This window comes from Tenrec ecaudatus, chromosome 6 (genome assembly GCF_050624435.1).
Source record: "Tenrec ecaudatus isolate mTenEca1 chromosome 6, mTenEca1.hap1, whole genome shotgun sequence".
In the NCBI taxonomy this organism is placed as follows: domain Eukaryota; kingdom Metazoa; phylum Chordata; class Mammalia; order Afrosoricida; family Tenrecidae; genus Tenrec; species Tenrec ecaudatus.
In genome coordinates this window covers 17,612,095-18,765,527 of record NC_134535.1, presented here as the reverse complement: position 1 = coordinate 18,765,527, position 1,153,433 = coordinate 17,612,095, and the positions used below count along the sequence as shown (strand labels likewise).

At 50.7% G+C, this 1,153,433-nt stretch overlaps 8 protein-coding genes, 1 long non-coding RNA gene, 1 other non-coding gene and 1 pseudogene across 13 annotated transcripts; 6 read left to right on the top strand and 5 right to left on the bottom strand.

Annotated features, from left to right (window-relative positions):
* Positions 1-63,950: 63,950 nt before the first annotated feature.
* Positions 63,951-385,516, top strand: ABTB3 (ankyrin repeat and BTB domain containing 3). Its single transcript, XM_075551027.1, has 17 exons — positions 63,951-65,572; positions 249,939-250,088; positions 265,671-265,875; positions 301,214-301,366; positions 338,950-339,115; positions 342,210-342,299; positions 344,457-344,558; positions 346,402-346,495; positions 346,631-346,766; positions 347,467-347,687; positions 349,797-349,975; positions 365,673-365,778; positions 368,770-368,872; positions 371,863-371,944; positions 380,232-380,300; positions 381,413-381,526; positions 383,390-385,516. Exons 1-17 carry the CDS (start codon positions 64,429-64,431, stop codon positions 383,597-383,599), a joined length of 3,324 nt encoding a protein of 1,107 aa, XP_075407142.1. The 5' UTR covers positions 63,951-64,428; the 3' UTR covers positions 383,600-385,516.
* A 30,610-nt stretch (positions 385,517-416,126) lies between these two features.
* Positions 416,127-430,990, top strand: PWP1 (PWP1 homolog, endonuclein). Its single transcript, XM_075551026.1, has 15 exons — positions 416,127-416,323; positions 417,380-417,438; positions 417,732-417,916; positions 419,123-419,208; positions 420,665-420,761; positions 421,899-422,009; positions 423,480-423,607; positions 424,439-424,500; positions 425,067-425,163; positions 425,955-426,016; positions 426,608-426,719; positions 428,197-428,287; positions 428,371-428,492; positions 429,699-429,804; positions 430,628-430,990. The coding sequence occupies exons 1-15, from the start codon at positions 416,252-416,254 to the stop codon at positions 430,735-430,737; spliced, it is 1,500 nt and encodes a 499-aa protein (XP_075407141.1). The 5' UTR covers positions 416,127-416,251; the 3' UTR covers positions 430,738-430,990.
* A 9,753-nt stretch (positions 430,991-440,743) lies between these two features.
* PRDM4 (PR/SET domain 4) lies at positions 440,744-471,677 on the bottom strand. The gene is made up of 12 exons (XM_075551024.1): positions 471,546-471,677; positions 471,152-471,418; positions 465,069-465,202; positions 459,531-459,716; positions 457,474-458,268; positions 449,586-449,735; positions 448,108-448,226; positions 447,158-447,243; positions 446,295-446,422; positions 445,278-445,592; positions 444,265-444,433; positions 440,744-441,555 (listed from the first exon to the last, which is right to left on the bottom strand). The coding sequence occupies exons 2-12, from the start codon at positions 471,160-471,162 to the stop codon at positions 441,231-441,233; spliced, it is 2,418 nt and encodes an 805-aa protein (XP_075407139.1). The 5' UTR covers positions 471,163-471,418; positions 471,546-471,677; the 3' UTR covers positions 440,744-441,230.
* Positions 471,678-501,941: 30,264 nt separating this feature from the next.
* RTCB (RNA 2',3'-cyclic phosphate and 5'-OH ligase) lies at positions 501,942-523,742 on the bottom strand. The gene is made up of 12 exons (XM_075551023.1): positions 523,561-523,742; positions 518,123-518,201; positions 516,494-516,561; positions 515,286-515,385; positions 513,206-513,362; positions 511,389-511,545; positions 509,600-509,759; positions 508,325-508,500; positions 507,644-507,832; positions 506,029-506,139; positions 504,842-504,961; positions 501,942-502,917 (listed from the first exon to the last, which is right to left on the bottom strand). The coding sequence occupies exons 1-12, from the start codon at positions 523,651-523,653 to the stop codon at positions 502,810-502,812; spliced, it is 1,518 nt and encodes a 505-aa protein (XP_075407138.1). The 5' UTR covers positions 523,654-523,742; the 3' UTR covers positions 501,942-502,809.
* Positions 514,014-514,149, bottom strand: LOC142452213 (small nucleolar RNA SNORA21). Its single transcript, XR_012785242.1, has one exon. It is a non-coding gene; the product is annotated as a small nucleolar RNA SNORA21 (small nucleolar RNA).
* Positions 523,743-526,627: 2,885 nt separating the features above from the next.
* On the bottom strand, positions 526,628-562,337 carry BPIFC (BPI fold containing family C). Its single transcript, XM_075552699.1, has 15 exons — positions 562,214-562,337; positions 559,455-559,575; positions 554,140-554,268; positions 552,705-552,860; positions 552,518-552,581; positions 550,170-550,230; positions 546,758-546,849; positions 545,138-545,314; positions 542,425-542,478; positions 540,985-541,155; positions 539,815-539,882; positions 530,819-530,861; positions 529,549-529,612; positions 528,197-528,273; positions 526,628-527,162 (listed from the first exon to the last, which is right to left on the bottom strand). Exons 1-15 carry the CDS (start codon positions 562,335-562,337, stop codon positions 527,043-527,045), a joined length of 1,521 nt encoding a protein of 506 aa, XP_075408814.1. The 3' UTR covers positions 526,628-527,042.
* A 45,732-nt stretch (positions 562,338-608,069) lies between these two features.
* FBXO7 (F-box protein 7) lies at positions 608,070-635,686 on the top strand. Of its 2 annotated transcripts, none has more exons than XM_075551021.1 (9): positions 608,070-608,368; positions 611,621-611,915; positions 614,479-614,706; positions 617,051-617,192; positions 623,984-624,067; positions 626,968-627,063; positions 629,984-630,160; positions 632,039-632,079; positions 633,107-635,684. In XM_075551021.1, exons 1-9 carry the CDS (start codon positions 608,247-608,249, stop codon positions 633,470-633,472), a joined length of 1,551 nt encoding a protein of 516 aa, XP_075407136.1. In that variant the 5' UTR covers positions 608,070-608,246; the 3' UTR covers positions 633,473-635,684. The 2 variants fall into 2 exon arrangements, with proteins under 2 accessions (XP_075407136.1, XP_075407137.1); XM_075551022.1 differs by lacking the exon at positions 608,070-608,368 and adding an exon at positions 608,598-608,723 and having other exon boundaries at positions 611,773-611,915; positions 633,107-635,686.
* A 6,259-nt stretch (positions 635,687-641,945) lies between these two features.
* On the bottom strand, positions 641,946-1,152,988 carry SYN3 (synapsin III). 2 transcript variants are annotated; one of them, XM_075552697.1, is made up of 14 exons: positions 1,152,652-1,152,959; positions 1,125,196-1,125,253; positions 1,078,012-1,078,103; positions 1,076,321-1,076,323; positions 1,011,162-1,011,318; positions 1,007,454-1,007,543; positions 730,987-731,049; positions 674,955-675,097; positions 667,161-667,235; positions 664,460-664,562; positions 655,434-655,568; positions 654,205-654,292; positions 649,165-649,447; positions 641,946-642,078 (listed from the first exon to the last, which is right to left on the bottom strand). In XM_075552697.1, the coding sequence occupies exons 1-14, from the start codon at positions 1,152,957-1,152,959 to the stop codon at positions 641,946-641,948; spliced, it is 1,731 nt and encodes a 576-aa protein (XP_075408812.1). The 2 variants fall into 2 exon arrangements, with proteins under 2 accessions (XP_075408812.1, XP_075408813.1); XM_075552698.1 differs by lacking the exon at positions 1,076,321-1,076,323 and having other exon boundaries at positions 1,152,652-1,152,988.
* Positions 749,489-749,588, top strand: LOC142452093 (U6 spliceosomal RNA; annotated as a pseudogene).
* On the top strand, positions 934,221-944,335 carry LOC142450727 (uncharacterized). 2 transcript variants are annotated; one of them, XR_012784953.1, is made up of 3 exons: positions 934,221-934,336; positions 942,824-942,903; positions 943,535-944,335. It is a non-coding gene; the product is annotated as an uncharacterized LOC142450727 (long non-coding RNA). The 2 variants fall into 2 exon arrangements; XR_012784954.1 differs by having other exon boundaries at positions 943,532-944,335.
* On the top strand, positions 950,732-1,006,148 carry TIMP3 (TIMP metallopeptidase inhibitor 3). Its single transcript, XM_075551020.1, has 5 exons — positions 950,732-951,087; positions 995,297-995,379; positions 999,135-999,246; positions 1,000,095-1,000,216; positions 1,002,226-1,006,148. The coding sequence occupies exons 1-5, from the start codon at positions 950,967-950,969 to the stop codon at positions 1,002,421-1,002,423; spliced, it is 636 nt and encodes a 211-aa protein (XP_075407135.1). The 5' UTR covers positions 950,732-950,966; the 3' UTR covers positions 1,002,424-1,006,148.
* Positions 1,152,989-1,153,433: the final 445 nt, after the last annotated feature.

The following is a 1,153,433-nucleotide window of genomic DNA, read 5'->3' as shown; positions in this document are numbered from 1 at the left end:
AAATGTCTTTGAATATTTATTTCAAAGAAAAACAGTAAACTATCTCTGTAACTGGAAAAGAGGGTCAACAAAAACAATATGGTATCAACAATATCTTTAAAAGTACAAAAAGCTTAGCTCGATCAGCAACCAAGCTAAAACACAAGAGTTAAAGTCCTTCAAAACCGGTGCCTCCTCATCGTCTGCATGTCCAAACAGAGCTTCAGCTTTAGCTGGTGTGAGATTATCCACATAGACATTGTCATCATCACTGAGATCGCCGTCATCACCATCACTGCTGTCATTCTCATACAGAGCGCTGCCTTCACTGCCATCCACACCATTACTCATGCCACCTTTCTTGAAGGCACGTTGCACCATGTCCTCTGGAATCTCATCCCATGCATCACGAACCCACTTTGCTGTCAATTCTGTGTCGGGCTTCATCAGATTTCCAACTTTTGTCAGTCAGGCTTGACCGGATGACATCCATTCATGCCACATCTTTCACACACTCTTTGAAAGATTTATTTAAACACACATCTAGGGGCTGAATCCAGATGTAAGCCCACCTTACTTCTGTATGGTGGATAATGTATGGAATAATGGCCAAAGTCATAAGCATACAAACACTGGGTCCAGATAGGAGTTAATAAGAAAATAAAATATAGCAGACTAGTACTGTAAATAAATGTATTGTATCCAAGACCAGAGATATACAAGTGCTTGTATTCATCAATGCTTGGGCAGAGCAAGGGGGCATGGCCAAGCATGGGTAAGACTGTAAAGGCTACGTCATTGGTCACAGCCCTGGAGCAGAGTAGAAGAGCAGCCACATCGACATTCATCTGACAAGGATATGGTGCGCCCAGGTGCCAGCACACAGAAGCGGGCAGGTTCTTGCCCAGTATGGCATGAACAACACAGAGGCTGCAGGTGCCTGCCATTGAGCGAGAGAGACCAGAGAACACCCACACTGTACTGGAGAACAGGTATGTGGGACCCTCACTCGAGTATAAGCTAAGGGGGGCTTTTACAGCATAAAAAAGTGTTGAAAAAACTTGGCTTATACACAAGCATATACAGTATATTTTAAAAACATAGGTATAAATCAAATGAAGAAGTGCAAGACTTCTACACTGAAAAGTTTAAGTCATTATTAAAAGTAAAGAATGCTCCAAAAAAAGAGGGATGTAGAATCTTCATGGATTAGAAAACTTGATACCATGAATATGTCAGTTTTCCCAAAATTGATCTATGGGATCAATGCAATCCAACCCAAGTCTCAGTAGTTTCTCCCTCCATCCCCCTAGAATTAGACAGGCCAATTCTGAAGTTTATGTTAAACTATAAAGCATGGAACGGAGCCAAATGCTAAGCAGAGCCAAGACAATCTTGAAGTAGAACAAAATTGATCTTAAGACTTGCTGTAAAGTTACAGTAATTAAGACAGTGTAATATTGACACAAGGATAGACAAATGCATGGGAAAAGAAGGGTCCAGAAAGAGATCTACAGCCATGCGGATTTATGCTCCAGGAGGCACTCAAGTCAGGCTGGATGTATGATTAAGGGGGAAGGAAGGTCTTGTTAATAAAGGCGCTGTATCAAATAATTACACATAGAAAAAAATCTTGGCTTCCCTCTCATCCAACAATCAATTACACATGGATTATGGATCTCAATCTAAAATATAAGACAATAAAGCTTCAAAGAGATAACTTAGGAGGGTATCTTCACAGTATCTAGACCTTCATCATCCTCATGGGCAAAGATCTCTTAATCAGGATATGAAAAGCACAGCTCATGCAATAAAATGGACACTGTGATAGTTGGGTTTATTGTGCCAACTAGGTCAATGGGAACATGTGGGCAGATTTTAGTCCTGCCACAGTCTGATTGGAGGATGACCAAAATAAAAGACAGCCGGCATCCCAGCTCCCTCTTGCTCCCTGGTGATCAGACCAGCATGCTGCTGCTTTAGCTAGTTCTCTGCCTCAACCTGTGTGCTGCACTACCTGTGGGTCAAGCCAACCTGTGGATCTTGTCACTAGAGCTCGAGGCTCCTTTGAGACCTGCTTCACCACCTGCTGGTGTGTACATTGATAGAGCTTGAGGCTGGTGGATCCTGTCACCATTCGAGATCCATTTGGGGGTCTGCTTCCAATGAGCTCCCAGAGTACTGACTGTTGCTGACCCACCCTGCTGTTTGCTGCCTGTGGGCAGACTCTGCCTGCCTTGCCTGAGGGAAGACTCCTCTGTCTGCTCCCTTGACCTTGGACCCATATGCCCATGTGTGTTAAAGGACTTCCCATATATTAACTCTTCCACAAAAGTGAGTTGAACTGAGCCCTCTGTACTGCTGTGTGGACTAATTAGTTATTATATTCCATCTTGCTGTGTAACTCTATCCTCTTATATCTATATAATCAAAAGTGTCCTGGTTTTGTTTCTCTAGGGAACCGTGCCCAACACAGACACTTTACAAAAGGATATTCAAATGACTAATGAATATGTGAAAAGATGTTAAACATTGTTATTCACATACATACATACAAATTAAAACCACATGTAAAAGCAAAACCTGTTGTCTCAGAGTTGATACCAACTCATGGCCATCTCACGTGTTTCTGAGTACAGATGGACTGCATAGGATTTTCAATGGATGAGTTGGACTGCTAATGTAAGGTGACCAGACGTCCTGCTTTTGGCGGGACAGTCCAGATTTTTAACAATTTTTCCCGCGTCCCGCAGCATTTTTTAAAAGTCCTGCCATGTGGCTATTTCACCAAGATATGAGTTTTATATTATTGTTGTTAATTTTATAATGTTAAACTTTAATAATAAGTAATTGTTGAGAACTGTTTATGGTAAATAAAGTGTGAACATCAGAAAAATCACAATTAAGTGTTGAGACTTTAAGAAATTAAGAAATCTATATTATAATACTATTTTTGTGTTCTATGAAAATTTTTGTTTCTCCATATAGACCAAATTTTAAATCAAGAACCACCTCCCTCCCCGCCCACCGTCAATGGTGTCCTGCTTTACCAATGTTAAAATCTGGTCCCCTTATGCTAATGGCAAGGTCTAAAGTTCGAAACCACCACCCTCTCTGCAGTAGAAGATAGGGCTTTCTACTCCCTTAAAGAGTGACAGTTTCAGGAACTCACAGGGACAGTTCTACCCTGTCCTACAGGGTCCCTATGAGTTGGCATTGACTCAATGGCAGTGAGTACAGTGACAGAAGAGTCCCTAGATGACATACGTGGTTACACCTTCAATTACTAGCTGAAAGGTTACAGTTTCAAACTCACCCAGAGGCCGTCTACTTTCAAAAGGTCTTGAACCCACGGAGAAGAGTTTCACTCTGACATACACGGGGCCACTGAGCATCTGCATGGACTTGGCAGCAACTGACAACCACAACCTTAAGGAAACAAGTGGACAACCTTTTCTCCAACGCACCACTCCATAGATTCAGGCATCCACCTTCCCGTTCATAGTTGACCACAAACCATTTGATTCACCGAAGGACTTAGATCTCCCAAACGCTGCGCCTTGGCTCTCTTGATCTAGTATTCTGACTGTCAGAGTCTAGAGTTTATGTACTAAAGAAAAAATACCTGGTGACTAGGAAGGTCTCAGGTGTCTAGAGAAGATAGGAAGTGGTTCCTGACACATGCAATTCCAGTGACTAGTGGAATGTAGCCTGTCTTAGTGATCTAGTTGCTGCTGCAACCCAAAGACCACAAGGGTGTGACTTTAAAGAACAGAAATTATTTTGTCACAGTTTAGGGAGTTCAACAGCCAAACCCAGGCCTCTGTCATGCTAATTGCCTTGATGTTCCTTGGCTTGTGGGAGATCCTAAATCATAGACAGTTTTCTGGTGTGTGTATTTCCACATGTACGCTAGTCTTTTTATGACTGAGAATGACTTGGTTTAGGATCCACCTTTCATTGAAAGGACCTCATTAACATAAAAGAAATGTCTTGTTTTCAATAGGACCACACCCACAGGTACAAGACTTGAACACTGATTTTTGGAGGAAGCAATTAATCTTTCTAGAAGCTAATAGCCACATCTTTCTTCTGAGGAGGAGCTAGTAGGTTCGACCCCCTGACCTTGGGGGTTGCAGCTCAGTGCTTTAACCACTGTGTTACCTAGGTGCCTTAGGTAATCCAGATCATGGCCTAATCTTAGGTTCATCAGACTAGCCATTACTTTTTCATTCAGTGAGAGGCGGGCTAGAGTGGGGAGGAGAAGGGGAGAAAGAAAGAAAGGAGAGAGGATAGTGGACTGACGTGGGAGGGAGAAGGACATCTCACTTCAACAGCAAAGAGAAACTGCAGTTTAGAGGGATGGAGAAGCAGCTGGGCAGAGAGAAGTTAATGTGAACATCTCTTTAGGGCAGTAATGACAAAGCATTACCACCTCGGGGGCTTGAAACAACCCACATCTACGTCTCACAGTTCGGAAGGCTAGTTGTCCAAATTCAAGGGGTCAGCAGGGTCCTGCTCTCTCATTAGCCTGAGGTGGAGACTCCTTCCCAGTGTCCTCTAGTTTCTCGAGGATTCTGGAAATCCTTAGTGTCTTTGCTTATGGATGCACTCTGTAATCTCTGCCTCTGTCTTCACACAGCTTCCCTGGTGTGTCTCTTCTTAGAAGGACAGCAGTCATATTAGATTTAGACTCACCCTAAATCCTCATGGCATTGAGGGTTACGGGTTGGCTGCTAACTTAAGGCCAACAGTTCAAACCCACCAACTGTTATGGCCAAGACAGATGAGACTGCCTGGTTTTAAGAAGATTTGCAGTCTCAAAAATAATTATAAAATATCAAGGGTTCGTGAGGGAGGGAGGATGAGGGAGGGGGTAAAGGAGCTGATACCAAGGGTTCAAGTAGAAAGGAAATGTTTTGAAACCGATGATGGCAACAAATGTACAAATGTGATTGACACAATGGATGGATGGATGGATTGTGATAAGAGCTGTACGAGCCCCCAGTAAAATTATTTTTTAAATTTACTGTCTTGGAAACCCAGAGGGGCAGTTCTACTACGCCTTATTGGGTCGCCGTGGTAGTGAGTTTGGAGTGGGTTGGGTTTTTTTTTTGAGAATTTAATGAAATATTACATAAACTTAGCTTAACTAATCACACCTGTAAAGGCTCTATTTCCAACTACTGCCACCTTCACAAGTACCAGGGATAGGAAGTCAACGTCATCTTTGAGGGGCAAATTCAGCTTTGAGGCCACAGTGGTCAAGAGCAGCTGTAGGAAGGAGGTGGCTTGTCAGCTAGATTCCAAAGGAAGAAGGGGGGTTTTGCAGAAGGATGCAGGGAGGGAGATGAATTCTCACACATGCCACAGCAGAGGTGTTCAATGATGTTGCATTCGGGGGGATTATAAGAGTTGAGTGTGACTAGATTGCAGATTGCATGGAGGAGGTATTTGCATTGGGTTATTAAAATATAAGAATTAGGCATGGCAACCAGTCAATAAACAGTCCTTAGGATGAATGGATTATTTAACTCGCCCCTAAATTAAAGGAATTCTTAATCTTCTTAAGAATGTGTGTGTGGGGAAAATTCCACTGATTTTAACCAACTCCATTTTATTTTGAGTTTCTGGAAATTTTCTGAGGACAAAATCGCTTTGAAATTTTCACTCAATAAGAATCAGAAATCCGGCGTCTGACTTTGCAAAAATTCTGCATGATTATTATCTGTATTTTAAATAAGCTTTCTGTAGGCCTGAGACTCCATAGGAAAATCTCAGAATAACCACGAGTTATTGAATTGGCCTGTGAATACACCCAGTATAATCCTCAGAGTGGAGATGCCTTGCAAGGGTGACACAGAAAGTGTCCTTGGCATCAGCTGTGGCTTCAGTCACTGACGAAACTCCCTCAGGGTGATGGGTGATGAAGTGGAAGGTCTTTGTAGCCTGATAGACCTGGGTTTGAATCCCAGGTCAACCACCCACAGGAAGTATCGGGCAGGTCATATTGCCTCTCTATGCCTTGGCTTCCATATTACTAAGGTGGAAATACTATGTATTTTCGTGCTGTGAGGATTAGCAGAGGTAATGTCTCCATGAATGAAATGCCCTGAGCAAGTCTCCCTTTATGGTAAGAATCCAGTAACCATGATGCCTTGCTGATGTTGTCCAGTGGTGCTGCCTACTTGCTTCTGATTCATAGTGACCCTCTTTATGCACAACAGAATGAGACACTGCCCAGTCCTGCACCAGCCTCACCATCACTGTGTCTGAGTCCATTGTTGCAGCCACCGTGTTAACCCTTCTCATTGAGGGTCTTCCCCTATTTGACTGGCCTTCTACTTTACCAAGGGTGATGTCCTCGACTGATCTCCTGATAACATGTCCAAAGTTCATGAGTCAAAGTCTTGTCATCCTCCTCCTTGCTTCTAAGGAGCTGTCCAGCTGTAGTCTGTGATAGACTAAATATTTTTCACCAACATCATCATTCCCTCGTGCAAATGCATCCATCCTTCTCCAATTTTCTTACTCGCTGTCCAGCTTCCACGTGCAGTGGAGGCCATTGACGATATCAAGGTTGGGTCAGGCGAACCTTAGACCGCAAAGCGGTAGCTTTGCTCTTTAACACTTTAAGGAGGTCTTGTGCAGTCCAGTCGAAAACATTATATGGTTTCTTGATTACTTCTTCCAGGAGCATTGATTGTGGACCTAAGCAAAATAAAATGTTTGACAACTTCCATCTTTGCCCTTTTGATCATGATGTTATTGATTGGGCCCACTGTGAGGATTGTTGTTTCCTTGATGTTCAATCTAAAGCCATACTGACATTTGTAGTCTTTGATCTTCTTGAGCAAATACTTCAAATACTCTTGACTTTCAGCAAGCAAGGTGTGTCAGCGGCACGTTACAGATTAATAAGCCTTTCTCCATCTTTTCTTTTGTATGACTGACTACCTTCTCACCTCTTTGCTTTCTGTGGCCTAGTCTTCTTACCTTTCCTCAGTTCCTTATCACCTTGTCTGGCCTTCCCCTCTCTAGACCTTGCTACTATCCAGGTTTCCCACTGTAAGTCTTCCTACTCGGTGTTTCTTTGACTCAATGCCATATTTCTGAAAGGACTAGATGGATAGAGCTTCTGTCCAAATTCTACCCCAGGCCCAATCATCTGCGACAGTGTGGGATAGAGCACTCATTATGAACTTCACCACTAGGTCTACTTCATTCACCCCTCATAAGATAGTGATAGGGTGCTGGTTCTAGATTTCATGTCAACTTGGATTGGCTGGGGCTCTCTCGGGATATGATGTCGCATGGTGTGGTCAAGTCCATGATGGGATCTTCTGTGAAGCTGCCAAGGAGTGATGGAAAGAATGAGATGGACGTCCACCTCCTTAATCTGGTCACAGTCTTGATACAATTAAGAGACGTTTCATCCTGGGTGGGGCCTACTTTTGGTATGGAAGGACAGTGAGTGGAACCTAGTTCCATTCTACTGCTGGATCTGAATCCTGCATCTGGTTGGTCCACTTCCTATTCTAATTCTATCACCTGCCAATCAATCCCAAGAGCCACCAGAGACCTGCTCTTTTCTGATTTCATTCGGCTTATCATCCACTAGCCTGTGGTCTGACTGCTTCATTTCCCTGCTTCCTGTTCATCAGCCCCTGCAGCTACATGCATCAGGAGAAGTCCCTTGCTTATACCTGGCCCATGGACTTGAACTGGACTGGAATTGCCCACTTCTAGAACTATGTAAGCCATTGTTAATATGAATCTCTTTCTATAGACACACACATACAAGCATCGCTGGTTTTGCTTCTCTGGAGAACCCAGCCTGACACAGATGGTTATTAAAGGGAGGGCCTGCAAGAAGTCTACCTCAAAAAACCTCAAACTCACTGCTACAGAGCCAATTCTGAACCAAATGACTGGAATGGACAGGCAAGTGATAGCAACTGAATATGGATATAATATATTCAGAGGGGGTGTGAGGGGTGGGGCAGTAATTAAGCAACCCCTCAAAGGATAGGAGGGAAAGTAAAGTGCCTTAAAGATGATTTACAGTATACAGGAGGATGTGTATAGGTTATTTGTATTTTATGTAGATAAACCACTACACCACCAGGTCTCCTAAAGAATGTCTTTAAAGTTTTTGTTCTACTTCCTGATTTGTTGGGCAGCTCCCAAGTTCTTAAAAGGTCGCCAGTGGTCATTCAAGATGCAATTGATCTCCACTTGTCATAAGCAATAAAAATCCCACAATCAGAGAAGGATAGGGACTGATTGCATTTACATTAATTGAAAATGCGTTTAAGAATTATTGTCTCCTCTGTCATGAGAGCAGTAGAACTGCATGGTTTATTAATCATTTTGATAACAGTCATGATAAATAAATATTGATAAAATGGAAAAAAAGATGTAAGAGATGTCAAATTCTTAAAAACACTGGTGCCACTGAGATTGGATGAATCCACTAAACTATTGATTTAAGAGATTTTAAAAACTATTTCCTTGAGTTATCTTTGGGCTAAACTCCATTTGTAAGGAATGCATGCCTTGAAAATCAGGCTCTCTTAAAAGTGTAGGTGCCTGAGAACAAACTGACAATAGCAGATCTGTGAGATCTACTATGAGCAGACTGCCAAGCAATGAGTCTAACTCAAAAGGTGGGACACCAATTTGAGCAGAAAGAGTGAGACTGTTGACCCAAAGTGAAGAAGCTAACTGAAGTTGAACTGAACATGTAGAAATAGGTACACTTTTTGTCTTATATATTTTCACCAATGTTTAAAAATCTATTTTTAAAAAGAATATCTTACTGTATCTCTCCATCCATCAGTCCATCCTCCCCCCAAACTCATCCTTCTCTATCTTGTTTTCCTTTCAGTCTATCTACATTCTGTTCACCTTTGCAGATCAACTTCCATCAGAAAATTGTTGCTTATATCTCTTTTAAAAATCATTTTATTGGGGTCTCGTACAGCTCTTACCACAATCCATCCATCCATCCATTGTGTCAAGCACATTTTACATAGGTTACCATCATCCTTTTCAAAACATTTTCTTTCAACTTGAGCCCTTGGTATCAGCTCCTCATTTTCCCCCTCCTTCCTTAACCCTTCCTCTGTCCTTATATTTTCAGTTCCTCTCAGCCTCACTCATTCTCTCAATTATTTATAGTCTACAGCACATGATGTAGCAGTGAATTATACAATGACATGGATTTTCTCTCAATCATTTGGATGGTTTTAGTCTTGTTTAACTAGATGATCTATTCAGGCCAGACAACGTCCCTGTGCCAAGCACAGAGAGGAACAAAGAGTAGGTGGTGCGCGGCAAACCGAGAACATCAGAACAAAATGAATACTTTCTAGCTGGAAGGGATCTCAAAAATAACTTACTGTAATGTCTTTCATTTCAGGAGAAGAACTGAGGTCAATATAGAGGAAGTCATGTTGATTGACAGGCTATAAAGAATAACATGGAGACTAAATATTATTCAGATAGCAGAATAACTTATGATTTATATAACAGAAGAATGCTTCCTGATGGTACTGCAGAATAGCCGTGGAAGCATCATGCAGAGCTGAAAAGAAACTTAGAAGTGATCTAGGGCATATTAAGGTTTGGAGGTGCAAACGTCTCCAAGAAAAAGAAATGGACTTGCCCAAGTACCCCTCAAGTCTTCAATGACTGACCTAGGACCAGGGTGCATAATCATACCAGTGATTTCCCCCTGCACCCCTTGTCACTAACATCTCCCATCTTGCCTGAAGCCTTAAACATCATCCCTCCACTGGATTCTGCTCCGAGCGCCGTAATAGATGAGCCCCAGAGCATATCCATAAGGCTTTTTTTTTTGTGACCAATTCCTCAGAAATAGACAGCCTATTTCTTCTTTGTAGTCAGTTCTTAGGCTGGAAGCTCTGCTGAAACATGTCCACTCTGGATGAACCTGCTAGTATTTGAAATACCTGAGAGTAGCTGCGACACAGCTGTCAGCATCAGCGCAACATAGAAGCCACCAGAGTACAACAAAGTGGCAGACAGGTGTTGCATTTGAGTTGTGGTGAGGCTGAAGGATATTGAGAGGACTGTGGGCTTCCCAAAGAACAAACACATCTGTCTGGGAAGAAGTACAACCAGAAGGCTCCTTAGAGGCAAGGATGGCGAGACTTCATCTCCCATACTTTGGACATGCTGTCAGGAGAGACAAGTCCCCGGAGAAGGACCTCACGCTTGGTAAAGTAGTAGGGCACCATAAGAAACGAAGACCTTCGCCAAGATGGATGGGCACCGTGGCTGCATTGATGGACTCAGATATAAGAACAAAAGGCACAGAGCCAGGGGGTGTTTCATGCTCTTGTATATACGGCCACCGATTCAATAGCACTTAACAACAACACAGAGCTTATCCACTACTCATTTGTCAGTTTGTTGGTCTGTGAGAGCTTTCTTGTGGCTTTAGTGCTAGAAGCTACGCCTCCATCTAATGCCACTACCAGAAGTGTCTCCCATGATGAAGAGCTGAAAGCCCAAGGCAGACTGGGAAAAAAGGCCTACCATCTACTTCTGTCAGCCAATAAACCCCCAGTGGATCACAATAGAATGTTGTCCAATAGGGCGTTGCAAGGTACGCCCTCTAGATGGGTAGTAAAATACACAGGACTGCAACCCTGGACTTAGGCACACCAAATGATTTTGAAAACGGTGCTCTATAGACAGAGTAGAAATGCGTCTTCTGGTTTCTGAGACGGTGACTCTTCTCAGGGACGGACAGCCTCATTTTTCTCCTGTGAAGAAGCAGGGGGGGTTAAACCACTGACCTTGTGGCAGAGGACCGGGCGATGTTTCGTTCTGTTGTACATAAGGTCATCGTGAGGATAAAGAGAGGGGCAGAGGGGACTGGGGGTGAGGCTGGAGAGGAGAGTGAATCCAGTTTCTTATCAAGGCCTCATCCGCGAGTAAAGTAATAATAGGTACCATTCCTATTCTCTGCTTCATCCTAATTAACTGCGGGAAGCCCCAAGGGATCCGCCAGAGGGAGAGAAAGACACCGGCTTCCCTACTGATGAAACAGTAAGCGCGGCTTAGATCTTGCCAAACGGCTTGCGAGCACGTTCGGTCATTGAATGTGATTCCCCAACTCAGTCCTGTTCTACAGGGAGAGATCTGCTTGGAACCGATGAACATGCTCTGTGGGCATCTGGCCCCCCAAAGGGAGAGGGAAAGCACTGAGCATGCTCATCTCCTTCTCTTACATTTCCTCTGCAGATATGACACTTCTCCTCTGGGGAGGGAAGGCACAGGTGTTACTCGATGGTGGGTCCTCCACACAGAAACATGAGGGGCGAAGAAAGAAGGTTCCTATGTAATAAATAGGCAGCCAGTTTTCTGAGCACTGACTGTGTCTCCAGGCAGACAGAAGCTGGCATCAGAAAGAATAACAATTTGGTTGGGAAGATTGCCAACTGAGTAGATAGAAGGACATGGACACCTCACCTTTGGCACCCACTGCCTCCTGTTTTGGGGGGCGGGGGGAGGTTGCATCCTTCACGAAGGGAATTTTCAGAAATAGCATTGCATATCGCAGCGACCCTTAGGGCAGAGTAGACTGCCCTGTGAGTTTCTGAGACAGTAACTGTTGACAGGCATAAAAGGACACATCTTTCTCCTTGGAGCTGCTGGTGGTTTCGAACTGCTGACCTTGTGGATGGCAGCCCAATTTGCAACCAGTGTGCCACCAGGGCTAGCACTTTGAGTTGGCATCAACTTGATAGCACTGAGTTGGTTTTTTGTTTGTTTGTTGGGCATTGTATTTGCCAGAACTTCTGAGACTGTCTCAATTCTGACACCACCCTGACTCCGTTCTTTTATCCCAAAGACCTTTGGCTTATTGCTCATGCTGGCTAAGAGCCTTTACCATCTGCCTCTCCTCGCTAGATGTGTAAGGTGAGGACAAGAAAAGACTTGCCGTGGCTGGTAATGACAGAGGGCATGCTGCTGCTGGGACAAGTTCCTCTCTTGGGCAAAGAGCACCAGCAGGGGATTACTGCTAAGCAGATGTTGACATTAAGAGCCTGAAAAGGGTGTCTTCCTCGCTTTTCTTCTATCTTAGCATCTCCTCAAACGTTTCCTGCCTCCCTCTGTAGAACTTAGAATATTAGCACCATCGCCCTTCTGTCAGCATGTCCGACACTGCGGGCTTGAGTGCTAGAAGCTGTGCCTACAGTACCTCGACTATCAACAGGGTCGCTATAGGGAACGGGCTTCAGCAAAGCTTCTAGACTGAAATGAGGAAGAAAGGCCTGGCTACCTACCTTTGAAAAGTAGCCAATGACCGTTTAATGGATCACAACATAGAACTGTCCAGTAAAGCACGGGGAGATGAGTTCCCCAGGTTGAAAGACCCTCACAATACAGGGAACTGGACCCTGAGATGTCAACAAGGGGATAAGATGAGCGTGAAGGTGGTGCAGAGCTAAGCAGCTCTGCTGCACGTAAGGGTATCAGGAGACAGAGCTGACTCAATGGCAACTCATCACAATAATCTATCAGGACTGGAATCCAAACCAAACCCACTGCCAGGTAGTCAATTCTAACTCATAGTGGTCCTCTCTGGAGCACTCAAGACTGTAAATCTTTCTGGGTGAAGACAGCCTCCTCTTTCTCCCACTGAGCATCCGGTGGGCTTGCATCGCCAACCTGGTAGTTAGCACCCCCAGGGCTCAGGATTGGAGGGATTCTTTCCCCCTAAAGTCACAGGATCAGATTGTCCAACAGCTACGTAATCTGTTTAATCAATGCTTAACAATACCTGCAATATCAATCAATGCTTAGTGATATCTGCAGCATCTTCTCTCTGCCAGGTGACCACCCACCTTCTGTGTGGACATGCCATTGACCAGGAACTCGCTGTCTTACAGGCAAAGCAGAGACAATATCTGGCCTTCATTTAGGTGGATGGCTGTGTTCAAGCAACACTACTTCCACATTTCCAAAGCCTTCCCCTCTCTCTTCTACTGCCAAGGCTTTTTCAAGCTTTCCTCATTTTCACTTGGAATTTTGCTTTTTTCACTTAAATATATTCTCTACCTATCTCTGAACCATTAACCTATTCTCCACCAAGCCACCAAAGTCCTGTTTGCATATAAAACTATGACTGCCTCTTCATTGTCTACAAGACATAGCCAGATTCTTACTAAATGCTGCTTCCTTCCAGAACCTTCCACACTTAGTCATTTTCACCACTAAAATCTCTTATCTAGACACGGCTGCCATCTCCCTCATAACCCAAAACTCTTCCACGGCAACCTTTTTTGGCTTTTTGGCTGCTTGTATATCTTCTCTTTTAAAATTCATTTTATTGGGGGCACTTACAGCTCTTATCACAATCCATCCATCCATCCATTGTGTCAAGCACATTTGTACATATGTTGCCATCATCATTTTCCAAACAGTTTCTTTCTACTTGAGCCCTTCGTGTCAGCTCATTGCCCACTGCCCCCTCCTCATGAAGCCTTGATAATTTATACATTTTTTCCCCCATGTATTACACCGACCGCTTCTCTTCATCCACTTTTCTATGTGACTGACATACACCACACCCTAGAGTTTCAAAAGGCTGCCCTCTTGTCCTCGAAGACCGCTTCTCTCCCTTCCCTGCTTAGCAAGCGCCTACAGTGCAGAGATGGCTAGCTGGCCAACAGGACTGGCACGATGCTTTCAGATTCCAGAGCTGTTGCCTAGTCAGGGAACCCATTTCCCAGTACCCGCTGCATCGATGTGGGACCATACATCCCCAATAGCATGTGAACAGAAATGTCACATGACACTCGCAAGCAGAAGTGGTTCCGGGTGGGGTTCGCAAGTCTCCGCATGCTCTTTTATCACTTGCTGGACCCATAGAACCTGAAGAGGTCGCTCAGGGAAGTCCCTGCATGGAAGAGCCCGGTGTCCCCTGATGTTGGAGCAGCACTCAGAGAGCCTCCTTCCTGTCCGCATTCATCTGCATTCAAACACAGCCACTTCTGTTCTGAGAGTCCCCTGAGATCTGGGGAGGTGTTTGCTGCCACAGCGCAGCCTGCCTTGACTAACATATTTATTTACTCACTCTTGAAGGCCAGGCCAAGGTCAACTCCTCAGACACTCCCCCTGACTTGCTTGTGCAGGCGGCCTTAATGACTGTTCCCTGGACAACACTCCAATTAATCTCGGAGCTGACATCTAATACCCTGTCCATCATTTTTCTGTGATAATAATTGTTTTTTTATTTATATTCTTCATTAGCGTGAAAGTTCCTTCAGGGCAGAATCCATGCCTTATTAGTTCTGGGACCTCACATTGCTTAGCCCTGAGCCTGCTAATTTGTTGAAAGAAAAAAATAACGAAGGAGCTATTTCATTAATATTTGTCTGGAGTAGTTCCTGGATGGAGTAAAGGGTGTAGAACCCACTCACCTGATAACGGAAAGGCTAAGGGTTTGAGTGGATACCCTGGAAGAAAATCCCATGGTCTATTTGTGAAAATGACCTATTGGAAACGCTCTGAAACGGAGTTCTGCTCAGGGGTTACCATGGATTGGAATGGACCCCTGGATGTGGGTTTGATGGTTTTGTGTTTGCTCTTTTTTGGGGTGGAGTTCACCCAAAACTGTGACAAGAATGATAGAAGTTGACCCATAATTGTCACAAGCTCGCCATTAAATCAAAAGCATCCAAAACAGGAGAAATTGGCCCTCTCAGGGCCCATCCTGTGTGGTGGTGACAGTCTAAGAGGCTGATTAACTCCTTGACTTCCTTATTTTGTAATATCGACTGCCATAGCTGGACAAAACTCAGAGTCAAAATTCACTATTAAAGAGTTTACTAAGGAGGTCAACAAATGTAAAACCAGTGAGATACGCTCAGGGTAGAGTTGTTGGCCAGGACATGTTACGAAGTTCTGTCGAGTCTGCTAACAAATGCCCTAAGGGCATGCCATTCTGCTATAAGCCTTAACCCAAAGGCATTTAGATCAAGCTCTGTGGGTCAGTAAGCTCAGCTTCCTGAATTCAGTGCTCAGAGGCCCTTCAGGGACTTCTGCCAAAGAGTGGTCCCCAAGAGAGGAGAGAAATGACAGTGAAAGAGAGGCAAGGAGACTGAAGATGAAAAAGACGGTCCCCATGAGATGTCCACCTCAGCACTAGAGCGCAGTCCAGCCTCCAGTGTCTAAGCGTCCCTGTTCTAAGCCTGGGAACTCCTCCCTGGTGCCGAGGCTACGGTCCAGGAAAAACAAAGTGACTCATTCTTTGTAAGAGCCGAGTGAACACAATGCATCAGATACGAGCTCCGAGAAGAGAGATTGGAGCCTGGTTCATCGGTGGAAAATTCTGATGCAGAGCAAGAGCTGAGTCAGTCTTCACAAAGAGCCTCAGGAAAACACCAGAGGGAAGGCAATGAACCTGTTCAGGAAAAGGGCAGGAAGACCTGCCAGACCTCACTGGGCTCTCGTGGGGAATCAGCTCATGCACAGGCTGGGCTCAGTAGAGGTGGCTCTTGAGTTTATGCGAGGCTTAAGTCCTCCCTCCCTCGAGGAAGTCACCAAGCATGTTTCAAAGGTAATTTCACCAGAAGCCGAGGAAGCTGGACACTGAGCCCAGGGCCACTTGGGAGATGCCGTTCATGTAAACTCTTCAAATAATTGAGGTTAACAGAAGGAGGTTCTAACCTGTGCAATGCCGCCCCCCAGGAACCTTTAGCAATGTCAGGAAGCACTTTTGGTTCTCATAAGTGTGTGTGTGTGTGTGTAACAAGAATGGTAGACAATGACCCATGACCCATTCAGTTTAGATCACAGGCTCACCATTAAGTCAATATCATCTGAAGCAAGGGATCTTGCATAAGATGTGAGGGATCTAGAAGCAAGGGCTGCCCCTCAACCATCTACCCTGCACAGGGCAGTCCCCTGCAGCAAAGAGTTATCCAGCTCAGAAGGTCCAGTGTCCAAGTTGAAGACCTTGGGCTAAACCAGCTGCCTCTAAGAGAATCTTCTTGTTAGGAGCAGGAGGTATTAAGAGAGGCACATCATGTTCAAGCTGGAAGGGGACTCAGAGGTCCGTCCGCAGGACAGAAATGGAGGTCCTCAATAGAGAAGAGCCTCCCCAGGGTCACAGAACAGGTTGGCAGCCAAGCCAAGCCACTGTCTGGATCTCGCTGATGACCCCGAGTCCTTTCAGAGCACAGCACCTCATAGCCAAGATCATTTCTCTGGAACGTACCCTGTGCCTAGCACCCTGCGGTGGCTTCCGTTGTGCTTAAGATGTGGTCTCCTCTCTTTACCAACAGAGTGTGAAGGCTCACCCCCTGGATTCCCCCATCAATGAAGGTATTGCAAGCTCCTGGTGACAAAGCCATCTTTCCCAGGGAGTCCACATGCAAATACAGACCTAAGCAAAGGTTACCAGAGGAATATCATCTTGGCCTAACTTGGAATAGTTCGGACACGATTCTAGACATAGGAGCAGCCAAGGCTATGGTTGGGTCTGGTAGGAGCTCGTGAGTGATTTGTCCCTTTGTCCCATCCTGTTATTCTCCCTCCCGATTCTCAAAGATGTTCCAGAGTTCATCCTTAATAACCACCCACCCTAGTACCTGCTTCCCAAGGGGCCCAGCCTGCCACACACTGTCGACCAACCCAGATCCTGTGCCTCTCTCCCGCTCTGATGCCTCAGCTCCTTATCACCTAGTCCACCTGGGGCCCGCTGGCCGCCCATCGATGCCCATAGATCTTTGTCTCTTGCGGCTGCTTTTGTCTGGGAAGCGTTTCTCCTCTTCCTTCAGGGTGCGTTGATATCACACACATCTAGAGAGACTTGGAGTCAAGGAATCCATTCTGCTCCATCCAAATAAAGATTAGGTTCCCTTGGAGACCGTTCCTCTTGTCCTTCTTGGCACTTCTCAGAGGTGCCAAGGTCAGTTCAAATGCTTAGGGTTGTGATGAACAGGAGCCCTGTCTGAAAGTAAGTGCAGTCAGAGCAGTGGGTCAGTCTCACAGAAGGAGAGGATTGAAGGCAATTCCAGGGCTGGGGGAGGGGCTCTGCTAAGTGGTTGAGGGGAGGGAGGGCACACTGTGTATATGCTTGGTTGTTAACTTCCCTCCCAGGAAGAAACCTCAGCCTCCAGTAGACGAGGCCTATCAGGCTGCAGTCCAGGAGATCAGCAGTTTGAAACCACCAGCCCCTCTTTGGGAGGAAGACGTTCTACTTTGGGAGGAAGATGTTCTACTTTGGGAGGAAGGGCTTTCTACTCACAGAAGAGTGACCGTCTCAGACACCTGCGGGGGGCAGTTCTCCCCTGTGCTGTAGGGTCACGATGAGTCGGCATCCACTCATAGCTGTGAGTTTGCATGTGTGCGCAGAATTCCTTCTTAGCTGTTCTGGTGCCTGTAAGTGTGCAGTAAGCCAGTTTCCAAGAAGCCCGTTTCGCTCACGACAACCCCATGTGTGTCTGGGTCGAGCTGTGCTCCATGGGGTTTTCAGTGGCTGCTTTTCTTTAAAAACGTAGATTGCCAGACCTTTCTTCTGCAAGCCTCCAGCTTTTTTATGAGAAGTCATGTGTATTGAGCATTTGCATGCCCCAGGGTCTCCAACTGACACTTGCTTAATTCAGCAGTTTAGACTCTGCGGGACCCTGCCAATAAGCTGCATCCCCATAATGACCTCTCACTGCCACTGAGTGCAGACTGACTCATGATGACCCTATAGGACAAGGTAGAACTGCCCCTGTGGGCTTCCGAGACTAGAACTCTTTATGGAAGCAGAAAGCCTCATCTTTCTCCCTTGGAGTGGCTGGTGGTTTTAGAACTGCTGAGCTTGTGATTAGCAGTCCAATGCATAACCAGAACGCCACCGGGGTTCCTCACAACTACCTAGTGTTTATTTAATGAAGATGGTGCTTTTGCCTTTGCCTCCTTCTCCTTTTAGTCTCGATTTATTCCAAGCTCAGGAAAGAAGAAGGCAGCCACTCGCTGGGCTTCTTTAGAGACTCTACCCACCCGCAGGGGCCCAGATGTGCTCTGATTTCCATAGACTTCTGGTGTTGCCATGAGCCAACACCACGAACCCTTCATGTTACAAGATGTCCCACAGCATGGCGTTATCACAGGGCTGCATCCCAGGCAGGAAGGCCAAAGGACACCTGCCCATACGCTGCTCTCTCTTTTGATCAGAGAGGAGCATATTATTGCTTGGAAACCTCACTCCACACAGCCCCTTCCACCTCCAGCTGACTCCCTCTTCTGGCCCACTGGACAGAACGGGGTCACATGTCCATCTGAGGCCAGTGCCTGGCAAAGGGAAATAGGCTATCATGACAATTTAGTTCAATTATGGCGAATTGGTTGGAATTGGGATGTTCTGTGAGAAAATGGAGGTGGGATGGTGCTCGCTGCAGGTCCGGTTACAACCTGGGGTTTGGTTTCCTTTGGCATGAGGGAGGGTTCCTGAATGGTCTCTGCTTCCTTTCCTATGGCGCCCTGCTGGGTAAAGCCCTCCGCTGCTCACGGAGAGTTGGCACCCACCAGCAGCAGTCTGCTCCCATAAAGAATGGGGCCCTGGAAACCCAGAGGGGGCAGTTCTGGCCACCTTATGGGATGACTGTCAGGCAGGCAGGACCAGGCAGCAGTATTTGGCCTCCTTACCAGTGTGGCATCTGTGTTTTGCCAGGCAGGCCTGGGCCTGTGCTGGTCAGTGCTGGGCCGTCAGCACAGGGGAGGTGGGTGGGTGGGTGGGGGCCGGGGAGGCCTCCATGACTATCCACAGAACTATCTGTACAGGTGTCTCAGATCCAGAAACACAGGAGTAAGTGCTATACACCTCAGCAAGTCTCAGGTGGGGTGGTGGTGAGACAGCACCTTTAAATAGATAGCTTCCTGTCCCTGTAAGACAAAGCCCTGGTGACATGGTGGTGACAGTGGCTGGCTGCTAACTGAAAGTTCTGTTAGAACCTCCCAGCAGTCTGTGGGGGAAAGGACAGACAGTCCACTTCCATAGAGACACACAGCCTGGCAAACCCCAAGGGAAGTTCTACTCTGTGCTCCGGGGTTAGAAAAGGGTTGGAATCAACTTGACAGCAGTGGGTTGCTTGGTTAATTAGTACCCGAAAGAGATAGTTAAAGTTTATTGTGCCAACCTGGCTGATAAACACATGTGGGGCTAATTGAAGGGTGGGAGGGATAAATGGCTCAGTACGCCTTGCCTTTCTAGTTCTCGGGTCTCTTGCTTTGTGATGGTCGGACCAGGGTGCAGCTGCCTTAGCCAGTTCCCTGCTTCAGCTGGCAAGGCTGACTTCCTGCAAGACATCCCCAAGAAGAAGCCACATGGACCTACCCCGATGCAGCCCAGGGTGCTGGAGCAGCCGTGTGGAGATCCCTGCCGGTGCTGAGATGCTGACATGTTCACTGACTCGGCTTTTCTCCTGCAGTCGGCAGCATTGTGTGTGTTTTGTGTGATGGAGGAGGACTTTGTGGCTTGGTGTCAGACATATGGACTAATGGTAGACTTGTGGGCTTGGGCAGCACTGGGTTGGGATGTTTTCTTCATGTGCACTTAACCATTATATAAAACTCTCTCTGTTATACATGAGTTTCTATGGATTTGTTCCTCTAAAGTACCCAGACTAACACAATGTTACTAAGATAGATGGCCCTGCTGCTTAGATTCAAGGTTTGTAACCAAGTGCAAATCACTTTTGCCACCATAAATCTGAGGATCATTCCCTGGTCTGGGCTAGCGTCTCCGCACACCGGGCATGCACACAAAACACCATTCTCTCACATCTTTTCTGTGTGTGTGTCTGTTGTGGAGGGCAGGGGCGGGGTGGTCCCTGCTGCACGGAAGAACCCCAGCCAGCCCCCACTGCGAGGTGCAAATGGTTAACTAGCACGATTGTACCAAGAGGTTCAAAGTTCACTCCGTCTTGAGGAAGAAAGGGCTGGGATGGACTTGTGAAAATCCCCGAGATGGCACTAGCCCAGGGGCAGCGCGGGACCAAGGTCCCCAGGAGTCAGGGGCCAACTGGACAACAGCTAACAGCAACATGGTAGGTCCACCTTGCTGATCAGCAAACTGAGGCCCAACGAAGTTCACTGACCCTTGTGATGCCCCACAGATCCTGCAGCGAGACGCAAAATGACCAAGAGCCCCATTCTGCTGCTGTTGGCTGACTCCTTGTCCCTCCTCCATTCGACCTCCCGCGGATGAGGTAACTGCTGACATCAGTCTCCAAAGTCACTGCCACCGAGTCAGTGCTGACCCTAAGGGACCGAGGACAACTGCCCCTGTGGGTTTCCCAGGCTGCAATTCTTCAATGAGCTGAAAGCCTTTCTCCTGCAGAACGCCTGGTTTTAAACTGTTACCCTGGGGGTTAGCAGTCCAATACGTAACCCACTATACCACCCTGGCTCCGCATGTAAGTCTGGGGCTTGGGGACTGTCCTGTGTCCAGAGTCCTCTTTTAACCACGCACATCTAATCCATCTTCTCTCGGGGGGGGGGGCGTGGAAGCCAGCAGACATCCCCACCCTTCAGCTAACCACCCCCCAAGAAGGAATGGATGCCCAGTGCGAGGAGACCAAGGCCTAAATAGGCAAGATTCAGTTGTCCCCTTTTCTTTGAATGACACCAGCTCTTTTGCACTTAACCACTAACGGTAATTAGTCACCTCCTAGAAAGGATGCAAACATCTCCGCTCAGCTGGGAGTCTGCCTCATTTCACTGCTAATTTAACGTCACCATCTGAGATTGTCTGGCTTTTACAAAAGAGCCTTGCCAGCCTAGAAGCGGAGCCAGAAGGCCCTTCATTTTATCACGGGCACCTCTCCTTTGGTGCACGGTGCAGGCGCCGGTATGAGCTTGCAAGGTTTCCCATGAAATATGAACAAATGTTCTCAAAACATTTCCATCTGACATTCTTTTGACATGCTGTCAGAAGAGACCAGTCCCTGGAGAAGGGCATCGTGCTTGGCACAGTGGAGGGGCGGAGAAATAGAGGAGGGAGGCGCTCGACAAGACAGACTGACGCAGTGGCTGCGATGATGTGCTAGCATAGGGGCCGCTGTGAGGACAGCCCAGGACCGAGCAGAGTCTCGTTCTGTTGTGTGGAGGATTGATGTGGCTCGGATGTGACCTGGTAGCATCTAAAGACAGCACTGCCTGACGCTCTCAAGAGCCTTGGCCCACCAGTTCCCAGCTGCCCTTTGGAAAGGTTGGTGAGTGTGCACAGCTGCTCCACAGCCAGGTATACAAGAAATGGCATTTTCCCTGTCTCCTTCCCTCCATCAACTTGAGCATAACCCTTGGTCCTTATCCTGCTGGGTGGTGGGAGATGGACTCTCAAATGTGACTAGGGTCTTCTTCTAGGTGCAGGGTCTTCACAGGGTCTGGACGGCCTACGAGTCTGAGCATTCTCATTGGCCAATGGCAAGAAACTCAGGCTACCCAGCAGTCTCTGCTTCTGAGCCGTGCCTAGCACCCATCGCTGTTGAATCGTTTCCAACTCACAGAGGCCTCACTGCACCCTATAGAGTGCTTTGTCACCCAGTGTGGGTCTGGGAACTATTCCCCGGAATGAACTAGGGTCTCCCCACGCCAGGCATCCAAAATAGCATGCGCTTATATCTTCTCAGTGGGCGGGGGGAGGGGTGTGTGTGTGGGGGGGGGGGCTGCATGGAGAATTTGTGGCCAGTTCTCTCTTCTGGTTGGGCAAGGCATACACTTCCACAGCCTCACTGCCCTCCCTTCCCTGTCAGGGACCAGAGACACGAATAAAAGGCGGGAGGAGCTCCTGGCCCCTGGATACCTCTGCTCGCTCATCCTGCCAGTCAGTACTTAACCCCCTCTACCTCCCTGTTTAAACTGCAATGAAGGAAAGACTTGGGGAGAATAAACACAAATTACCTTTAATATACCATCAGATTGCACTCGTTAATCTCTCCAAACAATGCTTTTTCTTTTGTTCCAGCCCAGAAAGATGAGTGTAGTTAGAGTGCACGAAATATTTGTTCAGCCAATATTTGTTTAGCAGCTCCCCTATACCAGGCAGGATGCTGGCTACTGGCGATACAGCCAAGCGAGCCTTGCCTCATCGCTCCTACCGTGACACTCCGCCTGCGACTTTGCAGTTCCTCCGCTGAGGCTGGGCGTGGTCATGGGTCCCCCGTCAGCCAATGGAGCGAGCGAGGGCAGAAGTGGCTGTGTGGTCAGGTCCAAGATGAGGTCTGAATAGGTCTTGCTCACTTTCGCTGCCTCCGACACTGTTGACGCTGTGATGAAAACCACACGCTGGCTGGTTTCAGAAGACGGGCATGCTCCCAAGCTTCGAGTCCAGTTGAGCTTGGCCTAGGGCAGTCAAACTCCAGTCAAGCTGTGGGACTGAACGTGAGAATGCGTCAGTATTGATGTAAGCTACTGAGGTTGGGTGTGTTTTTATGGGTTGCTTTGTGTTCTCTCAAAAGAGACCTCCCCGTTAGCAGCCACGCATTGAACCTCAGTGCCACCAGGACGCTTCAGCTTACCTAGAACCAACGTCCTCACAAGTGGACCAACAGGCAACATCCTGGTGAATGGAGAAAAGAGGGAAGGTGTCAAGGATTTCAACCTTGATCCATAATCAATGCTCACGGAAGCAGCAGTCAAGAGATCAAACAATGCATCGCATTGGACAAATCTTCTGCTCAAGACTTCTTTCAAGGGTTGGAAAGCAAGGATGTCATGGACGTGTGACAGTCGGACACTGGATAAGAAAGACTGAAGAACAATCGCTGAATTTAAATCACGGTGCTGGTGAAGAATATTGAATATACCGTGTGTGCAACCCAGGATGAGTAAATCTATAGAGACAATAACTGGACTAGCGGTCTCTTGGGGGCATATAGTGGGAGGGGGGCGGGTAGCGGGGAAATGTGGAGAGAATAGCAATGCATACAAGAAAGAAGATCATGTAAAATTGATTGACTATGCAACTCTTCTTGGTATGATCGAACTCTTTAACTGTATGATATGTGGATTATGTGCCAATAAAACAGTTTTAAAAATGATATTGAAAGTACCTTGGTGGGTTAGGTCGGGTTGAGCCGAGAAACAAATCCAGTGGCAGTCATATATGTGTAAGAGAGAGCTTTATGTTAAGAAATGATGGTCCAGCAGGAAATGATCCCAGCCCAGTCCAACTTGAGTCCATAAGTCCAGTACAAGTCCATGAGTCCCACTTCAGACTCACGCAGCCTCATGCAATGAGGCAGATCGCAGGAACCTCAGGGCTGTGGGTGCTCTGGCAGGTCTCTGAGTGAGTTGCCAGCAGAAAGGAGAAAGCAGAGGGACAGAGGGAAGTTCCCGGGGCCTTCTTTCTGAGAAAGGCCCATACAGAGGGACCATCAGACTGCGACCTGATTGACAGGTTGAGTACCACCTCAACACCGTTATCTTCAAGTTGACATGAAATTATGTAGCTACCACACTTGGACTGCCCAAAGAACCAACAACTCTGTCTAGAAAGAAGTACAGACAGAATGGTGAGACTTTGTGGTAGTTATATAATCATGTGTCAAGTTGAGGATGAAGACTGTAGGGGTGGAGTCTAGCCTGTCAATCAGATCATAGCCAACGAGGCCTCTGTGTGGGCATGGCCTTCTCCTGAGAATTCTGGGAAATCTGGTACTTCCTCCTTGGGGAGACACTGTCTCTCTGCCACTCCCTGGGAGACACTGCAGCTGACAAGACACATGGAACTACCTCAGTGCCCTAAGTTGGAGACGCTACATGGACCTACCCTGATGTAACCAGACAGACCTCTGAAGCCAAAGAAGCCACGCGGAGACCTGTGCCAGCTCTGAGACGCTTACAACAGCACTGGATCCAAAGACTTGCTACCCACTTGTCTGTGATTGTCCTGCATTCGGTGTCATTGCATGTATTTACTGAGTCTGAAGAGGACTTTATAGACTGATATCGAACATATGGGCTCATATCAGACTTATGGCCTTGGACTGGGATGCTTTCTCAATGTTCAATTCCATATATATATATATATATATATATATATATATATATATATATATATATATATATATATATATATATATATATATATATATATATAACACTCTTTCTTATACATATGCATTTATATGAATTTGTTTCTCTAGTCTAGCCAGACTAACACAGACTTTATCTCACCTTCTTTGGACATGCTATTAGGAGAGACCAGCCCCTGGAGAAGGACCTCATGCTTGGGAAAGCAGTCAGGCAGTACAAAGGAGGAAGACTTGGACAGATGGATCTACACAGTGGCTGCATCCCTGGACTCAAATATAAAACCAGTTATGAGACCGGCTTGGGACTGGGCAATGCTTTGTTCTGCACACAGAGTCCGCACGCGTCAGAACTGGTGTGACAGCAGCTAACAACCATAACACAGCTAATGAGCTGTATCTTCAAATTCTTCTGCATTATTATATTTTAATGGCTTTTTCGAGCCACCTTAGCATAAAGAAATGAATCAATGGAAAGACACTGAGAGGTCCTTAAGCTATCCACAGGTCTGTGGTGGGGTGCTGGAGAACATAGAACAGAGGGGAAGCATCGTGCTCTTCAGCTACTGGGTGGAGAGGAAGCAAGACGCAGGTGCATAGAGTGGCCTGATGACATTGAGAGGAGCAGACTGTGTGGGAGCCCATGGGCAAACCTTGATGGATGGCTGGGCCGTGCATCACCTGTGACCTCTTCTTTTCCTTCCTGTCTCTGAGAAGGCCGTAAGAGTGAAGAACTCCCCCAGGCAAAGACCCACTGGGATACACCAACATTCTCCAGATAGATGTGGGCCCCCCGATTTGTGCTGAAAGTACAAGATGGGAGGAACGACACACCAAAAAGCCATCAAGTTGAGTGGTGAGGAACCAATGGATATCAGTGGCAGATGGTCAAGGTTGAGGTCTAGCCCAACCACTTAGTGGTTAGTGACCTTGGGCAAGTGAGCCTGGGTTTCATCTGAGAAGTGGGGGAAAGCATTGTGGTGAAAGACTGCAAGGGCTTGGGAATGGCTAGGTCTCTGTTTTCCCTGAGAGACACAGCCTGACTAGTTAGGGAGGGCCACCATGACGGAGTCCTCAGAGACAGGTGAGTGAAAATGAGCTGAGCCTCTTAGAGCCTGACGGAAAAGTCTCCCATACGCAACCTTAGTCTCGTCTCCCATCCATCAGCAGAGCCGAGAAAGCCTTTGAAGACCGAGAAGAGGTTGGAGCCACAAGATGGAAGGATCCTGGGTCCCCGAGTGACTGCGTAGAACCAAGCTTCCCCTCCAAAGCCAAATCACACTGAACTGCGATGCGAGCAAGAAGTGCTCTTTCTTTTTTTTTTTAAAGCTCATTTTATTGGGGCTCTTACAGCTCTTATAACAATCCATACATAAATTGTATCAAGCATATTTGTACAGATTTTTCCATCATCATTTTCTAGACGTTTATTTCTATTTGAGCCCTGGATATCAGCTCCTTTCTTTCCCCTCCCTCCTCCCTCCCCGCCTCATGACCCTTTGATAAATTATAAATTATTATTATTTTCATTTTTCAAACTGACTGCTGTCTCGCTTCAGGGGGTGGGGTGGGGTGTTATGTGTTGATCCCTGGGATCAGTTTCCCCTTCTTCCCCTTTATTAAAGTAAACTACTAGGATTTGAGACTTGTCTGGAGTCGTCATTAACATATCCTGAGTCGCACAGTGATTGCTTCTGAGATTACTGTGAGAATTTAACAAACTTGCGAGAGAATGACTAGCTGTAGGATCTCCTCACACCGCCACTGTTACCATAAAGATTCGGGCTCTGGGTGGCACAGTGAAGTGCTTGACTATTAACTGAAAGGTTGATATTTCGAACCCACCCAAAGGCACCTGGGCAGAAAGGTCACAGCCATTAACATCCCAAGGAGCTCTTTGACTCTGCACACCTGGTCAGAATGGGCTCAACCACACCAACACCCGTTTGTTTGGTTTTATTTTCTACCATACAGGTGGCTAGCAAGCACTGTTAGTTGGGTATTAAACAAACGATCTGGAGTATATTGTTTTTGGGTGGGGGGAGTGGTTTCCTGGCTGGCCCTCAGCCACTGAGATCACATGGAGATTAAGGTCGAGGAGAAGTCGCCTTCCAGCTCTGACTGTGGCCCAGAGGCCAGGGGAGAGGTTGCTTATGCAGGAGGCTGGGAAAAGGGCGGCAGCCTTGGAAGTTGGAGCAATCAGGAGAAAGCAAGGCAGCTCTCTCCAGACACAGACAAGCGGAAGTTCCAGTTGCCAGAGGGCACATCCCTGTTTTCCCGGATGATGATTGATGCTGGAAATGAGCAGCTTAGACATGGTACAGGGACCACGCTCGTCAGAAGCCACCGGAGACCCTGTAATTACGAGCACCCCAGGCTGCGTGAATGCTCCGAGCACCAGCCGTCTCTGTCCAGGTGGACTGTGCAGGTACACTTCGTCTTATAGAGCTTCACTTTACGGCACCACTTGGCAGACACTGCATTTTTCTCAAGTTGAAGGTTTGTGGCCACCCTGCCAGGAGCAAGCCTGAGAGTGCCTTTCTCAACCGCATGTGTTCACTTCATTCTTCTGGGTCACAGGTTGGCAATCTTTGCCCCATTTTCAACTGTTTGATAATGCTGCCACACCCTTAATAGATTATCATGTAAATACAACTTTTAGATGCACAAGGGGTGGGGGGGGGGAACCAAAATCGCGTGACTCACTTAATGGCGGTGGCCAGGAACCGAACCAACGTTACCCCTCAGGTTTTCTTGTACCGGTTCGGGCACTTAACAAGCACCTCTATTTGAACAGATGACCACGTCCTCCAAAGTCCAAGCTTGAAAACTGGTGATCCACTGGTAAAAAGTGTGTCGGTTGACAATATTTTAAAACCAGAAGATTTTATTTAAATGTTGTTTAATACATGATCAACTTGGGCCCCCAATTTCAACTGGCAACAATGGACACTGCTCAGATACGGCAGGCACTTCACATTTGCCACACAACTTTCCCCGGTGATGAACATGCATAACATGTTCACTGTGAACCTAAGGGTGGGGAGGTTTGAGACTACACCAAGTTGCCTCAGAAGAAAGGCCTGGTGACCACTTCTGGGAAATCAGGCATTGAAAGCCCTATAGGAGCTCAAACAAACGAACAAACTCCCTGTGATCAAGGCAATTCTACCTCATCGTGACCTCATAGGGCAGAATACTCATAGAACTGCTCCCAGGGGGTCTTGAGATTATAAATCATTACAGGAACAAAAAGGAATCATCTTTCTTCCACTGAGCAGCTGGTGAATTCAAACTGTTCACCTTGTGACTAGTAGGTCGCACACTGTATAACACACGGCACCTCTAGCGCCCCACCTCGGTTCTGTGTCAATACACACGGGGTCACCAGGAGTCAGAATCGACTGATGACCATTGGTACTGAGAGATTATCTAGAATGAAATAAATCGGACTTTTCTATAGGTGGTAAAGTTGCTAGTGATTCTGACGTATGGCTACCTTCTTTAAGCCAATGATATTTTGAGATCTATACATGTATGTCTCCCAGAAACATTACCAGGACAGCTGGCACCTGCAGTGCACTGTGCTGAATATTATTGTGACCCAAACATGAGGAGCCTGAGTGGTGTAAGTGGTTTCCAATTGGCTCCTAGCCTTAGGGTTGGCGGTTCAAACCACCTGGTGGCTCCAAGGAGAAAGGCCAGGCACACTGCTTCTCAAAAGATGACCACTGAGAAAACCCTATGGAGCAGACATTTGTGGTACCACACAGGATCACCAGGAACCAGGGGTCACCTTGACAGCAGCTAATAAGGACACCTTGCATGAAGTTTGGAGTTCAGTGAGAGAGATAACATAGGTACAATATCTAGGGAAGGAGAAGGAAAAGGTTCGTTTCTGCTGAGAAGAGAAAATACAGCTTTAAGGAAGAGGACCTAGTTATGGTTTTATCCTTAACTTTGTAATGTGATTTGGAGGAAGGCAAACTGGGTTTCCATTCAATGATTCACATATACCTTGTGTTGTGACATTGATTACAACCCCAGGATAGAACAGCACTCTTCCCACTTCCTCGCAGTGTCTGCTGGTTCCATTTATCCTCCTTTCTGCCATGGGAACTTTATTCCCGGTCAATGGCTCTGGTTTTCATCCCACATGGCCGCTGGTTCCCAGGAGTATCTAAGCCCCCAGGGTCATTGTTCTCCTCATGGCTGGGTTTGCTGTGATTTAGATGTATAGAAATTACAGCGACAGATCGCCAAGCAGGAGAACATGAGCAAAGCGACTAAGTACATAAGAGATACATGGGGTAAAGAATATTTAGTTTGATGGGAACACTGGATTAGTGAAGGAAAGTGAACAACAACAACAAAAACACAACCCTGAACATTGCAGAAAGCATCAAAAGACGGTGGAAGAAATACACAGAGTCGTTGTACCCAAAAGAATCAGCCAACATTGATCCATTTCAGGAGGAAGGATGTGATTAAGAACTGATAGTATCAGGGGAAGGAGTCCAAGCGGCACTGAAGGCACTGGCGAAAAGCAAGGCTCCAGGAATTGGCAGGATATCGATTGAGACATGTCAACAAACGGATGCAACACTGAAAGTATTCGCTTGCCGAGACAGGAAGTTTGGAAGACGCGACATGGCCAACTGGCTGGAAGATCCAGAGATCTTTGGCCAATTCCAAAGAAAGGTGATCCAAGGGAATGCAGAAGTTATCAAACAATATCATTACTATCACGAGCTAAAGATTTGCTTCAGATCATTTAGTAATGGTTGCAGCAGTACGCCAACAGGGAACTGCTGAAACTCCAAGGTGGGCTTAGAAGGGAACGTGAAATAAGGGGTATCATTACTGATATCTAGTGACTCTTACGTGAAAACAGAGAAATACCAGAAAGATTTCAACCTGTGTTTTATTGACTGTGCAAAGGTATTCGACAGTGGAGATCATAAAAAAAAATTATGGACAACATTGTGAGGAATGGGAATTCCAGAACACTTGGTTGTGCTCATACAGAACCTGTACATGGATAAGAGACAGTCAATCGAACAGAACAAGAATACACTGTGGTTTAAAACCAGGAAAAGTGATCATCCGTGTTGTATCCTTGTACCATACTTACGCAATCTGCTGAGAGAATAATCCGGGAAGCTGGACTGTATGGAGAATACAGCATCAGGATCAAAGAAAGACTCCCCGACAACTTGCAAGATGCAGATGGCACAGCCTTGCTTGCTGAAAGTGAAGAGGGCTTGAAGCCCTTACTGTTGAAGATCAAAGACTCCATCCAGCCTTCAGGGAGGATTCTACCTCAATACAAAATAAAAATCCTTACAACTGGGCCAATGAGAAATATCATGATAAATAGAAGACTGAAATTTTCAAGGATCCTCCTCAATGCCCACAGAAGCAGCAGCCAAGAAATGCCGTAGTGTATTGGCTTGGGCAAATCTGCGGCATAGGACCTCAACAGTGGTAAAAGCAAGGTTATCACCTTGAAGCCCAACGTGTACCTGACCCAATCCATATTTTCCAATGGTCTTATATGCAAAGAAATGGACAATGAAAAAGGAAGATTCAAGAAGAATTGATCACCATAACCCAGTTCTACCTTACAAATCTGGCTAGACCGAAGAAAACACATCGGTACAGATAAGAGCACTCAACACATGGAACTCAGGAGAGGGAACCCCCTCAGGAACAGTAGTGGGAGTCGCGGTAACCTGAGGAAAGGGGATGATAGGGGAGGGGGAGAAAGGGGGAACCCATCACAAAGTTGGATATATAGCCCCCCTCTGAAGGGAACAAATAGCAGAAATGTGGGTGAAGGGAAATAATGGGCAGTGTAAGATATGAAATAATAATAACAATAGATAATTGATCAAGGACTCATGAGGGTGGGAGGGTGAAGGAAAGAGGGGGACAAAGGGGAGCTGATACCAAGGACTCAAGTAGACAATGTTTTGGAAATGGTGATGGCAACTTATGTACAAATATGCTTGATACAATTGATGTATGGAATGTTGTAAGAGCTGTAAGAACCCCCCAGTAAAATGATTTTTTTTAAAAGACGAATTGATATGTTGAGTGACAGTGTTTGTGAAGAATATTGAATATACCATGGGCGTCCAGAAGAGCAAGCAAATCTGCCCTGGAAGAAGTACAGCCAGAATGCCCTCTTAGAACTGAGGATGGTGAGACTTTGTCACTTTAGACAAGAGGGACCAGTCTAGAAAGTCCTGGAGAAGGACATTGTGTTATTCTGGGTAAACTAGGAAAACAAATCCACAGAAACTCATATATATCTATATATCTATATTTATATATAAGCTTTATATAAAGGGTAAGTGTACATTAAGAAAGCATCCCAACCCAGTGCTGTCCAAGTCCATAAGTCCAACATTAGCCCATATGTCTGACACCAATCCACAAAGTCCTCCTCCATCTCACAAAACACACACTATGATGCCGCCTGTAGGAGGAAAGCTGAATCAGTGAATGTGTAAGCATCTTAGCGCTGGCAGGGGGCTCCACACGGCTGCTCCAGCACCCAGGGCTGCATTGGGGTAGGGCCATGTGGCTTCTCCTCAGGGATGTCTTGCAGGAAGCGAGCCTTGCCAGCTGAAGCAGGGAACTGGCTAAGGCAGCTACACCCTGGTCTGACCATCAGAGAGCAAGAGACCCGAGAACCATTTATCCCTCCACCCTTCAATGAGCTCCTCATGTGTTTATCAGCCAGCTTGGCACAATACACCTGAACTATCTCAGACATCACGCTTGGTAAAGTAGAGGGACACGAGGAAAGAGGAAGGCCCTCTACAGGATGGATTGACACGATGACTATAGTGATGGGCTGAAGCCTCGTAAGAGTTGAAGGGATGGCAGTGTTTGGTTCTGTTGTACACAGGGACTCTAAGAGTCAGAGCCCACAACAAGAAGAAACCAAGGGTCAAAGGAATGGAATGTCTTATGCAGGAGGAGACAGATGACAAGCAGAAGAGCGGGGTTCTGAATCAAACACAGGGAGGATGCTCGAAGGAGATAAAGCCTCCACACACTTGACTCTTCAACTTGGAAGTTTCAGGGGTTTGTTTTAAGCCGTCTGAGTCTGAGGTGAGTATCAATTACCTATTGCCATGATAGTGCTGCATAAGAAGCCTGAATGACATGCAATAATAAGCATGTATGTAGGTCAGAGGTGTGCATAGTTCAGCTCTTCTGACGGGCCTGGATTCGGCTCATTCATGGGTTGGTGGTCAGTTGGGTTTCATTAGTCCCCTCTGCCGACGTGGCTGTGTTTGCTCATCACTCGCATGATACGTTTGGTTGGCGAGGACTAAAGCCAATCATAAAATCCAGGTTGCCATGAAGTGAATGTCCAAATGGAGACTTCATTATTCTTGCAGATTTGCTCTGCCACGAAGATAATACAGCTAGACGTCAATGCTTTTCAAGATCATTGCATCCTGTCTCATTCAGAGCAAAATCCCTGCTCTAAACCACAACTACAAGACTCATCATTAGCTCCAACCAGTCTCACCACCCCTGCCTCGGCCGCAGTCACCCTGGCCTCCTGAGTTCTCCACACAGGCTAGACTGTCCCATCTCAGATTTGGCACGCCTGGTTCCTTTCCCCTCTCCTCTTACCCTTTCTTCTTTTTAATTTCTCTTTAGAACTCAGCTTAAATATCAGCACCTGACACCAGCAGGCCTAATTTTTAGACTCTGGAACCCCGGTGGAATTATGGTTATGTGTTGGCAGAACCCCCAAAGGTTAGCAGTACCAACCAACTAGCTGATCCAAGTGGGAAAGACAAGGCCTTCGACTCCAACACACAGTTACAGTCTCAGAAACTCACAGGTCCTGTTCTACCCTGTCCTGTAAGGTCCTGTAAGGTCACTAGGAGTTGGCATCAACTTGATGGCAGTAAGTTTTTTTAATTTTTGCTTTTTGCTGGTTTTTTTCCAGCTTCCTTATATCTTCATCACTATGTGCAGTAACACATTTTTTTCATGATTTTATTGGCACTTCATCCACATATCAGACCATTCAATCATTCAATCAGATCAAGAAGAGTTGTACAATCTTCACCACAATCTATTTTACATTATCTTTTTCCTTGTACTCACTGTTAGTCGTGTAATTTTTTTCAATTGTGGCAAAAAACGTACACAACGAAGCAGTCTCTAGTTCCACAACCTCCACATGTGCAATGCAATGCCCTTGATGATGCTCTTCATGTTGCACTACCATGATTGATAGCCGTTGACTCTTTCTTCCACCACCGTTAACATGAACTCAGTGTCAGCTAAGCAAAAACCCGTCCTGTTTCACCAGTGGTCAAATTTTCTTTTATTTTTAGTACTTTTCTTGATATAATCTTCACATATCTTTCACTTCCACAGTTAAATCACTTTTAAAAAGAGGTGTCTATACATCATCATGATCCTGCTCCCTCCCCACTCGCATTCATTGTTGGCCCCCCAGTTCCCTTTACCCTCTTGCCCACCCCCCGCCCCAGCCAAATAAACTCCCTCCCTCTGTGCTTCATAGACGGGAAAACCGAACAGAAACACTAAAAAACAAAAACAGATGAAACAGAAGAAAATAATAATATGCACTAAAAATAAAAACAAAGAGTAAGAAAGAAAAGACCACCAACAACATTTTTAAAAGCCAGAGAAGAAATATCTCTTGTGGAAGAAGCAAGGAATAGAGTAAATTCAGGTTGGGTCACAAGGGAGTCAACTGACCAAGGATCATCTTATGCCATGGTTTGATCCGCCATAGTCAAGTTTTCAAGCATCTCTGCCTCACAGTAAAACTTTTTGAGTCTCTCACCTGTGGCTAGAGGGGATCTGCCAGAGGCTCAATCTAATGAGACACTTGACAAATTGCCCTCCACAGCCGTCTACAAATTGGGTGTCCCCAATTTAAGCTCTGATACTTTTTCCTTCATCATATTTGGATTTTGTTATCATGGTCTTTGGCTCACACAGGTGGTGTGCTTCTTCCGTGTGGACTCAGGTGAAATGCGCAGTAACATTTTAAACTTGCGTTTACTTTTGATTTGTCCACCTGTGGTTTTATCTGTCCTCCGCACCAGCATGCGTGATTCAGTAGCCTCAGAAGGGCGATCAATACATGATAGAATGAACAAAAGAGCAAACGAAGGAGGGAAGAGCTGGGGCTAAGTGATTTCTCCCAGATACCTTGTTTAAAATGGCATATCAACCTTTCTGGACTTAGAATCCAAGGCCGTGCCACCCCAGAGTCATTCTCCTGGCCGCCAGCAAAAGGACCTTCCCTCAGAGCCAACAGAGAGAAGCTGAGATTGGGTACTCTGAATTTGACCCTCTAAATTCCTCTAAACTGTGTGAAAACGAATTGCTGTTAGTGAAAGCCACCTAAGACACTAAGCTATTCCAGCAGAAAGCAGCTTAAGACACTAAGCTATTCCAGCAGAGAGGCTGGCTGGGGAAGAGTAATTTAAGGTACTCCACCAGGGCCCGGAGGATGCTCTATAAACCCACCCGTTGTTTGGAAGGAGAAAGATGGAGCTGTCGACTTCCATAAGATTTACCATCTTGGAATCCTTATCTTGGGTCACAATGAGTTGGAATCACCTTGACGATTCCCATTACGAGTGGAGCTGGGAGTACCTGCAAACAGACCTCCTCTCCGCTGAGCAATTTCACAAACATCTTCAAACAGAACAAAACATTGAGTCAATACTGACTCTTAATGACCCAAAAGGCAAGGTCATTTCTGAGACTGTCACTATGTATGGGAGTAAAAAGCCCCTCCTCTTTCCTGTGGAATGACTGGTTGTTCCCAACTTCCTACCTTCAGGTCCATGCATAACCACTTCATAACCACGCATAACCTACTTCATAACCATGCATAACCTACTTCAGGTCCATGCATAACCACTACAGGTCCATGGATAACCATCAGGGCTCCAAAGCATCTCCAAGGGGCCTCAGAATAATTCTGTGACCATTATCCCCATTTTACAGACCAAGAAACTGAGGCTCAAGGAGACCAGGTGACCTTGGCCAGTGCTCAGCTTCTGTGCAAGCCAGCTACCGAACATGAACACGACAGCCAGGCGTTACAAGAGGTGACGGGAGACGTCCTCTTCGTTACAAGAACACTATGGCATTACTCCGTATTCTCGGAGACACGGCTCCTCCACGTGGCATGTATTCTTTCCATTTCCTCCTTTCCCTCTCAGAGGAATACAGGCTGGCCTGCTCACATCAGATAGTGACAACTGGAAGCTAGATATTCCCAGGTTTTATCTACTTAACATACTCCTCCTTGGTTCTTAGTGGCCGTAGGTCTCCGAGGCCTGTTTCTTATACTGTTATCTGTGCGATGAGCTTAGTATTTCCACTCATTTTTATAAAACAAGGAAAATAAACTAAATGAAGGCAAATAGCTGCCATTCATTAAACACCTTACTGTTTTCTACCATGCCCAGAAAAAAATGCAAAGTGCATTCACAATTGTGTATGCTCTACTGTCAGGCATTTTCCAGAAAGATGAGAAGTTCTGTTTCACTTAGGCCTGCATGGGAACCCCATCCTGCAAGAAGCATTTTATATGCCTAAAAACTAGAAGTTTCCACCCAACATGATTCTGCCTTTGAGGATTTCAATCTTGTCTCTTTCCATCGATGTAGAGGTAACCCTTTCATGGCACCAAACAATCTCTGACCCTACTCCTTTGGGTGACAGTGGCGAGTGAGTGGCCCAGGAGGTGGGAGAAGTGCGCCCAGCAGCCTTTCCGACACTGAGCACTGGACACCAAGGCTAACCGGAGACTGTGAATTGACTGTGAACGGCACCGACCGTTGCCCTTTATTAACCTCAAGGTCAGCAGTTTGAACCCATCCAGTGTCACCCCAGGAGAATGGTGAACTACTCCCATCCTAACGATGACAACACACACACACACACACACACACACACACCACTGCCACTGAGTCGATGTTGACTCAGCGACTCCATATCGGGTTCTCGAGGCTATACATTTTTCTGGGAGCAGACAGCTCCATCTATCTTCCTCAGAGCAGCTGCTGGGGAGACCCACCAACCAGGCCGCTAGCAGCCAACCCTTACTGAACAGCTCCACCAGGGCTCCAGTCCATAAAGATTTCCCAAGTCAATCCGACTCACAGGCACCCCGTCGTGCAAAGGAGAAATGCCGCTGTGGGTTCCTGAGGCTGCAAATCTTTATGGGAGTAGAAAGTCTCGTCTTTCTCCACAGAGGGCCGATGGGTGTGAGCTGCTAACCTTGCAGTCCAATGCATCCACCACTAAAGATTCTTACGCACTGCTGTCTGGTCAGTGCTGACTTGCAGTGACCCCTGTGGGTCTCTGAGACCATAACTGTTTAGAGGAGTAGAAAAAAAGCCAAGTCTTTCTCCCAAGCTGCTCCTGGTGGTTTCAAACTGCTGACCATGCTGCTCACAGCCCAACAAGTAACTATGACTCCACCAGGGCAATCCCACTGAAGATTCAAGCCCCTCAGACTCTAAGGAGACATTCTACTCTGTGACGTCAGGGGTCCCCATGAACTAGAGGTCAACTTAGCCACAAGAAGTTGGATTTTTCTATTTTGTCTTAATTTCCTTTTGCCTGGCAAGGACAGTGTAGAGTAGCTGTGTCAGAAACTCTAACTTATGAAATATAAAATATTTAATACTTGGTCCTTCATCTATATGTAAAAAAAAAAGTTGCTTCTGGGAAAAAATAGTAAGAATCCTGAAGAAGAGGCAGCAGCCGAGGCAAGAAAAAGCAAACACTGGACTCAACCTATGGGGGGTTGATGCTGGTTCCGTCCATAGCTGTGTGTCTTTGGGCAAGTTACTCAACCATTCTGAGCCTGAGCACCTTCTACTGTCAGTGAGGATACAGGTTCTTCGATGATAAATTGACTCCGAGGAGTAAGGGAAACCTTCCGGGTAAAGTACTAGCACAGTGCCTAACCTGGCCTAGCCTGGCCTAGCCTGGTGTGACAGTCACTCCAATGCTAGTCTATGGCTAAGACATCCCGTTAACTCAGATAGAAGCTAAGCGTTTAAGTGTGCCTTGAAGCCCTGCGGTCCCATGTAACTCTTTGTCCCCATCTCATCGTTGTCGTCTATGGCAACTGCAGCCAGGACAGCCCAGAACAGTTTCGACAAGATTAAGTACTGGAGAATTCTCCCCAAGGCCACTTCCCTTCTACAACCAAAGTCCAGATCATTTTCCAACGCTTCAAGTCCTTCACAATCTGCCCAGGGGTCAATGAATTATCAGTGATTCATTCACCCCCGTCTTGGAGAATTTCTGGTTTTTCTACAGAAACACAAGCGATGGCGGAGCCGCTCCATAAAGAGATGCCCGATCGGCTTCTCTGCCTCTCCTCTCCTCTCTGACCCCTGGCTCCCCTTGCTCCTCACTGCAGAGCCGAGTGTGGGGTGGGCCACAGTGACGCTCCTCAGAAATGGATCGGTATTTGTTTAAAATGCCTTGGCTTCAAATCAAAGAGAACACAACTGAAACTGGCACAAGCCCTAAGGATATATATCCTCTCTCATCACCCGAAATCCAGAGGTTGTAAATGGATTCCAGGGTTGGGTAATTAAGTGGTCCTGTAAATTCAACAAGGACAGGTTTCTTCTATGGTGTGCGACCCGACCTCTTGGGTGACTCTGTTTCTGAACAGGGTGGCTGCCCAGCTTCAGCCAATGCCTACTGATGGAAACCTACTGAGCCGAGGTACGTTTACGTGACACTAATGAAATTTACAGAAGCGTGGGAGTATAGTTGCTAAGCAGTTGGCTGCTAACCGAAAGGTTGGCAGTTCAAATCCGCCCAGACGCTCTGTAGGGAAAAGACCAGGTGATCTGTTCCCCTGAAGATGACAGGCCAGGAAACCCTACAGGGACGTTCTACTCTGTCCTGTTAGAGTTGACTAGATGGCACATACCAGCAAGGCCACTTCCGTAGGCTCCTTTAAGGCCCAGCACTCCCTACATGGTGATGGGTTTTTGTGACATGTATCAAAAAAACAGAAGTGCACTCAGTTGCTTAAAGGTGGTGCCTGAGTTATATAAACAGATTCCCACAAAATCTGGACCCACCCCTTAGCTTGAAGCAGAAAGAAGAAAAGCATTTCCCTGCCTCGGGCCCCTAGTCTAAGAAGAGACTGCGGTTTGCATCTCTCCGGCTGAAACCATACCATGTTCCTATCCTCTCTTTCATTTTACCCCGGGTGCTTGTCTGGGTCCTCAGAGAAGCAGACACCGAGAAAGGATTTAGCACACCTGCAATTCATTAGGATCCGGCGCGGTACAGATTTTATTATTTTAAATGAGGAGCACCTCTGAAAGAAGGTGGGCAGAATCCGGGAAGAGCCCTCTGCCAGCCTTGCTGGTCTGACACTGAGAGAAGAGAGAAGAGGCATCACATTTGAGGAAGTGTAGACGGTGGCAGTTCTAAGCAAACGTCAGCAAGACCATCATGGAATCCTTGAGTCAAAGGCCCCTGTCTGAGGAGGCTCACGTATCCCAAGATCCAGCCTGCCTCGGTCTCCTTGCTGGGCTTACTCATGGGCAGGGAACAGCCAACATGAAACGCAGACTCACCAGCAAATACCGAGACAGGACAAATGCCCACTTGCCCTCCCGGTGGTAAAGACAGGATCCAAGAGGCACCTTCTCATGACTGCTAGGCTTAGCAAGGGACTGAGAACCTCGTGATTGGCATAGCTCGACAGAGATGCATTCCTCAGGACCGGGGAGAGTCCAGTGTGCCTAGAGGACATGGCCACTTGGAGCAGGGAGAGCACAGGTACGGGTTCCCTTTGTGGAAGCAGGAGAGGAATCGTTGGCAAGCAGGTAGCAACACCATCCGCTGACCTCTTCCCCTGCCCATCCTGAAAAACGGCTCGTGTACCAAGAGGTGCTCTTGTACCATTGAGCATGGCCATTTCAGCCAGACCTGACAAGCGCTTGACCATGAGAAGCAGGAGTGCTCCCTGGCCCCAGGCCAGCGGAACGTTTGCAGCAGCGGGAAGACGCTGACTCCACAGCTGCCATTCAGATCTCAGGACTCGTGTGAACCTGTCCTGTCACATGGTCAACACAAGGTCCTGGTCCCACATCTTGTGTCTCTCCAGACCCCCCGAGCTCAGGGCTGGGTTGCTTTTGTGTTTTGATCTGTGTGTGTTGGGGGGTGGGGAGTGTTGTGGAGCTTCAGTGTCCTGGATGCTTTCTAATTTGCCTAATTGCATGTCGCCTATTTAAAATCTCCCCCCACTGTTTCAATTAGATGAAGAACTCTCCGCGTTCTGCTTGGCAAATCAGGCTGCGGAGCACTTGGGGTCTTCCTGGCTTGGAGGGGAGCTGTGTATCATGAATGATGCAGGAACTGTGCTGGGCTGAATACATCATTTGGGTGACACTGTCAGACTCGTTTTGATGCTTTGGAAATCAAAGAAATAGTCTGTGTGGCAGGAGCCTGGGCCTGTCTCCTTACTGGCCTTCCAGGTTTCAGCCACGCCCACCACCCCTCTCTTTAGGTTGTCCTTTGAATCCTGTCACCCGTATGCTCCAAACCCCTACAACAACTTCCCAAATGACTCGTAGGCCAAAGACCGGCAGCTGATCCAAAGGCAAGGTCAGCAAACTATGGCCCTCAGGTCTGTTTCTGGAAATAAAGTTTTAGAACATAGCCCCACCTCCAAGCAGTATCCGCCTGCTTCAATGACTGGGCAGAGTTGAGCATTCACAGCGAGATTGAGTGCCTGTGATCTCTACCCCTATCTTGCATCCTTCACCCTGGCCCCCCACCCCCATCGCTGTCCCCACAGGGACCCCATCATCTCCAACTCCCTCCCTCCTGGTGCACACTTGACTCCATCCACAACCGGCTCCTTGCTGCTTCTCCAACTCCTTCCCCCACTTCCACCTCTGGACTCTAGTCTCTGCCTGGAATGTTCTTTCCTGGGAATCCTCATGATTTGTGCCCTTGTTTCCCTCAAGTCTTGATTCATTCAATGCTAAGGTCTTACCTGGTCATTCCAATTGTATTGACCTTTTCCACCATCGCCACCATCCTCCTCTCCCCTCCCTTGGCACTTTCTCTCTGCTTCTCAGGCTTTCTTTTCTCCATAGAACTTTTCAGGATCCAGCACAGAATATCTTTTACTCCTCTGGTTGAACCCTAAACAGCAAGCTCCTTACAGACAGGTATCCTTTTAGTTTTCCGTCCTCTCCCTAGAACCGTGTATGGCCGCTGTTTGGCCGATGGATGTCTATGACAATGTTAGAGGCGCCTAACTTTGATGCCCTCAAACAATAATGGCATTTCCAGGTCAGAAGGGCAGCTTCAGTGTCTCTAGGGGGTGCAAAAAGTTGGAGGCTTGAATCTGCCTGGAGGCTTCTTGGAAGAAAGCCTGGCAGTCTAGTCCAACCCCCATCCCCACCCCCAAACCCTCCAAAAAAGCCAGCCACTGAAAACTCAATGGAGCAGAGTTCTACTCAGAAACACCTGGGCTCACCAGGAGTCCAATTTGACTTGGTAGCAACTAGCACTGGTACCAAGATGAGTTCATCGTGCCACCAAACCGCCAGCTCCTTCCAGCTTTCCTCTCTGACATGCTTGGCAGGTGGCTTCCTTTCACCCCATGGGATCCCCCTGAGCACAGGTGTCCACCTCACCTCTGCTATCCCCTTCATTTTGCAGGCAGGTAAAAGCGAAAGGAACGGATTAGAGAAAGAGGATTCCACCTGCAACAAGGAAGCCATCCGTGCCTAGCTCTCCCCAGCACACTTCCGCTTGCATCTCTGGTTAGAACTGTGCCACGCGGTCCATTCCAACTTCGGTATTCTAGTAGGATGGGAGAAAGGGAAGGGACATTGGAGAGCTCGCTCTGCATCTGTGCCATGGACCCTTTGAGCTTTCGTTTCATCTGGGAAACGAGTAGAGGGTGGAGCTTGGGAACGTGCCTAGACTTAGACAAAGTGCAAGAACGCAATGACGAGGAGAACTGCTGACATTTGCTAGAGGGAACAACGAGGCAACCTCCGTAATACAGTCTCCCAACGCCCCGGTCTTCTGTCGTCATCACCCTGACCACCAGGCGCCCACCACACTCCCCACTGACTCTCCGTCCCCAGCACTGTGTTCCCACAACAGGTGCACGGGGACTGATTCTAGATGAACGCACGAGTAACGTGAAATGAATGAAACGAACGCATGTCTACACACACGGGTACAGCCACGGGAGGCTCCACATGCCTATGTTCCACGTATTACCTGTTCCTCAGCTGCTGGTCAGGCAGGCTCTAGTCCCTCCGCAGCCACCTGATGAAGCCCGTGGTAACGTGGCGGTGTGCTTGCTGTTCTTAGGCGCACTCGAGCGGATGTTGAACCCCTAGCATTGATCTGGCCTGTGGAGCGTCCAGGGCATCAGCCTCACCGGAGCAGAGTGTCAGGCTCTTTCTCCCCTGGAGCCATGTGGTTGGCTCACACTGCCACCGGATGGGTCCAAATGGCCAACCTTCAGTTAGCAGCATAACCCCTGGGCTCCCGGGCCTGGAAGTGGAGAACAGCATCTCTATGGCGCAGCAAGGGTGACGGAATTCTCTGCTTAGAAGCTCAGTAGCCTTAAGAAACCTGTGCAGGAGCCCCCAGAGGATAAGTGGTATCTCCCTAGGCCAACCGGCTCTCCAGTCTAGGCACCCATGATCACTTTGGTATTCACTCGGTCAGTCAACAAACACGCACTTCCTGCTCAGGGTGGCCAACGCTCATCTAATAACCACCTTTCCTGTGTGGAGACACCACGGCTCCAAACAAGTTTATCTGTTGGTAAGTGAAGGGTTGAGCGAAGACATTTAAAAGTCCGTGGCCTATCTGCTTGTTGTCTGGGTGTTCCTCATGAATATTTCTGAGCAAAGAGAACTTATCCATCAGACTTCGTTGTCATATGACTGATTTTAAAATGCTCAGCCAGTTTTGTTTATGTGAACATGGTGCGTTCAATGAAATCGAGAATTCATGGCTCACAGGGGATGCATCTTATCCGTGATCAAGTTCCAGTCTCAACCTTGCATGGCCACACAGTCAGGACAGGGGCGGGCATTCTGGGCCCAATAGATGCATGTCGGATGAGACAGGATTGGTGGTTAGCAGGGTTTGTTGGCTGAAGTGAGTGATTGATCTGAGCAGGAAAGAGATGTGGTGAGAGGATATTGATAGCTCACAGAGCCAGCTTCACCAGCACAGGGAAGCGGGAGGGAGGTCAGGCCTCCAACGCACAGCCAACTTCAGCTGCTTGAGGGTCAACTAGTAAACAGCGAAAAGCAACCCCAGCTGGCCTGGCCATGGGTGCAGATTCCGTCTACCCTTGCAGGACACTGAGCACTGGTGTGTACCTCTTCGAGGCGACAGCGTCAGCTGTGTATGCCGCAGTGGTAAACAACCACACCCTCGCAGTGGATTAAATGCACAAAAGTTGGTTTCTCTTTTTTGGTTTGTTTGCTTGTTTGAGATGAACTTGTTTGTCACTAAAGACGCCAAGTCCTTTTCAATTTTACTTTTCTTTCTCTCTTTTTCCTGTAAGCCACTCAAATCTTTATTTAGGTGTGAGGGATAGGAATCTGAAGGTATGCTTTAAAATAAACATACTATATATGTATTGATGCAGCCCATCTCAAGAAATGAAATAAATAAACAATAGCCTACTAAACCCTCCATATATGTGGGGGTTTTTGGTCCCCATCCCCACATCCTTCCCCTCTCCCTGTTCCTGCCCCTGGCCCTGGCCTTCACGTAGTCATCAAAACCTTGTCTAGTGGTGTATAAACCACATTTCTGCTTCTTTTTTTTTCTTTATAACAATGGTGTGTCCAGCCGGATTGCCTAGGGAAACAAATCCATATAGGTGTAAGAAAGAGCTTTGAGACAAGAAGTAATTGTCCATCAGGAAAGCATCCCAGCCCAGTCCAATTCAAGTCTGTAAGTCCCATACTGGCCCATAAGTCCCTCTTCAGACTCACAAAGCCATATGCAGTGATGCAGAATGTGGGATGATCGCTAACCAGTGGGTGAGAGTCCTGTGGATCCATCCTTGGATGCATCTCCAAGCCTCTGGCAGGTCTCAGAGTGCCTTCCCAGCAGGAAGGTAAAGGGAGAGAGAGATGGGGAGGTTCCCAGGGCCCCCACTTATGAGAAGGTCACTCCCACAGAGAGATACCATGAGGCTGGGACCTGATTGACAAGCTAGCTTCGACCCCTGCACTTTTATATAGTCAGGTCACATGAAATTATGTGACTACCACCAAGGGTGGTATTAAATATATACCTTTGTAAGACTGACTGAGTTTGCTAAGCATACTGTTCTCCAGTCTTGTCCGTGTCCCATGGTGTTTAAGAGAGTTGTCATTACTTTTTAGGGATGTATAAGACTCCATAGCATGAATGTACCAGAGCTTGTTTATCCATTCCTCTATGATTGGGGTTTGGGATTGTTTCCATGATTTTGCTCTATGGTTGGCTTTTCATTAGCATTTTTGTGGACCACGGTTGGCAGGGAGATGAGCATCAGAGTCAATGACTTGTTAAATGGAGACTCCATCTCAGTTTGTGGTTCCATGGCCCCAGAGGCTGAGAAAGAGAAGAGCTGGAAGCCAATTATAGCCCAACTCTGGAGGCATCTCCCTCAATACCAGACACACTAATTCTCCTCCCATTTCTTAAACAAAGAAAGTTCCAGGACTATGCATAATGCCATGTTGTTGTTGTCTGCTGTCTTCTAGTTGGCCCCCATCCCACAGGGACCTCACAGGACAGAGTAGAGCTGACTCATGATGTTCCCTTGACTGTAATCTTTGTGGGAACCGATGACTGTCCCTTTCTTCCATGGAGTTGCTGGGTGGGTTCAAACCACTAACCTTTAGACGAGTAGTAAACCTCAAACCTTTGCACCATCCAGGCACATGGGGGGGTGGAGAAAGGACAATTCTTCTAGTTGCCTCAAAGATGACTTTTATGTTTGTGACCAGCCACGATGACTCTACCTCCTTGAATCCCACTTCCAATTTGTGTCAATCACTGAAAACTCCAAGCCCTGGTGGAGCATCCCCACTCCGAACCCCTCCCTCAAGGTTTGGTCCTGTCCATCAGGAGGGCACCAAAGGAGAGGTATAAGCTAGGCATTCAGGAGGTCACAAACAACGATGACAGAATTATTTCCCCTCATGGTGCGTTCAGTGTTGGGCTGCTCACCCCAAGGTGGATAGTTTGAGCCCACCACCTACTCCATGGGGGAAAGAAGAGGCTTTCTCCTCCCATCAAGGTTTGCAATCTCAGAAACCCAAAAGAGCAGTTCCATTCTGTGCTATAGTGTCACTCTGAGTCAGAATGGACCCAATAGCCGTGGGGTTAAGGTTTGGGCTTTATGGGTTGAGATCCACATAGCTGATCGTGTCAGTCTGTTGCTAGGAAGTTGACTCTGACCCCATGTATACTAGAGCAGAACTGTGCTCCTTGCAGTTTTCACTCTTGGTTTTGTTTTTCAATTGCCAGGCCTTTCTTCTGACGTCCCTTGGGATAGATCTGAGTAGCCATTTTTTTGTTAGTGGTGGAGGGCGTTAACCAGTGACAGTCTCCCTGGTCAAGGGCACGCATTCTAAAAGGGATTCCACAGTTTTGCAGCTAAGCTCTGAGATCCTCCTGGAGATGGTGACAGGTCCTCCAAAGCTGTTTGTTAGTTTGTTTTCAGAGGTCCATCTGTGGACAACTGGACATCCCCTTGCAGAATGGTCTTGGGGAGGAGATGCGCCAGTTAGATTGCAGTGTAGCAACGATGAAACACACAACTTTCCTCTAGTTCGTAAATGCTCCCTCCCTACCCACTATCATGATCCCAATTCTACCTTACAAATCTGGGTAGACCAGAGGATGTACACTGGTACAGATAGGAACTGGAAACACAGGGAATCCAGGACAGATGATCCCTTCAGGACCAGTGGTGTGAGTGGCGATACCTGGAGAGTGGAGGGAAGGTGAGGGAGAGAAGGGGAACAGATTACAAGGATCTCCATATCACCTCCTCCCTGGGGGACGGACCACAGAAAAGTGGGTGAAGGGAGACATCAGACAGCATAAGATATGACAAAATAATAATAATTTATAAATGATCAAGAGTTCATGGGGGAGGGCTATCAGGGAGGGGGGGGAACGAGGAACTGATATCAAGGGCTCAAGTAGAAAGCAAATGTTTTGAGAATGATGAGGAAAACAAATGCACAAAAGTGCTTGACACAATGAATGTATGTGTGGATTGTGATATAAGAGTTGTACAAGCCCACAAAATATGATTTAATTTTTTTAAAAAAAGAATAGACTAAGGGGATGATCTCTTATTTATTTTTATGACCCAGGACCAAGCACTCAATGCATACTAGAGCTACTGGCATGCTTTTCTAGGCTCAATTGAAGGTGAACCCCTCAGGTAGAAGACACTCAGGACACACCATGACTGAAGCAATGAACTCAGAACAGCGCAGCGCAGCCGTGACGATGGTACAGGACTGAGCGGTGTTTCCTTCCATCATACATGGAGCTGACATGAGCCAGAGCCAGCTTGAGGCCAACTATCACTAATACTCCCATATCCCAAAGGAAAGTGACCCAGTAGAGTGCAGAAACTATCTAACAATATCTGTAATATCACACGCAAGACAATTTTACTGAAAATAATTTTTTAACTATTAAAGCAGCACATTGATCAGAAGTTGCCAGAGACTCGAGCTGGATTCAAAAGATGTGGAACAAGGCATATCATTGCTAACATCAAATGGATCATGGCTGAAAGCAGAGGATATCAGAGAGATGTTTGCTTGTGTTTTATTGACAAAGCAGTGGCATTTGACCGCCATAAACGATGGACAGCATTTTGAAGAATAAGAATTCCAAAATACTCAAGTGTGTGCAATGGGAACCTGTCCACAGGCTGTCTTTGGAACAGAATGAGGGAACACGGCATGATTTAAAATCAGGAAAGTTGCACATCAGGGCTGTATCCTCTCATCATACTTATTTAATCGGTATGCTGAACAAAGACAATCGAGGAAACTAGTTGATCCGAAGAAGAACGAGGAATCAGGATTGGAGGAAGGCTTCGTAAGAACCTGTGATACACAGATGGCACACCGTGCTTGCTGAAAGCCAAGGAGACTTGAAGCGCTTACTGACAAGAGACCAAAGTCCACAGCCTTCAGTAAGGATTGCAACTCAAGGCAACGAAAACACAAATGGTCACATCTAGACCAACAGACAACCTCAAGATAAATGGAGAAAACACTGAAGCTGCCCAGGATTTTGTTTTCTTGGGTCCATGGTCTACATCCCCGGCAAGCTGCACTCAATCAAACAGCACCGCAGAGCAGGATTCTTCTGCCAACAGCCTCTTTTAAGCACGGAAAGGAAAGTTGTCACTGTGAGGAACACCATACCCAAACCATGGCATTTTCAGTGGATTCAGATCCATGTGAAAACTGGATAATGAGTAAGGAAGACCGAAGAAGAAGAGATGTCCTTTAATTATGGTGCTGCGGAAGAATATTGAAGAGATCACGGACTGCCAGAAGAACAAACCATCTGTCTTGGAAGAAGTAACAGCCGGAATGCTCCTTAGAAGCGAGGAAAGTGAGGCTTTGTTTCATGTACTTTGGATATGTAATCAGAAGACACCAATCCCTCGAAGACCACATGATCCTTGGTTAGGCAGAGGGTGAAAGAAGACTCTCCAGAGGATGGCTTGACACCGGCTGCAATTGTGAGGATGGCACAAGAATGGGCGGTGCTCCATCTGTTGTCCATTGAATTGCTATGACGAGGAGCCAACTCAGTGGCTCTCGGCAATCACTTGGAGAAAAATGTTCGTTGGTCAAGTCAGTGCGGGGAAAAAGTCAGGTTCACTGGGCCCTTCTTTGTCTGAGTCTGATCCCCATCTGCTGGTCTTCCCTGGAGTAATTCCTTCCCGTTGAATGTGAGTCCAACTTACTGACTCACTTCTCGCAGAGGAAGTATGGCAGCCATGAGGGGTTAGCTCTTCTGAGATGAGGTCGCCCAACGACTTGGCTTCCATCTTGGAAACCAATGCTCACTGACTCTCTTGCTCGGAGGGAAGCCAGCCGCCACGCTGTACCACCTCCCTTGTACAAGAAACAGAAGCCTCCTGCCAACAGTGGGCCAGGACCCGAAACCCACCAACACCCCCACATTGATCTGGAAAGTGGGTTCCCCTCCAGTTGAGAAAGGCTGTAGCCCAGCAAGTGGCTTGTGAAAGTCTCCGAAACAGAGGACCTATTGAAGCTCTGTCTAGATTCCTGACCCCACAGGAATGGTGAGATCACACATGCTAAATTTGGAGGGGGGGGCAATTCTTTACATCACAATAGGTGTTTGTTGAATAAATAGCTAATAAGCACTAGGCAGGCCTCATGGGACACATTAGTGAGTACAATAGACCCGACTGAGTTTAAATTCTGCCCTGAGTTTAAATTCATTGAAATAAATATGTTTCTATGCTACAAGAACCAGCAGAGACTTTAATATGCAAATGTTCCTCATGAATCTCTAAGAGAGGGAGAAAGTGTTCAGTGGGTCTCAAACTTTCTCTCTCTCTCCCTCTCTCTCTCTCTCTGCATCTCACAGGGCTAATGTTTTATGGAGCATATATTGGAAAAGTCCCTATTAGGTAAATGACTAAATGAAGTAAAGTGGTAATTTTAAATGCTTAAGCTCTACTGCAAAAAATGTCAGTGTACGCACCCCCTCCCCTGGTTCATTACAGGCTTAATAGCTACTCCTCTTTTCATTAAACAACCTCCGCCCTTACACACACACACACACACACACACACACACACACACGCACGCACTGTAATTTATTTAGCAAACATTGATTGTGTATCTGCCACGTCCGCCTGCCCTGCCCTGCCCTGCCTCGATCTTTGCTGGGGTGATGGGCCGGCTGTTGGTTCTTCTGAAGTGTATTTGGAAATTCACTAGTTGTTTCATTTTTGTGAGTCATGGTTTCAGCTACAATATTTGGGCAGAGAGCAGAGGCGCGATAGAATGGAGTTGGCTCCGGGTACAATTCAAGTCTTGCTGGAAATCGTAAACCAAGAGAGGCACCATCGGAATTGAAATGGTGCCCGAACCACTTCACGGGCCGTATTTAACAGCTGTTAAACACCTCTTGGAACACAGAAAGCCCAGAGAAGGTCTTTCACATTGAAATGAGCTCCTGGCACGCTTTCCCCTCAACAACCCTGCTCTCTCCCACAGCATCCCCCCTCGGAGAAGGGTCTGGGCCCGCTTTTGTCTTCAGTGTCTGACACAGGCACATGTTTCTAGTGTCTGAGATGGAAGGCAGGGGGAGGCAGGGCCTCGGTCATGAAGACGGTTGAAATGGGAACCCCGTGCTGCCTTTGGAGTTCTGCTGCTCAGGAATGCAAGCGTCACCCCCAGATTTAATGAAGTCGTGGATGTCCGGGGACCGATCTCTCTCCAAATGATGTCCCATTTCTGCCCCTGGAAAGCAGTTCTAGTCTGCCCCCAACGTTAGGAAATGAGCCCTGGCGGCCCAGCATTTGCACACTGGGCTGAGAACCGCAAGGTTCGCGGTTCAAAGCCGCCAGTCTTTCTGTGCGGGAATGATGGGGCTTTCTATTTTCTCAAAGAGTTACCGTCCAGGAAACTCCCACAGGCCCTTCTGCCCTGTCCTGTAGCATTGTTACGAGTCTGCTTGGACTTGATGGCAGTGAGCTTGGTTTTCGGTTTGGCACGGGCAAAGGTACCAGGAGCTGGGCCGGATTGATGTGAAAGTTCACTGTGAAGAGATAGAGTAAGACGATAGCATGTTAGATAATGTTTCTCTTCTTAAGAGGAGGGCAGGGCTTTCTAATCTGGGAACCGGAATGTGAGGCACGGCCAACATTCACTTTGAAAACACTGCTGGCTTTAGGATAAATCCGTCGCTTTTGAGTCAATTCCAACACCGAGCGCCCCTAGAATTCACATGCCAGGGAGAATTCACTCCAATATCTGTGGCCCAGAAAGTTAGTGCTTTAATTCTATTTAAGGGAAAAGGGGGGAAAAGAAAAAGCACATGTTACTGTCAAGTTGATTCAGAGCCATGGGGGCCCCATGTGGCAAGCTGATTCGGACTCCTGGGACCCGTGTGTCACAGGGGAGACTGCTCCTCAGGTTCTCCTTGGCTGTGCTGTCTACAAGGGCTGGTTGCCTGGCCTTCCTCCTGTGGTCATACCGAGTCACCCGAACTGCCCATCTTTAGATTAGTAGTTGAAGGGCAATTCCTTTGTGCCACCCAGGAATCTTGTCATCTGTAGAAGGGATTCTTTAAAGGCTAAGTAGTCAAATAAGGACACAATCATCTTAATACCAACAGAAGAAGGAGAAGGAGGAGGAGAAGATCTAAGCAGAAAAGTCTCACCAGCAAAAATATGCTAGACAACATGCAAAACACATTTAACTTCAGGAGGTATCGAGTAAACAATAGATGTTAATGAAAACGAGTTCCCGTTTTTCAAAGTATAGAGAACAGGAGAGACCAGTCACCGGAGAAGGAGGGCACGCTTGGTAAAGTGGAGGGGCAATGAACAAGAGGAAGCCCTTTGACACAATGGATTGACACCATGGCTGCTTCGAGGGGCTCAGATAGAAGAACCGCTGAGAGGCTGGCACAGGGCCGAGCATGACGTGGTCCTGCTGTGCCCGGGCCGCTCTGCGCTATAACTGACCCAGTGGCACCTGATGACAAACAACAACGCGTTGAAAAGTAGGGCCATCACATGGATCATGGCACCATCTCTAGACGCAGACCCCTATCAGAACCCCAGCCGGCTCCTTCCTCCTCCTGTGACCTGGGGCCGGCTGCTGGATTTTTCTGTGCCTCGGTTTCCTAGTCTGGGTGAGATGAAAGCCAGAGGGTTATTGTAAGCATGAAGCATATGGATCTGTATCATATTATTGTCATTTTTAGGCGTCATCAAGTCAGTGCCAACGTGGCCCCGTTCTGCACCATCCTCTCAATAAGGGTGATAGTTGAACCGGTTTGATATAGTTAAAGTTTACTGTGCCAAGCTGGCCTATAAACACATGTGGGATTAATTGAAGGGCGGAGGGATAAATGGCTCGGTGAGCCTCGCCTTTCTAGTTCTCGGGTTTTCTTGCTTTCTGATGGTCGGGCCAGGGTGCAGTTGCCTTAGCCAGTTCCCTGCTTCAGCTGGCAAGGCTCACTTCCTGCAAGACATCCCTGAGGAGAAGCCACATGGACCTACCCCGATACAGCCCTGGGTGCTGGAGCACCCGTGTGGAGACCCCTGCCAGCGCTGAGATGCTTACATGTTCACTGGCTCAGCTTTCCTCCTGCAGTTGGCATCATTACGTGTGTTTTGTGAGATAGAGGAGGACTTTGTGGATTGGTGTCGGACAGATGGGTTAATGTTGGACTTGTGAGCTTGGGCAGCAACTGGGTTGGGATGTTTTCTTGATGTGCACTTAACCTTTATATAAAACTCTCTCTCATACATGAGTTTGTGTGGATTTGTTTCTCTAAAGTACCCAGACTAACACACCATTGGCATAGTTACTGTGTCCATCCATCTCTGGGAGAGGCTTCTCCTTTTAAGTGACCCTCTGCCAAACAGAATGACCTTCTCCACAGACGGGTTCCTTCTGATAACCTGGCCAACGTACACAAGACCAAGTCTGGCCATCCTCGATTCTAAGGAGCATTCTGGCTCTACTTTTCCCAAGATGTATGTGCCTGTTTTGATAGACCACGGTATTTTGCATATTCTTTGCCCACACCATAATTTAAATGCATCATTTCTTCTTTGCTCTTCCTGAGTCATTGTCCACTGTTCACCTGCCTCGGAGACCATCGAAACTCCTGTGGCTTGGGTCAGATACACTGAGTCCTCCAAGGGCCAACATTGTTTTTTAACACGTTGAAGAGGTCTTTGGCAGCAGAAATGCCCAGGAGAGTTCACTGTTTGTTTCTTTGACTGCTACTTCCATGGGGGTTGATTGTGGATCCAAATGAAATGAAATCCTGGACAGTTTGGGCCTTGTCTCCATTTATCGTGATGTTGTCTATTGGTCTAGTTGTGGTCATCTGGGTTTTTTTTTTCCCCCTGGAGTTGTAATCTATACCGAAGGCTGTAGTCTTTAATCTCCATCTGTAAATTCTTCAAGTCCTCTGGCGTTCAGTGAGCCAAGTCGCGTCATCTGCATATCACGGGTTGTTACTGAGCCTTGTTCCAACACTGAAGTCTCATTCTTGTAGTCTAGTTTCATGGATTATCTACTCAGCATATAGACTGAAAAAGTATGGTGAGAGGGTACAGCTCTGAGGTTCACCTTGCCTGATTTTAAGCCATCTAGCATTTCCTTGGTCTGTTCTGATGACTATTGATTGATTGATGTGCAGGTTCTACACTAAATTGTACTAGAATTCCCATTCTTTCCAATGTTACCCACAGTTTGTTATGACCCGGTACAGGTATGAATGCCTTTGCCCAGTCAATAAAGCACAAACAGATATCTTTGTGGTGTTCTCTGCTATTGGACAAGATCCAACTGATGTCAGTGATGATATCTCTCATCCCATGTGCTCTTCTGGATCCTACTTGAATTTTGGCAGCTCACTATCTATGGGCTGTTGCAACTACTTCTGGATTCATGTTAGTTAAGTAACTTATATATGATATTAATGATATGGCGCCATCATTTCCACATTCCTCTGGGTTACTTGTCTTTGGTGCGAGCACCGATCCGAGTCTCTTCTAGTCGGTTGATCTGGCAGCTTTGTTCCAAATTTCTCAGCATTGCCTAGTGAGCGGTTTCCATGCCGCATCAACTTGTTGAAACATTCCAATTGGTAATTCGGTAATTCTTAGAGTCCTGCTTGTCACTAACAACATCAGTGGAACTTGGACTTCTCTCTTCAATACCATTGGTCTTTGATCTTATGCTAACTCTTTTTTTTCTTTGTATATATAAACTTGTTTCATTCTTTTTTAAAAATCACTTTATTGGGGGCTCTTACAACTCTCATCACAATCCATCCATCCATCCATTGTGTCAAGCACATTTGTACATTTGTTGCCATCATCATTCTCAAAATATTTTCTTTCTACTTGAGTCCTTAGTATCAGCTCCTCGTTTTCCCCCTCCCTCTCCTACGAACCCTTGATAATTTATAAATTATTATTTTTTTCATGTCTTACACTGACCAATGTCTACCTTTACCCAATTTTCTGTTAAGCGCCTACCAGGGAAGGGGTTCTATGTAGATCCTTGTGATCGATTCCCCCTTTCTCCTCCCACCCCCCACCTTTCCCTTCCCCTTCTGGTATCGCTACTCTCAATATTGGTACTGAGGGGTTTATCTGTCCTGGATTCCCTGTGTTTCCAAATCTTATCTGTACCAGTGTACATGCTCTGGTCTAGCTGCATTTATAATGTAGAAGTGGGATCATGATATTGGGAGGGAGAAAGCATTAAAGAACTAGAGGAAAGTTTTATGTTTCTTTGGTGCTATACTGCACCCTGACTGGCTCGTCTCCTCCCATGACCCTTCTGTAAGGGGATGTCCAATTGCTTACAGATGGGCTTTGGGTCTCCACTCCACACTCCTCCTCATTCACAATGATATGAGTTTTTGTTCTTTGATGCCTGATACCTGATCCTACTGACACCTTGTGATCACACAGGCTGGTGTGCTTCTTCCATGTGGGCTTTGTTGCTTCTGAGCTAGATAGTCAATTGTTTATCTTCAAGCCCTTAAGACCCCAGATGCTCTATCATTTGATAGCTGGGCACCATCAACTTTATTCACCACATTTGCTTATGCACCCACTTTTTCTTCAGTGATTATGTCAGGAAGGTGAGCATCATGGAATGCCAGATTAATAGAGCAAAATGTTCTCGTGTTGAGGGAGTACTTGAGTATAGGCTCAATTTCCATCTGCTACCTTAATACTTAACATATAAATATATTACATAGTTCTATTTCCCTATTGTTACATATAAATATATTTTCATATGTACATGGCTATATTTAGACCTCTATAAATGCCCTTCACTTCTTAGTTCTTTCCTCTATTTCCTTTGATTTTCCTCTTGTCCCACTGTCATGCTCAGCCTTCATTTGGGCTTCAGTATTTCCTCTCGGTTATATTACCCTTGATCAAGCCCTATCAGGCCTCCTACACCCTCCTTGCCATCAATTTTAGATCACTTGTTGTTTCCTTGTCCCTGGGCTTGTTAACACCCACTTCCTTTCCCTCCCCTCCCCTTCTCCTATGTCCCCTGGGAACCGTCAGTCCCTTGTTTTCTCCTCCAGGTTGTTTATGTTGCCTATGTTATCTAGAAAGACCTGCAGAGATAATATGTGCAAAAATCAAGACAGAGCAAAACAAAGCAACAACAGAAAACAAAATAACAAGAAAAACCAACAACCCCCCCCCCAAAAAAAAAAGCCTGTAAATAGTTCAAGGTCTGTTTGTTGACCTTTAGGAGTGTTTTCCAGTTGAGTCTGATGGGGTGTCATGCCTTTGTCCGTTGCTCTGCTCCCCTTGCTGTTCTGTTGCACCCCCTTAGTGTTTCCCCTGTGTGGTGGGGTCATATCATGCAAAATTCCTGAACTGTGTCTCTATTGTAGTCCACCATAGTTCTATGGGTCAGTGAGGGGCATAGTGTATTGTAGTGGGGCCGGCCCTATGGACATCTCTGTGCATTGGTTGCTCTGAGCAGGACTATCATCCTCAAGGCTTGGTGGACTAGGATGTACTCCACTCTCTCTTCCTCCCCCTTCACTTGCTCCTGTGTGCTCTGATCAGACATGTCCCTCTCCCCGAGCTGTAGCTTCAGTGCTGTCCTCTAACGTGAATTCCGCGGGGAGGGGGGCCATCCATGTAGTTGGGGTCTGCCCCTTATGCCAACTCTTCCTATGGTTGAACATCGATCAATTTGGGGTGTTTTTTTTTTGTACAGTGACTTTGTGTCTTCCATCCATCTTCTTTCGATGCTTCCTGCATTGTTCAGGATTTTGCCTGTAGAATCCTTCAACATTGCACTCTGAGGATTTCATCTTTTCTTCTGTTCTTTCAACTTGAGCAAGGCCCAGGGTGCACTTATCTTTGGTTGAAATCTCCTGTTCAGTCTGTCTATGTCACTATTTCGTCCAGTTACCTGACACCTTCAAGACAGTCTCCTCAACCTGACATCCAGTTTCTTCTTCTCTTTCTCTCAGCCCCACTCACTTCTATCGAGTTGATTCCAACTCATGGTGACCTTGCGGTACAGAATAGAACTGCGCTTGTGGGTCTCTGACACTGCTACTCTTTAGAGCCTCGTCTTTCATCCGGTGGTTTCGAACTGCTCACCTCCTAGTTAGCAGTCCGACATGTAGTCACCACCCCACCGGGGCTCCCCCCTTTCATCACACACTTAGAATAACCCTACCCATAAGCACAAGGCAAGTGGTACATAAGTGGACATTGTTATTATTTCTCTTGCTAACTAAGGAGCCTGGTGACAGAGTCTTCAAGTACTTATCTGCTAACTGAAAGGTTAGCTTGAACCCATGAGCTGCTCCACGGGAGAAAGATGTGATAATCTGCTTTCTTAACGATTACCGTTTTAGAAATCATATCATACAGTATTACTTTGTCCTCTAGGGTCACTATGAGTTAGAATTGACTGGATGGTTTGGGGCTATTATTAAATATAAAAATATTAAAGATGATATGGCAACTGGAGCCAAAGGAATAGAAATGCAGGCACTCTTGTACACTCACTGCTGGGGGCTCAATGTCCTTGGAGAACAATTTAGCATCGGACATCCAGCTCTTAGAATACTGCAGTGCAGTGCTGTGGACCAAGGACCACAGCTGGAACCATTCCCAAAGAAGTTAGTGCCACATACAGAGGAATAGGTGTAAAGGTATTCTTTTCAAGGTTGTGTGCAAGTGTGAACTAGTGGAAGGAAGCTACGTGTTCACTAGTAAGAGATTACGCATCGCAGTTGAGTTGAGCCTTAGAGAAGTGGACTGTGACGTCTTTCTCATTCAAATAAGCGATTAGTTCCGCGAGTTATTGCCAACGCGCTCAGTGGACCTCTGTGCCGTCTTTGTAGATGATTAAAGTACAACCTACTACAAAGGACATTTTGTGGACAATTAAGGAAATTGGACTATGCATTGTATAGTTAGATAATAGTATTGCATCAATATCATTTCTTGGGAATTGATCATGGGCTTATGGTTCCGGGTAGGAGAGCGTCCTCGTTCTTAGGGGACACATGCTAAGTGTCATGATATCTTCAGACGACGTTCAAGTGGCTCGGGAGAGAAGCTACACCTATTATCTATCTCTGTGTCCATTGTTGGGCGTCTCTGACCCCCGGTGGCCTGATTGTCCCGTCTTGTACCACCTTCACGCTTGTCGGTGTGTCTGCTTTCATGGTTTTGGTGATTGCATCTCATTAAGGATTTTCTTCTTTTCCACTGTATCTATATTCATATTCATGGCTGCTCACTGCAAAGTCTGCATTAGCTGAACCAAGGGAAAGACACGAACGAGACTGTCTGCTTCCACAAAGATTTACAGTCTCAGAAACTCTAAGGAGTAGTCTCTTCTATCCCATAGGGTTGCTATGAGGTAGAACCGACTCCAGGTCAGTGGGCTTGCGTTGGGGCTTTATATGCATGTGCATATCTGGTAGCTCTGCTGGTATCGTGATTCACACTGGGCTGGTTACTGGAAGGTAGGTGGTTTGAACCCACCACTGCTCCCTAGGAGGAAAATGTGGTATCTCCCGTGAGTCAGAGTCACTCAACAGCACTGGATGTTTCCACCTGCACTTCTGCTGTTCTCTCGCTCTCATCTCTGTTTATGGAGAAGCTGAAGTGCTTATTTGGTTATTCTCTCACCTTTTCCGTCAGCTTGAAAATAGTCATAATAAAAAACTGGAATGATGATACAAGGAAATCACTAAGATGAGGAAAAAGTTATATATAAATCGAAAAAGGAGATTACAAATAATTATGCATCGCATGATCCCGATTTTTGCAATGGCTGGTACTTTAGGAGCGCACGTGCTAAGCTTTTATACTGATCCCCTGTGCCATTGCAACCCTATAAGGTGGGCATTGTGGTTTTCACCACATAACAAAATATTAGAGTGTCCGGTCTCTGGCCCTCCAGGGACAGCAGGTGTCAGTGCAGACGTGGCCATGTCCAGGTGGAGGTGTTGTCGTGTCAGTATGGATAAAGTTGGTCGACGGCCAGTGCCTGGTCCATTTTTTCTACAAGCTGGAAATCAGAGTGATGATTGTATTCCTGGGCCATCAGGAAATCCAGGGTGAGATAGTTAGTTTATTGTGCCAACCTGGCCGATAAACACAGGTGGGGTTAATTGAAGGGCAGAGGGATAAATGGCTCGATGAGCCTTGCCTTTCTAGTTCTCAGGACTCTTGCTTTCTGATGGTCGGACCAGGGTGCAGCTGCCTTAGCCAGTTCCCTGCTTCAGCTGGCAAGGCTCACTTCCTGAGGAGAAGCCACATGAACCTACCCCGATGCAGCCCTGGGTGCTGGAGCAGCTGTGTGGAGACCCCTGCCAGGGCTGAGATGTTTACACAGTCACTGATTCGACTTTCCTCCTGCCGTTGGCATCATAGTGTGTGTTTTGTGAGATGGATGAAGACTTTGTAGATTGGTGTCAGACAGTTGGGTTAATGTTGGACTTGTGGGCTTGGGTAGCAATGGGTTGGAATGTTTTCTTGATGTGCACTTAACCTTTATATAAAACTCTCTCTTATGCATATGAGTTTCTGCGGATTTGTTTCTCCATGGTACCCAAACTGACACACGGGGGTAGAATCGAAGGGTCAGTGAATGCCAGATACCCTACACAGACTGTATCTATGTGCATATGTGCACTTTTTCTAGGGAAATCATTGTGCCTTTTGCCCTTCACCCATTTGCCTAGAGATACAAGGTCCCCAAGACAAGAAAAGTCCCTGCTGTGAGGGCCCCGGTCCCAAACCCCCTTTAATGTTAGCAGGTGTGACCGCGCCTCTGGACTGACCAAGCTGCCCTGGTCAAAGCTCGAGGAGCTGTGTACAGGAGTTCTGGTGGCGCAGTGGCTGCACCGTGGGCTGCGATTTACCAAGGTCAGCCGTTGGAAACCACCAGCCACTCCTTGGGAGAAGGATGGTCCTTTCTAGTCCCATAAGGAGTTACTGAACCTCACGGGGGGCAGTTCTACCCTGTGGTGTCGGTGGCTGTGGGTCAGCCTCGACTCCATGGCAGTGAGTTTGAGGTGAGCAGCGTGGCCCCCCAGCTCTGCAAAGGAGGAAGCAGAGTAGGTCGACTCTGCTGCGTTTTTTCCCAGGAGACAGTTCAAAAGAAGTGGGTCCCCATATCCCTTTCTTTCTTTCTGTAGCACAAACACACTCACTTATTAACCAAGGGGTGATCCTAATTAAATGAACACTTGGAAACCGTTGTAGGTAAAATGGTTGCGATGGAATTGAATACAATAATGGGAAAAAGAGAGAAGAAAAATACTGAACTGAGCTGGTTGGGTTGGCTTGTTTTTTTCTGAGAGTGAGTTCCTGCCCAAGTGGACGATGGGATCTTTATTCTATTTTTTCACAGGTCTGTGCACAGATGACTCTGTAACACAACCCCCACTAACCTTCCACCTTCATCCTCTTCTTCACGCTCTTGGCCACCCCCCTCCTGGGGTTGGACCAAAGCACCAACCATGGAGTTGCCGGCAGCCTGAGTGTTTCTGCCGTCAGTTGTAGCTTCTTCCAACCATTCACCCAGGGTACAAGGAAAGTGTGTTGTTTCCAAAGTGCTCTCGGGTTTCCACGGTGAGGGGTTTGGGAAGGTCCTTACACAACCAGGCGTGACCACTGCACCCATCTTTCCCAGGGCCATTCCCACGTCTAGTTCTTTTCCGATTTCATCAGAGCCTGTGCTGCCTACCAGGCGCCATCTTCCTACCAACTGCTGATTGATGGCCAGGGTGGGCCAGCCCAGTGGAGCTGCAAAGTGGGCGGGAGGGGGAAAGTCCCGCGAGAGAGCCCAGCCCTTTCTGATTTGAAGCAGACTGAAATTATGGTAAACTCATTCATAATCTTTGATGTAGTAAAAGAGCCCGGTATCCACAAACACACTTGCTCTACAGCCAACGGATCATGGCTGAGTTTTTCGGGTATCCAGGATACACTCAGGAGACAGCTGATACGTACAAAGGGCCAAGGTTTTGTAAGTGTGGCGTGAGACATACACACTCTGTTACCTGTGGAAATAGTCCAACTTCCCCCTTCCTGAGCCTCATCACACCTGTATCTCTTACTAACACCGGGTTTCCAGAATAAAAGCTCATCAAGGGAAAGACCCAGAAAGGAAGTTGAGCCCTATTCCCCCTGCCCCCAACCAGCACTGTGGTTGACCTGAAATGTAAAGGCTGTTTCCAGGTGCCCTCAAGTCAATTCTGACTCGAGACACTGTCCCCCAAACTTGACTGCTATTGATTTGGCTCCATCTCGTTGCACCCCTGTGTAGGGTTTCTGAGACTGTAGGAGTTTACAGGAGCAGAGAGCCTCATCTTTCTCCAGAGGAGCAGCTGATGGATTTCAATCAACACTTAACCCACAGCACCATCAGGGCTTCTTATAAAACAGAAGTCAAATGGACTCACAGTGATCCTCTAATGGGTTTCCAAGACAGTACATCTGCAGCGGCAGCAGACAGCCTCATCTCTCTTATAGAGCAACCAGTGGGTTGGTGTGTTAGTCTGAGTAGACTAGAGAAACTAATTCATAGACACTCATGTGTATAAGAGAGAGTTTTATATAAAGGGTAAGTGTACATTAAGAAAACATCCCAACCCAGTCCAGTCCAAGACCATAAGTCTGATATTAGCCCATATCTCTGACACGAATCTAAGAAGTCTTCTTCAGACACACGAAGCAAATGCAATGACGCCAAATTCGGGAAAATCCCAGGTCAGTCGGTAGAAAGCCTTTGGATCCAGTGGCGGGGTAAGCATCTCAGAGCTGGCAGGGGTCTCCAGGTGGCTTTGCCCGCTCAGGGCACTAGTGTTGTTCCATGTGTCTTCTTGTCAGTAGAGTGTCTCCCAGGGAGTGAGTACAAGAGAGAGTATGTCTTCTGCCACCAAGGACGAAATCCCAGAGTTTTCCCAGACTCCGCAGCAGAAGGCCAGGCCTACATAGAGGCCTCATTGGTTATATCTTGATTGACAGGCCAGATACCACCCCTTCACTCATAATCCTCTCAAATTGACACCAGATTATGTAACTGCCCCAGCTGAACACCAGCCTTAGGGCTAGCAGTGCAATTCTTACCCAGGAGTGTCACTAGGACTCCTTATAGAGAACCTATATAGGACGAGTGAAGCTGCCCCATAGGAGTTCCTAGACCAGCGGTTCTCAACCTGTGGGTCGCGACCCCTTTGGGGTCAAACGACCCTTTTGCAGGGACAGTAGCAAAATTACAGTGGTGAAATAACAACAAAAATAATTTTATGGTTGGGGGGGGGGCACCGCAACACGAGGAACTGTGTTAAAGGGTCGCAGCATGAGGAAGGTTGAGAACCACTGTCCTAGACTGTGATGAGTGGGTACGCATTGGGCTGCGATCCTCATGATGGCAGGTCGAAACCACCAGCAGCAAGCAGGGAGAGACCAGGCTTTCTACCACAGTCTTGGAAACCCACAGGGCGTCATTCTGAGTTAGCATCCACTCCCGTGGCAGTGAGGTGGTTTGGTTTTGTTTTGAATCAGCCTGGGGCTTTTGTCCCATGCTGAATGGTCCGTTAGCAGTCTAATACGTATTTAACCATTGCCTCACCGGTGCATCTTGCAATAAAAGTGACCAATATTTACCAAGCATTTACAGTGCCTTCCTAATGATCTCCTTTCATCCCCACAGCCACCTCTCTGGGGCCTGTGGCATTATGGTTAACAATTAAAAGTGAAGAAACGGAGGCATAAGGAGGTTAAGGAACTGACTCAAGGTTGTAAAGCTAGGTAAGTGGGGCCAGGCTTCAGACTTGCAGGGCAGAGCTGCTCCCACATGGGGGGTGGGGTGGGGGCTGAGGGTTTAGGGGAGCAGGAGGAGGTTCAGAAGCACCCAAAAGTGTGAGTCTAGCTTCACGGCTGGTTTGTATTGTGGTCGTTGGGCTAGCGGCTCTGCTTGCTCTTTGGTTTCTAGAATGGTGATGGAGGAAGTGTGATACTGATACAGCTGCAAGAGGGGAGATTAGAAACCCCAGCAGCTCTGCCTCGGTAAAGATGAGGGCTGTCTGCAGCCCTCTGCAGAAGGCCTACTGGGGCCTGTGAGGCAGTAGCTACTGGAGGGCAATGAGCTTGGGTTCTTTCCTTTTTGGTTGTGAATGACAGGGAGACTTCAGGATAGCAGCTAAAGAAGAATTTTATCTTATTTTGGGGAATAACTTTGTGACTTGCAAAATCCTGATATCTATTTATTACAAAAAGTTCAGGATAATGAAGATGTCAGAAGAAAGGATTTTTTAAATCACCAGAAAACAAACAAACAAATAAACAAACCCCTAGGTCTGGGGATAGAATGGAAATAAACAAACTTTCCTTAAAAAAAACCAAAACAACACCACCAGAAATCCAGCCAACCATCTATAGCTGCTATGTCCATCCTTCGGATAATTTCACACAATTATATTTAGGAGCCCCGGTGGGGTAGCGGTGAGGCATTGGGCTGCTAGCCACAAGGTCAGTAGTCTAAAACCACCAGCCACTCCTCTGAGAAAGATGAGATTGTCTGCTCCCGTAGAGAGAGTCTCTCTCACACACACAGGGCCGGTTCTACCCTATCCTATAGGGTTGCCATGAAGTCGCCATCTACTTGATGGTGGTAAGTTTTTTGTTTTATTTCTGCTTTGGTTTTTATTAGTGTTTTTTTTTTCAAAATCATTTTATTGGGACCCAATACAGATATCATATCATTCCATAGTTCAATCACATCAAGCGGTAGTGTGCAATTGCAACCACAATCAGTTTGAAAAGCTGCTCTTTCTTCTTGACCTCCTAGATCTCAGTTCCCCTTTGTGCTTCCTCCCCACTGTACCCCACCGAACCATTATTCCACTTACTGTCTCTATAATTTTTTTTGTTTTATATAATTAATTCTCTATAAATTCTACATCGGAGCCTTGGTGGCAAGAGCAGCAGTTCAACTCTACCAGCCGCTCCGTGGGAGAAAGATGCGGCTTTCTGCTCCAGTAAATATTTACAGCCTCGGAAACCCAGAGAGGTAGCTCTACTCTGTCTGAGTCAGAATCGATAGATGGCAGGGGGGTTACATAGTCCAGTCTACTCTACATAAATGCTTTATATAAGTGGGATCATATTATATGGGCTCTTCTGAGGCCTGCTTTTAAGACTTTATTCTAAAAAAAAAAAAGACTATACTCACCCATATATTGTATAAATAAAGATCACCATTGTTATTCTTAATATTGAATAATAATTTATCTTTGTGATTCCCAGAAACGGTGACCTCTGGTCCTTGATCAAAGAATAGTCCTTGTAGGGAAATACTGTAATTCATCACACGAGGCCTGAGGGAAAGATATTTACATTGTTTCCCGAAGTCCTACATTAAAAACAACACTGTCAAGAACACCCTGTAAACTATGGGGAAATGGGTCGTGATCCTCCTTGTATAAATATCAGAAGGTACGGTTTCTGGGAAGTTCAAAAGAAATGCGCCTTGACAATCTGATACATATTGGTAAACTACCACGATGAGCAAAAGATGAAATTCTAGAGAAAGTATCAAAAAATATGGGAGGAACATGCAGAGAAGCTGCTTCAAGAAGAGTCGGCTGATGTCGAATCATTCTGATATTGTTGCTGGCAGGCGCCATCCAGTCCATTCCCACCCAGAGTGACAGGTACACAGCAGAATGCAACACCGGGTGTTTGACCCACTTTTACCATCGTTCGCACCACAGAGTTCATTGTTGTGGTCAATCCATATCCTTGAGGGCCTTCCTCGTTTTTTGTTTTTGCTGCTCCAGGAGGTATCACACCATCACAAGGTCATTGCAACGAAGGAAGGAGTCCAAGCTGCACTGAAGACCATGGTGGAAAGCAGGGATCTGGGAAACGATGGCGTCCCCATAAAGATGTTTCAGCCAACAGTTGCAATGCTGAAAATGCGTACTCTTCAACGCCAAGAAGTTATAAAAGTCGCTCCCTGGCCACCTGACGAAGAGGTTCATTCATATCATGCCCATTCCAAAGAAAAGTGTTGCCATGAAAGGCAGAAAGAGATAGTATCATTGATATTATGTGCAAGCAAACCCACGATTAAACTATGACGGCAGCAGTACATTGAGAATGAACTGCCAGAAATCCAAGCTAGAGTCCAAAGAAGACACGGCACCATTGCTGAGGTCAGGGAGACGTTGGCTGAAAGCAGCGCATACTTGCGTCTTATTGACTATGCAACAGTACGTAACGGTGTGGATCCTAATACATTATGGAGCACATCATCAAGAATGGGAATTGTAGAATAATTAATTGTGCTATGGGGCCCCTGTACATAGACCAAGAGGGGAAACGGAAGAAGGGGCCTTCTGCATGGTTTGAAATAAGGAAAGGGGTGCAGGAGGGCTTTATAGTCTATCTTCATCCTCCTCCTTCAGTGTGTGTGCTGAGTGCAGAGCCGGGGACGCTTGACTCTCTGAAGAAGACCTGGCTTCAGGACGGGGGAAAGGCTCATGAATGACCTTTGCTATGCCAGTAATACAGCCTTGTTTGAGGAAAGTGAAGAGCGCTCGAAGCATTTACTGCTGAGATACAAGTGCAGCCTCGAGTGCAGATTATACATCAGCATATAAAATTTAAAAAAATTGTGCACGTGAGGCAGGCCTGGGCAGTGTTTTTTCCTGGGGTACACAGGGTGGCTGCATGGCACCTAACAATAACAACAACCAAGTACAGGGCATGTGTCATGTCTGTAAGTTAGTGTATGTATGTGAGACAGTGTTTATACGTGGGTCTGTGTCTGAACATGTGCATCTGTTGACATATATGCATCTACATATGTGATTATGTGTACAAAGGTGGTGGGAGAGGGGCTAGAAGGGAGCAGGGGGGTCAGATCACTGCAGGCCACAGATCCCTTGTAAAAAGTTTTGAATATGATAGAATGGGAGTGTGAGCAAATAGAGAGGTCCTTGAGGGCCAGCGAACCTGTCTAAACCATCTGGAGGACAAGGGGAGCTTTTGGATGTTTTCAAGGGAGGAACAATAGCTGGGCTGTGGAGAGATTCTTGGACTAGGTGGTTTGGAGAAGGAAGAGGCAGAAGAAGGGATCAGTGAGTGGACTACTGTGGGCATCAAGGTGAGAGGTCATGAGCTTGTGCATCAGTAATAAGTAGTGTGATGGTGGATTTGTAGCAGGCACCTATGGGATATCTGGGAAAGCATGTTCTTCCTTCCTTTCTTTGTCCGTCCCTCCGTCCCTCCATCCATCCATCCATCCATCCATCCATCCATCCATCCATCCATCCATCCATCCATCCATCCATCTATCCATCCTTCTCTGAGCCAGGGGACCGCCCCCCTCAACCACCCACTGTGAGGGCCAGGAGTCAGCAACAATGGATGAACGCAGGGGTGGAGGTAGTGGAAGTACTGAAGCCAGTCTTGGGGGTCTGGGTGGGCTACCTGTCCCAGGGAATGTCTCAGCTGAGAATTGCAGTCAGAGGAAGAAGATCCCTAGGAGTCAGGCCCAGACACTCTATGGGTGACTAGGAGTCCCTAGGTGAATGAAAGATGGATGCTGCCAGGTGGGCGGGACGGTCAGGTAGACAGGGCAACGCCTTTGACCCAGACGTGCAGTTATGTCATCCCTACGTGTTGTTGTTAACACTTTCTCTAATCAAAAAGCAAACCCTGCCCTGTGTAGATTTCCCCTTAAGGCTGAGCCTTCTGGAACAACGCCCTCCAACACTGACTAAGTGGGGCGGGGAGGCCTCCGCAGCTGCACATCCTCAAGCCTCTGAAGGGCAGACCGACACTGGGGGAGGGTCAGAGCCCCTTGAGGAGGGACAGCGGTTCCATCCCAGGCTCCCTCCCTGGCCTGGTTTCGAATTTTCCCCCTCCCCCTTTTGTTTGGAGACCCAGCTGGGTAGGGATAGGGTGGGGAGAGAGAGGGGTGTAGGTAGGGGCCTGAGCATGCCCCTGATGTGAGAAAATTCTTAAAAAGGAAAGCGACAATGGAAAGGCTGGGGCGCCAGGGGGTCTTGGGCTGACACTTGGTGAACCGCTTGGGGGAGCACCTGGGTCTGAGGGGGGCGGGAGGGGGGTTGTCACCAAACAAGCTATTATTACCTTCTCTTCATACCAAAGCCAGAAGTCCCAAAGCCAGAAGGTAGGGATAACAGCAGCGGGGCATGGGGGCATGCCTTCTCTGAGTTTCCACTCTCCTAAGGGTCCCCCAACTCCCAGGCCACTGCGCCCCACTTCCTGCAGCCTCGGCCCGGTCGGGGGCGTGGGTGAGAGGCGGGGCCGCTTGCGGTGGTGAAGAATTTAAAGAGAGAAGAAAAAAACCAAAACCCCAAAAACAAAAAAGGAGAGGTAATTAGCATCCTGTGATCCAATTGGCTCTCCGCCTGCCCTGCTTTGCATACGCCCGCCCCGCTGGCTGCTTCGGGTTTGCAGGGGCTAGTCCAGGTTTGCAGCCGCCGCGGCCGCCGCCGAGCTTCACCGCGGGCCGGGCGGGCAGGCACCGAGCGAGCCGGGGCTGTAAGCCGGGAGCCGGGAGCCCGGAGCCCGGAGCCAGCTGCCCGGGGAGCTGCGGTGGGGGCCGCGCCGGGGTCCTGCGAACACTGTGGCCGACTGGCCCCGCGGCTTCTGCGCACAGCGGAGCCCAGAAAGGAGTGGGTCATACACTTTGTATTTCAGAGGAAGGGGGCGAGTCCCGGCGGGAGCTGCCCACCGGCCTGGCTCGCCTCTCCGTGCCCTCCAGCCCCCCGCTCCGGTCCAGACGGGCTCTCGAGGATGATTCCGGAGTCCGCCCGGTGTGCTCGCGCGGCGGCGGCGGCTCCCGGAGGCAGCCGAAAGTAGTAGCTCTTGGTAGGAGCGGCTGGCGGAAAAGTGAGCCTCGGCGCCGCGGCCCCCGGCTCTCCCCGCGCCTCCCGGGCCCCGGCTGGCCCTCCTACAGCATGAAGTGGCGCAGCGATGGCCAGGAGAGGTAAGAAACCCGTGGTGCGAACGCTGGAGGATCTGACGCTGGACTCGGGTTATGGTGGCGCGGCGGACTCGGTGCGCTCCTCCAACTTGTCCCTGTGCTGTTCCGACTCGCACCCGGCGTCCCCGTATGGCGGGAGCTGCTGGCCGCCTCTAGCTGACTCCATGCACAGCCGGCACAACAGCTTTGACACCGTCAACACTGCCCTGGTGGAAGACTCCGAGGGGCTGGACTGCGCCGGCCAGCACTGCTCGCGGTTGCTGCCGGACCTCGACGAGGTCCCCTGGACCCTCCAGGAGCTGGAGGCGCTGCTGCTGCGCTCGCGGGAGCCCCGGGCAGGCCTGGCGGCCCCCAGCAGCCTCCCCAAGGACGCGCTGGCCAAGCTCTCCACGCTGGTGAGCCGGGCGCTGGTGCGCATCGCCAAAGAGGCGCAACGCCTGAGCCTGCGCTTCGCCAAGTGCACCAAGTACGAGATCCAGAGCGCCATGGAGATCGTGCTGTCCTGGGGCCTGGCAGCGCACTGCACGGCGGCCGCGCTGGCCGCGCTGTCCCTGTACAACATGAGCAGCGCCGGCGGCGACCGCCTGGGCCGCGGCAAGTCGGCGCGCTGCGGCCTCACCTTCTCCGTGGGCCGCGTGTACCGCTGGATGGTGGACAGCCGCGTGGCGCTGCGCATCCACGAGCACGCCGCCATCTACCTGACGGCCTGCATGGAGAGCCTCTTCCGGGACGTCTACGCGCGGGTCGTGGCCTCCGGGCTGCCCCGGAGCTGCAGCGGCCCCAGCTCGGGCCCAAGCTCCATCTCAGGCCCGGGCTCCGGGCCCGGCGCGGCCCCCGCGGTGGACAAGGAGCGAGAGGCTCCGGGCGGGGGAACGGCGAGCGGCGGCGCCTGCAGCGCAGCCAGCAGCGCCAGCGGGAGCAGCAGCTGTTGCGCCCAGCCAGCCGCCGCCGCCGCCGCCGCCGCAGCCCCGCCGGCTGCCACGGCCACCAACCACCACCATCACCACCACCACGCGCTCCACGAGGCGCCCAAGTTCACGGTGGAGACGCTGGAGCACACGGTCAACAACGACTCGGAGATCTGGGGGCTCCTGCAGCCCTACCAGCACCTCATCTGCGGGAAGAACGCCAGCGGTAAGTGACCGCGCGGGCGCCGCCCCCTGCCACCAAGCCCGCCAACACCCCGCACAAGTTAGCCTCGCGCCCCCTCCCACGTCGCTCTGGTCACCCGCTGCTGCCCCACGCCTCTGTCGCGGACCGCTGGGGTGGAAACCTAGCCTCTCCCTCCCCTGCGCCCCGGAGCCGCGCTCTTTACTGGGCTCCGAGGGGCAGCGTGCGGGCTCCGCGCTCCGGAGCCGAGCGCCGAGACTTGGGGGCGGAGGCCCCGGCCTGGCTGTGGGCGGAACCACCGTTCGGTGAGCGGGAGGTTGGCGAGCACTTGCGCCTACTACCTATTTTCCGCCAGCTGTTTGTTTTGACCTTGAAGATGCCAAATTCCTGGGAGCAGGAGTTTGGCCCAAGAGTGGGCGTATCCCCCACCCCACCCCGCCACCAGTTTTCTGACTTCTCTGCGCCCTTTGGGGCCACTGTGGCGGGGCCCTGGGGGTCAGAACACGGCCTGGAGACAGTCACGGTGGAGTGTGTGTGTGTGCGTGCGTGTGTGTGTGTGTGTGTGTGTGTGTGTGTGTGTGTGTGTGTGTGTGTGTGTGTTGAGAAAGGGGAACGGGCGGGAAGACTGCTGTGGGTGTGGGTTCCAAGTTTTTCCAGGGCAGCTTTTAGAGGGTGCTGCGCAAAGCAGTGAGTCCCCAAGTGCCACCTTTCCGCGCTCTCCCTCTGCGTTCCCTTTAGCAGGGAGCTGCAGCTGTCACCAGCAGGCTGGAGGAGAGGCACTAGCGACCCTGGGAAGGCGGGGGTGGGGCGGGAGTTCTGGAGGGGGTTGTGTGCGGAGGGCGTGGTTTCCAGCAGGTTCTGTCGCCGCCGCCGAGCCGAGTGGGTTTGAACCCGCAGTTCTGCGGGCAGAGGGCGCTTGTTTTCCAGAGCTCGAGCTGGCGGTCCTGCCTGTCTGCGAAAGCCTGAGCTAGACACTTCAAAGCTTCAATTTTCCACAGGAAATGGTAGAAGCGTAACTGGAGACTCTGAAAGCGAAATAAAACTTTGTTACATATTCGGCGGTTTGGCTGGAGGTTGCTTGGTTGGAGCTGAAAATGCAGTCTTTCTGGGCCGATTTCATTCCTGTTGCTGCCTGCCTGCTTCCTGGCGCGGGCGCGGCCTGGCCTCCCGGGGTGCCAAGAGGGCGCAGGCTAGTTTTAGAGTGCGTGCCAGTCTGTACGTGTGCGTGCAAGGGTGCCTGCGTGTGCGCAGGAGCGAGCAGGCGCGGCACCCACCGACCGACCCCTGGGAAACCAACTGGGCCCAGGTCTCTTCACCTGGGCTTGAGGCTCCGTGGGGGAGAAGCAGGAGGGTGGAGGGTGTGGAATCAGGATTTAGGTCTTGATCCCGATGGGGTGTCTCTTCCCACAGAGAGGGTTGTCTTCGAGGACACACACACACACACACACACACACACACACACACACACACACACGGGAAATCCTAGCAGACAGGCAATGGGGTGGGAGGGGAGCCTACCTCTTTGTAAGTGCCTCTTCAGAAGGGCAAAGTCACCTGCAAGGCCTGGGGTGGGCTGGACTGTTGTGTGCAGTCTCGATTCAACCAAAAAGGGCCTCGATCTCTCCTTGGCGTTCCCACGTGGGCGCTCTGCTCTCCTTCTCAGCACTGTCGTCGTTAGCTCCTTCCACCCTCTTCCTTGCAAAGCACCCTGCTCAGGCCTGGGGCCCCTCTTTCTCTGTGGCCCTCAGTGCTCTGGTTGGAAAAAGCAGCGGGTCTCAAGGGGTGCCGTTCTTTCTGCTACCCTCTTAAAGTTGTGATGATGGGCAAGCACCTTCCTTCAGCTTGCCTCAGTGTCCTCAGCTGCAAACGAAGGGGCTCGATATATAGTGCACCCACTACATCTTTTTGAGGAGTCCCAGTGTTGCTTGGCTGCTAACTAGAAGGTTGGCAGTTCAAACCCACCCAGCAGCTCTCACCCAGCTATGCTGCAGAAAGCCCTGGTGATTACAGCCTAGAAACCATGTGGGCAAGTCCTACTAAGTCACACTGGGTTCCGTGCGACTAATATTAGTGGGACAACACCAAACCACCACAACCAAGATCCTTGTCAGCTGTGTCCATGTTGTTGGGCGCTGTCTACTGGGACTCAGGACAACCCTGTAGGACAGAGTAGAATTGCTCCATCAGGTTTCCTAGGCTGTGATTCTGATGGCGGCAGATGGACAGGTCTTTTCTCCAAGGAACTGCTTGTAGGTTTGAACTACTGGTCTTGCAATTCACCGCTAGGTGCTTAACCATTTGACTACCAGGGCCTCTTCTACCTCTGTTAATAGTGTTAAGAGTTTTCGAATCCACTTTGAAGGCCCTCTGTCTAGTTTAAAGGCAGTTTAAGTGTTTCCTTTTTGGAGTTAGTGTAATTCAAGGCAAGAGACTGCCTAAGTTGGTTGGGGACATGGGGAGGGATAGCCGGGGTTTGTTTGTGGCCCTTGCAGCTGTTCCCATACCACAGAGCTTAACTCCTGGGTCTAGGGGTTGGGGGAGCCCTTTCAGTCATCCGTGGTTAGAGCTGCCCTGTGATCTCATTGTGAGTTCTTCATCCTGTCTACCCCGGCTTCGCTTCACATGGTAGGCCATTCATCCAGAAATGTTGAAGAGTGAGTGATTAATTTCTTAGGTATCTGAGACATAGATGAAACATCAAAACTGTTTTTGAAATGATCTTGGATGACAATCTTTCTGATCTGCAAGCCAATTAAAGAGAACATAGTCTGGTTTGACTAGAGAAACAAATTCATAGATAGTCATTTGTGTATAAGAAAGAGCTTTTTATACAAGAGCAATTGAATATTGAGAAAACAACCCAGCCCAGTCCAGATCAAGTCCATAAGTCCGATATTAGCCCATATGTCTGATACTAATCGATAAAGTCCTCTTCAGACTCACGAAACACATGCAGTGATGCTGAATGCAGGATCACTGGCCAGTGCGTGGAAAGTCTTGTGGATCCAGTGGTGTTGTAAGCATCTTAGCGCTGGCAGGGTCTCCATGTGGCTTCTCCAGCTCTGTGGCTTTGGCTCCCATCAGCTTGTCTCCATGTGGCTTGTCAAGAATGTCTCACAGGGATTAAGCATGTGTTCCCGCCTCCAGCGAGCCATTTATCTCCTTAATGCCTCCAAATGAGGTCATCAAGCTCTGATCCGATTGACAGGCTACACTCACCCTCTTAATTCTTAAGTCTGACATTGACAACAGATTCTGTAACTACCACACTTAACAAATTGATCTTTCCCCTTCCCCTAACTCAGTAGCATTACTCATTCACTTGTGAAACCATCTTTTTGTCACGACTTATTGAGCCATTATTAAGTACCCTGCACGGCGACAGAGTAATGGCAGCTACCATTCGCTTTGCACCGCCATGTATGTTGACCCTGCTTTGATCTTCAACATGACCCTGGAAAAGGTACCGCTATTATCCCCATTATATGGGTGTGCAAACAGAGGCTCAGGGAACCCAAGTGCCTTGCTTATTTGCAGCCAGGCAGTCTGGTCCAGGGTCAGTAGTCTTACTCACTGTCCGTATGACTTTCTAGTGCAGCGGTTCTCAACCTGTGAGTTGCGACCCCTTTGGGGTCGAAGGACCCTTTCACAGGGGTCGCCTAATTCATAACAGTAGCAAAATTACAGTGATGCAGTAGCAACAAAATAAATTTATGGTTGGGGGGTCACCACCACATGAGGAACAATATGAAAGGGTCTCGGTATTCGGAAGGTGGAGAACCACTGCTCTAGAGAGAGGCAGATGCGTTCTCTACCCTCAGGCTAACCTACCTGGTCCCTCATTAGCAAATCCTTTCACAGGCTGGGCATCCTCTCAGGAAGATGAATTTGTCTGTTCCTATGAAGATTTACAGCCACGGAAACCTACGGAGCAGGTCTCCTGTAACTTGAAATCAACTCAGAGGTCGTAGGTTTGGTTTAGTTTGGGCATTTCTCATTCTATTGGAGTCCCTTGACTGGTACAAAGGGTTAAGTCATTCAACTGTAACCCCAGAGTTTGGAGATTCAAGACCACCCAGAGGCCCCTCCAAAGAGATGCTGGGCCACCGACTTCTGAAAAACCAGTAATTGCAAACGTCACGGATCACAGGGCGACTCTGACACATCTTAGGTCGCCATAAGTTGGAGTTGGCTCAACAGCTGATGGTTCTATTGTTCTTACCGAGCTGGACTTGGCAGATCCTGAATTTCCATGTTTCTTTTCTTTCTGTATTGAATGTACATGTTTCTATATCCTTTGCCATGTCTCAGAAAGGACCTGGTACACAGCTGGCACTGTTGGGTTGAACACACTATTGTACTAAATTACAGAGTGCAGCATGCTCTGAAAGAAATTATTATTATCATTTGAGTCTCTTGAATCCACTTTTCAAATTTTGCTATCCGGGTTGGTTAGTTAGTTAGTTAGTTAGTTAGTTAGTTAGTTAGTTAGTTAGTTAGTTAGTTACTGTCATCTCTGCGCTTGCCCACCAGGTAATTTTCTACCACTAAAGAGGCAGAGCCCAATGAACCACGAAACCAATCAGAGTAGTCTTGACTCAGATGAGAACAAAGATTGTTGTGGTTGTTGTTAAGTGCCAATCAGTTGGTTCTGACCCATAGGGACCCTCTGTGCCACAGAAGAAACACTGCCCAGTCAGTCCTGTGTCACCCGCACAATTGTTTGTGTGCTTGAGACCAACATTGCATCTACCGTGTCGGTCCATCTTGTTGAAGGCCTTCCTCTTTTTCAATGCCCTCCCACTTCACCAAGCATAATGGCCTTCTCCCAGGACTGGTCTCTCCTGACAACATGCCCAAGGTATGTGAGGTAAAGTCTGGCCATCCTTGCCTCTAAGGAGCCTTCTGGCTCTGTTTCTTTCAGAACAGATCTCTTTGTTCTTTTGGCAGTACACGGAACTTTCAGTATTCTTTGCCAGCACCATAATGCAAACGCATTGATTCTTCTCATTCATTGTTCACTTTTCACATGCATATGAGACTATTGCAAACACCATGGCTTGAGTCAGGCATGTACCTTAGCCCTCAAAGTAACCTCTTTGCTTTTCAACGCTGTAAAGCAGTGGTTTTCAACCTTCTTCATGCCGTGGCCCTTTCATACCGTTTCTCATGTGGTGGTGACCCCCAACTCTAAAATGATGTTCGTTGTCATTTTGCTACTGTTATGAATCGGACGACCTCTGTGAAAGGGTCATTCGACCCCAAGGGGGTCGCGACCCACAGATTGAGAACCGTTGCTTTAAAGAGCCTACGTCCCACAGATTGGCCCAATTGACTTCTTGACCTCTGCTTCCATGAGCATTGACTGCGATCGAAGCACGATGAAATCCTTGACAACTTCCGTCTTTTTCTCCGTCTATCATGAGGCTGCCTTCTGGTCCAGGTGTGAGGAGTTTGGTCTTCTTCACATTGTCATAATCCATACTGAAGGCTGCAGTCCTTGATCTTCATCAGCCAGGGCTTCAAGTTCTCCTCACTTTCAGCAAGCAAATGTGTCATCTGCATACCAAAGGTTTTAGTAAGCCTTCCTCCAAGCCTGATGCCACATTCATCTTCATATAAAACCCACAGATTGGTGGTTCCGCAAAATCCAGGGCAGTGGCTTTAGGGCAGGAACCTTGTAGTGACTTTGACCCCGAGTGTTGGCTTTTTGACTTTTGTTGATTTTCAGCTGTTTAGAAGATTTGGAGCTATAGGAAGGAGGCCCCTGTTAGTGGGGCCGTGTCTCTGTGGGCTTGATTGATCTTGCTAAGACTAAATAAGCTGTGTTCACCATGCCTTTGGATGTGATAAGCACTTTACCCACAACCCCTCCAGAACTGACCTGTTTCCACCCATCCTTGGAGACCTGGCTCGAGAGTAATCCTCTGTAACCCTGGGAAGGGACCGACCTTGGATACATTACCCACTCCTCAAAGCAAGATCTTACATAACTCTGTCCACAGCCACCCTTTTATTCTGGATTACATTGTATCGCCCAAAATATGCCTTGCCCCTTTACCTATGAGTGGAATCCAAATTGAAAGTAAGGTTTTCTTTGTTATGTTACTCAGAGCCTATGTGAGTAGGGTGGGTTCTAAATCTAATCACCTCTGAATTATTTAAAAAAATAGATACAGTGATAAGGATTTGTGAGGATGGCCCAGGAAGTAAGGAACGACCGGGGCCATTGATGAGGAAACAATTGACCAGGTTGGGCCCCTGATCTGAACAGTGAGAAAAAGAAATGTCCGTTCTTTAAAGCCATCTAGTTATGACATTCCTGTTGGGGCAGCACCGGTTCACTAAGACACCTCATTTCAACATCTGTCTTCCCTTCATGGTGGGGGCGCTGCCCATGCAGGTTCCATTCCTTGTTCATCTTCGTGTTTCCCTCCAGGCCCCCCAGCACCGATGCCTGGCTCACAGGAGGTTTTCAGAACTATTGGCTGGATAAAGATAATTGACCCTTTTTTCGATCTCTCAGATGCAGATGTCACCCATCAGCCACTGCAGATGCAGTCTGTAAGAGAATAAACTTCTGAAGTCTGTTCTCTTGGCTGTGAACCTCCAGGCTGCCACTTTCTAGCTGTGTGCTGTTAGGTATGTAACCTGACCTCTCTGAGCCCAAGTTGGCTCAGCTGTGGGGGTAACAGTTGCAGGACTTCCGCGAGATTATGTGTATGGAGGGACTGCAGGGGGGCGCCTAACACAAGTGATGATGGCGGTTGTGGTGATCCTTCAGTACCATTGCTTCTTGATGATAGTGTCCGTCCTGAGACGGTGGACTACGCACCAATGCTCCTTGTAAAGTGACTCTGTGGAGTCATCTTCCTTTAAGGCTTCCTGCCTTGGTCAGTATTGGACCCATCGAGCCCGCCAATATTATAATCTGAGATGAATAGTTTCCTTTGAAGGCACAGATGAAAAATGGGCTCCAGGAAATGACAGAATACTGATCGGGACGTCTCACACCATGGATGCAAGGCGGGAAGCGCTCACTCGTTCATAACCAAGAAATTTGCAAGAAAAATTCCGAACAAGCAACTGGAAGAGACCGTGTTTGTGCCCGTTCCAAAGAAAGGTGATCCCACTGAATGGGAGATTATCAGATAGCATCATGCACATCGCATGAAACTAAATTTTGACTGAAGATAATTTACAAATGGTTTCAGCCATTTATCAACAGGGGGGCTCCCAGAAATTCAGACCAGATTCAGAAGAGAACATGGAATAAGGGAAATCATTGCTGAAGTTAGATGGATCTTGGCTGAAAGCAGAGAATACCAGAAAGATAGTTTCCTGTGTTTTATTGACTATGTAAAGGCATTTAATTGTGTGGATCGTAACAAACTATGGACATCTGTGTTAAGAATGGTGAGATAGTTAAAGTTTATTGTGCCAACTTGGCCGACAAACACATGGGGGGTTAATTAAAGGGCAGAGAGATAAATGGCTCAGTGAGCCTTGCCTTTCTAGTTCTCAGGTCTCTTTGATTTCTGATGATTGGACCAGTGTGCAGCTGCGTTAGCCAGTTCCCTGATTCAGCTGGCAAGGCTCACTCTTTGCAAGATATCCCCAAAGAGAAGCCACACGGACGTACCCCGATGCAGCCCTGGGTGCTGGTGCAACTGTGTGGAGACCCCTGCCAGTGCTGAGATGCTTACATGTTCACTGATTCTGCTTTCCTCCTGTAGTTGGTGTCATTGTGTGTGTTTTGTGAGATGGAGGAGGACTTTGTGGATTGGTGTTGGACATATGGGCTAATGTTGGACTTGTGGGCTTGGAGAGCACTGGCTTGGGATGTTTTCTTGATGTGCACTTACCCTTTATATAAAACTCTCTCTTCTACATATGAGTTTCTGTGGATTCGTTTCTCTAATGTACCTAGACTGATACAAATGGGGATCGCAGAACATTTAATTGCGCTCATGTGGAAGCTGTGCAGAGTTCAAGAGTCAGCTGTTTCAACAGGACAAAGGGATACTGCAAGGTTTAGCATCGGGAAAGTTGTGTGTTATGGTGGCAACTTCATTCTATGGGAAAACTAGACTGGGAATAAGGAAGATCAAAGAAGAATGGATGTTTTTGAATTAGGGTGTTGACAGAGAATATGGAAAATCCCATGGACTGCCAGAAGAGCAAATGCATCTGTGTTGCAAAAAGTACAGATAGGCGTCTCTTAGAAGTGAGGGTGGTGAAACTTCAACTCACATGCTTTGGACATGTTATCAGGAGAGGCCAGTCTCTGGAGAAGGACGGCATGCTTGGCACAGTAGAGAGGCCACACAAAGAGGAAGAGGCGGATGAGATGGATTGAGCTAATGCTTGTCACCATGGGTTGAAACACAAGTCAGGTGGTGACCATGGCATAGGACCGGGCCGTGCTGCATTCTGTTCCACATCGAGGCGGTTGTGAATTGGAACCCACCTGGATGGGACCTAACAAGAACCGTTGTGACAGTCCACACACACACGAGTATCTCTCCTCGTCATCTCATGCAGGTTCATCCATCCCTGTGCGCGCACCGTGAGTGCTGCAGGGAGAACCTAGGATTTTAGCTTGGTGTCTCCTTGATATTCTCCAGTGGTAAATAATTCAGTGCGCTTGTATCAGGGCTTGACCCTGCGGGTACGGCTCCACAGAAAGGTTTATTTTGGTGCAAGGCCACTCGCTCATTTTATTGGCTGTATATTTAAAAGGCTTATTGTTATTGTTTTACTTTTGAAAGACATCCTTAGCAAAGGGCACCAGAGAACTTTCTGGGAGGATAGAAATGTTCAAGATGTCAATAGGTGGGTGTGGCTCGGGGGCATCTGCATTTGTTCAAAGCAGTTAAGATTTGTAGGGGTCACTGTGTGCAAAATTTGTGGTTGATGTTGTTAGGTGCTGCCCAGTGGGTTCCTAGTTAGCGCCAACCCTGCGACTACAGAACAAAACATGGCTTAGTTCTGCACCTTCCGCACTAGAGGTACCACTGCCACGAGTCAATGCAAAGCAACCCCACAGGACAGCGTAGAACTGCCCCTGGGGGCTTCCAAGACTGTTACTGTTTTAAGGGAGTAGAAAGATGAGACTGGTGGTTTTGAACTGTGGATCTTGTGGGTTTCAGCCTAATATGTATAACCCACCAACCACACCACCAAAGCTCACTTGTATTCTCTCGATAGATAGATAGATAGATAGATAGATAGATAGATAGATAGATAGTGATTTTATATAGAGTCTCTCTCTCTCTCTCTCTCTCTCTCTCTCTCTCTCTCTCTCTCTCTCTCTCTCTCTCTGTGTGTGGAGAGAGAGAGAGAGAGAGAGAGAGAGAGAGAGAGAGAGAGAGAGAGAGAGAGAGAGATTGGTTGAAGTCTGTAGGTCAAATGTTAATCTGAGGCTTTTCCTAGCTCGTGTAACTGCTGAGGCTGGTGAACCAGGAAGCAAGAAGTTGAGCCGGGGATTGCTCCTGCTGGTCAAGGCAGTGGCAGCTAAATCCAAGGTCAGTAGGTTGGACTGGTGGCTGCAGGGTCCAAGGAAACCCAGGTCGCAGGCAATATGGCAGGCTGCTGACAGCAGCTAGGATTGGTAGGTGATATCAGGCCCTTGGCTCAAGTCCCCCAAACAAGGTGTTGAGGAGACACATGCAAGATTTAGATGCAGCAAGAAGAAAGAAGCCTTCCTACCAAGTCAGCTTAAATAGGAATAAGACACACACACCCACACCACACATCACACACACACACCCGGAGTAAAACACACACACACACACACACCCGGAGTAAGACACACACACACACACCACACACACACACCCAGAGTAAGACACACACACATCACACACCACACACACACACACACCCGGAGTAAGACACACACACACACACCCGGAGTAAGACACACACACACACACACACACACACCTGGAGTAAGACACACACACACCACACACACATCTGGAGTAAGACACACACACACACATCACACCACACACACACACACCCGGAGTAAGACACACACACATGTGGAGTAAGACACACACACACACACACACCTGGAGTAAGACAAACACACACACACACACCCGGAGTAAGACACACACACACACATCACACACCACGCACACACACCCAGAGTAAGACACACATACACACACACCTGGAGTAAGACACACACACACACACCCGGAGTAAGACACACACACACACATACACCCGGAGTAAGACACACACACCCGGAGTAAGACACACACACCCAGAGTAAGACACACAGACACACACACACACACACACACACACACCCGGAGTAAGACACACACACACACACCCGGAGTAAGACACACACACACACACATACACCCGGAGTAAGACACACACACACACACACACACACCCAGAGTAAGACACACACACACACCCGGAGTAAGACACACACACACACACCCGGAGTAAGACACACACACATACACCCGGAGTAAGACACACACACACACACACACCCGGAGTAAGACACACACACACACACACACACACCCGGAGTAAGACACACACACCCAGAGTAAGACACACACACACACACACACACACACACCCGGAGTAAGACACACACACACACACCCGGAGTAAGACACACACACACACACATACACCCGGAGTAAGACACACACACACACACACACCCAGAGTAAGACACACACACACACACACCCGGAGTAAGACACACACACACACACCCGGAGTAAGACACACACACATACACCCGGAGTAAGACACACACACACACACCCGGAGTAAGACACACACACACACATACACCCGGAGTAAGACACACACACACACACACCCGGAGTAAGACACACACACACACACCCGGAGTAAGACACACACACACACACACACACACCCGGAGTAAGACACACACACACACACACACACCCAGAGTAAGACACACACACACACACACACACACCCGGAGTAAGACACACACACACACACACACACACCCCGGGGAAACATCCTGTCACTTGTATCAAGGCTGCGAATTGATTAAGGCGGTGGCATTCCAGCCTAATCTTCCTACAACTGCTCGCTGCTTACAGAAGATCCACCACGGAGCTGATCACATTAGGTTAGATGACATCATAGGGACATCTGGACCCAGCAACGTGTTGACCGAAACCATACTGTCGTAAAGGTCTTCCTCTGTTTTGGTAATCTACTTCTCCAAGCATGATGTACTTCCCTGGGGACTGGTCCTTCCAGATAGCCATGTCTGGAAGTCTCACCATCTTGTTTCTAGAGAACATTCTGGTTGCACATCTTCTGAGACAAGGTTGCTGCTTCCTCTCTCAGTCCACGTGGTACTCAGTGTTCGTCACCGACACCATCATTTAAGTGTATCAGTTCTTCTTTGGCCTTCCTTATTCATTGTACAGGATTCACATGGATATGAGACAACATTGCAAATATCATGGTTCGGGCCAGATGCCCTTTTGTCCTCAGCATCTTTGCCTTTTTAATGTCTTTTGCAGCAGAATGGCTCAGTGTAATAAATTATTTTGTTTCTTGACTACTGCTTCCATGCACATGTATTGAGAATGCCAAAAACCCAAACCAAAACCAAACCAGGCCCAGCCTTTCCCCCCAGCCACAGACATCCTCGAATAAGATTTCGTTTTAATGCACAAGGAGTGGTAAGGTAGACTGGATGAGGCAGTGCGGCATGGCCATAGGGGGGAGGACTCTGCCCTTCGAAAGACGTGCCCTTGAACTTGAGCTCAGTCACTTTCCAGCAAGTGGCTTCATTCTGCTGAACTTGGCCTTCTCATTTGTACAGCCAGGTTAAAGAAAGAAAAAAAGACACAGAAAACAAAATATCCACACCTAGCACTCTGGGTGATGAAAAGGACTGAATCAGAAAAAATCACGCATATGTGCACATATATACACCTGCCACATAGCAGATATTCTGTGAGTGATGATGCCCTTAAAATGGATTATTTTGGCAGCTGCTCATAATAATACTCTGGGCATCTTGAAGAGTCTCTTTCATTTCTGGGATCTCAAGTCACTTTGTAAACGTTAATGAACAAGAGCTGTTGCCTCTGCCCACGGCGGCTTGGAGGGCAGGCTGGTTTTCAGGGGGTCTGTTTTTCTGTTGCCCCCTTGACTGCAGTCCTGCACCAGACATTTGTTCAGCCCTTTTCCTGCCCTAGAGCCAGCGGTGCTGTTTCGTGGGACCAAAATGTCACCACGGACATCCTGCTTCATCGGAAGAACAGCAGAAAGCGTTCTCTGGAGCCGGCCTCCGCAGTGTTCCCCGGGCACGTTTTTAATTAACTGGCTTAGTGGAAATTAAAGTTCTGAGTTTGGGTCAGCGGAGAGTTCTTTGGATTTTTTTTTTCCCAAGTAGACTCACCAGTTCTGTGCTGGGATGTTTGTGAAATGAGGCGTTTCCTGAGAAAGAAAAATACATCAAACTAACAAAATAAAACAATGACCTAATAACCCAGAAATTAGCGGTCAGGTGGTGATAGCCTTTGACTGGAAGGGAGGGAGGCCTCTAATACCAAGGCCTTTATTTGTGTCCTTGAGGCAGGCACTGAATTCACGTATAAGAAGGGGTTGAACATCATCTGCTGTCGGTGATCTTCAGGAGGCCTGGTGGCATAGTGGACTGCTTGTTTGCGGGGCTGCTAACCACGGGGTCAGCTGATGGAAACCACTAGCCACTCCGTGGGAGAAAGATGAGGCTTTCTACTCCCCGTAGAGACTCAATGTCTCTTATGCATTAAAAGTTGGATATTGAATAAGGAAGACCAAAGAAGAATCGATGCATTTGAATGATGGTGCCGGGGAAGACTGTTGAAAGTACTATTGGCTGCCCAAAGAATGAACAGCTCTGTCTTGGAAGAAGTACAGAATGCTTCCTCTTCGAGGCAAGCTTGATCAGACTGCATCTCACATACGTTGAGCATGTTGTCCGGAGAGACCGGTCTCTGGAGACGAACAGGATGCTTAGTTAAGTAGCAGGGCAGTGACAAAGCAGAAGATCTTTGACAAGTTGGATGGTCACATCGGTGTGCTCAAACATAAGAGCAATTGTCAGGACGGCAGAAGCGGTACTGAGGGTCACTATAGGTGGGACCTGACTCAGTGGCACCTAGCAAAGATTTACAGCCTCAGCCCCCTTAGGGAGCAGCTCTGCGCTAGGAGTCTGAGTTGACTCGATGGCAGCTGGGCTGGTTTTGGCTGGGTGTTGTGGCGGTAGTCTGGTAGGGTTGCGCTTCGTGCAAGTTCTGACTCATGGAGAACTTCTAGGTTGTAAGTCTTCATGGAAACCGACCGCCCCATCTTTCTCCCCAGGAGCTGGCCCTTCCTGGTTAGCCGCCCAGTGTTAACCCCTGCACCGCTCACCCCACTGTCATCGACTCCACTCCCGCTCGGAGTGACTCCGTAGACAGAGGGAAAGGCCCTCAAGGACCTTGTACTTACCAAAGGCACTTAGCACCCACGGGACAGAGTCGAACTGCCTCGTTTGCTTCTGAGACAGGACGTCTTTACAGGGGAAGACAGCCTCATCTCTCTCCCTCCGACCAGCTGGGGGGTTTGTACCACCTGGCTGCTTCATTTTCATCTACCGAGAGGGAGGTAGAAAAGGATTCCTGATGAGGCACTGGTTAAAGACGAATCAAAGGTGGGTGGTTCGAACACACAGGTAGCTCCTTGGGAAAAAGACGGGCAGTCTGATTCTATGAAGTGTCGACCCTTGAAAACCCCGTGGCACCGTTCTACTCTGTCCTACAGGGTCGTTATGGGTGGACATCCACTCGGTGGGTCTGTGTGTGCTGGACGAGAACAGCGACACTTGTGAGTGCTTCTGGGGGACCAGGCCCAGTTGGCAGAGCTTTCCCTTCCTAATTGTTAGAGCCACGTTAGCCTGCGAAGCTCAGGAGGTTGCCGTCAGAGGCCGTTTCTTTCTTACTAAAGTCCGACGGAGGAGCCCTGCGGGCACAGTGGCCGCTCACGGGACCGTTCCTGGTTCGAAACCAGCTTCTTTGAAGGAGAATGATGGCACAGTCTCTTTCGGCCAAGATGTACAGCGTTGTGAACCCCCTGGGGGCCGCTCTGCTGCCTTGTCGGGTCACTGTGAGTTAGAATCCAGGTAATGAGTACAAGCTGATTGGGAGAGGTGAGCAGCGGGCTGTGGGTGTGCCCATTCACAGCAGAGTGGGCAAGTTTTGCCTCTTGAGCTTCAGACGGAGGCTTCCAGGGCCACCTCTGGGCATCCAGCCAGCCAGCAGAAGGACAAGGAGTGTGGATATTCTTTAGCAAGTTGCCTGGGCTCAGACTGGAAGGCATTTATGTCCCTTGATGCTCCTTGGTCAGCGCTCAGCCCCATGGCCCCACCTAGATTCAGGGACATGGGTGGACAGTCACTGTCTAGCAAGAGCTACGTGGGTGGGAGACAGACAGATCCCTGCCAGGGAGTCTATTCCAATTCATAGCAACCCTACAGGCCAGAGTAAACTGCCCCTGTGGGTTTCCAAGACGGTGGCTTTATAAGGGCGTAGAAAGAAAGACTCGTCTTCCTCCCCTGGGTCAGCCGCTGGTTCTGAAAGACTCATCTTGCAGTTTGCCAGCCCTGCAGCCCACTGTACCACGTGGCTCCTGGTCGATGGAAGAACAGTCACTGCCATCGAGTTGGCACTGACTTACAGGGACCCTCTAGGACGGGCAGAAGCATCCCTGTGAGTTTCTGAGACTGTGACCCTTGACCAGAATAAAAAACCCCGTGGTTTTGAACTGCCAACCTTGTAGGCCGATGCATCACTGCCACGCCACCAGGCCAGGTGGGAGAAGTACTGTGTATTTGAGGGATAGCTTTCCGTCTTGGCTATGGTCTGCCCCTCTGGCTGCAATATATCTGTACCCCCTTCTTCTCACACACAAGACATGTTCCCTTTTCCCCAGGATGGGAACCGTCCCATCATGGCTTCCAGGTGGAAGCGCAGGACTTTTGAGTGGCAGTCATGCTACTGGTCCCTGTGTGCGTTAGACTGGGTTGACTAGAGAAATAATTCAACAAGGCTATGTGTAAGAGAGAACTTCATATCAAGAAGTAATTATGCATCAATAAAATATCCCAGCCCAGTCCAGATCAAGTCCATAAATTCGCTATTAGCCTGTAAGTCCGATATTAGCCCATGCATTTCTTCTCACACTCATGCAGCATGTGCAGTGATGCCGGATGCAGGAAGATCACCAGCCAGTGGGTAGAAAGTCGTGTGGATCCAGTGGCGGTGGGAGCCTCTCAGCACTGGTGTGAGTCTCCATGTGGCTCCTCCAGCTTCAGGGCTCTGGCTGCCATCAGCCGGGCTCCATGTGGCTTGTCAACCGAATGTGAAGCAGAGAGTGTGTGTGAGTCACCTCCAGGGAGGAAGACCTGAGTTCCCAGAATCCTCAGAAGAAGGTCATGCCCACACAGAGGCGTCATTGGCTATGGCCTGATTGACAGGCTAGACTCCACCCCTTTGCTCAAGTTGACAGATTATGTAACTGCCATCAGGTCAGCCCCCCACTCGTGGTGAACCAATCCAAAATGACAAGGATTTCCTTGCCACCTGGTCCTGCCCCCACCCCCACCTCCATGACTGCTTACAGATCAAATAGTTCAGGCAGGTTTTCCTTGGTGGATTTTTGGAAAGTGGATCACCAGGCAGCCTTTTGTGGAAATTCCGCTGCACCCTGTCTGACACCCTAACAGCACACAATCCCATGAGGTGCACTGGCTGGGAATCCAACCTGGCATCCTTAAGAGTCAGGAGAGCTTTCCCAATAATCCAGCCTATCTTATTTAGACAGCCTATCTTATTTAGACAGGTTCATCCAGCCTATCTTATTTAGACAGACCTGCAGAGATAATAGCACGCACAAACACAAGACAGAGCAAAACCATGCAACAATATACAACAAACCACTGACAAAGAACAAAACACAAGAAAGAAAAGCTTGTAGTTAGTTCAAGGATCATTTGTTGGCCTTTAGGCATGTTTTCCAGTCTAGTCTGTTGGGGCACCACGCCCTGGCCCCAAAGTCCACTTTCAGCATTCCCTGGGGACCTCGTCACTCCATTCCCTTGCTGTTCTGCTGCACTCCCCCAGTGCTTTGCCTCGGTGTGGTGGGATCAGGTCGGGCGCAATTCCCACACTGTGTCTCCGGTGCTGTCCCCCGCAGGACCATGGGTCAGTGAGGGACGTCATGTCTCATAGTGGGGCTGGCCCTGTGGTCCTCTCTGTGGACTGACTGCTCTAATTGGGGTCATCGTCCTCAAGGCCTGGTGGGCCAGGCTGTGCTCCACTCTCTTCTACTCCCCCTTCATCTGCTCCCGTGTGCTCCGATCAGATATGTCCCTCTCCCGGAGCTGCAGAGTCAATGCCGTCCTTTTTCTTATCTCCTCTCTCTCTAAATGACCACTAGCTGCTTAGATGCCACCAGGGCTAGGGGAGAAATGCAAAGTCACAACCCCATCTTTATTTCCCTTGAGCCTCTCCGTTCTTCCTCATGGTGGGTACGTGGGGTCTAGAGGTCGTTACCGTCACCACGCTACTAGTCCCCTCTGTTGTGCTTGCAAGCAGGTTGACTCATGGCCGAGCTCCTCTCTTTTCGAATACCTGATGGACTTGGTGGATAATACCGGCACACTTTGTTAACCGCCTTCTGTTGACCCTCTTCTCTAGGTCTACTCTGTGTGTGTTACCATCCCCAAGGCTCTGCCACTGAGTCAATGCTGGCTCATAGTGACCCCATGAGGACAGGGTGGGACTGCTCTTTGGGTTTCCAAGACTAAATCTTTACAGGAGTAGACAGTCTCATCCCCCCCATCCCCCGTGGCTGGTGTGTTCACGCTGTTGGCTGTAAGCAGTGTACAGCCTGGTATATAACCCGCTGCCCCACTGGGGCTGCTTCAGGATAGCGTAGATGACAGTTTCACCAGCAATCTTACCGCTGCCTATCATGGACCTCCATTTCCCCAACCTCTAAGACTACTCACTCCTGATGTGTAAGCCAAGGTCCTGTGTTTGAAGCACCCCGCTTCTGGTACCAAGTCCTTCTTCGTTAGGGTCATTGAGGTAGTTAGTTTATTGTGCCAACTCGGCCAATAAACACATGTGGGGTTAATTGAAGGGCAGACGGATAAATGGCTCCGTGAGCCTCGCCTTTGTAGTTCTCAGGTCTCTTGCTTTCTGATGGTCAGACCAGGGTGCAGCTGCCTTAGCCAGGTCCCTGCTTTAGCTGGCAAGACTCACTTCCTGCAAGACATCCCTAACGAGAAGCCACATGGACCTACCCCGATGCAGCCCTGGATGCTGGAGCAGCTGTGTGGAGACCCCTGCCAGCGCTGAGATGTTTACATATTCACTGACACGGCTTTCCTCCTGCAGTTGGCGTCATTGCATCTGTTTTGTGAGATGGAGGAGGACTTTGTGGATTGGTGTTGGACATATGGGTTAATATTGGACTTGTGGGCTTGGGCAGCACTGGGTTGGGATGTTTTCTTGATGCACATTTAATCTTTATGTAAAACTCTCTTATACGTGAGTTTCTGTGGATTTGTTTCTCCAAAGTACCCAGACTGACACAGTCATGCTAGGGGATGTAGTAAATAAACCCTAAGCGCACCCTACGGAGCTTCCTCATTCACATTGAGGTCAGTCCCGAGCAAGAAAAGGAGGTGCTCTGGCCCACAGAGGCTGGTGGAGGCCCTGGCTCCTGGAATATGGGACTACTAGGAACTTCCTGACTGAGGACACAGCACGGGGGGCATTTCTGGATGTGGGCAGATCAATATCTTCCACGTTCCACGGACCCACAGCTCAATCTCATGGTCTCATCTACATGCGAATGAGCAGGGCCACAGTTCTCCAATGTTAGTGGGGGCTATAGTTGAAGTAGAGAGCTAGCCATCGCTGCCACCACACAGCCACCGGTTTAATACTCAAGCTCGCTCACAGACTGGTGCCATCATTCCCATTTCACAGATTGGGAAACTGAGGAGCTGACCGTTCAAAGCGTTTGCCTTCAGGGCGGATGCGACTAGCAGGTCCTTGGGCCAGACTTGGATCCAGATGATCCTGGCTCTGGGTTCCCCCTGGGATTTTTGTGAGAATGAAACGATCCTGGGGCCTCTGACATAATTAACACGCACCTGTTATCGTTTCCTTTTGTTAATGTTGTCAGCATTCGCTTACACTGGAAGCTGGCGGCTAAGAGTTCCTATAGATGGGAAGCTCAGGAAAAGGGTAGATGGTGGAGCCAAAAGACTGAGCCTGAGGGTTCCAGGAAAATGGTGTCACCTGCTTGTTCTCCTCTCATCACCACCAGCATTGTATCCATGGGGGGTGGGGGGGATTGAACAGGTACTGTGCCCGACACTGTGCTGGGCTTTGCATACATTCTCTCATTTCCTCTTCACTCCGTTCCTGTCAACTGGGTGCTTCTTTTCTTGTGTGTGTGTGTGTGTGTGTGTGTGTGTGTGTGTGTGTGTGTGTGTGTGTAGCATTTTACTGTGAATGGGGCAACATTTTAGAGATCAGTTTTACATTCAGCACTTCAATATACAGTTTGTTTCAGCTCATCCATTGCCGTCCTTTCAATGTTACACTACTGAGCTTACTTCCTCCCTGAGCTTCCTGTCTCCACTCCTCTTCCTTTCCTAACACTTCTGAATGGTGTCCTTGGGTCAATGCTCCCCTTTTGATCTCAAATGGTTGATTATTCTAGGGTGTGCATACTACCCCAGGGAGGGACGGGTGGGGTGGAGGGTGGGGTTGGCCTGGGTGTTTGCTGGTGGTTCTGGCCCACGATTGTACCTGTGCATAATATGTGATCTTAGGGCTTTGGTTCCACCCTCACTGAGGGTCTTCACCCCAGCTGTCAGGTCCCAGGCCTGTGGTCCATGGTTCTAGGTCTTGCTGGCCTTGTCAGGTCCAGGGCCGGCTCTGTCCATGCCTTGCCAAGCTGGGTAGACACAGCATCCTAAGGAACACAGGTTTCCTTGAGAGTACAACAGCCACAACCCCCCTCGCTTTGACTCTGCTTTTGTGGTGACCCCAGCCTGGTCTTCCCTGACAGCCGCGGAGCTGGTGTCTCCCCAGATGCTGCAGGCAGGTGAACTAGGACTCAGATTCCACCAAGTGACCCAGGCCAGCTGATGGATCTGACCATCCGTGTCCTCATCTGTGCACTAGGGGAACAAGCTATCTCCCTTTAGCTCACGGGGATACAACCAGTTAATTCGTACACAGTCCTTAGCTCAGTGCTGGACACATTATAAACCACCCACTGGTAGCAAGCATTCTTATTATAAACACACCCAGTGGTATACACATTATAAACCCAGCGGTAACACTGTAACAAGTATGCGTGTATTATTATTACTACTACTGAGTGGTTTTGAAGTGCTACTCTCCTTGCTTCAAAATACGTTCCCTAAACCTTATATCACAGCCACCTATGGGGTTCGACACAGAGTGGCCCTAGTAGACAGAGGAGAATCGGCCCTTTGGGTTTCTGAAGCTGCAAATATTTATGGGAGCAGACAGCCTCATCTTTCTCCCTGGGGTGGATTTGAACTGTCGGCCATGTGGTTAACAGCCCAACACTGCACCACCAGGTCCCTGTGAGTCAGAATCCACTCAGGGCAGTGGTGTTTTTTGTATGCCCTGCGCCATCTATTGAGTGGATGGACAACCATAAACTAGTGTGTAGGTTTTTGGCGTTGGTGAGTTCTCTCAGTTCCCCGTGACTCTGATTTCTGTTGAACTAATCCCACCCACCCCCTCACCCTGGACTAATAACTACCTAACTCCTAGCGTGATGGGAAGTGCATGGCAGGTAGTTCAGTGTTTAGGAAGGGTTATTCCTGCAGACACTGTGGGCACATGTGACCCTGTGCTCACAGAGCTCTCAGGATGGTGGGGGATGCAGTAATTTATTGGTCCAGTAATCAGATAGGCGTAGCTTTGTGTCTGTGGCCGTTGCTCCAGTTGAAAGCTGTTAGAGGCTTCAGGGGTGTTTACTGAGACCCTTAATGTGGGTGGGGAGAAGGGCAGGCTTCCCTAAGGAAGATAACACAGCATATGCAAAGGGCCTGTGGCAGAGAGAGCAGGGTGACAAGTGTGGCTAGAGTGGGAGAGGGGAGCAGGGCAGGGGTTGGACCAAGCAAGGCTCTATATGGCAGGAGTCTGTGTTTCCCCAAGGGCATGAAAGAGTTCGAGGAGTTTTAAGGAGGGTGATGCCGTGAACAGATTTGTGTTCCCAAAGGCTTGGTGGGCTGCAGTACCAAACTGGAGGGAGTAGCTAAGTGGGCATAGAGTGGCAGTCAGATAGTACCACCACCCCTCATGTCACCCCAGTGGTAAGAACACTTAGTCATTTGCTCAAAGCCACTGAGACAGTAATGGTAGAGATTTAAACTCCAGTCCAAGGGACCGGAATTCTACCTTCTACCCACCTGGGCCTCCTCCCAGTGGGCATCTGGTCCAAACACTTATCCCCAGAGAAGGACACTGTCAAGTGCAGCAGTTCTCAACCTGTGGGTCGGGACCCCTTTGGGGGTCAAATGACCCTTTTACAGGGGCTGCCCAATTCATAACAGTAGCAAAATAACAGTGATGAAGTAGCAGCAAAAATAATGTTATGGTTGGGGGTCACCACAGCACGAGGAACTGTATGAAAGGGTCACGACATAAGGAAGGTTGAGAACCACTGCTCTAGTGTGCGGTCACACAGCACAGCTGGAAGCAGAGTCCCAGGTTTTCTGGGTTCTGTATGTGTGATGCATTGGCTTGTCCACAGCAGGTCGCTTCTGGGAAGCAGCGCAGGTGAGAGACTGTCCTGGCGACAGCACGTTGGAATGTCCTTTATGACCCGACTGTACCACCTCTGGTCTTATTCGGTACAGCTCCCACTCAACCTCGGAGGTCTTCATTTGCCAATGACCAGCCAGGGCGCTCAGGTGTGCTAAACACAGACCCACGGAGCATCCCCTGTGAGTTACAACCTGGAAGCGCAGCAGGTCGGCAGCTTGAGCAGAGACATACAAGGGCCAGCCTCAGAGGTGGAGGCTGCATGGCCTCACCCCATATTTGTGATTTTTTTTTTTGGAGTGGGGAGAGTCTTTGTCCTAGTTTCTTCCTGGCTGATGAATGGATGTATGCCAGGCGGCTGCAGAGGTAAACCCCATCCCTTCCCGCCCTCTGCACGCCCTTGGGACTGTCCGCAGTGGGGAGGGGAGCGGAGCAGCCTTCCCCGCCTCCCTTGGGCCTGGCCACTGGCAGCCCTTTCCTTTCTGACTTGTTCTGGGTCCACCCTCCCCAGCATAGCCGGGCCTGATCTCAGACCCGGGGCTTATGGAATCGGGGTGGGTTTCATTTTGATGCACAAAGAACCCCACAGGTGCACAGTGATCCCTCTGATGGTAGCAGCTTATAAAAGAGACACAGACCAGTGCAGACGAGGTCCCTCTGAACGGGGAAGGTCCTTCGTGCTCTGAAAGGTGACTGACTGACTCTGTGACCCGCTACAGAGCATCTGGGGGTCATGGCAGTTCCGAAGGTTCTGGGGCTGGCCGTGGGGCACGGGTGGGCTTATAGCAAGGGTGTGTCTCCCACCCCCACTGCAGGGAGAGGAGAGCAGGGGGCCCTCCACGTCAGCACCTCTGAACTTCACACCAGTTCTTCCTTGCTAGGAGTCCTGCTTCCACCCACCTCAATCCTCCCAGCCTCCTTCTGCAGCAAAGCTTTCTCTGTGGCTCCAGGAAGAGTCCGGAAGCCTTTTTTGCATACCACTGGGGCAGGCCAGCGATAGGAGAGAGGCCAATGGCCATGCTCCCAATGGCTAAGGGTGTCCCCCGACCCCCACCCGTGGTTCCCTGCTGTAGCTCCCTGCCCCCACTTCCCATCTGGCTCCGCTGCTGGAGCCCATATTGCTTGCGGCTGCATGTCTTCTTTGATCCCAGCACAAGAGGAAGCAGCCACCAGCAAACATGCCTTTTCCCCAGCCAGGCCTCCGGCCGCGTAGCCTGTCATGGAACTTTCTGGAAAGCGTGGTGATGACCCTGGGAGGCAGTGAGCACAGGCCCAGCAGGCTGTCTCCCTGTGCTGTGTGACGCTGGACCAGCAACCTTGGAGTTGGCTGACTCCTGGGGCCCCTCGTGTGAGAGAGAGAGCCTGGCTCCCCGGGGATTCATGGCTCAGCTTTGTGAGTTCGATCCCCAGGCCTTTCTCCCGAGGCCCCTCTCAGCTCTCTCAGATAGGAATTGGAGATGAGATAAGATCGGGCTCTGTGCCTCCCATCCCACCCTACCCCACGGAGTCTTAAGAGACCACACTTTGGAGAACCATGGGCCCCAGAAATTCATCGTTGAGTTAGTCTGGATAGACTAGAGAAATGAAATTCATAAACACTCATATTTTATAAGAGAGTTTTATATAAAGGGTCAGTGTACATTCAGAAAGCATCCCAACCCAGTGCTGTCCAAGCACATAAGTCTGGCATTGGCTCACATGTCTGACACAGATCTAGAAAGCCCTCCTCAATCTCACAAAACACACGCAATGATGCTGACTGCAGGAGGAAAGCCGAATCAGTGAATGTGTCAGCATCTCAGCATTGCCAGGAATCTCCACACAGCTGCTCCAGCACCCAGGGCTGCATTGGGGTAGGTCCATGAGGCTTCTCCTCAGAGATGTCTCACAGGAAGTGAGTCTTGCCAGCTGAAGCAGGGACCTGGCTGAGGCAGCTGCACCCTGGTCCAACCATCAGAGAATGAGACCAGACAGGTGAGGCTAACCAAACCATTTGTCTCTCTGCCCTTCAATGAATCCCACATGTGTTCATTGGCCAGGTTGGCACAATAAACCTTAACGATCACAGTCGTTGCTGTCAGGTGCTGTCAAGTCAGTTCTGACACACAGCGACCTCAAGTACAAGAGTGCAGCACCGCAGGTCCTGTGTCACTCTACAACTGTACTTAGATTGGAGTCCATTGTTGCCGCCACGGAGTCAGTCCGTCTCGCCGAGGGCCTTCCTCTCTTTCACTGACCCTCTCTTTTACCAAGCATGGTGTCTTCTCTAGGGACAGGTCTCTCCTGACAGCATGTCCCAAGTACATGAGATGAAGGCTCCTTATCCCTGCCTCTAAGGAGCATTCCGGCTATACATCTTCCAAGACAGATTTGTTAGTTCTTTTACATTAGACATTTGTGTAAGAAGTGTTTGCAAAAGGGATTCTGTAGCCAGAAAAATCACTGACTCGGACAATCCCAAGGCTCTTCAGGCTCTAGGGCCCTAAGGCTGATGGAGGGGTCCCTCAGCATCCCTCTGCTTTGGCCAGTGAGGCAAGACGTGAGGTGTGCCCTCGGAGGAGGCTCAGGGTAACACCGAGTGAGGTGGGGTGGGGTGGGGAATGAGGACAAAGGCCAGGGCTATGTTTGGAAACTCGCCAGAATTCAGGGAGGAAGAGAGGCGAAAAGGAACAAGCAAAACCAGCATTGGAAGTGAGCCCAACTGGAGAGAGGAGCCCTGGTGCTGTCACGGTTACGTATTGGGCTGCTAGCTACAAGGTGAGCAGTTCAAGCGCACCAGCCACGTCTTGGCAGAAAGATGAGGCTTTCTACTCCTGTAAAGAATTAGTCTCGGGAACCCACCGGGACAGTTCTACTCTGAGTCAGAACCCACTCGGTGGCAGTGACGGGCGAGTGGCCAAGTCCAAGATGACCCTCTTCTTGGCCTGCCCACAATGGTTTGTAAGTCTGCTTCTTTCCTGATGCCCAGCTCCTTCTGTCCGCCTTTCTCTGCTACCCCCTCAGGTGGCCCTTCTGATATAAAGAAGCAGGGGTGGGCCTCATCAAAGCCGCCTCTGAACCAAAATTAGCCGAGGTCAGCCAGACCCGGTTCCCCGACCTACCCACCAAGTCACAGGCTGTCACTTGTCAGAGCGGCATGCTCGCCCCACCCCCACCCCCTGGGAGGCTTAGCGCCCATGTTTGAAACTGACTGGCCTCAGGGCCTAAAGCAATTTGCTTTCCCCTTACATTTCCAGCGAAGTCGTTTTTACATACACCAACGGCATCGTTTCTGAACATCTGACCCCCATCCATGAGCAAATGATGATTTTGGTTCCTTGGACTCCCGATGTGATTTATGTACTTCTTACCATGTCGGATATGTTTGATTTTATAGGGGATGGATCACAGCATGGTAGTTGCAAATCAGGGACCAAGACCAGACAACCTGGGTTCAAATCCCAGCATCGCCACTTTGGGACAAGATCTCTGTGAGCTTCCGTTGTCTGTGCTGCGAGAGTGGCCTGCCTCCCAGGAACGTTCAGGGGATTTATAATGAGATTTATAAGCCCGTTAGGATTGGTAGTGTGGGGTTAGGCTGTGCTAGCTCTTTTGTTGAAAATTATCATTGCAATAATCTAACAAAACCTTTTATGATCGCATTCATCATGTTATAGTGGTTCTCAACTTTCCTAATGCCGCGACTCTTTAATACAGTTCCTCAGTTTGGGGTGACTGTCCCCCCACCATAAAATGATTGTGTTCCTACTTCACCACTGTCATTTGACTACTGTTATGAATCGGGCGACCCCTGTGAAAGGGTCATTTGACCCCCCCAAAGGGGTCCCAACCCACAGGTTGAGAACCACTGTTAAAGTGGGTTGTCCACAAGCTGTCAATCTTGTCACTGCTCTGGATTCAACTTTTGTATCTCCAGTCCAACTTCTGGCCTAGGGTAGGCACTTCCACATATTTGAGCAACTAATGAGGCCACTAGAATATAAGCTTGGTGAGGGCAGTGATTTGTGGCGTAGTGGTCATGTGTTGGGTTCCTGATTTCGTGGTTAACAGTTCAAAACCACCAGTCATCCCTCGTGGGAAAGATGAGGCTTTTCACTCCCATAAAGAATTGTCGTTTCAGAAACCCACAGAGGGAGTTCTACCCTGCCCGACAGGGTCAGCTTGAGTCAGAGCTGACTTGGTGGCAGTGAGTTTGGTTTGGGGTGGTTCCCTGCTGCCATCAGCGCTGTAGCATCCGTGACCTGCTCGGTGAACCATGGGCGCAGCTGCGGTCTGTTCTCACCTTCTGTGTTGGATTTCAGCCAGTGCACATCCTGCAAGGCCACCCCCGACTGTCCGTGGAGGTGTGTGTTGCCGTGAGTGGGACGGGTTTCAGCAGAGTGTCCCCCTGCAATGGATGAACAATCTGGACTCCCGAATAGCGCCAGTAAAAGCCCGGTGGATTACAACGGTTCCCTCAGCAGCCACTCATGAGGAGGACTCAGGAGCGGGCAGCATTGCGTTGAGTCCCTGGGGCCACTATGCTTCGGGGGACAACTTCACAGCAACTCTTTTCAGAAAGAGATGGCTAGTCGGAGCCCTGGTAGCATCGTGGTGATGTGTTGTGCTGCTGACTGCAAAGTCAACAGTTCAAAACCACCGGCTGCTTCCCAGGAGGAAAAAATGATGCTTTGTACTTCCACAAAGAGTTACAGTCTTAGAAATCTACAGGGGCGATCCGACCCTGTCCTATAGGGCCACTGTGAGCCGGGAGTCCAAGGAGCTGCACTAACAGGCAAACCTATAGCCTGGAGCTGTCCATTGGCTAAGTGGCCGGAGTCTTTGGTATTTCCAGTTTCTCTGCCCTGGAAATCATTCTCCCTACCCGCCGCCACCCCTGCTAGCTTGCTTGTCTTTGAAGAACAGAGAGGATACGATCGCTCATTGTTGTGTCTCTCTACCGGCCAGTCTCCAAGCCACATTTGCTGCCACCAAGTCAATTCTGATGGAATTGCCCCTGTCGGTTTCCGAGACTAGCTTTTTACAGGAGTAGAAAGCCTCATATGTCTCCCTTGGAGCGACTGGTGGAGTCAAACTTCTGACCTTGCAGTGAGCAGCCCAACACGTAACCTACGATGCCAGCTGCAGCTCAAGCTCTCCACTGAGAGCGGTGTCTGCCTGGCCTCTCACATCTTAGAGCGGCAAGAAGCCTTCACAGGTCTCCTGAGGCCTGCAGTCCGCTGCAGTATCAGCTGGACTCTGAAAACCAGGCACGTGAGAACTAGACGACTAGACTTGGGGTTGCATTGCTGCCAGCAGATGGGTAACTGGGGGGACTGAGAGCTGATGCTGTTTTTTTGAGGTGCAAAGTCCTCCTTCAGGGCTGGGGCTGGACCACCAAAGCAGGCTCTGGGCCAACTGGGCCAACTCACAGCACCACCACCGGTGCCAGTGTGGCGCTGTGCTCCTCCGGGTTTCCATGGCTGACCCTTCAGAACTAGGTGGCCAGGCCTTTCTTCCGAGGGCACAGGGCCACAGCCAGGCTGGTGTCCCTCTCTATGAGATCACGCTGCTCCAGGCGAGAACACGCCAGACTTTGTTCCTTTTCCTTCTCATAGTTGCCAGCCTCAGGCTCCTGGCGACCCAGGGGCGACTGAAGGAGATGCTTCTGGTCCCGCCATCCCCACGATGGGTTTCCGATCGAGAGGCTCATAAGCAATAGAATTTCTACCAGATGCTTTTTCAGAACTAGACCACCAAGCCCTTTCCCCCAGTCCACCTTAGTCTGGAGGCTCAGCTGGAAGCGGTTCAGTCCTCATAACAACAGAGATCCTCAGGGGACAGGAGAGTGAGTGGCCTAGCAGGAGGCACCTTGTCTGGAGAGCCAACTCTGTTCTTCTGCATGGAAGGCATGATTCCACTTCTGAATGTCAGCTCTCCCAAGAATCTCCATCCTTTGTTGTCCTATAGGGGCGCTGTGAGTCGGCATCAGCTTGATGGCAGTGACTTTGAGTTTTGTTTTTATATGCTCATAATATTTGTTTATTCATTTCTTTTAAAAGATTTTTATTTATAAAAAATTTACTTTTAGTATTATACTAAAAATCAGAAAATGGTTTCAGTAAAATCATGAATCATATGGGGATATCTATTTTTTAAATCATTTTACTGGGGTGCTCGTGCAACTCATCACAATCAATCCCATTCATCCATCCATCCATCCATCCATCCATCCATCCATCCATCCATCCATCCATTGTGTCAAACACACTTGCGCATTTGTCGCCATCCTCATTTTTGAAACATTTTCTTTGAGTTTTTTTCCAGGGTGTCCATGAGTTGGAACCACCTGGACAATAGTGGGTTTGGGGGTTTCTTTAGGGGGTGGGGTGTTGGTCTCTCTCCATCTTTCCAGGGAGCTACGAAGTACCAGGCGTTGATCTAACAGGAAACCGTGTGCCAGTGCCCCTCGTTAGGCCTCGGATGAAAACATTTTCCTCCCGAGACGGTGTGGCACCTATCAATTCAGATTCTTTACCTGCGTGACTTTCACCTGATGCTCCTCTTGACTGACTCAGCCCCCGTGCGCTTCTTTCTCCCAACGCTCAGGGAGCAAATTTACCTGCCAATTGAGTGGAACCCAGGAAAGACACTCGTGGGAGACAGGGGGAAGGAAAGAGCCTGCTCGGAACATATCAGGCGATCCTGACAGTAAATGTGAACCTGGCCTGGGTTGCTGTGGATTCCACAGGTGTGCACGGTATAGAAAGTCCTCTCAGCTATTTCTAGAAATCACACAACCGCTCTATGGAGTGGGGTCTCACTGAAACTCACTGCCATCGAGTCAATGCCAACTCATAATGGCCCTATAGGACAGGGTAGAACAGCCTCTAAGTTCCCGAGACAGTAACTTTTTATGGAAGAAGAGCGCCCCATCTTTTTGGCCTGCTGACCTTACAGGTAGAAGCCCGCCCTGTAGCTCACTGCCGCCGAGGTGGTTCTGACACATGGTGATGCTCTAGGACAGAGCGGAACTGCACCTGTGGTTAAAGTCGCAAGACTTTGACTCTTTAAGGAGCAGTTGGTTGTATCTTCTTCCTATGGAGTGACTCTTGAGTTCGAGCTGACCTTAAGCTCCTGGTCACTAAGTGAGTGACAGCATTGGGCGTCTGTTGGCTTCTACCCGAGGGCTCTTTCGTTGGCCCCCAGTCTCAGTTAAAGGTCCTTAAGTGACACAGATAGTTTGTGCTTGGCTGTTAAGTCATCCTAAAGGTTGATGGCTCAAACCTACCCAGCAGCACCGCAGAAGGAAGACCTGGCAAACCACTTCTGGAAAGTGCACAGCCCAGCAAACGCCATGGAGCAGTTCAGTTCTGGAACACACAGTGTTGCCTTGTATCAGAAGTGACCCTGTGACAGCGGGCTTGCAGGTTGGTTGAGCTTCGTCAGTGACCTAGTGCTGCCATCACAAGAGATCCCCGAGTATTTATTTTCTCTCACAGTTCAGGAAACTGGATGTCTGAATTAAGGACGTGGCTCTAGGTGGTGGCTTCTCTGAGTCTGTTGAAGCTTCTAGTAGCTCCCAGCTACTATTTCTTGACATTTCTATCAGTTTTCCTAGGGTGTCTTCCTTCTGTGACTGTCTCTTGTGTCTGTTCAGCTCTTGATCTGACCTCAGGAGTGATTGGATTCAGGGCTCATGCGACTGTGCCATGCCCAGTGAACATAACAAAGGAGGCCTGCTCTTTCCACAGATATAGGGGCCGGGACCTCAACACAGATTGGTGGGTGGTACTCAATTGGACCCATAATGCCTCTCCAAGGTGCTCCAGTAAGCTGCAACTTTGGGTTCAATCTCTATCTCAATGGGTGGGGATCGGAGTGAGGATGGAGGATCAGAAGCCAAATCAGGACATGGGTGTCACCCAGATTTTAGCTTCCCAAATCTTGGGACCACAAAACCCAAACTAAACTCACAGCCATTGAGTTGATGCCAACTCATAGTGATCCCACAGGGCAGGGTAGAACTGTCCCTGTGAGTTTCTGAGACTCTTAATTCTTAGAGGGAATAGAAAACCCTGCCTCCCCACCCCCCACCCCCCCCAGGGAGCAACTGGCAGTTTCGAACTGCAGACCTTGGGGTTAGTAGGCCAACACATAACCACTACACTACCAGGGCTCCTCAGTCTCTGGCATTCTTTCATCCCTCTCCCGCAGGAGGGAGCTTGCTCTGACCCAGACCCCCTGAAACTTTTTGTTTCGGGCTCAGAAGCTGCGAGGGGAAGATCAGGGGGTTGGGTTGGTGGGGTGTTCACTGAGAAAGGAAAGGAAGGGTGGTGGGAAGAGGGGGGCCCTGGATCATCTGAACCTCTTCACCAACTAAAGTGGGCCGGCCATCCTGGGCTCCCTCACCATCCACAGAGTGGGCTTTTCTGGAGGAGCTGGTACGTAGCTCTATTCTGCTCTTTGCAAAGAAAGTCACAAGTACAGAGCATGCAAAGCAGGGTGCCCCTCCACTGGACCATACAGTCTGTCTGGCTCCCCAGCACCTCCCTAAAAAAAGTACCAACCATGTTGTGCTAGATATCTGTTCCTAGATGGCTTCCGTCATTTGGGGCATATTTTGCCAAAAGTTTGCGGTCCAGAGGACTGCCACAACCACCCACAGGGGCTGTCTGAGGGGTCTTCGTCTTGCCTCGTGCTTTCCTTAAAGTGAGAGGAACATTCTGTGGCAGGAAAGCCATCGAGCTGATTCTGACTCAGAGCGAACCCCAGATAGGGGTCCCCATGGCTCTGGGAGCAGTCCAACCATTGCCTGACATCATCACCAGCGTTCTTCTAAACGGAGACGTGCCAGAGGTTAGGGACTGCAATGCCTATCGAGGTCTGCTGCTGTTGCTGCTGCTGCTCCTTGGTCGGTCTGTCTGTCTGTCTCTCTCTCTCTCTCTCTCTCTCTCTCTCTCTCTCTCTCTCTCTCTCTCTGTCTACTGTTCACCAAATTCTGTTTGCGCATAACCCTGTGTGCACATGCACACATGCACCTACATTGGCTCAGCAAAGCTGTCAGAAACCAGACATCTGTCATGGTTTCTGCGTTTGTTTTGATTTTGTTTTTTCATCGGTTAATCATTGAACATTTAATGAAAACCAGACAAGCTACTGCCAAGTGCCCAAGTCGGCAGCTCAATCAACCAGAAGCCAGTTGCCATCCACTAATCCAATCTCAAACGCAGCTCACATGCTTTCAGTGCATCACAAGGAATTCTATCCTACTCGCATGATGTCGCCAAGGTAGACAAGAGAATTCGCTTTAACAGTGTGCGGGGCTGAGGGCTGGTTTGTCTCAGAGGGACAGCCCCCATCGCTCTGCCGCTGCTGGATAGAGGCATTGACCCACATCTGGATAGTCAGGGCACAGGAAGGTCTCCACGTCACTTGCATCCACCTGCTTCTGGCCTACTGTGTGATCAGGTTGGATAACTAAGTGTGGCAGTTACATCATCGCCTGTCAGCTTGAGTGAAGGGGTGGAGTCCAGACTGTCAATCAGGTCATAGCCAATGAGTTTTCTGTGTGATCATGGCCTTCTCCTAAGGATTCAGGGAGTTCCTGTCTTCCTCCCTGGAGGCGGGACACACACTCTGTCTCTGCTTTGTCTTCCTGTTGATAAGACACATGGAGACAGGCTGATGGCAGCCAGAGTCCTGGAGCTGGAGAAGCCATGTGGAGACCCATGCCAGCGCTGAGAGGCTTCCACCACCACTGGATCCACAAGACTTTCCACCCACTGGCCTGTGATCTTCCTGCATTCGGCATCATTGCATGGTTAGATGAGTCTAAAGAGGAATTTATGGACTGGTATCAGACACATGGGCTAATATCAGACTATGGACTTGATCTGGACTGGGCTGGAATGTTTCTTGATATACAATTGCTCTTTGATATAAAGTTCTCTCTTACACATATATGAGTGTCAATGAATTTGTTTTTCTAGTCAACCCGGACTAGCACACTAAATCTCCACTGTCTACCTACTACATCACCAGAAATATTTCCAGCAAATTCATCAGCAAAATCAAAGGAGGTGCTGTCAGCTATCCAAACAGATGAATTTAAAAAATGTTTCTAAGAATGGAATTGCAGATTTGACAAGTGTATTAAGTGTAATGGAGAGTAGTTTGAAGGTGATAAGGTTGTTGGTTTTTTAAAAATTAAATACATAGCTTTTTTGGGTGGGAATCCATTTTATGGGGGTATCCCCTCGCTTATATTCCTGAGATGATGCGCAGGCTCTCTGGAGGGTGCTTCCTGAGCTAAGTCTCTGTAAAACCTGGATGTGTCCAAGCGTGCTCTCAATGATTTGCCAACTACTGGGAACGGGATGAGGAATTGTGTGAGAAGATGCTCCCGTTCCCTCCAGTCTGGGTGTCCAGCTCCAATAAGGAGTGTGACTTTGAAGTCCCTGGACAGGGTAGAGCTGCCCTGTGGGTTTCTGAGGCCATAACTTTTTGGGAGAGTAGAAAGTCCCATCTTTCCCCCACGAAACAGCTGCTGTTTTTGAACCCCTGACCTTGCAGCCAGCAGCCCAACTCAGCCACTATGCCACCATATCTCCTACTGGATAACAAGGCTGAATCAGGAACCAGGCAGTGGGGGTTGGAGGACAGGGTGGGGATCAGGGGGTGTTGAAGGACATTGTGTACTGGACCAACCAGGGTTAGAAGAGGAAAGCCATCTTCCCCTAACTGTGAAGGAGTGGGAGATGTTAGGGGCCTTGGTGCCATAGTTGTTGCACATTGGGTCAAACACAAGGCCAGCAGTTCAAAACCACCAGCCCCTCTGCAGGAGAAAGAGGAGGCTTTCTACAGCTATAAAGACTTACAGTGTCGGAAACCCACAGGGACACTTCCACCCTGTTCTATAGGGTCACTGTGGGTTGGAATGAGCTTGATGGCAGTGAGTTTGGTTTGGGATGACGGGGGCAGGTGTTGCAGGGGGCCAAGCCCAGGGTCTAAGAGGGATGGCGGGGAAGGATGAGCTAGTGGACTAGAGGCCCCTGCACTACCCGCCCAGCCCTGGTCTCGGCTGTCCATGCGGCCTGGCAGACAGAGCTTTGTTACCACAGAGATTCTGTTCTCAGCGTTTCGTGAGCCATTGCTCTATTCGGTCTGCACGGTCATCCCACGGGGTGTGAGCTGCTATTGGTCCCATTGTACAGCTGAGGACACAGGCCCAGAGAGGCTGGGTGAGTAGCCTGAGGTTCCACAGTCAGTAAGCGGCACAAGCGGGACTCAGTCCGGGAGCTGTTGGAGCTTATGCTTTCACCTACCGTGCTGCCCTTCCATGCAGGACATTCTGTTGAGCAAGGCACGTGCTCACGACCAGGGTCATGATGGAGGAACTTAACAGGGCTGACCTAGGCGGCCCTGAGCTGATTTAGGGGACGAGGGGTGCGCTCTGGACCTGGGTGGGGTTTAAACAGGCTCCCTCTTCTTTGTATGTGGACGTCAAGTGCACACTCGCTTGTTCTCTTTGGGACGGACGGACGGGTGTCAATGTTGCAACTGCATTCGGGAGAGCCACCGCCACAGTGTGGTGTGGAGAGGAAGTGTGTGCACGCGAGTGAGCTTACCTGAGTCCGTGGAGTCCCTGGGTGATGTAAGTGGTTAACACATTCTCCTGCTGATGGCAAGGTTGGTGGTTTGTGGTCACCCAGAAGGGCCTTGGAAGAACCGCCTGGCCATCTCCTTCCCAACGGTCAGCCCCGGAGAAGCTGTGAAGTCCAAATCTGAAACACATGGGGTTGCCGGGAGCCTGTGTCAGCCTCAAAGCAACAGGCTTCTTGACTTTGGGGAGCCCCCGGGGAGAGGCAGGGCAGGCCACCATTGACATTGACCCAAAGGACATGGCCTGGGGCCAAACCTGTGCTCCGAGCGATATCACCTAACAGGAAGTCCTTCCAATGGAGGCCATGCTTGATTTCTGCCCAACCAAGAGGGAGTGCTATTCCTCATGGAGACGTGACTCTGGCTTGTTGAAGTATGTGGATGACATGCCTGGGGTCATAAGGAGAGTCACGTGTGCATTCTGACCCTGCAGAGAAGGAAGCACGATGCCTGGGCTCCCTGGGTTTGAGCACAGAAGTGGGGTCTTTGTAGGCGAGACTTGCATGGGGACTGTTCATCCCTTTACAAGTCTTTCATCTACAGCAGTATGTAAATTCCTATAAACCTCCCTATAAGCTGCACCCATCCAGTTCCCACAGGGGCCAGGGAGTCCTTTCAGCTGATGGCTGAGGCATGTTGACTTCATGTTCTGAAGCTGCCCATCTCACTCGGGAAAAATGTCCTTCGGTCCCAGCTGGTTCCATCCCGCAGGATTTTGTGGAGTCAATGACGACCCCCCTCCCCCATTGTGCTCGGGAAAAGATGTGAAGTTATGGGAGTTACATTTTTTTTTAAAAAAAGGACCTGTTAGTGCTCTATGACTGCACAACAAACTGCCCTAAAACCTAGTGTCTTAAAATCGCCCTTTTAGCTTGCTCCCGAGTTTGTGCGTCTGAATCTGGGAAGGGCTCCGCTGGGCAGTTCATCTGTGGTGCAAGGTAGTGGCAACTGGGGTGGTCCTCGATGCTTTGGAGCCCCTCTCTGTGAGGGGTAGCTGCCTCAGAGTCCACATCCTCTCCATGGGGCTTGGGCTTCTGGAGCCCGCTTCTAAAGGTAAGAAGTGGAAATGGCCAGCTCAAGGCTTATGGCCAATGCTGGTGCAGTATCACTTTCACCATAGCCTATTGGCCAAAGCAGTTGCAAGGCCTCCTTACTGTCAAGGGCATAGGGAGAATCCCATCCTCTGGAGGCATTGTCCTGCTAACTGCCAGGTTGGGGGTTCAAACCCACCAGCGATGCCACGGGAGACAGAGGAGGCTGTCTGCTCTGGTCCACATGTATAGTCTCGGCCACCCTAGGGAGCAGTTCTGTTCTGTCCTGCAGGTTGCTGTGAGTGGGAATCGACTCCAGGGCAGTGAGTTCAGTTTTCTTTGAATGGGGAAGCGTCAAGCTCATGCGGTGGAAGAGCAGCCCTCTTCCTACAGCTCTGGAATGTTCTCTGAGGAGGAGACTTCCCCCCACGCCTGCTGTTCGGCAGCAAAGGACTTCAAGCGATGCAGTTCAGTCAGTGACGATGTAGCCCAATCACAGGCAGGGACGCAACATCCCCTTGAAGAAGGAGCCCAGGGCCAGAGGGACAGGCTCTCTGATGGGGTGGCTGTGGGAGGAGGGCCACTGAAGGCTTCCAGGGCAAAGAGGCCACAGAGCTGGGTGTAGAAAGAGGAGCCGTGTGTACATTCCAGGCACAGGGAGCAGTATGCCTAAAGGCTCAATGGCGACTTTTGTGTGAGGTTCAGCTCATTACTTGGGTTTAATTTTAGTTAGATTCAAGTGTGGGTGTGTGTGCGTATATATGTATGCATATATATGTATATACACCCATACATATGCATATACCTGTTGCCGTCAAGCCAGCTGGATTCATAGCAATCCCATATCCTTTACAGAAGCAGACAGCTAGGTCTTTTCATCTATGGTGTTGATAGGTAGACTTGAACCAAAGACCTTGTCCAGTGCAAACCATTTGTACCCTGAAGGACATACATACATATCTGTATATTCCCGTACTTCATCGAATTATGCACTACTTAATGGCAATGTCTGATTGCATCTGCTTCCCTGGTCCCATCCCCCATAAAGTCTATTAGACTAAAGCTTTAAGGTAGATACAATGGTTTATCATAAAAACCGGGTGCTAATTTACATCGTGCATTAAAACATTATAATTATAATTACCACTGCCCTGCTTTGTTCAAGATATTTTCGTGTATCTGACAGGTGTTTACCTAATCTTGCTATGCATAGAAAAGTGCACTGTATACCGAGGCAAACCTCTGACTTGCTGGCAGTGTCTTTTAGCTGTACCGAACGGCGCCACCGCAAACAGCCCGCTCTTCACCTGCTCTGCATGGCCGCCTGCCTCCCAATTTGACTTCAAGCAGCCTTAAGAATGGAACCTGTTTGTCATCCTGCCTATGTGTAAAAGGTTGTTTGCACAACATCCAACTCGCACAGCGTCCTCTTCACAGAACATTTCATGATGTTATTACATGACTGTCTGTCTGTCTATCCATCCATCTATCACCAATATCTTTTAAACGGAGACCTCTACCCATTCTTTCATTCAGCAAGCACACCCTGAGCTACTAATGTGTGCTAGGCAGGGGCAGGGGCGGCAGGCGTGGAGAAAACAAAAGCAGGAAACAGGCACGAGCTTCGGTTGTATGATGGAGACCAACAACAGTGAGATGAGCTGGTAAACGTGTGAGGTGACTTGGGGTGGTGCCTGAGGTAAGGCGTGGGGTGCAGACCCGTGAGGATGCTGCTTTGGCAGGGAAGCTGGGAAGGCCCTCTCAGGCAGTGAACATTTGGTCACCCATTGGGCTACAAACTGCAAGGTCAGCAGTTCGAGACCACCTGTTGCACCGCAGAAGAAAGATGAGGCTTTTCTACTCCCATAAAAAAAGTCACAATCTTGGAACTCACAGTGACAGTTCTACCCTGTCCTATCGGCTTGCTGTGCATCAACGTTGACTCGATGGCAGTAAGTTGAAGGACATGAGGGCTGGTGTTGGGCAGAGGGTCCCAGGGGAAGAGCCGAGGTGAGGGCTGTGGGGCACGAACGAGTCTGTGGAGCTGCTTTGGCCCTGGTCTTCCCCCTAGCCCTGTGGTTCTCCCACTTGATGCAAGGCCCCCTGGCCACACGTCCGGTTTCCCGAGGTCTCCAGGTTAGGGGTAGGGTGGGATGCCCTCACCTGATCCTCATCTGCGCCTCATGGCCGCCTGCCTCCCAAGCTTCTGGAGGCGAGCGGCTGCAGGCCGGGTCTGGCAGCCTTCATCTTGCCCGATGCCTTCCTTTGCCGATGTTCTCAGCCCCCAGGATTCTGATTTCCAGTAGGGAGACCCTGACTGGCCTTCCATGCACTGTGGTTCCTGGGAAGCTGGGCCTGTCTTCTGATGGGGGGGCTGTCGGGCAGCTTCAATGAAGGGAGTAATTTCACTCATGAAAGACTGGGGCTAGGATTTGAGCAGGGACGGGAAACTCAGAGTAAGATGCAGAGCATGTTTCCTGGCTACACATCTTATCCCTCCCTCATTAGAGATACAAAGTGACCATGCAGATGGAGAGATCGAGGTTCAAATTCAGCTCTACCGTCTATTAGCCGGGCATCCCTGGGTGTTTGAAATGTTCAAACCAACTGTTACGTGCTCAACAGCTGCCCACAGGTTGATGGTTTGAATCCACCCAGAGGTACCCTGGAAGAAAGGCCTGGCAATCTATTTCAGAATCATGGGCCACTGAAACCCATGTGGGGCACAGTTCTTCTCTGGCACGTGTGGGACAGACCAGATTGGGACTTGGCAGCCCAGGGGTTACCAGTGTGGGCATACTCGCGAACTTCTTTCTTAGCAGCTCGCTGGACCATCCTGAGCCTTGGTTTCTTTACCCAAAAATGAGGACCAGGACCTAGCGAGGTTGTGGGGATTCCACACGATGAAGCTCTGGGGATGGGGTTTCCAGCTTCAGCAAATAACAAGGCAGGTCCATAACAACAAAGTGCTGGTCTAACCACCACCACCACCCAGAACTTAAACCCTTTGCCGCAGAGCAGACTTCAGCTCATAGCAGCCCCACGGGACCGTGGAGAAGTGCCGCGTAGGGTTTCCAACACTGCTGCAGATCCGTACGGGAGCAGGCAGCCACATTGGCCTCCCGAGGATCTGCTGGTGGGTTCGAACAGCTGACCTTGTGGTTAGCAGTCCGAGGTCTGATCCACTGTGACACCAGGGCTCCGGGCGTTCGTATACTCGGTCTCAAATACTGCATGTGTGCCTGGCATGTAGCCTGCAGCCAGACGTGGGGATAAAGGTGAATCAGGAAAATGTCCACGTCGGACAAGCATGTCCCAGCGGAAGAGACACGGGGAGAGTAATTGAGTGCGGGCCCCTTGGGGACAGGGATGGAGTGACTGGGAATAGAGGTCATCCCCTGGAGCTGTAAAGAAAAGAAATGCGAACTCGCTCTTGCCTGGTGTGGGAGTTGGCTGGCTTGTCAGTGTCCCCGGTGGCTGAGGCCTTGAAGTGAGACAGACGTTCGAGGTTGTTTTTCCACCAAGTCTTCCGGGAAGGTGAACCCTTTCGCCTTCCCTCTCAAAGCAGATGGCTGCCAAACAAGAAACGGACAACCCGGGATGCCTCCTCCTTTCCCACAGGCCGTTTGCGATGAAAATGAACCTAAGTGGGGGTAAAGAAAATATCACACTGCCCCTGACTCAGTAGAATATGCATTTCTCAGATGAAATGAGAATCCTTCCTTATTCTGCTTCTCCCAGAGGCCTGGAGGTAAATTTGCCACATGCCACTTGGGGATCAACTGGGTGACCCACAGTTGCTGTCTCTGGCTCTAAACTAAAACGGACCCCCAAGTGCCTGTGAAGGAGCATACGTCAAATTGTAACAGGAGAACGGGCTGAGAAGCTCTGTTCTTAGAAGTGACGTCCATCAGCCATGCTCCCATTGACTCTTGCAAATGAATTGTCCTGCATTGAACCTGGTCTTCATCCATGTTGAATCCTTGGTGGAGCAGGAAATTCATGTATTGGCTGCTGGCGGACAGGTTGGAGACTTGTGTGTGCCCAGGGGCCCCTCAGAAGAAAGGCCTGGTGATCTTCTTCCCCCAAAACCAGCCATTGAAAACTCTGTGGGACACTTCTGCTCTGACACCCATGTGTCTTCAGGACCTGGTCATGGTTTGATGATGAATGGTTTGGTTGATTGGTGTTAGTAAAGGCTGCCTCTTGATTCTCTGATTAGATCGGCAGAAGAGGTAGTGGGGTTCCTACAAGGAAAAGCACTACAGAAAAGGCGGGCATTTTTCTCAGGCCATGTAATCTTCTAATCCAGTCTCCCAGACAATGAGGTGGTATGTCTTCCTAGTGTCCATGGACCGTTATTTGTACATCTTAAAAAACCCTTCTCCACAACAGTTTCTCGTGATGGGCAGAGAGGGAGAAGACCAGTCAGTCTTTGCCGTTTGACATTGTCCCATGGTCACCCCAAATCAACAGACACGCTTACAAAAGTGTGGAGTGGACTTTCCTGGAAACTCAAGTTAAAGGCTGAGCGGGCAGGTGGGGGGTGGGTGTGGGGGGACGTGTCTGTTTCAGAGAAAGAACTTATACTTCTGTTGGTGGGTAACCTAGGTGGGACTACCTCCAATTGGGTAAAAAACAACATTTTTTATATAGACCCCACGGGGAAACCATGTCCGGTATATGATCCTTCTGAATTAAATACCTTTGACTTAGTGTCTACCCAGTTCCTGGTGACACAGGCTGACTGCTGTAGACAAGTGGGACTTTAGACTCTGTCCTTTCGAGATTTGCTCGGCCACACCAAAAGGATTCCACCTGGAAACCCGCTCAATTAACTTGACTGTAGCAGGTTTGAGGAGTGGAAATACCCTTGGACTTGAGGCTGAAATGCCCTAGTGTGAGAGTGGATGACTGCTATCTCAAGGTTATGCAGTGGGTGGTCGTTGGGCTTTGGTCTCTTGCTTTAAGGATGCCCAGTGAACGGTGGCCAGGGACTACCATCTGTTTACTGTTTTCATGCTCTCTTTGCTTTTTATGACATGCGTTGGTCTAGCCGGCATGATTTCGCTTTTGTGAATGAGTGCTATTGAAAGTTTCCCCTATCTCCAACCCTCATTGCTTGTGTAAATATAAGCTTTTAATCTGTACAAGTCAACAATTCATGTATTTTGATCTAAAACACTGTCTCATACATGTATATTTTCCTTTACTCAACAATGTTTTAAATTCTATATCATTGGCTAAATTAACGATACTATCAGTAGAATTACCTTATATCCTATATGGATGATTTATAAGATTTATGAGGATAACGATGTATCTAAAGTGAACCAGGGACATATTTAAGCCATAGATACATGATTAAGCACACACTAAATCTTAGCCCTAATTTGAGAATGATTAGTTCTTATAACATGGCTCTACTTAATGCTCGCACTCATGAAGAGATCCCTGAAGATATGAGTGCTATAGCAAAATGTGGTGAAGAAAGCAGATGGTGCCCAGATCCCAGAAAGAACAGTGCCGGGGGTTAAAGCCTTGTCTTAAACTAAGCAGCATTCTAAGTGAGGTGTCAATTAAGTCCACATGAAAGAAGCACACCAGTCTGTGTGATCCAAGAACTGTAAATAATAAAATCTGAATCCAGAGGAAGGAATGATATTAGAGCATAAATTCGGAACACAGGGTTTACAGAAGACTATGATGATTTGGAAGCCCAAAATCCATTGCAACATCCCCATGTGCATTACTTACTGCCATAGAGTCGATGCTGACTCATAGGGACCCCCTGCGGGTTTCTGAGACTGTAACTATTTAGAATAGAAAGCTCAGTCTTCCTGTGAGAAGCTTCTAGTGATTTTGAACTGTGTGTTAGTCTGAGTTGACTAGATAAACAAATCCAGTGACACTTATATGTATGTAAAGTAAGAGAGAGCTTATCTAGAACAGCAATTACATATTGAGAAAACATCCCAGCCTCGTCCAGATCAAGTCCATAAGTCCGATATTAGCCCATATGTCTGATACTAGTCTATAATTCCTCTTTAGACTCACATAGCACATGCAGTCATGCCCAATGAAGGAAGGTCCCAGGCCAGTGGTGGATCCAATGGTGGTGGAAGCATCTCAGCCCTGGTGTGGGTCTCCACATGGCTCCTCCAGCCCAGGGCTCTGGCTCCGTCAGCATAGCTTCATGTGGCCAGTTGACAGAATGAAGCAGAGAGAGTAGCCTCCTCCATAGAGGAAAGCAGGAGTTCCCAGAATCCTCAGGAGAAGGCCATGTCCACACAGAGGAATCATTGGCTGTGACCTGATTGACAGGCTAGACTCCACCTCTTCACTCAAGTTGACAGGAGATTATGTAACTGCTACAGACCACCCCTTGTCAACTTGACACTTTTATACAACTCTGTAGCCATATATAATTTTTAAACAAAACAATAATGCAATCACGTTTGTACCTAACGGGATAAAACTAAAATGCATGCAACTCAAAAAGCACCAGCCTCATTTAAATATAATATTCTATAAGTGAACAAAACAACAGTATTCTATGCCTAACATTTGCAGTTACGTGAACACCTTCACCATAATCTTATAGTCCTGTGAACATATTCCCCCAGCTATGAAAGTTTGTAAGCCAGCCACTTCATGCCTTTATCCTCCCCATTTTGGGTATCCAATTTTTATATTGCCTACTTACATCAACCCAGTGCTCTGAGGAGACAATCATAATCTTTGATGTGAAGAATCTTCATTCCAGTTTGAACCTTATGAGTCTCCAACTGTAAGCAAAGTAAAACCAGGACAGGCAGCAGCAATATGCACCAATTCACAGGATCAAAAATCTTCTCTTCATCTGGTCAGGTTCTAGTCAACTCATTGTGGGCCACCTCACTTAGCCTCACCTGAATGCCTCACCTTTAGACCATAGGCAGCATCACAAATTCTCAAGAACCCCTGCCCCCTTGGGGTAGGTCATGAACCAGACCAGCCAACCAGCTCTCATCTTCTCCCTCTGAACCAGGTCCATGGGTGTCAGTGGCCCAACTCAACCCATCCCTTTACTGTTGCATTTCTCCCACTTCCACTAGACTAGTGGATCCAGGTGGTCACCTAGCAAGCATTTTAGGCTGTCTGCAGGCCCCCTTTAACATTCAGTCCTAGAGAGAAGAGTTTCTTCATGGCTCCAAAAATTTTCCAGCTTCTGGCACAAACTACTAGTTCAAAATTATAAAAAGCAACAACAAAAACCCAAAGGGTTCCTTTGTTCCCTTAAATCTGTCATGGTCCCTTTGATGGTCACCCCTACCTCACACAGACCCTTAGACAAGTCTCTTCACCTTCGAATATCCTGAGCACTCAAGACAATGAGTGGAGCTTAGCTTTTCAGAGTCTTCTTTGCAGCCCTGTCCTACATCTACTTAAAGATTCAAATTGGTGGTTTACTCTCTATACTTCCCAATAATCATTTATATCAACAACAATAGTTAGAAGAAGACAGTATCAACCTAGTACAGCCAGATCCTAAACTCAATTCTTAAAGCAGCCAAGTTCAATCCTTATCTATCTCATCTTAATTCTTATCTAAAGTATTCCACAGATAAGAAATATGGCCTTAGGCGTCTGACTGCACCAAGCCGGGGCCTTCTGTCAGTCAATTTGACCTCCTGTCAGCTGTTTTCACCAAACGGCATGGTCTCTGAGAAATTCATGGGGTGATTTGGCCCCCTGAGCTCAAAATATCCATTAATCACATTCGTTTTCACCATTTCAAGCAGGAATAACCAAAGACAACCACCAAAGAAAATAATAAAAAACACTTTAACTTCTCATGTTCTTTCTAGAAAACAACCAAGTAAACCACATGATCATATCAGACCTCTGGCTAGCCCAAGACAAAAACTACCCTGAGGCAGAGGTCAAACAAATCTCCATCTTCACATTTTGTTTCTCTAGTCCCTCCCCCACCCCCAAGGTACCATAATGTTTTAGTTCGGGCCGACTGGAGAAACAAATCCAGTGACACTCATATGTATGTAAAGAGAACTTTATATCAAGGAGCAATTGTGTATTGAGAAAACATCCCAGCCCAGCCCAGATCAAGTCCATATGTCCCATACTAGCCCATAAGTTCCTCTTTAGACTCAGCAGCATGTAACCACTCTGCCACTCCAGTAAATCCCCTCTGACCAGGGGGGCGAGCAGCCTTGCTATCAGACAGAGAGCCTTGTGGAGTGGATGATGGCAGATGCGGTCAGGTTAACATGTAACGCCTTATCATTTGGTCTCTCTTTTGACCCATGTTAAATTTGTTCCAGTTTTTAAATATTTTCTACTTTGTTTTGATTAAGGTTCTTCTCTGTTTTATTTTGTCTTTGTTTTGTATGACTTTCTATATGTGAAATCCAGGATAGGTAAATCTATATGAACAATAACTGGATTAATAATCTCCTAGGGGCTTGGCATGGGGAGCGTGGAGGGGGGCTATGGAGAGTCAATAGCAAGGAGTACAAGAAGAACAGAATGTTCTAAAGTGGATCGTGGTGATGATTTCACAACTCTTCTTCATGTGATTGAACTTTTGAATTGTATGATATGGGAACTACATGCCAATAAAATTATTTTTTAAGAGGTAGTGTAGGATTAGGGGGAGCTGAGCGGGAAGGTGGCTGCGCCATGAGGTGTTTTGAGAACACCAGGTCACTCACAAACCTTGCAAGTTTCCATTGATCACTGCGCTCAGTGCTTCCCATCCAGCATCCCTTTGATGGTCACCCCACCTCACACAGTCAGGGCCTGGGTGCCAATTTTGCAGACCTGAGACCCAGCATAGTTGAACTACTCCTTGGGTCTGGCCCAGAGAAGCCACACAGCTAGCTGGGGTCTCCTGATGGCAAAGCTTCACCACCCTGTCTTCCTGTGTCTTGGCATCGGACTTTCTCCTGAGGTCCTGTTTGCCACAGGTGGATCTGCTCACGCTGCCTGCCCAGGTGGAGAGAGGACATGCTGGCTTCTGATCCCTCCTCCAGGATCATTATGTGCCCGGCCCTTTGAAAGTCACGAGGCCTCTCAGGGAGCAAAATGAGGAGCAGGCAAAGTTGGCACTTGGCCCAGGTGGTCCTATCTTACATCTTGTGGTTCCTGCAAAGAACAAGGTGGGTTTTATTTCATGCACTTACTTCTTCATTAATGGACCATTCAGTCATTCAGTAGCTATCTCCTTGGTGCCAACTATGGACCTGGGAGCCATGGGAGTTGGGCAGGCAGTTGCTATCCTTGCAGAGCTTAGAGCCAGTCCAGGACACAGGCTGAGGGCTGAAAAGGGAACCCACACCCCCATTCCCCATCTAGGGTGGGATGGGGTCAGGGAAGGCTCTGTGGAAGGGAGAGATCTACAGTAAGAGATAGAGAATCTACTTGAGCTGGCCAGGCTTGGAGGGAACAGTCTATGCAAGGGGAGGGGAGTAGATGCAGGGAGCATTTTTGTGTTAGGTTGTGTTGACTACAGAAACAAATCCAGATACTCACATGTGCGTAAGAGAGAGCTTTATACCAAAGAGCAATTGTATATTGAGAAAAAAATCCGAGCCCAGTCCAGGTCAGGCCCCTAAGTCCAATATTAGCCTGTATGTCCGATACTAGTCTATAACATCCTCTTCAGACTCACGCTGCTCATGCAATGGTGCTGGATGCAGGAAGATCACAGGCTGGTGGGTGGAAAGTCCTGCGGATCCAGTGGTGGCGGCAGCATCTTAGCGCTGACATGGGTCTCCAAGTAGCTCCTCCAGCTCTTGGAGTTTCGCTCCTCCACGTGGCTTCATGTGGCTTGTGAAGCAGAGAGAGAGTGTGGTCTGCCTCTTCTGATCGCATAATGGAGAGAGAGAGAGAGAGAGAGAGAGAGAGAGAGAGAGAGAGAGAGAGATCCCATAATCCTCATGAGAAGGCCATGCGCACCAGAGGCATCCATCAGGCTGTGACCTGATTGACAGGCTAACCTCCACCCCTATACAACCTATTTATCACAGTTGGCATGAAACTATGTATCTACCACAATTGAAGAATCTGCTCTGCTCAGTGTCCCAAGAAGCATTGGAGTGTGGTGGGAAGAAGACGGACAGATAGAGGGGACACACCATGCAGGCTCTCAGAGACCAAGAGGAGTTTGGTGTTTGTTCTAGGGCTGGCACAGGTGGTTGCTCAGGTTGTGCACTGCACAAGAACGTCCAACTAAGAGGGAGGCTCCTCCACCTACCAAAGCTTGGACCTGAGTGTGCAGGCTATGTGTACCTGGAGGAGGGCGCCTAGTTCTAGTCTGAAAAGGGTGGGTGCTCTTCTGGATGCCAGGCATGGGGCCTGGTCAGATGTGTGATTGGGGGCCATTGTTCTAATTGGAGGGTTTCTTGGGGAGGATGGGGCAGGGGTGGGGAGTGGGAGTGTACAGGCCTCTGGCAAGTGCATGGGGAGGGAGAGCCATGAATGGATTCAACAGATACTCAGGAGGCCTGTGGCCCCTGAGAACCACTGATTGGACAGCCTCCTGGGAGTTAGAGAAGGCAGGAAATTCTGCCGGCAGTAGAGGTCCCCAGGGAGAAGGACAACTACTTGGACCCTGGCTCAGGCTCTGCAGCTCTCCCTCAGCCAGTTGTTCCAACAGTGGGAGGCCCAGGGGAGGCTGCGTGACCAGCAGGAAGTCTAGAACCCACTCCTCCGAGGGCTGAACACCATGCCTCCTGCCTGCTGCCTTAATACTCCAATCCTCAAACACTAACGGAATGTCTGCCAAGTACCTGACTCCATGGCCAGCCTAGCCGGGGCTTCCGAACCCGACGACCCAGTCTTGACCCTCAGGGAATTCACCCAGGGACAGGAAGGACACTCCAGTTAGTCTTGGGCAGCTTCTCCTTGGGGCCATTGTGACTCTTCACTGCTGAGTTCATGCCGCCTCGTAGAGAGACTCTGGCACAGGGTAGAGCTGCCCCCATGGGTTTCGAAGACTGCCATCTTTACAGGAGCAGACAGCCCCGTCTTTCTCCCACAGAGTGGCGGGTGGTTTCCAACTGCTGCCTGCAGATCACAGCCCAGTGCATCACTGCTGTGTTCCCCGGAGTATGGTTGTTTCATTAACATTCATGGATGAGTTCAAGGTTATGTTTTCATGTATGAGTTTTTGTTTGAACACCTGATTCAATTCTTTTGGGATTGCACCTAGGAAAGGCGTTGCTGGGTCATGGTAATTTGAAGTGTGGTTGTTTGAGGAACCCTAAGCCAGGGTCCTGGTGGCGTAGTGGGCAACATGTTGGGCTGTGAACCGCAAGGTCAGCAGTTCAAAGCCACCAGCCCCTCCATGAGTGAGAAATGAGGCTTTCTACTCCCACAGAGAGTTACAGTCTTGGAAACTCACAGTGGCAAGCTTAAGCTGCCCGATGAGTCAGCACTGACTCGATGGCTGAGAGTTTGGTTTTTTTATTTTAAACTGTTTTCTGAAGCAGCCAAGTCTGTTTACATTTCCATCAGCAATGTGCAAGGGTTTTCATATTTCCATGCCTTTCCTGGTGCTTTTTACTGTTGGCCCTTTTGATGTGGTGGCGCTGGCAGTAAGCGTTCACCTGCCGACCTCAAAGTCCGTAGTGCGAATCCACCAGTGGCGCCATAGGAGAAAGACGAGGCTGGCTACTCCTGTGAAGATGTACAGCCCTCCAAACCCTGGATGGGCCACGCTGTGAGTCGCGATTGACTTGATGGCAGTGGGTCTTGGGGGGCTTTGTGGGTGTGAGAAGGAACCCTGATGGCACTGTGGGTTAGGCTGTGTGCCAGCTGCTCCCTGAGAGGTGACTGGTTCAAACCCACCAGCTGTGCTTTTCAAGAAAGACGAGACTGCCTTCTGCCATGAAGATTTACCGTCTCAGGGAGCCTACGTTTGCGGTGAGCTGTAATCTCCTTGAAAGACGACAGTGGGTTACGCTTGGTTTAGCAGGTGTGGGGAGTCCCTGAGTGGAATAAAGGGTTAAAGTGCATGGCTGCTGACCGCAAGGATAGAGGCCTAGGTCCATCTGAGGTGCCTCCGAAGAAAGGCCTGGTCTCCTAGGTCTGAAAACTCAGCTGCGGAGCGCCCTGTGCCACAGAGTGGGAGTTAGCTTGACGGCATTGGGGGTCAGTGGATGGGAAGTTGTCTCTCACGGGAGGCTCCTCATACATGACCATGGCTCCTGACAATCCTGGACGTACTCTCTGCCCTACAGCCCGGCCTTTCCCAGGAAGTCAGGCAACTGCAGTCTTGGACTCAGCCTCTCCCGCCCAGCCTGATGCTGCACACAGGCTCAGGCGGCGTCCCTTTGTGTTGCTCTGTCATTGTCCACTGCTTGGTGCTCCTTGTACACCCCGTGAAGTCCGTCCGGCCCAGGGAATCAAAGCCATGGGCTTTTACAGTTTAGGGGACACCTGACTTCAGCCCCTTGGGCTCTGAGCCTACTCCCCTGGCAGGATCCTCTGAGCAACAGAGCTGGGCCTAGGAGCTGGAGGCCCCGCGGGTGGAGTGGGGACCCAGCCTGGACTGGAATATTTGTGTGCATGGCCCCCTCCATGTGGGGCAGCAGCCCAGCAAGGCAGATGGGGCCTGAGCTGCCCTGGGCAGCTGGTGCTTGGCTCCCGGGCCCCGCTGCCCTGCTGTCTCCGGTGCCCCAGCAGGGAGTGCCTGGGGCTGGTGAACAAAGCCGTTTTCTTATACTGGTATCTCTGCTTTCATCTCGCCCTGGGAGGCCTGCAGCCTGGGGCTTTGAAAACTACAATCAGCTCCATGTCCTCTATCCCCCACTCCCACCCCCCGGCCCCCATCCATCCATCCATCCGCACTCTCTAGTTCAGGGACTATGATGGAATGATGAAAGTATAGCCATGAATTTGTATGTACCAGGTACATCATGGACATCGGAAGCCACGAGACAGACAGGATCCGCAGTCCCTGGGGTCCAGAGCAACACTACTGGTGAGCAGCATGGCTGGGATTGAACTACTCTTTGGGCCTTGGGACTCCCTGAGAGGTGCAGACATCTAACGAACTTGCCTGCTAACTGAGAAGTGGAAGGTTTGAATACATCCAGAGGCACCTGGTAATCTAGTTTAAAAAACAAAAAAACAGCCATTACAAACTTAAAATGGAGCCCCGTTCGACTCAGATATGTGTGGGGTTGCCTCTTCTGCGCTTTTATCCACTACTGAGCCAGGCAGGCATTAGACTGCTAACCTTAGGGTTAGTGGTTCAAGCCCACCAGATGCTCCTGGAGAGCAAGTAGAGGCTTTCTGCTCCGGTGAAGATTTCCAGCTTCAGAAAAGAGGGTTGTTATGAGTCAGAATTGACTTGATGGTGATGGGCTTTGGCTTTTGGTTTTTTTCATTTGTGTGCGTGTGTCCCAAACTTGAATCATTTGTAGTCTGCCTTCCTGAGCGATTTCTACCACCTTGACTCTTACTTGTTTAATCTTTTTATTAACACGGGTTTCAAGTGAACTTTTCTTTTTAGTTCAGCAGAAGCACATCTCGTGCAAACATATGTAAGTACATACACACTCTGTTAGTCTGGGTAGACTCTAGAGACAAATTCATAGACACGCATATGTGTATAGGAAAGAGCAACTGTACATTAAGAAAACATCCCAGTTCAGTCCAGATCAAGTCCGTAAGTCCAATATTAGCCCAAATGTCCAATACTAGTCCATAAATTCCTCTTTAGATACACGCAGCCATGCAATGACGCTGAATGCAGGAAGGTCATAGACGAGTGGGTGGAAAGTCTTGTGGATCCAGTGGTGGTAGAAGCATCTCAGCGCTGGCAGGGCCCCCTTGTGGCTGCTCCAGCTTCCAGGACTGGCTTATCAGCATAGCTCCATCAGGCTCGTTGTCTGTAATGTCTTGCCCAGAAGTCAAAGTGTGTCCCGCCTCTAGCGAGCTATTTATCTCCTTAGTGCCTCCTAATGAGGTCATCAGACTGCGGCCTGATTGACAGGCTAAAACCCCACCCCTTCACTCTTAAGTCTCAAGTTGACAACAGATTATGTAACTACTACGCACACTTTTGTGTATACATATCTATGTCACACATGTACACAATAAATATCTCATACATGGACCACTCAAGTCGGTGGCGGTGCCCTCCAGGGCCCTGGGAACTCCAGCTGGGGAGGGAACCGATGAGGAGGGCCGTGGCTTGCTCAGGCTTCTTCCTTTTTCCTTGGAGATGAGTTTTCACCACCTGAGTTTGCGCTGCGCCACCAGAAGAGCCACGCTGCAGGCACTGGCAGGATGTAGCCGGAACAGAAGGCAGGACAAGTGGAGGGGACAAGGAGGTGAGGGGGGCCACGTAGTGTGCCCCCCTTCCCCACGGAGAGTCCTGGCAAGCAGCCTCGCTCCCTGACGGTCCGTGGAGCAGGAGGTTGGTGAGGAGCTGGGACACTAGCAGCAGGGGAAGCTGCACCGACCACCGCAATGGCTGTGGCCACCGTGGAGATGCTGGCAGGCTGGCGTTCTCCGTGTGAGGTCTCAGGCTCTTGGTTTGAGGGGTTGGGGACCCTGTCATCTTCCAGGCACTTTGGTCCTGAATGTGGATAAGTCAGCCTGGCTTCTGATCAATCTTCCGATCGATTGTTTTTTCTCGCTAAGAGTTTCTGCACCACGTGCCCCTTGCTGCACCCTGCCCTCCTCTAGGTCGTGTGGCCAGATGCCCTCTGCATCATCTCCTCTAGGGGTAGGAGCTGCCGCAGTGGGGCCCACCGAGCCCTGGCTGGGATTTGGGTGACTCAGAACATCTGGGGTTCAGCCAGCCAGCTCGCTGTTAGTGCAGACCTGTCTGCCAGTGTGTGGCTGGATGCTCTCATCTCTGGGAGTTGCACTGTCAGGGCATCTGTGCTGAAGCCAGACCTTCAAAGGCATCACTCAGCTCAGCAAGGATTGACTGCAGGCCAACTGAATGAAAGGATACGGTCAACCCTGAGATGGCCAAGAGCTCAGAGGAGCCGGCTGCTGCATTAGACAGAACCCTGAAGTACCCATGCTCTAGTCCCATTCGATGGCCAGTGCATGACGTGGACAGGCAGAAGCACTCAGGAAGCCAGCCTACATTCATGGGGGGACAGCAAGTGTCCAGCATGCGTGTGTCACCTCCTCCCAGGGACTTGCTCCACAGCAGCACGATGGTCAATTTCATGAGTCAACTTGGCTAATGAGCTACCTCTGACTCATGCCAACCTTGTACATAGCAGGTCCCAAAGGTTGCCAGTTCTGCTCCTCCTTCAAGAGCATCAATATGTCTGTCTGACCTCATGATCGCAGCTAGGTCCGTCAGTCTGTTTCATGAAGGGGAGGCCTCGTTTCCACTGACCCTCCTCATGACCGCCCATGATGCCCTGTTCTGGCGACTGGTCTTTGCTGATGGTGTGTCTAGAGTGGGCCCGCCAAAGCCGCGCCATCTTCCCTTTCAGGAGCGTTCTAATAGACAGGAACGGAGGTCCCGCAGTGCAGGTGCTTTGTAGATGTGGTTGCCTTCAGCAGTCGTGATCAAGTGCGTGGCCTCCTCCCATCCACTGAAAGGTGTTAAGAGCAGAATTGGGGTTTCTCTGAGGAGAGAGAGGTTCCACCTGTCAACTTGGTGTCTGCTCCTATCCCAAGTCCAGCCTGCCAGCCTACTCTGTGCAGGCCTGGGCTTCCCTCTGTGATTGCTTGAAATCAACCTCTCTCTCTCTCACACACACACACACAAACACACACACACACTCTCAATCTCTCTCTCATACACTCTCTCACACACACTCTCTCTCACACACACTCTCTCACACATACACACACACACACACACTCACACACACACTGTCACACACACACTCTCTCTCTCATACACTCTCTCACACACACTCTCTCTCACACACACTCTCTCACACACACTCTCTCACACACACACTCTCTCACACACACACACTCACACACACATGGGGCTTTACAAAGTTCATGGAAAGTTTGCATTATCTTTTAGCTTTGCTTTCAATGAACTCAAAATAAATCTTTTTACAACCTTCATATAAAAAATGATCAATCCGTGTGTGGCATAATACAGATGAAACACATAACTACCCTCCAGTTCTTGAATATTTCCTCCCCTTACTATTCTGGTTTCTATTCATTTTACTTCGTTAATCATGTTCATTTGTATGTGTAAGATCGCTCGGTACAATGACAGCCAAGATAGAGAACCCTTCAGAAACAGTAGCATGGCTCTCACATGTTCTGGTTAACAGTAACATAAATGGTTCCCTGAAAGTACAGGAAGAGACAGGATCAAGCAACAGGATTACACAAGAATGGACATAGTGGATGGTGTAAGATATAACAAAAAAAAACCCAAACCAAAATATGATGGGGGGAAGGGTGCCTGTGGGATAAGGTGGGGGAGGGAGAGGATAAAGGGAGCTGATATCAAAGAGTTCAAGAAGAAAGAAGATGTTTAGAAATGGATGGTGGGAGCAATTATGCAATACTGCTTAATGCGATTGAACTATGGAATGTTATGCTATGGATAAGAGCTCCCAATAAAATGATTTTTTTTTAAAGAAGGGAAAAAATTGTCCTGAATGAAGTATAGCCAGAATGCTCCTGAGAGGCAACTTGAGAGGCCAGTCCCTGGAGAAGGGCATCGTGGTTGGTAGAGTGGAGGGGCAGCCAGGAAGAGGCGGGCCCTCACCGAGATGGATTTACACAGCGACTACAATGGGCTCAGGATGGGGACAATTGTGAGGATGGAGGAGCACCGCTCTGTGGTTCTGAGAGCCACTTTATGTTGAACCAACTCAATGGACCCTGAGAACAATGTGTATTCATATAAAATCTAGTGTGTATACATTTGCTTTTATATAGTTACATATTTCTGGCTCTGGGTCTTTAGTGGAACCCAAACTGAACAATGGGAATCCCAGAGGCAGTCCCCAGAATCTTTCTTCACCCGAGGGGCCCCATTCAGAGTTGGTCTTTGGAAGGGACTTACCGCCCCTCCTTGGCTACTGGGAAGGCCCTCGGGCTTCAAGACTGCTGGTCTTCACAGGACCCCAGAGTCCCAGACCAGCTGCCCTTGTCCATCTTCAAGGTCACAATTCACCTGTCTACCCTGAACGCTGTGGTCTCTAGTTGGATGGGACAGGCGATGATGGGTGATGTTTCTGGGCCTTTAAAGCCCTTCCTTGGCTTTGCCCCATGCTAATGCCCTGCTGCTGCTCTTTCCAGTGGCTGTGGGGTCAAGCCCTGACTCGTGGTGACCATGCCCACATGGAATGAGGCAATGCCCAGTCCTGCACTGTCCTTATGATGGCCTGGGAGATGGAACCGCCGTGGTCCATAGGAAGTAGAGTGCCATGTCTTTCTTCCTGGTCTGCGTGAGTCTGGACACAGCTGCTGTCTATGCAGCCTCCTCTGACAGATGCATGGGCCGGGAATCTAGCCCAGGCCTCCTACAACCCTGGATGATATTGTCTATTAAATTCATTCTTCCCTCCCATCCCCCTCCCTCCTTCCCTCCCTTCCTCCTTCTCAGCTTCTCTTCTCACTCTCAGGAATATGAAATTGCCCGCACTGTACCAGGTACATTCTGGATACAGCAATCAAGAAGACAGGGCCCCCACCAAGTTCGTAGTGGGGAAAAGAGAAACAAAAAGAATCCTGAAAGAAAACGGTTACCATCTGATAGGTGGGTGGGGACCAGGGCCCGGAGACAAATGCAGGGACTGGGGACAGAGTGTTAGAAGGTCGTGATTGTGGGGACAAAGTGAGAGTTTATAAAGACCTTCAGAGGGGCTAGGAAATGAACTGAACCGATTACTGGGGAGGAACATTCTAGGCAGGTGGGGCAGGGCACAGGGGTGGGGGTTGCAAAGAGCTTAAGGACAGAGGCTGCCTGGCATGTGTGAGTACCAGGGTGGAGGGACAGTGGAGATGAGAGACGACTTCAGCTGGCAACAGGGCTGAGTGTGGGTTGGGGGCCAGACCTGGGAGGGGTCCCCACGCCCTCTCTCTATTGGTGGTTCTCTAAGTATGGGGCCTGAGCCACCCCCACAGTTCCTGAGTCAGAAACTGGACTGGTGGGATCCCAGGGTTCTGTGTTCTGACACGCCCTCCCAGGGGCATCTGATGCCCACTCCTGGCTGTGCCTGCAGAGTCTGCTCCGGCCGTGTGCAGCAGCAGGTGTGGTTCCAGACAGAAAGGTCTTTGTTGTCATTGTTGGCCTGACCCCTTGGTCCCAAGAGATGTCGTCATCTTACTGTCTGGGCATTGACATTCAGACGGAAAGAAGCAGCCAGACAATGCCCTCCCAGGTGACTGGGGGGTCACAGAACTGGGAGGCGGGGCTGCCGTGGGCATGGGCAGATGCTCTGGGATGGGATCCTGGCTGGAGGGTGAAGAGACCACCGGGGCATCTGGCTCAGGTCACTCTGTGGTTGAGGGAAAGACGGGGGCCCAGACAGGAGATCTCAGTGGGCACTGGCTCCTTCTCCAGCAGGGCCCCCCCACCGCACAGAGAGGACCACCGCTGGCCTTACATGGGAAACCCGACAGCAGGGGTTACAGCTGCCGCTTCAGTGATGTCATGTGAACATCAATGCTTACAGGAGTTGTGGGGCACTGCAGACCTGGAGCCCTTCCGTATAGCCCATGTCCTTGCTGGAATACTGTTGTGGCCTTGTGCTGCCAAGCACATTCCAATGCACAGCAACCCCATAGCACAGAGGAGCACTGCCCCATAGACTTTCCTAGGCTGCCGTCCTGGTGGGAGTCCATGTATGGCTTGCCTCCCTCAGAGCGGCTAGTGGATTCGAACCGCAGACCTTGCAGTTAGCAGCCGAGTGCTCAACCACGGCACACCAGAGAGCACTCTCAGGGGCTGACTCCGGACCTCACTTCTAGGCTTGCCAGGTGGGTTTATCAGCCCCATTTTAGGGATGAGGAAGCCAAGGCCCAGAAAGATGAACCCTTCCACAACCAAACCGCTTTCTCTCTTCCCGCGTGTTTTCTGTTGTTCTTCTCCCTGGAGAGGGGTGTCTGGCTATGTGTCGATTATTGCAATCAGTTCCCCTTTCTCCCTTCCTCCCCCACCCCCACCTTATCCCTATTCTTCTATTATCACTACTCCCACTCCTGTTCCTGGATTCCGTGGGTTGTGAGCCCCCATTCTCTCCTTATTTTAAGGCGCTCTGGTGGTGATGTGGGCCAAACATCAGACTGTTAACTGCAAGGACTGTAGTTCAAATCCACCATCCACTCCAAAAGAGAAAATTGAGGCTGGCTCTTCGTTTGGCTACTCCTGTAAATGTGTACAGTCTCAAAACCCCTGTCTAGGATTTTGCTCTGAGTTGGAATCAGCCTGGTGGCAGCGGGTTTTCTGATTTCAGAGGGAGCATGCTTGTCAGTAGATCGAGAGCAGGAGCTTGCACCTAGTAGAAAAGGAACCGGTTTAAAGGATGACCCACCCACCAAGCATGCCAACGGTGTTAAGACTTGGATGTCTGTCTTTCCCAAAGGTTTCTGTGCATGGTGGGTTTCGCTTCAACAGATGGCACCACATGGCACGGGCTCTTCTGAGCCTGCTTTCCGCATCCGTCAGACTGTGGGCACCTTAGCTGCCGTCACCTCCACTTTGACAGAATCGCTCACAATGAGGGCACCGGGCGTTCCCTTACGGTCCGTTTCCTAATACGGGGCTTTGGACGCTGTTTTCCACTCGTCAGTCCTGTACACGGGCTGTAACTCTCCATGGATAGCGGATTTCTGTCTCAGGAAACATTTGTAAACGTGGACTTGCTGAAGCAGAGCAGGCAGCTCAGGAACGGTCTCAACGGCCCTGTGGAAAGCCGGTGCTGAGGGCTAAGTAGCGCCTCCATTCCCTGTTTCACGGAGCCCCGGTGGAGATGTGGGTCAAGTTTTCGCTGTCTCACCACTAGGAAGGGACCAGCCCTTACTGCCCACCCAAGTCACGCTCTCCAAACTAGCCTTCAGTATTCATGAAAGTGGTGTTTTCATCTCCCTCTGCCCGTCCCGCCCGCAGAAAGTTCCTGGACAAGTGGAATGAAAAGATACTGGAATGTTGACAAGCCCCGTTAGTGTCGTGGTTACACATTGGGCTGCTAACTGCAAGGCCAGCAGTTCGAAACCGCCGGTCTTTCTGTGGGAGAAAGAGGAGGCTTTCTACTTCCCTGAAGAGTTACAGTCTTGGAAACTCACAGGGGCAGTTCTGTCCTGTCCTGCAGGGTCAGTATGAGGTCAGCATCGACTTCACAGGATGAATAGTTTTCCTTTGTCCATTTGTTTCAACCACAAGGTAGCCTGTTTAAGCACACCAGCCACCCTGGGGGGCAAGATGAGGCTGTCTGTTTCCGTAGAGAGTTACAGCCTCAGAAGCCCTGTGCAAGGACCTCTGGGAGCTGCGTAGACTTGATGGCAGTGGATTTGGGTTGATTCGGGCAGGGTTTTCCCTTTTCCTGCACTAAGGCGCCCTCGTGTCACTTTGGGTTAAATATTTAGGCAGGAGAAAGATGAAGCCATCTGCTTCCTTAACAATGATTTCCCCCCTCCCTGCATGCCCCCTCATCCTTCATGACCTTGAGACCCCGCTCCCGTAAAGGGTTACAGTCTTGGAAACACCATGGGGCAGTTTGACTCTGCCCTATGGGGTCGCTTGACCCCACGCAGTGGGGTAGCCTCTGCTTTGGATTCCCTGCACTAAGTTCTCTGCGTGGTGCCATTGGTTTGTGCTTGGCTCCTAACTGCAAGGTGGGCAGTTCAAACCCACCCCATGCTGCTGTTGAAGAAAGGCTTGGATTTGCCTCTGTAAAGCTTATGCCCTCTGGAGCTCAGTTCTACTCTGTAACCTGTGAAGTCACCGTAAGTCGGGATCCACTGGATAGCAACTGCATGTTGTATTCTTCAACAAACAAACAAACTCAATGCCACCGAATCATTTCTGACTCATGGCGACCCTACAGGACAGGGTAGAACTCCCCCAGTGGATTTCCGAGCCTGTAATTTCTTTCCAGGGGAAGACGGCCTCATCTTTCTCCCTCGGAGCAACTGCTGGTTTCCAACTGCTGACCTTGTGTTTAGCAGCTTCAATGTGTAACCACTATGCCGCCATGGCTCCTTAGTTCTAATACAAGGTGGGGTGGCGGTGGCTCTCTGGTGGCATAATGGCTTTTGCATTGAGCTTATACACCACATCAGGAGTTCAAACTCACGAGTTGCCCTAGGGCAGGGAGAAAGATGAGGTGTCCTACTTCCATGAAGAATTATAACCTCTGAGACCCCTAGGGGCAGGTCTACGTTGTCCTATGGGGTTTCTATGAGTCGGGATTAACCCGATGGCAGTGAGTTTGGTTTTTTGGATTTCGAAGTCTGTGGGCACATTCCAAAACAAAAGCAAAACCCGAAAATCATACTCTCTTCCACCAAGTCGATCCCCACCCACAGTAACCCCAAAGGACAGGGTAGGACTGTCCCTGCAGGCTCCCAGGACTGGACTTCTTCCTGGGAGTAGAAAGCCTCAACTTCCTGTGGTGGAGCGGCTGGTGGTTTCCAACTATGGTCCTTGTGGGTAGCGGCCTACTGCGTAACCCACCACTCCGCCAAGGCTGGGAAACATCCAATATCTGGTATGCCACTTTTTCAGGAACTGTCTGAGGGTAGGACGGGCAGAAAGAGATGAAAACACTGCTTTCATGAATACTAAAGACTAGTTTGGAGAGCCTGACTTGGGTGTGCAGCCACTGGCTGGCGTCAAAAGGTTGGGTCCTGCACAGTTAACAGAGATATTAGAGCTAATTAGAGCTCATTTGTCCTGGGCACTGTGCTAGCTGTTTTCCACCCTCTTCTCCTTTGATCCTTCTAGCAATGAGATGCAGATTCTGGCCACACCGCACCCTTTGTGTAGATGAGAAAACTGAGGCTTGGAGAATTCAGGACGTGGTTGTAGGTCATAGGTCCTAGTATGTGGAGGTTCTAGGATTTTAAGTCCAAAGCATGTTAAATACCACCCCCAGGTCCCCCCAAACCATCCGGTGTCAGGTGACTTCTGAGAGGGTGAGGACAGCAGATGCCTGTTGATCAGGTTGCCCAGGTTGGAATGGCCAAGCTCCTGGAAAAGTTGGGAGTCCCCAGGCTCTGTCCCCATGGGCGTTGCTAACTGAAGGATCCCATCACGTCACCTGGGCTCCTGAATTAGCCAGTGCGGTGAGCCCGGTGCAGTGCCCGGAGAAGCTTCAGAAGGTGGCCTCCCTTCAAAGAAGCCTGGAAGAGAAACGCCCAAGTTCACGGTGGGAGGTTCCTGGTGGTTCCACTTGGACCTCAGAAGCTCAGCAACCCCTTAAGGATTTGCTCTAATTTAGGAGAAAACAATGACTCCATTAAGGAAATAATTTTTGATGTGAAAGAAAACCTGTAATTTGAGAGGGCAGGTGGAGAACGCTAATTATACTTTCCATTGTGTGGCCTGCCCTTGAGAGCACCCCCACCACCACCCTCTGAGGAACTGGGTGAAGAGGGAGCCACTGAGTACCTACCGCTCCTTGTGGCTTTCCATCTGCCCAGGCAATTCTCCAAAGAAAAGTCCCCTCCGCTGTAACCCACTTGCAATTTGAATTGCCTTCTAAGCTGAAGCTAAGCTCGGTCTTATCTTATTTTCAATTATTTCTTTTTGGTGTGTGGGCACTTTGGGTGTCTCTTTAATTGTATGTTGTTCAAATGTGCTTATCCTTTAAACACGGACTGCAGTACACCGGGAAATTCATAGACCTTGACGCTTAGGTATCCGTAAACCGGCTGCCAGCAGTGTCGGCCAGGGTAAACCGGGAAGAGCCTGGATTCTGAAGACTCAAGTCTTGAGGTTCAGCGTTTGCTCCTCCCCTTGCTAGCTGGGTGGTCTTTGGCAAACTGGTCCAGTCACTCTCAGATACTGTTTCTTGTCTGAAAAACAGTGCCACCAGTATAGTGTTGATAAAAGGAGTCGATGGCTATTTGGGAGCCCTGGTAGCACCGTAGGGTACATGTTGGATTGCAAACTGCAAGGTCAGCAGTTCGAAACCACCAACGGTTGTATGGGAGAACGAGGAGGATTTCTACTCCCATAAATAGTTGTCATCTTGGAAACCTGCCAGGGCAATTCTACCCAGTCCTGTAGGATCGCTGAGTCGGAATCAGCGTGATGGCGGTGAGTGGGTGAGTGGTGAGTTGCAGTAACAGACAGCTCCAAATTCTCAGCAGCTTCGTGCAAACAGAATTCCGTGGGCAGAGCCGCCTGTGGCTCCTCGAGCAGCTGGCCTCCGGAGCCTGGGGCTTGACACACTTCTTGGAACAAATCAAAGGCCTCCAGTCCGGATTAGAACTCAACAGAAAGAAAAACAAAACCCCCATGCTTGGCCAGATACCATGACAAACAGAGAAAAGGCTGAAGTTGTTGAGGGTTTCATTTTTCCGCATTCACAATCCAGGCTGGGGAAGCAGCAGTCAGTGGTACAAATGCCACCGTGCCTGAGGCCACTCCGCTGCCAGAGACCTCTGACAGCTTCCTAAAGCAAGCACATCACTCTGAAGGCTACGGTGGGCCTGACCCAAATCCTCCTGGTATTCTCAGCCCCTTTGTATGCATGTGAAAGCTGGACAATGAATAAGGAAGAATGAAGTCAAATTGACGCATTTGAATTATGGTGCTGGTACCGAATATTGATTAGTGCACGGACTGTCGGAAGAATAGAGGACCTGTCTTGGAAAAAGTCCAGCCAGAATCCTCTTTAATTTGATATTGTTCAACTTTTTATTGTGAATCTGGTGGGGAAGTATGTTTCTGATCATCGCTTTTTATATTTAACAACTTAAATAACTTGTTGAATCTCTCTGCCTTGTTTTGGCTCTCCTCCCGCTTGTGGGACATTCTATTCTTCACCCAAGTGAACTCCTGTCTACCCTCGAGCTTGTTGCTTCCCCTGCCGTCTCCTTTTCCTCCTCAGAATGCTCTGTGGAAGCAGGGATAGCGAGCCTTTATCTCACGTTCGTTGGACATGGTATCTCCAGGCGGGACCAGCCCCTGGAGAAGAACGCCGTGCTTGGTAATGCAGAGAATCAGCAAAAAAGAGAAAGAGCCTCAATGGCATGGTTTGTCCAAACCCTGGGCTCCAGGGGACAATCAGTGTGAGGATGGCACTGTTTCATCCTCTTGGACACAGGGCCACCAGGAGTGCGGTCCGACTCGATGGCCCCCAACAACCACAACCAATCCCCTTACACTCAGACTTGCCGCAGCAGGGTACAAGTCCATGGGATGTTCCAGTAGCCTTTGCCATCATCGAAAGGCATCGTTTGTTCCTTGGTCTTCCTTATTCACCATCCAGCTTCCACGTGCATGTGAGGTGACTGAACAAACCTACCGTGGCTTGGGTTCGTGGCACCTTAGTCCTCAAAGTGACGTGCTTCTTTTCAACTCGTGAAAGTGGTCTTGTGCTGCAGATTTCCCCAATGCACTGTGTCGCTTGATCTTCTTGGCTGCTGCTCCCATGAGCGTTGCTTGTGGATCCAAGCAAGAGGAAATCCTTGATAACTTGACAATCGTTTCCCACTATTATGTTACCGACTGCTCCAGTTGTGAGAAACCACAACAGCAAAGGTCCTTGGAAGGTGGTGGGTGTTTCTTACTGTCCCCTCGGTGACTAGTAGGTGGCGCACATTTGGGAGGTATCATTAACAGCGTTTGAGAACAGAGCCAGATAGGCTTGGCTGTGGGTGCCCGGGTATACTTACTGAAGCCAGAATCGAGAGGATGAGAATACAACACACATCATGTTGTTGCTGCCATACTCGCTCTTCTAGAAGTTTCTGAGGATGCTCCACTCTCATCTTCAAGCCTTTCTCTCTCTTCGCCGTGGTGTAGGCCACACCTGCCCATGGGTTATTCTGGCTTGGCTAGAGTAACAAATCCAAAGACCCTCGTGTGTGTGTAAGAGAGAGCTTCATATCAATGAACAATTGTATATTGAGAACACAGCCCAGCCCAGCCCAGATCAAATCCATCAGTCTGACATTAGTCTATAAACGCCTCTTTAGACACATGCAGCGCATGCAATGATGCCAAACGCTGGGAGATCATAGGCTGGTGGGTAGAAAGTCTTGTGGATCCAGTGGCAGTGGGAGCATCTCCGCGCTGGCGTGGGTCTCCACGTGGCTCCTCCAGCTCCAGGGCTCTGGCTGTCGTGACTCTATGTGGCTTGTCAACAGAAATGTGAAGCAGAGAGAGTGTGACCCTCCTCCCCGGGAAAGAGAAGAAGTTCCCATAAGGAGACATCATCAGGTTGTGACCTGATTGACAGGCTAGACTCCACCCCTTCACTCTTGCTATCCTTAAGTTGACCCAAGATTATATAACTACCACACCAGGTGTCCTCACTCCCTGTGTCCACGCCCATCAAGAGGACCCTAAGAGTAGAACTGGGGCCCCTCCATCTTGGTGCACCGGGCACCAGCACACAGTGTGCAGCCGAGAATTGTTGAATGAATAATGAGGGGGGACCGGGGTCCTTGGACACAGCTGGTCGCCAGAGAGAGCATCTGACATAAGCTCTTTGGCTGTAATGAATCTCCTAGGAACAGAAGAATGAGCCTTTCTTGTAATACCTGGAGGGGTGGAAGGCATGGGGGGTGGGGGAAAGGAAAGGAAAAATTCCTGACACCGGAAACAACTCTGCAGGGTAGGATTTGCAGCCACAGGGGAGGTTCTGGCTTAGGGGGAGAGCACAGGGTGATTGATTGGCCATGCCTGACTGGGGAGCGGGTGGGGAGGGAGCCACTGTTCTGGCTGCCAATTGCCATCTCTCTTACACCCTTAACTGGAGACCAAATGAGAGGGAATGCAGCGCTGGGGGTGAAGGATGGCCTTTTCCCTAGCCTTTAATTGGGATATTTAGTAAATGCGTTTTACTATTAAAATGAAAATGGGGTGGAAAATAGACTTCATCGTATCATCCATATTGGGCGTATGGATTGGGAGGCTGTCAACAGAACGTGTTTTTTTGTCATGAGTGAGAGGAAAAGCAGGTGAGAGGAAAAGCAGCCGTCCGCATCTGAGTCACTGCTCATGGTGATAGCTCTAGGGGGCTCTGCTGGCAGCCGTGGGGCACTTCTGGGGTCTGGGCATGGATTTCACACCAAGGCTTCTTCCTGTACACTGTGGCTGCGCAGTCCTCGGCCTGAGAGTCTGCGCACGTCCCCCACGCCCCAGGGGTTGTTGACATTGAACCCACATTCCCTGGTTCCCTTACCTTTGCTCTCTCGTTACACACACACACACACACACACACACACACACCCTTTACGTTTTGCTTTTTCCTAACTCATTTCAAAATACGTTTCAGACACTTCATCGCTCATCTTCCTCCCTAAATACCTTAGCTGCCTCTCCTCAGACGAAGACATTCTCCCATCGCCGCAGGAGATAATTAATAGTGATACAAGATTAGCACCCCTAAGAATAATATTACCCTGCTCGCCCCAGCTCCCTGTCAGGTTCCTTCAATTTCCCCAAATGCCTGCTCGATCTTTCCGTGTGTCTGTTTGAGGAGTACCTGTTCGTCCCTAAAGTCTCCAAGTCCGTTTCAAGGTTTACCTTCCCTCCTTGTGCTTGTTTAAGCCTCGCAGACCCCTCTAGGTTTCCGGGTAAGGAATCTGGAGGGTTTGGGTTTTTCAAGAAACACCCTGATGTATCTCTTCAGGCGGAAATCGAGCAACTAACGCGTTCATTGGGTTGTACATCTCTGTCACCAAACTCCATGTGTCAGGATGGGCCTGGGCCCTGGTGGCTGGTCTTTTGGAAACAGATCACTGGGCCTGCCTTCCGGAGCCCCTCCCTCTGGACGGACGGGAAGAGCCCGTCTCTCAATAAGCGGTCAAGTGCATTCGCAGTTTGCGTTGGCCTGGCCCTCCCTATCTTTTTTACTCTGCTTTCCCGAAGCCCATTCTGACTCATCAAACCCAGAAGAGCTTCCAACGCCCAGCCTTAGCGCACGTGCTGACTCAGCGCCCTGTGCCTTTCAGAGACAGTTAGTCTTTAAGGGAGTAGAAAGCCCTGGCCTGCATTCCGTGCAGAGGCTGGTGATTCTGAACTGCTGGCCTTGTGGATCACAGCCCAATGAGTAACCACTATGTCACGAGGGCTCCCTCCCCACCTGGAGATGCCCGGTCTGATCTGTTGGTGTCTGCCGGAGTTTGCCATGATCCAGGCTCATTCCCCCTTGAAACCAGTACATCGTCTCTGAGCAACAAGTGGCGTTTGTGTGAAGATCCTGTTTGGCCACCGTCTTTCCCCCGGGCTTTCAGCTTCCGTGGTGATCCTTGCCTGAATCAAGGATTACGGGAGCATTGTGAAATGAGCTTCCCGATTCTCTTGTTCTTCCTGTCTCACCCCAGAAAACCCTGGATCAGCTACTTACCCTCTTTGAGCTTCATCCTGTTTATCTATGCAGAGAGCTTAGTAAGGAAGGATTTATTTGGGGCCAATCTTGATAGTGCATGTGAAAGAACCTTATAATACTGGGCCCCATGTTTGATACATGGCAGGAATAGCTTTTGTTGATGTTCTAGGGGGTGGGGGACCGCCAGTAAGATGTGTCTTTATCTTTGAGCTGGCTGCTTCTGCAAGGAAATGGATAAATAGATAAATCAGAAGTTCAACATGTCACTCCGAACCACCGAGTACCTGCGTGGTGGTAGGGATGGAGAGAAATAGTTGAAGGCTTAGAGAGACCGACAAATGGAAATCATTGGAACAACAACAACAAAATAATGAATGACTCCATTTGTTTACTTAAAAACTGTCTGATGATGTGCTTGAGACACCAAGCCAAACATTCTCTGGTCCTTGCCCCCACAGAAAGAGCTCAGTGGCACTGTGGGTTAGGCATTGGACCCCTAACCACAAGATTTGTGGTTCAAATCTACTTGTGGCTCTCGGGGAGTAAGATGAAGCTGTCGGCTCCCTTACAGATTTCCAATCTCAGAAACCCAACACTAAACCCAAGGTCACTAAAAGCTATCTTGGAAGAAGTACAGCCAGAATGCTCCTTAGAAGTGAGGACAGTGAGACTGGGTCTCACGTTATTGGGACATGTTGTCAGGAGAGAGGCCAGCATGCTTGGGCAGAGAAAAAGAGGGAGCCGTACAATGCGATGGACAGATGCAGTGGCTTTGGCAGTGGTCCCAAACACAGCAGTGACGAGGGTCGCACAGGACTTGGTGTATGAGTGGGAATCAGCCAAGTGGCACCTAACAACAACAACAATAGAAGTTGGAACTGACACGATGGCAGTGGTTGGGTACGCTCATTCCAGTACCAGTGGTTGGGTAGGTGTTTGGAATGCTAAGTTTAAGTTTGGTGGTTCAAACCTACCAAATGGCCCATAGGATAAAGAAGAGGCTGTCTGCTCCCATGAGACTTATAGAGAAGACTTATAAAGACGAGGCCATCTGCTTCAGTAAAGTTGATCACCTTGAGAGCCCTATGGGGAAGTCCTGCTTTGTCCTGTAAGGCCATTGTGAGTTGGAATTGAGTCTACACGGTGTTATTGTGTTGTCTTGTTCACTGTGTCTAGGACAGTCTGGGTGGTGGATTCCCAAGCCTTACAGCAAATCAAAAACTCAGCAGAGAGCCCTGCATAGCCTCCTGCAGGCCTGAGCCTGGGTCTGGGCCTGGGCCTAGGGAGCTCTGCAGGCTTGGTCACTTGGCCATTCTGGCTGGCTGCTGGTTCTCTATGGAGAATTCCTTCAGACAGCCAAGACACAGTCCCTGAGATTCCCCACGTATGCGGAAACAGCAGAGCTGATTGGTGCCCACAGGCAGCTTGAATCTTTTGTGCCAGTCAGCCTTCCACAGGCACAGCGAGCCCTTCTTGTAACCAAGGTTTAGGTGATCAGGATGGCCTTCCACCTCATGTCCTCCCAGGTTAGCACACCTGCTTGGTATGAAGGGAGAGGCCACAGTCACTGTCGGTCAGTTGTTGTCGATTCGATCACAGCACCTAGCGGCCCTATGTGTCAGAGAACAACTGATTTTTCTTGTCTTTTTTTGAACTACAACCAATCTTTAATTTAAGACTGTTCAAACAAAACATTCTTCTCAGTCATTCATGATTTGTCTTCTGATGTAAGAGATCAATTTAAATACAGTACATGTTTAAAAAACAAGTCCCAAGACATTGCTATTTTATAATAAATAAGGCAGGGGCCAACTATTGCCCTTTGTTAACTTTCTTGAGAAACGCTATCAAGTCTGCCTTCTCTCCCTTCTTAATGGCGGCAAAGACCAGGGTGTCCTTCTTGGGATTCTCCAAATACTCCATTCATGTGTCCTCTCCTCAGTGATGACCTTGGCTCTTACTGGCAATCGTGTGAGTGCATCCAAGGGCTTGACGGTCTTCAGCCCCAACAAACCATGTAGATTTGGCCCAGTCTTGTGTTTGCCCCTCACCCCCCTTTCCACAGTGTGGCACTGGGCACACTCCTGAGCAAAAGTCTTGCCTTCCTCTATCACCCATCATCAATTCACACTCGTGGCACGCCACATGACCATAACCATCCCGAGGACAGATGTCCCGCTCTTTCAACAACTGATTATTTTTTCCCCAACGACTGATTTTGGGGGTAAGCAAATCCCCTGATCCTTCTTTGAAGGCAGCTCTGGGTAGACTCAAACCACCCACCTTCTGGGAAGCAGCCAAGAGGGTTAACCATGGGCAGCCCCCAGAGGGCCTCCCCAGCCACAGCAATGACCATCCACCTTCCACTTCACTGGGAGCCCCGGGGCGGGCGCTTCCCATAAGGCAGCCTTTGGATGACATCAAATCTGTCCACGTTCTTGCCTCATGCTGTGTCACTTGTGGTCGTATTTAGAAGGTCCTCCCGTCCCTGTAGGGAGCCCTGGGGGGCACCATGGGTTAGACGTGGCCTATAACCACAGGTCCGTGGTTCAAACGCACCAGTGGCTCCACGGGAGAAAGAGGAGGCTGTGTGCTCCTGTAGACCGAGAGTCTCTCGGGAACCCTGCGTGGAGTTGCTGTGAGTCACACTCGACTCGGTGGCGGCGGATTCCCTACCCTCTGTTCCCAGCGACCGTCATCATTGGTGTCCTCTTCCGTTCGCTTTCTCGCTTTCACCTTCACATTGAGGTGTTCGTCCCCGTGCTGGCTCCCTGTGTGTATGGTTGGCAAGGAGGGACCCCAATTCATTCTGTGGCCCGGTGTTCTCCACGTGACTAAACAACACCTCCTTTCCTGTATTGTACATAAAGTCTCTCCTCTTACACTGGTTGGCTCTGAGCTTTCTGACCCTCACCAGTCACCATGTGTCACGGAGCCAGTCCCCACTCGGCTGTCCCAGAGGAGCACTGCGCCACGGGCTTTTCAGTGGCCGAGTTTCCCAGAATCAATGGCGGGCCTTGCGGACCCCTCCCCCTTCCGTTTGCAGCTGAGCTCGTTAGCTGGGTGTAGCACCCAAGGCTTGTGCCTGAGCCGTACTGTTTCTGAAACGGGCTGTGTACAGATGTTTGTGCCGTGGGCTCCGACTGTGGCAGCTCGGGTGGTCTCTGCAGACGCTGGAGGGGCTGCTGCATCATGAAACTAAGAGGCCTCGTGAACAAACCCAAGCTGTGGGGTCAGCTGGACCTGGACTGCTTGGTGGTGCCACCACTTTCAGCTGTGTGACCTGAGCAATGTCCTCACCCCCTGCTGTAATGACTACTTGTTGGGTCTGTGCAGGAGGGTGTCTTCGTGTGACCGCTAAGAGGACCACCAGGACGACATTGAGGCCAGGCTCCACGTGGGGTCTGGCATCTCCCTTCTTGGCCCTAACACTCCCGCCTGAATCAAACGGGGAAGCCAACGGGCAATGAAGCAAATAATTGCCGAGAACACATTGAAGCCCACATCCTGCCCCAGAACCAGAACAAAGCCGGGACAGTATGTCTCGATGTGAATTTGATCATCCAGCAAACATCCTCCAAGGAGCCAAAAGACAATTCAATTTGGCATCTTCCTGAGTTTATTTCCAGCCAGGACGGGACACTGAGTGGCTGGTCACAGGGACGTGGCCTGTGTCCTCCAGGCTATCTCTCCGCTAGTGGGGACACAGGGTGCTGCACAGCACACCCAATTGTTGGGGACCTCTCTGCCTGAGCTGCCCACCCCCTGGCCCTGTTCTCACTGTAATCCTTCTCCCATCTGTGAATGCCGGCTTTGACCCCTGCCTAGGGCCTTGGCCCCTCACCTCCGGTAGCTGTGGTCTCACCCCTGCTCTGTCCTTCCCTGCCAGTCTCTGTCCTCCTGTCCCTCCTTTCACCTTCTTCTTAGCCCTCACCACCATCCAACGTCTATCTATACCTTCCCACATGCTTTGCTCATTCCCTGTCTCCCGTCCTGCACTGCAGCTCCTGGAGGGCAGGGCATTGGCTGTGTGCGCCCCGAGTGCCCACAACTGGCCTTCTCAACCTTGGCACGGTTGCCTAGAACACCCCCTTTTTGTAAGGAGCTGCCGTTCATGTTTGACGACTTCTGCTTGTCCTCGATTCATATTTCATATGAGAATTTCTACTCTGGAAGCCAGAGGCTGGTGTTCGGGGTGCAGGCAGGGCCACGCTCTATGTGGGCTCTGGTGGAAGAGTCCCCTTTCTTGGCCACCCCGGGCGTCTCATGGCATCCCTTGGCTTGTAGCTGAATCCTGGCATGGTGTCTATTCCTACAGGTCCCTGTTTCTCTCCCCCTCCCCCCTTTTAAATAAGATGCCTCTCAGAAGGGATTGGGACTAGGACCCACCCTATGACAGGATAACCTTGCTGACCTTTCTTTGTAAGGAAAGAAAATCCCTGTTTTCAAACAAGGCCACGTTCACCAATGCCGGGGCTGGGGGGTGAGCTTCTATATACCTTGTGGGGAACACAATTCAATCCCTAGCAGTCACTGCAGGAGGGGGCCCCAGCACCACCTCTCCTCTGCCAGCCTCTCCGGCCCTCTCACTGTGCTTCATCCACAAGATTCTGCTTTCTCCTTGCGCCTTTCCCCCCAGGAGAGGCTGGGCCTCTGCCTTTTCAACTTCCTATGGCTCCTAGCCGCTGCCAGACCTTCTCCACCGACGCCGGCCGCTCGGGTGTTGGACTTCAGAACTGCCCTAGATGTCTAACCCACATTCTCTGCTCCCCTGCTGCTGGCGCTCACTGGCCTGGCCTCTCCCTGGGCTGTGACACAGTCCCCGTCTGCCCCTGCAGGGATGGGCCCAGAGACCTGGCCCGTGTCCTCTCTCCCACTGGCCCTTCCAGACTGGGGTCCCTGACACGTGAAGCACAAAGGTTGGGTGGGCTTGGGGGAAAGCACCTTTCCTGAGGATCCTCCTTCTTCATGATGCTTCCAGAAGGAGCTGCCTTCTCCCCTACAGTCCGGCTCCCCTCAACCTGGTGGGACCAGGACTCATGGCCGCCTCCCTCTGAGGTGATGCTTCGAGAGCTGACAGCAAACCTCAGGGACCTTCTGCTCCGTAGGCCACTCAGGGAGATGGCTGGCTGGCGTGAATGGCTTCTTTGCTGATGGCCCCCAAGTCTCCCCAGGTTGTTTTTCTGTGAGCCCCCCCCCCCAAATAAACACACACACACACACACTCAGTTGTGTTGCCTTTCTCCCACAGCGAATTACTTGACTGTTCGTCACTTTCTGGGATCCAGCTGGGACAGCCTTTTCTCTTGGGTCCCGAGAGAGACCTTTGGGATGGAACAAGTCCTTGGAGGGAAAGTGGAGTCTTGCTGGTCTTTTCTGGAGCTTGGAGTAGAGAGAGGGTTTGGCCCTAGAACCCACAGAGAAATCGTTTCACAGCCGAATCCCACAACTTCCTGGACTGAGGAACTGGCCTGGAAGCATTTCTGTGTACAGCCGTGGCTTCCCTGCCCTGTCCTCTGGGGGAAGCCTCTTCCAGGGGAGGCACTGGGCTCCCGGGGGAAGGAACCCCCACAGGCCACTGATGCTCCCGGGCTCAGATTCTTCACCCAAGCTCCGTGTGTGTCAGTGCCCGTGCGAGGGCCACTTTTTCAGAAGCAGGTCTTTCGTGGTGCCTGGGGGTGGAGCCCAGTCCTCCCAGTCCGGGGCTGTCGGTTTCCCTGTTACCATTCTCGATTGGGGTACCACGTTTGCCAAACGCAACTTCATCCCAGTGTCACTCTGTCGGCCACGTTTGGATGTGTTTGAAAACCTGGTTCAAAGCCACCCAGCCACCCTGTGGGGGTCAGCCCCGGCAGTGACCCTCTGCAGAGGTGACAGTCGATAAAACTCTGTCATGGTGAGTCAGGGCTGACAGAGCACACACGGTAATAGCCAGGGAGAGCCAGATGGAGGGGTCCCCTCGGGTGGACCACGCTTTCTCGCTGTGGTTCACAGTGGCGAGAACCACCGCTTAGGACGAGAGCTCTGCGTGGCACTGCCAGTGATGTGGTTGATGACTGACCGACAGAGTGGGGGCTCGGAGCCCACCCAGAGGCTCCTAGGAAGCCACACCTGGCGATCTGCTTCCAAAGGTCATAGCCTTGAGGACCCGATGCTCTGCCTGCAGATGCGGAGTCTCCCTGAATCAGAGGTGACCCCGTGGCCCTGCTAACACATCAGCGAGGCTGCTCGAAGCCCATGTGCTGACCCTGTTGAGAGCTGGGTGAGTGGAGCCGAGGAGACTGGGAGGGATGGGATTGCCCATGCCGGTTTCACAGGGCTCTGGGGCAGGCAGGCCTGGCGCTGGCGAGGTAGTCTGGCGTGGCCGAGGGGAAGAACAACTCAGTGTCTGGTTGCTCAGTGCGTATGTCTGGTGGTTTCTATGACAGCCCTGCCCGTCCCAGTCTTCTGGGTTTCCACAAAGACCATGGAACTCCCTAGATGCTGAGTTCATGGGAGTGTGGAATGAGGGTAAAGGAACCAGTAGGGAGGGAGGTAAAGGGGACTTTGGAAGAGAGAGAGAGAGAGAGCAGGGGACATAATCCCATTGGGACTGACTTCTTTGCAACACCAGCATTAGGGGAGATCCACATTGTGCAAAGTGGAGGCCAGGGACCGGGTACCAGACGATTCGGCCCCAGCCCAGCTCGGGGTCAGCCTCGGGCACTTCTCTGAGTGACTTTCTTGGCTTGGCTGTGCTCCGATGTGGTCTACTACCCTCTTGGTCCATGATGACGAGGTCAGGCTGTGATTTTGTTCTCCCGTACCTCACATCCTCTTACCACTGCACCCCCAGGACCCCACACTTTCGTTAGCTTGGCTGTGCCAACGCCCAGGAGCCCTGGCTGCACATTGGGCTGCTAACTGCTGAGGCTTTCTGCTCCTGTGAACATTTATAGCCTAGGAAACCCCAAGGGGGCAGTTCTACTGTGTCCTTCAGGGTCACTAAGCGTTGGAATGGACTCAGTGGCAGTGTTCTATGTGTTGTGTGTGTATGTGTATTTGTGTGTGCCAGTGCCTGAGTGCTTAACTGCTGCACCACCAGGGTTTCTAACTACCTTACCCTCAAACCAGAACCAAACCTAGAGCCAGCGAGTCAAATCTGTCTGACTCAAAGCAACCTATATGGTGTTCCTGACCTTATACATCTTTAGAGGACCGAAAAGTCTCATCTTCAGACTTTAGGGATCAGCAATTCACCAATTATAGGACAGCACCACCCCAAACCAAACTCACTGCCACTGAGTCCATTCCGACTCATAGCATCCCTCTGGGTTTCTGAGACTGTAACGCTTCACGGAAGTAGAAAGCCTCCTCTTTCTCCTGAGGAGTGGCTGGTGGTCTTGAACTGCTGACCTTTGAGTTGGCAGACCATTTCCACCGGGGCTCCTGACAGTCTCAACACAAACCAGACTCACTGCCTTCAAGTCCACTCCAACTCCTAGCAACCGGTCAGACAGGGTGGAACTGCTCCTGAGGATTTCCAAGACCTTACTCTATACAGAAGCAGAAAGGCTCATCTGTCTGCCTCAGAGGGGTTGGCGGTTTAGATCCACGGACCTTGTGGTTAGTAGCCCAAGGTGTAACCCACTGTGCCTCAGGGGCTCCTGAACCTCCCCACAGTGGGACAGAAGTCACGGGCCTTCTATGGAATGCTCAGTCATCTGCACACGCGTGCCTCTCATTCCTGGGGTGCGCAGCAACACGGGCGCTCCGACTGGAGCTCCACACCGGCCTGCTATTGATGAGTGGGTGTCACTGGCCTGCTGTTTCTCAGCTCATCACTGAGGATTATGGAAGATTGGGAGATCTTATTTCAGTGCATGCTTGATGGCTTACATTGCTCCCCTGAATCTCTGCATAATTCGCAGGACTAGGGATGAAGTGCCTTTGTCTCTTTGTTTCAGCTCTTTCCTGATGTATCAACTTGTAAAACTTAACTACAGACAAGGCCCAGCCCTGCCCTGCCTGATCTTGGCTGTGTGTCCCAGCAGGCCCCAGTCCCCTGCCTCCTTGGCCAGAGAACAATGGTGTGGCTCAGGGCAAAGGAACTTGAACCTGTCCTTCCAGACAATACATGGAAGGCCTCTGAGGATTCAGACCACACCTTGTATTTACAGGTGGGGAAATAAAAGAGGGACTGTGACTAGGAAGTGACCTGTCTGAAGGGGACTTACTTGGAATTTACTGAACCCCATGGCCTGAGTCATTTAGCAAATCACCTGTTCTTGAGGGCTTGCTGCGTGCACCTAGCTAGGGGCAGGGAGAGGCCTTGTTTCTTTGTTTGCCTCCCCCCGCCCCCCCTTTAACCCTGAGCGGAGCTGACAATCTGGCATTCAGTCTCTGCCATCCTGTCGATTCTGACTTTCTGAGGTTGTAAAGCTCCGTCCATGGGGCAGCTGGCAGGTCTGAATTGCCGACCTTGCGCTTAGCAGCCCAATGCATAACCACGGTGCCACTTGGGCACTCCATTCTGGCGCCGTTACCTCCCAAACTGGGTGCAAGCACGAGCGTTCAGGATGATGTACTGGGTGCGAAGAAAGTTCTAGAACAGATATCCCCATGCGCTGTCGCTCGTCCTTTCAGTGATTCTTTGTTTTGTGCGATTGTTTAAAATCAGCTGTATCGTGTGGGTGGAAAACATTGAAAACACCTAGAACATCGAAAGTCCCACGGACGGACGGCCCCACGGACAATCATGCGCCTAGGAAGAAGTGCAGCCAACGCCCAGCCCTCCTTAGAGCCAAGGATGGCGACATGGTTAGCTCACAGATTTTAGACATGTTGCCAGGAGGCACCAGATTCTGGAAGGGTGTCACGCTTGGCAAAGTAGAGGGGCTGCGAAGAAGAGGAAGGCTCTCAACAAGAGGGATGGACGCCGTGGCTGTAGGCATGAGCTCAGGCATAGAAGCGACTGTGCGGATGGCGCAGGACCGGCAGTGTTTTATTCTCCTGTGCACAGAGGCTCTGTGAGTCAGAGTCAAGTTGACAGTACCTAACAACAACAACATACAGTGTCCCTTTAAGGGCTAAGGTGAGCCTGATCCAAGCCATGGTATTTGCAATCACCTCCCATGCATGTGAACGTTGTGTATTGAATCAGCAAAACTGAAGACAGATGGAAACAGTTTAATTGTGGTGCTGGTGATGAATCTTAGAAGTGCCGTGGACTTCCAGAAGAGTAAGTCGAGCCGTGTTGGAAGAAGTAGAGCCAGAGACGAAGATGGTGAGACTTGGTTTCATGTAATTTGGACATGTTTTTCAAAAAGACCAGTCCCCAGAGAAGGACACCATCATGCTCGGTTGAGTGGAAGAGCAGTGGCATGGAGGAAGACCATCAAGGAGATGGACAGACACACAGTGGTTGCAACCGTGGGCTCAGAACAAGTATGAGGTGATACAGGACTGGGCCGTGTTTCAGTCTATTATGAGTAGGGCCTCTGGGAGTCAGAACCAACTCAACAGCATGTAGTGTAGTGGTACCTCAGTATGTATTTTGTAGTCTCTATTGAACTATATATTCACGCACTGAGGAGTGGTACTCAGGAACTGCAGGGCCGTGGCGCCAATATATGGAGACCAAGGCTTATCAGAGGCTATCAGGAGTGGATATGAGCCCTTGTGGCATAGTGACTAAGTGCTCAACTGCTAACGTGGAAAAGATTGGCCGCTCGTCCTCACCCAGCAGCTCCGAAGGAGAAAGTCCTGGCGATGTGCTCCCATGAAGATGGATGCTTGGAAACCTCATTAGGGCACTTCTGCGCAGTCCCCCGGGGTCGCTGTGGGCTCCAATCCCTCCATGGCACCTACCACCAACCGGCTTCATGTCAAGACCTTCCTGACGTGCGCTGTGGCGTCCGCTCCGACGGCTGTGACTCCTTTACCCTCAAGCAAGAGGCAAAACCAGCCAACCGATGAGGAGTCCCTCATTTGGGGCTTATGGCAAGGGTGTAATCATCTGTCAACTTGCGGAGGGGTGAAGTTGAGCCTGTCAAGCAGGTCACAGCTTGATGACCTCATTTGGAGGTGCTATGGAGATAAATAGCTCATTGGAGGTGGGGCACATAGAGACACGCTGCTTGTTTTCCTGCTGACAAGCCACACAGAGACCACTGATGGAACCAGAGCCCTGGAGCTGAAGGAGCCACGTGGAGACTCAAGCCAGCACTGAGATACTTCCACCGACACTGGATTCACAAGACTTTCCACCCACTGGCCCTTGATCTTCCTGCATTTATTGTCGTTGCATGTGTTGCATGAGTCTGAAGAGGAAATTATAGACTGGTATCGGACATAGGGGCTAATATCTGATTTATGGATGGGGATGTTTTCTTAATGTAACATTGCTCCTTGATCTAAAGTTCTCTCTTATATACACGAGTCTCCCTAGATTTGTTTCTCTAGACTACCCGGACTAACACAGGGCACAAATGCACTCCTGAAGTTGGGGGTGTGGGACTTACCCCTCCCCTGCTACATGCCTGGCCTGTGACCCTCCCCTTGGGTCTTCTATCACAGTCCATCTCCCAAATTTCTCCCCAGGTGTGGGTGTGGTGTCGATGCCTCTGTGTGTGCCCCGAGTCTGGGAGGCATCGGGGAGCAGGGATGAGATGCGCAGCCCCCAAAGCCAGGGGGTACTCTACCCCCTCACCCCTCCAGGCTGGGTGACTGCTGTTGGCAAATTCCTGAACCTCTCCAGGCTCTAGTTCCATTGCCTATCACAGGAGAACAGCAATAGCTACAACCAGATTAAAAAGTGAGCTCATTTCACAAAGCTCTTGGACTGGCATCCAACCTCTCTGCCCCTCAAAAAAACAAAACACCCCACTGCCCTTGAGTTGGTGCCAACTTACAGGGAAGCCACCTGGGTTTCTGAGGCTGGCAGACAGCCTTATCTGTCTCCCTCAGAGCAGCTGGTGGGGTTGAACTGCTAACCTTTGGGTGAGCAGTGCAGTACTCCCCTGACAGGACCACCAGGGCTCCTTGAACTGGCACCTTCTCCCTGCTAGCAAGTCGATGCTGATTCATAGCAACCCTACAGGACAGAGTAGGCCAGCCCCTGTGCGATCCTGTGCCTGTAGCTGCTTATGACAGGAGAGAGCCTCATCTTTCTCCCGAGGAGCTGCTGGGGGTTTCAAACTGCTGGTCTTGTGTTTAGCAGCCCAACACGTAACCCACTAGGCCACTACGGTACTCAAACCAGATCAAACTCCCTGCCATCGGGTCAATGCTGAGTCATGGCGTCCCCCTGTAGGTTTCTGAGCCTCTGTTCACGAGAGTCCAGTCTGTCTCCTGAGGAGCTGCTGGTTGTTTCGAACTGTTGACCGTGAAGATTGCTGCCCAATACCTAACCACTGCTACACTAAATGGTCACCCAGCACCTCGTAAATGGTCAAGAAGTGTTTGTTATGACTATTGCTTTTACTGCTCACCCTCGGTATTCTTATCGCGCTTCTTTGGAGTTGAGGGGCCGTTCCCTGCCTCCCTTCCGGAGCCTGAGCCGGCTGTCGGATGAATGCAATAATGATTATCAACTGTTTGGAGCTTTGCAGAACAAAGGAACCGCATAAATACGAATGATTATTGTTGTCATCTTGGTGCTTTGGCGGGGTGGGCCTATTGTGGTTGGCTGATTTGTGGAAATGGTGCATCCCTCTGTGATCCGAATGAGTGATCAGCAAATTTCAGACAGTTCCGATAATAACAGTGTCTTCCATCTGCTCCCAGTCTTTCACCCTGAAGTGTCTAGTACACCGGATAGAGTGGATCAGGCAGAGCCTCCGTGGAAGCGTCACTCTGGCAGGCAGGCATGCATCCACCCATCTGTCCATCCATGCAGCCGTGAACAGCAGGCCCCAGTTGTGCAGGCACATGGGGTGGGAGGCACCTACACATCTGTGGTCCCTAAAGGAGACACAAGACAAGCTTATACACTGTAGAAACAGCAGTATCTGCAAGGTGATGATGTGTCCAGAGGGTTTGCTGAGAGCCAGGGCACCCACCGGAGCCTTTGTCCCAATGTGTACACTTCTCCATGATGTAGAACATCAAATCCTGTTCTGCAAACAAGCAAGGTCGTCCAGCGAAGGGTGGAGCTGGGGTTCGAACTCAAGCATCCTGGTTCCAGAGCCAAACACATTCTTAACTCCGGTTGTGTCGTTAGGTGCTGTCCAGTTGGCTCTGACCCATAGCGACCCGTGTCTAGCAATGAAACCCTGCCCGGTCCTGCGCCATGCTCATGATGGTTCCTAGGCTTCCGCCCATTGTCACAGCCACTGTGTCCATCCATCTCGTTAAGGGTCTTCCTCTCTTTCGCTGGCCCTCTACTGGACCACATTTGATGTTCTCCAGGGACTGGTCTCTCCTGACAATCTGTCCACAGTGTGTGAGGCCAAGACTCACCATCCTCTCAGGATCTCTCCTAGCACCCCCTCGATGGATTTCTGAGGCTGCAACTGCTTACAAGCGTGGAAAGCCCGTTTTTCTCTGTGGAGCCATTGGTGGTTTTGAACCGGTGACCATGAGGATTGTAGTCCAAGCCGTAACCACAACACCACCATGGCTCCGTTTGCCACTGAGAAGAGAGTATGGCTCTACTTGCAGGAACAGGATGCCCCCAAGTCTCTGTGGGAAGAGAACCAGTGACTGGAAGCTGGTGACACTCACCCAGAAGTGAGATGTCTCGTGGGGTGCCCTGGCCTCCAGAAGCCAGTTTAGGTTGGGCTCTCTGGAACAGAGCCTCTGAGATTTGCCCCCAAGAGCTTTATGGTAGAGTGTCCTTAACCAGCTCCGGGTTGATTGCAGAATTGGGCAGAGACACTGCCTGTGATACACTTACATCAAAGACCTTCGCCCAGCCTGAGGACCACGGCAGCTGGCATGGCCCTTCCCTGGTGGTAGTGGCAGTGAGGGCAGGAGGTGGGAGTGGAGCTTGTGTGGCCAGTCAGTTGATACATTGCTCTGGAGCAGGGGTGGGTGGGGTGACCTTGGGCAAGGCAGCTTCCTTCGATCCTGGGAAGGGGCTCAGCATGCAAAGGAATGCATGGGGTCCAAAGGGTTTGGGTAACTAATCAATGTTTCCTTTTATTTGGAAACCCTGGGGCATGGAGCCCCGTCTGAAACCTCAAAAACCAAGGTGATTGCTGGTCCTCAAGCCCAGCACCCAAGGCACTCTGGCCAGCAGCTTTGTCCTTCTTGCTGGTCTCCGCTTCTCACCTTGCCCAGGCTCAGAGTGGTGCAAGGGAAGTCGCTGTGCCAGGCCAGCTATAGATGCAGTTAGCCACTGTCGAGTGGGTCATTTCTCCTAGCGACCCTGAGCACAACAGAGGGACATGCTGCCAGCCCTGTGCCACCCCCATGATGGGTGGCAGATTGGACCCTTGTGAGCCAGGGGGCTTTCAGTGACTGCTTTTTGGGAGTAGATCACCAGGCCTTTCTTCCTGGATCCCCCTTAGTCTGGAAGTACCGTTGAAATCTGTCCAGCACATTATAGCATCACTGATACATGGGCCGTGGCTGGGCCTGAGGGGCAGTGTCCAGCAGTCGAACAACCTGGATCTCCTGCATGGGAGGGGAGAACTCCCTTAGCAGTCGGGTGAGAAGGCTGGGCTGTCACCATCAGGCCAGGAGCCTACTTTCCCTGCCTGCTGGCAGGGCTGGGGCTCCCAGAAGCCTCTCCAGAGGTGTGGTGCCCGCTGACTCAGCCATGTTCCCGCTGCCAGGGCTGGGACCTTCTTTGCAAAACCTGCTGTCCTGGTGCCTTCCCCGCCCCCAGAGGTGCCCATCAGGATGACAGCTGGCCACACCCGACTGGTTCTGTGAAATCTTGTGAGAATGCCCATTCTCTGGGGATGGGTGCATTTCCTGCTTCCTGGTGGCCTGGAAAAGTCTGTGAGAACAGCCCTGTTCCCACCCTCTGGCCATCCCCACTGGCCTGCCGTGCCTGGACTCTGGGAGAACAGGGAGCCTGGGGACTGAGACTCGAGCTTCAGGGAGCGTGAGTGAGAAATCTTGAATTGTAATTCACATTCTGTTCTGTGACCTTGACTTCGGTGTACAGGGTTTAGTCTCTCATCTATAAAATGCAGGTAATAGGAACATGGTCTTACTGGCTGCCCTGAGCTGTGCTCTTCTGCCTTGGGGTCTCTGCACAGCCTCTTCCCTCCGCTAGAATGCTCTTCTCCACCCCTACCTACTTGGTGGTGGTGGTTGGCAAATGGGTAACAGCACGCAGGATTGTCTGGCCCCTCGTGAACTTCCTTCCCTCTACCTGGTAGGTTTCATTCTACCTGCAGGTCTCAGCCTGTTGTCACAGCTACCTCTGTACCTTCATAGATTACACACCTTCTCTTAGTCACTGGCCACAAGTAGTGGTCAACTGGCATCTGCTTGTGGGATAGTCCATCCTTAGATGATCAGGGAGGGCAGGCACCTGGGTGGTCCGTGGCTGTCTCTCTCCTCAGCGCTTAGCACCGTGCTTGGCAAATTTGCGTTGCTGAATGAGACTGCAAATGGGAAATCCCCTGTGAATGGAAAAACCCCAACACAACTGAGGGCTGGTAATATCAACGCGGGACGCTCTGGTTGGCACAAATGGTCAAGCACGTGACTCCTGGGCAAAAGGTTGGAGGTTCAAGCCACCCAGAGATGCGCCTTGGAAGAAAGATCTGCCAGTCTGCTTCTGAAAACCCTGTGGCACAGCCTACCCACATACCTAAGGTCGCCAGGAGTCAGAATCAACTCCATGGGCAGCTGGTAACTACGGGCACAAGATCATCCATGTGTTACTAACATTGGCCAGTGGAGGCCGTCTCCACATCACCAGGGACCGGGTGGCCTTTCTAGAAGCGAAAAGAGCCTTAGCTGCACACTGTCCCGAGTCAGCTAGCGCTCAGTGACCAGTCACCCGACTACGCCGGTTCATTCCCCAGGGCCCTTGTTGTAGGCTAGGGCGGGCCAGGTGTCCCTGAGCCTCCAACAGGTTGCACTTGCTCAGCCTTTACCAGCCACGTCCTGCTTCATGGAAGGAAGCTGCCTACGCGGTTTCCTATTCGTGCATCCCGGCACAGTCCAGTCCCTGGTAGGTCCCCGCAGCCTGCATCTGGGAAGTGAGGGAGAGCGGGACAGAAAGAGGCTGTGTGCCAATGGGGGAGCACTGCAGCCTTCCCCGTGGCTGTCCCGTGGGGAGGGGGGTACTAACTAGAACTCCAGCTGTGAGGACAACATGGTCATCCGTGTTCCAGGTGATGCAAAGAAGGAAGACAGAGTCAAGGTCCCATTTGGAAGCCCACTCCATTCATTCATTCATTGACAGCTTTTATAAAAGGCTCCTCCCTGGAGCCTTTCAAGACCACTGGTCCAGGGCCACGATGAAGCTCTTTCCTCCAAACAGCCCACAATACCCTTCCCCTCTGGGACGTAGGTCCCTGGGACTTGAGTGTTTTTGAATTACTTCATGCATGTGCACACACACACACACACATTGTCCTAGACCCCATGCTAGATGTGGGGGGAGGTGGCAATAGAGATGAAACTTCTTGCCCTCTGCCATCCTGAATGGGGGGGGCTATTGTGTTTGATTGTTTTGTTTTTTAATGAGTGTCTTTCTTCCGACCAAATAATTTAGAGGATCTTTCCCCCTCTTCCTCCTCCTCCTTTCCACTCCCTCTTCCTCCCACCTCTCCACCCTTGCTCCCTCCCTCTCTGGCTAGAGGCCTGGCCCCAGTGTGCTCTGGAACGGAGAGTCTGCTCTGGGGACCGGGTGACTTCATCTGCTCAGATACAGAAAGGTCCCCTTTGCCAGTGCCTCCCCGTACTCCATCTCCCCGACTGAGCCAAGGCTGAGTTATTGCATGCCAAGGGCCCCCCACACAGTAAGGACGCCCACGGCACAGAACAATGACTTGGTCAGCCAGGCGGTGACGGTCGCTAGCAGCCAAGGTTTCCTCTCTAATTCATCCAGCAACGCCTGGGCGTCACCGAGGACAAAGGGCTTTGCTCATATGTTGTGTTCTGTGTTTCATGGAGACCTTTCGTGTCCCTTTTGGTCCGTGTTAGAGCAAATCAGCCTTCACGATCAGGCCTGGGGGTTTTGATTTCCTTTTTCCAGGGAACGGATATGAGCTGCAGGTAGGTGATTGTGTTCTGTTCTTCAAAGATCACACGCCGGCTAAGGTGATAAGAGTCGGGTTGGAAAATGGATCCAGAGGCGGCATTTGCAAAGATATTTGAGGGGTTTTTTTGTTTGTTTGTTTGTTTTTTCATTACGGAAAGAAGACTAGGTGGGCGTTTGGGGTGTGTTTTCGATTTAAAGGAGCTATGCTATTCGGCCCATCGCCACTCCTTCTGAAACTTTCCTCTCCCATAAAACCAAACCAAAAAACCACTGCCATTAAGTCAACTCCAATCCAAACTCCAGGGTTCGGTGAAGCAGCCTCATCTTTCTCCCACACAGTGGCTGGTGGGTTTGAACCACCCGCCTTGCAGTTACCCGTCCAATTCTCCCCTCAGCATGACCAAAACCCCAAACTAAACTCACTGCCCTTCATTCCAGGGCACCGGTTTGGCTTTGTTTCCGCGCGTTTGGACCAGGCATTTTGCATTGTTTAGCTCCCTTCAACTCACCCGTTTTACTGGTAAGGAAAGTGAGGCAGAAAGAGGAATTCTTGCCTAAGTTCCGCACAGTTTGTAAACACGAAGATTCACACCCAGACCAGATGACTGCCAAGTCCACACACCGTCTGAAAGAGATACAGTTTCCACCACCCCCCGCCCCCCTTCCTCCAACAAGACCATTCCTACTTAGATGGCAGCTTCTGAAATTGGCATCGCACGGAAACTTAGATATCTTGGGTGAGAAATACCTCGGTCCTTGTCTTCTCACGAGTAAGAATTCACGCTGAAGCCTGGCTTGTGACTCAGGGTTTTTTAATAAAGGATAGAAGCCGTTTCAGGCATTACAGTAAACTGAACACAAGCCAGAGACAGAGAGACGGAGAGACCGAGGTCCGGCCATGGAACCTCGGAGAAGCAGCTGGAAAAGGAGTGCGTGGCCTCCTGGTTCAGGCTTTTTTTCAGGGTCTTCCACTGGGAGGTGTGGCCAACGATGTTAGTTGACCCCACTGCCTGAGTTAAGCCCACCTGGCTAGATTGGGGCCCACCCAAGTGTACTGCCCACCTAGGTGTACCACCCCCTTGACTCGGGGCCTCGGGCCCTTTAGCCTTTATTGGCTTCCAACTTCCTGTAGGAGCCCCCAGGCATGGAGAGGATCAACCCCTATCTGGCTCCCTTGTTAACAAAACCAGGCTCACCTGTATTCCTGTCCTGAGTGAATATTCTCCGTTCACAATTGCTACATTAAAATGAACACCCAAAGTGTGTCACTGAAAACGACAATCTCTCAGAGTTCTGGGTGTTGACTGGGCTCAGCTGGGGGCCTCTTCTGCTCCAGCGATGTCAGTTGGGCTTACAGTCATCTGGGGGCTCTATTGGACTGGCATGTCTAAGGTGGCTCACTTATACATTGGGTGCCTTGGTGGAGATGACAGCACTCCAGAGGCCAGGTGGGATATCCCTTCCTTCCTGGTAAAGGACTGCCCCTTTTTTATAAGGTGGCCCTTTTAGGTCTCTCCATGTGGTCGCCCCATTGAACATGATATCTGAACTTCTTTTAACATCAAGGCTCCCAAAGGATTAAAAACAGCAGTTGGCAGCCAATTATTCTGCCACAAAAGGCCCAGTCCAGGTTCAGGGTGGGCATGACCCTGAGGGGGCATGGTTCACTTGGCCCATCTTGAGAGAGCAGCTTCGTCTTCTTCACAGCTCATGGGCAACGCACCTGGGAGGATTGAAGTGCCTACTACGTGGTTGACAGACTTAGCTTAACCAATCGTCCCTCCAATCCTGTGAGGTGGTTATTAGTATCTTCCTTCTGTGAGTGGAAAAGCAAACAGACCTGGAGGTGGAGGAACTTGACCCAAATCACACCTAGCCAGTGTCGGCGGGAGCCTGGACTCAGACTGAGCTCTGCCTGACGCCAGAGCCTGGGAAGGTATCCATATTCTCTCTGTTGCCTGCCATTTTCACTCCTAATGAGCAAAGCTGCAAGCCGCTGCTGGTGATGTGAGTGGCAGTGGTGGGTCCTCCAGTCACGATAATCCTGCTTATCTGTGGGCCAAAGGCCCATAGGTCCCGAGCTGCCCCCACCAGTTACAAGGGGAAAATGAGTCTGGATCATGGCAAACCTTAGCAGACACCGAGGGATCCCATTCAGCATCTCCAAGTGTGGAGGGTGCCCTGGTGGCATAGTTACCCATAGGGCTGCTAACAACAAGGTCACTAGTTCAAGACCACCAGCCTGCTCCGAAGAAGAAAAATGAGGCTTTCTACTCTCGTAATAGCAGTAGAAGTCTTGGAAGCGCACAGGGACAAGTTCTACTTTGTCCTGTCGGGTCGCCATGAGTCGGCATTGACTTGACAGCCTCCAGGGTGGGTTAATTTGGTTCTCTCTCAGGAAGCCCTCTGCTGTTCTCTGTATCTGTCATCTAACGGCCCAAGTCGCAGCCAGCTCCTCTGCAAGACTGGGAGAGCTCTGCAGGCAGAAGTTAGTCCATTGATAAGCCAAGCTCCACGCTGGCACACAGGAGGCACTTCATACTATAATCAAACAAATGGAAGAGGGTAGGCTGTGCTGGTCGAGAAAAGGCCGGTTTTTAAAAGAAGGGTATCCGAATGAGTCAAAAAGTTCTGCTTCCCTTTTGAAGCCCCACCACAGACCTCACGGGTGGGTAGACCGCTAAGAGGCCCCAGGAGGATGCTGGGTGAGAAGCTGTAAGGTGTTTGGTTCCCCCAGGGTGCAGTCTGCAGAGCAAGAACCATTGTTTGATTCTGAAGTGAAAGGTGTGGGGGGGCAGGGAGCAGGTGATTTGCATGCAGGTGACTCCGCAGGAAAGCCCCCCCCCCAACTCACACACTCCTCAGGGGCCCTATGGGGGATCGAGCAGGGATGGGAGCTCCTGCCCTGCACAATGCAATCGCCTCCTCTGGTCTTAAAAATAAACCCTTTGTGGTTCCTAAGGAGGTCACAGAAGACTGGCTCTGTGCTTTTTAGTGGGCACAGGGAGCAGGGCAGGGAGATGGCCTCTGGATGTCATGCCCTGCTTCCAGCCGAGGCACAGTGGGTGGGGTGTGGAGCTTCCTGCTAGATGGGCAAAAGGCAAAGAAGTCCAGGTGCCTGGCAGGTGCACAGAGCGCCAGCATTCATAGCCACTTCAGCAAGGTTGATGGCTCAGACCCACCCAGCAGCTCCCAGGCAGAAAGATCTGGTGGTCTGCTCCCTGAAAGCTTACAGCCCAGAACCTCCCCTAGCCCCCAGGGCAGTGTTACCTTGCCCCAGCTTGTCAGTACCTAATATCCCCAGGGCCATGAAATCGTCTTCACAGAGGTGATGTGAACAGCTTGCTTTCTGGGCATATTTGTAAATCAAAGGAGGAATCACACCTGCAGGTGTAGTAGTGCCGCAGGGGAGCCAAACTCACTGACATTGAGTCTATTCCAACTCATAGAGACCCTTTATAGGGTTTCTAAGACTAAATGTTCACGGAAGCAGACAGCCTCTTCTTTCTCAGCTGGAGCAGTTGGTGGGCTTGAACCATTGACCTTACACTTAGCAGCACACCGATTAACTTACTGCTCCATAGAGGCACCTTACCAAGTTGGTTTCACCCAAGCGTGTTTATTGAGTACCTGCTCTGGGCACTGTCTGCCCTTGCCCCATTGCAAGTGCCTTCCTGCCGGGGTGGGCGGGAGCTACCTGTGCACCCACAGATCGCTCTCTGTACGTCAGTGGACTCCCTGAGTCTGCCTAACTCCAGGGCCTGTCATGTCCAGCCACCACCCCTCCTCCCCCCACTGTCCCCAGAGGTCCCCGTATTTCACAGAGAGGACAAGTCCTTTCCAGAGGCAGCACAGGATCCACGGGTAGAACAAAGGGATGGAGATCAGAGACACTGCTTTCACATGATGTCACATGATGTTGCATCACATGATATGGGGTGCTAGAGGCCAGATGGCTAGCCGGAAAGAACCCTGATGTGCTCTTGTAATGTCTGTCCCATGGTGCCACCCTGCCGAGACCCCTGAGCCCTGAGCCCAGGTTTAGGGGAGAAATTGATCAAGTCTACTGCTGATACTTCAGACCCTTGGCAACCCAACCCACCTTCTTCCCTCTCTCCTCATTGCCATTCCCCCTTCTTCCCTTCCTCCTGCCCTGCAGGTATTGGCGCTGTTTGCAGAATTCGTTCATGAGTTCAAAGGTGGCTAGTTGGACCATGGCGGGGGGTGTGTGGCAATCGTGAGGACCATCGTGAGGACTACATTTCTTTAGCAGCTGTATACAGTGGCCAAGAGCCCCGGTGACATCGTCCGTGATCAAGCACCTGACCATGAACCGCTCGACAGCACCCAAGAACAGTAGCCGGAGCCCATGTGCCATGCAGAGCCCGGTCTGTGCAACACAGAAGGAGGTAGACTAGAGCCGCACTCCTCAAAGGGGGGCGAGCCCAAAGGAAACAGTGACAGAGATGGCTTTGCCCCACAGGATGGATTTTAATTTCATCTGCTTCGGGATGAATGCTCTTCTCGATCGCTAAAAATGCAGAGGATAGAAAACCACCCACAAGCATTCGCCGCAGTTAATATGAATATTTGCCTGCTTTTCTGGAGATCAAAGAAGCAAAACATTTTGACCTAAAACTCAAGTCCTTCTTGTCAGCCACCCCCCGGTCCTTCCCCCTTCCCTTGAGGCAGTCAGAATCTGGAATTTGAGGCACCGGCTTCCTGTCTGTCTGAAGAGCTTGCTTTCTGGGCATATTTGTAAATTACAGAAAGTATTTTGCTATGTACAATTTACACATATGACCTCAAGCTGTGTGTGATATCTTGCAACTCAATAAATATATATATTTTTGTGGTTGGTATCCAGGTGACAGAATTCTGACCATTTCTTCACAAAGTTCATTGACCTACATTCTGTTCACCATGTTGTTTCCCCGTCACCATTAATCATTCCTGAATGCTCCCATCACCCTTCACAGAAGTGCGGTGTCTTCTGTTCTCCCCCTGCCCAACAACGTGGTCTGTAAGCACTGGCCTATTCTAGAGCTTGCTTATCATTGGGACCCTGCAATAGCTGGGTTTTTGTGACAGACTTGTTTCATTCTGCAAAAGATGCAACTTGATTTTTGTCCAGTGGTTCTTTCCCCCCACCCTTTCTTTCCTCAAATAGAGGCATGTTGAGCTCTTTCCTCACTGGCATTGAGTTGAGTCTGACTCATTGCTACTCAGGGAACAGAGTAGAACTGCCCCTGTGAGTTGTGAATCATGATGGGAGCAGAGAGACGCATCTCTCTCCTGTAGAGCGGTTAGTGGGTTTGAACTGCTTACCTTGAGGTCAGTAGCCCAACGAGTAACCACACCACTAGAACTTCTATTGGAACCATTTAGAGACTATTCAGTCATCATAGCAGGCTTCCTACTAGTCGATCAGCTCCTGACCTTCACTCTCACGGGCGAGTCTCTGACCCATCTCGGGAGCCGCTCTTTGACTGAGTTGGGAGCTGGCGCTGACACAGCTGAGTCACAGCCTGGCCAGTGCCAACTTGTTTCTCAAAGTGTTGGCACCCATTTCCAGTAGCACGCAAGAGCTCTTGCTTTCCCGCATTCTCACCAACGCTTGGAATGACTGAGGCTTGTCATTGTTTCCCAGTCTGATTGGGCATTAGTTGTTTTTATCTATCTCTGATCACCAGAGAGTTTGAGCACTTTTCCATGTCTTCTGAGCATTTGGGCCTCCTGTTAGTAGCTTTCCTGATCCAATTCTTAACTCTTTTTGTTGCTGTTGTTTTCTTTTCATTGTTGTTTTCTGTGGTAGGAGCCCTTGATGTAACTTGGGGACCGCTTCTTTTTCTGTTACGCATACTGAAGGTGACTCTCTTCAATGTGTTGCGTGGCATTTAGCTTTGTTCAAGAGGCTCTGTGTCACAACAGAAGCTTGGGATTTGGTTACGGTCAGAGCTATGCAGTGTTCCCTTGATGGCGACAACTTTCTTGATCGTATTAAGATCTAAACTCATAAAGATAATATCCTTCCTTCCCCCCACCCCCCTGCCCCAAACCCTTTTGAAGTTGATTTCAAACTGTCGGTTTGGGGTTTTTAATCGTTTTATTGGGGGCTCATACAACTCTTATTGTAATCCATACATACATCAATTGTATAAAGCACATTTGTACATTTGTTACCCTCATCATTCTTAAAACACTTGCTCTCCACGTAGCCCCTGGCATCAGCTCCATATTTTCCCCCTCCCTCCCCGCTCCTCCTCCCTCATGAACCCTTGATAATTTATAAATTATTATTTTGTCTTATCTTACACTGTCCAGTGTCTCCCTTCACCCACTTTTCTCTTGTCCATCTCCCAAGAAGAAGGTTATATGTAGCTCCTTACTACCCCTCTCTACCCCACCCTCCCTCCACCCTCCCTCCACCCTCCCTCCACCCTCCCTCCACCCTCCCTCCACCCTCCCTCCACCCTCCCTCCACCCTCCCTCCACCCCCCCTCCACCCTCCCTCCACCCCCCCTCCACCCTCCCGGTATCGCCACTCTCAGCACTGGTCCTGAAGGAACCATCCACCCTGGATTCCCTGTGTTTCCAGTTCCTATCTGCACCAGTGTACATCCTCAGGTAAATTTGTAAGGTAGAATCGGGATCATGATAGTGGAGGGTGGGGGGAACAAACTGTCAGTTTTATGTTTGTGTCTTTCATCCATTTACGCCTTGGTTTGTACGGTGTGAGGTCGGGATCTAATATCATTTTTTTGCTATAAGGAGAGCTATTTGTTCCAACACCTCGCTTTGAAGGGGCCACACTGGTGTGTCATGCCATCCCTACCCTATGCTTAATTGTCATCTACATGTATACCTTTTTATTCCCAGACTGTTTTATTCTCTGTATCTCTTCTTGGTATGTGTCGCGGAGTTGATTCTAATCCATAGAGACCCGGCAGGACAGAGCAGAAATGCCTCTTTGGATTGCTGTAATCTTAAAAAAAAAAAACTTTAAAAAAAGACGCTTTGTTTACATATAATTTCTAATGCAACATACCATACAATTGAGCAGTTTAAATCATGGTAGTGCATTCATCTCCACAATCAACTCTAGAACAATGGCTTCCTTCTTGCCCTCATTTCTAGTAGATCCCCTTTTCCTCCCTCCTCCTCAGCCCTAACTGGGCACCAGATGGCCAAGTCTTTGCCCCCGAGGAGCCGTCGGTGGTTTTGAACAGATGGGCATTCAGTTCAGGTCGGGGTGCTTAAGCATTGTGCTCCCACACAATGACTTGGTCGCACAGTGGTAGCTATTAGAGAAGAAGACCCCAGGATGCTCTGAGAGCATCCAGCAAGCGGGGAGGGCGGGCCACAGGCTCTTCACAGTCACTCCTTGGCTCTCTTCTGCTGCCATCCTAGACTCACCATCGATTGCCCACCTTTTCCTTCACTGCCTGGCCACCTGGAGTAGCTTATCTGGTGTGGCATCGGGCTGGGGCAGGAGGTGGATGCCCACGGGAGATGAGAGCCTGCCGAAGTGGCAGATGCCATGTGTGCCATGCCGGGTGGCCATGTCTATGCAACGTCCATGGGTGTCTGCTGAAGCCTGGTGTTGATGCTTGCCACTGCGACAGGGTCATTTGTCTGAGCAAGTTAACCATGGCTGGGGTGGGGTGAGGGGACTCTCCCCACAGAGATCAGAGCACACAGATGCCTTGGAGCACAAGCAGGCTCCCGGAGCAAGAATCCCAATCTCTGAGCTCACAGACAGGCCAGGCAGGCATCTTCCAACGTGAAGGTACTGTAAATTCCCAGATGCTCTCCTCTCTGGCTTGGGCTGGGAGCGGAGCCCATCAGCAGAGAGCCTTGCTTACTGATTGCCTGGCCAACTGGCTGCGTTTGAATTGCCACTGCAAAGCTTGCTTGCACTGCGACGTACTCAGAAAGGTGTCTTCATCCCCAGCTTCCAGGGCGTGCGGTCCAGGGCTCCACATCTGGATGAGGCCTTCGCGTTTAAACCCAGGCCATGAAATTCCTCCGCCCAGAGGCTCAGGAGGCCGCTGGGTCTGCTGTGGAGGGCAGTAAGAAAGTCAAGTGGTTGTTTACATTTCACCCCCAAGGGTCATAAGCACGAACAGCACCACTCTTACTTCATAAGAAGCTTTACGAAGCGGTTGCAAATTACAAGACACACTTCAGTTGGGCTTATAGGCATCATCTGGCAAGCACTAAAGGAGGCCTGATGGCCCAGTGGGTTGTGCATCGGACTGTCAACTGCAAGGTTGAGTCCTGTGTGACTCTGGACAGGCGACCGTGGAGCTCCATCTTGCCTGGGGTGGGGACCTGGTAGAGGTGGAGCGGGGGTTAAGTCTTAACGTCATGCTGCTGCTTGGAGAGTCAAAATCCTCTGAAAGCTCCCTCACGGTGCACATCACATGTAGCAAGTAGGCTTACGTCCTCTAAGCCAGCCCGCCCCAGCTGCCGTGACGTCCATTGCTGGAACTGATGGTCATATCTTGTCTCCAGCACCGGATGAAGTAGGAGGCTCCTGCCATCTGCAGAGCAGAGGGTGGGTTTGAACCGCTGACTATCCCTTTAGCAATCCAACACTTTCCCCGCAGCACCACATGGCCTAGGAACCCCCTGGGGACCATTCTACCCCATCCTGCAGCGTTGCTGTGCAGTGGAATCGACCTGACAGCGCACCGCAACAAAGCCACAAGGTAACGCTTAGAGGTAGGCAGGCAGGCAGGCAGGGGAAGCGCTGCGTCCTTATTGGCCTCTGCCTTTGTGTTTGGTTGAACCCCTTGGGCAATGTAAACTGTTAAGGAGCTCAGCTGCTAACCAAACGGTTGGGAGTTCGATTCCACCCAGCGGTGCTTTGGAAGGGCTGACAATCTGCTACCCAAACCTCAACCCCCTCTGAAGCACAGCCCTCTGACACCCGTGGCCTCGCCCTGAATCCAAATGGCTCCCGAACAATTGGTCCAACGGGTGAATCCCTGCCCCCTTCATGCTTTTGTCTGCCAAGCCTGGACTCTGAAGTCTGTCCGTTTGCAAATGAGACCCCCCCTCCCCCTTAGCCTAACCTTTCTGAGCCTGAGCCTCCCCCTCTCTGTCATGTCAGTTGTATTAAGATCTGCTTTCCCTCGTCTGGGCAGACTCGGGTAGGTGATGCATTCCCTGTTGGTGGCTGGGACATGGCGGGCGGTCAGTATTACTGTGCTCCAGGCCAGTCCTGCTGTTTACGCTGGAGACCTGCACCCCTGCCATCATGCACCTGAGTGGTGTGACCTTCCCCCACTCTACTGCTGCTTCAGGTTCAAGCTCCTCATCACTCACTGGTTCTTACACATAGATCCTGGGCCCGGAGGAAAATGGCTGGGCAGAAAATGGATGACCACCTCCTTCCCAGGTCGCAAAGAGCGGCCAGGCCTCTGGGCAGGGCTGTCCCCCTGCCTGCTGCCTGCATACCCAGCTTCACATGCAGGCCCATGCGACACCAAGCCGCTTCCTTCGGGTCACATGCCGGCTCCCCTGGAATCTGGGCTTTGGGGCTCAGCCCGGAGACAAATGAGGCGCTCTCTGCACCATGCTCCCAGATGCGTCCTCTTTCATGTGCAGTGTTTTCCCTGCCTATTGTAGCAGCTCAACCTCAGACAGCAAAAGCAACCAAAAAGATCACACCAAAAAATAGACCATCCGGCCGAAGAGAAGCCGAGAGGAGATGCTTACGTAACACCGGCAGCCAGGCTGTCTGTGAGCCCTGTGACTTATTTAGCTGCTTGTCTTTGGTGGGATGTCAGACGCCGTCCTTTCCAGCTGGCTTCTCTGCTTCACTGATGACATGAACACTCGGTAATTACAGAAAAGAGATGCCTCTCAAAGCACCAGCATTCCCGAGTGGCAGGATGTGGGGGACACTTAATCCCGGGACCACCCAATCGCAGGGTCGCACACCAGGCTAGACCTTGTTCAAGTCTTCCATAGCCTGTGACCAAAAGAGACAAGACTCCAGGTAGTGTTTCCCAGGATGCTCCCTACCTTCTGTTTAAAGGATGGTACTTCATCCTGTGCTGATGTCTTGGTGTTCAAGTGCTCTTTAAAAAACTCCAGAAAGACGGTGACAGCCATTAGTGGTTGGTTTCTGCCGTGCTGACCCCTAACCTCTATCTCCAAAGCTGGGAGAAATGTTTGATCCTAAACATCCATGAGTCAGAGAGGTGTTGACCTATGAGGACAGCAGAAATAGAAAGTACGGAATCACAAGGAATGGCTGCATCCCGCTCCTTCCTGCCTCTGACTTCACACGGCCTTCTCCCCTCTGTATCGCTTGGCCTCTTGGTAGGCCCGCATCTTCACCGAGAACCTCCTCAAAGACCTTGTTTCCTAAGAAGAAGATCACGCTCACAGGTGATGTTGTTGGTGGTGCTAGGTGCCACTGCGTCTATTCCAACTTCCAGCGATCCCGGGCACAACAGAAGCAAACACTGCCCGGCCCTGGGCCATCCTCACAGCTGGGGTCGTGTCCAAATTCATTGTTGCAGCCGCTGCGCCAGTCCATCTCCTAGAGGCTCTCCCTGACTTCCGCTGACTCGCTACTTTTACTGAACATGATGTCCTCTTTCAGGGACTGGTCTCTCCTGATCGCATATGCAAAGTATGTGAGACGAAGTCTTGCCGTCCTTGCTTCTAATGACCCATCTGGCTGTCCTTCTTCCAAGAAAGATTTACTTGTTCTTTTGGCAGTCTGCAGTATTTTCAATCAAGGTCAACTTTTCTCTCCTGTAAAGAGTTACAGGCTGGGGTACCCACAGGGGCAGTTCTACCCAGCCCTATAGGGTCACTGTGGATCAAAATCAACTCGATGGCAGGGAGGTTTTGCCAGCACTGTAATCCCAAAGCATCGGTTCCTCTCCAGTCTCCTGTATTCAGTGTCTTAACTTTGACTGCATACGAGGTCCTTAAAAACACCGTGGCTTGGGCCTGGGTGCACCTTAGTCCTCAAAATGACATCCTTGTTCTTTAATGCTAGAAAGAGATGCTGAGCAGCAGATGAACCCAATGTAGGGCACTACGGGGTATCTTGACGCTGCTTCCGTGAGCACTGACTGTGGATCCAAGCAGGGTGTCCATTGTGCAGTTAGCGAGGCAGCGAGGATTGAGGGGGCAGCCGATCCAGGATGCTCACCCCGGTTGGGGTGCACCAAGGCTGGGCTGATCCAGCTGCTGCTGTTTGGCTATAGGGCTTTGGATTGACCAGCAGAGCTTGGAGTGATGTAGACAAGGAGCTGGCTGGGCTCACTGGCCTTAGGCAACACTTGAGTGTCCCGTTGGCCAGGTTGAGCATTGCATAACTCTAGCGGATGTCTGTGGACAACAGCCTCTAGGGTAGGGCCAAGCACAAACCACATGACCAAAATAGCCTGGCTGTTTTTAATTGTTCACGTGGTTGGGAGCCCAGGAGAGTGGGTTGATGGGGCCCCAAACTAGTGACCACCACTCCCCACCTCCAACTCCAAGTTATGGGAAACGGTTTGAATCCCTTCGCCCCACATTTCGGGTGGCACCGTGGGTTAAACACTGGGCTGCCGACCACAAGGTGGGTGGTTCAATACCCCTCCTCCCCCAGCTACTCCTGGGGAGAAAACTGAGGCTGTCGTCTCCTGTACAGATTTGCAGTTTGGGGACCAGCAGGGAGCAGCTCTGCCGTGGCCTCACGGGCCATCGAGACGAGCCGGAATCGTCGCGATGGCGGTGGGTTTGGTGTGACCCCTGTGAAGAGAATGGACGCCGGTACTGCAGTCAGACAGCTGGTTCGACCATGCTCTATTTGTGGGCCCTGAAGCAAGTTCCTCCAAAGGGAGTGTCACAGCCTTCTCCAAGGGCTGGTGGGATGTCACGTGTGTGAGGCCATGAACATGCCATGCGTGCCGGCGCTGTGCGTTGGATGTTGCTGTTCCCCCGCCCTCCAGTTCAGCCCCATCACACGCCCGGCCCCACATTCTTGGCCCCACGTGGGGGCACCTGGTGGCGCACAGGCTAAGCATTCGGCTGCTAACAGAAAGGTAGCCATTGAAATCCACCAGCCGCTCTGTGGGAAAAGACGTGGTGGCCTGCCCAGGTGATGACGATAGGCGAGCCAATCCACTGGGGAAGTTCTCCATCCTGTAAGATGGGCATGAGTCAGAATGCTTTCCGTGACACACAGTAAACCCCCCCACCCCACCCCCACCACCACTCCACAGGTCCCTCCTACTTCTTCACCTGGGCACCTCTCTTCATGTGATTTGCCCCTTAGGATGCCAGCCCCATTTTTACCATGCCAGATCGTACCTCCAAGGCCCAGCCAAGGTGTGGCCTCTTCCAGGAAACCTCCCCTGATTCCCTTAGGACAGTGATGCCCGACCTTCTGATGCCACAGCCCTTTAATACAGTTCCTTGTGTGGTGATGGCCCCCCCCCAACCATAAAATTATTTTTGTTGCTACTTCATCACTGTCATTTTGCAACTGTGATGAATCAGGCGACCCTATGAAAGGGTTATTCGATCCCCCAAAGGGCTCACCACCCATTGGTTGAGAACTGCTGCCTTAGGAAAAGGTTATCCCCCAGGTCTGCTCTGACCGCTGGTAGCACCTCACCAGCATCTCCCTGATAACGCCTCTCGCAGTTCATCCCTCCCCACTCTCTCCAGCCACCCCAAGACTTTGGCATCTTGCTTTTGGCTTACCTGGCCAGGAGGCTGCCTGAGTCTGTCTCCGCTGGATTAACCTGCTGTGAGACCTCAGGCAGACCACTCATCCCTCTGAGCCTTCATTTGCTCACCTGTGAAGTGAAGGGCTAGCCCGGAGTGATGGTTTCCACAGTGGGTCCCACAAACCACCAGGATCCACAGAGGGCTCCAGAGGCTGTCTCCAGCTAAGCCCACCACTACCACCAATTACCGCCAGCCATTGCCATTACATCATTTCTGACTCAGTTTTCAAAGCTGGACAAACTGATAGGTGCAGACAACTTCAACTTGCTCTCACAGAGCAGCTGGGGGGTGGGGGAGCTTGAGCCACCAACCTGGAGGTTAGCGGCCCAAACACTAATCCCACAACATAACCAGTGCTCCTTTCCACCAGGGACATGCCCTTCTTGTTTGTTCTGTTTATCGCTTGTCTCTGCGGGTTGTAAATAAGACAAGAAAATAAAGTTAAACCTCCAAACGATGTACTCAGGAGTCTATGCTGAATTCCTAAGATATGAAGTAGTATCACACTTTCCATCAGCAAACCCCAAGAGAGGCTGGCCTGGGCCACTGGACTGTCTGCCTCGCTGCATTGGGATGCGGCTAAGGGTCTCCAAGGGGGTCCTCCTCGGGTAGGCTGGGACAGAACCCTCTCAGGATGACCATCTGGAGGTGGCTTCCCCAAAGGGCCCACGGCATTTCCCGAAGACCAGCGGCTTGAACACCAAGCCAAGGTTGTAGACCAGGCAGTGTAGCTGGATGGTCAGGAAGCAGCTGCCTGGATCTTCTATGAACTACCCACGCCCTCTCTGCGCCTCAGTTTCCTTCTCTGTAAAATGGGGACAATGGTAGAGCCTGCCCCATGGGGTCGCCGTGATTTCATACGTGTAAGAGACAGGTGCTGGTCACTCAAACAGCATGGCTTCGGCTCTGTTGCCTCCGTTGCCACATCTGTTAGATGCGGATAATGGTACCGCCGACCCGTCAGGGTCATTGTGAGGCTCACACCCTACGGAACGCTCAAACTCACTGTCATGGAGTCAATTCCGACGCAGAGTGACCCTCTAGGACAGGGTAGGACTGCCCCCTTTGGTTTCTGAGACTATCACTCTGGATGGGAGCAGCTGGTGAATTGGAACTACTGACCTTAAGTGAGCAGCCCATTAGGCCACCAAGTCCCCTAAAAACTTGACTTTGGGCCATCGAGTCAAGACCAACTCGTAGTGCCTCCATAGGACAGGGTCGTTTTCATGTTAGCAGCCCAGCTTGTGAGCACCAAGGAGAACCACCAGGTGGTGGCCACGCCGTGGTGTGGGTGGTGTGTGCCCTCTACACCTTCTCCTTGGTGCAGTCTTATCTCTCTTGAAGGCAGCCACCATCTGGACCTTGGGGGAAGGCCAGGGGACAGCCCTCTGGCACAGAGCCCGTGGACAAGGAGCTGCAGGAGGCCTGCAGGCACTCGGAAATCCTTGCTTCTGGGCCGGAGCCACGGCAGCGTCTAAGTGCCTGCTTACGAGGGGAAAGGCAGCGGGTCCCTGGAGGGCCAGGCTATAAACAGACGCGCGGTTTGTCATGGGCGCTGGCCAGGAAAGCCGCCCTCCCTGTGGCTGCTGGAGCTGGCCTTCCCTGCTTTCCCAGGACCCAGCGGGCGTCTCATCCCTTCCAGAAGCCCAACGTCCAGTACACTGCGGTTGAGTCGATTCCGACTCCCTGGACTCATGTGTATAATGGACGAAACAGAAATGTCTCACAGGGTGTCCTGCCATGCCTTTCTCCCACATCTCTTCCTCTGTCGGACTCAAACCACCAGCCTTCAGCACGTTCACCATTGTGCCATCAGGGCGCCATCTTTGTTGGCACTTCTCCCATCTCTCACAACCTGCCTGTGTGTCCCTTGAGAGTGGGACCCAGCTGGGCACGGGCCCTGCTCTGCTTTGGGTGTCCTTCAGCCGTCGGTGTGATGCTTCCCCTCTCGGTCCTCATTCTCCCCACCTGCACCTGAGGCCGCTGGACAGGATGACCTTGGGGCCATACCCTTTCCTTCATCTAGTTTGCATGAGGGACAGCACAAGGCAGTGGTGGAGTGGAGTTCCATCCTGGGGTCAAACTCTGGCTCGGCCATGTCTCAGCAGTGGGACAAGTCACTTACTCTGCCTGGGTGTCCGTTTCCTCACTTAACAGATAGAATTAAGGTGAGCTGCCATCTGTCCTGTCCCATAGAGCTATTGCAAGGCTCATGCATCCTGGCCCAGGGAGGTTATCCATCAACTCCCACCATCACTATGGTGACTGCTCAGGCTGTTAAGTTTCTGGTCAGGCACAGGTGTGGACTGGGTATGCTCAGGTCGATTGCAGGTGTTCCAGGTAAGCAGTCCTGGGCATGGAGAGGTGAGGGGCTATGGTCATCCAGCCAGCAGATCCTGCTGGTCCTCAGAATGCCTCGTCCTGTCCCTTAGCTCCCTGGGCCCGTCCACCTCTCATCCCCTCAGGGTCTCAGGGTCTCTCCATCCAGGACCTCAGACCCTCTGCCTCCATCCTCACATAGCTGCCAGGAAGCAACCCCAAACACAGCTTAAGACACGCTGACCACCACCATCAAAGCATCGTGGCTTCCTTAGGAAAGGAGGGCATGTGAACCTTGGGAAGAGCTTTTTGGGGAACCCAAACCCACCCCTGTCTACAGACCCCCCAGTGTTGTTCGGATCTACCTCACCTCACCCTGAGTTGAGGCTTACTCATGTGTGGGTTCTCACCTCTCCCAGCTCCACTCCCAGCCTGTCCCTGGGGACACCACCCCCACCTTTGCCACGCTGCCCTCTCACCTCTTAATCCCCACCGAACTTGGGCTCTGGAGTCTTACCTCCACCCCTCCCACCCCCAGCCCTATCTCCTAGCCCCTAGCCTTGCTTGCTTGACCCTGGACACACCTTCTCACCTCCCAGTTCCTCATCTTTACAATAACCCTGTCTCCCTCATCAGGCCTCGATGAGAGGATTCAGGGTGTTCATATGTGTAAAGGACTCAGGACAGAGCCTGCCCCTGTGTGATGCTGCACAAGTTGCTCTCGCAGCCTCGGTTTGCTTACCTGTGCAATGGGCGGAGCATAGTATCTTCTTCGCCCAGGAAGTTGGAAGGTGTCACATATGCAAGACGCTTGGTCTGGAAGGGGTGTTTTCTCCTTTCCCGTCTGGGTGGGTTAATTATCACTGCCTCACAAGACCAGTTGAACCGGTTATCATGGTAGATGCCCACTCAGGGTGAGCCGTGTGTGCGCGTGAGCATGGCCCTCGGCACCAGAGGGAGGCATTCCTGTGTCTGAGAGTTTTAGGAAAGAAGTCAACGAGCCTCCCTCCAAAGGTGCCTCTGGGTGAATTTCAGCCACCAACCTTTCCAGGCCTAGCAGAGTGCTTAACCATTGCACCACAAGGGACCGAGGCATGACCCAATCACCCCAAAGCTCAGTTCAAACACTGTGATAACCGCTAAACGATCTGTGGGTCACACAGGTGCCCTGGTGGCACAGTGCCTAAGCTCTGGGCTGCTAACTACAAGCAAGGTCAGCAGTTCAAACCCTGCCTCACCGAGGGAGAAAGGTGATGTATTCTCCGCCTGCATAGAGTTACAGTCTCAGAAGCCCACCAGGGGGGTCCTACCCTGTCCCAGAGGGTCTCCGTGTGTCACCGTCGGCTTAAGGGCAGGGAGTTGGGTGAGTGTGAATGGAGTGCAAACCACTGGCAAGACCGAGGCAGCAGTGAAGAAAGAAGTAGGGGCCACGAACGAGCTCGACGGAGCCCTGGGACACAGTGGTTAAAGAGACCGCCTGTTAACCAGCAAGTCAGGGGATCAAACCCACCAGCTGCTCCACAGAGTAAAGAGGAGGCAGTCGGTCTCTGTAAGGACTTCCAGCCATAGGAACACCCTCCAGAGACACCTCTGCTCTGTCCTGGGGGGCCACTGCGACCCCGAGCCCCCTCAGCGGCAGTGGGTTTGGTTTGCTTTGGGGGAACAGGGTTAGCCATGCTTCCAGGCATCTCCCAGAGAGCGCCATGCAGGGATAGCTGTGAGGGCCAGTGACTTGGGGGGGGCGACCCTCCATATGTTCAGTTCTTCCAGAGACCAGAGAGATTCTTGGGTTGCTCCCATTCTGAACCCACCTTGCCTGGGCATCTTGCCTGGGCCTTCCTGCCCCAGAATCTGTGCAAAGATGGAGGATGGGTGTAGGTAGGCCGGACCGGAGAGCTCGGGGATGCCTCCCCGCTTGTCAAACGTGTCCTTGAGAGGAAATAAATAGAACTGTCAGCTGGGAGAATGAGGGGCAAGCCAACTCAACATGATAAACTGTCTCTCGCGGTGCGTGGCGCGCTGCACCCGGGAGCCAAGCACCCGCTGGAAACGCGTGCCGCGCCGCCAGGGGACAGGCGGGCTCACTGGGGCCGAGCCTTTTGGGGACAGGCAATTTTGCTGCAGTGCTCATCAGGAGTGGTAATTTGGTAACAGTACACCAGGTGCTTTCAGAAAATTGATATTGCTGCCGATTTCTCTTTTTATTAAAACCCGGCGCCTGGCAGACCGCTGGCCCCCATCCTGATCGGGTCTCCTTGGAAAAGAGTGTTGACATTTCTAATTTGCAAATGTAAAGATTGTCAGGGACTGGTTTAAACCCTCCGCCTGGTCCCGGAGCTTTAGGACTGCTGGGGACAAGAGATGGCTATTAGATAATAGGGGCTTGAGAGGACCGAAGGGATGGGTTTAGGGATATTTTCAGATAGCTAGTCTATTTACTGAGAGCACTTGAGTGGGAAGTGAGGAGCCCAGGTGGTGCTCTGGGGGGAAACTATAAGGTTGGTGGTTCAACCCCACCCGCTGGCTGATCCCTGGGAATAGACCCAACAACAGAGGGTTGGTGTTGGCATTGGTGGGTGGTGCAGATGACTGATGTGCTCAACTGCTAACTGAAAGGTTGGAGGTTCAAACCCACCCAGAGATGCTGCAGAAGGAAGTCCTGGTCGCTCCACTTCTGTGAACCACCAGCCCTTTGAAGACCCCATGAGGCAGAGTTCTGCTGTGGTATGATACACGTGGGGTTTCCAGGATGAAGTGTCAGCTCCCTGGATGCCCGTATTGCAGATGAGGAAGAAGACACATCAAGAGATTAACCAGTGTGCCCAGGGGCCCCTGGCACTGGAACCTGGGCATCCCGACCTCAGAGCCTTGGGCTTGGAAGCAGTACCTATGCCGCCACGGCTTGGAGGGACTCTCGTGACTATGTGTGTAACCTGCTCGGCACACGGCGTGGCCCAGAGGGTGTGCTCCTCTCCTGTCAGGGTTCATCACTGCTGCGTAACTAATTGCCCCTGAGCATGCAGCTTGGAGACAGATCATTTAGAGTTCAAATCTCCCCTCTGCCAGTTCCAGGAGACTTGGTGTTTCATTCAGTCATCCGCCAAAAAACTCTTAATGGAGGGCACATCATTTACCAGTTTATTTGCTACTTTTTGCCAGTTCCTGAGCCTGGTATCTTGAGCCTTGGTGGTGTTAAGGGGTAAGGATTAGACTGCTGATCAGAAGGTTGGCGGTTCAAACCCACCAGCTACTCCTCTGGAGAAAGATGAGTCTTTTGGTTTGTTGGTTTGTTTGTAAGACACTCTAACAGACTGAAGGATCCTTGGTGGCACTGTGGGCTAAGTGTTGGGCTGTTAACCAGTCCTATCCACCAACTGCTCCAGAGAGGGAGAGAAGGACCTTGGATGCTGGCTTTGTCCTGAGAGCCAAGGGACCAAGTGCGGAGTCATAGAAAGAAAACAGCTACCGATGTGCATTGTGCCAAAGTCACACCGGCCGTTGGGTGGTAGCATCCCGGTGAGAGATGGGTGGTTTAAACAGAGGGGCTGGCACTAGCAATGGAGAATTGGTGTGTGTGTGTGTTTGTGTGTGTGTGTGTGTGTGTGTGTGTGTGTGTGGTGCAATGCACATAACATAAACTTTACCATTTTAAAGTGAATAATTCAGCAGCACTAAGTCCATTATTCGCAATGCTGTATCATCATCATCAGGACCATCGCTGTCGGCTCCCGAGCATTTTCGGCCCCCACATATGAGAACCCCACGCCGATGAGCTCAGTCCCCATCCCCATCTCCATTCCTTAAGTTTTTGACAACCACGAATCTGATTCCGTACTCTATGGGTTTGCCTCTTCTGGATGCAGTACAAGTGGAGCTCTGTAATCCTGCAATCTTGGGCCTTGTGTGTGTTTGACATGCCTCACCTAGCACGGTGCTTGTGAAGGTCAACCACGTTGCAGCAGGTGCTCGCGTCATTTTTGGTGGCTGTAGACTATTCCCCTATAGGGATCTCTACCACGATGTAGCTTCCCGTCCATCCATGGATGGGCATGGGGATATTGCCCGCATTGGCTATCAGGAACAGCGCTGCCATGTTTAGCAGATTTTAAACATGGAATTAACAGCATTTGGTGAAGTCTTGGTATTGGTGGGTGGAGGAGGAGAAGGCGGGGGGCGTATAAGGGGATCTAGCAAGACCTCTTTAAAGTGTTAAAAAGCAAGCATGTTACTTTGAGGACAGAAGTGGCCCTGACCCAAGTTGTGGTCTATTCAGTGGCCTCATGCATGTGCAAGTTGGACATTGAGTAATGAAGACTGGAGAAGAATGGAAGACTCAGGCCGGCATGATTTCCAACAGTGCTGGTGCCCTCTGCCCCAGCAGGCCACCTCTAACAAGGGCGCTGCCTGGCCAGCCAAGGGACAGAAAGCGGTCCCCAGGGACATGCCCTGTGTCTCAGAAGGAGCCGAGGCGTTTCTAGAACTGTATCTACACCTTCGCCCCGCTGGCAGAGCTGAGCCGTTCCTTTTCAGGATGGGGGGGGGTCGTGCAGATAACTGGACACGCCTGAGGTGCTCGCGGGGATGAAAGACAGCTCTGGCAGGCTGTCTTAGAAAGGACCGGGCACGTGGAGTGTCCAGGGCGCACTGTGAGCCCGGCACAGGGTCTCAGCGCAGGCAGCACACACCCAGTCTGTGAGCAGACCTGGCTGAGGGGCCATGAGCTATGCAGCAGCACCAAGAAATGACCCCTGGATTCCCCACAGCCCCTCCAAGAGCTGCGTGGGGCAGCTGAAGACACTGAGGCGCAGAGAGGGTTTGCCTGGCCAGTTGGCGGCAGAACTGGGTCTGATCAACATCAAAGGGTGTGCTTTTACCCCTGCATGAGCGAATGGGTGGGTGGATCGATCGATGGATGAGCAGATCTCACAGAGAAGAGATTCATCAATCTGTTACCGTTGTGGGTGGTGGAAAAGCAAGATCCAGCAGGGGGGAAGTCGATGTTGAAACTTTGTCTCCAGGTGTCAAAGCCAGCCCCGCGCATCTGCCAGCTCAGTTGGGTGGTCTCCTGGGAGGGGGAAAGAGGCCCTGGCAGAAAAACAAGACGCAGAGGCTTGGCGGGGCCAGGCAGCCCATGGCTCTGCGGTTCCCCTAGACATGAGGGGACAGGGGACATGCTGAGGTGGCAACACCCCTCGTCCAGCTCCCTAGACCTCCGAAGGGACTCTGTGCATGGAGGTGGCCCTTCCTGGCAGCTGCCCCACTGGTGGCTGTTTTGAATTATAGGTGAGAACACATCATCAGGAGCCACCAGCCCCTGGGAAGGGGCACCATGCTTGGTACAGTAGAGGGGCAGCGAAAAAGAGGAAGGCCCTCAGGGCGAGGCCCTGGCACAGCCGCTGCAATCTTGGGCTCACACACAGCAAGGTCTGGGGAGGATGGCAGGGGATGGGGACACATGTCCTTCTCTCATCAGCGTGAGTCAGAGCCGACGCCACGGCACCTGGCAACAACAATGTGTAAAGCACCCAGTTGGCAAATGTGCTGCCGAGACTTGCACCACGATGCGCAAACACAGCCACAGGGTCTCAAGAGGACTCCTGGCCCCTCCTGGATCCTCCCCTGGGGCTAAGGGATCCGGGGCCATCCCCTCCCCAGCAGGAATTCAGTTGAGCATCACAGCAGGTTAGGTGGGCTGGCGAACAACCCGTATCCAGGCTCTGTCCGGCGATTGGAACATGCTTGGGAGAGGAAGGTGGGAAGGAGGCCAGGGGGACTTGAGCAGAGACACCTAGATCTGGGTATGCTGGCCCCTGCACCCCCGCACAGAAGTTCCCTGCAGCCCCGGGAATCCTGCTGACACCTGGTGGCGTGTCGCTGGGGCGGTCCACCCCAACTGAGGTTCCTTCTCGTCATGTGCAGCCTGCGTGATTTCAGACTCCAGAATTTTCCCAATCTCCCATTACTGGCTGGCTGGGAAACAGAGCGTAAAATGCCAGTCATTCTTTTTTTTTTTTTTTTCCCTTTCCCTCCTTCTCTAACCCCCTCGTCGCCTGGCTTTCTGACAGATTTCAGACTCACAGTCTGGAGGCAAATGGCTTTCGGTCAGGCTACGCAAGGACAAGAGGCAGCTTAGCGAGAGGCAGAGGACCTGGAACTGGGGGTGGGGGGATAGTCCCACGGGGTGGGGGGATGTCAACCCCAACTTCTCTGTTTCCTGCAGTGTGGCTCAAGCCCATGTTCTAAGCTCTCAAGCCCGTGTTCTGAGCCCAGCCTGCGTGTCCATCCAAGAGAGGGGCGGCGCCCCTTCACGCTGTGGCAGGCGCTGCTCCTCTCTGGTGGAGGAGGCAGACCACAAACTAGAAACACAAGAGGGGTGGGGGGGCCAGTGCGATTCACAGGGAGGGGCAGGGTCGCTGCTCTAGATGGAGCCATCTTAGAAAGCAGTGGCCTGACCGTGGAGGCACCATGGTGAAGTGCTCAGCACCTAACCCCAACCCCGCCCCCCAGGGAAAGATGGCAGCAGTGGAAACCCCAGGGGGAAGTCCTGCTCTGGGCCTCTGGGAGTCAGAATCCTGGCCCGCCCACTCCAGCCCCCAGGATGCTGCAGCCCGACTGTGTGGCTGAGAGAGGTGCCCGTGAGGAGCCTCCATTAGAAATCCAAGGTTGGTTCACAGCGGGCGTTTTCCAACCTTTTAACCAGCAATGGGTCTTTTTTATGAGCTCGCTTGGAACCTGTTGAGTGCTGTCACCAAGAACCCTCAGCCCTCCTCTCTGTGGTAGCCAGGGGCTTCCCGCGAGTTTCTCCGTGTGCCCCCACCTGGCTCCTGTTAGGCTGGCTAGGTGCCTGCATTTTCAGGGTCCCTGCTCCAGATCCAGCACGACCCTCATGCCCAGAGTCTGTATGGACTTCATTGAAAGGGTAGCAGGACGGTGGTGAGAGGCCCGATCATGGCTTAAGCTGGACTGACACCTTCCCCCTTCCCCATTTCCTTCCACACGCACCCTCCTCTAGGCCTTTCTTTCATACAACCTGCCCCCCCCCCTATCTCGGCATGCTACCACCTCTTCTCTCCGTACCCCACCCTTGAGACAGGCCACCGTCTGTGGTGATCCCCTGCACCTAAGGATGAAGTACTGTCCCGTCCCACATGATCCCATGCCCGGGTGCAGGTCGGGCCATTCCAATTTGTGGGATTTCCATTGACTGATTGTTAGAAGATCATTGAGTCTTTCTTTCTAGTCTCGCTTACTCTGGAAGCTCAGCTGAAACCTATTCAGCATTGTAACAACAAGCCAGCCTTTCATTGAGGAGCGCACCTGGACCACCCACCTGGGAGACCAGAATGTCCCACCCCACCCCCAGTATGTGGTTCTCTGTGGTGGGTCTTGCCCCCTGGCCCGGATGTGAGCTCCTTGGAGGTGGGGTGCTGAGACTGTGCCACCCTTGGACCTCTGGATCTTCCCCCATCAAATATTTGAGGAATTCATCTCACACGTATCTCTCCTTCAAGAGACAGCACACAAGTGTTACCTCCCCAACTATGCTTCAGTGTTCCACTTAAGGCAAGACCTTGCCCTCTCCTGAACCTGGGCGCCAACCCCAGTCTGGTGTAGAGCAGCAAGCTGATATGGAAAGCAGGCTGGCCACTTGGCACCGAATCTCTACAGTAGAGCCTGACCCAGGCGCCAGTGTCCACAGTGATTCCCAGGAGCCCCAACCGCCCTCCACACAGCGGGATCACACCAAGGCCTGGGCTGCTGGCTTCCTGCAGACTCCGGAGCCCCAGGGAAGGACTGATACCCATCTGTGTCTTGGGCCCACGCCAAGGGACCCGCATGTTGAACGGATTATGGGTAAATTTGCCTCTGGTCCCTTCCTCCTCTGCCTTGTGAAGCCCAAGCCCCTTGTGGGGACAACCCCACCCCCATCCCCAGGCTGTACCCCTGCACCTCTGTTCCCAAGTAGCAGGTGTCCTGGTGGCTTAATGTAGGGAAAGGAAGGGGCTTACTGGAATGTAATTAAAAGCAAAACACTCTGAGCATGCTTGGTGGGAGAGAAGAATTGGGGGCGACGGGGTTTGGGGGAGCAGGGTTGCTGGCATGTGCCATCCTGGAGAGTTTTACTCACAGCAGAACCCAGGCAAACGGCTCCCTGTGGAGCCTAAGAGGCAAGGCTGTGGGCAGGAGCTTGGGTGGCCTGGGAGAGGGGATTTCCTAGGGTTTTCTTTCCCTTCTCTCACCCGCCCCCCCTCCAGGCCCTGGCATGCCCAGGCTTCCGAATAAGATTGAGCCAGGCTTCTGAGTGCTTTAAATAACCCCCCTGCTGGGAATCGAGCCCCTGCTTTCCTCTTCAGCCCCTTCCAATATTGGCTCCTTCTGTTCTCTATTGTTGCTCTCGAAACATGTGACCAAGCAGAACTGCCCCGTGAGGTTTTCTGAGCTGTTCATGTTAGGGGATCAGATCACCAGGGCTTTCTTCCTCAGAGCCACTGGGTGGATTCGAACTGCCCACCATTCGGTTAGCAGCTAAGCACCTAGCCATTGTGTCAGCAGGCTCCTGTATACTTGAGAGCTTTGTATGTCTGGACACTTCTGTTTTCCCAGTCTGCCGAAGTGAATCCCATTGATCTTTGCTTTGCTTGGATTTGACTCCCAGCAGTTCATGTGACCACCCAACCCTTGCCCGTCAAAGCTCAGCTCAAACTCCCTCTTCTGGGAGCCCAGCCTGGACCACTTTGTATTGGCTGATGACCATGCCAGCCCCACCCCTGCTTCTCTGCCCTTCTGTGCCGAAGCTTGTCACCTGTAATGTAACACCATCATGGATGGCCATGGGGATTGGAGGCGTTTATACACACAGACACACACACACACACACACACACACACACACACGACGAATTCTTAGACCAGGGTCTAGCACAGAAGAAGACATGGAATGAAGGGCATCACTGCCCGTGTCAGATGGATCTTGGTTGAGACCAAAGAAGACCAGTAGGTGTTTACCTGTGTTTTGTTGATACAGGCTGTTCAACAAATTGTGGCCAACATCGAAAATAATAGTGATTTGAGCGCCTTTTACTTCTGCTCCTATGGAACCTGCCCAGAGACCAAGAGGCAGGTACCCCCACAGCCTAAGTGATTCCCACAGACTAACATAGTGCGGGTGTAAAATCAGGACAGGGGAGCCGCAGGGTTCTATCTTGTCACCACGTTTACTCAGTCTGTCTCCTGAGCAGACCATCTGAGAAGCTGGACTACATGTGAAAGAACCCAGCATCAGGGTTGGGGGAAAGCCTCATGAGCAACCTGTGATGTGCAGATGACACCCCATCGCCGGCTGAACGTGAAGAGGACTTGGAGCACCTACTGATGAAGATCAAAGACTCCAACCAGCCTGCAGGCTGGACTATGTGTCAACAGGAAACCGGAACCCTCCCAGCTGGACCCGTCGGCAGCGAGAGGAGGAGAGAGAATAGGGGCGCACAGAGTAGGAGCTGACTAGATGCACATCCTTTCCCTGATCACCGTCGTCATCATTGTCTGCCCAGAGTGGCTACCCCAGACGTGAGGCTTCCTAGACAGTTGTTTAGGAGGTGGGGTGGGGGGGCAGACTCAGTCTGATATTCAGGAAAGAACCAGAGTCAGGAGAAGCATTAAGGCATGGGCACTCCAGGCAGAGGGAGCAGCAGGGACCGAGACCAGGCTTGGCACAGAGAGGAGAGAGGCTGGGCTGAGTGGCATTGATACAGCACAGTGGTGGAAGAGTGGGGGCCGTGCAGGGGTGGGGAGTACGGGGGATAAGTCGCAGGACACCTTGGAGTCAGTTTGCTGGTGGGAAGAAGCCAGTCCGTAAGGTAGTTGAGGTCAACTCTATATCGCCCTGCCCCGTGTCCCCCATGGGGTCGAACCCCAAGGTGGTGGTCGCCATTGCTCCGTTGCAGGCCCTCGCGTTTACTAATCCGACGGTGGGGTCTCAGGTGTGCTGTCCCCTCACTGACATCCAGTCAGTTCCGACTCCCAGTGACCCTAGAGGACCGAGTAGAGCTAACCCTGTGGGTGGCCGAAATGTTAACATCTCTCTGTTGAAATTGTTTTATTGGGGCCTCCTATAGACATTAGTATCTTTATAGGAGTAGAAAGCCTTGTTTTTCTCCTGGGGAGCAGCTGGTGGGTTTGAACTGCCTACTTTGTGTTTAACAACTGAATGTGTAACCCACTCTGCTACCAGAACTCTTTGGTGTGAGTTCTAGCCATAATTCCTTATGGGATAGCTTTGTTGTTGTTGTTGTTGTTGTTTTGTTGTTTTATGGGATATCTTATAATTCTGGGCTTCATATGTCTTTGGCTGTGTTAGTCCGGATTGACTAGAGAAACAAATCCAGAGACACTCCTGTGTGTAAGAGAGAGCTTTATATTAAAGAGCAAGTGTATATTGAGAAAACATTCCAATCCAGTCCAGGTCAAGTCCATAAGTCCTATATTAGCCCATATGTCTGATAGTAGTCCATAAATTCCTCTTTAGACTCACGCAGTACATGCAATGATGCTGAATTCAGGAAGATCACAGACTGGTGGGGGGAAAGTCCCGTGGATCCAGTGACAGCAGAAGCAGCTCAGGCTGCCATGGGTCTCCACAGAGCTCCTCTATCTCCAGAGCTCTGGCTGCCATCAGCGTGGCTCCATGTGGTTTGTCAACAGGAATGTGAAGCAGAGAGAGAAGGAGGGTGTGTCCCACCTCCAGGGAGGAAGAGAGGAAGTTCCTAGAATCTTCATGAGAAGGTCGTGCCTACAAGGAAACATCTTGTGATCTGACTGACAAGCTGTACTCTTAATATCATCAAATTGACATGAGATTATGTAACTACCACAGTGCCTATCATCCCAATTAGGAAAGCATTCTCTACTAATGGACAGGAATAAGTTGTGAATCGAGCCACGCCCTCGGTTTCCTTGAGAATATCTTCAAGACCCTCCCTTAGCAGAAGGGGTGAACCAAGGCACACCTTTGTTTCCCTGGGAGCATCTTTGACTCTAGTTTAGTAGAGTGTGTGAATTAAGACACCTTCCTTTGTTTGGATGTGCAATGGTACCATCATACGGTCACCGCATGTGGCAAGCCAGCCCTGTACGACCTGACTGAGCTGTAGTAGAAGCAAACTTTGGGACATTTTTGGCTTTGGGACATTCTTGGCTTTGGGGAATTCTGGACTCCTGGCTCTCGACCCTGTATTTGACTCACCTTGGCCTGACCCTCGAATTTGCAACTGAACAGCACCCACCACCACGTGAGGCGGTTCCTCAAAATGTTGTGCAGCGAATCACAGCACCCAGGGCCACGAGGGAATAGACTCAAGGAAGGATTGGGGTGGGGGGGGGGTGGCGGGCGGAGGGAGTGGATGGAGCAGAATAGCATTTTGAGAGTTGCACATTTGGGTTGTCTTTCAGCTCCAACTCCTTGGGACTGGCCTGGTATTAATTTTTGTAAACGAAACCACTGCCACAATGTCCATCCTGATCCTCCTGCTGTACTTGATGAGTGCTACCATCCTTCTTCAACTTGGCCGCCTCCTTGCCTTCCTTGGGCAGGAACATCCCCTCGTCCTCCTGGACAGAGGCAGAACCCTGGGGTGGACTCGTGGCCCTCTCACTGGCCCCATTGTGAGACTCAATCCCCACCCCCCCTGGCCTTCAGAATGCTCCTCACTACACTTCATCTTACATACTTTGGACATGTCAGTCCCTAGAGAAGGACATCATGCTTGGTCAAGTGGAGGGGCAGGGAAGGAGGGGCAGGCCTTCAAGGGGATGGATGGACACAGTGGCTAAAACCAGGGGCTCAGGCACAGGAACCGTGGTGAGGATGGAGCTGGACCAGGCAGTGTTTTGTTCTATTGTGCAGAGGGTCGCTAAGGGTCCGAGTGAACTTGATGGCACTTGACAACAACAACAACAGCAACAACAACAATAGCAGCAGCACAGAGGCTTGAAAGATCTGCCCAGAACTGGGCTCGTTTTAATACATAGAAGTTGCTCTCTGACCCCACCTGTTCCTTGCATCTCTCCACCTCACATGTCTTCTCCTATCCCAAATGTAGGTGTCCTCTAAGGGAACTCCCCTGAATCCAGCTTGCTCAGCTTCTCTAAGCCTTGGTTCATAGTTCTTCTGGCCTCTCCTACCAACATCCTAAGCTGCGGTCAGAGAAAGGGAGATTTCAGAGGTCTTTCCTTCTAGAGGGAACCTTTAGGAAAGGCTTATTGTCTGAAACTTATTCTGAGCCTCTTAAATTTTTCTCTTCCACATACAGCTCTCAATATGCTGAGTCTACAGAGAAATTTTGCCTCCAAGACAAGGTTTAAGAATAGGTAGGCTGGCCCACAGAGAAAGCTCTTTAATTAGCCTCCTGTATGGATTGCTCTCCTTTTCTTGCTTACACTTAACATCTCCACACTTTTAGAGAAATTTGCCGATTGTAAGCATGTGGGGTAGAAGTAGAAGAGAGTTGGCTTTTGTTTGGTTTTTCAACCGCGAGGAGGGAGAGGGAAGGGATTTCTGATTAATTACCCAAAGCAGAGGCGCTTCTCTGCTGGATGGCGAGAACTGGTCAGATAATAGGTGGGTGCCGGCAGAGAGTAATCCCTCTGTGAGGGATTTAATGAAGAGAAGAGTCAGCTTGGACTTTCCCAGACTTTTAAACAAAGAGAGAGAGAGAGAGAAGCCCACGCCTCCTCTGCCGAGAGAACGTGTTTTTAAAAAGCGCTGAATGGACTCAGAAAAGGAATTGCAAATCATAGGCCTGGCCCGGAGCCCACCCAGGCAGACCCGTGGAAGCCACCTTCTTCACAGCCAAGAGGGTTATGTCTAAAAAACAAGCAAAGAACAACAAACTCAGACGCTGGAGCAGTGGTTCTCAACCTGTGGGTCGCAACCCCTTTGGTGGGGGGGTCAAACGACCCTTTCACAGGGGCCGCTCGATTCATAACAGAAGCAAAATGGCAGTGAAGAAGGAGCAATGAAAACAATGTTATGGTTGGGGTGTCACCACCACATGAGGCACTGTATTAAAGGGTCACGTTTTGAGGAAGCTTGAGAACCCCTGCTCTAAAGTCTCTGCCATCCAGTCCATTCTGACTCGTGGCAGCCCTGGAGAACAGGGTGGAACTGCCCCCGTGGGCTCCCGAGGCTGCACATCTTCATGAGCGCCAGAGCCTCATCTTCCTCCCGCGGAGCAACCTTGAGAGTGGCACGATTCCGGATCTATTTGGAAGGCACGATGAACAGACTGATCGAAGAGGTCACTCCTTATGAGATCTCCTCTGTGCAACGCTCAGTTGTATGAGTCGGAACCTGTCCGCTCATAAGAGCAGAGACCCCACTCGCACCCACAGTTGGGAAGGCCAGCAGTGTATGGGCTTCAGGCATAGCTGGTTCCAGGGGCACGCATGGGGTCCCCGCGACTTACTCTCTTTTCCAATGTTCTCTGGGCTTTACTTCTCCTTCTCCGTGTGGGCTCCACACACCTCTCATGTTACATGGCCTCTCCAGGTGGGAAGCAATTGCCATGAGAAAAAGGGTCTTCCTCCTCCACAGTTTTCACAGCCTGCAGAGTGGCACCTACTTAAAGTCACCTGCCCGGGCCCGACCCAGTCCTACTGTCCAAGGACGCAGAATATACCACGGGGCAAGCAAGGAACTCAGGTGGTCTAGTGGGTGGTCATGTGTCAGGCTGTTAACTACAGGGTAGGCAGTTCGAACCCGCCAGCTGTTCTATGGGAGAAAGAGGAGGCTTTCTTCTCTCTTCAAGCTTTCTCTCGCTCATGGCAACCCCGCAGGACAGAGAAGAACTGCCACTGTGGGTCTCTGAGACTGTAACTCTTGGTGGGAGCAGACAACCTCGTCTTTTTCTCCCTTGTGGTGGCTGGTGGGTTCAAAATCCTGACCCAGCAGTTAGCAGTCCCGTGTGTTACCCATGAGGCCACCCTCAGAAACACCCAGGGGCAGTTCTAGCTTGCCCTACAACAACGGTTCTCAACCTGTGAGTCGAGACCCCTTTGGGGTTCGAACAACCCTTTCATAGGAGTCACTTAAGACCATCAGAAAACACATATTTCCAATGGTCTTAGGAACCAAGATACCACTCCTCTGTCTCCAGGCGGGTCCGCCCACATGCAGATATGCCCACATGCCAGTACCTAGCATGAAGACACCATGCTTGAAGACAACATTTCATTTATTTGTCATTAGAAATAAATATTTCACAATCTATAATGAAATATTGTTTTCGTGATGAATCACTATGCTTTAATTATGTTCAGTTTGTAACAATGAACATACATCCTGCATATCAGATAGTTACATGATGATTCATAACAGTAGCAAAATGACAGTGATGAAGTAGCAATGAAAATAATGTTATGGTTGGGGGGGGGGGTCACCACCACATGAGGAACTGTGTTAAAGGGTTGTGGCATTAGGAAGGTGGAGAGCCTACCGCCCTACAAAGTTGCTGAGAGTCAGAATCAACTCAATGACAGTGAGGATTGTGTTTACCTGCGTCAAGCGTTTTGGGGTGCCCTCCCTAGAATCAGAGGCTGTGGCAGGGGAGCAGGACACTCCTTCCCCCGCCCAAGTAAGTGTGCATTGTCAGGAAGCAAGGCAATGAGTGCTGAACGGGGCGGGGGGGGTGGGGGGGTGGGGGGGGGTGGAAGACCGCCCAGGCATCATTAAAATATATATATATATTTTAATCAATAGGAATTCTGCCTTATCTTTCTGTGTTCCCAAGTCTGGCTTGTTCCCCCCACCCCACCCCCCACCGAAATCCAAAAAAGAAATTTCAGCCGTAAGAATGACACAGAGCTTGAAATGCTTTTTCACAGGGCTGCCCCACACCCCGTCCGGCTGCAAACATGATCTCCACAAGCTTGAACTTGAAAAGCAGGCCATGACGTGTTCTCTAACCACCTGCGGAGCCCAGAGAGAAGACCGCCTCCCAGAATGGCCTCCACGCAGCCACAAGCGTGCCCTCGGGAGCTGATGTGCCCGGAGTGCAGCTGCTGTGGGGGCTCCGGGCGGCCAGGAGAGGGCTGGCTCTGGCACTGTCAGGGAGCAGGGCCCGGACGCCCAGCCTTGGGGCGAGTGCCGCCTGATGGCTCCTAGGTATTTGGTTTTCTGTTTTTAAAAAAAGGTGCCTGAGTCTTACTGAATTATTCAGCGGAAAGTTCAGGGACAACCTGATCTGGCTCCAAGCCCAAGCTCTCCCCAGCCTGGGTGGCTCTGGGCTGGACGATGCAAGCTGGGCTCGTTTGAAGAAACATTTTCAGGAGATGCTGTTTTAGCTTCATTAAAATAATAGCTCCTCCACTTCCAAGCTCCTGCTTCAAATGCCACCTGATCACGCCTGCGAGCTGTGTGCTTTGGGTCATTAAGGCTCTTGCCTGGCTTTTCTTTGCCTTTGGGGCTGGTTTATTCTTGCCAGTTAGGAAGGTCCCCAAGCCCCTCACCCACCTACCCACCCCAAATGGGTATATGAAAATGCTTAACCTGCATCTCCCTGCCCACCAAGGACGCCATCCGCTGGGCCACGTGACGTGGGAGCACACGGCTAAGCACTTAAGTGGTGAGAGAGAATACTACCATTCAGCTTGCACCACGGGTCCACTGTCGCCCTGGTTACCTTATCTGCTGCTGCTTCCAGGACGCTGGGGTCTAGTCCATGTCCCGCAGTGTCTCTGGTGCCTCCTTGGGAATTTTAAGTGTTTACTTGGAGAATAGCATCTTCCCTAGCCCTTTTCCTTCTCCTGCATCCCCATAGCCTCTTCCCTCCCCACCACACACACACCACAGTTGTTCATCAGGATGACAAGATTGCTGACCAGTGGCACAGTTAAGGACCCAGTGCACTGAGCAGATGCAGAGGGTGGGGCGAGGAGTGGAAGATGTCATGAGAGGATTTGAAAGAGGACTCAGATAAAGGGGGAACCTTCATGATGCTTGCTAAGCACAAGGTCAGCAGTTTGAAACCACCAGCCTCCAGAGAAAGCGCTTTCTACTCCCATGAAGAGGGATCCCGAGGGAGGGAGGGGGAAATTGAGGAGCTGGTACCCAGGGTTCAAGTAGAAAGAAAATGTCTCATAGCCAATCAAACACCACCTGCTTCTGTACCATCCTCACAATTGTTCTTATGTCTGAGCCCGTTCTTGCAGTCACTGTGTCAGTCTGTCTCATCAAAGGCCTTCCTCGTTTGCATTGCCCCTCTAGTTTACCAAGCATGATGTTTTTCTCCAAGGGCTGGTCTCTGCTGACAATGCGTCCAAAATACGTGAGACCAAGTCTTCCCAGCTTTGCCTCTTCCAAAACATAGAACTTCTTTGTCTGTTCTATTGGCAGTCCGTGGGACTTTTAATGTTCTGTGAATAGGGAAGACCTATCCATTTGGCTGCAGCTAATTCACACACCTGGGGGCCAGTCCCTCCTCTGAACCCCATGGTTCCTGCCTTAGGCCTACTCCCCTCAGCTACCAGTATTCACCTACCTGGTCTCCCCACTACATTGGTCCATTTGGTAGGCAACCAGAATGTCTGTTCTAGAATGCAGAGTTTGGCCTGCCATGCCACTGCTAGCCTTCGGGGGCGTCTCATCTCCATGTCTTAAGCCCCCAGCCCCACTAACTCCTTCCAAGCCACTTCTCTCTTTGTTCCTCACCTCCCAGCCATGCTGGCCTCCAGGAGGTCCCCACTGTCTGAGGCTTCCCGGCTCGACCAGTCCATCAGAGCCTTTCCAAAGCCATTTGTCTCCCTGGCTTGTGCGTTTTCCAAGGTCAGCTCAGGAGCCTCCTGCTCTACAAACTTTCCTGAAGCTCCTGTGGCGGGCCTCATCTCCACCATCAGCCCAGGGCTAGCGTCTCCTGCCACTCCTCGCTCTCCACGCCCGGGTCCCACTGAGCTGCTAGTGGACAGGGCCTGGTCCTCTCCCTCCTGCTTTACTGCAGCCAGCTTAAGACCTTCCCTCTAGGCGGCTGTGGCTTCAAAGGCCTGTGGTCTAGGGGAGGGAGAAAGCATCCCAGTACCCTGCTGGACCTGCTCAACCATCACAGGCCTGGAGTCCCCGCCTTCTCTGGGTGCGGAAAGGCATTTGCATTTCTAGTCCAAGCTGTTAGCTGCCAGCCTGTCTTCTCCCGCCACCGGCTCCCAGTGAGGGGGTTCCGCAGCTTGCTGGCCTAGTTGCATAAATGCTGGCATCTCCCTTTCGACGCCTCTGCCGGGAGTTCCCTTGTCATTTACTATTCGCTGCAGTCAACCCCGTGCCATCAGCAGTTTGTAATGGAACCTTGTCTTGGAGTCGTTTCCCGTGATGGAGGATAGAGCAGGGCCTGCTCCGTGGTGGCCTACTGGCCCCATTGTGTCTAGGCGGGCTGGAGGTGGATGGATGGGATGGGAAGGGAAAGGAAAGGAGGGTGGACCCCCAAGCCTACTGAGGAGGCAGCTCTCTGCCTGCCACGAGCTGGCCGCGAGCCGAGCCCATGTGAGGCAGGACGAACCTAGCAGGCAGTCCTCCCCACCGGACAGGATACAGCCTGGCGAGGTTCCCGCCCACCCGGGATGGTGAAGGTAGGGGCCTGGAGGGGACTCTCCACTTTCTGAACCAACCAAGGTGCTGGCCTTTCTTTCTGCCCACCAGCCAGCCTCCCTCCCCTGCCCAGAGGTCAGCAAACAGCACGCAGATACTGTTCCTCTTCCACACCCCAATTCAATCTCTTGGACATCTTGGTGAGGCTGATTGTATTGATGAGCCCACTGGCAGGCACGGGCCCTACTGACTCAGATGGATGGTGAGGAAAGATGCCATTATGGAGAGGAGGGGCCGTTGCCCACTGCCTCACCCCAGAGAAAGAGGTGGCTTGGAACTCTAGTCACCCTCAGGCCCACCTCAGCCCTGCCTCCTCCCCTTCACCCCCATCCGCTCCCACATCAATCTGGAAACCCAGGAATTCCCTCTGGTCCCTCCATCCTCTTCCTCCTCTGCCAAGCCCAGAAGGGTCCATCTCATGGTTCCTGTCCAGTCCATCCACTTCTCCTGTCCCCACTGCTTCTGCATCCTCGGGCCACTACACGGTTCTGCCAGTTTATTGCCCTAAATTTCACTCATTTTCCCTAGCGCCCATGGAGCCCCGGCATCCGTTCCCTTGTGCTGCTCTAACGATCTACCCTGAGTTTCTCAGCCTAAAACAACACACATGTATTCTGCTAGAGTTCTGGAGCCCAGAGTCAGTCAGCCCACTTCTTGTGATAGGTCAGGAGTCTGGCACAAACCGAGCTCTTCTTGTTTGCCAGGAGGTTGACGGAGACTCACTGCAGCCCTTTAGGGCAGAATAGGACTGCTTCCAGGGGGTTTCTTGGCAGTAAGCTCCCCAGGAGTAGATCCCCGGGCCTCTTCTCCTGTAGTGGGGCTGGCGGCTTCAGACAAGATACTGTGTTTTGGTTAGGAGCTGAACATTGACCCATTGCATCACCAAACCAAACTAAACTCACTGCCATCGAGTTAATGCAGATGCATAGCGACCCAATCCATAGGGTAGAACCGCCTCCTGGGAGTTTCAGAGACTGTAACCCTTTAAAGGAGTAGAGAGAGTCCTCTCCCAAGCAGTGGCTGGTGGATTCGAACTGCTGACCTTGCAGGTAGTAATGCACTGCATAAACAGTATGCCACCAGGGTTCCCAGTGTACCAGCAGGACTCCTTGAGATGAATCTGAAAATCCAGGGTTAAAATTAAGGCAGCAGCAGCACTGGGTCATTCTGGAAGATCCAGGGGAGAACCAATTTCTATACTTCTTTCAGCTTCAAAAAGATGCTGCCTGGCCACACCATTCAATCTCTGCTTCCATGGACACCTCACCTTCTCCCTTTTGACCAGGACCACCCTACCTCCTTTTGATAAGGACTCTTCTGACTCCACTGGACCCACTTGGCTCATCTAGACTATTCTCCCTGCACGAAGATCTCAAACTCACACCTGAAAACTCCCTCTTACCGTGTCAGGTAACATAGTTGGCCACGGCTTTCAGCAGTTAGGAGAGCGTGTGGGGGCTATGATCCCACAAACCTACCACAGCCATCTTCCTAAAATGCTCACCACTGCCCTCGCTAGAACTCGGTGATGGCTCCCAGCTGCTTCCATCTAGATCAAAGTCTGCTTGTGATCCTCACCATAGATTGTGTCCGCCATGGTCCCAGAGTGCCCAATCAGGTTGGCGTCTTGGAAGGAGAATTGGAGTGGTCCAGAAGAACCTTACCCTGCATGCCTTCCTTGTCTCCGCCTCCTCCCTTCAGCCACAGGGCACACCAAACCACCCGTCATTGCCTCAGCACCATGCTCCAGCTCTCAGCTCATGCTGGTCTCTCTGCCTAGAACGCCTTCCCCCATCTTCCCTGCCTTCCCGGACCCTTCTCCTCCTTCACTGACTGGCGGCGTCTGGTTCAGCCTCTGGCAGTCAGCAGCCAGTAGATGGATCGATAGATGCCTGTTTGAATGGATTGATGGGAGAAACTGAACAATGGAACAAAGAACGGGCGAGAATGAGGAAGACTTACTTGTTTAGCTAACAGATCCCTCACGCGACTCCCAGGTTCCAGCATGATCACCATCCAGGGATTGCGTTGGCCCCATCGATTCTGCTCTCTGCAGAAGGGCCTATGGGTACCTTGTCCCACTCCAGAGGCCACCTGCAGACAGTTTCTGCATACCTCCTCCATCTATCTGGCCCGACTGTTCTCTGCCCTCTAAGCCATCTCCAGGCTGCATCAAAGCAGGCTACAAGTGTGGTGTGAACCCCCAGGAGGGTCTGGGCAGCCAGAGCATTGTGGCCTGGCTGGGACACTTCTGCGGTGTTGTTTTGAGGGTTTCCAGCAAGGCTGAGCCACAGTTCCCCATGGCAGTGACTGTCTTCATTTCCTAGTAGCTGCATCCCCAAAGCAAGATGACAAAGGAGTGTGCCTTTAAAGGGCAGACATTTATTTTCTCGCAGTCTGGGAGTCTAAAAGTCGAAGCCAGGATTGCAACTAGGGATCCTTCCTGCAGGATCTCCCCTAGTCTCTCGCATCTAGAATGCCAACAGTACTGATGTTTCTCTGCTTTTAGACAGCCCTCATATGAGTCTGTCTTCCCCGGAGGTATATATCGCCTGGGTCTGTTCTGCTCCTTGGAGAAGCCACCACACAAAAGTGATGAGGTTTGAGACCCACCCTATCTGGTCTGACCTCACGATCGCATAAGAAATCACCTTTTTGTCCAAACAAAGGTGATCCTTGCCCTACAGGTGATCGCCTCATGAGAGTGTCCTTAACCAGCTCGCCTTCCTCTCTCTCTGAACTCCCTCATGGCTAAGGTGACCAGACTCCCCTCTTTGGGGACAGTCCCGATTTATAACAATTTGTCCCACATCCCGCAGCATTTTTAAAAAGTCCCGATTTCTGGAAAGAAAGCACGACAAGCTAGGGTATACGGTTTTGGGCTGCCCTGTGGCTACTTCGCCAGGATATGAGTTTTTATCCGTGGTGTCCCGCTTTACCACTATTAACATCTGGTCACCTTACTCATGGTGCGTCTCGCAATCACCTCCCACACAAATCTCTGCCTCAGGCTCTGCCTTTGAGGACACAAAACTAAAGACCTGCACCCTGGGAAGACGCGAAATCAGCCTGAAATCCAGGCCTCCCCGTTCTAAGCAAGATCTTTCCCTAAGTGTGTCTGTAAGACAAACTGGCCTTTAGAACCGTGCTTTTGGCTCTGTGAAATCAAAGGCTCGGTGCCCTTTTGCTGATTCATTGCCGCACCTGCAGCCAGTGAAGGGGATGGCGATGAAGAAGGTGTGGTGGGTGGGGCTTGGGTTAGTCGTTGCCATGCAACGGCAAAGCTACTTGATGAAAGGGCACATGGTCCTTGTCCGTAAATCGGACATTGGAAATAACATCAGGTGCTGGTGAAGACTCTTCAAAGTACACGGACTGCCAAACAAACAAACAAACAAACATCGGTGTTGGGAGGAGTGCAGCCAGAATGCTTCTTAGAGGCCAGGATGGCGGGACTTTGTTTCACGCACTTTGGACACGTTCTCAGGAGAGACCCGTCCCTGGAAAAGGACACCGTGCTGAGTAAAGTAGAGGAAAAAGCCCCAGAGCGGAAGGCCCTTGCTGAGATGGGTTGACCCACTGGCTGCCACAGGGGCCTCAGACACAGAGCAATTGTGAGGACGGTGCAGGACCAAGCAGTCTGGTTGTGGACAGGGATGCTATGGGTTGGAACCGACTCCGTGACACCTGAAGGCGCCTAACAACAGTAGCAACTTGTTGTTCAGTTTCTTACCTGCAGATAATGGTTTGTCTCCTTTCCGATATCTGTCTTCCCTTCTTCCTTTTATCCTTCCTTGTATCCATCCGTCCGTCCAGTCATTATGTTGGCGATCATTTAATGCTCACAGCAACTTTGTAAGGTGGATACTGCCACTGCCCAGACTTGTTGCACGAGTGTGGGCCTTCTTCTCTGGGAAGTAGGAAGATGGAGTAGACTGTGACGCACAGCTGCCCCTCCGCTCACCTGAGCCAAGCATTTCTTCACACTTAAAAGCTGACACTTGTCCTCACTTGCCAGCTCAATGGAAACGTCTGATTTCTTGGAACTAGAAATTTCTACTGTTCTACTTAGCTGCCACCGGGTGAATGGGCACTTATGAGAAATGTGCCAGTGGGTTGTTTTCTCCAGAACTTGGCACATGAGACATTGTGTTCCATGAATATGCAACTATGGTGTCAGTTTAAAGATCATAAGAGTGGCGGGGAGGCAGTCTCTGATCTTGGCGGGGAAGAAGAATCAGACGTAATAACCCAGGGCCAATCCTAGAGTCAGACATGCCTCCACCCTTTACCAATTAAGTCCTTCCCACAGCACTCTCTGCCGGGTCTGATAATCCAGTGCAGTGGGCACACAGAATTCACAATTCATAATTCACAATGGGCACACAGACAGTACTCACAATTACAAGGTTTATTGGAGGACGTTTGCAGTTCAGGATTAGAAACGCTCAGGATGCAGTTCTTCGGTCAGGACAGTCTCTCTCTAGCCATGCCCGCAGGCAGCCTTCTCCCTGACCTCTGCCTTGCAAAGAGCACTATTACAGAGCTGGGTGAGAGCTGTTGCTAAGTGCTCAAGCAACATACCGCCCCGCCATAAGCTCGAGCTGGATGAGGCAGCAAACCTAGTGCCGTCCCTCCCACCGATGGAATGACTGCAGGCACTGCCCTCTGCCCACAAGCTTCCTGCCCAAAGGGAAGGGAAGCCCACTACTCCATCTAATGCTCTGGCTCTTGGCTCTGCTGCTCCTATAGTGTCACACCTTTCTGTCCCCGGACCAAAGAGATTCAATGCACAGGGATCTTAGGCTCCAAAGGATACGCTCTATTCCGAGTTCTTCTTTCTTGATGATACTGAAATCTCTCATCCCTGCTTCTCAGATGGCTCCTTTTATACCCAGCAGGATGGCAAAATGGGTCAATCCCCACAATCAGAGTTTCAAGTTTTTACAATTAACCCTGTTAACAGTCACTCAGAACTTCATCCCACCAGCATCTTCCCCCGCCCTCTCTTTCCCAGGCTCATCAGGGAAAGAGGGAATATACCAATCTGCATGGCTCCACCCGGTCATTTGTGGGAATTACAATGACTGTGGCCAGAAGGCCATATCAAGTGAGTCACTGTCCCACACAAATATACCTGGTCCACGCCAGTCCGGAGGCAGCAGCAGTGTCAGCCTGTCGGTGGTCAGTGGACACACTTTGCCACATTTGGCAGTGTTTCCCCATCCTGGGTATGTGGTTCTGAGATGCAGACCTATCTTTATATAGCATGGCGGACAGAACTTGAGATGGGTTGCACGGTCTGCCTCTAGTAACTCTTTTGTAAATGTGTTTGTTAAGTCGTGGATTTTGATCTTTCATTCCTAATAAGCTCCAAGAAAAGATAACAACAACAATAATGGCAAAAAAAAACCAACCACCAAGATCATCACTTTTCATCTTTGTGTGGGAATCTTTTTCAGCTGTTTTCTATACTTATAATTTGCAAAATGGCTTTTGCTATGTACACACAGTTTGTGGTGTTCCGTGTTCATTTAGTAGCACACCAGAAACTCTTGGTTGTGGTCATTCAGAGTCATCTCAAATATATCTCCAGTTCGGTGTTACAGCCCTTTTGCCTCCTAGAGAAACCATACCTGATGTACCCCGTCCTCTTACATTGGGCATTTCGTTGTTTTGCTTTTGTACTTTTAGAAATGGCAACGTGGGGGTACTACAGATGAGCTTTCCTGAAGACAGATTGCTGAAAGTGCAATTACTAGATTACAAGGTGTGAAGAAGGCTTTTTATTTTTGTTTTTATGGTTTCAATATTCTACTTGAATGTGATGTATAATTTATACTCTAATAATTCGTACTCTAATAATCAGTGTTTATGAGTGTCAAGCTCCCCAAACCCTTGGCTTTATAAATTGACTATCAAAACTCCTGCAAATAATCATAATTTGGGATCCTTATTTCCAGTCTTTTTCCTCCTTCATTTCTTCAGCCTATCTGTCTACCCACCCACCCACCTGCCCACCACCCACCCACCCACCCACCACCCAACCACTCACCCACCCGCCCATCCATCCATTACTTCTTCATTTGATTGGCTAAAACTTCCAAAATAATGTTTTAAAAAGTAATAGTAAAGCCCGACTTTAGTGGGAAAAACCCTTGTGTTTCACCTACATGATGTTATCATTTTGACGTTTCCCATAACATTTAAAAACATTCCTTGCTCTTCGTTTTTCAAATCTGAGGACAAATTAAGAAATTCCCTTTAGCCATCTATAAATAGAATTATTCACTCTGTTTCTTCTTTGATCAACCAATGTGGTTGGACGGTATTATTAAATTCCTAATATTGGGACCTATTTTACTATTCAAGTGAATTCTTCTTAGGCAGGACTTGCTGTTGTCAGGTGTCACCGAGTCATCCATCTCACTGCGGGCCTTCCTCTTTCTCTGCTGCCCCTCTGCGTCACCAAGCATGATGCCCCTCTCCAGGGAAGGCTCCCTCCTGACGACATGACCAAAGTTTATGAGTCCATGAAATCGCGACCTCCTTGCTTCTAAGGAGCATTCTGGTTGTACTTCTTCCAAGACAGATTTTTCTTTTTTTCATTCGTCTGGAAAGTCAGTATTTTCGACAAATACTGTGACTCAAACACATCAATTCTCCTTCGGTCTTCCTCCGTCACGATCCAGCTTTCACATGTATATGAGATGATGGAAAATATCGTGGCTCCAGTCACCCTCACAGTGATATCTTTGCTTTTTAATAACCTTAAAGAGGTGTTTTGTGGCAGATTTGCCCAGGGCGATGGTGCTGTGGTTGTTAGGGGTCATAAAGTTAGTTCTGACTTGTACTTAGTTGACCTTATGTACAACACATACCCTAGAACACCGCGTGGTCCTGCTCCATCCCTGTAGCCTTTCCTATATTGGAGCCCATGTTGCAGCCCATCATTTATTGGGCGCTGCCAAAATGGGCATTGTGGAGCCATGTGAAAGGAAATCCCTGACACCATCAAAGTGTTCTCCATTCATCATTATGTTGGTTATTTGTCCCGTTGTGGAAACTTTTGTTTTCTTGATGTTGACATGTAAGCCATACTGAAGGCTGTAGTCTTTGGTCTTCATCAGTAAGTGCTTCAAGTCATCTTCATTCCAGCAAGCACGGCTGTGCCATCTGAATAGCTTAGGTTGCTATTTCGCCTCCTTCCAATCCTGGTGGCACGTTCTTCTTCTTAAGAGCAATTACTATAACTTTAAAGCTGCAGCACGCCTTACGATTTTAAAATTATGTTACTCAAAAAGCACACTGCCACGGAGCTGATGCCAACTCATAGTGACCCTATAGGGCAGGGTAGAACTGCCCCTATGAGTCTCCAAGACTGCAACTCTTTGTGACAGTAGAAAGCCTCGATTTTCTCCCTTGGAGCGGCTGGTGGGTTTGTACCGCTGACCTTGCAGATTACAGCTCAACCAGCCATCGCTGCCCCCCCAGGACTCCCACGTCTATGTTAGCTATATGATGAATGGAAACACTCTAGTGCTCCACTCTCAGAAACCCTCACTAAACACATGGAAAGGCTAGTGTCCCTCCCAGGTGGATGATAAATGAGTCGGGTCTAATAGCCTGGAGGAGTAGGAGATAAAGTGTGACAGGCGCAGGTGGGGGCAGTGTTCTATGCTGTAAGAAAAATGACTCCCTGGACTAAGTGGGTAGCAAGGCACCAAGGGCTGTGTTCATTCCATTTCAATCCATACGAAGTCATGGCTTCCTCACCTCTGCACTCCCAGGAGCGCTGGGCATGCATTGGGCCACTAATGCCAAGGTCAGCAGCTTGAAACCACCAGCCACTCCCAGGGAGAAAGAGGAGGCTTTCTACTCCTGTTCGTCTCGATATCCCATAGGGGCAGATCTACCCTGTCCCACGTGGTTGCCATGAGTCAGAATCCACTCAACAGCAGTGGATTTGTTTATGGTTGTTGTTTTGGTCACCCTAACCCAACACGTTCCTGGTCACCCTAGTGTCTGGTGTAGTGGCTGAGACAGAGGAGTGGTCCCTTGAGAGATGTTTGACTGGAGGTAAGTCTGGGCCAGCCCACCCAGCGTGAGTAAGGAAGCACCCAGGATGATCCTTGTCCAAGCATATACGCTTGAGCCCCCTGCATCTGAATTCCTTGGGAGGGTTGTTAAAATAAAGGCGGTGGGCTCCCATCCAGATGTCCTGCACCTGAACCTCCGCAGGTGGAGTCCAGGAATAATGCATCCATCACCAGCCCCAGGGAGCCTCTGGTGCCCTCTCCATTGGGCGATCTCTGCTCCAGGTGATCCCTCCTAATGAGATTATGTTGCGAAAAGCTCCATCATTGCCAGCCCACTCATTAACAAGCCCGCCTCTTTCTTCTCAGCAGGGCAGGGTTAAGGCCCAGACTTGAAGAACAGAGTGAGGAAGCCGAGAGGGTGGGCCAGAGCCAGAGCTAGCGGTTTTATCCAAATCCCAAAGATGGGATGCTAAGTCATCACAAGTAGAGATGGTAATGTTATTACAATTAGAGGTTGCAATGAGCGGACCAGCTCTTGGGGGAACAGTAGTGTGTGACCCAGGTGCCCAGCCTGGCTCTTTGGGGCTGGATGGACAAGATAGCCCTCGGAAGAGACGGGATGTGGGGAGGGAAGCAGACGGATTTGCAGAATGAGCACTCCGTGCCATTTGAGGGGAGTGTTCTCTGTTCTCTAATTTGAATCCTCCTTGGAATCAGATTTTAACATGGGAAGCCGTACCATAGGCTGGATTCTCTCAGAAGCAGACTCTAAGTAATGATCCGGGTGCTAGAAACCCACATGAGTGGTATGAGGAGGAGGAAAGAACAGGGAAGGTCTCCCCCAAAAGAGAGAAAGCAATGTGTCAAAGGGCAGGTCTTAAACCAGCGACCGCAAGAGTTCTTCCGGGTGGGGGTGGCCTTTACCTTTCCTCCAAGTCTTGCCAACCTTGAGTACTGGGAGAACGAAATGTTTCACCATTAGCTCTTGGAAGACAACTGCATCATTCTGATGTGTGGGAGCCCCTCGGTGTGGCTCTTGTGCCCCCCACTTTTCGAGAAGGGTCTCCTGGTTTTCACTGATCCTCCACCTTGCCAACGGTGATATCATTTTCTAGCCCTTCCTCTTTCCCGATGCCGTGTCCAAAGTGAGGGAGCCCAAAGTCTATCCCTCCTAGAGACTAGACTGATGGTATGTCTTCTAAGAACGGCTGCGTTGTTCTCCTGGCGGGCCATGGGAGCGTCACTGTTGTTCACCGTCCCCCCAATCTGAAAGGCAACGAGATGGGGAACTACAACTTCTTCCCACTGGGGACACAGGGCCAGTGCCAGGCACGACTCACACTTGCCTGTCTGTGGAGTCAGACAGCTCCACATAGATTCCGGCTTCCCTCTGTCTCCGGTTGAGGGCGGGTCCCTGGATGCTAATCCCCTGGCTCTTCCAGCCTTCCGCACAACGTGGCTCCCCTTGGGACAAGAGCTCCTGTTGGCAAAGACACGCAGGTGCTGGCCCTCGGATGACAGCTGGTGTGTACGGTAGTGATTTGAGCAAGAGGACACCGGCAGATCATCGACAAGGTCTTCTGTGGGCTTTGCTTAGAACCATTGCCTCAGCCATCTCATGCTCCTGGCCAAAGCATTCAAGCCAGGGCTCGGAGGCTAACTGTCATTCATTGTCCAAGGCTAGTGCTGGGCCGGGAATGAAGACCTATAGGGAAGTGGAAGAAGAGGTGACTAAGTCTACCTGGGAGAATAGCTCAGGAGGTGGCAAGTCGGCTGTAGAGTATGACCAGCACCAACCCTCGGCTTCCACCGCGTCCCCAGGTGGTCACTGTTGACCCGACTCTGACTTGATGCCACCTCGTGTGTGTCCACGTGGAACTGTGCACCACGGGGTTCTCAGTGGCTGGTGTTTCAGAGCTTGATCCCCATTCCTTTCTTTCAAGGCACCTCTGGTTGGACTCGAGCCCCTGACCTCCCGCTTCAAAGCTGAGTGTGTTCATGTCAGGCCACCCAGGGACTCCGTGTGCTTGTTGGCCGGGCTCTTACCTTTAGGCGTGCCATGCTTACCTGAACTTCCCTCCACAGCATCCCAAAGGCAAACAACCCCACACCGCGCTTGCCAAACGTTCATTAAACACGGTGCCTCTCAATTCCCATCTGGTCCTGCGCACGCTCGTGTTTTCATGGGAGTCAGTGTGGTGTACCTTGGCCGCTCGTTCTGCTGCTTACACGAAATACCGTGAGCCCACGTCCTAGACCCTGCCTCCTCCAGAAGCCTGCATGCTCAGAGAAGCCCACGCGCCCCCTCAGGTCTAGTTAAGCAAGCACGGAACCCCCTTGTGAATAAGAGTTCTCCCCTCACCCCCAAGTCATTCTCCGTGCTTCCAAGGCAATGCTTCACATATTTGCGTATTCATCTTCTTCAGCCCGCCATTGATTTGTTTAAAATCTGCATCCTCCCTCAGAAATGAGAGCAGGTGCCCAGCAAATGAATGAATGGGCAAACATGTTGCTAGGTGCTGTCGAGCCATCCGTCTCAGGGAGAGCCCACACACAGCGGAACCAAATGCCGCCCGGTCCTGCCCCTTCTTCACCAGCCTTGGGAAGTGGGAGTCTGTTGTTGCCTCCACTGTGTTCTTTGAGTGCTTTCCGACCTAGGGGGCTCATCTTCTATCATTCTACTTGATATATATTTATGAACACTCTATAGAATATGTATAGAACATCCTCCGTTATTTAATATGTGTGTATGTATAGAGGAGCCCTGGTGGAATAATGGTTATGAGTCTGGTTACTAACTGCAAAGTCATCAGTTCAAAACCACCAGCCGCTCCGTGGGAGGAAGACAAGGTTTTCTACTTCTGCAGAGTTACAGTCTCTGAAACTCCCGGGGGCAATTCTACCTTGTCCTATAGGATCACTATCAGTTGGAATTGACTCAGTGTCTGTGAGTTTGGTGGGGTTGGGGTATTTTGTTGTTGTTGCTAGATATGTATACTATATATATACATAATACGCTACATTTTATAATATGTTAATGTAATATGTATAGGCATACTATAATATGTATATAACACTCTATATTATATGCATATTACATGTAACCTATATTTGGTTATGATCCATAGCGTTTCCCTTGGCTGATTTCCTGACGTGGCCCTCTAGGTCCTTTTTCTGAGTGTGTCCACCCTGGCTGACCTTATGGTGTTTGAGATACTGGTGAGTACAGCTCCCAGCATAACAGCTACATGCAAACCACCGCCTGCATGGTCATTGATGTCAGTCCACGGTTGTGTCCTCCATCTCACGGGGGTTGCCTCGCTTTCGTTGACCCTCTACACTGCCAGATGCGATGGATGAACAGATAGGTAGTGGAAGCCCAAATTGGGGTGAGGGGGCTGTTATGATTTTCTCCTCCACATTAATAGGGTTTGCATAACTGGTCTCGGGTGGAGTCCCGTGGGAGCTTTACAGTTTCCCCTGGCTTTCGATGGCAACCCTTTGAGGAGAATACTTTGTTCTGCCTCAATGATTTTTTGAGGAGGCATTCCCGAAGCTGGGTTACAGAGCCAGAGCTGCGTGAGAGAGCCTCCGCTGCCCAGCGGTTCTTCCTGTGCCGATGGAAATGGGCTAGATCAGTGTTGTCCTGGAGGACATTGTTCACGAGCCTCTTGCGGCTCTGACATACTTGGATGTGATTGGGGCCGGGGGTTGGTGGGGTGTGCCATTCAACTCACTACACTGGGCTTGGAGGGTCATTTGGCTTTGACCTTGAGCTAGACCTCAAGAAGTCAGAAGCATGGATTGGATTTTATTCTACCTGCTTCTTCCGGCCCCACCCTGGTGGCACAGGGATGACGAGTTGGGCTTCGATCTGGAAGCTCCGCTTCAAAACCACCAGCTGTGCTGCTCTGGAGAAAGTGGGGTGGGGGCTGTCTACGTCTGTAAACCATTACGGTCTCGGAAACTCCCAGAGGCACGTGGAGCCTGCCCCGTAGGGTGGCTAAGAGTCCACATCGACTCAATGGCTGTGAGTGTGGTTTGGTCTTCTGGCCAGGATGGAGTCTTCGAGGAGTGTTCTCCAGTGGGAAGATTTTTACTAAGGTGGCCCAAAGACACTGAGCGGGCCCTGTGTCACAGAGCCACTCCCCGGTGCCTAACCCAGCCCTGTGTTACCTTTGCTGAAAACACCCTGTGTGAGCTTAGCTTTCAGAAACAAGAAGGGCAGGGCGGTCACAGGTCTCACCTGCCAGCCCCCTTTGTCATTCATGGGCAAGTGGACTGCGCATTACTGTAAATCAGTCCACCCTCCCGAGGGCAGGGCGTCGTCGAGTTGTGCCCTTTTCAGGCCAGAGGAGCAGCCTCGCCATTTGGCAATCGCCTTACGCCAGTGGTGCAGAATCTTGGCCCGGCCTGTTAGGTGGGCTGCAGTGTCTAAGTCAGACAGGGCTGGGGGAGATTACAGCAGGCTCCTGCCCTTTCCTGCTTCCTTTGTGCTCGCTTAGCTTATCAGAAGCCTGCATGCAGAAGCTTTGGGAGGCATTAGAGTCTTCTCTACGTGCTAGCTGCCTGGTCCTCAGGAAATGTGAATATCGGTGCATTCTGGAAACACATCTCCCAATAGATAAAAGGCCATTCGGAAAAGGGCTCCCTCTGTAACCAATCCATTTCTCCCCCTCCCCCCTGTCCCGCCCCGCATTCCTGGAGCCTTCCAATCCAGCGGCTCAAAGTTCCCACCAAAGATGCAGCTCGAGGATGCATTTATTAGGGATCATCTCAATTGGGATGCTAATTTGGGTGGCAGAGGGATACGGCAGCTTGGTCCTGGGCAGGCAAAGAAAGTGTGCCTGCAAAACCACCGCAATGTCATTCAAAAACCACTAGATTTTCACTTCAAACCCAAAGAAAAGGATAACTGGAAACCTGTGTAGCTGAAGAAAACCCCCTCGCTTGTGCCAAGACCAGCGAATTCGCAAAGGGTCGTGTGTTTGGCTAGCGTAAGTTAGCACCTGTTCCTGCTTATATTCTTGTAGTTGTTTGCCACCACGGGAGAGTGTCTAGCATTTTCCCCTTGAAGAACAAGCAGCGCTGTGTGTGGCTCGAACATAGGAAGACTGTCACCCACAGTCATGAGGACGAATGATTGGCCCGCCTTTAATGGTGCTCTAACTCCGCATACTTCGAATGCCTGATTTCTCCTCTTCCAACGATTTAACCTTCGCCAGACATGTCCTGGCTTAATAATAAGGTTAGCTGTCTCTACTTGACATGCAAGGGCTGTGAACTTCAGCTCTGGGGACATTCACAATGTGCAACACTGGACTCAGAGCAATTAGCCCTGCATTTCACCATTTAGGCCTTTGCTCCTGCAGAGACATCTGTAGGTTGCAAATCTCACCTCTACCTGGTTCTCCAGCCCCTGACTGGGAGCCCCAGTGGTCCAGTGGGATGGTGCACCTTGCGCCCTGTAACAGTCTGCTAGGTGGGCTCTCTTGGCCCCCCTCCCCCCCATCCCCCACCACCTACACTGCTCCCACCCCTCCGCCATCGCTCCTGAACCAGCCCCGGCCCCTTCCACCTGCTCCAGCATTCATCTTACGGGATGTCTACACATGGATTGACTCTTTAAAATGTCAGCCTGCTGGAGTTACCTCCCCGTGGCTTTACCCATCAATGGCTTCCTGTTGTGCCTAAAGTCAAATCTAAATGCCTTTTTCTGATGCAATTCATAGCTTGATATTTAGCTGGTGACCATGGATAAGACCATACTGGTTGCTAGAAGTGAGTCAACCAAGCCAAGTTAGATTCTGGTCTGGGTTATTGGCCACAAACCCTACCCCCTCAGAGCTCCATACAATCCAACGGCCCTGGGCTAATAACCCGCATCCCTGTGGCCTCCAGGCTTCTACTTCAGCACCGTGGTCAGCAACCATTCTTTTGAGATGGATGTCCATGCTCTCTATCTATACCTGGCTTATTCTACCCGTCACTCCAGTTTGTAAGACTGATTCTCCATCCTCCACCCGCTCACCCACCCACCTTGACCTTCTTTTTCAGTTCCCCAAACAACCCAAGCTCACTCCTGATTTCAGGCTGATCATCTAATCTCCCAAGCCTTCGTAAAACTGACTCCTTCTCATCGTTCCTGCCTCGCTTTAGCTACAGCTCTGTGATGATTCGATTATAGGTCAAGGCGATGCTCCTGGGTGCAGGTAGGAGTGAGTCCACCCTATCAGTCAGGTCACAGCCTGAGAATACTTCCTTGGGGTGTGGCCTTTTTATGAAAGAGAAATGGAGAATTTCTCTCTCTTATACCTCTTTCCCTGCCTGCTTGCTGGGATTCTGCTCCTGGCTCGGGGCAGCTGATATGGCTTGTGGTAGTTACATAACTTCATGTCAACTGAAAAGATATGTCACAGCCTGATGGTGCCCCCTTGTAGGCGTGGCCTGCTCACCAAGAGGGCCCAGGGAACCTCCCCCCTCTCTCTGCCTGGACTTTTCCTGTTTGCTGACCCTGAGAGAAGCCAGGGCACTGTCATGTCTCCACCAACATCGGATTCACACAACTTTTTACCCACCGGCCTGTGATCTTCCTGTGTTCTGCATCATTGCATATGGCTGCATGAGTCTGAAGATGGATTTACGGACAACTATCAGAATTATGGACCTGAGTTGGACTTGGCTGGGATGTTTTCTTGATGTTGAATAACTTCTTGATAGAAAGCTCTCTCTTATACATATGTGAATGTCACTGGATTTGTTTCCCTAGTCAACCGGCCCTAACACATGGCCTGCGTCTAGGATCAGCACCCTGCCACGTTCCTATAGATCTTGGATCCACAAGATTGCACCCACCAGCTTGTAATCTTCTCACTTCACCTTCCTGGTTCATTCACTGGCAGTGTGTGAGTCTGAGAGTCTCTACGTAGCATCTGACCTACAGACGTGGGTTGACTCAGACTGGGTCGCTTTCTTGATATAAAATTACTCCTTGATATAAAGTTCTTTCTAAACATCGATGAGTTTACTGGCTTTCTCTAGAAAACTCACCTCCACACAAGCTTCCTCAAAGAGCCTTCTTTTCTGGCTCTCCTCATTGTAATTGTTGTTTTGAGGTACCACGGAGTCCACTCTACTTAATGGAACTTTGCCCGGTCCTGAACACCTCCCATGACCTTGGCCATGTTTGAGGCCATTGCTCTGGCTGCTGTGTCATTCTCTCTTGTCGGGAGTTCCTGCATCTCTGTTGCCCCTCTGCTTACCCAAGATGATGGCCTTTTCTAGCTATTGGTCTTACTCCAAAGAAAAGAGCCGCAGTCTCACCTTCCTCACCTCTGGCTGTGCTTCTTTAAGACTAATACGCTGGTGTTTCCTGGCAGACCACGGCACAGTCAATGCTCGTGGAAGGTCACCATTCAAATGCACCTTTTGGTCTTCTGTCTTCATGCGTATATGCACGCAGGGCAGTTGAAAAGGCCTTGCCGCCTAGCTAGGAGCATCCTTTTATTCTCTAGCTCAGCACCTTTTAAAAATGTCTTATGTAGGACTTAGCCCAATCTTGACTGCTTACTTGTCTGTTCACATGTGCTCTTAGACACTCTTGTGATGAGAATGTGCTAGGCCTGGAACCAGGTCTGTGATGGTTACAGCCCTCAAACTGCCTAGTACAGTTGGGACCCAAAGATTCCGGCGGAGATTCTCCCAGGAGTGGAAGGATGAAGGGAAAGGAATGAGAAGGGGAAAGAGGGTACAAGTGAGTGGAAAGGGCGAGGCCCAACTAAAATGATAACAATGAAAATAAAAACTGCATTTGGGAAATGTTTACACTGGAGCCAAGGTCATGGTATATGTCTGCGGTGGTGGTGGTGGTGATGGTTGGGGTCCACTTGGCACCGACTCACAGAGATGCCATGTACAACACAAAGAAACATGACCCAGGGTTCGTCTGTCATCTGTAGTGTTTTCCACCAGCTAATTTCCCAAAGTAGATTCCTCCCCGGGCCTTTCTTCTTACTCTGCGTTCAGAAGCTCCACCGAAACCTGTCTGCCATGGGTGACCTTGCTGCTATTTGAAACACCAGTGACTTAGCTTCCAGCTTTGTAGCAACAGGCAAGCCAATAGCAACAGAGGTGGTGAACGACACACATCATCCTTTGTGCATCCTCACAGTAACATTAACAGACGCATAGGGCAGATCCGTTGTACGGATGGGGGAAAAGAGGCCCTGAACTAGAAATGACGTGGCCAGATCCCCAGCTCGGCAGCATCGAGCATAGGCATCCAGAGACTTCCCAATTGCTTAAAAGCCCTACCACCTGCCACCAGAGCAGGGACGACACAGCCCTGTACCTCTGGGCTGTATCAACTCCAAGGGGCCCTGAGAATCCCCCGGACTGTTGGCTTGGAGGCACCTTTCTGGATGGCAGCCAGAGAGGGTCTCGGATCAGTGGGTCTGAGGGGCCTCGGACCACTGTTGGACAAGCACCACTAGTGTACGCTCCACAAAGCCCTCGTATTTCCCTCCTCTGGAAGGCAGAGAGGACGTATCCTAGCTTGGGGTGTCCAGAGCCAGTGGGTGCTCTGGAAACGGCAACTAAATGGAGAACTGACGGAGGGAGGGAGGCGATGAGTGAATTTGGAATTCTGGTGGTTGTTTCCCGGTGACATCTTCAAAGTGATCCAGACCCCTTAGAATTGATTAGCATATCAGCTGTCATTACTGTCCCTCATGGGCTGTAACCGAACTTTGTGTCTGAGAAGCAGAGAAGACGTAGCTCTCCTCCCTGTGTTTGCCTGTTAGAAGCCAAATGCTTGTGTCTGTGTGTGTATGTATGAGGGGTGTGTGTGTATTTATGACGTATGTGTGTGTATGTGTGAGGGTTGTGGGGGGTTGTGTGTGTATGGGGTGTGTGTGTATTGGGGTGGGTGTGTATGTGTATGTATGAGTGTGTGTGTGTGGTGTATGGAGTATATGTGTATGTATGAGGGGTGTGTGTGTGTATAAGAGGTGTGTGTCTATGTATGGAGTGTGTATGTATGTGTATGTGTATGTAATGGGTGTGTGTGCGTGTATGTATGAGTATGTGGGGGTGTATGTGTTTGTATGAAGGGTGTGTGTGTATATAAGGGGTGTGTGTATGTGTGAGGGGTGTGGGGGGTTGTGTGTGTATGGAGTGTGTGTGTGGTGTATGGAGTGTATGTGTACGTATGAGGGGTGTGTGTATATAAGGGGTGTGTGCGTATGTATGGGGTGTGTGTATGTGTATGTAATGGGTGTGTGTGCATGTATGTATGTGTGTGGGGGTGTATGGAGTGTATGTGTATGTATGAGGGGTGTGTGTGTATGAGGGGTATGTGTATGTGTGAGGGGTGTGAGGGGTGTGTGTGTATGGAGTGTGTGTGTATTAGGGTGGTGTGTATGTGTATGTAATGGGGGTACATGTGTGTGTGTGTACTTGTGCAGTGCTCAAGATAGGAGGTTGATGGTTCTGGAGGCTTGTTTGATATTATTTATTTTGCTGAATGTCCCAACATCTGTTAGCATTCCCTCATCAGGTTCCGAAATGGTAGGAGATGATGTTGTGAATAAAGAGACTTGAGGTGGTTGGTTGGTTTGGGGATTTTTTTGGTTTTTCTCTTCCCCACCCCCACTCCTGCCTGTTCTCCTTATTTCTTTTTCTCCCCACCAGTGACGACTGCAGGATTGGTGATGAGGGACTCACGAGGCCCTTGGTGCCTGTTGATCCTGTTAGATCATAGTGCTTTGTGCAGCCCGGGCATGCTCTTAGGTGAAGAAGCTCTAGGAGTAGGTGGAGGCAGAGGGGGAGGGGGGCATGGCCCACCTGCCACACTGCAATTACCATTCCTGGGAAGTCATGTGACCATTAAACATCTACACGGTACAGGATGGGTTAGGTTGGGAGGAAGTGGAGAAAATTAAGCGGCATGGAAATGGGAAATGAGGCACTGCTGGTCCAGTGGTAGACTTCTCACCATCCATGCCCAAAAGACCTGGGTTCGATTCCAGGCCAGTGCTCCCCCTGCACAGCACAACTTGCCTGTCAGTGGGTGCCTGTGTGTTGCCCTGATACCTCACAGCTTTCAGGGGGAGCTTCCAGCCCAGGAGGACTAGAAAGAAAGGCCTCGTGATTCACCTCTGAATGTCTGCCATTGGAAATCCTCTGGATTGCTATCGTTTGAATGGCGATGGATCCTGGGGATGGTGCAGGACTGGGCAGTATTGCTTAGGGTCGTCGTGAGTCAGGGGTCAACTCTGTAACAGCAGCAGCTAGTCTCCTCCAGGCAGACAGGGCTAAGGGGCCGCCCATCAGGTGAAACAGGCAGTCATGAGCCAATGACTAGAGGACTCGACTAAGGAGTCCCATGGCTGAAAGGACAGGCCTCTCACGCACTCACTGACTCACTCAACAGCTATTTGTTCAGTCCCTATTGTCCCTGCTCTGCTGCTGTGTGCTCAGTTCTCAACGAGATGCACTGACACTGTATGATGTATGGACTCAAGCACAGGACCAGGCAACGGATGTTTCCTTCTGTTGCGCAGGGGGTTGCTATGGGCCGGGGCCGACTCTGCGCCACCTACCAGCAACAACAGCTTAGCTCCTCGTGTGGGAAACAAGAACTCAGTAAAGAAGCGAAATACAGGATGTGTTGAGCGATGACCCACTCTGTGGAGATAAAGCAAGACAGGGAAGGGGCAGCATGGCTGGACAGGAGACGTGAATGGTTCAAATAGCACATCCAGGAAAGGCGACCTGTGAGCAGAGAGCTCGTCAGGGGCTGGGTTTCTTGAGAAATCGACTCTCAGACAGCGACAAGCGTGACACCGTGATTGTTATTGCTATCGGTGTTGTTCGGTGTTGTTAGGTGCCGCGAAGTCCGCTCGGGGCCATACCAAACCTGTGCCCAACAGAAGGGAGCCCTTCCTGATCTTGTGCCGGTGTCACCGTGGCTCTACTGGAGCCTAATGTTGCAGCCACGGGCCAATCCATCTTCCTGCTTGTCATCTTCCTTTCCGCTGCCCCGCTACTTGACAAGTATATGCCCTGCCCTTCTCCAGGGACTGATCTTCCCGATCACATAGCCAAGGTACGTGAGATGACGTCTCATCATCCTCAATTCCATGGAGCTCCCTGGCTGTACGTCTTCGAGACAGATTTGTTTATCCTCCCAGCAGTTCGCAGCGCATTTAATGTTCTTTGGCACCTCCATCATTCAAAGCATCTCTCCTCTCCAGGCTTCCGCAAGGAGGTGCTTCATTAGCATGAGCCCTGGGAGAAGGGAAAGGGTGGACGGAAAGAAGCAGGAGCGGGCTGCCGTGGAAGCCTCCGCTGCCCCTTCGGGGAGATCCTGAGAGGGAAGAAGCATCCTGGGCCACGCTGCCCCTGCATCCATCTCTCAGCAGATGCCGTCTGGGGCTCCGGGAAGTCAGTGAATGGCTCCCTTGGGCTGAAAGAAGGCTGACAGGGAAGGGCAGTCGGGGCAGCGCAGGAGCAGTGGGTTCTTCATCTCGGAAGGCGGGTGTTGGTGACACAGCACACACATTAGGGAGCAAGCTGTGCGGATGCCCCAGGGAAAGGCATTCCAGGCAGAGAGATTGGGTGGGGAGAGGGGGAGTCCATGAGGAGGGGTGTACTGGGCGTGTTTGGAGAACAGCAAGGAAGGTGGAAAAGGGAAGTAAAAGGGCACAGGTCAGAGACGTTTGGGGGGGCTGGAGTGTGGGGTGCTTGGGGGACAGTGGTAGCTAAATGATTTTATGTCAACTAGACACTCCTGGCTAGGGGTGGAGCCAGACTTGTCAGTCAGGTCACAGCTTGATGCTATCTCAGGAGCGTGGCCCTAAGGAAGACCCTTCCAACCTCCTCCTTCCTCTCCCCCTTCACTTCCCTCCCAGCTGACCACCCAGAGAGCTGCCAGAGCACTGCTATGTTTCTACCAACCTTGGATCCACAAGACTATGTACCCACCGGCCTGCCACCTCCCTGTGTTCGGCATCATTGTATGTGGCTGTGTGAGCCTAAAGAGAGACTTCTGGACTGGTATCGGAATTAAGGACTTGAGTTGGGCTGGCCTGGAATCCTTTCTTGATATAAAATTACTCCTTGACATAAAGTTTTATGTTTTTTAAATTAAAAGATCATTTTTATTGGAGGCTCTTACAACAATCCATGCATCAATTGCATCGAGCACATTTGTACATATGTTGCCACCATCATCTTCTAAACATTTACTTTCCACCTGAGTCTTTGGAATCAACTCCTCCCCCTTCCCTCTCTCTCTCTCACCCTTGCGACCCCCTAATAGACCGTAAACCATCATCGTTCTCAAATCTCACCCCGACTGCCGTCTCCCTCCCCCGACGGTTCTGTTGTTTGTCCCCAGTATAAAGCTCTCTTGTGCATCTAGAAACGTCGCTGGATTTGTTTCTCTAGTCAACCAGCCTAACACAGAGACCCTTGGGAAGACTGTGGCTTTTCTGTGAGTCCTATTATTAAGGAAGCTTTTCTGTAAGTCCCATGGGTATTAAGGAAGCAAGGCCCTTGCTCGTTCTCTTGTGAAGCTTCTGGGTGGCTTTGAACTGCCAGCCTTTCCGTTAGCAGCTGAGCGCATAATCATTTCATCACCAGGCCTCCGTTACTCATTTACCGCCACGGCAAAACCCACCACCACAAAAAGCAACCCCACTGCCATGGAGTCCATGTCAGCTCTACCTGGAACGGGGCAGAGGAGAACTACCTCGTGGGGTTCCCATGGCTGCGATCCTGATAGAAGCCGACGGCCTCATCTTGGATTTGAACCACCAGTATTTGGGTTGGCAGCTGAGCAGTCACCACTTGCCCCCAAGGGCTCCTTGGTACGCTTGAGAGCTGGAGATCCCATCGGCTCTAAGCGTACATGTGGGGAGGAAGCCCAAGAATACTTGAGACTCAGAAGGTCCAGGACCGCTTCCTTGCTCAGCAGGGAGGCGAGCCCTCCGCCCCCATGAGCATGCAGAGGTTTGAGTAGCCCCTGGGGCCCCCTGGGGGATGGCAGAGATTCAGCCCGGCCCCCAGCAGTCTCTGCCTTTGTTCCCAGATGACAGTGTTCATCTGCCCTGTGTGACTCCACGCCTCAGTCTCCTCATCCAAAACACATGCATAATAGATTCTAAACCCAAAAAACCCAACTCACTGCCACCTAGTCCATTCCAGCTCATCGTGACCCTGTAGCACAGAGTAGAGCTACCCCTGTGGGTTTCCAAGACCGTACGTTTTTACAGGACTGCAAAGCTTCATCTCTCTCCGTGGCATGGCTGGTGGTTTGAACTGGTGACCTTGAAGTTAGCAGCCCAATGCATAACCCGCCATGCTATCTGAGCTGCACCTTTTCAGCACGAGGGGAAAGTACCTTCTCATTGTTTAGAGGGTGGGGGTTCCTAAAGCGTCTATTTTAATTCCTTGAAATGTGGTTATCCGCTCCCGTGGCTCAATGCTCGGCCAAACCGAGGCCTCTTGCGAACAGTAGCATGGGGAGGTAAACTCGTTTAAGAACAGCCAGCCATGCAGGCTCCAGAGAGCATCACCTGCCCAGGAGGTAAAGCTCAGAGGGCAGCAGGTGAGGATAGAAGGACAGATGTAAATGGAGACACGGAGAGGAAGTGGGGAAAGTGCTGCTTGTTAAACTGTGGGGATGGCCACCACTGTCAAGGCAAAATTTGGATGGAAAACCAATCTGTGACAGAAATTCAATTTGGGACAGAATGGGTGCCACCTCCGGGGGCTGTCCGCTGGAGGCCGCTAGGACTTCGAACCCTTCTCTTCCCCACCATGAGTCCTGCCTGCCTTTTCATGGTGGTGCTTACGTGGTGCCGGGGGTGGGGGCGTGGGGGGAAGGGGGAGGAGTGTTGGGGAGGGGTGTGGCTTTGTGCACTGTGTCGTTTTGAGCAGCTTTGCCACATTTGGCATTCAAATTACTGCAGCGCTTCCCTGCACGCTGTTAGTTCGTGCAGTTACCAGGAAGAAAGGCTCACGGCAGAACCCGCAGGTCAACCATGTCATGGTTTTGTCCCCATGAACGAGAGAGCCTGTCCCGGGTCTCCTCTGGGGGAGAAGGGGCCATCAGCTCAGGGACAGCTCCTTCATCAAGGCCCCCAGCCCGCAAGCTGCAAACCTAATTTTTAAATTGCTTGTTGAAGCCACGAGACCTTGAACATTGGGGCCACCTCCCGGTGGGTGTCCTGCGGCGCTGACCGGGACAGGTGGCGCCCACGAGAACCACGCTCAGCACCATCCCTAGGGAATGTTGAACCTTCCAAAATCAAAACCAAAACCAAATTCACAGCCATCAAGTCAATTCTGACTGTCACTCTTTCCGGGAGCAGTAAGTCTTGTCCTGTGGAGCTGGGGGGTGGTTTTGAACTGCTGGCCTTTCAGTTATCAGCCCAGTGAGGTTCAGTGAGCAACTGCTATGCCACCAGGGCTCCTACTACATTGAACTCCTCACTCCTGGTACCTTGGACATGGCCTTGTTTGGGCACAGGGCCTTTGAAGATGTTATCAGTTAACATGAGGACCTCTCAGAGTAAGGGGGGGGGCGAGGGTGCATCCTGATCGAATCAGCGAGGTGCCCTGCAATAGAGAAGAGGTGCATGGAGATGGGGACACACAGCTCTGGGCAGCTGCATGTACACGCCAGGCATGCTGCGGCAACCAGAAGCTGGGCGAGGCATGGAAGGATGTTTCTGCCGTGAGCCTGGTCCTGCCAACATGCTGAATTCAGATGGCCAGCCTCCCCCAGCCCTGGGCGACAACCCATTTCTGGTTTTATTAGCTAGCCAGTTTGTGGTATTGTGTTATGGCTGGAAATGAATACAGAGCTACGTGGGCCGGAGAGGGCCAGGGCGGGGGTTGGGGGGTCCTGGTGACTCAGCATTGGGTTGCTCCCTGAAAGAATGACATGGCCAGACTGCCTGACGCCATAAAGAGGTACAGTCTCAGAACCCCTCCGGAACAGTGCTCTCGGTCCTGAATAGGGAAGTCCACGAGGAGTCAGAACCGACCCCATGGCAGGGGTAGATGAGCTGCCAGGAGCCCCGGTGGCCCAGGGGTGAAGGGCTGTAAGCCCAGTGATTTAAAGCCGCCAGCCGCCCTGCAGTGAAGACGTGGCCGTCTGCTACCCTAAGATTACAGCAGTGGAACCCCTCCGGGCAGGGTCTGCTCTGTCCTGTAGGGTGGCGTTGAGATAGAATGGACCCCACAGCACTGGATTGGGAGGGGATTAGTGGGGCAGACACTGAAGGCTTTCCCAACATGATCTTAAATGAGCTTCAGCACCTGCTCCAAATGGCCCCAATTATCTCCATTTCAGAGACTGGGAGAACGAGGCCCAGAGGACAGTGGCAGTCAGCTGCGTCTAGGCTGGAAATCCATCCTCAAACTGTTAAGATAAAAACCAAACCGAACTCACTGCCATCGAGTCGATGCCGACTCACAGCGACCCTACAGGACAGGCCCCTGTGAGTTTCCAACACTGGTGACGGGTAGAGAGCACGGTCCCTCAGAGCAGCTGCTGGCTTTGAACTGCTGGCTTTGTGGATCGTAGCCCAACTCATCACCCCCAACGCACTAGATCTCCTGTCAATTGAGATACATTCTCTGCCATCAAGTCGATTCTCACTCCTCCTCACCCTACAGGACAGGCTAGAACCGGCTGCACACATTACTGACCCTGCCTGCTTCCGTGTCCTACCTACAAAAGGGGATCGCATCCTTGGGTTGGGCATTTCCGGGAAGAATAGACAAGTTCCCGTGTGTAATTCTGGTGGGTACTCTGTGAGCAGCAGCTGTGTTACCTTCTGGCTCACCCAAGTCCCACACCAAGGTGACACGCACCTCATTGACCCCTAGTCCCACGCTCTGTCCCCAGGGGGCGCCACCCGGGTCCTCGGCCCACAAAGCCACCGGATCCTGCTATAAGCTTCTACTCTCACGTTCTGCGCACCCAGAACACACAGAGACCAGCTCCCAGAGAAAGGGGAAGAGAAGGACATGTTCTAAAATTATGAAGATAATCATACAACTTTCCTTAATACTATTGAAATGTTAAATTATAAGATGCGAACTATATGCCAATAAAACACATTTTAAAAAGAAAGGAAGAAAGAAAGAAAGAAAGAAAGAAAGAAAGAAAGAAAGAAAGAAAGAAAGAAAGAAAGAAAGAAAGAGGAAGAGGCAGGAGCAAAGTAATTTAAACATAAAGCAAAGTTCCAAACCAAGCCCAAGGCAAGGCCTAAACACCAGCCACACACCCCCTTCGAGGAGAATCAGAGTTGGGGAAAAGCTATGTTATGTTCCTTTGCTGTGTTCCAGGGCCACCCTGCTGGTCCACAAGGGCCGCTTCCTCCGCCATGAAGAAGTCAAACCCCTACTGTGTCTGGAAGAGCATGGGGCCGACCATCGTGGCAGCCAGTGTCCAAGCTGGTGACAGCTGTCCTCGCGGCAGCTCTGCCTCTCAGCAGCCTCTTCTAAAACAGGATGCAGTTGGCCCCACACCCCCTTCCCCTTCACGCATGGGCTGGAATCCAGGGCTGCGGCTGACATGTATTTCCAACCCGGCGGACTCAGCTTCCAGGATTCCTTGGTGGGCTATAGTTTTTATTGCCCAGTGATATAGTTAAAGTTTATCGTGCCAAACTGGCTGATAAACACAGTGGGGTTAATTGAAGGGCAGAGAGATCAATGTCTCAGTGAACCTCACCTTTCTTGTTCTCGGGTCTCTTGCTTTGAGATGGTCAGACCAGGGTGCAGCTGCCTTAGCCAGTTCCCTGCTTCAGCTGGCAAGGCTCACTTCCTGCGAGACATCCCTGAGGAGAAGCCACATGGACCTACCCCGATGCAGCCCTGGGTGCTGGAGCAGCCATGTGAAGCCCCCTGCCAGCGCTGAGATGCTTACACGTTCACTGATCTGGCTTTCCTCCTGCAGTCGGCATCATTGCATGTGTTTTGTGAGATGGAGGAGGACTTTGTGGATTGGTGTTGGACATATGGGTTAATGTTGGACTTGTGGGCTTGGGCAGCGCTGGGTTGGGATGTTTTCCTGATGTGCACTTACCCTTTATATAAAACTCTCTCTTATACATGAGTTTCTGTGGATTGGTTTCTCTAATGTTCCCAGACGAACACACCCAGTTTCCAGAGCTAAATCCCCAGGCCTTACCTGCTGGCTGTCTTGGTTCATCAGCGCCACTGAAACCTGTCCAGGCTGCTGAGATTTGAAATATGAGTGGCCAAGCTGCCAGTCTGAGAAACCAACGGAAGCGTGCTGGGTGGGGCAGACAGAAGCAGACTCTTGGAGAGGCCTTGGGGGTGGGGGGGGGGTGGGAAGCCAGGTGACTCATAGATGGTCTTTTGCCTGCACCGCGGGGACATACTGTTTATTGCATACGTGAGCCAGCACTCTGTCACCTGCCAGGGACAGTTGTGAGCCTTCTCCACTGGACCCTTTGCCATATGAAAACAAACAAACAAAATCCACAGCCATCGCATCAATTCCAACTCACAGCGACCCTATCAGCAGCCTAGAGCGTCCCCTGTGGGTTTAGAGACTTTATAGAGAATTTATAGGAGTCAACAGCCACATCGTTCTCCCACGGAGCAGCTGGTGGGTTCAAACTGCCGACCTTGTGGTTACCAACTCAGTGCAGAGCCCCCTTTGCCACCAGGGCTCTTTTCCTTTGCAATGGTTACTGATGTTTAGGCCTGTTTTATATAGGAACCTGAAGCACAGAGAGGTTATTGAGTTTACCCAAGATCACACAGCTAAGAGGGTTGAATCGGGGGCCACCTCACTCTCTTGTTCCTACAAGGCCTCCCTCCCCAAATTCCACCTGAATCGCTTTGTTCTGGCGTGACCAGGCTTCACGGCGCCCCGTGTGTGCCAGGGGGCGGGTGCGGCGTTTTTGATGGCAGCTGTTGGTTTCGATCTGAGGGTGTGGGACTGAGATATGGCACTCGGCACTTATTTAAAACAAGCGGCTTCAAAGGCGATTCCAAATTTTACTGCCTGGTAGCAGCGCTGGCTTGTCGAAAGACAGGTTTCCAAGTTTTATGAACTGTCACCATGGCAATTTCAAAGACATTGGTTACGCCTAGAGAGAGTACCTGACACTTCTTATTCATAATGGTGCTGGCGGGTCCCAGGCAGACTGATCTATGGCTTTTAATCAACTCATAGATGGGGTCTCTGGGTACAGATTCACAGTGTTCAATCTTGTTGGAACAGAAGGGATTCTATGGGCTCAGAGCTGTCCTGGCTCCCAGCCCTGGAATAGAACCCTCCTGGGCAAACAGTCTCGTGGAAGCAGCGGCAGCCCCTATGACTGGCCAAGTGTCTATCCCTGCTCCCCCATCCTGCAGCTTCCCACTCAGCCGGGTGGGCGGAGGGGTCACACCTTGATGGCATCCAGGACACAAAGAGAGCAATGCTTTAGCGCCCCTGCTCTGGTCCCTGCTCACCGTGTGGCTTTGGGGAGCTTGCAGGCCCTCACTACGCCTCAACTTGTTCCTCAGCAAAACGGGGGTGTTGTTGCCAAGAGTCAACTGATGGGGCGTTGAAGCAGGAGTCCCCGAGTGGTGGAAGGAGGGATCCTCTCAGCGAACCAAAAGGCTGGTAGTTTAGAGCTGCCCGGGGTGCTGTGGAAGAAAGGCCTGTCTAAGCCCAATGATCGCAGTCAGTGAAAACTTCACCGAGCTAAGTTCTACTTGGAAACCCATAGGTTGCCGTGAGTTGGAATGGACCCCCAAAGCCACAGGTTCTGGCTGCTTTAAAGCACTTGGCATAAGGTTGGGTGCAAGTCCTTGACAGCTACTAACTGCCGCCCACGTTCTCAAACTCCTTCCTCTCCGCCTCCCCACTGCCCAGGCAGAGTCATGCCCGGTCCAACCTCCCCGCTCTCCGGACTGGAATGGGACGTACTGAGCCCTCTCTGGGTGCCCAGGCGCTGTTGAGGGTGTTTCCCTTGAGTTCTGTCACCTCCTTGTCTCGGCAAACTGTGGGGGAGAGGGGGTTCCTTGTAACTTGACCTTCGAAGAGGCTCAGAAAAGGGACTTCTGTATGGTGACTCGGCCAGCAAGGGCAGGGCTGGGGCCGGATGGCAGTTGGTTCTCTTGCCCAAGCCCATACCCTCTGGACAGTCAGCAGGACTGGACCCCGAAGAGCAGCCCATTGAGATTTGTTAGCCACCCCCCTATACCCTCCCCCCCGACACACACACTTATTATAACTGCCTCTAATTCAGACCCCAGGCTTAGCAATGACCTAACGTGGAGCACGACACAGACAGTTGTGTGGCGTGAAAGCTTGTTAGCCCTGGACACTCACAGCCCGGAGAGGAGGACACGGTATGCCAGGCAGGGTCACGTGGGTTCCACTCGGGGACAGAGTGAGCAACTCAGAACAGTGGGAGACAGGCCCTGTGATAACAAGAGGACACGGTGCCCCTGGGTCCCCAAGAGAGGACGTGATTATCTTGTTTGAATACCTCCGTGAGCCATCAGGGAACTGACTGAGCCCCACTCTTTGGGGATAAGGAAGGAACTGGGCCTGGTCTCTGGTAAGGAAGGTGGCTCAGCTCCGGGACCTTATCCAGGGCAGGGGAGTTTATGGTTAGGTCATCTGTGGGCCTCCTGATTTCAGCGGAAGTCAGAACAGCCCAAACATTGGCCCTTGATATTAACCCAGAGACCACACGGCTGCATCTGGGCATGTGCATCCGGGCCCCATCCTGCTGCTTCACAAGGACAAGGTCGTGTAGCACCCAGCCTTCCCCTGCTAGGGTCCCTAGGAATGAGGTAGTTTCCCTTTATTCAGCCACTACCCGCTGATTGCCGAACCCTGGACTAGCTCCTAGGCTCAGGCCCGTTTGGACAGGGACCCTGCCTCCCACAGAACTTTTCCCAATGCTCTGCCCCAAATCATAAACCACCTAGTAATCATAGTCATCGCTGCTGAACACACACAGGACTGAGAAGATGTCGGGGACCTTCGGGCTGATCCCCCTATGCAGTCAGCACCGTGACTGTCCCCAGTCTAAACCAAACTCCACAACCAAAGTCACTGCCACTGAGTGGTTGCCAACTCATAGCCACCCTCTGGGATAGAACCGGCTACGCAGGTTTCCAAGACTGTGACTCCTCACGGGATTAGAAAGCCTCATCTTTCTCCTGAGAAGAGGCTGGTGGTTTCGAACTGCTGACCTTGGGGTTAGCAGCCCAACACATAACCACTACACCATTGGACTCCTATTCTATCCTCATTATACAGGTAAGGAAATCGAGGTCCCAAGACCTGACATAACCTGTTCACAGCTGCGTGTTAGCCAGGCAGGGAGGAGTGTGACATTCAATCCTAAACCATCTGAATTCAGAGCCTCCTTGTGCTGCTGCCAAGAAGACCGAGTACACTCACTCACAGATTTTATTCTTTCACTCGCTCACTCACTCATTCAACAAACCTTAACCCACCTGGCAGCGCCAGGGCGTCCACAGTGAAGGACACAGGCAAGCCCCCTGCTCTCGGGGAGCATCTAACCGAGAGGGGTAGACCAGCGCTTTCCAGCATGAGCAGCAGTGCCACGATGCAGGTGAAGGCCCAAGCAGATGCCTGTACTTTATCCTGGATGATGGGCTAGGGGACACAAGCGCTTCAATTGCCAGGGGAGGTGCTAAGAAGTGTTCTTTCTGAAAAGGGGCTGGTAGGCCACACAGTGTAAGCTGGAGGCTGCTTATTGGAAGGTCAGCCATTTGAAACCACCATGAGAAACAGGAAGTTTCGACTCCCATGAAGACGTACAGCCTTGGCAATCCACAGGAGTAGCTCTGCTCTGTCCTTCAGGGTTGGTCAGTGTCACAATTGACTGGATGGCAGTGTGTTAGTCAGGGTTGACTAGAGAAACAAATTCATAGACACTGTGTATAAGAAAGAGCTTTATATACAAGAGCAATTGAATATTGAGAAAACATCCCAGCCCAGTCCAGATCAAGTCCATAAGTCTGATAGTAGCCCATATGTCCAATACTAATCTATAGATTCCTCTTCAGACTCACAAAACACATGCAATGACGCCAAATTCAGGAAGATCACAGGCCAGTGGGTGGGAAGCCTTTGGATCCAGTGGCGTTGCAAACATCTCAGCGCTGGCAGGGGTCTCTGCATGGCTTCTCCAGCACCCATAGCTGTTCTCTCTTAATCCTCAAATTAACAGATGATTACATATCTACCACAACTAATATCAGACATATGGACCTGGTCTGGACTGGACTGGGATGTTTTCTCAATATTCAATTGCTTTTTGATATAAAACTCTCTCTTATACATATAGGAGTGTCAATGATTTTGTTTCTCTAGTCAACCCAGTCTAACACACAACATATGCTCAATGGGGAAAATAACACTATATATATATATATGTGTGTGTGTGTGTGTATATATACATGTATATATACACACACGTGTATACACACACATATGTATACATACACACACATATATATTCTGAGAGGGTAGAGGTGCTCTGGTGGTGTAGTGGTTATACATTGGCTGCTAACTGCAAGGTTAATAGTTCGATACTCAATACCAGCCACTGCTTGAGAAAATAATGAGATTTTCTACTCCTATAAGAAGTCACAATCTGGGAACCCCATGGGGGCAGCTCTAGCCCGTGCCGTAGGGTTGCTATGAGTAGGCATTGACTCGATGGCAGGGGGAGAGAGAATAGGAGGGTGAGTCCCAAAGTGTTGGGACTAGAGTCCCACTGCCACCCATGCCTCTCTTCTGGGCTGGCAGTGCCACCCACCCCTGCTGGGAGCTCCGCCATGGGGCTCAAGGCGACATTCCCATGGTGCCAAACTTGTGTTATTTAGTTTCTTCATGTGAGAGGTTCTGCTCAGGAGTCAAAAGTGTGCCTTCAGATGGTAGATCTGGGAGTGTCCACTCCTGGGTTTCAAATCCCTCCAGAGCTTTCTGCATAAGTCAACTTCCTACTTGGCACTTCTGGTCTGGATTTTCTCTTAAGGAAGGAAGGAAGAAAGGAAGGGAGGGAGGGAGGGATGGAGGGAAGGAAGGAAGGAAAGAAGAAAAGATGATTTTAAGAGTTGGGGGAGGTGGAGGAGAGGACCCAGAGAAATCTGGAGGCAGACTTCCCAAGCCTCCAGAGAAGGAGCTGCAGCCTGGTCAGGAGCCGAGGTGCCACAGCGTGCCCATCTCCTGGCACGATCCAGAGACAGAGGGTTTAAAATGTGCTCATGAACAACTCAGGAGAGCTAGAGGAGACGGAACTTCTCTGGAGAATCCGTCGGATTCTGGGTTGGGGCTTGGGGCTCAGAAGAGAGGGTCCCTGGAAAAGACCGTGAGCTGGAGGGAAGATTTCAGAAGATATCCTGGGTTTGGGCTTCCCTTTGGGGGCCCCCGGGGAGACTCTCCTCCAGGGCCCGGGAATCGTCACCATCTTGACACTGGCTTTTTTTATTTGAAGGGAGATAAAGCCTTACTTTCATTAAGGCCCATGTGAAGAGTGAGATTTTAATGTTCGGTGTAATAGCCAAGGAATTAAACTAACTGGAGCGCTTGTTTTTTCCCCCAGCTTTCCTGTAATTTTCCTTGAATTCAATAAGAGTTTCTCCGGGCTGAGAAACCTTCTAAGTCAGTCTCTGGGGAGAAGCAAGAGCTTCCCAGGGAACCGAGGCTTGGAGATTGGAAAGCCAGTCAGCCAGTGAGTCTGGAGGGCCCTGTGTGGACGTGGCCTGGTGTCAGGCCTCTTGAAAAGGGTAGGATGCTGGTGCTGGTGCTGGTGGCAGTAGGAGGATGGGCTGGTCATGCTCGTGGTGATGCTGATGGTGCCCGTGATGGGAGTGGCCAGGAGGATGACGACGATGGTGGGAACCTTTCATGGGAACCAACTATGTGGCTGGCCACTCCTGCTAAGCACTTTACACACGTGGTCTTGTTGCGGCCTCCCACCCTTCCTATGAGGTGTGCCCTGTGGTTATGCCCATTTTATGGACGAGGAAACTGAAGCATGGAGGAGTTTGTTACCTGGCCTGGAGTCACCTCGCCTGTAAATGAAAGAGCTGGGCTTTGAACTAAGACCATCAGACTCGAAGGCCAGTGGCCGAGCCACCCAGACCTGGGGCAAGACAAATGCTTGCAGTATCAAGAGTGACGGTGAGATCAGTCACAGCCACTGCCCGGTTAGCTCCTCCTTCTCTGCTGTACACACTGGGCGCTACATGTGCCTCCTCCGGGAGCCTGCTCTGCAAGCCCTCAGACAGCGTCGGCCTTCGTTTTCTCCAGTGCCTGGTCGGCCCCTCTTTCCCTGTTTGCGCCCAGAACATCTCACCCCTGCCTGGGGTCAGGAAAGATGGAGGTTCTGCAGTACAGCTGGGACATCTGACCCTGATCCTGGGCCAGAGGAGGTATAGGCTGGTGGCAGGAGGGAACCATGCGTGGGAAAGATGGGTTCTTCCCCTCTGTGGGAAGAAGACAGAAGCTAGGTTGCCCCTAAGACGGTGTCAGAGGACAGGGGGCAGAGGGCAGAGGGCAGAGGTAACGTGAGCAGAAGGGAGATGCCGGTGGGATGATTCAAGGTTTGGGACACCTGGGGCGGGCTGTCCTGCAGAGAAGTGGCTACAGGGCCTCCCAGCTCACATCTACTCAAAGTCAAGAGGGTTAGGAAGGAAGGAGGAACAGAAACAGGAATCGTGGAGCGAGAGTGGAATTGAGGAGGGTGCATTGAGGAGATCCTGCCATGGATGTGCATGAACTGCTGTGTGTGGAACTGACCATCTGCTCCATCGACCTTCACCACACCCACAAGAAAGCATTTTTAAAAGAAGGAGGAGGAGGAGAAGAAGCAGTTCAGTTGGGATGTGAAATGTTCTGTAGCAGAAATATGTGTTCCAAACTCCGTTCCATGCACCCCAACCCCTAGTGCCCACCATAGACTTCTCATTTCACACCAGCTTTGTGGAGGGAGGCCTTGGTGGGCATCCAGGACCATCTGGGTGCTATATAGGGACTGCAGGACCAGGAATAAGGAGCTGGGGGGCTGCTGTGGCTATGGAGCACACACACACACACACACAAAACGGCCGTGGGCTCTGTGACAACCCCAGGGGGACTCTCTCTGGGACCTCCCCAGGTGCAGGGACTAGACCTTCGACCATGCTTATCCAGGTCCCAGAGAGCAGCAGGCAGCATTGCTGTCTCCAGAGAGATTAAACAAGGCAGCAGGGTTACAGTAGGGTGTGTGTGTGTGTGTGTGTGTGTGTGTGTGTGTGTGTGTCTAGGAGAGGGATCCTTGGGTGCACTGAGGCTGTGTGACCCTGGGCCAGAGCCTGTCAGCCTTCATGTGGAGCCAGGTTCAGCCCCTTCCCACTCCCTACGAGACAGGGATTCCTTCTGCTAACCCTTGTCCCCACATGCAGAAGCTCTGGGGATCCTGCATGTTTTTCCTGTAAGTTTGGCACAAGCTTGGCAGGCAGCTCCCTGGACTCTGAGCATGGAAATCCCTCCAGGGCAAGAAGCCCCGGTGGGGCAGTGGTGGTGTGGCGATCCAGAAGGCTGGCGACTCAAGCCTGCCCATCTTTGTGCATGAGAAAGAGGGGGCTGTCTGCTCCCGTACAGATGTATTACAGTCTTGGAAACACCCTGGGGAAGTCCTACTCATTGGGGGGGGTGGTTTCTATGATATGGCACCACCCCCACGGGGCTTCTAGCATCAGTGATGGCAGGAGAGGGGGCTCCCTGGGGACTTTGAAAAATGTCACCCACTATACAGTGTGAGCCCATAGCACCTGCCCAAAAGGAAAAAAAATCTTGATTCTAAAACAATCTGTCCCCACAGCCCTTGGGGAGGGAGCTGTCTATCTGTACTATCTGTTTCATAAGGCTGTTGAGGGGAGTGCATCCCTTTTCCCAAGGGGACCCCTGAAAGTATGCAGGGGCAGCCTGGGGTATAGTGGAAAGAGCAAGCAAACACCCAGGCCCCTGGGTGCTGTCCACGACTCAGCCGAGCTCTGTCGAGTGGGGTGGGATGAGCAGTCAGCTGGGACAGGGAACCCAGCTGTGGGGCTGGCAGAGCCCAGCTTAGTCCAAGGGAAGCGGTCTCATCGCTGTGTTGCCTCTGACTATGCTGTCCCAAAGACCACCCTTCACTGTCCTTCCCCCACAGGGCGGCCATCCCAGGCCCACAGCTAGAAGCCTGGGGGTGACAGACAGGCCCGGGGGCTACTGGCCTCCTGAGGCTGTCTTAACACCTTTGAGGCTGTCTTAACACCTTTGTGTCCCCAGGCCAGCTGGGGACCGCAATTGTTCCCTGGGGGAAAGATGAGCTTTTCCACTCCCAGAAAGCAGGGCAGTTCTCCCCTGTCTTACAGGGTCACTCTGAGTCCACATCCACTGGATGGCAGGGAGGTGGTCTTTTGATAGTGATAAGTGGAAATGAACTCGATGTGAGCTTAGAAAGCAGCTGGGTGATGTGTCCCTCTATTATCTCTCTCTCTCTCTCTCTCTCTCTCTCTCTCTCTCGCTCTCTCTCTCTCTCTCTCACACACACACACACTCACACACAGAGACACATGCAACCACATGTCCACACAGATACATACCCATAAACACATCCACGCTCACACACACATAAGTGCATATGCACACTCGCACGTCAGCACACACCTAAATTCACACACACTGCAAATGTAGGAATGTACTCACACATGCAACTAGATACACATACTGACACACATACATAAATTTACACCTTCCACTGTACCTCACACACACAAATGCAACCACACCCACACATACGCAAATACATACAACACCTAAATATACATACTCACACACACGGACAAACACACAACCCTCACATACCAGTCCACCCAGCCAGCCTCGAGCTTGGCTCACTCCGGGTCTCTGGAAGCGACGCTCGTTTTCCTCCTGCGTTTTCTCCATCAGAGAAGGGATCTTGAGAGAAGGACGAGGAGAAGGGTGCTTTGCATGGGAGCTCGTCCTGCCCCAGGCGCGCCTCCCTTTCCTCCACCTTGAGTTAGCACCCCCCACCCCACCCCTGCCCCAGGGGGTGTGCAGAGTTTGAAAGGGCCCAAGCAAAGACCCCCAGAGCCAACAGGAGGGGGGAGAGGGGATGGCTGAGGGTGAAGGGCCGTGACCTTGACCATAAACACTGCTTATTTGGGAGGTTATGAAGCGGAGGGGCTCTGGGTGGCGGCATTTGACCTGAGGGGTTGAGTCTATCTCTCATGGCTGCAGTCCCCGAGGATCACAAACTGGGCGGCTTCAAATGACCGAAAGTTATTCTCTAGACAGGTCTGGAGGCCAGAAGTCTGAATTTAGGGATTCAGTGGAGCAATGGCCTCTCTGAAGGTTAAGAGCAGCCATTCTCAACCTGTGGGTCAGGACCCCTTTTGGGGTCTAACAACCCTTTCGCAGGGGTCGCCCGATTCATAACAGTAGCAAAATGACAGTGATGAAGTAGCAACAAAAATAATGTTATGGTTGGGGGGAGTCCCCAGAACATAAGGAACTGTATGACAGGGTTGCGGCCTGGGGAAGGTTGAGAACCACTGGTCTAGGGGAAGTACCTGTTCTCCTCCAACGTCTGGTGGCTCCAGGCATGACTTGGCGCATGGCTGTGTAACTGCAGCCTCTGCTTTGTCTTCACATGACTCTCCCTCCCCTCTGTCTCAGCGTGTGTTTCTGCTCTGTGATACAGAGGAGACTCTGGTGGGTCTGGGATCCCTCCTATCCAGTAAGACTTCAGGCTAGCTGATATTTCCCAACAAAGTCGCACTCACAGGTACAGGGGGTTCGGGCGTCTGTGGACTCTTGTTCGCAGGTGCCATCGAGCCAGTTCCAATTCCCAGCGACCGTGTGCACAACGGGACAACGCCGTACCCGGTCCTGCACCCCCCTCAAGACTGTTATGCGTGAGCCCATGTTTCCACACCGTGTTAACCCAACACATTCAGCGTCTTCCTATTGTTGATGGTCCTCTTCACCGGGCATGGTGTCATGATAACACGACCAAAGTGCATGGGACAAAGCCTTGCCACCCTCACCTCTGAGCATGTCCTTCTTCCAAGACAGATGCGCTGTTCTTCTGGGAGTTGATCCGATATTCTGCGCCAGTGCCGGAATCCAGAGGCATGAATTGCCTGTTGGACTTCCTTGTTCATCGTCCATCTTCCCATGCATGTGAGACTATTGAAGGTGCCATGCTTGGGCCAGGTTCTCCTCTCTCCTCAAAGGACGTCCTTAAAGAGATCGTGTGCCCAATTCGACGCGCTGCTTGGTTTCTTGATTGCTGTTTCCAGGAGCATCTATTATGCAAACGAGTGAAAAGAAATCCCCGCCAACATCAGTCTCTTCTCCACTGATTACGATATTGCTCATTGGTCCTTTACATTGAAGTGTCGTACATACGCTAAGGTTGTTTGCCCCGCATACACCGACTGCGTTCGAAGCCCCCCAGGGGACGTCTGAAATCACGGACAGTCCTGCACCCTATTCTTTCATAGGTGTGATCAAGTGTAGTTTATAAGGTGAACGTGGTGGGAGATTCACCGCAATAGCCAGTAACAAAATGAATCATTGTAGCAATGTGCTGTCATTAAAGTTAGGGGAATGTGATCGTAGCGATCTCAACATGTGGTTGTTATTTTTAATTAGGTCGAAGACAGACTTTTCACTTAAAGACACGCTCTGCGGCTCCCCCTTTCTGCCTGCCATTGAGTCAATGCTGACTCATAGCGACCCTATAGGAGAGGGTAGAACTGCCCTTGTGGACACAACAGCACCCAAGCCTGTAACTCCTAAAGGGAGTAGAAAGCCTGTCTTTCTCCCATGGAGCAGCTGATGATTTCGAACTGCCGACCTTATGGTTAGTAGGCCAATGGGCACCCAGTACATCACCAGGACTCCTTGTGGCTGCTCTCAGGCATGTCTGACGTCCCGGCATCCCTGTTCTTGTGCTTTGGGGACATTCTTCAATAAAATGAGGGCTATTTGAGTACAAGCAGGCAATTCTCAGTCAATCCGATCATGGAGACGGCTACTACTGAAGGACGGGTACCGTATGCAGCACGGATCCTGGATACGCTGGACCAAAGGATGACTCATGTCCCAGGTGGAGGTGAGATGGCTGAAGGTTTCACTGCACTCCAGAACACAGTGAAAGGCTTCGGAATTACTTATTTCTGGAATTTTCCATTGGTAGTGAATCACCTCAGAAGTGGAAGCCACCGATCAAGGGGAGACTACTCCATCTACCGACATGATGGATTGGCACGGTGGCTGCCATCGTGAGGATTGTGTGCATGGCGCGGGGCCGGCGGTGTTTACTTCTGTTCTTTGTGGGGTCCCTCTGGGCCGGAACCCGCTCAATGGCCCCTAGCAGCTACTGTCTTAATGGGGTGGGGAAAAGAGGTCCATCCGTGATCGGCGAACTGCTCTGATAGATGACAGCCAAGTGGACCCTCAGGGGCACTTTTGTTCAGAGCTGACACCACAGGGTGGCCAGGGAGGGGCATGGCCTCTGCAGCCCCAGGCCTGACACCATATAGCAGACCCTCCTAACTGCTCACTTCTCCCAAGAAATAGGGCTATGATAATGGGGTTCCAGGGAGTGTGGAGAGCTTTTTTCACCCCCAACTTTCACTCAGCCAAGTCTTCCTTGGGCAGCTGGTTGGAGGGAGCCTTGGCTCTGGGCCTGAGGAGAGACTGGGCAGCCAAGCCACCCGCTGGCACCGACAGGCCCGATCAGCAGCAGGCATGAGAAGTGGACACGCCGCGGCTCAGAAGTGGATGCTCCCAAGCCAATTAATCATGGGAGCCAAGGCAGGCTGCCATCTGTGGGGTCACCCCTGGGTTTCATCGTTGCTAATTAAACTCAAGATTAACTGCCAAAGGCCTGGGACTCCACTCCCAGTCTGGCTCTGACTAGTGGGGCGTCCGCTGGGAGCGCTGCCCTGTGACTGGGGATGGTGGCCAGATAGAGGGAACAACCTTCCACACTAACCCCCGCACCAGGTCCCCAACACAGAGACGCGGGGAAGAAAGCCCTGAGCATCAGGAAGGCTGGGGCCTCCCAACAGCTCACTGGCCACCTGGGTGAAATGGGATCATGGTCTACTGGGATGGTGACGGGGGGAGGGGGGAGGAAAGATGGGGCGTCTTCTTCCCAGCCGTAACCTCCGCACCTCAACACAGCTGCTGGGCGGTGGTCAGAGAGATTAGCTGGGAACCCTCTTGGGTACCAGGTGGAAAAGAGAAACACTTAGCACATGGTCATCCTTGAATGGTTCAATGCACAGGTGGGGGGGCCTCAGTACCCCGTGGGGATTTCAAAGATGTATGCTGAGTCGATTATCATAGTAACGGTCCCTCCCATAGGGTGGAAGCCTGACCTGCTGCGCCATCCAGGCTCCTTCCTGGGTAGATAGAGAAACTCATCTCCCTCACTGTTCAGATGCAGAAGGAGAGGGTTGGGGGTGACCAGAACCCAGGGCTCGGTCTCTGTAAGACATCTCAATACCAGATGACGCTGAACACCCAGGGGCGCTTGAGCACATCTGGGGTGAAAGAGCTCAGAACTCCATGTGTTCCCCCAGCCCCACTGATTCTGCAGCGGGTGGATCTGGCCTGGAGAAGTCCCAGGATCAGGAAGGAGTGGAAGAGCTGCCACGTGTGTGTCCAGAGGAAACCTAGGGGCCTTTAGTCCAGGTCAGGGGCCAGCAACCTTTTGAGTCGGAAGAGCCAGCCCTGTGCCTCAAAACAATGAAAATAATGAAGAATTAAATTAAAATAATGTCAAGCCATTCTCGAGCCATAAATACACGTCCAGGGGGGTCGGCTATGATGAAAACGGATACAAGGACGAGGGGCAAGAGTAGTAGACTGTGCAAACCCAGGACAAGCCACGCCAGCCTTGCCAGGAGCCAGGACAAGCCAGAGGGCAGCCAGCGGGAGGGAGAGGGCTGGAAGCGTCCCCAGGGGAGGAGGACCAGGCTATCTGCAGAAACATCCTGAGAGAGACGTTCTTCTCAGCCCTAGAGGGGCGTTCGGAGTTGGAACAGGCCCTGGGGTTTGGGGTTGGTTTGTGTCTTTTGTGTAACTCACCCCCCTCCAAGGTAAAGAAACCAAGCGTGACCAGCCCCTGAGGAAGACCCACCCACCGTGGTCTAGTCACCACCACCACCACCCCGCAAAGAGTTAACGGTAGCCAGCCCACAGCAGCGGTGGGCACGTGGCTGGTAGAACGTCAGGGAAATGGAAGCAGGCAGATCTGCCTTTGTGTCTGACTCCTGTCCCTCAGGATTACGTCTGTGAGGTGCATTGGTGTGGTCTGGGGCTTTCACTTGGATTCCTATTGTGTGGAGAAGCCATGCTTTACTGATCCACTCTACTGAAGACCACGCATGGTGCTCCCGAACGGCTGTCACCACTTCCCCAAACACACGAAATTGAAAACACACTCCTCCTCCGAGCTGACTCAGTGGCAAGTGGTTGGTTGTTGGTTGGTAGTGGTGAGGGGGCCACTAGGTTCGTTCCAGTTTAGGGCTACCATGCGTAATGCTGTTCTAAACGTTCTAGAACACCTTTTGCACACTGAATTCCTAGCCTCCAGAGGCGCGCTTAGCCACCTGGAGTGAGCACAGGTCTGGCAGTGAGCTGTGTAGGAGGCTTCCCGTGGTGCCAAAACCGAAGGCCACCTCAGCTCACCGCTTCTCTAATGAGGGCTGACCCGAGTCCGACTACCAGGACGCGGAGCCTGGGAGATTTATAACATGATATGGATCCACTTAAGGGAGGACTGCTGAAAACAGCAGGCGCTTTCCACATGATGAGACGCCATGGGAAGCAGGGATTGCTCCCGCAGAGAGGAAGAAATCAGAGCCTGTTTCCTTCGGATGCAGGGCAGCCCTGGGGGCAACAGTCAGGGGCTGTGGTGTTGGGGAGGACAGTGGTTCACCTCATGGGTGAGGTGGGCACTGGAGAGACACCCAGGAAGGGCTTGCCTCCATGGCCATGGCATCTCAGCACAGAGAGTGAGGATAACACAGCCTGCACCTGATGTCATGGTGATGGTGGACATAAGATGCTGAGCCCTGCTGGACTCACCGGTGGCCACTCGGAGCCCCACGGTCTGTCCCCCCAGCCTCTGATCCCAGGGCCCTACTGCCGTCTTGCCTCCCCCAGGCCGCCATGTGGCTACCAGCCCTGTAGAACGCACATCGGGCCCGGATCTTTCCAGGACCACAACCCCACGGGAGCAGGGGAACCAGGACACATCCCAAATTCCTCTCTGTGCCGGTGGTTAGAGTTGGCGTGGGTTATTTTATTTCTAATGTGAAAGTCCCGTGGACGGCCAACAGAACAAACTGATCTGCCTTGGAAGAAGGATGTCCAGAGTGCTCCTCAGAGGGAAGGAGGGCTAGACGTCATCTCATGTGCTTGGGACATGTCAAGAGAGACCCGTCCCTGGAGAAGGCCGTCATGCTTGGTCAAGTGGAGGGGCAGCGACAAAGAGGAAGGCCCTCGAGGAGATGGACGGACACAGCGGCTGCACCAATGAGCTCAGGCACAGGAACAATGGGGAGGAGGGGGCAGGACCCGCAGTGTTTCTTTCTATTAGGCATCGTGTCGCTGTGGGTCAGAAACAACTCACAACATTGTATTCACCACACAGCAAACCTGATGGTATCCTGGTCATCTTCCTTTCAGAAAGGAGGAAACGGGGCCACAGAGAGATCAGCCACAAAGCTGGGTCCTCTGACACCAAAGCCCACAGGTCACCTCAGCACCGGCCTGTTGTCTGCACCCCTAGCCCTCCCCAGGTGACCAAGGTGGCCAAGGTTGGGGAAACTCAGGTTGACGAGGTCAGAGGACAGAAGTCCTATCCTGACTAGCGACCATCTCTAAGGCTTCCAGGACCCAGGGAGCCCACGGTGTGGGTGTCTGAAACCGGTGTCAGAAACTGTGCAGGCAGGTGGGCAGAACAAGGCTGCCCAGCGGGAATGGCGTGGAGGCAACATTCTACAGTCACTGTAGAACTAGTGGATCATGGGAGCCAGCACCACAGGCAAGTGTCTCCCCAACCCCCCTGATGGACTGGGAGCTCCGTGAAGGCAAGGCACATGCAAGGGGGCTTTAAGAAGTTCCTGGGGGACATGGGGAGGCAAGGGGAGTGGAAATGGAATTAAAAGATAATAAACTGGTTCCGTGAACTTTTTGAAACCCCTTCATGCAGGGAGGAGCAATCTGAATTAAGTATGGGTTTACTCGCTTGCTAACTGAGTTATAAGTGCCTGCATAAAAACACATTAAAAACCGCCACTGCTGCCCAGCCCCTCCCAGCTCATGGTGACTCTATGCTTTATAGTGTAGACCTGCCCCAATTGGAATCTTTACGGAAGTCGAGCACCAGGCCCACCAACTTTGCAGTGAGTCCTTCTCAAACCACTTGCCCTTCCCCAAGCCACTGATTTGAACTGATTTCAACTCGTAGCCACCCCTTAGGATGTAGTGGGGGTTCCAAAGCTGTCATCTCTATGGAAGCAGACTGCCACGCCTTCTGCCATGGAGTGGGAGGTGGGCTTGAGCCATCCACCTTTGGGCTGGCAGCCCAGGCCGCTGTAAATATGCATGCAAATTTGCATATGCATGTACTCGTGTCATTCCTGTAGACTTCTTACTCATCCAGTGTTCACAGATGAGTGTTCAATAACTCTTTGTTGAAGTGAACTAAAGAAAACAGCTCGGGGTTCCAGGTGAGGGTCCAGCCATCGAGAGAACTCAGTGGGTGGCCACAGGAAAACAGGGCTCGGTGCTGGTTCACGTGGCATTTAAAGAGATCGCTCTTTCTCTAACTGCCTGTGTGGCTTTCTGAGACTCTACGAGCGGAAGAAGCCTCAACTTTCTCCCGCAGAGTGGCTGGTGGTTTCCAACTGTTGACCTTGCCGTTAGCAGCCACCAGGGCTCCTTTAAAGAGATCAGTGGCCTGTTTTTTCATAGGCTAGGCCTCTGTGCTGAAAAGTCCAGGTACTGGTACTTTAGAAGAATCCAACATTTCCCATAGCAAAGGGGCAGCATTTTCCCAAGGATGAAGTTCAGAAGGGTTAGGGGGGAAAAGGAGGAAGGGAAACCAGGAACAGGGAGGAAGTGGGCCACATGATGTTACAGTGTAGGGATTGCAATCAATGACATGAAGCAAATTGGGTATGAATTGTTGAATGGAAAACTGATCTGCTCTGTATGGCTTCACCCAATGCAAAATCAAAACTTCAAAAAGGATGAAAACGATATCAAAGTGTTGTTGTTCAGGCTTTGGAAGATGACAAAAGTCACTTCCATTTCTCACTTCCAACAGAAGCAAGGTCCAGGGACTCGTGGCCTCACCCCTGCTATTGCTTTTAGCATGGGTCCGTGGCACAGAGTTCCGCAGGCAGGTCAGGGGACAGTGCTGGGCAAAACAAGAGAGGGGACTAGCCAACTGCCTGCTCATGCTTGTGAATGTGCGGGTGACAGACAGCTTTTCTCCTCCGATCAGGAGGGCCATGTGGGTTAGCAGATGTTAACTTTGCCAGTGCCACGCGTACCGGTTGAGATGGGAGTCTTCACCTATCGATGCTGGTTCTTTGGAAAGAAGATGCTAGAACGTTGTCCTAAAAGTTGCTCTCTTGTGTTTTAATGTGGATACCGAAGATGTGTCGGCATGCTGGTTTTTGTTGTTAGGTGCCATTGAGTCAGGAATCAGTTTTAACTGGGAGCGATCGTATGATCCTATGAACGAACAAACAAAACCCTGCCTGGCACAGCGCCATCCTGCAATCATGGTGCTTTGGCCCGTTGTTGCACGCACGGTGTCGGCCCACCTTGTGGGGAGTCTTCCTCTTTTTCGTTGACACTTGACTTTAGGAAGCATTGGTCCCTTTCCAAGGGAATAGCATGTCCAAAGGACGTGGGAATAAGTCTCACCGTCCTCAATGTCTAGGAGCCTTCTGGCTGTACTTCTGAGACAGATTTGTTGTTCTCCCGGCAGTCCGTGATACTTTCCAGTGTTCTTTGTCAAAGCCCTGATTTTCACGCATTGATTCGTCTTCAGTCTTCCTTGTTCATTGTCTCCCTTCCACATGCATACGAAGCTACTGGAGATAGCATGACTTGGGCCAGGGGCATCCTTAGGCCTCGATGTGACATCCTTGCTCTTCGACACATTGAAGCTATCTTGCACAGCAGATTGACCAGGGCAATTGATTGCTTGACTTTGCTGCTTTCATGAGCATTGACTGTGGATCCAAGTCCAATGCAATCCGTGCCGACTTCACTCTTGCCTCCATCGATCGTGCTGGTATCATTTGGCTCACGGGCGAGAGTCTTGGTTTTCTTCACAGTGGGTTGCAGTCCATCCTGAAGGCTGCAGGCCTTGATTTCCATCCACGAGAGCTCCAGTCCTCCTCACTTTCAGTCACCAAGGCTGTGTCACCATCATACGTCATCATAGGTCTTACTCTCACGGCCATCGAGCGGATGCCGACTCATGGTGACCCGAGAGGACAGGGGAGAACTTCCCCTGTGGGTCTCTGAGACTGTCACTCCTTAGGTAGACCTAGTTCAAAGTGAAAACTGAACGTCATTCTCATGTATCCCAGTGCATCACGTCTGGTCCATGTACTAAGATGGTCCAGGAAGGATGGAGGGTTGTCCTCAAGGTTATGTAATATGTGGCCCGAGAAATTCAATATACTTGAATTCAGACACAGAGTGAAAGGAAAACATGCCCGGGGCACGGGAGGAAACCAAAGGTCGGAAGAGTTTTAAAAACGAGGGCTATGCTATTCTCACATACACATGCTTGCCCGGGCGCACCGTGAGTGGGACTCTGGGCTTCCAGGACGGCCTTCTGGAAAGGGAAGCCTGGGCCAAGACACTGTCTCAAACCAAGTCCACTGGCACGGAGTTGCTTCTTACTCATGGCGACCCCATGTGTTAGAGCAGATCTGAGCTCCGCGGGGTTTTCTCGGATAGATGGACGGAGATCGCCTGGCTTTTCTTCTGCGCACTTCTGGGTAGCTTCACACCACTAACCTTTCACGTAGAACTCAGAACTCAAACTCACTGTCATCCAGTCCATTCCGACACATGGACACTGCAGTGCCCAAGACTAAGTCTTCACAGAAGTAGATGACCCCATCTTTTCCCTTAGAGTGACTGGTGGATTCAAACCACTCACCCTGAGGCTTGCATCTCAGTGCGCGTAGCCCACTACACCACCAAGACACCTTGATTTTTCTCACGGCCATCAAGTTGTTTCTGATTCCTTGTGACCCTAGAGGGCAGGGAAGAACTGCCCCTGTGGGTTTCCAAGATGAACTCTTTACCAGGGCAGAGGGCCTCATCGTTCTCACAGGCTGTTTGTCATTGGGGGTCATCGAGCCATCTCTGTCCCATAGCAACCCTGCGCACAACAGAGCAAAGCACCACACCGTCCTGCCCATCCGAGCCCTTTGTAGCGAGGACCCCGTGGGCTGAATATGCTTCCTTAGGGAAATCTTGACCAACTGCCAGCATCCTCAAGGTAAATAGCTCTATCCAGAGTGCTCTTGTGGATGGCAGGCCTCACTCAGAGCATCTGTCAGCGTCTGGATGCAGGAGCCCAGCTGGCCTGCTGCTGTGCACAGTTCACGCCACCATGGACTCATTCTTGACCCGGCCCTGAGACCACAGGAAGTACTTTTTCAACTGGTCTTGAATCATATAAGCAAGCCAGACATCTGTTTAAGGAGACATGCTCTTGTTTTGGTTCCAAGAGATGACGAGGGAGAGAGCTACAAGCCCATCAGACAAAGCCACGTGGTCAGACCTCATGAAGGTGAGACCACGTGATCTAGTGGACGGCTTGCCTCCCAGGCCCAGGCTTGTGGGGCACAACGTAGGTGCCCATAGTAGGTGTTTGTTGAGTGAATGGGCTGCATCATGTGGTCTCGCCAGTGATTAACTGAGACAGGAAAGAATGGCCGTGCAGCCCGGGGGAGCTGGACGTTGGCAGGACTGCCTGTTTGGGGGGTTTGTTTTGTTCTGTTCTGTTTTTTTCAACGATTTCTGGAGTATTCTGCCTCTGACAGGCGACAGCCTAACCACATTTCTGTCACTCGTTTCAGTGGACAACATTTGCATTCTCCGTCTCTAACAAATTTCTGATGAGACGCACTCAAAAATAAAATCACTTCTGGGCGATCGAGGCAATCCTGACTCATAGTCACCTTTCCAAGAGAGTAACTCTTTATGGAAGTGGCAAGCCTCATCTTTCTCCCTCAGGGCGGCTGGTGGTTTCGAACTGCTGGTCTATGATTAGCAGCCCAACTCGTAACCACTATGCCACCAGGGCTCCTTCTTGGATGAGGAAACAGTGTCTTAAATTCAGGAAGGATCAGAGCTCAGATAATGGACTGATTTCAACCTCCCACTGTAGTATATTAGGTAACTAGTGTATTTGGGATTCAGAACCTGAATCCTCTGACCCTTTGGAGAGTGGGCCCTGGTCCTAACATCACCTAGAATTCAGGCACAGATGATTGGTCTATATTCCCACCTTCTCAATCCCTGACCCCTGAGAACAGCTCTGAGGGCCAGCCAGCTTCAGGGCTTCCCTTAATACATGCATTGATCCAGGAGCAGTCTTCAGAGAGACCTAACTGCCAGAGCTTTGAAATTAATTAGGGAAATGGGATTTGTTTGAGATTCTTCCCAAAGACACCTTTCAAACATTGCCACCCACCCATTTCCTCCTTCTTCCCCCAAAGGTATTTAAATGCTTTGAGGACCAGCAGAGTTGTGGAAAAGCGTGCATGTCTTTGGTGCAGTAACGGATGAAGCCAGCTGGGCTCCAGATGATTTCTGGTCCAGCTGAGGCTGTGTGATCCCAGGTGGGTCTCAGGCTGGACACATGACGGTGCAGGCTTGTTGCCAACTGCCAGCACGTGGTGCCCTCCACCACCTTCAAGATCACTGGTCTGCTCATGCCCATTGTTATACATTTTGAGTGCCTTGCAATGCGGAGGGCTTCTCTCCCAACTCCCTATCAGCCAGTACTCTGCGGAGATCCACCATCAGGTTTTCATGAGCCAGGCCTTCCTTCCATCTGGAAGCTCTGCTGAACACAGTCCACCGTGGGAGACGACTGATACTTGAAATACTGGGGCCAGAGCTTCACACCACCTTACATAGAAGCCACTGCAGGGCAACACACCGACAGGTGGGTACCGGAGGGGGCAGACAGCCTCACAGAACAGCACTGACCAAATGCCCACGGTGGCCTCTGCCCAGCCTCCTCCCAGTATAGGATGCCCCTCCGGGCCTCTGTCCCAAGAGGCCCCACAACATCCCCTGTTTGGGCGAGCCGGTCTTCAGTAGCACACAGGGACTAAACCCTGGCTCTCTCAACTTACCAGCTGTGTGACCCCCAAGTGGGTGATGCACCTTCTCCGCGTCTCAGTTTCCTCATCGGCAAAAGAGCACTCACATCCTCCACTTTGCGGGGCCGGTGTAGATTGGTTTGGCTTTGACTATGGTCCTGAGTGTCTGCAAAGGCCATTTTAACATTGTTCTCATGTTAACATTGCATCGTGTGCACTTTATCCAGGGTCGGTATGTTTCTTGTGTGCCAACTTCGTCCTTGACTATTTCCAGGTATTTCCTGCACCCGTCACAAAACCTTGGTGTTCCCTGATTCAGGGTCCCCTCCTTCGTGTCTCCCACTCACACACTCGCCTGTGCAAGGCATGTCAGACCAGCGGGATCGTGCGTTATTTTCCCAGAAGTGTCAGACTCATTTCATGATGCTGTCAGGGTGTTCGCCTGTACCAGGCTGTCACTTCCCTCTCTGGCTGGGGAGTGTCCCACTAGAAGCCCTGGTGGCGTAGTGGTTATAAAATGGGCTGCTAACCTCGAGGTTAGCAGTTCCAAACCACCAGCCGTTTCTTGGGAGAAAGATGAGGCTTTCTACTCCCTTAAAGAGTTAGTCTCAGAAGCCCACAGGTATAGTTCTACCCTGTCCTGAAGAGTCGCCATGAGTCAAGATTGATTGGATGGCAGCAGGTTTGGTTTTTATTTTGGTTCAGGATCCCATTGTACGGCGCAGCACTTTTGTTTATTGATGTGGGTGTGCGCACGCGCACGTGCACGCAGCACATTTTGTTCACTGGTCCATCCGCTGATGGACACTGCTGCCACGCACACGGGTGCGCATGGATCTGCCCCGTTTCGATTCTCCCGGGCGTATATTTAAGAGGGAAACGTTTGAGACGGATAGATTTAAAAAGATAGAGAGAGTGACAGATTCGATGCCTGTCAAACGCCCAGGAAAGCGCCGGCAGGTTGTGAGCTCTGAGTAGGTGTTTACTGTTAGTAGGCCTGCGTCTGCCGTCTCTGGAGACCATTATGGGATGCGAAGTTGGTCCTTGTCGTTTATTTGGTCATTAGCGTTTCACCCATTAGCCCGTGGGGACAGCCTTCGCTCCGAATGTCTCCCCAGGGCCTAATAGTGATGGCAGCGGCGATGGCGGATGGAGACGCACCGAGCTTTTCTTACCTGCCAAGCGCAGGGATAATCCCTGGGCATCTGTGATCTGCGTGAGCGACCTGGGGCTCGGCCCCTTCTCGGCACGTGCAGATCCTCTGCGCTCAGAGCTGAGCAATACGGCGGCACCCGGGGCTTGGCCAGGGACAGCCCGCTCAGATCCCATGCGCTCAGCCCCTGCGATGGCGTGAGAGCAGACCACGTGGTGCCCACAGCGCCAGGGATTTGCAGTGGGGGGAGTCGTGTCTGCCGCTGGAGAAGAGGGTCGGCCAGTCAGGTCTTAAAAGGAGCGGTTCCCTGTAAGGATGGGGAAAGACATCCTGACTCTCTCGGGTTTCTGAGACTCTAAATCTTGATGAGAGCCTTCAGCCTCTCTGTTGTCCTGTGGAGTAGCTGGTGGTCTTGTCGTTAGCAGTTCAGCGCCTAACCCTCAGCACCACCAGGATTCCTTCCAGGGTGAGATCCTAACTAAAAAACTCACTGCCAACTCGTAAGGCAGAATAGAACTGTCCCAGGGGGGTCCGACACCATAAATCCTTTATGGGAGCACAACACCTCATCTTTCTCCTCCGGAGCAGCTGGTGGTTTTGAACTGCCGACCTTGTGGTTAGCAGTCCAACACCTAACCACTACACCACCCAGGGCTGCTAGTGAGGCCTCAACGAGGTCTTAAGAGGTTTGACTCTGAAGGACAGGTCGATTTTTGGCTCTTGCTTCTGCCTCGCCTTCTCAGAGGCGGCCGTGGTGGCAAAAACGGGGATGAGGCACGCGGCTGCATGAGGGCCATGCCGCAGAAACGGGAAACGAGCATTCTGCAGGAACAAGGCCTGGCATTCAAACACGGGGACTAAGCAAAGGAAGGAGAGCGAAAGGGATGGGTTGGTTGGTTGATTGGCTTGATGGAGGGAGGGAGAAAGGAGAGCCACCGCTTGTCCTTGGGCTGCCACGCGTCTCTTGAGCTGCGGTCCTCCACTGTGGCTGGTTTGGTCCCCTGGGGACATGTCTGGCAATACCTGGGGACATTTTGGGTTGTCACAACGGGAGAGGCATCTAACGAGGAGGCGGTTGGGTTTCCTGAAATGCACAGAATAGCCTCGCTGAGAGGAAGGCCCCGTGGAGGCGAGATTGCAGAACCCGCCTGCTGAGGGAAGAGAAAGTCTTGCCCCACCAGTCTGCACCGAGGCTGCGCAGGGCCCTGGGGTTCCTGCGCATGCGCCTGCGCAAGCTTCCAGAGCAGGCTGAGTGCTCACTGGGCCCCTGCAGGGTCGGGCCACCAGCCTATGCATATTGAGTAAGCACCTGGAAGTCTTTTTGTTTTTAATCTATTGTTGTTGGCTGTCTTCCACTCACCCCAGCTCACGGCGCCTCCGGTGCCGTCCCTGTGTTCGGTTACAGATTGGACCATGACAATGGTTTTTCTCTGGAAATGTTTCCCAAGTAGATCGCCAGGCCTTTCTTCCCAGTGTGTTTGGGTCTGTCAGCTTTGTTGAAATCTGCTCGGCATCGGACCCCAAAGCGTGGCTGCCTGTGAGATGAATTGGTCAGAATCAAACCCTGTCTGCCTTACAGAAAGAAGAATTTACCAAGAGTCTCTCTGTGTCCGCAGTAAGGACACTGTGTGAGACTGGCTTTGCCTGGAGCCCTGCCCAGCTGTCTGCTTGGCTTGGCTCCTTCTGGGCACCTAGCTACGAGGGCTGTGATTCTTGGCACAAACTCACAGACCAGTGCTTGTGGAACCCACCTGGCACGTGTTCGGAGACCCCTCATGCTTAGAGAAGGAGACACTGAAACCCCAAACTCAACAAAAGCAAACTCAGTGCCACCAAATGGATTCTGACCCAGAGCGATCCTATAGGACAAGGCAGAACAGCTGCCCTTGTGGAATTCTCTATAGGAGTAACTATAGGAGTAAAGCCCCAAAAGCCTTGGCCTTTTCTCATGAGCCGCTGATGGATATGAACTGCTGACCTAGTGGTTCAAAGCCCAATACGTAACAACTATACTCCAGGGCTCCTGATCCATGGCAGGACGCTTACCTCAGCCCATGGCCTCCTTCCTCCAGTGTCTCAAGAGCTTACAAAGCCTGTGGGAAAGTGGGTGTTCGGGCACTGTCATCCCCAGCACCTGCCTTTCCATGGCGAACCAGCACCTTCGGGGCCTGGGGCCTGGCTGAGGTTTGAACAGGGGTCTCAGCAGGGGGTATGAAGAGCTACCATCCTGGAGTCATCCCAGCAAGAGTCAGCTCCTCTTGGTAAAATTCCATGGCTCCCAAGCTTGGGAATCAGGAGAGGAGGTGTTTTCCCTGGAGTGTTATCTACCTGTACCTCTCCATCTCTCTCTCTCTCTCTCTCTCTCTCTCTCTCTCTCTCTCTCTCTCTCTCTCTCTCTCTCTCTCTCTCTCATACACACACACACACACACACACGCAAGCAAGGGCGATTATATAAAGAGGCTTCACATTTTTGGCAGAAAATTCCATTCTCTTTGCATTCTCTTTGCCCACGAGCTTTTTGGAGCCCTCTCATATATGCATCATCCCTTCTCTGGGTAGTTTTCCCAATTCTTAAATGTTCACAACTCCAGAGGGCAAGGAGAAGCAAAAAAGAAAACAACCCTCAAACTGCCTGCCATGGAGTCATTTCCCACGTAGGGTGACCCTCTAGTACAGAGCAGACCTGCCCCTGGGTTTCCAAGACCGCAACTCTTTACAGAGGAGTCTGCCTCCTAGTTCTCTCCAAGAGCGGCCGGTGGTTTCAAACGGCTGACCTTGCCATTAGCAGCCCTAACATGACTCACTACGCCACCAAGGCAAGGAGTTCTGACAAAAAGAGCTGTTGACCTTCAGGGCCATGGCCAGGCCTATTACTGGGATGAGTCTAACCTTCTAACTCAAGGATTAGCAAACTATGGCGCAAGGGTCTGTTTTTGTAAATAAAGTTTTATTGCAACACAGCTGGACTACTCAACAGTAGCCCTCAGTAGGGGCCACAGAAATCGTATGACACTTCGAAGCTGAAAATATTTACTGCCTGGCCTGTGACAAAAATGTTGTAACACACACACATGACATCCGCATACAAAGTCCATCTAGCAAATTCTTATGCTCCTACCATACCCAACTTGGGTCTTCCCTCTACTGAGACACCTTTTGAGTCACCTAAGGCTGGAGCAAAGTCACCACCCCCTCTCCCTGACTCTCCAGGGGCTTCATAATAGCAAATAACAGCGAATGTTCAGAGACCTGCAGGCATCAGGAACAGTTCTAAGCCCATCATCAAACTAATTCAGGCTTCACGGGGACCTGTAAGACAGGTACTTTTAGGATCGCCATTTGACAGATGAGGAGACCAGGGCAGAGAGACTCAGACTGCTGGTAAATATATAAATAGGCGTTAAACCCAGGGGACCTTCCCTTTGAGGCCAGTCCCTTAGCCGTGTTAACAGTGTTGATGATGTTAGGTGCCATCAAGTCGGTTCCGACCCATAGCAACCCTACGTCCAACACAATGAAGCACTACTGGGTCCCGCACCATCTTGCGTGAGCGCATTGCTGCAGCCACTGTGTCAATCCATCTCCTTCTCTTGTTGCTCTTCTACTTTACCAAGCATGATGTCCTTCTCCAGGGACTGGTCTCTCCTGACAACATGTCCAAAGTATGTGAGATGAAGTCTCGCCATCCTTGTTTCTAAGGAAGCACTCTGGTGTACTTCTTCCAAGACAGATTTGTTTGTCTTTTTGGTAGTCCATGGTACTTCAAATATTCATCACCAGCACCGCAAGGCAAATGTATTGATTCTTCTACAGTCTTCAGTATTCAGGATCCAACTTTCACATGCATGCGAGGCAATGCAGAATACTGTGACTCGGGGCAGGTCCACCTTAGCCCTCAAACTAACACCCTTGCTTTTCAACACTCTAAAGAGTTTTACCCCTGAGTCTTTTGATCTCGTGACTGCTGCTTCCATGAGCATTGACTGTGAATCCAAGCAAGATGGAAATCCTTGACAACTTCAATCTGGTCTCTATGTATCATGATCTAGTCATGAGGATTTTGGTCTTCCTTACATGGAATTGTGAGCTATTTTGTCCTCCCCATTTTACAGATGGAGAAACTTAGACTACCCACAGCACTTAACCCCTTACAGGAAGTTGTCTCCACGGCCGGCTCTTCCCAGCTTTTTCTTTGTTGCTCTCCTTCACCCCAGCACAGAGCAGACACCTAGGGGCTAGAGGGTCAGCCACCGGGATTGCTTTCTCGGCCAGACCTGTGCCTGGTGCCAAGAAGCTGGGCTCAGCAAAACGACGAGGGAGGGATGGATCTTTCTGGAAATCGAAAGTCCTGCTCTGGGGGCTCTGCTCTTCCTTCATGCTAAGTTAATGCCCTGATTTCTCTGAGCTGGTCATTTCTACAAGGTGTCAGCTGCTGGAGACTTCCACTTCCTGGACTCCTGTCAGGGAGGACCCTGCCAAACTTCAGTGCCATATCTGTTTACCTTGTCCGGGAGACCTTCCGGGGGAGGGCGAGGACATTGCCTGCTGCATTCACGGGATTGGGTACTGCTTGGCTGCTTTTACCAAGGGCTCGCTGATGGTACTAATTCTGCAGACACAGGATTGGAGGGATGGGGTAAGGGGTGTAATGCCACCATTGCCATTTGACCCTCTTTCATTCCAGTGGGGTTATCTTTGAAGCAACTCATTTGGTGACAGAGATTCCCAGCCCTGTTTTCTCCCACCCGGGGAGAGCAGGTTGGCCAGGGCAGGGCCAGAAAGGGATGCTGTAGAAGAGAAGACAAAAGCCAAAATGAATCCTGTTCCACACGACCTTGAATGACCTCGGAAGCATCACCCAGAGGAGCTGCGTCGATCCCCAAAGAACAGGGATTGTACATTCTCACTTAGATGAAGCGGCAAGTGTGAGCCAATGTTTAGAGACAAGAGTGGACTAGGGGCTCCCAAGGGTGATGGGAAGGGAGACAGGGAGCCACTGCTTGGGAGCAGGGAGCATCGCTTCATGGCGGTGGGAAAGTTGGCCAGATGCTGGATGCACAGCACAGAGGGGAAGAACTAGTCAAGCCTGGAAGGAGGGGTGGGATTCAGTCAAAGAGGAAGAAGAGAGACAGAAGTGCATTCCTGCTTTGGGGAGCAGGGTTTACAGAGATGAGCCCATTGGAGAGTGGAAGGTAAGGGTTCCAGGATACAGAGTGGCCTCAAGGAGAGAAGGTATAACGGGAGGGGAGTGGAGGTTCAGGGGGTTCCAGCAGGCAGAGTGGTCAAGGATGTGGGTTCCTTGCAGTGATTCTTCTCCCCATCTGGAGGAAAGAGAGGTGAAGGAAACTGAAGATGCATGGAAACAATTTGTCCAATCAACAAATGGACCATATACACATCTGCCTCTTTAACTCTGAGACCAGAAAAACTAGATGGTGCCCAGCTGCCAACTGTTCTGAAAAAAGGATCACATTACAAGGTCCTAGGAGCAAACCAAACTCACTGTCACTGAATCAATTCTGACTTATGGTACACTGCCCCCGTGGGTTTTGGGAAGCTAACTTTTTACAGGAGCGGAAAGCCTCATCTTTCTCCCACGGAGCAACTGGTGGTTTCAAACAGCTAACCTCATGGTTAGCAGCTCAGTACATCGCCACTGTGCCACCAGGCCTCCTTAAAGAAGTCCTTTTGTTCCTTCCTGAGTGGTTGTGCCCATGGCGACCCTCTAGGGCTGGTCCTGATAGATGGGAGAAAAAGGTAGAACAAAAACTCCAGAAATGAGCTCACCCTCCTGGCTCAATTTGCAGCCAAACAAGAGCCTGGTCTGTAAGGAGAACAATGACCCTTGGTAGGCACCCCCTAGAATAACATGTAATAGACGCCTACATATTTCCACCCTAGAGCACAGAGTAGGACAGCTTGCTCCATAGGGCTTCTGAAGTAGACTGCCTCATCTTTCTACCCAGGAGCAGCTGGTGGGTTCAAAGCGTCAACCTTTCGGTTAACACCGCAACACTGGATCTACCATGCCATTGGGGCTCCTTCCTAGTCCCTCCAAAAACCAAACTCAGTGCCATCGTGTCAATGTCAACCCATAGCAATCCTATTGAACAGGGTAGAACTGCCCCAACCCCCGCCCCCGGTGAGTTTACTGCACTGTAACTCTTTATGGGAGTAGAAAGCCCTACTTTCTCTTTCCTAGTGGCTGGTGGTTTTGAACTGCTGAACTTACAAGTAACAGCCCATCGTGTAACCATGACAAGCCATAGTGGTGGTGTAGCTAGGAGTCGGACTGCGATTTGCATGGTCGGCAGTTTGAAAGCAACTGCTCCCTGGGAGAAAGACTGGGCTTTCTATGCCCATAAGCAGATACAGCCTCAGAAACCCACAGGGGTCACTATGAATTAGCAGTGGCTTGATGGCAGCAAGATGGGTTGGTTTGTTGTTTGTTTCGGGGTAACCACTTCCATGCCAGGGCTGCAGGGCACCTCCCCAACCCCTCCAGGGGAGGCCCAATCAACCACACTTCACACAGCCTACTGAAAGCCTGCCTTGTTGACCATAGCTCCATTTTTGGACAGCCTCGGGAGAAGCCCTGGGGCCGAACTCTCTGTGGATTTGTCAGCTCCTGGTGTCTCAGGAGGGAGCCTCTGCCTGAGGCTGCTGTGGCAAAGTGCACTAGCCAAAGAACTTTGTACAGTAAGGTGTGTGCTGGGCACTGTTTACTTGGTGCTAAAACTGAGAGGAAAATATTGTTTGATAAACAGGAAGCACTTAGCCCCTGGCACAGGAGAGATGAGCTCATCTTCCCTGGGGCCCAGGCAGACACAAGGAAAGGAGTCTTCCATCATAGAAAATAGAGGCAGAGGCTAAGCCACAGGCCAAGGAGCCCTCGTGGTGCAGTGGTTGAGAGCTCAGCATCTCTCCAAAAGGTTGGTAGTTCAAACCCACCAGCCACTCTGCAAGAAAAAAGATGAGGCTGGCTACGTCCACAAAAATGGACAGCCTCCGAAAAACCCCATGGGGCAGTTCTGCTTTGCTCTCTGGGGCCGGTATAAATCCACACTGATTGCAGGTCAAGGATGCTCCTGAGAGGCAAGGATGGTGGTGGTAGGTTTCTGGGGTGGTTTCCCCCAGTTCTTGCTTCTCCACACTGAAAGAATTCATGCAGCAGAAGCACTTGTGCAAATCCAAATAACTTATATGAGGGAAGGGAAGGGAAGTCTCAGGTCACAGAGCCTCAGACTGTTCACACTATCTCTGGAAAGTGGAGTCCACAGGCCCAAAAAGAGGAGTCTGGGATTCGAAAAGACAAAAAGAAGAGGTAGCATGGGTGAGCCCTGAGAGGTCGAGTGTGTGCAGCACGCTGCACACGCGGAGAGACCCCACCTCGGACCTGAAAGGAGAGCGCCCAGTGCTGTTTGTCCCCTGCTGTCCCCACCTGAGGGGGTGGGCATGGTCGGGGGTACTGACTGTTCTTAGAGGCTGAGTTCAAGGGCGGTGTGATGTAATGTCTCTGGTCCAGGTTGCCCTTCACCTGCATCTAGATGACCTTGGGCTGAGCATCCCCAGCTTTGGATTGCCCCCATAGGTGTCTAATGGGTGCCTGGTTTCTTTCCAACCCCTTCGTTGGGGCCTGGCCAGCTAAGTTTTGTTGAGCATAGGCCTTCAATGGAAACAGCACCCTCTTGCCCTAACCTTCCGACTTTCAGAAGGACTTGTCTCGCGTACTCTGGACATGTGACCAGTAGAGGCCAGGCCTGCGAGAGGGGCATCGTGCTTGGTAAAGTCAAGGGGCAGCACAGGGAGGAAGGCTTTGATGAGGCAGATTGCCACAGTAAATCATTAGGGGAAGAAAAAGCCTCCTCTTTCTGCTGCAGAGCGGCTGGTGGTATCGAACCACTGAGTTTGAGGCGAGCGGCCCAGCCTGCAACCACTATGCGGCATTGAGGCCGGAGCCTCGTCAAAGCGGATGGCCAGGCCTGCCCTCAGAGGCACTTCGGCGTGGCTTTGAACCACCAAACATTGGCGGTGCAGAGTGCTTATAACTCTGTGCCACCCGGGGATTCCCCCATAAGCACCAGGAGGCCAGCATTGGGATGACAACAGGATGGGCCCTGCTCAACAAGGGCCTGGGAAAGACCAGGGGCTGGAAGGTGGGAGCCAACCAAATGTCCGAGGATAGCCCCAGCAGCTGACCAAAGGCCAGGTGTGGGGCCCCACCTGGCCTGGCGTGGCCGTGGAGCTGAGGGGCACCAGCTGTAAGGCTCAGCCTTGCCAGGTTGGGTGTCTAAGAGATCACTGGAGTGCCCCACAGAGGCCGCAGAAAACCTCCCTCACATTCTAGAATGTTCTTACGCTGTGAATTTCCACCCTGGTTTGCCTCCCCCCTGATTTAGAGTCCTGGAGCATTCCCTAGGCCAGGTCCTACCCCTGGCCCCCTCCCAGGCCCTCAATGTACAGCTCCTCCTTCCCCTCCTGCAGTCAGGCCCTAAGGGCCATTCCTAATCCAGGCACACAGAGGTGGTATCCTACTTCCCTGGAGCCTGCAAAACAGGCTTTCTAAGCTCCATCTCCTGCTGGGGACCATAGGGACCTGAGAGAGCTGTCACTACCCAAGGCAGGGGAAGCAGAAGAGATTTGAGGCAGGCTAGCTGTGGTTTCTTGGCAACCTGGGGGAGACAGGAGGTGGCCAGGGAGCCCCAGCTCCCAAGGGGCCCTCTCTCAGGGCTGTCTGCAGATGGAGGCTCATCCGCACCACCCTCTGTTTGCAGAGACCCCTTCCTCGCTTGGTGGCTCAGGAGGGAACCTGCCATGTTTTGCATGCAGCAGAGCCAGTGTGCAGGTGAGGTATTTGCATCCAACCTCCTGCTGAGCCACTTGGCCAGGGCCTGGCCCCTGGGGGAGCCCAGCCTGCTCATACCACTTCAGCCAGGCTGCCAGGCTCAGCTGAGCCCCCAGTCTGAAGCCCTTAGCCGTGTTGGCGGCTGGAGGCCAGCAGAGGGGACTTATGGCTGCCCTGCTGACGCTCAGGCCCAGCAAACACTGGACCAGATGCAGGCATCGGGATCCCATTGCTGACTGAGACAAGAGAGACACGGGGAGGCCAAGACAGACCCAGCCAGTACCCCACCATCACCAACCAGGGCCCCCTCCTTAGCTGCACCCTGACTTTGGTGATGCCCCTCTTGCTGTGCTCAGCGACCCCTGCGTCTATCTTGGGGCGTCTGTCCCTGGTCTCTAGCTCTCATTCTGTGTGACCTTGAGTGAGTTACTTTCTCTCTCTGGGCCTTTGTTGTCACATCTCTGAGACTAGCTGTTGGCTCCCTGGCAGGAGACCATGCCCCCCCCTTCCGTCCCTTGAACCCAGAGACCCGTGCATAGTAGGCCCGCAGGAGCTGTGGCTGATTGACGAGGGGGAGGCCTCCCCAGCCGCAAGGCCTGTGATCTTATGACTCGCTGATTCTAAATAACGGGACTGGAGCCTTCCCAGTGGGTGAGCACATCTGTCAAGCCGCCCCTTACGGGCAGAACCGGGACGGTACTCCATTCTAGGCACAGAGGGCAACTGTGTGCGCGCATGCCTGTGGAAGGAGTGCCGGCTGTGTGGTGGTGTCGACATGTGGGCGTGTCTAAATGTGCTTGTTGCTGAGGCTGTGTGCATGTGTGTGGGACAGTGGATGTCTACATGTGTGAATCTGTGAGCATAGGCATGCATGGTTGTGTTAAGTGTTGTGAAGAGTTAAGTGTGCCTGTGTAAATGTGTGAGTGTGTGCCCTTGAGAGAGAGAAAGAGAGAGAGAGAGAGAGAGAGAGAGAGAGAGAGAGAGAGAGAGAGAGAGAGAGAGAGAGAGAGAGAGAGAGAGAGTGTGCACGCGCGCAAGAGAAAGAGCAAATCTCGGCTATTAAGGAGAGTCACTTAACCTTCCCCTGCACTTTGGGGAGAAAAGGTTTCTAATCACTCGGCTCCCAGGTTCACCCTGGGAGAACCAAACCAGGTGCCATCACGTCAACTCCAGCTCCGGTGACCCCACGTGCGTCAGGGTAGAACAGTGCTCCCTTGGGCTTCCGTGGATGGTTTTCCAGAAGGAGATCACCAGGCCTTTCTTCTCAGGCACCTCTGGGTGGACTTCAAGGTCGAGACTGTCCATGAACAGTTAACCACCAAGGGAGGGCCATTGATTTGCTGTGGGCCTGTTGTCTCAGGCGGAGTCCTGGCCCTCCACTGAGAACTAAGAATGGCCAAGGGTGAGGTGACCCCTGATGGAGGTGTGGTGTGAGGGGTGCGTGCCCTTTTCCTTCCAGCACCGGATTCCCTTGACCTCTCCTGCGCTTCCCCAAACCCTGTGTGGATTGTAACCAACTGTGACCTACATGGGAAAGAACGGGAATGCAGATTGCTTCGTGGTGCTCATGCAGAACGTGTACAATGGGGAGCCGTTGACGGTTGCTGGGAGGGGGGAGAGGGTGCCCACGTGCTCAGAGCTGCCCCAGGCGCTGAGACAGTTAGAATCTCACAGAGAAGCCACTTAGGGAGTATATTAATTTCTCCAGGTCACCCAATCAAATGGCCACAAATTGGGTGTCTGCAAGCAATAGAAATGTATTCTCACCGTTCCGGAGGCTGAGAGTCTAAAATCTAAGCATGGAGACAGGGTTGGCGCCCTTGGGGACATCATGGGTCTGGTGGCTGCTAGAACCCTGGCTGGCTTCTTGGTTTGTTGACACTTCTTCCTTCCAGTCTCTGCTTCAGCTTCACACCCCATTCTCCTCTGGGCCTCCCGCTGCTGGATCCCACGGCCTTGGATCCACCCGGGTCCCACTCTCTATCCAGGGTGATCTCAACTTACTGACATCAACAAAGATCCCTTTTCCAAAGAAGGTCCCTGTCACAGCGTCTGGGGTTTAGGAGCCTTTGGGAGATGGCCATTCAGCCTGTGTCCAGCCATGTGCCCCAGTGAAAATGCGAGCTTCCAGAGACCAAAGGGCCAGACTCCATGGAGCACTACAACTTTTAGTTTCAGGTGGGGGGGGTGGTGCCTTGGGGTCTGTAAATTGGCATGTGATCTGCCAGGGAGATGGAAGGGGTAGCAACCATGGCCAACTCCAAAGGCCTCAGCCCCAAATGCGCACTTATAATCACCAGGATCGTGCAGAAAACATACCTGGGCCTGGGCCCCACTCCCAAAGATTCTGATCTCATTGCTCTGGGACGTGTGTGTGTGTGTGTGTGTGTGTGAGAGAGAGAGAGAGAGAGAAAGAGAGAGAGAGAGAGAGAGAGAGAGAGAGAGAGAGAGAGAGAGAGAGAGAGAGAGAGAGAGAGAGAGAGAGAGAGAGAGAGAAGTTAGGGCCTGGGCCTCACTCCCAAAGATTCTGATCTCATTGCTCTGGGATGGGACGTGTGTGTGTGTGTGTGTGTGTGTGTGTGTGTGTGTGTGTGTTCCAAATTACTCTAGTGCACAGCTAGGTATGACTAACTCATGCATTCTTCAGGGAGGGCATTGCTCAAACCAGAGCCGCTGCCAACAAGTGGATTCTGAACCATACTGATCCTATAGGGCAGAGTGGGAACCCCTGGGATCTCTGAGCTATAACTCCTCAAGGGAACAGAAAGCCTGACCTTTCTCCAGAGCAGAAGCTGGTGGGTTCGAACGACTGACCTCGCAGTTAGCCACCCAATTCAGAACCCACTGGGCCCCAAGAGGGGAAAACTGGTTGAGGGAGTGCCACCTCTCCACATGACATAACAGAGAGATGGGTCTGTGTAGGCATATCTGTGGTCTCGGTATTTCAGGAATGGGCAGGGTACAGTTAAGGAAAAAAAAATTCTATTTCCCAAAGCCTTCTTTTTTAAAAACTGCATCTGTAAAAATAAATATTTCATAAATTATGTTGAATAATCTTATTTTTTTAAGCCAGCACCTTTGAGTCAAGTCCAAGTTATATGATCCTAGCAGGTAGAGATAAACTACCCTCGAGGCTTTCCACGGCCATACCTGTTACAGAGGCAGACACCCACGCCTTCCTCCCGCTGAGCCGCTGGTGGGTTCCAGCCGTGGCCTTTCAGTTCGCAGTTGCGGGCTTAACCACTGTGCCATGCAGACTCAACTGCAGTTAAGTCGATGCCAGCTCATGGCCACCCTACAGGACAGGGCAAAACGGCCTTTGCGAGTTTCCGAGACTTTAACTCTTTACAGGAGTTCAAAACCCTTTCTCTTGAGGTGCGGCTGGTGGGCTCGAACTGCTGACCTTGCAGTTAGCCACCCAACTCAGGACCACGATGTCACCAAGGGTCCTCTTAGGTGGGGGGCACTCGTGGAAGAACAAGAGCTGAGAAACACTGAATGGTAGCTGGCCTATCTGTTCCGTGGCTTCGCTCCCTGAGCAGGTGTTGGGACCAAGTATCCCTATCACCCCCGCCCCCCAGCACCTCCTGGTTCAGATAGAAAGTGGGATTCCAGCCGCCAGCAGGAATGTAGGGCCCTGCAGAGGCTTGTCTTGCTCTGCACTTGACTGCTGGGTTTGATCTAATAGGATTCTAATGTTTTTAAAAGCCAATTTAACCGGCTTTGTACTTTTGATGGATGGTGAAAGCCCTGTTAGTTATTTATATAAGCGCTCGGCTGCAAATGGCAGATTTATGCTCTCATCTTCCATTAACATCGGCTCCCCGAAAACGGCAGCAAACATCCAGCGCCTCTGCGAATGCCAGCCCATCCTCGGCTGTGCTGGCAGACACGTGCACCTTGCTAGTGTGCGTGGTGAGCCTGGCGAATTCCCATTTAGTACGCATCCCAGGGGCTACTTAGTCATCACTAGGGAGTGATACCCTTACAAGTGTTGACAGTGTTGTTGTTGTTGTTGTTGTTGTTGTTGTCGGGTGCTATGGAGTCTGCTCCCACCACAGAGCCCTTCTGTACAACAGAACGAAGCACCCAGTCCTACACCACCCTCCCCATTGGTCTTATGTGTGAGCCTGTTGTTGTCCAAGTTCTACAAGTAGATGTTGGCCGCTGTTTCTTTTCATTTTGGGTCGTGCCCCATCCACATCATGATGACCGACTCTGCTTTGAGAAGGCAGCTCTTCCTCGGTCGTATTTTGAGTGTCTTTTGCCGATCCGAGGGGCTCATCTTCTGGCACCATCTCTGATAATGTCCCGCTGCTGTCCATGAGGTTTCCAGGCTCTGAACATACTCCGCTGCTGTCCACAGGTTTTCTATGGCAAGTCCTCTCACGTGACCAGCCGATTCCTTCCTTCTAGCCTGTTCTTTGTCTGGAAGCTCTGCTGAAACCTGTTCACTCTGAGTGAAGTGACCCTGCTGGTGACATCGTTTCCAGCACCCCAGCAACACGCAAATGTTGGGTTGGGTTGTTTAATTGAAGAGAGTCCGTCTCGGGAGACTTGAAATGCAAGGACATCTACTTAATGCCAAAGCTTTATGGAACATGATTTACTCTTCTTGGGTGGCTCTGGATGCTGCAGGACTTGGGGATCTTCATGATAAGGATGAATGACCCTCATATTCAACTCAGCCCAGATTCCCATGAACAGGAATTTCCAGGTGGAAGGCTGGATGCCAGGTACTCGGGCTGCCCCCATCCCCACCCCTCCCTTCTACCTGGGAATGGCTCTGACATCCTGGTAAGAGACAGATCTGTGAATATGTGTCCTTGGCATAAAAGACTTCTGACAGCTGGTGTGACATCTCACCATCTCCCAGCCCCCACTGATTTCCCTAATGGGAACAAATCCTCCTCCTCCTGGGGTGCTAATGTGGCATTAACACCTTTCCTTAACACTCCCTAATCTGTCTTTTCCCCAAGGAGGTTGGCCCAGGGCTCATTAATTCAACCTGAGTTTCTTAAGCAAGAGGGAGAGTGGTGAGCCTGCCAGAGAGAAGAGGGTAGCTAAATGTGCTCCAGGGCTCATTAAGGTGTTCACGAGGAAGCACCGAAGACTTCTTAAATGGATATATATACACCTCTGCCCTTCTTTTTCCTTCTCTCTCTCTCCTAGAAAAAAAGATCTTTCTGAAATAGAGAAAGCTTGTGAACAATGGAATTAAAAGGTAGTGGAATAATTCGCTCCCCCATGAACTCTTGGAAGCCCCCTAAGCAGAGCTAGTCCTGGACTCTGAATTCATAGCAAGAAGGCAGATCCTTTCAACTGTGTAGAAGAAAAACCTTGCCATTCTTCTACCATCCTCCATAGCAGTCCTGGCTCCGCCCACCTCACCCCAGCTGTCCTGGCCCCGCCTCCCCCATAGCTGCCCTGGCTCCGCCCTGAGAGTGATTGGAATGTACTCAATTGTGCTCATCCAAGAGCGGCTGTTCCCAGCCCCTCCCCCTTGTGCTGAGTACATGCCTTTGGGTCTCTGCCCTTTCTTGGAATTCCCCTCTATAATAATATAATATCCATAACAATGATGTCTAACATTTATTGAGTCATCCCCACCCCACCCTACTCCCACCCCCAAATACCTGGCACCGGAAGCCCTGGTGGCTTACTGCTTACGCATTGCCCTGATAACCACAAGGTCAGCAGTTGGAAACCACCAGCTGCACTGAGGAAGAAAGAGGCTTGATTTCTATTCCTGTTATGAGTTACAGTCTCAGAAACTCATGACCTTGCCCAATACAGTCTCGCTGAGTCTAAATCAACTCAATGACTCAACTCCAATTCCCCGTATGCATCAGGGTAGAGCTGTGCCCCTTGGGATTTTCCGGAGCAAAGTTTTTGGGAAACACATCACCAAGCCTTTCTTCGGAGGCACTTCTGAGTGGCCTCAAACTGCCAACCTTTCGATTAGATGATGAGTCTCTTAACCGTCTGCCCCACTCAGGGATGAAGATCTGCGTATATTAACTTGCTTGATCTCCCAGTGGCCCTGTGAGGACTCTGCTGGCTGTTTCCATCACTCACAAAGAAACGGAGATCCAGGAGGGCCCAGTAACTTGCTCAAGGTGGCTTGATAGAGCTGTAATTCAAAGCCAAGCCCCGGAATCCACACACAACTCCGTTTTCCACCACCTGTTTGTTTCCTCCAGTCCCAGCTCCAGCAGGCAGCTCCCTGGGGACGCTCCTGGGCAGATCTGGGCTCTTCTTGCTGTGGCCAGGGCATGCCTCCCACAGGCTTTTATTGGTGGGAGGGACACCTCCCGGCCCATCAGAGAGCCTCTTTGGGTAGGCATGTGTTTCATGGTCTCACTGATGACCAGGGGCCATGGCTGAATGAATGAGAGGTTCTTTGAAGCGGCTCCTAGCTGGACTCCGGGCCCCATGTCTGGGCATGTCCTTGAACCCCGTGAACGAAAGCCTTCATCATTGCGTTTTGGGCAGATCATTCCTTCAGATGTTTGTAGGAAACGTCCTCTCTGAATGTGATTCATTGGCGCAAGGAAAGGGCTGTGTGGCCTGGGCTTGTGTCTTGAAGAAGAGTGAGATCACCAAGCCAGCCCTGGGTTTGCTTCTCACTGCCAGGCCTCTGGAAGAAAAGGAAGTGGCCAATCTGATTAGTACACACATACACACACACACACACACACACCTGCTCATTTTTGTCTGTTCCTTAATACGCAGCAGTAATGGAAAGCCTTCTGACACTGTGTGCTTGATATCCTGAATCTTGAGCTTCAAAGAACGTTGACTGGTTTATTAGCAAACGTTTCCCGAGCCCTTCTTTGTGCCAGACTTCTGTGTGCAGTATCCCAGTTCGGTCTCCCAGGCAGACTGTTGTCATCGGGTGTCCTTACATCTGATTCAATTCACAGAGACCATCTGCACAACAGAACCAAGCTCTCTGCCCCGCCCAGCACCACCCGTACACTAGTTGCTGTGTTTGAGCCCAGGGTTGCAGCCACTGTGTTGATCTTCTCATTAGAGGTCTGTATCTCGTTCGCTGACCCTCTATCAGTCATGATGTCTTCCTCTAAGGACCGGACCCTCCGGACAACATGCCCAAAGGACATGAAACCCACCCACCCCACCTTCCTTCCTAAGGCGCATTCTGGATGTGCTTCGCCCCAGACAGATGTGTTTGTTGTTCAGGCAGTCCGCGGTGTGTTTAATATCCCCCAGCAGCAGCATCATTCAAACGTATCAATTCTTCTGTGGTCGCCTTGGTTCGTTGTCCGGCTTTAACCTGCCTATGAGGTGATTGGGAATATCATGACCAGGGTCAAGTGCACCTTAATCCCGGAAAGGACAGCTTTGTTTTTCAGCCGTGTAAAGAACTCGAGCCATGGCATTCTCCGTGGCTTCATATGCATGTGAAAGTTGGACATTGAATGAGGAAAACTGTAGAAGAGCCGATGCGTTTGAGTTGTGGGGCTGGTGAAGAATGTTGAAAGTCCCATGGACTGCTAGGAGGACACACCCATCTGTCCAGGAAGAAGTCCGGCCAGAGTGCTCCTTAGAGGCAAGGATGGCGAGATTGCATCTTACATACTTTGGACGTGTTGTCAGGAGGGACCAGTCCCTGGAGAAGCACGTCATGCTTGGTGAAGTGGAGGGCAGCAAAAGAGAGAAAGGCTCTCAAGGAGATGGATGGACACAGTAGCCACCTCCGTGAGCTCAGGCAGAGGCACGACTGTGCAGGACCGACCGGGCAGTGTTGGGTCCTGCTGTGCAGACAGTCGCTGTGGTTCAAGGCCAACTCGATGCCACCCAACAACAGCAGCTGGCAGCAGATTTGCCTCAAACAACATATTTTTTACATATTCTTGGCAGCTGCCTCCCTGAACATTGATGTAGATCCAAATAAAATGACAATCTTTGGCTTCCACATTGTCTCCACGTAACGTGATGTTTTGTTTCTTGGTCCAGTTGTGAGGATTTGTCTTTTCCTTGAGCCAAGGTATGATCCATACTGAAGTCCGTGGTCTTTGATCTCTTTCCATCGCTGCCTCCAGCCCTCCTCGCTCTCAGCAAGCAAGGGTGTGTGCTCTGTGGATTGTGGGTTGTTGATGAGCCGTCCTCCAATCCTTGTGCTGTATTCCTCTTCCTGTTTCTCAGGTGATTTGCTCAGTGTACAGACTGAACAAGTATGGTCAAAGGACACAACCCTGAGGCACATGTTCTTGAGGGAAACCACACAGTAAGTATCCCCTTGTTGAGTCCAAAGGATGGCCTTTTGGCTCTATGTGCAAGTTCAGCAGAAGCACAAGGAAGTATTCCGGAGTTCCTATTCTTTGAGATGTTATCCATAATTTTTTACGGGCCACACAATCAAGAACCTGGGTGTCGTTAATAAAATCACAGTCACTGTACCAAAAAGTATTAGTCAATGCCCAACCCTTTCAGCAAGAGCATAGGCTCAAGCACCGACGAGACTGGAGGACGAAGTCCCAGCTGCGCTGCCGGCACTGGCACACAAACAAGGCTCCAGGCATGGACAGAATACCAATGGAGATGTTTCCACAAACAAACATCATGCTGGGAACATTCACTCATCGATGCCAAGAAATTTGGAAGACAGATCCCTGGCCAGCCAACTGGAAGAGACCCATCTCGGGGCCTATTCTAAAGAAAGTAATCCAACAGAATGTGAAAATGAAGGAGCGACATCATTAATATCACGTGTAAGTTAAATTTTGCTGAAGACGATTCAAAAACCATTAACAGCTGTACATTGACGGGGAACTGTCAGAAATTCAAGCTGGCCTCAGAAGAGGGCATGGAATGAAAGTTCTCATTGCTGATGCCAGATGGATCTTGGCTGAAAGTGGAGAATCCCAGACAGACATTTACTTGGGTTTAATTGACGATGAGGTTGTGCATCCTAACCAAGTATGGATAAGGCAGGAGATAGGATCAGGCGATTGTGGAGGGAGACGGGAAGGCTCAGAGAAAGTGAGTCCTGGGCCCTTTGCCACCCAGCTGGGAGATGGTGAGCAGGAATTGGAACCCAGGCTGGTCTGTCTGGTGGCTGTTCGGGGACTATTCTCCTACACCCCAGCTGTTCCCTCCTGATTTATTAGAGCTGGGACAGGTGCCAAGGACCTCCACTTTACATCCTGGAGGTAACTTAACAGAAGACAAAATCTAGCTGGCTAGCAGGACTTAGGTGAGTGGCTTCTTCTTGCAACCAGAAAGAGACAAAACTCCAAACTAAACCAACCTCACTGCCAGCCAGTCAATTTGGACTCATAGCGACCCTACAGGACAGGGTAGAACGGCCCCTGTGAGTCTGTGAGACTGTAGTTCTTCATGGGAATAGAAAGCCTCGTCTTTCTTTAGTGGAGTGGCTTGTGGTATGGAACCGCTGACCTTGCCGCTAGCAGTCCAGCACACAGCCGCTGAGCCACCAGGGTGCAGCAGGGCTCAAGTCTGTGTCTAGGAATCATGGCTGACTTAGTCACAAGCAACCCCTGCTCAGTGACTTAACACACCATCTCCAGATCCTAGCTCCTCTCCATTGTGTGTGCGTGCGCACACACACAGGTAGCAGGGCAGATAAACTCCTTTGCTCCTGCTATACTTAGAAGTCCCTTCCCATCTTCTCTACGAGTTCTTCTCATGCATTCATCCATTCATTCATTTATCAAAAATTAATTTTAAAGCCATGTATTGTCCTGCCCCTGGGTATCCCGAACAGTTAAGCACTAAACTACTAGGCAAAAGGTTGATGGTTCAGTCCCACCCAGGGACACTTCAGAAGACAGGCCTAGGAGTCTGCTTCTGAAAGGTCACAGCTTTGCAAACCGTACGGGACAGTTGTACTGTCAGCCCGTGGGGTCCTCCTAAGTCAGTGACGACAACAACACACACTGTGAGCTAGGCGTTGTTCTAGAGCACGGGTAAGCCCGGGCCTACAGTACATCAAGACCCTGACCTCAGAAAGCTTACATTTTAGTGCCAGAGAAAGACAACACACAAACAAACCCATGTCTCTTGTGGTATCGGGTAGTGATCCCCACAGTACGGGGGCTGGGAGAGTGATGAAAATCCCCCCACTGGTTTCAGCGAGGGGTGGGGGGCACTCAGAGAGGTTCACCACTTGCCTGTCTGTTAGCCGGACTGTAGTGACTGTGGTGTGTTACTGGGATGTGGAAGCGATGTTGCTGTGTTTCAAATACCAAGAGAAGTGACCCCAAGATGGTGCCAGAAGATGAGCCCGTGCGGGGATTTGGGGGTGGGGGTTGGCACACAAAATAGGGCTGACAAGATGGACTGGCACAGCGGCTGCAACAATAGGCTCAGCCTCAAGAACGATTGTGAGGATGGCGCCGGGCGGGCCGGGTGGTGTTTCGCTCTGTCGTGCATGGGGTCGCTATGAGTCAGAGCCGGCTGGGTGGCACTGAACAAGTCAGAAAGGTCTCTTAGAGGAAGTGGCCTTGGGAGAGGCCTGAACGAGCTGCACGAATCCATGAGGAAGGTGGCGACAGCAGGTGTGAAGGGCTGAAGGTGGAAGCATGCTGGGAGTGCCCAGGAAACAGCAGGAAGACACTGCTTTAAGCTTCCGGAGCCTGCCCGAGATGCCGGGGCGTCTACTCAATTCTTCTCCAGACCCCAAGGAATGTGCTTAGCAGAAAAAATACCTAGAATGACTAGATGCTGCAAAGCAGCGGGAGGAAAAGTAAAAAGCACTCCAGAGCTAAGAACCGTGAGCACAAAAGAAAAGGCTCTCCAGTTGATTGCGGTGGTTTTTGCCCAAGCTCATTAGGACGGAACGATTACATTGTGTGATAAGTGACGTGTGTGCCAAGACAACTTTCTCTTTTAAATGCGCTCCAAAACACTGGTCCTCCTGATTACATGTTCTCATAAAGCCAATCTTATTAATAAATGTTTAAAAATTGGGTTGAATACCCGTTAGCTATTCAGTGACCACCGCACGGCCAGACAAACAGCACCAGAACTCGCTGTCCTGACCCTGGGAACACTTGCTGCTCGGGGGTCTGCAGGCCAGCAGGGGGCAGTCCCCTGGCCTCGCTGCATCCTCTCCGCGCTCTGTGGTCAGTTGCAGCTGGCTTAGGTGGCTCTGCCGACCTTGGCGGGACCCTTGGCAGGTTGATGGCTGGCCGGTTGCCGGCTGGTCTAGGAGAGCCTTAGCGTTTCGCCGTGTGTCTCTCACATGCCCCTAGGAGGCTAGTCTGGGCTTCTTCCCTCCATGGTTACAGAGTTCTGAAAGAGGAAGCCATTGAAGCCTAAGCCTGGGACTGGCACCCTAGCACTTCCGCCACGTTGTGTTGGGCAGAGCCGGGTCAGAGGGCGAGTGTAAGGGATGGCAAAAGACACCCTCAATAGGAGGAGCTTTAGTTCCATGAGGCATGCACAGAGGAAGGGGTACAACATGGAGGCCATTTTTGCATGGCTGTCTACCACAAGGAGCCAGGTGGCATCATGGTTATGAGTTTGGCTGTGGTTTTCGAGGTCAGCAGTTCAAAACCACCAGCCGCTCCTCAGGATAAAGATGAGGCTTTCTACTCCCATAAAGAGTCACAGTCTTGGAAACCCACAGGGGCAGTTCTACCCTGCCCTACAGGGTCACTATGGGTTGGCCTCAGCTTAATAGCAGGCTGGGGTGGGAGGGGTGTCCTATGTTTTTTCTTGCTTTTTGTCTTTTTTTTTGTAGTTCACCACAATAGATCAGAAATGGAGGTGAGACGGTGTAAGCACTGCTTAGTGATGGTGAGAGCCCTCAGCAGCTCCCCAAAAGGCTGTCTGTTCGAGTTCACCCAGCGACACCTTCATTCCCCTGGTTCATGTCTTAGAATTGCCGATGACCTTGGGCAAGTCAAGAAGCATCTCCAAATTCCCATCTCTTTCTCGGTAAAATGGAGATAAGATTGCATAGCACTTCCTCTGTACCACACACTTTTTAGATGTCCGCCTTACCCATGTTGGCTTACTTAACTCTTACACCGCCTTGTCTAGTGGGCCCTATTATGATTCCTATTTTTATAATTGGGGAAACGGAAGCTAGGCTCACTTGCCAAAGGCTACACCTTAAGAAGTGGTGGATTCAGGATTCAGACCTAGGGGATTGGAAGTCAGACCCTTGGCTAATTGCCCCCTTCTGTGGTCTCACAGTCAGTGTTGGCTTCCTAGAGCGTGGCGGTGCGAATTAAAAATCCATTCAAATCTAAATATGTACAGTGTTGGCACAATGCCGGGGCACGTGTTATTGCTGTTAGATGTCACGGGGGGTTCGAAGCATGAGCTAGAGGAGCGCTGCCTGCGGAGTTCCTGGCTAAGGTCTTGTTTTTTTTCCCCTAACAATTTTCTTGGCAAAGAATCCCATATCGCGTACAGTGAGTGAACAGTGCAGTTGCCTCGAGAGGAGTTGCCCAGTCATCACCGCGATCAGGTTTAAAACATTTCTTTCAATCTTGCACGCATCCTTAGGAGCTCCCCATTTCTCCCCAACCGCCCCTGCCAACCCTTGGGTCAAAGCAGCGCCCTTCGGTTCTCAATGGAGTGCTTAAACATCGCACCACTCGGGACCCCAGGGCTTCACCATTCTTCCCAATTCAGCCATGGCCGCCGATGAAGCCCAACTAGAATGGAGCCAAAGATGTACGACGTGGGTGAGGCCCAGTCATAACCAGAACAGGAAAAATTATGCTGGAAGCCTAGTCTCCGTCTTGGCAAACAAGGGCAGTGTGGGCATTGCCTGGCAACCGACGCTCGGGGAGAGCAGAGTCGGAGGCGGCAATGCCCGGCTCGAAGACGGCAGGCAGCCAGCCGTGCTGCTTTGTCTGTCTGTCTGTCTGTCTGTCTGTCTGTTTACATTGTGGTTTGAGTGGAAGTTGGCTGAGCAAATTAGCTTTCCATTCAACCATTTGGATACGTTTTGTTGAGTAGCATTAGTGCCCTCCCTTCTATGTAACAGCACTCTTGCCACCGCCCCCTCCTTGGGGTCCTTGTTCCCACTGCCCCCCATCCGTGCCTTCCACGCTTTCTTTGGGGCAAGGGCCGCCCTTTGGGTCTCCTATGGATGGCTAACCTGAGAAACCGATTTCTCACCAGTGCCAGCGGTCACTTTATAGGACTGTCTGCCCTTGGGCTGCCAGGTGATCTCTAGGAGTGGATTCAGTTCCAGACTTAGAGGGTGTGTAAGGACCAGTTCTGGGCTTCCTCCTCTCTCTATCAGACCAGTGAATTTGGACACCTTGTTTTAACGATTTTGCGTTTCCTTCTACTTTTTTCTCCTATTCTGGCCAGGGCCTTCTTGGGTCTTGATCAGAGTGGCTGGTATTGGTAGCTGGACGCCATATAGCTTCTGGTCTCAGTGGAGTGGAGGTTGTGCTTTGTGTGGTCCTTTACGCCTTTCCGGAGAAAGATGGAGATTTCTATGGCCATAAAGAGCTACAGTCTCAGAAACTCACAGGGGTAATTCTACCCTGTCTGTTAGTCACTATGAGTCGACATCTGCTCGATGACAGTGAGGTTTTGTTTTGTCTTGTTTTCGTTTTCAGTTCTTTGGACTACTTTAATTGCACCGCTTTGAATGTGTTACTCGCCGCAGTCTTGTCCGTACTCCAGTCTCCCTCATCAGGATCCTGAAAGGATTCTCGTTGTCTCTTTTGTGTCTCCCATTCCAGGTCACTGCGGTGCTTTATCCAAATTTCTAAAACTCCTGTCTGTTTAATGTTGCTTCCTTGGCCATGATTGAACTGGTCTGAGCCAGTCTGAAGTCCCGAGTGGTGCTCCATAAACGTTGGCCACTGTCTGCTGTCTCTTCCTCTTTCTCCATCTTCATCCTCGCCAACATCAAGACCTGTCTGGAGGAATGCGGCTGTTCTAGTTGGTCTTCTTTTTGGGGGTAAAGGTCCAGCAATAGAAGGGAGACCAGAGAACAGTGGAGAGACCGTGGAAGGGTGGCAGGTGGCACGGCAGTTTATTCCCCAAGGGACATCTCCTTCAGGCGGATGCACCCTGACTGCTCCCGTCAGAAGCAGGATGGCAGCCGTGGCTGGCCTGAGCCCCAACCCAGACAAGCTGTCCTCACACTGCAGGTTCTAACTACCTCCCCAGCAGGCTCTCTGCCTCCAGGCACGCACAGTTTTGGCAAGATGATCCATGAGACTGTTGGGATCTACACACGAAATAAATAACCCTGCACATTTGGGAGAACGGGATCGTCGTCAGGTTCTCCTTAAAGGCCAGGGGCTTGAAACATAGTCTGTGTTCCAATCATTGCCAACACCTATGATAAAGTCAATAGTCTAACCCTCTGCACATACAGGAAATGCTTGGGATCTGGGAGTTCTCTGCCCGGGGTGCACCACGAGTAGGGGGTGGGAGGATTGGAACTCAGTCCTGTCTGGGCAGAGGCACCAGTCCAGCCACCCCATCCCCCATCCCTCTGCCCAGCCAGTTCCACGGCAGAGAGGCCAGGGCCTTGCTGACAACGGGGCAACTCAGGTCTCACGGTGGCACCACTTTCTAGCGGCGGCCGTTCTTGGCTCCAGTCATGGCAATGGACGAGTTGTCTAACACATCTGACTTAGAAATAGGATGCTGGGACCTTCTTGACCTCGTTAGTTTCCATGCAAAAACACAAATCACTTCTGTTGACGTGTATCGCCATGGTCCTTGCTGGTAGAGACCCTCCCCCCAGGCTCTGACTCATAGGTGGCCCTATGCATAAGGACTGCCTGGTCCTACACTGTCCTCACAATCAGAGCGACATTGGAGCTCGTGCCTGCCACCACTGTGTCAATCCACTGCTGGGGGGGGGGAGCTTCCTCTTGTTCGTTCCCCGCCCCCCACTCTGCCAAGCATGACATCTTTCCCAGGGGTGGGTCCCTCCTGATGACATGTCCAATGTCCATCAGGTGCAGCCCTGCCAGCCGTGCCTTTAAGGAGCCAGACCATTCTGACTGCACTACTTCCAAGACAGATTTCTTTGTTCTCTTGTCAGTCCACGGGATATTTCATATTCTTTGTCAACACCATCATTCAAAAGCTTCTGATTCTTCTTTGATCTTCCTTAGTCGTTGTCTGGCTTTCGTATGCCTCTGGGGCCCTTGAAAAGGTCATGGTGGTGTGTGCTGCACCGGAGTCCTCCAAGATATGGCCTTGTACACCCCGTAGGGTCTTCCGTAGGGTCTTCCGTTCGGAAAAGAAGGCCCTGGTAGATGATCTTCGCATAATAGACCAATTACAGATTTCCCAAAGCTCTGGAATCGCGCTTTCAAAGGTTCTTTGAATAATTCTGTTTCTACATTTAAATTTCCCAACCCCGTGAATGAAGAAGCAGTAACTCCAAGGGGGAAATGTTTATTCTGATCATCAAGCATAAAAGGATGGATTGGGACACATTAACCGATTCTCACTTCAGTTAGCATCTACCGAGCACCTCCTATTAGCTTAGCACATGTAAATGTGTGCTTTGGAACGCGTGATCTTGTCTCGCTCCCAACGACCCCATGAGGAAGACAAAGCCGTTAGGATGACCTCGGTGCCACGGAAGAGGAAACTGAGGTCCCAAGAGGCACCACGAACCAGGTCGACCCCAGGTAGGAAGTAGCAGAGCCAGTACTCAAGTTCTGGGTTCGAGATCCCACATCCTACTTGCTGGTGCTGACCCACCTGGAGAGCAGAGTTGTAAGACGCGGGCCAGGTGAAGAACTGGTTGCTGATAACGCAAAGAGCAAGAGGAACAATCCTAGGCAGATCCATCACCTCCCTGTCTGTTAACTGACCTTCCCAGCATTCAGGACTCAGCTCCTCTGCTGTGCAGCCCCAGCCACCGCCTCCCCCTAAGCTGAGGGCCTCATTCCCCTGAAGCCTGGCCACTTATCAGGCAGAGTGGGGACCATCTGGTGCCTGTCACAGGGGGGGCTCAGGAGAGGTTGTAAGTCTCCGAATGAAAGCCGGGGGCATCAGGGTATCCAAGGAGGGTTTGACCCAAGGGCTGTTACCATGGCAATGCCTGGCCTCTGACTAACCGGCAGGTGGGAGGAAGCCAGGATGACTCAGGATTTGCTCCTTTCTGGGGTGAACCTGAGCAGGGGGGACGGGGGCGGGGAGATGGAACAAGGAGGCCGGCTGCCTTGGAGGGAACATTTCTGCGAAGGTCTCTCGTCTTCCTTGAAAAGTGAGATTCCTGAAATGCAGGGATGGCTCCGCACATGTCTGGGCGGCCTGTGGGGAGCCGCCCACAGCGTGAGCTATGTCCAGACGGTGGGGGAGCTATTCGCTGTTCGGTCCAGCGCCTGCCCCGTGGGGTGCTGGCCCGGACAGAGGACCTCCCTCCCCCTGCTCCTCACCACCCCGAGCAGGTCTGGAAGTCACGTTCAAAGCCACTGGCCATGGGCCATATGAAGAAAAGAGAGCTAGAAAGGGGGAGGGGTGCATTACACGGAGCGTGTTTTCATGAAACGAGTTTTCTCTTGGGGAACGGCGAGTATGGATGGTGTGGGGGGGGGCCCACTCGCACGTCTCTGTCCACAGTGAATCATAACATAGAATACATGGTATGATCCCCACAGTGGGTCATGATATGAAATAAACAAACCAAGCTCACTGCCATCGAGTAGATGCCGACTCATAGTGACCCCATAGGAGAGGGTAGAAGTGCCCCTGCGGGTAGCTCTGGGCAGCAGGTGGAAAGAGGCCCGTGTCCCCCTTGGAGCGCCTGTGGGTTTCAAAGCGAGGACCCCGCGGTTAGCAGCACGCTGCCCTGCCACGACGGCACACAGTGATTGGGGCGGTTTTTATTTGGTATACATGTGGTTGAAAAGGCGACTCTTAGTTTTGGGTCATGTGCAAAACCCTCTGAAACACAGTGCAGGTGAGAAAACGGGCATGTCCTTGCGGCAGCCCCAGCTCACGGTAACCCCACCCCCACCCACCCCACCCCTCAACAACAGAACCAAGCACTGCCCAGTCCTGGGGCCCCCTGTGATCGGTGGTGACTGGCAGTGTGGAGATCTACATACAGGGTTGTCATTGGCTGATGTTCACCGGGCCTTTCTCTCGAGTTTGTCTTAGTCTGCAAGCCCTGCTGAAATCTGTGATGCACACGGCCCGCAGACAAGTACTGGCTGTGCGGGAGGAGCCTGGGCCAGGATCTGAACCCCCGTCTCAAGGACAGGATTCCACCATGGATCCTCCCCTGCCTCCTTGTCGCCCTCTAAGAGCATTAAAATCTGATGCTCCCTTGTCTCATTCATCTGCTTATTCTTTGATCTACTACAGTTCTACTCTAATTAAAGCAGCTGCTGCTGCTAGCCCGGAGGTGCTGGAATTCAGTTCCCAACCTGCTGGGGGCTGGGGGGGGGGGGGCCGGGAGAGTGAGGGCCATTGTCTTGGCAGTTTCATCCGTCTCTACGTGACCAGGGTGGGTGGGTGGGTGGGTGTGTGTGTGTGTGTGTGTGTGTGTGTGTGTGTGTGTGTGTGTGTGTGTGTGTGAGAGAGAGAGAGAGAGAGATTGATTCTGAGTCCTGTCCCACATGTTTCTCCCACTCTATCACTCTATCCAGGACCTTCTAGTGCAGCAGTTTTCAACCGGTGGGTCGAGACCCCTTTGGGCGTCAAAGATCCTTTCACAGGGGTCTCTTGATTCATCACAGTAGCAAAATGACAGTGATGAAGTAGCAACGGAAATAATTTTATGATTGGGGGGGGGGGTGTCACCACCACATGAGGAACTGTGTGAAAGGGTCGTGGCCTGAGGAAGGTTGAGAACCACTGCTCTAGGGTGATCCCTTTCAGAGCAGTGGGCAGTGGCAGGTGGGCACCATCTAGTTCTTCTGGTCTCGGGGCTGTGGAGACTGAAGTCCGGGTGGTCCATTAGTCCACTGGACTCCTTGTTTCTCCAGGGGTCTCCGACTGTCATCACCCTTCTTTCTGCCCAGTCGTTGCCTCTTACTCACTGTACTCCCGGTGCCCTAACCCCTGTGCCCATTGTTGCTGTGAGTTGCCATCCAGGCAATTCCAGCCCAGGACCAGACAATGCAGGTGTGTGAACTCAGAGCGCAGTCGGCGTTCCAAGGCTGTGATCTTTCAGGAGAAAATCCCCAGGCCTTTCTCCCTAAGTGCCTCTGGCTGGATTTGAACCCTCCAGCCTTCCAGTGAGTGTCTGAGCGCGCATCAGGGCTCACTGTAGTGGGAGGCATGTGGGCTGCCAACTGCAAGGTCAGCAGTTGGAGACCACCAGCCGCTCCTCCGGAGAAAGATGAGGTTTTCTACTCCCGTAAACCGTGACCTCGGGAACCGCACAGGGGCAGCTCTCCTCTGTCTGGCAGGGCCGCTGTGAGTCAGAACGGCCTGGAGGGGAGTCTGGCTGACCTCCAGAGTCCCTGGGTGGTACACACCGTGAACACGGCCTCGTGGACTGAGGAAGGAGGGAGAGAGTCACTGGGTTTCAGAAATTTCCTGTGGGTCTTCAGGGTGCACAAGGACTCCGCTGCCGTCTGATAGACAGCTGCACAGACGAGGCCAGGGGGCTCTCCGTGAGCCGGCCAACCAGCCGGACTTCCAATCAAGGCCCATCCTTGGGAGGCATTTTGAGCAGACTTCTTCCAGGGTGGGTGGTCAGGGATGATGGCAGCTGCCTCTGGGATGGAGAAGGACAGAGACCATGTGGGTGGGGAGGGGGGGGATCAGCAGATGCCTCTCTGGGCCAGTAGACCCCCTGGAGAGCCCCCCAGAGTCATTGTGTGTGTGTTCTTTGGTCACCTGTGTGCACATCGGAGTGCCGTCGTGTTCTCTGAAATCTGCAGGCCAGGACTTTGAAGAGACCCTGCAATTAGCTAGCTAGACTTCCATTTCAGCAGCAAGTCGAGCGTGGTTAGAGGCGGGGCCAAGGCAGGAGGGTCTCCCTTGGTAAACTGGAAGCCAACCATCTGTTTTCCTGTCTGTCTGCAGGGGTGCTGTGCCTGCCCGACAGCCTGAACCTTCACAGAGACCCGCAGCGGGCCAGCAAGCCGGGGGAGCTGCCCATGTTCAGCCAGTCGGAGTTGAGGACCATCGAGCAGTCCTTGCTGGCCACCCGGGTGGGCAGCATCGCGGAACTGAGTAAGTGCCCAGGGTATCTCCAGCCCCCGAGGCTGGGGGCGTGTCCTCTGTGTGCCCAAGGTGGGTCACGCAATCCTACAGGCCTTTTAGGGAGCACCTGCTGTATGCCCAAGATGATGCTAAAGGCCAGGGCTCTGGGGGCAGGGGGGCCTGGTGAAATTTCCTGGCACGGCCACGGAGGTAGGCCAAGTTCTTAACCTTTTGTGAGCCCCATTTCTGTGGCTGTGGGTTCTCTTGGTGCACAGTCAAGGCTACACACCTGTCGGCTGTTCCCAGTCGGTTTCCACAGCATGAAACCTTGGCCCTCTCTTCCACAGGCTCCTCTGTGTTCTCAGGTGGCTGCCTGGGGAGTCGGTCCTGCCCTGGCAATCACCTTCCTGCGGAGTAAAACTGTTCTCCGGGGGGTTTGTGTGGTGGTCTTTAAGAACCAGAGAGCCAGGCCTCTCTCTGGGGTCAGTTCAGGCCACCAAACCTTCCCGTTACTCAAGCACTTTACTATTTTTGCCACCCAGGAATAAGGCTCTTTTTGTCATGATAAGCTCAACCATCGAGTCGATTCTGACTCATAGCGCCCTTGTGAGTTTCCAAGACTGTCATTCCTTGTTTATTTTTAATCATTTTAAAGGGAGCTCGGACAGCTTCATCACAATCCATCCAGGCATCCATTGGGTCAAGCACATTTGTACATATATTGCCTTCATCATTCTCAAAACATTTGCTTTCTACTTGAGCCCTTGGTGTCAGATCCTCATTTTCTCCCCCTCCCTGGCCCCACTCCCTCATGAACCCTTGATAATTTAGATTTTTTTTTCATTTTTCACACTGACTCCTGTCTCCTTTCACCCATTTTTCTGTTGTCCATCTCCCTGAGAGGGGGTTATGAGGATCACTGTGACCAGTTCCCCTTTTCTTCCCCTACCCTCCTGGTATCACTACTCTCATTATTGGTCCTGAGGGGTTTATCTGTCCTGGATTCGCTGTGTTTCCAGCTATTATCTGTACCAGTGTACATGCTGTGGTCTAACCTGATTTGTAAGGTAGAATTGGGGCAAGACTGTAATTCTATATGGGTGTAGAAAACCTTGTCTTTCTCCTGAGGAGCGGCTGGTGGTTTCGAACTGCTGACCTCGTAGTTAGCAGCCTAATCATAACCACGATGCCACCAGTGCTCCCTATTTTTGTTCATTTGTTGTCACTTCACCTACCTTAACTACAATCATTGCATCTTTCCCTTTTTATTGTGAGTGGGTGTAGGTGTACGGCACAGAAGTTTTCCATTCAGTAATTCATACCCATTTTGCTTCATGTCATTGATGGGAATTCCCATGATGTAACATCTCAGATCCCACCTCCTCCCTGGACTTCCCATCTCCATCCCTCCTCCTCTCCTAGCCTTCTGAACTATGCCCTTGGGTAACTGCTGCCCTTTAGATCGCAAATGCTCAGCTTTTCTAAGGAGTGCACACCCCACTAGGGTTATTGTTCTCTTTGTACACCTGTCTCTTGTTGGGCTGAAAACTGAGCCCCGGGGATGAGCTCATTTCCAGACTCCAAGGGTGACTAAAGGTCATAGTCTCTGGGGTCACACCAGTCTCTGTATGACCAGTAAGCCCAGTCTTTTTGTTTTATAAAAAACAAACAAACCCAAGAGGCACCCATTTTACAGATTGTGAAATTCAAGACTGAGGTTGCCAAAATAAATGGCCTGAACGTGCAATGCCACCAGAACAGGCCGAACTTGGATGGAAATCCCTGCAGGCCAGCTCTGAGCCCCATGTGTTCCCGCATCTCCACCACAGCACACACGTGTCAGCCACGCTAAGGCAGGGGTCCTGCGAGGATCTTGGACTCTGCAAAGGAGGACTGAGATCTGAGCTCTTCAGCCAGCACCCCCTGCCGGAACTCCCTGGAAGGTCTAGTTGACAGCTTGAAACCAACCCGATCAAATCTAGAGTCTCCATCCTCCCTGCCCCTTCCTTGGTTGTTCCCGCTTCCCAAAATGGCAGCTCTGCTCTTCGGTTGCTTGGCCAAACATCCTTGGAGTCATTATGGACCCTTCCCTCTCCTTCATGCACCCAGTCCCTCAGCCAGTTCCATCGGGTCTCCTTCAGACACACCCAGACCCCCATTGCTTCCCTTCGTCCCCTGGACACAGCCATCTGCCTCAGCTGGGAAAGTACCGAGCCTCCCAGTGCTCCCCCCGCTCGGCCAGAGGCCCAGTTTTCCTTGTTGGTGGGTGCCATCAAGTTGGTTCTGACGCATAATGTACAACAGAATGAAATGCCGCCCCACCCTGAGCTGTCCTCACCGTGGTTCCGGTGCTTGAGTCCGCAGTTGCAGCCACTGTGTCCATCCGTCTTGTCCAGGGCCCTTCTCTTTCTCACTGCCCCTCTACTTCGCTGCCCTTCTCCAGGGACTGCTCAGCTCCAGGGCTGCCTTTAGAGCAGAGTGTGGGTCGGATCGCACCTCTCCTGCGTTCAGAACCTCCCACTGGCTACCCATATGACCACAGGAGGGCCCTTGCCCTGACTCACTTACAGGAGCCCCGGGGTCTCGAACACCATTTCTTTGGCTTTCCCCATGGCTCACTGAACTCCAGCCATGCTGGCCTCTTTCTGATCTTTGAGCAATGCAGAATGTCTTCCGACCTGTGCCCTTACTATTCCCTCTGCCTGGAACACTCTTCCTCCCGATGTCTATGTCGCCCACTCACTCATTATCTTCAAGTGTCTCTCAAATGCTACCTTCTCACCAAGAACCCAAAACACCACTACCCGTGCCATCATCCCCCACCCCCATCATCATGACCATCACCACAACCATCATTACCACCATCGCCATCATTACCACCACCATCACCATCACCACCACCATCACCACCATCACCATCACCACCACCACCATCACCACCACCTCCACCACCATCACGACCATCACCATCACCACCACCATCACCATCACCACCACCACCATCACCACCACCACCACCACCACCATCACCACCACCATCACCACCACCACCACCACCACCATCACCACCACCATCACCTCCACCATCACCACCACCACCACCATCACCACCACCACCTCCACCATCACCACCACCACCACCACCATCACCACCACCACCACCACCATCACCACCTCCACCTCCACCATCACCACCACCACCACCACCACCACCACCACCACCACCATCACCACCACCACCACCATCACCACCATCACCACCCCCACCACTACCATCACCACCACCACCATCACCACTATCACCACTTCCACCACCACCATCACCACTTCCACCACCACCATCACCACCATCACCACTTCCACCACCACCATCACCACTACCACCACCACCACCTCCACCATCATCACCACCACCACCATCATCACCACCCCATCCCCACCCCCACCATCACCATCACCATGACCACTTCTACCATCAACACCACCGTCATTACCATCACCACCACCACCATCACCTTCACCACTTTCACCACCATCACCACCATTTTGTTTAACACGGTAACATGTTGGGGTGCTCTCAGCCCATTTCGCTACTCTCCTTTTCTCCCCAGCAATGCTCATCCTCTGGCATACTGCCTGTGTCCTTTGTTCTGAAACAATAGCTGGGGGCATCGTTCACACACCCAACAGTGCATTTTGGGAAAGTATGCACACCAGGCGATCTCAGCATGTTGACGCAGGGCGTGGTCATCACATGCTCTGATCGAGGGCATTTTCATCCCCAACAGGACACCCCAGGCCCCGTAGCGCCCTTCCCCACCTCCAGCCACACTCTCCAATTACTCCTTTGTGTGTTTCTATTGTAAGTCTCTTCCTAAAGGAGCCTGGTGGTGCAGTGGTTAAGTGCTGAGCTGCTCCACAAAAGGTGGGTGGCTTGTGGCGGCCAGCCTCCCTGTAGATGAGAGCTGTGGCAGTCTGCTTCTGCGACACTACAGCTAGAATAGGCACTCTCTGAGGGCAAGGGTATTTGTTTGGTTCCCTGGTACAAATCCAGCACCAGTAATGGCAACTGGCACAACGTAACTCCTGGGGAAATGTAAGTGTGCGGAAAGAATGTGTGGGTGGGTGGATGGATGAATGGGTGGATAGGTGGATGATGGATGGATGGATGACTGAGTTGCATAATTAATGGATAGATGGTGCATGGGTGTATGGTAGGTGGGTGGGTGGATGGATGGGTAGTAGATGGGATGATGAATGCATGGGTAAATGGATGGATGGATGGACGGATGGATGGATGGACGGATGGATGGATAGAATATGGGGAGAAGGATGGATGATTGAGTGGATATGGAGATGATTGGTGGACAAGTAGATGAATGAAAGAGGATGGGTCGGTGGATAGATGATGGGTGGCTTGGTGGATGGATGGATGGAATGTGGGGAGATGGATGGATGATTGAGTGGGTATATAGATGATTGTTGCATGAATGAATGAGAGGATGGGTAGGTGGATAGATGATGGGTGGCTTGGTGGATGGATGGATGGTTGGCAGATGGGTGGATGATGAATGGATAGATGGATAAGGAAAAAGATGGAGAAAAGGGAGGGATCATTAGGGTTATAATGTTTTATGATAATCTGTCCTACTTGACCAACCTCTAGTTCGGGCCTGTGCTGTCTGCGTCTGGCTGAGCAGAAGAAAATAGAACTGTATTCACTTAGTGTCCAATTGATTGTCAAATGCCAAGTCGTGTGTTAATTAGTTCCTGGTGCAATTGAGGCATTGATCTCAGAAATATTAGATTATGCTGAACTATGACTTGGTATTGAAATTCCAACAAGGATTCAGGACCCCCATGACAACTGCTCCCCCAAGTAATTCCCTGAGCACCCAGACAAGGCATGGCCCCTGGAAGGGGAATTGATAGCTGATTCAAGAACAAGGAGGTTCTTTTGGCCTCTACACAGGTTGCCACTGCATCAATTCCAACTCAAAATGACCCCGTGAGTCTGAGGAGCCCTGGTCTCCCTGGAATTTTCAATGGAGGATTTCTCAGCAGTAGGTCCCCAGGCCTTTCGTCCACGTCCACGGTGGGTAGACTCAACCCTCGCGCCTTTCAGCCAGGTGCCGAGCTTGTTAACCGTTTGCACATCACAAGTTTTGTCCTCCTGAGAGGGGCTTTCCTGGCTCTGAATTAGGAATTCTCACTTCCATTTTCCTCAAGCCCCAAAGACACGGGATGACCAGTCGCGGGGTCTCCCAGCTACCAGTCTGACGACGGTGGTTCTGAAGCACGTGGGTGCCACCACCCCCTTGGCAGTCGGCACAAAACAACGTTCATCAGACGGCAAAGGAAACCCGTTTCATGTAAATCCACTTGTCCCATCATTTCCCGTCGACCCTGTGGGACAGCGAGGTGCCCGTCTCTTCCTAACACCTGTGGAACCAGATCCAGTAGCCGCCTGCAAGGTCCCACGGTTGTGGCGTGGTGAGAGTGTGGGCGATGTTGAGGGGACTCAGTGACAGGCGGACAGGCCCACGGAGCCTCTGCATCTTAGCCAGCCCCTGGGGCTCCCAGGACGGTGGGTCCAAGCAGCTCTCTTGGGAAACCAGTCTTCTAAGAAGGAAGGCCACACTGTGGGTGACTCGGTTCATGTCCAGGGGTCACCCATGCCCCTGGGTGACTTAAGACCTGGCGGAAACAGAGCGGGAACATGTCTTCTTGGACATGACCAGGGAGTGGCTCCCTCATGAGAGTTCTTAGGGACCCTTCACACACCTGGTACTTCATGGTACAACAGAGCACAAGGCTGGGCTGTCCTGGCCCTTCTCACCATCACGGCTCTGCCCGAACGGACCCCTGTGGCTCTTAGGCCCACCCGTCTCACCACAGGCCTCCAGCTGCCCCCACCGGCACTCCGCTTCACCAACACAGTGCTCTTCTCCAGCCGTCGGTCCCTCCAGATGGCTTGTCCGAAGCAAGCACGTTGGACAGTGTCGTCTTGCGATCCACAAGGTTTTCATGGGCTAATTTTCTCATCCAGGCCTTTCTTCGTAGTCTGTCTCAGTCTAGAACAGCGGTTCTCAACCTGTGGGTCTCGACCCCTTTGGGGGTCGAATGACCCTTTCACTGGGGTCGCCCAGTTCATCACAGTAGCAAAATGACAGTGATGGAGTAGCAACGAAAATAATGTTATGGTTGGGGGTTCACCACTACACGAGGAACTAACTGCCTGAGGAAGGTGGAGAACCACTGCTTTAAGGGAAACTGCTCCCCTACACAAAATGACCCCACTGCCATTGAGTCAACTCCGACTCGTCGAGACCCGATTTGGATTTCTGAGATGATCAATCTAGGTGAGCTCAGACAGCCTCATCTTTTTTCCATGGAGCAGTTGGTGGGTTTGAACCTCCAGCTTGTCAAATAGCAGCCCAATGCCTAACTGGCAGTGCCGCCTCTGCTGAAACGAGTCCACCGTGGGTGACCATGGTGGCATTGAAAAAACCCGTCGTGGCTTTCAGCATCATATCCACACGTAGACACCACGTATTACAGAAGGACAGAGGGGTGACTGCATGGAAGCAACCCAGGGCTGCCCTGACCCACCGAGAGGCCCCGGGCCCGGCCCTCTGCCCAGCATGCTGTGCATAGGGGTGAAAACGCAGCCAAGATTTCTGGAGCACCTGTTGTGGACCACGTGTTTTAAATACAGTGGAGGTAAGATAGGATTATTACCATTTCTCAGATTGGGAAACTGGGGCCTAAAAAGAAGACATGTCCAGCCAGGGCCAGAGAACCGGTGAGAGTGGCAGAGCCCTGCGTCCAAACCCAGAGGTGGGGGTTTCTGTTCCCAGTGGAGCTGCATCATCCGAACACGTCCCCCACGGCTCAGGACAGAATCCGCTACACAGTGAATGAATGAATGAATGAATGAATGAATGGCCCAAAGTAAACTGAGTCTGTGAGCCCAAGCTAAAGCGCCCCCTACAGGTGAGTGGGGCCTTATATGAAGGCCCAGCCACCAGCCAAGTAGGAGCTGTTCAACAGAACTGAATTTTGAGCATAAACAATCTAGAATTAAACTTTTTAAAATCTTCTAGTTAGAGGTTTCATGCCCCCAAAAAGAAAAGCCAAATTCCCTGCCAGCAAGTCAATGGTAACTCATAGTGATCCTCTAGACCAGTGGTTCTCAACCTTACCCATGCCGCGACCCTTTCATACACTTCCTCATGTGGTGGTGACCCCCAACTATAACATTATTTTCATTGCTACTTCATCACTGTCATTTTGTAACTGCTATGAATCGGGCGACCCCTGTGAAAGGGTCGTTCCACCCCCCAAAGGGACTGTGGCCCCCAGGTTGAGAACCGCTGCTGTAGAGACCATAGTAGAACTGCTCTCTGGTTTCTAAGACTGTAAATCTTTATGGGAGCAGACAGCTTCATCTTTCTCCCGTGGGGCAACTAGTGGGTTTGAACTACGGACCTTGCAGTTCGCAAACACATAGCCCACTGCACCAACAGGTCTCCTGAAGGATATAACGTAGGCTGGTAGTTCTTTTATAAAATCACAAAATTTATCAGACAATACCTGGAACTTCACAATCAACTTAGAGTCTGAGGAGGGACCCATTCTTTGTTCCTGAAGCAGCAGATGACCCTGGAGAAGCCAGTCCACCTGTCTTCTCCTCTGAGGCCATGGGGAATGGAAACACCCAGGTTGTCTTATTTTGGGGATCAAATCGACTCTGCAGTGGCCCATATGACCCAGGACTGTGTCCTCTGAGATCTTGCCTCGCCACCTTATCCCTTCAGCCTGTCACACCAGCCTTGTCCTCGTGCCCCCAGTTAACTCCTTTCTGACAGCTGTGAATTATGGGGCTGGCTTTCTGTTACTTAAGGAGGAAAAACACACGAGCTCTATTGTAAAATGCCTCTCCCTGTTGTCCTTTCGAATGGCCTGTGAACTTGCTGTTCCTACTGAGGGAGGCAATCAACACAGGGCATTAATGTACCCTGGTGCACAGAAAGGGATTTGGAGTTCTCTCTCCTCAAGACCACTAGAAAAATTGCCCTTGCTGTTTTCCCAGGGGACAGTCTCTCTGCCTGAAATGCCCAAGGCCCTTTGCAGATGGTCTGCTGCATCTAGCCCCAAGAGCAGACCTCGGACCCTCACAGATGGCAACGCAGCCACTGGCTTCTTGGCAATAATTAGAAAATTACCAGTGTTCCATTTATCACCCTAGCACAGTTTCCTTCGAAAAGGAATTTATTTCTGTGAGAGAACAAGCCAACTTAAAGACAAATATTAAGTAAATAAATTGTACCAGGGATGCCAAGAAACGGAAAATGCATGAAGGTGATTTCCGGGTTGTTGATGTTTGGGAATCATGGTTCGTAGTGAAATCTCAAGGACAAAACTCCCCAGCCGCTGAAACGCAGGTGACGGGTGGCGAGTGGATTGGCTGCGTTGGATCCCTGGGAGCGAGAGGGAAAGGCAGCACGCAGCACAGGTGCAGAACAGGGTTCAAAACACAGCCAGTGCTGCAGGGGCCTTGATGCCAATCCCGCTTCCCTGCCCATCCCTCCTCAGAGATGTCCTGGCATCTCAAGGGCTGATGATGACGGTGGCACTTGTGATGGTGAAGACGGTGATAGTGGTGGCCATGGCGGTGATGATGATGATATTCCTGGTGGTGGTGGTGGTGGTGGTGATTTTCATGGTAACCATGTTGGGAATGGTGGTGTTGATGATGATGGTGAAAGTCACGTTGGTAATGATGGTAGTGATGGTGGTCATGGAGGAGGAGGGTAGTGATTGTCCTGTTGGTGCTGATGGTGGCGGATATGGTGGTGGTGATGTTGATGATGGTGGTGGTGGTGATAGTGTTGATGATTATCGTAACCCTGTTGGTGATGGTGGTGGTGATGATGATGATAGGGGTACCCATGTTGGTGGTGGTGGTGGTCATGGTGGTAGTGATGATGTTGAGGAGGATGATAGGGGTACCCATGTTGGTGGTGGTGGTGGTCATGGTGGTAGTGATGATGTTGAGGAGGATGATAGGGGTACCCATGTTGGTGGTGGTGGTGGTCATGGCGGTAGTGATGATGTTGAGGAGGATGATAGGGGTACCCATGTTGGTGGTGGTGATGATGGTGGTGGTGAAGATAGTGATGATGGTGATAGTGGTCATGGTGTCAATGGTGATGGTGGGAGCGGTAATGGTGGTAATCATAGTAGTAATGATTAGCGGTGATAGGGATGAGGATGAGGATGATGAATGTTGATTTAACGAAGAACACTGCTGAAGTCAAGTGTTTTGTATGCATCACCTCATTCAGTACTATGTATGAGGGAGATAGATACCATTATCCTCCCCCCTGTACAAATGAAGAAACCAAGTTTTTGGTAATTGACATAGATTTTTCATTTAATCCAACAACAAACCCACCAGACCATATAATCACCCCCATTTATAGGGAGTTAAATAACTCACTCCGGGTCGCACAGCTAGCTAGAGAGAAGTTGGAAGGTCCGTCTCCAGCAGGCTGCATCCAGAGAGCGTGCTCTTAACCACCTCACCGCACTGCCCCTCCAAGAGCAGGAGCACAGTGAGACACGCACGGCCTCTCTGCTCCTGAAGCTCAGAGTCGGGTTAAGGGCCGGCAGACTTGTAGACAGGTAACCGAGACACCACAGAATCAAACAAGGAACAGGTACAACTTTATTCACAGATGTTGCAGGCGCACACCGGCAGGGGAGATGGAGTTTGACTGGAGACATCCTGGAGGGCTTCCTGGAAGAGGCAGCATTGTCTCGCAGCCTTGACATTTTTCAGTGATCGGGAGAATGCAGGGCATGACAATTGCAGGCTAGAGGAGAGAACAGCATGAACAAAAGCAAGGAACTTTGGGATGCAAAGGGGCACTGAGGCTCCAGCCCAACCCAGGCAAAAATCCCAACCCAGGCAAAATGAGCTCACTTGTAGGACTCCCTGAGCCTGGGGAAATAGAAGGCGTGGTGTAGGAGCCCATGCCCCTTTGGAGTCCTCTAGTTTTGAATTTTCTAATGGGACTCGTCTAGAATCATGAATGGAAAAAGAGCTTACCCCAGCCTGACCCTCAGTGGCACCCCTAGCAAATCAATCCTGCTCCCTTATTGCCTTTTGTTCCCTGATCCCCTATTGCTGATGCATCCTCTTGCCTGGAATTGCCCTTTCTTGCATCTCCCCAACTAGTGACAAGTTCCATGAGTAGGATCACTTTGAACCTGTTGTCAGGAGGGACCAGTCCCTACAGAAGGACATGATGCTTGGTAAAGAGGGGCAGCAAAAGAGAGTGAGATCCTCGACAAGATGGGCTGACGTGGTGGCTGCAAAAATGGACTGTGAGGATGCACAGGACAGGCGGTGTTCACGCTGTGGTGCACAGGGGCGCTCTGGGTCGGAACCGACCCGATGGCACCTGACGACCAAACCGCAGACTTGGTTTTTCTGAGTCTATGAGTCACACATACTGTCATTCAAATTTTAGAAACCACAGAGAAGTTGGGCGGGGACGTGGCCCACAGTCCCACTCAGCAAAGACGTCCTTGGTCTACACTCCAGTGGCTGTTTTCCCTGGTACTTACTTGATGTATAGTTTTTAATAACCTAATCCTGATCACACCACATCTAATTTCGAATTCTATTTTTCTTCCACTTAGCATTTTAATGCGGGGATGTTTGTCTTTCTTTTTTTTTTCCCCTCCTGGATAGGCCGGCTCTGTAGAAACATGTTTAAATTCTCTCTCACCTGCTGTGGTTGTGCCTGAGTTGATTTAGCCGCTGTCTTTCTTCCTGAACATTTTTTCTCTCTCATTCAATATCGGGTCCTCTGGGTACCGTTGGTGGGGAAATCCTTCAGCATGGAGATTTCTGCTGTGGATTGAATTCAGACACTGGGACAGAGTCCCAGAAACAGAATGACCGGGTCCAGGGGTAGAGACGTCCACCGAGTTGCCAGATTGTCAAGGTGGACGTGGAGCTGGCCGGGCTGCCGCGGGAAGCTGCCGAAGGGCGGGCTGGGCAGAGTGTGAACCAAGAACATGGCCTCAGTACAGACAGACCCACATCAAAATCTTCTCCCTGACTCTGCGGGCTCAGTGTAAAGCAGGGGTTTTCCAGCCGGGTACTGTTAGCACTTGAACTTGGATCATGCCCCCATCTGTGGTGGGGGCTCCCTCCCTGCGGGAGAGCAACTAGCACCCCTGGTCTGTACTCACTACAGGCTAGCAGCAGCCTCTCTAGACGTTGCCAGCTGCTGCCCAGGAGGCACAGACTCCTGGACTGAGAATCCTCCTGGGAACTGGAAATACTATGAATCCATACCTGATAGAGCCGGGCAGGGACTAGCAACAATGGATGTGGAAGTGTTTTCTCACCATGGCTAGTGAAAAAAACAAACCAACAAACAAACCCAAACTCCCTGCCTTCAAGTCAGTGCCGGCTGATAGCCACCCTCCAGGCCAGAGTAGAACTGTCCCCCGTGGGTTTCTGAGATGGTAGCTCTTTACGAGAGTAGAAAATCTTGTCTTTCCATGTGCAGAGCGGCTAGTGGTTTCAAACTGCTGACCTTGAGGTTTGAGACGCTCAACCAGAACCCACTGCACTGTAAAGCCTTTGCAACTGACTCCTCACAGAACCCACCCAGCAGCTCGACAAAGACCCGGGAATCTTTTTCCACAACGGTTCCAGCCAAGGGACACCCCACCACCACCACCCCCGGGAGCAGCCCCACGCTAAGACTCATGGGTTACTGGAGTTGGAATCGGCTCGATGGCAGCAGGTTTGGTTTGGCTTGGGCACAGGCAGGCGCTTCATCATCCCTGGTGACAGTGTGAAGCCATCCAGCACCTCTCTGAGGGTGACAGGCCTGACAACCTGTCTCCTTCAGGGTTACAGCCAGGAAGCCCCCAGGAGGCAGTGTTCTACCCTGTGGTGTGAAGGCTCCGTGAGTCAGAATCAACATTGGGTGCTCTGTGAATGTGACTGGCCCCAGGGACGGTGTTGAATGCTATGGCCGAGAGAACAGGCTGGCCCAGTCAGGGGCCATCCCCCTGCGGGATTCTCTGTGGCTTAGACCCTTTGTCCAAGCCTCCAGCCATTCCCTGACTGCCCCCCACCAGTCAGCCAGCCCCCTGTCTGTGCTCCTGCCTGTGGCCAAGACTGCCTTTGTAGCCCATGATGTCCTCACCTGGGGCAGTGTCTTCAACATTTCTCAGAGCTGCCGGCCATTGGCCTTGCCTCCTGGAACCTCCGTGGCCCTCTCCCCATCCACTGTGTGCCCACAGACAAGTGAGACCCCCGCAGAGGCCATGTGTGTGCACTTAGCACCAAAGAGCAGCGTTCAATGGTAATGGGGTTGGAGCCAAGTTACTTAACCAATTTGTGCCTAAGTTCACTCATTTATAAAAACCAATATGCCACCACGGCCTACCTCACTGGGTTAATGGAGCAGTTCAGGGGGTGTGCTACACACAGGGGGTCTTCAACACGCTCGAGGGAAATGGGATTGGAAGATGAGAGCAGTGTGCACAACCTGTAGAAGCGCCCTTGCATAAAGCTCATAGAACCGCTCTGGGCCCCTGAAGCCAAGCCCCAGACACATGTGACCAGAGTCCAGCAGGTATAGGTGTGGCTGTGCCCTGGGCACCATTGAGCAGTGGTCTGTTTACATTAGCGGTGGGGGGAGAGGGGGAGACCACCAAGCAACCCATCATGAACTGCCAATGGCCTTGCCTTTGTAAATTCACTGCTTGCTCCCCATAGGCTGATGGGGCCTATCAGCCCAGCCTCCTCCTAGCATCCAAGGACAAGCTTTTGGCTCTTGCAGGTGCCTGGCTGGAAGCCCCAGAGACCCAGCTTCCCCTGACATCAGAATCAGCCAGCCAGACACACATCCTTACATCCTTGTTGAGCCCTTCCCAGAGCCACTTGGAGCAAATATGCCATTGACAAACACCAAGAGGCCAGACTGGGAGAATTTCCAGAACCCTGCTCTGTCAGCAGAAGCTGGCCAGTCCCCTAAGCCTGCCCCACGCAGAAACCTGCAACGGTGCAAACGTTGGGAAACTAGGGAGATGTGGGCATGCACATGGGGCAGAATCTACATCTAGACCTCCTTGGAAGCCCTGCAGTAGGGTCCTGAAGAACATCTGTGCTTGAGCCCAGTTGGAGGCAGAGCCTGCCACTTCCAACCTGTACCACATCCTCAATTGCTCTGTCTCAGAAACGGACTTGACCGTGTTGGTCCTCCATGGCGCTGACATCTACTGAATGCAAAGTTGTCTCTGTATCAGGTGGATGCTCCAGGGGGAAGTGAGGGGCCATCACAGCCGGCCCCAGCCCAGCCCTCCCATCTCTGAGTTAGCTCCTCCGTTTTGTCTCAGCATTTGTGGACTGTGAGCGCCTCTTCCAGCCAATCGTTGGAGCTGCCTCTGACAGCATTAGACAAAAGGGAGTGGCTGGGGGCAGTGCCAGATGCCTGGTGGTCTCCCTCCCAGAGAATGAGGTCCCTAAGAAGATGAGGGGGAAGAAGCCATTGAGGGTCTAAATATACCCCCACAGAGTGCTGGAGTGAGGAGGTTGCCAGTGTCGAGTCCAAAGAAAAGTCAGCCCTGGCTACAAAGCCACCGGAGGACCCAGAATTCAGGACACTGGCAGCACTGTACCTCCAGGGCCCTCTTTCCCCAGTGGTTGGGCTCACTCTCTAGAGAAGGAGCAGTCTGGTCAAGAGAACCACTGACTTCTTTAGCGCTGACAACATACACATTAAAGGTAGCCCACATGGCCTCCTCAGAAGTGTGGGTTATCTCCTCATTGGATAAGGTATTGCTGCTTCCATAGGCGGAATCATTGCCTTCCATGTAGGAGACCAGTGTTCAATTCATGGTCAATGTGCCTCAAGCACAGTCACTACCCATCTATTCAGTGGAGGCTTACATGGGGCTGGGATGCCCAGTGGGTTCCCATGGAGCTTCCCGATGCCGAAGAAAGGCCTGGTGAAGACCAGCCAATGAAAACTCTAGGGAGCAAGGAGATGTTCCTCTACCCATGATGGGGTGGTGCAGGACCAGACAGCATGGGGGGCTGTCATGCCCACAACTCGACAGCAACTGACGACAGGAGTGACTCGCTCGCGTTGGGCAAGTGTGAATTGCTTTTGTTGGGAAAACTGACCAGGAAAAGGGTGAATCTCGCAGAGTGCACACCCTAAGCTCTATGAGACAACAGATAAGGAGAGAAAGGGTCCGGGAGGGTTTTCTGGGGCGATTAGTGTACAAACTGATCCCTGGCTGGTTTGAAGAGGCGGGAGAAGGTTCTGGATGGAGGGAATGGAGTACTACACAAAGGCCCTGAGGCAGGCGAGGGCAGCAGAGCTGACGGTTGCAACTGCACGTCAGGCGTCGGGCTGCAGCAACAGGACAGGAGGGCATGCTGAGAGGCGAGGCGGACACAGAGGGCTTCCTCTGCTTGGGTAGAAACAGTGGGTCCGGATGGGCAGTGCTGCACAGATCTGAGCGTGCTCTGTGCTTGGAGAAACCAGTTTCCTTAGAGTCAATGTCAAGTTATGGTGACCCCATGGGTGCTCCACTGGTCTTCCGATGGCTGATTCCCCAGAATTAGATCGCCAGGCCTTTGTTCTTGTGCTTTTGCTTTTTATGAATCATGTCATTGGGAGCGCTTACAGATATTATAGCAATCCATAATTCAGTTAGATCAAGCATAAGCTTGCAATTGCTACCACCATCAGTTTCAAAACATTTTCTTTCTTCCTGAACTCTTTGGTATCAGCTCCCATATATTCCCTCCCTCCCCCACCCTATTTCCCAGGAATCTATTATATTATTATAGATATATTTGCCATATCTTACACCATCCACTGCATCCATTCACCTGCAATCCTATTATTCATTCCCCTCTAGTGCGGTTATCCAATCAATCATTGTGGCTATCAGCTCCCCTTTCCGTCCCTGACCCCCTCGTCTTCCCATACCCACAGGGAATCATTACTCCCATTACTGCTTCTGAAGGGTGATCTGTCTTGCCTTTCATGCATCAAACACTCTTAATTATACAAATGAGCATATGCAGGTCTAACAAGATTAATGAGTTGAAACAAAAACCATAATAGTAAGGGGAGGAAATATTAAAGAACTAGAGGATAAGTACGTGTTTCATCAATGCTATACCACTCCCTTCCATGAACGTCTCATCCCTTCCATGTGGCCCTTCTGAGAGGGATGGTCCAATTATCTTACAGGTGGGTTTGGGGTCTCTACTTTGCCCACGTTCCTTCACATCAAGTTGAACTCAAACCTCCAGTTTTTGGGATCACAGCCAAGCGAGTTCCTGGTTTACACTATCCAGCAAAGTGTGTTCATTCCTGTGAGGGATTGGAGGCGTTCCTCCTGCTTAGTGTGTGAGCTGAAGGTCCCACGAGACCCCTTCTATCCAGCGATGGGGGCTCGGGATCAGAATGTCTGCAGAGATCTCCCTGCATGTCCAGCTTCTCTGCCTGTCTTGACTGCTTGGGGGATCTGAACTCTCGGTTCTGTCCACAGGTGACCTGGTGTCCCGAGCTATGCATCACCTGCAGCCCCTCAATGCCAAGCACCATGGCAACGGCACCCCGCTGCACCACAAGCAAGGGGCGCTCTACTGGGAGCCCGAGGCCCTGTATACCCTCTGCTATTTCATGCACTGCCCACAAATGGAATGGGAGAACCCCAACGTGGAGCCGTCCAAAGTCAACCTCCAGGTGGAAAGGTAAGACAGGCCTGGCCTTAGACGGCCAAAGAGAGGCTCTCCTCTCCATAGCGCCTTGTGCTGGGTGGGTGCTGCCTCCAAGGTGGGGAAAGAGTTGGGGACGGGAGAGATACTGGGTGTAAGAACTGCCCAGATGCCTGAAACTTGCTGGAGGGTCCACATGGGCACCTTGTGCCCGGAGATGCATCTGAGACTGGGATAGAGGCTTTGGAATGGATTTGTATAGGGATGATCCAGTTCGGTACTTTGCCCAGAAGGATCAGAACAGTTTAAAACAAAACTGGACCTCCATTTATTTCTTCATCTGTAAGGAGGGACGCCCATCAGATCCTTTCATGGGCCTGTCTGACGGTGAAATGCATCGGACAGTGCCGGGCACATAGCCAACTGAACTCAAACAAACTCACCGCCATCAAGTCGATGCCGACTCATAGCTACTGACCCCTAGGAGCGGGTGGAACTGCCCCTGCGAGTTTCTGAGACTGTAACTGTTCACGGGAGTGGAAGGCCCCGTCTTTCTCCGGCAGAGCGGCTGGTGGTTTTGAACTGCCGACCTGTGGTAAGCATCCCAATTCATAACCAGTATGCCACCTGGGTCCTAGCACATAGTAAGTGCTCAGTAAATGCTCGCTGTTGTTACTGCTGTTGTACATGCTTTCCGCACGTAGCCAATCAATGCCCAATATGGGCTCGATGCAGCGCTCCTTTCTCCGCTTCTTGGTTCAGGGGCATCTTGAAAAGCTCATTCGATGTTCTGTTTCTGCCAGAGAGGTTTCGGGTGTCATCTGACTCGTAGGCAAAACCACATCTCCTGGCTTCTCCTCAGAGGAGGAGTGTGGGCTAGACAGAGTGCTGGGGGGTTGGTTGTGTCTGGGTTTTTAGAATCTCAATTTGACATCAACGTTTCAATCCAGTCTGGAGCGGGATCAATCTGGGGATGACTCGGGCCTCCTGGTGCCCAAGCCAGGTCAGTGGGTTTGTTACCTACCCCAAATGGGCGGGTGGCAAAAGGCCCATGATCGCTGGGCAAAAAACAAATCCAAAACTGTGATTTCTGTGAGGGTGAATCCTAAGGGTTGAGGGGACGGTGCCCACCAGCCTCGGCCTGCTGATAAAACTTGAGGTGGCACTGAGGGGTCTCTAGCTCGTCCATCCCAAGACAGTCGTGAGATCTGTCTGTCTCATCTTCCTCCACTTTGTCCCCGACTCCCGTCTCTCTGCGGATCAGCCCCCTCTGCATCCCCAACCAGGCCCTCCTCCTCTGAGCTCCTGGATCTTCTCATGGCTCCCAGCTTCCTGCTTTCCACTGCTGAGCTTCACGCTCTCAGGCTGGTCTTCTCGAGTTACCTTATTCCCTGTGCCCAGCATGACCTGAAGCCTGTCGGGGGGCATGGGAGGGGTGGATGTATGCCATTGTGTGTGGCCTATAAGCTTCATGAGGCTGCAGCACCCATCTGTTTGGGTCACCACTCCACACCCAATGCCTAGCTCTCTATTGGAAGCAGAGTGGGAAGTCAACAAGCAGTGGTTGAGAGAAAGAATTAGCAAATGCATTAGTCCCACCATTCTCCCAGCCGAAGCCATCATCCCCCCAGCCTCTAAAAGCCTGTGCAACCCAGCCAGAGCCCGGCCCCACACTCCTCCTCCTCCTCCTCTCTTCCTTTCTACCCCGTCCAAAACCAGTCAGCAGGCGCCTTGCTCCTGAACCTCTGGCCTCTCCGGCCTCTGTGTTCCTCTCTACCCTGCCCGCTGCTCCTGCTGGTGTTCAGGACCCTGTCCCCTCTTATTGCAGCGGGTGCAGTGGATGCAGAATGAACATAACACAATATTTGCCATTCACAAGGGTGGGATTCGAGGTTTTAAGTATACAGGTGTGTGTCTGCTTAAATGATGTCTATTTGAACCATTGTGCTTCCGTAGACTGTATTGTTGTTGCTGTCGTGAAAGGGAGAGCATCTTCTTTGACTTATGTTATCTTCCTGTGGTGGGTTTCACCAGGCCCAGACTCTTGTCGCTGGACCATGGGGGGTGGGGTGGGGGGGACACAAGCAGCAGAAGCAGAGGGCAGGCTCTGGGTGTGGACTCTTGGACTTGGTCCAGAGGGCTGCCAGAGACCATGTGGGCAGTGAGGCCAGGCTGCTTTTGCTGCTCAGGTGGATAGAGCAGTGGGGGGGGGACTCCCTGCTCCCCGCCACCACCAGCCCCCCCACCAACGGCAGCAGCAAAGATGGAGAGCAGAGTAGACTCCCCTAAGGGTTTAGTGTGGTGTCCACGCAACATCGAAATCACACCGCAACCTATCTCCCAGCCTGTAATGGGGGCATTCCCCGACACACTCCTGTCCTCACAAGGGTAGGTCATTATCACCAGCAATTATATCAGAGCATTCCCATCCCCCAAACCTTGTACCCAGTCACCTCCAAATCTCAACTCCCTTGTTCCCCAGGTGTCTCGCATCCTCAAGCTGATTCACCTCGTGGTGACGCCTGTGACAGAGCAGAGCTGCTCTGGGGGGTTGGCGTGGCTATCATGTTCCCAGGAGCACATGGCCAGTCTGTTCTTCTGGGCTGGGGGCTGGCTTCACACTGCCCACCTTGGGTTCTTATCACAAAACCTCCTCATCCCCTGACAATCACCAATCCGCCTCTGGTCTCCACCTATTTGCCAAGTCTGAACATGTCCTATAACGTGCAGCGTTTGTAGCTCAGAGCTGTTTCTCCAGTCACCTCTGTCCATTCTGCTCAGGGCCCTGCATCTGAAACTTGTGGAATGCAAGTCCCCTACAGTGACACCCGCTCCCACCTCCTGCCCAGCACAGTCCATAACTCCTAGCACCTTTAGTGAATGAAATGCCAACATTCAGGGACCCCATGATCCGGCCCCTGCCAGCTTCTCAGACCTCATCCCTCACTCACATTCTCCAGAACACCAGACTCGCTGCCACTGAGTCAATCCAACTTAGAGCAACTGTACAGGACAGGGTGGAACTGCCCCTGCGGGTTTCCCAGACCGTGAGTCTTCATGGGAGTAGCAAGCCTCCTCATTCTCCCACGGACCGGCTGGTGGTTTCAAACTCCTGACCTTGAAGTGAGCAACCTAATGTGTAACCACTATGCCACGAGGGTTCCTCCCATCCAGCACCAGAGGAATGTAAAGGGGCGTGTGCACACACACATAGGGCTCCATGGCTACAAGAGGCTATTTCTCTCCATGTCTTGGCTCTCGCCCGCCCCAGTGTCTGGCTGACATCTCAGCACCTCAGTCAGAGGTGAGATGATTCTCATATCATTCTGTTTGTTCGTTTCAAATTCGTTCCCAGTGGCTTGGAAACACGCTAAAAGCTTCCGTGTTGACAACAGAGCGTGTGGGCGGCATGCTCACCCTGCAGCCCCAGGTAGCAGTGGCATTACGCTGTCCTAGGTACAGTCACTAAGCAGCCTTGGTGCACAGTGAGTTCCATGCCGGGCTACTAACCAACTGCAAGGCAGTGTTTCAAGCCCACCAGCCACTCCACAGAAGAAGAAGGAGGCCATCTTCTAAACGTCTCAGAAACTTATAGTCTCAGAAACCCCAAGGATCGTGGGGCTCTTTTTTTTAATAAATCATTTTATTGGGAAGCTCTTCTAACCATCCGTACATCCACTGAACTCCATCATCAGTGGAGTCATGTGATTGTGTCGTGGGTCACTTTGACTGCAAACAGACTCAGTTGGCAAACTGCTGATGGGTCCCCAAAGACCAGAATTCCATTCCTGTTGCTTTGTTGACTGCACGGTTTCCATGTCCCCCTCTTGAGACTAATTCAGGATCGAGAGTGTCCTTTCAGTGACTGTGAGTGTCAGGAGACTATCCAAGGACTTGGGTCAGAATGCACCTTAGTCCCCAAAGTAACCTCCTTTCTTTTCAACATTTAAAAGAGGTTTTGTGCAACAGAGTTGCCCAATGCGATGCGTCATTTGATCTCTGGACTGCTACTTCCATGAGCATCGGTGGTGGATCCAAGCAAGACAAAACGCTAACATCAGCAATGTCGGGACTCTGAGCTTCCAGGGGCAAGTTTCCCAGAGGCACGGGCCATCAAGCAGAGAGTAGAAAAGAGGACACGGCCCCAAGTCTACTGGCACCTTGCTCCTATTCTTTCCGTTTCACCTTGGCTGGTTTTGTCAGCCATACAAGACTGCAAAGCATCACGTTTATTGAGGCCCTTCCCTTTGGTCCTCAGCAGAGGGTGGGTTTTAGAGACTCACAGACCTCTAGATTTGGGGTCCCAGCTCTGCATCTTCAGAGCTCTGAGGCGTCCCCCAAAGTGTTGCACCTCTTTGAACCTCTTTTATTCATCTGCAAAACAAGAGCAAGGCCGGCCTCCTGGGACAGGTGTGGGAGATGAATTAGGGAGAGTGCGGCCAAGGTGGGAAATTCACCCACTCCGAAATCAGAGCTGATAGTACACATTTCTTTCTTTATTTCTTTTTACTCTGCCATACCATTCTTGGTATCCTTGTAGAGCCGGTATGTGGTTCTTTCTAGAAGAAGCTCTATTCTGGTTCTCTGATGGAAGAGCCTTTGGTCTTTCACATCTGAACACACACATGGAGGGACGTCAGCGGAGCGAGGGCCTCCGGCTGGTTCCCTTCAAGTGTTGACACCAGCTCCCCACCAGAAACTCCAGATAAGACATTTCAGGGGGCTGTGGAGGGCAGGTCTCCAATGTGGAGTCGTCTCTCTCCTTCCCCCCTACCCCAAGCCAAACAACTAACTCCCTTTCTAGCACAGTGCAGTGGAGCCAGGGGACCAGACAGACAGATGTCCAAGAAGAAGGTCTGAACGAGCTTCAGCCGGTTTGTTGGTCCGGTTTCTTTGTACCCACATCCAGCAGAGAGCCTGGGAAGTAACTGTTGGCTGAAATATGGGCTGGATGGCTTCACACTTCAAGCCGCCGCCTCTGGTCAGAGCGGACGATGCCCTTGGCGGGAGGATTTGGAGCGAGGCCCGCCCGCCCTGTCTGATGGTTTCATGTGGACGCAGCTGCAGAGTCCCTGCATTTGTTTTGGATGGTTCTCTTTTTCGCTGTGGGATTGGTACGAAACCTGATGCCAGTGTGAAAATTCTGCAGTTTTAAGTTTTTCCAGAACTTTGGCAAGGGTTTCTTGAGCTTAGAACACATTTCAGGTACATCCTGTTTTTAAGTCAGATTCCATAAGATGGACGGCCATAAATGAAAACTCACTGCCATCGCGTCTGTTCCGACTCAGGGCGACCCTACAGGACAGTGCGGGACTGGCCCAGTGATAGGAGGAACCTGTCACTCTTGACGGGAAGCCAAGTCTTCCTCCCTTAGAGCGGCTGGTCAGTTCTAACTGCTGACCTTGGGGTGAGCAGCCCAACGAGTAGCCATTACGTCACTCTTCTCTTCTAAAGAGAAGCTCAGTGTCACTGAGTCCATTCTAACTCAGAGTGACCCCAGAGGACAGAGTGGAACAGCTCCTCTGGTTTTCCATGACATTTAGATCTTTACACGAGTGCGCATCTGTCTCCCAGGGAGCAGCTGGCGGGTTTGAGCCACTAGCTTGTGATCAGCCGCTAGATATGTAACCTGCCTCACCACCATCGAGTCACTTCCAACTCCTCGTGACCCTATAGGACAGGGCCAGGGGGCAGTGCCCCTGGCAGGTTCCAAGACTGTAACTCTTTATGGGAACAGAAAGCCTCGCCTTTCTCCTGTAGAGCAACTAGGGGTTTCAAACTGCTGACCTTGAGGTTAGCAACCTCACGCATCACCGGACGCCTTTATTTCCTAAACAGTACTGATCAGTGGGAGCACCTTATTCATGTCGATGGTTGTCAGTGTTGGTCTCGGCTGTCAGGTTCACTCTGACTCTTGGCGACGGATCAGAAACGCACCCCAGACTGCAATCTCTACGAGAGCTGGTTCCCCAGCTCTTTTCTCCCATGGGGCTCGGGGGTGGGGGGCTCCAAATGGCCAGCCTTTGGTTTAACAGCTACGTGTTTAGCTGCGTGTTGGCAGTCTGGGTCACACGTGATGGCAGTTTGAACCCCAGTCTACGGCAGCATTTCCCTCCCCTGCGTCATTCCTGGAAATGTCCATGATTTCTAAATGGCCTGGCCACAGATGAGTTCAGTCATGGGCTACCACAAGTGAGAAAAAAAAGTAGTGGGATAAATTGGATTATTTTGTTATTTCAGGCAGCTGGGAGATGTCTGGGAGGGACAGTGAGCAGGCTAGCCAGAAGACAAGCCAATCAGATTTCTCACCATTCCCCAGTGTCACAGAACAAGCCAGAGTGTATGGCGACGTAGTGGCAGCTCTCCCCATTTCTGCAAGCAGACAGTACAACAGACGTGGAACACTGGCGAAGGGAGCAGACAGGAGCACACGACTAACAACCGCCCACTGCCTGGGGAACCCCCGAGCTGGGAGACAAACAGTCCTAGCAAAGGGAGAATTTACACTTGAAGAAACTGGCTTCATACCGTACACCTACCAGAAGGTTAGACGTTGATAGTATTCAAATGCATCTTCCCTGATACTGTCCACACTTGCGTTCCTGAGGCTCTTTGCCTTCCCAGATACTGCCTTGGGCAGCCTTGTCAGCCTGCAAACAACTCTTCCCTGTCCTTGTCCACTGGAGAATGTGAGAGTCCGTGGAGGTGGGGAGAAGTTCCACGATCTTTTCGTTCCACTTGTCCATGAACCGCTTGAAGCCAGGTCGTCTGTCAGAATGAGAATGGAGGCATCGTTGACCCGAGCAGCGGCTCCATCAGGATGCTCAGGAGAGGTGAGCCTACCTTGACTGGTAATGCGGAAGGAAGGCCTCCGGGGAGGGAGAGGCGAACAAAGGATGTGCAAGTCCTTTCTCTTTCGGCATGAGAATCCGACCTTGAGTTATGGTTCCCCTGGAAACCCGATCCACATTGTCACGTCCACTGTGTTACTAAGCAACGTGCTTCCAGGATTGTCGATCTTTCTGGGAGCAAAAGACAGCCTCACCTCCTCATCATTCAAACCCAAGTAGATTTGAACCGCTGACCTTGTGGCTTCTCATCCAACCATGGTGCACCAGGGCTTCTTATTAGCTACACCTCTCACAGTTTCACTGGCTCACCCACACAGGTGAAAATCAAAATACTACTCCAGTGTAGGGACTCCTGGGCCAACACTTGAAACCTCAATGGGAAGGAGGAAGAGACGAGGAATTTTCTGGTTCCCTAAACAAGAGCCCAAAACACCTCTTCCCAGAGGAGGAGGCTCGCCATGGTCTCCACGAGGCAGCAGTCACATCTGATGCATCCTGCAGTCTCTTCGTCTGCCCAGCCTCAGAGGCCATGGGTGAGGGGCACATGGGATGGCCGAGGACCATAGATTACGCTTGTTCTCTTAAGGGACCATGTGCAGGCTTGTTGTGTGGCCTGGCCCGGAAGACTGACCACCGTAGAAATGGTTCTTGGGCAAAACTTCCTGTTGAGCTTTAAAGAGATGGCTTAGGTTGTCCAATACAAGCCGTCTTACTAGCCACCCTTAACGGGTAAGGGTGACGTCGTGAAGCACCTCTTGGCAGGGACGGACTGAAGGACACAATGATGCAAGGCGTAAGTCACATCACACAAGGACATTGTATGAGACCACTGCTGATAAAAAAATAAATAAACCAAGAATAAGGTTTTTGTACAAAAAAAACCCAACGAGCCACAATCCATTTGTAACTTGAGGGTTGTCTGTGAGTTATCACAGTGTTTCTGAACTACAGAGGGGAACTCATTTGTTGTTGTTGTTGTTGTTGTTGTTGTTGTTGTTGGCAGTGAGTGAGGAACCCTGTTGGCCCAGGGTCAAGGGCTAACCCAAAGGTGGGCGGTCGGACCCATCTGTGATAGCTCCTGTCGTCGGGGTAGGCTCCTTGAGCAAGCTGTGGAATTTCCAGCATCACACAGTGTAAGACAGGTTAGCGAGTGGCTCCATCTCCTTCATTTGTCCCATTGAGCATGTCCTGTCAGCAGGCGACTTGTCTGTCACTGTGCCATCCCATGGATTCCGCCTACAGGACAGAGCACAACGGCCCCCATTGGGCTCCCGGGACCGCAATCTTCATGGGTGCAGATCACCAGGCCTTTTCTCCCACAGAGGAATGGCTCAGACTGCCCGCCTTTCTTTTAGCAGCTTCGAGCTTAGCTGTGACACCACCAGGAGTCTGCAAGCAGAAGAATGGCGACAGTTCATTGAATTCTTATTTAAGTGCCAAGCACCTGCCTTTCTGTGCATTAACTCACTCAGGCAGCAGAATAACCCCACGGAGACAGATTATTGCCTTGTAGCCCCGTGGGGAAAGTGAGACATAGCAAGAGAAGGTCATTTGCCCAAGGTCACAGACTTAAAAGTGGCTGCCCAGGAAGCTGGCTCCAGGACTCCATCTCGTCCCTGACACCGAGCCACTGTGTCAGCCACAGAGGAGGAGCTGGGGGCCCTACACATTCCTGCCTTGCTCAGCTCATGAATCGTCAAAGGAAGACAGAAATGCAATGTGTCACAAGAAAGGTGCAGAGACTGCTTGGGAGCCAGGGCAGACAGCACTAGGGTCAGACTTTGAGAGATGGAATCATTGGAGGCTGGGAAGGCTCCCAGGTGAGACATCTCAAACAGGAGAAGAGCCCGGGGTAACCCGCAGCTGGTACACACAGGGTGTGGCTGTTTAACTTGCTGCTGAAGCGGTTGAATAAAGAATCAGAGAATCCGGTGATGTGGAGGGGAATGCAGTATGAGGACCAGAAGGCCGAATGCCTAAGAGATGCAGGTGACACATGCTTTGCTTCTGAACATGAGGAGGATGGGAAGCACTTGCTAATGATCACAGATTGCAGTCTGATTATAACTCAGTGAACAGAAGACTGAAATCCTTACAACTGGACCAATAGGTCTTAAAGGCTTGAAGGTGAACAAGCAGCCATCCAGTCCAGAAGCAATACAGCCCACATGGAAGAAGCACACCAGCCTGTGTGATCACGGCGTGTCGAAGGGATCAGGTATCAGGCGTCAAAGAACAAAAAAAAATTATATCATTGTGAATGAGGGGGGAGTGCAGATTGGGGACTCAAGCTCATCTGTAGACAACTGGACATCCCTTTGCAGTGGGGTAGCAGGGAGGAGATGAGCCAGTCATGGTGCAGTGTAGCAACGATGAAACATGCAACTTTCCTCTAGTTCCTAAATGCTTCTAACCCCCACCCCACACCCCCACTATCATCATCCCAATTCTACCTTACAAATCCGCTAGACCAGAGGATGTACACTGGTACAGATAGGAACTGGAAACACAGGGTATCTAGGACAGATGATCCCTTCAGGACCAGTGATGCGAGTGGCATTACTGGGAAGGTTGAAGGAAGGTGGGGTAGAAAGGGGAAACCGATTACAAGGATCTACATATAACCTCCTCCCTGGGGGATGGACAACAGAAAAGTGGGTGAAGGGAGTTGTCAGGAAGTGTAAGATATGATAAAATATAACAATTTATAAATTATCAAGGATTCATGAGGTAGGGGGAACAGGAAGGGAGAGAAAAAAAATGAGCTGATACCATGGACTCAAGTAGAAAGCAAATGTTTTGAGAATGATGATGGCAACAAATGTACAAATATGCTTGACACGATGGATGGATGTATGGATTGTGATAAGAGTTGTACAAGCCCCTAATAAAATGATTTTTTTTAAATTTTAAATCTGGACCAATAGGTAAACATCACAATAAATGGAGAAAAAGTTAATGTTATCAAGGATTGTGTCTTGCTTGGATCCAGGACCAATGGAAGCCTCAGTCAAGAGATCAAAGGATGCGCTGCATTGGGTCCATCTGCTGCCCAAGACCTCTTTAGAAAGTTGGGAGGGAAAGATGCTTCTGTGAGGACTAAAGTGGGCCTGACCCAAGCCATGGTATTTTTCCATGGCCTCGGCCGCATGTGAAAGTTGGGCATTGCATCAGGAAGACTGAAGGGAGTTGATGCATTTGAATCGTGGTGCTGGCACAGAATATTGGGAGTGCCGTGGTCTGCCAAAAGGACAAACCACTCTGTCTTGGAAGAAATCCGGCCGGAGTGCTGCTTGGAGGGGAGGAGGATGAGACTCCAGAGCGGCCCCTGGACAAGGACATCATGGCCAGTCAAGCAGGGGGGCAGCGAAAGAGAGGAAGGCCCTCCGCTGGCAGCGGAGGGACGGGCAGCCACGTGCTCAAACATAGGAACGTGCTGAAGCTGGTGCAGGACCAGGCAGGGCTTCATTCATTGTGCACAGGTCGCCATTGTGCACAGGACGGACTTGGTGGCACCTAACAACAGCGACAAAGAGTCGAATGCCTAGGTGCTAACATCAGGCTTGGCTCATCAAAGCCACCCCTGGGTCTACAGAAGCAAAGCCTGGCAGTTCACTCTCGTGGAGACCACAGCCTAGAACACTCTCACGGGACAGCTCTACAGTGTCACACGGGCGCTAGCTGTACCTCCACTCAGTGCACCGAGCAACAACAAATGTGAAATGTTTCTCTAGGGTCGGAGCCCTGGTGGCAGAGTGCGACATGCATTGGTTTGCGAACCTAAAGGTCAGCAGTTCAAAACCTCCAGCCTCTCCTCGAGAGAAAGATGAGGCATTCTGCTCTTATGAAGCATGACAGTCTCAGAAATCCTCAGGAGCAGTTCTGTTTTGTCCTGCAGGGTCTTTAAGAGTCAGCATTGACTCGGTAACAGTGAGTTTATTATGGGTAAAGTCGATGCCCCGAGTGGATCTGCCACCTCAAGTCCCCGGCTGCAATCTTTCCCCAATATCCTTGCCTCCCAAAGTCCTGCCCCTAGTGTGCCCCCTTTAGTGTTCAATATTCCTGCCTCCAATATCCCTGCCACCAATATCCTTCTAATGTTCCTGTCCCCCAAAACCGCCACCACCCAGCAACCACAGTTTCACATCTGGTCCTACAGGGACTTCAAGGGTTGGGTATTGACTGGTAGGTAAATGAATCTTTAGACTCTCATCCCTGAGTGGAAGGTGTGTGGGGGACAAATGATGTCCTGCAGGTGTGGCTGGGACCTTTGTCCTTCAACAGCAGGGGTAAAGCAGGAAATCTGGGAAGGGAAGAAGCATACGCAACAGGCAGGAGTTAAGCATCCTCTAAGCCTGCGGCAGCGCCTCACCTCTGCAGTGAGCCCTGGCAAGACCCTCCAACCACACCCCTACCTGGAGTGGGAGATGTCTCTGCCCTCCATGAAGCCCTCTCCTGAGCACCAGCTAGTGCCAGGTCTGACAGGTGCCTTACCCAGATCACCCCACCAGTACCTCACTACCACCATCTTCCAGACGAGAAGAGCCAGCCTTCAAGAAGTTCAAGGATTTGCCCAAAGACACGGAGCCAAGCCAGGAAGTGGCTGAGCTGGAGGCTGAGCCCAAGCCCTGTGGTGCCTGAGCCTATGTGCTTTTGACCCGCCACCCCACTCCCCGGGTGACCCCAGTTCCTGCTCTGCCAGTACTGGCTCCCATGTCTGTCTCCAAGGGGCGGCTTGGGAGCTGCTTACAGGCAAAGGCTGGGCTGGGGTCACCTCTACCCCCCGGGCTCCCAGCCAGGGCCTGGCAATGAGTGCCTGGAGGAGATTGCACCTAGGCGACTGAGCAGCAGCACAAGGATGGGTGGAAGAGAGCCGGGGGCTGTGAGTGGGTGTTAAAGGTCCCAGAGAGAGATGATGAGCACATGGCTTGAGTGGGCAACAGGGGCCAGCGGTCTCCTTCCCTTGATGGAATTGTCCCCAGTGCAGCCACATGGGTCTCCCCGGGTTCCCCGCTCTTCCCCGTCCGCACGTCTTGTGTCTGTGCATGAACACTCTGAGCAGGAGAAACCCACAAGAGAACAGGACCTGCTTGACTCGGTGGTGGAGGGTTTGGTTGTTTGTGTAGCGGGTTTGGTGGTGTTTCAAGAGAACAGGAGTGAGAAGCAGATCAGGAAGCCCACCGGGCACACTGAAGGCTGGCCCAGAATGGCAAGGGGGGCACCATGAACCAGAGACAGAGTCAGCCCTGGAGCTCAGCTGCCCTCTAACCACCCACCCCTGTGCCAAGTTTCCACTCCCTTGTACCCTTCAGAAGCAGTGATGCTGGCTGGCAGCGGGCCCGCTTGCATTGTGGGGAAGCCGGGGCGGGCACCCTGCTCACCTGCCCAGTACACACAGCAGCAACAGCTGAATTTGCCTGCCTCCAGGTCTGACTTACGCCGCGACAGCTACAGTTCCCAGCTCTTACTGCTTTTGTCACCGCTCCCATTTAGTTCTCCATGCACTGCCTCATTTTAGAACCCCAAGATGTTGTGAATTTGAAAATGGTTTGATACTGTCATATTTTAACCGTAAAAGCAGGACATGCCGGTTTAGAAAACATATATGTATTTTACACAAACAACCAAACCCACTCCCACCGAGTCGATTCTGACTCACAGCCACCCTGTCTCGGGTTCTGTGCATCTCAATGGGCACAGACAGCCTCAAGATTCTCCCTTGGAGCAACTGGTGGGCTTGAACCGCCAACCTGGGCGGTTAGCAGTCCAACGCTTACCTGATAACTCCACGAAGGCTCCCTATAGGAAGGAAAATTAAAATGGTCTACCATTCTACTACCCAAAGATAGCCAGAATATTTAGGGGGGAGCATACTTTCATGTCTTTTTAAATATACAAACCTGGCTCACTGCAATCAAGTCAACCCCGACTCATAGAGACCCCATAGAACAGAGTTGAACTGCCCCTGTGAGTTTCCGAGACTGTGTGACTCTTAGTGGGAGTAGAAAGTAATGCACACATGCTAAGATGGACTGGGGATATGTAACTGTACATCTTTCTAGCATTTCACTGCGTAGTCTGCCATCGTGACTTTCCTGGTACTGCCGTAGAACACGCATAAACATCATTGTGAATGGCTGCAGAAGACTCAGTCTTGTGAAGGCAAAATAATTTGTGAAACAGTTCCCAAATCGCGGGTCATTCGGATCCTTTCCAATTCGTGAATGGCTTTTCTGTGAAACCTATGCACAGCAGCGGGAGAGCAACATCGGGGCAGGGAGAGGGGGCCTGAGAAGAGCCGTCTATTAAGGATACAGCAACGGAGAGGTTAATTGTGGGGCCGTGGATAGGTGGTGGCCGTGCCAGCCCATCCCCAGACTGTTGCTTTTTCCCAGGAAGCAAGGCCTTGTGGGAAACATAAGGAGGGGTAGTCATGCCTGTGTGGCCTACGAGGACCTGAGGGCCACAGTAATCATCCAGCCCTGTACACACACGCACACGCACACACACACACAACTGGAACGCTCCAGCCAGGCTGGGAGACAGACAGGAAGAGCAGCCCAGCCTGCATTGCACAGCTCCAGCAACCAAACCTAGAAAAGGCACACGAGTTGCCCCAAAGCCATGCAGCAGAGCGGCCTAACTGCGCCCAGAAGGCTGCTCTGCGGCACTCTGCTAAAGGCCTCTGGCTTCCCGCCTCCTTCAGGAATGGAAGCACCCAGGGCAGTGTCCTTGGTGGGCACACACGTTTGAAGCTTGAAACCGGGTACACGGTTCACTGCATCTCCCCTTAGCCAAGTCCGGGACTAGGAAGATGCCACAATGTCAGGACGGTTTTTGGCTTTGGGTGGGTTGGTTGAGTTTGGCCGGTGTGCGATTCTGGGTTGAGATTTGGGCTCTGTGCGTACGCGTCCTTCCCCACACGCCAGGACCTCCTGTGTTCGATTCTTTTGAGTTGCTACGAGGAATTCAGCCAAGCCTCAGCCAGTCAGGTGCAGACCTGTTCAGGAATGTAGGCTGAGCTCACTGGCAAAAGAAGGTGGAATTTTCCCAGACCTCCCTTTGCCCTGAGAGGTTCAAGCTCAGGACCTACCTCTGGAATGAACTCTTTGCATATAGGAGATAGTATCTATCCAGTTGAGTCCTGCTGAGAGCCTCCTGTGTAACAGAATAGCACAGCTCCCATAGCGTTCTAGCACCCCTGGTGGCGGAGTGGGTGATGCATCAGGCTGCTACCGGCAATGTCAGTAGTTCGAAACCACCAGGGAGAAAGATGAGGCCTTTTATTCCTGGAAAGATGATAGTCTCAGAAACCAGTTCATCTCTGACCGCCAGACCTTTCTTCTGTGGCTCCGCTGAGTGGGTTTGCACCGCTAACGTGTAGGTTAGCAGACAAATGAAAACCACCTTACAACCTAGGGGCCCCTTCAGGGCAGGAGCTGAGCAGTTGCTGACTACACCACCCAGCAGCCAAAGGACCTCTTGTTGGGAATCCTAGAGCCCACCTCAGCAGGCCCATTCCCTCCAAATGTCTTCCCGCAGAACTGCCTCTTCAAGACCCCCGCACGCTATGCCAGCACATGACGCAAAGCAGGCCACGCGGTCTGCCTGGCATTACAACCACCCACCCTTCTCCTTCGATCACCTCGTGCTCCCGTCCACCCATGGAGACGCATGATCTACCAAGTCATGGTCAGGTGCTCACAGGTCCCGACTCCTAGCAACCTTTGGACAACAGAATGGCCCTACGGCATCCTCACTGTCGCTCCTGCGTCTGGGCCCACGGTTGCGGCCACTGCAGTCCATCTCTTGGGGGGTCTTCCTCCTTTCTGCTGCCCCTTTGCGCTTCACCAAGTCAGATGTCCTTCTCCAGGGTCTGGTCTCTCCTGATAAGGTGTCCAAAACACATGATCTAAAAACGTACAAGTATAATTAAAGATGGATGTGTGTGTGTGTGTGTGTGTGTGTGTGTGTGTGTGTTGCAATTGGGTCTGCCTTGGAAAACCAAGGCAGTGTGACCACATTAAAAAGTCCCTTGCGAGATTGGATTCCAGGTCTTAACCAATCTCAGCCCATGACCTTGCTCCAAGGACATAGTTGCTAAGTCGGGGCTGAAGTGAAGTGAGCAGCTGGCCTCCTCTGGAAATGCTCTGCCTCGATGTGTTCATTAGCCCTCAGGCTTATCTCCACCGTGTCCCCTTTCCATGTGGTGTCCTTGTGGTTAGCTCTGGCTCCTAGCAACCCCACGTACCACAGAACAAAACGCTGCCCACGCCTGCGTTTGTCTCTCTGCCACCGAGGGTGGCTGGTTGGGGCTCTCCGCCAGGAAGCATGGTGTCCTCTGCTCGGGCCTCCTTGCCCTTCTAGGCCCATGCCAAGGATGCACCTGCCCCAGGGCCTTTGTACCTACTATATTCTCTGCCCGATGTGGTCTTCCCCCAGATGGCCACATGCCTTGCTGTCTAGCCTCCTTTAGGTCTCTGATCAAACATGACCCGCTCAGAGGAACCGTCTCTGACCACATAAAATAGGACCTTCCCTCACTGTACCCAGTTCAGGCTCCTGAGGGATGAACCTGGAGGACATGTTCAAAGCAGGCATGTCAGGCAGTGTTCTGTGGCATTCCATAAAGTTCCCTGTTGGATAATTTTCCGGGACAGATCCCTAGACTTTTCTTCTGAGTCTGTCTGCATCTGGAGACTCTACTGAAACCTGCCTGCCCAGGGTGACCCCTCTGGGATTTCCATGCTGTGGTTTCGATTCCAGCGTCACGGCAACACAAAGGCCACCACAGCAAGACACACTGATAGATGCCACGTCCCTCAAGCTGGTCCTCCACTTCCTCCCAGTTTCCTCCACCCTGACTCTACTTCCAAGCCCTTCAGCCTTCCCTCCGCAGGCTCGGGACAGTGCTGCCAAACATGGCCCTCTCCTCTTGGCCCTGGCTGGATTGGGTGTTCCTTCCCTGCCCTCCCATAAGGTGCGGGGCATTCCTGGATCGGGACACTTCTCAGAGAGTGCCATAGTGGCCAATTCATGCTTTCTTGTGTGTTTTTTTATTTGTTTGTTTTTACATTCAACTGTGTGTTCTTTGAAGGCTGGGATTTTAACAACATCACAAAATGTCGACACTGATACACAAAGACACCACAAGCAAAAATTTAAAGACCCAATCCATTGCCATCAAGTGGATTCTGACTCAGCTACCCTGTTGGACAGAGTAGAATTATTCCATAGGTTTTGAACAAAAAACAATAAAAATCTTACTGTCATTGAGCCCATGCCGACTCACCACACCCTCATAGGACAGGATGGAACTGCCCCCGGGGGCTCCCCGGACGGCCATGCCAAGGCTATAAATCTAGGGGACCAGAAAGCTTCCTATGTCTCCTTCGGAGCACATGGTGGTTTGAACTGCTAACCGTGCAGTAAGCAACTGAACGCTCAACCCACCTAGTACCGCCACTCCGTAAGAGAATCACTCATCCTTCAACCAACAGTCCTGGAGTAACTTTCCTGTAAAATACCTGCCTCGTGAGGCTCGCGTGCTCCTGGGGACCATGCACCAGAAAGAACTGCGTAAGCAAGCGCAGGTCGGCACTCCGACGGGACCTACCGAGAATAGTCTGGGTGCCAGAACCGGTGCAAGTCAAGGAAGGGGCTGCCTGAGAAGGCTCTCTTGGTGTGGGTGAGCATTCAGGCAGAGACCTAGAGGAAGTGAGGGAGCAGGCTGTGTGCATGCCTGGGGAGACAGTCACATGGACAGGTAGAAAGGTCCTGGAGCAGGCACCCCTTGTGTCTGAAAGAGTTGGACTGTGGGGGAGGTGGGGGAGGGGTGGAGAGGGAAGGAACAGGGAGTGCCACGGAGCCAGGCTCCTCCATCAACGGGCAGGGCCAACAGAGCTGATAAGAAGTTTAGTTTCTACTCTGTGTCTGATGAGAGACGCCGTAAATGTTTGCTAGTCTTCAGGTTGAGTGGAAACAAGCGGACGGAGTTGGGTCTCGTCTTAGTATAGACACTGCAGACCCTCCTCACACCAGCCACTCCCCCCAGGCTGCCCTTTGCCTCCAAACAAAAACACACGGTGGCCAGACTGGCTAGCTGTTTCAAACCCTGCTGGGGTGAGGAGGGCCTGTTCCGGAGCTAGCGTGGAGGTGGCACCCAAAGCTTTGGAGTCATGGGCACTTCTGCCAGCCTCTCCCCTGGACACCAGTGTGGTGGTAGATCTGGTACAAGGGATGTCTGGATCCAGGAGGAGCGTGCTCCTAGCTGGCCCTTCGCCTCTTTCTTCCCGACCTTCCAGAGTCTGGGCCCGTGGAAGGTCCTGGAACATGTACTCTGAGCCCTTGGAGGGCCCCCTGGGCCTGCCTCTAAACATCATGGTAGCCCCAGTCTGGTTCTCATGAAATCTTCCTTCTGTGGCATCCCTGACCTTCATGCAACTGAACATTAGCCGCATCTGGCTCCTTTTACTGGATTGCTTCGTTTTTATGAACCTCTCCAGGGAACTGTCCCCAGAGTAAATGGGAAGCCCCCTGAGAACTAAAGGTGGGCAGGTTCACACGCTCAGTTATAGTCAGGGATGCTTTACCTGTCCATCACCCATTCACCTGACAGGTGTCATTGGGCGGGGGTGAGGTGGGGGTGGTGACTGTGAAGCACCAGGAACTGTGCTCCGCACTGGAGGGACCTCAAGTCCCTGACCTCATGAAGCTTACAGCGTGCTGGAGGAGGTGGGGCACAGCAGGTGGTCATGTGTTGGGCTGCTAAACCACAAGGCCAGCAGTTCGAAACCCACCAGCTGCTCCACAGGAGAAAACTGAGGTCTTTCAGAACCGTTTTCTGCACCCCGCCAGAGCAGGCCTACTCTGTCCTGTCGGGTCGCTCTGAGTTGGCATGGACCCAGTGGCAGTGAGTGGGTGGCCAGTGCTACTCTGTGTAGATGTGGGGAGAATGGAGATAAATCACCCAGGCCCCCCACAGAGCGGTGGAGCAGACCAACATGGTGACAAGCTTGGGCTAGAAATGACCATGACCCAACAGGGTGATGGGCAAAATGCTATAGAAAAAAGTAGGCTGCCTGGAATGCGGGTTGGGGGCCTGCTGGCGAGGGGAATGCTTCCCAGGGGGTGATGCTTGTTCCGTGTCTTACCAGGTGAGTAGGGCCCTCCAGGAGGGAGGAGTTGCAAAGAGAAAGGAAACCAGCAGGAGAAGCAACGGCAGGAAGACGGGAGCATGTGTGCTGGGGCGGGTGGGGGGGGGGCTGGTCGGGACAGGCGAAAAGTGGGGCCCTGAGAGAAGGGAGCCCCCAACTGAGGCCAGCTGATACGTGGCCAGGCGGAAGGGATCATACACTCAGCACAGGCATCCAGGCAACAATGGGGTAGGGTTGGGAAATGAAACCAGAATCACAGAATCGGGACAAAAGTCATCCAATGGTCCAGTTTTTAAAAAGGCTAGAGGAGACGCTAAAAGTCATCTGCTCCAACCACCCATCCAACATTGAATCTCCTTCCCACGGGGCTCACCGAGCTAAGCGCCAGCTTCAAAGAGCCAAGGAGTCTCACCCGGGAAGTCTGAACTCAAATGGAGCTGCGATCTGGTGCCTGGAGCGACCACGATGCCTCCCACTTTTGCTCCTTGGGGGTTGGGTGTCCAGCCTAATTCTTCACATAAATGTAGCCTTTACCTGCTTACAAATAACTGGAAAGCCCGCAACAAGATGCTAGTTCGCATCCTGGTGACTGTCAGAAAGACACACACTAATAAGTGCTGGTGATGAAGGCAAGAAACTGGAACCTCCGAACATTGCTGCTGGGGTGATGAAATGGTGCGCCACTTTGGAAAGGTTTGGCACCTCCTCAGAAAGTTACACATACAGTTATCATACGGCCCCCAGCAATGACACTTCTGGGTGTGTGCTCAGGAGCACTGAAAACGTATGTTCTCCCCAAACCGTGTGCACACAGGCTGATGGCATCGTTCCAGGTTCATGGCACATAAGAACAATGGTGAGCATGGTGCAGGACCAGGCAGTGTCTCATTCTGCTGTGCACAGCGTTGCTATGCGACGGAACCCACTCGACGGCGCCTGCCAACAACAGTATCGTTAGTCATCACAGCCCCAAAGTTGAAACAGTCCAATGTCTGTCAGCTGAAAGAGCAAAATGTGGTATGGTCATTCAATAGAATATCATTTGGCCCTAAAAAAAAGGAATGAAATGCTGATACATGCTATGTGTCATGTGACGCATCTGGAGAATACTATACCAAGGGACAGCAGCTGGACACAAAAGGCTACATATTGTATGATTCCTTTTTAATAGCATGTGCAGAATAAGCGAATATAGCCAGTGAATTCGTGGTTACGAGGTTAATACATGGTTACTAGGGATTCCAGAGGCGCTTCTCCTGACTTGTGGAAGCTGATGAACAGGAAGCAGGATGATGAGGCAGAGGCACCAGGGGGCAGCGACTGGTGTATGCAGATGTTCATAGTCGGCCAAATGAATCCACCCTCGGCAGCGCACTGAGAGCTCCTGGGATCAGAGGGCCATACAACAGGAGATTGAGGACCCAGACCAGGTTGGCAAAGCAGAGACAGCAGGGGCCGTGATGGATGCAGAACTCTTTGAACATATTGAAAACCGGCCACCTGTATGTAGACACTTTAAAGGGACACATTTTCTGGCAGGTGAATGCTCAGGGTTTTTAAAAGCAGCTGTAATTGACTGAGCAATTTCTATGTGCCAAGTAAGCCTGCAGGGAATCTGTGAGCCCTGTTCCCAGATTGGAACCAGGGGCTCGCTGGCCATGTGACTCACAGCGATTTGTTCCCCAGCCGGTTAACTGGCAGCGCCAGGATTAAAGCCCAAAGTCTCCTGGCTCTGGGGCCTGCGCTCTCAGCAGAGCCGTGCATTGCACCTGGCAAACATTTCCCTGTTTCTCCTCTGGCAACTCCTGTCCTGCCTAGGAAGAACAAAGGTAAATACGTACCACTCGGTGCATCCTGAGGATGGCCCGTTGTTCTGGTTTGGATGAGGGACGCAATTCCCAAGCCTGGTAATCGTGTGCCCTTGGCTTTGGCTTGGAGCCTGGCGGTTCCAGAAGAGGCAAGTGGTTTGTGTTAGGCCCAGGCGTGCCTGGCTCCTGCTTTTAAAGCCGGGAAAGCACAGTGCTGGAGCCACCTCGCTGAGTCGGTGCCTATTGGTGTTCCAGAAATGCACCTAGAAAGATGGAGGGCCGTGCAGCCGATCCGCACAATCAGATGTGAGTGGAGTGAAACAGGGAGGAAAACTGGAGCAGCTGGAGGTCAGGAGTGTGAAAGCAGAATGCTAGCTAACCCCAACCAAACGACCTCAACCAAACCGGAGCCCATGCTGCAGTGGTGGCTGGAGTCGGTTATGACTGACTCATAGTGACCATGGCACCGGAGGCTGTCAATCTTGATGGCAGCAAAAAGCCTCATCTTTCTCCAGCGGAACAGCTGGTGGGTTCAAACCACCGACCTTTGGTTAACTTCCCAGCGTCTAATCCGCAGCCCACTGCGCTCCTTGAGTGGACCTGACAAGGGTAATAACCTTTTTGTTTGCCATTTTACCTTCCGACTGTGTCTTAGGTGAAGGAGCCCTGAGGGGTAGTGGGTATGTGTTAAGCCATGGTCAAGAAGATCAGCAGTTCAAAACCACCAGCTGCTCCTCAGAGAAAGATGGGGCTTTCTACTCACATAAATGGGTAGATACACCCCAATCCCCCCTCCTCTTTTTTTAATCATTTTATCGGGGACTCGTACAACATAATCCATAACCATTCCCCTTTCTGTCTCCTGAGATGATCGGCCCTGACATGTCTCACGCGTGTATGCAGAGGGGGCTGCTCCAGGGGCTTGACCTGTACCAGGAGCCTTTGCCCACCACCCAAGCCCACCGTACTGTGTCGATTCTGTCCCAAAGACACCCTAGAGCAACGGTTCTCAACCTTCCTCCTGCCTCAACCCTTTCATACAGTTCCTCGTGTGGTGGTGACCCCCCAACCACATTATCTCTGTTGCTGCTTCATCACTGTCATTTTGCTACTGTGATGCATCAGGTGTCCCCTGTGAAAGGGTCATTCGACAACAAAGGGGTCGTGACCCACAGTTTGAGAACTGCTACCCTAGAGGACTGGGTAAAGTGTCTCGAGAGCTTCTAAGACTGTAAGTCTTTACAGATGCAGAAAGACTCATCAATCTCCGAAAAGGACAGGGTCCAGCCATCTTTTTCCTGCGAGCAGCTGGTGGGTGGGAACCACCTGGCACTTAACCCGCAGCTCCACCAGGGCCCGCTCGTCTGTGGCCACAGCCGCACCAAAGCCAGGCTTAGTAAACAGTCGGGGTTGGTTAAGGGGTGGTCGTGGTATTTTCTTTTATCCAGATAGCAAGCTCGCTTTCCGGTTCCTGCCATCCGTCACTTCCAGATGTAGCCGAATGTGAAATTGGCGGCGTTTAGCGCAAGAAGTAAATTGCATGTGTGTTCCCCTCATGCACGGGGAGACCCCATATATCTGCCGCATGACCCGTCTTTGCCGGCACCGAAGATGCCTCTCCTCCTCCCCTCTGCTCTGCCTTGATCCTGAAGGCGCCTGGAGGATTTCCTATTCTCCCCGCCTTCCTTTCCCTGTGCCCCGACCTTTCCCAAGGAGCCTCCTCATTCCCCGGTAAACCTTCTCTTCCTGGTTCTGCTGATCCCAATGGGCCTCTGGGTCAGATTCTGGTCTGCGTCTCTGCGTCATCAATAACCAATGTCATGCTGAAGGCGCTCGGGCTAGACTTACAGGGTGACTTCGAGGTAACAACCAAGGCGGTGATGTACACGAACAATGTGTGCGTAAGGCCAGGGGAGAACGAGGTCCCAGAAGCTCTCGCTTCGGTGGCTTCTTATTGCCACTGAAGCATCTACCACAGCACCTAGCACTTGAGGTTTCTGGCCAACAAAGCCAAAAAGGGAAGCGGGCATTATGTAGCCAATCATCTCACATGAGCCCATCCGCCGCAGCACCTTCACAAAACGCTGCTTCACCTGAAGGAGTCTTGGCTGTCTGTAGCAAGTGCAGATCAGGGCGGAAAGTCTCAGACCTTTCTGGTCACCAGAATCCCCTAAGGAGTTTGCAAAACCCGTCTATAACCAGGCTGAAGAAAACATCTATGGGTGCCCGGAGCAGTCAGGACCTTTCGGCGCCACAGGTCCCGTTGCTAAAAGAGCGCCCATTAGATCAAAGTGTCCGGGAGCAGGGGGTGAAGCTAGAAAAATATAGACATCATAGCCCCTTTCCGACTCAAGAGGAACTGAGGATCCATCAGGTTACAGAGGAGGGATGCTTTCACATCCCACCGTTCAGTGGCTTCCCTCATCAGTGCCACCGTGGTCTTTGGAGAAGCGACATTCTAATGGAGGAGCCCTTGGGCTCTGGGCATTTTAGGGACTCGGGAAGTAGTCGACACTACAATGTTATGATGATGGTGGTGGTGGTGCTGGTGGTGGCGGTGGCGGCAGCGATTAAGGACATGAGAACGAAGACAGCCAGGGCAAATTTTCAGGTTCTCTCTTGTCTCCAGTAAGGTGTCACAAGGGTAACTAAAGCTCAGAAGGCCAGCAGTTCAAACCCACCAACAGCTCTGTGGGAGAAGAGACCTGGTGATCTGATCTTGTAGAAACTGTGAGTGGTGGGTGCCCTTGAGTGAGGGACTCATGGTAACCACAGGACAGCACGCAGCTGCCCCACAGCATCTCCATGATATAATCTCTTCAGCCTCGGCCCCCCCCACACACACACCCCTGGAACCTCTGGGTGGGATCAAACCCGTGAAGCCTTTTGCTCCCTCACATGGAACCCACGCTGAGTCGAAACAGACTCAACAATCCCCAACAACAAAATACACCGTAGCTCCCTTCCCACCACCCCATTCTACCAGGACCCTGAGCTAAAACTGCGCTGACTCAAAAAGACACCCCTGGGAACTGTGCTCCCTAGCCGGGTTACCCCCATGGAGCAACGACATTGAAATGGAATGGACGTCAACATCTTTGACCCTTGGTCTCGCTAGCCATGGTTCAGAGGTCCCGTCGCCAGGGGCGGCCTGGTGGCTACCAAATCAGAAGGCACCGAGGGCGACCCCTTCATCGGAACAGAATACTCTAACAGTGATGCTGCCTCCTCCTAACTTCCGGTGCCACCGCAGTTTGTCACGTACTTCTTTATGAAAGGAGGGTGCCATTCTTCTCAGAGAAAGTTCCCTGATCTCTCCGCTTAGCCAGTGGGGTATTGAGGCCCAGAGGACAGGTCAGGAGACCATCCAGCTAGTGGGTAGGAGAAGCTGGCCCAGAGCTACCCCCTTCAGACTCAGTGCCTGGATCTTTCTCGTGTGTGTGTGCGTGTATGTGTGTGTCAGTAGGGTTCAGATTGATCAGGGCAGGAGAGTGGGTGGCTTTCACCCATCGTGTCCGGCTGTCAAAGGCACGGTAAAGGGAGCTCAATGGGCTTATTATGACTATCATTCTCTCAAAGCCACAGCCTGTGGGCGAGGACACCGGGGGCAGCAGGAGGGAGCGCTGGAATGCACTCTGGGGCCTCCTGTTCCCTCCAGGCTGGGGTTTGTGGAAGACAGAGATCCCGGGTGCTGTTTCCAGAGGTATCTGTTCACATCCAGTGTCACATTTCTGCTTGCTAAATGTGGTGTCCGCAAGGGTGAAGACAGCCAGGTGCACTTCTTTGTCCAAGACCCTGCCCGTCATTACTTTTTGTTGGTGGGGTTCATTAGGAAAGGCTCAAAGTCATCGCCAAGAAATTGTCACTAGATGGGTGAACAAAATTCCCTCCCCAGACTGTGATTTGGCCTTTCCGCGCACCAACGCTACGTCTTTTAACAAGAAGTTGAGTGAGTGTAGTTGTTGAGGACCGATACATGGAAATATTGTCTCAAGGTTACAAGCTGACAGCCCTTCAGAGAGAACTATGAAAGCCAGACACACGCCTCAAAGTTACAAGAAATATTTACCTCCCCCTTTCTTTGTTTGGTAAACGCACTTAGAAACTCGATTCCATGGTGACAGGTTAAAGGATAAATAGAGATTTAACTTTAATTGTATGGGAAGGCTTATCACTGTCAGGTAGAATTAGATTCCACAATGAGTGACAGATAATCCAAATAGCAGGTGTTTAAACAAGAGAGTCATTTATTTCTGGGATAAACAAAATCTGCAGGTTAAGGATCCCAGGCAGATCTAGCTGCTGTGAAATCGCCAGAGATTTCGGTCCTTCTACCATTGTTGTTCTACCATCATCAATTTGTGACTTCCACCTCATGGACCAGTTTGACTACTTGAGCACCAACCATCTGCCCACGTTCTTGCTGGGAAAGTGAAGGCAGGCCAGGAAAGGTTGGACCTCCTCTCTTTATGGGGCCTTCCTGGAAGATCCACGTGACTCTCTGTATCTGTTTGTAAGAACCAGTGGCCCAGCTGCAAGAGACATGGGAAATAAAGTGTCTCTCAGGCCTGGGTTCTCTAGAGAAGAAAAGGCAGTGAAGCTTACAGGGGTGTTTGTAGAAAAATGTATCTCAACAAAATGTCTCACACGGTTCTAGAGCAGTGGTTCTCAACCTTCCTCATGTAGCAACCCTTTCATACAGTTCCTCATGTGGTGGGGACCCCCAACCATAACATTATTTTCATTGCTACTTCATCACTGTCATTTTGCCACTGTTATGAATTGGCCGGCCCCTGTAAAAGGGTAGTTCAACCCCCAAAGGGGTCACGACCCACAGGTCGAGAACCGCTGCTATAAGAGCTCACACGTGTTCCTTATTAGTGACACATGAGAAGACAGAGAGATGAGAAGACAGTGTGCGGATGGAGGCAGAGAGCAGGGTGAAGCAGCCACAAGCAAAGGGATGCTGGCAGCCTCCAGGCACTTAGAGAGGCGAGGAGCAGACTCTTGCCTGGAGCCACAAGTGGGAACGCAGCCAGGCCTGAGCCTTGATTTTGTACTTCAAGCCTCCAGCACAGTGAGAGAGCAGAGTTCAGTTGTTTGCAGCTGCCAGCTGTGTGAGAACTTGTTATAACAGCCCCAGGAAGCTGATAACCAAGCAGCTGGACCAGGACCCAGGAAGATGCATCGTAACCAGCTCCCTCCATGCTTCAGAGGGCCCTCAAAGATGTAGAGCTGGATGGAGCATCTCGACTGGCATGCCTCAACTGGGGAGCTGTTCTCCTTCACCTTGGACCCCCAGCGCCAGCACGTGGCTGGCATGTAGTCGGCGCTCCAGGGATGGCAATGCCGCGGGGAGATAGATACCTGGTGAGGCCACACACCCCAGGAAGCAGGAGTGGGGTAGAGGAGGAGGATTCCTCTGGAGGATGGGAAGGGAGGAGGAAGACTGTTGTCCTTCAGTGCCATTGAATGGGTCCCGACCCGTAGTGACTTTATGCACAACAGAAGGAGACACTGCCTGGTCCTTCGCCAGCCTTACCCTAGTTCCCCTACCTGAGCCCATTGTTGAGCCCTTGTGGCCATCCATCTCCGGGGGGTGGGGGATGGCTTGCTCTTTCTGCTGCCCCTCCCTCTACTTGAACAAACATAATGTCCTTCTACAGGGACTGGTGTCTCCCAACCCCATGTCCAAAGCCCCACAGACGAAGTCTCGCCACCCTTGCCTCTAAGGAACACTCTGGCCTTACTTCTTCCAAGACGAATCGATTTGCCCCTTTAGCGGCCCAGGTTCAGTGTTCTCCACACCACAAATCAAGCCTGGGGGTGTGCAAATGCCCTTGGAAATGGGGTAGATGTGGTTATTCTTACCTTGGGCTTGCTCTGCCTGCGCCTGTGTAACGTTAGCCCTCTGCTTCCAGCCCTGACCTCCCCCAGTCACCTTCCTTAAAGTGTGTGACAGGCCGGCCAAAGGCCATCTGTGGTCAGTCACACGTGCCTGCTGGCACCATTAGCAGAGATGACCTCCTCACCCAGCTCCCTCTACCCCCACTTCAGAGGATCTCTGTCCCTGGCCTGTAGCTGGGGCGGCCTTACAAGCTACAAAGGGCTTGTCCTTAGGTTGTCGAGTGACTTGCTTCTCCCTAAAAGCATGGATCTTGTCGTTGTTGTTAGTTGCTGTCAAGTGGACCCTGACCCAGGGTGTCCTCATGTGTGACAAGACAGAAGGATGGCCAGCCCTGCCCCATCTCCAAGGTCTTCCATAGATCCGAGCACATTTGGGGGGCTGTTGGGTCTCCATGCCCCAGGGCGGCCGGACTGCAACAGAGTGTGGATTTGGAGAGCAGAAGCCGATCTCTCCCGGGTCTGGGGGCTAGAGGCCACATCAGCATCTGCTGTGACCGCTGGCTCTCCGCTGTACACTGTTGCCACAAGCCTTGGTATCCGTTGGCTGCTTTGGGAAGCCTCCGCCTGCCTCACCATCGCCTGGCTTTTTCTCGTGTGTCCGAAGTCCTCTTGATGAGACTCCATTCACAAGGTGTGACAGTTAGCACCCCCTCCACTCTTATAGGAGCCCTGGTGACGTAGTGGCTAGGCATTGGACTATGACCCACCAGGCCAGCGATTCGAAACCACCCAGCTACTCTGGGAGAAAGATGGGGCTTTCTACTCATGTAAAGAGATACAGACCGAGATATGCCTGCCCGACCCTATGGGGTTGCGATGAGTCAGAATCAACTCAATGGCAGTGAGTCTGTGTTTGTTTTTGTTTGTTTGATCGTTTGGTGGTTCGACCCCAATAGGATGCCATCAATATGGTAAAAGGAAGGCTTCGTTGCCAAACAGAACTGCACGCAGGGCACAGGGGTTAGGGCTTCCCTGAAGTTGTAGTCAAGCAACACGGCCTTCTAGCCACGATCCGTCCTGTGATGTATTGTGCCTTTTGGTCTCATTCCATTTTGGAGACAATTCTCTGCTTTGGTAATGGAGAGGATTGAGGTTAAGGGTGGGAACCAAGCCACCCTCCTTGTCTCCTTGAGGACAGGGTCTGAATCTCAGTGTGGTCCAGAGGCCCCCAGCTGCATTCCCACCTGGGAGCATGTTCAAAATGCACCCTCTCCGGGCCCTGTGTCCAGTCTGCATGGAAGCAAGAGGCTTGGGGGATTCCTGGACGCGGTGATAAAGGTTCGAGAAGCCCTGGCCAGAATTGAGTGTTGGGCTCCTGCCACTCCAGGCCAGCTGCAAGAGCCCCCTCTCATGGCACTCTGCCACACCTGGCCCAGGGGAGCTGTCACCATAGTAACCGGTCTTGGCCTCTGTTACCTCTGACATCTTGCAGATCCAGGAGATAGCAGTGAGGATTGCTATAGAAACCAGCACCGAGGACTGTCTACTACCCATTCTCCTGCTTGTCCCTCATTCCTTGCATCTCTGGGATTTATGAGCTCTCTGCTCCACGGGCCAACATCTGAATTCCTTTCCAGCCTAAGAAAGGGTCGGTGGATCTCCGCCAAGGAAGTCAGAGCCCCGCCTTCAGGAAGGCAAGGCTGTAGCAAGCGCAGAGGTCTGTTTCCATTGGGAAGGGAAGGCCAGAGACGCACCCTGGCTAGGTCTCTGCTTGCAGGCCGTTCCCTCCGTCCAGGAGAGAGAGGGCTGAGTGATGCTGGAAGCGATGTTGGTGCTGATGGTAATCACAGCCAGGCACCGGCACCAGGCTCCTCGCACCATCTCATTTCCATCTCTCTTTCTGGAGCCCTCTCTGTAGGGGTGTCCTGGAGTGGCGGTAACAAATGAACACAAACGCAGTGGTGTAAACAAAGCCGGTGGCTTCGTATGGCTGCTGCAGCCCATTGCTTGGCTTAAGACAGCATGCATACCTCCCCTTCGCAGTGCAGGATGCCAGGAGGCCACCTGCGGGCAGGGCTGGGTCCTTCTGGAATGTGTGAGAGGACAATCCACATCTTTGCTTCTTGCGGCATCTCGGGGCTGCTCTCGCTTCTTGGCTCTCAGGCCTCCCCCTTAGCATCACTGCACCTTCTCGCTTCTCTCGTCACCACTCTCGCTCTCTCTTTCTTTTAACCTTCCTGCTGCCCTCTTCTTAAAAGGACCCTTGTGATTCTATGGAGTCTCTCCCAGCCCCACCCCATCTCCTCCTTGGATGACTCAGGGGAATCTTCCTCATCTCATGGGCCTAAAACTTGATTGGCCAAGAAGGTAGCATCCACGTCCGGGTATCCGGATGTGGACATCTTTGGGGCCATTTTTCAGCCTGTGAAGTAGGTAGTGTGATGCTCCCCTTTTTGTCTGAGGCCTGGTCATTGGAAAATGCGCCCAAGGTCACACAGCTAGAAGGTGGCCTTGGAGTCCAGCTTTTGGTCCCTCTCTCTCCAGAGCATCTGCCCTCCGGCCACTACAGGACTTGAGCCAAATGCCGTCAGGTCTCTGAAGAGTCTGAGCTTCCATTCAAAAGGCCTCCACTGCAGACGGAACCCTGGGACTTCTTACCCTAGGGGACCCTTTGCTCAAGTTTTGTGCAAGACATCCAGCCACAGCCATGGTTTGTGGTCCTCAGAAACAAGGCAGTGTAGGTGTCTGGGTGGAGTTCCAGAGCCCTCCCACAAGTGGAGGCCCATAAGGAGCGGTGGTGGTGGAGTGCTACCCACAAGGCCAGCAGTTCAAAGCCACCAGCCACTCCATGGGGAAAAAGTGAGACTCTCCACTCCCATAGAGTTAGCGTCTTGGAAACCCCCAGGGCAGTTCTGCTCTGTCCTGGAGAGTCACTATGGGTCAGCATGGTCTCAATGGCAGTGAGTTCAAAGAATCCTTCCCCCACCACCACCCACCTACCACCACCCAACCCCGCCTCCCACCCCTACCCCCATCCCGCAAAGACATCCACTGTCCTTGATGGACATCACATCAAAAGGGGGAGGGATTCAAGCCATGTCCTTTGAAGTATTGAGTTGCTGTCTCAAAAGGGACGAGATTGGGGCTGTTGGCTGAGATAGGACAGCCCTGTGACCCTCAAACAATGAGCAGGTGCGTGATGGTGACGGGAACACAGTGAAACACTCCCACAGAATTATCCTACATGTAGTCTCACCCGTGGACTTTTCCACTTTCTGTTTTTTTTTTATCATTTTATTGGGGCTCATACAACTCTTATCACAATCCATACATACATCAATTGTGTAAAGCACACTTATACATCCTTTGCCTTCATCATTCTCAAAATTCGCCTTCCGCTTGGGTTCCTGGAATCAGCTCCTCATTTTCCTTTTTTCCCTCCCCCTCTCTCCCTGCTACCCCTCCCTCATGAACCCTTAATAATTTATAAATTATTATTTTATCTTATTACACTGCCCAGCATCTCCCTTCACCCACTTCTCTGTTACTCATCCCCTAGAGAGGAGGTTATATGTAGATCCCCGTGATCGGTTCCCCTTTTCTACCCCCCTTCCTTCCTGGTATCGCCACTCTCACCGTTGGTCCTGAGGCGTTCATCTGTCCTAGATTCCCTGTGCTTCCAGATCCCATCTGTACCGCTCGCTGTGCATCTTCTGGTCTAACCAGGTTTGCAAGGTAGAATTGGGATCATGATAGTTGGGAGGGATTTTTCCACTTTCTTAAAACGTATGCCCCCAAACTCTGTGACCCTCTTGTGTCCTTCAAGAAATTATTTTGAGATGCCTTCTCTTCAGTCCCCCCCCCAAAAAATAGTTCTGTAGCCTTCTGTGCCTGGAACTGAACTGGCCCGGTAGATTTTCTTGAAAGCCATCGTTTTGATGGACTCTCCGTTTCAAAGGCCCCTCAAGCAGGCCTCACCGAGAGAGCTGGTCTGCAGCCATCCATGGATGGCCAAGACCGGCTCAAACACGTTTTATTTGGAATATGCCCACACACCTATAAACTGGAGCCCCTCTTGGCAGGCCTCCCGGTCGTACATACGCTGGGAGAGAAGGGGCCTGCTGAGCCCTGGGGTCCGTTCTATCCCTGGGCTCCTGCAGGGAGGCCTGGGACGGGGTCACTGCCTGATGAGTGGAGTCGTTCCTTGAACCTTTAGGTCCCCAAACACACTTTCAGGACAAAAGATGACTGGGTGCCCTGCCCCCACCCTTTGGCAAATGAAAAGCATTGGTACTGCAGCCCAAAATCCAGGACAAAGGGCAAGCATCTGCTCTGGAAGCTTCCCTGGGTCATTCTGACGCCCCACTGCACACCTGGGCCAGGACCACCCCCACTTTGGGGAACACTACTTTAGAGGAATAAATGAAGGGAGGAGCCAACCTTTCCACAGCCGGACCCATCCTGCTTCTCTTCGGGCTCAGATTCCCTCACACCAACCACAGCCTCCTTGGGGAGGGGCCCTGTCCAGGTCTCCCCACAAGCGTTAGGCCCCCATCACTCCTTCACCTGCATCTCTATCTCCTCTGCTCCACACACGGGCTCTTCGTGAAGCCACAGGCTAGCCCCATAGGACCCAAATGTTTTATAGACAGAAAGAATCCAATAGAGCAGTCAACAATGTGAGTAGCAAGACCAGGAGGGGAAGGGGAAGGTGGGGGAAAGAAAGGGGGAAATGTTCACAATGATGTACATATAACCCCCTCCCTGGGGGGCGGACAGCAGAAAAGTGGGTGAACGGAGACATCAGTCGGTGTAAGATATAAAAAAATAATAATAATTTATAAATTATCAAGGGTGAGGAAGGGGAGGGGAGGGAGGGGGGAAGTGAGGAGCTGATACCAAGGGCTCAAGTAGAAAGAAAATGTTTTGAAAATGATGATGGCAACAAATGTACAAATGTGCTTGACATAATGGATAGATGTATGGATTGTGATAAGAGCTGTATGAGGCCCCAGTAAAATGATTTAAAAAAAAAATTTTTAAGAATCCAACAGAGTAGGAGTGAGCCACTGTCTGTTTCGGTAAATAAAGTTTTATTGCAACACAGCCAAGCTCATTCATGTACGGATGGTCTCTGGCTGCTTTGTCATACCATGACAGAGTTCAGCAGTTGCCACAAAGACCCAGTGACCCAGTAGCATAGTGGTTACCTGTTGGGCTGCTAACCACAAGGTCAGCAGTTTGAAAACATCAGTGGCTACAAGAGAGAAAGATGAGGCTTTTGACTCCCATCAAGACTGACAGTCTTAGAAACCTAGAGAGGCAGTTCTGCTCTGCCCTAGTGTCTCTAAGAGTTGGCACTGATTTGGTTGCAGTGAGTTTATTTTGTTGTTGTTATTTTGGGTTTTGTTTGTTTGTTTGTTTGGCCCTTTACTTATAAGGTTGTCTGGTCCCTGGAATCAACCACCTGACCCAAACACACCCACTTTACAGTTGAAAATACTGAGAGCCAGCACATGTGTGTCCCAGAGCCCTACAAGGACTGCCTGCAGAGCCAGGACTCAGATTCATGCAGTTCTGGAGAATCCCAAGCCAAACTTTGACCCCAGACTGTACAGTTCCCCGTAACACCCACCTTCCCTGCAGCCAAAAAGCCTCTCTGCCATCCTGGAAGCCCACTCTCTTCTCCAACATTTTCTCTTCCGTCCCAGAGAAAGGCCCACACTTGTATTCTCCATCTCTCCCTGGGCCCTGGGCCCTGGGCCCATCAACTTTCCTGAATTGACTTGCTGGCTTGACCCCGCCTCCTCCCCCACATAGACTTATACAGTCTCAACACACACACACACACACACACACAGTCACATCCAACACCACAGCAAAGGTTGGAACAGCTGCTGCCTGTGTGAGTTCACCACCTCCCCCTCTGGTCCCCTCAGGCCCATTGGCCAGTGGTTGCTAAACCCACCCTGTCCCAGAATGCCCAGGGATGCTTAGGACGCCTTCCCTCACGCCCCACCAGCTGGCATCAAAGTTCTGAGAGGAAAATCCATTTCCAAAGCTCTCCAGGCGCTGCTTATGTTCAGCAAAGTCTCAAAGGCCCTTCAGTAACCATGACCTCCCCAGCTTCCTGTCACTTGAGTTGCCACAAATAACTTCCTCGTCAGTCAGGGAGTCGGCAGAATGGTGATGTCTTTACAAAATCCCATCAGAAGAATGACAGACTGCCTCCTCAGCATTCCCCGCCTTCTCCTTAACTCGGGGCCCTGCAATTCTTCCCCATCTCCAGCTCCTCAAAGAAAATATCACACATATTGCTAGCCCCACCCCTACCCCCACCCCATCTCTGAATAGATGCAACAAGAAGATGCTTTAACTACATCACGTTATCAACTTCCCCAGGCTGGGCTTATGGGGTTCAAGGCTTCTTGTTCTGGCAAAGGTGTTCCCTAAAAGGCTGCTCTTGGGGTCTCACTGGGCACTGGCTCTGTGCCCTAGGCCTGAACTCCGAGCATGAAAGACAGCCTTCGAGAGGCCGTGGTAGGAAGCTCCCCCAGGATGGGGCTGTGGGGGCACTCAATGAAGACAAGGACTTGGCAGGGGCTGGGAGAGGGGGGCGCCTCCTGTGAAAACCTCCAAATAAGGAGCTCTGTGAGCCCTCTGGGATGGTTTCCAACGGAGATGGACACCAGGAACAGAAACAAGCTCTGGCCACAGGAGTCAGTAGAACTCAATTCCATTGCAAGTCAGTGTGCTCATTGAGTGCCTGGTTCACTTTCCATGATAGAGAGGAGGAGAGAATGAGGGCGACAGGCTAAGCAGCCGGCTGACTCGCCAGCAATTCCCTGCCAGTCGGCCCCCCACAGGTCCAGAAACTCAATTTTACCCATTTCGCCCAGTGAACCATCAGCAGCTCTTAGTTGGTCTCTCAGACAGATACTTATTAAGTGCTTACTGCCTGCCCGTGTAGAGTGCTCTGGGGCTGCCACTGGGCAGTGAACCCAGCATCCCTGGGTCCCTGTCCTCCTGGAGTTTACTCTCTGTGGGGGTCACGCTGTAGGGGGGCTCTCAAGGGGAGTGGTCTGTGTGCATCGGGGTTGTCAAGGGAAAGGTTGAGAGATGGTGGGATCTGCGCTGGGGTTGGAAAGGTAGATGAGGGGCTGGATTTGTAAAGGGTTTGGGGCCCTGAGTTGGAACCAATATGATGTGCCGGGGCCGGGGGGCAGTGACCAGCTGCACAGGGGCAGCAGATGCATGCTGGGAAGATGGACAAAGCATCCTGCCCGGGACCATGTGGAGCTCAGTGACATAGACCATGAAGTCAATGAGCTTGAGTCTCACAATTCTAATCCTTTGCCGACCTTGTAGTCCAAGTGGTGTTACTGAACCTCAATTAACATCGTTCTCCCAGAATGCGTTCACTCCTAGCTCACAGGGTGAACCTAAGCTTTTAGAGATTGCGAATGGAATTAGCAGAGATGAAAAGCAAAAAGCTTAGCAATTAGATTTTCATTATGAGCGACGGACAATAGGTTTGACTTTCGGAAAACTCGAGCCTGCCAACAAAAGTTTTCTTGGGAAGCCCATGACATCAACATCACGTTCTCCCTCCTTGAGCCCTGGTGGCATCATGGGTTTCGAGTCGGGCTTCTCGCCACAAGGTCAGTGGTTCAAAATCACAGTTGCTCCACAGGCTTTCTGGCCCCAAACAGATGGACAGCCTCAGAAACCCGCTGTGCCCTGCTCAGTCCTATAGGGTAATCCACGGATCAGAATCAACTTGGTGGCAGTGAGTGTGGTCTGGGTTCCCCCCTCTTGGTAACCAAGTGGAAATGTTTTCCTCTTTTTACCCCAGGAACCTCATTTGACTAACCTGAATCCCTGCCCTGCCACCTGGGAGAAGAATGTTTTTATCTACAGGGCATTTCTCAACGTGTGGTCCTCGGTCCACCAGAGTGAGAATCACAGGAGTGACTTGTTGAAATTGTAGTCTGGGACCCTCTGCCATAAGTGTCTCTGAGGATGTCTCAGTGTCTCAGGAACCTGCATTTTAGTGTCGCTCGCTATACCCTACCCTATTGTTTGGTAGTAGGAGGGCAGCAAAAGGGAAAAAGAGAAAGACCTTGGGCGAGATAGGACACCGCTGCAATGATGGGTTCAAACAGAAGAACCATGGTGAGGATGGTCCCGGGCCAGGTGGTGCTTGGTTCTGTCGCCCATGGGTCACTACGAATTGGAACTGATCCAACAGCCCGTTACAACCACCCTACAATGCCTCAGGCACTCCCGCAATTACTTTTGTCCTTTCATGGTTTGTTGTTGCTGTTTGTGTACTTCCACCAGACCAGCTGCGCCAGCATCACCTGGGCACGAAATGCACATTCTTGGGCCCCTTCCCGGATGTGCTGACTCAGAAATGCTAGGGGTGAGGCCCATCCATGTGTATTTTAACAAACCCACTGGGCAATTCTGATGCCCATTAAATTCACACAGAGGGTCCTGGGGTTAAAAATCGCCCTTGTCCAGCCCCAACCCAAACCGATTAAACGATCCTGTCTGGGCCAGCCCTCTGCTATCCCAATTTTTTCTTAAAGCTGCTCAGGCAATCCTGGTGGCATGGTGGCTACACATTGGTCAGCAGTTAGAAACCACCAGCCAGCGCCAGGGGAAAAAAGACAGGGTTTTCTACTCCTGTAAAGAGTGAGTCTCAGAAACCCAGAGGGGCAGTTCCACCCTGTCCTTTAGGGTCGCTATAAGTCAGCATTGACTCCATAGTGGTGAGTAAAAAGCAAGGGGACAACCTTGTGCTTAGCAGCCCATCCTGTACTTCACTATACCACCAGGTCAGCGGTTCAAACCCATCAGCAACTCTGGGATGCAAATGAGGCTGTCTGGTCCCATAAATACTGACAGCCCCAGACGCCCTATTTAGGGCCCAATAAGTTGGAATCAACTGGGTGACCTTGGGCATTAGCCTTAGCAAGTTTGAGGGCTTACCCTAATATATCCTTGTGGCAAGCTGGACCTCCTGCTGTGGTCCCATTAGCAAAGAAGCAGAAGTCCTCGGGCTTGAAAGGGGCTTGCCAAGGTCTCTAGCGTCAGCTTTGCTGGTCCTTACTGGGTGCCTCAGCCTGGCTTTCAGGGCGGGCTGCCCAGTGGTTTGGCTCTCTTTCTTTGCACCATCTCTTTTGTGCTGAAAGCTGATGGCAGAGTGGAGGCCCGGGAGAGCCCCTACGGATGAGAGGGGAGCCGGCTGAGGGTGAGAAGGGCGAGCTTGTGGACTCTGTTGGCTTGGTCCCCACACCCAGCAACCCCACGTCGCAATCGCGCCTGCCGTTTGTTGGGGTGTCTCCCAAGCCCCCCGTCTGTGTGCTTGGTGCTTTAAGTGAGTCATCTCGTGTGTGTTCACATGATCCCTCAGCGGGGTAATATTCACGGAGGAGTCGCACCGCACCAGCGGGTAGTGACAGCCCTATTTTGCAGATGAGCAAACTGAGGCCCGGGGATCCCAAAGATCCCCCTCCGACGTCTACAGTGGGGTCGGGATGCTTCCGGAGGCTCGTTCACTGCTCGGGAATGCAGAGGCAGGGTCCCCAGGGAAGTGGGGGGCGGGAGGGGGCAGCGCCGCGAGCGGGAGGCGGGACTGAGCCTGCAGCCCCCGCCGCCATGGCCGCCCTGACCGCGCCTCTCCACGCCCCTCTCCCCGCTACAGGCCTTTCCTCGTGCTGCCGCCGCTGATGGAATGGATCCGGGTGGCCGTGGCGCACGCCGGCCACCGCCGCAGCTTCTCCATGGACAGCGACGATGTCCGCCAGGCCGCCCGGCTGCTGCTGCCCGGCGTGGATTGCGAGCCGCGCCAGCTCAGGTAGGGCCCGGGACGGGGCGGGGCGAGGAGGGGGTGTGTCCCACCCAGCCCCCAATCAGAATCCGGGATGGCTCCTGGCGGACCGCCCACGTTCCCAGTGCCTGGACCGCACCCGCGCCCGCGCCCTGGAACTGGCCGGCGCGGGCTGGGCAATGCGCAGCGCCCGGGAGCAAGGCGGTCTGGGAAAACCCGGCGCCGCTCCGCGATGACGGGGCGCATCCGCGTGCTTCCCTCCCCTCCTGCTCGAAATCGGTTCTGTTCCGATCCATTCTCTCCCTACAAGAAGCCAAATCTGGCCTGCCCTTCCATGTTTAAATCAAGCCTCGCCGAGCCCACTGCGGACTTGGTGAGAGCGAGCCCCGCCCCGCCCCGCCGTGGGCGCTCCTGTTTGAGGGTGGCGTCCACCTTGTCCAGGAGTCCCGCCTGCGTCCAGGGCGCCCGTCCACCCCGGCGGGGATGACTCCTGCGCGGCCGCTCAGAGACCCTGAATGCGGACCGGTATTTATCCCATGCAAACCACAGCGCACTCACTCAGGGGAGTTAGAACCTGGGCGTCAGTGCTAACTGTGTGTGTGTGTGTGTGTGTGTGTGTGTGTGTGTGTGTGTGTGTGTGTGTGTGTGTGTGTGTGTGTGTGTGTGTGTGAGAGAGAGAGAGAGAGAGAGAGAGACTGGGTGTGTGTGTGTAGGTGTCAGTGAGTGTGTGGGGGGTGAGTGAGTGTGAGCATGAGTGTGAGTGCACATGTGTGGGTCTGTGAGTGTGTGTGTGTGTGACTGAATGTATGTGCGCGCGCATGCTCTCACCCATGCATGCGTGAGCCATCTTACCACGTTGGGTGCCCAGCATTTTCCAGGTGGTCTCGGCCATCATTCTCAAACCCCACCCTCCTGCCTGGTGAGAAACTCGCCCTCCCTCTGGGTGCCTCTATCCTAGGTGCGTGGCCCAGGTACACGGGTGTGGGCACACCATCAGGAAGTGGTCTCAGTCTGGGTAGATGTAGAGGCCGCCCAGGACAGCCTCACCCTAGGAACAGAGAGACAAGTGCTGGTGTTGATGAAATGTTTGCCGTGCGCTAGGCTTAAGGGGGACTTTACATAGATCCATGTCCCCAAGCCCTTTGAAGTACTACTGTTAAGGTGCCCAGGTTGCAGATGGAGAAACAGGCACAGGTGGCTAGGTGGCATACCCGAGATCTGCGGACCAGTGAGCAGTAGGGCCAGGTTATAGATTTGGGCATCGACAGCAGCATTCACAGAGCCAATGCCTAATAGGAAAGCAGTGCTCTGTCGGGGTGGTGGCAGGTTCTCAGCTCACTGCCCCAAGGGGACACTGTTGTTGGTGGTTAGCACAGAGCTGGGGCCAACTCCTGGTCACCCACCCATGTTACAGAGTAGAGCTGCTCCCCAGGTTTCAAGGCTGCGGCCTCTCGGGAGCAGATCACCGAGCCTGTCTTCTGAGGCGTCTCTGGATGGGTCCCCAAAGGCTTACCTGTTTGCACCACACAGAGGCTCCCCAAACCTCCCCAGAACCTGACAATAATGAGACCTAGCTTTCTCTCACAGTGATGACAGCCCAGAAAACCCCATGGGGCAGCTCTGCCCAGGTGCATGAGGTTGCTATGCACTGGGATGGAGTCCCCAGCACCCACGTTCTCGTGTGCACCTCAAAACAAACCCTGCTAGGACGTAGGAAATCTGTGCTACCCCTGTTACAGAGGAGGAAATGAAGGCCCCAAGGGACTAGCCTCACGCAGATATTCGAGGCAGAATTAGGTGGCAGATAGCAAGGCCATCTGCCACCTAGATAAATGACTGTGGGTAATTCTGTCGCCGAGCGCCCTAGTCCTAGACTCAGCTTCTCTCTCAGGGTGCCGAAACTCTTTCAGGCCGCTCTGTTCACTGGCACCGTTCCAGAGCCTAAACGTGGCCCTGGCTGGTTATCGCCCACCCAGGACTCCAACACAGGGCCCTGGCGTCAAGATCTCATAACCTTCTGACAGTGACCCCGACCATTTGACTTTCCAAGTCTCCTGAGTGTGTGTCCTAGGTTCTGGCATGTGGGGTGTGACTGTTGACCCGTCCAGGCAGGCTTGATGGCGCGTGGAGGGCGGGAAATCTGCTCTGCGGTATATGCCATCTTCCACCTATCAACTCAAGACTGCATGGTCTCGTGGAAAATTAAAAATTCTCCCAAACGGTGATTTATGTGTCGAAAAACATACCAATTGGTTGCTCGTGCTCAGTGTTTATCAAAGTTGAGAAACACTTCCCAAGGATAGGTTTTCCTGAGCTCCTAAGGAATACTTGTAAGACTTGTAACTTCCATGAACTAGATTTACATTGATGGCATGACCGCGTGAGCCAGCTAAAGAAAGGTGTCTATGCTTCATACCCATCAACGCGAAGATAGCTGCCTTTATGCCAAGGGCGGCCTTCAACAAGCAAAGAGGAAAGCTCATGGAATTGTCCCATGGACTTGTGGAAACTCCCTTGTACCTATCGATTTCCCACCTCGTTTCATGGGACATGTCGCCACTTTCTAGGTCACAGAATCCATTGTTTTATTCGACCATATAGCTAATCACTCATTCAGATTGTTCACCTGCACCGTGCACTGGCAAGCCTCCTGGGATTTCAACCTACCACAAACAGCTGGGCCCGGCAGGCTCTACTCTCCCATTCTACAGATGAGAAATCTGAGACCCAGTGCGATTGTTCAGCATCCCACGGCTACTGGGAGACAGAGTGGGGATGTTGTTGTAAAGGTGCTGTCGGGTCAATTCCAATTCATCGCGACCCCACGCACACAATGAAACGCTTCCATTCCTGCACCAGCCTCACGATGGTTACTGTGCTTTGAACCCATTGTAGCCACTGTGTCGACCAGCTTATTGTGGGTCTTGCCCTGCCCCTCAGCGTTACCAAGCATGATGTGTTTTTCCAGGGCCAGGCCTCTGCTGATAACAAGTCCAAAGAATCTGAGGTGATGCCTGGCCATCCTCAATTCTAAGCAGCGTTCTGGCTGTACTTCTTCCAAGACAGGTGTGTTTTCTCTTCGGACAGCCCGTGGTACTTTCAATGTTTTTCAGCCACTCCACACGTGCGCCAATTCTTCGGTCTTCTTTATTCAGTATCCAACTTTCACGTGCGTATGAGACGGATGAAAATGCGTGGGTGTCTCAGGTGGCCCTCAGACCTGGAGCAAGATGAAATCCTTGACAAGGATCTTCTAGTTGTGATGTTTGTTTTCCTTACCTTGAATCGCAATCCATCCTGAAGGCTGCTGTCCCTGATCTTCATCAGCAAATCTTGCAGTTCTTCTCACATTAGAGCAAGCAAGAGTGTGTCATTTGCTTATTGCAGGTTGTTTGTAAGTCTTCCTCCAATCCTGAGGCCACGCTCTCTTCACAGAGGCCAGCTTCTCTGTGTTTGCTCAGCAGACAGATTGAATAAGTATGGTGATGGGCTACAACGCTACCACGTACCTGTCCTGATCTTAAACCACCCAGGATTCCCTTGTTCTGTTTGCACAACTCCCTCTTGACCAATGTATAGGTTCCAAATAAGCACAAAGAAATATCCTGGAATTCCCATTCTTCTCAATGCCGCCCAGAGATGTTTGGGTTTGGTTTGGTTTGGTTTCTTTACCCACCCTGTTGAATGCCTTTACGTAGTCATTAAGACACAAGTATGCATCTTTCCATCAAGACTTTATATTCCTCCCATTCTCGTTTGATGCTTCCTGAATCATTCAATATTCCCATAGAGCAACAGTTCTCAACCTGTGGGTCGCGACCCCTCTGGGGGGGGGCCCAAACAACCCTTTCACAGGGGTCGCCCGATTCATCACAGTAGCAAAATGACAGTGATGAAGTAGCAACGAAAATAATTTTATAGTTGGGAGGTCACCACCACACGAGGAACTGTATGAAAGGGTCACGGCCTGAGGAAGGTGGAGAACCACTGCCTTAGAGTCTTTCAATATTGCAACTCAACGCGTGAGTTTTTTTTTTCTTCGGTTCTTTTTGCTTGAGGCATGTTAGGCATGTTCTTCCATTTTGCACGTTTCATTAATACTTTAATTTGTCTTTTCCAGTTGCCCTTTGAAATTTTCCGTTCAGCTCTTTTACGTCATCATTTCCTCTAATTGCTCTAGCTAGCTTACATTCACAAGGGACTTTCAGAGTCTCTCCTGACATCCACTTTGATCGTTTCTTCCTTTCCTGTCTTTTTATGACCTTTTGCTTCCTTCGTGTATAATGGTTTTTTTAATATTATCTGACAGCTCATAGGATCTTCTGTCCTTAATGTTCAACATACCAAATCTGTTCTTGAAGTGTTCTCCAGGATCAGGTGGGACATAGTCAAGATCAGACATTGGCTCTCACAGACTTATTTTAATTTTCTTCATCTTCAACCTGAACTGACATATGGTCTATTCCAAAGCTGGCCCCTTGTGTTAGTACGGGTTAACTAGAGAAACAAATTCATAGACACTCATGTATCTAAGAAAGAGCTTTATGTACAAGAACAGGTAAATATTGAGAAAACTTTGCAGCCCAGTCCAGATCAAGTTCATAAGTCTGATATTAGCCTGTATGTCCAATACCAATCTATAAATTCCTCTTCAGATTCACGAAACACATGCAATGACACCAAATGCAGTAAGATCACAGGCCAGTGGGTGGAGAGTCTTGTGGATCCAGTGGTGGTAGAAGCATCTCAGTACTGGCAGGGGTCTGCAGGTGCCCCCTCCAGCTCCAGGACTCTGGCTGCATCAGCGCAGCTCCATCAGGCTTATGGTCAGTAATGTCTCCTAGACAGTGTGTGTCTGTGTCTAGCCTTCCAGTGAGCTATTTATCTCCTTAGTGCCCCCAAATGAGGTCATCAAGCTGCGACCTGACTGACAGGCTAAACTCCACCCCTTCACTATTAAGTCTCAAGTTGACACCAGATTATGTAACTACCACATCCCTGGATGCTTATTGATGAAGCTTCTCTATCGTCTCTTCCCACAGATGTAGTCAGTTTGATGACTGTGTATTCCATCTGTGAAGTCCATGGTTAAGTCACCATATATGTTGTTGAAAAACAAAAATATTTGCAATGAAGATGCCGTTGGTCTTGCAAAATCCCATTATGTGATCTCGGGCTTTATTTTTATCACTGAGGTCATAGTTTCCAACTACTGTTCCTTCCTCTTTGTTTCCAACTTTTGAATTCCAATCTCCAATAATTATTAGCATATCTGGATTGCATGTTTGGTCAATTTCACACTGAAAAAGTTAGTAGAACTCTTCAATCTCTCCATCATGAACTGTGGTGGTTGGTGTGTAGTTCTGAATAATAGTTGTATTCGCTGGATTTCTGTGTATGCATATCCTATCACAAGCAGCATTGGACTTTAAGATAGATCTTGAAGTATCTTTTTTGATAGAGGATGGGCCATCGTTCCTCTTGAATGTGTCATCCCAGCATAGTAAACCATATGACTGATTCAAAATGACCAATACAGGTCCATCTCAGCTCACTGAGGGCTCAGACATTGATCTTTATGCATTTTATTTATAATGATGCCCAATATCCTTCAATTCATACTTTGAACTGCCTACGGTGGGATTATTAATAGATGTGTTTGCAGCTGTTCCTTCTCATCTCGAGGCTTGCCCCATGTGCAAACGAAGGTCCTACAGGCGTGGCTCTCTCCACACATCATGATTGATCATGATTGATCTTTGAGGAGGCAGCTCTTCTCCAGTTGAATTCTGAATGCCTTCCAACCCGAGCGGCTCCTCGTCAGGGACCGTACCCGACATTGTTCTGTTGCTATCCATAAGGTTCTCGGTGTATCTGACAATGTTCCACTGCTAGGCATAGGCTTTTCCTTGGTTAATCCCTCTGAAGTGGACCGCCGATTCCTTCTTCCCAGTCTATTCTGAGTCCAGAGGCACCACTGGGACCTGTTCACCATGGGGGACCCTGCTGGTATCTGGAATGCCGGTGACGTAGCCTCCAGCATCACAGCAACACGCAAGCCGCCACAGCACGGCAAACTGACAGATAAGTGATGGAGACCCGGTCCAGAGGGGACGAATGGTGAACTGAGGTTAAAAAAAAAAACCACCTGCTCTGCCTCTCCACTTTCCCAGGTGATGCTCTTAGAGATCGTCAGCGTGGAATCCCTCTGAGTAAGTCAGAGCTGAGCTCTCCTCTCTCCATGAGCAGCCTAGCAAGGCGTGCCTGTCCGGTGTTACAGCAAGCGCAGGAACTTGGGAGGCGATGTTAGAGGCAGGAGTAGCAGGGACAATTAGCACATATAATTACCTACCAGCTGGCCGTGGCTTCCTGGTGGGTGGTAGCCTGGATACCAGCCAAGACTGAGAGGAATAAGAGTCAAGGATTCCTGGGGCTGGCGCTAGAGCTTCTGTGGATTAGAGTGACCTTGTTCAGATGCAGGCAGAGCTCCACTTTTGTCTTTATTCAGCCTTGCCAGGATGCCGGATGCCGTGTGATATGGCCGTGTGATATGGCTGCAGGGGCTGAGCTGACCAGGGTGACCCATTTCAAAACTAAAACAAGCCCACTGCCGGCGTGTCGATTCTGGTGGGCAGCAACCCTACAGGACTGGGGAGAACTGCCCCACACGCTTTCTGAAGTGGTGATCTTCGTGGAAGCTGATGGCCGTGGCGTTCTCTGCAGAGTGGCTGGTGGGTTCGAATCGCTGACCCTTTGGTTAGCATTCAGGCGCTTTCACCATTAGACTGCCAGGATTATCTGTGCCCTGTTTTTCTTCCTCGGTAAGTTTCAGGTCGTGAAAATCTGGGGAACTGGACTTTTTCATTTTCTTTCCTGGCCCTTTGTTGTTGGAGAAGCAGGGACAGACAGTGGGAACAAAGGAAGAACAGAAACAAATCCTATACGCTGTTGATGCTGTTAGGCGCCATCAAGTCGATTGTGACCCACAGGGACCCTGTGTACAATGGGTAGAAACACTGCCCGGCCCTGCGCCGTCCTCAGAATCGTTCCCATGTCCATGTGGCAGCCACTGTGTCCATCCGTCTCCTTGAGGGCCTGCCTCTTTCTCGCTGCCCCTTGACCTTATCAAGCACGATGCCCTTCTCCAAGGACTGCTCTCTCCCAACAACACATCCAAAGTGCACGAGATGAAGTCTCGCCCTCCTTGCCTCTAAGGAGCATTCTGGCTGTGCGTCTTCAAGACAGCTGTCTGTCCTCTTCGCAGCCCATGGGACTTCCAGCATTCTTCTCCGGCGCCGCATTCAAAGGCACCGATTCATCTTTGGTGGTTCTTATTCAATATATCAACTTTCACATGCATATGAGGCCATTGAAAATGCCATGCCTTGGGTCAGAAACTGCTTATTCCTCACAGAGTAACATCCTTGCTTTTCAATACTCTACACGGGGCTTATGCAGCAGATTTACCCAATTTACCCAAAGAGATCTTTTGACTGCTGCTTCCATGAGCATTGATTGTGGGTCCAAGCAAGACAAAATCCTTGACAACTTCAGCCTCTCCATCGACCATGGTGTTGTCTCTGGGTCAAGTTGTGAGGCTTTTGGTCTTCTTTACATTAAGGTATAATGTAGACTGAAGGCTGCAACCCTTGATCTTCCTGAGCAAGTGCCTCATGCCCCCCTCACTTTCAGCAAGGAGTGTTGTGCCATCTGCATATCACAGGTTGTTAGTAAACCTTCCTCCACTCCTGGTGCCCCGTTCTTTCTCCTATAAGCCAGCTTCTCCAACGATTGGCTCAAATAATGCCTCCTGGTAGGGTTTATACGTTTACATCTTAATTACTAATTTTTGAAACACTTCCGAGATGCAGAATAAAGACCATGTTTCCCATGTTGGTGAGAGGCAGTGTTTCTGCCCCGGAAGGGAGGTGTCCTGAGGACAGGAAGGGGACAGCTCAAGTCACTCTGGCTCATAAATGGAAGTCACCAATGGTATTTGAACACGTTGGAGCCATGAGCTAGTGGCAGAGTGGCTAATCTCTTGGCACGACTTTTGTAAATGCTGACCTCTAGTGGGAAGTTCCAGGAGTGGAACAAGGTCAACCTCTTTAAAGTGTTGAAGAGCAAGGCCTGCCCCAAGCCATACGATTTTCTTTCAGCTACCTCCTATGCATGCAGGAGCACATGCAGTGTGGTGCTTATGAGTTGGGCTGCTAACTGCAAGGTCTTCAGTTTGAAACCACCAGCCCTTCTGAGGGAGAAAGATGAGGCTTTCTACTCACACCAAGAGTTACAGCCCCGGAAACCCTTCTGCCCTGTCCTATTGGGCCGCCAGGAGTCAGCATTAACTGGACGGCAGTGAGTTTGAGTCCCTCTGCAGGCAAGAGCTGGACAGTGAAGAAGAAAAACCACAGAAGGATCCATGCCTGTGAATTATGGTGCTGGCAAGGGATACTGGAAATACTATGGACTCCCCAAAGAACTATAGCCGGAAGTGGGAATGGCAAATCTGCTCATTTCATGTCCTCTGGACGTGTTACCAGGAGAGACCAGACTCTAGAAGCGGGCAGCATGCTTCGTGAAGTAGAAGAAGACCCTCGCGGAGATGGATTGACAAAGCGGCTGCATCAATGGATTCAAACACAGGAAGGATCGTGAGGAGGATGGTGCCGGCCTGGGCAGTGTTCCGTTCTGTTGGGTGTGGGGTGGCCATGGGCCTGTCCCGACTCAAGGACACCTAACCAGGGCAAAGACGGCTGTAGCAACGGATGAACTCGAGCACACTAATGATTATGAAAGTGATGAGGGATCAGGCAACATCTGTTTCTTATGCTTAACTAAGGTCACCAGGAGGCTGTGCAGCTAGTGCTGGGGTCCGTGGGTACTCAGAAACTACAGTGAAAGCGTGAAGAACAGCACCCCAAACAGCTCCAACATGGTACAGAGAGTACTCTAACCGGATGCCCGAGACCGGAGTCACCGCCCTCTGCCCCTCGCTCCTGCACTGTGCTTACTGAGCACCAACCAGATCCCATGCTCATGGTGCTCCTCTGGGTCAGCGGCTCTCTAGGGAGTGGCATTGAGCAAATTGCCTTGCCCGTCTCACCTGCCTTGCTCTAAATTGAAAGTGCAGATCCCAGCCACTTCCTGTGGGGTGACCCTCGGTGGATCAGGTATGAATTTAACAAATTTAACTATTTGATCTGCTACTTTGTAAAGACCCTTATCACGTCTCCCGAGCACCTGTGGAGCCTGATAGTTTTGGTGATCTGCCGTGCACCAGCCTGGGTCCTGAATGGAGGTTATGTCACCACAGCGCCTGGCTTAAAATGTTGCTGCCTCCTCCCTAGCCCCATGATGAGAACTGGAGGTTCCGACGTCTTTCTCAAAAAATCATGGAATGTCAATGACCTGCTAGGCCCTATGTGGCAAAGTCAAGGCATGACTGTACCAAGCCAAGCCATTTAGGTACCAAGTCAAGGCATGGAGGTGCCAAGTCAAGGCATGGAGGTACCAAGTCAAGGCATGGAGGTGCCAAGTCAAGGCATGGAGGTGCCAAGTCAAGGTATGGGAATAATCGGTCAAAGCATAAGACTATAAGTCAAGAAGTGGCAGAACCAAGTCAAACCATGTAGGTACCAATTCAAGCCATGTAGGTACCAAGCCAAGGCATAGCAGTGCCAAGGCAAACGAGATAAAGCCAGTGCCCAGAAAGGCTTCACCATTTGGTGATAACCAAGTGGAAATGGCATTGTGCTGCCAGAGCTGGTGGTCCTTGCTTCTATAAGTATGCATGACCCTTCAAGAGAAAGTATCATTCAGATAGATGGAACTCTACTGCCTCATCCTGCTGGTACATGAGGGAATTCTACCCTGGGGCTTTGGGATAGACAGTTCATGACCCCTGACAGTGAGCATCTGAGCGCAACAGCAGAAGTGTATGAGTCTCAGGTACTCAGAGCCTGAGGGAAGAGGATCCCACATAGGTGGCACTTGGAAACAGAGTGAAAATAGCAAGCCCAGATGTCATAGTGAGTTACATGTTGAATTGCTAACCACACGGTCAGCTGTCCAAACCCACCATCCTCTCCTAGGGAGATTGATGAGGCTATCTACTCCCATAAAGATCGGCAGCCTTGGGAATCCAATTGGGCAGTTTGACTCTGTCCTATTGGTTCACTTTGAGTCGGAAATGACTTGGTAATAGAGAGTGAGCATTGAGTGAGTCCAGTAATCAAAGGGTAGGGTGGCCCCTAGGTCCCTCTGAATGATGGGTCTGGCTTGTCTGAATAATTTCCCAGCCTCACTAAGAAGAGAAGCTGGATTCTCAAGGATATGCAGAAGTGTGTCTGGTCCCCTGGGTCAGGGAATTTGTTGCTTGGCCACCTGATCCTCAGGAGCATGGAGAGCATTAAATCCTCGTGATTTCTTTCACCAGATGCCACCACAGCATATACAGGGGGTACAAAAAAAAAACGGGAATAGCTCTGCTAGGAAGAGCTTTCATAGCATGCATTTGATCCACTGGGCACATCCAGCAACTTACTCTGAGTTAGTGCACCCAGTGGTGTCACCTGGGAAGGTTCTCTCTGGTCACAGTGAATTTTTTTCATAAAAGCTGTTTCGCTCAAACCTCTTGTTTGTCTTGGCCAATTGGAGAGAACAGTGTCCAGCTGTGAAATCTTGTTTCCTGATCAGAAAAAATGCCTCAGAAACTGTGTGATGTTGAACACAGCTGACAAGAACATTGCTAAGGGAAAAACTCAAGTGTACGAGTGGTTTTCTCATTTCAAAAGAGGTGAAATGTTTATTGATGACAAACCTCATTCTGGATGTCTGTCAACTTCCTGAATGGATAAAAATGTCAACTCGTAGTGCATTGGGCATTTGTTCCACCAGGTCAGACTGTTCATCAAGTTTTCTATTTAGAGGATCTAAAAAGATTGCATAGCAGGGTGTGACCGAAAAGGCCTGATTTTTGGCAGATGCGGGACTGGTTTTGCCACCACTGCAATGCATCTGCTCACGCAGCCATCTCACCACACCAGTTTTTGGCAAAAAAAAAAAAAAAAAAAAAACAGCATGGTTCTCTTGCCCCACGCACCTTACTCACCTGACCTCGCTCCCTGAGACTTCTTTTTGCTTCTGTGAATGCAGAGGGACATGAAAGGACAGCGATATGATGACATAGAAGAGGTCACCGAAAAACGAGGAAGGTGCTGTCAGCCATCCAAACCAAATGAGTTTGGAAAATGTTGCAAGAATGGAATCACGGATTTGACAAATGTATTAAGCATAATCGAGAGTACTTAGAAGATGATAAGATTGTTTTAAGAAAAAATAAATACATAGCTTTGATCGGGAAAATTGCAGTGTTTTTGAAGGACCCCCGGGCGCCCCCCGCCCTCCCTTCTGTACCATGGAGACTCACAGTTAGAGACTACACCTCACAGCATTTGGTGTCTAAAAGCAGCAGGCGCTCCATGCGTCGCGTCCCCAGGTCTGTGTGGTGACAGGCCTTATTTGGGACTTGGCAGAGGCAGTGTGTACCCCAGTGCCAAAGGGGGCTCCCATCCCTGACTCGCTGCTGCTGGAGGGGCACAGATGATAAGTAGTGGGGATCAAATGAGCATGTCAATTCAGTGAAACAAGTGCTGTCCAGAAAGCATAGCAGGGGTTGGGGTAGAGAAGAGAGCAGGGAGGGGCAAGTGAATGATGGGTCCACATTTGCTCAGGGACTGGCTGGGGGGCAGCAATAGTGAGCACCTGCTTTCGAAGGACTGACCAGTCAGAACCGCAGCCAGGGGCTTTCGGAGGAAACAGGAAGAGGGCACATGAGACCCATCCACTTGAGCCATTTCCTTTGGTGGCGGCCCCCTCGACCTCTAAATTCGGACCTTGGGCCTCTTGGTCTTCTTCCTCTGTAGGCCACTTGCAAAGGCTGGTGACACATGGCCTTGTGGGGCCTGAAAAGCTCCCCAGCCTCTCGGGGTCAGGAAACGCTGCTCTCCACTCGCCTTGAGTGCCCTTGCCCTTCCCCAGCCCTGGACAAATCCTGCGACTCCCCACAGACTCTCTGGCGGGGCTGGCACTCAGCAAGCAGAGAGATGCCAAGCCTTGCTCACCTCCAGTGGACCTTCAACTTCACGCCAGAGACCCACCGTGACCCAGTTAGAGCCTCCACCTCATTCACACTCGTGTCCGTGCATTAGCGCCTCCTGGAAGGCGAGGAAGCTGCCCTCTCCTTGATCCTGTGGGAGTTGCTTTGAGGCTTAGCTGACCTCCCCAAACAGGGTCAGGGACAGGCCATAGAGCTCAAGGAGCCAAGTTGTGAAGACAGCTTTGTGCTCTGCAGACCCGACCCAACCACCTACTGTGTGGCTGAGTCTGCTGGGCTGGTGGGAGGTGAGCAGAGGAGTCCAAGAGTAATCACAGGGAAACGTCGTCAGCCTAGGCCCAGGAGACACCGAGGTCAACTGGCATGGCATCATCAACGAGATGGACTGACGCAGTGGCTGCAATGATGGGCTCAGGCACAGATACCACTGTGAAGATGGCACAGGACCGGGCAGTGTTTCTTGCTGTTTTGCATCGAGTCACAATGCGTCTGAGCAAGACTTCAATGATACCCATCAACAAGAACCCACAAAAACAGCTTACTTTGGTGAGTAGCCAGTGAGATCTTAAGAGCCTGTGAGTGGACAGGTGTCTTCCTGACCAGAGGAAGGAAGAGTGAAGAAGGCTGAGGACATGTGGAAACCATCTGTCCGTGGACCACTGGACTGGGCAAACAGCAATCTCCATACCCTTGGGATGAGGAGAGCTAGACAGGGCCTGGCGATCACTGCCAACTGCACCGAAAGGAATCCCATAGGAAGGTCCTGGAGAGAGTGGGAGGAAAATGTGGACCAAAATCCAAGATCTTGAAAAAGAGCAGGCCTACCGGTCAGATAGGGACTGGTGAAACGCTGAGGACCAGGACCCTTAGCTACCCCTCGGGGCTGGAAAGGAACCCACCCCGTGTCTCAACTTCCAGCCCAGCCATGGTTACTGTTGTTGTTGTTGTTGTTGTTGTTGTTGTTGTTGTTGTCATCATCGTCGTTAGGTGCTGTCCAGTCAGTCCAAACTCATAGCGACCCTGTGTACACCACAAGGGAGCCCTGTCTGTCCTGCAGCACCCTCACAATAGTTGTGATTGTTGAGCCCGTTGTTGCAGCCGCTATGCCAGTCCATCTCACTGAGGGTCTTCCTCCTGCTCAGTGACCCTCTGTTTTTCCAAACACGATGTCCTTTTTCAGGAACGGGTCTCTCCTGATAGCTAATCCAAAGGGTGTGAAGTCTTACCATCCTCACTTCTGAAGCACATTCTGGCTGGACTTCCTCCAGGACCGGTGTGTTCCTTCTCTGGCAATCCGTGGTCCTTCCGATCATCTTCATCAACACCATAATCCAAAACCATCCATTCTTCTCTGGTGCTCCTCACTTCTTGCCCAGCCTTCCCACGCAGATGAGGTGATTGAAAATACCATGGCTTGGGTCAGGCGCACCTTAGTCCTCGAAGGAATGACTTTGCTCTTTAATGCTTTAAAGAGGTCTTCTGCAGCAGGTTGGCCCGAACAGGAGACAGGTCTATAAGGGGAACCACTGAGGCACACGCCTTAGAGTCATCAATCATATGGGATCCAAAGAGCAGCATCTACCCAAGGATGGAGGGCTTGGAAAGGAGGAATGGATACAGGAAGCACAGGGAAGAAATGGGCTGAGATATACAATGTTACATTAAGGGAGAGATACAATGTTACATTTAGGGACCTGCAATTAATGACATGAGACAAAATGGGTATGAATTGCTGATTGGAAAACTGATCTGCTCTGTAAACCTTCGCCCAACTCCCAGTGAAAAGTTAAGAGAGTAAAGGAGAGGCTAGCGGCAATCTAGATCCTGGGGAGCTGGGAATGGCTCCCTACGGAGGGAGCGGGGAGCCCAGGTGGCACCACAATGAAGCACCTGGTTGCTCACAGAAAGACGAAGTTGGAACCCACACAACAGCTCCAGGAGCAACAGGTCTGGTGACCGACTCCCCTCGAGATTACAGCCTGGAGGACCCACCCTATGAGGCAGTTCCACCCTGTCACATGGGGTTGCTATGAATCCAAGATGAACTCAATGGCATCAAACAACTGCACTGTGGACGGAGCGTTTGATGGGGATCCTGACAAGTGAATAGAAGTGGATGGGTGAGCAGGGGAGGCGGGGGTGAGATAGGATATTAGAAGAATAAGTACCTGCAGAGCAGACCACACATGCGCAGGACTTGTGTTGGTGGAAACACAGAACATGCCAACTGAGGGGCATAGGCGTTGCGGACTGAGCTGTGTGTCTCCCCAACCCCTACACAAGCATGTGTGGTACATCCCTCTCCTTACCCTGGTGGGTGTAACCCATCTGAGACTGAGGGGGGTGGGTTCTTTGTTTTGGGGAGGAGGGAGTGTCTGTGTAGGGTGTGTCTTGAACCAGTGACACTGTGAGGGGACAGGAGAAGGCAGGCCCAGCAGCAGGAAGATACATAGATCGATGCCAGGCCACTTGAAGGAATTGAAAAGAGACAAAGACCTTTCTCTGTAGCCCACAGCGAGAGAGAAAATAAGCCTTCCTCCCCAAGAGCTGGTGCCTTGAATTAGGACTTTGAGTTTCCCCGCTGTGAGAAAATAAAGTTCTGTTCATCAGAGCTGCCCATCTATGGCACTTCTGTTCCGGCAGCACTAGAGAACGAAGCAAATGAGGTCCACTGCTTTGAGAAGTTAGTTCCTGTGGGTCCAGCCCTGGACTAGGCAATGGCTGCAGAGCTGAGAGTGGAGATGGAGTCAGCCCCCAAAGGGCCTAATACCAGAACCAATACCAGCTGCCACTGAGACCATTTCTGCTCCTGGCCGACCTGTGTGTGAGAGTATAGCTGTACTCCACGGGGTTTGTGATGACCGGTTCTTCAGAAGTGGATCATCAGACCTTTCGTCTATAGGACAGAGTAGAACTAACTGCCTCAGTGGGTTTCTGAAACAGTAACTGTGTATGGAAGTACAAAGCCTCATCTTTCTCCCGAGCAGCAGGGGGAGGGGGTTCAACTGCTCACCTTGCGATTTGCAGCCCACAGCCCAATCACTACACCCATCGGGGCCCCATGAGTCTTAACTGACTCTAAGGCAGTGAGTTTGTTTTTAATGATGTCCTAAACTATGTGGTCCTAAAGCTAGACCCTAAACTACAAGGAACTTTGCATCCTGCAGGATGTGCGTCCCATCACAGATTTTCAAGCAAGCCAACGACATCCAATTTGCATTCTAGAATGAGGGGTCGGTGACAGTGTGGAACTTGGGCTGAGGTTGGGAGTGGAGCAGTCTGGGAGGCAGGAGCCTGGAGGCAGGAACCTGTTGCAGTAATCCTGGTGCAGGACGCTGATGGCAAGACTAAGGTAGACGCGGCAGCAGCAAGGACCAGGGGATGGGAAAGGAGTCACGAGCCCCAGAGAAAGTGGAACCAACAGGACTGGGTGATGAGTGTGGGGGTTGGGGGAATGGAAGCGTGAAAATGGCCCCGCTGTGTTGTCAGATGCAAAGGGCTGGGCAGAGACCACCCCTTGTGTGGAGCACTCACATGTTCAAGGGTAAGTCTAATAGTATTGTTACAAATCAGAGAAACCTATATTGTCGCTTCTCAACATATCCTCCAGCTCGGTCCAAACACTTCTGAAGGCAGCATCCACCCTGTAGCCCTTCTACAAAGATCGCTGCACTTTTCAGTGCACAGCACATCCGAACAGCAGGGCCGGCGTCCCCGAGAGAGTCAAACTGTGTACCCTTTCAATGTCCTCTGAGTCTTGTCAGCAGAAAGAAGCCCGGAGGGGCAAGACACGGGCTGTTGAGTGGACGTGGTGAGATTTCCCAGTGAAATTCTGACAAGTCAGCCCTTGCTCCCCTCAAAGAACGAGCAGCTCCCCGGTTGCCATAGGAAAATATACTTCCATGCAAACCTCCTGTTGCCATTTTCTGTTTTCCTGAAACTTTGGGGTTGTGCAGTCCCTAGTTTGGGTCAGGCCTCACCCCCTGGGAGGCCATGGTATTGCGTCCAGAGCAGGTCTTGGGAAGCCGTTCTCAGTAATGTCATCCATCACTTGTTATGAGCCACATAGTTCAATGTTATCGCGTCATCCACAAAACCTAGATAAACATCCTCTGGTACTCTCTGCTTTCAGCCAAGACCCATCTGATGTCAGCAAAGATATCCCTCGCCCCACCTCCCCTTCTAAATCCAGCTTAAATTTCTGGCAGTTTCCAGTTGATGTACAGCTGCCACAGTTGTCTTGAGCACAGTTCGATAACATCTGCATTTCCTTGGATCAACCTTCCTGGAATGGACAAGAGATGTGAATCTCTTCCAGCCAGGGAGCTGTTTTCCAAATTTCTCGGCAAAGATTAAAAACAAAAAACATGAGCACTTTTGGCATTGCATTCATTGGTTGAAACATCTTAGTTGATATATGCCCAAGAGAAAATTCTAGTCTCTTCTGACATCCATCCATGTTTGTCTTTGTCTCTTATTTGTTTATTTTGGTAATGACCTTTTCCTTACTTCCTGTATGCTGGCCCTGGTGTCATTCCACAACCATTAAGTCCTCTGTCACGAGCATTCCAGGCATCAACTCTGGTTTTGAGATGGTCTCCAAACTCGGGTGCGATCTCATGGACTCATTTTCATTTTCTTCCGTGACAACTTGAACTTGCATCGGAGCAATGATGGTCTGTTTTGCAATCATTCCTGGCTTTGTTCTGACTAATGATATTGAGCGTCTCCAACATCTCTTTTCAATTCTTGATCCAACTAGGGCGCCTTGTATAGCCATCCTGTATGTCGTTGAAATTAGATAGATAGATAGATAGATAGATAGATAGATAGATAGATAGATAGATAGATAGATAGATAACAGATATTTGTAATGAAGAAGTTGTGGGAATTGCAGAATTCTACCATGCCATCATCTCCAAGGATACATTTTCCAACAGCTGAACCTTCTTTATCTCCAGTTGACACATTGCAATCACCAGTAGTTATCAATGCATCTTGATGATGTGCTTGGTCAATTTCAGACTGCGGACCAGACCAGACTCACTGCCAAATTGACTCCTTGGCAGGGAGTTTGTTTGTTGGGGAGTTTTTTTGTGTGTTTGTTTTTAGTTTTCTTTTTGTCAGTTGATTAGATGAGGCAACCCCAAATTGTAGAAAGGCAATCTGCTGTACTTAAGGACCACTGCTGACATCTCATGTAACTTCTTCATAGTTAAGAGCCCTGGCGGCCCAGTGGTTATGCGTTGGGCTGCGATCTGCAAGGTCGGCCATTGAAAACCACCAGTCACCCCTTGGGAGAATGATGAGACTTTCTACTCCCTCCAAGAGTTACAGTCTGAGAAGCCCGCAGGAGCACTTCTACCCTGCCCTATAGGGTCACTGTGAGTCGGCATTGACTCAATGGCAATGTGTTTGGTTTGGTTTTAACTACTTCATAACAGTGGCTAGACTAGTGTTTGGCCAACTGGGCACCATAGCATTGCCAAGCTGACCCATAAGCTGAGCCAGCATATATATTACCAAGGAATGCAAGTTGTAGACAGACTGAGGCCCAGCATATCTTAGACCTGCCTCTGCTGTGGAGTCCGTCATCCCAGGCTCTAGCATACAAGGTCATCTGTCTTCCTGAAACATCCAGGAAGGAAATCACCCAGGGATGGCTCAGGTAGGGGTCCATGTCCCCGCTCCGGCAACGTTGTCTGACTTGGGTTCTGTTTTCTGAGAAGGATGCAATTGTAAAGGCCATCACTGATTGGCAGCCTGAGGCACCCCCAGAAGAGAACACGCTTCAGCACTGCCTCTGCAGCCTTGGCTGGGTCACTGGTGGGAAGAGATGAAAGGAAGGAGGCGGGCATGTACCAAGGGAACAGAGGTCAAGGGAGATGCCAGCGGAGATGAAATATTCCAGAAGAAAGAGTCGCCACATAGACTTTCTTCCCCGGACACTTGGTTTCCTGCTCTTGTTCAGGTTGAGCAGGAATCTGATACTTTGATGTAATGGGTCCAGCGTAGAGCCTGGCACCAAGTAGGGACCAATGAATGTTGGTGGGATGAATGAATAACACAAAGGACTGATATTCCTACATGTGGCGGTCATACTATAAGTGAAACAACGAAGGCTTTTCCTGCCTGCATTCAGTTGAGATAAGGCTTCAACATGGACATATCTGATCAGCAGGTGAGAATTCAGATGCAGAACTCAGAAGAGAGACACTAACTAAAGCAGCCTCTGGGAAGACTAGCAAACAGGTGGCTCTTCAAGTCATGGGTCTGACCTCGGGAAGGGCCTGAGGAAGAGAAGTCGTCCATGAGATGTAGGAAGAATAGTCAGAGGGTGGAGACCCCCCCCCCAAAAAAAGAAAGAAACTGAGACTGCAGACACTAAAGCATTGTGCAGAGGGGGCTCCCCAGAACCCAGGCTATACCACCATCAGAGAAGACGAGGGCTGTGAAGTGGCCATTGGACACGATCTTCCATCAGGAAGTCACTGGGGCCCTCGGCAGCCCGGTGTGGGCGGAATCCAGATTGCAGGTGGCAGGCAGCTTGCCAGCACTTGGAATCTGTCCTGAGATTCCCAAGTGTTAAAAGCGAAACAGAAACACGGTTGGTGCTTCCATCAACACAGAGAACGCCATCCCAGATGGCAGTTGGGGCTTGCATTCCAAATTGGGGCTTCAGATCTGGTTGGCAGCTGGGGACGATGCCATTTGCCATATGGGATTTGGTTCCCTGGAGAGTAGATTGTGTGGTTGTTTCTCCTCCCTTTTGAGTCCCATTCATTTCTGCCCAAGATTTACTCGTGTGTCAACAAACCTCTCCATGTCTGGTTTAAAAGAGTCATTCCATGGGAGCCCTTAGCAATGAGCCAGGCAACCCGTATGTACTGTGATCCCGCAAGTTCAAGGTACTTTTGGTAACAAAGAGAGATCCAGGCCTGACCTGCAGGGAGCTTCTAGTCTTCACAAGAGTGGTGGCCTTTTCAGTGTCATTTTTCCACAGAGGATTTTCCTTTCATGGGACTATTAAATCATCTTTTTTAAAAAGTTAAGCACCACCAGACAACGTCCTCTCTAGCCCTGAAATGTATTCCTTGTTGTGGTCAGATGTTGTGGATTCAAATCGTAGTGGCACTTGTGCTGTAGGAAGTTAGGGGAGGAGAACCAAGCCATACAGAGGCTGGTCATCATCGGTTTGAGCACCAAGGTGCACCCACTCCAAGCCATGGTCTTTTCAATGGCCTCATACACCCAGGGAATTCGGGCCCTGAATAGGGAAGACCACAGAACAACGGGTGCATTTGAAGCAGGGTGTTGGCAAAGAAGACTGAAAGTGTTGTTGTTGTTGTTGTTGTTGTTGTTGGGTGCCATCCAGTCAGCTCCAACCCATAGCGACCCTGTGCACAACAGAGGCAGCACGGCGCAATCCCGTGCCATCCTAACTGTTCCTGTGCGGTGCCCACTGATGCCGCCATGCTGTCGGTCCCTCACCTGGAGGGTCTTCCTCCTTTTTGCTGCCCCTCCACTTTACCAGACACGATGTCCTTCTTCAGGGACTGCTCCCCCTTGACAACACATCCCAGATCTGCAAGGCGAAGCCTCGCCATCCTTCCCTCAAAGGAGCTCGTGGTCCTTGCACTTGTCTCCAGCACCACAATGCAAATGCCGGAAGCCCTGTGGGGACTGCCAAGCAGAACAAACACATCTGTCTTGGAAGAAGTGTGGCCGGAATGCTCCTTGGAACCAAGGGTGGTGAGACTTTCCTGTCCTGCAGTTTGGGCCTGTGATCAGGAGAGGCTGGTTCCTGAAAGGGGACCTCCTGCTTGGTGAAGCGGACAGCGCAGTGCGAAAGAGGAAGCCCCTCCAAGAGATGGACTGGCACCCCGGCTGAAACAGCGGACGCAACGCAGCCACCGTGGTGATGGGGCCGTAGGACTGGGCGGTGTGCCACTGTTGTACAGGGGTCACGATGAGGTGGCAACCTAGTCAACAGCGCCGAACAGCAGCAGTTCATCTCATTTCCTGGGGCTGCCACGAGAAACGCCACTACATGAGCCGTGTAAATGAGAGAGATCGATCCCCGTGAACCATGGGAGGCCAAAGGTTTAGATGGGGGCGGTTGGGGGATGCCACATTTTCTCTGAAGGCTCTAGATGATGATGCTTCCTTATCACTTGGATGATGGCAGCCAGAGTCCGATATCTGCCTCCATCATCACATGCCTGCCTGTCTTCCCTCGGGGTCTCCAGGGCCCGCTGTGTGTTTTCTCTTCTTGTGAAGACACCATTCTGGATTGGAGCCCAGCCTAGGTTAACCGCATGTTAACTTGATTAATTATATCTCCAAAGACGCTATGTCTCAAAATGGTCACCGTGCTGGGTGGAGGAAGGAGGAAAGTTTAAACATACTTTTGGGGGGTTGGAAGGGCATACACTCAACCCACAAGAAGCTGGGAAGGAAAGAAGAGGAGCTTCCGGCCAAGTCCTCACCAGTACCGTGATGGGTGGAGGAAGGAGGAAAGCTTAAACATACTTTGGGGACGCTGAGGGGACATACACATCAAGCCACAAGAAGCGGGAAGGAAAGAAGAGGAGCTTCCGGCCAAGTCCTCACCAGTATCTCTGCAGGATGATAAAGGAAACTAGCACTAGCGGGCCTGCATGAGCCAGACCTGGTGCTGGTGCGTCCCACATGTTACTCCCCTGACCATTTGGTGGTAGTGGTGGTTACCTCTGGGTCAGCTCTAGCTCACGGTGACCTGAGGCATCTCAGAATGAAATGTTTCCTGGTCTCACACCATCTTCATGATCATTGATATGGTGAGTCCACTGTTATAGCCATTATGTCACTGTCTCTCCCTAAAGATACCCTCCTTTTCAATGGCCCTCTACCACAAAGGGAGTGTATAGAGGTCTACATACAGGCATGTACAGATGTAAATATATTCATATATGAAGATGGGGAAATAGATTTATGTACATATATTTATAGGTTTACTATTAAGGTAGCAGATGGACATTGGGCCTCTGCTCAAATACTCCCTCAATGCAAGAACACTTTGTTCTGTTAAACTGGCATTCCATGACGCTCACGTTCCTGACACGATCGCTGAAGACAAAGTGGGTGCACAAGCAAATGTGGTGAAGAAAGCTGATGGTGCCTGGCTATCAAAAGATATAGTGCCTGGGGTCTTAAAGCCTTGAAGATACATAAATGGCCATCTAGCTGAAAAGCAACAAAGTCCACATTGAAGAAGGACACCAGCCTGTGTGATCACAAGGTGCCAATGGGATCAGGTATCAGGCATCAAAAAAAAAATCATATAATTATGAATGAGGGGAAGTACGGAGTGGAGACCCAAAGCCCATCTGTAGGCAAGGCAACTGGATATTCCTTTACAGAAGGGTTGCCCAGAGGGGACGAGCCAGTCAGAGTGCAGTATAGCAAGCATGAAACATACAATTTTCCTCTAGTTCTTTCATGCTTCCCCACCCCACCCCCCGCCACTACCATGATCCCAATTCTACCTTATAAATCTGGCTAGACCAGAGGATGTACACCGATACAGATAAGAACTGGAAACACAGCCCCAAATACAATTTTTTTTTTAATCAATGGTGCTCTACCAAACACGATGTTTGGTAGAACAAACAGTTTGTTCATTCGGTGGCATGCCAAGTAGCACTGACAATAAATGAGTTAGACCTACATGTGAACATATGGCTACATCCCAAACACAGCGTCCTGTGCAAAGCTAGCAAATCGAAGAAGGATCTGTGTCGTTTGCTCATGGGTCTATAAAATTTAGAGACATGCATAATCACCGATGTTTTAAAAATAGTTTAAGTGTATTGTGTTAGTCTGGGTAGACTAGAGAAACAAATTCATGGAGACACTCGTGTGTATATAAGAGAGAGGTTTATAAACAAGAATAGTTGAATATTGAGAAAACACCCCAGCCCAGTCCAGATCAAGTCCATAAATCCAATGTTAGCCCATATGTCTGATACCAATCTATAAATCCCTCTTCAGATTCACGAAACACATGCAATGATGCCAAATGCAGGAAGATTACAGGCCAGACTGACTTCTGCCTCCAAGGAGGAAAATACTGGAGTTCCCAGAATCCTCAGGAGAAGGCCATGCCCACACAGAGGCCTCATTGGCTATGGCCCGGTTGACAGACTGGACTCCACCCCTTCACTCTTAATCCTCTCAGGTCTCAAATTGACACCAGCTTATGTAACTATTGGGAGTGGATTGTACAAAGCATGCATCAGGACTTGTTAGTTGCGTCTATTCCAACTCAGGGAAGACAACAGAGTAGAACTTCCCCCCTAGTGTTTTCAAGGCTATAACCTTTCAGAATCAGGTCACTAGCCAGGTCCTTTGAGACATGTCTTTGACCGCAGAGCAAGAATCAACAAGCTATTGCTGCCTGTGGCTGTAAATAACTGCCAACCCCCCAACCCCCCACCCCCGCCTCTGGCTGCGTTCACTCTCAAATGATGGAATGAGTAGTTACAACACAGACTGGTTGTAAACAGTTCAGACAACATGGAAAGAGTTACTCTCTGGCCCTTTACAGCAGAAGTTTGCTGACCCTTGTCAGAAAGTATCATTTCATGGGACTGGTGCTACCAGGAAAGCATTTGGGGATGGTAACATTGTAACTGTGTCCCCAGGGCCCAGAAACCAGGTTTCTAGGTGATACGCCTTCGCTTCTGGGATCCCCGCAGAGTGGTGCATGCACGTGCATCTTCAAACCTCCGACAAATGGAGCAGTTACTGGCTTACACTGAGGGTCTCCTGTGTGCTTCCTGGCGTTGATTTAAGTTGCTCCACCATAAGAATAGTGTGACAGTTCAGACACAGGTTGATTAGCTCTAATAGGCAAACAGAATGCCTGTGGTCTGGGCAGCACAGGTGCAGGTGCTGAAAAGTCTCCCTCATAGTGATAGTTCCACCATAAGGAGTCCTGGGCCATTACTGCAACTCCGTGAGGTCACAGAGCCAGCTGGTTATAGATTTTTCAATCCTTGGGAGACACCTCCCTTCGCATGGTTCATGAGAGCGAACCCCTCCACCCAGTCTAAATCTAGCTAATGGGAAGGACAGGTAGGCTGCATATCACTTCCCCTCACTTCCTATTGGCTAGTGCTGAGTCCAGTGCCCATACCTGGCTGCAAGGGAATATGGGAAATGTAGTCTTTATCTGGGCAAACGTGTATACCCCGCTAAAAATTCAGATCCCACCACAGTTTCAGAAGAAAAAGGATTGTGTTGTGGGCTTGCCCAAATCAGTGAGGACTCCTTTCTGTAGGGCGGGGTCTCACTTCCTGACTTCCTCAGCCCACGTCTTGCGGCTGAAGGGGGAGAGCACCCCCGTGTTGCTTCGATCTGTTCTACTGGAAACAATGGCAATGACACGATGCCACGCGAGCACACTGGCGTCCTCTCGGGTGTTTGTGGCGTTCCTCGCTTTGGAGAGGAATCTCGCTTTCGCATGCTTACAGCAGACGCACCAGGTCTGTGTGGCAGGGAGGCAAAGACAGGATCTCATCTCACCGTTAGCTGGGCACGTCCTCAAAGGAGGAGACGCGCACCCAGCCCGCTGGCATCTCTCACAAGACAGAAGGGCTGGGCAGGGAGGCAGCCGTGCCTGCCTTTCAGCCGAGGCCGGCTTAATGAGCTGGCTCTTTTCTGTACTTTAGCAGCGGCATTTAAATAGCAAGTGGGCACCATTTGGGGACATAGATCTCTCCGCGGGACTCAGCAAAACATTCCATGTGCCATTTGCGGCAATAATGTGATGCTTCCTTTCTTTCTGGGAACTGAGAAAAAAAGATGGGCCGAGCAATCTGGCTGAGACCGACTTCCACACAGAATAATTCGTTTCTGGCCCTCAAGGCGGGGGGAGGGGGTGTGTGTGTGTGTGACAAATACACATCGTGGGAGTTGAAGCCTAGGAAGGGGAATTTGGCCCAGGCTTTCTTGGGAAGATGTATTGAGGAAGAGGGCGCTTGGCCAGGATCCGATTAGGCCCCTAGTCCCCTGATTGGCCATTTCACGATTCATTTCTGCCGGCGCTTAGTGTCCTGAAGCGAGGAGACAGGGCTTCCTGTCACCCGGTTCTTCAGCTGCAGCACCTCTGGCCTTTAAGGCGGGATCATTCTGGGTTCATTCTGGGTTCTTTAAGACGGGATCATTCTGGGTTCATTCTGGGTTCTTTAAGGCAGGATCATTCTGGGTTCGGTGCGGGTGGGGCTGGGCTTTGCAGGGTCGCTGTGAGCGTGGACCCCCGCACTAATATGGCTGGTCACCGCAGCAAAGAAGCCCTCTTTCCAAGCAGGATTACATCCACAGGTAAGGGCTCAGGAGGCCAACACAGATTTGAAGGGTGCACACAATTCAATCCATAGCCTAACTGCGCATGTCTGGAAGCTGAATGCCCCGGCACATAATAAATGCCAGGTGTGTGTGTGTGTGTGTGTGTGTGTGCAATTGTTATTCTTACTTTGTCATTATTATTTCAGAATCAAGGTGTTTTTAGTATGGGAAGTCCCCGTGTGCCAAGCTCACTGCTGAACCTGTAGCAGAGGTCAGCAAGAAGTAGTGACGGCTTCTGAAAATAAGAGTTCCTGAATATCCATTTGAGGGGCCCTGTTGGCCCTCCTGCCAGCTCTGACACCCTCCATGGGGTTGCTATGAGGCAGAATCGAGGTGAAGACAGTGGGGTGGGGGCTTAGGTGGTTAGATGCTCAGAAGGTCGGGTGTTCAAATCCACCCAATGGAGCCATGACGCCATGTCAGAAAGACCAAGGGATCCGCCTCCCTAAGGATCACAGCCTGGAAAGTTCCCTGGGTGCAGTTCTGCCCGGTCTCCTGGGGTCTCTGTGAGTCAGTGTCAACTCCCCCCACGGCACCTGACGATAATACCCCTTTACGATACCAGAGTGTATCCTCCCATTTCACCCTTTTCTAGTGCAGAGACCCAACTTGGATGTCCCCAGAGTAGCTGCCCAGGCCTGACGTCAGGCCGCCAAGCATCCCAGTTTGCCAGTCCAAGCCACCCGCAAGGGCCTTGCCACACACGGGAGTCCAACCTGTGTCTCAAATGGACACGGGTCACCTGCACCCTCGCGTGTCCCCTCTCTGCCAGAGCCCCCACCAGACTGCCCCATCCTTAAGGCAGACCAGGAAGAGAACTTGGCTTTCTGCATGCCTCCTCATGGTGCTCTGGGAGGCTTTCCAATAGAAATCTTAATATCACCCAGATGCCCACTAAGATGAGAAGCATGATCCCAGCCAGCAGCAGGCACCCTCACAGCCCCCACGATTCCCTGGGCATCCTCCCAGGCCACCTGGCTGCTGTGACCACGGGATGCTCGGGCTGTGCCTTGTCGTGCTTTGTTTTAAAAAAAAAATCCTGTGGGTCTTTCTGGTACTTTAAGAAAACGTTTGCTGATCTTGCCCTTCAAACATTGGGCTCACTTCCATGGTCAAAGCCCAGCTATTGTGGCTCTCAGCTGCTGGGACAGAAGGACCAGTTAAGTAAGTGCATCCTATATAGGATTTCAGGGCATCGGCGTGCTGGCAAACACTTGCCACCTGGCTGCCTTGGAAAGACATCAGCGCATTTGCCAATTCCCGCGGTGGAAATACTCCCCACCGTGGTTCATTCCAAGCGACCAAGAAGATGCCACTGAACCCAGAGTGGCCGAGAGGTGTACACAGGAGCCCCCACCAGCTGCTAAAAGCCAGCTCCAGCACTGCACTGGGCGAGAAGTCATCTGCGTCGCTTGTGTTGAGAATGGGTCTCCTGGCAGAGTGGCACTGTGGTCGTTCTTAGAGCAGCCTGCGCTCATGACGGCAGGAATGTTGGAGGAGGAAGAGGTGGAAGTCGGATGCAGCACATTTCCTACCCCTGAGGTCAAGGGTGTGACTGACAGGAGCCACCGTATTTTCTAGAACCTCGTATGCCGGTGTAAGTTGGGCGTTGACTAAAGAGGGACTGGGGCCTTTGAATGGTGGTGCTGGAGAAGAAGGTTGAAGGTCCTCCTTAAAGGACCGGCCCATCTCTCTTGGGAGAAGTCTGGCCAGAGTGCTCCTGAGAGGCAAGGGGGGTGAGATTCCTCTCACGGACTCTGGACCTGTGGTCAGGAGAGACCAGTCCCTGGAGAAGGACATCATGCTTGGTGAGGTGGAGGGACAATGAAAAGAGGAAGGCCCTCGAGGAGATGGACAGACACAGTGGCTGCAACAGTGGGCTCAGGCACGGGGACCGTGGTGAGGACGGTGCAGGACCAGGCAGTGTTTCGTTCTGTAGTGCGTACGTTTGCTCTGGGTCGGAACTGACTCCGTGACCCCTAATCGCAGCAGCATGGGAGCATCCATGTCTACACCTGCCAGGTGCATGTCCATGGTCACACAGCCCCCAGGTACACACTCCCAGGCACCATCTCACTCTAGGACCCCAAAGCCTTGGCACGGGTGTCCTGTCCACCGTAGGAAGTGGACTCCCAGGGGAGACGACAGGGCACCGTGCCCAAGGTTAATCCGACAGCTGGGCTGCCTGCTGGGTCAGCACCAACCCCAGCAAATGAGGTGCTTCCTGCCGCCCTGAGTGCCTGAATTTCCAGAGAAATGCAGTCAGCATGACTGTCTATTCCTGGGAATTGTAGCTCCCCTGTGACGCCCACAGAGAAATAGGAAACCCTGTCAACTTGATCCTTAATTATTATTTTAAGTCCATGCTGTCCTCCCATTTTCCTCTCTGAGCGCAGACACACACGCAGGCACTCCCTCTCGCTCTCTGCTGTTGAGTCAATTCCATCTGTGGCCGCTGTCTAGGTTAGAGCAGAACTGCCCCACGGGGTTTCCAAGGCTGGGACTCGCTACAGCAGCAGACTGCTTCAACTCTCTCCCTCCGAGCGGCTGGTGGGTTGGAACCTCTGGCCTTTCAGTTAGCAGCCAAGCCCTTAACCAGTACACCACCAGGGCTCCCAAGGAGAGGGGAGAGGGGGCAATCAAACAAATAAACCCACTTCTACTGAGCCCATTCTGACTCAAACCAAAACCCAAACTCACTGCCATTGAGTCAATACTGACCTTGGGGGACCGGGGGCAGGGGGTGTACAGAAACCTGTCCTGGATTTTGATGGGCTGTGTGGCTGGATAAATAGGGTGTGGGTGTGTGTGGTGGGGTGCCTCCAGCTGGTCTGATCAAATTCCTGTAAAGAGGAACTATGATTACAAATAATACTAATGATCATGCCTTCCTACTATTGAGGCAGTTATTGACACACTCTGTACAGAGTAGGATTGCCTATAGTCCTCATCAGGGTAAAGGCAGTGAGTGCTATAACCATCACCCCCCAAAAAAAATCACAGATGGAGAAACTGAGGTTCAGGGAGAAGCTGTCCAAGGTTCCGGTGGAACCCTGATCGTGGGCACTTGGCTGTCTGCCTCCACGAGGACACGGGCTTTAGAGCCTGTGACTCCGAGCAGAGACTGGGCATCCTCGTTGGTAGAATGGGGCCAAAAACAAGAGCAACAAGGAGACGGCCTCTACAGGACCGGGGAGGGGAGAAGTGGGCACTCAGCACCTAATAAGCACGTCCACCAGGAAAGAAGGAATGTGTGATGTAGGGGTGTGGTTCCAGAGTCTCCCCTGGGTGTGAAGGTCCCTTTGGAGGCCCATCACTAAGGACTGGGCCGTACACTGAGGGGCAGGCCTCCAGGGCTGGGTGGGTGCTTAGCCCCGGCCACTGCACATGGCAACGTAGGAGACCCAGACGCCGGACACTGGTGAGAGTAAAGTCAGGGCAAGGCCTGGGAAGCAGGGTCCAGGGTGGAGTCTGGAGCTGAGGTCTGGGACCAGAAGACTGCAGAGGACTTTTGTGGGGGGTCAGGAACTCCTGCAGCTACTCTGCTTGTGTTGGCTTCATTCCTGATCGCACTCCCCGATGCTTGGTGCAGGGCAGAGGAACTAACTCTGCCCAAGGTGAGAACTTTCTGACTGGAAAGTGGAGTGGTGAGGGGGACCGATTCTGGAGCCAGACAGCCCAGCCCAGGTGTGAAGTGCGCCTCCTGCTTAGGAGGATGACCTGGGTCACAACGCCGCATCCCTCCCTCGTTGGCTTATCAGAAGAGTTGTCAGCGGCCATCCATTGGGCTGCGATCCTTGACGATCTTATGCACAACAACATGAAAGGTTGTCAGTCGGTGCCATCCTGCTGAGCGTGATGTGTGAGAATCCACGGTGAGCGCTGTCGGGTCAGCCCATCGCATTGCGCTCCTGGGCCTCCACTTGCCCAAACACACGTTTCTTTTCTATTTTAACGATTCTGAGAATTAAACAAGTTGACATCTTTTTAAATTTTGCAACACCTTAGCATCTCTAATCAGCCCATTAGATAAGGAGCCCTGGAGGTGTTGCCTGATTAATGCTGGGCTGCTACCCACAAGGTTGCCAGTTCACAGCCACCAGCCGCCCTGCTGGAGAAAGATGAGGCTGTCCGCCTCCATGGAGACTGACAGCCTCGGGAACCCTAGATGGCATTGCTCGGCTGCAATTCCACTTGATGACAGCGGCTTGGGCCCAGCACATAGTAAGGACGGCATGACGATTTGTTCAATAAGTAAGACAGAGCACTGTGCGTGCCCCGTTGGAGAGATGAGAACACTCAATGGGCTATTAGTCCACCGTGTGGAGACACTAGCCAGGGAAGAAACCTATAGTCCAGCTTTCAACCCACGCCCTCAGGGATGCGCTTTCGTTCCAGAATTACACTGGAGTCAGATACTCAGGTGGGCTGGGAGCTGCCTGCTACCTCCTGGCCCCATGAAGTCAAGCTCTGGTCCTTGGGGGGCAGTGAGAGAGGAGTGAGACTGGGGTCTGGCTGCACAGACCCCAGTACCCTAAAAAGCAAGGCTGGTTCCTATGTGCTAAACTTCTGGAAAGTGGACTCCCCTCTCTAGCTTACTCCCATCCCCCACCCTCTGTCACCATTTATAATGTACTTTTAGACCATGGAACCAGGCTCCCCCATCCCTGGGGGTGGGGGGCAGTGTGCATCCTACGTGGAGTTGCATATGAGCCCCTCCAAGCCCTTGGACTGGAATGTTCCTTAGTCTCGCATTTCTGTTGTCACTTCTTCTAAATAGGGGCTGGTTTTTCCAAAGAGCCTGCCTCCCTTGGCCTTGGCCTTGGCCTTGGCCTTAGGAGACAGCTGGTATGTAATGAGGGCCTTGTGCCAGGCGGATCTCCCTTCATCCCCACCCAGAGTCCCAGGAGGAAAGCTGCTTGTCACTAAGCTCTTTTGGCAGAGGAGCACATGGGGCCCGACCACACACAGTCACCAAGGGGCGGAGCTGGGGCTGGAGCTGGAACCCAGGCCTTACAGGACCAGCATTCCTGTTCAAAGCTTTTTAAAAAAATCAAGGTTGTAGGTGAGCGTGCTCAGCATTCAGCCCGGAGATGTCGGGAGAGCTGAGCAGAGAGCGTCCACAGGGCGGAAAGGCCACGGCAGCCCGTGGGCTCCCTTCGGCATCTTTCTGAAGTCACATCTTGGAGTGGCAGCAGGATTGAACCAGTCTGTCGGGCCCGAGGCTCTGGAGAAGTCAGAAAAATTGACCAGCTCGGTGGCTGACCGCTTACCTAAATTGATCAGAATGGAAAGGCAGGGCATTTCTCCCCTGCTGGTGAAGTCCCAGGGGACCAGTATTCCAGAAAGAAGCCAGAGGGCCTGAGAGGGGCATGCTTATTTGTCCAGCCTCCCTGTGGACTCTTCTAAGGAGGTCCAGAAAGAGTGGGTGGATTAAAAAACTATGTCTCATAGTGGGGCTGGCCATGTGGTCCTCTCTGTCGACTGGCTGCTCTAGTTGGGAACATCGTCCTCATGGCCTGGTGGGACAGGATGTGCTCCACTCTGTCCTCCTCCCCCTTCATCTGCTCCCATGTTCTCCGATCAGATATGTCCCTCTCCCAGAGCTGCAGATTCAATGCCGTCCTTTGAAATAAATTCTTCTGGGAGGAGGGGCAGGTGTCCACGTAGTAGCTGTGATTGGGGCCGGCCCCACCAGACCTCTCCATTGGTTCCCTACTCCACGCCGGCATGTTACATTCACATCTTGGTGCACTGGGTTGAAGTCTGGCCCCTCTTTCCCTGTGGAGATATAAACAATACCCTTCCCTTGGGTGGGTTAGTGCCCTGTGCCCCCTCTACCCATTTCTTTTTTATTATTTTTTTCCTTTACCCACCTCCTTTTTAGTTGTCTACCATGTATATCCCTGTATTTGGTCTGGACCCTGCCATATTACCTGGTCCTCACCCCAGGAATATTTGTATACTGTAGCTTTTACACTATGCCCCCTTTGCCTTTTTTAAAACAAAAAAACTTACCTCAGCAGACTCATGTTGTACTTGTCCTTTTGTGCTTGACTTACTTCGCTTTGCATGATTTCCTCTAGTTCTTCCCATGCAGCGATATGCCTCGTACGTTCATCACTGCTTTTTAGCGATGAGTAGTACTTCATTGTATGTATATACCACAGTTTTTTAATCCACTCGTCTTTGTTGCCCTCTGGGTGAGGTTGTTCTATGTGGTGGTCTCTTATTTATGCTTGGTGAGTGTTGTTCTTCTGGCCATACTGGGTCGACAACGATCTTTTGTAGGGCTGGGTTTCTTCTAATGTATTCCTTGAGTTTTTCCTCGTCTGAGGGCATGGTGGGAGCTATTGCTTCTGGGTCCCAAGCTTCTCTTTCGCGGGAAGGAAAGGGTAGAGGAGCGAACAGTGGTGACAGCACCCAGCACCGTGAGGATGACTCGTGCCATCGGATGGTACATTTGGACATGGTTGAAATGGGCATGTGTAGGTGGTGTGTCTTTTGCCACAAGTGAAAACTAAATAAGTGACTTTTTTTTTTCATATGGAGGTTCTTGAGACACCAAGAGATTCCTTCAAGTGTGCCATTGTAGCGGGGGGGGGGGGTGGCGGGAGGGGAAAGTCAGCGGGGATGGGGGATGACTGGTGCCCCTGAATGTGAGCAGGCTGGAGCTCTTGCCACCCTCCCCCACGTTCCAGCTCCATGACTCCAGGGTCACTTCACCTCTGTTTCCTCATCTTTGGCCTGGGGCTCATGATAGCTCCACTTGGGGAGGTTGTCAGGCTGCGTGAATTAAAACACAGAGTGAGCTACGATGTCAGGAGAACACGTTAAAAAAAACACACAGTATTGTTGTCAGGTCCCGTCCACTTGGCTCAACGCATAGCAACCCCGTGTACAAGAGAACCAACCACCGCCCAGCCCTGCGCCATCCTCACCATTGCTGTTAGACCTGAGCCCCTTGTTGCAGCCACTGTGTCAGCCCATCTGCCTCACGGGTGTGCTATTTTTCCACTGCCCCTCCACTTTACCAGTTCTGGTCCCCTTCCCCAGGGACTGAGCGCTCCTGATGACAGGCCCAACGTGCACAAGACACAGCCTCTCCATTTTTACATCTAAGGAGCATTCTGGCTGTAATTCTTCCACGACAGATGTGTTTATTCTACTGGCTATCCATAGGATCCCAAGTAGCCAACGATTCTTGCCCAATACCATGATTTAGAGGTGTCCATTTTCTTCGTTGTCCTCCTCATTCATTGTCCGGCTTCCTATGCCTCGGAGCCCACTGAAAATACCATGGGTTTGGTCAGGGGCACCTTGGTCTTCAAAGTGACATCTTACTTAGCCTTTTAACACGTGAAAGAGGTCTTTTTGCCACGGACTCGACAACTTGCCTAATGCAATGCTTCACTTGACTTCTTGACCATCGCTTCCGTGGGTCAATAAACATTAGCTCCCTATGATAACAATGATTAGTATTATCATCTTAGCTGTCACCATTTTCTCATCACTTATTCCTAAATAAAATCAGGGACCTCTGTAGCTGTGAGACACTTCTCTGATCTCCTTTGGATTTTACGTTTCCTAGTCTGTGAGTTCTGGACTGTGTGGCTCCTGTGGACTCAGGGCTCATGTTTCCCTCCTCTCGGGACCTCCGTCCTGGTACCTGACACCACACAGACATACTCGGTGATATGTACCCAATCAATTGGAACTTAGCTTGATTGTAAAAGAAACAAAATGCTTTCTGGGCTGAGAGAACCAGCCAATCACGGAGACAATCAGAACAGATTTATATATAGATTGGGCAGGGGGCGAGGGAGGAGAGAATATGGCCGTGTCTGTTTTTCAGTGATTAGCTTTGGTGGTATAGTGGGTTGTAGTGGGGCTGCTAACCACAAGATCAGCGGTTCGAAACCGCCATCTACTCCATGGAAAAAAGGTGAGGCTTTCTGTTTCTGTAAAGAGTTACAGTCTCAGAAACCCACAGGGCAGTTCTGCTTTGTCCTCAAGCGTCGCTATGCTTGGGAAGAGACCCGGTGGCAGTGAGTTTGATTTTTTGGTGTGATCCCAAGAAGGGGCCCTTGACTTCACGGAGCTGTTTCTTCCTGCATTGGATCACTGCGTGGTAAATATTTTCCTGGTGTCCCTGGGGGTTGCAAATAGTTAAGCACTTGACTAGTAGCCAATGGGTTGATGGTTCAAACCCCTCCCAAACCACCTTGGAAGACAGGCCTGATGATCAGCTTCTGAAAGGTCACCACCTTGAAACCGAAATGGAGCAGTCCTTCCCAGCATTCATGGGGTCAGGCTGAATCAGATCCAGCTTGTTGGCAGTTAACAAGAACAGGCCCATGTCTACTTTACAAGATGAACAACACGAGTCTTGCGCCCTCCTCCTAATGCCATCGTCGCAGCCATTGTGGCCACCCATCTGCACGAGGGCCTTCCTCTTTATCACCACCCCTCTGCTTGGCCGAGGACTGGTCTCTCCTGACAACATGTTCGAAGGATGTACGATGAAGTCTCATCATCCAGGCCACTGAGGAGCACGCTGGCTGTACTTCTTCCAAACAGATGGGTTTGCCTTTGGACAGCCCATGGTACGTTCAACATTCTTCTCCAGCACCAGTTCAAAGGCATCCATTCTCCTGCGGTCTTCCTTACTCATTGTCCAAGTTTGACAAGCATAGGAGGCCATGGAAAATACCATAGCTTAGGTCAGGCACGCCTCAGTCCTTAAAGTAACACCCTTGCTTTTCAACACTCTAAAGAGGTCTTGTGCAGCAGATTTGCCCAATTCTTGAGTGCTGCTTGCAGGAGCATTGATTATGGGTCAAAGTAAGACAAAATCCTTGACAACCTCAACCTTTTCTCTGTTTATCATGATGTAACTTACTGGTCCCGTAGTGAGGATTTGGGTGTTCTTTACATTGAGATGAGATCCGCACTGCAGGCTGCCATCCTTGATCTTCATCAGAACACACCAAATTTTATCATCATCACATTGAATCCAAAGTGAAAACATAACTGAAAGAGGCAAGAGTCAAGGAATCCCTACCCTGAATCAAATCCAATACCTCCCTGAAACATACACCCCTTCCAACAAGACTGCACTCTCTTCCACCTGACCATGCAGACCCCACTTTTACCTCTTCTGGAACTTTCTGTGAGTTATGCCCTGGGTTGTTAGTCCATCTCTCTGACCCCCTTCTCTCAAGCTATTCATGTTCTGGAAGCTGCTGCTCAAGGCACTGGTCCCTTGGATGAAGTCCACCGCCACACCAGGGGCTGCTCTCTTCCCCTCAAGGGGGATCTGCCCTTTCCCCGATACAGACGGAGCATCCAGGTCAATCTGAATTTCAGATAAGGCAGGAATGATGTTTTGGTGGAAGTATGACCTGTGCAATATTTACGGTCATCTTTTTATTTGTGAAACCTGACAACTCTACTGAGGAGATCCCTCTCAAAAACCCATGAGCTGGGTCCTTAGTCCACTCTCTGGTCTTCCCCAGAGAGACTTCCAACAGTGTGGGGATGGCCTGGGTGTGGGTCAACTGTGGGCCCCTAAGTCCCTTTCATAGTAGACCTTCCTATAAATTGAAGTCAGCTCCTGAAATATGGATGCCGGTTGGACTTCATCTTGACACCAAGCCAACCCCAAACCACACTCCCTGCCATGGAGTCACTGCTGACCCATAGTGGTCGTATAAGACAAACAAGAACAGCCCCTGTGAATTCCCAAGACTGTAACTCAGGAAGAGCCCAGATGGTGGAGCAACCCTGTAGGACAGAGCGGAGCAGCCTCCTAGAGTTTCCAAGCCCAACTCTTCATGGGAAGCATGCCGCTGGGTCTTTCTCCCTCGGAGCAGCTGGTGGAGCAGGTGCTTAACCACTGCTCCACCAGGGTCACCCGTACTTCCTCCAGGGATTTTGAAAGACCTTCTCTCACAAAGGTCACCCTTCCTTCGGCCACAGTGAGCGCATGAGCGGTGGGCATGGAACCAGGACACCTGACAGCATCTCCTCTCCCTAGTCCTGTCCCTCTGGATTAGCGAACACCAGGACTGTGAAGAGCCTGGGGCAGCACAACCTGGAACTGAGGCCAGGATGGGGGCCACAGAGCCAGGAGCCAGGGCCATACCCCGAGGAATGGTCCCATGACAGGGGAGACCCTGCTCTGTTCCAATAAGCGTTGCCTTAAACCAGCCTGTTGGCACTTTGCACTTGGGAAGTAGCACCTGTCCATTCAGCTCATTCAACTAGCTCCCGTCATATGCTACGAGTAGATGCCAACTTGTCCCCGTCTCTATGATTGGCTCCAGGCAAACCCATCTTCCTCTCTCTCCCCCAGAGGGTTTCCTCCAACCCTATCACCGCCTTCAATCTTAAAGAAAAAGGACTAGTGGATACAGATTGGGCTGCTAATCTCAAGGGCAGCAGTTGAAAACCACAAGATTCCCAAGGGGTTTCTACTCCCATGAAGAGTCACAGTCTCTGAAACCCACGGGGACAGTTCTACCCTGTCCTATAGGGCACGTGTCAGAATCAACCTGCTGGCAGTGAATTGTGGAGTCGCCCTAGCCCCTGCCCACCTCTGGTCCCCTTCCTAGAAGCTTAGGCTGTAGAACACTCCTACATAGAGTTACCCTCGTATACTTGGCCGTGATCCATTTCCCTACTGTTGCTTAGACTGCCCTGCTCGCTCGCCCACTCAAAGGCCTTGTCTTCCCCTGTGTCCTATTGGTGGGGGTGGTGGTGGTCCATGTCAGAGAGCCGGCCCCAGCTCCTCTCAAACGCACGCACAACAAACGCAGCATTGCCCAACCCTGTGCCATCCCCATCAGTGTGAGTGCGTCGCTGGGGGGGTCACTGCGTCAATTCATCTCTCATCTCATTGAGGGGCTTCCTCTGTTTCACTGACTCGACTTTTCCAAGCATGGTGTCCTTCTCCAGGGTCCAGTCGCTCCTGACAACCTGTAAAAAAGCGCACGAGACCAAGTCTCCTCATTGCTTGCCTCTAGGACTATCCTGGCTAGACTTCTTCCAAGACAGCTCGGTTTGTTCTGAGAGCGATGGGACTTTTGGTAGTCTTCACCTGCACCGTCATTTAAATGCATCAGTTCTTCGGTCTACCTTGTTCCTTAGCTAAGTCTCACCTGTATGTGAGGCCGTGGAGAAAGCTGATTCCTTCCTTATTTAAGACTCCACTCGGGGCAGCTTGCCCGTCCTCCCAGGCTCTGTTGCCTCAGCTCCCTTCTCCTCCCCCAGTGCATTTGTTCTGTAACAAAGCATGCCTCTGATGCCTCCACCATGGCATTGCCACAGTGAATTCTAATGACCTGAGTCGGTGGCCTCTCCCCTGACAGGAGGTACCCACACAACCGCCAGAGCTGGAGAGTGACGTGTTGACTTGTGTGTGTTTCCCCGTTTAAAGTAGAGCACAAGCAGAGGCCCCATAAAGATTTGGTGATTTGGTTTGACGATTGATGAGCGACTGGTTCATGAGAAAGAAATAAGATCCTTCGCCCTCGGAGTTGGTGTCACCTCCTTGGTACTGTTAGTTCTCTTCCCCTCTGCACCTCCACGTCTTCCTTGCTGGGCCCGGGCTGGTCGAGTCCCAGCATCCCCGGTCCCTTGCCACTCACATCCTCATCTCCCCCAGGCCTGTCCTATGCTCTGCTTCTGCTTTGATTGTAGAGAAGCCGCCAGCCTGTGTGACTTCAGCTAGCGTGGCCTGTGACACTCCCATGTTCTGCACGCAAGGGAAGAGACTCCCCAGACAGGGTCCCTGTCTTGGAAGTCCCCAGCCCCTGGGGGAGTCCGCTGAGTCCAACAGAGAGTGCGCCCTGGACTGTGGGGATCAATGTTACAGCCATGACCTAGGCAGCTCCCCACGCAGACTGCCCCGGTTCATACCCCACTCTCACCGCTGGCAAGGCCTTGGACAAGTCACTTACTGACGTTGTTGTTGTTGCTCATGTTGCTGGTAGATGCCGTCCAATCGTTTCTGACCCATCGCACCCCTACGCACAACAGAACGAAACGGTGCCCGGTCCTGCACCATCCTCCCAAGCGTTCCTCTGTGGGATCCCCTTGTTACAGCCAATTCATTTCCCTGGGGTTACAAGAGGGCAGTTGTTACTGTTAGGGGGACACAGAGCTGGCCCACGGTGGCCCCAGGCACGTAGGTGGCCCTGCTGCATAGGGTCTAGGGAGCAGGTTGGCAGGCCTGTCTTCTGAGACCCTCCTGGGTGCCTTCAAGCCTCCAACCTTTTGACTAGTCGTGGAACTTCAGACATTTGCACCCAGGGACCCCAAAGTGGGGGCATGACAGGAATTCCTCTTGGGACTGTGTGTGAGGGGAGCGAATGTACAGAGTTTAACCGTGGCTGAGGTTGTTAGTTGCCATCAAGTTGGCCGTGACCCTTGATGACTTCACGCACCACAAAACAAAACTTGCCCAGGCCTGCGCCCTCTTCACAGTCGCCCATCCGTTCAAGTCTATCTGTTGCAGCCATTGTGTATTTTAAGTGCTCTGGTAGAGTAGTGGTTATGCTTTGAGCTGCTTACCACAAGGTCCATAGTTCAAAACCACCAGCTACTCCATGGGAGTAAGACAGGGTTTTCTAGCCCCATAAATGGTTACCGTCTCAGGAACTCACAGGGGCAGTTCTACCCTGTCCTAAAGGGTCCCTATGAGTCAGTAGCTGCCTGATAGCAGTGACTTTGATGGGCTTTTTCCTGACCTAAAGGATTGGAGGCCTATATCCCACCACTGAATCAAACCTTATTCTGTATCCATCCTTAGGGTTTTCATTATCCAAGCCTTTCTTCCTAGTCTGTCTTAGTCCTAGTAAGCTACACAGACACCTATCCATCATGGTTGACCCAACCAGTATGTGGAATACCAGCCTCATCGCAAAAATGCAAGCCAACAGACAGAGACAGGGGTGGCATTGGAGCCCGGGGATAAAGTGCCATGCAAAGCCAATATCAAGTGGTATTGCCTTGGGTCTGCCTCGTGAGTTAGCTCCTGTGGCCCCCGGGGACCTGCCCCAGGGGCCGCCACACCCCGTGACCCTCTTTGCCTCCTCAGGGCCGACGACTGCTTTTGTGCCTCTCGAAAACTGGACGCGGTGGCCATCGAGGCCAAGTTTAAGCAGGACCTGGGCTTCCGGATGCTGAACTGCGGGCGGACGGACCTGGTGAAGCAGGCCGTGTCCCTGCTGGGCCCCGATGGGATCAATTCCATGAGTGAACAGGTACAGTCTGAGCGTCTGAACCAACCGGCAGCCGGACAGCCTCCCCGAGCACGGGGTAGGAGCCCACAGCTGGGGAATGTTCCAGGGGGCTCTGGGGGTAGGCACCCCCATGCTGGTGATGTGGGCTGATTTTCTGGGGGTTGGTTTCTGAGTTTTTTCAATGAAAAATATTATTTTTCATCTTTGTGGTAGTAACACATGGTCACTGCAGAAGTGCAAAGAACAAGATATTCCTGCTTCAGAAAGGGAGTAAAAACACCACCCCCAGACATCCATCATGAGTCTGTAGGATGCTGTCATTGATAACCATCATGACTCTGTAGGATGATGTCATTCGAGTCCCTTTCCTGGGTGGCTAACATCAGAACCTCGGCCTACCTGCAGGTTCCTGCATCACACAACAGGTTCGGACAGACAGGTTGCCCCCCAAATGCTGAGGGTATGTTTAATATACACTGAGTCACTCTGGGGGTTGGGGGCCCTCAGGGGGCCTCAGATACAGGCAGCCAGCACTCAAGACCCTGGGACTGAAGGACAGTATCCACCCACCAAGGGGTTGCCACGTGGGTGAGGATGTCAGGGACAGAAAGCAAAGAGCGATTTTAAATAAGGGTCCCAGGCAGAAAGTCGCAAGGGACGGATAAGACCGCCTCTTACGTTGGGTAGCTCATGCATGAACCCAGGGAGGGCCTAGCAAGGACTTACTGAATTTCTTAAGCAACAGCAAGGAGATCGAATACATATACACACACTCCCGCACACACTCACACACACACACACACGCACACACACACACACACACACGACGGAACAGCACTTTGCCCTTTCGATATTTTGTGTTAAAGGAACTTTTCAATCTCATGGAGTATTCTTTTTAATAGTAATTTTTAAAATCCCTTTCATGGCTACCTGAAATGGTCCTATTGTGTATTCGGGTAGGCAAAGCCCACCTGTTGAATAGTGAGGTTGCTTTTAACTACTTCATCAATAATGCTGGGTTAAAGGTACTTACCCAAGTCCTCTCACAAGCTCTGCTTTAGCTGACCACCAGGGTTTCTTAAAGTGAAATGACTGCTACAAGCCCGTCAACCTTTCTCAAAGTTCTCGGTCTCAAATGAGTTCGAATCATTTACACACACACACACACACACACACACGCACACACACACGCTGCAAGAATATGCCTTTCTTGTTCGCCTGCAGCGTGACACTCCCCTACTTTCATCAGGGCATCTTCACTTGAAGGAGCCTTGGTGGCATTGTGGGTTATGGCTTGGGCTGCCAACCCAGTTGGCAGTCTAAGCCCACCAGCTGCTCCTCAGGAGACTGGTGAAGCTACTGGCTCCCATCGAGATGTACGGCCACGGAAGCCCTAGGGAGCAGTTCTACTCCGTCCTATAGGTGGCTGAGTCAAGATTGACTCGATGGCCGTGAATTTGGTTTGGGGAGTTTGGTGGCATAGTGGCTAGCCTTGTGGCTAGCCGCAAGGTTGGAAGTTCAAGCCCTCCAGTTACTCCTCAAAAGACAGACGAGGCTGTCTGCTCCCATAAAGAGTTACAGCCCTGGATGCCCTGGAGAGCAGTCCTGCTCTGTCTTATAGGGTCCCTGTGAGTCGGAATTGCCTCCATAGCAGTTGGTTCTTCACTGATAAGAGATATAAGCCGTTCTCTGTTACTTACCTTTAACTTTTATGTCTAAAATGTTTAAGCTTATGTCATCAAAGTAGTGACATTGGAGCCAATGACCGTTTAGAGAACGTCTACTCTATATGTTTTGCTTTTTCTTCTTCCCCTAATCAGACTAGAAATGATGCTGGTGTTTGGTGGGAGGGAAGGCTCAGGTAGCAGCCCCGCAGCACTGTCAATTGGCACACTCCCTTTCCCTGGTTATGGTTTCTTCCGTCACAAGCAGGAAGCGTGAGCAGATACGATGTTTGCAAGGGTCCTTTCTTGTCCGTGTGCCATTTGCTTATAAACAATCATGTCCAGCCAGGTGCGTGACCAGGGACCCCACGTACTCAGAAGCATCCGAAGTCCCTTGACGCTGACCAAGTAGCAGATGAAAGAGCCAAGATGACACTTGTAATATTGTGGTAAAGCAGAGTTACACTGAGACAGAAAGTCATGCTTAGCGTGGACAGCCTCAGACCAACAGTGCAGAATCCAGGCTACACGTTGGGCTGCTAACCACATGGTCAGCAGTTCGACTCCCCCAGCTGCTCTGAGGGAGAAAGATGAGGCTGCCTGCTCCCAGGAAGGTTGACAGCCCCAGAAATCCTTAGGGACAGTTGTCCTCCATCCTATCGGGTCTCTGTGAGTCAGAATCGACTCGTTGGCAGTGATCTGAAACCACTGCTTGTTTTGGCAAGCCCCCCTTTGGCCTCCTTCACCTCCCAAAATGGGAACAATAGAGCCCCTCAGCTCAGGTGCATGACGGGAAAGCAAGGAACCCTCCCCTTCTCTCGTATTTGCAAAACGCAAATGCGCGTTGTCTGAGGGGACTGTGCTTTGTTGCTTCTTGTTTTGTTTTTTATTTTATTTTTTGTCCTTTTTGTCTTTACTGCTCCTTTGGGTTCCCAAGGCTACACGGTTTTGAGCGGTTCCATTGGCCTATAATGCACACATCATACCAATCCAGACACTCAGCCCTCTTGAGAAGGGTTGAGAGTCATCACCACGATCCATCTTGGAACATTTTCTAATCTCTCGTACTCAGCATTCACTCCCCGTCCCACCCCCATTAAACCAGTCGCTGTCTCTGTCAATCGACTTGTCCTGGGTTTTGCAGGCAAGCCTTGCCTCCTCTACACAAGGAAGCTGGGCCTTCAGCTGCCACAGCTGAATGGGAGAAAGATGAGACTTTCAGCCTGGGAACCCCCCAGGGAAAGTTCTACTCCGTCCTAGAGAGCCGCTATGAGCTGGCATTGACTGTGACAGTCAGTGAGTGAGTGAGTGAGTGAGTGAGTGAGTGAGTGAGTGAGTGGGTGAGTGAGTGAGTGAGTGAGTGAGTGAGTGAATGAGCAAGCATGTATCACCAACTGGCCACAGCCACCTTGTCAATCTTTTTCGTTCTCTGGTCTTTCAACTCACCTCAGGGCATGACCCCCCTGATGTACGCCTGCGTCCGTGGGGACGAGGCCATGGTCCAGATGCTGCTGGATGCCGGAGCTGACCTGAATGTGGAGGTGAGAGTGCAGAGGGTGGCAGTCCCCAGGGGAAGGCAAACAAGGAGTGAGGGCTTCCTCGTACACAGGTCACCCCGTTGACCCTGGTGTGGCTGTGTCCAACGTGAGACCCGCCAAGGCCCCAGCCCGGGCAGCCCCCCAGGAGCTGCCCCCAGCCATGTTGTGTGTCAATAGGATGGCTGTAGCTGGGGGGAGCCAGGCTTTGCCCCGGCGCGGCAGTAGAACCCCTGGTTCTCACTGCTGACCCGTTCCTGCTGGAAGCAGGGTAGGAAGAGCGCCTGAACCATCAGCCTTTCCACTGGGCCTCATCCCAAGCAGAGGAAGTGCTGAGTCTGGGCTGAGGTCCACCACCCAACGTGGAGGCCGCATGTGGTGACGTGACCAGCACACAGCCACGGGCTTTAGAATGTAACCGTCTTACTCTCAAATTCTGAAACCACCGCTGGCCTTGGTGACTTGCTTTTGAGCATGGGCAAGTGGCTTCCCCTCTCCCAGCCCCCGAGGGCCCCCATCTGGAAAATGGGGGTGGGGGGAATCACATCCATGTCAGAGAGCTGCGGGAAGAGATTAGTGTCCAGAGGACCTAACATATGTTCTCGGCTAAAATCGTTTGCCCCTGGCCCAGCCTAGTCAGGGGTGAATCCCACCTGCCTGCCCTGTTCTGTTCTGTTCTGTCTTGAGACCCGCTTGCCCTGGCATGCAGATATTGGCAGCCTCTGAGGCTGGGAACGTGGCCCTCTTGCCATCCTAATTCAGGGACCACGGGCAACCTTCTAGCTTCAGAATCCAGGGCCTGGCCATCTACAGATGAAGGGCTTGTTGTTGCTGTGAGTCAGAGAGCTTGATGTTCCTGGTGGCGCAGTGGGGCAGGCGTTGTGCTGCTAACTTCAAGGCTGGCGGTTCAAACCCACCAGCCGCTCCGTGAGAGAAAGATGTGGCTAGTTTCCGTGAAGGTCTTGGTGATCCTAGGCAGGATCGCTGTGGTTCACATCAACCTGATAGCAGCGGGTTTGGTTTGGGGTTTATTCCTCTGAAGAAAGCAGGCAGGAGACGGTTTAGATCAGAACCATGGTGGATCATGTATGTTTCAAGTATGGGAGCATACTTTTAATTACCCCCTGAGCTTTGGATCCCCAAGAGACGAGCTGTGAAGACACCCCCCACCTGTGCCCCAAGGACTGCGGAGACCCCTGCAAGGACTGCTTAGTGTTGGGTTATGGTGGTGGGGTGTTCTCTGGTCTACCCCTTCCCTGGCAGAACTCAATTCCCAAATGAGGTGGATTTGGTGGTCACATGACCGTTGGGTAGGAAAGCCATGGATGGATGCCGACCATGCAGGACCCCAACTTTCTGCTGTTCTGGCTCCTCACTCTTGGTCTGGGGTTTTTAGACATCCTCCCCACACCGAAAAACCAGCACTGGATGGCTCATCCATGATGGATCCACTGAGCCCAACAGCATGTGGGTCCCTGTCCTCTGGGAGGTCAGCAGGACCTGACACTGCCTCCAGGGCAGTATGGGAGGAGCTGAGATCCAACGATGGTGATGGCATCTCTCCATCAGCTGGTGTTGTCTTTCTGGCCAGAAGGCGTGAAGCAGATCTCATCTGGCTGGGGGTGGACTTCAAGGTGTGGACTGTGAGGGACATAGCATTGGGCGCTCTTTCACACCCCCACCTCTCAGAACCTCCAACGCCCCATAAATGCAAAGAGGTAACTGGAGGAAAGTGGGGGCGTGGCTCCCTTTAGCTTCTCCAGGGCCACTTAGAAGCGATCCAAACTGGTCCACTGAGCTCCTGGCAGGTGAGGAGCAAGAGAGGCGTTAGCAGGCACCATGTCCCTGAAAACTTTCCCTACTGCCCCCGTGGAGAAAGTCCCCCGAGCCCCACCTTTCAGCGGCCGCCTTTGGAGGTTGACTTCCCTGGTCTGCTCTTCCCAACACAAGCAGCACAGGTAGCCCGTTCTGGTGAGAGGTGTTTGGGGCATCCAACCGGGAGAGGGAAAGTCCCCACCCCGTGTCGCCAGCGGGTCCCCAAGCACCTCTCGGACTGGCCTTTTCTACACCTCCAGCCAACATACCTCACCACAGAGAGGCCCGATTCCTGAGTGCCAGTGTTGTCAAGGTCACGTTTCAAAAATAACTTCGATTTGTTTGTAGGTTGGCAGTGCTCCTCATAAATATCCATCTGTCCACCCCGAGACCCGCCACTGGACGGCTCTGACCTTGGCTGTGCTGCATGGGCACATTCCTGTAGTTCAGGTATTAACGCATTTCCACGCGCACCCACCCTGCTGCGCGCTTTCCCTCTCGCTCTCTCTCCCGGCATGCAAATCCCCCTCCGAGACTCCTATTGGTTAACCGCATGGAACTGGAGCGCATTCATATCATAGGAAGAAGGATGTCCTATGGAATGCTCTTTGTGGCCTGGCTTTAACCAATATGCAGTCACATGGACCCACAGGCAGCCTCACACATGAGTGCCAAACCTAGGACAGTCTTCCCGGTTGCTCCAGGGGGAGGTCTGGCCCGCTGTTTGGACTTGGTCCTTGTACTGGCTGCAAGGTGACCAGAACACTTGGCTTGTGTCAAGACCTTGGAACCTTGCCTTAGGTTTGACCCCAGTGGCTCCCAACCAGTGCGTGACCCAGAGAACACTGCCATGACACCAGCTCAGAGCCCACTTCTTGAGATTCTGACCCGGGGGGACTAGAACAGGCACTGTCTTCTGTAAAGCGAGCTTCGCAGGTTTGGTGAAATGTCTTCCTAAGAGGTCCTTTGGGCAGGTCACTCTAGAAGATGTGCACCTTTTTTTCAGGCTTGTGTGGAGGGGGGTGTTCGAAGAGTACCACGCAGGACATGCCAGGTCTTCAGCTTGGCCTTCGGTTTATCAGAGAAGCAGCATCTACACCCAGGCTCATGACCTGATGTGGCCCCAAAGTGAGCCCCGAGCTGGAGGTGCATCAGGAATGCGCCTCCTTTGATCGGGTCCAGCCTCGGAGGATTATAGCGAGCAGGAGCGAGGGTACAGAAAGACATCTCTGCCAAGCTGGGGCCTTGTGGGGCTCTCTTTGGTTGTCTCCCGGGTCCTGGGGATCCTGAAGACAGACTCAAAGCAGCAGCTCATGCCCAGTCCATTTCTAGAAGAGCAATAGCAAGTGGAGGTCGGATGGTGGCCTTGGTGGGGAGGGGACACAGATGGCACTTCTGAACATGCAGTGGCATCCCTGGAGTTTCCATCAGGAACGGGAGCTCTGGGCAGTCATACCCAACAGGTGTCAAGTCACCTCCCTGAGCAGGTGCAGCTAGCATCCTGGCATGCCCAGTCAGCAGCCCCCTCTTGGACATGCCTCTTGATCGGCGGCGGCAGCCCTGCAGACACAGTAACGATGGCAGCGCCCGTGCCTTTTTACATCAGTGCTGTTGGCAGCAGTTCCCTGAGCAAGTGCCAACCGAGATGGACTCTCTGCCTTGAAGAAGCGCAGATGTCTTGGGGACTGCACAGAATGGAGTCGTTCCAGGCAAACTTCGGCACTCCATTCCGCTGCTTTGTGGCCTGATATTCCTGGCCAGGACACTTGGCCCTTGCTAGGCTGTCCTTGGAGCCATGCAGGGTGTTCTAGAAGAGATTCTTGCCCGGGGTAGCTTGACCAGGTGGTTCTCTGAGTCCTTGGAACTTTCCCAATTCTAAGCAATCACGCCGATGTCCTCTGTGACATGAGGGGACCAGCCCAAGAAGGGCATCGCCCAGAACTGTAGTGCCAGCTGCTTTTCACTCACTGCTTCTAGAAAATTCGATGTGCTGTGCAGCCACGCAGGCACTTGTTAAAATGCAGACTCCCCCTCAGTGAGGTCTGGCTGGGGAGCCTAGGAGATGGCATTGCTAACAAGCTCCTCCAGGGGGGATGCTGGGGCTGTCGGCTGCGGACCACTAAGATACAATTGCCACCCAGGGCTGGGCACGAGGGCGCTGACCTCCAGGGCAGGATGGAGCAAGGCATCCAATTTCCCCCAGTGTTAGTGCACTGCCACCCTTACTGACGGCTCCTGGGCGTGGAGGGCGTGTGGGCCTTTTAACCGTCTCACCACTGTTCTTTCTCCGCAGCTCCTGCTAGATGCTGGGGCCAAGGTGGAGGGCTCTGTGGAACACGGGGAGGAGAACTATTCCGAAACGCCCCTCCAGCTGGCAGCCGCTGTAGGTGAGGATCGCTGAGTCTCCCCACAAGCCGGGGAAGGGGGAGGAGGACTTCACCACGCTGGCCCCGGATGTGACTATGCGGGTTCTTTACTCTCTCATAAAGCAAAACAAAACCAAACCTTCTCTGGGCTTGCAGGAAATTTTGAGCTGGTTAGTTTGCTGCTGGAGCGTGGCGCGGATCCCCTGATAGGAACCATGTACAGGAATGGAATTTCCACCACCCCCCAGGGGGATATGAACTCTTTCAGCCAGGCCGCAGCCCACGGACACAGGTAGGCTAGGATGGGACAGAGGCACAAGGTCCCGGCGGTGCTTGTTAAAGATGCAGATTCCCAGGCTTAGCCCAGACCCACCTGCCTCGCTGGATTCGGGCCAAGAGGCAGTGAGAGTGGTCCAGGCCTGGCGGGAGGGGCCCAGAGTTCTGCCAGCTCCCTGCCGAGGGCCCACCGTGGGCCGTGGACAGCTGGCAGGCAGAAGGACTTGCTGTGCCCCCTCTCAGCCGGCTGCACCCTCGCAATGGGACGGGGCCAGGCTTGACCGGAGTCCAGCACGTCCGTCAGCTGTCATCGAGAGAGAAGGAGCCATTACACAATCACAAAGTCCCTAACGCTGGTTACTTCCTTTCTACGCGTCCCTCCAGCCAGCCTCGGTGACACGTGACCCCAGAGCAATCACACAGCCACTCTGCCGGGTTCTTGGGTCCAGGGGTACAGGTCAGGGGGCGGGGCCTTGCTCTGCCGCCTTCAAGGACATTGATCGACTCCATAAAGACATCGCCTCCAACGCCCCCCATCTCCACATGGAACCCCCATCGGGGTCAGGCCTCCGAGACACCCCCACACCCTGTCCCAAGTGCCCTCCACAGCCCCACCCTGCTTGCACACCAGCCCCGCCCGGCCCGTGCCCCGCCCCCACGGCAGCGCCGCCGCTTGCGTCTCTGAGTGTCTTCCTCTCTGGGTTTGTGATTGACAGGAATGTGTTCCGCAAACTGCTCGCGCAGCCAGAGAAGGAGAAGAGTGATATCCTGTCCCTGGAGGAGATTCTGGCCGAGGGGACTGACCTGGCCGAGACCGCCCCGCCCCCCCTGTGCGCCAGCCGCAACAGCAAGGCCAAACTGAGAGCCCTGAGGGAGGCCATGTATCACAGCGCTGAGCATGGTTACGTGGATGTCACAATTGATATCAGGAGCATAGGTCAGTTGGGCGCACTCCACCGCCGGGCAGGCGCCGCTGCCCCGGACCTAGGGCATATGCCCAGCCACATATAAACACACGCACAGATGTGCATGCCTATATAGATACATGCACAGCCTGTGTGCAGACATGCATGCATGTACGTGCGCGCGCAGATGCATGCATACATGTATGTACAGGTATACCTGCACAGACACATTCGGAGACAGCATGCTGTATACACATACACACATACGAATATCCACACCTGTATACACAGACACGTGTGTTTGCACATGTGTGCACATACATATGTACACCTGTGTACAGAGGTGAATATATATGCTCGTGGACATGCATGTGCATACATGTAAACACAAATGCCTAGACATACACACACATACATGCACACACCTTTATACACAAGCACCTCCACATGCACATTCACACCAGTGCAGATGCACAAATATGACATGCACACACCTTTATACACCAAAACAAGCTCACTGCCATGGAGTTGATTCCAACTCATAGCATCTCTGTAGGACAGGGCAGAGCTGCCCCTGTGATTTTGCTCAGACTAAATCTTTATAGAAGTAGAAAGCATCTTTCTCTGCAGAATGACTGGCAGTTTCAAACTGCTGACCATGCAGTTAGCAGCCCAACTGGTAACCCACTATGTCACCAGGGCTCGCATATATATGTGTAAACATAACACACACAAACATGCATGCACATGCATACACATGCATGTGTGCATACACATATCTGTATACATGCATATACATGCTCACAAATTCATGTAACACAAACAGGTACATACATGCACTTATATACACAGGTACAGGTATGCATACATACTCCAACATAAATGTGCATATCCACACATACATACATGTACCCACCACTCATACACACACATACATGTGTGCAAGCGCACGTACCCCACCAGGGCCCATTGACAGGTTGGAACCATTTCAGGCTATAGCACCCACATGATTCCAGAGGCAGCAGCCAGCCCCCTGACAGCCCCCAAAATCAGCCCTCCCTGACTCCCACACTCAAGACCCCCGGGGTCATGAGAGCCCGAGTCACCCAGGGAGCTCTTGTGGAATGCAGATTGCCAGGCCCTGCCTCCAGAGGCTCTGCTGTTGCGGGTCTGGCTGGCTACAGGCTGGAAATCTTTATATTTAACAATCATCCTGGGGGATCACCCCACCCTGTGGAGCGTGGCCATGCCCTGGGGCCCAGAGCTTCTCTTGGGTGTGCTGGGGGCCCGGGGCTAATGAAGTTAGCACAGAACCTAGCCTCAGCCCCAACCAGGGATCAGGGGTTGGGAGGGAGCCCTCGGCCGGGGGTCTTGGGAGAGCAGCCTGCAGACACTGCTCCGGCATCCAGCTGCTCTGGGAGGTGGCTCTTTCACATCCGGCATTTTCGCCGCCGCCAGTGGTGTCTCCTTGTTTGAACGGGCAGGAGATGGGTGCTCTCTCCCTGGGTCTCGCCTGGAGAGGAGAGAAGTTCTCTCCCTGGGTCTCGCCTGGAGAGGTGGCTCTCACAGAGGAAGACCCACCTGGTGTAGTGCCTGCAGGCGGACGTTTGTTTCCACTGCGAGAAGCCACGACAGTCTGCAGTGGCATCTCCCTCCGATGTCAATATCCGTGGGAGCAGAGCAGACGACTGGGGTGTCCGTGGAGGGGCCTCCCCAGCGGGAAACCCTCATCTGGCAGGGATGAGCCGCTGTGTCTGGGGCAGGGCCCTTCCATTCGCTGAGCTCCTGTCTTCCCAGAAAGTAAAGGAAACAAAGGAACCAAGTCACTCCCCAGGAGGGTGTGCCCTGCAGATGACCGCGTTGGAGTCCCGGCTCAATCTTAGGGTGCAAAACGCCATCCCTCATCCGTCCTAACGGCCGTGGGATTACAGCCTTGCATTTGAACTGGTCCAAGTCTGGCGGTGGGCGGGGGACCCCTACATTGGTGCCATCGGTGCACAACCAGCCCCTTTGAGCAACTTCATTTGGCCATGTCCTGGAACACAACCAAGTTTCTGATAAAAACCACAACTTCCTTTCTGGCTGTTCCCCCTGCCCTTCCCCTCCCTACCCCTTTCCCGGTCTCCTGCGCCCCTTTCCAGGTGTCCCGTGGACTCTGCACACGTGGCTGGAGTCCCTGCGGGTCGCCTTCCAGCAGCACCGGCGGCCCCTCATCCAGTGTTTGCTGAAAGAATTTAAGACCATCCAGGAGGAGGAGTACACGGAGGAGCTCATCACCCAAGGCTTGCCCCTGATGTTCGAGATCTTGAAAGCCAGCAAGGTACGAGGGGCCAGGTGCCCTTGAGGTTGTAGGCAGAGAGCAAGGCTGGACAAAGACAAAGCTGGTCTGATTTGGCCCTGTGCCCGCGGTGAAATCCACGTACCTGGGCACCCGTGAGAACGTATCGGATCATCTATGGGGGCTGCAGTTCTGCTAAGCATCTATTGTGGCCCAGGAAAGAGGCTCATAATGTGGTGGCATCTGGAGTGGGGCATTCATTGTACTGCTAACGGTGAGGTCTGCAGTTTAAACCCCCAGTCGCCCCGAGGGAGAAAGAGTCTGTTCTGGTAAAGATTTATAGACTCAGAAGCCCTCTGGCATCGTTGTTTTGTGTGGGTACAGCTAACAGCAAGATTAGCAGTTCTAAACCCCCAGCTGCTCTGAGGGAGGAAGGCGGGCTTTCTAGACCCATAAAGGGTTACAGTCTGGAAACTCACAGGGGCAGTTCTATATCCTGCCCTGTCGGGTCACTGTGGGTCAGCATCAACCAGACCGCAGTGAGTGAGGGTACTTTGGGGTTTGATGGGGCACAGTCAACTGGATGGCAGTGGGTTTGACTAGTATCTTCTGTCCCCGGAGCCCCTGGGTGGCACAGAGTTCATGGACTAGAGGCTAGAGCACCCCCCCCCACCGCCCCAGAGGAGGGCTTGCTTCTGAAAAATCAGCCATTGGGGGGCCCCAGGGAGAACAGTTCCACTTTGATACGCAGGCGGCTGCTGGGAGCCAGTGCCTCGGCCACTGGTGATGATACTCCATAGCTCTCAGGCACATGTGGCGTAACGGATGTTACGTTTCCCACCAGCAAAGGAGCCCTGAAGCTGGGGAGACCTAACCCCGGTGCCCCAGGAACACAGCAGGCGGTTCAGAAAACAGTACTGCATCACGGGGGGGGGGGGGGGGGGGGGGAGGGCGTGTCCCAGCTGTGAAAGGTGTGGAGCTCAGCAGGGAGGGAGAGAAGGGCGAGAGTCACCGGAGTGCTGGGATGAGAACAGACCTAGGGGTGAGCAGATAGGAACCCACCAGGGAGAGGGCAAGGGGAAGCGCTCCCGGGATCAGGAGGACCCTCCCTGCGGAGGATCTGGACCGCCAGGTTAGGCTTTTCAGGTAGAAAAGCCAGGATGTTTCCTACTACCTCCCTGGCCTCCTTCTCGTGCTTGCCAACACCGACACCCACCCACCCCCATCCTGGCCCTGAGGGCACAGCCAGAGCCAGTGAGGAGGGGGCTGCAGAGAGGTGGACCCCACAGAGATGACGCCAAAAAGCCGTCCCAAAGATTTCACTGCATGGAGCAGAACGGGGTTCGTTTTTATTGTGTCCCCACCCCAGCAAGAGAGCAGCGAGGCAGCTGCGTCTGGGTTCTGAGCCCTGAGTACCAGGTCTCTGTCCACAGGGAGCTGGGAAGGCACTGGCCCCCTGGGGACGGGCTGTGCCTGATGTCAAGCCCCACGGAGCCCCAAAGTGGGAGCAGGTGTGCCGGCCCTCGAGTAATGAGTCTCAGTGATTCCCTGATGTGCCAAACCTGCTGGAAGCATTTCAAAGCCAACCCTCCCCGGTCCCTTTATTTTCATTTTATAAAAATAAAAAGGCCTTCAACTGAAACTGCCTGCACATCCATCTTAGCGGCAGACGTTGGCCGGTCTGCCATTCTCTCGCATACGCTTTTCCCTCTTTGGGGGGGCTTTCGTGGAAATTCCAGATATGACCGAGATGTCCTTTGTATAAAGTTAACGGAATCTGTGACTTGGTTCACGTCGACTATTGTGTGGTCTAAAATACACCTACAAAAGCAACCAGGTCGTGGTGATTGAGCTAATGCATACAGGGCAGATTACCCAATGAGCAAGATTTCCTTGTGCGTTCTTATTAACCCGCAGTGGGTAACTTCACATGTTTTTCACCACGTATTCAACCTCTCCTCTGTCAAGGAAGGTAAACTTGAAAAGTGGCTTTGATTCTGTAGGAAGGGGCTGTGGGGCTGGGAGAGAGACAGGGGCCAGCCAGCCCTCAAAGCGGAATCTTTGAGGAGGTGGGGAGAAAACGTGAGACTGTTCACTACAGATTAGTAAGTATGCACAAGTGAGCTCCTGCTTACCTGGCGCACCAAGTAGTCCCACGCTGCTGATGAATCTTCACATAGTCAGTGCCCCTGTGTACACAGCACCAGACCAAGACATCGCACATGAAGGATCCCTGGTGACCTAGTGTTGACATGTTGGGCTGCTGAGCACAAGGCCACCTTGATCCCTCAGAAGAAAGGCCTGGCCACCTGCTTTGGGGAAGTCCTCGAACACCCCATGGGGGTTCTACTCTGGCACATGAGTGGCGAGGAGTTAGAATAGGTTTGGCAGCAACTGGGGGTGGGTGGGCGGGGAGTAATGTTTTACAACAGTGCTAGATTCCTGGGCCACCCCACTCCTCTTACTGCCCAAGGGAGTCAGGGCTTTGAACTGGTTCATTCCAGTTAGGCTCTGTGCCGAGAATCTGCCTTTCCATCTCTGCTTGGTCAAATAGAGGGCCAGCGGAAAAGGAAGCCCATCCACGAGGTGGAGGGACACGGTGGCTGCAGCGACGGGCTGAAGCACAGGAACAGCTTTGAACTGTGTGGGACCGGCCAGCGTTTCCTTCTGTTGTGTGGGAGGGTGGCTGTCAGTGGGAACCCACAATGAATCCTGTCCCTTAGGGTCACTGTGAGGCAGAACTCGGCTCATTGGAAGTGAGTTAGGTTTGGTCCAAATATGCAAAGGGGCTTTAAAAATGGAATTAACAAATCTAAAATAGTTCCATGAACTCTTTGAAGATCCTTGAATCTACATTTCAGCATGGTCTTATGAACACATAAGAATCATTTGGGGATCTTAGTTTGTTGTTGTTGTTGTTTAAAGGGGTGGGGTAGAGAGATTCTGAATCAGTACACATGGGGTAGAAATGAACCAGAATGAATAGAAATCGTGCTCATAGGAGCCCAAGACGACAGAGTCTGGGGTCCCCAGGGAAGCAGGTGTCTACTGGCTCAGCAGAAGGAGACCGGAGACTTCAGAGGCAGTCATCAGTGTCTGACAGCTAGAGAGTAGGGCAGGTCAGTGCCAGGGTCACCAACAGCTCCGGCAGCAGCTGGGAGGCGGAGAAGGAAAGTGGACTAGAACAGCTCCCTGGCCTGGCAGCAGTGCTGGTCCTGGGGTTGGGGGGTGGGGGGGGGGAGGGAGTTCTGGGGCTGGGAGCCAGGTAGGGATGGGGACAGCGCTTGGGCTTGGAGAATCAGCTTTCAGAGGGTTCAGTGGCGACCCCTACTGGTGAAACGTGGGGTTATGCACTCAGTAACCAAACTTTCGAACCCAAACTCACTGCCATCAAGATCCTGACTCATAGAGACCCTACAGGACAGAGTAGAACTGCCACCCCCCGGGTGAGGGGGGGGGGTGTTTCCAAGACAGTCACCCTTTCCGGAAGTAGAAAGCCTCCTGGCTGGTAGTTTCAATCTGCCAACCTTGCGATGGGGAAGCCCAACCAGTAACCACCACCCCCACCACCTCCACCACCACCAGGGCTCCTCTACTCTAAATCCATAGGCTTAAAACTACAGCGGTTCTCATCCGGTGGGTCGTGACCCCTCGAACGACTCTTTCACAGAGGTCGCCTAAGGCCATCAGAAAACACATTTCTGGGTCTTAGGAACCCAGACATGGCTCCTTTATCTGTCTCCAGGCCTGTCTGCCCACATGCAGATACGCCCACATACGAGTACCCTGTATGAAGACCCAAGCTACACTATGCTTCAAGACAAAATTTCATGTATTTGTCATTAGAAGTAAATATTTCACAATATATAATTACATATTGTTTTGTGGTGAATCACTATGCTTTAATTCAATTTATAACAATGAAATACATCCTGCATATCGGATATTGACATGACAATTCATAACAGTAGCAAAATGACAGTGATGAAGCAGCGACGAAAATAATTTTATGGTTGGGGTCACCACCACAGGAGGAACTGTGTGAAAGGGTGGTGGCATTAGGAAGGCTGAGAACCACTGCCTTAAGGGAAACTGCCCCTCCCTGGATGGGGCCTGGGACCGTGAGTGGAGGAGGGGAAGAGTGGGGAGGCAATCCACTTTCCAATGCAGAGCCAGGAGGCAAACGGTTCACATTCCCCGTCAATGGTCAGAAGGAATTCAAGGGAAACTTATCCCCGTGAGGACTCTGCAATTGGATTCTGGGCTTTCCTTGTTATCCGTAGCCTTCTGAAAAGCAGGTGGTCAGAATTTAAGAGTTAATGCAGGGTATGTTTATATTCTGGGACCAGAACCAACCATTTAGCAATGGTTGGAAGCATCCTCACAATCACTTATTTGGCCTTAGGTCTGTTCCCTGTACCATGTCTGCCAATACCTTCCCCCTTAACTCCCTAAGCCAAGTTTGAGCCATGGCCATCCCCAGGTGTGCTCAGTGGGGTTTTCAGTGGCTGATTCCACAGAAGTAGATTCCCAGACCTTCTTCCCAAGCTGCCCCAGGAAAATGCCAGCCTTTCAATTAAGTGTAGGAACCCTTTATAAAGACTCCACCGTCAACCATGGTTAAGCACTCAGCTGCTAACCTTGAGGTTGGAGGTTCACAGGCACCAGCTGCTCTGCCGGAGAACGACGCGTCCTTGAGCTTTCACAGAGCCCTGCAGCCGTGGGAAGCCGCCAGGGCGGTCTGTAGAGTTGCGGTGAGCTGAAATCATCTTGGTGGCCATGGGTTCGCTGCTCTCTGTTTGGAGAGCTACAGTGACTCTTCAGAGAGCCCCCCTGGTACCCTTGGCCCAGTCTTCCCCAGAGGGACAGCTTGCAGAATTATAGTAGACGTCAGAGCCGAGTTACTGACCTACAGTCAAGATACAGAGCATTTACGTCACCACGCAGAGTCCTCGTAGGGTAGTGGGTTCCACATAGGGCTGCACCTCATAAGGGTCGCAGTTCAAAACTAGCAACCACTCTGCAGGAGAAAGATGAGGCTCTCTGACCCTGCACTGGAAACCCAGAGGGCAGTTCTACGCTGTCCTACAGGGTCCCTGTGAGTGGGAATCAACTTGAAGGCAGTGAGAGAGTTGGTCGAGGGCCATTGGCTGGACTATGTGGAAGTCGCATGTTCCATCCCTTCAGAAACTGCCTGACAGTTTTCCACAGCGGCTGCTCGAATTTCCTGCCTCATGGACACTGCTTTGGCTTCTCCCCTTTCCCAGTCGGCTTGTCACTACTGCCTACGTCAGTCATGCAAATATGCGTGGTTTCCACGTGCATGTCTCTAATTGGTGAAGGAGGTTGAGGGTACCTGTGTGTCTTCCCCATCTGCCTGCCCTGGTCCATGAAGAGTCTCTTCCTGTCTTTTGCTCATGTTAAGGTTGGATTGTTTGCTTTTTCACTTTTGAATTTTGAGAGTTCTTTGATCGTTTACCTGATAGCTCTTTGTCTGTTAGGATTAATACCTGAATAGACATTTTCTCCCTCTCAGCAAGGTCTTTCCAGAGTGGGCGCTTTCAATTGGGATGAAATCCAGTTGATCAATTTATTCCTTTCATTGATCATGCGTTTAGTGTTGACTCAAAGAATTCTTAGCCTACTTTTTCCTTCCAGTTTTTAGTATTACTTAATATTTGTAAGTCTGTGATTCATTTTGAGTTCATTTTTAAATTTTATTTTATTTTCTTTTTGCACCTGGAGTAAATACTCCAGCCTCATTTGTCACAAAGGCTACCTTTCTTTTGTTGAATTCTTTTTCACCTTTGTTAAAAACATCCATTGTGGGTCTATTTGGGGGTTCTCGATCCACTTCCATTGATGTGTGTGTATCTTTCGGGCAACACAGCACACTCTTTGATTACGTTAGCTCTATAAGAAGTCTTAGAATAGGATAGATTGACCCTTCTTCCTTATTTCTTCTTTTTCAAGATTGTTTTTAGTTATTCTAGTTCCTATGTAACTTTAGAACAGTCTTGTGTGTAGAGATATAGACTGGGGTTTTGATAACAATTGCCTTAAACCTGAATATCTGTCTGGGGAGATTCGACACCTTATTAAGTTTTCCAATCCATGAACATAGTATATACCCCTTCCTTTATATCTTTTTTTAAATTTCATCCATCAGGATTGTGAATTCTTCAGTTCTGGATATGTGTTGTTAGATATACACCTTTTCTTTTTTTGAGCAGTTGTGAAGTTATATCTTCCACTCCTCTGTCCATTGCGTGCATGCAAAGTAGAATTGATTTTCTGTATGTTTATCTGAATCTTGTGAACTTGCCGGACTCGCTTATTAATTCTAGAACCAGTTTGTGGATTTCTCTGGGTTAATCATGTCACTGCCTATAAAGAGCTTATTTCTTCCTTTCTTACCCTCGTGGGTGTAGTTTATTTCCTTTTCTTGACTTATTGCGCTGGCTACAGCTTCCAACACTACACTGAGTAAGGATGTTGAGAGTGGACGTCTTTGCCTGGCCCCCAGTCACAGGGGGAGCACTCATTTTTTAACCATGGAGAATAATTTTATTGTTAAATTAGATGTTGACTGTAGGTTTTTGTTTTGTTTTGCTTCATTTCAAACTGGGAGGTTTCCCTTGTAGTCCTGTTTTGGTTTTCTGTTTGCTTTTTTTGGCACCATTTTATCATGAATGAATTTTGTTAAATGTTCTTCTGCATCAACAGATATAATTATGTGATTTCCCACTTTAGTCTGCTAAGGTAGTGGAGGGCATCGATTCATTTTAAAAAATCAAAGCAGCCTTGCGTCCCTGGGATAAACCCCACTGGGTCATGATGTGTAATTCTTCTACATATTACTCAGTGACATTTGCTAATGTTTTGATAAAGATTTGTATATCGGTATTCACAAGATATACTGCTCTGTAGCTGATTTTACTTTTTACTTTTATAATATCTTTCTGCTTCTGGTATCAAAATAATAATACGTGCATCATAAAATGATTTGGGAAGGCCCCTCTCAGGAATGTTTTATTGTATGGAAGAGATATATACAAACACGTGTTAATTCTAGTTTGAACATGTGATGGAACGCTCCAGTGAAGCCATCTGAAGATGTCTTTGAGGAAGGCTGAGTTTTGTTGTTGTTGTTTTTGCTTTTATGAATTCAATGTCCTTAATAGTGAATGGAGCTCTTCAAGTTACCTATTTCATATGAAGCGAGTTGGTGTAGGTTGTGCTATAATTTTGAAAAATTGGTCCAGAGTTGTTTCCCATATTTGTCCTGCTCTCTTCTTGCCCTTCTATGTCTGCAAGGTTTCTATCTCATTCCTGATAGCGGTCATGTGGGTCTTCCTTCTTTTCTTTCCCCACAAATATGTCCGTTTTACTGATATTTTCAAGAAATAGCTCTCTGTTTTATATACTTTATTTTCCTTCTGTTTTCTATTTCATTGGTTTCTTCTCTAATATTTATGTTTTCCTTCCTTCTCTTTCCTTTGAGTTTATTTTGCTTCGCTTTTTCTAAGTTCTTGAGGAGGAAGCTTAGAGTACTGATGAGGCTTTTCTTCTCCTATGTGCATTTCTTACTAGTGTCCCTCTGACCATTGTTTAGCTGTGGGCCACATATTTTGATACATTTTCAATTCAATGTCTTTTTTCCCCTTGCTCTTGAGACTTCCACATTGACCCATGGATTATTTAAAAGTGCATTGTTTAGTTTCCAAATGTCGGGAGATTTTCCTAATTTTTTTTCCTGCTATTGATTTCTAGTTTGATTCCGTTGTGGTTAGAGAATATCCTCTGTATGATTTCAATCACTTTCAATTTTTGAGATTTGTTTTATGGCCCAGGGTCTGATATGTCTTCCATCACAGACCCTTGAAAAGAATGTGTATTTCACTATTGTTAGACAGATTTCTATAAATCTCAACAATATCTTCTTGGTTGTTGGTGTTGTCAGGCTCTTTAGTCTACAGGTTTTTTTTAATCTAGTTGATCTAGCAGTTGTTGAAAGAGGGGTGGCGTCACCAGATAAACTAGATTTGTCTATTTCTCCTTTCAGTTTTTGCTTCATATATTTGAAATTCTGTTGTTTGATGCATCTGCTTATCAAATTGTTGGTGAATTGGCCCTTTTACCACGATACATTGCTCCTCTGTGCTGGTAACTTCACATGTTCTAAAATCTACGTTGTAGTCGCTCCTTTCTGCTGATTAATGTTTGTATCATGCATCTTTTCTCATCTTTTACTTTCCACATGTCTATATCCTCACACGGGCAGCGCCTGTCCGTTTGTCATTCTGTAGTGACGCGTGGGTTACTGTGGTGCTGGAAGCAATGACACTGACATTTCACATGCCAGCAAGGTCATCCAAGGTGAACCAGTTCCAGCAGAGCTTCCAGACGAAGAACAGACAGCGAGGAAAGGAGGAATAGGCTGCCAACTTCAGAGGAATTCGCCCCTGAAAACCCCATGGATAGCACCCCATGAAACACCATCAGAAAACCTAATGAACACAAAGAAGCAGAACCAGGCCCGGATGGTGCAGGGTCAGCCCACATCTTGTTCTGTTGCACATAACGATCTCCGTGAGTCGGAAGCAACTCGACAGCACATCACAAAAACAACATATCGTAGTAATTGAAGGGATCATGGTGACGCTATAGAACAGACCAGAACTGCCCCTGTGGGTTTCCAAGCCTGTAAATCTTGATGAGAATAGAAAACCTCGTTGCTCTCCCAAAGAGCGGCTGGTGGTCTTGAACTGCTGATCATGTGTTTAGCAGCCCGGTTTGTAACCATCACACCACCACGATGCGTTTAGTTGGGATTATTATCCACTCTATCCGTCACTGTCTTTTTATTGGTCCGTGTAGACCATTGACATCTAATGCAATCACTGATGTTTGTTTGGCTTAAATCTGCATTTTTGTTTTCTCTGTGTCAGCTCTCCCTTCCCCTTCCCCAATCCTGCTCCTTTTAATTGCCTTCTTATAAGTTCAGTGAACTTCTTGTAGAATTCTATTGATCTGTAGGGTTCTGGAGTATCATTTACATAGCTCCTAGGGTGGCTCTAGATGTTACTTTATTATATAGATATAATAATGTCTATTTCTTTAGTTTGTAAATATCATACTGTAATACCTAGAACAGCCATAACTAGGAGGAACCCTAGTGGCGAAGTGAGTTACTCATTGGACGGCAAACCTCAAGGTCAGCGGTTTGAAACCATCAGCTGCTCTGCAGGAGAAAAATGAGGTTTTCTACTTCCTTTTTTTCCTACTTAAAGAGTTATGCTCTCGGGAACTCACAGGGGCAGCTCTACTCTGTCCTATAAGGTTGCCATGAGTCATAATCGACTCAATGACAGTGGGTTTGGTTTGGGGTTTCTCTATACAACTTCTCACAGTTATGATTTTATCAGATCGAGAGTAGAAACCTCACCGCCCTCTAAGCCCCTTTATCCTCCACCATTTATAATTGCCTTAAAAATCTCCTTAATTATCTAGAACCACCTCAGAGAGTTATGAACATCCAACATAATGGGGAAACTCCAGAGGAAAAGGAAAACATCCTACATTTACCATGTTTTTGCTGGATGTATGTCTTTCTCATGTCCCAAGGGAATTTCTTGTGCCCTTTCTTTTCCGTTTAGAGAAGTGTCGCCAGCCATTCTTGTAGGGTAGATCTCCTGGTGACAGATCCTTCCAGATGGCCTTGTTCTACGAACGCCTGCTGCCCCTTATATTCTTAAAGGAGATTCTCACCGAGTATCAAGTCTGGACTTGACGTTGCTTTTCGTTAAGCACTTGAAAATATCCCGCCACTTCTTTTTAGCCGCCTTGGCTTCCCATCGATGGGAAACGTGCTGTTGTTCTCATTGTTTTCCCTGTCGTGTGCCTTTTACCTCTGGCTATTTCCGAGAATGTTTCTCTGGCCCTCGTGTCTTGGTTTCACCGAGGCGTGTCTTGGGGTGGACTCTTTCATTGGTCCTGCTTGTGGTTCCCGCAGCCCACGCTGACCACCCCTGCAGGCCAACTGCCCACCGCTACCTGATCCAGGTGCGCCGTGGCAGAGGGTGGCTCAGCCCACAAGGAGAGGGGTCAGCCTCTGTCGGGGTGATTCACCGTGGGCGGTGGGTGGAGTAGAGAACTCAGTGTGTCTCTGGAGTCCACAATATAGCAGTCCTTCCACGTTCTCTTGAAGCTGAGACATACTTTCCACCTTGGAGGAGTTTCTGTTTGCAGGGATCGTCCAGTGGGTGTATCAAATGAGGTGGGTTGTTTTTTTTTTTTTTTCTAAAAAATGAAATAGAGCGATGGAGCTGTACTGTGGGAAACAGCTGCCTTGTAGCTGAAAGATGATCGAATCACAATTCCATGTGGTCAGTCCAACCCAGTGTCAGCTTGTGATGCGTTACCCTCCTTCAGCCCTCCCGGTGACACAGTGAAGCCGGTATGTGAGCCCAGTTTGCAAAAGGAAACAGGCTCGGACACACTGAGCCATTTCACTAGGGCCGCAGAGCTGTGCGTGAGGTGCCAGGGCCAGAACCTAGCTCCGTCTGATGCTCTGTGTCGAGCCCCAACCAAAGACACCTGTACGGGAGCTTCGGAATCAAGAGAAGCTTTCAGGAGAAGGCGAGGGATGCGGAGAGGAGAGGAGAAACGCTAGCCCTAAAGTCCACAGGACTCCATCTCAAAAACAAAGTCCCTGGGAGCAGCACAGTAGTAGGAATTTTGCTTTGTTCCCCTGTGAGGCCACGCAGGTGTGAGTCCCAAGGAGCCAAGCCCACCCAGCATTGTCCATGAGAGACCTGAATCACCACATAACCCCACATGGAGCTCTCAGGCCCAGCCTGCCCTGCCCACCTGCTCTCCATCACCTGGCCTCCCAGGTCAGAGTCCAAAAAGTCGGTCTGAAAAGACTTGTCTGCTGCCAGAGAGGGGGACTTTGTGACACTTTGGGGCTAACAGCTGTTGTTGTTGTTGCTGCTGCAGGCAAGCTGTCTCCTGCTTCCTGTCTCCCCCATGCCTGTCAGAGCAGAGGTTTCCAATGGCTGATTTTCAGAAGTAGTTTGCCAGGCCTTTCTTCCTGATCCATCTTGGTCTGGAAGTTCTGCTGATACCTCTTTAGCATCCCAGCAACACTCGAGTCTCCACTGGCAAACGAGTGAGGCTGTACCTTCAGGGCATTGGCCAGGAATCCAACCCAGGTCTCCCAAGTGGAAGGCAAGACCCCCACCCTCGAACCACCACTGGGGCAGAATGCACTGTGCCCCAGTTTGCTGCACACAGGAGAATATCCGTGTCTGTCCCAGCACCCCACCGGGCCTCCAGAAGAGAGTAAGCCCCCTATCCCAGCTTGGTTAATTCTATTCTGCAGTCCTCAAGCTTGGGTCCAGAGCTAATTACAGCCTGGGACACCCCATTCACCGTCTCATTTGACTATTCAACCCAGCAGGTCTCGGAATACCTCCTCAGCTAACTGGTGCTGGTTACAATCACCCCTTAGCGCTTCGAGGAGCCCCCCACCCCTGGAGTCCCCAATTATTGTGGGTCACGTGACCTTCGTCCTCACATTGCCATCGTTGCTCTTGCTTTAGAGAGGTCGTTGGCAGCAGTGAGTCATGTGCCCTCTTGACTGCTGCTTCCATGAGCATTGATGGTAGATTAGTCAAAGAAATCCTTGACCCCTTCCATCTTTTCAGTTTATGGTGGTGGTGTTGATGGGTCTAGTTGTGAAGGGTGTTTCGTTTCTTCACGTTGAGTTGTTATTGTCAGTTGTCATCGGATCAGCTGCTTCTCGTGGCGACTCCTGACTAATAGAGCAAAGCATTGCCAGGGCCTGCGCCACCGTCATGACCCGAATGGCTTTGAGCCTTTTGTTGTGGCTGTAAAGTCGGTCCAGCCACTGAGGGGCTCCCTTGTGTTTGCTGACCCTCTAGGATCATTTGGAAGAAAGATGAGGCTTTTGACTCCTGTAAAGAGTTAGGGTCTCAGACACCCACAGGGACAGTGCTCCCCTGGCCTGAGGGGTCCTTAAGAGTCGAAATTGACTCGGTGGCAGTGAGGAAGAGCTGTTAGCATTTGAAATCCGGACTTTATCCACAAGCCCATGGTCTTTCCAGGATGCCCTTCTTCGGTTCCAGGATCGCCTCCGGCATGCACGCGACATTCATGCCCGTGTCTCCTTACCCTCCCCTTAGTTCAGACGGTTTCTCAGACTTGCCTTGTTTGTGATGACTTTGACCTTTTGGGGGTTCCTAGGTCCAGTATTTTGTATGAGACTCCTTGTCTTAAGCTGGGTTCTCTAGAGAAACTGGTGGCAGCTGTTTATATATCTGCAGAGTGAAATGAATGCCAAGAAAATGACTCATGCTATTGGTAAAGCAGGCCAGTGCATGGGTCAGGTGGTAGGCGAGCGGTTTCTCCTGACTCAGGTAGCTGTGTGTGTGTGGTGGTGGGGGGGGGGTGATACATACAAGATCAGTCAGGAAGACTATACAGGCTGGCGGCTGCAGAGGCACATGACTCCGAGGTCGACAGGCCAGATGGCAGGTCCCTCATGATTCCCAGGATAGGCAGACAATATGGCAGGCCCTTTGCTCAAGTCCGATGAACCAGAGGTCGCTGAGCCAGAGGCAGGACTCAAGCCCAGCAACAAAGCAAGCTTTTCCACAGCACCATCAAGTCCTTCCCATGCTGGGACTCTCTCTGACTGCCTCTCCTCATGTGATTACTTTGGTACACCCGGATTGCCCAGCAGGACCTCTTCCTTGTAAAGTCAACCGATTAGTACCCTTAGTCACACCTGCAAGCTCATCTGCTAGATCAGGTAGCATCTTCACAGGTGTGCTGCCTCATCATCATCCAGGACTTAGGATCTTCTGGGGGACCTGAATTCTGCCGACCACGCGCTGCTTTTTATACATTAACATGCCTGGGACACACCTGCAGAGCATGTTAAAAATCTGATTCTGTGCATACATTTCACACTATCTTCCCAATAGCTCCCAGGCACTGCTGGCCAACGAAGCCCACCTGGCATGTCCCGGGTCAGGCCTACAGCAGATTTTCAGTACAGGAGGCCAGTGGTGCTCAAATATCCGCGAGCACCCAAATCATTGGGAGATGGGTTAAAATGGAGATTCCCAAGCCTCCTCTTCTGCGGAGTTTCTGACTCGGAACATCTGTGGTGGGTCCTGTGCCTTTTCATCTCAAACAAGCTCCCAGGTGATGCTGCTGCTGCTGCTGCCGGCCCAGAGACCACATGTGGAGAGTCACCGCCCTAAGCCATGAGACGGCAGTCCCTTTGCCGTGTGAAATGAGAGGAGCATGTTCACCCGGTGGCCGTGACCCATCATCTTTTCCAGATTGTGTCTCTTGTCTCAGAGGTGACGTTTTGCCCTCTGGTGACCTACCCCTCACTCTTGCCTCCACTCTTTGTGAGTCCGGATAGACTAGAGATATACATTCAAGACATCTGTATGTGTCTAAGAGAGAGCTTTAGATCAAAGAGTAATTAATTAAGAACACATCTCAGTCCAGTCCAGATCAAGTCCCTAAGTCCGATATTAGCCCATATATCCGATACTAGTCTACGAAATCCTCTTCAGACTCACGCAACACATGCAGTGATGCAGGTTGACATGAGATTATGTCAGTACCACAGCTGTCATGAGAAGCCGGGGGGCATCCTCACCCCCTGGGCTGAGCTGTGTCCTCCTGCTTTGGGAGCACACTTCAGAATTGATTGACTGGTTCTGGAGCCACTGATGTCACTTGGTGGCAGTTGTTAGGGGCCAAGTCCAGCGACCCTCTGCACAGCCTAACAAGACACACTCCTGAATCGTCCCAAGTTCATCTTTTAAAATTGAAAATTAGGTGAAGCATGTCTTCCCTCAAAGCAGTGCTTCTTGACTGGACAAAATGGCCTAAAGGAGAAACTAGAAAATGCCATGACTCCCAGGTGCCGGCACATCGACCCTGGCGCATGGCCGCCCCGTGTGCCTGGGACAGGCACGCTGCCCAGTCCAGCACCAGGCCCAGGACCGCGTGTGGATCAAACCATTGTGGCCACTGGGTTGCTCTTGGCTGAGGTGGGGAAGTAGATCGCCAGGCCTTACTTCCTTGTCCATCTTAGTCTAGAAGCACCGCCCAAAGGTGTGCTGCATCATAGCGCACACAGGCCTCTCCTGACAGACAGGTGCTGACTGTGCATGAGGTGTGCAGGGAGCAAGAACCAAACCTGGCTCTCCGTCCGGCATGGAGGGTGACTCCCCCGCCCTGCAGGCTCCCAAAGATAGCAACTCTGTTTGCCAGGCCTTTCCTATACTGATTCATTTATCCGAACACCTAGACGCAGGAGTTTAGTTCTCAAAACAGACATGCAGGACTCGGGCTCTCACCTCCTTGCCTGACTTAAAAGATCGTAAATGTCTTCGCATCTGTCCCACCCCTCTTTCCAGACCCCGGTTCCCACCCTTTTGCCCAGTGAAAAAGCAACCAACTGCTATGATCCTGGCCTTCCTGTTGCGGACCTGTGTCGGACAGTTAGGGAACAGAAATGGGTCCAAACAGAAGGGCAGCAAAGACAGGTGGGGCCTGTCGGAAGCAGGCGGTTTCATCCTGCACCCATTGGTAGGCTGCTGCAGGTTTTGATTACAGACTCTGTCCCCCAATTTGGGGTAAGTGACTCAGCCGAGCCCTCCTGGATCCGGAAGTGGCTGGGCCCCTGTATCACTGACTCTGGGGCACGTGGGCCGCCCCAGAAGAGCAGAGAGGCCCGACGGGGAGGGCTTGCGCTGCTATTTTCAGTGTAATTAGTGGCTCCCAGACTTGGGGAGTATTGAAAAGGGAGTCATGTGGAAGGCAGGAAGCTTCCCTTCCATCCTACAAGCCACAAAAATCTGCTTTCTCCTGCATACAGAGTGATCCGGGCAGAAAGCATGACAGCAGCTGGCATGGGCTCTGCCTGGAGTTGGGGGGCAGGCATCAGCACAGGGGTCGCTCCAGAGAAGTTTTGACAGCTGAGTCTGTCTGTGGCAGTAGCTCTCCAGGCCTTTCTTCCAAGGCACTTCTAGGTGGGCTCGAACCCCTAGCCTTGCAGTCAACAGCCGAGCAAGTTCAGCGTTTGTACCACACAGGCACTCAGAGAGAGAAAGCCAGAAAACAAATGAACAAACTCACCGCCACTGAGTCAGTAAGTTATCAGACCAGTGCATAACCCACAGCACCACCAGGGAGTCTTCCAGGGGGAGAGTCTAACTCAAAGCTCATGGCCATCAAGCTGACTTGGACTCTCAGCAATCCTATAGGGCAGAGTCAACTGCCCCTGCAGGTTCCTGAAGCTCTATATCTTGATGGGAGTAGAAAGCCTCGTCTTTCTCCCATGGAGCCACTAGTGGTCTTGAACTACTGACCTTGCAGTTAGCAGTCCAATATGTAACCCACTAAGCCACCAAGACTTTCCTCCAAGGTGAGAGGGAAGGGCTTAAGTATACACGTCTTCAGCATTCATTCACAAAACTATGAGCACTATAGAGTGGGCAGTCAGAACCAGGGCCTGCTGGGACCCACCAAGCCCTTGGTGTTGGGGGGCTCTGGAGAGGGGGTCAGCAATGCCATTTCTGGCTCCTCTCTTGGGCGCACACACTCGGGGCCTGTGTTCTTGGGGAGACAGCCTTGGTGAGGCCGGCACAGCTTCCGGCAACTTGAGTCGCTCTTTCTTTTCTAGAATGAAGTGATCAGCCAACAGCTCTGTGTCATCTTCACCCACTGCTACGGACCCTACCCCGTCCCCAAGCTCACGGAGATCAAGCGGAAACAGACCTCCCGCCTGGGTGAGTGGCACCCCAGGCCCTGTCACCGGGTGACTGGAGGATGCTGCAGAAGAAGGGTGGGGAGAGGGGGCACTGGGGCAGAGGAGAGCTAGATCTTGGAGCCAGGCAGGTGGAGAGCCGACTGTCACCTTCATGGCATATGGGATGTGTTCGGCATGACCTTGGGAATGTGGAGAAGGAAGCCTGCTGAGACGTTCACGGCCATTGAGTCCATTCCAATTCCGAGTGACCCTGTAGGGCAGAGTCGAACTGTCCCTGTGGGTTTCCAAAATGGTCACGCTTGATGTGAGCAGCGAGCTTCCTCTCCCTTGCTGGTGGTTTCAAACTGCTGCCCTTGTGATTCCCAGCCCAGCGTCTCACCCATTGAGCCCCCAGGGCTCCTCATCATGGCCCTAGGCACCTTTATTGTTTGCTGTGGTGGAACCAACCCCCACCCTTGGCGACCCCAAGCACCAGAGGCAGAAACACCACCGGGCCCTGCACCGTCCCCAGGGTGGGCTGCGGGTTAGACCGTGGGGCTCCACAGCGTTCTCACGGGCGGGGTTTTGGAAGCAGGTCTTTCTCCCCAGTCTAGCTGCTGGAAGCTCCATTGAGACCTGAAGCATCATAGAAACCTACGCCGCCACTGACAGACGTGCAGTGGTGGCTGCCCATGGAGCGCTGGTCAGGAAGTGGCCGGGTACTGAGGGCAGGACAGGCACTGCAGTGGGGAGCTGGTGCCGAGGTGTCTGTGCTGAAGCTCGGAGACCATGTGGGGTGAGCCGGACTTAGAAGGGATGGGCAGAGAGTTCTAGTGGAAGGAACAGCATGTGCGAGGCTCAGAGGCAAGAGGATAGGTGGACTTGGGTAGCTGGGAGTGGCCATGGATGACTCAAGCATTCTTTATCACTGCGGTGTGACCAGGCACGGGCTTGGGAAGCCTCGTTTCCAATGGTAACAAGGAAAATACAACTAGAAATTATGTCAGCATTTATTTATGGTGGCATCGTGGGTTATGCAGGGAGCCCCCTCGTGGTTACCATTGGGCTACCATTCACAAGATCAGCCGTTCGCGACCACCAGTTGCTTCTTGGGAGAGAAAGGAGACTTTCCACTCCTGTAAAGAATTTACAGTGTCAGGAACTCACAAGGACAGCTCTACCCTATCCTGTACAGTCTCTGAGTGAGAGTGGGTTGTGCATTGGGCTGCTAACCTCAAAGTTGGCAGTTTGAAACCACCAGCGGCTCTGTGGGAGAAAGATGAGGCTTGCAGTCTCAGAAACCCACAGGGGAAGTTCTACCCTCTCCTCTAGGGTCACTGTGCATCTCGTGATGGCAGTGAGATGCAGTGGGGGTTTCAGACAACAGGCACGCACCACAAGGAGGCTGTCCTAAGGAGCTTGAACTCTCTCCCAGGGGTGCTTGGGAGCTATGAAAAGGTTCACAGCAGGAGGCCCATGATTAGCTCTGGCTGTGAAAAAGTCCTAGTATTTAACAGAGGGCCCTAGATGATAAAAAATTTTACACTTAAATACCAACTGAGAGGTGGTCTGTTTAAACCTACCCATCAGCACTGCCGCAAAATGGTCTGACAGTCAGCATCTGTAAATATTACAGCCAAGCAAATTCCCTGGAAAGTTCTACTCTATAATCCACAAGGTCACCAAGGGGCAGAAACAGCGGGACGGCAACAGGGCTGGGCGTTTGGGTTATAGGGCATCACTATGCAGGCTCTTAGACCCAGATAGCCAAGTTCCAATCCTGACTCCTCCATCAGTCACTGGCCTAAGCAAGTCGCTGTCATGGCCACAGGCCTCGGTTTCCTCATCTGTACAGTGGGGATCATGTAACACATCCCAACCAGCATTAACTGTGAGGGCCTGCTTACCCAGTGTCCGCCAGGGGACAAGTGCCTCTCGCCGCCATCATGGCGCTCAGAGTGACCTGGAGGGCAGAGGAGGACTGCCCTGTGGGTTTCTGAGACTGCAAGCCTCATCTTTCTCCCACAGAGTGGCTGGTGGTTTTGAACTGCTGACCTGGAGGTTAGCAGCCCAATGCAGAACCCCCTACCCTACCATAGAAAAATACTAGCTGTGACATCTCTGTTATCACTGGAGATGAGAGCAGGGCCCTAGCTCATGTGTCACTGATGCTGGGGGAGAAGGGCTTAGATTTTGAACCCACTGTGGTTTGCATTAAAAGAAGCCATGGCTGTAACGCTTTAGGCTATGAATGGTAAGGTCAGCGGTTCAAACGCAGCGGTGACTCCACAGGACAATGCTGGCTGCTGCCAGGAAGACAGAAAGCCTTGGAAACTACAGAGCAGTCCACTCTGTCCTGTAGGGGTGGCTGGTGGGAAAATCCACTCGACGACAGTGGTCAGGGTGAGGGTTGGGAGCCCTGGAACACAGTGAGGGGGCCCTGGTTACGTGTTGGACTGCCATCCACAAGGTCCTCAGTTCAAAACCACCAGCCACTCCAAGGGAGAAAGATGGGGCTTTCTACTCCCGTTAAGACAGGCAGTCTCAGGAACTCACAAGGGCAGCTCTACCCTGTCCTGTAGGGCCCCTCTGAGTGGGCATCTCCTGGATGGCCGGGAGCTTGGCTGTTCGACTTTGGACCACAGTAGGGAGGGCAGCAGCCCTGTGAGCCGCTCCCCTCAAGCTGGCACCAGCCCCGCAGAGGAGAAGCGAGTGGAAGGGAGTCCCATTCTTAGATAGAAGGTGGGACGATGCTACCTTACACACCTGAAGCCCCCAGAGCTCTGGACCCACGCCAGTCTCCCTGGGGACACACTACTTTCAGTCTCAGGAGAACTCCAAGGATTCCTGTGGGAAACAGAATTGCAGGTGCAGGGGGCCCCCTCGGGTGCTTCTGTTTCCTGTTTGGTCACTGTCTCTCCAGCGAATACCCGCACCAGGAAGTGCCACCAGCTCTTGGCTGGACATTTCTGAAACCCCAGCTCCGCCCTCTGGTTGACTAAAACTTCCCTCTTCCCCCTTCCTCTTCCAGATCCTCACTTTCTGAACAACAAGGAGATGTCAGATGTCACCTTCCTGGTAGAAGGCAGGCCATTTTATGCCCACAAAGTGCTGCTGTTCACGGCCTCTCCCAGGTGCGTATCCACAGGTCGGCCTCCGAGCTGTCACTGGGGCTGGGCCTGCGGCTGTGTCTCGGCACTCAATCTTGGTGGGACTTTTCACTGGACTGCTGGTGGGGCACCATCCAAAATAAGCTTTCCAGAGCTCAGGGCAGCCGCACCTAAGTGTGAGTTCAAGCCAGCCCCGCTGCCCTCCCCTGGACTGATTTGACAGACCAGTGTCCACCGCCCGGCTTCATGAGCAGAGCTTGGTTGGATGCCTGCATTCTTAGCCAGGTACCTTCCTGCGGTGAACCACCTCCAATAGCAGACACTGCAGCCTGGAAAGACGTGGAAGTCTGAATATTAGGGAGCAGACCTTGGTATCCACTACTCAACATAACCAGACCTTGAACCCCGCCTTTCCAACAGTGACGTCACATCATCAGTCAGCAGTGCCACCGTGGGACAAACTCGCTGCCATCAAGTCGATTCTGGCTCATAGCCACCCCCCTGCAGGGCACAGAGACCTGCCCTGTGGGTTTCGGAGACTGGAACTCCTTATGAGTGTTAAGAGCCTTCTCTTTCTCCCTTGGAGCAGCTAGTGGTTTCAAACTGCTGACCTTGCAGTGTAACCCTCTGTGCCACCAGAAATTTCTCACCTTCCCTGCCAGCTCTCTTCTTTGGATTCGAGTTGAGATCCAGTTGACACATGGTCCAAGTGCCCAAGTACCCCAAATCGGCCAAGCTGGACAGAAGAGAGAACAGTCGTGGGATGGGGCTGAGGCAGAGGCAGGTAGCCAAGGGGTGGGCCGAGTGTGCCTGTGTTGGGGAAGGATTTACAGGGGTTTCTTTGAAGAGAAAAGGCCTGGCCCTCATGTCCTGGGCTCCCCAAAGCATCTTAATATCTGTACTGCAACCCCCCCCAAAACAAGTAAACTGCAAACCGCAGCTGTAGACATCCCAGGAAAATCCACTCTCCCAGCACAGCTGTCAGTTGCAACACCCTAGCACAGGGGTCCTCAAATTATGGCCCGCGGGCCACATGTGGCCCACTGAGGACATTTAGCCAGCGCGCCGGGTGTTTTTGCCCCGTTTTGTTTTTCACTTCAAAATAAGATATGTGCAGGATGCATAGGAATTTGTTCATGGTTTTTTTAAACTATAGTCAACTGGCCCCCTGTTTATAAAGTTTGAATACCCCTGCCCTAGACAAACCAGAGTTCCTTCGGTCTCAACAAGTCCAGCAAGCTGAGGATTTGAAAATTCTGTTCCAGAGTTTCCCCCTCTCGATCAGGCTTCTGCTTTGGAAGTCTTGATGAAAACATTCAGTCATGGTGGCCGGGTGGCATCGAGTTGGAAATCCCTGTCCTGACAGTGGTGTGAGAGAAAGTGGTTGGAGAGCGCCGTGGAGACCGATGTGGACGAGGCCATGGTGGCATCGCCCAGGAGAAAAGCCTCGGGAAGGGGACAGTCTCTGTGACGGAGCCTGAGAGACAGACAAGGGGTTTAAAAGAGGCTCGTTCTTTCTAGCCACCAGTTTGAGAAGTCATTGCAGTTCCAAACTGTGCTCCGGCCTCTAGAGTTTTCCCTGAAGAATGGATGTGCTTGGACCAGCTCCCGTGAGGAGCATACGCCTCCGAAAATCACCCGTCAGAAGCCAGAAGGACGGCATGTGTCCAAACACGAAAACTCAAAAGGCAGGACGGGGAAGGAAAGACGGGCAAATGGGAAAGTGGGAGGGGCATGGTGTGACAATGAAGAGATGGCAGCCAGTGTTGCCAAACAAAAGGGAGGGGGGGGTCAAAGTGCTGAAGAAAACACAAATTTCTTCTATAGACTCTCACCCAGAGCGTAAGAAAATGTTCAAAATCAACATTAAAAAAAAAACTGTACCAAACAAAAGAATGATCAGAATGCCTGAAGAATAGCGTTTCTGTGCACCACCTCGCCGGCCTTGACCTCCAATTCCAAACCTTCCGTGTTCTCCCTGAACTTCCCTTTGCCTGCGCCTGCTGTTGAACGCCGAGACTGGAGGACGTGAAGAAAGATCCCAAGCTGGCGCTTACCCAAAAGGGACCCGTATCGTCTGTCTGCTGGTTGCATAGCATGCTTCTGTTAAACGTCATGAATCTGGTTGACAGAAACGAAATAAGCAAATAGACTAATGTCTGAGACAAGAGGAGGTTTTTAGCATAAGGATTGTGTTTCTGACATGGTTGTGTTTCTGACATGGTTGTGTTTCTGACATGGTTGTGTTTCTGACATGGTTGTGTTTCTGACATGGTTGTGTTTCTGACATGGTTGTGTTTCTGACATGGTTGTGTTTCTGACATGGTTGTGTTTCTGACATGGTTGTGTTTCTGACATGGTTGTGTTTCTGACATGGTTGTGTTTCTGAGTGGTGGGAACAAGTATTTTACTTCTCTGCCATCAGCTAAGACTTCTGCAAGCCCGTGTGTGTGCGTGTGTGTGTGTGTGTGTCTTATTTCCATGTATAGGTGTGTATTCGGCTGGGTGGTCTACAGAAACAAATCCAGTGACACTCATGTATGTATAGGAAAGAGCCTTATATCAAGAAGTAATTCTATATCCTGAAGGCATCCCAGCCCGTCCAATCTAGGTCCATAGGTCTCATGCCTGTCTGTAAGTCCCTCTTCAGACTCACATAGCCACATGCCAATGGTGCGGAAAGGTGAGACAGGATGCAGGAAGATCACAGGCCGGTGGATGCAGAGTCATGTGGATCTAAAGTCATTGGAAACATGGCAGGATTCCCAAAGTTCTTCGAGCGGGTGGCAGAGTCTCAGCAAGCAGGAAGGTGAAGGGCAGGGAGGGGGGGAGGTTCCTAGTCTCCCCACCCGTTTTAAAGAGGCCACACATCCCAGGAGGCATCAGCAGGCTGTGACCTGATTGACAGGTTGGAGTCCACCCCTACACTTTCCTACATCTTCAAGTTGGCATAAAATCAACTAACTGCCACCGTGTGTGTGTCTTTCACCCCCACCATGTGTGTTCTTACGCAGGTTCAAAGCCCTCCTCTCCAGCAAGCCAACAAATGACAGCACCTGTATAGAGATCGGCTACGTGAAGTACCCCATCTTTCAGGTGAGGCCCTAGTCTTCAACCTGTGGCTTGGCTGCTTGGGAATGGCCCTGCAGCCAGATCTCCGTTTCCCTGCACTCCCGGGTCCCTCTCCATACTGCCCCTTGCACCGACCACCCGTGCCTGCACACTGTCCATACTAATGGAACTTCTCCCAGGTTCCCAACCCTGTGCTTGGGGCTGGGGGCAAAAATAACAATGGATGGCCTACTTTGGAGACTTACAGTCCAGAGGGGCCACCGCTGAGTATAGGTCAGTTATGATAGCAGAGGGAGCAGCCAACTCAAGAAGGCCTCCGGGAGAGTCTGAGGTGTGATGAGATGTAATCCACTGAGGAGAAGTTGGTGAGCCAGTGGATGACGGAGGGTTTAAGGAAGGGATTGAAGACATTCTAAGCAGAGCCAGCACCCACAGAGGCCCAGGTCTGTGGTGAACCCAACATGAGGAGGAACCAGTGGGCTTTTAGAGGATCCAAAACCACTGTTTTTAATGCTGTAAGAAATCCACCGACGGCACACCTTTGAGTGATTCGGCGTTTTTCGCACGTGATTCGATGACCAGTTACATCTGTTGTGTTATGCAGCTATCACCCAGGCCTGCTGCCAAATTCTCCATCGCTGGGAACAGAAAACCGCTGGTTCCCAAACAGCGATTCTCCCTGTGTTCCGCTGGTTCTCCTAGAGATGAAAAACCAGTGGCGCTTACATACATATGGGGAAAAAAGAGAAGTTTGCATCAAGAAAGTGGTTCCCGCAGCTGTGGAAGTGGGTGTGCCCAGTCTGGTTCAAGTCCATGAGTCAGATGCTCAGCTGGAGGGTTTTCCCCACTCACATAGCTGCCAGGGCTGATGAATCTGGAAGCATAGAGACCATGGGCTGGTGCAGGCCTGCTGGTGAGTTCACGCTGCATCGTGGAATGAATTCAGAGTCGGCAGGCAATATGGCTTGCCGCTGATAGCTCCCAGGGTTGGCAAGCAATATGTCAGGCTGTTGGCTAAATTCTAAAAAATTAAGTCATTGAGACAGATGTAGGATTCAGGGCAGCAAGAGGAGACAAGCCTTTCCCACAGCGTCTTAAGTAGGAGTAGACCACACTCCCAAGGACACTTCCTTTCCCTTGCATCAGGGCTGTGACCTGATTGGCATTCCTCCTAATCCTAGCAGATTCCCATCATGCAGTTGGCTACATGATGAGGGAACCTCTTAGTGGATTACCAGACCTCAACTGCCAAACCGCCGAGGGTCCTGGCCAAGTCAAGTTGATACAAAACCCAACTATCACACTCCCCTTCCCCTTCCCACCACCCCTGGTAACACTCTATGCCAGTGGTTCTCCGCCTTCCTAATGCCGAAACCCTGTCATACCGTTCCTCATGTTGTGGTGACCCCCCAACCATAAAATTACTTTCGTTGCTACTTTGTCACTGTAATTTTGCTATTATGAATCAGGCAAACCCTATGAAAGGATTGTTGGACCCCCAAAGGGGTCGCCACCCACAAGTTGGGAACCACTGCTCTGTGCCTTTGCCTTGTTAGTAATTATTTCGTCTTGGGGAGATCTATAATGCTTGCCTTTCATGGTTGGCTTTCCTCACTCGTCCTAATACGCCCAAGGCACATCCTGGCAGTAGCATGTATCAGGACTTTTTATAGGTAGGACCAAGGAGCACTCCATTGTAAGAACAGACCCTCTGGTGTCTCTCCATTCATCTGTTGGCGGCCATGTGGGCTGTTGAATCATGCTGCAGTGAACACGGGGGTTCATGTACCTGCTTCCCAGGTCTCCTTGGCACACAGACAGGAGCAGAATTCTACCATTGACACTGATTCCCCCAGATGTTGATTTTAGATCCCTGCCAAGAAGGTACCCCTGCCCTTGTACTCGCTCCTTAAAAGTCCCTTGAGGTGTCTGGGTTTTCAGCATTAGAGATTCACTCCTTTGATGAGGATTGAAAGCTCAAAATAAAATACCCTTCTAGGATCACCGCAAGAGCAAAGCCCTCTGCTTCTCTGATCTCCGTGTCCTCAGTTCAGAATGCTTATCTTTTATCCCTCTGGACCCCGGGCTCCTGCAGAGGGTAGTCAGGTGTGTGTGTGAAAACACTCAGAGGGCGACTAACCTGCATTGTGCCCCCTCGGGAAACAGGCTTGCTCTCCCGAGTCTCCCTGGAGCCTCAGGCTCTGCACATTCCTCTGGGATGCCCTGTACAGGGGCCGATGAACAGAAGAGCAGCCATTGTCTCTTGAGCTCGACCTGCTGTTAGGCACTGAGTCCATCCGGTCTGTAGTGACCCTAGGTAGGACAGATCGCAATACTGCACGGCCCTGCCCGGGCCCATTGATGCAGCTGCTGGGTCAGTCCGTCTCCTTAAGGGCCTTCCTCTTTCTCGCCGCTCCTCCACTCTACCATGCACGACGTCCTCCTCCAGGGACTGGTCTCTCCTGAGCAATAACTGTAAGGCTCAAATAAACCTCGTGGTTCTCAACTTCAGAGTGCGTGTTAGAATTGCTGGGCAAAGAAAATGGGGAACTCCCACTGCCCCAGCCATGATGCAGACCAACTCCATCCGCTACTCTGGGTGTGGGGTCCGGGAATCAGGATTTTGTGAAGGCCCCCGTAGCCTCCCGGGATCCCACGTGCGGCTTGTAGGAAGAGCTCCTGCCCTATGTGCCTCGCTTTGGTGTTTCTCATACTTTGATGGGCACCAGAAGCCCCCCAGGAGGTGGGCGAGTAGGGGCTTAATAGATAAAACACTGCTGGGCTCCTATTCCAAGGGCCTGGGATGGGGCCCTGGAATCAGCATTTCTTGAAAAGACCCCCTGGGCAATGCTGCTGCCGACCTGGGAACCCCATGGGGAGAATCCCTGTTCTCCACCCTCGCACTGAATTCTGGCAATGGCTTCATGAGATGGGCACTACCCCCATTTTCCAGATGGGGCACCACTCAGAGAGGCTACCTTCCTGACCCAAGTTCCCACAGCTGAGGAACGAACCCATGCCTGCTGGCTCCTAGACCCGAGCTCCACCCCATGCCTGGCTGGCTCCTAGGCCTTCGCTCTGAACCTGCCTTCCACATGTACAGCTCTGGGTCCCTCCCCCTAATAACTCACCCAGCCCTGGGGAAAGGTCTCGGGGCGCATTAGAGTTGGAAGCTGCAGCTGATGTGGAAAATGGGCTCTCCCCGCTGCACCCCGTGCTGCTCCTGGGGGGCCCTTTACCATTAAGCCTGAGGCTGACTGGGGGGCCCTTTATCATTAAGCCTGAGGCGCCTGTAACATGACCCAACTCCCTCCTAGTGGGCATTCAGATAGTCGCCTGGCAGATGAGGGAGGCCTGGCCCTTAATGGTTTGTGACTGAGGCAGCTTTCTCCAGCCACATTGGCCTCAAGTTACAGTCATAGGAAGAGAAGATTTATCAGGGCCTTGGGGGCTCCCTCATGCCTTCCCCCGTCCCCATTAAATTTTTTAAAAGCTTCGTTTTGTGGCTTGAAATAGGCCACATTGGGCATCAGACTCAGGCCAAGAGGAAGCTCCCAGGGGGCTGCTCACTTCCCATCCTGGCTGAAGTGAACTTTCTCGTAAATGAGACAGGCGGTGGGCCCTGCTCCCTCGTCTCGATTTCACATGCAGCTGAGCCTGCACCTGGAGAGCCAGGGGCACCTTTTGGGCGCCGGCTCCTTGCGGGTTGGCAGTTGCCAAGACAAACAGCTCTGTGCTACACGGACCCTTCTGCCTAATAAGGGCTCATGCCCGTTTGCGGCAAAGGCTGTGCTGGCCAATTTGATTGCCACTAGCCCCTGAGTCTCTGTCACGAACTGCCACCTGGAGTCAGTGAGACAGCTTGCTGGAGGAAAGTGCTGGGACCTGCAGAGGCCCTGTGTTGGGGGCAATCATTAGGATGGGCTGTTGTCATGCGTATTGGCATGGCCATGCTGGGGGGCGGGGGAGGGGGGATTCATATTCTAATAAGGCCTCTTTTCCTGACACTGCTGACTGCATATTTGAGGTTCTCAGGGCCCTCCAGGGTGGGCGAGGGAAAGGGGAGCAGTGCTGTCTTATCATTGCACAAATCCTCAGCCACCACCAGCAACCCGCCACCAGGTCTAGGGGCGGGCTGTCACAGAAGCCCAGAGTCTGGCCCATGCAGCTCAGACACAGAGGGGGAAGGGCCCCTGTTTGCTTGTGTTACGTGCTGGCATGGGGCCAGGCTGCGCGTTCACTGCCCACTCACTGCAACCCCATAGGACAGGGTAGAACTGCCCCCGTGGGTTTCCAAGACTGTCACTCTTTGCAGAGGTAGAAAGCCTTGGGGGTTTTTTTGCTCCCAAAGAGCAGCTGGTGGATTCGAACTGCGGACCTTGTGGGTTTCAGCCCAACACATAGCACATGATGTCACCAGGGCTCCTGGGAACACAGATGAGCAAAACGCAGTCTGTGGCCTGGAATTTCAGTCCTGGGGAGTGTGCTGGTGGCCCCGGGGGAGGCCAGAGGGGATGGAGTTCACCCGGTAAAGAGGAAGGCGTTACCAAGAGAAGGTCCAGAGTTTCGGGCCTCTCTCTCCAAACCGGTTCTTGTCCGGCTCCCAGGGCAGAATCTCCAACGAGGGCCAAAATCCAGACAAGAGTCTGAGAAAAGGTGTGAACAGAACAAGTAAGTTTAGGGAAGGAAGAAAAGAAATCCAAAGGGCCCTTAGCAAGTCTAAAAGACCTGGCAAAACGTAAAGTCGGACCATATAGTCTGCTAATGGCCGACTTCCCACCATAGGCTGGCTTTTGGGCAGGTCTGCTATAGGCTGGTCCTATGTAATGCCCCTCCTTTTTCGAGGTATATGCATCCCAGCACCCCAAAAACATCATGCCATGCTCTTATCTCAGACCCCAAACTCAAGAGAGTCCATTCAGTTGTGGTAAGGGTTGTGTGCACATCCTTTCACAGTCCCCTGCCCCCCACCCCTGACTTCATTGTCTCCAGGTCGCTTCCATTGATAAGAGAATGGGTTGTAACCTGCCCTTCACCTTCCCGTGTGCTGAAAGATACACGAGGAGGAAGCGTGTCTCCGCCTCTTTGGTGTTAGGATCCCTGTCAGGTTCCTTCCATGATGGCCTGGTCTCCCCTGGCCAGCCTCTGACCAGCGAACACAGGAAAGGACATCCACGCAGAGGGAACAGCATGGGCAAAAGCATGAGGCTGGGAGGGAAGAGAGGGAGATGGTGCGGTGCTGATGCAAGCCAAGTGGTCAGAGCATAAGAGGCCTCCGGGATGGGATGGGGAGGAGGCAGGGCAGAGTGGAAGGAGAAGAGCACTGGAAGAGCAGGCTGGCAACACCAGCGTCCCAGGCAGCACTAGTCGCACGACCGCCCGAGGGAATGGATGAACAAAATGTGGTCTGTCCATGTAATGGACTTCCACTGACACATCACAGGGGAGAAATCACTGACGCTTGTTGTAACATCCATGAACTTGAAAACACAATTCTAAGTTGTAAAAAGCCAGACGCAAAATCCTATGTGCAATACAATTGCACTTATAACGACAGGTTCCAAATAGATAAGACAGTGTTGTTGTTGTTGGTAGGTGTTGTGGAATTGACCCTGACCCACTGCCACCCTGTGCACAACAGAACAAAACCCTGCCTGGCCTGCACCCTCCACACCATCATTTTGTTTGAGCCCATTGCTGCAGCCTCTGGGTCTGTCTGTCTCCTGGAGGGGCTGCCTCTCTGTGGCTGCTCTTACACTTCACCACACACGATGTCCTTTCCAGACACTGGCCTCTCCTGATAATATGTCCAAAATATGTGAGACGATGGCTCACCATCTAAGCACCCAAGGAGCATTCTGGGGGTGCTTCTTCCAGGACAGATTTGGGGGGTTGTCTTATTCTTTGCCAGCACCGTAATTCAAATCCATTGACTCTTCTGCGGTCTTCCTCATCCAGTGTCTGTCTCTCACATGCAGATGAGGCCATTGAAAAGGCCACGGCTCCAGTCAGGGGCACCTGAGGACTCAAAGTGACATCCTTGTTTGTCAAAGCCTTAAAGGGGTCTCCAGTGAGATGCATCATTTGATTTCTGAACTGCTGCTTCCACGAGCATTAATGACTGATCCAAGCAAGGCAACCCCCTTGATAACTTCAAGTAGTACAAACATACTGAAAGCCACTGAACTGTGTACTTTCAATGAGTGGATTTTATGATTTGCAAAAGTGCATCTCAATAAAGCTGTAAAAATAACTTAATTATTTTAAACACAAAGTAGCTTGAGTACAACGGCTCGTGGGTGCTCTGGATGAGCAAGTGATAGCAAGGGGCAGAAACGCTCTTGGAGTGTTCAGCTGCAGAGAAAAGTGAGCTGTACTGGAGCACTTACTGTGCAGCAGACCTTGCTAAGCCTGGAGCGGCAAGACCCCAGCTCGTGTACTTCAGACATGTTGTCAGGAGAGAGCAGTCCTCAAAAAGGACATCGTGCTTGATAAAGTAGAATAAAACCAAATGCCCTGCCACTGAGTCAATGCCGATTCATAGCAACCCTATGGGAAAGCTTAGACCTGTCCCTGGGAGTGTCCAAGACGGTCCCTCTTTATGGGAGTAGAAAGCCCCACCTTGCTTGTACAGAGAGACTGGTGGTTTTGAACTGCTAATCCAGGAGGTTAGCAGTCTCATGCACAACCACGACACCACCAGGGTAAACTAGAGGGGCAGTAAAGATGAGATGGATTGACATGGTGACTCTGACAATGGACTCAACCAGAGCAACCGTGAGAATGGTGCGGGGCTGGGCACCATCCTTTTACTGTACGGAGGGTCGCCTCCCCGATGTTTAACTCCAATAGTAACCATCAGCTAAGCCTGTTAGAAACCTAACCAATGTTCTGAAAACGATGATGGCAACATAGGTCCAAATGTGTTTGATAGGATTGATGTATGGCTTGTTACAAGAGCTGCAGGAGCCCCCAATAAAATTATTTATTAATTAAAAAAAGGAAAGAAACCAAACCAAATGCACTTCTGTCGAGTTGATTCCAACTCAAGGTGGCCCTGTGGGACAGAGCAGAAACTGGCCCATCGGGCTTCACAGGCTCTAAGTCGTGATGGAAGCAGACTGCTATCTCTTTCTCCCACGGAGCAACTGATAGATTCAAACTGCTGGCCTTTGAGCTAGAAGCAGAGTGCTTTAACCTCAGTGGCACTAGGACTCCAAGCCTGTTTGATGCCTCCTTTAGTCGTCATCACAAGCCAGTCAGGTAGATGATATTCTTCCCACTTTACAGACGATAAAACTGAGGCATGAGCATTTAACTTAGCTCGGGTCACCTAGATGGTAAGCGACAAGAGCAGAAATGGAGAAAGCCCAGCTAGAGGGCCCTTGGTCCTGTCCATTGTCCTGCGTCGTGCATAGGCAATCAGGGCCGGAAATGACTGTGCACAGCATCCTGAACCATCCTGAGGCGGCAGGTGCCCAAGGCTGGAATGTAACCAGTAGATACAAACTTTGCTGTAGAACCAGGCAGGGGAAGTAGGTGTGTCAAGCAGGCAGAGGGCAATAGGGAGTCGGGGAGACTGTGGCCAAGGAGTGTGTGTACCACCTAAACTGTTACACTCAGGGTATGGGCAGGGATGATGGCATGCATCAACTTTGTTCCACCCGAGGGACACAGATGTATACCACTCTAGAACCTGGAGCCCCAGACAGACAGAGGAAGGCACGCAAACAAAGAGCAGCCTCACGTGGCGCCTTTCCACCGCCAAGGAGACATGGAGACCTGGCTCTCCTGGTGGCTTCAGCTTGGGTCTTGTCAGGTAGTGATCAGGAACAAGTGGCTCCAGGAGAGCCCAGAGTCATGCTCTGGGACTTGAGCACGAGGTATCTGGACAAGCTGGTCACATTCCCAGGGGAATGGCCCCCTGCTGCAGGCCACGTGCAGAGCAGTTCTGGACAGCCTGATGGGGCGAGAGGGCAATGCAGGATTGTCATTCGTGGATGGGACAGGTGGGGACAGTCTTCATGAGGACCAGCTTTGTTTGATGTGGCCATGGCACCGTGGCTGGAAACCACAGGGAAACCCATTTCAGCTTGCTATCAAGAAGGACTATCCAACGGAACCAACAGTTCCAAGTGGAACTTCTCTCCTGGAAGGGAGTGAGTTCTCAGTCCCTGGAGGTAATCAAACAAGAGAGAGCAGGGAGATTAGAGAGGGACTCGGAACTAGCCTGAGGGCCAGACGGTGGCTGGAAGGTGGTGGTACCTGTGTGGGACTGACACTCAGCTGACCGACCTGTCCTTTCTTCCAGCTGGTCATGCAGTATCTCTACTATGGTGGCCCAGAGTCCCTTCTCATTAAAAACAATGAGATCATGGAGGTAAGGAATCCTTGTATCACTGACCAGTCTCGGCTCCCTTTGGGCAGGTGCGTCTGTATACCTGGGTCCCTGGTGTTCCACGGCGGTGTCTGGAGAGGCCTGTGTTGCAGGATCATTGGGATGAAGGCTTGGGGCTCTTGCTCCCTTCAAGCTCATTGTCATTGCTGAGTGCTGGCCAGTCCACTTGACCCCATGTGACCAAGTAGAACTGCCCCATTGGGTTTCCCTGCCTGTCAGCTTTATAGAAGCAAACCACCAGGTCTTTTCTCCAAGAAGCTTCTTACTGGGTTTGAACTGTCAGCCTCTTGGTTAGCAGCCAAGGGCGTAAGCATTGCACCACCAGGGCGCCCTGTCTGGCTTCATAAACCTAAAAAAATAACAATCGTAGTAAGTCTACTACTGTCGATCCGATTCTGACTCGGGGCAACTCTGTGTATTGTCTCTCAGGCGGTACATCTTTCCCAGAGCAGACAGCCTCATCTTTCTCCCTCTGAGCAGCTTGTGGATTTGAACCACTGACCTTGCCAATCCAACAACAAAAATACTCATTGCCAGGTCGCGGCGACCCTGTAGGACAGGGTAGAACTGCCCCTGTGGGTTTCCAAGACTAGATCTTCACTTGAGCAGAAAGCCTCTTCTTTCTCCCACAGAGCAGCAGGTGGATTTGAACTGCTGACCTTGCTATTAGCAGTCCAACTCATAACCCGCCCCACCACTAGGGCTCCTCACCTTTGCCATTAGCAGGGTAGTAATTGCCCTAGTCCCTGCCAATGGGAAGAGCATCTCATCAGAGGCCCCCTGTGGAAGACTTGCGTCCTCAGTGCGAAAGTCCAAATCTTTCAGTAAACCCAAACCACACTCACTGCCATCGAGTCGATGCTGATACAACCCTGTGCGTTTCTGAGACTATAAATGTTTACAGGTGTAGAGCCTTGTCTTTCTCAGAGGGGCTGGTGGATTTGAACTACTGACCTTACGGTTAGCAGCCCAGGGAGTAACCACTATGCTCCTGGGGCTCCTCCATCATGGAAAGTGAGGCTTTTCCTCCCCCATCCACCCCACCCCTTCCTGCCACCAGCCAGCCTCTAACAGGCTCGCTTTCTGCTTTCCAGCTTCTCTCTGCTGCCAAGTTCTTCCAGCTGGAGGCCTTGCAGCGGCACTGTGAGATTATCTGTGCCAAAAGCATCAGCACGGACAACTGTGTGGACATCTACAACCACGCCAAGGTAAGGGACGGGTCAGAGCAGAGGGCGGGCGGGGCTGTCATTCAGCTGCCTCACAAGGAGCTCTGCTAGCCAGTTAAGACACCACTCCCGCTCCCCTCCTCCCACCAGGAAAAGTGGGAACCCCACTCCTGCAGGAGACTCCGTGGCCTAGTGGGTTGCATGCTGCTCCCAGGAAGGCCCGAGAAACCTGGCCCTTTCCTACAGGGTCCGCCTGAGTCAGATCCCACTCGATGGCAGTGAGTCTGGCTCCCTGAGAAAGCTGAGTTGTTCTGGGACAGTGCTCCCGCAACTCCCCTGTGTATCTGAGTCATGTTGCAAACCAGTGCCCCAGGAGTGAGGAGAGTCCTCACAGGTGCCAGGTGCTGCAGGCTTAGAGCGCCCTTGCAGAGAAAGGGTCTCCTTCGTCTGTCTCCTGCCGCCTGGGCTGTGACTGTTACACCACGGCTCCTTTCCAGCCCCCGCTGGCCCGGTCAGGGTTGGCCCAGGTCAGGGTTCTGCCCTCGGGGGAATGTGTGGGGAGGTCATTGCCATGTGGGCTCTGTTCCTGGCAGATTGAACTCCAGCCAGAAGCTAATTTAGGAAAAGAGGCAGAAGAGAGAGAACCAGCCCTGACGCTGGAACTTCTTGATGGGCAGGCGCATAGGTGGATGCTTGCAGCCAAATTCCACTCGCCAACAAGGGCCTGCCAACAGCACGGGAGTGTCCCACCAATGAGACACCTGTGTCGGAGATACACAGCTACACTTGGGACAACCAAAAATGTCACTGGGCATTTGCGGTGGGGGGGTGGGTGCCAAGATTGGCCCAGTGGAGAACCATTGGCCGGATAGGTAGAATCCACTCACAGGGTCACTGTGAGGTCATAGGGTCACTGTGAGTTGGAACCACCTCTGCATCCCGGTAAGCACTCCAGGTTTGTGTCTGCTTCCACAGCGGTGCAGTGTCATCAAGAACCGGGACACGCGGTGACTTCAGACACCACACTCTGCCACCGAGTCAGTGCTGACTCGTGGCCACCCTGCACGGCAGGTCTAGTTGACTCTCTAGACTGGAGCTGTGCACACCTCCACAGGGTAGGACCGCCCCTGTGGGGTCCCGAGACGGTAACTCCATGGGACTAGAAAGACCCGTCTCTCTCCCAAGGTGGACTCGAACGACCGACCTCGCGGTTAGTAATCCAGTGCATAAACACTACGCCACCACGGCTCCATGGGCTTACAACAGCGAGCCCTCGATTAGCACATGCTGCTGGCTTCTGCTCGCTGCTGAGCTGGCCTGCTGGACGGATGGGCTCTGCGGGTCCTGGCTGGGTGCCGAGGTTTCCGAGGCTCACAGGGCATGGCCCCTCATCCCTCAGCCCGCTAGCCCGGGCTTCTTTTCAGGGTGGAGGCAGCCTCCTCGAAGGCACAGGAGGCCTAGAGGTGCCGCTGAGGCCAGCTCAGACCTCACAGCGCTAGATGTGCTGGCGGTAGCAAGTCACAAAGCCCGCCCAGCTCCACCGCACGCAGGAAGGGGAGAAGCCCAGCGTCCCATGGCCAAGGAAGGAGCCCTGCCGGCGGCATAGTGGTTATGCTTTGGGCTTTAATCCCAAGGGCCGTCCTTCAAGACCACCAAGATGCTCTGCAGGAGAAAGACTGCTTTCTAGTCCTGCAAACAGTTACAGCCTCAGAAACGGGGCGGTTCTACCCTGGTCTGTAGGGTTGCTACGAGCCCTCAGGGACTCAATGGCAGTGAGTGTTTCGGAGTCGCTGCCAAGCAGGTCGGGGTGGAGAATCGGGACCGGTGTTGCAGCCATTGGGAGATGGGAAGGCGCCCGGGGAGGTGCCTGTCGGCCACGTAACTGTCTCTTGCTCCCTCCTGCAGTTCCTTGGGGTCACCGAGCTCTCTGCTTACTGTGAAGGCTACTTTCTCAAGAACATGATGGTCCTCATTGAAAACGAAGCTTTCAAGCAGCTTCTCTATGACAAAAACAGTGACGGCACGGGCCCGGATGTGCTCCTGGACTTACAGAGGACGTTGGCCATCAGGATTCAGTCCATCCACCTGTCCTCGTCCAAAGGGTCCGTTGTATGAAAGCCCAGGGAGGAGAGGCGTGCCCCGAGGCCGCCCCCGGTCGCCTATTGCATTGACTTCTCGAAAACACCAATTCCACCTGGCGCCTGGCTTCGGTTTAGGCTCGGCGGGGGAGCTGCCTCTACTGCCTCAGCGTCTCTAGAAGAAGCAACTTCCAGCTCCTCTGCTTCCTGCTGAGAAACCCAGGACATTTCAGCAGTCGGAGCAGCAAGGCCCGAGCTTTAAGGTCTACCCCATGGCCACCACGCCAACCCCTGGGGCCACTGAACACACGTGGCTGGGGGCCACCGTAGAATGGATGGATGGAGAACTCAAGGTGGCTTGGGCTCCCCGGTCGGAGGACTGAGCTCGTTCCTCCAGGAACTTGGTTAGCGTCCATGGAGTGGAAGACAAGCAGCGGTGTTCGCAAACGGGTTGAGACTGTTGACTCGTCAGGAGGCAATCATTTGGCAAGTTTTTAGGGGTGGTGGGGACTTTTTAAAATGTTCATACAATACTAATACCCAGGCAGCCTTGCAGCTTAAAAACCTTGTTTCTAAAAGCTTCACGGTTCCTTTTCAATGGAACGGCGGGTAGGGGATCTGCGTGTTTTGTTTTGTTTTCGAGAGAAGAAACAAAGCAGAACAGCTTCGAGCCACAGGTCCACGGCGTGTTGGCGACGTGCAGGTGACGTGATAGTGCCGATGTATATATTCTGCACACAGCAGAGTCGGCTCACCTTGGAGACCGTGGCCCACAAATGAACTGCGCCGTCCATAGCTCTCCCTAATCAGGCGTCAGCAAACAACCTGCATGCTAATGATCTTTCGTGGTGTCAGGGTTAGAATAAGACACGCCCACAGCCGGGAACATGTATTTGCATGGGCCCCTCCTCCTCCCCACCCCGTGAACTGCCCGTGCTGTGTTCTTGTAAAGATGTTCTCACGTCCCATCGCTCGCTTCTCACCCCAAGCCCCTGTGGAGGGACTGACATGGCCGCTGCCCTTCCTTCATTCAGAATGACCTTGGGATGCTTTATGCAGAAATGAGTTCACACGCGATGCTAAATGGGGGAGGGTCGCGGGAGGGGGGGGACGCACGTCCGAGAATCTACTTACTCTGCATCCCAGAGGAGTTGGTTTTTTGTTTGGGGTTCGGGGTTACTCTTGTATTCTTGGAAGATGTTCCTAGTTTGCTACTTGCCTGAGAGGATGACTATGCTTGATTATTTTTTAAAGACTCCACGTGTATGATAGGACTCCTGTATGGGGACCGTGTACAGTAGAGGGATCTCTATAGCAAAGATGTCTATCAGCAGGGTTTTGCTCACTCTGCCATATATATTATTACCGGAAAGAGATGGGTCAAGGGTCACCCGAGCTGGAAGAACTTTGTGCACTGGCTGCCTTTGTTCACGTCCCTGACTTTGAAAGCTACATCCATGCAGCGAAGCCTAGGAGATGCCAGCCACGTTTCATAGATCACTCCAGTCCCTAGCATGCCTTCGGGAAGTTGTACCCAGATCCTAGTTCTTAAGGAGCTGCCGTTCACCCGTCCGACCAGCTTCTGGAAAACACGTCCCGTCCCGTGTCCTGTGTGTCCCGTGGAACACCCCGGGGCCTCGTCGGTCTAGAGTTCTGCTCATCTGGGATGCGAACCCCCACGGCCTCCCTTCCACCCAACCCTTTTCAAACCCCCCAGACCTTACAACCAGATGACGCAGGAGAGCGAAAAACAGCACCTGCCGACGGAGAAGTCCGTTCGCGTGACAGCTACCCAGCACGTTGTCACCGCTGTGGCCTGCCTTCTCCACGTCCTCAGAGATGCCACGTGGGCTGCTCCCTCTGCCAAGACGGACTCTCCGTGAATGCCTAACGCTGGTTCGGGGTCTCCGGGTGTTCCTCTGTACGGTCCCCCGATGGGAATCCTATTATGTTTGGTGTGCTTTCTCTGTCATTAAAAGAAATGATTTTTCCCAAGCGGCTTAGTGTTTTCCGAGGGGGAGGGAGGTCTTGGCCCAGTGGCTCTGACCCAAGAACTGGAATCAGTTAAAAGACTGGGATGCGTGACCCCACAGACAAAGCCAGGAGGGAGGGAAACCACAGGTCAGAGACAGGTGCTGGTCATGTTGGCAGTGATGCAAACGGCTGACATGCTCAGCTGCTAGTGTAAAGGTTGAAGGTTGGAGGTCACCCAGAGGTGCCCAGGGGGAAAATCCTGTTGATCTAAATCCAAAAGACCAGCCATCGAAACCCCTTTGGCGCGGAGTTCTACTCCACTAGAACAGACTCATGGTGCCTGGGCTGGTTGGGGGGTTTGGTTTTTATTGTGGTGGTGAGGGCTTCTTATTGGGGCTGGGTGAGGAACCCCCAACTTCTAATTCCACACATGGGAGGTGCCCAAGGATTTCCTTCCCATCAACCATAAGGAATTGCAGGTGAGACTACCTGCAATTGGCCACTGGCCAATAAGCGTTACCTACTGCAGCTCGCTCACCTGCAGAGTGGGCAGGGCTGGCCGTCACCGGGGACTGGCTGGACTCACCTCCTTGGAGAAATGGAAAAAGACGTGCTACTTCCACCTGGACAGTTCCCACTAAGGACAACGTGAGTCGGTGCTGGCAGATGGCTCTAGTGTTCTTGGCAGAGGGTTGGGGGGATGAGAGGGCCAGGAACTCTGAAGTACCACCATTATGGAGGTCACAGCTGGTCCCCTCTGGCTAGTGACTCAGCCTGGGCTGAGTCCAGGGCCCAGGGGCCAGGAGATGAATTCTCCTGACACATCCACAGGGCAAGAGGAATCTGGGGAGAGGCCGGTGGGACCTGGGACTGAGCCCACCCCCAGCTTCACCGTCGGTCTGTTTCTACTTTGAGAGAGTAGCGCTGAGTACCTGGGGCCAGAACTCTTGAGTCAGGCCAGAGACTTGATTTATGTTGGACTCTGCTGCCCTTCTGCCTAGCCCCAGGGCAAGTACGCCCTTTGCTGGATTCCTTCTGGAAAGACACAGGTTGACTACCTGTTTCCCTTTAGCTAGTCTTGACAGGTGACCTTGTCTTCATTGGCAAGGGCCCTTAGTGCTGTTGGATGGTGGTGGAGGTGGGTGAGGGCCTGCCTGCATGCCTGCCACAAAACTAACCCACCACCACCACCACTTCCCTTTCCAGCTGGAATAAGAAGCAGGGAGTCGGACCAAGGTGAGGAACCACCAAATGTATATAAAGGCCCCTACCTGCCTGCGGGTCCCCCATTATAATTGGCCTCGTGCACTCGTCTGGTTGTTGAATACCTGGGTGGGGAAAACATTTATATTCTAGAATAGCCAAGATTGGCAGTGTAATAGCCACCACTCCCCCAACCCCACAGAGGCACATTTGAGGAAAGGCCTGGAAATCTTCCAGAAGATCACAACCATTGAAATTCCAATGAAATGCAAGTCCACTCCAAAACTCATGCGGTCACCATGAGCCCATCTCAATACTATGGCAACTGATCCTGCTCAGTCACTGTGCACTACAGGTGAGTGGACACCCAAGTCGTGGTGACCAATAGGACCCTGCACCATCCCCATGACCAGTGAAGGACTGGAGTGGTTGATTTTTGGAGGTTGGTTGCCACGTCTTTCTTCCTGGTCCCTCATAGTTTGGAAGCTCCATTAAACCTGTTCAATCACATAGCCTCACACAAGCCTCCCTTGACCAAAACACAGTAGATGTTTATGAGGTACATTGGCTGGAAAGGCAACCTGAGTCAGGGGAGAAGTCCACCACCCAACCACTCAGTCTTCTCAGAAGAATTAAAGTCCACCACCACAAGTCAAGGGTGTGAGTGCCATCACAGTGGGACTGAAGAAATGGCACAGGGCCAAGTCTGAGCTCCTCTGGATACACAGAGGAGGAGAATCTAACTCCACACCAGCTTGTGGCCGATTCCCACAAGACAGAGGTCACACGTGCCTCCACCCATCATCCTTCTTTATCCTGCTCAAACACCAACCACCCTTCCATGGCACTCTGCATCTCTGCTGGGTGTGGTGATCCATCACAGTGGCCACATAGGACTCAGTCGGTGCTCACAGGTATGGCGGTTTATCAGAGATGTGAACAGGTTGCCACAAGTCAGGATCAGTCATTTTGACTCTAGCAGCACTTCTTTTCAACCATGCCAGCAGCCACGTCTCTCTTCTCCTTGGCTTCTCAGTCATGTGATCTTTGGACTACTGGCCTGCTCAGGCAAGTGATACTAAGCTCCTTGAACACTGATAAATGCCCAAAGGCCACCCCACTGTGCAAACCAGCCTGCTTCCCAAAGGTATTGGGCTTTAGTTGTTCCGTGAGCTAGGAAACCCACTGCTCTGTCTCATGGTCTTAATGCTTCAGCCGCTGGTGCTTCTGCTGCCTCCACCATTTCAGACAGGGATCTCGCACACACTCCACGGGTGGCTTTTCTTTCTTGCAGGTTAGGGGACTCCCTACTCCTGCTTCTGAAATGACTCATTTTTATACCCTGCAGAATAGCAACACTGACCAATCCCAAGGAACCCTCTGTGCCTCATTTGCATGCTCCCACCCAGTGACTAGAGGGAGCTTTGACTAAGGATAGGAGAGCCACAGCAAACAATTTCACTTTACCACCAGGGCCCAGGCAGAAGAATTGTATGTAGTTCCTCGTGGTGGGAGTGGGTGAGGGGAGGGTTGTGTGGAATGCCCCTAAGACCCTCTCCGCCCTGGGAGTCTGGAGTTCTGTGATTCTTTTGTCATATTTCACCTTCTTTTCCCCTGTAAAGCCCCAGGCAAAAAGCACTGTGTTGGATGCTTAGCACGATGCTTTTATCACACAGCTTTCTTGGGGGAAAAAAAAGCTTTCATATTTCGTATCTGTGAAAGTGCACAAAGGCACACATCCATAGAACAGTTCAATCTAGCATACGATACGGTCCTGTGGCAGTCTTCAAATCAACCCACCGCCACGATCTTAAACTCACCGCCCTGTCCAACGTTTAGAGTTGCCTTGGTCAATTTCACCTCCAATCAATAACTCCTCAAAGGGGTACAATCCTCAAAGCAGGTGCACTTCACTAATTAACATAAGCTGGCGTGTGATTCAAAGGAGACCTCGGTGGTGAGTTTCCCTTTAGGGTGATGGGAAATTTGGTATCAATTAAGGGTTCAAGTTACCCAGCCGATCTAAAGCTCCACATCTGAAAAATGTTGTTGAATTGGAAAATATCATGTTATATATATATCCCCTCCCCCCCAAAAAAACCCAGGAACTGTTGAAACTGAGACTGCTTATATACAACCAAACACCCCATGGGATCTTGATCTGGAAGGTGGGGCATGGTTTCAAGAGACACCCAATCAGTTGCTTAGGATTATTTCTAAGTACCTCTGTTCCACCTCCTAGTGTTTGTTAAATGGGGTTGTTAAAGGGCCAGCGAGTGGCTATGCAAGGTACACTGATTGGCTGCCCTGCCTGGAGCAACAGAGGAAGGAGAGTGAGGAGGAGGAGCAGGGGAGATGCGATGTGCGGCCAATGACCTGCGTGAACTGTCACCTCTTTGCCCTGAGAGCAGAATGGAGTGGTGTTCAGCTCCTGTCACTGAATGTTTTCAGAAATGATTCTATAGAAGTTTCCTCATCAAAAGCGGGCTGGGGGAATGCAGAACAGAATTGAACATTCCCAATGGAATCTAGACTCTCTGGAGCCAAGGAGGCTAGAAAATTCCTTAAATTACCCTAAGATAATCACATAGCCTGGTAATGACCTCAGAGTGTATGCTCACACAGTGTGGGTAGAAGGGTAAGGATCCTAGACAACTGTTTGAGAAAATCTATTTTTACAGATCTGGTGTCTTAGGCTGGGTTCTCTAGAGCAGAAAAACCATTGATGAATAAATTGGAACTGAGCTTAGGGCTCAAGATAAATTTATATATATATATTCAGATATATATATATATACCCTTCACATATATACTTCATGCTATACATGAACTGCATCTAAGAATATATTCTCATATATTTGTACATTCATGTATCTATATAATACATAAAATAAATATAAGTCCTGGTGGCACTGGGGTTAGGCATTTGGCTGCTAACCACAAGGTCATCAGTTCAAACCCACCAGCCGCTTTGAAGAAGAAAGATAAAGCTTTTTTCTCCCATAAAGATTTACAGTCTCAGAAATCCTATATAGGGTTGCTATAAGTCAGAATCAACTTTGTGGTAAGGGGGCATATATAGAAAGTGAGATGTAGCTCAAGGAAATGTCTTACCCAGTTATGGGGGCTGGCAAGTCCCAAGTCCATGGGTCAAGCTCAGGCTAGAGTCTTCTGTCTCAGATGGGTTTGGGGACTGACAAACCCACAATCAGCTGGTCAGACAACAAACAGGCTGACCAGCTGACTGTGGGTGTGTGATGGTGCTGCAAAGGCTGGCAAATCCCAAAATCAGTAGGTCAGCTGACAGGCTCAAGTCCCAAGACCTGGAGATCAGCTGATGGGGAGCCAGGTGCAGGATCCAGAGCAACCAGGGAGCCTTGCCAGAGTGTGTATATATATATACACACATACATATATATCCGATTGAAGACTCAATTGGCCGAAACATCTACCGGGCACATTCTGTGCTTTGGACACCAACCAATGCTTTAAAAAAAACCGGGGTCCAGTTCTGAGTTGATCCCTGATCAGCTAGGAGGTCCTGGATGCGTAACTATCTGTCTGTCTCATTTTCCTATTCCTCTTTTGAAAAACCGAGTCTAACTAAACTAGTTCATTGGATTGTTGGGAGGATGATGGGAGCGTTACCTATGGGTCCCACACCATCATAGACGAGACAATTCCAACCCTCTAAGAGACCACAGGGAGACAGAAATGGCCGTATCTTCCAAGGAAGGGAAGCCTCACTCATTTTGCCTACCATCCCCGGATCTCTCTACTGCTGCAACCCCAAGAGACTTGGTTGGCTGTGTATGGTTTTGCTACTTATTCTAGGAGAGAGACATTCTTCAAACTCAGAGCCCTTTTGCTAGCCTAGTAGAGTCCCTGGGTAGTACAGTGAGGGCACTCAGCTGCTAACCAAAAGGCTGGAGGTTCAAATCCATCCACCCAGAAGTGCCTTGGAAGAAAGGCCTGGTGATCTATTTAAAACTTATATAGAAATCACTGAAAACCCTCTGGAACATGGTTGTAACCCCCCACACACACACCCGGGATCACCAGGAGTCAGGATGAGTTCAATGACAACGGGTTGGTAACTAGTCGTTCCTGGTACACCGTCTTGCATGACGCTGCACATCAAGAAATGTTCCTTACGGAAATGGAAGCCAAGTTCAACACGATCCCCCTTCCTGTACATACCAGTGTTTCTCAGGATTTTGAGTTGGGCCAATTCATTCTTCCAAACTCCTTACGTATGTGACCTACAAACACACAGGCCAGACCCACCCAGGAGCCCCCATCAACCTCAGGGGTCTCAGGACACCCTAGCTGTAAGACCCAGAGAGAAACAAACTGCTTCTGAGACTGGTCATTAAGTCCACCTCCCTTGACCGCTCACCAAGCCCCCACCGGGTGACATGCCAGCCAGGCCCATGCCTCGGGAAGGCCATTCACGTCTTCCGACAGAGCCAGTGTGGAACCCGGTGAGAAGCCTATTTCTTCACCCTCTTTAAAAATAACCCTGCAGATTTTAAACTTCCTGTTTGGTGGGGCGGGGGGAGAATAAATAAAATTGAAATTAAAAAATAGAATGCCTACTCAGCAATCCTATCGCACTTGATGAGCTCCCGTTCCTGATGAGGCAGCCAGATAAAGAGTGGCCCATGAAAGGACACGGCGGCGCCAAGTTTAGCCCGGAATATGAAAAGACAATCTTGCTTCGTGAATAGGCAATTAAAAGAGGTACTCTGCTGCCGCTGAGTCGCCCCAGGGTGTTGCTTTTCTGAGTTAACCTTCAGATGGGCCCTGAATCTTAATGCCGTCTCAAGCCTCAGAGATGCAGAGCTGTCGAGAGACAGGGCGCTGGCCTAGAGAGACACCTCCCAACACAGGTTTCCTCCACCTGCTGGCTCTGCGGCCTTGCCCAGTCTCTTCCACATTCTAGACCTGTTTTCCCAACTCTGAAACCAGAAGCTTTCTGAGCGGACGTTCTGGGCGCCTGGACTAGGCGGGCCGCATGCTCTCCTTGCTGCTGGGGTTGGGTGCTACTGACCTGATTTCGACTCCTGTGTGACATTGTAGAACCCCTTCAGAGTGTTTTCTAGCCTGTGAATGGTGGCCAGGTCTCTCCCCCAAGGGGTGCTGGGTGGGTTTGAACTTCTGACTTTTTGGTTAGCAGCTGAGCACATTACCACTGAGTCATTAGGGCTTCCCACACGCCCCTTCCTGCTGTCCTATAGTAGAGCCTCTCTCGAACACCCTTTCTTGTGATCCACCATGCTGGACTGCGCCCAGAAGGACTGGAAAATGGGGCTTGCTCCGACCATCTGTAAATGGGCTTCCGGCAATAACACAAAAGCCCGCGAACAAGAGAGATGCCACCGAGCTACGTTAATCTAAGGATTGCATCTGCCCCTCCATCCCCTTTGCTCTTCAACTTGGCATGTCATACTGAGAGGTGAGACGTTTGAGCCCACCACAGTGCCTCAGAAGCAAGACCTGGTGCTCTGTTCTGAGAGCCTGCCCCGGAAGTCTGCGTGGAGCTCAGTTCAAAGCTGGCACCCATGAGGTCACCATGGGTCAGGGATAACAGGACAGCAGCTGGCCTTTCATTGGAGCTGATGACAAGTTCACAGGAAGTGGCAAAGATGGTACCAAGAGGCACTGTATGCCCGAAACAATGTCACAGGGGTGGCACCTGGCCTCCCCTAACTTCACAAAAGGGTGGGGGGGCCAAGAGAGTCACCACAGTATCAGTCTCTGTGGTTGGTTGGTTCTTCTGAGGTGGAAGTCGGACATGCCTCCACCTTGCGACCTTCTCTACCAATCCTGACACCAACTGCCTCTCCCCCAGCATGCTCTACCTCTCTGCTGGGTTCAATAGTCACAGAAAATAGTAGGGAAGTTAGCAGGTTACAACTCCAGATCAGAAATTCTCAGGATATAATTCTTCCATCAGAACAGCCTCCCTCCCGGATGCCTAGGCCTTCAGCCCTTTGGCTTTTATCCTACTGGAGCTCTTTTAGCTCTGCCAATAAATTCCCAGAGGCACCCCACTCTGCCAGCAAGGCTCCCTCTCAAAGGCGTTCAGCTTTCTTGCTTTGTGAGCCAGGAAACCCACCACACCACCTCCTGCTGGTCTCCGGATGCTGCTGCTGCTTCTCTGTCACTTCTTGCTGTCTCTTGCCACTCTAATGGTACAGCTCTCTGAATGCTGAGTCAGCACAGGGATCTTGGGTACAAGAGACATGCTCCACTGCTGGTCTTTTATGGTAACGATATCTCACTTCCTGTTAGGGTTTCATATACCTTATTTGCATAGCCCCACCCACAAGGATGTCATGTACTTTATTCACAATAGTAACAACCGATTCAATCCCCTTGGTGGGTCACAGCACCTCACATTTCAAAACCGCCAACCACTCCTCAAAGGAAAGCGGAATTGACTTGATGGAAATGGGTTTTTGGGGAAACACAGTCAAACAGTGGGAGCTACAAAGACTATGGCTACAAGGGCCGTATCAAGCCATTCACTGGGACACCCTTCACCCAGTTTCCCCCACGGTTGTCTCTCACGTAACTACGGTACCCCTTCAAAACCGAGGAAAATGACCTCAGGACAATGTGGGGGTACACCTCCTGTGTGTGTCTGGGTTGACTAGAGAAACAAATCCAGAGACACTCATATGCGTATAAGAGTCTTATAGAAAAGAACAATTGTATATTGAGAAAACATCCCAGTCCAGATCAAGTCCATATGTCCGATACCAGTCTATAAATTCCTCTCAGACCCACGCAACACATGCAATGACACCAAATGCAGGAAGATCACAGGCCAGTGGGTGGAAAGTCTTGTGGATCCAGTGGCAGTGGAAGCATCTCAGCGCTGGCATGGGTCTCCACATGGTTCCTCCAGCTCCAGGACTCTGGTTCCATCAGCATCGCTCCATGTGGCTTGTCAACAGGAATGTCTCCCTGGGACACTGTGTGTCCCACCTCCAGGGAGGAAGACAGGAGTTCCCAGAATCCTCAGGAGAAGGCCATGCCCACACAGAGACCTCATTGGCTATGGCCTGATTGACAGGCTAGGCTCTACCCCTTGCTCGTGTTGACAGATTATGTAACTGCCACAGCCCTCATCCTGTTCCATCTCTCCAAAGTTCTCTCACATCCATCCCCTCCCTCCATCATCCCCAGCCTGTGTCAACCACACCTTTGTTTCTATCTCTCTATCAATGAAATCATGCACGTGACCTTTAAACTTGGCTTCTCCTGCAGCATGATGCCCTTGAGCTCCCCCCAGTGTGTTGTAATGGTCCCTTTTTATTGCAGTGTCTATTCGGTGGTATCCTGTTGTCGCCTTTTAAACCATAGGACCAAGCCTATCAGAGAGGTTGGTGGTAGGGCATTGGTCCCTGGTGGCTGCCTCTCTGGCCATGACCATTGCCGTCACGGCATCTCCATCAACTGAGGACAATGTGTGCGTGTCAGAGGAGAACCACTCGCTCCCCCATCTTTCAGAAGGAAATCACCAGGCCTTTCTTCCAAGGAAACTCCTGAGCATGTTTCAACTTTTGGGGTCACAGCCAAACATGTCAGCAGTATGCACCACCTGGGACCCCTCTGTGGTCTATATCTGATAGAACACAGTGATGTGCAGCCCCCACCCCTACCGCGAGAGCTGGACATGACTTAATCCTGCAGCCCAGGTCAACAAAGAAGTCCTCGCCACCTGGAAGGAAGACTGCCCATGATGTGAGGGTAGAACAATGGTGTGTGGCCTCGGGGCTAAAGGTGGTGTCTTTTCTGCTCTATCGGGCCTTTTTCTGGGGTGAATGACACCCATGGGTGGCGGGGATGGTGCTCCTCACAATCCCTGGGGAACCTTGGGAAGGTGCGGCTCCTGATGGAGTGGTGCTTCCTATCCACTGCTTCCAACAGCTTCTGGGTGGGGATGCTGCTGCTGGTCCCAGGCTAGACTCTGAGTGATGGGAGGATGGAGCGTGCCCAGCTGAGACTCATCTCAACCCTTTCTCTGGGCAAGGCAGCCTGTGATGGCTGATCCATCACCTGGCCTTTCCAGAGCCACAAGCACATTGGCTCCTGTGAGCCTTTCTTTCTAACCCAGCCCCTGAAGACATTTTAGCAAGACGGCTGAGAAAATCATTCGGTCCAAACCACCGGAACTAAGCCCGAGAAGTCACGCACACACACAGGCTCATTCTTGGAGAATCTCTGGTTCTGCTTTGGGCTGCAATCCACAAGGTCAGCCATTCAAAACCACCAGCCACACTTTGGAAGAAAGAAAGACGGGGCTTTCTCCTCCTGTAGAGAGTTAGCCTCAGAAACACAGGGGCAGTTCTACCCTGTCCTCTAAGGTCACGGTGAGTTGGCTTTGATTGGATGGCAGTGGCTTTGGAGAAGCTCCTTCGTACTTCACCTTTCCCCGCAGTGTGTCTGTGATCTCAATCAAGCCTCTCGCAGATAGTGATCGGGAGGTTGATCTGCATAGTGGCCCTTGGATGGTGCAGATGGGTCAGCTCGAGATGACTCGCCAGAAGGATGGTGGTTCAAACCCACTCAGAGTCACTTGGAAGAAAGGTCTGATGATCTGCTTCTACAGTTCTGCTCTGACCCACATGGGTCACCACAAGCCACAGTCGACTCTACGCCACCAAACCTCAACAGTGACCCTACAGGTGGGCAGTGCAGACCACGTGGACAGCCTGTGGGGGGAGCCCCTGGCAATCTGCCATCACAGAGATGGCAGCCATGCAGAGCCCTTCTGCTCAGCAGCTGGGAGTCGGCATTGACTTCTCAGCCGCTGGGGTGGTTTGTTTGTTTGCTTTCAAAGGCATCAGGGACACCCTCCACCCCCCACCCCCACCCCCGACTCTGCCAGTGGCCTTGAACAGCCTCCACATCCTTTATTTCCCCTCTTCCCGTTCGGGATTGGCAGGTGCGAGGAGAAGGGCAGATTCTTGCTTCCTCTTAAGGCTGTTTCAAGAGGCTTCTTTGGGCACTCGCAGAGGCTCCTGCCAGAGGCAGGGTCACCCAGGAGGAGCAAAGGGAGAAAAATCAAAGGCAGCTGTCCCTGCCACATTCACTTCACAGCACGTGTCTGATGGAGAGGGGCGGATGCTGTTTCTGGTTCACAGGCCACCAGTATGACCTTGAGGCTGGTCAGTTGTGCCCTCAGGGGGAATGAGTGGATGGGGAACTGGCAGAAGGGGCAAGGCTTTACCGGCAATTACTCAGGCCTTTCTTGCCTTGTCACGGCAATGACTGCATGGGCATCGCTTTTTAATAAGGAGTCTTGTGTGGAAGAGGAATTAAAATCCTGAGAAAGCACACAACATTTGTCCTTCCAGAGAGTCCTTGGACCCGGGAGGGCATCCTTCCATCAAAATGGGAGGTTCCAGTGGACAGGTGAGTTGTCAGCTGACTGGCATGATTTCTTGGAAGAGTCCGTTCATGTAACTCATGGGCTGCATTAACAGAAGCATGCTAGCTAGAATGAGGGAGGTGATGGTTCTCCTCTCTCCGCTGGAGCTATGCGTTCCTCTCGGGTCTTGTGAGTCAGGATTTAAGGAGATAAGAGTCCTTCCGAGATCTTAGAGGATTCATGTCATTGTTGAGAGAACAAAGCTCATAGGAATAGTGCTCTAAGCCACACGGGGCTGGTTGGGCAGTTCTGTCATTACCAGGAAGGAACACTGACAGGTCGGGGCTGGTTGGGCAGTTCTGTCATTACCAGGAAGGAACACTGACAGGTCGGCAGTTCAAACCCACCAGCTGCTCACAGGAGAACTTGGTGGATGAGTCTGCTTCCCTAAAGATCACAGCCTTCAAAGCACCGGGCCAGTTCTACTCTGTCCTTCAGGGTTGCTACGATACAGCACGGCTGTTGTTTACAGGGGCTGTGTTTCGGGGACAGCTGCTGTCCACCTTGCTGCCCTTTTTCTGCCCATAAAAACCCAGTACCCCACCTCTCCTTGCACTGGCAAAACAAGAGGGCCTGGGTCCTTAAGTCTCTCCCTTCCAAACCGAAGCAGCCAATTGGCAGAACTAAGTCACATGACCATGTGCAGGGGGAGGGGAGGAGTTGGACCTTGAATAAGAAAGAGGAGGAAGCAGCAATGCATTGGGGGGATGGTGTTGGCTAAGCGTAGTGAAGGTACCGTGGACCCCACAAGCACAAGCAGAGCTGTCTGGGAAGAAGTACATCCAGGTTGCTCTTAGAGGCAGGGATGGTGACACTTCGTCTCACGTGCCTTGGGCACGTTGTCAGGAGAGACCAGTCCCTGGAAAAAGACACCATGCTTGGAAGAGTGAAAGGGTAGCGAAAAAGAGAAGCCCCTCGGTGAGTGGATGGACACTGGCTGCCCCAAGGGGCTCCGACAAAGGGACGATTGTGAGGACGGTGCAGGACTGGGCAGGGCTTCGTTCCGTCATCCATGGGGTCGCGGTGAGTGGGAACCATCGACTGAGGACACCCAACAACAATCACAAGTCACGATGGGATGGTGTCAGCCACAGGGAAAGCTGGGGGTTTTAGTTCTTCCCCAGTAGGGACACAGGATACTGACTGTGTGGTCCTTACAGAGAGAGAGAGAGAGAGAGAGAGAGAACAGGTAGCCAGGAAGATGCCAAATGTCCCCAGCAATCCCCCCACTGGGCATCTACCCAGAAGAGGCAAGAAACAAACCAAGGCCAGACATCTGTGCTCCATTGTTCATTGTGGCACAGTTCACAATTGCAAGCAGTTGGAAACAACGCAAATTTCCATCAACTGACGAGTGGATTAAAAAGCTGTGGTTCATACGTACAATGGAGTACTACGCATCGCTAAAAAGTAGTGATGAATGTAGGAAGTGCATCACTGCATGGGAAGAACTGGAGGAAATCGTGCTAAGCGAAGTAAGCCAAGTACAAAAGGACAAGTACAACATGAGTCTGCTGACATAAGCTTTAAAAAAAATGCAAAAGGGGCATAGGGAAAAAGCTACGGTATACAAACATTCCTGGGGTGAGGACCAGGTAGTATGGCAGGGACCAGACAAAATACAGGGATACATATGGTAGACAACTAAAAAGGAGGTAGGGAAAGGTAAAAAATAATAAATAAAAAAAGAAATAGGTAGTGGGGGCACAGGACACTAACCCACCCAAGGGACCAGACTTCAACCCAGTGCTCCAAGAGGGAAATGCAACATGCCAGTGTGGAGTAGGGAACCAGTGGAGAGGTCTGGGGGGCCGGCCCCAATCCCAACTACTACATGGACACCTGCCCCTCCCCCCAGAAAAATTTATGTCAAAGGACAGCATTGAATCTGCAGCTCTGGGAGAGGGACATATCTGATTGGAGCACACGGGAGCAGATGAAAGGGGAGGAGGAGAGAGTGGAGCACACCCTGGTCCACCAGGCCATGAGGACAATGTTCCCAACTAGAACAGCCAGTCCACAGAGAGGACCACATGGCCGCCCCCACTATGAGACATGACGCCCCTCACTGACCCATAGCTCTATAGAGGACAACAATATAGACACAGTGTGGGAATTGCGCCCTATCTGATCCCACCACACCAGGGCAAAACACTAAAGGGGTGCAACAGAACAGCAAGGGAATAGAGTGGCAAGGTCCCCAGGAAATATTGAAGGTGGACTTTGAGGTCAGGGCATGGTGCCCCAACAGACTGAACTGGAAAACACTCCTAAAGGCCAACAAACAATCCTTGAACTAACTACAAGCTTTTCTTTCTTGTTGTGTTTTGTCATTGCTTTGCTGTATATTGTTGCTTGGTTTTGCTCTGTCTTGTTTTTGTGCATGCTATTATCTCTGAAGGTCTGTCTAAATAACACAGGCTAGATGAACAATCTGGAGGAGAAAACAAGTGGGATCAACAGTTCCAGGGGTACATGGGAGAGGAGGAGGTAGGGGGAAAGGTGGTGGTGTTAAAAACCCAGGGACAAAGGAACAACAAGTGATCCAAATCAGTGGTGAGGACGGTGTGGGAGCCTGGTACGGTGTGATCAAGAGTAATGTAACCAAGAGGAATTGCTGAAACCCTGGTGGGGACTGAGCATGATAGTGGGACAGGAGGAAAGTCAAAGGAAATAGAGGAAAGAGCTGGGAGGCAAAGGGCATTTAAAGAGGTCTAGATAAAGACATGTACATATGCAAATATATTTATATATGAGGATGGGGAAATAGACCTATGTGCATATATTTATAGGTTTAGTATTAACGTAGCAGAAGGACATTGGGCCTCGACTCAAGTACTCCCTCAATGCAAGAATACTTTCTTCTATTAAATTGGCATTCTATGATGCTCACCTTCCCGACACAACTGCTGAAGACAAAGTGGGTGCATAAGCAAATGTGGTGAAGAAAGCTGATGGTTCCAAGCTATCAAAAGATATAGTGTCTGGGGTCTTAAAAGCTTGAAGATAAACAAGCGGCCATCTAGCTCAGGAGCAATAAAGCCCACATGGAGGAAGCACAGCAGCCTGTGCGATCATGAGGTGTCAAAGGGATCAAGTATCAGACATCATCAGAACAAAAAATCTTACCATAGTGAATGAAGGGGGAATGCAGAGTGGAGACCCAAAGCTTATTTGTAGGCCACTGGACATCCCTTAGAGAAGGGTATTGGGGAGGAGATGAGCCAGTCAGGGTGCGATATAGCAATGATGAAACATACAACTTTCCTCTAGTTCCTAAATGTTTCCTCCCCCTCCCCACCCACCCACCCACTATCATGATCCCAATTCTACCTTGCAAGTCTGACTAGACCAGAGGATGTACACTGGTACAGATAGGAACTGGAAACACAGGGAATCCAGGGCGATGATCCCTTCAGGACAAGTGGTGTGAGTGGTGATACTGGGAGGGTGGAAGAGGGTGAGTTGGAAAGGGGGAACTGATTACAAGAATCTACATGTGACCTCCTCCCTGGGGGACAGACAACAGAAAAGTGGGTGAAGGGAGATGTCGGACAGGGCAAGATATGACAAAATAATTTATACATTATCAAGGGCTCATGAGGGATTGGGGAGTGGGGAAGGGAGGGGAAAAATGAGGACCTGATGCCAGGGGCGTAAGTGGAGAGCAAATGTTTTGAGAATGATGAGGGCAACGAATGTGCAAATGTACTTTACACAATTGATGTATGTATGGATTGTGATAAGAGTTGTATGAGCTCCCAATAAAAAACGTCCCTGCACTTAAGGAAGATCACGGAGAGACCAGCGCCCCTGGGAAGGAAAGCGAATACCTGAAGAAGAGAAGGCGTGACGACCACATTGTTGTCAGGTGCCCGAGTCAGTTCCCGCTCACAGCAGTCCGATGTATGGCAGAACGAGCACTGACCGCCCCGTCCTGTGTGGACGCTCACAAGAGCTTCTAGGTTTGAGCCTATTGCTGCGGTCTATCCCCATGAGGGGCTTGCTCCTTTGGCTGACCCCTCTGCTTTACCCAACACAGTGTCCTTCTCCAGGGACTGGTCTCTCCTGACAATACACCTGAAGCACATGAGATAGCTCAACATCCTTGCTTCTAAGGCACCTTCTGGCTGTACTTCTTCCAAGACTGATGTCTGTCCTACTGGATGTCCGTGGCACCATCTGTATCCCTAGCCAGCACCAGAATCCAGTGCATCCGTTCCTCCGGGAGTGACCATCCTAAACGCTTGCAGGCATGGAGTCCAGTCCAACCCATCGCCACCCTGCAGGACAGGGCAGAACCGCCCTGCGAGCACCCGGATGTAACTCTTTAAGGGAGTAGGGGGCCTCGTGTTTGTCCTGCGGAGCTGGCTGGTGGTTTTGAACTACTGAACTTGCAGCTAACAGCCTACAATAGTAACCATGATGCCACCAGGGCTCCTTGGGCGACCATCACAGTCGTCCTTAAATAAGGAAAGCGCTTTCCTGGGTGAGAGGAACTCTCCCCAGTCATGGGGCCATGAGGATGAGAGCCGTTGGAAAATGGACTCTCTGAGTAGCCTGACTTTACCTAAGGACCCAGGAGAACTGTCGCAGTCAGAGCAAAGACTTCCACAATGGAAGCTGGCGTCTCGAGGCTCATGAGTTCCCCATCACAGGAAGCAGCCAAGAACATGCAGGCCAACCACTTGACAGAGCTTCAGACAGTAGAAGGAGATAGCGCATCTCTTTCTTTCTTTCCCAGCGCCCCACCCCCAATTCTTTTAAATTAACTGCGTGTCACCAAAGAACTGAAGTCCGTTTCAGTTGTCTTCTTTGTATAACCACTCCAACCAGTGCTTAGATCTGATGGGTAAGAAAACTGGGGGAAGCGGGCCTCGAGGCTGTGATCTCTCTCTCTTAATTTCATTTATTCATTATTAAATCCCTTTTTATTTATAGGAGATAGTATGTAGACAAACAGACCAGTTTATGAGCACCCAGCACAGCACAGCCCATCCGAACTGTCACCCTACCCCAATCCACCCCAGGGAGGCAGCATTTTAAAGTCCTTTACAACTCAGGGAATTTTGTCATGATGTGTCCCCTCCTGCTACTCGCCACCTATTTGGCTCCAGAAAACGGCATCCATCTCAATGGATCTTGACTAGAATCTGTAACAACTTCCCTGCCTTCCTTTCTGGGGCCTCTGCTGAGTTTCATTAGGGCCTGCTGCCCTATTTATCCTCATCGAGTTAGTGAGGCAGCAGATCAATTCATTATTCTTCCTTATCTAATAGACGAGGGAGAAAAATGAGCCCAAAATAAAAACCCTCACCAGCTACGAGGAGCAAACGGAGCTAGAAGCAAGTCAGTCCCTGAGAAATGGTGCTTCTTTTTATCACCGAAAGACAGAGAGAGATGAGATTGCAGGAAGCGCTCAAGTCAGGAAGGATCACTTTTGAAAGCAGGATGAAATATCATTCTGTGAAATTGCTTATGGCAACACCACCTCTGTGAAGCTTTTAAAAACTGGATTCCACGGAGCGACAGAGAGAGAAGCCCTTCATCGGTCTGGCCACAAGCCGTGGCTCACCGTCAACCTCAGTCTTCCCACCTACAGAATGGGAGGGCCCCACACAGCCCCAGGGAGTGAAGACCAGCCGACAGCCTATCAGCGATGGTGGGAAGAAACCAGCTCGCAGAACCCACAGCCATCAAGTGGACTCTGACCCAGAGTGACCCTCGAGGGCAGAGGAGACGTGCCTTTGTGGGTTTCCAAGCCTGTAACTCTTTACAGGAGCAGAAAGCCTCCTCTTGATCTTGCAGAGCGGCTTGTGGGTTTGAACTGCTGACCAATGCATAACCCACGACCGGAGGAGGGCTCTGTCAACATGCCAACTCCGTGTTCACCTATGGCTGTACACGCAGGAAGGGCCTAAGGGGACGCTCAGCACTGCTCACAGCCTAGAACTGGCTACCTCTAATCTGACATTGATTAGTCAGTCCACTTCCCCAGCAGCTTCGGGTCCCCAAGGGCCAGCAGGGGCTCTGCCTTGCTCTTCCTGTGCTGTGGGGTATGAAGCGTCACCCACCAAGGTCACAGCTGAATTCTGACACACTCTTGACAGCCTCCCTCCCCGGAGGCCCCGGGGGTCCCAGCATTCTGCTCATTTCCCGCTTGGAGCTTCACATTTTACTCAGTGCCTGTCAGTAGTTGTCACAGCTCATCCCAGGGGAGGCAGATCCAGGGACTGTGCACCAGAGACACGGTCTCTGTGACTGAGCCGGCGCAGTGGACTCTTTTCAATGCTAGGAGCCAGGCTGTGCAGGTGGTTGGCAGTTCAAATCACCCAGCAGCCCCACAGAACAAAGGCCCGGGTGATCCGATTCCTTAAACATGACAGCCAAGAAAACCCTGTGGGGGCAGTTCCACTCTGTTCCCAAATGGGGGCGCCGTGGGTCAGGATCGACTCCATGACAGGGGTCATGTTTCAATGGGAGAAGAGCCCACTGCCATCAAGACGACTCCAATTCGTGTCACCATTGTCGGGTGCCATCGAGTCCATTCTGACCCGTGGGGACCCCATGCACAAGAGGACGGAACACGGCCCAGCCAGCCCCATCGCACCACTGTCCCTGTGCCTGAGCCCACTGTTGCAGGCACTGGGTGAGCCCATCTCCTTAAGGGCCTTCCTTTTGGCCACCCTCCCACTTTACCAAGTGTGGTAGTTACATAATCGTTTGTCTAAGCGTGTGGGGGGGGGAGTCTGGGCTGTCAATATGGAGACAGCCACAGAGAGACCGCTGCCGGCACTGAGATGCTTACAACCCCACTGGAACCAAAGACTTTCCACCCACTGGCTTGTGATCGTCCTGCATTTGGCTTCATTGCATGTGTTGTGTGAGTCTGAAGAGGATTTATAGATTGGTATCGGACATATGGGCTGATATCAGACTTATGGCCTTGGACTGCACTGGGCTGGGATGTTTTCTCCATGTTCAATGGCTCTTGTATATAAACCTCTCCTTTATATACATATGTGTACCCATGAATTTGTTTCTCTAGTCTACCCAGACTAACACACTGCATGATGCCCTTCTCCGGGGACTGGTCTCTCCTGACAACATGTCCAAAGTAGGTGAGATGAAGTCTCGCCATCCTTGCCTCTAAAGACAGACTAGGAAGAAAGACCAGGTAGTAGACTTTAGGAGGGGTTAAAAAGAAACGAAAAGGACCAATGTAAACCTCACAAATAGCGGTGGGACATCATTTGACACGGTGCTGGGTCACCGTATCTGAAGATGAATCTTTCCGGCTGGACAGCACTTCAAGCATGATTGGGGAAGAGCTACCTCTTGTCCAGCAATGGGCTCAGACATGGCAGCAGTCATGTGGATGGCGCTGGACGGGGCAGTGTTTCAGCATGGGATGATGAAGACGAGTCAGAGACAACTGGACAGCGCCGGCAGCATCGATGTTTAGTAACACGGATCATTATCATGAAGCAAAGCCCTGTCCTAAGTCCTCCGTCAGCGGGTGCCCCAATGCTCACCATAAATCCTACAGGAGTGTTATTTTGTGCCCATTTTTCAGAGAGGGAAACCGAGGCCCAGCTAACAAAACAAAACTGTCAGTGAGTGGCAAGACTGGAACACAGATTCCCTGTCTGACTGTGAAGCCCTTCCTCTTTACCATGCCTCCCGGATTCTGATGCTCCCTCGGAGACGTGGCAGGTGGATGACACTGCTCTCCCCGGCTAGACACAGGTGGCCGCTCCCATAACTGGGCGGAAGGAGACGAAGCCTGATGGGCAAAGACCGCCATTCAAGCTGGGCACCTGCGATGCGCTCCAGCACCAGTCAGTCTCTGTGGCTGTGGTTGTTGGATTGGGGAAGGGAACGCGAGCTCACCTTGGGCGCACGGAAGAATTACGACCAGTTGAAATGCAAACGTGGCAAAAGGAGTTTATTTGCTAGCTCGAGCTAGGGCTTCCCTCCCTCCATTGCCCAGCGCAGCAGGGACCCAGCATCCAAAGGGAATCAGCCCCGAGTTTTTTGTTCCCTGGGCTTTTATGGGGCTAGGGGCTGGGGGGGCAGTTCAGTGTTGCTGTTCTTTAAATTTATTGGAGAAAACTTCTGGCATCAGTGTTGTCCAGTGGTGGTTGGTGTGTTGTTCCGCGCGTATTCTCTTGACTGGTCAATTGGCGTGGGGGGGTGGGGGGGGGCTGGGGTCGCTGCTCCCTACTGGTCAGTCTGGGACAGGTGATGCCTTCTCTGACAGAATTACCTCAGTGTCCAGGAATCTGAAATTAGAGCTTAAGCCTGCCCCAGACTTTGGTTTTATGCAGCCTGTCATGGTGCTGGTGCCAGCAGTTGTAAACCAGGACCCCACATGGTCTGAGTGTGAGTCTTGTCTGGGGGAGCAAGACTGGACATGTAAGGGGCATGAATGGTCCCTGAAAAGCAAGGCAGGTGCCCTCCAGGTGCTGCCGGACACATGGCCACAGTCCAGACACCTCATCCCACCCCTCCCACTCTCACTGTGAAGTGAGGCAGGCCTGCTGTCCCAACCCTTCTAGGGTGCTACTGTGGTCAACTGTCTTGATGTCCACCCAATTCTGCACCGACCCCAAGACTAGTTATGGACCAATCATCATACTCCGCAGCGTGTTCACCAGCGGATTTCAGAAGTCATTTGCCAGGCCTTTCTACCTAGTCTGGCTCCGTCTGGAAGCTCCGCTGTTGAGCCAGAGCTACCCTCACGCCTGCACCAACAAGATGGTTCCTGGCTTTGTGTAAGGGCATAGACCCTCATGGGATCCGCGTCCCGGCACCAAAACCAGTCTCACTGCCATCGAGTCGGTGCCGACTCATCGTGACCCTGTAGGACAGGGGCGAACTGCCCCTAAAAGTTCCTGAGACACTAACTCTCTCGGGGAGTAGGAAGCCCCATCTTTCTCCTGTGAGCCGATGGTGGTTTCAAACTCTAACTTTGCAGTTAGCAGCCCAACTTGTAACCATGATGCCACCAGGGCTCCGGCACAGCAGGAGAAACTTCGAACCTGGAGTCCCCTCTTCTGTGGTCCTGGGTACCTGACTGCCAGAGTCAATGCTCAGTGGGAGCTCTCAAACAAACGGGGGAGCCCCTGGGTCTCAGCCTGCATTGTCCCCAGTTCAGACTGTTGGGCTTTTGTTGTGTGAAGATCCCATCGACCTGGGTCCTCAGCCTTGTTAGCAAATGGAGGAAGCACCTGGCGATCATTCGAGAAAGGCTGATGGTGTGCACACCTGTCCCAGGGGACACAGCTAGGAAGTGACCCTCTGGTCTCCTGTCTGCCTCCGGGCACAGGTGGGGGTGGGGAAAACAGGGATTGGTGTGTTAACACACAACAGCAATAACAACAAAGCCATCTGTCTGTCTGTCTGTCTGTCTGCCTGCCTGGGTAACTCTGACTCGTGACAGCTCCACGTACATCCGAATAGAACTGGGCTGCACCAGGGTTGTAACAGCTGCATCTTTGGGGGCCAGGAAGTTACCAGGCACTTCTTTCCAGGCTGTCTGGGTAGACTCGAACCCTGAACATTTTGGTTGGTAGCTGAGCATAGGAGCCATCTACATACACCACCCAGGGACGTGGGGATTGTATTCCCAGTGCAGACACAGACCAGGGTCTGATTTTGCTACATTTGGTTTGTAGATTCTTGCTAGAGCTGAGCAAGACTTTAAAGAGTCAACTGCGTCTTGGACCTTCCTCTCAAGACAAAGAGGAACTGGGCAGGCCCACAAAGACTCCTGAGGAAGGTGGCCTCGTTTCTTCCAAGGACAGAGGTGCATTCGATGGCCCAGTTCCTGCAGATGGAGCTGCCCCTCGGACAAGGGATCCGATCATCTGCTTTCTGTTGCTGAGCCTGCTATAAACACAAAAGGTGCTCTTACCTGCAACCTTTCAGAAGTGCCCCCAGAATAAGCCACAAAAAACCTCAAGCTCCATCAGCACTCTCCTATTTCCTTTTTTTCCCTTCCTCGTCACGGTTGTTGGTTGGCTGGTGTGAAGTGGGTCACATTGTGAAGGGGGCTTCTCTCTTCCCCCATCTTCCACTGGGCATTCCATACCCTCACCTCCGAGCACCTGCATTCTGGGAGCAAGAGAGCAAGGACACACTGAAAGCGCCTGGCACGGGTCGTTCTTTTGATCAGAACAGGAAGTAGGTCGGGAGAAACAAGAGGCTTTTGGCTCCAGTAAATATTTGCAGCAGGGCTGGGGAGCATCAGCAGGACTGGGGAGCATCAGCAGGGCTAGGGAGCATCAGCAGGGGTGGGGAACATCAGCAGGACTGGGGAGCATCAGCAGGGGTGGGGAGCATCAGCAGGACTGGGGAGCATCAGCAGGGGTGGGGAGCATCAGCAGGACTGGGGAGCATCAGCAGGACTGGGGAGCATCAGCAGGGCTGGGGAGCATTAGCAGGACTGGGGAGCATCAGCAGGGCTGGAGAGCATCAGCAGGGCTGAGGAGCATCAGCAGGGCTGGGGAGCATCAGCAGGAGTGGGGAACATCTGGCCCACCCCAGCAACCATCAGCACCAGCTCACATCACATACCAACAAAGCGGAGCTGGTCCAGCCATTCCCGGAGGGCTGAGTTCATCAAACGTTGGGCCAAGTCTAGTCGGCTAGTTTTCCAACGGATCCGGTTGGATGGCCCATGAACGCTATGAGAACTACCCAAGTGGCCCTGGGCAGAAACAAAGTCCCCCAGCTCTGATCTCCAGTCCCAGAGACCCCGTGGGGCAAGCCTGCCCTTCCCTGCGGGGTTTCTATGAACCCAGAGCCACTCAGTGGCAGGGCCTGGGAGGGAGCGGGCAAATCGCTCAGGCGCCAGGCGAGAGCATGGAAGGCCTCCTGTGACCCATGGGCAGAGCAGGGGCCCTGGAGTGGGAAGAGTTTCAGTCTCAGAAACTCCAAGGGGCAGTTCTCTCCCTTTCCGTAGGGTCGCTATGAGTCGGCATCACCTCCAAGACAGTGAGGTTGTTTCGACGCGGCTCTGTGGTAGAAGTCTCCCTTCTACCGTGGGAGACCGGGGCCCAAGTCCCAGCTAGGGTACCTCGTGTGCCAGTGTCCCTCATCACCACCCGTCAGTCAATGGAGGCTGCTTGTTGCTGTGATGCTCTGAACACGCTTCAGGGGGGCTTCCAGACTCGGACAGACTAGGAAGAAAGGCCTGGTGATCCGGTCTGAAAACCAGCCAGGGGAAACCCTGGGACCACCACGGTCTGGTGCCCTTGTGCCTGGGCGCTAGCAACATCACCATAGCAGACATCACAGCAGCGGCTAACGACTCGCCCAGGTGGGAGGTGGCCAAGTACTCTTATCGCAGCATAAAACCCTCTCACTGACCAACAGGAAGTGCTACACGGCCCGCATCGACTTCCTGGAATGATGGAAATGGCATGATCTTGGTCTCCAGGCCAGGCCCGCATCCTACGCACCCTTCCTATGGCTCACAACTTTGGGCAAGTCTGAGAACTTCCTTACTCGGCCTCAGTTTCTCCATCCGTGTGTCTGTTGCTTTTTCACCTTAAGTGCTCTCTGCCCTCTTCTCACAGTATGTGTGGGGGGTGAGGGGGTAGGCTGTAGGGCAGACCTAGAGAGCAGCATTTACATCACTGAAAGGTTGGTGGAAAGGTCTAGCCCCACCCCCACTCTTAGGTGTACTGCATTGGGATCTGCCTTTGAACCAGGTACAGGTGTGGGACTACTGAGGGCAACCCCCGCACCCCCACCCCCATCTGCCACTGCAGGTTTGCAAGTCGTCCCGAGGCGGGACAGGTTTCAGCAGAGCTTCCAGGCTCAGAGAGACTAGGAAGAAAGGCCTGGTGATCTGCCTCCAACTAGCAGCCTATGAAAACCGTCTGGGTTACAATAGTGCCCCTAGCAACTGATCACAAGAATGCGGTTTAAGGCAAGCTGTGGGGCTTCGTCCCATGGTCCTGGGGCCACAAGCCGAGGGTCACTTCAATGGCAGCTGGCAACAGCTGCATACCCCCCAGCCCCCCGTGTCTGTTCCTCTGCCGATCTCTCTTTCCCAGATGGTGTTCCTGAGAAGACAGGGCTGGGTACGGGGCTGCGGGCATGCTCGGGAGTTCTGTGATGCTGTGATTACTCATCTGCATGGCGCCCTGTTGTAAGACCTCTTGATGGTTGTTTGTGAGCTCTTTTGTGACCAGTGGAGCCCTGGTGGCTTAGTGGTTATGCATTGAACTGCGATCCACCAGGTCAGCAATTCAAAACCAGTGCCTAGCTCCACAGGAGAAAGACGGGGATTTCCACTCCTGTGAACAGCGACCATCTCAGAATCTTCAGGTGCAGTTCTGCCCTGCCCTATAGGGTGGTTATGAGCCAGATTGAACTGGCTGGCAGGGAGGGAGGAGGCCTCTAGTGGTGACGTGGGATAAGCATTGGACTGCTGAGCTCAGGGTCTTGGCTTTTGGAGGATTTACTTCACTCCACAAACCCACCCCACTCGGAGAGTCACCAGGGGCCAAGCGGGACCTGAGGTAGGCAAGGAACCCAAGACCAGGAGGTCAACTCTTACCATCAAGGACTTTATCCTTGGGGAGGGAGTGGTTCGTTGCCGGTTGTCTTTGGTGCTGGCAAAGAATATTGAAAATATTACGGCTGGCCAAAAGAACCAAAGATCTGTCCTGGAAGAAGTCCGGCGAGAATGCTCCCTAGAAGCAGGGAGGGGGACTCTGTGTCTCACAGACTTTGGACATGTTATCAAGGGAGACCAGGCCCTCAACAAGATGGACTGACACAGTGGCTGCAACAATGGGCCTCAACAGAAGACCAATGGCGAGGCTGCTGCAGGACCGGGCGGCATGTCATTCTGCTGTGCACAGTCTCGATGAGCCGGAATCGGCTGACGGCCACAACACCGCGAAGCTGAGAGAAGAAGCACGTCCTGCCCAGCCCAGATGCAGAGAGGACGTGGGAACACAAGGGTCTGTCCACTTTGCTTGCTCTGTAAACACAAATGGCTCCTAGGGCCGGGGGTGGGTGGGGGTGGGGGTGGGCTTCTAAAGTTCTTGGGAAAATGGTGAAGTTGAAAAAGCGATGGAATTTTCCCACAAACTTTTTGAAGTCCCCTTGTATGGTGTCCACACATCAAACCAGTATTTCATGTCATGTCCATTCCAGTGACTCCCAGCATAAACATTGAGAGAGGCCCCACCAGAGCACAGAATGGAAAAGTGGCCTTTAATGTTTGCATCCAACCTCCTATCATGGAATGCAATGCTCTTGCACCACTCACGGAGTAACTGACTCATAAATTCCATATAGCAATTCCTGGTGTCCTGCAGACGGGAGGCCCGGTACTTCAGATGTGAGCTGAAGGCTTTTCAGACTTGTGTAGCTTCAAAAGCTGGTGAAAACAGAAAATGAAACGGGGAAGCAGGAGGGCCACGGGCTGGTAGATGCAGAGGTAAATTAATCCGCAGTTGGCTGGACACTGAAGCAAACCAAGGTTGGTACTCCACTGACAGCTCCTGGGATTGGCAGGCAACCCAACAGGGGATCAACGAACCAGACGCAGGATTCAGCTTCCACAGAAGGTAAAGAGGCAAAAGAGAACTCAGCCCTGCTTAGGGTCCATCTCTTACACCAAAGACCACTCCCCCCAGGAGGTGTCATCAGGCTATGACCTGGTTGACAGGTTGGGCTCCACCCCTTCTTCAGTGTGAAGGGTCTAACATGAACTCTGACCCTCACACTGAGCACTGAGTGTGGATCCAAGCAAAATGAAGTCCTTGACAACTTCTGTATTTTCTGTTTATTTTGATTCATGTGCCAACCACAAAAGAAATTGGAGAATTTTACCAATGTCTTCAGTCTGCGATGGATGGTCCAGGAAGCCAAGATGATTGATTAGAAATGCAAAAGTTGGAAACAAAGTGGAAGGAGCAGTAGTTTGGAAAACATGGCCTTTCTTGGTGATGGAAACGAAGCTGGAGATGGCATGACTGAGTTTCGCAAGACCAGCGACGTCTTCGTTGCAAATATCTTTTTCAAAAACACAAAAGGTGGACTATACTCGTAGGTGGCTTCTCCAGACAGAATGCACCGAAATCCCATTGCCTGCATCTGTAAGAGGTCTCGCTCAATCTCACCAGCTAACACCAGGCCAGGGACTGACTGGAACAGACCATCAACGATTCCTGTAGAAGTTCAAGTTGGAGCTGAAGAAAAATTACAGCAAGTCCAAGAGGGCACAAAAGGTGACCTTGAGTATATTTCACCTGAATTGGAAGGAACAAATCTGGCTAGACCAGAGGATGTACACTGGTACAGATAGGAACTGGAAACACACGGAATCCAGGACAGACGATCCCTTCAGGACCAGTGGTGAGTGGTGATGCCTGGAGGGTGGAGGGAAGGTGGGGTAGAAAGGGGAACTGATTACAAGAATCTACTTATAGCCTTCTCCCTGGGGGATAGACAGCAGAGAAGTGGGTGAGGGCAGACGTCGGACAGTATAACATATGACAAAATAACAATAATTTATAAATTATCAAGGGTTCATGAGGGAGGGAGGGTGGGGAGGGGGAAAATGAGGAGCCAATATTAAGGACTCAAGTAAAAAGCAAATGCTTTGAGAATGATGATGGCAACAAATGTACAAATGTGCTTGATACAATGGATGGATGTATGGATTGTGATAAGAGCTGTACGAGCCCCCAAGAAAATGATTTTTTTTTAAAAAGACGTGGAGGGGACATGTGCATAATCCAGGCGTCGTTCTGAAAATGACCACTAGGTGGAGCCACACATCTGCATTCATAGAGTTCAAACCAATGACTAAGAAACTTCATGCATTCGCTCATTCATTCACTCCTGCATTCAATGAGTGCTTATGGGGCACCTTTTGTGTTAGCCATGAGCACCCCCACCCTGCATTGAACAAGACAGCCACGAACGCTGCAATTATAATCTGACAACTTCTGTGACCAAGCACAAAGCCACACATCACTCTTTCACTCCATCCTTTTTCAATAATTTTTTTCTTGAGTGTTTTTGGTTTTGGGGGGCGGAGGGGGGGAGGTTACACAGCAAGATAGGTTCCCATTAGACAACTTCCACACAGACTGCTTGGTGGCCTCGGTGACACTTTTCCCGATGAGTCACCACCACCCTGTTTGCTCCCTTCCCCTGTCTCAGCTCCTCTTTGCTTTTGATGTTGACCTCCACCCTTAACACGTGTCTGGTGGCCTTGTGCTTCCATTTGTTTGGACATGTCCTCTCTGCCGAGCCCTGGGGATGCAGAGACCTGGGATGGTGACGGAGTCAGAGGGCACCGCTGATTCAGTGGGAGAACTCTGGCCAGCTGCCTAGAGTAATTACTGTTAGGTGACATTGAGTCTGTTCTGACCCATAGCGACTCTATGCACAGCCACGGTGCCAGTTATTACTATTATGCCTTCAGCTCTTTGGGAGCTCTGGTAGCCTAGTGGGTTACTCGCTGAGCTGCTAACCACAAAATTGATGGTTCAAAGCCACCAGCTGCTCCATAGGAGGAAGATGAGGCTGTCTATACCTGCAAAGATTTAAAGGAGTCCTGGTAGCTAACGTTGGGCTGCGAACTGCAAGGTCAGCCATTCAAAGCCATCAGTCACCCCACTGGAGAAAGGTGAGGCTTTCGGAGCCCATGAGAAGCCACAGGTGCCCACAGGTGCCGTTCTGTACAGGCCCCAAATAACCAGAACCCTGGCCCACCTGCCCTACGACACTTTCTTCATTCATTTAACCAAGCGTCCGGGAGCACCCTTCTCCACCTGGCACCATGCGAGGTGCAGCCAGGAAGCACACAGGTATGGGCTGGGCCATCACCAAGCAGAAGTTGGTATAGAAAGGGGAAGTACCCAGGGGTACAGACCCAGAAGCAAACACTCCAACCCAAGCACAGGTCTGTGTGTCAGGGGAGCACACCTGGTTAAGCCCAGCCGGTTGTCCGTTGTGGGGAGCAGAAAATGGGAAGAGAATGTATACAGATTAATCCTTTAGTCTCATATACTAAGGAGCCTGGCAGCCTGGCAGTCTGGGGCACAGGGAGGCCTTCACCCTTGTGAGTCGGAGGTGAGTCTCAATCACATTCTCATAATTAAGATTGTTCCCCACTATATCCTCCCATAATAGTGCTACCTTAACATTACCTCCTCCAAGCATGTGGCTGATTCACTGTGTAGCTGACAGCTCTTTCTATAGGAGCAGACAGGTGCTATTGCTCTCTAGGCTCTGAGGACAGCCACTCCCCCTTACCTGCGCCGGGCACGGGTGTCAGGTTACTCCTCCTCCAATATACCCAGGGACCCTTACCTATGTGGTTACCTGTAGTTAGGGGGGTCTGCATACCCCGAGTATCCAGAAGGCTTGGTTGGAAGTTTATTCTCTCTCTGTGGATGTGGCTGCTGAAGTCATGGCCTTCCCGGAGGTGAGCGATCCCACGGTTGATCTTTGCTGTCTTTCATTTTACTCTTCAGTTACACAACCAACCCTTGGACCCATTTGATTGTGGGGGCTGGTACCCCACAGTCAATAACTCAGGCTGTGCTAACAAATTAGTTCATGGTTTCTGTTCTAAATATGGCACCGGGTCTCACCTGTTCCACTTCTTACTGCGGCATAAAAACTGGGCTCAAATAGAGACCAGGGTCTTATGTGCCCTGGAGCAGCCACTGCCTCCCTCTGCTGGAGGAAAGAGGAGTGATGACAATCAACAGGAGACCATTAGTCCCGTGGGTGAAGGAACCCCGCAAACACCAGTCTCCGCAATTCTGAGACCAGAAGAACTAGGTGGTGCCCGGCTACCACTGCCAACTGCTCTGGAAAGGATCACATTGGAAGGTCCTGGGCAGAGGGGGAGAAAAGTGTGGAACAAAACTCAAAATGGCAAAAGAGCCTAGGCTTCCCGGTCAGATAAAGACAAGAGAGGCCCCCGGAGACTATGGTCCTCAAAGGTCCCCTGCATTAGAATCATCAGCCATTTCAGATCGCAAAGCAGCCTCTACCCAGGGACCACGTTCAGAGGGTTAGGAAACAGGAAACAAAGGGAGGATGCAGAGCCAATGATGGTGCATCGAGGGGACTGTAAATGAGGAGTTGACTCAAAAGGTGTATGAAATGAGGACTGTAAAATGGGTCCTCCTCTCTGTAAATCTTTACATAATTTTTTTTACCTTTACGTAATTTACAATTCTTTTTTCTTTTCCACTAATGACCTCAAAATTGCTTGGTTTGTAACCATTTTTTCCTGCTCCTAGATTCTGGAGGTCAGGATTCCATCAGGGTGCAGTGGGTATGGCTTGTGGGTGGCTTCAGTGTCTAGAACTTGGCTTGGGAAACTCGGACTGGGGGTGGGGTGGGGGTGTCCATGGATGCCTGGTAGCAGCATCACGGAGGGCTCCTTCACTCACCGGCCGGGCTTGACCCAAAAGCAAGGGCCATGTGTCACAGGCGCTCCATGCTGCCTTCCCGCCTGCTCGACCCTCCTGCAACATGGCGGCCTGGGGGGTGGGGAGGGATTGCTGGGTTCTGTGGAGTCAATTTCAACTCATAGTGACCCCACGTGGTGGAACAGAACTGACCCCTCAGGTTTTCTTGGCGGCCATCTTGGTAGAAGCTGATGGCCTGCCCTTTCTCCCTTGCAGCCACTGGGGGTGTCAGAAGTCAATCAGAACTGACCTTGCAGTCCGCAGCCAAGCCCTTCATGGTGGAGCCTCCACCCAGGGCTCCCAGCCTTTGGTCACATTCCATGGGGCGAAGCAGTCAGACTCAAGGGGCAGGGACATCAGCCCACCTGTTGATGAGTCAGCAGCAAGATGACACAATAGAAGAATACTAGGGACGTGGGCGGGGGTCTTCAGAAAATTCATGGAAAAATAGAATTCAAAGATAATGGAATTTTTCCATAAAAAATTTTTTTGAACCCACATCATATAAGTGATGTCACCTTTGGGAAAGTCCCATCTGCCACCCCAAGTGGACAAAGGAAAGCCGTCCAGGGAGAATCCGAGTGTCAGTGCTGACATTTTCTGTATAACGATGACCTTTGCTTAAAGGAGTCCTGGGGTCACCGTGGTTAAGTACTAGGCTGCTAACAGACACTGTGGGTGAGGCCCTCGGCCCTTCTGTGGGCCAAAGCCTGGGGGTCTCCTCCTCTGGAGATCACTGCCCGGAAGCTGGCTCTGTCACAAAAAAGCCGCTGTGCGTTCAGGATTAACTCCCTGGTGTAGCCTGCTATTTTAAATAGTTAGAAAGAGCCCCCTTGTAAAATGCAGTTCGCCTAAGGTAACTTTGCGTAACTCAGACTCGATGAAATTTTAATAACTCATCTAAATGACACGGCTCAAAAGCAGGCATCTTTTTGCTAGATGCGGGTGTCACGTATAAGGGCCAGATCATGCCGACAGTACTCTCTTGTTCACCTGCTAGTGACTAGAAGCTATCTACTCAACAAAATCATCCTGAGACTGACCTAAGACTTATCAAACTTTACGATTGTTTGCTTGCTCCTGTTCAACAGTTGTTTCCACGGTCACCCTGAATCTTGAGTTAATGCAAAACATCTTTATGGGATTCCCCGGAGTGCAAATTCCAAAGCCAAAGGTAGAGAGCCTCTGGGGATTCTGATTTCTAGCAGGACATCACACAATCTGTGTGCCCTGCTGTGGACTCCCTGCAGGTATTCCTTTTAAATAAAAATTTCTCTTTCTTCCTCTGATTTGGAGGGGGTAAGTTGGCTGAACCACTTTGGGGTAAAATACCTGCATTTCAGGGGGGCGGGCAAAAACAGCACCCACCATACCCTTAGCTGAGATATGACATAGTGAGCAGTAGGGGCGTTTAGGAGTCACACAGCCATGGCTGCACCACGTGGCTTAGGAGAAGAAACTGATCCATCAGTAAAATGAGACCAGGCCCACCACCCAGATTAGGTTGTAAACAATACAAACCGTGCCTGCCACCTGGCAAGGGCTCTGTGTACGCTATCGAGAACGTAATGATGCGGACGGGCGCAAGTTTCTCACGGAAACGACAGTCATTTGGGAGAAAGTTTTCATTCCGGATTTGCAACTAACTCACTCACTCACTCACCTCCTCACTCACCTCACTCACTCACCTCACTCACCTCCTCACTCACCTCACTCACTCACCTCCTCACTCACCTCACTCACTCACTCACCTCCTCTCTCACTCACCTCCTCACTCACCTCACTCACTCACCTCCTCACTCACCTCACTCACTCACCTCACTCACTCACCTCACTCACTCACCTCACTCACCTCCTCACTCACCTCACTCACTCACTCACCTCCTCTCTCACTCACCTCCTCACTCACTCACTCACCTCCTCTCTCACTCACCTCACTCACCTCACTCACTCACCTCCTCACTCACTCACCTCCTCACTCACTCACCTCCTCACTCACCTCACTCACCCACCTCACTCACTCACCTCACTCACTCACTCACCTCACTCACTCATGACCCGATTAAACACACGTAATCTAGCAGATCTCTCACACACATACACCCACAACCCGATTAAACACACGTAATCTAGCAGACTTCTCTCTCTCTCTCACACACACACACACACACACACACACACACACGACCCGATTAAACACGTAATCTAGCAGATCTCTCTCACACACACACGACCTGATTAAACACACGTAATCTAGCAGACTTCTCTCACACACACACACACACACACACACACACGACCCGATTAAACACACGTAATCTAGCAGATCTCTCTCACACACGCTCCCCCTCCCCCATCGACGCCACCACGTGTCACCGGTCAGCCCGCCGCGTCGGCTCCGGATCGCCCCGCCCCTCTCCCCCGAGGCGCCCGCGAGTGACGTCAGAGGCGCGCCGAGGTCGAGGAGCGCCGCACGCGCCTGCGCACTGCCCAGCGAGCGGCCCCGCGTGCTTCCGGAAGCTTGTGGCTGCGCCTCGGCGGCGCGCTCGGCCCTGCGGACACAGGGGCTTTCGGACGAGCAGTCCTCGCGCCGAGGACCATGAACCGCAGCCGGCAGGTGACGTGTGTGTCCTGGGTCCGCAGCGGCGTGGCCAAGGAGACGCCGGACAAGGTGAGCGGGGCCCTGCTGCTCAGGGGGCAGGGGCGCGGCCGGTTCCAGCGCCTCCGGGCAGCTGCGCCGCGAGCACGGGACCTCCGTGGGGCTGCCTGGCTGGTGGTCGCGGCTCCGGCCCAAGGGCCTCGCGCGGGAACTCCCCCGACCAGAGCGACCCCACAGCCTCTTCTCCACACCCACCCCCGGGCCGCCTCGGGCTCACAGCAGCGGGCGCCCCCACGTGCTTTACCGCTCTGAGCGCCGGCTGTCCGAGGAGCACACGGGGTGACAGCAGTCGCGGAGAAGCAGCGGGTGTGGAAACGTCACTTTGTTGACGCCGGGAGCGAAATCCGGAATTTCTCGCCCAAATGCCAGCGACGTGGGGAGTGGGAGCTAAATGGGACACGTGAGGCGTGGATTAAGATGACTTAAGAGGCATTTAAGTTCGTGCCTGGGGATGTCACTTAAGCAGAAGACAGATTTGCTTGCTGGACGATTTGATGGGCATGCATGTATACGAGGGTGCTTTGAAGCAGTTTCCAGTGAAAGGTATCTTAGTAATTAGAAGGAATTGTGAAAGTGCCCGTTTTCCTTGAAATTAGCGTCTCTGTGGATGCCTGCAAGGAACCCTGGCAGTGTAGTGGGCTAGATTGGGCTGCTAACCACAAGGTCAGCAGTTCAAACACACCAGCTGCTCTACAGGGGAACCATGAGACTTTTTGCTCCTATGTAGAGTTACAACCCCGGAAACTCTATGGAGCAGTTGGGGTCACCTCACCAATAGTTGATGTTAACGTCTTACGCCCCATGAAGTTATGCTCTACTTTGTTCGCAAGCTTCCTGGTAGTTCTGAGACTCCTGATGGTCTTTTTAAACCCATCGGCCTGTGCGAGAGGCAGGACTTGCCAGGGTGGCAGCTGTTTCCAGCTCTCGCACAGCTGTGTGTGGTCTTAGCACTGTCCCACCACTCCTGGTGGGAGAAGCTCTTTAGCGTTTTGCCTTCCTTGGCCCGGTTCCACCTCCCACAGGTTTTCCGGGACATTGAAATCTCAGCCCGTGTGTGCTCTCTCCTAGGTCGAGCTAAGTAAAGAAGAAGTAAAACGTCTCATCAACGAAGCCAAGGAGAAGCTGCAGTAAGTTTGGGACAACTGAAGGGCTCTCGTGGGGCTGCTGACCACAGGGTGGGCAGTTTGAAACCACCAGCCGCTCTGCAGAAGAAAGAACTCTACTCCCCTCAGTTACAGTCCGGGAGACTCACAAGGGCAGTCTGTCCTGCCCTACAGGGCACTGTGAGTCGGCATCGGCTCGATGCCAGTGGGTTTGGTTTGGGGGTGACTGCTCTCTGGGTCCAGCTCCAGATGGAACGTGTCTCTGATAATGCTGCCGAAGTGGTCTTGTGATGGAACGGTGGGTTTCTTCCCCCCAGAGAAGAAGGTGACAGCGATGAAGAGGAGACCGGCCAGCCTTCAGAGGACGGTGTGCAGAGTGGGCGCACCCAGGCTCCGCCCGGGGAGCCCCCGGAGGACGGCGACCCAGAGGCTGACAGACTGCTGGCCGATGACGAGCTGGCTGAGTACGACTTAGACAGATACGATGAAGAGAGCGACCCAGGTGGGAGTCTGCCTTCTTCCTGGAGTCCAGCCCCGTGTGCAGTGGTTCCTGTGGGCGCTCCTCGGAGACACTCTTGTCCCTTCCGGTCAATTGCTCCTTGGGCAGAGCACCCGCTTCCTAAACTGGATTAGAAAATAAGCCCTGAGTTCCCGACCCTAGCAGGGTACCGGGCATGTACGGCATGTGCAGTCTCTGCCCGGCGTGGGTTATCTTTGGTTTTTTAAAAATTATTGGGAGCTCTCGCGGATATTATAACAGTCCATAATTCAATTAGTTCAAGTATAATTGTACAATTGCTACCACCATCAGTATCAAAACATTTCCTTTCTTCTTGAACTCTTTGATTTCAGCTCACCTTTATTTCCCCCACCACCACCCCTGCTCCAGGTTGTCTTTGGACTTGAGTGACTTTCTTTGCCTCAGCCACGGTGATTTTTATTTGGCATGTGAGCAGTGTTTGGAGACCCTGTGGTTGACAGTAATTAGAAAAGAGGACCATGGGTGTGCCCCGTTACTCTAGAACAGGGGTCAGCAACCTGCCCCTCCCAACAGTTATTCGACAGTCATGAATGTACTTTTCTAAACAAAGGAAATCCTCTTCTCTGAATCATCACTCTGTTGTCATTTTCCATTGTACTTGAAGCCGCACGTGGCTCAGGAGCCGCAGTCTGCCGACCCCTGCTCCAGAAGAAGAGCCGTGTTTAAAAACAATCCACTTTCAAATCGCTCACGGGGAACAGGTGTAAGCGTGGCTCCGTAAGGTACATCGGCGTGCCAGCAGTGGGAGACATGTTGCGATGCAGAAAGCGGCTTAGTTAGCTCGGCGTGTCTCCGTTTTGTACGACCGGACAACCCGGATCCGTTCTGTGTTGATGTTACTTTCAGGGTCATTTTCTTTCTTGGTGCTCAAGGCCACCGCTCTTTCAAATCATGGAAACGGGCAGGCTAGGGAGGCAGGGGAGTGTGGCTGTTACCTGGGAACGAGATGTCACGGTTTGACTTCATTCATTCGTTGGAAGAGTTGTGAGTTCCAGGGTGTCTGCTGTGCACTCGTGCGTGTTTCCCTCCACGGTTTCCTTTCCCGCGTTCGGCTGACCCCAAGACTTTTGGGTGTATCTGAGTTTAAAGAGGAGAGGAACTGCCGTAGGAGAGTGCTCATGCCAAATGACCGTTGGCTTCCTCTCAGTCTGTGCATTCTTCTCCTAGAGGCTGAGACGCTGGGTGCATCTCTCCTGGGCCTGACCGTCTATGGGAGCAACGATCAGGACCCGTATGTTACTCTGAAAGATACGGCAAGTGTTTGCGTGGCTTTTCTGGTTTTGCTCCTCCGTGTGTGAGAAACCTGGCCGTTCTTCCCAAAGTGAAATGTAGACCTGCCATCTCAGCCCCAAACCCACTGCCAGCACTTCCATTCCAACTCTTCGCCACCCGACAGAGGATATTCAAGGCTGTACACCTTTCTGGGAGCCAAGAGCCTCCTCTTTCTCCCTTGGTGAGGCTAGTGGATGTGAACCGCTGCCCTTGCTGTTAGCAGCCCAGTGCCTAACCCACAGCACCAGCAGGACTACATGTGACCCAGCAATTCGGTTCTTAGGTACACAACTGAAAGACCTGAAAGCAAGAGCTCAAACAGAAATGTGGACACTGTAGGCTCCCAAACCTATTTGGCCGACCACCTCCTTTTCAGAGAAAAAGAAATTACTCCGCGCCCCCTGGCCATGCATCTAGGACAGAGTGTAGGTGTCTGCTTCTGCAGCCCCCTGGATAAGGGGCCCATCAGGCCGCTCTCATTGCTCTAGTTCCGGCGCCCCGCAGGGGTGGGGCGGTATCACCCACTTTGGGAAGCATGGCTGGACACCAGTGTTCATAGCAGTACCCCGCGAGAGATGAATAGACAAGCAAGATGTAGCATGTGAGGGCATGTCGAAAGGTATCACTATCTGGATGCCAGTTCATGTCTGCAGAACATGTTTACTCTGAACAAAACATGTTTACACGTGTGTCTGACCAGGGATGGCAGCAGACAGGTTCTGTGCTCATGCAGTGGTCTCGATCTCCTGAAGATGCCTTCAAAGCTATTGGGAGGGCCAGTGAAACGCTAGGAGAGATCAGCTAAGAACCTTATAGAGACTTTGGGGGGGCGGGTGCAGAGGACTCCAGCATGATAATCTTGATAGATTTTCTCAAAGGACACATTTTTAATTTCCCATCACAATAGTGCGCTGCTCATTCGAGGTAGCAAGCATTGTCCTTCAAGCATTGAGACATCTCTCCCCGTCCACCCTGCCTCCCTGGTTTGCCCACCCACCCCCGACTTTGCTCCCCAAACACAAAGAACATTGGCATTGAGCACGATTCCATTCCTGTGCATGGTGCCAGGCCCACCTGTTTGGGTGTAAATTGAAGAGCGCCATTTCTCTGGGGCGAGGGGGCGAGAAACTATCTTCAAAAGTTACAGATTTAGGTGGAGAAACAATGGCTTTGCAGTGAAATATTCCTGTTTGATAAAGGTTTCTCTGCTTGTGTAGCGGTGCTCATTGGACTCACCCTGTAGATGTACCGTTGATAGTATTTGGCCCTGGAGAGGGCATTCTGCGTGCCGCCGCATGCATGAGTGTGAATGAAGGAGTCCGGCACCAGGGGCACGCGGTGTCTGATGTAGAATAGGCAAGTGCGTAGAGACGGGAGATCCATGGTTCCTTCACGGGGGAGCTGCTCCTCGCCGCTGACTGTCCCCTTTCCCCTCAGGAGCAGTATGAGCAGGACGATTTCCTGATCAAGCGCAGTGATAACCTCATCGTCTGTGGGAGAGCTGAACAGGACCAGTGCAATTTAGAGGTGCACGGTAAGTGCACTTGCTCCTGGAGAGGAAGCTGCCGTCATCGTCCCGGGTCTTGGGGCCACGTCTGACTGGACGGGGTGAGAGCCCGGGGCATCTCGTGTGAGTTGCTTATCTGGCGAAAGCCTACCCAGCAGCAGATTTCCTGGTCCGGTGTGTCAGCTCGGCGCCTGGGTTTTGCGTGGAAGTAGGACACCTGGAGTGCTAACGGTGGTGGTGGTGGTGATGCACCTGTGCGTGTGCCAGTCTCCTGGGGCTGCGGGTGTGAGCTCACGGGTGCAGGTCATCACAGAGGGCCTTCGTGGTTGAGATTTGCACAGGGTCTGCCAAGTACGCAGACCATGCCTATGCGAGAACCCTCGCAGAACAGCATTCTAAAGCTGATCTGGAATAGGGAAGAGAGAGCCCATGTTAACTCAGCGTCGTTTCTGTTACTGTGGAAACCGCGTGCTCTGGATGCGGTTGGGGTTTGAGCAGGCTTTCCCCAGGCGCAGTGATTGGCAGACTAGCTGCTCCCTGGAACAGAGCTCCAAAGAGTTCAAATAACAATGCTTAGCCTATCGTGGGCCCCTAGCTCAGTAAAACTAATCGGGGAGAGCCAGGACTGCCCCCAGTTCTTGGGGATCTTACTGATTTCACTGTGGACTTTTTGAAAGACTGGCCACTGACTTTGAGAACATTTCCGCACTCTGATGTTCTACCTGTCCGTGGTAAAGAGCTGGTGTGCGTTTTGGGAAAATATTAAAGGAGAGTGGTTTCGAACAAGCACTTAGATTTCCCCGCGTGGATTCTTTAAGATAGCCGTTTTGCTGGGGACACGTGGGGCGGGGGGCGAGGGGGGGGTTGTTCAGACCAGTAGCAGTCAGTTTTCCGTGATGTTCAGGTTCCCCTTTGGGGCAGGCCAGGTGATGGAATACATGAGGGAGCTTCAGAAGCTTGTGGAACTTGGACCAGAGATATTTCCAGGAACTTCCTGATGCCCCTCGTATTTCACACGCAAAAGCGTCCCCTTGTTATGCCATGTGGCCACACTGGGCATCGTGCCTCCCTTCCATTCGATGGGGAGAGTGTTCATTTGAAGGGGGTGCGACTTGGAGTGGCTGCTACTCTGTTACAATGACGTCCTTTCCCTCATCTTTGCAGTCTACAATCAAGAAGAAGAGTCCTTTTACGTCCACCATGACATCATCTTGTCTGCGTATCCTCTCAGTGTGGAGTGGCTGAATTTTGATCCTAGCCCAGATGATGCTACTGGTACTGAGGGGTCAAGGTCGGGCCTTCCCAAACCCCACGAGCTTTAGGTGCACGTGTCAGTGTTGGCAGAGTGCTTGTCGGTGTCGTATGAGGTCACTTGTTAGACTTAGGACGTTACAGTGCCACAGTTCTTACAGCTCTTGTCACACACAGCCCATACATAGTGTATCCGTTTTGTCAGACACACCTGTACATATGTTGTCATCATCTTTTTCAAAACATTCTCTTTGTACGTGAGCCCCTGGCATCAGCTCCTCATTTTCCCCCGCCCTCCCCCACCTTCCTTCCCCCATGCTCCCTTGAATAATTTATATATATATATGTATATATAATATACATATATATTATATACTTTTTTTTTTCATGCCTTACACTAACTGCTGTCCCATTTCACCCGCTTTTCTGCTATCCATCCCCCTGGGATGGGGGGGTGGGGCACATGTCGATCATGTGACATGATCATCACATGACACATACTAATATCACTGCTCAGTGACACAGTTATTGAAACAGAACCAACAAACCAAATCGCTGCCTTCGAGTGGATGCCGACTCTTGGCCGCCCCACAGGACAGGGTCGAACTTCCCCTGTGCGTGTCCTAGGCTGTAGCTGCTTATGGGAGTGGAAAGCCCCGACTGCCACGCTCAGAGCTGCTGCTGGTTTCGAACTCCCGAAACCAGCCCTTAATGGTGTGGGGCCTTGACGTCTTCAGGCTGGGCAGGGCTGAGAGCACGTTGGCTGCGGGATGGACTGGCATTCCCATAAATACCCGGTCTAGAATGATGTGGCCTCGCTCACAAACTTCAGGCAAAATCCGAGTGAAGAGGCATGCCACGTAACAGCTTTAGAACAAGTCAGATGTGCGTGTGCGCCCATGTCCGTCCTTTCAGTGGCTCTTCCTCACGGGGCTGCGAGTGAGGATACCATCCTTCACAGCCTGCTGACCCTCCCTCACAGAGCCGCGTGGAGGAGGGGATGGGTTATCCCACTAAAGACAGGAGGCCCGTGGTCCAGCACCTCGGTAGTGACATCATCGGGAGCTGGCTGTGGTGGTTGCCAGGTGCTGGCAAGTTGATTCCTGGCAGCGTGACAGTGAGCTGCCCTGTAAGACTGTCTAGGCTTCAGTCACCAGGCGCTGTCTCCCACTAATGGCTTCGAACTGCCAGCCATTTGATTCGCCGCAGCCAGCCCATCCAACTGTTGAGCGATTCGCTCCATTTTAACATCATTCCGGGGTTCACGGCCTTGTGGAAGCTTGAGGAGCTCCCCCAGAGTTACTGCTCGTCTGTCCTGCAGTGTCCTGCACTTGAGCAGGAGCCACCAGTGTCTGACCTTGCCGTGTGTGTGTGTGTGTGTGTGTGTGTGTGTGTGTGTGTGTGAGAGAGAGAGAGAGAGAGGTGGGGGGAGGGAGAGGGAGAGCGCGCACGCACGCACGCACAAGGAAATAACTGCCTTGCTTCTTCCCGCAGGAAACTACATCGCTGTGGGAAGCATGAACCCCGTGATCGAAGTGTGGGACCTCGATATCGTGGACTCGCTAGAGCCGGTCTTCACGCTTGGAAGTAAGCGATCCAAGAAGAAGAAGAAAGGAAGGAAGGTCAGTAGCTTCGCTGACGTAGCTAAGCTCTCAGACGAGCGGACATCAGCTAATCGGGTGGAGGTGAGGCAGCAGCGACCAGCCAAGTGCCTCCTTCGTTCCCACCTGACGGGTGAGCCGGTCGTTGAGAAGCGACTGGAGTTACTTTAGGGTCAGCGCTAGCCCGGGGCAAAGAGGACTAATGGGGAAAGTCCTCCCGGAGCAGCTACTTGGTCTCCCACGGAGCAGATGACTCGGGCCACGTCCCCACTCCTGCAGCGGGCTGGTCACGTAACCTGAGGGATCTGCACTTGCCCTGTCCAACACCGCGTCTTCAGGAGCTCTGTACACCGTCCTTCATAAACCTAACAGTGAAATGTAAAGAAGCAGAGTAACTTTTTAATTAAATATTTTTATTGGGGGAGCAGAGTAATTTTTGACAAGCACTTACCATTCCTAAATAGCAGTTCTCATTCTTAAGTGTTTCTTTTGTGGATGGTCCTCCATTACTTAAAATCAGCTAATCCTTTAAAAGATAAAATGCTAGGCACATAGGACCTTTGAAATTTCTATTTAACTTAGTATTTTCAGTTCGAAATGTCTATGGGTTAATTGCTGTGGCTTCTGAAGCTTTGTTTTAGGGGATGGGTGTGTGGCGGGAGTGGAAATGTTGAACTTCTAGATTGCAGCAGTTAGTTTCAGAACGACTAGAGTCTTCTCTGTCAAACTGGGTCTCCCGGGAGTCTGAACTAGAAGGAAACTGCATGCTTTTTCAAGACTCACTGACGTGGTGGGGAGGGGCGTGGTGGTGGCAGGATGGGACTTGAAAGTCACAAAGGACCATGATTTCAGGTGTCCTCAGCAGAAGGCCACACAGATGCCGTCCTTGACCTGTCCTGGAACAAGCTCGTCAGGTAAGGGAGGTGCAGGTGAAGGGCCGTACAAGAGGGGCTGTGGAAAGTCAGCAGCAGACTAAACAGAGGGACTTTTTCTGGGCCCCATGACAGCACCACATGTCACCGTGACTGTAACTTTGTAGTAAGCGTTGACCTTGGGAAGTGAGTTTTCCAACCTTTTATTTTTCAAGAGTATTTGGGGCCCTTGCATTTCCTTAAGAATTTCAAGGCCCATTTGGGCGCTTGGGGTACTTGAAAAGGATTGGTTGAATATGCCAATTAATCTGTAGCTCCATCGTTCAAAGTCTTTCAATTCACGAACATGGAACGTATTCCTATTGGTGTGAACTTCTTTGAGGTCTTTCAGAAAGCCTTTGTAGTTGTCAGCACACACGTCTTGTCCCCTCCCTAAGTAACCTACTCTGTTTGATGCTACTATAGATGGGATTTCTCTCTGGCATTTAATGCTATTGTTTTTTTTTTCAACTGGGCAAATGAAAACTTTATTGTTTGTGTAACAGTGTTTTATGTTTAATGCTGCCAATTGTTTAAGAAGGTTCCCTGACATCTCTTCCCCTACTCAGGAATGTGCTGGCCAGTGCGTCGGCGGACAGCACCGTGATCCTGTGGGACATGACCGTGGGGAAGCCAGCAGCCAGCCTGGCAGTGCACACAGACAAGGTACAGTGGACAAGTGGGCGGAGGGGATTCTAAAACGGAGATGGGTACTGGCTAAGACAGGCCCCGACATGACTCTTCCTGGTTCTGGTTTACATAGTGTTTCCCATGGTACCTTACTGAGCCCGTAAACACCCAGTGGAGGAGACAGGCAGAGCGCAGATAGGAGCGAGTCCCTTGGTGAAACTGAATGTGTGCGTAGGTCGGAAAGGCTAGGTGCAGCTGCTGTTGAACCTCAGGTGGTCAAGCTTTGGTCTTAGTACGTAGCGGACCTTGCCATTCCCTGCAGCCGAGACATTAAGGAAACTGCAGAGACTCGGGGATGCGTTTCCCTTAAGAACTATGTGCCGCCCACTCATGCAGGGACCTCAGTGTGTCTAGTAGGCCCTCCACGGGGCTGGCTGGTCAGCGTGAGGGTGGATGAGGCGTCCTTCCTCACCCAGGGGCTGCCTGCTGCAGGGCAGCAGAAATGGCTGCGGACCGCACGAGTGGGGTGTTAGCCAGGGTTAGGGAAAGGGGTGGTGCCGTCTACCACCTGGTGAGGTGACAGAACTCCTGGGGAGCTGCAAGCCAGTGTGCCCTGGGGGCCTTTGGGCACATGCACCGGACCACCCAGCCTAGCAGCCGCTGTGTCTTCGGGGCATGGTGGTCTACCGGGCAGCATTCCAGAAGGGCTCCCTGACCGCAGGCCCGCGTGTCTGGAAAGGTCCTGCACGTCATCGGGAAGCTCGTGTGATGGCCCTGGTGCTGGGCACACCCACACGCCACCCGTTCACCTCTGCTTCCTCCTGTAGGTGCAGACCCTGCAGTTCCACCCCTTTGAAGCTCAGACCCTGATTTCTGGATCCTACGATAAGTGAGGGCCCTCCCTCACCCCAGGGGCCATGCGGGTGGGGTGTGTGGTGGGGATGCATCCTCCAGGTTCAGGGGAACAGGAGTGCCCGTGTCTCCTTTGCTTTGGTCCTCCATTGGCAAAGGGATGTGTTGCTGTCATCACGGGACCTGGGTGCTGCTTGGACGCAGTGCCCTGATACAGACCACTCCAAAATGCACTCCAGAAACCCAGCCAGACGGGTGCCGTCCAGTCGGCCCAAAGCCGGTGTCGGCTGTGGCTGCTGATCAGACTTGTCTAGCCTGTGCCGGGACCTCGGAGCCCGGTCTGAAGCCCAGGAGTGAGACCCAGGCTCTCCAGGGTTAGGCGCAATGCCAGCGCATGCACGCCCGCTTCTCAGAGCCACGTGTGCACGCAGAGCCACCAGGGCCTTCTTGTGACCAGGGCCGAGTTCACCAGCGTGTGCAGCTCTCCCCTCTGCTGTTCCGCTTCAGAACCTTCCAGCAGACTGCCTCTGATCTTCCTGCTAGTGTTTTAGCATTTGAGCCCCATTTACAGAAAGGGACGCACCCTCAGAGGAGTGGGCTCTGCAACCCTGCCTGTCCCCCGTGCCAGGTCCGTGGCCCTGTATGACTGCCGCAGTCCAGATGAGAGCCACCGCATGTGGCGCTTCAGCGGGCAGGTGGAGCGGGGGACCTGGAATCACTTTTCGCCGTATCATTTTCTGGTAAGAGCTCGCGTGTCGCCCCCCACTCTTCTCCACGTTTCTAACGGCTTGCTCTCTCTGGGTGCTAATGGAGGCTCACAGCCAAGCCAGACTCTGTCCTAACGGGCCAGCGGTTGGGTTTTCAGCCTGTGAACTAGCAAGGACGGAGCTGGGAGGGGAGCAGTGTGTCAGCCACAAAAATACAGTGTGTCCTCACCTGCCTGGCCCACGCTCCGCTCACTTCCAGTCCCTGCCCTGCGTGCCACGTTTCGCGGTACCCATCTGTGTGTGGTACTTCACTGCCGTGAGCTGTGGGGGGTTGCCGTTGGTTGGGGGCCGTGAGCAAGCTTTGCATTTTGACGGCCGTGCCAGTCTAAGGAGACGATTCCCTCTTAGGTGGAGCACTAGCTGCTCCCCAGCACTGTGGCCTGGGCAGGAAAGCGCCATTCTTTAATGGCCCTCACAAGTCCCAGAGACGGACAGACGGACGGCAGCCCCTCTGGGCAGCCTCCCAGAGGAAGCACTCACACCTCCGATCCCTGGAGAGTTCCTCCCAAGAGCTTTTCTACTCCTGTTCAGTGGCAGAAACCCACGGGGGCAGCTCGACCCCGTCCTCCAGGACCACGCGGAGTGAGAACTGCAGGAATGGGGGTGAGCTGGAGCCAGGTGTCCAGAGGGCCCGACAGGGCTTGGACAGTGCCCTCTGACTCACACACACACACACACACACACACACACACACACACACTCACACACTCACACACACACTCTCTCTCAAACCCTCTCTCTCCCCCCCCCTCTCTCCCCCCCTCTCCCTCTCTCTCTCCCTCTCCCTCTCCCTCTCCTCCCTTACTCGCTGCCCTCTGTGATTGATCCAGACGCCACAACTTTTTCGGGGCATAGGGAGCTATTTCAATAAAATGGTCCGACTCCTCCCTGCCTGCCTTCCCAAGTTCCCGTCTGCAGCCGTCCTCAGCTGTACTCGCTCCTGCAGGCTGCTAACAGGCTCCAGTCTCTTCCTCCCTCCAGTGACTGTCAGCCCCCCCTTGCTTCCAAGTGTAGCGGCTCTCCAGGGCCTGCCCTCCTTCCCGCCTCACGGTTGCCTCTGCCATGGCCGTGACAGTGCGGATCCTTCCTAGTTCCAGAAGCTTCCCTGGCATTCTCTTCCCACACCCCCCACCCCCACCCTCTCACCTCCGGCCCCTGATGAACCCTGTCCTTGTCTAATGCCCTGGAGGTCGGTGTCTAGGCGAAGACTGGCCTCCCACTGTGCCCTCTGCCCCACTTGGCATCGCTCCTCCCTCAGGAAGCCACACACCCCTATACAGCACCCTGCAGGCTCACCCGCTGCCCACGCCCGGGTCAGCTGATTCAAAACTAGACTGCCTGTCCATGTCAGGCCGACCCCAGAGGCACTGCCCAGCCGGCTGCACTCAGTGTGCACAGTGGGTCAGGCTGGGGCCCGGTGTAGCCTGACCTTGCCCGTCTCTCCCTGGAGGTCAGCACAGAGGACGGCTTCGTGTACAACCTGGACGCACGTTGCGACAAGCCTGTCTTCACCCTGAACGCTCACAATGCTGAGATCTCAGGTGAGGGGGAGGGCCTGGGCCCGGTGGCTCTGGGGGGTGGAGCCCTGCCTCTGGCTCCTCCCAACTGCGTGCTAGTCCTGCAGGGCTGGAGCTGAGCAGTCAGGTCAAGGGCTGCCTGGTGACTTCTTCAGCCGACAAGCACGTGAAGATTTGGGACATCCTGGGGGACAGGCCCAGTCTGGTCCACTCGAGGGACATGAAAATGGTAAGAACTGCCGGCGCCCCACGTTTTCTGTTTGTTGTGTTTCCGCCTGGATGACCGTTCTCCAGGGACCACTGCGCTAAAGAACCTGAATTTGTTGGGGAAAGGTAGTTCGATTCGGGCATGGTCAAATTTGGTGGGAGATTTAGGTCGTTTCCCTCCCCACCCCATCCCCTTTCTTTAATGACATAAGACAGTTATGGGGGGAAATCAATGACTTCCTTTTTGCAAACACTGATGAAGGGTGGCTTGGTGGGTGAGGCACTGGGCTGTGAATCAGCTGCTGTGTGAGGACGATGACGCCCTCTGCCCCAGTGGAGAGTCACAGCTCTGCTCTGTCCTTAGAGCTGGCTTTCGGGTGGGGGTGGGGGTCAGTCAGAGAGAGAATGGAAGAGAATAAGCCTAGAGGACAGGAGTGGGTTTCCTAAGCCAAAGTGGGTCCAGTGACCGCCCCCCTGGCCCGTCGCAGGGAACCTTGAACCTCGGGCACCGTGACTGTCATATGGGCAGGTTATGTAGAGCTGTTGTTCCGGGCCGTTCCTCACGGGAGCTCTTTGTATAAGCTCCGTGACAAGGTGAGTGCTTCACAGCGGTGACGAGTAATTTTAGGGAGTGATTCTGAGGGAGCGGTTTCAGAAGCAGATTCTGCTTGTGTGTTTTCCCATCTGAAAGTCTAGCACTTTGTAACGCAAATGAGTCGTCGAGTTTCCTCTTGTTCACGTCTCCAGCCACGCTCCTGAATCCTCTCGGGAGGTTGGCATGTTGGCCCTCCCAGAACCACCTGGGAGAAGAGCCCTGTCAGCTTCAGACTGGCCAGCCTGGCCCCCGGCTCCGGGTCCGTGGCCTGTCACGTGGAGCTGCTGCATCATGGGAACCGACATGGGCTCACACGTATTCTCTCGTGGTGGATGTGGCTTTGCTTTTTAAAAGAATGAACTAGAAGTTTTAAAATGTACTGTACAGCGCCCTCTTGCCTGCCCACTCCTTGCCCGAGCGGAGAACTGAAATAGCGGTGATGCTCAGCAGGACTTGTGGGGCCTCACGTCCTCACGGAGGGGCCATCTCACCCGGCCGGCAGCGCCATGCCCTGGGCTCGGGGGAGACGCCACTGAGGGTGTGGGCAAGCACTGGCCCGCAGCCCTCGTACACGCACAGGGACCTAGATGTGGGGGCAGGTGCTCACCCCCAGCTCCGGCTCTTCCCCTCCAGGGTGTGCTCTTCTGTGCTGCCTGCTGCCCCGAGCTACCGTTCGTGTACGCCTTCGGAGGCCAGAAGGAGGGGCTCCGCGTCTGGGACATCAGTACAGTCTCCTCAGGTAAGGACCCCGGCTTCCCACTTGCCCTGAGTGAGTTCTAAAAGGGTCCCCCATAAGGTGCGACTTGAGGACAAGCCTGGGGCAAGGGGGTCAGCGCCCACCCCGTAGCATCCTCTGGCCAGGAAACGCATCCCATATCTTTGGAAATGTTCGAGCTCGTAAATGAAGTTGTCTTCTCATTTTAAGTGTAATTCACTTTTTAAAGTATTTATGATGAAGTTTGAATCTTAAAAGATTGTTTTTGGAAAGTTGAAATGCAGCCTGGCTTCCAAGAATGACCCACCTCTCTGCAGTTACCAGTGTGGATAAATCTGCCCCTTTTTCCACCCACCTCTGGCCCTTCCAGCTCTCCTGAGGGCGCCCACCCCCCCATGTGAGCCAGTCTGCTGTGTGTTCTTTTGAGATGGTCTGTGCCCACGGGGAATCCCCCTCCCCTGGGGAAGAAGGCACCTCCTGAGCTCTCCCCCTGGCTTCCTCTGTTGGGTACAGACCCCTGAGAGGTTCTGAATCCCGAAAGACTGTGGTCATGAAACGGGAACGGTGAGGAAGTGGGAGACAGGAGCAGCCCTGGGACTGGTTGGGACATTTGGTAGCAAAGACGGCATAAATCCAGAACCAAGAAAAAGACCTACTCCATGGTTCACTTCATCCCAACATTAACCTGGACTTCTGAGTTGATTCTGTTACTCCGTTTAGAAAATGCACCATCAGCATCTCTCCCCGGGGTGGGGTGGCATTGCTAGTGTCTCTATGTTGGTGTCATTTTCTGCTGTAAACTTCAGTTCCTGACCCGGTCGCTTCTTCCCTGTTACCTGTATTGCAGTGAATGAAGCATTTGGAAGACGGGAGAGGCTTGTGCTCGGCAGCCAGAAAAGTCCCTCTGTCAGCAGCGCACTGGGGAGCAGGAGCTCAGACCCACCCATGGAGGCTTAGCATCAAGGGGACCACTCCTGGTTTCTGGACCTCAACCCGGGCTCTTAGGACGCTGGCCCACAACAGTTCTCTGTTCAGCTGCATCGAGGGGGGCGGTGACCAAGAGGGGAAAACCTCTCCTGTCTGCCGACATCCCCCTCAGTGAGAGCAGGCCAGCCACACCCCTCACGCCCGCCTTCCCGTTTGCCACTTAAGCACACGGTGCAGAGAGCACCTGCTGTGGCGAGGGCGAATAAAGGGTTTGAGGCAGTCATTCCTTCAGTGGGCCCTCTGGTGGGTCAGGTCGCGGCAGTTGGTAAGAATCTGAAGAGGAGGAAACCTGGAACCGACCGAGTGGTGATTCAGTGGCATCCCTTGCTTTTCCTCCCATGACGTTGTTACCCACGAGAAGTGGCCGGCCATTCAGCCCAGTGGGGTGCCGTGTGCTCATGGGTGGCTGAGTCGGGAGGGAAGTCTGCTCTGGGTGAGTGTGAAAATGAGACTGGAGGCCTTAGCCTGGTTTCTTAGAATGAACCCCAACTTCACTGAGTAGAAGCGTTGTCGACAGGTTCATGGGCTTCTTGGGCAGTGACTTCAGCCATCCCAGTGTGAGTGCCCAGTATGCCACCCACACTGGTCATGAGCGCGGGTTCCCCAGAACCTGTCTAGAAAGAATCCCAGGCTGGAGGATGGAGTCATGGTGGTTTGGTAGCTTTGATTAGGCTCCTAATTAGATACTAGAATAAGCCCAAACCACAAACAGGGACGCTACAGGGAGGCTTCTGATAGCACGAAGCCTGCCCATCATTTTTCTGTCTGATTTAATGCCATCCAAAAGTCCCCAGATGGCGCTTTCCTGGCCTCCCAGCTCGGGTGAAAAGTGCAGGCGCCTGGAAGCAAGCAATGGGCTGAGCAGATCAGGCAGTGGGGCAGACACTGGCATGGGCTTGCAGTCCTGTTGAAGCGCGTGCCACACAAACAGCGGGGCTCCTGTCCCTCCCTCTGCAGAAGTGCGCTGCTTAAGCGTGGACAGGTCTGAGCCAGCCTCGGGGAAACGGCTGGCTGGGGCAGTGCCTCCTCCACGTGCCTCCTCCACAGGGGCAGGGTTGGAGAGAGGTCCTTCGGGTGGGACTGGAGACTGCTGCAGACTGACCATGCTGACAGTGAAAAACACTTTAGAAAGACTACCCAGGTGGAAGTAAGCACCTGCCAACTCCATCCCGGTGTGCAGAACTACAGGTGCAGGGAGTAGCAAGTCTGTACCTGGGCGGTGGGGAGCGCAGGTGCTCGAGCACCGACCCAGGTCTGCAACATGCTGACGCTGGGCAAGAGGTGGGGGTGGGGGGGTTTCAAATGACGAGCACACAGCCCACACTCTTGAGTGTTACAAGACCCTCTCACTCTGCCAGGCAAAGACCCCAGGAAAGGAAGGTGGGAGAAGGGCCCCTTCCCACTGTGTTAGGGGTATTCTCAGATTCCCCCAGCCCTCAACAGGGACCCTAGAAAGTCTAACCCAGCCGTGGAAATAACCAGAGTATTTTAAGAACTGCCATCGAGTCGATTCCAACACATAGTAATCCTAGAGAGAAGGGTAGAACTGCTTTTATGGGCCTGAAACGCCTCATCCGTGGAGCAGCTCCTGGTTTCAAACTGCTGACCTTGCTGTTCGCGGCCCAACTCATAAACCATGGCAGCGCCGGGGCTGCTCCATCCAGAGCTAGCACTGGCCTTTTGCCCTGCGTTGCTCAGGCTAACTGACTGGCTTGAGGTGACCCAATTCCAGCCGGCTCCTCGGAGGATCGGGCATGTGAACTCTGGAAGAGCTTAGTTTGTCCACCCATTCTCCAGCCAGACATGCAGCCTACATGTGTGTCCACCGAAATCACCAAGCACAATAGGAAGCGGACCCACAAAGAATTCACATACTGGGCTGGGCTTGAAAACAGCCGGCTCACACTTCGGAGGAAAGTGAACGCTGGAAAAGAACTGGGACCTCCAAAGTCCCGATGGGAATGCTCACGCTGGAAGAGAAACAGCTGAAGTTGGGAACTGGATCCTTGATAAGCTGGGCCAAGCTGAAGGGAAATGAGTGAAGCTGAGGGTCGGTCCCCTGAGTAGACGAGATCCACTGGGGCGAAAGGCGCTTAATTCTCTCGATACACATGGACCTTACATGTTACACGTGGTGCAAAATTCTCACATCGTGCAGGTGGACCCCAGGATGGGATGACTGCAATGTTCAGAGATAACAAGACTCAGAGCGTCTTACAACATCAAATCAATAAGCACAGGAAACATGGCTGGCATAACTCATGAGGGAAACAAGGACCCAATGAGAGCACTGGAGAACGGCCGTCATCAAAAGTCCAGGGACAACCTCGGTGCAGCCGTGCGGTAAGGATATAAAGCGAGGCGACCGCTGGGGAGCGCCTGAGGAAATGCCATGGCAACCACATGGCAGCTTGACCACGTGCACCAGCAAGTCCTCTAGGAGAGCGTGCCCAGGGCAAGGAGAGCAGGCACACAAGGGTGCTCACCCAAAATCCACGAGCAGCAGAGTTCCTCCACCAGCGACCCTGCATGCCCCCAAACTCGGGAAAGCTCCACCAAGCAAAGGCATAGGTGAAGAGGCTACAGATGAGAACCAAACGAAGAGGTAGACCTCCAAGGGCTGGAGAACAGTTCAGGCATCCTCGTCCTGTGCAGTCAGGACATGCCACCATCCGGGGCCACGGATGTGTGAGGGTGGGGCATATCCACCAACATGAGGAGCTTGCCTGACCTTTTAATACTTTTATTGGGCTTGACGATGTAATAATGATTACTTGATTCCTCACTTACATGTTTATAAGTGAAATCTCTTGCCCTCTTCCTACCTCTCAAGTTTGATCTCAAAGGTCCAACCCTCTAAACCCATTATTGGTCCTTTCTCTAAAGCTATCAGTGTGGTTCACTGGGGCAGTGGATTACGCATTGGGCTGCTAACTACAAGGTCAGCAGTTTGAACCCACTGGCTAGAGGGAGACAAGGCTTTTCTGTTCCTGTAAAGACTGACAGCCTTGGAATCCCACAGGGGCAGTTCCACTCTGTTGTGTAGGGTCCCCATGAGTCGGGTCAGCTAGCAGGCATGGCTGGCATCCATGACCGAGAGGTTCACTCGGACGGAAGGACTGGCAAACCACTCCCATCCAGTCTGCCTGCCAGAAAACGAGGTCATCTTTTTGATAGAACGGTTTTACTTTGGCATCGTTTACCCAAAGCATTTTAATAAACCTGCCACAAATAAAAACGAGTTGAAGTCATCACAGTCATGTTTTAGAACATTCTGACCATCCTTGAAGATCCCTGGCGTGGACTTGCGCTCGCTCTCCATTCATTCCCCATCGGCCCCACACCTAAGAACCTGCTGCCACCGACTCCCTGAAAACCAGTGGAGCACAGGTCTCCCCTGACAAGGGGCTGCCAGGAGTTGGGACCAACCTGAGGGCACTAAGACTGGCCGGGTCCAGAGGTCTGGCATGATTCACTCAGTATAAACTGTCAGACGTGATCCAGGGGCCCACCACAGACAGCAGTCATTCCTTGGTTGGAAGCTAAGACCGAGGCCAGACTACAAAAGTCCAAATGGCTAATCAGTAGATGGGTAAACAAAATGTGCCATTGCAGACTGAACTGTGCCCCCAAAAGATAGCCCCTTTCCTGTCTGCAGTGTGACCGGTTAATGAGGTCTCGCTGGAGTAGGGTGGGTCCTGGTCTGCATGCTGCCTGCCGAAAGGAGAGGGCAGAGTTGAAGACCGTTTGTCACATCGGGGAAAACAAGCCATGTTGAAATGGGTCTAACTGCCAAGAAAGTCCTGGGGCTACCAGATCCTGGAGGAGACCAGGAAGGACCTTCCCCAAGAGAGGACGGCAAATGTGGACCTGCTGAAGCCCTCACTGGCACTCCTGCCCCCGGAACTGTGAGACAATGAACTTCTGTCCCTTAAAACCCCTACTTTGATATTTCGCAATGACAGGGCGTCTACCCATTCCATTCTGCGGTAAAAAGGAACCAGCCAATGCTACAAGCTGCTCACCCACGGGGGTGGGGGGGGGCGCCTAGAAACAGGATCTCAACTGCAATGTTCACAAAAGGCAAATCTATAGAAACTGGATTTGGTTGCCTGGGAATAAAGGGTCGCCGCGAGTCAGAAATCAACCCACTGGCCGTGAATGGGGAGTGAGTGCAAATCGATGAGAGGGATCTTTTGGTTACCAAAATGTTTCAAAGATGGTTGTAATTACCGCACAACTCTTGGGTTTTGTTTTGGGCACGATTACTAAAACGTTGGGGGATCTTATGCCTTGGTCAAGTAGAGCCGTGTCCTCAAAAAGATGAGATCAAGACCTTTTCAGACTGCCCTGCATCCGAGGGAAATCCCAGTCGGGACACTGATGGTGACACGCACACCTGCGTTCCCCGAGAGCACAAGGCACAACAGATGCGAGCTACCTGCCTGCACACCAGCGGAGAATGGGCGTCCACGGGGGGTGCGCACACCGCAGTGCCACACACACACAGGGTAACCACGGGTCTGCAAAACACCTGAACGTGGGTGAACCCAGAGGACACTGCAAAGAGGCCCCTGTTGTACAAATGGCAAAACTCTCCGGGGGGCACCAGGAGTGGGAGGGGAAGGAATGGTGAGCCAGTGGATGCGGACTGACTTGGGGGATGGGGAAAGCAATGGACAGAAGACCCACGGCCATCAAGTCAATTCCCACTCACCGGGCTTGATAGGACTGTGGAGAACGTCTCCCAGGCTGCGAGGTTCTCTCAGGCTGCGAGGCCTCTGACCAGCTGGTTGGTCTGCTGCCCTTGTGAGCAGCTGAGTACGTCAACCACTGCCCCAGGGCTCCTCCATTACCATTAACCTACAGGCAGAAGGGTCCCAGGTGGGACCATGACGATGCAGAAGTGGTCAATTTGGGTAGACTTTACTATTGCTGTGTAAACCAACAGTAACTTCTTAAGGGCTTGGGACATCACATGACCCAACAACGACTAGGAGGTGGAACACCAAACCTATCAGGTAAATTAACTGGGATATCGGTGAATCCATGACCTCAAACCACCTCTGGGTCTGGGTCTGCGCTGAGAACCTCCTCGGCCCAGGAGTGCCAGGCTCTAGAGTCAGAGGTGGTGAGAAACTGGCGGCAGCTGAGGCAGCCAAACCAGGGGCCCTTGGGAGGCAGCTTGGTGGGCTTCCTGGCCCACGGAGCAAGAAACCTGAGCAATTTGGGGGCAAGGCTTACTCGCGGAGTGGGATTACACCTTGGGCACTTACCAGTGGTGCTGAAGGGCTTTATAACACTTGCCCCAGAAGGCCCCAGGTAAGGTCCAACAGCGAGACAGGAAGAAGTGATTCTGATCAAGAACTGCATCCTGAGTTGTACCTGCTCCCTCTGAGTCGTTCCTGGTCCAAGTTGTATTCTCATTTTCCCTAGTAAACCCAGGCAGGGCAGTGAATGTGGCTCCTCCAACCAGTCTGTAACTCCCACTGAATGACCCTTCCCTGACGGGTCTGGAAAGAAAGCGGGCGAAGGTACTGATTGTATGATCTGATTCGGCTGAGAGCGAGGGCAATCCTGAGTAGAAAGAGCCATTTCAGACCTGGCAAGAGGGTTTCACTACCAGCACGAGCGAAGAGCCGGGAGTGGGACGTGTCTTTCAGGACCTCGGAGACCCCGGCATATTGGACCACCTTGATCCAGGGGGCAGCTTGGACACCAGAGCCCCGGCACCAGCAGAACCAGGTGTCAGAGCATGAGACGGAACAAGTAAAGCGGAGTGCTTTGGGGCAGAAGGCTAGTTTGTGGAGTGGGTGCCTCTGGGAGCTGGGTTTGCTGATCCAGAGCTGAAACATGGGTGCCTTCAGGTTGAGGCTTACTGCAGTGGCAGGGCTTTAGCCAGTCATGAGCAGCCCTGGAAGAACTTTTGTCTCACGTTCTGACTAAACAACTAGCGATCATTTCCACCTGCCTTGTGACCTGCCAACTCCCTTCATTAACCCCGGGGTCATGAGCGCCGAGAGTCGTGAATCGGAGAAGCTGGCTGGAAAAGGAGGGTGCTGTGCGGAGCCCAACAATCACTTAGCTTCAAGTGTGGGCTGTGAGTTCCTGTGGCCATGGCCAGAAACGACTGAACGCAGCAGAGAAGGAAAATGGAATCGGGACATTGGGTGGCCATTAAATGGTAACGTGCCTTTTCTTCTTCATTGACAAGGAATGGGAAGGTGACAGAATGGACAGCGTGGAGCACCTACCTCCTCAGTGTTGAGTGTGGTGCTGATTTGGCTTTGGGGTGGGGGGGGGTGGGAAGTCTTCCATCAGTTTTTCACTCTTCTGCCTGCAAGTTTACTCTATTTCTTTTTTTGGGGTCTTAACTTGCCTTCATCCTTCAAAGCTCTGCTTAACTACCACTTTCTCTGGGAAGTCTTCCTCTTCGCAGCCTATGTGGATGGGGACCCAGGCCATGTGCTTCGAAGGAGCAGGATTGAATCATTTTCATTTCACAGGCACTTATTCAGTAGTCTCCCTCATGGGGGCTTAGTGTGAAGTCATGTGATCGTGCCTCCTTTCTGTATTCAGAAACCCCAGTTAGATGAGATGATACACCTCTTGGTCTTTTCTGAAAGTCTTTTCCCAGCCCTCGTCACAAGTGACCGTAAGCTCAGTCTCAGCCTCTGAAGGCTTAGCGCACAAGCAAGAGGGTGAGTGGTTACTATCCACTACCAAGATGAGATCGAGGATGGCAGCCTTCGCTGTGGGTAACAACTCAGTGTGAAGAAACCCCAAACCCGCACGAGACCAATCAGAGACAGCACAACTGGAGAAGAGGTTGACACTGTCAACAATTCTGTCCTGCTGGGATCCACAATCAATGCTCCTGGAACCAGCAGTCGGGAGATCAAAGGGCGCAAAGATGTTACTTTGAGGACCAAGGTGCACCTGACTCAAACCATGGTATTTTCAGTCATCTATTCATGTGAAAATTGGACACTGACTAAGACCAAAAAAAAAAAGTGGGGGGGGGGATGCATTTGAATTAAGGTGCTGGCAAAGACACTGAAGGTACCACAGACGGTCAGGACAGACAAGACCTGTTTTTTCAGCCAGGTGATGCTGCTTAGAAGCAAGGATGGCGAGACTTCTCTCATCCTTTGTGCATTTTGTCAGGTAACGCCAGTCCCTGGAGAAGGGCACCCACGCGTGCCCAACTGCAGGGGCACAGAGAGGGGGCCGGGGGGGGGGGGCGCTCAACAAGAGGGCCTGACCACAGTGGCTCCAACGCCAGGCTCTAACATAAGGAAAATGTAAGGGTGGCCGGGACGGGGTGGTGAGTCGTTCTCTTGTGCAGAGTTGCTCTGAGTGGGACTGACGACCTGACAGCATCACTCCACTAAGCGCCCAGCGGCGTCCCACGGCCACACTAACGGTGGGTGGTGTGGGGGGGGGGGGTGAAGAGCAAGCACAGCACTCAGAGCAAGGAGCCTGATCTTGAATTCGAATCGAACACCTTAAAAGGGGGATTTTCACCTCCAGGGTAGTGGTGTACTGAAACTGCCAATTCCGCTGCTGCTGAGCTGGTCCTGAGTTGGGGTGGCCCGTGAGTTGGAGCGGAGCCGTGCTCACCGTGGGGTTGGCGAGCTTGGCTGTAGTCGTCATAGAAGCAGGCCACCAGCCCTCTCTTCCTCGGGTCCAAACCACCCACCTCTGGGTTAGTAACTGAGAGCAAACGGCCCTGTGCAGTCAAGTCCACTCTGGGCCGCAGTGAGCCCGCGGGGCGACGTAGACAAGCCCAGAGGTTCCCGAGGTTGTGGTCACCCCATCTTTTCTCCCATGGAACAACAGATGGGTTCGAACCACGACTGCAGTTAGCAACCAAGCACTTGGCCTATGCTTTGCTGCAGAGAGCTACTTACCAAACACCATAAGTCCAGCCACTGCTCTGGACTCCGCATGACGGTACAGGGTCCTAGAGGACGCAGAGTGCCACCCCTTTCCTCTGTGGGGCCGCTGGTAGGTTTGAAATGCCGATGCAGCATCTATACATAGGCCTTATCGAAATGCAATGGTTTCGACTTTCTGTGTGATTTCTTTGAGAGAGTTCAGCCAATCTAGACCCCATGGTGGGATCCCAGGTTCAACCAGGGGGTCTCAACCAGACTGGTTACATTTTGCTTCTGTCACTGAATTAGCTCTGACCGGGGACCAGGGACTTAGTCTATGTGCGATAATCCCACGTGTACTGTGCGGACTAAACGTGTGAGTATTTTTAAAGCCTTAAATAACGCCTGAGTCATGTAACCAAAAACAAGAACAAACAGAGCAGGTATCTGTACGGCAGGATCAATGCAGGCCGGCTTCTAGCAGCAAGTGACCTTGAATCTCCCACACACGCCTGCGGAGCTGACCAGAGCTGGCTATGTCACCTGTCAGCAGCTTTGCATGTTTTTTTCCCTTCTTTTACTCACAGCCTGTTTGCTCTCGACCTTCCACTTTGCACCCGGCATGGCCCATTTGGCTCAGTGCCCACTTTGTTCTCGGCCCGCCGCTCTGCACCTGGCACGAATACACCCAGAACCAGGAAGACACCTTACATTCCAGAACCCGGACATACCTGTCCATATATAAGCATCACCCCTGTAGCCTGCAGTACGACTCCTCCGGCCCAGACACTGTGGACCGTAGGACTTCGCCCAGGCTGGGTCTTTCTCCCCAATAAAGCCTGTTTGCTCTAATTCGACTGATTTGGTCTCTGGCGCCTCTCGACTTCCTTACATTGGTGCTGACACCTGGGATAAGGAGCCCCTCGGTGGTCAGGGGCCAGGACCCGCCCCCCTCCAGGAGAGAGCCATCTGCAGGGGCCCAGCGCCCAGTCTCTCTCTCTCTCTCTCTGCTGGCTCCCCCAACAAAGAGGCGCGGCTGGCTGCCTGCAGCTCCAGGGAGAGAGTGCTCAGTGCAGTCCCAGGGAAGGCACGAGTGTTCACTTGTCTGGTGAGAATGGGTTAGGAACATGTCATTTAAAGCTGAGATTTAAAAAAAACAACAAAAACTTGCCTGTACTTCCCATCACTGGATTTAGCGGGAAGCTTCTCTCTCGCCCCTATGGCATGCTGCCTTCCAGGGGAGGCCTGTGTAACTGCACAGAGCTAGAGGGCTCAGCCCATCAACTTCCGGGAGCCCCCACAGGCATATGTGTCCTAAGGGATTGAAAACCCTTCTTCAGAAATCTTCCTTGTTTCACCCAAAATGTCTTCCACAACGGTAAACACAAGCTTCCTCAAAGAATTCAGAGAACCATTTGGTTGGAAGGGGCTAAGGCAGTGTGTGCTGCTGAGGTAAAGGGAAGATTCCAGAACAGGGCTGGCTGCTTCCAAGCCGCCCTGCGGCTGCCCCACCCCTCCCCCAGCTCCCCCAGCCGACTTCAGGGCGGAGTTTCCTCGGGAGAAATGAGAATAGCACCTGGAAGCCTCTCCTTTCTAAGCATGGAAGAAGCTTCAGTGTACCTGCTTCCTATTAAAAGGTTCAGTTCATCTCCATCCACCACCAAGATAAGAGGAATCCAATGTTTTGCAAAAAGTTGAATTTAATCCTTCCTAGAGGAATACAGATTTGAATGAAATACATTCATTCCATAAATACATTAGCAGCAAAACCTTCCCAGCAGAGCCCGCTCCACTTCCCGTCAGACTGAGCCTTGAGTAGACGGGTGTGTTCTTGCAGTCCTGGGAGACCAGGCGCATCAGCTGAGCTGCAACCCTGAAAACCGGGCCAGCACTGACCACGAAGCCTTCACAACCTTCCAGACCACTGGGCATCTACCACACTTAGCCAGTGAGGTCCTCCCCGAGTCAACTAGGGGATGAGCCCTAGCGTGTGCTCCATGTTGTGGCTTTGCAGGCGAGGGCCCTCTCCATGGGGAGTGGTGTGTCTGCACTCTGCCTAGACTCTAGGCTGAACGGGGGTGGGGTGTGTTTTTGTGTGTGTGTGTGTGTTCGTGTTCAGTCCCTTCCCTTCCACGGCACGCCAGCAGGAAGATAACCCAGCAGTCACTCCTCAGGCAGCCTGCCCCCCAGGGCCTCTCATCAAGGGGGGCTGGGACTGAACAGGAAAGATTCCTAAGTCCCCACAGCCAGGAGGCTTGCCCTTGACCTCTGCCAAGCTAGTTTTCCTCCATCTTTGCCTCTCCTCTGGAAGCCCCTTCTGTAGTTGTCTTCCAGGCACCTGCTGAGAATTGGGAACATGGGAGTGAGTGCCGTGAGGGAAAGAGGTGCAGCCAGGTGGGTTAAGGCAGGTGCTGCTCTAGACACGGGGATGCAGACACAGGAGGACCCACTGCTGTGTCCTCTCTGCTCTAGGATGCTTCCACCGGAGCCTGAGGGCTTGCTTCAGGCAATGAGACAGCGTCTGACTTCTATAAACCGACTGCGGGGAGAACCGACTATCCCTGTCTTTCCCCGGCCCGTCTTTTACTTGTGTGCAGACAGGGGCTCGTCTGTTGCGTACACAGCACCGCCCACCCGACAGTCTTCCGCGCCCACCGAGTCAACTAGCTCCTCCTCCTCGGAATCCTCCTCCTCCTCTTCCTCCTCCTCCTGCCCCGGGGCTGAGGAGCCGGGGGCGGGCCCTCTGCAGGTCTTCAGGTGGCGGGTGAGGTGGTATTTGGTCAGGTAAGCCTTTGTGCATTTCTCACAGACGTAGTCCCGTTTTCCTTCATGAGAGTTGAGGTGCTTCTTCAAGTGGTTTGTTCTCAAGAACAGCTTGCTGCACTTAGGACACTTGATCTGGCGTTCTCTAGGGGAGACACAGGAAGAATGTGTCATCGGAGGGCCAAGACACAGTGCATTTCCTGTACCCCAAGTCCCCCCACCCTGCCAGGAGGAGCCACTATCTTGCTGCCTTCTATTAGAATGACTTTGGGGACGTTCTCAATGGTTGGACAATGTATGTGGACTTAGGCAGCATCTTTAGGAACCCTATGTAAACAGAATCCTATCGCGTATGCATTTCTTTTCCATCGTCCTTCCTCAAGACCATGCTTGTGAAACTCAAATAGTTTGGGGTGTGGGCAGGGGTGCCCTCCACTGCCGTCCCCAACTTGCCTGTGGCACAGACTGGCCTGCTGCGGCCAGGTCTGGGGGCCCCCGGGGTTTGCAGCACAGGCAGGCAGCTACGGAACACACTGTGCGCTGGCCTGCACCTGGGGGAGCTTCTCCCAGGCGCGCACGAGAGACTTCAAAAGTTCATAGTAAGCGAACTGGAAGGTAAAGAAATGTTCCCATGAACCTCCTGAAGAAAGGCCCTTGTATCCCCAGGAGCAGAATATGTAACTGCGCCAAGGACATGCATGTACACCCAAGACCCGATCAAATAATGCCAATGGTCTATCAACTGCCACCAGCATAAATTCAAGTTATTACAACCGTGAGAAGAGGCAAATGTGCCGGGACCAAGAGGTGGCGCGCTGCGGTGTGCACTGGCACTCCCGATTACTTCAATGAAACTGCCTTCTTGCTCAGCCAGGGATGGTCCCGTGCCCCTGGTGACACTCAGAGCTGGGCTGGGTGGGGGATTACTACAGCCACCTGGTACATGAGCGGGCGGCTGCAGTGACCAGGGCAGCCCCACAACCAAAGCTCATTGGCTCCAAGTGTCACCAGTGTTCAAAGTGGTTTTAGGGCGGAGCCCACAGGCCGGGCTTTTGTAAGAGGTCTTGGGGAACAGCCAGTGTGTGAAGTGGATGAGAGGGAGCCACAGGATCAGAGAAGTGGCGGGTGGTGGGGGGCGGGGGGATCCTGACTACTTCCATCACACGGGACGGCCCTGGTGAATTCTGCGGAGCCTTTAAAGCCACCGCTGGAACCAAACCTTTACTTCTGGTTGCGTGCATGAAAACTTGAATTGCCCGAGGCCAAAACAAAGTAAGAAGGGCAGCGTTTAGCAATCGCCAAGGGTTCTGAGGTGACCACTCTCCCCTAACCCAGTGAACCCGCTGAGAACCGGGAACTCCCCACTCTCGCTTTCCGTCGGGAAGGCGCACTTCTCTAGGCACAGTTTCCTTGGAAAGACGGAGCTTAGCATCTGGATGGGTTTGTGCCTTCCACCGGTCCTCCAGGCACTTTCCGGCAGTGACGAGGCCTTGAGGGGAGGCTGCTGGCTCAGGGGCAGGTCGGAGTATTTAAAGCGGAGCCTGGGGAGACCCAGGCGGGCAGGCAGTCACGGAGAACTGTGAGGGGACAAGTAGGCACTCACTTATCAGCCCACAGGCGTGCCGAGGTGGGGGGGTACGTGTGTGTAGCTGAGGTGAGGAACACGGACAAAGGGAAATTAAGAGGAAGGGTGGGAGTTGAGTGGGGAGAGGCCGGGCACAATTCCTGTGAGAGTGTTGGAACTAGGACGAGGTAGTGGGGAAAGGGTGGCCCCGTTTTCTGAGCTGGTGAACTTGGGGCGAGGGAGGGGCCTGCAGGCACATGGTGTGTGAGCTGCCTCGTGGAGAGCGAGCATCAGAGCCATGTGTGGTTACATGCCCGAGGCTGTAGACAGCCTGGGGAGGAGGTGCTCCCATAAACGGACTCCTACAGGGGCCTCTGGAGAATCTGAGTAGTGATGCTCCTGCCTGTCTCTGAGGACCACGTCCCTTCTACTCTCTCCCGAGTGCACTAGGGAGCCCTGGTGGTGCAGTGGTCAGGCACTGGACTGAGAGCTGCATGGCCGGAAATTCGAAATCCCCAGCAGCTCCCTGGGAGAAAGACTGGCTTTCTACTAACTCCCTTAACACAATCTCAGAACCCCTCAGAAGGGCACTGAGAGTCAGCATGGGCTCAATGGCCAACAGTACCATGTGCAAGGGAATTCCACACGGAGCCACGCTCTTGGCCAGCCTCTCAGGATCAGGCTGCCACTTCCTGCTCCCAGCACCTCCAGAGGCCTGCTCTGCGGGGCCCCCAGCACCTCCAGAGTGAGATCCCACTTCTGCAGGCTGTGGCCGCTGCCCCAATGTGCTATTCCGCCCCGGACGGACTGAATCAGAATCCACATTTCAACCAGAGCCTCAGGTAGACACCAGCACACCACGGGGTCTGGTAAGACTGCAGATTCAGTCAATCTATCTGTGGTGAAAATAGGCAAGTTCTTGGCAGGGGCTTGAACGAGACGGCACTGGACAGTCTTTGCAATCAGGTTCGTACACAGGCCACGCGTGCTGTCTGGAAGCTTGTTCCCGTCGCTGCCCTCCCTGCCCTCTCAAAACCACTCTTGTTTACCTACGACCACCCAGCACACACCAGCAGCGAACCTTCGCCCAGACTGGGTGGGTGCCTGGCAGTGGTCTCTGGGCCTCTGACCACGGCAGCATGCCTGGCAGATGCCGTGTCGTGTCAGGAGTAAGCGCATGCCTGGGCTCTGAGTAGCACCGAGAGCAGAAGCGGGAGCGCTAGAAGACCAGAGCAAGCTCAGCACCGGAGGGGCCCGCTCCATGTCGTCCAAGAGGCGCAGGCCACTTACTGCGTGTGGATGAGCACGTGCTGCTTGAGGTCCTGCCGCCGCATGAACAGCTTGTCGCAGTAGTCACACTTGAGGTTCTTCTCGCCCGTGTGGATGACCATGTGGGACTCGAGGTGGGCCTTCTGCGTGAAGGACTTGTCGCACAGCGTGCACCTGTAGTTCTTCTGGCCTGCACGGGAACCCACGTGAGCCTCAGCCTGGGCATGCGCCAGGCCCCAACACACAGGTGGGGTATGGTGGAGATCTGGGAACAGACTTCACTCTCGCCCCGCCAGCCACCAGCCTCAGGGTGCATGCTTCCCAGGCAGGGCCCTGCAGTGACAAGCTCTTGAGGCCGGAGCATGTTTGGTAAGTTCAAGAGGAGGCAAGGCAGGGCCAGGGTGGCCCCAGCGGGACATGTCACTTGCACCGGAGGTTTACTCAGAGCCGTTATCAACACACGCTACGGACGGAGACCTCTCGGATTCCAGAAGCAAGTGGTTCCAAGAAGCTAGGCCCACAGCAGCTCGGGAAGAGGGGAAGCTCAACCCCGTTGCGGAAGCATTCATCAGAACGCCATTCTGAGAACGCCCTCTGCTTTAACTCCAGGTGTCAGGAGCCCAGACTGAAACCAGCAAACACTCTTTGGGAGAAAGATGGGGCGTTTTACTCCTATGAAGAGTGACAGTCTCGGAACCTCCCAGGGGCAGTTCTACCCTGTCCTCCAGGCTCGCTGAGTCAGCGTCGACTCGATGGCAGCGAGTTAAGCCAACTCCCTGAGGCCTGCCTGAGGTTTCCCAGGGCCGCTCAGACCTCGGGGAGGATGTACAGAATGTAAATTATCTACCTCACAGCCCCGGGAAGACCAGTGCTGTTCCACCAAGGGTCTACCACCCCCAAGGTCTGGTCTGGCAGCCAGAAGGCGCACTGGGAGACACACACGTCTCACTTCTACCTGCAATCTGTGTCTCCGCGAAGCTACTTCCCTCACCACGTCGCCCTGGTGCGGAAGCTCCGGGCCCGGGCTCACTCACCTGTATGGATCTTCAGGTGGGTACGCAGGTTGCTGGGGTCACTGAAGGCCTTGCTACAGAAGTCACACTTGTGGGGCTTCATGCCCATGTGGCCCATGAAGTGGACGTGCAGCTTGGAGGGCGAGATGAAGGCTTGTGGGCACATGGAGCACTTCCACTTCCTGTCTTTGCTGTGGCTGGGCCCGTGGCCGCTGCCGGGGCCCTGGCTGGGCAGGGGGTTGTGAATGTGGCTGGTCAGGTGGGCTTTGAACTCCGAGTAGGAATTGCACTCCTTACCACAGTTACAGAGGTGCACATCTGGGTGCTCAGGAACCCCTGCGGAGAGAAAACTCACTCGGTATCACCAGGTACTGACGCCTGAAAACTAGTTCTTAGCCTTAACCATTCCTGCTTGCCCTTCTCACTCTAGTCAACACGTCCTGCTTGTCCATTCCCTGTAAAACGGGAGAGTCCTGCTTAGGGCTCTCACACTAGAGCAGCGGTTCTCAACTCATGGGTCGCCCGATTCATAACAGTAGCAATGTGACAGTGATGAAGTAGCAATGAAAATAATGTTATAGTTGGGGGTCACCACCACCTGAGGAACTGCATTAAAGGGTCGTGGCCTGAGGAAGGTTGAGAACCATTGCCCAGGAGCATTAAGACATCTCCGGACACCCAGGAAATGCTGGGTTGTCAGGCCCCTTCCCAGACAAACGTTTAAGTTCTGTGGCACAAACGCTCCAACATCAGGTCCTCATGCGTGACACAGTGAAAGGAGGAAACCTTGACAGACTCGGTCTGTTCCAGGGACTCTGTTGTCCTCCACGAACTTAAAACCCATTGGTACTGACTCAGAAACAGCTGCAGGACCGTGGGATTCCCCAGAGCAAAGCCCCGTCCTCTGCTGGTGGTCAGCATCTGGTCACAAATCCACACCCTCCCCTTGGGCCAGTGTCCTGCTTTCACGTGCAGATGAGGCACGTGGCTGTGATTTTGAGCCTGCAGGCAGGGGACAAAGGACTCCTGTCTGCTTACCCATCTGCTGTGCGTAATCCCGGCTGTAGTAAAAGAGCAGCTCGCTCTCCGGGGGGATGTCCTGGGAGGTGCAGAAGTAGATCTTCCCATCATGCGGGTAAGCCACCAGGTTCTGCTCTTCCCGGTGCCTGCGTCGTCACATGGAAGACATCAGGCTTAGTCAGCCTGCCAGGCACCTGAAACCCACCACAGCCCCCTGCCGGTCTCCCCCTAGCGCACCTGTCCCAGGGACTTACACAGGCACACCGTTCTTCACTCTGTGCATGCGTGAGTGCCCTCAAGTCAGAAACGGCAGTCTGTGACTGGGAGCCAATTACATACACGGTCTCTGAAATAACCATCCAGCCATAAGAAGAAAGTATCCGCTTATACTCCAATGATAACGACCCTTCGCTGGTGCGTTCGGTTAAACTGTTCCTTGTGCTCTGAACAGCAATCACCATGAAGTGACAGAGTTGAAGCACCTTGCTGCCCTGTGCCCTGGAGCTGACTCTGACTCCCAGCAGCCCTGCAGGGCAGAGTACAAGTGCCAGGCTGGAGCCCTGGTAGGGTACTGGGTACACACTCCTTGGTTGTTAACTGCTCCTCTAAAGGTCAGTGGTTCAAACCCACCAGCCTCTCCCTGGGGGAAAGTCAAGACACAGCCATCGGTCTCCATAAAGCTACCCAGTCTAGGAAGGCCTAGGGAGCAGTCTTAGGACAGGTGAGTTAGAAGTGACTTGACAGCCAGGTTATGTCTTTATGGGGCCGGGCTCTTTATGGGAGCAGGTCATCAGGTCACCTGGACCGTGTCCTCGGGTTCCCTAAGTTGGGTGACCCTAGGCAGGGCTGGCGCCTCCGCGGGGCCGCGGGCGGGCTCTCACCGGGCCTTGCGCACAAACATCATCCAGTTGCACTCGTGCTCGTCCGCGGTGACCGTGCAGGACTCCAGCACGCCGTTGTGGAAGATCTGCCGAGGGGCACAGGCCTGTCACACCAAGCGCTGTGAAATGAAGGCTGGCCCCCACCCCATCTACAGTTATCACTTCCCCTCCCCCTCAAGGTGACAAAGTCTCACCCCACCCCCATTAGTGCAGACCGGCTCCGCTCTGGCTTTGTCCCTTTCTGACTGGACAGCTGGTCTTCGGCTGCTACCAGAGAGGTCGTGAATGGCTGCGGGAGGGCTGAGGGCAGAAGACTACCCTACTGCTAACTCTTCCATTCACCGGGGTTCTATTCTGGACACCACAACTAAGCCCCACTCCCACTGCCATCTCTCTTCCTTCCCTTCCAGGTGGGAGCATCACTGCCACGCCACTGACCAGAGTCCCTAGAAAGAGCTGACAGGGATGGTGGTTTCTGTTCGAACCTTCGTTTCTCACCTCTCCCACTAGAAAGCCAAAGAGCCTTTGCTCCTGGTCCTAGAGCTGTTCCCCGAGCTAGATTCACCACTGTGTATCCACTACAAAGTAAGCCTCCCATACAGACACAAGCATCGCCTCAGCCACACCACACTCAAGAACCCAAACCCACTGCACCACGGCGACGCCGACTCGGAGGACAGGTACAACTGTGACTCTTCAGGGGAACAGAAGCCGTGTCTTCCTCCCATGACTAAAATCCAGTCTTACTGGGCGCCTCACGGAAAGGAGATGAAGAGTTTATCCTCTCTACCCAATAGGTGGTGTTTCCTGTCAATCATAACTGGTCCACCCAGGTTTAACAGGACGCAACTTTTAACTAAGTGACCAACAGGTGGATGGTACTTCCCAGGTCACTTTTAACTACCTGATCCTAACAGCTGCACCCATGGAGAAGTTTCCTCCACACTGACCTTCCAGATGTTGTTAACGGCCTTGTCTGTCCAGTCTGCTACTTCCATGGAGTGGCTCTGCTGGCCAATGAGGGGCCCAAAGCAAGTCCGCACAGGGATGGCTTCTCCCGTCCACACACCTGCGGGGGGAGGACATCAAGGACACACTCCATGGCTGACGCCACCAAGAGGCTAGAGGAGAGCGATGTGGGACCCATTTTCAGAACCCAAGAGCCACTGGTCTCCAAGGCACCCAGCGCTGACCAAGTCTTGTGCATTCTCTGATCCTGTTTCTGTAACAATCTGTTTCAAAAATGTGACTGACATGGGATGAACAGACAAAGTGGGGCTAGAAGACTGTTATAAAGACAGAGAGTGATCACTATAAAAATACCACACACTGCTAAAACCCTGTGTGGGAACAACACTGCTCTTCGTTCCCGCTGCAGCTGAAACCCACAGGCACCGGGGATTCCAACTCCTCGGGGCCCTACAGGGCAGAAGAGAGCAGCTTCCACGGCTGTCAACCTTAACCAGAGCAGAACGTCTCTTTCTCCTGCGAAGTGGCTGGTAGGTTTTGAACCACGAACCTTGTGGCTGGCAGCCGAATGTTTAGCCCACAGGGCCATTAGGCTCCTTCTACACTGTCCAGTGAGTTCAAGGGGCTCATGCTTAAGCACCAGGTGAAGAATGGTTAATCTAGTTCCATGTTTTTGATGGGCAGAAAGTCATTCTGAAACCATGCTGAATTTACCTAAAACCCAAAACCAAACTCACTGCCACAGAGACAATTCCAATTCAAGCTCACAGAGACCTAGCAAGACAGGATAAAACTGCCCCCATGAGTTCCCAGAACAGCAACTCTTCACAGGAGCAGAAAGCCTCATCTTTGTCCCAACCCAACTTGGAACCACTACCAGGGTGCTTGAATTTACATAAGTAGAAGTGCTGGATAGTCCACTGCAAGGTGGGCAGTTCAAACCCACCACCAGCCACTTGACCAGAGGGAAAAAATGAGGCAGGCTGCTCCCATATAGAGCAATAGCCTGGGAAACCCTATCGGGGCGCTTTGAGCCAGAACCAACTTGAAGTCAGTGGGCTCGGTGTGTTTTAAGTACTTCTATGGTCTACATCCCTCTTCTTTCTCCTAAAGGGCAAAAGACAACACAGGAACATGCAATCTACGTCTCTCTTGTGGTGAGTTAAGTCTACTTTCCAAGTTTCAGTAAGAGACACCAGGTTCCCAGGGGTATGTCATGGTGATCAGGAGTGGATCGGGAGGCTGCACGCCAGAAGCCTCTGCTCCAGGAGCTTCCCAGTGAGAGCGAGGGGAGGTCCCCCAAGCAAGCTTCCCGCCGCGGTACCGCTATCACCACTGCATCACACGCATCTTCCCTGGAAGAGCAAACTGATGTGACAGCCACCAAATAAGCAGAGTCACACGGGGTTGCATCTAGGACTCCGCCCCAGGCAGGAAGCAGAGGTGGAGTTTTGCTTACCCACTTCGGGCCCCACAATGGACTGGCGGAGGACCAGCTGCTTTGGGAGAGAAAGCCTGGCCCTGCTCTCGATGGGCGTGTCAGGAACAAAGGTGGCCGGCCCATGATCTGGGCAGTCTGAGGGGTAGGCTCTGTCACAGAGGGTGCACCCTGCAGGGGGACACAGGAGACACACAGATGGGATCAGGGTAGCTGGAAGATGGCCGCCGCTTACTTTTCACCTGGAAGTGCTGGTTACTAAATGTAAGGGAGCAAGCAGCAAGGTCCCGATCAACACCAGGGAATGCAAAGCCCCCATCTCTCTCCCTTCTGACTGCAACAAAACCATATTCCCCACCCAGATCCCAATCAAAACTCTGATCAGAGAACCACTCTTACACTAAGGAATACATAGCCTCCCATCTCTCCCCCTTCTGACTACAACAAAATCGTACTCCTTCCCCACCCCCATACAATGGAGCAGCATCTCAGTGCAGAAGAGGAAGAGGAATCAAGAAAGAACAGTGCGTTGTCAGCGAGGTGCTGTCTCCTGACCTTCATCACACACGTCATACTGTCAGAAAGGAGGCCTTCAAAGACAAGACTCACAAGCCACGGACGCCCCGAGGAAGCTGGCTGACAGTGTGAGCCAGGCCGGGCTGGGCCAGCTGCTCTGCGGTCGCCTTCTACAATACTTTATACAAACGGGGCCACCAGGTTTTGAGGCAGGCGTAAAGAGATCAACAGTGACCGTGGGTCTGGCTTTTCTAGCCAACTATGAGCTGAAAATCAGGACTCCGCTACCATTTCCCACCTGTCCCGCAAGCCCCTGGAGGCAGAAGGGAAAGTGGCTTCCTCCAGGAACAAACAGAGTCCTATCCTGCACCCAGGGAGGGCGTTCACTCCCCCACCCCCCCACCCTTCCAGGCAGCTCCCACCATGGGTGGGGCGGTGGTCTTCCCAGAGCCACTCCGCATGGAGCCATCTTGAGGATCTAATTTTTAAAGCTTTCCCTCAGATTGCCGTTCCTTATCAGCGTCTTCATCAACCCTACCACGGAGGGTCTCTGAGGATGACAGCAGCGGCACCTTACAGGCTTAACCCCGATTCACAGCACACGTCACGAATGATCCGAGGTATCACGGTGGGAACTGTCTGCATCGGGCCTGGGAAGCCCTCCCTCAGCAGCCATGCTCAGGCCCAAACTGGACCCTACCAAACCAGGCTTAGCACTCGGCATGTCCGGTCACAGAAACCCTGGGGAGAGGCAAGTACCAAGTGAGTGCGTGGCAGGGCTCCTTGCCCACATAATGAGCCCTCACGTCGTAGTGGGCTGTTAGGCTGAAAGTCAGCAATTCAAACACTAGCTGCTCCTCAGGAGAAAAATAGGGCTTTCTACTCCCGTAAACAACTAGTCTTGAAAACTCACAGGGACAGGTCTCCCCTCTCCTATAGGGTCACAATGAGTTGGCATCAACATGACGGCAGGGAGTTTGTAGGGGGTTGGGTTTTTTTGGCGGGGGGCGGGGGGGGAACTTGACCCACATGTTCCTCAGTGGCCCCGAGTTTGACACCAGTGCATGGTGTACCCTCCGTATCGATAGCAAACACTACAAAGAGACCCGTCAGCGTAGGCTGTATGTAACATAGCCAGGGTCAACATCCCACTTGGCCTTCAAAGGTCACAAATGGCTCCTGGAGGTGCAAGTATGGTCTCTATTTGGCGGAGAAAAGAGCAATGAAACTGAAGACGGGTGGAAACACTGTCCAGCGGCCCACATCCGCTTCCACAATCCTGACACCAGAAGAACCAGTCCCCACTACCACTGCCAACTGCTCTGAAAGGTGGTCTTGGGTGAAGTGGGAGAAAATGCAGAACAAAACTCAAAAATCACAGCAGAGCTCAGGCTTACCAGCAGGATAGGCACGGCAGCTCCCCTAAAACAATGGTCCTTAGTCACTCTTTTGGGTCTAGAACTGGTCTCTCCCTCATGGTTCAATTTTCAGTTAAAAAAAAAAAGACAGATGCATAAGGGGAATAATATCACTACTGATTATGTGCACACCTTACTGATTACGTGCACACCAGGGGTCCTCAAACGTTTTAAACGGGACCACTTCACTGTTCCTCAGACCTGTTGGAGAGCCGGGCTATAGTTTAAAAAAAAAAACTATGAACAAATTCCTATGCACACTGCACATCCACTGAGGTGTAAAACAAACAGGGCAAAAATACCCGGCGTCCTCAGCAGGCCGCAGTTTGCTCAATTAATCAACCAGTTGGGACCCAGGGGTCGGCATTCACCTAGGACAGCGTTCAGAAGGGTTAGGAGAGCAGAAGGGCCCCCAGAAACAGGGAGGAGGTGGGGTGGTGATGCTGCCTACATGAGGTGACTACAATGATGAGGTAAAACACGTACTGCTCACAATAAAAGGTTTGTAAAACAAGAGGGATCCCTTTGGCAGAGAGGTGGGGTGCACACCCACAACCTGTGAAGTCTGCGCAGCAGGAGGCAATGCTGCACACGGCAGTACTAATGCACGGGCCCAGTAAAGCTAAGTGGCCACAAAGTGATCAGGCTGCTTCTCCCCTGTGCACCCTGCTTAGTTAAAAGACACTGACACACAGGTTTCTGTCCTGGATGTGCCACATGGTGCAAACAAATAATCCGTGTGGTTGGGGGTGGTCCTTACCACAGCCCCATAGCAGTCAGAGGTCCTGCTTCCCCTAGTGCAGCGGTTCTCAACCTGAGGGTCTCAACCCTTTGAGGGTCAAACGAGCCTTTCACAAGGTCACCCCATTCATAGCAGTAGCAAAATGACAGCTATGAAGTAGCAATGAAAATAATTTTATGATTGGGGGGTCACCACCACATGAGGAACTGTATGAAAGGGTCATGGCCATTAGGAAGGTTGAGGACCACTGCCCTAGCTGGCGGTACACTCTTGGGAGAGTTGAACAGAGAGATAGAAGCAGTAAGTTAAGCATTGTGGCTATCACTAACTACAGTGCACGGGGAATACATGTCACTCTGCCCAGGCGCAGGCCCATCTTCTGTCTGGCCTCACAATGACAAGCTATGGATGCAGAGCTAGGGAACCTCCCGACAATGGGGTGGCTACTGTTCAGTATACAGGATAAACACAGGTGGCTAACACGATACCACCACCGAGGAGTCTAGGGACTAAATAACCACACTAAAGACTGTAAGCCTAGCAGCACACATTGCAAGAACAGGGCGCTGGTGTGAATGCATCCTTCCTTTGCCAACCTCCAAGTGGCCGGTCAGACTGGCATCACTGCCCGCAAATACTCAGGGTGACCCTTACCAGGCTGTAATGGCTCAGTGGGACTGGACTCCGGCCCTGAGTGTCTGTCTGTCTGTCTGTAATGGCTCAGTGGGACTGGACTCCGGCCCTGAGTGTCTGTCTGTCTGTAATGGCTCAGTGGGACTGGACTCCGGCCCTGAGTGTCTGTCTGTCTGTAATGGCTCAGTGGGACTGAACTCCGGCCCTGAGTGTCTGTCTGTCTGGGCAGATGCACGCAAGGCGTTCCTTGGACCCAACACCTGCTTTTCAGAGGGTTGACCAGGCCCTTAAACCAAATCCATTTGGAGGGAGTTGTGGAATTAGTCATCTGAATTTTCTTGCTGCACATTACTTAACTGCCATTTTCACTCCTAGTATCGACAGTTATCACTATCCTGGTCAAACTGAGGCATTTCAAAAGTTTGCCACTCCTGGTCTACCTAGCATTAAACAGACTCTGCTCTTAATGGGAAAACTACTGCAGAGTGAAAGGCCATGCTCCAGGCCAAAGTGGCTTTGGGCAAGCAGACAGCCCCCAGAGACACTAAGCTTCGTTAAAAACCAGCAGGCATACATCTACAGACAGTCCCCCGGTTGCAACCCCATTCCCTAAATGTGTAAGTTGAATTTGGAACAGGTGCACATCGTGCTTCTGTAGACTTAAGTCAAACCAGCTCAGATGTCAATGACACTAAATCGGAATATGGTTGTTAGGTGTAATCCAGTCATCAAGACCCTGTGTACAACGGGATGAAGCACCGCCCAGCCATGCGCCGTCCTCACCATTGTCCTCGGGTTTGAGTGCACTGTTGCAGCCACGGTGTCCGTCCATCGTGTCGAGGGTCTTCTTTTTCACTGGCCCTCTTCTTTACCAAGCGCGACATCCTTTTCTAGGGATGGGGCTCTCCTGACATCATGTCCAAAAGATGGGAGACACAGTCTCGTCATCCTTGCTTTGAAGGAGCATTCTGGTTGTACTCCTTCCAGTCTCTGCCAGCACCACAATTCAAATGCATCGGTTCTTTTTCGGCCTTCCTCATTCAATACCTACCTTTCACATGCATAGAGGCAACTGAAAATGCCATGACTCGGGTCAAGTGCCTCTCAGTCCTCAGAGTAAGAACCTTGCTTCCCAACACTTTAAAGAGGTCTAGTGCAGCACAATTACCCAACAAGATGCCATGTGATCTCCTGACTGCGGCTTTCATGAACAGACTGGATCCGAGTGGGGCAAAATGCTTGACAACATGGATCTCTTCTGTTCATCATGCTGCTGCTGCCTATAGGTCCAGTTCTCAGGATTTGGGTCCTCACAGTGAGACGCAATCCACAGTGAAGGTTGCAATCCACCTCACTTTCAGCAAGCAAAGTCGTATCATTTGCATTACCACAGGTTGCTAATAAGCCGTCCTCCGATCCTGATGCTGCAGTCCTCTTCATGTAATTCAGCTTCTCTGATGCTCTGCTCAGCAAACAGAATAAATGGCGAGAGGAATTCAACCCTGACACACACCTTTCTTGGGTTTTAAGTCAGGCAGCATTCCCTTGTTCTGTTCACACAGCTGCTTCTTGATCCATGCACACATGTTGCATGAGCACAAACAAGTGTCCTGGAATTCCCACTCTTGTCAAAGCTCTTTATAGTTTGTTACGGTCCACACAGTCGTGTGCCTTAGCATTGTCAGTCAATGAAACACAAAGTAGCACCTTTCTGGTAGTCTGCTTTCAGCCAAGATCCATCTGACATCAGCAATGATACCCTCCGTTCCATGTACCTCTGGCACGGTACCTCCTTGTCAATAGACTACTTGCAACTGTTGTTGGATCATCTTCAGCAGAATTTTACTTGCATTCAATACCAATGCTATCGGTCCATAATTTGAGCATGCTATTGAGTCACCTTTCTTTGGAGTAGTTAAAATATGGCTCTCCCGCCAGTTGGCCAGGTATCTGGCTGTCTTCTAAATGTCTCGGCAGACCAGTGAGTGCTTCCAGGGCTTCATCAACCAGCTGAAACACTTCAGTTGGTGTCCCAGCAATCCCCGAGTCTGGTTCTAGGCTAACCAGACTGGTTCAGTGCGGCATGAACTTCTTCCTTCAGCACCACTGGTTCTTGCTCGTCTGCTACCTCTTGAAATGGTGCAATGTCACCTAGTTGTTTTTGGTACAGTGACTTTGTGTATTCTTTCCATCTTTGATGCGTCCTGTGCTGAATGCATCTTGAGATATGCTGAGCACATTCTTCCTGTATGGTTTGCATATTTCATCATAATACTTTATACGATCTTCTCAAGCTGTCCTTTGAAATTTTCTGCTTTCTTCAGGAATGAAGTTCTTGATGTCATCCCACAGCTCACCAGGTCTTCTGCACTAATATTCAATGTATCAAATCTGGTTTTGAGATGTTCTGCAAATTCAGGTGGGATACAGTCAAGGGTGTATTTTGATTCTCGTACACGTTAAAGTTTTCTTCAGCTTGAACCTGAACTCTCAGATGAGCAATTGATGGTTTTCACAGTCAGCCCCTGGCCTTGTTTTAACTGCTATTGAGCGTCCCCATTGTCTCTTCCCATAGATGTTGTCGATCAGATTTCTGTGTATTCCATCTGGAGAAGTCAATGTTTTTAGGTCACCTTTTGTGTTGTTGGAAAAAAGCATTTGCGACGGAGAAGTCATTGGTCTTGCAAAACTTTATCATTCTACTTCCAGCTCTATCACCAAGGCCATATTTTTCATCTATTGTTCCATCCTCTTTGTTTCCAACTTTTGCATTCCAATCACCAATAACTATCAATGCATCTTAATTAAAACTCTCGCCAATTTCTGATTGAAGATGTTGGTAAAATCAGAGTAGGCCTGGATTTTTAAAATTTGATTAAAATGAAATGGTAACTGGAAACTATGGGTCAAAGCCCTGGAAGGAAAGGCTCAGAAGCAGTGTGCTGAGCCATATCCGAAGTCTGATGTGTGAGGCTGGATTACTGCCAGGGCTGTGGCGAGCCACACATTCAAAGTGGCACAGTCGGCTACCATCTTTGGAGTCGGGCACCACAGTTTCTGCCTCTGCCAGCTATGAGCACAGAGCCCACACACAGACATAACTTAGGTTATTCCTGGTGCTTTGCTGTCTGCCATGAGCCTCAGGACACTGGTCTCTGTACATTAGTTCTAGTGCCTCTTGTTTCACCGTCCACAGTGAAGTGTTCAGGGCCATTCACAACCATTACATTGTCTGCAACTTTAAAACTGCCCCAGTCACTGGTCCAGGAAATGATTTTAAATCCAGAGGAAAGGGTCAAATGGCCAACATGCCCATGAGAAGATGTTCACCATTAAAGAAATGCAACTCAAAATCACAATGACACCACTTCACAATCACTAGAACAATTAAAAAAAAACAAAACCAGAAACCTGAAAATAAGTGTTAACAAGGATGTGGAGAAACCGGAACCTTCGAGGCATAACTGGTGCAGCCACTTGGGAAAGCAGTCTGGCACTGCAGGACAGATTAAATCAACCCCTCCCTAGACACAGAGATCCAAGACAAGGAAAACATCACCTGGCAAACACTTGTCTACAGACGTTCAGGGAACAACCTCAAATGCCCATGAATCAACAGATGGGTAAACAAAATATACCTTCATCCAATGGACTATTATTCAGCCAGAAAAAAGCAGCTTTACCCCTGCTATCCCATGGGGCAACCTTGAAACATTATGGTTAAGTAGAAGCGGCCAGACACAGGTCTACCTTGTGTGAGTCCATGTACACCATCAGTAAGGCAATAGCAGTTGCCAGGGAATGAAGGGAGCAAATACTATTGAGCATGGAGTTTCTTTTGGAGGCGATCAAATGCTTTGGAATTAAAAAGAGTGGTGATGGTGCCAGAGCCTTGCGAACATTATAAAAAGTCCTGGGTTACACACTTTAAAATGCATGATTGAACCCCACTCCATTGAAAAGCAGCATACTCAACTCAAAGCGTCTGTTTGCCAACTAAGAACAGTAAGCGTCCATAGGCCAGCTCTTACCTCTTCCTAAATTAAGGACGAATTACATCACACTTCACTGGAAACCTGAGACACGAAGAGATGGCATCACAAAAGGTCTCACTAGGGCTTGTCTTCCTCCTCCTTTCTGACCCTCCTGCTCGGTCGACTGCACCTGGGGCCCTGCTCTCTTCCCACGTCACCCACCCCCCATGCCGTGATTGACATCTACATGCTGGTGAACCTCAGTATTCCCAAACTACTTATTAGACATCTCTATTGGGTTATCTTACACACACTGACATCAACAGGTCTAAACATATCTAAAACTGAAACACCTTAAATATTACCAGCCGAAGCTCAATCTTATCTGTAAAATAGAAGAAATAACTTATATCATGTATATAATTTTACTTATGAAGGATGCTGTGGTAACCAACTAGATGTTCAGAGTATCATTTGACTTTCTTGAGGAAAAGTCACCACATGAATATAAAGGCAAAGAAAAAACCCAAGTCTAGGTGCTTTCTACCCTTCCTTAACCAATGTCTGAGGCCCTCGGTGGCTCTTACTAGCAGTGTTTCCCAGAGAAAAGCACTGAGCGCACTCACAAATGGTGAACAAGGTTGCCGTGTTGTCCTTGTTTGAACTGGAGTCTTCCATGTGCAGGGAAGGCGAGACAAAAGACAGACTGTCTGGAGATACATCTACACGACCTGTCCCCAGAGCCACCTCCTGGCTGAGGGAGGACACCGCCACGGGTTCTAGGCCGAGGCCAACTTCATGGAGGGAGACAGCCTCTAGGGAGGCGAGGCTGTGTGAGGTAGAGAGTGCCGCGCTGACAGAGTTGGTGCTCACGGCCACGGTGTGCATGGAGTCACTGAGGGCACTGTCAGACATCCCATTGACCCGACTTGCAATGTGGTCTGTCTCCATGACCACAGGCAGCTCCAGGCCATTCCCATGAATGGGGATCACACCGCCATGTCCTACAGGGTCGGCTGCAAGGTTGTTGTTCACAGGATCCACAGACAGAGGCTCGTGACTTCTGGAGTCACTTGGGATTTGGGGATGTTCACCGGCAACACCATCCATCGTGAGCTCTTCTGCCATGCCATCTGTTGAGATCGGGCTGGTCACCCGAGAGACAGTCTCCATCGTGATGGCGGTGTCCAAGGCCACCTCATGGCCGTCGCTTGGATGGAGACTCTGGGTACTGTGTGTGTTCACAGAGCGAGAGTCTATCGACACCATGCCTGGTTCTAAGCCAACAGTTCCGCTCGGCTGATATGGATCTAGTGCTGCGGGGTTGCTGGCGATCGAGAGTGCTGAGTTCCCGTCCACGTTTATAGAGCTGGGGTGGATGTACTGAGGCGGAGGTCTGTCAGGCAAGTAAGATAAGATGCCTGAAGGGGGAAAGAGAGAGAGAGCTCAGGGTTTGTTTTTGGTACACTTTAAAATAATTTTCTACCCACTTCTTTGGTTTAAACAATATGTATACTTTATAAACAGCAACAAACATATACCATAAGTGAATTTTTCTTGTGAAATTCAATCTAAAAATCTTAACAATAACCCTCTGATGTTGACTAAAAATCGCTCATTGAAAGGTTGCCTTTACTATCTATGTGATGGCAATGCCTGAGTCCTAAGATGCTGCCTGCCATTGATTACTCGAAACAATTACAGGCACACCTTCCATTGTGAAATATAAGTTAGCTACATGCAACCAAGTTTAAAGCTGTCAGGGTATCATTATATATTAGACTATCTTCAACACAATTCAGAATTCTATCTTCTCAATCAAAAGAGAAAACCACTGTGTAGCTTCTGCTTTTCGGCAGATGAGGTCAAATGGAACTGGCTGAACTGCCCGTGGAATGCACACTGCTACAACCTGATGAGGCAGAATCTGACAGTGTACATTACAAATCTCCAAAATGTTCCTGTCCTCCTGCACAAGAATTTCACATGGCAAACTACCCTCAATACGGTCTGTAAATATTGTACACAGATACACTTAAGAATTTATTTTAATAAAAATAGAACTAGAAAAAAAAATAGAACTAGAAAAGCAAATTGTATAATGACAAAGGCTATACTAATGGGCTAACCAGTCAGTTGAATGCAATGCATTATTACTCAAAAGGATAACGATGAATAAGGTAGCAACAAGGAACAAGTATACAACAGAGAAAATCATTAAGTGAAAAAGTGAGGACACGCACATCATTGCACAGAAAGTGCGATCTCAATTATGCCTACCACAGAAACACCCACATGTGGGAAAAGAGGCAGGAAGGAGGTAGGGGGGGGGGGTCCCCTCCCTCCTTATTTGCTGAACTTCCTGAAATGTACATGTAATTCTTTTATAAAAGAAAAAGAATTTTTCGTAATTGCAAGGACATCGTAGCGAGATGTGGTTGGTGGGGATTTCCATGATAAAATCATGGAGCGTCAAGAACAGCAGCACAGTTGTGCCAATCAACAGTTAAACTGAGCTTAACTACCACATGCATAACGCACAATGCAGTCTCAAAGTGCGCAACAGACACCGAATTTTTCTCTCACCTAAGACAGATATAATAGGGACAAATAGGAAAATAAATTTTTTTTTAAGTTAGGTCTCTTTAGGATGCAGGCTCTTTTGCTCAGGTTACTTACTCACCAGGCAGGATGGTTCTGAAGTAACTGCTCTCCAGGTGCGGGTATGGGGATGGGGGCAAGGTGTAGTTCCTCTCTGGTAACCCACACATCACTCCTCGGTCCCCAATGCCCATTGGGAGCATCAGAGACAAAGCGGACGGCAGAGAGCTTAGGGAGGGGCCGAGGTTGGGAATTGCCACCGGCAGGCCTACAAAACAGAAAGGGTTTCTTTTCCTTCATGAAAAGCAAGATTTGTTTCCTTGTTTGAGATCCTCTCTATAATTCTTAAATTGGTCTTTGCACATGGGTAAAAAGCTGGGCTAGTATTCTTCATTAACAAAACAGGAAGCCCTTCTCATCACCAGGTTCTGCAAACAATCAATAGGACTCATCAAAGCAGTCTTAATTCTAACCCCCAAACCACACCACCCTACAGCCACTGAGTTGACTCCACTGCAGTGACTACAGACAGAATGCTCTTTAGGGTTTCCAAGACGGATCTTTATAGGCGCCGACAGCCTCATCTGTCTCCTATGAAGCAGCTGCTGGGTTTGAACACCAATCTTGGGATTAGCTTTCCAACACCTAGCACACTGATCCACCTGAGCTCCTCTCTCACACCTGAAGGTAGTTCTGAAAATTGCCCGGGAGAAAGATGCGGCCGTTTGCTTCGGGACAGATTCACAGTGGGGCTGGACGGTCCGACTTCGTCCTCACTATGAAGTCACTAGAGAGGGCTTCCAGTTACCTTAGCTGCGCTTACATCGAGAGTAAAATAACTCTGAAAAGTAAGGCAGGAGCTCTGGCACTGTAGTGCTTATCTGTTGGGCAGCAATCCACAGGGTCGACAGGTCAAAACCACCAGCAGCTCCACAACTGGAATTTCTACCCCTGTAAGCAGTTACTGTCTTAGAAACTCGCAGATGGGAGGTCGCTATGAGTCAGTACTGACTCGGTGTGAGTATTAAAATTAAATACAATTTAAGCAAACAAATTATGTAGCAGAAAAAAGTATGGGGGAGGGGACACAAACCAAAATGCTCCCAAGCATGGCCTTTGAGTGGTGCTGTCATGGCTATGTCACTTTTATGTTTCTATTTACTTCACTGCATTTTTTACTTTACATGAGACCATTTCATATTTCAGGTAACTCCCACAGAAGCTTTACTTGGAAAATTTAGGCCTATTTTTATACAGTGTTATGTATGCCTACTATAGGGTTTACGATGTACACCAACTTTATCTGTGAGATCTCATGCCCACAGTCCCTCACTCTACAGGCCGTGAAGAGACAGGTGCAGTGTCTAAGTATCACCAGACAAGCTCACCAGCTGGACCCCACTGCTGGCAAGGCAATGCCGACTTAAAGCGACCCGTAGGACAGAGACCTGGTCCTGGGGTTCTGAGACTGTCTCCCCATCTTTCTTCCTAAGAGTGGCTAGTGGGTCCACAGGCTGACCTTGTGGTTAGCAGCCCAGTGCTTCAGCCAATGTGCCACCAGGGCTCCCTCCTTTCACCAAATGGACCTTTCAAATACATGGAGCTGTACGGACTCGTGGATGTTTTTGTGTATGAGGCAGCTTCAAAAAGTTAGTGGAAAAGTGGAAAAGGAGGGGGAGGGAAAAAAGGAAAATGAGCTGATTCCAGGAACCCAAGTGGAAGGTGAATTTTGAGAATGATGAGGGCAACAAATGTATAAGGGTGCTTTACTCAATCGATGTGTGTCTGGATTGTGGTAAGAGTTGCATGAGCCCCGATACAAGGATGTAGAAAAAGAACAGTGGAATAGAAGAGTAATGGCAGTGTCCCATGAACTTTTCCATGCCCTTGGTATTTTTAAAATGGTTCTTCCTCCATAAGAAGCTCTCACTGCCATTGAGTCAGTTCCGACTTTGCCACCCTGTGAGACAGGGTACCACTGCCCGAGACGGTAACTCGCTCCAGGAGTAGAAAGCCTCATCTTGCTCCTGGGGAGTGGCTGGTGGTTCCACACTGCCGACACTGCGGCTAGCAGCGCAACGTGCAACCACTTCGAAACCAGGGCTCCCCACACCAAGAGGACTCACTAAAAGGAATGCCTAAGAGACCAGCAATTGGGCTTCCGCACCAGAAAGGGATGGGACGAGACTCTAGTATGGTGGAATCTTCATTCACTGATGCAGATCACTACTTACGCAGCTGTCTGTAGAGAACGTTAATATAACAATGCAATGGATCTCTTTAAAGTCCTCATACACGTAAATGCCTCTTTTTGACAAGGAAAGTCCAGTACACCACATTATCATCGACCCTTCAGAATCAATAGCTTGTTGTTGTGAGGATCACTGGCCTGCCATTGCAAGAATCAAGAGCTACATGCAGAAGTCTCTTTAGGTCGATGTGAACACAAATGTGTGGGGGCAGGCACATACATTTACTTAACACACACACACCTACCCCTAAGACATAATTAACCACCTTTCAGCACTAGTTTTTTGGGGTTGAAGGGTAAATACCAGAGTCTCATGGGGCAACTCAGTTAACTGGCTTTAGTTCACAAGAAACGATGATCTGCATGCTCGTGAAGGAAGTGGCAATAGAGATCGTAAACGCCTAAAAGCAGCCACGTCTCAACTGGCCAGAAACAAAGTAGTACAAAGCCATCTAAAAGCACAGAGAAGCAAGCAGTCTCAAAGAATGACCACCTCTTCCACCCTGAGAGCAGAAGTCCAGACGGTGCCCGGCTACCACCACAGACCATTACAACTGGGTCGCCATGCTAAGAACCAACAGCTCATCTGCTTCTTTTCCTCTTCAATAGAAAATGAAGATGAAGCTAGGCCAAAAAAATGTTTTACAAGTATATTGATGGGGAAAGTGAGCTTTCCCTACATCTGTCTTCTAAGGATGGATGCTCTGGGGAGGGTCACGTCAGATCTGTCTCTGGATTGCCTAGGCCTGGTGCGCGCGCTGTGGTGGCCATTCTGTTTCAGACAGGAAAGACAATCCCTATGCTTCCTGGACACAGTTATTCAGAACTACTGTAAAGGATTCTCTTCCATTAACACAGGGACAAGGTGTCAAGATGAAAACCAGGTCAATGGGAAGTCCAAGATAAAACACGAAGCAATCACAGCTTAAGAAAAGGACTGTCTTATATCTCCACAGGGAAAGAGGGACCAGATTTCAACCCTGTGCCCAAGATGTGAATGCAACGTGCCGGCATGAAGCAGGAACCAGTGGAGAGGTCTGAGGGGCCGGCCCCAATGCAAACTACATGGACAGCCGCCCCTTCCCCCAGAAGAATTTACTTCGAAGGATAACCCTGAAGCTACAGCTCTGGAAGAGGGACATGTCTTATCAGAGCACATGAGAGCAAATGAAGGGAGAGGAAGAGAGAGTGGAGCACATCCTGGCCCACCAAGCCTTGAGGACGATATCCCTGCTCAAAGTAGCCAATCCACAGAGAAGACCACATGGCCGGCCCCACTACGAGACACGGTATCCTTCACTGACCCATAGTCCTAGAGGGGACAACACTGGAGAGACAGTGTGGGAATTGCGCCCAATCTGACCCCACCACACTGAGGCAAAATACTAAGGACGTGCAACAGAACAGCAAGGGGAGCAGAGCAAGGAAGTCCCCAGGGAATACCAAAAATAGACTTTGGCGCCAGGGCACAGCACCCCATCAGACTCCACCGGAACAATCAACAAACAGACCTTGAACTATTTACAGGCTTTCTTTTTGCCATTTTTTTTATTGTTGTTACTTTGTTTTCTTTTTTTGTTTTGTTGTCTTGTTTTTATACATATTTTTATCTCTGCATATAAAGACAGGCAAGATAAACAATTTGGAGGAGAAAACAACTGGGGCGGGGAGACATGGGAGAGGGGGAGGGGAGGACAAGAAGTGGTGTTAACAAACCCAGGGGCAAGGGAACAACAAGTGATCCAAAATCAGTGGTGAGCAGAGTGTAGGAGTCCTGGTAGGGCTTGATCAAGGGCAATGTGACCAAGAGGAATTACTGAAACCCAAATGAAAGCTGAGAATGATAGCAGGACAAGAGGAAAGTAAAAGGAAATAGAGGAAAGAACTAGGAGGCAAAGGGCATTTATAGAGGTCTAAATGCAGGCATGTACATATGTAAATATTTTTATATACAATGATGGGAAAATAGATCTATGTGCATATATTTATAAGTTTAATATTAAGATAGCAGATGGACATTGTCCCTCCAATCAAGCACTCCCTCAATGCAAGAACACTTTGTTCTATTTAACTGGCATTCCATGATGCTCACCTTCCCAACACCATCGCGGAAGACAAAGTGGATGCATAAGCAAATGTGGTGAAGAAAGCTGATGGTGTCCAGCTATCAAAAGCTATAGCATCTGGAGTCTGAAAGGCTTGAAGATAAACAAGCGACCATGTAGCTGAGAAGCAACAAAGCCCACATCGAAGAAGCATATCAGCCTGTGTGATCATGAGGTGTCAATGGAATCAGGCATCAAAGAACAAAATATCATATCATTGTGAATGAGGGGGAGTGCAGAGTGGAGACCCAAAGCTCATCTGTAGGCAACTGAGCATTCCCCTTACAGAAGGGTTGTGGGGAGATGAGACGGTCAGGGTTCAGTGTAGCAACGATGAATCATACAACTTTACTCTAGTTCTTCCTCCCCTCCACTATCCTGATCCCAATTCTACCTTACAAATCCAGCTAGATCAGAGGATGTACACTGGTACAGATAGGAACTGGAAACACAGGGAATCCAGGACAGATGAACCCCTCAGGACCAGTGATGAGAGTGGCGATACTGGGTGGGTGGAGGGAAGGTGGGGCAGAAAGGGGGAACCGTTTATAAGAATCTACATATAACCCCATCCTTAGGGGGCAGACAACAGAAAAGTGGGTGAAGGGAGACGTCAGACAGTGTAAGACATGATAAAATAATAATTTATAAATTATCAAGGGTTCATGAGGGAGGAGAAAAGGGAGGGAGGGGAAAAAATGAGGAGCTGATACCAAAGGCTCAAGTAGAAAGCAAATGTTTTGAGAATGATGTTGGCAATAGATGTATAAATGTGCTTGACACATGGATGTATGTATGGATTGTGATAAGAGTTGTACGACCCCCAATAAAATGATTTTAAACTGAAAAGGCCCATCTGTGTAAGATATGAAAAAGTAAAAATCATGTATAACTTATCAAGGGTTCACAAGGGTAGGGGCAGGAGAGGGGAAAAGAGCTGATAATAAGGGCTCAAGCAGAAAGGTCATGTTTTGAAAATGACAACATATGTACTAGTTTGCCTGATATGATTGATTTACACATTGTTATGATATCTGTAAGAGCCCCCAATAAGTTATTTTTTAAAAGAAAGAAATGCCTGTCTACTCAACTGCAGATCGCTGCAACAACGTGCTCTTTCCCCTGGGCTACCAGATGTGGAACAATCATGTGATCATGCGAGCCTGCTCCCTGCTGCCCTTCAGGCACTGAGACCCACTAGCCTCTATTTGGAAATGCTCCAGCATTAAGTCTGAGAAGGCAGTGGCTCACCTGTACCACTTACCTGGGGCAGGGATGGCATTGTGAGTGGGCGAGGCAGTCAAGCCCAGGTGACTTCCCGAGACTGGCAAGGCATTGCTCACAGAGGATGAAGTCAGCTGTTCCATCCCCACAGGGCTCAGGTTCATTTCATTCATCCTGGCAAGAGCATACATAGGCAAGCAGTTATGCAAAAGATTCATCTCAGCAACTCTGTTCATGTTATTAGCGAACCTGAACCAATGGGGTGGGGGAGGGGGGCATGGGGACTTAGACAGGCATTATTGCACTTTTTCCTGATTATCTGAGACAGCTCTTGCGTCTTAACTAATTAACATTAACTAACTCAACCGTCGTCACCTAACTAGTATAGAGACTGAAACCGGATTTGATTCAAGACGGCCTCCACCAAAAGCAAAGTTTCCTTCAGAGCACATTGGCAATGAGGTTTGCTTCTCAGAATCACCCGTCTTTTCCTTCACAGTATTTCCTCCCATTAGGTTGTCTGTCAAATCAGTTGTGTGAAGAGGCAGATGGATTCATTTTTGATGTCCTCCCCTGCTACTCCTTTGCAGAGAGGGAGAGTGTCAGATGCTCACTGCCATGACACCCACATATTATCAATGTGCTCTATCAATCGTCTCCAAAAGAAGCCCCAATGTGTTGAAGTTCATCATATAAGCTCTACTAGACACTTTATACACACTATGACTTCAAGTTCACACACCAACTCTACCAAGTGAGGTAAGTGTGGGAACTGAGACTTAGGGTAAGTACGGTATGTGCCCCAAGCCACATAGCAACTAAGTGGAAGGTCACAAACTGCAGTGCAAAATACTGGAGGGGGCATAACTCCTGGTATAGAAAATCTTTTGATCTAAAGGCAATTTTTTAGCAGGTGGAAGAATCTGAGAACTATCTTTCCTATGCAATTCATCTTGCTGTAAAAAAAGCCTTATGAGAAAAAGTGACATTGATTTTTCACGGATTATTAAAAACCATTATCTGTAAGTATTCGTACCTGTGCCAGTTCCTGGTCTAGTATTAGTACCTGTCCCGGAGAAGGACGTCATGCTTGGCAAAGCAGAGGGACAATAAAGAGAGGAAGATCAGGGAGGACTGCCACAGTGGCTCCAACAAAGGGCTCTAACAGAGGGGCAACTATGAGGGTGCAGTTCCTGCTGTGTCCACAGGGTCCCTCCCTGTGGTCATTCTAAGGGCAAGGCAACAGGCGATCCAAAGGAGGTCCTTAACCACCTCCAACCTTCTTGCCGATTATCGCAGAAATGCATTTTCTTCAGGGTAGGAATCAGAAGAGCAGTGGATTTGGGGCTTGGCTTTTGGGGGTGCCTATGTGTGAAGGAGCAACCCTGGAAGCATAGTGGGTTTTGAGTTGTACTACTATCCACAAGGTCAGCTGTTCAAACTCACCAGCTGCTCTCAGGGAGAAAAATGAAGCTTTCTGGTCTTCTAAAGATTTACAGCTTCAGAAACCCACACGGGTAGTATGTCCTATAGGGTCACTCTGTGTCAGCATTGACTCGAAGGCAGCAGAATGATGTGAAGGAGCCCTGGCACTGGGTTAAAAATTGTGCTGCTAATTGCAAGGTCAGCTGTCAAAACTCACCAGCTGCTCCCTGGGAGAAAGATGAGGCTGTGCGCGCTGATAACGATTTACAGTCCCAGAAACAACAGGGAGAAATTCTACTCTGTCCTATGAGTCAATGAGGGTCAAACCTGACTCCTTAGCAGTGAAAGCAAATAAATATGTATTATTCTGGAAAACAAGATAAGACCAGCCATGTAAAGACCTGAAAATAAGAATAGCACGCATTTCTTACCCCGTACTGTGTGCCAGATACTGAACTAAGTGGTTTGCGTGGAATCATCTCATTTAGGCCTTGTAATGCCTATGAGGTAGGCATGATTCTTAATCAATCCACTTTTGAAATACAGAAATACTCAGAACCTTAGGCCATGATCATGTAATAAGTTAAGGGGCAGGGACAGGACTTAAAATATGGATCTAATTTAAGAAACCCAAGCTCTTAACTAAAAAGACTATTATGAGAACTGGTAGACCCTCTGCCCAGCTCCAATACATCAGGACCAGTCTATTTACATGGTGGGGATCTTAAGAGTCCCATATGGTCCAGCTTCCTGCCTTAGTCCACATCCTAAGGCTTCAACTTTATTCCTGGCCAAACACACACAAATCCCACCAAACTGACTGCCACTGAGTCAATTCCAATCGGGGTGGCCCTGTAAGACAGGGTGGAACTGCCCCTGTGAGTTCCCAAGGCTGTAACTCTTTACGGGACTGGGAGCAGCTGGTGGTGTTGAACTGCGCACCTTTCAACTTGCAGCCCAAATCATAACCACTATGCCACCAGGACTTCTTTACCCCTGGCCAGGTAATTCATAAAACTGAGAAATGTGTCCTGGCCAGGCCAGCGCCTTGCGTGGAACAGGTCTGGGCTCCTGGTGGTCATGTGCATCACAGTAGCATGGTGTGCCAGAGGGGGGTTCTAATGGCGTCCTGACAGGCTTGTCTTCTGAGGCAGCTCTGGGTGAACATGAACCTCCAACATGTGCACCCTCGAAGGACTCCTCCTCCTGCTTACATATGCACAGCCCAACAATCCCCTCATCCACAGCTGTGACAGGCACAGGTCAGCGACCCTGGGGACATTCTCTCCCTGGTGCTGCTTTTCAGCCCCGCTCCTCCATTAGCACGCACTCACTCCCCCTAAACGGCTAACCTTGCCAGCTGCTGTTACAACGTGACCTCATACAGCTAGATCGCCACCAAGGTCTCCTCTTGAGCCTAGTGAACTGCAAGCCCCAAACCTCTGCCGCTGAGCTGATTGTGGCTCATGGCAATCCTATGCAGGGTTTCCAAGGCGGTAAATCCCTACAGGAGCAGACAAGCAGCCTTGCCTTTTTCCCTGTGAGGGGCTGGTGGGCTTGAAACCACTGACTTGGGGGTTAGCAGCACACCATGGCTCCTTCTTGAAGGAAGTAAGCACTGGGAAAGAGGCGTTGGATTTGGAAGGGGCAGTACAAACGCCATCACTCATAGAGAGACCAGGGGAAACTACATGGCAAATGAGCTGCACCTCGTGCAGCCAGCCCGGTAATAACCAGCATCTTCCTCAGTTGCAAGCGACGGGAAAGCCTAGGAGCCTCAAGAAATCCGAGCTGCCTCCATTTGCAAAGTTTTGGGGGTGAAGGCTGGCTTGAAGCACACGTTCTCTGGTAACTTTACAGCCATAAACATAACTAAAACCCTACTGCGATCACTGGAGGAGGAACGACTCAGACACCGGTTACAACCATTTTTAAAAGTACCACTAAAAGTAGATAGCTTCAACTGCCAAAAATTCCTGATCTGTGCGTCCAAATCTGCAGATAAAATAAAAACGGTGCTTCTAGAAAGACTCCTGGGCCATCTCAAACCAGCTTAAACTAGATCTGGGGGTGGGGGGAATGGACAGCAGATTTCTGCTTTATGAGTCACTGAAATGTGATGACCTCAGCAGCTGTGGAGCAAAGGCAATCAGCACCCTCCAGAGAGAAAGCTGAGGAAGGCACTGGGCAGTCCAGTCTCCCCAAGACTTCCCTAAGGAGTCGTGTGGGTGCGGGGACTCTGCGCTGAGCTGCTAACCAGGTCAGCAGTTCAAACCCACCAGCAGTTCCTCTGGAGAAAAGCCCTGCTCCGGGAAGGATGACTGCTGCCCTCAACTCTATTCCAACCCCCTCACCCCAAATTCCCCAGGCTGTCCCCCACATCTTTCTCCCAAGGGACAGCAGGCGGGTTCAACAAGCAGTCTTCCAGTTAGCAACTGGAAGAGCTTAGCCCCCACCCCCACAGGGCTACGGCCCACAAAGGTTACAGCCTAGGAAACCCTGCGGGCTCTTCTCTGTCAGATAGGGCCACTGTGAATCATAATCAACTCTTTGGCCAGCACACAACAGCTGGCAAACCAAGGTCAGCAGTTTGAACCTACCAGCCATTCCACTGGTGAAAAGACGAGGCTTGTTCCTCATAAATATGTACAGCCTCAGAAGCCCACGGGGCAATCTCTGTCCTATAGAGTCATTCTAAGTCAGAACTGAGGCCACGGTGGTGAGGGTGTTTTAGGTTTGGTTTGGAAATGTAATTCTAGTCTTTTGTCATGAAATCATTTCCTTCCTGCTTCCACAGCTTACTCTAACTGGCCTCTGTGTGAACCTCTGGCCACCTGCTGACATCCCTGCCTTTTCTGAGGATGACATTTAAGCAGCTCAATTAAATGTAGCCACTTTGCAAAATGCACGAGATTCAAGAATTCCAATGGATGTGATTCACTGCTGTCATCCTAAACGCACAACCCAAGAGCCACAAAAGAACAGCCGGGCAGAAGCCTTCCTCTGACCCCTCTGCTGTCCTAGGGTGGTGCTGTAGCACGAAGACTACTGAATTAAGAACTTGGCTTTCCTCACTCTAACCACCTATTATCCCCACAGGCACCTACGATGCCTGTACCCAAACCAAACACCTAAACCAAACTCAGTGTCTCCTCATGGTGATCCTACAGGGCAGGCTTCTGAGACTGTAACTTTTTTTTTTTATTAAATACTTTTATTGGGGGCTCTTATCTCTCTTATCACAATCCATACATTCATCCATGTCAAGCACATTTGTACATACGTTGACATCATTTTCAAAGCATTTTCTTTCTACTTGAGCCCTTGATATCAGTGCCTCTTGTTTTCTCCTCCCTCCCCTACCTTCCCTCCCTCATGAACCCTTGATAATTTATAGATTATTTTCATATCCTGCGTTATCCTCTGGCACTCTTCACCCACATTTCTATTGTTTGTCCCCCTGGGAGGGGGTTATATATTGATCATGTGAGCAGAGTTTAATCAGGTCACAGCTCAATTGGGGACAACCAAAATAAATAAAGACAGCCAGCATTCCATCTGCCTCGATTCCTGGTGATCGAGCCAGCATGCTGCTGTTGCTTTACCTAGTACTCTACTTCAATCTGTGTGCTTCATTAACTGTGGGCCAAGCCAATCTGTGGACCATGTCACTAGAGCTTGAGGCTCCTTTGAGACATGCTTCGCCACACTGCTGGTGCGTACACTCGAGACCTTAACTCTTTACAGAAGTAGAAAGCCTCCTTCTCCACCCATAGAACAGCTAGCTGGTGGGTTCGAACTTCCAACCTCTCCATTAGCAGCCCAATGAGAAACCCACTCGGTCACCAGGGGTCCTGTACCAGACTTGAAGGAACTGAGGATGGTAAGACTTTGTCTTCTGGACTTTGGACATGTTACTAAGAAGGGCCAGTCCCTGGAGAAGGGCAACATGCCTCACAGAGGGTCGGAAAACCCAGGGAAGACCTTCATGGAGATGACTGGCAGAGGCTACAACAATGGGCTCAAGCACAACCAGGGAGGTTGAGGCAGGACAGGGCAGTCAGAGCCAACTCTGTGGACCGTGTCGTCATCATTCCCATTTACAATAAGTCAAGTTGAATGAGAGTGCATGCAGGCCCACACTGCCTTCCGGAGCCTTGGTGGGACGATGGTTACGAGTTGGGCTGCTAACCCCAAGGTCAGCAGTTCGAAGCCACCAGCCAGTTCCTCAGGAGAAAGCCAAGGCTTTCTATTCCAGTAAAGATTTAGTCTTGAAAACCCACAGAGCTGGTTCTACCCTGTCCTATAAGGTCGTTAAGAGCCCGGCACCTACTCGATGGCAGTGAGTTGTGTTTAGGTCCTAGGGCCCAAAGGCGTCCTGGGGCACACACAGTGCGTTAAGCCTTGGGAGGGCTAACTGCAAGGTCGGCCATTCACTCACACGCCACTCCAGGGGAGAAAAATGAAGCTCTGCGCCCCTAAAGATGTACACTCTTCCAAGGCCTAAGGGCTCTACTCTGTCTTGTAGGGTTGTTCTGGGTCCGATTCAACTTCATGTAGCGGGCTTGGTGTGGGGACACGAGCCCACCCTTACAAACTTCCCAGCGGCACTGAAAACAAAGGCAGCCACTCGTGACTTCTCACGTGTGCGGCATTTTCCAAAGAGGTCCCCAGCGCCGGGCCGACCTCCCTGCTTACCTGTGATGCATCTGCTTGGGACCAAGTGTCGGAGAAAAGACCACTCGGGAGGCTGGGGTCCAGCATCAGCATTTGTGTTGCAGGGTCTCGCGCCGCCCCATCTTGCTCATAACCGCTGCGCCAACGCGGCCGCCCGTCCCCGGGGCCGCCCCGGGCCACCCAACTTCTCCCGAGGGCCGGTAGGCGCGCACCCCGCCGTGGGAAGGGGCATGCCGGGGGCCACCTGGGGCCTTTCCTCCAGAAGCTCCGGGAGGGGCGCTGCCTAACCTAGCGGGGTACGGGCAGGGTCACCAACCCCACGGAAGCACGCAGCCCCCACCCGCCCGCCCCCGGCGTGGGGCCCGCAGGCCGCGCCGCCCTCGCCCCGCCCCTCCCGGGCCCGCGCGCAGCCCACCTGCCGGCCGCGCGGGGGGCGCGCGCACCTGCCCCTCCGCTTTGTTCCACATCCGGGCAGCCCTGGCCGCGGGCCCACCCCGCCCGCCCCCCCGCGTCCCCGCGCCCCCGCGTCCCCCGCGCTCCGAGGGCCGCTCGCCTAACGTTTCCCGCCCGGCCCGCCGCCTCCTGAAGGCCGCACCCTCCAGGGCGCGTTTCCGGTCACTCAGCCACTCGGGCGCCCGCGGCTCCGCCCCTCGTGCGTGCGCCCCGTCCGCCCGCCGCGCGTGCGCACGCACAGAACCCGGGCCCGAGCGGGGCGGCCCGCCAGAGGTTAGGCCGGGGAGCGTCGACCCAGGGAGGCGGCGCCGAGTCGAGCGCCGAGCGATCGACCCGCAGTTGCTAGGCGACCAGGCGGATGTGTGCGTGGGCAGTAGAGCCGGAGTCTTCTGGTCCCCGCTCTGGTGCTGGCCCTTTAAATCCCTCGGGCTCGCGCTGTCAGTCTTGGTGGCATTCCGCGTGGCTTCCCCAGCGTCCACAGAATTGGAAATGAGGGCTTGGTGCTCCCGGAGATGTTGACAGTGTTGCCCAGCCGGAGTTGGGGTTATTCCTCAGAGTGTTCACTAATGTCACACCTGACAGCTCCCACTTGCCCTGCGGACCTTGAGGATTTTGCACAAATATCTTCCCCCCCCTCTTTGGCTTGAGGAGCTCTGGTGGCGTAGTGCGTATGTATTGGGCTGCTAACTGAAAGGTCGACAGTTTGAAGCCACCACTCCCGCCGGAGGGAAAGACAAGAAGGACCTTCTACCCCCCACAAATTAAGGCTCACTCTGAGTTGGCATCAACGAGGTGGCAATGAATTTATGTGTGGGTGTTTTTGGTTTGGTTTTTGCTTTGCCTTAAGGCTCAAGGAGTCCTGGGGGCCAGCGGCTTAAGTGCTGTCCAATAACGGCAAGGGTGCTCTTTGGACGAAAGAGGAGACTGCTCTTAAAGATTTATAGTTTAAGAAACCCCAAGGAGCAGTTTTACTATGTCCTATAAGATTGCTGGGACCCTGATAGGGTAGTGGGCTACCCACTGGGCTGCTGATAACAAGGTAAGCAGTTCAAAACCTTTAGCTACATCTCAGAGATGAGACTTTCTACTCTCATAAAAAATTAGTCTTGGGAACCCACAGGAGCAGTTTCACCCTGCTCTATAGGGTCACTGGGACTCAGAATTGACTCAATGGCAGTGAGTTTGTTTGACAGCGTGGCTTAGAGTTGGAATCCACTTGGTGGCAGTAACTTTGGTTTGGGGCTTTCTTTGTGTTTCATTCTCTGCTATATACCAGGCACTGTGTATAGGAGATGCCTTTAAAAGAAAATATTTTCCTCCCCCCACTCTAAAGAAGTTGACATTAAACACCACACAATCCACAATAATAGCCCAATACAAACAGAACAGACAACAAATGCTGCAGGGGGGTGTAGAGAAATTGGAAGTCTTATACACTGCTGGTGGGCTTGTAAACATGTGCAACCATTGTGGAAAGTGATACGGTGCTGCCTAACATAACTGAAAATAGACCATATGGGCCAGCAATACCTCTACTGGGTACATATCCCAAAGAAGTAAGAGACACAACATGAACAGATGTATGCTCCCCCATGTTCACCACAGCACAGCTCATAATAGCAGAAGCTAGGAATAGTGCATCTGTGATAGTTAGACTTATTGTGCCGACCTGGCCAGGAGGAACATGTGAGATTAATCAGGTGACAGTTTGATTGGAGGGCAAGGGGAGAAATGGCTCAGAAAGGCCCGCCCCTCTCTCTCTCTTGGATTCTGGTGCTTGGACCAGCGTGCTGCTGCTTTAGCCAGTTCTCTGCCTCAACCTGTGTGCTACACTGCCTGTGCGCCAAGCCAACCCATGGATCATGTAGGTAGAGCATGAGACTCCTTCAAGACCTGCTTCGCCATGCCGCTGGTGTGTACATCGCTTGAGCTTGAGGCCGGTGGATCCTGTGGCCTTGCATTGCTTGAGTTCCAAATCCCATCTGGGCCTGCTTCGCTAAGCTCCCAAGCTACTGACTTGCAGACCCACCCTGCTGTTTGCTGCCAACGGGCAGACTCTGCCTGCCTTCCCCAAGGGAGGACTCTGCTGTCTGCTCCCTTGACCTTGGACCGGCAGCCCACGTGAGTTGAAGGACTTCCAGTAGATTAACTGTTACGCAAAAGTGAGTTGAACCGAGCCCTCTGTACTGCTGTGTGGACAAATCCGCCATTATATTCCTTCTCGCTGTATAAACCTTGATTAAATATATATATAATCATAAGTGTCCTGGTTTTGGTTTTCTAGAGCAGTGGTCCTCAACCTTTCCAATGCCGTGACCCTGTAATACAGTTCCTCATGTTGTGGTCACCCCCCAACCATAAAATTGTTTTCGTTGATACTTTATAACTGTAATTCTGCTACTGTTAGGAATTGGGCGACCCCTGTGAAAGGGACATTTGGCCCCCAAAGGGGTCATGACCCACAGGTTGAGAACCGCTGCTCTAGGGAAACCTGCCTAAGGCACCATCTGTAGAGGATGGATAAGGAAACACTTGCACATACATAAAATGGGACACGGTGCATCCCTTAAGCACAGTGATGAAAAGAGGAAACACCTCATGGCCTGGATGGACATGGAAACCATTATGCTGAGCAAACGGAGCCAATCAAAGGGACAAACTCTACGAGACCCCTACTGTAAGAATAAATGCCCAGACAATGGCAGGCCTTTGTGTTCAGCTCTTGTAATCTCCCAGCTGGTCCCCCAAGCAATGAGGTGGCGTGCCTGCCTAATGCTCAGGATCTACAAGGGGGAACTCCAAAGAAAAAATGGATTTTTCCCAAAGCTATGGAATAATTTTTTTTTACAAAACAACCTTACCATCTTCAAAGGACTTACCATTATGCTAACATTTGTCAAATCTGCGATTCCATTGTTGGAAACATTTTTCAAACTCGTCTGTTTGGATGGCTGACAGCACCTCCCTCATTTTTTTCTTCACCTCTTCTTCATCGTCAAATCACTGTCCTTTCATGTCGCTCTTCACTTGAGGAAACATAAAGAAGACACACAGAGCTAAGTCACGTGCTTAAGGTGCGTGAGAAAAGGGAGGCATGATGTTTTTTGCCCAAAACTGGTGCATTGAGATGGCTGCATGAGCGGGTGCATTGCCATGGTGCCAAAACCAGTCCCTCCCATCTGCCACAAATCAGGACATTTTAGTCACACACTGTCACGCAATCTTTTCAGAACCTCTAAATACAAAGCTGGATGAACAGCCTGACCTGGTGGAACAAACTCCAAAGGCACTACGAGTCACCTTTTTTGTCCGTTTGAGAAGTTGACAGATGTCCAGAATGAGGTTTGTCATCCATCGACATTTCGCCTCTTTTGAGACGAGGAAACCATGCATCCACTCGAGTTTTTCCCTCAGTGCTGTCCCTATAGGCTGTGCTCAACAGCACAACAGTTTCTGCAGACTTTTCCCAGAGCAGGAAACAAAATCTCACAGCCACACACTGCTCTCTTAAACCCGCCATTTCACACACACACACACACACACACACACACACACACACGTTCCAGCAAAATTGCTTTCATAAAAAAATTCACTGTGACCAGAAAGAACTTTCCCAGACGATGTCACTGGGTGCACTAACTTAGAGTAAGTTGCTTAATGCTCGCCTAGTGTGAAAAATGCATACTACCAAAGCTCCACTCCGTCCAGCTCAATTCTGGTTTTGGGGGGTAACCCCTTGTAAATCACACACTAGTTGTACATTTTAAAAACACTTCAACAGAGGAAGCCTCGTCTCAGCTGGGGTAAGATTCCCATGGGGAGTTGGAGTTGCTATCAGTTCCTGCGATGCAACATTGTTCTTCCAAAACCAACTCACTGCCACCAAGTCAATACTGACTCATAGCAACCCAACAGGACAGGGGAGAACTGCCCCCTGTGAATTTCCAAGACCGTAACTGATTATACAAGTAGTAAGTCCTGTCTTTCTCCCATGGAGCGACTGATGATTTATAATTTCAGCCTAACACATGACCACTACGCCACTAGGGCCCCTACATTGTTCTATAGTCACCCCAGATTAACAGATGCTGTGTTAGTCTGGGTAAACTAGAGAAACAAATTCATAGACACTCAGATGTGTATAAGGAAGAGCTCTATATACAAGAACATTGAGAAAACATCCCAGCCCAGTTCAGATCAAGTCCATAAGACCGAGATTAGTCCATGTGTCTGATCAATCTATAAGGTCCTCTTCAGACTCATGAAACACATGCAATGATGCCGAATGCAGGAAGATCACAGGCCAGTGGGTGGCAAGTCTTGTGGATCCAGTGGCATTGTAAGCATCTCAGCGCTGACAGGGGTCTCCATGTGGCTTCTCTAGCTCTAGAGGTCTGGCTCCATCAGCCCCTCTTCATGTGTCAGCTGCAATTTCTCCCAGGGAATGAGCAGAGAGAGAGAGAGTGGCTGCGGACTCCAAGGAGGAAATACATGAATTCCCAGAATCCGCAGGGGAAGGCCATGCCCACACAAAGACCTCATTGGCTATACAATGATTGACAGGCTAGACTCCAACCTTTCGCTTGTAATCCTCTCAAATTGACAATAGATTGTATCACTACCACACACTCCTGTAAAGGTTCCCATTTAATCTAAATGGAGATTCAAGTCCAAAGGTTGGGGTACAACTTGCCTGTCTCAAAGAAGGTAATTAATAAAGATGATTAAACCAGATGGGGCAAACTGCTATTGAGAAAAAAATGCTTAACATTATTCATATCGACCCTCAAAGGGTGAATATGCCGGATATTATGTTCCTAATTGGGCACTTTGCACCTAATTTCTATCCAGTGCTTGGTGGCCCAGACTGTGTGCCATAGACATATGGAACTTTAAACTCAGTCTTTCTGAGGTGCCCAACATCCTTTATAGGCCACGCCAGAAGATTCCAATTTGGAAACCCAAGTGAACCGGACTTGACCTGAAACAAAACTGTAGCAGATTAAAGGAATTTAAATATTCCCTCCAAACATATGGAGTGAGAAGAAACAGATGATTACTATCCCACAGTTATGGATATGGAATTTATTGGATTTGGGTTCAAATCTCTTGCTTTGAGGGTGTCTAATAAATAGCAACCTAAGATTACCATATATTTTCTATTTTTATACTTCCTTTACTTTTTCATGATATATCAGTCCAGCAGTCCTAATGCTGCTTTTGTGAAAGATCTTTATTGAAACTTTCACCCTATCTCTAACCTTCATTGTTTTGATAAATCATATCCAGTCACTTAAGTTTCTCATACATGCATTCTTTGCTTTTTTCCAACAGTATTTTAAGTTCTATATCACTGGCTAAATTAACAATACTATGAATAGATTCATCACATGTCCCATGGGGATGATTTATAATGTTCTCTAATAAAATGAAAATGATGTCTCTGATGTGAAGCAAGGCCATGTATAAACCATGGATATGTGAACGGATCTTGAGCTCTCACTCAATCATAGTCCTAACCTGAGAACAAGTGTTCTTCTGAGGCGGCCCTATTCTCTACTTGCCCGTAGGAAGAGATCACTGAAAATGTATGGGTGTGATGAAGAAACCATATGGTGCCTAGCTATCAGAAAGAATGGCATCTGAGGCCTTAAAAGCTTGTCTTAAAACAAGCAGTCACCTAAGTAAGGTGTCAGCTAACTCCCCACAGAAGAAGCACACCAGCCCGTGTAATCCAAGGATTGTTAATAATAAAATCCAAGACTAGAGGAGGGAGCGGCATTAGAGATTAAATTCTGATCACCCAGCTTGCAGAAAGCTATGGATGACAGTGAGAAAACAAAATCCATGTGTAGGGTCCCCCCATGGATTAAGCTTCCCAGTCAATTCCCTTTGCCATTTACCAGGGATGTGAATAACTTTCCTATCAGACAGAATGATGCATTGTTAAAATTTATCATCTGTTCTCCCTTTTGACCCACTTCAGATTTCTTCTAGTTTTTATTTTCTGCTTTCTTTTTTATGGAAGTTTTCTCTGTGTTATTCACTGTTATTGGAGGTTTTATGTATGGTTGTGTTGTTTTGTGTTTTTATGTTTTTCTTTATATGAAACACAGGATAGAGAGAGTTGCTGGATTAATAGTTTCTTAGGGAGATGGCAGAGGCAGTTGGGGAGAAATAGGGAGCTAATAATGAGTACAAGAGAGAAGAAAATATTCTAAAATTGCTTGTGGTGATTCCACAACTCTTTTCAATATGTTTAAACCATTGAATGGTATGATCTGTTAATTATATGTCAATAAAACTGCTAAAATAAAAAAAAGAAAAAGATAAAACACCACACCCTTGCAGGATAAGAGACCCAGGAATTATCTTCTGATTCAGAAAGTGCTTACTGAATTACACCCCAGATATAGATGAGGAATAAGACACAGTTCTTTCCCTTGAAGAGCTTGCAATGTAGCAGAGACAGGCCACTTTTGAAAATTCAACTAATGGGAAAGGGCAGAAGCAGACACAAATTTGGGATGAAAATGAAGCAGGGTAGCTGTGGGGCCAACCCAAAAACCAAGAGGGTCCTATGGAGCGGCTGTGCAATTGAGAAAAAGAGAGACAAAGAGCTTAGGGTGCTCTCTTCTTCCATGAACCAGAAATAAGAGAAAGCGCGCGAATGTGTCTCCAACAGACTTACATCGTTTGGGGCTATTCAGTCCTGGCAAGCACATGCATAACAAGGTGGGCAGGTACTAGAGGCGCATACCTAATAGGATGGGAACGTACCAGCGTTAAGACGGCAGCTTAGCCTTGGCTACCCTGGGCCCTCTCCAAGGGGAACAATCTGTGACCCGTATCAGAAGGGAGTCTGCTGTGCATAGGAGGGATGGACAATACAGCCTGATTGCTTTTACACAGTAGCCTGCGGGCATACAGCAAGCAGCCAGGTGCTTGTAAGAATCATCTTTAAAATAGCACTACTTTGTGGGTGAGGGGGTATTGTGGGTATGAATTTTAGTCAGGAGAATGCGACTGGGATTCATCTCCAACTCACAAGCATGAAAGCCTTCTTCCACCAGAGTCTTGGCCTTCCAGGCTGTTTATTATGAGTGTCGAGAATTTTGTCTGCATACACTCTCTTCCTGGTCCTCAGTTTCCCATAGATAGAAACATCCAGAGCGTGGTCCCTCCTTTACATCTCATAGCAAGAAAGCACATTTCAGCTCATGGAATTTCTTACTGAGCATTGGTGGACCATACTGGTGTTCCTCTCCTGCTGACAACAAACAGAAATCTAAATGAAGGAAGGCATCCCATCACAAGGGAGTAAGAAGCACTATTCCATGAGATGCCACTTCAAACTTAAGGCTAGAAAATGATGAAGTGTCTTATGAAACGCCGAGTGAGTTCACACTGTCTGATTTTCAGTGTCTACTCTTTTTGAACAATTTTGTTCATTTCAGAAGTGTAGATAAAAGCAGACCATCATGCTTGCTGGCAGGGCACCTGAAGAGCAAGAAGACCTTCACAAGGTGGATTGACACAGTGGCTGCAACAATGGGCTCAAGCATAACAGAGTAGGGTTGTAGTTTGTTGAATCAGAACAGCTCACTCACTGGCGCACAGCAGGAACAATGTAAAACGCCAGGTCAGATACATGTATGCCTTAAAACAATCCCCTTTAGAGACATGAGACCTGTGTGACCCTGATAGGAAGCCACAATCTCAAGCCATTAAAAAATGCCAAATTGAATTTCATAAAAATTGAAGTTTGGGTTTTCAAAGTATATTGTTGACAAAATAAAAAGGCAAGCCACAGGCTAGGAGACAATATTTTGCAAAACAAATACAAACACCTGATACCTGCTCTAGCAGTTACATGTTGGGTTGCTAACTGCAAGGTGAGTAGTTCAAAACCAACAGCTGATCCTTGGGAGAAAGAGGACGCTTTATACTCCCATAAGGAGTCACCGTCTATTAGGAAACCCACAGGGGAAGTTCTGCTCTGTCCTACAGTGTCACCATGAGTCAGCATCAACTTGATGGCAATGAGTTTGGTTGGTGTGTTAGGCAGGGCCCTATAGAGAAACAAAACCAAGATCTTTTCAATTTTATATCTATAGAAGGAAAATAGCAGTGAATGAGTCCACACAGCAGTATAGAAGGCTCAGTTCAACTCACTTTTGTGTAATAGTTAATATACTGAAGGTCCTTCAACTCACGCAGGCTGCTGGTCCAAGGTCAAGGAAGCAGCCAGCAGAGTCTGCCCTCCGCAAACAAACAGGGTGGGGCACCAGCAGCAGGAGATGAGAGGTTGAGGTGCAGCAGAGGCCAGTAGCGAGGGAGCATAATGAAGCAGCCCTGATGGGTCCTCAAGAAGCATGCGAAGCAGTCTCCATGGAAACTCAGGGTCTAGTTGTGCTTGGAAGGCAACACGATCTACAGGTTGGCTTGGCCCACAGTAGTGTAGCACATGGCTAAGGCAAAGGGGTTGGCCTTGGAAAGCCATTTATTTCACCACCCTCTCATCAAGCTTCAACCCGATTAAACCTCATCCATGTGTTCCTATAGAAACCTAGTAGGCACAATAAACCTAAGTATCACACACAGGTTTGACTTTTGTCAAGATTGCTGTTGAGGAAGCCCTATGGAGTATTTCTACTCTGCGTTACATGATTGCTATGAGTGAGGATCAGCTGGACATCACACAACACCAGCATTGAGAATACATAAAGAAAACTTTCAACTCCACAGTAAGGAGGCAAACAACCCAGTCTCAAAAATTGGGCAAAATACGTGAATATAATATACCAAAAAAGATATACAAACAGCAATTAAGCACTTGCAAAGATGCCTGTTATTAGGCACAGCTGCTATTAGTCAAGAGTTGTTAGATGCGGCGGATTTGGTTACAACCTATAGCGCTCCTTTGGACAACAGACAAAACACTGCCGATCTTACACCATCAGCATCGCCCTCGCCCTGCTTCAGCCCATTGTTGCAGCCATATGTCAGCCCATCTCCTTAAAGAGTTTCCTCCTTTCCTCTGCTCTTCTACTTGACCAAGCTTTTCCGGGAACTGGCACTCACCCCTACACTTCCAGGGATCCATCTCTCCTGAGAAGATGCTCATCACATTGATCCCAGCTCAGAGCCACCCCTACGCGGCAGTGGAGAATTGCCCCCACAGCATTTCCTGGGCTGCGGTCTTCACGGGAGCAGATCCTCGGGTCTTTTCTGTCACGGAACTACCTGTGGGTTTGAACTGCTGACATTTCAGGGAACAGCCATTGGCTTCTCCCAATGAACTAGAAGAGGTAGGAGGTCTCCATTCTTCTTTATGTAAGATATCAAAAGAGGTGGTTCTAATTCCTGTCAACCTCAAGTCTGTTTTGACCCAGACAAATGTTCTCTCCAAGCTTCAAGGTGTTTCCCACACCATTGATCAAGCCATAGATATGATAAACTGCCAAGGAAGCTTGGGACTGAGCCCTGGTGTCATGTCAGCTACTGACTGTAATGGTGGTTGGAAACCTCAGCTGCTCCCTGGGGTGACGGTCTGCTTGTACAAAGATTTCAGCCTTGGCAACCCTATAGGGCAGTTCTACTTTGTCGTAGAGTAGACTCATGGTTACTATGAATCACAATCAACTTGCCAGTCATGGGTTTGGTTGGAGGCCCATGCTACAGAGGTATAGAGAGCCTTCTAGTCTCCATACCTGCAAGTCACATTAGCTTCCGCAGGGGGCACAGGGACATCATGAAAGGGGCTGACTCACTCAGCTGCTAACCCAAAGGTTGGAGGTTCATGTATTCCCAGAGTTGGCTGGAAAGAAAGGCTTGATGATCTACTTCCAAATAATCAACCATCAAAAATCCTATGGGAGCTCAGTACCACTACGGCACGGATGAGGTCCCCATGACTTAGAATCTATTTGACGGCAATTGGTTGTTGTTGGGATAGCGATGGGTAGGGGGAGACTCGAGATACAAACAAGATGTTTCACAGGTATAGTTATTACCTATTACTACTTAAAAAAACTAATTCGGTGGGTGGGGGTGGTGAGAAAAAACAAAAACAAATTCACTACCATTGAGTTGATTCCAACTCATAGTGACCCTTAATGATATACAGATGACACAACCTTGCTAGCTGAAAGTGAGGAGGGCTTGAAGCACTTGCTGATGAAGATCAAGGATTGCAGCCTTCAGTGTTGATTACAATTCAATGTACGAAAACCCAAATCCTCACAACTGGATCAATAGGTACCATTATGATAAATGGAGAAAAGGCGGATGCTGTCAAGTTGCTTCGATCCACAATCAATACTAATGGAAGAAACAGCCAAGAGATCAAATAGCACATTGCATGGGGTTAAATCGGCTGCACAAGACCTCTTTTAAGTGTTGACTAGCCAGGATGTTACAGAAGAAGAATCGATGCATGTACTTACGGTGCTGGCAAAGATCATTCAAAGTATCATGGACCGCCAAAAGGACAGACAGATCTGTCTTGGAAGAAATACAGCCAGAAGGCTCCTTAGAGGAAAGGCTGAGAGACCTCGTCTCACCTCCTTTTGCCATGTTAGAAGTCACCAGTCCCTGAAGGACGTCATGCTCGGTAAAATACAGGGGCAGCGATCAAGAAGAAAACCCTTGACAAGATGGACTGGCGCCATGGCTGCAACAAGGAACTCGGGCATAGGAACCATGGTGAGGCTGGCATGGGCCCGTGCAGTGGTCGTTCTGTTGGGCAGAGGGACGCTGTGGGTTGGAACTGACTCGGTGGCTCCTCACAGCCACTTCAGATTGTCAGCCAAGAGTGGAAGGCCGAGATCTGTGGGGTCTCTTCCACAGCTGATTGTTCCCACACGTCTTCGATTTCTTCACTCTTCTTGGCTCCAGACAGGATAAGACCACCGAAGAGGGCTGTTGATGAGCTGCCAAGGCGCCAATCACTACCCACCTAAGTGGACGGTAAACTTTTGTCCCGTGGTGCCGATTGGTCTTGTTGCCATCGAGACTAGGATTCTGGGCCCCCATCAACCAACATGTTATTGAAGAAAAATTACCTACCCTAAAATATCACTTTGGGCCCAGCCTTTGTAGTGGCTGTTGGTGCAAACCGTCAGCACCTGGATAATTCCGTAAAAGCACGGCACCCACGGCAAACATTCTCTAACCAAGTTAGACTCTTGTTCGACTTTGTTTGTGAGATTGACGCAAGACCGGCCACGTTGCCTTCGGTTGTACACACGCAGCACCGCTATGAGTCAGAACCAACTCCCCAGCACCAAACGACACCTTTGTTTCGCTTCGAGAAGACTTTGGGGAAACCAGTTTTCTCAAGGCTGGAGGACCAAACATGATCTCAACCAGAAATAGAATTCCCTGAGCAGAAAAACCTTCATTCTTCACCGCACGTTGGCTGGCGTGTCTCATAGCAGGGTGTCACTTGGCGTTTCTATGCATGTTCTCTCACTACTTGAAGCAATATTACATTAAAAATATATAGAATGTCTTTCCTAGCGAGTTAAACAGTAGAGTGATCCATCAAGAAAAAGTAAGCAGCCCTCCCTGACAGTTCATGCCATCCTTTTCAGGAGACCCTTGAGGAAAGTCTGGTGCGTGACTTTCCTCATTGTTCTCTGTCCACCCAAACACAGAGACACGCACCGGGCCCAGAAAACTAACTGCTTGATGCCACCTGCGTTACCTGACAACTTTTTTCACTTATCATTGACTTGTCAGCTAGCACTTCCACATAGATCTCACTCATTTTTAATAACGGAACACTATTCTAAAAGTGTTAACCCTGTCTCCTCTGTTTATAGATATGTAGGCTGTCTTCCTTATTAAGTACACACACACACACACACACACACTACAATGTCTAACAAATATGATTGGACATGGAATCCCACACTGGCACTTTTATTCTTGTAGGCTAGACGCCCCAAAGTGAGTTCTCGGATTCAAATCACATGCAACTGCCATTATTGTTTTAATAATTATTTCCCCTAAAGCTCCTGGAACCCTGGTGGGACATGTTTGGGGTTGCTAACCTCAAGGTCAGTCGTTGGGACCACCAGGGAAACGTGAGGACTCCTACTGCTGTAAAGATTTGGGGTACCCACGAGGCTGCTTCTGCTCTGTCCCATAGCGTCACCAGGAGTTAGAATCGAACCGATGCCAATGAGTGGGTTCCCCAGAGCTTCTAGCAGGATCTGCCTGCAACCCTTCCGGCAAACACTGGTCTGTTCTAGATGTTGGCAATCTTTTGCGGTTTTGCCCAACCTGAGGGTGGAAAATGCCAGCTGCTGACAGCTCTCCAGGCCTGACTTTTGCTCTTCTCTCACCCACTCTCCAGGGAGCCCTGGTGGTTCCGTGTTGGGCTGCTAACCCCAAGATCAGCCATTCAATACCACCATCCGCTCTCAGAGGGAAACTTTCTGCTCCCGTTTCAGAAACCCACAGGGGCAGTTCTACCTGTCTTACAGGGTCGCTCTGAGTCAGCATGGACTGAATGGCAGTGAGAATCCACTCTCCAAAAGGTCTGTGTGACTTGTTCCACTGCTAACCTAAAGCCCAGCAGTTCGAACCCACCGGCCGCACCTCGGGAGAAAGGCGAGTCGTTCTGCTCCGGTAAGGATTTACAGCCTCGACACCCCCAGTGGCAGCTCTCCGCGGTCCTGTCGCGTGGCTTAAGTGTCGGAGCGGAGGAGATGGCAGGGTGAGCCGTCTGTTCTCCACTCGGTCCACGCAGTGACCTTTATTGCTTTACATTGGAATGTAATCAATTGCTGTACTGTGGTTAGTGAGAAAACACACAGCAAGCAGACCCACGTCACCCTTTTCTACATGTGTGCACACTTCAGTGACTGTGACCACGCTCTCCCCGTGAGCTTGCACCAGCAAACACTCACCCTTTCCCGTGGTTCTCCCCAGTCTACATCAGCTCACCAGCTACTTTTTTAAGTTGCTGTTGCCATTTCCAGCCAATAGGGATAGTTCTTAAAAGAGCATAATGCTAGAGAGGCTTTTTTTTTTTAACGAGTGAAGCTAAAATGATACTTGTTTACTTTTAAGAAGACCCGTTCAGACCTTTTGGTTGAAGGTGTGAAGATGCTCTCAAGGCGGTCCCTCTGGGAGTCCATCCAACTCTTAGCTGCAGAAAGTCTGGCGAGTTTGAGAGTTTGTTGCTGTTCTACATCCCCCCCCCCCCACAGCCCCTTTTGATCAGGACTCTTTTGAGGGGTACCAGCCCCCACAATTGAACGGGTCCAAGGGGTGGTTGTGTAATCGAGGGGTAAAATTAATGAGCTATCAGACAAGATAAAGCATGCAATTGCTCACCCCCCGGACCTCCATGATCTCGGGAGCCAGGTCAGCACAGGGAGAGAGAATAAGCTTCTAACCAAGGCTATGTACATTCAGGGGGCATGCAAGCCCCCTAATTACAGGTAACCACGTGAGCAACAGAAAGGGGTTGTACAATAGGCATACGTGCGACAGGAAGGGAACGAGCTAGGGGTGTACACGAAATGGGAAGCGGAGGCACTTGGGGCATGCATGTGACAGGAAGGCACAAATGTAACAAGTTGGGGGGACTCTAGAGTCAGGATGGCAGTCTAAGCTTGGTCATTCCTGAGTTGGCTTGACCTTGGGTGTCTTTGGGCTCTCCTTCAGAGGAACAACCCATTATCCTTATCAAAAGAGCGTGGACTCTACTAGAGTGGGACAGACTATAGGATCTGATTGCTCTAGATCAGGGGTTCTCAACCTGTGGGTCTCGACCCTTTTGGGGGTTGAACAACCCTTTCACAGGGGTCACCCAATTCATAACAGCAGCAAAATGACAGTGATGAAGTAGCAACAAAAATAATTTTATGGTTGGGGGGTCACCACAGCATGAGGAACTGTATGAAAGGGTCACAGCATTAGGAGGGTTGAGAACCACTGCCCTAGATGACTGATAACCTACAGGCAGATAACCTTTAAGCAGCTGACCTCCAACTGTGTAGTCATTGACCTTGTGTTAGCAAGCAGTCCCTTAAGGTTTGCCATATATTATGGGGGACAACTTGGGGAATAATTTTTGTTTCCTACACTCTTGTATAGATTCTGATCAAAATGTTCAGTAGTGGTAGCTGGGTCTATTAGAGCAATCTTTTTGTAACACAAATAGTACCATCAATTCCCTACATAACACACTCTGCACCCCACCCCCACCCCAATCCTTGCCTCTCCAACTGGGTTTTCCTCACAACAACCAGGTACCAATCCCTGGTGAATCTATCCTGATTAAGGACGATCTCGGGGTGTCAGCGAAGAACTGTGCTCTGCAGGGTCTCAATAGTTTACTGTGAGGAGTCAATAGTCAGGGATTTTCCCCCAAGGCACCTTTGGGGGACTTGACTCTCCAATCTCCAGATAGCAGAGTGTGTTCAGGATTTGTGCCCCGCCCACCCGCCGTGATTCGTGTTCTCTCCCGCCACTCACCCAATAAGAAGGGTGGTCTCCTAATTGCTTCCAACTCTTCTGAGCAGTCAAGTAGCCACCATGGGGAGTTTGCCAATGCAAGCCCCACGGGAAGCTCCGCCCATTAAAACGAGACTCACATGCCTGAAAGGCAGAATTATTTCCAGTTGCTCCCGGCAGACTGTTTAGACTAAGCAGGGAAGTGCGTAGTGGGACTAGTTGAGAGAGCATGTCGGGGCATCACCTCAGGAGGGAAAAGTAAGTTCTACTTCTACTTCTGGGGGCGGGCTGTGTGTGTGGTGGCTGCTCTTGTTTTTCAAGTCGGGTTTTTAAAGCAGAAGCTGCCTTTAATGTGCAGGTTTGCCGAACGGGAAATCTGACGCTCAGCGCGATAGCACGGCGTCTGACATCAATCAGGACTGTTGGGGGCTTAATGACACTTTCATCTTCAAAGTCATCTTACCATCACTGATGGATTCGTTATTCACGTTGCGCGGTGTGGTTAAAACGACACATCTTCAAAGCCATCCTCCTTTCTCCTCCGGGGCCCCTCTCCACCTTTCACATCTTGCTTTCCTGCCCCCCAAGCAGAGCATCATGGAGCAGAGCCCTTTTTGTGCTTGTGTTTTTTTTTGTTTTGTGTCTGTGTGTTTTGAAGGACAAAAAACTACAATGGCCATACAGTCTCTGCCCTTTGGGAAGGTGACGTCTTCATATCCTGGGTGGGAGTAGATGGGCCCAGGAAGCAGGGTTGAAGCCGTGTTCGGCCCGCACTAGGGAGAGCCACCCTAAAAGGCACCCTGTCCCTCCAGCCTTTGGGGGTGCTTTTGAAGGAGCAGCGCATATACCCAGAGTGCAACGCACCGATTGTAATGAGTGGAAAAAGGTGAGGACTGCTTGTGAAGGTTTATATGTAGTAGTGGTTCTCTGTGGGTCGAGACCCTGTGGTTGGGAGGTCACCACAATATGAGGAACTATATTAAAGGTTACGGCAGGAGGAAGGTTGAGAACCCCTGGTTTATAGCCTCGTCAGGGCAGTTCTAACTCTGCCCTGAAGGATCACTCTACTCTGAGTCTGAATCAACTTTAAAAAAAATTGATTCTGATCAATATTTTTCTGGAAGGCAATTATGAATTAAGTAACTAAGTCAAGTGCTTGTTAGTGTCTGAAGATTGCTTCTCCTCTCCCTCAAATTGTTTTCCAATCTGCATTGATCTCTCCAGGAAAGCTGCTTTGCTATCCAGGGAAGAAGGCAATGCATGAGGGCAGAGGCGAGCCCAGGTGAACTTGGTCCTGATGTTATCCCACCTAAATCTCAGAGGGGCCTCAGAGGTGGACGTAGGACTTGCTTTTACGGATGTGATGACAAAAATCACAAACAAACTCACCACCATCAAGTCGATGCCATAGTGACCTTTAGGACAGAGTAGAACTGCCCATGTGGATTTCTGAGACTGTAACTCTTTCCAGGAGTAGAAAGTACCGTCTTTTCCCCAAGGAGTGGCTGGTGGTTTTGAACTGTGGACCTTGAGGTTACTAACCCAACACGTAACCACTATGCCGCTAGAGCTCCTGTGACAACCAAAGGAAGCTCATATTCAACAGACATCTCTGTCATGCCAACACTTGGGTGGTGTACTTCAAACAATTTCTTTGGGTCTCATTTAATTCTCCTAAGTCCATCTTACGCACACCTTTTGGTGCAGAAGTGAAGATCAGAAGTGTTACTGGTTAGGGTTTCGAGGTTTACTGGAGTTGAGATTCAATCCTGAGCCTGGCTGACTCCAAAACCAGTCGCCATCAAGTCATAGTCAACTCAAAATGACCCCTCATGATCCCTCCACATGTCAACGTAGAACTGTCCTCCAAAGGGTTTTCCCAGGTTGACTTTTTTTCTCAAAATTAGATGGCCAGGTCTTTCTTTATTCTAGTGCAGTGGTTCTCGACCTTCTTAATGCCATGACCCTTTCCTACAGTTCCTCATGTGGTGGTGACCCCCAGACATAAAATTATTTTCGTTGCTACTTCAACACTGTCATTTTGCTACTGTTATGAATCAGGCGGCCCCTGTGAAAGGGTCGTTCGACCCCCAAAGGGGTCGCGACCCACAGGTTGAGAATCACTGTTCTAGAGTGTCTCTGGGTAGACTCAAGTGCCACAGGTGGCTGCCAGCAGGTGAGGCCATTAACCATTTGCAGCAACAAAAGGTTCTGCTTGGAGAGTTTTGTCAGGCCCTGTGAAGTTGGTCTCAACCCATAACAACCCAGATGGCATCAGCACGAAACACTGCCCATTCTGCACCCTCCCCACAGTCACTGCCAGGTGTGAGCCCGTTGTTGGGCTGCTAACTGCCAGATCAGCAGTTTGAAACCACCTCGGGAGACCAATGAGGCTTTCTACTCTAGTGAAGAGTTAGTCTCAGAAACTCACCAGGGCAGTTCTGCTATGTCCTCTCAGGTCTCTGTGCGTTGGAGTTGACTCAATGGCAATGAGTTTGATCTTTGGTTTTGTAAGCAAAGGAGAACTATTGAGAAAGAAGTTTTTCATGTAGGCGATGATGGAATTTTCATTTCGTTATCATTTAGGGGGAAGATGGAATGTTCGATGCTGTGGTTGAAGATGGTGGGGGCAGGGGGTGCAGCAGACCAACATGACTGTGCAGTCATTAAGAGAGGAGGCGAAGGCTTTCTCCAAGGCAGTGGCAGGGGAGAGAGAAAGGAAGAAATGGGTTGGAAACCACACAGAGTAGAACTGGCAACTCAGTTCTAGGTGACGTTGAGGAAGACGGAGAAGCCAAAGACCACTTCAGTGTTTGGGGCTCTGCTGAATTCCCATCAACCCAGGAGAAGCATACAGTCGGTACAAGTCTTGCTTTGAAGATGCTGAGTTTGAAACACGATAGGCTACTCCTGTCCACAAGCTCTTGGCAAGGCTGATGTCAAGGTCCAGAGGGAAACCAAGGGTGGAGGCCAATTTGCGAGTCGTCTACACAGAGGTAGAAATGAGAGTAGACAAGCTTTCCACTATGGACGAGGACAGGGAAGAATCTGGGGCAGGCCTATGCCAGGGCATGGCAAGAAAAGAAGTCTCCGGAAAGGTCTAAGAAGCAGGAGCCTGTGAAGTTGAAAAGAAACCCAGGTTAGTATGAGGTCATTTAGTGAGGCTACGGTAAGACTTTATAAGACAGAAGGAGGGCTGCACTCCGTGAATCAGAGAGGACAGGGAGTTTAATGTGAGAGGAACCGTTGGGCCTGGCCACTAAAAGATCACCAGAGATACATGTAAAAGCGTAAGTGGGGTATTCGTCACCCTTAGGCGCCTGATCAGTGCCCACTCGGCCATGCCACAGTCCCCATGGGTATGCAGTCCCAGGAGGTTGCCGGTATTCAGTAGCAAGCCCTGGCACAGTTTATGCCTGCCTGGTTTAGCACACTTCCCTAAAATAGCGTGTACTATTTTGAGACTGTAAACATGAAACTTGTTCCACCCTTTGTGAAAACCCACTTGGATCACAAACCAGGCTTCCCCGTGAATTCTTTCTCGTGCAAAGCCAAGAACCGAGGTATTTCCCACCCGAGAAATCTAAAAAAGAGAGAGAGAGAGAGTAGAATAACAAATAAATGGGAGATGAGGAAGTGGAGGTAAGGTTGATGATGACCCAGTCAAGAAGTTGGGCAGTGCGTGGAGAAAGAGAGCTGGAATGATGCCATGGCCAAGCTGGGTGGAGATCTTTCCAGATGTTTCAGAGTTGATTATGGGTGTCAGAATAGAACTGGAAGGGAGAGGGTTTCCAATGACTGATTTGTCAGTGGATGGTCACGGTGTTCTTATAAGGTTCTCTGGGTGGCCTCAAACCATTAACCTTTTAGCTAGCAGGCAATTATGTTAGCATGGGTTAGCACCTCAGAAGAAAGGCCTGGCAATCTCCCTCTGGGGAAAATAACCCAGCCATTGGAAACCCAATGGAGGACAAATGATGGTCCTAGAATGGGAGAGATTTAAGAACTTGGATGGCAGGAGGCTGACAAGATTGGAGTAGTTACGTAAGTCCCTGAAGAAGGTGGAGCAGGGCCTGACACTTGCAGGTGATGGCGATGAAAATGAGAAGAGGTATGTTTAAGAACAGTGAGACTGTGGGGTTAAGTATTGTTCCATAGGTACCGTGTTAGGCCAGGTTGACTGGAGAAACAATCCAGAGACACTTACATATGTATAAGAGAGCTTTATATCAAGAAGTAATTAAATATCAAGAAACAATCCCAGCCGAGTCCAACTCAAGTCCCTAAGTCCCTCTGCAGACTCACGCAGTTGCAGGCAATGATGCGGAATGCAGGAATATCACGGGTTACGAGGTGCAGAGTGCTGTGGATCCAATAGCAGTGGACACATCACAGGCCTCTGGCAGCAATCAGGGTCAGCCAGCAGGAAGGTGAAGGCAGAGAGAGAGGGGTTCCCAGGGCCCTCCTTATGAGAAGGCCATGCCCACAAGGAGGTACCATTAGGCTGTGACAGGTTGAATACCACCCTTCCACTTCTTGATATCTTCAAATTGGCATTAACTTACGTGACTGCCACAGGTACCAATTGGGTTCAGAAGCATTGGGTTAGCAATTTTTTAAATCATTTTATTAGGGGCTGATACAACTCTTATCACAATCCATACATACATCAATTGTGTAAAGCATATCTGTACATTCGTTGCCCTCATCATTCTCAAAACATTTGCTCTCCACTTAAGCCCTTGGCATCAGGTCCTCATTTTCCCCCTACCTCCCCGCTCCCCTTCCCTCATGAGCCCTTGATAATTTATAAATTATTATTTTGTCACATCTTGCCCTGTCCGACGTCTCCCTTCACCCCCTTTTCTGTTGTTCGTCCCCCAGGAAGGAGGTCACATGTAGATCCTTATAATTGATTCCCTCTTTCCAACCCACTCTCCCTCTACCCTCCCAGTATCGCCACTCACACCCCTGGTCCTGAAGGTATCATCCGCCCTGGATTCTCCGTGTTTCCAGTTCCCATCTGTACCAGTGTACATCCTCTGGGCCAGCCAGACTTGCAAGGCAGAATTCAGATCCCGACAGTGGCAGGGTGGGGGTGGGGGGAGGAAGTATTTAGGAACTAGAGGAAAGTTGTATTTTTCATCGGTGCTACATCACACCTTGACTGGCTCGTCTCCTCCCCTAGACCCCTCTGCAAGGGGATCTCCAGTGACCGACAAATGGGCTTTGGGTCTCCACTCTGCACTTCCCCCCTCATTCACTATGGTAAGACTTTTTTTTTGTTCTGATGATGCCTTACACCCAATCCCCTCGACACCTCGTGATCACAAGGCCTGTTTGCTTCTTTCATGTGGGCCCCACTGCTTCTCAGCTAGATGGCTACCCGTTTACCCCCAAGCCCTCAAGACCCCAGATGCTATACCTTTTGATAGCCAGGCACCATCAGCTTTCTTCGCCACATTTGCTCATGCACCCATTTTTCCTCAGCAATTGTATCATACAGGTGTGCACCCAATGATATGATTTTTTTTGTTCTTTGATGTCACATACCTGATCCCTTCAACACTTCGTGATCACACAGGGTGGTGTGTTCTTCCAGGTGGGCCTTGTTGCTTCTGAGCTAGATGGGTTAGCAATTTTTTTATTGACTAGGATTAACAAGCTGCACAGATTTCTTTGTTGACACAACATTTTTGATGATCTCCATATTTCTTTCTCTCTCTCTCTCTTTCAAAATCATGTAATGACCCCAGGTAACTCTGAAAAGTTCTATGCTGTTGTTGGGCATGGCTGAGTCTGTTCTGACTCTCAGCGACCTTACGCACGACAGAGCAAACCACTGCCTGCTCCTGCACCGTTGTTGCTGTTTGAGCCCATGGCTGCAGCCACTGGGTCAGTCCATCTCCTTGAGGGTCTTCCTCGTTTTCGCTAACCCTCTACCTTTTCAGATGTGTTCTTCTGCAGGGTCTGGTCCCTCCTGAGAGCATCCCAAAGGATGTGGAGTAAAGTCTTGCCATCCTCACTGCTAAGTAACATTCTGGCCGTACTTCTTCTAAGTCAGATTTGCTTATTCTTTTGGTAGTCCATGATCATTCACTGTTCTGTGCCAGCACCATACTTCAAAGGCATCATTTTTTAAAATTCAGTCCCCAGCTTTCACATAAATTTAAGTTGGTTGAAAATATAGTGGCTTAGGTCAAGTGCATCTTCATCCTCACTGTGACTTTTCTTCCCCAGCAGTTTTATTGGCGTATAATTCACATATCATACCATTCAATAGTCCAATCCCATCAAGAAGAATTGTACAATCATCACCTCAATCGGTTTTAAATAGAGCACGTTCTTCATTCATGCTCTCACCATTATTAGCTCCCCATTTTCCCCCAAACCCCACCACCTGCTATACCCCTAAGGAACCATTCATTCAGTTACTGTCTCAATACATTTACTTGTCCTGGATTTCATCGACAGAAAAAAACAAACAACAACAAAAACTAACGAGAAGAACAAAGTAAAACAGATAAAAACCTCAATCGAAAAGCAAGCTAAGTTCATTCCCGGGTTTCGGTAACCAAAAAAAAAGAAAGAAAGAAAAGAAAGCCAACAATATTAAAAACCAGAACAAATCTAAATGATGCCTAAGGAAGATCAAATGATAGGGTGCTCCATTGTAACCTAACTCAGGGTGGCCTTTTTGCTTTTTAACGCTTTAAAGAGATATTTTGCAGCAGTTTTGCCCAGTGCAACATGTCCTTTGGATTGTGGATCCAGGTAAAATGAAATCTTTGACAACGTCAATCCTTTATCCTTTAATGGTGATGCTGCTTGTTGGTCCAATGGGGAGAAGTCTTGTTTTCTTTGTGTTGATGTCTTGGTCCTACTGAAGACTGTCCGTCGTCTTTGATCTTTACCAGCTCTGTAGTGTTCACTAAGAGACATCATCGATGCCACGTGTTGTACTTCTAGACTGGCGGTCCATAACAGATGCTCAGTAAATTATTCATTTCCTTTTTGTCTGTGGCCTTCAGGGTTAAGGAAACATAGTCTTGATTAGAAGGACTTCAAGGGAGCACCACATATAGACTAGTGTGATGGGAAAGGAAGAAGAAAGTAGCCCAAGGCACTAAAGGACAGAGTTCGGAAGAGCGTCGAATTGCGATAACCTTGTGGTGCTGTCGGCTAGGTGGTGGTCTGCTACCTGCGAGCTTGGCGGTTCAGATGTTCCCACTGCTCTGCAGGGAAAGCAGGCCTTCTGTTTCCTTAAAGATGGACAGCCTCAGAAACCCTGTACCGAATCCCTATGGGTTAGAATCAACCCAGTTTCAGTGGCTTTGGGATTTTTGTCATTTAGGTCATGAGAGACGGGATGTGCTCCAATCACCAAGCTTTTTAAACCACGAAAATGTACGGACAGCACAATTTCAGCCCTGGTCTTTGCTAACTCCAGGGGCTATAAGCCTTCATGTGAATTTGCACGTGAAGTCCCACCAGGGCAGGGAAGCTTTTCATGGGATGAATCAGTGTTATCAGCTAGAAAGAAGTCAATCAAGGTTTCAGATCGAAGGTGCTTTTCAAAACCCCGCTGAGCTGTTTCTGCCAGGACACAGGTTTTTTGTGTTGTTTTTTTTTTTTTGTTTAGTTTGGTTTTCAAAGTTCCCCACGTGGACCGTTGTCATCTCCAGAATTGGCAGGCCATCCTACGTGTCACATGGGACTGGGACTTTTAGTAGGAATGTTGACCTGTAGCATCCTGCTCGGTAGAGTGGGCATGGAGGACAGGACGCAGGCTGGAACCCTAGGTAAGCTCGCTCAGCCCTTCCCTATCAGCCATCACCAACCCATTCACCTCCACCTCAGGTAGAGGGGGCAGAGGGCCTGAGGGTTTTTTGGTTTTTTCCCCTCCTTTTCTTTATTGGGTCCTGAAACCATAGAACAGCTTCCAGGCCTTTGATTATCATCACTGGGCGGTGATGTCTGCTTTCCTGGCAGGCTCTCTGGGTGGCGAGATGGGTGTTTTAAATCACCCCTAGCTATTTAGCCGCGTCCTTTGGTGGAGAGCTGTCAGCGGGCTTTTCATGTTGAGTCACTCACTCACTGTCAGTAACCACCGCCAAAGTGAAACCGTAGTGCCGCAGGAGGCAGTGGGTCTGGACCTGAAAACCCTGCAAACTGGTTTCTGCCCAGGGAGACCAGCTCGAGGGGGCCACTCCTGAAGGTGGTTCGAATTGCCCCGACGGCAGAGAAGTCTCTACAGGAGAAAGCCTCCCTGGCAGTCGTACAGCTAGAAAGGACCTTGGGAAACGCCCTGATCTCACCTGGGAAGTGGAACAAACGGGAGCGTTAGACTGCGTGCTGCTGCTGCTGGTCACTGAGCTGATTCCCCCATGGTGCCCTCCTGGGTTACAGAGCAGAACTGGGGTTTCTACGGGCCCACAGGGATGTCTATGGCTGGAATCGGCATGGAAGGAAGTGGCCAACCCTTTCTTCCAAGGTCCCACCAGATGGGCTTGAACTGTCAGCCTTTAAGCTAGTGGTCAAGCACAAACCGTTTATGCCACCTGCAAGCACCCTAGCCCAAACCCAGGCCATTGATGCCGAGTTGGTTGTGACTCACGGTGGAGGACAGAGTGGAGAGCCCCACAGGGGCTGTGTTATCCTGCAGAATGTTGGTGGGTTTCAATCGCCGCCTCGCAGCTGGCAGTCAACCACTTTAACCACCGCGCCACCATACATCCTTTTGCATGGCACAGGGACCTAAAAGTCCGCTAACAATGGAGATTCTCCCACTAGCTAACGTGCGCTGTGGGCCGCCTATGAGCGAGGCTGCCCTCGGCGTGAGCTTCTCACCTGACCGTCACCGTCGTCCCAGGCAGTGGATAGATTGTAGATGTTGCTAGGCCCCGTCAAGTCAGTTCAGACTCAGAATGAAAAACGCCATCCTCACAATTGTCACGCTTGAGCCCATTATTGAAGCCAAGAAGTCAATCCACCCTCGTGAGGTTCTTCTTCGTTCCCATTGACCTTGTACTGGAGACCAAGCATGAGACTTTTCCCAGAGCTGGCCTCATGACGGCAAGTCCAAAGTGCGTGAGACGAAGTCGTACCATCCTTCAGTCTAAGGGCCATTCTGGCGGTCTTCTTCCAACACAGAGCTGTTTCTTCTGGCAATCCATGGTCCTTTCCATGTCTTTTGCCAGCATCAGCATTCAAATGCATCAGTTCTCCTTTAGGGTCCTTAATCCCATGCCCCAACTTTCACATGCATAGGAGGCAATGGAAAATACCACGGCCTGAGTCAGGCACACCTTAGTCCTCAGAGCGAGGCCCCAGTCCTTCAACACGTTAAAGAGGTCTTTGCAGCAGATTTGCCAAATGTAATATGTCATTGGATTTCTTCACTGCTGCTTCCATGAATGCTGATAGTGGATCCAAGCACGACGGAATCCTTGACAACTTCCATCTTTTCTTTATCGGGATGTGTCTATTGGTTCAATGGTGAGGATTTGGGTTCTTACATTGAATTGCAATCCATACAGAAGGCTGCAATCTTTCATCTTCATCAGCAAGCGCTTCTAGTCCTCTTGCCGTTTAGCAAGCAAGGTTGTGTCATCTACATATTGTAGGTTCTTAATAAACCTACCCTCAACTCAGATACTCCATTCTTCTTCATAGAGTTCAGCTTCTCAGGATATTTGCTGGTCACACAGATTGAATACAAAGGATGAATGGATACAACATTAATGCATGCCTTCCCCAATTTTCACGCATGCAGTATTGCCTTGTTCTGATTGTGATATCACCTCTTATTCCACATACAGCTTCCACACGAGCACAATGAAGTGTTCTGGAATTCCCACTCTTGCCACGGTTATCTATAGTTTGTTATAATCCACACAGCTGATTGCCTTTGCATAATCAATAAAACACAAGTCAACGTATTTCTTGTCTCTGCTGCTTTCAGCCAAGATCCAGCTGATGTAAGTAAGGATATCCTATTCCACATCCTTGTCTGAATCCAGCTTGAATTCAGAAGCAGGTCCCTGTTGAAATACTACTGTAACCATTTTAAAATAGCTTCAGCAAATTTTCACGTGCATGTCATGTTAATGATGCTGTTAAGAATTTTCTCATTCTGTAGGGTCACTTTTTAAAGAATCATTTTATTGGGGGCTCATACAACTCATCATAATCCATACATACTTCAATTGTGTAATGCACATTTGTACATTCGTTGCCCTCATCATTCTCAAAACATTTGCTCTCCACATAAGCCCCTGCATCAGCTCCTCATTTTTACCCCTTCCTCCCCACTCCCCCCTCCCTCATGAACCCTTGGTAATTTATAAATTATTATTTTGTCATATCTTACACTGTCCGGCATCTCCCTTTACCCACTTTTCTGTTGTCCGTCCCCCAGGGAGATTTTCTGTGGAATGGGTACAACCAGTCGGTGGGCCAGGCTCCCGGGCAGGGACTAGTGAGTGTTTGTAGAGCTTGGCTGCCTTGTGGAGATTTCAATCAGTCTTCCATCAGTTCCCAGAGCCTTGATTTTGGCTCATGCCTTCGGTGACGCTCAGACTCCTTCCTGCAGTGCCCTGGTTCTTGATCAGCTGTTCCCCGTAGAAATGGTTGAATGTGGGTCAGTTCTCTGTGTCCCAGTGACTCTATGGATACCTTCTACTTTTTCAAAACAAAACAAAAGCCATTTTATTGGTATGTAATTCACTTCTCCCGCTTTCTTGGGTGCTTCCTGCATCATTCAGTATTTTGCCCACAGCACTGTTCAATACCGCACCTTGAACTTTTCACTTCTTGCCGCTGGAGCTCTGTAGCAGGTGCCCATCCCTTTTAGTTGTCTCATTCCAGGTGTGTTAGTCTGGGAACTTAGAGAAACAAATCCACAGAAACTCGTGTATAAGAGAGTTTTATATAAAGGGTAAGTGCGCATCAAGAAAACACCCCAACCCAGTGCTGCCCAAGCCCACAAGTCTAACATTAACCCATATGTCCAACACCAATCCACAAAGTCCTCCTCTATCTCACAAAACACACACAATGATGCCGACTACAGGAGGAAAGCCGAGCCAGTGAATGTGTAAACATTCCAGCGCTGGCAGGGGTTTCCACACTGGTGCTCCAGCACCCAGGGCTCCATTGGGTAGGTCCATGTGGGGATGTCTTGCAGGAAGTGAGCCTTGCCAGCCGAAGCAGGGAACTGGCTAAGGCAGCTGCACCCTGGTCCGACCATCACAAAGCAAGAGACCCAAGAACTCAAAAGGCGAGGCTCACTGAGCCATTTATCCCTCCACCCTTCAGTTAACCCCACATGTGTTTATCATCCAGGTTAGCACCATAAACTAACCACCTCGCCAGGATTTTGGACATCTTGTTAGAATGCTCTGCGTTGTTTTCTAGAGAGGCGCATTGAAATGCACTGTTCAGCGCTTCTGCGTTATCATTTCTCCCACTTGCTTTGTCTACTCTGCTTAAGAGCAAGCCTCAGAGTCGCGCTGATGTTCACATGCTGTTTTCTTCACTTGCGGTGTCTTCAGTGGCTTTGTGCTTTCTTCATGGATGATGGGCTTGAAGTCCTGTCACAGCTCATCAGGTCTTCTGTCATTAGTGTTCTATGCGGCAGCCTGCTGTTGAGATGGCCTCGTGATTCACGTGGGATAGACTCAGGGTGGCACTTTGCATGTTAATTTCCTTCACATTCAACTGGAACATGCACATGAGCCATGGTTGGGCTGTCCCACAGGGGGCCAACCTGTTTTGCTTGGTGAGATTGACGAGTTCTGTTGCCCCTTCCTACAGATGTGGTCAACTCGCTGCCTGTGTACTCTCTCTGACGCGGGATTGCTATGAATAATAAGCCAGCCACTGGCTTAAGCATGTTGCCGGATGACCAGTGACTTGCTCCTCACGAAATCTAATGTCTCTTTCTGAGTCCTTTTCTGTCATGTTGAACAAGGTGTAATAAGAAATGTCTTCCCATTTCTGTACACGCATACATTTGCTACATTATTATCATTCAGATGTCCTCCAGTCAGAGAGCTTTCTAGTTTTCCAAGAACTTCGTGTGGAACACGGATGTGAATGTTCCCATCCCATATGTTTAGTTATAAAACAATATGCACTTTCCCCCCTTCAAGTACATGAAATCCAAAGGGTACGTTTGGTGTTCAAAGTACATTGTAGACAAACAAGGGCATGAAACCACGGAGTCGTTTGTCTTGTCTTGTTTTTTCCTTACCTTTTTATGGTGGTTTAGAGAACAAATTAGTTTCTCTTTTAGCAATCTGTACACATTATTTTGGACCATTGATTGCGATCCCCATAATGTAACATGCCTCTCCCCATTTTCTCTTTGGATTTCACATTGTTGTCCACACTTTTTCTCGACTCTTCTGTCTTCTAATCAGGTCGCAGTTTGATTGGAGGGCAAGGAGATAAATGGCTCTGCAAGGCCTGCCCCTCTTGCTCTCTGATGATTTGACTAGTGAGTGGCTGCTTTAGCTAGTTCTCTGCCTCCACTTGTGAGCTACACCACCTGTGCACAGCCAACCTGTGGATCATGTCACTAGAGCTTGAAGTTCCTTTGAGACCAGCTTTGCTATGCTGTTGGTGTGAACATTGCTTGCGCTTGAGTTTAGTGGATCCTGTTATCTTGTATTGCTTGAGTTCCATATCCCATCTGAGCCTGCTTCATTAAGCTCCTGAGTTGCTGACTGTTGGTGACTCACCCTGCTGTTTGCTGCCTGTGGGCAGACTCTGCCTGCATTGCCTGAGGGAAGACTCAGCTGTCTGCTTCCTTGACCTGGCATCTTTCCTGAGTATATTTAATACACTCAGGAGGGCTATTAAATATACTATTATAATATACTTTCAGTATATTAACTGTTCACGGAGGTGAGTTGGACTGAGCCTTCTGTACTACTATACTGCTATATTGCTGTGTGGATAGATATAGTGGTAGTTTTATAATCGTTTGTCAACTTGAGAGGATTAAAGGGGGGGGGGGACTCTGGCCTATCAACCATTGTATAACCAATGATGCCTCTGTGGGGGCATGGCCTTCTCCAGAGGATTCTGGGATCATCTGTATTCCTCCTTGGAGTGAAGAAGTTCTTCTATAATAGGAGACTCTACTGACAAGACACATGGGACTATGCTGATGGCAGCGATAGCCCTGGACCTGGAGGGGTCACGTGGAAACCCAGGCCAGCTCTGAGATGCTTCCACCGTCACTTTGGCCACAAGACTATCTTCCCACTGACCTGTGATCTTCCTGCATTCAGCATCATAGCATGTGTTTTGTGAGTCCAAAGAGGAATTTATAGATTAGTATTGGACACAATGGATTAATATTGGACTTAGGGACTTGATCTGGACTGGGCTGGGATGTTTTCCTCAATATTCAACTGCTCTTGTATATAAAGCTCTGCCTCATACACCTACGAGTGTCTAAGAACACACACACACACACACACACACACACACACACACACACACACACACACACACACACAGTATTCTGGTTTTGTTTCTCTAGAGAACGAACCCTGCCTAAAACAAGGATGTGCCTATGTGGTAGCTTGCCTGGGTAGGGAATTTCACAGTGCCGTTGGTGTCTATTGATTCCTTGTGCCTATTAATCAATACTCTTTGCTTTTGTTTTAAAAAGTACGCACATCGGTTTCACACTCCCAATGGCTGTAAGCCTTGGAGCCTAAGGGCAGCGTGTGACTCAATCTCTGTGGATTCCCTCAGGATCCAGTAAGAACTCGATGTCGGTTGGCTGATAAAACACCATTTTGGAGGCTGCAGCGTGGGGTTTCCCTGGGGTCACTTGGGCCAGGGTCTTGGTGACGCTCTCCCTCTGGGAAAGAAGAGGGTAGCTCGTGGGGTGAGGCAAACCCCACCAAGACCTCGTGGAGCTTCTGCTCTCAACCTCTACAGGAGGGGCAGATGGTTCTAGGGCCCTGGGGTGACCCCGTTTGGGGCCCCCTGGATCCCTGGTGGAGCAGTGGTGATGTGCAGGGCTGCTGAGCTCCAGGTCAGCAGTTCAACACCGGCCTCTCGGGGGTGGGAATGAGGCCTTCTACAGGAGAGGTGCAGTCTCTGGAACCCCACCAGGCAGCTCTACCCTTAGAGGGCCGCTGAGTCAGAACTGAGTCAATGGCAGCGAGGATGGTTTGGGGAATTACTGTGTGGCCTCTAGAAAACCTGCCCAGCAGAACAAAGCCCTCAGGTGCGTGCTGCCATGCTGCTAATCTGTGCAGATCAAGCCATCCATCCATGGCCTTGGACCCCCTACCCTCCTCAAGGCTGTTGTATCTGCCCACACAGTTAATGCAGGAGTGGGGGCGGCAAAGACCCTTTCCTCCATGGTCATCTTGGCCACTAGCTGGACACCCGAGGATCTGTAGTGAGGGAGCGAATACCTTCTGTCTTGCTTCCTTAAATCCCAGCAGTTCTTTCAGGCCTCTCCCCGACTTCCTTCATTTCTTGATGGACCCCAAATGCTTGTCAGCGTTTGATAAACGGCAAAGCCCGCCTGGATGAACTCAACATTTGCCACATGCCCAGCTCGTTCCTCCCAGTTGGCTGGGCTCCATGTCAATCACCACTCAGGCCCGTCCCTGCTATCCCCCAATGCTGCTGCGAGACACAGCCGGAGGCTCCAGGGAGGGCTTTCCGTCCTCACAGTGGAGGAGCTTACAAGTCTGAAGTCACGGGGGGCGGGGGGCTAGGGAAAGGCGTTCCTGTTCCCTCTGGGGGAGGACCCTTGGCCCTTAGAGCTCATAGGCCAAGATCAGGTTTTCCCTAGGCTTTGCCCCTGCCTGCTAGCTGGCAATTAATCTCCTTTCTTTCTCAATAGCATCCTAGAGCAGTGGTTCTTAACCTCTTCGGGGGTTGAACGACCCTTTCACAGGGGTCACCGATTCATCACAGTAGCAAAATGACAGTGAGGAAGTAGCAACGTCAGAGGGTCCAAGATAGTCAGTTAAGCCTGGTTCCACATTCCACACCACTGCCCTCTGCAGGGTGCGCCTTGGCTGCATGGAGGTCCCAGACACGGTGTTCCCGTGGGGTGGTAGGAACCACCACGACCCTCAGCTTCACTTGAACATCACATTTTTTAAGCGGCTTTCCCCACCAAATGGGAACGTGGCATCTTTAGAGCGTTTCCTGAGCTTGCAACGTTCCGCTGCTCCTTCCTCGGCCGGGTGCAGGACCAAGCTCACGGGAGCACCTCCACGCAAGACCCGTGTATCAAAGCAGAAAGCTCCTTGGCACAAACCATTCTGTTGCATATTTTTGTCTCCTCACTTGCTCCCTGCTTTCGGGTCCCCTGGAGAATTAATTTTCAAAGCATCTACTAAAACTCAATTTTACATATTGAAGAGGAGGATTTCAGATGATGTCCTGCATGGGCCTCAGGAGGGCCCTTGCTGTGAGTTAGATTCACACTCGGTATCCTTAGGTCAAGGCCCAGCTGGGGAGCCGACACACTCCCATGCCGCCTCGGCTCCAGAAAGCCCAGCCCTGCCAGAGCTTGTTTCCTCATCACGGGTCTCCTGCACCCGATGGCATCTGTGTAGTGGCGGACCAGTAGGCTGACACTAGAATCCCTAACGAACTCATGCATGACTGACTTCCCAACTGTCAGGAAGCACTGGAGATATCGGGGGCTCAGAGGGGGGAATGATATGGCCATTGCTGATTGCTAAATTGAGCTAAGCTTTGGGAGAGAATACTTTTTGGCCGAGTTTCTTCCGGATAACCTGGGAGAACACCACAAGGGAAGAGCAACATTGCCCAGAGGGAATAAGTACAAATACTTGTTTTCTTAAGCTATAAAACAGTAAGCGTGGAATGGAAATAATACGGTGACTTTATTAGAGTTTTCTAGTGTACTGGTTGTCCAGACTCATCAGAGCCTTCACCTGTAATCGGGAGCCATGGTTCCTCGACGGCCCTGAGGTGTCACCATGCAGACATGACACCTGCTCAGTGGCACAGACTCCTTCGTCACCCGATCCAGAGCAGCCATCACCCCACTGTGAGGTAGTGCAGGCCGCTCTCACGAACTAGAGGGCAGCGGTGCCACTGTGCAGGCAAGCCAACACTCTGCCGTGTACTCGGAAAGAGAATGGCACCCAGCCTAGGAAAAATTACTGACCCTCTTGGGCTCCGATTCCCACACCTCTACAGTACCCTCTCATACCTTCCCTCCTCTCAGTCTGTCCAATTGTCCACTCCTCTCCGGTCCCGGTGACCTTCTGTACAAGTGCACGCGGTCCATAAGAGTGCCGCTCGGCGTGGAGGTGGGGCGGGCAGGTGGATGACTGGACAGACCGAGGAAGGAAGGGCGTATTCCAACATGATCTTTAATGGGATGTCCTTCTCGACACCTTTTGGGATGTAAACAGAGCTTGGAAGAAGGAAATTAATCCTGACAGAAAAACTTGTACGACTGGGTAAAGGCAATTTCTTGACCCACTCCTAATCCCTAAAGAGATTTAAAACAAAAACAAAAACCCTATGGACGATCAGCGAGGAAACATACTTGTCCCTCTGTCAATGGGGCAGTGCAGCCCCTCCGTCAGTCCTTCTGAAATGAGCAGTTACAGCTGCCCATTGGGAACCAATCAAGTCTCTGGGCCGATGTCTGAGAGCCTTTCCGTCCACGTCCACGTCCGGGCTGCTGAGGACGAGACGTGCCTGGGGGATCTGGTCCAGCTCTAGCCTTTGATGACAGCAATGGGCCTCAGTTTGATGGCCTTCTTGCTGATCCCAGCATCATGGCAGGTGTTCACCACATCCGTTACGTTCTTGTACGATTCGGGAGCCTGCAGGGTAAAAGTGAACGTTTTAAGTCTACTTAAAATTGGAAACTTTGGAAGGATTAAACTTCAAGTGCTCTCCAAGAAACAAACTCAAAATACTGAGATTATTGATTATTCTATCACTGAGCAATGATTAAGATAATGATTAAGCTTAATGCTGGCAAGGTGCCACTCACTTTTGTTATTTCTGTATTTCTTAAGGCACACAAATGATCATTATAACCATTCTACGTTAGTGGCGATTTTCTCTGGGTGGTGCACAACAAAAGGCAATTTCAATACTGACCCTTTATGAATTTCTGCAGCTGCCCCAACTACATGGAACATATTTTGTAAACAGCTATTTAATCCAAACACGTAACTGTAACTATGTGTGCATGCACACATTTCATGTGAGTTCCCAGCAAGACCCCCACCCCTTCCTTATCCATCCGGTCTTTCCAACATGATTCTTCCCATCAGACACATCTTTAACATGCCCACCCCCCATCCCCGTAGGGCCTGGTACTACACCATTTCCTCCCAGTTCTGAAACGTGACCACTGTGGCCTCTGGACTGCACACTCTCTTCCACCCTCCCTTCTCTGAATAGCCCCTCCATCCACAGCTCTCACCATGAGGCCATTACACGCGCTGCCCCTCCGCCCCCCTCTTCTCTGCCCTAAACTGGGCCATGCCCCTGGGCCCCAAGGTGGGAGACAGGTACTTGCTCTTCCCAGTGGTTTCTCTCAGAACTCCCAGGTCTGAATCTCACCTCTTCTTGGACTTTTGTTCTAGACAGTGCCTCACCCAAGAGTCTCCTCTCTGGCTCACTGCTACTCTCTCTGCTCTGAGGTCAATACCCAGGGAGAGGGTCCTGACAGGACCCTGGTTTCTGCACCCCATTCATTCGCTCTTAGGGTCTCACCTCAGCGCTGACCAAGGACCACAACCTCTCCCCACCCTCCTCACGTCCCAGGGTGCTGACCACAGGCTAGTTTTCTAGCTCACTCCCCCACGCAGCCAGTCTCCAGTCACCCCTGGAGCCCAGCACGACCCACCATCCCTTTGTGCCGCCCTCAACAATCTGGCTCCTCCACCACTGCCCTGCCCCTTGCCTGGAGAACCCACTCCTTTGGTCTGAGCCAACTGAACTAAGCTTCTGCTCATGCTCAGACCTGCCAAGGGGGCTTCCGACAGTTCATGGGAAACAAAACAGACGAAGCCCGCATTAACGATCAACCAAAGAAAGAACTCCAGAGCATTTGTAATCTCGGATAATAACGCCCTGGACACGGCAGGGAGTGTCATGTCGGAGGAACGCGGCTGCCCCCGTGGCTCAGCCTCCCGCTGCTGGACAGGAGAGGGCTGTGCTCCACCCCAGGGCCTCTGGGGTAGCGCAAACGTCAGAGAGGCCTGCCCTTGCAGATGATACCCTTGGAAGCCTAATGGGCCAGCCCCACTCGGCCCTGGAGGATCACGCTGAGTGGCAGCGCTTGGCTGGCACCCACCAACTTTGCTAGGGCACTGAGCTTCTGGAAGGCTGCCCCTTACACTTTCCAGTCTGGAGCCATGCTGCTTCTAATTTCAATCCTGGTGCATGTCTACACAGGCTATTTAAATACACTCTTTACTCCCTTGTGAACCAAACAAAACCCTATTTCCCCAAACATTTCTTCCACCTTTCCGAAGACTGCTTTCAACTTTAAACAGTAAAGTTTTGCCAAAGAAAGGTTACAATGAGTTCACTCAAACTACCGTTGAAGTTTTGCTACGAAAAGACTGTACAGGAACGTAAAAACGACAGCTAAGGCCTAAAAGAGAGAGAGGGCAATGGTACACTGTCAACAAATGATTTCCGCTGATGGCATCCTCCATGGCCGCCTCGGTGCACTAGCATGAACCAGGCCTGCGGCTTTCCGCTGCATGCTTAACAGATCTTACTCACCTCTTCCATAACCAGCTTGGGAGAGGCGACACGGATCGCAATCCCCATATCTGCCAGCTTGTCCAGGACATCCTGGAAATCCAAGTTCCGCCTGGATTTCGCTCGAGACAATGCACGGCCCTAGGACGACAAGGGTGAGCTTCCTGTGAACCAGGGCTAACCCGCTGTGCCGGACCGGCCACTGCAGGGGTCCTTTGGCTTTTTCACCCACAAAGAGTTAACAGAAAACAACTTCCTTCTACTTTATTAACTTTAACAGGTGTCTCTGATATCCTCCTTCAAAAACACAGTTTTCCTTATGCAAAGCGCTTTGTATTTCCAGTGAGGTTTCGTGCATTTGCTGAGTTAATGATGCATGTAAACATAATTAGTGGTTAATTATGCAGAGTGCATCTGTCACCACAAAAACTTGGGGCTTAAAAGGGTTCTCCAGCCTCTGCTGGCTGGACGGCATGAGCACTTGCTGGGGAGGCGGCATGCAGATTGCGGCATATAACCACTGGATGCCAGCCTCCTGGGTTCTTGGGCGACAATCAAAATGAACCCGAGTGGTGGTTAGAAAGCAAAAGCTCGGGCAGTGCCAGATGTCACCAAGTGGGGGTGGCATAAGGCCAACCAAGGGGCAGGCGCTAAGGACCCCCGGGGCTGGGGAAGCAGAGGGGAGGGGAAGATCAGGGAAAAGGTGGCCCCAAAGCCTATCCTTTGAGAGAAGGCCCCTCAGCCCTTCTCTGGCCCTGCACCGGGACGAGCGAGGCGCTCTGCTGCTACACGACGGGGAGTGGGCGGCAAAGCACAGGCTGAGGGCACGTGTGGCCGCAAAGCTGCCTCGAGTCTTCTGGGCACACAGCCATGTCCGTCCGCCTGTCTCCATGTTTTTTCCTGGCTGCCTTTTCATCTAATACCTACCTCCCACCCCTTTACAGACCATCCGCACATAGGGCCCACCTCTTGGGTGGGCTGGGGTCACCTGGTGGCAGGAGCATGCCCTCCCCCCCCCAAGGCTCCGCTCAGGGAGTCACTGAGATCTGCGCCAGGGAGCCCTGCATCGGGGCAGCTGAGAGGAACCGTAAGCTCAGCTGCGGTGACAGCTGGCCCTCCTGGATTTCGTTCTGCTGACGTGACAAGGCAAACCTCCCTCGGCACTTGTCACTGTCCCGGGCCCTGTCTCCGGGGCTTGGTTCCCTTACCGCTCCATGGCAGGTGGTGCCGAAGGTTTCCGTCATGCCTTGCTCGGTGCCGGTGAGGACGTAACTACAGGTTCCCATGGTGCCGCCAATGAGCACGGGCTGTCCGGTGAGCTGGGGATGCACGTAAGGCACACCCGTTAGACCCCAGAAGCAGGGCGTTAGTGCCCTGTGGGAGGACCTGGGATCTCCCACCCAGCGCCTCCCGGCACGGTCCTGGGAAAACAGTCTCAGGCATCTGCGCCTGGGAAGGAGGACGCAGGGCGGTGAATGTGGTCTGGTAAAAAAGATGCTGCCCAGACTGACCCAGATTGCAGAGCCAACTTCAGGTGCCACAGTGTGGAGTCACGAGGAGGCCGGCCTGGGAAGGCACCTGCCCTCAGGTCACTAGGGTTGCTGCGGCTGGCCTCCGAGGAATTCTTTCAACTGGACTCTGGCCTTTGTGCTACTCCAGAGCAGTGTTTCCCAAAGCAGTGACACTGTCCCTGCTGGGGCTGCATACGCAGTTACCTAGCACTTCCTGCTTGATGATGGGCTACCGTGTGTTTAATTACCAGGGGGGGGGGGGGGCTGAGTAATTGTTTTCCTGAGGAGGAGGCAATATGCCAAATGAATTTGGGAGCCTATGTTCTAGAACGTCTTCCGATAATTCAAAGACCTCAAAGAGATCACCTTCCATCTAGCTGAGAAGCAACAAAGCCCACATGGAAGACGCACACCAGCCTGTGTGATCACGAGGTGTCCAAGGGATGAGGTATCAGGTATCAAAGAACAAAAAATCATATCATTGTGAATGAGGGGGAGTGCAGAGTGGGAACCCAAAGACCATCTGTAGGCAACTGGACATCCCCTTACGGAAGGGTCGCGGGGAGGAGATGAGTCAGTCACGGTGCAGTTAGCAACGATGAAGCATACAACTTTCCTCTAGTTCCTAAATGCTTCCTACTCCCCACCCCCCACTATCATGATCCCAATTCTACCTTACAAATCCACCTAGACCAGAGGTGTACACTGGAACAGATAGGAATTGGAAACACAGGGAATCCAGGGCGGATGATCCCTTCAGGACCAGTGGTGAGAGTGGCGATACCGGGTGGGTGGGGTGGAAAGGGGGAACCGATTACAAAGTTCTATATATAACCTCCTCCTTGGGGGACGGACAACAGAAAAGTGGGTGAAGAGAGATGTCAGACAGTGTGTAAAATATGACAAAATAATAATAATTTATAAATTATCAAGGGTTGATAGGGGAGTGGGAGTGGGGAGGGAGGGGGGAAAATGAGGAGCTGATGCCAAGGGCTTAAGTGGAGAGCAAATGTTTGGAGAATGATGAGGGTAACGAATGTACAATTGTGCTTTACAAAATTGATGTATAAGAGTTGTACCAGCCCCAATAAAATAATTAAAACAAAAAAGGGATCATCTTCATCTGTAACTGAGGAAACTACATCTCAAGTCACTAAAAACTCACGGCCACTGCGAGTCGATGCTGCCTCACAGCGACCCTTCAGGACAGCAGAGAACTGTCCCTGTGGGTAACTTCTTATGGGAGTGGCAAGCCCCCTCCTTCTCCCATGGAGGGAGCGGCTGGTGCCCTGAGTGGCACACGCAGGGTCACCTGGTAATCGACGGCGATGAGGGGGTGGTGCGGCGGGAAGGCCCGGGTGGAGCCCTTCCTGTGCACCAGCAGCGTGCGCTCCTTGCCGTCCACCACGTGCTGCTCCACCTTGGCGATGTTGTGGGACACATCGTAGATGACGTGCAGGTCCAAGTCGTCTGGGGTGGTGTTGAAGACCTTGGCAAAAGCCTGCCGGAAACCGTGGGAGTTAAAGGCAGCCAGGACCACGCCTTCACATCGGAGCTTACTGACTGGGGTTCGGGCAGTTCCCCAGTGCAAAGCCAACGGTCCACCTGTGCCTTTCGGAGCCTCAATCCTGCCCCTCACAACACTTTAAACCTGAGCCGACAGCCCTCACCGCCTGTACAGTTCTTCCATTTGACTTCAGAGCCCCATGGACGGACTGAAAGAGCTCTGCATGGCTTATGAATGGCAGCCTGCGGACCCTGGTCTACCCCACCCTGGGCCTTGCAGAGTCTGGCTTGGGTGGAAAGCCTGCCCGGGACTATCCCAGGGCTGTGGGAATCTCAGCAAGTAGCCCAAGTCCTGACTTCTTTCCTTCCCTCACACGCCACCCGATTAGCCTGATTGAATGGATGGTGGCAGTCAAAGCTTGGATGCCTGCCCAGGATGCTGGGAGCAGAGTGCACAGGCTTTAACGTTACAGCCCCGTCACAGCACCTGGCGAGTCAGGAAGGTCATGGAGGAGCGGTTGACCCAGGCGTAGTTCCCAGCCGCCGCCATGCCCTTCAGGTAGTCCTGGCCCTCCACAGATGAGATCCGGGCACAGGCCAGCTGACGGTCGTTGACGATAATCTTGTCTCTCTTCATGGCTTTCTCCATCGCCACCAGGGCATCTGCAACAAGGAGGGGTGGGGGTGTGTTCTTAACTCAGACCCACGACAGAAAGGTAAGCCGCAGGTGAATCTGCTCTACAGCCCAGACGAGAAGCAGACAACGTTCCCCTTAAAGCATTGCTAAGTGCACCTGTTTGCCCATCAGGGTTGGGGATTAACAGTGGTCACCGTCAGCCCCTGTAGGACTCCTGTGTACAGGAGGGTGCACCGCCTGTTACCGCAGTTCTCGTGGGGACCAGAAGGGGGAGCCACAGGCTTGTTCCTATCAGTTTTCAAGGTCTTCTGGAGACAGGCAGGGAACCAGGGCCAGGCTTCCTGTTTGCTGCAGCTGCGGTTCTCAGGGAGGTGGGCCGTGAAAGGGAGCCTCCCAGGCTGGAACGCACACGCAGGACGAGATGAGGGCGGTGCAGTCCCTTCACTGTAGAGGAACTGTGCTCAGATACGCCCAGTCCTCCCATCCGCCCTGGGGCTGCCAACTAAAGTAAGGTGACCAGACGTCCTGATTTTTAACAATTGGTCCCACGGCATTTTAAAAAGTTCCGATTTCTGGAAAGCATGCACAACAAGCTAGGCTATACGGTTTTGGGCTGCCCTGTAGCTATTTCGCCAGGATATGAGTTTTATCAATGGTGTCCCGCTTTACCAATGTTAAAATCTGGTCACCTTATTCTAAAGTGACCTACCCACGATTTCCTGGGCTCCCGCTTTGGGTCCCTTGTTTTATTGGGGGTGGGGCCTTGGTGTGACTGTCCGCAGGGCACAGCTCAGCTCTACCACTGGGCCAGTGAAGCCATCCCTCAGTCTGTCCTTAGAGGTGCGCTCCCTGGGCACGGTCCCTCTCCTCTGCAGGAAGGGTGCCTCAGGAGGCCCTGTGGATGAGGCCCACGCAGCAGTGTCCTCTGAGCAGGCACCCATGGGTCCTTGCTGAAGGAACGGCCACGGCACAAACTCCGCAACGCAGTGTCCTGCATCGTTGAGGCCCCAGCACCCAGGACCATCAACAAGCACTGGTCCTGTCCTAGACTCAGGCGTGACACAGACGCCCTCGCTTCACCGCCCCGCCAACACCGCTGTGTGACATCATAGGTGCAGCACGTACCTGTGGCGACCTGGTGGCCCAGGCCCCGGCTTCCGCTGTGGATCATCACACACACCTGCCCCTTGTGGTCAATGCCCATTTTCTTGGCAGCATACTCATTGAAGATCTCATCCACGACCTGGATTTCTGCGTAATGGTTGCCTGCCCCCAGCGTCCCCAACTGCAAATGTAACAACACCACGGATACACCGGCTTCTATGCCAAGTGGAGGGGAAGTTCCTTTTAAAAGCAAACAGTCGTGAAACCAAGCCGACCACACCAAAACCCTACAGCCAGCTGATTATTCCAGTGCAGACACTGGCGGCAGAGCCGGCCAGGATCCCAGGAGTGTGGACAATTAGCTGCCACATCAAACACCTGGTGCTTTCTGCTCTCACGGACACCACCCAGAACAAGGTTTCCTGACAACCTGGAGGCAAGACGCTTGGGGCCAAATTTATATATTGTCCCAGTGTGCACATATGCAATTTTTCCATAAGTTGTAACCTTTTATCATATCCTATTTTTCTCCCTGTCCACTTCAAACTCTTATAATTCTACAAACTCTTCTAAGGACCTGACATTTTTTCAGAAGAATGGAAACAAACACACACACTCTCTCACACGCAAACACACTTATTCATGCCCAGAAACCCATCCCTGCGCGCTTACTATGGGTTAAACACCCCTGAGACCAACAGAGTCCCACCCGTTGAAAGCTGCCTCATGCCCTGCACTTAGTGGCCCTTTCCCTGATGGCCCCAGCCCCCTGGGTTCTGTCCGACACTGGGAAGAAAACAGCATTTGCTCCCTCAACAAACACCAAGTTTTAAACTCACATGTCCCTCCTGGGAGTGCAGTGAATGACCTCATGTGGCTCTCTGGCTGGTCTATTATTTCCCCCAAATGACAAGTGGGCTTGTGCAAACAGGCTACATGGTGCTCTGACGTAAGGGTGGGTTCAGTTTAGCCTTCTTGAAGACTGCAGAAGCAGGAAGGGGCCCTCACTGCCACGAGAGAGACACACTAGAAGTGGACTCCCGTGCAGAGACAGAGCACTGTGACGACAGAGCGGCGGTGGCACCAGGGCGGGGATGTGCAGTGGCCTCCTGGCCCAGAGGCCGTAAGGCTGCCTTGTGGAGTGAGGTGCCTCCCGGCACGTCCCTGAGGAGCCAGGCTTGTTGCCTCACAGCCTAGAGCTGAGTGGCTTTGGGTAGAAGCCTTACATTCCCGGGAGCGCCTTTGGAACACTTATTGGCAACACTAAGAGGACTGTGACACTGTGCAAGCAGGGCTGAGGCACAGGTCGGTGGCTGAGAGGCCTGTAGGCCTGTGCACATGGTAAGAGGCACTCTGATCTGAAGACCTGTAGCCTAAGCCTTGCTGGTCCTGAACTGTCACCTATGAACTGTCACCTAATACCGAACTCTGCCTTCCCCCACCCCCAAAACCCAAACTCACAGCCATCGGGTTGATCCCAACTCCTTGGGCCTCTAAATGACAGGGCAGAACTGCCCCACGGGCTCTGGAGACTAACTCTTTATGGAGTCCAAAGCCTGGTCTCTCTCCCTGAATTACCATAAACCCGAGGACTGCTGAGCACTGTCTGTGAGCGCTGGGCGGCCACGAAGAACAAGGAACTTCTGCATGCAGCAGGCAGTCTTGGGAGAACTGGCCGGGAAGATCCGAGGGTGGCCGCCTGCCTGACGTCCACCTCACAGGCCGGCCTTGGGCTGAGGCCCCCCGCCCCCAGCGAAGTCACAGGCGGTCAGGTGCCACCCCCAGCCCATCTCACAGCCCCTGGAGTCACCTGAGGAAGACCTCTCTTCTTGGCCCTCGCGGAGACCTTGTTGGGGTCGGCCTGCAGCATCCTCCCATACTCCTCACAGTGCTCCTTGTCTTCGGCCCAGGCGTAGCCTTCTCTCAAGGACCAGTCCACGCCCATCTCCAAGGCCTCCTCCAAGTCTCTGAGGTTGGGAAGAGGGTCAGTCACCCCACAGCACAGGAAGGTCAAGACTTAGGGCAAAGGTGAGCACAAACTATGCGGGCTGAGTGAGCGGCTATGCTCTCGCTGTTCGCCGAGGGAAGCCGGTGCACAAACAAGCCAGGCCTTTCAGGATCTTGTGGAGAGGAGCTAAAAGCATAAATTACTGTCACCTGAAACGGTAAATGCTGTGCCAGACGGGACTAGAACTCTACCTGACATTTACACACTCTCGCACGCTTCGAAGCATTTTTTACATTACTGTAGCCTCTGCGCCGAGTCCTGTGAGGGGTTAGCAACCAGCCAAAGGAAATGTAGAATCACCTCAGATATTGGGAGCTGCCAGGAATGCCACTGAAGTTCCGCTGACACACCAGGGTGTCTGGTGGCCCCACCCTGACCCAAGGGTGCCGGCACGGGGAAGCTGTAAGCATACACACATACACATACACACACACCCCGAACCCCTGGAAAGGACAAGCCTCACTCTTCAGCACAGCCCAGGCCCCTCTGAACTACTGCCAAGGCAGACTGGTGTGCTCCAAGCTCTGCCCCAGATGGCGGCCCAGCGCAAACGCACTGCAGCCAGGTCGATTCAGACTCCTGGGAACCCCCTGGGCCTGAATATCAAAGTCTGGCTCAAGGGTCTGAGACCCTAGCAGTGTCTCTTCATGCACCCCTCGTGCTGGTCAGCATCTCCAGAAAACCGAGAACAAGCGCTTTCCGAGAGCACCCAGGCTACTTCTATTGTGCAGGGGGGGTAAGGGAGGAGTGCGGGGCATGCACTGTGGTAGCAACACCTGGAAAGAAAGGCCTGACAGCCTCTTGCTGACAACCGGCCACTGGGAACCCTCTGCAGCTCCGCTCCACTGGGACACAGGCGGGCCGCCGGGGAGGGCAGGGTGGAAAGCACTTGGACACTTACTAGCCCACACTCAGGGACTCTGGGGCAGCACAGCTGTGCAGGGCCCCGGGAGGGACGAGCGGCACCCTGTGGTCTCAGGTTTGATTCTCGACATTAGAAAGCAGGGGAACACTCATGGCACTCGGCAAGCTAAGGAGCACCCTCTGTCGTCCCCAAAGGAAGGTTCTGGATAAATACCCGGCTGATGGACACAGAGGCAGCCGAGTTTACGGCGCCTGAAGTCCAGGGCTCTTTGGTTTGAAGGAATTCCCTGTAACGCAGGCATGTTAGGGCTGGGGCTGTATGAAACAGGGCAGAGTGCACACACAGACTCGCTCCGCGTGCTTTGCAGAGAGCACTCTACAAAGGGAAGGTGAGCCAGTCCTACTGGTGCCATTTCCCCAGGAGTGCGTGTGCTCGCTTCACGCCTACGTCCCTGTGGCCGCTCTCACAGTATTTCCCACTGGTTTAATGCTACTGCACACGTTAAGACAGGACCGCATGAGCACAACCTTCTCATGTGCACGGAAACACGGGACCTGGTACAATCTGTCTCGTTGTGACGCTCGAGTAACGGAGGGGTTGGAGCCTGTCAAGGAAGTGCAATGCCAGTGGCCGTCATCCCACAATGGCTGCTCATGCAACAATTTGCTTCCACTTCCTGGAGGGTGACGAAGACCCCACCGCCTCCGAGTGTCCTCCTGGAGGTCCATTCAGCCACGACCCCCCATGCCCTTACTTGGCGTTCATCGGGATGACCCCTTTGGAGCCCACGCCGACGGGGATGTGGTCAAACATGGCCTGGGCCAGCTGCTCCTTCACAGGCTGCACGTCACTCTCATCCAGGTTGGTTCTCAGCAGGCGGACACCACAGTTGATATCGAACCCGACACCACCTACGGCACAGGGAGAAGGGCGCGGGTTTCCTCAAGACAGCCAGCCCTCTGAGTCAAGTCACCAGGTTTACAGGGGCCCAGCTGGGGCGGGTCTGATGGCGCCAGAACGCTCCAGAGTAAGACACACACTAATGGCGGTTGAATAGCCAGGGGGACGGTGGTGAGCTCAGAGAAAGGTGAGCAGCACGGGCCCTTCTCTGGAGTACTCTGGGCAAGAATGGCACGTTCTCCGTGTCTTTCCAAACACCACCTCTGGGTTTGCTGACACCCTCGATTGCATCTTTCCCTTCAGTACTGTTTGCTCGCAAATATCCATCATGTAAGTTTTAGTCGAATGCCTACGTCATTGTCTGTCATTTCAGCTTGCATCTTTCCAATTTATGCGGGTAAGGCTATCGATTGCCACCCAGGCAACCAAAACCCCAAACCAAACCCTCGATCATCGAGTAGATACTCATTCACAGCGACTCTGTATAGGGGGAGTTTCTGAGGCTGTAGATTTTTATAGGAGCAGACAGGCTCATCATTGTCTCTGAGGGGAGGCTAGTGGGTTTGAACTGCAGACTTTGTGGTCAGCAGGTCAGGGCTGGCCAACAGCACCACTGAGGCTCTGACAGCGTCAATGCGAACCCATGGTTGTTTTTTTTTTTAACTTGTCACACCACCGATTGAAGCTGAACAACACAAGTTGCTGCCACTTCACCCATAAGTGGTGTTTTTTAATCTGCCCTTTTTGACGGCTCAGTGGGTCACTGGCAAAAGGCCCAATGAGTGCTTTTAAAAGGGGGAGAGAACCCATAGTTTTTAGAGTTTGGCAGTTTTTAATTAAAGGAGTTTAAGCACTTGGCTGCTTAACGGTTGGCAGTTTGAGCCTAACCAGAGGCTCTGGGGAAGACAGACTTAGCGGTCAGCTCCTGTAAACATGGCAGCCCAGAAATCCCTGTGTGGCAGGTCTCACTGTCGCACGAGGTCACTATGAAAAAACAATGGACTTAATGGCAACCACCAGCACCTTTTTTTTTTTAAACCAGTACCTCTATTACACAGTAACACAAGTGTACACAGGACCACAGGTATATACTTGAGGTCAGTGTGTCAAGGTCGTTACTACAAGAACAAACTGGACCAGATGCTGGGCTCGGGAGCTATGGTGGCTCACAGACTAAGCCTCGGGCTGCTCACCCTAAGGTAGGCAGTGCAAACCCACCAGCCACTCAGCAAGGGAATGCGGAGGTTGTCCGACTTCTATACAGATGCAGTCTTGAACCCCGAGGAGCAGCTCTACTCTGCCCTAGGGCTGCGGAGCCGTGACTGACTCGAGGGCAGTGGGTGAGGAGGGAAAGTAAGCTGGGCGCTTGCTCTGCAGTGCCTTCAAGACGGCTCTTTAGTGAGCCTCAGCCAAGGAGCGGGCTGCAATGACTCATGACTAGCAGAGGCAGAACAGAACTCACAACATTGTTTCAACTTTCATTTTCAATTCAAACTTCTGGAAAACAAAGGTCTCAATCCTGGGGTGCAATGTTCCAGGGAGCCCCTCGCACCCCCCACCCCAGCAAAAACGGTGTACAGGATTCAAAGTCTAAAGGTCTCTGTCCCAAGTCTGAATGGAACCAGTCCTCACATGAATGCCGTGAGGTAACCCACGGGCCCCAAGGCAATGGAGCCACAAGGTCCAGGATGTGCCAGAGAAGGGTCTCAGTGTGATTTGGAGCCCTAAGTTTGCAGGGTGCCAGGCACCTAGTGGGACCCCAGCAGACATTCTGTGAACAGCTGCTTCCTGTGCTACTTCCGCCCGAGAGATCATGGCTCATGCCCTCAGTAAGTGAAGGGCAATCACGGACAGACCATGATGGATGCAGAGTGGGAAGCTGTGTGCTCTCTCACACACGACGCACAGAGAAGCCACGTGCACAGCCAACGTACCTGGCGAAACCACCGCCTCAGGGTTGTCCATGTCAAAGGCTGCCATGTTCCCAATAGCAAACCCGTAACCGGAGTGGACGTCTGGAAGACCGATGGAACGCTGAAAGAGAACAGGAGATGAAACAGCGTGCGCAGCCTGGCACTGCTCAACCCCATGGTGATGTTCACGGACACCAGCACTGTGCAATGCCAACTGGTTCATGGGGAAGTCTTTCCTGTAGTCTGACCATTAACATTATGTACAGCGCCACAAACAGAAAAACCTCACCATAACAGACCAAAAACTAGCTGTCTGTCTGATTACACTTTAGAGATGCGCTGAAGACACCGATGAATGGTGATCACATCGGGTTCTTAAGTGAGAAACAGGTGATGCATCTCGGTACTTGAGTTTATGCAGGAGCCCCCGGGGCATAGTGGCTCTGTGTTTGGTCCGCTAATCGAAACCACGAGCTGCTCCATGGAGGGAGCTGAAGCTTCCTACTCTTGTTAAGAGTTAGTCCCAGACACGCGCAGGGGCAGTGCTAGCCTGTCCTACAGGGCTGCGATGAGTTGGCACTCCAGGGCAGTGGGTCTGCGTTTACCCAATCACAGACAAAGATACTCTCTCTGATTTTATGATACCAACTGTGCACGTTCGACAACTGGAGCCTGAAAATGGATTTTGACCCAGGAAGCATGCAAGTCAAACATGGAAAGATATGGACACAGCTGGACATGTGTGATTCCTAACCTGCCAAGCCTGGTCTGTTTAATTTTCCCCACAAGTGAACAGCAAAGTAACTAGTCTAAAGACCTAAAACAAAACAAAACAAAAGACCAGATTGCTTCATTTCCAACAGTGACCTCTAGTGGTCGAAGGTGAGCGATGACCCTGTACTCGGGCCCCCTTTCTCCTTTTCCAACCAGCCTGGAGACTCCCTGTGCTGCCCTCCTCCTTCCCCAGCCAGGCCCTGACACTGCTGACTGCAGGCACCATGAGATAGATCCAGGGACAGTGGCCAAGGGGCAGAGAAGCACAAAAAGCACTTGAAAGCTTGCTGCAAGGAAAACCAGAAGGCACTGGAACCCTGATTGCGACCTATACCCTGAAGCGTGTGGTTGTGTTGAGGTCAAAAGTCACCGTCTAAGCAACCAATCGGCTAGTCCACAAACGCTCAGGACGAGGAAACAGCACTGAGCAAAGCTCGCTCTGGACGCTGACTCACGTGAACAATCCCGGGCAGGGCCGCCACGTTGCCGATCTGTTTCATGGCTGGCAGGAAGCCACCAACCCCTGGAGATAAGAAGACAATACATAAGAGACACATCTGATTTTCAGCACTGGGGGTAATCTGCACACATCCTGAGAGCGTGTTACGTGCTGCTACGCCAACAAAGTCAAAAAGGTTTGGAGGACATGGGAGAGGAGCGTCCTAAAGGTGGAATCAGGTGCACAGGAAAGGTGGTGAAGGCAGCCAGCCGCCAAGCCCTGCATACACCACGAGGCAAGCGGGCAGGTTTTACTGGGGGGATGTGCAGTCTGACACCACACTGTGAGTCGCCAGGAGGGAACAGCATTCAGCAGTGCAAATGCAGATAGCTGTGAGCATCGTGGTTTGGCCGCAGGTGAGCCAGGGCAAGGTGGTAGGGAGGAAAGACGCCAGCCGGCTCAGGGGATCTGGGTTCCAGTCTCAGCCCTGTCACTCCGTAGCTGGGTCACTCAGAGCCAGGGAGAGGGGAACTTGCTTTCCCAGTATTTGTGTTGACCTAAAAGAGGGTTACAGCTGGATGGTCTCTGTCCCCACATTAGAAACCACCCTGGTGGCACAGTGGTGAAGCACTCAGCTTATGATCTGAACTCACCAGCCAGGCTGCAGGAGAATGTGGGGTCTGCTTTTGTAAAGACGACAGCCGTGGAGACCACGGGCACCTCCACTCTGTCCCACAGGGTCAATATGAGTTGGAAACGACTCGAGAGCACACCACATGCAAAGCCCTAGGTGCTGGAGCACCGGGCACACGCACCTTTCTCAACACTCCCTGCTGCCGTTAGGAGGATGAGATGAGCCAGTGCAGGGAGGCTGGTGAACGGAGGGGAAGTCACTGGGTGGCACAAATGGTCAAGTGCTCAACTGCTGCTCAAAGGGTGGTGGGTTCGAGACCAGCAGAGGAGCCTCAGAAGACAGGCGTGGCAATCTGCTCCGAGGCTCACAGCTCTGAAAGGCCAAGGAGTGCACGTCTGCTCTGCAGGAGTCAGACTCACTTGATGGCAACCAACAGCGACAGTAACTGGAACTGGCTGAAAACACTGAGGTCGGCCACTCTCTCCTGGGTCAGAATTCTGGTTTTGACACCACAAAGTTATATGTTTGGGAAAATTCAATTATTTCGCCTGAGTCTTGGCTTCTGTATCTGCAAAACAGTATCTTCCTATTGGGGGCATCGTCTTTTTCAGAGTGATGAGCATAGGTAGTTAATGTAGGGGGTGTGCACAGGGCTTGCAAAACAAAACAAAACCCCCAGCACACAACGTATGTGTAACTTGCACAGCAAGATGGCAGTCAGCAGGAGGCTTTGCAGGTAGAAGTGTTTAGCGGGGTGCTCAGCAATATAGAAAGGTCTCAATAGACAGCAGCTCCTGCCACTACTGCTGAGGGTTGGCTGAGAAACAAGCCACTCAGCTCCAAAATCCCTTCACAGGCCAAGAGGCCACATTAGGAACAGCTTTCGTGTCTCACTCTAAGTTGTGATTGATTACTCCTTGACAAAGTGGAAAACTGACAATTGTACCACGACACTATCAGCCCCCAGTGAAGCTGGCACTTGTACCACACGTGAACCTCTAAAGTACCTACCTCCACCTCGGCAGGAATTCCGTAACTCCTCAAACATTAATTTCTCCAAAGAATCATTCACGTAGAAAACGCCTTCCACCTGGTAACAGACGGAAGAAAAGCAGATGCAGGTGATACAACAGAGGCACTGGACAGAGCACACGCACTGCATGCGGTACTTTTCCTTTGCTCTGCTCGTTCTAATGGCCAACGGTGCCAACCACTTCCTGTAAACAACGCCACAACGCTCCCGCTCCGACAACAGCAGCTTTCTCCTGGAGCTGGCTTGCAGGCCTGCTCCAGGGTCGTCTGGAGCGCTGACTCAACACTACGCTGGAGAGACCACAGCAGCTCGAGTTTCTTAGATGGGGCGCTCGACTAGATTTTCACCTACTAACTTACACTAATTTACTGATCATTGTAGTTTTAAATGAGAATTCAGACTCACGAATTAGAGGATCAAAACCAGTAAGGTGGGAAATATTTGATAAAGGATTAAGGGACTTCCAAGGAAAGCTGTCTACGGGCTCAGAGGGGCCAGCTGGTTATGCACTGAGTTGCCAATCAAAAGGGCCAGTGCGTCTATCCCACCAGTCTGCAGCCAAGACTGAAGGGGCAGTTCTCATCTGTCGTACAGGGTCACTATGAGTTAGCATAGATTAGACAGCAGCGGGTTTTCTTTTTGGTACAGGAGGCTGTGAGATACACAGAGACGACAAGTTGGATACTGCCGAGCCAGAACACAGCTTGAGAAGAGTGGAAACAAAAAAGAAAAATTTAAAAGCACATACATGGAAGGCAGGAGGGCAATTTATAGCGTGTCAAAAATGTAAGAATTCATAGCAACAGTCATAAATCTTTTGAATATTTCAATTTTTCGTCTTCAAATTATGCAGTCCACATTTCAGAACACAGTTGGGGCCCTCTTATAACAAGACCAGAACACTTACTTTTAGTAATGGAGTTTGAATTCTGACAGAACCATTTGATCTCTTAACTCACCACCCATCGACTACGGCTCGGAGACTAAAGGGCAGAGTGGAAACTCTCCTGAGGGCGTCTGTGGCTGCAACCTCTACGGGGCCTGAAGCTGCACCTTTCTCTTGTGGAGTGGCCCCAAGGTTCCCACCACTGGGCGGTGGTGAGCAGTCACACACATAACCCGCTCTGCCGCCAAGCTCCTTTCAGGACGGGAGCTCTTATTTCTGGCCACTTTTTACAATAATGGGAACAGCCTGCTATTCAATTTCTTCCGAGTACTTTTCACTATTCAAATATACCATTGGACCAAAGGACACCACTTGAAGTATAACTTGACTTTAATATTAAGTACCACCCAAACTACTTTAAACAAGGCCAGTGTGAATGAACGTCTTCTATATCAGCCGAGCTAACACTACATTAACATGGCCTGATTTTTGTATGGGCAAGCGGAGCAGGTGGTAAATGACCTATGTTCTCTATCTCACAAACTAGAGCTGATAGGGGAATATATTGCGCCGTTGATGGAATCAGTAGGTCAAATATAACCAAAAACAAGTATGACATCGGAGGCACCAAAATGTGTGTAGTCCTTTCAAGTGTACTCTGCCACTTCAAGTTGTTTTACGCTCAGATAAAGCCTCTTCTTTGCGATGCAGACGAGGACTGCTCTCGCGAAGAAGACTGCTCAGTGTTCTCACGCTTCCACACCAGCAATGGGTTTTGAAAACACAGAAATGAAGTCACCGGGCCTTAGTATATTTCTTGTGTTTAAACCAATGGGTCACGTTTTATTGTCTTACGCTGATTTACAAACCGATGTCCATACTCATTTCCTCTGGGTGGGTTCACTCACAGCAACCCGCACCTTCCCCGGAGAAGCAGGTGCCTCCTCTCTCACGCAGCAGAATAGTGGGTGGTGGGTCTGAATAGCTGCCTTTGCCTAACTGATCTCCACTCACGGAAGCAATGACCTTTAAAAAAATCGAACACATACTCTCACCTACCTCAGTCAAGATGGTACAGAAGCTTGGAGGAGGCACAAAAAGGCAGTATGAGGTGTGATTAGGTTACACTCGCAACCATCAAGGTCTTTTCAGCAGAGCACACGTGAAGTAACAGAGAACTAAGATCTCACACACGATCATTTAGACAAGCACATTTATTTCTTGTAACTCTTACTCGTCATCAGTACTGCATGAGTAATAGTACCCATGGATGGAAGCGGTCTTAGGGTCACATGGATTCACCAAGCGTTGGTTGCTGTTAGGTGCCGTCGAGCTGGCTCTGGCCTATTGAGAGCCCAGGTACAATAGAAGAAAACCCTGCACCATTCTGGGCCAGCCTCACCATTGCTCCCGTGCCAGAGCTCAGAGCGCACTGATGCAGCCACTCCTTGTGTCAATCCCTCTTCTTGAGGGCCTTCCTCTTGACCAAGCAGGATGTCCTTCTCCAGGGACTGGTCTCTCCTGACAACATGTCCAAAGTAGGTTAAGTCTTGCCATTATTGCCTCTAAGGAGCACTCTGGCCTTACTTCTTCCAACACAGAGCAGTTTTTCCTTTTAACAGCTCATGGTACTTTCAAAATTCTTCTCCAGCATAATTCAAATACACCAATTCTTCTAAGCATTTACTAACGACTTGACTGATTCAGCAAAGGCGCTCTGGTGGCACTTCTGGGCAAGCATTGGACTGTTAATCGCATGGCTAGAGGTTCAAATGCACCAGCTGCTCCCAAAAGAGAAAGCTGAGGCAATCACAGCCTCAGACACCCTAGATTTAAGGCCACTATGTATCAGAATCCAGTTGGTGGCAGTGGGTTTAGTTCTTTGGGTTTTATTGTGGGTCAAGGTGCCCGGGTGGCACAGTGGTAGTTGGCAGTACTCAGCAGCTAAAGGAAAGGCTAGTGGGTCAAATCTACTATGTGTTCCACAGAAGGGGTGAATGGAGGCACAGTGCGGGAATGGTGCCCCATCTGACCCCACCACAACGGGCGAAATAATTAGAACGTGCAACAGAGCAGCAAGGGGAGCAAAGTAATGAAGTCCCCGGGTAATACCAGAAATAGACTTTGAGGCCAGGGCATGGTACTTCACCAGACTCAACCGGAAAACACTCCTAAAGGTCAACAAACAGACCTGGAACTATTTACAGGCTTTTTTGGACATTGGCATTTTTCGCTGTCTTATTTTTGTGCTTATTATTGCCTCTGCATGTCTACCTAACTAAGATAGGCGGGATAAACAATCCAGAGGGGGAAAAAAGGAACCGGTTCTGGGGGACATGGGAGAGGGGGAGGCTAGGGAAAGAAAGTGGGTGTTAAAAGCCCCAAGGACAAGGAAACAAGTGATCTAAAATTGATGGTGAGGATGCCTGGTAGGGCTTGATTAAGGACAATGAAACTGAGAGGAATTACTGAGACCCCAATGACTGCCGAACATGATAGTGGGTCAAGAGGAGAGTAAATGGAAATAAAAAACTAGGAGGCAAAGGGCATTATGTACATATATTTATATATAAAGATATGGAAATATATCTATTTACATGAAACTATATATGTTAAGTTTTAAGGTAGCAGATGGACATTAGGCCTTGACTCAAGTACTTCCCCTACTCCCCCCACCCTACTAGCATGACCCCAATTTTGTCTTACAAATCTGGCTAGACCAGAGCATGTGCATGGGCACAGATAATAGCTGGAAACACTGGGAATCAGGGCAGATAAACCCCTCAGGACCAATAATTAGAGTATCGGTAAGGGAAAGGTGGAGAGAGAAAGGGGGAACCGATCTCTACATATAACCCCCTCCCAGGGGGTCAGACAACAGAAAAGTAGGTGTTAAGATATGAAAAAACAATAATAATTTTATAAAATTATCAAGGTTTCATGAGGGAGGGAGGGGAAAAATGAGGAGCTGATACCAAGGGCTCAAGTAGAAAGCAAATGTTTTGATGGCAACCAATGTTCAAATGTGCTTGACACGCTGACTGGTGCTAAGAGCTGTACGAGCCCCCAATAAAGTGATTTTTAAAAAAGAAGAAAGGTGTGTGGCCGTCTTTTTCCATAAAGATTCACAGCCTTGCAGACTCGATCGATAGGGCAGAGTTCTCTGATCTGAGACTCTGAGGAGGTAGTCCCAGGTCTAGGAGCCAGGGCAGGTTTTGCAGGTGCCGTGTGAGCTGGTTCTTTAAAGACGGGGGCAATACTGAAGCAGAAGTGAACACAAATATGCCAAGGCGGGGAGTGTTTTTCGGGAACAAAGGGAAACAGTGTAGAATGCGTCTTAGTGAAGGAATGAAAATTATGTTTTAGAAAGAACGAGGAGTCATTTCACTGCCCGCCTCACGTTCTCATAAAGAACAGAACCCACTGCCACGGGGTCCTCTCCCAACTCAGGGTGACCCTAGAGCAGTGCTGCTGCTGGTAGGGGCTGTTGGGTTGGTTCCATCGGCGACCCTTCGGACAACGGAAAGAAACGCTGCCTGGCCCTGTGCCACCCTCAAGGTTGTCAGGTTCACACCTATCTTTGCAGCCACCGTGTGAATCCTCCTTTTCGCTGCTCCTCCACTTCACCACGCATGATGTCCTTCCCCAGGGGCTGGCCTCTCCTGCCTGACCACAGGTGCAAAGGCCTGCGACGGAGTCTCTGCACCCTTGCCCCTGAAGGAGCGTTCTGGCCGTCTCTTTCTCCAAGGCAGATCTGTTCTTTTGGCGGTCCGTGGTGCTTTCGGTAAGGAGCCCTGGCGGCGTGGTGAGTCACACGTGGAGCTTCTAACCATCAGGTGGAGCGTTTGGTTATCATCAGCGGCTCTGTGAGAAAAGGCAGGGCTCTCGCCTCCTTTAACGAGTTGCCGTCTCCAAAACCCACCCTGTCCTACAGGGGTCTCGATGAGCGCGGCATCAACTCCACCGCAGTGGGTTTAGTGTTGGTTTGGTACTTTCAAGTTTCTTTCCCAACGCCACAACTCAACGGCGTCTATACAGGTGGACAGATTTAACCAGCCCTCCTGAGCTGCCGGGAGGAACAAAACGCTTTCACTGGAAAACCAACCTTGGAGCGGGTTCGTTAAAAACCTGAGTCGGACAACAGCCCTGAAGAACCGCCGGCCTCAGAGGGCCCGGTCCCGCGCCGGCAGCAGCACGCCGGACTGGCTGCGCCACCAGGAGCAGGGTGTTGAGCCCCCGGAGCACCTCCTGAGGGAGAGCGGACTGAGGAGCCGCCTCCGGGCGCCCATCATTCCACACGGACGCGGCCGCTCCGGCCACCTCCCGATGGGCTCCCCGCTTAGGTCCGAGCCGCTCCGGCGGGCGCCCGGCGAGCTGGCCCGGGGCCGCCAAGGGTCGGGTCGGGGGCCGTGGCAGCCCGCGGGCTACCGGAGGCGGGAGGCAGGAAGCGGGAGGAGGCCAGGCGGAGTCGGGGAAGGAGGCGCCCCGGGGCCCGGAAGTCGCGCTCCCAGGTGCCCGGTCCCGTCTCACCTGCATGTTCGGCACGAAGCCCTTCTTGATCCTCCAGCAGTTCTTGTCGATTTTGTCCAAGAACTGCAGCTCATCGTTGTAGTTGCGACTCATGGCGGCAGCTACACCGGCAGAGACTGCCGCGTCCGCTTTCGAGAACGGGCCGGGGCCGCGCGACACGGCCGCCCAGAGCGTGCCTTCTGGGTCTCAGTGCGCACGCGCACGCGCGCGCCACGCACACTCGGCGGCGACGGCAAGCGCCGAGGCTCGAAAAGCCTCCCTCCATCGCTTTCGCCCGCTGAGGTAGACTGCCCTCTAGCGTTTACCTTTCGGAACCTCGACGGCTTGCTTTCCCACCGGCTTACCGCTTAACTCAATCTCATCGTGGTTCTGGGAGCCTGGCGTGTGGTCCGCGAGGTCGGCAGTTCGAAACCAGCAGCTCCGCGGGAGAAAGGCTGGGCTTTCTACTCCCGTCACCAGTTGTCTCGGCAACCCACGGGGGGGGGGCTGCTATGAGTCAGCGTGGACCCGATGGCAGTGAGCTGAGTTATGGTTGTGCTGCGTGCACCGAGTCAGTTCCCACCGACAGCAGCCTGAGAGCAACAAGACAACAACGGCCTCTGCCTGGTGCTGTGCTACCCTCTGTCTGAGTCCTTGGCTGCAGCCACGGGCCCTCCATTTTCTCAACGGTGGCCCTTTTCCAGGGACTCCCCTCTCCTGATGACATGTCCAAAGCAAGCGAGATGAAGTCTGGCCATCCTCACTTCTAGGGAACAGTCTGGCAGAATTTCCTCCAAGACAGATTTGTTTGCTCCTCTGGCAGTCCATGTTGTTACTGTGAGGACTCGCGGTGGGCCCGACCCAAGCCGTGGTCTTTTCAATAACCACAAAGGCAAGTGGAAGTTGGACGTTGACTAAAATAGACCCCGAAAGAACCAAATGCCTTCGAATGATGGTGCTGGCAAACAGTATTGCATGTACCACGGGCTGCCAAAGGAACAAACCACCCAGTCTTAGAAGTACAGGCAGAATGCCACTCGACGACTCTTTCATGTGGTGGTGACCCCCACCTATAAAATTATTTTCGTTGCTACTTCATCGCTGTCATTTTGCTACTGTGATGAATCGGGTGACCCCTGTGAAAGGGTTATTAGACCCCCAAAGGGGTCGAGACCCACAGGTTGAGAATCGCCGGCCTAGAGGCAAGGCTAGTGAGACTTGGATGCATCATTTGCTTTGGACATATTATCAGGAGAGACCAGTCCCTGGAAGAGGACATCGTGCATGGTAAGTGGCGTGTGAGGGGGAAAGAGGAAGACCCACCACGAGCTGAATTGTCGCAGTGGCTGCAACAAGGAGCTCCAGCAGGAACTGTGAGGATGGGGCAGGGCTGGGCAGTGAGTTGGCTTTGGGTTTGGGACACCACCACCCAGGGCATCTTTAAGATCCTCCACCAACCCTGTAATTCAAAGGCATCTTCTTCCTCGTCCAGCTTTTTGTAGTTTGTCCTTGGTTACTCTTTGCTTCGGAAGTGATTTTCAGAATTATGAAGATACGTTACGTTTGGATCCGGCCCAACTGCTCTCATGAATACAACTACTCTTTGGTGTTTCCATGTGAGCAGGCTTTCCCTAGCCTTGAGGGGGGGCAGATGGGCTAGGCCTATATCTGGGAAAGAAACATTCAAGTCACTGTTCATACTGAACAGTGGTAATGCTCCAGGATGAGTTCATGGACATGCATTCAAGAACTTCCCCCTAGAGCACCCAGGGAATGCCACACGACAGGCACCATGGCCACTCTCACGGCCAGGCACGTGCTACACAGAGGAGATGACAGCCCCGTGGATCCCCAGGGCTTTTTGGTGATGAAGCCCTCTGTGATCATGGTTTTATAGTCAGTATCTCTTGTTCATAGTTAATCAACCATCTTTAAGCAGTTTCCGTTTTGGAGCCAGAAAGACTTGGGATTCAGTTTTGACCCTGCTGTGTACTTGCTTTTTATCACGAAATCTCTCTGAACCTCTGAATTATTGGCCGTAAAAGGGGATCGCGGAGCAGGTATGAGAGTTAACCTCATGGAATAAGCAGCTGGCCACAGGCGCCGTCTGCTGTGCAAGTCTTTCCCCCACTCTCCCCACCTCCCATGAGACAATAAGCTCCACCAAAGCTAAGTTTGTGTTTTCTCTTTCTGATGGGCCCTGTTAGTGCAATGGATTAAGCACTGGGCTGCTAATGCAAAGGTTTGTGATGTGAACCCACCCACTGCTCTGTGGGAGAGAGATGTTGTCATCGGCTTCCCCAAAGGTCGATTCTCTTGGGAATCCAACGAGGCAGTTTTACTGAGCTTGTAGAGTCACTGTGAGTTAGAGTCCACTTGATAGCAGTAGTCTTTTAAAAAATGTCTTCATTGAGTTTGTACATTCTCGGCTTCTTCCTCTACCTCAGTTGCACCCTGTTGAGAGGGTGTTTTCTCAATGCAAATATCACCAGCAAGTTATGGATTCTTTAGGTTTAGTTGACTGAGCTGCCATTTCTCTGATCTCGAGGTGAGGTCGAGAGGGACATACTCAAAACTGTAACGTAGAGCATTCTGGAAGCGATACAATCTCTGGCGTTTCCCATGATCCCCCTTGTTTATTCGTTGGGGGATGGGGAGGCTATCTTAGTTCATTCAATCCCCCATTTAACTCAAGGACAAATGGGACCTCCTTAGTTTTAGTAATTGTCCAACTCAAACCTCAGCCAACTGCTGTGCTTGCTCCTGATCCTTGGCAACCTCACGGACCGCATGCCTCCAGAGCAGACCTGGCTCCATTGAGTTTCTCTGCTGTGACCCTTGGGAAGCAGACTACCAGACCTTTCTTCTGAGGTCCCTCTGAATAGGTTCCCAGACCTTTCTTCCGAGGTCCCTCTGAGTAGGTTCCAACCACCCACCTCTGGTTCTGTTGTCAAGCACGTAACCGCTGGCACTCCTTTGTCGGCGTGAAAGACTCTACGCTCCCTTTCTTCTTCCCTGTCTTGTTTTATTTGAAAGAAAACTCAATGGGGTCAGGAAATTTCTCAAATCAGGAATTGTTGTAGGCATGGATAGAAAACAATTTTAATTAAATAAAGGGCACACTGGCAGTAAATATAAAACACAAAAATCTAATATGTAAGAGGGATGAAGGAACCCCCCACTCCCCTCAGCAGAAGGACTCTCTGCCGGATATAACCGGTCCAGATGTGCACGCACAGAGCTTCCTGGTCATTTGGGTACACGTGCCACCCTGATGCCCTGACACACACACACACACACACACACACACACACACACACTCTCACACCCCATCCTATGTGCACACTTTAAGTCCCCGCAGGCTGGAGAAGGAAAGATCTTGTGCAAGCCCTTCGTAAGGGCTTTAGACAAGCCAGAGCGGACGTCTTCTCCTGCTGGGTGTCCAGGCGCCGTGAGGGGGTTAAGGGCCCCATCCTTCCTGCAGGGGCTTTGTACACGGGCCATCAGGGGGTTGGCTTCCCACCCCAGAATCTGTTCATCAGGTTCAGACGATCCCAGGCCTGGAAGCTCGGCGGCTTCAAGTTCTGCTCATACTTCAGGTCGGTGGAAATCAGCAGGAAACCCTGGAAAGGATGACATGATGGAGACAGAGGCAAGCTTTGGGCACTTCCCATCTTAGGATGCCTGGCTTTGCCCAAAGGATCTCAGGTTACCAGGCTTCCCTCCTCCCAGCTTGCTGGCTTGCCGCAGATTGTCTGAGATGCAACCAGCCTTTCTGGAATTCTGTCCTCTCAGGAGACTTAATCATGTGTAGAACTCTCTCTCTCTCTCTCTCTCTCTGTGTGTGTGTGTGTGTGTGTGTGTGTGTACAAGAGTGTGTGAGATAGGAGGAAACGAAAGTGAGAAATGTATAGGATTGGAGAAATCCCGGACACATATATCCACCTCCCTGAACAAAACAGTGTCCAGAAGGAGGAAGACACAAAAAAGCCAGTCTGATCACAGCCACACCCCTTTCCATCTGTGGCTGTGACCTTACCTTTCTGAGTCTTCCTCCCGTCATCTGTGTTGCTGTAGTTGATTGGTACCCGCAGCCTCCCCCCACTGCCCGGATCCTCTGGTTCTGCCCGGCCCCTGGGCCAGATGGAAATATGAGGGCTGTGGTCTGTAGGGTTCTTACGGGCTGATGTTCAGAAGTAGGTTGCCAGGCCTTTTCTCTGCGTCGCCCTCCGTCTGGAAGCATCATAGCTACACACAAGTGTCCCCTAACACGCAGAACTGAAGCTGGGTCTCCAGCGTAGAAGGGCAGACTTCTCCCACAGAACCACAGAAGGCATGCTCTCTCATCACATAGAAAATGGGACGGACAATCCCAGCCTCCCAGGTTTCACCGTGCGACAAATGAAATAATGCCCTGAAGCAGGTCTTTGTGACCCATGGCGTGAAATGCATCTGGCTACTAAGTGAAATTGGACCCGGTCCGGTTTTTAAATTCAAGTTACAATGCTGCCCAGCATTACTTGCAAGTTTGAAGAGCTAAATGTGTGGTTTATGAAATTCCCTGGGCTGGGGAAAACAACATCAAAACCCCAAAGCAAGCAAAACAGACACCGCAAAACAGGAAATGGGTCAATGACTGTGAGATTAACACGCTTACCTCAAAAACTTCGATATTTGAGTTGACCAAGGAGATCTTGTACGGGTTGGGCAGAGGAAATCCCTGTTGCAATTTGGCTAAAAGGCAGAATGAAAACGTAAGAACAGTCATGTGGGGGGACTGAACCTACAGGGCATTTTTCATAGGAGGCGCATAAACAGCTATGAAATGATCTATCTTTCCATCTGTTTGCATTCGGCGTCTTCCCTCTGGGTGCCACGTCGCTGGCCTTTCCCTGGAAGAACCATTCGTCCATCAAGGGTCCTCAAGACGCACCTGTGCTTGAGTGCGTCTGAGCAAGAGAAATGTGTTGGCAACCTGCCCGTTCATCTTTGAGGGGACCGTCATAAAAGCGGGCCCGAGACCATCTTGACGTCTCATGGAAACACATTTCAACGGGCCATCGTCAATGCGCTGCAGCGTGCCACTGTGGCTGCGCAGGGCAAGGGCAAGATCGTCATTTAGCCACGCTGTCAGTGCAGAGGGGGGGTCTGTGGAGGGTTCGCAAAACCATCCGCAGCAGTCCCCTAATCTGGTGCCAATTTAAAGATTAAGCGTGTAGGGGTGGAGTCTAGGCTGTCAATCTGAAGATAGCCAATGAGACTTCTCTGTGGGCATGGCCTTCTCCTGAGGATTCTGGGAAATCTGGTACTTTCCTCCTTGGAGGGGGAAGACACCTCTCTCTCTCTGCTATTCCCTGGGAGACATTGCAGAAGACAAACCACATGGAGGTAACCAGACCTCGGAAGCCGGAGAGAAGCCACAGACAGACCCCTGCTGGCACTGAGATGCTTACAACGCCACTGGATCCAAAGACTTTCCACCCACTGGCCTGTGATGGTCCTGCATTTGGCTTCAGTGCATGTGCTTCGTGAGTCTGAAGAGGACTTTATAGATTGGTATCAGACATAGGGGTTAATATCGGACGTATGGCCTTGGACTGGGCTGGGATTTTCCTCAATGTTCAATTGCTCTTGTATATAAATCTCTTTCTTCTACACGTGTGTCCATGGATTTGTTTCTCTAGTCTACCCAGACTAACACCCCATCCCCTGAGGAGACCCATATCCTTTCTCCCGGAACTAAAGGAGGCTCACTCGTGCCCCAGGAGCCCGGTTTCAAGCTCCGTCAAGCCATCGGGTCAGCCCTTCTTGCTGAGGCTGCCCATAGGGCTCCTCGCAGGGTGTGGACCAAATCATCCGATGGTACACACTTTGTCAATTCTGGCTCCTGCCTGGACTTACAGACAGCACTCTCAAAGTACAAGGGGGTGGAAAGGCCCTCCACTAGCCCACTAGCTCCTGTGTTTAGCCGATGCCCAGGGGCCACTTCTGTTCCCAAGAATGCCTCACCATTGGCCAGTGGCAGCACTCCGAAGTGAAGGATGGAAGACAGGATATTCTCAAACCTCAGGACCTACGATCAAAAGGGGGAACCTGGGTCAGTGCCTGAATCCGGGCACTTGGAAACACATGTGCCCGGTGTTGGTGGGTACTGGCCTCGATCTCATCAGGGTAGAAAGAAACCAAGGTGGTGTAGTGGGTTATGTATGTGTTGAGCTGCTAACCACAAGGCCAGCAGTTCGAAACCCGGGGCTCTCCCAGAAGAAGGATGAGGCTTTCTGCAACCATTAAGCTTTAGGCACCAGAAGGGGCAGTGCCGCTCTCAGTCCTGCAGGAGGTTGTGCGTCAGAGTTGACTCATTGTCCATTTTTTTTGAAAGGCAGTGAGGGGTGGGGAGCAGGTGTTATTACAGTGACCAAATAGGACAGAACTTTCCCTTTGGGTTTCTGAGACTTTAGATCTTTGTGAAAGCAGGCAGCCTCATCTTTTTCCTCTTGTAGTTACTGATGGGGTTGAACCTCTGACCTTGTGCTTAGCAGTCCAATGCAGGATCCGCTATGCCAGCAAGGCTGCTTTTCCCATATAGTTAGCATAGACAGGTCAGTGGTGCTGGCTCTGAAGCTACACATCCTAGGCTTGCCTCTTGGTTTCCCTGTGGAAGTATGGAGGCTGTGCTGCTGGCATCTGGTGGACAGAGGCCAGAGATGCCGTTAAACATGCTACCATGCATAACACAACCTCGACAAGCAAGAATGATCTGGTCTAACATGTTCATACTGTTCTAGAATGTGAGTATGTCTATGTGTGTGTGTCTCCATGTGTGTGTGACACATAATAAACAAACATGTATTGTAAGTGTTCAAAATGATCTATTTTTCCCTCCTATGGAGGAAAACTAATCAGGTTAAGAGACTAGGCAGCTAGGTAGCTACGGAGCAAGGGATTATAATCTTGGGGTTTCTAAGAGAAGTAGCTGATATATGAAGTTAATTTCGCATATGCCCTACACACTTCTTAACAGCCTTTCCAATGCCTTCTTAAGTCCTGGCATGGGTAAAAGTGAATGGGAGGTTTCTCGCCTGTTTACTGCTCAATGGGCTTGGGAGATGGGAACGACATCAGTATTACAAAAGTTCATACCGACCATTGATGCACAGAAATGGAGTGCTCAGAGGCGTGGAAAACAACCAGGCGGCCTAAAGGACCGTTCTAAACCTTGCCTTGAGAGAGAGAGGAGGAGAGAGAGAAGGTGGGGGGAGGGGAGAGTGTCAAGGTCTACCTCAATGTTGTCGTGGTCGGACGCTGGCACCGAGAGGCGGAACCTGAAAGGAAACAAACAAGGTTAAAGGAGGGTAGATGGAACAACGGTGGCTTAACAGAGAGAGGGAAGAAATGTGTTTGCGCCCATGAGTCACTATCAAAAGAAATGCATACAAGGACATTTGTGAGGACGTCATGTCCAATTGCATTTGCCACACTACTGCTTTCCGAGAGAACAAGGCTGGGATTTGCACTCAGGAAGGGGGTCTCCAAGCGCATTTGTTCCACAGGCTTTATTGTTGGCAGCTTGGATTGAGGGCCGAGCAGGGACCAGACACAATGTCTGTATCATCCCGCTGCTCTGAACTCAGCCTTATCACGTCCTTGAGCCAGGCTGGTCCCTTAGGAATGCACCCAGCCAGGATGATGACAAGGGTGAGGATGGCGGTGGTGTCCACTGGGATGGGGATGACGCTTTGTGACGTGCACTCCCGTGGAATGTCAACAACGTTTTAAAAAGGTCGTCTTGGTGAGAGGTGCCCTGGTTAACCAACCTCTCTTTGCGGCAGGCAAGGAAACCGAGGCTTAGAGAGGCCACATCATTGCCCCAAGATCACAGAGCCAGCAACGGGTGGATCCAGAAGACAAATCTCAGTCTGTTGACGTTGTTGGTTGCCATCAAGCTGGCTCCACTTGCCTGGCAGTTTCCCATGAATAGACTATCTCCTTTGCTCCGAAGGTCACCAAACGTCTGCCTGCCTCTTTGCTAGGCCTCGGCAGACATTCCTGCCAGATTGATTTGCTGAAGAGGAAGTTCATCACAAGAGGAGAAACCAGCCAAGACCTTACTATGACCTTGGTTCTGAAAAACATGCAAACTCAACTCTCACCCCAGGGGGTGCGTGATGGTGGTCTGTGGACAGTCCAGCCTGCAGACTCCAGGGAGCCCTCAGTAGAACTGGGCTCCAGAGAGTTTTCAAGGGCTCCGTTTCCCCCAGAAATAGATCGCCAGGCCTTTTTTTCTCAGGCACCTCTGGGTAGGCTCTGAGGGCCAATCTTTGAGTTAGCAGCCGAGTACCTAAGCCATTTCCACTATCCCGGGACACTGTACAACTTCTACCGAGGCTTGAACTTGGTACTTAGAGCCACGCTCCCAGGAATTCTCCGTTTCCAGGGCTGCGGGTTATGACATAGCCACAGAGTAGACGGCAGGGTGGTGGGCAAAGAGGAAGGGAGTCTCATCTTGCAACCAATTTAACAAGTTTTCAAAACTAACTGCCATCAAGTTCATTGTGACTCTTTGTGACCCTAGGACAGGGAGGAATTGTCCCTGTGGGCTTCTGAGGCTGTAAATCATGACCAGAGCTGAAAGCCTCAGCTTTCTCCTATGGAGCAGCTAGTGGTTTTGAACTGCTCACCATTGGGTTAGCAGCCCAATGTGTAACCTGCTCTGCCACCAGGGGCCCCCTCAGCAAGAAGAAGTTCAAATATGACACGATGAACGTCGAGCCAATCAGAACACAGACACAAACGTCTCATCTCCTCCAAACTGATGCCGCTGGCAGGCATTGCCAATAGATCCGAGAGTCACATTTGTTGATCTCCCTGCCCGCTGACTGTGAACTCCTTGAGGGCAGAATCCAGCTTCAATCACCTTTGTGTTCCCTGGACTGAGAAGAGGGCACATTCTAGGCACTTCGTTCCTTCCTTCACCGATTCACCCAGCATCGGGCACCGGTGTCAGCGCTGCAGCAGGTCCAGGAGAGAAGACAGAAACACCAGACACATCGCTGCTCTATAGCAGGTCCAGCCTCCTGGCGAGGCAGGTGCCAATCAAAGACTCCCACTGATGGAAGGCTCGTGTCAAGACGAGATGGATGCGCTGAAGGAAAGAAGCAGGTTCCTTGAGGCCAACGACAAAGGAGGCTGACCTTGTTTGGGGGTGGGGGGAGCAGGAAGGCTTCCCACAGAAGTGATCTTTGAACTGACCAAAGAAGGAGGAGCAGGAATTAAAAGGCAAAAAGGGGACGGAAGAGGGGAAGGGTCCAGGCAGAGGTTTCAAAGGCCAGGGGGTGGGGGGCGTGGGGAAACAGACACATAGGGGTGAGGGCCCAAGGTAATGCTAGAGAAAGACACAGATGGAGGTTGACCAGAGAGACCTTCTCATGCCACATTAGGACGTTGCTCTCTAACCTAAATGTAAGGAATGTCATGAAGGCTCTTAGGAAGGGAGCGCTGGCAGTGTTCAGCAATGCTCAGCCTGGCAGCAGCCCAGAAAACAGAACAACACCAGGGAGTGTCCCAGCCGTTCATTCCGTGCTCAGCAACGTGGAGAATGTAGACGATGCGGCTGGAGAGGCGCTGGAACTACAGGAGGCAACCAGAGACCAATACACACAGTGTGCATTCAGGTGCCACATGCTGGTGACACCCCACGGAGGTTTGCGCTTGGAATTCTGGCCAGGCGAAGGCAGAGCGTGGGCTGGAGAAGTGTGTGCGAGTGTGTGAGCTCATGGGGGTGCGGGCGAGGGAGTGTGTGGGGGCCGGGGGCGGTGTGAGTGTATTTGCATGTGAGTTTGAGTTTGTGTGAGGATGGGAGTGCCCATGAGTTTGTATGAATGGGTGAATGTATATGTGTGAGTGTGAGTAGTGGGGGCGGGGGGATGTGGTCGGTGTATGTGAGTGTGTGTAGGGATGTGAGATTTTGTGTGTGTGCCTGACAATGGAGCGTAGCTTCAGGGGGGAAATACATTGCCCCTTGAAAGAAGCACTAAGTTCACGTTACAATCATGTTCCTTCACACCCAACGTTGCAACTACCCACTGATCTAAGTGTCTCTCCCGCTCTGTGGACCTGGAAGGGGAGAGCCATTCTTCTCCCTACTCTGTGCGTCAAGAACGGTGCGTGGCTCACAGCAGGCTCTCGACAAATTCTCCCAGAGTGGATGCTCATCTCAGGAAGCTGTGGGAGCTGAGGTGGGTTGGCTTGAAGGGTCGGGCCAGGAGCTAAGAGTGGACAAGTCACAGGCTGCAGATTTAATCTCATGATGGATGATTTTGGAGGGGGGAAATGGGATGCGCCTCCCGGTATCAAAGGGCCCTCTTGGCAAGTGAGTCAGTGTCTTAACTTCCTTGCCTCCTGTGGACCATCGCTCCCCTCTATGAGCTGGTAGAAGGATCCATTTGAGGCTTCCTCCTCTGCCGGTGGCCACCCGCTTGGAGAATTCTACTGCTCGTGGTAAAAGGTGAGAGCTTTGTACGACCTGAAGGGAAACGGAGTATTCTGGCTTCCGTGGTATGGAGAGTTGGTGGCATCATGGATTACACATTTGGGCTGCTAGCCGGTAGGCCAGCAGTTCAATTCTACCAGAAGAAGAAAGATGGGGTTCAGGAGAAGAAAGATGGGGTTCTCTGCTCTTGTAAAGCTCTGCACAATCAGAAACCCACAAGAACAGTTTGATGCTGTCCTCTTGGGCCTCTTGGAGCTGGAATAGACTTGGTGGCAGTGAACTTTGGTTTGGCTTCCACAGTGACTCAGAGGGAGAGTGGGGTGGGTACCAGCCCAGGTGACAAGCTCTAGCTCTGCTGACCGGTCCAAAGCGTGGCTTCTATAGAAACGACGATTCCATTCTTGCACGGACCTGTTTTTCTCTCCAGTCTTCTCTGCAGATGGATTATGTTGGGGTATGCTTTGCCGCCTCTGGCGTGAGGAAGATAGTGAGGTGGTGATTTCATCTTCCTGTAGGCAGATGTCTTTGTCTTCTCTGACGGGATTGTTTGTTTAGGAGGGATGGTAGGGCTTCTACAGCCTTGCTGGAATAGTGGGTTTGCACAATGGGCTGCTAACTGCAAGGTCAGCAGTTTGAATCTACCAGTTGCCCCATAGGAGAAAGAGGAGGTTTTCTGCTTCCATGAAAATTGACAGCCTTGGGAACCCATAAGGCAGTTCTACGAGTCACTCTGAGTTGGCATTGACTCAGTGGCAATGGGTATAAGTGAGTAGGGCTGTGTGTTTGTACCAGGGGCAGATTATCCCCTATGCAAGGTAAGCACTGACTTACTAATAGTAAATAAGCATAAGTAAGTCAGTGCTTACTTTGCTTCCTGGGTACTCTGCCCCTGTCAGGGGCTGTGAATTTGAAAAGAGGCTTTAATTCTGATGGAAGATGCTGTGGTGCTTGGAGAGAGCCAGATGTGAACCATCCGTAGAAGCAGAATCTTTGAAGTGGCGAAACCAAGGTGACATTGTTCCCTACAGGTGATTGAGTAAACACAGTGAACTCGTGCTTATCTTGTGGGATAATTAACGTTTTGTGTCAACTTGATTGGGTATCATTCTCGGAAGTTTGGCAGTTAAGAACTAAGAACCCTACAAGATGGGATTTCCTTTCAGAGTCTGGTCTGCTTCCAATATACATTGATGCTGTGGGAAAGCTTGCTTGCTTTTTTGCTGAGTTTGACTCCTGCATCTGGCCCATCAATCTCCGGTTCTTGGAACTTGAGCCAACAGCTTGCCATATTGCTTGCTGATCCTGGGAGTCTTCAGCATCCTGGCATCTTACCTGCCGACCTTAAGATTCATTCCTTTCTGCAGTCAGAACCGTGTGGTCTTCCAGCACCTCTTGGGCTCATCAGCCCCTGAGCTACTTGAGTCAGGAACAGCCTCAAACCTAATATCTGGCCAACAGATTTGGAGTTTTCTCACCTTTACAACCGCGTCAGCCCTCTTCTGATAGAAATCTCTCTCTGTTTACCCAGAAACAGGGTTCACCGATGTTCCTTCTCCAGAGAAGGCACCCTGAAACATTTTGCTTATTGGGAAATCTGACACTCTTGGTCATAGTGGGGTGGAGTGCAGTTTGGGAGTATCCAGAGCCTCAATTATGACAAAGCTGAATAATGTTCTAGAGTTCCACATTGTTCAACAATGATGTGTATTTTATTACATGAACTTAGAACAGAGAGTGGGAATTTAAATGAGCTGGCTGAGACCCAAGAAAGAGAACATGTGGGCTAATTTAGCCTCTGAATTAATCTGAAAAACAAACAAACAAACAAACAAACAAACAAAACCCTGGGATTGCCTGTGCTTGGAACAAAGTGCCCAACTTCAGCTAGCGCGCAGTAAGGATCTAATTGACGACTCGGAGGACCAAGTTCACAGCTTATAAGATCCTTCTGACATCTCATGGCCTTTGGGACCCACTGCCCCCTTTTATGTGGTCAACATTTGATCCTAGGGAGAGAAAGAGAATGAAAGACTATCAAGAGTGATAGCCAGTATTTCTTAAGCACTGACCGTGAGCAGGGGCCATTGTGCTCTGGGCTTTACAACTGCCATCTCATCGCCCCATACACCAACCCAATCGAGAGGAATGCTATGCTGCTGGTGAGGGCCTGGGTGCTCGCCGCGGCCACGTAGCTGCTTGCCCCAGGTCACACTGCTAGAAAAAGATTGAGGGAGAATTCAGATCTAGGCTCCAGACGCTGTCCTTTCAACGAGACATACCCAAAGAGGCCAAGTTTATTCCGAAGCCTGCCCGCTTGTGCTTCCTGTATCGTTTCTTCCACCGTCTTCCGTCATTGAGGTGGTGGGGGGGCGGGCGGCAGGTCTGTGTGCCTCCTCCATTTCGGGACACCCACCATCAGCATCTTTTCTCTCCTCGGTCAAGAGTCCTGGTGGCGGAGTGGTTACACACTAGGCGGTGATCTGAAAGGTCAAGGGTTCGAAACCACCAACTATTCCATGGGAGAAAAACGGTCTACTCCCGTCACGAGTCGGTCTCTCAGAAACACACCGGAGCTGTTCTGTCCCGTCCTATTGGGTTCCTGTGGGTTGGCACCGAATCTGTGACCACGTGTGAGTGTCAAGACTTTGGGCGGTGGCTGGTAGGGACCGTGGAGTCGTTTTGGATTCATGGCCACCTTACATACAAACCCTGCACCGTCCTCACAATTGTTACGTCGAACAAGCCGTTGTTGCATTCATGGTGTCAGCCCCTCTCCTCCGGGCCCTTCCTCTTCTTCACTGACGTCTGCTTCACCGGGCAGGATGACCTTCTCCAGGGACAACATGCCCATGGCGTGCTATGTTCGAGTCCCTTGCTGCCGTCACTGTCGTGCCTTCCCAGCTGAGGGACTCATTGTCCAGCGCTTGACCACACTGCATGCCACTGCTCTTCCTAATGTTTTGTGGCTAATTTTTTTCCCCAGAAGTGGACCGTCTCTTCCTTCTTCCCGGTCTCTTCTTTGCCTGGAAGATCGTCTGAAACCTCTTCACCACGCCTGACCCTGCTGGTATTTGAAACACCAATGGCATCCTTTCCAGCGTCACCAGCAACCTGCAAGCCACCCCAGCAAGACACACTGATGGAAGTGGCCTTTCAGAGACCATCAACAGCCAGCCACTTCATGGAACACAACACACAACTCTCCAGACACTGATTCACACATTCCTCGCACCAGCCCCGGGAGCGGGCTTTGTCAACGCCTCGTTTTACCGATGAGGGAAGTGGAGGTGCAGAGAAGTTAAGAAACTGGCCAAAGACCCCACAGGGAACCAATGACAGAGCTGGGACCCGAACATATAGAGTCTGACTCTCTCACCCCCCCACATCGAACTGCTGCTCATTTCTATGGGGCCAGCCCTGAGCAGCCCCGGGGAAGAGATGCGTTCAGGCAGGTTAACAAGGATGTGGGTTCCCCAGAACCTTCCCTAGAGACCCAGAGGGCCAGGGTCCCCAGTTCCTTTCAGGGATGGCCCAAGTCTCCCCACCCTCTTTACACCGTCTCCTGCTGACATCACCCAGACCAAACCAGCTGGTCCTGAAATACAGCCCTCTAGGTGCCAAGTAGTGGAAGAGCCGGCTGGGGCAGCCTGTGGGCGGCAGGTCACCTCCTCAGCACAGCCGCCCTGAAGCCTTCCTTGGACCCCTCGGCTACTCTCAGCCTATGATGATTGGGTCACGTTCTTGCCCCTACCCTGCTCCCCACCTGGGGTTTGCAGTAGCACCCACTTCAGGAGACACCCTCAGCCTCAGGGCCTTGCTCTCTGAAGGGCCCTGTGCTTCATTTCAGACTCTGCTGTGGTCATCTTGAAATTCCTAATGATGTTTGAACTGAGGGTCCCGCCTTTGCCTTTTGCAAATGACGTAACTGCTGCTCACACGGCTCTCAGGCATCAGGGTGCAGGGGGTCTCCCTAGGGTTTGGAGACCACCATGGAGTGGGCAGGCAGCAGGGGTCCTGTTCATAAAGTCAAATGGTGATCTCTTTGGATGGTGGGAATTTGCTGTGGAGTCGATTCTGACTCATAATGACCCCAACAGAATGAAGGACTTCCGTTCCCCATACCATCCTCCCAATTACAGATAGGTTGGCTTCTATTGCTGTCGCCACTGCCAATCCATCTCATTGAGAGTCTTCTTCTTTCTCATTGACCTTCCACTTGACCAAGCTTGATGGCCTTTTCCAGGGCCTGGTCCCTCCCTATGACCTGCCCAAAGTACCCTCACAAAGTCTCACCAGTCCCGCTTCTAAGGAAATGAGACCCAAGGTGGTTAATAGACTTGATCATGGTGATAAACCAGGGAGCAGGGGGTTAGCGCTTGGGTCCTTTCATTCCAAACCTCTATTCGCTCTGAGTTTGCTGATGAGGATAATTATATGACAGGATCTGATGTCTGATGCGGTATTATGTCAGCGTTTCCTAAAATGGGAAATACTGTCCCCTGGGGGACAGTGGGATGATGGGGAGGCCGGGGAGGGGGGTGGGGGTGGGCTGGCAAAGCAATACCTGCACTTTACCCTGGACTATGGGCTACAGTACAAAAGTCCTTCATTGCCAGAGGTACTGTGGCAGTTACATAATCTGTTGCCAATTTGGTACTTGAGAGGATTACGAGTGAAGGGGTGGAGTCTAGTCTGTCAATCTGGTCATAGCCAATGAGGCCTCTGTGTGGGCGTGGCCTTCTCCTGAGAATTCTGGGAACTCCTGGCTTTCCTCTTTGGAGTCAGGAGAGACTCTCTGTCACTTCCTTCAAGTCATCCCTGAAGAGAAGCCACATGGACCTCCCCTGGGAACTGGAGGAGCCACATGGAGACCCCTGCCAGCGCTGAGATGCTCCTACCACCACTGACTTTGCACCCACTGGCCTGTGATCCTCCTGCATTCGGCATCATTGCGTGTGTTTCATGAGTCTGAAGAGGACTTTATAGATTGTTATTGGACAGATAGGCTAATATCAGACTTATGGTCTTGATCTGGATTGGGCTGGGATGTTTTCTCAATATTCAACTGCTCTTGTATACCTCTTTTTTACACACATATGTGTGTCCATGAATTTGTTTCTCTAGTCTACCGGACTAACACAGGGGCTGAGCGATTTTTTTCTGTAAAGAGGGAGGTAGGCCAAATCAGTTTGGAAACCTACAATCTAATGGAATATTATATTAGCATGTGAATTTCTCTTATGCAATGATGTTTATAACTAGTTTGTTCCCCATTTTACTTAAGCATTGCCTAGTTGGAAAGCCAAAGACCGACTACACATCCCAAGTCTTAGCTACGTTCACACTTTGCAGTGGTCTGGTCTGTTAGGGGAAGTACTTCAGTGGCTCGGGTCCTAGACAATACCAACAACACTGCTTTTCTTTTCAAATTACCCAGTAAGCAAGTTAAGCACGGGCTTACTTTCTTTTCGAACAGTGTTATTGAGATATAATTAAACAGATCGTCCAAGTCAACAGTTCAAGCACATGAAGACTGATTGTGGTTTTGCCACCATAATTAACTTTGGAACCTTTCCTTACTTCTTGTGCCCATTGCTATTAACTCCCCATTTCCCCCCTCCCCCACTTCTGGGTCCCCACAGTTGCTGTCTTCCTAGGTCCACCCATCCTAACTTCTCCCAACAGGAAAGCCTCCAAAACGAAGACAGAAAACAGAAGGGACCGGGCAGCAACGTGCTCACTCACTTTTAGTGAGGATTCTAACCGTCCAAGTCGATCGAGCTTACCTGTTCAGCGATAAGGAGCAGACCAGCCTTTGTCCCAGGATAACAAGGCCGACACTGGTACTAGCAACCTGTGGATAGCAACAACATTCGTCTGTTTGGGGCCCTTTCCTAGAGCCGGCATGGAGCCCCGGTGGCGTAAGGGGTTAGACATTGAGTTGCTAACCACAAGGTCAGCTGTTCAAACCCACCAGCTGCTCTGCAGGAGAAAGATGAGGTTGTCTGCTCCCGTAAAGAGTTCCAGTCTCAGAAACTCAAGGGGGCAGTTCTACTGTCCTTGAGGGCCACGGTGAGTCAGAATTGACATGACAACGACAGTGGGTTTGGTTCCTAGCGGAAACAAAGCTCTAAAAAAAATGTTTCTCTTGCAGGTAAGAAAATGAAAGACAGACATACTTTTTGTTGGAGAATTTCCTTTAAATCATGTTCTCTTTACCCCGAATCTCTTTGCCGCATGTACTGTGTGTGAGAAATGAGCCCTGTTGACGCGTGGTTATGTGTTGGGCTGAGATTCGCAAGGTTGGCAGTTCGAAACCACCAGTCCCCCCTTGGGACAAAGATGAGACCTTCTACTCCCACAAGCAGTGGCAGTCTTGGAAACTCACAGGGGCAGCTCGACTCTGTCCAGTCGGGTCCCTCTGAGTCAGCTTTGACTGATGACAGTAAGTGTTGAGAGATTTTGCTTAGATTCTCTTCCATCCCATCTCAGCTGGCCTTGAGCAGGCCAAAGAAACTTGTGTTTCATCTGGATGGACTCACTTGGAGGAACAAAGTTGTCCCAGCCATGCCCTGGCAGCAGTGGGAACGTGTGCAGTGGGGGTGTGAAGCTTCAGCCGCTCGCTCGGCAGTTAAGTACATGCCTGCTACCCTGAAAGGTTGGTGGTTCAAACTCACTCAGCTGCTCTGAAGAACAAAGACCTACCTGGTGATCTGCCCCTGTCCAGACTGCAGCCCCCACCCTACTCCCAACCCTATGGGGGTACACCCAGTGTGCCACTCACTCACACCCCACAACAACAATGACTGGGAGGTTTAAGTGCTGGTGGAAGTACACGTTTCTAATGAACACACCACCCCTTCCCCCTCCAAAGAGCAGGAAGTCCCTGGTCAGTGGCCCAGGGCAGGAATGGGATTGGCATACACGGGGCTGCCCTCTTGGCTCCGCGTACTTACAAAGTTCATGGAAACGATGGTTTCAGTGGTGGAATTCTCAGACTGGGTGAGCATTATGATGGAGGCGGGGATGTCCAAGGTGAAGTTACCCGGCTGCAAGTTGACCGCAGGAGGTTCTGTCGCCATCATGCGGACCATGAAGGGCTGGGACAATATGTAGACCTCTGCAATCTGCCCGTTGCGGGGAGGGGAGGACAACGGTCAGGGGCTGGGAGTTGTTGGGGGTGAAAACCAGGACTTTGGGGTGACAGTCGGTCATGAACGCAATTTCACGGCCTGGAGAATAAGAACTATTCTTTGATGTTAGAATAGACCAAAAACATTAAAAAAAAAGTCCCTTTAACTCAGAAGAACAAGAATAGACATCCAAACTCTGATGCTACCACCTGACATTTACTGAGCATGTACTGCATGCTGGCACCAAGCCAGGCCCTTTCTGCATGATCTCACGCACTCATCTCAAACTCCCTGGGAGTCAGCTATTATTAGTGTCCCTGTCACAACCGGAGGAAGGGAGTCTCTGAGAGGGGAAGTCGTTATCTCAAGGTTCTTGGAATGTAAGTCATAGATCTGGAATTCAAGCTCAGGTCGGCCTGAGTCTCACACCAAGAGGCTGCACGGACATCTCTCTGTCCACACGGGCAAAACCTGTGCCTCTGAGTGAGCTGTGTCTAATGCCGAGGCAGAATAAGGTGGCACAGTGGGAGACATACTGAGCTGCTGAGTGCAAGGTCAGCGATTTGAGCTCACAAGTCGCTCTGAGGGCGAAAGATGAGGCTGTCTGCTCCCGTGAAGATTTATAGCCTCAGGAGCCCAAAGGAGGCAGTTCTTCCCCCTACAGCATGGCTCTGAGTCAGAATTGACTCGATGATAGTGGGTTGGACTTGGAAGCGTACACAGTTGCTTTACCAAAGTCAGGGAGCCTGTGCGCCCCAGTAGTTCTACACTGGACTGCAAGGTCAGCACTTTGAGACTACCAGTCAGCTCTGCAGGAGGAAGACGGGGCTTTCTGCTCCTGTAAAGAGTATGGTCTTGGAAACTCACAGGAGCAGTTCCACCTTGTCTTATCGGGTCACCATGAATCAGAATGGACATGATGGCAGTGAGGTTTTTGTTTGTTTGTCTTGCCAAAGTCACAAATGACAAAAATTACTCTTTCACCTTCCACTTAAACTCATGATGTCAAGTGCAGTGGGGCCACGGAGAAGACACAGATGATGTACCGAATGGGTTCCCAATGACTTGATGAATAATCTGTACTGCCCAGTGAATATCTAAAGATACTTGCTTAATAGGGAAAACACCCACAAAATGAGGAAGACCAAAAATAAAGGAAGACTCAGGCTTGGGCCAAGCAGGAATCGAAGGACCCTACAAGATTTTCAAGGTCACTGTAATGAAGATAGATTCCCTACCGAGGGGTCAACCCTCAGCACTCACCTGCGAGAGCAAGTTGCCAAAGCCTTGGGAGTTTTGAGCGAAATGATGGGAAATCTGGAAAATAGACATCATCGCATTAATGTGTAATATTTTTACCTAGGGTTTTTTTTTTTTAAAGAAAAAGGGCATTTCCTATAACGTTGTGGGTTAGGGAGCGGTTGCATCAGCACATGTTTCATGTTTGTAGGAAACCTATCCTTTTCTTGCCCAAGGGCAGGGAGTCTGAGACGCGGAGGAATAAAATGAGTTGCTCAAGGGGACCGGGGAAGTGATTTTCTTCTCAGGCAGGGTCTTTAAACCTGGGCAGTCACGTGTAACCACTTCACGGTCATGAACAGTAAGCCTTGCATGGTTGTCCTCATCTTTAGAGATTACTGGGGCCCACGAGACTTAGGGTATCTACCTTCACAGATGAATGGTTGTTAAATGGGAAGTTGCAAGTGTCTAATTCTTAGCACGGCAGGGTTGATGGTGCCACGCCACTTAGGACACTGAACATCCGATTTAGAACTACTTGTATAGCTGAAGAGCGATAGAGTGAGAGCGACCATAAAGAATGTCTGTACAGGCTGCTGGACTGGCTGGAGAAAGGGTTCTCATGCCAAGACGAGGCACATGGCAAAGGATCTAAAGTTTCTGTACGATGACTCGTTATTACTGTTACTGCTTATTGTAATTGACAACAGGAGAAATACCTCTCTGCCTGTCTATCTATCTAAACCTATCGCAAACATTAAAGGAGTCCTCATGGCATTGGACTGCTGACCACAAGGTCGGTTGTTTGAAACCACTAGCCATTCTGCAGGACGAATATGGGGACTGCTAGCCCTGTAAAGAGTTACAGTCTCTGAGATTCCCAGGGGACAGTTCCATAGCGTCCTAGAGAGTTGTTATAAATCAGAATGGACTTGTTGGCAGTGAGTTTTGAGAGCAAGAGAGCATCCAACAATTGTCACCTGTATATGTCAGTGACATTGATGATGTGCATAATACTGTACACCCATGGCCAAATAGGCACTCAGCGCCCACTAAGCAACAACTCCCCTGTCCCCCTTCCTCCCACCCCGGGCAGCCGATAATAAGGCCGGTCTCTGCACATTGGCCTTTTTCATATAAGTGGGATGGTCCAGTATTTGCCCTTTTGGGTCTAGCTTATTTCACTCAGCATAATCTTTTCAACGTTCAGCCATGCTGTGGAATACACCAGGACTCCAGTTCTCTCTGTGGTTGAGTAATGGTCTATTTACGTAAAATGGAAGAGACACATTTTGCGTATCCATTCATCAGGAGGCACCTTCCTGTCGGCAGAACACAAGGAATAATAATCCAGACGATGTTACGTGTGAGTCGGTGAACTACTTGATATGCTCTTCCAGCCACAGTTTCTGTCACTTCCACCAGATGACTGGGTGAGACCACACAGACAGGGTGTATGGAATGCTAATGTGGGGATTGGGCAGTTTATCCAGCCTCTTGGGTTCAGGGATGGGGAGCTTCCTGCCATCACGAGAGAAGAGGCAGCAGAGCGTATCCTTTGGACCCTGAGACCTCCACATACTGAAACCCCTTTATCCAGGACACAGAGAACTTTAACAGCTGAGGAGCAGCAGAGAAGTGGTGACAGCAAAACCAAGAGCCCAACGCACAGGGATGGGTTCCCTGGCCCTGGAGTCGGAAAACCGAGTGCCTTTGGGCAAGAGGCTTGCTTACTGAGTGGGGGCCTCTAGACACTTCATCCAGAAGGCTAGGTTTGCTGACCCACAGAGCTAGCTCGAGCTGAGAGCATCCCGATGGAGGCTTACTTCATGCGGAGTGGAGTGCTCTGTGGGCATTTATCAGCAGAGCAAGAAGAGCTTTGGATGTATAACCTGAGCAGAGCAGAGCAGAGGCCAAGGGATTGGGTGACTGAGAGGCCAAGGATCAGAGAGAGGTGTGCCTGCGGCCATCACTGAGAAAAACCTGTCTTGATGGAAGAGCTGCATCCTGAGAATTCCCAATCCTGAATTGTGACTGGCTAACGCGACGAATAAACCCCACCAACATGAGTCTTGTTTGTGAGTCTGCCGTGGCCATCGCAATGAACCATCGAGCCCAGCAGAGAAGGAGCGAGTGTCTTGGGTAGAATGACTGGTGTCTGACATGGGACAGAAGGTTGGAAGGTGGAAGCATGTCAAATCTTCACCTTGTAGGAACTGGTCTTGGGCTGATTCTGTGAAGGCAGAGGAGGCCAGACCTCATGCCCAGGCTGTTTTTTTTTTTACAGTGAACAGCACTTATTTAGCACCTACTATTTGCCCGACGTTGGTCTTCATGCTATGCTTTAATGCAAAGATCAACTCCACGAAGGGGGTACCATCATTGTTCTCATTTCTCAAACCAGGAAAGTGGGACAGAGAAGTGAAATTCATTGAGATTGCCTAAGGACACCGGCAATAAGTGATCGAAGGAGAAACTTGACATTCTTTCAAGTCCACTTAGAAGCGTCTCCAGAAACCACAAAAACAAAACCAGAAAGACCCTGCCGACTGGAGCAGGTCTGCAGACAACTCCCCAACGGATAACGATACTCATTTCCTAACTCCTGAGCGCAGCACCTTCCGCCGAGGCGTGTTAGCTCATGGCCGGACACCAGGGCCTGCAAGTCTTACTGTTGGCTATTTCTAAAGAGCGCGAACAACGAGGCCAAGGACCACCATCTGTTCACTGGACTCACCTCCTTGGTGGAGAGCGTGACATTGAAAGCCCCAGCCATGAAATGGGCGAAGGATGCGGATTTAAAAAAATACTCGGAGATGCCCAGGTAGAGCATAGAGTCAGTGCGCTCTGGGAGCGTGAAGGGAACTGGGGCGAAGGGGGGGTCGGCCAGGTTGTCCAGCGGGTAGAAGGTGCCCTGTGGGAAAACAGAAAATTGCATCAGGTGAAAAGTCAAAGGCGCAGGATTAAAGAAGGTGGATGTTCCCAAGGCAACATCAGGAAGATTCCAGAAACGCAGGTAAAAGATGAACCAAAAAAAGAAACCAAACGAAAGAACCCGTTTCTCAAGTGCAGTCTGCCTGACTGCCGGTGACCCTGTGTCTTCAGAGCAGAGCTGCCCTCCAGAGGGTTTCCGAGGGCTGTGACTTCAGAGAGTAGATCGCCAGGCCCGTCTCCTGAGGTGTCAGGGGGTGGACTCCAACCTCTAACCTTGTGGTCAGCAGCTCAGTGTGTCACCATTTGCGTGACCCGGGGCCTCCAGGCACTCCGCAGGAACGGAAACCTGATGAAGCCTCCTGACCTTTTGCTCAGTCGCTGTGACTCGGTGAGCAGATTTCAGCATGTCTGTCGAAGGAGCCCTGGTGGTGTCGCGGTTATGCATAGGGCTCTGATTCACAAGGTCAGCAGTTTAGCACCACCGGCCACTCCATGTGAGAAAGACCGGGCTTTCTGTTCCCCTGAAGAGCTACCGTCTTGGAAACTCACAAGGGCAGTTCTACCTTGTCCTAGAGTGCCTATAGAAGTCAGCAGGACACAATGGCAGTGGGTCAGTTGTTTCTGTTTGGCCCATCCTGGCCATAACCCAGTGGGGATCTCTTGGCTGGTACCTTCCTCAAAGAAAGGACATTGAGTGGGAAAAGACCAGTTCTAAAGAACTCCTAAAGTGCCGTGTAGAGATGCCAAAACTTTGACCTTCAGATGGTGTGACTGTTCAACACCTCCGTCTCAGAAAGATGCAGAAGGACCCAGGGCTCCGAACGGTTCAAAGCTTTTTGGGGATGTGCCTAACTCTGCCCTCATTAGCCTTAGAAGTTACTGCAAACTACTGTATGGGCTAATATTCAACTGATTTGAATAATCCCAAACGAGTGAAATACAAGTCAATGCATATCTAAACACAAACACGATTACCTTAGTCTTTGGACCAAGACTACACATATAAGCATAATCCATTACTTTGTCAGAATTAGCAAATACCATTCTCAGAGGTTAACGGTCTGATTATCAGCTAACCCAAGAGTTAAGAAGAAGAGTATCAATGTGTATAGTCGATTGTGTGTCAGGGTCTAGTACCTCCAGACCACGCCTCTGGCTGCTTCCTAGCCCCAAACCCGTTACAGGAGGCAAGTCCTCGTGTCACTGTTCATAGGAAGAGAGACAGTGTATGCACGCCGAATAGCCCTCTGACAATCAAGGAGATGCTGAAGGGTTTTCTGAAAGAGTGTGCTCATGGAGGAGGCATGACTTGAAAACACATTACATTATTGAAGGACATGCATGTTGGTTTCCCCTTGCACATACTTGTTTCCCAGTTATTGATGGGTGAGTCAGAATGAGGATCTGAGGATGATCCAATTACCTTCAAATTCAGGTCCATGTAGTTCTCGGTAACCTTTGGAGCATCGATTAGGGAATAATCCAGCAGAGTGTGGTTGTTGATCTTGGTTAAAACTAAACAATCAAGAGAAAAGCACAGTCTACAGGTACTGAAAGCATGAATGAGAGAGCATGTTTACCCACGCTAACACTAATTTTCACCATATGTAACCATATTCCCCCCTTCATAAGTAGTACATGCACGCATTTGAAAACCCAGGAAAACTAAGTAAGCCAAAAGAAGAAAGTAAACATCTTTCATAATCATATTACTTAGGAGTAACATTCTGGAGTACACACGCACCATCCTTCTTTAAAAAAATTAGCACAAAGTTCCTTAGGTCATGTATGTACCAATACTCTCTGCCAATGAGTCAGCACCGACTCATAGCAACCCCTGTGGGTTTCAGAGACAGTCACTGCTGAAGGGAGTGCATAGCCCGGTCTCTCTTCTGAGGAGCTGTTGGTGATTTTATCTGTGATGGCAGAATGGGCTGTTAATCAGAAGGTCATCCGTTCGAACCTTCCAGCTATTCCTTGGGGAAAATCACTCTATGGGGTCACCACATAGTGGGATCAACTGGATTTGGATGTCAAGACCAAATTTGTTTAGTTTTAAACAATGCTTTCAGATCTCAATCACAATGGGCCTCCCATCATCCATCAGTCTTTGAGAGAAGCAGGACAATAAACCATCCCACACGGGAGGAGATGGAGACTCCCAGAGGTAGAGGGACGTTCCCAAGGCAAAGTGCTGCCATTGGGTGCTGTGACAGGGGAGTGCAGTGCAGGGTTTGCTAGGTTGTAATCTCAAGAACAGATCAGCAACCCTTTCTTTTGTGGGGCCTCTGGGTGGATTTGATCAGACAACCTTTGGGTTGGCAGCCAAGTGGTAAACCGGCCGTGCCACTAGGGTTCCACCCAGGCAAACTAGGACATGAGAATCCTCCTCTAGCTCTTTCTTCACCACACCTTCCTTCTCTTTCCCTTTCTCCCTCGCCCATCCATTCGTTTTCTTTCCTGCATCTTTTCAACAATCTTTCTCTCAAGCCACCCAGTTTTCTTTCTTTTTTTTAAAATCCATCAACCCAATATTTAGTCAAATGGTTGTTGGACTCATAGCAACCGTCCGTCCGTCCATACAGGCCCGAACACCACTCGGTCCTGCACCGTCCTCACAATGGTGGTTATGCTTGGGCCCATGCAGCCACTGCGCCCGCCCATCTTGTCGAAGATCACTGCCCTTCTGCTTTACCAAGCATGACACCCTTCTCCAGGGACTGGCCTCTCCTGACAACATGTCCAAAGGGCTTGAGGCGAAGTCTCGCTATCTTTTCCCAAGGTGGTGCCAATGGCGTCTGCTTGACGGCTATCCCGTAGGCTGGTGGTTGAAAGCCACCCAGTGGGATGACAGGAGAAAGGGCCTGACTCTCTCCTCTGCTGCGAAGATTACAGTCACAAAAATGCTCTGCGCTGTAACACGTGGTGGCCCTGAATCAGAACAGGCTCAATGACAACTGAGAGGAACAGCAGTGTGGGCTGGGCGCTCGGCCTGGGCCTGGGCCTGGGAACACAGAGAGTCTAAGTCCCTGCCCTCAAGGAACTCATAATCTGGTGAAGGACACACACGTACACAAGGGGGCTTCCAGAAGTCCTAGAAAAATTCTGTTTTCCAACCCCATTTGTTCAAGAACTTGTAAAATTCTCCACTACCCCCTGCCCACCAAGCTTGCCATTTTAAGACACTATGATATGTGTGGATCTTAGAACTGAGCTTTTGAGAGGTCTACCACAACCACATTTCCTTATTATCTTCCCCATCTCAGAAAAGGATGATTCCACACTTCCAATTTTGCGGTTGCCCAGGGTAACACTCTGGAGGAGTCCTCAGTGTCTCTTAGGATTCTCATTTGATCTGTCGCTGTCTTCAAAATAGTCAGAACCCTCCCAACGATACCTTCAAAATATAGCCGGAGCCAAGCATTTCTTACCACCGTCATCCTTCCCAGAGGTGGCCGGTTGCTACCTTCACATATCTGCGTGCCCACGGCAGTCTTTGAAGCGGCCTTCCAGCTCCCGCCCTCACCCCTTCTTCTTCCAGAGGCGACCCTGCTTGAATGCCAGCCCTGGCTCCATAGACTCCCCATTTCACTCAAGCTCAGTGTGAGTCTTGGAAGAAATAGAGCCCGCATGCTCCTTGGATGCAAGGATGGCAAGACTTTTATCTCAGGCACATACTTTGGACATGCTGTCATGAGAGACCAGTCCCTGGAGAAGGACATCAGGCTTGGTACAGCACAGGGGCAGCGAAGAAGAGGACGACCCTCGACAAGATGGCTGGACACGGTGCCTGCAACAGTGGGCTCAGACGTAAGGACAGACAAGAGGATGGCTCAGAGTGATTTTTAAAAAAATTTTTGCTGGTGTACATAGTCTTGTTAGAAATCCAGACCAACTTGACTGCTAACCACCACCATCACCATAACCAGCTGGTCTTGATGACCAACAGAGGGTTACCATGCCCTCTCCCCTACCCTGCGTTACCTCACCTCTGGCTCCGATTCCCTCTCATGCCCTCTACTCCAAGTACCGACCCCTTCCCAACACACTTGGTAGCCTCCACGCTGTAGGCCTAGGCATCCCCCAGGGCTTCCTCTACCTGGATCATTCTTCATCCAGGTGAGTGGAGGCTCACGCTCTACTTCCTCCGGGTCCTAACTCTCGACACCACCTGTTCAGTGGCGCCTTTCCGGGTCACAATATCCCAAATGAAAACCCTCCCAGGGTCCTGCCCTACCATGACTTTTCTCCTTGCGGTTTCCTTATTTCTCTTTCTTACTGACTGTCTCCTCCCCCAAGTGCCGTCAGGGCAGGGATCTTGGTCTTCTAGGTTTCCTGCTGCACCCCCAGACTCGGCACAGAGCCCCACCTATGACGAGTCCTCAGGACATTGCTGGTGAGTGCAGAGGGGAAGTGCCAAGCGAGGGCTTACATGAACCTGGAAGAGGTGTGAGTGGGGACCTGAAGGCAGCAGGGAGCCACTGAAGGGTGGGCGGTGGGGCTGGGTGGGAATAATTTAGTCAGATTGGCATCAATTATTCTGAAGAGGATGGGTTTCCTGTCTGAGCTGGAATTCTAGTCCATGAGGGTTCATTTCCCAACTGGCATCCTGACTGTCTCCAGGAGCTACCCTCTCCTGCAGCGGACTTGAAGCTGGTTGGCTGGTGGTCGAAGACAGCATGCCCTGTACACAGAATGCCCTCCCAGCCACTCCCATGGCTCTGAGTGATGCCCGGTGAAGAGCTGGGGCTGTGGTGTGTGGAGGAGCACACGTGGAGACCACCAGCACTTGAAAGCGGGACAGGAACCATCTAGAAGATGGTTTAAAGACTCACCTTCCAGCATGCTGAGATTAGCATTGAGCCCCTCAACCTCGCCAATTAGGATGGGACAGAGCTGGCCGCAAAAGGAATAGAATAAAGCACAGGTGATCATAGTATTCTAGAAACTTCTATTGATGACCCCCGACCCTGCAAACCAACTGGGGCATCTGGGAAGAAGCCATCTGGTTAGGAGACCATCTCTCCTTGGTCCTGGAGACTTTTCTTTAAATGAGTCGATGCCTGTGGACCTTAAGTTACTCGTGAATGAAGAGCAAGCTTCATAGCAACTGGGACCACGCCCTGCCAAGCCCCATAAAAGAGCAAGCCCTTTGCTTTTCTTTCTGTGGCATGATAGGGCACGTGCCCCTGTCTGTGCTCCTGTTGTCACACCTGAGGAACCTGCTGATAGTCCCTCTGCCCACCCCCGGGGCACTCCGCCTCCCTCCTCTGCTCCTCTGGCTCCACGCCCTGCCTGGAGTGTTTAGAGCAGGAGCTTTGCCTTCTACTCTGGGCTCGTTGGAGAGCCCAGTAAATCCAAGGTCCAAGAGAACCATGCTGTACGTAGACTTCCCCCTTTGGAATCCGAAAATCCTTTGTTGTCACTGTCGGCAGAGGGCGAATAGGGAGCCTGCATGGTGCAGCAGTTTGCACTTGGTTGTTAACCTGAAGCAGCGGCTCTCAGCCTTCCTCATGCCACGACCCTTTCTTACAGTTCCTCATGTGGTGGTGACCCCCAACCATCAAATGACTTCGTTGCTACCTCGTAACTGTCATTTTGCTACTGTAATGAATCGGTCGATCCAAAGGGGTTGCGACCCACAGGTTGAAAACCGCTGCTCTAAAGGCTGCTGGTTTCAATCCACCAGTGAATCCATGGGGGGCTGAGGGGAAGACCAGACAATTGTCTGCCATCAAGATAACTGCCCAGAGAAGCCTATGGAGCAGTTCTCTGTAACACAGGGGGGCTCCCTGAGTCGAGTCTGACCTGATGAGAGAACGACGGCAAATAATGCCCTCAGCTGCTCACAGAGAGGCCAATGGTTCGAGTCCACTCACAGGCACTTTGAAAGAAAGGCCACCAGCTTCTCGGAAGTCAGCCCATGGAAAGCCCTGTGGAATGCCGTTCTACTCTGATGGACCGGGGCCTTCATTGGTCAGAGGGGGCCCCTGGTGTAGGGGTGTGAAGATGGCCAATGGTGATGCCCCTGCGCTGGGCACTCAGCGTCAGAAAGGTTAGGAAGGGAGTCTGTCGCCACCACATGAGGAACCGTATTAAAGGGCGGTGGCATGAGGAAGGCTGAGAACCACTAGCTTAGGGTTTTAAGTACCGGCTTCCTTGCTGGCTTTCAGTCAGCATCCACTCTTTGCCAAACATGGAGCTGAGCCGCTGGGAGCTGGAGACACCAGACATGGTCCTTATCCTTCTGGAACACCAAGTCTGCCCACTCTTCCGTCTTCCTCACCCCTGTCCTTGCTTCCTCTACAATAATGGGAGGGGTCCCTGGAAGTTACCGGGCAGCCCTGGAAAGAGGATCCACTACCAATTCAGTCTTTCTTCACTGCTGACTCTTAGAATTAGACACTTAGAGCTTTGGAAGATGTCTTAACTTTCTTCTCCCCTTCTCCTTTCCTATCCAAACTCTACCCATGCTTCAAGCTTTCTCTCAAATCTTGCATTCTATAAAAAAAACCTTCTCTTCACAAAGGTCCTATTTCTTTTTGTTTGCTTGTTTATGTGTGTGTGTGAAAAGTACAGCACCACATCCACCAAGTCATAATTTTCCATGTACGCAATTCTCTGCGATACATTACATCCATCGTGTTTGGCAACCATCACCGACATCCCTTGCTATTTTTTTTAATCCTCATCAATGAAACCCCAATATGTTTTCCATTACCCTCCCTCCAGCACCTGGTCTCCACTATCTCTTTATTTCATTGCTTCCATTTCTTGGTTCAATCTACTGATCATGTCACCAAGCACTATACTGGTGTCCTTGCTCAGTTATTGCTCGACTAACCTGAGTTTGCTTCTCCTAACGAGATGATAAACTTCTTCCTCTTTTGCGTTCCCAATAGACCCTGGCCCAGTGCTGGGCGTGCAGTAGGCAAATGATAGATGAGACCTTGTCAATGGCTTGCCCTCCACACTACCTCCCACACGTTTGTACCCAATAGGCAGCTGAGAAATGATGATGAAGTTGCCAATGAAGTGACGGATGAAACTGTGTAGCATGACTCCTGGACCATAGTAGGTATTGGTCAGCAGAGATTGAGTAGCTAAGAACCGATTGAATGGTAGCAGGAGCACCGTTGATGGGTGACATTTGACTTCAAGTGTCTACTCCCTCAAGACTCACCCTTTCATTGAGGTTCTTTAAAATGGGTTTCTCCATGGGCTCGGCAAACGTGTTATATAGGACACTAGGGAAGAGAACAGAAGTAAAGGCGCTTACTCAGGGGTCAAAAGCTGTACACAATACATCTTCCCCAGGGGCTGTCTGAGAGCCTTGTCCTAGACGAGTCTGCCCTGGTCCTCTTGCTCACCTGAGCTCTCCAGAGAATGAGACCTGGGCGTGGCTCACTTGGGCCTGGCAGTCTTGGAGCATCAGCATTGGATGACCAAAGTCATTTCGCATCAGGACAAGCAGACCCTTGAAGAAGGCTTCAGTGAGAAACAGATCGGCTCCTCCTGTATCTTGGCTGTTGAGAGAAAAGGCACAAGGTGAGCCCAGTCTGGGGAGTGGGGGGGAGCTGGGCTCTGCTTCTGCAAGTCCCCACAGAATCTCAGCTCCTGGAGAGCGGGGGCTGCCTCTGGGTTCCCAGGACCTACAAACAGGTGTGGCTTAGAGCAGGCACTGGATGGACATGGGCTGGATACATCATTCTGCATCCATGATTGGTGACAGCACTAGGGAGCATGGGGTTTTCCACGCCATGAGCTTTGGCCCTGGTGCCAGGAGAACACATCTGGAACTCCTTACATACAACATTTGGGTGGAAAAAGTGGGATGCGAAATAGGCAGCATCTTATTCTGGAGGGGCCTGGCTCTTACACGGAGAAAGCCACACGTAGAAACGGTCTTCGAGCTCCTTGTGGGGATGGATGCGTGTCAATTGCCCACCAGTCCCCAGGACTTAGTGCCTGGTTGATGACTCCGAGAATAACCAATGAGCACATTCTCTTATGTTCTTCTTGGAGGGCAGAGCCCCAGGCTGGTGTAAGTAGTTAAGCATTTGGCGATGAACCCCAATGGTTGGAGTTCACGCAGAGGTGCCCCAAAGTCAGGCCTGATGATCTGCATAGGAAAGGCCATGGCCCTGGAAGTCCAATGCCGCACGTCTACTGTACACACGTGGGATGGCCATGAGCCAGAACAGACTGGCAGGCAACCCCCACCACTGAGGGAGATGTGAGCCGAGGGAGGTGCTCAGGACCAGCCAGAGACTCGAGGCTGGATCAAAATGTGGAGACTCACCTCTGTTGCTCTCAGTCAGGGACCTCAAGCTCTTGGAGGAGCTTCAGTGGCATTTTGCTCAAGTGCTGTGTCGTTAACAGGAACATGCTTTTCAGAACCATCAGGGTGAAGACCCCTCCACCCCCCACCCAAACCCATACTGTCGAGTCGATGCCAACTTAAAGTATAGCAACTCCACAGGGCAGAGGAGACCGGCCCCATAAGGTTTCCAGGGCTGTAATTTTTATGAAAGGGGCCTGCCACCTCTTTCTCCAGCAGAGCAACTGGTAGGTTTGAACCGCCGACCTTTTGGTTGGCAGCCCGAACACTTAGCCACAGTACCACCATGCTCCTTAGAGCCATAATGCCTTGGTTTCAATCTCTGCTGGAGGAAGAGTGCTGTTGGTGAGAATTACCCCTGAGGAAGGACAGGACACCGAATGTTGAAAACATGGGCGAGCTGATACGTTCTCCTTTGTTCCCTTTCTTCCCGCTCGGGGAGCAGGCAACTATGGACTACTCACAAGAGCGGAGACTTGACCTCCCAGTTGGTGCTGATGTTGGCCATGCCGTGGTTGGTGAATACTTTGATCCCCATGCCAGGCTCGAAGGCCAGGGACGTGTTTGGAAATGAAAAGGCCTTGATTTTTATGCTGCAAAACAAGAAACAGAGGTGTGAGTGCAGGCCTTGTGGCGGACTTCGAAGTCAAGCAAAACGGAAACCCGGTGGTAGAACTCCTGATGGTCCCCTGAGAATTCCTAGCGACGAGGCACCTCCACCCACCTCTCGGTGGGTGAGCTAGCCCCGTGGGACCACTGATGGTGGAACGATGTCAGCAGAGATTCCCCACTCAGGCAGACTTACAAGAGAGACCTGGTTGTTTACTGCTGAAAATTAGCCCCGCCCCCCAACAAAAACACATACACACAAAGGAAAACCTTTTGGATCTCAACAGGACATTGCTCACCTTGCTGGCTTTGGATATGTCCTCAGGAGGGATAGCATGTCCTCAATCACTGGGGAAGTAGAGGGCTAAGGAGGGCGAGGGAAACTTTCAACAGTATGGACTGAGGCGAGAGCTGCAGTTTTAGACTAGCATTCTCAACCTGTGGGTCGCGAGCCCTTTGGGGGACAAATGACCCTTTCCCAGGGGTCGCCCAATTCATAACAGTAGCAAAATGACAGCGATGAAGTAGCAACAAAAATAATGCTATGGTTGGGGGATCCCCACCACATGAGGAACTGCATGAAAGGGTCGCGGCATGAGGAAGGTTGAGAGCTGCGATGAGCCCGGGATGATGCTCGGCCTAGCCATGTTTCATTCTGTTGTCCATCAGGCCTCCGGGAGTCAGAATCGATAGGGCGGTCAGTATCTGTCTATCTATCTGCTTCCCGCCTCACCTAACTCCATCAACCCATCCTCCCAGCCAGCAGAGGTTTCAAGTCCTGAGCAAGAAGCCCCTATGACTAAATTGAGGGGGGAAATGGGCATCCAAGGAAATAAATGAATTCTTGATAGCTTCTTTACAGCCCCAAAAGGTATAACCTCATCACCATGATTTTTTTTTTCCTTCAGCAGTCTCGGGGTGTCTCAGTGGGCTGATATTAATATTTGGGGTTGTATAGGATAACTATTTATGTAGAGGACTGCCATGCATTTTTGAGGGCATTTATCATACATGCTAAATAAATGCCAGCAGTCCCCCCATCCCTAGTCACTGGGACAACCAATGTTTCCAAATGGGTTCAATAGCTTCACCAGATGGGAACCTTGTTTTAGAGAATCAACTCTCCCCAGGGTTCCTGGGACTGTCAAATAGGTATCAAGGAGGCAATGGGTTGCACGACGTCTCAACCGATAATTGATCACATCCGTCCAGATAACTTATTATTATGGACAGGTATGGAGTGATTACCTCCAGGCACGGTGGTAAGCACTTTGCATACATTAGCCCACTTTAACTCACACAGCAACCCATCCAGGGAGTTGCTTATTTTGCAATCTCGAGTTCAAAGACGAGAAGGTCAGGAACTTGGCTGAGCACACGTATAAGCAGTCGAACCAGACCGAGAGCCCTCCTCGGTCCATCTCCAGACGGTGTTCTTAACCTCTAGGCGATGCCACTTCGTGCTTTGAGCACTTGACGTGGAGCCAGATGTTGTGTTAAGCGGTGCAACCTTGGGCAAAGTACTTACCCTCTTTCAGTCAATGACTCAGAGAAAGTATTACTCATGGTGAAGGTCGGGAAGTAGTCTCTGCTTTCAGCCAAGCCCCATCTGATATCTGCAATGATATTGCTTGCTCCACAGCCTCTTCTGAATCCACCTTGAATGTCTGGCAGTTCCGTGTAATGTACTGCGATAGTCATTTTTGAATTAGCTTCAGCGAACTTTTACTTGTATGTGACAGGAATGAAATTGTTCGACGGAAATGATCTTGTTCAATAAAGTCTGCATTCTGTTGGTTTGCCTTTCTTTGACACGGATACGGGGATGGGTCTCTTCCCCTTGGTTCCAGATTTCTTGGTCCAGATGACTGAGCACCTTCAATACTGCCTCCGCCTGTCCCAACATTTCTACTGGTGTTCCGTCAGTTCCTACAACCTCATTTCCCACCGGAGCTTTGCACGCAGCCCGGACTTCTTCCTTTAATAGCATTGGTTCTTGAGTTATTGCTATTAACATCAATGAGGAATATCATTGCTGATATCAGATGGATCTGGGCTGAAAGTAGAGAATTACCTAAAGGTGTTTATCAGGGTTTCATCGACCATGTAAAAGCATTCAACCCGGTGGATCATAACACATCTTGGATAACTTTTAGAAGAATGGGGCTTCCAGAACACTTAATTGTGTTCATGTGGGACCTGTAAATGGACCCAGATACAGGGATTGGGACAGAACCAGAGGATACTGGTGTTGTTGGCTGCTGTCCAGTCAGTTCCGGCTCATAGCAGCCCTGTGGACAGAGGGAACCCTTGTGTCATCTCCCGATTGCCCATCACTGCAGCCAGTGCATCAGTCCATCTCCCTGAGGGTCACACTCTTTATCCCCGCCTCTCCACGTTACCAAGAGGGATTCCTCTGCCAGGGACGCCTCTCCTGGTACCACGTCCACAGGCTGTGAGACCAAGTCTTGCCATCCTCACTTCTAAGGAGCATTCAGGCTGTACTTCTTCAAAGGCAGATTTGCTTGCTCTTCTGGTACTTTTCATGTTCAAGGACAGCAATTCTTCTTTGACTTTCCTTATTCATTGTTTGGCCTTCACATGCATCTGAGGCAATTGGCTTCTGTCAGGTGCATCTGAGTCGCAAAGTGACATTTTTTACCCTTTAGAGTTTACGTAGGTCTTGCACAACAAACTTGCCCAATGCACCTGGTTTATTGCTACTGCTTCTACAAGTGTAGATTGTAGAGCCAAGCAAAATTAAATCCTTGACAACTTCTTTCTTTTGTCTCTTTATCAAGAGGTTGTTTATTGGTATAGTTGTGGGGATTTTTTTTTATTGAGTTGTAATCCATTTTGAAGACTCTAGTCTTTGATCTTCATAGGTAAGTGCATCAAATCCTCTTGACTTTCAACAGGTGAGGTTGTATTATCTGTACATCTCAGGTTGTTAAGAGCCTTCCTCCAATCCTAAAGCCACGTTCTTCTTCATATAATCCAGCTTCTCAGATTATTTGCTCAGTACGCAGATTAAATAAGTATTATGAAATGTTGCATCCTGATGCATCCCTGTCCTGATTTTAAACTAAGCAGGATTCCCCTCTGTTGGGATGGCTGCCTTATGGTCTATGCATGTTCCGAATGAGCACAATGAAGTATTTTGGAATTCCCAGGTGTCATAAAGTTATCTGTAGTTTGTTATGGTCCACACAGTCGAATGCCTTTGCCTGGTGAATGACGAGCAAGTAGACACCTCCCTAGCAGTCTCAGCTTTCAGCCAATGCCTACCTGATGTCAGCAATGGTAACCCTCATCCCATGCCTGCTTCTGAGTCCAGTTGGAATTTCTGGCAGCTCCATGGACTGTTGTAGCAGTTGTTTGAAATATCTTTAATTGCATGTGATAGTAGTAATATTATTTGCTAATTTCTGCATTCTGTGGGCTCACCTTTCTTTGGAATGGGCACAATCGGTTGGCTATGAAACTGTCTTCCAAATTTTTGGGGGCCTAGATAAGGAGCATGCGTCCCGTGCTTCAGCAACTTAATGAAACACTTCAATTGGTATTTGATCAATTCTTAGAGCCTTTGGGGGCGGGGCGCTAAGGATCCCTGATGGCATTGTTGGTTATCCGTGGGCTACTAACCCAAAGGTTAGTGCTTCAAAATCACCAGCCACTCTGTGGAAGAAGAATGAGGGGTTCTACTCCCATAAAGAGCTGCAGTCTGGGAAACCCACAGGGCCATTTTACCCTGTCGTTTAGGAGTGCTATGGCCTTGCTGCGGGTTTCTGAAAACCATAAATATTTACAGGAACAGAAAGCCCCATCTTTCTCCCATAGAAGGACTGGTGGCATTGAACTGCTGACCTTGCGTTTAGTTGTCCAATTCATAACCACTATGCCATATGAGTCTTAGTGGCATTATAGTATCAGGGCATGGTAGAAATGATTATAATCATCCACAGAATTCTTTTTAGGAAGAGAAAAAAATTTAAATCATTTTATTGGAGGCTTGTACAACTCTTATCACAATCCATCCATCCATCCATTGTGTCCAGCACATTTGTACATTTATTGCCCTCATCATTCTTAAAACATTTTCTTTCTACTTGAGCCCTTGGTATCAGCTCCTCATTTCCCCTCCCTCATGAACCCTTGATAATTTATAAATCATTATTATTTTGTCACGTCTTACGCTGTCCGACATCTCCCAGGAAGAGAAATTGACTGGTTGAAAAATTCTGTTGGAAAGATTTAGGATCAAAAGAAAAACAGTATGATGTTCAAGAATGATGAAACTGCTGTACCTGCTACGAGGATGAGCAATATTTGCTGGTACAGAAAGGGAGAAGGGAACGACAAGGGATGGGGTCAGGTGGGGGACTTTAGACAGCCAGAGAGCAGAGGGCATGTGACCTGTGCCACATCCCTGTGACCTCCGAATGCTTGACAACATGACCTAAATGATAAATACCTAAATTACTAAAAGTAGATTTCTTTTCAGGACGATGGTTAAACTCTCTCTCCTGGTTCATGGGAATAAGAGGTGGGGATGGAACGATGAAGGATTTCATTTAGAACTCAAGGGGCAAGATGACCCTAACCGAGCCCAAAATTAAACCCCCAAACTCACTCTCATGGAGCTGATGCGGACTCACAGCAACCCCATAGGGTAGAACTGCTCTTGTGAGTTTCAAAGATGGTGACTCTTTACAGGAGTAGAAACTCTTTACAGAGTAGAAAGCCCCATTTTTCTCTTGAGGAGCCGTCGGTGGTTTTGAACCGCTGACCTTCTGGAGTGCAGCTCACCTTGTAGCCATTACATCACCCGGGTTCCTACCCCAGCTGCATTGATTATGGTGTTCCCCTTACGGGTGGGGACACTGCGTCTCAGGGCAGGTGTACCTGGTAGCATACAATGGGTGTGCCATCAACACACGACTTAGGCGTAGGTGTTTTGACCCAAATGCCACACTGTCAGTCGCAGGATCCTTTCCCCTTGGGTTCTTTATCATGTCAGTCAACCAGCTGACACACTCTTTACCCAGTGTTTACTGGTGCTCTGCAGACCCAGCATTCTGCCAGACCAGATGGTGGTGCAGTTCCCAACCCTGAGATGACAAAGACGTATAATTTCATTGATAAAAATGCTCTCTCCTTTCCCACTTACTTTGAAAAGTTGTAGTTCACATAATCCACCTTCAGAAATTCAAGAGATTCAGAACCATTTAAATTGGGGATGTCTTTCTCCATGATAATTTGCTCAATTGTCTCCAGTCCAGCTTGAATGCCTGTACAGGAAGCAAAGGAAGTGTCTATTGTTAGTAACAGGGGCGGTGTTGGTGGAACATCATCAACCATACAAGCTGTTCATTGAGTACGGCGGTCTCTTAGGTACTCAGGAGACAGCACTTCTGCAATGTGGATTCTACTGTCTGTTTGGAAGATGAAAACCATGGATCCTCAGACGTGTAAGTACCCAAGAACACAGAGCGAATAGGAGCAATCTCTAAGAGTCTTGAGAACTGCACAGCCTGATAGACAGTCACCGGATAAAATTATAATCACCGTTCACCTTTTTCAGAGGAGGGAACTGAGCTTTGGAGAATTTAAATCTTCCCAAATCACACACTAAGAAGGAGAGGAGGCAGGCGTCAAATCGAGACCGTTTGGTCCTAGAGTCTCAGTGCTGGCTGGCCAGTTCCAGAACCGTACTCCACATTCTCCATTTCTTCCAGATTTTTTAAGCTCAGGATTTTTTTTTTATTACTTCCAGTCCATGGGCTTCAGAAACCTGAGATCCGTGGAATTCTAATGGAGGACTGCAGGTGGGTTCCATGCGTCGGTGGGTGTCCACGTCTCATGTTCCAGGAGACACCATCCACATTCTCAGCCCTTTCTCAAAGCATCCTTCTCACTGCCATCTCGTCAATGCTAGCGTAGACTCTATGGGGCAGGGTAGAACTGTCTTGTGGGTTTCCAAGATGGCAACTCTATTCCTGGCGTAGAAAGCCTAAGTTTTCTCTGGAGGAGCGGCTGGTGGTTTTGAACTGCTGACCTTGTGGTTAGCAGCTGAAGGTATAACCGCTATATCACCATGCATCCTAGGACTCCAAGAAGATTAGGAAGCACTGCTTTCATTCATTGTGGAATAACCTGCCAGGCTTCATAGGATAGTGCTACAGGTCCCCATTCTCTGATCTCATGGGATAAAGAGCCTGAGCCAAGGGACTTGGTGATAATAGCTGATCTTGTAAGTTTAACCTTGGGCCCTTCTGATTGATACTATGTTGGAATCGATCCTCATTCCTTTGTTTGCATCTGAAGCTCATTTCCACACAGTCTATCTTCCTTGGAGACAATGAAGGCCAGGATTTATCCTCTAGAGTGCCATGGATAACATGAAAGGTCTTAAATGATTTGGGGACCAATTCCATGATCTTCCCCCCCCCTACATTATAATTATACTCACAAAGCCATCAAATACTGGGCATTGATTGACACGTTATAAAACTAAAACATTTTGATTATAAGCCTAGCAATAAGACATAGAAGTTAAGTAAAAAATATTACTACAAAAGAATAGACACTTTAAACAAACAAAGGCATCGATATATAAAGTTCTGCTTTCTTGATATAGTCTCCACGGAGACTACATTTTTTTTAAATTCTAAATCGTGAATTAGTTGGGGGTTTACACTTCAGGTCATTAGTTTTATATTTCTCAATTTAAGCTACTTATCTAGCCCCTCCAATCGCCTGCCCGACTGACCCTTGATATCCCGCTTGTGGAATCGTGTCTTTACCTTCACCCGACTTAACACTGTTTACCCATCTAGCCTACTGCTCCATCTTCCTTCCCTTGCTTTCCCCTCCTTGGTAAACACCGAGGTCTTTCCTTTGGTACTAAAACCTTTGTTTTGATTTCTGTTTAGGACAGGAGGCTCATACAATGTCCACCCTTTCGTGATGGAATCATTTCATTCAGCATGATGCTCTCCAGTTCATCTATGCCCTTGAGTGGATGCTATGTCACTTCAGTGCTTGTTCTGCAGCATGCACAGTGCTCCACTGTGTGTCGTTCTCCCACTGATGGGCATTTAGGTTGCGTCCATCTTGTTGCTATTGTGAACGGTGCTATAACGAACATGCGTGTGCGTATGTCTGTTTGTGCTCTGGCTCTTACTTCTTTAGGATACATACCCATCAAAGGGATTGCTGGGTTGTAGAAAAAGCCCACGATCTTTTAAGTCAGCGTTTCCACAAACGTTTTGAAGTCTCCTCTAATGTAAGGATAGCACCAAAGGGATTATCAGACATCATGGGCTTGCATGCCAACATTGCCATTCCCTAGCTTGTGGTACTGTGCCACCTACATCACCTCTGTCCCTCACTAGTTGGATTGGTAACATGGGGCCGATAGTCACTGGATGGGTCTGCTCACACCTGTAAAAGGTTAGCATCTCGGGAACCCTCTCGAGGCTTGGGATGCGTTGGAATCTATTCAATGGCCCCGGGTGAAGACCAGATGAGGAAGTGGGGGAAAGACAAGACATTACCCCAAAGTTGGTTGGTCCGTCTTCACCCCACAGTCAAAAACAATAACAAAAGCCAAACCTTCAGTCCATTTGAACTCATGGCAACCCCGTGTGTTGAGAGCAGAGCTGTTTCATGTTTTGTTTTTTATGGTTGCAGTCTTTGCAGAAGCAGATTGCCTTTCTTCTGCCGTGCTGCTGGGGGTGGGATGGGGTGGGGTGGGGCGGGATGTTGAACCACCGATCTTTCCATTTGTTGTCAAGTGTGAAACCCCCCCACACCCACACACACAGTCGAGGTGGTCATGAGACACTCGTGGTTATGAGTTTGGGGCTTTGGGTGCAGACCCACCTAGGTGGGCTCAATCCTGTCTTCTAAGAGCATCCGACTCACCATAGTCCAGTGCCCGCTGGGTGATCCTTGCCTTGATTCCAGGGTAAATGGTCTGAGAGGACGCAATGCTGAGATTCCACAGGAAGAAACAGCCCCACAGCAACAGGACCATCCTTGAGCGCATCTGCAATTGACCAATGTTTATGGGGCTTTATTATTTTGCATGTTCTCATCACCAAGCAGGAATTCTAGACTTCCTCGATTTTAATAGTCACTTCTATCCATCCATCCATCCATCCATCCATCCATCCATCCATCATTCATCCTTTTACCCACAAACCCACCCGTCTTTCCACCCACCCAAGCACCTATCCAGGTTGTAATCATCTACTGAATATAGCACAATATATTTTAGATGATGAGTCTAAAGAAATGGCACAGACTGGTAAGTGAATAAGACACACACACAGATTCTTCTCACAGAAGCTATGATATGACGCAACAGGCTTATAGTGAATGGCCCCAGAGGATACTGGGGGCAATTCTGGAATAAATAAATTCATAGCTAGAAAATATGGTCTTAGTGCCAATGAAGAAGTCACTCATCTGCTGAAGGACACTTGTGGTTCCCTCTTGCCTACGGGGTGGGGTTTTCATGCTTAACACGGCAATCAAGTGGGTCTAAACTTTGTCCCAGTTTTCCCTCCTCTCCTGGCCAAGTATTTGTTATTCCTCAATCTGCCAATTCTCTCATTCGTACACCTCCCCATATAAACACACGCATGGTCTATGTTCTCCAGGTAATTCCCGAAGTGCCTTTTTTTAAATTGTTGAAATTAGAAATGTTTTACTACCAACTGATTTCTTTTCACTTTTCAACCATTTTATTAACACTTCATCCACTGTGCTACGATCTGATAATTCCATCACACCGAGAAGAGTTGTACAATCATCACCACATTAATTCTAGTACATGTTCTTCTTCTTTGTACTCCTGGTTATTCATGTAATTAATTTTTTTCTAATTGTGGCAAAAATATACACAACAGGAGAGTCTCCAATACCACAACTTCTACATGTATCATCCAGGTCCATGGATTATATTCTTCGTGGCGTATCACTATTATTGATATCCCTCCCCAAGTTGTTCCACCACCATTAGCATAAACTCAATGTCCAGCTGAGCAATCGAGTGTCTTCTTAGTGAAAACTTTTCCTCACCACAATCTATAAAACAAGCATTGGCCCCGTGACCCCAACGTGCCCCGTGCCCCTCCATATTCTTCACTTCTCTCTAAAGTTTGTCATTGTGTAGCACAGTATGTTGTTCTCCTTAGCAGCTGGTACGCCGCCCCTCACTTCATGACGACCATATGCAGGATGGTAGGAAATGCTGCCTGGTCCTGCACCATCCCTGTGAACAGTGTTTGTCTCAGTCTGGGCAGACAAGAGAAACACATTCATAGAGACACTCATAGGTGTATAAGAAAGAACTTTATAGACAAGAGCAATTGAACATTGAGAAAACAGCCCAGCCCAGTCCAGATCAAGTCCATAAGTTCAATGAAACCAACAGTCTCGAGGGATCATGCCGTATTCACTTATTACCAGTGCTTGGCCAATACTAAGTGATCACTTGGTGTGTGTTTAGTTAATGGACTAAATGAGGGGACGTTGCCCTGTTTCTTTAGAGGAGGGAGCCTAGGTATGGACAGATTGCTTCTCACGACAGCCCGGTGAGCATTACAGTCACAGGCTTTGTGTCTCTGTTCTGGGAGTGTACAGCTGAGCCGTCCCTGCTGCACCCACACTGGCCACAGACCCACAGGCGACAAGCGCCCATTGAGCTAATGCCCACACACGAAACACATCAGAGAAGAGGAAGGTGTGGGAACCAGGCCTCTGGATGGAGGGAGGGGCCAGGTTAAGTGGGAGATAAGGATTTGGAGCGGGGCTGGGATGCAGGGATGGTCTGAATAAGGTCAGAGGCAGGGGATGCTTGGCTAAAAGAAGTGAGAGGTGTGGTAAGGGTTTGTAGGGGCTTACAGGCATGGAGGTGGGAATGAGGTGGTGTGCTGAGCAGCCGTCTGCTGAGGGAAGGGGCTGGTGAGCAAACAGGGCGGTAGCTAGTCTGCCTACTTTGGATATGGAGCGCAATGGGGAAAATTGTTGACTGTGCTGGCAGAGAACGGGTCCCCGGGAAAGCATCTTAGGGATACACCAGCATATCCTGCTTCGTAGGAAGGCCAAGGGCTGCCCTACACACCCCATTGGGCAGGTCTTTGTGTAGTGCAAAAAACTGTCTGACTTACCCAGTGGTCCTGTGGTCAGATGAGACAGTGCTCATTCGGGCACTTAACCAAAGGCCATGAGGCTGAGAGTTAGGTCAACTCACTGACCTCTCTCTGCTTGGCGTCCCCTCTGTGTGTCCCATTGTACAGCCCATTCGAACGCTTGCTGTTAAACACACACCACGTTTCGGGCGCCATGCATTTCCGCATCGGGTTCTCCCTTCACGCCGGCCTGCAGGGACCCTGTGCGCCTTTCAGAGCCATTTGAAGCACCCCTTCCTTCTGACGCCATCCCCGACTTCCCCAAGCAAAGCCCGCCTCGTTTCCTTCTGCATCCTCCCTTACACCGACGTACGTAACGAAGACATACATATTCACGTGTGTGGTTATTTTCTTGCTGGTTGTTTGTTTTCCCTTTCTGCACGTACACGCCATGAGGGCAGGGACCTCGCATGGTTGGCGGTTCTCATGTCTGGCGCAGCGCCTGGGACACCGTGGTGATTGGTAAGCGTGGGCGGAATGAATCAATGAATTGATAAGCAAAGGAATGGCCCTTACCTCACTCTATGTGTATTGGAGTTATGTGCAGAGGAGGTTAATGAACTTGAGTAGGCCACAGACAACATCCCTGGGCAATGCAGATGATTGCTGCTGGATTACTAACCCCGAGCTTGGCAGTTCCAACTCATCCGGTGGCATTGGGGACCAGGCAGCCAGACGGAGGAGAAAGGTCTAGTGGTCTCCTTCCATGAAGATTACATTGCGTGACAGCCAAGCAAGTCCTATGGAGTGTAATGGGCTCTCCAACGCAAGGGATTGCCGTGAGTCAGCACCATCTCCATAGCAATGGGCTTGTTTGTTGATTTTCAGAGCCGAGGCGTCCAGCGGAACAAAGGCTGGCCATGGGCCTAAATCTGGGATTGTCAACTTGGTTACTGGACCAGGGGGAGAACCAGGGAAGGCTTTGTGGCGTGACTAGAGTGCTTGGGACACTGGGAGAGATGGAGTAGATACTGAAAACGGGGTCTTTACCAATGGGTGCTGAATTAGCCCCCCACTGTTACGCTGTCTTGGCCAGCTGGTACCTACGCTTAATCACTCAGTTGCTCAGTGGAGGGTCGAAGGCTTGCCCCACCAAGTGGCTCTGAGGGAGATAGGAACTGACGATTTGTTCCTACAAATGTGCAGCCTAAGAAACTCTGTGGGGCAGCTCCCTGCTGCCACATGGGGTGCCCTCAACCACATACGAACATGATGGCACCCCACAAGCGGATGTATGGGCTCTGCAGAGTTGAGTTGGGTTAGCCACGCAGGACCCGGCACACAGTAGGAAGACCCTCGGCCACTATGCTGTTGACTGAGAACAGTGCGCAGTGCTCCGGGCAGGGCCTTGACGGTGAGGAGGTGCAGGCAACCCCCAGGGAAGCTCAGAGCGGTGGAAGTGAGAGGCAAGCAAAGGCACTCAGGTAGGAGAGGGGGCTCTCTGGCCAACTAATGAGTGATCAGAGGGTGGGAGGAATTTGAGGAGGGGGGTAAATGAGGGGGAAGGCCTTCGCATCCTGCTAGGCCAGGCGATCTGAATGGCATCTAATCTCAACAGCGTGAGGAACCTTGGCGGTGCAAACCTGCTTGGCTGCTAACCAAAAGGTTGCAAGTTAAGACTCACCCAGAGGCACCCTGAAAGAAGAGTCTGGAGACCGCTTTCCACAAAGTCAGCCATTGAAAATGGACCCCCATGGGTTCACCATGGATTAGAACAGTGGTTCTCAACCTTCCTCAGGCCGCGACCCTTGAATACAGTTCCTCATGTAGTGGGGACCCCCCCCCCAACCATAACATTATTTTTGCTGCTACTTCGTAACTGTAATTTTGTTACTGTTATGAATTGGGCAACCCCTGTGAAAGTGTCATTCGACCCCCAAAGGGGTTGAGACCCACGGTGGAGAACCGCTGGATTAGACTCAAATAGATGGCAACTGACTTGGTTCATCTTGACCCTGTGGATTAGAATGGAGACAGCTCCCTCCTGGACCAAGCTGAGGCCCAGCTGTGCTAGGTTTTCCTCCATCCTTTCATTGTCCTGGGGGTACCTTTGGCCAAGGGATCCTGAAGCAGGGGTTCAGCAGAGGTGGATGGGCCTATGTAAGTGAGGGACACTCCCAGGGCTTGACTTAGTTACTATGTACCGATTAGTATAGCAACAGCTCCATATTTTAACAGCAGTGAGGCCATATTAATGTGTAGTCATGCTGATATCATTGTCTGCGAAAAATTATGAACAGATGTGTCAGGCCAGAGAAAGCATCAAAAGGGATTAAAAACCCCCCAACTATTTTCATAAAAATTGAAAGTCTTGAGAAGCATTATTAGACCATATGACAATTCATGGCAAATATTATGTATTTATCTCTGTTGGGCACATAGGAGGACCCCAATAAATACCTGCTGGTTTGGGAAATTTTAAATTATAGTTTGGGTGGAAGTTTCTTGGGTCAATCAGTTTTCCATTCAACAATTTGTATACAGTTTCTTTTGTGACATTGCTACGAGCTCCTCGTCCTAACTGCTCTCTTTCCACCTCTTCCTCAGGCTCCCATTTCCACCAGGACTTATTTCCTAATCCTTCCCAAGAGCTGAGCTTTATTTTGGGGCAAATGCCGCCCTTTTGGTCTCTTATGATTGATTATATTGAGAAGTATTAACTGCACAGGTCTTGCGTTATAGGCCTGTCTATTTGGCTGCATGCTGGGTTCAGTTCCAGGATTAGGGGGTAGGTGCCTAGGGAGCACTGGTAGTGCGGTGGGCTTCAGATTGAGAGGAAGAGGTGGCCGGCTGCTCCTGTAATGAGTTAGTCTTGGAAACCCGAAGAGAGAGTTCTCCCCTGTCCTGTAGGGTCAAGATGAGTCAGATTGAATCGACGGTAGTAGATTTTAAGAATCACGGTCTGAGGGTTTCCCCAATAAATATTTGCTGACCAGTCAACCGCTGGCTTAAAAGATTCTGGCTAATTAAGGAAGGTACTTAACAAGGTTAGGGGGAAAATAAAAGCCCAAATGCTATCTACACCGCTTTTTCTTTTCACAGTGTAAAAGCCCAATAAAGCAAACCGGGGATCGTGCTTGCTCACGAAGTATACTACCATAAAAACTGCCTCACCTCATCACTTACAAAATGCATGTCACGGCTGGTCAATGTATAAAGAAGACAGCAAAAGAATCAACACCTTCGAATGATGATGTTAGAATGATGAAAGAATATAGACTATGACCTGGACTGCCAGGAGAAGAACTAAATCTACCTTGGAAAGAAGTAGAGCCCGAATGCTCCTTAGAAGCTAGGTAGGCGATACTTCATTGCACACACTTTGGGTATGCTATCAGGAAGGTCCGGTGTCTGGAGAATGACGTCATGCTTGGTAAAAGAGAGGGTTCAGCAGAAGAGAGGAGGACCCTCGGTGAGATAGATGGACGCAGTGGCTGCAACAGTGAGCTCACACACAGGAACTGTTACAAGGCTGGCGCAGGCCTGGCTGGTGTCTTCTTCCCGCTGCGCGCGGGGTGACTGTGATTTGTAACCGAATTGATGGCATGGATCAGAAACAATAACCGTGTGCAAAGCTCACAGCAGCTTTCATTTTAGACAGGCAGACACCGAGGCTTAGAGAATATAAATAACCCAGCCAAGATCCCACAACACATCAAAGACCTCAAAACCCTTGTTCTTCTGGTTCCTGCTGGTAGTGCTTATGAATTTTATTTGTTTAAGTTAAAAGACTCACTAAGTCATAAATTTTTTTTCACTTTCATCTAGAAATTTGAAATTGGAGCTATACAATGCCCTCTTTTATGTGGAAGAACTCATCAAACACCTGTAAATCCAAGTGTCTATCCACGTGCAAATCCCTTTATATTGTCTTGGGCATGACTAGAGTTTCGATTTCCTTCCCGTAGAAAAGTCTGTTTTCCCTTCTTGCATAAAGGAAGTTTTTGATGGGGATCTAGGATCCTCCAAGGACAGATAGAAATACCTCCTTTGGAAATATTCTGAGTGGTTGGTATGGCTGGGGTGTGAAGGGACGTCTTGCACGTAACTTTCAGTGACATGATTCGCCGAGGAAGTAATTTATGGGCAGGGGGAGAAAGCAGTGTTGGTAGCAGGGAGATGACTCCTGGCAGGTGAAGTAATTTGGCTGACAAGTAAGGGCAGGATGAGCCGCCTGTCGAAAGAATCCCTGATGATTAAGCGCTCCCCCCCACCCCAGCAAGTTGCCCCTTTTGCTGCTTCTCAGGAAAGGATCACTTCTTTCCAAGATTCAAGGACTCACAAGTCATTCTGCGCCCAGAACAGTCTAGGAACAAAATGAACACTGCACTGCCCACCCCCAAAAGAAAAGAAAAATCCGTTGTCAATGGGTCCGTTCTGACCCCAGACACTCATGTGTTACAGAGCTGAACTGCTTCAAACGGTATTTTTTTTAATGATTTTATTGGGGGCTCGTACAACTCTTATCACAATCCTACATCCATCCATCATGTCAAGCACATTTGTGCTCTTGTTGCCAATATCACTTTCATAACATTTTCTTTCTACTTGAGCCCTTGGAATCAGCTACTCATGTTTTCCCCCTTCCTTCCCACCTTCCCTCCCTCATGAGCCCTTGATGATTTATAATTTTTTTTTATGTCTTACACTGACCGATGTCTCCCTTCACCCACTCCCCTGCTATCTATCCCCTAGAGAGGGGGTTATATGTAGATCCTTGTGATTGGTTCTTGTATGTGTAGATCCGTGTGATCGCTTTCTTCCCTCACCTGCCCCTTGCCCTCCTGGCATCGCTACTCTCAATATTGGTTCCGAGGGGTTTATCTGTCCTGGATTCCCTGTGTTTCCAGCTCTTATCTGTGCCCGTGTACATGCTCTGGTTTAGCCAGATTTGAAAGGTAGAATTGGAGTCATGATAGTGGGGTGAGGTGGGTGGGCGCAGGAAGCATTAAAGAACTAGAGGAAAGTTGTATATTTCATCGGTGCTCTACTGCACCCTGACTGGCTCATCTCCTCCCCACGGCCCTTCTGTAAGGGGCTGTCCAATTGTCTACAGAGTGCTTTGGGTCTCCACTCTGCACTCCCCCTCATTCAAAAGATATGATTTTTTTTGTTCTGGGTCTTTGATGCCTGATAGCTGATCTCTTCGACACCTTGTGATCACACAGGCTGGTGTGCTTCTTCCATGTGGACTTTGTTGCTTCTGAGCTAGATGGCCGCTTACTTACCTTCAAGCCTGTAAGACCCGGGAATCATCAGCTCAAAAGATATTTTTTAAGGCTGTACTGACTCAATGGCAGTGAGTTTGGTTTCGGTTCTTATCTGAACAGAAGCAGATCTCCTGGGATCCCCTGGGTGAGTTTGATCCACTAACCTCAAGGTTCGTATTTGAGGGCAAACCATTTGCACTATCCGGGGATCTTATAAAAACCTCATCAAACTCGCCACCATCGAGCTGATTCTGACTCACAGTGACCCTCCAGGACAGGAAGGGCCTCTGTGCATTTCCAAGACTATAGCTTTTCACTGGAGTAAAGCCTTCAACGTTGTCCCATGGAGCGGCTATGGTTTCAACCCACTGATCTGACTGTTTAGCAGCCCCACGTGTAAGCCACTACGCCACCAGGGCTTCTACGGATTTTCGAGATGGAATAAAAGTACTCATTTAAATGGTGCTTGCCCGACCCATTCCAATGACGAACTCAAAACCACACTCAAAGCCATGGAGTCAATGCTGACTCATAGTGACCCTCTAGGACAGGGTAGAGCTGCTCCTGTGGGCTTCCAAGACTGTAACTCTGTATTGGACCAGAAAGTCTCATCTTTTTCTCGAGAAGTGGCTGGTGGTTTTGAATTGCTGGCCTTGTGGTTAGTATCCCAGTGTGTAACCCCTACACCACCAGGGCTCCAGCCCTATGATGCGGAATAAGAAAACTCAAGTACAATTTAGGAAAGTTCTGGGACTGACTAGATCTTGGAGCAGCAGTTCTCAACCCGTGAGTCGCAACATCTTTGGGGGTCGAATGACCCTTTCACAGGGGTCGTCTGATTCATAACAGAAGGAAAATTATAGTTATGAAGTAGCAACGAAAATAATTTTATGGTTGGGGGGATCACCACAACATGAGGAATTGTATTAAAGGGTCATGGCATTAGAAAGGTTGAGAACCACTGTCTTAGAGCAAAACTTTGAAATATTCTGGGAAAAAAAATCGGTTAAAGAAATAATAGTAAAATAAGGAGCTCTGATGATGCACTGGATTATATGTTGTCTTTTTCTAGCCACAAAGTGGGCAGTTCAAACCTACCTGCTGCTCTGTGGGAGAAAGATGAGGCTGTTTGGTCCTATAAAGATTACAGCCTTGCACACTCATAGGAGCAGTTCTATACCCTGTCTTACAGGGTCACGATGATTTAGAACCAACTCGATGACAGCGAATGAGTGAAAATATCCCTTCCAAACGGAGGCACAGGATAAACAATTAAATTCCACTGGTGTGAAGCAAATGGAAACAAGCCCTGGTGTCACCATGGTTATGCACTCACCTGCTGGATCACCCCGCAGTGCAGCAGGAGAAAGACTTGGCAATCCGGGCCCATAACAATTACAGCCCAGGAAAACCCGAGGGGCAGTTCTCCTCTGTTACACAGAGCCACCGAGAGTTGAAAATAGACTCAACAGCACCCAACAAGAATGGATTTTAAAGATATTCCAGCACCTCTGGTTTTACAAAATGCCTGAACGTGTAAGAAGTCTGTCTAAATCCATAGGTAAGGAATATGGGCCGACTTGGAGACTGTTTCAATGAATTCAACCCACACTCCCGGTCTTTCTCGAAGGATCCCTGATTCATGCCAAGTTCAACCTCAGCTCGCCAAACAGGGCAGCAGGTGGGAGGGTGGTTTTCTTCCGGCAGGACCCATATCCCCGGTCCCACAGCTCAGAGATCCCACCACCTCATTTTCCTTTCCAACCACATGGATAATGGAGGGACATGATGGAATATCCTGCCCCCCCCCGGACTGGATCCCCACTGGAGTGGAGATACAAATAAAACCAGACCACTGAGTGACTTTTGCCTTCAAAGAAGCAGCACTACATATTTAGTGCCCCTGGATGATTTTTTTTTCTGTTAAAGACTTCACAGTCTTTACTAAACCTTTTGTCTAAGAAGCCTCCCGTGGGCAGAAGTGACCTAACAAACAAGCAAGCAAGCAAACACATGAGCGATACACAGACCACCCCCTGGGGAGATCACCATAGTACCTCCGTGTTAGACCTGCATATCAGCTAGCTGGTTGTTTCAGGTATTCTGTGGGCCTTGGAACATGGCCAGCAGGAAGGTAATCCCTCTCTGGAGCTCATGCGCTAGCAGGGAGCACAGAGTCAGTTGGGATTCTTACCGTAAGCCGGGGCTGTGTCCACAGCTGGCGTGCACCTCTGTTTGCCTCTGTCTGGGAAGCCACTGTGTTCTCCACTCTGTGCCTTGAACTCAGCTGCTGTAAAGCCGAGAGAATGACATCTGAATCATCTCCGCGATTTTTTTCTGTCTAATTTAAATGCCTCTTTCAAAATATGATGCCCAGTTGCTTCACCACAATTGCCCAATGGCATGAATGAACACTACAGTTTCAGCCTGGCCCTAACTGGGCGGACAAGACTGCCTATGCAATAATTACCTCCCTGTAAAAAAAGTACACACACACACACACACACACACACACACACACACACACACCTCACACTTGTCATGGCTGCCTTACCAAACTGGTTCAGTCAAGGCTTCCAATGCATGGGAAGGGGGTGTTGTTCAGTAATATTGGTTGGAAGAGGAAGAGTTTTCCTTCCTGGGACAGGGAGCCTGTGTCTTCCAGACTGAGAGTGTGCAGTAGATGGTATCACAAGTGTACCTTTTGGGCTTCAGGCCAATGATCAGACTCAGTCTGAAAGCATGAGGATCTCTGTCACCAGGCTGACCTAGTAAGCATCTTTATGTGTTAAAGTAGGACCTCTGGTGGCCTCTCTGAGTATCCCCTCCTTCTCAGAATGTGTGTGGGTTTAAATTTCTTTTCTCAAACAGTTTCATCATTGTGTAATTCACATACCATACAGTTGTAAAGTTCAACTGCATTAAAAAGAGTTGTATAAGCATTGCCACACTCAATTTTATAATATTTTCTTGTACTCATTAACTTACCATTTCACCCCAACTTCCCATGCCATACTCCCAAGAAACCAATAATCCACTTACCGTCTCTCTAGATTTACCTATTCTAGGTTTCATATACTGAAAAACATTAAAAAAAACACCTCAACAACACGTTGAACTATTTATAGGCTTTTCCATTTTTTTCAATGACTTTCTTTTTGTTGTTGTTGTTACCTGTTTTTTGTTTTTGTTGTTATTTTGTTGGCTTTGACTTCCTTTCTTGTTTTGTTGGGCTTTTCCTGGTTTTTTGTGTGTGTGTTTATTAGTGTCTCTGCATGTCTATCTAGATAAGATAGGCTGGATAAACAATTCAGAGATGAAAAGAATGGTGCTGATGGTTCCAGAGGATACGAGAGAAGGGGAGGTGGGAGAAAGGAAGAGGAAGGGAAACTAACCCAGGGACAGGGAACAACAAGTGAACTAAAATCAATGGAGAGAGGGCATAGCATGCCTAGTGGGGCTTAATCAAGGGCAATGTAACAGCAAGGAATTACTAAACCCGAATGAAGGCCGACCATGATGATGGGACAAGTTGAAAGTAAAAGTAAATAAAGGAAAGAACCAGGAGGCAAAGGACATTTATAGAGGTCTAAAAACAGGCATGTACATATGTAAATATATTTATATATAATGAGAGGGGAATAGCTCTATGTAATTATATCTATATGTTAAGAATTAAGGTTGCAGATGGACATTGGGCTTCGACATTGTTCTAATAGTCTGGCATTCTGTGATGCTCACCTTCCTGACACAACCGCTGAAGACAAAATGGGTGCATAAGCAAATGTGGTGAGGAAAAGTGATGGTGCCCGGCTATCTGGGGTTTTAAAGGCTTGAAGATAAGCAATCGGCCATCTAGCTGAGAAGCAACAAAGCCCCCATGGAAGAAGCACACCAACCTGTGTGATCATGTGGTGTCGATGGGATCAGATATCAGGCATCTAAGACCAAGAACAAAATCATACCGAATGTGAATTGGGGGTGTGTGTGGAGTGGAGACCCAAAACCCATCTGTAGACAATTGGACATCCCCTCACAGAAAGGTCACAAGAAAGAGACGAGCCAGTCATGGTGCAGTATAGCACCGATGAAACACACAACTTTCCTCTACTTCTTTAATGTTTCCTTCCCCCGACTATCATGACCTCAATTCTACCTTACAAATTGGATTAATCCAGAACAGGCACACTGCTAGAGATAAGAGCCCCAAACACAGAGAATCAAGATAGATAAACCCCTCAGGGCCTACAATGAGACCAGAGATGCCAGGAGGGTAAGGGGAATGTGGGAGGAGAAAGGGGGAATGGATCACAAGGATGAACTTATAACCCCCTTCCAGGGGGGACAGACAAGGAAAAAATGGGTGAAGGGTGATGGAGGATGATGTAAGATATGAAAATAATAATCTATAACTTATCAAGGGTTCATGAGGGAGGGTGGGTGGGGGAGGTGGGAAAAATGAGGAGCTGATATCAAGGGCTCAAGTAGAAAGAAATGCTTTGAAAATGATGATGGTGGCATATGGACAAATGTGCTTGACATAATGGATGAATGGATGGAGTGTGATGGGAGATGTAAGAGCCCCCAATAAAAACATTTAATAAAAAGAAAAAAATTATGTATGCTAAAAAGAAAGAAATGAAAAAGCAACAATAAAAAAGAGAAAACCCTCAATCAAAAGTAAAGCAGAAAGTGTGAAAAACTTGAACACATTTAAAATGGGTTAAAAGAGAGATCAAATGATAACGTGTTAAGTTTTAACCTAACAGCATGCAATAATTTGCTTTCCAATGTACTCTGCATGATAACAGAGCTCTTCACACCCCTGGATTATAGTCAGAGGGGATTCACCAGAAGTTTAATCCACATCTATAACTGTGCTAGTCTGCGTACTTTTGAGAAACAAATCCACAGAAACTCATCATTAAGAGAGAGTTTTATGGAAAGGTTAAGTGTGCATCAAGAAAATATCTCAACCCAGTGCTACCCAAGCCCACAAGTTCAACATTAATCTATTAACCCATATGTCCAACACCAGTCCACCAAGTCCTTCTCCATCTCACAAAACAGACACAATGATGCCATCTGCAGGAGGAAAGTCGAATCAGTGAACATGTAAACATCTCAGTACTGGCAGGGGTTTCCACATGGCTGCTCCAGCACCCAGGGCTGCATCGGGGTAGGTCCATGTGGCTTCTCCTTTGGGGTGTCTTGCAGGAAGTGAGCCTTGCCAGCTGAAGCAGGGAACTGCTAAGGCAGCTGCACCTGGTGCGACCATCACAAAGCAAGAGCCCCGAGAACTCAAAAGGTGCTTCCTCATGTGAACTTAGGTCATTCTTCACTTAGATGGCTACTTGTCTGAAGACAAGGCTTTTATTTTATTTTTCTATAAATCATCTTATTGGGGGTTCTTACAATTAAAAAATCATTTTATTAGGGACTCATACAACTCTTATCACAATCCATACATACATCAATTGTGTAATGCACATTTATACATTCATTGACCTCATCATTAGAACATTTGCTCTCCACTTAAGTGCCTGGCATCAGTTCCTCCTTTTCCCCCCTCCCTCCTGGCTGCCCCCACCCTCATGAACCTTTGGTAATTTCTAAATTGTTATTTTGTCATATCTTGCACTGTCCAATGTCTCCCTTCACCCACTTTTCTGTTGTCTGTCCACCAGGGAGGAGGTTATATGTAGATCCTTGTAATCAGTTCCCCCTTTCCACCCCACCCACCCTCCACCATCCCGGTATCACCACTCTCACCAATGGTCCTGAAGGGATCATCTGCTCTGGATTCCCTGTGTTTCTCGTTCCCATCTGTACCAGTGTACATCTTCTGGTCTAGTGAGATTTGTAAGGTGGAATTTGGATCATGATAGTGGGGTGGTGGGGTGGTGGGAAGAAGCATTTGGGAACTAGAGGAAAATTGTATATTTCATCATTGCTACACTGCACCCTGACTGGCTTGTCTCCGCCCTGCAATCTTCCGTAAGTGGATGTTCAATTGCCTACAGATGGAGGCTTTTGGGTCTCCACTCCACACTCCCCCTCATTCACAATGATATGATTTTGTGCTGATGATGCCTGATAGCTGATCCCTTCGACCCCTTGTAATCACACAGGCTGGTGTGCTTCTTCCATGTGGGCTTTGCTGCTTCTCAGCTAGATGGCCGCTTGTTTACCTTCAAGCCTTTAAGACCCCAGATGCTATATCTTTTGATAGCTGGGCATCATTAGCTTCTTCATCACATTTGCTTATGCACCCTTTTGTCTTAAGCAATTGTATCGGGGAGGTGTGTACACAATATGATTTTTTGTTCTTTGATGCCTGATAACTGATTCCTTTGGCACCTTGTGATCACACAGGCGGGTGTGCTTCTTCCATGTGCGTTTTGTTGCTTCTGAGCTAATGGCCACTTGTTTACCCTCAAGCCTTTAAGACCCCAGACGCTATATATTTTGATAGCTGGGCACCATCAGCTTTTTTCACCCCATTTGCTTATGCATCCAATTTGTCTTCAGTGATTGTGTCAGGAAGGTGAGCATCATGAAATGCCAGTTCAATAGAACAAAGTATTCTTGCATTGAGGGAGTACTTGAGTGGAGGCCCAATATCCATCTGCTACCTTAATACTAAACCTATACATATGTGGACATAGATCTATTTCCACATCCTCATAAATATATTTACATATGTACATGCCTTTATTTAGACCTCTATAAATTCCCTTTGCCTCCTAGCCCTTTCCTCTATTTCTTTTTACTTTCCTCTTGTCTCACTATCATGTTCAGCCTTCATTTGGGTTTCAGTAATTCCTCTCAGTTACATTCCCCTTGGTCATGCCTTACCAAGCCGCCTACACACTCCTCACCACTGATTTGGATATCTATCAGGTCAAATTGTCTAATTGTAGTATTTAGATCTCTAGCCTCCTTGTTGAATTTCTTTCCCTGTGATCTATTTTTCTCAGAGAGTAGTGTATTGAAGTCACCCACTATAATTATTGAGGCTGTGATTTATTTTTTCATCTTTTGGAGTGTTTGGTTGACGTATTAAGTGGGTCTCTCATTCGGGAAATATATGTTTACAATGCTTAGTGGTTCTTTGCATACCGTTCCCTTGAGCATTATATAGTGTCCCTCCTAATCTCTTTTTATGGTTTGCACTTTGAGGTCAATTTTATCTGAGATTAGGATTGCAAACCCTGCTTTTTTTTTTTCAATTGCTGTTTGCTTGGTATACTTTTCTCCAGCCTTTGATTCTCAGCCTATTTTTGTCTGCAGCCTTGAGATGTGTCTCCTGTAGGCAGCAGATGGATGGATGTGTTTTCTTAGCCAGTCTGTTAGAGTCATTCTTTTAATGCCTGAGTTCAGGCCATTGATATTCACAGTTATTATCTCCATCTGTGGACTTTGTGATGTCATCTTACACCTTTTGTATTGGGTGTTTTCCTACCTTCCTTTCTTATTAGCGTGTTGTGCATATGCGCGCGCGTGTGTATCATTCTTAACTTCTTTCCATCCTTAAGCCAATGCTATCTTGGGGTATGATTTCTCTTTGTTGCCCTCTGGGTGAGGTTGTTTTTTGTGGCAGTCTCTTATTTATTCTTGATGAGTGTTGTTCTTCTGCCCATACTGAGTCGGTAAGGATATTTTTGTAGGGCTGGGTTTCTTCTAATGTATTCTTTGAGTTTTTTCTTGTCTGGGAAGACTCTTACTTCTCCATCTATCTTGATCAATAATTTGGCTGGGTAGAGTATTCTTGAGTTCACTTTGTTTTCCTTCAATTTTTTGGAATATATTACTCCACTCTCTCCTCTTCTTCATAGCTTCTGCTGATAGGTCTGAGCATATTCTTATTTGGGAACCTTTACATGCGATTGCTGTTTTCCCCTAGCTGCTTTCATGATTTTCTTCTTTTCCTCAAAGTTGGATAGTTTAAGTATTATTTGCCTTGGTGACTTCTCCTTGGGTTACAGTCTAGCTGGTGTTCTTAATGGTTGCCTGGTTTTCATTCATTAAGGTGGGGAAGTTTTCCTCCAAGAATTCTCTCACTATTTTTGCAGATGATTTTTTTTGTTGTGGCTTCCTCTGGAATCCAATAATTCTAATGTTGTTCCTCTTCATAGCATCAGACACAGCTCTTAGGCTTTCTTTAGCTTCTCTGATGGCCTCATTAGATTTTTCTTTGTATTTGTTAAAGCCTGCTTGGCTGTCCTCCAAGTCACTGATGCGGTTCTCTGTTTCCTCCAATCGATTCTCAAGGTCCATGAGTCTGCTACTCATTTTTGTTACCTCCTCCCTAAGCGCTTGTATTTCCCTTTGGTGTATGGATTTTATCTCCTCTATTATTTCTTCCTTTTCCTGTGTTCTTTCCCTCATATCCTGTATGACTCCAAGCAGCATTCTGAAATTTTCTTTCTGTGGCAGCTTAATGTCTGCTTCTTCTGTGCGTGTAATTATATTCAAGACATCTTCTGCCATTGTCTTTTGTTTCTCCTGGTTTTTTTTGTTGAGGTCATTGGGACTGATGGCTGTTTGCATTGCATTATTTTAGAGGAGCCAGGTGCCATTTTCCAGGAAGTCAAAGAACACTAGCTCTCTCTGGGAATGCATCTTAGAAATGCCTAAAGCTAATTTCACTATGGAATTAGCCTACCACTTTATCCTCCTGTGGCCTGCCTCTCAGGGGAGTGCCCAGAAGGCTGATGGGTTGCCTGCTTTGGTGTAAACACCACGAATGGTAGGCAGAATTGCCTTGGGCAGGTAGATCACTGAGGAGGTCAGCAGAGTTTTCTGCAGCAGCTTGGAACATTGGTGAGTGTTGGCCAAACTGCCTTAGGCCGTGTGAGGCACTAATGTAGGTGGAAGGAATTCCTTCAGTCACATGGGTCAACAGAGAAAAAATGGGAGCTCCCCCAGGCACACAGGCAGGAATCCCCATAAGAAGTTGGGCGGAGTATCCCCTGGTCCAGGTATGCCGGGCTTTCCCCTGTCTTGGGCTAGATGCACAGGGTGGCGCTCACCTAACTGGTTGGGGGACAGGCAAAAATGCCCGCGGTTAAGGGGAGAGGTCTGGTGGTCAGCATTGGTATGTGAGAGAACAGGGAGGAGACAAAGAGTGAAAACAACAAGAACAACAACAACAAAGCCCAAGCCCTCTGAGACTATGGGGGATAGAGAGAAGAGAGGGAAACAAAAGTAACAATGTAGCTGAGCCTTGATCCCTGCCCATGGGGCTTCAAGGGTTTAATCTCTGCCCCAAGGCAGGCAGCAGCAAGCTGTGGTTGTGTTGACATAAATACCTGCTCTGGCTCCAAATGGTCCCAGCTCTGGCTGAGACAGTGGTGGTGCGTAAGGTGACCTCATCTTAACATTGGTAAAGCGGGACACCATTGATAAAACTCATATCCTGGTGAAATAGCCACATAACAGTCGAAAACTGTATACCCTTGCTTGTTGTGCATTCCTTCCAAAAATCGGGACTTTTAAAAAATGCCGTGGGACGTGGGAAAAATGGTTAAACATCGGGACTGTCCCGCCCAAAGCGGGAAGTCTGGTCACCTTCAACCCTAGCCACCCTCCACTGTGTTAAGCCAAAAGCCCCAGCCCCTCAAAACATTGTGAATTTGTGCCTACTTATCTTTATGATGCTCCTCCTGCGATCCAGCAGTGTTGAATTTCCCTCTAAGTAACTCTCCTGGGCTGATTTCTGCGGAGTCCTTCTGGTATGTGTCACTCCGTCGCCATCTTCCCGGAAGTCTCTTACAGCACTTATAACAATTCATACACATTTTTACATATGCTTCCATCATAATTTTCAAAACATTTCATTTGTACTTGAGCCCTTGGTATCAGATCCTCTTTTCCCCCCTCCCGTCCCCACCCTTCCACCCTCGTGACCCCTTGATAAATTACAAATTATTATTATTTTCATATCTCACACCATCCACTGTCTCCCTTCACCCACGTTTCTGTTGTTTATCCTCCATAGGTGGAGGGTGGGGGTGGTGGGGTTATATGTTGATCATTGTGATCAGTTCCCCCTTTCTCCCCTTTCATGATATCACTACTCTCATTATTGTTACTGAGGGTTTTATCTGTCCTGGATTCCGTGTGTTGAGAGCTCTTATCTATGTCAGTGTACATGCTCCGGTCTAGCCGGATTTGTAAGGTAGAGCTGGAGTCATGATAGTGTGGGAGGTGGGGCAGGGTAAGCATTAAAGAACTAGAGGAAAGTTGTGTGTTTCATTGGTGCAATACTACACCCTGGCTGGCTCGACCCTTCCTTGTGACCCTTCTGTGAAGTGATGGAAGACAAACCTTTAAGACCCCAGAGTCAATTCTTTCTGATAGCCGGGCACCATCTAGTTGCTTCACCAATAGCAACCATATCTTCAATGATCTCTTCGTGAGGATGCCTTCTGTGTTATTCTGGTTGACTAGAGAAAAAAAATCCATACGCACTCTTATGTGTGTAAGAGAGAGTTCTAGATCAAAGAGCTATTATATTTTTAGAAAACATCCCAGCTCAATCCATATCAAGTCCATAAGTCTGATATTAGCCCATATTTCCATTATTAGTCCATAAATTCCTCTTTAGACTCATGACGTACATGCAGTGATGCTGAATGCAGTAAAATCACAGGCTTGTAGGTAGAAGTCTTGTGGATCCAGTGGTGATGGAAGCATCTTCAGGGCTCTGAACTGCCATCAGTGTGGCTCCATGTGGATTGTTATTAGGAATGTGAAGCACAGAGAGAGTGCATGTCCCGCCTCCAGGGAGGAAGACAGGAGTTTTCTCAGGAAAATCCTCTGGAGAATCCTCCGGAGAAGGCCATGCCCTCACAGAGATATCATTTGCTGTGACCTGATTGTCAGGCTAGACTCTACCCCTTCACTCAAGTAGGTTCGGGATTATGTAATTGCCCCCCCTACTCAGAATGTTATTAACAACTTCTTGTACCAGAATTCTTTCAAAGTTGAGTAGATTCACCAACTGCTATATGCACCCTCATCTCTAGATTCTAACCCCCATCCCCACTCTACCCCTATGTCTGAGTCTGTCTTACTCAGGACCAGAGATCTGATTTCTTCATGTGTCTTCTGTTTTATTTTTAAATTTCAGGATATGATTGGCATGGAGAATCTCAAGATGCCAGATTTCCAGTACTCATACAGGACCGTCTTAGGCAAACTGGTACAGCTGGTCGCTTCAGTTAAGGACAACAGGTATGTTCATTATTCTTAATACTTCTGACAGTTTTTCAGGCCTTAAATCTAGAGAACCTAAAGTTCTATTTACCTGTTTCATCTGAGTTTCCTTAGGTATGAATGAAGTGGGAATAAAAATAGAATCTACTGCTCTAGGTTCTGGAGAAGAACATTTTGATGATGAGACTGTGTCCTTCAAACTATGAAGTGCTATAACATTTTGTTCATTAGCATGCGGTCCTATCAAGGAGCCCACAGGTACTCTTCTCATTAAACCACCTTGCCTGCTAGGCATCCCAGATGCCCTTATTCATTCAACCAACAAATACTGACTGACATCCTACGATGTGCCACACACTTTAACAAAAAACACAAAGTCCCTGTCTCCATCCATGTGTATGTGCTAGTAGAAGATAGATGATCAACTGTGAAATAAATTCATGGAACATATTATCAGGAGAGACCAGTTCTGGGGGAAAAGTCATGCTTGGTAAAGTAGAATGGTAGGGGAAAAGAGGAAGACTCGCAATGAGCTTGACTGACCAGAGTGGCTGCAATGGCTTCAAACGTAAACATGATTGTGAAGATGGTGCAGACCACACACGGTTTCACTCTGCTGTAGCACAGGATTGCTACGAGTCAGGAGCTACTGGATGGCAACTACCACCACCAACAAGCAGATTGGGACATGCACTCAAAAGAGAAGGAGGGGACAGACTGAGAAGTGGTTTTGCGATGGATGTTGTTGAGTGTCACTGAGTGGGTTGTGACTCAAACAGCCTTATAGGACAGGGTAGTAGGGTTCCCAAGGCTGTAATCTTTACAGAAGTAGATTGACATTGGGATCTTGTTGGTAGCTATTAGAGCTGAGGGCTTAGCCACAGTACCACCAGGGTTCCTACCGCAATGGCCAGGGTGATGTGATTGAGGAGGGCTGTTTACTTGGTTAGGATGCTCCAGGAAGGAGGCTTCTCTGAAAAGGTGATGTCTGAGCTGATACCCAAGACTTAGAAATCCAGTAAACCAAGTGCTGAAGAGACAGGTGGACGGTATCCCAAAGATGGATCAGTTTATCCATAATATAAATCAAACCAAAACCAAACTCACTGCCACTGAGTAATTTCCGACTCATAGCAACCCTATAGAATAGGGTAGAACTACTCCACCCCTGTGGGTTTTACAGATTGTCATTCTATGTTGTTCTTAGATACCATCAAGTCGGTTCTGACCCATAGGAATCTTCTGCACAAGACAAGGAAACACTGCCTGGTCCTGCACCCGCTTACCAATTGTCCCTGTGCTTGAACCCATGGTTTTAGCGATGGAGTCAGTCCAGCTTCTTGAGCGTCGTCCTCTTTTTCACTGCCCCTCTACTTTACTAAACATGATGTCTTTCTCAGGGATTGGTCGCTACTGACACTATGTTCAAAGTATGCAATATGAAGTCTTGCCCTCTTTGTCTCTACTGTGCACTCTGGCCTTACTTCTTCCAGGAAAGATCTGTTTTTCCTTTTAGGAGTTCATAGAACTTTCAGTATTCTTCTCCAGCACCACAGTTCAAATGTATATTTGGTCTTCCTTATTCAGTGTCCATCTTTCACATGCATATGAGGCAATTGAAAATGCCATGGCTTGGGTCAGGCAAACCTTAGTCCTCAAAGTAACATTTTTGCTTTTCAATATGCTAAAGAGGTCTTGTAAATGCAGTGATTTTTTTTTTAACACCTGACTCCTGCTTCCATGAGCATTGATTGTGGATCCAACCAAGACAGAATCTTTGACAACTTCTGTCTCCACACGCAACATATGTTCTCCAGATCCGTTCATGCTGTAACGTGTTTCATAGTTTCTAATTGATCTGTCTTTGCTCAAAAATTATGTATGAACATCTCTTAGTATTATCATATTATGGTCTATTTGTCTCTTTGATTCTCTAAGTGTCTGATTACTATATATTGAGGACCTTACATTGGGTGCAGAGATATTTATTATGATTATGTTGTCTTGTTCAATGGTGACTTTCCTCATGTATAATTGTTTTCTTGGTCCTACAGGATGACTTATACTGTGATGTCTAGTTTGTCAGTAATTAGTATTGCTACTCCTGCTTTCTTTTTACGAGATGAACATTTTATATATATATATATTTTTTTTTTTTCCATCCTTTGTATTTTAGTTTGTTTTTGTCTTTATATCTGAGATGTGTTTCTTGTAAGAAACATACTACTGGCTTGTGTTTTCTTATCCTTTCTGTTAGTCTCAGTCTCTGAACTGGTGAATTTGACCCACTTATATTCAGTGTTGTTATGGCAGGCATGGTTTTGTCATTTTAAAAAAAGGTTGGTTTCTTGTTCACCATACTTTCGCTGCTGCTTTTCCTCTGCTTTACTTTGGATTATGGATTTCTTGTGAAATTTTCTTTTTGTTGTTATCTCACTCTTTTATAGATTGTATGGTTTCCCTCTGTTTTATTTTGTTGCTGTTTTAACATTTTCTTTGAGATTTGTTTGTTTTTCATTTTTTCTTTCCAAATTTAAGAGAGTTTGCCATCTTTTGCAAACAAGTCAATATTTTCCATTTAACTGTTTATTATCTGCTCTGCTCACTCTATTAAATTTTTGTTGTCTGAATTGCAGAATGTTATCTATGATTCCTTATTATTTCTTTTAATAAATCATTTTACTGGGGGTTCATACAACCCTTATCACAGTCCATATAAACATCCATTGTGTCAAGAACATTTGTACTTGTTGCCATCATCATTCTCAAAACATGTTTTCTACTTGAGCCCTTGGTATCAGCTCCTCATTTTTTCCCCTCTCTCCCCGCCCCACCCATGAACCCTTGATAATTTATAACTATTATTATTTTGTCATGCCTTACACTGTCCAAGATCTCCCTTCACCCATTTTCTGCTGTCTATCCCCCAGGGAGGAGGTTATATGTAGATCCTTGTAATCGGTTGCCCCTTTCTACCCCACCTTCCCTCCACCCTCCCAGTATCAACACTCTCACCACTGGTCCTGAGGGGTTCATCTGTCCTGGATTCCCTGTGTTTCCTGTTCCTACCTGTGCCAGTGTACATCCTCTGGTCTAGCCAGATTTGTAAGGTTGAATTTGGATCATGATAGTGTAGGGGAGGAAGCATTAACAAACTAGAGGAAAGTTGTATGTTTCATCATTGTTACACTGTACCCTGTCTGGCTCATCTCCTCCCTGCAACCCTCTGTAAGGGGATGTCCAGTTGCCTACAGGTGGACTTTGGGTCCCCACTCCGCACTCTCCCTCATTCACAATGATATGCCTTTTTGTTCTTTGATACCTGATACCTTTGATATCTCATGATCACACAGGCTGGTGTGCTTCTTCCATGTGAGCTTGGTTGCTTCTCAGCTAGATGCCTGCTTGTTTATCTTCAAGTCTTTAAGACCCCAGATGCTATATCTTTTGATAGCCAGGCACCATCAGCTTTCTTCACCATATTTACTTATGCACACACTTTGTCTTCAGCAATCGTGTCAGGAAGGTGAGCGTCATGGAATGCCCATTTAATAGAACAAAGTGTTCTTGCATTGAGGGAGTACTTGAGTGGAGGCCCAATGTTCATCTGCTATATGGTTCCTTATTTTGATTCATATGGTTTTATTTCACTTTGTGTATTATTTAAGTAGGATCATTTATGGATAATAACGTCATGCATAATGGTTTTACATCCCAAGATAATTAAACTATTTTCACTGTTCAAAGAATTCCCATTAGTATTTTTTGTAAGGCTGGTCTTATCTTTATAAATTTCTTCAGGTTTTTTCTTGTCTGAAAATATTTTATTTCCCCTTTCTACTTGGGGTATCATTTTGTTGGATACAGCATTCTTGATTGCCTTTCCCTGCATGATTTTGAATGCATCAGTCCATTCCTCCTTGTCTACATTGTGTCTCTAGGCAAACATTTCTGCTTATTCTAATTAGCTCCTTTATAAGTGATTATTCTTTTTCATGTTGCTCTCCAGATGTTTTCATTTTCTTTGATGTTAGAACGTTTGACTCTATGTCTTGGAGATTTTCTTTCGAGATCACTTCTCTTTGGGGTTCTCTGGGCTTCTTGTGTTGCCGCCATCATCTTTTCTGTCATAATATTAGCGACATTTCTAATCCTGAAGAGTTACAGTCTCAGAAACTTACAGGGGCAGCTCTACTCTGTCTTATCGGACCTCTATGAGTTAGCATCAACTTGATGGCAGAAATTTTGTTCTGGTTTGATGTCTGAGTAGCAACAACCTTGTGGTGATCACCTTAGTATCTCTCAGGGGCTTCAACTTCTTTCTACAGTGTTTATAAATTACATATATTTTTACTTGTATTTTCCCTGGTTTTTTTTGTTTTGTTTTAAATAGCAAAGTTAAGAGAGAGTTAAAACAGTGCTTATATTAGGGAAGTGTGCACTGCTAAATCCCCCCAGTATCTCTGCATTTTATAGTTATCCTTTCTTTGAAAGCCATAACATGATATCTTTTCATAAGATGTCTTCTTTTAAACACATTTACATACAGCTTAGAAAGTGGACTGGCCTGCAGGGGGTAAGAGGGAACTACAGCTACTAAAACAACCACTAGCAGCATGTATCTGGCTTCATGGTTTATTTTTGTTTTCCACATTTAACTGAGGATTTGCTGGGAATGCCTACAGATTCAGCTTTACCATGATGACAATCTTGAACACCAGATGAATGATTTCACTCAGCAATGGCTGATGCTGTGTGAGGCTCTTCAGTTCAAGGGATGCCTTTTAATTAAAACTCCAAGATGAAAATCCTAATTAACTAGGTAGGATAATAGTTCCTGAAAGAAAGATAGCATGATCGTTATCCAGGCATTGCACACACGAAATCTCGATTGCTGCAATGTCTGAGTTTTTCTGTGTGTGTAGAAACTATCTGAACATCAGAATTTCCTTCTGTACTTGAGAGACAATTAATGTTTATCTCCATGGGAAGCCAGGGAAGGGCAGAGGATGAGCTGGATGGAGCAGCCTTTGGTCTAGAAAATACGAAGACGCCTCAAGTTTTCCTTGCCTTGCAGCATTTTGTGTTGGTGAAATTAGTTCCAAAGAAACCTTGGGAAACCAATGATTCTTATTGATTACCATTATTATTGGTTATGTGCACATTTTAATATGGAAGAAGAGAAGAATAATTGGTGTTCTTGAACTGTGGTGCTGGTGAAGATTATTGAAAGTACCATGGGCGGCCAAAAGAACAAACAGATCTACTTTGGAAGAAGTACAGCCAGAATGCTCCTCAGAAACAAGGATGGTGTGACTTCATCTCACAAGCTTTGGACATGTCACCAGGAGAGACCAGTCCCTGGAAAAAGACATCATGCCTGGAGGGGAAGCAAAAGAGGGGAAGACCCTCAACAAGTTGGATGGACACAGTGGCTCCAACAATGGGCACAGACATAAGAACAATTGCTAGGATGCAGCGTTTCTCCTGTTGTCCCCGGGGTCACTATTAATCAGAACCGACTCAATGACACCTAAACACAACAACCAGGTGTGGGAGGAAGTAGGGGATGGGGTAGTTTTTGCTTAGGGAACATTGGGTTATGTTGATTGATGGTTGTCTAATGATTTGGACAAGGGCAGTGGGAATAGTTGCACAATAGTTGAACAAGTTGAACAATGCAATCAACGCTACTCAAAAATACATATAGAAATGGTTGAGCTGGCATAGGTTTTGTTATGTGAAAAACCAACCTCAGAGAGGAATGTACGAGGGAGAAAAAATCCAGAGCTAACATTTATGGAGTGCTTGGCATGTTCTTGTAACCATCATCATCTATTAACTCATCACGTCTGGACCAAGACAAAAAGGTGCTAACATCTGTTTTATAGATGAGGAGGCTGAGAGGGTAAGTAGCTTGGCTAAGCTTAGGCTTCACTGCTAGAAAGTTGCAGAAACAGGATTCAGGACTCAAGTGGTCTGCTTCCAGGAATCTGCCCTTCTAACAGTAGGCTGTGCCCCCTTCTCAGGAAGGTCATGAAAGAGCAACCCACATCTAAGGCATGTGGGAGGTGCAGAGGGAGAAAGGTACTGTTGCCAGGCAACCCCGTTTGTTTCCTTCATTGTTCATTGGGTTTGCCACCACCTGTCTACCACTGCATGGAGCTGCCAAAAGTTCCGCCGGATTCCCAGGAGGACATGGAACAAAAGATATCATTATGGACATTGGATGGATCCTGGCTGAAAGTAGAATTTCCCTGGAAAAGGACATCAGCATAAAGTAGAGGGGAAAAGGAGGAAGGCTGTAGATGAGATGGGTCAGCACAATGGCTCAATGTCAGCACAGTGGCTCAATGGGTCAGCACAGTGGCTCAATGCAACAATGTCTCAAATATAAAATCCACTGTGAGAATGGCCCAGTACTGGGTGGTGTGATATTCTGTTGTACACAGAGTCGCTGTGAGTTTGAACAACAGCTAAAGGGAGTCACGAGGTCTGTGGGTGGTGGTGCTCAGCTTGTAAACTGAAGCTTGGTGGCTTAAGTACACGCAGTAGCACCATGGAAGAAAGGTCTGGAGATCTGTTTCTATAGCAACTACAGCCAAGGAAACTCTATGGAGAGCTCTGACTTGGTAGGACATGGGGTCCTCATGAGTCATGATCAACTGGACAGTAATAGGTTTGGCTTTTGGGCAACTCATGTGAAGTTGAAAGTGTGCATACATATAGCTTCTTATGAGCTATGAAGGAAGTAAGCAAAATAGTGTAATATAACTCTTGAAATATCTGGGGATCACTGGGGTGCCCTATATCAGATAGACCAGGATTTTCCCACCATGGTGGACACTTAATGAGTTGCTGTTAGGGCTTTCCTGTGTGCTACAGGATGCTTAGCTGCACGCTTGGCTCTTCCTACTGGATGCCAATAGAACTACTTCTTCTCACCATGAAAATAAAATGTTTCAGACTACACCAAATCTTACATGGCACCCAAAATTGGAACAGCAAATGGTAGCACAAACTAATGTTCTAGCCCATGCATAAGGAAATGACATCCTCTTGGGGATCAACCTCTAATAGTTTTCATAGTTTGTACTAATTACCCTGTAATTACATAATTTAGTGTCAACTTGAAGATATAGGTGTGTAGGGGTGGAGCCTAGCCTGTCAATCAGGTTACAGGCTGATGGTATCTCCTTGTGGGCGTGACCTCATAAGGAGGGTCCTGGGAGCCTCCCTCTCTCTCTCTCTCTCTCTCTCTCTCTCTCTCTCTCTGCCTTCACCTTCCTGTTGAAGAACCACAAGACTTGTCACCCACCAGCGTGTGATGTTCCTGCATTCTGCATCATTGAGTGTGGCTGTGTGAGTCTGAAGAGGGATTTAAGGACTTGTATCAGACTTATGGACTAGCATTGGACTTATGGATTTGCTCTGGACTGGACTGGGATGTTTGTTTGATACATAATTACTTCTTAATATAAAGCTCGCTCACACATATAAATGTCACTGGATTTATTTCTCTAATCAACCCGGTCTAACACACCCTGTAGATATGGGAATGATTAGAAGTTGATCCTCAAGAGAAATGCCATTTTCTATGGGGAACACCTTCTCGTGGTACAAGATTCAAACAACACAGATGTTTACAGATCAAACTAAAAATCCTTAACCCTTGCTTCCCTGCCCAAAAGTGTCTTTTCCTCTCTTTCGTATGACTCCTTTTTGTTCATATTTGAAGAAAATGGCTTTATTTATTTCCCCAAAACAACGGGGTCCACACATCTTCATGTGGCCTGTAATTAGGACTAGAATCAACTCGACAGCTTCTGAAGATTCCGCTTCTACCTTGTACAGTTCTATTTCCCCCTTTCCCTCAGGTCCATTTAAACATTTCACATTCTTCAAAACCCTACTGCCCTCTGGCTCATTCTGGCTCCCAGGGACTCTACAGGGAAGAGTGGAATTCTCCAGTGGGTTTCTGAGGCTGTAAATCTTTACAACCTAAACTCTCTCCTGCCTCCAGCACCCAAACTCTAACTCGATGATTCAAACCTATGACCGTCTGGCTCCAAATTCTGTGCGCTTAAATGGCTTTTCTATTTGGTACCACTGCATAGAGTCGCCGTTTGTATTTTGTTTTAAATTAGATCAACATGTTTTTATAAATAACTTTATTTGGGGCTCTTATGGCTCATAACAATTCATATATCCACTGTATCAAGCACATTTTTGCTTGCATTGCCATCATCAATTTTTAATGTACTAGAAAGAGCTTTATATCAAGAAGTAACTATGTATCAAAAAGCATCCCAGCCCAAGTCAACCCAAGTCATAAGTCCAATACTGGTCCATAAGCCCCTCTTCAGCCACCGTCATTTTCAAAACATTTTTATATTTGAGCCCTTGGTATCAGCTCCTCTTTTATCCCTACCCCCACCCTCCCATCCTTGTGACCCCTTGATAAACTATAAATTATCATTATTTTCATATCTTACATTGTCCCTTGTCTCGTTTAACCCAGGGACAGCGAGTGTTATACGATGATCATTGTGATCGGTTTCCCCTCCCCCCCACCTTCCCACTACCTTCATGGTATTGTTACTCCCATTATTGTTACTGAGGAGTTTATCTGTCCTGGATTCTGTGTGTCCAGAGCTCATATCTGTTCCAGTGTATATGCTCTGGTCTAGCCAGATTTGTAAGGTAGAACTGGGGTCATGATAGTGGGAGGGAGGAAGCACTAAAGAACTAGAGGAATGTTGTATATTTTATCGGTGCTATACTGCATCCTGACTGGCTCGTCCCTTCTTTGTGACCCTTCTGTGAGGGGGTGTCCAATTTTTTATAGATGGGCTTTGGGTCTCAACTCTGAACCCCCTAGTTCACGTCAATATGATGTTTTAGTTTGGGTCTTCTGGTGACTGATATCTGATCCCATCCACATCTTGTGATCACACAGGCTGGTGTGCTTCTTCTATATGGTATTTGTGATTCCCTGCTAGATGGCTGCTTGTTTAAAATGAGATATTTTAAACTTGACTGAGAGTAGCCAGTTTGAGTTTGGGTCCTTGATCTTTTCTTTCTTTTGAATAACATTTTGTTTTAAGGGGGAAATGTACGCAGCACATTAGGTTTCCATCGAACAATTTCGACACAAATCATTCTGTGATACTTGTCAGAATTTTCCTAATATGTCACCATCCTCATTCATTTCATTCTGATTGTACCCTTTCCAAGACTCTATTTTTCCAACTCCTTTATATTCACATCTTTGTGCCTGGGGAATTTCTGGGAGGTCACATAGAGGTGATTTTCTTTATCCTGTCTTTTCTTTTTACTATGAATTTATTTTGACCTTTGCCTCATAGGAAGACACGCATAGTCATGTATGATAACCATGCGAATAAGAACATGTCCTGTGGAAAACTGAGGAATGGGAAGAGAGTGTATATGGACAAATTCTTTATTCTCAATTTAAGAAGCCTGGGAGGCCAGAGTTCTGGGTAAAGGGAAGCCTTCACACTTGTGAGTTAGAGATGAGTCCCAATCACATTCTCATATTTAAGATTAATCTCCACAATATCCTCTCATAATAATGCTGCCTTAAAGTTACTTCTCACAAGCACATGGCTGATTGCTATCTGGCTGGCAGCTTTATCTATCAGGGCAGACATGGTGCACGGCCTTAGTGTTTTGCCTCGGTGTGGTGGGGTCAGATCGGGCATAATTCCCCCACTGTGTCTCCAGTGTTGTCCCCCATAGGGCTATGGGTCAGTGAGGGATGTCATATCTTATAGTGGGACCGGCCATATGGTCCTCTCTGTGCATTGGCTGCTCTGAGCAGGGGTATCGTCCTCAAGGCTTGATGGGCAAGGATGTGCTCCACTCTCTCTTCCTCCCCTTTCCTTTGCTCCCATGTACTCTGATCATACATGTCCCTCTCACAGAGCTGTAGCTTCTGTGCCATCCTCTGAAGTGAATTCTTCTGGGGGAAGGGGCAGCTCTCCATGTAGTTGGGATTGGGGCCGGCCCCTCGGACCTCTCTATTGGTTCCCTGCTTCAAGCCGGTATGTTGCATTCACATCTTGGAGCACCGGTTTGAAGTCTGGTTCCTTTTTCCCTGTGGAGATAGAAACAATGCCCCCCCCCCTTGGGTGGGTTAGTGCCCTGTTTCCCCGCTACCCATGTCTTTAAAAAAAATTCCCCCCCCCCCACTTTTAGTTGACAACCATATGTATCCCTGGATTGGGTCTGGCCCCTGCCATACTACCTGCACCTCAGCCCAGGAATGTTTGTATACAGTAGCTTTTTCCCTGTGCCCCCTTTGCATTTTTAAAAGGCGTACTTCAGTGGACTCATGCAACAGAACAGCAAGGGGAGTAGAGCAAGGAAGTCCCAAGGGAAGACCAAAAGTAGACTTTGGGGCCAGGGCATAGCACCCCATCAGATTGGACTAGAAAACACTCCTAAAGGTCAACAAACAGACCTTGAACTATTTACAGGCTTTTCTCTCTTTTTGGTCATTGGCTTGTTGTTGTCTTGTTTTCTTTTTGTTGCTTTGCTCTGTTTTGTTTTTTGTGCATATTATTATCTCTGTAGGCCTATCTAGATAAGATTGGCATAGGCAGGATAAACAATCTGGAGGAGAAAACAATGGGACCGATGGTTCTGGGGGAACAGGGGAGAGGGAGAGGTGAGGGAAAGGAAGTGGGTATTAACAAACCCAGGGACAAGGGAACAAAAAAGTTATCCAAAATCAATGATGAGGAGGGTGTAGGAGGCTTGGTAGGGCTTGATCAAGGGCAATATAACCAAGAGGAATTACTGAAACCCAAATGAAGGCTGAACATGATAGTGAGACAAGAGGAAAGTAAAAGGAAATAGAGGAAAGGACTAGGAGGCAAAGGCAATTTATGGAGGTCTAAATACAGGCATGTACATATGTAAATATATTTATATATGACAAAGGGGAAATAGACCTATGTGCATATATTTATAGGTTTAGTATTAAGGTAGAAGATGAACATTGGGTCTCCACTCAAGTAATTCCTCAGTGCAAGAACACTTCGTTTCATTAAACTGGCATTCCATGATGCTCACCTCCCCGATATGATCGTTGAAGACAAAGCGGGTGCATAAACAAATGTGATGAAGAAAGCTGATAGTGCCTGTCTATCAAAAGATAGAGCGTCTGGGGTCTTAAAGGCTTGAAGATAAACAAACGGCTATCTAGCTGAGAAGCAACAAAGCCCACATGGAAGAAGCACACCAACCTGGGTGATGAGGAGGTGTTGATGGGATCAGTTATCAGGCATCAAGGGAAAAATAATCATATCATTGTGAATGAGGGGGAGTGTGGAGTGGGGATCCAAAGCTCATCTGTTGGCAACTGGACATCCCCTTACAGAGAGGGCTCGGGGAGGAGAGGAGCCAGTCAGGGTGCAATATAGCAACAATGAAACATACAACATTCCTCTAGTTTTTTAATGCTTCCTCCCCACCCGCCCCCTGACCCCCACTCCACTATCATGATCCCAATTCTACCTCACAAATCTGGCCAGACCAGATGATGTACACTGCTACAGATAGGAACTGGAAACACAGGGAATCCAGAACAGATAATCCCCTTGGGATCAAAATTGAGAGTAGTGATACCAGGAGGGTTAGGGGAAGGTGGGGTAGAAAGAGGGAATGGATAACAATGATTTACATATAACCCCCTCCCTGGAGGACGGATAACAGAAAAGTGGGTGAAGGGAGACATTGGACAGTGTAAGACATGAAAAATTAACAATAATTTATAAATTATCAAGGGTTCACGAGGGAGGGGGAAAATGAGGAGCTGATACCAAGGGCTCAAGTGTCAAGCAAATGTTTTGAGAATGATGATGGTAACAAATGTACAAATGTGCTTGACACAATGGGTGGTGTATGGATTGTGATAAGAGTTGTACGAGCCCCCAATAAAATGATTTTAAAAAGAAAAGAACGGAAAGAAGAGCAGACGTGTTGCTATTGTTCTCTCTGTTTATGGGGCAGTCACTGCCCGTCACCTGCGCCCAGCAGTGGTGTTAGGTTACTCCCCAAAGAATTCAGGGACCTCTAGGGTTAGGGTACAGCCTTCTTTGTTACATGTGTGGTGGTTACTTGCAATTAGGGTGACTTTCATATCCCCTATGAAGGGGTACCCAAAGAAAGCTTTTTTCCCCCAAAGCTATGTATTTATTTATTTATTTGTTACACAACAACCTTATCAGCTTCAAAGTAGTCTCCATGACACTTAATGCATTTGTCAAACCCGAGATTCCATTCTTGGAAACGTTTCTCTAATTCATCTGTTTGGATGGCTGACAGCACCTCCCTCTTTTTTTCTTCACTTCTTCTACGTCATCAAATCGCTGTCTTTCCATGTCCCTCTGTATTCACAGAAATAAAAAGAAGCTGCACAGAGCAAGGTCAAGTGAGTCAGGTCCATGTGGGGCAAGAGAGGCATGCTGTTTTTTGCCAAACTGGTGCATGAGACGGCTGCATGATCAGGTGCATTGTCATGGTAGCAAAACCAGTCCCCTGTCTGCCCCAAATCAGCCCTTTTTTGGTCACACACTGTTACGCAATCTTTCAGAACCTCTGGTTGATTGATTAACGGTCTGGTGTGGTAGAACAAACTGTAAATGCACTGCGAGTGGACATTTTCGTCCATTTGGGAAGTTGATGGATGTCCAGAACAAGGTTTGTCCCAATCGACACTTCACCTTTTTTGAAATGGAAAAAACACTCATACCCTTGAGTTTTTCCCACAGTGCTGTCCTTGGAAGCTGTGTTCAGCATCACAACAGTTTCTGCGGCATTTTTCCCGAGCAGGCATACATTTTCACAGTCCACGCTGTTCTCTTAAATTGGCCATCACAAAAAAATGAGGTTCGAGCAAAAGTGTTTTTAAGAAAAATTGTAACCAGAGAGAAACTTCCCAGGTGTCACCAGTGGGCACACTAACTCAGAGAGAGTTGCTCGATACTTGCCTAGTGGGAAAAATGCATATTATGAAATCCCACTCCACCCAGTGTAATTCTGTTTTGTTTTTGTTTTTTGTATATAAGTTGATGTAAGAATATATTTTGTCTCTCTCCCAGACCTGGTTCCTGATACCCTGGAGGTGAGCACTGCAAAACTTTTGTTTCTTTCTTCATTTCTTCCATTCAATTACACAACTGTCCCTTAGGACCCATCTGGATATGGGTTGGGTCCCACAAGGTTCTCCACCCCCCCAACCCCCACTGTTCTCCTCATCTAAGGGAATGAAACATCTACTCGCCATGTGAGCAAGACTAAATTCAGGCAGTGTCCCTGAATTTCTTTTTCATTTATGCGCTGTAGAGGAGAATTTCTATTGTTTCCAATACCTATTGTCTTCTTTGTTGTTGTATTAGAACTCTAGAGAGTTAAAAAATCTAAGCATATGAATGTCCCAAATCAAGACTGCATTTCCCAGCTTCCCTAGCAGCTAGATGTAGTTATGTGACTAGGTTATGGCCCTTAGGCTGTGAGAAGTAATTATATATTAATATTTGCGTTACTCCCTTAATAGAAAGGGTTGTGACTGTTTCTTCCCTCTTTTCCCTTTCTGTTGGCTGGAATGTATTAGTGGTGGTGATCTGTCTTGGATTAGGAAGATCAGGACAACATGCTAGGGATCATGGAACAGCAAGACAGGATGCACCAACATTTTAGCCCTGTGCTGCTGTGGTACACTGAATTACTTACTATGACTCCAAATCCACAGAAACTCATATGTATAAGAGAGAGTTTTACATAAAGGTTAAGTGCGCACCAAGAAAACAGCCCAACCCAGTGCTGCCAAAGCCCACAAGTCCAACATTAACCCATATGTCCAACACCAACCCACAAAGTCCTCCTCCATCTCACAAAACAAACGCAATGAGGTTGACTGCAGGAGGAAAGCCAAGTCAGTCAATGTGTAATCGTCTCAGCACTGGCAGGGGTCTCCACACAGCTGCTCCAGCATGCAGGGCTGGATCAGGGTAGGTCCATGTGGCTTCTCCTTAGGGATGTCTTGCAGGAAGTGAGCCTTGCCAGCAAAAGCAGGGAACTGGCTAAGGCAGCTGCACCCTGGTGCGGCCATCACAAAGTAAGAGACCCGAGAACTAGAAACACGAGGCTCACTGAGCCATTACCCCTCCGCCTTTCAATTAATCCAAATGTGTTTATCAGTCAGGTTGGCACAATAAATTAACTACCTCAGCCATTCAAAACTCTGACTCTTAACTGTCTGATCCCCAAGTGATCATGGGGAGGGCCGTTTCCTTTCATGTGCGTGGGGTCACAGCAGAGCATGCATTCATGGACGCTAACAACAGTTATCTATCTTCCACAGTCCACCAGCAAGAGATCCAAATTTCAAATCTGACCATGCCTGCCGCAGTCCAGCTGCAGCAAGGTCCAGGGGTCCCTCAAGGTGGGTCACAGCATCGGCGAGTGGGAGACAGAAACCACATGACTCAAAGGTTGCTGGTGACTGTTCCAATTTTATTCATGCAAAGCTTCAACTTATATATTCTTTTTCTTGGCTTAAAGCTGATGGCCTGAGATCATACATCAGGAAATTCTCAGGCCACAAGACCGTAACAAGTTACATCAGTCACATCATGATTCTTGGTTAAAAATTAGTACATCTTGAAACTGAAACTTTCTTATACAAGCGTTGTAGACATAAACCTTCTAACAATAACTGAGCACACCTCATCCAACTAGGGTGCATTGTTCTAACTATGAAATCAATAAAGCATTAATACATTTCATTATCAAAAATTACTTGACAGGCTTTTGCTCTTCTTTCTGTTCCTTCTTAGGCTGTTCCTCTGGGGCTTTCATTTCTTGTTCTTTCTTTTCCACTAAGTTCCCATAAATTAAACTTCCAAAAGTCTTTCTGTACCAAGGTATGAGTTGCCTCACAACAGGTAGCTTTGCTTCAGTGGACTTCAAACACCACGGGGGCCTTCCTCCTGCTAACCTTTCCATAAAACTTAAATTACTAAAAGGAACTTGTACACCTTGTTAACTATTCTTACGCCATTCTTATTATAAGCCCCCGTATAAGGTAAATCAGGGTCAGGAACTCTATTTCTCTTTGGGCTATTTCCTGGAGGGGGATGCCGTATTCTACCCCCTATGCAGTAACCAATATAAGCAGGGGGAAAACCATGGGAAGAGGATGATAAACTTTTTTAGAGTCTTGCACAAAAGCTTCCAAACAAGCCTCTGAGATTTCCACGGGGTTCGGTTGCAATAGCTCAGCCTGCTCAAGAGCTAACATAAATTCCTTAAGGGGGGTTTCTGGCTTCCAGTGTCTAGTTTTATTATATAATACACTTTGCACACAGTCAGGAAATGGATCTTTCAAAGCCATAGGAAGGGGAGTAACCTCAACTTCTGGGGAATATTCCTCAGTTGACATCAGTTTTTTCCTAGAAGGGGAAGTGATCAAAATTATCAGGAACCAGAGAGCAGCTACAATGATCAATAATGACATCAGGCCAATAATTCCAAAGGGTTCACGGAAGGGACCTTCCTTGGTGGAACCTTCTTTGACTGCTCCTCCTCCTGGCGCTGACTTTGTCAAGGCCCATGGTTGGAAGTGGTCTCGGCACATGCCCATTGTAGCAGATACCTGCCAGACTCATGGCTTCCTGTTATCTACTGAAGAACTTTCCTATATTTATTGAAGGACCATCCCGTATCACGAGTCCCCTCGCTCTAATGAAGGCGTTAGGATCGTGAATCCCAGTCTCTTTTGCAGCCAGGAATCAGTCATGAGACTGGACTCCTTCAATTAGATGTGCCTGTATGAGCCTTTAGTTTGCAAATGAAAAGACAAGGAAAGGCCATCTTGGAACCTGCCATTAGGAGGCTGCCAAAGTATGTGGCTACAGCAGAGGTGGTGGCAGTTATTCCGCAGTGGCTCCAGGAATTGGTGACATCAGTTTGCCCCAGTGCCTTGTGGGGCGGTGGCAGCAGCATCTCCTGTGGTGGCAGCTTCCTCATCAGGCCAGTTCTTCAACATGGTTCTGAGCTTCCTGCATTGAAGCTTAGTCATGAGTTTCTCCGCCAGCCCTCCCTCGAATTCCCTGAGCTAGCCAGCACACTCACGCTTCCTCACTCAGCCTGAGTCAGCTCTTATTACTCAAAACTCAGACCTATGATGGATGGAGACTCCCCAGCCTGAAACCCTCCAGTGGCTACCAGACCTTCTGGGATGTGGTCCACCTTCTTTGCTCAGGTTCTTTTGTATCTGGCGACGCCCATCTCTGTCCTTCATTCTGACCACATAGAATAGTCCCTGTCCTGGCATCTTCTCCTGCCCCTTAATTTATTCCATAAAAATAAATTCATCTAGGGAAAAAAATTCATCTAGAACCCAGCCCTCTGCTCTCTAAAAACAACGACTCGCTAGCCTCATTCACAGCCGACCAGATTCATTTATTCGAGTGGCAGCTTCCGAGGAGGCAGGAAAGCAGTTCATGCTCCTGAAATGCCTTGGGGCTGCGGGTTTTCTGTTGGCTCTTATTTCTCTACTTTCCCTTCACCCCTTCCAGAGAATTCTCTTAGGTTGATGCTCGTCATTTCTAGTGCTTTCCACCAAAGTGCTGTACTTTGCGTACCCAACACCCTGAGCTGTGCTAGTTTTCATAAAAAAATGAGACAGTTAGGAAAGAAGTAGGAAGCAAAAGCTATAGAGGTATGGCTATAGGCATGTATATATGTAAATACATTCATTTGTAATGAAAGGGAGGGAGACCAATGTACATATATGCTAAGTATTAAGATAGCAGAAGGACTTGGGGTGACTACTCAAGGATGCCCTGCACACAAGAACACTTTGTTCTAATAACCTGGCACTCTTCGATACTCACCTTCCCGACATGATCACTGAAGACAAAGGGGGTGCATAAGCAATGAAGAATGTGGATGGTGCCTGGCTATCAAAAGATACAGCATCTGGGGTCTTAAAGGCTTGAAGTTAAACAAGCAGCCATTTATCAGGGAATCAAATAAGCCCCCATGGAAGAAGCATACCAGCCTGTGTGATCATGAGGTGTCAACAGGGCCAGGCATCAGGTATCAAAAGATCCCAAACAAACAATGAAATCAATGTGAATGAGGTGGGTTGGAGTGGAGACCCAAAGCCCATCTGTAGACAAGTGGACATGCCCCACAGAAGGGTTACAAGGAAGGGACGATTCAACCTGGGTGAAGTATGGCACCAACAAAACACACATCATTCTTGTAGTTCCTGAATGCTTCCTCCCCACCACTACCATGATCTAGTTGTACCTTACAAATCCGGTTAGACCGGAGCACACACATTGGTACAGATAAGAGCTCTCCACACATGGAATTCAGGACAAGTAAAATCCTCAGGAACAGTAGTGGGAGTAGCAATATCACGAGGGTAGGGGGTTGGGCTGGGGAGGGGGGAGAGGGGGAACCATCCCAAGGTTGGATATATATAGCCCATCCCCCAAAGGGGTGAACAGAAAGGTGGGTGAAGGAAGTCAACAGACAATGTAAGACATGAAATAACAGCAATAATATATAATTGATCAAGGATTCATGATGGTGGAAGAGTGGTGGGGGGAGGGGAAAAAAGAGGAGCTGATACCAAGGGCTCAAGTAGAAAGAAAATGTTTTGGAAATGTTGATGGCAACATATGTACAAGTATGTTTAATATAATTGAATGATGGGTTGTCATAAGATTTGTAAGAACTCTCCCATAAAATGATTAATATCTATATATATTAAACATTTTATCAGGGACTCATACAACTCTTATCTCAATCCATACATACATCAATTGTGTAAAGCACATCTGTACATTCTTTGCCCCCATCATTTTAAAAGCATTTGCTCTCCACTTAAGCCTTTTGCATCAGGTCCTTTTTTTCCCCCTCCCTCCCCGCTCCCCCTTCCCCCATGAGCCCTTGATAATTTATAAATTATTATTTTGTCATATCTTTCCCTGTCCAGCGTCTCCTTTTACCCCCTTTTCTGTTGTCCGTCCCCCAGGGAGGAGGTCACATGTAGATCCTTGTAATCGGTTCCCTCTTTCCAACCCACTCACCCTCCACTCTCCCAGCCTTGCCCCTCACACCCCTGGTCCTGAAGGTATCATCTGCCCTGGATTCCCTGTGCCTCCAGCTCCTATCTGCACCAGTGTACATCCTCTGCTCTATCCAGACTTGCAAGGTAGAATTCAGATCATGATAGTTGGGGGGAGGAAGCATTTAGGAACTGGTGGAAAGCTGTATTCTTCATTGGTGCTACATTGCACCCTGTCTGACTCATCTCCTCCCCTAGACCCCTCTGCAAGGGGATCTCCAGTGGCCGACAAATGGGCTTTGGGTCTCCACTCTGCACTTCCCCCTTCATTCACTATGGTAAGATTTTTTTTTTGATGATGCCTTATATCTGATCCCTTCGACACCTCGTGATCACACAGGCTGGTGTGCTACTTCCATATATATATATATATATTTTTTTAAGAGACAATTTTTTTTACAGTTGACTATTGATTCATTCAAGTGTAATCTCTGTAGGAGAAGGGGCATGTAGTTAGGGTCTTTGAGTTCCAGCATCTATAATGACATTTGAGGAAGTTGGTAAGAATATGCATATTTTAATCCAATTAATGGCAGAATGTGGATAAATGCTGCCATCTATTGGGAGAGACTTTATGCAACTGTTTTATCATTATTTCGACGATGGTTATTAAAGAGGGATGAGAACTGATGATACTCTCTCCCTCATCTCAATGATCACCATTATCTTCTCTCTCTCTCTCTCTCTCTCTCTCTCTCTCTCTCTGTCTGTCTCTCTCTGTCACACAAAAGGAAGCTGTGTTGTTTCCATTTGGTACACAGCTGGGGAGAGAGGGAGTGATGATGTGACCAGAGAGGCAGGCTCAGTCAGAAGGTCTAAGGCTGTCAGCGGTAACAGAAGGCCCCTCCAAGGTGACTGGGCACCCCAGGCTCCTAGTCTTGTTTGAGGAGGCGTCGGTCAGCCTGCAGAGGTTGGCTAGGTAGTTGCCCATCTTCTTGAGGAGTTTCACCTCCTTGGCGAGGAAGTGGCTCTTCCGAAAGTTACAGAGCTGGGGTTCTGTGTGGGTAGAAAACATGGCGTGCAGACCCAGAAGGGTCTGGGTGAGGTTCTTCTCTATGCTCACGGCGGCTTCTATGGTGCCCAGGATTCTACCTGACTCGTCTTGGGATGGCTTCTGCACATCGTGGAAGAGGATCCAGCTGCTGAGCTGGTTTTGTAACTTCCAGAGACCCTGGCTTTTCTCCTTCATCAGCTCACAGAAGTATCCTGTGGCCACATCATCGTGGTCCAAATAGAAGCCTCAAGAGTAGTAGGTCTAAGAGGTCTGAAGATTCAGGTTTATCAAATGGTTGACTTTGACCTCAGCTTCAGCAGAATGATTCCAACGGGTCTGAAAGCTCAGGGATTTGGTCGAGGATTTGGAGTTAACACAAAACAGCATGTTAGCTGGTCCCCCAAAGAGAGGATGGCCAAGAAGATGGCGAGGGAGGTGGTGTCTGGACAGGAAGTTGGAGAGTGGTCTGAGGCTGGAGGCGGGGAGTCCCAGGGCCTGTGCTGAACAAGCATTGTTGAAGAAAGAGACAGATCCATGGGGCCACCTGGCGAGCTTCCGTGACCGTCATTCTTGTCAGACCCTCTGTGGCGGCCAGCCTCTGTGATGGCCTCTAATCCCTGCTTATAAATATTCATATCTGTGGGTTATTCCTCCCGCACTGAAGGACTGGCCTGTGCGGCCAGTAGAGTATCTCAGAATTGATGGTGGGTGACTTCTGGTGCTAGATAATAGAAGCCATGTGACTTCTTCCCTGGTCTCTCTTCTGGTTCACTTACTCGGAGGGGCACTAGCTTCCATATCACGAGTGTATCAAGCAACTCTGTTGCTATAGTTTATTGTGCCAGAGGGGCCGATAAACACAAGTAGGATTAACTGAAGGGCAGAGGGATAAATGGCTCGGTGAGCCTCACCTTGGTTGTTCTGTGCCTCAGTTTAAAGGGGTACACTACCTGTGGGATGCCTAGCCTGTGGACTGTGTCGCTGTAAGTTGAGGTCCCTTTAAGCCCACACGATTGGAATGTTCATCTCTGGAGCTGGGGACTGACAGTTGATGACAGTTGGGGACCTGCCTTGCTGTTTGCTGCCTGGATATATATAGCCCAGCTCTCTCTACAGAAGGGGACTGGCAACTGGCAGCTCTCAAGCCTTAAAGGACTGCTAGTGTCTCACTGCTTTATAATTTAACTGTTAATTTCTTGTATTATCTATCTGTATATTATTTAAAGGTTTATTTCTTGAATTATATATCTATCTTTATAAATATATTTATATATAATTACTAGCAATCTGGTTTGTCTCTCTAGAGAACCCTGTCCAATACACCGGTGTAGAAACCCACATGGTGAGAGACTGAGGCCTTCTGCCAACAGCCATGCGAGGCAGGTATCTTGGAATCAAGTCCTTAAACCTGAGACAAGACTTCAGATGACCTCAGCTCTGGCTGGCACCTTGACTACTTTTTCATGAAAGAGCCAGACCCCACCATGCCACCCAATTTACTGGCATAGAAAAATCATGAGATAATAGTGTTTGTGGTTTAATATGTCAAGTTTTGAAGTGGTTGCTGCTCAGCTCTAGCTTACTAATATTCTCTCTGATATAGACTACGTATTGAAAACTATTTTACATCTTGCTGGAATCAACTGTCTTTATAGAGATCATGAATTATTTACTGCTTGACGCTTCAGGTTTTCTTCCTGAGCTATTTATACCTGTTCTTCCTAGTAGAGTTTGACTTACAGGTAAACAAATACGTTAGGTCTGAATTTTCTTTCTTCTTCTAATTAGATGTATAGTTGTTGTTTTGGGGGGGGGATGCCTACCCTCTTAGCCTCTTTGAATCCTTGTTCTTCACATCTGCAAAGTGAGCACTATCTATTTTACTTAATTTATGAAGGTATTGTGATCATAAAAAGAGAAACAAAAGATTCAGTTAAAAATTGCTGGAACTAATTAAACATTGTGGCAACATAGCAGGTATAATATCAACATGTTCTTGGACAGGAACACTTAATGTGGTGAAAGTGTCAATATTACCAAAAGCACCCTATAAATTCAACACAACTCCAATGCAAACCACAAATACTTCAAAGAAATGGAAAATGAATCATCAACTTTGTATGGAAAGGAAAGAAACCCTGGATGAACAAAAGACTATAAAAAACAAACACAGAGTAGGAGGTCTTTCACTCCCAAATGTCAAAACCTAGTCTAGTCATGGTAATCAACAGCTTGGTATTGGTGCATGATAAGCATATAGGCCAGTGCCTTAGAACTGAGAACCCAGACAAACAACCCAGCACCGACAGACAGCTGATCTCTGATGATGGACTTAACTGCATTCAGTCAATGGTGCTGGAAAAATTGGTTCTCCACCTGCAAAGAATGAAACAAGACCCATACTCTCACACCTCATATAAAAACAAACTCAGGCTAGATTAACTACCGAAATATAAACCATAGAGCCATGAGGATCATGAATGAAAAAATAGGGAAAAACAAGGTCACTGACACAAGGCATAAATACACTAATGAAAAATACCCACACTACTTAAGACCAAATAGAGTGAACTTGACTTAAATTCTTTTGTGACACACAGGTAGTATCAAACCAAAAGAAAATAGAAAGTGTATATGAATTTGCTTTGGAAACAGGTAGCATCTATTAGAAATAAAAGAAGAAAGTGCCAATAAAAATCTGTTTTACAAGTTTATCAGGTATATTTTTAAGGAATTGTTGGCTTATAATCATATGATGGGGTCCTGCCCCCCAAAATGGAATTTATTTTCAAAGCTATGTATTTAATTTTTTTTTTTTACAAAACAACGTTGTCACCTTCAAAGTACTCTCCATTACACTTAATGCATTTGTGAAATCTGCAATTCCAATCTTGGAAACATTTTTCAAACTCATCCATTTGGATGGCTGACAGAGCCTTCCTTGTTTATTGCTTCACCTCTTCTACTTCGTCAAATCACTGTCCTTTCTTGCTGTTTTTCACTTGCAGAAACATAAAGAAGTCACATGGAGCGAGGTCAGGTGAGTCAGGTACGTGGGGCAAAGAGGCATGCTGGTTTTTGCCAAAAACGGGCACACTGATATGGCTGTGTGAGCAGGTGCATTGTCATGGTAGCAAAACCCCAATTTAGCACAAATAAAGCATTTATTGCCGCACACTGTTACACAATCTTTTCAGAACCTCTAAATAGAAAGCTTGATTAACAGTCCGAACTGGTGGAACAAACTCCAAATGCAGTATTCCACTCACATAAAAAAACAAACAAACAAAAAATGAGCAGCATCTTAATCTTTGATTTCATTTGATGAGCTTTTGGGGGGTAAGGTGATGGTGGTGTCTTCCACTAGCTTGGTTAATGTTTGCTTTCAGGGTCATATAAAGAGCCCATGTCTTGTCACCAGTAATGACCTTGGGTAAAAAAGTCTGGGTTGTTCTGAAGTGGTTCTTTCAAAGCACAGCATGTTTCCACTCAACACTTTTTTCCCTGGTCAGTCAGAACCCGAAGCACAAATTTCCCAGAAATCCTTCTCAATCCCAAATCATCTATTAAAACTCACTGAACCGAGCTCCAGGATAATCCAGATGACTTCCCCATTTCTTCAATGGTCCATCATTGTTTTGAGCACAAGTGCACGGGTTTTGTCAACACTTTCATCTTTTTGGGAAGCTGACAGACATCCAGAATGAGGTTTGACATCAATCAACATTTCACCTTTTTTGAAAAGAGAAAACCACGGTATACTTTATTTTAGCCCCGTGCTGCTGTGGTGCACATACAACTCTTATCACAATCCATACATACATCCATTGTGTAAAGCACATTTGTACATTCATTGCCCTCATCATTCTCAAAACATCTGCTCTCCACTTAAGCCTTTGGCATCAGCTCCTCATTTCCCCCTTCCTCCCCGCTCCCCCCTCTCTCATAAACCCTTGATAATTTATAAATTATTATTTTGTCGTATCTTATACTGTCCAACACCTCCCTTCACCCACATTTCTGTAGTCAGTCCCCCAGGGAGGAGGTTATATGTAGATCCTTGTAATCAGTTCCCCCAGATACCCCATATTCTATACGTTTGAGACTTGTAGCTAATCCCATGACCTGTGTGACGGCATGTCCCATAGAATACCCCCTTTTCAGGCTAGGAAATACTTTTGGAAATGCTTCCTGGGTAGCCACTCCCTCTTACAAGATATCTAATTCGGTATATGCAAGCCCATCTAACTCATCAGTTATTTTTAATATGCCCCTTAGCTTCTACGCTCTCAATTCTACCTGGCTGGCTTGCACCACTGGGCTCACCGAATGTCCTAGACCCTCCCTTCGCCAGAATGAACCCTCTTTGTGTGTAGTAGTTCACATGTCCCACATGTACTTGTAGTGGCCCTGAAGGAATCAATTTAATCCCCTCCCCCCACCCCAGGCTAATCTATAGAAGTAAAAGAGCCGCCCCGTTTGTGGTATGTTTTAGTAGGCTTAGGCACAGCTCGCATGGCAGCCCTTTCTATAGCTGCCTCAGGAAAAGGAGACAGAGCTTAGCCATGTCCCAACAAACTGATGAAGAGCTGAATAATTTGTTGAAGACTGTGGACTTCCTTCATAAGGAAGTCGGGTCACTAGCTGAGGTGGCCCTTCAGAACCGCACAGGCCTGGACTTTTCTTTCTCTCTCGGGGTTGGTTGTGTGCCGCCCTTGGGGAAACTTGTTGGTTTTACGGAAACCACTCAGGAGTAATTGAAAACACTCCTGAAAGACCGATTGAACTAGCGCCCCGAAGAAAGGGAATCACAGGACTCTTAGTGCCATAGAAAGCTCAATTAGAAACCTTGCTGACCTTCGGCATCGCAGGTCCCTTAGTCTTAATACTGGCAGCATTGCTCATAGACCCGTGCCTCATATGCTGTCTAAATCGTAGCTCAGTGGTCCGCCTCCTGGTACTCGGAGTCCATTGTAGTTCCTTAGCCCAGGAGCCAGAGTCAATGGTTCGACTCCCTCGCTAACAGAAGTGGGGAATGTAGTAACCAGGCTTAGCACGAGGAGCTCGGTTTTGTTTGAAATTGCCTTCAACCCCCCTTTTCCCCTCCCGGATGTCCTGACAGACCTTAATCTCTCCAGATGGGCACGGACTCTTCCTGGTATCCTGCCTGCCGGAGAAGTAAACGTATAACTGCCTGCATTTCCCCCTCCCATTTAAGTCAGCCCTCTGCCTTACCGACCAAGAGCCCATGTTTTCTTTGTTTGGGGTCCATGCTGTTTTTCAGGGCAATAGCTTCCTCTCAAACCAGCTGCTCAATAAAGGCTTTCAAGATGCCTAAAGTGGTGTGGTTGATCTCTCCCGGCACAACATTGAGGAACATGTCCACCCCACCACTACAATCACGCTCACCACAGCCCGAGTATTTTCAGCTCTCTAGTACTAACATCTCACGGCTTCCCTGAAGATATATGCCATTATAACTCTACCCACTGTTATGTGTCGGAAGTTAACATCACAGGCTTTTCTTCCTCAGAGAAAAGCTAATACGCTTCTCCTCAGTGGTTTGCTGCCACAAGAGAAGGTAACCCCTCCCCCCACAAAGACGTGATAAGACCGAGCAAAGATCTAATAACGTACACTTCATTAAAGCATTTGAGGAGAAGGATGCTGTCCTAGGGCTAGGACACTGGATTTTATAGGGATTGGGGGAGGTGGAGCCCCATTTGCTCACCTCAGTCCCTATTCAGTTTTCTCATTGGGCCTTATTGTTGCATTCTGATTGGTCCTTATTCAGTGTAATGATTGGGCTTATAATCCACAGCTTGAGCACCTCATTATCATGTGAGGCATTTTGAGATGGGTCATTCAGACTTTTTGTTGACCCTGACATGCATCCTCATACAAACTGTTCTATATTGCCTGAGCCTATGTTTGTTATGCTTGAAAAAAATCCCTAATTATATTTTGATATCGTTTAAATATCACTCCAGGGTAAGCAATGGCATGTCTGTGGCTATTCTGGTTGTTGCACTTACTACATACATCAGTCTTGTTTACATATAAAATATTTATGGTGTGATGCGATACATGCCATGGCATTTTCTTCACTTTACCTATGCAATAGGCTATTTTATTTTATTACTAAAAAAATCATTTTACTGGGGGCTATTACAGTTCTTATAGCAATCCATAAATCAATTGTACCAAGCACGTTTGTACATAGGTTGCCATCATCATTTTCAAAACACTTTCTTTCTACTTGAGCCCTTGGTATCGGCTCCTTTTTATTCTTTCCCTCCTCCCTCCCACCCAACCCCTTGATAAATTATTTTCATATCTTACATCGTCTGCTGTCTTCCTTCACCCACGTTTCTGTAGTATATCCTCTTGGGGTGGGGTGGGGTGGGGGTGTTATACATTGATCATTGCAATCAGTTCTCCCTCTCTCCCCTACAGTTCCCTTACCCTCATGTATCTCCACTCCCATTATTGTTCCTGATGGTTTTATCTGTCCTGGATTCCATGTATTGAGAGCTCTTATCTGTACCAGTGTACAGATTTGTAAAGTAGAACTAGGGTCATGATAGTGGGTCAGCATTCCAGAACTAGAGTAGTGGTTCTCAACCTTCCTAATGCCACGATCCTTTAACTCAGGTCCTCGTGTTGTGGTGACCCCCAACCATAAAATTTTTGTTGTTGCTACTTCATAAGTGTAATTTTGCTACTGTTATGAATCGTAATGCAAATATCTGATATGTAGGATGTGTTTTCATTGTTACAAATTGAACATAATTAAACAATTAAAGCATAGTGATTAATCATAAATTATGTAATTATATTGTGAGATTATTTGTTTTCTGATGGTCTTAGGTGACCCCTGTGATTTCCAAAGGGGTTGCGACCCACAGGTTGAGAACCACTGAACTAGATAAATGTGTGGTTTGTTGATGTCTACAGTGCCCTGGCGGGCTTGTCCCTTCCTTGTGACCCTTCTGTGAGAGGATGTCCACTTGTCTACAGATAGACTTTGGGTCTCCACATCTAAGCCCCCTCATTTGTATCAAGATGATTGTTTGTTTTGGGTCTTCTGATGCCTGATACCTGATCCCATTAACACCTTGTGATCACACAGGCCGGTGTGCTTCTTCCATGTGGGCTTTGTTGCTTCCCTGCTATAACTTTTAATAGCGTCTTCACAGTTGCTTATGCACCCATTTTGATTTTAGCGATCTTGTGGGGAAGGTGAGCATCACAGAATGACAGTTTAATAGAACAAAGTGTTCTTGTGTTGTGGGAGGACTTGAATAGAGGCCCAATGTCTGTCTGCTACCTTGATACTTAACGCATATATTTACATAGCCCTATATCCCTATCATTATATAGTAACATATTCGCATATGTACATGCCTATACCTCTACCTCTGTCTTTTGCCTCCTAGTTCTTTCCTCTAAGTCCTTTTACTTTCCTCTTGTCCCTCTATCATGTTCGACCTTCATTTGGCTCTCAGTAATTCCTCACAGTGACATTGCACTTGATCAGCCCCACCAGCAAGCCATATTTTCAATGGCCTCACATGCATGTCAAGCGTACATTGAACAAGGAGGACTGAGACCAAAAATGGCCGGTAAGGAAGGAGCAGGAGCTCGCCAAGCAGGAAATGGGGTAGAACTAGGTACACAATAGCACGCGGAGTGGAGGGTTGTCCGACCAACGGCACCCCTTCCAACAATTACGGTCTTTCAAGCACATCTGGAAAGATTCAGTCGGAAAGACAGCTCACAGGGAGGCCTGCCCAGAGTGATGCCCGCGGCGCATGCGCACTGCGTTCCTCGGCGCTCCAACCGCAGGGAGGTGACGCCTGGGCATCCCGGAAGGCGCGCGGTCCCAGGCAACGCCGTCGAGGGCCGAGTCGTCGATCGGAAGTTCCTTTGCGGCTGCGCTGGGTCCCGGCCGCCCGCTCGCGGGGTCGACTCTAGGGGGCGCCCTTACAGGAAGTTCCGAGTCGCCCCCGGCGAGCGGCGCCGTTTCCCCGTTACACTTCAGCACTCCCTCGGCGCCGGTAGTCACCGCTCCAGGGTCGCCGCCAGTGGCCGAAGCTGCTCGGCCCCACTGTCGCCACTGTCGCTGCCGGAGCCCCGGGGCCCTCCAGCCGCCGCCATGAAACTGCGCGTCCGACTTCAGAAGCGGACCTGGCCGCTGGAGTTGCGCCAAGAGGAGCCGACGCTGGGGCAGCTGCGCGCACACCTGGGCCAGGTCTCGATGCCCACCTGGGGGTTCAGGTACGCGGGGCCGCCCTGGACGAGGCCCAGCGCGGGGCTGGCGGGCATCCGGTGGCGACGTGGGGGCGGAACGCGGGTTCTTGCGCGCGCCCACTTGTGGCGCCGCGGGGCTCGGGGTCGCGTGGGAGCCGGCTGGCGCGGGTGTCCCCGAGCGCTCGCTTGGGTGCGGGGGCGCCCGGCGCGGTCACGTGAGCCTCTGGCGTCGCGGGGGCGTCGCCAGCCCGCAGCGCTCTGGGGACTGTGACTGTGCGCGGGCTCGGGGCCAGCGCCTGCGGTTGGCGCGTCGGCGGGGGCGCCGGTCCCGGCTGCAGGGAGCCCATGACCCAGCCTCCCGGGGGCTCCGACCCCCTCCTGGGTGAGTGACGGGCCTCGATTTCCGAAGACCCGACCATCCGCAGGATGTTTTCCATCTAACGTTGGAAACGATGGTCTTGGCTTGGGCGGAGCCCTCTCAAGACCCCCCGCGGGGGGTTCAGTTCACGCTGCGCACCTGTTGCCATGTCTCAGCGCAGATGGTTAAGTACCAGCGTTTAAATACCCGGAACTTTCGCCGCCCGCCTTGTGGCTTACGCCTTGGGCTGACTACCGCTAGGCCAGCAGTTCGCATCCACCAGACCCTAGGTGGAAGAAAGAAGAGGCTTTCTACCTCCGTAAAGATGTACAGTCTGCGAAGCCCCGCGGGGCAGTGCAGCTCTAGGGTCACCACGAGTCGGAAGCGACTCGATGGCGGCGGATTTGGGGAGGACGGTGAGGATCTGTGTTGCGGGCGCCGGGGTGAGCCCGTGTGTCCCCTGCCGAGGTTCAGACAGTACCGCCGCGGCGGCGGAGGCGTTTGATGTTCTTTTATTCGCCTTGGGCGAGACGTGGCTTCTTTGTTCAAACTTTGGGCCTGATAGGTTCAGGACAGTGAAGTTGAGAGGCACGGCATCCATTTCTGTTCATCATTTATGGGGCTGCTGGTGAGGCGGTTTCGTTTTCGTAGAAGGTGTCCTCAGGGGACAGGAATGGAGTGGAGGGCAGAATGAGGGTGTTTCTGCGTTTTCAGGCAGGAGCTTGTGAACTTGGAATTTGAGCTAAGACAACATAAAGCCGTGCCCTGGGGGACTTTATATTGGTGCTGGCCCGGGGAGTCTTTGAGAGAAAACCTTATGCATTTAGTGGTTCCTTTTACAAGACTCTCCTGAGCTTCCAGTTTATTTTTAGAGTTGAATAAAGTGAGTCTATATTATGATTTTCTCATGGCTTTCCCAAATTAAGACAGTGTTAGATCCAAAGTAAGCCCGTTTCCCTCCCAACTGAAGTATGGACATACTTCCTTTTAAATATTATATTAAGCCACAAGCCTGATCCTAGGTAGCATGCATTAAGTCAGTGGTTCTCAACCTGTGGGTCACGACTGCCCTTTCCCAGGGGTCACCCAGTTCATAACAGTAGCAAAATTACAGTGATGAAGTAGTAAGGAAAATCATTTTCTGGTTGGGGGGGTCACCACCACATGAGGAACTGTATAAAAGGGCACGAGGAAGGCTGAGAACCACTTCACTAAGGGTTTCCTTGTTGCACCACCTTGCACTTATGTATATATGTAGAAATTACTTTTTAACTCTGAAGGAGAGGGCACAGAGGAATTCGAAATCTAAAGTGACACTAGTTTGCCAAGAGCTGAAGTGAGTTTCTCTTTCAGGTTTGCTTGTGACATTCGAGGCTGCCCTGTATGAAAAAGTCAATTCATGCTTCTGAAAGTATGCTCATTGTGTAGCCAGTGGGCAGTTTTAAACTGTGTGCTGTGCTCAGGACGCTGCTGTTTTAAGTATCTTCTTCTGAGCATGTGGGTTTGGGCTTGCCCTAAAATATTGGGGCAAAGCCTGTGGTTTCCCTAGAGTTTCATTTTCTGGTGAAGTGAAGATGTGAGTCCAGAAAACAACCATTTACAGCTGCCCCTTGAAGACAAAGTGCTGTTTTATAAATAGCTCTTTCCTTTGTCTAAAGGCTGAAGGGAGGCCGGCATTTTTTATTACGCAGATGTATCTTCTTTCCCCTTTCTCCTAATAAATACTTGGGTATTCATTCACATTACACGTGGATACTGTGAGAGAGTAACACCTGAAGCCGAAATGCTGTTCACACAGAAATGGTCCTCTTCTGCCAAAGTTGGCCTGGTGTTTTTGTGGGCAGTTGGCAGATTTTCAATGTTTTATCAGGACATTTTGAAAACAGCAGCAGAACCATTTGTTTCTCAGAAGCAGAGGTAGTTTTTATTCCAGTAATTTCTCTACCAGTGGCTTTTTTTTAATCAGTAAGGGAAAATGGACTTACACGGATGAAAGAAAAGCAATAAATGAATCAATCACTTTTTAAAATACAGCATTGTAAGCCTGAAAATAACCTTTGTTAACGTCTCAAAAAGTTGATAAACTCAGCTTCCTGATTGTAAATGATCCCATTAAACCTTTCCCACTGGTTTAAGAAGTTATTTCTGACCATTGTGCCATGGCTATCCTTACAAAGTCAGAGCATGCGTGTTGAAGAAAGAGTGGGAGTTCATTAATAGCTTATGGACTTACTTGAGCTCTTGGTTTGTTCAGCAGGGAGTCGTTAGATTTTGTTCCTTATTGAGATATCAAAAGGCACTGTCAGTAAGAAAGGTGTATTTGTCATCCACAGGTTTTCAAAAAATTGACAGCTATCTAGTCGATGCCAACTCATAGTGACCCTATAGGATAGGGTAGAACTGCCCCTGTGGGTTCTCCAGACTACAGATCTTTACAGGAACAGAAAGCCTCATCTTTCTCCCTTGAAGTGGCTGGTGGGTTAGAACTGCTGACCCTGTGGTTAATAGCCCAATGCTTAATCCCCATGCCACCAGGGCTCTCCTCCATGTAACGCTTAAAAGAGAAAAATACTGCTGGTTAAACTGCCGTGTTGGGAATTTGAAGAAGTACCCCAATTCCCAAGAGGTTAATAAAATGTATAAAAAATATGCTTTAGGATTGATTTAGACAGACAAGTAAGAAGAAATGACAATGTATCTATTCCTGGAGCTAGTCATAAGAAGTTTGTAACCTAGGTACTTGATAAAAACAGCTAGTTTTGATACTTTTCTCCAAACCATGGCCTGTTTTGGGGGGAAGGTGGTGGTCGTTTTGCCTTTAATGCTTGGTTCTTCTCGGGCCATTCAATATACCTTAAATGTACTCCGGAGAGTAATGGTCACAGGTAGCCCTTACCGTCCTTATCCGTCTTTCTTGGCAGTTCTGATGCCCGGTTTGCAATTACGTTGAACAACAAGGATGTCCTCACTGGAGATGAAGAGACCTTGGCTTCCTTTGGGATTGTTTCTGGGGACTTGATATGTCTGGTTCTTGAAGATGCCATTCCAGCACCTAACTTGCCTTCATCCACAGATTCAGAGCGTTCCTCACACCAGAATAATGACCAAGCCCCTTTGGCCGCCAGCTCCGCCCCGTCCAGCGCACCTGATGAACAATTGAGTGATTCGTCCCAAGGCCTAGCAGCCCAGTCTGGTGCCGGCAATGGCAACAGTGTGGTGAGTGCTAATGACCAAGCCAGGAACTCCATTGGTTAATAAATCAAGCTGAATGCGTCAGTTGAATTCTTTCTGTACCAGTCGGGGTAATCATGTGTAGGTTACATATTACATCCCACAGAGTACTCAAGTGTATCTGGATTTTAACACTCTTTTTTGCTTCTGTTTTGTTCTGACAACACCTTGAAGATAATTAGTCCTTGGCTTCCGTCACTCATTGCCTCTGAAGCGCATGGTTCCTACTTTGGCCGCGTGTACTTAGTAAAGCAACATGAAGCAAGCCTGCTGCTGTTGCGTGGCCCCGGCCCTTGGCCACTCCTGGTGTCTGCACAGTGGTCTTTCTAGAAGCGGTGGGCAGGCTGGCTCTGCAGCGCCACTGCTGGGTTCGTGGCTGAGGGCTGGACTGTTGGCACCTTCCAGGGACCTCGTTTAAGGGGATCGCAAACCCCAACTCACGGCCTCAAGTTGAATCCAAGGCATAATGACCTTCCAGGACAGTAGGACGGCTCTGGAGGGGTTCTGAGGATGGCTGTCCCCTTTCTCTAGGGGAGCTGGTGCACCCCGGGACTCTGACCACTGCACCCCAGGACTCGCCTCCCAGTTCTTGGAGAGATGGACTTGAAAGGGGATGGGTTTTTGTTTCTGATGAACTTTTTGAAGCCCCCTGGACAATCCATGGATCTCTACATGGACTTCAGGGCATTGACACCTGGAGAGAGACACCTTCCGACGCCATCTATCCAACACACATTGGGAAATATGTGCCGCACTGTGACCCACTGCCTGGCTCTACTGTGCCCTTAGCTCATGGCCTTGGGGTGATTTCTCACTTTCCTTTCACCCAGCCCTTAGACAACCTGTGCCCCAGTCACTTTGCATGGTGCTCTCCGTGCTTTAGTAACTGTCTCATGGGTGTTGCTGTGCTCACGATTTTTGAGGTGCAGAAGCCATAATAGCCCCAGTTTTCCCCCCCGCCCCCGGCATTTTACAGAGGAGGGAAATGTCTATTTGGCACTGCCTCCTGGTTTTCAAGGCTTTCTGAAAACTTTCCATGCTCAGTCTTTCTCAGATTAACTTCTGCTCTTCCTTCCTGTAAACGATCGTCTCCCGTTATATCAGATTCCCTGCCAGTTTTCCTGTGTCACCCACCCAGCCATGTGAGCACACGTGCTTGCCCATACATGCCATTGAGTGAGTTCCGCTGACTTGCAGGCTCGTGTGGCACCAGCCTCACAGTTGTTCCCTCGAGCCCATGTGCCAGCCACTGTGTCAGTCCCTCTTCTTGAGGTCTCGTGTTTCACTGAGGCTCTGCTGTACCAACCGTGATGTCCTTTTCCAGGGACCAGTCTCTCCTGATACCATGCCCACAGTGTGTGAGATGCAGTCTCACCTGTTGCTTCTAAGCGGCAGACTGGCTGTACGTCTTCCTAGGCAGATGTGTTAGTTCTTTGGCAGCCCATGGTACTTTTCAGTATTCTCCAGCCCCTTCGTTCAAATGCATCGATTCGATTCTTTTGCTGTCTTATTCACTAGTGACTGCTTATATACATTTACCTATTTCTAGCAATGCAAAACTTTAAACCTAACCCATTGCCATTTTTAAAGAAATGGCAATAAGGGATAGCTAGAACCTTTTATTGATAGATGCGCTCATGGATCCCTTATGGTGGAGGGCCCACCTGGGCACAGTTCACCTGGCCCAATAAACGCTGGACCTTTCCACACTGTATGTGACAGTTTCTTTGCCACTGTCCATTTGAAGACTTGAAAACTAGGTAATGGTGCCTCAAGTAATTTCTTAAATGAATTTCCTTTAAGTAATGTTAGTTTTAAAAAGTGTGGTTTATAGCCTAAGACGTTAATAGGGGGTTTCAAAAGGCTTCTGGAAAGTGGCAGTAAATGACAATGGAATTTTTTCATGAAGGATTGAAGTCCCCATGTGTGCACCTGACCCAAAACAAACTCACTGCCATCCAGTGGATGCTGAATCACAATAATCCTGTAACTCACTGCCGTCAGTCGATAATAACTCTTAACGACCCTCCCTATAAGGATGGTAGGCTGGCTCCTGTGAGTTTCGCAAATGGTAACTCTTATGAGAGTAGAACGTCCCTTCTTTCTCCCAGAGATTGATGTGTTATCAAACTGCAGACCTTGTGGTTTGCAGCCTAATGTGTAACCACTGTGTCAGTAGTGCTCCTATAGGGTGCTGTAAAACCTTAGGGAAACTTACTAAATGATGCTGTGTATTCTTGAAACAGTAGCATCGGCTAAGTAAGCAGAACGGAACACGTTGTCCTTGCTAGATAACATTGAATTGTCCCCGCCTCCTGGTGACTGTTGCGCGGCAGAGGGAAACATTGCCATGTGCCGTGCCAGCCTCAGGTGCCTTGTCCGAGCCCGTCACTGCAGTCTGTGTCAGTCCATCTTGTGGAGGCTCGTCCTCTCTTTCACTGACCCTCCACTTTCCCAGGCACTCATCCCAGTTCATTTTAGCATAGAAAGCACAGCACAGCAAGAAGAGTCTGCCTAATGTGTCTGCTATTGTCCTTGTCCTTCTCAGCCAGGTCCTAGTCAAAATGTTGAAGAGGAGCCAGTTGAAGATGCTGTGGGTATGGGAGTGGGCACCGGTTTCTGCCCCTCAGAGCCAATGCTCTGCAGCGAGGCGGTGGAAGGGCGAGTGCCCCACTCGCTGGACACCCTGTATCATGCTGCTCACTGCTCCAATGCCAGTGACGCCTTGATCGTGTTGATCCACCTGCTCATGTTGGAGTCGGGCTACATTCCCCAGGTGAGTACCGCGAGCAGAACGCTGGCGTGCCTTTCCTGATGTGAAAGGGACATGCAATAAGTACAAGGATGAGTCAAAAGGCGTTGCAACCAGGGCCCTGGTTCATGTGTGCACAGGCTTTTCCTGGACAACGTGTCTTTAAACATTCCTCTGTGCTCAGTGGGTGGTTACAGACTTTCAGTCACACACTTGTCTTGGTCTCAGTTTGGTGCCTTCCCAAAAAACCCCAGGAGCGTGGAGTCACACCCTGTATGAGTTTTCCCGAAGCTGTCGGTCTTTATAGGAGCAGGCAGCCCCATCTTTCCCCTGTGGAGGAGCTGGTGTGTTTGAACCCTGGACTCTGTGGCTCAGCAGTCTACTGCTTACCCCGTGGTGCCACCCAGACTGCTTTTCACAAAGACAAGTCTGATCCAAACCGTGGCTCCCGAGGGTATCTGCCCAGGGCACCAGGAATGTCAAGGCTGAGAGGTCAGGTCAGGGGTTATGGGGGAGGTCTCTGGGGGATGTTATTTGGGACCCCTCAGGGGCTCGTGATAGATTTTCTCAGAGGATACAGGATGATCATGAGGACTTAATCTGCAGGTATTTTTATAAAATCAGAAACTGCATTGGTGAGAAAAAGGCCAGGAAAGTTGTGCTCAGGAATTTCCCATCATGACAGTGCACCTGCTCAGTCTTCGAAGCTAGCCAGGCCTGGCCTGAAAGTTTTCTCTGGGAACCCCAGCTCCCTCCTCCTGCAGTCCTCATCTTGCCCCTTCAGCTTTCTTTGTTTCCTGAAAAGCAAAGAACATTGCAGAGGAGCATGCTTTGGTTGTTAATGAAATGTGGCTGGGCAGGAATGGAGAATAGGTAACACAGTGACAGGCCTACGCTCCACTCAGTCAGTGCCTCCGCCCATTGTTTCCTCCTTCCTCTCTCCAGTCTCTAGTAGTGTTGCCGCGGTGTTGACAGCTGTGGGAAGGAAGACAAGGTTATGTATGAGAACCTGTAGGTACAGTGTGGTTACTCGGTCTAGAGTGGGCATTACATTAGACAGCTACCTCCTTTACGTCTGGGATGAAATGCCAGTAACTTAGTAAGACTCAGGAAGGGGGACTTTGTTCTTACACTGCCCTTATCTTCCGTCATTCTTCTGGGGATCTCATCCAAAAATGCAGATTCATTTCCCAAGTCTGGGATGGGGCTCCCCCAGGAAACTGCTGCTGCTCTGTGGGCCAGGCTGTTCTTAACAGAAGTGTGGAGTTCGCTCATTGGCCCTTGCAACACACGTGTGCGAACTGCCCTTGTCCCCAAAGGCGCCCTTACGTGGGGGAGGAAGACAGGTCCAGGAGTATTTGCATTAGGACAGTGGCACACTAGAAGTTTGGGATGAGAGCACCTGAGCAGGATGTTTGAGAATGAACGATAAGCTAGAGTACGACATTTCTATTTTTTGAGGGCTTCACAAAGGAAGCACTGGGACTCTGCTTAATGAACGGGACTGTCATTGATTTGGGACCTTGCTTTAATGAGTGCGACTTTCATAGATTTGGGGCCTGAGTGTGACTTTGCTAGGCAGAGAAGTATCTTTAAAGAGAGGCATTCCTCCCTCATGGATCTATGGTACCCATGTGGAAAATCCTTGAGGTTGACAGAGCTGGCCATCAGTTTCAGGGTCAACAGTTTGGACGCACTCTGTGCCATCTCATTGATTGCCGTCCCTGGATGTAACACCATGGATCCCACTTCCTCCCCGTGTTTCTTGTTTCCTGTCCTCCTTTCCTAGCCCTTCAGAGCCTTGTCCTTGGGTCAGCACTGCCCTTTTGCTCCCAAGTGGTTGATTATTCCCAGGTGTTCACACCTCTCTAGTACTGTTGTGCCCTTCATAGACCTGCCTGTTCCTTGGCTGGAAACTGAGCCACGGGAGTGAGTTCACACTCAGGCCTCAAGGGTGAGGAAGGGCCACACTCTCCGAGGCTCCCCTCCTCTCTGTCTCAACAACGTTTTGATAGGAGAATGCCAGGCTCCTTCCTACCCTCCGTTAGTAACACTGTTAATGACTTGACACTGACTGGGGGACTGACGGCATGGAACCCTGGGGATGCACTCAGCTGCTAAACAGTCGGTCAGCGGTTTGAATCCACGGGCTGTCGCTCAGGAGAAAGATGAGGCAGGCCTTGAAAACTCTAAGGGACAGTTCTACCCTGTCTGACAGGGTCACCACGAGTCAGAGCTGACTCACCGGCCATGGGCATTTTAGTGTCAAGTGTTATTTCTAGACCACTTGGGGGCCTGCTCCATTTTTAATTTCCTTGCAAGTAAGACTTTTCTTCATTGTTTGTTTTCCCTTTTTTTCGTTGGCCAGGGCACAGAAACCAAGGCCACGTCCATGCCGGAGAACTGGAAGTCCGGGGGCGTGTATAAGCTGCAGTACACACACCCCCTCTGCAACGGCGGCCTGGCTGCTCTCACCTGTGTGCCTTTGGGAAACCTCATCGTTATAAATGGTGATTGCCCGGCAGTCCTGTCCTTTGTCTTTCTCTCCACATGATTTTCTAGCCACCTCAGCTGGTGGCTGTCAGGATCCATGGCCCACTGAGAACCCAGCGTCTGAGAGATGATAGGCCACAGGCCTACCCCCTGGATGGCTGACCTTGTAAAATGTTACTTCTTTTTTGCTCCCATTTCTGTTTTTCTTTTGTAGTGGAAGTCGTTAAGGACGAGCAATGGAAGCTTTCACTGGGCACCATGTTGTGCGACTAGAAGTGAGATGGGTCTGCTGCTCATGGAATCTGGAGAGACTTCTTCTTCGTCCACCTGCTGGGTGCCCTTAGTCTTAGGTTTAAACCAGAGAAAGGATGAGAATGGGGTCACAGGGGTCCTTTTCATCCAGTTGCATCACTGAGTAGTTGGGTGCGACAACCGCAAGGGGTCGGAGGCCTCAGTATGTGTATGTTTTGTCACCATCCCTGTCCCTGCTTAAGTCATTGGAATAAGAGTGCGTCTCTCTCTCTCTCTCTCTCTCTCTCTCTCTCTCTCTCTCTCTCTCTCTCTCTCTCTCTCTCTCTCTCTCTCTCTCTCTCGGCATGTTAAAGAATTTCCTTGGGAGACCAGTGCAGTCCCTCTTTGCATTTTGCTCAAGCTTGGAGGCCGTTCAAAGGCCGGCCCAGTGGCCTGTGGGAGCGCCTGGTGGCCTGTCGGGGACACCGTCAGAGGGCCTGGGCATGCTCCCGGTGTCGGGTGTTTGTCTTGGAGCTTCATCTTTTCACTAGACAAGGTGGCGTGGCAAGCCCGGAACAGCTCAGACTCCCTCTCTTGGCTGTGTCGTAGGCCCCTGGCCTGGGGTCTGCTGAGATGGAAGCAAGGACCCCCACTTCAACCTTGGGTAGCACCGTGGGTCTTTCAGTGTTGAACTCCCACCTTCAGACTTATTTGAAGAGATGATTTTTTTTTTAACATGCTGAAATTTATTTTGAAAGCTACCTCCTTGAACACTACTCCCTCACCCTTAATCTTTGACAGGAATGACGTGGAGCTTGTCAGTGACAGTCCCTATGGTTTCCTCCCAGTCACTGGCTTCTTGGCTTCTTGTTAGGAGGGTCAGCCCAAGCAGCTGGGGTGGACCTGCTTGTCAGGACATGACTGTCAACAGCAGCTCCTCAGCAAGTGTGTCACGAGTCTTGACTGTCGCTTTCAGGTGGGCATTCCTGGGCCGAGTACCAGCCGTGCCTGCCGTCACCTGACCGTTCTGCTGCAGCATGTCGTCACTGTAAGACTGAAATGAGCAAATAGTGGGTGTGAGGTGGGACTTTCTACAGAAGTACTGTAACAGCATTTGATTCATAACCTCCGTTCCTGAGTTGCAGGACTGATAACACAAAGAGAGTGACTACTAAATATCGTGATGATTTCTTTTGTTTTTAACTTCAAGATTGCGGTTTGTTGGGTGCGTTAGGTGGAATTTGGCCGTGCAAATTCATTCCACATGCAAGTTCATAGCTGTAATGTGTTCCACACACTGGTTGCATTTCCCACACCGAGTCAGCACTGGCTTTCTGCCCCGGGCTCTTGGTTTCCGTCTGGATTTTCTACTCCTTCCTTCCATTTCATCTTTGCCTTTGCACAAATGTCCTTTTGATCTCGAGTAATGGACTGTTCTAAGGAAGGTGGACAGGGGTGGGGCCCTGTTGTTCATTTTATGGGCCCGCCTTTGCTTGCCTGGAAGGCGCTCTCCTGGAATGACTCCGGCTTCAGGTCTGAAGGATGTTTCTGGGCCATCGTCTCAGGGCTCCCTGTCACCTCTGTCAGACCCGTAAGGCTGGTCTTTTCCGTGAATTTGATTTCTACTCTGCTCTGAGCCCTCCCTCCGTTTTGATTCAATCAGAACGATCAGTCGTTAGCTGGACAGCACCAGTTCTCTCTCCGATTGTGGTTCATGTGATCTCGTAGACCTTTGGACTGATTGCCCCCTTGAGTCTTTGATTTTCTCCACTCTCCTTTTCTCCAGATGGAGAGACCAGTAGCTGCATCTTCAATGGCCTCCTGCAGGCTCTTAGGCCCTCAGACGCTGCTCATCCCAGGAAGATGCAGAACGTTCTGTTTATGAACAAATACTATTGTTTCGTTGACACAGTTGTCCCGAGCATTTGAGCTTAAGGACTGCATCCTGCAAGGGGTTTGACTTTGAGCAGTTCCCGTGACTGTGCTCTTGATCCGTTGATAATAATAGACATCCCATGCCTACAATTCTGTATGTAGAAATATTCATCGCCCATATCTGTAGTCGGGTGTGCTCGCCTGCACCTTCTCCACCTCTCCGCATACCTATCTGCGGTGCATCCACTGGGAAATTGTTTGCTAATACTATTGCTGCAGGATTGTCTTTGCTGGGTCAATAACCACCGCAGCCTTTTACTCATGTGTCCCTCTCAGAGTCAGCCTTGGCCTTGGCCAGGGCCACGGTCAGCTGACTTCTCTCCACACGGTGTATACCTTTCCCTTCACCATTGTTAGCATGGTCTTCTTATCTTGCTAGGAAGTTTCCTCCTTCCCTGTCCCGTCCCTGGTAATCATTAAAGGCTTCCCCCCTTATGTGTGTGTGTAACAGTGGCATCAGGCAGTATTTGCCCGTTAGTGATTGAGCTCACTCAGCAGAGTGTCCTCTAAACTCCTCCGTGCAGTGCGGTGTTTCCAGAAGTGTCGCTATTTTTTATCGTTGCACTGTGTGCACGCGCCACAGGCTGCGCGCCCTTCCACCTGTGGGTGGACGACACTCGGCAGTCTCCATCCTCGTGCTCTTGTGACTCGCGCGGCGGTGCGCAAGGCTGGGCGAGTGTCCATTTGTGTCACGGCACTTCTTTCTTCAGGCCGCACACTTGACAGTGGGCTTGCTGGATCTTTTGTTGTTTCTAACTTTAGCTTTGTGAGGAAATGCCTTACCAATGTCCATAGTGGTTGTACTTTCCCCAGACATTGTATGAGCATCCCAGTCTCCACAGCTTTGCCAACAGTTACTGCTTTTTGAGATTTTTTTATTAGTGCCAGTATTGTCCTCCAAGAGGTTGATAGAGTACATTGATTTTCTAATTTTGAGCCACCTGTACGTACTTGGTGTGAGACCAGGTTGACTTAGAGAAACACACCTATGTGAGAGAGAGCTTTATATCGAGAAGTATTTATATCTAGAAAGCATCCAGCTTACTTAGTTCAAGTCCTTAAGTCCAGTTCTAATCCTAAGACCCTCTTCACACTCACACAGCCACATGCAGTGGTGCAGAATGCAGGAAGCTCACAGGCTGGTGGGCACACAGCTCTGTGGATCCAAGGTGGGTGGAAGCATGGCAGGGTTCCCGCTGCTTTCAGGGTGACCAGCCAGCAGGAAGGGGAGGGGGAGGGAGGAGGTTGGCAGGATTCTCCTTATGACCAGGCCACGCCCCCGGGAAGACAGCATTAGTGTATACAACCTGATTGACAGGTCTGACTCCACCCCTCTCCTTTAGTATCTAGTTGGCATAACCATGGTTTAACTAGTGCACCCGGTATGCGCCTCACTTGGTTGTGGTTCTGTGTATGCTGCTGGATTCTATGGCTGCAGTTCTGTTGAGGATTCTCACTTCTGTATGCCTGAAGGACATTGGCTCGTAAACCTCTTTGCGGTGCCTGTCTGACGAGTAGCTTGGCTGACTGACTTCGTACAATGAATCGGGGCGTGCTCCTTTTCTGTGCTCTGCAGGAGTGTGAGTTGTTCTCTGCAGCTTGGCCAGAGTTTACTGATGGAAGTCGCCAGGGCAGGGTGTGTTGTCGATGGTGGTCTCATTCCTCCTAAAGTCTCTCCTTTTGTTGTGAGTCTGGTTAGGTTGGAGGGTGTTTCCAGACATTGGCCTGTTCTAGGTTTTCAAATTTGTTGACCGATTTTTCATAGTGTTCTGTTAAAGCTCCCTTTATAGTTTAGCAGCTTGTATTGCAATGTCACCCACGGCATTTGCTTCCTTCCTGATATTCTCCAGTCACTTTGACAGCAGCTTGCTGATTTCTGTTGATCCTTTTCCAGAACCAACTTGGAGTCTTGTTGATGCTCTCTGTTGTTTTCTGCTCTGAACTGTTGCTATTTCCTCCCCCTCCTGTTGACATCGGTTTCTTGTGCTGCTCTCTTTCTGTTGATTCTTATGATGCAGTGGCGTTTAAGCAGATTGTTCGGTTTCCACGTATTTGATTTTTCCCTGTGACAGATTTCTGCTTTGAAGGCATCGTGACCGTAGAGAATGTGCTTCGTATCAGTTGAGTGTTCTGAAAGCATTGAGGCTTGCTCGGTGGTCTGAGATGTCTATTCTGGAGAACGGGCTGAGTGCATCGGGAAAGGGCGTGTGCTCTCACGTGGCTGATGGTGCCATTTAGAGCTTGCCCATCTTGCTGGGTTTCTTCCGAGTTGCTCTGTCCTTCATGGACAGGGGAACGCTGCTCCGAGTCAGAATGGACTCGGCAGCCGTGGGTTGGGGGGGGTCCCTTTCTCTTTCCAATGCTGTTAAGAGTCCCCCCCCCCCTTCTATACCAGGAGCCCTGCTGTGGGTGCGTCTATGTTTACCATGGTTATGTCCTCTCGGTGGACTGGTCATTATTGTTTATTGGGTATTGATTGTGGACAGGGTGAAAGTTTACAGAGCACATTTGTTCCCCGTTCAACAGTTTAGTCACGTTTTGCTTCCTGACGTTAGTGTGGTCTCCTCGCTGTAACTGTACGTTCCTTGCCCCCTGGGCTCCTCACCAGGCTTCTCTGCTGCCCGCTCCGCTCCTGCCGGCCCAGCTTTGCCCCTGGACATGTGTTGCCCTGTTAGTCTCCTGTGGCTGATGGTTCTAAGGACTGTCTTCCTCCCAGGTGGGATCATTCGTTTTATAGGTCAGTCTCGCTTGGCTCAAAGGCAAGATCCCTGGAGGAGGTAGGTCCAGTTCTATTTTTGAAGGGCGCCTAAAGGTCCTAGTCTTTGGGCTAGATGCTGCCAGACTGACTGCATGTACAGGTAGGAGGTGTGGGGAGGGCTGGAGAGACGAATGAGTCAGGTGGGAGGCACCATCTCGCTGCTGGCTTCCATTGGAGGGGCTTTTAGGTGGGTGGGGGTGGGCACAAGGGTCTGTTGAGGACAATTAACTTCTACAGTGTAGAGGCTCTGGACGTGGGGACACAGTCACCCCGCTTGGCTGGGATTGCTGTGGGCGTTGCCTCAGGGTGGCTGCACTGCTGGCTTGCTGGCACCGCTGACCCGAGGTTCTCCATGTCTGCTGTTTCTGCGCTTCCCCTCCTCCCACCCAGCACCAGTCCATGTTCCTCAGCACCACCTTTGATGCTCAGGGCCCCGCAGCTGTCCTCTGTGTCCCTTGTTTCCTGCAGTCGTTGCTGTGAGAGGGGTGTTAGGACGATGGCACGGCCGGCTTGGACCGCCTGTCTCTGTTTGCTCCTTTCCTGCAGGCCAGGAGCAGCCTGTCCTTACCCCTTTGCTCTTCCCGCAAGGCATCCTGCTCACTGCGCATGTGCACAAGCACCTCCCTGCCCTCTCATGGGGTGCGGTGAAGCCCACGCTAGAATGGGACACGCTGCTGATGTCAAGGCCACTGGCCATTTGGGTCTCGGGAGGGGAGGATGCTGTGAACACTGGCAGGATTCTTGTAATGAACAAGGGAAGACTCATGGCTCGGGGTTAAATAAAAAATAACTGGGGTTTTTAGTGGCCCGGTTAGAAATAATGAGTTCATTGTATTTCTATTAACCTGTTGCCTGTCTTTCAATCACTAATCAGCTGCTGTTGGTAACACCTGGTGGATTTTATAGAAAGGTACCTTCTGCAGTTTTTTGAGAGGAATTTTAATTTATGTGACAGCAGTTGTTGCCTCTGTTAGTCGCTCACAGTGACCCTTTGTGCACAGCGCACCACACTGCTGCACCCTGTGCCGCCCTCACACCGAGGGAGCTGGTCAGCCCGTCTCCTCGAGGCTCTTCATCTTTCTCTCTGACCCTCCCCTTCGCCGAGCATGATGTCCTTTCCCAGGGACTGCTCTCTCCTCAGAATAGGGCCACAGTCTCTGAGACGGACGGACGGACGAGTGTCTCCCTCCCGCTGCTGGGGAGCACTCTGCGTGCACTGAGAAGTCAGGTCTGCGTGCTCCCCTGGCAGCCCGTAGCGCTCTCAGTACTCTTGGTCAGCGCTAGAGTGCAAATGCACCGTTCTTCTTGCGTCTGAGACGATTAAAACACCGTGGCTTAGCTCGGACACATTTCGTCCTCAAAGTGATGGCCTTTCTCCTCAACCCTATAAAAAGGCCTTGTGGGGAACCGATCACAGGATCTACATACAACCGCCTCCCTGGGGGATGGACAACAGAAAAGTGGGTGAAGGGAGACGCCGGGCAGTGTAAGATATGACAAAAAAATAATTTATAAATTATCAAGGGTTCATGAGGGAGGGGGCAAAGAGGGAGAGGAAAATGAGGAACTGATATCAAGGGCTCAAGTAGAAAGCAAATGTTTTGAGAATGATGAGGGCAACGGATGTACAGATGTGCTTGACACCACGGATGGATGTATGGATTGTGTTAAGAGTTGTACGAGCCCCCAATAAAATGATAAAAAAATGCCTTGTGTAGCAGAGTTGCCCAATGTGATACATTGCTTGATATCCCGACTGCTGCTTCTGTGGGCATCGGAGCAGGCTGTGCTGTATAAGGTGTCCTTAGTGTGTAGGGGTCCAAGCAATGCAACATAATCGATGAAGTGACACACGCTTCCCCTCGTCCGTGTGCTTCTTTCCAGCGACCCTGAAAACTGACCATGAGATTAGAAGCGTGAAACGACTGCAGCTGCTGCCAGAGTCATTCATCTGCAGAATGGAAGCAGGTAATGAAGCTGCGGCTTGACGCCGCTCATGGAGCTCTGGGAAACTCACTGAAAAGCATGCTTAGAGAGACGGCGAAGGGCTGGCCACCCCCGAATCAGAGCAAAGCAAGTGCAAGGAAATTCCCGGTCTTCTCTCAAAGTGCCAAGGTCTTTTTAGATTGTGGTAAGGACACAGCACATGGCTCCACAGCCGCAGGTCAGGGAGAACTGTGGCATCAGTTGGGGTGGGAAGAGTGCAGTGATTCTGGTTAGAATTTGGGGAATATCTTTCCCCCCCGTTTTTCTTGTCCTTGTGGCATAGTGGTTATGTGTTGGACTGCTAACTGCAAGGTCGACAGTTTGATACCACCAGTTGCTTATTAGGAGAAAGATGAGGCTTTCTATTCTTGTAAAGCATTATAGTCGCATAATGATAGAGGTATAAACATAGGTGTATACCTATATAAATATATTAATTAATAAAAATAGAGGTATTGGTTATGTACATATATTTATATGGGAATACATTGAGGAAACAGATGAATTTTGGGCCTCTACTTAAGCCCTCCCTCAATGCAAGAACACTTAGTTCTAGCAACTTGGCATTCTGTGATGCTCACCCTCCTGACATAATTGCTGAAGACAAAATGAGTGCCTAAGCAAATGTGATGAAGAAAGCTGATGGTGCCTGACTATCAAAAGATACAGCGTCTTGGGCCTTAAAGGCTTGAAGTTAAACAAACAGCCCTCTAGCAGAGAATCAAGAAACACACCAGCCTGTGTGATCATGAGGTGTCGATGGGATCAGGTAACATGCATCAGAAGACCCAAAAGAAAAAATACAAACCCGTTGTTGAGAACAAGGGGGGCTGCCGCAGAGACCCCAAACCCATCTGTACATAATAGGACATCCTCTCACAGAAGGGTCACAAGGAAGGGATGAGTCAACCAGGGTGCAGGACAGCACCAGTGAAACACAACATTCCTCTGGCTCCTTGAGGCTTCACCCCCCCCCACTATTACGACCCAGTCCTGCCTTTCAGTTCTGGCTGGACTGGAGCATGTACACAGGTACAGATAAGGGCTCAGGACACACGGAATCCAGTTCAGACAAACCCCCCAGGAACAGAAATGTGAGTAGCAGTACCAGGAGGGTAGGGGGAAGGTGGAGGACAAAGGGGAGGAGGGGGGATTTGATATCAATGATCAATGCATAACCCTCCTGCCCCACCCCCAAGGGGGAATGAACAACAGGAATGTGGGTGAAGGGAGACAGTGGTTGGTGTAAGATAAGAAAATAAAATTTATAATTTGTCAAGGGTTCATGAGGGTGGGAGAGTAGGGAACGAAGGACAAGAGAGCTGATATCAAAGGCTCAAATAGTAAATGTTTAGAAAATGATGGCAGCATATGTACAAATATGCTTAATACAATTGATGTGTGGATTGTTATAAGAGCTCTTAAGAGCCCCCGATAAAATATTTTTTTAAAAAGTTATGGTCTCAGAAAGTATAGGGGCGGTCTCCCCTGTCCTACAGGAACACGAGTCAGCATTGACTCGATGGCAGTGAAGTTTGGTTTGGTTTTCTTCGGATCTTCTTAGAGGGCAAAATTATTTCCTGTGTAACAGCTACTGTGAAATGATGTCAGTGTGTCCCTTGCAGGCTGTCGATGCTGCGGAGTTTCCGTAGCTATCGCCCAGGAGGTTTTTAGCATTGGGGCATCTGTGGATAATGGTGCAGCTTTGCCACAGAGTGTAGTGGAGGGAAAGTGCACTCCGCAAGTGCTTGCTTCAAGTCCGTGCGGAGTGCCCCTTTCTACACAGGACAGCAGCGAAGGAGCACTTCCGAGACACAAGCACACCCAACACTACACAGTAATCATCATGTGTGGAGGTGTGTTGCAAAATAGTGCCATGGGTTATGCAGGATGCATTGTCTGCACCTGGGATTTTTAAGGTAGTAGGCTTTCTTGGGGATTGGGCTGTACTTACGGGCCTAAGTTGGACATTGTACTTGGGGACTGTCGGTAAATTTAGGCCGACGGGGATCTTACCTAGAGGCGCTGTTACAGGCCTGACTTTGCTTACATATGTGAAAATATCCACAGATTGCTCTTCAGTTAAACCTCAGTTATGGGAAGCAGGTCGGTGATTAAAGAAAGGAAAGATTGGGTGGAAGGGGAGCGGTTTCCATTGAGGTACCAGTGGCCTGATGGACTTCACATTTATGGTTGTGTTCCTTGTCCCAGTGAATATTAGCGTGGCGGGGCAGTAGGTTCAGCACAGTGGGACATGGCATCAACTGCCTCAGTTCCGAGGAGAGGGTGCGGGCCTGGAGAGCCTGGCTTCCGTGAAGCCCGGCGGGCTGGAAAAGGAGAGACCGGGTTCCAGAGTTGTAACAGCTTCTAGTTGGATGGAAACAGAACCTGGGCATTACCTGAAATGACATTTAACTTCAACCACGGCCAGTGTTCCTCAGCTTGGTTTTCGTTACTGCCTGTCTGCGAGTCCTTTATGAGTCTGGCTGGGGACACGGTTCGTGCATTTGACTGGCAGCATCTTGGCAGACAGTCTCCTTCTGAGATGCCAGCCCCTAAAAGCCTTGAGGCACACAGCCGGCTCTCACCATGGCTTCCATGGGCCGGGATGGACTGCACGCACATTGTAGACAATTTTACTGCTGCACTTGCAGCCCGTGCTTCTGAAGCTGGCCACAGCTCTGTTAATTGCTATCTTGAGGTTCCTAGCTTCATGCGAAAGATGCAGTTCTGCCAGTCAATGTCCCCTCCCTCGTCTTCTCCAAGGGACAGAGACCATGTGTTTCCTTTGTAGGGATGGATGTTTCCTCTCTGACATATTGCTGCAACTTGTTCTACTTGATCTTGTGTTCTCATTTTTCATGAAAAACAACCCAAACCAGGGACAGATGTGGCCAAGATCTACAAAGATCTCCAGAAGCTCTCCCGCCTCTTCAAGGACCAGATGGTGTATCCTCTCCTGGCTTTTACCCGACAAGGTGAGAGAGGAGCCACCCAGGTGGAATGCTGGGAGGAATGCCTAGGTCTGCCATGGCAGCTCGGCGGTCCCGTGCCATCTGACCTCCCTCTGCTACTGAGGGCCTGCTCTTCCAACACTCCACGCCACCGTTAGTTCTGAAGGGCTCCTCAGCCCTCTTGTGTCTCCAGAGCATCGTCTACACCGGGCTGATGGCGCAGGGGTTCAGCGCTCAGCTGCTGGCAGGTCATACTCATTGGGACAAAGATGTGGCAGCCGGCTTCCGTAAAGATTACAGCCTTGGGAACCCTTTGCAGTGATGCTGCTTGGACCTGTAGGGTCACTGCGTCAGAATCAATTGGATGGCAGCGTTTGTTTGCTTTTGTAGGGTGGATTTTTTCCTCAGTGTACTGTAAGTGATCGGATTTCCCTCCCTCTAAGGTTGCAGATAGCCTGAAAGCAGGGACCGTGTCTTCTGCTTGTGTGTTCTCATGGTCTGGCGTAGAGTATGGTCCTAATAAGTGTTCGGTAAATACAGACATAAAATGAGTCTATAAATTGAGGTTGATTAAAAAGTAATTTTTAAAACTAACATTTACTGGGGCACTCTGAAGCACTCTGATAGGTGTTTCACTCACATGTGTGCTGCTTTAACACTGGCAGCAACTGTGAAGCTGTGGTTAGAGGCTCCTGCTGCGACCACAGAATGAACACAGCCTGGGTCTGTGCTGCCCTCACTTTCTTGCTACGTTTTTTCCCACCTCTTGTCTGTCATCAAATCACTGTCCTTTCATGTCCCTGTTCGTTTGTGGAAACAGAAGTCACACAGCGGGGCAGGAGAGGCAGGCTGATTTTGGCCAAAAACTGGTGCACTGAGACGGCTGCATGAGCAGCTGCATTATCGTGGTGGCAAAACCAGTCCCCCTGCCTGCCACAAGTCAGGCCTTTTTAGTTGCTCACTGTTACACAATTTTTTAGAACCTCTGCATAGAAAGCTTGATGAACAGTCTGACCTGGTGGGACAAACTCCAAATGGACTATGAGTCGACATTTTCGTCCATCCAGGGACTTGATGGACGTCCAGAATGAGGCTTGTCATCAACCGATATTTGACCTTTTTTTGAAAAGCGAAAACCACTGGTACACTTAAGTTTTTCCCATAGTGCTGTTCTTCTCAGCTGTGTTCAACATCACAACAGTTTCTGCAGCATTTTTCACGAGCTGGAAACAAAAAATCACAGCCACAAGCTGTTCTCTTCAATCGGCCATCATAAAAATGAGGTTCAAGGAAAATTGCTTTTACCAAAAAATCCACTGAGACCAGAGAGACCCTTCCCAGGTGACACCACTGGGTGCACTAACTCAGTGTGAGTTGCTGGATGCTTGCCTAGCAGGAAAAAGGTATACTTTGATAGTTCTGCCCAGCAGACCTTTTTCCAGTTTTGGTGGGGAGGGAGGTACCCTCTGGTATGTATAGGCCAGCGGTTCTCAATCAGTGGGTTGTAACCCCTTTGGGGGTCGAATGGCCCTTTCATAGGGGTCGCCCGGTGCATAACAGTAGCAAAATTACCGTTATAAAGTAGCAGCGAAAATGCTTTTATGGTTGGGGTCCCACACATGAGGAACTGTATGAAAGGCTGGGCGCAGCATTAGGAAGGCGAGAACCGCTGGAATAGGCGGCTTGCGGCTTCAGTTTGCCACGTGTCTGTCGAGGAAGGATGAGCATCCGCGCCACGAATGCCTCCATGGCCGCTGCTGGCAACAGTGTCCTCGCTGGCTGTGGACTCGGGATCTCTGAACCCTCAGATCCGTCTTTGCTGAGTGTTGACTGCCTTTGAGTGGAGAATGGTTACGCACTCATTCCACAAGAATCAGTAATGTTCAAAAGTGAAGTACATTTCACCTTGGCATCCATTTCATTCTTTTCTTCCCTTGCTTCTGAATTTACCTGCCTTCCTGACCACCTTTCCTCCCAATGCCCTCCTCTTTGTTTTAGTCTGCTGGACATGAGATAAGGAACCCTGGTGGTGTAGTGGTTTTACCTCTGGCTACTAACAGCAAGGTCAGCAGTTTGAAATCACCAGCCAGCCCCTAACAAGAAAGACGAGGCTTTCTACTCGGACAGGGTTAAAGTCTCGGAGCCCCCGGAGCACGTCTCCCTTGTGCTGTAGGGTCTCTGTGAGTCAGCATCGACTCGGTGGTGGCTAGTGAGGCAAGAGATAGTAGTAATTGCTAACCCTCGAGTGCTTCTTAGGTGCCAGACACTCTACATGGAAATACATTGAGTTCTCACAGCCACTTAGTGACGGGTAGGGGATAGTACTAAAGGATCTCAAGTGAGAGAGAGGTTAAATGACTTAATCCCGAATCCCACAGATAATAAGGGTAGGGTTGAGAACCAATGATAAAAGCTTGAGGGTGTTGGTGTTGATTTGTTTTGGTAATTGAGTAGACAAATGAGGTTACAATGGAGTCTTGCTTGGCATAAAGAAGCCACTGGCTAGTATTTAGAATTGTCATACACACTGCCGCCCACTAGTGTTGAGGTGATTCCGGCTCCGAGTGATGCTGTCGGTCACAGAACCTGCGACCTTAAGGCTGTGAGCCTAAGCCTTGATGGTAGCAGGCAGCCACATCTTTCTCCCTCTGCCTGGGAGCCGCTCTGTGTCTAACCCCTGGCACTACCAGGAGTCCTTAGAATTGTCAGTGGGGAGGGGGCGTTGTTTGTAATTCAGCTGGCCTGTATTAATAAACGTTTGCATTCCCAGGAAATGGTAGCCGGGATGTAGGGCCTGCCCTTCTGTACTTTGGCAGTACAGTCCCTCTCAGGGTAGAATTGGTGATCAGTGCCCTGTTGAGTAATTGATACGCCATCTCATGGGGCACAAGGCGGCAGGAGCAGTGAGTGCTCGTTCACACGGTCCTGCCCCTCTCTCCTCCAGCCCTGAACCTCCCAGATGCATTTGGGCTGCTAGTCCTCCCACTGGAGCTGAAGCTGCGCATCCTCCGACTGTTGGATGTCCGCTCTGTCCTGTCCCTGTCGGCGGTGTGTCGGGACCTCTTCATTGCGTCCAATGACCAGCTCCTGTGGAGGTATTTGCTTCTGCGGGATTTTCCAGGTAACTTCCATTGAAGACTTGTTGACGGGCTCTTTCCTACCCAGGCCTTAGTTACCCAGTTTGCAGGAAAGGTTTTGGTTGTAGGCTTACTATGTGGTTTTTAGGAGGTACAAGTGACCCTCGCCCATAATCCAGGATAAAGTCTAGGCATCTGCTTTTGCAGCCTCCCGCCTCCCCGTGGGGTGATGTCGCCACTTCTTTGGAAAACACCACCCTGGACGATCAGTCCAGGGTGCCACCTTCGTAAGCAAATAAGGACACACACAATCTAAACTGCACTGCGAAGCATGACTCGAAGGGCAGCGATCCTCCCACCCTTTCCTTGGAGTGTGCTTGTTTCCTCGCTCACGTGCTCGCTCTCTCGGGGTGTGGGCGATTTATTTCCATTATGATTGCGGTCAGGACATCAGCCTACCGAGAAGCATTTTCGACTCAGACCTCCAACAGGCAGTTATTTCAGCTTGGTGATTGTGGGTCGGCAGTGCAAGTTACACTTTCTACTTAAAAAAGAATAAACCCCTGGAAGGACCTGGCGTATGAAACTTGTCTTGAACAAGACGATACCATGGCTTCCAAGTGGTCACAGAGTCCTGTGTAGCCATGTAATGTGGAAGAACGAGTGGCTGAAGGTCAAGTGGGGCTAACATAATTTATAGCAAATCTCTGCATTGCTCTGTTTCCTAGAGATGATGTTTTCTTAAAATAAGAAACAAGGTCTAGGAAGGTTTCTGAAGGCTGTCGGGTCCCTTGCTGGGATCATTGCATAAAAACCGGACAGTCTGCATGCGTCTTATGCGATCCGAGTGAACTTCCCCTTAGTTCTGCACGCGCTTGTCCGGTGAGCTGCAACGTAACGTGCCGTGTGGTTCGCACCTAAAGCAGTGCAGCGATGGTGCTGTATGTGATGCTCACACACCGTGACCTGAGCCACGAGAGCCGGGGCGGGAGGTGTGGGCGAGGAGGGGCGGTAAGTGGTCGATCTCCGTGTGTGTGTGTGCTTAAGTTCACAAAGTTAAAAATATGCCTGGCTTGGTTGGCTCCTTTTTTTCTGACCTGCTGACTATTGCTTATCCCGCCCCCCCACTTTATGCCCCCGCATCAGAGATTTTAAATGTGATTGTGCCACAAGAAGCCGCAATTAAGGGTACTACCTCAAAAGAATGCTAATTTTAATGGGAATGCCAGGCCAAATGACCGCTGCACAGAACTTACCAAAGAAAGGGTAGGCCGGCGCAGGGACACTCGCACGAGGAGCCGGGACCTTGCAGGCGCCTGCTCAAGCCCCATTTCAGGCTCAAGTAGCGGCCACCTCCTTCCAGATGGTTGTCCACAGACTTGCTTGTCAGCAGGGTGGGCGGGTTTGAGAAGGTGTCTTCTTACAGTGTCACTGGGCCGTCTTATTTCCACGGGCATGCTATGACCCAGGAGAAATCATTGATCGGTATCCAAGCCCACTAGACTTACAAATGTTCCTCCTCTCCTAGGTCACATGTTTGGAATAAGCACCCATGTCAGTATATAAATGAAGTACACACTAGTAAGCCCCCAGAGCTGTGTCCCAGATGCCCAAAAGTGGGCGCTGAGTTGGTGTCCCCTGGGATGTGGGCCACTGCTGGACGGAAGGAGAGGGAGGCGATGTGTAGACCAGTGAGTGAGTGCAGGGAGGGAGCTGTCTGCCACGCCCCCTCCTCCCCGAGGGCAGCAGTCTTCACAGCTCTGTCACCCAGTGGTGGCGGCCACCTTTCACCACCAAGAAAGGGGTGGACTTCGGTTCCGAAAGGACGGGGACACCCTGTGTCTTATGTCAGTGACTCACCTTCCTGTCTGTGCTCGCTCTCCGCGTTCACCTCAGTGCTGGTGCTTTGTTTCCCGTTGCAGGCATTAAGTTTGTCCGGGAGTTCCACATGGATTGGAAACAGGTAGGTGTTCTTCCATTTCCAAGCCCGCGCTTTGTGCACAACGAGCTAGGGAGTGAATGCCCGAAGGGGGCAGCCTTTCACTTTAACTTGATGCAATGGAGAGCTGTTTGGTTAGATTCGTAGCTGTAGCTCAGGGAGTGGAAAGGTGTGTGTGTGTGTGGGGGGGGGTGTTGTGTGTGTGGCGTCCATGGGCACTGACCATCAGTCCAAGCTCCCTCGGCCCTTCAGGAGAGTTGAGCTGCACCCCCTTGAGTGTCCTGGCCTGTCCTCTGTATGGGACGGGCTGCCAACCTGGTGGGCTCAACCCAACAACCTTTTGTTGCTGAAAACAGTCTTGCTAGGGTGCGATCGTCTTTGTGCTAACACCTAGCCGTGAGACTAGGGAGTGATGCAAAGAATGAATGAGGCCGGTAGGGACATTGGCATCCCAAGAAGAGCTCCGGGGTGACCGCAGAGAGAACACTAACCGTGAAGCCCTGCCAGGCCGGGGCGCCAGGCAGCCGTGGAGCAGTCCCGTTAGCTTTTCGTTCCTTCTTGCCGTGACCCTTTGGAAACCTCCTCACGGGAGTACGTCTCATCCCCTAAATGATGAGCAGTTTGTATTTTTGTTTACACGGAGCTCCATTTAGGATATAATTTAGGTTAAAAAGAAAAAGAATTCCCTTCTCTTACCTTTCTATTTTGTGGCATGAGTTTTCAACAGCTGCCCCAGCCCCCTGGGGGAAAAGGCGGAGCCGAGATTGCATGTCGGCACGAGAGCCCTAGCCTAGTGTGGAAGGACTTCCCCTCCACGCCTCCCCGCTCGGGGTTCCCCTGATCTCAATTGAGCAGAGGTTCTCTGCTGCCACACAGCTTAATAACAGAGTTCTGCTAACGAGCGGGGTTCTTGTGGCCCTGTGCCCAGCTGCCACCTTACTCCCACAGCTAGAGATGGGCCAAAGTTCTCGTAGGTGGCGTGGGAGGGAGGGGCACCACGGAGACGGGCTGGCCTCTTACCACACATGTCCTGTTGGCTTTCTTTGTACAGCGCTACAAACTCAGCTACAAGGAGAGGAGACAGCCGGTGTACCTGCCCTCACCACCGCACCCCACGCCATTGCCGTTCTACCCCCACCCCTTGGGCCCCTACTCCCCCAGCCCTCTGTATCCCCCGGGAATCATTGGTGGCGAGTACGATGTGAGACCCTTGCTTCCCTTCGCTGGAGGCCCAATCGGTTCCCTCATCCCTGGGCCTGGGCAGATTCCTGGCCAGTTTCCCCCACGCAGACCACACTTTGATCCAGTGATTCCGGAGCCGAACCCCACATTTCCAGGGCGAGGAGGCCCCAATAACAGAGGTCCCTTCAGACCTGGTAGGGGCCGGTTCATGGACAACCAGCTGCCATTCATGTGACGGGCTGGCCGTCTCACTGGGGGGAGTTTGTGCCTTGGTGGTCCGGGCCCCGCCTCCCCCGCTCGCTCCCCAGGTGTCATCCCTTGGTGCAGCGACTGCTGGTTCCTTTCCTGGTCCTGACTGACAGTAAGACAGACATGCATTCATAGAAGCCTCTTAGTAGAGATGCTGGCCCTCCAGGGGTGGGGTCTGGGCTCAGTGCTACTGTTGAGCAAGGTATCGATTTGGGGACCCCTCACTTCTGATTTCTACCCTCTGGCTCTCTCCTGGGACTGGAAACTGTTTCTTGATAATGTTCTGCATCCGATTTTAAGGAAAAGTACATGTCAATGACCTGGCCATTGTCCTGACTTTTATGGGATACTCCGCGTGGCTTCCAGGGCGCCTCATCACCGTCCTTCTGGGCACTGGTCTCACTGGCAGTGGGCGTGGGGGCTCTTTTTACTTTGTACATGGCCCCTCTTTCCACACACACTCATTTTCAGAAGCTCGCTTTGGACAAGGAATACAGTGTGGGTGGGTCCGGGCCCTGACCTTGGGCTGTGCTCACTCTGCCTGCCCACTCTGAGTAAGTAGCCCAGCTGGAGCATCTCAGCCCATTGTGTCTTAGGGACTCGTTCCTGGCTGCCCTTGGGGTGGGTGGTTCTGAAGGATGATTTTCATCCAGTGCTTTGAAAGCCGGGCCCCTGACTTACAAAGCAAAGAGATGCTCTCCCAACAGCAGACTCCTACTGCTCCCGGTGCCTGGCCTTTTACAGCTAGCCTGCTTTTGGAAGAATGTGTATGTGTTTAAGATTTGAAATAGATGAAATTGAAGATTTATTTCTCCTACAACTAGAAAAAGGCCAAAACCACAAATGAGTTAACATACAAGCAACTGTACAGAAACATGCTGTGGTGACGGCAGTTAAATCTGGTTCACAACACGGAGAGAACAATGCATGTTCTGCAGGAAATCGGAGAAATATTGCTGGTTTTCTTCCCCTGCTGTAGGAAATGTTTCGCATAGAAGGACATGGCTTGGGCGTTGTGTGCTGCAAGAATATCTTGAGTCCTATATTTCTGTGAAAACATTTGTGTGCACATAGACACCGAGTCCCTGTCTCCCATCAGTGATGGGACTTCCCGCGAGTAGCTTAGTGGAAAGGTAAAGCTTTGGGATGTTGACCTTTTCTTTCTGGGGGGTTGTGTCATCTCTGAGCATCTCCCACACACTGCAGGGGGCGGGAGGGGACACGACCCATTTAGACTCAGGAGTGTCCACTCCATCCATGCCATATGGCTTTAATTGGGACTGGGTTTGGAAGGGTCACCTTGAACCTGTGACGTTGCAAACACAGTGTAGCTCTCTGCTACGTTTCCTTGTGGCCTAGTGATGTTGCATTGCAGTGTGTGTGTGTGTGTGTGTGTGTGTTTGTTTGGGATGAGGATGGGTGGCTGGAGTGACCGACATTCAAAAGCACCTGAGTTTTTGAAGTGCAGGATGTCTGTGATTGGTGCTTGTGCCCCCGGAAAGAAGCAGTCTGTCCAGCCTTCCCCGGGGCTCCCAGGCAGACAGTGCGGTCTCCCCTCCTGTAGGATGCTGAGGCAGGCTGCCCTCTGCTCAGAATTGATTAGAATTCCCAAGCCAACACAGACCTCAGAAGCTCTTTTGAAGACCACTTTCAGGTCAAGGCTCCTGAGACGCTACGTACTCTCCATCAGGCGACAGATGGCCAAGTTCCCTGTACTGCTGGTGTAGATGCAGAACGGACGCATCTGGTTGCCCCACGGCTCACACGTCCATGTTGCCTGGGCACGCTAGCGGAAGCAAGGTCCAGGGGTGTGCCAGGGCGAGTGCCCCATGCCATGGGCCTGTCCCCTTCAGGACTATTCTCAGTCCTCCGCCCACACCCCCTTATCTTCACAACCAGCAACACTGCTCTGCCCCTCTTTTGTCTTATCTATGAGGGGAGGCACTGGTTTGGAATGAAACAGTGTCGTGATGCCGCTCTCCCTCTTGACTTCCAGTCAACCTGGGCTGGTAGCTGCCCTATGACAGAGCCTCCGTGAGTGGTCAGGGCAGCCCAGAAGTCTGCTGGGTCACTGCCTTGGGTCAGACTCCTTTGAGTTGTCTTCAGGGGACTACTGAAGTGGGGGCGATGTGATTATTGGCAAGTGTAGGGTGCGTCACATTAAATAAAGGTGTCATCTTCATTGACCCACTGACTCTGGGCTTTCTTCCCTGGTGCGCTGCACTTTCTGCAATACCCACATCAAGGTGGGTGGGGTGTGCATTCAGCTGGCCAGGCGAGGCGACCTGCTGCTACGCCGGTCTTTGAAAGGGAGTAGACAGCAGACTCTTCCGACTGGAATTTGGAAATGGAAGCAGCTGGGACCAGTGTAAAAGTAACGCAAAATGCTGAGGTTCTTAACCCACTACCGAAGCAAAGTTTAGTTCGAGTTTTGCCCCACCTAACAGTATGCCTAGCTGATTCCAAAGAACATTTCTCTGCCATGCTTGTCAGCTCCCTGCGGCCTGCCTGCTCCAGAGCAGAGTACAAGGCTGGAGAGTCCACTTGTAAGTGATGGCAGCTGTGTTGGTTTGCCCTGGGAAGCCCCGGGGAGGTGGTCCTTTATCCAATATGCGGGGAAATGGACCTAGTTGACTTGCTTGTCACCCAATGCCCGAAGTCCCATGTCTATTAGCATCTAACCTTCCACTGAATGCCTGCATCTCCTCGTGGCTGCCAAGCACCTGCTGGACAGTCTTGCCACTTGGCAGTCTAGCTGGCTCCGAAGGATGAAGAAAAGCCATGGCTGCAGGACCGCATGTGTCACGATTTGGAGCCACCTCCTCATGGAGTCTCCCTGCAGATGACAGCATGACGTCTGAGGAAGTTGCATAGAGCCCGAGTGGCTGGTTTGCTCCCTGGTGCTGGGAGGGCTGGTCTCTGGAGTGAGCTTCCAGAGCCCTGGGACCTCTGCCCTGAAAGCCCTCTGGGCCCTGCCCGTGGGACAGGCTGTGGCAGCTCTGTCGTGGCTGGGCTGCAGTCTTTCAAGCTTGCCAGGCCTTTGAGATTCACTGTAGCCCCTTCTCTCTGCCCACAGCTACGGAGGAGCTTCAGCTCCCCGCTCCAGAGTTCCTCTCTCCCCATGAACCACCTGCCCCGAACTCTTGCCCACCTGTTTTCCCGAATCACCTGTCGTCTTACTCAGTTCTCAGTTGGTTGGAGTCTCTCCTATGGTCAAGTGACGTCCTCCCCTTGGTGGTGGTGTTTGTTCCGGGTCATTGAGTCGGCCCCGGCCCACGGCGACCCTCTGCACAACTGAACGAAACCCTGCCCGGTCCCGAGCCAGCCTCACACCTGGACCTGGGCCTGGGCCCGTCGTGGCGGCCACTGGGTCAGTCCATCTTCTTGAAGGCCTTGCTCTTTTTCACGGCGCCTCCGCTTGACCAGGTGTGATGTCCTCCATAAACTGGTCTGCTGACCACGTGTCCAAAGTCTGTCAGATGAAGTCTCTCCACGCTGGCCTCTAAGGAGTTCTCCGGCCAGGCTTCTACCAAGACAGATCGGTGTGTCCTTTTCACACGGGGACCGCTAGAAAGGGCAGCCTTCTGAAAACCCTCTTATTTGGCTCGCCCACCTAAGACACGCCCTTCCCCTCCTACTCCGTCTCCACGTGACTTGCCTCGCTTGCACAGGGGGTTGTGGGCATTATAGGCTTGCCTGCCAGAGGCAGGGCCTCCCAGCTGAGCTGTGTTGCCGCCCATCATAGCCAGCCTGCTGCTCCCGGCTGGCTCTCTCCCCCAGCTCTGCTGGGAGCAGACTTGAATAGGTATTCAAAACACCTGGGGAAGCCGTGCCGGCTGGGCATTGTGCAGCCCTGAGTCTGAAACGAGGACTCGTCTGTCTGTGTCACTAGTCCTGACCATGGCCCATGGCTTAATGGTCCACTTTCTGAGAAGCCTTGTCCAGCCTGACAACACTTGTGTTTGTAGCTGTGTGAACCTCTTGACTCTGCTGGCACCGTAGGATGTCCATTGTGGGCCTTCATCTCCATGGGAGCAGTGTTTCCTGGACTGTCCACCAGTCTAGAACCTTGCGGGGGGGGGGGTTATGGTGTTCACACCCGGCCCTAGCAGTTTCACCCTTTAATCTTTCAGAACGTCAGTTCCCACGTCTACACAACAGAAACATTGCCCAGTCCTGAGCCCGTTGTGTGGCCCCTGTGTCAGTCCCTCTCCATGAGGCTTCTCTTTTTCGCCGACCCTTTATTTTCCCAACCAGGGTGTCCTTCTCTAGGGACTGGTCTCTCCTGACAATGTGTCCAAAGTATCTGAGACAGAGTCTCACCATCTTTCCTTCTAAGGAGCACTCTGTTGGTGCTCCCAGTCATCCTTCACTGGCACCGTGATTCTCCTGCAGACTTCCTGATTCAATGTCCAACTTTTCTATGCACGTGAGGCGATGGAACATGTCATGGCTTGGGTCAGGCTCACCTAAGTCCTCAGAGTGGAATATCTCCTTTTCAACCCTTCAAAGAAGGCTTGTGCAGCAGATTTGCCCGACGCGATGTGCCTTTTGATCTCCTGACGGCTGCTTCCCTGAGCACTGATTGTGATCCAAGCAAAATGAAATCCTTGCTAACTTCAATCTTCTTTCATTCTATCGTGCTGTTACCTATTGATCCAGGTGTGAGGAGTTTGGTTTTCTTTACCTTGATTCCGATCCACCCGGAAGGCGATAGTCCTTGATCTTCATCAAGTGCTTCGAGTCGGGCACACTTGCAGCTAGCAAAGTTGTGTTTGCATATTGCAGGCTGTTAATAAGCCTGCCTCCAATCTTCATGCCACATTGTTCTTTCAGAGAAGTGGCTTAGAATGACTTCTTGGGAAATCTATCCCCTGGGTAATGCGGGGGAAGATTCCTTAAACATAGCAACCAAATGAAACAGTCTCTCAGCTGGAATTGTGTGGGCAGAGGTCCAATGTCCCTCGTGCAGGGCTGGGGAAGCTGTCTCGAGGACTGGATAAGCCGTGACACCATCAAGAAGAGCTAACCTCACACGCCTCACCGGAGAGAAGCAGTTCCGGCCATCACATTAGGCACGAGTTCATTCAGCGTTTGACCAGGATGGCCCTCGAGTCATCTGAAGAACATCCAAATGGCCTCTTGTCATGAGGGGGTTCTTCATGGCTGGTGGTGCGGTTCCCCCATGACGTGGCTCACACCAGGGACAACTACTTTCTCAGGACCAAATGAGCACAGTTCTGCTCTCGCAGGTGCAGCCAGTCTTCAGGGACCATGGAGAAAGAGGACAGAGCCCTAGGACAGCACTTCTCAATCTGTGGGTCGTGACCCCTTTGGGGGGTTGTCTAACGACCCCTTTACGGGTCACCGATTCATAACAGTAGCAAAATGACGGTGATGAAGTAGCAACGAAAATAATTTGATGGTTGGGGGGGCGTCACAACCACATGAACTTATCAAGGGTTCAGGGGAAGGAGGGACAGGGAGGGAGGGGAAAAATGAGCTGATATCAAGGGCTCAAGTAGAAAGCAGGTGTTTTGAGAGTGATGATGGCAACATATATGAAAATGTGCTTGACACAATTGATGTATGGATTGTGATAAGGTTGTATGAGCCCCTAATAAAATGATTAAAAAAAAAAGAGTCATTCAGGGGATAAAAAGGGTCGTGGCTTTAGGAAGGTTGAGAACCACTGGTCTAGGGGCTGGCATTGCAGACGCACACCATCAACTCAGTGATTACCCACGCCGACTTGTGGGTGTGTGCAGGCCAGCAATGAGACCTCCTAGGATTCTGGACCGGTGGCTGGTCATCAGACCTCCCGGTCACCGAAGCGTCGCACACTCCTCTGTGACACTTCTTTTCATAAAATCGCTTTAAAAGAGACCTGCATCAGGCGGTGGAATTCCATCTCCTCGTCTCCTTTCCTTCCGCCTCACCTGGATTTCTCCAGAAGTGCTAGGGAGTTGTGAAAGAATGTCATCAGGCAGCAGGAGGAGAGCGGAAGAGGGGCAGGGAAGGCAGGAGCGAGAGACTGTTCCAGTGCATTCATTAAACGCTGGCCCAGTTGCTCCCTATCCTCCCCTTCCCTCCCCTCCCCTCCCCTCCCCTCCCCTCCCCTCCCTAAGACAAGGGCATGGTGGTGGACAAAGAAACACCCCCCTGGGGAATCTCAGCAGGATGTGTTGGGGTTTCCTCCTCACCGGAGCTCCATCGTGGGGCTCCCCGCCCACCGGGCCTTCAGGTGCCCCCGAGAAGCCTCTGGTAGCACCTGACCAGCCCAGTTGTATGCCGTTGTTACATAGATCATGTGAAAAGGTGGTGTGTAACTGGGTAGCTCCAGCCAGGCCACAGGTGACTGTCCGGAGACACTGAACCCCACAGAGCACAGAGATGGAATAAGGTGATTTGGGGGAGGCTGAGAGTGAGGGGGTACAAGAAAGTACTTGGCCCTTCCTGGTTCTCCTTTTAGCTTACATGAGTGACCATCGTACTTAGCTGCTGCCAGCCCATGCCAATCAGGCTCCTGCCTACCGAGGCGTCCAGCTGTTCAGTTAGCCACCTGGCTTTCCTGGTCTCTCTTAGGCCAGGATCTAAGACCAGGAGTCCCAAGCAGGAGGAAAAGGGACCTCCCCAAAGGGTAAGTTTGAAGAGGACAACTCTGACGGCCAAGTGGATCTCTGAGCGCCAGACCCCAAGCCAGTCTGGCCACTCGCCTGTTGGAAAGCCAGCTGGAAGGCTGGCTGTGCTGAAGCCAGTGGTCCTAGGGGACCTGATGCACCCAGAGAGGGTCCCTGACCGCCGCATCCTCACCAGAGTCTGGCTTGGGAGGAAAGAGACGGAGGTGACTGTTCTTATGCACCAGGGACTTGGGTTGGTCTCAGCTGGTTACCAAGCATTTTACATTTTGTGGGCATGATGGGGAAATTGCTTCAGGCTAAGGACCTTTCTAGGTTTACTGGCCTCCCCCCACCCTTGCCCCAGCAAACAACTAGGAAAGGCCCACCTCAAGTCTCAAAGTAGGCTGTCGGCAGACAGCATGGCTATCTCTGATCTCCTTGGGCCTGTTGGGGACCCAGAGGCTGGCCTGGCACCTACAGGGTTTCTAGCACCAGGTGCTTGTGGCTTCAGACCCTCCCGCAACACCAGCCCCAGCCCCATCTACTGATGTAGGCTGTCTACCTGGCCGTCAGGTGAAGGAAAGCGCATTGGTGAGGGGTCAACATTACTTCTCCCAGCTCTACAGTGAACTGGTTTAGTCAAATCAGTGCGGGTGGAACGAAGTTAAACCTGGTTTCTTGACTGCATAGATTCCGAGCGCTTTTGACACGGGGGTGGAGGGCGTATACTATGAACCTACGGAAACGAAATAGAGACAGGGCTTCCTAGACATAGCTGACCACGGGACCTTTCAGGAACTAGTAACCCCTTACTGCGTTGTTGGTTTGTCCACGCAAGCAACACGCGCGGTCTACGTTTTTGCAAACTATGCAAGCTCCCTGCACATCCCTGCGTGCGCTGAGCATGTTACGTGAACGTGTGCACTATTCGTGTGGACACAGTCTATTCGGGGAAGAAACGCAGTCATGTCTCACTGGACGCAGCCAGTGAAGTGCCGGGCTCCTGGTGCTGGCTGTTCATGCCAGAGCCATTGGGCATCTGCTTCTGTCGGCTTCCTCAAACGTCCTGGAGGAAGAGACATTTCTGTGGGCAGTTGGGGTGGCCAATCCGTGGTGCCACACAGACTGCGTGGAGAAGCCCACCGAACTCCTTCCTTGGGGATCAGGACCTCTTGCTCCTCTGAGAATTGGTGACAATCCCTTGAAGACCCTGTGGTTGGCTCTCGGCCGTCCGAGTTCGGACCACACTGTGGATGGGAGCTGTGGTGCAGGGTTTCCCCTGGGATCCAGCAGGCTCCCCTTGTCACCAAGGACCTGGTTTCCTTCCCTGCCATCCAGTTCCCACTGGAGGCCAGGTGGGTGGGGACCTTTGCCTGCAGTGGGCTGCAGCTCAGGATGGAACAAGCATGTGGGGGTGAGGGGTGGTAGGTTTCCTTGGCTTAACTTTTCTCCATCAGTTTGCAAATTCTGCCCAAGTCTGCATTTGCGGGCCTAGAAGGAGCCTTTTCCCAAAGGCAAGCAAAACACGAACAAGACATGTGAAAATGAGCCACAAAGGGACAAGTCACTTGGTTACGGAGCCAGGGAGGAGGCAAGCATGGGGGGTGGGCGGTGGGGGCGCAGAGGGCTGTGAGACTTGTCTTTAAGTCCCACCAGGAGGAACCTAGAGACTCTCAAAGGGCCACCCCTCAGTGTGACAACGCTGGGATGTCCTGGGACAGCGAGAATGAGGAGACAGAGCGGATCAGTCCCCGGGTCAAAGGCATTCAGAAAGTATATTCGCAGGCCCTCCATTCTGTTCCTGCCAGGAGGTGTGGCAGGTGGGGGACCTGCGCGGGCTTAGTCTGAGAAGAGGCTGGCGAAGGACTTCCTCAGGTTTCGGATGGTTTCAGCCTTGGCCTCATCTTCGCTCGGGGCCCCTGGCTGGGATGCGTCCGACGTGCTGAGGCTGTTCGTCAGGGACCGAGATTTGCTGAAACAGAAAGGCATGTGGGTTGAGGGAAGACAGCCTCCTTAGGAGGTGGGGGGGGGGAGGGGGAGGGGAACTTTTAAAAAAATAATCATTTCATTGGAGGGGCTCTTAACATCTTAAAACAATCCATCATTCAACTGTATCAAGCACACTTGTACGTATGTTGCCATCCACATTTCCAACACATTTTCTTTCTACTTGAGCCCTTGGTATCAGCTTCTCCTTCCCCCCCTCCTTCCCCCACCCTCCCACCCTCATTGAATCCTTGCTCAATTATATATTATTATTGTTATTTTGTGTCTTACAAGGGCCGTTGTCTCCACCCACATTTCGGTTATCCATCCCCCTGGGGGAGGTGGGGCTATATATCCAACCTTGTAATGAGTTTCTCCTTTCTCCCCCTCCCCCCAGCCCCTCCCCTCATGATAGCACTACTCCCACAGCTGTTCTTGAGGGTTTATCTGTCCTGAATTCCACGTGTCCAGAGCTCTTATCTGTGCCAATGTGTGCAAGCTGATCTAGCCAGATTTGTAAGGTAGAACTGGGTCATGATAGTGGGGGGAGGAAGCATTCAGGAACTAGGAGAATGATGTGTGTTTTGTCAGTGCTATACTGCACCCTGGTTGACTCGTCCCTTCCTTGTAACCCTTCTGTGTGTGGGGGGATGTCCAATTGTCCACAGATAGACTTTGGATCTCCACTCTAAACCCCCTCTTTCGCATTGATATAAATGTTTGTTTGGGATCTTTTGATACCTGATTCTGTCGATACCTCATGAACACACAGACTGGTGTGCTGCTTCCATATGGGCTTATTTGCTTCCCTGCTAGATGGCTGCTTGCTTGACTTCAAGCCTTTAAGACCCCAGATGCTATATTTTTTGATAGCCGGGCACCATCCTCTTTCTTCACATTTGCTTATGCATCCCTTTTGTCTTCAGCGATTGTGTCGGGAAGGTGAGTATCAAAGAGTGCCAGGTTATTAGAACAAAGTGTTCTTGTGTTCAGAGTCCTTGAGTAGTCGCCCAAAGTTCTTCTGCTATCTTAACACTTAACATATACATATATGTACATTGGCCTTTATCCCTTTCATTATTTCATTGGGAGGGGGGGCTTTCTTGAGAGCAAGATGGGAGAGCCCCATCACTATAATGCCAGCAAGACTAGAAACCAGGCATCGTAACCACTTACATGATGCTGGCCACTGGACCCACACAGCTTAACTGTTACAATACCCTTGCAAGGCGGTTCTTATCTTAACTTGTTGCTTTTTTAAAAAACGCATCTTAAAAATTTTGCTCACATAGAGGTATGAAGCAGACCATTTATAGATACTACGTGAAAGTGAAAGAGAAACACCATGTGGTTCCAGTTCACACATACATGGGTTTATGCCCAACAAAACGTGTCTAAACATGTCTTTGTGATAGCTGGAATTCTAACTGCCTGGCACAGAGGCAGTGGCTCACCGAGCCCACTACCTTGTTCAAGTCTCCACGAGGGGCCTTGGAGGGCTCAGCCCACACTCACCCTCTTCCCACAAGACCAGGCTGCTCGGGCAGTGGCTGCACCAGCCTGGCCGGAGTGCTGTCCTGCCTCTCTATACAGACCTGCTGGCAGAGGGCTTCTACCTCCCATCAGGATGGTGCCTACTGACTAAGTTCTCGCAGTGGAGTGGGAATCGGGCTCTGTGTTCTAGCCCCATGTGCTCTATACGGCCTTGGGCTAGTTCCGACCTCATGGGCAAGATGGGCATTGACCGTGCTGGCCCTCAGGCTTCTTGCAGCTCTGATCTTCTGGGCTTCTCATTCCCACCTTTCTTCGGAAACCTTTATGATCCATTCCGGACTCTTTGGGGAGTCTGGTAGTGCTTACTGTTTGAACCACGGTGTGCTGTTGGCTCTCAGGTCAGCCTGCAGCATTTGCTCGCTGAGCAGATTTTGTGAGCCATGTCTAGTGCTGGGCATGTGGACTTGAATGTGACCCCATCCCTGCCCCCCCCCCCCCGCAGAGGGCCCCAGCCTAGCGGAGGTGACAGCTGTGTAGGAAGAGGTCATGCCTTCCTTCATGGGTTGAAGAGATGTGCACATGACCTCATCGGTCCTTTAAAAACATGGAAATCCTCTTCAGAGAAGGAATGTCCTTTGGCCCTTGGCTGCTCTTTACAGTCTTATTCAGGCCCAGGCCCGGAGCAGGTATTCAGTCAATAGCTGACAACTTGAATAGAACTTAATAATATTTTGGCTGTTTGGGGTCCTTTGCAATTCCAGATGAATTCTAAAACCAGCTTTTCCATTTTTGCAAAAAACAAACAAACATACAAACCAGCCAGCCGGCAGCGGCAAAGAGTCTGTGTTGCTAAGAGGCTTTTGGTCGCTTTCTCTCCTTCTCTCGTGGCCAGAGAGGAGGAGCGTGGAGGGGACTCGGGAGGGAGGCGACTGGAGGGGTGAGGGTAGGCGTCATGGAGGGTGGTGGTGGGTGGGGGGATGGTTTGAAGAAGAAGAAACTCCTTCTTCTCTCTCAGGCTCAATCCCTTCTCCAGGCTCCAGTTGCCTTCCCCCCACCTCCCCTCAATTCAAGGTTGAAGTGGGGTAAAAGTGTCCTGTCCCTTTAAAAATAGAAATAAAAGTACCCTGCTCCCCCCCCCAAAAAAAAAGACCATTGAGATTTTGGTATGGATTGTAATGAATCTGTCACGTGCTTTTGGGAGTATTGTCAGCTTGCTATTAAGTATTCCAACCCATGAACATGGGATGTCTTCTCATTTAATTAGGTCTTGTTGAATTTCTAGGAGCCCTGCAGGTGTAGAGGCTACGAGTTGGGTTGCTAACTTCAAGGTCAGCCGTGTGAAGCTACCAGCTGCTCCAGGGGAGAGAGAGGAGGCTTTCTACTCTGTAAAGGGTCACAGTCTCAGAAACCCCCTGGGGCGTTTCTAACCTGTCCTGTGGGGATGGACAACGAGATGGAGCTGACTTGATGGCAGCGAGTTAAAAACATTTTTCCTTTTCATTAATGTTCTGTAGTTCTCGGTAAACTAAGAGTAAGTAAAAAATCACTGCTACAAAATCATAGACCCCACGATGAAGGATAACCCTTTCCTCTAGTTCTTTCATGCTCCCTCCCAATGATGCAGGACCCCAAGTCTACCTCACAAATCCAGCTAGACCAGAGCATGCACATGCGTACAGATCAGAGCTGGAAACACAGGGAGTCCAGGACGGATGAACCCTTCAGGACCAGTGCTGAGAGTGGCGATACCAGGAGGGTAGAGGGAAGGTGGGGTAGAAAGGGGGAACCGATCACAAGGATCTGCATATAATCCACTCTCTGAGGGATGGACAACAGACAAGTGGGTGAAGGGAAATGTTGGACAGTGACAAAATAATAATTTATAAATTATCAAGGGTTCATGAGGGAGGGGTGGGGAGGGAGGGGAAAATGAGGAGCTGATACCAAGGGCTCAAGTAGAAAGAAAATGTTTTGAAAATGATGATGGCAACAAATGTACAAATGTGCTTGACACAATGGATGGATGTATGGATTATGATAAGATAGAATAGAATGATTTTAAAAAATCATAGACCCCTTATTAAACAAAAACATCAAAGTGTGAAGCAGTTGTTTGGACCCCTCCTCCATGCAGGTCTGTGCACTTTGAAGGCAGTGTGTCCGTCTCTAAGCCTTCCCCCACATCATTCTGTCAGAAGGGCAGTTTGGGCAGCATCGAGGGACTTGATGGGTGCTCCTTTTAAATGTCCTTTGAGTTTGGGCGATAAAAAGTCTGAAGGGGCAAGATCAGGATGGAGTAAGAATTCCTGATAAACTTCCCATAGGCTAGCCCTCGCCACTCTCGTAGAATGAGGAAAAAGACGTCACGATGGACAAAAACGTCCTTGTCATCACTCCTGGTCTCCTCCTCACCAATGGAGCTTTCAATTTCCTTAAAACTTCTTTCTACTAAGTCCCCTGATTGTGCTGTGTCCGTGGAGAAAGCTTATCAGGATTACACTTGGGAATCTCCCCAAACGGTCTCCATAAACCCTGAGTGACTTGTCTTGAACGGAACTTGCTTAGCAGGTCTCCTTGGGAGTCTCTGTTTTGGTTGGACCCTTTCCCCTTCGGCACCGTAATGAGTCTGTGAGAATGCTTGTCTGCGGCCATCCCCGCATCACGGAGACGTGTGCAAGCACAGTTCGTTTGGACAAGCCCTTCTACGAACGAACTGGAGCCCTGGTAACAGTACTTTTGGACTTCCTCCTCCTCCTCCAAGTCTTTACCTCCTCGGTTATCTTTCCTCCTACGTAATTTATACCTTTTCGATGCTATATAAATGAAATAGTTGTCTTAATTTCCCTATCAGCTTGTTTGATGTTTAAAAAAGTCTTTTAGCCTATAAATCTGTTGAATTCATTCATTGACTCATGTATTTTGGGGGACATGGATGCTCTAGATGTAAAATCAGATTATCTGCAAAACCAAACAATATTTTGAAAAGCAAGAAATCGGGAGATGTAAGGTTTTCTAGCTAGATTAGCATAAGGTCAGTGTCCCGGATGGCTTAAATGCCCAAGTCCTGTGATTAACTGGGCTCATTTTTTTTTTTTTACATCGTGAGAGGCCGTGCAGATACATATTTAGATGCAGGCGGCATCTATGGGTTAGTCACTGTAATCCTCATAACAACAATGCGAGGTGAGTATCATTCTCCCCACTTGGGGCAGGAGGATATTGAGGCTTAGAGAGGTTAAGCTGCGTATCTGAAGCTGTGTACCTGGTAAGTGTTAGCTGGGATTTGAACCCAGGTAGCCCGATCCGAGATTCTCTGTTGTGAAACACAATGCCACATTGACCTGGAGGGCCATTTGCCGATCTCTGTCGAACCAAATACTATGCATTCAGACCATGGCTGCAGCAGTGCCATTTCCGGTGTGTTCTCTACACCTAAATGTGCATACATGGTCAAGAACGAAGCAAGAAGGGTGCATTCAAGGTTATTCCTGGCCGTTTCCTTTGCACACACAGCCAGTTTCTGTTGAGGGTAGATTTGTTAGCCAGGACAACTGCGCCAAAGAATCCTCCGTGGCTGGGAAAAGGAGAAAACTTTCAGTGAATTGAAGATCCCCAGGACTTACTGTGAAGTGAAACCAGCAGGGTGTGTCAGCATGGTGTGTCAGGAGGTTGGGAGGGGATCTGAACATATAGTTCAAATTTGCATCAGGTGACCCTGGAAGGAGACCCAAGGAGCTGACCCAAGGGGCGGTCCCAGCTAGGGAGCAAGGCGGGGCCACACGTAGACCTTTGAATGTGTTGAGCCACATGAATGTATTGTCTAATTTTTAGAAATCGTGGTTAGCACGATCACTGGACTGGAGGTCACGAGTCCCATCCTAGCTTACCAGCCGTGGGAACTTGGGCAAGGGACTTGACCCCTATGTACTTAATTTGTAAAAGCTGGGCGTCATCACCATCAATGACAGTGAGGTGTCTGGGTGTTTGAAACGTTGAAGGTTCAAAAAACAAGTGTCAACAAAGCAGCCCTCCTTCCCACCCCCCACCATGTAAGGTGCTGGGTGCAGAGAAAGCGAACACTGGATGTTAACTGTGACATGATGGTGGCCAATAGGAGATGGCAAGCTGCGGTGTGACTTCCCAAGCTGGAGCTCAAGAAGCCTCCGTGCTTGGACTTTTGCCCCTTTGGACACAGTTCTATGGTGTCAGGAAGCTCGGGCTAGCCTGCTGGAGGATAAGATCCCTGGACAGAGGGGCCCAGGGGACACCATCACCGACAGCTAGATAGGAGAGTGCTGGTGTGAGCCCCTCTTGCAGTCTTGGTGAGACAGTTAAAGTTTATTGTGCCAACCGGGCCGATAAACACATGTGAGGTTCATTGAAGGGTGGCGAGATAAATGGCTTGGTGAGTCTTGCCTTTCGAGTTCTTAGATCTCTTGCTTTGTGATGGTTGGACCAGGGTGCAGCTGCCTTAGCCAGTTCCCTGCTTCAGCTGGCAAGGCTGACTTTCTGCAAGACACCCCCAAAGAGAAGCCGCATGGACCTAGCCCGATGCAGCCCTGGGTGCTGGAGAAGCCATGTGGAGACCTCTGCCAGCACTGAGATGCTTACACGTTCACTGACTCAGCTTTCCTCCTGCAGACGGCATCATTGCATGTATTTGTGAGATGGAGGAGGACTTTGCGGATTGGTGTCAGACTTGTGGGCTTGGGCAGCACTGGGTTGGGATGTTCTCTTGATGTGCACTTACCCTTTATATAAAACTCTTATACATGAGTTTCTGTGGATTTGTTTCTCTAATATATTCACACTAACACATTTGGTCCTGTTGGACCTGCCCGATGTTCACAGTCACGTGAAAGATCCCATAAGCGTGCAGTTCCCAGACGTAACAAATAAAAACACAGGAGACCTGATTACATTTGAAGTTTAGATTAAAAAACAAGCTAACTAAAAATCTTTTGAGTAGAAATAGATCTCACACCATATTGGGCGCATACTTCTTCTCAAAATCAGTCCTTGTTGACCTGAAATTCAAGTTCAACTGGATATCCTGTATTTGATTTGGCAACTCGATAGGAGAGACCGGAGGAAGCACCTCCCAGCTGAGTCAAGCTCAAAACAAATTCACAAATCACAAAGTCAGAACAAATAAAATGGTGATTTTCCTAAGTTCTTAAGTGTCAGGCTGGCGTGTTACACAATAAGAGATAAATAAAAAAACTCCAAATTCACTGCCCTTGAGTCGATGACGACTCACAGTGACCTTCCAAGACTGCCCCTGTGAGTTTCTGAGACCACAACGCTTTACAACTGTGGAAAGTCCCATCTTTCTCCCACGGAGCACGAAATAGGTGATGCATTTATATCTCGGCAATGTTCGGGTGGGCCTAATCTATACTCTCTCCTTGCTGGGCACTATAGCTCAAGCTCCACCGTCCAATGCTTTCTACCTATTGAAAGTCTAGGAGAGCCCTTGAAGGGCTGTCCGTTGTCTGAGTGCCTGGCTCTGCATTGGTCCAACTCTGCCCACCCACCGATGCCAACCAGCACCCTTCCGAATTCCCAAAGCACTTACTTGAGATGGGGGTGGGGTGGTGCTATCTTCTTGGGCTCTTCGCCCTGTTGGGAGCTGCTGCGGCCCTGCACGGGGGGCCGGGGCTGAGAGCTCAGGCCTGGCTTGGAGACCTGGTTTGGTGAGCTGCTACCAGCCCGGGACAGCTGTGGGGAACCTGGCGACCTCTGCTGCTGTGGAGAGCCAGACTGGGGACTCAGAGGTTGCTGGCCTTGCGGGGAAAGCCTCTGCTGGGAGGGGCTTCCAGATCTTGGGGGCTGAGAAGACTGAGCCTGGCGAGGACCTCCTGTAGGAACCACAGAACAAAGCAGAACAGAGCACACCTTGTTCACAACTGAGAGCCGTTCACAATGCTGCTCACAGCGGCTTTTCACGACAGCGAAGAGCTGAAAACAATATAAATGCCGAACATCAGGTGTTTCCGTTCAGGGTTTTACCTCGTTTGGGCCTCTAGGTTGGAGGACCCTTTGACCTCAAATTCAAACACCTCTGGGACCAGGTGGGTACACAAGTACCGCATGTTTATGCAAAGCATGCATCTGTCGCGTGGGTTTTTGCAAGCCACGCCATCCCCGGCGCATTCGGTTTTCATGCGTGCTATGCGTGTCCTCTGCGTGCATGATTCATGTGGGTGCATGATTCATGTGGGTGCATGATTCATGTGGGTGCATGATCTACAGGGAGGAAGGTAAATAAATCAGGAGGGTGTAAAAATATCACGTGGCTTTTAAAATTTCTCCCACTTGACAGAAAAAAAACATGGGTTCATATTTTTCTAAAGAAGCTGTAAGAAGAAGAAAGAGGAGGAGGAGGAGGAGGAGGAGGAGGAGGAGGAGGAGGAGGAGGAGGAGGAGGAGAAGAAGAAGAAGAAGAAGAAGAAGAAGAAGAAGAAGAAGAAGAAGAAGAAGAAGAAGAAGTCAAATCACTGTTGATGTGACCAGGAGTAGGGCCTCGGGCAAAGATGGGAGTCTGCCTCGCTCACGGCAGCAGTTGCTTTTCCACCTGCATGGAGGGGTCCTAGGCAGGAAGTCAAAACCAAACTCATTGTCAACGAGTCTGCTCCGACTCATAGCACCCCTAGAGGGCGGGGTAGACCTGCCCCAGGTGTGTTTCTGAGACGTCACTCTTTACAGGAGTACAAATCTTGTCTTTCTCCCTTGGAGTGACTGGTGGTTTTCAACTTCTGACCTTGAGGTTAGCAGCCTGACCCAGAACCACGATGTCAGCAGAGCTGCTCCAGCTCCTGGTTTTTAAGGACGGGTCGACTTCTTAGTTTTAAACCCAGTGTAACTCAAAGGAGACATCCATACTCCACTTGAGTGTCAAGCAGCACCTTTACTGGGGCTGAAGTCGCCCATCGCAGTAACTCAGGGCTTCATCCCCAGGTGGGGTGAATGTTGTAATCCACTGATTATGTGGAGCGTTTCTCGGGTTACATGAATTCTCCCAACACAATCGTTCTGCAAAGTCTCTCTCGCATGGAACTACAACATCATTCGTATGAAGGAACAGCATCACTAGTAACTAACCGAGTGAAAACCTTTTAAACAACAGATTTCGCCAGTCAGTCATTCTCCAAAAAGCCACAGATGCAGGCTCACAGATAGCAGTGGCCACGACACAGTAAAGACACCAACACACCTGACGGCAGCAGTGACCGTGGACACTGGTGGTCAAAACCGCGCTGCCAGCTTCCAGTCGGTACCGATGAAACCAGATGACTCCAAGCACCATTGTACTTGGGCTAGGATGGCAGCTCTGACCAGTGCTCACTAGTAGGTTAAGACCACAAATAAGCATGTCCCCCTGGAAGAAGAGTTGTAGCCCCTGAGTATGTGGGTACAGGCACCCTGGGTTTACGAAAGCTTGCTCTTATTATGACGAACTTCAGGGACAGTCTGTGGAACCATGGCACAGACATTTTGTCCTCAGTGATTTTGTTGTCCCTCCCTCTGACGATGTGACCTGGTGTGGCCTTTACCCCCCTGAACCCTCAAGGATGGCACTGACCTTACAGGTTACATGTTGCACCACACCACACCAAACCAAACCAACCCAACCCAACCCAACCAAACCCAACCCAACCCAACCCAACCAAACCAAACCAAACCCACTGCCGTCAAATGGATGCTGACTCGCAGCAACCCGACAGGGCAGGGTAGAACTGCCCCCAGGGAGTTGCCCCTGTGACTTTCTAGAGCTCCATCTGTCTCCCTCGGAGTGGCTGGTGGTTTCGAACTGCTGAGCTTGCCGTCGGCAACCCACCTTGTCCCCAGCACAGGTGCCTTTCAGAATCTGAATCCCCATTTGTGGTTGTCATGAAGTGCTGCCAAGTTAGTCCCGACTCACAGTGGTCCTAGGCACGGCGGAATAAAACTGTGCCCGATCCCGTGCCAGCCTCACATTGCTGTTGTATGTAAGCCCATTGCTGGGACCGCTGTGTCCATCCATCCACTTGGTGGGCGGTGGGGGCGGGGCGGCGGTACCCTGACTCCCTGCTCACCCAGCCCGGGGATCTTTTCCAGGAACTTGTCTCTCCTGAGCGCAGGTCCCCAGTCTCGCCATCCTTGCTTCTAAGGAGCATTCTGACTATACTTCTTCCAAGACGGATCTGTCTTGTTCTTGCAGTCCACAGAACTGTCAGTAGTGTTCGCCAGCTCCATAGTTCAAAGGCATCCATCCGTGCTCCCTTGGTCTTCCCTGTTCATCGCCCACTTCCACCTATGCAGGCTACTGTCCACACGATGCCTGAGGTCGGGCGCACCTCCGTCTTCAGAGTGACATTGTTGACCTTCAGCACCTTAGAGCGCTCTTGTGCACCAGACCTTCCTCCACACACTGCATTGTTGGATCCCGTGACTGTTTTCCACGAGCACTGATCGTGGCCCTTGACCACTTCCATCTTTCCTCTGCTAATTGGTCATTTATTATTGGTGAGTCCTTAGTATTCACCCAAAGACACCTAGTTATTTTGTCCAGCTACTTGCAAAACCAACAATGTAGCATTTAAAATTTTTGTGCTCACATACAAAACCCATTAACTTATGTACCGAAAATTATTTGCCTAAGCCCAGGATTAATACCCCCTCCCCCACAAATGACGTGCATCGAAAGAAGGCTGGTGGAGAATGAGCAAGCCAATAATGTGACCTTGTTATTTGGGGAACACAATGAAAGCATTATTTTTTTAAAATCAGTCTCGTTATTTTTAATCTGGATATTAATTCAGTGGGTATTTTCTTCAATTACCTTAATTGGTTTTAAATGGGCTGTTTTTCAACACCACTAAAAGTATGTTTTGCCTCATGTCCCTCAAAATAATATCCCTTTATCGAGTGTGCCTCCTCGCTGGGCCCTAGGAGGAACTCAGAATACAGGCGGCCTCTGTTTCCAGAGTGCTGTGCTCAGATGTGTTTTCCCAAGTAAGTCATAAGGAAGCGTAGAAAAGATGGGGGCTGAGCAGGGCCCCAGCCAGGAGCCTGGCGGACATGTGTTACTATGGAAGTATTGTCAGGCAGGAAGGCAGCGGGGCTGTACTGGTTATAATGATTATTAGCGGTAACAACCATGAAGAACCACATGAATATCCTAATTGTTAGTAAGTCACATGCCATCAATGAGAAGAGTTACTAGAGTAATCGTTAGTAGTAAAATATGCATAGTAAACGAGCTAACATCTACCCGTGTGGACTGAATTGGGTAACTCCAAAATCCGGGTTGGAGGCTCAAGCACTGGAACAATGGTGAGGATGGAGCAGGATGGGGCAGCGTTTCGCTCCATGGTTTATGGTTCACAGGTCGATTGGAGTGAGAACCAACTCACAGCACCTGTTGGTGCCATTGAGTCAATTCTGACCCATCGCCACCTGTTCACAACAGGTGACACCGCCTGGTCCTGCGCCAGCCTCACCACTGTCCCTGCGCCTGAGCCCATGGTGCAGCCGCTGTGTCCGTCCACCTCTTTGAGCACCTTCTGCTTTTTCGCCACCTCTGCACTTTACCAAGCACGATGTCCAGGGACTTGCCTCTCCCGACAACATGTCCAACGAGTGTAACGCAGTCTCGCCATCCTCATCTCTAAGGACTCCTCTGGTCATATTTTTTCCAAGGCAGATCGGCTTGTCCTTTCAGCAGTCCATGACACTTTCAATATCCTTCTCCAGCACCGCCATTCAAACGCATCGATTCTTCCTGGGTCTTCCTTATGCAATAGCCAACTTTCACATGCATGGGAGGCCACTGAAAATGCCATGGCTCGGGTCAGGCACACCTTAGTCCTCAAAGTAGCATCCTTGCTTTTCAATGCTCTAAAGAGGTCTTGTGCAGCAGATGGACCCAATGCAACAATGGGTCTTTTGATCGCTTATCTGTTGCTTCCATAGCGTTGCTTATGGATCCAAGCAAAACCCTTAACAACAACACAATCTGGGTGGGGATCCCGACCCCGTTCCTGTGGATGTAATCCCGCTGGGAACAGGTCTCTCATGGTCAGGTTAATGAAACCATGCCAATGTCAGCAGGAGCGGGGAAACTTTTTTTTCCTCCCTGTAAAGGACATTTATCACATTTGTGGGCCATCCCGGTCAAACATTTAACTACCTCACCCCTAGTGTGCGCCTGGAACCGCTTCCCTCTGAGAGGTGTGTGGTATCAGCTGGTAGTCATGCTCCATGACCCCTACATGGCCCTCCCTCATAGGGTCTCTGTAGGGCAGGGTAGTCTGCCCCTGCGTGTCTCCGACTATAAGCTTCAGGACGGTAGAAAGCCCTGTCTTTCTCCCTTGGGGTGGCTCGTGGTTTCCAACTGGTGACTTTGGGGATTGCTGCCCAGTGTGTGACCACTGTGACACCAGGATGCATTCTTGACATTGAGCCTCATGGTCTCCTCCATTCTGCAGATGGACGCAGTGCACACAGCATGGGAGGTGGGGGAAGCAGGAAGAAGGATTTCCCAGGGTGCCCCTGAAAATCCCACACGGCTCCCAGGATGCCTCTGACCCGCCCACTGAGGTGGAGGCTCTCGTTGGCCGGCCAGGGGTCCTACCTTGGGTGGGTGGGCGTGGCTGGGGCTGTCCAAGCTGAGGCCCCAGCTGAGTTTGTCCTGGGGATTTTGCTGGTTTCATCTGAGGAGCCTGGAGCAGGAGAGAAGAAGCCGGCTGAGATCACCACAGCCACGGACTCCGTGTGTGTGTGTGTGTGTGTGTGTGTGTGTTCATGGGTGGGGGCAGGTGATAAACAAGATCTTGTTACTACTGAGGCAAAATTCACAGAGCAGACACTCCTGAGGTAGTCAGAGTGATGATTATGATCTATGTTTACATACAGGTAACCTTAGTTCAGAGGGAGCTCAGAGTCACCCCATCAGCCTGTGTTCACTTTAGGGGGGCAAGCACGGGTAGATTTTGACACTAGCGTGTGCAGGAAGCTCAGAGGCCAGCAAGCACGTTTGGAGAATCTGTGGTATTCCATGGTGCTCCTGTGGAGAGAGAGGCTGGGGGAACTAGGGACAACACACCGTTTCCTTTGATTGGTGCTCTGGGGACACACGGAGGGCAGGTGTGTACACACACGCAGATGTTCACACACACATTCTCTCTCACACACACTTGTACACTCACATGCATATGAACACATACACACATACCTGTCTCTTCTCTCTCACACACACACATAGGTGTATGCTCGAACACACCGACACACACCCTTTCTCTCACACACTCCTATACTCAACACCCCCCCCCCCACACAGATGCACGCTTGAATACACGGATGCTCATATGCTCTTCTTCTCACACTCAGAGACTCACTCACACATACACACTCAGATACTCACACACACACTCAGATACGCACACATACACACTCTCAGATACACACACGCACATGCACACTCAAACACAGATACACACTCATGAGACACACACTCACACATACACACACACCCATATACACATACCCCCCCATACTAACACACACAATTCTCTAGCACACATTCCCACATGCTCATGCACTGCCTCATTCCTCACCCTCACACACTGCAGGCAGGCTCACGATGGAGGACAGAGCTTGGCCAGCTGACTTTGTGTGTTAACCCTGTCTGCTCCCAGTGGACAAGCATCTCCTCCCTGGGGGGCTAGAGGGAGGAGGGGCCCTTGCAGAGAGGCTCCGGTGGCTCCTGAGTGGGGCATCACCCTTGGACCCTGGGACTTCCAATTTCTAGACAGCCCAACATCTCTCACGGCTGCACACTCTCCCCTGCTCCCAGGAGCTTACCCAAGGTCTCAGGGGCGAGGGCACGGTGCCCCCTGGCACCAGGAGTTGGCTCATCCTGGAGACCACCAGGTCAGCCATCAGCTGTTTGTCCTCCTCCACGTGCTCCCCAATCAGGGGCATGGAGCTGTCCATCACCTGCGGGGAGAGAAAGAGGGGCTGAGGTCCCCCGCAGGTCCCCTGGCCACAGGCAGCCTCTGGTCCTGGCTCAGGATGCGGAGCAGACATGGCCACGAGATGGCGCTTCCTCCACGCAAACCCGCAGCCCAGCACCTCCAGCTCCACCCCCAGTTCTCCGGCCAGAGCCCTGCAGAGAGCCCTGGTTGGGACCCTCTGATGGCCGTGGGGGAGTTGGTGTCCATCCCCTCCTTTCTCACCCTGGCCCCTGCCCAGGGTCAGGGCTGGCTTCTCCTCTCTTGGCCCGAGGTGAAGGCTCTCCACAAGGCGGGATCCACAGAGAAGGGGGCTCCCAGACACACGACCAAGGGCATGGCCAGGGGTTGGCCCGGGGCTGCAGAGCAGAGGGCAGGGCAGGGCCTGCTCCCTGGGGCTCTGGCAGAACACACGGCCAGCAAGACCCATGCCACCGCATCACGGGATCTGGCCTGTGCATTTTACAGATGGGGAAACTGAGGTCCAGAGTGGGGAAGGGACAAATCACAGAAGGCAGCAATTCAGGTGACTCCAGGCACTGGTGGCTGGCAGCTAGGTCTTGAAGGCAGCCAGGTGTTGACAGGCCTGCAGAGGTCTTTGTACCTGCCCCGCTGCCACAACTCGGCCCCCAGCCCACTGCCCCTGGGTTGGTTCTCTCCTCCTCCAGGGCTTTATGCTGCCCTTGCTTCGGGTTGCCCCCTCTCTTTCAGAAAGTGTCACCCCTCTGCCTGTGTCTCAGAGGTCTGGTTCTGAGAGCTCTTACAGGCCCAGGTGAGAATGGGCTTGCTGACCGCTCTGTGGGGTCAGCTCCCCAGGGTGACCAAGTGAGAGCCCCTTCCAGACATTCAAAATCCCTGGTGCTCAAGTCCCTTAAACAACGCAGAAGCTGTGGAGACAGCACCTCACGGCTCCTCTTGGCCTCAGAGGGGCGGCTCTGATCACGTCCTTGCTTTGTGTCTCCTGGGATTTTGGTCCTATGTTTGGTTGAAGCCATGGGTGTTGACCCCATGAACACAGAAGGCTGAAAACAATTTTTTTTCTCAAAAAGTTCATGGAAAAATAGGATGGAAAGATAACGGACTGTCCCATAAGCGTGGGTGAAGGGAGACAGTGCAAGATACATAATGAAAATTTATCATTTATCAAGGGTTCATGAGGGAAGGAGGGGAAAAAAGAGGAGCCGAACCAAGGGCTCAAGTAGAAAGCAAATGTTTTGAGAAGGATGAGGGCAACAACTGTACAAATGTGCTTGACACAATGGTCATAAGAGCTGTAAGAGCTGCAATAAGGTGATTTATTAAAATTAAAAACAAAACAAAAAGTTAGTGGGAAGGAAGGGGAGGCTGCATCTCACAAACTTTGGATATGGTGTCAGGAGGGACCAGTGGCGGAAGGGAAGGGAAAGAGAGGATGGCCCTTGACAAGATGGATGGACACAGGGACAGAACAACAGTGGTGTTGGTGCTGGCCCATGCGGCGCTTTGTTCCGTACGGTGGTTCCGTACGGTGGTTGCTATGGGTGGGATCCCACTCGGCGGCACGGAGCGACAGCAGCGCCAACGTTTTGAGGTCTAGATCCACAGGTATCCACGTCAAACACATCTGTTAGCAAGTCCTAGAAACCTGTATTAAACAGCAACGTTGGCAGATCAAGCTAGTGTCTCAACATATTCGCCCTCTGCGTGGAGACACACTCCTGACGTCGGGGTCTCCATCTCTAGCCCATCCACGAAAACCTCGGCCCTCTGAGATCCATGGGCAACGTGACGGTCAGGCATCCCTGAGGGACTCAGACTGTGTGCCTTCCCAGTGCACTTTGAGTTCGGGAACCAAAAAGAAGTCTTGAAGGGTCCCGGTCAGAGATGGCGGGTGAACGGGGACAGGTGTCCTGGTGGCGTGCTCACGGGGTCCTTGCTGCCCTCGAAGCATGAGCAGGCATGGTGCTGTGATGGAAGGAAAGCATTCTTGGTACAGCTGTCCTGGTCGTTGACTCACTATTGTTGCTGTCCATTTTCTTTGGAAACGTCTTCCTCATACGTCCCCGTGACCTTCGTGAACATCCATCAAGATTTGACATCCCCTAAAGCAGTCACCATCCCCCTTCTGAGCTGACCTCTCTGCTGTGAACTCAACTGGCCCAGAAGATCCCCGCAGAAGGCACTGTTTTGATAAGGCCTTTGAAAACCAAGCATTTTTTGGTCACCTTCAGGCGACCAAGACAAGTGTAAGGCTGAGAGAACTTGTCTACAGCCATCCCCTGACTGCGAGGATGCATTTCAGCGGGTTTGGTTTGGAATAAACCCATGCATGCATGTATGAGCTCGAACACCAGCAGCAATATGTTTGGATTTGTGTGTGTGTGTGTGTGTGTGTGTGTGTGAAACAAAACACTGGCCAATTCAACAATTTTTATACCTATGATTTAGGGACATTGGCTATATTCTTTATGTTCTACAATTATTAGCATTATTCCCCCCCCCCCCGCCCAAATCTTTCCCATCCCCTTTAACAGAAACCCAGCACCTCCTAGGCAGGACTACTTCTTTGGGCCTCCCCCTGGACCAATGGGCAACATCATGATAAGCAGAGAAAAGCCAGAGGTTGGCAGGGTTTTGTCTTGCGGGGATCCACCATCACTGCGCATGGGAGCAGCCGTCAAGGGAGCAGAAGACGTGTTGCACTGGGTGAAGCAGCTGCACAGACCTCTTTAAGGTGCTGACAAGCATGGATGCAGGGGTGTGTCCTCCATGGCCTCCTATGCATGGGAAAGTCGGACGTTGACCAAGGAAGACCATGAAGAATGGCTGCGTTTGAATTGAGGTGCCAGTCAAGCATCTTGAAAGTGCCATGGACTGCCAAGAGGACAAAGACATCTGTCTTGGAAGACATATGGTCAGTATGCACCTTAGAGGCAAGGATGGCTAGACTTTGTCTTACCTACTGGGGACATGCTGTCAGGAGAGACCAGTCCCTGGAGAAGGACAGCAGGCTTGGAACCACAGAGGGGCAGCGAAGAAGAGGAAGACCCTCACTGAGATGGATGGACACAGTGGCTGCAACAGTGGGCCCACACACAAGGCCATTTCTACCTTTGGACCTTCTGTTTCCTCTTTACCTGGCAAACACCTCTCCTCCCTCTGGGAGTACTGTCCCCCAACCTTTGTCCATCAGAGAGCTTGCCCACAGGTTGGTCGGCAGGCTCATTCTCTCAGTGGTGAGTACTAGGCCAGGGGACCCCACGTCCAAGCCTAGGTTCTGCCATGGACTTGTGGGGTGACCTGGGCCAAGCCACTTTTCTTTTTTAATTAATTGCTGAATTTACTTTCTAAAAAGGGTTTGATTGGCATCTAATTCACATATACAATTCAATAGTTCAATCATATTAAGAAGAGTTGGGCAATCATCATCACAATTAACTAAAGAGCATTTCTTCCCCTTGGGCTTATTGTTGTCAGCTCCCCCATCCCCCAATCCCTCCATCGTGCTTCTGGGTAATTATTAATCCAGTGACTATCTCTACAGTCCATCCACCCATATAAAATCATACAAAACACACACGAGAAACTAGACCAAAAAAAAAACAACAAAGACAAAGCCAAACAGAGGAAAACCTCAACAGTAAAGAAAGCAAAATCTACCCCCAATTGAAACAACTTCAGAATGAATCAAAAGGGAGATTAAATGATAAAGTGCACCATTTTGTCATCAGTAGAGCTCACTCCCTGGAGAAGGACATTGTGCTCGGTGAGGTGGAAGGACTTGGATTTTATTATTTACAATCCTTGGATGGCACAGACTAGTGTGCTTCTTCCATGTGGACTTAGTTGACGTCTCACTTAGATGGCTGTTTGTTTTAAGACAAGGCTTTAAGACCCCAGATGCTTTGCTTCCTGATAGATGGGCACTATCTGGTTTCTTCATCTCACTTTGCTACAGCACCCCTATCTTCAGTGATCTCTTCATAAGGGTATCAAATAGGGCCATCAAAATCCATTCATATATATGTGTCTGGTTCACTTTAGAAACATTATTATCATTTTATGATAGAGAAAATTATCAGTCAGCCCCATGGGATGTAAGGTAATCCTATTGATAGTATCACTGCTTTAGCCAAAGGTATAGAATTTAAAACACTGCTGAGAAAAGGTAATTAAACACATATAAGCTGGCTTTTCAGACAGCAATGCATGAATTGTTGACTTGTACAGATTAACAGCTCAAGTGACTGGACACTATTTAATGAACAGTGAGAGCCATGGATAGGGCAACACTTTCAGTCACACTCGTTCACAGAGGCAGAACCATGCCTGTGGCCAAGTCACTTTTCCTCTATGGCTTCATATCTTCTTTTCCCTCAATAGTGTCCTGAGGGAGCTGGGCCCTTCCAGCTGGAACTTTCAGTGGGATGTGCATCTAAAGGTTTTCTATGCCCGTAAAGGATTACAGTCTCAGAAGCTCCCAGGAGCAGTTCTGCACTGCCCTGTGGGGTCCCTAAGTCTGAATCGACTCCATGGCAGTGAGTTTGGTTGGGTGTTTTGGGTGCATCTAAAGCACACACTGGAAGCAGCTAGTCAACTGTAGGATGTGCACTGCGTTCCTAGAAGGATCTCGAACACTGTCTTCAAACTGGGATCCTCACGGGTGGGGTTCCAGGTCTGAGATATCCCAAGATCCCTGAGCCCAGCCACTGGGCCTGCCACGTGAATGGTGGCTGGATTAAGTTCTCATTAGGGATTCTTTCCCCAGGAGGAACGGACTTCTACACCTCACCCTCCACCTCCCCACTCCCTGCTTCTACTCACCCCTTCTGGTCTCTGTTCCCTATAATCCTCACGGAGGGTGGATGGGGTGAGGGTGGGGGGTGGAACAGCCACCACTACCAGGCACCAGAGGTCAGAGGAGTTTGGAATCCTAGAGCGGACACAACGCCATTCTCTTCCAGGCAACATTCGGTCCCCAGACAGGTCAGAGGGGACCAGTTCCCGGGTCTTTCTCCAAAGCGGTACACCAAGCGGCTCTTCACAGAATATCTCACCACAGAGGTGTCTGGAGAAGCCAATCTTTTTGGATTTCCTCTGCTCTTTTTTGGTGTGCTTGCTTGTTTCCCGACTAGGGCACAATACCTTTTACATTCCTGCTAACAAACTCCGCCCCCCCCTCCCCATCCCACTCCACTCTAGCCCCAACCCCAAAGCAAGGAAAACAACGATACAGTGTTTCTTAGGAAAACAGATCTGAAAGGCCATCTTTTCTTCCTTCCCTTCCCTGCCCTCCCCCTTTCTCATTCCCCACTTCTCTCTTTGCCTTCATGTCTTTCTTCCTCTCCCTTTAGTTCTCTCTCTCTCTCCCCTCTGGAACATTTCTGAGATGCGTTCTGTTTTTCACAGTCCAAACCACTGGTCTCACTAAATGAGAAGTCCCTCATTTCCGACCCTTTGCATGTCTGTAGGCAGGGAGCCCAGGCCCTCAGGGCCAAGACCCCACGGGTGAGAGCTGAGGAGACCCAGGGAGCCTATGTCTTTGAGTGCAGCGAGCACTGAACAAAGAGTCACCAGCCCCCCATGCAGTGACATCCACAGGTGTCCCTGCAGAGTAACCGCCATCCAGGCCTGGATTCAAATCTTCACTCGGGGGACTCACCCCAAGCTTTGGGATGAGCTATATGGCCCTAAGCTGTCACTTCACCCCCTGTCGGGGCACGAACTGTGCCTGACACACTGTTGGCAGTTGCTGAGTAACCAGCAGGCTGCATTGTTCTTCGGTGCTTGCTCTTGATCAGGCGTTTGGGCTGCATGGTCTCATTGGAGCCTGTGAGACCCACTGTAGAGATAACCCAACTGAGGCCAGCCAGAGGTGGAGCCGGACTCGGGCCCTGGAGACTGTGCTTTGAAAACAGGACTCTCTCTGGATCGAGGAATCCCCGAGTGCTTTATAAACAAGTAACATTAAAAAGCAACAACATAAAGACAAGAACTTCCATCCAGTCCATTCCCATTCATAGTGACCCCGGAGGACAGGACAGAGCCACCCCTGGGGGTTTCTGAGACTGTAATTGGGGATCAGAAAACCTCATCCTGCAGAGTAGATGGTGGCTTCAAACTGCCGACCTTGCAGTTAGCAGCGGAACATATACCTCAAAGGTCAGAGATTTGAGTTCTCCCAGAGGCCAGAGGGTGACCAAGCAGGCTATTAAGCACCCTCTGGAGCTCCGTTCCCATGGGAGGAAGACGGGGCTTTCTACTCCCAGAAACAGTGTCCGTCTGGGAAACCCATGGGTGCAGTTCTACCCTGTCCTATAGGGTCGCTATGAGTCGGTATCAACTTGATGGCAGGGAGTTTCTTGGTTTGGAGCCTAGTTCCATCAGACACACACGAGCTGGAATCCACTGGTGACAAGTGGCACATGGTCTCCTGAACGGAGCCTCTGTGACTGCGACCTTGCTGCTGGGCCCGGGCTGCTATGTGCCTCCCCGTGCTGCCCAGAGTCAACCTCCACTGAGTTTCATAATTAGATTTCAGAGGCCCTGCTCGGCCCCTAGGGCCTTCTGAGGCATCTTAGGCCAACATGATGTTTGAAACGGTTTTCCTGGGAAAAGGGTAGATTCCTTTAGTGAATGGATGTCTCTCTGGAATGTTTGGACACCCAAACATTCTGAGACACTTGCCTGTCTCCCCTCACCCACCAGGCAAGCCCCAAGCACCAACTGTGTGCCAGCTTCACAGGGCCCTGGCCTGGGCTGCACCCTCAGGGACTCAGGAGCCACTGGGGCAGACATGATGGGAATGCCCGGGAGAAGGGGAGGCCCTTACAGGCAAGGGCAGAGGGCCCAGTGGGTGGCATCCGCTCCCCTGAGCTGCTGATTGCCCGTTGGTCTCCAGGTAGTGGGAGCCCTGCTTTCTGTTCCCTGCAGGAGATGCAGAGACAAGAGTGCCAGGTGAGGCCTTAGAGGCCACAAGGTGCCCCTCAGGAGGTAGAGGGCAGGATGTTGAAGGAAGCAAGCATGGGGGTCAGCTATCCTGTTCACATGTCCCTGAAATGGTGCCTCTGAGGAGAGGCAACAGGGGCACTGAGGGCTGGTGGCAGGGGGGCAAGTAAGCAGCCCCAGGCTGCACATAAAGGTGCTCCTTGCCCAAAGGAGCTTTCTAGAGTGGGGAACCCCCCATCTCCCACCCACCCCTATCCCCAGAATGCTCCCTCAATCCTCTCTCCTGGGAAGAGCAGCTCCTCTTGGCAGGGCTGGCAGGGACCAGAAGGCCCCCACTTTGGAGTTACTGGGTCCTGCTGGGCTGTGAACCCCTAGGGAGTAGCTGGAGGGCTGGCTGGCTGGGGTTCCTCCAGCCCCTACTTTCTGTTTGCCACCTGTGGTCCAAGGCCTGGGGAGCAGGCAGCCAGGACTGGCCCTCACATGTCTCTCTCTGCCTTTGGTCAGCACGCCTCCCCTGCTGTGACTTGAAGAGAGGTCACAGGAGGAGCTGTGAGGGGGCCGGAGGGGAGGAGGGAAGGCTTGTTTGGTAGGCCAGAGGCAGGGAGGCCACAGAGGGTGGAGGGGAGGGTGGGCAAGAGAGGGGCGGCGAGGAAGGGAGAGGAGGTCTCGTTCTTGGGGAATAAGGAGAAACATGGGCAAGTGCTGCGGGAGAACATGATGACCGGACCCTGAAAGACACGGAGGTGGGAGGGAGACTGCGGGATTTGGACAGGAGGATGGTGGGGCCCTGAGAGAGATGATGGGAGTGGAGGTGTGTCCTGGAGCAGCGTGCGGGTTGGGTGAGGAGGATAGTGGGATCATGGGAGCCAGTCCTGGAGGCCAGAGGGGGCTGGTGGGCTTATGAGCAGCACTGAGTGTGCAGAAAGGAGGAGTCTGAGGCATAAGCAGCTGGGGAGGAGGTGTGTTGGGGAGACGGAACTGGGGGCTGCGAGAGGCACTCAGGGGACGCGGAGGGGAGAGGAGGGAGGACATGAGACACAGAGAATCTTAGAAGACAGAGGGGGATTGTGGGGTTGGGAGAGGGGGATTGTGGGATTATGAGACACGGGGAGAGATGGGAGGTGTCCTGGAGGAGAGAGGGGGTTGGGGGATTGGGAGGAGAGGACTGGGGACCCGTGAGAGGGTCCTGGGAGCAGCACAGCCAGGAGAGGAGGTGTGTGGGGCTCTGAGACATAGAGGGAGCAGATATGGGCCTGTGAACAGCATGGCCAGCAGAGGATTGTGGGGGAGTTTCAGACCCAGAGCTCCCCTCAGTGTCTCTCCTGTACAATTGTGCTTCCTCACATCTCCCCAGCCCCACTCTCCCAGCCCGTTCCCGGTCTGGCATCTTTCCCTCCGTCCCCAGTCCCTCCCTCTGCCATGACTCCTCATTAGTCCATCTTCACTCCCAGCCTGCAGAGCCCCTGCCTGCTTGCTCAGGCCCGTCTCCCCAGAGCCATATCCCAGGTCTCAGCCAAGGGGGCCCCCTAGGGAAGTGCATGTTAATTGCATGGACGCGTGGTGGGGGTCCCCGGATCTCCAGGCTGCATGCCCATTTCACACACGGGGACATGGAGGAGCTCTGAGAGGCCCAGAGGGACTGACCTGGGGCCTCCCACTCTGCCCCTACTCTTAGGCCACAGGCTGGGGGGCCAGCACTCAGCTTGTCCTGGCCCCTGGAGGTGCTGTTTGGAACCCGTGGTCGGTTGTTCTGGCGATGCACATGAGGGTGGGGAGTACAGGGCACATGAGGACAGCTCGTGAGAAGCTTCTGGAAGCTTCTCCCTGAGGCCTGGGTTGAGTGTGCCCAGCTCCGCTGAGAACCACTGGAGACTACGGCTCTGGTCCCGTTCCTTGGCACCCTTGCCTGGGGTCGGGCTGGCAGAGAAGGACTGCTTAGTGAACCCTCACCTCAATGATGTAATCCCTGCCATCCTTGCTGTGGACAGCTTTGACGGCGCAGATGTCCAGGCCACCGAACATTTCCGAGCAGCTGTCCACCCACAGCTTGTACCTGCAGGGATGCGGACAGAGAGATAGGTATGGTTTATTGTGCCAACCTGGCCAATAAGCACATGTAGGGTTAATTGAAGGGCGGAGAGATAAATGACCCAGTGAGCCTCGCCTTTCTAGTTCTCAGACCGCTTGCTTTGTGATGGTTGGACCAGGGTGCAGCTGCCTTAGCCAGTTTCCTGCTTCAGCTGGCAAGGCTCACTTCCTGTAAGACATCCCTGAGGAGAAGCCTCATGGACCTACCCCGATGCAGCCCTGGGTGCTGGAGCAGCCGTGTGGAGACCCCTGACATCACAGTGATGCATACATGCTCACTTATTCGGCTTTCCTCCTGCAATTGGTGTCATAGCATGTGTTTTGTGAGATGGAGGAGGACTTGGTAGATTGGTGTCAGACATATGGGTTAATGTTGGACTTGTGGGCTTGGAAAACACTGGGTTGGGGTGTTTTCTTGATGTGCACTTACCCTTTATATAAAACTCTCTCCTACACATATGAGTTTCTGTGGATTTATTTCCCTTGTTTACCCAGACTAATACAGACAGTGAGTCCGGGGCAGGGTGAGAGAAAGAGAGAGACAGAGCAGGGCACGGCTTAGGGAGACAAGTACAGAGACAAACAGGCAGTGAGAGAGACAGAGAGAGGCTGAGCAGGGGGTGGAGCAAGAGAGACATAGGGTTAGAGGTAGAGTGAAGGGTAGGGACCAGTGAGAGAGACAGAGATCCAGATGGGAGGGACAAAGAGGGGGGCTGAGGCAGCCAGGAAGGACAGGAGAGAGGAAGGTTGGGGGAGGATGGGGTGATAACTTAGGGACATCAGAAGTCCCTGCACCTGTAGGACCTGCTGGCTCCTGGGAGAAGGCAGATGGCTCAGCCACACCGACCCCCTGGTCCCCCAGCACCTCTTTCCCTGGGGAAAGCTGCTTCAAGAGCTCCAGAGAGTCTACCTAGCTACCCGCCCAGTTCCCAGGGCACGGGTCATACCAGAGCTGCAGGGGGCAAAGGGCACATTCTCCCCAGAGCCTGGGGAGGGCAGGCAGGGAGCCTGACAAGCTGGTCACGCCCAGCTATGGGGGCCTGGCTCCCCAGACCCCATGGCTTTTGTCCCCCATCTAGGCCCATTGGCCTCACAGGGGAGAGAATGCAATGCTGAATGTGGACCTGCCCCCAGGGACGATTGTGACCGGAGAAATCATCCCCACTTGTCCTGGGCTTCCCTGTGGCGGCTGCCTCCAGGAATCACGGCGACTTGCCTCTCCCCACCCTCCAGGGTCACTCGGGGTGCCTGCAGGGATCTCCTGGTGTCTCCCAGCTGGAATGAGGAGCGGGCAGGGCCTGTAGAGCTCTTGGATGCCACCCTCTCATCTAGTCCACCCATGCTCACAGAGGCCCCGAGAGGGATCATGGCTCGCCCGGGGCACACAGCAAGGCAGGCTTGTCCAGATGTGCTGCCCACCGCCCTCACCTGCCCCTCTCGAGTGGCACAGGAGACGGTAAAGTAAGAGGAGAGTCATATATGGCAGAGGTCCCCCTCTGGGCCAGCCTCGGGGACCTCTCCTCCCCCCTCTCGATCCCTGAAGCAACTTGTGCAGGTCGGTTGGTTTTAACTCACTCTACTGATGAGGAAACCGTGGCTCAGTGAGGTGGGTCTGGGGCCCTGCTGCTGTCAAACCCAGAGTTTGACAAACCCTGAGCCTGCCACTCCCATGCCGGGATTCTGCAGACAGACTCCATGTGACCTCAAGGCAGGAGGGCCAGGGCGATGGTGGCCTACTGGGGATGTCCCTGAGCACCTGGTGGGCTCTGGGGAAGGCTAGGAGTCCTATCTGGGAAAGGCCACGGTGGGCAGGCCCACGTATGTCTCCTGGGTGCCCATGGGGGTGATGCAGGAGAGGGACTTCCCCAACCAGGCCAGTCAGTGTGTCAAGTCATGAGCCCAGTCGCAGGAGACCAGCCAGCCCAGAGGAGTCTTGAGATTGAAGGGCGCACCTGCTACATGGCGTTGATGAGAAGGGAAGGAGGCTAAACTTAAGACACCCCTGCCCATCCCTCTCACCTTTGGTCTCTGACTTGGCTATGAGTCTCTCCCTCTTGCAGTTGAAAGGTACCCTAGTAGCCCTGCTGAGTGAGTGTTGGGCTGTGAAAGGGTGGATTCAAATCCACCAGCGGCTCCTTGGGAGAAGGGTGAGGCTCTCTCCTTCCATAAAGATCTACGGCCTCAGAAACACTATACAGGGCCTCTGTTCTGGGGCCTTCTGCCAGGGCATACTCCAGAGCTCCCCATGGACAACCAGCCTCTCCCTCTTCCTACTGAGATGGAAATAAGCCCCAAAGAGGAGGGGCCCCCACACCTCCAGCACCCTCCTGAGGAGGCTTCCTGGTATCTGTTGGGGCTCCCTGCCCTCCCCCAGAAGGAGCTGGGCAGGGTCCAGTGGGCCTTCGGGTCAAGACATCACACTTGGACTCAGCTCTGCCAGTGGTCAGTTTCATGACTTAGGCAAGTCACTCCCCCTCTCTGAACTTCCAAATTCCAGTGGAGCATCCCCCCTCCAGTTTCCATCACGGATGGCGGCTGTCTGCACTCCTCTTTCGTCTCTCACCTTTCGGTCATGGCCACCTGCTCCAGCATGGCAGAACCTGTGTTGGCCTTCCAGTTTCCAGAGATGGACGTCCTCCTGGAGCACAACAAAGAACACCTATATCAGGCACCTGCTTTCCTTTTTCGCTGTGGCTGGGAGGAAGCTCAGATTCAGGGATCACCTGTGTGCCATGCATCCTCAGGCACCTATGTGCTCCTTCTGCTCTATTTCTCTATTTCTCTTGCCCTTGACAGGCTTCTGAACCCGTCTTAGCTTGCCTATCTTTTCCCAAGCTGCCTTTGAAGTTTGCAAATTAAATGGAAAATCATGCTGGCACCACCGCCGAAGTCCCACCAATCCTTGCCCTCCTATTTCTGAGAAACACACCTGGATGGGGGAGGTGTCATCGCAGGCCATTCTGGGATCTTGGAGGGTCTCCAAGTTTAGGAAAAATGATCAGTGGAGAGAAGCGATGGATTTGTCAGGCAGGTGTTAGGAGGTCTTGTGACCTCTGCTGGCCCCAGTGCCCTCCCCTGGTCCTGTGCTCGCGTTCTTCCGGCAGCAACTGACCCCCTTCCTTGTTCTCCAGTCCCCACGGCTCGTTCCTAGGGGTGTGGCTTCCATACACAGTCTTCCCTTTTCCCGATACCATCTTCATCTTCGTCTTCATCCTTCAGGCTTCTCCTGCCATGGGACGTCCTTTCTGTCTTCCCCAACAAGAGTAGACTGCCCTACACAATGCGTAGCAGGGCCCAGCTCACTGGTAAAGACTGCTACATTATACTCTCTTCACCCATGAGGAGGAAGCTCCTGAGAGCAACCTTGGCCTCTGAGCAGCCAACGTCCAGTAGGCACCTGGCACGTAGTAAGTACCCAACGGACTACTGACTGGATGAGGGGCTTTCTGTGGAGTGGGATCCACAGACTCCCCATGGCCCCGTGACCTCGCAAAGCTGGAACAAATCTAACCAAACCCACTCACAGCCATGGAGTTGATCGCAACTCAGAGTGACTCAGCTGGACAGAGTAGAACATTCCAAGATGTAAGTCTTTTAAAAAAATAGTTTATGGATAATCATCACAGCATCAGTTGTACAACACTTTTTTCTTCCTTGTACTCATGATCAGTTCCCCATTTCCCTGCAGCCTCCCTTCCCACACCCCCAATAAGACATCATTCCAGTCACTGTCTCTATAGATTTACCTACCCTGGATTTCATATACTGGAACACACACACACACACACACACACACACACACACACCAGTATCCCCTGCCCCTACTCCACAAATTACCCTTAAGGAGAAACCTCAATTGAGGAGACTTACATCTTCTGGGGGGGATCAGCCAGCCCCATCTTTCTCCGATGAAGGTACTGGTGAGTTCAAACCACTGACATGGCGATTAAGAGACCAGTGCAGAGCCCACCACACCACCAGGTGCCTTAATTTAACCAACGTGAACAGACAAAGCTAAGGCTACGGGAAGCCACGTGGCTGGGATGAAACCAGGGGCAAGGCTCTGCTCCGGAGATCTGTCCTAAAAGAGAAGCTAAACTGCACCTGACAGCAGCTGCTGAGAGGAACTGGACAACAGGCCCATGACTGTTAAGGGGTGGAGAGCCATTGGAGCTCAGTGCTGTCCGGCTCAGCTCAACCCAATGTAGGAAGCACGAACTGGGCCATCCGGGGTCCTGGGGATGGACTAGTGTAAGTGTGCAGAGAAGATGCCCTTCTGGGCGGAGTTCCCAGAGTATAGAGTTAGCGGTACACAGAGGAGTGAAATATTCAGGGGATGGAAGAAAGCAAAGGAGAAACCAAAGTCACCCAGTGAGAGTCAAGGAGCTGGCCACTGAGATGCGCCTCAAAGGGTGGATAGGATTTGGGATGGTGGGTTCTGTGTGGTGATATGTGAAGGTAAGAGACGGACTTGAGTCAGACAGATATGAATTTGAATTTTGGCTCTAGCATCGACTAGCCATATAATCTTGGGCCAACGCGATAGCTCGGTTTTGTGTCCGCTGAGTTGGGCCAGGGTTCATAATAATGTGGCAGGAATCTCGCTTGGTGTGATCCAACACAAGGCATTCAACTCCCTGGGGTTCTCACCTAAGGTAACTGACTCTGGGCAGCCAGCTGTTGTAGTTGGATACAGCCCTCTTGATTAGGTCACAATGTTGAGGTTATTGGAAGAAGGGCTCCTCAGGGGTGTCATCTGCAATTTGTAACGCACACCGTGGAAAGCTCGTCAGCTCCATCGCCACAAGTTTAATTTAGTTTGGAGACTATCAGACTAAAGAAGGATTGTGGGTGAACCCTCTAGTGGCTAATGTTGCTTCTCATGAGGGTACCAGTGAGCAATCTGACACGGTACGTGGATGCCGTTGGTAGGTGTGCTATTGACTTGTATCCGACTCATGGGATCCAAGGGACAACAGAGTGACCTGCTGCCAGGTCTCTATCCTCAAAAGCCCTGCTGTATTTGAGTCTGTTGTTGCCGTCACTGCGTCAGTCCATCTCACTGAGGGTCTCCTCATTTTCTCCGACCCTTTACCAAGCCTGGAATTCTTCTCCAGGGGTGTTTCCCCCTCCCCATAACATGTCCAAAGTAAGTGAGAAAGTTTTGCCAGCCTTGCCTCTAGGAGCATTCTGGGGGGAGATCAAGGCGGTGGGTTTCTTCTTCTGGCAGACCACAGTCTCTTCAATATCCTTTGCCAGCACCTCAATTCAAGACACCAGTTCTTCCTCTGTCTTCTTTACTTGCCATCCAGCTTCTGCATGCACGTAGGGTGACTGAAAGAGTCATGGCTTAGGCCAGGAGCACCTTACTTTTCAAGGGGCAATCTTTCCTCTTGAGCAACAGATTTGCCTAGTGCCATGCATTGCTTTATTTCTAGGCTGTGGCTGCCATGCACATTGATTGTGTTGTTTTTAGGTGCCATCTAGTCTGCTTTGGCCCGCGGTGACCCTACACACAGCAGGCCTAAACACTGCCCGGTCCTGTGCCATCCTCACAATTGTTATTTAGCTTGAGCCCATTGCTGCAGCCATGCTGCCAATCCACGTCATGGCGGGCCTTCCTCTTTTTGCTGCCCCTCCACTTTACCAAGCTCGATGCCCTTCTCCAGGGACTGGTCTCTCCTGACAACATGCCCAATGTATATAAGATGAAGTCTCACCATCCTGGCCTCTCAGGAGCACTCTGGTCTCACTCTTCCAAGACATATTTGTTTGTCCTTTTGGCAGTTCATGGTACTTTGGGAAGTCTATGGTCCACTGGGCCCTGATTCTAGATCTAAGTAAGATGACATTCTTGACCCCTTCAATCTTTTCTCTGTTTATCAAGAAGCTGCTTGTTGGCTCAGTTGCGTGAATTTTGGTTTGCCGTTGTTGGCACGGGCCATCAAGTCGGCTGCACCCCATAGTTCCCTGTGTGCAACAGAATAAGACACTGCGTGGTCTGGGCCCTCCGCACAATTGTTGCTATTCTCAAGCCCATTACTGCAGTCACTGTGTCAGTCCTTCTCTTTGAGAGTCTCTCTCTTTTTCACTGCTTCTCTATTTCGGATAGCGGGATTGAATAAACAGGTGAGTGGACAATTAGTAGGTGGTGGGCTGGATTGAATAACTAGGTGACTGGGCAGTTAGTAGGTGGTGGGCAGGATTGAATAACTAGGTGACTGGGCAGTTGGTAGGTGGTGGGTGGGATTGAATAAATAGGTGAATGGACAGTTGGTAGGGGGTGTGTGGGAGTGAATAAATAAATGACTGGACATTTAGTAGGTGGTGGGAGTCAGTGCTTTTCCTACTGATGTAGGAGGTTACAGATCAACAGTAGGGAATGGCTAGCAGGAACAAGGTGACATTGGGTGACAGTTGGAAACGGTGCTATGAACTGGCCTTTCACTGAATACTGACACCTTGTCATTGTTGCCCTCCCACATGGCAATCCCATGTACAACAGGATTAGACTGGCTTGCTCCATAGGGTTTTCATGGGCTGATATTTTGGAAGCAGACGTCGCATTTTTCTGGAAGTTTCAGCAGCCTAGTAACTCTCCAGCCTCTACCAACAGATGGGTGGTGGATGTGTGTGAGGGACATTCTCCAGGGATCAGGCCCAATTGTCCTGTGCGGAATGTGAAAGTTCTACTGTGGAACCATAGCAGTACCCAGGAGAGGGATGTTGTTGGTGTGGGCTGCCAGATTGGTTGTCTGCTCACAGCTGGTCCACGTGGCAGAGCAGACCTGCCCTACAGGGTGTGCCAGGCTGTGATCTCTGAGTGGAGATGGCCAGATCTGTCTCTTTCAAAGTCCCTGGGTGGGTTCAAACTGCCAACTTCCCAATTAGCAGCTGGGCACGTAACCATGGGGCCACCAGGACTCCTTAATAACATACTTAGAACCCAAGCACACGGGACCCATGGCCATCGAGTTGATTTCCCCTCCTAGGGACTCTGGGACAGTTGTGAGGATGGCGGGTGTGGAACCGAGCAGGGTTTGGTTGTCTGCGCACAGGGTCCCTCTGGGTCGGAGCTGACACGATGGCACTGAACAGGAACAAGAGTGAGTTGCGCATTGTTTGATTTCTTGGCTGTTGCTTCCAGGAACGTTGATCGTGTTTGATCGTACACAAGGTTTGTTCAACCATAGACAAGGTTTCCTAGATTATCAGTCTTTACAGACAGCTTGATCTTTCTCCCCAGGAGTGGTCTTGAACTGCCGACTATATGATTAGCAGCAGCCCATCAGGGATCCTTAATATAGACATTGAAGTGACAGTGCTCTATGTACACAGATGGGCTTAGGCCACATACATTTCTTTGCAAGCTCGAGAGGACCCAGACGTGCTGACATTTCAGTAGCACCACGCTCACAGGCAGGGCAGGAAGTGGGACAAAGGGAGGGTGAATGGTCACTGGTAGGGAGGACATTCTACACTAAGGAGTGACATGAACCTCCTCCCTCGGATGTGGGCCAACCCAAAGTCCAGGAAATGCCATAATGAGTGACAAATTGGAGCTGTCAGGCCAGAGAGGCTCAGCATAGAAAATGCAGCAATGAGGTAATCCTCAAGAAGAGAAACTGGGCAAGGTGCAGTCAATGTCAAGGGGAGACTAACAATGAGGAGAAGGGAAGTGATATCATGACGGATGGATGGGCTGCTGGGGTCTCAGGAATGCATTAAGCCTACCACACGGACTGACGGCACAATTCCGAAGGGAAGGGAAGGGAGTCACCTCAAGGACATCCAAGAACAGTGACAGATCTGGCCAAGTTCAGGGGTGGACGGGGGTTCTTGTTCAAACTCTACCACAGCAGGGCAGAAGGATTCCTTAAGGACCCACTCCATGCCTTTCTTCCTGCGTCTCCTTCAATTGCCCAGCTGCCCAGCTGAGGAGTTGAGACAGAGACCACCTTGCCAGTTTTATAGGAGAAAACAAAGATGACAAAAATGAACCCCTGGTCTAGGCAGTCCAGGCACCCCAAAGCAAGTACGGACATCCACATACACAGATGATCATGGCTATGTTCAATAAAACGTTCTTGACATAAGCAGGTGACCCCACAGCACAAACGACATTGCAGAGGCTCATAGATAAAAACTTCCAAGGATCCAGTCAACGCCCATCTCAGATGTGGGGCCACGCACACAGCTGGTGCTTTCTAACTGGTGTGAAGGTGGCAGTGGTTCTGATCGCTATAGGGCTTCTCATGCTATGTGGAGCCAACAAGCACAGTCTTCGGTCAGAGGCAGGAACTTTGCAAACGAATGGGACCTTCTAACGAGTCGAGAATTTCCTTCCTATCCCTGTAAGCGGGACTTGAGTGCATCTCATCCTTTGCACGAACCAGCTCTGTAGTGAATATATGTTTTGTTTAGACTTTTCCTGCCTGGAATCCATTCATCCAGTCAGAGCCCTTCTGTTTCCATTGGAGAATGATCCTGATACATTGCACATCATCCTGGTGGGACTGGTCATACTGGTTTTTTGCCTTTCTCCAACCAAGAAGCAAGTGACCAATACTGGGCTGGCTCATCAGTGCTGCTTCCATGGACTAGAACCTGGAGTCAAGCAGTGAAAGGGAGGGCAGATTCATTTCCCAACCACAGTCCCCCAAGACTGTCTAGGACAGTTGTTCTCAACCTGTGGGTCATGACCCCTATGGGGGTTGAGTGACCCTTTCACAGGGGTTGTCCGATTCATCACAGTAGCAAAATGACAGTGATGAAGCAGCAACAAAGATAATGTTATGGGTGGGGGTCACCACCACATGAGGAACTGTGTGAAAGGGTCGCAGCCTGAGGAAGGTTGAGAACCACTGCTCTAGTACATAGGACACTCCAGATTCGAGGATGCCCTGGACCCTAATCTTCCCAAGATTGCTACTTCTGCTCATTTGTCTATATTTCTCATCACCCCAAGTCTTCTAATGTTGTTGGTAGGTGGACAGCGACCCTGTGCACCACAGCTGGACCGCTGCCAGCTCCTGCCCCACCCTCGCCACTGCTGCTGTGCTTGAGTCCATGACTGCAGCTACTGGGGGGGGGGTATCTTCTTTTCTGCTCACTCTCTACCTGATCAAACAGGGGGTCCTTTGCTACATGTGCCCTTGAAAACAAACGTGCACACACCCTTTGCATTAGCTGTGGTTTCCGGGGTGTGTGGCCAGAGACAGCTGATGTCACCTCTTCCTTGTTCTCATTGGCTCCAGGGGAAGCTCTTGCTGCCCACATCCCCAGAGGGATCCCTTTAGAAGGACAAGCCAGATCACGCCACGCCTCTGCTCAGAGGAGAGGAGAACCCACACCCTTTTGGAAGGGCACTTAAGGCTCTCCTTGATTTGTCTCCCAATTTCTCCATCAGTATTTTTTTCCTATAACATACATCTGCTGGTGGTAGCTAAGGTTTTGTGTCAACTTGGCTGGGCCAGGATCCTTAGCAGTCTGACAGTTAAGACCCACTGATGCCTCATGAGGTGATCTAACGCAATGTAACCCCCTCCGTAATGGGATCTGCTCTGAGTAGCAGTCGGTTGTAAGAAGATAAGGATGATATGCAACAACACCTTTACATAGATTCAATCCATTTCAAGTTTCCTTGGGGATGTGGCCTGCTCCCAATGTAAGTGGAAGCTGTGGAAAAGCTTGCTTGCTTTTTGCTGGGTCTGGATCCTGCACTGGTTCTAACTGACCTCCAGTTTTGGGACTTGAACCGATGGCCTGCCATACACCTGTCAATCTTCTGAGTCACCAGCGGCCTGCTGCCCTTGGATTCGGTTGCCTCTGCAGCCACAGGCCTGCTGTCTTCATGCCAATCTTGAGTTCTTCAGTCCCCTCAGATCCAAGACTCAGGAGAAGCCTCTAGTGAACAGCTGGCCAATGGAACTTGCCTTAACTTTGGCACCTGCCTGTTTCTACAATGATGTAATCCATTAAAAAGATAATAAAACTTTATATGCCTAAATATATAAGCTCCGCTGATTTTGATTCTCTAGAAAACCCAGCCCAAGACACCTCCACATGCTTGCCATTTCTCCAGCATGCTGTGCATCGTTCTTCCTCTGGGGAAATAATCCTTGTTGGCTGAGGTGGACAGAGTCCTACCCTTGCCTAACCTGTAACAGAACATGCGTCCTAAGCATCACTGACCAGAGAAGGGAAGTCGAAGAGACAGAAAGGAAGGGTCATGGCAGATCACTCCCCCGGTGCAGAGGGAGGAGAGGAGCAGGCTAGACGTGAATCTCTAAGCTCCCTTCTTTCCGGACTCTACCCCCGTCCTGCCTCCCCCCCCCCCCCAGCACCTGGCACTCACATGTAAGCCTTGTAGTTGCAGCCGATTTTCTGGATGCGGACGTCGTACTTGGAGTCGATGAAGGCCTCAGTGGTGGCGTAGGTTTTGGCCATGGCGATCACACTGGTGATGTCCTGGTAGTCATGCTGGTTTTCCACTTTGATCTGTATGGGGGGCACGGGAAGGGGGGGCGAATGCTACTTACACTGAGTCCCTACCCAATGCCAGGACCCAGTGCCCCAATGAGAGAGAGAGATGAGGGGGACGTGACTCCTAGCCTTGTGATGCCGACTCCCACTCCCCCTACTAGCAGGGGAGGCAGACAGCAGGGCAGGGAGAGGAAGTGAGGAATCCCATTTGTGGTCGCCGAGGGGAGCTTTAGAGAAGAGCCTGACTGGGGTTTGAAGAGTGGATACGGTTTCCGATGGGCGAGGGAGGGGCAGTCTTTGGAGAGAGTGAGGGATGTGCAAGGGAATTGATGTGAGCAACCATTCACCCTGGGCAAACAGGCAGGGAGGTGGGTTGGCAGGGTCATGGAGGGAGAGGGCGTGGATTTGAGCCTGAAGTCTGGCGAGCCCTTCAGGGGAGGAAGAGGAGTTTCAAGCAGAAAGTGGCTAGATTGTCCTTTAGAAGAACCACGTCAGCCCTTATGTAGCCGGTGAACTGGAGGGGTGTTTACATGGGAGACAAATGAGAAGAAGGAAGCGTGCTTTGTATATGTGTCCATCATGTTTGTGTGTGTACGTATGTATGTGGAGTCAGTGGGAGGTGTGTGTGGCATGTGTGCATCTGCAGTACATATGTGTAGTCTGTGGTGTTTTTGCATGTGCGTTGTGCATTATGTGTGTGTTCTGCGTTTGGTGATTCTATGGCGTGTGTGAAGTGTAGAGAGGGTGGTGCGGTGTCTTTTAGGTATGCATGCGGTGTGTGTGATGTGGCATAAAAATGTGTTGGTCTTTGCATACCCATGTGGTATGAGCGTGTGACATGAGCATGCACTGGACAAGGTCAATGGCCTCAGGGAGAAGCTGCCATTACTTCCTGGACTGAGGCCAGGAACACGGGGTCAGCCCTGGTTTAAGGGAGGCCCAGGAGAGCCTCTGAGGCCAAGTGCAGGTGTGAAGGCCGGAGGCCCATGGCAGTCATCTCAGACACAACATACACCCTCTGCTTCCTGTGGGGGCCCTGCTTGTCACCTTCACCAGGACGGCAGAGAAGTGCCGATGCTGGGCCAGGCTGGGTGGGAGGATCCTCCAGGGTGGGAGGTGACAACCTCTCCTTCTAGCCCTTCCTTGCCTGCCCTTCAAGGCCCTGCGCCAGCCTGACCGCGCCATGATGAAGCCCACTGCTTACAGCGCATTCCCACAGCTCTCCCGGAGCCCAGCCTGGGTTCTGACCCAGGGAGGGGGCCGTCAGAACCATCCCATGGATGCGGGTCAGAGATTTCTCGACTTGCCCCAGGTCCCACAGCGTCTTAGAGCAGTGTTTCTCAAAGTGGGGCTGCTGGGGGCTGCAAAAGCAGATGCTTCACTTTATCCCAGAGGATGGGTTGCGTAGCACACACGCTTCTCACCTCCAGGGGAGTCGTTTTTCTTTCCTGCAGAGGGGCTGGCGGGAGGCCAAAAACATTTGAGAGCCTAGGGATGAAGCTCAACCCCCCACCCCCCCCCCCGAGATTCAGCTGTGATAACCTTCCACCTCCCAGGACGTTCCACAAGAGTGGGGAAGCCCGTGAGACGGGGGTTGGTGAGCCCCCCCCTGAGAGCCCACTCTGCAGAGCACGTGGCCGTGGTCAGACGAGGGCTCCCTAGTGTCCTGTCCCATCAGCTTGCCCACTCCCTCCTCCTGGACCCAGTGGTGGCAGTGTGCCTCCTCTCGCCCAAGTTCAAATCTACCTTTGACCTCCCTCCCCCCCCTGCACCCCTTGGAGGGCCATAGCAAAGGGAGACAGAGGTGGGCACGTCCAAGAGGCCGCCTGACAACATCTATGACAGGTGGCCAACTGAGGCACCAGGACAAGCCTGGGGAAGCGAACTTCTTTCTTTCTTCTTCTTCTTTTTAAAAATCATTTAGTTGGGGGATCTTATAGCTCTTATAACATTTCATACATCAATTGTATCAAGCCTATTTGTACGTATGTTGCCATCATCGTTTCTAACACATTTTCTATTTGAACCCTTGGTATAAGCTCTTCTTTGTTCCCCCTCCTTCCCCTACCCTCCCACCCTCATGAATCCTTGATCAATTATATATTGGTATTATTATTTCATATCCTACACTGTCTGTTGTCTCCCTTCACCCACATTTCTATTATTCGTCCCCTCTGGGGGGCCTATATATCCAATCTTGTGATGGGTTTCCCCTGTCTCCCCTTTCCCCCTCCTGGACCATTCCCTCCCTTCATGATGTTGCTACTCCCACTACTGTTCCTGAGGGGTTTATCTGTCCTGAATTTCATGCGTTGAGAGCTTTTATCTGTACCAATGTGCGTTCTCTGGTCTAGCCAGATTTGTAAGGTAGAACTGGGTCATGTAAGGTAGAAGTGGGTAGTGGGTGGTGGTGGGGAAACATTCAAGAGCTAGATGTGATTGGTCAGTGCTATGCTGCACCTTGGTCGAATCGTCCCTTCCTTATAACCCTTCTGTGGGGGTATGTCCAATTGTCTACAAATGGGCTTTGGGTCTCCACTCCAACCCCCCTCGCTCCCTTCGATATAGTTGTTTGTTTTGGATCTCCTGATACCTGATGCCTGATCCCGCCCACAGGCAATGTGCTGGGTTTTGTGTGCCCATGTGGTATGAGCATGGAGCTGCCGCATCTCCACTTCCAACATCTGTCATCTTGAAATGGGCGGACATTTAGAGATTGCCTTGGGTACTCGCTTATCTCACGACATCTCTGTCTTCCCTGGAGCCATCTGTCCCCCAAAACTCACTCTCCCTCTTCCTTTGGGAATGTTCTAGTGGGATGCCTGGTCTCCCAGCAAAGTCTCCTCTGTTGCTGTCTCCCTGACAGCCGGACGGGTGACCAAGGGTCCCAGCTCTGCTGATTGGACGCCCAGGAGTGGCTGTGAGGTGAGCATCTCGGGGTGGGGGGAGCCTTCTTCCTGTTGACTGGGGTATGACCAGGACGGCGTCAGCTGGAGCAGCCATCAAGGGCCTCACCATGGCAGCCGAAAGCCGAGTGCCTACAGACTGGATGAAGTCTAGTCTCTCAAGACCTTCACCCCCTCCCAGACCCACCCACGCCTGTCTGCTCAGGAAGACTGTGAGCGTCTTTGGGGCAGAAAAGGAGCCTCCCTCGCAGGAAGCCCGCTGTGCCTGGCAGCTGCTTGGGGTGGGCCTGCTGGGTGGAAGGTGAGAAGGCTGGACAAGGGGCCAGCTGGTGACTTGGGAGGGAGTGGGAGTGGGATGAAAAAAGGAGGGAGATTCAGCCCAGGGGGAGAGCAGACGCGTCTCAGGAGGCCTCTTTCATCAGGCGCACTTGTAGGTACAAGCTTGGGACTGTGCGCTACTGCCCAATGGCTTTCAGCTTCCTTTGCGGGCTCTGGAGAACCTGATGGTGTCAGGACCCTGGAGAAGGGGAGCAGTGGGGTGGGTGGGAGCTGGAGGGATGCAGGCCAGCAAGGGTGAGGGGTGGGGGAGGGGATGGGATGGGGGTGTGAGGGGCCCTTGGGAGGGGCAGTCAGCTGGAATGGTGAAATGGTGGAGAGAGTCTTGGCCTCCGGTGAATTTACTGGTTGGAACCCCCTCCAAATGGGTTCACAAAGAGGCTGAGAACAGGGAACCCCAGAGGAGCTGTGATTCAAGATTACCCACGTGCTGCCTGGCAGACGCCCGGAGAGCTCAGTCTCTTCTCCCTTCTCGTCCGTCTGTATCTCCCTCTCCCGGGGCCTCCTCTTGCTTCAATCCCACACGCCTCCCTCTCTTCTTTGCTGGTACCCCAATGGGCCCTTGTCCTCTCATTCCCGCCCCTTGTAGCTCCTTTCTTCTGTTTCTGTACCGTCTCAGACTTCCTCACCATCCACTTTTGTTTCTTCCCTATACCCACTCTTTGCGCCTCCTGGGTCCTTCCGCTCACAGTAGCTAGCTCCATTCAGGGTCACTTTTCCCAATCATGTGTGTGTGTGTGTGTGCATGTCAATGCGCCCCTGTGCTGTCCTGAGTGCGAGTGAAGAGGAGGGGGGAGACTCCAGCAGGGGGAGAGAGCCGCAGGGAGGAGGGTCAGGATACAGTTCAGAATCTCCCCAGAGGGATGCCTTTCAGACATCTCCTATTTCACCTCTGCACCGGGATGAGAAGGTCACCTTCTACGTCCTTGGGAGAGGGTCCCGGTGTTCTTGAACATCTCCAAGGAGCTCACTGCTTAAACAAAGCTACTTCTCCCTCACTCTGGACACCAAAGGCCATGGCCACCGAGCCAATGCCAACCTGCGGAGACCCCACCGGCCAGCGTGGAACCGCCCATGTGGGTTCCCCACACAGTCACTCTTTACAGGAGTCAAAAGGCTCAGCAAGCTCGCTGGGGAACCTTTAATTTGTTCTACTGTCTATGACAAAGGAGCCCTGGTGTTGTAGTGGATTGCCTTTGGGCTGCTGACCTCAAGGTCAGCAGTTCAAAACCGCCAGCCACTCCACAGGAGAAAATCGGGGCTTTCTACTCCAGTAAAGAGTTACAGTCTCCGAAACCCATAGGGCGGTTCTACCTCATCCTACAGGATCACCCAGAGTCAGAATCAACTCAATGGCAGTGAGTTTGGGCTTTTTTTTTTTGGAGGGGGCGGTCTATTACACACTAACAAATAAACAGCACACAGCTCTCTGGCTTCTGCCTGTCCACCAACCACTGGAAGAGAAGCCCCCAGCTGCGCCTAAGCCACTCTCCTGTAATCTCCCTCCACTATGAGCCACCTATAAACCCTTGACAATACTGCCCTTAAACTGTGCGCCCCCCCAGACCCAGATCCCACTTCCCGGGTGTGGCATCGCCAGCCAGGTGTGCATAGCCTGTGACCTCCTTCTGCCAGGTGTTCTAGTACCTCCTGCCCCAGCGCCCGTGTACTCGCTGTACCTCACGGGAACAACTTACACCCTCATTTCTCACACCTTTCTGCTCCAATATCACACTTTTAAAGACTAGTCCTCCATCTCAAGCCTCCTCATCCACCCTACCCTACCCTCTTCATCCACCCACCCTACCATCTTCAATTAATCTCATTCAATTAATCTACTCCGCCATGATTTTTAAAAATCATTTTATGGGGGGGCTTATACAACTCTTATCATAATCCATACATACAGACATCTTGTTAACAACATTTGTACATTTGCTGCCATCATCCTTCTCAAAACATTTGCTCTCTACTTGAGCCCTTGGTATCAGTTCCTTTTTTTCCCTACCTCCCCGCTCCTCCCACCCTCATGAGCCCTTGGTAATTTATAAATTATTATTATTTTGTCATATCTTACACTTTCCAACATCTCCCTTCACCTCCTTCTGTTCTGTCCATCTCCCAGGGAGGAGGTTATATGTAGATTTTTGTAATTGGTTCCCCTTTCTACTCCACCTTCCCTCCACCCTCCTGGTATGGCCACTCTCACCACTGGTCCTGAAGGGATCAGCTGTCCTGGATTCCCTGTATTTCCAGTTCCTATCTGTACCAGTGTACATCCTCTGGTCTAGCAGGATTTGTAAAGTAGAATTGGGATCATGATAGTGGGGTAGGAGGAAGCATTTAGGAATGAGAGGAAAGTTGTATGTTTCATCCTTGTTACATTGCACCCTGACTGGCTTATCCCCTCCCTGTGACCCTTCTGTAAGGGGATGTCCAATTGCCTACAGATGGGCTTTGGGTCTCCTCTCTGCACTTCCCCTCATTCATAATGATATGATTTTTTGTTCTTTGATGCCTGATAACTGATCCCATTGACACCCGGTGATCACACAGGCTGGTGTGCTTCTTCCATGTGGGCTTTGTTGCTTCTGAGCAAATGGCCACTTGTTTACCTTCAAGCTTTTAAGAACCCAGAAACTATATCTTTTGATAGCTGGGCACCATCAACTTTCTTCGCCACTTTTGCTTATGCACTCATTTGCCTTCAGCGATCGTATTGGGAAGGGGAACACACAATGATATGATTTTTTTGTTCTTTGTATTTCTATTTCTTATATAGTATTTAGGAGAAAGACTAGACTTTCTACCCCTAAAGACAGTTACAGTCTCAGAAACCCACAGGGGGTCTCTATGTGTTAGCACTGACTCGACAGTGGGGAGTTTGGTTTTTATGTATTATGTAGGAATTTATATATTATTGACGGGATTGGGTAACAGGCAAACAAACAAAAAACCCCATATTGTTGAGAACAAAGGAGTTGGGGGCAGGCACAAACCCGTCTGTAGATAATGGGACATCTCCACACAGAAGGGTCACAGGAAGGGATGAGTCAACCAGGGCGCAGTGTAGGGCAGATGAAACACACAGTATTCCTCTGGTTCCTTGAGGCTTCCTCACGCCCCACTACCATGACCCCAGTCCTGCCTTTCACCAAGGGTTTGATTGGAGCAGGCAGACAAGTACAGATAAACGATAAGAGCTCAGGACACACACGGAATCCAGGAGCAGAAATGAGAGTAGTGATGCCAGGAGGGTAGGGGAACGGTGGGGAGAGAAGGGGAGAAAGGGGGAACTGATTGCTGTGATTGACACATAGCCACACCCCCATGGCCCAAGGAGCCGAACAGGGAAATCATGGGGGAAGGGAGACAGCAGTAGGAGTAAGATATGAAAATAATTTATAATTTATCGAGGGGTCGCGGCAGTGGGAGGAGGGAAGGGAAGGAGAAAAGAGGAGCAGACACCAAGGGCTCAAATAGAAAGTACATGTTTGGAAAATAATGATGGCAACATATGTACAACTATGCTTGATACAATTGCTGTATGGATTGTTATAAGAGCCCCACATAAAATGATCTTTAAAAAATTAGTTTTTTACAGCCTCTGAAACCCATCAGGATAGTTCTACTCCATTCAGTAGGGTTTTGATGTGTCAGAATCAACTTGGTGGCAGTGAGTTTTGTTAGCATAATCTGTTTATTCATTTATCATCTTTCTTCCCTTCCCCCCTCACTAGAAGACAAGCTCTGCACAGACACGGGGCTGTATTTTCAGTGTCTGTAATATTCGACGCCCCTGCTGGCCCAGTGGTCATGCAAAGGCAAGCTCAGCAGCCACACCACCCGCGGCTCTGGGAAAGAAACAGCACACAGGGCTTTCTCCTCCTGTAGAACTCTCCCTCTCCGCCCAACGTCTTCCACGAGAGGCACATTCTTCCCATGCCCAATTCCACCTGCTGGAGCCGACTCGCTGAGCCTTGGCTTCCTGATCTGTTTGAGCCGATGATAGTGACTACTTTGATAACAACTAGTGATGGGTAGATGCAATTAAAGGGTCACAGGGGCCCCTTCAACCCCGTCTCAGAAAATTTCACTGCTATCGGGTTGATTCTGAGTCCGAGTGACCCTGAAGAACAGGGCAGAGCTGCCCCTGCGGATTTCTGAGACTAACTCTTTACAGGAGTAGAAAGCCCATCCTTCTCCGTCTTTATGGCAATAGAAAGTCCCGTTTTTCTCCTGTGGTTTTGAACTGCTGACCTTGCAGTTAGCAGCCTTGTACATAACCCATATTGAGCTGAGCTTCCTGCTATATTCTATCAGGGGTGGGGGAAAACACAGGATGCGAACATTGTTATCTTTTATGTAAGAATGTGTGCGTATGCAAATTTGCTTTACGAAGGCACACACCACGGAGGCAGAAAGCCAAACCAAATGAGCAGGGTTATCTGGAGCGAAGGGAGAGGGTGGGCACACGTGGAATGTCCTTCCACCGGCCTGCTTTACCATGTTGACTTTAGAACGAAATACTGGCAGCACGAGGCTCCTGGGAGGTGCATGTGGTTTTGTCATCGCCGGCTCGGTCAAAAGGTTGGCGGTTCAAGTCCACCCAGGGGCGCCACCAAAGCAAGGTCTGGTGATCCGCTTCCACAGAGATGACAGAGAAACCCTGCCAAGACATCCCCCTCACCCCCCATCCCCCGAGTAGTTCTTCTACAGCACATGGGGCACCAGGAGTCAGAGCCAGCTCAAGGACCACGGGCCTTACATGTGACGATATAATCGCAAGGCAACCTCAGCGCAGTAACATCAATTCCGGACAATGGGAGAGCAAGACACACAGAACAGACCCGCCAATCGATCGGGCAGGTGGTTTCCACATGCCAAGAAGTGCTTGGGATGATTTTGAAATACGCTTCTGACCCCCAGCACTGCAGGAAGCAGGGCAACCCTTTCCCCTGAGTTTGCTTCTAGATGTGGAGGTCAACTATGCCCGGCTCGATCAGGATTTCTGACGTTCCTGTCCCTCTCAGTCGGCTTTCTCTTCTTAGTCATATCTGTCTAACCAGAAGAAAACAAACCACCCGACGCACTGATCTGTGTGCACGTCCCGAGTGAAGACGCCCCACAAGGATCTGAACTCATGCTAAAGGGAAGAAGAAACCTTTACGCAGCGAACACACTGCTGGTGAAAACATGTTGGTATTGCTATCTGAATGTGACCATCACGTTTTGGCCAACGAGTTGATTTTTATTTATGGGGTCAGAATACGGCTACTCCAGGCATGAAACGCTACAGAAAGAAGCGGTCCTGCAGCTCGTTCTCCCGCGGCGCTGTGTCCACTCCCAAACCAAACTCACCGCCACCCAGCCACTTCCGACCCATAGCAAGTTCTACAGGGCAGGGGAGAACCGCCCCTGGGGGTTTCTGAGACTGCAGCTCTTTTTCCTCCTTTCGTTTTTTCTTTCTTATTGTTATTGGGGGCTCTTACATCTCTTATCACAATCCATACATTCATCCGTGTGTCAAGCACATTTGCACATATGCCGCCATCATCGTTTTCAAAGGATTCTCTTCCCACTTCAGCCTCTGATATCAGCTCCTCATTTATTCCCTCTCCCTCTCCCGCTGCCCTTCCTCACGAACCCTTGATAAGTTATAGATTATTATTTTCATATCTTACATTGTCCTCCATCGCCCTTCACCCACTTTTCCTTTATTCGTCCCCATGAGAGGGGTTATAGTTGATCCTTGTGATCGATTCCCCCTTTCCTCCCAAACCCTCCCCGATCCTCTTGGTATCCCTACTCTCCTTGTTGGCGCTGAGGGGTTTATCTATCCTGGATTCCCTGTGTTGAGGGCTCTCATCTGTAGCAGTGTGCATGCTCTGACCTCATCTGATTTGTAAGGTAGAAATGAGGTCATAATAGTAGGGGGAAGGAAGCACCAAAGAACTAGAGGAAAGTTGTGTGTTTCATCAGTGCTATACTGCACCCTGACTGGCTCATCTCTTCCCTGGGACCCCTCTGTGAGGGGGATGATACTGAAGCTCTTTACAGGTGTAGAAAGCCCCATCTTCCTCCCACAGAGTGGCTGGTGGTCTCAAACTGCTGACCTTTTGGTTAGCTGCCCCACTACGCCGCAGTGGCTGGGTGGGTCATCTACCTCTGGCTAGCAGCTGAGTGCTTCACCATTGGAACGACCATGACTTTTTGATTGTCAGAGTAATAATGTTCATGTGGTTAGGAGTCCTGGTAGCCCAGTGGGTTAAGCATTGAGAGGCTAACCGCAGGGTGGACAGTTCAAACCCACCAGCCACTCTATGGAAGAAAGAGGAGGCTATCCACTCCCATAAAGCTTCACAGTCTCAGAATCCCCCCAGGGAGAAACCCTACTCTGAGAGGAGCCAAGACTTGTCAGTAGAAAAGAAAACAACCCGCTTTTAACATCCAAGCAACCGAGAACCTTGTAATCTGAAATTTCAGTTTAACTTGTCAGTATAAATGGATGATGTGTTTTTCTCTTCCCTAAATGGACCAAACCACAAAAATCCAAAGAAGTCTTAATTCTGCCTGTGACCACCAAAATAGGCCGAGAAGTAATGACCCACTGAGCCCAATACATACACCTAGCATTCAGAGTCTAGTCTCTGAACACCTCCTCCCCGCCCCCCAACACGGAAAGACACCCACACTCCTTGGCAGAATGGCTGATGCTGTTTGAGGCAGGAGATGTACGAGATCAGCTTGTCACATCTTGTCATCTACAAAGAAGGACACGATCAGACTCCCGGGTCATGTCCAGAGGACACACGAACCAACTCCAAAGGGCGCCCGTGACCGGCGATGAGATCATTTGAGTCATACACAAGCACTGCCTGCAGTACATCAGAATGTTCAAGAATGCACGCTCACAGCCCGGCTCCATCTTTTAGGGGCGGCATGGCCTTGAGCAAGTGACTCAGCCTCTCCGGGCCGCCCTTTCCTCATCGGCAAAAGGTGGTCGGATTACTGCTGAGTGTTGGTTTAGATACTGAGTGTTGGTTTAGATACTGTGTATAAATGCGGGCTTGGCTTATTCCAAGCACGCCATAAATGTCAGTGATTACGATCGTCCCCATAACACCCAGAAGAGCACTTGGCATCTAGTAGGGATGCAGTAAATGTTGGCTGAAAGAGTGAATGAATGAATGATGGGGCCAGTCCTGGGAACAGCGAGCTTGGGCACAGGGAAGAGGAGGTGCCAAGGTTCGGAGGCTGAAGGTGCCTGTGGTAAAGAGGCTCGGAAACACAGACACCTTTAACAGTAACCACAGTACTGAAGTCTTCTTATGGCAGCTGAGGCATCAAGAGGGAGCCATGCCCCAAGAGCAGGCAATCCCATCTCCCCTCAAACACAGGGGCTGGGACCAAGATCCTTCCCGGAAAACGGTTTTGAATCAATCTCGGTGCAGAGACACAGGAGCAGCCGAGGAGCAGGGCCCTGTTCCAATGGCCCGGCAATATCCTCAAAGCAAGAGTGACCATCTGCTCACCTTAACCAAATGCTTCCCCATCAAGTCTCCGTAGAAGGCTCAGCTTGGGGCAAGGCTCCTTTCTGGCATGAGATGACCAAGACAAACACGTGTTGTTGTTTTTTTAAACAAACCAAAGATAACTGCATGAGCTAATTTATGGAACCAGGTTATTTACAAATTAGTTAAACGTTGGGATGACATCAACCACAGAGAGTAACTAGGTTTTCAGGATAGTGGTCCTGTGGCCTTTCTCTCTAGCAACAGTGAAGTTGGCGGGCTGGGCTGGGCCACTCCCAGCTCAAAATAATAAAATCATAACCCTAACAAACTGGGGGCTTGCTTTTCTGTTTTTATAACAGGAAGGCATGCACCTAGCTCATTCCAAAGTGCTATCAGCTCATCAAGAGGATGCTTAGATGGGGGCGGGGAGGGAGCTGCTAAAGCTCTGTTTTGCCTCCCTGTAAAATTTTATCTCCGCGCCCCCCCCCACCCCCATGTGTGAGCGTCATTTAACCCTGGGCCCTGCTCACTGGGAGTGCAGAAGCAGTTTCTGAACTCCCTAGGCAAGGCTTAGGAGACGCACACAGAGGTTGAACATAACTTAGGGAGAGGCTCCCAGGCTTTCTCTGTGCCAGGCACGCCTCTAAGGAATTTTTTCATTTTCTTAGGCCAAAAGAGATACCTCTTAGTTTCCGGTATTAAGGACTGAGAGAAAACAACCTAATGAATATGTGTCCTAACAGCCAGCGTGCTCCTTAGAGGCAAGGACGGCAAGACGTCGTCGTATACTTCGGACGTGTTGTCGGGAGAGACCAGTCCCTGGAGAGGACGTCATGCTCGGTAAAGTGGAGGGGCAGCGAAAGAGAGGATGACCCTCAGTTGACACAGTGGCTGTAGCTGCCGGGGTCAAGCACAGCAAGAAAGGTGAGGACAGGAAAACCAATACACATTCAGTTGAAAGACAGATGAGTATGTTCGTGGCATTGTTAAACACCCCTCATGACTCTCTAGTGCAATGTGTGTGCGTATTGGGAATTGTATGGATTCTGAATGTTTGGAATCACACCGGTCACCTGTCTTCATTTCATGTTTGACGTTGAATCCTGCCTTCCCCACCATCCTGCTGTCAGCACGCAGTTTGTGTGCCCGCTGTGATGCGGGAAGCGATGTCATCAATAGTGTGCAGATCAGCAGGTTCATTCGTGGTGGAGAGGTTTCAACAGAGTGTCCAGACCAAGACAGACTAGGAAGAAAGGCCTGGCGATCTACTTCCAAAATGAAAACCTTATGGATTATCACAGAACATTGACTTGCTCTCTTTCGACAGGTTACTCGCAGAGATCAGTGGCTGAAAGGGGACATCCTATTTGGTGGGGTAGAGAACCAGTGAGGGTCAGGGAGACCCTCCGTGAGGTGAGGATTGGACAAAATCAGCTACCACAATGAACTAGCCCCGGGATTGGCAAATGTTTGAGATCAAAGAACCAATCCTGTCCCACACACACACTAAAAAAATTATTTGAGAGCCATAAATAGATCTTTACAAACAAATGAAATCATCATTATCTAAATAATATCCATCAGATTGTTTCAATTTTACTACAGAGCCACATGGACATACCAAAAGCTGAATATGGCTCGAGAGCCAATCTTGCCGACTCTGAGCTAGAACATTCCAGCAACCATGAGCATGAGACAAAGCAGACAACGCTTTGCTGTATTGTACATCAGTACGCCACAAGGGTGAGAGTCCGAGTCAGTTAAATGGCATCTATATGTCTGTCTGTCTGTATCTACTTACCAACCTTCCTATTTATCCATCCATCCATCCATCCATCCATCCATCCATCCATCCATCCATCCATCCATCCATGCAACCTGCTTCTCAAAGATACAATGGCATCGAAAGGACGTGCATCGTGAAATAACACTGAAACTCTGAACTGTCTTGGCTAGTACTTGGGCGCTTGACAAAAGTTGAGAATTGCGGCTTCTCTTCAACATTTAAGATACCCTCTGGTGCCCTTTGGGTGTGTGGTGCTTCACGGTGTCTCAGCACCGAGCCTGGGGCCTGTGGGCTAGGAGCCTAGCGCTGCTCCCTATGGAGTTCTACTTGAGACGTAGCTAAAGGAAGTCTGGGGACAACCCAGTGTAAGCGGTGCCTGTGGCCCCTGGACGCCAGGCCTCGGCAGCCCACATTTTCTCACACAATTAGCTCCAGGGCTTCACCTTGGGAAAAGCTAATCAGCTCCAGGGTCTATGCCTTAGGCCAGAGGAAATAAAAGACCGCCATGTTCTTAAGATGGTACAAACTCTAGTCAACATTGATGCCATAGGACCATGATCTTAGCATCTTCTCCCTGTGGGAGAATAAACTCATGATTTAGAACAGAGGTTCTCAACCTTCCTCATGCTGCGACCCTTTCATACAGTTCTTCATGGGGTGGTGACCCCCCAACCATAAAACTATTTTTGTTGCTACTTCATAACCATCACTTTGCTACTGTTATGAATCAGGCGACTCCTGTGAAAGGGTCGTTTGACCCCCAAAGGGGTCACAACCTACAGGTTGAGAACCGATTATTTAGGACAACCCTTCCGAGTCTCCGAATGCAAGATCTTGTCTTCAAAATACTCAAAACCTTAACTTCCCATATTCTTTCCAGAAAACAACCCAGTAAACTGCATGACCATCTCTGACCTCTGGCACCACCTCTCCATCGTCATGATTTATATCTCGTACAACAATCTGCTAATCCTGGTTGACTAGAGAAATAAATTCACGGACACATATATGTGTAAGAGAGAACTTGATATCAAAGAGCAATTGGATATGAAGAAAACATTCCAGCTCGGTCCAGATCAAGTCCATACATCTGATATTAGCCCATATGTCTGCTACTCGTCCATAAATTCCCCTTCAGACGCACACAGCACATGCAGTGTTGAGAATGCAGGAAGATCACAGGCCAGGGGGTGGAAAGTCTTGTGGATCCAGTGGTGGAGGAAGCATCTGAAGGGCTCTGGCTGCCATCAGTGTTACACCACGTGGCTTGTCATCAGGAATGTGAAGCAAAGAGAGAGAGAGGGCCTGGCCCCCCAGTGAGCCATTTATCTCTGCTGTGCCTCCAAATGAGGTTATCAAGCCGTGACCTGATTGAGGTTATCAAGCCGTGACCTGTGCCTCCAAATGAGGTTATCAAGCCGTGACCACCCCCCCACTCTTAATACCCTCAAGTTGACAGAAGATTATGTAACTACCACATAGCCCCAAAAGAAAATGAAGGCCACCCCCTGCTATGGAAGAGTCCGATGCACATCAACACACAGACATTTCCAATCGAGGGAGACCAATGTTACGATGCAGGTGAGGGTAGGTGTCCACCAAGGGAACCTGTGACGAGTTCTCAGACCAGGTTCATGGCTTCCATCCCAGCCTCTTTGCCACAATTATGGAAGGGAGAATGAATTCCAATTCCAAACTCCTCAATCGCAAAAGAACAATTCACAATGGGCTTTGGCAGAGGGTTTTATTAATATCTCAGTGTTTGCAAACCCAGTGTTTTAATACATCTTAGTTTTACTATAGATTTAAATTGAGCTGATATGTTACCGAACCTGACCAGGTGAATAGGGGTCCTGGTGGCACAGTGGTTAAGCATTCCACTGCCAATGAATAGGGTGGCAGGTCGAACTCACCCGGTGCTCAGTGGGATAGAGACATGGCAGTCTGCTTTGGAAAGGACTTACATCCTTGGAAACCCCGTGGGACAGTCCTACTCTGCCCTGTGTGGTGTGGAAGCTACACAATCTGGTGTCAATTTGAGGATTAAGGTGAAGGGATGGAGTGTAGCCCGTCAATCAGATTGCAGCTTGATGATCTCATTTGGAGACACTAAGGAGATAAATAGCTTATTGGAGACAGGACACAGGCTCATTACCAGAGGCATTCTTGTTGACAAGCCACATGGAGACAGGCTGATGGCAGTCAGAGCCTTGGAGCTGAAGGAACCATGGGGAGACCCAAGCCAGTGGTGAGATGCCTCTACCACCATTGGTTCTCCAAGACTTTCCATCCACTGGCCTGTGATCTTCCTGCATTTGGCATCATTGCATGTGTTTCATGAGTCTGAAGAGGACTTTGTAGACTGGTATCAGACATGTGGGCTAATATTGGACTTTTGGACTTGATCTGGACTGGGTTAGGCTGTTTTCTCAATATTCAATTGCTCTTGTCTATTAACCTCTTTCTTATACACAGATCCATGTTTATGTACTTGTTTCTCTAGTCCACCCAGACTAGAGACCACATGTGGTCACTCTGAGTCACAATCTACTCGAGGGCAGTGGGTTTTGTTTTGAACTATGTGCGGCTCCCTCCCTCACTGCCATCGAGTCAGTGGCCCCTGTGGGTTACTGAGACTGCAACTGTCGGGGGAAGTAGAAAGCCCGGGCTTTCTGCAGCAGAGCAGCTGGTGGTTTCAAACCGCTGACCATGAGGATTGCAGTCCAACATGTAACCACAACACCACCAGGACTTGGGAGGTGCAAATGGATTGCAATCAACTATTAACACAAGGATCGGTGGCTTGAATCCAACCGGTGGCAATGCAGAAGCAAGGCCCGTCGGGAACGCAATGGAGCCCGGTTCTAATCTGTCACCCACGGGGTGGCCATGAACCAGAGCGCACTCCACAGCAAGTAGTTCGGGGCGTTTGTTTTCAGCCCTGGTGTGTCAGAGCCCTGATGGAACAGTGGGCTCTGCACTGAGCTACTACGCCGTGAATTGGTCGCACCCACTAGTCCCCTTTTGAGAGAAAGATGAGTCTGTCCGTGTCTGTAAAGATGCCCAGTCTTGGACATGCAAAGGAGTGGCTCTAGTCCGTCTGATGATTCCATACCAGTGGTCAGTATGTGCCTGGTAGTAAAGTGGCTAATTCATTCGACAGCTACTCCAAAGGTGGGAGGTTTGAGTCCACCAGGAAGCCCATTAAAACCATGTGGCGCCCAGATCCCCTCTGACGCACACGGACTCCCCGTGAGTCACAGTCTACTCAGCAACAGTTTGTTTTTAAACAACGTGCCAGGAAAAGTACTACATGCTGCATCTATTACCTCCTTTAATCTTCCGAAACAACCCAGGCACTTCTGGCCATGAGGTAACTGGATCAACTGTGTCTCTGTAAACAGCCGTCACATTGGGCCAGGGTCATGAGGTCACTGTCTTTTGGCAGTGGGAATAGGCAGGGCCTGACTCGTTCTGAGAGGCGGCACATTTGGGAGGTGGTCCTCTGTTCTCCTGGCCCTGACCAGGGGTTACATGGCCTTGCCCTTTCTTCAGCCTCCTCCGATGTCATTCCTCCCTCGCTGTGACGCCATGACCTACTGTTCTCTTGGTCCTTCCTGGGTAATCTCAGCAGTTTCCTGCCTTGGTCCTTGGAATATGCGCTTCTCTCTGTCTGCAAGGCTCTTCTTGTTCCTTGGGTAGATGGTTCATTTTCATGCTTCACGCCTTTGCTTAAATGTCACCTCCTGCACTTTATCCGAGGAGCCCTGGTGGCTTGGTGGTTACACACTGGGGCTGCGATCTCCAAGGTCCACCATTCCAAACCATCTCCATCTCCGAGGGAGAAACACGGGGCTTTCTACTCCTGTGGGCAGTTACAGCCTTAGAAACTCACATCAACAGTTCTGCCCTGTCCTACAGAGTGGCTATAAGTCAGCATCGATTCAATGGCAGGGAGTTGGGTTGTGGTTCAAGTTTCAGCTGATGTGGCCAACATGTTTTCCTTTCTCTCAGTACCCCGTTCTTCCACCTAGTGTTCCATGTAATTCATAATCATGCTTTCATTTGCTCATGCACACTTTGGTCTGCCTCTCTCGCTAGACCAAATGCCCTCCGCCTCATACCTCGTCCGACACCAGCACATAGTAGGTCTTCAAGGAATAACTGTGGCCTGAATGGTGGGAGGGCGAATTCGATTAGCCCCGACCCTTCCCAGGGATGGCAGGGGCAGTGGGCACATTGAACGATTGTCGTAGGTGCCGGCAAGCTGGTTCCAACTCAGGACCGCCCAGTGCACAACAGCATGCCACAATGGCTGGTCCTCGAGCTTCACAATCCTTCCTAGGCTTGAGCCCATTGTTGAGGTCACGGGGTAAATCCATCTCCTTAACAGTCTTCCTCTTTTTCTCTGACCGTCTCCAGTACCAAGCACACTGCCCTTTGCCAGGGACTGGTCTCTCCCGATAAGACGTCCAAAGTACATGACAGGACGTCACGTAATCCTTCCTTCAACCTACGTATTATGTTGAACTATATCCCCAGCCCCAGCCCCACCCCAAACATTCTGATACCCGGGAACTGACATTTGGAAATAGGGTCTTTGGGGGTGTACTCAAGTTAAGAGGAGGCCATACTTGATTAGCGTGGGCTCCAAGCCAATGGCTGGGGTCCTTACAAAAAGAGGGGAATTTGCACACCGATTCACAGAGGAGGGAACATCACACGAAGATGGAGACACACAGTGAGACACACATGGTCACATGGAGAGGCAGAATTTAGAACTATTATCAGAAACCAGCCAAGGACAACCCTTCCTGTGACGTATGTCTCCACCTGTAATTAGGGGGCTTGCATGCTCCCAGAGAATATAAAAACCTTGGTTAGTATTAAAGATTCTCTCTCCCTCTCTCCACGTGGACCACCAAGCAGGGCTGAGGTGAGCATGCTACCTTGAAATGTGTCTGACTCCATTATTTCAATACTCCACTTCTATCTCTCGTGCTCTCTATAACTTTACTATAATCTTTACTTATTATTGCTGTACAATTGCACCTACCGGACCCATAATGATATGTTAGGGGCTGGCTTCCCCTGGCAGAACAGGATCTTCCTGGTTATGTCAATGAAGCCACGGTAGTGTACCCCGTGTCCTAGACCTCATTTCTTCCTTTCCCTTGGTCAGGAAGCTAACTTTATTCTGCAGGCAGTGGAGGACTCCATGCAAGGCTTTAAAGTCACTTTGTTGTTGTTGTTTTTCTCCTCAAGCTTTTTTGTGCATGATGGAAAGTTGAAAAGCAAAGAGCCCAAAGCAAAGAACACAAAAGGCAGGCCGGATAATGTGGCTGCTTTGACAGTGACAGTGTGACATTAGACATCATCATTTCTGAGTCCATGTGTCAAGAGCGGCGTAGACGTAGGGACAAGCAACACAAATGAGGGAACAGTAGATGCCAGGAGGAGAGTGCCTAAGAGTGCCCAGCTATAGAAGCTGAGAGGAGGATCTTACTCAGGGGCAGGTGTCCTGCATTCAGACCTCCAGCCCCTGAGGCTGTGAGAAAACAAATTTCTGTTCATTGCAGCCGCGACTTGAGTTATTTCTGTTCCTAAGAACCTGAGACAGGAGGAGATGGGGGAAGAGGGATTTTTGCATTTCTGGGTGGCGCACATTGTAGGTGACTGATAACCTAAAGTTTGCCAGTTTGACCTCAACCACACTGGCAACACTGAAAAAAAGACCTGGTGGTCTGCTTTCATGAGAGGCGACGACGACGAAGCAGACATTCCTGCTCTACCCTGTCACTCAGGAGGCCACCTGAGCGGGAAGCCACTCAACGGCAAGGGCTTGAGTTTCCTTCAGTTCCACGAATGTTCCTGTGGCTGGAGACCTTGTCGGGGAGGATCTGAGAAACCGTTGGAAAGAGTCCGGGACGTGCAGAAGGCAGGAGCCCACTCACAGTGACCTTGAGAGCAAGACCGTGTCCTCCCCCTGTCGCATGTGAGGTTCCCCAAAGTGAAAAATGTGCTCATGAACGAATAACAGAGCTGCAGGTAAACAGATGCATTGGATGGTGTCAGTTACAGCAAACAACAACAACAAAATATAATAACAATATGGGTTTGGGGGGGTAAAGGGGAGCTGATATCAAAGAGCTCCAAGAAGAAAGAAAATGCTTCCAAACTGATTGTGGTAGCAACTGTAAAATTATCCTTGATCTAACTGAATTACGGATTGTTATAATAATTTTAAAACACCTGCTCAAAGTCACCTCGAGGTTAAATGGGATGCTGGGGACTGGAATCCAGGTCCCGCCAATTCAGATCCCCATGGTCTGCCCATGACATCGTCTGGTGTGGAATCAGAGGACCGAGGGGGCTGCTCTTCCCTCATCGTCTTCCTGGCCCTTTACCTTCCTCCGTTTGTCTTCATCTGGCTCTTCTGCAAGCTCTTCTGACAGATGGACTAGAGCTGGCCCAATGTAGCTCCCCAGCCTGTGATGCCCAGTCTCTTCCTGGAGGGGCCCAGAGAGGGCGAGCTTTCTCAGCCAAACCCCACAGCCAAGGTATCCCCTACAGGACTGCAGCCCAGATGATTCAAGGCAGGCTGCGCCGGGGGAGCCCGGTATGGCTGGGGCTCAGGGCTGACTCACACCCGGCCCGCTCCACCTCTGGCTGGAGAGAGATGGGCAGACTTGGGTGGGGCACTGGGCTGTGGACCATGTGACTCAGCCTGTGAATAAATAGTTATATGGTGATGATTGCAATAATAAAAACAGCACTGATGGACGACGACAGCTATGTTTTAATGAGTGCTTCTCATTCACCAGGCGATAGTCTAGGCGCTACATGTTCATGTATCCAGTCTGCACAACAACCCTATTATATTCATTTTGCACATAAAAAACCTGTACCGAACAAGATTATGTAATTGGATACAAGCCTCACAGCTAGTGGATAGAAGAGCTGAGATTCCAGCATAGGTCTATCTGACCCAAGCCTTATCCTTCATTCCATTGGCAAGTACTTATGGAACAAGTCGGACCCTGGTGCAGGCCCAGGTAGGCTTGGGTGATGTAATGGACTAAAGCAGTGATTCTCAACCCTCCTAATGCCTCAACCCTTTCATAAGTTCCTCATGTGGTGGTGACCCCCCAACCACAAAATTATTTTCGTTGCTACTTCATCACTGTAATTTTGCTACTGTTATGAATCAGGTGACCCCTGTGAAAGGGTCGCTCGATCCCCAAAGGGGTAACGACCCCCAGGTGGAGAACTGCTGGATTAAATTCTGTCCCTCCATCCTCTAAAGTATGTATTGGAATCCTAACTTCTACCCCTGTGGGCGGGATCCTCTTAGGAAATAGGGCCTTCTTTGCTATGTTAATTACATAGCACACTGTAATATATAAGGTTGTGTGTCAACATGACTGGGCCAGGATTCCCAGTGGCATGCCAGTTAAGACCTAGCAATCCACTGTGATGAGATCTAACACAATGTAACCACCTCTGTAATAAGATACAGTATGAGCAGCCAATCAGTTGAAAGAAAATATTGTTGGGGCATAGCCTGCTTCTAATATAAGTAGGCCCTGTGGAAAAGCTTGCTCCTTTTGGCTCATTAGCCTCCAGTTCTTTGGAGTTGAGTCAAGGACTTGCCATATTGCCTGCCAATCTTGGGAGTAGTCACTGACTTGCTGACTTGGGATTCATTTATGTCAGCAGTCATAAGCCTACTGTGTGCCTGTTCATCTTGGATTCATCCGCCCTCACAGCTACTCCAGCCAGGAGAAACATCTAGCATGGATTTGAAACTTGAAACTTGCCTGAACTTGGAACTTGCTACTTCTACAAACGTGTGAACCGTTTCTTGTTATCTCTCGCTCATGTATATATAAGACCAGTGATACTTTTCTCTCTCTCTCTCTCTCCATATATATATATATATATATATATATATATATACCAGTTATGCTTCTATCTATCTATCTATCTATCTATCTATCTATCTATCTATCTATCTATCTATCATCTATCTATACAAGTGACACTCCCCCCCCCCAACTCTCTGTAAACATCACTGGTTCTAGAGAACCCAGCCTACGAGATATACTCAAACGGGATTGGTTATAAATTTAATCACTTCTGAGTTATAAAGGGAGACTAGACATGGAGTTAAAAGCACAGCCAGGGCACTACAGGCACCATGTGAGACTCATCTACAAACCAAGGAACCCAGGGATTCCTGGGACTCCCCACAAGGAAGCACTCAACCCAGCCAAGACCAGGGTTTACACTTGGCCTCCAGAACTGTGAGGGAATAGTTCCTGTTTTCCAAAGACGCCCTCTGTTCCAGCAGCACCAGGGATGAAGACGGATGGGAAGGTAACACATAAATAAATGCATGGCACATTTGGACACGAGTGTTATGGGAAATATAAATCAGGCTGAAAGGGGTGGGATGACTGAGGATGAGGAAGGGGTGGGTGTTACTTCACGCAGGGTTCGTGGGAGACCTCTCCAGTAAGATGGCACTCACTTCCTGATATGTGGTGTCCCCAAGGGCCAAACCAGAGTCCAGTGCCACTGAGTCGAGAGTCCAACTCACAGCAGCCCTCCGTACATTTCTGAGTCCTCAAAACTTTACAGGAACGGATTGCTTCATCTTTCCCCTGAAGAGTCACTGGCGGGTTTGAACTGCCAACCTTACAGTTAGCAGCTCAGTGTAACACTTACCTGACAGTGTACCAAGGCTCCCACCTGCAGAGCTCGATCAATGACCAGCATCACAGCCTCATCTTCGTGTCTATCCAAACACTGTTCCCCTCTTTCTCCATCCTAGTGGGGCCCAGCTTTTGTGTAGGTCTCTACTTCTTCCACTCAGCCATAGGTATCGGAGAAAGTGCCTCTCACCCACACTAGCAGTAGTGTCTGCTACCATCCAATCGTTTCTGCCCACAGCCTGGTCTTCCCTTGCCTAGGCTATTGCGATGGCTTCATAACTGGAGTCCAAGATTCCACACATGGTCTTCTCTGACCCATTACCCACACTTCAACAGAATGACTTCACAAAATCCAAACTTAGAGTACCTCTGCTTCAGAGCCGTCAGGGCACCTTCGTGTGATTCTTAACTCGACACCTACAGTCCTGGAGGTGGCCGTTGGGGTCTTTTAGAAATGCGCACTACTGATCTCTTCTTGATGTGACCCCCATTGCTCTCCATATCCCTGCCCCACGGACCTTCTTTCTGCTCCGCCAGGCCACGGACCTCCTGTCTTCCTGAGGACTTTGCACTCACAGCATCCTCTGCCACTATCCAGATTGCTCCTGCTCCGTGGCTTCTCGTCAGTCAAATCTCAGTTCAAAGGCCCCCTCTGTGGAGGGGCCTGTCTTTTCCTCTCAGTTTGAATGCACCCCCTGCCACCCACCCCTGTCATTCACACCAACCGGTTCCACTCTTTTTCTAACATGTTTCATGCTCTGAAACAGTATTCTTCACTAAATGTTGACTTAATGTTTCCATCTCTCCAAGTAGAGGGTGAGCTCTCCGCACTGGACACCACGTACGTTGGACAATCCAATGGGAAGAAGCAGTAACTAGCCAACGACATCACGTTTGATGGCGGAAGGAAAAAGAGGGGAAATCCCAATGAGATGGAATGGCATGAGGGCGGCAACGATGGACTCCAACCATGGACCAGGTAACATTTTGTTGTGATGCAGAAGGTCTCCATGAGTGGGGGCCAATGGGACATCCCAACTTAGTACAGCAACAGCTGGGAACAACAATACCCCGTCACCTAGCACAGAGCCTGCATGGTGGATACATGGTTGGAGAGAGGGATTTTAGGGGTGAAGTGAAGCATGAGGTGGGTGTTGTTGCTGTTCGGTGCCATTGACTTGGCTCTGACCCAAAGCAACCTTACGCCCAACAGAATGAAATGTGGCTCCGGTCCTGTGGCAACCCCACAACTATCCCGACGCCGGATCCCACAGTTGCAGCCACTGCCTCAATCCATCCCATTGAGGGTCTCCCTCTTGTTTTGACCACCCTTTACTTGACCAAGCATGATGTCTTTCCCTAGGATGGCTTCCTCCTGATCACACACCTGAAGTAAGCGAAATGAAATGAAGCCTCTCCCCGCCCCCCGCCCCCGGCATCCCTGCCCCTCCACCCCCCATGTCTAAGGAGTGTTCTGGCCTTTAGTTCTTGCAAGACAGATTTGTCTGTGTCCCTGGCCATCCATAGTCTAGTTAATCAGCTCCACCATTGCAACAGGACAGCTTTCCCTGGTCTCCCTTTTCCCGGCCCAGCTTTCACATGCCGACGTGGCGATGGAAAATAGAAGGGCCTGGGGTCAGACTCACCTTCGTCTGCAGAGCTGCACCTTTGCGGTGTGAAGACGTGAACGAGATCTATTCTGAAGGCATCGCGTGGTCCGTATGGCCAACTGAAAGTCAGGTGGTAGGTGCTGTGGGCAGATCCAAACCCCAACCAAACTCACTGCTGTCCGGTCAATGCTGACTCTAGCGATCCTCTAAAACCAGGCAGAACTGCCCCAGGGGGTTTCCGAAACTGCGACTCTTTGTAGGAGCAGGAAGCATGATTCTGTCATCTGACAAGGAGACGTGTCCCTTCTAATTCTATCTAGCTGATACAGACTGTCACGCCAACGTTCAGTCCTGGAAAGACTTTACCCAGGGGCTCTCCCCCAGAGGCCGTGGGCAGCAGATAATGAAGGACCTCGCTCCTAGGGGCTTTATAAAAGTTGCCCACACATCTTGTGGCCCGATCAACCCTCCTGCTCTTCTCCACCTTTCTTGGATGACCCCCCCCCCGACTTTACGCAGAAGACCCCTCCCAGTACTCAGGATAGTCTGCCCTGCCCCCCCAGCAAGCTTAGGTCAATCTCCCTTTTGGGGTCTGAGAACTTGACATTCAGGCAAAGTACCCTCTGGGCTGGCGTGAGAGGGTCTTACTCACCCATGAAGGATTGTGTTCCCGAGAGACTGACCCTGACTGCCCCAGGCCTCTGCCTGTCACTCCCCCCTGTCTGGTCCTTCCTGGCCCCTGACACTGAACCTGACCGTTCCACCTCTCTGTCCTTGTCAGCACTTCTTAGGGAATGGGCTCCACCCTGCTTCCCTTTCTGCCCAACAGGAGACTAGAGGAAGCCTCAGGGCCTCCCAGGCAGGAGTCCAGATTGTTTGTAATGAAAACAGACCAAGCCAAGCAAACAAAGCAGATGGTTGCCTAAGCTTATTATCTCAGCCCTCAGTGTGGGCATTTCATGCCCAGAGCCATGTCTGCAGGAGGGCGGTCCAGGGTCCCTCTTTCCCTTTGTTTGGGGGCACCAGCCTGGCAGGAGGGACAGCTGAGTGATCAAAAGAAGAAAAAGGAAACATGGAGCCAGGAGGCCAGGACTCCAGGGCCTGCTGAGAAAGTCCTTTCCTTGGTGACCTTTGGATTCTGAGCACTGAGATTCAAGATCAAGCTCATAAGATTAAATACAAGCCAGTGGGAATTCGGAGTTCGGTCTCTAAAGCCAGGCGGCCTGCTTGGCTTCTGGCTCACCCACTGCCAGGCTGGCTAGTCAACCTCCGTATGCACCAGCTCCCTCAGCTGCGGACTGCTTATTGGCATTGCTAGTTGCTGCAAAGTCCATTTCGACTCATGGTGACTGACTTCCTGAATAAAACACTGAAACACTGGCCTGGTCAGTGCCGTCGCCATCATGGCGGTTGGTAGACTCACACTTGAGTCTGTTATTCCAGCTCTTGGGTGACTCCCTCTTGGGGAGGGTCTCCCTCCCTTTTGCTGGCCCTCCACTTTACCAGACAGGAGGATGGCCATCCCTGATGTTAGGTCCAGAAAAGGCAAGAGAAAGGGGGTTTGGTTAAGAGAGGAAAGAGGAAAGGCCGGCAAGAGGGGAGTCCTCGACGTCAAAGTAAGACGGGGTTCAGGAGATTGGGCAACAGAGGCAAATGTCCAAAGGGGCCAGCACACGAAGGGACTGAAGACCCTGAATGACCTGTGTGGGAACCCTCCCAACGATGTGGTGGAAGAAAGGCCTGGCGATCTTCTTCTGAAGGGCTTGTCTCCAAACCAGCGTCCACCTCAGTGAGATGTCAACTAAGTCCACAGGGAAGAAGCACACCATCATCAGTCACCGAAGGATTGTGAAGCATGCCATCCGAAGTCAAAGGAGGGATTAGTGTCAGAGCCTGAAGTGTGAGAATCTGGTTTGCAGAAGGCTATGGATGACCGTGGGAGCCCAGGATCCATTTGTGGGACCTCCATAGGAAAGAAGCCTCTGTGATCTCCCTCTATCCACAGTGTGCATTGGAGAGATGGCTATAGAAGATCCAAGGGATAGCCTTGACTTGAACGGTTAAAACTTTGTCAGTTGATTCCCCGCTCTGATGCAGCTGGAGCTGATCTGGTTGTCAACGTTTTCTGTGTTTTTGTTTGTTCATGCCAGGGTTTATCTTGGAGGTGTTCTGCTATTGGGGTTCACCCTCTTGAAGTTGTGTTAGGAAGGCTTTTCTGTATTTCCGTAGATGAAACCCAGGATTGATGAGTCTATAGGTTCACAAGTTGAATAAAGGCTTCGGGGGAATGGGGTGGGTTCAGTGGGGGTGGTGGGGCGGGGGTGGTAAAAGGGAGACGATGTCAGGGAATCCAGGAAAGAAAAGACTGTTTGGAAACAGACTGTGGTAGCAATTGCACAACTAGGATGCCCAGCTTCCCTGGTGAACTCGTGAACACGGTGACAAGTTCGTCAACTCCTCCGGGGGGTTCAGGTTACTCAGGTGTCTAACGGAGATGATAATTTTATAGCTATCACTATAGGCCGGGGAGGATCGGAAATGATCTGTCTATTGGTCTCACTCTCATCTCTCTGCTATCTCCTAAGTGACCATTAGTCTTGTATGTATAACCAGACACCCTATGCCCCACCATCGAGTCGGCTCCTACTTCACAGAGACCCCATAGGACAGAGTAGAACTGCCTTCTTGGGTGTCCCTGGCTGTAAATATTTTCCTCCCTTTGCTGTGAATCATTATGGGAGCAGAAAGCCTCATTTTTTCTTGCATTAAATGGCTGGTGGGTTCGAACAACTGACCTTTGAAGCCAGCAGCCCAATACATAACCCGGCACAGCACCGGGGCTCTGAATCCACGTCTTAGAGTTGTGTTGCTGCGGTTACGTGCTGTGGAGTTGGTGCCGGCTCATAGTGACCTTATGTCCAACCGAACAAAACTGGACGCCCGGTCCTGTGCCGTCCTCACAGTTATTCTTACATCCGAGCTCCTCAGTGCAGCCACTGTGCCGAAGCACCTTGTCAAAGATCTTCCTCTTTCACTGCCCCTCTGCTTTCCCAAGCAGCATGGCCTTCTCCGGGGACTGATCTCGCCTGACAACATGTTTAAAGTATGTGACTGGAAGTCTCGACATGCTTGCTTCTAACACAGTGGTTCTCAACCTTCCTACTGCCGCGACCCTTTCACACAGTTCCTCATGTGGTGGTGACCCCCCAACCATCACATTATGTTCGTTGTTTCTTCGTAACTGTCATTTTGCTACTGTGATGAATCGGGTGGCTCCTGTGAAAGGGTCATTCAACCCCAAAAGGGGTCTCGACCCACAGGTTGAGAACCGCTGCACTAAGTGCTTTGAACAATACAAAAGGCTACACAAATGCAAAGCCAGGCCTTAAGCACATGCTTGAACGTCTACCACCTACCAGCTGGGCGATGTGTGGGAATTTCCCGACCTCCCTAAAACTCTGTATCTATCATCTTGAACAAGGGCTTGATAATGGTGGCGTTACTGTGTAGCCGGAGTGTGGGAAATCCATGCTCAATGATTTGAACAGACGTTGGCAGGAAGCAAAAGTGATTTCTCCATCTCGAGGGCTTTTGCAAAGCCCAGCGTAGGCCACTGTCTTAAATCCTCCAAAGTAGAGTTCAAGCTGCTCCTTTAATTATTCTGACCCCAGAGCCTTCTCTTTGCTGGGCCTGAGAGTCTCTGCCCCCAGCCTCACCGACGGGTTCTCAAGAAGGGCCCCGAGATGCTGAGAATGCGTCAGGAGCAGCCGCGGCTGTGTGCGCGCCTGGACAGCTCCTGAGAAGCGCTGCTGCTGCTGCGTTCTTGTTCAAGTTGCTCCACGGAGACCCCAGGTGCGCAGAGCACAACAGCGCCATTGGGTGCTCAAGGCTGTGACCTGACTTGTAAGGCCCTGGGGGTGGGTTTGAAGCCCCAGCTGTTGGGCTCATAGCGGAGTGCTCGACTTAGGCGTCAATGAAGCGTAGTGTTGAGCCATCCGTACGCCTGCTCGGCTGGGGAGGGTTTGAAAACCTGCTGACTTTCCTGAAAGACTTGGGAGGTGTTTGTCTAGATCTGAAGTCAGACTGTGGGAGAGAGGATGCAGCGCGGCCATGGTCACCCTCCCTGTCTGCGGGGCTCTTGTGAAATACTGTGATTGTCATAAGCTCTCTTGTTAAGGACACTTTTTGGGGGGATTGAGGAGGCGTGTTGGAATGTGTCTCTTTGACGAAGAAAGCCCTGCTTCATCAGCAAGGGCACGGTCACATCCAGCTTCCCACTGAAAACATTCCCTTTCTGTGGTCGCTGGAGCGGTGCGCCTTTCATTACAGGTCAACCTGCCGGATGGTGGGAAAATGGGAATGGTGGGGCAGCAGGGGAGGTTTTGGAGGAAGGGGGTGAGGACAGGGTGCTGAGAACTCAGTCCCAAGGGGGCTGTCTTCAGGGACTTGATACTAGAGCCCCAGGCCATGAAGGCAGCTGACTCATAGAGACCCTATGGGACAGAGTAGTTTCTGGGCTGTGAATCTCGGCAGAAGCAGACAGCTTCCTGGTTCTCCCACGAAATGGGTGGTGGGTTAGAACCACAGACCTTGCAGTGACTGGTTGAGCTCTTTAACCATTCTGCTCCCAGGGCTCCTTAAGACAAACAGTTCTAACCAACACCCCAACCCACTGCCTTTGAGTCCGCTTGGACTCATAGTGAACCTGCATGGGGTCTGTCTCTCTGATGAAATCTAAGGGATCAGATATAGCCACGTTTCCCCGCTCACGAGTGGCGGATGGGTCTGAACTACTGACCTTGCGAGCAGCTCAATGCTTAACCCAACAGGGAGGCTTAATTAGTAAAAGATGTCTTCCACAAGCATGCCTGTCTTTAAAAAGAACTACCTCAATGGGTTAAATGAACAGTGGTGTAAGAGTCAGTGAGTCTAGTGGCGAAGTGGTCACGCGTTGGGCTGCTAACTGGCAGTACTTTTGAGGCCGAAAGACAGGTCTTTCTACTCCTGTAAGGAGTCACAGTCTCAGAAACCCACAGGGGAAGTTGTACGTGGTCCTATCGGGTCGCCATGAGTCAAAGTCATCTGGGAGGCCATGTGTTTGGTCTGGGTCTTGGAGTCTGTTTACCAGTGAGGAACAGTCTGGGAAGGGAGCACGAGAAGGGATGAAGAATTGAGGATTTCCCTGGAAGACATGGTGGGGTGGGCCTGCATCCTGCACTGTATATTTCAACAGCAACAGCAAAAATAAAATAAATGATCCAAAACCCAAATAAACCACCTACTCATCCCATAAACCACAACCGTCTCCATTCCATCACGGGGACGACAGCCTCTCACCCCACTGGGCGTGGACTCGCCATGAGTGGGGGCAGACTCAATGGCAGTGCACAGTGAGAAACACCCAAGTGTGTGCACAATTGACCCCCAAACTCTAGGTGCGGCGGTGACCTAGGACCCACCACCATTGAGTTGACTCTGATGCATCGTGCCTCTTACAGGGCAGAGTAGAACTGCTCCTTAGGGTTGCTGAGACTGTCGATCTGTAAGAGAGCAGACATGCTCATCTTTCTCCCAATGAGGGACCGGTGGGTTAGAACTGCTGGCCTTTTGGGTTGGCAGCCCACCCCTTCATCCGAGGATACAAAAGATCAAAGTCAATTGGGCAGCTGGAAGAATAAGTTCATCGCAAGTCCCCTTGTCCTCCTGACAGACTTTCTGATCAACGCTGCCCGTGAAAAGTTACAGAACCCACAGCAACTATTAGAAGCAGACGGTCAATCCTGTTGCGATTTCATATTCCCTGGGGGATTCCATTGGGAAAGAGTTCTTCTTTCACTCAGTGCCTGAGAGGAGACCGGAGCCCTCTCCCCACCTCCTCTGCACCCCACTCCCCACCCCACCCCCCGGGAAGGAATAGGTCACCATGCTTTCGATCAATCAGCTAGACAGGAAAAAGAAGGAGGAAAAATCCGGAAGGAAGGGAGAGGATCTTAAGTTCAAACTCCCTGCTCTCCGGGCAGCATTTACGATGGAGGAGGAGGAAAGCTTCCGAACTTCATGATCTCAGCAGAGAATGACATCAGCGTGGTGGCGGCTGCCAAAAAGCACCGGCGCTCAATCCATGCCCTCAGCCGCGTTTTATATCAGGCACCTGCAAAGCCGAACAGGCTTTGGCCCTGCCTAACCCTGACCTCATTCGTCTATCACCCGCCCCTCACTCAGTTCCTGGACTGGGCTAAGCTCAGCCAGGCTCCTGGCTCTGCAGCAGAGCTCCTTCTGTGGAACCGGAACCGCAGGGCCCTGTCTTCTCCCTATCTCTGCCCTCTGGTCGCTTCTTCAGCAAGGCCTCGGCTGACCATCTGCTCCAAAGCAGGGTTTTCACACTCAGCCATCATCGACTAGATCCTCCTGTCTTGAGCTCTTTCTCAGCCTTGTCACCAGCTACACCCAATACCCGACCATTGTCTAGGTCCCCCGAGAGAACAGAGCTTTGGTTAAATTCACTGCCATCTCCCTTGCTCCTTGGACCTGCGGTCATTGGGGGCCTTCGAGTCGGTTCTGACCTGCAGTGCCCCCTGCGCACAACAGAAGGAAATGCCACAGGGGCTGCCATCCCTGCAATTGTCCCTGTGTCTGAGCCGTGACTGCAGCCATGGCTTCAGACCATGTCATGGAGGGCCTTCCTCTGGGTCACTGCCCTTCTGCTTTATCAAACTGGACGTCCTTCTCCAGGCACTGGTCTCTCCTGACCATAGAGCTGAAGCATGGTGCTTACTAACTATTAGCTGAATAAACAAGTGAATAAGTGGATGCTGACGATGGTACCTGTGCCCCCACTTTTTTTTTAACCTAAAACCCCCAACAGTGACTATAGGGTCAAATCCATCTCCTGATTGGAGCCCGTTTGCTTCAGAGTAGATCGATGTTCCATAGTGTTTTCCATGGCTGCCTTTGATTTTTTTTTTTTTGAAAGTAGATTGCCCCCGAGAGTAATGGCTTGGTCCAGTGTCCTCTGTTCTTGCTCCCTAGACTTGAACTGGCGACGGACTGGCTGATGCCATTGGCAGAGGCCACTCTGGCGATGGCGGCATTCTCCTCCCATTGTTTGCATCCGGTCTTTGCTCCCAGACTCACCAACAGAGCACCAGCCCTGCTCTGTGTGGGCTCGTTCAATGAGGTTCTATTTTCGAAGCCCCCTCTTTCGGAACATTGCCGTGCGCCGTTCCAGGCTCTTGGAGAGACAACCCAAGAGGCTCTGCTGATAAAACGGGCTCAGCATGCCCGAGATGGGAGACTGGCATGAATAGCAGCTTTGTGTATCTGCCATCAGATGTGGCGCGAGGAGCTTTATTTAAATAAAGAAAGTCCCCTTCTCTCTGAGAGAGAGAGAGGGGGGGGAGGGGGAGGGAGGGGGAGAGATAGCTAGCTAACAAACCTTCTCGGGCTGAATGAGCTGCAGCACAATATCCCTCTGAGAACAGAACAAATGCAAGCAGACTGAGATTAACTTTGTGAGAAGAAATGACAAATAATGAGACAGTTATGGGGCGAGCGTGGGAGAGGGCTGGAGGATGGGGTAAGATCAAGGGGCCTTTGAGATGCCCAATTAAAGAGCCAAAAATAAAACATCAGCCAGAGCTTGAGTGTGTGGGCACACACACACACACACAGAGTGGGGGGGGTGTTCAAAAAGTTAGTGCAAGAATGGAATGAAAAAGCGAAAATTTTCCATGAACTCTCGGGAGCCCCTTTGTACATATACTTAAAAAAAAAACCCAAAGAAACCCACCCGTGTGGTATGAACATCGGTTCCTGGAGACCCCAGCATGTCAGAAAAGAACAGGCCCCCTGGGGTTTCCATGCCTGCCTTCTCTTTCAGAGGGAGAGCAGCAACGGGCCTGTCTCCCAAGTGCTCCCATCTCCTATCTTCCCAGGGACTCCTATCTCCACAAACACTAAAACCCACCGCCATGGAGCCGACATCGACCCTAAGTGACCCCATAGGATAGCGTGGAGCTGCGCCGTGGGGTCTCCGAGACTGTACATCTTTATGGGAGCAGACAGCCTCATCTTGCTTCCCACGAGGGGCTGGTGGGTGTGAACTGCCAACCTTCCAGTTAGCAGCCCAACATACAGCCCATAAGGCATCTGTCTGCACCTAGGGCTGTTTTCTGAGCACTGGCCGCATGCCAGGGTCTGTGCAAAGTGGTGTGGGCACCCAAGAGTAGGGGCTCCCCTTGTTGGCAGTTACTCAGCTTCTCCGAGCTTCGCTTTGGCATTCAGCAAAATAGACCGACCCCAGGGAACTCCTGTGAGCATTGTACGAGACTGCACCCAGGGCATGGAGCGAAGGGCCGGGCACATGGTAAGCAAGCGCTCGAGGCACCATGGATTGCTGTGGCCGTGAGGACGACTTCCCACGGGGACCTCAAACTCAGAAATGTCAAACACTGAGCCCATCACCTGCCCCCTCAAGCCCATCCTCTGTCCAGGTTCCCTGTGTCTGTGAACCGAAGCGTCACATTCTCCAGGTTCGTCTCTAGCCAGCCGCCAGCCAGGCTGCGTTCATGTCTTTCCTGCATGCCGTACGTCTTGGGTGCACCTGCGTCCTCCCCCTCACGACTGCAGCTTCTCACCTCTTCTCTCCATGGGAGCGGATATTCTCCGCCCTCTCCTGAGGATGGTTGCTGGGTCTGAACCCCCAACTTTGCAGTCGCCAGGGCTTCTCACCCAAGCCTCCAGGACAGATGAGCCATGGCTGCCTTCAGTGGAAGCCTTTCCGATCATCCCCACCTCTGACCTCTCCCTCCTCCACCCCACCCCCATTTCTCTCCTCAGTTCCCAGTGTTAGGAATGGACCAGCCTCTTTTCTGAAATTGCTTGAGTCTGCACTGGGACCCCCTTGTCGTTGTTGTTAGGTGTCATCTAGAAGATAGAGTCCAAATTCTAAAGAAATGAAAAATAGACCTCAGTGCCATCATGTCCATGTTGGGTCACAGCGACCCCAGAGGACAGGGTAGAGCTGCCCCCGCCGGTTCCTGGGGCTGTAACTCTTTAAGGAAACAGGAAGCCTCATCTCTCTCTAGTGGGTTCGGACTGCTGACCTTTTGGTTTCCAGTCCAACAGCTCACCCACTACACCACCAAGGCTGCTGCTGAATCCTCGAGCCAACATGATACACACGTGACGACTTGGCTCGTGGCCTACTGCGGTGTCCCCTGCTCTGCTCCACCTCACTCCAGGCATGTTTCACCGGGAAGACTTATCTAGTGCCACAGTCACTGCAGGGTCCTTGGGGACAGACCCAGGCTTGTGTCTAATGAAAGCTTTTGAGTTTGAAAGTCCCTGGTCCCAACACACCACATAGCTGCAGTGTTCTCTGAGCCCCCGAGCCTGTGGGCTCCCACTGGCTGGGATGCCTTTGCTTCTTTCTCTGTCGTAGGCCTTCCCTACTGAGTGGGGCTTCCCCACCACCTGGGCGTCACCCTGGTGACCGCTGAACATGTCTTCACTCCTCTCACTTCATTCTTTTACATTTTCATGACTGGCTTCCCCAGTGTTGCTAGCATCCCTAGTGGCCCAAAGATTAAGCGCTGGGCTGCGGGGCGGTCACTGGAGTTTGACACCCCCAATGGCTCTGCGGAGAAGATGCCCGGTTATCTGTTCCCGCAAAGACCACAGTCTGGAAAGCCCTATGCTGTTGTGAGGCGCTGTTGAGTCGGTGACCCACAGTGACCCTGTGTACCACAGAACAAGACGCTGGCCGGTCCTGTGCTATCCTCACGACGGGTCCTAGGCTTGAGCCCATGTGTCTCCTCTCTTTCACTGCCCCTCCACTTTGCCAAGCATGATGTCCCTTTACAGGGACGGGCCTCACCGGATAACATGTCTGAAGTACGGGAGACAAAGTCTAACCAGTTTTGCTTCTAAGGAGCATTCTGGCTGTACATCTTCCAAGACGGATTTGGTTGTTCTTTTGGCAGTCCACGGTACTTACAATATTCTTTGCCAGCACTGTGATTCAAATGCACCGATTTGTCTTTAGTCCTTCTTATTCAATGTCCAACTTTCATGTGCATATGAGGCTCTTGGAAATGCCATGACGTGGGGCAGGCACGCCTTAGTCCTCAAGTAAACACCTCACCTTTCAACTCTTTCAAGAGGTCTTGTGGAGCCAAGAGACTCAATGCAATGTTCTTTGATATCTTGACTGCTGCTTCCATGGCCATTGATTGCGGACCCAAGCCAGACACAATCCTTGACAATTTCTTCCTTTTCTCCCTTTACCATGATGTTACCTGTCGGTCCAGTTGCGGAGATTTGGGTCTTCTTTACACTGTGTTGTCATCCATCCCGAAGGCTGCAATCCTTGCCCTTCCTCAGCAAGCCCTCCAAGTCCTCCTTTACAAGTGAAGTTGTGTCACCTGCATATTGCAGGCTGTTACTGAGCCTTCTTCCAATCTCAATGGCACACTCTTCTTCATAGAGTTCAGTGTCTGCAACGTTCCTGCTATTCACAAGGCTCCCAGTGGCGAGTTCCTCAGAAAGGGACAGAGGCTTCCTTCTTAGGAGACTGTTCTTAGTCTGGAAGCTCTGCTGGAACCTGGCTCCCCTTGGGTGACCCTGCTGGTCTTGGGGATCCCAGTGACATAGCTTCCAGCATCCCAGCAACACGCAAGCCACCCCAGTAGGACAAACTGACAGACAAGTGATGGCTGAAACCCCAATGGCCATTTCAGTCACTCCTACTACAGAATTGCTACCAGTTGCTTCTGACTTGGTGGCACATGGCCACAGGAAAATGGTGTTATCAATTGAATTGTGTCTCCTCCAAGAGACCCGTACTTGTAAGTGTGACCTGTTTGGAAATAGGGACTTTCTTTTCTATGTTAATGAGGGCATACCAGACCGGGGTTGGGGGGTGGAGAGGGGTGGTGGTGGTGGTGTCTCAAACCTAGTCTCTTTTGAGCAGTGTCTTAAAAACAAAAAGAGCGGAAGAGGTACACCACCCCACCCCCACCACCTCTGTACGCGGGCATGTACACACACACACACACACAGGTGATGAAGGAGGAAAGTACTTCTATGAATCCAGGCACGGCTAGGACTGCCCTTAGGAATGCCAAAGAACTCGGATAGGGACTAGAAGGCCTTTCCGACTGGGACTTCTCCAGAACTGCGGGAGAGTGCCTGTCTCTCCTCTGCAGCCTCTCCCTCCTAGGCAGCTCTACGGAAGTAATGCCACGGGCAATCTCTTCCTCAGAAAGGAGACCCATTCTAGAGGGAAGAGGTCCAGAGTCCCATGTGTGGCCTGGAGCCCATTCCTCCATGGGGTGTGGCCAGGGACTGCCGGCTCTCTGCAAGGGGACAGAGCCAAGAGCCACGGGCTGCGACGGGGGGAGGACACAGCCCGTACAAAGGCTGGGGGGCAGCCTCTTGTGGGTGATAAAGGCACAGGGACAAACAGACAGTTGTGGTGCACACGCAGGGTGGACCGCTAGGGGACAGGAATGGGCTCCTTGTCTTGGAGCGGTGGGGAAGGAAGATAGAGTCCACAGTTTACTCTCATCAAAGAGGAATGTGGTAAATTCTGCAGCCCAAACAAGCCACATGCCGAGAATGGATTCTAGAGAAAGCAGAGCCTCTGATCAGGGAAGAGCATTCTTCATCGATGCATTATTTTTTTTTAGTTAGGTTAAACACGCACGTGTTGTCAGGATTTGGAGGCACTGTGTGGAGGCACTGAGAGGAGGAGGGGCCTTTCTGCCCCCCGAAAGACGAATAGCCTCAGAAACTCCGCAGGGGGCAATTCTTTCTACCGGGTTCTACATGGGTGCTCTGAGTCGGGGTGGAGTTGATGGCAGTGAGTTTTCAGTGTCAAAGCCACACATATCCTTGTGGGGGGAACTCTGGTGGCATAGTATTTACACACTGGGCTACGAATAGCAAGGTCAGCAGTTCAAAACCACCAGCCACTCCATGGGGGTAAAGAAGAGGCTTTTTACTCCTGTAAAGAATTAAGTCTTGGCAACCCACAGGGACAGTTCTACCCTGCACTAAAGGGAGGCTACGAGTCTCAACTGACTTTTGTTTTTAAGCCTTCTAGTCGGGGATTAGGGGGTGGGGCAGGTGGTGACCTAGTGAGTTATGTCTTGGGCTGCTAATCTCAGGCTTAGCAGTTCGAACCCACCAGCCACTCCCAGGGAGAAAGATGAGGCTTTCTGTTTCTTTAAAGATTTATAGCTTTGGAAGCCCCAAAGGGGCAATTCTACTCTGTCTTTTAGGGTCTAGATGAGTTTGAGTCAACTAGGTAGCACAGAGTGTGTTTTTGGGGGTGGCGGTGATATTGCAAAAATCTTCTTGGAAGCTAGGTATTGGGCTGCTAAGTGCCAGGTTGGTAGTTCAAATCCATCATCTGCTCTCTAAGAGAAAGATGAAGTTGTCTGCTCCTGTAAAGATGTGCAGTCTTGGAAATTCTGGACAGGATTGTCAGGAGTGGGGATTGATTCGGTGGCAGTGGATATTGTCCCTCTAGGAGCAGGTAAGAGGCCAGTTGTTAGAATCTCTTGGCAGTTCTGAGGAGAAGGATGAGGCTTTCTACTCTTGTACAGAGTGACACACCTACAGGGGCAGGTCTACCCTGTCTGACAGGGTCACCTTGAGTTGAAATGGGCATGATGGCAGTGAGTTTTGCAGGCCACCAACTACATAACTCAAAAGTCAGTTGATGGACTCCCTAACAGTCTCAGAAGCTCACTGGTGCAGTTCTACCCTGAAATATAGAAACAGGGTCGCTATGAGTCCACATCCACTGGCTGGCAGGGTCTTTGGTTCCGGTTTAACTGGAGGAGGCAGTGCATCCCACCCATAAATGTTTGTTGAATGAATACCGAAGCCCTTGGCTTCAAGTTGCCCCAAGGTCCCTCCCCTCCGCACTCTCTGAAAGGCTGAGCCCTACAGGGTGCTGGAGGTCCTGGCTGCCAGGGCCGGAAGGGTGGTGGGAGGGTGGCGTTGGGAGCAACTGAGGGCTGATGGCCCGCAGCGGAATGACTCCATTATCCTGCTTATCGGTCTGCTGGTTCCTTTCCTTGGCTCTTCCCTCAATAAATCAAAACTCTTTCTGATGTTATTGAGCTCACGGGTGTTTACAGAGTTTCAATGTGACTCAGAGATTGAATGGAGGGAAGGGAGGCTCCAGGCAGCTCTCAGTGTGAACGGCAGCACCTCAGCTTCCCAGGCTCGGGCTGAGTGCCGGGTCAGGGAGTCAGGGATGGAGCTTTCCGCCCTTGGGCACAGCCCAGGAGGTGCAGTGTCAGCTCCGGAGGCTGGGGAGGAGGTGGACCAGGCTCTGGGCCAAGGAGACTGGGTGCAGAGAATGGTTAACTGCCCCCAGCATGTCAAATCTAGCCCTATGACCTCCGCATCCCCCACCCCAAGCTTTGTGATCTGCGAGGTACGAACACGTCCTACGTTTTTCAAGGATTGAAACGAAAATTAAACAACAACAACAACAACAAAACCCGGAACAATCTCTTCTATGACACTTGGGAATTCAGAGTTCAGGTTCCTATTTTGGACCTGTTCTCAGAAGTGACCAGTGCCTGGAGAAAGACATCATGCTGAGTCAAGGAAAGGGTTGGCCTCAGGGAGGAAGAGGCTGGACATCACGGCCCCTGACAACAAGTTTCATTGGAACACAGCTATGCGTAGGGCTTTGGTGTTGCCTACAAGGACAGAGCTGGCTGAGTGCTTGGGGCAGAGACCATGTGGCCTGGAAACCTCAACATACTCCCCATGTGGCTCTTTCCAGAAAGGTTCTTGTCTGACGTCAGGGTCAGCCTGTTAGTACCTAACCCAGAGCATCCTTGGCCTGCTGGGGAGCCCTGGGGTCCATCTCTGCCACTGTGAGCAGCCTCCTCCACCCACCCCCACTTGCGAATTGGAAGAACACAAGGGGGCTTCAAAAGGTCGTGGAAAGCTGGAATGATACAATAATAGACTATCCCCACAAACTTTTTCCTGGCATTTTCTGCCAGTGTTGAGACATGCAAAGGTTGTCCATGCCTGACCTGGCCCGGATGGTCAGGATGGGCGCTGGTGGGGAAGGCCCAGTCATAGGGTCTCACTCACGAGTCCACGGGCTGGCTAGAGGCTGCTGCTGATGGTAGGTAACAGGTCTGGGGCCCACCCTTTCCTCAGATACATGGGCACAGACACACAGTATATACAGACACACGGCACACCCATACATAGGCATCTAGACACACAAGACACATAGATACACGTGAATACTTGTATAGAGACACACAAACAAACACACAGAACCTGCACACATGGACACACATGGACACACATGGACACACATGGACACGTGCATAGATGTTGTTGTGGTGCTAGGTGCCGACCGTAGTGACCCTATGACAACAGAAGGACACACTGCCCGGTGCTGTGCCGTCCTCACAATATTCCCACGCCTGACCGAGCCTGTTGCTGCAGACACGGTGTCAGTCCATCTCCTTAAGGGCCTTCCTCTTCCACTGCCCCTCGACTTCACCAAATACAATGTCCTTCTCCAGGGGCTGGTCTCTCCTGACAACATGCCCAAAGGATGTAAGACGAAGTCTTGCCATCCTTGTCTCTAAGGAGCACTCTGGCCCCACTTCTTCCAAGACAGGTCAGTTTGTCCTTTTAGCAGTCACTGGTTACTTCCGGTATTCTCCTCCAGCACCACAATTCACATTCATTGATTCTTCTTAACCTTTCTAATTCAATAGCCCACTTTCACATGCATATGAGGCAATGGAGAATATCATGGCTGGGACGAGGCACCTTAGTCCTCAAAGTAACTACTTCCGTATACAGCAGATACAAACACATAAATTCACACAGCACGTACACAGGTACATGGACATGCAGACACACACAGACATAGGCACACAGACACACAACACACATACATATAGACACACACATGGACATACACGGACACACACAGGCATAGGCACACAGATACTGTCACACAACAAACATACACATAGATCAAGTAGACACACATATGCACATGAACTTACATAGCACACACAGATACACATGCATGGATACACAGACACACACAGGAACACACATAGACACACAACACACACGTACACATATGCACAGATCCACATACACACAGAAACACATACACATACATAGACAGACATGAACATGAAGATACATGCACAAAAACACACATACACATAGGTCCAGGCACACATCTACACACTGCACACAGAGATACACACGTGGCCATGTAGACACACACATAGGCTTATAGACACAACCCGCATACACACAGACACACATGGCCACGTACACACAAGGAGGTGCAGACACAGAGAGACACTGAGGCACACACAGACATATAAAGATGAGGCTCTCCCTTCCACGGCTGCTCTCACAAACAACCCGGCCACAGTGAGGCAGGTGGCCCCGCTGTGCATTCTGGATCTGTGAGGGAGCCAGATAGGGGGTTGTTCCCCTCCATGCCTGGGGGCCCCCTAGAGGAGATTGGAATCCACTAAAGGCTAAAGGGCATGTGCCAATTCAGGCTCTTGAGCCAGGTGAGCTTCATTCAGCCCATAGGGTCAACCAATACCGCTGACCACACCTCCCCGCGGAAGGCCCCAGGAAAGGCTGGAACCTGGAGACCACCGCCCTCTCTTTGCCGCTGCGCCCCTGCCTTCCACTCGGCTGTGCTCAATCTCTCTTTCTTGGGCCCAAGGTCGCCACGTGTGGGGGTGCAGTTAACCTGTGTTAAACTGTAAAACCTGAAACTTCCCCCTGTCCTTTTATAAAAACTCACTTGGATCATAAACTAGGCTTCAGCGTGAATTCTTTCTCATGCCAAGCCAAGAACTGAGGTATCTCCCACCCAAGGAGTCTGACAGATCTTTCTCTCGCCTGCTGGGTGAGAAGGGGGCTGCCTGCACACTGACCAGGGAGCCCCTCAGGGGACTTGGGGAGCTCTCCACAGGCCTGAGCCCTGAAACTTCTGGAAAGAACATGGGTGCCCACAGTACACAACTCCCTGGGCCTCCTCAATTTTCCCTTCCCTCATCAGTGACATGGGTCTCAAGACATCAGTACCCCACCTCGAAGGACTGCCTGCAGCCTCGGCGTGGGGGAGGTGGAGGTGTGGTGAGGTAGGGGGGTGGAGGGGGTACAGGAATGTGGCATTTGCATTCTGTAAGTGGCATATGACTGCCTAAGGCTGGGCAAAATCAGGGGCTAGTCACGGAGTGTGATAAATGATAGACAGCATTTCTTAGGCGACGTGACCCCTCCTTCCAGGGACTCCTAAGACGCTTGTCGCACCCAGTGCCAGGCCAGAGGTGTCAACAGACAGTGCCAAGGCAACAGAGAAAAGGAACGAGGGCCCCTTCGTTCCTGCCCATGTTTGCCAGCTCCACAGTAGAAGGAGATTCTGTATTCTTCAACGGGGCCTGGTGGCCTGGGGGTTCAGAGCTCAGCTGCTAAGCAGAAGGGTGAAGTTTCCAGGCTACCGGCTGCTCTGGGGGAGGGGAGTCTGCTCCAGTCTCGGAAAGCCCATGGACAGTTCTGTGCCGGGCAGGGGTCCTGTGAGCCGGAACCACTGCCGTGCCACATAACAACCACACCCCTTCTTCACGGAAGCATTGCATGGATCCGTGCACCTCAAACCCCAACATCGAAACCAGTGGTCGCCAAGCCGGTTCCAGCTCACAGCGCCCTCGGGTGAGGCACCGTGGAGCTGAAACGAACACCACACAGCTGTCATGGCTGGGGTCTTTGTGAGAGCAGATCAGCTGACCTTTCTTTCTGAGAAGCCATAGGGTGGGTTCGAACTTCCAACCTGCCTGTTAGTTGCCAAGCACTTGCCCATTTACACCAACCAGGGATTCTTCCAATGCACGTGAAAACCAAACCCGTGGCCGTTGGGCAGATTCGGACTCATCTTGGCCCTTGGGGACAGAGCAGAACTACTCTTGTAGGGTCTCCAAGACTGTAATGCGTACAGAGTCATGGTAGTGGCCTGCACAGCTACTTTCTAAGTCCGAGCTTGCTCTGAGTCAGAATTGACTAGAGGACAGGGTAAGGTTTTTGAGAATCTTTACCGAAGCAGCCTTTCTCTCACAGAGCAGTTGGTGGGTTTGAACCTCCGACCTCTCAGTTAGCAGCCAAGAGCTGTAACCTCTGCACCACCAGAATTCCCCAAGAGAGCCTGTAAGAGCAGGCCATCCGTTCCCTCCTTTCATGGAAGACCATGTTGCTGGGTCCTCCCTGCTTCTGCAGGAACAGAGTGTGTCTCCTCTCTGGCATGCCACCCATGGCCAGGGAAGCTTCTGATTTCCAAACTTCTCCCTTGGGCCCCATTCCTCACTCATTCACTTTTCTTATCCTCTCTCTCCATCACCTCCCTCTCGGGCCACCTACTCGCACTGAAGCAAGAGACAGTGCCAGGAAAGCACATTAAGTGAGTCATCCCGAGGGAGAAGGTCAGGGCTTGGGCTGCGTGGACGTGGTGACAGCAGTGGACAGCAGCTGACCACGCTGGAGAGTGTGTGATGCTGGGGCGGCTGGAAACACGCCCTTCGGACGCTGCCAAAGACTGCCTCAACCCTGCTTCCCAGCACCAGGCTCCTCTGAGAAGTCAACAAGGCCCTTAGTCTGGTGCATGCGTGTGCGCGTGCATGCGTGTTAGTAAACCGGGGTCTGAGCTCATGACATTGTGGTCATGGCAATGGCCTTCACCAGTTGGAGCTCAGGCTGGAGCCAGATTCCCTGGGCTGTACTCCAGCTTTGCACCCACTACCTGGGCCTCGTTTTTGTCATCTGTTCCTGGGGTAAGCTACTGATGGCCCAGTGGCTGAATGCCCGCCTTGCATGGGAGAATCCCAGCCTCCATTCCCAGCCAGTGGACCTCAGATGTAGGTTGTGTGCTACTTGGATGCTCAACAACTTTCAGCGGACCTTCCGAAGTAAGACAGACTGGGAAGAAAGGTCTGCTGATCTACTTCTCCAAATCAGCCAGTCCATACTCCATGGATCACAACAGTCCAACTGATTATGGGGAGGGTGTAGGACCAGGAAACATCTTCTTCCCTTGTGCATGGGCCGCCATGCATGGGAGGCTGATTCAACAAGAGACCAAACTCACTGCCAGGGAGTCGATGCTGACTCATAGCGACCCTATAGGACAGAGTACAACTACCCTGTGAGGTTCATCATAGTAACTCTTTAAGGCCGTAGAAAGCCCCGTCTTAAACCTGAGGAGCAGTGGGTGGCTTTGAACTGTTGACCTTGCGGTTAGCAGACCAACATGGAGCCCTTCTGCCACCCGGGCTCTGTCTAGATGACAACTAACAGCCACAATCATAGTACCTTCCTCCCGGGGCCGTGGTTGTAGGGTGCATTAATGAGTGACGACATGTACAGGTAACAGACCAGGGCGCGACACAGCAAATTCTACACGAGTATTCACTTTAAAATTATGGTGGAGACTCTTCTTCTTAGTATTATTATGACTGTTCTTATCTCTAAGGCGAGGCATCAGGCTCTGTAGCCTTGACACCTCCAGCCTTCCCCTCGCTGGTGAGGTGCTGGTGGACCTTCCCAAGGTGGAGAGCCGGCGAATCTATGAAATAAGGGTAAAGCAACTCCGTGGTGAGCTTAGCCATTTTCCCAGTCTCTCTCAGAGAGGCTGGAAGCCCATTCTTATCAGAAGAACGTACCTGAATTGAATCTCCCTCCTCTTTTTGTCCGGTAGAGAACCCTGGTGGTGTAATGGGTTCGCACGGGGCTGCTACGCACAGTAGTGCAGACCCACTACTCTCTCTGCAAGAGGAAGATGGGCTTGTCTGCTCTTGAGAAGACTTACAACATGGAAGCTCTAGGGAGCAGGTCCCTGCCCTAGAGGGTTGCTATGGGTTGAAATTGACTCAATGGCAGTGGGAGGGTTTTGGTTTCTCTTATGGGCGACTGCTTACCCAGACTCAGCTGGGATAAAGAGCAAACAACCACACAGACAGCGTCTAGTGGTAGTGGACGGTGAAAGTTCCCACTAACTGGACATTGGACAGGCCTTTCCTTGGTGGGCGAGGGGGTCAGAAGTTTGAAACCATCAGCTACTCCTCAGGAGAAAATGACGCTGTCTGCTCCCACAGTGACGACTGGTCCAGAAACCCACAGGGGCAGTTCTACCCTGGTTTATTTGGGTGCTGGGCATTGGAACTGACTCGAGGACCGTGGGGTTGAGGTTGTAAGTTTGAGCCCTCAGCCTGGCTTGACCTATTCCCGCCTCACTGTAACCACAGGGGGAAGTTGCGGTGGTCAGTTTAGGGATGAGGAACCTGGGCGCAGAAACCGAGTGACTTTCTCAAGGACACACAGCCAGTAAATGGCAAAACCTGAGACTCTGACTCGAGACCACAAACCTTCCCCTGACATTACACAGACGGGTGGTCCTGAACTTGACTTCGCATCATATGATTATAACACCGTGTCACGCCCCCCTTCTTGTAGCAGACTCCTCACGTGATGGGTGGCCAACCACAGACTAGTACCCCTGCCAGGTGAATTATGTTCTCTTCGCTTTAGTGAGGGTCAGAGACTTCTGGGAGAAGGTGGAAGAAACGATGGGCCTTTTCCAATAGATAGGTCTATAAATAGCTTACTCCGTGACTGAATTTTCTGCAAATCCCCCGCAAGCATTCACGGTTGTCTAACCCTGTAGCAAAGAGAAGCCCGTCCCTAAAGGGGCAGCCCTTTGCACTAATGTTGACCTCCTTTAAAAAGTAAGCGCTCTCTCTCACCATTGCTTTGGTCGCAATTCTGCGATTACATGTTACATGAAATCAGTCGTATCTAGTTTTCCATAACTGTCCTCCACCCTGATGCAGATGCTGGTCACACGCGCTCCGGCCCTTCCAGGTTAGGTGCTCTAGCCTTACCTGTTCCATCCAGTCTCCCCTGGGCACATGAACTTGTCAGTCGATCTCACCTCCATCGTGTTGGGTATCACAACTCTACAAATATCCCCACCCCACGTCTGACAATTTGTTGGAATGTGGTGGCTTGCATGGTGCTGTTATGCTGGAAGCTAGGCCACCAGGATCTCAAACACGGAGTCACCTGTGATGGACGGGTTTCAATGGAGCGTCCAGATTGAGACTAAAGCAGTAGGAAGAAAGCTCTGAAACGTTCATTGTTGTACCTACAGTTGCCATGGGTTGGAGTGGACCTGAGGGCATCTACCACCTACCAAAGAGTGGGGGACAGTTTTTAACTGCCTCTGGTTATGAAATAGCACATATACAGAGAAGTGTACAAGGGTGACTGTTCAATTAATTATTACAATGCAAACACTCATGTAACCACCATTCAAGTCAAGAAATGAAACATTCACGCCCGCCCCAGAAATCCCATTGCTGTCTAATCCCAATGACCACCTTCCCGCCTTCCCCAAACAATTAGTAACTGCCACTCTGACTTTTATGCAATCCTTTTTTAGTTTTCTATAAAGTCTTGCCAACTCAAGCAAGCATCCCATCAAACCTAGTCCAGTTCCCCAGGTTTGGAGATTTTCTATAAATGGAATCAGACATTAGACAGTCTTTGGCATCTGACTGATTTCACTCAATGGTGTCTGTGACATTTATCTACCCTGTTATCTTGCATTCTTCTACCTTGTTGTTCATGTGTTTTATTACTGACTAGTCACCCGTTGCATGAACATACGCCAGTTTATTTAGTTATTGGATTGCTGACGAGTAGTTTCGAGTTTGGGGAAGTATGAGCAATGGTATTATGAACATGTGTCTCAGTGTGCACATGCATGCATTTGGAGTGGGTACCCTTAAAAGATGAATTTCTGTGTAACTTCAGCTTAGGAGACAATATGAAACCGTGTTCCATGGTTGTGTCATGTGCTAGCTGAGCATACGTTCCAGTTACTTGCAGCTATTCTGCTATCGAAAGACATCTCATTGTGGTTCTAATGTATATTTCCTTAATCACTTTGGGAACAAAGGTGCACCTGACCCAGGTGCACCTGACCCTGAATCGGTAGGGTTGAACTATAGTATTTGGTGAAGAATACTGAATAGCCCGTAGCCTGCCCACCAGAAGGACAAACAGTCATCTTGGAGAAAGTAGCGCCAGAAGGCTCCTTGGAAGTTGTGGCAGTTACACAATCTCCTGTCAATGTCAAGTCTAGCCTGTCAATCAGGTCCCCACTTGACGACCTCATCTGGAGGCGTGAAGGAGATACACAGCTCGCTGGAGGCTAGACAACTCTGCTTCATCTTCCTGCTGACAAGACACATGGAGCCAAGCTGACGGAGCCAGGGCCCTGGAGCTGGAGGAGCCACATGGAGATCAATGCCAGGGTGGAGGTGCTTCCACCACCACTGGATCCACAAGACTATCCTCCCACCGGCCTGTGATCTTCCCTCACTCGGCATCATTTATGGAATGTATCAGACATCGGGCTAATATGGGATTTGTGGGCTTGAGCTGGACTGGCTGGGATGTTTCTCCATGTTCAAGTAGCCTTTGTTATAAAGCTCTCTCTTACACACACGTGAATGTCTCCCTGGATTTGTTGCTCTAGCAAATGTGTTGCTCTAGCAACAAATGTGTCTCACACACTTTGGACATGTTATCAGGAGTCTCTAGTCCCTGAAGAAGGCCATAGCTTGGCAAAGGAGCGGGTCAGCAAAGGGGAGGAGGACCCTCAAAGAGAAGGATGGACAGCGTGGCTGCAGCAATGGGCCCAACCATAGCGACCGGAGAGGCCAGCACAGGAATGGGCAGTGTTTCATTCCGTTGTGCGCTGGGACTTTATGAATCAGAACTAAGAACAATAAGAACACCTGGTGACTCACGAGATTGGTGGATTAACACTGGCATCTCCATTACTCTGCTGACTTATCCCAAACCCTTAGCCAAGTGAAAGGATGTCTTTGACATCTGTTCCTGTTGAGTCATAGCTCCTCCAGTGACTTCAGTTGGATTTGAAGCCCCGCAGTAGGTCCAAGCATTCCCAACAATTATAGTTATTTTGTGCTGACTGTATTTCAGGCTTATCTCTGTGTGCCTGACACCCTCAGTCCTCACCACACACTTAGATTTATTACCACTGCTGCTACCTTCACTTAATGAAGGAAGAAACTAAGGTGGGAGAGGCAAAGGAACTTAGCCAAAGTCTCACAATCATACCCCAAAGAGATGTGTAAGTGCTTATAGCATATTTCAGCACAAAGATGCAAATAGATGCCTGCAGGGAAACAAGGAAAATTTGTGAGAAATCAAAGCATTCCACGGAGATGCGATTGTCCAATGGAATAAAGCAGCAGCCACGTCACCAAGGGTCAGTGTTCTGAGCAGATGAAGAGTCTCCACGAAGGAACAAAGAGACACTCCTCTCAGCAGAGGAGCCACGCTTTCTGAGGTCCAAGAACGAGGCCACCTGGGAGATTCTACAGACTCATTTGTGCGCTTGTCCCACCTGGAGGCAATCCCACGACTTGGAGAAGTGCTGTACTCACACCTTACCTGAGCATAAACTTTCCCACACCAATCTGACAAAACAAAACAAAACTTTACATCCTGAGTAATTATAATTCTTTGGCACATACTTTGGAAACCACTGGGCTCCACTACAACCACTGCTCCTCCCGGTTTCTTGTCTAGTAAAATTTCAACCGAGGAAATGAAGCTAGTCTAGTCCAGCGTTCCTCAACCTTGACACAATTGACATCCCGGGGCTGGGTGAGTTAGTCCGGGTAGACTAGAGAAACAAATTCAATTGAGAAAACATCCCATCCCGGTCCAGATCAAGTCCATAAGTCTGATTTAGCCCATATATCTGATACCAATCTATGAAGTCCTCTTCAGACTCACACAACACATGCAATGATGCCGAATGCAGGAAGATCACAGGCCGGTGGGTGGGAAGTCTAGTGGATCCAGTGGCATTGTAAGCATCATCAACCTCTCTCCATGCATCTTCTCCACAGGGATGTCTCCCAGAGAGTAAGCAGAGCGATAGTGTGTCCTGCCTCCAGGGAGGAAATACAGGAGTTCCCAGAATCCTCAGGAGAAGGTCAGGTCCACAGAAGCCTCATTGGCTATATCCATTCTTCTTCCTTTTAGTATAGTAGTGTTGGATTTAATTGGGTCCCCCACCCCTAAAAAGAGAAGTTCAAGTCTTAACTCCTGTTCCTGTGAAGGCAATCTTATTTGGTAATAAAGTCTTTGAAGATGCTACCAGTTAGGTTAACATGAGGTCCCATTGGATTAAGTTGGATCAGGATCCAATTGTAGTATCCTTTTAAAGTGACCAGACGTCCCGCTTTTGGCAGGACAGTCCCGATTTTTAACAAATTTTTCTGCGTCCCGCAGCATTTAAAAATTTTTGGAAAGAAAGCACGACAAGCTAGGGTATATGGTTTTCGGCTGCCATGTGGCTATTTTGTCAGGATATGAGTTTTATCAATGGTGTCCGGCTTTACCAATGTCAAAATCTGGTCACCTTAGTATAAGAGACAAAAGAGAGAGAGACAGGGGTCTGGGAAACAGAGGTTATTCCCCAGGTTGTCTCCCCATATTATATGCCAAACCTAAGATGCTGCTTGCTAACCCAAGGTCAATGGCTATACACTTGGAGGTCAACTGCTTAAAGGTTGTCTCCTTGAGGGTTATCAGCCATTTAGAGCGACCCGACCCTTTAGTCAGTTCCACCCTAGGTGGGGCCCACTCCCTTTTGATATGGATAGTGGAGTATTCTCCTGAAGGAGAGCTTACAGACAAGGTCAAGCCAACTCAAGGAGGACCAAGGTTAGGCTGCCATCTTGACTTTAGAGTCTGCCCATCTTGTCACATGTATATCCCTAATGCCTCCCCTTCCTATTGTGTCTACACCCCTAGCTCGTCCTCCTCCTATTGCATGGATGCCTATTGTACAACCCCTTCCTCTTATGATATAATTAGGGGGTATGATAGGTAGGTTTATTGTGCCAACCTAGTCAATGAACACGTGGGATTAATTAAAGGGTGGGAAGGTAAATGGCTCAGCAAGCTTCGCCTTTCTTGTCCTTTGATGATCAGACCGGTGTGCGGCTGCCTTAGCTTGTTCTCTGTCTCAATCTGCAAGCTACACTACCTGTGGGACACCTAACCCATGGACTGTGTCACTGTAGTTTGAGGTTCCTTCAAGATCTGCTTCGCCACGCTACTGGAGTACACATCACTTGAGCTGGGGACTGTCGGACCCTGTCATCTGACTGACTGTTGGTGACCTGCCTTGCTGTTTGCTGCCTGTGCCCGGAGAGCCTGAGTTGCTCTACAGAGGACTACCCGGAGGCCCTCAAGACTTGAAGGACTCCCAGTGTCTCACAACTGTCTCATGGAAGTGAGTTGCACTGAGTCATTTGTACTGCTCTATAGATTAATTAACAGTTTATTTCTTATGCTATCTATCTATCTATCTATCTATCTATCTATCTATCTATCTATCTATCTATCTATCTATCTATCGATCGATCGATCGATCTATCTATCTATCTATCTATCTATCTATCTATCTATCTATCTATCTATGCATCCAGCTATCTACCTATCTACCTATCCAGCTAAATAGATGCAAAATCATAAGTGTCCTGGTTCTGTTTCTCTAGAGAACTCTGTCTAACACAGCAGGGCTTGCTGGTCCCCTAAGTGTGTATAAGCTGTGATTGGAAATATATTTGCTTTCTCTGTGGGGACCTGGCTGCTGAGATTATGGCTGTCCTGGAGGTGAGCAATTGCATGCTTTATCTTGTCTGATGCCTCTTTAGTCTTTCCCCTCATTGACACAACCACCCCTTGGAACCATTTAGTTGTGGGGGCGGGTACCCACACAGGGGTGAAATGGCCATGCAGCTCTGATTGTGCTGTAGCTGGAAGGCACAAACTTTTGGGGTTCCTGAAAGTCTGAAGAAAGAACTTATCTCCCCCAAGGGCCTAAGGAAGTCTGGCCCCCATGACAATCAGGATTTGGACACCTACCTTCCGAGATGTGAGACAATCTCTGTTCTTATAAGCCGCCCCTTGGTGGTGTTTTGCTACTACAGTCTTAGGAAACTCAAAGAAGGATGTGTTGTCCATGTCTTGTCTTCTAGTGTTTCTTTATGTTATGGTTCTCCAGATTTCCAGGCAGCTGACCACACACAGCCTCCTGTTTCCGCTCCCTGACTCGGTCCTCATCACCATAGCCACAGGGAAGCCATCTATTTGTACTTCCAAGCAAGCCTTCTTCCTTTAAGAAGCCTCCCTGCTTCCCTAAGTTTTAGGAATTGAATTGTGTCCCCTTAGAAAATGTGTTGGAACCCTAAGCCCTATGCCCTGTGGGTCCTTTCCTGTTTGGAAACAGGGTTTGCTTTGCTATGTGAATGAGGCTCTAGGAAGGTCATTCTCCATCTCATCACATCTGCCTTACACATCTGCACGGTCACGGTCACCATGAGTCAAAATCAGAGAGAGAAGAGAGAACAAAACAGAGGAAGACAGATGCATTGATGCCACGGGGAGATACAAACCAAGCAACTTCCACGGCTACAGAAGCCGAGAGAAGGGTCTTTTCCCACATCCGACAGGGAGAGAGCCTTCCCCTAGAGCCAGATTCACTCCTCCAGTTCTTTATTGGTGGCATTGCTATTACAGCAGCAGCAGAAGACTAAGATGCCAGGTAACTGCCAGGTGCTCTCCTACGTGCCTCACTCTCTTATTTATTCACGTGACTGTCTTCCTAGATCCTCCAGGGCGGGCAGGGTCTGGATGCTGTGCATTCTGTGACTCACAGCACAGAGAAGACCCCACTCCACCTAGAGGAACAAAGAAATACAACTTAATTGAGATGGACCAGCGATTTGATCCAAAGCTCCCAGGTGTGCTTTGAGCATGTGGGCAGCCCCTGGGTCTATCCTGGGCGTTTGTCCCTCTCCTTGGGAGAAGGCAAAAGTCCCCTATGGCACCAGGTTTCGTTTACCTCCCTCCCAAGCACAAACGTGACGCCACCTGCTGGGATGGCATGTCCAGGCCTTTTCTGCTCTGAATACAGGGAGGGAAGCCTCTTTGCTTTGGACTCATCATTTTCACAAGCCTCGGCTATTCTTGTTGGGGGGTGTCTCTTTGTTCCTGGGGATGTGTCCCCCTTGCCATTTGTTAGGACCCAGCATCCATCCAAGCACTGCCTTTCCTGAAATTCTCCTATGGGGATTATGATCCGATTTTGAGACAGAAGTTAATGCTTGAGAACCCACCTACCTTCCCAGCGCTGTCTCCGTTTGTGAGAACAGGATGTGCTTGAGAAACGTCAGCAGTGCTGGCAGCTGTCAGGCGATGGTTCATGGGACCCCACGTGTATCAGAGTGGTAGTCCCCTAATCTGGTGTCAATTTAAGGATTGAGAGTGTAGGGGTGGAGTCTAGGCTGTCAATCTGGAGATAGCCAATGAGACCTCTGTGTGGGCCTGGCCTTCTCCTGAGAATTCTGGTACTTCCTCCTTGGAGGCCAAAGACACCTCTTTCTCTACTACTACTCCCTGAGAGACATTGCAGAAGACAAGCCACATGGATGCAACCAGACCTTGGAAGCCAGAGAAGCCACAGAGAGACCCCTGCCAGTGCTGAGATGTTTCCAATGACACTGGATCCAAAGACTTTCTACCTACCCACTGGCCTGTGATCTTCTGCATTTGGCATCATTGCATGTGTTTCGTGAGTCTGAAGAGGACTTTGTAGATTGGTATCGGACATATGGGCTCGTATTGGACTTGTGGACTTGGTCTGGGCTGGGCTGGGATGTTTTCTCAATGTTCAATTGTTCTTGTATATATAAATCTCTTTTTTACAAACATATGCATGTCTATGAATTGGTTTCTCTAGTCTACCCAGACTAACACAGCTCCACAGGGTTTTCTTCACCCCCTAAACTTGACGTATTTTGTCATTTCAGAGAATACACCCAGCAAAAACCCACCCGCCACCCTTGGGTTGATTCTGACTCAGGGGTTCCGAGGGCATACACATTTTATGGGAACAGATAGCCTCATCTTTCTGCCAAGGAGCCACGAATGGGTCTGAACTGATACCTTTGAAGCTAGGACCTCTACCACTACCCAGAAGCAACACAGGCATCCATTAGACCGTTTGTACACGTCCGACTGCAGTGATACTGACGGCATTCTTTGGGTTGGGCACCATTTTCTGAATCACTCTTCTCCCATTAACAGGACCCCTTTGCCCCCGAGCTAGACTTTGGATTGATCGTGTTGCTCTTGTCAATTGGTGCCCATGTGGATCGTTCGTACAAGAGCTTAATGCTCAAGGCAGATCTTTGTTCACTAGTTAAACTAAACTATTGTTCTGCTTTCAGGTGATCTAAGGGCATGTTTGGGGGTTAAGGTTTAAAAATGATCTCAGGTCAACAGATTCAGGGTCCACCCACCCTCTGTGGCTCTATGAAAATTTGGCATTTGCATTCTCTCACCCCCTCAACCTCCCCTTTTTATCTGAATTCTCTTGTGGAATCTTTGATCAGAATGGTCGGTACTGTAGCCGGGCACTCTCCAGTTCCTCTCCTGGCAAAAGAAGCAGTTGTTCTGGGAGATTTCATCTCTACCTCCTGTTCACACTTCATATCCAGCTCTGTTCTCCACCCTCCTTTTCCCTCTATGGCTTCAGGGGCACAGGGACCCATCAAATCAGGATGGCAGCTTAGGAGTTCTTCAAACCTCAAACACTGTACAAGGAATGAGGAGCTAGAACAGAGGCGCTGAACACAATTTTAGGTGAATTAACTGATAGCCCATGGAAATTTGACCAGAAACCTCCAAACCAAGGCAACAACCCTCATGCGATGTTTGGTTGCACACACGGAGCCTTAGCAGGTACTCTTTTTTGTTCTTTCTTTCTTGCATGTCATTGCTGTAACTCCGTCTATCACACAATTAAACTTCCGACAGGTGTCTAACTTACTGAGAGCAATTACAACAATCAGCTGTGTAACTCTACCCTTGATCAGTGACATTTTTCTCCCACCAGTAGCCTCCCTTTTCCTGCTTTCTCTGATCCCATTAAACACGCATAAACATTGGTCTGCATACATTTGCTTTTCTTTCTCTTTCTTTTTTAAACGTCGAAATGAAGTCAGAATATCTTAGCCCTTTTGTGATGGGTTGTTTTTGCTCAGCATAGTGTCTTCGAGCTCCAACCATAGGATAGTGTGTATGAAGATTTTCTTTCTCCTACTACCTGAGCAATATTCCATTTTCTGTCAGTAACGTGTTTTGTCTATCCACTCATCGGTGGGTAAGAATTTAGGTGATTTCTACCTTTCGGCTTTGTGAGTAGTGCTGTGGTGAACATTGGGTACAAGACTCTTTTTTGAGTTCCTGCTTTGGGGTATATACTTAGGGGTTGAATTGCTGGATCAAATATATGCACCAACAACTAAATCCCAAAATGAAAAACTGAAGATTTTTTTAATACCAATTTCAGTATTCTAAACTTGATCAAACATGCCATCACGATGTACTGAAAAGTTACTGGTGATTGGAATACATGAGTTGGAAACAAGAAATCAGAAGTTGGAAAGCATGACTAGGGTGATAGATAAGACACCAGAAGTCATATGATAGAATTTTGCAAGACAAATGACTTCTACATTGCAAGTACTTTTTTCAACAACATAAATTATGACTGTATGCACAGATATCCCAGGATGGAATGCATAGGTATCAAATGAACTACATCTGTGGAAAGAGATATCATTTGTCAGAAAAGGCCGGGGGCCAATCATAATACAGGCTGCCCTTGCTTATAAGCAAGTTCACATTGAGCTGAAGACAATGAAAACAAATGAAAACACATTCACAAATGCCAAGGTATGACCTGAACCAAGAGACTAGACTGACACACTGAGCACCAATGACTGAAAACCAGAAGGTTGTAGGATGACATCAAGGAAATCATGTACAAAGAAAGCAAGCGATTGTTAAAAAGACAGGAAGGAAAGAAAAGATCAAAATGGATGTTACAAGAGATTCTGAGACTTGCTTTTGAACATCACAAAAATCTATCCACTGTCAGTGATCTGATTCCAACTCAGAGCCACCCTACAGGGCAACAGGGTTTCTTCGACTGTCAATCTTTACGGAAGTAGAAAGCCTCATCTTTCTCCCCCAGAGCAGCTGTTGGTTTTGAACTGCTGATCTTGTAGTGAGCAGCCAAGCTTTGAGCTATGACACCACCAGGGATCCTTGTTCTTGAGCACAGAGCAGCTGCAACAAATGAAGAAATGATGAAGTAAAGAACTGAATAGAAGATTTCAAAGTTCAGCTTGAGAACACAAAGTATTGTAATGAGATGTGCAAAGCCCTGGCATTAGAAACACAAAAGGGGGGAAGATGATCAGCACTGCTCTTTAGAGAGAAGAACTGAAGAAAAACATTCAGGACTCACGGGGGAAGATTGAAGGACGCCTATCAACAAAATGCTGAATGCCGTGGAAGTTGCCTAAAGAAGATGGAGGGAATAGACACAGTCCGAGAACATTGAAGTTCAATGTTCAGGTTTAATATGTAGCATGTGATGAAGGACTGATGGTCCTGAAGGAAGAAGTCCAAGCTTTGGCAACGAATAAGGCTCTAGGAATGGAGAGAATTACTAATTGAGATGTTTCAACCAACAGAAGCACCTCTGGAAGCACACTTTTGTCTGCGCCAAGAGATTTGGAAGATAGCTACCTGCCCAACTGATTGGAGGAGAATTCATATTTGTGTTCATTCCAAAGAAAGGTAATCCAACATAATGAGGAAATTATTGAATAATAGCATTACTTAGCACCCTGTTTGTTACCAAGACAACCCACAAAGCCTGGGCAGTCTGAATCCGTTCAATCCTGAACCAGAGGCTCCAGAGCTTCTGTTTGGTGCACACCTTCCTGTCAGCCTCTCCGCCTCGGGGGGGGGGGGGGCTGCTTACCAGCAGACTGTGTGTGTGTGTCGCTAAAGTAGGCTGGCGTTCCAAAGAGAACTCAGCGGATGGGAGCTGTCCCGGGTGGGGACTCATCCTTTCTGCTTGGACAGGGCCACCTGGCTCCCGACTGCATTAATGAAGTCATCAGGCAGCTATTAGACTGGCTTGAAAGGGTCCCATGTTGTTAATGGGTATGGGGAAAAAAAGAGATTGGGCAGATCTTGAATAATATAATTACTATCACATATAAATAAAATTTTGCTGAAGATAGTTAAAAATATCGCAACAACTTTTGCCAGAAATTGAAACCAGATTCAGAAGAGGCCATGAAGTGAGGGATCTCATTGCTGATGTCAGATGTATCTTGGCTGATAGTAGCGAACACCAGAGAGATGTTTACTTGTGTTTTCTTGATTGTGCGAAGGCATTCGACTGTGTGGATCACAACAAATGATAGCTAACAGTGCAAAGTACGTGGGATCCTAGGATACTTCATGGTGCTCACGTGTACACAGACAGAGGTACCTGTTCAAACCGAACAAGGAGATAATGAATCGTTTAAAATCAAGAAAGGTGTGCCTCAGGGCTATATCCCTCCACCGTGCTTATTCATTTGGTGTGTTGGGCAAAGAATCCAAGCAGCTGGACTCGATAAAGAAGAATGCAACATCAGGACTGGAGGAGGACTCATGAACAGCTTACAATAAGCAGATGATACAACCCATCGTGCTAAAGTGAAGGGAACCTGAAGCGCTTACTGACGAAGACCCAGGACCTCAGCCTTCATGAAAGATTACATACATCTCAACATTGAAAAAAAATGGTCACAACTGGACCAATCAGCAACATTATCATAAGTGGAGATGAGACTGAACTTGTCAGTGATTTCATTTTCCTTAGGTGAATAATCAACGCTCCCGGAAGAACGGTCAAGAAATCAAACAATGTACTGGATTGGGCAAATCTGCTGCAACAGACCTCTTTAATGTATTCAAGAGCAGAGGTGTCACTTTAAGGACTTGGGTGCTCCTGGCCCCAAATTAAAAACAAAACCTAAAAACCCACTGTGATTGAGTCAGTTCTGACAGTGCCCCCTGGCGGTGTAACAGTTACACATTGGGCTGCAATTAGGTCAGAAGTTTGAAACCACTAACAGCTCTCAGGACACAAATAGGGGCTTTCTACTCCCATAAGAGTGACAGTCTCAGAAGGACTCAGGGGCAGCTCTACCCTGTCCTCTAGGATTGCTATGAGTTAGAATCGACTTGATGGTAGTTGAGTTTGGTGTGGAGTTTCCAAGAATGTAAATCTTTACAGGAGTAGACAGTCACACCTTTCTCCCACAGAGAAAGATACGTTTGAACCAACAACCTCACGACTAGCAATCAAATGTGTCACCAAGGCTCCTAAGGATTGCTAGCTGTCACCAAAAGCTGGAAGAAGCAAGGAACCCTCTCCAAGCACCCGAGGGAATGCGGCTGTGCAGGTCCCTTGACTTTGCACAGTATGGGAACAATGGTGAGGCTGGAGCAGGACTGGGCAGTGTTTTGTGCTGTTGTGCAGAGGTTTGCTATGGGCTGGAAGGGGCTCGATGGCACCTAACAGCAACAGCAGCAATCAGAGTTTAGGTGGGAAGAGAGGCTACAAAAGACATGACAGAGTGGGGCATGATAAAGGTGCCCGGTGCAGAATTGAGACTAATGGCCGGGGCAGCTCTATGCAAAGGGAGAGTTTCTCTTTCTTAGACCCCCTGCGTTGGACCACTGTGCTGGGCTCAGGTCTCTCCAAAGGGGACAGTAGGCACTGAGTGCTATGTGTTTTTTTAAATCATTTTATTGGGGGCTCGTACAACTCTTCTCACCATCCACCCACCCATCCATCCATCCATCCATCCATCCATCCATCCATCCATCCATCCATCCATCCATCCATCCATCCAACCATTGTGTCAAGCACATTTGTTGCCATCATCATTCTCAAAACCTTTGCTTTCTACTTGAGTGCTGTATGCTCTCACTTGGTTCTGCTTGATCCAGAGGCTTGGCTGAAGGACTGTGACACCCCCCCCCCATTTCCATACTCCTCGTTTTCTTATCTAGAAGCAGGACTATAGCCCATGCAGCCCGAGTGGGGTTGAACTCCTCACCCCTGCCTACAGCAGTGAGCACTTAACAAGGCAAGGTCGATTAAGCATTTCTCATGAAATGAACTACAGAGACAGTGGAGGAGTACAGGCTATTTGTCCCTCTGGGACAGTGAGCTTAGGGACCAGGGTGGACTACCCACTACCATTTTGACTATCATATGACAAAGTCAAGTAGCAAGGAACTGAACCAAGACGTATAGAGAGACTAAGCATTGACAATATGGTCTGACCTCTTCGTTTTAGTGCTATCAATTCTCTGTAGAACTAGCCCAAACTTCCTAATTGCTTGAGTCAATGGATTATCTTCTTCTTTTTAATCCTGCATTAATTTGAATTGGCTATCTACATGTAATGAGAAGAGGCAGATCAATTAACACAATTTTGCAGGGTGTGTCACAGTAAAATCTATGATTTACTTTTACAGAAGCTAACTGATCCCAGAGGCTCCCTCCTTGGAGCCCTGGGTTTCTCCCACCTTCGAGGTGCTAGCCCTGTGGGTGACACCGGTGAGTTGCAGAAGACATGAGTCTCCAATGACAGCCACCCCTGACAATAACATCCTCACCTAGGAAACGCTCTACACCCATTTCTCTTAGCCACAATCATAGGAAACACAGGCTAGCAATCCCAGGCAGGGTTAGGCAAGTGGAAGGATAGCTGGAGAGGTGTGCCAAGCTTTGGCGAGCTCAGAGAAAGGTCACGTGGGAGAGGGAGGCGGAACTGGTTAACAGTGTTCTGGGTGGCTAGCTTAAGTTTGGGGATGTCAGGAAGATGAAGCGAGAAGGGAGCCGGAGAGTCTGGGGAAGCGGTGTGAATGCCCAATGGGAGCACACGCATTGTTTCACTTACCTTTCCCATTCCAGCATGGGCATGGCCCAGCTTGATCACCACGGGGAAGTGTGGGGCTGTGAGCTGAAAGAGATAAGAGGAATGCCCCCATTAGCATCCAAAATGATCACCCCCCAAGGCTCCCGGTTCTGCCTGTTCTACAGGAAGACACACTTAATCTGGCACTGACAAAGAAGCTCTGTCATATGACCAGACACTCAAAACGCCAGCACTTTTCTTTTGACTCTCAAAGGAAGCTCCAGCCTGTTAAAACAGTTTGCCTGGGGCATTCACCAATCTAAACAGACAGTATCATTGTTTGTGGGTTCCATGGAGTGCATTCTGACTCATAGCTGCCCTATAGGACAGAGTAGAATTTCTCCATAGGGTTTTCCAGACTGTAATCTTTCATAGGCTGTACTCTTTGGACATGTTGTCAGGAGAGACCAGTCCCCGGAGAAGGACATGATGCTTGGTAAAGTAGAGGGGCAGCAAAAGAGAGGAAGGCTCTCAAGGAGATGGACTGATATTGTGGCTGAGCAACAATGGGTTCAAGAACAGAAACAATTGTGAGGATGGTGCAGGGGCAGGCAGTGTTTCATTGTGTTGTGTATAAAGTCACGATGGGTTGGAACTGACTCACTGGCACCTGTCGTAGTTAGATGTCAACTTGATATCTAGATACCAAGATAAAACGGTAGTTTTAAGTCAATTTGAAGATGTATGAGAGTCAATCAGATTACAGCCTGATGATGCCTCCTTGAGGATATGGTCTTCTTCTTCTTCTTTTTTTTTAACATTTTATTAGGGGCTCATACAACTCTTATCACAATCCATACATATATATACATCAATTGTATAAAGCACTTCTGTACATTCTTCGCCCTAATAATTTTCACAGCATTTGCTCTCCACTTAAGCCCTTTGCATCAAGTCCTCCTTTTTCCCCTCCCTCCCTGCTCCCCCTCCTTCATGAGCCCTTGATGATTTATAAATTATTATTTTGTCATATCTTGCCCTATCTGGCGTGGTCTTCTTATAACAAGGGGAAACAGGGAATCTCCCTCATTTAAAAAAATCATTTTATTGGGGGCTTGTACAATTCTTATCACTATCCATCCATCCATCCATCCATCCATCCATTGTGTCAAGCGCATATGTGCATTTGTTGCCCTCATCATTCTCAAAACATTTGCCTTCCACTTGAGCCCTTAATATCAGCTGCTCATTTTCCCCCTTCCTCTTCACTACCCCTACCTCATGAACCAACCCTTCATAATTCATAAAGTGTTATTATTTTGTCATATGTTACGAACCTCCCTCTTTCAATGCCCCTTTGCCTTCTTGCTTGTCAGGTCTCTGACACTGACCCCGAGAGCTGCCAGTGTCTTGCTATGTTTCTGCTGACCTTGGATCCTCAAGACTCAGCACCCACCAGCTGAGTCTTTCTGCATTCTTCATCATTGGACGTGGCTGTGTGAGTCTGAAGAGAGACTTATGGCCTAGTATTGGATTTAGGGATTTGAGTGGGACTGGGCTGGGACACCTTCATAAAGAATTACTTCTTTATATAAAGCTCTTTCTTATACATAGATGAATGTCTCTGGACATGCTGCCCTTTCTGAGCACTTAATCATTGCATGAACAGGATCCCTGGAACTGGCAGCAAACCAACCCAACCCAACATGACCCAACTCAACCCAACCCAACCCAACCCAACCCAACCCAACCCAACCCAATCCAACCCAACCCAACCCAACCCAACCCAACCCAACTCAACCCAAACCTAAACCAACCCAACCAAACCCACGGTCATCAAGTTGAGTCTGACTCATAGCAACCCTATAGGACAGAGTAGAACTGCTCCTTTGGGCTTCCCAGGCTATGCATCTTTATGGGAGCAGACAGCCTAATTTTTTTCCCTGTGGAGTTGCCGGTGGATTGGAACCACTGACCTTGTAGGTAACAGCCCAATACTAGGCCACAACACCGTAGAGTAGAGCAAACCAACTGGTTTCCAAGTTTGGCGTCACCACCTGTGCAACTTTGGAGAAGTGACTATGTTGATCTGGGTCTCAGCTTCCTCGAACGTAAACTGGCACCAAACATCGCCTCCACTCTCTAGGATGGCTGGCAGCATTGAGTTTCCACATGCGAAGCACTTACATTGTAAGTGCTCCCTGAATGTCAATGTCATTGTTACTGCCTCCGGTCTTACATTATTCCCCCACTAACTCAATTCACCGCTCACCGCACTCTGCAGACCACCTCAGCAGTCATTTTATGGCTGCCCCACGGTAGGCACTGTGTTGAGCTGCTGACCCGTCCAAATTTAAACTTCATGAAAGCAGCAGCCTGGCCTGCAGGTTCCCCCTTGTGTCCCCAGCTCCTAGAACACCACCTGGTCCAAGGCAGGTGCTCCCTACTGAACCTGTGATTTAATCAGTCCTCCCAGCGGTGATTCAATCAATCCTCCCAGCAGGGCCTACAAGGCCTGCACTCTTCTCCCCGTGAGACAAATGAAGAAAGCTAGCCAGTGCCCACTGACACTTAGCCAGGAAGGGAGGAGACGGGGTTCAAAGCCAAGCCCAACATCTTCCGGCAACACCCTTCCTCCTTCATAGTTTTCACATGCTGCTTGTGATGTGTGTGCTTGCTTGCTGGGTGTCTATTTTGAGTTACATAAGGACAAAGGCTGTTTCTTGTCATGATTTCGTGATAATGTGACTCCTTTACACTTAGATTCTTGCCCCTGCCTTCAAAGAAAGGAAGAAGCAGAAACTCACTGCTCTTGAGTTCATGCTGATCCACAGTGACCCCCGAGGGCAGAAGAGAACTGCCCCACAGGGTGCCCAAGGTTGTCAGTCTGTTAGGAAATGGACAGCTGCATCTTTCTCTGGGTTTGCCCTGCTGACCTTTGGCTGGAAGCCCATCATTTAACCCATGATGCCAACAGGGCTCGCTGGGTTCCACCCCCACGCCATCCAGTATGAATCACTTCCCTTTCTTTATACTCTGCCCAATTGTTGGTTTGGTCGGGTCTTGAGTTTCCTGCCTGTCCTGCACTGTCCTCTGACCATGCTGTCTGTCCTCTCACACTCGGGCCCTGTGAAAGTAGGACTCCAGCTATTCCACTCGGTGCCCAGCACTGTGGGTGACGTGTAGTGTTTCCTGCATGAATGTCTGCCAGTCTATAAATCTCATTTTATTTTTACCCCACAAAAGCCCCACAAGGCAAGCAGGAAATGTATTCTGATTGTCATCTGCAAACAAGAACATTGAGACTCAGATCAGCTTTTAGGAAAAGATAGAGCTGAACCTTGAACTTGGACCTGCCAAACTCCAAGATTGATGTGATATATTTACTTGAAAAATGTTCCCCAAGGTCGAGTTCAAGGGTGGCCTGCAGCAGAAGCTGAATATATCTTTTCCTCCTGATTTCAGGCTAAATTTCAATATACCCTGGTATCTAGCATGAACAAATCCATCTTCAAAAACAAAGCAATACTTGATTATTATTCAAAAAACAAGAAGTGCTCTCTGTAACAAGCTTGGAAAATAGAATAAAGTATTGAGAACAAATAAAGGAGTAAAGGAGACAATGAAAGCTAGTTTTGGTTATATACTCTGCTGGTATTTAAAATATATTTAAAAATTTCTCTCTATTTTTAAAGTTTGTTCTCTTTTTACATAATTGGGAGTAGAATGCTCATCCAATTTCACTTCTTGTGCCTTTCTATGGACTACTGTTTGATGAGAATGCTCCGAATAGTTGTTATTTGCTAGCTTGATAATTATGGAGTATTTAAAATATGAAGAAAAAAACCCACCCAACTTAAAGAACAGTGCTGTGGACCTCACTTAAGAAATAAAACACTACTCAAACTGTTGGAGAGTGATGTGACTGTGTAAGACTGAGACACACCGAAGGTGGAGGACAGCTGTCTGCCTCCAGTGGTGGAACAAGGAAAGAGCAGAACAAGGCAACATGGCGGTCAAGACTAGTGTGGCATGGGAAGTCTCCATAGTCATGGGCAGTCTACCTAGGAAAGGAGGGCTCTAAGAAGGGCTCAGGGATGAGTGGACGGTGAGTGGTGGAGGGAAGGCAAAGCATTTTCAAGGGGTGAACAGTGATGAGTACTGTGAGCTTCCCAGAGCGCTTGGTTAGATTCTTCATGTGCCCCAGTGAATAAAGATGCATAAGAAGACTTACTTTGTGACATCTAATCTGATTTTTATCAGCAATAAAGCTGCCTGCTGGTCTCCACACAATGCAAATGGTAACATGCTGGGCTGCTAACCTCAAGGTTGAATGCTTGAGTCCACCCAGAGGAATAACTTAATTATCAGAAATCACGAGACTGGAACTGTATGTGGTCCAGAGTCAATCTAGAAAAATCTCAGATGTGCTAAGTAAGAGTATAAAGAAAAGATTTTGAAAGCTTGTTGAAAGCAACAGATTTTATTAGGATGGAGGGAAATATTTCCCCTGGCCAACTTGACTTTGACTTGTTGAAATCAGCATTCTTTCTAGACTCATATGTGGGCTGGCAAGATTTTGATCTGGGATTGGGGAGATGGAAGAGGCCGTTTGGGGCCAGATTCTCAATGGCCTTCAAAGCCAAAGGAGGAGTTTAATTTGCTCAGATGGGCTGTGGGAAAGTAGGAGAGTTCTGGAACAAGACAGTCAGTTGTCAGCCATGGACAGAATGGATTGTCCTGGGAGAGGCAGAAGGGGCGGAGATCCATTTGGAATTGATGACATCACACAATAGTTGCCTTTGGTTGTGCCTGGGCTGGGCTGCGCTAGTGGAGAGGGTGTAGACATCTCCAAAAGTTACTAATTTCTTTTTTTTCTTTGAAAGTGACACTTCTTCATGGAAAGAATGGTGTTAAAATAACTATAGATGTTTAAGATAAGAATCAAACCCATCATCTAAACAAAGCAGTGTCTATATGAAAAATAATATTTGGAAATATTTCTGATTTACAGAGGTATGGTAAAACAGAAGAGTTTCCATGTGCTCTTTATCCAGTGGTGAGATTAAATAATTTCACAACTGGCTCGCTGCCGTAATGACCGTTTTTTTTTTTTTGTACCACAGTTGTTTTGTTTTAATTGGTGACTTGCATAACTCTTTTAATTTTAAATCATTTTATTGGGGGCTCGTACAACTTAACTCTTATCACAATCCATCCATCTATCCATCGTGTCAAGCACATTTGTACATTTGTTGCCATCACCATTTTCATCTTTCTTCCACAGAGTAGCTGGTGGTTTTGAACTGCTGACCTTGTGGTTAGCAGCCCAATGAGTAACCACTAGGCCACCAGGGCTCCTTCCATCACCATTTTCAAAACATTTTCTTTCTACTTGTGACATATCAAAAGGTAGTTTATTAGTTCATACAGTTAATACTTAAATATGAAAAATAAAAGGAATACTTAAAACTAAAATATGTTATAATAAAATTTTAAATATTAATGAAAATGATTAATAACTGAAAAGAACCCATACTAATATTTAAGATATATCCATATTGCTTCTCGGTGGGTGTCCTCACTTTTATTACAAGCACAGTTCCATCTAATTTTTTATACCTATGTTTGGAAAGAACATGATCATGGGTTCTTTGAATATGCTCTTGTGCAGATGAAAATTTTTTAAAAAGTTAAGGAATGTAAGGTTGTGATTTCCACACCGACTGGCTGCCCCGCCACCTGCCTTCGAGAGAACCCAGATGACAAGTGCCATTTCAACAGCGGCTTCACTGGACTCCCCAAAAAATTAGGTGTGGGTTCCGCTCCGCTTTGAAACAGTTGAATCTCACCACCGCCTTTACTCATATTCTCCAAAATGTAAACATTCTCCCCCATGTTCTTGTTTCAACATCCCCTTTCTCCATAGCTGTTGTTAGATGCCATCACGTTGATTCAACGCATACAGCCCCTGTACACAGAACAACCCACTGCCCGGTGAGGCACCAGGCCCACCACCGTGGCTAGGGTTGAGCCCATTGCCGCAGCCACTGTGTCCGTCCATCTCACGGAGGGTCTTCCTCTTTTTGGAAGATCCTCACTTTATCCAGCAAGACTTGTCCCTCCAGATAACCTGTGAACTTTAAGTCTCACCATGATGAATTCCAAGGAGCATTCTGGCTATCCTTCCCCCGAGACAAATTTGTGTGATGTTCCGGCAGCCCACTGTATAGTCAATATTCTTCGCCAGCTCCACAATGCAAAGGCATCACTTGCTCTTTGGTCTTCCTTGTCCACTGTCCAGTGCCTGGATGCCTGTGAGGCGACTGAAAAGACCACAGCTTGGGCCAGGGGCACCTTAGTCCTCAAAGTGGCCTCTTTGCTCTCAACACTTTAAAGAGGTCTTTTGTGCCACCTCTTTTTTAGGGTGTTCCTGTTTTTCGCCGCCTCTCTGCTTTGCCAAGTCCAATGTCCTTTTCCGGGGACTTCTCTCTCCTGATAGCATGTCCAAAGTAGGTGAAATGAAGTCTCACCATCTGAATGCTTCTAAGGAGCATTCTGGTTGTATTTCTTTCGAGACAGAGTTGTTTGTTATTTTGGCAGCCCAGGGTACTTTCAATTTTCTTTGCCAGCACCGCCATTCAAGTGCATAGTCGTTGTTGGTCTTTCTTATTCAAGTCCAACTTGCAGATGCATAGGAGGTGACGGAAAATACCATGGCTTGGGTCAGGCACATGTTAATCCTCAAAGTAATATCCTTGTGTATTAGTCTTGGTACATTAGAGAACCAAATCCACAGAAACTCTGGTCCCACCATCAGAAAGCAAGAGACCCAAGAACTTGAAAGGGGAGGCTCACCAAGCCATTTATCTCTCCACCCTTCAATTAATTCCACATGAGTTTATTAGCCAGGTTGGCACAATAAGCTAACTACCTGACCTTGCTTTTCAGCACCGTGCTTTCCAGCACTACCTCACCTTGCTTTTCAGCACCTTGCTTTTCAGCACTGGAGCCTTGTGCAGCAGATCTAATGCAGTGTGTCGTGTAATCTGTGCACTGTGCTTCCTGAGTGTTGTTTGTGGATCTAAGCAAGACGAAATCCTGACAACTTCAATCTTTTACTAGAGAGAATTGTTCTTTTCTTTACACTGGGTTCTAAGTCACACTGATGGATGTCATCATTGCAAAATCGGATCATGTAATAATCTCTTGGGTCATTCTACCAGCAAAGCCATACTTTCCAACTACCAATCTTTCTCCTTTGTTTTCAACTTGGTGGGACAGTCCCGATTTTTAACAATTCTTCCCGTGTCCCACGGTGTTTTTAAAAAGTCCCGATTTTTGGAAAAAATGCACAAAAAGCTAGGGTATATGGTTTTCGGCTACCATGTGGCTATTTTGCCAGGATGTGAATTTTATCAATGATGTTCTGCTGGTGTCCCGCTTTACCACTGTTAAAATCTGGTCACCTTTGCCATGCCAGTCACCAGTAGTTACCAGTGCATCTCGATTGCCTGTTTGATCCGTTCCAGACTACAGAAAACTCTTCAGTTTCTTCATCCGCCATCCCACCATGGCTTTAAAGTGATGTCAATTATATTTATACGAGGGTGGGGGCTTCAAAAAGTGTGTGGAAAATTAGAATGAAATTATAATGCAATTTTTTCATGAACTTGTAAACGTTCCCTTGTGTGTGTATAAATTTGTATAGATTGTGTAGCTAATCCAAAATCAGCATCTGCAAGAGTCCTATGACTTGATAAGGCTGTTTGGCACAGTGGTTTAACCATGACAACTGACTGAAAAGTTGCTAGTTTGAATCTATCCGGCTGCTGCCTCAGTGTAATCCCTGGAGATCTGTTCCCAGATAGATGACAGCTAAGAACCCCCCTTGGGAGAAGTTCTATTTTTATCACACGGGGTCGCTAGGAATCAAAACGACTCGACAGCACCCAACAACATCATAGGTTAGATAAAAGCAGTGTCTATTTTTGCAGTAGTCATGTAGAATTATTTTCTCATTCTCTCTTCTCACTGAACATTATATCATACACGCTTTTCTATTTTGCACCGCCCCCCGCCACCCACACCCCCATACACACACTTCCATTCTTACTCCACTGTCATTTCCCCAGTCCAGATCACCAGTCCCACCTGCTTAGTGCCTCTGCTGGATCCCACCCACCTCCAGTAGCTCCCCAAGCTCCACCTCAGCAAACATGTGCGCATGCACGCCATGGAGCCCCTGGGTGGCCCACACAGCCAAGCGCTCGACTACTAGACCAAAGGTTGGGGATTCAAACCCACCGAGAGGCCTGGCATTGTGCTTCTGGAGAGTCACAGCCTTGAACATTGGATGGCTGAGCTGTGGAATGACATGATGTATGCATTGCCTCCCAATCAAATGACAACAACAACAACAACAACAACACCAAAACTCTACGCGGAGCAAGCCGTTCTCCTCTGCGTACGCGGGGACACCATGAGTTGGAATCAACTGCAGGGACAGCACCAGACATGCCCTAAACATCCACGGTTTCTGTTGATGTTCGTTTGGGGCAAAGCTGGCTCTTTGCATTTAGTATCACACTATGCACACCCCGCTCCCTGTGTCCAAGGATTAATGCCTGACCCAACTGCTTCATCCGTGGCGGACTCTTCCAAACCATGCATGGGTTTCACTTCTTTCTCTATGTTCCTATACACGAACATGCGGGTTACTCTCCTGCCCTCTCTCTTTGCTCGAGACAAGATTTCCTACCATCTTTACAAAGACGCAGACGTCCTCATTTGGTGCACGGAGGTCAGACCAACGGTGTTTCGAGGGGGAGAAGGAGGCAGCTGAGAAGATGGTCTGAGGGACTTTCAAAGCCAAATGCTAACCCTCAAGAACTACAAGTGGGCGCCAGCCTCAGGATCCCCACCCTGGGCGATGCGAGCCTCTTGTGCTCCAGGCACAAAGGACCTACATCAACTGGGTGTCTTGTGGGGCCAGGAGTGGAACTGCTATTGTTCATTGCTACTGTTCGTGGTGACTCCTGGGGACCCCAGCCAGACGGAGCAGAACTGTTCCCAAGGGTTCATAAGGCTGTGACCTTGACACGGAAGCAGATCTCTAGGCACCTCGAGGTGGGTCTGAACCTCCAGCCCCTTGCCACTCAGGGATTCCTCGGAGCTGCAGTGGTTTCCTCGCCCACGCGATCAATAAGAAGACACAGGAAGTGATCCGTCCAAGGCCGGACAGTGAAGCGTTGGTGGAGTTGATGTACCGCAGCTCACTCACATCTTCCCTCTCCCTGTCCTTTCCCTTCCCCGAGCTCTGCCAACTGCATTTCAGAGACCATTTCCATTTCATTTACAGCATGTCAGCCCCTCCCGAACACAGACAGGTCACAGAGGACAAACAACATCTTGTGGGCTATTTTCTCCCTTCCCTTCACAACAATAGTTTTATCTAGTTCCCCTAGGGAAGTGAGGCCTGCGCTAGTCTCTCACGGCTCCCTGTCCCTGCCGACAAGGCCCCCGGCGCTCCAAAGTTCAGCCCTACCCAATGGCACAAGAGCCCTGACATCCGGGCACAGATCAATTTTTAAACCAGAGATTCCCCACCCTGATAAGGGCCCTATTCAGAAGTATCCCCAAGAAGCCAAAAGAAGTGGGGGGCGGTCCAGAACTCCTACTATTGGGCCATGCTCTGGGGTAGATTGGAGCCAGAGGGGTCTGGTGGCGAGCCCCAGGGGAGGGGGCGACTCCCGCTGTCTTCTTGACTCAGAGGTGCTTTAAATGAGTGTGGTGTCTGCTCCTGGCAGTGATGAGGAAGCAAGGGCTGGAAAGCATCTGGAGGAAGAAGGTTTAGGGCTGACCAAGTCTAGGAAGCCTTTCAGGAAGAGCTGGGCAGCTCGCTGGTCTGTCAGCTCTGTGCGTGGATCGTGCGCCCCGAAGCTGCAGGACTTGGCCCATACTGCTTCCTTCCCTGGAAGGATTTTCCAAGCCCTTCCCATGGTTCAAGGCTCAGTTGATGTGCCCCGTCCCCACAGAACCCTCCCCTCATTTTCTGCTCGCTTTTCTCACCCCATCTGCAACTTCCCTTTTGTGAGCTCTCCAGCCTTTGAGCCTCTCGTTTTACTTGTTGACTCTCCCATCTCCCTGTTCCACCGTTGGTGCTCGGAGCGCAGGGACCTTTGCTGGTCTTGCTGATCCACAGAGGATGCTCTGCATGTTGCACGGGGGTGAGGTGGGCCTTAGCGTAACCCTCTCAAGAGGCCAGGTGCAGAGACAGAGTCAGAAAGAGTTGGGGGGACTGGTGCTGATCAGCTTGGTTTGAGTAGATGGTTCGTTGAGGAAGCAGTCGACATAATAACGGGCATCATGGGTAGTGAAAAATGTATTGGCCGGGGATGGGGAGGTGGGGGGATGGGCACCTTTCATGACTGAAGGTAGGAGTTTGGAGTGTATTCCACAGGCAAGCCACTGAGCGTTTTTGATGGACAGAGGGTGGACGCACATAAAGCAGATTTTAGAAAGAACTTTCTGGAGGTTGTACAAGCCCTTGGGTTTTTGCTTTGCGTTTGTTGGTTGGTTGGCTTGTTTGAGCACTTACTGCGGGCAAGACCTGTGCGACGTTGTTGATGTTGGGTGGCATGGAGTCAGTGCTGCCTCGTAGCGGCCCGACGCACAGCAGAAGGAAACACCGCCCTGTCCTGTGCCATCCTCATGTCTTACGTTTGAGCCCCTCGTTGCTCCCTGTGTCAATCCATCTTGTTCCCACAATCTCCCAAGAAGCCAAAAGTAGAGGTGTTTGCATAGATTGCCTCATTTACATATATTGCCTTTTTACATAGGCTGCCTCACTTAATCTACCAATCATTTTTTCTGAGGTAAACCAAAACAACAATAACAACAACAAACCCACTGCCATCAAGTAGATTCTGACTCATCTCAGGCTTATAGAGAGGTTCTGAGACTGTACACCTTTATGGGAACAGAGAGCGTCCTTCATCTTTCTCCTGAGGAATGGCTGGTGGGTTTGAACTGCTGACCTTGTGCCAGCAGTCCAACATTGAACCCAAAGCACCAAACTCAAAACTCACTGCCATAGAGCAGATTCTGATTCATGACAACCCTACAGGACAGGGTCGAATTGCCTCTGTGGGTTTCCGAGACGGTAACTTTATGGGAATAGAAAGCCTCATCTTTCTCCCAAGGAGTGGCTGGTAGTCTCAAACAGCTGAACAGCATTCTTATATTTCTGAGGTAGCTCTTGTTATTATCCCCATTTAATATAGGAGGACATGAAGGCTAACAGAGGTGAAATAGCTTGCCTAAGATCACTCATCTAGAGCTTTGGCCCACAGCCCCATGCCGCTTTCTTCCACATGGAAAGGTAGTCAGTCCCTCTGGATAATCATGCTACCAGTCACCGGACCCTGTGCTTCACAAATGCCCAGAGCCGTGGGTGCTCACACACTTGATGGCATTGGAGTAGGATGGGGGAGACAAGTTAGGGCAAGACTGATGGGTGATGGGACAGCTTGAGCTTTGAAGCTGGGCAAACTGGGATTCCCATCTCAGCTTCAGTGCTGTGGTCATTAGGGATTCAGTCAACTAGACACTGCAGGTGATGGACGGAGTCAAACCTGTCAATCAAGTCACAGCCCGGTGGCACTTCTTGAAGCCATACACCTTTTGAACAAGATAAAAACAAACAGAGATGATCTCTTTCTGTATGTGAGTTCACCTTCCTGCGTGCTGGGACTCTGCTGCTGACCCTGAGCCCTGCCATGTCTCCATCAACCTTGGATCCATGTGACACTGCACCCCCTGGCCTGCGATCCTCCTGTTTGCCACTTCACCTGTGGGAATCAGCTAGTTGACTCTGAAGAGGGCCTGGTTATCCACATCCATCTCTAACCTATTTTCCTGGGCTCTGACTCAGGTGACTCCATGTGTCACAGAATAGAATTGCTCCAAAGGGCTTTCTTGGCCAGAAGTTTTAGAGAAGCAGACTGCATAGCAGGTCCTTTTTTTTGTCACGGTGCTGCCGGGTGGGTTAGAACTACCAAGCTTTAGGTTAGTAGTCAACAGTGCCCCCCAGGGACCTGAACTATTTATCTGTCTGCCTATCCATCTGTCTGTCTACCCACTTATCTGCCCATCCATCCATCCATCCATCCATCCATCCATCCATCCATCCATCCATCCATCCACTCATCTACCCCTCAATCATCTATAGCTTTGCCCCTGGCTCTCTGGTCCCTTTAACTGCATACTTATCCTGCAACACAAGGTTGACTTTAGATCACAGAAAAAAGTTACAGGAAATCAAGAAGTATGCACCTCACTCAAGGACATTGCACCCTCTTCTGGGAAAGAGTCGGTGCCTCTTCAGGCTGGCTCAGGGTAGGATGCCACCGGATGCTGTTTTCTCCCCATTTACAGCCATGATCTCCGGCCAAGGTGACAACGGTGGGCAGGGGATATCAAAAACTAACCCACAGGATTCGGAAGCCCAACACCCAGGCCATGAACAGAGAGCACAATGAAGCCTTTGACAGAAATGGGGCAGCCTGGGGACAGGACTTGCTATAAGCATTTAAAAAGGCTCACTCGGGAGAAACAGACATACTCCATCAGCTGCTTAACAAGCCTCCCCTCGGCCTACGGTGTCTGACAGGCTCTCCTTGGAATTTTAAGCACTGACTTATAAAGACTCTCATGAGCTGGTTGACATTGGGTCCTGTCGGGGCCGGTGAGAAACGGGGGAAGAACAAGGTGACCTCTGAAAGTCTTTTCCGACCCTTAAATGTCGTGATAAATCTTCAAGATATCACCTAAGAGAACAGGCTTATTGGCGGGACACGGTCCCTAGTCACCCTTCAGATTGGTAGCGGAACTCACCTCCACGTTAGAAGAATCAACCACTTCTGTTCGCAAGGACAGCTTTACCCGAGGACAAAGTGCAGAGGGCTTGGAAAGAAGAGGCTTGGAAACAGGAAGCACACGGAGGACGCCGATAAGCGGAGGGAACGGCAAGGGATGCGCTGAGTCAGATTGTGCCGGAATTGTTGGCTGTCAACCTGTGATCTGCTTGGTAAATCATCACTTAATTTGCAATAGCTGGGTCTCTAAAAGATCCCCCAGTTGACTGAAACACGGAGAGACAGCAGGCCGGCTCTGCGTCTCCAGGGATTGGCCCAATGATGGGGTCCTCATCCAGTCAACTCCTATCCATGAGTCAGCGCACACTTTCCAAGGCCCAAGAAGTTGGCTGTGACCTGCCTGCCTGTGTCACAGCCTGCTCACCTCTGCCATTTCAGTTGCTTATTTTTCAACAATCGTGTTACTGATCTAAAATTCACATATCAGATACATCCATCGTTCAGTTGTGTTTAAAAAGAGTTGTTTACACATCGTCACAAGCAGTTCTTGTGCTGCCTCCACATTCATTGTTTACTCCCCAAGTCCTCTCACCTTCCCCACGCCCCGACAAACCAGGGCATCCGTCTTGTCTCTGTGCAGCCCTTGCGCCAGTTTAGAATGGTCCAGGAGATTGCTTCGTGAAGGCCCGTCTGCCTCACAGAGCAGTGTGTGTGCCACGCACACGTCTTAGTGCCTGCATGCTCAACTTTGAACTTCCCGGCCTGTCCTGGACCACGGGTCGGTCAGTCTCCTCTCCTTTCTCCGTGTCCTGATCTCAGTCGATGGCCTCACCCGGGGCTGAAGAGAGTCTAGATACCATCTGCTACATCGCCCATCTTTATTCATTTGAACACTATACTGTGCTTCGGGTGAAGGTTGATGGAACGAATACATTCCCGTGTAATCATTTCTACACAAGTGATTCAGGGACTGTGATGTATCAGTACTTGGTCCATCTCCACGCCAGTTTCCCGTTTCTGTTTGCTTGGTTTTCCTGCCTTTTCATCTCTGCTTTTGGGACAGTGTTGCCCATTGGGCCATCTCTCCTGGGTTGTTTTAACAAACCCATTTCCCCCGGGCGTTAGTGTTCATCTTAGAGACTTGGAGACGCGTGTCTCTGTCAGACCAGTAGGTCTGGTCTTTTCATGGTGAACTTGAATTCCGTTCTAGTTTTTCTCTCCCGACCCTGCCCAGATCCCTCTGGTGTGGTCCCAATCAGAGTGGTCAGTGATGGTGGCTGGGCATCATCTAGTTCTTCTGGTCTCAGGGGAGTGGAAGCTGTGGCCCATTCTTGGACCTGCCTTAGACACAGCCAGCCTGATGGGCGGAGCTTCATTGGTGTTGGCTGATGGAGGCCTGTGGGGACATGGCTCTCTGTCCTCAGCATCCCATCTCAGAACTAGCTACATTGCTGCCTCCATCCCCGCGCCCCCCCCCCGACCCCCAGTGTGTCTTGGAAAAACACTGGAAGCATATTTAGAAAAATGATTCTAAACCTGCCCAACCAAAACCAAAACATTCCTTTCTCTTACAGTTCCTGTTTCCCTGAGAAACGGAATAGTCAAAAATAAACACACTGATAGTACGGCAATATTTGTCTGCAAATACGCCTTTCTTGTTCTGGCCTGTGGGTGTTTACAGAGTGGAGCTGGCGCTGGAGGTCAGCCGGACAAGCTCAGGCTCACCGGCCCATGTCAGGCAACATCCCCAGCAGGACCCTGAGGAGCTCTGGGTGATCCTAAGTGCCCACGACCACCTTAAATCCCATTAACACGAGTGGATCCAGCCTTATTGACTTTTACTTAATTTTCGGTCCTGTCATTCATCTCCACCTCATCGTTAAGGTGAGAACAGGGCCCTTTCCAGATAGTTCCTAAGATGTGGACTTCCTTTCTTTTCTTAGTTTTGTCAGCCAAGAGCTAAATGAGAATTGCTTCAGAAGCCCCGTGTGTTTCTGGTGGTGATCAATAAACCCCAAATCAATCAAACAAACACACTAAAGTAAACACAATACTATCGAGGTTTGTGAGACCCACAGTGTCCCGATAGGATCAGGTCGAAATGTCCCTGTGAGTTTCGGAGGACGTACATTTTCACAGGAGTAGAAAGCCCTGTCTTTCTCCCACAGAAGTGGGATTTGAACTGTGGACCTCACAGTCAACAGCCCGACAGGTAACCACTACTCCACCAGAGGGCAGCGGTCACACGTCCAATTTGCTGTTACTTGGGTTCCGATGTGTGGAGACTACATGGGTTGCAGAGCGGTTTCTCCTGAGCTGCTTGGGGTGAGTTCCAACTGCCCACCTTTTGCTCAGCAGCTGAGCACCCTGTGCCATCCAGGGAAGCGAGCCCATGTAGAATGTTTTCTAATTAAAGTGCAGGTGGATGCATGCCCGTTTTTGCTTCAAGGTCCTCTTACTGAGATCGTGCGCAACAAGAACTGCATGCCAGGACAAAGGGAGAGGCATCATTTCCCCTGGCTCAGGACACCTCTACTCGCGGAGCATCAGGACAAGGGGCAGAAAGACTGGCAGCTTCTGAAGACAGACTAATGGGGGGTTACATACTGCGAATGTCATGTTTCACCAGAGCAGTCTGCGGCAAATATCTTAGCCTCTTGAATTCAGTTATTTTATCTGCAAGAGGGGCTGAGTATTTTGGCCACTGAGGTGATAGTGAAGAGTGGAATTTTTATGTAAAATGTATTCCACGTTCTATGGGTTCTAGTCAGAATGAAAAAAAAGATATTAAGCTAGCATTCATTTAAGATCAGTCTAGGAAAGCTCAAATTGCCACCAGGCACAGTTGTGCACATGTAAAAAAATGTCCTTTTTGTACTAGTTTAAGCACCTGCTTTGAAGTTACTTTAAACATGATCATGAAACTGACCATGGGTTGATCTGATACTCTTTTATATAGAAAATGACTTTGTTTCATTTCCTTTATTTGGAGATGTGATCCACTCTGAAGGCTGTCGTCTTTGATCTTCATCAGCAAGTGCTTCAAGGTCTCTTCACCTTTCGCAAGCAAGGTTGTGCATACCTGGCTGGTTGCTAGTCTCCATCCAATCCTAAAGCCATGCTCTCTGCCTAGTCCCAGTCTTGGATGATTTGCTCAGCAGACAGATGACAGCAAACCAGAATCCTTACAACCAATAAGCAACAACATGAGAAACAGAAAACATTTGAGTTGTTAGAGCTTCATGCTACTTGGATCCCTAATCATTGGCCCGGAAGGTGGTCACAAAGTTCGACAAGGTATTGGGTTGGGCAAAGGATCTCTTTCAAGTGCCCCAAATCCAAAGTGTCCCCTTGAGGACTAAGGTGGCCTTGACTCAATCATCTGGGTGCTTTTCAAAGGCTTCATGTATCTGGAAAGTGGACAGTGAACAAGGAAGACCGAAGAAGAGCCGATGCTTGGAATTGTGGTGTTGATGAAGAATGTGGAATATTCCACGCACTGCCCAAAGAAGGAACAACCCAGTCTCAGCGGAAGTACGGCTGGAGGGCTTCTTAGAAGCCAGGATGAGTCTTGCTTACTTTTAATACGTTATTAGGAAGGGCTGGTTCTGGAGAAAGACATCCTGCTGGGTGAAGGAGCAGGTCAGCGGCAAAGAAGAGCCCTCTCAATGAGATGGATCGACCCAGTGGGCTCCAACACAGGGCGGGACGTGTTAGAATGGTGCGTTACCGGGCAACACTACATTCATGTACATGTCTGGTTGGGATGAGCTGGAAGTGACTCTGTGGCTCCCAACGACAGCAGCAACAACATTTATTTTCCTACCAGAAATCTACACAAACTCTGAAGACCACCATCTCTTGTGTTCCCTAGTTCTGACTTATGACAACCCCACACACAATGGAACAAATCATCGTCTGGTCCCGCACCATCTTCACGATCATGGACAGCCAAGCTCATTGTTGTGATGCTGTGTAGTTTTAGTGCCTTCCAATCTAGGGGCGGGGCTCATCTTCCAGCATCACACAATATTCTGTTGCTAGGCACCATGTTTTCACTGGCAAGTTTTAAGCAGCAGACCACCAGACCATTCTTTCTAGTCTGTCTTAGTCTGGAGGTTCTACTGAAACCGCCCACCCTGGGAGACTCTGCTGTTATTATTGGAAATACCAGTGGCACAGTGTTCCTGCATCGTAGCAACATGCATTCCATCTGTATGAACTGGCAGATTGGTCATGGGGGTTGATTTGTTACAGGCCACCAGAGGCTGCTATGTAGAAGAATTTGACCAAACTTTACACCCTTCTGAGTCACAGAGCGTAGATGGCAAGTCTTTGGCAGTATGACTCAGACTGAGACACAGGAGGCTTTCAGAGGCAACAAGTGATCCAAAAATCAGTGGGGAGGAGGGTGTAGGAGGCCTGGTAGGGCTTGATCAAGGGCAGTGTCACTGAGAGGAATTACTGAAACCCAAATGAAGGCTGAGCATGATAGTGGGACAAGAGGAAAGTAAAAGGAAATAGAGGAAAGAACTAGGAGGCAAATGTCATTTTAGAAGTCTAAATACAGGCATGTAAATATATTTATAAATGATGATGGGGAAATAGATCTATGTGCATATATGTATAAGTTCAGTGTATAAGGTGGACATTAGGCCTCCACTCAAGTACTCCCTCAATGCAAGAATACTTTGTTCTATTAAACTGGAATTCCATGATGCTCACCTTCCCAACACAATCACTGAAGACAAAGTGGGTGCATAAGCAAATGTGGTGAACAAAACTGATGGTGCCTGCCTATCAAAAGATAAAGTGTCTGGGGGGTCTTAAAGGCTTGAAGGTAAACAAGCAGCCATCCAGCTCAGAAGCAACAAAGCCCACGTGGGCACATCAGCCTGTGTGATCAAGAGGTGTCAAAGGGTCAGGTATCAGGCATCAAAGAACAAAAACTCAAATCATTGTGAATGAGCGGGAATGTGGAGAGGAGAACAAAAGCCCATCTGTAGGAAACTGGACATCCCCTTACAGAAGGATCGCAGGGAGGGGATGAGCTAGTCAGGGTGCAGTATAGCAATGATGAAACATACAACTTTCCTCTAGTTCTTAAATGCTTCCCCTGGGCCCTCCCGACCCCCCCCGACCCCCCCCCCGTCGTGATCCCAATTCTACCCTACAAATCCGGCTAGACCAGAGGATGTTCATTGGTCCAGATAGGAACTGGAAACACAGGGAATCTGGGACAGATGAACCACTCACTCAGGACCAGTGATGAGAGTGGCGATACTGGGAGGGTGGAGGGAAGGTGAGGTAGCAAGGGGGAACCAATTACAAGGACCTACATATAGCTCCCTCCCCGTCCCTGGGGGATGGATAACATAGGAGCAGGTGAGGGGAGATGTCAGACAGTGTAAGAGATGACAAAATAATAATAATTTATAAATTATCAAGGGATCATGAGGGAGAGGGATGGGGAGGGAGGGGGAAAATGAGGAGCAGACACCAAGGGCTCAAGTAGAAAGAAAATGTTTCAAGAATGATGAGGGCAACAAATGTACACATGTGCTTGACATAATGGATGGATGTATGGATTGCGATAAGAGTTGTATGAGCTTCCAATAAAATGATTAAAAAGCAAAGCAAAACAAAACAAAACACAACAGCAGGTAGATGCTTGCTTTGGCATCTAAAACTGGAACAGTACTGAGAAAACTGGTAAGGTCCCTGCCCAGGGATGACGTGCAAATTGGTGACGCATTCCATATGTATTTTTTGTTTGTTGATTTCATTATTGTTACTGCTTTTTTCTTTCTGTATGCTTGTCTCTATATGAGATCCAGGATAGCTGTGTCTCTAGAGCTGGCAACTGGTGTACTAGTTTCTTCACACGGTGGTGGTTAGGAGAAAATGGGGAGTTGAGAATAACCCGTGTAAGAAAGAGGTGAAAATGATTTAAAATTGATTGTCGTGATGATGGCGCAACTTTAATATGCTTAAACGACGGAACCGCATGATGTATGAACCGTGTCAATGAACAAACAAACAAAAACAGCAGGTAGGTGGTGCTTGGGATCACAACTACATAAACCAACCAACCAGCAAGCAAACAAACAGAAAACAGGGACCAGCTTCAGATCCAGGCAACCGGTTCCGGGTGTTGTCAGAGGTGAGCAAGGTAGTAAGACAAGGCCAAATGGGCCGTCCCTTGGAAGAGAGACCTATCCCGAGGTGTATGAGCCACGAGTCTCTCAAAAGCCAGGTTTTTACAGGGTTGACTTCTGTCGGGAACCCCTGGTCACAATTATAAAAATGTTTTGCTTATGCTTTGAGGGAAACAAGGACTATCTCATGAGGATTTTACTGGGAAACCTTGCTCCATTCACCTGATCTTACCTCTCAGACTTCTTTTGAGTCCCCAGACTTAAAAAAACATTGAAAAGGAGCATGCATTTAGTCTCTCGAGGATGGCAAAAATGCTGCTCCACCCCCCCACCCCCTTTCTTCAGACAGCAATACATAAAATGCTGACTTGTACTGATTCAACACTTATGTCACTGGACCCTATTTCCACAAACAATGGGGGTTGTGATAGGGCAAAATGTTTGGTAACTCATATGTCATCAAAGAGCACGGAGGACATTAAGATAGTGAATATAGGGTAGGGCGGGGCCACCATTCATTGGGTACCCTCAAAGCAAGAGATCTGAGCCAATGGCAGCTGTCATCTGTTTCTTAACGCACTATGGTAGTTCAGCCTTTAAGTCCCAGGGAGTAAGCCAGTCCCTTGAATCTGCTACAGGTGGGCTTGAGGTAAAGCTCAGCTTCCTTAGTGGTGTTTCCATATTGAATCCTCCTGATGTGGCCCATGGAGGATGTTGTGTGCCTCGAAGGGACAGAATCTAAAGTCTCAGTAGTCTCAGCACACAATCTGGGTCACCAAGGGCTGGGTAGAAACGATGTCAAAAGTGTGCAATCAGAAACACAGTACCTGGACGAGGTCTCCCCTTGGGTTCCATGTAAGTACTGCTGAGTGCTTTTTCTTCATGGGAGGTTTCTGCCTCAATGTGTGGTGCCCAGTCTTGTGCAACTGTCACAGCGGTTGCTGTGTTTGCACCCACTGTAGCCGCTGTCTACCCTCGTCAAGGACCTCCCACTTTTTCGCTGCCTGTGGTAGTCACCAATCTGGGGTCAATGTAAGGATGAAGAGTGTAAAGGTGGAGTCTCGGCTGTCAATCTGGAGATAGCCAGTGAGACTTCTGTGTGGGCATGGCCTTCTCCTGAGAATTCTGGGAAAGCTGGTACTTCCTCCTTGGAGGCGGAAGACACTTCTCTCTCTCTCTGCTACTCCCTGGGAGACATTGCAGAGGACGATCCACATGGAGGCAACCAGACCTCGGAAGCCGGAGAAGCCACAGAGAGACCCCTGTCAGCACTGAGATGCTTACAACGCCACTGGACCCAAAGACTTTTTACCCACTGGATTGTGATCATTCTGCATTTGACTTCATTGCATGTGTTTCGTGAGTCTGAAGAGGACTTTATAGATTAGTATCAGACATATGGGCTAATATCAGCCTTTTGGCCTTGGACTGGACTGAGTTGGGATGTTTTCTCAATGTTCAACTCCTCTTGTATATAAAACTCTTTCTTATACACTTATGTGTTTCTATGAATTTGTTTCTCTAGTCTACACTGCCTCACTTCTTTACCAAGCATGATGCCCTTTTCCAGAGACTTGTCTCTCCGAATAACACATCCAAAGTACAGGAGATGAAGTGTGGCCATCTTGCCTCTCAGGAGCACTCTGACCGTACTTCTTCCAAGATCGATCTGTTTATCATTTTAGCAGGTCATGATACTTTCAATATTCCTTGATAGCACCATAATTCAAAGGCATCAATTCTTTGAGCTTTCTTATTCAATGTCCAACTTTCACATGTATACGAGGCAGTTGAAAATAACAAGGCTGGGGTCAAGCGCACCCTAGTCTTCAACACCCTTGCTTTTCAGTTCTCTAGAGAGGTCTTGTGCAGCAGATTGACCCAGTGCAACAGGTCTTTTGCGCTCTTGACTCCATAATCATTGATTGCAGATCCAAGCAAGACAAAATTCTTGACAACTTCAACCTTTGCTCCATTTATCACGATGCTACCTACTGGTCCAGTTGTGAGGATTTTGATAAGACGTTACATTGTTTTTCTTTACATTGAATTGTAATCCACATTCAAAGCTGTACCCCTTGGTCTTCATTAGGAAGTGCTTCACGTTCTCCTTACTTTCAGCAAGCAAGGCTGTGTCATCTGCATGTCGAAGGGTTCAGTGGAGCACCCCTGGGGAAGAGGGGTGTCACGTATCTCAACAACCGACCTGAGGGAGAAGGGTGGGGTGTGGAGTCTCTGTAGCATCTTCAGGTATAGATGTGAAAGCAAGCAGGTGTTGGGATCACAAGCAGTCTAGGGCAGGGGGTCTTTCCTGGGATTGCTCCCTAGGGTTTTCCTGGTTGGTCATTTTTACAGAAGCAGATTGCTGGGTCATTCTGTGGCACAACTGGGTGTGTTTGAACAGCCAATCTTGAGGCTTCTGTGGATGCTGGAGAAAGAATGGCTCTGCACATGCTGGGAGGAAGCAGGGCCTCCCTTGACCCCAGGGGGAGACGGAGGGGGCGTGAAGGCGGCAGCTAAGTTCATAAGAAGACGAAGATGATCAGGGCTGGTGAGAGGAGGGGGGTTATCTAGGGAGAGGGCCTGGATTCCCAGGGCCTGCTCCCTTGCAGGGGGAGGTGGACAGTGAGGGGACAGGAAGCCTTGAGATGGCCTGCTCAGTAGCCCTCCACTTCAGGGTCAACACAAAATGGCTCAGGACAAGCAGGGAAATTTCCACACTCTAACAGAAGGGAAAACTACCGGGACTCGGAAAAGACCAGGGCTGGGGCTTTGTGCCAGGGGGCATGACCAGCTCTGGCTGCAGAAGCCCCTTTCTGGGAGAGGTCACTGCTGACACCTGGTGACAAGGACCCACATTTATGGGGTGTTTATATGCGGCAGACTTTGCGCAGCTGCCAAAGAGACCTAGCAGAGGAGCAAACAACAAATGGAACTTGTTGCCGTCCAGTGGGCTCCGACTCGCAGTGACCCCATGGGCTACCGAGCAGATCAGCTCCATGGGTTTCTGGGCTGTAATCTTTAGAATCGTGTACTCCTTGCTGAAGATCGTCCAAAAATAGTGCAGTGGAGCAGGACATTGACAGGGAGCTGCCAGGAGTTCAGGTCAGATTCCGAAGAGGATGTGGAAGAAGGGAGATCATTGCTGAGGTCAGATGGATGTTGGCACCAACCAGAGAACACCAGAAAGATGTTTACTTGTGTTTTATTGACTACACAAAGGTATTCGACTGTGTGAGCCATAATAAACGACGGGTAGCCTTGAGAAGAATGAGAAGAATTCCAGAACACTTCATTGTGCTCACGAAGAAATGATGCATGCATCAAGAGGCAGTTGTGCGAACAGAACTAGGAAATTGTGCGTTGGGGTTACATCCTCTCACCATACTTGTTCAATCTGTATGCAGAGCAAATCATCAGCGAAGCTGGATTATATGAAGAAGAGTGTGGCATCAGGACTGGAGGAAGGCTTAAGAACAACCCGTGATATGAAGATGACATAATTGTGCTCGCTGAAAGTGAGGAATCGAAGCACTTGCTGATAAAGATCAAGGATTGCAGCCATCAGTACGGACTACAACTCAAGGTAAGAAAGACCCAAATCCTCACAAGTGGACCAATGGGTAATAACATCGTGATCAATGGAGAAAAGGTTGAAATTGTCAAGGACTATGCCTTGCTTGGATCCATAAGCAGCACACATGAAAGCAGCAGCCAAGAGATCAAAAGATGAGCTGCACTGGATAAATCTGCTGCACATGACCTCTACAAAGCGCCGAGGAGCCAGGATGTTACTTTGAGGACTAGGGTGCACTTGACCCAAGCCATGGTATTTTTCAATTGCGTCCTATGCACGTGAAAGTTGGACATTGAATAAGGAGGACCAAGGAAGAATCGATGCATTTGAATTGTGGTGCAGTTGGAAACTGCTGAAAGTATCACGGACTGCCACAAGGACAGACAAATCTGTCTTGGAAGACGTAAGGCCAGAGTGCTCCTTACAGGCAAGGATGGTGACTTTGTCTCACGTACGTTGGACATGTGGTCAGGAGAGATCAGGCCCGGAGAAGGACACGTGCTTGGTAAAGCAGAGGAGCAATGAAACGGAGGCAGGCTCTCAACGAGATGGATTGACACCATGGCTGCAACAGTGGGCTCAAACATAAGAACAATTGTGAGGATGGTGCCGGACCGAGCAGTGTTTTTGTTCTGCTGTGCGTAGGTTTGCTGTGGGTTGAAACTGACTCAGTGGCATCTCACAACAACAACAACAACAACAGAGTAATAAACTGGAAAACCCAACTCACTGGAATTGAGTTGATTCAGTCTCATGGCAATCTTTAGGTCAGGCTACAACTGCCCCGGTGAGTTTCTGAGACTGTAACTCTTTATGGGAGTAGAAAAGAAAGCCTCTTTCTCCTAGAAAGCAGCTGGTGGTTCCAAACTGCTGACCTTAGGAGTCGGAGGACGGTCCTGGGACGGTCAGTTTGGCCTGGGCTCCATATTCAAGAGCCACCCAAACCAGCTGCTGCCTAATTGCCTCGGACTCACAGAGAGTCCGAGGGTGTCAATGACACCAAGTAGAATCTGCTCCATCGGGTGTTCAATGGCTAGTTTTGGGGGAGATAGTTTGCCAGGTCTTTCTTCCAAGGCTGTCCTGGCAGACTTCAACTTCTAGCCTTTCAGTGAGCTCTATCTTCTGTTCTTCTCTACCCACGGCCTTCTCACATTCAGGGACATTCTCAAATTTGGACCCTGCCAAATGGGGCTGCCCACACAGGGATTGGGCTGCGAGTGTGTGCTAAGAAGACTGGTTTGTTTAATGGGCATGTCAAGATGCCACCACCAGTTTGGTCATCCTCTTTGGGAATGTGAAAACCAACCAATCAGGGACATCATAACAAACAAACAAACACATGCTGGTCTTTCAGGGATCATGTCTACAGGTCCTTGGGGAAACGCGATGTGCCACATTTTGCTTTCAATATCATACAGAAATAGGACAGTCATAAAAATGTCGACGATGCAGCTCATTAAAATAAAACGAACGGATTTAAAGGGGGGGGAAATGAAGGGTCTCCTTTTCCTTTCACCTTTCAGGAGTGCAGATCAAAGCATTTTCAGCCAGCATGTTCAGCCAGAATGTTCTGAATTTGTTAGCAAGACGAGGCAGGCATTGAAGCTGAGTGATGGGTGCACAGTCTGAACCACATGCTTCCCCTGTACCATTGGGTAGGTTTGAACATTTCACTCTAAAAAAGATGTCAAAGGGATGCCTTCCCACTGAGTGGTCCTGGGGAGCCTCTGTTGTTCAGCATCACGAGAGGAAAGGATGAACGATGGGGAAGGCAGGGACCCGGGGCTGAGAGCCAAACTGTCAAAGGCCTTGTAAGCTGTTCAGAGAGGTTTGGACTCAATCCCACAATTGATGGGGAGCCCAGGAAAGGGTATTTAGCAGAGGAGTGAGACCATTAGATTCTCATTTGGGAAAGAATATCGCTAGCTGGTCTCTGGGATACCGGAGGTCTGTGTGTGCGCACACACACGTGCACACACACACGTGCACCTGGGGTAGTGTCAGGCAGAAGCCCTGGTCTGTAGAAACAGGTCATCTGTGAATCTAGGTGATCAGCCTATCTTTTCCTCTGGGCTGACCCCAGGCTCCATGATCCTTAGGTCACGAGGAAGGGTCAGAGTTAAGAGAAAGAAAGGTCATGGGAAAGAAAGGAGGGGTGGGTCTGGGCAAGATCTGTTTTATCTTGTATTCCCAGCATCCCATTCTACTAAGTGACAGATGTGATTATGTACTGCGGTGAGTCAGTGTCACTGCTAATCACCATGAGTCGTGTCAGCTCACACTGACCTGATGCATTCATAAAGAGGCCTAGCCTCGGCCTGCACCATCTTAGCGGTCATTTAGGTTTGAGCCCAGTGCTGTGGCCACTGTGCTAATCCATCCCTTTGGGGGTTTCCCAGATTGTGGTTGGCCTTCTCCTTTCCAAACCACAATGTCCTTTATAGAGATCGGTCTTTCATGTGTCCTGTGGAAGATAGCCCAAGGCTTGCCATCCACACATCTAAGGGACTTCTGGTTGTATTTCTTCCAAGACTAATTTGTTTATTCCTTTGGCAGCTGTGTTAGGCTGGGTTGACTATAGAAACAAATCCAGAGACACTCGTATATGTGTATAAGAGAGAGCTTTCTATCAAAGAGTAATTGTAGATTAAAAAAAACACCCCAGCCCAGTCCAGATCAAGTTCATAAGTTCAATATTAGTCCATAAGTCCAATATTAGTCCATAAATCCCTCTTCAGACTCATGTAGCACATGCAATGAAGTAAAATGCAGGAAGATCACAGGCCAGTGGGGCCAAAGTCTTGTGGATCCAGTGGTGGTGGAAGCATCTCCAGGGCTCTTGTAGGTCTCAGTGTGGCTCCACGTGGCTGGCCAACAGGAAGGGGAAAGCAGGGGGATGGGGGGGGGCATCCTCCAGCAAGCCATTTATCTCAGTTGCCCTCCAACTGACAGGCTAAACTCCACCCACATATTCCCACGAGAGTCATGTTGGCCCCCAAAGCCCTATCTATCACAGAAGCCATGATACGTTTGATATTCTTCACCAACACACCGTGGTTCAAACACGTCAATTCTTCATCTGTCTTCCTTTGTCTTTGTCCTAAGCTCACATGAACTGAGGTGATTTAAAAGACCACGGCTTTTCAATTGTTGCTTTCTTTTAAAAAAATGTATTATTTTTTAATTGTTGCTTTCTAAGACTTGCAAGAATCCTTTGGATTTTGTTTTGATACGGATGCTTTTACAGAATCCTATGGATAGTCATAGAAGATGTCTGTGGACGATTTCACGAGGAACATGGTTGGCTGCGTGGTGGTGGAGACAGGCCATGCTTATTCGACTCCCTGCCTTGTCACCATTGTCTGGAGCCACGCCTGGCTGTGGATGCATGGATGGTTAGCAGGGTGAACTAGGATCACACAATCCTTGCCAAAGGCATGGACGGATCCAGTGCCGAGTCCGACATAGGAATCTGCAGTCATCTAGCTGGTTCCAACTCATGGTGACCCTATGGCCCAATCTTTTATTTATTTTATTTTTAATAGTTTTCCTGGAATATAATTCACCTATCATACCATTCAGTAGGTCAACCACATTAAGAAGAGTTGTACAATCACCACCACCATCAATTATAGAACATTTTCTACTTTCTTGTAATCATTGTTACTAGTTCCCTAATTTCCCCCTACTCTCCCCAGCCAGACCTCCAAGAGACCATTAACCCAGCTACTGTCTCTATAGATTTACCTGTCCTGGATTTCACACACAGAAAACACATTAAACAACAACAACAAAGAGCAACAATAACAACGCCAAGCAGAGAAAAACCTCCATAGAAAAAGAAAGCAGAAAACATCAAATGCTGGAACAAGTTTAAAACCACTGCAAAGGGTGATCAGATGATAAGGTGCTAACCACTGAGCCTCACTGCTTCTGCAGTCACATAGATTGCAATGCTTGTCATCTCCCTGAACTATGGTCAGAGGGGACTCGCCTGAGTCTCGACCCCAGGGATTTCCCCTTCACGGTTTATGTTAAAAAAAAACAAACCCCAAAACTGAAACAACTTTATACTGGGTCAGAAAGGAGATCAAGTGGTAAGGTGGTGTTGTTAGGTGTCACGGCGTTGGTTCTGACTCATAGCAACCTTGTACACCACAGAACAAAACACTGCGCGGTCCTGCACCATCCTCTCCGCTGTTTCTATGCCGAGCCCATCGATGCAGCCACCGTGTCCATCCATCTCCTCGAGGCCCGTCCTCTTTTTCGCTGCCCCTCCACTTTACTAAGTCTGATGTCCTTCTGGCGGGACTGGTCTCTCCTGACAGCATATCCAAGTCTGTGAGGCAAAGCCTCGCCATTCTTGTCTGTAAGGCACACCCTGGCTGTACTTCTTCCGACGCAGGCCACTGATATGTCCTTTTAGCAGGACATTAAAAAGACCCTCAAACCCACTGCCATTGAGTCCATGCTGACTCATATCCACCCCCCGAGGGTTCCCGAGCCTGTAACTGCTTACGAGCGTAGACAGCCCGGTCTTTCCCACTTGGCTCACAGTAACCATTGGTGCCACCCAGAGACTCATAAAAGCCGCCCCATAAAGTCTGTGGGCTGATGTGAAATAGCAGGACCGCGGTCCCCTAGTGGGGCGGGGAAGGTTCAGGTCTCCCTTTAGGAAAAAGCAATTTCCTCTTAGCGTCCCCCCAAAGCAGTGGTTTCCAAGCTGAAAGGGGGCACGAGAAACCAAACAGGCGCAAGGTTTGCCCAAGAGTATGTCAGCCCTCGAAATGTGTGTCTCCTCGTCTCTCGGCTCCTTGATGAGGTGTTGCCTCCATCTCAGATAAATGGCGTGTTTTTCCACCCGTCTTAAAAAAAAAAAAGCCAAACTTCTCAATGCTTTTAAATTAGGCAAATGAGCAAGGGTAAGGCTCGCCCCACCCCCACCCCCTTTCATTCTGAAAGGCGTGTAGCATGCCAAAAGGCCTTTGGACGGAATGTTCAGAGCCTGCATAATAGAACCAACCACCAAGGCTGCCAAGCTCCTGAATCACTAACCAGACAGCAATCTCTGCGCCTGGGACAGAGGAGATTCCTGGGCTAGCACCGTGAACCAAGTCCCCAACAAGCGACACGATGGCCGGCAGCCCAAAGTCTCGGCAGGAGGAGGAAACTCACCTTGAGGAGCTGCTGCAGATTGAACGCAGTGGACAGCTCTGACAGCGCCTCCTCACACCAAGGGCTGCCAGCGGGTGGGGGAAAGCAGGTCCCCTCCCTCCCCCGCCGTGTCACCTGTAAGGAGTGGGTCCAACAATCATTCCTTTCAGAGCTCCAGTTTGCCTGCTGGTCACCTGTGTCTAAGCTGAAGGCCAGTGGGTGAACAGAAAGTTTGTAATGGCCGCTCTTAAAATATAGGCACCAGCAGCGAGAAGACGCCGCCCCAACCTGTAGTGGGGTGACTTCCCTGAGGAGCTCAATTCATGGCTTTCCTGAGCCAGTGCCCTCCACAGGGCGCCTCTGCCCGGACATCCACAGGTGCAGTCGGGACAATGCAGCACAAGTGATGGAGCAGGCTTTGCCTCTTCAGCCCCCAGTGGCATTGCTGAGCAAAATTGACCTGCTAACTGCTGCTGGGGTGGGCTCTCTCAGAGACACGCTTTGGGCAGCATTGCAGACAGTCAAAGCGGAGGGAGACTTGCAGAACAGCGTGCCCCAGAGGGCTCTGACCTAGGTCCCACCAGGGGGCGCCCAGGGGTGCTGAGCCGCCCCAAAGTGAACCTATCCGCTGTGAGGAGCTGGGTGACTTTTGGAGGCTGGGGCTCCGCAGGCTGCTTCCGTTCGCTGCGAGTGACCTCACGCCTGTCAGAGTAAACTCGTGCTCCTTGGGTTTTCCAACCGCTGCTTTTCCAGAGACAGACTGGCAGGCCTTTCTTCCGCAGCATCTCTGGGCAGACTTGAACCCGGCATCACTCAGGGGCTCTTGGTGACTGAGATGCCGTTGTGTTTGACAGCTGCGGCATTGGTGCTGGCTCAGGGAGACTCCCTGCGGGTCCATCCGGGCTTTCCCACTGGTGATTCTCTGACATGTAGATTGCCAGGCCTTTCTGCTGAGGGTCCTCTGGGTGGGCACAAACCTCCAGCCTCTCTGTGAGCAGCCCCGAACATTAACCATTCGCACTCCCGTCCAAGGGTGCCTGCTGCTGCTCTTTGTCGGGTGCCATCAGGTGGTTTTCCACTCACGGGGACACCCAGTGACGGAGCAGAAATGTCCAGAGAGTTGTCTGTGCTGTGATCTTTGAGGGGTAAATTGCCAGGTCTCTTCTCCCAGGGAGCTGGTTTCGAACTGCCAACTCTTCTGTTAGCAGTCGGGCACCTCACCGGTGCGCCACCGAGATTCCTTTGTTAAAAGGATGAAAACCTAAGACAACCCACAGCGACCCTCCAGGACAAAGGAGGACTGGTCCCCAGGGTCTCCAAGGCTGCCAGCCTCGTAGACTCAGAAAGACGCCCCGTCTCTCCTTCAGAGCAGCGGGTGGCTTTGAGCTGCTCGTCTCTGGGTGAGCAGCAGAGGGTGCAGCCCCTGTACCACCAGCGCACTGTGGAACAATGGGACCTGTCAGGTAGATAATAAAGTGACATCATGGCTATGTATTGGGCTGCTAACCTAAAAGCTCAGTGGCTGGAAACCAAGGGAGAAAGACGGGCTGTGAACCACGTGGTTGGCAGTTCAAAACCACCTGCAGCTCCGTGGGAGAAAGACTGGGCTTTCTACTCCCGTGCTGTCTCAGAAACGCCCAGGGGGTTGCGATGAGTCAGCCAGGACTTACTGTCAGTGAGTGAGTTCTATTCCTGTTAAGAGTGATAGTCTTCAGAAGCTCACGGGGGCGGGTCTACCCTGTCCTGTAGGGCCGCTATGAGTTGGCATCCACTCAATGGCAGTGGGTGAGTCTGCCAGTCAGTGGCAATCTGTCCAGCCTGTGCACCCAGACCTGCCATCCAGCCCAGCTGGCACGCAGGGACACGGTGCCCCAGGTCCTTGCCATCCCGGTGTGCTCCTTCCCCATCTATCTCTCTTGCCTTCTTGCCATCCGGCTGGTCAGCCCTCACTGATTTCTTCTCTCCATCCTGGCTACTGAGGAAATGGTAGTGACTTGGCCCCTCTCTTCCTGGTCTGTAGGGACAGTCTGGAGCATCTTCATAGGAATAAGATGGGACCTGGGTGCAGGGTGTGGTGGCCCAGCTCTGTTGGAAGGAGGCTTCTCCTAGAGCCAAGAGGTCCCTCCTGAGGAGGAGGGACGACAGAGATGCTCATTGGTCTCAGACCTGACTTTCTCCATCCGACATGGTCCCCGAGGTTTCTCTGACTCCAAGGACATTGCGGCTCCCCGGCTCCTGACAAATGACGGCCTGGCATGCCAGCCCCTGCCTGCTATGAGGCAATCCTTGGCACTTCCAGTCAAGACAAACCATTTGGCCTTCTCCCTTGCAAGTCGATCTTCTGCCGAGCCTGATGATTGCTTTTTTGAAATCCGGGGACAATGACATCACTGCCCCCTCCCTGGCCTGGGGGCTGATGGCTAGCATGAAGTTGGGCTTTGGAACGGTGCCTGTTCTTTGCCGAGGCGTGGGGAGCCCTGGTGTGTAAGCAAGCTTGCAGGGACGGGTGGGCTCCGGAGGCTGGGATGGGGTTGGCTTTCAGGTCTGTGGGCGATATCTGCCACACAAGAGGGGCGGCGTTCTGCTAAGGAGGCACCAGAGTCCACTAATAGGCATCTGCCTGGTCACCAAAAATCAGGCCCCTGCCATCAAGCCCATGCTGACTCATAGCAACTCTACAGGACAGGGCAGAACTGGCCCCATGGGTTTCCCAGACTGTAACTCTTGGTGGGACTAGAAAGCATTGTCTTTCTCCTGGGGAGCAGCTGGTGGTTTCAAACTGCTGACCTCATGGTTAGCAGCCCAAGGGGTAAGCACTACACTGTGGAGGGCAAACCCAGGGACGCACTTGTGTCCTATCCATAGGCGAGTTGTCGGGCTCTTACTCAGCATTGAGAGGTGTAAGCTGGGAGGCCGTTGGCTGGTTCTTTGGGGGTGGGCAAGAAGACACACACTGTCATGTGGGATGGGAACATGGCCTGCTTCTGAGACTCCCAGGCCTGGGTCTTCACTGCAGAGATTCCCGCCTGCCCCAGTGGGGTTCGGTCCTAGTAGAACGAAGAGCTCACTTCCTCCTGCCAGCACTCGAAGGCACCTGGAAGGTGGTCTAGCCCAGCACACTCCTGGTTGAGCGGAGGATCCTGCTCAAAGTCACTGAGCGAGTTGGCTGTCCCCCAGGTCATGATGCCCAAGGAGAGCAGGGGTCTTGGCTTCAAAGGCCATGAAGACCCTTTCGTTGTTGTTCTCCCTCTCAGCTAGCTGTCCCTGAGAGGCCCCATGTCAGAGTGGGATTCCTTAGGCGGGGCAGGCAGAGCCTAGCACACGCTAAGTGTTCAGTAAGCGTGTGCTGAAATGTTTGAAATGCTTATTTCTGTGCAGCTTGAGCCTGGGAAATGGAAAGGTGATGTCCCAGGACACATGTCAGGAAGTGAGCGAGGTGGGAAGGTGTGGCCTCTCCTCCCTGCCCCCTCTCTGGGCCCTCCTCTTAGGAAGGAGACTCCGAAGGGTGCACCTGCGCCCCGACATGGCTCCTGGTCCACATGGGGCACACCGCAGGCCTAGGAGCTGGGGCATCAACGAGCCCCTAGGCTCCTTCTTGCCTGCCTGCCCTCTTCCTGGGCTTATTGTATATGGGTGTGGCAGCATGGTAAGCTGGTGGCTTCCTGTAGCAGGCACAAGGCTGGACGTCCGAGCTGGCCCCGGTCCAGTTCTGAACACTGGGAACACCGGAAGGGCTGTGCTGCTTAAGCTCCCTTTGTATCGAAGGAGGGTCCAGAGACCACAGGGAGGGCAAAACCCAAGCAGGAAGAAGACAGAAAGCTGTGTGTGTCCCTGTGGACTCTGTGAGCCCCAATGCTCCCCATGACTTGTGCACATTTGCACAACACACACACACACACACACACACACACACACACACTCCTCTCCCACAGGCACCCAGAGACACAGACCTAGACAAGCAGAGGCTTTTGTACACAGATGTCAACTACCCATAACAAAGTGTCATTTCCACGTGCATCTGCATGAGGGAAAAGTATGTGTTCTAAAAGAGAGATGTGCAGATCCACCACCCCAATGCGCTCGCTCTCTCTCTCTCTCTCTCTCTCTCTCTCTCTCTCTCTCTCCCCCTAGCTCTGCCTGTACAAACACGAAGGAGTATTTTTCTAAGGGGCCCAGCGAGCAAGCTGGTCCCTCAGGAATCTCCCTCTCTGTCAAGGAGACCCCCAGATCTCCTCCTGCTGCAGAGAGTGGCCAGGAACCCAGGAATGTAAAGTCTCAAGAAAGTGGGTGGAAACAGGAACACGTTCTCTGGGCTGGCTCCTTTCTCTCTCTGGTGTTGGTTTCTAAAAGTTTGCACTTAATGTCCTTCTTTAATTTGCAACTCCAAGGTCTCCTCTTGCGAAGTCAGCAGATGACGATTAGGGAGCAGGGGAAGGGAGAGAGGGAGGGAAAGTCCCCAGGGAAAGGAAGGTGGCCGGAGGCTATTCTAGGGGCATGCCCTCAGCCTGTTTTAGGGGTTTCTAAACTGGTGCTGAAAAGGGCGGGGCAAATCAGTGGAGGTTCTAGTCTCCCCGGAGATGCCTAGGAAGAATGGCCTGGGGATCAGTTTCCAAGAGATCAGTCACTGGAAACCCGTGGGGTCAGGATGAGTCAGAATGGACTCCACTGTCAAAGGTGGTGGCAAGAGGCTAAAGCACATCTGAATGGGGCTGGAGAGAAAAGACCCCCAAAAAGACCTCGGCCCATCCACACTTCCTCCAGCAACAACTTGGCAAAAGCAGGTTAAAGGTCCCCCAAATCGTTGGTTAGGATGAGGAGATTCAGGGGTCTTCCTGTTCTGACCTGTGCTGGTGGCTGGACGCGATTCCTTTGCTGTGTTTCTAAGCCCTTTAGTTGCAAAGGAAATGAGGGCTGTCCTTTTCTGGGGAGGCCCACCAGCCCCTCTGTGGGAGAAATATGAATGTCCCTTAAAGATGGACACTCTTGGAAATCCTAGGGAGCGAGTCTATTCTGACCTACAGGGTTACCAGGGGTCAGACTGGACTCCACATCAGTAGGTTTGGTCTTCTATGGAGGAAGAAGCTCCCTTGCCCCTGAAGGCCTAGGAGAGCTGTGGGAACCTCCCTAATGTGACCCACGACACTTGGCTGGCCAGTGCTGGGTTACCCTACTGGACAGCAGTTTTCTTTGCGGGGAGACTCCTTAATCTTTGGTGACAGTATGCTACTTAGGCTTTGTGTCAATTCGGCTGCGCAAGGATTCTTAGGAATTTGACTGTTGAGGCCTCCTCCATGACATGATCTGATACAATGGAATCAACTCTAGGAGGGAATCTGCTATAAGCAGCTAAGCAGCTGTGGGAGGATTTGGGTGGAGTGCAACTCCTTACTTGGGTCACAGTCCTTGCTACTTTCCAGGGACATGGCCCATGTCATATATTAATAGATGTTGTGAAGAACTCCTCCACTTCTTGCTTGTCTGGACCCTGTATCTGGCTTATCGACCTCTCGGTCTTTGGATTTGAGCCAATGGACCGCCATATTGGCTGCCAACCCTGGGAGCCATCAGAGTTTGCCACTTGATCTGCTGACCTTGGGCCAATCCACCTCTACATCCACCAGCCACAGCTTTCCAGCCTGTCTTCCTGGTCCTTGCTTCATCATTCCCAGAAGTGATGAGAGTCAGGAAAAGCTTCCAGCTTAACATCTGGCCCATGAACTTGAACCAAAATGGACTTAACCACTTCTACAACCGGGTGAGCTACCTTCTTTATATAAATTTCTTTCATTCTATCCATATAAGCATCATTGGTTTTTAGGTCTTTAAAGAACCCAGTAACTAAGAGAGATATTATTTTAATGCAATACTTAAAAGTATTTCTGCAAATAAATTCATGCTGATGAAGTCTTTTGATGTACATACATGTTTTATTTTAGTAGGTCCCAGTCAACTATTTTGTCTTCCACTCTGTATGCTTCCATATTGTGTTTGGTAGTCTGTGTGTGCTCTGCCATAGGGCCCCGAAGTTTATCCCAATTCTCATTGATGATCCTGATAGCTCTGGGGTTTCCAGTTGGGTCTCTAATTCATCTTGAGTTCCTTTTTGTGCACGGGGCAAGGTATGGGTCCTGTTTCATTCTCTTTCCAGTACGTTTATTTAAAAAAATAGAGAAGTGTCCTTTTCTCATTTAAAGTTTTTGGTCCTTTGTCGAAAATAAGTTGCCTGTAGATGAATGATTTATTCTGGGCTGACCATCTTGTTTTCTGCCCATTTGTCTATATATCTATCATTATACCCATACCAGGCCGTTTTGACTACTGTGGCTGTGTCGTAGGTTTTGAGGTTGTGTAGTGCAAGCCCTCCTACTTTGTTCTTATTATTTTTAGAAGTTCTTTGCTTATCCCGGGTCTCTTCCCTCTCCACAGGAAGTTGGTGATTTGCGTTTCCATTTCTTTAAAGAATAAAGTTAATATTTGGATTGGAATTACATTGTATTTGTATATTACTTATATGTGATATTGACATTTTCACAATATTAGTTCTTCCTATCCATTAGCACAGGATATTCTTCCATTTGTGTAGGTCTTTTTAGGTTTCCTGTAGTAATGTTCTGTAGTTGTCTTTGTTTGGGTCACTTGTTTCTTTGGTTGGCCTTGCTGTCGTAAACAGAGCATGCTATGTCGTGCACAGTGCATGCTATGTTGTGCACAGTGCACGCTAGCAGAGTCCTGTCATGAGATCTGCATCAAGCAGATGATTGCAGATGGAGTTGGGTTAAAATTTAACACCTAGCATTTGATCTTCCTTTTGATCTATTTTAAATTAGTGCTAGTTTGTAATATTTTCTGCTTTCTTTTTGATTGAGGTTTTATTTTGTTAGCATTGGGAGGGGGTTGGTATGTTTTTCTGTATGTAAAATCCAGGTTAGGTAAATCCATAGAGACAGTAACAGATTAAGGGTTTCTTGGGGGAGGTTGGAGGGAAATGGTGAGCAAGCAACAATGAGCGCAAGCAGGAAGAAAATGTTCTAAAATGGATTAGAGTGATGATTGTATGATTCTTTTCAATAGGATTGTACTATTGAATTGTAAGCTATAGGAATCATATGTCAATTAAACTGCCAAAAATAATAAACAAATCCATACTGGATACAAAACCCCCATTTTGAATAAAGACAGGATGGGGCTAAGAAGATGCATGGTTATATCTCAACTGATTCACCCTTGTCTTTAGCCCTGTCTGGTTTGGGCTTTAGTTGACTGGGGCATGCATACTTTTCTTTTAAAAAATTATGTATAATTTGCATATAGTAAAATGAGCTCTTTACAGTATTAAAAAACAAGATGTCATCCTGAGGACCAAAGGACACCTGACCCCAGTCATGGTACCTTCACTCAACTAAAATGCATATTCAGGCTGAACAGTGATTAAGAGAGGCCAAAGAAGAATTGATGTCTTTGAATGATGGTGTTGGTGAAGACTACTGAAAATACCATGCACTGCCAGACGAACTAACAAATCCCTCTTGAAACAAGTATGCACAGAATACTCCTTAGAAATAAGGGGGGCATTAAATGAGGAAGGGATAGTCTTTTCAACAAATGGTGCTGGGAAAATTGGATCTCCACAGGCAAAAGAAAGAAACAGGATCCATCCCTCATACTATATAAAAAATAAACTCCAGAATAGATTAAAGACTTAAATATAAACCCTAGACCTATAATGATCATGAGTGACAAGTTAGTGACAAACTTAAAGGCCCTAATAGAAGGCATAACCATCCTACCAAACACAATGAAAAAATATCCCCAATACAGAAGACAAACTAGAAGGTTTGGATTTCCTAAAAAATATGATTTATGTATCTAAAAAGACTTCATCAACAAGTAGAAAGAGAACTTACAGATTAGGGAAATTTTTCTAGCAGTGAGAGATCAGATCAAGGACTAATCTCTATAGATCTATAGAAAATAGCAACACCTTAATAACAAAAACAAGAATAATCCGATTTTAAAAAGAGGCAGAAGACATGCATAGACAATTCACCAAAGATGACACCCAGGAGGTAAAAATATCATATGAAGAAATGAAAGCTGTAAGAGAAATGCAAATTAAAATGACGATGACACCCACCTTACATTAGCACTGATAGAAAAGTTACAAAAACAAAACAATCAAATCAATAAACCAGAAAATCACAATGCTGGAGAGGATGTGGAGAGAGTGTGAAACTCATACACTGCTAGTGAAATTGCAGAACTGTACAGCCACTATGGAAAACAGTATGGCGCTGCCTTATACAAATGCAAGCAGAAATACCCTATGAGCCACAGCCAGTAAGGAATCCTGTCACCACCCTGGCTTTCTTTTTCCCAGGCAGCTGGAAAGATGACAGACATTCAGGCCGAACATGCCGATCCCTGCAGCCGACCATCTTGCAAACAAGAAGAGGGTTCTGATGTGAGAAACGGGGAAGGGGAGGCTCCTGTTTTCACACAAGAACATCGATCTGGCCTTTGAGATGCCCAGTGAGGTCACGGAGGCACCTACCTAGACGAGAGAGACGCTTTCACTGGCAACGCCGGCATCTGAGGCGGATTCTGTCTGGCGTGGGGACGGAGATGAGGATACAAGGGACCACTGTTACAATCGCTTTGAGGAGCATCCCAAGCACACGTCTGCGCACCTGTCTCTCTGCTTCAGGGGCATCCAGATTGGTGACAGCCTCACAGTGGGCAGGTGCGGCCCCCGGCAAGACCATGCACTTCAACGTACTCAAGGTCCCCAAGGAGGTAGGCACCAAAGAGAAGTTCCAGAAGTTATTTTTGGGGGGATTGTAACTCTTATTTATTTAAACTAAATTAAATTAATTTTTTGAGACTCTAACTCGTTTATTTATATATTTAATTAATCCAATCTAATTTTCTCTTTTTGAGACTGCACTCTTTACATATTTTAAAAATTATTTTTTCTCCAGAAGCTCTGAGTTGCTGCCCCCCTCCCAGTGAAATAAAGTTATTTTTGCCCCACTAAAAGGACAAAACAGAATAGAACAGAAACCATATGGCTTAGTGATCTCTTTACTTGGTATATACCGCAGAGAAATAATGAACAAAACATGAACAGATACATGCATGCCCGTTTTCTACAGCACTATCCACACTGGTAGAAAAATGAAAGCTACCAAAATGCCCGTCTGTGGAGGAATGGATAAATGAACTCTGCTACACACATACATACACACAAACATGTGCATGTATACAATGGAATACTATGCACCCCCCCAAACGATGACACAACTGTCAAATACCTGTTGACATGGATGGATTTGGAAGACATCATGTCCAGCAAAGTTAGTCAACATCATAAAGAAAATTCTGCATGGGACCATTATTATAAAAGAAAAAATTCAAGAAAAAGTGTTTCCCATTCAAAGAAGCAGACTTGGAAGTTGAGAGGCAGGTGGAAGGAAAAGTATGGAGTCAGGGAGAAAATAAATAAACAAATCAGTAATACACAGAGAGAGAAAGAGAGAGAGAAAGAGAGAGAGAGAGAGAGAGAGAGAGAGAGAGAGAGAGAGAGAGAGAGAGAGAGAATGAGAGATAGAAAAGGAGGATGAACAATCTTCATCTCATGTACCACTTTGGACATGTAATCAGGAGGAACCAGCGCCTGGAGGAGATCCTGCTTGGTAAAATTAAAAAGCCAACAAACACATAACTCCCTGGTGCTGAGAAATGCTAACCTGTAGTGACCCCATAGGGCAGGATAGTACTGCTCCTATGAGCTTCTGAGACTCCAGCTCTTCTGTCTTGCACCTGTGGAGCTGCTGGTGGTTTCAAACTGCTAACCTTGGGGTTAGCAGCCCTGTGTGGAACCACTAGGAGCCACCGGGGCTCCTTGGTAAAGTCAAGGGTCGGCAAAGAAGAGGCAGACCCCCCCAAAAGATGACTTGCCCTAGTACCTGGAACAATGGCTCAAACACAGGAACCCTGTGAAGATGCCGCAGGACAGGCGGTGTTTGTTGCGCTGTGTAGGGTCACTGATTTGGAGATGACTGGATAGCGCTGAACCGCAACAGATCTGTGATGGGAATAGACCGCCAGGTCTTTTTTCTCCCATGGAATGGCTTGTGGGATGGAAACTTTGACTTCTTAGCTAGTTGGCCCACCAGAGCCCCTTATCTAAGAGCACACAGGCTCAATAAAGGTTGACATTTATTTGTGCCATTTATCTGTGGGGCCACCAGTTAATCAAAACATCGGGCAATGCCACTGCTGCGGGTTTCTCTCTTAGGGCATCGTCTGTCTCTCTGCCTTCTTGTTGTAAAAATAGAGATAACACAGCATTTGCCATTTCACATTTTTTTTTTCAGGAGGATACACTATCTTGCTTAAAACCCTTACCTGAGGTTTTACTGATGTCAGATAGAACACACACCTCAGGAGCTGCAGGGATGTATTAGAAGCTGAATATAGGTATTTGACCTGAAAATTCTGCTATGACTAGCCACCACATGCCACTGGCTGAGCTTAAAAAATTTATTTTGTTATTATTTTTACTGTGGGCTCTTACAGCTCTTATAGCATTCCATACATCAATTGTGTCAAGCATATTTGTACATATGTTGCCATCATCATTTTCTAAACATTTACTTTGAGCCCTTGGTATTCCTCCCCCCTTCCCCCTTGTGACCCCTTGATAAATTATTATTGTTTTCATATCTTACACTGTCTGTCTCCCTTCCCCCACATTTCTGTTGTTCGTCGTCCCCGGGGTGGGGGTGGGCAGTATGCGTCCATCATCAAGATCAGTTCTCCTTTTCCCCCTTGCTCCCCTCCTCCCTTCTCCTTCCCCTGCTGGTTTCGATGTTCCCATTTCTGTTCCTGAGGAGTTTATCTGACCTGATTCCGTGTGTCGTGAGCTCTTATCTCTACCAGTGTATATGCTCCAGTCTAGCCAGAACTGAAAGGCAGGACTAGGGTCATGATAGTGGGGGGTGAGGAAGCCTCAAAGAACCAGAGAACTATGGTGTGTTTCATCAGTGCTCTACCTGGTTGACTCATCCCTTCCTTGTGACCCTTCTGTGAGAGGATGTCCTATTGTCTACAGATGGGTTTGGGGTCTCTGCTACAACCCCCCATCCCCTTGTTCTTAACAATATGGGCTTTTGTTGTTGTTGTTTTGGGTCTTCTGGTGCCTGTTACTTGATTCTGTTGACACCTCATGATTGCATAGGCTGGCGTGATTCTTCCATGTGGGCTTGTGGCTTCTCTTCTAGACGGCTGCTTGTTGAACTTCAAGCCTTTAAGACCCCAGATGCTGTATCTTTTGATAGCCAGCCACCATCAGCTTTCTTCACATTTGCTTATGCACCCTTCAGTGATCATGCTGGGAGGGTGACATCACAGAAAGCCAGGTTTTTAGAACAAAGTGTTCTTAAGGGAGAGTTTGAGCAGAGGCCCAAAGTCTGTCCACGTCCTCAATGTATTGCCATATAAATATATGTACAAAGGCCAATATATCTATTTTTGTGAATTAATATATTTACATGAGTGCATAACTAGGTTTATACCTCTATCCATAGCTTTGGGTCCTAGATATTTCTTCTGTTTCCTTTTACCTTCCTCCTGCCCCACCATCACACTTGCTCTTTTTCTGCCTCTTAGTAGTTCCTCTCAGCTATTCTAACATCACTGAGATCTCTATGTCCTCCTCATTGTTGATTTTAATTCCCTAGTTGTTCCCCTGTCTATGGCATTGTTTGCTCACAGTTCCCTTCCCCTTCCTCTTCCTGCCCCAAGTCCCTCCAGAACCATCGGTCCCATTGCTTTCTCCTCGGGCTTGCTTCAGGAACGTTGACCAGGTGACTCTACCTGGATGCCACCTTGACTCCTCTCTGGGCTTCCCGATGCAGACTCTGGCCCGGCATTTAACAGCAACACTGATGCCAACACCTGTGCTAAAACAAGCCAGTGGGCATCCTGCACAATTGCCTCCAGGGACCAGTTGATGTTTGAGGTCTCATTATTTTTGCGCCTATTTTGAAGCCTGGGGCCCTGATGGTACTAGTCGGTTACACAGTGGCCTGGAACCTCCAGCTCAGGAATTCCAGCCTCTCAGGCACTCCAAGGGGGAAAGAGGAGTCTTTCTGCTGTCCTGAAGGTTCTCTTCCCCTGCCATCAGGCCGATTCCTGACTAACAGTGACTCTTTAGGGCTGAGGGTAGAGCTGCCCCTGTGGGTTCCCAAGACTGTTAATCTTTCCTGGAGGGAGGGATTGCTGGGTTAGAACCACTGACCTTGTGGTTAGCAGCTCAATGTATAACCCATTAAGCCACTACTAGCAGACTCTCAGAGACCCACAGGGGCCGTTTTGCTCTGTCCTACAGGGTCACTATGCGTTCAAATAGACTCTATGGCGGTAAGTTGTTCCCCCTCCCCTTCATTTTCGCATGCACAATTTAACGACACTGAAAAGATTCTTCAAGTTGTGCCACCCTCCTCATCCTCCTTTGCTGAGTGGTCCCTTCCTCAGGAGCATAAACTCACAGCTCCCTACTTTTTCGAGGTACTGTTGTCAATTTGATCCCACAAAGATTGTTCTTCCAAGAGGATAATGCTCAAGGCAGAATTGTGTGTATGTGGTGGTGGTGTTCCTTTTGTTTTATTTTTTTGGAAGCCATCTGAGCCCATTTCTGGGGACCCCCAGTTCCTTCAGGGGCCAGGAGCAGAGATCAAAGTTCTCTGGGGTTCAGAGAACTCAGCGCAGAAGGGGCCTTTACAAACCACCAGCTGCCACCTGCGCCGCTCAGAGATGAGTGCCTTCCCTGATGCTCCGTCCTTCCTAAGGTCCAGGATGCCCAGATGCTCCACGCTCAGGCCCCTTTCTGATGTCCTGGATCTGGATGAGGCCCAGAGAGGGTAGGCGGCACACCCAGAGTCGCAGGTGAATGAGGGGCAGATATGGAATGAGAACCTGGGTGTCTCAGGCTTGAGCACCTCTGTCCTGAAGGAGGTGGGCGCCCTCTTTATACCAGCACAGCACGGCTCCTCTGTGAGTTGAGGAATGTGCTTTTGGCTCCCCGGTTGACTTCCTACGAAAACAAGGCAGATAGCAAAAGGTCAAGAGCCTGTCACCCTTCTGCTGGTTCACCGGGCGCCAGCGAGACGCTGCCAACTGGCAGAGAGGGGCTGGTCTGGACAGATAAAGGTGGCGGCAACTTGTGGCCTGGCAGCTGAGGGGCACAGGGTGGGGTGTTGGGGGCGTGTGTGCAAGCGTGCGTCCTTATCACTCCACAGGGATGGACAGGCGGGGTGGGGGCTAGGAACAGGGTGTGAGCTGACAAGCCAGACTCCTCGTTCTGATCCCCACTGGACAGTGTGTGCGGTGGGGAGAGCACCCGGGTCAGTATTTGCAGTCCCAGCTCTGTGACCTGGAAAGTCGCTTCCTCCCCCAAGGTCTTATCCATAAAGAAAGAGGCGTTGTTGGTATTAGGTGCCAGTGAGTTGGCGCCGACCCATAGCCACCCTCTGCTCTACAGAACCAAACACTGCACGGGGTCCAAAGAGTGAGGTGGTGAAGATAAAACGAGACGATGCGTAGGCGCAAAGTGCTCCACTCCCCCGCCCCCAATACAAACACTGTCGTGGCCTAATGGCCCTATGGGACAGACAGGCTGTCAATCCTGAGAGGAAGAGATGGCTTCATCTTTCTCCCTTGGAACAGCTGGTGTGTCTGAACGGCTGACCTTGTGGTTAGCTGGGCACCATATGGGACCCACTACACTACCAGGGGTCCTGGATCAGCCCGAAGGGGTGCACTGGTGGCACAAGGGCTTAAGTGCTACAAGCCCACATGCTGGCTTTCTAAACCCACCCAGTGGAGCTGAGGGACCCAGACCTGGTGACGGGCTTCCACAGTCAAGACCATAGTCAAGCAAACGTTATGGGGGTAGGCAGTGCTCCCTGGCCACCTGGGGTCACTGTGAACTGGAATCCACGCCTCGCCTCGCAGTGGTACCTAATTCCACCACCAAGAAATGAATGGGACCTCACTGTGTGGCTTGGGGCCGGTCACCTTCCCTCAGGGGAGATGGGCCGGCTGGTCTCCTTTCTGCCCTCCCATTGGATGGCTGTGAATCTGGAGCTCTGGGCTCCAGGCTGGGGCAGGAAGTTCAATGCTGGGGCAGAAGCCCTCGAGGCACTTGACAGCTGTTTGGCAAACCCACTGCCTAACCTTCCCCTTCCTATTTACTTCTCAGCTTGGCTCAAGGGTTGATTATATTACTGGTAGAGAAATCCACCCTAGGAGCCAGGGCCATGGCTGTCTCACTATGTTTTCTTAATCTCACATTCTATTTATGCAGTGCACAGGGTTTGCAAGACCCCGGGGCAGCTGAGGACGTCATTGGCGTGTGCTTCCTCGAGTCTGCTGGGCAGTTATTGATGAGGATGTAGCTAACCCGCCAGCCAGTTGCTGTAGAGTTGACTCAGTGGGTGAGATCCGTGCTGTATGCAATTTCTAAAGACTGTTTTTGGGTTTTTTTTTCAGAAGCATGTTGCCAGACCTTTCTTCCAAGGTTCCTTTGGGTGGATTCAAACCTTCAAACTAACCCAGCATGCTGGTAACCATTTGTGCCACCCAGGGATTGCAATGGGGACAGAAGTCCTCTCAATTGGCTGGCTCTTGACAGTCTAGATGGTGGCCAAGGCGTGTTGTTGGCTCTGAAGCCACACTTTCAGGTTGTAATCCAGCTCATCCACTTCAAGGTGTAGGAGTCTGGGGCCCTTCTAGACCTCTGTTTCCTCATCTATCTAGCCAGGGTAACAAGGATACTTTGCCTGATTGGAGTATTCCAAGGATTAATTGATTTGATATGGGAAGCATATACGCAGAGCTCGATTATCAGAAGATCCACTGTTATGTCGACAAAGCATCCAGACTCATTTTATGACGGATATGTCCAGCGACTCCATTGAAAATGCCATAGACTGCTAAAAGGACGGGCAAATCTGTCCTGGAAACAGTACAGTCAGAACGCTCCTTGGAAGCAGTACAGCCAGCATGCTGTTTCCATGGCAAGACTCCATCGCCTGTACTTTGCACATGCTGTCAGGAGAGACCAGTCCCTGGAGAAGGACATCCTGCTTGGTGAAGCGGCGGGGCAGCGAAAGAGAGGAAGGCCCTCAAGGACATGGACGGACACAGTGGCTGCAATGATGGACTCACACATAAGAACAATTGTGAGGGTGCGGCAGGACGGGGTGGTGTTTCTATTGTGCTCATAGGGTCACTAGGAGTTGGAGAAGACTTGACTGCGCCTAACAACCAGAAAAATGGTCCCGTGAGACTGGTATGATTTCATGACCTCTGTTTTTTAGCTGAAGAACCCCTGGTGGCATTGTGGTTACCTGTTGGGCCGTTAACTGCAAGGCCAGCAGTTCGAAATCACCAGTCACCCTATTGGAGAAAGACGGCGCTCTCTAGTGCTTAAAGAGTTACAGTCTCTACCCTGTTCTAAAGGGTTATTCTGCGTCGGCATCGATTCGATGGCAGTGAGTTTGATTGGAAGGTTTTTTAATTTTAATTTTTAGCTGAAGGAGCCCTGGTGGTGCTGTTGGGTAATGGACTTCTAACCACCAGGTTGGCAGTTCAGGTCCATTAGCTACTCTGCAAGAGAAAGATGAGGCTGTCTGCTCCTTTAAAGATTTTACAAAACAGGGTCATCTTGATGACTTGATGACAGTGAATTTGGACCAGGCTTGATGATAGTGACTTTGGCTTGGTTTCGGTTGATTTTTAGCAGTGGAAACTGAGGCTCAGAGAGTCAATGAGCTGCCGGAGGTCACAGTTAATAGATGGGGGGATGCCTGGTTTTCAACTTGAGTTTCTAAGTGTACTTGCTGCAGGATACCCCCAAACTGGGTTGGTTCTAAGTCCTTTGGAATTAAGAAAAAAGGGGGCCTCCTGGTGACTTCTTGGAGGACAGAAAAGTTGGATATAATGTGGTAGAAACAGCCCCAACTCATGGCCACTGAGTTGATTCTGATCCACAGCCACCCTAAAGGATAGACGCGAACGTAGAGTTAGATGTTGGACTGCTAGCCACAAGGTTGGTGGTTCAAACCCTCCAGCAACAAGGCTGTCTGCTCTCAGAAACATTTCTAGTCTTGGAAACTTTATATAGGGTCCCTATGAATTGCAATAGATTTGACAGAAGTGGGCTTGGTTTCAGACTTGTTTCTTAAGTAGTCTGCCGTGGTTTCGCTGCATGTCCTTGGTGGAAAGAGCAGAGGGGAGGGGAAGGTATTCCAGGCAGGGGACCAACACTGGTAAGGCCTTAAGGAATGAATGAGCTTTGCCTATTGAGGGGACTGTGAAGGACTGCCATCTAGGACAGAGGATGCTTGGCAGGATGTTGTAGGACATTTAAAAAAAGTAACAGAATACTTACAAGGTCCTGTTCTAAATGCCTATTACAATTTCACAACCGCCTTTCAAAGGACCAACATTATTCATGTTTCACAGAGAAAAGATAGGTGAGGTCACAAATCCGATTTGTGGCAGAGCCAGGATTCAACCCAGGCTAGTGTGGCCCCAGCATCTTTACTCTTAACCATTAGGCTATATCACCCAACTTGGTAAGCCTAAATGTATCCAAGCAAATCCATCATTCTCAGCATCTCCTGCCCCTGAACTGAAATACATATATTGGTTTCTGCATGCTCAGAGGTGACACAGATTGTGTGAATATTGAACAGGGGAGTTTAAGATATCCTGGAAGGTATCTGTGGTAGTTATATAATCTCATGTCAACTTGGGGGTATTTAGAGTGAAGGGGTGGAGTCTAGCCTGTCAATCAAGTCACAAGCTGATTGTGCCTCTTTGTGTGAATGGCTGTCTCATGAGGATTCTGGGAACTTCCTCTCTCCCTGCCTGGGACTTCCTGTTGACAAGCCACATGGAGAATTGCTGAGACTTGTGAGGAGCCCCCTCTCTGCTTCACCTGCCTCTCGAAGAGCCATACTCAGAGAGCTGGAAGAGTCATGTGGAGACCCACGCAAGGGCTCAGATGCTTCCACCCAACGCCATTGGATCCACAAGACTTTTTACCCACCAGCCCGTGATCTTCCTGCATTCTGCATTATTGCATGTGACTGCATGAGTCTGAAGAGAGATTTATGGACTATTATTGGGCTTATGGCCTAATATCAGACTTATGGACTTGATATGCACTGGGTCGGAATGTTTTCTTAATATACAACTGCTCTTTGACATACAGTTCTTCTTATATATTTATATATGAGTGTCTCTGGATTTGTTTCTCTAATCAACCTGGCCAAACACAATATCCTTGGGCTAAGATTTAAAATATGCTCCCGACCACTTTACTCCTTTGCTTAAAACCTCCAGGTAGATCCCTGCCACCACCACCAATACAAGTACATGTGGATCCCTAAATGCTGGGGTTCACAGATTTCCTGGCTTTTGCTCATAGTGTCCCCCCTTGATGTCTTCCTCCTTTGACTAACTCCTATACATGCTTCAGCATCCCGCCTAGGAATGGCCCCTGCCACAGGAAACCCTCCACGGTTGCCCAAGCTGGATCCCAGGGGCCCTTCTGTGCTTCTGTCAACCCCTCTGCACTTCCACCCATTCTCACCACTCTGGGGAAGAATAATATCTATCCTAAGCATTCACATGTTGTTCTCCACAGAGTGTTCTCCCTTTCCACCACTCATCCATCTATCTATCCATCCATCCATCCATCCATCCATCCATCCATCCATCCATCCACCCATCCATCCACCCATCCATTTTCTTCTGTGTTCTTTATTAACTTTCTAACTTTGGAATCAGGCACAACATTGAACATCTACATGGGACCCAGTGGAAACTGGCTGAAATAAGCAGATCCTCACCAATGACTGTGATAACCCAAACCCCGTCGCAAACCTCTTGCTGTTAAGTTGATTCTGTCTCATGGCAACTCCATGTGTTATGGCAGAAATGTACCGGAGGGTTTCCCTGGCTGAACTGATGTAGAGAGTCAGGCCTTTTCTCAATGGTGCTACCACATGAGTTCGGACCACTAGTCTTAGGAGAGAAGGCTGCCTCATCTTTCTCCCTCAGAGTGCCTCCTGAATTTGAACTGCCAACCTTGAGGTTAGTAACCCAAGTGACGTGTGTGTGTGTGTGTGTGTGTGTGTGTGTGTGTGTGAGAGAGAGAGAGAGAGAGAGAGAGAGAGAGAGAGAGAGAGAGAGAGAGAGAGAGAGAGATTTATTCACAACTGATGCTAAGTTCATCCACAGGCTTCATTTTTCTCAACCTAAATCAGGTCTTATCTGTGGACAGGAAGAGGGGCACATGTGTGAAATAGGGACACGTTTAGAAATAGAAGCAAACATTTGACACAAGATTCCCAGGAGCCTTGGGGGCACAGATAGTTTGCACTGAACTGCTTTCTACTCCCATGAAAAGTTAACATCTCACAAACACACAGGGGCAGTTCTACCCCGTGACCGATGGGGTCACTGTGACTTAGAATCAACTCGAGGACAGTGAGTTTGGGTGTATTTTTTTTTAAATGAACCTCTAGGTTGGCAGTTCAAACCCACCTAGTGACATCATGGAGGGAAGGCCTGGTGAGCTGCTTCCGTAGAGATTGCAGACAGGTAACCGCCCTGCGGCAGGCCTTCTCTGACATGCTTGTGGCCACCCTGAGTTGGAATACATTCTGGGACAGGACTTATTTTTCCTCTCTCTCTCCTGGTGTCATCTTGAGTTCCAGGTGGGTGATGGCTTCCTTTACATCTGAGGGCACACCTGCCTCAGAGCAGGTGGTCTGTGGGGATGCAAGTTCAGGTGGGGGCCGTGGTCCTGAGCAGATCCCCAACTATTGTTGTTAGGGGCCCTCGAGGGGGTTCCCACTCATAGGGACCCTCTGTACGACTGAATAAACCCGGCCAGGCCCGTGCCATCCTCACCGTTGCTGCTAGATTTGAGACCGTTGATGTAGCCACCGTGTCAACCCATCTCTGCGAGAAGGGCTTTCCTCTCTTTCACTGCCCCCCGACTTTACCAAGCAAGATGCCTGTTTTTCAGGGATTAGTCTCTCCTGATGCTCTGTTCAGAGTCTATGGGATGAAGTCTCCCCATTCTGTGAGCCCCAAGTAAGCTGAGCAACTTTCCTGATCTTCTGAATGTAATTCAAATGTTACTTTAAGGGAAACAAAAACACGGAATTAACGTTTCTATGTATTTATTGTTTTAATTAAAGAAAATAATTCTTCAAATCACTAGGCAGCTCTCCAATGCCTGCAGCAACACAAGTATCTGTGAACTTGACACTCTACATCCTATTGATACCAGAAGGACTGTGGACTCTGAGCGTCTTCCCAAAGGAAACAAACCCATGCGTCCTTCCAAGGGAGCCTGCTGAGAGCCGGGACATGGGCTGTTAGACAAAATTATTTGGCTAAAATTGGTGCTACAATTCTCCTTAGTCATCAGACCAGTGAGAGGGTGGGCCCCCATGACCCCAGGTCAGGGTACTAGGTCCCTGCTGAACAAGTCCCTGGCATTTTGATATTCCTTCTTCAGCCATGAGGCTCTGTAATGGTGAACTTGATCTTGGTGGTGGTGGTGGAGTTGAGGCATGCATGGCTGAATACTCGGTGTAGTTGGAACTCGACAGAGAACATGATTTAGACCAGAATCTTTGCTGCCAAGTGGTTTCCAGCTCATTGCGACCCCACTGGACTGCGTAGAACATGCCCATGGGTTTTCCCCAGCTGTCCCTCTTGGCAGACACAGCCTGCTGCATCTTTCTCTCAGTAGCTTGTGTGTTTGAACTGCTGAACCTTTGGGTTCGTAGCCAAGGGCTTGAGGGCTACACCATTAGGACTCCTTGGGTTAGGGTTGCAGACGCTCTAATTCTTTGCGCAGGACATGTCAAAGCCGCAGAGAGAGCCACGGGCTCTTCCTTTCAGAGACTATCAGGAATGTGGTACCCAGGCAGATTAGCTGTGTGCTGTTCTGAGCCTCAACTTCCTTGTGTGAAAAGTGAGGTGGTTGGAGCAGAGAGATGGTGCTCCACTTTTAAAAAAGGAAAGGGTCCTTTAAAAAAAAGAAATCACACTGTACCTAGTTTCCCAATCCCTAAGACATACCAGAGTTGAGTGGCACCTCCCCATCCGGCCCCTGCCATGAGCCTGAGCAGCCCCACACAGCAGCAAGCCCACCCTCCGCCTGAGAGCCACCGAGCTGGCAGTAAGGGCAGCCACAACCAGCTCTCGGTGAGTGCTGCGCACTGTACAGCGAGGACAGGCTGGGAGAGAGGGATCCATCCCTCTGGTCCTAGCACAGACAGAGAGCACTGTTGGGGTTAAAATACACCTCTGGGACCAGAAGAAGGAGCCCTGGGAGAAGCAAGGAAATGTTTGGCTGCTAGCTGGAAGGCTGACAGTTCAAGGCCACCCGGTGGCTCCCACCCATGGGAGAAAGACCACGCAGCTGGTTGGTAAGAAGGAAAGGTTAGAACACCCTCTGGGGAAGTTCCGCTCTGTTCTGCGGGTCACTGTGAGTCGGAATCCACTCCAGGCCACCCAACAACACAGCAGACTGCTCGCGTCACGCCCCGTGCTCCCGCTTATTATGTGTGTCCTTGGGCCGTTTTTGGAATGTCCCCTGCTCAGGATTTTCATATGGGAAATGCGGGTGACGGGTCCACCTTTGTAGGGATGTTAGAATATATATAGAATGTTTGAAAGCAGGACAGGCATACTCTGCACCTTGGGGGGATGTTTGGGGGGACATTGTTAATCTCCACTTTCCCCCCAGGGGTTCTTTCACTTTGTTGATGTCCAGATGGACCAAGCTCTTTTTTCTCAGAGGAGGGAAGCTCCTCTATCAGGACTCAAGGCCTCCTGCTGATTCCCTGACTCTCAGGTGGCGTAAAGCCCCACCTCCTCCTGCTGATCCCCATTCACCTCTTCAGTCTCAGGTTCTTTCCTGGGCTCCTAACGGGCTCTTCTCGGTGCAGCATGGCTGATGACGTCAAACGGAGACGGGCTTACAGTTGCAACATGTGAGTGAACTACAATGGCAATTGGGATGGGCGCTGGGACAAGCACGCCCCTGCCAGTCATAGCTGACATATTTGAAACAGACCCACATAAACAAACAAACATAAACAAACAAAAAAACCCATGGAATGGCAAGCATTATGGATTGATATCTTCCTAGAAACATAATCTCCTGCTCAGAAGTTCGGGGCAACCATATCTCTTAAAGGGCAGAGGTGGGAACCGTGGTGCTCCTGTCAAAGATGGTGGCAGACTGCACCACGGACACCCTTCTCCAGAGCCTCCCGCACCAGGCACCTGAAAGGGTATACATGCTCCATCTCTCTAAGTCTCCCATCCTAGAGCATTCGACCTGTCATTGTTTGATGTCACTGACATTTGAGAAATGTGGGTCTGTTCGTTTTGTCAGCTGTGGCTGAACGGATTCTTTCTGCCTCTCCTCTCTCCAAAGCTTGAGTTCTACAACCACAACACCATGTGGCCTCCCCAGACCCTCTCTTCCCTTCCTTACCCTTGTAGCTGCCAACCGTCCACGCCACCTCTGTGCTGAAGTCAGAATGTGTTTCAAGTTTCCAGACAGCCCGCACCCCGGGGGCAAATGACCCACTAAGCACGTGGCACAGGCTTGCTTACAAATATGCCGTGAACAATGCCCCCGGGTGTTCATCCTTGGGGAAGAGATGGGAGCTGGGAGACCCCATTGTTTAAGAACTCTCTCTCTGGTTCTCCCAAATGAAGCTGTGTTCCTAGTTAGGGCCGGGGTGGGGGGGTAGGGAGCCTGCCTTCTAAGATGGGACCCCTTATTTCTAGAGCATCTCTTCTCGAAATCCTCACACTGTGCTTCTGGTGGGGATTCTCCAGTCTCCCAAAGGGGTACCATGAGGCAGAAAGCTGTAAAGGGACTTGAACCCGAGTCAATTTCCATCCAAGAGGCTGGTGGTCCCCCAACATCTCTGATCACAATATAAGAACTGTCTCTCAATGAATGTCTAGCTATGTTTTTTCATCTATTTGAAAATCAGGCTTGCATGACTGGGTGGATCAGTCATGGACAACCTACAGCATACACACAATTGACCTTCTAGAAGATGGGCTTAAGAAAAAAATGAAGGACTAGGGAAAAGCTCGATAAGGGCTAAAGGTGAGCAGAGAAGACCTGCTTCATACAAGATTTGTTTCCTAGTTTCTTGGCCTCACCCAAATCCGCCCAACAGTGGCCTACTGCAGACCTCTGTACAAGGTGGATATAGTCCTTGAAATCATTGGACAAGGTCTTTAAGGATAGAGGGAAATTAGGAATATATGTGTGGGTAGGCGGAGTCATCCTAAAAGGAAGATCAGAGGGAGGGAGCCCCATGTTCCTATTCAAATCTCTGCTTCTCTTTCCAGTAGCTGTGTGTGACCTTGACCTTGTGCTCCATCTTCTCATTGACAACATGGAGAGGCTTGAAGAACTGTTCAGTGAACATTGGTGGTGCAATGGTTAAGCGCTGGACACTCCCTGAAAGGTTGGGGCTTCCAATCCACCCAGCAGCTCCGTGGAGGAAAGACCTAGCAGTCGGCGTTCAGAAACATTACAGCCAAGAAAACCGCACAGAGAACTCTCCTTGTTCCTCGGTGATGTGGCGAGTTGGAATCGACTCGATGACACCCAACCATGACAGTAGTGACAGCTACCTAGGCTTCTCTGAGCCCTGATGGAGAGGGTGTGCTTCACGGGTGAGATGGACAACGGGCGGGGGAACAAGCAACGCAGGGAGGAAAACGGCAGACAGACATCCACTGTGGCCCTACTGTGAGCTGTAAGCTGCTCCGGGCAAAGAAGAGGATGAGGAATTGGACGACTACAGAGTCCATCTTTACTCTTTAGGGAGCCCACTGCTTCTCAGGGAGACAGGACACATAAGCAGAGAGTCCCGGCAGAAGGGAGTGCCAACAGGGCTAGGGACCCGTGGAGTGGGAGGGGCAGCAGGAATGGAGAAGGGGGAGGGAAGGGAAGGAAGAGGAGGGAGGTGCTGTCTACCAGTTCTAGAAGCTACCACTGTGAACAAAGTCCTGTGGGTAACTCACGAGGCTACTAACCAAAAGGTTCGCTCAGAGGCACCTTGGAAGAAAGGCCTGGTGATCTACTTCTGACACATCAGCCAACGAGACCCCCACCCACACAGCACAGTTGCATCTGGCGTACATGAGTTGGAACCAACTTAACGGCAGCTGTTTTGAAAGGTGAGCACCAGGGCCCCCCAGAAACACCAAACTCATTGCCATCAAGCTGATGCCAACTCAGAGCGACCCTATAGGGCACAGTAGAACTGCCCCCATGGGTTTGGGAGACCATGACCATCTACAGGAGCAGCTGGTGGTTCAAACTTTGCACTGGGAGGTTAGCAGCTAGGGGCTCCAATCCAACCTTCCTAGTGAACCCCTTCCACCTCTAACAGGTGGGGAGCTTGCTGGGCTAGCGGACAGACAAACAGACAGACATTCACCCACACAGGCATCTGCTTGGGGGACAGAACAAACTGCCAGATAGCTTACTTCTGGTTTCCCGTCACCACCACGGGGGCGATCAGTGACATTCCTCCGGCTCCTAAACAAACACGCTGTGTACCCGAGTCGGCCAGGAAGTGAAGAAACCCCTTTGGACGTGTTCACAGGCCTCTCTTCTCCTCTCCGCCCTCTGCCCTCTTCTCATTCCTGCGGAGGCTGGGACCTCCCTCCCACCAGTGCCAAAGGCCCATGACCCCATCCCCACCCCCGCCCCCACCCCTTTTTCTGGATGTTCCTGGAAACTAGATGGAAGGGGGCTGGGGTGGGCGGCGGTGGAGGGACTTGGCTCTGGTCTTTGGAATCATAGAGACTCTTACACACATGGCGGTTGACACCTAGCTCAGCCCCCCACCCCCAGCCCAGGTGTGAGAACGCTTTCAAGTGTCAGGGCATGGTGGAGCTAGGAGGCTCGGGGGGGGGGGGGCGGGTGCCACCTCTGGGGGAGCAAGATGTGGTAGTTTGCTTCCGTGAAGCTCTGTGGCCTTGGAAACTCACTTGATGGCTGTTCAACTCTGTCCTTTTGGGTCCCTCTGATTCCGAAGCGACAGGAAGGCAGTGGCTTGGGTCTTGCTTTGCAAACATGAATCGATGCCTAGAGCCCTGTACCTGTGAATGTGGCCCTGTTTAGAAGTAGAGTCTTCCATGAGGTTATCGGTTAGGGTAACACGAGGTCTCGCTGGACTATGAGGGTCTTATTCCTGTGTTGCTGGTGTCTTTGTAAAAGGGGAGATGCCATGTTGCCACGTGACACTGCAGCTGCGATTGGAGGATTGCCCCCTCCCCCCTCCCCCGGGAGCTAGGAGGGTGGCGTGGAACAGCTCCGAGCCCTTGGCAGAAACCAACGTGGCTGAATGGCTGACGCCGGATCTGGACTTCGAGACCTGGGAGGCAATGCCTCCCTGTCCTGCAAAGTCACCCACTTGCTGCACTCTGTAATGGCGGCCCTTGGACACTAAGATAGGCCTCGGGGCTCTTCTGTAGTCACTGCCCAGGGAAGGGATGTGACAACAGACACCAGAGAGATAAGGAAGTTCCAGGACAGTGGTTCTCAGCCTTCCTCATGCCACGACCCTTTAATACAGTTCCTCATGTGGTGGTGACCCCCCAACCATAACATTATTTTCGTTGCTACTCCATAACTGTAATTTTGCTACTGTTATGAATCACTATATAAATATCTGATATGCAGAATGTATTTTCATTGTTACAAATGGAACATTAAAGCATAGTGATGAATCACAAAACAATATGTCATTATATATTGTGAAATATTTATTTCTAATTTCAAATAAATGAAATTTTTTCTTGAAGCATGACGTAGCATGGGTAACTGTCTTCATGCTGAGTGCAAGTAGGTGTGTGTATCTATATGTGGGCAGACCTGCCTAGAGACGGATGGAGGAGCAGTGTCTCGGTTCCTGAGACCATTAGAAATATGTGTTTTCCGATAGTCTTAGGTGACCCCTGTGAAAGGATCATTTGACTCCCAAAGGGGGTCAGGTTCTGATTTCCCTAGAATTGCTGTTTTAGGAAATCAGAAGGACTCCTGGCAAAGTAGCCTAAAAACTGGGGAAAAGTCAGGGGGTGAGAGTGAAGCATTTCACCTCTGAGATGAGAAGAGAATTCTCATCTTGGGGAAAGGGGAGAGCTGATGGCAAACCCATACAGATGGAGACTTTTTGGAGGGGCCGGGGAGCTGGGTGACAAACTTCCAGGAGTTTGTTTGGATGGGATTTACTCATGGAGGAAACTCATTCCCAATTTTCTGCATAAAACAAACCATGCCTGGAGAGGCAGCAGGTGAGATTGGTGGGTGGAGTAGCGAGGTGATGGAACTTCCTTCAGAATGCACTGTTCTCACTGGGTCACTAGATCCACAATCGACACTCAGGAAAGCAAAGGGCACATTGCACTGGGAAAATCTGATGCACCAGATCTCGTTAGAGCAGAGGTTCTCAACCTGTGGGTCGCGACCCCTTTGGGGGGTGAATGACACTTTCACAGGAGTCACCCGATTCATTACAGTAGCAAAACGACAGTGATGAATTAGCAATGAAAATAATTTAATGGTTGGGGAGCCACCACAACATGAGGAACTGAATTAAAGGGTTGTGGCGTTTGGAAGGTAGAGAACCACTGCTTTGGAGAGTCAAAGGTCAAAGACCCACCTCGACCTTGACAAGGCCTTTTCAAGGGCCTCATAGTTCTGTGGCAGCTGGGTGATGAGGAAGAATCGATGCAGTTGAGTGACAGTGTGATGGTCAAGGATACGGAAAGCACAAGGGACAGCCAGGAGAAGGCACAGAGCTGTGTTTGAAGGAGGTCCAGCTCTTCCGAAGTGAGGAAGGCAAGGCTTCGTCTCACAGACTATGACGATGTTGTCAGGAGAGCCTGCTCCCTGGAAAAGGACACCATGCTCGGTCAAGCAGAAGGGCAAAGGAAAAGAGGACGACCCGCCACGGGATGGATGGACAAAGTGACTGCAACAATGGGCTCAGCTATCACAATGATGGTGAGGATTGCACAGGACCAAAGATCAAGATGAGTCGGAACCAACTCAGTGACCCTTCACCACAACAAACGTGGTATCGTGGGGGCTAGTGGCGGTGAAGTGCTAGAAAGCTTGCCTTCCAGGAGGGATACAGGAGCGCCACTTCCCGCCAGGGCGCAGTGTGGTTGTTAGGAGGAGATATACCAACAGTGAGCAGATGTTGTGAGTGGAGACCTTTGAAGTTTGTAAGGGGGGCTTGGGGGAGCAGTTGTGCATCAATATTGAGAAGCCATCAGGTTCAAGACCAGGGCTGATGCCCCTGAAGCCTCCCTGCCTTACTTGGTTGCTGAGAAATTGAGTGAGCTCTCCCTAGACTTGAATCAGCAGGAGAGACTGGTCCTGGGAGAAAGATATGCTTGGGAAAGTGGAGGGGCAGCGAAGGAGAGGAAGGCCCTTCACGAGATGGATGGACACAGGGGCTGCAGCCATGGGCTCAAGTCTAAGGACAATTGTGAGGATGGTGGAGAGTCAGGCGGTGTTTCGTTCTGTTGAACATGGGCCGCTATGAATTGCAACCAACTGGAGGATTCCTAGCACAAAAGCAGCAACAACCGAAGGTGATGGAACTTTTCCATGGCACGCCTAGGGAGTGAAGACATGAGAGATACTGGACCATCAAGAAGGTCCCCTGGGGGTCTCTTCTGAGCACCTGCTCCTCCCTGGCCCACTTTCCTGGCATATCAAATAAGGCCGGACTGGAAATCCCGTGGCCTCTGCCATGACTTTTGGTGAGGCTCGGCTATAACAGCAAATAGGTGGAAGCCCATGGTGAGAAAGTGCTTCCCTTTTCCATGGTCTCCCTAGCCTAGGAGAGTCTCGGTTTGCTCTTAGTGCATCTTCAACGCCTCCCCACCACCTGCAGGCCTTTCTGGGAGCTCCATCCAGGAACTAATAATGCTCATTTGTTTCCACAAATCTTTTTCTGGAGACCTTTTGTTTCTGGCAAGCGAGAGTGTTTTTCTATTTATGTCACTCATATGCAGTTTCTTTAAAGACACACTTTTAAGGTCTGTAGCTCAGTGCTAATGGAGCAAGCAAGGGAAATCAATAATTACATGAATTATAGGATAGATGGTGCATACACATGGTAAAAATTATACAGGTTCTGACCGATGATTGAAGTTTGGGACACCTGATCATAAAGTATTGTTTTGCTTTGTTTTATAAGGCTCCAGTCCCAGTAGAATTCCTGCCCTCGGAATTTAATGGGATGAACACAGTTGTTAGGGGCCCGCAAGTTGGCTCCGACTCATTGTGAGGCTGTCTACAGCCAAGGGAAACACTGGCTGGTCCCGAGCCATTCTGACAGCGATTGTTGATCCGAGTCTCTTGCTGCAGCACTGGGCCGATCCTCCCATTTTCACTGTCCATCCACGTCACCAAGCATCTTGTCCTTTTCCAGGAACGGGCCTCTCCTGGCAACATGTCCGAAGTGTTGGAGATGAAGTCTCTGTATCCTCAGTTCTTTGGAGCATTCTGATTGTATTTCACCCAAGACAGTTCTGGCAACCCCTGTACTTTCAGTATTCTTTACCAACGCCTACTTCAAAAGCTTCTGTTCTCTGACCTTCCACGTGCACGGTCCAGCTTTCATGTGCATATGAGGCGATTGAAAATACCACGCCTTGGTTCAGGTGCACACCCACTTCCTCATTGACATCCATGCTCTCTAACTTTAAACAGGTCTTGTGCGGTGTCACCAATGCAGTATGACATTAGATTTCTTGACATCCAAGCAAAATGAAATCCTCAACAACTTTAATTTTTTCTCTGTTGACCATGATGCGGTCTGTTGGTTCCGCTGTGAGGATTCTGGGCTTTTCACACTGAGTTGTAATCCATACGGAAGGCTAGAGTCTTTAATCTTTGTCAGTGAGCGCTTCAAGTTCTCTCCACTTTCAGCAAGCCCGACGGTGTCATCTGCACATTACAGATTGTTAATAAGCCTTCCTCCAACATTGAGTTCTTTTATTGCCTTTTGGGGGGCAGTATGTAGACTGAATATGCGTGATGAAAAGATACAAACCTGATGCGCACCTTTCCTGATTTTGAATCTCACAGTACTACTGCCTCTTGAATTCAGTATGGGTGCAAAATATCTGTTTTTAAGATTTGGCTTTGTAAATCCCATCTTTGGCACATATCAACTGCCCGGCTTTAGGTCAGCAGATCACCCTCTCAAAGCCTCAACTTTCTTATCTGTGAAATGGGAATGTATTGCTATCTACCCAGGGAGATTAAATGACAGAAGGCCAGTGGAGTGGAAACAGCATTGAAGCAATTACGATGGATGCTGTTAGAATGGACCCTTTGGATTTGCAGGTGCTGCACAATAGGAACCGGAACCAGACCCACCGCTGTCAGGTTGATCCTACTCAGAGACCTGACACTGCTTCTTTGGGGCTGTAACTCTCTAAGGGAGCAGACAGCTTTCGTCAGAACAGCGGGTGATTTTGAGCCACTGACTTCGCCATCAGCACCCCCACACCTAACCCAACAGCGCCACCAGGGCTGGTCATGAATACCCGGAAGAGTGCGTTTCCAATTCTTTCCTCACAGCGAGATGGCAATGAAGTGGGTGCTCAGCTCAGTTGACAAGGAGAAACCAATTATTTCCTGACCATCTATTACGGTAGCTTGGATCACTATTCCTCCAGTCACCTCTCTCTATCAACACCTTTTGCCAAATTGATGCTGTAGCTTTCCCCATTAAAGGAGAAATTGACTTCTCTTGTTCCTTGACTTTGACCTTGGCTGTGTGACTTGCTTTGGCCAGTGGGCATACAGCAGAGACCATACAAATAGTGGCTTAAATGGTGCCTGCACCCTTGACCCTCCTGTACTTCTGAAGGCGCCATGCCAAGGGCAAGGGCAAGCCCCAGATAACTTGCTGGTTCACTTGGACCCAATCCTATCCTGGTCCGGCTTAGATCAGCCAATTCCCATCCAAGTATTGAGAGCAAGAAAAATGCTCACTGTTGAAGCCACTGAGCTAGGGGGTGGTTAGATAAGTTATTGAGGATCCCTTGTGGCTTTCTGGGTTGTGCATTGGGCTGCTAACTGCAAGGTCAGCTATTCAAGCACACCAGCAGTTCTGTGGGAGAGAGGTTAGACTACCTGCACCTTTAAAGATGGATAGTCTCAGAACCCCTGTATGGTGTCAGAATGAGCCAGAGGGGACTCAGTGGCACTGGGTGTGATTTGATTAGGTGTTTAGTTTGGCAATCGATAGGGATTACCCTACCAAGTACCACTTCCTGGTACTTCCCTATCATTCTTGTCATGTGCTGTCAAGTCGACGCCAAGTCATAGGGACCCCATGTGACAGAGTGGAACTGTCCCAGGGTTCTCTTGATGGAGGTCTTTAGGAGACAGATTGCCAGATCTTTCTCTCAAGGAGCGACCGGGCCTGGTATGCACCACTGCCCACCTTTCAGGGCGCCCACATTTTCTCACAGGCTATTTCATGGAACCTTCAAAGTCTCTTGCTGCTTATGAAGAAACCAAGACTTTGAGAAAGTCCTCCGAGTCCCAAGGTCACTGGAGAGCAAATCGCAAACATCAGAGACAGCCCTGCTCGGTCTGATTTCACGGCGGCATGACAGAGAGGAGTGGTAGAGGGATGGCAGGCCAGGTGACAGGTTTCAAAGCTTGGCCTCAGGCCAGCCCCATCTCTAGTTATTCCTGAGTCAACGTGTTGAATTGGTTCGGCCATGGCCATTGCATCCAAAATGAAATAGGGCTGGAGTTGTGAGACGTGAGTGTATCAGAATAATGGGAGCAGGAGAGAGTCTGGGTCGTACTCCTGGAATGGGAGATGCTTAAAAGGCCCGGGGGGAGAGATTGGACCATTCCCAAGACCATGAAGAGGTCCCCACGCCTAGAGCAGCACAGTGGGCTGCCATCTTTGAGCGGGGCATGGTTGCTCTCCCCTCTGCCAGTCCTGAGGTTTGGTTGTCACACAACCTGCATGCTGCCTTTCTGTGCTAAGTGGGAGATCATCTTTCTAGCAGGGCGTCAACCTGTCTGTTCTCCAGTTCCGGTTATTGATCCAGTACAGCCACATGTTGCAAATTCAGGTCCATTCTGTTTTCACTACATTGGCCACAACTGAGTCAGGAAGAATGGCTTCAAAGCCTGGCTGAAAGGAACCACATTGACCAAGATCATCAATCTCGGGCTGTAACATCACAGGATGACTCAGGCAGGAGGTGGCAGGACAGGGAAGCCCTGGTGTGGGCGCTGCCCAGCTGTAAAACCTCAGTCTCAATAAGGGCAGGGCAGTAACATTAGTAGACAGGGCTGGGCCACAGCATTGGGCGGTTTGGGTCAAAATCATGAATTGACATTTATTTTGGAAAATATTTTCCCACACGTCTCACTGAGCCTTGTGGGAATGAGAAATTGGTGGGGACAGCCAACAGGAATGGCTGGCAAGGTCGAGAAGGGAGGGGATCATGATCAACAGGACTGGATTTAAAAAAAATAAACAAAATCAGGACCTCAGATGTTCTTGGGCAAACTCTTACTCATTCTTAAGAACGTTTCTCTCAACTATCCTGCCTGTGAGCTGTCTCAGTCTCCTCCAGGCAGACTCAGTCCCAACGTGCTCTTCTCATTCTTCAATGATTCTAACAGCCAGTGCTTATTGAGCACTGCCAACGTACCAGACACCGTTCTGACCCACTTAACACTTTTATTTATCAGTACAGCTCCTCGATAACCATGACACGTGATACTTTTATGATCCTCGTTTTCAACCGAAGGAGAAAATAGAAGCTTAAAGCCGCGAGAAGCCCACCTGCTCACGGCAGGTAAGAGACGGGGCTTGATGCAAACTCAGACTCTGGAATGCAGGATCAGATCCCTCCTGACATGAGCTTCGTACAGGGTTTTGTCAGGCTCTGTTTATTATTCGGTGAGATCATGCACGCCAGGCACTTAGCACATTGCCTACAATTAGAGTGAGGCCAGAAGAAATTGGTAGAATACCATCACCATTGCCAAGGCGTCGATTCAGACTCACGGCACCCTCAGGGGTGTCGGGGGTAGAATCATGCTCGATGGGGTTTCCTGTTCCTGACTTTTCCCAGGGGTGTCCTGGTGGATGAAGATCTCCACTCTTTCAGTCCGTAGCCAAGTGCATGGACTCTTTCCTCTAGAGAAGGAGTCCATGAGCACAACAAATATTATTGTAAGGATATGAATTGTATGACCTTGAATAGGTGCCTCCAGATATCTCTTTAAGGAGGGCTGTCTTGATGGGGTAGAGTACTTGGGTAAGTGGGCATCCTAAGGACCTGGGGAGAGGACATGGGAGCCAACACTCATGACCACTCTGCATAGGACAGGGAGAAGAAATGGGAGATCTTGATGTCCTGAGAGGAGCTGGAAGAGCAGGGCGGAAGGGTAAGGGACGCCAAGAGAATGGAGGCAGTTTCCACACCGGGCCTCCTTCCTGGGCCCTTGCTGAGGAGCTCAGTGAGTTTGCTGGGCACCTCATCCTTGGTGGGGGAGATTTCTGTGGATGGTAGGAGGAGCGGCTGATGTGTTTGGGGGATGATGTCTATAGAACCCAATGCTCCACAGGCTGTGGAGTCAAGAAAACATGAGCCCTCTAGAGATTAGCAAAACTCTGAGGGGGGTGAGGGGAGATAAGGGATTTTCCTCAGACACTAAGGGATCCGGAGGGCTCCAGCTGGCGCCTAGGTAAGGTTGTTCTCAATGTTGTCATTGCTAGCATTCCTGTCTCCCTCTGCAGGCATGCCTGCATGGCTGGCTGGGGCCGGCTCATGCATCTCAGCTTCCCCAGGGTCCGCTCAGCACTTGGAAGACAGCAGGGCCTCACACGTGTTTCTTGAATGAATGTAAAGACTGTGGACCAAGGATTTCCACAACTGCACAGCAGTAGGCTAACTCAGCCATTCACAATATCTCTTCCCAAGAGCGTGTTTCGGACAGCTCAGTTGTCAACACACCGATCCGTGGGCCTGCTTGGCATGCTCCTGATCTGACTCCTGCTACCCAAACAACTCCAGTCCCAGGCTCATTCCCCAGACTGAAGTGGAGGACGAGATGAGGTATGGGCCTGGGGCTGCCATGTTGCCCTCTAGACATGGCCCAGTGTCAGGGCAAAGGTTTTCACCAGGGGTGAGGGGGCGTGGTGGTGGTGCAATATTACCCTCTTAGTTGACATTTGGAAATGCCTGGAGACATTTTTGGAAGTCACAACTATGGGAAGGTGCTGTGGCCTCTAGGGAACAGAGGCTAGAGATATCTAAACATTCTATACGGCATCACGAAGTCCCCCACTACAGGGCATGGCAAAGCCCCAAGGTCAGTGGGGCTGAGGCTAAAAGCTCTGCATTAGAGTGCTGTGTCTAACGGCTCATTTGTTGGCATGTAAGAGAACTGAGCTGTCCACACTCTGCCACTTCCACGAACACAGGGGCCGTAACTGCACCTGGTACAGGATCATCAAGAGAATTAAATGAGTGTTGAATGCTTGATCTTCCCCAGAGTGGGCTCCTCTCACCGCCTCCTTCATGCCACCCCGACATGCTCTCTCTTTTCTCTCTCTCTCTCTCTCTCTCTCTCTCTCTCTCTCTCTCTCTCTCTCTCTCTCACACACACTCACACACTCACACACTCAATGTGGACCAGGGCTCACGGACAGATGTTGGATGGATTCAGGTACTTCTAGGTCTGCGTGTTGCTATGTGGGGGCCAAGTTTGGAGAAGTTGGCTCTTTGTCGTTGACCTTGGGGGATGGCTGGCTCCCACCTTCCATGCATCCCTCCCCCGCCTGAGGTGTGGGCCCCCTTTGTTGAACGTCCTTATACGCTGGGAGCTCCTTTGGGGCAGGACCTGATGGTGACTGCAAATCTGCCATGAGGCAAATGAGATCCGTGTGGAAATCTGGTTTTACTAAAGGACGCATTTTGGGGGGCGGGGAGCAGGGAGAGGAAAAGAGGCAGCACTAGTTGAAGCAGTGGGATGGATACCATACAAATGTTTTGCTTCGTGACGGAATGTCAGCGGGGGAAGTGACATCAGGGACCTTCTTGTGTGGTCCCTGTCGTTTCCCATCAGAGGCCCTGAGGCCTCGAAGGGAGGTGAAACTTCCGTCGCTGGAGGAGAAATTTCTCACCGCTGGTGGAGAAGAAAGCAGAACCAAGGGCTCCTAACAGCTCACTCCGATGGTTCCACCCCATCTCGCTGCCCCTCACGAAAAAAGGTCTCCTATTGGGTCAGATGTCAAGAGAAAGATGACCCCCCTTCGTTCCCCTCCCCTGACCCCCACAGCCCAAATGTTAAGCTCAAGCTTTACTCTACTCGAGATGTTCATTTCCAGAACCATCTCCTGCCACGGGCCTTTAACTGGACCTCTCTTCCCCTCCTCCTGTCCTGGCGGCAGTGTTGAACAGTCCCCTCTGTGGGTGCCTCTTCTCCGTACGTAAACACACGTCTGCCACACACACCCAGCACACACGTGTGTCATTCCTTCCCAGAATGACGTAATGACTTCCATGTAACCGATCTGTTGCAGCTGCCGCCTTCCTTCAGGCGGAAGCCCTCGGAAAAATCATCAGTTATCAAGTTCCCTTCTCACCACTGCCTTCTCCCGGCCCGCATGCCCACGTGCTCTCTCTGCCTTCCCTTTAAATAAAGGACCGGCCAGACCCATCACCACGGAGCCCCTGGTGACTCGCCTCGTGGCGGCAATCCTGTGTGTTGTAGAGCCGGCAGAGCTGCTTGGGGGGGGTGGGGAAGTACTTTCTTGGCTGTCATCTCCACAGAAGCGGATTGGCCAGGATGGCCCCCTGTGGCTGAGCTGGGTGGGAACGAACAGAACTGGCCGCCTTTAGAGTCACCAAACTCCCTGCCACCGAGTCAACTCTGACTCAAGGAGACCCTGGAGGACCGGATTGAACTGCCCCTGGGGGGCTTCTGAGACCATAACTCTTTCTGCAAGCCGAGAGCCACTAGTTCTTTCACAGAGTGACTGGTGGCTTCGAATGGCTGACCTTATGGTTAGCACCTCACCATGCAGGCTCCTCCATCTTTAGGTTATTAGTCATACATTTTTCTCAACAAAATAAATAAACACGACATCCCACAGCCACACATCAAGTCAATTGTGACTCATAGCAACCCCATGAGCCGGAGTCGACCTGCCCTGTGGGGTTCCCAGACTGCCATCTTTGCTGCTGTCATGTGGACCCCGTGGCTGCCACGATGGGCCCCCACACAATGGGGGGGGGGAGGATGCAGGGCCTTCTGTGGTGCTTAGGGACACGATGAGTCTGCACCGACTTCCCAACAGCGACCTCGACACAACAGCCTTATCGGATGACCAACCACCAGGCCAGTGGCCTGAATTTAGCAGGAGCGAGAGCAGGCTGTCTACTTCCATAGAGATTTAAATTCTTGGAAACCCAAGGGGGCAGTGCTAGTCCGTCTGCTCTCGGCGTGATGAGCCGCCTCGTGCCGCGCTGGCAGGGAGTTTGGTTTAGTTTTGAAACGACATGGTCTTGATGGAGCCAGGCCTTCACATCCTTTTCCCTGTAAGGGACTGGTCATTTGGAGCTGCCCTCTTGAGATCAGCAGTCGAGCACTTGACCATGGCTCCCTCCCTAAATCGCAATTCCTGGTCTCACATTCAAAGCCTCCCATGATCCAGCCCCTTCCCTGGCTCCCACCCCGCACCCAAACCAGGCACCTGCCCCAGGCTTCCCCATCTTGGAGCTTTGGCCCCAGTGGAGTTGGCTCCATGCTTGCTCTCCATGCTCTGATATCCTGCTTCTCAATCAATGCCCAGCTCAGAGCCTGCTGCCCCGAGGTGCTGCCCTGGCCTTGCCCACTCATTCAACTACTGCCCAGCTGCTCTTGGGGGGGGCACTGGGGTCCATCCACACCCCCACACCCCCAGGGTCAGTGCGCGACTTCCTCACCATTGATCACGTTCTGCCTTGCACATGTGCGCCTTGATGGCACAGTGCTTACGTGTTGGTCTGCTAAGCACAAGGTCAGCAGTTCGAAACTGTCTGCCAAATCCGCAGGAGAAAGATGAGCTTTTCTACTCCCATCCAGGGCGGCCTTATGGGAAACTCGCGAGGGCGGTTCTTCCCTGTCCTACAGGGTCGCTATGAGTCGGCATCGAGTGCGTGAGTGCCTGTCTCAGAGAGCGAGGCAGGATGAGGATTGTGACACAGAGAAGCGAGGAGGGGACCAGGGCCCAACATGCAACCTCTAACCTTCAGGAGCAGGTCTTTTTGAATCCGTGACAACACCATGATCTTAAGGAAATGGAGAATTTCTAATTAGTTTTCGCCTTTGTCGGCGTCTGGGAAGCCAGGTCCCAAGGAGCAGGAAGCCAGATTTCCTTCTCTGGGGCAGAGTGGGCCTCTTTCTGTCCTTTAGGCTCATCCAGGAGGCCGAGTGGCCCTGGGTGACAGGTGTGATCCCGGAAGCCCGTGGCAGAGAGGAGGGAGGAAGGCAGCCTTCTCTGCCTCCGGGGATTGTGGGAAGAAGAGGGCGGAGGTGGCAGAGAAGCAGTGTAGCTGCCAGTGAGAAGCCCGCCTGCTGGCATTGCCTCTGAGCTGACGGCCTGGCTCAGGAAGCTTGGGGAGCTGAGGAGAAAGCAGGTGAAGGAGTGGGGGCTTCTGGGAAGGGACCGCGTCCCTCACGGGCACCCTCCTGGGTCCATCTTAGCCTAAGAGGGTCTGAGTGTCCTCTACTGAGCTACCCTTAGGCCCTGAGGGAGACTCAGAGTGAGCTGGGACTCAGCCTGGGGCGCTCGCCAAGGAAGGTTGCTGACACCAGGACCAAGACACCGTTCAGCCGGGGCTCACTCCCACCCAGGCTGCTCTGGCTGGCGACACTCAGGAGGCCAGGCTGAACCCTGAGGGGTTGGCAGTCCTAGTGAGAACAAGGTGGCGCTTGGTCAGCAAGGGCATCAGGCCATGTGCCTTGTGGGTTCCAAGAGGTCAGACAGCCCAGGAAGTGCACCCAGTCACTCCTCAGATGGCGCCAGCCAGACACAGGCAGCATTCAGCTCTCCACCTCCCCAGTGGGCACCTCCACCCTCCAAAGGCACAGTAGGCTCCTCTGTACCTCCGCACCCCCTGGGGAGGAGGAGATAGGAAGGTTAGAACTTGGAAAGACTGAGCGGTGACCTCAAGAGACCAAGTCTCCCAAAGAGCCAACCTTGCCCAACTCTGCTGGGGAGTTAGGCCTGGGGGAGACTGAACTCCTTAGGAAACTTGCAATGGAAAACGGACCAGCCATGCCTGAAGAGACGAAGGTGCCATTACCAGAGAGGTCTATGTGTCTTCAGCACTTGGTGGGATGGTGGGTGGTGGGGGGGTGGGAGAGAAGATGCTGCTGACATTCTAGAAAATCAAGGAATGCCTTTCGTTTTATGCCATCTGAGTGCAGGTATAATCATCCACCCTGAGATATAATGATTATCAATGGCACATAATGCATCTTTATGTGTGAGTGGATACCAGTGTCAGTCATGAGGGAACGTAGACTTGGTCGGAAAAGTGTGTGTTGGTTCCTGCCATCGACCTGCCTTGTGATTTCTTCAGGGTCCCAGGAGCAAATAGCCCAAATGCACACATGACTAGAACACCACTGTGGTGGTTACATAACCTCCTGTCAACTTGTGAAGGGGTGGAGTCTAGCCTGTCAATCAGGTCAGAGCCAATAATGCCCCTGGGTGGGCAAGGCCTTCTCCTGAGGATTCTGGGAACTCCTGTCTTCCTCCCTGGAGGTGGGACATACACACTCTCTGCTTCACCTTCCTGCTGACAAGACACATGGAGCTACGCTGATCTCAGCCAGAGCCCTGGAGCTGATGGAGACCCACACCAGTGCTGAGAGGCTTCTACCACCACTGGATCCACCAGATTTTCCATCCACAGGCCTGTGATCTTCCTGCATTCGATGTCATAGCATGTGTTGTGTGAGCCTGAAGAGGAATTTATAGACTAATATTGGACATATGGCCTTGACTTAGACTGGGCTGGGATGTTTTCTTTTCTTTAAAACAATTTATTAGGGGCTCATACAACTCTTATCACAGTCCATACACATACATACATCAATTGTATAAAGCACATCTGTACATTCTTTGCCCAAATCATTCTCAAAGCATTTGCTCTCCACTTAAGCCCTTTGCATCAGGTCCTCTTTTTATCCCTCCCTCCCCTCTCCCCACTCCCTCATGTGCCCTTGGTAATTTATACATCGTTATTTTGTCATATCTTGCCCTATCCGGAGTCTCCCTTTCCCCCCTTCTCTGCCGTCCCTCTCCCAGGGAAGAGGTCATATGTGGATCCTTGTAATCAGTTCCCCCATTCCAACCCACTCACCCTCCACTCTCCCAGCATCGCCCCTCACACCCTTGGTCCTGAAGGTATCATCCACCCTGGATTCCCTGTGCCTCCAGCCCTCATATGTACCAGTGTACAGCCTCTGCCCTATCCAGCCCTGCAAGGTAGAATTCGGATCATGGTAGTTGGGAGGAGGAAGCATCCAGGATCTGGGGGAAAGCTGTGTTCTTCATCGGTACTACCTCGCACCCTAATTAACCTATCTCCTCTCCTAAACCCCTCTATGAGGTGATCTCCATTGGCCGACACTTGGGCCTTGGGTCTCCACTCTGCACTTCCCCCTTCATTCAATATGGTATATATATATACATACACATACATATATATACACATACATACACACACACACATATATATACATACACACACATATATCTTTTTTTTTTGCATGATGCCTTATACCTGGTCCCTTGGCACCTCGTGATTGCACTGGCCGGTGTGCTTCTTCCATGTGGGCTTTTTTGCTTCTGAGCTAGATGGCCGCTTGTTCACCTTCAAGCCTTTAAGACCCCAGACATTATCTCTTTTGATAGCCAGGCACCATCAGCTTTCTTCACCACATTTGCTTATGCACCCATTTGTCTTCAGCGATCTATCATGGAGGTGTGCAGTCAATGATATGATTTTTTGTTCTTTGATGCCTGGTAACTGATCCCTTCGGGACCACTCGATCACACAGGCTTGTGTGTTCTTCCAATGTGGACTTTGTTGCTTCTGAGCTAGATGGCCGCTTGTTCACCTTCAAGCCTTTAAGACCCCAGACACTAGCTCTTTTGATAGCCGGGCACCATCAGCTTTCTTCACCACATTTACTTGTTCACCCACTTTGGCTCCAGCAGTTGTGTCGGGAGAGTGAGCATCATAGAGTTCCAATTTAATAAAAGAAAGTATTCATGCATTGAGGGAGTGTTTGAGTAGAGGCCCAAGGTCCTTCTGCCACCTTAATACTTAACCTATAAATATAGACACATAGATCTATTTCCCCATCCTCCTATATATATTTGCATGTACATGTCTTTGTCTAGACCTCCATAAATGCCCTTTGACTCCTAGCTCTTTCCTCCATCTCCTTTGACTTTCCTCCTGCCCTACTAGCATGCTTCGTCGCCACCTGGGCTAGAGTATACCTCTTCTCTAAGCAACCTTACCCTTGACCGTTTCCCACCAGGCCTGCCACTCCCCCCTCTCTACCATTTTGGGTCCCATGTTTTTCCCTTGTCCCTGTGTTTGTTAACACCACTTCCTTACCCCCCCTACCCCCCACCCCAAGTCCCCCCGGAACTGTCGGCCCGTTGTTTTTCCTCCAGATAGTTCCTCCAGCCTGTCCTATTCAGACAGACCTGTGGAGACACTAACATGCACAAAAACAAGACAGAGGAAAACAAAGCAACAGTATACAACCAGACAACAAAACAACAAAAACAAACCACTGACAAAGAACAGAACAAAACACTTCACAAGAGAAAAGCTTGTAGTTAGTTCAGGGATCGTTTGCTGGCCCTTTGGAGTGTTTTCCAGTCCAGTCTGTTGGGGCACCACGCCCTGGCCCCAAAGTCCACTTTCAGCATTCCCTGGGGACCTTGCCACTCCGTTCCCTTGTTGTTCCGCTGCACTCCCCCAGTGATTTGCCTCGGTGTGGTGGGATCAGGTCAGGTGCAATTCCCACACTGTGTCTCCGGTGCTGTCCCCTGTATCGCCCTTAGTCACTGATTGGCATAATTTCTCATAGTGGGGCCAGCCATGTTGTTCTTTCTGTGGACTGGCTGTTCTACTCAGGAACATCATCCTCACGGCCTGGTGGGCCAGGCTGTGCTCCACTCTCTCCTCCTGCCCCTTCATCTGCTCCCGTGTGCTCTGATCAGATATGTTCATCTCCTGGAGCTGCAGAGTCAATGTCATCCTTTGGAACAGATTCTTTTGGGGGGAGGGGCAGGAATCCACTTAATTTATGGTGCTGGGGCCAGCCTCCCAGACCTCTCCACTGGTTCCCTTCTCCACGCCGGGATATTGCATTCACACCTTGCGGCACTGGGGGATGTTTTCTTAATATGCAATTACTCTTTGATATAAAGCTCTTTCGTAGACACATCTGAGTCTCCCTGGATTTGCTTCTTTAGTCTACCCGGACTCACACAACAACTGGTTTGTAACAGACAATAACTTGCACTGGAGCATCACAGCCAGTCTGCTGCACAAAATTCCGTTACAGCGTTGTAAAGCAAGGAGGCTTCTGTGAGGACCAAGGTGTGTCTGACCCAAGCCATGGTATTTCCAAGGCCTTCATATGCAAGTGAAAGTCGGCCATTGAATAAAGAAGATCAAAGAAGAATCGATACCCTGGAATTGCAGTGCTGGCGAAGACGATTGAAAGTACCATGAACTGCCAAAAGGGACAAGCAAATCTGTCCTGGAAGAAGCCAATATGCCCCTTAGAGGCAAGGATGACACCATGCTTGGTAAAGTAGCGGGGGGGAGGGGGTAGTGAAGAAGAGGCAGGCCCTCAAAGAGATGGACTGACACAGTGGCTGCAACAATGGGCTCCGGCGTAGGAACCATGGTGGGGATGGTGCAGGACTGGGGGGCAGGGTGGGGTGAGTTCCTTCTGTTGTGCATAGGGTCGCTATGGGTTGGAACCAACTCGATGCACCTAACAACAACAACAACATCAGCAGTGGATCATGTAAAACCCTGGATGACGGTACTCATAGGTATGGACTGGTGGCATGGGCAGCAATAGATGAATCTTCTACTTGTGGATGGTTTTGATCACTCCCTCTAGAGAACAGTTGCTTTTTAAACTCATCGCTGGATTTCAGCCCCTCTTGAGCAAGCTCTATGAGCTAGAGCAACCGCTTCTTGGCGATGCAGAAACAAAGTCCTATGATCGTCGCAGAAGCTAGCCCCAGTTCAGCGCTGGGCCAGAAGGGCGGGCTTCTGGGGAGTAGAGGTGTGTGAAGAAATGAAAGTGCAATGCCTGTCTCCTGCAGGGCTTCGAAGGATCAAGAGGGGACCCTGAGCTGGCCCTTGGACAATGAACTGTTGTTAAACTGAGAGGCCACCTGAGGAAGGGTGTTCCAGGCACTCAGAGAAGCCTGTGCTAAAGATGGACCCAGGAGAAGTCTTGGCATACATCGTGACCGTGACAGTGTGCTCTCCAGGGGAACAGACTCAACCAAGAACACCAGTGGCCACGTAAGCTCACAGGGCAGCTCTTTTTTGTGCATCAAGACGTTCGATCTTGCCTGGTAGCCCCACTCTACGGCTGGGCAAGCCGAGGCTGAGGACAAGCGACCTGCTCAAGGCCCCATGAGCCAGGAAGTCACATAGCCAGGCATGAAACTAAAGCTGTGTTTCACCTAGGTAATGCTCTCTCCGTAGCATCTCACTTGATCCTTCTGGTGATGCCCTGAGGTGTCGGTACTGGTACCAATGAGACATAGAGTTGTTAGTTAACTTGTTTAAGATTGCACAGCAGAGAAGTGGAGGGACTGGGATTCTACCCTGGGCTGGACGCAGGCTGCATTCCTACCCACTGCACCACAGTTTCCATGCCCAAGGACACTATCGTTTACTCACTCTCCTCACTGCTGTCCAGTCAGTTCTGACTCATAGTGACCCTCTAGGACAGGGTAGAATTGCACCTATGGGTTTCTGAGACTATTGCTCTGTGGGGGAACAGAAAGCTTAATCTTTCTCGCTTGGAGTGGCTGGCTGGTGTGTAGGTATCAAACTAGTGACCCCGTGGTTAGCAGCCCAACACATCACCATGACACCACTAGGGACCCTGACTTTAGGGCCGAATGAGTGAATGAACGAATCGATCCTCTAAACTCACTGCCATTGGGCTGCTAACCACAGGGTCTGAGGCCGAAACCTTTGTCTCAGGAGAAAGATGGGGTTTTCCACTCCCATGAAGAGTTCGTCTCGGAAACTCACAGGGGCAGTTCCACCCTGTGCTTTCAGTCGCTATGAGACTTTAGGGCAGGGGCCATATATGCTTGTTGGCCATAGACTCCCCAGCCTCGAGCGCAAGGTCTAGCAAGGCAAGTCATCCGCACACTTGCAATGGACACCAGAGGCTTTCAACAGATGTCACCAGGTGCCCACTCTCTCCACAGCTGGCCTCTCAGCCTGGGATCCCAGTTCGGCCACCTCTAGCTGGGTGAGCTAGGGCATGAGACCTTCCCTGTGTGCACCTCGCTGTTCTTTGCCACCCACCAAAATGGCAATCCTCCTAACGCTGATGTCATGGTGTCGTGGGGAAGACTAAGTCACCACACAGGAATCACGTGGACGAGACCCTCCTTGGGAACGTGCACGCACACTTGGCACCAGGGTGGCGGTCGGGGGTGGGGTGGGGGTGGGAATAGGAAAGGGCCTTTGGCTACCTTTCTTGAACCCCCATCTGGGTCTCCAGCATCTGCTTTAGACAACAGGGCAAAATGAGGGAAGGAAAGTGATGGGCAGACAGGCCTGCAGGTCCCCCCAGCAGCGATTGGGCTGGAAAACGCAGGAGAAATTCAGATGTCTCGGGCAACGGTAGGGCAGTGGGCACAGCGGTGCCTACCTCAATGCCACCCGTGGAGTGCTTCTCCTGGGCTCCTGGGCACACATCTCAGTAGTTCAGGACCTTCTCCTGTGCCATGCACACACACCCCTCCTGGCCCCGAGGGTGGTTTAGGGAAATGATGTTGGTTTTCAACCCTGGCTTTGCTGTTTTGCAGAGGTGGAGGGGACCCTGGTGGCGTCGTGCATGTGCCTCAGGCCACTCACCTCAAGGTGAAGAGCTGGGAGGACTCACTAGCTGCTTCAGGGGAGCAAGACTTGGTTGGCTTTCTGTTCCTGCAAAGGGGCAGTTCTACCCTGTCTGATTGGGTCCGTCTGAGTCAGGATTGACTCAATGGCAGTGCATGTGGCGGTGCTGGTATTTTTTTTCTCTCGTACCTTCCAACAACGCTCCTCACCTCAGCTTTGACTGCAGAAAAATGTTTGTATCATAGAACCTACCCCGAGGGAAGAGATTTTAAGGGACTTGCCTAAGTAGCTGGCAACTAGCTAGATGCAAATATTTATCCATCATGTCACCTCCCAAGCTCCCCCGCTCTTCTCTCCCCTCATCCTCCACCGATGGCAGTGCTTGCGTCTCAGTCACGGGGGATCTCCCACAGTGCCTCACAGTGTGCTTGGTGACTGGGGGAAGCGAGGTTTTCCCAAGCCCTTGACTTGGATGGGAGAACATTTTGAGGAAAGGGGAGGTGGGTACAGGGAGCTGGGTGGGGGGGCATTCCCATTAAGTGAGGCCAAGAGAGATAAAGGCAGAGCTCCAGGGACTGGGGAGACTAGTTGGAGGTGGGCAAGCCCCAAGGGGAGGGTGGTGGGTGAGTGAAGAGGGCTCCCTAGGTGGGCAGCTATGTTTCTCTTTACTGCCAGTCTGAACTGAGGCAGGCAATCAGAGGGACAGAGCTCTAAGGGAAGTCAATGTAGGCATGGGGAAGTTGAAGAGGGGTCACGCAGGAGACTGAGTCCTGAGTCACCAACCGAGGTAGTAGTGAGGGCCAGGCTGATCCTGCGCTGGCAGATCAGGAGCCAGCTAGCCGCCATCCCTTTGGTAATTGCAAAAATACACAGTTCTCGGGCTTGTCAAAGGCTTTGTCATTTACACCACCTGTCGTACAAGGTTCTGCTGACCCAAGCCTGGCTGTTTTCAATCACCTCATATGCATAGGAACGCTGGACAGTGAATAAGGAAGACTGAAGATGAACTGGTGCCTTTGACTTACGGTGTTGGTGAAGAACATTGAATAATATGCCAGGGACCAACGGAAGACGTCCCGCTTGGTCAAGCAGAGGATCAGCGAAAGAGGACTTCCCTCAAGGAGATGGACCAACCCAGAGGCTGCCACAGTGCGCTCCAATGGAGTGTGAGGATGGCAAGGCAGGACCTGGCGGGGTTGTGCTCTGTGTGTATGCCGATGCTGAACTGGAACCAACTTGCTGGCATCTAACAGCCGCGGGTGTGATGGTTTACACATTGGGCTGCTCAACGGTAGGTCAGTGGTTTGAAGTCACCAGCTGCTCTGAGGGAGAAAGAGGAGGCTTTCAATACCTGTTGAGACTTCGTCTCAGAAACGCACGGGGGCGATTCTCCTCTGTCCTGTAGGGTTGCTATGAATCGGTATCCACTGGATGGCAGTGAGCTTGGTTTTGGAGGAAACAGCCCAAAGAAGGAACAAATATGTCTTAGACGAAGTCCACCAGACTGGTCTTTGAAAGAGAGACTGGAGAGACTCCATCCCCCATACTTTGGACAAGTCCATGGGGGACGGGCATCATGCTTGGTAAAACAGAGGGTCTGGGGGGAAAAAGGAGAAATCACCTCAACTGGATGGATTTTGACACAGTGGCTTCAACAATGGGCCCCAGCATAACAACAGGAAGGGTGGCGCAGGGGCAGGTGGTGCTTCATCCTGTTGCACACAGGACCGGTATGAGTCAAGACGGGCTCAGTACTCTCTAACAACAACCACAAAAGCGCCACAAAGTGAGGTGCTGATTCCATGGGGGAGACTTGGATTTGACTCGAGGTCAATGAATGTCATGAGCGGTTATGATGTTGAATGGGCGGATGCAGAACTCTCAGGTTAAGAGAGACTAGGAAGAAAGGCCTGGTCATCTGCTTTGGATCCACCACCAATCATGGGGCTGGCACAGGAGTGGGTGCACCTAAGGGTCACAATAATAACAAGTTATGGAGCCAGGACTTGAATACACTTGAAAGGACGGGACAATAGCTAAGGGCTAGGCAGGCAGGAAGAACCATATTGATATCAAATAGAATGGGGCCAGATGACAAAGGCAAGTGAAGGTGTTTAGAATCGGTTTTATAGCAATGTTGAACCACAGATGATCTCATCAGGAGAGTGATGAGATCAGACTTCTTTGTTAGCTGCGTGTGCTCACACACGGCCGAGAATGCACTGCAGTGGATGAGGTCTATAAGGAGTGTGCTGGGCAGACAGCCAGACTCCTACGTGCGTGTGGACCAGACTTGACATTCCATCTAGACTTGTCATTCCACCTGCTCCTTGAGCTCAAATTCATACCCTCTCAAATTCATACCATATCAGAGGGTCATAATATCCCCACTAGCTTCTCCAGGATGAGAAAAACCCCTCTGATCCTGGGCCGTATTTCTGGGATGACTAGGAATTCATTTCTAGTGAGGATTTATCTCCTAGGAAGACAGGCTAGTCTTAAGAGTCCTTGAGAAGACATTTCTGAAATTCTGAGTGAAAAGAACTTCCACCAAGGGTGCTATTTTTGTTGGGTGCTACCAAGTTGACTTTGGCCGTGACCCCATATGACACAGTATAATTACCCTATAGGGGGTTATGGGCTGTAATCTTCCTGGAAACAGATGCCTAGGGCCTTATTTTGTGAAGCTCCTGGTGCACTCGAACCACCTACCTTTCAGTTCACAGTCAAATGCATAACCGTTCTACCAACTGGGCTCTTTCCAACAAGGGTGGCCTCAGACAAATGTCTGCTTCCTATTTCCAGGGTTGCCTTGCTCTGAGTCTTATATAAAGGTGGGCTAGCCCCATAATGCATTCATAGTGGCAAGTTGACTGATATTCCCACTAGTCCTACTCTCAGACTGGCATGTCACTAGACCTCTCTGGGGTGCATCTGAGAAAAAAGAGGTGGTGTATTAGACAACATCTCAATTCTTCTCCAGCAAACAATGTTCGCTGTTTCTAGACCCGTACCTCCAAGTGTCTAACTTCATTTATTTGGACAATACACAGGTTCTACGCCAGGGGTATGGTGAGGTGAGACATATACAGCCATACTATTCTTTGGATAATGGTATAGAGTAATTGATTCCATTGGTCACCTATGACATGCCTGGCCTGGTAGAGGCTATGAGAGAAGATTAAAACTTACTCTACTCTGATGAAGATTTCACCCAACCCTACCTCTTAAGGGGGAGATTTTAGACAGCTGGGTGTGGACAGGAGGCCTTCTTAGAAGGTGCTCTTTGTCGCCTTTATATAAAACTACAGGCAGAAAAGCAGCCAGTTTCTTTGGAGGCATGGCTTCCATGCCAAGCAATCTTCCTTCAGGGCCCAAGGAGCACTGAGCAGAGATATGGATGTGGTTCAGTGTGCCCACAGGTTGGCGGCATCTCGGCATGTTCTCAATCAGCTGGGGTCCCTGGAAAACAGTGCCCCCTTTTGCCAGGGAGGGGAGAGACCACATCATCTCTCGCGGGTCTGAGAACGGGTTCCATCTGGGAGTTCAGTCCGAGGAATTGACCTTTGAGAGTTGCCGGGACTTGAGGAGGTATGGGAAGGAGTTGAGTCCAAGATGCTGGCATTCTGAGACCCAAATGACACCTTCTTCAACCCAACCAATCTTTCTGGACACTTTCCTTGATCTCTCCCTGCTCCACAGGTCTGCATTTGATGGCCTCCTTTTGGGACTGTCCGGCAGAATGCTAGCCGGCTGCATCGGCATCGTTGATTTACGTGTCACTTTCTCTTGGCCTTCCTTGTGCCTACACAGATTCTGTAGGATCCACCCTCTTTGAGTTGAGCGAAAGCCGTTTATTCTATATGAGAACTGGAGATGGGTGCAGACTTTCACCTCATCGCCCTGGTGAGGCCACCTGCCCCCCCCCCCCACATTAATCTCCTTGAACTTCAAGATGGCAAATGCAAGGTGGGAGATGGAGAGCAGCCGTGTGAGAGGACCATGTGTGACATGAGTTGGGGGAACGTCTAGGATCAACTTCCACCCACCTCTCCCCCAAAGAAGTCAGCCTTGTCCACAGCAGCCAGAGCACCAAGGTGGAGCAGCTGCAACATCCAGGGGTGGTGGAGCCTCATGTTTGAGAATGCTCAGGCTTTCCATCTGGGATCGTACTCACCTTCAGCCCTAACCAGACAGGGAGGCTTGCATGTAGTGTTGGAAAGCCGGGTCCACTGGCTGCTTCAGACCGCTATATTCCCACTGTCCATTCAGGGCCCTCCACCCTGCTGCCTGGCACCTCCATTCTCCCTGCTGGAGCCCCGCAAAGAGGGAAACAGCAGCAGCTGCTCTGAAGGGCCTGGCCTCCTTGCTGGTCAGCCCCAGCCGGCCGAGGCCAGCCCGGGAACAAGTGGAGGAGGAAGTGATTCAGAAGCCGTGATGGCCTGGCTGCCCGCCGTGACTCACAGCACATCAATGGGGGGATTGTCTGCGGAGGCTGGGAGAGAATACCAAGGCTCTTTTCTTGCCTTCCTTTCTTTTTCACATTCCTTCTTTTTTCCCTTTTTTTTTTTGCCCTCCCCTTGGCGGGGCTGTGCAATAGCCGGGCTGCCCAGAGACATGTGTTTCTCATCATCGGTAGCAGCAGAAAACAAGCCAGGGAAGGGACCCGGGGGGACAGGAGAGGGGACTCACCGCAGAGTCCTGGTTCACCTTGCCTGGCAGCACCCACGGCCCCAGAGGGCATCTGGAGGGGCAGAGGATAGCATAGGGGTGTGTGTGTGTGTGTGTGTGTGTGAGAGAGAGAGAGAGAGAGAGAGAGAGCCTTCGAGGACGCCTCTTCCCACCTTTATCTGGGGATGCAAACTGAGGCCCCACGAGGGGAGGTGGGTGGCCTGTCAAAGGTCCTGCAACTAGCTGCACCTCGAATCAAGAAGCAGAATTCAAGTTTGCTTTTTGCCTCTGTGAGAGAAGTCAGACCAAGTTTGGTTCCACTAGTTCCTGACTCGAGGCGACCCTATGTCGATTCAGAGTCACACAGTGTTCGCCGGGGTTTCCCATCGCTGGTTCTCTGGGAAGTGGGTTGACAGGTCTTTTGTTTGGAGGTACCTCTGGGGTGGGGTGGGGGGCGAGACACAAACCTAACTCCAATTCCTATGTCTTCTTCAGAACCAGTTCAACTGCCATTTGCCTTAGAGGAAGCAGAAGGAGCAGCTCCCTCCTTTGTCTTGCGCGCCTTTGCAATAGCAGCTAGTACGTTGGCCTACTGACCTGCCTCGCCAGCCTCATCTCTGAACTTCCTCCCCATCATGCTCTGTTCCAACGGCAAACAACTGCCCAGATAGCCCTGTGCTCGCTTGTCATTTCTTTAAATGTTATCTTGTTCCTTTTTTGCTATTGAGGAGACACACAGCGAACACCCAATTCAGCGATGTCCGCGGGCACAATTCAGTGGCGTGGGTTACATTTCTCGTGCTGTGCAACCAACCTTGCTGATCCTCTTCTGCAGAGTTGTCCTGCTTTCACACAATGGCTACCTCATTTTAGGGACCCAGAATTCCAGTGACCTGTGTGGCAGAGTTCATCAAGACTCAATGTGGGTAGTCAGGAAGGGGGGCGTAGGGGTCCTCACATCCCCAAGTGGTCATGCTTTCTGTCTGAATGAGAGCTGGCTTCCAATGCGGAAAGAAGACAAGGCCATTCTCAGGAAAACAAGCAGCCAAGACATCCCGCTCTTATTCTGTCTTATTGTCCAACTGCTTCTGCGGAAAATGATGGCTTAGAGATGGAACAGGGAGCGATGGGGGTGACCAAGAGTTGTTTTTTTGTCCTTCCAGCCCTCCCTTAATCAACAGTGAGCCAAGTGCCTACACGTATCTTATCGGGACAGGAAATAACAACAGCCGAGTGGGTTTGGGCCACGTGCTCACTGTTTTGGTAAGGAGCCAATACAAACATACTCTGGAGCTCTGTGATAGAAATTGTGTCACGTTGGTGACACTGGGTGTGAGTTGAACCCTGACATCTGCATTGGAAGTTGGCATCACCCAAGAGGTGAGTAAATGGGCAAGTCTAGGGCAACCATTTCCACGTTGCATTTGTTCAACCTGGACCCACATTGAACGGGAAAATGCAACAAACTTGAGACACAGATTGTGGAAGAGAGAAAGCGAGTTTTACAGCTGTATGATTTAGCACCTTCAGTGGTACGCCCTTCCTCCTCAGGTCTTTGAACACTGGGTCCCTAAAATGAGGTAGCCAGATTTGGTTGACAGAGAATGGCATGCCCTTGAATTTGAGACTTGAGTTGTTGTGGTGGTCAGGTGCCATGGAGTCAGCTCTCACTCAGAGCAACCCCATGCACGGCAGAACAAAACACTGCCCGGTCCGGCGCCAGCCTCACAATTGTTATATTGAGCCCATCGTTGCAGCCCCAGTGTCCATACATCTCGTCTAAGGCCTTCCTCTTGTTCACTGCCCCTCCACTTTACCAAACATGATATCCTTCTCCAGGGTCTGTTAAAAAAATCAGAACAAACTCACTGCCATTGAGTCGAAGTTAACTCATCGTGACTCCACGTGACAGGAAAGAACCACCCCTGTGAGTTTCCAAGACTGTTAACTCTTTATGGGAGTGAAACCCCAAACCCATGCAAACTCACTGCCATTGAGTCGATGCTGACGCATAGCAAGCCTACAGGACAGGGTAGAACTACCCCTTGAGTTCTGAGACTCTAGCTGTTCATGGGACTAGAAAGCTCGTCTTTGTCCTGGGGACAAAGTTGGTTGGAGGTTGAAGGTTGGAATTAGCCGTCAGGTCAATGGGGGATGGAGGTTGGAGGTTGGAGCTAGCCAGCGGGTCCGTGGGAGAAAGATCTGGCTGGCTAGCTCCATAAAGAAGATAGCCAAGGCAGCCCAGGGAGGCAGAGCTAGTCTACCTTGTCGGGTTGCTGTGAGTGGGGATTGACATGAAGGCTCACAACAGTGGTGGTGAGGAGAAGGGTTCCTTGGTGACACACATGATGAGGCACCCCATGGCTAGCAGAAACGTTGCGGGTTCAAACCCACCCAGAGGTGCCTTGGAAGGCAGCCCTGAAGGCCTGCTTCCATGACTGTCAAATCCAATGGGACACAGTTCTACTCTGCAGGCACTGAGATGCCATGCATCAGGTTCGACCTGATGGCTACTAGCTACAACAGATGTGCACACGACCTCAGTGCTCAATCTTCTGATCAAGCTTCCCTGGCCAGATGGCATGTGAAGAAGCTGAGATCTAGAGGGGGGGTCTCAGAGTCCCACGAGGCGCAAGTGAATAAGCCAAGATAGGAACCTAGGCTGCTTGCCCCCGTATCCTTTGACCCAGGTGTTCTTCCCATACTTCTAGATGGGCTATTCCTTCTGCCAAGCCTTGCATCTCCAGATTTGGAAAGGTCATGTTCCCTTGGAAGTGAAACTATCCAATCAGCACATGGGGTGGGGGGTGGGGGTTAATAAGCCAAGTACCTTAACGATGTGAAGTGGTTTCTATCCAGGTCACCCAAACGTGGCCAGGACTTGAGTGAAAAGCATCCTCTCCCGGCCCTGTCCTGTGGGGTCGCTGTGAGTCGGCATCCGCTCCATGGCAGTGAGTTTGGGAGGCAAGGCCTTTGGTTAACGTCACCTGCTCTGCAGTGCCCTCCCCGACTGCCCTGTGGAAGATGACCACCTATTGTCCTGCTGTTGCCCTCCTACGTCTCTTAATAACTTGGCATTGACCCTGTGCTTTGTAAGAGGCAGCTGCTGGAACAACATCTCATGTAGTCAGCGGAGGGGTGATGGTACTGTGCACACCCACTGTTTCTCCTTGCCATCCCATGACCATGGAGCCTGTAGGGTGTCCTGTGAGCGGAGATTTCCAGTGACCTGTGTGGCAGAGTTCATTAAGACTCAATATGGGTACACAGGGAGGGGGCGTAGGGGTCCTCCCATCCCCAAGTGGTCATGCTTTCTGTCTGAACTAGAACTGGCTTCAAATGCGGACAGAAGAAAAGGCCATTCTCATGAAAACAAGCAGCCAAGACACCCTGCTCTTATTCTGTCTTATTGTCCAACTGCTTCTGCGGAAAATGATGGCTTAGAGATGGAACAGGGAGCGATGGGGGTGACCAAGAGTTGTTTTGTCCTTCCAGCCCTCCCTTAATCAACAGCGAGCCAAGTGCCTGCACTTATCTTATCGGGACGGGAAATAACAACAGCCGAGTGGGTTTGGGCCACGTGCTCACTGCTTTGGTAAGAAGCAAATACAAACTTCCTCCGGAGCTCTGCGATAGGAATTGTGTCACGTTGGTGACTCTGGGTGTGAGTTGAACCCTGACATCTTCAGTGAAAGTTGGCGTCACCCAAGATGGGAGTAAATGGGCAGGTCTAGGGCAACCATTTCCACATTGCATTTGTTCAGCCTGGACCCACATTGAACTGGAAAATGCAACAAACTTAAGAGACAGAGTGTGGAAGAGAGAAAGCGAGTTTTACAGCTGTAGGATTTAGAACCTTCAGTGGTACGCCCTTCCAAGTACCTTCACCATGTGAAGTGGTTTCTATCCAGGTCAACCGAATGTGGCCAGGACTTGAGTGAAAATCATCCTCTCCCGGCCCTGTCCTGTGGGGTCGCTGTGAGTCCGCATCAGCTCCATGGCAGTGAGTTTGGGAGGCAAGGCCTTTAGTAAATGTCACCTTCTCTGTGGTGCCCTCCCCAACCGCCCCGTGGAAGATGACCATCTAATGTACTTCCTGTGCAGGCTCTAGTCTCTATCAGCAAGCATTCCATCGTTTGGTCTCTGTTTCTTCCACTTAGGAGACTTTTCCGTCTGTCACGCGCTTCCCTAGGCCTCAAGGATAGACATTCGACCTTGCTGGCTGCTCCGCCTTCATCTCCCTTTCAGACTCCTCCTCACCTTCTGAACGGTGTCCCAGAGAAACGTTCCAGGCTGATGTCCTTGGACCTCCCCAGTTGTTCTGTCTCTAGTGATCCCCTTGAGGCAGATACTTCATCAAACATCTCGATATTGATGACCCAGCGGTTACGTTTCTAGCCCTGGCCTCTCCTTGAATTCCGGACATTTGGGACCCATCCATTCAGTAGCTCCCCGCAAATGGCTCACACATTCAGCTTCTAGCCCAGGGGTTCTCAACCTTCTTCATGCCTCAACCCTTTCATATGGTTCCTCATGTGGTGGTGACCCCCAACCATAAAATTATTAGGTTGCTCCTTCATAACTGTAATTTTGCTACTCTTATGAATCGTCATATGTGCCATGTAGTTTACGTTTTTGTTAGTTTTGTTCTGCTTTATCACGAGTGTTTATTTCATTATTTTATTATTCCAGCACCCCAGGTCAGTCTGGAGAAATGTCTGCCCATGAATGAAGCAGCTTTCCTTTGGAGAAGCTTCTAGAACCTAGTGTCTGAGTGTGCGTGCTGTGGGCTGGGGCTTACAGCACCTATGACCAAGGATTTATCCAGGACATCTCTGAGACCCCACGAGGGGCAGCAACCCCCTTTCCTACTGGGTCACACCCCACGCGTTCTTCACTTCACAGCCTCTACCTGGAACTTCCTTTGCCCATTTCTCTGAGTTGACATGCATGCCATCCTTCAAAGTCTGGTTCAAAGTGAGCACTTCACTGAAGATCTCCCCCATGCACAACCCCTACCCACCTCCCTGCCTTCAAGCTTATTATCACTCCACCAGAAAACGCGAAGCAAAATATCAGAGGAGGGCGCCCCCCACAGGACTGCTCATTCAATGCAAACAAGTCCACACCGAAGTATGTTGTCGTTGTGTGTTGTTGACAGTCTGTTCCAACCCATGTGACCCTATTGGTCACAGTTGAACCCCTCATTGGGTTCCCTAGGCTATAATCTTTTCTTTTTTTAATAACATCGTATTGTGAACTAGAGGGGGCTTTATATAGCAGATCACCACTTTTTGTATTCAATAATTTATGATCCTTCCCCCCGGTGTGCCTCAGTGCCTCCCGCCCCCCTGCCCCCCATCTTCCTCTTTTAGGGTACTATCGTCCCTGTCATGCTTACACAGCCCAACGACACAATTCTTTTTCTTGGTGTCATGGTGTTTGGGCCTGCACCTGGGGTAATTTGGGGCACTGATTCTGAACACTGCACTGGACAGGCCATAGCAGTTCTAGTCTCTTTGATAGGATATTCCACCGTCTTTTCAGCTATCATTATACTGATTTCTTAATTTGTCATCCTAGTTTAAATATAAGACACCATAAATTACATGATAATACAAAAAAGGTTTTAAAAAAAGTTTGAAAAAGAATTAGATATTCAGGCACTTCCCATGGACCCATGATGGCTGCATATGGACCCTTGGTGGCTAGTTTATTCTGCTGAAGGTTAGTAGTTCAAATCCACCAGTCAGTCTATAGCCGTTATAGGTTTTCAGAGCATGGAAACCCTGGGGAGCAGTTCTTCTCTGTCCTATAGGGTCCCTATGAGTTAGACTTGATTGGATGGCAACAGGTTTTTCTTGGGGGATGGGAGGCTGTGCACCACATACAGAGATCACAAATTGGCCGCTGCAAAGCCAGAAGACAGACGAGGGCAATAATAAAAGTGAACACTGGAAAGGCACATGTGTGGAAGTTGTGAAGGCAATTGAAAGTATCAAAAATATAAGACTTTATAGCAATTTTCATAAACATCTTGGAGATCTAAGATTTTCTTCTCCAAATTATACAGTAAATATTTAAGAACACATTGTAACCTATAGAAGTCAATGGATTATACACTGGTACAGATAGGAACTGGAAACACAGGGAATCCAGGACAGGTGATCCCTTCAGGACCAGTGGTGAGAGTGGCAATAACGGGAGGGTGGAGTGGAAAGAGGGAACCGATTACAAGGATCTACATATAACCTCCTTCCTAGGGGATGGACAACAGAAAAGTGGGTGAAGGGAGATGTCAGACAGTGTAAGATATGATAAAATAATAATAATTTATAAATTATCAAGGGTTCATGAGGGAAGGGGAAGGAGGAGTGGGGAGGGAGGGGGAAGTGAGGAGCTGATACCTAAGGTTCAAGCTGAAAACAAATGTTTAGAGAATGATGATGGCAACAGATGTACAAATGTGCTTGACACAATGGATGGATGGATGGATTGTGATAAGCGTTGTATGAGCCCCCAATAAAATGATTTTTTAAAAAAGTCAATTGATCATTCATGTTGAATGTTTCAGAGGTGAGGTTGACTCCAAGCTTCTTTATAAGAAAAACTCTAGCATTTCTTTTCAGAGTGTCTATGAGCAGGTGGAGAAGTTGTGTTGTGTTTATAACAAAACTAGATCATTCAGTTTTAATAAAGGAGTTTGAGTTCTGACAGTCCTATCTTGGGATTCAGGACATTCAAATCTCTATTTATTGACCCAAACTCACTACCAGTAAGTCAATTATGATCCATAGCGACCCTGTAGCACAGAGGGAAACTGCAGTGGGTTTCTGCGGCTGCGCATCTTTATGGAGCAGCAAGTCTCATCTTTCTCATGCTGAGTGGCTGGTGGACTCGAACAGCTGACTCTGTGGTGACACACATACACACTACGCCATCAGGGCTTCTTATGTCATGTACAGTAACCCATATTTCTGCCCCCCCGCTTCTAAGATAACAGATTGTAACTACCTACCATTCAGTTCCTAATAAAGGTGAAGTGATCTTTGGAGGAAAGTCTAAGTTCAGGTAATTTGAATGGCTCAAATATATCTTTGGATTAAAGGATACCATGTGAAGTATAACTTTGCACCGAGATACATGTGACTCTACACAGGGGCTGGTTTAACATTGTTTAGTGCTCTAGATGAGTCCATATGGGTAGAGAAAGAAGTCAGGCTCTTTGTGAGGGGAGGACAGCCACTAGACAGTATGTGTGTGTGTGTGATCCAAAAGAGTTTTTTTAATCACCATTTTATTGGGGGCTCATACAATTCTTATCACAATCCATATATATATCAGTTATATAAAGCACATTTGTTACCCTCATCATTCGCAAAACATTTGCTCTCCACCCAAGCCCCTGGCATCATCAGCTCCTCATTTTCCCCCTCCCTCCCTGTTCCCCCTTCCCTCATGAACCCTTGATAATTTATAAATTATTTTTGTCATATCTTGCACTGTCCGACATCTCCCTTCACCCACTTTTCTGTTGTCTGTCCCCCAGGAAGGAGGTTATATGTTCCCCCTTTCCAACCCACCCACTTTTTACTCTCCCAGTATCGCCACTCACACCACTGGTCTTGAAGGGATCATCCGCCCTGGATTCCCTGTGTTTCCAGTTCCTATCTGTACCAGTGTACATCCTCTGGTCTAGCCAGAATTGTAAGGTAGAATTGGGATCATGATAGTGGCAGTGGAGGAAGCATTTAGGAACTAAAGGAAAGTTGTATGTTTCATCGTTGCTGCCCTGCACCCTGACCGGCTTGTCTCCTCCCCGCGACCCCACTGCAAAGGGATGTCCAGTTTCTCACAAATGGAGCTGGTCTTTTCAAGTGGCCTCCCATCCAAGTACTAACCAGGTGAGGCCCTGCTCACATATGATCATGTAAGTTCAAGGTGGTAAGGTACTAGACAGGAGAAGGGTTGGAGAGACGCAAACATTGCCTTCGGAGGTGCATAACATGGAGGAAATGCTGGAAACAATAGCTTCACATTCTTATAGTTTTGTTTAATGACATTTTCTGTGCTTCCATAGCAATACTTTTTGATTTATCTTTGTATAGGATGTGGTGATTTGTGACTGGCTTCTTTTTCTTTGTCTTCTATTTGAAAAATTCACCCACGTTGTCAGCATGTCAATCCTTCATATGGCTGAATAAGATTCAATTATCAGGATATACCACATTTTGTTCATCCATTTGGATTATTTCCACCTCTTGGCTACCATGACTAATGCTTCCCTGAATATTCACAGAGGTATTTTGTGTGGATATATGTTTTCCTCCTTCCCGGGTACATACCTAGGAGTGGGATGGCTAGGTCATACGGGCGGCCTATAGTTAGTCCCTTGAGGAACTTACAGACCACTTTGCACTTTACATTTCCCCCTGCAGAAGCTGAGGGTTCTCATTTCTCAACATCCTCGCCACCAAGTGTATTTGCCCGACTTTTTTATTCTGGCCACCTTACTAGGTGTGAAAGAGACATGGTGGTGCTGAGGGTGAAGCACTTGTCTGCAACCCAGTCCAACACGACGGAAGCCCACCCAGGCCTGCACCATCCTCACAATGGTTGTCGTGGTGCAGCCCCTTTGGCAGCCATCATGTCAATCCGTCGCATTCAAAGTTTTTTTCTTCTTCACCGACACGCTATTTTGCCAAACACGATGTCCTTTTCCAGTGAGCGGCCCGCCCGTATAACAGGTTCAAAGGCGAAATCTCACCAGCCTCCCTTCAAAGCACTGTGGCTGTACTTCTTCCAACATCTATCTGTTTAAGCTTCTGGTAGTCCAGGGTACTTTCAATTGCCTTCACCAGCACCACGATTCAAATGCGTCCGTTCTTCTGTGGCCTCCCTCACTCAGGCCGCAGCGTTCACAGGCGTGGGAGGTGATGAAGAACACCATGGAACGGGTCACCTGTGCCTCGGTGCTCCGAGTGAAGTCTGTGCTCTTTGATACTTGAAGCAGGTCTTCATCGCATAGTGGCCCGATGCAATATGTCCTTGTATTTCTCCACTGCTGCTCCCATGAGCACTGGTCACGGATCTAAGCAAAACGGAATCCTTGCCAGCTTCAGTCTTTTCTCTGTTTATCATGATGATGTCCATTGGTCCCGTTGCGAGGATTTATGTTTTCATTACAGCGAGATGTAATCCATGTTGCGGGCTGCAGTCTTCGATCTTTCTCAGGAAGGGTTTCAAAGCCTCTTGGTTTCCGGCTGACAAGGTTGTGTCCGCTGCGCATCGCAGGCTGTTACTGAGTCTTCCCCCAGCCCTCGTGCTGCGTTGTGCTCTTCTCCGTGTAGTTCAGCTTCTCGGATGGTTTGCTCAGCATGCAGACGGAACCATTATGGCGAAAGGATACAATCTGACACACACCTTTCTGGAGTTCAAACCACATGGCATTGCCTTGTTCTCTTCGACCAACTGCCCCTTGGTCAATGCACAGGTTCCACATGAGCACATTTAAGTTTTCTGAAATTCTCATTCTTGGCAATGTTAGCTATAGTTATTATGCCATTATATCTACAATCACCATGCTTATCATGATCCTCATGGTTTAATGCTTTTGTGTAGTCAATAATACTCAAGTGAACAGCTTTCTGGTCCTGGTCTCCTCTCCATTCAGTCAAGATTCACCTGACATCAGCAATGATATCCCTTGTCTCATGGCCTCTTCTGAATCCACCTTGAACTTCTGGCAGCTCCCTGTGGATGTAGTGCTGCAACTGATTTTGAATGATTTTCAGTAAAAGTTTACTAGTGTGCGGTATAGATATCGTTTGGTAATTTCCACGTTCTATTAAGTCTTCTGTCTTTGGATAGGGCATGAATATGGCTCTCAACCAGTCAGTCGACCAGCCCTTCCAAAATTCTTGGCACAGATGAGTGAGCGCTTCCACATTACACCTGTTCGTTGAAACATCTCAATTGGCATTCCGTCAATTCGCATATATGGTAGAAGACAATTTATTATCTGTAGCCTCCTGGGCTGCATTAAGGGAAAAGGCCTATACCAGCCCTATTCAGCCCCAATATTTTGCCTATGTAGGACTATTTTAAAAATATATGCAGATTAGGAATAAAATCAAAATGCATTGTACCTTCTGGGATTATTTGCTTAATTAGCAGGATCATTGTCGGGTCACCATGTGTCCGAATCAATGTGAGAACAATGACTTGAGGCATTGGTGGTTTGGTGGTAGGGTTCTTGCCTGTCACACTGGAGACCCAGAGTCCATTTCTGACCAATGGACTTCATGCACAAAGACCACCTGCCTGTCAGTGGTGGCGTGTGTGTTGCTGTGATGGTGAAGAGATTTCAGAGGAGCTTCTAGACTAAGGTGGACTAGAAAGCAAGGCCTGGTGATCTTTGCCTGCCTATCATCCAGTGGAACGCTAAGGATCACAGGGGACACAGCTGATGGAGGTGATGGTATAGGCGTCATGCATGGCCTCAGCATGAACTGGGGTCTTTTCTGCAGCAGCTAAATAGACACTGGGGAAAATCTGATGTGTGGGGTTGGTGAGAGATTTTGATTGTGTCAGAGAAGGCAAGGAAAGCTTTGCTGGGAGTTAACTTTTGGGTCAGCAGGCTTCTTCTTCCCTGGGGCGGGTGTGTGTTTCCAGTGTGTCTGTTGCCTGGGGTAGGGACAGTCCTGCCATCTTCCCTGGTCCCTCTGATCCCCTGTGCCTGGTGGGAAGACAGATCCTCCTATGCACAAAGCCACGCTGTCTTGAGCTGGCACCTTCCTGCGTGGGAACTCAGAGTCACTCTCAACAGCCCTTTCTTTCCCGCTACGGCCTGTGAGCCGGGTAGGCGGCCAGCTGGGAGGTTCCCACATTGAGAAGCTGGGTGGGGTCTGCAGAACCCTTTGGCCTTGGTCATGGAGCCAGACCTTGGCTCCTCCCTAGGAAGTCTATAGAATGCGGCGATGGGGAGAGAAAGGGGGCTTTGTGAAGACAGTCCCCTCCCATGAGGCCACTGCCATGGATGTGGGCAGAGAAAGTGGCCAACTGTGTTTTATCAGGGCTGGTACTTGGCTCCAACGGGGCCCAACTCCCTTCCCATTTCTCAGACAGTGGGAATCTGTTGCTGTCGAGCCAGTTGTGGCTAAGACAGGCGGCAGAGGCGAGCTGCCCGTAGCATGCCCAAGGTTGTAAGCCTTTATGGAAGCAAACAGCCACGTCTATCTCCTGTGGAGTGGTTGGTGGGTTTGAACTGCTGACCTTGAGGTTAGCAGCTGTATGCTTACCCAGGGTGCACTATCGGGGTCTCTCTCTCAGACAGTGCACAAATTAGGTGAAAATGAACCTCCATGGACACTCTACGGAGCCCTGGTGGTTCCGTGGATTAAACCTGAGGTTGTTTACGCTTAGGCTCGTGGTTCAAACCCACCAGCTGCTCCTCTGGAGAAAGATGAAGTGACCTGCTGTGGGAAAGAGCTACAGTATCAGGGACACGATGGGGCAGCTCTATTCCATTTTATACAGTTGCTATGCGTCAGAATTGACAACACAGCAGGGGGTGGAATGGAGAATCTGATATGGGCCCCCTTTTGAGTCACACACACACACACACACACACACACACACACACACACACCCTTCCTTTCTCCTGCAAGGAGTTAGCAAAATGGAAGTCTGGGGGTTGGGGCTGGGTGGGGATGCTCTTTGACAGTGGCGTTTCCTGCTACGGAGAGAGTGTTCCATGGGGAAGCCTGTCAGGCTTCTGAACACCTGTTTATGTTCTCAGAAAGGCTCATCATCAGGAGACTCCCGGATGGGCACCTAGCTGGTCCCCTTGTTGGCTCAGACTGAGCCACTCGGGGTAGCACAGATTCTGGGGCCGGGCAGCAGAGAGACTGGAGCTGCCTATGTGTTGGGTTGGTGGCTAACACAGTGTGCTCTGTGCACCTCAGCACCGTAGCCAGGCCTGCTGCTTTGTCCTGCTGAGGCGTTTCTAACTCACAGTGACCCTTCAGGGCAGAGTGGCCCCGTTCCATGGGGTTGCCAAGCCTGTCATGTTGATGAGAGCAGACGGCTAGGTCTTCCTCCTGCAGAGCTGCTAGTGGGTTCCAACCACGTACTTTCTAGGAAGCAGCCAAGTGCTTAGGCCTTGCACTACAGCGTTCTTCATCTCTGCCTTCATGCACCGGGTCTTTCTCTTGCCCCCTAGGGCATTCTCTGCAGCGATAAGTGACTGTCTTGAGGGAAGAAGGTTACTCAAACTGAAGTGGGATCATTTGTGACTAAAGTCAGAAATCTGCTGACAGATTCACCTGTGTGCTTACTTTCTCTGTCCAACCAGTGCCCTTGATGGAAACCCCCCTGGGCTAGTGGTGAGAAGAGGAGGCAGGAGCACCCAGACAGGGATGAGGGAGCTGGGCAGATGGCACCTCTGCTGGAGGAACCCCAGCAGGGGCCAGAAGCTGAGTCAGTCCTCCTTGTTGCCGTGGCATGAGGATTACAGGTAGGGCATCAACCAGTGGAAAACATTTGCCCTCAAGATGTTGTTTGGAGCTTATCCGAACTGTCTCTCTGAGAACAATCCCTGTGGTCCAGAGACTCTGAGGCCGCGATGATGGAGAGAAAAAAAAGGAAAGACTAGGGGAAATTCTGCCCAGACCAGTACATACAGAGCGGACTGTCCATTTTCCTGCCACCACCTGCCTGTCCATCTGTTGAACTGTGGTCCCTTGTGTGTTGCTCTGGCACTGGCAGCTGTACCACCCGTGTCTCCAATACCAGTAGGGCTGCCCATAAATGATATGCTTCAGCAGAGCTTCCAGACAGACTATAAGAGAGGCCAGGGGATCTATTTCCCAACATGTATCAGTGAAAACCCCATAGGGTCACTAGACTATCATCCAAAACAGTGTTAGACGACCCGTCTCCTAGGTTTCAGGGCACTCAAAAAACAGTGGGTTGAGCAATGGAGACAAGCATAACCGACAATCACCAAGATAAGAACCTAAGCAGACATGAGGCCGGCAAGATTTGGTTCTCTATACACAGATTGCCGTATGTTGGAGCCAACTTGACGGCAACTATCAACAACCAATCTCAGATGCTCTCGCCTAAGATGACCCCCAAGAATGGCTTTCCAGGCTTGCCCCTGTTGTACCCTTATAGAAAATGATATTGGTGAGAGTTCTCAAGACCTCTGCCTTCTTATCATAGTGTGTTGGCTTGGAGAGAAGTGTGTGGGTGATGGGCACAATCTGGGCCCATCAAGGCGTGTCACATTCATCTTCAACAGAGAAGGGCTTAGGTATTTAGAAGAAGCTGGGCCAAGGCAACAGGTCCCAGACAGCTTGGCACTTGACAGACTTATCTGGGTATTCGTTAGGGAACTGTCAACTTGTTCCAGGGAGTTCCCCTATCTGCATAAGCCTGGAGGTGAGTGAAAAGGGCCCAGCGCCAACCCAAAGTCTCAGCCTAGCCTCCTTCTTCAGTCAACACGGATCATAATAGCTCTCGCTTTCCAGCAACACCCATGGGCCAGGCCCTCTGCTGGGAGCGTTACATGATCTCATTTCATCCTGACAATGATCACACAGAGCTGAGGACTATTCTGCCTCTCTGTATAGGTGGAGGAGGCTTCAACACTTAGGTACTATCCAAAAGGTATGACCCCACCAGCACACTCCATGGGAGAACGATGTAGTCGTTGGCCTATGTCCAGATTCATAGCTTTAGGATGCCACGGGCAGCTCTCCTCTGTCCTAGAGGGTTGCTATGGGTTGAACATGACTTGATGGCAGTGGGTTTATACAGTGAGAAAACTAAGCTCAGATAGGCTATGTGACTTGGTAGTAAAGGATAGAGCCATGATGATTTGAACTCAAGGCAGACTGGTTCCAAAGTCTAACTTCCTTCCAACTTAATTCAACAAATACTTATCAGACTCATACCTTATGGCAGGCCCTATGTTGGTACCTTGACATGCGTAGCAGTGTTCCACCCTGAAAAAACTTACTGTTTAAGATATTAAGGAGTAAATTCAATGTACTCTGAAGTTTTAAAGCAGAGACTTACACATGTCGAACTAATGGGAAACGAAGGAAATAAATAATTTTCTCATTTTATGCCAGGAGAAGAAGGACTTTGTACTAGGATACAAAGCATATCTACTTGAATGTCTTCTGCAGCATTGTTCCCAGGCCAGGGACTAGGGATACCAATTCCCATTGCAGGGGAATGGCTGTTTAGATGTTAACCCAAGCACATCAAGGGTACTTTGAATCCATTAAAAGGGATGGATTGGAGCCATACCCAAATGACATGGACAGTGGATTTCCACAAGATTTGTTGAGTGCCAAGAAAGTAAAAAGCAGTTGAAATGAATAATACATCTGTATCCTTTTCCCATGTTTACTCAATCTATATTCTGAGCAAATGATCCATCAAGCTGGACTATATGGACTTGGAACTAGAGTTGGAGGATTGCTAATTAAAAATCTGTGATATGTAGGTGATACAATCTTGCTTGCTGAACGTGAAGAGGATTGGAAGTATATACTAATGAAGATCAAGGACTATAGCCTCCAGTACGAATTATATCTCATTGCAAAGAACACAAAATCCTTACAATTGGACCAATAAACAACATGATGATTGCTGTTAGGTTCCATCAAGTTGGTTCTGACCCATAACAGCCCAACGCATGCCAGAATAAAACACTGCCCAGTCCTGCACCATCCTGTGTCCGTCCACCTCCTTGAGGGCCTTCCTCTCTGTTGCTGCCCCTTCTCGTTACCAAGCAGAAATTGGTCTCCCCGGACAACATGTCCAAAGTATGTAAGACCAAATCTTGCCACCCTTGCCTCTAAGGAGCACTGCAGCCACACTTCTTCTGAGACAGATTGGTTTGTCCTTTTAGTAGTCCATGGTACGTCCACTATTCTCCAGCACGACGGTTCGAGTGCATTGACTCTTGTTCGGTCTTCCTTATTCAATGTCCAACTTTCCCATGCAGAGAAGGCAAACGAAAATACCACACCTTGGGCCAGAGGCACTTTCATTCTCACAGTAACACTTTCAATACGATAAGGAAGTCTTGTGCAGCGGGCTTACTTAATGCAACTTGTCTTTTGATCTTGTGGCTGCTGCTTCCATGGGCACGATAAATGGAGCAAAGACTTCATTGAACTTAGATTCCTAATCAACGCTTAGGGAAGCAGCAGTCAAGAAGTTACATGATGCACTGAGAAAAGAAGGTGCAAAAATCTCTCCAAAGTGCTAAAAAGCAAAAATCCAACTTTGAGGACATAAGTGTGCCTGACCCCAAGCCATGGCATTTCCCATGGTCTCACCGGCAGGTGAAAGCTGGACACTGACTCCGGAAACCAAAGACTCGATGTCTTTGAGTGACAGTCAACACTCAAAGTAAAGAAAGTTAATCAGACCACGGACTTCCACATGAATGAATAACTCTGTCTTAAAAAGACTGCAGCCAGAAGACGGTTCCTTGGAAGTGAGGATGAGGAGACTTCATTCATCTCATGTACTGTGGGCACGCTATTCGAAGGGCATGGCCTCCGGAGAAGGACAGCATGGGTGCTAGAGTCGAGGGTCAGTGGACCAGAGGAGCACCTTCACCAAGATGGAATGGCCCAGTGGCTGCAACAACGGGCTCGACACACAGAAACACCTGTGAGACGGCGACAGGTGCAGGCGGGGTTGTAGTCTGTGGCACACAAGGTCATTAGGAATCAGAACCCGCTCAATGGCACCGACACCAACGTGTTTGGTAAGTTAGAGCGTCGGTGACAAGGATGGTCTCCTTCCATGAGATGAATTGACACAATAGCCACAACAAGGGTCCTGAGCAGCCCACAGGCTGAAGACGGTGCAGGACCAGGCAGTGGCTTATTCTACTCTCCCTAAGATCTGCATGAGTTGTAGACTACTTGCTGGCAATGAACAGCAACGTTTAGAGGGCTGTGCGTGTACACACACACACACACACACACACACACACACACACATTGGGATCATTTTAGAGACTGAAAACACATTGGGATCATTTTAGAGAATGAAATGGTCTATGAGACTGGCTCAGGATCCTGCAGTGTTTTGTTCTGTTGTGCCTAAGGTTGCTATAGTTTGGAACCAACACAGTGGCACCTACCACCACCACCACCACCTTCACCACCATCACCATCACCACCACCTCCACCACCACCACCACCACCCTCACCACCACCACCATCACCATCACCACCACCACTGTGGAAGATACAGTCAAATACAAGGAGATAGGAATCGAAGTTTGGGCAAGTACAGAGTCCCTTTTTGCCGGAGTATCATGAGCCAGGAAGGAAGAGGCAATAGCATGGTCTCAGCTTGGAAGTAGGTAACCCAGGAGATTCCCAGGAGATGGTGTGGTTTCAGTACTGATTTGATTACAATTGGATTAGCATCTTCAGGTGTTGACTGAGTTGCGAGACTTGAGGCTGGGGTGGAATTGAGCTTGGGTGTTGCAATTTTCATCAACAGAAGAGTTCTATTGTAGATTGACTTATGTACCTCCTGAAGATACATTGTAAATCCTAATCTCCCTGCCTGTGGTTGAGCAACCAGTAAGAGAAGCTGGTTTATATGAAGAATATTGTGGCATCCGATGGGAGGAGGGTTTATTAACAACCTTTAATAGGGAGCTGCCACAACCTTGCTTACTGAAGGTGACAAGGACTTGAAGCATTTGCTGATGAAGATCAAGGACTACGGCCCTCAGTATGGATTACAACTCAGTGCAAAGAAAACAAAAATCCTGACACCCAGACCAACAGGGAACAGAATGATAAGTGTAGAAAGGATAGAAGTGGCCAAGGATTTCATCTTGTTTGGATCCACCATCTGCTCCTGGAAGCAGCAAACACGAGATTTGATGACATTGGGTAAATCTGCTGCCCCAGATTGAACAAAGAACCAGATGCACTGCCATCGACTTGAGGATGACTCCTAGTGACCCTACGCACAGCAGAACAAACCATTGCTCCATCCTGAGCCATCCTCAGGGACAGTCTCATACAGGGTAGAACTGCCTCTGGGGGCTTTGTAGATGGAAATTCTGCATGGGAATGGGAAGCCCTGTCTGCCTCTCAAGAAGCGGCTGGTGGTTTTGAACTGCCAACCTTGGGGTTAGCAGCCCAACGTGAAATAACTATGCTGCCAGGGCTCCTGCACTGGTTGCCCACGACCTCTCTAAAGTGTTGAAAATAGGACGTTACTCAGAGAACTAAGGTGTGCCTGACCCAAACCATGGTATTTTCCCTGGTCTCAAATGCATGTGAACCTTGGTCACTGAATAAAGTAGATTAAAAAAAAAATAGAAGCAGTGGAATTGTGGTGCTGCCAATGCATATTGAAAGCACCATGGACTGTCCAAAGAATGATCATATTCTGTCTTAGAAGAAGGAGAACTCGAAGGCTCCTTCGCATCAAGGAGGATGAGACTTTGTCTCACACACTGGACGTGTTATCAGGTGAGACCAGTCCCTGGAGAAGGACATCATGCTTGGTAAAATGGAGGGGCAGCAAAAAGAGGCAGGGCCTCGAGGAGATGGATGGGCAACAACGAGCTGTAACCTACCAGCAGCTGTGAGGATAGCGAAGGGCCGGGCAGTGTTTCATTCTGTTGTACAAAGGGGGCTTTGACTTGAGACCCACTCAATGGCACCTATCACACCATGGCTGGGTTTATAATCCCACTTAGGAAGGGTTTGCCTTTGTTATGCTGGAATTATTCAGCCTTGTCTCGATTTTCCCATAAGATTTTGCTTCTCCTTAATTCTTGCAATTATTAATTCGATTTCGAGTAGAGCCGGTTGCTTCTCGGTTTGCCTTCCCTATCAGACTGTAAAGTCCCTGAGGACAGAGGCCATCCATACTCTGCTTTTCTCTGTATCCTCCCACCCCAGTGTCTCTCAACTCAATAGACCTTGTGAAATACAAGGAATTCTGGCTGGCGGCATTACCAGAGCATTGCTTGCACAGACTGGCCAACCAACCGCTTTACCTGTTTTGCCCAACAAAGCTCCCTTCAGGTCTAGGTTGACACCTTGTTCCAGGAGCCAGTCCTGGAGCTCAACTCGCTGCCTGGATTTCATGCTTCGAATTCAGATTTTCCTATTTATTCCAAGTTGTCGATTTCAACGGGCAAACTACAAATCCACCATCATTCCTATTCTCACTCTTATGTGCAGGGCATCTATTCAAAACCAACACATCTAAAAATCAGGCATCAAAATATTTCCAGGTCTATTTTGCCTTTACTTTTGAGATTTTTGCCATATAGTGGGAGGCCGGGGGGGGGCAGTAAATCACTGATAACATATCAAGCAATTAGGGTTGGCTAAGCAGCTTGACACCCCAAACACAAGTCTTTGAGTAGAAAGATGGCCGTGGCTTTATTGTCTAGGCAATATTTATTGGCCAGGGTTTGTTCTGGATGTGATGCGATTCCTCCACTGATCCTGTAGATACCTGGGCTGCAGGTCGGCGCACGCCCTTTGAGAGGTACACGAGGTGCTTCTTCAAGGAGTTCCATCTGAATTCTGCTGTTGTTTTCTCACATTATTATTCCGTAAACGTGCCCTCGGGGAGGCCTTGGTGTGGGAATCAGTTACACATTCTTTTAAGAGGAACGTTTGCACTTACCACCTGAAGCCAGGCAGCTGCTGCCATTCCAACTGATAGAGTCAAGCTCCTGAAAGTGACTGCATTGGGGTCTTTCCTTCAATGCCCAAGAAGACAACCATCAAAGGACTAGAGAAGTCATTGAAGGGTGTTGCCAGCAAGCAAGGCGCTCAGCTGATAGGCATCAGAGACATGACTCAGCAGGTGTGGGGAAAAGTGAACTTGCCTTAGACATGTCACCTCTCCTGTGCTGCTTTGTCTCGGTTGGAGATGTGACTTTCGTTGATGTTGATGCGTCATCGTGCTGCCTTCTCTAGAGTAGGTGACCAGGTTGACTAAACCCTGTGTTCTTGCAGCCTGATTCAAAGGGTTTCCATAGCGACGCTGTTTACCCTTTCACTGCTCTTTCTGTTCTTCGGACTACTCCTTGTCTGTCTGCTCTGTGGTTGCCTTCCCTCCTGCCCAAATGCAGGACGCGCCTCAAAGCTCTAGATTCAGCTCTCTCCTCGCCTCCCTTTCACCCTTTCTCCAACAGCGAACTCAGCCATCGCCCACAGTTTCGACTCTCTCCTGTCTCTAAATCCATCTAGTTCTCTTATCTGCACGTCTCTGTGTAATCTCCAATCTCCCAGATTCCATTCCAAATATGTTCACCTGTTTGGCCTCTGGGGCATGTATCTAAAATGAGCTCAGTGACTTGGTAGTTTGAATACTGCTCATTCCCAAAGACAGCCCTGTTCTAATCTCTGTTGTTCTGTGCTCCCCCGCTGGCCCACACCCATAGTGACCACTGCGTGACAAAGTAGGCCTGCCTCCTTGGGTTTTCTTGGCTGGAATCTTTATGGGCGTTGCAGCAAACTGGAAAAAAGGCTTATTATTGTGGTAGGCAGATGACACGGCCTTGCTTGCTGAAAGCTAGGAGGATTCGAAACACTTGCTGATAAAAGCCAAAGGCCGCAGCCTTCAGTGTGGATTGCAATTCAATCTAAAACTCACAACTGAATTCACAGCCATCCAATCAATTCTGACCCATACAATAAAGTGGAACAACCTTACAATACAGTGGAACTGCCCCTGTGGGTTTCTGACACTATAATTCTTTACAGGAGTAGAAAGCCTCCTCTTTCTCTTGTAGAGTGGCTGGTGATTTTGAACTGCTGACCTCGTGGTTAGCAGCCCAACAAGTAACTCACCACACCACAGACATCATCATGATAAGTGGAGAAAAGGTTGAAGTCATCAAATATGTCATTTTGTTTAGATCCACAATTAATGCTCGTGGAAGTCAAAAAACAGAAACAAAAACCCAACTCACTATCAGTGAGTCAATTCCAACTTAAAGTGAGTCAGTTCCGACTTACAGTGACCCTACAGACCGAGTAAAACTGCCCCTGTGGGTTTCTGAGATTGTAACTCTGTGGGAGTAGAAAGCCTCATCTTTCTCATGTGGAGAGGTCGGTGGTTTCAAACTGCTGGCCTTGTGGTTAGCAGCCCAGGGCTCCATTATGGAAATAGCCGTCAAGAAATCAAATTGCATCTTACATTGGGCTAATCTGCTATACAATCTGTTAAGGAGCAAGGATGCGACTTTGTGGACTAGACCAGGTCTGACCTAAGTCATTGCCTGTCACATAATGCTAGTTTAAGGACTGAGCAGGCACAAGTAGAAATAGGGGAGAGGGTTACAGGCCCTGATGATGTAAATCCAGGTCCTGGATTAAGCTGTGCCTGCGGCCAGATATCTTCAAACCTCTGAGATACATGCAGAAAGAAACACGAACTTCCTCTTAACTACTTGGGGAAAGGTGTTACGTTACTTTCCTCTGCTTCCACCTATCCAACAAGTCACAGTCTGGTCCTCACCAGCCTCTGACCTCATCGCATCTCGGTCTCCCTCACCGTGGGCTTTCAGATCCTCTCACCTGCCATCATCTGCTCTTTTCCAAGGGCTTTGCCATGTCATCACATCAGCCTGGCATTCTATGCTGCCTCCCTTCTTATAGTCAATCTCAAGAACACCCGAGTGCCACCTGAGTGTAAGCCGTGGTGATTCTCTCGTCCTGCTGTTCTCTCCTTCTTTCATTACACTTTTCATTGAGAATCAGGTGACGTTTACAGAGCAGAGCATCAGCCTCACATTCAACAGTTCATATACGTTTGGTTTCATCGCATGCATTGCAATCCCCTCGACGCGTCACCATGGAACCCACTTTCTCCCTGTGCTTCCTGATCCCATTCCTCCGTCTTTCCTGACCCTCTGCACGTTGTCAATGGGTAAATGCTGCCCTTTGATCTTCAGCAGTTGATTTTTCTAACACAGGATGAGTGTACTTCCAGACTTGAAGGATGGTCCCACCACTCTCCCTTCAACCAGGAAGCCCGGTCTCTCTTAGGATGTTGAGATTTGCTCCACATTTTCCTCCAACTCTATCCAGGGCTTTCTAAGGCAGTGGTTCTCAACTGGTGGGTCGAGACCCCTTTGGGGTTCGAATGACCCATTCACAAGGGTTGCCTGATTCATCACAGTAGCACTGAAAATAATGTTATAGCTGGAGGGGGGTGTCACCAGCACATGAGGAACTGTATGAAAGGGTTGTGGCATGAGGAAAGTTGAGAACCACTGCATCTAATGGAATCCTCTTTGAAGCAGCTGGGAGCGGTATCTGGGCAACATCTAGTTCTTCTTGCCTCAGCATTGTGGAGACTGATGTCTGTGTCGTCCATTAGCTCACTTGACTGATTGTTGCCACATGCCTTTCAATATTCACCACTCGTCCTTCCTCTGGATGGGAGAGACCCATGGTGCACCTTACATGGCTGCTCACAAGCTGCTAAGACCTCAGCGGCCACCCAGTCAAGTAGAACGTAGAACATTGTCTTAGCGAATCACATCATGGCTGCAGACTTCGGTGTCCACCAAGACTATGGTCCTGATCCCAGGTCCCGTGACCCTCCTCTCCAGGATCTGGCTTTGAGTAAGAAATAGTCATAACTTTGTCCCTTGTATGCTGCAAATGTATATGGATATGGTGGCAACAAAGTTATATATATGTATATATATCTTCTATAAAATCTACATATATCCATGGGTGTAGTCCCATTCTCCCTCACATACCAATTCAGCTGCATGTCTGTCTAAGCATCTATTCATAGAGCACCACAAGGGCAGTATTGTATATATAACAGTAGCGGCCTCTGTGGTCTATAACTCTTGCCAACCTCCCAATGTCTTGTCCTGCCTCCATCATCTTTTTCCAGTCCCATCTTCATTATGTGTCATCTTCTCCTTCACCTCAGTTAACACCTGTCTACCTGCTGGTCTGTGACTTTTCCACAGCCCGCTCTCTCCCATCCCTGGGGCCCACAGAAGGTTCAGTGTGAGCACCTTTTCTTGACTTTTTGTGATTGTGATCTCAGACCATATTAGTTCTTTTGTGATTGACCAATTTTGCTCCGCATGATGCCCTTCAGGTTCATCCATGTTAGGATTCATCACCATTCATCACTACTCTTTCAACGTTCCGTAGCATCCCATTGTGTCTATGTACCAAAGTTTATCTGTCCATTCTTCCACCGGTGGACACGGAGGTTGTTTCCATCTGTTTGCCATTGTGAATCGTGCTGTGGTGAACATGGATGTGCGTGTATGTCTTCATGCCATGCGTGGTAGTTACATAATCTGGTGTCAATTTGAGGATTAAGAGGGGAGGGGTGGAGTCTAGGCTGTCAATCAGGTGAGAGCTACTGAGCCCTATGTGCAAGCCTGGCCTTCTCTTGAAGATTCTGGGAACTCCTGTATTTTCCTCCATGGAGGCGGGAGACACACACTCTCTCTCTGCTCACTCCCTGAGATACATCCCTGTGAAGACACAAGGAGAGAGGCTGATGGAGCCAGACCTCTGGAGCTGAAGAAGCCACATGGAGACCTCTGGTAGTGCTGAGATGCTTATGCCACCACTGGATCTACAAGACTTCCCACCCACTTGCTTGTGATCTTCCTGCATTCGGTGTCGTTGCATGTGGTTTGTAAATCAGAAGAGGACTTTATAGATTGGTATCAGACAAATGGGCTAATATCAGACTTCTGGACTTGATCTGGACTGGGCTGGGCTGGTTTCTCAATATTCAATTGCTCCTGTATATAAATAAAGCTCTTTTGTATACACATATGCGCGTCTACAAATTTGTTTCTCTAGTCTATCCAGACTAACACACCATGGCTCTTATTTCTTTAGGCTATACACCAAGTATAGATCATGCTTGCTCACAAAGTATTTCTACTCCCAATATTGTGAGGAAGCACCATATCGCTTTCCACTGTGGTGGTACCATGTTACAGCACCACCAGAGCTGTCTAAGGTTCCAGTCTCCAGTTGCTCTGCACACCCTCCCCTGCATTTGTTCTCTCTCTGTTGTCCTCTGTCTCTCCGTCACACACTCACTTGGCCATCAATGCTGAGATGAGAGGTGTTTTTTTAAATGACTTTAAGCTTCAGCCTAAAAACTCTTAATCCCCATTTTTTTAGTGCTTTGAACAGAGTGTCCTGCTTGCGATTACTTTTAAATTAATTTCCAGCAGGAATTTGAAAAACAACTCTTAAAGCCCGAGGCTTGGAAGGTAGTCCATGTTTCATTTGTGAGTCTCTGTGCCAGGTTTACAGAGGACTTGCTTTCTCACCTGCCCCTTAGGAGTATCCTCCCTTGCTGCCATTCCTCCCAAAGTCTCCCTTGGCAACGGTGTTCCAGTAGGTTCTCCAGAGAAGCGAAACCCGTCATGCTTGCATGTGTCAGAATATAGAAAGAGATGGATATCAAGAAATGGCTTACACAAGTGTAGAGGGAGATAAGTCCAGCCTGGTTCAAGTTAGGCTTCTCTTGACTTGTGGAAGTTGATGACCAGGAATCAGAATGGTGAAGCAGAAATAGCCAGGGGGCACAGGCTGGTAAATGCAGAGGTAAAGTGTGGGAAGCAGAAAGATTTCTCCCAAGTCATTTCCCCCAGATATATGTTAGACTTAGGACACTGTTTGAAGCTAATGGTAAATGATTGTCAAGTGGTCTCCCTGAAGGCTGTCAGTCAGTTGCCAGAATACTGTCTGGTCCCACCACAGGTAGGCCCTGCTCCCTGCTCTTAAGGACAATGGGCTACTTCTCCCTAAAGGCTTGCAGTCATAGTTTGGTTCCTGTAGGTGGAGTTTACACCTTACGGTCTCTATAGTGAGCCAGAGAACAGGTCAAAGTGGCTCAGTGACATCCAAAGTTAGGCTGAATCTAGGATTTGCCAATCTTGTTACATGTATACCCCAATCCCTCCTGTTCCTATTGCGTGTATACCCCTAGATCAGCCCCCTGCCATTACTATATTACCTATAACACAACCCTTTCCAGGGATGTATGTCTTCACCTGTAATTAGGGGGCTTACATGTCCCCAGAAAATATAAAAGCCTTGGTTAGCAATAAATATTCCTCTCTCTCTCTCTCCACATGGACCACCAAGTGAGGCTGAAGTGAGCATGCTACCATGAAATATGTCTGACTCCTTTATTTCAATCTCTCTTCTCTCTCTCTCATGCTATGACTTTACTCTAATCTTTACTTATTATCGCTGTATCATTGCGCCTACTGGACCCGCGATGATGTGTTACAGAAGGTAACCTGACAGTAAAGGAATCCAACATCAGCTGGACCAACCCACTGTTGGTAGGTGGAATCCCTCCTGGGATCAGCAGGTGACACAATAAGAGGAACCAGACCCAAGATCCAGTTTTAGCAGAAGGTGACAGGCCCAAGAGAATTCAACTTTGCTTCATCGCTCTCCTTTACAAAGCCACAGCCCTAAGGGCCATCTTCAGGTTTCGACCGATCAATAGGTTGGACTCCACCCCTACCCTTACCTTGGAGGGTCTAGTTGACGTAACCCTCCACTGTCATGGCAGTCATCTAGCCACGCGGTGTCCTCTGGCCTCCACTTTTTAACCCTAGTGACTGTCCTCAGGCAGCTTTTCTGTGGCTGATGTCCAGTGAGGGACAGCTTCCAGTAGTGACTAGGAGTAAGCAAAGCCAGGTAGGAAACCTTATTTCTCCATGCGGAAGTGTTGACATCTTGGGCCACTGACTCTAAGCCCCCAGGCCTCGATTTACTTGACTGTAAAGTGGGAATGATGATGTCTATCTTTTGGGGTTGGGGGTGGAAGCGCTCAGCAGAGGATAAACATTAAAAAAATACTTTTTTCTTTCGCTGGTGTTTGGGGGGGCCTGTGGAGCTGGTGACGGAGCCCTGTGGGCACAGGTTAGGCATCAGGCTGCTAACGGCAGGGTCATTCTCAGTTTGAACCTACCAGCTCCACCCTAGGAGAAAGATGAGGCCGTCAATATTTATAGCCTTGGGAACCCTAGGGGGCAGTTCTAGTCTGTCCGACAGGCTTTCTATGACTTGCAGTGGGCTCTGTGGCCCTGGGTCTGGTTGGTGTTTTTTTTTAAAGAGTTGACAGAAGCAATTTTAATGAGGTGCTGTGATCAGTGCTCGGCTGCTAATCCAAACAGCTGCTCCACACGGGGTACAACTTGGTAATCTCGTCCCATAGAGATTGCATCCAAGAAAACCACGGGGAGTCTTTCTCTGTCTCTGGAGGTAGCTGTGAGTCAGGACCTATGGCATCTAACAATAGGGTCGGCGATCTTTCCGTGTGTTGCACAGTGCTGGCTTGCTGCTAGGGGTTGGTAGCTATGTCACTAGGATTTAAAATACTAACTTAGTTACCAAAGATGGTCAGGTTTCAGAGGCACTTCCAGACTAAGACTAGGAAGACATGTCTGGTGACCTGCTTCCCACAATTGGCCAACTACAATCTTATAGATCACAACAGAATGTGGTCTAATATAAACCCACTGCCATCAAGGCAATTCTAACTCATACCGACTCTGTGGGGCAGAACGAACAGTTTCTTGGTGGATTTCAGGGCTATAAGTCTTTATAGGAATAGAGAGTCTCATCTTTCTGCCTTGGTGGATTTGAACTTCTGACCTTTTGCTTAGCAGCTTAGCCTTTGACCCACTACACCACCAGTGCTGGACAGTACAGTTGGAAATCACCCAAAAATACACAGTGGCTACAATAGATTTGAACATGAGTGAGCAATTAGACACGGGGCTCTGTTGTGGAACCTTTCTATTGTACATGAGGTTACCAAGAATGCGAGTTAACAGGCTGGAAACTAACAAAAGAAACAACCACAGAGATGGGGATGCAGGACGAGTCTCGGCTAAGCTTTGGCAGCTGAAGTCTAGTCTAGGCAAGTGACTAAGGCAGAGCCCTTGTTGGATGTTAGTGTGAGATCAGTGAGGGGTGGAAAGTAAATGACCTCTGGATACCAGGGCCAGGCAGACCTGGCGAGGGTGGCAAGTCTGTTCAGCTGTTCTGAGCCTCTGTTTCTGCATCTGGGAAATGGGAACTCGATTCTCCTTTCACAGGGTGTGTGGCTGTTATTTAATCTCCTGTCAGCTTGTGAAAGATCGAGTCTAGCCTGCCAATCAGGTCGCAGCTTGATGACCTCATTTGGAGGCGCTACGGAGATGGATAGCTCACTGGAGACCAGACCCAGACAGGCTCTCTCTGCTGACTCCCTGCGAGATGTTCCTGTTGACAAGTCATATGGAGCTGCACTGATAGATCCAGAGCCCTGGAGCTGCAGGAGCCACGTGGAGATCCACACCAGCGCCGAGATCCGTCCACCGCCACTGGATCTACAAGACTTTCCACCCACTGGCCTGTGATCTTCCTGCATCCGGCATTATTGCGTGGCTGCACGAGTCTAAAGAGAAATTTATGGACTAATAGTGGACATATGGGCTAATTTTGGACTTATGGACTTGATCTGAACTGGGCTATTTTCTCAATATACAATTTCTCTTTGATATAAAGCTCTTTCTTATACACAAATGAGTGTCCATGGATTTGTTTCTCTAGTCTACCCAGCCTAGCACAGGGTGTCACGAGGATTAGCACTAACACAAAGGAAGCCATTCATTTTGTTCGGTGACCTTTTGCTCCTGGAACTTCTATGACAGAAGAATTGAGTGGCAGGGAAGCTCTGGCTCCTGGGCTCTGTGCTCCAGGGGCTCTCATAGCAAGGTAGGAGCAGGACTGGAAGTCATAACTGCCCCCCTCCCACACCAATAATGACAATTAAGCAGTTTCCCTTGATCTCGATTATGACTCGATGTAAAGAAGATCTAAATCCTCACAATGGGACCGACAGGGAACATCATGATAAATGGAGAAAAGGTTGAAGTTTTCAAGGATATTTTTCTTGCTTGGATCCACAATCAGTGCTCATGGAAGCAGCAGTCAGGAGATCAAAAGATGGATTTCACTTGCTAATATGCCGCACAGACCTCTCTGGAGAATGGAAGAGCCAGGATATTATTAATTTGAGGATGAAGGTACGCCTTACCCAAGCCATGGTATTTTCCATGGTCTAAGATGCACACGAAAATTGGACACTGAATAAGTACGGCCGAAGAAAAATGGATGCTTTTGAATTGTGGTGCTGGGGAAGAAGACGGGACGTCCCATGGACTCCTCAAAGGACAAACTGATCTGTCTTAAAGGAAGTAGAGCCAGAGGGCACCTTAGAGGCCAGACGGCGAGACTTTGTCTGGCATACTTTGGACATGTGGTCAGGAGAGACCAGTCCCTGCAGAAGGACTTCATGAAGGCCCTCACGGAGGTGGACTGACTGACTCCATGGCTGCCCCAATGGCCTCAAGCACGGGAGCAATTGTGCGGTTGGCACAGAAGCAAGCAGTGTTTCGTTCTGTTGTGCATAGGGTCACTCTGGGTTTGAACTGCCTTGATGGCACCTAACAACAACAACAATCACAACAACAACAACAGCCCATGATTGAATCCCAAATGTTCTTAACCCCTTACTTAGAGGGGATCAAGTCACCAAGCGGGGCATTGAGAAAGCTAGGCTGTCAGATCCCTGATCCCACTCTGTCTTCCAACCAACCACCTCGATGACTCTCTTCTTAGAGTGTCTTTCTGGGTTCCTGAGAATCAGAGACCACTCACATGGGAAGCAGAGTGTGCGTGTGGGGGTGAGGGGTTGGTGGGGGAGGCGGAGGGGCTGCATGAACTGGCAGCCAGAAGGGGTAGATCAGGCACACCCAGAAAGGCAGGGAGAGAGAAGCTACATGATGATCAGGGAGGGGCACCAAGAAGAGTTCAGACTCTGGCCAAGACCACCTGCACCTTGCTTTCTCTACCACCTGTGGAAAGGTGAACGCTCCCATGTCAGCTGGCCTCCAAAGGAAGCGAGAGGCTGGTGGGTACTACCTGTCAGAGGCAGAAGGCTGCAGCGCCAGGAGGGAGGAGGCACTCATCAGAGCCCCGTGGGGTGGGGAATATCCTGTGGGATGGGTTCAGGCTGCAGGGAAAGTCAAACTGGGAAGAAGAGAGTGCTTGGGACAGTGCACAGGTGGCATAAGCTGGGTTTCTTTCTTTTAAAAAAAACACAAACTTTTATTGGGGGCTCTTACATCTCTTATCACAATCCATACATTCCTCCAATGTGTCAAGCACATTTGCACATATGCCACCATCCTCATTTCCAAAGCATTCTCTTCCCACTTGAGCCCCTGATATCAGCTCCCCATTTCTTCCCCCTCCCTCCCTCGCTTACCCTCCCTCACAAACACTTGATAAGTTAAAGATTATTTTTTCCATATCTTATGTTGCCCTCTGTTGCCCCTCACCCACTTTTCCATTGTTTGTCCCCCTGGGAGGGGGGTTATAGTTGATCCCTGTGATCGATTTCCCCTTTCTCTCCCTAACCTCCCCTAATCCTCCTGGTGTCACTAATCTCCTTGTTGCCTCTGAGGGGTTTATCTATCCTGGATTCCCTGTGTTGTGGGCTCTTATCTATAGCAGTGTGCATGCTCTGGCCTAATCTAATTTGTAAGGTAGAATTGAGGTCATGATAGTGGAGTAACGGAAGCACCAGAGAGCTAGAGGAAATCCCTACATGATCCCTGAAGACAAAATGTGTGCATAAGCAAATGTGGTGAAGAAAGCTGATGGTGCCCGGCTATCAAAAGATATAGCGTCTGAGGTCTTAAAGGCTTGAAGATAAACAAGCGGCCATCTAGCTCAGAAGCAACAAAACCCACATGGAAAATCACACCACTCTGTGCGATCATAAGGTATCAATGGGATCAAGTATCAGGCATTTAAGACCCAGAACAAAACCATATGCAAGGTGAATGGGGGTGGGGAGCATGGGGTGGATACCTAATGCCCATCTGTAGACAACTGAACATCCCCTCACAGAAGCTGGGTTTCTTAGCCCATCCTCCAGAGCCGAGTTCTCTCTTTCACTTTCTCTACCCTCCTTGATGTCCCAGCCCCATCACAAGAACCTGCTCCTGCCTGGGTGCATGGTCTGCCTCTGGGTCACCATCTGGGCTGGTTAAGCCAGGGCCTCAGACCCAGGATTGGATCTCTCCTTCTCACATTCTTTCTCCTTCTCAGAGAAGCCTTCCTCTTGTTCTGATCACATTTTTTGGTGTGAGTACCACCTTGGCATTTGGCCAACTTATATTTGTTCTTGGCACGTAGGGTGTCTTCTAACTGAGGTCCAGGAAGGTGTGTCTACATCGTCTGCCTGCCCCGGCTGTCAGAGGAAGACTCTGGCCAGGGATGATGGGCACCCACGATGGAGTTGATCTGGCTCTGCCTGTTCTCTATGTGAGAGACCTGTAATGCCATGCATACGTCAGAGGATCAACGTGTCTTTGGGATGGCACTGGGTTTGTGTGGCCCATCAACACGATTTGGTTTACAACCAGGAACAAAACTATTGCCCAGGCAGGACAATACTGTGCTTATCTGGCTTGCCAGGAAGATGCTGCCTGGGAAGTTTAGGAAGGCCAAGGTAGAGGCAGCTACGAACCCTTGGAAGCTCCAGGTTAGCTGTCAGAGTGGTGGATTACCTAGTAAGCAAGGTAGACACAAGCTTACTTTGCTCTACTAATATGTAGTGAACAATTTCACATTTTCCACCACCATATCAAAGATTCTGCTTCAGATCTGGCTGGCATCTGTGTGTCCCTCAACCTAACAGCGTTTTTATTCAAATTTATAGTCCCCAATGGGATGGAATGCCCTGTAACAGCGTGGTTAAAAGCGTGTGAAACTGGTCCCTCGATTGGTAAATCAGCACACGTTGATTGGATAATCTGCCCCCAGCTGTAAAGAAGGACGTCCCTTAGGCGCGAGTGTGGGAATGAGTGGCCTTGCACACTTGAGGCGTTGCCTTTCTGAGAGACTTAGAAAGAGGTCGGGTCCTCATTTGTCTGGCAAGGTTAATTAAGGCCATGCTTGACAGCGTAGACGTAGATATTTGCATCCTGTGGAGGTGTGGACATTGCTGCCCTCACCGACACAGCCTCAAAGTAGCTCAGTGGAACCAGGGATGGCGGAGATGGACAGCAGCTCTTGCAAGGAGCATGATGGGCCAGAAGAAAAGAGCCACTAAGGAAGGAAGGTCGTTGTGGGAAGGGCAGGTGGCTTAAGAGGCCCCGTTTTGCTGGGTAGATAGATCTCGATTGATCTGATCAGGCTCAGGCCTGGGTCAGGGGAGGGAGGGCTCTGAGGGAGTGGGTCTTGGGTTGGAGTAAGAGGGATAAACAGAAAGAAAGAAGCCACCTTTAAAGACATCCACCAGTCAGGTCAGAGTTCAGAAGATAATTTTTTGGTTCAGATTGCACCATCTTCTCCCCTAAATGTCCCTTGCCTCTCTACACAGGTGGGCTCGTGGGGCCACGTGTCTATTCGAAGAATGTTGGACACCAAGCTGTAGCCAGTCAGATCAGGATGGGACCTTTGGCTCATGCTGTCCAATCAGATGGTCTCTCTTGAGGATCTGGAAGAGGCCAGGGGAGTGAAAGGGGTGATTGGTGGCCCTGCAACCAGGAGGTGAGGTGACTCCATATGGACTAGGTGGTTCTGTTCACTCGGTGACTCCAGGGCTGCATTTCCCCTGCTTCCCACGGATACAGAAAGGCGAAAGAAGGAAGCAGAGGAGATGGAGATGAAGGAGAAGAGAAAGCTAGTTTTCAGAAAGAGGGAAGACCGAAGCAGATTTGCAAGCCACGAGTCTGGACTGAACACAGGCACGGCTGTTGGCGGTGGGGTTCGGTGCCTGGAGCCTGTTCCGACAAGCGGTCTGCGCTATCCTCACAGGTTTTGTTAGCTTTGTTGCCACCGCGGTGTCGGTCCAGCTAATCCAAGGCCGCCTTCTTTTCCGCTGCCCTTCTACTTGACCAAGTATGAGATCCCTTTCCGGGGACTGATCTCTCCTGATCACCTGTCCAAGGTGGGTGAGACAAACTCTCGCGATCCTCACTTGTAAGGAACCTTCTGGATATCCCCCTTCCACGACAGAGTGGCTTGTTCTTCTGGCAGTCAACGGGACTTCCCACATTCTTCCCCAACCCCATCAGTCAACAGCTCAGGAATGGGAGCCTGCACTGCCTGCCTGCTCCTAATGAGAACCCACCGCTTTGTCTCTCTCCCCTTGACTGGGGCTCAGAGGAAGGCCAGCCTTTGGCTCCCCCCCAACACCCTCCCCCCACACACACACATACAGAATCATTCTTTGTTTTCTTTTGCGAGGCCCTGGGTTCGTGTCAGACGTACGCACAACTTGCCGAAGAGCACGTCTTCACCCTGCCTCTGACACCACCCCCCACCTCACCCACACGCACCGGTCCCCTGGGAGCACTCATCTGTTCTGAAAAGTCTGTACTTTTCCACGTCTGTTTGGGGCTGATCTTTACCTCCAGGAATGATGGCCATCCTTAAGTGCCTCAGCGCATGTGTCATCTAATTCCCTCCCTGGGCAGCATCAGGTCCCCACTCCCCGACCCTCCCCCAAGCCCTTTCATACCTGATGCCCTGATGGTGTTGTCTGACACTTACTTGATATTTAAGTCGCCCCTTTCAAAGAGAGAGGCAGTGCGTGTTTCTCTATCAAGTGAAGTCTAGAATCCCTCTTCCGCTCCAATCCTTTCTGGTCCATTCCACACATCTCATCACCATCAGCAATTTCTGTGACAGGTTTCCGGGAAACTTTCCTATAAACGCAAGCCTAGCTCAAGATGGGTGTGCTGTGCACGCGTAATCTGACTCAAGGGCAAGGGTCACATGAGTTTGCCAGTTATCTGTGCATTAGAGATGGGTGTCTAGTGAGTGATTTAACCCAAAGGCAAGCTATATGCACCACATATTAGATATCTTAATTTTTGTGGAAAAAGCATATCCTCTTAATGAAAATATTGCCTGTTGTTTGGTCTTGTATCTGTCATGTTACTTCATTTCTTCTTTCAAATAAAATGTCACTTTGTTTTTCTCTTTGTGTGTGTGTGTGAAAGAGAGTCTCTTTATCCCTCATGATTTATGTATGTATGCATGTATGTATAACATATGCAGTTTATCTTTCCCCATTTGGAAGTCCTGGAAGTGGCTTACCTGAATAACTTTAAACATTATGCTCACATGTCTTTTTTCCTCTTTTTGGTTTATCAATGTTATTCCAAACGCATGGATTCCGCACCACGACAGATGTAGAAATTGGGGCACCTGTGTTTCTCCCTTCATCCTGCTCCCTGCCATGGTTGGTGGCTAGGCTGTTTCTCTTTATCGTGTTTGGATTTAGGAGACAGGTGTGCATTGCCTACCAGCCGCACTATGTCCTGTGAAACAGGGTGTAGTGACCTTTGGAGGTGGTCCAACACCACAGCAAAAGCGACAGGCGCCTGTATCCAGGTGTTCCCATCTCGGTTGCCACTGCTCCTGCTGGAACTCCGGGTAGGGGCTGGAGGAATATAGGCGGTGGCTGCTGTTGCTATTGTTAGGTGCAATCAAGTTGGTTCCGACCCATAGCGACCTTATATACAACAGAGCGAAACAGTGCCTGGTCCTGCGCCACCCTCACCATTGCTCCTGAGCCCAGTGGCTGTTGAGAGGGCGCAGAGGAAGCTGAGTGAGAGGGAGAAAGGAGGGAGGGAGTGGGGAGCACACAGTCCTGCTTAGTGTTCCACTAGCCCGAGCAGCAGGAGCAGCCTGGGCTGCAGCCTCTGCCAGCTTCCTGCCACGGCCAGAGAGGAGACGGCCTCCAGAGCCCCACCCTCTGCCTCACCTGCCTGTACCCCACCCATGGCCCAGAATCAGGGCTTGAGAGTCTTTAAAACCATTAGGAGAAAGAATAAATGAAAGGAGAGCCGCTTTGCCTAAAGCACAAAACAAAACTATCTTAGGAGACCTCAGCTGGGGTGGCGTCCAAACAGATGGTACTGACCCGTCCCTGTGTGCATGTTCTGTTCTGGAACTGCAATCCCCACAGCTGTTTCACTCTGGTTCTGCCTTAGCTCCCCACTCCTGAAGCGAAAGCAGGCGTGTCCTTGGGGGACTGGATCGCATTATCAAGACCCCCTCTCTTCCCAGATGAGCTGACGGGAGCTACGTGTTTTTTTCTGGGAGCCTGCATGCTCATGAGTATTTTTCCTGTTCTTTTGTACACATGAAAGACCATCAGGCAGAATATCCAATTTGGGGACACACTTATTACGTCAAAAATGTGTACACCCGTTGCTGCCATGCCTTTGGCCCCTAAAAGAGAAGTTGGAGGCCCCCTGCTTTTTCCTCTGGAATCTTTTCTGATTTCATTTCCTGATTATTCTCCATCAAGATTTCTTGGTATCTGAAGGCCATTTTTTAAGATTTTTTTTTATTCTGAAGATTCTGGCATTTCTTCAGTTCAGGAAAGTTTTCTTCTATCATTTCTTGGAATGCGTCTCATTTTCACTGTTTGGTCCTTGCTTCAGAGAAGCCTTGTCTGTGTATGTGAATCTCTTTTCCATTTTCTAGATGTCCCTGACTGGAGCAAATGATGTGCACTCAGCCCCTAATCTCAAGACTGGTGATTTGACCCCTCCCCTGGACTCCTGCTTGTGGTTGCAAGGTCAGCAGTTCAAAGCCACCAGTTGCTCTGTGGGAGGGAGAGGAGGCATTCTATTCCCATGAAGAGTGATCATCTTGGAAGCCCACGGGAGCAGTTCTACCCTGTCCTCGAGGGTCCTTCTGAGTTACAATCAACTCGATCGATGGCAGTTAACTTGGTTTGGGTAATGGCACCCCCCAAGAAAGGGCGGGTGCTCGGCTTCCATAGCAACTCCAGTCCAGAGAGCCCTGGGAGGGCCCGGGTCTCTAGGAGTCAGAAATGACTTGATGGGAGTGGGGTTGGTTTGGGTTTCTTACCAAGGGACTTCAAGAACAGTGTGTGGGGAAAGTAGAATGGAATGTTCCCAAGAACGCTTCAGAATTGCACCCCCCCCCCCCCCGCGCCCCCCAACCCCCGCACTATTGTATTTCAATGTTGTTACTGCCTTCCCTTTTGTGCCCTTTTTGAAAAGATCATTCCTCGCTATAGGACTGACTCTGTCTCTGCAGAATCAATTCGGCAGATCGGTTATGCTAAGTTTCCTCTCAGGATGGTTTTCTTATTGGTACGGTCCTTGTTCATTCGCCATTGGCTAGCGTCTGCTTGGTTACCATCTTGCTTCAGGCATGTTTGAGTTAGCTCATTGTTTTCTGGAGGATCTTACAAAGGGGCCGAGGAGGGAACTGGGGCTGCCAGATTTCCTCTTCACAATGTGATCCCTCACACGCTTGCCTCTGGATGCCCCTCTCCCTGGGCTTTCAAACATTCTCCCTAATAGGAGGTCACTGTGGGTCACAAGGGGGTCCCTGTGGCTCCAGGGGCCTCTGATGAGTCATTGGTTGTCTGTGCACCTCTCCTGGATGGCCTACCTCCTCTCTTTGCTGCCTCACTTCTCCCCTAGGACATTTGAACAATAGGAGACATGTCTGAGAAGATACGGGGTATCCACATGGTGCTTCCTTCAATTCTGTCCCTTGTCCTTCTGCTTTGGAGAGCTGAGCCTCAACAGGGGCCCCACTCTACCATGGTGGTACCGAACCTCTACTTCTTGTTTCTCCAGCCCATGATAACTACCAGATTGGGCCTCTGATGGATCCTTTTTCTTACTTTCAAAAAAAGAAACTTTCATTGTCCTCATTTAAATGAAGAAGTTCAGGCTTCGATGAATGTGTCAGGCATGAAGCCAGCTTGTCTTAGTGACAAGAACACGGGATTCGGTCGTGTTTAAATGTAAGCATGATGTAAGTCCCTGCTTCATCTGTGTCAGGGCCCAGTGCATGCGTGCATACGTTCTTAGTCGGCAGGCAGCCTCACACATGGTGATTCAGAGGCCCGGGCATCCTCTGTCTTGCAGCGTCTTGGAATTCTCTGCATCCATTCAGAGAAAAGGGTGGGGAGGGAGAGTTGAGAAGGGACACCCAGTCCTAGCCACCATGGACCAGAAGTAGCCCATCTCACTTCCATCTGCGTTCTAGTTATCAGAACTGGTCACGCGGCTCAGCTAGTGAAGACGGGGACTGGGAGATGTGGTCCTTGCCCGGGCAGCCGCTGCCCACTCACCACTCTGTCTTCTGGAAAGACGAGAATAGACTGTGGGGAGCAGCTAAGCCCCACAAACCCATCGCTGTCCCCTGGTTTTACTTGAGGATGGAATGGACTTGCTGTTCTCATTCTTTGCGTTGCTTCCAGTGGGTTGGGGAGAAGGGAGTACAATAAACATCTTTCAACTTGTTTACCAGTCTGCCTTCCCGACTAATCTGGGATCCCCTCTAAACAGGAACAATAACTTGACTGTGTTTACTTTCCCCACGCTCAGCACACCAGAATAACTACTCCACACATGTGGGGTAAAAGAGCCCAAGAAGCCCCATCCCGCCCAGGTGAAACGTATTCTCTCCACCTTCCTCATTCTCAGCTTAATTTTTCTACACACCCCCCACTTCCTCTCTTTAGGGTAGAAGCAACAGGAGGGACTGTTGAGGTGGGCCCATCATTTTTCCTTCCCACACTGGTGTGGCACATGGTTGGTGTCGCCTTGTCTTCGGGACTGAGTCACCCTCTCCCCTCGATGAGATCTGGTTAGCGTCTGGCCAATGGCGCCACAGGCTTCCTGCTGCCAAGCCAACATGTGACCACGCATCTCCTCACAGTGCGGCTGTAAGAGTTGACATTAGGGGAAGAGACGTTCCCTCCACCCAGGGAAATATGCCCCATTGGTAAGGATGCCAGGCACCCTGCTGTTCCAGCCGCTGTTCACGGTCGTGTGCATTAAGGGGGACTGAGGTGTGGATTAAAGATGCAGGAGGAAGCCTAAGCAAGCAGGGAACAAGACCTTCCTCTACCTTCAATACCGTTGACCTAAGTGGGCCACGCTATAAAAACCCCCTTACAGAGGCAAATTGTGATTCAAAGTAAACAATGTCCAGAAAAGACTATCAGTAGAAGACCAGTAAAACAGTGTAGCTAAGAACACAGTTGTTCGACTCCCTGCACAACCGTGTTCAAGTCGTGCTCGGCTGCTTTCCACGGCATGGCCTTGGACAAATCATTACAGTAATGGGAACTCCAGTTTCCTCACATACAAAACGAAGGCAATAAGGCCTACCTAATGTGCTCCAGGAGAGATCTCAAAAAAAAAAATTTTTTTTTAAATAATGAATGTGAGGCCATTCCTCTTTAACTTTTCATTGCGGGTAGGTTGTAGATTGAATTCTGCTCCCCCAGAAGCTGTCAACTTGCTGGGGCTGTGATGCTCAGTGGTTTGATATAACTTGGCAAGTATGTAAGGCCTGAATCATCTCCCATGGTCTGATCTGATTGGTCGCATCATCAGTTGTAAAGCTATGCCCTTACTCGTGTCACAGTCCTTGATCCCCTGTAGGGAGACTTTCCCTGGGGTGTGACTTACATCAATGTTATTTACACGAGATGAAAGAAGAGAGCAGAGAAAGAGAGGTGCGACTAACATCAAGGAAGAAGAGCTGGGAGCAGAGCATGACCTTTGGACCCAGGGCCCCTTCACCGAGCACTTCGTAGGAGAAGATTTATGCTACGACACACAGAGATCTCAAAGGCATAGTAGGCCCACAGATGTTGGATGGCGACAAGAAGAATCAAAGCCTTCCCTTAGAGCTGGCTCGCTGGATTTGGACTTCTAACCTCCTGTAGTATGGGAAGATCCATTTCTGCTTGTTAAAACCAGTCACTTGTGGCATTCTTGTTATGCCAGATAACTCGGACATCTGGCATCGTACACCACAGCACTGTCTAACCGAAAATGGCTAGTACCAGTTCATTCCAGCACAGGAATGCCTAGGCTATCGAGCCTCAGGTATCCCATTTCACTTTTTAACAACTTCTCATTTTTCTCAGTTCAGACTTCCTATGTTCTGTGTTCTGATTACTAACGAATGTGTGCCGTTGTTTCTCCCCAGTGTGAGTTGTACCACATCAGAAAATAGGGATCCCCCAACGCTGACTCTACCCACGCCCGCGAGTTGACTACCTCAAGGAGGCAGCTCTTCCCCGGTTCTCTCTGCGTGGCTTCCAACGAGAGACTCATCTTCTGGCACACCAGCAGACACTGTTCTGCGGCTCATCCTCAAGGCTTCGCTGTCCGATTTTTTCACAAGTGAATTAGCAGGTGATCTTCCTCTGGGAGCTCACCTGTCCACCTTTGGAGCTTTTAAAATATCAGCGCTATCGCTTATCGCATTTGGGCCACACACAAGCCACCACAGTACAGCCAACTGACAGATGAGTGCCAACTGACGCCAACAATGTGAATAAAGCAGAGAGGGTCAGAAGGGCCATTGATCAGATTCATGGGTCACAAACCCTTGTAGGTCAAAGTGTTACAGTTGTTTGCTATACATCATTACTGTGGCAGTAAATAAGAAATTTACTGTTTTGGTTTTAAGTCTACCAGGATATAGGGCTTGACATCTCTTGATAGTCTTCAGAAAATATCCACCCAGTAGAGTAATGATGTTTCAAAAGGTAGCCTGAAAAAATGCATCAGTTCACCAGTCTCTACTGACCACAGCATCCCTCCCTGGCTTCTCGGCCTGAGATTCTAATGACGACTTGGCCTTCATTCTAGCTCCTAGGGAGCCAAATGCTGCCAACTTGTCTTCCCTTCTCCTCACCTGCTCAACCCTTCCCTAAAAATCTCTCACTCTTACTTTCTTCCACAGATCCAACCTTTTCCTCTATCCAAGCACTCAGATAAATCCTTCAGTTAAGAAGCCCACTTTTCTTAGACGGCAGGGCTTTATAAGTAACAATAATATTTGTTTTTCATCAATAGACAGTCTCTTGAGGGCAATTTTGATGGTGTATTTTCAGTTCTGTTATCCTTAGTACCTAGCAAAACTCTTGGCTCATTTTAGGCATTTACTGAATGGGTTTGGAAACATATTATTATTTGTGTTAGACAGGGTTCTCTAGAGAAACAAAACCAGGACACTAATAATTTTGTATATATTTATATAGATAGATAGATACATAAGAAACAGTTAATTAATCTATAGCGCAGTACAAATGGCTCAGAGCAACTCACTTCCATGAGACAGCTAGTACACCTGCAGGCCTTCAAGTCTTGAGGACCTCCGGTAGTCCTCTGTGAAGCAGTTCAGGCTCTCCGGCCACAGGCAGCAAACAGCAAGCAAGTCACCAAACAGTCAGCCAGATGACAGGGTCCAACGGTCCTCAGCTCAAGAGATGTACCTTCCAGTGGTGTGGTGAAGCGGACCTTGAAGGAACTTCAAGTTACAGCGACACAGTCCATGGGTTAGGTGTCCCACAGGTAGTGTAGCTTGCAAATGGAGGCACAGAACAAGCAAGGCAGCCGCATACTGGTCCGACGATCAAAGAGCAAGAGAGAGAGAGGCGAGGCTTGTGGAGCCATTTATCTCTCCACCCTTCAACTAATCTCACATGTGTTCATTGGCCACGTTGGCACAACAAACCTACCTATCACATTATTGAACGAACTTTAAATTATCCATACTTTTAGTACCCCTCTTTGGTGGGTACCCGAGAGCTAACCACTGTATACCAAACCCAACCGCCTGCCATCAAGTCGATTCCAGCTCGCAAAAAAAATGACCCTGTCGAGGATTTTCAAGGTTTTGTATAGCTTTATGAGGGCAGGCAGTCTCGTCTTTCTTCCAAGAAGTGGCTGGTGGGTTTGAAGCACCAGTCTTGCAGTGAACAGCCCAACACTTTGCTGACCGGTGCCACCAGTACAACTGTAGAGGGTCAATAGTTACCCTTTCTGTAACTTGAGGAAGATGGGCAACAGTAGACTTTTGCACACACCCAGTGATTTGTGACAGGGAAGATGAATAATGTCGTTAAGATGCTGAAGTGACATGGTCTCCATTTATGAGGCTCCAAAGATCATCGAGGCCCAAGGTCACAAACCATTAAGAGGCCAACTGGAGACAAACATCTGAATCTCTTTCTCCACTGAACCAGACACTCAGGCTTGGCAGCAAGATACTCTGAAACTTGGCCTTGGTTCGTTCACACACAGCTTGGCCCTGGGTTTCCAATGAGCTTGGCGGGGCGCACTGACAAAGTTGGCCCAGAAAGACTTTAGAACAATACCCAAACTTGGCAGTGCCCCAAAAGAGAGGACTTGTTTGGGAGGGGGGTGGGTGCTTTACCTGCCTGGAGCAGAGCAGTGTGTAGACAGTCCCTGACATGTGATTGAAGTTGGTTCTGACAATTTAGAGCTCCTCGTGGGCCACCGGCTTTCCCTGAGCCAAGGCCCTGCTGGGCTCAGTTCAGGAGCGAGGCGACTGCCAATGGGCAGGGAGGTTCAGCATTCCACCCTTGGTCTTTTAATCCCTCTGTGCAGGAATTACCACTGTAGAGACAGCCGAGTGTACAGAGACAGGATGTGGTGCCAAAGAGAGGAGTTAGTGGAGAAACGGCGACTTTGATGGAACCTTTGTGGATTGTGTGGACCTGGGGTCTAGTTTAGGTTCAACCACAGACTGACTCACAGTGTGTCCTGAAGCAAGTCACCCCCCTTCCTAGTATTTCCGTCTCTTCATCTTTAAAAATTGAGGCTGATTATCTATCAATAGATCAGTGACCAATAGATAGTTTAGATAGATAGGTAAAGATTATCTATCTATCTATCTATCTATCTATCTATCTATCTATCTATCTATCTATCATCTACAAGGTTGCTTTCAGGGCAAAGCTAGAAGATTGGAAGAATTATTTGAGTTGTGAAGTTCAAGATGGAATTTTTGTCCTTCATCCACTAGGCCTCTCTTGATGTCACGGCACAGATTTCTGTACATCTGTAGACAATAGGATGTCTGCCTGAGGGGGACATCAGAGAGTCCATCTCTGAATTCTATGATAGGAGTTTAAACACCCTGAGGCTGTAGGTCTGTGAATTGTACCACCCAGCACATACAGTTCCGCCGAATGGCAGGAATGGAAGGATACGTCTAGATTAGGGATTCCAATATCTTCAGTGTCGAGGAGCCCTGGGAGTCAGGGAGGAGAATTGACGTTATCAACTCTGTACAGTGAATCTCAGGGGCAGAATTCAGATGCTCTGAACTCCCCTCCTGCTGTCCACACCCTCCCCTGGCCCTCACCACACACCTGAACAAAGCTTTTTCTAACCACTGGAATTTTCTACCTGAAATTTTTTATGTTGTTATTGCTAGATGCCATCAAATTGGTTCCAACTCCTAGAAACCCGGCACATAATAGAATGAAACACTGCCCGGGCCCGGGTCATCCTCACCAGTGTGGTTCTTTCTGAGCCCTTGGATGTAGCCCTCTCACGGAGGGGTCTCCTCAGAAATGTTATACAAGTCCTCTGTGTTCCAAGGCTTTTTAATGCTCACTCTTCTAAAGCAGGCTTTGTCTGCTTTGTCCTTTGGGGTAACTTCTAGAGATTTGCTCAGAGTTTGACCAGGAAGACCATCAGAGCCTTAGGCGTCTGTGAAATCGGTGTAATTCCAAAGACCGAAGTATCCCTTGGGAGATCTGGAAAATCTCCCCAAGCAGCCTCAGTCTTGGATGATAGCCATCTGGAAGGGATGGAGCCGCCCTCATGACTGGTCCCCAACCCAGCTTGAGGAAAGCACTTCTGAGTTGACATAACACAAGCCCTATCATGAACAAGGGAGGCGCATGGCTCTCTAAGATGACTCACATGCTGACTTGAAAAGTCTGTCTACAACCAAAAAAACAAACTAGAACAATAAAACACGCAGGCAACTCGTTACACTACTAGGAGAAACTCAGAGAACAATAACTCAGAACAATGAGAGTCATTGCCATCGAGAATTTTAGTTCCTCTTCGGAAGGATTCACTGCTATGGAGATTGCCTTTCTACCACTAAACAAGCCGACAACTTGGGAAAACACTGATGTTCACGTAGGAAACAAGCAAGGTGACCCCTAAGATCACCCATCAGAGTGTCGCTTGTAGCCAGCAAGCACAGCCACGGGGAGCTGCACCAGAACATGGTGGCTGAATTGCGTTTAGGAGACCGAGATTGAAGTTTAGGGAGGCTGAGTCAGTTCGACTTTGTGGACATCACACTGGAGAAGAGGCAATTACAGAAAGAGTGCGAGATTCCAAGATTTTCAGAGAGGTCCCTTGAGTTTTTGTTTTTTTTTACTAAACACATATTTGTGGATACCTACCTAAGAAGAAGCTCCCTGACCCTGCAGGAAGATACACAGCAAAGCCGTAGGCTGGACAATTACTAGAGCTCATGCAAAAATGAGAATAAGTTGCTTTTCCACCAGCCAAGTGAAGACATGCTGCAATTCAGAGGCACTGAGTAGTGTCCTCAAGAGGGTTATGTATGGGAATGAAATTAGTTCCACAAGAAGGACTTTTCTGAATATGCCAAAATGGTACCACAAGCTACTTAGCTATTCACAGGGACAAAATTCAACACCGTATAAATAGATACAATATAATCCAATAACCAAAAGCATAAAAAATCCACCAGGTCCAGGTTCCAGTAAAAAATAACCAGGCATGCAAGGAATCAAGGGAATATGATGTATCGCCAGGAGAAAAATAAAGACTAGAAACAGAATCAGATGCCAGAGATGTGGCACTAGAAGGCAAGAACCATGGTGGTACACATAATTTCATGTCAACTTGCTAAACAGGTTACAGGGGTAGAGTCTAGCCTGTCAATCTGGTCATAGCCAACCACACCTCTGTGTGGGCGTGGCCTTCTCCTGTGGATTCTGGGAACTCCTGTCTTCCTCCCTGAAGGAGGGACACACACTCTCACTCTGCTTTGTCTTCCTGTTGACAAGGCACATGGATCTATGCTGACGGAGCTAGAGCCCTGGAGCTGGAGGAGCCACATGGAGACCTATGCCAGTGCTGAGATGCTTCCACCCACTGGTCTGTGATCTTCCTGCATTCTGCATCATTGCATGTGTTGTGTGAGTCAGAAGAGGAATTTATAGACTGGTATGGGACATATGGGCTAATATTGGACTTATGGACTTGATCTGGACTGGGCTTTGATGTTTTCTTCATACACAATTACTCTTTGATATAAAGCTCCTTCTTATACACACATGAGACTCCCTGGATTTGTTTCTCTAATATACCCAGAATAACACAACCATAAAAAAGTTAATAAATAAATATGCTTAAGAATATAAAGAATTGAAAAACAGAGACAGCGGGGGAAAAGAATCTAAAGAGTTAGCCAAGAAGGAAGTGATAAGGAAAACATCTGAAGTTGTTAACAGGATGCACAGAGGTTCTAGACATAAAAAACAAATATGTAAAATAGGAAATACACCAAATGAGATTAACAGCAGAGTGGATGGCATAAAAGAAAAAATTAATGAATTTGAAGACACAGAAATAAAATCTATCCAAAATAAAGCAGAGGGTGGAAAATACCGTATATACTCGAGTATAAGCTGACCTGAATATCAGCTGAGGCACCTAATTTTACCACAAAAACTGCATTAGAAATGTGCTGGAAAAAAAAACACGGCTTTTACATGAGTATATATGGTAACTGAAACAAAGAAGGAAGAGGAGGAGGAGGAAGAGGACAAGGCATCAGTGAGCCATGGGCAATATCAAGCAATCTAACAGATGTGAGCCCCAGAAAAAGGGAGAGAGGGGGCATCTGAAAATATATTTTAAATGAACGAATAAGACTTCTGGCACAATGGCAAACTAGACAGACAAGTTACTCAAATCCTCTACAACGAAGACATGAACCAGATATGGTTGATAATTCTGGGACACTGAGCTTCAGAGGAAAGGGTAAAGACGTGGATCTACGCAGACAAGAAGAAACGGAACGAGTAGAGTGAACAAGGACCCCAACACAATGGTCACTGGTCACCTGGTCTGAGCAGAAGTGGCCATTATGCACTTTTGCAGGCACCCTGCACCCTAACAGATGTGGCCTCAGCCTCGCACAGCCCAGCAGCAACTCTACAGAGCAGTCACACTGCCTCCAGCCACTTCCTAGGCTAACAAGAACATTGTCCCGGACTGGACATCATTCATTCCCCACAGTCTCTGTATCAGTTTCCTGCCCCACCCACCCACACATCTCTATGGCTGAGAGGTTCACCACCTAGGTGTCCCAACACTTAAGTCTTTCCCTTTTTATTTTTTTTCCTTTTCTTTCCTTTCCCTCTGATTTTCTTTCTTTATTCCATTCTACCCCTTTCCTCCCTTCCTAGCTTCCCCCTCCCTTTGCTTTTCCTTATTGTTTAAAAAAAATTGATTTTCTTTATTTGTTGGCTTTTTTACCTCTCTTGATGGCCTCTTTCTTTGTTTTGCTCCTTCTTGTTTCTCATCCCCTCTACCATCCTACCTGTTGAGAGACAGCGATGGTACCCACACTGCCCAGTCACATCCACACCTCCTGCAGCATCTCCCATCGGGTGAAAGCCACACCCGCTCCTTCACCACTTGATAGATAGCAGCAACACGAGCGGAACTCACAAACAGTGAACAAAGAACCGTGCGTACACTCCCATCCTCTATCACACCCACAAGGACACAAGTCGTGAGTGCCTGTAATGCGGCAAAGCTAACAAGCAGAGTAGCACCCTCACCCTATTCATATATATCAAAACACGATAAAGCAATCTCCTCTTATTTCTCCTCCCCTCAAAAGCTCACACATACACAAACACCTGGGCAAAGCACACCAACATACAACCACCAAGTAACTATACGGACAGCAAACACCATATTGTCTTGGAGATAATCGACAACCTCAGTTCACACAAAGAAACAAGACAGAATGGCTCAAACAAGTGAATGAAATACAGGGCCATAAAATATTCCTGAGGAAGAAATGGTATTGCAACTACCCAAGGAATTCAAAAGAATGATATTTCAGTACCTTCAGTGGATTGAGAGATAGAGCAAGGAAAATACTGACAAAACACTAGAGGGATTCAGGAAAACATTACCTGGATAAACTGACAAAATACATTAGTAAAAAATTCAAAACCATACAAGAAAAGCAAATGGAAATCCAGATGATAAATACTAAGTTCAGAAATAGATTAAAGAACAAAGGAATTAAATTGAACCAGTGGAAGATAGAACAAGTGAAATTGAAGACAAATCACAATATTAACATGTTAGAAGAACCATCGGGAAAAAAGAAGAAAAAAAAACCAAAGCCTCAGAATTATGTGGGACTTGATCATGAGGAATAACTTTCATGTGACCAGAATTCCAGAAGAGGAAGTGACCAAAAAAAAAAAAAAACAGAAAGAAAAAAATCTCCTTTGAGAAAATTATCAATTGGTTTGAATAAAACTTACTGAATATCATGAAGGACCAAAAATAATTTTTAAATGCATTTAAGAAGCTTCATGAAACCAAAGCAAAATAAATCCCCAAAGAAAATCGCCAAGCCAGATCATTATCTAATTTTCCAAAACCAAAGATTGAAAAAAGAATCCTGAAGGAGTTTAGAAAAAAATGAAATACTACCTACATAGGAGAACCAGTAAAACCACACTCTGAGCATTCAGGGAGCAATGTTATGAAAACTTCTTAGAACCAAACACCTTGAGCGAATGAGTCAATGGGTTGGGGACTGAGGATCACGTCTTGGGAGACATGAAGGTCAACTGGCACAAGATAGTCCCCAAAGACAATGTTCTGACTGGGGTCCTGAAAGCTTATGAGTAACTAAGGTATAATTGTTGGTCTTTCTCTGATGAACAGAAGAGTAAAGGCACATGGCAACGAGAACTCCACTGGACTAATGGAACCTGCGAACCCTGGATTCTTAGTCTCCGTGACCATGAAACCAGAGGAACTAGATGATGCTCAGCTATCATGACTAACTCTTCTGAAAGGGATAACATTAAAAAATCCTGGATAATATGAAAGAAAAATGTGGACCCAAACTCAAATGGTGAAAAAGACTAGGTTTACTAGTTGGATAGAGGCTGATGGAACCCCTAAGATTATGTCCCCCGTAGTCACCCTTCATCCTGGAACCGAACTCATCCCCTCTGCCCAGCTTTCAGCCAAAGAATAGACAGGCTTATAAGCTCAACGCCGCCACCATTCCATAGAGCAATTGACCATCAGAGATCCAAGCAACAAGGTTTTCCCAGGGAAAAAGCTCCGAAGGCAGGAAGGGTGGGGAGGGAAAAGAAGAATGGAAACAGGAAACACAGGAGGAAGTGGGAAGAGCAATGCTGCATTGTAGAGACTGCAATCAATGACATGAAACAAAAGGTGTATGAATTGTTGAATAGAACACTGATCTAATTTGTAAATCGTCACTCATTTAAAGCTTAAAAAACATAATCCTCTAATGATATTGCATATCTGTATCATACAATACAAAAGCTTTACAAATACCCCAAAAATGTATGATGAAAAAATTTCTAAAATGAGAGGACATGTTGCCCCAAATAGAAAACATAAGAAAAACCATTCCAATGTTTATATATATAACATATATACTCAAGTATCAGCCGACCCGAATATAAGACAAGGCACCTAATTTTACCACAAAAACCTGGGGAACCTTATTGACTCGAGTCTAAGCCTAGGGTGGGAAATGCAGCAGCTACTGGTAAATTTCAAAATAAAAATAGATACCAATAAAATTACATTAATTGAGGCATCAGTAGGTTAAATGATTTTGAATATTTATTTCAAAGAAAAACAGTAAACTAGCTCTGTAAGTGGAAAAGAGGGTCAACAAAAGAAATATGGAATTAACAATAACTATACACGCATGCACTACATTACTACACACACTGCCTTACTGCATGTGCACAATGCAGCTTCTATCCTTTGAGCCTAACACAGGCTGATGATATTCCAGAATGTGATGACATGACTGTTCGCACAGAGCAGCCTGTGTTAGGGCTCTTACTATACACACCGTGTTGTGTGTGCACCGTGTTACTGCATGTGCTGTGTTACTGCATATGCAGCATTACTATATATATGGATGGGAAGTGCCGACACAGCACATGCTACAACATGGTGCGTACACAATGCGGTGTGTCTAGTATGAGCCCTAACACAGGCTGCTCTATGCAAGGACAGTCAACACTGGGTCCAGATAGGGGTTAATAAGAAAATAAAAAATAAAATATAGCCGACTAAGTACTGTAAATAAACCTACTGTATATCCAAGATCAGGGATATACCAGTACATGTGTTCAGTGATGCTTGGGTGGAACAAGGGGGCGTGACCAAGCAGGGCTAAGACTGTAAAGGCTACGTCATTGGTCACAGCCCTAGAGAAGAGCGGCAGCATCGACATTCATCTGACCAGGATGCGGTGCGCCCCAGGCACCAGCACACAGAAGCGGGCAGGTTCCTGCCCAGTGCGGCACGACCAACACAGAGGCTGCCAGCGTGCAGTAGAAGAGAAGAGCGGTGATATCAGCAGTCATCGGACCACTCAAAGAGGCTGCAGATGCCGGCAGATGAGCCAGAGAGACCGGAGAACACCTGCACTGCACCGGAGAACAGGTGAGTGGGACCCTCACTCGAGTATAAGTGGAGGGGGGCTTTTACAGCATGAAGAATGTGCTGAAAAACTCGGTTTATACAGGAGTATATAGGATATATATATATATATATGTATGTGTGTGTGTGTATACACACATATATATTCCCCCCAATGATGTTACAATAAAATTATAAACCGACAGTGATAAGGAAGATATAATTAGGCCTCCCACATAAGAACTACAGCCAAGTTATGTGTCATAGATGCTATATTGTGTTCGATGCTGTTGAGTCAGTTCCCGCTCATCGTCATAGCAACCCTATGTACAACAGAACAAACCGTTGCCTGGCTCTGCAGCATCCTCACGATTGGCAGTGTATTTTAGCCCATCGTGGCAGCCACCCTGCCAGCTCATGTCATTGAGGCTCTCCCTCTTTTCCATTGATCTTCACTTCACCAAAAGACCACCAAACCACCAGGAGCCTTGTTGCCGGAGAAAGATGATGCTTTCTATTCCAGCAGAGAGTTCCAGAAACTCACAGGGCAGTTCTACCCTGTCTCCAGGGTCACTATGAATAGGCATTGACTTGATGGCAGCGAGTTTGGGTGTTTTTAAAAAAATTTTTATGGATACTTTACCAAGCATCATGGCCTTCTCCAAAGACTGGTGTCAAAGAACGAGGTAGGTCGTGATATAGTGGACATTACTGTTACGTGTTGAAACAAAAAACAATCCAACTAGAATTTGATTATCATGGTTAGTGGCCGTGAAGTCTGCGCCTGACTCTCAGTGAGCCTGAACACAGCAGAACAAAGCCTTTCCCAGCACTGCACCGTCCCCACACTCAGCTGCCGGTCAGGTCATGGTGATCACAGGCGTTCAGTGACTGATTTTCAGAAGTAGCTCATAAGATCTTTCTTTCTAGTCAGCATTAGTCCGAGAGTTTCGCTGAACCCCACTAGCGATCAACTCAATGGCAACTTTTGTGTGTGTGTATGTGTGTTACTTTTATAATAATAATAATCAATAATAATAGATGAATACCTGAATGAATGAAAATTCCCAGGCTCAGACTCTCTCAAATGGTGCAAACTTAGCTAGCCCATGAGCAGATGTGGACATATGTCTCAGCTGTCCCAGGGGTTGTGGGTACTGGTCACCCAGTAGACCAGAGACTCCTGTCAGCTACGTCAGGAAATCCCCAAGCGTGAACTTTAGGCATCTCCTCCCCACTAGACCTCAACTTGCCATCACTGGTGATTTGTGTGGGCTGCAACGTGTGGGCCTTAGGCATTTCCCGAACACCCTTGCTCAGAATCATCACCCCATGCTCAGACATCCATACAGTCAAGTCTGCTTTGTTTGGGGACATGGTACTAGATGGGTTGTGCAGGACATTGGCCTTAACTTAATCAGGGTTAGTTGGTTGGTTGGCTGGTTGATTGGCTGGTTGGTTAGCTATAAATCAAGGTAAGTATTTTACCTTCCTGAGATGAATCTCCTCTGCTTGGACTAACAGTTAGCCGTTCAAAACCCCAGCTGCTCCAAGGAAGAAAGACGAGGCTTCCTACTTCCTTAAAGATTCACAGTCTTGGACATTCACACAGGCAGTTCTGTCCTGCCCAATTGTAACAGCAAAACCGTGACTCGGGATGAGCAGGAAGCACTCTTGGAGAACTCGAAAGAGGGAAACGTTATGAGGCTGTGACCCAGAGGAACCAGCGTTCTGGAAGATCTGGGCCCTGAATGTCGGAGGGCATAGCTTTCATACTTCATCTGCGTGAGTAAGGCCGCAGAAGCGGAATGGGCAGGGGTTTCTGTGCCGATGCAGTTGGTTAGTGAAGAGGGGAGGGGGTCATGGGAAGGGTGTGTTCTGAGAATGAGTAAGTGCATGGGGTGTGGCAGTGTGTTCCGCTTCTTTTCCAAAGGTTAAAATTCCCTTCTAGGATTTTCCTTATACGATAGGGTTACTGTGAGTCAGCCTCACCCTGATGGCAGTGAGTTTGAACTTCGCTTTAGGTGCAGTTGCTCTGTAAGTGAAAACAGTGTGTAACATAGACTGATAGTCCACACTCGCCACTTCTCTGCAGCACTGTCCTGTCGCTCTGATTGAGAGCGAACAGATGCTCTGCTGAGGATATTCCTAGAGAGACACGAGAGCTCAGTCGTCACATCTGAAAAGTGGATTCTTATGACAGAGGCATGATGAAAAACAAGCAGGACAATCCTCATCGCGTCCACTCGGACTCCCGGTGACCCCGTGTGTGTCAGAGTAGAAGGGTGTTTCTTAGGGTTTCCCGTGGCTGATTTTTTGCAAGTCGATCGCCAGGCCTTTCTTCCAAGGGACCTCTGAGTATACTACAACCTCCAACCTTTCCCTTTCAATGGGGGGTGTTCACCGTTTGTACCACCCAGGGACTCCCGGTGTGTGAGAGACCGTGATGTGTAACTGGAACGGACTTTCCTAAGAATAGAGTAATTTCAGGAATGTGTGGAGTGCCTCATGTGGGGCAGGCGTGGGCATTCCCTGCATGGGAGTGGGGGTGGGAGGACGGGTAGGGGCAGTCAGCAGGACTGAGGGAGAATATTTGTGGCTGTCATGCTGTAGAAATGCTGGTGCGTGGGGATCATAAAAAGCAGCCTGGATTTTAGTCAGCTCTATCATTGCTTCGGAAGCGGAGGCAGTCCTTCCGCGCCTGCGCTGCGGTGGCCACGCCCCTCACCGTGCCACGGAGGGCAAGCACTGCAGAAGACAACTTCAGAGAGGTCACTTAATATTCGGGTCAACCTGTGAGGGAGGTGCCATTTTCCTAGCCTTTTCCCCTCCCCCCAGACAAGGAAACCGAGGTCTGGTTTAATATTTGCAGGTCACCCATCTAGAGTTTCCATGATCGAAACCCAGCTCTTCCAGCCTCTGTCCGGGCACACATGTCTCTGGGTGGGTGGGGTGAGTGGGTAGGGATGTTGGGGATCCTCTCTGATGGTGTGGAGAGAGTGTTGTCCTAACCAAGTTTGGGCCTTGGAGGTTCAGGGTAATTTCTTTCTTCTTCTTCTAAATCATTTTATTGGGGGCTCGTACAACTCTTATCACAATCCATACATCCATCCATTGTGTGTCAAGCGCATCTGTACATTTGTTGCCCTCATCATTCTCAAACCATTTTTTTTCTACTTGAGCCCTTGGTATCAGTTCATTTTTTCCTCTCCCAGCCCCACCCTCCCTCCTTCACGAACCCTTGATAATTTATAAATTATTATTTTTTCATGTCTTACACTGACCACTGTCTCCCTTCACCCACTTTTCTGTTGTCCATCCCCCAGGGAGGGGGTTAGATGTAGATCATTGTGATCAGTTCTCCCTTTCTCCCCCACCTTCCTCTTACCCTCCTGGTATGGCTACTCTCATTATTGGTCCTGAGGGCTTTTCCAGCTCTTATCTGTACTCGTGTACATGCTCTGGTCTAGCTGGATTTGTAAGGTACAATTGGGGTCATGATAGTGGCAGGGAGGAAGCATTGAAGAACTATAGGAAAGTTGTGTGTTTCATTGGTGCTATACTGTGCCCTGACTGGCTCATCTCCTCCCCATGACCCTTCTGTCGGGTATGTCCAATTGTCTACAGATGGGCTTTGAGTCTCCACTCCACACTGCCCCTCATTCACAATGATATGATTTTTTCGTTCTGGGTCTTTGATGCCTGATACCTCATCCCACCGACATCTCATGGTCACACAGGCTGGTGTGCTTCTTCCATATGGGCTTTGCTGCTTCTCAACTACATGGCCACTTGTTTATCTTCAAGCCTTTAAGACCCCAGATGCTGTATCTTTGGATAGCCTGGCACTCTGGTATTTTCTATAAATGCCTCTGAGCTGTTCACATCACAACTGGACCTGCCTCGTAGGGTCTAAGCGAGTGAGGATGAGGATGAAAATTGTGAAATGAACCCATCTTCCACACCCGCAATGCTGTAGTACACTGCTTCAAAGGTTAAACTCCTTTGGTTTCTCTGAATATTTTATAGGGAACCGTTATTATTTTTAGGAGCCCTGGTATTGTAAAGGGGCACTGAACAGCAGTTTGAAACCACCAGCCACTCTGTGAAAGAAAAGAGAGGCTCTCTACTGTCAGGAGTTACAGTCTTGACACAGGGGCAGTTCTACCCTGTCCTATCACTCCATGAGTGATTTTTAATGATTATTTTTCTATTTGGAATTCTTTGAATTTTTTTAAGAGACTTAGTATGCTGCTCCAATGAACCGGTGAAATAGTGTTGAGGTAGTTAGTTTATTGTGCCAACCTGCCAGGTAAACACATATGGGGTTAATTGAAGGGTGGAGGGATAAATGGCTCAGTGAGCCTCATCTTTCTAGTTCTCGGGTCTCTTGCTTTCTGATGGTCCGACTAGGGTGTAGCTGCCTTAGCCAGTTCCTTGCTTTAGCTGGCAAGGCTCACTTCCTACAAGACATCCCCGAGGAGAAGCCACATGGACCTACCCCGATGCAGCCCTGGGTGCTGGAGCACCCATGTGGAGACCTCTGCCAGGGCTGAGATGCTTATACATTCACTGACTCAGCTTTCCTCCTGCAGTCTGCATCATGGCATCTGTTTTGTGAGATGGACGAGGACTTTGTGGTGTTGGACATACGGGTTAATGTTGGACTTGTGGGCTTGGGCAGCACTGGGTTGGGATGTTTTCTTGATGCACACTTAACCTTTATACAAAACTCTCTCTTATACATGAGTTTCTGTGGGTTTGTTTCTCTAAAGTACCCCGACTAATACAAGTGTCTTCCTTCCCCACTCCCCCATCCCACCCCCTACCCTCCATAAAAGCTTCTGAGGCAAGAACTGGAGTCGATTTTGCTCTTTGTCATAGCCACCCCTCTCTTGACCCTTTCGCATCTCTACAAGAGAAGGAGGACCATGTCCTCCACACCCCCAGGGGGCAGATCCGCCCCGAAAAGGAGCAAGATGCACTCTGTTGCCCTTGGAGACCCAGGCAGAAGACGGTCCACTCACAGGTCCCGAAGCAAGCCATTTCCTAGTGTGGACAGCTTGGGCTGAGCAACTGCTTCACGCTGAAGGAATTTTACCACAGAATACACAGTGGCTTTGGGTGGTGTGGAAGAGGGAAGCCCCAGGCTTTGCTGGGCCATGACGGGACGTGGACGAGCTCCTGTCACGTAGGAGTCACAGAGGAGCTGAGCTCCCAGGGCAGCGTGGCTTCCCCCACACCATGTTTGGAGTCAATAGGCCTCCTGGGAAATGTCCCAGCTGTGGCTTCACTCCGTGTCCTGAGGGGAAATGGCTTCTCACAGGCCCTTCCAGGTCCAGAAGGAATGGTCTAACTACTGGTCATCCAGCCTCCAAATCCTTCTTTGCCTTCATTCCACTGATCTCGGGATTCTTGTGGGAATTCTGAGGAGTGACTTGAACCAGTTATAGGAACCGACTGTTCAGCTGGATGAACCCTAGACCAAACCACAGTATTAATTTCCTGGAAACGTAATCCAAATGGAATCAAGGTTGTTTTTGTTTTTAAATGAAACAGAACCCAAGTGGACCAACTGGGACCGGGCTCAAGCCTTAGTGGGTTCGAAAATGAATGAACTGGAACAAAATGGGGAGACAAAAATACACCGCTAATTAAAACATAAGCTCATCAGGTTTGTCAGACCAGCCTGTTTTCAATATGTTTTTTAAAAAAAAACTGGGGAAAATCCAAATATAAAAAGAATGACTACGTATTAAAAGCATTCAGAAAGAAAAATAAAAAGAGTTTAAAGATATAGCAGAATAACATCTGCAATCCTACCACTAGGATAGCTCCATAATGTTTTTCTATGTGTGCGCGTGCGTGCACAAGGGGATTCAGAAATTCAAGGAAACAATGCGTTATCTGTTCAGGCCATTTTTTCCATGAACTTTTTGAAGCTCTCTTGGGCATGATCACACTACACAGACTACTTTTTTCTTGTTGTGGAGAATGTCTCGTGGAAATGTTCTGTGTCAACCACCCCATTATTTTCAGTGGGTGCAGAGAATTCCCGGGAATATATCCCGGCTCCTATCATCAATCCTCCATTGGTATTTATTTAGATTACAGTCACTACTTTACTTTTACAAATAATGCTTCAGGGCTCTGCGCACCAATCTTAGTACCCTGGATTAAGGGCTAGGATGTCAATCACAAGAGCCCCCGTGCTGAGTTTTGCTGTGGCTGATGGGACCAAGACTGGACACCTGGACCAAGGAAGGCCAATAACGTGGCGCAAAGAACTGATCTGAGCCAATCAGATTTCTTCTCTTGAGAAATAGCTTTAGGGATCTAGAAAGAATGGGCAGGTCAGGGGTGGGAAATAGTCCAGAAGGTTAATTAACTTGACTAGCTAATGACATTCAGCGGGCAAGCACCAAAGTCACAGGAGGAAAACAAGAAGGAAGAAGATGAGCTTACTGCGACAGGCGGGGCAAAGAGCAGGCACATGGAGCAACTGAGTGACATCAACGGAGCAGCAAGATTCTGCCACCTTCCTGTACTTTACGAGGGCTTTGCTATTCTCGTCTGGATTCCTGTGATGCATCCCCGGCGTCAGTGTCTCTGTCTCTCCCTCCTCACTGTCTCGGCATGCTGCTGTTCGCTGCATCGAGATGGGCCTTGACTACTGAAAGCAGGCTGACACCTCCACCCCTGAGTGGCTGGCAATGGAGCCGAGAAGGTTTTCATGGACTGACTTCCTGAAGTAAATCACCTGCGCTTCTTTCCTGGCCCATCATAGTCTGGAAGCGCCGCGGAAACCTGTCTCACACCATCGCTACATGCAAGCGACCACTGACATAGAGGTGGTAGCGGTAGCGAGGCACACTGACCAGGAATCACACTGGTAGAATTCCCACGTAGAACTCTACCAATAAGCCACCCACGCCCCGGAACTTGTTATTCCTTGAATGGATCTCCGTTCCTCCGTTTCATCTTTGCCAACTAATCTGGTTGGCTGGAATGGTCTTCTTGTTGAGTTTCATGAACATTTGCCTATCTCTTGCCTCAGGGAGTTGGTCAGTGGGCTAGTGAAGAGTGGGTGGCAGGACAAGACTGTTTGGGTAGCTGATGTCTGCTCTTCCTGACCACAGCTTGGCAGCTGCCCTTCTGGCCTGGCACTGTCGCCTCTGCTCCTGCCCTATTTGCTGGTCCTCCTGGGATTTTAACTGCAGTATGAGACCCTCACTCCGGTTAAACCTACTTCTGTGACTGAGCAGGGGAGAGTTCACCATCTTCCTTCACCCAAGGCTGCCTTTGCCCTTGTTTTTCCCAAGCTCTCGCCCGGGCTTATTCACAGCCAGAGGCTTCTCACCATCAGGTTTCAGGTCAAACTCTGCGCCTCAAGGACACGTTTCTTGGGAGTCTCCTCGAAAGGAGCACCCCCTTCTTCCTGTGTCCCCACGCACTCTTCAGCACAACACTTCTCTATCATGTTTTTGTAGACAACTTACCACGATTTAAATGATCTTATTAATTTTTTATTGTCTCTCTCCCAAGCCGTGGTATTTTCAGTCATCTCAGATGCATGTGAAAGCTGAACACTGTATGAAGCAAACCCAAGGGGAAATAAATAAATAATTCGGGTTTTTTAAAAAAATTAAAAAGAAAGAAACCCCACGAAGAATTGATGCAACTGAATTATGATGACGGCGAAGACGTTTGAAAGCACCACGGACCGACTGCCAAAGAACAAACTGATCTGTCTTGGAAGGAGGACAGCCAGAAAGCTCCTTAGGGAGAAGAAGAGCGAGCCTTCATCACATGTGCTTTGGACATGTTGTCGAGAAGGACCAGTCCCTGGAGAGCAACATCATGTTAGGCAAAGTTGTAGGGGCGGTGAAAACGCGGACGCCCTTCAACAAGATGGATGGACACAGTAGCTGCGTTGATGGACTCAAACATAAGCAGAATGGTGGAGACAACACAGGGCTGGGTAGGGTTTCTTTCTGTTGTACTTAGAGTAGTTATGAGTCCGGGGCAACTCGGTGGCACCTAGCAACAACCTTGTCCCTACTAGCCTAGGTAACGCAGAATGAAGACAAGCATGATAGACAGAGTGAAGTTTGTGGTGTTGGTGATGAGTTCGGAGGGTAATGTAGACGTCTTGAAGAACAAACAAATCCGTCTCGGAAGAAATACAACCCGAGTGCTCCTGAGAAGTAAGAGTGGTGAGATTTCAGCTTGGTTACTTTACATGCACCATCACGAAGGATTTCTCTCGAGGATAAGACACCATAGTTGGTCAAATAGAGGGTGGGAGAAGACAAAGCGAACCCTCAGTGAGATGGTTGACAAAATAGCCAAAAGAATGGACTCCGACATCCCAGTGATCATGGCGCGGAGGCAGGAGCAGGCCAGGCTTTGCTCTGTTTCACACAGTCTCTCTGAGAAACTCCCATGAGATACAAGTGAGCTCTGTCTGGTATGCCTTGCTCACTCCAGCCCAGGGTCTAGGAGACTGTCTCGCAGTGGAGGAGGGGCTAATGGGCCAAGTGCATTAGACACTTGCCCTACATCCGGGGAGCTCCCTGTTTACGACCCTCTGGTGTTGGGGTCTGGTGCATTTCTCAGGAAACTTGGCATGGCTTGTCAGCTTGAAGGTTCCCACTGAGCCTGGACTAGTATGGGCACCCAGGTTCTTTTGTGCAATAAGGCCCACAGTAGGAGTTGATTTTGCCTGTTCTGCCCAAGTTCACCCCAGAGAAGGGCATCGTGTTTGGTGAAGTAGAAAGACAGTGAAGGAGACGGAGTGACACAGTGGCTGCAACAATGGGCTCAGGCACAGGGACGATGGTGAGGAGGGCGCAGGACCAGGCAGCGTTTCCTTCTGTTGGGCGTAAGGTCATTTGGGTCGGAACTGACTGGATGGCTCTGAACAACAGCGGCCACAATCACAACCCAACTCCTCTTCCCTCTGTGGTTTCTCACTCTTCTTCATCCTCATGGCCTTCTTTGATTGTCTTGTGTCAAGCCCTGCCCGGTGTCTGGGTCTTTGTATGCACAACCTGTCTGCCAGAAATGTGCTTCTCCTGGTTCAGCCTTTTTAATGCACAGCCAGAGTGCCTTTGGGTAATCTGCCTGTAACCGCATCTTGCCATGGGTTGGGCTAAAACCACTTTGACTGTCCCTCCCAGTCTGTGTCCGTGATTTACATTTCCTCCTTCTTCTGTTAGCTTCAAACTCCCCAGTGGGTTCCACTTCCCTTGGACTAGCTTTGCTTTTATATGCTGTGACTCCCCTTGACCACTGAGATACTTAAGGCTTATTGTGCCAACCTGGTCGATAAACACATGTGGGGTTAATTGAAGGGCAGATAAATGGCTCAGTGAGCCTCGCCTTTCTAATTCTCGGGTCTCTTGCTTTCTGATGGTCAGGCCAGTGTGCAGCTGCCTTAGCTTGTTCTCTGCCTCAGCTGGCAAGGCTCACTTCCTGTGAGACATCCCTGAGGAGAAGCCGCATGGACCTACCCTGATGCAGCCCTGGGTGCTGGAGCAGCCGTGTGGAGACCCCTGTCAGCGCTGAGATGCTTACACACTCACTGATTCAGCTTTCCTCCTGCAGTCAGCATCCTTGTGTGTGTTTTGTTTTGTGAGATAGAGGAGATTGGTTTGTAGACTGTTGTTGGTCATATGAGCTAATGTCGAACTTACAGACTTGGACAGCACTGGGTTAGGATGCTTTCTGAATGTACACTTACCCTTTATATAAAACTCTCTCTTATACACATATGAGTTTCTGTAGATTTGCTTCTCTGGTCTACCCAGACTAACACACCCACCAAATGCACACACACTCCTCTTTTTTCCCATCACTATATCTGCCAAACTGAGAATACATGCTTGAGCTGTTTGTTGAATGAGTGAATAAATGAATTATTTTAAGCCTAAAGTCTCAAACCTAAAGTTAATCATTCTGCATATCAAATGAACTTCTTGAGTCACTAATCAACTTCTGCATTTAAATCCTCTTAAAGAGTATGCCAGAAGTTAGACGCTCAAGGCTGAATGCTGCATGTTTTACAGAAAACATTTTATGTGCTTAGCTTCATCTGAATTTATAATTTTTCCACACAAGGTAGGGCTTCAACGCTCTATAGAGAGGCACTGTTTCAGCACGTACATATGTAAATACATATGTACTTTATATACAACCATAGGACAAAGATCTGTGTGCATATATTTATATGTTAAATATTAAGGTAGCAGATGAACATTGGGCCTAAGTACTACCTCAACACAAGAACACTATTCTAGTAACCTGGCACTCTGTGATGCTCACCTGCCTGACATGTTTGCTGAAGACAAAATGGGTGCATAAGCAAATCTGTTAAAGAAATCTGATGGTGCTCGGCTATCAAAAGATATAGTATCTGGGGTCTTAAGGACTTGAAGATAAACAAGTGGCTATCTAGCTCAGAAACAACAAAGCCCACATGGAAGAAGTACACCAGCCTGTGTAACCATGAGGTGTCATTTGGATCAGGTATCAGGCATCTAAGATCCAGAACAAACAATCATATCAATGCAAATGATGGGGAAGGCAGAGTGGAGGCCCAAAACCTATCTGTAGACAATTGGACATCCCCTCACAGAATGGTTACAAGGAAGAGATGAGCAGTCAGGGTTCAGTATAGCACCAACAAAACATACAACTTTCCTCTAGTTCAGTGGTTCTCAACCTGTGGGTCAAGACCTCTTGGGGGGTCCAAAACCCTTTCACAGGGATCACCTAAGACCATCGGAAAACACATATTTCCAATGGTCTTAGGAACTAAGATGCTGCTCCAATATCCATCTCCAGGATGGTCCACCCCACATGCAGATATGCCCACCTACAAGTACCTTTTACCCGTACTACACCAAGCTTCAAGACAAAATTTCATTTATTTGTCATTTGAAATGAATACTTCATAATATATAATGACATATTATTTTTGTGACGAATCACTATGCTTTTAGACCTCCGCCAATATTTAAAAAGCCAGGGAAGATATTTTTGTCATGAAGCAGACAAGAGATCCTTGCACCTTGAACAAATTCAGGTTGGGTCTAGAGCAGTGGTTCTTAATCTTCCTAATGCTGTGACCCTTTAATACAGTTACACATGTTGCAGTGATCCCCCAACCATAAAATTATTTTCGTTGCTACTTCATGAAACTGTAATTTTGCTACAGTTATCAATCAGGCAACCCCTGTGAAAGGGTCGTTCAACCCACAAAGGGGTCACGATCCACAGATTGAGAACCGCTGGTCTAGAGGGGAGTCAACTGACCCAGTATCAAGCTTGATGCAGCATGATCAGGATGACAATGATATATGCTTGATAGTAAGGCTGTTCCAGACCTTTGCCTGTGGCTAGAGGGAAGGCTGTGACTCTTCATGGAAGTAGAAAGCCTCCTTTTTCTCCCCCGGAGCGACTGACAGTGTCAAGCTGCTGACCTTGGGATTAGCAGCCCGACTCATCTCCCCTAGGCCAGTTTCTGACACCCCCTTCCTATAGAGATGGATAGGCCAGCAGAGGAGCTCTGGGGTGGGCTCTGGAGCCTGAGCTTTGAGGAACAGTGCATGGTGCTGAGAGATTGAGTCTTTCTGAGAATTGTCAGTTAGACGTACCCCAGAAGGAATAGGACGTTCCTGGCAAGCCGAGCCTCTCCGATGGCTCTTCATTCTTGGCGGGATTGGGTAAAGGTGATGTCAGACACCAGATTTGGGTAGGCTGAGGGCGGGGGGCCAAGGAAGCAACTGGCACAAGAAGCTCTTGGCAGTGAGGACTCACTGTACTTGAAAACAGCCATCTCTGAGCTGCCTCCATGCTGAAGAGTGGGGACAGAGGAGAAGGGTGCTTGGCTGTGCAGACAGACCTTTGGATGCTGGGTGACAAGGTCTATCAAGCGCCTTCCGCTGGGGAATCTGACTTGCAATCAAAGCCTTGGTCTCTATTTCTGTGAGGAGGTCTCTGTGGACTCCCTCTTGTCATCACCGTGTCTCAGTGTCTCAAGCCTTCCTGTGTGTGTGTGTGTGTGTGTGTGTGTGTGTGTGTGTGTGTGTGTGAATCCAAACCAGTCTAATGAGACTCTCTGTAGTTATTTCAGATCCAATCACGTCAAGCCCAGACAGAGATCTGAGGCGACTAGCTTGTGTTGTTTCCTGTCAAATTCCTTGGCCTTCTTGGAATTCGACTCATAAGGTTAGTTTACACAGCCAGGATGTCTTTCCCAGCTGGAATAGGGTGGAGTGGAAAGTGATTGGTGCTGTATTGCTCCCTGTCTGGTTAGTAGACAATTATTACAGAGTGGGCCCAGGCTGGGGAGTCTACACCCTTGTCCCCCACATTTCTTCCATTTCCTCTTTTTCAATCCCTTCTTCCTGCTCCACCCTCTCCATCAGAATCTCCCCAAATTCTGCCCCAACAAATCAATCATGGCGTTTGCTGCACACACCACACCCTTCGAGAGAACATTGCTCTGTCCTCAATGCTCTGCCAAGGAAAAGATTCTAGACGATTTCCCTGGATCGCGGGTAGTCAGTGATTGAACTAGAGGTGGGCACCTGACTCAAAGGCAGCCCAGAATATATTATGAGATAGAGATGTCTGAACATTCAAAAGAAAACACAGCCAATGTAAATAGATCCACAGAGCAAACACACGGGAGAAAAATCAACGACTCAGGAGATGGTCCAAAGGACTAAGGAGCCACACAGACTACAATCACCACTAGCCTGAGACCAGAAGAACTAGATGGTGCCTGGCTGCCAGTCATTCTTATGGAGATCACACTAGGATGTCCTGGGCAAAAGGGTAGAAAGTGTGGAACACAATGCAAAAGCATACAATGAACAAGGAAACAAAAAAGGTTTACTGATCTGATAGACTAAAGGAGCCCCCAGTCCTCTGACACATAGACACCCTTCGAATATGGAGCTGAGCCCACACTCCCAGAGACCACGTGGAAGAGACAGGTGCATAACGTGATCAACAACGACCATGAGGAATATGCTCCGCAGAACAACCAACCAGGTGAGACCCAATGGCCAGCCAGCATCTTCCCAGAAAGAAAGGTCAAAGGGCAGGAAAGACGGACCAGTGGAAACAAGGAACCCAGGGAGGAAGTAGGAAGTCAGCTTGCTGTTCCATTCAGATTACATCTCATGGTACCAAGCAAAATATGTATAAACAGTTGGACGGGAAACAGATTTGCTGTGTATACTTTCACCCAACCCACACATGCAAAATTTCCTTTTTTTTGAAGGTCTCTATATTGGTGATATCGGCCCTAAACTAAAACTAACAATGATTCATACGTTCGAAAAGACGTAAGAATTGATTGCAAGCTCCTACAGACAGATGAATTTCACGCACAGATCCACTGGAGAGTCTAGGGCTCAAAGGTAAAAGAAGTGATTTTCCAGGACCCCAAAAGTAGGCTCCACAGCCTTGTAGATACAGCCGAAGAGAAGATCAGTGAAATGAAAGGCCGATAGTAGAACTCAGGTCTGATGGGGTCATGCGCTGACTTGGGGATCTCCCGCAACACTGCCCCTGCCCCAGCACTGACTTGAAAGCACGCTGAGTTCCCCTCCTGCTCCCCCATCTCACTTCTCTCCGACAGCCACCCCGTGCTTTACCCACAGAGGAATTCCCTGTGTCCTCAAACGTGTTGCATCCGTTTTCGCTCCTATGACTGCTCTCCCTTCCTGGAACCCTTGCCCTTCATTCTTGTCTGTGAAGGCGTCCTCCGTTCCCCCGGCTCTCCTTTCATCCTGTATTTCAGAAACTGGGGCGGAGGGGGTATAGGCAGAGCAGGTCCCATCCCTGCCATCCAGTTGGTAGTTTACGTGACACCTCTCACTTAATTCTCATGCCAAGGAAGCGGATATTATTGGCTTGGGTTCCAGATGAGGACAGGCCCCCCGGGAGGTGGGAATGCCCAGCTGTGGGGCGACTGCTGACATTTCAAGACTGAAGCCACCGGGTTAGCAGCATTGGGGAAAAGGCCCGGCTATCGGCTTCTGTTAAGACGGGGTCATTCTCCATTGGACACATGGGCCAAGATGGACTCCCCAGCAATAAGCAATAGCTACAGAGCCTTGGAGTCTCGCCGATGCCGAGGGACATGTTCCAATGAAGTAGAAAGTCCCAGAGCTGGAACGCAGGCCGTTTTCATGATCCAAGGCCCATCATCCAAGCCTGCCTTATCTAGATCCCATACCCTGTCAGGCGCTGAGCTGTGGCCAGAACCGGGTTGGGATTCTTAGACCTCCACTGGCATGCTCACTGGGGCAGGTGAGAAGCCCGAAGCCCAGTGTCCACAAACAAGTCCTGTGGCCTCAGAGCCAGTGGCCTTTCCACTCTACCAGCCCCCCTCCCCCACCCTGCGTCTGTCGGCCCCCAGTACAAGGCAGGCATTGTGCTCATTATTAGGTGTTGCCTAACTTGGCTTCCAGACCTGAAAAGAAACTCGGCATGGTTTGAAGGCCCGTGCCTGGGAAGCCCCCTCTCTCAGGCCCCTTCTGACCACCTACAGGGATACCACCCTTGGCCCCCTCCTCCCACCTCTCAGGACCCCTTCCTCTGTGACCCCCGAGGAGAGGGGCTGGGGAGGAGGGCTCTCAGGGCAGACATTCACACCTAGGTTCTTGGGGTCTTTCCTCTGCCCCCTGGGCTCTCCGAGCTGTGGTTGGAGCCAGCGGATCTGTTTCTCATTAGCTGTACTTGGGCTTTGAACCTGTAGGAGTAGGAAAGCCATTTACACCCCTGAGAGGACACGGGTGCCAGCCTTGCCAGCACATTCCTCTGCTTCCTCTTATGCCCCGGGCAGAGCTCTTGGTGGGCAGCCACTGCTACCACCTCCAGTGGGACAGCTAAGTGGGACGTGGTTGCTGGAGGGCGGTTAGGAGGAAGGGGGAGGGTCATGCCCTTCTTTCAAGTGGGGGAAGAGAAGTAGAGTTATTTACTCATTTCCCTGCCCCGTTTCCCCAGTTCTTCCTGATACCTCCTTCATCCTTGGTGGCTGGCAGTAAGCGCCAGATATCATCATCCAGACGACCCCCTGTGAGTCCGGAGAGTGAGGGACAGCTGGAAGCAGGAGAATTCTATGATACAACCCCGTTCTGTCTCCTTCATGCCACTAATGGGCAAACAGAGGCAAGTTCACTAATCCATTCTACAAAGAGTGCCTTCGGTGACCTTGATCCCCATCCCCATTGGTGGCTCACCGCGGGCACAGCCATGAACACACCCATGCCCCGGCATCCACAATCATCCTCATTCTAGCGGGCAGGGTGGTAGACAACTAAGCAAACGAATAAACACGATAATTTTAGATGATCGTCAAGGCTGTAAGAATCAATAGAGATATTGAGAGTAAAACCAAACAAAGACACCAAATTCACGGCCATTAAGTTAGTCCTGATCCACAGCCACCCTAGAGAACAGGGTAGAACTGCCGCTGTGGGTTTCTAAGACTGTAAGTCTTTATGGGAATAGAAAGCCTCGTCAGGTAAACCACTCTGCAAGCAGAGCCCTAATTCTTGGGAATAGAGAGAGGGAATTGGGACAGGGTGGTTGGGGAAGGGTAATCATTGAACTGAAACTAGCTGGTGACAAGGGGCCAACCATAGAACATCTGAAGGTAGAGTATTCTCAGCAGGGGACTTCGGTGCAAAGGTCCTGAGGTAGGAGTGAGCTTGATCTATTGCACAAATGGAATGATCATAGAGCAAGTGCAAATGCGTGAAGGGAGAGAGCCAGATGGCTAAGTAGATCCCATAACCCAATTCCAAACTCACTGCCATTGAGTTGATTCCGACTCATAGCGAGCCTACAAGACCGTCGGATTTCTGCCCCTGTGGGTTTCCGCGGCCATAACTCTTTAGAGGAGTAGAAAGCCTCACTTTTCTCTCGAGGAGTGGCTCGTGGTTTCAAACTGCTGATGGTGGAAAGCCCAGCAACGCACCACCACCACACGCTACCAGGGCTCGAGAATCTGTGAAGAGGCTGGACTTTAATCGCTGCATACCGGAAGCTGTACTAGCATCGGTGGACTGCTGAAACAAAGAACCACAACTGAATGGCTGGTACGATTAGAAATTTATGATCTCAAAGTTCTGGAGGATCGGAGGCCAAATCAACATGTTGACTGACCCACGCTGTTATTGTTGTTGTTGGGTGCCACTGAATCCGCTCTGGCCCATAGCAGCCCTGTGCACAGCTGAACGAAACACTTCACGGCCCTGCACCATCCTCACGATCGTTCCTGTGCCGGAGCTCATTGATGCAGCCGCTGTGTCAGTCCATCTTATAGAGGGCCTTCCTCTTTTTCGCCACCCCCCCCCCCACTTTACCAAACATGATGTCCTCCAGGGCCTGATCTCTCCCGACATGTCCAAAGCATGTAAGACGAAATCTTGCCATCCTTACCTCTGAGGAGCACTCCGGCCTTACGTCTTCCAACACGGATCTAATTGTCCTTTCAGCAGTCCATGGTACTTTTTCAATATTCTTCTCCAGCACCACAATTCAGATCCATTGATCTTCTGCTGTCGTCTTTATTCCATGTCCAACTTTCACACACAGGCTGACCCATACTCCCTCTGAAGTCTCAAGGTAAAGACCCCTTCTTGTCTCTCCTAGCTTCTGGTTCCTCGGTGTCTAGGTGCTTCTCCACTCGGTTGTTCAGTCCTCCCTCTGTAAAGCCATCTCTCTTTTTTAAGGACGCCACTCAGCTGGGATCAGGACCCACCCTACTCCGCTATGACCTCCTGCTCAATTACCTGAGAACATCTTCAAAGACCGATTTCAAACAAGATCGCATTCACAGATGCCAAGGGTTAAGACTTCAGCACAGCTTTTGAGGCGGATGTCATTCAATGTATAACAGAAGTCATGGAAGATGTTAAGTGGGAGACTACTGACATGATATATTTGTGTCCTTAGAGGATGCTCTGGCGGTGTAGACAACAGACCCAGGGAAGGAGTGAGCGTGAATATGGGGAGGCTGGTTCCCATAGTAGGCCAAGCAGCAGATGAAGGTGGCCACCATCTCCCACCTGATCTGCGAGGGTGGTCGCTGATGTGGACAGAAGACTGAGTCAATACAGATTTTGGAAGCAGAACCAAAGAGTTCACAGAATTTACTCATGGATTGGCTAGGGTCTGTAAAGGAAGCAGAGGGATTCAGGGTCACGTCCAGATGTTTAAGGAGCTGTGGTGGCGTGGTGGTGATGAGCTGGGCTGGTATTTGTAAGGTCAGCAGTTCAAAACCACCCGCCACTCCATGGGAGAAAGGCAAGGCTTTCTATCCCATAAAGAGTTACTCTCGAAAATTCACAGAGGCAGTTCTACCTTATCACAAATAGTCACTATGAGTTTGGATTTTTGGTTTTCATAAGCGTTTCACCTGGGCCACCTAGGTAGACGATCATCACGCCATTTACTGGGGAGGGGGTGGCCTGGGAGGATCAGGTCCCAGGGGATGCTGGGAGTCTGTTTGGGTAGATTAAACTGGAGATGCCTCTCAGAGGCTCAAGTGGTGTCAGGAGGGCACATGGATAGAGACATCTGGAGCAAGGGCCAAGCAGTGGTTCCCACGGTGCCCCACCCAGGCACAGATGCCTGCACACATGCTCCCAGGGTGGGTGGAGAGGCTCGACCCTCACACTATCCATCTACCCTGGACAGCTGACGCAGGCTGCTAAGAAGGCACTGCCAACTCCTCCCGCCCCCGCTGCCGGCCAGGAAGAAGTCTGTGGAACTGTCAGCTGCTAATCGGGCCTTCCTTCTAGAGCTCCTCCCTGGCCGAAGCAGTGGGGTGAATGCTCAGGGCATTGGGGTTTGGGGAGAAGATTTGATCCAGGTCTCTGTGGAAATCACAGTGCTAAGAATGGCAGGGCTAGCTGTCTGAACCCACTCAGCAGGGCCAGGAGAGAAAGGCTTGGCCACCTTCTCCAGTAAAGAGTACCTCCAAGAACACTGGGCGGAGCTCTGCTCTGCTTGGTCAGACATAGGTCATCATTGTGTGCTGGAGTTGACTTGATGGAGTCTGTGGGAATTCGCTTATCAGTGCTAGCTGTGGTCAAGTTGGTCCTGGACTCGTGACAGCCCTGAGGTTGTCCAATGGAACAAACCATGGCCCGGTCCTGCGCCATCCCCGTGCTCGGCTGGAGAGCCAACCGTTGCGATCCATAGGGCTTTCATGGATTGGTTTCCAGAAGTAGGTTGCCAGGCCTTTCCTCCTAGTCTCTCATCGTCCAGAAGGTCTGCTGGAATCTGTTTGGCATCAGAGCAGCATGCCAGCCTCCACCAATACACAAGCATGACTGAGCATACACTGCATTGGTGGGAACAAACCGTTCTCCAGCTGGGAAGGTAAGAATTTGACCACGTCCCCACCAAAACCCCAAAGAGATTAGCTAACCAAAAGGACCAGACTCTATGCCAGTGAGTCAATTCCAACTCACAGTGACCCTTTAGGGCAGGGTAGAACTGCCCCTGTGGACTTCCCAGCTGGTAGCTCTTCGTGTCTTTCTCGTGCGTGCATGGCTTCGTCTGCCCCAGACTGTAGATAAGGAATTTGGTGATCTCAGTAAGGTCACTCAAGCCCTTAAATCTGGGCCCTCTGAGATCAGTTCTATAACCCTCTGCTCAGCATCCTGCTGTCCACCGCCAGAGAGGCCTGGTGTTGAGAGGGCTGATAGACTTTGAAGCCAAGGTTCACATCCTGAATGGGCCACTTACACAAGGTAGGTAGTGTATGCCTCTTCGAAATAGAGAGAACAACCATCAGAACAGAAAGTCATTTCATTGTGAATGAGGGGGGAGGACGGAGTGGAGACCCAAAGCCCGTTTGTAGGCCACTGGACATCTCCTTACAGAAGGGTCTTGGGGATGAGATGAGCCAGTCAGGGTGCGATGTAGCAAAGATGAAAAATATAACTTTCCTCTATTTCCTTAATGCTTCCTCCCCCACCCCACCCCACTATCATGATCCCAATTCTACCTTGCAAGTCTAGCTAGCTAGACCAGAGGAAGTACAATGATGCAGATAGGAACTGGAAACACAGGGAATTCAGGGCGGATGATCCCTTCAGGACCAGTGGTGAGTGGTGATACTGGGAGGGTGGAGGGAGGGTGGATTGGAAAGGGGGAACTGATTATAAGGATCTACAGGTGACTTCCTCCCTGGGGGATGGACAACAGAAAAGTGGGTGAAGGGAGATGTCAGCCAGGCCAAAATATGACAAAATAATCATTTATAAATTACCAAGAGTTCATGAGGAAGCGGGCAGCGGGGAGGGATAGCGAAAAATGAGGAGCTGGTGCCAGGGGCTTAGGAGGAGAGCAAATGCTTTGAGAATGATGAGGGCAATGAATGTACAAATGTGCTTTACACAATTGATGTATGTATGTATGGATTGTGATGAGTTGTATGAGCTCCTAATAAAATTGTGTATATATATATATATAAAGAGGGAGAGCAGGCATGTCCCTTTCGGAGGGTTGTGGTGAGTCTGAATTGCACTGGGGGCTGTGTGACTCAGTGACATCGGAGCAAGTGTATGTGCTGTAGGAGTGAGTGGGCCCCACTGTGATAGTTATGATATGTGGAACCCAGAGCTCTGGGAGTGCAGACAGGCCAGACGGGCAACCTGAAGCCCAGAGAGGGGACGGAAGGTGACTTCCTAAGTAAACCGGGCCTAAGAACCGGGCCATGAAGCAATTCTCCTTCCCCTCTGAAAGGCACCCCTGGCCAGGCAGGGGCGGAGAGACTCCCACCCAGACTCTTAATTCATGTGGAATTTCTGTTCTGGGCTCGGCTCCCGGGAGGAGCCCCTCCGCCCCGTTAGGAAAACAGAGTGGAGTCATTCGGTAAAACCTCAGCCTAATGCTTTTAAGGAACTGGTGGGTCGGCACAGGAAACTGCACTAAGTAGAAACCACAGCTCGAGCACATGTTAGCGGCGGCCACTGCTGCCTGGACCCTTGCCCGGGGAGGAGGTGGGGGTAGGGGACAGGAGAGCTGTTGGTGGTGCCACGTGCAGCAGCCTCGGGAAGCTGGACCCGGTGCTGCTGACTGAATGGCCATGTGACAGCAATACCACGGCTAGTGGGCATCGCACTGAAAGGTCAAAGCACAAAGCAAAGGGTGGGGGTGTGGCCAGTCGTCCTTCTGAGGTTAGCATCCTAGCAGCCTGGCCCCAGAGCCACCTGGTCCCTTTGTGCCAGCTCCTCCTTGCATCTCTGTGGAAACAGCACCCAGAGTGGGGAATCAGCTAGCCCGAGTCGATAGGCAAGAAGCAGGGAGAAAACCTGCTTCTGGGAGCGTTGATCTTGAGCGCAGGGCACTGGCTGCTCCCCCAGAGAACCCCTGTTCCAGCACAGACCCAATGCTCTTCCAACAGACTCACTCGCTTGCTGCCCATTCACCTGCCCACCCATCCCTCAACTATCCCAGCAAGGTTTCCATAAGAGTCAGAAGACCAGAGTTCAACCTTGGCTCTGCCTTTTCCCAGCTGGGCAGTCTTAGGCAAGTTACTTAATGTCTCTGTACCTCGATCTCATTTTTAAAGTTTAATTTATTTAATTAAAAAAATCCAAAGCTCACTGCCATCGAGCTGATTCCTACAAGACAGAGTAGAATTGCCCCTGTGAGTTCCCAAGACTGTGCCTCTGTGGCAGTAGAAAGCCTCATCTTTGCCCTCCTGCAGCTGCCGGTTTCAAACCATTGACCCTGTGGCTAATAGCCAAAGCAGAGCCCACTATCCCACCAAGTCTCCTTTTGAAGCAGAATCGGAAACAAACAGCTAGACTTCTTCCCAGGCTGCAATGCTGGAAGCAGACAGTGAGACGGTCTCTGAACTCTTAGCACAAGCCCGTGGCCCTGGCCTTGTTTCTGGCTCTAATTGTGTCCTGGGCTTGTCTGCAGTTTCTTACAGGAGCAGCACTGGCTGGGTCCGAACCAGTAACCCTTAGGTTAGTAGGCTGAGCAAACGGTGTATGCCACCCCCAGGCCTGGACACTGAGCATACTGTCGGACAAATGAGTGTGCAGTTAAGTGTCACTGCTGGTTGGGGTTTTAACCTAGAGATGCTTTTTAGGACCTTACTGTTTAGAGCGGTGTTGGGCGTACAAGAGAATGGGGCAGACTGGACGGAGTCCCCATGTCCCCTCTCCCCCTCACACACAGGTTCTCCTGTGACTACCACCTTGTATTCTAGCTGTTACAACGGATGAACCAAGACTCTCACAGTATCATGGAACGAAGCCCATAGTTCACGCTTGGGCTTATTCTCGGGGCACCACAGCCCATGGGATCTGAGACGTACCCACCGTCACTGTATCCTGCAGAATTGCCGCCCTTCAAAATGCCCTGATTCAGCCCCTCCCTTTCCCTGGCGAGCACGTATCACCTCCCTTCTCTTTATAGTTTTGCCTTCCCCAGTGTGGTGTCTAGTGGGAATCATCCAGGATAGAGATTTTCCAAACAGTCTTCTCGGGATGAACTGCCGAGTCGGTTCTGACTCAGACAGACCCAACAGGACAGAGCAGGACTGTTCCCAAGGGATTCCCAGCCTGAGATCTTTAGGAGGGCCCATCGTCTGCTCTTGTCTTCCACAGAGCAGCTGGAAAGTTTGAACCGGCAACCTTCCGGTTAGCAACTGAGTGCTTAGCCATGGGGCCATCAAGGTTCTGGCTCTTTCCCTTAAAACCCACGTCCACACTCACTACCATCAAGTCAATCTGGACTCATAGCGACCCTACAGGACAGGCTGGAACTGCCCCGGTGAGTTTCTGAGACTATTTAACGGTTTGCGGGAGTAGAAAGTCTTATATTTTCCCCACAGAGCGAGCTGGTGGTTTTGAACGGCTGACCATATGACTAGCAGCCCAATGTGTCATCATGGCATTGAAAGCTCACTCCAGGTTTCAGCGCATCAAGTGCTGGCCATTGTGTCCCCAAAGAGTTCTGTCATGTTAAGGAGCCCAAAGGTAAATGTGGCGACATTGCTAGAAACGCTTCCTTCGAAGGCAGTCAGGATGTGACCAGAAGCTTGGAGAGGGAGGTCCAACGTTTGCCAAACATGTAATGCTTGTCAGAATGTACAGCCCGGGTACAGCTGGGTCTTTCCAGAACGTCACACTCAGCTGCCTTTTGAGGGTGATGCTCATTGGGCATGTCTTGGTTTTCCAGAAGTGTGGAGACCTTTGCGTAGACCCCACCCAACCCCACTCTCTGCCCACGCCCCTGCACTCTCTAGCTAGTGCTGGGTCTGCCATCTGGTCTGGGGCCATAAGACAGCACGGAGCTATTTCCTCTGACACTCAGTACATTGAGTTCTAACCTCTGCATCTCCAGCCCCACTTGTTTAGGGTGGATGGCTGAGTAATGCTCTCCTCCAAAGCTCCACATTCCTAATCCAGGGATCCTGCAATGGCAAGACTTTACGCGTTCAAAGGGATTTAACAGATATGACTGCTGAAGGGTCCTGCGATAGAGAGATTATGCTGGATTATCTAGGTAGGCCTGATGTCACCACACATAACACACAAAGCAAACAAACTCCAGCCCAGGTCTACTGCCATGGAGTCAATGCTGACTCACACAGACCTGATAGGACAGAGCAGATCTGCCTTGTGGGGTTTCTAAGGTTGTAACTCTTCATGGGGGCAGATGGCACAACAAGACCGGTGGAGCCTCTGTTGGGTTGGACAGCCAAGCACTTAACCATTGGTCCATCGGGTGATCATGTCGATTCCGATGCTTAGCGACCCTTATGGAGCAGAGCAGAGCTACTTTGGGCATCAACAAAAAGACTATACACCTGTATTGGAGCAGGTAGCCTCATCTTTCTACCTTGGAATGGCTCATGGCTTTGAACGCCAGCTATATAGGTAACCAGCCAGTGCTTAATCCACTACATCCCCCATTGTGCCATGGGTCCCTAACAGATAGATGAAGGAGAATCAGCATCCCAGGAGATGTGATGATGGAAGACGAGGTTGGAGGGATGCCAGGAAGGGGCCACGAGCCAAGGAATGTTAACAGCCTTTAGAAGCTGGTCAAGCCAAAGAAGTGGATTCTCCCCCAGGGACTGTGTTGGAATCAGCCCTGCTGACCCATTGTAAACCCATGACCTGCCGAACTGTAAGAGGATGTGTGCGTAGGTCACGGAGTTTGTGGTAAGATTTGACAGCCGCCAGAGAAAACCCAGCCACTGAGTCAACATTTAACCAGACTCTGCTTTCATATGACCTTTGCCATCTCAGCCCCGCCCTTTATTATGTGTAGTGGGAGTTTTATTTTTAGGACGATCCTCAGAACATGGAAAAAGTGATTCTGAGTGTGATGTCAGCAGCCTTGCTTGATACGTCTGTCTCCTTCCCAGCCCCAAGCTTCCTTTCCACTTCTCTCTGATCCTAGCAGAGGGCCTTGGGGAGCCAGGAACGTGCAAGGTCTGTACGTGCTTTGGACATTGCGACATTGGAGCTTGATGGGGTGATGCCTGTGTCATCCACTGCACTGAGGGATTCCAGGGTTGTTGCTGACCCTCTATGTGTTAGTCTGGGTACAGTAGGGAAACAAATCCACAGAAACCTATATGCATAAGAGAGTTTTACATAAAGGGTAAGTGTACAGTAAGAAAGCATCCCAACCCAGCGCTGCCCAAGCCCATAAGCCCAATATTAACCCATATGTCCGACACCGATTTACAAAGTCCTCCTCAATCTCACAAAACACACTCAATGATGCTGACTACAGGAGCAAAGCCGAATCAGTGAACGTGTAAACATCTCAGTGCTGGCAGGGTCTCCACACGACTGCTCCAGCACCCAGCATGGCATCGGGGTTGGTCCATATGGCTTCTCCTCATGGATGTCTTGCAGGAAGTGAGCCTTGCCAGCTAAATCAGGAAACTGGCTAAGGCAGCTACACCCTAGTCCAACCATCAGAAAGCAAAAGGCCCGAGAACGAGAAAGGCGAGGCTCACCAAGCCATTTATCGCTCCGCCCTTCAATGAACCCCACATGTGTTTATCGGCCAGGTTGGCCCAATAAACTAACTACCTCACTCTACCTTCTTGGGCACCGTGGTCTGTCCTTGCAACTGGTCTTTCTGACGATGTGTTCTAAGTGGGCATGTCATCCGAGGGGCATGCTGGTTGAATTCCTATTAAGATGGATTTATGTGTTCTTCGGCCAGTCCACAGGATCTTCAGTACTATTCCCTAACACGTTCTGCCTCCTTTTTCTTTCTTTTTATTCTCTGCTCAGCTGTCACATGCATGCGAGGCGATTACAAATAATGTGGCGCGGGACAGATCCACCTTAGTCATCCAAGTGACAGCGCTGTTGCTGAAAACGGTGCCCAGGCCTCCTGTTGCAGGTTTGCCTGGTGCGTCAGCTCGTTGATGTCTTCACTGCTGCTTCTATGGAGGCCGATGGTTTGTTCCAGCAGGATCAAAAGATGGACAGCTTTAATGTTCTCTCCAAAAAAAAGATCAATACAGAAGTGGAGGGAGAAAATGGAGAAGGTGTGCTACAAATAGCTTATTGGGAAAGCAACCTCGGGAAGCACAAGGGAAAGAGTTGGGAGAGTGAAACAGGTCTGGGCATAGTCACAGGTGGCATCGTGGTTAATGCACTGAGCCGCTAACTGCAAGGTCAGCAGTTCGAAACCACTGGATGATCCACGGGAGAAAGACAGGGATTTCTATTCCCATCAGTTACAGTCTCGGACACACACAGGGGCTGTTCTCCCCTGGCCTATAGGGCTGTTATGAGTCAGCATCGACGCGATGGCAGTGAGTTTGCCTTTGGGGTACTGCGCTGGTTAGCACTGAGGGCAACTGAGGTGCATGGCGAATGAGGACCTGTGGAGTGTCGTGGGGAACAAGCCTGAGGATTGTCTCACCGAGGGGCGGAGTTGTAGTGTTGATCCGCCGGCTCCTGGCCCTCTGCAGCTGAGGCTCACTCTGGAGTATTAGCCCAGAGGACCAGAGGATGCCCTCCGACAGAGAAACAGACGCAGCAGGCACTTGAGGAGGGATGCCCTGTGTGGTGCACCCGGGGACTGCCCATTGCAGGGACACGGGAACTCAAGGGTGGGCCTGGGAGACCTGGATGGGGCACCCACAGGGGGTGCTCTGCCCTCCCTTTGGGTGCTTCTCAGCCTAGCGCTATGTGGTCTTCTTTATGGTGCTTGTCTCTGCCCAAGCCTCTCTCGTTCCTCTCTTCAGCCATTGTTGGCTGTCTGTTCCTCACGCTGGGGTGCACACGTCAGCTCCACAGGAGCACGAGCCTGTTCATGGATCCATCTTGCTCACCTTTCTGTCCCCCAGCCCGAGAATGGCACCTGGCCCAATCAGGAGATGCCCCCTTATGAGTGAATACGTGATTGAATGGGTGGCCGGGGTGCTGCCCCACGACCTGCGTGCAAAAGCATGACACAGATTGGTCACAGGAACCGGCTGCAAGTGGAATCCCTGGGGCGGGGCTCACACGGTTACCTCATGTGTTGTTACCCAAAAGGTTGGAGATTTGAGTCCACCCAGGAGATATCCAGAAGAAAGCCTTGTGATCTCCTTGTGACACATCAGTCACTGGAAATCCTCGGAAGCGCGGTTGTCCTCTCTGACACACACAGGCTCACCCTGAGTTGGGAATGGTTTGTTTGATTGATTCCGCTCCTAGCAACCACAAGGACAGTTGGCTGGGGAGTGGGAAGCACTGTTAGTGATGTTCGCATGTGATTACAGCTTGGGGGTGCGCAGTGCCTTTGGGGGACCCTCCGGAGCTTTGGGGACTACACTGTCAGGGACCGCTGGCCTGCTGTGGTACATTTGGGAACTCTCACACCGGTAGACCTTGTTTTAGGAAGAGCACTGATGCGTGGAGCCACACATCATCCCCCGAATGAGCAAGCACAAGCTCCACGTTTCCCCCTCCCCCCTCACTCTCACTGGCATGGGAGGCATGCTCCTTTCTCCAGTGGGAGAGAAGAGGTGGCTTCACAGTGGGGGGAGGCGGTGAGACAGGACCCAGGCCTCTGTGCTGGGTGCGGGACAGCTGGGCGCTGCATCTACCTGCAATGCCTTCCCTTCCGCCCACCTGCTGAGACACCTGCATGTCCTCTTGGAGCCTCACTTGCACTATTCTTCCTCTGCAGAGGGAAGGTGAGAACAACGGCCTTGGAGTCCGTGTCACTGCTAAGCAGCAGTGTGTCCTCATTTGGGCCTCTGGTGAAGAACCTAGCCCCCGGGTGACAGCTTGGTTGCAGCCTGCCGGGGTCTGAAGCAGAACTGTGTACAGATTCCTGACCTGTGGGAACTGGGACCTTGTGGGTGTGTGTGGAGCTGGAGATGAGTCTGGAGGGCACCATGGAGTGCCCACAGGACATACCCATCTGTGTTGGAAGAAGAATGGCCAGAAGCCTCCTTAGATGCAAGGATGGAGAGAGTTGATCTGACCTACTTTAAACATGGGGTCAGGAGAGAGCAATCTCTGGAGAAGGACATCATGCTTGGGACAGCAGAGGGGCAGCAAAAGAGAAGGCGGCCCTGGGTGTGAGGGGCTGACACAGTGGCTGAAGCCATGGGGCCCAGCCTGAGGACGAGTGTGAGGATGGGCAGGAAGGGACTGTGTGTCGTGCTGCTATGCACATGGTTGACATGGGTCTGGGCAGACTTAATGGTACCTGCTATGCAGAGGGTCGCTAGGGGTTGGAGCCAACTTGATGGTACCTGACAAGCATAACTGGTGTACGCTGCAAAATGTGGGGGGATTTGATACACAGCGTGGGAAACAAATGTAGTTGTGCGGCCAGCCTCTTCTGCCTTTTATCTTGCCACCAGCCACCTCACTTGTCACCCTCTTGGACCCTTCTCCCCCTCCTGGCAGGAGGCTGCCTCTCCCTAGCTCAGGCGGCACCTCTGCCGGGCACATCCCTCACTCCCCTTTGCCGGCAAAGCTCCCTCATCTTTACGAATCACCCTCAATAACTTTCCAAGACAGCATGTTTGTATCCCCTGAGCAAGGCGAGGAGACCTGCTGGTGGGCTGGTGAGGTCCTCGGCTGCTAACCAAGAGTGCGTCCCTGGGAGACAGATGTGCCCTGCTGCTGCTGCGGCAGCTGCGACACAGTCTCAGAAGCCCGCAGGGGCAGTTCTCCTCTGCCCATGGCTGGCATCAACCCTACAGCAACGGACAAGGGTCTGCCTCCTGGGATGTGCGTGAAGATCCCTGGGCTGATCTTTTTGGAAGACTCAATTGTAATTAGTACTTGCTAGCTGGCTGTCTTCCCTGCTGGTCAGAGAGTTCATGACGGTCGTAAGGTAGCCTGTCTGCCTTGCTCTGTCCTCCGGGACATCCCTAGTGCCTCGTCCAGCTCCCAGCACATAGTCAATGATCAATAACTAAGGGCGCAGTGGCGGAATGAATGCAGTGGTGTGCAGAGAAGGGGCTCTGGGCTAAGAGAAGGGAATGCAAGTCTCCTGCTACACCTCGGTTGCCCTTAGCCTTGTGGCTGGTGTCCTCTGGCCGTGAATGTTTCAGATGCTGTCTTGGGACAGGGGTTTAGGAACCTGGATGTTGGGGTCATCTCAACCCCACCTTTCCTGGGCAGCCTTAAGAAAGCCGCAGCCACTTTCTGGAGCCTCCAGCTCCCGGATGATCTATAAATCTGGGATGCGGTTCCTGGCCACGATTTCTCGGGAAGCAGATAGAGGACAATGAGGTCATGCCCAGGAAGTTCTCAGAAAGATACAGCTTCATCAAGGCTCATGGTTAGGCTTTTAGGCTCAGGACACAACCCAGGCTCTTGGCTTGGCCGAGAGTGGTGGCAGGGCCAGTGGTGAGGTCACCGCCATGGCGGGGGGTCCTAGCCAGCAAATGCCATGGTACTACTCTGCCCCCAGCCCTGCAGAGAAGAGCCGGTTTCATGTCTACAGTGGGTGCAGGATCCAGGCCGGGCTTGACCTTGCAGTGGATGGAGACTTAAGGGCTAAATGCCCCACCATGAACAAAGGATTAAGCCCCCTCTTTGGAAAAACAACAATCATTTTTTGGGGGGCTCTTACAGCTCTTATCACCATCCATCCATTGTATCAAGCACATTTATACATAGGTTGCCACCATCATTTTCAAATCATTTTCTTTCTACTTGAGTCTACAAAGCCTCTAGGCATTTGTATACTTAGATAAAAGCACCAAAGCTAAAAAAAAAAAAATTCACTTTCGAGTCAATGCCGACTCACAAGGATCCTTTAGGACAGGGTAGACTTGCCCCTGTGGAAATAGAGGAAAGAACTAGGAGGCAAAGGGTATTTCTAGAGGTCTTAAGTACACTTATATACATATGTAAATATATTTATATATAATGCTAGGGAAATATATCTATGTACATATATTTATATGTTACGTATCAAGGTAGCAGATGAACATTAGGCCTCTATTCAAGCACTCCCTTAATGCAAGAACACTTTGTTCTAATAATCTGGCATTCCATGATGCTCACCTTCCAAACATGATCCCTGAAGTCAAAATGGGTGCATAAGCAAATGTGGTGAAGAAAGCTGATGGTGCCTGGCTATCAAAAGAAATAGCACCTGGGGCCTTAAAGGATTGAAGATAAATAAGCGGCCATCTAGTTCAGAAGCAACAAAATCCACATGGAAGAAGCACACCAGCCTGTGTGATCATGAACTGTCAATGGGATCATGTATCAGGCATCAAAGAACAAAATACCATATCCATCTGAATGAGGGGGAGTGTGGAGTGGAGACCCAAAGCCCAGCTGTAGACAACTGGACATCCCCTCACAGGAGGGTCACAAGGAAGAGATGAGCCAGTCAGGGTGCAGTATAGCACCAATGAAACACACAACTTTCCTCTAGTTCTTTAATGCTTCCTCCCCCACTATCATGACCACAATTCTACCTTACAAATCCAGCTAGACCAGAGCATGTGCATGGGTACAGATAAGAGCTGGAAACACAGGGAATCCAGGACAGATAAAGCACTCAGGACCAATAATAAGAGTAGTGATACCAGGAGGGTAGGGGGAAGGTTGGGGGAGAAAGAGGGAACCAATCACAATGATCTACATATAACCCCCTCCCTGGGGGACGGACAACAGAAAAGTGGGTGAAGGAAGACATTGGTCAGTGTAAGACATGAAAAAACAATAACAATTTATAAATTATCGAGGGTTTGTGAGCGAGGGAGGAAGAGAGGGAAAAATGAGGAACTGATACCAAGGGCTCAAGTAGAAAGAAAATGTTTTGGAAATGATGAGGGCAACAAGTGTACAAATGTGTTTGACACAATGGGTGTATGTATGTATTGTGATAAGAGCTGTATCTAAGGATTGTAAATAACAAAACTGAATACCAGAAAAAAAAACTGCCCCTTTGAGTTTCCGAGACTGCAACTGTTTATAGGAGTAGAAAGCCACGGCCTTCTCTCGAGGTGCCTCAGTGGTCTTGAACTGCTGACCTTGAGGTTAGCAGCCCAATGAGTAACCACTACACCACCAGGACTCCTTTTTCACAAGTCCCCGAGGTAGGAAAAAGGTGCAGTAGTGAGGTAGTGTAGCATGCTATGGAAGGTTGTAAGCTCTGGAGGCAGAATGCCTGGATTTGGTAGTGAACTCTACTCCCTAGCAAACTGTCTGACTTGGGTCTGTTCACCCACCTCCCGAGGTTCAGTTATATCCTGAGTGAAATGGGGCTAATCAGAATGCCCGTGTGCAGCTCTTTGAAGGGGTATGGGGGAAATCCATGCTTGCAGCTTAGCATTGTGCCACAGAGCCATGTGTACTATGTGCTAGCTCTTATTGTTGTTGCTGTTATTTCGGGGAAACTCAGTGAACTGGGTGGACCCATGGGCCACACGCAGGACTCACACATGCGAATGATCACAGAGAGGTACAGGCCTGGGTGTCGTCTTGTTTAGCCGTGCATAAGGGCCACTGAGTTGGAACCAGCTTGATGGCCGCTAACAGCAATAGCAGAATTGCAAACACGTCTGCTTTCTTAATTTGGCTACCCCTGCTTGGGAAGCACTTCCACGCACCGATCCTGAATCTCTCATTAGACAATAGGCAGGGATCTACCTGGAGACCAATCATGCCTATGTTTCCCTCCCCGCCCCCCCCCCCTCCCGCCCAGGACCTGCCTAGGCCAGTGCCTCACTCACTGCAGGCCTGCAACAAACAAACACTTGTTGAACTCATGCATTCAACAGGGTTGGCACAAGAATTCTAGAAGCCAGCATGAATGGTTGGTTCCATTTTGCAAATGAGGAACCTGCATGACCTGCTCCCAGTCACCATTCATTGGGCAGTGAGTCTCAAACCTGGCTGATTCCTACTATGACCCCCTTTCCTGTGACCATCTGCTTTCTAGAGGTGCCATACACACACACAGCTAGGCAGGCTGGTTCAGGCTGCAGAAATGTGTAAGCTACAGGCTCTAGGGTCAGGAAAAGATAGGTTCAAACCCCAGTTCCCCTGCTTCCCAGCTCTGTAACCACGGATGTGTCCCTCCACCTCTCCGTGTTTCCTTATCTTTGTAAAACGGGCTGAAAGTAACCTAGCACCTTGGCTGCTAACAGAAAGGTTGGTGGTGCCAGTCCATCTAGGGACCCTCAGGACAAAAGTTCTGTCACTCTACTTCTGAACAATCAGCCATTTCCAACCCTGTGGCGCGCAGCTCTACTCTGACACACTTGGGGTCCCTAGAATCAGAGTGGACCCCACGGCACGAGTTTCCCAATGTCCCTCGTATTGTCCTCTCCACCGACGGCATCATTTCACACGGGTGGGTCTGCTCACTGAGGATCAGCTGTGGTGTACCAGTGGGGACCACATCCATCTGCTTCACCAGAAAGCATATTTATTGAGCATCTACTAAGCACCAAGGAGCGAGTGCGAGGGGCTTTCCGTATAGTTCATTTCATCCTGCCATTAGTTCTAGTGAGCTGTTTCTGCAGCTCTTGTTTTGCACATCAGGCAAAGCGAAAATCAAACACAAACCTGAATTCAGAGAGGTGGTGTGTAGTGCCAAGACCATCTCAGCTGTGAAGTACACTGGCTCAGCGTGGTTAAATCCCCGAGCTCATGTTCTTTTTTACCACACGGTCTTCCAATCCAGCAGACACTTAAAACCCTGGATGGCCGGGCCGGTCCTTTTATGCAGAGGAGGAAGGTGGGAAGGTGAGGGTCATAGAGTGAAGTGGTCCCCAGATGCCCAGATCTTTGAGGTCAAAGCAAAACCCACGGAAAGGTGCTTGATTGATGGTGGTAGCTGCAGCCGTGGCATCAACACAACTTTATCTTGCTTGGCCACGATATGTCAACGGGTGGGGCGGAAAGAGGGCAGCCATATTATACAATTATAGTGACGCACGGGCCTTTCTTCGGCCTAAAATGCTTCCCCAGTCCCGAGGGGAACTCCATGAATACCTCATTGTACCCATGGAGAAGGACCCAACAAAGACTTCTTATCTTCCAGCTTCCTATGCCAGGATCAGAATTATCTCTGACATTCTCGGTCATGGCCACTTCCCCATTGGCTGTCTGGCCCTTGAAGCTGGTTCTTGGTTGTTATCCAAAGCCTGCTGGGGCTCAACCTCTGTAAGTCTGTGGCCTTGTGGAAGGCAACAACCTTATATTGTTCATCTCCAGGATGCATGGCCAGGCATGGGGCTTGGTGTAGAACACAAGTTCATAAAAGGATGAAGCAATCGTGCAGCCCAGATACAAATGCTCAAGGTCACTTGCAATGCTCCTGGAACTTTCATTCCAGGCATCTCGGTTTGGTCCAGGCAGGATGCTGACCCAAGGTACTGGAGGCTGGGTTCTGAGACTCTGGGCACATGGTTCTCATGAGAGCACTCTGGTCAAGAAGGGGCAGTATTGCATGATTACAGACCGAGCACAGCCAAGGTCGGATGAGAGAAAATATGCTGTGAAAATCAACCGGGAACATGCTGAATTATCAACTAACATGCACTACAGTTAAGTTTTCTTTTCCTGTAAAGAGTTACAGTCTCAGACATACAGCGGCAGTTCTACCCTCACTCTTGGGTTGCTGTGAGTCAGAATTGACTCAACAGCAGTGGGTTTATTTGGGGGAAGGTTGCTGGGGAGGAGCCCTGGTGGTGGAGGGATAGGGGTGAAGACTGGCAGACAAACATCGAGTCTCCCTGTGGGGTTGGTCCTGTGAGAGTGTGCGACAATGGGTTATCTAGAGAAACAAAACCAGTGATGCTCACAGACGTCTAAGAAGGAACTTTATATCAATTTTATAGCAAGACGGCATCCCAGCCCAGTCCAACTCAAGTCCATGGGTCCGATGCTAGCTGGAACCTTCTTCACACTCGCATAACTTTAGACAGATGATGCAGAAAGGTGAAGCAGGGAGCAGGATGACCCCACGGAACCCACAGACCAATGGGTACAGTCACATGGATCCAATGAGTCAGCACTGACTTGACAGCCATTGGTTTGGTTTGTTATTGTTATTGCTACTACTGCTATTCTTCCTACCCATTATCATTACCATCGGTATCACTATGACAAGCTGCACAAATTCACTGGGGGAAACAAGAACCTCTAGTGCCGACGAAACACCCACCCTGCCCCCTTTCTGCCATGCCCGGCATGTTTGCTAATGACCAGCAAAAGAAGGTCACATCCTAAAGTGTCACCATCATCTGACCCCCATACCACCGCCTACTTGGCCTCGTGAATCATGGTCAGCAGACCCCAGCAGGCAGTGGGGTCACTGGGCCCCCAGCCCTATGGGGTGGCGCTGGCATTTTGATCTCCCCATGAGCTAAGCTCTGAGACTCCTACTCATGACTGAGATCTCGTACTGCCTAACCCACACCCTGTCTTGGTTGATTGCCTGGAAAAGAGCTGGAGCTGGCTGGACTGAGTACACACAGGCGGAGCAGAGATTCAGAGGCACAAGCAACCAGAGGAAAGGGGCCGCTGGCCAGCATGTCCTATCTGGTGGGCAGAGCAGCGACCCCCACCTGGCAGGATTTATCTCTTAGAGTCCAGGCTAGAACTCCTCTAGCCTGACCCTCCCCCCTCGAGGGGTGGCTTTCTTTAACGCTCAGATCGACTGCATTCTACAGAGTCACTAGCAGTTGGAATTGACAGGTGGCAGTAGGCAACTTTTTAAAAAATTATTTAAGTATTCTGAAACAAACCGGGAAGATAGGAGAAGAATGGATGTATTCGAATTCTGCTGTTGGTGAAGAATGTGATCTCTACTGTGGACTGCTTGAAGAACAAACGGATCTGTTTGGGAAGAGTACAGCCAGCATGCTTCTTAGAAACGAGGAGGGTGAGAGTCTGTCTCACATGTTTGGGACATGTCAGCAGGAGGAACCAGCTATTGGAAAAGGGCATCCTGATTGGTAATGCAGATGGTGGACAACCAAGAGGGAGTGCCCTAATACGGTGACCGAAGAAGTGGCTCCAGCAATGGGCCAAACCTAGCACTGTTCAGGAGGATGGCACCGGACCAGGACGTGTTTTGTCGTATTGCACATAGGGATGCTACACGTCAGAACTGGCTCCTTGGCACCTGGAATGGTTGGGATTAGGTCAACTAGACACTCTTGGGGAAGGGCAGGGTCAAATGCATTACAGCTTGACGATACCATCTGGGCATCATAAGTCTTTTCATGTAAGAGAGCGAGACCGAGTGGGGTGGAATTCCCTTTAGCTTTTCGCCTTCTGCTGGAGCTAGGCCTTATATCTGGTTCGTCGATCTCCTGCATTCCAGGAGCCACCATTGGACGACCCATGGTGGATTTATGTAGCTGACTTTGAACCTCTACACCCACCAGCCCGCGCCCCCTCTGTCTCTGCGTCTTCATCCTGCTTGCTGTTCATCAGCTTCCACATGTCAGGAGAAGCCTGACCTGAACCAGAGGGGACTCCTCTATTTCTACAACTGTGTAAGCCATTTCTAGAAATAAATCTCTTAGTGTACGCAGCACATAAAAGTGTCACTGTCTTTGATTTTATAGAGAACACAATCTAGCATAGCACCTAACAACAACAACAACAACAACTGTATGGAAATATAATATACATGCAATGAAAGCTAGGGTTTTAAGTGCTTAGCTCCAAGTGCTGGCAAATATGACCACTACCCAAGTCTCATCATCCCCAAAATGTCCCTTTCCAATCACCTCTCCTGCCTCCAGGCCCAGGCAACGGCTTGACTGGGTTCTCTCCCTATAGATCGGTTGATCTTTCTTTTTCAATTTTCATATAGAGGAGTCTCTATAGTGTTTGGTTCCTTGTGCTCAGCACAAAGTTTTTGAGATTCACCTACATCAGTGGTTCATTTTCTTTTATTCCAGAATAATATCTTATTGTTGCTGTTTGGGGAACTACTGACTCAATTTGGACCCATAGGGACTGCATGCAGCAGAGCAGTCCTGCCCCATGGGATCTGCAAGGCTGTCATCTTTAAGGAAGCAGATGGCTACATATTTCTCCCACGAGTCCACTGCGGGGATTTGAACTACCAACCTTGGGTTAGCCACTGAGCTCTTAACTCTCGCACCAACACAGTTTCCTGTATTCTGTAGCAGGCCCTCATTTAACGGGATCAAACTATTGGCCCCAGCTGAAAGCCTGGCTGCTCAAACCCACCCAGAGGCACCTTGGCAGAAAGTCATGGTGGTCAGTTTCCTAAAGGTCACAGGCAGGAAATCCCCGTGGCATGTTGTTCTACTCTACAAGGTGAAGTGGGGGGTGGGGGGGTCATGATGAATCAAGATCAACCTGATGACAACTCATGTGACAGTGCAAGTGTCTGGATCCCCTGCCGTGTCCTCAGCCTCCTTTGAGGGGGGGGTCTGTGATTGCTACCTTGCCTACCAGAGGTCTGTGGATTCTTCAGCACCAAAGTCAAACGCAACCACATTATCTGATTCCCGAATATCTGCTGTGACCCAGCTCCGGCGCCAGTCAGGGTGCTGAGCCCTGACTGTGTCTGTAAGCATGCCGACATGCTTCTCTGAAAATAGCCCACTGGGTCCCCAAAGCCAGCTCTCAAGGCACAGCATTTGGAGAATTGCAAACGACAGGTCAGCGTTCTTGTGGGTGCTCCTTAGAAGCAAGGATGGAGAGATCTTGTCTCGTGTACTTTGAACTTGGAGAGAGGGAGGGACCAGTCCCTGGGAAAAGTCATCATGCTTGGTAAAGGGAAGGGTCAGCAGAAAAGAGGCAGCCCCCAGACCAGGTGGATGGACACGGTGGTTGCCAAAATCGTTTGGGGCCGAGTAGCGTTCCGTTCCCTGGTACAGAGTATCTCTGTGAGCGGGAACTGGTTCGATAGCATCTGACAACGATGACAAGGTCACTATGCTCATGATGTTGCAGACCTCGAATGCCAAGCTAAATGCTGTGGTGTCAATTTGAGGATTCAGAGCGAAGGGGTGGAGTCTAGCCTGTCAATCAGATCAAAGAGGCCTCTTTGTGGGCATGGCCTTCTCCTGAGGATTCCGGGAACTCCTGAATTCCTCTTTGGAGGCGGGAGACATTCTCTCTCTCTGCTCAGTCCCTACAAGACATCCTCATAGACAAGCCAGATGGAGACAGGCTGATAGCAGGCAGCACTTGGGAGCTGAAGGAACCACGCGGAGACCCCTGCCAGTGCTGAGATAGATACCTCTACCACCACTCGCAAGGATGGCGAGACTTCGTCTCACATACTTTGGACATGTTGTCAGGAGAGATCAGTCCCTGGAGAAGGGCATCATGCTTGGTGCAGTGGAGGGACCGCGAAAAAGAACAAGGCCCTCAAGGAGACAGGAGGGGGGTGGGGGTGGGGCGGACACTGTGACTTCACTGATTGGCTCAGCACAGGAACAATGGCGCGGCAGGGGCAGGGGGGTGGGGGGGGGCAGGACTGGGCAGTATGTTGTTCTGTTGTGCATAGGGTCACGGTGGATCAGAACCTGTTCGACGGCACCTAACAACAACAAAATGTGGTGAACACATTCCAGTGGCAGTGTCTGATTGCTGTTGGAACAGAAATAATACAGGGGGATGTGCTGAAGGTCGGAAAGTTGTTTCCTCATCGTCTAGGAGGCTAGCAGTCTGAGTGTAGGCGCTGGCTGTAGGGGAAGGCTTTCTCTATCTGCACCAGAGGAAGTTCTTTGTCTCTTTTCAGCTACTGTCCCTGAATTCCTTGGAGATCTCACGTGGTGGTATGGAATCTATAACCCCGCCCCCTCCCCTCCCAACCCCAATCTGGGCTTGCTTGCTTCCTGGCCCAATATGCTCTCTTGCAACTCAAAAGCGATTGGCTGGGTGACCTCATTAACATAACAAACAATCCTATCCCCAAATGAAATCAGATCCACAGGGTTAGGATTTGCAGCACGTATTTTAGGTTGGGGCACAATTCAACCCATGACAACCACTAACCAAAAGGTTGGGGAATCTGTGTCCGTCCAGAGAAACCTCAGATCACCCTCTGAGAAAGCAGCTGCTGAGATCTCTGGGGTGCACAGGTCTATTCCGACAGGCACAGGTTGCCATGAGTCAGCGTTGACTCAGCCAGTAAGCGTTTGGACAAGGACCAGGCACTGTGCTAAGCATTCTACATCTGCCAATCCCTTGAATTTCTGTGGTTTAGATATAAATGTAAGAGTCATTTCTGCTCTGTGGTCTCTAGCGGGTGCTGGGTTTATTAAGGGCACGTGAGGGAGAGACTCTAGTCTAGGGCTAAGGAACGCCATGACCAGATAGAGTACAAACTGGAAAATGCCGACCCCTGGAGTGTGGCTGCAACTTCACAAAGTGGAGTCCGACTCATTTCATCAGGACACACAGCGCTCAAGCAGGAAACAGAAATGGTGGGCTTGGTAAACGCTTCTTTGAAAGCAAGCAGCCATCGAGTGAGGTACCAGCTAAGTCCACACGGAAGAAGCTCACCAGCCTGCATGAACCAAGGATTATAAATCATAAAATCCAAGACTAGAGGAGGGAACTGTATGAGAGCTTAAATTCCGAACACCTGGTTTTCAGAAGGCTATGGATGACAGTGAAAGCCCCAACTCCATTTGCAGGGTTCCCATGTGCATCGAGCCTCTGCTGAATTCCCTCTGACCATCGACCAAGGATGGCACTAGCCTTGCTATCAGACAGAGTGTGTCCGCAAGTGGACTGATGCAGATGTGGTTAGGTTAAACTTGAACACTTTCCCATTTGACCCCCTTTAAATATGTTCTAGTTTTTATTTTCTGCTTTCTTTTCAAGTGAGGTTTTTACCTGTTTTATTGTTGAGTTGGTATGTTTTTCTTTACGTGAAATCCAGGATAGATAAGTCTAGAGAGACAGTAACTGGATTAATAGTTTCTTAGGGTTATGGCAGGGAAGATTGGGGGGAAATGGGGAGCTAGCAATGAGTACAAGGAAGCAGAAAATCTTTTACAAGTGCTTGTGATGATTGCACAATTCTTGTGAACATGTTCATAGCATTGTTTGATATGTGATGTGTTGATATTGTATTATATGTGAATTATATGTGAATAAAACTGTTCAGTTTTTTAAAAAGAAATGGAAGGGTTGTGCGCCTTCTGGGTGGGAAGGCAAGTCAACCCCACTCGGGGACTCCCCTCCCTCTTTCTGGGTCAATACTTGAAGGGTATCGCGATGAAGATCTTACTGGATGACTCTGAACGCAAAGAGAATGCTTGCTGATACTTGATCTCCTCTATAAACAAATCCACAGGCTTCCTGTTGCCCCCAGGGCTAAGCAAGGCATCCAGGGCCCCCAGTTAGCTCAAGTTCATAGGCAGGGTAAGACTTTGGAGGGGAAGAAAGAGCACGGCAAGGAGAAGAGACATCAGGCCAAGGGGTAAGGACCTCCGATGGTTCGCCATGCCCCAAAGCTCAGTGGGCTGCAACACGAGGTGGGAGGCAGAGGTGCGGCTGGAGGCTTAGGTGGCCACTACATTGTCAGGGAGTCTGATCCTGGTCCAGGGCAGCCTGTCGCCTCTCAGTGAGTGGGTCTCATGTAGGGGCTCATTTAGGGGGCCTATTCCTCTGCAGAGATAAACCAAGTCCTTCCGCCCTACTTTCTCAGGTAGCAAAGGTGAGATTTTGGGTCCCACCTGCTCATTCTTTCTCCTGATTATTATTTTTTAATTCATTCTGAACTTTGGCAGAGAACACAGAGCTGCTTCCCCTGCCTTTCAAAGACCCCAAGAACAGAATTTGCTTCCAACAGCATTTGCGTCACATCTGGTTAGATGCAGAATTGTGATTCACCTGGTATACACAGGCATGACTGTATCCGCTGTTCACGAAAACATTAAGCTCTTCTCTTGTTGTGGTAGGTGGATGGTGAGCTGATTCTGACACGCGTGTGAATCTCTATCCTCATAGCTGATTGCTGGTTGCCTTCTCTCTCACCTTCAATCTCACCTGTTGTCCAGCAGCTAAAAGGAGGCGAGCAGGTACAGGGAGTCCTCTTCAGGACCCCTCCTCCAAAGATATATATAATGGATTGGTCATAACAGTAAATAATTTTTGACTCGCACTTCTGATGAGGTGGCTGACAGATGCTAGAGTTGGAGTTTGAACCCACGTGCTGATTGTCCCAATGCAAGTGCTCTTTCTGTTCCATGAGCTCCTCCATGCCCGGAACTAATAGGTACCCATCCTGCTGTTGGTTGCTTATGCCATACCTCCTCCCCTGGGAACTGGGGGACACACGATGGGAAGGGTCCTGACACCTGGAATGTGTCCTGAAGAGAATGGCATGGACAAAATCTGACGATTGCTCTGTGAGAGGAGAATGCTCACGCCCATGTGACAGGTATGGAACTAAGGGCTGGGAAGTGACAACCGGAGGAGCTGGGGCTGGAGCCCAGCAAGTGGAGAAGGGACCAGCTGGGCGTGGTGCTCTGGTCCTTCGAAACTGCACTTCCAGCACCTTGCTTCCCACCCAGGCAGGCTTCCTGCCTCTCTGTCCACACCAACCACTCGCTGGCTTCAGGGGGCTGTGTGGACACTACTGGGCTATGTGGCAAGGGCTCCAGAGGTAGGCTAACATCCCCAGCCTCCTCTAGCAAGATGTTTGGGGGCTGCCTCAGACCAATGTCTCCTGCTTGTCTCTTCTCTGGAAGCACTCTTTCCTGTCTTTCCAAGGGAACGAGCAGCTTTGGGGCTTGTTGGATTTCCTTGCCAGCTCTTTACCTCCTCTCCCTGCCCCTGGAATTGGAGGCTGGAGACACAGAGAGGCCAGCCAGAGGTAGCCAGTGCTCCATCCTGGGTTAGGGAGCAGTGTTAGGGGCACCTCCTAGGGCATCTGAAGCCAGCTTGGGAAGAGAAAGAGCAGAGAAGAGAGAGAGGGGAAACAGAAGGGATGGGAGTGGGGTGTGGAGAGGGAGATAGAAGGAATGAGAGAAAATGGTGAAGAGAAAATGGGGAGGGGATCGTGGAGGGGGGGTGGGGAGACAGAGGAAGAACGGAGAGAGAAAGAGCGAGGAAGGAGTGAAGGAGAGGGAGATGGAGAAAAGATGGTTGGACAGAAGAGAAGGAAGGAAAAAGATGGAGAGAGAGAGTCAGACAGAGGGAGTGTTCCGATGGAGAAAGAGACTCAGAGCTAGTGAGAGAGACAAATGGAGGGGGGGAGGGTGGGGGGCGCGGAGTGACAGAGAGAGAGAGAGAGAGGGCAAGGCCAAAAGACATGAAAAAGAAAACCCATTCCAGGGCACACTCTCATCACATGCCAGCCACTCATGCCTCCTCCTTAGCAGGCAATTTCGGAAAGAATTAGCAGGAAGTAGACACAATGAGCGGCTAACGGCAGAGTTAGACACTCCCAAGTCATCGTATCAACTTTCCAATTGGAAGTCAAACCACAAGGATGACTCCTGAAATCCATTTCTCAGTTTCCCGGTCACAACAGAAGGGCGGGCTCTGGCCCAGATTAGGGTTCCTTCTCTGTGGGTTCATTGAGAGTTACTTCTCAGGGCTGCTGTGTGGACTGGGCAGGCGGGACGTGATGGCCCTGTGCAATCTGTGACGTGTGAGCAACTGTCCAGAAGACCATGTGCACCGTTGCCCCCGAGGAGAGGGGAGGGAGCTCGAAGGGTCACCCTGAAGATTTATGTTGAAGACTTGCCATGATTTCAAGTGGGCAGCCAAAAGGACATGGGCTAAGCTTCACCTATAGTTTGTACTGTGTTTTCCTGCAGATCTAGCTGAGTGATTTTAACAGTCACATAATCTCGTGTCAACTTGAGTGAAGGGGTGGAGTCCAGTCTGTCAATCAGGTCATGGCCGATGATGCCTCTGTGTGGCATGACCTTCTGAGGAGTCTGGGAATCCCTATCTTTCTCCCTAGAGGCGGGACACATACTCTTTTTTGCTTCACCTTCCTGTTGACCAGCCACATAGAGCCATGCTGATGGCAGCCAGAGCCCTGGAGATGCTTCCACCGCCATTGGATCCACAAGACTTTCCACCTACTGGCCTGTGATCGTCCTGCATTCGGCATCATTGCATGTGCTGCATGAGTGTGAAGAGGAACTCATGGGCTAGTATCGAACTGATGGACTAAATCTGGACTGGGCGGAGATGTTTTATTGATGCATAATTACTTCTTCATATAAAGTTCTCTCTTATATATATTTGTTTCGCTAGTCAACCTGGCCTGACACAGTGACCTTGAGACGGCGATTTCAGCTCTCTGGGCCTCTTCACAATCACACACCACCACCACCACCACCACCACCAACAACAACAACAACAACACAACAACAAACCAGGTGCTGGCCAGTGGTGCTCCACAGGGCTTTCAAGGTGCCGAGCTTTCAGAAGGCGACCTGCAGGCTTGGATGAGCCAGAACCACCAACCTTTCAGTTTGCAGCTGAGTGGGAAACAACATGCTTCATCCAGGGACTTTTTAAAATGACTGCTGGACTTTCTATTTGAAAGGCTTCTTTAGGAATAGCGGCAAATGACTGCGCAGAGATGAGAAGGGTGAGAACGGGCTGGTGGCTCTGAATGTGGTGAAGGCTGCTGCGTTGGACCATGACTGGATGAAGACCTGGCTTCATTCCGATGTCCCCTCCTCCAGGAAGGCTTCCCTGATTCTCCCAGGACAGGTACAGGGTCTTCTTCCATCCTATTAGGGTCCCACCTAAAGTAGTACATTGTATTGTTCTTGCCTGTGACAGGACGGTTTCCCGCCTAGCTTGGGGGACCCTGAGAGCTGAGACTCCCTTGCTCATCCTAGATTCTCAGTGCCCAGGGCCTGGCATACAGCAGATACTCAACCGGTGCTCATGGGCCCAGACGGGACTGAGCTGCCAGGCGGCATTCCTTCACACTGGGCCAGGCATTTTCAAGAAGGGAGAGTCGGGGCCAGGCTGAGTCGCCGGAGGCTTTGGAAGCAACCTTTGGACAATATGTGCTGTGCTCTGAATCCTTTCTGGGAGCCAACTGAGATTCCAGGGGAGCTGAGAGCCAGAAAGGGGGGTGGGTGGGTAGACTGGCTGGCTGGCTGGCTGGGGAGCGCCTGGGCGGAGCCGGGGACTAGGAAAGGGGAATCATCTTTACACAATTGTTAGAGCTTCTGTAGCGTATTATGGTTTCCGTAATACTTCCACGTACAATCTTTCGTTGGAGACGCATGCGATTCCTGCAGGCTCAGTGGGGCAGGCTCACCTGGCCCCACCTTTCAGAAGAGGCCCAGGGCGAGATAGAGAAAAGCGAAGCAAGTTGCTAGAGACCCCGGTTCCAGACTTCTGGGGTTTGCGGAGCCAGCTCTGGTACTCCTCCTCCAAGACCAAGAAAAAGGTGGGAGGTAGTTCCCAGGAGATCTGGGCTGCTTTCTTGAGTCAGAAGGGGCTGAGTGAATTGTTCAGTTGAACTCAACCCATCCATAGTAATACAATCGCTGTACTTGGGGAGACATGACTCATGGATGCCATTGTGTGGTTCCAACAACTCCATTAGCATTATCTGACTGCACATGAAGTAAGACCCTACTCAGGGAAAAAAACTAACCAAACCCAAACAAAACAAGAGCCCTTGAATCGATTCTGACTACAGCCACTGTAGGTGTGCCACAGGACAATGGTCCCATCGGGTTACCAATGACTGATTTTTTTAGAAGTAAATTGTCAAGGTTTGCTTTGGAGGAGCCAATGGGTGAACTTGAACCTCTAAATTTTTGGATAACAGCCAAGTGCATTAGCCTTTAGCATCAGGAACCCCAAGACCTGATGAGACGGGTTCTATTCTGTAGGTCTATTCTGTAGGTTTACAGATTAGGAAAGTGAGACTCCATAAATGAAAACCCAGCTGAAGGTCACATGGCCAGTGATGGTCTGGATTTGAACCTGGGCACCTGATTCAAGAACCTGAGCTCCAAGCCCTCATTCTCCGCATCAAAGCAGAGACTGGGAAATGAGTGGCCTCGAGTGCGCAGAGGTGAACTTGAGCCACTTCTGGTGGCGAAGTGTGTGGTTGGCTCTGGGGCTCCAGACACAGAGGCTGACCTGTTCTGGGTCTGCCTTGTCCACTTGACCCTTGGTTCCTCCCTGGGCCTGGCCAGGGTGAGGTTTCTACGGCCACAGTGTTCAGAACTGGGATAGTACCAAGTCACTGAAGGAGAAGCCAAGCTGAGGTCTTGCTCTCAACAGCTTGTGCCCATAAACCCAAGAGCCAATCGGCTCGCATGCTGTCTTTCACCCTGACACTGTGCCCCAGTGCAAAGAGCTTGGCTTTGGGGTCACACAAAGCCGAGCTCCACCCCAGCTCTGAAACCCAGCCTAGGATGACCTCAGGCAAGGTGGGGTCAACTCACCCAATTGCGGTTTCCCAAGTTACCAAAGGGAGATGAGAAGGGACTCACGAGCAGGTGGATTCCATTGGAAAGCCTGTCTGAGGTATCTGACATAGAGGCCAGCACACACTGACTGAACGACTGCTCACTGAAGACAGTGTGGCCCAGGAGAAAGAGCATGGGCTGTATGGTTAGACCGACTTGGTCTGAAAGGCTGGCTCTGCCAGCTGTGAGCCCTAGCCCCCTGAGCAGAAGCCCACCTCTGTGTTTTGGCTTTCTCTCCATCAAGAAGGCTGACAAGAGCTACCTGTGAGAACTGCTGGGAACATACACGCCAGTAGGGGTGTAGTCAGGGTTTAAGGAGGAGGAGGATTTACCAACCAAGGTCAAGGTGATCCCACCCATCCACCCACCTCTTTCTCTGGGATATAGAGGGGGAGAAGTAGCCATTCATCCTTTCATCCACCATGCCAGAGCTTACTCCTGGGGCTATGAAAATGAGTTCTGGGGGCTCCCTATTTTGGGAGGAGACAGACGGCCTTGGAGACAAAACCTGACACAGTCAGGAAGGTGCTTAGGTGGAGCTATGCAAAGAGCCCTTGTCAAGGTCGTAGCAGAGTAGTTGTGGGCAGCTGACCTTGCCTTTTCCTCCTGGACCCTGTGGCATGAACATGGATGGCATTTCAGAGGTCCCTGGTCTTTGCCTCCATTCCCTCCATGATATTGATGACATTATGCTGATTGGACCCACTAAGGAGGATGTATCAAAGACTCTAGATCCATTGGTACAACATCTGCGTACAGGAGGTTAGGAGATAACCAAATGAAGATTCAGGCACCCTCCATCTCAATTACATTTCTAGGGGTCCAGTGGTGTGGGGCTTGTTGAGACATTCCTACTAAAGTGAAGAATAAGCTATTGCATTTCCTCCCACCCCCTAAAAAGGAGGCAGGACGCCTAGTGGGCCTCTTCGGATTTGGGAGGCAACATATCCCTCACTTGGGTGTTCTACTTTGACCTATTTATCAAGGGACACGAAAAGCCTCCAATTTTGAGTGGGGCCCAGAACAAGAAAAGGTTCTTCAACAGATTCAGGCTGCTGTGCAAGCTGCTCTGCCACTTGGACCATATGATCCAGCTGACCCAATGGTGCTAGAGGTCTCAGTTGTAGATAAAGATGCCATGTGGAGTCTTTGGCAGACCGCTATTGGTTAATCTCAGTGTAGACCGTTGGTATTTTGGAGTAAAGTCTTGCCATCCTCTGCAAACAACTACTCCCCCTTTGAAAAACAGCTGTTGGCCTGTTACTGGGCCTTGGTGGAGACTGAACAGCTCATCCTGGGTCACCAAGTCACCATGAGGCCTGAACTACCCATCATGAACTGGGTATTGTCTGACCCATGTAATCATAAAGTTGGACGTGCGCAGCAACACTCCATTGTTAAATGGAAGTGGTATATACGAGATTGGGCCAAAGCAGGACCTGAAGGAACAAGTAAGCTGCATGAAGAAGTGGCCCAAATGTCCACTGTCTCCACTCCTGTCACATTACCTTCTTTCTCCCAGTCTGCACCTATGGCTTCCTGGGGAGTTCCTTACCATACTTTAACTGAAGACCAAAAAAGTCATGCTTGGTTTACGGATGGCTCTGCACGATATGCAGGTGCCTCTCGTAAGTGGACAGCAGCAGTACTACAGCCCTTTCTGGGATCTCCCTAAAGGTGAAGGGAAATCTTCCCAATGGGCAGAACTTCAAGCAGTGCACCTGGCCGTTCAGTTTACATATAAGGAAAAATGTCCAGATGTGAGACTATATACTGATTCATGGGCTATGGCTAATGGCTTGGCTGGATGATCAGGGAATTGGATGGACCATTATTGAAAAATTGGTGACAAGGAGATGTGGGGAAGAGGTATGTGGATAGACCTCTCTGAATGGGCCAAGAAAGTAAAGGTAATTGTATCTCACGTGAATGCTCACCAAAGGATTACCTCTGAAGAGGAGGACTTTAATAATCAAGTGGATAAGATGACATGCACTCCTCTTTCCTCTGCCACCCGTGATCGCCCAATGGGCACATGGACAAAGTGGACATGGCAGCAGGGATGGAGATTATGCATGGGCACAGCAACATGGACTTCCACTCACCAAGGCTGATTTGGTCACTATCACTGCTGAGTGCTCCATTTGCCAGCAGCAGAAACCAACATTAAATCCAAGATATGGGACCATTCCTCGGGGAGATCAATTGGCAACCTGGTGGCAGGTTTATTACATAGGACCATTTCTGTCATGGAGGGGGCAGCGTTTTTTTCTTACTGGAATAGACACCGACTCTGGATATGGATTTGCCTTCCCTGCACGTGATGCTTCTGCCAAAACTACTATTCGTGGACTTACAGAATGCCTCATTCACCAGCATGGCATCCCACATAGCATTGCTTCAGATCAAGGAACTCACTTTACAGCAAATACAGTGCGGCCATGGGCCCATGCCCATGGAATCCACTGGTTGCATCATGTTCCTCATCATCCTGAACTTGCTGGCTTGATAGAGCGATGGAATGGGCTCCTAAAGACACAAATACGGCGCCAACTAGGTGGCAACAACTTGCGGGACTGGAGCAATGTTCTCCAGGAAGCTGTATATGCTCTAAACTAACGGCCAATATATGGTGCTGTGTCTCCAATAGCCAGAATTCATGGTCTAGGAACCAAGGGGTGGAAGCTGGAGTGGCACCACTCACTATTACTCCTAGTGATCCACGCGCAGTATTTTTGCTTCCTGTCCCAGCAACCCTGTGTTCCTCAGGCCTGGAGGTCCTGGTCCCGAAAGAAGGAACTCTTCTATCCAGAAACACAGCATGGATTCCACTGAACTAGCAGCTGAGAATGCCCCCTGGCCACTTTGGGTTTTTCATGCCTTTGGATCAACAGGTCAGGAAGGGCGTCACTCTACTGAGTGGTGTGATTGATTCTGATTACCAAGGAGAAATTGGACTGGTGTTACGTAATGGAGGTAAAGAAGAATATGTCTGGAATCCAGGAGATTCTATAGGCCGACTCTTAGTGCTACCATGCCCTGGGATTAAAGTAAATGGTAAATTACAGCAACCCGATCCTAACAGGACTTATAATGACCCAGACCCCTCAGGAATGATGGTCTGCGTCACCCCACCAAGAAAAAAAAACACAGCCCGTTGAGGTGCTTGCTGAGGGCAAAGGTAATACAGAATGGGTAGTAGAAGAAGGTAGTTCCACCTATCAGTTATGACCAGTGATCAATTATAAAAGCAAGGTTTGTGATTGTCAGTTTATATATTTTTTAATGTGCTTATTGAATATCTTTCCTTTGTTCATGTATGATGTATCAGATACCATTGGACTCAGTGTGTTTTCATATATATGTATGATAGATGTTTGATGCTAATTATAAGTGTGATTTCATTGATATCTGGAAAATTATATATGGCTAAAAATTGTGTACAGGTGTCAAGTTGGCAAGGGGTGGATTGTGATAGGTATGCTTATTATGCCAACATAGCCAATGAACACATGTGGCATTAATTAAAGGGCAGAGAGATAACTGGCTTGGCTGGGCCTCGCCTTTCTTATCTTTTGCTCTTTGATGATCAGACCAGTGTGAGGCTGCCTTAGCTCGTTCTCTGTCTCAATTTGCAAGCTACACTACCTGTGGAACACCTAACCCATGGACTGTGTCGCTGTAGTTTGAGATTCTGTCAAGACTGCTTCACCACACTATAGGAGTATATATGGCTTGAGCTGGGGATGGTTGGACCCTGTCATCTGACTAACTGTTGGTGACCTGCCTTGCTGTTTGCTACCTGTGGCCAGATAGCCTGAATTGCTCTACAGAGGACTACCTGTCGGCCCTCAAGACTTGATGGACTGCCAGCGTATTAACTGTCTCATGGAAGTGAGGTTCACTGAGCCATTTGTAGTGCTTTATAGAACAATTCACTGTTTATTTCCTATGAGATATATATCAGTAATGTCCTGGTTTTGTTTCTCTAGAGAGCCTTGTCTAAAATAAAAGGTTTCCTTGTTTCTCCTCAGTCCCCACCCTGATCCGTGCTCTCAGCCTCTGCCCGTGTCCCAGGCAGAAGCTCACAAGGCCTCTGGGCAAGGCTGAGCCCGGGAACAGAGGAGCGGGCCTACATGGCAGAGGGGCTGAGGGCAGATGAGACATGAGGGAGGGTGGACAGAACCCTGGACCCATCCAGAGGCAGATGAGCCCTCAGGAAACAGCTCCGGCCGCCCCCAGAACCAGGCTCACTAAATCGCGAGAGGGGTCAGGGGCCGGCTGGGAATAGCACAGACTTCCTGCTGGCCACCAGCCCAAGAGCGTCAGGTCGTGTGGGGGAGTTTCGTCAGACACACTGTCCCCGTCCCCGAGTCTGGCATTTCACTACCTCTGGGACTTGGCTGCCCTCCTCACCCCTTTGTCCACTAACAGATGTCTGGTCCTTCTGTCTGATCCGTAATGCATTTAGGGAGCTTACCCACTTGCAGGCTCTCTCCTGGCAGGCCTGGGAGCAATGCCTTCTTTCCCTGCAGCCCCCACTCTCTGGTGCCCAGACAGGGACGGGACTGTTCCTGTCCTCCTATCTCAGTCTCACTGGGTCCCCATGAGCAAAGCCATATCTCCTCAGGTTCAAGTCACCAATCTCTATCATGGGGGTTGGTCCTGTTTTTCCCTGGTGGCTGAGGCTTTGGGTCAGGGCTAGAGAGGCCTCCAGAAGTTCTCTCTGTCAGTCACTGGTCTTCCCATGAGCTACCCAGACAACACATCTCAGATGTCACCTCCCTGACAAAGCCTTCAGCGATGACACCCGAGAGCCAACCCCTCTTGCCTTCAAGCAGCTAATCGTTTATTTACTCAGTGACTACTATTGAGCAAGGAGCCCTGGTGGTATAGGGGGTACAAGCTGGGCTGCCATCTGCATGGTCGGCAGTTCAGAACCGCCAGTCACCCCGAGGGAGACAGATGGGGCTTTCCACTCCCATCAAGAGTTACAGTCTCAGAAATCCACAGAGGGGTGGCTAGGAGTCAGCAGTGACAGTGAGCTTATCTACTGGCTTATCTGTTGAGCATCTTCTGTGTAGCAGGAGTCATTCTAAGAGATGGGTCAAAAGCAGAGAACAGACAGCAAGTCTAGTGAAATCAGAGCCACAACAGTGAATGACCTGTCACTGTCCACCGCCACCCTTGGCTGAGCGGGCACTTGTCCCGCTGCTGGGAACACAGCAGAGCCAGCCGTCGGGGCCTGCTCTTATGGGGGCTGGTGTAGCCTCCCAGGTCAGAGATGATGATGGTTTGGACTAGAGCAGAGGTCAGCAAACCGAGGCTCGAGCCATAGGGGGTTCTGCTGGTACACACAGGTGGTTCTGAAGGGAAATGGAAACACTTGAAAGGATAACATTCCCACAATGGCGATTGCCTTTGTGAGAATATATCTTGAATCATTTTTAAATCGTGCAGGGCAGGAGTGGCTCTTCCATCTCAGGAGTTTGCTGACCCCTGGGCTAGAGGGTTAAGAGAGGGAGAGCTGGGGACCCTCGGAAAATGTTCTGTAGGTATGTGGGGGTCATAGGGGTCTAGAAGCGGTCATGGGTTATTGGGGCAAACTGAGGCAAACCAATTCTATTTGGGAGATGCTAACGTGGTGAAAGGAGACCAGGTGGTTCAGTGGTTAAGACACTGGGTGGTATCAAGGTTTCATGAGGGAGGGGGGAGCGGGGAGGAAAGGGAAAAATGAGGAGTTGACATCAAGGGCTCAAGAGAAAGCAAATGTTTTGTGAATGATGATGGCAACCTATGTACCAAATGTGCTTGAAACAATGGATGGATGTGTAGATTGTGATAAGAGTTGTACAAGCCTCCAATAAAATGATTTTTTTAATTAATTAATTAAATTAAAATTAAAACACTGGGCAGTTAACCAAAAGGCCCAACTCGTAGTGACCCCATAGGGCGGAGAAGCAAACTGTCACAGCTTTCTGCTACGAACGCCTGGTGGGCTCCAGGTGTCAGCTTTTCAGTTACGTTCTTGCTGTTGGGTGTTGTCAAGTGTGTCCCAACTCACAGCGACCCTCTATACAACAGGACGAGACCCCGCTCTGTCCTGCACCGCCCTGCCCGTCATTGTTAGGTCCGAGCCTACTGCCACAGCTACCATGACCAACCCATCTCATTGACAGGCTTCCTTTTCCACTGCCCTTCTACTTGACCACGCATGATACCTAATAGATATCTCATAGATAACACGTATTACTAACTTAAAAAAAAAAAGTTTTGTGATTGTTTGAAAACTTAGTAAGCCAAATCCCCAAAACTCACTGTCAGAAAGCCTGTGCGTTTCTGAGACTGTAACTCTTTATGGAAGTAGAAAGTTCTGTCTTTTTCCCAAGGGACTGCTGGTCGTTTTAAGCTGCCAGGCTTGCGGTCAGCGGCCCAAGCATAACCACCATGTGTGGCATTTACATCATCTGGTATCCATTTAGGACTTGAGAGGATTAAGAGTGAAGGAGTGGCGTCTAGTCTGTCAATCAGGCCATAGCCAATGAGGCCTCTGTGTGGGCATGGCCTTCCCCTGAGGATTCTGGGAATTCCCGTATGTTTCCTCCTTGGAGGCGGGAATACTCTTTCTTAGTCCACTCTCTGCGAGACTCTCTACTCACAAGACACAAGGGGCTGTGCTGATGGCAGCGAGAACCCTGGACCTGGAGGACCCACGTGGAGACCCCTGCCAGGGCTGAGATGCTTACAATACCACTGGATCTTCCAACCCACTGGCTTGTGATCTTCCTGCATTCAGTGTCATTGTATGTGTTTCATGAGTCTGAAGAGGACTTTATAGATTGGTATTGGACATATGGGCTAATATTAGAGGTATGGACTTAATCTGGACTGGGATGTTTTCTCAGTATTCAACTGCTCTTGTATACAAACCTTTTTCTTATACACATGAGTGTGTCCCTGGATTTGTTTCTCTAGTCCACCTAGACTAACACACTATGTCACCAGAGCTCAGGCTTTATAAAGCCTAGTGGCAAGATTCTATTTGACTCTGGGTTCACTGATTACTGTCTGTTTTCACACCACGGGCATCGTGGACTCTTGGAGAAGAGCCGTGGGGAAGAGATCAGCTCACAGAAGGCATGGGTCAAGGCCAAATTCCAGCTCCTCATCTCTGATGCTCAGTTCCCAACAATGGCCTTTCTGGCCCCACTTGAGTCAGGCGAATGCCTAGAGGGTTACAGCCTAGTGCCTCTGGGATCTCATCTTCTGTTTCTCTCCCCATGCCCACTCCACTCCAGCCAGTCTTTATACACACTCTTGATCTTTAGACATTCCCCAAGCACATTCACTGGTTGACCCATCTCTACAACAGCATCTCCTTAGGAGAAACTAGCCATCACCTTGGGGAACTGAGAGTCCCCAGCTCCTTGCTGACAGGGTCTTCAATGGCTCCTCTCCCAGAATACATTGCCAGACCTTTCTCCCAAGGTCCCCCTGGGGTGACTTGCACCTTCAACCTTCCAGTAGAGTGCGTTAACCATTTCCATTACCTACAGACAACATCACCTGTACCCCTGACCTGCAAGGACATGAGTTGCCTGTGTCTTGAAGAAGACACTACCTGGCACAGAAAAATGAGTCCCTCAAGTGCCAAGAGGGGTGCTTTGTGGATGCGTCCTGCTCTGGGGCCGCCAGGGCTGCCAGTTGTGGGCGCTAGCAGACAGGGAAAGCGGGAGTCGTTTGTGGCTGGCCAGAGTCATTGTCCTGGTGGCAAAATCACTGTCCTCTGCTGTTCCCAGGGGTGGGGCCTTAGTTCTAGGCCAGAGAGACCTCCAGAAATTCTCCCTACCTTAGTCACTTTCCTCCTCCGTGGCTCACAGTTGACCCAGAGGGAAGTGGAAACTCCCTGGTGTCAGAAAAGGCAACGGACCTCTACTCTCTGGGCCATAACTTCACTTCCTTCCCACCCTGGGACTGTGCTTCCATCAAAGGGACAGGAGTGCTTGGGCAGGGGCCAGAGGTGGGGACTTGGTCTGAGACACTCGGGGAAGGTGGGGAGGCTGGCAGGAAGGCAACTTATATTTGTCCTGTAAAGAGACTTCCTGCATTCCAGCGCCGTGTCTGAAAAGCTCACCAATGCCATTTCGCTGATCTCTGCACTCCTGTGTGTTAGGAGCGGTCAGACTCCCATTCTCTGAGGCTGAGGCTGCCTCAGAGAAACACGGTGCCCAGTCAAGGTGGCCCAGCCAGGTTCCCACTAGGTGGGTCCTTTTGCCCTTTCACAACGCCACCTGCAAACTCTCCAAGTTGGCTGTTCTGGAAGTTCAAGGAGACCTGACAGACGAATTCTAACATCTGATGATGTTACACCAAGAGTCAGCTAGTTCTGGTTCAAGGCCTTCCCTTTAAGCAAAAGTCAGAGAGCTTTTGCCAGATCTCAAAAGCAGGAAGGGGGAGACCCAAGATAGAAGTGCAGGTCTTTTGACTCCGATTTTAGGGCTCACTGGTGAGACATTTGGCTGCCAACCACAAGGTCAGCCACCCAAAGCCACCAGACACTTGACAGGAGAAGGATGAGGTTTTCTACTCCCGTGAAGAGTTACAGACTTGGAGACCCACAGGACCAGTTGTACTCCATCCTTCAGGGCCTCTGCCAGGCAGAATGGATTCCATGGCCGTGTTTTTTGGAGGGGAGCAGGGGACTCATCAGGAGGGCGGGCAGAGGGGTGTTTACACTTTTTTTGGCCAGGATATCCTGCTCCAAGGCTGCCATCAGTCCCACGCGCACAGTTCCACCCTCCTGTTCTCAGAGCAGGTACCAACCAGGAGCTTGTTGCCATTCAGCTGCAGGAGCCTTATACCCACCTCCTTGGGGCCCCGCTTCTCATCTGCAATACGCCTTTCTATAACAAAGAACACGCCATGCCCCTAGCACTCTGGGGGAATGCCGTCCAGCTGCGCGCACTGGGTTACGTCCCAGGCAGGAGACCTGGGTTTGATGGCTGCCCAACGCACCTCATGTGGAGCCCCCACCTTGATGTGGAGAGGCTGGCGCCTTGCGATGATGATCAACAGACTTTGGCGGAGCTGGCAGACTAAGATGGGCTAAGAATAAAGACCTGGCAATCTCCCTCCAGACACCAGCCAGCGGAAACCCTACAGAGCGATCTGAAACTGACCCTGGGGATGGCACAAGAGACAGGACAGCGCTTTCCTTAGTGGTCCGTGGGTTTTGCCATCCGTCGGAGACCAACTCAACTGCAGCTAACAACATCTACCAGGGGTCCTCCACCTTTTTTTAACAGGGGCCAGTTCACTGTCCCTCAGACCCATTGGAGGGCCGGATTATAGTTTAAAAAAAAAAAAAACTATGAACAAATTCCTATGCACTCTGAACATATCTTATTTTGAAATAAAAAAACAAATGGGGCAAAAACATCCAGCGGGCCGGATAAATGTCCTCAGTGGGTCGCATGTGGTCCACAGGCCGTAGTTTGAGGATGCCAGACTTGGTCTGGAAACAACGCGTAGGGTGACTTTGACCGCAGGATCAGCTGTTTGAAACTACCAGCTGCTCTTTGGGAGGAAGAGGAGGCTTCTCCTCCCGTAAAGAGTTACAGTCTCTGAAACTCACAGGGACAGTTCCACCCTGTCCTATAGGGTCACTCATGATGCCTCGGAATGGACTTGATGGCCATGGCGTGAAACACGTACTTAAGACCAGCCATCTTCAGGAGCAAAGACCAATCCCTAGGCAACAAAACTGAACCCAGCATATTGGGTTCAGTAGAAGCTCCGTGAAAGTAAGGAAGCCGTCTACAAAATGGCCCCAGCAACGGGCCACGTTTCATTCCACAGAACACCAGGTTTCCCTGAGTGAGAGCTGACTCGGCAGCAACGCCAAAGACAACCAATGTGGGGACTCATCAGATTGCCTATGGACAGAGGGAACCAGGCTTGCAGATTACCAGGAACCTTCTTCCCTCTGAATTCCTTGAAGGGGAGGAGTCCAGGGAAAAGCTGAGCCTGGGGCGAGGGGTGGGGCTGGAAGCGTCTCAGTCACAAGAAGAGCCAGGTGACTGGAGCAAAGGGTTGGGTGGGTGGGGAGCCAGAAGCAAGGCCGGGCCATCTGTCTTTCAGGGTTGGCAAACCCACCCCCCACACACACACACACCGTGCTAATGCCCGGTGCAGGCTTTCAGGGTCCGCTTCAGAACCCCAGGAGGAGGCAATCCCTGGAGAGGGCGGGTCCCATGGATTCCTTTGGAGATGACAACCGCTTTGTTTTTGGAGGGGGAGGCCACAGAATCCCTTTTTAACCAGGTTTCCTTCCTCCGTTTATTTATTGACTTTTCGCTGAGTGATTCAGCAAATCGACCTCAAAACCAGTCTCCAGTGGAAGACAGGAAGAACCAAACCCTCAAACACAGTGTCCCTGTGAGGTCTGGCCTTGTGGAGCTGTTCTTAAAATAACTGCATCAGGAGATGGTTAGGGGGTGGGGTGAGGGGAGGGAAAGACCCGACACCAGAGTCCTTTGCGGCTCATGGAGGACCCGGGCAACTGGAGTCTGGGCTGTCCGTAGACCACTTTGAACACCTCGTCTTCCCAGTGGGGGGTTGATCGGGGGTCACTGATCGTCCCCGTTTCAGAGATTCTAGGGCTTGCTTTCCTGGGGTGCCATCTTCCCAAGAAAGAAGGAGCCAACGTCTACAGAGCAAAAGAAGAGACTTGTGCATAAGGCACCACGGTCAACAGTGGACTCTGAGCTGGAACTTTTCTTGCTCTGTCTTCCCACTGTCTTCACCCCACATTGCAGGACACCCCAATGCCGGGCACGATGGCTTTGGTGTCTTGGGATCATAGGAAGCAACAGAGACACAAACAAGAAAAAGCCTTTCCTTTGGTTTTAATGCATTGAGATTGGAAATGGACCAACAAGATGAAAGGTTGTGGTAGAAATAAGAGTGCCAAGATGGGGCATCCAGGAGACCTGGGCTCAATTTCACTTTGGGCATAGTGAGCCCTGAGATCTTGGGCCGGTCACTTTTCTAAGGACAGAGATGCTTCCAGGTGGGGAAAAGTAGGTGTCTGTAATCAAGTGGAATCTGGGGACAGAGGAGCTGATGGGTATCACAAGATTGGGTAGGGTAGAGTGGAAGCTGTTAGAAATTAAATCATGCCCTCCCCCTCCCCTCCACCCTAACCCTTGGACCTGCGAACCCTAACCCTTGGGCCTGTGGCCATCATCCCACTTGGGAAGGGGTTCTCTTTCATGTTAGCAAGGAAGCAGTCACAAAAGTGGAGGGTATATTTTAAGGTAATCTCTCTCTCTTACAAATGCATTCGCTCTCCTTAAAATTTTAAGGACATTTTTAAGTCATTTTAAAAATTGTTCACTAGTCAGGGGGTGGGGCTTACATTTCAGACTATCAACTCATCATTCCATCGCTCAAGCCACTCATCCAGTGCACCAGTGCCCCCCCCCACCTCCCACCCCCTGCTCCCTGGATTCCTCTTCGCCCTTTTGGGGACCCCATTCTCCTTCATCCTACTCAGTACCTGCCCACCCATTAGTCCGTTGCTTCGCTCTCCCCCGACCCTTGGTGACCTCCAAAGCCTGTTCCCTTTGGCATGCCAGTCTCTGGCTCAGTTTTATCTTTTTGTTAGAGGTCTCATACAATATTTGCCCTTTTGTGCTTTTTTAAAGTCAATCTCTTTTAAGGTATAAAAAGAGCAGATTGAGCAAACCTCCAAGCAAGCAAACACGCATGCCACTCCCCATGAGGGCTCCCGGAATCCAAGAAAGGAGACAGGGCCTTCCTCCCGAGCAAAGAAAGAGTGGACGTGAGAGTGAGAGAGAAGTAAGGAAGAAATGGAGAGGGAGAGGAAGGGGGAACGGAGAAAGAGAAGGAGCAGGAGGAGGAGGGAGAAGGGGGAAGGAGGAGAAGAGACTTTCCCTAGGACCTGCATTTGCACATCTGGCCTCCTAAACGGTGAAAAATCAAATCTCTGTTCATGAATGCCACCCACTTGTGGTATTTCTGTTCTAGCAGGACTAGACCATGAAGACAGGAACCCTAACCCAAGAGTCACATGGACGTGGGGGGCGGGGGGCAGCTCATGTCCCGGTTCTCTCTGTACTGAGTGGATAACCCAAGGCAAGCCACTCCTCTCTGAGGCTCTCAGTTTTCCCATGTGGAAAGTGAGGTGGGGGTGGGGGCGGAATGTTACCCATCTCAAAGGACTGGGACGACCACAAGTGGGAAAGCTTATGGGGAACTGCTTGGCAAACAGGAACGTGGGAGTCAAATCAGAGCTGCCATCCTGGTCCTGCACCGCACGGAGGAGGACGGGTCCTTGGAGGGCGCAAGGTAAAGTGATGACTGCTACCATCGTAATGACTTGCCCTTGGGGTCGGGGGTTTAGGGCTGAGTGCGATGTGCTAGACACACAACTGAAGTGAATAAACCCATTTCATCTTTTTTTATCATGACTAAATACAGTACATTAATGAAGTGTTCTAATGTTGAAAGGACCACTTATAGAAGTTTGACCTTTACATCTAGTACGTGAGCTCATTTCACCCTGGCAACGGCTTCTCGGCTGCTGATGCCCATTGTGCAGGGTGCAGACTAAGGCAGAGGGACTGCGTATGTCTTGATGCTCTGAGCCACATGCTACTCTCTAGGACAGTGGTCCTCAACCTTCCTCATGCCGCGACCCTTTAGTACATTCCCTCATGTGGTCGAGACCCCCAACCATAAAATGATTTTCGTTGCTACTTCATCACTGTCATTTTGCTACTGTTATGAATTATCATGTAAATATCTGATATGCAGGATGCATTTTCATTGCTACAAATTGAACATCATTAAAACATAGTGATAAATCACAAAAACAATATGTCATTATATATTGAGAAATATTTATTTCTAATGACAAATCAATGAAATTTTGTTTGAAGCTTGGTGTAACCTGGGTAACAGTCTTCACACCGGGTACTCATAGGTGGGCATATCTGTAGCGGAACGGTGTCTCGGTTCCTAAGACCATCTGACCTCTGTGAAAGGGTCATTCGCCCCCCCAAAGGGGTCGCGGCCCCCAGGTTGAGAACCGCTGCCCTAAGGGTTCCAAGACATCAAGAGCGTGTCCCTGGACCCACCCCAGGTTGGGAGGCTCAGAGTTCCCCCATGAAGCCAGAGAAAGTTTCTGAATGGGCAGGGACCTTCTACTTCCTTCTTTGGGTAAAGGAATCCCCAGGGCCACCGTCAAGAAACCAACCAACCAACCAAGGAACAACAAAAATAAATCTGTCTTGGAAGAAGTACAATCTGAATGCTCCCTTGAAGCAAGAATGGCGAGACTTCACCTCACGGACTTGGCACGTGTCATGGGGTGAGACCAATCCCTGGAGAAGGACATCCTGCTTGGTCAAGGAGAGGGGCATTGAAAACGAGAAAGAGCCTCAATGAGATGGACGGACCCCGTGGCTGCAACCACGGCCTCAAACATGAGATAATGGCGAGGATGGCACAGGAGGGGGCAAGGATGGCACAGGAGCGGGCAAGGATGGCACAGAGCGGGCGGCATCTTAATCTGTGGTCCCCAGGGTGGCTCGAGTTGGAACTGACTGCCCTGTATCTAAGGACAACAAGAGCGCCCCAAACTGAGGACAAGAAAGGGAATGTCGCTAAAGGGAAAGAGAACAGGGCACAGAAAAGTAGATTCCAGAGGAAGATGCAGAATTTGAGGAGGAAGATCCAATGGCTGCTGGTGGCCCCAGGTGGGCTTGATGTCGGGTGCCTCCAAAATTTGAGGTAGAAGCCCCTGTTCTTAAGTTACTTTGCTGATGAGCTGGCAGAGCCCAGGTGGAGAACCGCTGTCTAACCTCTCACCCACACCCTGACCTTGTGGAAGTCACCCGTCATCCTTGGGCCTCGGTTTCCATGGGACCAGAAGCATGAAGAGGGCATTGGGTGCAGCCGCTCTACCATGACGACGACAGTAGAGCCCAGAGCTGCTGGCCACTGTCCTGTTCGCACGCTGGGCAAACACTGAGGTGGACGGAGCAGTGATGAGCATCCTTCCATCCACCCTCACCTCCTTCCTGATCACTCCTGAGCCCTGGTGGCTATTCACTGAGCTACTAACTGTAAGGCCAGCAGTTCAAAACCACCAGCCAGCTCCAAGGAAGAACGCCCATGCTTTCTCCTCCTGTAAAGCATCACAGTCTCAGAAACCCGCAGGGGCCGCCATGAGTTGGCAGTGAGTTTGAGTTCCTCCTCGTTCAGTCTTTCTTTCTCTCCTAACCCTTCAGAAGGAAGGGACCATCCTCAGAGGAACCAAGGTAATCCTTGTGAGCTCATGGCTGATGACATGCATGTCATCTCCTTATTTGGGAAGCAGGAAACCCTGCCCACCCCAACCCTCCTGTGTGCCTCCCCCCTCTGACCCCCCACAGGCTTCCCGTCCTGCGCCCTCTCACTGTTTCCTGCTTCTAGAGGGTCTTTGAGCCGTGGGGAGACCTCGCTGCCATGTGCCTGCCCGGGTCGCAATGCTACTTCACGCCCACACGCGTGTGGGCGGTGTGAGTGAGCCAGAGAGCCGGAATGAATGCGGGGAGCGAAGGGGAAAGGCGGGGGTGAGGGGTCGCTGAGATGGAGCCAGTCACAAGGACGTAAAATTAGCTCTGGGAACTGGAATGTCGGGGTCTCCTCGGAGGAGCACAGCTGTGGAAGAGAAGAAAATACATTCCGCCCCACGCCCACCACAAGCCTCTCCCCACCCACTCCGTCTTCCCTAGGGTCCCCAGTGTGGAATCCTCCCCCAGGATCCCTCAGGCCCACCCCAGGGACCTGGTCAGTGGGAACTTCCCCCGGCATGTTGTCATTTTCCTCTCTGCTAACCACAGAACAATGTGACCCAGGATGCTTGATAGGATGAGTGTAATTGGAAACAGGAAAGCCAAGGAGGACGAGTTTGGGTCTTGGGTGGTGACAGTAATGAGAAAATGATAGGGCCAGAGGGTGACAGTGGAGGAGGGTCACATGGCCCGGAGGGTGAGCCACACATGGCAGCATGTCTTGGGGAAGCCGGCACGTGATGGTGACCTCAGGCCTGGCTCAGGAGAGGCAGCAGCCTGGGAATGGGCTTGGGAGCTGGCACAGACGGCCGCTTGGGCGGATCAGCATCAATTTACTGCGATACAGAAACTCGGTGCGTGAACCAAATGGATCCCACCGAGTTTGGGGTCTTGTGCTTACTGCGCAGGACACCAACCAGGTGGCATGTTGGGTGGGGCCAAAAGCCAAGCCTGAGACATGAGGCCCAAGAAGCATCCCTTACAAGTTGAACTGGGGGTTCGGCCTCTGTGGACCTCGGGCTTCTAACCACTAGGCTTCCCTATGCAGATGGGGAAGCATAGTCTTCACTAAATTTTGCTGAAAAGCAAGGATGTTTGTATCTTTGTGGCATGGAGATGGAAAAAGAAAACCAGTTACCACTGGGTTGATTTCTACTCCTGCTGTCCTGTCTGTATGAGAACTAGATCCCCAACTCTTTTGGCCAAGGTACCTCTGGGGCGTCTTGAATTGCCAACCTTTCAGTGAGTAGCTCGGTATGTTAACTCCTTGCACGGCCCAGAGACTCCATAAGGGAGATGAGGGTGAGGTGCTCTCAACTCAACACCCCACATCAACCAGTGGGAGGGAAGGAAGGCTGGGAGCGAGTTTGGGGGATAGAGGCCAAGAAGGGGAAGGTGAGAAGTGGTTATCTGTTGAGCCCCTATTGTCCCTTTGTTGCCCCCCCCCCACTCTATGTCTGCAGCCATTCTTGCTCCCCCTCCCCTGCTCTCAAGAATGGAAGGTCCAGAGGGGAGCAATAGGACTGTTTTCTTTACCAAGGAACCCCCAGGTCTGGCGCCCATTGAATGAATGGGGTACCTACAAAAGTCTCTGCAGGTTAAGGAGTGATCTCTTTTAGAGAGGGAGAAAACAGATCCTCAGGGACTGAAATAGTTTTGACAAGGTCCCACAGCAAATGAGAACCAAGATGTAGCCCTGCTGCTCAGAAGCCCACACCCATAGGAGATGCAGTCAGCATCCTCCTTATACGACGAGGCCGTTCGGAATACAAGGGTCTCAAATGTTGTCCTGGGTGCCTGTCCTTTCCCTCTTGAGTTTTCCTCACCTTTCGACATGCTGCTGACAATTGAGTGTCCTGGTCATTTTCTCCTGATGCTAGGATGCCCTGATATTATTTAGTCCATTCTTTCTCAGAATCCGTCTTTCCTTCTGAGGTCTACACCGGCTGGGTGGCAAAAGGAAACAAAATAGACTGAAGGGCAAAATGGCAGAATGACACCCCTCCACACCAGAATTATGGAATTAAATACCCTTCCCCTAAAATACATGTCTTATAGGGGCAATTCTGATACCGAGTGGGATATGTATAATAAACTATTTCTTTTTCTCTTCTCTCTCTTTCCTCCTTCCCATTATTTCTACATCTCTTCCTCCCTTCTAAATCCAAGCTGGTCAGGAGCTTGTGCCTCGTGAAATAGAAGATCTCCTCAAACCAGATCCTGTCAACCCTTACTTAATCCCCCCTCAGTGTCAGGGCTATGCCACAGATGTTACACAGTTGTTTCCACCTCTTTTTAGAACATGGCTCTTTTTCTTCAGACGATAAACATGCTTGGGTCTTGCTTCAGTAAATATTCTTTCGATCCTTTGTGTATTCTTTCTTTCATGTTTGAGCTCTGTGGCAGTTACATAATCTGTAAATTGAGTGAAGGGGTGGAGACTATGTGGGCATGGCCTTCTGAGGAGTCTGGGAACCCCTGTCTTCCTCTCTGGAAGTGGGACACAGACTCTCTGCTTCAACTTCCTGTTGCCAAACCACATGGAGAAACATGGATGGAGCCAGAGCCATGGAGCTGGAGGAGCCACGTGGAGACCCATGCCAGCACTGAGATGCTTCCACTGCCACTGGATCCACAAGACTTTCCATCCACTGGCCTGTGATCTTCCTGCATTCAGCATCAATTCACGTGTTGTGTGCGTCTGAAGAGGAATTTATGGACTAGTATTGGAGATAAGGGCTAATACCAGGCTTATGGACTTGATATGGACTGGGCTGGTATGTTTCTTAATATACAATTGCTCTTTGATATAAAATTCTCTCATATATATGAGTGTCAATGAATTTGTTTCTCTAGTCTACTCAGACTAACGCAATCTCCGAATTTCTTGAAAGATGAATTTTCTAGATACCGTGTTCACATCCCATGCAGTCTAGTTTCTGCTTTCTCTACTTCTTTGTACTTGCTTACTCAAAGACTTTCTGGTGACCTTAAAAAATACTATTTATTTGTAAGCCTTGTCTTCCCTTGTTTTGAGATTTCCCCCCACCCCCCAAAACTAATTTTCATTTGACTGAAGTATGTACTTCAGTAGTTTTCTCAGAAAGGGTATATCAATGGTATACTTTGGGTACATGCTTAGTAGATACCTTCTAATATGAAAGGCATCTTGACTGGGTAGGAGAATTCTTCATTATATGCATTTCTCTACAAGTGTGAGAACATAGTTACACTCTCTTTAGAACATAGTTACCGTGTTACAGATGAATGGTCTGGTGCCACTTTATATTTTCTTATAAGTAGCCTATAGACTCTTTTTCTCAAAATTTTAAGATTTTCCCTTTGATCTGGAATTCAGAATTGTCTTGGTATTTACTTTATCACGAGTTTCTCTAGGACTCAGAGAGCCCCTTTGAGCAGATGGCTCAAGTCTTTCTTGAATTCATGGGCATTTCTCTTCCATTATATCTTGAAACTACTACTTCTTAAAACAACAGGAATTTATTGTGTCACAGTTTCAGAGGGCTTAGAAATCTGAAATCAAGGTGTAGGCAGAGTTGATTCCCTCTAGGGGCTCTAAAAGATAATCTACTTCATCACCTTCTGGTAGCGACTGCCTACCCTTGTGTTTCCTTGCCTTGTAGATTCAGTGCTCAAACATCTGCCTCTGTTTTCAAAAGGCCATCCATCCTGTATCTCTATCTCTTCTAAAACCAAAACCAAACCCACTGCCATCAAGCTAATTCTGACTCATGGTGACACTGTAGTGCTTCAGATGCCGTACATCTTTCCAAAGCGGACAGCCTCATCTTTCTACCACAGAGCAGCCGGTACTTGCACTTAGCAGGTCAACGCTTCATTATTGTCAGAGTGAGAGCTCACCCCATTCCAGTATGATCTCATAGCAATAGCCTTTGCCTTGATTACATCTGCAAAGACCCTTCCTCCAACTAAGGTCATGTTCTGAGGTTCTGAGTGGATATATCATTTGCAGCAATTGTTCAGCTCACTGTAGCCGGCAACATTTCTATGATTTATATACAATCTTCTTAGGTTAGTGCTTCTGTGCTCTGTCATTTTACCCACAGTTCCCCTTTCTTTGTATTTCTGCTAAGGGTACCACGATAGCTCAGCACCAGTTTACCTCCTGGCCAGGTGTAATGCTCTTTCTCCTTCCCTCTGGCTTCCCTACCTGATCTTTATATGATTTCACTCTCAATTCCTCCATGCCCAGGCCTCAGGAAAACATGCTCCACCCATGTCTTTCAGTCCTTTCTCTGTCTCCTTTGATGGATCCTTTTCTTCTTTCTATCTTTAAAATGGCGGGAGACAGAAAGGGCATTCTACCCGACCCCCCACCCCCGTAAACAATGACCGTCTTGGAAGCTCAGAAGGACAGGTCTACCGTGAGCTACAGCGTCCTGGTGAGGCAGCACCGACTTGATGGCATTGAGAGAGGGACTCCTTCCCAAGTTCGACCCAACCCTCTTCCCTTCATGCTTCCTTCCTTGGAAGCGACATGTACTTTCTTAGTTTCAATAATACCACTTGAATGATGATTCGGCCTTTATCCCAGAATCTTTTCTGAGATGCAGACCGTATGCAAAACCAACTATGTCCGGGCCATCCAGTGTGAGCATCCCATAAGTACTCTAGCCACGTGCTCAGACGTGATCTTGACCTCTTGGGGTAAACGTCATTCTGTTTCATCTTCTTATGCCCTCAGCTGGCGAGGTGACCAGCGTACACTACATATGAATATGGCTGGGGAAAAATATGCCTATTGATGTCCACTGGGCCCTCAGGGACTGCCTTGTCACCCTGCGACATTTCCCTAGCCCTTCACTCTCCCACTCTTCCAGGCAATGATTGTCATCATGTTCTTCCTTCACATACTTCTAACCTAGCCCAGAGTATCCAGATGATCCGTGATGATGACCTTGGCTCAGACGTCACTGAAAACAACAGAAGCGTTCAGAAGAGACGGGAGCCAAAGCCCCCATCACCATGCCTACCCACTGTTCCTTGCCATAATCTCGTGTTCTATGCTGGCCATAATCTGTGCTACGCCTCGTGTTCCTATGGACGGGCTCTGTGCTACTATCCAGGGAACCCCTTCTTTTGTGCCCTAGACCCACCCCACTCCTGGTCACTAGTTCTAGAATGCTGCTTTGCCGGTTTCTCTTACGTCTTCAGCATCAGTTTTCTTGTTTACTATTGGATCTTTCCCATCGGCATTCAAGCATGCCGCTGTCACATCTCTCTGAGAAATAATGACCTTTCTGCAATCTTACACTCTCCTCCGATTGCCGAACATTTTTCTGTGCATCTTTCCAGCAAAAAGTTAAACTTCAAGGTTATGCTTCCTTGGTTCCATTATCTTTTGAATTTACTCCTTACAGCATTTTTGAAAACCACTTCTTCTGAAGGCCTTCGATGATTTTCTCGCCCCCACCCCCAACAGTCTTATTGGCATATAATTCACATATACAATTCAATAGTTCAATCACACCAAGAAGAGTTGCACAGTCCTGACCACAATCAGTTTGAGAACATTCTTTTTCATTCATCAATGGCTTTTGTGTGACTAAATATCATGGCCAAGTCTGTTGCAGCGATTTACCAATTTATTCTCTCGTAGTTATGGAGGCTAGAAGTTCAAAGTCAAGGTGTTGGCAGAACCAGATTCTTCCTGAAGGCTCTAAGGAGGGACACTCCCTTACTTCTCACCAGCCTTGGGTGCTTTCCGGCCACCCTTGGTGTTCCTTGACTTGTAGACGCATTACTCTAACCTCCGTTTCGGAAATCACACAGATGCACAGTATGTCTGTGTCCAAAGTTCCCTCATTTCCCAAGAACACTCGTCATGCTGAACTTAGGGCTCACCTCAACCTAACAGGACCTCATTTGACCTTAATTATATCTACAAAAGCCCTACGATCACCCCCTAAGGTACCAGAGAACGGATTTGAAATATCTCTTTGGGGAGACACAATGCAACAAGACCCATAATAAGTATACATGATTGACCACGTCCAATACCCCACTGAGGGATCAGCAAGGGGTCTTTGACCACTTTCCAAGCGCATGGACTGTGTAACAGCATGCACCCGTGATGAAGCCAGCTAGCAGCCATTTCTCCCCACAGAAAGGGCTCACTTATCCCTGCATTGGTGCTAGAGTTTTACCAGCCCCAAGCCACTCTGACTGCATCTCTGGCTCTCACCTCTGCTTGCTGCTCCTGAAACACACCAGTGGTGCTTCTGCCTCTGGGCTCGTCTCACGCACGACATGGTTTCTCCTTGGTCTGGACACTCCTCCCCTAGGCAGTTCTCTTGCTTTCTCTTTATTCAGGGCTCAGTTCATACGCCATCCCTCTCCCACGACTTGATATGTTGTTGTTAGGCTTTGTGGCCCTATGACAACGGAACAGGACCCCACCCAGTCCTGTGCCATCCTCACCACTGTTCGTATGTTTGAACCCATTGTCGCAGCCAGTGTCGAGCCATCTTATCATAGGCCCTCCTCCTTTTCACTGCCCCTCCACATTACCAAGCTTGATGTCCTTCTCCGGATAACACGTCTAAAATACACGAGACCAAGTCCCATCATCTTTGCCTCTAAAGAGCATACTGGTTGCACTTCATCCAAGACAACAGTTCTTTATTCTTTTGGTAGTCCATGGTACTTTCAAAATCTTTGCCAGCACCAATATTCAGATGCCATTGGTTCTTCTTCAGGCTTCCAGATTCGATGTCTTTCACATGCATATGAGGCCATTGAAAATACCATGGCTTGGTATGATACAGCAACCAGAAACAAAAGTATCTAGTTCCATGATCAACTTTGGCATATGGGTGGGTGGGTGGCAGGGAGGCATTTCCCAGCAAGAAGCTGCCCAGAGACAGGCCTAGTGTGAGGTACGGGAAGCAGAACAGACTTTCTCAGAGATGATGGTGTTTGCTTGAGTTTGGTGCCTGGTGTCTGGAGAGCTTCAGCCCAGAGAAGATGGTCCTAGAGCAAACCCCTCCTAGGACATCTGGAAAAGTCATCCAGGATGCCAAATAAGGTGGAGGAAGGCTCCTGCACTGGAAAACAGGACTTCTCCACTAGGGACTTGTCTCATTCTTTCTGTCCCCGAGGGCACCGCTGTATCACTGGGGAGATGCAAGCAAGACCAGAAGGTCAGGACACTTTGCAGATGTTGCTGTTTTTCTAATCGTTCTTCCTGTGGGAGGAGGGAAGCGAGGATGGGGAGGGAGGGAGGGAGGGCCAGACCTTGGAACTCTTTAAGAAATGGGGAACCCTGGTGGAGGCCAGATGTGACTGTAGAGTGAGCCCAGCGGCCTAAGAAGGGCAGAAGCAGAGGGTGAGCATCGGCCACGTGGGAGTGGCTTCCCTGTCCTTTGGAGCATGACCCAGCAACTTTCTCAGTAGAGGGAACTGGGGTAGGGATGCACAATGCTCCCTCAGATGCTATTTAAGTCCCGCTTTCCCTGCCATATTGGAGCCTGCAGAGGCCTGCTGGGAATAGGTCTTCTAAATGGCCAGTATGTCTGGAAGGCCCAAGGTCATGTTTGCTGGCTATAAAAGGGGTCTCCTTTTATAGGAGGGAGCACACGGCTCTTCTTAAAATTCAAGGTGTATATACCTGAGATAAAAATGGAATTTTATTTGTGCTTCTGTGTACAAAGCAAAGACCAGCTCAGTGACTCCTGGAGGCAAACCAAACAAAACCAGAGTTCCCTGAGCAAAGGTACTCATGCCCTGTGGAAACAGGGGCAGGGTTCTGGCTATGTTCTGGAGCAACCTGCCTGCGAAGGCTATTGGACACAGAGTCCGTGTGATGCTGTGCCCCTCAGGGATGTAAACTTACAGCAAAGAAGATAAATAAAATAGTGCATTTAAAAAATGCAATTTAAGTCCCAATCCTTGGAAGCCATAGATGCATCGCTTCCCAAATTTACTAGGCTAACTGCCTCCTTTTCAGAAAAGAATTACTCAGCATCCCCTAGCAATGAAAAATGGTGGTGCTCTAACCCATCACCCTGAATAAAGTGTAGGTGTCTGCTTTTGAAGTGTCCAATGGAGCCCTGGTGGCACGGCAGCTACGTGCTGGGCTGCTAACCACAAGGTCAGCAGTTTGAATCCACCAGCGGCTTCTTGGGTGAAAGATGAGGCTTTCTACTCCTGGGAAGTGGTACAGCCTCAGAAACCCACAGGGGAAGTTCTACTCTGTCCTGTAGGGTCGCCGTGAGTTGGAACCCACTCTAAGGCAGTGAGTTTGCATCGTTCCATTGCCCCCTCCCTCAGGGGGCGGTATCACCCACTGTGAGAAACCCTGCACAAGATCGGATGCTGCTGAGTCCGTAGACTGTCAGAAGGCCAACTTTGCAGTTGTCAGAAGGGAAAAGAAAGCATTAGGATAACAAGAGAGAGCACATCTCGGTACATAATAAGCTAGTAGCATGGGTGCCTATTATCACTTTCAAGATATATACATGACAGGCTATGTATGGACTGCACCATATACACTGCAGTGCAATCCCTTCATATGTGGAGACATGAGACATGCATGTTCTGGGCAGGAAGCTACAGCCTTCGCTAACTCTCAACTCAACTCACCACCACCGAGTCCATGCTGACTCACAGCAACCCCCTGTGGGTTTCCAAGCTTGTAACTGTTTATGAGAGTAGACAGCCCAGTCTTTCTCCTGCAGAGCTGCTGGTGGTTTAGAACTACCGACCACGAGGATCGCAGCCCAACTTGTAACCACTATCCCCCCCCGCAAGGCCTCTTTTGCAGCATTTGCTAAATACAGTTGGGTTTCATCTTTCCATCAAGATTTCTGAACTCTGCTATAAGCATACTATTCAATACTATAAGCCACGGATGGACATGTGGTCGAATGTTGTTTAATTACTCTGGGTGCAGCTGCACTTGACGGTGCAGTGACATTGTTCAAACCCATGGGCACTGACTGTGGTGTAATGAAACTGGTGCATGTGTGCCTTGTTAAAGAGGGCTGTATTTGTTCCGCGTCAGCAAACTGTGGTTAGATGGGGGTAGTTGCTGAAATGGCCGGGTCTTCCAGACATTTCTCAAGAGATGCTGGCATTTCAAATATTTATGAAAATCATCGAGATGAATTGTTGGTAGCCACTCTGAATGTTGCTAAAATGCATGCTTGCCAAGTGAAGAGGCATCTGCTAGGCCACATCAGGCCATGTGGTACCAATGTGCACCCTCTGGGCTCCCGTGTGCCAGACCCTGGCCTGGGCTTGGAGGCCATCGTGTTTGTCTTCAAGGAATTCAGGGCTGAGTGAGGGAGACAGACACTCTGGTGCTGCCAGGGGTTTGGGTAGAGAATCCAGTGGAGGGGGAGAGGCCACGACTTTCCACCTGAGGGGACACAACGGGAGAGGGAGAGAAGGTTGAGGGGAGAACGGACACCCAAGGTGAGCCTTGCCAGATGGGCCGGGATTCTGAAGTGGAAGAAGCCTGGCTGGAACGAACTGCTGGTGGAAGCAGGGCAAGGGCAGGAGGAAGCAGGAAGCAGGGCAGGATCACAGGGGATGGGGTCTCAGGGCGTGGGTGTGTCTGTGGAACAAGAACCCCAGCGTGCTGCATGCTGGGGTGGGAACGGAGAGGGTGGGGACAATGATGGTGATGAATGGATCTGGGACTTGTCCACAGGGCTGGGAGCAGAGGGTCCCTCTGGCTGCAGCTGGGGAGTGTATGGAAAGGGGATGGTTTAGAGGAAGAGAGACCAGTTAGGAAACGCTTGTCCCCGTCCACTCAAGCTCTGGAGATCCTAAACTCTGGTTCATGACCCCTCTGTTCCAACCTTTGCATTTAAAGGAGCCTTAGCCTCATCCGACACACTTTCCCTGTGGGTCCATTTGAAGCCAGAGATGACCCAGATAAACCCTGTCCTGAATGGCTCCCCCACCACTCATCTTCCCGTTTGAGCGCCAACCATGTGTCATCAAGAGAATGGTCCTTCCTCTTCCATGGCCCAGAGCCACAAGGTGCTGGCTGGGGACAGTGGGAAGGGCAAAGGCAGCTTTGGACCTCCACATGGGTGGTGATGGTGGCTGTTTTTGCTGTTGTTAGGTGCCGTCTGACTCAGAACTACTCTATGTCCGACAGAGCGAAACCCGGCCCGGTCCTGAGCCATCTGCACAATTGTCCTTCTGTGTGAGCCCATTTTCACAAACAGTGTCAATCCATCTCCCAAAGGGCGTTCCCCACTTTCACCGTCCCTCTACTTTAACAAGCATGATGGTTCTTCTCCAGGGGCTGGTCTCTCTTGACCACAGGACCAAAGTACAGGACACGATGGCTCCCCATCCTTGCTCCTAAGGAGCATTCTGGTTGTACTTCTCCTGAGACAGATGTTTGTTCTTTGGGCGGTTCGTGGTCCACAGTCAGTATTCTTTGCCAGCATCATGGTTGAAATGCATAGATTCTTCTTCAGCCTTCCTCAGTCAGTGTCCAAAGTTCACATGCAGATGATTGACATGGGAACAAGCGGCAAAGGGCTGCTGGAACTGTGCACATCCATCAAACTGTGCAGCCCCCTAGGTGATCCTGGGAATGGGGAGTTCTCATGGCATGGATTCAGCAACATTCTAATAACCCCCGACCGTAAGGTAGCAGAGTGACCCAGAGCATTTTGGGGTGTGATCCTGTGAGGATGACCTTGTGACCCAGGGGGCTGTGCAATCTTGAGAACGCACTTGACTGTGAATGGCAGGCTTCAGTGCGGGAGAATGTGGGCATCTCCATTCATCTGCTGTAGCCACTGCACCCTGTGAAGGCCAGATGGTGGTCACAAGAGAAGCCGCGCACAGGGGGAGAGAGGGGACACGGGGACTCCGTCCTGTCTGTGCCATTCTCCTAGACACACAACACTGCTCTCAAAAAATGAAGCTGGTTTTTTATGTTAGGTTCACGGGGAGCCCACCTAAAACCATCTCGTGCTCCCCCAGAGGCCTTTGGGCCACCATGTGGGAAATGCTGGGCTCTTGCGTGGCAGGTTGTCGGTGAGGAGCTGAAGAAAATGTGGTCTGTCTTCTCAAATTCCGCTGAGCAAAACACTGAGGGTTCATGGTTCAGTTTGATAAGAAGCATCTTCAGGCAGGAAGTTTCATGGCAGGAAGCAGATGATTTGGGGCCTTTTACCCTCGGATCTTAGAAGCAATAACGTCTCAATTTTCATGACACCAGAGAGAAAGGCAAGGTCCTTTCAGTGCCCAGTTCTACAGCTTTGGGTCTGCAAGCCAACGGGGATGGGTCTGAGTGGAAGACTGGATTTGTCACTCGTCTGTTCTCGCATCCAGACCCCAGGAGAAAGGGCAGCTCTGTGGGATCATGGGCTTACTCTGAGTAAAGTGGAACCCCAGGGCTCATCTTAACTGTAGGTCCACCACCCACCCTCCAACAACCCTATCCAAATAAAAGCAAAAGAGGATCACATCACTGCAGAGAAACACCCCAACAGGCTTTCATTCATTTTTTGAGAAGTAAATCATCAACAAACTCTTGGTTGGCCACTCTCAATAACAAACACACTCCTCCAAACAAATAGGTCACTATGAGTCGGCATTGACTCTTGGGCAGTGATTTGGTTTTGGGTCCAAGTACATGGAACACACCTATGTACAGCCAGGATGCTCCTCAGAAGCAAGGATGGTTTGACTTCATCTTGCATCTGAGGGGTACCCCCCAAAACCTGCATCCCCACCCCCCCACAAAGCTATGTATTCAATTAATTTTTACAAAACAACCTTATCACCTTCAAAGTACTCTCCATCACACTTAATGCATTTGTCAAATCTGCAATTCCATTCTTGGAAACATGTTTCAAACTCATCTGTTTGGATGGCTAACAGCACCTCTCTGTTTCTTCACCTCTCCTACATGGCCAAATCGCTATCCTTTCATGGAAACAAAAAGAAGTCACATGGAGTGAGGTCAGGTGAGTCAGGTGCATGGGGCACGAGAGGAATGCTGTTCCCCCCCCCAAAAAAACTAGGACACTGAAATGACTGCATGAGCAGGTGCATTGTTGTGGTGGCAACAACAGTCCCCCCCATCTGCCACAAATCAGGCTTTTTTTGGGGGGTGCACACTGTGATGCTATCTTTTCAGAAATCCTAAACAGAAAGCTTACTTAACCATCCGATGTGGTGGAACAAACTCCAAATGGAATACCAGTCGACATTTTTGTCTGTTCAGGGAATTGATAGACGTCCACAAAGAGGTTTTTCACCTTTTTTGAAATGAGAAAACCACCCGTACACTTGAGTTTTTCCCATAGTGCTGTCCTTGTCAGGACACAACATCACAACAGTTTCTGCAGCATTTTTTTCCCGGGCAGGAAACAAAATTTCACAGCTGCGTGCTGTTCTCTTAAATCGGCCATCACACACACAAAAACGAGGTTTGAGTGAAATGGTTTTTACGAAGAAATTAACAGTGACCAGAGAGAACCTTCTCAGGTGATGCCACTGGGTGCACTAACTCAGAGCGAGTTGCTGGATGCTCGCCTAGGGGAGAAACTGTGGACTATGAAAGTTCTACTCCACCCAGCGCAATTGCAACTTTGTGTGTGGGGGGGTACACCCGCATACTTTGCACGTTCTCAGAAGAGACCGGTCCCTCGAGAAGGCCATCATGCTTGATCCCATAGAGAGGCAGTGAAAAGGGGGAAGACCGCGACAAGATGGATTGAAGGAGTGGCCACAGCAATGGGCTCGAGTCCAGTTGTGAGGATGGCTTTCTGTGCTGTTGAACAGAGTCGCTATGGGTTGAGACCTAACGGCAGCCGCTGGCACTATTTGCTTCCTTTATTGACTTCTCCTGCCACTCACCATTGCCCCCGGGTTGCAACCACCTCATCTCGACCGCACAGGACTGAGCAGAACTGCCCCATACAGGCTGTCATCTTTATGGGAACCGATGGCTGTACCCTTCTCTCAGGGAGGGGCTGGGGGGGGGGTGAGCACCTGAGCGCTTAATCACTGTCACCAGGGCTCCCCTTTCATTAGTTTACTCCACAAATTGTTGTTGTTGTTGTATGCAGTTAAGTGAATTCTGACTCAGAGTGACGCCGAAGGGCAGGGCAGACTGGGCCGGTAGCGTTGCCGGAGCTGCAGGCTCAACTCAAGCATGTTGCTGGGTCTCTTCTTCCAGGGAGGGAGCAGCTCATGGTTTCCAGCCTCAGACCTTTCCTCTAGCAGCTGAGCGCTTTGTTACGGAGCCACTGGGGTTCCTCCACTGAGCACTTGTTACGGGACAGGGCGCCCTGGTAGCATAGTGGTGATGCGCTGGGCTACCCTCTGCAAGGTCAGCAGGTCAAAACCACCAGCCGCACCTTGGGGAAAAGATGGGGATTTCTAGTCTCGTCAAGAGTAACAATCTTGGAGACTCTCAGAAGCTGTTCTACCCTGTCCTATGGGGTCACTATGAGTCGGCATTGACTTGATGGCAATGAGTTTGGTTTGGTTACTATGTGCCAAATTCTTAAATATTGCAAGCAGATAAAGACTTGAATAACAACCAAAAGACTGGAGGTGGGGGGTGGTGTCAAACCTACCTACAGGTGCCTCAGAAGAAAGGCCTGGCAATGTTCCACACCACAACCATGAAAGCCCTACCGAGTCCAGTTCCACTCTGTACCCACTGGGCCGCCATGAGCTGGAATGGACTCAACAGCAACTGGTGTGTGTTTTCAGCGACTACGAGCTCAGCCGTGTGCGTGGCCAGAGACTGACAGAATCACAGTGCACACAGGATGGTCAGAGGAGCCGACGTGACCACAAACCCATCGAAATAAATGTGCAGTGAGATGCGTGCTGTTGTCTGTTTAGGTGAAACTTTACAGCACAGGTGGTAGCTTTATATGCAATGACTCACACACAGTCTGACTCAGCGCATCCATTGCCAACCCCGAGTGCACCATCAAATATCGTTTCCTCCTCAGGCTTCCTGTTTCCATTCCTCTTTCTTTCCCAACTTTCTAAACTGTGTCCTTGAGCAAAAGCCGCCCTTTCTGTCTTAAATGACTGATGATCCTAACTAGGGGGATGCACTCAGTTCCAGACCCAAAGAGGAAGGAGTATGATCGTGGGGGGCCCCCGCCAGTCTCTATCCAACAGGTAAGGCTGGTCTCTTCTAGGATTTTGAGTTTTGTTCCACATTTTTCTTCCGCTGTATTCAGGACCTTCTTAGGTGATGCTCTTTTCAGAGTAGTTAGTTGTGGGGCACCATCTAGTTCTTCTGGTCTCAAAGCTGTAAAGTCTGATGTCTGAATGGTCCATGGGGCCATTGGACTAATTGTTTCTATGTGAATTTTGATTTCCATTCATCTTTCCTCTGTACAGGGAGAGACTGATGCACCTTAGATGGCTGCTCAGGAGCTTTTAAGACCCCAGTCACTATTCTTCAAAGTACGCTATAGAGCAGCGGTTCTTAATCTGTGGGTTGCCACCCCTTTTGGGGTCGAATGACCCTTTCACAAGGGTTGCCTGATTCATCACAGTAGCAAAATTACAGATATCAAGTAGCAATGAAAATAATGTTATGGTTGGGGGGAATCACCACAACACGAGGAACTATATGAAAGGGTCACGGCATTAGGAAGGTTGAGAACCACTGCTCTAGAGCATTGGTTCTATTGAGCCCTGTTACTTGTAGGGCTTTCTTGGCCTTAGCCTTTCTGGAAATAGTTGGCCAGTCTTTATCCCAGGTAGCCTCTGGATGGATTGATACTGCCAGCCAGCAACCAAGCCCTTAACCATTGGTTCATACCACCAGGGAACCTTAGGGATGTGTCTGACAAGGGCCGATGCATGGTGCTGGCTTCTAATGGCAAATCGGGTCTACTCGCTGAGGTCAGAGAAGTCTGCCCTGACAGAATGGAACCAGCTCCTCACTGAGTTGCCGCCTGGCTCATTCAGGGGCTGTACTTCATCTTTTCAAGTTCAATCTCATTAAATCCTCACAAAACTCCCTGCAGGTTATTGTTGTTGTTTGGTCCCATTGAGTTGCCTCCAATCCACAGCCACCCCACGGATACAAGAATGAGACACCGGCCCGTACCCACAATTGTCATGTCCAAGCCCATTGCTGCAGCCATGTGTCCATCCATCTAGTCCAGACCTTCTTCTTGTTTGTGTGAACCCTCTACCAAGCATGAGGTCCTGCTCCAGGGCCGGGGTTCTCTAACGCACGTGAGATAGGGTCTTTCCATCACAGCCTCCAAGGAGCACTCTGATTGGACATCCTCCCAAATCAATTTGTTTGTCCTGCCAGTCCATGGAATTTTCCTTTTTTATTTTTTTGTGCCAGCCCCATCATTTCACACCATCAATTCTTCTCTGGTCTTCCATCATCATTGTGCTTCACTGTCCAGCTTTCTCATGCATAGGAGCCCATTGGAAATACGATGGCTGGAGGGAAGGGACATCTTTGCTCGGTCACTCTTTAAAGAGGTCTTGTGCTGCAGACTAGCCCAGTGTGACACATTGTTTGACTTCTCGGCTGCTGCCTCCGGGGGAGGTGCTGGTGAAGAGTTTCATGACTTGACTGAAGCACACAGCTGGCTAGTGGCCGAGCTGGGGATCAAACTCAGGCCCATAGGGCTCTGAAGCCCATGTTCTCCCCAAAGACACACACCGCCGCTTGAGGAGGTGCGTGAATAGGGAAATAGGACCACCCCGGTTGCATGCTGTGTAGCTAAAGCTTTGCAGGTGACTCTGTCAATGGAAACTCACTTAATCCTCACTCACAATGAGTCAGAATTGACTCCATGCCAGTCAGTCCACTTCTCAGTTTACCTTTGACGATATAGGTTGGGCCCAAGCTCGCACTGCCATTCTGCCAAGGGACAATGTGGCAGAAAAGCAAAATGAGGCAGAGGGGAGCCCAATGGAGAGCCCCCTCCAATGGTTCAGCTCAGCTCAGCTCAGTGCCATCACCTGGGTGCCACTCATAGGGTAGAACTGCCCCCGTGAGTTTCTGAGACTATAACTCTTTCCAGGAGTAGAAAGCCCCGTCTTTCTCCTACAGAACAGCTGGTAGTTTTGAACTGCTGACCTTGCAGATCACAGCCGCACGCATAACCACTATGCCACGAAGGCTCCCCCATCTAATGGTATAGTTAGATAAAGGCAAACTGAGTTTGGCCCCAGGCGGTATGCTCTGATGGAGCCCTTGGAAGCCTTCTGCCTCAACTCTTCTTTCTCCTTGGCCTCCCTGCCTGGCTACCCCTGAGAGTGTGCGGGACCAGGAGGGAGAGGTGATGGTGAGCCCAGAGTCTGTCCCTGAGAGTAGCATTTCAGATGAGCAGACTGCTGGTGTCCAGACGAGGGCAGAGGATGGGAGGGCCCTGGGCCTAGGAGAACAGCCCTGTCTTCTCTCTCCTCTCTGTACTCCTGGAATTTCCCACCTGTTAGCTGAGAACGGCTGGCCGAGGACTGGGACATTTCTGTTCCCACGGCCATACTCAGATGCTTCACCACAAAGGACTATGTCATCCACCACGTAGCCTGCAAGGAGGGTGTGGTATACCTTGACCACAAATACTCACTGTGTGCATTACTGGCTCGGGGCCTGGGAACCATTACACAGCCTGGTGGAACCTTGACTTCCCAATTTACCAGCTGCCTGCACCTGCACCTTCTCACTCTGTCCTTCACATGGAGGGATCCTCAAACACCACCGCCACCGCCACCACCACCTGCCCAGGTGGGTGTCTTGTGGTGGCTTGTGTACTGCTGGAAGCTTTACCACTGGTATTTCAGATATTAGCAGGTGCGCCTGAGAAACAGATTTCAGCAGAACTGCCAAAGTAAGATAGACTAGGAAGAAAGGTCTGGTGCTCTGACCTGGAAAATCAGCCCATGCAAACACAATGATCACTACTGAATATTACTGACAGTGCTGAAAGACGATGCGCTCCAAATACAGGGCTCTCAACTGTGGACTCAGGTGTGCCAATGACTGAAGATGGTACAAGACCAGGCATGGTTTCCTGTTGCGTTGGGGGTGGGGGGTATTCCCCTGAGTTGGATCGGACTCAGTGCCAACGAACAGCCACAGCACCACGACGGACCATGCCATAGGGTTTCTATGAGGATGAAATGTAGGTACAGAGCTTATACCTGGCATTTCCAGCATTGGATGCGATGCTAGTAATTGTATCGTTTCCATTTCTTTCTCAAACAACTCAGGTGCTACCCTTTTGTCCAGCTGGAAGTTCAGTCATATCTCAAGTCCCACTGCCCAAAAGACTAGCTGGGGAGACCCACCCCGAGGAGCTGACTCTTTCCGGACTCCTCCTTCCACTGCCCTCTCATCCCATGGTCCGGTCCAGCAGTGGCTGCAACAATGGGCTCAATTGAAGCAACAATTGTAAGGATGGTGCAGGCCAGCCTAATGCCTCACACAAGAACCATCCTGTGAGAGGCCGTTTCCACGCTCACGGCCGTCAAGTCGATTCTGACCTGTGTAAGGCACGGTCGAGCTGCCCCTCTTGGTTTCCAAGGCTGTATATCTTTAGAGGGAGCAGAATCCTCTTAGTTCTCCCTGGGAGCAGTGGGTGGGTTCCAACGACAGACCTCGCTGAGCTCGGAACCCCGTGTCACCAGCATTCCTGGACTGATTAGGCAGTGCTTAAGGCCGCACATCCTAGAGCAAGGCTAAGGGAGCTTGAACCCCGAGCCACCAAAGGGCTGTGTGGCCTTGCAACTTATCTACCATCTCGGGGACCCTGTGTCCCCACCTATAAAAGCGAGGCTGTGAAAGGTGTTTACTCAGTGGGGCTGGGAGGAAGCTAAAAGGAATTACAAATAGAGTTCGGTATCAGTGGCTGATACACAGTGTGTGTTAGCCACTGTTAAGTGCAACCGAGTCAATTGCTCCTCATAATGAGATGCGAGACGGTAAGGAAACACTGTCTGCTCCTGCGCCGTCCTCACGAGTGTTACTATGTTTGAGTCAATGTTGCCACCACTGCGTCAATCCGTGTCATGGAGGGTCCCCCTCCTTTTCGCTGCCCCTCTGCTTCTCCGAGCATGATCCATGTTCTTCTCCAGGCACTGGTGCCTCCGAAGCACACAAGGCTAAGTCTTAGCATCCTCCCTTCTAAGGAACGTACTGCCTGAACTCTTCCGAGACAGATGTGTCTGTCCTTAAAGAGCCCCTGGCATGCCTATTCCGTGTTCGTGGGCAACATAGTAACTCAAAGGTATCAGACCTTCTCCTTCCGGTCTTCCTTATTCATTGTGCGGCTTTTGCCTGCCCAGGAAGTGATGGAAAAGACCCTGGCTTGGGGCAGTCTTTCTCATTCTTAGTTGTTATGATTGTTGTTGTTGATTGACTGAGGAAGGGGATGTTCCCTCACAGCCTGGTTGCCAAGACCCAGCTGCTCTGAGAGGGCCTCTCAGCTCTTGTTCAGAAATCCTGGTGATGTTGTGGGTTACTCACTGGACTGTCAAGCAAAAGGTGGGCAGTTTGAAACCACCAGCCGCTCCTTGGGAGAAAGATGAGGCTTTATCTTCCTGCAAAGAGTTGCAGACTCAGAAACCCACCAGGGCAGCTGCACCCTGTCCTGCAGGGTCACTATGAGTCCCAGTGGCCCCCATGGCAGTGAGTTTGGTTTCTTCAGCCCCTGCCCCCCTCAGGGCTTCAGGGCCCCCTCCTTGGCCTTCTTGGTTAGACGGAACTGGAGTTCATCACAGAGCTATAGAAAATGCCCCTCTTCCCACCCTTTTTCTTTCCCTTCTCTTGCGAAATGTAACAAAGCAGCTGTCCTCAAAGGACGCCTTGTCTCACAATAAAGCAGCTCCCCATCGGGCCCTCTCTGTCCTGACTTCTCAATGGGTTGTGTGTGTGTGTGTGTGTGTGTGTGCACGTATCCATGCATGCCTCTTCCAAACTGTTTCTCAAGGAAAATTCCACACTAAGAAGGAAAGCAGAGGGCCCTCAGACCTTGCCATTTTAACACGAGTCCCCAGGTGGGACAAAGGGTTGAGGGCTTCACTCCTAGCTGAAAGGTTGGCGGTTCAAACCCACCCAGAGGCGCACTGGGAGACAGGCCTTTGATCTGTGCCCGAGAGGTCTCCACCTTGAGAATCCTATGGGCAGGTCTCCTCTGACACACACGGGGTCCCTGAGAGTCAGAGCTGACGTAGGGGCCACTAGCAACGGCCCTAACGACTATTTGTTTGACCACCAGGAGCCAGGCTTCCTGTAGTCTGTGGGTCTGGGACCTGAGGATGAAGAGGAGCTAGTCAACTAAGGAAAACCAAACTCGCTGCCATGAAGTGAATGCCAACTCCTAGTGACCCTACAGGACAGGGTAGAACTGCCCCTGTGGGTTTCTGATTCTGTACCTCTTTATGGGAGTAGAAAGCAGGAGAATCTGGTGGTTTTGAACTACTGACCTTGCAGTTAGCAGCCCAATCCGTGACTACTCTGCCACTGGGGTCCCTTCGTTACCTAAGTAGTTCCAATAAACCCTACAACCTGTGTCAGGCAGAAAGCTCACAACAAAAGCAAAGTTTAATTGTTTCCCACTAAAATGAGTGACAGGGGGCTAAAAATGGTGAGACCGCAGCTGGTGGGAGCTTGCTCTCTTGAAGAATCAGGCAGCCGTTGATCTCCAGCTTCCATGGAATGGTGGGAACAGAAACCACCATTCCCATGACACAGGTAAGGAAAGACAGGGGCCTGGTCTCCGGTCACAGTCTCAGACAGTCACCCAGGCCTAGGGTCTCACTGCCTGGATGCGTGACTGAGGGGTCAATGATATGACTTGTTGTCTGGAAACAGGCAGATGGACAAACAAACAAAACAATCAGCCCTGTGGTGTTTGTTGGAGGGATGACAGAAGGCGGGGAGGCCTGTGGTCCCAGGCAGCCTGCTTGTCCATCGGGTCTAGTCTAAACGGGCGGCTATTCCCCAGCACCTGCTGGTCACATTTGGGAAATGTGGGCACTGAGCGTCTGGGTTGTGTGGAGAAGCTGGGTGCCTAACTTCATGGAAGACTGAATTTTTCTCAGTGTGGGCAAGATGTGGTGGTCAGGTGCCCTGGAGTCGGTTCTGACCCACAGACAAAGTACTGCCAGGTCCTGCACCAACCTCACAACCGTTCCCATGCCAGAGCCCATGGGTCCTGCCACTGTGTCCCACAGGCCCCAACAGTGTTCCATGTCCACTCGTCAGGCCTTCAGCATCTGACAGTGTGTCCAAGCTACGCAGAAGGTTTGGGGCGGCTCCCTCCTCCTAAGGGAGAAGCCAATTCTGTTCTGCCGGTTCCTCTGCAGGTTCCGTCGAAGCCTGTCCACTTCGGGTGACCCTTGAGACACCGGTGACATTGCTTCCGGCATCCCAGCCACACAAGCCACCACAGGATGACAGGCTGACAGACAAGGGGTGGCGGGGGGAAAGCATGGGGGACACACAACAGAGGCTGCACAAACCAAACCAACACGTCTCCTTATCAAATTGGCCCTTAAAGCTGCCAGTTTTCAAGCATGGTTCTTTGGGTTTGACCCGCACGCTGGCATAAAGCGAGCTTCAAGGAGGTCTCCTGGTCCATCCTTTCTTTACTACACAGCTCCCCTCCCGAGTCCCAGAGACCCTGCCAGGCAGCCTCCCCTGGAAGCATCCTCCACTTCCTCATGGCTCCCAGATCCATCCACCACGTTGCTTTCAGTCCCTGGTCTCGGGGTCTTCGTAGGGCATCTCAACCTTCCTCACGCCACAACCCTTTCATCCAGGGCCTCACGTTGTGGTGACCCCCAACCATTAGATTATTTTCGTTGCTCCTTCATCACTGTCATTTGGCTACTGTGATGAATTGGGTGACCCCTGTGAAAGGTCATTCGCCCCCCAAAGGGGTCTCGACCTGCAGGTTGAGAACCGCTGCTCTAAGGAGTGATGGCCCTAGCTAGGCACAAACGCTGCAGGCAGACTGCCCGGCATCTCCTCCCACCAGAAACGGGTCACCTTAGTTTCCTGATTGATAAAATGGGGGCGATGATCGTACCTATGTGATAGTAGTGTTGTGTGAAGGATGTTAGGTGTGATTGAGCTGATGCTGACTCACTGCGACCCCTAAATGGAACAGAATGAACTATGGCTTGTTCCTGGGCCTGCCTCACCGTCGTTGCTAGGTTTCAGCTCAGTGTGTCAGCCATTGTGTCAATGTCTTGTCCAGGGTCTTCCCCTTCCTGGGTGACTTCCCAAGCATGATGCCCTTCTCCGGCGACTGGTCCGTCCTGAGAACCTGCCCAAAGTACAGAGTCTTGCTATTCTCCCTTCTAAAGAGCCCACTGGCCGTGCTTCTTTCCAAGACAGATTTGTGTGACCTGCTTTCCGTGCACAGTACAACCAGGCTTCTTTAGCAACACTCAAGTGAGTCCGTTCTTATTCAGTCTTCCTTCCCCTTTGCTCTGCCTCCCACTCTCCCCCTTCACCTTCCTCTGCCCACGATTCAAAGGAAAGCACCCTGGCGTGGGTCAGGCTCACCTCTCTCCGCAAAGGAACATCTTGGCTTTCGAACACTTTAGAAATGCCTTTTGCAGCAGAGTTTCCCAGTGCAAGATGCCGTTGGATTTCCTGACGGCTGCTCCCTTCGTCCATGCACAATGAAACTCTTGACAACATCAACTTTGCTCTTCCCAAGGTGGCTTGTTGAGCTGATAGGGAGGATTTTCATCTTCTTGGGGTTGTGGTCCGATCCATATGGGAAATTGTGCTATAAGGGGTCAATGGATGAGACGTCCTCAGCTGAGCAAACACGATTATTTTCATTTTCATTTCAGGGTTCCAAGTCCAGGGCTGGACCTCAGCATCTCATTTGCTTCCCTAGTCAAACCTTAGGAAGGAGCCCTGAGAGTGAGGTGGGTTAGGGGTTGGGTGGCTAACCACAAGGTTGGCAGTTCAAACCCACCACCTGCTCTGGAGGGGAAAGAGGAGGCTGGCTGCTTCTATAAGGATTTATAGCCTTGTAAACCCTATGGAGCAGCTCTTCTCTGTCCAGGAGGGCCGTTATGAGTCAGAACCCAGACTGTGGTCGTGGCCTTGATCGGGCCTTGCGAGATCGGCGCTGACAGTTTAGAGGCGAGGACGCAGAAGCTTAGCAAAGTCCACTGCTTCGCCCAAGAACATAGCACGGGTGAGGGGCAGTTGGCATGTGGGCTACAGACCTGACCTGGAAAGTTGAGTTCGTCAGTAATTCCCAGAGAATTGGATGAATGAGCATGGGGAGGGACAAAGAGGAGGAGGAGGAGGAGGAGGAGGAGGAGGAGGAGAAGGAGGAGGAGGAGGAGGGAGAGGAGTCTCGTGGGGAGGAGAGAGAAGCGGAGGAGGGTTGAGGGGAAGGACAGTGGATGGTAACTGTGATGAGAGAGGCGATGGCCACATTTGAGGTGTTGGATGAGGGATCTGGTAATTCTCTGCACTGTTCTTGCAACTTTCCCCTAGGTCTGAATCAATGTCAAGATCAAATTTGAAATGCTGATGGAGGGAGATGCCTTTCGTGTCCTGGTGAGGAGGGGGCAGGGGTCTCCCTTGCTCAGAGTGGGTGTGGGGAGGGGGCTGGCACAGCCCCTGCAGGCAGCCGGCCAGGCTGAGCAGGCTGACAGTGATGGGGAGGCCCAGAAAGGACATATTTTAAGCAGGCCTGTCCATTGTGGAGTGCTCCAGAGGGCTGGCATCTAAACGGACCATCTGATTCTTGCAATTGCCCAGAGACAGGCATGTGCACTGGGCAGGGGCAGCCCCTTTTGAGTCTGGTGGTCCATAGACCACACCACCCTCTCCATCTGAGGGCAGGAAGAGGCGTTGGAGGACTGGGTGCCATGACCCCCACACCCTGGGAGCACTGGGGGAAAAAAGTCCCCCGGGAGGATCATTCCTTTGTGCAGGCCCACACAGGTGCAGTGTCTGGGCTCTGGTTTCAGCTCTGGGTTCAGTGCTCTGGGTTCATCAGGTGTGTTTTCTCATTTCTTTGTACCCCCACCACATCCTTCCTACTCGAAGACTGAAGAGCCCAGAGTTGGCCAGGAGTCCCGGTCCCTTCCCTTGAAATTGAGATGCCAGCTTTCCATGGTCATTTACTGTAGCTGTCCTCGGGAGCAGGCTATACATACTCACCCGCACTACAGCATGGGCTTGGTGACATCACATCCCCTGGAATGACTTAACCCCTCTGGAAAATGAGGACTCTTATGTCTCTCTTGCTGGGTTATTGCAAAGACTCGTGATTTCAGAAAAGTGTTTATTGGGTGCTGGTCAAGGAGCTCTGGTGGCGTCGTGGTGAGACATTGGGTTGCTAACCACGAGGTTAGCTGTTTGAGACCCCAGTCGCTCCTCAGGAGAAAGATGAGGCTTTCTATTTCCATAGAGAGTTACAGTTTTGGAAACCCACAGCCCTCTCTTACAGGGCGTTATAAGTGGGAATTGACTCAAGGGCAGTGAGTTTGGGTTTTGGTTTTGAACTAGGGGCTGAGGGGGTGCTGTTGGTTAGACATGAGGCTATGAACTGCAAGGTTGGTGGTTCAAACAGATGCTCCCTGGAAGAAAGAAGGGACTGCCTGCTACCATCAAGATTCATGGTCTTGGAAAGCCCTACACAGATAGGGTCACTATGAGTCGGAAGGGACTCCAGGGATCGGTTGTGGATGACAGTGATGTGATCGGGTTTTGCTTGGCTGATTCCTTGGAAGGGGCTGGCCAGGCCTTTCTTCCAGGCTTCAGTGTGGAAGCGTTGCTGAGACATGCTCAGCATCATGGCCACACACAAGCCCCCACTGACAGGCGGGTGATGGCTGTACCTGAGATGCATTGGCCAGGGACTGAGCTAGTGTCTTTTGCATGGAAGGAAAGAATTCTGACTTGGAGACCCCATAGGTGTTAATAATAGAATCCTGCTCCACAGGGGTCTCAGTGGCTGATTTATTTTTTTATTGATTGCTAGATTTTTCTCCTGAGGTGCCTCTGGGGGTGGAAGGTTCTGAAGAGTGTTGAGCAGGAGGGTAATATAATCTACTCTTTGCTCGAAATCAGGTAACACATGTAAAGTGCTAACTACAGGGCCTGCCACATGGGAGACACTTAATTAAGGATGGCTTTTCTTCTTGCTTATCATTCCTAGGTGTCACCACAAATCATGACAGGCTTCCAGCAGGTGGGTGGCCTGGCAAACCTTTGTCCTGGGGGAGGGTCACCCGGATGCACCTGCCTCAGGAAGGGGAAGAAGAGTGGAAGCGGCCCCTGACCCTTGGACTTCCTCCCTCCTCCCTGTTTCCCCAAACCAGATGCCAACCACCTCTGCCAGGCCAAGGGGCAGTCAGGGCAGGATCGCTGGGCTGCCCTCCAGCTGGCTCCCGCTCCAGGCCTCCAAGCCGCCTGCACATTGCCGTAAAAATGCAAGGCATTCCAGCCATTTTAATTACTGGGCGTTGCATAAGCCAGCAACTAGTTCATACAAAGGAACAACAGACCCCAAAAATGATTTTTCAACATGCCTTCGCCTCCCTGCCTCCTTCCCTCCTGAAACCACCCTTCCATCACTAGACGAAAAGGGCCCCAGGCTCCCACCAGGTAGGTGTGCGCACTCTCTCGGAGTTTGCTCCCGCGGTATTGAGAGCTTTCTCCTCTGAATTCTGGAGGCTGAAGTAGTTTCAGCATGGAAAGTTACTGGTCAAGTTCCTGTTGGACAGGCCAGGATGACCGTGGCTCGCCATGACATACACACTGAATCAGGGCGCAGGGTGTGGGAGGTCTGCCTGAACACCCAGTTAGAGGGCTTTTACTTCTAGACATTCCAAAATGACTCCCCTAGAAGGGCCTATCCAAGAACCCCAAAGCCGACAGTCGAGCATTACCAGGCTACTTCTAAACAGCTTGTGAGGGGACAGGGAAACCTCCAGGCTTCTTCATTCTGATGTTCTGGTATCCTCTTCTCAATGAATCATCTCACTTACCAATTCCTTGAGGACCTACTGTGTGCTAAGCGCCAAGAAGAGGCAATTCAATGAGCCTTAAAAAAATCAGTCCACTTTTTCTAAAGAGGGTGCAAGGGAAGGGAGAAGCAAATCTGAGATCATCTCTGAGGGGCGGTTGCGGGGGAGGGAGGAAGGCACCCAGTACCAGGGGACAAGAGTGGAAGGAAAGGCTACTTAAGAGGAAGACGCTCATTAACAATGTTGTTTTGATAATAAGTAATAACAATGACCATGGCCATTTGCTGATGGCTGGCTGCGTGCTGCTGATTCCGCGAGATCGTCTCCACCGAGCATCTCACTGATGGCGTGTGATTCTCAGAGGTAGACAGACACCATTGCTACCCCTATTTCACAGATGAGGGTATTCACACACAGAGATGTTAAGTGACCTGCCCAAGGTCACACAGTTAGGAAATGGCCGAGCTGGCGTGAGGAGGAATTGAAGCACTTGCTGATGGCGATCAAGGATGGCAGCCGTAGGATGGATTACAATTCAATGAAAAAAAGACCCAAATCCTCACAAGCGGACCCACCGATAACACCATCATAAGCGAAGAAAAGGTTAAATTTGTAAAGGATTTTGTCTTGCTTGAATGCACCCTCACTGCTCATGGAAGCAGCAGTTCAGAGATCAAGGGACACATGGCATTTGGGTGAATCTGCTGCACAAGACCTCTTTGGGGGTTGAATGACAAAGGTGGTCTAATTCATAACAGTGGCAAAATGACAGTGATGGAGTAGTAATGAAAATAATTTTATGGTTGGGGAGGGGGGTCACCACCACATGAGGAACTAACTGTATTAAGGGTAGTGGCATTAGGAAGGTTGAGAACCACTGCTTTAGAGGATGGAAAAGCAAGGATGTTCCTTTGAGAACTAAAGGATTCCTGACCCAAGCCATGTTATTTTCTTTTTTTTTTTTTTGCCATGTTATTTTCAATCACCTCCTCTGCACGTGAAAGTTGGACACTGAATAAGGAAGACTGAAGACGACTGAACACATTTGAATTGTGGTGCTGGAGAAGACTCCTGAAAGGACCACGAACTGCTGAACGGACACACTGATCTGTCTTGAAAGAAGTACGGCCAGAATGCTCCTTAGAGGCGAGGATGGCGAGACAGACTTTGCCTCCTGTACTTCGGACACGTTGTCGGGAGAGACCAGTCCCTGGAGAAGGGCATCATGCTTGGTAGAGGGCAGCTAAAAAGAGATGGATTGACTGTGGTTGCAGCCATGGGTTGGAGCATAGGAACCATTGTGAGGATGGTCTAGGACGGGCAGCGCTTCCTTCTGTTGTGCACAGGGTCACTATGGGTCAGCACCAACTTGATGGCCCCCATCAACCACAATGACAGCAACAACATGCCATCAGTAGGACATCACTGCTGATTTCAGACAGATCTTAGCTGAAGGCAGAGAACACCAGACAGATGTGTGGGTCATAACAAACAATGGGTAACGCTGGGAAGAATGAGAATTCTAGGACACGTCATTGTGCTCATGCAGAATCGGTATGTGAACCTAGAGGCAGTGACCAACAGAACAAGGGGATGCTTCCTGGTTCAAAGTCAGCAAAGGTGTGGGTCAGGGTTGATTCCTTCAACCATACTCATCTAATCTGTATGCTAAGAAAATAATGTGTTGTTGGACAGTGTCAGATATGACAAAATAATCATCATTGATACATTATCAAGGGTCCATGAGGGAGAGGGGAGCAGGGAGGGAGGGGAACAATGAGGAGCTGATACCAAGGGCTCAAGTAAAAAGCAAATGTTTTGAGAATGATGATGGCAACAAATGTATAAATGTGCTTGACACAATGGATGTATGGATGGATTGTGATAAGAGTTGTACAAAAATGATTTAAATAAAGGAAAAAATAAAAGAAGGTGAGAAGCTAGACTAGATGAAGAAGCATATGGAATCAGGACTGGAGATAAGGCTCATGAACGCCCTGGAATATACAGATGACACAGCCCTTCTTGCTGAAAGTGAGGGAGAGTGAGGAACTTACTGATAAAGATCAAAGATTACGACCTTCGACATGAATTACACCTCAACACCAAGAAAACAGAAATGCTCCCCACCAGAACCACCAGCAACATCATGCTAAATGGAGAAAAGGTTGAAGTTGTCAAGGATTTGTTTTAACTCGGGTCCACAAGAATGCTCATGGAAGCAGAAGTCCGGAAACTAACAGTGTAATGCGTTGGGTGAGTCTGCTGCAAAAGATCTTTTTAAAGAGTTCAAGGCAAGGAGCTCACTTTGAAGACTAAGGAGCACCTGGCCAAATCCACTGGTATTTTCAAGGGCCCCGTACGCATACGAGGACTGGTCACTACAAACGAGAATGGAAGAACTGATGCATTTGGATGACAGTGTTGGTGAAGAATCTGGAACGAGCCATGGATTTCCAGAAGGACAGACAAACCTGCTTTAGAAGAAGTATAGGCAGAATGTTTCTTGGCAGTGAGTTTGGAAACACATACCTCTGACTTGTTTATCAGGAGGGACCTGTCCCAGGAGAAGGACATCCTGCTTGATGAAGTAGCAGGTCATTGGCCAAGAGGAGGAAGAACCGCAAGGAGATGGATTGACACAGCGGATGCAGAAGAAGCTCACACAGAAGAGCAAGTGTGAGACAGGCGGTGGGCAGGTGTTTCCATGGTCTAAGGGGGGTGGTACTCTGAGCTGGAACTGACTTGACCATACATAAGAACAACCATTCTTGTATTTAATCAGAATAAACATATAGAACTAAATGCGCAATAGTGGTTGTGTTGAATGCCTGGTTTGTTCAAAACCAGAAAATCTAGCCATCCACCAAGAAGGCAGTCTGAGCTGGCTGCAGGTCAGGCTGGAGGGTGCAGAGCCCCACTCTTCAGCAGTCCTTCGCCCCTCAGCCAGGTGAGGGAAAGGGAAAACACTCCAGGCCAAGGAAATAGCCAGAACACGTGTTTCAGGCATGGGTAGGAGTGAAGAGACAAGCAGCAACGTGTGTTGTTTATAAAAGCAGCTTTCCACCGCTCACTCGGGGCAGGGCCCAGGGGGAATGCGGAGCACAGGTAAGGGGATGAATGTTGAAATCTGGCTCCTCCACTTAGTCACTGGGTGAGCTTGGCCAAGCCACTGAACCTCCGAGCCCGAGTTCCATTTTTTGTAGAATGGACATATAGGAAGAATGGTTCCCACATCACAGAGTTATGAGAATTCACCAACCCAATACCTGCTAGCTTCTCGATACAGGATCTGGTACATGATACACACTCAGTAAATGTCATCTCTTAGGGCAAGGTATGTCATTTTGTTAGATTTTGGTGGCTTCCTTGTGGCGGTGGTGCTAGGAAATGATGCCACGGATCTTTCAAATACCAGCAAGGTCACCCATTGGTTCAGAAGAGCTTCCAGACCAAGGTAGACTAGGAAGAAACACTTAGCATTCTGCTTCTCAAAATTAGATCCGGAAAACCTTAGGGATCATCCCCTAATTTTGTCGGATACCCGGCTGGAAGATCAGCCTCTCGATAAAAAGGTGCCCCAAATACACAGCGGCCACAAGAATTGGCTCATGCATCCCGTTTTAGGGTACAAAAGTGACCCCAATTAAGGAGAACATTTATGAAGTCTTACCCAGGACAAAGACACGTCATCCATCGGGTGAAGGAGGGAATAGTGGCATCTGAGGATTCACAATTTCACAGTCAGGATGGACAGAGGAATTTGTCATAAATTCATGGTCTGTGGCAGATCAATACATCACAGTTATAGGTGGGACTGCAGAAGCAGAAATCGGACCATGGTGGGATGCAAACATTATGTTAGATGAGTGGTTCTCAACCTTCCTAATGCGGTGGCCCTTTCATATACTTCCTCATGTGGTGGTGACCCCAATCACAAAATTATTTTCGTTGCTACTTCATCACTGTCATTTTGCTACTGTTATGAATTAGGCGACCCCTATGTAAGGGTCGTTCAACCCCCAAATGGGTTGAGACCCACAGGTTGAGACCTGCTGTGTTAGATAGAAGACTTTACAAGATTGGTCCAGGGCCTTCCAACCTAGTCAGGGTGGCTGACAGACTATGACTCATGACTATGAGACTCCCAGTATCTCCATGAAGGACACACTCAGGCAAGTCCCTAAGGGATACACTTCTCCCTGGGCTGAAAGGAGAGAGTTGGAGGTAATCCATTTTCCAATGTGCTCTGCCTGAGGGCAAGTTTATCTGATCAGAAGGAATTCGATGGAGGCTTGGATCTACATGGGGGCCTCTGCTAATGGATTCTGGGCTTTCACTGACATCCACAGCCTTCTGCAAACTAGGCCCTTGAAATTTAAGCTTTAGTACAAGATCCACGATTGCAAAGATGGAACACAGGGGAGAGATGTTTTGCTCTGCTGTGCATGAGGTCACCCACTTAACCGCCATAAACAATGGCAGCTACAAGTACAATTGGTCCTTGCAACACCTCTGCTAATTGGATATCTGTTTTTGTTTTAGAGAGAATAAATAAAAATAAAAACAAACTCAGAGGAACAGAGTAGATGGAGGAGAAGGGACTTGCCTAGCAGGCTGTGACTCCAAATGCTGGGCTCATCCTCAGGCCTGGATCAAGCTTCCCCAGGAGAATCTGCTAATAAACTCTATGCCTAACTAAATGTCTTTTCTGGTAATGGCCAAGTTGGATTCGTGTTCACATGCTCCGTGAGGAATTCTGGGAAGGAAGACCCACAGATGACAGAGACTAGGAACCTGCCCCTTGTATCCAGTCCTTCTTATTTCTCAGCATGTCCACCTTCTCCATAAAGGGTCAAAGTAGAACAGCATTTAAGAGCATGGGTTTGGAGTGAAACCTTCGGCTTCAAATTCCAGAGCGGTGGCCTGCTGGCCATGTATTCTCAAGCAATTGGCTTAACCTTTCTGTAGAGTCTTCATGTCTGAGAAAGAGGGATGGTGAAGATCATTCCATCGACCTCCCAGCCTTCTCTCAAAGTATCAGCATGACTTTGTATATTCAACCCCCTTCAAAGTGTCACCTATCTGTCAACTAGTCATAGAGTAGAGCTTGCACATTGCTGGGATGCTGGAAGTTGTCGCACGGGTATGCTAATTCGCAGCAGGGTAACCCGTGGTGGGTAGGTTTTAGTAAAGCTTCTAGACTAAGAAAATCTAGAAAGAAAGCTCCGGTGATCTACTTCCAACCATTAATAAAAGACCCATGGACCACCACCGAATGAGGTCCAATACAGCGCTGGAAGATGAGCCTCCCAGATTGGAAAGCCCGACACAATAGCCACTAGGGACACAGACCCACCAATGAGGAGGCAGATGGCATAGGAGATGCAAAGTCACCAGGAGTTGGAGCCAACCCAGTAACAACTAACAAGAACAACATCAAGTTTTCATTTTTCTCATCCTCCTTTTTTCTCCCCCCATTTTTGAGTATTAGTTACACAGTCACAGGCTTGGTCGGTCTCATTCATCTTTACACCCTGGGGGCTACACTCTGATAGACACATAGGTTCTCAATGAGAATTCACTACGAGCCAGGTGCTTACGTCACCTACCTTGTGTTCGATCCCCATGAAGGATGAGCTCTCTCTTCTATTTACCACGAGGTATTTGTGACTCATGAATGACATGTTCAAGGTCACACTACAAATATATCTAAGGAAGGATCACTGCCATCATTGACCTTGGTCCCCAACTCTCCTATGTCTGCCTTTGAGAATACTTGATTAGGAAGCTTCGAAAGATAATTACATTCAATACATTTGAAGAAAGTGCCGGGGGAGGGGCTCCTTGATTACCTCAAGGTCATAGAGTTATTGTGTGTGGGCAGAACTGGGATTAAAACCTGGTACACTGCCTCTGTCACAGGCTTGAAATTTCCAGGGAAAATGGAGCCATATTCAACAGCTGTTAATATGGGCTCATCAGCATTCCATCCGCTTGCTCTGGGTGCCGGGCTCTTTCTTTATAATACACATGTAAATTTTCCCGTGGCACCCACCCAATTTCTGGGTAAAAGAGGGCACACTGCACTCCCATAAATTGTCTGATGTGTGATTTCTCCTGCCTTTTCTCCACTGCGAATCAGGCAACGGTGAAGATGCTTGTAACCTGCCTGTTGATAAAGCTCCTTCCTGACCCCAGGAGGAGAGTACTCTCTCTTCTCTCTTCATTCTTCTTCTTTCTCTCTTTCCTCTTTCCCCTCTCTGTCTGACCCTAAGCTCAGAGAGCTGAACGAGAACCCAGAAGACAAAGAAAAAGACCAACACCTCAAGTGCTCATGGACAGAGACTCTGCAGCCTCCAAAACGTGCACTGGCTTGGGAAAGCGACTTCTGGGCCTGAACCATATCTGAGCCATGTCCTTGCTTAGAAAAAACTTAGGCCTGTGATTAAATGCCTTTGAGTCTTGGTTTTCTTGACTCTAAAAGAGTATCTATAAAATAATATCAGAACCAGCCCAATGGCAACTAATACACACGCATACACACAGTGTTGTGAGGAGCAGAGGGATACTGTATTGAAGTACCTTGTCCATCAGAGGTAATCAATAAAGGCCAATTCCTTTGCTTTTGGCTTGTCTTGGAAAGCTTTTCCAGCGGTCCTGCCCGGGATGATGAATGCTACAGAGCAGGGAAACCACTGCTTACTTAGTCTCTCCCATGGGCCCAGCCCGAAGTAGCCTGGGGTGATGGAAAGAAGATTAGGTGCTAAGGACCTCGACTCCTTGCCTTGTTTGTGACCCTAATCCAGGGTGGCCGCATGAAAGCCCACCTCCGGCCTCTTTCAGTACCGGTGACAGGAAGGGGCAGGATCATGAGTTCTCTCTGTGTCTGTTCCTCTGTCTGACTATAACATGGATCCCCAAACACCTGCCTTCTCCCAGGTTGGGCCACCAGCTCTGGGAGCTCAGCCACACGCGATCCTCCAGCTGGAGCTCTTCGGGCTCCTCTTTGCTCTTGTGTGTGCCCCTCCCACTGGGCACTCCTTGGAAGTAGGTCTGTGCCTTCTGCCTTATTGGAGCCCTGGTGTCTAGCCCATAGCAGGCGCTCCATCAGCATGCGGAAACTATCTGAATTAAGGAGGAAGGAAAGAATAGAGCCCTGTCTCTGCCCGAGAGTTGACCATCACATCAGGGCACCCAACACAGGCTCTACCCGCAACCTGGAAATAAGGCTGCCTGTCTTCCACGCACAGAGATCGCAATGTGCACACACCATGCCCACGTTTAGTCATTGGGGTAGGAAATCCAGATGCAGGCAAGGCAGAGTTGGCAATCTGGGGACACTCGGGGTCCCAACTAGGTGACCTGGGAGGAATCAGGGGGTGGTGACTTTCATTTAAAAAGTAGAAACCAAATGAAAGAGTCTGAGGGGAGTCAGCAGGGGGCCAGTGGCCAGGCTGGATGGAAGAACCCAGAAAGGCGAAGAGCCCAAAGTTGGCTATGTGGCCGGCATGGTCCAGACAGAAGGGCTCTTGCCAGATGCTTCGAGCACTGCTGCTGTCTTGGCCAAGCCTGTGCTCCTGGGAGAAGGAGCATTTCAACGTGTGTCAGCTGAAGGACACTTCTGAAAATGATCTCCTCCTCACACACACACACCCATGGAGGAGGCGCTAAGTTCACACGGAGTTCTTTGTCGTTATGGGGAGCAAAGGTGGGATGATGGTGACATGAGTGCTCCAGATGACAGACACCGTGACGCAGCACATGAGAAATAAATGCATGGGACTGTCTCTTGCTGGCCTCTTATGACTCATGGAGAAGGGGGTTGAATGTACAAAGTCAAACTGATACTTCAAGGGAAGGCTGGAGGTCCGTGGGATGATTTTCACCATCCCTCTTTCTCAGCTATGAAGACTTGTCTACAGAGAGATTAACTACATTGCTCAAGAATACGTGGCCAGCAGGCCACCGCTCTGGAATTTGAAGCCCAAGCTCCTGGATCCATCAGTTCTGGAAGACAAATCTAGTAGCGTGACGGGTCTCTATGGTATAAAAAAGGAGGAGGGGTGGAGGGAAGGTCAAGAGAACTCTCATGTGGTCGTGACGAATGTATGTTTCCCGGCAGATGAGACGGAAAGAGGGGAGCATGCTGGTGGTGTGTGTGGGGTCCCGGCAAAGTAGTCGTGCAGAGTGGACCAGGTTCAGGTAACGGAGGGCTAGAGTGGGAGGCTGGGAAGAGGAGGTGGAGGGCGGCACACGTGTCAAATGGATTCCAACGCAAGGCGGGCCTGTGTGTTTTGGAAGAGACCTGTGTCCTGTAAGGTTTTCCCTGGCTGGTGTTCTGAGCAGGGGCTCTGCACGCCCCTCTCAAGGTGCCTCTGGGAGAACGCAGACCACCCACCTTTATGGTTAAGTTAGATTCTGAGGAGGTCGGGGGACCTGCCAGTGAAGTTGTTCAGGAGGAAGTTGGATAGAAAAGTCTGGGACTCAGGAGGGTCCTGGTGTCTGCAGGGCACTCCCCGGTGTGGCTGGCACAGTGGGAGGTTGGAAGCTCTGGGAGTGGGTGGGATTAGCCAGGTAGGCTCTGAGGGCTGAAAAGGAAGGAGAGTCTAGACAGAAAACCAGGCCATGCCTATATTCTCATGTCGGTGGGAAGACTGAGAAGGTAGTCGGAGAGGTAGAGAGCCTAACCTTTGACTCAGAGTGGAGTCTCCTGTGCCAGGTCTAAAGGAGGGCGTGGCCAAGAGCACGGGAGACGGGGGCATGGTAGGAGGCGGCGGGGGGCACTTTCAGACCTTCTGCCTATTAAAGGACAAATCCGTTTCCGTTCCAGCAGGTTCCACCAGAGAGAGCCTTGGCAGATGTCAACTCTTCAGCCTGGGACGATTCGAGGCCAACCAGCCACCCAACCTGCCCCTCCCAGCCCAGGAGAGGGCCGGCTGTGACCCTCCCCTCGTGGGGAAACCTTCAAAGCAACCACAGAGAACCTACTCATTTCTAAAGGAAAAACACACGCGCTCTATGGGCGTAAGGAAGGCATTAAGCTGAGCTAAGGAGAAGTCCTCCTCCCGCCACTTCCTATTCGTCTTCGTGGAGATCACAGGCTCCCAGAGCCTACGGGCGATTAAAAAAAAAACAACCCAAGGAAACAACAAAGTGAAAGAGCTGGAAGATCAACGCAGCTCCTCATCCGTTGCCCACCACCCTGGCAAACATACGGCACGGCATGGGTCTGCCGCACACATGTGTTTTCCAGTTGCAGCCAACAACTCTTAAACGGAAGGAGCTTCAACTCCCCGGCGGGGCTGGGGGAGCGCTGGGGCAGGAGAAGACCTGCAAGTCTATCCCATGAAATCGGCTCCAGGTGGAAGGCAGATCCAGAGAGGACATTATTACCTACCGCCTTAGGTTCCGAATGACATGGCGGTGGGCGGCTGGCCCAGCAAGGGTCTGGCCAGGGCACGGGGGTGCTGGGTGGACCAGGGCTGTTGCTTAAAAGGCTATTTGGGACATAATGGCTTTCAGCTGGGCTGTGGGTTTGTGGGGAGGGCATTGCGGTGAGGCTCTAGGGGGAATGGGGAAGCAAAGAGGTGGCTCCCTCTGAGGCAGCTAAGTGACACCTACGCTGTCAGCACCTTCTCAGGTTTAATTTCCAGAGGCCAGCTCTGCCCTTGAAGAGTAGGCTGTGGCATTCCCTCCCCCACCTGTCCCTGGGGGGACGTGGAGTTTCCAGATCTCTTCTGTGGCCCCCAGACCAGTGATTCACAAGTCTGGACCTTCCAGAGAGCGGTTCCCCTGGAGCTGACTGCTGGGAGCCAGGCGGGGATGGGGGTGGGTGGCTGGGGGTGGGGGAACGTGAAGGAGTTGGGCAGCCTCTGACGGGATGCTGACAGAGAGCTTTGTGGCCATTGCTTAGCCTCACTCCCTCAAAGGCACTGGGACCCAGTGACTGCTGTGGAATCCTGCCTCTCCAGTCACTGCAGAGAACCCGTGCAGACGGCAGGCTGAGCGGACGGGTGTTCTCTGGCTTACAGCGCCCCCTAGCACTGGCCAGAGGGAACAGGGCTCAGGGAAGTCTCCAAGGAGCTGGGCTCCTGGGCTGGGTGCTGCCACTGGCGTTCAACCCTTTCAGCGCCTGCGTCCTGACCTTTCCGAGAGCACAAGCAACCCACCGTCCTCAAGGAGCATATGACCCAGGAAGGGAAGCAGATAATCCACAGCCCATCAGACTGCAGCCATCTGATCAGCATGACCGACAGCTACCCACAAACCCAACTCACTGCATCCTGTCGGTTTTGACTGGTAGTGATCCTCTACAGCGGCGGTTCTCAACCTGTGGGTCACCACCCCTTTGGGGGCCCAACGACCCTTTCACAGGGATCGCTCGATTCATCACAGTAGCAAATTACCGTGATGAAGTAGCAATGGAAATAATGTGATGGTTGGGGGGTCACCACCCCGTGAGGAACTGTGTGAAAGGGTCGCGGCCTGAGGAAGGTTGAGGACCGCCGCTCTACAGGGTTTTCAAGACTGCAAAACTCTCCTAGGGCACAGTCTCTTCTTTCTCCCACAGAGTGGCTGGGAGGGTTGAACCCCCCATGACATTTTGGCTCGGCTGATTGCCATTGAGTCAATTCTGACTAGAGGACCGGGTAGAACTGCCCTAGGGGTTTCTGAAATTGTAACTCTTGGGCAGAAAGCACTCTCTTTCTCCTGTGAAATGGCTGGTGGTCCAACGACCGGTCTCTGTCAGTTAGCAACCCGGTGCAGAACCAGGACACCACCGCCAGCTCCACATCTATCCCACAACACCACCAGGGCACTGGAAGTCTGCCCAGTGCTGTGGAAATGGGTAGCATGCAGGGCGAGAAGGATGTATAGCAGGGAGCCTGATCCAAACTGGGTGGGGGTAATCATAGGAGACATCCCGGAGGAGGTATTGTCTAAGCTCTGAAGGATGTGTAGGAGTTCAATGAATTTCAGAACAGGTATTGAGATAACAAACCATGCCTCCTACTTTACAGGGCTTATGACCCACGGGGAAAATAGATAAACCCATTCCTACAACTGGGTCTACCAAAGACAAGACCAGACTCTCACTCTCTCCCATGCCTCCGCCATCCCCACCCTTTCTGAAACAATTGTTTTCAGCCCTGGAGGAGAGAACAGAAGAGTAACTCAAGACACATTGATCGGGAGCTTGATGGGTGCTTGTCTGTCTTAGACACTCCCGGTGTGTCGCACACCTGTTTAAGTGGCACGATCTGTCTTTCCATCAGCAACCCTGACCTTGTCTGTCGGAATTCCCCATAGACTCTTTGGCTGCTGGAGCTAAGAGGGCTGTTGGGGACCTCTGAGGTAGCTTTTCCCTCTAAGAAACACTGAAATTGAGGCCTGTCTGGAATAGGCCTTGGGTGGTGTGTGTGTGTGTGTGCGCGCGCGCACGCGCGCACACGCGCGTTCCTCCACTCAGAAAGAACCGCTTTCCTGTAGGGCTTTGCAGAGGTATGCTCAGAATGTTAGCCAAAGGCACTCACTAGGTAATCATTGAGAAAGGGGAGCGTGTAAACACAGCAGAGAGCCCTCTCAGGAGCAGACGGGGCACGGTATGTTCTGAATGGCGCACAGGTGATCAGCATGGTCAGTCAGAACACCTTGAGTCAGCAGCTCAGGTGGCTCTTTCCGGTGCCGAGCGCTGGACATTGTGTCTCGACAGGGTTTATCTACAGATCTGGAGAAGCTGGGTTCCAGCAGCTGTGAGGGCCTGACATTTCCACGGCCAGGGCGCAACCCTTGAGTCACATGCTGAAGCAGGGAGGACTCAAGCCCATGGGGATATCTGGAGGGAGCCCAAGATATCCTTGGCTCGGCCCCCTCACTGACTTTGAAACTTGGAGCAAATTCCTTCCCCTGCCTGAACTGTGTTGTTGTCCGGGCCTCCCCAGCCAGGACACTGGGTCTCCGAGGTCCTTTTCGGTTCTAAAGGTTTATGAGAATGCTTCCTGTGGATGCCGGTAGCTTGTCATTTGATAGGAAGGAGGAGGATGTGAAGTGCTCTCTTTTACAATACGGCATCCTGGTAGGCTTGAGGTCAGGGCAGACATAGGTTGAAGCTTCTGCTGTCCTTCCCTGATTCAGTGTTGCTCTGTGCTTTCAAGAGAGCTACCGTGACCTTGTTCTTAACTATGAGTGCCAGGCCCACTTGAGAAAGCCATTCTTCACCGTGACTAGGCCCATGGTCACCGCGGCGTCTTGATGGATGGATGTGAGGTCGGCTTGCTAAAAGCACTGACCCTGGCAGGTGGGCTCCCTGCAAGGAGGAGGCATGGGCCTTCTTCTTTCTCTTCTTCCGGGCAAGGTGGTAGGTGGATGGGATACCCCTCAATGCAGGCATGAGGGAGAACTTCCTCACAGAAAGGCTCTTGAGGCTCCGTGAACTCTAAAGACTGTGTGTTCCAGCTTGGGGCAGAGAAATGAAGCCCAAGAGGCAAGCTCACCATCTTCCAGATGGGAAAGCAATCAGATCATGGCAGCGGCTGGCACCATTAAGTAGCTGCCATGGGCACATGCTTTGGATGTTTGGGATGAGCAGCCTGCGGCTTGATGGTTAGCAGGAGTTTGAGCATCAAACCTGGTGGCATCCATGTCCCGGGGAAGTCCTTTCCTTGGAGAAACCATCGGCACTAAACCGTAAAATACAAAGAGAGTTGAAGAAGAGGAGGAGACCCCTATGGAGTAAGACGCTGACGCAAAATGGATCAGGCCTGGGAAAATCTTATAAAGCCTTCCGCATGACTAGCACTGGGCCGGGATAAGCGACTCTTGCAAATCCCTTGTTCAGTCCGCATCTCAGGGGTGCCGCCACCTCCAGGGAGCTGGGCTGCTGGCCAGGCTCCTGGGAGCCAGCTCTGTGTTCCGAGGACACGGAGGAAGAGTGGCCAGTGATCTCGAGTTTATACACATGGCCAGTGTGGTGGAGGAGACCGAAACCAAACCAACCCATTACCATGGAGTTGAGTCTCTGCCTCGGGCGACCCCAAGTGGGTTGGAGCAGAAGGGTGCTCCGCAGCATTTTCGGTGGCTGATTTTTTAGCAGTAGATCACCAGGCCTTTCTTCCAAGGTGCCCCTGGGTAGACTTTTGGTCATTTGGTCAGCAGCTGAATGAGCGAATTGTTGGCACCACCCAGACACTCTGGTTGGGAAAGCAACAAAACCCAATTTCATGGATCGGTGGAAATGTTAGAGGAAATGTTGACAGGGAAGAGATGCTCATGGGTTAGGCCAGGTCTAGAGCCCTGGTGGTGTCATGGTGAAGCACCGGGCTGTGATCGCATGGTCAGCAGTTCGAAACCACCAGCAGCTCTGAAGGAGAAGGACTAGGATTTTCCCTCCCCCCAGGGGAGGGAACCCCCAGGGAGTCCCTGTGAGTCAGCATTGAATCCAAGGCAGTGAGAGGGAGAGATAAGGTGAGATCACTTCTGGCATTTGGAAGAAGAACAAGGCACAGGACACTAGCTGTCCCTCCCCATGACTAAACCGTTTAAAATATTTCTCCAGAAAACAAACTCCCGGCCATGGGGTCATGTCCGACTCACAGCGACCCTGCAGGACAAGGTAGCACAGCCCCCGTGAGTTTCCAAGACTAACTCTTTATGTCTCCTTTTTCTCCACCAGAAGTGCTGGTGATTTCTAACGGCCGACCGACCTTGCGGGCTGCAGTCTACGGCCACCAAGGGAGTTGGAAAATTATTCTTGGAAAAACCAGTGACAATTTCTACGCAGGTCATCCTAATCTCATTTCTCTGAGCTGCAAATTGAAGGGTTTCTGAGAAAGAGGTTGAGTTTGCATTTTGGGGCCAGGACTTTCAGTCCTCGTGCTTCGTTCCAAATACCTGGCAGGTCTGTGGGCAAAACACACAGGTCTCTTGCTGACAGGATGAAGCGGGAGCAACTGGGAGAGAGACGCGGGGCAGACGGCTGGAAGACCCTAGTCGAAAAAGAAGGTTAGATTTCACTGTAACTGCTGCTGGAGTCCAGATGAAGAAAGGCCTGGTGATTTGTTACTGAAAATCAGCCAAGGAAAGAAAACATTGTGCAGTGGAACGTTGGCCACTACAGCGTTGGAAGAGGCGCCATCTAGCTGGAAGTTACCTGAGAGACGCAAAGGCTGCCAACAGCGCACTTGAGCAAGCCCAGGAAGGTCAAGGCGGTGTGAACCACAGTCAGGGTTAGTTCAGGTGACACGTAGCAACAGTATCAGAGTCTGGAGAAGTAGCCATCTCCAGGGGAAGAAGAATCCTTATGAGCAAATGAGCAGAATTCCCAGTGGGCGGTGTCAGTTTTCTCACCAGGAACGTGGAACGGGTCCCCTAGTACTTTTCCTTCCTGGAAGGATGGCTGTGACGTATGAGATGAGATGTGGAATGCCACCTATTATATATATATATATATAATGCATTGGAATTTGATTCTGAGCTATTTATCTATCCATTGAGAGATCAGAATCAAATCCCAATGGACTGTGACCTTACGGAGTTTCTGAGTCCGCTTTCTCCCACGGCGCGACTGGTGGGTTTGAACTGCCAACCTAGCAGCCCGACACTTAATCCCCGACCCCCAACCTTTCAAGTCAATTGTGATTGACGGTGTTTCCAGGACTGTTCTTCTTGGTGGGGGCAGACAGGCCTCACCCTTGGAGCTTAGAGCCCAGTGCCTAACCCCCAGCGTGCGCAGGACTTCTTAAACAGGATCAAGGCGATACTTCATCATAGGGGAGTCCTCGTTCAGAACCATTGGTAATTGTTTCTTACAGTTACTCGTCTAGGATCCGGTCTAGTTCTTCAGAATCTTGATGCAACTCAGACCTGGGTCCATTCACCCCCACATTCCTGGCTCATGGGTGGAATCGTACCGGTTCCACGCCAAGGTCAGCCCGTCTCCTTTGTTCTTCGCTGGAGCTCAGGGACTTTGAACATGCTGTTTCCCTGAGGAGCACGCTCCTGCCAGGCTGCCACCTAAGCTAGAACGCCCCCCACCCCTGCAGAGGCCCTTCTCTTACACCCCACTAGAAAGCAGTCCTTCACAATCAACCCTAACCGCCACGCCTGTTTTCTTCTCAGCACAGATGATGGAACAGGGGTGCATGTGTCTACGGATGTACTGGTGGATCACCTAGGACATCGGTTCTCAACCTGTGGGTCGAGAACCCTTTGGAGGTCAAACGACCCTTTCACAGGGGTCACTTGATTCATCACAGTAGCAAGATGACAGTGATGAAGCAGCAACGAAAACAATGTCATGGTTGGGGGGGTCACCACCACATGAGAAACTGTATGAAAGGGTCGTGGCTGAGAACCACTGACTTATGCGTGAGCCCTACGAGGTAGGGACTAGTCTGGCTTAAGGGGGGGGGGGGGCGCACCCAAGAGTCTTGTCAGATCCTTGTAGAATGAATCCACAACCCCATTCGAAAGTCGGAGGAGGGCAGGCAGTGGCCATCACATGCCTTCTCTAGAATCCAGGCATGCAGGGAGGAGGTCGGCCAGTCTGGTCTGCACCGGGAGGTGGCTGGCCAGCATTTTTTCCCAGGCGTCCCACCACGGGCCACTGCGGCCAGCGTCACCAGGGCCTGTCACCTCTGACCTGCAGAGGGGGCTGTGCTGGAGGTGGGCCATAGTGGATGGAGGGTTAAGTCCTAGGCGCCTACTGTGCGGGATGAATGTAGGCGGAAGGTGGAGACGAGAGGGGGGTCTCGAGGGGGGGGCGCTGCTGAGTGGGCCGGTCGGGCATGGCGCGCCCCAGCCCACCCACTCGCGTGGCCACCGCGGCGTTATTCCCTATAAGGAGCTGAACGGTCCGGGCCGGCCCCACCCCGCGCCCCGTGCCCCCCGGCCCCGCCCCCTTTTCGGAGGGCCGATGAGGTAATGCGGCTCTGCCATTGGTCGGCGGGGCGGGCCCCGAGAGCCCGAGGGGTGGGGGGGTGCCCGGGGAGCCGCCTATATCACTGGGCCGCCTGGGCGGCGGTGCAGAGCGAGCAGCGGAGCCCTGCTGGACGGCGTCCCCTCCTGCTCCTCGCCTGCGCCAGGCTCCTGCGCTGCCCCTTCGCTCCGAGCGCCCGCTGCCGCCGCGCCCCCATCCCAGCCCGTCCCGTCCGGGAGCTCCCAGCAGCGCGCCCCAGCCCGAAGTTGCCCTGCTCGGCAGCTCTTGGCCAGCTCGGCTGCAGCAGCCCCACCGGCGGCGCGCGGCAACTTTGGAGAGACCAGCAGCAATGACTCCCTGGCTGGGACTCGTCGTGCTGCTGGGCAGCTGGAGCCTGGGCAACTGGGGCGCCGAGGCGTGCACATGCTCGCCCAGCCACCCCCAGGACGCCTTCTGCAGCTCCGACATTGGTAAGCCCCCGGGGCCCCTACCAGCGCCCCTCGATCGCGGGTGCCCTCTCACACACCGCAGCCAGCCCGGGGCGCTGCTCCGGATAGCATGGCCACTGCTCCCTCTTTCTGTGCACTGGGGGGTTGGGGTGAGCTGGGAGGACTCAGTTTCCTCCAGCGGGGCGCTGGCATTGCTGGGGGCGGGGGATGGGGTAGGGGATTCCTACAGGAAACTCAAAGCAGCCCACCCGCCTGCAGCCTTTGCTCTTCCTTTGGGGGCGTGAGGCCCTCCCCAGTCCTTTTGACATCTAGAAAATTCTCCTGGCCACTGCCGCTGGAGCAGGGTAGGGCAGAAGTTTCCTAAAACTTGGAAAGCTAGCTAAAGTGTTAACGACGATTGTTGGGTGGTTATTCAGAACACAAACAAAACAAAAAGGAGAGAGAAAAGTTGCAGGCGGTGTGTGTAGAAGTTGCAGGAGACACGTTGGAGTATTCTAGACTTTTCTTATCTCTTGTGCCCTGGAAGTTCAACCCTTCCATGGAGCCCTAACCCACCAAATGTTCATGGTACAAACCAGAGCTCCTTGGGCCTGAAGCAGCCAGCTGCCAAGCTTGGGTGACTTAAAGGGTGGGGGTAGGGGTGGCGGTGGAGGGAGGGAGAAAGAGGCTAAGAGTGTTGAGAGCAAGTTGGAGTGTGGGCTCACTTGCCACAGAGCTGTGAAAATTCACAGGAAGCTCACTTCCCCCCCTTCCTGGACTGAGGATGGGGAGGGGAAGCTTAATCCGTGGAAAATAGGGTTGTCACCCAAAGAACTGGAATGCTCAGGGCTACGTCCCCAAACTGGATGCTGTGTCTTGCTCAGAGAGGCCCGGGTGCGAAGTGGGATCGGTTGTTACAGAAGGCCGTGGGAGTGTCCTGGGAATCTCCTTTGGGATACTTGTGTTCAGATGTGCAGAGGTGGATCAGCAGCTGTGAGCTGTCTCCCCCTCCTTTCCAGCTCATTAAACATGCTGGTCTGGTGAGCCTGCTGTGAGAGCGTGTGTGTGCGTCTGTGTGTGTGTGTGTGTGCGTCTGTGTGTGTGTGTGTGTCTCAGAGGTGAAGAATGGGGCGTATGTGTTTGAAGTGCAGCGATTAAGGGGAAGCAGTTTCCACTGGGTCCTGGGCCCTGGCTGAGGGCTGCCACCAGGGTGCTGCCCCGAGTCTGGGAGGGGCGGGTTGGGAGGGCCACTGCTGGTTGGCTGAGCATAGGAGAAGCCAGAGAGGCAGCTGGGGTGACCCGTTGACCAGTCCATTTGGCAACCATGGGTGTTTGTGTGGCCTGGGGTCGCCCTGGACGCCCCGCCCTCTCCATCCCGAATGTGGCAGGCTGGTAGTCTCTCTCTTCTCTCCTGAGCACCGGGACCCGCATCTCAAAGCCTCTTCCCTCCTGACTTGCTGTGGAAGCCTCTGGGCGCTGGGTTTGCTGAATGAGGCACCCGCTGCCCAGGATGGGAGTTAACAGGTGGGACCTAACAGGTGGGACGCAGAATAATGGGAGCTGGGCGTGCTCAGATGGGTCACTGTGTGGGAAAGGGGCCCTACTCCGGCTTTTTGGTGTCCTCCCCCACCCCCTGCAGAAGTTCCCAGTGGGCGCCAGTGGTGGACAGGAGCAAGTGGGCCCCTCCTTCAGCAGGAGCTGCCCGGACTCTGCTCTCTCTTTCTTGTCGTGGGTCTAGACTGAGGCTGAGAGAGTTACTTGTAGTTTCTCTGGGGTTTCTACCACCAATAGCCCACGCTACCCTGCCTTCATGAACTGCGCCCACCCCCCCACCCCCGGAAAAGCTAAGGTGCCAAGAGCATCCAGAGCCCAGGACATCATGGTACAGAAAAAACAAAACAATAAAAATGAGAACCCGTGCTGCGCTGGCCGCTCCGCACTGTTGCCCGGGGTTTGGTGCCCTGCACTGGTGGTGGGATGAGCTCATCCTTCTAAGAAATGGGAGGTGTGGCATGGGCTGCCTGGCTTGTTGACCTCCCGTCCACCACTGGCGCCCACTGGGTGCCTTGGCACGGCCCTTGCTCGGTGCCCTTCGGGGTTGACTTCTAGCGTGGGCTGAAGCTCAACTTACTCTCGCCTTTGACCCCATTACCCTTGACTCCAGCCACCTCTGCTCACAGGCTCTGTATCCTGTCAGAGTGCCAGCAAGCCAGCTTCCCCTTCCCCAGTTTCCTTGCTGCCTGTGTTCTTGGCATGGCGGACTGCCTTGCAGGCTGGCCCCACGGGGGGCGCCCCGCTGCGCCCCATCCACAGGTGCCTCTGCCTTGTTCTCCCAAAGCCCTGGGGACTGGCCCCACCTTCTGGGTGAGGAGGAGTTAAAAGGTGTTTCTATGGCAACTCTGAGCCCTGCACCAAGCGAGCCAGTGTTTAGGAGAAGAATAAACTACATGCCGGCTTATAAAACACACTGTGGGGGAAGAAACGGACTTGGCAGCGCTCAGGGTCTGCGTGGCCCCCTCCCCACCCGTCATCGTCTCTGGACCTCCTACGGGACCCTGAAGAGGCTGGGGAGGGGGCTGGGAAGGAAGATGCCCCCCCACCCCCACCCCTTGGCTGGACGGAGCCTCCTGGAGCAGCTCTGCCCAGCTCAGGAAGGTGGGCAGTGCCAAGAGCTTTCTGAACATTGGTGTGTGTGTGTGTGTGGGGGGGGGGGGGTTCTGCATGGTTTGGGGTGGGGGTGGGGCAGGAGAGAGAATTCCGCCTCAGAATGCCAAGCCCTCTCTCTGGCCCCATTTCATCCATCGGGTGGAGTGTTGGGGCCCGGCCCCGGAGCCTGTTGGGAATTGGAGCAGGCAGCCCTGCTTGGGGCTGGCTGCCAGCCCCGGGAGGATGGTCTCTGGCTATCTCCAAATTGCTCTGGCGGGGCTGGAGCGGGTGCCAGCGGCTTCTTTCCCTCTTGCCTCTCAGGTTGTGGTTTTTGCAAAGAAACCATTTCCAAGCCAGATCGATGCTTCCTCCTCCTCCCACACACATTCACACCCTGACAGCAGGCTTTGGGACGGATGGTCTCAGACTGCAGAGAGGGACCGGTCACTGGAGGAGGGGTCACCTGCGAGCCCTTGGGTGATGCAAACAGGAGACCCGCCGAGGGAGGAGGGTGGTAGGGGGAGGAGCAGCTCCCAGGGCTCTCCTCAGATGGGGGCACTGCCCAGCTGCTGCCTCTCTCCTCCAGCCCGCAGCCTTAGAGGAGGTAGTGCCCATTCCAGAGGGGCAACACTGAGGCCGCGGGAGGCAGCGCTTACCCATGCCACCCTGCCGCCCCACCCAGCATGAAGGGATGGGAGCGCTGAACTTCTTTCACCTGTGAGTGATCGTCAAACATATTTCCACCCTTACTGCAGGCGATGCCACCCCAAACAGAGATGCAGTGGAGGGTGGTCAGCTTTGAAACAATGTCTCGGGGCTTGATCTGGGAGGGTTTCCGCCCAGTGTGAACACAGCCCACAGACTCAGAGGCTGAAATTTATTCACATCCTCCCCAGGGTTGTTTTATTGGGTAGGAATGGAGAACCCTGAGGGGGGCCTTCTAATGCCCTTAGACTCTGAAAGGGAACCCCTGGGTGGGCCAAAGGGGTGAAGGCACCCTTGGCCGCCCACCGTGAAGCTTGGCAGGTGGAGTGTTCCCAGAGGCACCTGGGAAGAGAGGTCTGACAAGATCCTTCTCAAAGACCTTAGCCACCGACAGCCCACAGTGCACAGCTCCACTCGGGCGCACATAGAAGAAGTTCCCATGAGGACCCCAGGGCAGTTGGGGGAAAGAGCCCCGGGGGTGTAGTGCGGCTCCCATGGGCTGCTCATCTCAAAGTCAGGAGTTCGAAACCACTGGAATTGCTCCCCAGGAAAAAGGTGAAGCTTTCTACTCCTGTAAAGAGTGATACTCTTGGAAACCCACAGAGGCAGCCCCACTCTGTCCTAGCATGTTGCAGAGAGTCAGAATTGACTGGATGGCCGTGAGAGGTTTATCGGGGAAGGGGACCCTCAACATCCTCCAGCCAAAATAAAACCCGAGAATGGTCTGGCTTCGGCGCTGGGAGAAGGCAAGCGATCCGATCCGAGACGGAACAGCTCCTTCCCAGTGGTGGTGGAGCTTCCCCTTGTGCAGGTGATGGGTGGGGGGTGGTACAGCACCCCACCCACTGGAGGGACCCATGCAAGCTATGCAGATGGCTCCGGTCAGTGCTGAGGGGAAGTCCGTGGGGGAGGGAGGCAGGAGAGTAGGCCTGCCTGGAGGAGGAGACCCGCTGGCAAGCTCAGTTCTGTGTCCCTTTTAAGCCCTGGGGTAGGTGGATAGATAAGGCCGTGGCTCCAGTGCAAGAATCTATGTTGATTTTGCTGCTGCAGCATCAGCAGCAGTGGAACCATTCAGCCCCACTGTTGAGTGGCCCACCCGAACAGGTTCATTCGCTGAAGGCAAGACCACCAACCCTGTGTTCTTGGCCTTTGGCTAGGAGCAGTGCAGCCATTGTGGACACCCGGGAGGCCCCAGCTAGCTTGGTTATCCTCAACTCCTGGGTGGCCTCTACAGATAATGTGGGGAGGGGATCAGGGGAGGTGGATCTGGGCCCAGATCCTCCTCTGGGGTCTGCTGGCTGTGTGTGTGTGTGTGTGTGTGTGTGTGTGTGTGTCCAGGTGTGTTCTCAGGACATGGCAAGGGACATCTCTAAGTTTCAGTTTCCTCCCCCAAGGAAAATCCAAACCAGTGGATGTCAAATCAGATCTAACTCCCGGTGACCCCGCCTATGTCAGAGGAGGACTGTACACTGCGAGGTTCTCATGGACTCCTTCTCAAGCAGCTCACCAAGCCTTTCTTCCGAGGCACTGCTGGGTGGACTGACCCCGCAGCCTTTCAGGAAAAGCTGACCTTGGCAGCTGTGTGCACCAAGGAGAACAGACATGCACACCCCCTGGATCCTTTAGTTTCCTAAAGTTGCAAACATGCTATTGATAGAGTCTATGTACTTGTGTAGGCATGTCTGTGTACGTTCATGTGTATGCACGCCTCTCCACCTCTCTGCCCTCTCCCTGCAGGAGCATAAAATGGTCAAGTGATCCTTTTGGATCACGACCTCCTTCACAAACATAGGTTCCCCTAGAAAAGGCATGCTGCCTTTTCATTTTACAAAGATGAATAGTAGCGCATTTTTAGAATGGATTATCGTATAGTTTTCTGTGGACGGTTTCTCCTTTCACGTGATAATGTATATGACTGATCTTTCTCGGTAAACACACAGATACACTCCATGCCTTGCATGTACACACTCATTTCTCGTGATCAACTTGGTTAGGTTCTCGCGGAGCTTTGTGACGCAGTAATCAGCGTGACCTGTAAGTGAAGGCTCACCGCATGCTCGCACACTGGAGGCTGAGAACAACATGACGGCACGACCAGATCTCCTTGTTACGTAAGGGCCACAGTCCATCTGCGTATCATTGCACAACTGTCACACCACTGAGGATCATGGTCCAGCCAAGTGGACGCGTGACCTTCACCATCACAGTCACTGCTCCTCCCTCCCTAGAACTTCAGCTGCTGAGTGTTCGTCATTAATACAAAGTCAGATAGTGGATTTTAATTTTTTTTACCGTTCACATAAATGTGCGATGTCAGACGAGGCGATGGTTGAGGAGTTGGGGTGCTCATGTTCTTGAGTTGATTCTGACTCACAGCGGCGCTGGAGGAGAGAGTAGAACTGCCCCTGGGCGTGTTTGAGACAGCCCGTCTTTCAAAGGAACAGAAAACTTTCTTCCTGCTGAAGAGATGGTGGTTTTGAACTGCTGACCTTGTGGTTAGCAGCCCAACTTGTCACTCATGATGCCACCAGGGCTCAGATCAAAAGACACGTTGGGTTAGGTAAATCTGCTGCACAAGACCTCTTTAGAGAAGGAAGACGTGATTAAAGTAGGGAGTGATAATGAGATATGTATTCAATCCCATGTAATAATACATTAAAAAAATTAAAGCAAGGATGTTACTTTGAGGACTAAGATGCACCTGTCCCCAGCCGGGTGTTTTCTCCACTGCATCACATGCCTGTGGAAGTTGGACTCTGGGTAAGGAAGATTGCGCTGCGGTGTGGTGCTGGTGAAGAATATCGAAAGTGGCATGGCCTGCCAAAGGACACACAAATACGTCTTGGAAGATGCACAGCCACCATGCTTCTTAGAGGCAAAGATGGCCAGACTTCACCTCAGATACTTTGTACGTGCTGTCAGGAGAGACCAATCCCTGGAGAGGGGCGTCATGCTTTGTCAAGTAGAGGGGCAGCAAAAAAAAAAAAGTAAGCCCTCGACAGGATGGATTGACACCATGGCTGTGAAAGGGACTCGACTAAAACAATTGTGAGGATGGCGCAGGGCCTGGTGGGACTTTGTTCTGTTGGGCATATGGTCGCTATGAGTTCGAATCCACTCCGTGGCACCTAGGAACAGAACATGATTTACTAATGCCAGGTGCCATTCTAGCTAATTTGCATCCATTAACTAATAGCCTTGTAAAAATCAATGTGCACGTTCCATTTCCATTTTACAGACGCGGGAACCAAGGATTAGGGGAAAAAAACAAACAAACTTGTGTCAGCGTATACCGCGGGTGACTACATAGTAGAGCCAGAGCTGAAACCACCACAGCCTGGCTCCCAAAGGTCTCCAAGCGCCATAGGATGCCTGACCCGGCAGCAGGGCACTGCTGCTACCATGAACCGGAAGGAGCCGTCGAGTGGATTTGAACTCTGCGATGGATAGAATTGCCCGTGAGGGTTTTCTTGGCTGTGATCTTCACAGAAGATTCTTTACAGAAGCAGGTCTCCTGCAGAGCCGTGGAGTGGTTTGAACTCTGAACCCTTTAGTTAGCCACTGACCACTTTAATGGTGCATGCCACCTCCTACTACATTTTCCAACCAGTCTCCTACTGCCTTCGAATTGTAGTCACGGCAAAGGGTATTGAAGCCACCGAGCACTGCCAAACAAATCGATTTGGGAAGAAATACAACCAGAGTGCCCCTTCGAAGCGAGGGTGGCGAGACTTTGTCTTGCATACTTTGGACATGTTTGGACCAGGCCCTGGAGAAGGACGCCGTGCTTGGCATGGTGGCAGGGCCGAGAAAGAGCGAAGGCCCTCGACAGCTGGATGGACACAGCGGCTGCAGCGATGAGCTTGAGTAGAAGTTGCGAGGCAGGCGCAGGCCCAGGTTGTGTGTCCTTCTGTTGTGCACGGGATCGTGGTGAGTCAGAACCGACTGGAAGGGACCCAGCGACAACACAACCACCTCCTGCTGATAGCTATTTAGGTCCTGACTAGCTTCTCATCCTTTAAAAAAAACCCTGGAACAAAGGCTCCTTGTGCGGTCTCCTTGTCCACACAGACAAGTGTGTGTCTGTGCAAACATACCACCGGCATGAATGGACACAAGGTGTGCCCATGCTACAGTCCCCTCGCTCCTGCCAACTCCCCTCCAGTGAGGCCGTGTTAACACAGTTCTTTCTGGATGCGTGGTTGGAAGAGAGAGGAAGTATTAGATCCTTGTCCCTGGGAACCTTCCAATGCAGCTCTCAACTGGGAAAACTATTTATAATTTCCATGGCTTTTCTAAAGCGATTTCCCCCGCTCCTTAACCCCTTTGGCCCTCTGCGAAGGAACAAAAGGGGGTCCCCTTAGGCAGAGCCCAGCTGTGTGTTCATAGGGAAAGAGGCCCTTCAGTGCTAAAGACAGCGATGGCCTTGCACTTGCTGCAGGCTGTGGGGTCATTCTGTGGAGCGAGGGTTTCAATTTTGGCTTCCGTCCGAAGCAGTGACCCTTGGATCACACAGCCCTGTGTGACCTGGCTTTTCAAAGGCACCCAGGCCCAAAAGACACGGCTGCATTTGGCCGAGCCGTGGTGCTACGTTTGCTCACTTGAAGATGCCCCCTGGTTGACCGGTCCTACTCCGGCTCTCGGCCGGACGGCCAGCGTGCTCCTTCAGATGTCATGACGGGGAGGCTTTGTCTCATGTGCTTTGGACGTATTATCAGGGGAGACCAGTCCCTGGAGAAGGAGGTCATGCTTGGTACAGTGGAGGGGCAGGGAAAAAGAGAGAGGAAGGCTCCGGACGAGATGGACAGACACAGTGACGGCCACCATGGGCTCCAACATAGAAACCCTTGTGAGGGTGGCACAGGGCTGGGATGTGTTTCGTTCTGTTGTGTGTCGGGCTGCGGTGAGTCCGAGCTGACTCAGTGGCACCGAACAAGAAGTCAGGCTCCCGGAGGTGGCACGACACTCATCTCTGTGTCCCCACTCCCCTCATTCTTGAGTTTGGACTGTGCTTGGCGAAGCCTGGTGGGGGTAGCCAGGTGGATGGAGCCAGGCTGCTGAGAAGGAGGCAGGGTGGACTCGGGCCAAGAAGAACTCAGGGGTCTCAGAAGGGCTGGCTTACGAGAGAGCATCATTCTCCTGCTAAACACCCTTCAGGAGCTCCCAGAGCTCTTGGCATAAAGCGTCGCACAGTGATTTTGATAAGAGCCACACGACACGTCTATGCCCACCTGTTCATCCAGCTTTGCCCACCACAGGCCCTGTGCCCCCCGCTCTCTCGGGGCCTGTGGATAGCTCTCTGCTTGGTATTGAGCATTCCTTATCGGCATCTCCTTTTCCAAGGCTCATTTGGCCCCATGTCCCCTGCCTCGTCCTCGGCGCTGGCCCCGCAGAACAGTCACACACTATCCAAATCTTGGACGTGTTCAAAAACCAAAGCTCCAGGAAGGTCAAGTCCTCTGGAGCTGCACGGGCAATCCCAGAGAAGGTGCTCTCGGGCTGAGAGAGACCCCAAGGGTGGTAAACTACCCAGAGAGGGGGCCCCTGATATGCCATCTCCATGATCAATCTTGTTGCCTCTTCAGTTGGACAGCAGTGGCCATCACATGTCCCTACCTTCCCAGAGTGGGAGGAACCACTTCCACTGTCTACCCCAGCCGGGACCCCAAAACATAACCAAAGATCAACTACCCTTGGTGCGGGGCACTGAGAATGCTAGCCGGTCCTTGTACTGGGCACCTCCTGCCTCATCAGAGTCAGTCCTTGAGAGGTGGCAGTCACCCAGCAAAAGAGATCAGAGAGGTAAAGCCACTTGCCCAAGCTCACACTGCTGAAGAGACGGATGAGCTGTAACTCACACTGGGTCTTTTTTGTCAAAAACGATGTCACTGTGCACTACTCTCTGGGCAGACCAAGGGCTTTGGTGAGATTTACTCCCCTGACCACTTCCCCCCACTGGTCTCTGGATCCTCGTAGTCAGGGGCTCCCCCCAGTCTTCCCAGGCCATCACCCTGACACCTGCCTGCCTTGGTGGCCCAATGTTATCACTGCACAGTCGATTCAGGAGCCCTCCCTCCCCATCAGTGGTTGGTTCCTGATCCAGGGCTCTTCCACCTCGTCAGCAGCTCCCAGCTTGCCAACACCTACCCCGCTCCCTGGCGCCCGTCTCTGGAAAAAGTATCCATGGACAACTGGGCGTGCTGAATGTTCATTCTTTTTCTTTCCATTCAAAAAATAAGAAGCTAACATACATCTCTAGTGGGTGACTCTAGCCAACCATGAATCTGACATGATCAGTGAGTAAGACATCACTTACGTGCGGCCAAAAAAGAAGACACTTGGCATGGATGGAAGGCCTGGAAACTTGGGTTGCTGGCCGATTGTCTGACTGGGGCTGGCTTTCTGGGTAAGTTGGTGCACTTCCTCTCTGGGGAGAGGCAGTGTGCTTCCATGCTAGCTTGGGGGCAGGCCCCAGAGCCTTACAGCTCTTTGTCAACGCCCACACCACAGAGACTGGGGCTGGTGGCGGGAGCAAGTCACCAGTATGTCCTGGTTGGGTTGCATCTCAGGTCTCAGGGGGTGACATGGTCTGGGCATGTGTTCTGGATTAACCTCTGGCTGGCTGGAGCAAAGGTGTCCTTCTGTTAGCTAAAAACTCTCCCTGCCATCCAGTTGATTCTGACTCATAGTGACGTTGTAGGATGGGCTAGAACTGCCCCTGTGATGAGTTTCCGAGATTGCAGCTCTTCACGGGAGTAGAAAGCCTCATCTTTCTCTCTCAGAGTGACTGGTGGTTTCGAACTGTTGAAGCCCAGCATGCACCACCAGGGCTCTACAATCTCTGAAGAGAGATCACTGGGGGTCTCTCCCAGCTGTGGTGGAACTCTGCATCGTCTGTGGTGGTTTGCAAAGAGATAAAACAAAACAAAAAAACAGTTTCCACAGAGGGGGAGCCGGGCATTCCCCTGGCCCCACAAGAACCTTTCTTGGCTACCCGAGAACCTGGGGTGGCTGGGCTGCCACAGAGGGCTGGTTCCTGGTGCCCCACACCCAGTTTTGATTTATGGTCCCTGCAATCTCTTTGCTCAAAGGTGGTGACATTTGGTACTGGCCTTCATGGACAGCAAGACTAGAGACTGAGTCTTCCCAGGCCTGGAGCCACCTGGCCTTCTGAGGGGGAGGTGGGAGGAAGGGAAGGGAAGTTGTTAGGCCTGGCTTCAGGGAGCTCAAGGTAATGTCCAGCTGGTGGAAAAACAGAGCCCGGGATGCTGGGGGGCTGGAGGGGAAGCCTGGGAGAGCCACTGCGGAACCAGAGACCTCACACATTACACGGCAATTACCCCCTCCCCCAGGGCACCGAGCAAGCGGATCCCTCTTGGAATGAGGGTGTCAGGCGTCAGGGAGCCCAGCTGCTTACAGAGGAGAGACTGTTTCGCTCAGAAAGGTCAGAGCGGGCTCAGGCTCTGGGAAGACCCGCTGGGCCACTGGGGTTGGCCTGAAGCACAGTACTGCACCAGTGAGGGAGAGGTCTCTTAACCTTGCCATCCCCATTGTGGGGAGCAGACCTGGTGCGTCTTCCTGAGAAAGACTATCAGCTCAAACCAAAGTCACTACCATCGAGTCGATGCCCACTCACAGCAATGCTATTGGGCAGGGCAGTACTTCCCTGTGGTGTTCCCAGATGGGAACTCTTGATGGGAGCCAAAAGCCTCATCTTTCTTCCGAGGAGCGGGTGGTGGTTTCGAACGACTAACCTTGAGGTTGACCCTTGAATGAGTCACACCAGGGCTCCACTGGGGAGAATAGCAAAATTTTCTTGTGAATTCTGCCTCCCAGGTTTAGGCAAGCTCTCCCGACTCAACTTTCAAATCTGTAACCTGGGGCTGAGGGCAGGGGGATCAGAGCGCCCCCCCACATCGGCTTGGTAAGAGGACTGAGTGAAGTCATTCACAGGAAGTGTTCGGCATGGCATCAGTCACGTGGCCAAAGCACAAACCATCCCCATGAGCTTTTTGTCATTGTCCTTGTTCATTGCTGTCGCCGAGTCTGTTCCAATTCAGGACCGCGCCACGTGTGCCAAGCACCGTGCCTGGCACAGATGCGGGGCGGGCATCGTGCAACTGGATGCCCAGGGAGTCACCAGGAGTTGAAATTGACTGTGTGGTGACTGGTTGGTTTTAGAGGGCCGGGAAGGTGCTACCACTTCACTTCAAAAGAGGACGGTGTGGCCTCTGAGTTTCAAAGTCACAGTTCTTGATCTTCTCCCACCACCCCAAGCCTAAAGCCTTCCCACCCCCGCCTCCCCCAGGACCGACTCAAACAGCGTACGCCCTGTGCAGTGTTCCCAGGCCTCTGTGTTTTAGAGCCCCGTGCCCCCTGGATCTCATTTGATGCTCACACCACCTTTGAGGGCAGCTGGGTGGAGGGCTTGGAGGGGTGAAATCATCCTTGTTTGATGGCTGTGGGCACTGATGGCTCCGTAGCTTGGGCACACAGCCAGTGCATGGGGTTGGGATTCGAACTCATGTCTTCTGAGGCCAAGCCCCGCACTCTATCAAGAGTGTGGTGCTGTGTTCCCGTCTCTGGCATGTTTCAGCCCGTTTGCCCCGCTTGACTGAGAAAGAAGATGCTGGGGGCCGGGGTGGCAGGAGGGAGGGGAGTATCCAAATGGAGGGCCAGGGAAAGGGATTGGTGCCATCGAGGTCCAGGCTGACCATCAAGGTCGCTTCAGTCGGCCGGACTTGGCACCAAAGATTTGGAACCATTCACACGCTTCCCCAAACTGGGGGGCACGAGAACCAGATGGAGCCTCAAAAGGTGTGAGAACAAAGCCTTGTGCAGCACAGAGATGTGTGCAAATTCTCACCTCCAGTCTCTACGGACGCGAGAGTCCTCGGTGATGCTGCGGGTTTAGTTGACATGAAGTGATAGCAGACTTGGGTGGGTCTGCACCCAATGAGAGGGTGTCCTTCTAAACAGAGGAGAGGAGACACAGAGGGCGCCACACAGTGGGAGGAAGCCACCTGACGATGCATCTGCGTGCCAAGGATCGCCAGTGTCAGCAGGAGCTGGAAGAGGGGCACACAGCAGTTCTCCCTCAGCCGCCAGGAGGAATCAACCTGGTGGACTCCTCGCTTTCAGCACTGGGAGGCAGTCCATCTCTGTCCTTCTACGCCACCAATTTCTAGGGCATTACTACCGCAGCTCCAAGACACGAAAGCAGATGTTAAGTATTGCTTTGTTGCTGTTGTTGTTGTTAGGTGCCCTCCAGTCGGTTCCAACTCATAGGGACACTGTGTACAACAGAGCAAAGCACTGCCCAGTCCTGCACCACCCTCACAATCGTTCTTATGTTTGGGCCCATTGTTTGGTCACATTGCTTTGCTACTGTACGGCAAACCGCGAGCCAATGAGCAAATGTAAAGATAGATAGCAACCCAACTTTGTCTGTGGGCGAGGCAGTAGAGAAAGGTGGGGGGTGCGGTTGGAGAACCCATGTCCACCAACTCCAGCCCATCAGAATAAAGGGGTCCAGTACTGCCAGACTTCTAGTGTCTTAGGATAAGCATGGGAAATCTAAATCGCTTTATATGGAATACTCTGATTTCTGCCATGTAGATCCGATGAAACAGCAGCACACCCATCTGTGGGCCAGAGTCATCTCGGTGGGTCCCCAGTTTGGGGATCTGGAGTCTGACGTGTCTCGTGAATTTTCTTCGGGTGCTAGAAAGCACCGTTGGTCGTTGTTTGGGCAAAGTGATGGAGCCTGTCCTGCCTGTCCCTACTTCCTGAGGTGGTTGACAGTACAGGGTCCCTGGTGTGAACTTCACCTCCATGAGAGCTCACTGTGGGACCCTGGGCAAGCCCGTCTTTCTCAACTTCATTTTTCTTACCTGCACAACGTAGCTGGATGGTTAAGCCGTGGTCTGCTAACTTCGAGGTCAGCAGTTCGAAACCACCCAACCTTCCACTCCTGTCAAGAGTGACAGTCTCGGAAACCCACAGGGGCAGTTCTACCCTGTCCTACAGGCTCGCCATGAGTCGGAACGGACTAGATGGCAGCGATTCTGGTGTGGTTTGGCGCAATGGCATGAGTGCACGTGGCCTCAGGAGATGGTAGAGAGACTGGGGGTCAGAGACCTGGCTCATTGCCTGGCATGTGAAAAGGGCTTGATTCACGCCTGCCCCTGTATTATTAATGCCTGCAATTTCTGCCTCCCCTTAGCAAGCTTGCTGGACTACAGAGGGTACGTATGTACAGAGGGTACATATTAGATATTAGATATGACTGCATCTGTTCTTCCACGCTGGGCACTGACTGGCAGCAATGAGGGAATGTTGCTCCGAGGGAGCGGCGAGGAGTCAAGTGTGGAACCGTGGTGCATGGCTTGCAACGGACTGGCAGAGCTCCTGCTATCCAAACAGGGCAAACAGGAGGGGGCTGGACAGCCCGGGCGAAGATTTAGGACCCCAGGTGCTGATGAATGTGTTGACATCATGGGGGGCTTTGACAGCTTGACGGGTCTTATTTATTCAGGGTGTCTTTGAGCTCATGGGGCCTCCTAAAACTTAATACCCCACCTGGATCGCTAACATCTGGGTTTCATTTTGTATTAAAAATCGGTTAACCCCAAATAGTTCGAATTCCTCGCAGTAGCCCTTAGCCAATTTTTCTAGCAGGCTGACGCACAGATGGGGTGGGGGTGGGGCACGCAGAAGGGGCACTGTCCAGTAGAAAGAGGCAGACCGAGGGTCTCGAGTGCCAGTCTCTGATCTCTCTCCATTAGGGTTCTGATTATTTGCCGAGGGGTGATCCTAACTCTCTGTGTGCAGAGTAGGACGGGATCGCACGGCAGTGACTTTTTGGAAGCAGCTGGCCAGGCTTGGTTTCCGAGGTTTGACCCACCAACCTTGTGGCTGTGGCTGAGCCCACAGCCAAAGACTCGGTGAGGTTAGTTTTAAGGGAGCGTTGTAGGTAACCTAGAGTCTCTCTAGAATGTAGTTGGTTTTAAAATGTTACTCTTGAGATTCTCTCGCTCTCATTTTCAAATGATTGTGTTCCCAGGACATCCCTGAAATCGGATGTTTTACACACACACTCATGGCAAAGTGGACCCGTGGTGAGCTGTGTGGGACGGTACAGGCCTGGCTAAGATTTGCAAACACATATCCCTTCAAGAAAAAACCTAAAATCAAACCTCACTCCCATTGAGTCCACTTCCACTCCTAGCGACCCCACAAGACAGAGCCCAGCTGCCCTGTCGGGTGTCCAGCGCTGTGGATCTTTACAAGAGTAGACTGCCGTGTCTTTCTCCACAGAGCAGCTGGTGGGTTCGAACCTCCGACCTTTCAGTTAGCAGCTGAATGTTTTAACAACTGGGCCATGAGGGTTCCTTATTTGGGTATAAGGACATCTCCCGCGCCTTTTGTGGGTTTTATGAGCTGCACCTAGGTGTGTGGGGAAACTGAGGCACTGTAGGCCCTGACATGAGATCTACTGACTCAGCTTTGCTGCAAATGACTTTTAATCCCCGTGGGCGCCTCCTGTGGGGCCCCAGAGGCTGTACCGTGGAGGAAGCCCCCCTCCCCAGCCCACTGCTCTTTGACAGACAAGGAAAACGAGGGCCAGAGAGTGGGGCAGCTAAGAAAGAGCTGGAACTTAAAAAAGAAATGTCATATTTATTGAGTCGGGTTTTCTCTGCCAAGAACTGTTCACACATTAACTCCCTCAGCTCACAACCTTCCAGGGACATAGGCACTCCTTATTTTGCAAACAAAGAAACTGAGGCAGCGAGAGATTCAATCTGAAAGCAGCTAGTGTTTACGGAGAGCTAGTTTAGGAACAGAGGGCCCAGGTAAGCTCTTGCTGCTGCTGACTGAAAGGCTGGTGGTTTTAGGCCACCCACGAGGCTAGTCCATCCACAGCAGAAAGGCCTTTGGACCTGCTGCCGTAGACTCCAGCCAAGAGAACCCTCCAGCCAAGGCGGGCATTTGACTCTGGGGTCACCGTGAGTCAGAGTACCTTGGTGGCACCTAATGAAGACCACCACAGCATTCTACGGGCCCACAGACACACTGTCCATGACTGACTGCGAACCCACCAGTCAGACACTGTTCTCATCATCACCTTCCATGGGACAAAACCGACGCTAAGATCGACACACACTGAGTAACTAGTGGTGTTGGGGTTACGTTACGGCAAAGTCAGCATCGAAACCACTGTCTGTCCCATGGGACTAAGATGAGGGTGTCTGTTCTCTGAGAGTTACAGCGGCAGAAACCCATGGGGGTAGCTCCATCCTGTTCTGTCGGGTGGCGATGGGTTGGAATCGACTCAATGGCAGCGAGTTCTGCTGAGACCCAGGGAAGCCAGGATGGAGGCGGGGAGCCCAGGCCTCCTGGTTCCGGCAGTGTCTTCAATCCTGATCACAGAGCAGGCCCAGGGTCACACAGGCACACAGAGGCACTGCTGGTCTGGGAGCTGTTTTGGCTTCCTCCAGGGTCCCTACTCCACTGCCGGGTTCACGCACACAACCTCCTCTTGGTTTCTAGCACTTTCTGCATCACCGTGGAGCCTCTGAGCTCCTCCATGTCAATGGAAGGGGTCCAGGCACTGCTGGGCTGACTCCTAGGCGGTCCAGCCAGGAGGTGGGGGTGGCAGTGGCCGGATTCCTGGCCGCACTCAGCAGGACAGGGAGAACACTTGTCCATTCTGCCCTCCCAGTTGGGCGAGGCTCTGTGTACCAAGTTGGAAAGTGGTATGCAGCTAATTGCAGGGGGGGAGGCTGAGAGGATTAACACCCCTTAAATAGACATCAGAAAACTAAGAATAGCCCCGCTGACTGGAAACGGACACTCTCCCTGACCACGGGCCATCACACTTAGTAGGTGCTCAATAAATGCCAGTATGCTACAGGGAGACAGCGACCCTGAAAGCGGGCCTTGGGAGCACTCGGCTGTAAGACTGCGTTCGGTGCAGAAGGGGCTCGAGACTGAGGACAGCCTTTTAATTCTTGGCCAGGGGAGCAGCTGGCCCTTAGAACACCAGGGACAGACAGGGTCCCTGGGCTTCCCCTGGTCTGTTGCTCACAGGCCGGAAAGATGGGGTGCACTTCCCATTGTCCTCTTACCAAGACTCCGTTCTTCCCCCAAGGACTTTGCAGAGTCCCTGAGTGGTACAGGGATCCCTGGTGGCACAGTGGTTACAAGTTGGGCTGCTAATGTCAAGGTTGGCAGTTCAAAACCACCAGCTGCTCCTTGGGAGAAAGATGAGGCTGACGGCTTCCATAAAGGGAGTTCCAGGCTCGGAAACCTCCAGGGGTGGGCAGTTCCATCCTTTCCTGTGTGAGAGGTGTGCTTTGGTATCTCTGCACTCTGCCATACCTAGCAACACATCACCTGGGCCACGTTCTCACAATTGGAGGCTCCGGGTGTTTCCTGGGACGAGCAGGTCCATCGGCCAGATAGGTTTAGGAAACACAGGATGTAACAGAGCTAAAGAGGTTTCCTGGGAGCAAGACTCCCAGGACCTTTATTCACGTAGCTCCAAGAAGCAGGCAGAGGAGAAGCTTGACAGGAGCCGCTGCTCAGCGAGGGCTGTGTCCCTGTCGGCAGACTCTGTGTCATGCCAGAAGAACCTGGGGAAGTAACCTCCAAAGCAAACGCTGGCCAGGTGTAAGGTCCAGCCCTGTTCCCAGGACTTGTCCGATCATTGCACCTGACTCAGTCCTGGGCAGACGTCAGACCTTTAAATACTAGTATCTTGTTTATACCAGCCAGGGTTCAATGGGAGGAAAATGCCGCCAGTGGGGTGCAGGTGAGCTATTTGTGACTTGCAGGTCTGAAGGGACGGCTGCACGGGGTGGGAGGGGGCTTCCAGGCACATACTGGGTAGGGGTCGGTCCCCGCCACTGGCCCCTGGGCAGCTCAGCCCCAGCTCACACCTCTCTGGTCCTAGTCTTCTCTTAGGAAAAGGGTTGGGAACCTTTTCTCTGCCAAGGGCCATTTGAATATTGATAATTGCATTCTTGGGCCATACTGGTCAACCATCGAATTAACTCACCTCTAATGGTCTGGCTAGGTGCCCTCGTGGATTAGTGGTTATGGGTTGAGCTGCTGCCCTAAAGGTCAGCAGTTTGAGACCAAGAGCTGCTCCGTGAGGGAAAGATGGAGGCTTTCTGTTCCTGGAAAGCGTGGCCCTCTCAGAAACCTACAGGTGCAGTCCCACGGGTCCTGCAGGGTCGCTGTGACTCAGCCTGGGCTGACGGCAGTCTGGGTTCACTTTGTGGAAACTCGCGGCATGGTTGGTTGGAATGCCTGAGTCACTGAGTGATCCAGGGACGTTCAGCTGAAGTCCTCCGGTGGCATGCGCATTGGCAGCCTGGGATTCCACTTTCTTGGTGCAGCTCTGGGAAAAGCAAGGGTACACGCCAGGCCTTGGGCGCACTCACTGGGTGCTGGAGGAGCGTTTCTTAGCCCAGGGCCTGGGGGCAGTATGCGGCTGCCACCAGCAGCTGTCCAGTCAGTTCCAAGCATCATGACCCCACGTAGTACCATGACGAAACTGCTCAGTCTGGCGCTGTCCTCACGCTCCTCCTTGTGCTTGCTTCATTGCTGTGAGCACTGAGTATCGCTACTGACGTCTGGCCTAGAGGTTCAACTCCCAGCATGCCACCCAATGGTATTTGGTCATGAACCATACAGGTTTTATTGGCTGATAGATTGCCAGGCCTTTCTTCCTAGCCTGTCTTCCTCCGGAAGTCCCACTGAAACCCCCCAGCATGGGTGACCCAGCTGGTATTCAAAACACGTTTGGCAGAGCTTCCAGCATCCCAGCCCCACACAGGCTTTCCCAGGACAGGGAGCTGGTGGGCGGGTGGTGGAGGGCAGTGTGTTGGTACAGAACAAGAAGAGGTCCCCACTCTGGCCGTGCAGTTCTGGGTGAGTCACCTTCCTGCTGGGGCCTCCACAGAGAATGAGAACACACAGGTCCCTAACTGCTGGCACGCGGACGCTGGCTTTCAGGATATTTCCAGGAGAGGAAAGAGCCGAGGAAGTGGAGAGAAACCCACAAATGCCTTTTCCAGACTGGCTGCCCTTCCATCTCCCCATCCTGTGGGGGTGGGGCCTGGTGGAGGGGAAAGAGTGGGGTTTGCACACTGCCCCCCCCCAGGGCCAGGGCTCCCAGCTGCTGCCCCATTAACTCCAGGCAGACAAGCAGACTGGACTCTGTGACCACACCGGGGTGACCAGCTTCCACCTGGGGCCTGAGAAGATGTGGAGAGGCCAGAGCAAAGGAGCTGTGTCTTAGCTGCGCCCTGTCCCAGGGCTCTGAGTCCTGGGGCAGGCAGGCTGGGATTCCAAGCAGTGGGGTCACTTGGCCCCCAGCACTCTCGTCCTGGCCCCCCTCCTTAATAATTTCCGATTTCCTGCCTCCTTCTCCTCTGACATAGTTATAAATAACCCCAGGGCTGGCCTCTGGGCCTAAGTGTAGGTGAGGAAGTGGGGGGTGAAGGTGGATGGGCCTTTGGCCTGGGTGTGTGGGGGGCAGGGGACGTGGGTGTCAGGTTGCTAGGGTGGGAGGGATTTTGTTTGCTCCTGTTCTCCATGAGGGAGTGATGTCCAGAATGAGGTCATCGGCTGGGTTAGCTAGGGTGGCTTGGCCTTCCTCCCGCAGGTGCGGGGTTACCTCTCCACTGTGAAACCCCAGGGGTCAGAGGGGCTGGGGAGAGGCTCTTCGAGACAGCGTTGCAGGGTGCTCCTGAGGCATGGCGCTGCTTTAGTGGGGACCTGCGGTTCCCCTTCTGAGCCCCAGCCTGGTCACCAGTGGGAGGCCAAACACAGGGACACCCATGTCTCTGCTCCTGCTTCTTCCTGGGCTTCCCATGTGCAAAATAGGAGGCCCGCGCACTCCTGGGCGGCCACTGCCCCCTAGTCCGACTGTCTCTCACCCTGCTGAGTTACGTGGTCTCCAAGCTGGTGTGTAGTGACCCTCGATTGCACACTCTATGGATACATCTAGTCACTGGACACAGTTTATGTGTACATCTCCTCTGTGCCGGCAGCCCTGCGCAGTATAAATGGTTGACAAGTGCTCATTCAGCAAACCAAAGGCCAGCAGTTGGAATCTATCCAGAGGCGCCTCAGAAGAAAGGTCTGGAGATCCCTGAAACCTTCATTTCTGCCCTGACCTCTCCCCACCCCCACCTCCCTGGGGTCCACATGAGGCAGGCAGGCAACTGGGTAGCAACCCCATTTCCTGTTTTCAAATCCCATTTAAGGGGCCCTGAGGGTGTAGTGGGTGTTGGTGGGCTGCTAACCCCACAAGGCCAACAGTTCAAAACCGCCAGCTGCTCCGCAGGAGAAAGAGGAGACTGTCTCCGCCCACAAAGACTTAGTCTCTAGAAGAATGAGTGAAGGGAGATGTCGAACAGTGTAAGATAGGTCAAAATAATGATAATTTATAAATTATCGAGGGTTTGTGAGGGAGGGGGCGGGGAAGGAGGGGAAAAATGAGGAGATGATACCAAGGGCTCAAGGAGAAAGCAAATGTTTTGAAATGATGATGGCAACAAATATACCAATGTGTTTGACACAATGGATGTATGGGTTGTGATAAGAGTTGTACGAGCCACCAATAAAATGATTTTAAAAAGAAAACAAACAAAGGGTTAGTCTTGGAAACTCACAGGGACAGTTCTCCCCAGTCCTGTGGGGGAGACTATGAGTCGGAATGGACCCAAGGGTCTTTGCATGGCTGAAATTTGGCACCACCCATCCACCCAGAGGTCTCAGAGGAAAGGCCTGGCGACCTGTTTCTGGAGATGACAGCTGCAAAATCCCTGTGGAACGGGGCTCTGGGAAGGGGGGTGCTGCCAAAGAACAGAATGGACTTGGGGGCAGCTGACAGCACCGACCACTCTGGGGGCTATGGGTCCGGATTGACCAGGAGCAGCTGCTCTTTAGGGCCATGGCTGAGGATGGAGACAAAGAGGAATGTGCTGTGGCCCCTACCCTTCAGGGACTCAGGTTCTCCTCTGTGGCTTAGGCCTGGCTTCCCTGCTGCCACCTGGATCAACCGGGGCTCTGCAGGAAGCACCTCCCCCCACTTTGTTTGTTTGTTTGTTTCTGCAAACAGGAAAGAGGTCTGTAGCCTGCTCACTGCCCCATTGCCTGTCTCTCCCGGGCCTCAGGGTGGTTTGCGTGGCCCAGACTGCTTTCCAAAAAGCCCATCAGCAAGTCGGATTCTGCCCCACCAGGCTTCTCTGAGGCTGGCTCCTGGGTACATGGCGTGACCCTGGTCACCTGCCTGCACTAGGTGTCCCAGCTTTTGCTTTGCCCACCCATTCCACCATTACCTCCGTGCCACCTGAGCCTAGGGACAAGGTTGGGAACCTCAGATCAATCCGGCTTGAGATTTTTCTGGATTTGTGTTTATTAGAGCACCTTGCTTCTGCGACATGCTTACTTGCCTGGGGGCTGGGCATGGGTCCCAGAGACTAGAAACGTGGGCATCACCAGGACCTGGTGTCCTCCAAGTGCAAGAGGACCCCTTGGGGTCCCAGGGAGACTCAGGTGAGCGATTGGCTGTGTGGTAGTGGATCACAGAAAGAAGGATATTTGTTTATTTGGGACTCAAGTTGGCTTGTGGGAGAAGGAAAGGCCACTCTCTGTTTATGGGGCTAAAGTAGGGGGGGTGGGCAGATGAGGAGGCCACAGACGGAGGCCGAGTTCTCCCTGCACACTTTATAGATGGCAAAAGCTGGGAGGGAGAGTCCTATTGATTGGCTCCCAGGTCCCTGCGGCACACATGAGCATGCTAAGAGAGCCAATGAGAGACAGCGGCTTTTCTAGCTCTCAGCCCTGTCCCGATGAGCTCCCGCTCCTCAGCCTGAGGAACGCTTCTGGCCCACCTTGGTCCTTCCATGGGACCTGTCTGGGGACGTCTGATAGGAGGGGGCTTCAGAAGGTTCCGGGAAAATGGGATTGAAAGAGAATGGAACTCTGCCACGGCCTGTGTAAAGCCCCCCGGTGGACCTAGGGTGCTCTCTGCCCTTGACTATTGGGATGAGCTTGCCTGATGTGTTATAAACGCTGCATGGCAGTTTCCTCGATCTTATAATGGGAGAGTTCCCATTGGTAATTCAGAGCTGATGGGACCGTGGATAAGCAGGATCCCTCAGTCAAGGTGGGGCCGAAGCCCCACCTGCATTTGAAAACATGCCTTTTGCTTTCTTAGGAAGACCCCCTCTCTCGTGCTAACCATCAAGGCATCACGGGTCCCAATGGAATGCAAGTCAAGTAGCTTGATGTGCGGCCATCCATGGCAGGCGGTGGTGTTTGGTGCCCCTGGGTTGGTTCCGACTCACAGGGATCTTAACATGTACAACAGAACGCAACACCGCCTGGCCCACGCCATCCTCACAATGGCGATGCTTGGGCCCATTGCGGCAGCCACGGGACCCAGTGCACTTGATTGAGTGTTTTCCTCTTTTCCTCTGACGTCCTTTTCCAAGGACTCCTCTCTGCTGATCATACGTCCAAGGCACGAGACAAAATCTTGCCATCAGCTGGCTTCTAAGAAGCCTTCTGGCTGCACTTCTTCCAACGTAGATTTTCTTTTTCCTTCTGTGCCTACCCAGGGTCTCTTTGCTGTTCTTCGCCAACACCATCGTAACTCCAGAGCTTCACTTCGCCTCTGGCCTCCCTTATTCATGGTCTAGCTTGGGCATGCGCAGAAAGCAGCTGAACACACCCAAGGGTCAGGCACACACCGGTACTTCTCAGAGTATTTTTAACCCTGACAGCGGTCTTGTGCAGCACGCTTCCCCAGTGCATTGACGTGGAACCCGAGAATGGAATTGACGGTGGGGTAAAGAAAGGTAGATGGCTTGGTGATAGGAGGGTGGGTGGAAACCTTCGCAACTAGCCGTCAAGCAGGTTCTGAGCTGACAGAAGGAGATTGTATGGAAGAAGGGAGCCCCCCACCCCACCCCCACCCAGGAGGCACTCTGAAGCCTTTGCTGGAGTCCCACAGCTGGTGGGAGTGAGAGCGGCTTCCATGGCTGGATTCTGGACCAGCTCTTCATCACTGCTCTCGGTCTCACTCCTCTTGTCACCATGTGGTCTCACTCGTGGGAGTGGGTGATGGGGGGGGGTGCGGCTATTTCTGGGCAGCAATGCTTGGCCCAGCTCTAGCCTGATGGGTAACCTCCCTACCCCACACTTACTGCCCCTTCGCCTGTTTCTGATGACTCCCAAAGCAGCTGGGGCCCGGGCCCGGGCTCCCAGCAGCCAGTGCAGCATTGCATGTGCTGATGCCCTTGGGGATTTCCAGGTGATCTCAGTGGTCTTAACAGAGACCTTCAGGAAGATGGCATCCTGATGGCCTGAGGGCACCGGCGCTGCTGATAAGCAAAGTGACTGCTAGGACTCCTCGGAAGGTGTTGGTCCCAGTAACTCTGCCTCAGAAATGCACAACCCCTTGGACCTGGAGAAGTGCAGCCCAAAGCAACCAAGGCCAGGGAGTCTGTTGCTGCTTTGCTTATAACTAACCCCTAAGCCCAACCTCCTGGCTTGAGTCATACCCCCCTCCTCCACCTGCGACAGAGAGGAACTGCCCCCTTCATGTCTCTGAGGCTGGAAGCTTTACAGGAACAGACCGGCACCCCTTACTCCTGCCTGGTAGGTTCGAACCACTGACCTTTCAGCCAGCTGCGGAAAACCTAACCACTGCACCACCAGGGCCCTTTATGTGTGTAACGAAAACCAAACCAACTCTGCCACCGAGTCAATGCCGACTCATAGTGACCCTATAGGACAGGATAGAACTGCCCCTCTGGGTGTGGACTTCTTTATGGGAGTAGAAATCCCCTGTCTTTTTCCTGAGGCGCGGCTGGTGGTTTCGAACTGCTGATCTTCTGATTAGCAGTCCAATGCATAACCACTATGCCACCCGGGCTGCCAAAGGCAGGCCCAGCCTACATGTCTTCAGTGATGGTACGTACGTACATTCAGTAGCTGGAGGTAGTCCTCTCATCGCTATGGGAATATGCTCATGCTGTACTTTTTACGGAAGAGAAGCCAGTTTGCTAATATCGATATCGATAGACGCAAAATCAGAATGACTGTACGCCAGGATACCAGCACCAGTTACCTGTGGTTTGCAGGGGATTTCACTTTGGATGGAGCCTTTTCTGGAAAACGAAATTCTGCAGTAGCGAGAGAGGACATTTTATACTCAGACACATGACCAGTGGTGGAGAAACAAGGCCCGGCCAGTCCTCGGGATCGGGCTCCAGAGAGTCCCTGTCGGGAACCAGCTGCAGCCTGCCCCTTCCCTGGGTGCTTCCCCTTGGCTCCAAGGGGAGCTGCTCCTTCCTGTGGCCGGTCCCTGGGGACCCCCTGCTGCTCCCAGGTGCTGCTTTGGAGACCTGGCCCATCTCTCCCAACGACGGCGTGGTGAGGGGTCCCAGCATGCTGAGACGTGCCGCGGCGATACGGCATGTTGCGGCCTGCGAGCAGGATGGGTTTCCTCTGTTTCTCTCCTAAACCCAGGGCCAGATTTGTGCCTGGAAGAATGCCAACTCCAGTCGCCCGCTGGGAACCAGGGAGCACGGGGCACTTGCTGTTCCGGTGCAGGTTCTAGTGGACCAGCAGGAGCTGGCCAGCTTGGGTGGGATATTGGTCTAGCGCTGCAGGAACACCCCATAGCAGGAATAGCAATTGAGAGGACAGGGCAAAGGTCACCACGAGAGCTTTGGGCAGCAGGCGGAGCTCTGGGCATCCAGTTCGAGGCCTGACTGAGGCAGCAAGAGACCGTTCTGGAGTCGTGTCCCCTTCAGGGCCATGGAAAGGGGAGGGGAGCTTGGAGTGTGAAGATCGCAGTGGAATCTCCCATTTCCTTGTTATCTTCTGGAAGTTATGCTATGCCTGACACGATGCGCACATCTGTACACTGGGGATGCCCTGTGGTCTCTGCCAGGGGTGCCTGCACATGGAGGTCTGATGCCTACGATTGTGTAAGCGATGCAGTCAGCACACAGCCAGGCACAGGGCCGTGTTTAGAAAGTCATAAAGCTCCCCCAGGCCCCTAACCACAGTGCCGTCTCTGCGGCAGCCCTGGCGCTGGGTCTCCCTGTGGGGTTGGACGGAGCTGACTCTGACTCCTGAGACAGACCCGCGTGGACTGCAGTAGAACTGCGCTCTGCCGGCTCTCGGTGGCTGCTCCATCGGAAGGAGACTGCCAGGCCTTTCTTCCAACGTGCCCCTGGGTAGACTGGGGATCATTTGGTTAGCAGCCCAACACCATTTGTACCATCTATGGACTCTCTTTGTGGAGCCACCCCAGCTGGGCTATATCAGCTGTCTTGTTTTGGGGGGCTCACATCCAAGAAAAACGCATGCTGTCTCTTTAAACCCTGGCGTGACACAGACTGCAATCCCCAGGGAGCAGAAGAACTGGACTCCCTCCCCAGTATTCAGTCAGGAATCTAGGGTGGGGGGACTTGTCCAGGGCTTTTACAATGGGGAGCGTGTGCGTGCATGTGTGCGTGCATGCGTGTGTGAGATCTGCCTATGTAAAGGGTGTTGCTTTGATTAGCTGAGTGGATTATTCTGACTCCCACTGAGTAAGCATTCAACTACTAATCATGGGCTTGGTGGTTCCAATCCAAGAGTCCACCCTCAGGAGGCTATCTGCTTCCATGAAGATTCACAGCCTCGGAAACCCTAGGTTTGCTTTGAGGTGGAATTGGCTCAACAGCGGTGGTTTTTGTAGGACACACACAACACACACACACACACACACATTCACACACTCACTCCACCTAAGCACCCAGTTGTTAACAGAGAGGTTGGTAGCTAGAAGCTAGAAACTGCTCCATGAAACAAAAGACTGGCGCCCTGCTCTTGTGAAGATTTGCAGCTCTCGGATCCCTCTGGGGGCAGCTCAGCCCTGGCCCGTCAGGTGGCAAGGAGTTGGAATTGGCTCCCCATCACCCAACAACAGCCCAAAGCTCTAAGGATACAGGCTGAGGCAGGCACGCACCCTGCTGTGGCTGCAGCTAGAGAGAGGGAGCTCCTTGGATGGGCTGAATGGGCCCCGGTGACTCCCCTCACAAGACACCTTCTGAAGCATTTCCTGGGCCTTCCGTGGCTGCTTTTGCTACAGGGTCATGACTCAGTCACATGCCTTTGATACCAGGGAGCGGGAGGGGACAGAGGTTTGCATTCAGTGTCTGCCGGTGGAAAGGGACGCTCCCTACTCACGCAGCATACTAAAGCTGCCACCACAAGCGGAGGGCTTTGAGGAGCAGAAAGGGACCTTGTTCCCGGGGGTGACATAAATGATTGGGCTCCTCGAGGCCCCACCCACCTGGGCTGTTTGCTGAAGCTCTGTAACTTTGAACTCAGGGGGCTGGGCCCCACAGTGTCCGGAAGGATGGGGCACTAGCAGATGGGATCTCTCAGGCCCGGCCTCTGTGGGGTCCGGGCAGGGGTGGTGGGTCCTATAAACTATGCCTAATGCCGTCTCGGTTACACTCAATTTCAGACTTAAGGGGTCCCCTGAATCTGTTCATGGGTGGGAAGGGTTGATGGCCACAACGTCAGAGTTTACAAAAGGAGATTACTTTTAGACTGAGAAAACAGCCAGGTAAGTGCACTAAGGTGTGCGCATGAACCTCTATCCTGGGTGCCGCAAACCCTTTGCACTTGAGGACCCACCTGGCACCCAAGAAGGAAGGCCTGGCAATCCGCTTCCGATATGATTACAGCCAAGCAAACCCCGTGGAGCTCTGCTGTGCTCGGGAATGCATGCATTGTCTCCGGTCAGCACGGACCAGATGGCATGGCGTTTGGTTTGGGGCGTTGTGCGTATCTATGTATACAGATGCATGTAAACATTGTGCGTGTGTGTACATGCATGTAAATACCCAAGGATGTTTATCTGAGAGCTGTTTATAAACATGTCCAACTGATCAGGCTGTGTCTCTAGGCAGAAGACACTGGAGCTATTCACACAAGGGGCGGGGCTGAGCCACATGAACTGGGATGCCGCGGTGGAAAAAGAGCAAAGAAAAGAACACTTCTTTAGTTGCATCTGTCCCCCGCGATGCCACGGTAACAGACGGCAGCCCCCGTGCATAATAGCACAGGGAAAAGGCAGGAAGGGAGACTGTCAGCAGGGAAGAGCGCTCCTTCCTGGGTGCGCCAGCGTTTGAAAAATCGTTTCACAGTTTTGATTTTGTTCCTCCTCTGCCCCACCCCCTTTCTTGGGGAAAGTGGGCATTGTATATTAGGTGTCTTGAAATAACACAAGGAAATAAGACACAGTCGCGAGCGGCCCCGGAGGTCTTAGAGACAGTATGTGGACCGGGAGCTGCTGTGGTGGAAAAACAAGCTACCTTGGTCCAGTTTTCTTAGAGTCCCTGGGAAACTTCCATTACCTGCACTTGGTGGACGGCGGGTAGTTGGGGCCCTGGGAAACGAACACTTACATTAACTTCTGGACTTTATTTCTTTTTCTTTTTAAAACGGCTGACTCTGGTCACTTCCCGCGAGCCTTTTCCCTGCACTTCCTGGTATTGTGTATCATACTGACTGTTGGCTGTCGGAATTCTGTGGGCTGTGTCTCTGCAGATCTTATAGAGTGGTTTACTGAGAACGAGGGCGTCTGCTGGCCACCGAGCGCTTGCGCTGAGCGAGTGAGAGTGAGTGAGAGAGTGAGTGAGTGAGTGAGTGAGTGAGTGAGTGAGCACTCAGTCAGGCGCTGAGCTGGGTCTTCCCACTGCTGCTGTTGTGTGTGGTCCCTATGATGGCCCCGAGAGGCACTGCCCTATCCTGATTCTACTCTCCCAGGAAGCCAGAGACAACAACAGGGGCAGGATTTGAACCTGGGTTTCTGGCCTCCATTCCAGTGATCCACACTCTAGCTGAGGCCAGAGGACTGGAGTCTAGGGTGTTGTGAAGTCTTGCTGCTTAGTATGGGGGTGCATGCTCTTGAATGGGGGTACTGGGGCAGAGAGGAGGCATCCCTAGGTGAACAAAACTCGTTTCTGGGGGATGCAGTGTTGCAGTACGCTAACAAGGGGAAGGCTGCTGGTGTGAACCCACCCAGAGGAGGCGGAAGAAAGGCCTGGCGATATTTTTTTGAACAGGAATGATGTCAAACATGGGAGCATGTTCTGTCCTGACACACAGGGGTTCCCGAGTTGGAATCGACTCCACGGCGGCGGTGGTTTTGTTTGTTTGTCTTTAAAGGAAGCAACTCCTGCGCTTGTCAGTTCTGAACGTGAAGCTGGGCGGGGATGCGCTCTGGCTGGGAATTCAGCGAGCGAGTCCGCACAGAGTGTCGGCTTCTCCACATTGCTGGGTGTTAGCTTACCCCTGTCCGGCACCAGCCCCGCAAAAGGAGCCAGGCCTGGCCCAGAGCAAAGCTCTGGGGTTAAACAGTGAATCCAGCTGAGCCTGGACAGCTGCGTGGCCCGGGCAGGGCCGAGTCTGCCACCTGAGCCTGCTTCCTGGAAATCTATACAGGGGCTCAGCTCCAAGGCGCCTGGGGCCAGCCCCGGCAAGCTCTTACTTGTGAAAAGGGATTTTAAACCATGTGCCGGCTCATTCCCTCCTCCCTTGCCCTTCTGGGCTTTTCTCAGTGTCAGCAGGACTCTAGAGTGAGCCTGACAGGGCCCCGGGAGGTGGCCATTGCTATTACCATGCCCTTTGCCTTCACTGCCCCCACTGGAATACATTCTCCCCAAAGCAGCCGGAGTGACCTTTTGGAAAAGTCAATCAAATGGTCGGCAGTTTCCTGCTCAAAGCCCTCCAAGGGGCTTTTCTAACTCCTGAACCAGTTCTAGAAGGTTCCACAGGCGTTGGCCTTTGCCTCATCTTGCCTAGTTCTGGCCCCAGTGGGTTTCTAGGTGTCCCTTGAATGCTTTAGGTTCCAAGTTGGGTCCTACCTCATGGCCTCTGAGCCGGCCCCCGCTTCTCCCCAGATTTCCCCTGGCTGTCCCCGACTTCCTCCTCCTGAAGTTGGTCTCAACTCAAAGGCCACCTTCCCAAAGAGCCACCGTCTGCTTTCGCTCTCCTGATACAGCCCCCACTGCCGGCCATTTACCTGTAGTTGTTGCCAGTGTCCCCGAGGCTGTCTGAGTGTAGTCACTGACTGCTGCCTCTGACTCCCCTGCGGGAATTTCAGTACCTGCTTGTCCCACGGCGCACTGTCTAGAGCACACTAAAAGCGCCCCTGTTTGTCCACCGCACGAAAGACTGTCCCTTTGCTAGGTGGGGAAGCTCAGACCGGTGACGTGTCTGGCCCCAGGTACTCTGAACTCGTGAACAGCAAAGTTGCTCTAACGTAGACACCTGTGCGCTACCTACTCCCGCGCCCCCCCCCCCCCAAAAAAAAAAACACCCTGCCATGCGTGGTTCAAACTCAAACGTAACTGCTTAGGGGCAGCCAGCCTCTTGAGACGGCATTCATTCAGGTGGATGTGAGGCAGGGCACACTGGCTGCAAGGCACCAGCCACGTGACTGGCTGAGTTCGCCTCAGCTGAACAGGGAGGCAAGTGGTCCAGCCATTTGCTGAGTGGGGTGGCCTCAGGGAGGAAGGACCAGGCTGGAGGGAAGTCTTTCGGGCCCCTCTAGTTCTGGAAGACCCTCCATATGGTGCACTGACACGGGGCTGCATCGTGGGCATAGGTACAGCAATGGTTGTGAGGAGGACCCAAGGCCGGGCGGTGTGTATATGGGGTCACTCAGAGTCAGTATGGACAGGGAAGGGCAGCACCTGACAGTGACGACAACTACTAGATAAAAGAGCTGAAAGGTCGGCGGTTCGAACCCAGCCTGTGGCTATGTGGAGAAAGACCTGGTTGGTGATCATGCCCATCAGGATGACAGCCTGAAAACCCTGCAGGACCCAACTCCGTTCTGTAGCACCCTTGGGTGCCAGGAGAACCAGGCCAGTGACCCCATGGTGCCACACAACAGCCCCCTTCTCATAAGTGCACTGTACCAGCAGGCAGGACTGTATTGAACCATAGACACACGTGTGTGTGTGTGTGTGTGTGTGTGTGTGTGTGTGTGTTCACCCTAACTTCTGTTGTGAATATCGATGTAACCAAATGTTTGCCCCGTCAACATCCTTCACGTGTACAGTCCAGTGACATGCCTGATGTTCATCACCGTGTGTAACCATCGCGATGGACCATTTCTAAATTTCCCCATCACCCTGAGCATCCCCCTAAGTCATGAGTGCCGCCCCTCCCCCTGCCTCTGATGATCACCACCAGTAAACTCGGCTCCCTCTACACTTACCTATTCTGGATACTTCATCCAAGCATAGTCATGATACCTGCCCTCTCACCCCCAAAATAATCCAAACCCACTGCCATCAAGTCGATGCCAACTCACAGCCTCCCTAGAGGAGAGGGTAGAACCCACCCTGTGGGTTTCCAGGGCTGGAACACTTTATGGCAGTGGTTCTCGGCCTGTGGGTCACGACCCCTTTGGGGGTCGAGCAGCGCTTTCACAGGGGTCACCTGATTTACAACAGTAGCAAAATGAGAGTTATGAAGTAGCAACAAAAATAATGTTACGGTGTGGGGTCACCACCACATGAGGAACTGTATGAAAGGGTCGCGGCATGAGGAAGGTTGAGAACCACTGCTTTATGGGGTTAGAAAGCCCTGTCTTTCTATTGGGAAGCAGCTGGTGGTTTCGATCTGTTAATCTTGCAGTGGGCAGCCCAAGTGTAACCACTACACCACCTGTCCTCTGGCGACGGGCTTATTCAGCAGGGCGTCGACGAAGCTTATCAGGAGGTTGCATGTCCCAGGATGTCATTTCTCGCTAGGAGAACATCTTATTGGACACTGGAGGTGGCTCCCCCTTTGGGCTACGGTGAAGCAGTGCTGCAGCGGGCTGTGGTGGACATGTGTCTGTTTTGTGTTCCTGCTTTCCATGCTTTGGGTGTGTATAGGGTAGAGTTGCTGGATGATAGGGTAATTCTACGTTTAACTTTTCGTGGTGCTGCCAGAAATTGTTTTCTGCGGTGGCTGTAGCCTGACCAGCAATGGATGGAGGTATTCTGAATCATGGCGCTTTGGAATTGTGGCGCTTTGGAAGTCGTTTTTCAATCCCTGGTAGTGGAGTGGGTGATATGTTGGGCTGCTAACTACAAGGTCGGTGGTTCGAAACCACCAGCCACTCCATGGAAGAAAGACAAGGCTTCCTACTCCTGTCAAGAGTTACAGTCTCAGAAACTCATAGGGGCAGTCTACCCTATTCTACAGGCTTGCTATGAGTTGAATGAGTCCGCTGAGTTGGGAAACCAGGCCCAGGGGTGGGAAGTAGCTTGTCCAAGGCCACTGGGAGGTGCTGACCTGCAGCAGGCATGCCCGGCTGCTCCTCAGACACAATGTGCCAGCCTCCTGCACCCACTGCTTTCCCGTGCTTAGTTCAATGGTGCATTGGAACAAGCCCTTGTCTGATTCCACACTGGGGCCAGCAGAGGGGAGGGGGCCTTTGGGGGGTGTGGGGGAGGCAGGTGCATCAGGCAGTCCACATGCTTCCTATTTTGCTAGGGGTCCCCAAGATAGGGCAAGGGGAAAGCAAAAATGAGGGGCAAATGGGTCTGTGTTTCCCCCATGGCCCTAGCAGACTCAGGAGACAACCAGCTTGTGACAGTGGACATGATCTTGGCACAGGGAGACAGCTTAAACTGGCACCGTTTGTCCTCAACAGAGTGAAGGCTGAGGGGGGGGGGGCGGGGATAAAACCAGAACAGCACAGTCCAGGGGCTCCCCTCGTCCGGTCCTGCTTCTCCCCCAGTGCTGACAGCCGCCAGGGAGGCAGGAGCTTCACTGCACACCCTTTCTGGTCAACATATCTTGCAGAGAACTGCTCCCCCGGCTCTCTGCTCTAGCTGGTGCACCCAGTGTGCCCAGAATTGCTACTAACAGTGGGTTGGGCAAAGGAACCCGGTCTCTCTGCCCAAGTGGCTCCCATCCCAGCAGGAGGGGCCAAAGGGGTGTCCCAGGATTGTCATCTGCATCCACAAAGAGGCTCACCTCTCGGCCTGGGAAGTGATCAGGGCCCGATGTCCCTCCAGTGAAGCCGGGCACACTCCTGGTGGGGCCACCCACCTCCAGTTCCATGACGCTCAGCCCTAGTTTCCATCAGACTCTAAATGGACTGGATCTGGTCTTGTCTCTACCCCAGCCTCCACACAGAACCTTGGCTGCCGACTTCACCCTCCCCGGGCCCCAACAATGCCACGCTCTGGCCGCTGACCCCGGCTGCACAGGCCTGCCAACACCCTGGCTGTTCACTCTGCACAGCAGGACTGCCCGCCACCCCTTCTGCCCCAGGCTGGTCTTGGGGGAGTGGGGAGGGCCTCACCACACTAGGGCAGACCACGATGGGCCCATCCAACCTCCCCTTATCCTGAATACACACCAACAGACCCACTCCTGAGGGTCCCTGCCTCGTGCTGGGCCCCTCTGCGCTGGGCCTGGACTGTCCTTCCCCTTGGACCAATACAGTGAATTCGTTCCTCGCCTCAACCTGACCTGAAATTGAAATGCCCTGGACAAGGGTAAGTGGGGCAGCCGGCATTTCAGGAGTGGTGAACGAACGTTGGCAGCCAGGCCGAGTTAGCAGTGCCCCCTATGGGCCCCAGCTTGTACTGGGGGGTTGGTTGTGTACCTGCCCTCTGGGTCTTTCTCTGCCGTGGGAAAGGGGCTCTGCTTAATAATGGTCAGCACCCCATTTATTGCATGGGGACTGACTGACGCCCTGCCAAGGGCCTCCAGGGCCGTCCTTCATTTTACCCTCTCACTGCCCCAGGGGAAGGTGTCACACCATCTCCATTCAGAGTTGGTGGCAAGGCACTGTCCAGCCTGCTCAGACTCCTCGGGGCCTCATGGGAGACTGAGTGAATTCTGACCCGGTTCCTTGGAGATTTTCTCACTGGCAAGCACTCTGGGAGACCGTATTCTGTTGGGTTCCAGGTGGTTTTCCCTGGCTACGTTTGGGAAGTAGATCACCGGGCCTTTCTTCCGTGTCTTAGTCTAGAAGCCTGAAACCCAGCTTTTGCTGGTGACCCCACTGGTATTTGAAATGCTGGTGGCATAGTTTCCAGCATCAATCAACAGGTAAGCCACCATAGAAGGACCAGCGGGTGGTGGTTTTAAAGTTGAACGGCTTGGCTAACGGTTTGCTGTGTCCGGTTGCAGCGAGATTGCTCATGCTCCTGACCACTGCACTGCCCGCCCCTCTGACAGAGAAAAGGGAGCTGTGCTATAGTCTGGAACAGAGCCAAGGGAAGCTGTGTTTGACCTTCCTCACCGAGTCTCCCTCAGAAGCGCAAGGAGCCCTGGTGGTGTAGTGATTCTGCACAGGGCTGCTACCTGCAAGGTCAGCAGTTCGAAACCAGCACTCCCTCCAAGGCAGGAAGATGATGAGGCATTCTGCGCCCGTAAAGAGTTTGTCTTGGAAACTCACAGGAGCAGTTCTACCCTGTTCTACAGGGTCACTGTGAGTCGGCATTGACTTGGGCTTGGTTTTTCAGAGGGACAAATAGTTCAGGCTTTCCGCTGGCAGATGGGAAATTGGTGGTTGGCCTTGACCAGGAAGTGCCTTGGAACAAGGGCCTGGAGCCCAGCAGCCATCCAGCCAGCCCCTGAAAACTCCAAGGAGCAGGGCGAGACGCTGCCTCTCAGAGGACACCAGTGATGGGCTGTGCTCAGAGCACGGAGCCCGCTCTGGCCGTTGGGAACCGAAAGGCACACGGGAAGAATTCCCGGCCGAGAACACCGGCCTGAGCTGCAAGGGCCCTGGACAGCTGGACCTCCGCCCGTAAGGGCAGATTTCTGCTGCCATTTCCTGGACAGGCCCCCTCACTCCTCCCTGGCCTCTGGCTATCCTAGTGGTGCTGTGAGGGGCCCCTGCAGCTCCTGCTGGCCCAGGGCGAAGTCCCCCAGAAACCTTGCCACCCCCCACCCACCCTGCCCCGCCTCAGCCACACTGAGTGTTGCTTTTGTTTGGCCTTCAAAATACTTAACAAACAAACAAAAACCTTTCCCGCCAGGGTCACCGTAAGAAGGGGCAGATGAGGGCCCAATATTGACAGAGGGACGACCCTGGACTGTCCCTGTCTCAAAAATAGAAACCTGCAGGACTGGTGGGCCAGGTGGCCTGAGGCTGGGCTTGGAGGGCAGAGTGGTAGCTTGTCTCAAAGTATGCCCTTCCGGAGGGTATGGGGGCTTGAGGTGGGGGATGGAGTGATGGGGGAGCTCCCTGTTGGGTAAAGAACATCCTTTTCTAAGGGAGTCAAGGAGCTTTGGAAAGATGCCTGAGGGTGGGAGAGGGCAGCCAGCCCACAGCCCTGGTCCCTGCACAGGCCACCGGGACTTGCTCAGAGGGACTCAGAGCAGATTACTATCCTGGGGAGAGGCGACATGTTTGTGAGGTCACTACTGTGGCTACGTGCAAGCCAGATGATCAGGGAAGGGGCGCATGTTCTCTTCAGGGGTGCTTGGGGGCTGTCGTAGGCTGCTTTAAGCAAACACCCAGAGCCGTCCAGTGGACTCCAAGTGATGGCGGTCCTAGAGGATGGGGTAGAACTGCCCTGCGAGTCTTCTAGGCTGTTCGGTACCCTTTACAGGCACCTGGTGGGATGGATGGTTGGCACTTGGCTTGACACAGTGGCTGCAATGATAGGCTCAACAGTAGTGAACGTGGCCCAGGACAGACTGATGTTTCGTTCTGTTGTGCACAGAGTCTCTCCACAGCACCTCATGCCAACACCACCACCACCTTGGCCCCCGAAGGTGGGTGGTTTGAACCTGCCCAGCAGCTCTGCTCTCATTAGAATCATGGCAGCCTGTCAAAACGCTGTGGGGCTGGCTCATGATGTCTCACGGGGTCACCGGGGGTTTGCATGTACTCGACGACACCCACCAAACAGCACTCGCCGAAACTGTCGGCAATTTGAACCAACCTGCGGTGCTGTGGAAGAAACGGCCCCACGGTGGGGAATCAATGATTTGCTCAACTGTCAACCAGGAAAATCTGATGTCAAAAAATCCCCCCAAAATAAATAAATAAATTTTAAAATCCCCAAACAGCCACTGGCTGATATACACAAGGAAGGTGGCGAGGATCGCTCGGTGGAGGGCAGGCATCTCACTGCGGGCACCAGCAAGGCTGCCACCCAGGAAGGTCCGACAAGCGGGGCGCACAGCGTGGGGCTTCAGAGCCCCTCCAGCCTCACCTCTGTCCCCAGTTTGGACAACTGCAAGTCATGCCGAGGACAGACCCACAGGAGGTGTCCAAAGCCTCTTCCTCACGTGTGACCGGCTTCTTGGATCCACGAGGCCGGACCCCTCAGGCAGCAGGGGACACTGTGATACCCTGGGCCTCAAGTGACGAAGAGAAACTGGGGTGGACATGTACGAGTTAGAGGCAGGCCCCAGACGGTGGGTGTAAAATGCCTTGAGAGACCCCTAAGACTGTCATCTCCGGGGTCCCTTGCCCAAGTGACCCAGAAAGTTAGAGGAAGAACCAGAAAGACAGCCTGCCTCCCAGCTCCTGCCCTGGGGCCCTGGGCTCTTCCTCACTCTCCAGACTTCTTCATTTTCACTCCCTACTTCTCGGTCTCCCCAAAAAGTATTTTTGCGGCCACCCCCTTGGTGGGGCGGAGTGGGGTCATTTTGACTCAGAGTGACCCCAGAGGACGGAGTAGAAATGTGCCACAGGGTCTTCGTGGCCGGCATCTTCATGCCGGTTTGCTGTGGAGCCCTGTGTGTGGCGCCCTGGTGGGGTAGAGGTTACGCGTTGGGCTGCGATCCGCAAAGCCCGGAGTTGGGAACAACTGGCATGGAGGGAGAAGGACAACGTTTTCTACTTCCGTAAAGAATCGCCGACTCAGAAACCCACCAGGGCAGTTGTACCTTGGCCTATAGCTGCTGTTCTCAACCTGTGGGTCGCGACCCCTTTGGAGGTCAGACGGCCCTTTCATAGGGGTTGCTTGATTCATAGCAGTAGCCACATGACAGTGATGAAGTAGCAACGAAAATAATTTATGGTTGGGGGCGACCACCACATGAGGAGCTGTATGAAAGGTCGTGGCATGAGGAAGGTTGAGAACCGCTGGCCCAGAGGGTCTCCATGGGACAGAAGTGACCCGATGGCAGGGAGTGAGTGTGAGTGGGCATCTGCTTGATGGTGGTGGCTTAACCTATATGGAAGCAGATTGACAAACGAGTCCTAACAACAATAACATTTACTTCACAGGAGCTTTGTGAGCCTCTTATTTATGCTCCTGTGCAGTCTATGATTGTATAAAAACCAAACCAACTCACTGCCAAAGAGTCAATGCTGACCCACAGTGACTCCCCCCACCCCCCTGTAGGTTTCCTAGACTGTACTGTTTATGGGAGTAGAAAGCCCAGTCCTTCTCCTGAGGAGCTGCTGGTGGTTTTGAACTGCCACCATATAACCACTATATAGTATACTCTATAGTCATACTCAGTAGATGGTAGGACATGTTGGAATTAATGGTGGTACCAGAGCCGGGGGCCCAGGTATACCTGATGGAAGGATGCAGGATAGCCCTGGGGCTGGAGGAAATCATGGGAGGCTTGGAGGGGAGGTGGGTACGCGCTGTTGACCCCAGTTGTGCCAAAGAGGCGGAGAGGAGAGCTCTCTCTCGGGCCACTCCTTAGAGCAGGGCGGGGGATGTTTTTGGTGGCGAGGGCCATTTGGATATTTATATTATCTTTCACAGGTGTTACAAAATTATCAACTTGAAAATCAGCCCACTATATTAGTCCAATGCATAATTTACTCACCCCTAATGTGATGGCCGGAACTGCTTCGCTTTGGTACGGTGTGTGATGTTAGCTGGTCTTGATGATTTTGAGGGCCTTATATGGCCCACAGGCCCGACTCCCCCCCACCACCTCTGCTTAAGCAGGAAGTACTCACTGCCATTGAGTCAGCCCTGTAGGGCAGAGTCCCCATGGGTCTGAGACAGTCACTCTTCTGCGGAGTGGCTAGTGGTTTCAAACTGCTGGAGGACACTTTGGGGCTGTTTCCTTCCACGTGTCTCAGAAGCCCCGATCCCACCCATCTCCCTCATGCCATAGGCAGTCAGCCTGATCCTGGAGCCCTGGCCCTGTGGCTTTCAGAGCTCTCAGAGGTAATGGTCCTGAGGTCAGAGGCCGCAAACTATTAAATCAAAGGTTATGTGCATTAATCCAAAGCCTACACATACTCCACCTCGTTGCCAGGTGCCATTGATTCTCGATGCCTGGCACCCCGTATGACAAGAACCACATGCCCCATGGGATTGTCTAGGCCTTTCAAGGGTGGGGAGTCTCAACAGAGGATCTGCACCCCTGCCTCTACCAGTGCACCGCCGAGCACTTACGCAGTGTGTTCCTGATATCTCATCAGCAGTGTTTGAGCATTGCCTTTTAATAGCTTGAGGTCAGCAGCTGGAGCAAACAAACACTGGGGGGTATGTGTGTGTGTGTGTGTGTGTGTGTAGCTTGTTGGTGGCCTTTTGTGCTCTTCGGAGTAATTTCAAGGTCTTAGGAGACTTTACCTTCCGGCATGGTGTCCCCTTCCCGTGCCCTCTCTGGCCCCTTCAGACGTCTGCCACCCCTGTGTCCTGGCCAGACAATTCAATCTGAGCTCCACAGAGCTTACCAGGCGAGCTAGCATAGGCCCCCTCACCCCTTCCTGGGAGGCCCAGGGCACCCTGAGACTGCCTGGCCTGGGGGACCCCAGGAAATGAGGCTGGCCCTGAGAAAGCAGGAGGCACTGGGCAGCAAGGTTTTAATATCCTCTTGGCTTTAATGGCTTCCCCCGCCATGGAAACTTGGGCTGGGGTGATTATCAGTGTTCCAGATTTTCCGTGTGTATGTGTGTGTGTGCATGTGTGCGCGCGTGTGTGTATTTAGGTTTATTTTTAGCTCCGAGAGCTCCTTTCTTGCCAAAAGGCTCTGCTTAACTCCAACCGAGATGAATATTTCTATTAACAGAAAGAGTTCACCAGGGCAGACTTTGAACTGGAGACTCCGTATCTCGACGGGGAACGCATTGCAACTGTCTGGCCTGTGCTTGGACATCCACCAAAAAGACAAAAACTCAAAACATAGGGTCTTCGAAATTGACTGGGGAGAGGGGCCCTGGGCAGGGGCAGTGGACGGGAGGGGAAGAAACAGCTAACTCTTTAGTGGGCACAGGGCCTTGTGGGATGAAGCAGTCTCATCTTTTTGACATGGCCCGGCTTGTGGGCTTGAACGGCCGACCTTGCAGTTGGAAATCTGATGCTTCCCCAGCATTGCCATATGCCCCTTCAGTGGTGGTGGACCCGAGAATTGCTTTTGTTGGAGCGAGGCTCGGATGCTCTGTATGCATGCTCGGTCCGGGTTCTCTGAGAATGGTCCAGGGAGAGTTAACAGGTGGGCTTTGACACAGTTTCCCTGGGGTGGAAAGGCAGATGCTCAGCAGGGGTTGATGGAATGATACCTGGTTGAAGCCCTGGTGCTGGGCACAGGCCTTCGAGAGGGCATCCAGGGTGGTGATAGAATAGCCTGGAGAGGCTGGGGGAAGGTGGGCACCTGTCATTTCTGCAGGTAAGGAAGACTTTGGGAGAAGCCGGTGTGAGGGAGGGCCCCGTCAAGACATCAGTTTGACACATAGGATCAGACTGGGGCTGGCGAAGAATCTTGAATGTGATGTGACGGTCACAACACAAACGACTCAGTTGTCAAAAAGAAGTTAAAGAATGCCTCTGAACGAGACTGCAACTCACTTGCGGGCCCGGCCTCAGGGAAGACCAGCCCGTAGGAAGGGGCATCGTGTTCAGTAACATGAGAACCAACTCCCAAACCATTGCTGCCCAGCTGATTTGGACCCAGAGACCCTATAGGATTGAGTAGGACTGCCCCAAAGTTAAAACAATATAGCCACCCCATCCCTTGCCTGCCAGTGGAGGGTTCAGCGGAGCTTCCAGACCGAGAAAGACTGGGAAACCCTATTGTTTGGTTTTGTAAATGCTCAGGACCCATCTCTCTCGGCACTGTTCACTGTGATCCGATGCGAGGCAGGGAGATGCTTTGGTGGTGAGTTAGCGCACTTGCCCTTCTTGGATCATCTGAAGTGCAGATTCCTCAAGGTGGCCAGGAGAGGGAGCTGCCTACTATGGGGTGGCCGCCGTATTGCCTCTGCCAGGAGCGCACTGGACCCTGCCCATGTCATCCTGGGGGCTTTCACTGGGAAGTAAACTTCAGGAGACCCTCAGAGCAGCCAGGTGTCCGGGTACTTTCCATATACTGACACTGGGGAGCACATCCCTGTGGCACCCAGACCCTTCTCTCTCCGCCCACACCCCCGTCCAGGCTGAAGACCAGTCCACCCAAGGCCCAGAGTCTCTTCCCGCTCCCTGCCTGCTGCTGGGGTCCCGGCAGGATGGCCCTCTCTCTCCCTGCGCTGACATGCACAAGACCTCCTCTTTGAGAGATCGATGCTGCCCACCAGCCACGGGCTCTTCCTTTCCCTTGTTGGCCATCTCAAAACCCAACTGTAAGCCAGCGGCTCATTCTATAGGGTCCTCGGAGAGACGGGACTGGAGAGAGAGGCAGACAGACAGAGAGACAGATGGACAGTAGATGCTTGTCATTATAGGTGTTAGCATCAGTACCTCCCTCTCTAGGACGGAATTAAGTCCTCAGTCACATGAAGTTCTCTACTGTCCATGACAGGACACTGTTGTTGAGCTGGTTCTGACCCACAGCCACCCTCCTGCAGCACAATGGAAGGAGCGGCTGTCCGGTGATTGCCAGCCTTTGAAATCATTGCCAAGTTTGAGCCCATGGCTGCAGCCACTGGGTCAGTTTATCTTGTCCAGGGAGGGCCTGCCTCTTCGCTGGCCCGTTACTATCCCAAGTAGGAGCTCCCTCTACTGTCTGCTTGGACGCTGAGTGTATGAGTCGGCCATGCCTGTCAGGAACACCTGGTCGGGGGCTGGAAGGGATTGCTGCCCACTTCCGCCCTGTCGCTGGGAAAGTCCAGCCATCCACTTAGGGAGGAAGGTTCTGGACCTGATTGAAGATGGTTGGGTTGGGGGTGGGAGAGAGGCGGAGAGGCAGGGGCCAGCCTAAGGGTGTCTTGTCCCTCTCCGAATGTGCTGATGAGGAGCAGCTGTGCACAGCTGGGGCAGGACCAGCCATCGCCCGGTTGGTCGCTGTCAGCAGTGTCGGTTCAAACACGTGCTGCTCGGGGCCCACAATGCTGGGGCAGGGGTGGGGGAGAGGGCACGGTACAAAATCCCAGTTCTGGAAGGATTGCCGCTTGTCTGTTTTTGTAAGTTCTCCCCGCTCTCTCTCTCAAAGTTGTATCAGTGGGGGAAAGACCCTCCTGAAGTAATCTGTCTTTGCACCTAGATCTCCGGAGGGTGAACTGCTGAAAAGACCCCACCAGAGCTACAGATTCATGTGCCATTTACACACACACACACACACACAAACACACACCGGTCAGTAGGTTTGAATTGAAATCCAGTTCATCCCAGAGACCGTTCTGATTGTTGGTGAAGCTGTCTGGTGTCACAGGCAAACTGTGCTCTGCTGGTAGTCAGTGGCTGCTTCAATGGGTGGGGATGCCAAGCCTTTCCTTAGTGGCCCCTCTCTCTATGTGGACTCGAACCTCCAGCCTATCCATCAGCTGCTGGGCATGGGAACTGTTTGCGCCACTCAAACCAACACTCACTGGCATCAAGTCACTGCCCACTCTTGGAAGTCCTAGAGGACAGGGCAGAGCTGCCCCTGTGGGTTTCTGAGACAGTCCCTCTTTATGGAAGGAGAAAGCCCTGTCTTTCTCCTGAGCAGCGGCTGGTGATTTCAAACAGCAGACCTTGCGGCTCTTTCCTTGTGCTACCCAGCGACTCCTGAAATAGTGCTTACTCCGTAACCTCTCCTCAGTTCTCCTGACCTCTGCCTACAAGATACGCTTCCAGATGCATCTAGGGAGAACAGGAAGGGATGAGAGAGAAAGATGGTGGACGGGGGGGGGGGGGAGGGGGGGTAGGAGCTCCAGACCACTCCTCAGCCCTCCCTCCTGGGCAATGTTTATGTACCTGGGCTTGGGATATTGGCTGTGTACCCATGAACTTTTTGCCCCCGTCTCCTGGGCCTGTCTGGGAAAACAAGACACAGGACTTCTGTTTCTTGTTGTCACCCCCACCAGTGCCCAACCGAAAGTTCCAGACGCCAGCCCAGTTTACATCGCCAGTGTCCCATGGGTGGGCATGGCCTTCCTTGCTGTTGGAGAAGCAGGGCCGCCCACCTTCCTCTCCCGCCATCCTCCAGGTCACAGTGGCCTTGGCAGAGCCCCTGCTGTAAACATGAGAATCCCCTGGAATTGCAGAGAAGCCGAAGCAAATAGAGAAATACTAATTCAGAACCCAAACAGGCGGGCTGGGGCGGGCTGCCATGGGACTGTGGAGCCTGGTGGGAGCATGGAGTGCTGGTTAATTTTAGCTCCTTTTAGTACCTTTTATTTTTCCCTCCAGGGAAACATGGGTGTAGCCTCTGTGCTGGGCCACTTTGGCCTCTGTCTCTCAAACTCATGACCATGGGCTCTGGTCCAAACGGTCCTGGCAGGCCATTCTGGGCTTATGCGGGCAGGTAGTGGCCGTGAGTCAGGGCCCCCAGGCCTGCACATATGTACTGTGGCCATCTGCGCTGGCTTGTTGATTGCTTTGCCATTCCCCTGGTGACAAAGTGATACCCCTTTGGGCTGCTACCCACAGGGTCAGCAGTTTGAAACCACCAGCTGCTCTATAGGAGAAAGAGGAGGCTTTCTACTCTCGCAAAGAGTTCCAGTCTGGGAAACCCATGGAGGCAGTTTTGCCCTGCTCTACGGGGTCGCTCTGAGTGGGAACCCACTGCACGGGCAGGACTTCGGTGGGGGCTTTTGGCTTCCCTTTATCCTCAGGCCCTCTTGTTGGCACTGGTCACAGTGTATCTGAGAAGCCACTGAAGACAAAGGACAGTAGATGTCATAACAGTGGCATATGGAGGCTGGGGTCCCTGGGAGGTTGGCGCCCTGCCGAGGGCCCTGCTGCACTGTTAGCAGATTAGCGGCAGTGGTGGATGCCGACTTTTGAGGGATTCTGGTATCTTGCCAGCCTCTCATTTTCACACCAGGCTTGTAAACTGCCCCTTTCTTCCTCCTGATTTGAGCTGCCCCAGCTGGTGGTGTAGTGGTCACCCATTGGGCTGCTAACTGCAAGGTCAGCAGTTTGAAACCAGCAGCTGCTTCGAAGGAAAAAGGTATGCGTTCCAGCCTGGGAAACCCACAGGGGCAGTTCCACCCTGTCCTATAGGGTTGCTCTGAGTTGGAATCGACTTGAGGGTGGTGCGTTTGATTTGAGGCCAGGAGCTGACTCTGGTCATGGGCTGGGGGTGTTGCGCTCCTGCTGGGGAAGGCCTAGAAGGGAAGGGCCCTTGATACATCAGTGTCCTGACACTGGGAAGGGAGGATCTGAGCTCCAGAATCCAGTGGGGATAGGGCCTGTACTACAGAGGGTCTCTACAGAGGCGGCTGTTTACAAACAAGATTGACAGGCCTTTCTTCCGCAGTGCTCCGCCATCCTGTGGATCAGCACCACGGGAGGGTCTTCTTTAGACCTGAGATTCAAAGAATCCGGAAGCCTGCTGGGGCATAGTATGCCCAACGGGGGCAGCATTAGGGAGCTACCAGGAGGTCCCATAAGTGCTGGGGACAGGTAGGGGGTGATGTCCGGCCGCGGTCTTTGACAGACATTTACTGAGTGTGGACTCCCCTGTGGGCTAAGGACACTTTGAGGAGGAAAGAAGGACCAGAATTAAGAACTGGAAGAGACGAACTTGTTTGTCAAGGAAGGCTCCCATCCGTGCTTCTGCGCTGGTCTATGCCCTGCCGCGAGTCAGGCCACCCCTCACGTCTGCCTGCCCCTGAAGCAGCCCCCTTTGTGTTGTAAGCTCTAGTGTCTAGATGTCTTTATCTTGACCGAGCCAACAAATGCTATCTCTCCGTCATTTCTGACCGTCAGACCCTCTGCTTCCCCCTGTGCTGGGAACCCAGCTGTCGGGTGCTGCGTCACATGGAATAGAACGAGCAAACCAACCTCTCTTAGCGCTATAAGCAATCGTCCACCGTCACAGATCCACTTCCCCTCTTTGTTCCCCCATCACGTGGAGCATGCCCCTCTCTCTTCCAGCACTTGTGATACTCGGTCTGTGGCGTGATCTTAGGCTTCACACGCATCTACTATGTACTGAGCCATTCCCTCTGTCCCACAAGGCCCCTATGAGATGACCTACGGGCTTTTGTTGCACGCTCATTCCAATTCCCGGAGGCGAAGGTGTAGTTAAACCCTCCTTACAGATGAGAACACTGAGGTTCAGGAAGAGGGAGTAGCTTGCTTCCCTTCCTCCCCAGCCTGCAACTGCGGCTCCCGAGTGGGGCTTCGGGCAATCACAGGGGAAGCCGTCCTAGTGGTATGTGACCCATGAATGCTATTAGCCTAGCTTATAAAAATCCCGGGGATCGGAGTGATGGTGTGAGCTGTGCATAATGTAAAATTAGTAGACGGCAGGAGTCTAGACAGTTTTGATTGTGAACGAATGCTACTAATAGTGAGCAGGAGCCTACCGGTACACCGTGAAGCGTCGAGACCGGCCTTTCGTCCTTCAGCACGGCTTCGTTGGCGAGTATTAATGATTAATGAGTGCTGGCATAAGGGTTGCTTCAAATAAAACATAAGATACAATTTTGAGTGCCCTCCTAAGTCTCCCACGGATCATCATATTTCCTTTGTCGGGCGGTTGCGGAGCAGATTAATGAAAACATACCAAGGGGGTTACACATTTGACTCCTAACCGAAGCTAATGATTCAAACCCAGCCAGTGGTTTTCAGGGAGAAAGTGCTGGCGCTCTGTTCCTGTAAAGGTCGTCCCCTAAGCACCTCCCTGCTCCCCGTCCTGGGTCCATACTACGCCAAGAAGAGGCGTTTATCAATAGCAGCCCTTCGCCACTGAGGAAGATGATACTGTTTATTGAATACAGCCTACCTCCCCGACTGTGTGTCAAGGTTTTCCTGGGCATTCTTTGGCCCCCCCTCCTTCTGTTCAGGAGGTTGGTGCTGTGATGATCCTCACTCTACAGACCAGGACATGAGGCTTGTAACAGCCGTGAGAGCTGAACCTGGATGGGAACTGTTCCCTCTGACTTCTAAGCCCCACCCCCACCCCACATCCCGCCCCCCCACCCTGAGCATTTCCACCACCCTCCCTGAGCCGGACTCCACCACGTCGTGCTCTAGCCAAGTGCTGGGTGCTGAGGCCTAGAGCTTGGCCCAGAGTCTGCCCAGAGCACTGAGCAAGGCTCAGTGGGGTGTACCACAGCCTGCAGCCATGTCAGATAGGTGCATCTGTGCCAAGGAAATGCCCCCTTCTCGTGTCGTGAGGGGCAGGGAGGAGTCTTGGCAGGAGGCTAGGTCTAGGGTGCCATTGAGGGTCTATGTGGAGCATGCAGGTGGAGCAGGTAGAGTTCTGTTAGAACTGCCAGCAGGGGATTTGGGATCATGGTGAAATGCAGGGTGGGCATCACCTAGGATTCTCCAAGGCAGGCAAGGTAAGCATTTGGGGGGTAGTTGACTTGGGTGGCAGCCACTTTGCTGTCTGCATCCCTCCTCCCTCTCCCGGCTTCTCCCATCAGAATTCTTGCTCTTGGTTCACAGGCAAGAAGGCAGTTCCAGGTACCCCGGGGGCTGGCCCGCCTACCCTGAGATGCCATCTCTGTAACTCCCGCCCGTCTCTGTCTCTTCTTTCTCTGCAGTGATCCGGGCCAAGGTGGTGGGGAAGAAGCTGGTGAAGGAAGGGCCCTTTGGCACGCTGGTCTACACCATCAAGCAGATGAAGGTGGGTGATGTCAGCCTGGCTCCCGGGGGGCTTCTGGGTTTTGGCCAGCGGAGTCTTGGCCAAAGCAGGCAGGGTGTGTGTGTGTGGTTGGGGTGGGGTGGGGGGTGTTTATTCTTTGTGTAAGCTTCAACCCTCTGCCCTTCCATCCTCTGCAGCGAGAGGTGGGAGGGATGGCAGAGGCTGGGTCACAGAGGCAGCCCAGGCAGAGCGGCCCAAGGTGGTGATGAAGGTGTTCGGCTCTGGCGCCAGAAAGCAGAGGCTTGGTTAGGTGTTAATTCTGAGACCCTCCCTGGGCCTCTGCCTTCCAATCTGTAAAATGATGGCATTGGCTAGGCTACAGGTGGTCCTTTGAAGCTCCTCTGAGCTAGGACCCCCTGGCTTTCCACAATGCCTGCAGGTGGTGGGCGGTCTCCAAGGTTACAATAGGTTTACAATCCACCTCTCCCTCTGCCAGTTGCAGGAGCCTCATTCTGAGCGAGGGACTCCCCCCTCTCGCCTGTTGGTCTGGCTCTAAGGTCCTCTGTGGGCTGGGCGGGCACCGCCGTCTCACTGGGCACATGTAGTACTGCAGTCACAGCTGTCAGTCAGCATTGCAGAAAAGAACATGCGATTAGAACCAGGGAGCCTGCTGCCTGTCCTTGCTCAGCTCCACCCACAAGTCAGAGAGCTTCCTTGGCTCCATCTCTCCATCTGGTCCTGTGTGCTCTGATAGGCCTTCCCGCTCCAGAGGGTTTCCAACAGCTGCATTTCTGGAAGTGTTTTGCCAGGCTTTTCTTCCTAGGTGCCTCTGGGTGCAGATTTGTGTTTAGGTTGTCACCCAGTAGGTTAACTGTTTTTACCACCCAGGGACTCTTCTGGATGGATGGATGAGAGCTTATTCAACCACTGTGGGGTGAAGGTGAGGTCCATCAGGCCTGCAGGCGCCCTAGAGGATGCAAGCTTTGATGCTCAGTGGGAGCTGCGTGATGGCCCACAAGTGGTGCCCAGCCATCCCAGGGCAGACGTGTGGGTGCCGTGACTCCTGCATCCTCAGGCCTGAGGTTGGCTGAACTAATTTTGTAGAACCTGTTGCTTTGGATTCCATTTTGGAAACATCCACAGCCTTCTGGTTATGTAATGTCCAGAGTCAGCCAGCCCTGGCCAGCTGCCACAGCTTGGTCATGGGATCAGCTTGTGTCTTGAGATGGCAGTGGGGAGAGAGGAGTGGGTGGAGCTGGAAAAGGCAACAGGAGAAACACCACCACCCCCCAGCCCACTTTGCAGCCTCGGGCAGCTGGCGAGAGGATGCCAAGGCATAGTGACCAGCGCTGAAGCCTGGAAGGACACCTTCCACTGCTCTGGCATGGTCCTTCTGGGTATGAGGCACTTTGTAGCAGCAGTGAACGGCAAGAGGAATTCAAGGTGCAGCCGGGAGGCCGGGGTGCCTGAGAGGGTCTGCCTTCTCTCAAGGCTAAGAAAACCAGACACCCTCCCTGTGGGCACAGTGACCCTCCCACTACCTCCTCGCTGCTGTCAGACCAGTCACAGGGGGTTGTATAGGACTCAAAGTACACCCCTTGCCCACCTGTTTCCAAGCACACACCCTCCCAGGCTGGTGGGCCTGTACTCTCAGCTTACCATCCTTCCTATGGGGTTATGAGTCAAGGTCATAGCCACTACAGGGATTTCAGTGAACTTGGCAGAGGCTCCCAGGGAAATGACTTCCCCGGTCACGGGAACAATTACCGACCACTCCTGACTCTTAAGCAGAGGCTCCAAGAGGCCTGTGGAGCAGCCTGCTGGCCTTCCGGGAAACACCCAGCTGGAAGCTGTGCAGTGGAGTCCTGCTCCTGGTGACCCCACGTGTGCAGAGTAGAACTACATGCTCCATGGGGTTTTTAAGCCTGTGACCTTTGGGAAGCAGATTTCCAGACCTTTCTTCTGACGCACCTATGGGTAGGCATGAACTACCAACCTTTTGGTTAGCTGATGAAAACTTAGCTAATTGCTCTATCCAGCGACTCCTGGCCTCTGGTTCTGAACACCGCCCAGGGGGCTGGTGTGAAGGGGATACACTATTCCCCTTGATTTCCCTGGGGAGGCACAGGTTGTGAAATCAGTGAGGGTCACAGAGCCCGAAGGTAGCGAGCAAGTAGCAAATAACTAACAGAGCAGCAGCTAGGGCTTCTGGGAGTCATGGTTCTGCCCACTTTGGGGGGTCTGTAGCTAGTCCGTCCCTGCCTCCTACCCATCCCACTCCCCAGAGAACAAAAAGAGCTCAGCTTGGATTTTTTAGCTCCTGTCTTGCAACATTGTGCAGAGTGTTTCAGAGAACCTTGTAGGAGGGGCAGCTGAGAGGCCGCTGCCAAGCATTTCAAAAGGGGGGAGAGGGGCCCAGGAGGCTTCCTTGTAGCGACTTTGAGCATCTGCCCCAGAGTCTGCTGGGAGAGCCAGGGCTCCCTTAGAGCAGGACTGTCTGGACCCTGGAGGCTTATGAGCCTCTGTCTGACTCTGCTCTCTCCTGGCCTGCTGCTAGCCCCATCCTTACCCATCGAAAGCCCCCCAGCCTCTCTCCCACCGGATACCTTGACAGTGAGCTGCAACTCTGCCTCCCTCTAGGGCAGCGGTTCTCAACCTGTGGGTCGAGAACCCTTTGGGGGTGGAACAATCCTTTCACAGGGTCACCTAAGGCCATCGGAAAACACATATTTCCGATGGTCTTAGGAACCAAGACACGGCTCCTCTATCCGTCTCCAGGTGGGTCTGCCCACATGCACATACGCCCACATACAAGTACCCGGCGTGAAGACTGTTTGTTACTCATGCTATACCATGCTTCAAGGCAAAATTTCATTTATTTGTCATTAGAAATATTTCACAATCTATAATGACATCTTGTTTTTGTGATGAATCACATGCTCTATGAAGTTCTATTTGTAACAATGAAAATACATCCTGCCTATCAGATATTTACATGACAATTCATAACAATAACAAAGTGAGAGTGGTGAAGTAGCAACGAAAATAACTTTATGGTTGGGAGGGTCCCCACCACATGAAAGGGTCGCGGCCTAGGAAGGTTGAGAACCACTGCTCTAGGGTGTGTGCTTGCGCAGAGACCTGTAGGTGGAGGGGAAGGGGCTTTGGACTGCTGAGGCAGCTGATGGCATCCCCAAGCGTGGAGATGGCGAAGATGAGCCGGGGCAGAGGCAGCCGGGCTGCGGGGCACAGTGCGAGAGCTTCCAGATCAGCTCTCTCTGGTCTCTGGGGACCTCATCTCCCAGGAGGACCGTGGGAAAGCGGGCCACTCTGTTTGTGGAGACTTGCTCTCTGCTGGCTGCAGGGGACAGCACGTGATGGGGCGTATGTTCCAGCCAGTCTGTGACGGCCCCATGGGGAGCCCCACTTGATGGTCACGTGCTCTGTATGGCCACAGTGGGAGGGGTGTGGCCTGCCCTTCTGCAGAGGTTGACTCATCAGTAAGCATCCTGCCCTTGAAGCTGCAGCCTGCCTTCCCAGGGAAGCCTCCCTCGCCTAGCTGAACCCTGGCGTCCTCTATGCGGCGCTCTCCGTTGGACATGTCCCCTCCCCTGGGCCACTCTGAACACCGAGACTGGATTGTGATGGGCTAGATGGGGAGGGTCCTTTGGGAATGGGTGGTTCTGGAGAGGGGAGAGAGGGACCCCTAGGTGAGTACGTCGGCCATTCCCTGGCCGATGCAGGCACCACATGGCAGGAGGCCTAGCCCTCCTCTCATGCATCTCTCCCGCCCACAGATGTACCGGGGCTTCACCAAGATGCCCCATGTGCAGTACATCTACACGGAAGCCTCCGAGAGTCTGTGCGGCCTGAAACTGGAGGTGAACAAGTACCAGTACCTGCTGACAGGTAACCACCGCCCCGGGCCCATTCTTGTTCTACCTGGGAAATGTGGAGAGGAGGAGAGGGTTCGCTGCGAGGAGCTGAGGGCAGGAGCCTAGTGCCAGGAGGCCTGGGGTGGTGGCGGGCAGGGAGGGGGGTCACCCCACACCGACCTGTGCTGCTTGCCCAGTGTTGAGAGCTGCAGGCTCCCATACTCAGCCTGGGGTTTGACCCCCACTCCCCCTGCTGGTCCTGTTGGGGTGGGGGGGCTCACCTGGCAGTTGGCCAGCTTGACTGGAACTACAGAGCGACTGTAAATGCCTGTTTCCCCCAACCTTGCCCTCAGCCCATAAAAGTCTGCCCTTGATCGCTTGCTTTCCACCGGTAGGGCAGCCGTAAAGCCACAAACAAGCACCACCCCAAATCGAGAACATGCCAAAACAACATGGGGAAAAAGTCCCCAAAGAACCAAACTCACTGCCATTGAGTCAGTGCCAGCCACAGCCCTGTGGGTTTCTGAGACTGTCGCTCTTTACGGGGGCTGAATGCCTCATCTTTCTCCATGGAGGTAGCTGGTGGGTTTTGAACCGCTCACCTTGCGGTTAGCAGCCCAGCACATAACCCACAAGCCAGCCTGGATGAGGGATGTGAAGGCTGACCGCTAGTCCCCGTCTTTAGTGTGTGCGGGACTTTGGATCACCTGCTTCATCTCTTTGGCCTTCCGTTTCCTCATCTGGGAGACAGAGAGACAGTCGAGATGGAAGGGTGTGATCGACTTCCGGTGTCTGGGCGCCCACCTAGTAGACCTGAATGTTTTCTCTGTTGGCCAGACCCTGTCCCCCAAACGCTCTTTCTTGCCCTCTGTCCCCTTCCAGGCCGTGTCTATGACGGCAAGATGTACACGGGGCTGTGCAACTTCGTGGAGCGGTGGGACCAGCTCACCCTCTCCCAGCGCAAGGGGCTCAACTACCGGTACCACCTGGGATGTAACTGCAAGGTGAGCCGGGGCGGAGGAGGCGGCGGGGCTGGGAGGCGCGGGCTGTGGCCCCAGACACTGTTCCCTCTTGCTGTGGAGTGCAGGTCTCGGTGGGGGGCATATGGGGGTGGGGGCGGAGCGGTGGAATGGGCCAGGGAAGGCAGCCTTTTTGCCAGTATCTGCCCTCTGACAGCTGTTGGGCACCAGGCTCCGCAGCATACCTGGCCCTCCCCGGTATGGATCCTTCTTTATAGCCGGAAGACCCTGTCAAGCTGTCACAAACAGGGTCCCCCCTGGCAGCTGACTCCTTGATGACCTGTGTCCCCAGAGACAGGCAGGTGCACTTTGCTGATGGCCGAGACCAAAGAGCAAAGCTCTCCGACCAAGCCCAAGGCCATGACTGAAACACAGGCTCCGCCCTGGGGTGGCCGTGGGCAGGCTTTATCCTTACAGCAGCTGGGGGTGGTGTTAGGTGCCCTGGGTACCCCCATTTAAAGATGAGTAGAGGGAGACTCGGGGGGCGAGTGATACAACTTCCTGAGTCAGCTTTCCAGGCCAGGGCAGCTTGACTCCAAAGCTTAAGCATTCACCTTCCCAATTCTGTGAAACAGCACAGAATCCATACCCTAGCCTCTAAGCTAGCATCTAAGAGGGAAACACCCAAAACCAAACTCACGGTCACCCGTCTGATGCCAACTCATCGCGACTCCATGGGACAGGGCAGAACTGCCCTTGTGTGTTTCCGAGACTGTAACTCTTTACAGAAGGAGAAAGCCTCACCCTTCTCAGGAGGAGCAGCTGGTGGTTTTGAACTGCTGCCCTTGCAGTGAGCAGCTCAACTCGTAACCACTACTCCATTCTGGGAAGGGAAACGGCCTCCTCCAGTGTCTAAACTTAACACTTTCTGGCTGTGGTGCCTGCAGCAAGACCTCCCTGGCCCCTGTGTTCTCATTTGTGAAAGGCCGAGAAGCTTGTTGCGGAGTCCCAGGCACAGTCTTAAGACATGGTCAAGACTGGCAAAACCTGTGCCGAAAAGACCAGCCCCCAGAAAGGGACTTCTTCTTGGGCCAGGGACAACGAAGGGGACCCTCCCTGAGACAGAGGAAGGACACCATAGCCTCATGGGACTGGGCAATGGTTCCTTCTGTCACCCGTGAGGTCGCCCTGAGTTGATCCCATCTACCCATCTCGTGTTTTTCATCAACATTGGCGCACTGTTTGGGGTGAAAGTTTACGTAGCATGCTAGGTCTCCCTTTCAGATGCATTTTCCACCGGTGGCTGAACTGTCAACATTCTCCTTTGTTCTATTTCTCCCAAGTCCAGAACGTGAGCTTCCCTGCCGTCTTCTCATGGTGGCCTTGGATCTTTGTTGATCGTTGGGGCTCATGTGGGTGCTGTTTCCCCAGGAGGGCGCTAGATCAATGGGCAGTGGCCTTTATTTTGTGGTCAGACTTTCCCTTAGAAGGTGATGTCTAAGGGATCATTGGAGTCCAAGGTTTAAAGAAGGTCTCGAGGCGATGATGGTCTCAGTTGGTGTAGCAGCTCAAACTCTCTGCCATCGATTCTGACTCCTACTGACCCTACACGGCTGAGGAGAACTGCCCCTGTGGGTGTCTTTGTCTGTAAGAAATTAAAGGAGTAGAAAGCCTCATCTTCCACCCCCACCCCAACCCCAAGAGTGGCTAGTGGTTTTGAACAACTGACCTTGTGGTTAGCAGCCCAATACGTAGCCCACCGTGCTACCAGGACTCCTAGATATTTTAAAGCATTTGAGTCTTGCTCTGCATTTTCCCCGATCTTCTATGGTACTTCTGGTCACATTGGTCGTTGGTGGCAGCTGGGCACCATCTAGTTCTTCTGATCTCAGGAGACGTTATTTATTTGCTAACTCTCTGGAGTTGTTACTTAGATGATCATCACCCCAAGGGACTTCTCTGGCTAGGATTCCCGCCTGCAGTTACCCCTGGTTCCGAATCCAGACACTGTGAGCATCAGCACCCCCCAACCACCGGCTCTTCTCTCATTGTAGATCAAGTCCTGCTACTACCTGCCTTGCTTTGTGACCTCCAAGAACGAGTGCCTCTGGACCGACATGCTCTCCAACTTAGGCTACCCAGGCTACCAGTCCAAGCACTATGCTTGCATCCGACAGAAGGGCGGCTACTGCAGCTGGTACCGGGGCTGGGCGCCCCCGGACAAAACCATCATCAATGCCACAGACCCCTGAGCACCAGACCCCCGCCCCGCCTCACCTCCCTCCCCCCACCCGCTGAGCTTCCCTCAGACACTAACTCTTCCCAAATGATGATGACAATGAAATTAGTGCCTGTTCTCTTGCAAATTTAGCACTTGGGACACTTAAAAGAAAAACATCTATGTTGTTGATGGAGTTTATTTGGAATCATTCTCCCGACCCCCCACTGTACCTCTTCTTTGTGGTGTGGACACCACCCCATTCCTCCTTGGGAATGGTTGGTGCCAGGCCAGAAGGAAAGAGGGAAGGCAGATCCCTCTTCTTTTGTGAAAATATAATCTATATTTTTTTAGGAAAACAAAGATGGACAAACTATCCCCTTTGGACATTGTAATTCCCAGCCCTCTTTCTCCTCCCACCCCTCCCTGCCTCCACCCAGAACCTAAAGGAACAGAGGGGGACGTTGCTGAGAGGCCAGCTTTTTCAGGATCAGTCAAGGGCAGCCACTAAACAGACTATAGGCACATGGAGGGTTTTCATGCTGAGAGGATACTACGGCATGTTCCCCCCAGACTGTGTCTGTCTGCAGACAGGAGGGAGGGAGGCAAGAGAGGGCCGAAGGTCACACACGGTCCCTCAGCCCTGAGATGCTGGGGTCGACCAGATGGCAGGCCCATGAGTGACCAGCCAGGTCAGAATCACAAGCTGTCTTAGTTAGTGAAAACTTCAACAACCGCCTGGCCCGGAGCCCGCCGGCCAGCCTTGTACAAAAGCCCTTGGGGCCCCTGGTGGTGCAGATGGCTAAGCGGTCCCCTGCTAATTCAAAGGCAGGCAGTTCCAGTGAGCCCACGGCACCTGGAGGCACTTGGAAGACAAGCCTGGCCGTCTGCTTCCCAGAGCTCCCAGCCATGAAGACCCGGGGGCAGCGGGTATGGTTGTGCTCTGCACAATGTAGGGTCACCAACAGTGCAGTGGGAACTGGGTTTTGTACAAATGCTCAGGGCAGAGGCTTGGATGATTGTCTGTCTTCCCCAGGCCGCCCACATGACTCGCTCCCAGCAAACAACCCTGCCGATCCCACAGGAAGCTTTGCCTCTCTCTAAACGGGAGAAACACACACGCCAGACACTACCCACAGATAGAGCCGAGTAGATTTGGGGGCAGAGACTACTCTTTCCGAAGTAGCATTTAGCTCACCTAGGGGGATGTGTTTGTATACACCTTTGCATATACCCACACGGGGACATAAGCTAATGTTTTCTTTTTTTACAGGACACAGAATTCTGTTCAATGCTGTTAAATACGCCAATAGTTTCTTCTCTTCCAGTTTGTTGTCAATGCTTGTGTAAAGAAAATCATGACATTCCAAGTTGACTCCCCCCCACCCCCACCGACACACACATACGCACACACACACTGAAGTTAAGATCTGAAATTCTACAGACACTCTGTGAGCCCTCTGTCCACCAGTTATGGGGGCTAGCTGACCTCTGCCCCTCACCTTTGTAAAACTGCCTACCTGGGTTGGCTCCCATGGGTGCTGTGTGGTGTGGGCCAGGAGACTGGGCACAGAGAGGGCCAAGCTACAGAGGACACCACCCTGGCTCAATCGCCACCTCTTCCGGGCTATGCCTCCACCCAGCCTAGCAGGGAGGCCAATCCACCTCTGTGGTCCCCACAGCATCTAACTTGATGCCACACTCCACAGGCGGGTTTCTGTTACGGTTTTTCTGGAAATAAAACTAGATGATAAATTATCCCCTGAAAGAAAATCATTTTAAGCCTTCGGATGGAAAGGGAGATGCAGAGAGTATAATTTGGCAGAGTTGGGCACGGTAGGAATGGTGCCCCTGAATGTGTACCATCTGAATCTCTCCCCAGAGGCCAAGGATCCATCCTCGCCTATGTATGTTTGTATCCTCAGCTCATTCCACATTAGGAAACAGAGCTGCCAGTCAAGCCAGGAGGAAAAGGAAGTAGACACGACACTGCAATGTCTTACACACACATACACACAGTCCCAGGCACGGTGCTTGGCAGAACCTTAGAGGGAGGAGACAGTGCCGGCTGGGGTGTCCTGGGGGCTGATTCACCCCCTTGTGCCATCCCCCTCCTCATGGTGACCTTTGCCAGGAGGAAACCAGAGGAGTGGCCCTCTCCGGGGTGGGGGTGGGGGACTCGAGGGGAAAGAGTGGAGGACAGCCAGCCAGTGGCTTTTAAGCCTAATCTTGCTTGCTTGGGGATTATCTTGATCTTGACCTTGAGTCTTAAAAGGCAGAACTCCTGACCCAACCCACACAAGTGCCCTTGGCTACCTGAGAACCAGCATGGACTCATGGTGGCACTTGGGCCATATCTGGTCCCTGGTGAGGGGGTGTGTCCTGGTCTCTCACACAGGGAGGGACGTGGGGGAGGGGAGTCTGATCAGTAACCCTACAGAGCAGCAGGTGGGTGGAGCCATAACGCCATCTGCCAGGCTGGGCTAGGAGAAGAGCAGGCCCCAGGCCCAGCGGGGGTCTCTGCAGAGGGAGGGGGTCTGAGGGCGGTTTTTGAGCTTTCTGACAAGCTATAGCTTTTGTTTATTTCACCTGTTTCACTTACTGTGTAATTTAAAAATCATATATGTAGCTGAGGCACTTCTGTCTTTCAATCATATCCTGGATGCTCTATTTTGCTAAATCTTGTGTCAGCTGTAGGCTGTCATATCTGTGCATTGTGTTTAAAAGGAGAAGATGAACAAGCCAGCCCACATGCCGCCATGTTCCTGAATCAAACTCTACAGTGGACTGGAGGGTGACCTCACTTGGGTGCAGGCAGCCAGGTGGGCAGATCGGGGGTGGAGGGGGAGTGACACCCAGAAGCCTCTAGCCTCCTCCCATCAGGATTTCCAGCAGCTTCTCAAGCAGGAAGGAGGGGAGGAAGGAAATAGGAAGTGTGTTCGCAGCTGTGCCCTGTGGTGTCTGGCCCTGGGCAACCTGCTGGTCACTCCTACTCCCTTTGCCACAGTTTCTCCTGAAATCCAAGGAGGGCCGAGAGAACGGATTCCAAGAGCCTTTCACCCCTGGCCACCTTTTCTGCCTCCCCGCTGGGGATGCTGGGTCTGGGTGCTCTCCTCAGGACAGAGCTGCAGGCTGGCCGGAGTGAGTAACATTAGAACCCACTGGGGGAGTTGGCTGTGGCCCAGGGACACCATTCTCCATGCTGCTTCCTGAGCAAGAGAAGCAGCAAATCATCCTGGAGACACGGAGCTCCTGCAAAACACACTCCCTTTCCTGCCCCTGCGCTCCTGTTCATTTGTCACCCACGTGGGTTACCGTAGGATGGCCCCTAGCCCTTCTGCTCCCTGGGCACCCCCAGTCAACTGTCATTGGAGTCTTTAGCTCTGAAAGAAACCTTTGAAAATCCTGATGGCAACACAAAGCAAAAGGGGTGTCGCGGACAGGGTGGGGGCCAGCAGTTTCCAGATAGGCTCCTGGGAGTCGAGAGAAGGGGAAGCAGAACAGGCTGTACTTGGGGTCCCCCCTGACTGCCCACTGTCCTGGGCCCTAGAAGTGACAGAGAGAAACCACCCAGAGAGAACCCCACCTGGAAGGAATGTATTTGTTGCGAAATTTTGTAGCTCTGTTTACAGTTTTCCTCCATGTTATTTATGAATTTTATATTCCGTGAATGTATATTGTCTTGTAATGTTGCATAATGTACACTTTTTATAGTGTGTCCTTTATTCTAAACAGTAAAGTGGTTTTATTTCTATCACACATTGCCCGTCTCTGTGTTCTTGTGTCCTGGCTGCGTCCGGCTTTGATCCATAGCAGAGGGCCATGCCCGCCTGGCCTGCCCGCCTAGGACAGGTCCCCAGACAGGTAGACAGGTCCCCAGCCTGCCCCGGTCCTTTCCCAGGGCAGGAGGCATTCTGGGGAGGGCAGCCCCAATTTCCTTCTGACTGCTAATCTGACCCTGACCTTGCTCCCCGATTTGGATGTGAGGGATGCCTCCCTGATCCCGTGGAACCTGGGTCTCTCATGTCCCTGGGGGCTGCAAATGATGACCACCTTGGATGCTCACTGAGTCCACGCAGCAGCGCCGTGTAAGAAAGGCCTGGTGATCTCCTTTGGGGAAATGGGCCGGGAATTCCCATGGAATACACACAGGTCTACCCTGACTCATGTGGTATCACCATGGGCCAGGCTGATTGGGTGACGGCATTATCAGGCCATCCACTGGTGGGACAGGTATTTCTGAAAAGGGGCCCTAACTCCCCTGGCTCATTTTTTTTACTCCCCCAAATTCCCAGCCTGGTGGGGCAGAGGAAGTAGAGGTGCAAGTAGCAGTCCCCCTATCTGGGAAGCCTGCCTGGAATTTCCAATGTGGCTTCCTCTGGCTGGGAACACCAGGGCCTCACAAAATCCTTTCATTAAAGTCAGCGCGCCGCCTCCTCCCCCCGCGCCCCCCCATCCCCACCAGACCACAGACCCCCCCCTCCTCCCAGAGCTCACCAATTATGGATCCCCACCCCCAGCTCTCGCAAGGCCAAGCCTGGGGCCACAGTCTGACCAGTGTAAGGAAGTCAACCCCCCACACAATGGTGCCAGGAGCAGCTCAGCCCGCTGCCAAAGGACAGACGGCCCCTCCCATGCAACACAGGCATGCTCCACATGTGGCGCCTGCCACAGGCTCTACACAAAGCCGAACCACTTTGGAAAGCTGCCTCAGGAGCGCCCCAAAATCAGGACATGCAAGGGGCACCGAAGGAAACCGCCCTTTCATAACCAATGCACACACACCAACGGGCTTTGCTGCCAGTGTGGTCAAAGCCAGGTCCCCGGCGCGGTCCCGGGGACTCACATGCCACCACGAGCTCGATTCTTAACCTCCTGCTCCAGTGGCTCCCCCATTCTCCCACAGAAGGCTGCCACCTCTCTCATTTGTCCATCAGGCCAGACTCCACCTGCAGTGCGGAAACAGCCTCTCTCCCTGCTCCGTGCACAGGGACCGAGGGCCCCATCGCCGCCCGGACAGCGCCCGCATCGCAAAGACGAGCCGACAAAGGCCAGGGTACTCACCATTGGCTTGTGATTGGGGAAGAACGTCTGCTCCACCAGCGGGAACTTCTCGGGACCCAGGGCATGGAAGATCTTGATGAGCTGCGAGAACTGTACAGGAGAGAGGAGGAGCCGAGGGTCAGCTGTCGCTCTCCCTAAGGTGATGGGCGACAGCGGCCCCCGCGGCCCTGGCTCCAACTTCCCAGTGACTGTTCCCTGGAGAAGGTTGAAAGCCAGAACCTTGTGCTGAACACTCACGCCCCCTTCCCCCCCCCACCCCTCCCAATGCCACACAGCAGCCGTCGACCTGTGTCTGCCAGGCCATGGAGCTCAGCTCTCCTGTCCGCAGAGTCTAGTCCTCAGCACGGACTGCTAGGGCCTTGTCCACAGCACAACCTCTATGCTGCGTCCCTGCGTGTCACCCTAGGCAGCAGTTGAATGTCTTAGCTCCCAGCTCGGGCTGTGCCTCCAGCCCTGCTAAGCGCCGACGTCCAAGCTGGGCCACCTGGGAAGTCCACACAGGTGGCCGAGTCTCAGTTTCCTCAGTTTCCTCTGTTCTTCGGACAGACTAAGACACCTGCCATCAGGGGGTCGCAGTTAAGATTTCACACGCAATGGGTTATGACCAGGGCCTGGGTCACAGAGGCTCATGGGGTCTCACTTACTGCTGTCCAGTCGATGCTGACTCATGGTGACCCTATAGGACAGGGTGGAACTGTGGGTTTCTGAGATGGGAACTCTTTACGGTAGTAGAAGCCTCCTCTTTCTCCCTCAGAGCAGCTGGTGGTTTTGAACTGCTGACCTTGTTGTTAGAAGCCCAACATGTAGCCCCTGTGCTACCCAGGTTCCATTAGTATTCATAATAATGCGTGTTTTCTCGTCTTTTACAGCCCCATCCACTTGTCCCCACTCGAGCCCCACCCTTCAAGAAGGTTCCTTGGGCTCGGGTGCCACCCTGGTTTAGCACGGCCTTGTTTTGGTCAGGGCCCAGGGCTGTGAGTGGTTCATGTCCAGGGCTGCTAACTGCAAAGCAGGAGGCTGAGTGTACTCGGGTGCCTCAAAAGAAAGCCCAACAATCTACTCCCCCTCCCTCCAGCCAGATGCCACTCGGCAGGAGAATGACGAGGCTCTCTGCTTCCGTAGAGATTTACAGCCTTGGAAGCCCTAGCTAGCATTCCGTGAGTCAGACCCAGTGGAAGGGCAGTGGTTGCTTTACGCAGACCAGAGTAAGAAACGTGCCCTGTTGCATTTGCATCTGGCGGGAGGGGGGGTTTCAACTCAGGGCGACACATGTCTGCAAAGCAGAGCTGCCCCCTGGGGCTTTCAGGGCAGGGACATTTCAGAAGCGTTTGAACCACTTTTCTGGCTGGGTTTGAACCACCAACCTTCTGGTTCATAGTCCAGCACTTAACCATTGTGCCAGCCAGGAATCCCACCACCAGTCCGTCAGCTCTCTGAGTACAACCTGCAGGCGCAGGACCACCTGGACCCCACTTGGAGGGCTTTGGGAGACTCATAAATAGGAGAGATGGCGAGGGAGGGAGGGACTCTGAGCTCACGCTGGGAGGGAGGGCAGTGCCATGGTTAAACACATGGTTCTGCAAGAGGCCGCTTCCCCTGCTCACTACCAACCGCGGGAGGGAGGCCGGCCATGGTTTCCCATCTCAACCAGGGAGAGATGAACAGGGCCCGTGTCCCAGGCTCATTCTGAGCACTGGACCATAGATGCATCTCAAGGACTCCATGCTCATAAACGGTAGCTGCCCCATCTTGAGGAGCCCTGGTGGTGCAGGGGCTAAAGCGCTGGGTCGGTAACTGAAAGGTTGATGGTTCAAACCCAGCAGCTGCTGTAATCTGTTTCTGTAAGGATTTCGGCCTTGGCAATCCTATGGGGCAGTTCCGGTCTGTCCTTCTAGGGTCACGGGAATCAACTAGAGTCAACTCAGCGGGGTTGTTTGGGGTTGGTCTGGTTTGGGGTTGCTACCATCAAGGGGTGAGGGAGAACAAGGCTGGGCTCCTACACCTGTAGATTCTGTCTAGTCAAAACACTCCGGGAAGGCAGAGGACGGCAGGGGCAGGGTGACGGTGGTGGAAGGTAATGCTTATCTCTTAATCTAATGAACGTTTTCGTTTAAGCAGTGTCACGCACAGACCCTACTCCAGACTCTCCGGCAACAACTGTCGCCATCCACTGAGGGTCTACTTGGTGGCAAGCACTACTCTGAGCACTTCATGGGACCTAATCAAAAACCAAACTCGCTGCACTGAGTCCCGTGAAAGATCTGGCTTTGTCTCGGGAACCCACAGGGGCAGTTCTACCCTGTCCTATAGGTCTGCTGGGTGGGCATTGACTCAGTGGCACTGAGGTTTTATTTGGCCATCGAGTCAACTTCAATTCACAGTGACCCGATAGGACTGCCTCTGTAAGTTTCCAAGACTATAACTCTTTCTGAGAGCAGAAAGCCTCATCTTTCTCCTGCAGAGAAGCTGGTGGGCTCGAACCGCCGACCTTAAGGATAACAGTCCAATTTGTAACCCATGATACCATCAGCGCTCCTTGAATGCTAACCAGGTGGGTCTTACTCTTCGTTGTCATCATTTTACGAATCAGGAAACTAAGCTCGGGGAGAATATGCAAGTTTCTCAAAACTGCACAGCTTTTCAATGAAGAAGCCTGACCTTGGCAGTTCGGCTGTAGAACACGAGCTCTTAACGACTGCCCTGCACCACCAGGCAGTCACCCAGAGAGGCAGCAAACCACAGCAGAATAACTCTCTGTGGCCTCAGTGGACTCACCTTCCCCCCACACCCACCTCTGCATTTCCTTCCCCCATTGGAAAAATGTGACAGTATCCATTTATAATGTTATGTGATACCATCCTTTGGCATATATTAGTGACCTATGACATTGACCCTGTGACATACATTAATGTAACCACACACATCCCTGCCCCATTAGAATGTCAGATCTTTGGGGACAGACATGCTGGTCGGTTATAGTCACTGAGACATGGCTGCCAGACCAGTGTCTGGAACACAGAAGGTGCTCAGTAAATACTTGTGGTTTAGTAAATCTGAATCACTTATGGGGGGAAGACAGATAATAAATAGATAAGCAATTGAATATGTACTTCCAGGTGGAAATAACCATTTTGGAGAACAAATCCAGCAGGGGAAGAGCTATCATGGGACTTGGCTACTATTTTAGGGAAAATCTCTTAGCGGTAACATGTGGCCATGTGAATAGAGATGCACATGTTGAAACTAATGCATCTAAGAAGAGAAGTCAAGTCTTGTGAGCTGGAGAGCAATGAGCTTGGTGGGGGGAACCAGAGTGGGTCACTTCACTCTTTTCTCTGAGCTTCCTTCCCCGTAAAACGAACTGTCCATGCCCCCCCCCCCCCCAAGATGGAGTGGTACCTGCCAGCATGGGTTCCTGGTACCTCGTTAGTGTTTGATGAAAGGCGTCGGTTGCTAGAACATTAATAAGGATGATACCTGTGTTTACTGGGACCCCGTTATAATCCTGGGCTCTCGTTGCTGTGTTACATACGTGTGCTTGTCAGTGATACCAAGGAGAGGTCCTGAAGTCCAAGTGACTTGCTTTGTCACTTAAATAAGATTCTTCTCCCTACTGAGGCTTCTGTGCCGGGGAAGGGGCCTGTTGCCGGCCTGGTAGGTCACCCACTCCCTCACAAGCCCTTCCCGGTCAGCTGGCCTGCCACCTACCACCCAGGGTTTGCTGCAGAAGTTGTAGACGGAGTAGAGGGAGTTGACAGCAGGCAGCCCTCCGTACTGGAGGCCGATGACCAGGCTGCGGAAGTCTTCCCCCAGGGCCATGCTGTAGGCGTGCTGGCGAACCAGGATGAAATCGGGCTTGAATGACCTGCCAAGAGAGGGGTGGACAGGAGCATTACTCACCACACCTGTACGTGGAGGAGCCTCAGCGTGGGGCACATTAGTGGGGTGGTGCGATCACGGCCTGCAGGAAGCCCTCTGGTCAACATGGGGAGAGGGTGGGCACGTGAATAAGGAGAGTTGGATGTCTATTACGGCTGCTCATGCTATGCAAGTTGGGTACCACTGGGCGATTTCAACTCCTAGTGCCCCCTACGTGACCAAGTAGATTTGCCTGATGGAGTTTCTTGGCTGAAATCGTTACGGGAACAGACTATCAGCACTTTCTCCCACGGAGCCTCTGGGTGGGCTTGACCTGCCAACCTTTCAGACTAGTGGTTGAGCACTTACTCACTGTGCCACCAAACCAAAAACCAAGCACACTGCCCTTGAATCAATGCAGACACATAGCAACTCTATAGGACAGGGTAGAAATGCACCTGTCAGTTTCCAAGACGAGACATTTTCTCCCAAAGATTGGCTGGTGGTTTCAAACTGCTGGCCTTGCAGTTGGAGCCCAAATGCACAACCATTAGGCCACCAGGGATCCTTATATTACACCCAAAGAAGGCAAAATCAAACTTGTTGCCTTTCTGTCAATTCTGGGGAAGAATATTGAAAGTACCGTACTGCTAAAAGGACAAACCAATCTGTGTCGCAAGAAGTACTGCCAGAGTGCTCCGTAGAGGCTAGGATGGGGAGCCTTCGTCGGACATACTTGGGACATGTGGTCAGGAGAGACCAGTCCTTGGGGAAGGACATCGTGCTTGGCCAAGTGGAGGGGCAGCAGAAGAGAGGAAGGCCCTCAACAAGATGGATGGACACAGTGGCTGCAACAATGGGCACAGGCATGGAAACAATGGTGAGGACGGGGCAGGATCATGCAATGTTTCATTCTGTGTGCACAGGGTCGCTGTGGGTCGGAGCTGACTGGACCGCACCTGACAACAACAACAACAACAATCTTTAGAGGAGCAAACACAAGCTCCTTCTCCTGCACAGTCTCTGGGTGTGTTTGCACAACCAGCCTTTACTTAGCAGCTGAGGTTTCCTTCAGGCCGCTCACACCTGAAGTCAAAAGATAGAACACACCGGACAGCCCTTTCTTCTGGGCCCGCGAGTGGCTGTTTTCCAGTTGTTCTCTACCTTGACCATGTCTTTCATTCACGATTGGTGGGGTTTGGGTGGGGTGGGGGGAGAGGTATCAAATATGTGGTGAGTCTACAGAGATTTTCCTAAACGTACCCAATGCATGCTAAACAAACATGACTCAGAAAGGCTAATGGTTATACCCGAGCAGTTTCGGTGTGTTTCAGAGTGTAACTCTGCTGTTACCTTTCAGGATCTGAAACACCCAAGTATTTCTTCTGACGTGCCTCTGGGTGAATTAGAGTCACTTAACTTTTGTTAGTAACTGATATGGAGACCCATGCAGGTATCCAATAGAGTGGGTAGTACCACTATGAACCCAATGAGCAGATGAAGGCATTGAGGCAGAGAGGAAGTCACTTGTTCGAGGCCACACTTTAGGAAAGAGGCGGGGTCAGCCCTGCTTATCTCCATGACCCAGGCTCTCCACAACCCAACCACGTGTCTTCCCTCCTGTGTATTTCAATCAGGCCCCACCCCTTTTAAGCAGAAACCTCTGAAAAGCAGCGAGAGCACCAACAGAATGGCCAAGGACAGGTGAGCGAGCCTTTCTGTGAGACTCCTTCAGAGCTGTGAGCCTGATTTCCGCTCGCAAGCAGACATGAGCAGGCTGTACTCTTTGGCAGGTGAGGGCATCGAAACGCATGAACATTCCTCAAATCACAAAGCTGAGAGGCAAGAGAGCCACATCTGCGCTCAGGTCACCTCGCTCCAAGTCCATCTACTGAGCATCCCACCGCACGGCTGTAGGTGGCTTCGCAAATGGGTTGATTCATGCTGCTAAGAAGGAAACTACGGACGGGTCCCTCACTGGGAGGTCCCAGGAGAAAACGGACTCAAAGCTCCAGTCCAAGTTCTAGGACTCATTTGGCTCATCCAAAATCAGAAACCTCGCTTCACACAGATTAGGTCTTTTAAAAGAGCTGAACCCACGTTAACAGAACCCTACAAGGGAAATGATTTGTTCCCACTGGAGAGGGAAGGGAAGAATGTGCTTAGCTCTGGCGATATGGCGCTCACCACTCTGGAAGGAAGGTATGACGTTGATGACACACACCTGAGAAGGAAGGTATGACGTTGGGGGGGGGGGTCATAAAAGGGAGATGGTGTCAAGGAGTCCAGGAAGGAAAAGAATGCTTGGAAACTGATTGTGGTGGCAATTGTATAATACTGCTTGATGTGCTTGAACTATGGAATGATAAGATGCATGTATTAACTCCCAGTTTTAAAAAAATAAAGCGTCCCAATCTCTGAAACCCCCAGGGCAGTGCTAGTCTGTCCCATAGGGTCCCAATGGTGGACACCAACTGAATGGCGATGCATTAAGTGAGATGACCTTCTGCGCTATCCTGTCTGCCTCGAATTAAACTGTCCCGGCCGAGCCTCTTGACAGTCACTGTTTGATTGGAACTCTGTGTGTCCCTAACAGGGCTAAGACAGATGTATTGCCGAGAGAGCTTGTCTGCAGCCATCCACCGATCACAGAGACATGTCTAAACATGGTTTGTTTGGAGTAAAGCCATGTGTGTGTGAAACAAACACAAACAAGAGACTCTGAAACTTGCCCTTGAACACAAAGTAGCTACAATGAGTAGAAGAAATGATAAGAGCTAAGCAAGATATTTCAAATGGCAGAGTAAAGTATTCATATGAAATCTCAAAGACCTGACGCGACAAAATCAAAAGGCTGAATACATGCCAAATTTCTCCATCTGAATAAGCTGAGGAACAAACTTAAGTCTTGAGTTGTACTACTGAAGGATTCTACGGGCAAAAGGTTGGCTCATGCTGGCAGCATCAAAGGGAGGTAGAAGGAATACACAGTCACGGCACCAAAAAGAACTGTTGCCATTGAGCCATGTCTAAAGGTAGCATATGGTCAAGAATCAATGGCACCGAGGGAAGACGTCCAAGCTCAAAACAAGGCTCCAGGAACTGGGGGCATGCCAACTGACATATTTCAACAAGCTGATAGAACACTGGAAAATGCTCACTTGTCTATGCCAAAAAATTTGAAAGAGAGTTATCTGGCCAACTGACTGGAAGAGACCCATATGTATGCCCATTCAGAAAAAGGTGATTGAGTAGTATGTGGAAATTATCAAACAGTATCATTAATATGGCACATAAATAAAAATTTGCTGAAAATACGTAAAACTTAGTTACAGCAGTACATTGACAGGGAATTGTCAGATATTCATGGGGGTTTCAGAAGATTTAAAAGATACCATTGCTGATAGTAGATGAACCTTGGCTAAAGCAGAGACTACTAGCAAATATGTTTACTTGTGTTTTATTAACTATACAAAGGTATTCGGCCGCGTGGGTCATAACAAATTATGGCTAACATTGTGAAGAAGAGGAATTTCAGAACACTTCCGTGTGCTCGTGTGTATGCACATGAGCACCAGCCATTTGACACAACCACGGCTGGGTCAAAATCAGGGAAGGTGCGTGGCAGGGTTGGATCGTTCCATGCTACTCAATTAAGGTGTATGCTGTACAAATACTCTAAGAAGCTGGACTATATGAAGACGAATGTGTCCGTGAGCTAGAGGAAGACTCATTAGCAGTCTGTGACGTGCTAACGATACAATGCTGCTTGCTGTCAGTGAAGGGCGTATTAAGCAAGTACAGAGACTGCAGCTTCTCTAGGATAGGATCACCTTGCCTCGTAAAGAAAACACAGATGGACCAACAAGCCACATCATGGTCAAGGGAGTTGTCCAGGGTAGCGTTTTCCTTGGCTGCACGATCTCTGTCCACCCAAGAAGTAGCCAAGACATCGAACGCCCTATTGCATTGAGCAATTCTGCTGCAAAGAACTCTTTAAAGTGTTATAAAACAACGAAGTCACTGAAGACTGAGGCACACCTCACCCAAGCTGTGTGTCTTAGCTCTCTGGTACTAGAGGAACAAAAGTGCCACAAGGAGAAGACATTAAGAAACAATCATTTCTTATTCTCGGACACTTTAGGACATTGTTAAGATCAGATTCAGGGCAGTGGGCGGAGGGGAAGGGTTTCTCTCTGTGTTGGATCACTATTTAGGAGCTAGGACCTTGTTTCCTTTCAGCTTCTGTGGGCATGGTGTTCTCTGGAGATTGCCATTGGACTTGGGCCTGGCATCAGTCTACTCCTGGGTCTAGGAGGGTCTCAGTGCAGGTATGCTTGCTTGGTCAATCGTTTTGTACATCTCAAGAGCAAAGGACTCAAGATACAGCCTAATGCTGTGGATTGCATCCTGCCTCAGTAGCATGACCGTCATCAACTGCCTCATTAACATGACCGTCATCAATCTTGTCTCATTAACCACAGAGACTGAAATGTGTGGCGCAGGGTAATTAGATCAAATCACAAAAAAATGGAGAACACTGACATCACCCTGAGAATTGTGGTCTACACTTGAGTCCAGCACACCAGGTGTTTTAGATCACCTCACGTACATGTGTTAGACCACAGGTAAGGAAGTTCATGGGAAGAATGGTTGCCTTTGAACTGTGGTGTTGGCGAAGGACGTGGGACAGACCAAGGACCACCAGAAGAAGGGACAGTTCTGTCTTGGAAGAAGTACAGTCATAATGCACTTTTTTCCCCATTTTTAAGATTAAAAATATTTAAGTGCTCTATCAAGAATGGTGTGAGGACCTAAGAAGAAATATTTTTGACGTGTAGAGAGTGAAATGTTACAAAGTAGTACAAAAGAAATGTGTCCCCAGGTCCTACTTGTACCTAGGCCATTAAGTCCGTTAACCCGCTCTAACGCAGTGGTCCTCAACCTTCCTGAGGCCGCCACCCTTTCATACAGGTCCTCATTGGGGTGGTGACCCCCAACCATAAAATTATTTTCATGGCTACTTCATCACTGTTATTTTTCTACTGTGATGAATCGTCATGTCAATAGCTGATAGGCAGGATGTATTTTCATTGTGACAAATTGAACATCATTAAAGCATAGTGATGAATCACAAAAACAACATGTCATTATATACTGTGAAATATTTATTTCTAACGACAAATAAATGAAATCTTGTGTTGAAGCATGGTGTAGCATGGGCAACCATCTTCTCACCAGGTACTCGTAGGTGGGCGTATCTGCATGTGGGTGGATGCGCCTGGAGACGGATAGAGGGGTGGAGGAGCGGTGCTTTGGTTCCTGAGACCATCGGAAATATGTGTTTTCCGATGGTCTTAGGCGACCCGTGTGAAAGGGTCATTGGACCCTCAAAGGGATCACGACCCACAGGTTGAAAGCCACTGCACTAAAGACTCCCAGAAGGTGGAATGCTGCATTGTTTCATTTAGATGATCAAAGCGCACGCGCGCGCACACACACAGACACAGAATGGACACATTCCTTTAGCCTTTTCTGAACACGGAGATCTGAAGGCCATGGAAGGGAAGGAGAGAGCCAAGGCTGCCAACTACAGTTCTGTTGATCCTTAACTAGAATGTGTTGCTTCTGAAGAGCTTAATTCAGACGAGACTCGGGTACTCTGGCTGTGGCATCAGGGTGCGCCAATGCCCGGGAGAGGACGTCCATGCTTGGTGAAGTAGTGGATGAGACGAGAGAGACGCCCAGTCTCATGGATCGACACAGTTACTGCAAAGCAATGGGCTCACACCCAGCAACCACTGTGAGTGTTAGGCAGTCAGACAGGGACAGGGGGCTTGTCCCTCCCGTCAGTAGTTTGAAACCACCAGCCTCTTCCCAGGAGGAAGATGAGGCAGTCTGCTCCTGTAAAGAGTTCCCGGATCAGAAGCCACAGGGCCAGTTCTGCCCAGTCTCACGGCATCACTGTGAGTCGGCAATGACTGGATAGCAGTGAATCTGGTTTGGTTTGGTATGCTCTGCTCAGCTCCTAAAATGTTTACCCAAATGTGCAGCCCACGTGCCTACAAAGGTCACATTTCTGCCAGACAGCAGCCAACTCTGATGCAGCATTCTGGAAGAACAGAACGGAAGCATTGATACCAGACACCGAGGATTATTACTTTCAACAAATGAATAACCACAAAACGGAGGCAGTGAAAACCAAAACGGAATAGAACCACTGCACAGAACAGTCTTTTTTGATGGTGTTAAAAATTAGACCCCCAAATTCACGACTTTAACTATTTTAATGGCATTAATCATTTTCACAGTGTTGTACAACCATCATGATCTACTTCCGAATCTTTTTTCATCACCCCAAACAGAAACGCTGTACCTCTCATTAAATAATAACACCCAACCTCCTGGGATGCTGGGATGCCAACGCCAAGGTTGGTGGTTCGAGGCCACCAGCCGCTCCTAGAAATCTCCGCCTGTGAAGTGTACAGTCTGGGAAACACCCCCCATGGGGGCAGATCTCCTCTGTTCTATCTGGTTGCTACGCATTGGAATTGACTCCGGGGCCATGGACTGTGGGGTCCTTTATCTGCTCTCTGTGAGGCAGTGTTTTTAGTAGGCATTTGTTTGCCTTGTATTTTTCATGGCTGTTAAGGTTTGAAAACCCAACAACAAAAAGTCAAACCATGGACACGGCTTCAATTCAGGAGGCATCGAATCCATCTGTCTTTCCTTGCCAATTTTGCTCACTGCTTTCCAGCTCCCAGTCCTCCGAGATCCGTTCTTACAAGGAAACCTCCATCCCTCCAGGCAGCATGGCGTCTGCCTGAGAGCCGAGTGGTAGCAAAGCCAGTGTCTGAAGAGGGATGAGTCCACCCTACCAACTCACCTCCTAGCTCATGGTGGGCGAGGGACCTGTCATCAGGACATAAGCTAGGGATGAGACAAAGGGACGTTGAGCTGTCTAGAAAGCGAGGGCGCACTTCTTCAAGGCCACCCCGTGGCCTGGGTGGGGATGTTCTCACTCCTGCCCCAGATATTACTGCCCTCTCTCCAGGGCCACTCGACCAACAAACAAACCCACAACTCACCTGTTGTGAATTGTGCTCCCTAGGGTCCTGAAGGTGGGCTCTGGGGAGAAGGAGATGATCAGACCTTTCTTCAGAGACCTCTCTAGGTAGGTCAGAACCTCCCACCTTTTGGTGAGTATCTGAGCGCTTACTATTTGCACCAACCAGTGACTTGAGGGTCTCTGAATGTCACCTTTAAATCAGACTCTTTCTGACACTTTGATAGAAAAGAAGCCCTCGCTGTGGCTGTTGTTGGTAGGGGCCACCGAGTCGGTTCTGACCCACAGGGACCCTCTGCACAACAGAACAAAGCATGCCCGGTTCTATGCCACCCTCATCACTGTTCTTATGTCTGAGCCCATTGTTGCAGCCACGTGCCAATCCATTGCCTGGAGGGCTTCCTCTTTCCCGCTGCCCCTCCACTTTACCTGGCGCTTCTCCAGGGGCTGGATTCTTCTGACAGGTCCCAAGTACCTACGACAGAGGCTCACCACCCATGCCTCTAAGGACCATCGGCTGCGCTTCTTCCGAGGCAGATTGGTGTGTCCTTTTAGCTCTGTTCTAAGGGCTTGGACATCTACCTCAGGAGTCCCCAGTCAAGGTGCTCTTTCAAGATTTTAAGTGATTCCCCTGGTGAAACCCTCTACCGCTCCCATCTCTCAGGTAAGCCCCTCACCAGAGAGGCAGGTGAGCTCATGTCTACCTCTCCATCCTTAGCTTCTCCCTTTCTGCCCCTGCCTCCCTCCCCCTCCAGCCCCAAAGTCCACCTTCCCGTTCTCTAACTCTGCTGCCTGGAGGCTCTTCCTTCTACATGGGCAAGGGTGACACAGCCTTCTCCCTTTAACTCTTTTATTGTGAACTGGGAGAAGGTTCTGGATCGTTCTGCTCAGAGGAATGCTGCCTCCTCTCCATCGCTGCAGTCCATTCAAAGCAACCCCACACATCACACTCCCTCCTATTTCCGGCCCCCACTTCTTCTCTCCTAACCCTTCTGAAATGTTGTCCTTTGGCGAATGCTGCCCCCTCGATCTCGAATGGCTGATAATTCGAAGGTGTGCGAACCTCACTAGCGTTATGGTCTTCCTTACAGACTTCTCCGTTGTTCAGCTGAAAATGGAACCACAAGGGTGGGTTCAGTCCCAGATTCAAGAATGGCTCCGGGCCATTGTCTTGGAAGGTCCATCCGTCTCTAACCGAACCAGCAAGCCCAGTCTCTTTTATAATGTTGAGCTTTGTTCTACAACTGCTCCCACTCAATTCAGGACTTTCTAATATGATCATTTTCAGATGGCCGGGCACCATCTAGTTTTTCTGGTCTCAGGGTCATGGGGACGGATATCTGCGTGGGCCATTGATCCACTGGACTCTTTGTTTACATGAGTCTTCAGTTTCCATGACTCGTGTTTCCTCTGGACAGGGAGAGACCAAGAGTTGTACCCCAGAGTTCTATTCACGAGCTTTGTAGACCCCAGTCGTTACTCACCAAAGTAGGATGTAGAACCCTGTCTTTGTGGACTATGTGATGCCAACTGACCTGGGGGGGGGGCATGAGCCCCTCACTTATTTGTTGGAGGTGGCCAAATGCATTAACAACCCAGCCACAATAAAAGGAAATGCTGCCCAGTCCAGGGCCATGCCAATGATAGGCTGGGGGCTGGAATGCTGCTATTCATAGGGTTTACACTGGATGATGTTCAGAAGCTCTCCAGGTCTTTCTTTCGAGTGCATTTTGTCTAGAGGGTCCACTGAAATCTGTTCAGCATAGTAGCAACACAAGAGCCTCCACTGGTGAGGGCTGTGCAGGAAGCACATTGTCCAGGAACGGAACCTGGGTCTCCAGCATGGGAGGCGGGCCTTCTGTCGATGAATAACCACTAACACCGCCACCGCTCATCAGCTGTTCAAAATGCATGTCCTCAAAGACAGAGTTCCTCTCCATTGAAATCTGCCCCGATCCTCGGAGAGCCCGATCTTATTTTCTGGATGGGGCTGGGCAAAGGCACATTTTTCCTTTTGGGGATTGTTGCTTCTTCTATGCCTCTCTGAAGAACCAGATGCACTTACGTTGGGGTGCTGGCACAGACTATTGAAGGCACCAGGGACTGTGGAAAGATCCAACAAATCTGTCTTGGCAAAAGCATGGCCAGAACGCTCTTTAGAAGCAAGGATGGTGAGACTTGGTTTCACCTACTTTTGATACGTTGTCAGGAGAGACCAGTCCCGGGAAGAAGACATCATCCTGATAAAGTAGCGGGGCAGTGGAAAAGAGGAAGGCCCTCGACCAGAGGGATTGGCACAGTGATGGCAACCATGGGCTCAGACACAGGGACAGTGGTGAGGAGGGTGCAGGGCCGGGCAGTGTCTCATTCTGTCACACGCGGGGCACGATGGAGTGGAAGTGATTTACGGCACATAGCAACAACATCAATTCCATGAAAACAGAGACATTGTCTCTCTTGGACGAAATGGTCCTAAACGGTGCTTTGAAATGAATGGGGGAGCTCGTGAATGTGGTGTGGAGGGTGAATACACGAATGAGCATGGCATGGAGAGGTACTGGATGAGGGCAGAACTCCCTTTCCTGCGGACTGAGCACCAAGGCAGCGGGATCACGACAAGGACTCTCTGTGAGAGAACCTGCGCTGTGCTCCTGATCCGGATGAGTTTGAAACCAGAACTACCTTTGTCTTCTGAGTTACAAAAGTGGGTAGGTAGGTAATTTGATTGATTGATTGATTAGTTCACTGAGAGATAGATAGATAGATTGGCACCTGTCCATTAAGTCAACCCTAACTCATGGTGTCCTTATACCCAACAGGAGAAGATGTTGCCACCTCGTCCTGCATCCCCTTCATGATCATTAGCAGGGTTGAGCTGCAGCTATGGTGCCCAGCCATCTCAAGAGGGCCTCCCTTGCCCCCACTGATCCTCTGGGTCACCAAACCAGATGGCCAACCCCAGTAATCCATCCTTCCTCATCACCTGTCCAGAGCAAACAAGTCAGGCGCTGTTTGGTGGTGACCCACAAGGTTTTCATCGGCTAATTTTTGGAAGTCAAGCACCAGGCCTTTCTTCCGGTGCGTTATTAAGATCCCTTCGTTGTTGCTGCGGCTGTGGCTTGAGCTACTTTGAATGGAGTCTGTCACTTGCCACCAGCACGAGCCCCACGTGACACATACTGGGAGGAAGTGGCAAGGCTTGCTGGGGTGGCATGGCTGGAGTATGCGGTTCAATGAGGTGGTAGCAAGGGGTGAGGCTGAGAAGGAAATTCCACCCACCCTCACAGACTCCTTCCTGTTCTCTCCATGGCCCCATGGGGCCACAGCCCTTTGTGCTTCGCATGTGGGAGGTGAGGAGCTCATGTTCAACGCCACACAAACCGGCACATCCCGGGTGGAAGCTGTACTTGGGTTCACCTGCTCTTCTAGCTTCAGACTGAACATGAGCTATTTGGACATTTCATCGCAGGTCTCTCTCCAAGGGAGCTGTTGGCATCGAGGGATGAAGGGGGGCTGGCTAAAAGCAGCTGGAGCAGGGGGGAACCGAGGGTGCCCTGCTAGGGAAGGACTGTTGGGGGTCAGAAGCAGGAGGCTGGAGGCTGGGCGACTTTTCAGCATCTGAGAAGCTTGCTCATTCCCTGAGTTAAGGAGAAGTCCGGGGTGTCAGGCAGAGACGAGGTTTGCCCGGGACCCGAGTTACCTGAATTAGAGCCAGGTTGCCAACCATGTGGAGAGTGATCACCTGCTGGCCCATCACCCCCTGGGCTGGTGCCGGCCAAGCGAGCAAAGGTTCTGGGCTTCCTGACGTTCATGCCTCTCTGAAGGGAGACTTCAGGCTCTGTGTTCACTTCCCTCCTCACACACCTGGCCCACAGTTGTGCCTCGCGCACCAAGGTTGGGGGTGTGGCAGAAGGGACCAAAGGAATTGTAAACCCAAACCACTAACACCACCAGCAAAAAGCTTCATGGGAAACCCTGAAAAACTAAGCCAGGTGCTGCTGAGTCAACTCCTCGGTCTTGGAGCAACACACGTTCCTAGGTCTTTCAATGACTCTGACCGTTCAGAAGTAGACTGCCAGCCTTTTCTTCTGAGTGCCTCTGGGTGGGCTCCAACCAGTGAGCAAGCAGGTGCTTACCTGTCTACGCCACCCGGGGACCCAAATCAGTTGCTGGGGCGTTGACTCTGGCTAACGGTGACCCCACATGTGCCAGATGGGAGCTGACTGCTCGGCTGAAGCTGCATGCTCCCGGAGGCTGCTGGTACCGCGCCCCTTCCTCGCTCCCCCATCCCCTACCAGCAGGAGGACAGAGCCAGGACCCGTTCACACACACTGCAGATGGAGAGGCTTGGATGAGCCATATGGAAGGACTTTGGGAATTAGCGGTGCTTCCCGCTGGCCTGAGGACTGCAAGGAATTAGCCCAGGCTGAAAAGAAATTAGGTGGCAGCCAACCAAGAATCTGGCAAGGAGCAGATCACAGGATGCTGCAGTGGGGCCTGCGGGGCCAGCTGCACAGCGGCCCAGGACCGCAGGGAGGGAGGGGCGCGCTGACGACTCCCGGGCCCCTCAGGAAAGGACGGCGAGGAGGTTAATAAATCCCAGACCCGAGCTGCTGCAGGAAGTGGGCTGCCCAGTCTCCATGTCAGCCTCTGTCTCTGCCCTGCTTTCTTCCTGCCCTTTCATCTCAGTGTGCCCTGGCCGGCCCTGCCATCCTCTCTCCTCTTACCCAGGACCCCAAAGAGCCCGAGTGCCCTCCTTCTAGAAACTTCCAGGCCTTGCTGGTTCCCTTGATTCTGCACTATCCACAGAGCACTGCCCTTTGATAACAAACGGGTAGCTTAATAAAGGTTCATATCTACATTTTAAAAAATTGTGCACACGCATAGCTGTAGTACAGCGTGTATGACAGATGCTCAGTGAAAGGCTACCCCAGCCGCAGTCTGTGAGGGGTGGGGCAGGCCGTGGGGCTGTGGTCATCTGCTTGGTGCTTTGGGTACTGGCTGTGCTACAATGGGGCATTTTTACATTTACAATCGGGGAGAGACCAGTAAGGCTCTCTCATCTTCATATTTGGAGGGGAGATGGAGGTAGCGATAAAGGCAACAACGGTGGGCCATTGCACTTGGGCGCAGCCCACTGAGAAAGGCATGCTGGGGGCCCGGGGTGGCGTGCAGGAGATGGGGGGCAGCGGGAGGGCTGCTGAAGGCGGGGAGGCTGCAGGTGATCTAGTTTTGAAAAATCTTTTCAGCAACTCGTTTTCAAAAGAGCTTTAGAAATGTTCTATTGTGATTTGAACATAAAGGAAAAACAAAGTTTGCGTAGAAATCTAGGGAGAAAAGGAAGGTAGGGGGAGGAGGGGGAGTGGATGAAAGAAAAAGAGGAAAAGAGGGAGAGGGAACAAGAAAAGGAAAAAAAAAACAGGTCAAGAGAGAGGGAAGGGAGAGGAAAAGAGAGGTGAGACAGGCCTCCTCCTTGTGGTCTTACAGCCTGACGTGGGCATTGCCCCGCCGGCTGACCAGACAGGCACGACTGGTCTTGTAGCTCAGTTCCTACGTGCCCATCTGCATCCTACTCTGTGACTGGCCTCCAGTCCTTTCCCCACTGCAAGGATTCCACAGGGCAGTCCTGCCTCAACGCCCTTGCCCTCGGCCAGACGGCTGCTTCTGCCATGCCCTCCTGTCCCTGACTTCCAGCAGTCAATTCAGGCATTGGGCTGCTCACTGCAAGGTGTCAGAAGTTCAAATCCATCAGCCCCTCTCTGGGAACAAGATGAGGCTGTCTGCTCCAGTAAAGATCGACCGGGTTGAAACCCACCAGTCCTCCTCGGAATGATCATTGTGAGTCCGGCCTGGCTCCACAGGGGTGAAAAACCCAGGAAGCAGCCTTCTCAGCCTGCCCTCGTGTTCACTCAGTTGCGCTCCCCGACAAGCCTGCGGATCCACTGTTAGTCTCATCCGTTTTCCAGATGAGGAAGTGGAGCAACAGAGCAACATGATCAGTCACACATTTGGCAGGCAGGACGGCCAGGAGTCGCCGTCCCTCCAACCCCAGCTTACCGGCCCTGGCCCACGAGAAACATTTTAGCTTGGGTCATTCCCTGTTGTGGGGGACTGTCTACCATCCGACATTCAGCAGCAACCCTGGGCTCTACCCACTGAATGCCTCAGCACCAGTCCCTGCAGTGTGACAGGAGCTGCAGTGAGAGGTGGCTCGGCAGTTAAGCAGTTGGCTGCTCACAGAAAGGTCTGAGTTTCGAACCCCCTAGCTCCTCCAGGAGAGAAAGATGTGCTGGTCCGTTTCCATGGAGATCATAGCCCAAGAAACCCCATGGAGCAGTTTTCCTTGGCCCCAGGGTCACCCCGAGTTGGTTTTGCCTCGAGGCACTGGGTATTCCCAATTGTGACCATTCAACTGCCTCCCCCACCACACACACCGCAAACCCCTCCCCTCTTTCCTCCCGACTCAGAGACAAGCTCTCCTCTTGCTTCCAGCTGCCCCCCACCACCACACACACACACCTTCCTCCCTCCTGTGCTGCGCTGTTGCTCCCCAACTCAACCGATCAGGGTCACACACACAGAGACGGAAGTTGTTGAGGGTTTCGTTGTCGTGCCTGGCTAACAACCAGTGCCCAACGAGATCAGACATGTTGCGTTGGGGGTCCATCTGCCGCACAAGGTCTCTTTTAGGGTCACCCAGTCTGCTGACTTCCAAATGAAGCCAGAATCCTGCCTCCTGGGAGAACGCTTCTGCAGGGAGGGACCCCTGATCGAAAACACGGGGAAGGATTGTGCGGGCCAACCAGACGGATGGCTGGTCTCTTTTGCACTCCACTCTAGGCCTAATTTGCTTAATAGCATGCTTTCCTCATATGACGTTACTGCTCAAAACCCTTGGGTTTGAAACACGGGTTATGAACACCCAGCAGTCTTCAGTGTGGGGTTCATACCTTGTGCTCCCTAGAAAGTAGCCTGGAGGGTCTCCCAGAGTTAGACATAGAATTTCCATACCATCCATCAATACCACCTCTAGTTCTCCACCCCAAAGAAGACATAGGAGGCACACCGACAGATGCCTGGACATCGATGTCCACGGTACGTTCACAAGGGCCAAAGGGTGAAAGCCGTTTAAACAGTCATCAACAGATGAAAAGCTACACAAAACGTGGTCCAAATGTACAATGGGATATGAGTCATCAGGAGGAAGGAAGTCCTAATAAAGCTACCCACCCAATGGACGAACCTTGAAAATATGTTGAGAAACACGTCAGCCACGAAAGGCCATGCATTGTGAGGTTCTACGGACATGAAATAGCAAGAAGAGGCTAAAACGTAGAGGTCAGTTACCCCTGGTGACCAGAGGTGGGAGGCAGGCCAGGGAGAAGGACGTACACGTTTAGGGAGGACACCAGCATTTAGTTAAGGGGAAAGTTGGGAATGGCTGAGAGTGATGGTTGGACAAGATGATGAGTGTAATTAATGCCACAAGATGATGAGTGTAATTAATGCCACAAGATGATGAGTGTAATTAATGTGGCGATGGTTGAAATAGTTTTATTATCTTCATATTTATCACCATAAAAATGACAGAAATAAAGGGGGGAAGGGAGACAGCGGATAGGGCAAGATATGACAAAACAATAATTTATAAATTATCAAGGGCTCATGAGGGACGGGGGAGGGGAAAAAAGAGGACCTGATGCAAAGGGCTTAAGTGGAGAGCAAATGCTTTGAAAATGATTAGGGCAAAGAATGTACAGATGTGCTTTATACAACTGCTGTATGTATATGTATGGATTGTGATAAGAGTTGTATGAGCCCCTAATAAAATGTTTTTAAAAATGACTAATCATTACAATGATCACAAGAATAATGAATGGTTCAAAGAAGTGACCTTAGCCTTCTCTTTTCGGTCTGCCTCCTTGACATTCCTACAATGTCTTTGTCCCAGTCCCCTGGCCCTGCTGTTTTCCAAGGCCACCTTCCCTCTATCCGCATTACATTCTATCCACGCCACTCCTCACGCTCCCAAAACTGTCCCCTCTGAAATGTTCTCAACTCAAATCCTACTTCCCAGGCAAATTCCACCCCCTCTTCTCCATTGACATCACTCTCCGTGTGTCCTACACCCACAGTGGTGACCTACCTGTGGCCTCCTGGGAGCTCCTAACTTGTGATCGCCTAGTTATGTAGTGCTTCGCCTGGCAGGACTTGTGATGGTTCGTTTCATGTGTCAGCTTGGCAAGGCTGTGGTGGCCAGCTGTCTAGACATGCACTATCTAGATATCGCTGTGAGCGAATGTGCATGCGATTACCATTTGTGATCAGTTGACTTTAAGCAGAGCAGATCACCCTCCAATTCATTGAATTTCTTAAGAGCAAAAGCCGAGATTTCTGGAGGGAGAAGGTATTTTGGCTTCAAGATGGTGCAATAGGTCTCCTGCTGCAGTGTCCAGGCTGTGGCCCAGCCTTTAGAGCAGCGGTTCTCAGCCTGTGGGTCAAACGATCCTTTCACAGGGGTCGCCCGATTCATCACAGTAGCAAAGCTACAGTGATGAAGTAGCAATAAAATAATTTTATGGTTGGGGGGGGGTGTCACCACAACATGAAGAAGAATATGAAAGGGTCACGGCATTAGGAAGGTTGAGAACCACTGCTTTAGAGATTGTGGCCTTGCCAGTCCTCCTAATAAAGGGAACCAAGTCTTTAAAACAATCTCTCTCGCTTTGTTGTTGCTGTGTGGTGCCATCGAGTCAGTTCTGACCCACAGCATCCCTCTGCACAACAGAACAAAACACTGCCCAGCCCTGCGCCATCCCCACAATTGTTCCTACGCCTGAGCCCAGTGTTGCAGCCACTGTGTCCGTCCATCTTGTCAAGGACCTTCCCCTTTCCCACCGTCCCCTCTACTTTACCAAGCATGGCATCCTTCTCCAGGGACTAGGCTTTCCTGACAACATATCCAAAGTATGCAAGATGAAGCCACCCTCCACCCACCCCCCTCTCTATTATATAAAGGGGCTTTTAAAAGTTCATGGAAAACCAGAACTAAAAGATACCGGAGTTTTTCCATGTACTTTTTAAAGCCTCTTTGTATATTGGAGCCCTATTGGCACAGTGGTTAAGCCCACGACTGTTCACCCAATGGTCAGTGGTTCGAGCCCATCAAGCACTCCGCGGGAAGAAGATGGGGCAGATGACTTACATAAAGATCCCAGCTTCGGGATCCCCATGGGGAAATGCTACTGCGTCCCCTAGGGCCATCACATAGGAGTCAGAATTGATTGGATGACAAAGGATACGGATATATATATAGCCACGTATCTCTTAGCACCCTGGACACAGCCTATGAAATAGGGCGCTATGCGATTTGGACATTGTACGACCATCCCTACGTCGAGGAGCAGTAATCACAGATTTTCTACCTTTGTGTTGTTTAATCGCCTTCTTTCTCATTTCCAACCTGTTACGTCTCCGTTGCCCCTTGCTGCTGTTGTAAGATTCTTGAAAGAAAACTTCAACGGAGAATAAAGCTACAACGCTCAAGAAGCACATGGTTGCTGCTGTCAGAGGGGAAAGCTCTTTCATGCACTGTGTCTGGTGCCTGCTCCGTGATCAAGATTCCTGAAAGTTATTATAACCTTATGGGACCACGGATGTACACAGGGGTCCTGAATGAATGTCATGTGACACGTGTGTGTGTGTGTGTGCGTGTGTGTGTATCCATCCTAGAGGGCCCTTTTCTTGCTCTTCTAGAGTATGTCTTGATTTAGGAGCAAGGGTCTTGCCTTCCCATTCTCCTCTCTGCCTTGCCCAGAATGACCTTCCTCAGCCACATCTTGAGCATGCTGTTCCCCTGTGCGTAGGAGTTGGGGGCCCCTGCTGTGTAGCCTGAAGCCCAGGCTGCACGTGGTGTGCAGAACTGTGCATGCTCTGGCTTGGTGGGCTTCTCCAGATCCACTTTGGCCAGCTCCCACAAAGCACTCTACACTCCAACCACATGGGCCCCCAGCTGCCCCCGGGGAGCCATCATCTTTCTCACATATGTAACGATGTACAAGCTGGGGGTAGGGGTGGTGGTAAAAGATAGCCAAGGGGCCTGCATGCCTGCAAAAATGATCACAGGGAGCACTGTGGAAATGAAGACAGTGCCTTTGTTTCATATGGAAACTAACTGAGTCCAGGAATGTCCTTGTTAACTGCTTGCTCCTACTTGTCTGGGAAGGCTCGCTCTCATGAGAACCTCCCCTGGACGTTCTCAGGAGAATGAATACTGGCCATTGGCATGTGCTGAGTGCCAGGCACTGTGTGAGGCTACCTCAAGGCGTTATCCTATGGGGTCTTCACACACAATCCCTGTGGCATAGGTGCTGACAAGGGGCTGGGGTTCCTAGGAGGCGAGGGACAATGAGGATTGGGAAGCGTGTGATTTAGGGAAGGGGCATTCCTCAGGGAAAGCCACGGGGGTGAGGGAAGCAGGACGGGGGAGCTCGCGTGGGTCAGAGAGGGCTGGCATTTGGGGAAGGAGATTTCTTTTTTGGTTTTTTACACTTTCATGGTTACATACTTCACATTTCTAGCATACAATAGTTCAGTCACATCAAGAGGAGTTGTACCATCATCACCACAATCAAATTGAGAACATTTACTTCTTTCTTGTACTCCTTGTTGTTAGCACCCCGTCTCCCCCCAACTTCCTCTACCACACCCCAAGAAACCATCAATCCAGTTACTGTCTTTATAGATTTACCTATCCCAGATTTATTTCATCTACAGAAAACACACACCAGTCAAAGCAACCAAAAAACCACTCACTACGTAAAACAGAGAAACCTCCAGGGGAAAGAAAGCAGAAAACATTAAAACAAGAACAGATTTTCAATGGGTCAGAAGGAAGATCACACGACAAGGTGCTCCATTGTAACCTCCCTGCATCTGCAGTCATCTGTTCCCCGAAGCGCTTTGCCTGCCTGCACGGCTATTCCCATCCCTGTCCTTGGTCAGAGGGGATTCCCCGATGCTGCATCCATGTGCATTTCCCCTTCACTCTCTGCTTTTTTTAACCAAAGCAACTTTGCAAAGGGTCAAAGGGCGATCACGCAGTGAGGTGTCACATGTTATCCTAGCTATATGTGTCAGGGAAGGAGATTTCCCAGGCACCTCCGAGCAGGCTCAAACCTCGAACCTTTGGGTGAGCTGCTGAGCGTGAGAGCTCTTTGTGCCAGTCAGTGACTCCCACGAGGCTGCTGTAGGTCAAGTCCAGCCTTGCTCTGATCCACAGAGGGGGCCCTGGAGCAGGCATCGGATCTCAGAGTTACTCTTTCAGGAAAGAGGCTAGTCTTTCGTCTTCTTTGGTTCAGTTATTGATCCGCCTGACCTGAGAGAGAAGGTGTCTGTTGTTGGGGGAGGGGGGGAGGATAGTTACCGATTCACCCAGTGATTCTCAACCTTGGGGTCGAACAACCCTTTCACAGGGGTCGCCTAAGACCCTATTTCTGATGGTGATAGGAACCGAGACACCTGCTCCTTTATCCAGGTGGGTCCGCCCACATGCAGATAGGCCTACATACGGGGTCACCACCCTATGAGGAACTGTATTAAAGGGGGTCGCGGCATTAGGAAGGTTGAGAGCCACTGCCTTAGCCAAAGGCAATGCTCTGGAGAAGGCTTCCTACGTGGCTCGTGCCACAGTGCTATGAGGGTGGGTGCCCGGGCTACAAGGAGGATTTGAGCGGACAGCCCACGACATGGAACCTACCCAATTGTTGAATTGGCTGCTGTGAAGCCATGACATTGGTTGTGACTCCTGGCTCCCTGAAGTATTACGGAGGGAAGGTCCCCCCCACCCTCCCACCTCCGTCCTGCGGTGGCCTCACAACTGGGGCGATGGTGGAGCCCATGGCCGGAACTACTGCGTCACTCCATTGTGGGGGCGCCTTCTCTGATTTAGCTGCCCCTCTACTCTACCAGGAACCGCGTCCTTCCCAGGAATCGCTCCCTCCTGACGGTACAAGTTACGGCTAAACAAGCAAGAAAAAGCTTCCCGCCCTTGCCTGTGAGCAGTAAGCTAGCTGGCTGTGCTGTTTTCCAAGGCAGGCTGGTTCATTTTCTGGGAGAGTCCCCGGTGTCTTTTTATTCATTCATTGCCAACACCACCATTTGGTTGTGGCCATTTTTCTCTGGTCTTCTCCGTGCATTGCCCAGCCTGTGCGCCCACGGGGGGGGGGGGGGGGGGGGGCTCCTGGAAAGACCACAGCTTGCTTCCTCAAGGCGCCATCTTTTTAAAGATGTTCAAAGAGGACTTTTGCACCAGACGTGTCCAATACATCATCTGCTTCCATGGATGTGCAGCGTGGAGCCAAGGCAAATAAAACCCTTTGACAACTCCAATATCTCCCCCATTCATCATGCTGCTGCTCCCGGGTCCAATTTCCAGGAATTTGCGTATTCTTTATGGCGAGGTTTCGTCCACACGAAGGCTGGCGTCTTTGATCTTTCTCAGTGAGCGCTTCAAGGGCTCTTTCCTTTGAGCACAGCAAAGCCATATCATCTGCACACTGCAAGTTATCAACGCGCCTTCCTCCAATCCCGACGCTGCATCTTTATTGATCTCGTCCAGCTTCTCCGCTTATTTGCTCAAAGTACAGATTGAATACGTATGTGGAGAGACTCTAACTCTGATGCACATGCCTCCCTCTTTTAAACCACGCCGCATCCTCTGGTTCTGTTCAAAGAGCTGCCTTCTGGGCGACGTACAGGCGCTGCAGGAACACCATGAAGTGCTCTGGAATGTCCCCTCTTCTCAGTGGTGCCAGTAATTCGATGTGATCCACACAGGCGAATGCCTTGGCCTAGTCAATGAAACACAAAGAAACATCTTTCTGGTCTTCTCTGCTCCCAGCCCAGGTCCACCGCATGTCAGCGATGGCAGGCCTTGTTCCACGACCTCTTCTGCATGGGGCTTGTGTTTCTGGCAGCTGCCCTGTCAACTCACAGTTCCAGCTCTTCTGTTACTCCTGGGAAGCAAACGGGGTATTCGCGGAGGCCCGTTTTTGCAGGCGAAGGAAACGGAGAGCCAGGGTCTGCTTCCAACGTCAGAGATCACAGAACAACTGAGAACAGGCAGCTAGACAACTCGGTATGATCTTCTCTCCCACAGACCTTGTCCGTCTAGGGAGAAGGCCAAGTCTGAAGTGCACCCAGCGTGGTGTCTACACCCAGGGTGAGTCTAGTCTCTGGAGGCCCCGGGTGGCACACCTGCAGGGTGGAGAACGTAGCCCTCTCCCACTGCAGGGAACTGGGAGGCCTGCTCTCCAACAGCTGCTTGAGCTCCCAGGACCTGTCAGGGACTTGCTGGGCCTTGGGGCGGGCCTCCTGCCAGGCTGCCCCTCGGGAAGGGAAACATTATTCATGGGGAGATAAGGCAGCTGATGAGAGACGGGCGTCCGCGCAGCTGTTCCACAGCAGTGCTGGAACGGATGCTGGAGCAGAGGAGGGGAGGGAGGGAGGGAGGGAGAAGCCCATTTGAAGATAAAAAATGAGGGTCCTGCTGGGGGCTGATGGGGGAGCACATTTCAAACCCAGGCAGGGTGCTAGCACACACGCATAGCCAAGGCCCTCTCCATAGACCGATCCTCCTGACAAGCCACATCCGCACCCACTCAGGGCAGCTGCCAAGCAAGCCCCGGCTCCCTTCTCAGCTCACTCAGCAAGGAACAGAGGAGGCCAAGAAAACGCCCCTCCGCAGAGTGGGATCCAATTCACTGGAACCCGACAGGGCAGACTAGACCTGCCCCCAGGTGTTCCCAAGGCCGACAGTCTTCCCGGGGCCCACAGCCCCGTCACCTTTCTCCCAGGGAAGGTGAGTTCAAACTGGGGGGCTTGTGGTTAGCAGCCCCATCTGTAACCTGTGATGCCACCAAGGCTCCTTGAGGAATATACAAGGGGGCTTCAAAAAGGTTGAGGAAACTTCCAGGATCTTTTCATCCTGTTTTCCTCTGAAGTTCCTGAAGTTCCCTCCTAGGGGCGCTCTGAGTGGTGATGGGCCCCACGGCAGGGGGGTGGTTGGTTGAGTTTCCCATACCTGGGCGAGGCAAGTTATGCAAGAGACCCTCAACTGCCAATTTCCTCAGGGCAAGCCTATGGGTCCCCTGGGTAAAGAGGTGCTAAACACTTCCTGGTTGGGCTTCCTCCTGGGCCTCTCATTTCCTGTCTGTACCACATTGAGGTGGGAGTGATTATGAAGGGGTGGATGCTGGGGAGTAAGCATTGGGCTGCCAACCACAGGGTCTGTGGTTCAAACCCACCAGCCACTCTTAAGGAGAAAGACTAGGTTGCCTGTCCCCATAAAGATATGCAGCCTCATAATCCCTATCTAAGGTCTGTGTGGGTCAGTGTTGGCTCAGTAGCAGTGGGAGGTTGTTTACCGTGGTTCACAGGTGTTCTTAAGGAGCCCTGGTGGCTCAGTGGCTAAAGCAGTTGGCTTCCAACAGCAAGGTCAGTGGTGTACCATTCCATAGGGGAAAGATGTTGTAGCCTGCTCTGTAAAGCTTAAAAGCTACTACTATTATACCCCCCCACCTCCACACACACACACAACTACTGCCATCCAACAACAGGGACTCGCAGCGACCCTACAGGACAGGGTAGAACTTCCACTTAGGGTTTTGGAGACTGTAACTCCTCATGGGAGCGGACCGTCTCATCGTTCTCCTGCCCGAAAAGATTATACCCAACTCACCACCATCAAGTTTATTTCAACTCCTAACGACCCTCCCTATCAGACAGAGTAGAACTACCGCCGGGGATGTTCAAGACTGTAGGTCTTTATGGGAATAGAATGCCTCGTCTTTCCTCCAATGAAGCAGCTGGTGCAATCTGCTGACCTTTTGATTGGCAGCCCAAATGCCACGGGGCAGTTGTACTTATATGGAGTCACCGCGAGCGGACGTCACTGAGTTAACAGGAGCCCCTGGGTGGCACAGAGTGAAGTACTAGTGCACCAGCCAAGGTTGGAAGGTTGAAACCCCTCGGAGGTGCCTCCACATCAAGACCTGGAGCGCTACTTTCAAATCATAACCAGTGCGGGTGATAACCAACTCTGGACAACATAGGGAAGAACAGAGATCCCAGAGGACTTCATTGTGCTCGTGTCAACCTTGCAGATCCAGAGGCAGTCATGCACACAGAATCAGGGGAGAATGCCTGGAGGGACTGCTGGTTCGATCCGTAAGCTGAGCAAATGGGCGAGGCGTTGGACGCTAGGCAGGAGGATGCGGCATCAGGTGAAGGAAGGCTCCTTAATAACCGGGACAGGCGCAAGGCAACTCCCTTGCTTACTGAACGCAGGGAGGACTTGAGGCACTTGCTGCTGAAGATGGGGCATGGCAGTCCTCGGCATGGATTCCGGCTCGATGCAAGCAAAGCCCCAATCCTCACAACCGGACCCCACGACCGGCCACGCTGCGCTAATCGAGGATTTCACTCCACTTGGATCCTGGATCCCAGTCAGCGCTGGTGGCAGGAGCAATCGAGCCTTCACATGACTACAGAGGGCACGTCGGCCGCCCAGGACCTCTTCTGAGTCTTCCTGGGCAAAGAGGACACTCTGAAGGCTAGCGGGCACCTAAGCCAACCCAACGCCATCGCTGCATTTGCATGCGGGAGCTGGACAGGAATGAGGATGGCCAAAGAGGAAGCGAGGCTTGAAGGATGGTGTTGGCTGAGAAGAGTCAATATGAGGGGGCTTCTGAAAGTTCGTGGAAAAACGGCCGTGAGTGATGGGGGCGTTTTCCCATGAACGTCTTGAAGCTGCTTCATAGAACAAGTCAGGAAGATCTTTACAAGTCAGCAGTAACATTCTGCTGCAAACACTGCACCCGAATTTTAGACGCAGCAGCTCTCTGGGTGTCACCCTTCTGACAGTGTCACCTGGTACAGTCTGCATCCCCCCTCTCCCCCCACCCCCCGCCCCAATGACGCCACTGCAAACACGGGCCTGCTCTTGTACAGGAGACGTCTGGCAGTGATTTTCAGGGCTATCACCCACTCAGGGAAAGGTTCCAGCATAAACGCTTCCAGGTGGACCTTCCCCACTTTGAGGACGGGCTCTTGGTTGCTCCCAGCTCCACCCACCTGCCCATCAAAGCAGAGGGTCATGACAGCTTTCAAGGAGGCCATCTGGGTGTCCATCTCCCCCCACCCCCACCGCCCGCCTCACCCCATTGTTTGAGTCTCTGGCTGGGAACTCTTGGTTTGGCAGTTTGTCCGGATCACAAGACTGGACCCTGCGCACGTCAGCCCTGTGCAGTTTGCTTTCTTTATTCCAGCTTCCTGGCATGCGACGTGCGCTGCACTCTGGAATCACCTGGGGGCGCTGCGCAAATGTCCACACCTGATCCTCCCCCTTCGCACCTCTCTGGATATTCTGAGGTCGTTGTCCTGAGGTGGGGCCTAGACACAGGGCTGGTCACCGCTCTCCAGGTGATTCCCATGTGCAGGCAAGACTGAGAACTCTTGTTGGGGACGCTTTGCAAGGGAGACCGACAAAACAAAAGAGTTGCTTTAGCTGAACTGTGAGGACTTCCTCATTCAACATGTATTTCCTGAGCCTCTATTATGCGAGAGGGGACTTGGAGGTCAATGTCCTACAGGGACGATGGTGGTGGTGGTAGGCGCCATCCAGTCAGTACTGGGCACAGCAGAATAAAACACTGCCGGGTCCTGGGCCATCCTCACCATTCCTTCCTGTGCTCCTGGAGGGCCTTGCCGCTCCTTTGCTGCCCCTCCACTGCCACACATGACATCCTTCTCCAGGACTGGTCTTTCCTGACAACATGTCCCAAGCGGGTAACGCGAAGTCTCACCATCCTTGCCTCTAGGGACCACTCTGGCCATGCTTCTTCCAAGACCAATTAGGCTGTGTTTCAGCTGCTCGTGGCACTTTCAATATTCTTCTCCAGAAGCACAATTCAAATGCAGGGATGCTTCTTCGTCTTCCTTATTCAAGGATAAGGACAGTTTTGTATTCCCCTTAAATGTACATGGGGATCCCAAGCGCCATTTCTTTGTATGTAATCCAGTTTGGAAATAGAGATGCCTTTGTTATGTCATCAGTAACATAACTAATTCACTGTAAGGTGGGTCCTAAAATGTGATCACTTCTGAGTTATACAAAGAGCTGGTTAGATAGACAGACAGAAGCACAGGGAGGGGACAGACACCAACTATGCCACAGTGAATTACTTGATAAGATTGATTCTTCTAACCATAATCTTTCTAACTCCCACCAAGGACTTCTTCCTGATGGACCTGTGTAAGAAGGTGGGGGCAGATGCCAAAAGGGATATATGATTCAGCTGTGAGTGAATGTTAACAGCACTGATTGTATTGTAAAAAGCTTGTTATTCTTACATGGGGATCGTCAGTTTTGACATCCTGCTAGGCATAAAATGTGCCGTGTGGGATTTCAGGAAGGCGGGATTTCATTACCATCAAGAAAGAAGAGTCAGAAACAGAGCAGGTCCTTTGGACCCTGAGATCCGGGGACAGAAAGCTGTGACACTAGAGGAGTGTCAATGGTACAACCCAGAGCTGGAGCGTGAGATAAAGCTGTGGGCTTCCCAGCAGCCCACGGGAACAAGGAAAGCTGAGTGCCTTCACCATGAGACGGGGTGTGCCTGGAGAGTGGGACGCCCCTGGCACTTAACTGGGAAGCCATAGTTACTGACCTATGCAGGTAGAGTTGAGGGTCTTTGGGCTTATGGCCTAGTGGACTGCCCTTTGGCATATGTCTCTGCAGTGCTAATAGGCCTTAATAATGTTGCTCCAGCAGGGCAGAAGCCAGGCCAAGAGCCCGAGGGAGGCCTGCTGCAGGGCAAGGTTGAGAAGAGGCCGTCCTAATCAAAGAGCATTTCTGATCCTGAATCAGAACCTGTTCACTTCCTTCATAAGCCCTGAGTTAGTTAGGTTAGTGCCAACCTGGCCAATAAACACATGTGGGATTAATTGAAGGGCAGAGGGACAAATGGCTCAGTGAGACTCGCCTTTCTAGTTCTCTGGTCTCTTGCTCTGTGATGGTCACACTAGGGTGCAGCCGCCTTAGCCAGTTCCCTGCTTCAGCTTGCAAGGCTGACTTCTTGCAAGACATCCCCAAGGAGAAGCCACATGGACCTACCCCGATGCAGCCCTGGGTGCTGGAGCAGCTGTGTGGAGGCCCCTGCCAGCCCTGAGATGCTTACACATTCACTGACTTGGCTTTCCTCCTGCAGTCGGCATCACGTCCCGGACACTGTTGTGTGGGACAGTGGGCACATGCTAAGATGGCTCCAATGGACCCTGGCCTCCTGGTGTTCACATCCCTGTATGGTCCCTGCCCCTTCTGGGTGGACAGGACCTGGGACCTGTCTTGAGAATTTGGCATGGTGAAGGACACCACTCCCAGGAATTTGTTACCTGGTATACAAGTAAGTCTCCGTCGTGTGTGTGTGTGTGTGTGTGTGTGTGTGTAAAAAGCTTTACTGTTCTTAAAAATTCAGAATTCTTATGGAGGAATAAAAACAAACATTCCAATAATGGCCAATAGCCATTAATATGTAGAATTACATTAAGTTTTAATTTATTTATTTTTAAGCATTTTATTGGGGGCTCATACAGCTCTTATCACAATCCATATATACATTAATTGTGTAAAGCACATTTGTACATTTGTTGCACTCATCATTCTCAAAACTTTTGCTTTCCACCCAAGCCTCTGGCATCAGCTCCTCATTTCCCCCCTCCCTCCCTGTTCCCCGTTCCTCCATAAACCTTTGATAATCTGTAAATTATTATTTTGTCATATTTTACATTGTCCGACATCACCCACTTTTCTGTTGTCCATCCCCCAGAGAGGAGGTCACATGTAGATCCTTGTAATTGGTTTCCCCTTTCCACGCCAAATTCTCTCTATCCTCCCGGAATCTCCACTCTTACCACTGGTCCTGAGAGGTTCATCTGTCCTGGATTCCCTGTATTTCCAGTTCCTATCTGTACCAGTGTACATCCTCTGGTCTAGCCAGATTTGTAAGGTAGAATTGGGATCATGACAGTGGTTCGGGAGGATGCATTTAGGAACTAGAGGAAAGTTGTATGTTGCATCGTTGCCACCCTACACCCTGACTGGGTCTCCGTCTTGATGCCTGCAGACTTACTCGCTTCATACTTGCTGGCTTGGCTGCCAGCTGCCATATTGTGAATGGACCTTTTCAAAGGGACGTGTGTCAAGAAACACCAGTCAGGAGCCCCCGGGAGCTGAGGCTGACTTACTGATGCTGACGGAGATCTCCACCTGCAAGGGAGCCAGAAGCCAGGGACCCCAGTCTTCGGGATGCAAGAACACTGGCTCTACCATCAATGAGAGGACTTGGCAGGGATCCGGCCAGGTTGAGTCAAAGGCACTGAACACCAGAGGACCCCCAGCTTAGCCGTGCCAGAACCCTGCCCCCTGGAAACTGAGATGTGCACATGGGCTGCCTCAAGCCAGCGTCTTAGTGGCATTTATGTATGTAGCTGAGAAGATAAACACACATGCATCTGTAGGGTCCCCCCCCTTTTTTATCACAGAGAAGCATTCCACCATGTGGATGTACCACATTGTTGCTGATCCATTTGCCAGTTGGTTAATGTTTGGGTTGTCTCCAGTTTGAGCCCATTATGAATAACAGGAGGGATGTGTCTTCATTTCTCTTGGAGAGATACCGACCAGAGGAATGGCCAGACCATATGGTATGCATACACTCGTATTTAGAAGAAATCGCCATGCCTCCAAACTGATTGTAACACTTTACATACCTACTAGCAAGATGTAGCCTCCCCTAAGTTTGTACCGTCAGTCTCTCAATAGCTCATCCAAGTTAGAATTTGCCTTTGTCTGACAACTTCATGATGTTTAGCTTCGTTCCACGTGTTTATTGCCATTAAAAAATATATCTACTTTTGTCAAATGTGTTTAAATTTTAAGATAGTTCTATTTCCTAGGGCTATTTAAAACAAATTCAAATCCCCACATATGTAAAGTGGTTGAGTGCGTGTTTTGTTTTGTTTCTAAACAACGTAACATGATTCGAAGGGGCCTTGGTAGTACAGTGGGTAACTAGTTGGGTTGCTGACCAGAAGGTCAGCGGTTTGAGCCCACCACCATTCTTTGGGGGAAGGAGGAGGCTACCTTCTCCCACAAAGATTCACAATCTTCAGGGAGCAGCATGATTCTGTCCTATGAAGTCACTGTGAGACAGAATAGACTCCAGGGAAGTTGGGTTTTTACATTTTTGGTCCGTGAATCTGATTCGAATTGAATAAGCATTCAATAAGAGAGCCATTGCTATTGAAGAGCTCCCAGGAGGCAGGGATGGTTTGGGATCGTGGTTCTATTCCTTGGCACACGCAGTCACAAGAAGGCGGGATTTACCTGAGGGCAGCAGGTTGTTAGTATTGTCCCGGTGTTGTCTTTCAAGTCACCCAGAGATGAAGTGCTGTGCTTCCACAAAGGGCCCATCAAGTCTACTTTCCGTCTGTTTTAAATTCTTATCCTGAGGACGAGGGGCCAGGAGGAAGAGGGAGAGAGGCTCCATAGAAGCGGAGGGCACAGAGAGGAAGGCAGGAAGCCGCAGGATTGGATTGGCGCCTGGGAGCCTTCAGAAGCAGAAGGCCTCGTCCAGGTTAGAGGATGATGCAGAATTCTGCCTTCGAGACATGAGACTGCCGGGAACTCACTGGCTTTGTTGCTGGACTTGAGGCAGGGTGAATACTGAGGGTCCGGCATTGACAGACTTGGCATTTATGAGGGTGCCAAACACATCTATTTAAAGCAACAGATTCAAGCCATTTGTCGCCATCGGAAGTCTATCAGTGCCCGGGTGGGATCTGCAGTCACAGGGGTGGGGACCTTTGGGACAGGGCTAAGCATGTGCAAGGGGACATCACACGAGTCTTGGGACCACAGTGTATCACAGATGCTAAAATTAGCACATCGCCCTTCCCAAGGCTCTGCTTTCTCCAACTCGGAGTACTCACCTTTGGCCCTGGCTCCATTCCTCAGGTTTCAGCACTTGCTTCCAGGGGCCCGAGGAGGGCTGGTTTTCTCAAGCCCTGGAGTTGGTGATGGAGGACATGGCTGGGATGGCAAGCAACATGTTTCTCAGGGTCTGACTTTCCCTTTCGGGGTTCAAAGAACATTTCCAATAGAGACTTCTGTTTGTAAATGTGACAAAAGGAGTCCTGGAGGTACCGTGGGTTAAGCCTTTGGGTCACAACACGCTGCTAAACACAAGGTCAGCAGTTCAAAACCACCAGCCGCTCTGTAGGAAAAAGACAAGGCTTTCTCCTCCCACCAAGAGTTACAGTCTTGGAACCTCACGGGGGAAGTTCTACCCTGTCCTATAAGGTTGCTATGAGTCAGAACAGACTTGATGGTGGCAAGTTTTGCTTTTTTCTCAAAAATGTGATGTGTGCCTGAGAAGCTGTTTCTATGTCAAGGTCTTTCCTCCAATAGGTTCAATATTCAAACACACATACATGCATCGGCTTCTAAAGAAGATGAAGTTGTTGTCGGTAGGTGTTAACAAGTTGCTTCCAACAACCCCATGAACATCACAATGCAACCCAACATAACACAACACCAACATAACACAGCACCAACATAACACAACACCAACATAACATAGCACCAACATAACACAACACCAACATAATACAGCACCAACATAACACAGCATCAACATAACACAAAACACCAACATAACACAGCACCAATATAACACAACACCAACATAACACAGAACCAACATAACACAGCATCAGCATAACACAAAACACCAACATAACACAACACCAACATAACACAGCACCAACATAACACAACACCAACATAACACAACACCAACATAACACAGCACCAACATAACACAGCACCAACATAACACAGCACCAACATAACACAACACCAACATAACACAACACCAACATAACACAACACCAACATAACACAACACCAACATAACACAACACCAACATAATACAACACCAACATAACACAACACCAACATAACACAACACCAACATAATACAACACCAACATAACACAACACCAACATAACATAGCACCAACATAACACAGCATCAACATAACACATAACACCACACAACCCGTTCCTGTGCCATGAAATCACACCATGACCTTTTCAATTTACTTATACATCAATCTACAATGGATGCCAAGAAATCAACAATACATTGCATTGGGTCAATCTGCTGCACAAGCTCTTCTGAGTATTGAAGAGCAAGGATGTCGCTTTGAGGACTCAGGCATGCCTGACCATGAAATGTGTCAATTGCCTCATATACCTGTGGAAGCTGGACAATGAGGAAGAGTGAAGAAGAACTGATGTATCTAAATTATGGTGTTGGTGAAGAATATGGAGGCTACCATGAACTGCCAGAAGAGCAAACAAATCTGTCTGCCAGAATGCTCCTTAAAGGCAAGGATGGCCAGAGTGGAGACCCAAAGCCCATCTGTAGGACACTGGACATCCCTTTACAGAAGGGTTGAGGGGAGGAGGTGAGCCAGTCAGGGTGCAGTGTAGCAACGATGGAACATACAACTTTCCTCTAGTTCTTTAATGCTTTATATGCCACCCCCTCTTCCCCCACTATCATGACCCCAATTCTACCTTACAAATCCGGCTAGACCAGAGCATGCATACTGGTACAGATTAGAGCTGGAAATACAGGGAATCCAGGACAGATAAACCCCTCAGGACCAATAATGAGAGTAGCAACACCAGGAGGGTAAGAGAAAGGTGGGGGGATAAAAAGGGAACTGATCACAATGATCAACATATAAACCCCTCCCTGGGGATGGACAACAGAAAAATGGGTGAAGGAAGCCAATGGACAGTGTAAGAAATGAAAAAATAATGATTTATAAATTATCAAGGGTTCGTGAGGGAGGGAGAGGGGAAAAAAAGGAGGAGCTGATGCCAAGGGCTCAAGTAGAAAGCAAATGTTTTGAGAATAATGATGGCAACAAATGTACAAATGGGCTTGACACAAGGGATGGATGGATGGATTGTGATAAGAGTTGTATGAGCCCCCAATAAAATGATTTTTTTTAAAAAAGCAAGGATGGCGAGAACTCCATCTCAGGTGCTTGGACATGTTATCAGGTGAGATGAGTCCCTGGGCAAAGACCTCATCCTTGGTAAAACGAGAGTCAACCAAAGAGGAGGATCCTCCATGGGAGGGGCTGACACAGCGGCTGTGCAATGGGCTCCGACATAACCAGTCCCCGAGTCACTGTGAGTCAGGACCAACCCAATGGCCCCTAGCAACAAGGACCGTTTCTCCTTGTCTTAGCAACTTCCTGGCTATCGTTTCCATTTTGATCTTATGATTCTCTTCATCCGCCCTTTGATAATCACTGAGATCTAAGGTCTTTTCATCTATTTGTTTACGGGCCATGTCTTTTGGATGGACTGGATTTTTTCTGTTCTGTTTGTTTGTTTTTGAGATGATATACAGCAGCATACGCACATGTAACAACAAGTGTACAGTCCAGTGACACTGATTACATCCGTTAAGTTGTGCCAACATTTGCAACCTCCTTTTCTGAGTCATATCTCCTCCATGACCAGTCCTGGCCACTCTGTTGACGATCTCATCTTTTGAATTGCTTTTGTCAAATTGATTCCACGCATCTACTGCCATCAGGCCACTTCTGCCTCACAGTGTGTGCCTATAGGAGAGTAGAACTGGTCCCTAGGATTTTTGAGACTTGGTACCTTTAAGAAGCAGATGTTGTTAGGTGCCATTGAGTTGGTTCCAACCCATCGCGACCCTACACACAACAGAACGAAACACTGCCCGGGCTGAGCCAGCCTCGCCATTGTGCCTCTGCCTGAGCCCACTGTGGCAACCACTGTGTCCATCCATCTCCTTAAGGGCCTTCCTCTTTTTCGCTGCCCCTCGACTTCACCAAGCAGGATGCCCTTCGGCAGGGACCGCTCTCTCCTGACAACGCGTCTAAAGCATGAAGTCTCCCCATTTTGCAGATAGCGCCGTCTTTCTCCCACACAGTGGCTGCTGGGTTCCAATTGCTGACCTTACAATGAGGAGCCCCACCTGTAGCCCGCGACCCCCCGGGCTCCTTTTGATCAGCTATAGTTCTCAAAAGAGCACGATGCTCAAGGCTGGCACCCTTCACGAGTGAAGCTAACCTGCCGTTTGCTTTGAAGATTTCCCAGGATCGTTTTGAGGATGATCTTGGAACATTGTTTGGGGGTTCATTCAGCCTCCGTGGCTCCAGAAAGTCAGGATTCCATTGAGCATTTGAAATTCTGTTCTCCATTCTGCCGCTCTTCTTCTGATTATTCTTCTGGGGAATGTTTTCTCGAGATGTTCAGTAAGAGATCCCAGGTTGTACTGCCTGAGGAGTCCTGCCCAAACGGCAGGCCGGGGAGCTATGTGGAATACTGTCGCCCTGTGCTAGAAATGCTCAGTAATAGTAGCTGACCAGGATGGGCTGTACTTCTGGCCTGGTAGTAGATGAAATGGTTGTTCATGGAGGCGCTTAATTAGCAGCACCTTCTCTTTCCTCCTTCTCGTCCTGATTCACCTTTTCCTCTGTGGCCCTGGGCAAGTAGAGACCGATTATTGGACTTAAATGGTCACTTGCAAGGTTTTGAGACCCTAGACACCACCCAACGAACTAGGAGTTAGAAAAGTACTAAATATACTACTGAATCAGTTAACTGGGATGCTCCATGAAACCATGATCGGAAACCTCAAAACCAAGAAACTCGATCCTAAGAGATGTTTGCTTGTACATCAATGCTCCTTTAATCTGCTGTTCCCTTTCACAGTGGCATATTTCATGTTGATTTATAAGAAACACTTACATATGTAAGGAAGCCCCAGCCGTGCTTCAGGTTAGGCCTTGTAGCTACTCGCTCGACTTCCTTCTACTTCCCTCCCAGGATGCCAATGGGCTGCAGAAGATGAGATACTCCGGTCTCCCTTCCCCAGACCCCCTTGAAGCCCGGCTGCTGAAGGTAACATAGAGTCAGTCCCTTGGCAGCACGTACTGAGACCTGGAAAGCGAACGTGAGACCGAGGCTGCCCCTTTGGGACGTTTCCTGCTGGCAGACACGGTTCCGGAGCCGTGATCTGTTGGTCTTTGCTATTTTCCAGGGCTCTGTTTGGGCGCCAGAAGGGAGGAGAGGTAGCAGCAGTTTCCAGAGTCTGCTTTCTGGACACGCGATCAAGCATCTGGAGGGCCGGCTCCCCGCCATTCCCGGAGCTTTTGCCGGAGGTCCAGTCCCGAGTCCATGATTCCAGTCCTTTCAGTGGCTTCCTACATCCCCGGATCTGTAGGTTAAGTTCCCCTGGGCTTCAAATCCCTCTCTCTCTCTCATCTGCATCGAACCCCGAAGGACTTTGCTTTATTTTCAAGAACACCCGTGACTTCTAAACGTCTCCCACTGCTCTGCAGCCACGGGACAGCCCCCTCCTCTCTGCAGCCACGGGACAGCCCCACCTCTCTGCAGCCACGGGACAGCCCCCTCCTCTCTGCAGCCATGGGACAGCCCCCTCCTCTCTGCAGCCACGGGACAGCCCCCTCCTCTCTGCAGCCATGGGACAGCCCCCTCCTCTCTGCAGTCACGGGACAGCCCCTCCTCTTTGCAGCCACGGGACAGCCCCCTCCTCTCTGCAGCGGGCACAGTGTTCACCACAGCGTCAGCATCTCCTGGGGGTGGAAGTCACGCTGTGCATCCCGATATCGTTGTCAAGGATAGAGGCGACTTGCACCCACAGCTAGCTTTGTGTCCTAGCAATTACCAGATGTGCATTGCCCCTTCAGCGGCTTGGACACAGCATCCTCCATTGGCTCTTGACTAAACCTCACAGCACGGGGATGACAGCATCCACGGGGTAGAATTCTCCGTCACAGGTGCTAAAGCAGCCAGCAGGTGGTCCATACATGCTGCTGTTGCTATTGTTGTGACTTAGCCGCCGTGGACTCGGCGTCACCTCATGGTGACCTTATATAGAATAGAAGGCGGTCGCTTGGACCCATGTCATCTTCAAGACCCATGGCATGTCTGAGCCCACGGTGATGGCTGCCTCGTCCATCTCCTGTAGGGTTTCCCTTATTTTCACAAAACCCAAGTGCCAGTGTGGACTCTATGGCGACCCTATAGGGCAGGGTAACTCGTTATGGGAGCAGCCAGCCTCGTCTTTCTCCTGAAGAATGCCCGGTGGTTTCAGGTAGCTGACCTTGTGGATCGCAGCCCAATGTTATCAACAACCACGCTGCCCTTTTCTAGTGATTAGTCTTTCCTGGTGACGTGGCTAAAGTAATTGAGCTGAAGTCTTGAGTGTAAAGAACATTCTGATGGGATTTCTTGTAAGACTGAGTGGCTGTTCTTTCGTTCTTCACAGCGCCACAGCTCCGTAGGAGCCATGCGTCTCTTTTCCTCGGATTCCCGTGACTCTGGGAAAGCTCGGGAGCACCCTGAGCTTGCTCTTCCTGACAGAACACCAGGGAACTGACTAGCCACCTCACAGAATGACTACAAAAATCAGCAGAGAGACAACCAGCAGGAAATCTCAGAGATTTTCTAAAAGCAGGGATGCAGTGACATTGTTTTAAGACCACTTTTTAGTTAGGAATAAAAGCCAGACCAGGTACAGATATTTCTTGATTCACTTCAGATTGGCTGGGCATGTGTTGTATGTGCAGGGACTGAGAATATGGGAATGAGCAGGATAGATCGGATCCCTGCTTATGGGGCAATGGGTAGATGGACCAAAGCTAAGTAAGTGCTTTCCATAGTTGTGCTAAGTGCTGGGACGGAAATAGGAAGATGTGAGGTGAGAAAGGCGTCCCTGTGTGGTGCATATAATTAGTGAGTTCAGCTGCTGTGATAGGTAGGCTTATTGTGCCAACCTGGCCAACAGGAATGTGTGGGATTAATAAGGTCGCGGTTTGATTGGAGGGCAAAGAGATACATGGCTCGGCAAGGCCTGCCCCCCCTCTCTCTTGCCCTTTGGTGATTGGACCAGGGTGTGGCTGCTTTAGCTAGTTCTCTGCCTCAACTTGTGAGCTACACTACCTGTGAGACACCCAACTCATGGATCGTGTTGCTTGGGGTTCGTTCTAGACCTGCTTTACCATGCTGCTGGTGTATGCATCGCTTGAGCTCCATATCCTACCCGGGCCTGCTTCACTAAGCTACTGACTGTTGGTGACCCACTCTGCTGTTTGCTACCTGTGGGCAGACTGCCTGCATTGCCTAAGGGAAGACTCATCTGTCTGCTTCCTTGACCTTGGACCCAGCAGCCCTCATGAGTTGAAGGACTTCCAGTATATTAACTGTTCCAGTGAAGTGAGCTGAACTGAGCCCTCTGTACTGCTGTGTGGACTAATTAGCTGTTATATTCCTTTGTGCTATCTAATTCTATCCATCTATAGCACATACAAGCCCTGGTTTTGTTTCTCTAGAGAACCCTGCCTAACACAGCTGCTGACCGAAAGGCTGGAGGTTTGAGACTACCCAAGGGCACCTTGGAAGAAAGGCCTGGCAATCGACTACAGAACAGTCAGTCATGGATAACCTTAGGGAGTATAGTTCTGCTCTGACGCACACGAGTTGGGATCAAGTTGGCGGCAAACCGGTCAGTGGTCAGATTTAAAGATTAGATGACCAGAACAGAGTTGGGGAGACTTACTTTAAAGGGGTGGCCTGAGGAGCTGACCTTTGAGCTGAGATGTTGTGGCTACCCAGAAGCCCCAGAAGCATCTCATGTCTCCAACCTCCCGATGAGCAGGGCTCAGGATGGGGACATGGTCTTCATGCTGAGAAGACGAGGAGGAGTTCTTTGTCATTGGGGTCTCCAGAGACTTCAGAAACGCTTCTTTTTTTATAGACTGGGGATTCTAGGGGGAAAGCTACTACCCATTTCTGGGGTGATACTGAAGAATGAGGGAGAAGCGAGAACACGGAAATGGGAGAGATTGAGTTCCCCCACCCCATGGCCTCTCATCTCCTCTCCCTCTCTTTTAGAATGTTGGAGAAGGCCAGATGCCTAGGATACTAGGAAAGGACCAGGGGTTCGGTTCATCTGGAATCTACAACCCAAACCAGGGGCCTTACTACTTCTGGACAGAGAGGGAACATGATGGGAGAGAGGAGTGGGCGTCTTCTAGGTTGCTTACCACCTGTAACCCTGATCTTTTTACTTGTGAACTTGGGTCTCACACTCCGAACCTCACTCCCTTCAATTGGATGTGAGACCCAGCATGCCTGCTCTCCACACCTCTACGCTGTTCCTTCACTCATCAATGAATGGAAGGCACTCAGTCCATTTGATTCCTGAACTACTTCTTGGGTAGTAACTGGGTACTGGACAGTGGAGATGAATGAGACACAGAACCTGTCCTCAGAGCACATGCACACGCGCACACACACACACACACACACACACACACACACACACACGACCAGCAAAGTAAGAAAAATGGTAGACTTATCACAGAACCCAGAGAAGGCAGGGCGACACTAGTCAGGAAAGACTTCCTGGGCAGAGGTGGCCTTTGAGTAGACTGAAAAGAGAGGTGGCACAGTGGTTACAAGTTGGGCTGCTAACCACAAGGTCAGCAGTTCAACATCATCAGCTGCTCCTTGGAAGCAAGATGGGCTTTCTACTTCCTTAAAGAGTGACTGTCTCAGAAACTCACAGGGGCGATTCTATGCAGTCCTAGACGGTTGCTACGAGCTGACATCGACTCAATGTCGGTGAGTTTGGGAAAAAATGGATGCGCTGAGCAATGAAGGCATTCCCATGAGAGGATGTGTGTGCAAGCACTTCACTGCTGCAAAATGATCCATCAGTGGGGGTGGGGGTGGCTGGGGAGGGGGCGCAGTCTTACTCCAGAGTCCAGGGAGCTCCACACTTTGTACACGCTGTGTCTGGGGGTGGGGCGATCCACTTCACCTTTGCAGCCTGGCAAATACCTACTCCTCTCGCTGGACTATGCTCCAACGCCACCCTCTTACAAAGAAGACTTCCCTGAGCTGTCTCTCTCTCTTTCTGGAGCTCATCAGCCCTCAAGTGTACATGCTTGTTTTACACTTTTGTTTCCACTAACCATCGAGGCACAGGTGGCAGCATCCTCAATTAGCATAGCATAACCCACAACGTCACTAGTCTTCCTTTGAGTGAACAGCTATCTGAGGTGCAATTACTGCTCTCTCTCCCTCCAGAGGAAAGACAAGTGATGGAAATCTGCAGGACACGTGGAAACAATGAGTCCACTGAAATAATGGACCACCTAAACCTGACTCTCTACGAGTCTGAGACCTGGAGAACTAGATGGTGCCCAGTCAACACCGCCAAGTGCTCTGAAAAGGATCCTATCCAAAGGTCCTGGATATGGTGTGTTGGGGGCGTTGTGGGGGGTTTGGAGGGATGTAGAAGAGAAAGCAGTCATAAAAGAGACCCGGATTGCTGGCTAGAGACTGGTAGGGGCTCCCCAAGACCATGGCCCTTAGTCACCTTCTTTACCTCCAGATGAGGATAATCACCCCTAAGGGCAAAGTTCAGAGGGTTAGGAAAGGAGGAGGGTAAGAAACAGGAAATGGGGAGGACAGTGGGTTACATGATGGTGGGTGGAGAGTGCTGGGATGGATGAATTGAATCAGGGTGTGTATGAATCATTGCATGTTTATGATCTTGTCTGTAAAACTTTATTCATAAGAACATTTTTTACAGAGGAGGCCAAGTGCACCCGTTTGGCTGCAGCATCATCCCAGCGTGGTACGATGGCTGTCAGATGGCAGATAATCCTTAAGCATTCGTCCAACAGGGTAGAACAGTTCTGTGTCGCAGGGAGGGGCTACTCTGGGCTTGTATATAGTTTATTCTCTGGAAGGCAGTACCCTACCCTGCAATAAATACTTATATGCCTCCTACTCAACAGCTGAGAGCAAAGGATAAGTGGATCACTAGAACACTGCAGTGCCCAGGTGCAGCCTAAAGATTATAAGGCCATCTCTTTTATCTATTATAGGAAAAACGGTTCAGGGGCCTACTGTGGCCCGTCTTACTGCCTGCTCAGGTCACCTTGTACAGGTTACTAAACTCCATGCTATCAGCTGGTTTATCCAACGGCCGCCCCTTGTTTTCTTTGGTCTCTTCTAATGGCAGAGGCTGGGCTGCCTGATGGCTAATTTCCCCAACGTCTCTCCCAGCAAGCCGTACTCTATGACCCAATTCTGGCTGGTGAAGCAAAAGCAGAAAGCTGCTAAGGGGGCAACTAGTTTTGCTTCTCCTGGGAGTAGCACGAGGGGTGAAGGCTTCAGGAATTATCCCTCCTCCTTCCAGACTCAGATAAGATACCCCCAACCATGGCAGCCAGCTTGGGCAGTGAGCTCGGACATGGGTACAAGCTGCCAATATGTCAAGGACACGCGGGCAGAGAGACAAGAAGAAGGCTTAATAGCAAACTGCCCCAAGGCACCCATCCTGGAAGCACCAACATCTAGACTTCCGTTGGGTGAGAGAGCGCAATCCTTCTTGCCGAAGCCTCTACACATCATGATTTCTGTTACTTCCTGACCCACAATGGTTTCATAGCGCTAAACCTCATCCCCCCAAGTTAACAAAATGAGTGTAAGACCTCAAATCAACACACCTTCCCAAGTGCTCCCCAGATGCGGGGCTCTGAGCAGGGCTTTGAACCCTTTTCCTCATGGCTTGGCCCCCTGCTGAGGGTCTCCCTTCCACCCTGATTCTGATGTACCAAATCAGAATCTAGATATTAATAAGGTCCCCAGGTGATTATAACAAGATCCTGGGGTCATTCTTAGAGGGTGCTAAACTTTGGATCCTGGTTCAGCATATCTGGGGTGAGAATGCAAACTCTCAACAGGAGGTTGGAAGCCTTGAGGGGGAGGCAGGCTTTAGCAGTGATGGTCCTGGAAGGAATCCCTTGGCTTGGAGGCCCAGCTCCCCCGCTCACTCAATCCACTTCCCTGGGTATGTTTCCATACTTGTAAAACTGGAATGGTGATAGTACTATCAAATAGGACTGCTGGGAGAATGAAGGGAGGGGACCCCTCTAAGGCGCTTCCTTGAGTGCCTGGTACCTAGAATAGCCTGGACAGATGCTAATTACAGCGAGGAACGAGATATGAATCATGCTCTCTGCGAAGTTAGCGCCTAGTGCTCTCTTTCCTTCTCTCTCTCTCTCTCTCTCTCTCTCTCTCTCTCTCTCTCTCTCTCTGTCTCTGTCTCTCACGCACGCACCAGGAAAGATGCACATGGACGAGCGCTAAAGGGAGCATCATTTAACTTGAATTCTGGTGTGAAGCATACTTGGGTGGCTCATTATCATACAAGATAAGAGGCTGTGAATGTAATCACCCAGAAGAAGATGCAGATAAGCCCGTGGATGACATAACCCAAATCATGTTACCGACAGGTACTAACATTTGGAGAGAAGCCCAGGATTGAGATTAATTACAATAATAGCGCATTAGAGAAAGATAAATCTTGGGAACTTGCTTTCTTTCTTTAATGCATAAAACGAACAGTGTGGCGGAATGCAGCACTGTATGAGACTCTCTCTAAGCTCCATCTCCTTTGTTGTTCACCTCACTGACAACCGAGCACAGTTCCCATTGAACAGGGAAGGGACCCCAGGCTTAGTGTGAGGCCCACAGGAGGTGACGCGAGCAGATCTGTTCTACCTACACATGTCCATGCTTCTAAAACCATCTTTAAAATTGTAGAAGATTATCACCAAGTGGCCCTGGAGTGGGTTCTGACTTACAGCAGCCCTATAGGGCCAAGTAAGGAGCCCTGGTAGCATCGAGGATACGCATGGGGCTGCTTACCATAAGGTCAACTGTTCAAAACCACCAGCCACTCTGTGGGAGAAAGACGGGGCTTTCTACTCCTGTAAAGAGTGACAGTCTTGGAAATCCACAGGGGCAGTTCTACCCTGTGCTAGAAGGTCACTATGACTTGCCATCAACTCGAGGGCAATGAGCTAGATTTTGTTTGGTGTAAGATAGAAGGGTGCTGGGGATTAGGCATCGGGCTGCTACTCTAAAGGTCAGTAGTTCAAATCCACCAGTCTATTCTTTGGGAGAAAGATGAGGTGACTCTTCCTGCAAAGATTCACGATCTTGGAGACCCGGTATGGAGTTACTGTGAGTTGGGATCCACTCGGTGGCAGTGGGTTTGGGTGTGGTTCACTGGATAGACAACTGACCCATTGGGTACCCCAAGCTGGTCTCTTCATGGAAGCAAACTGCCACAACTACTTGGGGCAGGGGGGAGGTGTTAAACCCCTGACCTTGCTTTCAATAAGAAGCCGGTTCTTTACCATTGCACCACCCCAGTGACATTTGGTAAGCCTGTACCCTCACCAACACTGTACCTGTTCTGAGGGGACAGCACAGGCTTGGTGGTACCAGTCTCATCTTTCCAATAGAAGACCGGGTTCAAGTTCCAGCCAATACATCATGTCGCCCTAATGCTGAATGGGTTTCAGCAGCGGAGCTACCAGACTAAGAGAGATTAGCAAGAAAGGCCTGGTGATCTGAGTCTTCAAATTAGCCAATGGACCACCATGGTCCACCCCGTCCAGCACGGGGCTGCTAGGAGCGAGGCTGACTGGGAAACAGCCTGTTTAATCTCTGTGGGGCTGTGGCTGCAGGAGCTGCTACTCAGAGGGCCCAAGCTTCCTCTGGGCCTCCACACTCCTTTGCCGGGGCCAGGCACAGGGTGCAGAGCCTGCCCCCAGACCAGTCCCAAGCCTCCGGGAACCCCTACCCTTCCACCCCACAACCCCACCTCCCAGCCCCTCGGGAAGGTCAGTGCCCAGAGCTGGTGCCCAGGGGTGTGAGATAACAGCTGATGGTGGCTGGCTGCTCCCTGTCCTCTCTCTTCTCCTCCGTGAGCTGCTCAGCTGCCTGAAGCAGGAGTCTGCTCTGCTGAGTCCTCAGCCCATCCGGGACACAGCAGCTGCTCCGCTGCTGTGGGAGCTCTCTGCTGGACCTGAAACTTCACTTTCCTGACACATCGTCCCCAGTCGTGACAAGTACACACGGACACCCAGGGGCAGGGCTGCACTCCACATCCGGGCAGGGTGAGAGGATCCTCTCCGACTTGGATTCAAAGGGTGGAGAATACAGGCTCTGCAGCCAGCCTGCCCAGGTTCAAATCCCAACTCAGACACTTCCTAGCCCCGAAATCTTAAGGTGATTTACTTTCCCAATCCAAAGACTCAGATGTTTGTTCCCCCAGAAAACCAAGGGACTAATTGCCTGGGGTCGTCAGTCAGCATGCAATGGATTTTAGTTATTTTTTATTTTTGGTCCAGTTTTTATTTGATTTCCAAATTTGATTTGATTTGCTATTTTTGGCTTTGATATTGTTAGCATTCGCCCAGATTTGGAGCATGTCTTGAACCTGCTGGGGCTCGGTTTTGTTGACAATAGACTGGAGATAGGAACACACCTCTAGCGCTCATGCTCCTTTCTCCCTTTGGGGGGACTCACCCCACATGTAAAGTCCTTGTCTGATGTCTGTCCATGCATCTAGGCTGCTGCATAGGACTCGTGACAGGGCACGCGAGTCCCTGTGTGCGGCAGTGTCCCAATGTCTGGCAAAGTGCCTGGCACACAGAGTGTGCTCCGAAACTCTAGAGTGAGTGAGGAGCGATGCCCCTCTGGTGCTGTCGTGAGGTGAGAAACAGAGAGGGGGGCATGGGCAAGTGGGAAGAACAGTGATCCCCCTGTGTGTGAGACTGGACATGACTGTGTTTATATGAAAGGGTCAACTGTGTGCATGACTGCATGTGTGTGAGAGAGTCTGGGCATAGGAAGGTGTAAATATGTGTGTGTGTGAGATGTGGGCTCGTGCATGTGAAATTGCATGTTGCACTATGTGAATGTGTGTGAAACGTGTGTGTGGATAAGGAAGGGAGTGTGTATTGAGCCTTCTGAGGGAAAAAGAGCGGGCCATTTGGGGCCTGCTTTACAGCTGAGGAAACTGAGGTTCAGCGGGTTTAGCCACGTGCGTGGGATTGCAGAGACCAGGTAGAGATCTAAACACTGGTGGCCTGGATTCTGTCCCCACTGTCTCGGCCAAATATCTTGCCCTGGGAGGCCTGGAGAATTTTATTAGGGGACACTCAGTCCAGAATGCACCCTTTTAGAACCACACCATCTCCTTTCTACTTCGTGAGAAGTGGGCCACCTGCCCCCACGTCTGGAGGCCTTGAGGGGGTGGGAGAGAACTCTGGTCCACTGGACAGGGCAGCAGTTGACTAACACAGCAGTCCCTTGGCCGACCTTGGGAAGGCCAGCGGATGTCTGTGGCCCAGCATTCTCATCTGTAATAGTGCCGTGATGTCAAGTAGGCCTCTGGAAGACCGAGTTAGTCAGCATGCCCAGCCCAAACCACGCTCACTGCCATCGAGTCGATGCCAGCCCATAGTGACCCTGTAGCGCAGGGTAGAACGGCTCCTGTGAGTTTCCGCGACTGTAACTCTTTACAGGAGTAGAAAGCCTCATCTTTCCCCCTCAACAAGCCCAAGCACGTAATAAATGTTGTCTAAGTGGACATGTGAGCAGATGGGACTGAGCCCTGGAGATCTCAGCAGTGAATCGAGCAGAAAACGGAAAGATCCCCATGAGATGGATGGACACAGCGGCTGCAACCATCGGCTCACACATAACCTTTGTGAGAACAGGGCTGGCCGGGCCAGGTTTCCTTCCGCTGCACTGTCCACAGGGGTCGCTATACGTCAGGCCCGACTCAACAGCGCCTAACTACGCGATTGCCTTTATTATGCTGAGTGGTAACCTGGGCACCAAATATTCAAAATGCCCAGTTAAACGTGGTGCAGGGAGCTGGGTACACTGCACTAAGGTTCTGGTTCTGACAGCAGCTCGGACCTTTCCCTATGGAGGCTGAGCAAGCCGGGGGCTTGTATGGGACGAGAGGGAAGGGCCACGGTCTTCAGGCCCCGTGCCAGGAGCTCTGCACATGAGCAACGGCCTCCGCGGCGGGCAGCTTTAGCAGATCCGTGAGCTCCTGGTTACCGTCAGCCTCTAGGCTGAAAAGAATGTGAGGTGCAGTGGGCAGCCGTCCAGGGACCCGAGAAGGGAGGCCTCCTCCTTTCAGGACGTCTCGGGCTGCAGCTAAAACCCTTCCTGTGTCCCAGCTCGTAGTTGGCAGGGGCCGTCGGCAATGAGTGATGGCAGTGGGCGACTTGTCGAAAAGATGTGTGTGAACCAAAGGCCGGCGAGCTGAGGCCAAACCCGCATTCAGGAGGCTGCTGGGAAGACCACCAACAGCACAATGGTTGCTTTTCCAGCTACCACGTCCTTGGCCCTGCGCCACCGGGAGACAGTGGGCACCATCCCAGTGGCAGTTCACCTGGACGGACAGCGTCAGAGGACGGCCATTATCTTCCTGGATCTGGGCCATCCTAGGAGAGAGACAGGCCTCGTTTCCTTGGTTTAAAGATGAAAAAGAAGCGTCCTTCAGCGTTCTACAGCGTAGCAGAGACTAACTTACTGATTTATGAAAACTTGCTTCCTTTTCTGCCTGGGCGCTCAGCCGGACTACAGTTCCCAGCAGGCCTGGTGCGTAGATGCCACCACGTGACTGATTTCTGGCCAATGGATGCTAGAGAAAAGGATGCCCACCTCTCCCGGCTGGCCCATCAAAACGTTCCAGACAATCTGGAAGCCTCTCTTCCTCCTCAGTCAGAAGATGTGGGCAAGCCTTCAGAGGACTCTGAAGCCTGAGGGAGGGGGGAGCCAGAAGATGCGAGGAGGAGCCAGGCTGGACCCTTGAATGAGAAGGTTGGAAGGCCCCCTGCTGAATGCCTGCCACGTTCAGCTCTTCTGTGAGAAACAGGCTTCGATTGTGCTAGGCACCGAGCTCTCAGTCAGTAAACGAGAGCTTACCCACGGTGATACGAGGGCTCCCTCTTAATCACCCAAACAAACAAATAAACAAAAAGTCCAAACTCACTGCCCTTGAGTCGATTCCAATTCATGGTGACTCTATAAGGCAGGGTAGATCTGCCTCTGTGGGTTTCCAAGAATATCACTCTCTACTGGAGTAGAAAGCCTCATCTTTCACCCTTGGAGTTGGCTGGTGGTTTCTAGCTGCTGACCTTGTGGTCAGCAGCTGAGGTTCTTAGGGATCATTGGTGAGAAACTGGAATTGCTCACCTTTAATTGTGTCTCTGACAGAGTTGTAGTTAGGTGGTGTCGAGTCAGTTCCTGCTCATACAAGGGCATGAAACACTGCCTGGTCCTGCACCATCCTCCCAGTTGTCCCCTATCGTAGGTCCCATTGTTACAGCCACTGTGTCAATCCATCCTGTCCTCATTTTTACTGACCCTCTACTTTTCCAAGCATGATATCCTTCTCCAGGAGGTGGTGCCTCCTGATAACTTGTCCAAAGTTATCCTGTCAGTATACTACATATTAGGAGAACATGAGACAAAGCCACCTCATCCTCACTTCTAAGCAGCATTCTGGCTGTATTCTTCCAGCACAGACTTTGTTTACCCTCTACTAGTCCGTGGTTTCTTCAATATTCTTCACCAACACCAGCATTCAAAGACATCGATTCCTCTCTGGTCTTCTTCATTTATTGTCCATATTTTGCATGCATATGAGGTGATTGAGAATACCATGGCTTAGCTTAGGCTCATCTTAGTCCTCAAAATGATATCTGTGTGTGCGCACGTGTGTGTGTGTATGTATAAGTACTTTGAAGAGCTACAGATTATCTCAATGTAATATGTTTCTTGATGTCTTGTGCTGCTTCCAAGGGCCTTGATTATGGATCCAAGTAATCCTTGATGGCTTCCATCTTTCTCCGTTGATCATGATGTTGCTTGTTGGTCCACGTGGAGGGTTTTTGTTTTCTTGATGATGAGGTACAGTCCAAATGGGGGGATTTTACTCTTTGGTCTCCATCGGTCAATGCCTCCAATCTTCCCCACTTCCAGCAAGCAGCGTTGTATATTGCAGGTTGCCAATGAGCCTTCTTCCAATTGTGATGTCAAGGTCTTCAGATGGTCTGGCTTCTCAGACTGTTTGCAGAGGATACGGCTTAGGATGCTACATCTCTGATGCATACATTTCCTGATTGCAAACCAGGCTGTATCTTCCTGTTCTGTGCAACAGACTGTCTTTTGGCATTCAATAAATGTTAGGTAAATCACAGAGATTATTACTCTACGTCCATGTGCCTAGGATCTTTGAGCAAATAAGGGCCACATGTAGGAAACCAAGAAGTGGGAGTAACCTTAGGGAGTAGGTAGAGTCTTGATGGCCAGGGATTCTATATGGCCTGGAGGTAGGCGTGTAGCCAGCAGAGGGGCAGGGATCCACCTCCTCTCCTCCCGCCCTGCGCCCTCACCCGAGGGAGTCTCCAGATGGTTACTCTCTGTGACAGCTGCTGGTCCTCCTTCGCAGCTGGCTTGCGGCCCCTCCAGGAGCAATGGAATGAAACCATGGCCACTTGCTTGCGGATCGGGCAGTTGTGGCCCGGAGGCTTTCACGGACTGGTTTTTAGAAGGAGGTCATCAGGCCTTTCTTCCTAGTCCGTCTTAGTGTGGAAGCTTGGCAGAAGAGATAGTGCATCCTGGCAGCACACAAGCCTCCACGGACAGACCAGTGTGTGGCAGACACACTGCGTGACAGGCACTAGTAGGGTGTTTGTCTCCTCCCGGGAGCTCTGTCAGGAGGGCATGGCGCTCACTACACCAAGAGGGGAGGCATTCCAGAGGCCCTTGGGCTTTAAGGAACTGGTCCAAGGCCCCAGGGCCATGGGGCTTCCATGCAGGGCTGCAGCGCCTACACCCCTCCCACCTAGCCTCTCCTGCTGTATGGGCAGCTCTGCCCCATGCTCCCAGCTCAGGTGGTGAGGAAGCAACAAGAGCCAAGATTCAGGACTGAGTTCTCCTGGGGGAAACCTCGCTCACCAGGCATCCCCAGCAGAGGCCCCAAGTTCAGCTGAAGGGAGCAACGAGGTTACTCAAACTGGAACAAGGTTCACACAGCTGGAGGCTCTCGGGAGAGTGCTGGGAGCAGCTGAAATGAACAGACCCCGCCTGGAAGCAGAAAGGGGTCCCACCAGGGATGGGGGGGGGGCAATGGGGGAAAGGAAGAAGAGACAGGAAGTGGCTGCTCTGCTTGTTCTCAAGAAGTCACACGGCCTGGGGGAGAGATGTCTTGCCCTGGAAAGCGAGGGCCTGGTATTTCTCAAGTGTGTGCTTGGGGCCCCTTGCGTCAGCCTCACCTGGGGAATGGCGTTGCTGGGCCACAGACCCAGTGGGTGCACAGCTCTAGGTGCGGGGAAGAGAGGTCTGCCTTGTAGGCAAGCGTGAAGGGTCTGCCCCGCTCATCCTGGGATGCCCAGCACTTCGCTTCCGTTCAGCATGCGCAGAGGGCACCCTCTTATTGTGAGGGGCTGTAGGCTCAGTTCCGACTTGCAGCCACCCCGTGGACCACAGGACAGAACCCTGCCCAGCCCTGTGCCCAGCCCCTGTCCTCCTGATCGTCGTCATGTCTGAGCCCACGGTGGCAGTCACTGTGTGCGTCCATCTCCTTGACGGCCTTCCTCATTTTCACAGACCCTCTACTTCGCCGAATACTTGTCCTTCTCCAGGACCAGCCTCTCCGCATGGTGTGGCCAGAGAGTACGCCGGGAAGTCCTGCCAGCCTCACTGCGCAGGAGCGTGCTGGCTGCACTGTCCACAGAAGCGGCTCTCTAGCTGGGCGGCCAAGGACTGACTGAGTTAGCTTCTGCTCATAGTCACCCAACCCCAGACACAGCGCAGTCTTGCTGGGACCTGTGTCAGCCTCACGATCACTGCTGCGTCTCGAACTCGGGTCTCCTTCCTTTCTGCTGACTCCCTACCGGGCAGGTTGTCCTCCTCCGGGGTTGCACCTGATGAGAAGTGCCAGGTAAGCGCGATGAAGTCTTACCACCCTGTGCTGCCCGTGTGCCAGATGCCCTGTTTTCTTCCTCGTGTTGCCTCCGCAGTAGAGGCTCCACTCCCCATTTCACAAATGGGGAAACGACAACACAGTGAAGTTTTATAATGGCTCCAAGGTCACCGCAGCCAGGAAGGGGGCAGGGGTGGGGAGCTTCCAGGCTAAGACGGCAGAACAAAGGGCTAGTGACGCACATGAGGAAAAGAACCCATGAAAACTACGCACATGAAAGACGGCAGCGTGCACGACGACGGCGGAAGCCAGGGGAACCCTCCAGCAGATGGTGTGAAGCAACAGGCACAACATTGGACCCTGCAGCCACCCTCCGGAGGGCCATGTCTTTCCCCCAAGGTAGGCAAACCATGGGCCAAGGGCTCAAGTCAGCCCACCACCTGCTTTTTACCAACACAGACAGTCCTCCGGCGATGAATGAGATCTGGTCTGACGTGTCTTCAGGTCGACTCTGCAGTTGGATCCGATCAGGCGCACCTGGTTCTTCGTTAGGCTTATGAGAAGTTAGGCAATGCAAGGGGGTTGCCTGGTGGTGTGGTGCTGCAGCTTATGCGCTGGGCCGTTCAACACAAAGTCGGCGGTTCAAACCCACCCACTACAGCTCTACAGGAGAAAGAGGCGGCTTTCTGTTCCTGTACAGATGCGCGTGCCTAACGGGGATGCCCGGAGCGTGGGGTGACAGTTGTGCCCACAGTTGAGTCAACATGATCTTCAGAGATCATGACTTTTCAGCTCAGCCTTGCTCCAAGCAGAGTACCCTTTTGGATGTCAGGACCCCTGTGCTTCCCTGGGCTGAGCAAGCTGCTCAATAAATGTTCCCTGATGGGGGCCTTAGTACATAGGGTTGGGGTAAGGCCAGGCCAGCCGAGAGAAGCAACTTGTTGGCCCTCACCTGGGCTACCCACCCTTTCTCTTGTGCTCGCTACAAGTCAAGGCTCTTGGGGTCTCTGAGCGACTACAGCAGCATCCCTGAATAGTCTAAATCATTTGGGAGACGAAGAGCTTTTGGAGGAAATCCATGATTTTTATACCTAGTCTTCTGCCTACGCCACATGACAGTCTCTTAGCGGTTTCCATCTAAACCCATGGTGACCTCAAACCTTGAACTGTGGCCTGAAACTAACCAACCGTCACGGAGTCCATCCTGATGCAACAGCTCGGTGGGACCAAGCAGAACCTTCCCCTGAGCTCCCGAGGCAGTCCATCTTGACAGGAGCAGAGAGCCTGAAGTCGCCTGTGGAGCAGCAGGTGGGTCTGAACTGCTGACCTGGGGGTTAGCAGCGGAACACTCAACCCACTCTGAAGCCAAGCCACCTTCCAGTGAGGTACCAGGCTAGATCTTAAAGATTGTCGTTGCCCTCCCGTATTGCGTCCTTTGAAAAACTAATCCACGTGGAACCTCGCGGGCAGCAGCTTCTAGGACTTTCTACAGGACCCCTTGTGGGGGGGCATTCAGACCGCCAACCTTTCTGTTTCCATGCTCAAGGGCAGACCCTTGTCCACAGTGAGGGGTGGAACTGCCCTGTGGGTTTCAGAGACCATTCCTCTTTATGGGAGCAAAGAGTCTCATCTTTCATTGGAGGCGCGGCAGCTTGTAGTTTCGAAATGCTGACCTTGTGGTTAGCAGCCCAGTGCCCAAACCCCTAGGCCATGAATGAAGTAGCGAAGCTCTGGGTGTCAGGGAGACCAGAGTTCAATCCTTTCTGCCCATCTGCTGTGTGACCTTGAGCAAGGTCAAGCAGTTCCCCTCTCTGAGCTGGGTTCGGCCCACACAGTTGTGAGGTAAGTTGTAGGCCTTGGTGGAGGGAAACACCCCTTTCTGATGAGGAGGGAGACGGTTTAGCAGGGCTGTCTGCTCAAAGACCCCAAATCCATTATGCATGTTTTATCTTCCAGCTCCCAGGGCCTTGAATAAACAATGTCTTCATCCAGTTTTTAAAAGAAACTCTAATTCCGCTTCAGAATACTACTCCCAGTACCTCCCTCCACCCCCACTCCCCACCCCCTCCACCCCCAGCTGAAATTTGGCTGGCTCCTCTGCTGGCTGCTAGCCGGAATTTCCAAACACTGTTGGTTTAGCATTTCTCAAATGTATCCCATTAACATGATGAACCTGTCAGCCCGCGCCTCCTCTCGGATCGCAGGTTTGACGGTCACAGCCAGAGCCAGAGGCAGCAGCAGCGAGGTCAGACTCCCCAGGCTGGCCTTTGTGAGGCTGGGTAGTGCTGGCCTTGGCTGCCCTGGACGGCGGCAGGGGGGGGTCTGTCAGCATTTGCATGAGGAGCTGTCCCCAGGTCAGGCGCAGACACAGGCTGTGTGCTCGGAGACTGAGAGGAAGGGTGTTGGAATGAGGGGACCTGGGAAATGTTGGGGGAGCGGAAAAAAATGACATTCTCCAAGTTGCCACTTGAGGGGAAAAAACAAGACCTTGAATGAGGCCCAGCCAAAGGCCCTGGTCTGGGAATCAGGAAACGGCTCTGCCCTGGCACTGGGGTTCCCTGACCCCTCTGTGGGCCTGTGAGCAGGCCGCCTGCCCTCTCTGAGGCACATTTATGGAGAAATGAATGGGTCAGGCAGGGCCACATGTGTTTGAACTTGCCTGGCAGCCGAAGGCCTTTCCAAACACATTTTCACTTGGAATTTTAATATATAAACAGATAAAAGGGGAGCTGGCTCTCTGCTTAAAGGAGGTGGGGGTGGGGAAGGGAGCGCTGGAAGCCTGTCCATTTGGACTCCCCCATGAATCAGTGCAAACTCCGTGGCCTGGCACCCGGTCGGTACGATCCCTTCCCACCCTAAAACTCAACAACAAAGCCAAACTCATTTCCATGGAGTTGATGCCGACTCTTCAGGTAGAATGGTCCCCGGGGGTTTCCACCCCCACCCCCGCCCCAGCCGTGACTCTTTAGGGGAATAGAAAGCCCTTCTGTTTCCATGGAGCAGCTGGTGGCTTTGAACTGCTGACTGTGCAGTCAGCAGTCCAACTCATAACCACGAGACCACCAGGGCCCCTTCCTGTCCTGGCAGCTGTTGATCCGATGACCTTGCAGCTGCTGAGCTTGTAAACACCCAGGGCTGTGATTCATCCTGCACGTTTTGTACCAGGAGCTGGAATGCCACATGCTTCCCTTCAAGAGGTAGTCGAGACCCCAGGTTCAAATCCCGGCTCTGCCACTCAGCAGCTGCGTGATCTTGGGCCAGTTGCTAATGCCTCTGTGCCTCCGTTTGTTCTTTTGGAAAACAGGTCAGTCTGACGATGGAAGGTGTAGATGCGCAGGGGCTTCGAAAAGTTCGGGGTGAAAATTCCATGGTCTGTTCCTTCCAGTTTGCCCCAAACTTCAAGAAGTTCCCCCTCCTCCTCTGGCCCCCACAGATCAAAGTGCAGTCATGGAGTAGGCAATCAAATCATGCCAGGCCCTTGGTATGACGGCCACATAAATCACGGAGTGTCTGTTCTCATAACCACCTCCCCGTTCCTCAGTGAGGTTCAAGTGCTCCCAGGTCACATAGCTAGTACTGACAAGGGCAGGCTTGAATGCAGGTCTGCTCAGGACCATAGCCCATGCTCTAAACGTGCAGTCTAAACAGGTGTGTCCTGGCCTTGGAGGTCAGCGGTCTGGTCTTAGGAATGGGCTTGGGGAACTTGAATCCAGCTCCAGTTTCCCCAAAGTGGGTGATACTGCCCCCTGGGGGGCACTGAAACAACCCGGGGACTGCCCAGCAGATCCCTGTGTGTGGTCCTGGATTCTGAGATAAGGACGTCTTCATTGCCACAGGGGTGCTGATTCTTTTCATTTTTTATGAAAAGGGGGTGGTAGGCCAAATCCGTTTGGGAGCGAATGGTCTAGCCAGAAGGCTCGTGAGCAACTGCCCCGGTGAGGTGAAGTAGTTTACGTGGCGGCAGGGCCTACGATTGGGGCATTTTAACAAAGGCACATCCACAGAGCCCAGAAGTGACAGCCCTTGGCCATTCCTACTGGCCTACGAGATGCCCTTGTGCAGGCAAGAAGGATGGGGCAGCCCCAAGCCAGGGCACAGGTGGGCAGAGAGCAGGCTGGCTCCCACCGCTCTGAGCTGTGCAGGAGCTCCGTAACCTGCATAGCGGCCCTGACCCTTTCCCTGCCCAGAGGGTGGTGGGAAGGCAGCCAGGGAGAGAGGAGAGTGGGCTGAAGGGAGACAAAGAGCCGTCTCAGCTTTGCCTGGCTGCATGAGGGGGGCCGGGTGAGGGGCTGCGCACAGGGAGGGGGCGGGGGGGGGGGCAGGAAGCCTGGGTGTGATTGCCTGGGGCAAATGCGAATCCCACAGTCACAGGGCCTCCACAGGCTGCTTTTCCTCCGTGCGTGGAGGGTGGTAATGAAAGATGGCCGTGCGGCCCTCTCTGGGGAGCTGGACAGGAGCCAAGCCACCATGTGGCGAACAAATGCTGGGAGCGCCCCGCCGCAGAGCTGCCGCCGCGCGTTATTTAAACGGCAGCAACCTTGGTCCTGACCCCGGACCCACAGAAACGGGCAGCAGGCAGCCAGCCCAGAATGCCTCAGTGCCCAGCCACAAACAGTAGCACCCAAAAAAAGCAGGCCACCGGCCAGGTATAGATGGAGCAGCCTGGTCTTACCTTCAGACGGCTGAAGCCCAACACCAGCTGCGCCCCAGGTGAACCACACACCTCTGAGCATGACCTGAACCCCTCCATCCCCCATTCGACAGGGACGCTCATTGCTATTAGGTGCCACCAAGCTGGCCCCTGATTCCTGTTGACGCCACGCACACTGGAAGGAAATACCGCCCGGTCCTGTACCTGCCTCCCTATGGGTTGGTGTTGTAGATCACGACGGTGGATGGGACCATGTGATCCATGGGGTTCTCATTGGCTGCTGCTTGGAAACAGGGAGCCAGAGCTTTCCTCCTAGTTCTTCCTTGTGTGGAAGGCCTATGGATACCTAGTTCATGATCATGGCCACACCCAAGCCTCCAGTGAATGACCAGAGGAGCGCTGCTTTGGACAGGAATTGAATGCTGCTCTCCTGAAAGAGGGGGGTTCCACCACTGAACCCACCACGACAGTCCCGGACCCCTGCTATGCCGAACTTACTGCCATCGAGTCGGTTCCGACCCATGGCCACCCTGTACCACAGGGGAGAACTTCCCTGTGGCTTTCCAAGACTTAACTCTTTATGGGAGCAGAAATCCTCATCTTTGACCCAAGGAGCAAGCCCAATGTGTAATCCACGATGCCACTGCAGCTCCTTCCCCAGTGATACGGTGATGCCTATGTAGCCCACAATGCAGGGAGGATATAGGAATGAGAAAATGAATGCCAAGTGCCCAGCCCAGGGCGTGAGGTAGGGTCAGAGGTTTACGTGTGGTAGGTATACACATAGGTCTCTTCAGCTATTCAGCAAAGGTTATTTGAGCCGCCCGCCCCCCTGAGCCCCAGTCCTGGAGACCATCCACATGGGAGGGTGGGGGTGGTTTCCTCGGAGCGTGACATCTGGGCTGAGATCTGAAGGTTGCACAGAAGGCTTTGAGGTAGGATGGGAAGGACAGGTGAGGAGCTCAGAAAAGGTTGGAGGTGGCTCAAGCAGTGAGAGCGAGGAGAGAGGGAGGAGCTGGGTGAGGTGGGCAGGGGCCAGATTCTGTGAGTCAAGGTAAAGGGCTGTCCAGACACTGGTGAGTTTTAACTGAGGTATCTAAATAGAGTTTAAGAAGCTCACACATATTGAATGATCCCATTTACTTGAAACACCTAGATTAGGTAAGTTTCAGAGCCTTAAGTCTGTCTCTGGGGTCGGAGGGATGGGGAAGGAGGCCTCAATGCTTAGGGGGCCCTGAGCTTCGCTTAGGGTATAATTTTGAAATGAAGTACAGTCCGGGGTGAGCAGTTCAAGTCACAAAACTATACACGTGAAGATTGCTGACATGGCAAATGTTTTATTAGTAGTAGTAGTATTAGTAACCATGGTGTCTATTCCAACTCACACCAACCGTAGGCACAGCAGAACGAAACACTGCATGGTCCTGCACCGGCCTCCCCAAATGTTATGTGTGGGTACATGGATGCAACCACTGTGCCAATCCACCTCATGGAGACCTTCTTTGTTCCTGCCCCTTTGTTACTTTACCAAGCCTGATGCCCTGCTCCGGGCACCGGCCTCACCTGAAAACAAAGGGCACGAGAACACCCCTTGCCGTTCTCCCCGGCATTCTGGCTGTCTTCCAGATCGATCAGTTCCTCTAACAATCCAAACTCGCTGCCATCGCACCGATTCTGACTCATAGCGACACTGCAGCACAGTAGGGAAGAGCGGGCCTGCCCCTGTGCGTTTCTGAGACTGCGATTCTTCATGAGCACCATCCATTCAATGGCAGGGGGTTTGGGTGGGAGAAGTACTGGGCGCCCAACAGCCTCTTTGTAGACCGTGCTTGCTCCTGACCTGGAAAAGGCAGTGCTTGGAAGCTGGACTGGCAAGGTGCCCACCAGGGCTATTTCTCCCACAGAGGAACTCTATCAGGCTGGGACCAAGTCCCCGGATGGAGGAAAGAAGAAGGGTCTAGCCCTGGAGCCATTCCTGAAAGTGGCCAAGGCACATGGGGGGCTGCTGGGGAGAACAGGTCTCACGGATCAGCCCCCTTCACCATTTCTGTGCCCCTTGGAATCAGAGACACAGCCTTTCTCTGGGATGCTGGCATACGCATCGGCTGGATGATTGGTCGCTGGAGAGAAATGGGCAGCTGTGCCTGGTGCCACTTTCAGAGCAAAGCATCTCTCTCTCCCTAAGGCTGCCTACCCATTCCCAAGCCCCACCTCTGCAAGGCCCGCAGACTCAGACTCCGGTGCTTTCTGGCAGGGGGAGGGGAAAACCTTAGTGACAGGAGAGAGGCTGGATTTGGCCTTCTCCCTCCACGAGGTGGCTCCGCTGGGACCCTTGAGGACCCGAGTGTCTAGCTCAGACTCTCCCTCCCAGGGAGGGAAGGCGGGTGTGGTGAATCGGTCAGCACAGCCAGCCAGACCTAAATGCCGTCTGCAAAGATGTCACATGTATGTATGTGCCTGGCACAGTGGGGACCGTAGGGGGAAACAGTCCTTGGCTCCATCTTCTGGAAAAGGTGCAGTCTCGGGAATTAACGAGGAGCAAATCAAAACCTCCCCCCCCCCCCGCCAGATCGGGGACAATCCAGTGGACTCGGGATGAACAAGGACACCCAGCTCAGCATTCGGGGTTGGTTCTTCCTTCATGGAAGGAGTCTTTATGTAGAAACTGATAGATCACAGAACCAGTCAAAAACGAAACGAAGTCCCTGCCTACCCAGCTCGTAGGTTTGAGAAAGCTCTGTGAAAATTTGTGCAAAAGCATCATATTAAAAACTACACTCCAAACCGGTTCCTGTCACATGGATTGCGACTCGTGGCAAGGTCATGTGTGCAGGACAGAACTGCTCCAAGGAGATCCCAAGGCCGTGAGTTCGCAGAAACAGATTTCCAGATGTTTCTCCAAGGAGCCTCTAGGCAGGGTCGAAGCACCAGTGTAGTGTTTGGGTCAGTGGTCCAGCACTTCGTCATCTGAGACACCCAGAGACATGCGTGCAAAACTATAGCAAACCACGCGGCTGCTCCTGGGGACAAAGCGGTGGCTGTACCCTTGCATAAAGATTTATGGTGGGGTAACTGACCTTGTCCTGTGCTGTCCCTGGGAGTCAGAATGCATGTGACCTTTGCACACTGGACGAAGAAGACCACAGAGGCATCGGTGCATTTGAATGATGGGGCTGAAAAAGGATCTTGTCAGGGCCACGGGCTGCCGAAAGGACAAACAACACATCCGTCTTGGAAGAAGGACAGCCAGACAGCTCCTTGGAGGCAAGGATGATGTGACCGCTCTCACGGACTTTGGACATGTTGTCAGGAGAGAGTAGTCCCCGGAGAAGCACATCCTGTTTGGTAGAGTAGAAGGGCAGTGAAGAAGAGGAAGGCCCCCAACGAGATGGATGGACACAGGGGCTGCAGCTATGGGCTCAGGCCTGGGAACGCCTGTGCGGATGGCACAGGGCCGGGCAGTGTGTCGCTGTGCTGTGGAGATTGCGATGGGTTGAACAAACTAGATGGCGCCTCCCAATGACAGCAACTTGTCTATGGTCCTGTTTTCACCAACTGGAACACCAGCAGCATGGGGGTCAGCGTACATTTTGTCCACGGAAGCCTAGCACGTGCACATGTATGGAATGAAACCAAGGGAAGCAAGGAGCAGCTCTGTGGGAGGGGGGTGGACACTCTGTCAGTCTGGGTAGACTAGAGAAACAAATCCATAGACACTCGTATGTGTCTAAGAGAGAGTTGTAGATAAAGGGTCTTTGTACATTAAGAAAACATCCCAACCCATTCTAGTCTAAGCCCATCAGTCCGATGTTAGCTCACATGTCCAATACCAATCTATGAAGTCCTCTTCAGACTCACGAAGCACATGCAATGACACTGAATTCAGGACGATCACAGGCTGGTGAGTACATAGTCTTGTGGGTCCAGTAGTGTTTGTAAGCATTTCGGCGTTCCAGGGGTCTCCGTGAGGCTTCTCCAAGTCAGTACACTAGCGCAGTTTCATGTGTCTTGTCTGCTACAAAGTCTCTCAGGGAGTGTGAGTCGTGAGGGTCTCACCTGCCTCCAAGGAGGAAATCCAGAGTTCCCAGAATTCGCAGGAGAAGGCCATGCCCACATGGATGCCTCATTGGCTGGGATCCGATTGACAGACTCGACTCCACCTCTTCACTCTTCGTCCTCAAATTGACAAACGATTACATACCTGCCACAGACACCTAGGACACCCACAGGGGACACTTTTCCTCAAAGGCACAAGCACCAGGATGCGCGAGCATTCTGTCCCATGGCAACCCCACTGGGTGTGCCTGCCACACTCAACGTGCTTGTGGCGATTTTGGTGAATGAATGGGTATTTGGAATTTAGAAGCTGAATTCCAATGCTCAGACAGCCCCGACGGCATCTGGGTGGCTACATGTGAAAGGAAGTGTGAAGGAGTAAGGTTCTTGGGTGGCGCGTGTGAGAATTCCTGAGCCAAAGACCCAGCGAGGTAGAAAGGCTGCTTCTGGCATGGTGGGAAGACCCCTCCCCTCCCTGGCCACAGTGCTCACCCGCAGAATGAGACCACCCAGAACACTCCAAAACGTCCCTATTATTCCGTAGCAGCATTCCGGTTTTATCAAGTATCTTCTCCTCCTATTGCAGTGGTTCTCAACCTGTGGGTCCAGACCCCACTTAAGACTATCGGAAAACACATATTTCCCATGGTCTTAGAAACTGAGATACGGCTCCTGTATCTGCCTCCAGGCAGGTACGCCCACATACGAGTACCCGGCGGGGGGACTGTTACCCATGCCATACCATGTTTCAAGATAATTTGTCATTAGAAGTAAATACTTCACAATATATAATAACATATTGTTTTTGTGATTCATCACTATGCTTAATGATGTTCCATTTGTAACAATGAAAATACATCCTGCCTATCAGATATTGACATGACAATTCATCACAGTAGCAAAATGACAGTGAGGAAGTAGCACGACAATCATTTTATGGTTGGGGGTCACCATCACACGGGGACCTGGATGAAAGGGTCGCGGCCTGAGGAAGGTGGAGAACCACTGTCCTAGACAGATCCACGCATCTCCTTCTGGCCCCAAACACCCTCCCTGAAAACAGAAGCCGGGGGTTGGGGAGGGAGGGGGGTTGTCACTAGCTGTCACTGAGCTCCAACACCTAGTGACCCCAGTTTTGACCAAACGAAACATTGCCCCGCCCCAGCCCCACACCCTCTTCGTGACCATCAGCATGTTAGGGACCACGTGGTAAGGTGATGGTAAGGAGATCCCATCTCCTTGTTGGCCATTAGACTAGCCCAGGTGGTTGGGGATCTGAAGGCTTTTCATTGGCTGACTTGTTGGGAACTAGATCCACAGGCCTTTCCTCCCGGTGGAAGCTCTATGGGAACCTGTCCACCCCGGATGGCCCTGCTGGTCTCTGAGATACTGATCCCAGGACTTCCAGCATCACAGTATCATGCCAGCCACTGTAGAAAGGGTTGGTGGCTGCAGGGTGCCAGGGGCATGTCTTGAGCCCCGCCCGGAGGGATGCCTTTATTCCAAATCCTGTGTTGCTCATGCACGTTGGCTCCCTCCCCCTGGGGCCTGACCTTCTAATGAGCTGGACCTTCTCAGCCTCTGTGGTTTGAACGGCTGCCTGCACTGAATGTTGCCTAATGCCGGGGAGAGAGCAGGGCAGGCGTAATTAGGCTGGGGCCTCATTAGCGGCGGCAGTCTTGGGTGTTTTCCATGCTTGGTGCCCACTGCCCTGCGTTTCGAAGCCCGTCCGTCTGTACGGACGTGGGTGCTGCTTTGAGTGCTGTGTTGTGGAGCCAGGCTTGAACGGGGGCCCGGAATGGCAGCGGCCCTCCACCAAGCATGAATTTTAACATGTCCTGGGATGGCCCCTGCTCTGCTTTCCCAGGGGAATGCAGAGTTCTACTGAGAACCTGGACATATGGGTTGGTCCCAAGCACCTCAAGCTGGCTAGCAGTCCCTGCTCAGGGTTGGGTGTCTGCCAGATAGCAGAGCAAGGGTAGGATCCACCTCTTGGTTCTAATTCCCCACAGGTTAACCAGCCTGTGGGCAATATTTTGCCACCTAGAAAAACACTGCACGAATCTGCCACTTTGTCACACGGGGGCCACCTGTCTGTGATGGCTTGTGCTGTGATGCTATAAGCGATGCCACCTGGGTACCAAATTCCAGCGGGGTCCCTCAAGGTGGTCAGGAGAGCTTCCCCATGAAGCAAGACTAGGAAGAAAGACGTGACGATCGACTTCCCCAAACCCAGCCAGTGAAACCCATGGATGACAGCCGATGGTGCTCTGATAGAGCGCTGGACGAGAGGAAATCTGTGAGCGCAGGCCCTCAAAGCTAGGTGGCTGTGTCAATGGACTTGAGTCTCTCCTTGATCCTGAGGAAGGCGTGCAAACAGGGTTTCCGTGCTTCCTGATGTTGAGCCCACTCACGACAAGGGAAACCTGACCATGGGAGCAGGGACATGGTCTGCTCTGTCAGCTGATCATCATTGGAGAGGCCAAGACCCACCCCGTTCTTTCCCACTGTCCTCTGCCCTCTTCTGAGCCCCAGGAGGCTGGCCTGTGGATGGTACCCACCCTGCTGCCTGGCCAACTAACGTTCGCCTTGGTCTGGGCCCAAAGAAATCCTGACCAGGAGAATGGAGACCAGGAGGGCAAAACGTGTCTTTCAGATTCTAGTCTGCTCTGCTGCCAGGGCTTCTGGGGGTAGCCGGTTCCTCCACAGCTTCTTCTGAGGGGCTCTGCTGCCCAATTCTAGATGTCCAATTGTAGGTGCATTGAGGTAGATTCTCAACTCACCACAAGCCCATGTGACCGAGTAGAACTGCCCCCTAGAGCTTGCTAGTAGCTTGAACTTACCCCTGCCACCCTCCCCACTCCACATAGGAGCAAGCTGTGGCCATCACATCTCTGAGAGGTACAGCCTTGAAAAATGAGCAGCCTGCTTCTACTCTGCAGTCCCCCTGGGTGGCCAGGAGTCTGAGTTGACTCCACAGCAGCCAGCGACAGACAGCAACTTTTACCCACCCAGGGGCCAGCGCGTCCCAAGATGGTAGCACTGATCCCAGGAGCTCTGCCACCAGGACTCCCTGCTGGTAGGGCTGTCCATGGCAAACAGGCTTCAGAGGAACTTCCAGATGAAGGCAGAGAAGAAAGGTCTCATGGTCTACTTTAGACGATGAACCAAAGAGACCTCTACACATACGAGATTCTGAGAAACAAGGGAAACTCCACCGGGCGCAACCAAAAGACACAACCATGGGCTCAGAGACACCAGCCGTGGTACAGGACCGGGTAATGTGTCACCAGTCAGTCACTCAACAGCAGGCCTCCACCACGGCCACTTGATCCCCTCTCCCCGCCTGAACGGCAGAGTCTTGGATACACGCAGTGATTTCCCACCCAGTCGTTCATTGTCCGGTTATCTCTTGCCTAGCCCATGATGAAGGGCTCACTGCCTCTTTAAGCAGCTCCGACTGACCCGTTTCCCTTCCTGTGGAAGAGGCTGGGCAGGGTGACATGCCCAGGTGCTGGGGCCACAGGGCCTCAGCTTGCCTCTCAGCATGGCCACTTGCTGGCTAGGGACCTCCACCCTATCATCCAACCCCTGGCTGCTCCCGGCTCCTTATCTATAAGGCGGTTATAATAGTACATTCCTCACAGAGCTGTTGAAAGACTAAAATGAGTTAATACATGCTAAGTGCTTGGAGCGGTGCCTAGCACGTAGGAAATGCTATCAAGGGTTTGGCCAATAAATACAAATGCATGAATTTTGTATGTGCAAGGCGAGCTGGCTCCAACAAAAAGGGAATTTTCTGGCTCAAGTCTGGGGCCGAGTCTGGATCCAGGGCCTTGAAGAACATCTCACTGGGTCATTTTCTCTCTGTCTCTTGGCTGGGCTTTCCTTGGCCAGAGGCTTCTTCCTCTGAGGAGAAAGAGGCTCGCTCCAGGTGTCCGTCCTACAAGCTCAGCCACTCAGGGGTGCGGCATGCCTCTCCCACCAAAGAATGCCAGCCAGTGTCGCAGTGAATTCTGTTGGGGAGAGGTCACCCTAGTAGAACGTCTGGACCAGTGTTTCCCAAAGTGGGCAATTCCACCCCCTGGGGGGCCTCAGTAATGATCTAGAGTGGGTGCAAAAGGAGCTATGTATACTTTAACCTGGATTAGGGGCACAAACACTCTCATTGCCATCCAATCATAGCGACCTTATAGGACAGAGCAGTACTGCCCCTGCGAGTTTCAGAGACTAAATCTTTCCAGGGTGGAAAGCTTCTACTTTCTCCTGAGCAGTGGCTAATGGTTTTCCAATTGTGGGCTTTGAGCTCAGCAGGCCACTGCATAACCCACTATGCAAAAGATTTAATTGCCAGGAAGGTGCTGAGTAAGTTTCTTCCTGAAAAGGGAGCAGCAAGCTTGGTGGCATAGTGCATTACGCAGTGGGCTGCTAACCACAAGGTCAGCAGTTCAAAGCCACCAGTCATTCCTTGGGATGCAGGTGAGGCTTTCTACTTCCATAAAGAGTTACAGTCTTGAAACCCACAGGGGCAAGTCTACCCTGTCCTATTGGGTCACTATGAGTTGGAATCGACTTGTTGGGAATGAGTTTATTTTATGACCAAGGAAGCTGAGTAACTGATCTAAATTTCCTTCCCCAAAGTGGAAGAAACAGGTACTAGAGAAAAGCAGCCATGGTCTACTGCTCACCTTCCCAACAGGTAAGTCGCAGGAGCTGGCCTCGTGGCTCAGACGGAATCTACAGTGAGACACTCTTATGGGCATTTTCAACGCAAAAACCAAGAGTCTCTGAAGGAACGTAATGCAAGTCAAGGAATGCAATGCCTGACATTTCTGCTTTGGCAGACCCCAGCTAAGGCTCACAAGACCTTCTTGACCCAAGGAAGTGTCCACTAACGGCCCCTGCAGGACTCACTGTGCATCGCGCTGGGGTTCCCTTATGCATATGCACTCTCTCACAAGTCCAGTGCTAGGAGGGAGGGCCAGGGACAATCCTGGATGGATCCTGTCCACCAAGGACGCTGGGGAGAACCAGAGCACAGGCACACTGTGAACACACCACAGGTTCAGTCCCAGTGTCTACAATAAAGCAAATGTGGCCGTGGGTTATCTGGGGTCCCCAGTGCGTATCAATGTCATGTTCACACTGCACTGTTGTCTGTGAAGCATGCAGCACAACCCCTAAACTGCAATTCCAACTCAGAGCGACTCTACAGGGCAGGGGAGGATGCCCCCTTTTGGTTTTCTGAGACTTTAAGTCTCTATGGGAGTAGACAGCCTCATCTTTCTCTCTTGGAGTGGCTGGTGGATTTGAACCACTTACCTTGTGGTTAGTGTAGCCCATTCTGCCACCAGGCCTCCTGAGTATGCAATAGAATGATGAAAGAGTTTGAGGGGGGTGGGAATTAACAAATGTGACACACACAGGGGTGGGAAATGAGCACATACTATTGGCCTGGAGATGTGCCCAGTCACCAAAGGGTTGCCACTAATCTGTGGTTTGTTTTAAACAAAAGCAAGGAAATAAAACCCCCCAAATTGAAGGCATGAAATATTTATTTCATAATGGAACCTATTACCTAGTACAAACTAGCCCATCCATCATCGATTAACCACCGAAGGAATAACGTGGAGGCTGAGTCTGTCTGCCCTCCTCCATATGACCACCTCCGGCTACACAAGGGGGGAGGAGGGGACCAACAGCATCAGCGGCTCCAGGCCGAGCCTGAGCCCTAAGAGGCTGAGGTCATGCCTCATACCCCCAGCCTCCAACCTTCTTGCCAATATGGACCCCAACTGCCCCTCCTCTACAGCTGTCTGGACTGATCAGTGGAGTTTGGTAATTCAGCGAAGTTTGGTAATTCAGTGCAATGGCCCCACAGAACTCATGATTATGGGGTGTATTGGGGGAAGTGAATTGGTTACCATTGAGGTAAGAAAGACACAGGATACAGGTGTTGCGTCAGAATAGTCTCTTCCCAGCATACCCTCAGCCCAGCCTTTCTCTAGTCTTGGCCTCTCGGTCACAAGCCCTGCTCAGGCAGTGCTACAGAGTTCTCCCAATGCTGCCGGTGAATGCTCACACCTAAGGCTCTGATGGAAGGTGTGCAGCCCTAACCCCTGGGTCAGCAAACAACTTTCCAGTTAAGTGCCTGGAGGCATCCCACTCCGCAAGCAAGCTTACTGCCCAAAGGCACTCAGCGTTAGTCACCCTGTGGGCCACAGAGGCCACCACTCTGACTCTGTTCTACTGCAGCCCGTCCTCTGTGGCTCCTCTTGGTTTACAACTCTGTCTTCATCTGTATCAAAGAGGTTCAGAGGGCCCGCTCTACTCCCGTGTCTTTTTTGACGGTAATAAAGCCCCATCCCTGCTTGCTGCTTCTGAGCTGGCTCTTGGCCAACGCAGCAGGATGCCAAAGCTGACCACTCCCTGCATTAGCTTTCCAACTGATTCCAAACACAAGTCACACTATTAACAATCCCACACAACTGAATCTTATAAATGTATCAGTGCCTTCCCCACTTCTTGTTACCTAGACCCATCAAGGTCTATTCTGGGAGTTACAGAGACTATGGCTAGGAGAGCCATCTCAAATAGATGCCTGAACCCAACCAAACCAGACCAAACCCACTGCCACTGAGCCAAACTCACAGAGCTCCCATAGGACAGAGTAGAACTGCCCCAGAGGGTTTCCAAGGCTGTAAGCCCTTACAGAAGCAAACAACCGCATAGTTCTCCAAAGAGGCAGCTGGTAGGTTTGAACCGCTGACCTTTAGCAGGCAAGCATTTGAGCCACCACAGCTCCCCATCATCGATGAGATGTCTTTTTCCTCAAGGTCTCCTGAACTACCCCTGCTCCAAACGCCAGATGTAGACCTCCACACAGGGGGAGCCTGGGTGCTGGCCTCAGGTGGTAAGTTCTCTTATAGAAGCTGGGTCTGCGCAGCGTAGCTCTTGTTTGTGGCCCTCGGCCAGAGCTGCTCCTGCTGCTGGCCTGGTGGGGTGTGACAAAGGCTGGGTAGGAGAAGGAGACCTTTAAGGGGAGACCCTGGTTAGTCCCAGGCTTCAAGGTCAGGACTGGTGGCCAGTCAGCTCAAGTCTGTTAGACTGCAGAGGGCATGCGGGGAGAGCCCCAGGATGCCCCAGGGCTGGGGGAGGACAGGCAGATGAACATGAAGGGAACTTCGTGAGGCCAGCTGCTGCCCTGTGGCCAGGATGGGGGATTGGAGTGGTGACCCTGGACCACGTGCTGAGCCCTGAAGGCCAGTGAGAAGCAGAAACAGTGATGAGACAAACTGAAGGAGAGCAAAGGCTTGAAGGAGCGGCGAGAGCGACTGCTTGCGTGCTGGCTATGCCTGGACAACCTAACTGCCTGCCGCCGAGTCGATCCAACTCATAGTGACCCTGCAGGACAGAGCAGAGCTGCCCCTGTGGGCTTCCCTGCCTGTCAACCCCTACCAACGTGTAAAACCTCTTCTTTTTCATAAGGAGCGGCTGGATGCTTCAAACTGATCTAAAGCATAACCCACTACCCTACTCAAACCAAAATCACCCTCAATGGCACTGAGTCAATTCCAACGTAGGATGGGGTAGAACTGCCCCTGTGAGTTTCTGAGATAACTCTATTTACTGGACTGGGAAGCCTCTTCTTTCTCATTTGGAGCAGCAGGTGGTTTCAAACGGCTAATCCTGTGGTTCACAGCCCAATTCATATGACGACCAGACCACCTGAGCTCCTACTTACTGTGCCACTCCAAACCACCCCTCCCCCTCCCCCCTGGGGGAAAAAAAACCAAGAATGAACTCACTGCCATCAAGTTGATTCTGACTTACAGCGACTCTATGTGACAGAGCAGAACCGCCTCTGTGGGTTTCCAAGGCTCCAGATACAAGCACCCCGCCCTGAATGGAAGTTCCCATGCCCCTCCAGTCCCATCCCGGCCAAGCTGGCCCCAGCGGAGGGTGCACCCAGTGTGGCCGGTGGCCACACTGAGGTCCTGGCTCTGGCATCACGGCCGCAGGAGGTCCTCTGACTCAGGGTCATCCAGGTCACCTGGTGAGCTTATATTGGTCCTGTTCCAGGACACGCACAGGCGCAGACACACTACCGACAGCCTGGTGGCGAAGTGGTTATGTGTTGGGCTGTGATCCACAAGGTCAGCAGTTCAGAACAAAGGGAGAAAGCCAGGGCTTTCTACGTGCATAAAGAATGACAGTCTCAGAAACTCACTCGGTTCCGATGAGTCAGAAGTGACTCGGTGGCAGTGAGTGGGACTATATTCCATTCTACTTCGTCTTCTAATAGTGATTATCCTAGAAATTGCCGGATACATCCTTAATATTCCAAAGACTATTTATATTGATTGATTTTCCTGGCTGACAGCGTAAGGGCCTCCCCCCAAACGAGCCCATTCCAATTCACACTGACCCTCCTCAGGCTGTAAATCCTTTTTTTGGGGGGAGGGGGCTCTTACATCTCTTATCACAATCCATACATTCATCCAGTGTATCAAGCACATATGCCGCCATCATCATTTTCAAAGCATTCTCTTCTCACATGAGCCTCTGATATCAGTTCCCCATTTCTTCCCCCTCCCTCCCTCAAGAACCCTTGGTAAGTTATAGATGATTTTTTTCCATATCTTACTTGTACTCTGTTGCCCCTCACTCGCTTTTCCATTATCCATCCCTCTGAGAGGGAGTTCTAGGTTGATCCTTGTTATTGAGTCCCCCTCTCTCCCCCCACCCTCCCCTAATCCTCCTGGTATGTCTACTCTCCTTGTTGGCCCTGAGGGATTCACCACTCCTGGATTCCCTGTGCTGCGGGCTCTTAGGAGTACCCAGCCTCCACGTGCTCCCAGAGAGCGGCTGGTGGGCTTGATCCGCTGGCCGACTCCCTCACTGGACAGGGCTTCTCAGAACACCTGATTTCCATTTCCCCTGATCTCTCGGAACTTATTTTTGTGTGTATTCATCCAATCATTATTGTTGCAGGCAAAGGTTACTGAACATATCCACCGATCCCTTTCCACGTCATTCCCTCCTCCAGGCCCACCTTTGGCTGTGAGCCCTCTCTCTTGGTGGCCCTTTCAATGGTCTTCAGTGAGGGCAGGGCTTTGCTTGGTTCCTACTCTTTGCCTTTATTCACGTCCTGCGTTTCCCTGGCAATAGAACTCCAGGTCGGCAACTACTTTCTTTCAGGCCACTCAGGGCTGCATCCCTTCGCGGCGGCTGTCAGGAGGCCACAGCGAGTCTGACTGCTGCTCCCAATGATTATAATTCCAGTTTCAATGCCTTGGGAGGCCCTGTCCGCTGGTAAATCACTTCACCCAAAAGGTACAGAACTCTGGGGGCTCAGCTTATTGTGGGGAGAGTCTTGCTTAAACTCCCCACACTAAGTGATGCTAGAAGTTGACTTCTGTCTCCCTCGTTCTTAAAGCTGACTTTCAACTTTGCAGAACTTATCAAATGGTCTCTCTCTCTCTCTCTCTCTGGAGCGCGCGCGCACACACACACACACACACACACACACCCCAAGCAGTAGCTTTTGCACTCATTTTTGTCCCTGGGTTTCTGTATATAGTTCATTTTATTGGGGGCTCTTACACCTCTTACAACAATCCATACATCGATTATATCAAGCACAATTGTACATAGGTTGCCATCATCATTTTCAAAACATTTTCTTTCTACTTCAACCCTTGGTATCAACTCTTCTTTTTTCCTCTCTCCCTGCCCCACCCTCATGACCCCTTGATAAATTATAATTATTTTCATATCTTACACCATCTGCTGTCTCCCTTCACCCACATTTCTGTGTTTGTCCCCCTGGTGGAGGGGGATGCTATACATCGACCATTGTGATCGGGTTTTCCTTTCTCCCTCTTCTCCCCCCACCTTCACCCTACCCTCATGGTATCGATACCCCCGTTATGATTCCTTAGGGGGTTATCTGTCCTGGAGTCTATGTGTTGAGAGCTCTTATCTGTACCAGTGTACACGTTCCAGTTTAGTCGGATTTGTAAGGTAGAAATGAGGCTTTGCTAGTGGGGGGGGAGTGGTAGGGAGCACTAATGAACTAGAGGAATGTTGTGTGTTTTGTCAGTGCTATGCTGCTGGCTCGTCCTTTCCTTGTGACCCTTTTGTGAGGGGATGTCCAATTGTCTACAGATGGGCTTTGGGTTTCCACTCTGTCCTACTTAAGACCTACTGTTGGTCCAAATAATCCAGCGCACCATGACTGGAAACCAGACATCTTCGATCCCTTTCTTGGTGCACAATAAACAACGCCACTGCCATTGGGCTGAGTCTGACTCCTGAAGATCCTACCCAGGACCTCCAAGACTGCCCATCTCCACGGGAGCAGACGGCCTCGTCTCTCTCCAGGGAGTGGCTGGTGGGTCGAACTGCGGACTTCCTGCTAGCCGCCAACACCTGACTCCAAGCATCCCCAGGGCTCCTTAGACACACACTACCCACTGCCATGGTGTCAACTCTGACTCACTGTGACCCTATGGGGCAGGGGAGAACTAACTGCCCCCCTGTGTTTCTGACACGCTAACTCTTTACAGGAGTAGAAAGCCCGGTCTTTCTCCCATGGAACGGGTGGCAGTGTCAAACTGCTGACCTTGTGGTTAGCGGCCCAATGCATTACCCACGACAGCACCGTACCCAATAGGCATCCAATCAGTTACAACCTCTCCACGTGTACAAAGGTTGTTTCCTTTTCTTTGAACATGTCAGCTCTCTCCAGCCCCAACCTCAATGTAGCCCTGGACAAGGATCAGAGCAAATACCCTTCCTACATTCTTCCTTCATCCCGCACGCACCCAAGTCCGAATCCTCTCTCCCCGACGTGAACCATAGAAGCACACCATCTGGACCATTCTCAGAGTGTTGAACCAGCTAGAAAGGATTTAGGTATAAATATATTTATCTCTCCTGTGGTCTTATAATTTGGGTCCTTTCTGGCTGGCGAGGAATTCCCTCATTTCCTCTCCAGCTCAGCACACAGTACAAACAGATTTTTCAGAGCAATTGCATTCAGTACCCTGGGGTGGGATGTACTGGGAGAGGCCTCTAGGAGCACTAAGCCTGCCACAGGGCTGGAAGAAGACGAAACCGTTTAGTTTATCCTAATAATATTGAGAGTCTCACGGACTGCCAAAAGAACCAAGAAATCTTGGAAGAAGTACGGCCAGCGTGCTCCTTGGAGGCAAGGATGGGCGAGACTTCGCCTCACATACTTCGGACATGTTGTCAGGAGAGACCCGTCCCTGGAGAAGCACACCATGTTTGCTGAAGTGGAGGGTCAGGGAAAAAGGAGAAGGTCCTCCATGACATGGGTGGACACAGTGGCTGCAACATGGGCTCAAGCATAACAATCGTGAGGCTGGGGCAGGACCGGGCCGTGTTCGGTTGGGTTACATGAAGGGTCGCTGTGAGTCAGAGATGGCTCGGTGGCACCAAACAACCACACCAGGAGGCCCTTATCTGTGAACAGCACCTAGGGCTGGTGGGGTGCTCTCACACACCCGGCTTTCTATAACGCTTCAGCAGCCCTTCGCCTCTGGGTTGCTATCCCCATGCTGCAGCTGGGAAATGGTGGGCAAGAGAGACCAACTTAGATGCCAGAATAAACCCCAAAGCCAGAACAGACCCCAAAGCCAGAATTGCCAGCCTGAGGCTCAATGCAGGGCACCCCTGTCGCTCCCCCATATGATCTGTACCCTTCGCCATTCCTATCACAGTGGCACCCTTGAAAGGTGGGCATTCTCTCGGTGTCTCTGCCACACAGCAGTTATAACAGACAGCAGCTAGAGAGTTGGCTAGAGGAGGGTAGGTCGTCCAGGCAATGCCACGCAGACGCTGGCTTTCTGCTCCTTGGTCCGCCTTACCTCACAGTCTTGGTTCCGTTTCTCATGACCTGCATGTCCACCATACAGCCCCCGGTCACATAGGCAGCCAGGTTCAGCTCTGAGAATTCAGCCTGAAGAGGAAGCAAAACAAAAGGGAATCCGTCAGCCAGCAAGGACGATGACAACGGCTATCATGTCATATCATATCGCCCTGGGCCAGGCACACGTCGACGCTGCAGCTCTGTGCAGTCTGACTCCCAGCAACCCTGTGAGAGTAGGACTGCCTCTTTGGGGTTCAGAGACTAAACTTTTACAAAAGAAGGCAGCCTCATCTTTCTCCCGTGGAGTGGCTGGTGGGTTCGAACCGTTGACCTTGTGGTGAACAGCTCAGTTCCTAGCCTGCTATCCCAGCAGGGATTCGTAGCTCTAGCTTCCCTGCCATTCAGTTGATTACAACTCACAGAGCCCCGATGGGACAGGGTTTCCCTGTTGGTTTCTGAGACTGTGACTCTCCGTGGGAGCAGCTGATGGCTTCAACCTGCTGGCCTTGAGGTTGGCGGCCCAACACGTAAACCAGTACACCACCAGGGTTGACACTCAGAAAGTGGGTAATGTTATTATCTCCCTCTCTGCTTTGACCAACTAAGTCCCGCCACCTCCAGGGAGGAAGTGGCTCTAGCTTCCGGACTCCAGTGACCAGAGGGTGGTCAGCCCGTTTCCCCAGAGCTAAAGGACCCCTCATCGCGTGATCTGGCCCCCTCCTCTCTCCATAAAGTGGCAGCAGGAGCACCCTATATGTGCACCAATTTGTTGCCTCCCCACCCCGGCCCGGTCTCAGTTGGCGGGGGCAGGGCGGGCCCCAGACGCAGCATGCAGGGGTCAGATGCCCATCCTGCGAATCTGAAGGTGGGGCTGAGACATACACGAGTTCCCTTCTGAAAGACCAGTTGCTGGCACATCGATCCTGGCTCAGGCTGACAATACGTGTGGGTGGAGCAGAACTGAGAGTTCCTGTGACTGACCCTTTGGGAGCGGACTGCAGACTTTTCTTTTTCTTTTAAAAATCGTTTTATTGGAGTACACGTCACATATCATATAGTGGAATCATTCCTCGTGTTAAGAAGAGCGGTGTAATCTCCACCACAGTCAACTCCAGAACATTTCCTTCTCGGGTTCATTGCTGTCAGCTCCCCATGCGCCCCAGCCTCCCTTGCCACGCCCCGAGGCCAGGGTCACTCCAGTTACTGTAGCCATAGACCTATCTACCCTAGATCTCATATACAGCAAAGCACACAAAACACAAACAGGAAGCAAACCAGCCAACCCACAAAGTCCAACAACAATGACAAGACAAAATGTAGAAAAAACCTCAACAGAAAAGCAAGCAGAAAATACTAAAAAATGAAACCACTTGAAAATGGGTCCAAAGGGAGATCAAACAAGTAGGTGTTCCACTTTAGCCTAACTTCCTCTGCCCCGATCGACTTTACAACGTCCTCCGTCTGAGAGCAGGGCTCTGGCACCACCCAGGGCCGCCGGCCTACAGCTGTCCAGTTGCAGCTATTGCTCGGTGTCCTTCAGTTGGTTCTGACTCTAGTCACCTGATGCATGACACACCCAACACGGCCCAGTGCTGCACCATCCTCACAATCGTCGTTACACTTGAGTGAATCCATCTCATGGATGGTTTAACCCTTTCTCGCTGACCTTCTACTTTAGCCAGCATGATGCCCTTTTCCAGGGACCTGAGATGAAGTTTCCCCATCCGAGCCTCCAAGGAGCACTCTGGCTGTACTTCTTCTAAGAGCTGGATCAACAGGTAACATCGTGATAAATGGAGTAAAGATTACAGTTGTCAAGAATGTCGCCTGGCGTGGATCCACAATTAAGGCTCATGGAAGCTTGTCAGAAGATTAAAAGACACGTTGCATCGGGCAAATCTGCCACACAGATTACTTTAGAGTTTTAAAAAGCCAGAATATTACTTTGAGAAGTCAGAATATTACTTTGAGACTATTACTTTGAAAACCAGAATATTACTTGGGTCAAGCTGCGCCTGACCCAAGCCATGGTGTTTTCAATAGCCTCATAAGCAAGTGAAAGTAGCGCATTGAATAATGAAGGCAGAAGAAAAATGGATGCATCTGAACTATGGCGTTGGCAAAGAATGTACCGTGGGCCGCCAAAGAACCGACAAATCCAGCACGAAGAACAGCCAGCATGCTCCTTAGAGGCCAGGATGGCGAGACTCTGTCTCACATGCTTTGGACATGCTGAAAGGGGAGACCAGGCCCAGGCAAAGGCCACAGTGCTTGGTAAAGTAGAGGGGCGGTGAAAAAGGGGAAGGCCCTCCACAAAATGGCTTGGCAGGGCGGCGACAACAATGGGTTCCACCAGAAGAACTGTGAGGGCGGCTCAGGACCAGCGGTGTTTCCTTCTGCTGTGCACGGGGGCACTGTGGTTGCAACATATTTGACCGTGCCTGAGGTTCATTGTGCCAACCTGGCCGATACGCACAGGTGGGGTTTATTGAAGGGCGGAGGGATAAATGGCTCGGTGAGCCTCACTTTTCGAGTTCTTAGGTCTCTTGCTTTCTGATGGTCGGACCAGGGTGCAGGTGCCTTAGTCCCTGCTTTAGCTGGCAAGACTGACGTCCTGCAAGACACCCCCAAGAAGATGCCACATGGACGTACGCTGATGCAGCCCTGGGTGCTGGAGCAGCCGTGTGGAGACCTCTGCCAGCGCTGAGATGCTTACAGGCTCACTGACTCCGCTTTCCTCCTACAGTCAGTGTCATTGTGTGTGTTTTTGTGAGATGGAGCAGGACTTTGTGGATTGGTGTCGGACATATGGGTTAATGTTGGACTTGTGGGCTTGGGCAGCACTGGGTTGGGATGTTTTCTTGATGCGCACTTAACCTTTATATAAAACTCTCTCTTATACATGCGTTTATGTGGATTTGTTTCTCTAGAGTACCCAGACTGACAGAGCACCTAACGACAAGAGCAACAACAACTCTTTATAGAAGTAGACAGCCTTATCTTCCCAGCATGGAGCATCTGGTGGGTTTGAACTGCTGACCTTGTTGATGGCAGCTCAGAAAGTGACCCCCTTCACCACCAGAGCACTTTTGGGGAATTTTAGGAACCTAAAGATAACCCATGTGCTCAAATGTAAGAACAATTGTGAGGATGGCACTGGGCCTGGCAGAGTTTTGCTCTGTTTTATGTAGAGTCGCTATGAGTTAGAACGGTGTCAACAGCCCCGAACAACAACAAAGATATGCCTAGAGACACTGGTGGCTCTGGGCTAGAATTTTCACTTCCCATGTGGGAGATACATGTGTGATTCCTGGCCAGGTACCCATGCACAGCCCCCATGCATCCTGCCAGGGAAGGCTTGCATGGTGCTGTGATAAACAGGTTTCAGTAGCTTTCCAGATGAAAGGAGAGTAGGAAGAAAAGACTGGTGACCTGCTTCTGAAAACCCCATCAATCACTCCCCGGTCTTGTGGGTGGCACAGGACTGGGCCGGCACTTCACTCCATTGGGAATGCAGCCGCCAAGAGTCTCGCGTTGATCTCATGATCACTAACAACAACAACCAAGCAACCCACTTAGAGAGAAGAGCAGTGACATGGAAGAGAAAGGGCATCTTCTGGTGGGTTAGACGTATCCCCTTGGAATCATTTCTTAAGAATAATGTCCAAATCATTAAGAGGGCCTGGTGCCTCTATGGGTTAGGCGTTGGGCTTCTGGCCACACAGTGGGTGGTCCAAATCCACATCTGCTCCACAAGAGAAAGATGAGGCTGTCTGCGTCTGTAGAGATTTACAGTTTCAGAATCCTTGTATTGGACTCCTGTGAGTCGGAATCAACTCAGTGGCAGTGAGCTGGGTTTGGCTTTATGGACAAATAGCTTAGTCATGTGCCGGGGCAGCATTAAAGCTACAGAGTACTTGGGTCTCCTGCCCTAATCAATAACCTTACCTCGAGGAAAAAGAAAATGAAACAGCCCTTTAATGAGGACAGGTTGGTAAACAGAGATAATTACGATGTGGTTCTTCAGTCCAATGCTTTAAATACTCAGTCTCTTCATGCTTAAGATACTTTGCTGGAGAGATCATAAAGGAGAATTCAGAAGAAAATTAAAAAGTTCGTTCATGTGTGGTGGTGGGGGCGGGGAAACACATTAAATTCAGTCTCAAAGCAGGCTATCTGGACACAGGCTATCTGAGGAAAGGGACTCGGTGTCCCGGGAGATAGCTGCTCGGACTCATAGGTGACAGAGGCCCGGGCCCCTGCGGCGTCCACCAGGGAAAGAATGGTGCCTGCACAGGAGAAACACTCAGGCTTGGAGACGAAAGCTACACGTTCAGTTGTTGAAGAAAAGAAAGTTCCAGAAATCGAAGGTGGTGACGGCTGCACAGGGGGCGGTAACAAAGGCCACTCAACAGTTCACTTGAGAATGGTGAGGATACTGTATACATGAAGCAGAATAAAATTCAAGCTGAAAAAATAACCCGCACAAAGAAGCGCATCTCATTCCTATCTGGGTGAAAACTGGCAAGGAGACTGCTCCTGAGAAGCGAGATGGAGAGACCTCGGCCACTCACTCTGCACACGTCGTCCGCAAAGGGCCACCCCTGGAAGAGGCCCTGTGTCCAGGCCAGCCTGAGGGCCCGGGAAACAGCGAGCCGCAGAATCCAGCCCCACGCATATGATTCACAGTGGAAAACCAATGGCCTGTCCTCATCAATGACCAGGTAGGAAAGGAATTCTGAAAACAGGATCCATCAAAGGGAGAAATCAATGAAAAGGAACAGATCCATAAAGAGAGAGATGATGGAAAGCCTGGTGATACGAGTGAACACGGCCCTGATAAATGTATTTCATAGAGTCAGGAGTGTGGAGGAAGACATGAGCATGGCCGGTGAGGAAATGGGGAACCCACGGAAAGACAGGAGCTCACAGGCAACCTTTCGGAAGACAAAGACAAGAGTGAAATGGAATGACAGTACATGGGATCAACCGAAGATTCGATGTCACAGGAAAGAAACAGCTTGAATCTCAAGGAAAAGCAATGGAAACGATCCACAAGGAAGCACAGAGACAATAGAATCTACAGGAGACTAGAATCTAAAGCATTTAACTGAAGTCCCAAAAGTCAAAGAGGAAGAGACATAAATAAAATAAAATAAAGAAAAATGACCCCAAATTGCCTGAAATCAATAAGCCCAGCAACCCAAGAAGTTCAGGGAATGCCAAGCAGAAGAATCCGATGGACAAACATATCACGGCAAACAATAATCAACTTAGTACAACCCAACCAAATCACACCAAACTCACTGCCATCGAGTAGATGCCAACTCGACTCATTGTGACCCTATAGGACTAGGTAGAACTGCCCTTGTGGATTTCCAAGACTGTAACTCTCCAAGGGAGTAGAAAATCCCAACTTTCTCCCACAGAGCATTTGGTTTCGAACCAGGGACCTTGTAGTTAGCAGCACAACATGTAACTACCATGCCACACGGACTCTTTAGTACAAAGCCAGTGATGAATACAGCAGCTGAAAGCAGCCAAGTAACCACGCCAAATGCACACTACATAAAGAGAAACAAAGATAACAATGCACTGCGATGACAGCACTGAAAATACAGCCCGGGGAGAATGGCAGGTCTTCCCAAATCACGTGGGAGCAAACTAAGAGGGAAAGACAGACAGACAGAGAATAGCATCTTGGCCCACCAAGCTTTGAGGACAACATTCCTGCTCAGAGCAGGCAATGCACTAAGAGAACTGTAGGGTCAGCCACACCACAAGACATGACATCCCCTTACTGACCCACAGCACTATGGGGGGCAGCACCTGAGACATAGAGTGGGAATTGTGCCTGTTCTGATCCCCCCTCCTCTTCCCCCGAGGATGTAACACAAACGGAGCACAACAGAGCAGCAAAGGGAGTAAAGCAATGAAGTCTCCAAGGAATTCTGAAAATGGAGTTCGGACTTGGTGGGGCAGGGCTTGGCACTGCATCAGACCAGATCAGAAAACATCCATAAGGGTCAGCAGACAGGCCTGGACCTGTTCACAGGTTCACTTTTCCTTTTTCATTGTCTACCTATATAAGATAGGCAGGATACACAATGCTGAGGAGAATACAACGGGACCAAAGGTTCCGGGAGGACAGAGGGGAGGAGCAGGTGGGGAAAAAGGAGTGGCAGTCAATAAGCCCAGGGGCAAGGGAACAACAAGAGATCTAAAATCGATGGCGAGGAGGCCATAGAATGTCTGGTGGGGTTCAGTCAAGTGCAATGTAGCCAAGAGGAAGTACAGGGAGCTGAATGAAGGTTGAACATGATAGTGGAACAGGAGGAAAGTAAAGGGAAATAGAGGAACGAATTAGGAGGAAAAGACATTTACAGAGGTGTAAACATAGGCATGTACATGTGTAAATATAATAATATATAACGTAGGGATAGAAGTCTATGTACATGTATTTATAGGTTAAGTATTAAGGTAGCAGGTGGACATTGGACCTCTACTGAAGCCCTGCCTCAACACAAGGAAACTGTTCTAATAACCTGGCCTTCTGTGATTCTCACCTTCCCAACACGATCACTGAAGACAAAGTGGGTGCATAAGTTAATGTGGTGAAGAAAGCTGATGGTGCCCGGCTATTACAAGATAGAGTGGGGTCTTAAATAAGCAGCCATTTAGCAGGGAAACAACAAAGCCCACAAGGAAGAAGCACAACAGCCTGTGTGATCACGAGGTGTCAACAGGATCAGGTATCAGGCTTCAGAAGACCCCAAACAAACATTCATACATATGCAAACAAGGAGGTTGGAGTGGAGACCCAAAGCCCATCTGTACACATTTGGACATCCCCTCCCAGAAGGGTCACAAGGAAGGGATGAGCCAGCCAGGGTGCAGCATAGCACCGATGAAATGCACAACATACCTCTAGCTCTTTAATGCTCCCTCCCCACCACTATCATGACCCCAGTTCTATCTTACAAATCTGTCTAGACCAGAGCATGTACACTGGAACAGATAAGTGCTCTCGACACACAGAATCCAGGACAGATAACCCCCTCAGAACCAATGAGAGTAGCAATGCCATGAGGGTGTGGGGAGAAGGGGGCGAAAGGGGGAACTGATAGCAATGACCAACCGACAACATGCCCCCCCCAGGGGGACAACATGCCCACCCAGAAACGTGGGTGAAGGGAGACAGCGGACAGTGTAAAATATGAAAATAAAAAATAATTTATAAATTCTCAAGGGTTCATGAGGGAGGAAGGGTGGGGGAGGGAGAGGAAAAGAGGAGCTGATACCAAGGGCTCAAGTAGAAAGCAAATGTTTTGAGAATGATGATGGCAACAAATGTACAAATGCACTTGACACAATGGATGTATGGATTGTGATAAGAGCTATAAGAGCCCCCCACTAAAATGATGGTGTAAAATAAAAAGTAAATTGAAAAATAATTTTTTTCAAAAAAGGAACGATAGCCAACTTCTTTTCAGAAAACCAGAAGCAAGTCAAAAGACAGTGGGATGACATCTAGAATGTACGAAAGAAAATCAAAAACAAAACTAACACTTCTCAACCCAGAATTTTATACACAGCAAAAATATCTTTTGAAAATAAAGGCACAATCAGGCATTTTTCAGGCAAACAGGAGTTGGGAGAATTCATTGTCAGTCTCAGAGTCAGATGTTAGAGGGGTTCTTCAAGCAGAAGGAAATTGGGACCAGATGGAAATTTGAATCTACACAAAGACACGGAGCGTTCTGGGTGTGGTAAGTATGTGAGTACACATAAAACATATTGTTTCCTCAGTTTTAAAATCTCTGAAGACGATGATTGACCATTAAACCAGAACTAAAGCATAAAATTATGGGATCTTGAAACAGATGTCGATGTAAAATGCAAAATTAACAAGAATATCAAGAATGGAGATAGGAGACTATATTGTTCAGTGGTTCTTAAACTCTATGTGAAGTGGCATCATATTATTTGAAGTGTGATGCTGATAAGTTAAAGATAGATATTGTTAACCCTAAGTAGCCCTGGTAGTGCAGTGGTTATGTTAGGCTGCTAACTCCAAGGCCAGCAATTCACACCAGCCGCTGCTCCTTAGGAGCAATTCACACCAGCCGCTGCTCCTTAGTTAAGGCTTTCTGTTCCTGTAAACATGTACAGCCTTGGAAACCCACAGGAATCGGTCTGCTCTGTCCTCCAGGGTCATTGTGAGTCAGAATCAACTCGAGGGCAGTGAGTTTGGTTTGGGCTTGTGCCTTTACAAAAAGCTCCAACAAAGTAAAGCGATATTGTTAAGATTAATGCAGTAAGGTACACAAATCTTAAATTTACAGTAACAAGTCTTTTCATCTATATATATTCCACACCGAGACCCAGATCTGGAGCATTTCCAGCATCCCTGAATTCTCCCTCACCTGCTTTCTAGCTGATGCCAACCCTCACACTCAGGTTACTCCTTTGATGGCTTCAGTTTCCATAGATTCATTTGGACTCTTTTTGAATTTCATATAAGCAGAATCTCACAATGGCAGAATAAGTGAAACAATATTGCCACTGTGGCCCCAGTTCATAAACGCACTGCCATCTAGTCAATTCCGATTCATAGCGATCCTCTAGGGCAGGGTAGCGCTGCCCCTGTGGGTTTCTGAGACTGTCACTCTTCGTGGGAATAGAAAGCCCTGTCTTTCTCCTGAGGGGCGGCTGGTAGTTTCAAACTGCTGACCTTGCGGTTAGCAGCCCAATTTGTAACCACTCCACCCCCAGGGCTCCTCCAGTTCATACAGGCCCGGGTTTACTCCAAATAATTACTTGTTGAAACACGTCTCTGCCTTCAGAGGATGACTGCAGACAAGTTTGCTCATAATATACTTGCCCTAGTCTCATTCAGGTACCTTAAAAAAATACGGAAGGTGTATGTCAATTAAAAAAGTGAGTTGGAGGCCAAGGGCCAGCAGCACATTTTTAACAAAACTCAACTGGATAATCATAGGTTTTGCTTTGCACCATCTTGACAGGAAAGCCCCTCCTTGACAGGTACTGACCGTGGAGGAAGAAGACCGTAGAATGGCCCTGCTGGAACAGCTCCTGACTGGATCAGCGTTTTCCATTTTAAGCAAACACCGTGACCTCTGCCACCGTTCAGCTCAAGGGGTGCCGAGAGGATTGTCCAGGGATCTACTTGCTCCAAGAGCTGACCTTTCCCTAAATCTTACGAAAACTGAAATGTGTGAAGATCATTTTATGGAGGGAATTGTAAGCGGGGGCCAAGCCTGGAATGATCGACAGGATCCAGAGAGCAAGGTCCGATCAAAACAGCAGCTTCCAAAAGGATCCGCTAGGCCAGTGAAAGTCAAGGCAGAGAGATCCGTTCAGAAGGTTATGGTCGTTGTGGGGGCGGTGGGGGGCTTCCATGAGGTCCGCTTGATCAGTTTTCTGGAAGGGCATGGGATAATTGAGGGCCTTTCAAGGAAATCCTCATCTCTCTTCAAGGTAAACATTTTTAAAAATCATGAGCTCAGCCCCTTCTGCTTCACTCACAATGTCAGAAATCTTCCGTGGCTTTGGCCCCGCAGCCGCCCTGGGTCATGGGGACTGGGGGCGAGGGGCGCAGGCCATCCCACCAGGACAGCGGCTGTGTGCCCCACTCTCACCAAGGTCTCCCCGCTCTGTAAACGGCCTTTGGAGCCGCAGACAAGTCTGAACACCGTCTAGTCCTTGAACATCCTTTCAAGCTTGTGGAAAGCTTGAGCCGCCAGCTCATTTGCGTTTTTTGTTGGTTTTTTTTTTAGCCAGTAGTTGTTCGCAGGGGCAGGCTGCAGTGTTTCTCTCCCTTCCTGTTAACTGAAGCAAACAGACTCCATACTGCACTGCTTTGGAAAACAAGAGGATCTGCTCTGATTTCCGCTTCTGCTGCATCTCCCATTTCCAACTGCTTGAGAGATGAGGCTTTCTGCTCCTGCCAGGATGCCTAGCCTGGGAACGCCACCGGGGCAGTTCCACTCTGTCCTGCAGGGGTCGCTGGAAGTCAGACCTGAGTCCATGGCGGTGAGTGAGAGCTTGGCGGTGCTGTTGGGTAAGCCTTGGACTACGAACCGAAAGGTGAAGTCTTCAGACCCATCAGCGGCTCCGAGGGAGACAGGTGAGGCCGTTTGTTCCCATACAGATTTACAGCCTTGGCTCCTGTCTGCCCTGCAGAGGTTCCCCAACACGTCTGTCCCCTTTCAGAACACAGATGAAACACAGATGAACGGCTCTTACTTTTTCTTCCCTTCTTTTTCAGTGTGTTTTTTCATTGTACCCAGGACTACTACCATCCCTCTGCATGTGGGCAGTAGGGCCCACTCTGTGAATCGATGTGGTGCAGGTGGCAATGGTTAAGTGCCTGGCTACTAACCAGAAGGCTGGTGCTTCAAATCTCCCTACAGGTGTGCGTTAGAAAGGCCTGGGGATCGGCTTCCAAGGAGGCTGTGAAAATCCAATGGCATGACTCAAGGTCACGCTGAGTTGGAATTGAAGCAATGGCAACTAACAAGATGGTCCGACTGAAATCCCTGGGGGTGCTGGTGACTCAGCCCCCTCAGAGGTGCCCTGAAGAAAAGCCTGTGGCTTACTTCCAAAGTGTCACATCCTGGACAGCTATTTGGGGGCAGCTCTAGCCTGCACCATATGGGATCACCAGGGGTCAGGGTTGACTCAATGGCATCACTAGTGGCAGTGGGGGGGGGATGTCTGGAGGAGTTATGACTGGAGTGGCCCCCACTCCAGGATGCGGATACCTTTCCTGTCCTCAGGATGGTGGGGGACAAAATAGATGATCAGGACTTATTAAATATATTTATGCGCGTCAAAAGACTCCATCAGAGCAGCCAAACGAGAGTCCACGGACTAGGGCGTAAAAGCCTTTAACAATGACACAACAAGCAGGGCACGGATTACTAGACTCATAGGATTCTGTAACACCAAAATAGGGAAAAACCAAACCATCCGATTAAAAGGGGGCACGGGGCAAAGGATATGAACAGACACTTCACAAGGGATGCCACTCACACGGCTGACAGACACATGAGGAAGCACTCGCGATCACTAGCCATCGGGCGATGCAGATCAAACCTAATTAAAACAAAGGAGAGGACGTGGAGAGACCGGAATGCTGATACCCTGCTGGTGGGCGTGTCACTACGGGCAACCATTGTGGAAAGCAACACGGTGCCACCTGAAACGACGGGAGATAGAAACGCCATGAGACCCAGCCACCTCTGCTGGGCAAAGACCCCAAGGAAATAAGGGGCAGCACATGGACAGACACAGGCTCTCCCACGTCCGCGGCTGCGCAGGGCTGGCTGTATTTTTGTTCTGTTCTTTCAGCACTCCGGGCTATTTTCAGTAGTTTCTCCAGCACCGCAATTCAAATGCACCACCTCGTCTTCAGTCTTCCTTACTCAACATCCACCTTTCACGGGCATACGAGGCCACTGAAAATACCAAGGAGTCAGGCATGGCTGATGAGATGCTGGAAATCCTATCAGGCAGCAAAGACCTGTTCCACTCTGTGCCATTCAGCCCCTGGAATGTGGCGTCTTCTTGGGGCCTTGGGCATTCCACCTTGTGCCAGAGGAGCAAGTGAGAGAGATACAGGGCCAGAGAGACAGGTGGAACCTGAGTTTATAGGAGAGGGTGGGAAGCTAGAACCACTAACGGGCAGAGGTTGGTGGTTTGGACCCACCCAGAGGGCTCAGAGGAAAGGCCCGGCGATCTGCTTCCAGGCCAGAGTCTGAAAAACCTTCAGAGCAATTCTATGCACCCATGAGCTGGTATCAGCTCACCAGCAGCCAACAGCCACGTGATCAGACAGGGGTCTACGAGAGGCTCTCTACTCCCGTGAAGATTTACAGACGCAGGGTCACTGGAAGTGGGAATCAACTCAATGTCAGGAAGAAACAAAGCCACAGGGTCTGAAAAGTTTGTGGGAGAAGTCCATGGTCTTCTAAGCCCACTCTTCTGTGAGCTTTTGGGAACCTCCTCGGTTGTATCTGCGTGTGTTTACAAACACCCGTGTGTGCATACATACATATTCATAGACGCGCAGACCAGTGTCTCTGTTCGTGCATGTATCTGCATCGATACCGCTGTCTTGCCGGAGAACTCGATGGCAGGCACCCTCCTGCAAACGTCTGCTCTCCGCCTTCTTTCTTGTCTCCGTTTTTCCCACAAGCCTTCTCCCCCTGGGCCATAAAGATATTGGGTCCATCTCCAACGGGTCATTGTCCTGCTCACTCCAGGGGACAGGGAGTCTGCCAGTTTCATCAAAGCTCTGTCCCAGCACCTGAGCGGAGGCTGCAAGTACCCTCCGCTGGCAGGAAGGCCTAGTCCACAGATGCCAACGGTGAGACTTGGGGAGATGCCCCAGGTGCATCAACTGGGATCCAACCTCCAAACCAGAAGTCCTGGTGACACAGTGGGTAAAGTGCTCAACCGCTCACTCGAAGTTTGCTGGTTCAAGTCCACAAGCTGCCCCTGCAGGAGAAATATGAGGCCGAACCATGGCAGTCATGGAAGCCTATGAGGCAGGTCTGCTCTGTCCTATTGGGTCAGTTAGAAAGCAGAAATGACTCCATGGCCAAGGGATGGTTTGGGGATTAGGATGCAAACCCAGGCCTGCTTTATTCCTGGGCCAACACATGTCACATGCCCTACCATGCACGCTAGGTAATTGAAGTGACCTTTGCTCTTGGGTGCAGAGCTGAGCCAACTACAGGGCCTCTTTGTCAGCCTCAGGTTTTGCCACATACCACGTGGTCTCTCTGGGTTTCCTTCCTCCATGTCTTCTCCACCTCAGTTGACAGCATCCGTCATCAAGGCCCCTGGCCCTCACCTAACACTGTCCCTGCCAACGGGCCCTGGGAGGCAGGATCCTCAGCAGGCAGCCAAAGCCCGCTCTCAGCAAGAATGGCTTCCTGTTGCTTTCCCGTCACCGGCCGTATTTTTAGCTCTGAGGGCCCGGTGGGCTTGGTGGCTTCCACAGCTGGCATCTCAGGCTGATCTCTTTTCCACCGGTTCAGACTCACCTTGAAGACAAAGGAGGCTTTGAAAGGCAGCAGACTCTCTCGGCCTTCGGTACTAGACGAGGAAATCTTGCACAGAAGCAGTGCCAGTCATCTCAGCAAAGGCCAGGACCACAGGGTCAGGGTGGGCTGCCTGGCAGAACTGCCTGCCAGCCACACTGAGCACCCAGCTGCTGTGGCTGTGGCCTGCCCCTCAAAAACACATACCATTCCCTGTGTGTGCCCGTGTGGACACTGCGGGTCTGTGTGTTGGTGACAGAACAGACAAGACACAGTACACAGAATGTTTAAAAATAACAGAATAACACAGGAAAAATAACCTAGGGAGGGAAGTATGCTGGCTTAGCAAACTTAGTCAATCTTACAAAGATAAACATTTCACAACACCATTGTTATAAGGACAAAAGAAGGAAAAGAAAGGTGGTTGATTCACCAAAGGACAAGTCTTTGATGATGAAGAGGAAGCCTGGGTGGGGGCGGGGGAGGGTCCGGGAGAGGGGAGGGGTAAGAGTGAGGAGGGAGGGAGGGAGAAGAAGCTCATTGCTGGCAGAGTGAAGGGGATATTGTTGCTGGTTTCACTGGTTCAGGTGGGCTGTGTAACTATCTTCAGTGTGCTTCTTTCAGAACCCAAATTGACAAATCCCTCCAGAGTCTGTCCCCTTCAGACCTAAACAGTTTTCTGAGCGGCTGAAAAATAAAAAGGCAAACTGGAATGGACTTGCGGTCGTTAGCGACAAGTTAATTTCAAACACGTGGGGGCGGGGCGTGCTGAGCAAAATCAGTCAGTCCGAAAAGGGAAGGTATTCATCATCTCACATATCTGGAACAAGTCAAAAAAACATCACCAATGTATGTTATCGAGTCGATCCTGGCCCCAGCAACCCTGAACGGTGCAGTGTAACTGCCCCATAGGGTTTTCTAGGCTGGATTGTTCCAGGAGATCAGTGGTCTGTGCCCAGACATTTGGGAGACAGCTACCTGGCCAACTGGCTGGAAGAGATCCACAGGTGTGCCCATTCCAAAGAGAGGTGGCCCAACAGAATGCAGAGACCGGTGAGCACCATGCTGACCACCTGCAGATGGCCATTGTGAAATGGTGGCAATGATACCCTGACGGGTGTCGCCAATGTACTTCACGAGAGGGCAGAGGACAAAGGCCACCATTGCTGGTGTCCAATGGATCTGGACTGACAGCAGGAGATACCCGAGTTTTATTGACCATGGAAAGGCCACCACGAGGTGGATCATAACAAATGACGGGGAACACGGAGAAATGGGAATTCAGAACATTAACTATGTTCACGTGGAAGCGACATAAGTGAAGAAGCAGTGGGGGGACAGAACAAGGGGACACTGTGTGGTTTAAAAGGGGGAAAGGTGTGTGTCCGGGTTGGGTTCTTTCTCCAGATTTCTCCAATCTGTGAGCCAATAATTTGAGAAACGGGACTATGCAAAGACGCCTTCCAATGTGTGGTATGCAGACGACACCACCTGGGTTGCTTCAAGTGAAGGAGATGTGAAGCACTTTTGGATGGAGATCAAAGATGATAACCTCTGATTGGATTACATCCTGACTTAAAGCAAAATCCTCCTCGCTGGGCCAAGGAGCCAAATGACGATTCTTGTGGAAAATATAAAAGTTGCCCGGGATTCCACGTTTTCATTTTACTGGGGTCCACAATCAACACCCAAGGAAGTAAAACAAACAAGCAAGCAAGAACCACTCACTGCCTGCGTCCATGCTGACTCATCGCGACCCCCTGTGGGTTTTTAAGAAGGTAACTATTTATGGGAGTACAAAGCCCAGTCTTTCTCCCCCAGAGCTGCCTATATCTGCTTATGGAGCTGCCAGCCATGAAAATTGCAGCCCAACACACACTGGCTACACTACCAGGGACATAGGAGTCAAGAACTAAAATGATACATTGCTCTGGGCAAATATGCTGTGAAAGATAAGGCTTTTAGTGCCCTGAATCAAAGATATCACTTTGAGATCTAAGGGGCGTCTGGCCCAGCCATGGTATTTTCAATCTCATAAGCATGGAAACCTGGAAAACAAGCAGGCAAGATGGTAGCAGAACTGAAGCTTGGCATGATAGTATTGTGGAAGAATATTAAATATACGATCGACTTCCCAGCATCCATTTTCTCCGCCCCCCCCCCACCCCACCCTCCATGGCATATTCTGCCCACAACCCTGTGGTTCCAATGGATGTAGGATATCAGGTTTGGTGAAAGTGGAAGGACGGAGAAAAAGAGGCAGGCTCTCGATGAGCCGCATGGACAAGTGGCTGCAATGATGGGCTCGGGCGTAGGAACAATAGTGAGGGTGGTGCAGGGCTGGGCGGGGTTACATTCTGTTGTGAATGGGGTTGCTATGGGTCAGAACCGACTTGATGGCACCTGACGAGACAAGGAGGTCAGTGTGGCCAGAACAGGGTGAGTGAGATGAGGTGAGGAGACAATGGACCCAATTCCAGATGGTTACAGGTGAGCATCCTCCCCACGCTCACCCCCAGCACCATCAAGTTCACCATCACCATGGACCATAATGATGAACGTCTGTCTGTCATCAACACCATAACATTTGACCATGTACGGAGCCAGGGAGTCAAACTTGAGAAAGATCCCCAGAAGTTGGTTCATTTGGTTTTAAAGACATTTATTAATGGTAAAGATTTGCTACCCCAAAGCCTAGACCTACGGTTAAGCGGGGATTGGGATGGTTGACAGCCAGCGGACCCAGTGACCCCCTGCTTCAGTCCTGATTGTTCCTGCCTAGGGCACCCAAGGCAGTTGTTCCCATTCGATCCTAATGATTAGAATCGTGTGTGAATCAAAAGAACATGTCATTGTCCGTTCCTCTACACCAAGGGAACATGGGAGGGTGGGGAGACCTCGGGGGATATCTTGAATACTGGAAGGATGTCTGTGGTCTGTGATCATTAGTTATGTGTGTGTGTAAGAGAGAGAGAGAGAGAGAGAGAGAGAGAGCGCCTGGCACCCGTAAGAAGATATGGGTGGAATTTAGCTGCCAATCAGGTTGCAGCTTGATGACCTCATTTGGAGGTGCCACTGAGATAAATGGCTTGCTGGGGGTGGGCCACTTTATCTCCACCCTGCACCCCCCTTCCTGATGAAGAGCCAACCGGAGGCCTGTGCCTGACCTGGAGACACTTCCACTGCCCTTGGATCCACACAGCTCTGTACCCATTGACCTGTGACCTTCCTGCACTTTGCATCATTGCTTATGGCTGTGTGAGTCTGAAGGGGCATTTATAGACCAGTATTGAACCTATGGACTTGAGTTGGACTGGGCTGGGATGTTTTCCTTATATGTAACTACTTCCTGATATAAAGCTTTCTCTTACACATATACGAGTGTCCCTGGATTTGTTTCTCTAGTCAACCTAACACAATGCTCATTAAACGAGAGCAGGAAGAGGGAGTTTCGAGAGGGCACGGATGATGAGATAACCATGTCGTCTCTCTCCACCCACAAAGTTGTATACAGGTGAGTGGAGAGGCCCAGGAGAGTGTATTGCTAGCTGTAAGGTGTGTAGCAGGGCCAGGTCTCTCACGCCATCTCCGCCATCATCAGCCTGCTTGAGCCCAATGTTGCAGTCACTCTACACTGGAATGCCTTTCAACCTAGCGGGCGTGTCTGCCTGTGAGCACTCTATCGGCAAAATGCTGGTGTGACCCACTGGGTAGGGGTGGATGGCATGTCCATTCGTTGTACTGTGGTGGCTTGCATGTTGCTCTGATGCTGGAGACATGCCACCCGCATTTTAAATGTCCAGGGACGTTAAGACGTTAAGGGCAAACATGCGGGTTACAGTCCTCCTGGTACCTGCACTTCTCATCTCCCAGGGGGCCCAGGAACTAAGGAAGGTGGGGTGGGGATTCATTGTGGCTGGAAGACCTGAGACCCGCTGTGTGGGGTGAGCAACGAAAGCTGGAGTTGGAGTCAGGATTGGATCTCATGGGGTCTTGTAGACTACAAGGAGGTGCTGAAGGGGGAGGGAGTGTAATTTCTGTAGCATTTTGTTGTTGTTAAAGGAATGTTGCCGCTGATGAAAGAACATCCCAACCATACACCCTACCTTATTTCAGCAATATTTTGTATGTTTTGCTTCCATTTGAAAAGAGCATAACACTTCTCAGGGCTGGCTGTGGGGGTGAGTTGCTTTTAAGTCAGCAGCAAGGCAGAGTGGCCCCAACCCAGCACCATCTTCAGGACCTGGGCTCCAGGGCGTCCTTTCAGACACTGCACCTGCTGAGTGCCCACGGAGCTAGGGGACGCATATTCCAGCTGTGCATCAGACAACCGCCTACTGTGATTAATAGTTTTCACGGGCTAAATTTCCAATGTCCATCACCAGGATTGTCCTCCAAGTCTTATCCGCCAAGTCTTATCCTAGACGCTGCTTGGCCCAGGATGGCAGACCTTCTGAGATTCTCATGGCAACATCTCCGGCTTCACGGTGACAGGTGGGCGGGTGGTGGCTCAGGGTGGTAGGAAGAGAGAAAGGCAATCAGCTCTCTTTGGCATTCTCACTGCCACCCACAGCCATGATGGGCATCCTTGTCTCTCAGGAAGGGCCCTCCAGCCGTGTCTACAACCCCACTACTACACCCAGGGTACAGCCCTACACCCAAAGCCGATGGCCTCCCCTTCCTATCCCTGGTTCCTCCTAAAATAAGTCCACCTTGGAAGCCCAGGTACAGAAGCCTGCTTGTCCCGACTGCCCCTTGGAAGGACTAGTAATCGAGTAAAGGCGTCCTAGTGCTGCTGTTGGGTAAGTGTTGGGTGGCTCATCGTAAGGTCGGTGGTTCAAAACCACCCATGGCTCCATGGAGAACGATGAGGCTGTCTGTTCCACTGGCTGGAACACAGATGAATGGTCCCAGACAACTTTGCATGGTGGGCCGTCAGCCCGTCAGAGACAGAGATCGTAGGAGCCCACAGAGACTATCTAGAGGTACATGACGGCACAGTGGGTTCCGAGTTGGGTGAACCATGAGGTCAGCAGTTCTGAGCTGCTTCGAGGAAGAAAGACAAGGCTTTCTACTCCCGTCATGCTTTACAGTCCCAAAAACCTGCAGGCACGGTGCTACCTTGCCCTGCAGAGTGGCCAGGACTCAGAAGTGACTCCAGGGAGAGAGTTTCCACATGTGTACAGAGATGAATGCTTACGAGTGATTTCCAGGGGACTGGCAGAGGAGTGAGACTGGTGGCTTAGGGGACATGAACCTTCTGGGAAGGCTGATTGGAAAATTGGAGACTGGATCAGGCTGAGAATTGAGCAGCCAGGGGCCCGCAATCATGCCACCCAATGGTACACAAGCAGCATGCTGACGTGGCAAGTGCTTTGTCACCAGAAAGGGCAGACGAGGCAGGAGTGGTAACAGCAGCAGGCACGGTGCCCATGGATAGTCTCAGGCTGGACATCTGAGTGAGGAGGGCGAGGGAGGGGGCCTGGGCACCCCCGTGGGGACAGGCTGGCCAAGTGAGCCACGGCCTTGAGGCCAGAAGTGCTTGACTGTATGTAGTGAGAACCTGAAGGCCAGGGTGACGGGGTCCCAGTGAGTTAGACAGACAGCTAGACAGGACCAAGGTCAACAATGAAGGGCTGTCAGGTAGGCCTCCTCGACCCCGGGAAGGACGTGGCATTCATTCTGTACACTCTGGGTGCCATAGGAGGGGTGTGATCAGACTTACATCTAGGAATGGAGAGTAGGCCCGTCCTACTCCAGACGCATCCGGCTCCAAGGTCCCACTCCTCCCTTTGTTCCCCAGCGGCCAAAGGGTTAAGCGAGTGCAGACGCCTCAGGGGAAGGCAGGGGAAGGAGACAACCCCTTTCTCAGGCTGACACACCTGCGCTGGAGCAGACCTGTGTCCCGGTGAACCAGAGCATCTAGCAGTCCCTGCCGGGCCTCACGTGGCTTAGCAGGAATCCCCGTGTCTGTCCGCGGCTGAGAGCTGCTGTGGGGCCCATCTGTTTCCAATTTTGTGAAGGGGCCTTGTGGGCCAGAGCCTGTTTAAAAATGATGCATGCACACAAGCTTTGAAAACGGAGACGGGAGACGCCCCAGCTTGCTCCCGGCTGGCCTGCCAGCACGACTGCTCTGTTGACTTTGGAGCCGGCTTTGGGAGTTCGGAGACGAGACGCTGCTCATGTCTCGTCCCGAGGTTGTTGATGTTTGCATCCCCACAGGGTTTTTGCTGCAGGTGTTTCATGCATCTTGGGATGAACTGTCCACCCGGCCAACGGGGCGATCTCTCAGCAGGGTGTGCAGGGCTCAGGGCCTTTTGCAGTTCCAAGACAGCCTGGCCCACACCGGACACAACACTGACTTTTGGAAGCCCGAGACGGGCAGTGTTGGGGAAAGCGACTGCCCCGTGGCTAGTGACTTTGCATCAAGCAGCAGCCGCTAGGAGTCCGCCCAGCCCACAGCTAACTGCAGTAAGCCTGCGCTATGGAACCCAAGGGACTCTGACGCCCACGGGGACCTCACACCTTCTACATAAAGCGCAGCCGCTTAGATGATTGGCTCAGTGTACGGATCGAAATGTATGGACACAACCCTGACACCACACACCTTCCCTGAGTTTAAACTGAGCTGTATCCCCTCCCTGGTGGTGTGATGGTTATGCACTGGGGGCCGATCCGCATGGTGGGTAGTTCGAAACCAGCAGCAGCTCCGCGGGAGAAAGATGGGGCTTTTCAGCTTCCGTCAGCAGTGACAGTCTCGGAAACCCACACGGGGTCGCTATGACTCAGCATTGACCCCATGGCAGTGGGTTCGGTTGGAGCTGGGCATCTCCTTGTTCTGTCCAAATAATAGTTTGTTTGTTTCTTATAAATAATTGCCTCTTGGTCTACGCACAGGACCACATGAGCACATGCGTCCTGGAAGTCCCACTCTTCACAATACTATCTTTAGTGTGTTATGATCCACACAGTCGGTGCTTCGACACAGGCAATAAAGCACAGGTGCACACCTTTGTGGTATTCTCCCCGCCTTCAGCCAAGAGCCAGCGACGTCAGCCGATGATATCCCCCATCCCACGTCCTCTTCTGAATCCGGCTTGAACTTCGGGCAGCGCCCTGGGCTGCGGCGGCTCAGGACACTGGGCAGTTCTCGTCTATCACCTGGGGCTGCTATGTGTCAAAACTCACTCAGTGGCATCTGGCCACGTCTTAGGAGGAGAAGACACGCAAGCAGCATGAGGAGCTGCAGTGGTGATGTAATAGGTCACAAGTATTACTACTGGGCTTGCAGTTCGTACTTGTACAGGCTTATTGCAGTCAGAATGTGTTAAGCCTGTGTCTGCGATCGTCAGACGGCTGCAGACAAATTCAGCAAAACACCTGTCACAGGCTTGCTAAGGAGCCTTCAAAGTAGAAGAGTCCATCAAAACAGTGGCTTCCAAAGAGGCCGGCGGGGCATTGGGGAAGTTCAGTGGAGGGAGGGCAGCTTGGAAGGTTGTGGCAACTGTTTTGTTTGGGTGTTTTGCAATTTCTAAAGGGTGAGCTTCATCGATCTTCATGCACCCGCTCCTCCTTCCCTTCGGCCACCCATCGTGCACTCCCAATCTTGCCCCTCCACACTTCCTTTTGCTCCCCAAACTCCGAGAGCACTAAAGAGGAACCCGGCTTGCATCCCTGAAGAATGCCCACCCACCATTTTGACATGGTCTCAATCAAGGAGCACCGAGCTCTTTGGGGAAGGGCTCAGGTACTGAGAAACACCACCTTCACAGTAGTGTAGACCCGGATGAAGGGCGTGTCAAGAAATCATCACTCCACGTTTTGATATGCTCATCAAGGGTTCCGTGATTGCTGTAGCTATACATTGCTACTGATGGTTGTATGTGTGACTTGACATTTGAAGTTCACACTAGGATTAACATGTATTATACTTTTTAAAAAATTAAATTTGTGCCAGGAATTGTTCTAATGGATTTGCTCAACTGATCCTGACAATAACCCACTGAGGTTGTGTCCGTTCCAACCTCAGGCCACGCCATGTGTTAGGGAGGAGAAATGCTTCGTGGATTATGCTTGACTGTGGTTGGTACAGAAGCAGACCACCAGGCCTTTCTTCTGCAGCCCTGTTGAATGGATTTGAACCACCAGAGTCTATTGTTAACAGTTGAGGACACACTCGATAACAGAGCAAGGCTGTGCATTGCTTAATAATCATGAAGTGTTTTATAAAGCAGGGCAGTATGGGATTGGGGTGTTATGCAAACACTACATTATATACAGGAGAGAGACATGCAGGGTGGTGGCTGGGTGGGCTCCATCCTGGGTTTTATGAGCAGGTTGCCTGGGCTGAGTGGGGCAGTGGCCTTAGTAGGATCCCCTTGGCAGCTCCTATGGCATCTGCATGGTCCATGCCTAAAAGGTGAGCATGCTGGGCCAGACAGCGCAGCTGGGTGCAGGGGCCCCTCTTTGTGACTCAAGGCTGGAACAGGCATGGGCCCTCAGAGATCGTCAGTCTCCATAGGGAGCAAAGCACTCAGGCTGCATCGATTCTCCCAGTGGGATTTCCTACTTAACTGCAACCATATGGGACCACAGGCATAGATGCCACCAGACAGTGCCCAAAGGGACACAAAGAGATGCATACCTGTCCCTCTCAAGGTCCCAGATCAGGAGGGGTGGTGGATCAGGTACAAACACACAGTTGGTCCAGGTCCAGGGTCCCTGCTCTTATCACTGCACCGGGCTCCTCCCCGCAGGCCAGCGATGGTTCCCTGGGAGAATTCTCACCGGCCTGGCTAACAACACAACTCATAAGCAGCCATCGCTCGCCTGTTAGTGGAGGTTTGTGTGATGCTATGATGGTAGAAGGGTTTCAGCAGAGCTTCCAGACTGAGATGGAGCAGAAAGTAAGACCTGGTGACCTATTTCCAAAAGTCAGCTGCAGGGCAGTAAATTATCTTCTGGCCCTAGTCTCTGACACTCCCACCAATGGGCCTTTTCCTGGTCTTTAAGAAAGTGGGGGAAGATAGTGTTTGTATTATAAGATCCGGCTATGAGTGATTGCCACCCTGACAGGGGTCCCGTGAACCACCCCAGAAGCAGGGAAGAGGGGTCTCACTACCAGTAAGAGCCAGCAGTGGGTGTGTCCCCTGGACCCCAAGATCTCTATACACTGAACCTCCTGGATCCAAGAGACAGCAGTGATGGCAGGGGAGCAGCAGCAGCAGACCCAGGAGCCAGAGCATGAGCCAGAACAGTGGACTTCCCAGCCCATAGAGCAAGTGAAGCTGAAAGCTTTGGGGCATGAGACTGGCTTGTGGAATGGAGTGCCTCTGGGTATTTCGTTCAGGGACCTGGGTTTGCTGACCGGAGCTGGAGCTGAGTGCCTACTGGTTGGGGCTTACTTCAAGGAGGCTCACCTTTGAGCATGTATTAGCAGCCCTGGGGGTAATTAGTAGCCCTGAGGTAACCTGCTCTAACTGAACAATGGTCTCCTGAGCATTTCTCACCTGCATTGTAAACCCCATCATCTCGAGGGTCCTTTGTGAATTGCATGTGACCAGGCAATGAATTAGGGAACCTCGCTGAAAAGCTGAGTGTTGGGGACCAAGTGGCAGCCAGGGAAATCCCTGTGGATTACAATGGTCTGAGCCGCAAGGGATCATAGGACCAGCACAGGTCTGAGCATGTGCTGTTTGTCCTGGGGTTACCCGAACCAGAGCTGGCTCAGCAGGAGCAGCGGTGGCGGCTGGCTGTAGGCAAGGCAGGAAGCAACCAATGCAGCAGGGCATCAGAGGCAGAGTTCTTCTGCGGAGGCTGTCTGAGCGGCAGCCGTGAGCACTTTCCCTTGAGACTCGCAGGGTGCAGTCCCCGGAGGGGTTCTCTGCATTTTCAGATCTGTTAAAATCTTAGACTTTTATCGAAGATGGAGAGGGAGACGAGTGAGAGTTTTGCTTGGAAGACTGTTAAACACTGGCAGGTGGCACAGTTTGGCATTCAACAACTTGGTCTGGCTCCCTGAGCACCACTCCGGGCTGGGACCAGCTCTTGGGCTCTGCCAGAGTCCTGGTCCAGAGCCAGGGACAGCTTTACTGGGGAGGGGTCGTATTACGCGTGGAGGCAGAGCCATCTGGGGTTCTAACTCCATTCCTACTATTTCCTAGTTCCGGGATCTTGGGGCAAAGTCATGGAAATGTACACTTCTGTTTCCTAGCCTGGAAAGACCTGGGTGAAGGGCCCTCCCCTGCCTCTGTCCCCTTGGTTGCTATGTGACTGCAGCTTGGGCGGTGGGCAGGGGAGGTGATGATATTCTGGAGCAGGCTGGGATGCCTGCGCAGGTGTGGGTTGTAGTCCATCTAGCAGAGTTTCTAAGGACAGCACGACTGACATTCAGAGCTGGGTATGTCTCTGCTCAGGAGGCTGTCCTGCACCTGGAGCCTCCTTTAGCAGCGTCCCTGACTGCTATGCTACTGAGGCCAGTTGCAAGCTCCAGTTGGGGCAATCCAAAGGGTTTGTAACGTCTAATGTGCCCCCAGGTCTAGAATCACACCCTGGTGGGGAACCACAGAGCTAGAAGGAGGGATGTGCTTGATAGCTGCCTTGGAGTGGACCTCCACCTCATAACAACCTATGGACCAGGGACTAAACGACCCCTGGGGTCCATTAGGGATCAGAGCATGGTGGCCTAGGGGGCTCTCAGCAGCTGCTTTGTGGAACTAGATCACCAGGCCTCCCATCAGAGCCCTCTTCCTCCACAAGCACCACTGAAGCCTGTCCAACATCCCTCTGTCCGGGGCTGGGGAACCTCTTTTCTAGCAAGGGCCATTTAGCTATGAAAACATCATCCGCAGGTCATACAGAATTATCAACTGGGACATTAGCCTGCTGTATTTAATGAACCCCTAATGTCACCCCTAATGTGACAGCGAAGGAGCCTTGGTGAGTTGGGGGGGGGCGGGATGAGTTGGCTTGCTGTCCACAAAGTCAGCAGTTTGAAACCAGCAGCCACTCCAAAGGAGAAAATGGGTGCTTTCTGCTCCTGTAGAGTCACAGTCTTGGAAACTCACAGAGACCACTCTACCCTGTCTTATAGGGTCACTATGAGTCGGCACTGCGGATGGCAGGGAGGCGGGTTTTGGAATGTGTTGGCTGGACCTGCTCTTCTTTAGAGAGGCGTGTGATGACAGCTGGGATGGATGATTTTTTGCAGGCCTTACATGGCCCATGGACCAGACATTCCCCTCTGTGGTAGTTACATAATTGGTATCCATGTGGGACTTGAGAGGATTAAGAGTGAAGGGGTGGAGTCTAGTCTGCCAATTGGGTCATAGCCAATGAGGTCTCTATGTGGGCATGGCCTTCTCCTGAGGATTCTGGAAATTCCAGCATTTTCCTCCTTGGAAGTAGGAGACATTCTCTCTCTCTCTCTCTCTGCTCATTCCCTGAGAGACACTCTACTGACAAGACATATAGCGCTACACACTGGGAGCTGGAGAAGCCACATGGACCTGCCCTGATGCAACCAGACCTCTGGAACCAGAGAAGCCACTTAGAGATCCCTGCCAGTGCTGAGATGCTTACAACGCCACGGAATCCACAAAACTTCCAACCCACTGACCTGTGATCCTCCTGCATTCAGCATCATTGCATATATTTCATGAATCTGAAGAGAACTTTATTGATTGGTATTGGACATATGGGCTAATATTGGACTTATGGACTTGATCTGGACTGCATTGGGATGTTTTCTTAATATGCATTTACTCTTTGATACAAAGCTCTCTCTCTCTCTCTCTCTCTCTCTCTCACACACACACACACACACACACACATATGCCAATGAATTTGTTTCTCTAGTCAACCCGGACTCACACACCCTCCCCAGATCTTGTCTCTCCTTTCCTGGCTTTGTGCAGTTTTCACCCGGAGGCATTGTGCTACAACACTGGGGCTCTACGGGTACATCGGAAGATGGTAGCTCTCTGGGGCTACTCCAGATTAGGGAGTGCCAGCAAAGAATCCAGAATCCAATGACTGGTAGATTTGGGTTTCATTGTTCCCTCTTTTTTACAGATTCAGCTCATTTGCCCCAGATCCAGCGACCTGACTCATAAGTTACTACCTAAGTGGGTGCAGATAACACGCATTGAAGGTGAGAATGGGCGGTCCTTTGGGTTGCACAGTGGGTTCTGCTGTGCAGCCAGCACTGACTGCCGTGCGGAGAAAGCTCGGCTGCAAAGCATGGTTTAGTTGAACCATAAGGTCTGGATGTCTGGGTTCCACAAGCACCTGCCGGTTCTACAGGGGAGTCACCCAAGGTCCAGCATGTCCTTAGATGCCATTACAATGGACCACATTCTTACAATCAAGGTGTCAGCAACGGTGTGGTTAGCTGCCACTCACAGCGACCCCATGCACACTGGAAGGAAACACTGTCCAGTCCTGGGCCATCCCGTGATAAGTTGAGGATCCACCTGCCGTGATCCACAGGGTTTGTCTTGACTGGTTTGGGGAAGTGGAGCACCAGTCCTTTCTTCCTGGTCCATCTCAGTGCAGAGGCTCTGCCAAAATCTATTTGCCATCATAGCGACACACAAGCCTCCACAGACAGATGGGTGGTGGCTACACATGTGGTATCTCGGCTGGGAATTGAACCGGGGTCTTCTGCAAGGAAGGCGAGAAGGCTGCTACTGGACCAGCACCACAGCTGGGAGTGCTTTGTGGAATGGACAGCGCTGTCTCTACCCTCTTTTAAGGATAAAGAAAATGAAGTTCAGAATATCAGGTTCATGTCCAAAGACCCAAAGCATCCAGCCCCTTCCCATCCACCTGTTATGCCAACCCATCTCTACATATGTCTCCGGTCTCCAGAGAGTTCCTATCTACCAGTGTTGAAATTCAAGGATGTGACTGAGGATGGAGTTGCACCTGCCACAAGCCATGGCATTTTCTGCTGTGGTTATTGAGCAAATGAATTCATTTAATGGCTCATTCATACAGTGGACTAGGGCCTACCCTCTATCTCAGCAGTTCCCAACCTGTGGGTCATGATCCCTTTGGGGGCAGAACGACCCTTTCAAAGGGGTCGCCTGATTCCTAACAGGAGCAGAATGACAGTGATGAAGTAGCAATGATTTTTATGGTTGGGGGTCACCACTACATGAGGAACTGTATGACAGGGCTGCGGCATTAGGAAGGCGGAGAACCACCGATCTCACCATAGAGAATGTATTTAATAAATATGTGACATCATATGATAAATGAAATGGCAGCATTTGCAGTCTTGGGAACTGTATAAAAGACCAAAAGATGCTGGCTGTATATCCTAGTCCTTTGTTGGAAAGCTGCGGCATTTTCAATGGCTTCATATGAATATGCGAGTTAGCTGCTGAATGCGGAAGACTGAAGGAGAAGGGATATATTTGGGTGGTGGGGCTGGTGAAGAACGGGGAAAGTACCGTGGACTATGAAAAGAAGAAGCAAATCTCTCGTGGAAGAAGTACACCCAGAACGCTCCTGAGAAGCCAGTCTGGCGAGGCTTCATCTCACGTGCTACAGTGAGGTTGTCAGGAGAGACCAGTCCCTGGAGAAAGACACCATCCTTGGTGGAGGGGCAGAGAGAAAGAAGGAGAGGGTCTTCAAGATGGATCGATCGAAACAGTGGCTGCAACAATGGGATCAAACATAACTCCCCCAAAACCCTAAGGACCACCGCAGAATACGGTGTGCTGTGGTGCTGAAAGATAAGGCCCAGGCTCGAAGCCTGTTGCCTTCCAGTCGATTCGGAATCATAGTGACCCATTAGGACAGGGTAAAACAGGACCAGACAGTTCTGTTCTGTTACACACGGGGGCACCGTAAGTCAGAGCTGACTCGATGGCATCTGAGAGAAACAGCATCTACTCCAGTCACTCTGCCGAGGTTTTGTCATCTATGACCCCATTTCCCCCAGCAGTGAATTAGCTGTTGCTATGACAAGTACAGCCAGGGTGCTCCCTAGAGGCAAGGGTGGCAAGGGTTCAGCTCACATACTTTGGACAGGTTGTCAGGAGAGACCAGTCCCTGGAGAAGGACACCATGCTTGCTAAAGTAGAGGGGCGGTGAAAAGGGAGAAGACCTATAACAATATGACTGAGAAAAAGGCATCATAAAGGAAGTAGAGTTAGGTGTTAAGAGAGACGAGTGACTGGATTAACAGGGGGGAGGGTGGGTGGGTGGATGGATATGTGGATGGATGTGTGGAGGATGGATGGATGGATGGGTGGGTGGATAGAGGGAGGAGGTAGATGAATAGACAGATACGCAGACCTATGAGCACATTCATTTACAGAAGGATCAATTTTTGGAAATGGACATCCAGAACCTGGGGGAAAGCCACGGTCAACAGGAAGCCATCAACATGAATTATCTGGTTTCTTCAAAGGCTCTCAGGGGGAGCGCTAGACAGAGGAAGGAAAAGTGAGGTGGTGAGAACTCGAGGCCGGTGCCAGGTCAGGAAGGGCCTCGGTGCTGCCTAAAGACTTTGGCCTTGATCCCACAGACACTGAGGAGCCTGGACCATGGAGCAAAGGGAGCCAGAGACAAGACCAAAGCCATTGGATAAGAATAAGGCAATTAAGGCGTGCCATCAAAATCTGGTTCTGGCCAATGAATGCAACGCTTGGGGTTCCTGGCACTTGGCTGGCCCCGGCGGCCAGGGAGAGGTTCACTCCCCTCTCCTATCCCCTGCTTTTCCTGGCAGCTCCAGAGGGGGTGGCCTGCCTGTCTCCTCCTTGTCTGCACAGAACGAAGGCCCTGCGGTGGGTGAGTGGGTGGGGAGCCCCTGGTTCCGTTCCATTTTAAACAGGGGAGAACCCACCCAAAAACTCAAAAGACAGACCTGGGGGTTGCTGCCTAGGGAAGAAAAAAAGGGATCCAGCAGCTACAGTATCAATCAGAAAGCCAAAGAGGCCGTGCCCCCTGAGAAAGTCAATCTGAAGAGTTGCCTGAAGCCAGAGCAGGCAGCGGGGTAACAGGTGAGGGAGGGAGGCAGGGAATCAGCGGCCCGGTTACAGGCTGCCCCTTATTGCCGCACAGAACCAAACCAGCAGCCTTTGGGTTATCTGACTGTCAAAGCCACGGATGTCAGAGGAGAACTGGGCCTTGCAGTGATCTCAGTGGCTGTAACCACCAGTCCCCTTTCTTCCACGGTGATGATCTGAACTGCCAACCTTCCGGTTAGCAGCCGAGCACTTAAGCATGCGCACCATCCGGGGCTGCTGACTTCCCAAAATCCGAGCCTCACTGCCCTCATCTGGAGCATAAGGGGCCTCACGCCTCGCAGCACCGGATGTGAATAAGGGAAGCAGGGAACCGACTTTGGATCCGGCCTCTTCATTCTGCCCTCTGGCAGTGCGTTCTCTGCACCCACCCACCCCCCTTGCGGCGAGGGGCCTCCCTTCTCTTTCATGTCTGGTGTGGCCCTCTTATCACTGCCAAGTTCTTCCCTTTGGAACTGCCAAAGCCAGACTTGGCAAGTGAAGAGACAAGGGCGGGGGAGAGTCTGGCTCCACTCTAAGTAGTGACCTTGGGCAAGAGACTGCCCCTTAATGAGCCCAGTTCCCCAGAAGAATCAGAATGCTGATGTGATGCAGGGGCCAGTGGCAGGGGCTCTGGGGTGGTCAGTCGCTCGGGGTCCACAGCTCCACTAGACTACCTACCAGCTGTGTGGCCTGGGGTATATCACATGGACTCTGAGTCTCTGTTTCATTCGTATCTACTTGCAGAGGCCATGGTGAAGATTAAATGAACCCATACAGGCAAAACCACTAAGCCTTGGCTGGCATGCTATGCACACTGCATGCTCGTGTTAGTTTTATCTGCATTTGGAACACACCATTGTTTACCTGCATCATTCATTTGGTGCCAAACTAATGCTCCCTGGAACCCCGGTGGTGCTGGGAGATCAACATTGGATGGTTAAACACACTGTGGGCAGTCCAAACCCACCAGTTGCTATGTGGGAGACTGAGCAGGTTGTCAGCTGGCATCAAGATATAAACCCAAACTGAACTCACTGCCGTCGAGTTGAAACTGACTCATAGCGACCCTACATGGCAGAGGATGCCCCGTGAGTTTGTGAGAATATCTCATTTATGTTACAAGCAGATTTGGGGTAGATTCATTCACGGCAGAGAGCCCTTGGAGATCAAACAGTGGAGCGCTCGCTTACTAACCCACAGGTGGGCAGTTTGAATCGACCTCGAAGTGCTTCAGAAGAAAAGCCTGGCAATTCACTTGCAGGAAAACCAGCATGAAAAGTCCCTTGGAGCACAGCGCTTCCCAAACGCCCAAGGAGTTGCCACGAGTCCCAACCGATGCCATGGCAACCAGTTTGGCTTCTTTTAAAATCCAGGCATTTGGAGCCTCGTACCCGCCGCTCCTGTGCCATCCGCACCATTGTCCTTGTGTCTGAGTCCACTGTTGCAGCCACTGTGTCCATCCCTCTCACCTGGAGCCTTCCATACCTGAATACGTTCCCACTGCCAGCACTCCCCGACACCTGCTACCATAGCTCTGTTTGCAGCCGAGAGATCAAGCAACACATTATATTGGGTAGACCTGCAGCACAGACCTCTTTAAAGTGTTGAAAGTCAAGGATGCTATTCTGGGGACCAAGGTGCGCCCGATCCAAGCCACGGCATTTTCAACAGCCTCCTATGCAGGTGAAAGGTGGCCGTGGAATATGAATGACCAGAGAAGAACCGGTGCATTGGAATTGTGGTGCTGGCAAAGAGCACTGAAAGTATTGTGGACTGCTGGAAGGGCGAACCAATCTAGCTCGGAAGAAGTCAAACCAGAAGGCTCCTTAGAGGCAACGACGGAGAGACGTTGTCTCATGTCCTTTGGGCATGTTGTCAGGAGAGATGTCCCTGGGATAGGACATCCTGCTTGCTGAAGTAGAGGGGCAGTGAAACAGAAGGAGACCCTCGCTGAGAAGGACGGACACCAGGGGCCAGCCATAGGAACGACACTGAGGAGGGCGCAGGACTGGGTGGTCTTTCCTTCTGCTGTACTGGGACCTAAAGCAACAATCACATCGGGAATGTGTGTGTCCGTGAGTGTGTGATGTATGTGTGTGTGTGTGTGTGTGTACATGTGTATGAAGGTGAGTGAAAGTGGGCAGGTGTGTGATTCATATGTGTCTCTCGTGAGCATTTAAGCCTGTCAAGGTAGGAGGAACCTCACTACTACACCACCCTCACCATTTGTAGCCCCCAGCACCCTCACATATTGGCAGGGCTCTGAACCCGTTCATTCCAGTTGGAGCACAGCACCTGGCTTCTTGTTAAAAAAGTAGATTCTGATTCATCCTCTCTGGGGTGGAACTGCCCCTTCCTGACCGTCTTAGTCTGGGTACAAAACAAATCCACAGAAACTCATATGTATCTAAGAGAGAGTTTTATATCAACGGAGGGGTACATTAAGAAACCATCCCAACTCAGTCCAGTCCAAGCCCATAAATCCGCCTTAGCCCATGTGTCTGACACCGATCTACAAAGTCCTCCTCAAAATCACAAAACACACAATGACTCCGAATGCAGGTGAATCACAGTCCAGTGGATAGAAAGTCTTTGGATCCAGTGGTGGTGTCAGCATCTCAGCGCTGGCAGGGTTCTCCAGGCAGCCTCTCCAGCACCCAGGGCTGCATCAGGGTAGGTCCATGTGACTTCTCCTCAGGGGTGTCTCGCAGGAAGTGAGCCTTGCCAGATAAGACGGCCGCGCACGGGTCTGACCATCAGAGAACAAGAGACCAGAGAACTAGAAGGGCGAGGCTCACCGAGCCATTTATCTCTCGGTCCTTCAATTAATCCCACATGTGCCAGGTTGGCACAATAAACCTTATCGATCTCAAGAGGGTCAAACAGGAATGAACTGGTTCGAAGTCCTTCCTCACCAGTGCTCAGCGGCTATCTGGTGGTGCGGTGGTTAAAGCTCTTGGTCATTGGATCAAGCACACCACCTGTTCTGTGTTTGTGTGTGGGGGGGGTGACCCTCTGCTTCCATGAAGACTTACAGCTTTGGAAGCCCTCAGAGGCCCCAGCTCTGCCCCTAACGTCCCCATGAGTCGGAGGACAACGAGCTTGCTTTTGGGTATCTCTAGGATGAAGGAAGGCTGTCTCTGTCCTCAAGGAGTCCAGAGTCTAAAGCGAGTAAGGGGCGAATGAACTCATTTCCAAGAAAGATGGTGAGCGTAAAAAACCTCACGGCCATCGAGTTGATGCCGACTCGCAGAGAACCTATAGGACGGGGTAGAACTGCCCCTGTGGGTTTCTGAAACGGTCAATCTTTGCAGGAGGAGAAAGGCCCACCTTTCTCTCCAACTGCTGACCTTGGGACTGGCAGGCCAAAGCAGGAACCATCACGCTAGGGTGGTGGAAATACGTGTGGAGTGCGGAGAGCCTACATGAGAGGCAATCCCCAGCCTGGACTGAAGGGGTGGGCAGGGGAAGTGAAACTAAAATGAGGCCTGACTCCATCAGGAAGCTTTGATGGTCCATGGAGGGGCAAGTGTCCCAGAAGGGGAGACTTACATAAGCCAAGGCATGGAGGTGTGGCCACATGGCAGGAGCTTAGTCGCACTGACATCGAAGGCAGGCAGTGGGATCGTTCTCTCCGGGTGGGTACACGCGGTTAGCACTCAGCAGCTAACTGCAAAGTGGATGTTCAAGCCCCCCGGCCCCCGAGGTACCTGGGGAGCAAGGCCTGGAGAACCACTCCCGAAAGACCCCAGCCACGCAAACCCCATGCAGCTCAGTTCTGCTCTGACACACAGTGGGTCCTAACTGGTTCCAAAGGAGCTGGTGAGTGGGAAGCCCATGGAAGAGGAGGTGGAAAGGTGCGCAGGGGCTTAGCGCACAGAGGAGCTCCCAAGGAGCTGCAGCCTCATGCCTCACGCAAAAGGCAGCTGCTTACACAGGGCGCTCAAATCACTGAGTCGTCTCTGGGTTTCCCGTCTGCAGATAGATGTCCCTCCTCAAGTGAAACAGCAGCAAGCCCAGGGCTCCCCATGGAGCCTCAAGCGGGACCGATGGTGAATTCCAGACCTGCCACTTGTGTGTCACTGGGCAAGCTACGTAGCCTTTCTGAGTAAGGCCTTGTTCCCTCCCTGGACAAGGGGACGTCCAGTGCCCCCTCCTCCCGATGGCAGTGACGAGGGAGAAATCAACGAAGCCCTGTGGCATGCTGCCAGTGTGCCGGGCTCTGCGTTTCTCACGTGGTTAGAGACCGGCTGTTATCATGCATGGTGGAGGACACGGCCGCAGAGCTGTCCCTTTCATGACAACACCCTCATTGGGAACTCTCGTGTCACCCTCTCAACTCCTTGAGAGAAAGGGGATGGAACGGGTCCGACTGAGCTTGGCTTCTATTGTAAAGCAGGGAGTGTCTTGGACAAGCTCCTGGGTGATAGGCAGCAGAGGATCACAATTCATTCTTTCATGTCAGGATCGCCTCTGCTCCCCCAGGACCAAGAGACACAGCCAGACCCTGGGGAGGGTCCAAAGGAAGCCAATTCAAGGCCAAGGTCCTGTGGATGTGTCCGCCCGGCTCCTCTCCTCCAGAGGCTCTGGTCCCGGCAGGCTGGGAGATTCCTTAGACAATCTAATAGATTAGTTTCCCGTTTAGCATAACAGCCAGACAGATTTTTGCGGTGAAGTCATCCAATTCAATTAAAAGGCATCCCCCCCATCCCCGCCCCGCCTGCTGCGAGTTCAGAAGGCTCTTTGACTCGCGCCAGCTTTCATAATAGGTTCCGCCCTGGGATAATTAATAACCCTTGATTCCGACGGAAAAGCAAACTCTTGGATCCAGGGTGGGTGAGCGCAAGTCAGCGGGGGTGGGAGGTGGGGGGAGGGGAGAAGGGAGGTCTCCTGGAAGGGCCAGTGGGGAGGGCTGGTGGGGCCCAGTGGGAACGCCCCTCCTCAGGGCCCCAGGCCAGACCACGGGTGGTGAGGAAGAGGGCAGAGGAGGCAGAAAGAGCCAGGTGCGGCCAAGAAGAAGCTGAAGGTCACAGCCGGGGAAGAGATGGCAGGGCAGGTGGGAATCCTAAAACGACCAGAGCCTCACAAGGCTGGCGATCAGGAGAAAGCTGCAAGTGGGGTGTGGAAAAGGGGCAGCGTGAGTGGCCGGGACAAAGCTGGTAGGTACAAGATACAACTGGCAGTCACTTGTGGCTTGTATGCAGTGCCAGCACACGCACACACGAGGTGGGCTGCCATCCGAAAGGTCGGCAGTTTAAAACCACCAGCCACTCCTCGGGAGCCAGACAGGGCTTTCTACTCCCATAAACAGTTACAAGCGCGGGAACTCACAGGGGCAGTTCCACCTTGTTCTATAGGGGCACTGTGGGTTGGCATGGACTCCATGTCAGTGAGGGTTTTTATCCCTTTCTCCGCCCTCTCCCCCTGACCCCCACCCGCTCACCCATCCCACCGGGATCTGGTTCCATCGCTTCCAGTTTAGAGAAGTAGGATCTTCTCCCATCTTCTCTTCTCTCCCCAGTTACAGGTGTCAGGCATGAGAGCGAGCTTTAAATGATGCAAAGATGATGGTGACAGGTATGTGCAGGCGTTTGCTCAGAGAGGTGAAGTCCTTCCCATGTAGGTGACACACAAGCATGATATCCAAGCACAGGGCGCCTTCTCACCCCCTGGCGCTTCTTCCCTGCCTCCCATCTCGGTCGCATTCCAGCCAGCCGTCCTCTCAAACCACCATCTGTAGATGTGCTTGGGCTAAAAAGTATCCAGTCTGTCCTCACGGCCTCCCGACAAGCTCCACTGCTTACACTGTCTGATGGACTGAATTTTGACCCCTGAATTTTGGCAGGGTGGTCACGAGTTGGGCTACTGCAAGGTCAGGTGTTTGGAACCGCCAGATTCTGGAGAAAGACTCAGTGTGGTAGTTACATAATCTGTTGTCAACTTGAGACTATGAAGAGTGAAGGGGTGGAGTTTAGCTTGTCCATCAGGTTGCAGCTTGATGACCTCATTTGGAGGCTCTAAGGAGATAAAATAGCTCGCTGGAGGCGGGACACATACTCTGTCCCTGTGAGACATTCCTGTTGACAAGTCACATGGAGCTATGCTGAGAGAGCCAGAGCTCTGGAGCTGGAAAAGCCACGTGAAGACTCACACCACCAGCACTGAGATGCTTCTACCACCACTGGATCCACAAGACTTCCCACCCACTGGCCTATGATCTCCCTGCATTCAGTGTCATTGCATGTGTTGCCTGAGTCTAAAGAGGAATTTATAGATTGGTATCAGACATATCAGACTTATGGACTGAATCTGGACTGGGCTGGCATGTGTTCTTAATATACAATTACTCTTTGTATACATCTCTTTCTTATACACATGAGTGTCTCAGGATGTGTGTGTCTACTCAACCCAGACTAACACACTCAGCTTTCTACTCCCATAAACAGTTCCAGTCTAGGAAACCCACAGGGCCAGTTCTTCTCTGTACTGCACAGTGGCTATGAGCCAGCATCGAGGAGATGGCAATGAGTTGGGTTTTCCGTTTTTAAACTTATGCAGAAGTTCTAACCTCTATCTCAGTAAATAGAACACTGTTTGGAAAGAGAGACTTCTCTCCCTTTTGTAAATGAGGCCATTCCAGAGTCGGGTGGGTCCTACACCTAATCCCTTCTGAGGGTGTCTTAGAGAAAAAGCAGAAGACACCCAAAGACACCGATGGTCCTATGATGGTGGCGTGTGTGTTGCTGTGGTGCTGGAGGCTATGTCATTGGTATTTCAAATTGCCAGCAGGGTCACCCAAAGGGAATAGGTTTCAGCAGAGCTCCCAGGCTAAGAACAGACTACAAACTATGGACAGCCCTGAGGAGAATGGGAATCCCAGGACACTCTTGTGCTCATGCAGAATCTGTACATGGACCACAAGGTAGCGGTGCAATAGAACGAGAGCATCCTGCATGATTTAGAACCAGGAAAGGTGTGAATTAGGGTTCTGTCCTTTCACCATCCATAGTCAGTCTTCAAGCTGAGCAAGTCATCAGAGAAGCCGGATTACAGGAGGAAGAATGCGGCATCAGGACTGGAGGAAAGCTTATTAACCACCTTTGATCTGCAGATGACACACCTTTGCTTGCTGAAAGTGAGGAGGACTTGAAGGACTTGCTGGTGAAGGTCAAGGACCGCAGTCTTCAATATGAATTACAACTCAATGTAGACAAGACCAAAATCCCTACAACTGGATCAGTAGGTAACATCATGGCGAACGGAGGAAAGATGGAAGTTGTCAGGGATGTCGTCTTGCTTGCATTCATGATCGATGCTCATGAAGCAGCAATTGGGAGATCAAATCATGCATTGCACAACAAGTGTGCTGCAGAGAACCCCTTGAAAGGGTTGAAGAGCAAGGATGTTACATTGAGGACTAAGGTGTGCTTGGCCCAAGCCATAGCCTCCTGTGCAGGTGAAATTGGAATATAACTAAGGAATTGTGACTGAAGAAGAATCAACGCATTTGAATTATGGTGCTGGCAAAACCTACTGAAAGTACCAGTTACTGCTAATAGAACCAACACACCCGCCTTGGAAGAAGTACAGCCAGGATACTTCTTAGAAGCAAGGATGCTTTGCTTCAAAGAAGCAAAGATTTCATCTCAGAGACTTTGGACATGTGGTCAGGAGAGACCAGTCCCTAGGGAAGGACACTATGCTTGGTAAAGTGGAGGGGCAGCGAAAAAGCAGAAGGCCATCAACAAGATGGACAGACACAGGGCTTCAACTCTGCGCTCAAACATAAGAGCAATTGTGAGGATGAGCAGGGACGGGCAGTGTTGTGTTCTGTTGTGCATGGGGTTGCTATGGGTCAGAGCGGACTCCGAGGCACCTAATGCTGACCAGCCTCCTCAGGAGCTCGGGCAGATGTGCATGAATTGTAGCGGCACATCAGGGTAAACTCCCAACCATGGTCATCAGTGGGCCTTGAACTATGAGCTGGGCTTCTCACTGCAGCCCAATGGGCTTGCTTCCATCCCTATCCCCCCTTCCTTCTCAACACTGAGAACGGTGCTCAGGGAGTGAGGTAGTCAAACCAGGATGTTAGTTAGGGTTTTAGAGAAAACTCAAGAGGAAGGCTCCAATCAGAGCCAAGAAACCAGCCAACTGGCAAAACAGTTCCTGCTGGGTTTAGAATCAGTGGGGGGCTCATCCAGGGGTGGTCTCACTATTCCCCAACCCCACCCTGACGGGACCCCTTCTTTGGCTATGTCAGCTCTGGCTTGGCCCTCTATCCCTGAACTCTCTCTAGGACAGGGATGGGGCACGTCCAGCCCTCAGGCAGGATAAGGCCCTTGAAATCATCAACACCAGTTAACACCACAGGTCTCACCAAAGAGAAGCTGTCCCAGCCATCATGTTATCATTGTGATTGTTGTTCTGACCCGTAGTGACCACATGTACAATGGAGTGAAACACCCCCCTGACCTATGCCATCCTCACGATTGTTCTCATGTTTCTGCTTCTCCCCCGCCCCTCTCCTTGACCAAGCATGATGTCCTTCTCCAGGCACTGGCCTCTCCTGACAACACGTCCAAAGTACGTGAGACGAAGTCCCAACCTCTTCCAAGACAGTTGCTGGTTCTTCTGGCAGTCCGTGGTACTGGCTGTACCCTAGCATCCCACCTGCTGTGTTTATCCCCCCACAGGTGGTTCTTCGATTCAAAAAGAAAGGGACCTCCGTGGAGATCTGTGTGCTTAAAAACGGGAAAAGGGAAAAAAATTCAGAACACAATATCTGAGGTCAGGGTAAGCCAAGACAAAGAACTCTAGCAGGATTGTGTTAACAAAACAAGACACGGTGGATGGGGCGGGGGGTGCACGGGGTGGGGGAAGAGGGGGCGGGATCTGCTGAACTCGGCCATGCACGCCAATATGAAGCTCCGGTGGATTTCAAAAACAAGATCAAGCCCTGGTTAACGTCAGAGCCTTATTGTCCAGCCTGGACAATAAGGAGGATTTCATTCGGGACCGGGTGGAATTCCTTAAAGTGCCCGAAACCCAGCCCAGAGGGTCTTTCTAAACCAGCCTTACGACCCCTAAGGGGCCTTGGTGGAGCAACAATTAAGCACGTGGCTGCTCTCTGAAAGATTGGCACATGAGCACCCCCAGGCCCTCCACGGTAGGCAGACCTGGTCATCTGCTTCCCTAGGGATTACAGTCAAGAAAACCCCAAGAGGCCATTCTCATGGGTCACAGGTCTTGCCAGAGTGAAAAAATGGACTGGCCAGTACCCAACAGCAGCCTACAACCTCTAAGGGGTGATTAGGCAAGACACATCCAAAGGACAGCGGCCCTCTCGCACGCTGAGTGTCCAGGGAAGCGGACTCTGAGATGAACCTGGGTGCAGAAGGCATGTTCATCTCTGGGGACGTTCTGGGAGTCACCACAGGTGGAAGAGGAGGGAGGAGACAGGACTATGCAGAAGGCGGAGCTGGACAGCAGTCTCAGTGGAGGTCACCAACTCCGCAGAGCTTGGAAGCCCAGGTGGCCCTCAGAGGTGTCCCAAATTGGGCTGATGGGGTCCTGTCTTTCTAGGTTGTATTGACCTACCAATGAATGGAGCAAGAGCTGTGCCCTTGGACACGGTGGTCTCCTCACCCTCAGTGCTCTCAGCAGAGTGCTGGAAGCCCAGGGTCATCGGTTCCAACCCAGCAGTTCCAAATGCATGCGATTGGAGCAAGCTCTAAGGGCAGCTGTCTGGTGAACATCACAGTGAAGAACAGGGAGCAACAGAAGGTCCTGGTGCATGTGGACCGGCCCAAAGCTGGACTGCGCCAGTCACTCTATTACCCGTCCACACCTCCCCACTTCTGAATTCCTTCCAGAACGGTGGGGGCTGGGAGCCGAACTCCATTTCTCAGATTCCTTTGCTAACATGGTTCCAGCTCATTTCTACCAACAGGAGGCATGCGTGCCAGATCGGGATTCTAGGAGAAAGTAGCAACTGTCCTGTTTTTCTGGTGTTAATTGCAGAAATGTCACCAGTGACCACAGCAGTGACAGCCTGTTGACGGGAGTTCCAGTGGCTTCCGTGGAAGTGCAGGCCGGTGGCTCCTGTTCAGTGGCAGTCGGGGAGTGGGACATGGGTGGGGGACAACACTCTCAGCAGCAGTAGCGGTGATAGTAATGAACCCAGGACACTGGTGGTGGTTCTGGGTAATAGTAGGTATCCTTTAACACACTTGGAACCAGTCCGCCTTACTCAATACCCTTGTCTTTAAAAGATCAAGAGTGGTTTATGATCTTCTGACCAAACACCATTTACTAAAAGCGAAGGAACAAACATGTCTGTGCTTATTGCACTTAAAACCTCTCTGGAGAGTTGCCCAAGAAATGAGTGATCATGGTGAATGACCTGCATGAGTTTTTAGCAGCCAAAATGCATTGAAGCCTGCCCCTGTGATCTGTGGACAGCAGACAAGTTCTCTCAGTGACACTTGTCTCGGTCTTGTTAGGGTGCCTACCGAGAAAGGGCTCATCAAAAAGCTGGCTGTGGAGGGGCTCTGCTGAACCATTCAATTCAAGGCAGAGAGGTCAGCTCAGGCGGTCATGGCAATTTTGCTTGTTTACTTTGGTGAACATTGAAGGAGACACGAGAAGTTCAACAGTGTTTGTTCTGAAGATGATTTGAGACAGGAGTTCTCAACCTTCCTAATGCCGTGACCCTTTCATACAGTTCCTCTCATTGTGGTGACCCCCCCCTCAGCCATAACATTATTTTCATTGCTACTTCATCACTGTAATTTTGCTACCGTTATGAATTGTGCGACCCCTGTGAAAGGGTTGTTCAACCCCACCCCCAAAGTGGTCTTGATCCCCAGATTCAGAATCGCTGGCTTAAGAGAATGGAAAACTGCACTGGTGAGAAAAAGGCCAGGAAAGTTGTGTAAGGAAATATTTCCCCCCATCATAGCCATGCCCTTTCTCCTTCTTTGAGGGCAGTAAGGGCTGTCCCATAGGAATTTTGTCGGAAAGCTGTGTCCGACCGGGTGTCTAAAGAAACAAATGCAGTGACACTCATCTATGTATAAGAAAGAGCTTTCTTTCAAGAAGTAATTACATATCAAGAAGACACTCCAGCCCAATCCAACTCAAGTCTCTAAGTCCCATGCTAGTCCATAACTCCCTCTTCAGACCACATAGCCACATGCCCGTGACAGAGAATGGTGACCTGGGGGGTGGGGGGGTGGGGGGTGAGGGGATGGTATCAGGAAGCACATAGCCAGTGGGTACAGAGTTGAATAAATCCAGAGCTGGGGAAGGGGGCAGCCAGCTCTCAGGGTCAACTGCAGTGTCCCAGTGAACGGGAAGGTGCAGGGGGCAGAGCGTGAGATCACCTTTGTTCATCTTGCATACGAAAGGCTTTTGACTTCAAGGAGGTATCATCGGGCTGTGACTTGATGGACAGGTTTGACTCCACCCCTAGCCAGGAGGGTCTGGTTGACATCATCTCTAACTACCACCGAAGCCTTACCCCATCCTTACCCCTTCAGACGTTTCATTTCCCAAACTCAAAATAACATGGAGAAGAAACACGCTTTCAGTCCCTCAAGGATGCCCAACTTCCCTTTGACATGGTGTGTTAGTCTGGAGAGACTTGAGAAACAAAGTCACTGACAATCATATATGTGTAAGAGAGAACTTTATATCAAAGAGTAATTGTATATTAAGAAAACATCCCAGTCCAGTCCAGATCAAGTCCATAAGTTTGATGTCAGCCCATATGTCCGATTCAGATTCACACAGCACATGCAAAGATTCTGAATGCAGGAAGATCGCAGACCAGTGGATGGAAAGTCCTATGGATCCAGTGGTGGTGGAAGCATCTCCAGGGTTCTGGCTGCCATCAGTGTGGCTCCATGTGGCTCGTCAACAGAAATGTGTAGCACAGAGAGAGTGTGGTCCTCCTCCCAGGAGAAAAAGAGGAAGTTCCCAGAATCCTCCTGGTGGGTGTTACCTTATGACCTGGTTGGCAGACTACACTCCACCCCTATAACGTATTTATCAAATTGACATAAAAGTATGTAACTACCACACATGGTCTAAGTCCAGAGCCCAGAACTCCTGAGGGCAGGGCAAGAGGGTTACACACGGCTTCAGCGGGGCACAGACCCGGACAGGGGATGTCCAGAACTTTGTTGTCATTGTTCCATAGAGGTTTCTTCAGTGTCAGGGCAACCCTTTCTGACTCACTTTCACGTGTATCTGTTGGTGGCAATAGGATGGGAGAGAGACTTCCCACCACACACCATTTTTACCTTGTCAATTTGGAATAGATTCCCCTTACTTTAAACAAATAGGAAAAAGAAAAACAAAGATTATCATCTCTTGGGGACAAATATTTTCAGTGAAATATACCCCCAAGGGGCCATCCAATTTCTGCCGAAGCAATCAATTCCTGCACGGGTAGTATTACTCCTTCATCGTGTGATGTGACAACTGGTCTCACTGGATTCTAACCAGCCTTGTGTACATGTGTGCACACATGCATACCTGTGTACACGCACCACCACCTCTGTAGAGGCTACAAGTCACATTTTGATAGTGCAGCTTGAAGTGGCATCAAGTGTAGGAGGGATGACACCATTTACTGAGTGCTTCCTAGGGACCACGGAGCTGGGTGGCATAGTGGTTACACGTCGGACTGAGACAGAAAGGTCAGTTCAAAACCATCAGCCGCTCCTCGGGAGAAAGATGGGCTTTCTCCATCTATAAACAGTCAGAAAGTCATGATGAAGGGTGGGCGTGTGCAGTTCTACCCTGTCCTATAGAGTTGCTATGAGTCAGCATTGACTCAATGGCAGTGAGTTTGGTTTTGCTAGGGGTCAGCAACTGTTCTAGACCTTTTGCTTAGATGCAATCATTTAAATCACACTATAAGTCCCTCCTGCCCACAACCCCAAACTCCAAACTCATTGTCACCAAGTCAATTCTGACTCACAGCAACACTATAGGACAATGTAGAGTTGCCTCCTTTGGGTTTCTGAGACCGTAACCCTACAAGAGCAGAAAGCCTCATGGGAGAGCAGCTGGTGGTTTCCAACTGCTATAACTCTTAGAGGGTGGAAGCAATCATTTTCCAGATGAGGATTCTAGTGCTTAGAGATGTTGAAAAATTCAACCCAGCCGGGATAACAGTGGAGATGAGATTCCATCTCCCGTCTTATTGTCCAAGTCAAATCTTAAGGTTGTTTCGCTTCTACTTTTTACATGTGCTTCTGAACTAGGTCTCCGGGGAAACGTGAAGGTGGCATCTGACCCCCTCCAGCTTCACAAGAGGAAGGCAAATCACCCCCATCAGCATCAACTGTCCAAGGTCAAGTCTGCTGAGGTTGAGGGCAGACCTGCCCTCACCTCCATCTTTGCTCACCAATTGTGCCACTGACTGCCCCCCCCCACCCCCAGCACTCTCCATTGCAAGGGCCACACCGAACTCAGAGGACGCTAATGGTGAGGGGGGTTATTGGGGAAGTTAAAAGATTACAAGTCAGGCGAGAAATGCTCAGGATACAGTTGTTAGGCCCAACAGTTTCTTCTCTGCTGTGTCCACAGGCAGGCCTCTCTTGAGTCCGCAGGCTCTTGGTCTGATTGGGAAATGTTTCCAAGCTTTTCTTGCTCACTGCCATCCAGCAGATGCTGACTCATAGCGACGCTAACAGAGACTGCTGACCTTGTGGGTCACAGCCCAATGCATAACCACTCCGCCCATCACAAGGGCTCCTCTAACTCTTCTAGACTGGCCAGTAAATGCCCAAAAGGTGTCACTCCGCTATAAATCTTAAGGTCAGCAAACCCAGCTCCCCCAATTAGTGTCCAGAGGCATCCTACTCCGTCCACATACCGGCCTCCTACCCAAAGGCACTCAGCTTTACTCTCTCTGTGGGATGGATAGGAAGTCCACCCCCTCCGTCTCCCACTCTGCCTCCTAGTTCTGCCGCCACTGGGGTTGCAGCTATCTCCCTGAATGAGGTCCAACAAGCTCAACACCTGCCTCTCCTCTTTTGCTGGTGACTCCAGTTCACAATCACTCACAGCTGAATCATATAATCCGACAAGTACCCTTTCCCGCCTCCTCCAGCTACACAAGAGGAAGGCAAGTCACCACCATCAGCCTAACCTGTCAGGAAGATGCAGGTCATTTGGTGGGAGCCACAGAAGCTATTTGAAGCTAGAAGAGTCAGTGGTAAGTAGTTCATTGCGTTATAGTCGCCTCTGTTGTGAAGAGGGCCTGTTACTGCATTCCCATTCAACTTCGTCCCGTAAAACTGATGTCGATGACTGTCTCTCTTTCACAGCGTCAAGTCATCAGCAAGTGTCACTCCAGAGATCCCTATGAAGGAGGCTTATAGAGTATAACAAAGCCAGGGAAGAGCCTTGCAGCGAGTCATCTCAAACGCCTTCCGTAAGGCATATCTCTAACTAGAGCTAATGCTCAGGCTGATACCTAGTCCGCTGGACTGAATTAACCTTCAATTTCCCTTTCTGTGTCCTGATAACTGTTTCTTTAACTTTTATAGCATCTTTATGGTCCCCATAGATGGCCAAGGGCCATTCTAGAAAGAAAGGTGCCACAAGGCCTTGAGAGTTGAACATATTTTAAGGGGGGGGTGGGGATCTCATCTTTGCTTCCCGAAGGCATTTGTTGAGAAAACACATAAAGGCCAAGAAGATGAACAGGCTTCTCCCCAACACCTTCCCTCGGATCGACACGCACATCTCCCTAACCCAATCCCTGTGACATGATCACACAGTGACCGGGGCTCAGAGAAAGCGAGTCAGGTTTCCAGCACGTGCCGATGGACTCTCCGCTCCTAGAAACCCCGTGGGTGTTGCAGAGCTGCCCTGTGGGTTTCCCCGGCCGTCATCTTTCAGGGAAGGGGGCCTGGTAGTGCTGTGTGCTAGGCATCAGGCTGCTGATGGCAAGGATGGCGGTTCAAGCCCACCAGCTGCTCTTTGGGGAAACGATTTGACTGCACCGGTAAAGATTTACAAGTGTGGGAACTCATCCTTCGGAGTCAGGATTGACTTAATAACGGCAGGCTTGGTGTTTGGGAAACGACATGAGTCGATGACCAGGTTTTCCTCGAGTGGGTTCAAACTGCTAGCCTCTTGGTTTGGAGCCTAGCTCTTCACCACTGCACAAGCAGAGACCCTTCAAAGGGAGATCCTGGCATATGTCCATCCGTGGCAAATCCAGCATGGGACTGGGAGTTGTTCAAACTCGGGGTCTACACCTCCTCTGCCTTTCTCTCCACCTGCTGAAACAAGGCAGTATCCCTTACGTTTTTGTACCTCCATTATCGCCAAGAACAAGATTGACATAGAATGTAATCCCGCTGTTGTCCTTTGTAGGAGAGACGAATGCAGCCCGAGGCTCTAGCTCCTTAACATTAATCCATTCATCAACCTCATTGCTTAGCCCCACCGAGGGGTGATGTGTGCCTGTGGAGAAAAAGACCTTTTGCCTTGAACTTTAACATGCCAACATCCCTGGTCAGATCCACTCACTCTTCTATGGCTCTGCTGTGAGACCTCCCATCCCACTCCTGCAGAGCCACCAGGGCATGCTGGGTAAAGGAACACAAAATGATGCAGTCCCCCACGCCCTGACCTCTCCAGGGTTTCTTGATTCCTAACTCTAGAAGGGTTGAGGCCAGCAGTTTTCTGATCTGGGAATGGAGAGGAGGGAGACGGTAGAGAGACGTCAGGGGAGGCTTTCTCTGGGCGAACGAAATGCCAGCCCCAATTCGTTCGCTATGAACAACCGAACCCAGACAGGGCAATGATCTGGTAAATTGGCACGTGGTTGGGACACAGGCTCCTTAAACATGAGTCTGGCTTGGACCAAACCGTGGCTTCCGTCCTCAGACTTCTCCCCAGTGCCAGGGCTGCTTCTGTGAACCACCCATTCATCCAGCTGGGCAAAAGATTCAGACTCCACGTGGGTGTGGGAAGACATGTCTTGGTGGGAGAAGTGCCACCCAAATGACCTGCTAATTGGTCTCCTGGCCGATGCACCTCCCAGCTTCCTTAGGGAGGGATGCCTGGAAATCAGGATGGCTCTCGGTTAGCCAAGACTCTTCCAGATGTTGCCGAGTGTTCCCAGAGTTCCGGGTGGATTATTCCTAGGACAAGGCACACTCCTGTTCCTGCTCATCGAGGCTGCATGTCCACACGTTGAGCCAGTGGCAGGGCCGAGATAAAAGGGGGAACCTACAGCCTGGCTTGGGGCTTGCCACCAGAGTGGGGTCGAGGCAAGGTGAGCTCAGCTAGCAGCTTAGAATTTACCAGATGGCTTACAGGAAACCCAGATTTGTGAGTGGAGAGGAAAGAGGAATGATTTCTCACCCTTGGAAACTGATGAGCAGGCTAGAGTCTGTGGAATGTCTGAGTGATTCACTTCCCAAATGTGCATTCTCCTTCCACTGTGCCCCAGGCCTTGTGCTACTTAACAGGGTGCGATCCAAAAGCCACAGCCCTGGCCCGTGTACAGGCAAGACCAATGATACCCATCTCCGACAATCTGGTGAAGAACTCAGGCAAGGGCTAGGACGGAAACGGTGAGGCATCGGGAACAGGAACACCCAGGATACCCGATGGAGATCACGCTGGAGGTGCTCAGACAGGGCGTCTTGGAGAGGAGCGGGCTTTAAAGCGTAGCTTTTAAAGGATCCAGTTGGCTTCTAGTTCAGACTCGCCTCTGGTTTGGGGCTGAAGGATAAATTGGATGTGGGACAAAGTGGAGTGTGGGACTGCATACTGGATGTGAGCTCACAGTGCGGGTAGAGGAAGGTAGAAAGACTGAGGAGAGAGAACGTGAAGTCAACAACATTTGGGAACAGAACGGGGATTGGGGCAGGGGGCGAAGGAAGCCTCCAAGACACCGGGCAGAAGTCTGAAGTGAAAGGAGGTGGAGGGCCTCTTCCCTGAGAGAGGACGCTGGAGGGAGGGGGGAGGCAGGAGTGGGCTGGGACAAGGGGGGGCTCTTGATCCCACCTTGGACTCCATCAGCCACACCACACTGTCTTCCCTGTACTTCCCAGTCCCCTTGCCATTGCTTATGTGACTTCGCTCACATGAGCTCCAGGCCTCCATCCCGGCTTATCAGGGCTCTTCCCGACTCTTGGAGCCACCCAGCACTCCTAATCGTGGGTCCAGTATGGACCCCACCCATACTGGAGTTCCAGAAAGACTTCCTTTACCTTCCTCGCATGGCTTACATCCTCATCCCCCACACATTAGCTAGCTAGCATCGTAGACGCTTGGCAAATATTTGGTAGGCAAATGCAAATAACCTTCTCTTTGCTGTGGAAGGAAAACCAATAGACATTGGGTTGGCTTGAAAGCCACAGGATCCCATTTAAATTCACATGGGAGGCGTTTTGATCTTAAGTCCACGCCGTGCGATGCTCAGAAGACCTTTCTGGGCTTCCGGCACACCAGCGTCTCAAAGCTGAGCAGAGTGCAGATGTCAGGGGAGTGGCAACCACCGCTTTTTATTTCATTTTTAATAGAACTTCCCAATTCATCTCATCTCAGGGCCTGGTCAATTTTATTAACTATTTGCCTCCGATGATAATGATGGTGATACTAAACAGATAATGCTTACGAAGTGCCTGGTATGTATTAGGCATTCAAAGTATTGCTCATAGATTAACTACTTTGTGCCTCAAAATAATTTAGTAACATTGGTGCTATAGGTACCCCGATTATACCAAGGAGGAATGGGAGCTGCAGAGAGCTCAAGCTCACACAACCAAGGTGTGGTCGTTACATCATTTCACGTGAACTTGATAAAGTGAAGGGTGGAGGTTAGCCTGTCATTCAGGTCACAGCCTGATGATGCCTCCTGGTGGACACGGCCTTCTCCTGAGGATTCTGGGAACTTCCCCTCTTTCTCCTTGGCAGTGGGCCACACTCTCTCTAGGCTTCACCTTTCTGTTGACAAGCCACATGGAGCCATGCCGATGACAACCAGAGCCCTGGAGATATGTCCACCACCACTGGATCCACAAGACTTTTCACCCACCAGCCTGTGTTCTTCCTGCATTCAGAATCATTGCGAGTGGCTCTGTGAGTCTAACGAGGAATTTATGGACTAGTGTCAGACATGGGTTAATAGCAGACTAATGAACTTGATCTGGACCACGCTGGGATGTTTTCTCAATATACAATTGCTCTTTGCTATAAAGCTCTTTCTTACACCCATATGAGTGTCTCTGGATTTGTTTCTCTAGTCAACCCAGCCTAACAAGGGCACTCCGTTCCTAAGGGATTTTAATTTATAGTCAGACTCCAGAGCCCTCGTGCTGGCATGTAATATAATCCTAAGACTTAGAAAAGGCCATGGCATAGCAGAGGTCTTCAGCAATTGCTCACAAAATCAATAGGAGGGTCCCGAGATCTGGAGCAAGGAGACCATCAGTTCTAGACCTTGATCTGAAGCCACTGGCTTGCTGTGCAGTCTTGAACAAGTTCATGTTTCTCGAGGGTCCTGGAGATTGACACTACGAGCATCAACAAGATCTCGTGCTTTAATCTCTTTGGAACCTTGGCCTTTCGACAACAGTAACCATGCAAGACGAGTGAGGCGTGGAGAAACACAAGCAACCACTCAACACCTAGGAAAGGAGGAATCCAGGATTCAACTCCATGAGGCTCCCAAACTCCAGTCCTTAGCCCCGAGGAGCTGCCCCAGGGAGCCTAAGAAAAGGCAAACGGGACAGGACAGACAGACCCTCCAGCCCCCAAGCCTATAGTCATTAGAACATCTCTACATATATTTTGTCGACTGGGATCCAACTTGAGATTTCCTTTGAATAAAGGTTTTGTTGCTAAAACCAACCAAACAAAAAACAACCAAAAAAGCTTGCAAACCATCAAAGTCAAAGAAATCTGGAAATGGATGAGACCGCTGGATATGGGAAGGAGGCGCTGGACCGGGATCTCTCTGGTCATCTGAGCTCAGGATACTCACTTAGGCTAAGAGCCACGTTTAGTCCCAGAGAAGGTGGTGTGAAGAGCATGCAGACTTCCACCTACCTGCTCCACTCGGATCTCAACCTCTCCATTCACCTTCTTCCCGTGAAAATACTTGGCCCTGCGAAGGAGAGGAAGGCATGTCCTGAGTCAGGATACAGAATGGTTTATGCTTTGTCCCCTTCTCCCCAAGGCTGGACCCTTGCAGGTGCATACCCAGACACATTCTCTACCTTCCCTCTTCCTTCTTGAAAGATTTGTCTCCTTTATAAGCTGAGCATGGCACAGAAGATGAAGAAATCAGGCAAGAGTTTAAAGAGTCCCGCTCTGGCTCCACCAAGTCACTTTCCTTCCTGTGTCTCAGCTTTATCCTACACAAAGTGAAGATATTTTTCCCATCTCTATCTAGTTCTGTGGAGCCCAGTGGTGTAGTGATTACTGGTTGGGCTGTGATGCACAAGGTCGGCAGTTCAAAACCACCTGCTCCTCCGTGGAAAAATGATGGGACTTGCTACTCTAATAAAGAAGTACAATCTTGGAAACTCATGCGGGCAGTTGCATCCTGCCCGATAGCATCACGGTGAGTCAGAACTGACTCGATGGCAGTGAGTTTGTTTCTTTCATATATGTATTTCTGAAGGTTATTTTAATAAATTCCACTGCCATTGGTGGGTTCTGATTCATTGGTATCAGGTGTCATAGAGTCAGTTCCAACCCAGAGTGACCCTGCGCACAACAGAAGGAAACACTGCCCGGTCCCGTGCCACCCCTACAACGTTCCTGTGCCTGAACCCACTGAAACAGACACTAGGTCCGTCCATCTCCTCAAGGGCTTTCCGCTCCTTCGCTGCCCCTCTGCTTGACCAGGCATGATGACCAGGGACTGCAGAAGGTCTCTCTGGACAACATGTCCAAAGTATGTACGAAGAAGTCTTGCCATCCTTGTCTCTGAGGAGCACTCTGGCCTTACTTCTTCCCAGGCAGATTTGCCTGTCCTTTTAGCGGTCACGGGTACTTTCAGTCATCTTCTCCAGCCCGGCAATTCCAATGCAAGGCTCGCTGTAAGTCAGCATCGACTCAACGGCAGTGAGGGAGGGAGAGACAGCCCACCATCCAGATGGTCCCCACCCCTGCACTAAACTAAGGCACTGTTCCTTGAAGTCAGCAACAGTGTTGCCTTTATCATTCACCGCCAGTTAGCAGCTATTGAATGAATGAAGAAATGAAGATATGCGTGGGAGCAAAACACCAACGGAGGGTTTACTCTACTCCGCAAATGGTGCCAGCAGCCTTCACCAATCGCCTTTCTCATCCAACGATCATAGCCACCGCAAGGTAGTTCATCAGCACCAGCCGGTGGACCAGGAAACCGAATACCGAAATCCAGAGACCCAATACTGTAAGTGACTTGAATCCAGGCCTTCTAATTCCAAACCTGGGTTTTTGTTCAATCCCGACCAATACGTGTATATATGTTGTTTAATCCTGACCAATACATGTATGTATATGTGTGTGTGTGTGTGTGTGTGTGTGTGTATCCGCTGAGATTGGTTTACTCCTTCTAATTCCAAACCTGGGCTTATTTTCAATGCTGATTATATATATATATATATATATATATATATATATATATATATATATATATATATATATATATATATATATATATATGAACTGAGGCTAAGAGACAGATGGTGGTTGTGTATCCCCTGCCCAAGTCCTTAAATGTGATAGCACTTTCAATAAGGCATGTTGCCCGCCTTCTGGGGCAGACACAACTCCATAATGACCTGGGCGGGGTATGGGGGGGCACAAGATGTCAACTTCTTAAAGTACTTAGAGCTTCCACTGGCAGCACGGGCCCTCATTTGTGGTAAAATTACCTAATTCTCCTCCTGCCGCCTCTCTACCTGGTGGCACGGGGGCCTCCCGGGCAGTAAGTGGACAGCCTCGCCCACTTGTCCATTTGCTAATCCTTGGGAGGACCGGCCCAGAAACAGAGAATTCAGGCCCTGGAATTTGCCCCTGGTTCATCTCATCAGGAGGTTCGGGAGCCCTGGGTGGCCACAGCATGACCTACAAGGTCCATTGGCAAGGTCCTGGTGATCCCCCTGCTTGCCAGCAGAAAGGTAGCTAGCGAGGGTCCGGGTAGGTCTCCAGCAAGAGTCTCTCAAGTTTGGCTTCCATGGTGAAACCTAGGTGGGCCTGGGATTCGCTCTCGGGATGCTAGATACTCATCGAATGCCACTGCGGTACCGGGAAGAAGGACATACATCTGGCCTCACCCTGGTTCTCAGCTAAGGAAAGGTACTGTGTGCCCTGGCACTCCTATTTGTGGAGTGGTGATGTCTCACCTAGATGGCCAGGTGCTGGGGAGACAGCCTGGTGGTGTCCTGAGGTCACAAAGAGTGACGCAGTCAGGGCACATGCCTCTGTGAAACCCAAGCTCCCTCACTGGCTCTCCCTCACTGGCGCTCCCTCACTGTGCAGCCTTGGGCAAGTCGCTCAATCCCCAAGTCTGTGGAATGGGGCTTATCAATAGGACTAGCAGCTACTTCACACAGCCCCTGGGGATGGGAGGGGGGTTTTAATGAGATAAGACCCCTAAAGCACTTTGCACCATTCCTGGAATACGAGTACCCCACACGGGAGCCACAAAAAGAACTAGGTCGTGCCGACGCTGGGCCTTCATGTAGTGGAAACCCACAAGTCCACCAAATGTAATCTTATCTCCTGGGAGATTATCAAATACTATTAGGATTCCTCTTACATGGGGGCTGCCAACCACAAGGTCATCTGTTTGAAACCACCTGCCGCTCAGACAGGGAAAGATGAGGCTTTTTACTCCCATAGAGAGTTCTCACTGCCATCAAGTCAACGCTGACTCATAGCCACCCCTGTGGGTCTCTGAGGCTGTAACTGTTGACGGGAGTAGAAAGCCCCCAGTCCCTCTCCTCAGGAGCTGCTGGTGATTTTGAACTGCCGACCATGTGGATCACAGCCCAACGGGGAGCCACTAACTACACCACAGTCATGGAAACCCACAGGGGCAGTTCTGCTGTGTCCCATAAGGTCACTGTGAGTCAGAAGTGGCAGTGAGTTAGGTTTTTAGTTTGCGTTGACCCATTCCATCCTGGACCCCAGGTGGAGGAAGTGGCAGATGCTGGTCATGATAAAAGGCAACATTGATGTGTACAACCTGTACGCCCTGACACCTCTCCCCCCACCCCTACACATGACCCTTGTGTCAACCATGAGACAGCCAAGAACAGGGCATAGTCCTCACATGTTCTAGGGGCAGCAGAGTGGGATCCCTCACTTTAGGTTCATAGTAGATCCCAGGGTCCTTCCTGACCTGCTGGTCAGTGGCCTGCTCCCACCGCTGTCTGCCAATCAGTGTCATGGGCACATCTCACTCCCTGCCATTGCCCATGCACACCAGACAATTTGCTTCTGGGTCTTTGCATGGGCCGTTCTCCTGGCCTGGGGGCTTTCCTGCTCTGGCTTGCCATGTCACCTCCTCCTTCTCTCATTCCAGGATGCTCACGTGTGTCCCCTCAGTCAGCATCCTCCTTGGAATTCCCACAGGATGCAGGATTTTTCCTCAGCACATGCCTTGTAACTGTGCCGGATACTGCATCTCAGTTCTCACTGTATCTCCAGCACCCAACACCCAGTGGGATTAGGCCACAGGCTGCCTAGTAGAGGCCCTGTGGGAGCTCTTCCTTGAGATGCTCTGCTACCATCTACTGGTAGGTTGTTGTACTACATGTCCACGTCTAAGCTAAGGACTAGTGTGTGTGTGTGTGTGTGTGTGTGTGTGTGTGTGTGTGTGTGTGTGTGTGGTGTGTGTGTGTGCGTGCAGGGGTATGGGGCGGGTCTAAGCTAAGGACTAGTGTGTGTGTGTGTGTGTGTGTGTGTGTGTGTGTGTGTGTGTGTGTGTCAGGGTGCAGGGGGTATGGGGCGGCCTGTGCATGCAGCGTCCTTCCAATCTGCACTCCCAGCAGCCTCTAGCTGATTCTAACCCAGAACCCAGCGTTCTCTGCACTACCAATCCCACCCACGTTGCCCTGATCTTGGCCTTGGGAATTACCTTCCCAGGGGAATGGCTTGTTTTCCTGGGGTTCAGGGATGTTCCCGGCAGGCAGACGCCTGTGACTGCTGAGGGTCAGGTGTCCACCCCCCACCCCCCGCCTAGTCGGCCCTCAGAAGTCTGTCTCCTGACAGGCCACACAGACTGTGCCCTCCTTGCCGGGGCTCATTCAGGCCTCAGAGCGGGTCTGGCTGGCAGAGGGCATGGGAGGGATGGCCTGGAATGCTAGATGCCTTGGGGGTTGGGGTGTCTGCCCCTGTAGCTGACCGAATGACCTCAGGCAAACCAGATGAGCCCACAGTGCACTGGCACTCTGTCTCCCATCCAAGGGCCTTTGGAGAGCTGTAATAAATGTAGTCTCCGAGTGGGAGCCCTGAATACCCCAGGCAATCCATCAAGCCCTCAGCCTCAGGAAGCTTCTAGCTCCATGGATGGCCCCAAACTTGACCGCCACATCAGAGGAGAATCTCACAAAGCCAGCCCTGCCTGCCCTGTGGGCCAGCAATCCCCTGTTTGCGGGCCAGGACGTGGTGGGTGAGGGAGCTGGGTGAGCCACAGTTCAGTTCTAGCAAGGAAGAATCGTGAGCCAAAGGAGCACTGACCAGACCCCCCGTGGTCTTCAGTCACCTGGCGCGGCCGGACCAAAGGTCACAAGTGCCCGACTGACCAGAAACGCATCACCCCTCAGTGTGGGAGGAGCTCCAGGGAAGGGCCCTTCCATGTCAGTAGCCACCAGTGTCCCTCGGCTGAGGGACTGCCCCTCACATGGTGGCTGTCCCCCCGCCCCAACAGTCTCTGCCAAGACCCACCTGAGTACACCATGGTGCTTATTCTGCTCCTGTTTTAGAGGCTGCCACTGGGGAAGGGGAAGGTTTAGGACCCCCCCCCCTGCTTTTCCGGAATTGCCTCATTTGCATCACAAAGCCCTTCTTTTCCAACAGGGGTCACATTACGGGTCCAGGGGTCTGGGCATCCTATGCACCACTTGGGGTGGTCAGGGGCAGGGGGTGGTGGCAGGGACAATTCAATCCGCAGCTGCCTGTGTGCACACAGCGGCCTTCTAACAAGTCTATCTGGGACACAAAGCCAACGTGGCTGAGCGGTGGCAATGGCCGTCCCAGGCAGGAGGGATGCAGGCTGCTCTGTCTCCAGCCCCGCTCTCTTGTCACAGGGTGGCTCCTGGGGGGAGGTGGCTGTGGACTGCGGACAGTGGGATGAAACACTGCCTGGTGGCAGCACCAGCCTCACCATTGCCAGCATGTCCTGGCCCCTTACCACAGCCACTGTGCCAGTCCATCCCTTCAAGGGGTCTCCCTCACCCTCACTGGCTGGAGACTTCACCCAACATGCCGACCTCAGGTAGCGACTGGTCCTTCTAGCCAGAGGTGCAAAGCAAATGAGTTGGACGCTGTGTTGCCGTGAGCCATCACCAGGTTTGCATGGGCTAACATCTGAAGTAGGGCCCTAGGCCAGTCTGCCTTACTGGTCCGGAAGCTCCACTGAAACCCGTCTCCCCTGGATGAACCTGCTGCCCAAGCCACCGTGGTGGAAAGATTGACCATGGCAATTGGGAAGGGTGGAGAAGAAAAAAAATCAGAGATTTCCAGTTTCTGGTGGAACATGTTGGTTTCCCACCTGTGACCTGCAGTTAAGGGGTAGCAGGGGTGACATGACCACACATCTGATTGCTGGGTACAAGGACACCAGGGGCTTCCCAGGACAGAAAGAGAAGTCACAGGTCACGCCGTGTGGATTCTAGCCTCCCCACGTACTCCTAAGAGATGGTGATCCCCCGTCCCACTGCCGGCCAGGGGAATTCTGCAGGAAGGCCAGTCACGGGCATCTCCTAGAAAGACGCGTTGTTGCTGCAGCTGCTGTATGGTTCTCAGTGACCGCTGAGTCACCCACGACTCGGGGCCGCTCCCTGCACAACAAAATAAATGCCTCCTATCCAGTGCTTAGAGTCTGAGGACCCAAGTACCGAAGACAACATAGTTCCTGACCTCCAAGGGCTTACTATGTGGCCCATGGACAATGGCACTGGGGACCATTAAGCACAAAGGTTCAGATCAGCCCAGGGAAGGACATCCAACCCAATCTGAGCGTACTGGACGCTCCCTTGAGGAAGTACCCTAGTTCATCCATCAATGCATCCAATCGTAGGTACAATATAAGGGAAAGACACCCACAAGGGCAAAGGGAGCAGGGTTGGCATTCTGGGGACCCAGGAGAGCGGTGCATTTTCTGTGGGAATTGTCCCTAAAGGTTCGGTGGAAACAAGCAATGGCCATGGAGTAGACGGCCTGGGCCTGGGCAGACAGCTCTAGTACCATCGGGCCGCGTGGTTCTGGATCAGCCTTTGCTTGCTCCTCTGGAGAATGGGGATAAGAACACCTCCACTTAGCATCGTTGGCAGGCTTAAAGGAGGACACAGACCTGGAGGGCTTCTGGGAACGGAGTGGGGCCGGGCTGTACCTTCCCAGCAACGAGGAGGATGGACTCCGTCAGTGGCAGTGGCAGACCTGGGGTCCTGTCCAGGCTCAGTTGTTTCTTTCCTGAAAGCTGTCTCAGCCAAATGCCCACCCTCGTGACCCTGTGTCTTCACGACTATGAATAAAGACGCATCTGTCTCCGCTGGAGGAACCCCATCAATAACAGCCCTGCCATCTGGCAGGTGCTTACCCCGTGTTTGTTCCTCCTCTGTCCGCCAACAGGACGGGTGGAGGGCTGAGGTCAGCCGGGTGTATCCCTGGGGAAGCGAAGGGTCATTTCCTCTCCCCAGGGGAGGAAGGCAGCAGCCTCGGCCTTGCTCCCAATGGCACGCCTGCTTGGTGCCTAGCGAGGTGGAAGCCTGCCCATCTGTTCCCGGAGCGTTCTCCTTCCTTCCCAGAATAGGTCTTGGGGGTAAACAAAGTCACCAGCTCCCTAATCGCTGTGGCTTCAGAAGACGAGATAGAATGTCATCTCCCAGTCCCTACCTGTCTTTTCCCCGAGCCACAGCAGGGTCCCCTCATTTCCACAGGCAGCTGGAAGTCCACATCCCAGCAGCTCCCTAAGAGCCAGACCCAGCAGACTGCTCCGTACACGTTTAGACAGCAGAGACCTTCCCTTCACGGAGATGGCTTACAGTCTGCTGCGAGCAAGCCCAGTCTGGAGACATGTCCCTGGGAGGCAGTACACTAAGCCTCGCCACCCTTGCCTCTGAAGGGCATTCTGTCCGTACTTCTCCCGAGACAGATCTATTTGTTCTTCTGGCAGCCCGTGGTCATTTCAGGATGCTTTGCCAGCACCATTGTTCAAACGCATCAGGTTTGCTTCGGTCTTCCTTATTCGGTGTCTCACTCTCACCTACCTGGGAAAGCACTTTGGCGTGGCCAGGTGCATCTCAGTCTTCAAAGTCACATCTTCGATGTTCAACATTTTAAAGAGGTCTTACGTAGCAGATTCACCTAATGTGATGCATCTTCCTCGGTCGTGTTTCGAGGGCTTGCCAACCCGTTGGGGCTCCTTTCCTGCCCCTATCTCTGACAAGGTTCGCTTCTATTCATTAGGTTTTCAGTAGCTGACAGTGATTCCATGTTCTCCATGGGATGCTCAGGGGGCGAATTCCTCCGAAGTGGGCAGCCTCCTCCTTCTTGGTAGTCAGTTCTTGATCTAGAAGCTCTACTGAAACCTGGCCACTTGGGTGACACGTCTGGTACCTGAAACCCCAGTGACATCGTCTCCAGCATCACAGCAGTACACGAGCCACCACACGTATGGAGGAGTGGCCAGGCAGGGTGGTGGGCTCTAGCAATTGCACTGAACACAACAGACGGCCTGCCACTCTGCCACTTCCTATGTGGCAGGGCCAGAAGTGGAACTAGACTTAATATGCCTGTCCTGATGTCTGTCTTCTTTATCAGACATTGCAAACTGGTTGTCCTCATGAAGGCCAAAGGCTGATTTTGTTAGGCTTAAACTATCTGCTTTACATTGTAAGCCGGGAGATACACCCTTAAAACCCAGCTCCCAGGCTTCCCTCGGGAGTCAGTAGCCTTGGCCACACTGGGCTCTTCACCTTGCTTTGTAAAAATGAATTGTGTGGCATGCAGCTGCTGCTTTCCACAGGCCCAGCCATTCATGTGCCCCATGCCCACTGTTCCCGGTCACCCTTCTGTAAACCAAGACCGAGCGGCATAGAGCACTTGCCGTACAGCCGCAGCTGTGGTGTTTCCTTATAGCACAGGGCTAATCCACTGGGCCTGTGTCTTTCCTGCCCTCTGCCCTTTTGCTCACTGACCAGCTTGACTCCTGGGAACTGTGGCACAGGCGCCTGCTCACTTCTCGAGGCCCGTTCCGAAGACAGCAATTTGCTCTGTACAAATCTCCAGGACCCCCACAGTGGCCATTCAGCGATAAAATCCTCACCTCCCCTGCAGGAGAGCTCGGTTTGGTTTGAGCCAATCCCTTCCATGCACAGCCAGCTGAGCATGCTGCTGAGCAATGTCCAGTGGAGCTTCCAGACCGAGATGGACTAGGAAGAAAGGCCTGACTAGCTACTTCCAAACACCAGCTGATGGGACCACGATGGATCACAAGGGTCTGAAGTGCAGCAGATCGTGGGATTGGCACAGGACCGGGCAACACTGACCTCCACTGTGCAGAGGGCCACGGTAAGTAGGGGCCCCGGCTCCACGGCCGCTCAGAACCACAGGCCCTCCTACAGGGAAAGTGTGGGTGATGAGGGCAGGACACACAAAGCACCATCTCCTGCCTGCCTCCCTTCATTAAGAAAGCCACCCATGCGGGGCAGCCTTCTGCCGGCCCTGGGGCCTCACAGCCAGCGGAGGCTCAGAGAGGAGACGTCTGTACTAGGGCTGCCATCTGCCCAGAGACCTGCGCACACACATCCTCCCCACTCCACGAGGGCAAGGCTGTGATGCGGGTCAGAGGGAACCTGGGAATAGCTATTTCTCAAGCTATCCTCAGGGCGTCTGAGGGACTCCTTCTCAAAAAGGCCACTCCTAACCCCAGGCCTGAGAGCCATACTTTGGAGGATGGGGCAAAACGCGCTCACACAACAGCTCAAAGCCTCAGGAGAAAGCCAAGCAGGGAGTGAGAAGCCCCAGGGGCAATGTCAGAAAGGAGGCAGTCAAGGCCGGGGGTCCCGAGATGCTTTCAGGGGCCCACAGCCAGATCCCGTGCCGGTCTGACCTCCTTCTATGTTCTGTGCCCAAACTGACCTTGAACATCTGCAAGGGGTGGGGAGCTCACCCCCTCTCCAGGTGGCTGGCTTGCGCTTTAAATGGTTCTACCACTTAGACAGCGTTTCTGTCCACCGAGCCCCCAGGTTGTTCCCTGTCATCGGCCTCAGGTCTATCGACCAGGTTCCCTATGAAACAGGTGCTCTAGCTTGGTGGCTCCCAGAGTCGGCTTTGCAGCATAGTCAAAGATGCCGCTCTCTAAGACTCATGCTGGATACGCGGATTCAGAACTTCTGGGGCCTGTATTCCTTTCCTAGTGCTGCCCACCCAGAGCCCCGCAGCCTGAGCGGCTCATGACTATGGGGTCTCATAGTTCTAGACGTTGAAAGTCCCAATGCAGAGCATTGGCAGGGCCACGCTAGCTCCCAAGTCTCTAAGGACCGATCCCCCGTCTCTCCCAGCTTGTCAATGCCCCGGTGCTCTTGGGCTTGCGACAGCATAGCTCTGATCTCTGTCCCTCTCTTTGTGTGGCTGACCCCCACCCTGCATGGCGGGGTCTCCTCTCCTTATAAGGGGACTGATCCTATTGGATGAAGGCCCACTCTGTGAGGAAGGACGTACCAAGCCAGAATCCACCCCCAAGCTATGTATTTTTTTTTCTTTACAAAACAACCTTATCACCTTCAAGGGACTCTCCATCACACTTAGTGTGTTTGTCAAATCTGCAATTTCATTCTTGGAAACATTTTTCAAATTCATCTGTTTGGAAGGCTGACAGCACCTCCCTCATTTTTTTCTTCACCTCTTCTACATTGTCAAATCATTGTCCTTTTATGTCCCTCTGCATTCACAGAAACAAAAAGAAGTCACATGGAGCGAGGTCAAGTGAGTCAGGTATGTGGGACAAGGGAAGCATGCTGTATTTTTGCCAAAAACTGGCACACTGAGATGGCTGCATGAGCAGGTGCATTGTCGTGGTGGCAAAACCAGTGCCCCGTCTGCCACAAATAAGGCCTTTTTGGTCACACATTGTTATGCAATCTTTTCAGAACCTCTAAATAGAAAGCATGATTAACAATCTGACCTGGTGGAACGAAATCCAAATGCACAAAAGTCGACCTTTTCATCCATTCGGGAAGTTGACGGACGTCTAGAATGCGGTTTGTCATCGATCAATACCTTTTTAGAAATGAGAAAACCACTCATACACCTTTTTTTCCCACAGTGCTGCCCGTGTAAGCTGTGTTCAACAGCATAGCAATTTCTGCGACATTTTTCCCAAGCAGGGAACAAAAATTTCACAGCTGCACGCTGTTCTCTTAAATCTGCCATCACAAAAAAATGAGGTTTGAGCAAAACTGCCTTTATGAAAAAAATTCACTGTGACCAAAGAGAACCTTTCCAGGCACACCACTGGGTGCACTAACTCAGAGCGAGGTGCTCGATGTTCTCCTAGTGGGGTGAAAATGTGTACTCTGACAGCTCCGATCTGCCCAAGGGCAATTCCATTTTTGGGGATGTTACCCCTTGTACTTGAGTATACGTGCATCTTACCTTGATTACATCTGCTAAGACCCTCACTGTTGCTGGTAGGTGTTGCCAAGCAGGTCAGCTTTGACTCCTCATGACCCCAGGTACAACATACGAAACACCACCTGGTCCTGCACCATCCTCAAAATTGTTCCTATAAATCCGCCTCTGTGAAGACCTTTCTCTTTTTTCCCACCCCTCTACTTTACGGAGCATGATGCCCTTCTCCTGGGACTGATCTCTTCTGATAATATGTTCAAACGTATAGGACAAACTCTCCCCATCCTTGCCTCTGGCTGTATTTCTTCCAAGACAGATTGGTTGCTTCTGTGGACCGTCCATGGTCCTTTCAATATTGTTTGCCAGCACTATCACTCAAATCCATTGATTCCTCTGTGGATTTCCATATTCAATGCCCAACGTTCACATGCGTATGGTATGATTGAAAATACCATGGCTGGGGTCAGAAGCACCTTAAGTCTTCAAAGAAACAGACTTGCTTTTCAACACTTTAAAGAGATCTTGGGTAGGAGATTAATCCACTACAGTGCATGCTTTGATTTCCTGACTGCTGCTTCCATGAGCAGTGATGGTGGAATCAAGCAAGACAAATTCCTCGACCACGTCAATCATTCCTCAGTTCATCAAGATGCCAAGCATTGGTCCAATTGTGAGGACTTTGTTTTTCTTTACATTGAGTGAGCATCCACACTGAAAGCGACAACCCTTCATCTTCATCAGCAAGTGCTTCCAGGTGTCCACACTTTAAGCAAACCAGGCTGGGACGTCTGCATACCCCACGCTGTTCATAATCCTCCCTCCAATCCTAATGCCTCATTATTCTTCCTGTAATCCAGATTCTCTGATGATTTGCTCAGCGTACAGACGGACTAAGCATGGCGTGAGGATACTGAGACCTTATTTCCAAATAGGCTCACAACATACTGCAGGAAGGTCCCTGTTTGGCGCACAGCATCTCCATTTGTGTGTACTGTCTTGTTGGGGCAGTCACAAGCATCCTGTCTCTCTGGACAAGGTGTGGGGCATTCGCCCATGCTGTGCTGATTGAGCTCTCTCTTAGGAACCTGAGTTTTGAGCAGCGAGGCTGGAGGATGGAAGGAAACGGAAGCTTACCTCTTTCCAGATCACCCCGCCCCTCATGAGCTCCTGCCACCTGGATCCCTGGGGAAACCTTGGATCCTGAACATTCTGAGACCCCACTTTTCTTGTTTTCCTTTGATTCTGTTAGACTCCCTAACGTTTCCCAAGAAGTTCTTATTGGGTTAACGCAGGCCAGTCTCTACCTTTTTCTTACAAAGAACTCTCCAGCGCAGGGCCTGGGAAACGGAATGTCATGCTTATGGAAACAGTCTTTGGGCCAGCCTTCTGGGGACCTTGATCTTAGTGTGGCTCACAGAGACCCTGCAGGACAGGTGAGAGCCATCCCTTTGGGTTTCTGAGACTTTAAATCTGTATGAATGCAGACAGCCTCATCTTTCTCCTGCAGAGCAGCTGGTGCGTTTCAACCACAGACCTTGTGGTTTGCAGCCACAAGGCATAGCCCTCTGTAAGTCGGAAGGCACTCCTTGGTAGAGGACTTTCTGCAGTGGTCTAGTCTCTGCTTTACAGATGGGGAAACTGAGGCCCAGAGAGGAAAGTGGCTTCCTCAAGATGCCACAGGCAGCGTCGCCATCCCTGAGAAAGAGCAAGAGGCGAGAGCTCAGGAGGGAGCTGCCTCCATCAGGCCCCCGCCCCACGCCCCTTTCAGCTCAAAGACATGTTCCCCAGATTTTCTCACTTGGAGGGCAAAGCTGTCATTCTCCCAAGACCCTCCTGGTGGGGGGACAACTCTTCTCTTGGCTATTTTTTCCCTTCTCTCCCTCCCTCCCTCCCTCTCTCGCCTCAAGAGCCCAGTAGGAAGCAGCAAGGGACATCAGGCCTCTGGATTGGATGGCAGGGAGACCTCACGGAGAGAGGTCAGCACTTGAAAAATTCCTCAAGTCAAAGGGCTCGGGGTTTGGGTGCCGCACAAGGCCCTCACTGTGTGCCCACATTGTCTTCCTGATAAAAGGGGCCGGGCCTGGGAAAACTGCGCTGTCTCCAGGCGACCAGGCAGGCTGCTGGGGAATGCCCAGGCCTCCCCTCCCCCAGGCCCCGAGGCCAGGAGACAGGGGACAGGGCTGGTGCCAGAGGAGAAAGATGAGCCCAGAGCACAGAGCTGGGTGGTGTGTCTGAGGGAAGAAGGAAGCTTGAGGGGTCGGTGGCAGGACCCCTCTCAAGAGGCCCTTCCTTCCCCACCCTCCAGACCCCAACATCCTTCACAGGGAAACAGGAAGGCCCCACCTGGTTCCTGGGGAGCCTTAGGAGCCTGGGACCCTTCTCCAGAATCAGTCGTCTGATGCGGGGAGCTGCTGTGAGTCTGAGCCTCAAGTCCCTGAACAAGCCGCAGTGTCACCCCATCTCCCCATCCGCAGGCCCAGCAGGCCAGCAGTCTGCATCTAGAGGCTTCTTCCCCACGGAGCCTCTGGAAGGCAGAGCCTCCGGCAGGCACCTCCAGCTGGACTGAGAAGCATGCCAAGTGGCTTCTTTCCCCCTGGCACGCAGCGCCATCATACCCATGGGCAATTAGGAAGGGCAATTAATTTTTCCTAACGGTTTCCATTTCAATGCCCTCAACCACAGGCTGCCTGTGGGACAGCCCCACCCATGCCCTGATCTCTGATCTGCACTCTCCCCCTCCAAGAAAGATCACCCCGGGCCTGTCCCTCCAACTGGGGAATCCTCCAGCTGCGGAACATGCTGCTCAGAGGTCTGAGGGGCCCAGGATCACAGAACTCGGAGGCGGAGCCTGTCCTCTAGGGTTCAAGAGCCCATCTTCCAAGGTTCCCTCTAATCTTGCTTATGATTGACAGGCCTCATCTCTGGCCAGAGGACGGTGCTTTCTGAGAATAGGGCTGAGACAGCGGGAGGCCTGGTTTGGCTCCCTAACCAGTAAGTCGGTACCCTCCAAGGCCAGCCTCTCACTGGCCTGGTGTTAGCAGGGACAAGCGGCTTCTCTTGCTGCCAGCACACGTGCACATGCACACACACACACACACACACACACACACACGGTTGCCAGGTACAACAGAGGATGCACAGCCAATGTCAATCCCAGATAAACCACGAGCAATGGTACAGTCTGAGTCTGTACCCAGTTTCACATGGGATATGTTCATATCAGCTTCACGGTGTGTAAATGAATTAGGGCCTCCTGTATTTTCATCCGCATCTCTGGCACACCTGCCCATACATCCCACCACTCGTACATTAGCGGCTCTCACTGCAGGGGCCTGCGCATTGCCAGGAAGCCGGAAGCGGTGCCCTCGGTGTTTCCAGCCCCGGTTGGGTCACTCATGGGTTTCAGCAGAACTTCCAGACAAAGATGGGCTAACCAGAAAGGATGGGCGCTCTACTTCTAAAATAGAGGAGCCAACGATTGAAGTTTTCTTGTGTTGTATTTAGTTGTTATTGTTAGGGGACTGTATGATTTCCTTTACATGAAATCCAAAGTCCAAAGCAAACTCACTGCCATCAAGTTGCTGCCAGCTTACAGCCACCCTAGAGGGCAGGGTAGAACTGCCCTGTGAGTTTCTGAGACTGTAGCTCTTTACAGGACTGAAAAGTCCCGTCTTTCTCCCTCGGAGTGGCTGGTGGTTTCGAACTGCTGACCTTGTGGTTGGCAACCCAACTCGTAACCACCGAGGGCCTCCATATGAAATCTAGGATATGTAAATCTATAGACAGTGACTCAGTTAATAGTTCCTTAGGGTTATGGCGGGGAGAGGGGGCAGGCTAGGGGCGCGGGAGAATGGGGAACTAAGAAAAACGAGCGCAAAGAAGGAAGAAAATGTTCCGCAACTGACTGCGGCGATTATACAGCTCTTTCAACATATTCACACCACTGCATTGCATGGTGTGCGAGATGCACGCCAATAGAATTGTTCAAAAAACGTAGCCAATGAAAACCAGATGGATCCCAGGAGAACATGGCGCGACCCACTTGCTATGGATCCGTCAGCAGGAGGAATTGATCCTATTTGGCGAAGGAGGTGGCCAGCGAGGGCAAGGGGAGCCCTCGGTGAAAAAGATCCACCCGACAGCCAATGCCACGAGCTCCAACATGCCCTTGACTGTGAAGGTGGTGCAGGACCAGGCAGGGGCTCTGGGAGCATCATGGGTCAAGTGTTGGGCTGTGAGCTGACACACAGCGACCCTGGAGGGCAGGGCAGAACTGCCCCTGTGGGTTTCCGAAGCTGTAACTCTAGACGGGAGGGGAAAGCCTCATCTCCACAGAGTAGACAGGAACCAGCCAGGGAAAGTGAGTGCGCACGGAGCAGTGCCCGAGGGAGCAGAAGCAGCTGTGACCACCCTGCCGGGTGAATGTGCCTAGGGTGAAGGCTGTCGTGGAGGGACCCTGCCTTTCCAGGTGAGGAAAGGGGGCTCAGGAAGGCAAAGTGGCCTGGCTGAGACCACTGAGCCCTGGAGTGGCAGAGCTGGGGGCTCCAGCCCCATCCGCCCAGCACTGGCCACCCGGAGTCCTTCACTCACTGGTCTTCATTCCCATCCTCACTCCCTGGGGGCACATCCCACAGGGGTGTCAGGAAACCACACCCCACACCCAGACCTAGGGAGCTGTTGCAGAAGAGGGCCTGTCTGCTGGGCTCCACTCCCCTTGTCAACAAAGGGCCTGACAGCCAAACCTCCCATCACTAGGGCTTGGAAGGCTTCCCCGAGTCCCTACTCCTGACACCCAGAGGGCCCAGCAGGGTGGGGCCCCCTGGCTCAAGGCGGGGCGTTGTCCTCCTGAGAGTGAGGTCACCGGAATCTGGGCTTGGCGGCCGGGCCGGAACGTGGAGTCCTGCCACCTCCTTCCCCCAGACAGAGGGTGTGGTGGGTGTGTGTCCACGTGAGAGGCGCCAGAGTCGGGGGCCTGCCAGCCATGCTCACCCGCAGGGCCTAGCAGGGGTGTCCCCTCTGGCGGTGGGGGTTAAGGGGGAGGACGATGTGGTGCCGGGCAGCTGTGTCCCTCACCTGTGGCATGGGGACAGCTGCAGTGCCCAGAGAGCTGTGCAGACGTCCAACCAAAGAGGCTCTGAAAACCACCAGGCACAAGCACCGTCACAGAAGGTGTACAGAGGGTCACCTGGGACAGTAATGGGGCTGCAGCCATTAGCCTAATGAGTCCCCACTTTCCAGAAACTGCCACGAGCCTCACCACGAAAGCCCTTAGCTGGGGTCCTTGGAAGCCATGGAGCCATCAGAAATGCCTCCGGAGAAGGCAGCCCGGTTCAAGATCTAGCCTGGCCTCGCTCCTGCTTTGGTTCCTTGAGTTGGTACCTCCATGGCCTCGGGGGACTCTGCCTCTTTATCTGTGACCTGGCAACCCCCCCCTACCCACGGGCCAGTCAGGAAGTGCCAGTGAGCTGCGACACATTGCCAAAGGCTAGCCCACAGGTTTGCTAGGGGGAAATAAAGGCATGGTTTGGCTCCAGGCTTGAAGAATCTCTCAGGAAGTCATTTGGGGCGGGTTCATCCAGCCTCAGTGGGTCCACAAATTCTGGATTCCATGAGGACTTGAAATTCTGCTCCATATTTCGCCCCCTTTTAAGAGCGCTGGTGGTTATGCATTGGGCTGCGATCCGCAAGGTCGGCTGTTCAAAACCACCAGCTGCTCCTCAGGAGAAAGATGGGACTTTCTACTCCCATAAAGAGTCACAGTCTCTAAAACCCACAGGGGCAGTTCTACCCTGTCCTCTTGGGTCGCTGTGAGTCAGCATCAACTGGCTGGCAGTAGAGTTTGGTTTGGGTTTTATTCCTCCATTTCCGTCGGGATTCTTCTATCCCTTGAAACTCCTCTTTAAAATGAGTAACACTTTAACATCACTGTAAAGAACGTCTGTGCTGGACATTTTGCTCCTTTAAGAACTCTCTAGGAGGGACCAGACTGACCAGCACAACTGAAAGATTGGACGGGAAATCGGCCTCCAGAGCTTATGTTGACGGGGGAGGGACAACTTGGAAAAGGAGACTGAGAAAGGCGACCTAGCTTGAAAAAATGCCACCGAGGTCACTGAACGGAACCATACGTGTAGAAACTGTTGAATTGTGGTCTGTTCTCCTCCACAGAGTCACAGCAACAACAAAGGGGAAGCCAAGTGCCTTAGAACGCCCTCACGTGTCGTGTTTTCCAATTCCTGTGGTGTAAATGCACCTGCCACTTTGAAGCTAGCAGGGAGGAGAGCATTGACAAATGTTTCCAAGAACATCCTGGGTTTCACTGCCATACCCCAAATCTCATCATTTCCAGTAACTCACCGCCCCCATATCGCTCCTTCAGCCAATCTCCTAAGCACCTCTTATGTGGCTGCTTAGTTCCAGGCGCCGAGATACAAAGACAAGTCCCGGGAGCCGGAGGGGTGGTGGTGAGGGGATGCAGATGGGTACCACTCAGGGGCATAACTCCCAGACCTGAGCAATGCACGGGCTGCTTATGAATGGGGACCGCCAGCCAGCGGGCAGGTGTAGGCTGATCTGCTCCAGCTGTGCTGGTGATAGTTGGGGGGGAGGAGGGGGAATTCACACCCAGCACACCCCTTCCCACTCCTCTCTGGCAAACTGCAGAAACAAGCGGCTGGCCGGCAGGAGGAAAGGGTGGGGCATCAAAGGGAAGGTAAGAATAGATTATTGTGGAAACAGAATCGCAGTCATTCTGGGAACTTGGCCACCGGTGAGGTAAGAGGACAGGGCAGCCAGGGCTCTGGAGGCCATGGGGGTGTGGGCAGGCGGGCTAAGCTTCATGCTGCTCCCCTCTCCGCCCTCCCCTACCTCCCCCAGGCGCCAGGGCACATGGAGGTAAGCAGAGACCTGAATGGGCTCAGACCCTCACCAGGCCATGTTTTCTTTTTATCTCCTCCTCTTTCTGTTACGTCCTTTGATTCTGAAAAATCCAACCTGGACCTCAGGCGTGTTCTGTGGACTCCTTTTAATAATCTAAATAATCACTGCTCCAAACCCCAAACCAAACTCACTGCCACTGGAGTCCATGCCAACTGATGGCGACCCCATAGGACAAGGCTGAGCTGTCCCTGTAAGTTTCTGAGTCGGTGACCCTCCATACAAGTCGTAATTTTGAACTGCTGACCTTGCGGTGATGACGACCTCACCAGGGCTCTGAGCATCCTAGAAAACAGAGTCGAGGTCTTAAATGTAGGTAAACAAAACAGGCGTCCCTCAGCTGAGTGTCCTAACCTCTGACCCCGCAGGTAAGGAGACACTAAGGACTTGGGGGATGGGCAGGAGGCAACGCCAAGCAGATTTTCCGCCCACAACAACCCCATGCAACAGAGCAGAATTGCTCCGCTGAGGTTCCCTGGGTCGTCCTCTCGATGGGAGCAGCTACGGGGGTGGGAGGGTTGGGGGGGGTGGGAGGTTCACAAAGCCAATCCTTTGGTTAGCAGCCGAGCGCTTAGTCATTGCACTCCCAGGGTCTTTGGGGGGCTTCTTTATGCCTCAAACCTAAATCAAATCAACCCCGCCCCGTAAAAAAAAAAAACCCTCAGTGTGAACGTATTCTAAACTTAGAATAGTGTCTGCTGTCTATGAGATGGAGGTCTGTACTGGTTTTGAAGGGTCATTGATGGAGCCTGGCTTGGTGTTCTGCCCTGGTCTGTAGAACAGGGTCGATGGGACTATGAAGATGAGAATGGGACTGACGATTACCTGGGGACACCGAGAGAGACAGATATGGGGGGAGGGGGGTGGAGAGATGGGAGGGGGGGACGGGAGTCCACATCAACGTGTAAGAACAGGAGAGGAAAAAAGCTACAAGAATTGCTTGTGACGGCGGCACTGCCCTTTTTGATATGCTCGGACCATTGGACTTTAGATATTGATTATAGATTGATAAAATAAAATGAACTGAATGAGGAAAACGAGTTCATCGTGGTGCTAGATGGGTGGGGTGGGGGCTTAGACGGGCCCCCACAGGGTCCCCAGGACTGTAAACTTCATGGGCACAGGCTGCCACAACTTTGTCCCACAGAACAACCAAGGGTCCCCCCACCTTACCGCCAGGGCTTCTACACCGTTCAAATGTTCCTGGTGGGGCTGCTCTCGTGCATAGCCTGTGTAAATTAAACACGTGTGTCTATGCTGACCATCTGGGTGATGGGCACGAAGACACTGGCCATGTCCTTGCAGAAGAGAAAGACACAGCGCGTCACGCACCACCATCACACCGTGAACTCTGCCTCCGGTGACACACCAGGGCGCCAGGCGGGGTGTGTCAGGGAGGGTGACAAGCAGCCTTTTAAAAATGAATGCAAATGGGCCAGGGCACGTAGACAGGGAGGGTGCTCCAGGTAGCAGGGACAGCGCGCTAAGGCAGAAGATGTGTTTGAGAACTACAGGGAGTTGGCTCTTCTTCAGGACCAGACAGCAAAGCAGGGATGGGGCTGTGGAAACAAAGAGCAGCAGAGCCAGACTGAAGACTCTGTATTTTAATTTGAGGGCGTTGAGGCAACACCAAAGGGTTACACACCGGGCTGGAGAGGGGCTGGGGGTGGGGGTGGGGAAGCATACTGTGCTTCAGAACGATCCCTACCCTGGTCGGAGGAGAGAGAGTGGAGAAAATCCAAGACCCCTGGAAACAATTAGTCCAGTGGACTCACTGACCGCAGGAATAAACAAATCTCTTCAACCCTGCCTGCACCTGAACTGTGGTGCTGGAGGAGGATATTGAAAGGACCACAGACTGCTAAAAGGACAAACAGCACACCTGTCTTGGAAGAGTGCTCCTTAGCGGCAAGGATGGCAAGACCTGTCATCAGGAGAGACCAGTCCCAGGAGAGGGACATCATGCTTGGTAAAGTGGAGGTGGGGAGGGGGTGTCAAGGAAGAGGGAGGCCCTCGGTGAGATGGACTGACGCGGTGGCTGCAGCCATGGGCGCAGGCACAGGGACCGTGAGGAGGATGGTGCAGGGCCCGGGGGTGCTGCCTTCCGTTGTGCACAGGGTCGCTATGGGTCGGCGCCGACCAGACCAGACAGAATCTAACCACAACAACGATGATGACCCTGAGACCAGATTGCGATGGCGCCCGGCTCTTACGCATGAGAAGGTCCTAGAAGAGTGGGAGGAACATATGGAACCGAACTCAAAAGTGTAAAAGGGACCCGGTGCTTCCTAGCCGACAGAGTGTACTGAAAAGTCGACGGATGCTGGCACAGTTAGGCTAAAATTCCACACAGCTCGGGTTCTTCCTTTTTGGCCCATTTTAAATTGTTCACTGGAATGATTCAGGGCTGTAAAAGCAGATGCCTACACTTTATCCGGGAACACAAGCTAAAGAACAAAACTTCTTATCTGCCAGGGCAGTGATGAGAGGTTTATTTTCTGAAATGGGGAACCATGGGTTCCACTTCCTAGGGGTGCTGGCCCAACACTCTCCAAACATCCCCGGCCCCAGCTAGATGGACCCCTTTCCGCTCCACCAAGTGGGGCATCCTAGAGTGCTCTGCCAGGAGCCCTTGGGCCCAGCAAAGGCACCTCTGGGGCCCAGTGGTACAAGGGTTACCACACTCGGCCGCTAGCAGAAGGTTAGAAGTTTTAGTCCACTCAGGTGCCCTGGGACAAAGGCCTGGTGGTCTACAACGGAAAAACTAAAAAGCGCCTCACTGCCACGGAATGATGCAGACCGACAACGACTCTGCGGGACAGGGTGGAACCACCCCCGTGACTTCCTGAGAAAGTAACATTTTGGGAGAACATACAGGCCTGTTTTTCTCCCTGGGTGCTAGCTGGTGGTTGGTTAGGTTTCTGGGATGATTTTCCCCGGGTTCTTGCCCCTCAGCGCTGAAAGAAGTCACGCGGCAGAAGCACTTTTGCAAATCCAAGTCGCTTTTTGGAGGGAAAGGGAAGTTTCGGGTATTAGTTTCAGATAGTACACGCCTCCTACGGGAAACACGCAGGGCTGCGTGGCAGGGGCACCGCACAAGAGTTCTGGACAGAAGAGGTCAGATCACCACGTCTGGGGAGCGCGGGAAAGCACATGGAAGCAGTCCGACTGCCCCGTCTCTGCTTTATCCCCTCCCACCCCCACCTGAGGGGGCGTGGCTGGGGATACTGGCGATTCTTAGTGGCTGGCATTGCGAGTGACGCAATGTCGCCGATGCCTATTGCGCATGTCCAGGCCGCCCTTCGCCCGGGGACCAGGAGACCCTGGTCTGAGCATGCCCAGCTTTGGGTCGGCCCATAGGTGTCAACGTGCGGGTCCTGGTTTCTTTCCAGCCCCTTAATGTTGGCCTGGTCGGCGGATTGTTTGGCGTGGGCCTGCCGTGGAGCCGGCCCTCTCTAGCCCTCATCTTCCCAGCTTTCCGTTTCGAACTGCTGACCTTGCGGTGAGCCGCCCAACGCATCATCTGAAGCTGAAGTGACCGTCCCCCAGGAGCAGGCTGTCCCTCTGAGCCGCTGGCCTCGGTCAGGAGAGAAGAGCGGGCTTTCTGTGGGAAGACCCCAGGCCAGGAATGGGACGATGGAGTAGGGGCGGGGGCAGGAGAGTGGCATTGCCCGGGGGGGGGGGGGGTCACTCTTAGTCCAGACAGTGGGCATCCCCCTCTCATTCCCACCTCAAAGCGGGGAGGATGGGCCCTGTGGGCTGACCTCTTCCTCTCCACAGACTGCACGACGGCGATGGCGGCGGTGGGGAGAGCGGGCTAGGCACCGTGGGGCTGCGGCGCCACCTGCTGGCCGCTCTTGGTAGCGAGGGATCTCCAGGAGCCCTGCTGGCATCCTGCCAGAGCTAGGCCGCTGACGGAAGGTTGGCGGTTCAAAGCCGATCCCTGCTCCGCAGAAGAAAGACGCTGCTGTTCGCTTTCACAAGGATGATGGCCCGGAAACCCGCCCGCCCCCACCCCCGGACAGCTTGGCTTTAAACTGGAGGGCCCTTATTGCAGGATTGCTAGGACTTGGATACCAACTGAATGGCAAAGAGGGAATTAAAAAAGCTCACTGCCATCCGGTTGATTTCGACTCACAGCCATCCTGTGAGGCAGAGCAGAGCTGGCCCCGTGAGTTTCTGAGGCTCTAGCTCTTTAGGGGAGTAGTTAGCCTCATCTTTCTTCCGCAGAGGGGCTGGTGGCTTCGAACAGCTGATTTTGTGGTTAGCAGTCCACCATGTAGCCCACGACACCGCGAGGGCTCCCTAATGGTAGTCGTTTGGCGTGTTTTTGCTGCTTGTTGGTGTTATTACTATTAATTGAGCCATGCAGACAGGTGACACCCTGAAAGAAAGACTTTGCAAGTAACTTAAAGACCAGTCACAGAAAGCCCATGGGACAGTCCAACTTGGACACACGGGGCCCACGACCACGAGTGGGAACGGACTCAACAACGGGTTTGAGCTGAAGGCAGTCAGCCAGCATCACTGTGGAGAAAGCATGGAACGTATTGAGATTCAGAGCAGTTGGGCAGTGTGGAGTGGCTAGGATGGAGGGCTGGTGGAGGAGCTGGCATGTTTGTGGGCAGGGAAGGCTCTGGCACAAACACCCTGTGAATGAATGGAGAGCCAACTTCCAGCTGAGGCACCACTCAGATTCTCCCTACCGACTGGCCAGGAGAGTACCATGAGCCAAAGGTCTTTGTTCTCAAGACCCAATTTAAAGGAGGCAATGGTTGAAATGTACCGGGGGACAGTCCCCTGGCCTAGGGTGCACCTCACCAGGGTGCACAGCCTCACATTCCAGGCCGGTCATTCTGGAGTAGAGACTTGGAAGACCAAGGTCAAAACACTAAGGGTGCTTAGGCAAGGCCGGCCACTGCATTTCAACCTCATTCAATGTGCTCCTACTTTACACCCATCACCATGTAACCAAGGAGTAAGAGACCCAGTTTTACCACCCAGGAGCTGACAGAGGAGAGCAGCCAATAGAAAACCCTACCCCAATGGGCTAGGTCCTCTCCCAGCCTGCCCAAGGTGGGGCCTGCAACTAACCAGGCATGCCTGTGAGGGGCTGTGGTCAAACAGATCATTAACGAAGCAAGGGTCGCAACACTGCAATAATAATACATGCTTGTATTATTGTATAATAATAATATTGTATTAATGTTGTAAATTGCAGTTATTGTCTGCCAGGCATTCTCTGGGCATCTTACCTGTACGGACTCACAGGTTAACCTGCTTTACATATATTAACTCTTTGAGGTAGGTACTCTTGTTTTCCCCATTTCGGTACAGCCACTTGCTAAAGGTCACACAGTGACTATGAGGTTGAGATGGGATTTGAACCTGCAGAGCTGAGTTCTGTGGTATTCAAGACTGCATCCCACTGCCGCCAGTTTCTTGCTCAACCTCTAGGCAAGGAAGTGACTTTGCAGACAAGGAGGTTTTGAAACACTCCCCCCAACACCACAGCAAAGCCTGATTGAGCCAGGGGTCGCACAGCCAGCAGAGAACACTCAGTGACAAGGTGGAGGGTGAGTGGAGAGAGACACAGTACTTCTCGGGCAGGTGGGGCAGAAAACAGCAGTGCACAGCGACGCAGGTCTCGAAGCAACATCTCTACCGAAGTCAAGCTCTCAGCCCAGGACATAAAAGCCATGCTGCTCATCATCCCATCAGCAGACATAGACAAGCACTTCATAATAAGGGCCTTCAAACAGAAGCTGACATCCCTCCCCCCGTTCCCCCAAAGAGATGATTCTGCCTGGATCAGAACAGAGGCCGTTTTCATGATGCTGTCATGATTTCTTAGGAAGAAAGGGAAGGCTGATGGTTTAACCAAGCATATATTCAATGCAACACAAATCAATGCCATCACACAGATTCTAACTTCCAGTTATTGTATCAGACAGAGAAGATTGCCCCTTTGGGTTTCTAAGACTTTTAAATCGTTTCAGGATTGCATAGTCTCATCTTTCCCTCAAGGAGAAGCGGGTATGTTGGAACCGCTGACCTTGTGATGGGCAGCTCAGTTCATAGCCTACAAGTTATAAATCGATACCACTACATGGTATCCCCTGAATCATTCCCAACCCGTTACGTGTGGTTTTTCTATAGCCCCGAGTTAATCTCTAAAAGGATGAACATGATTACAGGGACATGTCAGAATACCAGAGGGGGGTCCGACATGCTTAGTGAATTGGATGCATTAATTTGTTCATTGAACAAATGCTGTTTCCTGTTCTGTAGTTGCATTTGGAGAAACACGCAGGCAACCTTGACCTCCACCTCAATGGCCACCCAGGGTCCCACTGTCGGAACTGCTTTCCCTTCCATCCACCTAGCCCAGGTGGGGACTTTCCTGTCCCTGGGCTGCAAATTAGGTCTTCAGTTTGTGGCCCGCGGTACAGCAGAGGACAAAACGGCCCAGTCCTGGGCCATCTGCACAATGCCTGTGTCCGAGTCCACTGCTGCGGCCACTGTGTCCACCCAGCGCGGGAAGGTCATCCTCTTTTCCACTGCCCCTCGGCTTTACCAAGCATGATGTCCTTCTCTAGGGACTGCTAAGAACACGTCCAAAGTACATGTGATGAAGTCTCCTGCTCCTCATTCATATTTACCCTGTATCTCGACCAGAAACTTAGAATAATGACCGTCTTCATTTCTCAGTACTTCTATAAAAGAAATACTACACGGCGCTGGCTTTAATGGCGGGGGGAAGGTTTGTTTGGTTTTGTTTTCACAGTCTGGAGATTAGAAGTCCAAATCCGAGCCTTGCCCTTGTGCCTTCCTTCCCAGGCCTGGGCCTCCTTGGATTCTTCACTTGGCACCCGTCTTCCTCTGCACACCTTTCTCTGTACGCAATCTGCTGTCCATATAAATTATAGGAGTGATAAGGTTTAGGACGTACCCAACACTGATCCAGCCTCATTTACATAACAAAACCCGTTCCTGAATGGGATCACATGCACAAATATAGGAGTGAGGATTCCTACATAGATCTGAGGGGAATCCATTCAATCCATGACAGAGACTTCTTCCCTAGGGACAGCTTCACGTGAGCACGGACCTGCTCTCTCCCGTGCCTGGCACCTAGAATGCCCAGCACGGTGGCATCGAATGGGTCTTCAGTTATCATCCACTCAGTGCCTACCCCATGCTGGCCGTGGTGCACCCACTAGTGGGCTTCATCTGAGTACAGGAAGGCAAGTCCTATATGCCGCCTCTGGGCTTAGGAGGACGGGTTCTGGAGCCAGGCAGACTAACAGTGGAAATGCTGGGGTGCAGACTGGGCACGCTGGCCCCACAGGTGTGGGGTAAGGACTGTGGATCCAGATTGGCTTATTTTACCCTCAGAACAACCCCATTTTAAAAGAGGAGTGGGGGCTGGGTCTGCAAGGTTAAGCAGCATACAAGACACATTTCAGATGTAAGACTTTTTCTGTCTCTCGGAAGGTAGCATGGCAAATACAGCATCTGTTACAGTCTACCTCCAGGTTTCCATATCACACACAGGAAGATGCTCACAGCAAAGCATGTGAGCAAGCTAAGGGCCCGGTTAAGACCCTCACTGCCTCACGGCCTTGCAGATTGGGGTTTTCTGCCAAATAGGCTACAAGACATTTTCGAGTTTTCAGAGCGTTGAAGCTTGGGGGGGGGGGGGTGGCGGCGGTTGTAGGTGAGGGATTGTTTACCTGTAAAGTTGAAACTCAGACAAGAGAGTCTATTTATAATATCCCCCATGTGGGACATGCAAATGCCCGTCCACGGATGAATGGGTGAAGAAGAGGTGGTAGAACCTAACAATGGAATACAATGATATGGACATGTCAGGAGAGGTCGGTCCCTGGAAAAGGACATCGTGCTCGGTAAAGTGGAGGGGCAGCAAGAAAAACAAGGAAGACCCTTGTGGTAGTTAGATAATTTCGTGTCAACTTGATATTTAGAAGCTTAGGGGTGGAGTCTAACTGTTGTGTTAGTCTGGGTGGATTAGAGAAACAAATTCTTAGACACTTCATATGTGTATAAGAAAGAGCTTTATATACAAGAGAAATTGAATAGTGAAGAAACAGCCCAGTCTAGTTAAAGTCCATAAGTCCGATATTAGCCCATATGTCCGATACCAGTCTATAAAGTCCTCACAAAACACATGCAATGATGCTGAATGCAGGAAGATCACAGACCAGTGGGTAGAAAGTCTTGTGGATCCAGTGGCAGTGGAAGCATCTCATTGTTGGCATGGGTCTTCATATGGCTCAAGCTCCAAGGCTCTGGCTGCCATCAGCATAGCTTCATGTGGCTTGTCAACAGAAATGTCTTGCAGGAAGACAAAGTAAAGAAAGGAAGTGTGTCTTGCATCCAGGGAGGAAGTTCCCAGAATCCTCTGAAGGCCACGCCCACATTGGCTATGACCTGATTGACAGGCTAAAGTCCGCCCCTTTACAAGTTGACAGATTATGTAACTGCCACACCTGTCACTCAGGTCATGACTCCCTGTGGTTGTGGCCTTCTTATAAGGAGAATCCTGGGAACCTTTTCTCTCTCTCTCCCTCTGCCTTCACCTTCCTGCTGGTGAGCTCTGCTGGGACCTACCTGCCAGAACCCTGAAGATGCTTCTGCTGCCATTGGATCCATGGGACTTTGCACCCACCAGCCTGTGATATGCCTGCCTTCTGCATCATTGCTTGTGACCATGTGAGTCTGAAGAGGGACTTATGGGCTATTACCCAACTTACGGACTTGAGTTGGACTGGGCTGGGATGTTTTCTTGAGATCTAATTATTCCTTGGTATAGAGCTCTCTCTTACACATACATGAGTGTCTCTGGATGTTTCTCTAGTCAAACCAGCCTAGCACAACCCTCAATAAGATGTACTGACACAGTGGGCTCAACATAACAATTGCGAGGAGCAGGTAGTATTTTACTCTGTTGCACATAGGGTCGCTGTGAGTTAGAAGTGACATGGTGCCATCGAACAATAGCAACCAAGAGAAACAGAGTCCTGACCCATGACACAACATGGGTGAGCCCTGAGAACACGATGCGCGGTGACATTAGTCACAAGGGACATCTATTGTGTGGTTTCACTGGTAGGAAATACCTGGAGGACGAACAGGTCCCAAGTTCAGAGATGAATGGGGATTAGCAGGGGCGGGCGGACCTGGGAACAGGAGAACCATTGTGTAGGTGACACAGGTTGATTTTAGGGGATGAGGAATTTGGCACAGACACTGATGAGCGCTGTCCAACATGATGGATGCCATTGGTTTGACTCTATTAGACGTGGGAGAATGTTGGCTTGGCACATTTGGTGGCACCATGCCTTAAGCACCGGGCTGTGGCTTGAACCCACCAGCCACTCCGCAGGGAAAGATGAGGCTGTCTGCTCGTGTAAGGACTGGCGGGCTCAGAAACCCTACGGGACCGTTCTACGAGTAGCGATCCAGTTGACGCCCGTGGGTCTGTGCTCATTATATTTTAACAACAATAAAGAATCGACAGGCGAGGGAGTTGAACGTGAAGCAGGCACTATGCCGCCTGGCACGCAGAAGCCGCCTAGCAAAGCACCATTGCTGCCAGTCTCGTTAGGGTCTAGTTACAGGACACCACTTGAGCCTCTCTCCTAGCCTCCCCCACCCCACCCCCGCACCCCCTTCCTGGAGGTGAGCCAACCCCAGCCTCCTCCTCTCTCTGCACGCTGGCTGAGCACCTCAGGCTGAGCACCTGCTTACCAGTCGGTGTGGGCATCATCAATCACCAGGAGGACCCGGGGCCTTTGCACCACGGGGGTGGTGGGGGCCGGCGGCTCCATCAGCCCCGAGGGGGCCTGCGGGGTGGGCTTCACGGCACTGGAGAAGGAGCTGAAGAGGCTGGATCCCGGGGAGGAGAAGGAGGCGGCCAGGGGCTGGGCTCTCCTCCCCATGGCCGGGGAGGCGGGGGAGCTGGTGGAGCTGTCTGGGCGCTGCAGGTCGGTCATGTAGCCATTGGGCAGGTTGGCCACGAAGCTGCTGTCGGACAAGCGCCTCCGGAGGAAATTCATGGCTGTGGGTGGAGATGGCTGGTTCCTCCCCAGATGCTGTCCGGTGGGGCCCTGAGCGCAGGCTGCCAGAGAGAGGGGCTGAGAGGGCCCGGGGCCTGAAGAGACGCGGTGATCTCGTAGGGCCAGCAGTTCACCGCCGCTGCCTTCTGGGGGCTGCTGGAAACAAGCCAAGGAACCCATTAGTAAGGACATCCTCCCCTTCGCAGGCAAACAGACAAACAAACAAACAAGAAAACCTAACCCCCTGCTCTTGAACTGATTCCTGCTCATTTGGACCGTATAGGACAGAGTAGTCTTCCCTGGAGGGTTTCCTATAGGGGATCATGACAGGAGCAGCCTGCCACATCTGATTGCGAAGCACCGACTCTTTAGTTCAAGACTAAGTACTTTCAACAGCTCTGACCCCCGGGCTCACAGAAGGACTCGGGTCACATAACACTGAAATCACTTTGTAAAGCTAGCATGACGTCAACC

What these genes read in the sequence shown, in the direction of transcription:
- ABTB3 (XM_075551027.1), top strand. Translation starts at nt 64,429, where the DNA reads ATGGCCAGGAGAGGTAAGAAACCCGTGGTGCGAACGCTGGAGGATCTG. An exon ending in AGATCTTGAAAGCCAGCAAG is followed by an intron (nt 349,976 to 365,672) that starts GTACGAGGGGCC and finishes TTTCTTTTCTAG; the next exon opens with AATGAAGTGATCAGCCAACA. An exon ending in GAAACAGACCTCCCGCCTGG is followed by an intron (nt 365,779 to 368,769) that starts GTGAGTGGCACC and finishes TTCCTCTTCCAG; the next exon opens with ATCCTCACTTTCTGAACAAC.
- PWP1 (XM_075551026.1), top strand. Translation starts at nt 416,252, where the DNA reads ATGAACCGCAGCCGGCAGGTGACGTGTGTGTCCTGGGTCCGCAGCGGC. An exon ending in TGGCAGTGCACACAGACAAG is followed by an intron (nt 425,164 to 425,954) that starts GTACAGTGGACA and finishes TTCCTCCTGTAG; the next exon opens with GTGCAGACCCTGCAGTTCCA. An exon ending in TCACAATGCTGAGATCTCAG is followed by an intron (nt 428,288 to 428,370) that starts GTGAGGGGGAGG and finishes CTAGTCCTGCAG; the next exon opens with GGCTGGAGCTGAGCAGTCAG.
- PRDM4 (XM_075551024.1), bottom strand. An exon ending in CTTCAGAACCATCCTGCCTG is followed by an intron (nt 458,269 to 459,530) that starts GTGAGTAAGTAA and finishes TTCCCCCTTCAG; the next exon opens with GCATCTTATCTTACTTGCCT. An exon ending in GGCAACCTTGTTCACCATTT is followed by an intron (nt 449,736 to 457,473) that starts GTGAGTGCGCTC and finishes GTCCCCCTGCAG; the next exon opens with GGTGCACCCTCTGTGACAGA.
- RTCB (XM_075551023.1), bottom strand. Translation starts at nt 523,653, where the DNA reads ATGAGTCGCAACTACAACGATGAGCTGCAGTTCTTGGACAAAATCGAC. An exon ending in AGAAGAGAGGTCTTCCTCAG is followed by an intron (nt 509,760 to 511,388) that starts GTGACTCCAGGG and finishes TTACATTTGCAG; the next exon opens with TTGGGGACGCTGGGGGCAGG. An exon ending in TCATCGCCGTCGATTACCAG is followed by an intron (nt 506,140 to 507,643) that starts GTGACCCTGCGT and finishes GTGCATCCCCAG; the next exon opens with CTCACCGGACAGCCCGTGCT.
- BPIFC (XM_075552699.1), bottom strand. Translation starts at nt 562,337, where the DNA reads ATGCGCTCAAGGATGGTCCTGTTGCTGTGGGGCTGTTTCTTCCTGTGG. An exon ending in CCATCGTTTCCATGAACTTT is followed by an intron (nt 539,883 to 540,984) that starts GTAAGTACGCGG and finishes TGCTATCCACAG; the next exon opens with GTTGCTAGTACCAGTGTCGG. An exon ending in CAAATATCGAAGTTTTTGAG is followed by an intron (nt 527,163 to 528,196) that starts GTAAGCGTGTTA and finishes CATCCTTTCCAG; the next exon opens with GGTTTCCTGCTGATTTCCAC.
- FBXO7 (XM_075551021.1), top strand. Translation starts at nt 608,247, where the DNA reads ATGAAACTGCGCGTCCGACTTCAGAAGCGGACCTGGCCGCTGGAGTTG. An exon ending in AGTCGGGCTACATTCCCCAG is followed by an intron (nt 614,707 to 617,050) that starts GTGAGTACCGCG and finishes TTCGTTGGCCAG; the next exon opens with GGCACAGAAACCAAGGCCAC. An exon ending in TCCACATGGATTGGAAACAG is followed by an intron (nt 632,080 to 633,106) that starts GTAGGTGTTCTT and finishes TTCTTTGTACAG; the next exon opens with CGCTACAAACTCAGCTACAA.
- TIMP3 (XM_075551020.1), top strand. Translation starts at nt 950,967, where the DNA reads ATGACTCCCTGGCTGGGACTCGTCGTGCTGCTGGGCAGCTGGAGCCTG. An exon ending in ACACCATCAAGCAGATGAAG is followed by an intron (nt 995,380 to 999,134) that starts GTGGGTGATGTC and finishes TCCCGCCCACAG; the next exon opens with ATGTACCGGGGCTTCACCAA. An exon ending in GTACCAGTACCTGCTGACAG is followed by an intron (nt 999,247 to 1,000,094) that starts GTAACCACCGCC and finishes GTCCCCTTCCAG; the next exon opens with GCCGTGTCTATGACGGCAAG.
- SYN3 (XM_075552697.1), bottom strand. Translation starts at nt 1,152,959, where the DNA reads ATGAATTTCCTCCGGAGGCGCTTGTCCGACAGCAGCTTCGTGGCCAAC. An exon ending in GATGATGCCCACACCGACTG is followed by an intron (nt 1,125,254 to 1,152,651) that starts GTAAGCAGGTGC and finishes TCTCCTTCGCAG; the next exon opens with GGCCAAGTATTTTCACGGGA. An exon ending in CCCATGCTGGAATGGGAAAG is followed by an intron (nt 675,098 to 730,986) that starts GTAAGTGAAACA and finishes CCCCCCATACAG; the next exon opens with ATCAAAGTGGAAAACCAGCA.